The sequence below is a fragment of the Heloderma suspectum genome, chromosome 3 (genome assembly GCF_057233095.1).
Source record: "Heloderma suspectum isolate Gila_16-S chromosome 3, 16-S_ref, whole genome shotgun sequence".
Classification (NCBI taxonomy): domain Eukaryota; kingdom Metazoa; phylum Chordata; class Lepidosauria; order Squamata; family Helodermatidae; genus Heloderma; species Heloderma suspectum.
Genome location: NC_139460.1, coordinates 101,536,891 through 102,690,323, shown reverse-complemented (window position 1 = coordinate 102,690,323; position 1,153,433 = coordinate 101,536,891). Strand labels below are relative to the sequence as shown.

At 43.9% G+C, this 1,153,433-nt stretch overlaps 1 protein-coding gene across 1 annotated transcript; it reads left to right on the top strand.

Annotated features, from left to right (window-relative positions):
• Positions 1-504,751: 504,751 nt before the first annotated feature.
• On the top strand, positions 504,752-1,094,661 carry IL1RAPL1 (interleukin 1 receptor accessory protein like 1). The gene is made up of 10 exons (XM_084845510.1): positions 504,752-504,770; positions 504,849-505,128; positions 594,862-595,048; positions 598,109-598,262; positions 785,218-785,292; positions 1,017,186-1,017,318; positions 1,023,105-1,023,250; positions 1,054,152-1,054,295; positions 1,088,097-1,088,267; positions 1,091,069-1,094,661. Exons 1-10 carry the CDS (start codon positions 504,752-504,754, stop codon positions 1,091,785-1,091,787), a joined length of 2,028 nt encoding a protein of 675 aa, XP_084701636.1. The 3' UTR covers positions 1,091,788-1,094,661.
• Positions 1,094,662-1,153,433: the final 58,772 nt, after the last annotated feature.

The window sequence follows — 1,153,433 nt, the reverse complement described above, 5'->3', positions numbered from 1 at the left end:
GAGGTTAAAGTACACTAAAAGCCTGGTGGAATAAAGTAAAAGAATAAAGTACAATAAAAGCCTGGAGGAATAAAGTAAAAGAATAAAGTACAATAAAAGCCTGTCAGTCTTGACCCATCACCCAAAAACATTACAAAGCCCAGTCTAAACTCTCTTGGAAGTTTCATAATCAAGGTGCTGTGATTTCTCAGGGTTTTCTTCATATGTCTTGTGGTGAAGTGGCATGTGTTGTGGACTGATTTTCTGTTGTACTGTTGTACAGTGATTTTCATGATTTGGGGCAGTATCCAATAGTGTCATTCCACAAATTCAAATAGCACTAGCGGAACTCCATTGAAGCTTGCCATTGCACAACTGGTTGCCTATTAGGTTTGCACAACTGGTTTCACAATGTGTTGCGCAAGAGTTATGTGCATGATGTTGCAGAACAGGTTGCACAAGAGTTACACGCACTGTGTTGCACTATGGATTGCACAACACATTGCCCAAGATGTTGCACAAGTGTAATGCACCAGCACTTGAGCAACTGTGCTTGCACAAAAGCAACTTTAGTTGGATTGTTCTCATGTGCATAGTTCAGGACCTAGTTTCCACTAGTGCAACATCATTTGAATGATGCAGTTGGATACTGCCCTTTCTTTGCAGCTATTTATTGAGGTATTATTTGCTTTTAATTCAACATTCGTTAGAGATGGGCACTTCCTATTTAATTACTTTTCAGATCTTGAAGCATTAGACTGAATTGCCTTAGCATCAGCATCAGTGAGATAAGATCATCTATACAAGGCCTGGTTTGGCTTCCTCAGTGCTAAGACTGCAAAGGATTTGCTGAATAGGGATGTTGGAGAATTCCGCAATGGACTCCAGTGAGGCTGGATTCTTTAGAATCTGGACCCCCAGAGTCTATGGTGGAATGGCCTCCCCCCCACCACCACCCAAAATCCCACCCGGAGTGGACCTACCTGGTGGTGGATGCAGCGGCGGTGGCAAATGCGGCGGTGGCAGTGGCTCCGGCTCATCTTCCGGCCGCTGCTGGGCTGCTGCGGCCACAAATGGCAGCCGTCATAGCAGCCGCCATTTGCATGCCTGCATTAGGCCATGATAGGCTACATAAATACTTACATAGCCTATCACGGCTTAATGCAAGGATGCAAATGGCAGCCACTACGATGGCCGCCATTTGCGGCTGCAGCAGCCCAGCAGCGGCTGGAAGTCCGGCTGTGGCTGGCCCTGGCCGGTGGCTCCATGGCCTTGCCATGGAGCGGAGCTGGCTGGGGAGGATTCCGGGGGGGGGGACGGATCGCCCGCCTCCCCCACACCACCAAAGCCCCGGACCGGAACCAGGTAAGGGATTTGTACATCCCTAATAACAGAGAAAGGGTAGTGTGGGAATAGGTGAACATAAAAGCAATGTTTTGGAACAAGATACTAAAGATAGGAGAAAGAGATGGATGAATTTCTGTACCAAAGTGGCAAGCATCCACTCTACTGATAGCATTACAGTTTTCATTAAGATCCAGTGTAGACTGTCAGTATTGAAATATAAATTAACCATAGCATGTCTAAATTACTTCACCATGACACAGAAGGACTGGAAGTGGCTTGAAGACAAAGTTGACACTAATTAGTTCAGCTGTAATGAATGACAGCTAAGACTCGTTTACCCATTTACACTCTGTAAGAAGCACCGAATGCTGTTCAGGTAGAATTTGTATGGAGAAAACCTGACACATTTTGTATAATCATTCTCAAACCAGCTGCATTTGTCTTTATAGAGTTTGATCAATTTCTTACAGTAATGGCACTTAGAAAACTACACACCAAGCGAAACCAATTGCAAAATGACCCATGTGGAATGCCAGTTGAAGTAACTTGAACCAGGGATGTTTTTCTTGGGCTGTGCTAAGCTGCTTCTCACATATTTCTGGAATGGACCTGAAACCTTCCAGAAATCGGGTCCTTGATTGGCCAGCACCAAGAATGTTTCTGCTGCCTTTGAAACCTATGCTTCTGGCAGATTCTAGTGAAGGCAGAGCTCCAGATATATCCTTGTACGAAATTCTCCCAGAGCCATCTAGCTATTTAATATTAGCTCTATTATTTGGAATGTTTTGGAGATGTGTGTAATGTTACTGAGAAATACAACTAATTTCCCCCAACATTCTGACAGTTTTTTAGCCTGTGAAGGAGCTCCCAAATTCCCTTCAGATTGCAGTAGCATCTGAGAAATTTCATACTCTTCTATATTCACAAATTTGGGATATCTATTTAGGGATGGGGAAAGCATTCTTTGGGTTCTCATTTTTTTATGTGAGAGTACCCAACACAGAACGGAACACATCTTGCTAAAGAAATCCATAATTTCTGAGGGTTGCAATGAGGTTTGAGGGGGGCGCGGAAATGCATGTACACATCTCTGCTGACATTTCCTGATCTAGACACAAGCATTTCCACTGGTTTCTGTGGTTGGATTTTGAACATCTAGCTTCCCATTGCATGAGCGGTGGGTTGAGCTTGTGCATCAGATTGAGCAGGAGTGCAGCAGCAGCACTGGATACTGCCCTAGGTGTCAAAAAGTGCTGTCCTATCCAGCATTCAAACACTCTTAAGCAATTGAGAGTTCACTGAAGAGCAGCATGAGCAGCAGTAATCTAAACGTTTCTACAACACATCACTCTTTTAATGCACAAATAAGGTTGACATAATTGTCTAGGACATTGAATGTAAAGCTAAGAAAAGAGGTGCTGAGGAAGCATCATCATCTTCTAATTGAATGGGTTGTCTGAAATTATATGATCTATTTTAAATTATAAAATACTGAACGTTTCTTAAATGTGACACTTTTAAATGGAAGATGACTCAGTGCTATAGGCAAATCATTTCATCCTATATAATAGAAACTGGTCTTGGGTGTGTGCCAAAGAGATCATGCAATACGTAAAGTAGTGAACAGATCAATATAGTGAACCAATGCACACTTACTTGGAATCAATGCACACCCTATGCTCATTTACTTGGGAGGAAGTATCATTGAACCCATTTAGCCTTACAAAAACTGAGCCACATGGCTGATTAAGGCGTTTTGGATTGATGAAGACCAAGCAACTATGAATCAGCACTACAGGTTGGCTTCTCCTATCAGTTAAGTTTCTGAGCTGAATTCAAAGTGCCGGTTATGATCTTAAAGCCCTAAGTGTCCTGGGACCAGATTGAAGTATCACTCCCCCCACCATATGAACCACTTGAACATTGGAATCCATATCAGAGGCCCTGCTCCATGTCTCCCACTATCAGAGGCACTGTGGGTGGAGCGTGCCAAGTGGGACACTGTGCTCCCACTGATGGTGTTGCACCAGCAGAAGTTGCCACTTGTGCAACAGGGATTTAGCAGTTCTAGAGGTAACACTGGAAATGGGTTGAAACACTCATTTCCAGGTCAGGACAGGTCAGTGGAGCTCCCTTCTGCAAGCTCCATTACCAGCTGTGGTCTGGAAATGAGCATTTCCAGTGTTTCCACTCATTTCGGGGCACTTTTGGGACTGTTAAATCCCCTGCGCATAAGCAGTACCTCCCACTGGCACACAGGCACATCAGGATACTGCTGAAGAGGTAGGGACTTTTCTGTTACAGTGGTATTTGTGACACCCTTTTCAAACATAATCTGGTTCTACCTCTACCGGCCTGCAGGTAGGTTGTGAAGATTCCTCACACCCCACCCCACTGGGCATTGGCAACTTTTATTATTTCTGTATTTTAAGAGAATTCTGTACAACTCCTTTATTGCCAAAGACAATCTCAGGATGGTGTATATAAAATTATAAAAACAATATAATAGAACTATATTTATATTCTGCCCCTCCTCACAAGGAGCCTAGGATAAGGAAGGGCATCATAAACAAAAATCTAAAATAAATGTAGACTACAAATTTAATTCAATTTCTAAATTTCTAAATTCTCCTCAAACTGCCTGAGCAAACAGGAACATTTTAATTTGACACTGAAAACTATACAGACTCATTGCCATTCTTATCTCTCTCTGGTCAAAAATTGGTGTAATTTAATTTGCTGTGCTCTGCTGCCTGTTTTATTTGTTTTGTGCCTTTGTATTGTATTTATTAATGTTTTGCTTTTGTGACCCGCTTTATTTTCTGATAGCAGAGTGGGGTACAATTGTTTAGAAATAAAATTAAATAAACTCTTTGGATCTTATCAACAATGAAATTTTAATTACTATTAGGTGTGGTAGCTTTAAAAGTTTAAGGGCGCAATCCTATCCAGATAGGCGGCCGCCTCCAAAGTCAGAGACAACCACCTATCCAAAGCAGGGCAGGAGAAGCACGGAGGGGATCATTCCCTCTGCACTTCTCCTGCCCTGCATTTTTGGCTAGACAGCCGATTGAGGCTGTCTAGCTGAGAGAGGGCTGAGTGGGGAAGGAGGCTGCTGTACAATACATAGGATGTGTCATACAGGCATTTCTGCCCTCCCTGCCCCTCCCCATCCCCTGGAACACCCCTTTTCGGCCACTCCATGCTTCTCTTGTGAGTGAGGAGGATGGGGCTGTTCCGCGCTGCCTCTGAGGGAGTGTGGAAGTAGGGGGAGGTCGGTTCCTGGATAACACGATACCCTATGGCCATCTAGCCACTGTCTAGTGGCCATAGGATTGCTCCCTCAGGCAGTTGTATGTACTTCGTGCAGTTATTTGGCATTTTTATATTGCTGTAGTTCTTCATCCATTAAAGTATCAAAGTAGTTCATTGCATGATATATTTCAGAACTGTGATTCTGAGGTATTCTTCTAGAAAGCAACATGGCATGAAAAATGCACTACGTTGGGAGTTAAAAAATATGGGAGTGACCCCCCCTCCACCACCAAGACATATTTACTGCTTCACTAACTTAGTGCAAAGAGATTTTTGCAGTGCTTCCATAGGGAGTGCCGGATATAGATATGGGACTTCCCAAGAGTTGTCACATCCAAACTGTCTCTTGCTGAAGTAGCAATGTCAGAGGACACTTTTAGAACTACTGAATGTACTTTCTCCTTTATGATTGCATTATGCTGTAATAAATTATCCAGAGCAAATTTGGATATGAAATTGACAAGCTATCAGCAGTTAGGAGAAAAAAAAATATAGCTGCCAGTAGTCCGTACGTCCCCAAGGGCAGAAAATTGAACATCCAGGATTTTCCTCTTCTAAATCCAGATCTCTGCCATTTTAAATCATGTTGGCATTTTAATAAAGTCCAGTGGAACTTTCAGTGTGTCAAATGTATTTTCTACCTCCCTTGTAACCCTATTCCAATATTATTTTGCTATGTAAACATCAATGCATACAAATATTTGATTATCTAAATACATTGGATATCCCTGAAGCTATCCAAATGAAAGGAGTTGCCTGTTCATTTCCTTTTTCTTTGTCTCTCTGTTTGTTCTGTGCTTTACGGGAAATGAGTTCTATTGGGGCGCTGGCCTAAAGCCCAGTTATGTTATAAGTTGATTTGACACAATTTGGGTTTAGGCTTATTTTGGGACTTCAGGTCACTAATAATCTGTATTGCCATTTTGTAATATACTTGCCTGAGAGATTTTTTGGCCATGGTCTCTAGCTTATGTTGGCTGCATTGATTCACAACATAGCATCTGCTAAGGGATAGCCACCCACAATCTTCAGAATTGTGAGGGACTGGAAAGCTCAGTTAGGGATGTACGAAAGTCACTTACCTTTTTGCAGGGATGGGAGGGAGGCACTCCGCACCCCCCCCCCAAATCCTAACCTGGCTGGCTCCGCTCCACGGCAACTCCATGTGTGGAGCCTGTGCACACAAATGGTGGCATTCCTGTTTTTGGCCGTGATAGACTACATAAATATTTACGTAGCCTATCACGGCGAAAGTCAGGGATGCAAATGGCAGCCGCTATTCCATTTGCGCCCCTGTTTTTTTTACCGTGATAGGCTATGTAAATATTTACGTAGCCTATCACAGCAAAAAAACAGGAACGCAAATAGCGGCAGCTATAGTGGCTGCCATTTGCATTCCCTTTTTTTGCCGTGATAGGCTTAGGGATGTACGAAACTCACTTACCTTTTTGCGGATTTTTTTGCGGTGGGGGTGGAGGCGCTCCGTCCCCCCCCCAGAATCCTTGACAGGGAGGAGGAGATGTAGCATTCCGTCCCTCCCCCCAGAATCCTCGCCGGGGGGGAGGCACTCCGTTCCTCCCCCCCCCCCGGAATCCTGGCTGGCCAGCTGTGCTCCGCAGCAATTCTGCGGAGCCGCCGCCCGGCTCCGCCAGCAGCCGGACATCCGGCCACTGGCTAGCAGGGACGCAAATGGCAGCAGCCGTAGCCGCCACTGTTTGCATCCCTGCAGTCAGCCATGATAGGCTACGTAAATGTTTACGTAGCCTATCACAGCTGATTAAAAAAAAAAAAACCGCGTACGCAAATGGTGGCGCCCATGGCCACTGCCATTTGCGTTCCTTAGTTTGGCACGTCTTAGTCTACGTAAACATTTACGTAGACTAAGATGGCGAAAATAAGGGGAACGCAAATAGCGTAGCGTCTACTTCAAAAAAACCTACACCAAAAAAACCTACACCAGAGATTAGGGATAGTGACCTCCTCCTAATCACCTCTTAGGTTGCAATCCTATGCATGTTTAGACAGAGAAAAGGCCTACAACTCCCAGCATTTCCCACCCAAATTCATGTATATATCATAAAAACTGGGGAAAAAAGTTGCAGTTATTTCTGTTTTCCAGTGCAAGTCAATGGGGAAACGTAAAATCCAAATAATCGGGATATCCGAATCGTGCTTCAGATCCAAATCTGAAGCAAATAGGATTGGGTCTGAGTCAGCCAGAAGTGGCCGATTCAGAAGGTCTGAATCAGTATCTGAAGCGAATTGGGGGATATATGCACAGCCCTATGTATTTCTATATTGTGTTATAACCATGCATTAATTGTGCACTGTCTTCTTTAGCACAGCATAGCATTCAGATTCACTCTCCTCCCTTAGCCTAGGAGAAAACCTGTTGCAAGTGTCAGCACACAGATTAGGAAAAGCTCTTCATCTTCTAAAGTTCAGATTGCTAAGCAGGCCCACTCAAAAGGTGGCAACCCAAGGATGGAGAAAGAAGGTTGAAAGTACAAGATCATGAAGTGAGGGTTATGCAAAAAATGAAGAGTAGACTGAGGCTATAGGAATCCAAGAAAAGGAAGGAGTAGCTGGTACAAAGGGTTAACTGTTGAAAACACACATAGGAGGACCTGTCTGAGGAGAGTGCATGCTGCTGGCTGGAAGGAGAATGAAGAAACAGGAGTACTGAGCAAGCAAGGTGGTTACTGAAGAGTACAGCTGGCTAAAGATTATGAGACAGGAGGAAAAAGTATTGTTGAAAATCTGGGACTTGAAGGAACAGTGTTTGGTGGCAGCTTGGAGGTGAAAGAAAGGAGTGCCCAAAGAAAGGGTTGGGTCCTTGAGCCAATGGCAGGAAGTAAGCAGGCAGTCAAGACAAGACCATCATGAGCCAAAGAAATATAAACATGACTGATCCACCACCCAAGAGGCTCCTGCACCTTTAAGGGTTGTATGGAGGAGTGTAGCTCTTCTTGGTATGGTAGCACTACGATGGGAAAAACTTCACCTGGTAGAATCCTCCAGTCTGCACAGTTATTAGAGGTACTACAGAGGCCCTCTTAGGATCTTGACCTGAAAAACCTAAGAGAACAGGAAAAATGAGAGGGGGGCAGAACTTAATTTTACAGATTGATTTGAACCAACTAGCCACTGCAGATAGTTGAAAATGCAAGCTCTGGGCTGGGTGACTTCTTTCAGTGAACCATGCATAAAAGCTGAAATGGTAGGAATCAGCAGTAGTAGCAGCTTTGTTCCCCTCCCTTCCCCTGGCCTGGTTAGAGAAGCAGTGTTACTTTAGGAGAGGCATAGCTTCTACCACAGATGACCATTTTGGCCAAGAAAGAAATTTTGGGGCCAAGCCTCAGCTCTGCCTTCAGAGCTAGGTAGGGGCTGCAATTTTGGCTTCACTACATCTTGTTGCAGTCCAAGTGTCCAATGACAGTATAACTAACAATAACTGACAATTCAAAAGGCTCAAAGGTTAAACTTCAGGCTTAAGAAATATTCCAAGGCCAGAATTCTGTAGTCTAGTTTTTCATTTTCCATGTCAATCAAAATTGGCTAACCTATACTTAACCTGTGTAACACTTCAGGAGCAATCCTATGGGGATAGGAGGCCGTCTCTGAACTAGGAGGTGACTGCCTATCCAATGCAGACATCTTCTCCTCCGTACTCCAACCACCCTGCATTTGCGGCTAGATGCCGGTTTCAACTATCTAGCCACAGGACTGCAGAGCGGGGTGTGGGGAGAGCCCAGACGACACATAGAAAGCATTGTACCAGCACTTCCACACTTCCCACACCTCCCCACCCACAGGAACGCCCCTTTTGCCCTGCTTTGCACTGCTCTTATGAGCGTGGAGCCGGGGATGATCTGTGCCACCTATGAAGCAGCAGGGGAGGGGCAGGGAGGCAGTTTTCTGGGAATTGACCTTGGAGTGCAGGCTCTGAAGTCAGTTCCTGAAAACTGAACAATCCTCTATGCCTAAGTCTCTTAAGCTGGGGAATGTCTGCAGTGGAGCTTCTCATATCCAGTAAGGATGTCACAGGATTCCATCTGGGGGGGGTGAAGCTCGACAGATTTTTTTTTTCCAGTTCAGTACTCTGGATTCCATTCCATTTCCCTCTGCTGGCATTGACTCACTCATTGGCAAGCCAAGCCAATACACAGATTTCCATTTTTTTTTAATGGCTCCAATTTGTGCTCCCCCTGGGTTCTACTATTTGTGCAAATTGTAATTTGCACATATTTAGGGTGGGGGGAGATCTTCAAATGTGCACAAATGTCATTATTTTTGTTAATATATATTTTATTACTGCTCTTGCGCAAGTGCACATGTTCGCAGGTCCGTCTGTCCACTATGTAACCCTGCAGAGGCATATTCCCCTCTTGTCAATATCCTTGTCAGTTCTATTCTCTCCACGTATTACTTCCTTTAGCCCAGCAAAGCCATATTATATACTTGTCGAACAACTTGTCAATTCCCACCCCCCTTCCTTCACTTGGGAAGTTGTGCCGCAGTTACTACAAATGGGAGCGGGGGAAACAGTGCAGAGGCCACATCTGTGTTAAAACCATTTGCCTGAGACTTGGGTAAGTGTGCAATGAAGCAGGGTATCCTCAGGTGTCAGTTCAATACTTCAGACCCTGAGGATCGAGTCACTAAGTGCGTGATTTGGTCCCCTGTTCCTGACCTATCAGTGGTTAATTTGTGCATGCTTTGACACAAAATTATGACAATTATTCATAATTAAAAAATTATGATTTGCACACATTTCATGATCCCCCAAAATAAATAAATAAATGCAAAAAAATGTGCAAATTACAATATGCACAAATGGCGGATCCCAGGTCAAAAAAATGTGTAAAGTTTTCCCAGAACACACACACACAATCTGATGCAGTCATCCCCTGATTCCCAGGAAATACTGTGGAAATCCATAGGGCTGGAACAGATTTCCCAGTATTGCACATCCCCATTTTCCACGATGTCACTTCTTGTTTAAATAGGAGATAGGGAAGGCAAAAGGTATGATATTGTGCAAGATTTTTCATATTGACCTCACTCCTCCCCCTGTTATTATCACTGATCTGTGATCAGAGAGAAGTGAGGGCATTCCTCTCCCTGCCTCCTCCCCAAGCCCCCAGTAGCCTCCAGACCTGGGGCTAGGGCTTGGGGAGGGAAGTGGACAAGACTGTGGGGCAGATGAGGATCCTCCATGGACCAGAGTTTCCACATCCCTACTTTATAGCTTTGCATTTCCATCTGCAGTAGGCAATGTTCACTTCAGTAGGCCAGCCGTAATGAGCATGCTTGGCCCAGTTTATGTAGCCAGACTATACCTGTTGATCTGTAAGTGCCAGTAAAAGACTGTAGTTCTTTTGGACAGTATTTGTTAGGCTTGTGCAGAGCAAAAAACTGACTCTGTAGTATCCTGGAGACTGAATATATAAGCATCAGGATTTCCTGCAGCATCACTTAGTGCAGTGACTGAAAAATGGAATTTTGGTTATAGAAGCGTATAATTCAGGTATGCAGTAGAACATAGCAACACAGTGTGACCATAGCTTTAGTTGCACCTGTTCTGCTTCACCTCTGCATAACGAGCTTTTATTAGGGATGTCAGAGAATTCCACCACGGGTCTCAGTGAGGCCAAATGCCAGTGTATTCAGCCCCTGGAAATCCATGGCAGAACGAAGCCCCCTCACCCCCCACCCCGCGAAATGGGCCTGGAACGGAGCACCTACCTGCTGCCATCCGCGCTGACTTGCGAATGGCAGCCACGTCTGCGGCTGCCATTCGCTTCCTCCATATAGCCGTGATAGGCTACGTAAATACTTACGTAGCCTATCACGGCTTAACTAAGGGAACGCAAATGGCGGTGGCTACGGCGGCCGCCATTTGTGTTCCCTTTTTTTGCCATTTTAGTCTACGTAAATATTTATGTAGTCTTTTGCGGCAGGGGGGAAAGGGAACGCAAATGGCGTAGTGACCGCCATTTGCATTCCTTTTTTTCCCTGCTGTAATAGCCTACGTAAATATTTACATAAGCTAAAACGGCGAAAAAAAAGGGAACGCAAATGGCGGCTGCCATAGCCACCGCCATTTGTGTCCGCTGTTTTGTTTTTTTGTTTTGCTGTGATAGGCTACATAAATATTTATGTAGCCTATTACGGTAAAATACAGGGACGAAAATGGTGGCGGCTATGGCCGCCACCATTTGCATCCCTGCAGGCTGCCCAGCGGCCGGATGTCTGGCTGCAGGCGGCCCCGGCCGGCAGCTCTGCAGAATCTCTGCAGAGCGGAGCCAGCTGGAGAGAATTTCGGGGGGAGGGACGGAGTGCCTTCCCCCCACCGCAAATGTCACCCTTCAAAAAGGTAAGTGACTTTCCTACATCCCTAGCTTTTATTTATATCCTTAAAATGTATACAAATTCCGAATACTAGGGATGTATCACTTATCTTTTCGAAGGGTGACATTCGTGGTGGGGGGGAGGTGCTCCATCCCTCCCCCCAAAATTCTGGCCGGCGGGGCGCTCTGTCCCTCCCCCCCAAAATTCTGGCTGGGGGGGAGGCGCTCCATCCCTCCCCTGTTGAATCCTGGCCGGCCGGCTCCGCAAATGGCAGCGGCCATAGGCGCCGCCATTTGCGTCCCTGCAGTCAGCCATGATAAGCTACGTAAATGTTTATGTAGCCTATCACAGCTGATTTAAAAGAAAAAAAATGCGCGTACGCAAATCTACGCTACGCTAGATCTAGCGTATGCTAGATTTTTAAAAATACCGTGATAGGCTACGTAAATGTTTACATAGCCTATCACGGCTGATTTAAAAGAAAACAAAAACGTGCATACACAAATGGCGGCGGCCATGGTCGCTGCCATTTGCATTCCTTATTTTGACACATCTTAGTCTACATAAACATTTACGTAGACTAAGACGGCGAAAATAAGGGGAACGCAAATAGCGTAGCGTCTACGCTATTTGCGTTCCCTTTATTTTCGCCGTCTTAGTCTACGTTAATGTTTACGTAGACTAAGACGTGTCAAAATAAGGAACGCAAATGGCGGCGCCCATGGGCACCGCCATTTGCGTACGCGCGTTTTTGATTTCTTTTAAATCAGCCATTATAGGCTATGTAAACATTTACATAGCCTACCACGGTATTTTTAAAAATCTAGCCGTGATAGGCTACGTAAATCTTTACGTAGCCTATCACTTTTTTTTTGTTTTTTTTTACTGGAAATGGCGGCGGCGGCAGCCGGTCGGAAGACCGGCTGCCGCCGCCGCACCACCACCACCGCACCGCCGCTGCACTGCTGCCGGAGCTGCTGCCGCCAGGAAGATTCGCCAAAGGTAAGTCCCGTCCCGGACTGTTCCGTCACCGATTTCGGGGGGCCAAATGCGCTGGCATTCGGCCTACCCAAGATTCGTGGCGAAATTCTCTGACATCCCTACTGTATACCAATATCAAGGGCTGAGTATTGATGTTTAACAGAGGGTTTTTTCCCCCTCTTTCCTTTCAGTAATAGCTTTGTATTCTGGTAACATCTAGGTCTGCAACTCTTTCCTTCAAAAGTTGTTAGGAGTTGCTGGTAAATATTATTATCTTCAGAATGGGAAAATATTATTACCCCCCAACCCCAGGATTCTGTCTTCTTTTAGCCCTTCAAGGAGGTCCAATAGAATCAGTCCTAAACGTTCGTATAAAAAACTTAGAAAATAAGTAAGCATTATATTTCTAAAGTGGTAGAAAAAAGTGACTGTCAAACTGCATTTTCCAGATTTCTCATCTCTTATAAGGTTATAATACTGCATTTGGAGGTTTGCTATTCTTAGTTCTTTTAAATGTGATGCTGCAGTAAACAAAAAACCAAAAAACCTGACAGTTCCCCCTTTTTTTCTGGATTTACTGTTCCTTTCTTTCACAATATGCAGAGTAGCATGCATATGGCATTTTCATCTTTCCCTCTAACATGACTTTCCAATTATTTCTTCACTCTCCTGGGGTTTTGGGGGGGACAGGAGGATACTACAGTTTAACTGATGTAAATGTTGCTATATTATATGGACTAGTTGAAAGTCCTGTGCCAGCATACTTGAAGTGTAGAAATAAATGTATAGATGAGGAAATCGGGATCACAGTCACTGGCCCACACTGAGCCTCCATGTGTTCAATGTCTCATTTGCACAGGGGCTCACATGCAATCCATGCTCTCCATTTGTGCAGGGAAGGGTACAGATTGTAAATAGGGAGTTTATGCACCTAGGCAAATGGGAATCTTGTAGGAATAGTTAGGTAGGGGTGGACGAAAGTCCCTTACCTTTCGCCGAAGCTTGTTCGCGGTGGGGGGGAGGCGCTTCGCTGCTCCCCCCGCGAAGTTCAGGCCAGGTGGGGAGGCTTCCCTCCTCGCCCCGGCCGAAATTCAGGCCGGGGGGGAGGCTTCCCGCCTCGCCCCGGCCGCGAACGCGAAAGTTTAAAAACAAACAAACGCCCCCTGATAGGCTACGTGACGATTAACGTAGCCTATCACAGCTAGATTTGCAAAGTCAGCTGTGATAGGCTACATCAATCATCACGTAGCCTATCACGGGTGACTTAAAAAAAAAAAACGCGTACGCTAATGGCGGCCCCCATAGGGAGCCGCCATTCGCGTTCCTTATTTGGTCGCTGTAGTCTACGTAAATCTTTAAATAGCGTTGTCCTTATTTTCGCTGTAGTCTACGTAAATCTTTACGTAGACTACAGCGACCAAATAAGGAACGGGAATGGCGGCTCCCTATGGGGGCCGCCATTATCCGTACATGCTTTTTTTTTTTTAAGTCACCCGTGATAGGCTACGTGACGATTGATGTAGCCTATCACGGCTGACTTTGCAAATCTAGCTGTGATAGTCTACGTTAATCGTCACGTAGCCTATCACGGGGGTGTTTTTTTTCTTTTATTGCAATGGTGGCGGCGGCAGCCAGTCGAAAGACCGGCTGCCGCTCCCGCCCCGCTCGAACACCTGCCGAACCGCCGGCCGGACCCGCCGCCGGGAAGGACATTCGGCAAAGGTAAGTCCCGTCCTGGGGGGGGGGTGCGGGGGAAGGGGGGTCCAGAGGATTTCTCCCCGCAACTTGTTCAGGGGGCCGAACACATTGGCGCTCGGCCCCCTGAAGTTTCGGGGAGAAATTCTCCACCATCCCTATAGTTAGGGTGACCATGTGGCTTCGGTTTAGGGATGGCGTGGGCATCCTACTGGGTCAGGGAGTCCAACAGACTCTCCACCACCCCTGAGCTGTGCCCACCAAGCCCATGCCCCTGCTCACCTCCCCATGTTCACTGATCCGCCAGCACTCACCAAGGCCCCGTCTGCAAGTGCTGTGAGTGCCATTTTGCAAAAAAATGGTGATTGCGAATATGCGCACATCTAGATGTATGCAAAATGGCTGCCTGAATGGCCCATATATGCAAGATTACAGGCATAAATGGCCCATTTACACCTGTAATCTTGCATGTATGGGCCATTCATGGCACGAGTTTGCGTACAACTAGGGATGTCAGAGAATTTCTCCACGAATCTCTGGGAGGCCGAATGCCAACACATTCGACCCCCTGAAATTGGTGGAGAAACGGTCCGCCACCTCCCCGCCACCCCCCGGGATGGGACATACCTTGTGCAAAAGTCCCTGGCGGTGGCGGCTCCCGGCGGCGGTTCGGCGGCGGTGCCAGCGGCGGCCGGTCTTCCGACTGGCTGCCGCCGCCACTATTTCCAAGTAAAACAACAACAACAACAACAAACGTGATAGGCTACGTAAAGATTTACGTAGCCTATCACAGCTATATTTTCAAAAAACACCATGATAGGCTACGTAAATGTTTACATAGCCTATCACGGCTGACTTTGGGGGGGGGAAGGGCGTACGCAAATGACGGCGCCCATGGGCACCACCATTTGCATTCCTTATTTAGGCATGTGTAGTCTCCGTAAACATTTACGTAGACTACGGCGAAAATAAGGGCAACACTATTTGCGTTGCCCTTATTTTCGCCGTAGTCTATGTAAATATTTACGGAGACTACACATGCCTAAATAAGGAATGCAAATGGAGGTGCCCATGGGCGCCGCCAATTGCGTACGCGCTTTTTCCCCCCCCAAAGTCAGCCGTGATAGGCTACGTAAACATTTACGTAGCCTACCACGGCTGACTGCAGGGACACAAACGGCGGCGGCTATGGCCGCCGCCATTTGCGTCCCAGCAGGAGAAGAGGTTTCATGGCCAAAGGGACAGGGCGCCACCCCCCTGGCCAGAATTTCGGCTGGAAGGACGCGGCGCCTCCCCCCTGGCCAGAATTTTGGCGGGAAGTGATGGGGCTCCTCTCCCCCTGCCCAGAATTTCAGGGGGAGGGACGGAGTGCCTCCCCCCCACCACGAAGCAAGCTGCGGGATCAGGTAAGGGACTTTCGTCCATCCCTACGTACAACCAGATGTGTACGTATTCATGATGGCCATTTTTTATTTTTTTTTGCAAAATGGCACTCGTGGATGGGTCCCAGGTGAGTGCTGGCAGCCCGGTGAGTGGCGCGGAGCTCAAGCGCGGGTCCGGGGGTGCGCAAGCAGAGCAGAGGATGGGTGGGTGTCCAGAGAACCTAGATAGAGGGGCGCCTGTCCATCCCTACTGTTTTTACAGAGGGCAATCCTCTGTTTGAAGGCATCCTCTATTTGAAGGGCTGCCCTGTCCTATCCTTGTTTACAGATAAAGAACTGTAAGAACTGGTGCCTATCAAGAGTTAGCACCTGGGAAGCAGACTGAACAGGCAGGTACACTGGGGACCTATGATGAGATGTACTGTGTTTCTGTTGTTGTTGTTTCTAAATTTGCATCTATACATATACATTAGCATATCCAAACTGTATGCAAATAGGTGTACTATTTTGTCCTCTTTTTTGGTGATGCATTTCCTTTGCGGGGGTGGGGGATTGATAAGCGGCCACGCTAGTGGTTAGAGATGGGACCAGCACATGTGATCAAAATCTCCCCCTTCTTTTCAGGTGTTAATTCTGCACTTCATGAAAGTCTGTGTAAGAAAGTGCTCTATGGCCAGTCTCAGTGCTTGAGAGGAGTTTGATGCGGGGAGTATTAGCCTTTAGATTCTCACCAGCTCTGTAATTCTAATAATAGTTAATTGCATAGGAGTGTATTTTTTCTTCAAATATGAGGACCAATCTAAAAATAAGCCAATATTTTGCCTCTAGGAGGCCACAGATGGATGATGTATTGAAGGCTTAAAGAGTCAGATTTGCAGACTGACTTTGACTGGAATAGAGTTTAATTTCCGCATTACAGCAGATTGTTAAATAAAATATTCATGTTAAGTAAAAAAAAAAAAAATGCAGGCCATAATCTAACACAGAGCTAAGCTCATTCAAGCGCATTGATTTCAATGTGCTTAAGCACACTTAACTCTGTGTTGGATTGCAGCTGTAATTTTCTTCCTTTTTTTAATAGGAACTATTCTCAGTGATATAGAAATGTATAAACAGTGCAATCTCAGACATGTCTACTCATATATAACTCCACTGAGTTCAATAGGACTTACTCCCTGATGAGTGCGTATAGGATTGCAGCCTAAATAAATTATTGCTGATTTCTGGACAGTAGTAAGTGTCATCCTGATTCTTCTGGGATTTTCTTAAATGCAGAATATTACCACAACAGCGGTACAGTAATACAGTGTCATTTCAATCAGTCCAAGCCTCTTTTTTAATTTCTAAAATTATATTTCAGCAAAAAACAAAACAAAACCCCATTATGAGTGATATCTCTTCTTTATGCTTTAGGGAACAGCCTTGGAGAACTGGAAGATGAAAGCTCCTATTCCTCACTTATTCCTCTTGTATGCTACTCTTGTTCAGAGTTTGAAGGTTGTGACCAAAAGGGGCTCAGGTAAGAAACTTTCTCTCTATTACCCAATATAACAGTTTCAATGATTTACATAAAGTATGGTTTGGATTTGGAAATGACACATATACGTGTAATATTCTTTCTGAAGAGAGATAAGTCTCTTGTGAATGGACCATATGTAGTTCTGTAGCTTATGTAAGCACTGGCACCTATGATTCCATAGAAATGTATGGCATTTTGATTAATGTGTTTCACTCACCTTCTAAAGCAATATTACTGCCAGTGCTCTGTTATTTTGGCAAATGAAGAACAATGGTTTGGCTTTGGAGCTGGGGTGAAAGAAGTTGCAGTATATTTGATCCTGCACTGAATTCTTGCATCTGAATAATTTCAAGGTGAAATTTAGGCTTTGGGCGATGTGAAAAGGCCCTTGAAAACCCTCTACCTAGTCTTTCACATTGTATGTTCCCCCAACATCTGTTCCCAAACCTGATATGCAGCAGCTTTTTAGGTTTATTTCTTCAGTATATTATCCCAGCCAATCAGGGATCACATAAGCCCCCTTCACACGTTACACAATGACTGGGGATTGGTCTCTTCCCAATGGTATCATGCAGCTGAGCTAGCCCTGCCCTGGTACCTGCTCATCAAGTGTGGATATCTGAATATAAGCCCCTATGCATGACGAGCTGCTCATGTGTCTTCAGAGATCCAAGCTCACTATGTGGATATGATTTCTTGAGGTCAACCAGGCTGAGTCCCTACATTCCATTGGCAGTTTCATTGCCACCAGCACTGCACAGCAAGACTCATTCTGACCCATCCCTAGTTGTGGCAGAATGGGGTCAGAAGGCTCATACCAATAAATATTCTACTATACCTAGTAAAATACACATGACTAGATGGTGCAAGGTAAATATTGGTGAAGTAACCTTTGCCATGGGGATGCCACTTTCCCACACCCATACCCATCCCTTGTGAATACTTCTACAGGCTGTGAAAAATTGCTGGAAGGGTGATTTTCACAGGAAGAAAGGGGTTCCTGCAGAGTTCCTCAGATTCCAGTGCTAATTGCTGATTTGTCAGAAAGACACCTGATGTTGGAATGCTAAAGAGAGGCTGGTCAGGGCAACTCTTCATGGTCAAATGTGTATGTTGCCTGACTACATTTTGAAGGATGCTTGTTTGAATTTTCCGTGAACTTCAAGCAGACAGATTTTGTGATCTAGCTGAGTGTGGATCATTTTACTTAGAAAGTTATGCATGTTACAACTTAATTTATTGTAGACCAGATTAAATGGCATGCCTTAGCCACATCCTTGTGACAGAGTAGTGATGGCGTGGCATGGCTTTCAACTTGCTGACTTAATAGCCAATTATCAGCGTAATGTTTGATTAAACTTCCAGCTAAAAGGATGCATTGTCATGGTTTTATTTGCAAAATATTTTTTTTTTACTTGTGAATGTTATCTCATATCATGCCTCAATATCTTGGAATGAACAGAATTTGTCTAATAAATATCTCCAGCATTCCCTTACTTTAATCAAATGCAGACAATCTTTTTCTGTTGGTTTGAAGGAATATTTCCCCCCCCCCATACCAATTGTATTTTATAGTGCATTATTTTGACCTCTTCACTTTCTTTGCTGTTGGATTTTTTTTTATTTTCCCAGGTCTCTGCTTTTAGCTAAAGAAAATGTTAGTATTCTGATTTTAGTGAAAAAGAGCAGTTTAAACAAACCAGTGACATATTTGCAGTCCTTTTCGTGAACTTGATGGTACTAACTTCATGTGTATATTGTGTTTAAGTCCTGAAAAGAACAGGAATCTATATTTTAAAAATCCATGTACAATAATTTGCCAAGAAAATACCATTCAGTGACTAGTTTAAAAACAAAGGGTTGGATATAGATTTAGTCCTACTTAGAGTAGACCAATTGAAATCAAGTTAGTTATGAGTCAAGTCCCATTGCATTCAGTAAATCTACTCTAAATATAACTAAATCTGGATACAACCCAAATCATTAAGTAAGGGTAGGAACCAAAGATCTGTCTGGATCTGGGATTATAAAACCTTACTGATGACACTCTTTAAGTGGAACACTCTCAGTATGGAGGGTTTGGAATCTGGTCTGTCTTAAATTAAAAAAAAAAATGGAATTGACATGGCAGGGAGCATAAAAGGGTTTCATGTCACCATGTGGTTGGGGGGGGGGTTCATGTGGTGGTTGAAAATTTTCTGACAGCTTGATTGTTTGACCACATATTGAGACCTCTCATAGTTTTTAAGATGTGGAGGGCATAAACAATGCCACTCTGTATGAATGCATTACAGATCTGGACATAGAGACCTTTTCATGATTTGTGGGTCACCATTCACTTAACATGATTTTATGCCATACCACACTTTGACAAAATGTCATGAATTGGTGCGGATCTCCCTTCACCCAGTCTTATACCCATCAGTTAAATTATTATTTTTTAATTATTTAAAATATTCTAATGCATGTCTGTGGAAAACATTAATCCACAGATTGAATCACTTATTCAAGGTTGTGAAAGGAGGCTATTTAGTTTGAGATGGAGGCTTTCTTCACATGGAGCTTTTATCCTGCTATTGAGATGGCTCTCTCACAAAAGTTTGCAGGCTCTTTAGATGACTCTGTGAACCTCCAGGGCGTCTCCTGCACTAAATGCCCTTTGTTCCATTTTAAAATAGATTGCAGATAATGAGCTATGAAATTAGCTCATTGTGTTCTGCTCTCCATGAAAAGAGGAAAAGCGGCAAGAAGAACAGTGAGATCAATGGAAGATAATGGAAGTCTCAGATAAGAGGGAGAAGGAGGGGGACAGGGGAGGAGGAAAAGGAAGCATGTGAAAAAGGGAGTTGTTGTGATCCTGCATTTAAAATGGAAGCAGAAAGTCTTGTTTTAAATGTGGGAATTTAGGCTGGTGTAGAGATCCTCCGAGAATCCAATCCATTAATGACTGTGGATAGAGAACCAGGGTGTGTATAATTTGTGATCTAATAAGTTTAATACAAAAGTGTGATGTTGTACACAAGTATAAATGCATTCTCATTTCTAACTTGTAATCCCTATTACTTGAGCCTAACCAAACAAGCTCCTTCACTTTATGAAGCAGAATTTGTTAACTTTCTCAGGCTCTCATTCTGATTACTGTTAGCCATATTAGTGGCATCATTTAAAAAGAAGAGACCATGGAAACCACTGCTCAGCTTCATGCTACATCTTTCTCTTTTACAATTCACAATGTGGGCTTAGCTTTAGTGTCAGCCACACTTTCAGGTATCAATGTAAAGATGGAGATACATGTGTCACTTGTGTGAAGTTAGGTTTTTACACACATAATACCAAAGCTAGGGTTGGTGTTAGGGATTTCAGAGAATTCTGCCATGGATCCCAGGGAGGCCGAATTCCAGTGAATTCGCCCCCCCGAAATCCATGACGGAACAGAGCAACCCACCCCACCACCCCGTGGAAGCCCCCTGGAATGGAGCCTACCTGGCGGCGGCTCCGGCAGTGGCGGCGGCTCTGGCTGCTGCTGGGCTGTGGCAGCAAATGGCGGCTGCTACACCAGCCACCATTTTCATCCCTTCACTGAGCCATGATAGGCTACATAAATATTTACGTAGCCTATCACAGCAAAGAGCAGGGATGCAAATGGTGCAGCAGATGCCATTTGCGTCCTCGCTCTTTGCCGTGATAGGCTACGTAAATATTCACATAGCCTATCATGGCTCAGCAAAGTGATGCAAATGGCAGCTGCCATTTGCATCCACAGACCTGCCGCAGCCAGCTGTCCGGCTGCGGATGCACCTGCCTGGCAGCTCTGCGGATTTGCCATGGAGCGGAGCCGGCCAGGGAGGATTCCAGGGGGAGGGATGGAGCACCTCCCCCCCCACCGTGGATGCCACCTATGAAACAGGTAAGTGGTGTCATACATCCCTAGTTGGCATGGGCACCTGATTCAGTCCAGGAATCTGGCGGACCTACTCCTGCCCGCACCCCCCAAGCCCCGCTCACTGAGCCCCTGTCCCTGCTTGTCCCCAGCCTGCACTCAGCAAATGGCCTGCACTCCCCCCAGTTGCCTCATCAAGCTCCATGGTCGCCATTTTTGGAGAAATAAAATGGTGATCACAAAAATGCGCAAATTTGTGTGCACACAAAATGCGCATTTTCGCAAATGTGCATATTTGTGTATGTGCAAAAATGCACATTTTCTGAAAAATCTGCATTTTTGCACACACACTAATGTGTGTCTTCACAAAAATGTACATTTCATGCATGAGAATATGCGCGTTTGCAAAAATGCACATTTTCACACATATAAAAACATACGCATTTTTGCGGTCGCCATTTTATTTCATTTTAAAATGGCAACTGCGGAGCTCAACAAGGCTGCTGGGGTTGAGTGCAGGCTGCTCACCGAGCATGGGAGAGGCTCGAGTGCAGCCCAAAGACTGGCGTGTGGTGACACGGGCCGGGCAGGCATCCGGAGAACTTGAACGGGGGTGAGTTCATACATCCCTAACAAAAGCATGGCAAAAGACACTGTTGATAACTGCTTCCTTAAAATGGTCCATAGGCATATGTGTGTGTGTGTGTGTGTGTGTGTGTGTGTGTGTGTGTGTTTTGTATGATGTCTTCATGGGAAACAATTTGCTCCATTATGTGTTATCCTGTTTTGGATAATTTTATATTTATTATTGTGAAACATGAATTGGGGGAGAAAGAACAAACAGAAAATAAGAAAACCATGAAGTATCTAAATACATGAATCAAAAGATCAGGGTTATGTGGAAAATGATGTATAATTCGTGAATAATTTTCCAATTTACTTTGAATTATAGCTAGTGGTGTACCAAGGTTGCATTTCCATGGAAAGCCTAGTTTCAAAAGTTGTAACCTTGCCTTTTGGGAGTAATTAGGAAAAATAATGTGAATGCATTCTTGATGATTCATGATATGCACTGCAGTTACTGGAAGCATTGCAGTAATTTTCTATAACTAACTTGAATTCTGCTTAATCTCCATCTCGAACATCATCCCAATTGACCAAAGCATATGTAGTTTAATTCTTGTAATTGTTTCAGGTTGTTCCTGAATTTAACCCAATGTTGACAGTCAGAGTCAAATGTACCCTGTCAGTGCTGCAAAAATAAATAAATAAATAAATAAATAAATAATCAATCACTCAATCAATCAATTAGTTATTTGTCAGTCTTCCACAACTTCATGTTCCAGGTAGTCCTCAGTTATGATGAGGTGTGAATTGCCATTATATTTTACAGTCCCAGTCTTTAATTTAGTGAGAAAAAAATATATTTATAGCACTTTAGGCTTCTGCAGTAAATTCTAATCTCGGGATTTATGAGAATTTTGTTTCAGTTCACAACTTATTCGAAAATGCCCTGTTCGCAATCCTAAATGCAAATGTGAAGAGGAGCAAGATTTTCTCCAAAAATCTTCAAATTTCCAAGCTTGCAATCATGTCTGCAAAATGTGTACTATACAAAAATGCACAACTTTCTCAAAATGCACACATTTTAAATCACCCATACTATAGTCTATGGGGGAAACTTGTGCAATTTGGGAAGCATGCACAAATTTGGAATTGCTTGTGCAACTTTCACATTCAATAGCTGTTTGTTTTGCACAATTTTTCCTATTCATGCAAAACAAACAGCAATCACAAATGCCAGCACAAATCAAGGAGAAACAAGTAGTGAGCTGATGTTCAGAAAATCTTGGTGAGCTCGAACATCACTCATTCACCTATCCCTATTCTACCCTCTTGTAATGACTGGACAACTGGAAAGCTATACACATAAGGTGCTAGAATTCAAAGTGACTTCACCAAAGGCTGTTAATTAGTTAGTTTTCAAGGGTCACTGGTACCATATAGTAGGGATGGATGGACTCACCTGCGTCCACACTTGGCAGGTGCTCACTGAGTCACTGCTGCCACCCACACCAGGTCATGCAAGCCCTGGAGGGCTCAGCAGGTAGTCCAGGAGCACCCCACAGCTGCCTGCTCCTTGATGCAAGCTGCCATTTTTATCCAAGATGGCAGCTCTGTAATGTTCGCATTTTTTAATGTTGTGCAAAATGGCAGCCATACAGGGCCATCTCTGCAACATTCAAAGCATGAAAGGACCAGGTGGCAGGAGCAGGAGGTGCCATCAGCTGCAGGTTCTTCCCTCCTTACAAGGAGCAGAAAACATGCAGTTGACAGAGACTCCTGCCCCCGCCACCCATAAAAGATTTTTAAGCTACCAGATCCTATGGATGTTTCCTGGGCGACAGCTCATCATAGTTGTTCCTCATACATATTCACTGATGATGATGGTGTTCAGAATATAAACTTCAAAATCAGACTGAGATCTTTGCCTGGGCAACAGTCCATCTGAATGTATAATCAATGGCCTGCTCTATACCTTGCAGACTGTGTTCCCAATTTGTGTGGAAAGGGGATTAATTGTTATAACTAACTAACTAACTAACTAACTATATAAATAAATAAATTTGGCTGAGTGGTTGTGGAACTCATTGCGTATTTACACTCTCCACAAAGTCTTGAGGGAAAAGAAGTTTGAAGAAATCTGTTCTTATAAAAAAACTTAGCATAACATTTAGCATTCTGAAATATTTTATTTTGGTAATAAAATACCAGAACATTATTACAATACATTCCAGTTTGGTCTTAAATTCTGTATCCATGTTCTACTCATATGACAAACTAAAATGGAAGTTGTTTACTCAGGCTTGATTTCTATACCTGGTGATTTCTTCAGAAGATCAGACAAGAGCTAGTTATAAATGTAGGGCAATGTGATATTTCAGTGTGTGTTTTTCATGCCTCTTTAATAAAAAGCGAAGTTCTTTTAAGCAATTCAAAGCACACACTTTGTATAAACAAGATATAAAGGTTTGCTTTTTGCTACTCTCCTGAAACAGAAAACAAAACTATTATTGAAAATAGGTTGAAACAAACCAATTAGACACATCTCTGTAGATTCTGTGGTATTTTTACAAAAAGATTTGAGGGCCTGCTTTCTCCATTATTATGGTTTCCTAATACAGCCTTCCTCAACCTGGTGCCCTTCTCATGTTTTGGATTATAAAACTAAGGATGTCAGAGAATTCCACCATGGACTCCAGTGAGGCTGGATTCTAAATCCCCTGGAAGCCGTGGTGGAACGGCCTCACCTGGAATCCCCCTGGAACGGAGCTTACCTGGCAGCAGAGGCGGTGGCGGCAACGGCTTCAACGGTGGATACGGAGGCGGTGGCGGCGGCAGCGGCAGCAGCTCCGGCTGGTCTCCCGGCCACTGCCAGGTTGCTGCGGCCGCAAATGGCAGCCGTTGTAGCGGCCACCATTTGCGTGGCTTCCTTTTGCCATGATAGGCTACGTAAGTATTTACGCAGCCTATCATGGCAAAAGGAAGCCACACAAATGTCGTAGCAGCCGCCATTTGTGTGGCTGCCTTTTGCCATGATAGGCTATGTAAATACTTACGTAGCCTATCACGGCTTGGCAGCCACGCAAATGGCAGCCAGCATAGCAGCCGCCATTTGCGGTTGCAGCAGCCTGGCCACAGCTGGAATTCCGGTTGTGGCCAGCCCTGGAGGCTGCAGAGCAGAGCCTGCCAGGGAGGATTCCGGGAGGAGGGACGGAGCACTTCCCCCCCACCGTTGATGCCCTGGAATGGATGGGTGAGTGGCATTCGTGTATCCCTATAGAAAACTGCCTTTGAAAACAGTCCAGAGGCTGCAGCTTGTGCAAAATGGAGCCACACAAGTGTTGATGGGTTCGACTGCCTGAGGTAGGGATGTACGAAAGTCACTTACCTTTTAGCAAAATTGATTTGAGGTAGGAGGGAGGTGCTCTGTCCCTCCCCCTGAAATTCTGGCTGGGGGGGAGGTGCTCTGTCCCTCCCCCCCGAAATTCTGGCCGGCCAGCTCCGCTCTGCAGGGATTCTGCGGAGCCGATGGCCGGCTCCGCCAGCATCCGGACATCCGGCCGCTGGCTCGCAGGGATAGGTTAAGTAAATGTTTACGTAGCCTATCATGGCTGATTGAAAAGAAACAAAAATTTGCGTTCCTTATTTTTGCACGTCTTAGTCTATGTAAACATTTACGTAGACTAAGACAACGAAAATAAGGGGAACGCAAATAGCATAGCATCTACGCTATTTGCGTTCCCCTTATTTTCGTCGTCTTAGTCTACATAATGTTTACGTAGACTAAGACATGCCAAAATAAGGAACACAAATGGTGGTGCCCAAGGGCGTCCCCATTTGCGTATGCACTTTTTTTTCTTTTAAATCAGCCATGATAGGCTACATAAACATTTACATAGCCTATCATGCTGTTTTTTAAAAATCTAGCCGTGATAGGCTACGTAAATCTTTATGTAGCCTATCACGTTTTTTTGTTTGTTTGTTTGTTTTTTTAACTGGAAATGGCGGCGGCGGCAGCCAGTCGGAAGACCGGCCACCGCCACCGCCAAACCGCCGCCGAACCGCCGCCGGAGCCGCCGCCGCCAGGAACATCCGCCCAAGGTAAGTCCCGTCCCAGGGGGGGGCAGACCGTTCCGCCACCGATTTCGGTGGGCCAAATGTGCTGGCATTCGGCCTCCCCGAGATTCGTGGTGAACTTCTCTGACATCCCTAGCCTGAGGCCACATAACACAGGTCCTTAAACACTTGCACTGGCTGCCTATTTGTCACCAAGTCCAATTTAGGGTGCATCTTTCAACCTATAAAGCTCTAAATGGTTTAGGATCTAGCTAACTATACTAGGGATGGCGTGGACACCTCATTCTATCCAAGAATCCGGCAGAACCCGCCCCCCATCCACCCCCCAAGCCCTGCTTGCTGAGCCCTGCTTGCCGAGCCCATGCCCCTGCTCACCCCCTGCCTGTGCTCAGTTAGCAGCCTGCAGTCACCCCAGCAGCCTCATTGAGCTCTGTGGTTGCCATTTTTCAAAAAATAAAATGGCGATTACAAAAATGTGCATATTTCTGCATGTGAAAATGTGCATTTTTGCAAATGCGCATATTTGTGTATGTGCAAAAATGTGCATTTTGTGTAAATGTGTATTTCCACACATCTGCAAATATGCACATTTGCAAAAACACACATGCTTGCACATATGCAAATATGCACATTTTTGTGATCACCATTTTATTTTTCAAAAAATGGCAACCACAGAGCTTGACAAGGCCACTGGGGTGAGTGCAGGCTGCTTCCTGAGTGCAGGAGGGGCTTCAGCACAGTCCAGGGACTGGTGAGCGGGGGCAGGGGCTGGGCGGGCACCTGGAGAATCTGGACAGGGGTGGGTTCGCACATCCCTAAACTAGACAAGCGCCTCTCCCTGTGTCATTCTGCCTGTGAATTTAGATACTCCAGGGACTTATACCACCACCTAACCAAGTCTAGACTCTTATACCACCACCTAACCAAGTCTAGATTCATAATAGGGCCTTATCTGTGGTGGCACTCTGGCTGTGTAATGACCTCCCCCCATACCGGTGGTAACACTGGCCAGAGACAGGTAAAAGCAATCTTTTTTCAACAGGGTTTTTTTTTTTTTATTAGATGCATGGGCCTATGTATTATATTGAGATAGTTCATACATGATGGATGTGAAATTCGTGATACAGTCGCTGTGCTTTGTATTGGTTTTATCATGATTGTGGCCTGCTTTGGGATTCTTTTGTGATGAAGGGTGGAATATAATTGTTTCAAATAAATAAATAAATAAAACTCCCAGGATTCCTCGCTGCTGGTCATGCTGACTGGGGCTGGTGGTAGTTAAGTCCAAAACATCTGGAGGGTGTCAAGTTGGGAAAGACTGCCCTAAGATATTGAAATCTATGGGAAGAAATGGAAGAAATACATGCACAAATGAATAACTTTACAATAAATGTTGAGATGTTTGCAACATTGTATGGGGTACATTTGTCAGGTGATTCATAGCTCTATGGGGTTTAAAAATTAAGCCATGATACATTTCCTGAACAATCAATGTACATACACTCTGAAGTGCACACACTTCTCCTCTCATTGGCTGGCTCATTTATTTGAAAGGAAGCAACTACCCTTCACACTAAAAGAAATTCTGAGCTGCTACCTTCTTTCAAACAAATGTTGCAGCCTGCAGGCACTAATGTTTTATAATATGTGCCTCAGAATTCCCTTGCCTAAAATAATTCACCAGATTATGGTAACAAAGGATTTGTGTCTTTTAACATTAGGTTCTTCCCCACTGCTATTAATTAAAGAAAACTGAAAACAGAAAGCACAGTTCTAGTTTGTTGAATGAGAAATTCAGCGTTTTCTTTCGAAGTGGAAGTTTTACAGCCAGGCGATTTGTCTTTATGGAAAAAATGGTTCTTAGTACTGGATTTGAAAGCATAAAACGTGTATTGGTATATCTATTTTCTTTTCCTTTTTGGAAGGCAAACCTTTAAAGTCATATGAAGATGTATCTTTTGAAATACATTTTTTGATTCAGCAGTTTGAACAGATCTTTTCCTTCCCCTCTCCAGGACAAATCAGTTTTTTTCTCACAGGTTGTCGTTCTTGTTATTCAACTACAGTAGAAGATACAATGTAATAACTTCATAAATGTATCTACAAAAGAGCTGCATTTCTAGGTGTAACACCAATACTGACATTTTTTCATGATCATTTTAATTGCTAGCATTGTAGGGACTTTATTCTTAGCCTTTTGACTTGCAGCATATCAGAGTCATAGGTTTGGAAGAAATGCTGTTTAGGACTGAAGGAATTGCATTCATTTTGGAGGAAAAAATCCTGAATTTAAATCACTTGTTAATTATATGTACAGACTAATCCTATGCATATTTAGTAGGAACTTAGTCCCTCTGTGTCCAAAAGGATAAGTATGCATAGGGTAAGTATGCATAGGATTACACCCGTGAGGTGCAAATTGCAATCCTAAGCATATTTACTCAGAATTCCTCTGAAAGGAATGGGAATTATTATCTCTGTTTTGGATTTCAGGATAGCAATGCAATTCTATACAAGTCTATTCACCGGTAAGACCCACCATGTTTAATGAGGCTTACTCCCTAGTAATCAGATATAGGATTGCAGTCTTAGACTCCTCTTAGGAAAACACAAGACATTCCTTTTGTGAATTAGTTTCTTTCCTCTCCATTACCTGAAGGTAAGTTTTCCAAAACGTTTGGGTAAAAGTACCTATTGGAAATACATTTTATCATCCCCTTGTCTATATTTTGGGTGTCTGCCAAGCCATTCAAATATTTTGACATTGTTGGACAGAGCCCTGGGGTGGTACTCAGCTAATCCCTCCAATCTACAGAATGGCTTCTAGCAGTGCAACAGGGAGGGGGGATTCCCCAAGAAGTCCCAGTGTTCCTTCAAAATCTGCTCTAGAAGGCCGGGGGATCCAAGAGAAGATTTAGGGTGGGTGCATGGGGCTGGAGGTGTGAGGGGATAGTCCTCTTGTGCAAGTGGACTTCCACTCGTGACTTAGAACTTTACTCCTGCTATCTTAGAAATGGCCCTAGACAATATGTAAACATATTATCAGCTCTGGAGAGTCTTGAATTAGCAGGGCTGCTAAAACATCAGCATTTTTTGATCTGATAAGTTCAAGAATAGATCTGAGGCATAAATCTAGGTAGGCTCACTTACAGGAAAAGGAAACTGCATGAGATGGAACAAGGAATGGAGCAGGCACCAGGAATCTAGGGCTGATACAAGGAGCTATCCAAACCACAGCCACAGACAGAGCTACATCTTAAGATATAGTGTTTAGAAACAGACTCCTAAGGGCAGTATCCTATATTACTTCTGTGCCTCTGCTAGTTCTGTTGCACCTGCAGGACTCACTGGTAGCACAGCAGGAACTTGCAGTTCCAAAAACATCCCCAGAAATGAGCAGCAATGGCTCATTTCCAGATTGGGACAGGTCAGTGGAGTTCACTTCTGTGAGTTCCACTGGCCTGCTCCATTCTGGAAACAAATATGTCCACTCTTTCCCGATGTTTCAGGAACTGCTAGTTTCCTGTTGCACTAGCTGTGAACCCTGCTAGTATACGGGGAAATAGGATATAGCCTATGTTGCTGGACATCAAAGATATTTCACTGGCAATAGTCAGATGTTAACTGACCTGTTTCATGCATGGCTGCTGGAAAACAACTGAATTAAATCATTAGGCATATGTAGACCAGTGCTCCTGGGACTTTCCATTGGCAGGGCATGCACTGCATCTCCTAGGTTTGCCTCAGCATGAGCTTTCTATACTTCTATCTTTACTGTTCCTGGTACAGAGGGAATAATTCTTTGAGTCTGACTCTGAGCTGCTGTTGATTGGCCATGGGACTTTCAAGCTTCCTCATAATTGAGTGGAAGATGATTGTGTTCTGTGGATGGGTCACATGATAATGTTGTTGGGGGCCTGGTATCCTCACCTGAGCTTGTCCTGGTTATTAGTTATTAGCACAAAACTGGTTATCTTTCCATTTGAACCACCAGCTGGTCTTGCAGTCACCGGCAGTGGGTTTTTCCTTCCTTCCTGAATAGCTGGCTGGATTCTCCACCTTTGACTCTCCAGATTGGCCACTGGAGACCATGCTAGGAATATAAGCTTCTATGTCAAACCCAAATGTTTTCTTCAGGAATGTTCTACTCAGGCACTTTCTCCCATTCTATAGTTTGCACAACAGTTTAAAGGTACTTGAAAAATGCAGGTGAGAATGCATATTTTTCCCCATTATTTGATGTTTGTTATGACTTTTGACTGTGGTCCCTGCAGGATTGGGCCTTATATAAGTCAGCCAAAGAATAAGCACATCAGATGCACTTTAGTTACCGGTCATGAAACAGAGAGGATGGCAAATAACACAGGGTGTGGTGTGAGGAAATTGGTGGAATCCATGCCTTCAGCAACCAGTGCCAACCAGTGGCTGTAGAGTGAGTGAATCTACCCTAGTGATGAAGTGTTGTTCCCATGGGGCATTCCATTCCAGGAACACCACTGGGCTGATGAAGGTAGCTAAGCTGCCTCTTGAAACAGCAGCAAAACCTCTTAAGGAAGGAAGACTTCTTAGCCACCTCATCTTTAAAGGAAAGACACCCACCCAAATCATAGAATTTGTGCATCTCTTGAAGATTAATCCAATATGGGGGGGAGGGGCATTTTTTCACCACCCCACTCTATCCCCACAACTGACAAAAATAGCTGGGCTAAATATTTTGGTTCAGCACTAGATGTCAGGATTGATTCTGAGTGTATGGAGATAGTTAGCAGTTCAGATTCAGAAGGGGAACAGCCAGAACCAGGGGAGACATCTTCCCAAGTGAGCTCAGATATGGATAGGCATGCTTCTCAGGATGCTAACACCCAGATGGCTGGCCTGAAACCCCCCCTTCCCTCCTTTGTGAGAACCGAGAAGGAGGAGAGTGTGGGGTGTGACATGAGGGATGCTAGACTGCGGCGCAGAGCTAAGAGGGAAAAGTTAGAGGCAGAGCTCAGATGGTTGATCTGGTTGGTGATGCATGAGGGTCGATGTAGGGGAGCATCACTGGAAGGGAGGGGCATCCCTCCCTAAGTTATTCTAGCCAGCAAGTATTGTTTCAAACTGCTGGCAACGTCATAGCTCCCATTTGGATCCCCTGTTGCCATTCCTTTGTAGCCTGAGAGTCTTCAAGAATTTGCATCTGTAATGAACCTGTTGATAGTGAATTAAAGGCATGAGACTGAAACCTCTCTTCTTGTGTGTGTGCATGAGGAAGGAGGGGGCCAAGTGAACGTGACACTAATCATATTTACTAGGGTATGTGCGGTACTATGTATGGCTGAATCTGAACCTAGACCTGGAAGATGGATTCTCCAATCCATGCTCCCTGAAGTCAGGTGCTGGAGGAGCTTGGGTTCTTAAGAAGCAGCATTCAGAAGGTGCGGCCCTTCTTGACCAGGCAAGGGCTCTGAAGGCCAGATTCCTAGAATTTATACCAGGTAGTAGAATTATATACTATCAAATCCAGAAGTTTCACATTACCTGCCAACTGCTGGGGCTGATGCTGCCATCCCCCTCTTCTCTCAGTCTGAAGGGGGTTCTGAAACATGAGCACACACGGCTCCAGGTCATGTGTGGTCTTCAGGCTCTGGATTTCCAGTTCCAAACCTAGGCTCCCATTAGCTCATTTGTGTGCCCTCAGGCCTTTGAGACCTGACTTGTTTTTTCCAACTCTCCTCTCCTCTCAATATACCACCTAACATGCCTCTTCGTAGTCACTGCCAGTTTGGAAAAGTGGAGTCCCAGGAGCAGTGGTGTTGAGGTAATTTCTGCAGTGCAGGCACCCATCATGATAGCCCCCAAAGCCATGCCCCCAAGCAGAGTCCCAGTATTCAGGCAGTTGTGCTGACCCATATCAATAAACCAGTTCTAGCAGTTTTCATCTGCACCAGGAGCAGGTCTCTTGTCAAGCTAATGAGTCTTAATTACCCATTCAAGGCCAAGGTGCCCCCAAATACTTTACATTACAACAACAATGAATAATATATTATTCCTGGGAAATAATTTCCCCACCAGCTACTGTGAGGATTGCAGCCAAGCTTAGAGGGAACAGGGAATTCCTCAGCGGGGTGAGTAGCAGATGATGCCAGTGTCCCTGTTCATCGAAAAGTGTTGGTGCTGTGTCCCTGCAAACCCTGGTTCCACTACACCATTGGCTGGGAGGAGGCATTTCTTACTTCAAAGGCACTGTCTCGGAAAAAGCTTGAGGATGTTTGGGAATAACAGCAGGTTACTGACTATCCTGTTAAAATGCTTCTGTATAACAACGATGATCTTTCAGGTGACTGTAATAACTATGGAAAGCTAAGAGCTGAAAGTGAAGGGTGTGGGATGGGCAAACTGAAAATTCAGAATTCTGAATATTGTTGAAAAGCCTTATTGAAAAGTGGTGGTATTCCGTGTGGAAGTGACAATATTCCAATGCAACTTACCTCATAAGAACATAAGAAGAGCCATGCTGGATCAAACCATCAAATCCAACATTCTGTTCACACAGTGGCCAACCAGCTGTTGACTGGGAACCCACAGCAGGGCATGAGCGCAACAGCACCCTCCTGCCCATGTGCAGCTCAGGGCATATCTCCTGTGCTAGTGGCGCTGGTGTGCAGTTTGCACATAGTTGGGCAATCCGGAGGTAAGGAGAATTTAAATATTACCACTCCTGCATAGGGATGCTGGAGAAATTTGAGATGGATTGAAATGAGCTTGGATTTCTATGAATCTGACCTGCGGAATCTGCTGCGGAGCGACCCACTCAGGCTGTGTGGAGTCCGTGGACTTTCGGATTATTTTTTTTTTTTACTTTCCTGAAATTTACGCATTTAAATGGTAGAAAAATATGTAAGTTTCTGTTGAGGGAATGTTGGATGCAATGGGAGACAATACACGAAATGTTACCTACTGAGGTAAATTATGTAAATAGTTACATAAATACGTATGTAAATATTTACATAATTATTTCCGTATTTTTCCACATGATGGGAAAAAAAATATTCCCATCCATCTGTGGGTGGATGATGAAACGAAAGGCGCCTGACAATCCGCGAAACACAGACAGCAGATTTTACACAGTCCGTACATCCCTACGTCCTGCATGGAAGGGCTTCTCTACAGCCCTCCACATGGGGAAGGTAATGTTGAAACCAGCCTTATTTTATATGATTGAAATAGGCCTTGTGTCATTGTATGCACTTACCTATCATCAAGTAATAATGTACCCTAGATGGAGCAATCTTTTTTTTTTTTTTAAGTGGATGAATCATGGGAATAAGACATACGTACATATGCAGTAGGCCTGATCATCAAATAACGTCTTATGTGCTGTGTGGGGAAGGCATGCACTGCCCTTTACATACACAGTGACCTGGTTTGCACAATCAAAATCGGGCACCATGGCTGATTTAAGCCACCATGGCTTCTTTGAATCACACTGTGTGCACAGCTTGATGTGTCATCCAAAGCCAGGCAGCATGGCTTGTTGGAGCGGGAAACAACCCTCCAATAACCCTACAACACCTTGGCATGCACCACAATTAAAATAAGCTACTGTGGCTTAAATAAGCCCCCGTGTCTTAAATACACCACCATGGCTTATTTTATTTATTTATTTATTGCATTTATACCCCGCCTTTTTTTCCCTTGCAAGGAACCCAAGGCGGCTTACATTATCCTCCTCCTCTCCATTTTATCCTCACAACAACAACCCTGTGAGGTGGGTTGGGCTGAGAGTCTGTGACTGGCCCAAAGTCACCCAGTGAGCTTCCATGGCCGAGTGGGGACTAGAACCCGGATCTCCCAGCTCCCAGTCCAACACACTTGGGATGGGCAAGTATATGAATCAGATGCAAAATTTCCCATATAGTGCTAAAATTGGTTTTCTTTTTAAAATTGTTTCCTATCTCAAATACAGAGCCTGTATTGTTTTGGCTATACATTCAGTGTTTCTTCGTTTCCTTCATATACACTATATGTGGCACACAACGCATGAGAAAGGTTCAAGGGTGTTTTGGGGTGTCACATATGATCATGCTTTTATGCTTTTTATGCTTTGTGTTTGTATATTTTGGTGATGCTGGAATTGCATATTAGATAGATACTATGATATAGTTTTATACGGAATATCTTAAATGTGAAAATGCACCACACACTGATGCTTGTTCCTGTTTTGAAGCTGGATAAGGTACTTGTACCCAACTCCATTGACAACATTGCCAGCCTTTTTGTGTGTTGTTTTTAAAGAAAGCATTGGTATTGAAAGAACCGATTTCTGAAACGGAAAGGAAACCTGTGGTGGTTCCATTAGCAACTAGCTATGCCTCTTATTTATGTTTAGCCAACTTTATTGAAGTGTGTTCTAAATAGCTTGGCTCCCATGGTTTCTCTGAAGGTATCTCATTGTGCAATTCAAATTAAACTCTGAGCCAAAATAAAAACAAATGTGCTTCTTGGTAGGCACATGTTTTACATCTCTGGTAATTTGCAAAAATTTTGTTTAACTCCAGCATGGTTGCTACGATTTCCTTTGCATACATCCCAGAAAGAAGTGATGTTTATTAAATGTTATTATATTCTTTCTCCTGATTGAGCCACTAGGTACCTATTATGGAGAATTGGGATTTGTTGCTAATGAAGAGTTGAAATACTAATCAAATGTGAAGTAGACCAGAAAAGGAAGATTCTAATGGTTTCTATCAATTCTATCTATAAGAAATGCTTAATAAAATAATTGAGCACTGCATTGCCATCTGGTGGTTTGGGGAAGATACTAAATAAACAAAACTAAAACAAGGGATGCAGTATAGACAGGGGAATAAAACAATATGGGGAAATTACTAAAACAAATCCTTTGGACCTGATATGGACTAATTAGAACCTTTTCAAAGAAAAAATTGGAGTTCTGGGTTTTCAAACTAATTTCAAGTATACATGCTGCTAGTCCTCTGAATCATTCTTACTTTTCTGTATTTCTTAAATGACAACACCCTTCTGGACAATTCTTGAATTTGCATTAGCCTAGTAGTCTTTCCTCAAGTGAAATAAAAGCAGGTTCACACAAAAAGGGGGCTGCTTTTTTGTGGCAATCTCCATGTCGGAAAATGTTTGCACATGCACAGTCATTCTGTGGTGAGTCACGTGTTGCTAATAAATGGTTTTGGAAGCCTTTTCTAGTTCTTTGCTCCCCTAGTTTTATTGCCCATTCTATCTCTTATTCCATAAACCTAAAGTCAAATGCTTTCATGTTGATTGTGAATTATACTTTGTCTGATATAGGCTGCTTTCTTTTCTGTGTGGTGGAAGAAATATGTTATTTTCAAAGGTGTTCATATCTGTTAGTATCAAGTATGTGAGCTAAGAGAAATATGGAGAAGACTATTTAGTTCTAACTATTGTTAGGTTGTTATGTTATCCCCCCAAATCCTTCCTGTTATTTTCTATTCATGTTTCTACATTACAAATTCAGGTATTACAATTTATCTTTCTTCTACTATCTCTATAGCATTGCTGTGTTCTCACTTTCTTACCTTCTTCAGCCCTTTCTCTATCTTTATTTTGGCTGCTTTTTAAAACTTTCCTGGCTCACCTTGTTTATTATTCTGCACGGTCTAATTTTTTTCCTTCTTCCATGCCATCCATAGACAAAACAGGTAATTGGAGTCAAAATGGTATATGAATTAAGAGATACACACATATACATGCACGCAGAAATGTGTTTCTATTTCAAGTTATTCCATTTTCTTGCAGTCTCAGAGTAGTAAGATATAACTTCTTTCAAATATATTGTGATAAGCAAGGTTTTTTTAGTCAACAGGAAAGTAAACAAATAGGAAGCAACAGATACCCCCGGCGCAGTGTTTTCTGCCAAGACTGACTTTTAAAAACCTTTTCGAGATTAAATATGAAACATTTATTAGTGTGACTATTCTGAAAAATTGAAGGAAAATACTAGCATTATGTGCACAAAACCACATAAGAAGCAGCTTAGCATATAAGGAAAAGGTCACACTTTAGATTGCAGTACTTGAATTTGCTGACGCTCTTGCTCGGGGTAATTTTTGCTGCTATCGCCTTTATGTAAAATGCACATCCCCTATCACTGCTTTGCAAGATTTATCTTTTTATCTCCTTTCTGAAAAGTCCTCTTTCCCTATAGCTACTGAGACAATTATTGGAGGAATATGATAGTAAATTATGTCGCAGTAATAAATTTTGCAGACAAATGTCCCTGCAGTCAGTTCTGTAGTTTTATTGCAATGATATGAATGCTTAATTTTTTAAAGGCAATTGTCACAGCAATCCAGGCAATTGTTTGGATTACTCTAAACCAACTCCTCTCAACCTGATGCCCTTTGGATATTTTAAACTAGAACTCCCATCACCTCACCATTGGCCATGCATTTTGAGGCTGTTGGGAGTTGTAGTCCAAAACAACCGGAAGACACATATTTGTAAAAGCTGATCTAAACCTAAGGTGGGCTGGTCTTTTCCCTGAAGATGTCACAAGCAGCAGAATGAAGGGCAGTCTCCATAATTTTTGGCAAAGAGATACAGCAGAGATGAAGCTGAAGGCAAAAAGAGGCAGGACATGCTCTTGAGCATCATCACATTTTAATATGTGATGATGCTCAATAGTTCTCAACATGATTCATGCACTGAAACCAAGGAGGCTACAGGCTGTCAGAGAAATAATTGTTAGGGATATATGAAAGTCCCCTTACCTGGCTCCGCCGGGTTCCGCTGGGGGGGGGAGGCACTCTGTCCGTCCCCCTGGAATCCTCCCCCCAGAATCGTGGCCAGCCGGCTCCGCGTTCCCCTTATTTTCGCCGTCTTAGTCTACGTAAATATTTACGTAGACTAAGACGGCCAAAAATAAGGAATGCAAATGGTGGCAGCCGTAGCCGCTGCCATTTGCGTACGCTTTTTTTTTTAAAGCCAGACGTGATAGGCTACATAAGTCTTTACGTAGCCTATCACGTCTTGTAAAAAAAAAAACCAAAGCAACAAGACTGCAAATGGCGGTGCCGGCAGCTGGTCGGAAGACCAGCCACCGCAGCCGCCGCCGCCACCACCCAGAAGATCCGCCCCAGGTAAGTCTCGTCCCAGGGGGATCTGCGGGGGGGGGGGGCAGGGGGGCAGGCCATTCCGCCACAGATTTCGGCCTCACTGAGATCTGTGGCAGAATTCTCTGCCATCCCTAATAATTGTACAGTGAAATACAGGGTGCTCACACATCCCTCAGTTACCTTGTAAGTGAGGTAAGCACAATAACCCCAAACCTAGCTCATGAGAATTTCTCCAAAATTTTTCCTCTCCTTTGATTTTCTTTTCAAATCAATTTCTTTTCTATCAAATTGAATGAGAATGGTCAGGCAAAAAAATGTAGGAGAAATTTTCAGCACTGCACTAAAAAAAAAAATACTTCCCAGTTATAAAAACATAAGAGCCATACTAGATCAGAACAAGGCTCCATCTAGTCCAGCATTCTGTTCACATAGTGGCCAAACAGGGGGCTGTGGGAAACCCACAAGTAGGACATGAGTGCAGCAGCACCATCCTGCCTGTATTCCTCAGCAACTGGTATACAGAGGTATATTTCTTCTGATACTGGAGGTAGCATATGGCTAACCATATTTACTCACATCTAAGCCCTATTGATTCCAATGACATGTATTTCAAGGTATGTGTAGTATTACAGCCTTATTTTGGAATAAAATACTATTCTGCAGAAACCACATTATGACAGACCTGTTCTTGGAGTTTCCTCCAATGGTTATTTAAAAAACAACAGCACCCAACCAACACCAGCTCTTCTCTGGTACTGAACAGTCCAATGCTTGGAGGTTATATGATTTGTCCAGAAAGTTGAATGAAGTTTTGAAAGTACTTGTCAACAACAGTGTTAATATGAATGATTTTATAACAGTTTCTAACACGTGTCTCAGTGCTTGACAAGAAAGTCAGCGTCTTCCAGGTAACTGTGCTAATAAATGGCATAGATTCATTGCTTGAACAAGCTTGCAAGTCCAGAGTTTCCCCCATTGCATCGTTATTACTGTGATTGTACCAAGAATATATTAGCATTGTAGAATTCATAGGGATCAGAGTCTATAAGACCCTTCATTCCAGTTAACAATAATTTTAGAGCTGTGTGCAAATGGCCTCCTGAAATTCCCTAACATATTTGTGGGCAGAGAAATTGGGGGGGATGGGCAATTTCAAATAATTTCTCTAGGGGGAGAAGAATTCTCCAACAGTTTTTTTGGGAGGGTCTCACCATTAACACTGGCCACAGCACAGCTTTCTTTTTTGCTGCCACTTCCAAGTGGCATTTCCAAGAGTATAAGCAGACACAGAGACGAAGGGTAAAATCCTATGGCTGCTAGGCAGCGGCTAGACGGCCATAGGATTTTTCAGTCTCCAGGAACCGACCTGAGAGCTTGTGATCTGAGGTTGGTTCCCAGAAAACCACCTCCCTGCACCCTCCCCCACTGCCTCATAGGCAGTGTGGATTGTCCCCTGGCTCTGCACTCAGGTGAGCAGCATGGAGCAGGGGGAAAGGGGTGTTCCCAGGATGGGGAGGGGACAGCGGAAGCGTTGTTACAATGCTTCCTATGAATCATTTGGCTGCCCCCCACTCCGAACCACTCCAGCTAGACAGCCAAGACTGGCCATCTGGCCGGTAATGCAGGGTGGCAGGATCGCGGAGGAAAAGATCCCCTCCATGCCCTGCCTGCCCTGCTTCGGATAGGTGGTCGCTTCTGAGTTTGGAGGTAGCCACCTATCCTGATAAGATTGCTCCCTTTAGGGATTTATCTTAGCCTGAAGAAAAGTCCACAAGTATATGCTCCCTCTTAATCTAAAATAGTATATATGCTGCACAAGTTCTGATTGGCCAAATCAGAGAGCCCTAACCGAGAGGGTTACTGGAGACAGCTCTGATTTTATTCAGTCTTGAGGAAAATAAAAGAAGTGTTAATATCATATGTTGACTGAGAGGAATGAGATATCCAGAACCCCCAATTTCTTCATGCCAAGTTGAAATCCTACATAGGAGATGTGATCTTCCTTTAATATCTAATTCATCTTAATTAAGATTAGCTACTTCTGTTCTGCAGCTTCCCTCAGATGCAAGGACAGCTAGGGTTGTTTGTCTGTTCCTTATGATTTAAAACCTGATGTAATCTGCATATTGATTGCATTGTAACCTTGTAGCCTGCAGTGTGTTCCATCCCAATCTCTCCTAGCAGACCTTCACAAACAATGAATTATAAAGGTGAGATAACAGTTGCAGTACTAATCCATAGGTGAGATTCATATGTGAAAAGCCACTTACCTGTGAAGAAATATTGTCAAAAGTTCCAAAGCAAGGAATGAATCAGTGACCACTTTTCCTTTTCTGACAGTAGTTCAGTAAGGAAAGTTCAGCAGTGACAGGAGGAAAAATCATTTAGGGCTAGTCTGTGCTCTTCTACGGACATTAGAAATGTGTGATTAAAACTTTTAAAAATTTGAGTAGCTACTTTAATTTCCAAAGCCAGCCCTGTTTTGGCAACATCAGGTATTCCTTTTATTTGAAAGCAGCCTTGATGTTATTTGCAGCATCCAAAACAGTGTGGGGGGGGTGTGGGGGGTGTCCATGCACAGCCCTAATATATATGCTGATTTCTTGATATCCAAACTTAAGTGCATGTCCTGCCCAGTTCCTTTTCCTCAGGCAGTCAGGCCTCATTTAGGATGCAGTCTTATACATACATACTTTGGAATAAGCACCACTGAACTCAATGGGACTTACTTCTGGACACAGGATTTCAATGACAATTGGTGGCACATACCATATAATTAATTCAAGGATACTCACAAAGTTACTTTTAAGTGTGTTTTATCCATCAATACCTGAAACACAGTTGGACTTACAAAAAAAGTATGTGTTAAATCATTTAGAAGTTCACAATAAAACACAAATGTTCAGCCTGTGTTGATTCAACAAGTCAATTTGGGTTGAAAAAAGAATCTAAAGTAGACATAGGTGATGTGATGCCCTTCAATCTCTTTCTCGGTGCCCATGGAGGTGCCTACCCCCTTTTTAAAAAAATAAAATAACATTATTTCTTACTGACAGCTGGGATCACTTCAAAGAAAAGTGAGAGACCGCAGGAATCCACTCAGACAAGGCTGGTATCAAGGGTAAGCATGGTTGGGCAAGGGCCTACATTCCAGCAAGGCCCACTGACAAAAGCACCTTGGACTTGCTCCTCCTGTTCACCACTGCAACCAGCTTGTTCACCTTCCTCTCACTCTGGTCCAGACAATGGTGGTGGAGGTGGGAAGGAGCAAGGAGGCAGTAGATGCCAATGTCTACTTGCTCACTGGCTCTCTGCCTATCAAGCATCAAGTGGCAGCAATGATGGGAAAGAGAAGGACGAGGAGCAATAGCTGCTGGTACAATGGTAGTAAGACAGTGGACTTACAGAGGGAGGGGGCTCAAAAATCTGGAGCCGCCACTGCACTCAGATACACTGCCATCAATGTACTGGCTCTCTCTCTCTCTGGAACTCCCTGCCTCTTGATGTCAAGCAGGCACCAATGTTGTTTTGTTTTCATTGCCTGCTGAAGACATGTTTATTTAAACAAGCCTTCCCTGATTGACCAGCCATGGTTTTAGATAACATAAACTTGAGTTAAAATATTTTAATTCTGTACTTTCTTTTTTTTCCTGTTTTCATTCTTTTTATTGTTGACTGCTCAGGACTCTTGTCAGATGTAGAGTGGCATATATATATGCCATATTCCTTTGTAAGAGGGTTTGAACTTCAAATGAAGTTCATTCAGCAAAAGGAATTGTACAATTTGCCTGTCCCTCACCTACTTGTTCAAGGGATTGCAGATAAAAGGGATAACAATTTATCAAATTTCCTTCTCCTCCTCCCCCCACCTCCTTATATGACAGTAACTTAAGCCACTTTAAATACTTAAATACTTTAAGGATTTGTATGTAATTTTTTAATGTGGTAGCAGTTATAGTGGCTGAGAAGTCCACACAGATGTCTGTTTTCCTGCTGTCATAAGAATATCTATGCGTCCCCACATACCCTATTGCTCAGCCATATTTACCTGATGAATGTTGTGCATATCTTGACAATGGGTGACTGTCATGCCAAGTGGCATCAGAATTATGTGGAATGACTTAGACAGAGCTGTTGTGTGGGAAAGTAGTTTGGTTTTAAAGTCTTTGCTGCCATTTAAAGGAAATATATTAAATGGGTTACAGGAAGATAGCCAATTTTTCAATCAAAATTGGATTGGACGTGTACTGTTGAACTGAACAATCCCGTATGATTGGCATCTGGTTATTGTATTTTGCAGATAGAATATACTAATGCATGTATTGTCTTGGAAACCCTGCATTTTACTAAAGCTTATTCCTTGCTAACTGTTATTGACATTGGTGCTATCACTGACATCAGTGACAGTTCAGCGGCTTTGATATTTTTGCCTGTAGCAGAATTCAACTTCATTTTTTATTTTTTTGGAAACAGAGTTCCTCTTATTTGATTTTTGATTTTATGTTCTATTTGGAAGCAATAGGCTGAAAATTGGAGCAGTCCACACTCATGTGTGTATCTGTGTACAATCTGGGAACTCAGAGCAGGTAATCTTGTGGTACTGCAATGTGGCCTGCTCGATAACAAATTAATGTCTTTTAACTTTTTGCACTGAGCTAAACAGCACCACCAATTTGTATTAGATGTTCTTATAGATGCAATAGTTCAATAGGAAGATGTGATATAAAGCTGGGATCTCCATCATGGTGCTCAAAAGCACCAATGTGTCTGTGGACACCTCCTTTGGTGCCCACCAGGTTCCCTGCCCCTCCTGTTTTTAATTTTATTTCTTGAGATTTTTTATTTAACTGGGAGGCTGACATGCCACAAAGTGATATTTTGCCCTCCAATGCCATTTGTATTTGGGTTCCAAAGAGTAGTTTTGTGTTTTGGAGCTCAGACCTCACCTCTGCATTGTACTTGGGTTCTTGGGCAAGTTACTTTTCTTTTAGTGTCACCAGTTTGCCTTCTGGGAAATGAGGGGTTTGTAACTGGCTGTGTCCACTGTGGCAGCCATTTTATGAATGGGCAAGCCCCCAGTGTCAGCCATTTTGTGAAAGCATCGCCAGCACTCCCTCAAAATTCCAAATGTGCCCATTGACCCAAAAAGGTTCGGAACCCCTGGTATAAAGGATAAGAACAAAACCCACTCCTCACATTGGCCTGCGTTTGAGTTACAGGAATGGTTCTGGGGAATGCTGGGAGTTGTAGGACTTTTTCTGTCTAAATATGCATAGGAGTCATAGGACTGTGCCCTAAATATGTGTCTAACAGTTTGTCATCTTTTCATTTTTACTCTAGAGTAGGGGCAGGGTGCCTGATCCAGATCTTAAAAGCTGCCCTACCCCTCATGCTCGTAGCCAAATTTGGATCGTGGGCCCTGCATGTACTCTTAACATTAAAACAAAAAAACAAAATGCTGCTAAGACATGCATTTAAGGTAATGTCTTAGGGCCCACAGACATAAATTAGAATGTGTTTCAGAATATGCATACGAATTCCATTGTTTCATGGAATATGCATTTGGAATTTTGGATGCACATTCCAAAGTGGTTCTTAAACCCCAGATAGTGCAAACATTTCTCCATACAGTAACAATTTTCTTCACTTACTAGCTTGCACAAGAATGTGCACCAAGGCAATATGATTTTTTTTCCCCTAGAAAGGAAGTAAATCAGATAAAATCAGACCTAAAGAGGACTACATTAACCAGGTCAGAAATCAGACCTGTTGGCACTTTGGGTAGTATCCAATGTTAGAGCTATTTGTTGTAGACCCATTGAATTGAATAGGACTTCAGTTAGTCGTGACTAATTGAAGTCTTGTTCATATCAATGGGTTTTCTCTAAGAAGGACTAACATTGAATACTACCCTTTGAAACAAAACTTAGTCATCCAATATATTGATCCACCCCAATCATGTTGAGGCTTCTAAGTGCATTTCCCCAATAGGGTGACCACTTATACACACCCAAAAAGAGGATGCGGAATTGTATTACATTTGCATTTCTATGCATAAATGCAAATTTAGAGAAAATAACTACAATGTAAATAGAAATACAATGCATCTCACCATAGTGAGGGAGACTGACCAGGTGATCTGTGTACCTGCTTAGTCTGCTGCTCAGGTGCTAATAGTTGATAGACAAGTTCAAAGCCCCTGCTCTCCTTCCTAATGGTCCTCGGACTTTAAATTAGATGTGTTATGGGTGGCCTATCAAATAGAGGACACCTTCAAATAGAGGACTGTCCTCTGACAGGTGTTCAAATACAATATGGTTCTTTGATAGTAGACACCTGGCCCTCCTATTCCCCAAGCATGCTTCACACCTTCATGGTATGTGTGCTATAGTCGGGGTGGAGTGGATGGGGACAGGGACATTGGGGGCAGGTCTAGCATACATGCTCCCATGCCCCCCTTTTGGTTCCCAAGCATTCTGGTGAAGAACTTGAACATGGTTCCTGTGTATAAATTATCCTGATCTTAAGAAGAACTCATACTTCTTTGAGGGAAACTGGATAATTTTCTTTCAGTATCCATTTTTTATTTTTATTTTTCCCATTATTACATTTCCAGAATTCAATTTTTATTAACATGAATGGATGTTAAACAGTAACCCCATATTCATTCATTCTTTTATAATTTATCTAAGTGCTCATCTACAGTACTTGAAAACTAAATGATAATCAAAAAGTTTAATAAATCTTAAAATGGTTTTTCTCCTACATAAGTTATGTAGGTTATCTTCTACTACTGCTAAAGAACACATTTTGTATGACATTATACAGAAAAATAGTTATTAAGAAATATCACTGAAATATATATATATTTTCATGCAAGGGCAAGTTAAGCAATTTAGATCGCAATCCCATAGAACCTAGGAGTAACTCCCATTGAAGAATGTCAGACTTCTGTGCAGACATGCATAGTTTCCACATGTTTACAGTGCTGACTTCATTGTCTCCATCTTTCATTGTATAAATATGATATATTTAGTATATATGATGGGGGCAGGTTCTCCTATGGTTAGTTGCTTTATACTGGTTATATTTTTGTAATCTGTTTTGCAACTGCCTTTCCAATATGTATATCACATGACACCCTGCTTGATGATACATGCTTGCTTGTATCCAGAATTCCTGTTTTCTTCAAGACTTTGTTTTCCTTCTAATTTATTTATGACTGCTAAATTACAGTGCCAAAAGTTGTTAGTTTTATCTACCCAGCATCTTTTGTTAATTTTTCTGCCTGGTATGTGAAGCACAAAAAATGCCTTCAGAACTGAAAATTTTTGAAGTTTCCTGTAGTTTCACTAATTTCTTTACATTTGTTTATGTATTCTTTCTTTAAATAATGTGTGCTGGTTTTTGGTTTATTTTATTTATTTATTGCATTCTTATCCTGCCTATCTTACAAGGAACTCAGCTGGCATACAAGATTCCACTCCCCCTTCCCTTTCTTTATCCTCAAAACAACCCTTTTAGCCTTTTAGGTAGCTTAGGCTGACAGAGTGATCAGCCCAAAGTTACCAAGTAAGCTTCTTGGCTGAGCACAGACTTGAACCTGGGTCTCATGGTTCAACACTTTGATTACTAACAGATTTTTGGCATCTCAGTTTCCTCATTTGTTTTGACATGTGAGCCACAGGTAACAACAATCTACACAGTGTTGTTGTTGTTTCCGGAAACGTGGCTGTGTTAGTCTGCTGCAGCAAAAATAACAGAAACTTGTGGGATCTTAAACTAACAAAATGGTTGTGGTATAAGCTTTCAGGGACAACAGCCCACTTAATCAGATACATGAGGTATTATCCTGTAACATACAGGTATATATCCACATGGTTTGGCAGCGATGGTGGTAGTAGCGGGAATTGCAAAAAGATGACTGCACAGGGAACTGATATGTAGAAAATACAGACAGTGAAAATTATCTTATTTACAGTGGCCATTCACAGAACAGTTGTTGGGTGATATCACAGTTATCCTTACATAGATAAGCTGATTAACACATGTAGTATTATTTAAAAGCCTTCATCTCCTGTGGCTTGAATAGGGACAGAGTCTAATCCCTTGGTGAATTGTAGCTCAGTAGTTTTACACTGAAATCTGTCCTTGAAGTTTCTTTGTTCAAGAATGGTCACTTTGAAGTCAGTAACAAAGTGCCCTGGGAAGGTGATGTGTTTCCCAAATATTTCCATTTCTGATGTCAGATCTGTGTCCATTTATTCTTTTGTGTAGAGAATGACATAATTGTTCTATGTAGAATACAATAGGGCATTGCTGGCAAATGATGCCATATATCACATTGGAAGATGAGAAGGTGTATGAACCACAGATGTTGTGGATGACATTATTAGGTCCTGTGACAGTGTTGCCAGAATAGACATGGGGACAGAGTTGGCATCTGGGTCAGCCCCAGGGTCTGGTTCCTGTGTCTGAATCTGTATTGTGTAGTATGTTGCTGGTTCGTAGCTGTTTTCAGTTCAGTGGGTGGCTGTCTGTAAGCAAGTATAGGCCTATTGCTCAAGGCCTTCAGAGGTAAGTGTCATTGTCCAGTGTGGGCTGTAGATCATCAGTGATAAGTCTGAATGATTTAACTGGGAACTCTAAATGACAAGTGGTTTTCTGTGGGTTTTGTCTTCTGGGTCAATCTTGTACTAGATTGTTCCTGGGTACCACTCTGGCCTTGTTAATCTTTTCTTCCCTTCACATCATTGGGTGCCTATTGTAGTCTGGGGAATGGTGATTCAGGACACTGGTCCAACTTATCAGAAATCCCAGTTTCAAAGGGAAATCCACTTTAAGCAGTATTTGGGGGAACTCAAGGTTTTTAACAGAGCAACCATGAAGCACCGATCTATGAATAGTAAACAGCAGCACAACAGCTGCTCTCTATATCTGTTCATCATAACAAACCTTCTTTGATGTAATAAAACTGTAATCATATATTATATGCAAGGCAATAAGGAGAGGAAGAAGGTTCCAGTCTCACTGCTAAGATTAGGAGAGAAAACAGGCAATATTCATTATGGAACTTTTGAGATGTCAGATCTCTGTATTTTCATTTTCCATGTGTTATATTGTGATGACCTAGGGTTAAAAATAATATAACTGAACTGAACTTCCCATGTGTTTTTGAGTGACTCAGGGAGTTTGCAACTTCTGCCTTGTTAGTCTTAATCATCCATGCCTTGAGTGTCTATTTGTAGAACATCAGCCATATATGACCTTCAACATGAAAGAATATCTGGGGAAGAAAGCAAGTGATAGTGGCTGAAAAAAAGGGTGGGAGCAGACAATTTATTGGATTGGTCAGTCAACCCTAAGGAAGTAGCAAGGGTTATCTTTTAAAAATAATGTTTGAATTCCCTTGCTAATAATCAGATAAATGTCTTAATCAACAAACCTCTCCCTGGTAGGGGACAAGAAGTCATTCTCATCAATGACCTGCACAAAGGCAAAGAGGAATACAGGTAAGTTTATATATTAGATGACTGAAACATTACATATCTATTGTGAATCGTTCTCCTGTCGTGAATTGAAATATATATCTGTCTTTCCTTTTTTTGTACGATCAACTACTCGTTCTAGAGTTTGTTTCACTCTATACCAGAGGAGAGTATATCGGTATGAACTATGATATATATCTCCATATTGTTTCATGATGATGGAAGAAGATAATGATTGTTTAAAATCCTCAAAACTTAAGTGTCAGAAGCTATCGAGTCTACCAGTAACCACCTGTGCATGGCTGTTGATGTGGTAAGCCATAAGGATTGTAGCTTAGAGAGTCTTCCTGGGCGGGACTATATAAGAATGTTGTTTCTGTTCACAAATCATCCAAACATGTCCAGTTCACAATCCTGAATGTGAGCAGGAGTGCTTTCTTTTTCTAGAAAAGTTCATAAATTCCCACATTTGTGATCACCTTCAAAAAATGTGTGTTTGTTTTTTTAAATATGCATTTTGAAATGTGTATTTTTTGAAATAATACACATTTTCACACTTTAGTCAATGGGGGGAAAGTGTGCACTTTTGAAAAATATGCACAGAAATGTGCACTTTTCGTGTTCGAAATGCACACTTTTCCTTTTCGAATGAGCTGAAAAACAAGTCAAAAATGAAAATGGGAGTGAGGTGAACTGAGCTTTGAAGTGGAGTTTAGAGAATTTCAATGAACTTGAAAATCATTGGTTCTCCCATTCCTCATCCTGGGCAGGAAGAATTACAGAAGTGGCTGGGTCTTCCTTGCTTTGGCGTGCTCTCTGGTTCTGCCTCCTGGTTTGTGCTCCTGGGTCTCCCCCCCCCCCCGATAGCTCTATTCCAGTGGAAAAAAATTTGCCTCCTCCTTGTTTCTGACTCCATGTTGACAGTTGCATATGGCTCAGCCCTGAAAATAGGAGAATTACAGAACTCAGTGAATGCCTCTATTGTTGTGCAATAAGTTGAAAATAAAACTCGGTCCTTCACATTTTCCTAAGTTAAAAGAATATATAGAACATATAACATAGAAAATATTTTAAGTATGTCTATTTAAAAAAAAAATGAAGTGAGTAGGAGTAATTGGCAGGGCCCATTCTATGGAACATTGGTGTTAGTGTAAAGGTGCCAGGGCTGAAACTGGGGTATCTGGTAATAAGGGTCAGTTTGGGTCATAGGGCCAAACTAGATGTGTCACAAGAGATCTGTAAATACTATCTCCCACATCACTTAAAAAAAAACCCAAAACATATGGGCAATTTGGATTGGCCCATGATGCTGAAGGGGCTTAACCATTTCCCCATGTCATTTTTCTGTGAGACAAAACATTCCAGGAATCATACAGATAGCTCTCTTTAGGTTTCAAGAAAGACAGTAAAGAAGTTTAATTCTTCAGTTCATGTAGTGTGTGTTTACACTGTTTAGGTGTGTGGGTAGGCTTTATTTCACAGTTATTTTGACCTGTCCAGTCACAGTGCTGCATTGATTTCTTTATTGTTTTATTATCAAATTAGTTTTAACATTTTTACTTTAGATCTATTTTATGTTATCAACTGCCTTCAAAATTCTAATAGGGCTGAAATGTGGCAAACAATTGCTTTACCAGAGATGAAGATAAAGCAGTTTCAAAGTATGTAGCCTGTTTCAGAATAATATTGATGATATACTAACTATGTTAAAGCATGTAGCCTCTTTCAGGATAATGTTTTTGATTTACTGAATATGTTCCAGTGAACCTGGTAAAAGAACATTGCAATAGAAGACTTTCCGGTGCTTGAAAGTTTTTGGAAAAGCATTTATTTATTTATTGGGGGTGGGGTAAGTCACTTTTAAAGTAATCAGAACCTCTGTGGCTATATAATGGATCTGCAAACATACCTTTAGATGATGTTCAGTTTTGTCCAAGGCTAATTAAAATTTACAACATTGCAAGTAGGAATACATGATATGAGGCATAAGACTGCTCCGAGCGTTTTATCATTTAATTTTGTTTTGTTCATGTTTTTATTTGTTAGTACAGACATTCATGGCAGTCTGAAGAGACTATTCTCATGGATCTTGACTGCCAAGAAAAAATAAACGGTCTTGATATAGGGTTTAGGTGTTTACTTTCATCAGTTATGCAGAAGTTGTTTCTTAGCTTTTGATTTTTTTTTCTACTAGGCAAGGTAACAGCTATGTTTGATTACCATATTGTTGATATTCTCCTAGACAGAAACACAGCTTTATTGTCCATTCTACCTTGCTTTAAATCCATCCTTACAGATTAGGAGGGTTATAATGTTTAGCTATTTCAGTGTCTCCTGAGTGCATGTGATTTCTTCATTCTTCCTAGATGAATGAAAAAATTGAGATAGCAAATGATAAAATGTCTAGACAATATAATGATAATGATTAGATTACTGTAAATTTCTGTATATAATAAAATGATACTTCTTCCACCAAGAATGAATGGAGAAAAATAGTGATGTATGATTATTCAGGAATTTCTTTCATTAGAACAGTATTCCATGCATAATGGTAACAATTACAAGATTATTTAAAAGGCCCAGATTAAATGTGTGTTAATGTATCTTGGAAATAGCTATGTAGCAGTACAATCCTATACATACCTTCTCAGAAGCAAGTCCCACTGAGTTCAGTAGGGATTTGAAATTTGATGGCATTTGGAAATTGGATGGGACATGCTCTGAATCCACCCACGCAGAATTGATTTCCATGTTGGATCTTGTGGTCGGTGCACACCTCCAAATCCAATACTTCTCTACTCAGATCAGAAGTAGATCACATTGAGTTAAACGGGGCTTACTTCCATGTAGGCAGGTATAGGATTGCATTCTAAATCATGGGAAGTAGGAAGAAATGTGACATTTGTTAAAGACATTTGGGAATTAGCTGGGAGAAATGGTCGTATATCTAGGTTTCTATTGGACATTTTCTAACCTACCTTAATTTACTGATGCAATACCTCAAAACCCCCAAACCTTCTGACCTACCATAATTTGGGTAAATTGTCACTTACTTTTGGAAGCATCTGTATCACCAGTATCTTCAGCTGAATCTCTCACTTGATCCTGGAGTTTAAACCAGATATATCAGGAATTATTTATAATTTTAATTCTAAATTTTGTACAGAGTACTCTGCATTCAAATTTTGCTGTAGTTTTTTATTTCTTCAGATTGTATGTGTCTTTTTCAATGCATGTGCTCATTGATGAAGCCTCCAAATAAGCAGTCTCAATGTGATCATACACAGAATTTCATCAAGATTATTTCTGTGCAGAATTTTACTGGTGCAACAAAAAAACAAACTTTTTGTTTCAGTACATATGGTTGTTGTTGTTGTTCACTTATAGTTTTCTAAGTGCTGTATGAATATTAGAAGATAAGCCAGTCCCTGCCCACAGGCATATAATCTAATAGGCATGCTACAAAAGGAAAAAGGATTAAGGAATGGAAAGGAAGAGAGAGAAGCAGAACCTCCTTCACTGGCTGATGGATGGGGCCAGGTTGATCTTACCCTTGCCATAATGTTCATCCAGAGAAGCAGGGACCCTTGATCCTAGTGATCTTTGGTCCCCTGGCTGGTGGCAGAGGCCAGCTTTGCAGCCCAGGGCAACAAAATAAATATTCTTTTTGAGCAGTGTTTTACCAATGTGTAGGAGCATATAACTGCATCAGTACTGCACAATACTGCTACTATATAGCAGCCGGGTCAGGGAAATAAGTACCATGTGGTGTAGGGAGAAACAGGAAGGCAAAATGGCCTTATGATGTGTAATTGCTGACCCCCTTACCCAGCTTCCCAGATCACCAATGCCACCTGGCACCCCCATCCCCTGCCTGGTTATCACCCACAACACTTCCCAAGCACATATGTCAACAGCAACAGAGACAATACAACAGAGGCAATACATCTTTCCCTACCCCACCCCATATTTTATCTGTCTCTTTCACACTTACCAGTGCCAGATTCCAACAAGAATCCCCACCACCAGCAGTGAACCTGTCAATTATTAATCGCCTTGGAAATATTTATTTATGGAAACTCATATAGTTTCCAACATCCATTGTACCCATGTTACATGTCTGTGTGTTTCTACGCACACATCTGAACTGCTGGCTGCTATGAGCCTATTAGGATATGGTCCTAGTCAAACAGATGATGTTTCATATACATCTAAATTGCTTTCTGATACATTTGTGGTGGAATATATATTGTATTATGGAGAGACAGTTGGCATGCTTTGTGGATGTGCATAACATAGAACTGCTTTCTGGTATTTGTGGTTGTTATTTTCAGTTTGGTAGCAAACATATAATCAATATGCTGCCCTGATCATCCATTGTGGCCTAGTGGTGTTAAATTGTATCTGCTGTAGGCAATTCTGTTTAATTTGAGAAGCAGAACTCACTTAATTTTCATAATTGTAAACACAGTATAGCAAGAACCCCAGTCTGCTGTGTGACTCGCATTAATCTTAAGAGAACCCATTAGCCTGGGAGTGGAACAAGTATAGTCGCTGGCATCACCCAAGAGAAGCGGAGTAGCTACTTACATAATTTAAAAGCAGCTGATGGCAACATGTGCAATGGAGTACTGTTGACAAGTCCAGTGTGTGCTCATCCTTCTGAGTTTTTGTTTTAAAGGTCACCGCTGCTGTTTCGTTAAGACCTCCACATCTCCACTCTACTCTCCTTTCCCTCATTGTGCACGACTATCTTCTAATATGGTCGATTGTTCCTTTTCTCTTTCACTACATAAATTACAGTTTTGCCCCCTGCCTAAAACAGTGGGCATCACTGTTTTAAAGGCAAAAGGATATCCTGTTCTGTTCTGGGAAAATACGGAATAGACCCATTGATCCTATCTAGGCATACTTAATACACAAATAGACACATTTACCAAGGGAAAGAGACATTTTAGGGTCTTTAAAAGACTGGGTTTTGTCTTTAAATGTACAAGTGAATACACCTTTTAAGTTAGCATCAGGTTGTGATGAAGGAGAATTATATAAACCACTTCACATTTTTTTAAAAAGCAAACAATTTGGGTTAAACCCCTTTACCACTGATGTCAATTGAAAAATAGCCATCTATATGCCTCATTATCAAGATCAATGGAGAAAAATGTATCCAGTTTATTTTGTGGCTTTTAAATTGGCCAATACTTGTCCAATTTTACTTTAAGAATTGGAGCTTATCATTACCTTCTTCGTATTTTATTTTCATTTCAATTCTGAGTATGTCTAAAAACATACCTAAGATAGTGCCAATTTATCAAACACTGTAATTATTTCTATGCAAGTAAACTAGAGCTGTTTTTACATTTTTCAACAACATGCTATTAATGACTCTGTGGATCAGATCCAAATATTTAGAAAATCCTCATTGATTAGACTAATCTTTAGTAGGGGTGGGTGAATCTATAAATTTCAGTTCCACTCATTTTTTCCAATCTTAAGTTCATTTTGGCCTGATTCCACATCAGTGTATGACTTAAAAAAAAAAAAAGTTGGCACAAAAATTCATATGCATTATGCACACTTCTCCCAAGAGGCATATTTTTGTGTGCACTTTTTCCCAGTATATGTATTTTGTGTGCATGCTGATGTACACATTTTCACAAGCTATTTTCCCTTATTAGAATGCATTTCTGTGTGTAATTTCCACTGTTGTACACATTTTGTCTGCACTTTTCTGTAGAGTATGGATTTTTGTGCACATTATTCCCTAATGTGTGCATTTTAGGCACTTTTTTTAGTGGAGAATTGTATCACAAAATTTGGAGAAGTGTGATTTTCAGTTTGTAGCTATGTTCTAGTTTGCTTATTGGTAAGGGAACGTGAATTTGGTAAATTTGTACAAAAATTTGGCCTACACAAATTTCTCGTTTGTCTCTCAGGTTCATCTATCAAGTTAATCCATCAGACACAATAAGGAAAGAAATCAACAATAAAACTGCCAAGATCATACCCTCCTTATACAAATCTATGGTGCAACCACACTTAGAATATTGTGTGGAGTTCTGGCTGCTGCACCTAAAAAAGGGCATTGTAGAGTTGGAAAAAAGTGAAGCAAAGGGCAACTAAAATGATTATGGGCTGGAGCAGTTCTCCTATGAAGAAAAGTTACAGGAGCTGGGATTATTTAGCTTGGGAAAAGGCAAGTAAGGGTCTTTGACTGAGATGTACAAAAGTATGCATGGTCTGGAGAAAGTGTATAGGGAGACATTTTTCTTCCTGTCATAATACTAGAACCCAGGGACATCCCATCAAGCTGATTGGTGGGAGATTCACGACACATAAAAGGAAGTACTTCTTCACAAAGCACGTTGTAAAACTATGGAATTCACTTCCACAAGATGTAATGATGGACACCAATATGGATGGTTTTAAAAGGGTATTGGACAAATTCCTGGAGGATGAAGTTATCAATGGCTACTAATCCTGATGGCTATATGCTCCCTCCAGTATCAGAGGCAGTATGCCTGTGTACACCAGTTGCTGGGGAACTTGGGTGGGAGGGTGCTGTTGCACTCATATCTTGCTTGTGGGTTTCCTGTGGGCAGCTGGCTGGCCACTGTGAAAACAGAACACTGGACTGGGTGAACCCTTGGTCTGATCCAGCATGGCTCTTCTTATGTGTTGTTTTTAATTGTCAAGCAGTAGATTTTCAGTGGACTTTTCAGAACTATGTTCCTACCTGATATATATTTTAACACAGATAGGTTACCAGGGCAGCTTACAAATAATTACAATGACTGTAGAAATAAATTTAAAACAAACTTTTTAAAACAGTACAATTTAAAACAGTAACATAAAAGCAGTCAACAGAAATAAAACAAATACAACATAGAATAAAAATGATCAGCGTGGATAAAACACATGAAATTAAAAAGCAGGGAAAATAAACAAGGCCTTTGCCCAACACTGAAATTACATCAGGCAAACCTCCCTGGGGAGAACATTCCAGAGTTGCGGGGGGACTACCAAGAAGGCCCTTTCCCCTGGCCACTGTCGGGTTCTTCTGACTAGTAAGAATGAGGCTGGTGGGTGGTCTGGGAGAAAGTCACTAAGGATTTTCCCACCTCCCTCACCACCCACCACACCTCTGATTGCAAGGGCCTCTATTGAACATTTTAGTGAATTGGGCAGACATATGTTGAGATGAATGGTCCTTCAGGTACTTGCCCACTGTACCAAAATTGTGCTGTTTCAGCACCCAAATGGGGTAAAATATTTTTTAGGGAAGGAAATAGATTAAACAGTTCAGGGGATGTTCCCTGTGTTGAATTAAAAGTGCTTTCTCACTGCTGTCTGTCATTTCTCTCTGTCCCAGAAGATGAAAGCAGAGACGTCTTGGCAGAGCATTACTGCCATTGCTCTCTGAGGTGGAGAACTTTTCCACAGGCACTAAGAGCTTTCTTTCTTTCTTTCTTTCTTTCTTTCTTTCTTTCCACGCACGAATGACTAATTAAAAAACAAAACAGGAAGGTCAGCAGCACACCCCTCCCAGAAATATTTCACCGGTTACCCCACCCACACTTTTAAAACAGCCAAAATAGACCTCCCTATTTTAGCCCTATTATGTACCCTGGTCCTAAGCTATGAAAGGCTGTCAAGGTCAAAACCAGCACTTTGAACTGAGTGTGGAAATGAGCTGGGAATCCGTGTAGCTGACAGAGCACAGGCATCATATGATCAGAATACTCAGTCCTTGTTAACAGCCTTGCAGCTGTATTTTGTACCAATTCCAGTTTCTGAACCATCTTCAATGGCATTCCAGCAGTCTATTCTAGAGATTAGCCAGGCATGGATAACAGGCTAGGCTATCTCTGTCCAGGTAGAGTTGCAGGTGTTCTACAGGCCTACAACTAGTAAAAGGCACTCCATGCCACGGATGCAACCTGCACATCTAATGACAAATATGGATCATATTTATTGCCCCTAATCCAATCCTTTACCGCACCTAATACATGATGGAGTTACAGTATAACGTTTAATTTTGTGTATTTGAGAGAAAATAACTTTTCCAAGCCAGTATTAAGGAACATCTCAAAATCTGCCACCTCTTTCTTAGTCACATATACTGTATTGAAATAATTTTCTCAGGTTCATCAACCTTTATCATTTTACATATGCAGCACTGATTTCTTCCATCCTCTTCTTCCCCAAAGGCTTGTTTTAAAAACATTTATATGAAAATCAAAACACTGGGTGAAGAGCCATATCAGAAATGCCTGGGGAATTTTACTAGTTATCAAACTGGCTTAAACATTTTCATTTAGGAGAGATTTAGGAGCCCTGTCAAGGAATAATCCTTTTTCAAGTTTTAGTAAAATCTGTATATCATCACAGGAACCAAAGAAACAACTCTGACTTTCCATTGGCGGGAACTGTTTTTGTGACTGCCAAGTAAGTATAATAATGCTGAAGAGGGTCCCCACTCTTCTCAGTACTCTCTAACACCCAGGAATCCTTCTAATTTTGAACCACTCGGTTGTTCCATGTCCAGTTCTTACTGTTGCTTCTTGTCCCTTGTACAAGTTTCTCAGGAGACAGGTAAGGTGGTCTGGTACTCCCATCTCTTTCAGAATTTGCCAGAGTTTGTTGTGATCCACACAAAGGCTTTAGCATAGTCAATGAAGCAGAAAGATGTTTTTCTGGAATTCTCTTGCTTTCTCCATGATCCAGTGAATGTTGGCGATTTGATCTCTAGTTCCTCTGCCTCTTCGAAACCCAGCTTGTACTTCTGGTAGTTCTTGGTTCACACATACTGCTGAAGCCTAGCTTGTAGGATTTTGAGCATAACCTTGCTGGCATGTGAAATGAATGCAATTGTACGGTACTTTGAACACTCTTTGGCATTGCCCTTCTTTGGAATTGGAATGTAAACTGACCTTTTCCAGTCTTGTGGCCACTGTTGAGTGTTCCAAATTTGTTGGCATATTGAGCGCAGCACTTTAACAGCATAATCTTTTAGGATTTTAAATAGCTCAGCTGGAATGCTGTCATCTCCGCTAGCTTTGTTGTTAGTAATACTTCCTAAGGCCCACTTGACTTCACTCTCTAGGATGTCTGGCTCAAGTTCAGTGACCGCACTATCATGGCTATCAGGGACATTCAGATCTTTCCTGTGTAGTTCTTCTGTGTATTCTTTCCATCTCTTCTTAATCTCCCCTGCTTCTGTTAGGTCCCTGCCTTCTTTGTCCTTTATCATGCCTGTCTTTGCATGAAACATTCCCTTGATATCTTCGATTTTCTTAAAGAGTCTTTCCCATTCTGTTGTTTTCCTCAATTTCTTTGCATTGTTCATTTCAGAAGGCCTTCTTGTCTCTCCTTGCTATTCTCTGGAACTCTGCATTCAGTTGGATATATCTCCCCCTTCCTCCCTTGCTTTTTGCTTCCCTTCTTTCCTCAGCTACTTGTAAAGCCTCATCAGACAGCCACTTGGCTTTCTTGCATTTCTTTTTCTTTGGGATGGATTTCGTTGCTGCCTCCTGAACTGTTACAGACCTCCACCCATAGTTCCTCAGGCACTCTGTCTATCAGGTCTAATCCCTGAAATCCATTCCTCACCTCCACTGTATATTCATAAGGGATATGATTTAGGTCATACCTGAATGGTTTAGTGGTTTTCCCGACGTTCTTCAATTTAAGCCGAAATTTTGCAGTAAGAAACTCATGATCTGAGCCACAGTCAGCTCCAGGTCTACTGACTATATAGAGCTTCTCCATCTTTGGCTGCAAAGTATATAATCAGTCTGATTTCGATATTGACCATCTGGTGATGTCCATGTGTAGAGTCGCCTCTTGTGCTGTTGGAAAAGAGTGTTTGCTATGATCAGCGTGTTCTCTTGACAAAACTCTATTAGCTTTTGTCCTGCTTCATTTTGTACACCAAGGCCATGCCTGTCTGTTATCCCAGTGATTTCTTGACTTCCTACTTTAGCATTCCAATCCCCTATGATGAAGAGGACATATTTTTTTGGTGTTAGTTCTAGAAGGTGTTGTAGGTCTTCATAGAACTGATCAACCTCAGCTTCTTCGGCCTCAGTGGTTGGGGCATAGACTTGAATTACTGTGATGTTGAACGGTTTGCCTTGGATTCGTACTGAGATCATTCTATTGTTTTTGAGATTGTATCCCAGTACTGCTTTTCCCACCCTTTTGTTGACTATGAGTGCTACTCCATTTCTTCTAAGGGATTCTTGCCCACAGTAGTAGATATGATGGTCACCTGAATTAAATTCGCCCATGCTTGTCCATTTTAGTTTGCTGATTCCCAAGACGTCGATGTTCAATCTTGCCATCTCATGTTTGACCACCTCCAGCTTACCTTGATTCATTGACCTTACATTCCAGGTTCCTAAACAATATTGTTCTTTACAGCATCGGATTTTCTTTTCACCACCAGACACATCCACAGCTGAGTGTCCTTTTGGCTTTGGCCCAGCCGCTTCACTCTTCCTGGCGCTACTTGGAAATTCCCTCTGCTCTTCCCCAGTAGTATATTGGACACCTTCCGACCTGAGGGGCTCATCTTCCAGCGTCATATCTTTTAGCCTTGTGATACATTCCATGGTGTTTTCTTGGCAAGAATACTGGAGTGGGTCACCATTTCCTTCTCCAGTGGACCACATTTTGTCAGAACTCTCCGCCATGACCTGTCCATCTTGGGTGGCCCTGCACGGCATAGCTTATGGCTTCACTGAGTTACGCAAGCCCCTTCGCCACAACAAGGCGGTGATCCATGAAGGGGATCAAATACTAAACAGTATTTAATAGTATTTTATATTCATGCACAATAGTTTGGCATCTAATATTCAGTATTTAAGCCCAAATTGGTTTATATTCTACGTTGCATATTTCATATTCAGTACCTGAGAGCTCAGTCAGAGATTCAGTATCGGATGCTATAAACGCAGACATTTTCTCCTTACACGTTAATATATATGGTGCCTTTGTTTTTCTCTATATTCTTACCAGTTAACAATGAACATAAGAAACATGGACATCAGCCCTGGAATCTGGGCATTTATTTATTTATTTATTTATTTATTGCATTTATACCCCGCCTTTTTTCCTCTTGCAAGGAACCCAAGGCGGCTTACATTATCCACCTCCTCTCCATTTTATCCTCACAACAACAACCCTGTGAGGTGGGTTGGGCTGAGAGTCTGTGACTGGCCCAAAGTCACCCAGTAAGCTTCCATTTCCTAGATGGGATGACATATTTCCCTTGCTCAGATGCTAGGGCTGATCTTTCCTTTATGTGGCAACATAAGAAGTCAACACCCAGAAGAGGGAGTGTGCAGAAGCAGGGACAGAAGGATATGACACACATCTTACCTTTGGAGAATGTGCTAGACTGGGATCAAGAAAGGAGTGAGTTTAGGGCAAGGAAGAAAGGAAGCAACATAGGAGACTGTAGTTAGGATCAGGAATTCAAAGCTGTTGTGTTTGACTACATAAGCAACCCTGCTTGAAATGAATGTGAACAGGATGGAGACAGTTGCAGCCTGCTGTGAACAGGTCCTCGGCCTCACTTCTGCTTGCACCTCTGCTCAGGCTCCTGCTACCTTCACCTGCTCCTTTTCCTTCCCCAAGGCAAAAAACTGTAAACTGACAAAGTAAGAGGTGGTGGTAGGCCCTCCCATCAACACAGAGAGACTAGTGTCATTTAAGTCTGGGGATCTTAGAACTTGACTACAAGTTCCAAGTGCCCCTGGTATAGAAATGTCATTAGCCCATGGACTGATGGGAGCACCTGTTGCCTTCAACATTTTCAAGGTGGGGAGAAGCATTAGGGAAGGTGAAGGTGATGGAGGTAGCGGCAGATACTCCATAGGCTTTTTTGTGTGTTCAGTTAAAAGACTCAAAAAGGCCCAAGCACTGATAGTGCATCCCTAACACCAATCAGATGCTCGCAAAGCATTAACTGGGTGCTATGCAAGTCATTCATTCTGGCATGAAGCACTGGCAGTTTCAAACTTTCTGACAGGATGCTCCAGCGAGCCTCACCACAGATACTCTACTAGTCATCCTTCCTTCTGCCTCAAAATTGTAATGATGAACTGAGTTGGTTCCCTGAAATAGGTAAGAATAATCATCCTATCAAGTGTATGGTCTGCTGAACATATCTAGTAAATACATTAATTAAGGGAGCAATCCTATCGAGATAGGTGGGCGCCTCCAAACTCGGAGGTGACCACCTATCCAAAACAGTGCAGGAGAAGCACGGAGGGGGTCATTCCCTCCGTGCTCCTTCTGCCATGCTTTTTTGGCTAGACAGCTGCAGCTGTCTAGCCATGGAAGGACAGAGTGGGGAAGGACAGAAGCTGCTGTACAACACATAGGATGTGTCATACAGACACAGGACTGGGCACTCTGCACTGCTGGACTGGTGAGAGAGGAGAACTGAGGGGAGAGGATTGTTCCATCATTTACAGCTGGCTGGCTGCTGGCTGCCTGTAACCTCCCCCCCCCAATTTCTCCCAGCATCCTGCTTTGTGTTGGCCTGTGCGGACTGCAGAGTGTGTGGGAACACCTACCGAAGTTTTCTCCAGCCAATTGGAGCAGAGTGCTATCTCTGAGCCTTGAGACCTTCAAGCAACATATGGAGACTTTAAAACTGCCCTGCTACGAAGTGGCGGGCCACCACCGAAGTGGCGGGCCGCCATTTGCGTCCCTGCTCTTGGCCGTGATAGGCTATGTAAATATTTACATAGCCTATCACAGCCAAGGGCAGGGATGCAAATGGCATCCACTATGCCATTTGCATCCCTGGTCTTTGCAGATGGCTGCAGAACGGAGATGAAGACAACGGACCCGGACTGGCCGCCACCAGGTAGGGTCCATCCTGGCTGGCCTTCGTGGGGTGGCAGGGGGGAGCAGTCTGTTCTGCTGTGGACTCTGGGGGGCCAGATTCTAAAGAATCTGGCCTCACTGGAGTCTGTGACGGATTTCTCCGCCATCCCTACATATCCTATGGCCGTCTAGCCGCTGTCTAGCAGCCAAAGGCTTGCTCCCTAAACAACTTAAACACATTTTGCCTCATGTTGAAATCCAGGCTCATTTACAGTGTTCAAATTCTAGGGTTTGACATTTCAACTCTCCGTTGGAGTCTGCTTTTAGGACAAGCGTTATGGGGACAGTGGTCCTTTGTTTATGCTTAACTATGAAAATAGGCATTAAAAACAAAACCTTTTGCTGACTGCAAAGGTTTTAGTTCTATGAAAGATTTAATTCATATTCTAGTAAATATGAGTTTTATAACTCTCAATGTTGCTTGTACCAAAATAAGATCTTTAAAATAAACCAGATGCTGACCCTTTTCTTTTTATCAGACTCTTTTTTTCAATTTACTTTTATCCCATCCTTGCATGCTGTGATTTTCTACTAACCTATGATACATCTTTCTCTGAGGTTTTCAAGCATCCAGTGTTCACAGTAAGACTCTTCAGTGTTGTTAGCTTCTCTGTAGTCCACAGGCTATGTGGCATGCTGTGCTTCAAAAAGCAGAAGTGGCCTTCACTTTGAGGGAAGTCAACTAAGGTGTAGGTAGTTATGATCACTGTTTCCTTCCATTGGCTTCTATAATTGGTCTGACTAGTTCTACTGCTATAGATTTGTCTTAATCTGACTAGTTTAATATTGTACAGTGCAGCAGCATCTACAAGTACCTTAGGTTATTCTATCTTTTACTATGGTAATTCTTATCATAATTGAAGAAACGGGTATTTCGCATATTCATTTGAGGGACATATCACTGCAGCCATAATCAAGATGATTTGGGCATAATATCATATGAGAGAAACACCTATTAGGTTTGTGAAATAGTCCCTGAGCAATTAAAAGGGATTTATTTGAAACTCAACATGAAAAAAACGAAGATCATGGCATCTGGCCCCATCACTTCCTGGCATATAGAAGGGGAAGAAATGGAAGCAGTGACAGATTTTACTTTCTTGGGCTCCAAGATCACCACAGACGGTGACTGTAGCCATGAAATTAAAGACGCTTGCTCCTTGGGAGGAAAGCTATGGCACACCTAGACAGCATAGTAAGAAGCAGAGACATCACCTTGCCGACAAACGTTCGTATAATCAAAGCTATGGTTTTCCCAGTAGTCATGTATGGCTGTGAGAGCTGGACTATAAGGAAGGCTGAGCGCCGATTGATGCTTTCGAACTGTGGTGCTGGAGAAGACTCTTATGAGTCCCCTGGACTGCAAGGAGGTCAAATCAGTCCATCCTAAAGGAAATCAACCCTGACTGTTCCTTGGAAGGACAGATACTGAAGCTGAAGCTCAAATATTTTGGCCACCTCATGCGAAGAGAAAAGTCACTGGAAAAGACCCTGATGCTGGGAAAGATTGAAGGCAAAAGGATAAGGGGATGACAGAGGATGAGATGGCTGGATAGCATCACCGATGCAATGAATATGAACTTGAGCACACTCCCAGAGAGAGTGGAGGACAGGAAGGCCTGGCATGCTATGGTCCATGGGGTCACGAAAAGTCGGACATGACTTAACGACTGAACAACAACAACAGCTAGAAAACCAGGAGAAAGAAAGGACAGGCAAAAGAAACCCTGAGCTGGGAACAAAATGGCCTCAACTGTACTGATACAGTTCCTGTTGCGTACTTGGTATAAGGCAGTCACTGGGGAACTATTATATTCTAGCAGCCCAATTGCTGATAGAATGCTATCTAGCCCATCTGCTAGTAATCCAGGAAAACCACAGACACGTCACGCAGCAGCAGGCAACATGAATCACTGATGCTCCCCCACAACCACCCATATGGGGATACTGCTGATATCTATCATGTTGTGTACTCACCTGTGCAGGATGGGTGAATCCATCTATTTCTGTCAGTTTCACTTTCTCTTGCATTTGAATTGTTTAAATCTAGAGTTCTTTCTCTCCCAAATAGGAACTTTGCAAATTGTTGTAAACTCTTATCAAAAAGACAGTGAAATGTAATTCTCACCCATCTGGGCTCATCAAATTCAATATGTACAGCTATTCCCAGCAAGTAGAGGACCTTTTTGTACTTGCCTTCCATGGAGCTGTCAAAGATGAGGAGCCTGTCAGAAAAAGAGGTGGCAACACTACTTGAGCTCAAACATGTTTGAAATGTAAGAGCAAAGCACTCAAGGCCCTTGGCTTGGATGGATGAATATGTCAGATTCAATTTCTCCCACATTCAGGGTTTTTTGTTTTCATCTCAGGTTCTTTTTGTACTGAATATGAACTTTGTGAATTTTGGTAAATTCTTATTAAAACAAAGTGTAACAAAATTCAGACCCATCCCTAATTTCCGATCAGCGTCACTTTCTCATGTGTGCTCCCTTATAAATCAATTGCAATCTGATTCTGTATTGAACTATGATTTAAAAGAATCTGCATGAAAATTTGCATTTAAATACATTGTTTAACTGTAGAACACACATTACTAATCATATTTTATCTCAAAAATATTCCCTGGCTGGCACATCTATTTTGATATTTTCTTTGAGTTGAGAACTGTACTAGAACATTAGGGACATTCAAAATCTGGTGTATAATTTAACTTTCAATCTGCACATTAGTTCAGGTCAGTTTGATTCTGAATTTAGAAGCATCCCTTTCCCCAAGTTTCCTTCTTTGGAGGGCCATAAGGTTTCACAGGGAGCTCACCACCACTCATTGCACCATAGGCTCTGCTCAGTGCCCAAGAATAAGAACACCATCCTTCCAGAGTTAACCTGCTATGAGGAAGAAAGATGTTCTAGTCCCTTCTGTGTCAAGTGGTGCATGGTAACCCATTTCCCTGACTTTGTAAACTGAATGATAACCAATTAAAAGTCCATAGAAAGGAAATTCTTAAGGAGACCATGAACAATTCCATATACATGGGTAGTATAGATGGAAAGAAGTGCAAAGCAAGATATGCCATGGCCCCCTGCCTGCCTTGAAGCCTTTTTATTTCCCAGGTATGGACCAAAATAATGTGATTTCTCCAAGACTGTACTCAGCTGTCCTACTGCCCGCCCCCCAACCATCCTTGAGCTGGATACCCAAAGGCTGGGTCTGTTGGAGGGCAGGTTACTTATGGATTGCCAATATATATTTTCATGCATTTATATTAATAAATCTTAGATCTGGTGATCATACCATTGTTTTGACTTCATCATTCTTTTAGCCTTTATGCAACATAGCATATACTCATGCAATCAGGTAACTATCTCCCATAAGTCACTGATCTTTGTATTGCTAGGTAACTGACCTAGCAATACAATGGTGCTAAGTATCAAGAAGGTATTTGCTTTTACTCAGTGTTATGTGTATCTTATTTTTATTTGTTGATTCCTTTGCATGAATGCATCACTGACAGTATTAAGTACCATTGCTACTTCTGCTGTGAAGCATGTTATGGATGAAATGCCATAAACTAGGTATAAAATCACAAAATGTGACATAACAGCCTTCTTGTAGCCCTGATCCAATGCTGGAGCACATAGGATTAGGAGCAAAAGTAGTGTCCTTGGAGAAGCACATAACTTTTTTCCCTTCAGGATATCCCTGGCAGCTGGCACTAAAAAAGAGAGAGAAGATGCTGTATTTTTATTATTTGTTTAATTATTACACAGGTAGACTGCACAGTACACTTTTAGACTGCCTGACCGAAGGTCTCTGGGTGGTGTACGAATAAATAAAAAATATAAAATACAAACTCTCAGTAAAACAACAATAATAAAACTGCACAAAATAATACTACCAGCAAGGAGTAAAGACAATGCAGTGCATAATAAAACCAAAGTAAAACCAACAGCAAAAATAAAATGGTGCACAGATCTAAAAGCACTAGAAAAATAAAAAGTTCTTCACCTGGTGCCAAAAAGGCCACAAAGTAGGCACCAGCAAGACTCCTTAGACTTTCCAGAGATGGAGCTCTAAAACTGGAAACTTCAGAGTAGTCCCTTCCCTTATGTTGTCTGTCAGTCATGTGAATGAATTGCAAACTACTATTAGTTGAAATATCCATGTTGGGAAGAGTAATGCACATTGATTCTAAGTATCAGTGGATTTTTAAACATTTTGACTGAAGTTAACCTTCACTGGAATGTTATTTATCTTAGCTTGTCTGTTCAAAGTAGAACAGAAAATCTTGCCTGGCCATGGGGGGAGGGGGCATTGCGAGGTGGGAGGCACTGCAGGGTGTGTGGGAAGGGTAGATGTGTGGAATTGCAACTGGCAGTTTCCTTATGGTGCCACCAGCTCAGGGAAGGGGGCCTGAGGTTTTAGCTGTCCGGACCCCTCCCTCCAGCCTCCTTGAAGCGCGGTTTCCTCCCTCCCTGTATGCAGTGTGGGGTTCTACTGGTCACCCTTTGGGGGACTGAGTAGGAATTTGGGCTCATAGTCTGATTGGTTGGGGCTGTGAGGTTTTTTTTTGTCCACTTCACACTGTAAGTAGGGTGGGCATGTCCATTAGGTGAACCTGGATATACACTTGATGTTTTAGTTAATTTGGTCACATTTCATTTCAGGTAGACTTCTAGGGATGGGAACTTCTGCTGACAACAGGGATGGTGAGCATTCTGAGGCACTGTTTTGGAGACAGGCGATGCTTGAGCCCTCCTGCTCAGGGTTTTGTGACCCCAGCAGGCAGATAAGGGTTACCTGTGAAGCCAACTCACCTCACCCACCCAGTGTTTTGCAGCCCGAGAGGGGGTGACAGGGAAAGACCACCCATCCCCAAAAGGGATAGCTGTGTGTGTGTGTGTGTGATCTTAATGATGTTACTCATCAGGCAGAGAACGTTTTGCCCATTTTGTTGCCTAGCTATTTGCTGGCATAGATGAGTTGCCCATTCAGGTATCCTCCTTTGCAGATTTTCGATAAATGTGGCCTGAATTTGATACCAAGCACTTTTGTCTTGTCTCATTATTTCCCCCCCCTTTCACCCGCAAAGGATTTACAGAGCAATCCTATGGCTCCCAGAGAAGTATCTGGGGAGCAATAGGATGGGGCAGGTCTCCTCCTCTGTTGGTGTAGACAGAGCTATGACCACAGAGGAGAAGATCCGACCATTGATCTCCCCACCCCCAGCTGCTATGGAAAGCTTCTCTTACAAGGTTGCAAACACAACTTCTTAGAGAAATCAGAGAAGGAGAAGTCAGAGAAGGTGTGCTGATGGGCAGGCAAGGGAGAGAAAAGGGATGGCCAGGATCTGCAGGATCCTAAAGTTTTTCCATTGCCTGCCCTGCCCACCAACAGGCAAGTCACCGATGATCTAGAGAGTCTAGGGATGGACGAAAGTCCCTTACCTCATCCCACAGCTTGCTTCGCGGTGGGGGGGAGGCGCTCCATCCCTCCCCACTGAAATTCTGGCTGGGGGGGAGGTGCCCCGTCCCTCCCCGCTGAAATTCTGGCCGGGGGGGAGGTGCCCCGTCCCTCCGGCTGAAATTCTGGCTGGGGGGGAGGCACCCCGTCCCTCCGGCTGCGAATCCTCCTGGCTGGCCGGGACGCAAATGGCAGCGGCCGTAGCCGCCACCGTTTGCATCCCTGCAGTCAGCCGCGATAGGCTACGTAAATCCTTATGTAGCCTATCACGGCTGACTTTGGAAAAAAGAAACAAAAAGCACGTACGCAAATGGCGGCGCCCATGGGTGCCGCCATTTGCGTTCCTTATTTGGGCACGTGTAGTCTACGTAAACATTTACGTAGACTACGGCGAAAATAAGGGCAATGCAAATAGCGTTGCCCTTATTTTCGCCATAGTCTACGTAAATGTTTACATAGACTACACGTGACCAAATAAGGAACACAAATGGCGGCGCCCATGGGTGCCTCCATTTGCATACGCGCTTCCCCCCCCCCAAATTCAGCCATGATAGGCTAAGTAAGGATTTAAATCTTTACGTAGCCTATCACGTTTGCTTGTGTGTGTGTTTTTTTCTCTTGGAAATGGCGGCTGTGGCAACCAGTTGGAAGACCGGCCACGGCCACGGCCACCGCTGAACCGCCACCGGAAGCCGCCGGGAGCCGCCAGCACCAGGGACATTCGGCAAAGGTAAGTCCCATTCCGGGGGGTGGCGGGGGGGGGTGGCGGACCATTTCTCCACCAATTTCGGGGGGCCGAATGCGTTGGCATTCAGCCTCCCAGAGATTCATGGAGAAATTCTCCGACATCCCTACGAGACTCATCTAGCTGTAAATATAAAGAAAAGGAGGAACAGGAGGTGTTTTTGCCTCCGACCTTCTCCTACCCTGCCTGGTTCCTGCCAGCAGGGCATAGGATAGACAGAGAGCCCTAGGGATGTAGGAAAGTGACTTACCTTTCACGGATTATGTTGATGGTGTGGGGGGGGGGCACTCCATTCCTCCCCCAGGAATCCTCGAACGGCCGGCTGTGCTCTGCGGCAGCTCTGCGGAGCAGCCGACCAGGCCTGGGCCGGCCAGGCCAGAGCCGTCCGCAGCCGGATTTCCGGACGCGGAGGGCTCTGGGTAAAAAAAAGAAAAAAAGAAAACCGTGTATGCAAATGGCGGTGGTACGGCCGCCACCATTTGCATCCCTTCTTTTTGGCCATCTTAATCTATGTAAATATTTACGTAGACTATGACGGCAAAAAGAAAGGGGAACACAAATAGCATAGCAGGCACTATTTGCATCCCTTTTTTATTCATCGTTTTAGCCTACGCAAATCTTTACGTAGGCTAAAATGGCAAATCAAAATGGGACGCAAATAGCGCCCGCTACACTATTTGCATTCCCCTTTCTTTTTGCCATCATAGTCTACGTAAATATTTACATAGATTAAGATGATAAAAAGAAGGAATGCAACTGGCAGCGGCCAAAGCCGCCGCCATTTGGTTACGCGTTGTTTTTTTTTAAAACCCACCCAACCATGATAGGTTACGTAAAGATTTACGTAGCCTATCATGTCTTTTTTTCTTTTTTCTTTTTTTCTTTTTTTACACAAGCCTGGAAATGGCAGTGGCGGCAGCCAGTCGGAAGACTGGCAGCCGAAGCCGCCGCCGGAGCCGCCGCTGCCGCCCGGAAGATCCGCCCCAGGTGAGTCACCTCCCGGGGGGGATCTGCGGGGGGGGCGGGGGGGCAGGCCGTCCTGCCACAGAGTTCGGGGGGGCGAATGCACTGGCATTCAGCCTCATCAAGATCCATGGCGGAATTCTCTGACATCCCTAGAGAGTCCTAATCTTGGAGCCCTCTGTCTATCAAGCAGCAATCCTGTAGGATTGAGCCCTTAATTTAGGAAAACTAGTGGTTGCACTCATGGCCATGTTTTTATGATGCACAAAATAATATGTACATTACTTTAAGTTCTCTGTTTCTCTTCTGCTCCTCTACTTTGGCTTTTTCTGCTCTTCTACAGTATCGGGATTGATTCTGAGCGCAGGGAGATAGTTAGCAGCTCAGATTCAGAAGAGGAGCAGCCAGAACTGGGGGAGGTTTTTCCACAGGCCAGTTCAGATATGGGTAGGTGTGCTTCTCAGGTTACCAGCTCCCAGATGGCCAGGCATGAAACCCTCACCCCCCTCTGTGAGAAACAGCGAGCAGGAAGAGGAGGAGCTTGAGGTCAGTGACCTAAGGGATGCCAGGAGGAGATGCAGAGCTAAGTGGGAAATGTCAGGGGTGGAGCTTAGACATTCGAAATGGTGAGCAATGCGTGATAGGCTACGCAGGGGAGCAGCAGGCAAGGGGCGTCAGACAGCCACCTTTTCAAACTGCAGGCAACTCTCATTTATTCCCATTTGAATCCCCTGGAGGCATTCCTTTGTAGCCAGAGAGTCTTCGAGTATTTGCATCTGTAATGAACCTGAGAATAATGAATTAAAGGCATGAGACTGAACCCTCTCTTTTTGTGTGTTGTGAGTGCTGGAGGAAAGAGGGGGGCCAAGGGAATCCTGACATACAGTTGTCTGAAGATGCAGCAACACTTTTAGGAACATTAAACACCTAACTTGACTTTAGAGGCTTTATCTGTATTTTGTCCTGTCCTCTCCGTCTTTCTCTAAAGAGTGAGGCAGTGAAGTGTAAACCCCAGTGGAGTTGCCTAAAACTGGCAAGCTAACTGGCTGTTGATTTAGATTGTCGTTATCATGGGGGAATCTCCATCTGCCATTTGGATGGATTCTTTCTTGCATTTAACTCTCTAAATCACACCAGATTAAGAACCAGCTTTTCACATGCTCAACTTCGATGTCATGTGTAATCATTGGTCTGGTGCCATCATCAGGGTAGTTTAGGAAAATATATATTCTGCTGCTGTTAATAATCTGCAATGCCAAAAGCATAATGTGTTTTCTTCATTTCTGTAACATGGCCATGGGACTAATATTGTCACTTTCGCTATCCTGCTTTCTCCACTCTGTCTTTAAATTTTTCTGTCTGGTTGGGAAAAAGGAGCATGTTGATTATTACTTGAGCAGCCCATGTGAAATAACTTCTCATTTTCATCCTCTTAGGCTGTTAATTATATTTGCCATTTGTTATTTATATTGCCTTCTTGGAAAGCTTGTGAAAATAATTTATCTCTTTCACAATATTGTCCTTCCACATAGTGCAAACACTGAGCTTTTTCCTCTTGCCTTTCAGAGAGAGTGTTTGAGTCAACAATTGCTTTGGACTGTGTTTTCCCTTGTTTGTGCATTGCTGGTATTGTTATCATCTCCATACTTTAAGTAGAGATCCGCATATGGTGACCTTTGAAAAATCTAGATGCTAGAGCAAGGCTGATGTTTTTTGGGTTAGCAAACCAGATGCAAAGCAGGGTGTGGTAGCAACTGCAACTGTGATAAATAGAGATAGGCGAGCTTCCAAAAGGAATTAATCAAATTAATGCAGAATGTATTCCAGAAAGGGTCAGGGGAAGAACTCAAGTTATTTTTTCCAAGACAGTCTGAGGATCCATTTCAAAAGCCTTTTTCAGGCTCCCCAAGGAATATATGGATCTTATGAAGGTAGGAAAAACATTGTGGGGGTGAAATCAGAAGGTGGAGGTTGAGAGCAGTCTGCTGTGGATGATGCATAGGGGTAGGTGTTGGGCACCTCCCCCAGTTTTGCCTGCTAACATCTGCCTGCTCCCCCCATTAGCATGGAGCCATTGGTTCATATGGAGGCAGGTAAGAAAGACTGTGGGGGAGAAAATGGGGGAGAGCCGTCAATCCCCTCTAAGAGGGCCTGAAATACTGGGCATGTAATAGTGGGGCTCCACTTGAAATCCTCAGTACCCCACTTATAATCAGTACCCCAATATAATTAATAATGATAATGATAATAGTAATAGTAATAATGAAATTGATCAAAAGAGGGATAAATAGATATTCTTTAATTTCTATATATTCTTTAATTTCTGCCTTCATCAGTGACGGTATAAGATAAAAGTTTGTGTGTGTGTGTGTGTGTGTGAGAGAGAGAGAGAGAGAGAGAGAGAGAGATCATCATAATCATATATACACTAATAGTGATCTCAGTTCCTGGAGTGCTGGTTCTTATGTAGCCAAAATGGTACTGCCCATGTAGAAGAGGAAGGTACCAGCAGACTCACGGTTATTCTGAGGTACAAAAAGTCTTAAGGGAAAAAAATAGCTGAGCTCAGTGGGTGTGGAATAATGACAGTTCAGAAGAAAACTGCGCAGGGGGATGCAATGGAGTGGCTAGAATCTTGTCCAGGGATCACTCTGCACTTGTTCCTTCTTAATAAACGCAGAAGGTTGAGTGCTGAATGTACAAAATATTTTAAAAGAAACTCAAGAGGGATAAACACTCCTTCTGCCACACACACACACACACACACACAAACTAGCCCTATGAAAACAGAGCATGTTAGCGGCTTCCAGGAAGCATGGAACATTTGAGTATCAGTTGGAAAAGAAAAACAGAAAACTGGGAGTGGGTGATGTGGATTCACTGCAACGTCATCATCATCGTCATGATCGTCGCTGGATACGCCCGATCTCATCTGATCTCCGAAGCTAAGCAGGGTCAGCCCTGGTTAGTACTTGGATGGGGACTGCCTGGGAATCAGGCTTCCTGCATTGAGCAGGGGGTTGGACTCGATGGTCTTGTAGGCCCCTTCCAACCCTATGATTCTATGATTATTTAAAAAGTAAGATCCTAGTTTTGCTTAGATTTTAAGATGGGTTTAATTTGGACAATGCTGAGCACCGCGCTGGTGAAAAATTGATTCCATTTGGCATCAAAATACTGAATAAATAAATATATATATTGAAGTCCCTATTTAATTTTTATAAGCTGTTCATGACATTACATCTGCAACTGGGTGTTCTCAAAGATTCCATGCAAAAGTAACATGTTTAAATAACCCTATATAAGGGTGCAATCCTATCAAGATAGACATCAGCCTCCACACTTGAAGGCTGATGCCTATTCAATGCAGGTCAGGTGAAGCACAGAGGGGATCCTCTCCTCTGCGCTCTGCCCACCCTGCATTCTTGGTTTGATATGTGATTTCATGCATCTAGCCGGGGCTTCGGAGAGCGGGTGGGAATGGGCCTGGAGACCCCATAGGAAGCAACGTAAAGGGGACTCCACAGCCTCCTCTCCTTCCTGCCCCTAGAACACTCCCTTGTCGCCCTCTCCACATTCCACTTCATAGAGGCAGCTGCTGCAGTTCTCCCTGCACAGGCTACAAGGGGCAGGGGCAGGGAGCTGGTTTCTTGGCCCTGACCTTGGAGTGCTGTCTACAAGCTCGAAGGCAGTAAACCAAAAAATCCTATGGCCCTCTAGGCAGTGTCTAGTGGCCATAGGATTGCTCTCCATGTTACTTTAGAGATAGGGTGGATCTGAGAAAAATGGTGGAATGAGTAACTGAAGTGTTTGAGCAGTGTTTGAGCTGATAATTTCAAGAGCTTCTTCATGCACTCACCGACTGAAAAGTCTACACATATGATTTATATTATGCTGTAGCTTCTTGGTATATCTCATCAATAAATAAAGCTTTAGCAATGCTGGTAAGCGAAGCAAGGATGAAGTTTGGGAAGTAATTATCATTCATTCAATGTATATATTGATGTTGAGGAACCTGAACATTTTTAGAATAGTCTCTTTTTTTGGTGCTGTTAAAGGTAAGCAATACTATTCAGATCCAGTCATTAAACAATGCATTTTTGTAGCACTGCACATAATAAAAAGTTATTTGTTCATATGGGGGTTCTTGTCCTGTCAAGAAAAGAAGCACCACTGTGTATCTGAACTGGGTTCTGGAACTAAACCTCAGAATTTGCTCACAAAGGAGCTTTAGGACCTCTGTGTGAACTACTGTTCACGAACTGCATGCCACTTTCTGCAATAGCAGAAAGGGTCCCTGTTCCCTTCATGGATCTACCCTTCCCCAGTGTTTAACTCTGCTACAGTATTCTCTTCTTATATGTGTGTGTCCCATATTTGTTGCCCATAGCATACATTTTTGTATGTGTGCATACCCTATAAAATCAGAAGCAGAAGACCTATTCTTTTCAAACCTCACAGACACAAGCTGTATCTAATGTCTGTATATACACCTGTTACTCAGGGCTATTCACATGCCTCAAATCTGTAATCACACCACAGCAGTGGGAGAAAGCTAAAAAGAGAACTTCTGCTCAACCGGGGACATTCAATTTTGTGTTAAACCCAGACCAATTCAAGTCTGGGGTGATTGAAAGTGGGGCTCACTCACTGTTACCACTAACCATCCCTGCTAGTTTCCCTCCTATCACCAGCAACTCCTTTACCTTTGCAAGGGGGTGAGTGTAACCATTAGCAGGGACGAAACGTGGTAGGTTTGCCTGATTCGGTCCTGAATTTGAAATGATACTTCTGAGCATGGAGATATTTCTTGTTTTCTCTGATTAAAGAAAATTGCAATCCTATTATCGCTGCAAGAAATGACATTCCAGAGCATGCTTGAGCATTATTTCAAGCACAGGACAGAGACAGGGAGGCCTACAATGACCATCCCTGCTGCCAGTTATACTGTCCCCCATCACAAAGCTAAGGGGTTAATTGGCAGGGTGCATGGAAGGCATGTGGGTGTTTGCAAGCAATGAAGCTTGAAAAACCCTTTGCGGTTTTGGGGGCATTGAACAAGAATGCTTATAAAACCCATATGGCTTTTGAAGCAGGCAGGAGAAGTGAGTTTTCCACATCACTAATCTGCACTGAAATTTGTATTAGATGTAGAATCTAGCAGTGTGAGCAACTTAATCTCTCATTTATTTGTTCTTAACGGCAAGTTTCTAGTTCTTAATGTTATGAATATAGGCTTGAAAAGGATGACAGTGATGCCTGATGAAGTATCAGAGGTATGTGTGTGTATTTACGTTGGTGGGTAGGAGAAGTTTTCTACTGACCAGGTCACAGAATGGACTGAGTGGGTGTCTTCTGTCTTTGCCCCAGTTTATGACTAGTAGAAGCAGAATATATTGCAGAAAGACCTGAAAAGCTGCTGAATTAGCTACTGTCTAGGGGCTGCAGAACTCAGCTTTTCTTGCTGTTTAATTTTATATAGGTTTTGTGTTTTTAGCACACAGTATATAAAGCCCTGGCCTAGCATTAGCAGCTTTATCAGGATTTTTTTTTCCTGCTAGTTTCCTATTTAAGAGTTGTGTATTGATCAGTTTCTCACCTTTATTGTGTCAATATTCTTCTGCATAGAACTTACACTGACACATCCCTGTCTACTGCCCAAACCCTTTATTGTTAAATCAATTATAACTAGTGATCAAGTTGTCCACTTTTTAAACCGAGCTCTTTAGAACAATCAATCAATTTCTTGAGACATGGATTTTTTTAATCACTGGAAACATAAATGCTTCTTTAGCTGAATGTACCATTACTGCTAAATATACTTTAATTGTTTCTTTAAGGAAATGGGGGGAAGGAGAGTGTATGTTTATTGTATCAGAAAATGTGGCAAAAATCTAAGATTGATACAAATCAGAAAAGCCTTAGCTGTGTAAGAAGAGCAAAGAGGACTGCTATACAAGGGTAGGAGCTGGCTCTCTGTATCTGACAACTAAGACAGGGATATAGGTATGCATTGGGCAAATTTCAAAGCTGATTCTGCACTTTTATAATACTAGAACGTATACATGGCAAAGGCCACTTCTTCCTCAGGATTTGTTTTATTTCTTTTAAAAATATACTAGGAAATAGCAGTGTGTTAGCCCCTCTCCTCCTCCTCCTCCTCCTCCCTGCCTTCTTGGGTTTCTGTGCTGAAATGTGTGGATGTCATCATCTAATTCTTTTCTTAGGTCCAATAGCATTGTCCTAATTAATGCCTAGCTATAAAGTAAAATTTAAAAAAATCAGATTGCTAATGTCCTAGACCCATTTGCAGGCTGTGAAAGAGAAGGGGGCACTTCAGCTATTCCAAGGATCAGGGCAAATTTCAAGGATGGACAAATGCAAAAATGACATGTGCACCTCCATACTCCTCCTGGGCTGTTGGCTGCACTATCCTCCAAATGCCTGGAGAGTTCTTAGTTAAAAACTTTAGGACCAGCACTGTATGATGTCAGGATTGATTCTGAGCACAAGGAGATAGTTAGCAGCTCATATTCAGAAGAGGAGCAGCCAGAACTGGGGGAGGCATTTTCACAAGCCAGTTGTGAAAATATGGGTATGGGTATGGGTATGGGTATAGGTCTACCCATATGGGTATGGGTCTACCCATAGACCCATACGTCTATGGGTAGACGTGCTTCTCAGGTTACCAACTCCCAGATGCGGTGCAAGGTGGCGGTGCAGTGCTAAGAGGGAAACGCTATTTGTGTTGCCCTTATTTTTGCCGTAGTCTACGTAAATCTTTATGTAGACTACCCCTGCCCAAACAAGGAATGCAAATGGGCCCATGGGCACCGCCATTTGCGTACGCGCTTTTTTTTTTTCAAAGTCACCCATGAGAGGCTACATAAAGATTTACGTAGCCTATCACAGCTGACTTTGAAAATCTAGCCATGATAGGCTACGTAAATCGTTACGTAGCCTATCATGTCTTTTTTTTTTTTTTACTTTACTTTTTTTATTTCGCGGCTGGGGAGACGGGGCGCTCCCCCCCGGCCTGAATTTTGGCGGCAAGGGTGGGGCGCCTCCCCCCCAGCCTGAATTTCGGCCAGAAGGGGTGGGGCGCCTCCCCCCCACCAAGAACTTCAGGGGGAGAACCGAAGCGCCTCCCCCCCACCGCGAAGCAAGCTGCGGGACCAGGTAAGGGACTTTCGTCCATCCTTAGTCACGAGGCATAACCTACTGCCTCCCACAACACATGACTGTTGTTCTTCTGAATACTACTGATGACTATACTGTCAAAACTGCCCCAGAATCTAGCTGGAATTTTTGCAAGTACAGTTTGTTATGCAGGAATGGGGAAAAACTGCACCACTGAAATTCCCTCTTCTAAAGAGGGAAGCTCCAGCAAAGGAGATTGTTACCTTGTCATGGTGCTGGAGCTTGAGCACTTCAATGACATCATGAGCTAAACCGTGAAGGGAAGGGACACCCAAGATGGGAAGGTCATGGAAGAGAGGTCAGACTAAATACGATCCCTGGGGAAGGAAACGGCAACCCACCCCAGTATTCTTGCCATGAAAACTAAATGGATCAGTACAACCAGAGATATGTCGGTATATCATCAGAAGATGGGACTCCTAGGTCGGAAGATGGTCAAAATGCTACTGGGGAGGAACAGAGGATAAGTTCAACTAGCCCCAGATGTGATGACACAGCTAGCTCAAAGCCAAAAGGATGGCTAGCAGCCGATGGTGCTGGTGGTGAACGATGAATCCAATGTTCTAAAGATCAACACACCATAGGAACCTGGAATGTAAGATCTATGAGCCAGGGCAAACTGGATGTGGTTATTGGGGAGATGTCAAGATTAAATATAGACATTTTGGGTGTCAGTGAACTGAAATGGACTGGAATGGGCCACTTCACATCAAATGATCACCAGATCTACTACTGTGGACAAGAGGACAACAGAAGAAATGGAGTAGCCTTCATAATTAATAATAAAGTGGCTAAAGCAGTGCTTGGATACAATCCAAAAAATGACAGAATGATCTCAATTTGAATTCAGGGTAAGCCATTTAACATCACAGTGATCCAAATATATGCCCCAACCACAGATGCTGAAGAAGCAGAAGTAGATCAGTTCTATGAGGATCTGCAGCACCTACTGGATAGTACGCCAAACAAAGATGTTATTTTCATCACAGGAGACTGGAATGCTAAGGTGGGTAGTCAAACGACACCTGGAATTTCAGGCAAGCATGGTCTGGGAGAACAAAATGAAGCAGGACATAGGCTGATAGAATTTTGCCAAGACAACTCACTGTGCATAACAAACACTCTCTTCCAACCACCTAAGAGATGACTTTATACATGGACTTCACCAGATGGTTGACACTGAAATCAGATTGAATACATCCTTTGTAGCCAAAGGTGGCGGACATCTATGCAGTCAGTAAAAACAAGACCTGGAGCTGATTGTAGTTCAGATCACGAACTTCTTATTGCACAATTTAGAATCAGACTAAAGAGAATAGGGAAGACCCACAGATCAGTTAGATATGAGCTCACAAATATTCCTCATGAATATGCAGTGGAGGTGAAGAATAGATTTAAGGGACTGGATTTAGCAGATAGGGTCCCGGAAGAACTATGGACAGAAGTTCGCAACATTGTTCAGGAGGTGGCAACAAAAAAGTCCCAAAGAAAAAGAAAACCAAGAAGGCAAGATGGCTGTCTGCTGAGACACTGTAAGCAGCCCAAGAAAGAAGGAAAGCAAAAGGCAACAGTGATAGGGGGAGATATGCCCAATTAAATGCAAAATTCCAGAGGTTAGCCAGAAGAGATCAGGAATTATTTTTAAACAAGCAATGCATGGAAGTGGAAGAAGATAATAGAATAGGAAGAACAAGAGACCTCTTCCAGAAAATTAGAAACATGGGAGGTAAATTCCAGGCAAAAATGGGTATGATCAAAAACAAAGATGGCAAGGACCTAACAGAAGCAGAAGAGATCAAGAAAAGGTGGCAAGAATATACAGAAGATCTGTATAGGAAGGATAATAATATCAGGGATAGATTTGACGGTGTGGTCAGTGAGCTAGAGCCAGACATCCTGAAGAGTGAGGTTGAATGGGCCTTAAGAAGCATTGCTAATAACAAGGCAGCAGGAGATGACGGTATCCCAGCTGAACTGTTTAAAATCTTGCAAGATGATGCTGTCAAGGTGATGCATGCCATATGCCAGCAAATTTGGAAAACACAAGAATGGCCAACAGATTGGAAAAGATCAACTTATATCCCCATACCAAAAAAGGGAAGCACCAAAGAATGTTCAAACTATCGAACAGTGGCACTTATTTCACATGCCAGTAAGGTAATGCTCATGATCTTGCAAGTTAGACTCCAGCAATTCATGGAAAAAGAATTGCCAGATGTACAAGCTGGGTTTAGAAAAGGCAGAGGAACTAGAGACCAAATTGTCAATATCCGCTGGATAACGGAGAAAGCCAGGGAGTTTCAGAAAAATATCTATTTCTGTTTTATTGACTATTCTAAAGCCTTTGACTGTGTAGATCATAACACACTGTGGCAAGTTCTTGGTAGTATGGGGATACCAAGTCATCTTGTCTGCCTCCTGAGGAATCTGTATGACGAGTAGCAATGGTAAGAACAGACCACGGAACAACGGACTGGTTTAAGATTGGGAAAGGAGTACGGTAGGGTTGTATACTCTCACCCTACCTATTCAACCTGTACGCAGAACACATCATGCGACGTGCTGGGCTTGATGAAGCCAAGGTTGGAGTTAAAATCACTGGAAGAAACATTAACAATCTCAGATATGCAGATGATACCACTTTGAAGGCTGAAAGCGAGGAGGAGCTGAGGAACCTCATGACGAAGGTAAAAGAAGGAAGTGCAAAAGCTGGGTTGCAGTTAAACCTCAAAAAAAACCAAGATGATGGCTACCAGCTTGATTGAGAACTGGCAAATAGAGGGAGAAAATGTGGAGGTAGTGACAGACTTTGTCTTTCTAGGCGCAAAGATTACTGCAGATGCTGACTACAGCCAGGAAATCAGGAGTTGTTTACTTCTTGGGAGGACAGCAATGACAAATCTTGATAAAATAGTGAAGAGCAGAGACATCACACTGACAACAAAGGTCCGCATAGTGAAAGCAATGGTATTCCCCGTAGTAACCTTTGGCTGCGAGAGCTGGACCATAAGGAAGGCTGAGCGAAGGAAGATAGATGCTTTTGAACTGTGGTGCTGGAGGAAAATTCTGGAGTGCCTTGGACTGCAAGAAGATCAAACCAGTCCATACTCCAGGAAATAAAGCCAGACTGCTCACTTGAGGGAATGATATTAAAGGCAAAACTGAAGTACTTTGGCCACATAATGAGAAGACAAGATACCCTGGAGAAGATGCTGATGCTAAGGAAAGTGGAAGGCCAAAGGAAGAGGGGCCGACCAAGGGCAAGATGGATGGATGATATTCTGGAGGTGACGGACTCGACCTTGGAGGAGCTGGGGGTGGTGACAGCCAACAGGAAGCTCTTGCATGGGCTGGTCCATGAAGTCACGAAGAGTCGGAAGCGACTGACCGAATAAACAACAACAAAAGAGGGAAGGGCTGCAGTTGAGGGATAGCACAACTGCTTGGCATGCAGAAGTCCTTCATCCTTGGCATCTCTAGGTAGGGCTGGAATGACTTAGAACAGAGGAGAAATTCATTTGGTTCACATTTTAATCCAAACATACCTAATTTCACACTTTTGAACTAATACATGAAATGGAATTAAATTCAAAATTCATACTTTTCTGAATTTTGTAATGGAGTTTTCTAATCACAAAATGCATACAAAACTGTGCATATTAGGGAAATGTGCACACAAAAATGTATACATTACTGAAAATAATGTTAAGAAGTGATTTACATTAGGAAAATTGCATGCAAAAACATATATATTAGGCAAAATAGCATACAAAAATGTGTGCATTAGAATAAATGCACACAAAATGAATATGAATTTTCATGACAACTTTAGAAAAAAATCTCAAAGTTTGGGACAAACTGAAGTTTAGATTGAAAAGAAAAAAGAAAAAAAGGGGGGGAGTGAATTGAAATTGCCCGATTCGTCCATCCCTAGAATGATTCCCATCTGAAATCCAGAAGAACTGATGTCAGTCTTGTGTAGGCAATATATTGAGCTAGATGGATGGACCAATGGGTCTTGCTCACTATAAGACAGCTTCCTATGTTCCTAAAGAAGTATTAAAGGTGCTGTCAGGATTGATTCTGAGTATGGAGATAGTTAGCAGTTCAGATTCAGAAGTGGAACAGCCAGAACCGGGGGAGGCATCTTCCTGAGCGGGTTCAGATATGGATAGGCATGCTTCTCAGGATGCTACTACCCAGATGATGGGGCCTGAAGCCCCCCCCTTCCCTCCTCTGTGAGAACCCAGGTGGAGGAGGAGGAGGAGGAGGAGGAGGAGGAGGAGGAGGAGGAGAGTGTGGGGTGTGACCTGAGGGATGCTAGACTGCGGCACAGAGCTAAGAGGGAAAAGTTCGAGGCAGAGACCAGATGGTCAATCCGGTTGGTGATGCGTGAGGATCGACATAGGGGAGCATCCCTCCCTAAGTTATTCTAGCCAGCAAGTCTTGTTTCAAACTGCTGGCAACATCGTAGCTCCCATTTGGATCCTATGTTGTCATTATAGCCTGAGAGTCTTCGAGGATTTTCATCTCTAATGAACCTGCTGATAGTGAATTAAAGGCATGACACTGAAGCCTCTCTTCTTGTGTGTGTGCATGAGGAAGGGGGGGGGAAGGGAACATGACAGGTGCAAAAGTCCTGACTTTAACCAGGCTACCTTGCCTCTGTTAATTTACACTGCTGTCTATGCTTTTGAAGGGGAAATAAGATGTACAGTTAAGCCAGCTACACATGCAGTGGGCCACAGAGATTCAGACCTCTACTGCTGTTCTGTGTTTGAAATGGGAACATGATATGCAGTTGCAGATAATTATATGTATGTATGCATAGCAATGATTTAGATGCACTGTGTGAAAACTGCATATCAACTTTTGTCAACAAGTGCCTTGCACCCACCCCCACCTGGTATCCCGCTCAAACCTCCCTGGACCCACCCTTGAGCCCCCACGAGATCAGTGAGCCACTTCCACTCACCCTAGGACCCGTCCATGAGTGCCTGCCATTTTGCTGAGTTGTTTTTAAACTAAAAAGGAGCTAATTAAAAATGTGCATATTTAAATATGCGCACATTCAGGCTGGGAAAGCTTGATCTATGCAATATTAGAGGCATTATTAGAGCCTCTACTGTTGCATAGACCAAGTTTTCCCAGCCCCAATGTGCACATATTTAAATATGCACATTTTAATTCGCTCCTTTTTTTCGGTAAAAAAAAACCTTGACAAAATGGTGCGCACTCGCAAACAGGTCTGGGTGAGTGCAAGAAGCATCTAGGGTGGCGCGAGTGGGGGCGAGTGAGGCCATGGGCTCAGTGGCCATGGTCCGGAAGTGCAGGTGGGGAGGAGCCATCCCTACCTTGAATTTCCAGTGTGTAGGAAGGTGGTGAAAATAAAGGGGCCAGTTTCAACATCCCTAGATGTAACAACCTTTCTTACATGGAACATCCTTGATCCAAAGCTCCTACGAAAAGCAGAGCTTTCCAAACACATCAGTATCAAACACAGCTCCATATATGACCCAGCACTGGGGAGAATCAGTAAGTTCCTGTCATACGTTGCGAGTTCCTGAGTACCCACCCCAAAGCTGGTAATTTGAGCCTAAAGTGTATTTTCATAATACCTGCTCTTAAAACATTGCACAACATATGTTACAAAATTGAGTTCATTCAGAAGATTAATTAGTTGCATACAGTTCTGAGCTTCAACTAGAACTGATTATATGAGATGGTAACCTGTTCAACTGAAATAAGCTTGCATCAGAATCACTAGTGCCGAGTTGACAACAATGGTGCTGTATGTACATATGTTTCAGAGAGATTTCCCTTCCACAAGGCATTTAGCTGTCTTGCAACTATTAATCAGCCCAGGTCCTAAAGCAGCTGCTTTCAGATTAATTAGAGAGAATCCAGGAAATAATTCAACTAAATGTAATTCTTGTGTAAGTGTGTTGAAGGCAATTAAGAGTAAGTATAGTCATTACTGAGACTGCCAGGAAGTGTGCCAAAGGGCTAGAAAGTTATAAAACTCTCTGCTGATTCTCTAGTTATAACAATATATCCATAATTGTGATCAGGAACATATAGAGTTGAAATTCTCAAAACTGGGCACAAATGAGGGTTTAGAAAGAAGATAAGAAAGGGGTGGAGTTGGGGGCTGGGGAAGTTTATAAAGGAAAAAAACTGAGAGAAAAGAAATGGCTTGCTCTATGAATGGGAGAAAAGAAATGGCTTGCTCTATGAAAAGAAATGGCTTGCTTTATCCTTCCTTTCTTTGGCCTGCTTCCACACCTATGTTGGAGGAGCACTCTTTATCAGTTTCCTTCAATAGGGCATCATCATTAACTGGAGGGCCTAGCTGAGGCTCACTGCTGATACAACAACAGTACCAGTCTATAGTAGTGGACAGAATGAGTCAGCTCTTTAAATCCTCAAATGAATAGGGTTGCTTGTTCCTTTTGTAAAATGGTGACCTGCTTAAAGTCCTTGCAAGAATGGCATTGAAAAGACAACACAGGATGTAAAACTGATTTACTCTACAGTAAAACATTGCTCTGGTCTGCTGGATCAGACCAAAGCATATCTAATCCATCATCCTGTTTCCCACGGTGGCCAATCAGATCCCTTCAAAAAGCCCACAAGCAGGACATGAGTAGAGTACCACCACACACACACTGAACCTAGACATAGTATATGGCCACCATGACTTGCAGCCCTTGATAGACTTATCCTCCTTGAATTAGAAGGCTTCTAGTCTACCATTTTCCCAATTCCCAGGCATGATAGTTGTCTATAACCCTTACAGATGTTCAAGCTCTCCAGCTCTTGTTCAATGAACAAGGGGGATGGGGAGGGGCAGCATCAACGCAGCACACTCACTGCCGATCAAGGGTTCTTGCTTTTGCAGCAGCTGAAGTTTCCAAACACTTTTCAAAAGCAACCCCAGACTGCATTACATACATGTAATCAAGATGTGACCAAGGCATGGGTGATGGAGGTCAGATTTGCCTTTTCCAGGAAAGGGCATAGTTGGAGCACCAACCAAAGCTGTGAAAAGCAACTCCTGGCCACACTCAAGCTAACTTTCTGTACTCCTGCAAACAGTACAAGCTAACTTTCCAGACTTGGATTGGGATGGCCCATCCACACATGGATGCCATAACTTCACCTTAAGGTTATCAGGTGATTAGCATGAATTTGTGAGCATGCATGGGTTGTGTCCCATCACCTTCCTGGCAGGACCGAACTGGGTGAGACCTCAGAGGAAGAGAAACCACCAGCAACCAATGGTCCTTTGTGCAGCCTCCCAAAGGCCATCACATTGGCCTGAGATTTTCTGTATGAGTGTAACTGTTTGTAATCCACCCAGATAATATTAGTTATTAGTTACTGGGCAGATAAGGAATATAATAAATAAAATAAAATAATAAATAATACACTCAACTGTATGTCGGTAAGAAAGTTTTAACAGCTAAGAGGGAAGAGCTGCACTGCTAAAAATGTTGTTTTTAGCTGCAGTGGTGCAAACAGAAGCATCTCTGTGGGCCATTGCAGCTAAAGCAACCCCTTAAATTGCAAATGCTACACTAGCATAGAAAGAGACATGGTTTTTCTCCAGTCATGCCTCATTTTATTAAACTTGATGGGTACCCTGAGGGATTATGAGAAAATATGATCTTAATGAGAACAATCCAGAAAAGGTTGCTTTTTTCCTTTGGAACCTGATCATTCTTAACTTTCTCTGAGTTGAGGCCAACCTCTGTAAATGGAATGAACTTGGCAAACATTGTCTCCAACCTTCTCATTAAGGGCTATACAGTTGTGTACCTTGTTTACATGAAGTTCAGCAGGGGAAGCTCACACTTTATTTCCTAATCAAGCATTTCTAATTCTTCCATAATAATGCTGAGATTAACTTAAATATATTAAACACTAAAGTATAGTTGAGCAATAGAATTCAGCAGTAGTGAAGAATTGACTTTCATCTCTGGGATAAATCTATCTGACTTTAGTGACCTAGAGACATATCCATGACCATCTGTGAGCCACTTTTCCATAAGCAGATCTCACTCGAGTCCTGGTCAGGCATTCAAGAGAATATGTGAGGGCTTAAAGTGTGTACTGGGATGGGACCATACATACTGGCACTGGCTTCTACATCTTTGGGCAAGGTTTGAACTGATAAGGTCTGAACAGGAGTTCTACTTGCATGCACCTCAATGTGAGTTGAACTCTCCACGATCATGGACCCTGACTGAGAGTTCCTGATTGCATGGAGAGTTCTACTTATGTTGAAGTGAATATGGCTAGTAGTCCTGTTTAGACCTTGCTGGTTCAACATAGCAAGGTTTGAACTGAATAGGTCAGGGCCGGTGTGCCTGGAGATGTATGGGGTGGGGCCAGCATGTACGGTCCCATCCCAATACACACTATAAGCCCTCATGAGTTCTCTCAAATGCCAAAAGAGGTTATGGATAGGACTGTATCTGAATCATACAACTACTTATTTATTTCTTTATATGACCATTTATATCTCAAAGTTCTGATATGATTTTTTTTTTTAAGATGTAAAATGCAACCAAGATATTTTAAAAACCAGAACCTTACATCGATATAATAAAAACACAGACAGGTGCAGTAGATAAAACAGAGGCAATGATTTTATTTTTTTTAACCTATCTATATGATCAAACACCTGCCTAGACAGGACATTTTTTGCCACACGGTGGAACAGTTTAAGGGAGTGGGGATAGGACTAGTAGCAGGGGAGCTGGGGGCTCTGATTTCAGTGGGGCTGTGAATCCACTCTGGGTTTCACTCTGAACCAGCCAGAACTATAAAGGAGCTATTCAAGATGCTGAACACTTTGCTCTTTTAGAGTTCTGGCTGGTCTGACTGAAACCTAAAGTGGATTCACAGCCCCACTGAAATTGGAGCCACCAGACTCCACTGACTAGTAGTATGGGTCTTTCCAAAGGAATTCGACCCAGCCATTCAGTCATATATTATAATATGTAAATGGGCAGTATGGTGGAACAAATATGGTATCAAGGTATTTTAATTTTGCAATGTATTGTGCACAGCATCCTTCCCCAACTTGGTGCCTTCCAGATATTTTGGACTACAATCCCCATCATCCCAGCCAGCATGTTCACTGGTGATGCTGGCTGGGGATGATAGGAACTATTGCCCAGGCCATCACATCTGGAGGGCACCAGGTGGGGGAAGGCTGTTGCATAGCAAGTTCAACCCTTAATAGCCAGAGACCTATAGCATAACCTTTGCCTTCCAACAAATGCTTGCTTGTATTATACTGGATGTATTACCTAACTTGGCCACATCATGATTTTTGGCCACATCATGAGAAGACAGGACACCCTGGAGAAGATGCTGATGCTAGGGAAAGTGGAAGGCAAAAGGAAGAGGGGCTGACCAAGGGCAAGGTGGATGGATGATATTCTGGAGGTGACGGACTCAACCTTGGGGGAGCTGGGAGTGGCGACAGCCAACAGGAAGCTCTGGCATGGGCTGGTCCATGAAGTCACGCAGAGTCGGAAGCGACTGACCGAATAAACAACAACAATTACCTAATTTGAGTGAAGTTTTTGAGGTTTTGGCCTTCTTTGCAGCCAAGGCACCTCTGATGACTGAGTTGTATTTATGGGAGTACTTGTTATAAATTAATTGAAGCAATTAATCAAGTAACACTTCAAATGCATATTAAAACCTTTCTTCTGATGATTAATCATTGTGGCAGACAACAACAGGGAACTCCCCCCACCCCCTTATACAGGTTTGATATATCAGATAGTTTCTCTCCTTGCCAAATTTGACAAAATGGCATGTAAAGACAGGTACATTTTCTATTCAGAATTTATCCAAAGCTAACAGTAAGTATGATTATTGGGGAAAACTATTTGTGTGACTGCAGTAGTGAGGATTAAATGCAGCTGAAACTGAACTACATGTTAATCTTTCAACCTCATCTCCCACAATACTGATAGGCCTTGAGCTCGTTAATTTTTTAGCCTATTTTGGTTCTTGTGTCTTATTTATTTATATTATTTCTTTCAAAAAATTGTATACCAATTTTTGTTTAAAAAATAAATAAATCCCAAAGTGGTTTACAAAATAAAATTATGATAAAATCCTATAAAACCAATCATTAAAACAATAAAATGTGTGGGAAAACAGATGTCTACTGGTCTGAAATATTTTCATCCTGCCTGCCTCTAAACACTGTGAGGCAGATTAAAACAAAGGGAGCAGGGAAGCAATAAAACAAAAATAAGTAAATAAAAATAAAACAAAATATGAATACAAACAACCCTTGAGCAAAACAACACAAATATAAGATATAGTAACAACAGTGAGACCTTACTGAAGTTCAGTGGCCAAAAGCCCTTTGTGAAGGTCATTTCATAGCCTTTTTTTCAATTTCGGTAAAGGCCCTGGTCTTTGATGCAGATGTCTTTACTTCCCACAGTGGATGCACATGTAACAGTGTCAATCCACCATAGAATGCAAACAGGAAAAAGATTCTTATGAGGTGAGGAAAACTGCTCTATATTTGATATGGGTCTTATACTGTAAAGGACCCAGAAAATAAGTGCTAGCACTTTGAACTGGACCCAAAAGCTACATGGCAGACAGTATAATTGCCACAAAATAGGTTCAATATTCATTAAAGATGGTGGCTTTTCATTCTGACAATGTGTATTGTCTTTATTATGCCCAAATAATAGCAGCAACTAACTGCAGGTAAAAGTAAAGATACAGGGAGAGCAGGTGAGCCATAAGTTCCAAATCTGCTTTGGCTTAAGGTTCAGATTCTAGATACGATTTCTAAACTCATTGTTACATTTATACCATTACCAGTACAATCCATGATAACACTCATTGTTGCTTTTTAAAAGTCCTTAGGTAGCAAGGATGGGAAAGTACTCTATTTGACAGCCTTGAAAGGCTTTGCCAGTCAGTGAAAGCAGAAGTGGACTAGATGTCTGTTTCCTGCCTCCCAGCTGAGCAGAGCAGAGCAGAAGAAGCTGCTCCAGCTGGTCCAGGGTAGCGATGGCAGAGAATTTCTCCCCGAAACTTCGGGGGGCCGAGCGCCAACGTGTTCGGCCCCCCGAAAAAGTTTTGGGGAGAAATTCTCCGCACCCCCCCACCCCCCACAACCCCCCCGGGACGGGACTTACCTTTGGCGAATGTCCCTCCCGGCGGCAGGTCCGGCCGGCGGTTCGTCGGGTCTTCGTCCGGGGCGGGAGTGGCAGCCGGTCTTTCGACTGGCTGCCGCCGCCGCCATTCCAATAATAGAAAAAAACACACACCCCGTGATAGGCTACGTGATGATTAACGTAGCCTATCATGGCTAGATTTGCAAAGTCAGCCATGATAGGCTACGTAAATCATCACGTAGCCTATCACGGGTGACTTTAAAAAAAAAAAAAGCGCATACGGATAATGGCGGCCCCCATAGGGAACCGCCATTCACGTTCCTTATTTGGTCGCTGTAGTCTACGTAAAGATTACGTAGACTACGGCGAAAATAAGGGCAATGCTATTTGCTTTGCCCTTATTTTCGCTGTAGTCTACGTAAAGATTTACGTAGACTACAGCGACCAAATAAGGAACGCGAATGGCGGCTCCCTATGGGGGCCGCCATTTGCATACACGCTTTTTTTTTTTTAAGTCACCCGTGATAGGCTACGTGACGATTTACGTAGCCTATCACGGCTGACTTTGCAGATCTAGCCGTGATAGGCTACGTTAATCATCACGTAGCCTATCACGGGGGTGTTTTTTTTTTTAACTTTTAATTTCGCGGCCGGGCGAGGCGAGGCGCCTCCTCCCCGGCCTGAATTTCGGCCGGGGGATGGCGGGAAGCCTCCCCCCCGGCCTGAATTTCAGCCAGGCGAGGCGGGAAGCCTCCCCCCCCGGCCTGAACTTCGTGGGGGGAGCAGCGAAGCGCCTCCCCCCCACCGCGAAAAGCTGCGAGACCAGGTAAGTGACTTTCGTGGACCCCTAGTCCAGGGACTCCAAAAGCAAGCAAGCTCCCAGAGAGCGAGTGACCAGAGTGAGCGAACAGGGGGAGCAAACAGGAGTTGGCCAGGGGAGTTGCAGTGGTAGAAGAGACAAAGGAGACAAAGGACATAAAGGAGACAGAGGCAAAGAGGTAAGTGGGCTGCAGGAAGCCGAGGGGGCTGTCCTTTTTCCTTTTGAGTCGCTGTGAGCTCACCAGGTGCTCCTGAGAGCTCCAACTGAATTGGGGGGGGGGGCTGAGTACTCTCAGCAGCTGTGTGGGTAGGAAGCTTCAGTCTGTTTCCTGCCTCCCAGCTGAGCTGAGCTGAGCAGAGCAGAGCTGCTCCAGCTGGTCCAGGGACTACAGAAGCAAGCAAGCTCCCAGAGAGAGAGCGACCAGAGCGAGCGACCAGGGGGAGCAAACAGGAGTTGGTCAGGGGAGTTTGGCAGGGGAGGTCAAGGGGGAGGCCCCTAACATTTTTTTAAATTATTTTTCTTGAAACACACACTTCCACACCAGTGGGACTCTGCTTTTAACCTCTACTGAGCAGAGGAGCAGGCACAGGCTAGTCTAGGACAATCAGAAAGCTAGACACAAAAAGGGAAAGAGGCTATGGAAGGACAAGACTCTCCAGTGGTGGTGACCTGCAAGGTGTGTGCAATGTTTGTTTTCTTGCCTGAGAACAGCATGGCCTGCACCTGCAACAAGTACAAGTTGATCACACTGCTGGAAGAAAAAGTAAGAGGACTGGATCGGCGACTGTTGACCCTCCAGGGAATAAGAGAACATGAAGAGTTCTTGGACAGGACGGTGGAACTACAGCAGCAAAGTGAAGACCAGAAGCTTGAAGAGCAACAGCAAGCTGAGGCAGAAGTGGGAAATGCTGAGGTGAGGAAAAATGCAGTAGAGGATACTCCTTGGAAAAGGGTGGCAGTTAGCAGAAGAAGAACTAGACACCACTCTGCACCAATGGAAGCAGTGAAGCTATGGAACCAATTCCAGGTGCTTGAGGATGAGACTGGAGGACAGCCTGCAGAAGAAGAATTACAAGGGAACCTGCATGAGAGTGAGCAGGAGGCTGAAGATCAGTCAAGCAGAGGCGATGAAACCCGGGCCTACAACAACAAGAAGAGAAGAGTAGTAGTAGTGGGAGACTCCTTGCTGCGTGGGATCAAGACCCAAGTATGTCGTGAAGACCTGTGGACTCACCAGGTATGTTGTTTCCTGGGAGGATGGATTAGAGACATGACTGAAAGGTTGCCTGCACTCATAAAGCCCACTGACAGGTATCCCTTTCTTCTCATCCATGTGGGAACAAATGATACCTCCAAGTGGAGCTATGAATAAAATCACATCAGACTTTGAAGCTTTGGGAAGGAAACTCAAGAACTTTGGGGCCCAGATAGTTTTCTCATCCATCCTTCCAGTAGTTAGAAGAGGGATAGAAAGGGAAAGAAAAATACTCTGGGTGAATGACTGGCTATGAAGGTGGTGCCGGTGCAAGAGATTTGGATTCTGGGACCACGGGCTATACTTCCTGGAAGATGGGCCGTTGGCAAGGGATGGGTTGCACCTCACAAAGTCTGGGAAGAATGTGTTTGGCCACAGCATGAAGAACTTCATCAGGAGGGCTTTAAACTGAATTCTACAGGGAAGGGAGATGTGAAATTGAGGGTAACAACGAATGAAGGCTCATGCACCACAATGGAAAGAACAGCTCTAATAGCACCCAATAATAGTCTTCAGAAACATGTAGGAAGAAAGCCAGACTATGAAGCACATGGTCTTCGATGCCTATATACTAGGGATGGCAGAGAATTTCTCCCCGAAACTTTGGGGGGCCGAGCGCCAATGTGTTCGGCCCCCCGAAGAAGTTTCGGGGAGAAATTCTCCACACACCCCGGCTCCCCGCACCCCCCCCCCCGGGACGGGACTTACCTTTCCCGAATGTCCCTCCCGGTGGCGGGTCCTGGCGGCGGTTTGTCGGGTCTTCGTCAGGGGCGGGGGCGGCAGCCGGTCTTTCGACCGGCTGCCGCTGCCGCCATTCCAATAAAAGTAAAAAAAAAAACAAACGCCCCCGTTTCTATTTGCGTTGCCCTTATTTTCGCCGTAGTCTACGTAAAGATTTACGTAGACTACAGCAAAATAAGGAACGCGAATGGTGGCTCCCTATGGGGGCCGCCATTTGCGTACGCGCTTTTTTTTTTTTAAAGTCACCCGTGATAGGCTATGTGACGATTAACGTAGCCTATCATGGCTGACTTTGCAGATCTAGCCGTGATTGGCTACGTGAATCGTCACGTAGCCTATCACGGGGGTGGTGGTTTTTTTTTTTTTACTTTTTATTTCACGGCCAGGCGAGGCGAGGCGCCTCCTCCCCGGCCTGAATTTTGGCCGGGCGAGGCGGGAAGCCTCCCCCCGGCCTGAATTTCGGCCGGGCGAGGCGGGAAGCCTCCCCCCCCCCAGCCTGAACTTCAGGGGGAGAGCAGCGAAGCACCTCCCCCCACCGCGAAAAGCTGCGAGACCAGGTAAGTGGCTTTTGTGCACTCCTACTATATACTAGGGATGTACGAAAGTGACTTACCTTTCGCGGATTATGTTGATGGTGGGGGGGGAGGTGTTCCGTCCCTCCCCCCAGAATCCTTGACAGGGAGGGAGGCGATCCGGTCCTCCCCCCGGAATCCTCGATGGCTGGCTGTGCTCCGAGGCAGCTCCGCAGAGCAGCCAGCCAGGCCCAGCCCAGCCCATAGTCATCCACAGCCGGATTTCCGGCCATGGAGGGCTCTGCGGAAAAAAACAACAACTGCGTACGCAAATGGTGGTGGCTACGGCCACTGCCATTTGCATTCCTTATTTTTGGCCGTCTGAATCTACGTAAATATTTACGTAGACTATGACAGTGAAAATAAAGGGGAACGCAAATAGCGTAGCGGGCGCTATTTGCATCCCTTTTTGATTCACCGTTTTAGCCTACCTAAATCTTTACGTAGGCTAAAACGGCGAATCAAAAAGGGACGCAAATACCGCCTGCTACGCTATTTGCGTTCCCCTTTATTTTTGCCGTCACAATCTACGTAAATATTTACGTAGACTAAGACAGCCAAAAATAAGGAATGCAAATGGTGGCAGCCGTAGCCTCCGCCATTTGCGTACGTGGTTTTTTTTTTTTTAAACCCACCCAGCCATGATAGGCTACGTAAATCTTTACGTAGCCTATCACATCTTTTTTTTTTTTTTAACAAGACTGGAAATGGTGGCGGCGGCAGCCGGTTGGAAGACCAGCCACCAGAGCCGCCGCCCGGAAGATCCACCCCAGGTAAGTCTCGTCCTGGGGGGGATCCGCGGGGGGCATGAGGGTGGCAGGCCGTTCTGCCACAGAGTTCAGGGGGCCAAATGCACTGGCATTCGGCCTCACCGAGATCTGTGGCGGAATTCTCTGCCATCCCTACTATATACTAATGCCCAGAGTATGGGAAACAAACAGAACAAAATTGAACTCTTAATATAAGAGGGAAATTATTAGGGATGTATGAAAGTTTTGCCACAGATCTCGGGGAGGCCGAATGCCGGGACAAGACTTACCTTGGGTGGATCTTCCTGGTGGCGGCAGCAGCTCCGGCAGCGGCTCCTGCAGCGGTTTGGCAGCGGCGGCGGCTCTGGCAGTCAGTCTTCTGACCGGCCGCCGCTACCGCCATTTCCAGTTTAAAAAAAAAACGTGATAGGCTACGTAAAGATTTACGTAGCCTATCACGGCTAGATTTAAAAAAAAAACACCGTGATAGGCTACGTAAATGTTTACGTAGCCTATCATGGCTGACTTTAAAAAAAAAGAAAAAAGCACGTACGCCATTTGCGTTTCCTATTTTGGCACGCCTTAGTCTACGTAAACATTTACATAGACTAAGACGGCGAAAATAAGGGGAACGCAAATAGCATAGATGCTACGCTATATGCGTTCCCCTTATTTTCGCCGTCTTAGTCTACGTAAAAGTTTACGTAGACTAAGACGTGCCAAAATAAAGAACGCAAATGGTGGCGGCCATGGCCGCCACCATTTGCGTACGCGCGTTGTTGTTGTTTTTTAAATTCAGCCGTGATAGGCTATGTAAACATTTACGTAGCCTATCACGGCTGACTGCAGGGACGCAAACGGCAGCGGCTATGGCCGCAGCCATTTGCGTCCCTGCTAGCCAGCGGACGGATGTCTGGCTGCTTGCGGAGCTGGCCGGCGGCTCTGCAGAATTGCTGCGGAGCACAGCCGGCCGGCCAGGATTCCGGGAGGAACAGAGCACCTCCCCCCCAGCATCAGCATAATCCGCGGAAAGGTAAGTCACTTTCGTACATCCCTAGAAATTATGCCTTGATAGGTGTAACTGAGACTTGGTGGGATGACTCTCATGACTGGAATACAGCAATTGAAGGATATAACTTGTTCCAGTTATAAAAGACAGAGGAAAGAAATGGCGGTTCAGCTATTAAATAATGATGGCAAAACGATAACAGATGACAAAGAAAAGACAGAAGTGCTCAATTCCTACTTCGGCTCAGGCTTCTCCCAAAAGAGGGTCTATGAGCCCCCTGGCAAACTCGAAGTACAGGCTGAAGGGGCAGGATTGCAGCTTGAGATCGATAGGCATACGGTCAAGGAACACCTCATTACTTTGAATGAGTTCAAATCTCCAGGGCCAGATGAACTGCATCCTAGAGTAATAAAGGAACTGGCAGAAGAACTCTCAGAGAACCACTGTCTATTATCTTTGAGCAATCATGGAGGACGGGGGAAGTGCCAGATGACTGGAGGAGGGCTAATGTTGTCCCTATCTTCAAAAAGGGTAAAATTGAGGAAACTGGGAACTACAGACCAATCAGTCTGACATCAATTCCTGGGAAAATTCTGGAGCAGATGATAAAGCAATCCATCTCTAAGCACCTTGAAAACAATGCTGTGATTACTCAAAGCCAACATGGATTTGTCAAAAACAAGTCCTGCCAGACAAATCTGATCTCATTTTTTAATCAAGTCACCTCCCTTGTGGACTGTGGGAATGTTGTAGACATAATATACCTCGACTTCAGCAAAGCTTTTGACAAAGTGCCCCATGATATCCTGATGGGCAAACTAGCTCAAAGATGAAACAACAACTAGCTAGATGAAACAACAATCCGGTGGATCCACAGTTGGCTACAGAATTGGACTCAAAGAGTGCTTATCAATGGGATCTTCTCAAACTGGGGAGAGGTATTGAGTGGGGTACCGCAGGGCTCAGTCCTGGGCCCAGTGCTCTTCAACATTTTTATTAATGACTTGGAGGAGAAGGTGCAGGGAATGCTGATCAAATTTGCAGATGACACAAATTGGGATAGCTAATACTTTGGAAATAGAAATCAAATTCAAAGTTATCTTGATAGATTGAAGCGCTGGGCAGAAAACAACGGAATGAAATTTAATAGGGATAAATGCCAAGTTCTGCACCTAGGAAAAAGAAAGCAAATGCACAGTTACAAGATGGGCGAATGGGCGATACATGGCTCAACAGCACTACAAACAAGAAGGATCTTGGCATTGTTGTAGATCACAAGCTGAATATGAGCCAACAATGTGATGTGGCTGCAAAAAAGGCAAATGCTCTTTTGGGCTGCATGAATAGAAGCATAGCTTCCAGATCCCAGGAAGTACTAGTTCCCCTCTACTCAGCACTGGTTAGGCCTCATCTGGAGTACTGTGTCCAGTTCTGGGCACCACATTTCAAAAAGGATGCAGACAAACTGGAGAGGTTTCAGAGGAGGGGCAACAAAGCTGATCAGGGGACTGGAAACAAAGCCCTATGAGGAGAGACTGAAAGAACTGGGCATGTTTAGCCTTGAGAAGAAAACACTGAGGGGAAATAGGATAGCGCTCTTCAAGTACTTGAAAGGTTATCACAGAGAGGGAGGCCAGGATCTCTTCTCAATCATCCCAGAGTGCAGGACATGGAAGAATGGGCTCAAGTTACAGGAAGCCAAATTCCGGCTGAACATCAGGAAAAACGTCCTGACTGTTAGAGCAATACCACAATGGAACCAATGGGCTCTCCCACACTGGAGGCATTCAAGACAAGGCTGGACAGCCATCTGTTGGGGATGCTCTGATTTGGATTCCTGCATTGAGCAGGGGGTTGGACTCAATGGCCTTGTAGTCCCCTTCCAACCCTACTATTCTATGATTCTATGATTCTAGATAGAGCAGTGCTCTGGTTCAGTATAAGGTAGTGTTCTATATCTTTAATGGGCATGTTTGTTCATGAGCAGAACTATAAATATCCCCAGTTCATATAGCTACACATGTATGCATCTTGAAGCCTTGTTGGAACAACTGAACAGAGCAAGTGTTGTGACATGAGCAAGTGCAGAAATTTGTACTGATACCTCTACTATTTGTATTTACCATTTGGGGGTTGGGAGGGGATTATCTGCACCACATCTTCTGCAAAGCCTTGTTATACAGGCACTCGTGTAACCCATGGAGATAATTGCAGTGCTTTTCCTTCCACACATCAGGGGTAATGTGGGGAAAAGCCTGATAATTACGTTAGAAACTCATGCTGCAATTCATGACATTACCAGATGTTATGAAACTGAGTTTACTGCAGCACGGGGAGGAGCTACAGCATGGGCTTGTCCCCTGTGTTCTTGGGGCAGGATATCAAAGAGCTGTGCTGCTGTCACTTCCGCTTCACGAGATTACCATAAGAACTTAGCTTCAGACTCCATACGCCTGCACCAGCCCCCATCACCTTGAACAGCTCCAACAAGGAGGTACACTGGTAATTATTTCCATAATTATTTGACTTCTTTTGCTTGTTGGAACACACTAGCAGTTCAGTCCTAAGAAAACATAAGAAGACTTCTGCTCTATCCGAGCAAAGGCCAACGAATCTTGGATCCTGTTTCTCACAGCGCCCAACCAGAATCCTAAGTGTGTTTGCTTGGAAGGAAGTTGAATTGTGTACAGTGGGACTTATCCCAAATAACTGTACATGTAGTTACAGCCTCCATGTTCACTTTATATAAGTATGATCTGGCTAGTGTTCCACTTAGTATTTCAATTGTTCAAAGAATCCATTATGAAGGAAATGAATAAACTAAATGAAGAAGGCTGAAAGTTATTTCATAAAAAGAAAATGCAAAGTGGGAAGTGGCTGTCATTTCTATATGAATATATTGCTTTAAAAAAGTGAAATGAATACTAGGATGGCTAAGGAGCACTTCATAGAAGATGGTACATTCATAGCAAGCACTTATCTAGGAAGAATGCTGTTATTAAAAGGAATATTGATGAGCTAGATAAAACATTGAGTGCATATGCAAACAATATGATTTCCTTTCCCTTTTATTTTTGATTATACATTAGATTAATACAGGTTATATGAGATGCTGATGTATTTCAAATCTGTTGCCTTGACACATCCTCTGCCATGATCTCATTTTAATTTATTTTTCTCCCTTGTGATAAGTTGCACACTGCATATGGGATACTAGAAAATTACCAGAGGTATTTAGAAGAGAAACATATTCTAAATATGATGAAATAGTGGAGTAGAGGTTTTAGTCAGTCTGTCTATCTGAATATCTTTAATGCCTTAAGCTTCTGAGCAGATGCACTATAAATCTTTTTCAGAATGTCTTTCTCAATATCGGTTGTATCGGTTGGCTGTGATATTTAATATTCTACTAGTCTACACAGCAGACACATTTACAATTACTGTATTCACCCTAGAGCATTTTATGAAGTTGGAGGTCATGAAATATTACATAACTACTTTATTATACTGTAAGACTTAAAAACTAAGCATATTCTACCTTGAGAGCAAGTACACACTACATGTCTGGATGCGGTCACAAATCACATTGCCTTAACACACTGTTGTCTGTTAAACTGCCGGTTTAACAGAAAACATTGCCTCCTGTAATGTAGGAAAAAAATGCCTAAGCCACTGCCAAAGTACCAAGTTGTCATTTTGATCCCTGTGTACACATGACATATTGTGAAGGCTTCCTCCTAAAATCGTTATCAGATGCCAATGGTGAGCTTGCCATTTCTTTGCCCTGCCATTGTACTATTGTGTTCTTGTGCAGGTGATCTGTTGCTCATGCTAGCCTGTTGCCTGTCTCCTCATTAAACATTGAATTAAAAAATACAGTTCTGTTGGGCCAGCTTTGAATAACTTGTGGCTATGTCTTCTGTTGTGTGCATTTTGGAACAAGAAAAGTTCAAAATACGTATGTGACTAAAGATTCAAATATTCATTTGCGAGTGGAGATGGGTCAAAGAAGAGACAAACAACAAGGTTTGGGTTGAAATTGGGCCACATTTATTGAAATATCTGCAAAGGGGAACCTAGGATGGGCACCTGACTGTGCCAGAGACTAGCTGGCACTTCTTGGGTGAAAACGCACCCAGCCTGAGGGGTGGCATTGATCTCGCCACCCTTCCAGTCTGCCCCTTCGGGGGGAGGTAGACCTTCCCCTGTCACCCCCTGCCGGTGCCACCAAACACCTGGGTGAGTGAGGAGGGTTGGTCTCCCAAGCAACCCTTATCCCCCCACCGGGCCGCACAATCTGTTTGGGGGGCCTCAGGTGTCACCTGTCACCATAAGGTGCCTCTGCATGCACACCATCCCTAAGCTCTTTCCTCTTTTGCCCATCCTAGCCTCTAACTAAAATGTGACCTATGAGAGATTAGACCTACAGGATGCACCCCCCCCCCAATAACAGTGTGAAGTGGGCTACAAGACTTACAGTAGAAGGCCAATTGAACTGTGAGCCAAAACTTCCTACATGGCTCCCAAAAGGGCAACCAGTAATAAATCCACACTGCTTAAGGGAGGGCGGGAAGGAGCCGCGAGAGCTAGAGAGCATCAGTTGGGAGGAGGGCAGAGCTTAAGAGGGCTCTGCCGGCCCCTTCCCACTGGCAGGTGTCCAATGGCACTGAGCCACCTCTTCTCTCCCCACCTGCCTGCAACGCCCCCCCTTTCCCAGACAAGCTGGTGCCAGGGTCAGGGCATTTGTGTATTTATGTTGTACATATTTTACTACTACTCATGATGGCAGATAGTCCATAAAATTTGCCTCTTATAAAACAAATTTCTAGGCAGGCTAGTACACACCTATGTGTTAGTCACAGGGTGTCTTGAGAAATAGTTTTGCCTACAAGGGATTTGTACTAGATCTGAGTTAGTGGCTAATGATCATGGGTGTTCCAAGTTCTTTCCAGTGTCAATTGATTTTTTACGGTCACCAATGTTGAAAATCAAATGTTGTGTTGGCTCACAAGCCAATATACGTTAACCAGTTTTGAAAATGAGGTCTACTGACTCATGTGAGCCTCTACAAACTTGGTTTTAGTATGCCATGTGCACAATAGCAGCAAATTACTGTGCACTAGTTCCTAAGAGCAATTGGTGGGAATCAGGACAGTCAATGCTCCTTGCCAGACAAGTAGAAGGTTAAGTAAATGGGTCCAGTAGCATCCCTGATAAAGTTTGTTGCCTGCCATAGACTTTATAAAATGTATACATTCTCATGGTTGGTTGTATTTCTCATGGGAAGAAACCACTGGCTTTTGTGGCTTCTTCAGACACACATCGTGGAGCAGCATGCAGTTTGTATCATGGCAGGGTGGGTACTATGGTAGTTTATGTGAAGACAGCAAGGGTTGTTGGAGCAATGGTATCTCCACAGTGTCAAAATCGTCATAGGGTAAGAATCCCTACAGACAAACTCAGGATGATATATTGAGTAGCTAAGAAGGCATCAAAAGTTGCTGGAAGAATCTGATGTAACTATACCATAGCATGGTTAATTCCTGTCATCCAGAATGCATTTAGTGTTTCCGATATACCTAAAAGAAATACCAGAAAGGAAGTAATTTCCATACAAAATACCATTGCTTATACTATGTGTATGTCAAAGAAAAGAGAACATTTTGTGAATGTCTATATCTGTCTGTCTGTCTGTCTACAGCAGCCTACTAGTAATGCAACACCAGACTGAATATGCAAGGTGATTTATTCAGCCCCCCACCCCACACCTTTAATGTTGACTAGATTTTATTCTAGTAGATGCATTCTTCCATAAATGTGCTGACTAAAATATTTTTTAAATGACTGAAGTTCAAAGATCAAGTAAATTATCTTTGCTGCACATAGTGATAAGCTGCATTGGCAATGTAAACCAAAGTGATTAATGCAAAGTATAGATTTCTGTGGCCTTGAAATATCTTTGATTCTGGAACATTTCTAATAGTTTTTCCATAGAGATTTACAGCTTATGATCTGCTCACCAGTGTCAAATCAGCTTTTTCTTATGCATGAAACCCATAATTTTTTTAAAGGGTCAGCTGACTTGAAGTTTCCCCCTCTTATCTCTCCATCTTATTAGTAATTTGTTAATTGCTAGCTTATACTAAATAAGTAAGATATCATTCAATCTTAGCCCATGTAGTGGCTGCCAAAACACATTTCCATGAAGTGCTGGCACTGCTTGGATCAAGCCAATCATAGTCAATGTTTCCATGCAGTGCCATTCCACCTGGTCACATCTCCCTGCCCATAGCTAGTGAGAAGATGTTCTATGCCAGCAGGCAGTATTCAAACTGTGTTCTGGGTAACCCTGAATTTCCTTGGAAGCTTAACAGCCTTAATGAAAAGATCAATAATAGTGAATGGGCTCCTCTGAAAGGCAGCCCACCATGTCTACAATGTCTACAATGCAAAAAAGTATTAAGGCATATTCCATGGTGCTTCCTCAGCTCATGTGGAGCAGTAATGAGGCCCAATAGGCCTGGAACATGCCCCAGAATCTTCTCCAATGCACAGAAGTTCTATGCCAGGTGCTCAGGTTCCATTGACAGAACCTGAATCATAAGAAGAATATGATCAGGCTAGGCTATGTATATTTTTTAATGTTTGCTTAATCTTACCCTTCCTGGGGAAAAGGGCTGCCAAAATGATCAGGGGCTGGAACAACTCCCCTATAAAAGGCTTCAGTGTTTGGGCTATTGAATTTAGAAGAAAGGCAAATAAGGGTGGAGGAAGGTTTATAAAATTATATGGAGTAGAGAAAGTGCAGAAGTGTAATTAATAAATAAGCCCCACTGAGTTCAGTCAGTGGGACTTTCCCAGGTAATGTGTATGGCAATTTGCAGCCAAAGAGATGTTTAACTTTTCTTTCTTCTCTTAGTAAGAGCTTCAGGTTAGTGGCAGATTCAGGACAGACAAAAGAAAAGTACTTTTTCACTTTAAAAAAACCCAAAAACCTACACCAGATATTAGGGATAGTGACCATCTAATTGTCACCTTAAACACCTTCTGATGAGGATCTCTAATCCCCTGTGTGGCTGACAGGGTTTTACCTTTTGTTTTAGTTTCTGAGAAAAGGAAATTTAATGCATGGCTACCACAAACACTGCTGGACCAAACTGTCTGAAATTTGGCAGGTTCAGTCACCTCTATTGAGGCTGCCAGGTCTCCAAATTTCACATATTTATCATGAAAATGGAAAACATTATGGTCATTTCTGTTTTCCAATGCAATTCAATGAGAAAATGTAAACTCTGAATAATATGGTTATCTGAACTGAGATTCAGATCTGAATCTAAAAAAAACTGGATCAGATCTGAATCATTCCAAAGCAAATCAGGGCTGATACAGAAGATCCGAATCGGCCTCCAAAGTGAATTGGGAGGTCCATGCACCACCCTAGTTACTGGGAGGTTTTTAAGTATTCTCAGAGAATTGGTGGCAATGGAAAACGGCCAGCTTGGAGAAACCTGAGTGATAGTGGCAGAGAGTTCCTTAGGCCCTGAAGTATAAACATTTGCTTGAAATAAGAAACCCCATAGGTGGGAATGCCCAACAAAGAAGCAGTTTTCCCATAGGTAGTGACAGTGCTGGGGAGAAGGAACCCCGCATAGTGTATTTTCTCTAAAAATGTGTATGCATTTTAATAAGCTTTAAACTGCCAGCAACTATGTTTCAACGTTTGGACAAGTGCAAAATCCAGTGGATACTTAAGTTCTGATCCACACATTAGTCCAAGAGGTTAATTCATATAGGGAGGAAATTCACATAGATTATATTCCCCAAGCATCCCTGTTTGCCACAATGTGAAAGTGAGACCTGAAAGCAGATCTGTCATGACTGCTAAGAAGTCACTAACAGACCCTTTTGCAGAGATAGGTAGGCCCTTTTGCAAAAAAAACCAAACAAACCCAAAAAACAAAAAAACACTTCAGATTATATCCTATATTATGATTCAAGCAGACACTTTAAAACTATTAGAACTGTCAGTGGCAGGTACCATGGGATTCTACTAGTAACAGTATGTCCTAGATAGTTTTTGTTAAGCTCTCCTCCCTCTTACCAACATTTCATCTTTGAAGTTTCCATATGGATCTTTCTCTCTCTCTCTCTCTTTCATTCTTTAAAGGCTGGCAACCGAAGATGTTACTCAGGGTGCTTGCATTTTTCAGAATAAGCATTATTTATGGAATGCTGGTGATGGTGAAAATCTTAGAGATATATAATCACTTAAGGTGTAGAAAAGGCTAAAATCTGTTATCTAAAATAGATCTGTTATCGTTATCTAACATCTGTTTCTTTGGTTATTTTTGTACATGTTTACTGGCAGGTGGGATTCCCCCCACACCACCACCACCTTTTTTGAGAGAGAGAGAGAGAGAGAGAGAGAGAGAAGAGGTTACAAAAAAGAATTATCTTAAAGTGAAGCACCCTAAAGAAACTGCCACAACACTTTAGTGTAAAAAAAAGGCTGAGATTTTAGTTTAACTAGAGCTAGCTTTATTGTGTTCTTGATTTCTTGTGCTGCTTCTGCTATAACTGCCTTGGGGTGTTAAAAATATCCAAAGACATCTTCGCAAGTGAGAGGGGAGAGAGATTATAGATTCCAGTTTGTACAGATACTGTGAAGACATTATTGAGTTCACAGCTTGAATCATGGCCCTAAATGCAACATGAAGGAGAGTTGCTCAAAATCAGAATCTAGGTGAACATGCCCTTCAAGGCCACCTTTCTCTTGTAGGACACATTAGATGATTGAAACCTATGATGTGAATAAAATGGAATGACTCCCTAAATATATATTTTATCTAGGGCTTACTGTTGGCTGCTTTGTTCAAAAATAAGCCAGAATAAAATATTTCCCCCTATTAGAATGCAAATAACATACAAATCAGGTGATTGGAATTCAGTGAAATGAATTCAGTGAAACTATATTGAGGTGTGTCCTCAAAGTAAACATTTAGATTGGTTCTATGATAAGAATAAATTTGTAACTAGGATATGGCCAGAGTCAATCTAGAACTGGTGCGCTCCAGATGGTTTGGAATACAACTCCCATAAGCCCCAGCCAAGATGGCGAAGGTCAGGGCATATGGAAATTATAATTTATGGACAGCTGTCAGTGGTCCCTGCTGCCAGGGGCCCTGGCTGTGGCCAGGCTGGCCATGAGAGGTGGTGCCTGGGAATGACATAATTGCTGGGTGCTGTTTGTTCACCAGCTTGTCAGAACCTGTTGAATAAGCTTTTCAGGAGGGGTGCAGTCAAGTCAGAAGGCTGGTTCCATTTAAAAGTCTCCCAAAGATGAGCAGAGGCAGAGAAGAGAGGAGAGAGTGAGAGCAGGGAAAGGAGGAAGGCTAGAGCATGAGGAATGAAGATAGGAAGGGAGACATGATAAAAGCAGGAAGGAGGAGGAGGCAAGCACAGAAAGCTAAAGATGGGAGGAAGCAAGGAGATGCAACTTTATGGACAAAGAAGGAGAAAATCAAGGAAAAACTGACAATGGAGAAGGACAGATAAAGAGACCTGTATGGAGGAGGTGGGGGAAGGAGATGGAACAACAAAGAAGAAGGAGAAAGAAGGAAAGCTAAGTGGAAGGTCAGAGAAGGGGCTAAATTAGCAGAAGAGTGCCGGAGTGTCGAAGGGAGCCTTAGCTGGTCCATGGATGGGCTAACTTGGAAAGCAGACATAGAAGGGAGCTGGGTTAATCTCTAAGGGAGAAGCTGCTGGGGAACATGGGGGGGGGGTGCTGTTGCTCTCATATCCTGTGGGTTCCTGGTTGTCAGTTGATTGGCCACTGTTTGAGCAGAATGCAGGACTAGATGGGCCCCTGGTCTGATCTAGCATCGCTCTTCCCATGTTCTTACAGGAATTCAGCTTGAAACAGCCAGGGTGACTGAAGATACTGTCAGGGCCAGAAATATTGGAACAAGGATAACTGTTTTGGCAGTTGGCCTCTGTACACCACATTGAAGTTGAAAGGAAACACACCCAGATGGGAGCGAAGTCAGGACTTTCAGCTGTAATTCAAGGGGTTTGACAAAAGTGGGGCACTAACCACTCAGGAAGGACAACCAGTGGCATACACCCCCCCCCATTGTTGGTGGCTCATAAGTAATGGAACAAATCAACATCATTTCAAACTTAAGGGTCGCCTTTAATACTTGGACGAAAATCCTTTGCAGTCAATGACTACCTGAAGTCTGGAACCCATGGACATGACCAAATGCTGAGTTTCTTCCCTCAAGATGCTTTGCCAGGCCTTTACTGCAGCTGCCTTCAGTTGCTGCTTGTTTGTGGGTCTCTCTGCTTTCAGTCCTGTCTTCAGTAAGTGAAAAGCATGCTCTATTGGGTTGTAATCAGGTGACTGCCTTGACCGTTGAAGAACATCCCACTTCTTTGCCTGGAGAAACTCTTGGGTAGCTTTTGCTGTATGTTTTGGGTCATGTTATCCATCTGCAATATGAAGCAGTATCCTATCTGTTTGGCAGCATTTGACTGAATCTGAGCAGAACGTATAGCCCTATACACTTCAGAATTCATCTTGCTGCTTTTATCAGCAGTCAGGTCATCCATAAACACCAGTGACCCGGTTCCATTGGCAGCCATACATGCCCATGCCATAACACTGCCTCCACCATGTTTGACAGATGATGTGGTATGCTTTGGATCCTGAGCTGTTCCTTTCCTTCTCCACACTTTTCTCTTCCCATTATTCTGGTACAAGTTAATCTATGGTTTCATCAGTCCAAAGAATAGGGATGTTAGAGAATTTCACCACAGATCCCAGGGGGGCCGAATTCCAGTGAATTCAGCCCCCTGGAATCCATGGCAGAACGAAGCAACCCACCCACTGCGAAAGCCCCCAGAATGGAGCCTACCTTGCGGCAGCTCCAGCTGCAGCTCCGGCGGTGGCTCTAGAGGCAGCGGCGGCAGATCCAGCCACTGCAGGGCTGCTGCGGATGCAAATGGCATCCTGAGTAGGGGATGCCATTTGCGTCCCTATGGTAGCCCATGATAGGCTATGAAAATACTTACGTAGCCTATCACGGCTAAAGCGGGGACGCAAATGGCATCCCCTATGCCATTTGCATTCCCGTTTTCTCCATGATAGGCTACGTAAATATTTACATAGCCTATGACAGCTAAAGCTGAGTCCCCTACTCAGGACACCATTTGCGTCCGTAGCAGCCTGGCAGCGGCTGGAGGCTCCGCTGCAGGTTGGCCTGGCCAGCAGCTCCGTGGCCTGGCCACGGAGCAGAGCTGGCCGGGCAGGATTCCGGGGGGGAGGAATGGATCGCCTCCCCCCCATCAAGGATTTCGGGGGGAGGGGCAGAGCACCTCCCCCCCACCGCAGATGTCCCTGGACGAAACCAGGTAAGTGTTTCATACATCCCTACCAAAGAATCTTATTCCAGAACTGGGCAGGCTTTTTTAGGTGTTTGCTGGCAAAGGCTAATCTGGCCTTTCAGTTCTTGAGCATTACCACTGGTTTGCAACTTGTTGTGAAACCTCTGTATTTACATTCATAAAGCCATCTCTTGACTGTAGATGTTGACAATGACATGCCTACCTCCTCAAGAGTGTTCTTGACCTGGCTAGATGTTGTGAAAGGGTTCCTCTTCACCATGAGCAGAATTCTGCGGTCATCTGCTTTAGTTGTCTTCCGTGGTCTGCCAGGCCTTTTTCTGTTGCTGAGCTTGCCAGTTAATTCCTTCTTTTTCAGGATGTTCCAAACTGTTGTGTTGGCCACTCCCAATGCTTTTGCTATCTCTCTGATGGGTTTATTTTGTTTCCTCAGCCTAATGATGGCCTCCTTCACTCGCATGGACACCTCTTTGGACCTCATGTTGGGAGTTCCAGTGAACAGCTACCAAATGCAAATGTAACACTCTGAACCACCTCCAGGCCTTTTATCTGCTTGATTGGTCATGGGGTACCCAGGAAACAGGCCACACCTGGCCATGCAGCTGCTTGTCAGCCATTTGTTCCATTACTTATGAGCCACTAATGATGTGTGTGTGTGTATGCTACTGGCTGTACTTCCTGAATGGTTAGTGCCCCACTTTTGTCAAACCCCTTGAATTACAGCTGAAAGTCCTGACTTTGCTCCCATCTGGGTGTGTTTCCTTTCAACTTCAATGTGGTGGTGTACAGAGGCCAACTGCCAAAACAGCTATCCTTGTTACAATATTTCTGACCCTGACTGTATATTGGCCCTACTGCTGAGGCCCTCCAGGGACTGGGAACCAAACGTGTCCAGAGCAACCTAGGCTCTGGGTCTCTCCTATTGGGTGTGGTTGGACCCTAATCCAGCACCAACTACTGGAAAAGGGCCCTAGGCTTATACCACCTGAGAAACATGAGTGGGAGGTAGCAGAGAAAGCACTAAGCCCTATGCTGGCTAGACCTGGAAGGAGGTGTGTGTATGCACGACACTGGCGTGTGCATATCTAGCCTTCCCTTTGGAACAGAAGAACCACTGTAAAGAGGATTATAGTTATAGGTGGCTGCTAGAACCTGCAAATGTTTTAGGTGCCTCTAGCACCTGCAAAGGTGCCAGAGGAGGAAGACATGGAAAAAAATGTGAAATGACAGGAGCCCCGCTGGTTGGCCAGCTGCTGCCAACAACCAGCCTTGCTGCCTATACCCAGAGGGTTCTTCCCATGTGGGAGCCCTATAGCTACCAGCGCAGCACTACTTGTCTCTCTGACATGGTGCTTGGCCATAGCCAGAGATTGATAGTAGCACTGGAGAAAGACTGACACAGCTGGGCTAACCAGCAAAAGACAGGAGAAAAGCAGCAGCAGTAGTGTGTATGTGAGTGAGAGAGACAGTGGGTGAGGAGGCAGAGCCATTTTCTTGAATGATCTCTTCTGCATGTGTTTGGGGTTCTCTGCAGTGAATTCACTTATTGTCCTTAGGACTAGTCAGCCTCAGTGATGCCCATCTGTCTGTAGGCAAATGTTGTTTAGATGTTTAATTCCTTGAGCAAGTAATAAATGTGTGTGGCTTCACCTATGATCTGTTTGGTCTCCCAGCATGTTTGCATGATGTGGGACATCCATATTACTAATAGTGAGAAACTGTTAGGAAGCATCTTGCAGGCAGATTTGGATAGATTCAACCGTTGCAGCTTTCAAGCGGGAAAAGCCTTTACAATTGCAATGAGGTTCTTGAGAATAAGATAGGAACTGTCTTTAGGACCGCATTCAAGGAAACAAATGAAGAAGCTCAATCATTATATTTTTCAGCTTCTAAATTTTATAATCCGCGTGGCTATTTTTATTTTTATTTGAGAATAACAGTTCAAAATATTGCAGACTAAATACAACATGTTAATCATAACAGGTCATTCCTGCTTTTGAAAATGGTGTGGAGATCATGGTAATGATATTCATACTGAGTGAAAAAAGTACAAATTATATTTCAAGTATAGCTGGCAATACTTAGGGGCTTACTAAATCGAACCCAGAGCAGTAAAAGCGTCAGATTTCCATAGGCACATCCTTGCAGAATAGTACTGTTTAAGGAGATGTTATAAAATCTAAACATTCTCTTTCTGTGGTGGAATTGCTGAGATAAACATTCTCTATTAACTTCTCTGGGAACTTCCATTCCCACACATGTGAGTTCAATGAATTGGAGACTATAGCACAATTAGAGCATTCAAACATTTGTTGCCCCCTCCAGCCTTTTTGTGACAACCCCTGTAGTTCTGAAGTTGGGAAGCAAAGACAGTGAAAAGTTCTGAAGACTATCCTACATGCTGCCTCCTTCCATATAGGTCATGGCATGCTGTGCTATGGGACCTTCACTCAGAGTAAATTATCTAAATTGGTGACTAGTTGCAGTTATTCTCTGAGCTATACATATAACTAGGAAAATACAAGCGTAAAGTAAGCATAATACTTCTGAATATTTCCAGTATATCTTTTTGTCTGAAGTGTAATTAGATAGATAGATAGAGAGAGAGAGAGAGAGAGAGAGAGAGAGAGAGAGATAGGTAGACAGACAGACAGACAGACAGACATTTCATAGCTTAGATTCATGAACTATTTTTGTCTATTAATTCATTCAGTTTTGATAATTAAATGCCCAAAATACTTTAAAATAAGCATGAATAATCTTTTAATAAACCAGGCCCACTCTATCAACTCCTCCTAGGTATTTCTGAAAGTTCGTGGCTCATAATATTTCTTTATACACATCTCATATTGAACGTAGCCTATGACACATATTCAAAAACCAACTGAAGAAGTTTATGTTAAACTTCAACTTTTCCCATGAACATTAGCTAAAAATATTAGAAGAAAACCTAACTATATATTTTTTTTATTTCTCTCAAAACATGTATACCCCTCCTTTCCTCTTGGGAGATCAACATGACTAACAGCAGAAATAACAAATGTAACAGTTAAAAACATACTTATAAAACCACAAACAAAACAATAAGCAGCAGCAGGGGATACAACTAATTCTATTCTTATGGGTAAACGTTTCAGGATATCTTTAGACGTTACAACATGTAGCAGAAAGCACAAATGACATGGAATGCAGAAACAAAGAAAGTAACATGTTGAACGTCATGTTTTACAGAATTAACTGCTTCCATTGTTCTGCCTCATTCTAAGGACAGTCTATAATTTATGTTGAATTTCTTTTGATGGTGTTTTTGAGCTTACCTAATCACAACTAGCCTCCCAGGCTGCCTGCACATCCTGATCTGAAAAAGCCCTGTGGAAGGAATTACCTCATGGTGCCTTAAACTGGGCTTCAATTGAAGTGTAGGGAGCTGAGGAGGCTACAGGCTGCCAGAGAGATGATTGTACAATGAAAGACAGGACACTTGTGCTCATTCCTCAGCCACTTCCTAAATAATAAGGTAAGCCCAAGAAACTCAAACCCAACCCTTGAGAATTTCTCCAAATTTCTTCAGTATTGCATTTCTTTTCAAAAACAATTTCTCTTCTATCAAATTGAATGAGAATGGTCAAAAAAATGTGGGAAAAATTTTCAGCACAGCACTAGTAAAACCCTCATCTATCCTTACTTGGTAGATCTATTGTAGCTTACATGCTGATCGAAAACAACAACAGCCCCAGATTTTCAGCCTCATTTTTGCCTGTGAACCTTCGTGCCTTTTGCCAATGCTTCATGGGTCTTTGAACATAAAAGAATAAAGGGAGTGTTGCTGCCCAAGCAGTGTGGTAATTCTCCCTCTCGTTCAATGTGGTGCCACAACAGAAGTGAATTAGAGGGTTCATGTCTCAGGTAGGGATGGGTGAGAATTTCATGTGGTTCATTTTTTTTAATAAGAAGTTATCAAAATTAGCAAATTTCTTCATACATAGGATGGAAAGAATGTAAGAGTTGAAAAAATGCATGTGGGAGAAAGCAAAACTCTCTGGTTCGTCCATCCAGGAGGAGGGCTTTGAGTGCTTCACTCTTAAAAGTCTGGGGTTGAATCCCTGTACATTCACCATGGCTGTGGTGCTGAATGAGGGTTCCCTTCTCTTTTTTTCTGATAGGCTCCACATCTTTAGCAATTACATGGCAAGCGGGTACAACATAGTCTTCTCCTTGCTGGGAATAGCTGGGCCTATGGAATTTGGTTGGTACAGATAGGTGAGAATTTTGTGTTGTCCATTTTTGATAAGAACTCGCCAAAATGTGCACAGATTTCTTCATAAATAGTGCAGAAAGAACTTGAGATTTTTTAAAAAAAAAAAAATCACATGTGGGAGAAAGCAATACTGACAGATTCATCCATCCTTACTCCCACTCATCCCTGTTTCACTCCCAATTATTTGTTTCGGAGTGTTTCAGCTCAGCACTACTTTGCAAATACACTGCACACTTCTGAGCTCTGCTGAGCAGCAAGAATTAAGTTGGCACTTTATAGGTGTTAAATAGTAGTACTTATATCAAAATTAAGGGAAGGTTTTACTGGGGAAGTTTGAGACAAGTATGAAAGGTGATAATGGAACAGGTTTCCTAGAAAGTACCTCCTTCAATATATGTTAAGGCAAAATTCAGGACTCTTTTTTCCCCTCTACCTGCACTTTACCTCCTTTATGCCTAAATAAAGCAATCATGATGGTAGTTGAAGTAATTGAAAAATCATTGTCATGCACTAGTTAGAAAAACATGCAGAGAAAGGGAATGACTAACATGAATAGAAAATCTAATTTCCTGGTCAAGGTTTCTGAAAAGTAAAGAAATTAAGGATGACTCGTATTATACTAAAAAACAATGGAACATCCATTCATGCAGCCAACATTGTTACTCTTAACTGTAGAAGTAGGGATGCCTCACATAATATTGCATATAAAAAGCCTCCTGAATTTAAAACTCCTCCTGAATGTGATACAACATGCAGGAGACTGTACAAAGCCTATCCATCGCCTTACATTGAGTCAGACCAATTGGTCCACATAAGTCCACTATTGTTGACACTGGCTGGCAGTGGCTCTCCAGGCAGGAGTTTTTCCACCCTTACCTGAAGACACCGGGGGTTGAACCTGAGATATTCTACATGCAAAGCAGGTGCTCTACCAGTGTGGTGTACAGTACTGGCTAGAGTGTTGGACTGGGAGTCAGGAGATCCAGGTTCTAGTCCCCACTCAGCCATGGAAGCTCACTGGGTGACTTTGGCCAGTCACAGACTCTCAGCCCAACCCCCCTCACAGGGTTGTTGTTGTGAGGATAAAATGGGGGAGGGGGAAATGGTGGGATATTAAACAAACAAACAAACAGGCTCTCTGAATTAGGGACATTGCCCTAAGGGGCCACGTACAGAAGGATGAATTTAGATGACAATTATATCACCATTAATTTATTTTGGGCATTCATCTTGGGATGATGGGAGGGTCCATATCTCAATGGTAGAACTACCAGTTCAAGTAGACAATACTGAGCTGGATAGACAAATAGTCTGAGACAGCTTCCTATGTTCCTATATGTAATCTACTACAGGCAAGGTAGGGAGGCTGAGGGCACAATCCTATGGCCACTAGTCAGCAGCTAGATGGTCATAAGATAGGTCAGTTCCCAAGAACCAACCTCCACCCCCTCCTGCGCTGCCTTGTAGGCAGTGCAAAATGGCCCCACACTCCACGCTCGGAAGAGGAGCATGGAGCGGCAAAAACAGGGCATTCCTGGGGCGGGGATGTTGGAAATGCTGATAAAACACATCCTACATGACATCTGGCTACCACTTCCCATGTTCCGAGGTGCCATGGCTAGACAGCCAAAACTGGCTGTCTAGACATTAATGCAGGGCAGCTGAATTGCAGAGGGGATGATTCCCTCCACCTTTCTCCTGCCTGTATTGGATAGGTGGTTGCCTCCAAGTTCGGAGGCATCCGCCTATCCCAATAGGATTGTGCCCTGAACCAATTTGAAACCAGTCAAGATGTACCTACAGTGATAAAAGATTCAGTCATATAGAACCTTCAGTATTACAGATGTAAGAGTATGTCAGTCTGAGCTGAGGCAATAAATAAGAAGGAACAAGTGGGGACCTGTAAGACATTGTGATACATGCAAAGAGAGAGGTAGAGAGAGAAAGGAGGTTAATTCCTTTTCCCCCTCCTCCAGTATATGTCTTCTCACTCTCACTCACACACAAAGACTGACATACATGGGGGAATCTACCTCATCCTTATTCCCCTTCTCCTCATCCTACAGCAAGCAGAGAATGACACCGGAATTAGAGCACTGTAGCATGGTAGCCAACTGCATTTCCTAATCAAACTATACAGACTAAGAGAGTTCCCTAATTGTTTGCCTTGAAAGAGGAAAGGCAGCTCTGGGTTGTCTGGTACCCAATGGTGTTTATCTGCCAGCAGAATGTACACTGCAGAACTAATTCCCCTTCCCCCTGTTCCCCAGCACCTCCAAATCTGCTCTGCAGGGTTGGGGGACCCCGTAGAGCAGATGTGGGGAGCATGTAGGGAATGCAGTGGGAGGAGAGGGAGAGGAAGTCCCAACTTGTCAGCCAGATCAGCACTGGGTAAACTACTTGTAGGCCTCCTGATTCAGGGGAGATTGGGATGGAATGCTATCTTCTTATCAACACAGCCCCTTCCTTCCTTAGTGCCCCTGGCCCATTTCCATTCTTGATTGCCTGTGTGCATATAGGTATCTCATACCTAGGATATCTATATCTAGATAAAGCTATGCAGTGACAGCACGAAAGGTACAGTGATGCCCAAAATGTTCCATTCCAGGAAAGTTCATATTCTGCTTTGCTTTCTAAAATTAAAAAAAAATCCTTTGGAAAGTTGTGTTGGAAGTAACTGCAGCAGCACATTTATCTGTGAGATCTCCTGCATCCCTGAAGAGGCTGAACTTGTTAACTTTCATTTACCAATTTATTCCATCTCCCACCACCATACCTTTAGATATTATGTAACAGAGCCCTCTGCATGTCTTAAACCTTTCCTCTAAGCCGTCTTCATTTTTCACTAACATTTTTGGAGGCAGTCATGTTTCTGTCTGCGATATATCACTGGGTTAGCATCCCCCCACCCCGACATATCTTTGACTGCATGGTCAAAAGAGGAAAAATCATGGGCTGTGATGAAAAGCATGGCAGCCTGCTGCTATGATGATTGAATGGAGTACAGTTCTAGCAACAGAGCAATCCAGCAGTGTCATTATAACTTTAATACAGAGAATTGCTGCCTCAGTCCCAGACAATAAGACAGAAAATCCCCAAAGAAGTACATTTTATTAGGCTCCTCCTGTTGTTGAAATTGTGTAATATTTTGAGTTTGGACTCAGCTCTTTGTCAGGCATAGAAGCTCTACAATGCATTTTTGGAGACTACTGTACTTTCATTTGGTCTAATAGTTCAGCTACCCATTGTATTCTGATGTGGCACACTGTCATGTATTGTTCTGAAGGCATTAATGTCCTAAGTAGCATTTAGGAATGAGCATGGGAAAGTGTTATTGATCCTTTTTAATTCTTCTTCTGTGAATGCTGGGGTGGCTTTGAACATTCACAACTTGAAGAGAAAGGTGGCTGCATGAGACATTGGTTTTTGCTTCTGAATTTCAACTGTAAATTGAAAAGGGAACTTTCCAATATGAGCCTGCCTGCCTGCACGTTAAGATAACTAACTAACAGGGGTTCTCTTCTGTGTCCCACACCCATGTTTGGTTTGGATGAAGGACAGGGTCCTTTCTGTGGTTGCACCAAGTCTGACTCATCTGGAATTCCCTGCTTGCCCCTAACCTGATGGCCGGCCTTTGACTTCAGTCTGAAGTTCTTCCTGTTTAGGAAGGCTTTGGGCCTCTGGTGGGTTTATGGAAGCCTGCCTGTCTTTCTCTGTTGATGTTCCAGGACATTTTTAGCCCATTTTTGTTTTTGGTTGTACTGTCTCTCTGGATGAGGAAGCTGAATGAGTTTCTTTGGATTTGTTTTATAGCTGCTTTCATAATAGCTTTTATTTACTGCTCATTCCCCAGAGATGGTTTGCTTTTTTGTTTTGTTTTTCTTTCTTTGTTTTGCTTTTTGCCTTTTTGAACATATTTAATGTATATTTATTCTACTTCTTTATCTTTAAAAGCCTGTGGCTTGGAGGGGGACACAGTACACAGCTGTGGGTAATCAGAGTAGATCAGCTAAGCAACAAAGCTCTCTATTTTCTGGGAGTTGAGTGACTGGAGTGAGCAAGCAGGGGAGTTTTGTGTGGAGGTTTAGCAGGGATCATGTAAGACCAGGGAAACTGGATGGTCATCTGGAAAGCCTGGCACCATGGACACTGAGAGCCAAACTACACATGATGCCAGTGGAGACTTCCCCCCCTTTTGTTAATTACCCCTCCCCCCCCAGGGGTGGGGAATTAAGGAAGCAAATGGTGGTGTGCAGCGTAATCCTCCTTCCTCCTCTCCCTGCAGTGTTTAGAAAAATGAAACTGAAATACTATATTTGGAGATGTAACGGGGTTCATCACACAAGGCTGTTTATTATTTTGCAATTTTACCAGGGCTTCTGCTTCTGTATTTTAAGTGAGATAAAGATCAGCTCTTTACACAGGCAAGTTCTCTGCAGCCTCAGGGTGGAGAGCGAGTAGTGAATCAGTGGGTCTCACGAGGGATTCTAGTATCTCCCACTCACTCTCGCTCTCTCTGCAAAGCAGCACGCAGGCTGGTGGTGGCTTTGTGGCTGTCAGCTGTTTAAATGGGGAATCACCGTCTTCTTCTTCCTCCCCAGCCATCTCCATGCTCGCTTTGAGTCTCTCCTAGCCCAGCCAAGACACTTCTCCTCCCAGCCCAGCTCAACAGGCAGACACACTGGAGGAGGGGAGAGCAGTTGTGCTTTTCCTGTTCTTCTCAATGGCTTCCTGTCTTCCCAGGCTGTGGTTATAGCACAATTGCACATTTTCACACAGCCATTAAAGCAGATTTACATTTAAATAGTGGATTATCTCAGGGGTTGTTTTTATTTAGCAGGATAAAGATCAAATACAGCTGGATGTGTCCTGCAGGTTGATGGTGTCGTATAAATGACCAGCAAACTTCCATGAGTGACCAATCACGAGTGCACTATAAATGCCTCATGTAAAGACAGCCAACATCTCCAGGCGTGTATCATATACAATCTATGAGTCAGCAGAGCCTTGTTCTGGAGTGGCTTCAGTTCTGTTGGCCTTGGAGGGAAGCCTGTTTTGCTTTGGGACCCAAAAGAACCTGAAGACTTGGCCCAGTTCTGCTCTGGCTTTGGACTTGGTCCAAATCTGATGCACATCCTTAGCTGTTGATGTATTTGTTTTATGGTTTTAAATTTTGTTGCATGCTGCCTTGGAAGGGCTTATCCTAAAAGGAGGCTTTAAAATGTTTTAAATAAATAAGTAGATGGATCAAGAGATGAAGCAAAACAGTTGTCTATTGAATTATTGTGCTGGGGTTTGTAATTAAACACAGGTGCTCTGAAGATTTCTGGTTAAGTTTCTAGGGATGTATGAAACCCTTACCTGGTTCCGGTTAGGGCATCTGCTGCGGGGGGGAGGTGATCCATTCCTCCCCCGGAATCCTTGATGGTGGGGGAGGCAATCTGGTCCTCCCCACTGGAATCCTGCCTGGCTGGCTCCACTCTGTGGCTATGCCGCGGAGCCGCCAGCTGGGCCGATCCACAGCAGGGCCTCCAGCCGCTGCCAGGCTGGTGCAGACACAAATGGCATCCTGCGTAGGGGATGCCATTTGCATCCCTACGGTAGCCTTTGATAGGCTATGTAAATATTTACATAGCCTATCACGGCTAAAGCAGGGACGCAAATGGCGGCCGCTACGCCATTTGTGCCCCTGCTCTTTGCCATGATAGGCTATGTAAATACTTATGTAGCCTATCACAGCTGCCTGCAATCACGCAAATGGTGGCCTCTACGATGGCCGCCACTTGCAGCTGCAGCAGCCCAGCAGCGGCCAGCCGGGAGACCAGCTGGAACTTCTGCCGCCACCGCCGGAGCCGCTGCCGCTGGAGCCGCCACCACTGATGCTGCCCCAGGTAAGCTCCATCCCGGTGGGATTCCTTGAGGGGCTGGAGGCCGTTCCACCACAGATTCCAGGGGGCTGGATTCTAAAGAGTCTGGCCCCACTGGAGTCCATGGTGGAATTCTCTGACATCCCTATAAGTTTCACAAAATATTGTATGCTCTTGTGTTCAGGGAGATTTTTTTTGACCCTGAGGCTGGGACACTTGGACAAATAACTGTTGATAGGAGAGGGACTACATTAGTGTACTTATGTGATTTCCTTACTTCAAAGCTTTATGGCATGCTCTATTCCACTCCATTGGCTCATATGGTAAAAACAGATCTTTTTCTGCAGGCTTCTGTAAGCACTGATGCATAGGGGAACAACAGACTGGTATTAAAAAGCAGGCGAAAGCATATGGCATCAGTGTGTGTTTCAAGGAAAATGTTAAGTTTGTACACTTAAATCACACACACACACACACAATAACACAAGTTGACCTTATTTTTTGAGGACAGATTCTGAAGTTTAAACAATTTCCAGAGGGGCAGCTGTGTTAAACCAAAGGCAAGGAACATTTTTTTTCTGCCAAGGGTCCACATTCCCATGGGGATAATCTGCTGAAGATGCATGCTGGCAATGGGTGGGGCCTGAGCCAAAAGTGGGCAGGGCCACGCACCCCCTGTCTTCCTGCCACCTCTTTCCCCCTCTCTTTCCCTCTCTGCTCAACAGGCCTGCCAGAGGATGGACAGGCAGCTCTTGCCAGAGGTCTGCACTTGCCATGGCCCAGGGCCAGGAGCCCCCAGAGATGGAAGCCTTCAGTGACAGTGACTCTGGGGAAGCCTCAGAACCAGACCTTGGTCCTTCTGAAATGGAGCCCACTGCTTCAGACCCCTTGTCTTATCTAGGTGACCCCCCGGAGGTGCCCCTGCCCCTATGGACCTCAGACTCCTCTAGTGAACATGGAGACCCTGAAGAGCAATCCGCAACTGGCTCCTCCCTCCTCCAACCTGCATTCCCCATGAGAAGCCAACGCCTGCAGGAAAAGGCTGCTGGCCCTTTAACAGCCAGATGCAGCACTTGAGGGGGTGGAGCTTCCAGAAAGGCTCTCCTGGCCTGGAAAGACTCTCCTGGCCAGGTAAAAGCCTGCCAGTTGCTCTCAGGCACAGCCGGAGTAAGTGGTTAATTCTCTAGCTCCAAGATTGCTGACCAAGGTCCTGAAACTAACCTTAGTTCTAGATGTGATTCAGCCACCTTGACCACATCGTGCCTCCTCACCTGAACCATCACCCAGGGCCAGGACAGATGATGGATTCCCTGATGGAGCACAGCAGAAGGGATGGCTTGCACTGGGCTTTTGAAATTAGGCCAAGGGCTGTAGCTTGCCCACTCTTGGTTTAAACAAGGGAATGACTAGAATAAGTTGGAATGGAGAGAGGAATAAGAAAAAAGCATTAGATGGGAAATAGGAGAGAACTTCATTACTTCTAAAGTACAGGTATAACAACACTGCACTTGGGCTGACAAAATGAAATGGAATTGCAGTCTTAAATCTGAAATCCCAGGGACCATAGGATTAAACAAAAAACAAAAAAAAACACCTCTTACTTCAGAGGGGGAGATCCAACCTCAGATATCCCTTCCAGTCCCTACAGAAAATTCCCACAACTCTTATTTCCCCAGCATCAGAGCTCTGGAGCTTTCGCATTGCGAAAGCCAAAGGCAAAAGAGGGAAGATCAGGGGTGTGGTGTGTGAGTGGATCCAAAGCCCACTCAGTCCCTGAATCTTCAGGATCCAAAGCCCTCTCAGTCCCTGGATACAGCCCCATTTGGTGGGGGGGGGGAATTTACACCAGCCCTTCCATTGCTTGCAGGATAGGAATAGTTTTTTTGTTTTTCATTTTTTTTAAGGGAGGAATGGAAAACAAACACTCCTCTCTTCTATCTGCTGGGCTCACACTAACAGAACTTTGGATCTTTCTGAAGTTCTGATGCCCGAGCTCTCTGCAGCAGCAGTAGATAAGAATGCCCTGCATGCAAGCCAAACATCCTATAATGTTAAAATAATATCATATGGGCAGTAAATAGCCCTGAAGCTATGTCAGTAAACTCAATCACAGTTGTACTAATGTCATCATCTTCACTGGATCAGCTCTAGGATTATCAAATAATTTCTTATGGTTACAATGTTTTACTTTTGTCTTTGATGTTAGTTGTTAGTACTTGTTAGTACTTAAATAAAACATTACTAAAACTAGACCCGATAACAACAAGAAGAATGACAACAATTGTGCAGCATGGAACTGAAAGTGGAATCAGAGCAGGATCTGCAAATCAAGGATGAAATTTGACAGATGAAGCCCAAAAGAAGATGATGGATATTTATTTTATTATATTTCAAGGATGCCTGTGCTGCCTTTCAACACATAAAGGGTAGGATCCAGTGGTGCCCTGCTGCTGGCAGCCAGCACCACCAGTCCTGGTGTGCGTGCAGCCCCTACTGCTGGCTGTGGTGATGTAGCACTTCCAGGGGCAAGTCTCTGAGTGGCTGGAAATGCAAGCTTCTGGGAATGCCACTTTCAGCCAATGGTAGGGGCTGGCCATGCAAGCACCAGGACCAGCAGTGCTGGCCACCAGGGGTACGGCACCATTGGATCCTACCCATCCAAAGTGTTGCCAAGGTGCACAGAGTCACTGTAACATCAGTGTCTAAAACATTAAAATGAAGAGAGCATGGGTGAGCCTTTCCTGAGCTGCACCTCAGGGATGGCAAGCACCTGTTCCATCCCTTTCACCAGGTCCTTGATCATAACCTGATATATCCAATAAGAAAAAAACAATCCAAGTGTGAGGCTTTGTCATGGATGGGAGAGGGGTTGAAGGGATCCCTGCCCCCCTGGGCTCTCCCAATTTAACTCAGTCTATGGCATGCTTCCATCCCCAGATGGGGTAGATAAATACCTACCCACAATGACCATCCTGATACAGTAAGACTCAGTATCATGTAGGCAAATCACCTGGGAACTGGCTTCTGATGTAATTCTATGGATGGACTTTGCTTCTTGGGCACTTGGCTCTGGAGAACACATCCCTTGTTAATAAGGAGATAATTGCACCTCTACAGGTGGACTTTATTCCTTGGGCTTTTGGGAAATGCATCTCTGCTTGCCAGCTGATTAGGGGTGGACGAAAGTCCCTCACCTGTCCTCGAAGGACGTTTGCGGTGGGGGGGAGGCGCTTCGCTGCTCCCCCCGTAAAGTTCAGGATGGGGGGGAGGCTTCCCGCCTCGCCCCGGCCGAAATTCAGGCTGGGGGGGAGGCTTCCCGCCTCACCCCGGCCGAAATTCAGGCCGGGGAGGAGGCTTCCCGCCTCGCCCGGCCGCGAACGCGAAAGTGTTTCTTTAAAAAAAAAAAACGCCCCCTGATAGGCTACGTGACGATTGACGTAGCCTATCACGGCTAGATCTGCAAAGTCAGCCGTGATAGGCTACGTCAATCGTCACGTAGCCTATCACGGGTGACTTTAAAAAAAAAAAAAGCACGTACGCTAATGGCGGCCCCCATAGGGAGCCGCCATTCGCGTTCCTTATTTAGTCGCTGTAGTCTACAGAAATGTTTATGTAGACTACGACGAAAATAAGGGCAACGCAAATAGCGTTGCCCTTATTTTCACCGTAGTCTACGTAAATCTTTACGTAGACTACAGCGACCAAATAAGGAACGGGAATGGCAGCTCCCTATGGAGGCCGCCATTATCCGTACACACTTTTTTTTTTTTTAAAGTCACCCGTGATAGGCTACGTGACGATTGATGTAGCCTATCACGGCTGACTTTGCAAATCTAGCCGTGATAGGCTACGCTAATCGTTATGTAGCCTATCTAGGGATGGCGGAGAATTTCTCCCCGAAACTTTGGGGGGCCGAGCGCCAATGTGTTCGGCCCCCCGAACAAGTTTCGGGGAGAAATCCTCGGCCCCCCCGCCCCCCGCCCCCCCCCCCCGGGACGGGACTTACCTTCCCTGAATGTCCCTCCCGGCAGCGGGTCCGGCTGGCGGTTCGTCCGGTGTTCGAGCGGGGTGGGAGCGGCAGCCGGTCTTTTGACCGGCTGCCGCCCCCGCCATTGCAATGAAAGAAAAAAAAAACATGTCCCCTGATAGGCTACGTGACGATTCACGTAGCCTATCACGGCAAGATTTGCAAAGTCAGCCGTGATAGGCTACGTGAATCGTCACGTAGCCTATCACGGGTGACTTTAAAAAAAAAAAAAGCGCGTACGCGAGTGGCGGCCCCCATAGGGAGCCGCCATTCGCGTTCCTTATTTAGTTGCTGTAGTCTACGTCAATGTTTACATAGACTAGGGCGAAAATAAGTGCAACGCTATTTGCGTTGCCCTTATTTTCGCCGTAGTCTACATAAACATTGACGTAGACTACAGCAACTAAATAAGGAACGCGAATGGCGGCTCCCTATGGGGGCCGCCATTCGCGTACGCGCTTTTTTTTTTTTTTAAAGTCACCCGTGATAGGCTACGTGACGATTCACGTAGCCTATCACGGCTGACTTTCCAGATCTAGCCGTGATAGGCTACGTGAATCGTCACGTAGCCTATCAGGGGACGTTTTCTTTTTTTTTTTTTACTTTCGAGTTCGCGGCCGGGCGAGGCGGGAAGCCTCCTCCCCGGCCTGAATTTTGGCCGGGCGAGGCGGGAAGCCTCCCCCCCAGCCTGAATTTCGGCCGGGTGAGGCGGGAAGCCTCCCCCCCCCGGCCTGAACTTCACGGGGGGAGCAGCGAAGCGCTCCCCCCCACCGCGAAAAAGCTGCGAGAAAAGGTAAGTGACTTTCATTCACCCCTAAGCCTATCAGGGGGCATTATTTTTTTCTTTTATTGCAATGGCGGCGGCGGCAGCCAGTCGAAAGACCGGCTGCCGCTCCTGCCCTGCTTGAACACCCGCTGAACCGCCAGCCGGACCCGCCGCTGGGAGGGACATTCGGCGAAGGTAAGTCCCGTCCCAGGGGGGTGCGGGGGGCGGGGGGGTTCGGAGGATTTCTCCCCGAAACTTGTTCGGGGGGCCGAACACGTTGGCGCTCGGCCCCCCGAAGTTTCGGGGAGAAATTCTCCGCCAACCCTACAGCTGATTAACCCTGCTCTTCAGTGGAAGGCAGGGCCAGTCAGATCAGACTTGTATCCACTACAATGAGGCTTCTATTGAGAGGGGAGAAACCCCTCTCAGCCACCAGGAAAATGTTGTCAGGCTAGTTATAAAGTCTACTGGCTTTTCAGACTGGAGACAGTTTAAGTGACCATACTAATACAATAGTACGCAGTGCCAATCCTCTCTTTCTTTGCCACGTGTTCTGCCACTGTCTACTCCAATCTGTATTATCTATTCCTATTCTTTTTTCCACAGCTGATGTTTCTGTTTCTCCTTGTGAGGATCAGACAAATCATTCAGTCGCTTCTCCCACTCTGACAATCTTGCAACGCAGGCCGCTCTTGCCCTATCATGTATTTGTGTAGAATATTCCCCTAAGAATCTCTTTCAGCTCCTGCTTCTTACAACTGTATTTTTCTCACTTTGGAATCTCTGGGTTACAGGGAGCACTAAGAGGTTGCTGGTCTTCAGTCTCTTTCTCTAGTTTTTACTATGCACCTGCATCATATCTCATTATCAACAGTCAGCTGCTGGAGTAGGCACACGCTGCCTTTGCCTAGGCTTCTTTTTCCAAAGATAAGCATGTAACTCCCTTTTGGCAGCCTAGCAGCTACAACAGAGTATCCTAATAGAGGCTTCTATTGGGCTCTGACATTCAGTCATGATATCATTGATCCTGCTATATCTCCTTCTGACTCCAGCCCAACACAGCTTTCTATCAGTAGGCTCAAAAACTACCTATCAATAATAGACGTAGGGTTGTGCATGGACCTCCTGATCTGACTCAGAAGCTGCTTCATGGCTTCTAAGGTGGGCCCAATTTGGCTTGGGCTGATTTGGGGGGGGGGGCTGATGCCCCTGCACAAACCCCCAGCTCCTTACCTGGGCTGCTGCCAGTACCCCCTCCTCCTCTGCCGCCTCCTCCTCCGCCGCTGCCACCTTTAAAAATGGTTACTGCCTGCAACAATAGCCAGCACGTGCTCAGGAGCTGGCAGCTGTGGAGGCGGTGGCAACTGAGGTGGCACTGTGGCAATGGCAGCAGCAGTGGAGTCAGGGGCAACGGAATTGTTTTGGAGAGTCCTCTGCTTTGCCTTGGAAGGGGCCCTAAGTGGCCTGAAGTGGCCCGCTTCAACTCAGACCTCAGGCCGAAGTGGTACACAGCCCTAAATAGAAGTACACTTTGCATCTCTGACTGGCCCAAACATATATCAAGTTGCTTTGAATGTTCAGCTTAAACACTGAAAAAACTTGTGCACTTCTGTTTTTTTAATTGTTGTTGGAGTAGTGAGTGGAACACTCAAAGCAGCCTGAAGTAGCTCTCACTTCACCTGCATGTTACCCCTTGACCTTTTGCCAAGGTGTAGGGAAGAAGGGGTGACTAACAGGTGGCAGAGGACTTCCTTCTCACAGATAGGGATGTACATCTCCCCCCCCAATGTCCAGTCTGGGTGGGGGCGTTGTGGGGAAATCTGGCCCTTTTGGGGCTCAGTGAATTTTTTTTTTTGTAGCTGCATTTTAATGCATAGCTAAGCACTTTATGGTTGCATGTGGTATAAAATGTGCTAATTACAGCCATAATTTGTCCAAGATACACCAGTGTGGCTGCCATTGGCATAACTTGCCCTGTTTAAAGAAAGAAAAAAAAAAGCATGAAAAATCCAGAGGATGCTCAGGTAGGGAGACCCAGTCTACTGAGGATTCTGCAGATTGGATTCCCAAGAATTTGACCTCATTTGGTGTAGCTAGCCTGGAATGGGAAGGGGAGACTGGAGCAATCTATGTGTCAGGGGCACCCTAGCTGCCTCTTAAAGTCCCCTCCAGTAGCCAAAACAAGACACAGACAAAAGGGATTCTTTCCAAGGCTTTATTCCTTTACAACTTAATGACCCTTTCAGATGCTAATTGTCAGCGACTAAGCAAGGAACTGCAAAGGGTATCTTAGCAGGGTAACCTAAGCTCCATGTATGCAGTTGGTCCCCATTTGGAGGAGAAGGGCAGGAAAGCTCTGAAACTTATGGGCTAGGAGGGGAGGCTCCCCTCCTTACCCGTGGGGCATTGGGGCGCAGCCATTGCCATAGCACCAAGCAGGCTGAGCACCTCCTCTCGGCGCCCTCCACGTCGTGCCTCTGTCTGCGCCGGTGCCTTGCATCTAGCAACAGCTGATCTCCCGCTCTTTCACTGCCAGGGTCACTATCTCTCTCAGGAATGCAAGCAGGGGGGGGGCCTCTCCCTGCAGCTGCACTTCTGAGAGATGAGCAGGCTTCTCTCCATGGGTTGTAGCTCTTCCTCAGAATCAGGGCTGCTTTGGGGCTCTATGGGCTCAGTTCCAACCCTGACACTATGGACACATAGACTTATATGCAAGATTCATGGCTCTATTTTGCGTATAAGTCTATGGGCACATCCTGCCAATCACCATTTTTTAAAGAAAAATTGCGATCGGCGTGGAGGTGAACAGCTCTGGTTAAGCCTCAAACAGCCGAATGCCATTCTGGCCAGAATCCTCCTGGAGCGGAGGTAAGTGGGGCTGTTCCGCCACGGATTCCGGAGGCCGGATTCTGGCCTCATTTGAATCCGTGATGGATTTCTCTGACATCCCTACTTGCAACAAACTCTGATCCTTGGGGTAAAATCCAACATGTCCTACTTAGAGTAGACCATTGAAATGAACTTAAATTACTCATAATGTCCCATTCATTTTAATGGGTCTGCTGTAAGTAGAACTTACATTGGATTCTACCTTTTTCTTTTTTCAAATGACCGTTCTGTATGTCTGAGAAGAGTCCTCTTACTGACCATTGGACCAGTTATCCACATGGTGTTCACAGGGGTGAATTTGAGATGAAGTGTTGAAAATTTGCTTTCATAATGGAGTTTGATTTTTGAATGCAGTGTAGATGGATTCTGTTGGATGTTTCAGGTATTGATATTGACACTGATTGATAGTTTAAACAACCAGATGACATCACTGGAATGAAAGTAGCAAAGACAGAAGTGGAGCAAGCAAAGGTCTTGAAAAAGCAGCATCCTTACCTCATGGCAAAATCAGGATATCACATTCTAAAACTTGTTGAGATTAGTTATCTGAATTGGTGTTGTGGCGGAGAGAGAGGTTGGCTTGCTCAATGCTACCCATTTTCAGAGAAAGAAATAGAAAAATTAATTTGTATCTCCCAAGCTGAAGTCATAGAATCATAGAATAGTAGGGTTGGAAGGGGCCTACAAGGCCATCGAGTCCAACCCCCTGCTCAATGCAGGAATCCAAGTCAGAGCATCCCTGACAGATGGCTGTCCAGCCTCGTCTTGAATGCCTCCAGTGTGGGAGAGCCCATGACCTCCCTAGGTCATTGGTTCCATTGTTATTGTCATCCTACACCTTGTTCACTTCACTGGGCTATACTGGCTTTGATATGACAGGTTGCAGATATTATAGAATGTGTATCTAAATTTCAGAGCAAGACAGCTTGGTGCTTTTATTTTTATAAAAACTAATTTGAAGTTATACATAAATATTAGGCAACATGAGCCAGTACATCAGTCCTTAGCTGTAAATAGCTAAAAAAAAATTCTTTGCAGCCAGATATTCTTCCAAGTACATCAAAAAATATGTTGTGTTGTATTAAAGCGTTGTAATGGAAGTTACTCATCTGCCTTGATGATTAGTATTTGGAATTTAGGGCACAATCCTATGCATGTTCAGACAGAAAAAAAGTCCTACAACTTCCAGCTTGTCCCAGACAACATGGCTGGCTGGGGCATGCTGGGAGTTGTAGGACTTTTTCTGTCTAAACATGCATAGGATTGTGCCCTCAAGATACAGTCTCTAAGACACAATCCAATGTGAATGGGATCTAAGTGGCTTTAGTCTCCAGATCCCAGACCCAGCTTTTATTGCCATAGCATAAGGATATTCATGATAGCTTCAGTACTAAAGTTGTACTATTGCTAGTTTTAGCCAACTGAACAATCCACATTAGTATGTAAGGACCCTGGAGAGCAGAGGTGGATTTAAAAACAATTAAAAAGATGACACAGGGGGAGACTGGGGAGAGAAGTTAATCTCTTAATTGTGCTTCCTTTGGGCACCCCCTGCAGACTCACCATGCTTTCCGGGTACTGTAGTTACTAGAATTTGAATTACATTGTCAGTGAGACAGGACCACCACTCAGCAGCGGTGCGAGCAGCATGGAAGAAAATGAGTATCACTATTAGATAACTCATTAAAAAAAGTCCCGACAGTATTGTTTGTGAAATATCAAATGGAAGATCATCCACAGTGACAGAGTTTTAGCTAAATTGAGAGTTAAGAGACCCATTTATCATTGTGCAACACATGTTGCATATGCTCTTCAGTACTATTTGGCAAATAGGATCTTTTTTTTCAGTACTCAGAAAATACTTGAGGCAATTTAATTTGTTAGATTGGAGTCAGTATCAGTTTTCTACCATGATACTTTTGGCTAACCTAGTCTTGTGGCTTTTAAAATGTTGTAATTGTTCAGTGGAACAGTGGTCAACTTAATTATGTAATGCTGATAATTTTATCTTCCGGATCCCCCCCCCCCAATTATATTGACTAAAGGAAATCTTTATAAATTGTAAGGGATTTAAGGTATGTGTGGCTTATTTCTATGAGACTGTAGAAGTGGAAGCTACCAACATCTCCTGTCCCCTTCTAGGATAATTCATTTGCTGTAGATCTAATCAAGGTTCCTTCACACTGGGCTTTTATCCTGTGATTGAGATTGCTCCTTCACGGAAGTTTGCGGGCTCTTTACATGATACAGTGACCCTGCCGTGACGCTCCTGCATGAAATGCCCTTTGATCCGTTTTTAAATAGATTGAAGATAATAAGCTATCGAATCACCCCATTGTATTCCGCTTCAGTTTCCTCTGTCAAAATTGTTAAAGTGGGAAGAAGAAGAGTGACATCAATGAAAGTGAATGGAAGATAAGGGGAGAAGGAGGGGGAAGGGGAACATGTGTAAAGGGAGTCAGTGGTGATCCTGCATTTAAAATGGAAGCAGAAAGCCCTGTTTTAAATTAAGTATTTTAGGCTGGTGTCGAAATGCCCTCAGACTCTTCACTAGCAACTAGTTTGACCAGTGAGCCACTTTGAATAGAAGCTAAGGTTGAGGAAGCGAGCCTCCCCTTAATGGCTGACCAGAAACTTTAGTCATGTGTTTCCCTTCCTCCTGCACTATGTGCAGTGGTGCATCTGGGTAATTTTAGACCCTGACAGGATTTAATGGTCTTATGGGAGTGGGCAGGGGGAAGCTATAATACGTGAAGCACGTAGCTAACATTTCTCTTCTCCAGCCCCAACCATGCCATGCTTTACAACTGCTTCTAAATCCCTGATAATTAGACCCAAATTCTCAGGGAAGGAATGGATTGCCTCCCCCCACCTGCGGAACCCAGCAGAGCCAGGTAAGCGGGGTTTCGTACACCCCTATAGGCTATGTAAATACTTACGTAGCCTATCACAGCAAAGAGCAGGGGCGCAAATGGCGTAGCAGCCACCAGTTGCATCCCTGCTCTTTGTCATGATAGGCTACGTAAATACTTACGTAGCCTATCACGGCTGCCTGCAAGGATGCAAATGGTGGCCACTACTATGGCCCCCATTTGTGGCTGCAGCAGCCTGGCAACGGCCAGCCGGGAGACCAGCCACCACCACCACATCCGCCCCAGGTAAGCTCCGTCCCAGGGGGATTCTGTGGGGGGGTGGGGGGGTGGGAGGCCATTCCGCCACGGATTCCAGGGGGCTGGATTCTAATGAATCCGGCCTCACTGGATTCCATGGCAGAATTCTCTGACATCCCTACCCCTCTGTGCTTGCAAAAACAAGGCAGAAGTGAAACAAGGGGCATATATGAAGGAAAATCAGCTTTGTCTTACTTCCCTCTGTCTCATTTCCCTTCTTGTCTTTGCAAGATGGCTATAACCCTTCAATTTGTACCCCCCTCCCAATCTGACTGCCATAGCCCAGTGCTAAAATCTGATGTAAACAACTACAGTGTCTGCTCCCAGGAGTAGTGTTTCTATTTCCATCAGGGCCTCTGGACCAGTTTATATATGAAGCAGGAGAAGAGGCAATTGACACACACTTCTTTCACTGCCTTTGTTGTAATGTGGGGGAAAATTCCAGTCTCACTTCCCATATTACACTAGGCAAAGAGAAACCTGGATCCTTGTGCTTCTGATTTTTTTTTTTTTTTTTTTTTTGCATTTGGAGGTAATATATTCAGACCAACACCTACCATTTCATGGCTTCTACAAAACCATGAGAATTGTATGTGTTTCCCAGCTACATAAAACACTAGAAGGTCAGGACAGAGTTGCCATCCAATTTACGTGAAGCAAACCATGAAGCAGCTTTGAAGGGTTCCGATCAGGCAAAATATGTGTAGGATTTTTTTTAAAAAAAAAACCCTGAAAATCCTAGCGGGTGGAATACTCCATTTCTAAGCCAAAAGTGCATGCTGGGTGTAATTGCCAGTGTGCAACATTGTTCCATATTCCTGTGGATCCAGTATGGAATCACAGGAATAAACTTCATCTGGTTTTAACATAATTGTACACAATGTCATGCTGCACTAAGGTTAGCTAGCTGGTCAACACACCAGCTTCTTTTTCTGAGTTTTCATGTGCATCTCAAAGGCCCTGAGGTTCAGACAGATGCTATTACAGATCCTTAGGGACAGTAAAGCCTTCACAGAGTTTGTCTGCAGTTCACGGTGACTTGTATGAGAATGAATGGGATCTCGTTTAGAAAGCATACTGTACCTGTGGGAAACAGATGTCTTTATGTGTTTAGAATAGTTTGAGAATGACTCCTCGACTGAAAATTTATAGAGTGGTCTAATATCACTCAGAAGCCAATCAAAGAGGGAGAGAACAATCTCATTTTCTATTTAACTAATCTATAGCAGCAGCAACAACAACAACAGATTAAGTAATAGGGTCAGTGTGGTGAGAATTCTAGTCAAGTGAGAAATCTAAATCTTGAGATGGTAGGTATGGATCTCCAGGTTAACATAACTGCTACCTCATCTTGGATTGACATGTGGTGAATGCAAGACACCAGAAACTGAGGGTTTCTTAGGGAAGAATCCTTTTCTGAGGATGTTGACTGGGAAACATGGGGTTGGGGAGGCAGGGAATGCAACAAACATGGCCCCTCGAGGTTCCTTTCCCTCTCCATCTGTGGAGGCCTCTGAAAGAGAGAGTGTCTCCTTCTGGAAATGGTTCAAGGAAAAGATTGTTATGACTCTCAGTGTCCGAGGTACCCACTCTGATTCTAAGATTTCCAAGTCCTGTGCCTATACTCTTCTACAAGAAGATACCAAATTATCTGAAGTGTCTGTTCAAAATAATCTTTAAGTCATTTTTTTGTGGAAGTTATATGGTTTTTGGTAATGTTCACCCTGGATTTTGTATAAATCTAATAGCAATTAGAACAGACACAACAACTGTAGGATCCTAAATGCGGTTGTCAAATAATTACCTTGTAGAATTGCTCCTCTCTTTTCAGGTTAAATATCTAGATGTTAACCAGAAGAATCTTGAAAATTATAATGATTTCAGGAAGCATTTGTAGTACACAGAAGTTTTATGATACTTCAGTCATCGTTAAAAATGTTGTTTTCATTGGAAAAAGCTTGGCCATAGCATTGTCCCCTATACACTGATGATATTCACTAACAATCAACAAATCCAAGGAGACAAAGAGGGGAGGGAGTAAGAATGTATTTAGGTTTCTTCATCTCTTTATACTGTAATGATGCTTGTAAATTATTCATTCTAATCATGTACTGTCGTTTTCCTGGCTGCATCAAAGATTAACACATCATCCAGTCAGGCTTGATTTGCTTATGCTGCTGTTTATTCATGGGATACTCACTCAAATGAACTGAAGGCATCATTATTGATTAATGATTTTTTTTTTATTTAGAAGCTTTCAGACTCTAACAATGCATTTCTAACTGGGAGTGGAGTTCCTGTCATTTGTAATGAAATGTTTGAATTTGAGGCTATCGGGGGGGGGGGATGAGAAATGCCATGTGACATCATGTGCTCCTATTGGGAAAACAGTAAAATAACAGGGAAAATATAAATCTATGTAAAACAATGCTTTAATTGACCTTTCTAGTTATAAAAGCACTAGCTAATGTCTACAGTCATTAATCCTTCCAGTTTTGCTCTTCCATTTGTCTGTATTCACTTTTGTGCTCTGTTGACTTAAACACTGAGGAAAAAAAAAATAACTTTACTTGAGCTAAAGGTGGACTTATCTTAGGAGGGAGTCACCATGTAATTAAACTTAAAACTCTATATTTCATACTATGCCTTAATGAGAGGAATATATATTTTAGCTCCTTTTTTGTCTCCCTTAGAATCAAGAACTCTTGACTGTAAACTTTTGATTCCCATGCTTCATTCAGCACTAAGCACAGTAGTGCCTTAACTAAGACAGTTGTATAAGACTATCTTGCAACACATACAACACGATTAGTATTATAGATATATGCATTGGGAGGGTTTTCCCCCTGAACTGCCAGTCAGAATTATCTGTGACAATAATATAATGTGTTCATATGGTTTATGCAAGAATAGCCCTGCATAATCATATTTTCCTTCTAAAATGCAGGCATTTGTATGTTTTAGTTTGAAATATAAATTGTATGCAAAGCAGAAGCAGCTGCATCAAGACACTAATGTTGATCAATTTTATTACAACTGATGTAGTATATTGCATTTACTGTTCTAATAGCCTATGGCTTCACATGGTATACTTTAAAATATGTGATGCAGCAGTTTTATATTAGAATTTAATTGTTTCAGTGATTTGCCTGCAGCAACTTTAAAAGAGGTTTGCACTGGCATCAGAGTTATTACAATTTGCTAATATTCTTCTCTCCGTAAGATGCATCTATATGCAAATGAGCATCCCACTTAAGCATATTCACAGTCTATAAAAACGCAGTCATCATCTTGTAATAAAAGGGGAACTATAATATAAGTTGACACTGTGTTTGTTCTCCGATTTCTACCATTACATTTTTTTTTCAAAATCAACTGCATTTATCATACTGTTTGAGAGATAGTTTTCCATTTAATAGCCCCACTTCTTAAGATACCTTGCAAGCTCTATAAACAAACTGACATTTGCAATTTGCAATACATGGTTTCACTTCTGCTTGCTGTGTTGTTTCAGGACATTTACTGTTTAACACAATTGGGATTTATGTGGTATGGACACATTATGTTCACAAATAAACCTGTTCAAATTTTATATCTACTGTCCCAAATGTTAAATTGTTTCTAGGACGTTTTGATGTCTTGAACTTAGCTTACTAATGGGCAGGCATTTCTAAATGCTGTCAGTTTATAACAAATTGTGAGTAATATGGTAAACCTGAAACATATACTGTGTACCAGCTATTCGTCTGAAAACATATGGGTGAACTGGTCCCAGGCACCTGCCTGCTTCAAAGAAACAGATCCCTTGGGTCAGATGCACAGAATGTTTCTTTGTCATTCCACCTTTTGCTTTTGCCTATGGTGCTTTATGTCCTATCTGCTGCCAAAGTCTATTGAGGACATTAGTAGGTGTTCATAACCCAAGAAGCCTTCTTCAACTGCTATGCTGTCTCTTTTCCAAGTCAGTGGGCTGCATCTTGCTACTGTACAGCAAGTATCTGTGTTCAAGGTCAGTCATAGCAGGAGACACACCAAGCCCTACATGATTCTTCCTTTTTTCATTAGGGTTTCAAATTCTGTGCTTTTCCCATGTCAATAAAGCTGCTGCCAGCTGGTTTATGCAGGAAGAACTGTGTAGAAGAAATGTTAGATCATGTCCTTTCCTTAGAGAAAGGAAATGGACCTCTAAAAATGAGCTCTTATCAGATTCTCCTTTTAAATTTATTTTTCATGGTGTTTTCCATGGAGGAAACCAAGCGGTGGCAGTTGTTGTCTTTATATCACTGAGAGTCAATACAACATCCTTGCTTTCATGTATACAGCTGATCAGTAATTATTGGATAATTACTTTAACAGAATGTAGACAGGTAATTTGGCTAAATCAGACAAGTATTATTTTTGTACATGTTCAAACGGTATACCTGAGGGACTGCCTCCTCCCATACCAACGTGTCTGCTCACTAAGAGGCCCTTCTCTGTGTTCTGGCTGCTTAGGCTGGAGGCATGGCTGCTGGTGATAGGAGACAGCCTATTTGGTGACAGCACCAATTGTGGAACACCTTTCCCAGGAAGCACAGGTGCCCCCCTGCCATCGCTTTGTCTCTCACCATTCTTTTTTTTTTTTTCTGGCGGGGTTTTGCCTGCCACGTTCCTGATGTTATCTTTAAAGTAGTGTTTTATATGTGGTGTTTTATTGCATTTTAATTGAACATATTGTTTTACACGATTTTAAACTGTTGTAGGAGCAGGATATTAATATCTAAATAAATGAAGTCCAACGCATGTCAAAGATGTATAGAACTTTAAGAAGAACAGGAGATTCCATGATCCATGGTTGCTGTGCTCCAAAATGAGAGAAACCAGAGAAAGATCTGTTTTGTTGGTGTTTTCTTTATAAAATTTATTATGTGTCACAAAATCCAGTGCTATTTTAAAAATATATATATAAAATGCTCCAGTTTTTTTAATTCATTTGAACTTGAAGCAATACTTCAAGCAGTATATATGGAAAACTGCTTTTACTAGAAAAAAGAAAAAGGGTCATATAAACTCTGAAAAGAGAAGTATAGAGAACTTATGAGTGGCTCAGCATAGAAGGCCCCACTCCTGCTCTTTACCTTTATTTTAGAAAACCAGGTCAGATCATAGTTTATCAATGAAAGCAGGCAAATGCAGTAGGCTTACAGAGCTTGGAATCTTCTTATAGCCATAAATGTAGTATTGGTCTTTATGTATGTATGTATGTATTTATTTATTTATTTATTTACTTTCAAGATTTTCTAACTCTCCCTTCATCCTAACAGATTCCAGGACAGCATGTAATAATAAGTGCAACAGGACTTGCAACAATGGAACTAAAAGCAACAACTAAGACACAACAAGACCATAAAAAAGAACAGAGGAAATAAATCCAATTTCAAATCCCTGGGCAAACAGACATGTTTTGAACTCATACTGAAAAGACTGCAGTGTCAGCACCACTCAAACTTCCTTGGGGAAACTGTTCTAGGGTTGACCACCACCATCACAGAAAAGGCCCTCTCCTTTGTACATACATAACGTGCATTATTCAGATGTATTTTTCCTTTATATCTCACTGGTATAGGCATTTCTGGTAAGGCACAGGTGGTAGTTTCCTGGCTTTTGTGCAGTGCTCTACCCACCCCATTCTAAAAGGTTGAAAAGCCTCCTCTAAGGCTCAGATATTGCCAATAAGAGCTTTAGGGAGCAATCCTATGAGGATAGACAGCCTCCTCTTCCACGCTTTGGCTGCCCTACATTTGTGGCTAGATGGCCAATTTTGACTGTCTAGCCAGAGCTGGGGGTGAGGTGGGGAGGCCAGACAACACATAGGAAGCACTGTACTGGCACTTCCGCACTCCCTGCCACTCCCTGCCCACAGGAATGCCCCCTTTTGCCCAGATCTGTGCTGCTTTGCTGAGCACGGAGCCCATGAATGAGGGGCAGGGAGGCAGTTTTCTGAGAACTGACCTTGCAGCAAGGGCTCTGAGATTGGTTCCTGAAAACTGAACAACCCTATGGCCATCTAACCACTGTCTAGCAGCCACAGGATTGTGCCCTTAAACTACAATATACTATTTTTGTAGTTTACCCTACCCCTTTTGCCTTTGGCTGTGCCCACCACTGAAATGTGGCCCCAACAGCTTCTCCAAAATTGAATTCAGCTCTCAGGCTGAAAGAGGTTCCCCACCCTTGTGATAAGGTAATGGAAGCTAAAATCACACTCACAGGACATGTTTAAAGCCAGTCTTTGTGGCCAGTATTAACTCCAGCACTATGACAGCACTATGGCAAAAAGAAAGCAAAAACAAAGATTGCAACCTAATACAGACATGAGGTGGAAATAGTTTCAAGTAGGGATGTCACAGAATTCTGCCATGGATCTCAGTGAAGCCGAATGCCAGTGCATTCGGCCCCCCGAAATCCGTGGTAGAACGAAGCCCCCCCGCCCCACCACCCCGCGAAAGACGCGTGAAACGGAGCACTTACCTGGTGCTGTTCGTGCTGCTTTGCGAATGGCGGCCGCAGATGCGATCACCATTCGCTTCCCCAATTAGGCCATGATAGGCTACGTAAATACTTACGTAGCCTATCACAGCTAATGCAGGGACTCCATTTGCATCCCTTTGTAAAAAAAAAATGTAAAAAAACAGGGGTGCAAATGGCTTAGCCGCTGCCATTTGCGTCTGCAGGCTCCAGATGCCTGCGAATGCACCCGGCTGGCGGCTCCACGGAGTTGCCACGGAGCAGAGATGGCAGGGTTAGGATTTCGGGGGGAGGTGCGGATTGCCTCCCCCCCACTGCGAATCACCCCTGCGAAATGATAAGTAACTTTTCTACATCCCTAGTTTCAAGGTGGAATTTGAGGAACTTCAACAAACTCGAGTTTTGCTTGTATGCACATCCTACATTGAACACAATTACTACTACCTAATGTAGCTATTCATGATTTTTACTCCCAGTTGGGGTCTGACTGATCACAGTTTGAATTGGGAATCTTCTCCCAGTTAGTGAAACCTGGATTGGATTTTTTCTTTCTTTCTCAGTGTTGTTTAGCTTGGTGGTGGTGGTGGGAGTGCTTTGCAGTGTTTCACCAAAGTAAAACACAGCACAAAAATGTAATCATGAACATGATCATATCATGGACTGCTATTTTTGTTTTGTATATTTTATCAATGCACACTTGCACATTGGCAATGTAGAGGTGGGAAAAAACACAAATGAACTGAAAGAAATGCAGCTCCCAGCTTGCCTGGGGAGCGATGTTGCAGTGGCACACAGTACCAATGGGGAGGCAGGGAGGGGGCAGCTGAGCCGTGGCAGCGGCGCCACGTGTGCACCCACGTTGGAGGGGGGGAGCCAATCAGGGGTTAAACTGGCTCAGCAGGAATAGAGCTTTGTTGGCGACTGGAGGGAAAACTTCCCTCTCTCTACTCTGCCAGAGGCTGTTAAGAGCAGGGCCTCCCACATGGCTTCAGTATTGCCATTGCCGACTTCCCCACCCACCCACTCCAGGGTAACTAATTTCTTGCCATGGATTAGAGTTAGTCACTCAATGGGGCTGGGAAGGAATTTTACCTGCACACAGATTGGCACCAGTATGCAGGGGGGTTGCCTTCCCCATCACGAGAATATTAACTCAGTGATATTTGGTTTTGTTTGGCCGACAGGTATAACTGTAAGGGTGGTTATAATACTTTCAATTCTAAGTCACAACTTTGTAGGCATGGAAGGCATTGGGCTGGATCCATTGGGAAAGGGAATGGGATTGGGTGCCCCATTTTCCCCTTCTTAGCTGCTGCTCTCTTTTATCTCTTTTATCTTTTATTTTCTTTTATACTGTTGTATATTTTATATCTTAACATTTTAATATGTGCCTGGGAGGACTATTGAGCAATAGGGGGTCGGGGAAGTACCACCATAACTGTGGTCATGGGCAGGAGGAAGTATGGTGTTGGGGGATTAACAGGCCAGCTGAGGAGAAGAAGGCCTAGACATCTTACAGCTGTCCCCTCTTCTGGTTCTTCCCCTAACCTGATGGTTCCTGGCAGCCTTACCAGTCTGCTCTCGGGCCTGGTGGTGCTGCTGCTGAATGCCAGGTCGGCCCAAAATAAAATCTCCCTCATCCATGATATGATTGTGGATGAGGGGGCTGACCTGGTATGTATTACTGAGACCTGAGTGGGGGAACTGGGAGGGGTCACTCTCTCCCAGTTGTGCCCTCCTGGATACTCAGTGCAGCACCAACACCGACTCGAGGGTCAGGAAGGGGGGTTGCCATGGTCTTTAGGAATTCAATCTCCCTCTCTAGGCTTCCTGCTCATTCAAGTGCAGAACTTGAGTGTTTGTACCTTGTGTTGGGTACCCGGGACAGATTAGGGATTCTGTTGGTGTACCACCCACCCCGCTGCCCATCAGACTCCCTGCCTGAGCTGATGGAGGTGGTCTCAGACTTGGTGTTGAGGACCTCTAGGACGATGGTCTTGGGGGATCTCAACTTCCATGCCAAGGCCACTGTATCCGGGATGGCTCAGGACTTCATGGCCACCATGACAACCATGGGGCTGTCCCAACATATCATCAGCCCAATGCATATAAAAGGACACATCCTTGATCTGGTTTTCTCAAAAGGGCAGGAGGATGGTGATCTAAAAGTGGAGAAATTAACATCTGTCCCTTTGTCATGGTCAGATCACTTCCTGTTGAGGTTTAGACTCCTGGCAGCCTTCCCCCTCTGCAAGGGTGGGGGACCTATTAAAATTGTCCACCCTCAGAGGCTAATGGATTCTGATGGATTCCAGAGGGCTCTGGGGGATTTTCCTGCTGGTATGGCTGGTGCTCATGTCAAAGCCCAGGTCACTCTGTGGAATGCAGAGATGACTCGGGTAGTTGACACGATCGCGCCCAAGCGCCCTCTCCCTCTGAGTAGAGCCTGGCCAGCTCCTTGGTATACACCTGAGCTGAGGGCAATGAAGCAAGAGGGGAGACGGCTAGAACGCAGGTGGAGGAAAACTCATACTGAGTCTGACCGAACACAGGTAAGAGTTCACTATCAAGCCTACTCTGTGGTGGTGAGGGTGGCAAAGAGAAAGTTCTTTTCCACCAGCAATGCATCTTCTCAGTGTCATCCATAGGGATGTACAAAAGTCACTTACCTTTTCGCAGGGGTGCTTCGCGGTGGGGGGGAGGCACTTCGCTTCTCCCCCCGAAGTTCAGGAGAGGGGGGGAGCCGTCCCGCCTCGCCCAGCCGAAATTCAGGCCGGGGGGGGAGGCTTCCTGCCTCGCCCGGCCAAAATTCAGGCCGGGGAGAAGCGCCCCGTCTCCCCGGCCGCGAAACAAAGTGTTAAAAAACAAACAAACTCCGTGATAGGCTACGTAACGATTAACGTAGCCTATCATGGCTAGATTTCCAAAGTCAGCCGTGATAGGCTACGTAAATCTTTACGTAGCCTATCACGGGTGACTTTGAAAAAAAAAGCACGTACGCAAATGGCGGCGGCCTATGGGCGCCGCCATTTGCCTTCCTTATTTGGTCCCGGTAGTCTACGTAAATCTTTACGTAGACTACCGGTACCAAATAAGGAATGCAAATGGCGGCGCCCATAGGCTGCCGCCATTTGAGTATGTGCTTTTTTTTTCAAAGTCACCCGTGATAGGCTACGTAAAGATTTACGTAGCCTATCACGGCTGACTTTGGAAATCTAGCCGTGATAGGCTACGTTAATCGTTACGTAGCCTATCATGGGTTTTTTTTTTTTTAACACTTTACTTTGTAATGGCGGCAGTGGCAGCAGCCGGTCAGAAGACCAGCTGCCGCCCCCGCCCCTGACAAAAGGCCGACGAACCGCTGCCGGGACCCACCGCCGGGAGGGACATTCGACAAAGGTAAGTCCCATCCCGGGGGGGGGATGGGGGGGCCGGAGAATTTCACCGCCGATTTCGGGGGGCTGAATGCATTGGCGCTCGGCCCCCAAAGATTTGGGGAGAAATTCTCCGCCATCCCTAGTCATCCAACGGAGATTTTCCAAGTGGTTCACGGCCTGTTACATTCTGGGCCAGGGAGAGAGATGATGGAACCCTTGGTGGCACGCTGTGATGAGTTTGCAAGGCACTTTGAAGATAAAGTCGCTCAGATTAGTCATGAATTGAACACCACGATTAATGCAGTTCCATTGGTAGAGGTGTTCAGAGCACCATCTGGTCCAGTTTTATTGGATGAGTTTCAGTTACTGAGGCCTGAGGATGCAGACAAGGTGCTTGGCCAAGTCCGATCGACCACTTGTGTGTTTGACCCTTGCCCTTCATGGCTTATTAAATCAAAGAAGGAGGGGATGTCCGGCTGGGTCCAGGAGGTAAATTCCTCCTTGAGAGAGGGAGTGGTGCCTGCCGCTTTAAAAGAGGTGGTAATTAGACCACTCCTGAAAAAGCCCAACCTGGACCCAGAGGATGTTAACAATTATAGGCCAGTGGCCAACATCCCCTTCCTGGGCAAGGTGCTTGAGCGGGTGGTTGTAGGACAGCTCCAGGCACTGCTGAATGAAATGGATTAACTAGATCCATTTCAATCGGGCTTCAGGCCTGGTTTTGGAATGGAAACTGCCTTGGTCGCCCTGTGGGATGACCTCTGCGGCCGCTCTGCCAGGAGAGGGATAGGGGGAGTGCGACCCTGTTGATTCTCCTGGACCTCTCAGCAGCTTTCGATACCATCGACCATGGTATCCTTCTGGATAGGCTGTCTGGGTTGGAAGTTGGAGGCACTGGTTGGAGGTACAGTGGTTCCTCTCCTACTTGGATGACTGATTCCAGAAGGTGGTGCTGGAGGATTATTTGTCTGTGCCATGGCAATTGTGCCATGAGGTCCCACAGGGCTCCATTTTATCTCCTACGCTGTTTAACATCTACATGAAACTGCTGGGGGAGGTTATCCGGAGGTGTGGGCTGAAGTGCCATCAATATGTGGATGACACCCAGCTCTACCTCTGTTTCTCATCAAAACCAGGTGAGGCAGTGGCTGTTCTGAATCAGTGTCTGGGCATGGTAATGGAGTGGATGAGGGCCGATAAACTGAAACTCAATCCAGACAAGACGGAGGTACTGTTAGTGGGTGGTTCATCTGCCCGGCTAGGTGATAGTCAACCTGTTCTGGAGGGGGTTGCGCTCCCCCTAAAGGATCACGTTCATAGTTTGGGGGTGCTCTTGGATCCAGAACTGTCACTTGAGGCACAGGTGAACTCAGTGGCATGGAGCACTTTTGATCAGCTTAGGCTGGTATACCAACTACGCCCTTTTCTGGACAGAGATAGCCTAGCTACAGTTATCCATGTTCTGATAACTTCTCGTCTGGATTACTGCAATGCGTTATACATGGGGCTGCCTTTGAAAACAGTTCAGAAACTTCAGCTGGTCCAAAATAGGGAAGCAAGATTGTTAACAGGGACTGGCTAGCGAGCTCATATTATGCCAGTACTTTTTCAGCTGCACTGGCTGCCAGTCCATTTCCGGGCCCGATTCAAAGTGCTGGTATTAACATTTAAAGCCCTTAACGGCTTGGGGCCAGGTTACCTGAAGGATCGCCTCCTCCCATATGTGCCTGCGCAGACCTTAAGATCATCCCCAGCGGCCCTTCTCCATGAGCCCCTGCCAAAGGAAGTGAGGCAGGTGGCTACTAGGAGGAGGGCTTTCTCTGCTGTGGCACCCCAGCTGTGGAATGAGCTCCCTAGTGAAGTTCGCCTGGCACCTACATTGTATTCCTTTTGGTGCCAGGTGAAGACCTTTTTATTTTCCCAGCATTTTAGCTTTCTAGACTTTTCGCTTTGTTGTTTTAAATCTGTATTTTAAATTCCTGCACTGCTGCTAGGTTTTATTGTGGTTGTATTGTTATTGTGGTTTTAATGTTCTATATATTTTAAATTGTTTTATTGTGTGCCATTTGGTTTTAATTTTTGTGAACTGCCCAAAGAGTTTCAGCTATTTCTATTTGGCAGTATAAAAATGAAATAAATAAAACAATTCAAGAGGGGGTTCTCTGTAAGGGACTGTGGGAGAGTGTGGCATTAAGTCCCAGCTCAGCATGGGACTGTAATTCGGGCCACACCCCAGGGAGGCAGAAAGGGGCTAACTTCAATGATCTGTGCCGTGGGGTGTGTCTCTGCCTCCCACCTCCCACAATGAGGCACCTGGCAGGCGAGCCAAGTTGATGGGACCAGACTGCAGGCGGGGAGTCCAATTAATGGATCCATGCCCTATGCCCCCACCAACTCTATTCCAAACTGAACCAATAAAGTTGTGGCCGATTATTTAACCCATCCAAGTCTATGTCTGAATTTGTTTCCCCACCTCCTGTCCTTCCCTAAAAGGACTTCCTAGGTGCTGCCCCACACAACTGAGAGCTGTGGCAAACTTAACATGCCATAGTGCTAGGTACTAAAGTTGGACATTTGAAAAACAACAACGAACGCCTCAGAATGAAGCATTCCTAATGTGTCAGTTCCATATCAGAAACAAGATGAGATAATCTGGACCTTCAAAATATGGATAGAAATTCAGATGAGGAGAATTTCAGAAGCATCCCTAGTGGTGGATACCTTAGAACAGGGGTTTGGGGTTGGTTGATCTTGTGCAGTCCATCTGATAGTATGGCAGTCATTGCTGACTGCCAGTCTGCCACTATAATGCAGAAAGCTTCAAGACGTTCTGGGTCATCATTTAGATTAGCACTAAATTTTATTTCCAGTCCCCATATTGCTTTGTTTTCTCCCATTAGACTCCCATTTAACTTTTAAAAAATCCTTGAATGACTTGGGGTGGGGGGTGGGGATCTAGTCTGTTATATACTTCTTTAGAATTTACTTTTCTACTTAATTTCACCACTTGACCTTTCTGTATAGTAGAAGTTCAGTCACGTTCTATGATAACCTTATCCATCATCATCATAATGTATCTTTAATAAAACATGAAAGGTAGCATCTGTTAAAGAGGCTTCTATTTCTTACCTTGTCCTGCTAGTGTTTGTTATTTTCTGCTGGCACCAAAGTTCAGAATTGGTTTGTGTAGAAACTAAATTGCAATGCCTTCTCCATTTACATGCATTTCTATATCAGTTAATAATAGTCAGTTAATAGAAAGCCTTTTTTAAAAAAAAATGTGGATAGCTTTTGCTATATTGAAGGTCTGAGTGGTTGCTGTATTTGAGATTGGGAGCAAATCATTCCCTCCTTTCTTAAATTGGCCAGTGACCTATTTTGCCTTTCCCTGTAGAACATAATGTTGGTACACTAGATGGAATAATTTAAAGCTATTAGTTTTAAATGTACTTTTCTTTGATGTACCTAACATCTTCTTATGAACTACTTGGTCTGAGCTGTTGAGAAGCTGGTGGGAGGCTGATTGTGCCTTTGGGTTTTTCTCTTTGCCCCTGATTCTAGGTTGCAGGTGAAATACAATGTGGGCTTGTACCAGCAGTATCTTTTTCTTTTCAGTTAAATATTTGCCTAGTGTTGCTGTTGGAATATAGGAAAAGCCACCTAAAGCTGCTTGTGTTTATTGTTTGGGGTGAGTGGAAGCCAAGGAGAGTCCAGAATTTTGAAACTGAATAGTATAGAATCATAGAATAGTAGGGTTGGAAGGGGCCTACAAGGCCATCGAGTCCAACCCCCTGCTCAATGCAGGAAGTATAGTCAACAAAGTCTTCCTTAGTGAAGACAGCTTCCCTTTTATTGATGGTAGCCTATTTTTTTTAATTATTTAGTTTTGACAATATACATAAAACAACATGAACAATAATCAACAAAATCCATCATGTAAAATAAGACTAATAGGGAAAAAAAGAGGGAAAAGAAAAGAAAAAAGAGGGGGGAAAGAAAAGGAGAAAAAAATCCACAATAATTCAAACATATGGAATCTTATTACAATACATTCTCATCAAAAATAAATAGGAGTCTTGGGGGGTATTACAAATATTAAAATAAATATGAACATTATATTTACAGGAGGTGTATGCCTTACATAAACCAAATATTACTAAAGGCTTTTGGGACTGGATGTATAGTACTACCTTCATTCATATATGAAATAAAAGTCCACCATTCAGCAGCAAAAGTGTCTATTTTCTTTTGACATTTTGCTATTCATAAAGTTTGAGTCAATTTTTCTATTAACACTACTTCCCATACCTTGTTATACCACTTAGCTATTGAAATTCCTTGTAGATCTTTCCAATATCTGGCAATAAGCACTTGTGCTGCTGTTAAAAGATATCCCACCAGTTTCCTTTGTGATAGAAATCTATACTGTCCATGGAATAGGTTTTAAAGTGTTAATTCTGGAGAGTTGGTTATAGTTGTTCCTATTATGTTCAAGATTTCTGACAAAATTTGGTCTCAAAAACTGAGACCCTCTTACCATCCCACCACATATGGTGGAAAGACCCTACCACATCACATCCCTGCCAACAGCGTGTTTTTTAGGGGGGCTTGGCCAAGAACACACTGTCCAGTTTCTCGATCTCTTCAGTGCACATGCTCAGGCAGTCTAACACCCAAATCAGTGAGATTTCGTTATTGCAGGGAATCCCACAGCAAAAGCTTAATGGTTACACTCTTCAGAAATCATATAGCTGATGATCAGTAGGTACAGGCTCTATGTAATTCTAAAACAGTTCAAAGCTAAACACTTACCTTGACAGAGATCTTCAACATGGTTGCTCCACTTCATTCTGCCTTGGGACCATACGTTGGCGTACTTTCCACTCTAAGAGGGGTCTAGCCTGTGCCCTGGGGGCACTGATTCTTCACCTTTACTCCATTCTGCATCTTCATCTTCTGGGTCTTCATCTTCAGTTTCCACTTCATAGGGATTTCATCCCAATCAGGCGAAGTGATGATGTTGCACTTGCACACCTCAGAATGCTGTGGGCACTTCTTCCAAGCTCAGCATATCAGTTTAACAGCCACTCTTTCAGTCTCCCGCTCCAACGCCTCATTGGAGGCCAGACTGTCCTGCTGCAACATTTCTCTAATTAACAGCCTTAGATCTTGCTCTTTTCCCAGCTCGTCCTTGAGCTTTTCTGCTTTCTCTCTCCATTCCAACTCTTTCTTCCTGACAGTTTGCAATGCTGTCAGCACAAGCCATGCCAGAGTTCCTGCACCCTGAGCCTCTTTAGCTGACCACTTTTCCAGCTGCAGAGATTCCAACGCAGGTTCCAGAGCCACTGGCATGCAGTCCTGCTCGGCTTCTGGGCATGCTCCTGGTCTGCTCAGGACCATCAATGGCTTTGTGACTGGACCCCACAGCTCCAACTGTAGCCAGCCTGGGAGTCGGTTTAACAAGCCGAGACCCACATTTGTGGCTGGACCCCACAGCTCCAACTGTGGACAGTCCAGGAGTCAGTTTAACACGCCGACAACCACATCCTCCTTCCCTCTGAATCTGAACATAGCAGTATTCTTGGCACCCTGTTCGCTGTGCCAATTGTATTGCCCTGCAGTAGGCTTTGAACTCTTAATTTAGAGGTGCCAAAATAGTGATACATCAGATCCAGGTTTACTTACAAGGAGATACTTTATTGAGTAAAATCAGCACAAAGGTGTACCCAATGGTTGGATCAGACAGCTTCTCCGAACCCAGAGCCATGCTGTAAAATGGGTTTGATACCATACATGTCAGCAGTGAGGCAGCATGACAAAAGCATGTGTTAATTAGCATTCGTTTACAACTTTCTCAGCGTAACAGTGCTTGGTCAGAACGGAGAGCTTTCACAGCCCAGACACCTGCAGCTCAGCCTAAACATAGCTTCACTTCCCAGGCACATCTTGATAAAACACTCCACTGTTAGTATGGAATGTGCTGAGGCCACTATCGACCTTTAACTCATTTCACATGCTCAGAGACCCACGAGCAAGGGAATTACACTAATAATGAACCTAAGCAAAGCATTATGGATCTCTAGGCCCCTCTAACATTACAGGTAACTTGGTTACAGACCTGGGGCCAATACAGCTACCAACCTTTCAGAATGGGTAAGAGGCCTAGTGCCTTGTTCTTTAATATTGGGTTGCCTTATAAAGGCACCCAGTTGGTACCACATTTGCCACGTTATATTAGATTGTCACAGGTGGAGCCTCCAAGTCTCTCATGCTATTGGTTGTGAATTTTTATAATAATCCTTCAATCTATATAAATTCTGTTCTTGAAGTGATTTTACCTTGATTCTCCTATCTTTATTTTTAAATTTAGGTTAAATATGAATCGGAGTCAAAGGAGAAATTCCCGGCATTAATTGTTTGTTACATTTCCAAATCCTAAAGATTGGAAGCATGACTGTTTTGATCCATTAAAAAATAATAAGATCCTTTTTCTACAAATGGGATGCAATGAGCACCCCTTGAGTCCCAGTACTGGGAAAAAGGTGGGATATAAATGTGATGATGATGATGATGATGATGATGAGCATCTTCTGGGTTTAATAAAGCCATTTCAATACTTGAGCAATGCATACTTTGATTTTCAACCTTAAAATGTCCATAAATGTTGAAGCTGATAAGCTTCATAATAAAGTCATAATTGTAGGACACTTCAACCTCCCTCTGTCATCAACCTGTATCAAGATGTCTTCAACACCCATCATTTCTTACTTTTAAAAATATTTTTTTCAGTCCTAACCTGCCATCTCTTAAAACATCCAGTTGGCATTTCCAGGGAGAGCACATAAAAAAAAGATACGTAAATTTAGGGAGAATCATCATTTTGATTACAGAAATCCAGCTTGAAAGAGTCAAAGAGACCAATTTAAACATTCCCATCTTTTTATATCAGTGACAACTTTTTTCTATAACACTCCATAATTCGCGTTATAGAGTTTATGTATTTTTCTGGGATATATACTCCAAGATATCTAAAAGAGGAATGTACCAATGGTACTTTTAATTGTTTAATTTAAAACAATTTTTAATTGTTTAGATATACTTAATTGAATATTAGGAAGAATATTGAACCATAATAAATCAGATTTATCATAATGCACTGTTAATCCTGCTATTTCCTGAAATGACTGCAATTCTGCGAGTAAGTGTGGAACAGCCTGAGATGGCTTGCTGAGCATCAAAATCATATCATCAGCATACATGTTTAACAAATGGGACTGTTCTTTAATTTGTATTCCTGCAAAATTGGGATGTTGTCGCAGTTTATTAGCTAAAATTTCTATCACTACTGTAAATAATAAAGGGAAAAGGGAACAGCCTTGCTTTGTTCCCGAATACAAATTAATAGCCTGGGAAAGGGTGTTATTAATTTAAATTTTGGCTGTGGTTGGGGCATAAATTGTCTTTAATAGCATCAAGAATTTAGGGCCAAATTTATAATGAAAAGAGGAATTTAAGCCTGAGTGCTATTATCCCCCTTTAAAAGGACAAAATGCAATAGTTTAATGAAATTCTACAATTACTTTCTTCTTCTTTTTCATTTTTGCTTGCTTGCTTGCTTGCTTCTCTCCCCACAAGGGTAATCCATAAAGTCTTCTTTGTGATAATAGCTTCCCTTTTATGAGGGCAGGCTGAGTGCTATTACCTCTTTTAAAAAAAACAAAGTTCAGTACTCCAACTCCTGCACACAGCCTACGTGGGTGGCTGGATGACCCCTCCAGCCAGCCAGTGTGAGCCACCAGATGACATCCTGGTGTGGGGCCACATGCCCCACAATGTAGTTGGGTTCCTGGCTGATGCATTGGCTGGAAATCCTCCAGCTGGTACCTCGGCCAAGGCCTGGGTTCTCTGTGTATGGGCTTTCCCAGCTGGCACTTCTCCAGCCAGCACCTCAGTCAGGGCAGCTTTGCCTGCATATTATACTTTCCCCCCTTGGGTCAGGGATGCAGGGTGGGTGAAGCTAGAGGGGAGAAGAATCCCTACTGTTACCTCTGATTGGACAGCAGGGCTTGGCATGCTGCTCATTCTCCCAGTTGGGAGGGGGAGCCGTGCACAGGGGAATCCCTGCTGTTACCTCTAATCAATGGTTGGAGAGATAACAGTGAGGATTCTTTTCTCTGCAAGCCTTTGGGGGTGAGGGCGCAGAGAGGCTTTGGGGAAGGACCTCACCTGACTCCCCAAGGGGGAGATGTCCTGGCCTGGCACACAAAACAGGCCTGTTTTATAGTCTTCAGGTAGGTATAGAGACATTAACTGGGAACTACAGCTCCAGCAAATGTATTAGCCTATAACAGGCAAGATGTTTGGGTTCAGAAAAGTGTAATAGGGAGTACCGTGTTTCATTATCTTCTGGAACCCCTAAATTCTGCAGAATAAACTACCCTACTCCATCAGTTGGTGGACCCCTTTAAGCATACAGACAAATCCACCCACAGTCAATTAGGATGGTCACATACACAGTCACAGAATAGGACACACATCTCCAAAAAAGATGACAAAAGAGGACACACTTTTCCATAACATAACATACATATAATAATATATGTATGTATAGATGCAATACATTTCATCATACTAATGGGGGGAAATATGACCAGATGATGTTTGTGCCTGCTCAATCTTGCTGTTCAGGTACTGTCGCTATGCAACTTCCAGGCCCCTGCTCTCCCTTCTTACTGATTGATTGATTGAATTTGTACCCCACCTTTCTACCAAGAAAAATGGCATTTAAGGCAGTACTTTATCTTTAAACTTGATTTAGACTAGAAGGTCCTTCAAATAGAGGAGGATGACTTCAAACAAAGGGCTGTCCCCTGACAGCTCTTCCAATAGAGGACTGTTCTCTGTAAAGTAAGACTCATGGCCACTGTACTCTCAGTCAATTCAGTGGGATATTTTAATGTACAGAATTCTCTTTGCTGGGTTCTTTCTTCTGCAACAGTACTAAGATGAAGTTAAGTTTTACAGTATAGCAGAAGCCTCCTTGGAAGAAGAGCTGGAGGACCAGGAACCATCTGCCACCAGCACTCCTAGGAACTGCCAGTAGACCAGGAGGAGCTGGACCCTCAGGGGTGACTACCATGAGGGCATCAACTGTGTAGATCAAGGACTCTTCCTCAGAGGTGGAGGCAGAGAAACCCCCAAGCTCTCAGGACAGATGCTGCCTGAAAAGACAGGAATTCAGAAGGAGTGCTAGACTGAGCCAGAGGCCTCCTTGTGAGAAAAAGTCTTCTTGCACATAGGAGGCTTGCTAACAAGGAGGACCTTTTCAGCTGCAGACACAAACAACTCATAGCTGAGGTTTGGGTGGGGCTCTGGCAGCCTCTGCAGAAAAAAAGCAGCATAAGGCTGAAGCATTGCTAGAAGCAACCAGTTGTCTGAATCTAGCTTCCCTGACCTTAACTCAGGGCTGCTTCCTTGACTGATTTCTGGCATGAGTACTACTGAACTGTGACTGTCCTATCTGCTCCTTGTCTGTTGTGCTGCCTCGAAACTTTATTGGCTATGACCCAAACTGTTGAGATCTTGCCTTTTGCCTGGTCCCTGTTTCTGCTGACCAGCTGCTATCTCTTGGACCCTTGAACTTGCAACTGTTAGGCTCAGACTCTGAAAATGTGGTAGTAACCATGAGTTAAATCCACTCATTTACCTATTAATATGTCTAAGCATTGTGATATATTATATTGTAGCTGATAACCTATAAGGTATAAGTCCATAAATTATATGCCTACATTTATCTTCACCTTAGTTTTAGGACTTGAGGACTGAATTAAACTTCAGTTCATTTTGCAATTATTTGATTGAAATAGCACAACTAAAAGTTTCTTAGCCTACAGTGGCAGAAGCTAATTACCCTGGAAGTTAGATACCTATTTTTTCCCCAAGAGCACATGACAAAACCAGTGTGTTCCAAATGGTTTTTGCAGATGAATCAGAAGCTAAAATTGTAATATGCCTATCGTAACTGGCATTGTGGTTACCAGAGCAGGTGGTAATTTCTGTCCTTAGTTGCTAAATCTTAAACAGCAAACCTTGAAATAGTCCCCCCCCCCTTGTAGGTTTTTAGGTGATTTTAAAATCAGAGGGCAAGTTCCAGAGCTATTAACTTGTGTTTTCAAAAGCTTATTTTATCATCTAAAAATCTATTTGCCAGACTTGATTTCTTCAAACTTTTATGGTTTCTAGGTAATTACAGAGTTTGATCATTACCCCATTTTTACAGAGGAGTTCTATTTATTTCAGTTACACTACATTAGACAGAAATTTGAGTAGCTGTTTCCTCTTTGATAATGAAAAGATCTTTATATTTTACAGCCTGTCAGTGTAGCAATCATGTCATTAACTTTTTGGATTTCATGAAGCTGTAATCCTGAACACACTTACTAGGAAGCAAGTACCACTGAACACGGTGAGACTTCTGAATGAACATGCACCAGAATTTTCTGTTCTTGCTCTACTCTGTGAACATTCAGAAACTCGTAAACCTATCTTTGCTTGCCATTATTGTTTATACAGGTCACAAGAGACTAGGACTACCAGTTTTCATCCTGTTTGAACGATCATATTATTAAGTCCAATTATACTATTACCTTTGGGCATGCAGCCCATTCAATCCTCCCTTTGCTGCACAAGCAAACCAGGAAGGCTCTAATTAACCATAGGTTGCTGTTTTATCTGCACTGAGAAACTATGGTTACCAGCTTCAGAACAAGCGAGGATATTAAGCCATAGTTGAAGCTGGTTTCAGATCTGAGCTTGCTCGGGAACTGATAATCGTAGTTGCCAGGGTTTGGACAAGACAGGACCCTGTAAATTAAAGGCTTCCTGGTCTGGTTGTACCATGAGTGGAGGAGCAAAGTTGTTGTGTATGCTGGCAAAAGGTTTGTTCCTATCTCATATTAAGCCAAGATACAGTCACCTGAACATGGCCCTTGTCTCAGGCATGGTCTCTCTTGAGATTTCATGATGAATTCCTGTAAGTCTTTCTCAGCTCTTTTTAACATGCTAAGACAGCAAGTTTTTTCCTCATTATCTTTCAACATTGTAAAATAAGTAGTTGACATGTTTGGAGTCTGGACCTTGGATGTAGGTGGGCAGAAGTGATATAAATTCACTGATGAAAAGATAATCCTATTAATAAGCAAGGTCATAAAAATCTGGATATGTTCTTATATCAGCCAAGATGTATGGTGACAATTCTACAGAAAATTAATAAATTTCTTCAAGATATCAGATACCTTCCCTCCTCAACTTTCACAACTATGGACTTTCTAATCCACTTTTGTCTTGGTAACAGACAGTATCCTTTTTCTCAATTCCTTTGTACTCATTCATTTTTTTTTCTTTTTCTATAGTTAAAGAATGGCCATTATTAAAGTGATAGTTCTTTTCCACTCATGTCTTAAGAGTGATTTCTGTGCTTCATTTCTGTGCTTTATATTTAATTTTACTTTAATCCTGTCACTATACGTTTTTCCATACATTTGGCATCCAGTAGGATATGTTCAACAGAAAAGGAACTCTGCAGAAGATGATGCTGTAGGTAGCCTAGAACTCCCAAAATGGAGCTCCTGAATTTTATTGCAGTGAGTGATAAAGGTTGACTATGATACTGGAGTTGTACATAGAAGTCAAATAAAAGGCTATAGGCACATCACCAACAACTGAGCCATACCATTTTTTTTTTACTGTATTATTTTTCAAACATGTGGGCCACTTTCTTTTTAAAAACAAAAGCAGATCACAAATTAAAAACAAAATAGGTTAAAAGTAAAGGCTACATTAAAAAACCAAAACAAAATGAGTCAACAAAAACTGAGGCTGTCAGAAACCAATTTCAATAGCCTTATATCAATATGTTGCCAGAAATATTTGGTGAATTGGAAAATATCCTTAAAGCCACAAACGATGGGAATCAGTGGGCAACGCATAATATGGTCATGGTGCCAGAACAGGGAAGATTGTGCTTAACAGAATTTCCTGGTTGATCATATGGGAGCTGACATTTCCTAAGGGGTACTGGGACCCAATAGTTTTATGGTTATTGAAATTGCACCTTAAAGCAACTTAGGATACATACTGGAAGCCAGAGCAATTTGGTGAGAACTGATGTAACATGGACCTTAAGAGCTGAAAAGTTGGGAGAAGTGAGAAGAACCATCCAAGTCCTCATTGAAAACTGGAAGCACAACCATTCCTACTAGTTTTAATTTATTAAATTATACTTGGAATAATTGAATAAAAACCTGCCAGTCTCCAAGCATGCACATATATGAGATTTGTTATTCTCTTAGGTCACTGTCAGCTAATAACTGATATCCATTAAAGTGCGCAAAGCTAAAGTAATTACATTTTTCAGTGGGAGTAAACCTGCATTATCGTTCATAGCTTTGCTATTCATTCTGCATTGCTAATACCCACCATTCCAGAAATATTAGGGCTATATGAGAAACTTCAATGATAGCAATACTTAAGAAGTATGCTTGGTGAAATAATTGTGCAGAAGGAGCATCATAATAATTTTGTTCCCTTTGATTAAAATGTCATGTTATTTCAGATAGCTTAGGGCAATAAAGATGTCTGCTTGTATATTTTTGGAACTACAATTAACTTTCCATATCCATGCTAACTCTAACTCTCTCTCTCTCTTCATTGCAATAATAGTTCAAAATTACAATAAGCATCAGAACTGTTATGCATTGATGCTTCTATGCCCACATTTAATTCTTTCCCACATGGAGTTAGAAAATATACCAATCCAACAGAAGTTGGAAATAAGATTTAAAAGGGTCTCATAAGTAGGTATCTGATTTCTTGTGTCTTTCTGTCCAATGTTGTTCAGTGCCCTTCCAAAATGTGCACAAGTCCATTGCAAAAGCAAAATACTAAAAAAACACAAAACAAACAAAAAACGTATAATGATAAATTGCTATCACCCCATCTTACTCCAGTGGATTAGGATTTGTCACACAGATGTTGTACATCCAAATTAATAATCCCACCAGTTGGGGTAGTTCTGACACTGTGTTTACCCCTGCATTTACAGGCGGCGGGGGGGGATTCAATAAAAAAAACCCAAACAAACCAAAACACCACATCTGTCCATCTGTCTGTCATCTATCTATATTATTTCTTGGCCAATTTTAAGTGTGAAATGCTCTCAATGTGCAAGATAGAAACCTCACAAAGTGGATAAATCTGTCTGGCATCCAACTGCACAGCCCTGATTTGGCTTACAAATCTCATGAGGTTCTCGGCTCCGTTTTTGAAGGATGTGTTTTTTATTTACCAAGGAAAGATCGCAGAGCATCACACACACACACACACACACACACTGAAAGAATGTGTGTGTGTGTGTGTGTTTGGGGGGGGGATTTGCAGGGCTGTGCAGGCTAGCCATGTCCCCGCATTCTAATTCCATGCCCACAGTCCAACTCCTGTCTCCTGCTGTGGCTGAAATGCTTCCCCATGCCTTAGGGCGCAATCCTATGCATGTTTAGACAGAGAAAAGGCCTACAACTCCCAGCATGCCCCAGCCAGAAATGCTGGCTGGGGCATCCTGGGAGTTGTAGGCCTTTTCTCTGTCTAAACATGCATAGGATTGTGCCCTTAGGCACAGAATCAGGTGAAAACTGGGCTACAGATTTATTACAGGACAGTTCCTATGACTTTACAGCTGCCTGACTACTGACAGAAAGTGTACCACCTCAGTTTGCCTGCTGGAGAAAATTCAACAGTAAGGAATGACAGGAGGCAGCACATAGCATAGATTCATCCTCTGTTGCCAAACCACCATCTCATGGTGAGGCCATAATGTATTTCAGTTGTGACCAAATTTGGACCTCAAGATCCCTGAGACCTCTTAAAGATCCTCCCTCTTTCCAGGTGTAGCCATCCATGGAGGAAAATATTGTGTTGAAATTGCCAGTCAGTTGTAAGTTAATTTATTCATTTATTACATTTATATCCCACCATTTTTCCTCTTTAAGAAATCCAAGGTGGTGTACGTAATCCTCCTCCTCTCCATTTTATCCTCACAACAACAACCATGTGAGGTAGGTTGGGCTGAGAGTCTACAACTGGCCCAAGTCACCCAGTGAGGTGCTTCCATGGCTGAGTGGGGACTATAACCCAGATCTCCCAGCTCCCAGTCCAACACTCTAGCCACTACACCACACTGGCTCTCTTAAGTTAGGTGAAAAGAAAAGAAAACCTACTATACTTCTCTTGTATCTTCTAGAGGGCATTCCAAGGCCTTTGGGTTAGTTCCCCCACACACACACTGATTACCAAGCATGGGTCAATCAAGTCAATCCTCTCCAGGGGCAATGGCTATCCAGCCTTCCTCAGACTGGCCCTGCCTTATGTTGAAGCAACAGGATCTGGGCTGATGTCCTATGGATTCAGGACGTATTTTTCCATTGGTGAAGAAAGTTTTCTTTCCTTGTCCACCCACTCCCTGTTCTATACCTGACACATCTTAGGGGGTATCTGGTCACACAGTAATGTGGAAGGCACACCCAAATGAGAGGCACACCCATGGCCCACCAGTACTGGACTGATTCACAGCAGCCCAAAACTCTCAGTTGGAACAGTTTATGTCAAGGCATCCTTGCCAGAAGGCTCTGGGCACAGACTACAGCTGTGTGGCAATGACTTCTCAAAATTATCCACCCTATTTGTGGGCAGAGAAATTGGGGGACCAGTTCACCAAATTTCTCCAAGAGGAGGAGAAATTCTCCAACAGTTTCTCAGAAATGGAGTTCACCATTAGCAGTAGCTGTTGCAGAGCTTTTTTCCTACATTTGTTTGGTTGTTTGTTTTTGTTTTTGCGATGCCACCTCAAGTGGCAGAAGAAGCGACTATGTTGACAGTCTGGCCACCATTTTGCATTCTCGGCAATACCCCATACCTAGCATCACTCTGGAGTATTGTGAAAAAAGAAGGTGGCCACCACAAAAAATATAAATAAAAAATGGTGGAGCAAATTTAGGAAAAGTGGCCTTCTATTTCTAGAGAGGTAAGAAAAAGAAAAACCGCAGCATTTTTCTCAGAAAAAAAAATCTTTTGAGAAATTTTGGCACATCTCTAGTTGTCAAAGGTTGTAGCACCTTTCACGGAGTCCCCCAAACATTAAATTTCTGAGGGGTGATTGTGGATTCATCTTATATCTAATGCAGATGCTTCTAATACCACATCTTCCTTAAAAGCCCTGTAGTGGGTGTGTTCAGCTCTAGCTAATGTTGTATTCCAATTTTCCAAAAGCTTTATTCCCATACAAAAAAGCCTTCGTTTTTCTGCCTCACACAGGCTGCTTTAGAATGGTTTTACCATTTATTTCAATGTTTTTGAGCTTGCCTCAACATTCATTGCAAGGTGTCTGAGGATGCTGTGTGTGTTGGCGTCTTCTTTCTATTACATTTCTCTCCATCACTGTCCACTCTCCTTGGCTCCTCACACTTCCTGATCTGAAAAACCCCGTGGGAAGAATTAACTCATCTCATCTTCCCCGGGTTTTAACTGAAGTGCTGAGGAGGGATGTCGCCGGAGTCTGAGAAGGGAGTGGAGTCCAGAGGACTCCCCGCTACTTGGCCTCCCAGATCCCAGTCCGTAGACTGCTGCACTTGCCCAACTTGGCACACATCTCATCGGGCAAGTGCAGCAGTCCCCGCTGATCCACTGAGCCACCTTTTTGCGAAAAAATGGCAGCTTGGTTTTTCACAGAAGTAATTACAGAAACCCCACACTCTACCCATAAGAATTTCACCAAAATTTTCTCTTCTTTTAACATTTTTTGAAAGCGACTCCTTTTCTATCAAACTATATGAGAGTGGTCAGAAAAAATGAGGAAGAAATTTTCAGCACAACACTAGTGCAGATGCCCTCAGGCAGATGCCCTAACAAGCCTGTGGCCTCTGGGGTTAATGTACATTTCCAACATTTCCTTGGGATGCTCTTCAGAAGATAAAGAAAACAGGAGTTTGTGGTAAGAAACTTCCTATTCTTAGATCATGAAGCATGAATGACTTTGCCATATAGACTCCAGTGGTCAGTAGGCAAGCACAGTCCATGCAGTACTGTGCAAACATTTTTGTTTAAGAGCTGAACTGCCATTTTCAGATGCTTTGTTTGAATACTTAACTTGCAAAATATTTCAGGAGTATTTACTTTCTACTTCAGCTGTTACCTTTCCAAACATATTAGAAAATATCCCTGAAAAAGTGTTAGAAACCATTCATTTATTGAACTATTTGGTTTGTTCAAGAGAAAGTGGCACTGGACTTAAAGTAAGCAATGTGGGTAGTGTTGGGTCAGTTGCACTTATATAGGTTAGGAAAGCATTTATCCTCATAATAAAACTCTTGTTTGCTGTAGAATCAAAGCTAATTATATAATAAATCACCTTTTGACTACACAAAATTTAGGGTATGATTTATTTATTCATTTATTTATTTAAACTGCGGGTGAAACATAACCAAAGATTTTTTTACTGTGGAAGGAGAAATGACTATAACATAAATTTACTAGAAGTTTGCCCGTTAAAAATATATACTGGAAATAAGTTAGAATAAAAGTTAATTGTGAACCCAATAGATTTCTTTTGAAATAATGGATGAAGTGAACCTTATCATTGACTTGACTGGTTGTTTGCTTCTATATGTTTCTGCAAAGGGATAAATATGTCAGACACTATCTAACATCTTGCCTTGTACTCTGATTTATACACCCAGAACTTTTATGCCCCATTTTTTTCAGTATTGGAAAATTTTCCACAGTACTTCCGTTGGTTCTGAATTAACAATATATGTCAGAGAATGTAGCAATCCTCCCTATCACAGGCCTCTGAGCAGTGGGCACATATTAGAGGCCCCCAAGTATACAACAAAATTTCTAGACTATAGCAACATTTTACAGACTGAATGTATCTAAACGTAAAAGCATTAAAATGAGCAATCATTTAAATTCAAGCCTCTCCTTGAGAAGGCTGATATTGCCACAGTTATACACAGTCTGATTACTTCCAGATTAGATTGCTGTAACATGCTGTGCATGCTGTTCTTTCAAAAGTAAGCCAAAACTGTGATTGGTGCAAAATGCAGCAGCTAACCTGCTGACAGTGGTACTGCCAGGAATGGGGTGGGGCGGTGCTTTCTATGTGGCTGTCAGGGGTGTTTCTGAGTGCAGGGAGTGGGGTAGCAGTTCAGATTCTGATTCTGAAGGAGAACCACCAGACATGGGGGAGGTGTTTTCCCAGGCTAGACCAGACATGACTGGGCCGGCTTCTCAGGTTACAAATGTCCAGCTGGCTGAGGATGAGGGTCCCTTTTCACACACCCCTGTGAGAGGCAGCAAACAGAAGGAGGCGGGGTTTGGGGAGTCTGATCTAATAGATGCCAGGTGCAGGCACAGAGCAAAGAAAGAGAAGGCAGGGGTGGAACTTAGACAGTCTACCCTTTTATCTTTGCATGAGAAGCTGCACTCAGAAGCCTCACAAGAGGGGGTACCTCCCCCCCCCTTAAGTTAGGCTAGTGAGACCGCCTTCCTCTTCAAATGGCGAGCAACTTTCTAAACTTCCTTTTGAGTTCCCCTGAAGGCATTCCTTTGTAGACTGAGAGTCGCTGAGAATTTGCATCTGTATGACCCTGTGAAGTAATGGATTAAAAGCTGTAGACTGAAGCCTCTCGTCTGTGTTTGTTTTCGGTGTTGAAATAGAGTGGGGGTAAAGGAATCCCAACAGCGTCCCCCTACACAGGCCACACTCCTATACTGGCTACTCCATTTTTGCCTGGTTTTTTTTTACCTTTCATTGGCAGAGGGACTGCTTTTTTCACTCACTCCCTGTACAGATTCCTACCACTACTGCCCTGTTGTTGTTTTTCTTTCAACCTTTGGCCAGTAGCATTCTCCTCCCTTCCTGGCTAGCTAGAGTAGTAGCATGATCTGCAAAGCAAAGTTCCACACTGGACAACTCTGAGACTGCAGCCATGCACCATTTTGATGTAAATCATTTCCCCCAAAGTGAGAGTGACTTGGCCCGCCCCCACATAGTGCCCTCATTGGCTGCATAACCCCAAAGGTGGCATCTAATTGGCTTAGGTCACTTCCATTCTTCTTCTGGGGGAAAATGATTTAAATTTGAATGGCATGCAGTTGCAGCCTTGGCTGCTAGAGCAATGCTTCACTGTGTATTGCAAAATGGATTTCTACTCTAGGGAAAATACATTTTGACATGGTCAACATTGTAACAGAAGCGTTTGAAAATGTTTTCTAGTACTGAAGAAATGTTACATCCTCCTGTTGATTACTTGGATGTTCCACATTACACCCTTTGGCTAAATGTTTGCTATGCGCATACTGTTGTGGGATGATTTTCCCGCTGTGGAAACTTGTGCTATTGCTTTGATGCTGCATGAAGGCTGGTATCTGAAAGTTCAGATGTTTTGTCCAAAAATGTCTGATATGGTTTAAGCTCCTGAATGACTTGTGAAAATGATTAGATGTAACTGTGAAACAGGGTGTTCAGTGTTGTGCTATGAATGCAAACAAAATGGCTTACCTTGCTTAACCACTTTTGGTAACTGCCGAGTAAGTGGAGGAGGCAACGGTTTGACAATGGAATATGAAGTCAGTAATTGTGATGAATAGAGGATGGGGATACAGACAGGGCTTTCTTATTAGGGAAAAGTCCAGACTATGGAACGCCTTATCCCAGGAGGCCCAGATCAGTATTTCTGTGGGTGTATTCAGGCATCAGTTTAAGACTATTTTGTTTAGATGAAAATTCTTCCCAATTCTAAACTTCGGGTTGCTGTGTAGGTTTTTGCTGCTTTGCTGTTGTTTTATGTTATTTCACTAATTTACACTGTGTCCAATTGTTAGCCATGAAGGTCTTATATTATTGGATAGAATGAGTGGGGTATAAATCCTTTTAGAAATAATAAGTTTCAATTAAGCTTGATTCAAATGCTTATTTAACACTATGAATATATGGTTGTACAAAGGCTATCATCAAGGAACGGAAACCCAGTTATTATTACAGCATGGTTTAATGTTTTACAATCTTGTTCCATATGGACTTTGTAAAATGTAAAATAAAGTAATTGTGTGGGTGATTTGATATCAGACAGAAAGATATGGAATTTTGACAGGGGCAGCTTGCTATGCAGGGTCAAGAGCACCTGCATCTATTGAAATGCTCTTTTTAAAAGCAATTATTATACATGCAGGAACCTTGACTGTCTCTGTATCTGCCTGTATCCCCCTATCTAATACTTTGGAACATTTATGTACATCACATTGCACTTTTCTGTATTCTGCTATACTTTGACAGCACAAACCGCCCACCCCACTCCCAATGTTGCAGTATTTATGATCTTTGTTCTCAAGCAATTCTGAAGATTCCCAGCTGCATTCTTGAAGATTTTTACTCCCCTTAATTTCTTTTGCCATGTATGATTGATACCCTGAAGGACAGGTATCCTAAACTGTCTACTTCTCTGAGTATCAGTATATAGTGCTGGGTTCAGAAAAAAATATTTTCACACCAAACAAAAACGTCCCCATCTACTAGTGATCCTAGTTGCTTCTCCTTCTCCTGTAGCATGTGGTTTTGCTTAATGAATCTGTTGATCTTTGTTTAGAAAGCACTTTAACGCTGTTGTTCATGTTCTTGGCTTTCTTTATTATTAGCCTTAATGTACAGAGTATCTTGTACAAGAATTTGGGTAGTATCCTATTGTGCCAGTGCATTCTCAGGAGTGACCACTTGTGTAACAATTTTGCAATTCTAGAAAGAACCTGAAAAGAGTGGAAAAGCTTGTTTTTGGAATGGAGTAGGTCAGCAGAGTTCACAGAATAGAGCTCCACTGACCTGTCCTGATCTGGAAATGAGTGTGTCTGCTCTTTCCAGGGTTTGTTTTTAGAAGAGTGAAATCCCTATTGCACAAGCAGTCGTTCCCATGAGCGCAATGGAACTAGCAAAGGTAGAGCAGCCCCATTGGTTACTGCCCTTTGGAATTTATTCTTAGATTAATTTGTCATTCACTTGCTCACCTATGCAAATCAGCATGTTCTCTTGGAAGGCTGGACTATCTCTCTGTCCCACCGCTCTTCCTCCAGCTGCTGACATGGTGGTACTTTTATCCACAATACCTTTTCTTTTCTTTTCTTTTCTTTTCTTTTCTTTGAAAACATTTTTTATTTATTTTGTCTTTATAAATGAAATAAACAATACCAACAACCTGATCAATAACTACAGTTTCCCCACAATGCAATATTCTTATGAAGACAACAGTAACAAAAAGAAAAAGAAAAGAAAAGAAAAGAAAAGAAAAGAGGAAAAGAAAAAAGCAATCTTCCTCTTTCCTCTCCCCTCTTCCCTCTCCTCTTTTAAATGGTTAAATTTAAACTCCAATACCCACCGGCTTCAGATGCCATTCTATTTTAAAAACTATACCTATATCATTAGCAATATTACAATTCAATAATCAACCTTACATTTCAATATAATATCATCAATCTTATAGTTATATCAAGAAAATAGGCCTACAATTCATTCCCAGTAACCATATATTGCCCTTAAGTTAAAATATAATAGCAATAATAAAGCTTAACAATTCAACCAACCAAAAATATTACTGAGTAATCTTATAGTAATAATAATAATAATAATGATTAAAAGAAAAGAAAATATGAAATTATGTTATATAATAATAAAGTTTGAAAGCAACCTTACAACCATCAGTGATATACGTATTTTATATTGGATATATAAATGAGTGTGTTCAATACAATATATTTGTAATGCAGCATATCATATCTATTTTGGAAAAAGAGAATTTAAAGAAAAATAAAAAAGGGGAAAAAATGAAAGGAAGTAAACGGATATATGTATAATCAGATATCTTCTGGCCTAGTCTAAATCGTGTAGACTAAACATAAACAGTTAACAAAGCTTATTTAAAATTCCAGTTCATGGGGCTGGAACAGAAATCTCACACATTTTTACATTCAGCCATGCCTCCTTCGTTTCATGGTTTAGGAACTTTTTCATCTGACCTTCAGAAACAATGCAAAATGTAGCAGGATATTTTAAATAATATTGTATGTTCATTTGTTTTGCCATATTCTTCGTCTTGATGAATTGCTTTCTTTTATTTGCCACCTCTTTGATGTAATCTGGAAACAACATAACTTTATCTTGTTTCCAAAAAAGACTTCCACCCTCTCTTGCCAAATGCAGGATATAATTCTTTGTGGAGACTCTTGCAAATTGAACTATAATCATATGGTCAGTCCCTTTAGCATTTGGCACATGAAATGCCTGCTCAATATCAAGTAAATAATCAGATGGCACAGGGAGTATCTCATGCAAAAGCTTGTCCACAAAGGTGGGCAAATTTACATCAGTAGGCAGATTTTTAATCCCAATAATATGTACATTGGATCTGCATGTGAAGGCCTCCAATTGAGAAATTCTGGCAGAGATATTTTTGAAAACAGCTTGTGTCATAATTTCATTTGTTGTGAGCCTATCTTGTAGCTCGTTAACTTTCGTCTCCATTTTTTTCCAGGAAGCATTAATTAGATCCACAGCTCCTTGCAGGATGGTGATGGAATTTGGGATTAAATCCAGTTTCTTGGCTTGCTCCACAAATTGCAAAGATAAAGTTTTTATCAAAGTAAATAATTCCCCTATATCTTCTGTTCTTGGAGCTTTTGACAAAGGTGGTATGGGAGGAGTGGGCGGCAATGCAACCCCCTTTCTTCTCCTCAGTGTAGCCAAGTTTCTCTTCAAACAAATCTTGCAGGTCCTCAAATATTCTCAAATATTGTTGATATTCTTAAGCCATCCCTCAGGTGTTGTTGATATTTCTTAATCCATATATTACAAATGGAACACATCAGCCCTGTTTTCTCCTATTAAATAGGAGTTTCAGCACAGCTTTTTGCAGTGGTTAAGCTCTGGGAAGATAATCCTGGAATCCAGCCCTCCCACTGCCTCATGGGGAGTACTTTTCTCCAAGATGTTATTCAGAATGCTGCCTTGCCCCCCCTTTAATTCCAGGGGGGAGATTAAAAGATTTTTTAACCTTTTAAAAAGGTGTCTGAGATAGCGTCCTGCAGAGACTCCGCGGGATGCTGTGAGGGCGACATTGGTTCCCTGACTACCAATACCTTTTCTTTTCCATATACTCACTAAATGCTCAGATGAGAGAAGGGATATTTTAAGTTGCAACCAGAAATTTATCTATGATAGACGATATATTTAGATATGCAACTCCTTCATAATGAAGTTATTTCTCGAAGGAATGGAAGAGAAAATGTTTCTCAGATATCAGTGTATTAGATCACTAGACATGAATGTTCAAAAGGCTAACACTTCTGCCATCTATATAATTTCTTGTTTCTCAGTCCACAGACTTCAGGATCTGACTATATATTCAACATCCAGGAAGGGAAGGGAAGGGTCTCTGGCCAGAAACCAGTGAAAAGAGGCTGCGTTGCTCACATAGGAGCATTTAGGCTCCCATTTTCATGCAGCAGCTCCTGTGCCCCTACTCCCAAGAAATTGGCGCCCAAGGTTTAGGACATCCAGGATAGCACCCCATAAGGTACAAGCCAGTTCTGTCTATGGATGTCAAAGAAATCCTCAATTGATTCAAATGAGTTCACATTTTATGAATCTGCCCTGCAGACTCTGCAGTGAACCAACATTTTCTGATTTGAGCAGATTCTGCAGACTTGCCATCTAGTGTTGTGTGTGTGTTTTTAATTTGGGGGTGATTTGCACAGTGCAAATGCATATTTGCAAACAGGAACAAAATTATCCAATAAAATTCTGATTCCGTCAAGGAGCAGATGATGGAATGAAAGGTGCCCAACAATCCACAAAACACAGAAGAATCAGATTTAATGAAATCTTTACATCTCTAGTTCTGTGTGAAGCAATTTTTTAATCCCCCTTCCCTGAGCTTTCTGCTCCAAAGGAGAGGGTTTGGATCTCACCTCTTTTCTTTCGAGAAGTTTTGTTCAGTCCCACATGAAAGGTCATTCTTGTCATTCTGATAGTCAGCTAGATTTAAATCATAGCAATAAATTCTGCTTGGTACTAGATGCCAAAACTTACATACGTTGACACAGAGTCTACAACTAATGCCATTAATTACATGAGGCTTAATTTTGTTTACACAAATTTATATAATTTTGTTAAAGCCATTCTCATTTAATGCTTAATGTTCCCACCCTTCTTTTTTCTGCTTGAGGAATACTCCTTGATTGAGAAAACATTTACTTTGGAAATATTTTTTTATAAAGCATGTCCCAGATAACAAAATTATACAAATTTTGAAGTTAAAAAAATATCATTCACACATGTCAAATTTAAAGCACACACTTTACAAGTAGCCTTTTTTTAGTTTACTTTTCCTTTTAATTTTATTTACTGGAATTCATGGCTGGAATGTTTTGAAAATGCATGGTAATACTAACCCACATAAGCCCAAACTGAGTTTTAAGCCAGTATATATTAAAATACTTTTAATTAGCCTACTTGACCCTGGTGTTATGGACAGGGATACCACTATCATGTTAAACAGCAAGTTGAACAAAATTATTAAGTAGTCACACAGAATGAATCTGAATATGCAATACTTAAAAGTCAATGGGCTTCTCATACAGTTAGTCACTGTTCAGTGTGAAGAAAGGTGGCAAAATTGGGTATTAAATGAGAATGGTTGTAACTATATAAACTAAATTAAACCATGTTGAAAATTGCATATATTAAAAATGAGCTCTGTCCTACATAGCATAATGGAAAATGCATCATTTAACTCTAATTCTCTCATCCTTTTTTCCATGGAATTGTTTTTTGAACTTTGTTCATTTTTCATAAGATAATGCTCCAAATCAGTGTAATTGCTTGAGCAATACTCCTTGATTGAGAGAGAGATTACTTTGGAAATAGTTTTACAAAGCATGTCCCAGATAATGAAATTATAGAAATCTAAAAGATCAGAAAATACCATTACTACTACTACTACTACTACTAATAATAATAATAATGTAGCAATTATTACATTATTAATTACAACAACAACAACAACAACAACAACGTAACCATTATTGGAATACTGGAATATTTTTCAGTAAAATGTGCTGAACTTCTTACATTTCTTATTACAAGTGAAATTGGATATAATTGTATAGGGCTAAAGTCAGCCATTTTGGGAAGCACAACACAAAGCAAATGCATCCAAACTACAGTTTGCTTGAAGGGGTATGGGCATATTGGTTCATACTTCCATCTATGGTGAGAATGTCCAACACTGCAGGAGCTCTGAAACATAGTTGTTGATTACAGGCAGGAATTTTGCTGCAATGGAGAGCCCACCAGGTCCAAATAACTCAGTCTGAGGCTGAGGCATTGTGAGTGAGGTGGCCCTAGTGACCACTTGGACCACCACAGCATAGGCATTCTGTGAGGAAAGAGCCCTCAGCGTGAGGAGGAGGAGGTGGTGGCACAGCTCAAACTGTGACATCGCCAAATAGGGCTGGGAAAGATACTTGCCTGAAAGCCTAGAGAACCACTACAAGTCAGTGTATATGATACTAAGCTAGGGGGATCTGTCTTGATATATGGTAACTTCCCTTCCCACCAGAAAAACCCTTTGCATGTTTTGGCTAACTCACATACAAGCCGATACAGTAATGCAAGAATAGCTGTACTACTGTTCATGTTTGTATCAGATATTAGCATCAGTGCAATAAGCTGAATTGTTCTTTCATACCTGATTCAGAGCTTAATCTTGTGAGTTGCTGCCCTACCCCATCATCTCTAACTGTTAACAATTAGTCCTCAAGTTCAGATAAAGAATCATACATTATTGTAAATGAAATAATAATAGTCAAGAAGACTATTCTGACTGTAAGAATTATTTTAGCTTTCATTTTCTTGTTAAGTGAAGATCCAAAGACCAGTAATAGTATAAGAAAAGGATGACAGAACTCAATGGAAAAATCTGAGGACAAAGTATTGGTACTTTTTTTAAAAAAAAATGAACTGCTAAATGATTCAGGAACATACAGATATTTGAGTTATTGTGTCTAATTTAAGTTCAAGATGTTCCATTGTCAGAAAAACTTAGTAAATTGGTACTGGGAATTTCTGAGTAAATCATTCTGATAGAATTGTACAGATACAGCAAAGCCTACCTAAATAAGTGATGACTAAAAAGATGAATGTGTAAATCACACACATAAATCCTTCTGCATTCCATTTTTATAGATCCTATGTGCAGACTAACACTGTATATCAGCATTATTTTGCAACTGCCAAAATTTAAAACAACAACAAAGAACTTGGCTTTCCGGGAAGGAAATCTGTTAGTGTATGGACACAAAATAAGCAAAAGTACTTTGCACGTTTGTTTCAGTGGGCAGTATCCAAAGCTGTCATTCAGCAAATTCAACAGCCCTAGTGGAGCTAGGCTGAATCTTTCCATTGCACAAGTGCTTGTGCATTATGCTTGCACACCTGGTTGTGCAAGTGGTTGTGCTTTGTACAACTGTAACTATGGTTGGATTTTCCTCTTGTGCATAGTTTGGAACCTAGTTTCTGGTTTCTGCTAGCACAGCATCATCTGTGCTAGCAGAATGATACAGTTGGATACTGTCCAGTGAATCTGGCATTTTTGACAAATGATTTACGCCAGGGGTGGTCAGGATTTTGGATGATGGGATCTACTTTGCTTTTCATTAGAACCCAAGGTCCACCAACTGACACCAGATGCAAAATAGTGGTTTAACAAGGTGAACCTAGAACATGGACCTAGAACAAGATGCCTCAGTTAGAGTTTGATGAATTTGTCAAGCTCAATTTCACTCAGATTCTCATTTTTTTTCCCAATGTGAAGTTCATTCTGTCGCAGTTCCACCTCAGATTATGACTTTTTTTTTGTCTGCATGAGTATTTGGCCACAGTTTTGTAAAAAATGCACATTTAAAAAAAAAATCTGCAAATTTTTGTAAAGCTTTTCCCCAAATGTATACATTTTTGTGCAGATTTGTATCAATCTGGAAGCCTGATCCACTCAGGGCCCAGTCAAAACAGATTCTTCAGATAATGAGATGAAACAAGACCACTTGTGTAAAAGAATGACATACAGTTTATTGAATACAAAGTTCTAATATGGATGTAAAATATAAGCAATAAATGCAACAGAAAGTTTACACATGCCCCTCCATTGGTAGATCACAATCCCCTCAATGTGTGTTGCATTAGTTCCCTGGTGTCATGTTTCAATGCTGGCAAGAGCCTTGAGCAAGGCACAGATAGTCCCAGGAGTAGTGGCGAGAGAGCAACCAGTTCAGTCCAGGGTAGGGATGTATGGATTCCCCACCATCCGTTCCGGTGGGGAATCTGCCCGGGGGAGGAGGCGAACCGTTCCTCCCTCCTGGAATCCTCCGGAGCAGCTCCGCTCTGTGAGGATTCTGCAGAGTTGCCTGGCTTGAGGGCCACTTACCTGGTCCTGGACCCCTTTGCCTCCGTGCCGATTGCCATGTTGCTTAAAAAGTGGTGATTGGCAGGATGTGCCCATAGACTTATATGCAAAATAGAGCCATGAATCTTGTGTATAAGTCTATGGGCACATCCTGCCGATCGCCATTTTTTTAAAAAATGGTGATCAGCATGGAGGTGAACGGTTCTGGTTAAGGAAGCAGCCAAGAGCTGTTCCACACAGAATCTTCCTGGAGTGGAGGTAAGTGGGGCCGTCCCACCCCGGATTCCTCATTTGAATCCGTGGTGGATTTCTCTAACATCCCTAGTCCAGGTTTATACACAGGAATTCCAAGAAGGTTTTGTAGGCACCAGCAGAGGTGAGGTCAAAGCAGTCCAAAGGTCAGTTCACAAGCATCAGTTCTATCAAGTGTCAAGGCCAGTCAGGGGGTGTCCGAAAGCGTCGTGCTTGTGGGTAGCCGAGGGTCTAGGAGCCTGTCAGGTCTGGTGTCTTGAAATGCAATGCCGAGGTTAAGGCGCTGTTGTTCGCAGTAGACAGCTGGCGTAGGCTGGGCTGATTTATAGCTGGTTGTTAACCAGCACAACTGGCTAAATAGGTCAGTGTGTTGCTATTGAAGGAGGCCCCATGCTGTGACTTCCTTTGTTCTTTTGCTGCTCGTATCTGATTCTATGCCGTTCAGAGGGATGGATTCTCTCAGGCTCTGCTTCCAGCAGTTGAGGGAATTCAGGAACTGTTCAAGAGGGGCCAGATTGCTCCCGTAATGTTTCTAGGGAAGTACTGTCAGCCAAGGCCTCCTGTTCCTTGCTTAGCTCTGGCTGGGGCCCATTGTGCTAGCTGTCCCCCTCATCTTCTTCCTCAGATGAATCCTCCTCCAGGTAGGGCATGACACCGGGATGCAATAGAGTGTCACCCCAAGGTTCAACAGGAAGGCAGGTGCTCTCCCTCCTCTCAAAGTGAGAACAAAGATTTTATAGGTGTCTCTCCTCAATTCCAAAAACTGGCAGGAAAAAACACACTGGGAAACAAATCACTCCCCTCAAGAGAAGGGGGATGGGAAACTCTCAGTTTCTCACAGGAAAATAAAACAACATCCTTATCTCAAAAGGATGAGATAAGATGCCAAAGAGCCTTGATCTCGCTCTCTGCCTCCCTAGTACTATTTATGCTGTGTGCAAAGAAGAAATCTACTTCTAGCATGGCCACAGTACAATGCCCAATATACAGGGCTATACAGGTCTTTATGCACTACAAACAGCATATAGGATGCTGTGTTACTTCACACCTGAACTCATTGCCATTCTTCCAAAACCAAATCCAACACAACACTTTCACAAATGTACACAGTTTTCCCATTAAATAAAACATTTTTGTACACATTTTTGCAAATATACGCACTTTTGTGTGCAGTTTTCGAAATGTATGCATTTCTGGGAACTGCACTGTACATTTTGTGGACCGCTTAGGGATATTTTTTAAGCATGGTAAGTGATATACAAACCTATTTTAGAAATAGTAATAATAATATTACTTTGGAAATGTATGGATTTTGACAGTGAACTGTGTTCTGGTTCATGTTTAGGTTCGGGAAGTGAAAATTTGGTAAGTTTGCTTTTAAATGCAAACCGAATGAATTTCTCACCCATCCCTAGTGCCTCTGACCACATGCTCAGTTCAGGAAGAACCAAATAGAAGCTTCAAAATCCTATTTTAATATCTTTGGGTAACAGAAAGAGTTGCTGAGGATGAGGGATAGGCAGTGAAAGGTGTTCAACTGCAATTCCATCTTAAGCTAATTTTGCAGCAATAATGTACATTCAAATGCAAATCTGTTATAGAAGCACTGGGGAAGGAGTAAAAAGAAAAAAAGAAAAAGGACCAGTTTAAATTCCAGCATTCGCATTTATGTGGAGAGCCTCCGTGGATACAGGAGGCTCTCCTTCTCACAAAGCCTCCCTCCCAAAATAGAGAGGGATAGATATGATCAAGGAGAGGAGTAGGGCTAGAGTGCCGTCTCTCCTCACACGTTTATTTTAACCCCTTTTAGAATGCCTGGTAGGGATAGTCAAATGTGTTTGTGGTGATGTGTCCATGCATGACAGTAATGATCTGAGATTTAATAAGTGACTTTTTAAACTTCTGTATCATTAGTCATGGCACAATAATTTTGTATCATCTGATGTCATCTGATCTAGGTTAAAACGCAAGGACATTAATTACCCTAAGATAAAAATGTCCATGCTTCTTCCAGTACAGCTTGAAATTATTGTGTCGTTAGCAACAGCTGTATTTGTGGCCTAAGTAGTTATGGTTGACTGGATGTTCCATATGTTAGGAAAAGTTAGTGCCACAAAGTGGAAAGGGAGGTATTATTTACCCAGACCACCCAATTCCTGTGATTGAGGAAGAAATTAACAGAGGGAGCAATCCTATGGCCGCTAGACAGCTGCTAGACTAGGGATGTCATGGGTGCCGGTTTTGGTGGGCACATAGACTTATATGCAAAAAGCGCTGTGAATCTCCCATAGACTCTAATTTACAGAGCTATTTTGCATATAACTCTGAGGAAAAGTGCTGCTGATCGCCATTTTTAAAAAAACAAAACAAAAAAAACATGGCAATCGGCACAGAGATGAACAGGCCTGGCTAAGTTGTGGGCTGCTCATTGAGCATGGAGGGGGCACTTGACTGCAGGCCAGAGGGCCAGAGAACAGGGGGAAAGCTCAGGGGTGCCCGGAGAACCCTAACTGGGATTTGTTCTCACATCCCTAGGCTGGACGGCCATAGGATATGGTGTTTTCCGGGAACTGACCTCAGAGCCTATGCTCTGAGGTCGGTTCCTGGAGAACCAACCTCCCTTCATTTCTGCGCTGCCTCGGAGGTAGGGATGGGGGAGAATTTCTCCCCGAAACTTTGGGGGGCCGGGTGCCAACGCATTCGGTCCTCCGAAGGTTCGGGGAGAAATTCTCTGCCCCCCCGCCCCCCACCCCCCCCGGATGGGACTTACCTTTCACGAATGTTGCTCCTGGCAGCGGGTCCCGGCGGCAGTTTGGCAAGTCTTCGTCAGGGGCGGGAGCGGCAGCCGGTCTTTTGACCGGCTGCCGCCGCCGCCATTACAAGAAAAGTAAAAAAAAATAAAAAATGCCCCTGTGATAGGCTACGTGATGATTAACGTAGCCTATCATGGCTGACTTTGCAGATCTAGCCGTGATAGGCTACCTAAATCATTACGTAGCCTATCACGGGGCTTTTTTTTTTTTTCTTTTGAAGTTCGCGGCTGGGGAGACAGGGCGCTTCTCCCCGGCCTGAATTTCGGCCGGGCGAGGTGGGAAGCCTCCCCCCAGGCCTGAATTTCAGCCGGGCGTGGCAGGAAGCCTCCCCCCCCGGCCTGAACTTCGGGGGGAGAAGCAAAGCGCCTCCCCCCCACCGCGAAGCAAGCTGTGAGACCAGGTAAGTGACTTTCGTACATCCCTACTCAGAGGCAGCGCGGAATGGCCTCATCCTCTGTGCTTGCAAGAGGAGAGTGGAGCGGCTGGAAAGGGGCATGGCTGGGGGTGTTCTGGGGCAGGGAGAGTGTAGCTGCCTGTACGACACATCCTATATGTTGTACAGCAGCCTCCTTCCCCACTCCGCGCTCCCATGCCTAGACAGCCGCAATCAGCTGTCTAGCTGAAAAAGCAAGGCAGGAGAAGCGTGGAGGGAATGATCCCCTCCATGCATCTCCTGCCCTGCTTTGGACAGGCGGTCGCCTCTGAGTTTGGAGGCTGTCGCCTATCTAGATAGGATTGTGCCCTAAATCATAAAAATGCTGTCTATTCAGATGCAGGAAGATTATCTAGCTTAAGGCCAGGTACACAGTCAACAGCCATATGATCTTTCTCCCATATTCACAATAGTGTGGAGACATAATTATATGCACTTTTCTGTTATATATGCTCATTCTGTGTTGTGATCGGAAAACATAATTGTGATTGGAGCAGTTATCAGAAAATATCATCAGATAAGTTCATATGCCATCAAAACAGATTTCTCTAGGTACTCTTCTACAGATTTGTGTAGTGAGCTTGACCTTGTAATAATCATAGTTTACAAAATTATCTTTTCTGCAGTTTCACTGTCAGTTGGAACTGGTGCAGACATGCATCTACATCACCTGATGGCTCTATGATACTGAATGGAGGAGCATTCAGTCATATGAACCTACAGCTGGAGTGGTATGAAACCTGGAAACAACACTTAGAACCTCTGTGAAAAGTACCCCATAATGGTTGTGGTAGTGCACATTTCTGGGAAACATAGCATGGAAATCAATTACCAATAGGGCAGGGGAAAGCAAGCCCCTAGCTCCCCAGGAGAAGGGAAGATGAAAAACCGTTGGAAAAAGGGGGACTGTCTATCACAAAATGTGAACAGTTTCACAGAATGTGGAAAATCTATTAGCTCAGTGTAGAACAGTGCTTAGTTTCTGACAAGTCTTGCAGTGAACCTTGCTGCTGGGATCTGCAGCAGAGCCCTCAGCAAGGCCTATGAAGCCAAGTTAGCATCCACATAGAGAGGTCTGAGGAATTGCTACTAAAAACTGCTGTTTCTCCACCTGGGTTGTGTTGCCCCTTGCACCCTCTGCCACCCACTGCTGCTGCTGCACCATTCAAATTCTCAGTGGCAGCAAAACTATCAGTTGTTTCCCACCAATTGTTGGTAGTAAATCATTACGAGAAGCTAAAATGGCCAATTTTAGCTCGTTTTCAAGTTAAATTTGGCCTTTTTAGACTTCTGAAGGGGGTGGAGGTGGGGATGGTGGTGCTCGTTATTGTTCAGTCATTAAGTCGTGTCCAACTCTTTGTGACCCCATGGACCATAGCACGCCAGGCCTTCCTGTCCTCCGCTAGTATGACCTAGTATGAGACGTGAGTGTTGTTGAACCAATTGGAAACAGTGACCACAGTGCTATCAGATGTTGTTGTTCAGTCGTGTCTGACTCTTCGTGACCCCATGGACCATAGCACACCAGGCCTTCCTGTCCTGTGCTCTCTCCCGGAGCGTGTTCAAGTTCATATTCATTGCATCGGTGATGCTATCTAGCCATCTCATCCTCTGCCGTCCCCTTCTCCTTTTGCCTTCAGTCTTTCCCAGCATCAGGATCTTTTCCAGGGAGTTTTCTCTTCACATTAGGTGGCCAAAATATTGGAGCTTCAGCTTCAGTATCTGTCCTTCCAATGAGCACTCAGGGTTGATTTCCTTTAGGATGGACTGATTTGACCTCCTTGCAGTCCAGGGGACTCGTAAGTGTCTTCTCCAGCATCACAGTTCGAAAGCATCAATTCTTCAGCGCTCAGCCTTCCTTATATTCCAGCTCTCACAGCCATACATTACTACTGGGAAAACCATAGCTTTGATTAGACGGACCTTTGTCGGCAAGGTGATGTCTCTGCTTCTTACTATGCTGTCTAGGTTTGCCATAGCTTTCCTCCCAAGGAGCAAGCATCTTTTAATTTCATGGCTACAGTCACCATTCTGTGGTGATCTTGGAGCCCAAGAAAATAAAATCTGTCACTGCTTCCATTTCTTCCCCTTCTATATGCCAGGAAGTGATGGGGCCAGATGCCATGATCTTAGTTTTTTTTAAGGTTGAGTTTCAAACCAGCTTTTACACTCTCCACTTTCATCCTCAACAAGAGGCTGTTTAGATCCTCTTCGCTTTCTGCCATTAGGGTGGTATCATCTGCATATCTGAGGTTGTTGATAATTCTCCCGGCAATCTTAATTCTGACCTGTGATTCATCCAACACGGTGTTTCTCATGATGTACTCTGCATATAAGTTAAATAAGCAGGGCGACAATATGCAGCCTTGTCGTACTCCTTTCCCAATTTTGAACCAATCGGTTATTCCATGTCTGGTTCTTACTGTTGCTTCTTGACCCTTGTACAGGTTTCTCAGGAGACAGGTAAGGTGGTCTGGTACTCCCATCTCTTTAAGAATTTGCCACAGTTTGTTGTGATCCACACAATCAAAGGCTTTAGCATGGTCAATGAAGCAGAAATAGACGCTTTTCTGGAATTCTCTTGCTCAGCCACCATCAAATTTGGTGGCACAGTGGCAGTACCCCCTGACTCCCTGAAATTATCCACCCTTGCCCTAAAGTCTACAGTGGATGTAGTGGGATGAGGAGAACCATATCAGTTAGGAGGGTGTGTTTAGAATAGATTCTGCAGCTTCCTAAGCCAGGCTCAGTGTCTAAAACAGCAAGTGATAGCAAAGATGGGTAACAATTTTGTTTCAGTTTGTTCTAGATCAGAATTTACCGAAATTCACAAATTTCTTCATTTTCAATGCAGTTAAAAAAGAAAGAAAAAAGAATGATGTGGGCAGGAATGTAGCTGATAGATTTGTCCATCATACTTAGGGCTTTGAGCCTGGGTTTGAATTCTTTTGTATTCTTATGACGTTATTGCTGAGTAAAGGTTGCCACCTCTTTTTTTCTGACAGGCTTCTCATCCTTAATAGCTATAAGGCAGGCAGGTACAACATGGTCTCCCCATGCTGAGAATAGCTATACCTATTGAATTTGGCTGGTGCAGATGGGTGAGAATTTCATTTCAGTTCATTTTTGATAAGACTGTTCCAAAATTCACAAATTTCTTCATATTTGAGATGGAAATACCTTGACATTTTAAACATTATCCAAGAATGTGGGAGAAAGTGAAACTGACAGATAGGTCAATCCCTAGCTGGTAGTGGGCTCAGCAACTACATCCCCCATTGAATATCTGAGTGTTCTTTTATCATAACATGGCAATTAAAAACTACAATTCCTGCTTTGCTAGAGTTGGGTTTAGCACCATTACTTTGTCAGTTGCTACATCAAAGTCATGTGTTACAATATTAGATAATCTAGGATCTCTTTACTGTGGAAAGCAGTGGTGTGCCACATATCTGAAGGTCCTGTGAATACCATCATGATGCATCTGACAAAGAACGCTGGGGAATATAAGGCTGTATATAGAACTGCAATAGGGATCTGAACACAAGTGTTGATGTTCTTGTTTTTAATTAACAAGAACGGTTTGAAGCATATACATATATATATATATGTGTGTGTGTGTATGTATATATATATATATGTATATGTATATGTATGTATATATATATATATATATATATATATATATATATATGAAACCCCAAACTGAAACAAAAATACTACATAAGATAAAATGAAAAATGTAATTGAAACTCTTAACTTGGTATAATGCCTGAATGACCCAGCCTAGACAACCTTAGGCATACCTTGTCTGCTTCTTTGTACCCATTTTATATCCTTTACTAGGGATGGGATGTCACAGCTGAAATGATCATTTTGGGCAATTCATGTGTGTGGCTGGGATTGAGGTGGGGGAATGAGAATTCTGCTCTTGACCAGGGATGCGGCAGCACAACTGAGAGGACAGCTCATCTTAAAAACAGGGAGCTAGGGCTTCTCTTCCCTTCTTTCTATTTTTTTAGTTCTTCACCATCACTTCCTCACTGAAGTCTTTCTTTGATGCCCAAACTTCATTTCTACTTCCCCCACCCAGAGTGTTCTGGGTTTAGATACAGCATCCTTTTTGTGGGGGGCAGAGTGCCAGGAGAAGAAATGCTATGGCCCTTCTAGTCATCCCAAGGGCCACCATGCCTTTTCCCCTGGCACTTTCCCCCTGAGAACAAAAATCCATTTGTGCCCAGAGCAATCTGGAAGGGAAATAAAATGGCAAACAGGCCATCAAAAAAGGAGCTCTGTGAGCTGTACTCTTGCTGCTCTGATCAGAACAAGCAGCAGTGAACAAGGGAAAAACAAGCACCACAGAAGAGAACAGAAGCCCCTGCCTAGGGATTCTGGAGAAATCCGCCATGGACTCCAATGAGGCCGATTTCCGAAGAATCCGACCTCCAGAATCCACAGCACATTCTGGTGCTGCAGAATCCACAGCACCCCCAGCACAAAAGGCTACAATTTACATAGAAGGAAATGCTTTACAGCCACAAATGCAATACACTACCCAATTTACAGCCATAATTTTCCCACGATAGGCTAATGGTGGCTGCCATTAGCCTATAGTGCCTTTTAGACAACCAGAAAGCCACCCTACAAACTATGATGGATGTGCCAGGGCTCTGGGGAAATCTGTGGGGCCCTCAGAAGCCTGGATTTCCTCACAGTGACCCCCCCCCCCAAACCAGACTGGATGTTGTGGGGGGGGTTCACCCATCCTTACCCCAGCTGGCCAGCCTGTTTCTAAGGTGAGCCTGAGCCCTTCCCAAAGGCAGTGAATATTGGTATGTATGTATGGAGGATTTCCTCTCCCCAGTACTACCACCACCTATGGAGCAAGTGCTCTCTCACTGGGCAATCCCACCTATGGGTTTTCTATTCTTATTTCAAGCAAATGCTTATATTTCAGGGCCTAAGGAACTCTCTGCCACTATACCTCAGGGTTCCCCAAGCTGGCCCTTTTCTGCTGCCACCAATTCTCTGAGAATACTGGAAAACCTCCTAGTAGCTGGTATAAGAGGCTTAGGTGTCAGATGGGCCCCAATGCTAGAGACAAGACGAACTATTGAACAAGTAATTTATTAAGGGGATATTTTGTACATAAGGGATTACTAATAATTACTTTGTGGTTTTCACAAGACTGCTTAGTGACAATTCTTCAGGACTCAAGAGATATGGTTGCTGCTATAAGCCTCTTAATTACTTCTTTTACCTCAGGCCAAATTCCCTAATCCTCCACCCAAGCCAAATACACTCACAACCACGTCCAGCTCTTAGGTACAGTCTTTCTCTGAGACCAAAGCTCTGCCTGTGGTGTTTCTGACTGTATGGACAGTTTATCCAGGGGTTTTTACTACCTGCTTGTATAACCTTCTTCTGGCAAGCCCTTAGGCCTCCTGGCATAACACAACCACCTGCTTCCTACTCTTGATCTTCACTAGCCATGTATAGTTACCCCACAGAGAAGGAATGACCTAACATCCATGCCTTAGCTATTCACTTTCCCCTCAGCTTTCTACTAGGCCTTCTAAAACACCACACACCAACCAGCAGTGCTCCTCCCTCACTGACTACCACACTAACTCTCAGCTGTCATACCTTAACTTTCATTTCCCAACTGCTCTTTCCTACCTAGCTAGAATTCCCAGCCAATCAGTATTGAATTTTCATGACCCAGTCTCCATCTAACAATATTCAAAGTGATTGTCTCTCTCTCCCACGTCAGGCCATCACTAAGCAACTACTACACAGGCTTTTGACAGTAACAAAACTACTCTTATTACATTATTGCTTCACGGAGTCTACACGAAGTAAACATTACAGACCAACAATTATATACAGGACATTTCTTCACAGTGCACCTCACAAGATAAGGAAGCGCAAAACTAATTATCCTTCAAATCACACAGAGCAAAGCTAAGCTGTGGATGGTTAGCTTATTTACTTCAGTGTAAGTGTGTGTGACCCTGATTCAGATTGAGACCATGGAGCTCTGGGAAGGAGGATTTAAACTTTCCCCTCCCTTTTTCATCCTGAAATTCCACACACATACATCCCATGGGAAGTTTTTAAAAAACGAATAACTCCCTCCATTGGAATCTGTTGTTCTCCAAATTCTATTTCAAAGTTCATTCTGTCTCATGTCCATGACAGATTTAGGGTTGTCACCAGAGTATGAGAGGAGTACAGTGTGCTCACAGGCCCATTCACCGAGTGCCACGTCATCTGCAGATGCCTAGCAGCTGCCCATCCCCTTGCTGAGCCACCATTTTGCAAAACAAATGGTGGCCCGGGTTTTTCTGTAAAAGTAATGTTGCCTAAATGGTGGCTGTAAAGGGTCCATTTACACAACATTATTTTTACAGAAAAACCCAAACCACCATTTTTATGCACAATGGTGGCTCAGTGAGGGGACAGGCGGCCACCAGGTGCTCACTGGGCTGTCCAATGGATTGTGCAGTGCAGTGAGTGGGGGCAGCAGGCAGTGGTGGCAGTTGAGCGAGCGAACTGGCAGCTCTGAACTGTGGGGAGTCCGTCTATCCCTAGTCAGATTGTGATCTTTGCTTTTTCTTTTCTCATGAAAATTAGTGCATATTTTCATGCATATTTCCCCCAAATATACGCATCAGTTGAGCACATCTTTGAAATGCAAGCATTCTTCTCCTATTGAATAAAGTGTCGTTGTGCACATTTTTCAAAAGTATTCATTTTTCATGCACTTTTTTCACATGTACACATGCTGCCAGATGCATTTGGGGGGGTTGTCCATGAATCACATTGGACTGTGATTCATGGAAATGAATGGACTTTGGCCACAGATTGCATTCGAGCCTGTGATTGGTTCAGGAGGTGCGAACTTCGTAAATCCTGATAAAAACAGAACTGAAATCAATGTCTCATACATCCCTAGTGAGATGTCACCCCAATTTCACCTCCTAACAGGACTACAAAATCTGGCTAGCATTTTATCTTAGCCTTCTATATCCATTGTGGAGACTCCTAGCTGCCATCAGTGTGCAGCAGCTCCACATCTGTTTACAACCACCTCTCAGTTCACCCTAACTCCTGAGCAAGGGGAACTTAAGGGTTTGCAGGTTAATTTTTAGCCTATGAGAGGGCAACTACTAGCTTAACTCACTGTCACTACTGAGCGAGCTCAGCCTATTTGGCCTTACCTCCTCTTGGTCAAACTATGTAGTGTGAAAAATGCTGTCTTAAACACAGAGGAAAGATATATGAGTTGTGAAAAGTATACAGTCAACCCCTAGATTCCAAATAAAGAAGCTTTATTGAGATTAGCAGTGGAGCTATAAAGAATGAGGGAGAAATCAGGTAACATAAAAAGGAGGGAGCGTACTTTCTAGGTGTGCAATCTTATGCATGTTTCGACAGAAAAAAGTCCTACTACTCCCACCATTCCCCAGCGAGCATAGCTTTTCCATCTAAAAGAAATTGCACCCTAAATAATCTAAGTTAGGGAATCTTAAAAAGGAATCTCAAACTTCCTTACAATGAGCAGGGATCGCCCATGATCATAGAATCATAGAGTAGAGTTGGAAGGGGCCTACAAGGCCATCGAGTCCAACCCCCTGCTCAGTACAGGAATCAAAGTCAGAGTATCCCTGACAGATGGCTGTCCAGCCTCGTCTTGAATGCCTCCAGTGTGGGAGAGCCCACCACCTCCCTAGGTCATTGGTTCCATTGTCATGTTGCTCTAACAGTCAGGATGTTTTTCCTGATGTTCAGCCAGAATCTGGCTTCCTGTAACTTGAGCTCATTATTCCGTGTCCTTGCCACTGGGATGATTGAGAAGAGATCCTGGCCTCCCTCTCTGTGACAACCTTTCAAGTACTTGAAGAGCGCTATCATATCTCCCCTCAGTCTTCTCTTCTCAAGGCTAAACATGCCCAGTTCTTTCAGTCTCTCCTCATAGGGCTTTGTTTCCAGTCCCCTGATCATCTTTGTTGCCCTCCTCTGAACCCTCTCCAGTTTGTCTGCATCCTTCTTAAAGTGTGGTGCCCAGAACTGGACACAGTACTCCAGATGAGGCCTAACCAGTGCTGAGTAGAGGGGAACTAGTACTTCCTGGAATTTGGAAGCTATGCTTCTCTTAATGCAGCTCAAAATAGCATTTGCCTTTTTGCAGCCACATCACATTGTTGGCTCATATTCAGCTTGTGATCGACAACAATTCCAAGATCCTTCTCGCTTGTAGTGTTGATGAGCCATGAATCCCCCATCTTGTAACTGTGCATTTGGTTTCTTTTCCCTAGGTGCAGAACTCGGCATTTATCCCTATTAAATATCATTCTGTTGTTTTCTGCCTAGTGCTCCAGTCTATCGAGATCACTTTGAATTTTGTTTCTGTGTTCCAAAGTATTGGCTATCCCGCCCAATTTTGTGTCATCTGCAGATCTGATCAGCATTCCTTGTACCTTCTCCTTCAAGTCATTAATAAAAATGTTGAAGAGCACTGGGCCCAGGACTGAGCCCTGCAATACCCCACTCATTACGTCTCCCCAGTTTGAGAAGGTCCCATTGATTAGCACCCTTTGAGTCCGATTCTGTAGCCAACTGTGGATCCACCAGATCATTGTTTCATCTAGCCCCTTTTGAGCTGGTTTGCTCATCAGGATATCATGGGGCACTTTCGAAAGCTTTGCTGAAGTCGACGTATATGATGTCTACAGCATTCTCACGGTCCACAAGGGAGGTTACCTGATCAAAAAATGAGATCAGATTCGTTAGGGATGGCGGAGAATTCTGCCACAGATTTCAGTGCAACCCCCTGAAACCTGTGGCGGAATGGCCTCCCACTTTCCGCCACCTCACGGAATAGCCCCAGAACGAAACTTACCTGGGGATCCGGCGGTGGTGGCGGCTCTGGCAGCAGCTGGTCTTTCAACCGGTTGCTGCGGCCGTCATTTGCATCCTGCTCTTTGCCGTGATAGGCTACGAAAGTATTTACGTAGCCTAACATGACAAGCAAAAAAACCCCTAAACAGCATACACAAATGGCGACGGCTATGGCGGCTGCCATTTGCGTTCCCTTTTTTCCGCCATTTTAGCCTACGTAAATATTTACGTAGGCTATTAGGACGAAAAAAAGGGAACGTAAATAGCGTAATGGGCACCATTTGCATTCCTTTTTTTCTGCCGTTTTAGCCTACGTAAATATTTACATAAGCTATTACAGCAGAAAAAAGGAACGCAAATAGCGCCCACTATGCTATTTGCATTCCCCTTTAGTTTGCCGTAATAGCCTACATAAATATTTATGTAGGCTAAAATAGCGAAAAATAGGGAACGGAAATGGCGGCCGCTGTAGCCACCACCATTTGCGTATGCTGTTTTTGTTTGTTTGTTTGTTTGGCCTGCCATGATAGGCTACGTAAATACTTACATAGCCTATCACGGCAAAGAGCAGGACACAAATGCCAGCCCTACGGCGGCCGCCACTTGCGTCCGCAGCAGCCCGTCCACAGCCAGAACTCCGGCTGCGGACAGCCCTGGCCGGCAGCTCCATGGAGCTGCCACAGAGCAGAGCCAGCCCAGGGAGGATTCTGGGGGGAGGGACGGAGCGCCTCCCCCCCACCGCGAATCCAAGCTGTGAAAAGGTAAGTGACTTTCGTACATCCCTAAGATTCGTCTGGCAGGATTTGTTCTTGACAAATCCATGTTGGCTTCGAATAATCACTGCATTGTTTTCAAGGTGCTTAACAGATGGATTGCTTTATCATCTGCTCCAGAATTTTCCCAGGGATTAATGTCAGACTGACTGGTCTGTAGTTCCCAGGTTCTTCCTTTTTACCCTTTTTGAAGATAGGGACAACATTAGCCCTCCTCCAGTCATCCGGCACTTCACCCATCCTCCATGATTTCTCAAAGAGAATAGACAGCGGTTCTGAGAGTTCTTTTGCCAGTTTCTTTATTACTCTAGCATTAGGGATGTACGAAAGTTCTGCCACGGATCTCGGGGAGGCCGAATGCCAGCGCATTCGGCCCCCCAAAATCAGTGGTGGAATGGCCCGCCACCCCCCCCACCCCTGGGACTGGACTTACCTTGGGCGGATCTTCCTGGCGGTGATGGCTCCGGTGGCGGCTCCGGCAGCGGTTCAGCAGCAGCGGCTGTGGCGGCCAGTCTTCCGACCGGCTGCCACCGCCACCATTTCCAAGTTTTAAAAAAAAACACCGTGATAGGCTACGTAAATGTTTACGCAGCCTATCACAGCTGATTTTTTTTAAAAAAAACATGCGCGTACGCAAATGGCGGCGCCCATGGGCACCGCCATTTGCATTCCTTATTTTGGCACGTCTTAGTCTACGTAAACATTTACGTAAACTAAGATGGCGAAAGTAAGGGGAACACAAATAGCGTAGCATCTACTCTATTTGCGTTCCCCTTATTTTCACTGTCTTAGTCTACGTAAATGTTTATGTAGGCTAAGACATGCCAAAATAAGGAATGCAAATGGTGGCGCCCATGGGCGCCGCCATTTGCGTACGCGCGTTGTTGTTTTTTTAAAAAAAATCAGCCGTGATAGGCTACGTAAACATTTACGTAGCCTATCACGGCTGAGTGCAGGGATGCAAACGGCGGTGGCTATGGCCGCCGCCATTTCCGTCCCTGTTAGCCAGCGGCTGGATGTCCTGCTGGCAGAGCTGCTGGATGACTGCTGGCAGAGCTGGCCGGCAGCTCCACAGAATTGCTTCGGAGCGGAGCCGGCCGGCCAGGATTCCAGGGGGGAGGAACGGAGCGCCTCCCCCCTGGCCAGGATTCCGAGGGGAGGAACGCCTCCCCCCCCAACATCAACATAATCCGCGGAAAGGTAAGTCACTTTCGTTCATCCCTATCTAGAATGCATTTCATCTGGCCCTGGAGATTTGAACTCATTCAAAGTAATGAGGTGTTCCTTGACCATATGCCTATTGATCTCAAGCTGCAATCCTGCCCCTTCAGCCTGTACTTCACCTTTGCCAGGGGGGCCATAGACCCTCTTTTGGGAGAAGATTGAGCCAAAGTAGGAATTGAGCACCTCTGGCTTTTCATTGTCAATGATCACTAGATGATAATTTTCAGAGGGAATAATCCCCATTCTAAGTCTCCATGTGGGCTTGGCCACACCTCTAGGGGCAGAGGTTTGACACTTGGAACATGGCATGTCCAACACATACACACACCTAGATGGGACATTGGCATCTTTCAGTATGTCAGTATTGCCAGTCTATTTCTGGTAAATATTTCCTATCGATTCCTCCATGCATGGAGGATGGTTGAATTGTGAGCTTTCTAGTATGCTAGCCCATTGTGCCAGTTGAATTGAAGAGTCAGGCATTGTATCCATGTCCAGTACTTGTATCCCTGCTTTGTTTATTTTCAATTTATTTATTTTTAATACAGACTATAAATGTTCTAGACAGGAACAATGCTGAGTCTTATGCTGATTCAGGCCACTGGCTACCTATTCAAAAAATGGCTCCTCTGATGAGCAGCAGCTCTCAGTTTATTCAGGCACAAGTCTTTGCCAGCTCCCATTAGCTCTGTTTTTAACTGAAGATGTGGGGAATGGAATTTGGAAACTTTTGCACACAAAGGATGCCCACTGACACTGAGCTATAGCCTTCAACTAAGTAAAAATAACAAATGTATTCCTTATGTCTCGCTTAAGTACTATTTTGACTACCTTATTTATTGGAATTTCTGATTTGTCTTGCATTCTTCATACATTATAAAGAAAGCAAAGTGCACAGTTCAGCTTTTAAAATTGTGTATTATTGCATTGCATCTGGCAGATTATACAGTTATACTGTCGAGATATCGTAGTCTTCCAATCACCTGCTACACAAACTGTTACTTCAGAGTCAGACTAGGCTTACTGAAAATAAAAAGAATATTCTAAAATATATTTTAGCTTCCCCCACTCCACCCAATAATGGTGAAAAAGTGAGTCCAGTTCTTTTTCTAATAAATTGTTGACACACTCTTGTAGTGCAAAAATACAGAAGAGGTATATCAAAGAAGGAGGTGGTGGGCAGAACCCAATGCTGTATCATAGTATAAGGAGTTTGATTTTTTAAAAAACTAATTAGTGGGCACCCAGCTGTGGTTACTAAACAATAATTAATTACACACATGAGACTTGCTGTAGGAGAAAAAGTTGATGAATCTAGAATGTAAATGCTGTATAATTACAGTTCACATATTCTTTAGGATTATTTAAAGGTAGATACTTAGTAATATGGGACATGTACTAAATTGCCTGGTATTATAGTTCATAATATGCTGACATCGTATCCATTATGGATTGTTAAATGAGCTCTTATATTCCATTAAGAGCTCATTTAACAATAATCCTCCTCAGTTGAATTTTAATTTTTTTTTCTTGATTTATTTGTAGAATTCATAGAAGTTTGTACTGGAAGAATGAAAATGAAAACAAAAATGCAACAAATATAACAAATATGTAAAATATTACATCTACATTGCATATATATTTGCTGGCATAAATAAGGTTGAAAGAGAACAAACAGCCAAATATTTTGCTGCAGCTATTACAGTGCGATCACAATGAATTAGTAGCTACAGTAACTGTTACTGAGAGATAAATGGTATTGGTACAGTTTATAATGTAAACAGTTAGTTGCTACTGATTTTATGATAGATGGATGTATGTTTATTTTTTAATTACTCTCTTTATCCTTAGTTCTATTATATACCAGGTTCTGTTTATTTTACATATTTTAATTTATCTTCATTTTACAGTTTGTTTTAATAATTGTTTTATGTCCCAATAAATAGAAATGTCTATGGACTAAATAATAACTTTTGGTTGGCTGGTAAAACTAAAGATAAACATTTGTTTTAAATAATATAAATTCAAGTCATAAGTATGTGCGTAATTTTAATTTTGAGTGTTAAAATAATTCATCTTTAAAGGGCATATGCAGTTAAAATACACAAGCAGCACAGCATTATTACATGTAGCACATACATCCAAACCTCGATGCATATTGTCTGTTATTCTTCATGCAGCAAACATGTACAGCCAGTGCAAGCAATCTATGTGCAGAAAATGCTTCCATGGGTATTTTGGTTGTGCTGTGTTGAGACTCTTTCATAACTGAAATTTGTATCAAATGTCATTCAGCTTAAAGCTTAAAGCTTAAACAGAACAAATGTGAATCAGTGTTATAATGGACAATCAGTTCTCTAAGCTTGCATTTGCCAGAGAGATGCATGTTTTTATTTGTGTACATAGGTTAAAGTAGATTTTCATTCTAACCACACATGCTTGGAAGAAAGACCAGCTGGGATCAGTGCTTCTAAGTATTTGTCCTCCTCCTCCTCCTTCGTTATCGTTATCATCATCATCATCATCATCATGCCTTTTTCCCAATACTGGGACTCAAGATGGCCTTACAACATTAAAACTTATACAATTAAAACCTATAAACAGAAATATAAATGCAAGTGTACAGAAGTTAAAAATATAATTAAATCATCAGTATTAAAATTTAAAAAATATTAAAACATTAAAAGACAACAAGAAAAATAGTGAACATCCATCATATTTTCACAGGTCCAGACTCGTTATCCCCAAAGGTCTGTTGGAACAAAAAAGTTTTTACATGCCTACAAAAGCATATCAAGGAGCATATCACTATCGCCTCCCTGGGAAGGGAGTGGCAGAGCCACCGAGAAGGCCCTCTCCCATGTTCCCACCAGGTGTGCCTGCGATGGTGGTGGGATGGCAAGAAGGGTTTCCCCTGAAGATCTCAGGGCATAAACAGGCTCATAGGGGAGAATAGGTCTTTCAGATAACCTGGACCCGAGCCATATAGGGCTTTCAGATAACCTGGACCCGAGCCATATAGGGCTTTATAGGACATGACCAGCACTTTGAATTGTGCCCAGAAACAGACTGGGAGCCAGTGAAGCTGTTTTATGCTCCCTGTAACCAGCCCCAGTCAGCAGTCTGGCAGCAGCTCTTTGAACCAGCTGAAGTTTCCGAACATTCTTCTGAGGCAGCCCCATGTAGAGTGTGTTACAGTAATCCAAACAGGATGTAACTAAGGCATGTGTTTAGGGATGGGCGGATCACTTACCCCGTTACAGCTGGGGGGATCCACAGGGAGGGAGGCGATATGTCCCTCCCCCTGGAATCCATCCAGGCCAGCTCTGCTCCACAGTGATCCTGTGGAGCCTGCCACCAGCTCCACAATGCTGGCAATACAGCCGGCCGCCATTGCTGTACCGTATTGCTGTGCTAAGTCCGGATGCAAATGGCATCAACTACATCATTTGCATCCCTGTTTTCACGTGATAGGCTACAAAAATTGTATTTATGTAGATATTTGCGTAGCTAGCCTATCACGTGAAAACAGGGACACAAATGGCATAGTGGATGCCATTTGCGTCCGGACTTAGCACAGCGATATGTCATGGCAATGGCGGCCAGCCGTTATCACCAGCGCTGCAGAGCCATCAGCCAGCTCCACAGGATCACTGCATGGAGGAGCCAGCCTGGACAGATTCTGGAGGGGCACGGAGGTGAGTGCTCCGTTCCACCACGGACCCCAATGGGGCCAGATTTTTGGAATCCAGCCTCATTGGGGTCCGTGGCGGAATTCTCCAACATCCCTACATGTGTTACTGTGCCCAAGTCAGACATCTCAAGGAACAGGCACAGCTGGCACACTAGCTTTAACTGTGCAAATGCGCTCCTGGCCACTGCTGAAACCTGGGCATCCAGGCTCAGTAGGGATGGACGAAAGTCCCTTACCTTTTCTCAAAGCTTGCTTCGCGGTGGGGGGGAGGCGCTTCGGTTCTCCCCCCGAAGTTCAGGCAAGGGGGGGGAGGTGCCCTGCCTCGCCCAACCAAAATTCAGGCTGGGGGGGAGGCGCCCCATCCCTCGCTGGCGAAATTCAGGCCAGGTAGGAGCGCCCCGTCTACCCAGCCACGAAAAAAAAGTAAAAAAACAAACAAACCACACACACCCGTGATAGGCTATGTAACGATTTACGTAGCCTATCATGGCTAGATTTCCAAAGTCAGCCATGACAGGCTACGTAAATCGTCACATAGCCTATCACGGGTGACTTTGAAAAAAAAAAAAAGCGCGTATGCAAATGGCAGCTCCCATGGAGACCGCCATTTGCGTTCCTTATTTTGACACGTCTAGTCTACGTAAAGATTTACGTAGACTATGGTGAAAATAAGGGCAACACAAATAGCATACTGGTGACACCGAACCCCAAAACTCTGGACAACCTCTCCCAGTGGTTTCAGGTATATGTCAGATTACATGGGGGACAAAACAGAACCCTGAGGGACTCCACAAGACAATGGCCAGGGAGTCGAACAGAAGTCCCCCAGCACCACCTTCTGGGTCTGCCCCTCCAAGAAGGAATGGAGCCACTGAAAAACAGTGCCTCCTAGTCCCATCCCAGCAAGGCGGACCAGAAGGATACCATGGTCGATGGTATTGAAAGCCGCTGAGAGGTCCAGCAGAACCAACAGGGACACACTCCCCCTGTCTAGTTCCCAGCATAGTGGGCGCCATTTGCATTCCTTTTTTTCCCCACCATAATAGCTTACATAAATACTTACGTAGGCTAAAACAGTGGGAAAAAAAGGAACGCAAATGGCGCCTACTACACTATTTGCATTCCCCTTTTTTTTTGCCGAAATAGCTTATGTAAATATTTACGTAGGCTAAAACAGTGAAAAAAAGGGAATGCAAATGGCGGCCGCCGTAGCCGCCGCCATTTGCGTACACTGTTGTTGTTGTTTTGCCTGCAGGCTGCCCAGAGGCCGGATTTCCGGCTGCGGGCGGCCCCGGCCAGCGGCTCTGCAGAATCTCTGCGGAGTGGAGCTGGCCAGGTTAGGATTTCGTGGGGAGGTGCGGAGCGCCTCCCCCCCACTGCGAATCACCCCATCGAAAAGGTAAGTTACTTTCGTACATCCCTATAAACATGTGAATGAATTAAGATACTACCAATCACTCTACGAGATGAAATAAATAAATAAATAAGATTTTTTACTTCTCTCTGTACAGAAAATAAATAAAATTATACATGGAAATAATGTTAGGTATTGACATTTTACAAGTTACTAATATTCTTTTCATTTTTCTCCAATACCGGTATATTGTCTTCAAAGAGGCTATTTTGTATGAAATGTTTTCTGCTTGCCAGAAAGAAAAAGTGCAATAGTGTTGCTGTATGTCTTTTGTTATCTGTATTTGCTAGTCTATGGAGATGAGTAAAGGTAATACATTAAATCCATATCCATTTATTACCAGTTTAATTCACTTTATGTGTCTCCAGCGATCTTCCAGTAAGAAAATGTATGTGTGCGGTAAATGCTTCAGAGAGGTAAACATGTCAATGTTATAATTCTGTAGGATTATTTTTCAGACTAAATATTACATAATCCATATGATAAAATTAAAAAGCTAATATAGCCCTTGATTTATCCCTTTGCTAGGCAGTTTTAATGTGCTAGGTTATAATCATTTTTAATGCGGATGTACTCCTGTCATTCAGTAGTAAAGTGTGTCATTAACTGAACATTTCTTGTGATTATTTAAATTGTTTACATTACCATAATTAAAGCTATAGTGCTCTTCATCCCCTTCATCCCTGCACTAAAATTAAGTAGAATAGAATGATCACCTTTTAAATAACACAAAATTAACTGCCATTAATGAGAGCTGAATTACCATGTTTCACATTAGACAGAATTAGTTAGCTAATGATCTATAAATTTATATCAAACACAACTTAACTATATTACTTGCATAATAAAAACTCTAATCTGAAAGTCTAAAAAGTCATTAAGATGTCACTTTGTAAGCTGCATTTCATTGTCCGTTATAACAATAATTGATGATAAAGTAAAAGATAGAAGGAACTCTGTATCAGACAGCCTGCTTCATTGTCCTTTGTGCAAACTACAGCCCACCTTGAACTGGTTGAATGTCCCATTTCTACTAATACTTGAAAGTCCAAAAGCAAAAAAGGATTTCTCGCTTTCTCCCCAGTAACCTTGAATTCACCATTTTCTAGGGTAGAACCAGATTTATGGTGGATCAACTGTGCTGACAGAAGTGGACCTTTGTTTCCCTCCTTTCTACAGCAGCCCCTCCAGCCCCCTGAAAACGCTATATAGAGAGTCAGGAGACCCTGCTGAATGGGGTGAGCCATGGTGTGGGGAATCCCCCAAAACTTGACAGAAGGTCCTTTCCTCTCATGGAAGGAAGATCCTGGATCCAGTCCTCTGTCTCCAATATTCCATTCTTGGTCAAGCAAGGTGCTGGATTCTCAGCTCCAGGTATTTCTTGATGAGGCAGGTTATTTAGATCCATTTCAGTCTGGCTTCAGGCCCAGTTATGGAATAGAGGCTGCTTTGGTCACCTTGGTGGATGATATATGCTGAGTGAGAATTGGACAGGGGGAGTGCCTCCCTGTTGGTTCTGTTGGACTTCTCAGTGGATTTCAATACCATTGACTATGGTATCCTTCTGCGGTGTCTGTCTGAGATGGGACTGGAGGCACTGTTATATGGTGGTTCTGGTCCTTCTTGGAGGGGCAATTTCAGAAGATGGTGCTGGGAAATTCCTGTTCGATGCTGTGGCTAGGGATGGATGGGCTCACTGGAGTCCGTGCTCAGTGGGCACTTGAGCAGCTGCTGCTGCCACTTGCTCCCGTGATCCAGGCTGTGTGACCCCTGGAGGGCTCGGGGAGCTGTCTGGGAGCACACCACAGCTGCCCACTTTTATGCAAGATGGGGCTCTATGTTTTCGTATTTTTATTGTTGCGCACAATGGTGGCCATAAAAGGCCATTTCCACAATATTAGAGGCCTCTTGTGTAAAATATGATGGCTTGAAAGGAGAACAGGCAGCTGCGGACAGATCCGGCTGCTTGTGCGGCTTGGCAGGCAGGGGCAGCAGCTTGCCAAGCTGGAATTGGGGGGGGGGAACAGGGGAGTCTGACAGACTCCCAGACCTAGTTGGTCACCCACACCATCCCTAGCTATGGCCATTGGCCTGTGGTGTTTCTTAGAGTTCCAACTTATGCCTCATGCTATTTAACAAATACATGAAATCATTGGGAGAGGTTGTCTAGAGTTTGGGGGTTCAGTCCCACCAATATGCTGATGACACCCAGCTCTATATATCCTTTCCATCTTAGGGATGTACGAATCCCATACCTTGCTCCTCTCAGGGGCATCCACGATGGGGGGAGGCAATCCGTCCCTCCCCCCCGGAATCCTGCCTGGCCAGCTCTGCTCCACGGCAAGGCCACGGAGCTGACAGCTGGGGCCGGCTGCAGCCGGACTTCTGGCCGCTGCTGGGCTGCGGCTGCAAATGGCAGCCGCTACGCCAGCTGCCATTTGCGTCCCTGCCTTTTGCCGTGATAGGATACGTAGATACTTATGTAGCCTATCACAGCTTGGCAGGGATGCAAATGGCAGCTGGCATAGTGGCCGCCATTTGTGGCTGCAGCCCGGCAGTGGCCGGAAGATGACCCGGAGCCACCGCCGCAGCCGCTGCCACTGCCAGGTAGGGTCCATCCCGGGGGGATTCCGCAGGGTGGCGGGGGGGTTGCTCCGTTCCGCCACGGACTCCAGGGGGCTGGATTCTAAAGAATCCAGCCTCACTGGAGTCTGTGGCAGAATTCTCCAACATCCCTATTCCATCTAAAGCCAAGGAAGCTGTTTTAGTTCTGAATCAGTGTCTGGTATCTGTAACAGACTGGATGGGTGAACAAGTTGAAGTTTACTCCAGACAAGACAGAAGTGCTATTGTTTAGGAGAAAAGCATATCAGGGAGTAGGGAGTTGGGAGTCAGCCTGTTCTGGATGGGGTTACACTCCCTCTGAAGGCTCAGGCTTGCAGTTGGATGTACTCCTGGACTCTGCCCTGAACCTGGATGTCTCAGCCTTGGCTGTGTCCAGGAGTGCATTTGCACAGCTTAGGCTAGTGTGCTAGCTGTGCCCATTCCTAGAAATGTCTGATCTGGCCACGGTCACATATGCGTTTGTTACACCTGTTTGGATTATTATGCTGTATGTGAAGTTGCCTTTAAAACTGTTCAAAAACTTCACCTGGTCCAGGATGCCGTAGCCAGACTGTTGACCAGAGCCAGTTACATGGAACACATGACTCCTAGGGATGGATGGATGGATGCCCCTCTGTCCGGTCCTCCAGGTGCCCACCAAGTCTCTGCCCCCACTCAAGTGCCCCTGGACCCACTAGCGTGCCCCCCGCACTTGCCGAGTTGCTCTCACCTACCCTGAGCCATCCTCGAGCACCCGTCATTCCAGCAGTTGCCATTTTGCAGTGGGAAAATGGCACCTTGGAAACTTCAGTAAATCTAATATTGCATATATAGTGGCCATAAAGGCCCCACGTATGCAATATTACAGGCGTAAATGGATGGTGCTTGAGGCTAGCCTATTGCGTGAAAAACCAGAGATGCAAATGGCGTCCACTATGCCATTTGTGACTGTAAAGACATTTACGGCCACATTTAGCTTAATCTAATTGCTTTCCGGCCGCAAATGGCATCTGCTATGCATTTGCATCCGGAGTCAGTCAGCCCAGCCAGAGATACAGCAATGGCGGCCATATCGCTGGTGCTCCGGAGCTGGCCAGTGGCTCTGCGGAATCACCAAGAGTGGAGCCAGCCACGGAGGATTCCAGGGGGAGGGATGGATTGCCTCCCCCCATGGGCAGATTCCCAAGTGGAGGAACAGGTAGGGAATCTGGCCATCCCTACTTGCTAGGGTACAGTTGTGCATTCCTGTCTACAATGGTACTATGAAAGAGGTCAGTGTGGGTATGGAACCACTTTTTTAGTATTAAGTATTAACTTATACTTAATAAGTGGTTCTATACTTATACTTGTGGAATATGCATGAGGCTGCTTTATGTAAGTGGACCATTGGTCCCACTAGCTCAGTACACTGACTGGCAGCAGCTCTCTACAGGTTTCACCTGGGAATCTTTTCTAGCCAGGGAACCTTGAATCTTCTGAGTCAAAGCATCTGCTTTACTGAGCTATATTCGAATGATTCCTTTTATTGATGGTGGTGACTAGAGCCATAATCCAGCAATCCTAATGCATACAGACAACACTGGATATGGAGGCTCTTTCCTGTTGTCTAATACGAATTCATGAATGTTTTCTGTGTGCATTTGTGAGATTTTGAATCATGTCACAGTTGCTACAATTATATATATATATATATATATATATATATATACACACACACACACACACACATCTACACATACATACATATACACACACACACACACACACACACACATATATACATATACACATACATACACACACACACACACACACACATTCAGATTATAGTTTTCCTAGACAGCTTTTTTCAGACAATAATTTGGGGTGAGTGAATGCATGTTGGAAGGGAACAGGATCACAGTGACAGGCCTTGCCTTTAAGCTCTGCATGTTCTTTTTGGAATGAGGCCTGCAGATACAATTGTACCGGTATACATATGAATCACAGAGTTGGAGGGGGTCTTGTAGTTTATCTAATCCAACACCCATTGCTCAGTGCAGGAAATTAAGATAGCTACTCTGCTTGAAGACTTCCTGTGAGTGTGAGTTTCCTACCCATTGTCAAGTTGTTCCTACCATCAAGATGTTTCTCCTAGGGGTGTACAAAAGTCACTTACCTGGTCTCGCAGCTTGCTTCATGGTGGGGGGGGAGGCGCTTCGGTTCTCCCCCCGAAGTTCAGGCTATTTGCGTTTCCCTTATTTTCGCCGTAGTCTACATAAATCTTTATGTAGACTACCCGGGCCCAAATAAGGAACGCAAATGGCGGCGCCCATGGGCGCCGCCATTTGCGTACGTTCTTTTTTTTTTTTTTCAAAGTCACCTGTGATAGGCTATGTAACGATTTACGTAACCTATCATGGCTGACTTTGGAAATCTAGCCGTGATAGGCTACGTAAATCGTTACGTAGCCTATCACGTGTGTGTGTGTTTTTTTACATTCACTTTGTAATGGCAGCGGTGGCAGCCGGTTGGAAGACCAGCCGCCGCCCCCGCCCCCGCCGAACCGCCGCCGAACCGTTGCCGGGACCCACCGCCGAGAGGGACATTCGAGGGAGGTAAGTCCCATCGGGGGGGGCGGGGGGGGCGGAGAATTTCACCGCCAATTTCGGGGGGCCGAATGCGTTGGCATTCAGCCTCCCCGAGATTCGTGGAGAAATTCTCCGCCATCCCTAGTTTCTCCTAATGTTCAACTGAAATCTACCGCCCTGTAACTTTACCTCGTTAGATCTAGTCCTGCTCTATAGGGCAGCAGAGAACATGTTTTTGCCCTCTTCTGTGTGACAGTCTATCAGGTATTTGAACAATGCTATCAGGTCCTCCCTCAGTAACCTTTCCTCATAGGACTGCTTTTCATATTCCTGTCTATCTTCAATGTCCTCCTCTGAACCAAAGGTCTCCATATACTGTTGGACTGTCATTCCCATCATCCCTGGCTACTGGTCATGCTAGCTAGGGATGATGTGAATTGTAATTAAACAACATCTAGTTTGTCCTGGAACTAGTTCACATTGCAGCTTGATACGTTGAGTTTAAGGTGTGGGAGCAAGTCTTGGGCTTGTGCACAGCCCCACATCACATGTAACTGTCTTTCTGCCCTGCCCATTATTGACCATTATTGACTGATTACATTCAGCTTTATGAATGTAATCTTTAGACCTTTGTCCCATGGTGCCTCCCAATCTGGAACATGGCCTCCTCCACACACACCCATGCCACCTCTCACAGCAAATAGGGTTTTTAAAAGCCTCTATTGGTGCCAAATTGAGTCTTAAAAAAAACACCGAATTGCCTTGCAGGGTGCATTTTCAGGGGGGATGTCAGCTGCGGAGGACAGAGATAACCTCCCTGAGTGCTGCAATCCCCCTCCCTCAAACACCCCCCCCCCTTTGCACCACAATTAAGCTTTAGAAAAGCCTCCATTGGTCTCAATGGAAACTATTTAAAAAGCCTGATTGGCATGTGGGGGGCACTGGTGTGTGTATTGTTGTTTGTCAAAATGAATGAATGAATGAGTGTGTTATGTGTAAAAAGGCATGTGATGTGGTGTGTGTGTGTGTGCACGTGAGCACATGAAGGAGTGTGGGGTGGCTCCACCCATTTTAGGTATAACTCTGCCCACTTTTCTGTGGGGCATCTACCTCTCACCTCTGGAAAGCTCCCGAAAAGGGAATGTGGCCTTTGGGCAGAAAAAGGTTCCCCACCCCTGCTTTAGGCCATAAAAAATTCACCCTCCAGATCCTTGACTTGCTAGTTATAGCTTCTGAATTATAGCCCAATGTTTTCAGGACAATGTTTTCCTTGGCACTAAGCACCTACTTAGTGTTACAGGGACTGCTGCAGGTAATACTGCTGTGATAAACAACATTTTAGCAAGATGGAACTCTTGGAGCATAATTACCTGTCCTGCATGAGGATCTCTTGGTTTACATGGACACACATCCCTAGTTCAGATATGCATATCTCAGTGAGCCTTGTGCCCACACAAGGTCCATGTTCATGCCACCCCTTTCCTCCTCCATTCTTAGCATGCCATGATCCAACCCTCCCTGAGTCAAATAACCACAGTTTCTTATCTTGACTGAACTATGAAACAATGGTTACTATGATCAGGACAAGCCAGGATCTTAAACCAATTTCAAATTCTGATTGAAGATCCTGGCTTGTTCTGATTATGGTATCCATAGTTTCTCAGTTCCGATGTAGAGGAATGCTATGGTTAATTAACCCGGGGAGGGTTGAATCACGGCATGCCAAGGTGGAAGTCGTGCAGGCACAAGGCCCATGAAGAACTTGACTTAAGCCAAAATATGTACGTCCAAATCGGGCGACACATGCTCACGTACACAACTTCTCATTCTCTCTTTTGTCACACCAGGTGGCTTGGCCGGCTCCAGGTGGCTGTGAAACACTGTGAAAGCATTCTTACAGCCTGACTCCAGCCTTAGACTTTGTCCAGAGGTCATTGTCTATGTATTAACATGTTTGTTCACAATCAGTAGACATATTCCTTGTTCTTTATTTTCCATTGTTTTCCATATCTTGGGGGTTTTTTTAAGTGACATTTTTTGCTATGATCTTCCTTGTGTGAATTAATGTACTACAAGCAGCCACATAATATAGTTCAGATCTAACAACAAACAATTGCCTTGCGTATTTCTATGATGATAGCCTGTGTTGTTGTTTTTCTCTCAAACTCATCTCTCTAATACCCATAGAAAAATATATGTATTTGCCAGGCATAAAACTTTCTATGGTTAGTGGATTTTTCATAGCTTTAAAAATGTCTTTCTGATGAACTTAGAAAATCATGTGGGTTGCAAATGACAGTGAGTTGATTTTATGAGTGTCATATGCATGGCAGCTGGGTTGAATGCAACAATGAAAATGCTTTAGTGAATTCTCTAAAGGGAAAAACGCACTTGCTTTAATTGTGTCAGAGAGCAAAGCGTGTTATCTTAAGATGAAAATTGATGGTGATTGCAAAACAATAAAGCTTCAGTTAAACAATGAAGAACTAGAATTTGCTCTGAGTTACTTTACTGTGAGTGTAAATGGAGAAAGCATAGACTCACTCATCGAGAGTGGACCTTCATGCCATATATTTAGAAAGAATTATGCTGCGGCACACAAGCCGCATGAACATTTATTTTTTTTAAAGCAGAAAGGACTCTTTGTACCTCAGGCATATAGCTCTAAGTGTAGGTCTGCTTGGTTCAGACATAGCAGGAAACCTGTTTTCCGCTATTGTAAACAAGCCTGCCCTGAACAAGCCTCGAGTTCACACACTCACTCCTCTCCTCCTCTTTCACACATTAGAGGAGGAGATCAGAAGCACCGCTTTTAAATAAGGCACAATTCCCTGTGATGTTCAAACACGGGGGAAAGTGATTTGTTTAAACTATAGTTTCAGGACAGGACAGGATTTCGCTAACCATTGTTTGGGCATCATAGGGAACCATGGTTTAACATTGTAAGTGGATGCTGCCAATTTCCTTTTCTGGCATGGGAAAGAAGAAGAGAGAGGAGAGAGAAGTATATAATACTGAGGCTCTCTGCAGCTCATTCACGTAGCAGGAAACCGTGGGTTGCATCCAATGTTAGTCTAACTTAAGTCTCATCCATTTCAATGGATCTACTCTATGTAGGACTATCACTGAATACAAACCCTATGGTTTCTCATTAGATCTGAACCAGGCCATAATGTAGTTTGTCAGTGACAGACTACCAGTAAAATGTATGTCTTTGTCATGTGCATATTTTATGTGTACGTGTAAAATATTAACAAGTACACATTTAAAATCTAATATGAGAAATGGCTCTTAAAAGTAGGGCCTAAGATGGGAAAGGCAATCCACTTTTACTACCTATAGAAAAGGTTAATTAAAAGTTTCCCCAGTTTATCTAATTATGCACTATAGCAGATTTTAAATAGCATTTAAGTTAGAGTTACTATTGAAAGTCACTAAACATTTTTTCCTAAGGGATTAGAAGAAGAGTTTTAAGTTTAGATGAGATCAGTTTTTGCAGTTCCCAGAAACAGTGTGTTCCCCTGCCCCAGGATGCAAATCATTCCTTTGATTCTGACTATGTGTTTCTCCATGAAAGTGAAGAAAGAGATAAATATCTTCACCAAATGCAAAGAAAATTACATTCAGATAAACACCTCTTATTAAACCTTCTTTTTCTTGAAAAAACATGGAAGTGCTATGAACATCCATTTTATGTGGCTCTCAAGGAACAGTTTTCATAAAAGTAAAATGAGAAACAGTAAATTATAGAGAAGTTTAGCAATAAGAACAAAGAAAGCATATAGTTTGCCAGGAGATAAACAAGGAAGGGTAGGATTTTGTCCTTTAATCTCAAAGCTCATTTTACTAGATTTGCTATTTTCCCTAGTGTTTAGGAATAAGAGTACTTCACATAGGAGGGAAGCAGAATTTCAAGAAGCTCCACAGTACAAGTGTATTCATCATCTTTAAAAGGTGGTCTTGACTGTGCAAAGCATAAATATCCTATTCAGTCACATACGTCCCTCTGGATTAATTTCCAAACTCTAGTGTTTCAATACTTTGGTCCTTCACCTTCATGCTAGTGACCTAATGCTGGGTATAATGGTACTTTGTGAGCAAAGCACACACGAATTGTATTCTCCCAGGGATCCATGAAATATATGGGCCTCACTGCACCCATCATAATGATGGGCATTTTGTTAGGACCTGAAGTGGACTTTCCCACTGATATGTGTTCTGATTAACGTTCTGTGTTATGCCCCCATTAGGAGGCCGAAGGCTGTTTGGCACAGAGGAAATGTTTGCAGTAGAGGTCTATACATTCTACTGAATATTTCAGCTGACAAAAAGAAATCTGAGCTCGATGGTAAGGATTAAAAACTGAACACCTTTGACATGTTTGAGTAGAGGGAATAATGAGATATTTAAATAAAAACTTTAAAAAAAAATCTGCTAGGGCAGGGATGTAATGAGAATATTATTTCACTCTCTAGCAGCTGGTACCTGCTAGTAAACACCCTTTCTTCTTCATGGTCTCTGTGCATCACACATATGGGCTCTGCACCTGCGCAGAGACTCGTTTGGGAAATTTCCAAACTGCATAGTTTTTTGGCGGGAACCCCTCCTCCACCGTCTCTGGCATACATAACATGGGTTTCCGCCTTCCCCTTGGTTCCTTTTTGACCACCTTAGCGTTACTCCATGGGGAACTTCTTTCGACATTCTGTTACACTGTATTTTTATCTTATCTTATCTAAACCCCATTTCTTCCTTTATCTTATTCTTCTTCTTTATCTTCAAAAATAAACAGAAAGAGAAAGAGAGAGAGAGAGAGAGCACGGTGGAGAGAGGTGGAGATAGTTGGTGGTATTGTGGAGTTTCATTCGCCTCAGTGGTGATTTGTTTTTTTCCTCCTCAGCCTATGGCCCCAAAGCCTCCATTTAGAAGGTGCACAGCCTGTGGCAGCGAGGTGCCCTCTTCAGATGGCCTCTCTTTATTTCTTTGCTTGGGGGAATCCCACAAAGTTGAAACTTGCTACCACAGCCAATCCCTATCAAAGCAGGCTTGCAAAAACAGGTCTGATCGACTGAAAGCGATCCTGTGAAAACAGGCCCTTCAGGCAGTTGACATGCCTAAGGCACAAACACCCAGGGACCAGCCCTCCATGGCCCCTTCTACAAGTACAGAAGTGGTCACTGTAACCCAATCTTCCCCCCTGCTCACCACTGAGCTGGTCCAAGTAGACCCACCTACTCAGGGAAGGAGCTTGGCCATTTCAGCAGCAAAAAAGCTCTCAAAATGGGCAAAATGCCCTAAACTGACGGTGGATGAACCTGAAAAGAAGAGGAAAAAGAAATCCTCCAAACAACAAGAAAAGGAGCAGAACCTCCCACCTGCTCCTCCTTTACTGGATTCTCCTATTCGTGTCATGCCCACCACGCACAAGACTACTCTGGAACTGGCCTCCACTGTCTCGGAGGTGAGTTGAGGGATACACCAACCCCACCACCCCGTCCAACTCAGACAGCCACGGGATGGAGATCCAGATCCCCATCACCATGTAATGACATCCAGTCACCTCGGTATCAACCCGCGCTTTCCCCTCAACAGCCTTCTCGATACCAATCTCCAGATCGATACCATCGGGATCATTGGATGTTACAATATGACCGTGATCACTCACATTCTCCATCCCGAGATTGGGACTGTTTTTCAGCCTTGCCGTCTCCACCCTACTGACAGCATTTTGATGCAGATTGGAGACTCCGCAGGAACCGTGATCTCTTCCTCGATTGCTCCCACTTCTTGGGAGCTACTTCACCATCGCATGCTCCCTTTCAGTCTGGACAATGCTCCAGCTTCAATACCCAGGACATCTTCTGCCCTCCTCCTCCAGTACTGAGATGCTCTACGTCCTCAGCGATACACCAAACTAGTCGAGGCCATCAAGCCCCACCACCTCCTGTTCCACCTCATGCCTCTGCCATGGCTCAATGACCTACTCAATCATAGGAGTCTGGAGAGGACGACCAGTCTGACTCCTCCTCATATTCCTCGGTCCCTCCATCTATCTAATCACTGGACGATGTCACTGGGGCATGAGATAGAGCCTCGCCTTCTGAAGACATGGGCCACTTCTCTGAACAATGCTGAGAATGGCGCAATCATTGGGCGTTGAGGTGCAACAACCTCCCCAACAAATCCAGTATTCGATGCCATTGCAACGGACCTCTCCACATCAGTGGCCATCCCTTTTCTTCCAGCCCTGCTGAGTGCAGTCCAGCAGATGTGGAAAACAGCTTCATCCTTAACCCTGATGTCCAAGAGGCTGGAATTGATGTACAGGGTTCAAGAGAGGGATGCATCTTTTTTTGCATCCGAAACTGAACTCCATAATTGTTGAGTCTGCCCAAGGTCGCTCACAGAAGACACATGCCTCACCTGTGGATAAGGATGGTCACAAACTCAATATCGTTGGACGTCGTCTCTACTCTTCAGTGGCATTGGGGCTTAGAATTTCCAACTACCAGATGATGATGGCCAGGTATCTAATCTTCCTCTGGGAGAAAATGGACTCCCTCATCTCATACTTCCCTGAGGATCAACGCAACTTAGCTAGGATGTTTCATGCAGAGGCATCCAAGCTCTCTCATCAGCAGATCAACACTGCCCATCATCAAGTGGACTACAGCGCCAAGAGCATGATGGGATCCATTGCACTAAGGCTGCATGCCTGGCACTCTGTGGGCCTAACTCCTGAAGCCCACTCAGAGATAGGAAATCTAAACTTCGATGGCAAGGGTTTATTCAACGCCCACACAGACGAGCAGATGGATTCTGTGCTGAAAGCCAGAATGACTGCTTGTAAGATGGGCATCAGTCAAGCCCAGCAACAAAAGCAGCAGCATGCTCTGTACTATCAACGTCTCTGGTATCGACACCAGACATCAGCAATCTTGGGACTGGACACTCAGGTTCCCACAGCAGCAGCAGCAGAGAAAAAGCTACTCCTTCCCCAGATTCCAACAAAAGGTGAAGGGTGAGGGATTCTCTAAACATTGTCTTTGACTTCAACTCCTTTCCCCTTCATATCGACAATTACAGCCCATCCTTCGGGGACCTCCTAAGCCGATATTACTCGGCCTGGACAAGAGTGACTTCAGACAAGCGGGTGCTAGCTATTGTCCATCGTGGCTACAATAGGGATGTCAGAGAATTCTTTCACAGACTCCAATGAGTTCTAAAGAATCATAGCGGCTGCCATTTGCATGCCTGCATTAGGCCGTGATAGGCTATGTAAATACTTACGTAGCCTATCACGGCAAAGAGCAGGGGCGCAAATGGCAGCCGCTGCACCATTTGCGTCCTTGCAGTAAGCCATGATAGACTACATAAGTATTTACATAGCCTATCATGGCAAAAGGCAGCCATGCAAATGGCGTAGTGGCCGTCATTTGCGTGGCTGCCTTTTGCCGTGATAGGGTACATAAATACTTACATCGCCTATCACAACTTACTGCAAGGATGCAAATGCGGCCACTACAACGGCCGCTATTTGCAGCTGCAAGAGCCCAGCAGCGGCCAGAACTCTGGCTGCGGCCGGCCCTGGGGAGAATTCCGGGGGGAGGGACAGAACACCTCCCCCCCACCGCAGATTGACCGGCACGAAGCCAGGTAGGGATTTCATACATCCCTATTACAGAATAGAATTCACCACATTCCCACCTCTGGGCCCAGTCCAGGTTACTCTGTCTTCGGAGGTCCTCCACAAGGAAACTCAGTCTCTCTTGCAAATGGGCACCATTCAATGCATTCACGCAAACCCAGGTACAGAGGGGTTCTTCTCCAGGTACTTCACGGTACCGAAACAGGATGGAGGCCTTCATGCCATTCACAGCCTTTGTGACCTGAACAAGTTTGTCACGCCCAAGAAGTTCAGGATGACAACCCTAGCCACAATTCTCCCACTCCTACAGAAGGGCTCTTGGTTCACCAAAACTGATCTCGAAGATGCATACTTCCACATAGCCATAGAATGCTCACACAGAAAGTTCCTCCATTTTGCAATTGGGACAGAACTGTTCCAGTTCAGTGTCTTGCCATTCGGCCTCTCAACAGCCTCATGCATATTCACCAAGTGCATACCTGTGGTCTGCGCTTACTTCCATCTCCAGGGAGTGAAGATCTACCTGTATCTAGATAATTGGCTACTAGTGGCCTCCTCCCAAGAAGCTCTATTGCGTGATATTGTGATCGTCTTGGATCTTCTTCGGGCATTGGGACTATGAATCAACAAGGAGAAGTCTCACTTGACCCCCACACAAATAGTTCAATTCATAGGGGCTGCCCTCGATTCCAAATCATGTCGGGCATACCTCCCGATGACTTGTGTCACAACCCTTGTCGCACAAGCCACATTGTTATTCTCTGCCCACCATGCCAGAGCACACAACTTCCAGTGCCTCCTTGGTCACATGGCAGCCACAGTTTCGGTTGTGGAATGGGCTCGGCTATGGATGAGGCCACTTCAACACTGGTTCATCTAGAATTTCAACTTGACCCACAACCCTCTCTTTGTCACACTCTCAGTACCAGAGGCCGTTGCTCTCAGCCTGAACTGGTGGATGGATTCCAGACATCTGACCCTAGGAATGACATTCCTTCCCACCCCTCCATCCAGGGTTCTCACCACAGATGCTTCCCCCTAGGTTGGAGAGTACATTGCGGCCTCCTTCAAGCACATGGTCTCTGGTCCTCCAAGGAAACACGGTACTATATCAACTTTTTGGAGCTGTTGGCGGTTTGGAAAGCTCTCCGCACCTTCGAACCGTGTGTCCGACATCGACACATCCAGGTCCTCACATACAATACTACAGTTGTCCCTGCGGAGTGTCCCTGCGGAGGCCATGATAGGCTATGTAAATATATATGTAGCCTATCACGGCAATAGGAAGGAAAACAAATGGTGGCTGCCGTAGCCGCCACCATTTGCGTCCGTGTCTTTAGCCGTGATAGGCTACATATATATTTACGTAGCCTATCACAGCTAAAGACACGGACGCAAATGGCGGCAGCTACAGCGGCCGCCATTTGCATCCCTGTGCAGCCCAGTGGCCAGATGTCCAGCTGCGGGCTCTGCAGAGTCGCCGCAGAGTGGAGCTGGCCAGGGAGGATTCCAGGGGGAGGGATGGAGTGCCTCCCCCCCACCGTGGATTGCCCAGCGCGGAGCCAGGTAAGAGTTTTGTACATCCCTAAGTCCTAAACAAACAAGGTGGAACACACTCTTCCTGCCTCCTTTCTCTCACTCTACACCTTTACAACTGGATCGTTGCCAGGGACATTTGCCTGACCGCTCTACATATTGCAGGACAGGACAACCTGTTAGGAGACTCCCTCAGCCACTTTCTCCAGTACTCTCACAAACGGCAACTGGCCAGGACAGGCATACAGCTAATTTTCAACCACTGGGGCCAACCACAGATCGACCTCTTTGTAGGGATGTCAGAGAATTCCGCCATGGATCTCGGGGAAGCTGAATGCCAGTGCATTCAGCCCCCCGAAATCGGTGGCGGAATGGCCTGCCACCCCCCTGCCCCCCCTGGGATGAGACTTAACAGGGGCGGATCTTCCAGGCGGCAGCTCCAGCGGCGGGGCGGCTGTGGCAGCTGCGGTGGCCGGTCTTCCGACCAGCTGCTGCCGCCGCCATTTCCAATTAAAAAAAAAGACATGATAGGCTACGTAAAGATTTACGTAGTCTATCACGGCTAGGTTAAAAAAAAATGTGATAGGCTACGTAAATGTTTACGTAGACTATCACGTCTGACTTTTTTTTAAAAAAAAAACTCACGCGTACGCAAATGGCGGAGGCTATGGCCACCGCTATTTGTGTTCCTTATTTTGGCACGTCTTAGTCTACGTCAAGATTTACGTAGAGTAAGACGGCGAAAATAAGGGGAACGCAAATAGCGTAGCGTCCGCTACGCTATTTGCGTTCTCCTTATTTTCGCCATCTTAGTCTACGTAAATCTTGACGTAGACTAAGACGTGCCAAAATAAGGAACGCAAATGGCGGCGGCCGTGGCTGCCCCATTTGCGTACGCGTGTTGTTGTTTTTTAAGTCAGACGTGATAGGCTACGTCAACATTTACATAGCCTATCACGGCTGACTGCAGGGACGCAAACAGCGGAGGCTACGACCGCCGCCATTTGTGTCCCTGCTAGCCAGCGGCCAGATGTCCGGCCGCTGGCGGAGCCGGCCGGCGGCTCCGCAGAATACCTGCGGAGTGGAGCCGGCCGGCCAGGATTCCGGGAGGGAGGCGCAGAGCGCCTCCCCCCCCGGCAAAGCTTCTGGGGGGAGGGACAGAACGCCTCCCCCCCAAAATCAACATAATCCGCGAACAGGTAAGTGACTTTCGTACATCCCTACCTCTTTGTGACTCCAGCAAATATCTTTTGCAGACAATTCTGCTCCAGAGCTGGGATTGGAGAAGGATCGCTAGGTGATGCCTTTTTCCTAGAATGGAAGGAGCACCTGTTCTACCCTTTCCCTCCATTCCCACTCCTCATGAGGGTGATCTCCAAAATCAGACAGGATGCCTCGAACTGTATCCTGATTGCCCCTTGGTGGCCCAGACAATCCTGGTTCACGATGCTGTTGAACCTAGCGCATGGACGCTTTCGACCGCTCCCATGGATAGACAACTTGATTTCCCAAGACCGGGCAGGGTGCTTCACCCGAAGTTCATCTCCACACTTGGAACCTCACGGAGTGGAGGATCCAAGCACCCAGCACATTCCCCCACTGATTCCACTGACAGTGCAGGCTGTACTTGATATGGCGAGGCAACCATCCACACGCCGCTCGTACTCAGCGAAATGGGCTTCGTTTGTTCGGTTCGTGAACGACAACAACTGTAACCCTAATGACTGTTGTCTAGTGGACATATTGTTTTTCCTTCAACATCTTTTCAGCAAAGGCCTGAAGTACTCCTCCATCAGGGTGTATGCTTCACCGATTACAGCAATGCGGGGCAACGTTGACAGGTGCTCCATATTCAAGCACCCCTTACGCAAGCAATTTCTGTGAGGACTCAGAAACTTAGCCCTTCCTGTGAGAGACTTCGTTCCTCAGTGGGACCTAACCCTGGTGCTCAACACCCTCACATCAGTAACATTCAAACTGCTCTCTACCGTGGACTTGAGGCTGCTGTCTTGGAAGGTCACTTTTCTGATAGCCATTATGACATCAAGGAGAGCGAGTGAACTCTCCGTGTTGCGAATACACTCACCTTACACTGTATTTCACAAGGAAAAGGTGGTCCTGCAGCTGTACTTAGCATTCCTCCCAAAAGTGGTAACAGACTTCCATCTTAATCAACCAATCGTGCTCCCTGCCTTCTTTCTATCCCCAACTTCTGATTTGGAATGACGGCTACACACTCTAGATGTCCAGAGAGCACTGGCCACCTGTAGGTCACAGACCAAGCCTTTCTGCAACTCTCAGCGGTTCTTCCTATGCTATGGGGGACCCAATAAGGGCTCTCCAGTCTCCTCTCAGAGGCTGGCATCCTGGATCCTACACACTGTTCGACTGGTGTATGAGGTCTCTAGGAAAACCCCTACCAACTGGAGTCTGAGCACACTCGACAAGGAGAGTGTCAACTTCCATTGCCTTTGCAAGAGGGGTTCCCATCGTAGATTTATGTAAGGCAGCTACCTGGTCTAAGCCTTCTATCTTCATTAAGCACTACCAACTGGACATTCATGCTCAAGTGGACTGTGCCTTTGGCAGGGCTGTGCTTTCGTCGGTACTACGTTGAGACACCAACCCACCTCCAGTAAGTTAGCTTGTTACTCACCTATATGTGTGATGCACAGAGACCACGAAGAAGAAAGTCAGGTTGCTTACCTGTAACTGTAGTTCTTCAAGTGGTCATCTGTGCATTCACACAGCCCCCCCACCATCCCCACTTTGGTGTCAACAGCCTGTTGGTACCGAGGTGTTCTTCTCCTCGGTCCAGGACTCTTGTAGTCTCAAGGAACTGAGGGGAAAGCAGGAACCCAAGCTATATATGCCAGAGATGGGGGGGAGGGGTTCCCACCAAAAAACTATGCCACTTGGAAGTTTCCCGAATGAGTCTCTGTGCAGGCACAGAGCCCATATGTGTGATGCACAGATGACGACTTGAAGAACTACAGTTATAGGTAAGCAACCTGACTTTCTTCAAACAGTAGATGAAAAGTATACAGGATGTAGGATTATGCTGGGTAATGTCTATTTTCATGTATACTTTGCAATGTAAAACTATAAAAACTGCTTAGGCATTTTCATTATCATATTTATTTAGGGAATGGAAAACTTCTGTTGCAGACAATTACAAGCAGATTTTTCATGACTAAAAATAGTGACAGTGCAGAACAAATTTAACTGATCTCCAGTAATTTGGACACATCAATAGAATGGTTGCAAAGCTATAGGCAGTCTCTGATTTTCAGTGATCACTTTGATGGTAGTGTTAGAGTTGCATCTGCAGCAGTTGTGTAGGACAGCAGTCATTTAGAGAAGACCACCTATATAAGTCTTTCTGCTGTAGTTAGGGATGTTAGAGAATTCCGCCACAGATCCCAGGGAGGCTGAATTCCAGTGAATTCGGGCCCCCGGAATCCGTGGCAGAATGGAGCAACCCACCCCACCACCCTGCGAAAGCCCTGCAAAACAGAGCCTACCTGGTTGCGGCAGCTCCGGCGGTGGCGGCAGCAGTGGCAGCAGCGGCTCTGGCCGCTGCCAGGCTGCTGCAGCTAGGGATATACGAAAGTCACTTACCTTTTCGTGGATCTGCTTCACGGTGGGGGGGGAGGCACTCTGTCCCTCCCCCCGGAATCCTCGATGGGGGGGAGGCGCTCCGTCCCTCCCCTCAGAGTCCTGCCCGGCCGGCTCCGCTCCGCGGGGATTCCGCAAATCCACCAGCCAGCTCCGCCAGCAGCCGGACATCCGGCCGCTGGGTAGCAGGGATGCAAACGGCGGCTGCCATAGCCACTGCCGTTTGCATCCCTGTATTCAAATATGATAGGCTACGTAAAGTCTTACATAGCCTATCACGTCTGGGTAAAAAAAAAACACGCATGCAAATGGCGGCGGCTACTGCTGCCACCATTTGCATTCCTTATTTTTCACCGTCTTAGTCTACGTAAATATTTACCTAGACTATTACGGCGAAAATAAAGGGGAGCGCAAATAGTGTAGTGGGCGCTATTTGCATTCCTTTTTGAGTCGCTGTTTTAGCCTACGTAAATATTTACATAGGCTAAAACGGCAAATAGCACCTGCTACACTATTTGCGTTCCCCTTTATTTTTGCCGTAATAGTCTACGTAAATATTTATGTAGGCTAAGATGGCGAAAAATAAGGAACGCAAATGGTGGCGGCTGTAGCCGCCGCCATTTGCATAAGCTTTTTTTTTCTTAACCCAGACGTGATAGGCTACGTAAGTCTTTACGTAGCCTATCACGTCTATGTAAAAAAACCCACACACACACAAACGACCAGACTGCAAATGGCGGCGGCGGCAGCCGGCAGCCAGTCGTAAGACCAGCCACTGCTGCCACCAGAGCTGCCGCCGTCCAGAACATCCGCCCCAGGTAAGTCTCATCCCGGGGGGGATCTGTGGGGGGGCGGGGGCAGGCCGTTCTGCCACGGATTTCGGGGGGCCAAATGCACTGGCATTCAGGCTCACCGAGATCCGTGGTGGAATTCTCTGACATCCCTAGCTTTGGCTGTAAATGACGGCCATTGTAGTGGCCACAATTTGCATCCCTATGCTGGCCCGTGATAGGCTACGTATATATTTACGTAGCCTATCACTGCTAAAGCAGGAATGCAAATGGCATAGGGAATGCCATTTGCATCCCTGCTTTAGCCATGATAGGATACGTAAATATATACGTAGCCTATCATGGGCTGGCGTAGGGACGCAAATGGCATCCCCTATGCAGGATGCCATTTGCGCCTGCAGACTGGCCAAGGAGTGGAGCCGGCCGGGCAGTTTTCTGGGGGGGTGGAACGGTTTGCCTCCGCCCCATTGAGAATTCCGAGGGGAGGAATGGATCGCCTCCCCCCACCTGCGGACCCCAGTGGAGCCAGGTAAGCGGGGTTTTGTACACCCCTAGCTGTAGTTAACTTGTCATTCTATGGTTATTAAAGCCATCATTGGTTTGTGGCAATTGTTAAAAGGGGGGGGGATCATTTTTTTGAAAAATATACCACATATGCAGATCTGGGAGCATAATGAACTACTTTGTTTTGGATCTCAGTTATCTTGATGGTAGAGCATAATTACATTTAAATCTTGCACTGACTTGTTTTCAGTGAGCAATCAAGGCAAGGCAAATCTTCTGAAAGGTTGGCTAATTCTTGTGTGACCTTTGCTCTTATCTTTTTGTCCCATGGAGGAAGGAAGTAGCAGCTTGGGGGGGGGGGCGACAATTGCAATAGAGAATCTGTGTGAGGAGAAGGGGTTTAGAAGCCTCTTCCACCCCTGTGGGTTTTCCAAGGCAGATTGCCATAATCACCGGTGCATATATTGTAGGTAAAAAAGAAAAAGAAAGAAAGAAAGAAACCCTCAGGGAAAAAAAAGTACACATGACTCAGTGGGAAATGTATTGATAAGGTATTTGCCATGATTAATATGTATGGGCCTAATAATGACTCTCCAGTTAGGTTTCATGAATGTTTCAGTAAATTTATTGATAATGCTTATGATTATTTGATTGTGGGTGGGGACTTTAATGAGATGTTAGATCTATTGCTGGGTAAGAGTATGCCTGCTCGTAAGAGGCAAACTGTGGTGAGATCTACTCTTCAGGCCTATTAGGGATGAACTTGGTTTAACTGACACTTGGCAAATTTTGCATCCCAGCGAGAGAGACTACACCTTTATTTCACCTGTCCATCATAACTCCTTAAGGTTAATTATTTTGGGGTTTCTACATTTTTGTTACATCGAATAAATGCTTGTAAGACTGATTCACTGGTAGTTTTAGACTATGCACCAATTTGCTTACATTTGCAGTTTTCAGATTTGCCCAAGCCCAATCATCTCTGGTGCTTTACTGTTTCTCTTCTTAATGATGAGGTGTTTAAATCACAGGTTTCTGCTGAGTTACTCAAGTATTTTGAAATACTTGAGTATATTTTGAAATACTTGAGTAGTATTAAAAGTATTTAAAGAGGGTACAGTTGCTCTTGTGCCATTGAGTGGGAGGCATGTAAAGTTTTTATGCAGGGTCGAATTATTGCCTATGCATCTCACAAGGAAAAAATCAAAACAATGCAACATTAATCTCTGAATAATAAGTTGAAACATCTTCTAACCCAGTGTGCCACTTTCTCAACTCAGCAATTTAATCAGGATTTGCAAAACATTATACACGAGTTAGATAATATTCTTTCACAGCTGGTGGAATTTTCATTAACCTGTTTATGACAGGTACAGTGGGAAAATGGCAAGCATCTGGGTAATATTCTGGCATATTGTCTTAAACAGCAAAAGCACAGGAATTTTATTTCAGCTATTAAAGATGAGAGTAATACAATATACACCTACACCCCTGGATATAAATTTTCAATTTTTAAAGTTTTATTCCGACTTGTATACTACAGGTAGTGAAATATCAGAGCAGGACATGGAGAAGGATGGTGTGGCCACCCATCTGGGTCTGGAAGTCCATTAGATTCCCCCCTGCTCCCCCCCCAATCCAGCTCGGCAAGCTGCTGCCCCTGCCTGCTGAGCCAGATGAGCAGCCGGGACTTACTGGACCTGTCTGCTCATGCCCGGCGACAGCCCATCCTCCTTTCAAGCCACCATCGTTTACACAAGTTGAGGCTCTATATTTTCATATATTTACTGTTGCACACAACGGCAGCTGTAAAGGGCCATTTCCACAACATTAGAGGCCTCTAATATTGTGGAAATGGCCCTTTATGGCCACCATTGTGTGCAACAGTAAACATACAAAAATATAGAGCCCCATCTTGTGTAAAAGATGGCAGCTTGCATGAGGAGTGGGCAGCTGTGGCATGCCCCCAGGCAGATCTCCGAGTCCTCCAAGGGCTCGCAGAGCCTGGCTCACGTGAGCAAGTCGCTACGGCAGCTGCTGGAGAGCTTGTCGAGCATGAACTCCAGTGAGTCCGTGCATCCCTAGACATGGATGCTGTTGTTGTTTTCCTCATGTTGATCTTGCATGTCTAGACTCTTCACAATGGCAGTTTTTTTTCAACTCCTTTGTGCATAGAGGTAATTACAAAAGCAATTAGAAGTATTAGTATCAGGAAATCACTTGGTCTGGATGGTCTTCCAATTGAGTGGTATAAAACCTTTTCCAACTGTTACTTCCAAAACCTCATCATTTTTATAACCATCTTTGAATCAGGCTCCCCTCCTTCATTAAATGATGTTTGCATTACTGTGCAGAGATCATACTTATTCCACTAACTTTCAGCCTATCTCATTAATGAATGTAGATATTAAAATATTAACTGCTAATTTGGCTGATAGACTGTCAGACGTTATTACAACAATGGTTCAAGCAGATCAGATGAGATTTATTAAACATAAACAGGGGACTGGTCACCTTAGATTAGTCATTGCTCTGGCACTGGGGCTGCCATTGTTTCCTTGGATGCTGAAAAGGCCTTTGATAAAATTCATTGGAAATTTATTTTTGCTACACTGCATGGATTTGGTTTTTCCTGTAGAATTTTTGAAATGGGTCAGAACTTTATTCTCAACCCCAACAGTTATGACTAATTGTCTTTTTTCAGCTTTCTTTTCACTTAGGAAAGGTACCAGATAGCCATGTCCACTTTCTCCTTTGATATTTGATTCATGTTTAGAACCTCTGGCCTGTGCCATTAGACAGAAATAATAGAATTCATGGCTTTGTGCATGGTAATTTAGAATGTAAACTTATTCTTTACACCAATGGCCTTTTATTGTTTATCTTGGAACTCCAGTTGCATGTTCCGGCTTTGATGCAGTTGATTAACACTTTGGGTAATTTGTCTGGCTGTTCAGTCAGCTGATGCTGACTGGAGATACTATATGTCATAGTGTATTATCTGGATGTTATTACCAATTTTGGAATAATTATTCCCAGACACATATCTACAATGATCAAGCTTAATCTGAATAAACTTATTAATGAGATCTCTCAGGATTTAGATTGATGAGCATCTTTCAAACTGAGTTTGTGGGGCAAGGTAAATACACCCAAAATGAATACGATACCTAAGATTGTTTGTTATATGTGGGATTCCTCTATCTATACTGGGCAAATATTTTCAAGAAATACGTGCTTTGTTTCATAAATTTGGGCAGGGGGTTTCCTCTCCACCAGGCTTATCTTTGAAAAAGATGCAACTCCCAGTTAAAGAAGGGGAGTTCAGTTTTCCAGATCTTGCTTTATATCATCAGGTTTATTTGTTGACTTGTACTAAATTTTGGTCATTTCCATTTAGATCAGATTTTCCACCTTGGTCAGTTTAGTAATCTTCTTGTCTGGACCCTCTCTCTAAATGAATGGCATTAAGTTCTAGACATAATGGATAAGAGTTCCTCCCACAGTTACAGCTGTTAGAGATGTGTGGTGTATAATGTCACATCAATTACATTTTGATTTATTTTCTCATGCTAAATTGATGCTATGGGGAAATCCAGATTTGTGGCAGATGTGGACAGATAAGATTTTTACCTTGGATCAACTAGTGGGTGATGATGATGAGTTTTAGGCATTCTCTATTTTACAGGCTAAATATGATTTGCCAGCTATGGCTGCATGGCAATACTTGTAATTGCAACATTTCTTACTATCTAAGTTTGGCCCTGCTCCTTTTGCAGCTTCAGAGTTTCCCTCACAATTGGAAGAATTTATTGAGGCCTATCAGGCAAATCGACCTACAATTGATCTTTAGAAATATTATTAGTGAATAAATATGATATACTGGTTGTTAAACAGGAATGGAATAGGGAACTAGACTGTCCCATTTTGCCTAATCAATGGATTGCACCCTGGCATCTGTATCTGATGGATCTCAGGTTGCATTTTATTCAGCAAAATGTTTGCTTTGTGTCATTAGATGCTGCAACATCTCTTTAATAAGGTTTTGTCTAAGTTGACTAATGGTTGGAGGTGTAACACAGCTAATGCTTCTTTTAAGCATATCTTTTGGCAATGTCCAGTAGTTGCCCCTTTTTGAGGTCATTATATGGATACGTTTTGTATTGGAACGTTCCTTAATATCTATTGATGTACATTCTCTTTTAAATTATACACCTGCTTCCTGAAAGTTAATGCATGGTCAGTGCAAATGGTTTCTCTGTGTCCTTCTGCGAGCTAAAAGACTGAGATTATAACACTGGAAGATAAACACTCACCTCCTATAATGCAGTGGATTGAAGACCTTACAACACTTTCAACATTTGAACTGGTGTGTATACAGACCACTTGCAAATGGATATTTATTTGGATATTTGGTCTGATTTTGTTGAAGTTTATGTATTGTTCTTAGAAACCTGTATTTTCATTCACACACACACAGAGACACACACATACCACACATACACATTTCATATGTATGCTTTGAAATTGATATTTTCAAATATATTTAGGGCGCAATCTAGGGATGTTAGAGAATTCTGCCATGGATCCCAGGGAGGCCGAATTCCAGTGAATTTGGCCCCCAGGAATCCGTGGCGGAACAGAGCAACCCGCCCCACCACCCCGCGAAACCCCGCGAAACGGAGCCTACCTGGCTGCGGCTCCTGTGGTGGTGCCGGCGGCAGTGGCAGCTCTAGCCACTGCCAGGCTGCGGCCACCATTTGCATCCCTGGCAAGCTGTGATAGGCTACGTAAGTATCTACATAGCCTATCACGGCTCAGGGCAGGGACGCAAATGGTGTAGCTGCCACCATTTGCGTCCGTGTCTTTAGCCGTGATAGGCTACGTATATATTTACGTAGCCTATCACAGCAAAAGACAGGGGCGCAAATGGCGTAGCGGCCACCCTTTGCACCCCTGTCTTTTGCCGTGATAGGCTATGTAAATATATACATAGCCTATCACAGCAATAGGAAGGAACGCAAATGGCGGCCGCTGTAGCCGCCGTCATTTGCGTGTGTGTCTTTAGCCGTGATAGGCTACGTAAATATATACATAGCCTATCGTGGCTAAAGACATGGACGCAAATGGTGGTGGCTACAGCGGCCGCCATTTGCATCCCTGTGCAGCCCAGCGGCTGGATGTCCAGCTGTGGGCGGCCCCAGCCAGCAGCTCTACGGAGTCATCATGGAGCAGAGCCAGCCGGGGAGGATTCCGAGGGGAGGGACAGAGCACCTCCTCCCCACTGTGGATTGCCCGGTGCAGAGCCAGGTAGGTGTTTCGTACATCCCTAGTGCAATCCTATGGCCACTAGTCAGTAGCTAGATAGCCATAGGATTTGTTGGTTCCCAGGAACCAACCTCGGAGCCCGTGCTCCGAGGTCAGTTCCTGGAGAACCAACCTCCACCCCCTCCCGTGCTGCCTCATAGGCAACGCAGACTGGTCCCGCGTTCTGTGCTTGGAAGAGCAGTGCAGAGTGGGGAAAACAGGGCATTCCTAGGGGCAGGGCAGGGGGTTCAGAAGTGCCGGTACAACACTTCCTATTTGTCATCCGGCCACCCCTTCTTGTGCTCTGAGGCCCTGTGACTAGACAGCCAAAATTGGCTGTCTAGCCATGAAAGCAGGATGGCAGGAGCAGGGAGGAGATCCACTCCTCACCACTCCTCTAGCCCTGCACTGGATAGGTGGTCACCCCTGGGTTCGGAACGGACCGACCTGGTGGCGGATGTGGTGGCAGATGTGGCGGCGGCTCCGGCTCATCTTCCAGCCACTACCGAGCTGCTGTGGCCATAAATGGTGGTTGTAGTGGCCGCCATTTGCATGCCTGCATAGGCTGCATTAGGCCACGATAGGATACGTAAATACTTACGTAGCCTATCACGGCAAAGAGCAGGGGTGCAAATGGCGGCCGCTATGCCATTTGCGCCCCCGCTCTTTGCTGTAATAGGCTACGTAAATATTTATATAGCCTATCATGGCAAAAGGCAGGAACGCAAATGGTGTAGCAGCCGCCATTTGCGTCCCTGCCTATGCCATGATAGGCTACGTAAATACTTATGTAAATACTTACATAGCCTATCATGGCTTAATGCAAGGACGCAAATGGCGGCCACTACGATGGCTGCCATTTGCAGCCGCAGCAACCCAGCAGTGTCTGGAAGTCCAACTGTGGCCGGCCCTGACCAGCGGCTCTGCGGCCTTGCCATGGAGTAGAGCAGAGTCGGCTGGGGAAGATTCCGGGGGAAGGTATGGATTGCCTCCCCCCCAAACTGCCAAAGCCCCAGACCGGAACCAGGTAAGGAATTCATACATCCCTACCCTGAGCCACATTTTTCCTTTCTTTTTTGATGATAGCCCCACTACACCAGCAGCAGAATGCTGTATATGCTGCCACCATGACAAATATGCGAGCAGAACACTCCACCAATGTATCTGTTCCTGCCAGCAAAGATACAGCGGCAGAATGGTTAAATCTGGGTGGAGGTGTGGGTGGGATCAGGAGGGTTATGCCATAGTTATATGCCATAGCTTATACCCTTCCATAACATGGCCATGGCCCTGTCTGTGGCAGAACTTTACACCAGCCTTGGACCTGAATCCAAGGGAGGGTTGTTTGTTTTTAATAGCCATCTCTGAATGCTCCAGCCATGTTGCTCCACACATGTTGCCACAGGAGAGCATATGATATAGTGTAACTCAGCACCCAATCACAATATACCACCACCAGATTTAAACACCACATACGGATAACATATCTCTGTGATTTTTGTTTTGGTAAAGTTGACAAAAGTAGTTTTCTAATACCCTTTTTTAACAGCCTCTACATACATTAATTTCATATTTAAACATATTTTTAAAGAAAGTAGGATATATAGATAGAAGAAAATGAGGTACTTCCTGTAGTTTGGTTTCATTGGGTTTCTTGTTAATGTAACATGACCTGTAGTTCTCCCAGATCCAATTGGCCTTTCATGGCATAAATACATAAGGTTGGTTATTTAGCCAACATCTGTACACTTGCTAGTGGCTCTTGAGCAGAGGTCCACAACCTTTCTGGGCTTGTGGATCCATTTGGAATTTTTAGAAAGTGTCCTGTGTGCCCAACAGTCCCCCCTCCCCATCTTATTCCATAGAGAGATGACAAAGAGAAAGCACCAGTCTTTCTTTTCCATGGGGTCTGGGTAAAAGCTGGATCCAGTAGAATTTAAACAGATCCTTTTGAATTTCCATAAGTCCCTCCACCACACACAAAGTCACCATCAAATTTAAATGAACATTGGTGTCTAAAGACAGTAAAAATCATGAATCTGGAATTTGTCCATGCCACCATGGTATAAAAACATGGATCTAAAGCATGGCTTGTCATGGATCTTTATTTTTATTTTTTTACACAGGATGCTAATAAAACCATCATCAAATCACAGAATGTATGTGTGGACAGAGATGGCCTAAGATTTGATGATGGTTCTGGAGAGGATGCCTTGTTTAATGTTATAAAGATCCTTAAGGATCCATGCCTTTGATCCATGTTTTGTGTCATGGTTGTGGCTGTGCTGGCAAGAGCCAAATCTGTGAATTTTTTACCTCCCTTTACACCGTTACTTGAGCATCCAGTTCACATCCTCATGAAGAGGTGACTATCTTAGAATCCCTCAAATGAGTTGCCTGGTGTCTTCATTGAACAATGTATTTTAGGGATTCTAAAATGGCCACCACATCATAAAGATGGTGTCAAGAAGTCCATTTCCCCTTCTGTGTTTTAGCAGCCTGTTCAGTTCCATTCTGTATGGCTGAGCCTGCATGTCTCCTTAGGTCACCTGGGGGTATTATCTCATGCTGTACCAGGCTTCAAAAGCCACTGTAAAATTTCCACTAATTAGATTGAATGAGTTCAGCTGAGGGTTGGTGGGAACTTTCTGCCCTCCCCCCTGCCCCCACAAAGGTCTTGGGCAGATTGTTCTCAGCTAGCTCATGATCGCTTAACAGATGTGCTAAAGGCTTTTGGCTATAAAACCAAGGGAGAGAAAAGATGCCTTGGTCTTAGTCTGGTTTTGTCCTGTCCAAGGTTTGCTTTGGGAGGGTTTGTGTCCTGAGGTCCTGTTCTATTGAAGGCCTATGCTGCTAGTACATACAGACTGGGTTTACCTAGTTTCATTGTTTGGCCTTGTAAGTATTATTTCCAAATGTTGCTCTGTCTCTTTTGTATGTTATACCTAGGGATGTTACGGGAGTCTGGGAAGAGGGTGGGGTCAGCGGAGATCCCCCCGCTCAGCCTCCTGGACTCCAGTCTGCAGACCCCTCTGGTTGCCTGACTTGGACCATTTACCTCGGTAATTTTGCATGAATGGCTGGTTTACAGCCACCATTTGTGCACATGGGCATTTTCAAAAAAGGCCGAGCCACCATTTTTATGTAAAATGGCAGCTCAGCAAGGGATCAGGCGGCCGTTTGCTGGGTGCCCCCACAAAGGTCTTGGGCAGATTGTTCTCAGCTAGCTCATGATCGCTTAACAGATGTGCTAAAGGCTTTTGGCTATAAAACCAAGGGAGGGAAAAGATGCCTTGGTCTTAGTCTGGTTTGGTTTTGTCCTGTCCAAGGTTTGCTTTGGGAGGGTTTGTGTCCTGAGGTCCTGTTCTATTGAAGGCCTATGCTGCTAGTACATACAGACTGGGTTTACCTAGTTTCATTGTTTGGCCTTGTAAGTATTATTTCCAAATGTTGCTCTGTCTCTTTTGTATGTTATACCTAGGGATGTTACGGGAGTCTGGGAAGAGGGTGGGGTCAGCGGAGATCCCCCCGCTCAGCCTCCTGGACTCCAGTCCGCAGACCCCTCTGCTTGCCTGACTTGGACCATTTACCTCGGTAATTTTGCATGAATGGCTGGTTTACAGCCACCATTTGTGCACATGGGCATTTTCGAAAAAGGCCGAGCCACCATTTTTATGCAAAATGGCAGCTCAGCAAGGGATCAGGCGGCCGTTTGCTGGGTGCCCGCAGACTGCCCTGCAGCTTGCTGCATGTAGTGAGCAGGGGCAGCCACCCAGTGGGTGTCTGACAAGAAGCACGTGACTCAGACTAGGGTGAGTTTGCCCATCCCTAGTTATCCCCTTTCCCTTTTCCCTCTTGTAAATAAACTTATCACCTATCTCGATTGGAGGTGTGTGCTTCGTTCCAATTAAGCTTAATTCCAAGACTTTTGTTTTCCTCTTAGTTATTGCTGCTGATTAAGGTTTCCGGCCTAGAGCTTTGAACTCAAGCGCACCAGCTTAGGCCCTTGTTTCATAAGCCTTAGGGGTGTCCTGTAAGTTCTGGCGTATCGCCAGTGCTGTGGAGCCGGCCGCTGGCTCCACAGGATCACCGCAGAGTGGAGCTGGCCTGGACAGTTTCCAGGGGGAGGGGTGGATCTCCTCCCCGCCACGGACCCCCCCAACCCAAACAGGGTAAGTGATCTGCCCATCCCTACCATTAGTATGGGTCTTTCCCTTCAAATTGCAGCTGCCTTGGCTGTATTTTGAACAAATAACCTTGTTGGAGAAAGTGCATGTAATTCTCTGTCACGTGAATTTTGGCTGTTAAGACTCTGACCCTGTGAACTGTGCATGTGCTGGTGAACCATGGCAGATGCTGCTTTTGTACTAGAGAACAACATCGAGGAGGGGGGGAAGGGCATAGTATTGGACAAAATCTTCAGTTTATAAGGCAGTATTACATTTAAAAACTCATTTTTAGAAATTATGTTGCATTTTCTTTCCTTTTTTTCATATATAGCATGGTAATTGTGGCACCAAATATTTCTGCTTTACTTTCCATAATAAACTATTTATGTAAATATTCATATTTATGCATATTGTGACCTTTTCCTTCTTTTGTCCCTAATGCCCAGCTGTGATTTAAGCCCTTCAGTGATGATATTAGCATTTCATGATGTACACTGAAGACAATAGGGCACTGTTGATGGCTTATGATTTTTGGGGGGAAGAGAATTATTTTATTCTCCCTTGAATGAATGTGTTAAGGGCTACCTAGTTAGGGCAGATCAAGTGGAAGTACTTTCTCCTACATCCTATTTTATGCCAGTTTGTCTTAACTTCAGCTGGGTGTTTAAACTTTTTTGCCTCAACAAAAGTAATTTCAGCTGCAATCCTATATATGCTTACTTGATAGGAAGTCAAACTCTGTGGGGCTTACTTCTGAGGGGCTTACTTCTATAAGAGTGCACTGCACATCTCTCTTTTTTTAACATTGGTAGACTTTTCGTTAGACTCTTCGAATCACAGAAAAACACTCATGTTAACTATCATGTTAATAAAGTGTCATGTTTATGCTTTGCATTAGGCTTAGCAAATCATACAGGAACCACAGCTAGCAGACAAGTAAATAAATAGGCTAGATTGTCTTTGTGAGCTAGAATACCTTATTTTTGAGCAACATAAACATTTCATTTGATGTTCCCCCTCTACATCCTATTTTTAAATTCTATCCTGTGTGATGTACGAAGATGGAAATTGGAGAATGCAGGGCAGGGCAGGGCAGGCTTGGTAGTGAGTCCATGCCATAGCCAAAAATTACTGGGGGTTAAAATTACCCCCCTTTTCCCCCTGATCATCAAAACTGCAGCAGCTAAAGAACACTTTCTTCATGCCACATGTGTTCCCAGCAACTCAGGGAAGTATGACTCCAGGATGTAAGTGAAAATTGTGAAAGTGTTTTGTTTTTTGTTTTTAATCTGCACACACATTCAAATTTATATTCACCTTCATTTTAATACCAGTTCAAGTCTTCCTGCAATCATGCTAATATAGCCCAAACCACATGACCCACACACAAGAGGAAAGTATCAGCACACTTGGTGTAACCCCACGGTTTTCAGTTGGACAGAAATTAGGAATAAGCCAAACAGTCTTTAACTAACATTTTCTGCACATTCAAGGGGCTGTTGGGAGGGGCAAAAAGGAAGCTGTCAAGAATGACGGCCTGCTTTCTGCCATAAAATTGGGTCAGGCTGTCACATCGGATGTAACCACCTGGGATTGTGTGTTGTCCAGAGGCTCCTCGGCCCCTTCGCTCAAGGCCGGGTGCAGTCCTGCTAACTGGGAAGTGAGAACAGCTGGAGTTGGTGGGGAGTTCCAGCCTCTCAGAGGCAAGGGCGGCCAGTGATGGGTGAAGCAAAATCTGCCCCGGGTTGCCATGGCTGGTCTTTAAAAGAAGGCTGAGGGCAAGGCATGGTGTCTCCCTTCATCCTGGTGGTCCTGGAACTGCAGACGGCTGGTTGCTATTCAGGGAGATCCATACTTAGGTATGCAAGGATAGGCCAGGTAGATTTATTATTTTGCTTGGGTATGCATTCATGAAGCTCTCTGTATACAGTTAAGTTATTTGCTTTGTACCCTCTTGTGTAACTTTCTACTTCCATTCTTCCCTTTCCCTCTACCCCTTTATGTGATTTTCATAAACCTTTATCCAACCTTTAGCTGGTGTGATCTCTCTCCATAACCTCAGTGCTAATTTCAGTGCCTCTTGGCTTAAGAGGGTGGCTACTGGGTATTTTGCAGGACTGAAAGGCTGGGTTTGGCCAGTCCTGTTTTAGGGAAGGGGATCCTGGGATCGGGTCCTGAGTGGTCCTCCCTCTCAGGGAGGTTGGGGCCGGCTTGGCGGGATCTTTCCTTCACAGAAGCGATAAAGCTGAAGAAAGGAACTGAAGAAATTCTTAAGATTTTAGGGAAGAATGGCCACATATTACACTTGGCATTATACCTCTAAGGACACACAAGGAAACTGAAGGAGTAGGGCCATGAGGAAATACATAGAATACTTTTTAAAAAGCTGTCAACAGCAAGCCAGTTGTTGACATGGCAACTAACAGACTTTCATTCTCTTTCTGCCCATCCCCACAGTTATATGTGTTTGAAGAAAAAAAGAAAGCAAGTTTAAAAGTAAAGAGAAGCTGACCTCCCCCACCCCACATGAAAGTGCACCAAGAACAAAAGGGTTTGACTGGCACATCCTCTTTCTCTCCTTTTAAACAGTAATTAATGTATGTCTCTGGTACCCATTTTTTTGTGGAGCAGGCAGCCATGTTTTCCTTTTATAATGCACCTCTAAATGTGCCAAAATGCATTTGAAGAATGAAAGCGTATTCTTCAAGCAGCCCTACAAAAAATCTTAAGAAAAAAACACTAAGGGTGAAGTCCCCCATCCACCAATACAAAACAGTCCAGTGATAACTCATTGGTACAGAATGCTGATAAACTGAAATATATATATATATATATATATATATATATATATATATATATATATTAAACTAACAACTGAATGGAAGGGAGAATAGAACAGAGATGTTGGGTGGGTTGGGGGGAATTAAAACTTGGTAGGAAGAGGAATGGAATGGAGTGGCTGGACAAGCAGGCGGGAGGAAGACTCACATAGAGATGAACAGAGCAGACAGAATAATCTAATTGTCAGGATAGGTGATTTCCTGGTTCACACTGAGGAGATATTTTAAAATGTCACCAGGGTTGGAATTGAGAGCTGCTGCCTATAAACATCAATAGAGGAATCCAAGATTTTAATGTAGCTGGGACTGTGCACATCCAGGAACCACCACCACCACCCCAATGGAGGATGGAACCAAAACAGAAAAATAACAGCACTGGATATTGACTGCAACTTTGAACAGAAGCCCTCTGCAAAGACACATTTTGTTGCAGGGCCCCACTGTTTAAAATGACATCATATTTAGTAACATAGTTTTAAACATATTGTCTCTCAAATTATGCATTTCAAACATTATGTTGATCCCTTTTTCTTTTTTTTTTGTTGAGCCGACAACTGTGTCAGAATATTTGGGAAATGGAAAACCAGTAGTTAACTATGTTCCAGTCCACACATTAGTCCAGGAGCTGCAGATCAAGTCAGTTCATATCAGAATTCACATAGCTTGAATTCCTCAAGCATCACTACTTATGCAATGTTTCTTCTACTTATGTTTCCATAGATGTAGGAAGTGTTGTTTGCATTATATTGCATGTACTTTTCTCCTGTGTCTCTCACTTGCCAGGGACTAAGGGCCAAACTAAACGTTCTCCAGCAGTGCGTGATTGATTCCCCTATTTTTCTGCACGTGTGCCTGGCGCCAATTCGGATTGGGGGCATGGTGCTTCAGGAGAGGATGGTTTATGCTTCCTCTCTACCCTCTCTGTGGAACTCCCTCCCTAGGGAACTCCGTCATGCCCCCTCTTTAAAGAGCTTCCGTCGTGCATTAAAAACGTGGTTGTTCAGGCAGGCATTTGGGGTGGGTTAGAGTATTTTAGAAAATGTTTTTATTGTAGAATTTTATTGTTTTAAACTGTTTTATTGTATGTTGTACATCGCCCAGAGTGGCTGGGTGACCAGCCAGATGGGCGATTAATAAATGTAATTATTATTATTATTATTATTATTATTATTTTCATCTCAAATTCCACACTCCCCCATTTGGGGGGGGGCTTAAAAAATGAGAAAAAGACTCCATTGACTCCAATTGAAAAGGTTTTTTTAACATCCTCCCGCCCCACCTGCATGATTAGGATAATGTTTAGTTTGGCCCTTAGTCTCTGGCATAGGAGAAAAGTACATGCAACATACTGCCAGCAAAGTGTCCTGAATAGGGCTGTGCAGGGACCCCCCAATCCAACTCAGAAGCTGCTTTGCAGCTTTGGAGGCAGGCCCAATTCAGCTCTGGCAGATTCGGGGGAGGGGTGACCTGGCTTGGCCCCAAACCCGCTTCGGGTCCCCCACCAATGCCCCCATGCAAAACCCTTGCCTTGTCGCCACCTTCTCCGTTGCCGCCCTTGCCGCCGCCAACTGCTGAGGCCTGGACGTGTGTGGCAACTTTTACTGCATTTTTTTAAAATGGCAACCTCCTGGAATGTCCCCTCCTCCTTGTTCCTTTGTATTTTTCTTGAAGGGAAGAAAATTCACCTCTCTAGGGACAGTGTCTCCTCCTATTATTTATTTGTTTGTTTGTTAGTTAGTTACTTTATTTATCCATCTCTTTAATCCATTTTTTAATACAAATGCTACAGGCAATGTTCAACAACAACAACAACAACAACAACAACAAATATGGGGCTTTACAAGAATGACACCTTTGTTTGCAATAGCTACCTTCCATAGTTGTTACAGCTTGAGTAGCAGCTTAAGGTAGGTGAGGGGAACTTGTGAAACCCTGGAGGTTTATGAATGCCAACTCCCATCAGCCCCAGTTAGCATAACTAATGGTCAGCCATGATGAGAGTTGTACTCCAGCAACATCTGGAGGGCCATAGCTTCCCACCCCTGGCTTAAGTATACATGAATATGTGCTGTTTTCATGCTGCGGTCTTTAAGCTGACAGGTTGTTCTCTCTTCCTGTGCCCTCACTTCTGATCAAGATGATCCTTAAGTGGGCATGTGGTGGCAACTGGGGAAGGGAAGGGCAAGCTCAGCTGATATATACTGGGCATGGTGGGTAGATCACCATACTGTTGTCTTTCCTCCTCTTGAGGCAAGACAATACTTCGGTAGACTGGCATTCAGAGTTTTTAACTGTTTCAAACACAGCCTTTCCACATGAGGCTTTTATTGTGTGCTCTCATGCTCCCTCACTCATGGTGGTTTGCAGGTCCTTTACACAGCATCGTCATCCTCCAGACCCTCTCCCATGCTTTGCAACCATTATCGTGTTTTTTTTCCTAACAGGAAAACAGTCTAGTATTTTTTCCCAGTGGTGTTATAGAATCTTCCTGTAATTGCACAGTTCTTCTATACCACAGCGCCAGCTAGTGGTTGTCTAATAGAATATATAGAAAGGCAGAGAGAGAGAGAGAGAGAAACCATGTAAAGGAGCTGATTTTAATACTGTAAAGAATCCGGAAGCAAAGCCTCAGTAAAGATGTGGGTTAAAAGCCTCATATAGAAAAGCACACAGTTTCTATGGGAGACCTTTGTACATAAGCAACATCTGGAACTCTCTCTCTCTCTCTCTCTCTCATCTACTTTATTTCTGGTGTTTTTGATTACTTTTTTAAAGTAACATTTTTCTGTATAGCTGGGGCATGTTCTAGGGTACACACTAAGTTCACGTAAGGCATTGGTGGGTCTCGCCATTGCCCACTGTAAATTGTGTGACTATGCCCTAGGAAGCATCCAGCATTTCCCTGTGACTGGGTATCACCGAGCAAGATCAGTAATTATGAGCAAACTGTCTCTGGGAAAGCTGATCTGCGGCTACTGGTCTTCTCAATGAGGTACCTCCTGATAAGCTACCAAATAACACAGACTTGCCACAAAGACAATATGGCATGTCAAGTTTGATGGTTGGAATGCAGTAGTATTTAATAGTTCATAATATGTCCAATGTTATTTAGTATTTGGCAGCTAACCATTTATGTAGTTTTGTATTTGAAGCCTGCTAAAATCAAGGTGATCAAGAAATACCAGCAGGAAGTCAAATTTTAAGGCTAAAAACTTCCCTAAGTGCAAATTCAAATTCTGAATTCAAAATTTTTCATTCACAGTCTGAATGGTGAACTTGGGGGGGGGGGGATGGGGCATTTCAAATATTAGGGTCTTAGGTCATGTTGTGATGACAACTCTATGTCAGTATCACTCTTGCAGCTGGATATGCTATACTGATACTACACAACTGCACCCATTTGCATGTAGACACCACACTGCAGGTCATGGAAATTGCACGCTGGTTAGGTGCGTATTAGGTAAACAGTTTTCTGATATCTGATAGGTTTATAGAAACTGCCTTTAGTTTGTGGATGTTACTAAATGTAACGGTCACAATTCAGCCAGTACTAAGCATAGTTAAAACTCATTGATTTAAATGTTTAATTCTGCCTTTGAAATCAATGGGACTTAATAGTGTTTAATAGTAACTGGATCATGCCCCATGGATTCTGTTAATATATTTAAATGTGATGCTTGTGTTTTCATGTACATATTTTGCACTTTTCTTCCTTTTCATAGATCACATCATTTGAGGTACCTAAGTAGTAACACAGGCTTATTGCACAGTTGTCACATTTTTATCATGTTACGTCTTTCTGAGTGGTGGATCTAGTAGCTGCTGGTAAACCACTTTTTTTCTGATCGAAATTCCTCTTAAAAAAAACACCAAGTAAAGAGATGTCTAAGGATTTGTTCGTGAATGTCTCCCTAAAACTTATAGCCTACATTTTTGCTGTTTTATCTCAGCTAATAATAGTTGTAGAGGGACTCTGGAACTTGGATCAGCCCACTTGATGAACAAGCTTGTTTAAAACCACATTCTCCAATTATTCAGGCTTTTGATCTTATATGAGATAGAGAGAATATAATGGATTTTGAAGAGCCTTTATGAGCACTACAACATGGGGGGGGGGATCCTAAAACTTAAATAACCCTCAGCATGGAATATTAAATTCTAACACAGTGCTCATCACAAACCGATTCACAACTTGAACTCCACAGGCAGATGCTGTCATTTCCCCCCCTGCTACATTTTCAGATGCTTATATTTACTGAAGGGGAAGGGGGGAAAGGGAGGGAGACAGAGATACTGATTGGGGTCACATGACATGATAAGCCATGGTGGGTTCTGAGCCTTCTTTGTATCAGTGTGGAATGTATGATGTCTGAACCCAGTGCAGACCATTCAGCATGATTTGTTAAACATGCGCAAACCACCCTGAGAACCCATGGCTTGTTGCTGGGCTGTTGAGGGTGGCGTGTTGTGACATGTGAACCCAGCACAATGGCTTGTCCCAAGAAGCTACAGAGCTGCCTGGCAAGAGTAGCAAAAAAAAGCCTGGCCACTCCTCTCATTCTTGCCGGCACTGCCTCTAGCTTCCCTTCACCCTCGTCAGTGATGTTCACCCCTCCACTGATACAGAAATGACACTTGGGAATGTCCCAAACACGTTCACCACCTTTTTTTAAAAATTCATTGCTACAAAAGTATGCAAATGTGTTCTTAATTTAAAAAAAAATCCCTGTCCTTCGCAAGTGCGCAGATTTGCCTGACCACCATGTGCAGTCTGCAGTAGTACAAGCGCCTTGTCAATTTCTTTGTAAATTACCTACTACTCTTCCGTACTTCCATTGACAGTTTTGAGTTTTGGAGTTCATTGTCAATGGATTAGTGGAAAGGCAGAACCAGAGGGAAGGCAGATACAGTAAGTTAGGGCTATCAATCTTCACCAGTTTATCCAGCATAGTGCATACATCTGGGCAGCTTCTGCTTCTTAGGATGACAGATATAGGACACCACTGTTCTCACACAGTCAGGTGAGAGGGAGAAAGAGGACATACCTGTTTGCTTGGGGCTCATATGTCCAGACATCCAAGAATGCAGCAGGTGCTTTTTTAAAAAGGGGGGTGGGCAACAGAACAATCAGCATCCAACTACCCCCAGTGTTATCAAGAGCCAGCCTACTCCACCACCTATTCCATTCACATTCCTTTCACACAATAGTGCAGATATCACCACTCAGATATGTTTGTAAGTATCTTTTTATTTTATTTATAGTAATATTTTACCCTACCTTCCTGTGACATACACATTCAAGGCAGTTTAAAAGCAAAATATACATCATATGTTAAAATACAATCTTAACCACAAAAAGGTAACACAAACACAATAGCAGCAGAATTAAAGCATCCAAGTCTGCAGTTATAGATCATGGGATCTAAATAAAATGGTTGAGAGCCTATTTAAAAATAGGTAAAATATAGTTGGGGCAAAGAGTGAGTAAATTCTGTGAACCTGTTTTGAGCATCTTTACCATAGTAGTTCAGGCAGAAATTAGGCCGGTGAACTATGAACAAGAAAAAATTATTTCAGAAATAGGGGACCGAAACAGTAATTAATCAGAGATGGCACCTTTAACAACTGTGTGACAGGTGAAAACATTTGTTTGTTTAATTTCTTTCTGTCACACAGCTATTAAAGGCAAGGGATACCTGTGATGACAATTGCTCCTACCCTGTACCTAGGGATGCTAGTGAAGTTCTTATGGGCTAGGCTTGGAAATAAATGTCAGGGGAGAATAAAAGGCAAAATTTAAGGCCCTCAAATTGTTCCCATGTACAGAGTAAAATTTCCCCTCCCAGCACCCCCAAAGCCCTCCCAGCCAGTTCCCTCTCCAAAACAAATGCACTCCCGCTTTCCTTACCATTCAAGGAGTGGCACATAAGAGGAATACAGGGCATTTTCATAAAGGGTCAGTGCACAAAGTCATAAGGGTCATAAAGGGTCAGTGCACAAAGCCCAAGCAATCATGGGAGATGTAGCTCTCCCTAGGACTGCTGCAGTTGCAGTTCCCATGAGCCCTTAGGCTTTGCATCCTGACACTCTTACCCAGAGTGTCAAGGCAACAGAGGGCTAGGCAAGTGTAGGGATGTTGGAGAAATACATTTGTGGGGTGGAGCGCGGTGGGTTTTCACTGGCTTGGCCCCCCAGACTCTGGCTCAATAATCTGCGAGTTGGCCGAACTCAGCGTGCATCAAGTTGCATCAACTCATGGATTTTTCAATGGGGAAGGTTGTGCAAATTGCGATTTGCACAAAATTGCAGCCATAAATAGTGCAAAAGTGCAGCTGTAAAAGGTCTAACTTGCACAAATTAGACCATTTATGACAGCAATTTTATGTAAAACACAATTTGCACAACCCTCCCCTCCCCCCTGAAAAGTCCATGAGTTGATGTAAATCCATGAGCCCCAAAAGGGCTGGATTTCCCCACGGCGAACAACCCTAGGCAAGGGTAAAGAAAAGATCCTCCTTACAATCCTCACTTTGCATGCTGCCACTCCAGCCACTTCTGCCAAAATGGGTTCAGTGTCTTGGATGGCTCCTTCCATCCTGAGTTCTGACTGGCTCTGACTGAAACCTAGGATGAATCCACAGCCCCATCAAAATTGGAGCCACCAGCCTCCACTGCATTTAAGGAAAGGAAAGGAAAGGAAAGGAAAGGAAAGGGCAAAAGGAATGCGTTTTGGTGGATGGGGAACTGGCTGCAACAAGGTCTTAGGGGGACCAGAGGACTGGCAGAAATGGGGATCACTTTCTAAGTTCCCAACATTTTTTAAAGATCTTGGATCATTTCTGAGTTAATCCAAGGTGAGCTCAGGACAGCTCACCTGTATCTATCTGTATCCTTGAATTTATGATATTTATCTTTCCATATTTCATCTCCCTGTAGATTTTTCATCTAAAATCTGTAGTCATCTTTTCACAACTTGATCTGTTCATGAACAAACTTGTCTGACAACAGAGGTAGCACCAAGAAGCAGACCATGAAACATTGATTGACTGATGAGTTAATATTTGGGCCTCCAATCCCTGAAATTATTTTCTGACTTGTTTGCAGGAGTCAAACATCAAGTGAATAATTTACTCTAAGGTAACCAGCTCATGAACATTCCCTCAGTGGTCATGGTAGGTGTTCAGACCCTTTTTAAAAAGCTATTAAAAAGGAATTAACATGAGTCTTCTCAAGGGGGTGATATGCATTAAACTTATGCAAGGCTTCCTGGAGCAATTGTTATGTGCTGATTGCTTAGCCTGAAATGTGTTCACATTCAGTGTGTTATTACTTTGCAAAGCAATTGCTCTTGTAAATTTTTACATCTAGATCCTACTAAATGTATGACATGAATAGAATAAGAAGATTGCACACACGTGCGTGTGTGCGTGCATGCGCACACACACACACACACACAAATATTTTTTGGAGGGCAACACTGATTTAGCAAGGAACACCAGAGCAAATGAAGTATTGACTCAAATAACTTTCTTGGTAGGATTGAGGAATGGGCCTTTTTTGACACACATCACAGCTTTAGATTTAAAGAATAAATGGGTGCCAAACCTTCACTTGATAAGGGGGTTAAATGTCCATGTATGTTCAGAAACAAGCAATGTTATTTTGTTCTAATGATTAAATGAGATGGGTGGCATGCTCCTTTTTTTGTAGAACAGGTCAACTGCTCTAATCAGTTTCAATATTTTGATGAATTGTTTAAGCATGATTAAAATTCATAATTGCATTTGGGCAAGCCACAGTGGTTTGGCAGACCTTCAGGGAGGTACAATACAGCACGGAATTAAGCATGATAAAAGCACATTAGGAAGGCTCACAAGAAAAAAAAATAACTTAAGGGTTTGGCATAAAGAAGCTTCTGGCCTTGGGCTTAAGGGAGCTGTGCAGTACTTGAGCTACCAAATGCATTTTGAGGGTCTATGCAAGTTTTAAAATGTATGGACTTCAACTACAGATTGTGTTCAAAGCCATGTTTGGGTTTAGGATGAGTGAATTGGATACGTTTTGGTGAAAAATGAATTTTTCATACATCCCTAGCCTTTGCTTGGGAGATGCATGCCTTTTTCTGGTTACTTGCACACTAATTTTTGTCTCTTTCCTAGCCAAAGGCTTACCTGTTCATCCACCTACCGTTTTATTGGTGCTGTGCCAAAACCCCACCTGCCCTTTTGCAGCCTCTTTGTTTGAAAGAGGCAGTCATTTTTCTGCCTCTTTCGTTGAGTTGCTGAGAATTTCAGAGACATTTCTCAGAATACAGAGCTTCAGTGCTTACCTTCCTGTAAGAAGGTGGCTGAGGGGTGTGTGTGTGTTTTTTTCTTTTACCATTTTCCTCCATTCTGTCCTTGCAACCTCTCTGGCTGCTTGAGCTTCTTGGAAAGCCTCCTGGAGGACTTTCTAGTGCAGCTGCCTGCTGAGTGCCTGAAAGCTGAGCAAGGAATTATTGTTGTTGTTGTTGTTGTTAAAAGGATTTTTAATACCAACAAAGCAAAACCAAAAATGCCTCTCTCAGCTTATTCAGGCAGCAGGACAGGGAAGCCCCAAGGGAGGAAGAAACCCTAAGTCATCCAGGAGGTTTTCCAAGAAGCTGAAGCAGCTGGAGAGGCTGTAAGGATGGGGGAAATGGTAAAAGAAAGAGCACCCCCACTCCTCTCAACCACCTTCTTACAGGAAGGTAAGCACTGAAGCCCTGCACCCTGAGAAAATTTTTCCAAAATTCTCACCCCTTCCCACAAATTTTCATGTGCAATGTCTTTTTGTCCCTTCCCCCCAATGAATGGTCAGAAATAAGCAGATAGAAAAGAGTTCTGTTTGTTGCATTTCTCTCTATCCAAGCCTGCTTTATTAGTTGAGAGGGACAGGAAGATAATGTAAAAAGCTCCCTATCCTTTTGCAGATTTAGGGTTTTAATTGTTATTGTTTTGCTTTCCTGGAGTTTTGTAGCTTCAGTTGTTGATATCTGTGCAATCATAGATATCAACAATACAAACCTTTCTGAAACAGGATAGGCAACAGTCATGATGGTCTGGTTCTGGGATTCAGCCTCTGCAGTTGGAGCAAATTTAAATCACACCCTCATTATTACATGAGAGTAATAACAGGTTGAAAATTCCCTTCAATAGGATGATAAGATTAACTGGCTACTATCATATTATGATCAACTAGCTAAATGTAATCTCTGGGATGTGATTAAGAAAAAACAACAACAGCATTTCTCATTTAGCTCTCTGATAAGGAAGGACTCTTTTCTGTTTCTTACCTACTCAGGAACTGAGTGGTTAGACACTGCTCCCATTGTTTAATATCTATAGTGCCTGGGCTAAGGTAGAAGGTAAACAAAACCTTCTTATCTAAAATGTCTCTCCTAAGGTCTACACTGACATGTTCTTATGTGTGTGACTACACAGGGGACCATTTGAAAAAGAACAACTGCATAAGCAGTTTAAAGCAAGTCATGAACCGTACCACTCCTTTTTCTTATGATTTGCATATCCATGCATCTGGAGAAGGGTGTCAAATTGTTGTACTTGATGGAAAATATCCACAATATCCAACATAGTCTTTTTAAATCTGAAGATGAATTTGTTTGTATCATTTTAAAAGCTGGCATAGTAACAAGACAAATTGTGTGTGTGTGTGTGTGTGTGTGTGTGTGTGTAAGGCAGGGGGATTACCACTCAAGTTACTGCATTGTTCATTGTATACTCATTACCTTGTAGTGTAATTTGTACCACTTGTCTCCTGGTATTTGGTTTGCTTTCTTAGCAAACTCTATACTGACAATCAATCTTACCTAAAGATTTTTTTTCTTTTAAACTTGGAGCACTTGGAAGAGCTATGCCATTCCTTATTTTAGAAGACTAAGCAATAGCAATTTGACAAACATAGCAACAGTTCTTTACTTCTGAAAGGCCAAACTTTAGCAAACACATTTTTCAAAAGAGACAAAAGAGGGCAGAACAATCCAAAGATTGAAAGAAAACAAAAAACTCACTGACACTTATGATCAGTACTCATGCTCAGATCTTATGTATAAGTGTTTTTCAAATATTCTTTTTTTAAAAATCTGCATAGATGTGGACATATTCCTGACTTGTATATTGTAATCCCCTCTCCAGACTTCAATAATAGTGATAGACTTCACACCCTGGCTGACTGATAAAGTGGTGCTGAGGCTCAATCCTATCTAAAAGCCCTACACTCTAATTCCAGAAGTTCAGGAGTTGAGTCGTAGCATTTTCAGGGATTGGAACCATGTCTCAAATTAAGACCTGCCTTTAGTATGTGAGCTGTTATAGATCAAACAAAGATTGATTCAGAAACTTTTAATTTCTGCAATATGTAATAATATGATCAAATTAAAATGAATATTGCTATAAGATGGTCACCTACATATACAATACAATAGTTCTATGTCTGACAAGTAATGGTCTTTTACCCAAGTTTTTGTTTAGTTGATATGTAAAGATGCTTTCCCAATGGATAGCTATCTGGACGAAACTTGCTTAAATTAGCATTGATGGCCAATTATGGTATTTGCCTACTAGGTACTGGACAACTTGCCTGTTCCTGAAGGGAAGAAGATAAGTAAGGATGTTATCTATTCCCAAGTTTTCTGTTTAGTTGAGAGGTAAAGATGCTTCCTTGGTGGGTGTAGCTATTTAGAAAATACCTGCTTAAATTAGCACTGATAACCAGTGATGACATTTCAGTACTAGCTACTGACACCTTGCCTTTTTGGGACCTCTAACATATTCAGTGGACATATGTTCAGGTATTTGGAATGTACCCACTAGCTACAACTTTCTAAAGCTGACAGGCCCACTGGTGACAGCTTAGCAGCTGTGCCTTTAGTTGAGAAAGGGGCCCTACAAGCATAGGGCTCCTCTATTTGATCAGGAATCCTGACTCCTCTATTTGGTCAGGAATTCAAGGTTGTATATATGTAGTGTCACTTTCTCACTAATGCTGAACATGCAGCTATCGGGTCATGCATGACCAACTGTACATTCCTGCTCTCTCCTCACATATTCATTGAACACATGAGGGTGCTTACTTGAACACCCCTGATCGGTTTTGCAGCTGGAATGCAGCCAGCAAATGAAACACAAGTCTAAATCTTCTGCAGCTTCTGCCTGGCAAGGAGCAGTGGGCGGGGGGAGGGAGAGAGAGAGAGAGAGAGAGAGAGCTCCAAGGACATGCTGTTTGCTTTGGAGAGACCTGATGCTTTTAAAAATTAGTGCTGCCTGCCAGTGTGTTTGCCTGCTCTCCCATCCTCAACTAGCAATAACAAGGGAGTGCAAAGGCTGCCCCTGTTCATTGCACAAAGCAGTGCCAGAACCCCACTCCACTCTTCTCTTCCTATAAGCATGTCGAATAACAGAATGGAGTTGAAGTCTAAGGCCTAAATTGTACATTCCAACAGAAGCACAACAGAAACACATTTACAGAGTGACCCATAGCCACAACTATGCTTACACAGACGTTACTTCCCTTCAGCGCCCACCCAGGCAGCCGAGCCTTGGCAGATTCTAGGCATACAGATTCCCTGTGACTGTCATGTCATACCATGCAAAATGTATTAAGGCTTCTGAGACTAGTCAGAACATTCAGAGCAGCTGCTAACTATGCTCATATTTGCTCATGAGAGTACATTATGGTCTTGCAGCTTCCAGCTTGGATCTTTTTGAACCAGCCAAAGGTGCACTGGGAATTGTTGCACAGGATTTTAGATATAGGAACTGATAGGACAGGCAAAGGCATGTTTATTCAAGCAGGCCTCTGGCTGTAAGCAGGACTGTTGGGTTCAGTGCTGTTTTTATTATGTTATTGTTGTGTTTTAATTGTTCTTTTAGGGCGCAATCCTATCCAGATAGGCGTCCACCTTCGAACTCAGAGGTGACCACCTATCCAAAGCAGGACAGGAGAAGCATGGAGGGGATTGTTCTCTCTGCGCTCCTCCTGCCCTGCATTTTCGGCTAGACAGCTAATTGCAGCTGCCTAGCTGCAGGAGGGTTGAGCGGGGGAGGAGGCTGTCATGTCATACCATGCAAATTGGATGTGTCGTACATAGGGATGGGGGAGAATTCCGCCATGGACCCCAATGATGCCAGATTCCAAGAATCCGGCCCCCTTGGGGCCTGTGGCGGAACAGAGCACTCCCCTCCCCCTCCCCCCAGAATCCATCCAGGTCAGATCCATCTGCGTCGATCCTGCGGAGCTGGCTGCCTGCTCCGCATCTCTGGCAAATGTCGATATGGCCGGCAGCCATTGGCATGGCATATCGCTGTGCTAAGTAAGTCTCCGGACACAAATGGCATAGTGGGTGCCATTTGCAGCCATAAAGCTGGTAGATTAGCACAAATGCAGCCATTTACGGCTGCATTTAGGTTAATCTACCAGCTTTACGGCTGCAAATGGCATCCACTATGCCATTTGCATCCCAGTTTTTTGACGTGATAGGCTAAGGAGCCTGGGGAAGGAGGACCAGCCAGCAGCTGCACCGGGTGGATCCTGAGCCTGCTTCTGCCCCCGCCCACAGGTACTTAAGGCGGGGCTGCCAGAGGCTGCTCGGGAAGGAGCCTGGGGAAGGAGGACCAGCCAGCAGCTGCACCGGGTGGATCCTGAGCCTGAGCCTGCCTCTGCCCCCGCCCACAGGTACTTAAGGCGGGGCTGCCAGAGGCAGTGCCTCGGCGTCGCGCCAAGTGCGACGCTAAGTACACACTTAGCGTTGCACTTGGAGTTGCATAGGATCTGAAGACATACCCACCGGCCTCTACAGAGACACCAGCAGCCACAATACCAGCAGCAAATAGCAGCAGCAAAAAAGAGGGCAACAGCTTTAAAGACAAGGGGAAAGGGGCATATGTGGACTTTATCTGCTCCTTCTTAGCTGCTGTTCTCTTTTATCTCTTATCTTTTATATTTTTTTAAACTGTTGTGCATTTTATACCCTAATATTTTAATATGTGCCTGGGAGGACTATTGGGCAACTCAGGGGGTCGGGGAGGTGCCACCATAACTGTGGTCACGGGCAGGGGGAGGTATGGCATTGGGGGATTAACAGGCCAGCTGAAGAGAAGAGGGGCTAGATACCTTACAGCTGTCCCCTCTTCTGGTTCTTCCCCCAACCTGATGGTTCCTGGCAGCCTTACCAGTCTGCCCTCGGGTCTGGTGGTGCTGCTGCTGAATGCCAGGACAGCCCAAAATAAAATCTCCCTCATCCATGATCTGATTGTGGATGAGGGGGCTGACCTGGCATGTATTACTGAGACCTGGGTGGGGGAACTGGGAGGGGTCACTCTCTCCCAGCTGTGCCCTCCTGGGTACTCGGTGCAGCACCAACACCGACTTGAGGGTCGGGGAGGGGGGGTTGCCGTGGTCTATAAGAATTCAATCTCCCTCTCCAGGCTTCCTGCTCATTCAAGTGCAGATCTTAAGAGTTTGTACCTTGTGTTGGGTACCCGGGACAGATTAGGGATTCTGTTGGTGTACCGCCCACCCCGCTGCCCATCAGACTCCCTGCCTGAGCTGACGGAGGTGGTCTCGGACTTGGTGTTGAGGACCGCCAGGATGATGGTCCTGGGGGATCTCAACTTCCATGCCGAGGCCGCTGTATCCGGGGCGGCTCAGGACTTCATGGCCGCCATGACAACCATGGGGCTGTCCCAACATGTCATCGGCCCAACGCATATAAAAGGACACACGCTTGATCTGGTTTTCTCGACTGGGCAGGAGGATGATGATCTGAAAGTGGAGGAATTAACATCTGTCCCTTTGTCATGGTCAGATCACTTCCTGCTGAGGTTTAGACTTCTGGCGGCCTTTCCCCTCTGCAAGGGTGGGGGACCTATTAAAATGGTCCGCCCCTGGAGATTAATGGATTCCAGAGGGCTCTGGGGAATTCTCCTGCTGGTATGGCTGGTGCTCCTGTCGAAGCCCAGGTCGCTCTGTGGAATGCAGAGATGACTCGGGCGGTTGACACGATCGCGCCCAAGCGCCCTCTCCCTCTGAGCAGAGCCCGGCCAGCTCCTTGGTATACACCTGAGCTGAGGGCAATGAAGCAAGAGGGGAGACGGATAGAACGCAGGTGGAGGAAAACTAGGGTTGGCGGAGAATTTCTCCCCAAAACTTCGGGGGGCCGAGTGCCAACGTGGTCGGCCCCCTGAACAAGTTTCAGGGAGAAATTCTCCGCACCCCCCTGCACCCTGCACCCCCCCCGGGACGGGACTTACCTTTGGCGAATGTCCCTCCCGGCGGCGGGTCCGGCCGGTGGTTCGGCGGGTCTTCGTCCGGGGCGGGAGTGGCAGCCGGTCTTTTGACCGGCTGCTGCCGCTGCCATACAAATAAAAGGAAAAAAAACGCCCCCGTGATAGGCTACGTGACGATTAACGTAGCCTATCACGGCTAGATTTGCAAAGACAGTCGTGATAGGCTACGTAAATCGTCACATAGCCTATCACGGGTGACTTAAAAAAAAAAAAAAGCGTGTATGGATAATGGCGGCCCCCATAGGGATCCGCCATTCCCGTTCCTTATTTGGTCGCTGTAGTCTACGTAAATCTTTACGCAGACTACGGCAAAAATAAGGGCAATGCTATTTGCGTTGCCCTTATTTTCGCCGTAGTCTACGTAAAGATTTACATAGACTACAGTGACCAAATAAGGAACGCGAATGGTGGCTCCCTATGGGGGCCGCCATTTGCGTACGTGCTTTTTTTTTTTTTTAAGTCACCCGTGATAGGCTACGTGACGATTTACGTAGCCTTTCACGGCTGACTTTGCAGATCTAGCTGTGATAGGCTATGTTAATCATCACGTAGCCTATCATGGGGGCGTTTTTTGTTTTTTTTTTACTTTTTAGTTCGTGGCCGGGCGAGGCGAGGCGCCTCCTCCCTGGCCTGAATTTCGGCCGGGCAAGGCGGGAAGCCTCCCCCCCGGCCTGAATTTTGGCTGGGCGAGGCGGGAAGCCTCCCCCCCTGCCTGAACTTCGCGGGGAGAGCAGCAAAGCACCTCCCCCCCACTGCGAAAAGCTTCGAGGACAGGCAAGTGACTTTCATCCATCCCTAAGGAAAGGGATGAGTCTGACCGAATGCAGGTAAGAGCCCACTATCGAGCCTACTCTCTGGCGGTGAGGGTGGCAAACAGACAGTTCTTTTCCACCAGCATTGCATCTTCTCAGTGTCGTCCAGCGGAGCTTTTCCAAGTGGTTCGCAGCCTGTTACATTCTGGGCCAGGGAGAGAGACGGTGGAACCCTCGGTAGCACGCTGTGACAAGTTTGCATGGCACTTTGAGGATAAAGTCGCTCAGATTCGTCATGAATTGGACACCACCATTAATGCAGTTCCATTGGTAGAGGCGTTCAGAGCACCGTCTGGTCCAGTTTTATTGGATGAGTTTCAGTTACTGAGGCCTGAGGATGCGGACAAGGTGCTTGGCCAAGTCCGATAGACCACTTGTGTGCTTGACCCTTGCCCTTCATGGCTTATTAAATCAAACAAGGAGGGGTTGTCCGGCTGGGTCCAGGAGGTTGTAAATTCCTCCTTGAGAGAGGGAGTGGTGCCTGCTGCTTTGGAAGAGGCAGTAATTAGACCACTCCTGAAAAAGCCTAACCTGAACCCAGAGGATGTTAACAGTTATAGGCCAGTGGCCAACATCCCCTTCCTGGGCAAGGTGCTTGAGCGGGTGGTTGTAGGACAGCTCCAGGCACTCTTGAATGAAACGGATTATCTAGATCCATTTCAATCGGGCTTCAGGCCTGGTTTTGGAACGGAAACTGCCTTGGTCGCCCTGTGGGATGACCTCTGCCGGGAGAGGGACAGGGGGAGTGCGACCCTGTTGATTCTCCTGGACCTCTAAGCGGCTTTCAATACCATCGACCATGGTATCTTTCTGGATAGGTTGTCTGGGTTAGGAGTTGGAGGCACTGCACTACAGTGGTTCTGCTCCTACTTGGATGGCCGATTCCAGAAGGTGGTGCTGGGGGATTATTGCTCTGTGCCATGGCAATTGTGCCATGGGGTTCCACAGGGCTCTATTTTATCCCCCATGCTGTTTAACATCTACATGAAACCGCTGGGGGAGGTTATCCGGAGGTGTGGGCTGAGGTGCCATCAATATGCGGATGACACCCAGCTCTACCTCTCTTTCTCATCAAACCCAGGTGAGGCAGTGGCTGTTCTGAATCAGTGCCTGGGCACGGTAATGGACTGGATGAGGGCCAACGTAGCCTATCACGGCTAGATCTGCAAAGTCAGCTGTGATAGGCTATGTTAATCATCACGTAGCCTATCACGGGTGACTTAAAAAAAAAAAAAAGCGTGTACGCTAATGGCGACCCCCATAGGGAGCCGCCATTCGCGTTCCTTATTTGGTCGCTGTAGTCTACGTAAAGATTTACGTAGACTACAGTGACCAAATAAGGAACGGGAATGGCGGCTCTCTATGGGGGCCACCATTATCCGTACGCGCTTTTTTTTTTTTTTTAAAGTCACCCGTGATAGGCTACGTGACGATTTACGTAGCCTATCACGGCTGACTTTGCAAATCTAGCCGTGATAGTCTACGTTAATCGTCACGTAGCCTATCACGGGGGCGTTTGTTTGTTTTTTTCTTTTCTTGGAATGGCGGCGGCAGCAGCCGGTCGAAAGACCGGCTGCCGCTCCCGCCCCGCACGAACAGCCGCCGAACCGCCGGCTGGACCCGCCGCCGGGAGGGACATTCGGCGAAGGTAAGTCCCGTCCCGGGGGGGTGTGCGGGGGGCGGGGGGGTGCGGAGGATTTCTCCCCGAAACTTGTTCGGGGGGCCGAACACGTTGGTGCTCAGCCCCCCGAAGTTTCGGGGAGAAATTCTCCGCCATCCCTAGCTTTTTCTGCTGTGGCACCCCGGCTCTGGAATGAGCTCCCTAGTGAGGTTCGCCTGGCGCCTACATTGTATTCCTTTCGGAGCCAGGTGAATATCTTTTTATTTTCCCAGGCATTTAACTTTCTAAATTTTTATCTTTGCTGTTTTAAATCTGTATTTTAAACTCCTGCACTGCTGCTAGATTTTATTGTGGTTGTATTGTTATATTGTGGTTTTAATGTTCTATATATTTTAAATTGTTTTATTGTGTGTTTGGTTTTAATTTTTGTGAACTGCCCAGAGAGCTTTGGCTATTGGGCGGTATAGAAATTAAATAAATAAAAAATAATAATAAAAAAATAATAGGCTACACAAATATTTACATAGCCTATCACGTGAACAGGGACACAAATGGCATAGTGGACTCCAGGATCAACGTGGAGCAGAGCCGGCCTGGATGGATTCCTGGGGGAGGGATGGATTGCCTCCCCCTGTGGGCGGATTCCCCCCCAGAACAACAGGTAGGGAATGCACCCATCCCTAGTTGTACAGGCATTTCTGCCCTCCCTTCCCTGGAATGTCCCCAGACATGCCCCTTTTTGGCCTTTCTGTGCTCCTCTTGTGAGCGCAGAGGACAGGGCTGTTCCACAGTGCCTCCAAGGCAGCGTAGAAGTGCAGGGAGGTCGGTTTTCTGGGAACCGACCTCGGAATGCGGGCTCCGAGGTCAGTTCCCAGAAAACAGGATATCCTATGGCTGTCTAGCCACTGTCTAGAAGCCATAGGATTGTTCTCTTAATGTATTTGTTATATTATTATTTTAACAGTTTTTATTTATCCATAATTGTAAGCTGGCTTGAGCACCATATTCTTGGTAGAAAGATGGAGTATGACTGAAATAAATAAACATGGGAAACTGACCGGCAACCAAATACATCTTCCTCCTCATTTAGGTTGCCAATTATGGGTGCTAGATTAGTTTCTGAATACTGCTACTAAGTTGAGACTTTCTTCAGCTGGTCAGTTAGTATGAAGTTCTGAGAAACTGATTGAATATAAAACACTAGTAAAGTTGAAGATATCAGAGGGGAGAACTTAAAATTAGGTCTACATATCTTTAATTTTTTTTAGCATCTATATATGGTGAAGAGCCAATTTGTGTTTTGAGGCCATAGTTTGATGAGAGTGTTGTGATGTCATGTGAATGTCTTACAATACACCCACCCCACAATTTATCCTGCATGTTGTTCATTGAGTGTGGCTTGTTACTCTGACCCAGAGTGAAGTGGTGATCATATTGTAAAGCAAGCAACTAACTATGTAGATACACCCAACCCTTTTCAGGGAGCTACAGCCTATCCCAGCTCCTTGGAAAAAGTACTTGTATAGCACAGGCATTTAAACAGATGGTGTTGGCATTCATATATTATTACATCCTTACATCTTTCTTCACACGGTTCATAGTTAAACTATGGAATTCGACACCACAAGATGTAGTGATGGTCACCAATTTGGATGGCTTTAAAGGGGGGTTAGACAAATTCCTGTAGGAGAAGGCTATCAATGGCTACTAGTCTTGATGGCTATGTGCCACCTCCAGTATCAGATGCAGTATGCCTATGTACACCAGTTGCTGGAACATGGGTGGGAGGGTGCTCTTGCACTCGTGTCCTGCTTGTGGTTTCCTGGTCGACAGCTGGTTGGCCACAGTGTGAACAAAATGCTGGACTAGATGGACCCTTGGTCTGATCCAGCATGGCTTTTTTAATGTTCTTATATTCTTCTTTCATGAACACATACAAATATTTTCAGCATGCACTTTAAAATGCTCTTAGATAGGTAGTGTTGTATTTTCCCACATGGAATGAATGCAAGATCAAATGAGCTCTTCTGGCAGTTTACAATTAACTAAGATCATATCCTGGAAGATTGGAAGGAAGACAAATTGTGTACTTTATTTCACTCGCTGAGGAAGATACTGTCAAAGAAGTCAAAATGCACTGTGTAAATTAATATAGAAAGTTACTCAAATGGCCTTCAGCACTATTGATCAGCACAGTAAATGGTAAACTTCATTTTTCAACTTTATAATGATGAATTTTATTGGCAAAAGTTGAATCAGGTACTACTTGCACTTATAGAATTAATAAATTTTCACCAACCAGTTCACAAAGACAGTACAAACTGTTCCTATGAGAATGCATAGTAGTTAATAATACTTCTATTGTCCAGACAAATGCACAATTAATTTTTCAAATGGAATAAAATCAAGTTGGCACTTACTGAAGCACAATAGTAACAAGATTTGTAGATGATAATGTTACAGTACATCAGAGTTCATCCTTGAGAGGTCTTTATCCAAAGCCCACTGAAGGCCATGTGGGGTTTCCATTGATAAATTCCAATTGACTTTTTATCTTGCCCTCAGATTTTGCTTAAATTCACCATAGAAGTTGTCTTCATTCAGTGTCATATTGATCCAAGTCTATGCTGTATTAACATTGGCATCAACTTATCAAAATATATGTCACTCCACAAATGTACATAAGCAATTTAAAAATCAATTGTACAAGCTTCTCAAGTCAGACTTATTTGCTATGTGAAAATATAGGACTGTGTACAACACCTTCCTTTCCACTGTCCCTTGAAGTGTGTAAATATATGTTATTGCTTAATGTATTAAAACATTAGAACTAAGTACTTGTAAGACGTGTGCCTTAAGCACCTGGGGCTAAATGCCTTTGAATTCCCTCACATGGCCCGAATCAATCTCTGGACCTAGGCTTTAATTTTTCATCCTTAGTTTAAGCACTGTCATTGTTTTAAATCCTGTTACATAGAGAGGATTCATTTTGCTGCCTTTCCCACCACAACATGGGTTTGATGTTGCATATCCCTCCTGTCTGTTATTTTCTGTATGATCTATGGAATGGGAAGACAATGCCAGCTCCTGCCAACAGAGGGCAAGGAATCATGGTGTGCATTGCCTCCTTTAAAGTAGCAACCTCAGATGGTACATAGAGCAGAGCCTCATAAGACAATCTAAACAAACAGACAGGTTCATATAGGCCACCCTTATGGTAAGTTGGTCCATAGTACAGAGCTTTAAAGGCCTAGAGTATCTTTTTGAATTGTATCCAAGTGGAAACCACTTGGGAGACAATAGTGTTTCTTAAGCACAACACATTCAGAATATAGGAAGCTGCCTTAGATGACGTCAGGTCAAGCATTTATCTACCGTAGTATTGTCTATACTGACTGGCTTTGACTCCCTAGGGTTTCAGACAAGGGTATTTCCGAGCCCTACCAGGAAAGATGCCAGGGAGATTGTACCTTTCACATGCAAAGGATATGCTCTGTCACTAAGCTATAACTTTTCCCTGTTCTGTATACTCATTATCCCTTCATGAGCTTACCTCTGCACTCTGGACCAATGGCAGTTTCCAAACACTTTGCCAAGGCAGCCATAAGTAGAGTATATTACAGTAATGTAAACTGGAAGTTCCCATGATGGATAAATGGTGACAAGGTCATCACTTGTCAATACAGGGAGCATATGGCATACTAGCTGAAACTGTCTGATAATTTATCAAGCAGTTTCAGACTACCTGAGTCCAAGGACTATTTCACCACCACCATCACCACCACAACCTCTTTCAAGGCAGCAGGGACCATTCATTCCCACATGGAAGTATCTCATGCCTCTCAGACTCAGTGATGCAGGCCTCCTCATCCAGATGTACTCAAGCACAGAGATCCCAGGAAGCGACTGTGACCGGGAATATGGAAGACATCTCCCCGGTTACTACGCTGGCTCCCAGTCCATTTCAGGGTAAAATTCAAAATGCAGCTTTCAACCTTTAAAGCCATATGCAGCTTGGCACCTATATATCTTAAGGACAATGTTTGCCCACATAGATCTGCATGCACATTATTATCACCTTAGAGTCTCTTCTCTGAAGGAGAGGAGATCAGAAGGTGAGGTAGGTGGTGAGATGGGCTATTCAGCAGCCGAGCACAACTTTGGAATGCCGCTTGCAGGGATGCCTAGTTGGCACTGAACCTGATGTCTTTCCAGCATCAGATGAATACTCTGTTATGTGCCTGGGCCTTTTAGGTTTTCTATCTTAAGACTGTGTTTTTAATCTCCATGACACAAATTTGTTTAAAATGGTATTGTATGTTGCTCTGCTGTTTTGATTTCACATGTTCTGATACGTAGTTCTAATGCTTTAAAACTTATTGTGAGTTATTCTGAGAATCCTTATCTGAAGGGCAGGTTAAAAATGTGATAGATGATAGATGGATGGATGGATGGATGGATGTAATAGACACAGGACTAAACATAGCAGGCAGAAAGTAATATAGGGCAGCATCCAACAGTGTCATTTCTCAAACTCAAATACCACTAGAGGAAGTCTGGCAAATCTTTCCATTGTGCAAACGGTTGCACAAGTGTAATAAGCCACCAGTTGCACAACCAGTTGTGCAAGCATAATGCACAACTGGTTGTGTAACCGCATTTGCAGAAACATAACATTCTCCTTTTGCACATAGTTCGGAACCTAGTTTCCACTAGCGCAATGTCATTTGCACTAGTGGAGTGACACAGTTGGATACTGCCCATAACCATCATTTCTAATGTGAAAATACTATTAAAATCCTGTGTGTCTTATGAAAATGTGGGATTCAATCGAATCCTAATAATCTAGGTCCATAGGGGAAACAAATATGCTTACAAAAGACATCTGGGTTTTCAGAAGATATTTATATGTTAAACACAAAATACTTTATATATATTATATATATCTGATTTGAAAAGATATTTGTGGAAGTATTGCCTGTTCAAAAGCACCCCACACATTTATATCTCTGTACATGTACACATAGGGAAAAACAAACACATTAGGCAACATTAAGATCTGTAGAAGTGGGTTTGATGTGCTTTCAGAGAAGTGAGCCTCACCTGTATTCCAAACACAGAGAGATTTTGTTGTTCAAATTATTGTTCGGTATTCTGATCTTTCCCTATTTTAATTGCTCACTTTATAGCTTGTAATGAAGCCACACAGTTGTAAAATGCCCAGATTTATTGCAACAAGAGAAATATTTATCTGAACAGGTACATTACTATTACTGTAAAGAATGGTTCTGTTATACTTTATCAGCAATGGAAGGGGAAGGTTAATGGCTATGATGTATCTTTTATGTAGCTGTGAAATGTGGAGTGTTCTGCACTGTTAAGATTTACAATAGGAGCAACAAAGCATATGTTATCCCAGGCATTTCTTTAACAATGGATGGCAAACTTAAGGAGGAACTTCACTTACAAAAAAATATGCTACAGTAATAGGAGTGCGGAATCTGTCCTCTTTTTCATTTATCATGTTCATCTTCAAAAGCAATAATGGCCCTTAAAACTTTGCCAGCTGTTACACACACATCCTGGGTTGTATCCAATGGTGATTTTGACTTAGACTTAGACTTTTGGCCTACAACTCCCAGAATTGCTGACCATTGGTCATCCTAGCAAGGCATATGGGTGTATGGAATTGAAATCCAAAACATCTGGAGGGCACCAGGTTGGGGAAGGTTGCCTTAGCAGAGTGTTCAGCTGTTCACTTGTTGGCGCACAGTTTTCACCAATCCCTCCCTCCCTATTGTATCCCCCTTATGTTTCAAATCCCAGTCTGTCCTAGAGGTTTGCCTCTAGAGGGTTGTTCTACAGAAGCAGGGGGCATAAGTGGGTAGGGGGATCATGGAAAGTTGGGTGCCCTGACTTTAGTGAGCAGAAGCACTTTCTGCTAAGACAAAGACAGCAGTAGACAACTTTTCAAAGACAAGCCTTGAAAAACTAGATACCTATTCCTCACTCAAGGAACTTCCCAGATGGTTATAGTTGACAAACTGTAATTAAAAAGACACTGTGGTCATTATGAAGCAAAACTGTGAAAGTGCTATGTTGTGATCATTGAGGAACAATAAAGTATTTTGTTCTAGATATGTGACCATCTGCAACAGTCTTTTAGGAAGGACTAGCCTACTCCAGTCCATTTCCCCTTGCCCAACATTCGCTCAGCTTTCCATGTCATGAGGATGCTCAGTACCCATTGGGTTGTTTGGATGGTGGTTCCCACCTTAGCTTTTTTTCTAAAGATGCTTTGTCTATCTGTTAACTAGTGCTGTGCTGAAAATTTTTATTCTCCAGTTTTCACCATTTCAGGGGGCAGGGACAAAAACTCTGGCGAAAGAGGCTGGGAGAGGTGAGAATTTTCTCCTTGGGGAGGGGGTCAGGGTTTCCACATAACTTCTTAAGTGTAGGCAATTCTTGAGGGGTCTTTTTTCTATTTTTTTAAACACCCCTGCACTTCCAGGGGCCCAGGACTCTTCTCCAGCCTGGCAGTTTTCTTTCTGAACTCCAAGGAGATCATGTGATCTCTCCCTCTCCAATAGGCATTCAGGAAGAACTCCCAGCTGGAGAAGAGTCCTGGGCTCATGCAAGTGCAGGGGGTGTTTTGTTAATAACGACAACAACACAAAAAGAAGACCCCTCAAGAATCACCTACACTTGAAAAGGGTATGTGGAAGCCTTATCCCCCTCCCCAAGGATAAAATTCTCCAAAATTCTCCCCCTCCCTGCAAAAGAGGCAGAAAAAAACAATGCCTCTCTTATAGGAAGAGAAAAAGTTCCCCAAAATAGGGTCCAGGATTCTGCACAGCACTACTGTAAACCAGGTGCCCTTCAAGCCTGCTGATACATCCCTCTTGGGCAGGGGTAGTGCCAGTTGGCTATATGAATAATGGCATTTACAGCCTGAACATATAGAGGGAATGAAGTCAGAGCTTCAGTAAAAATTACTTGGTACAAAAATCGTTTTCTTATTCCAATGGATCCCCCTGCCCTTGCTGCAATTATATTTGGAAGTACTTATCATATGGATTGAGACCATATTAGCTGTACAGTCATTCCACACTCTAAGGTTCCCACATCTTGATATCAGCATGCTCATAAATGCCGCTCAGTCGATCTATGATTTGTTTAGTGTGACAGATGAACCTGGATCCTTAGCTTGTCTCTCTGCCAGCGACAACAAACCATAGGTTATTGCAAACCATGAGAAACCCAACAATAAGCCATGGGTTATTTCTCTGGCTTGTGTGGGAAGTTACGACCCAGAGGTCTGGGCTTGCATGCCATGCTAAACAAACCATGCCCTGAAGTGGGAGAGACTGGGCACAGGATAAAGCCAGGGTGCTTATCATGACAAACTGGGTCAGACTAAAAGCAGGAGTGGGTCTGCAGACTTACAGGTCCAGATGTTGTGGCACAGAGATATCAGTTATCATTGTGAGTCCATTTTCAGTGGCAGAACAATGTCAAAAGTGATGTGTGTTCCAGAGCCCTTGTATGTGAGCAATCAGAGAATTCTACAGTTTACAGTCACATACTGCATGAATGTCTGCAACCCCTCCTCCTCTAAGACCCTGACAATGCCAACATCCTGCCTACAATATCTAGTCAGCCTTCCCCTCCTCCCTTTTCATCCCACCAACCTGCTTGTTGTAACATCTTGCCTGATGAAGAGATCTGGAGATCACTTGGTTGAAAGCACATCACTCTCACATCTAAAGCTCTGTTTTTTAGCCTGCCATGCTAGGTGTTTCCAATTTGTTGGTTTGGCACATGCAGGAAGGCAATGGATAGTATCCTATTGTACCCATGCCCTTGCAAGACCCCCCACTTATACAACAGAGCTCTGGCATTTCTAAAAAATACCCTCAAATGAGTGGAAATACAAGTTTCCAGAACAGGGCAGGTCAGTGGAGCTCCCAGAAGGATGCTGCACTTACTTATTCCAACCTGGAAAGAAATGTTTCTGCTTATTTCTGCAGTAATTTTTAAAATGGCCAAAGACCCATTGCACAACCAGTGGATCCTGCAGGTGCAACAGAACAATGGAGGCAGAGCAGCCACATTGGATCCTGGCCACAAATATGTGGGATGCTTTCAAAGCAGCAATTATCCATGTGCATTCTAAACGTGGTCCATAAAGTCTCATGAAAACTGTACTATGGCCGGGGGGAAAGCTCAGTGGTAGAACACTTTGCTTTGCATGAAAAGGTCCCTGGTTCAGTCTCTGCCATCTCCAGATAAGTCTGGAAAAGACCTCTGCCTGAAATCCCAGGGAGACACCACCTGTCAGTGCAGACAATACCGAGATCAATGAACCAGTGGTCTGATCTCCATATAAGGCACCTTCCTCTGGATCTGCTCTATGGTTTGAACTGGCTATTAAAGCCAAGCCAGTGCAGAATGTTACTGTATGCTGAGAAAGAACTGGGAAGGGAGATGGCACTAACTGTACTGAAATAATCATTAAAAGTGGTGTTCATTGTTTTTTTTTTTTTTAAATGTAATTTATCTACTATGGATGAGCAAAACTGATTTTTGTGACCTTTGGGTTGGCCCAATAAAGATATTGCTCTAATCAGGATTTTAGTCTTTTAATGTTTTAATTTTGACCTTAATTTTGAATAAGACCAATGGAATATATTTGGCTTTTGATCACATTTTTTGGTAGTGCTATATAATAACCAAGTATCATGCTAGTGACTTTGCAGTACCAAAGAAGTGTAACTTCAGACTAATGCCAGCTAATTTCCTATTGCATTACCATGTTTATTGTACTGGTAACTTTGTAGGAAGAGCACATACGGACAGATATTTAAGCATCCTTCCAGTGAATTCTAAGTAGAATGCTCTAAGGTGAAAAAAGTCCCTGTTGTTCTCTTTCTTTTTAAAGTTCTGTAGCCTTGCAAGCTAAGGGAAAGCTTAATTAAAATCAATAGAAAAATCTCCAAGAAAACAAATTAAGGGCTATAAAATGCTGTTCTTTTTGTGAGGTAATAACAAAGTCCCTTGTTTTATTTCCCTCTCAGGTTAACACTAAGCAATACAAACAGAAATATCTGTCCTCTACGATAAAAAGAAACATTGGCGGCATTTTGGGTTCTCTGATTTTCTAAAGCTGATGACAAATAGAGCTAAGTAATGTGAGGTTTTGAAAGTGCATCTAACTGAAGGAGCATTGTTCACCAGAATGTGAATTCTTAAAAAACATAGTTCTATAGTTACCTACAACTACAAGTCATTGACTCATTGGATGCTAATTCTGGTGCCCTTTGTGATCTGTATTATGTTCACAAGCAGTACTGCATCTATAAACTTGTTCTTCTAGGAATAATGACATCTAAAGTAAGATTTGTTCAAGGCAAACTTTAGATTTCAAAGCTGGGTTCTCAAAGAACACTAGCCTATTTATTCCTAGTTAAAAGAAAGACAGAGTTCATATGGCATCCATTTCAGGCCAGAGAGGGTTCTTTGGCCTCTCTATCTTAGATTATGCAAGGCAAATGCACCAACATCTTTGAAGAACCAGTTAAGATTTATTATGAAGACCAAACCTAAGGCTATATTAAAGAGAAAGAGGCATTCACTCTATTTTCTGTGTTTTTTGTTAGATTTAAAACATATCTATACCACCTTTAAATTCAAAACTTCTTAGAACGTTATAATAACTAATACAAACACAATACATTCATGCATGCACACACACACACACACAATCACAGCAGGAAAAAAATACATCAGAGCTTGAAAGCTGAGAAAAAAAGTCTTTGCCTGGCACCAAAAACATACTAGTGTAGTTATCAGGTGAGCCTTCTGGGGGGGAAGAGTTCCACAAGCAAGTTGCCATAGCTAAAAAGGTCTTCTCCTCCACACTCACCACCTCAGTTCAGATGGCAGGGCCTCCAGAGGAGGGCCTCTGAGGAAGATATCAGCATACAGGCAGTTTGATATTGGACAAGGCAATCCCTCAAGTAATGTCCCAAGCCATTTAGGGCTTTAAAAATTAAGCACCAGCACTTTGAATTGTGCTCAGAAATAGACTGGAAGCTCTTTAAGCACTGGCAAGATATGTTCCCAATGCCTGGTCCCAGTTAGTAGTCTAATAGCTGTGTTTTTGAACTAACTGCACTTCTGGACAGTCTGCAAAGGCAGCCCCATCTACAACCTGGAGATTACCAGAGTCTCGATAACTGAAGTCAGGCTATCTCTATCTAGAAAGGGACTCAGTTGGCACACCAGCCTTAATTCTGGTGATAGGTCTTATAACTTGTGATAGGTCTTAGTGCCACTGATGTCAAAGTTGGATCAGTTAGAACGCCTAGACTGTGAACCTGATCATTCAGCAGGAGTCAAACCTCTACCAGAACCTCTTTCAGTTACCCACCTTCTCTCTTCCTCTGAAATGCCTCTAGGCTCCACTGGAGCACAGAAGTATTCTTAGAAAATGAAGTGGCGGGCAGCTGGAGACTCATCTGAATCACACCCAGGAAAAAAAGAATAAGAGAATTAGGGACCCCAATACCACAGCCTGATAAGCTTCTGGGGTTGGGGGAGGGCAGCGAGGAGCAATGGGAGAGCCTGAGGGGTGACTGGAGCTGGGGGGAGGAGCAGAAAAATGTAGGTTCAATGGCGTGTTCTTGGGTTTGGAGGCTCAGGCCCCACCTCTGACTTGTATTCAGGTTCTTGGTTGAGCAACTTCCCTTTCCAGTTTGCCATCTGTAAAATGGGGTTCTCATGTTCTGTGACTCGTCATGCCCATCACAGCAGCCATTTTGTAAATAGGCAATCCCTCCCATGGCAACCATTTTGTGACAGCCTCTATGACACTTTCTCAAAATTCCAAATGTGCCTACCAACCCAAAAAGATTGGGAGCCCCTGAATAGTGTACATGGGGGGAAAACCCCATATAGTCCAGCTACCTGAAGCATGAGACACTCTGAATTGTCCTGCCTATCTGAGATTTAGAATAAAACAGTAACATAGCTTCTAAAAGTAAAAAATAGAAGTTATAAATGGGAAAAACCTGTTTTAAAGAAATGGAGAGAGATAGGAACAGGTTTCATAAGCTAGCATTGTACACAGTGGGAAGAGTGGTTAGAATGGATAATCATGGTTTTTTATGTTTCAGTAAGAAGACTGGAGGTCTAACCCTTCCATTATTACAGAGTATGAAAAGTGTAGGGGGGGGAAAGTCCTGTGAATTTAAACTAATAATGCTATACTTGGGGATGGGGTGTCTGCAGTGCAGGATATTTTTCCCCTGAAAAGAGATTTGGGGATAGGTGTTTTTTTTTTTTTTTTGTCCCATTCACTGATAAGACCTATCAAGTTTTACACAAAAGAAAAGAGATACAAGCAGAAACTTTATCTTCAAATAGATATTCATTCATCCTTCAAAAGTACAGCCAAGATTATTCAATGGCTACTGTTACCTCTGAGAGCGATTCTTTCGTGTTTAGAAAGTCACAGTGCCTATTATAGACTTTCATTGTTGGAAAAAGAAATAAAAGCTACTTTCTTATAAGGGAAAAATACCTTAAAATATAAATGGATTATTTTTGCCTTTCCAGATCTGTCAGATAATAGGAAAGAAAGCAGTGGTTGTTTCTTTCCATCTTTCTTCTTTTCTTTTTTAAATAAAGACAGCCCTTTTTTTAAAAAAAATGTCAGTGAATCTTTTTTCTCCCATCACGTCACATCATTTGCTCTAATATTCTTATAAAAGTGAGCAACTTGAAAAAATGATTTTCAATTAAATATTGATAGTGAAGATAATTTGTATACTAAGGGCCACAAATTCATCAAACAGTTTTAGGCACCTAGAAGGGCTTATGCAGTACTCCCCTTTCCAGTATCATTGCCATTCACACTGCATGGCAAATTTCCATGGCCTTGAGATTGAAAAGGGGCTTTCAGTACTGCTGCATGCTGAAGAGAAGATGAAAGCAACACTGAGAAAACACAGCTAATTTCTTGCGTTAATCATGTTGAGGAGGAAGATGCCATTTGTATAAAGTACTCATACTTCTTGCATAGGTGTCGCAGTGTAATACAACACTGGTAAAAAAAAACAGATTTAAGTATTGAGGGTTTTCAGAGCCCTGTATTCAGCTCACTGATGGGTGATTTTAGGAGTCCTTGATCGTCTTTCCTCTCCATTGTCCCACTTCTAGATAACTTACAGAAACATCTTCGTGTTAACAACATAATGGTCTGCTTTAGATGTAACACAAAACTATGGTTTAGCATTGCATACACATGCCTGGGGCTCTTGTGTCCCCACCACCACCACCACCACCACCACTACCACCACTACCACTCCCTGCTCTTCTAATGGTGTGGCTGTGAGAATGGGATCAGAAGCTTTCATTTCCATGTTCAATTAACCAAGGTTTATCATTATGTCCAAACCCTGAACTGTGGTTCAGTTTAAGTATAGTTTCTAGAAACAAGTCAACTGCATAAACCACAGGTTGAAGTTGGCTTGTTCAGTAATCCATTGTTAAGATTAACCACAGTTTGTACACATTCAACCATAATACTGAACTGTGGTTCATTAAAAATAGTAGCAAAAGCTGCCAATCTCTTCTTCACAGGCCATGTTTCCACGACAATGGAAGGAGAACCTAATGAAGGAGTACCAGATTTTTTTAAAGGAATCAGCTTTGCTGTGAGCAGGGTTGCATGAGCAGATTCTCCACAGCAGTAAAATTGCTTCATAGAACATACTTCCTGGTGGGGTTGGGGGTTTGAGTGAATGTCATCTGACTGGCATTGGCTGCTCAACCAATAAGAGAGGCTTCTCCCTTCTCCCCCCTCCCACCTTTCTCCTTTCCCCTGAAAGTCCAGATGCACCTGCATTTCAAGAGCAGGCCTCATTGAACACCATGGGAGTTACTTCCGAGAGAACACACATATGCTTGTGCTGGGAAAGGGGGTGGGGGGACACAAAGATGGAAACCAGCCCCCATTTTAACCCGCAGGACCTCATTGACCACAGTGGGAGTTACTCCTGAGGAGACACTAATGTGTTTGTTGTGGGAAAGAAAGCAGTAAATACAAAGACAGAAACCAGCCCCTATTGTAACCCACAGGATATCTATAACCAAGCTGTGAAGAACACACTTCCTAAGCAATGAATGGGAGCCTCGAGATTGTGCTTAATCACACTTAAGGAATTGGGCTTTAACGTGTGCCATTTCATTTGAGGAGGAATTTCTGTAAGTTCTGATGTGGACATTCAAAGCCAAGCCTCATTAAGCACAATAGGAGTTACTTCTGAGGAGACTCCAACGGGTTTGTTATGGGAAGGAGATGGAAACCAACCCCCCTTTTAATGCTCAGGATATCTATTAAGGAGGTGTGATGTAGTTACTTCCTAAGGCAATGAATTGGAGCCTTGAGATTGCGCTTCATCGCACGTATGGAATTGGGATTTGACATGTGCTGTGTCAATTGAGGGGCTTCTCTGTTATGTATGTGGTCATTGAGAGGGCAAGCCTCATTCAGCACAGTAGGAAGAAACGCCCCTTGACCAGGGTCACGGTGAAAGGCACACCCCTGGACAGGGCTAGCATACCCGAGCTAAATGTGAGGGTTGGGGCACACAGCAACTGTACTGGTGGGACCCCACTTAAGGAAAAGAATTGGACTTTAAGCAGTCTCAGGAAATCTGGTTTTTCTGCGATAAGTTCTGGGGCAGCTGCTGGATGGCCACAACATCATGTATCCCTAATGACTTCAACACATAGCCGGCTCAGAGTAAATCGCTGATGGAAACACCTCCACAGACACACCGGAGAAGAAGTGTGGAGTGCATGAGCTTGAGGTTCATTCATGTAATGCCAAACCAAAGTTTAGTGTTATATCAAAGCATTCCAAAAGGCATTTTTAGACCAACACATTTATTTAGGCATGAGCTTTCATAAGCAAAAGCCTTTTAATCAGATATATTAACTAGATCTGAGGAAGAGATAGGGTGGGGTATAATATAACACATGTCATGTACATACATGTTTTACAAATAAAGTTACTACACTGTGCTTTAATTGAAATAAAGAGCACATTTTAATTGGAGCAATGAACATTGGGGGACTGAATCAGATTTATTTTTTTTTAATGAATAACAAACAGCTTGGCATGTTTAATTAGCCTAATTAATTAATCAAGATAATTTCATAAAGTTCTGGGACAATTCTGTGAAAAGGCACTTCCAAAGGTTATGTAAGCTTTTAGCATGCTTTATGCTAGGAAAAAAAATTGACAGCACTGCCTACCTCTTTAATCATTATGTCAACATGTATTATATGACCCTGCCAATATTAAGAGGTAAAACATTATCACAAAACTGCAAATGATCAAAGAAGGATGCATTCAAATACCCAGTGCTTAACTGAAATGATGTTTCCTTGCTCTATTTATCTGTTTATGGTTTGGTGTGTGAAATATGCAGTTATAATAATATAATGACCCCAAGAATGAAATATGTTCCAACATGGGCTTTGTGCTCTTTCCCTTTGTCAGCGAATGCAGAATTTGCTGGATATACTGAGGAGTAGGTGCAGTTTACCAGTGAAGTTATGCTGAGGCAGCACAGATTAGACTAAATGAGAACACAAGAGCTATAAATTTAACAAAGTGTTCATTTTCTAAAGTGACTGCTTTATGCAGCTGCAAATGGAAGGAAACAGCATCTAGCTCTGATTTTTTTTCCTACACAAATAAAAACTGTAGTGGTGAAAGGCTTCATTTAGTGCCTTTGAGCTCTTAGTCTGGTTTGAGCTCTTAGCTCAAATCCATTATGCAAAAGTTGGGTGAGTATATTTTTAAGGATGTAGCACTTTGAGTACAAATGATCTATTAACTTTTTAAGCCCATATATCCTTTTGTACGGACCCAGTCTTGAAACTGGTTGGATTAGCCTATCGTGTATGTCTGCATTAATGATTGAGCGTGCTCAAAAATAATATAAAGCTTTAGTACTGTCTGAGTTTTTGATTGTTTTTAAACCTTATTTGTTAGTGCTGGCTTGAATGCTGTTTTCAGGTCATGATATCTATATAGAATCTGGTGATAAAAAAAAGAGTCTAAAGCACATTGCTTATTCATTATTTTGTTGCTGATTCATTTGTGTACCATAATGGACAGATATTACTACGAATGTTAAATTCTTGCCTTTTTTAGAAATAACTCAAATTAACAAAACATAGATGTTACTAAAATGAATTTCATTGCTTAAATAAGGATAATTTGATTAATATTGCCATTTAGTTTTTCTATTTTGTTTTTGCTTTAAGGAAATTTAGCATTTGTACTGAAAGCATAATGTGAGTGCTATGAACTAGAGCATCACAGTAACCATTCTGCAAGCATCTCTAACATGGTTCTCTTCCTTAGATGTAAAAGTATAGTATAAGATGGTCACATCTATCATCTATGGCCAATTTCTCTCCACAAACATTTTCTTAATGCAAGTAGGAAAAATAACATGTTCACACACATGGGATATATGTTTGCCACAGATTTGGATTGGTTTAAGAGTCATTCCATGATCTTCCCACAGAATCCTTGGCATTGTAGGTGTCCTAGGGATCTCTAGCTGAGTTCTACGCTCCTTCACTAAACAAAAATTACCAAGATACTGTAGGGGAAGCCATGAAATTTAAACTAGTGAAGTGTATAAAACTGATATAAATGTATCAGTGGCAAAACCTATGATGGTTCATGAGTTATGGTTGAACCGAACATACAAAACTGGGAAATCTTTTTTCCAACCATAATGCCAGCCCCCTTTCAAGCCACAACATGCCTTGGGCAAAGGGACCAGCACATGTGTGGTAAGTGATGAAGGGCAGGAGCCCATTGGGATGCACATGTGACAGGGCTCAGGGACCTATCAGTCAACAGCCTGACTGTTGGAGCAGGGGCAGTTGGAGGGGCAGTTTGGTGGGGTTCGTACCTAGGACTCTGCAGGGGAGACTCGTGGCCAATCTAACTGGTGGGACAGAAAGGGGTGGTCACTGGAGGTGGAGCCAAAAGGGTCACTGGAGGTGGGCCCAACAGCATTTATTTTGTTCACAGAATAGTTCACAGAATCAACAGAGAGCAGGCTTTAAAAAAAGTGGCTTTAAAAAAAAACACCACAATGTATTCAGAGTATGTCACAACACAGAGAAAGGCATTTTGTAGACAAGCCCACTTCTCCAAGATTTAAATTAAAGGGAGATCCAGAAACCCATTTCACACACAGGGAAACTGAGGTAGCAGGCAATTAAGAGTCAATAACTGTGAGTGAGAGAGTTTGGGTTACATAGTTCTGGGGAGGGTGGTTAAATGTGGCCCAGCAAACATTAAACAGGAGGAATTTAGCCAGGAATGTATATTAATTTGCACCACCAAAAGGAAAGGATTTTTAAAACCACATGTTCACAATGCGACTCAGGTGCATTATATAGCAAAACAAAATGGATTCCAGGCCCAAATTTACAAACAGTTCAACCCACCAACCTGTCCCCTCCCCCTCAAATGTATCCAGAGTAACAGCACAGATAAAGCAATTTCTAGCAGAACTGGCTTTTCCAACACTTAGGGATCTACAAACTCCATGGCTTCTGGTCCAGGGGGGGTCTGCAGCAGGGAAATCTGGGTTGCTTGGGGCCCCACAGATTTCCCCGGAGCCTTACCAAATCCACTGGATTTCACTGGGTGGCTCTCATCCATTTTAAATAGCACAATCAGCTAAAGGAAGCCACCATTAGCCAATCACAGGAAAAATATGGCTGCCCATAAAGCAATTCCTTCTATGTAAATTGTGGCAGTTTACACCACAACTTACATAAAAGAAAGTGCTTTATGGCTGCAAATGCTGTAAACTATGCAATCTGTGGCTGTATTTTTCCTACAATTGGTTAATGATGGCCCCCATTAGCCGATTGTGCCATTTAGAATGGAGGCGAGCCACCCCATGGGAAATCTGATAGACCCAGAGGTGAGTGGAGTTGGTCCACTGAGGACTTTGCAGGTCGGATTCTTGAGAATCCAGCCTTATTTGAATCCACAGCAGATTTCTCCTCCATCCCTACCAGCACTTGAAAGCAAAAGGCGGGGGAACCCATTTCTCACACACATCCACATGCTTACATGAGAGTAAGTCCCACAGAATTCAGTGAGATGTACTTCTGACCTACATAGGATTGCTGTATATATATTCCATCATTTAAAAGCACTGGGCAGACACAAGCAAATAATGCCAATTTGTGTTCTATCACAACAACAATAACAACAACAACATGTCATCTTAAGTTGCAGCACCATAATTCAACCATAAATTGAAAAGGATTTATATTAAGGACAGAATCCACCCACACCAAGCACTATATACAAACACACACACACATAAGAACTTATCAGTTTGTCTATCCCTCCCACACACACACACACACACACACACACCAAGCCCAAATGCATTTTTACACAATGTGGCAGCACAGACTTAATTGCATTCCCCTAGCTATTTATTCAGTCACAACGCCATGGAAACAAAAATGCAAATCAACCACCCTTCTTCAGGGACAGGGCACAGCCCCTGTGATTCCCTCCCTTTGCCTTGATTGATTGACCTGGACCAAGCTGCTCTGCCATGGGATCCAGAGGGCCCCTTTAAATCCACACACACACCCCGGCCGCATGCCACAGCTCAGTGCAAACATTCTGAAGGCTCCAACCAACTTCCCTCAATGCAAACAAATGGGTTTGGGGGGGGGAGGTCATATCTCCCCCAATCCTTGACCGATCTTGTGGGATTTTGAACTCACTACTACTTAGCCCATTCTCTCCCAGACTGGCAAATTCGACAGCTTTCCATCCATATTTTGTGTGACAGGTGGTTGGTCATGCCTTTTCACTTTTTTTGTCTTGAATTTTCACACTAAAAAAAATGTCTACTATAGCCTATGCACTAGAAGAACTCCGTATGGACCTATATCTCAAAGGGCAATGCTAACTTCTGTCCGTGAGGCCCTACATGAGGGGTGAATCCTTTTCCCCTAATAAACTGTGTTATGCTTATCCCATAATAAGATTTGTTATGCCCCAAACCTAACTAATCTTCTAGAAAATTACATAGCTATCTACATGCAAAATTTGGGGCAGATTGGACAAGGGGGAGCTTAGCTTTGCCCCCAGAACTGACTTTTTGCCCTGTGGGAAAAACACACAGAATGGTGTTCCCAACCATAACCGACCAGATCACCCACAATAGCATAGATAAGTAACTCTACTTAAATCAATGGAATGTAGTGTTCCTTCTAATGTTGCTTTTCCATACTGAAAATGCATGTAGGGAAGCAGACTTCCAGTGGAATGCATATGTCACGGCAGCATGACAGTGGCCTATAGCAGGTCTGAATTATTTGCCCTGCTCTTTGGGAGGACTGTGTGTGTGAGGGGGGAGAATAAAGGGCAAGTGAAGGCTTGCCTTGCTTTCAGCATGGGGGTGAAATCCTAGTAATATTTATGGGAGTGAAGGGCTTACTGTTACAGCCAGGCAGCAAAGAGTCCGTCCTTCCTTCCTTCCTAAAAAACTTTGCCACTGCTTCAAGAGATGCAGTGAGCATCTCATTGGTGTTATTCATATAGCTAATGGGCTAGAAGCAGAGAAAAACCACCATGTGAGTGGGTCAGCATATAAACTGTGTTCCTTCCACCAGAGGGAGATGTCCAGGAGAAAAGTATGTTTTTTTTTTTTCTTTTCTTTTATTCATTCATGGTGTTTAGAGATGTGTAAACACTTTTTGACATACTGTTTGCAATTCAGGCCCTAAGTGCACACAGATGGATTACTGGAAAGGGAGGGTGAGGAATAGCTGAAAAGCAATAGTCAGCTACTCTTTTCAGGTCAATAACATTTTTCCATCCTTACCTATTAATGGTAGGGATTTATCTGAATATGAGAGAAGTTAAAAGCTTTGGGAGAGTACTAAGAAACTGGGCTGGGTGGATACTCTAGGGATCTTCTCGATGTTACCTTGTCACAAAGTAGTTGAATAAGAAGTGGGATGTTAGCATACTGAAGAAGGGAGCCTTATCCAAAGAGTATATGGTTCTTTGTGGCAGGGTGGAATCTAGTGGTAGGCATAATTCACAAAAGCCTGATATGAAATAGTAACAAATTATAACTGAGATTTAGGTAGAAGAAGCACTGTGGAAGGCCTTGAAATGACAAGAATGACTTGAAACACAATACAGAATGAGACAGGGAGCTTTTGGGTTGAGTTGAGACAAGGACTGACATGATCAGAGTGGCACAGGTAAGGAAGAGTGCTTCCAATGAAGCTCATTAAATAGGCAGGGATCAGAGGGTTATAGTAATCCATGGAAATGCTAATGGACCTATTTTTGCAGACAGGAACAGAAAAAAAGGACACCTTTGGGAAAAAAGAGAGATGGAGAAGAGAAAGTGGCAGACAGGGTTTTGGTGAGAACATAGATAAGTTTAAAATGATCCCATAGTTAGAATTTTGAGGACCTGTGAGATGGTACAGAAGTCATTCAAAAACTGAAAATATGAAAAATATGCTAAGCTTCGGCAGCATCCATCTAGCTAAAGGGCACGGCATGATGGCCAGAGGGTTTATAGCACAATATTCCTGGGTGAATATTGATTTTTCAGGTCAACTGTACCTGACTGTAAACTGCCTCAAGGCCTTCTCTCCCCTAATTAGGTTATTTGGCTCACTGAGTAAATTGGGGATTGTTGGATGTGGCTAGGATATACATGACCTACACACTAGCATAATGAGGGAGAAAAAGAAGCCTAAAACAATACAAAATGCTGTTACAATAGAAGACAGTTCTAGCAGATGTGAAATAATGAATTATTATTATTATTATTATTATTATTATTATTATTATTATTATTATTTCCTTCTAAACAAGTCATGAATATAGAGGCCAAAGTGGATGGGCATCTTTATCCAGCACCTAGTACTGATTTCCCAAAGCCTGCCAAGTCTGGTGGTCATAACTAAATATGGAATCTATGCATATCATCGGCTTATGCTAGGGATGTCAGAGAATTCCACCATGGACTGAAATGGGATCGAATTCCCTTCAGTCCATGCCACGGAATCCTCTGCGGAACAGCACCATGAGGTCCTGCGGAGCCAGCAGTCATGCAGCTTTTTTTTCATCATCCGCAAAGAGTCACAACATTTTCATAAATAAAAACGCAGTGTAGTATATTCCGATAATAAATACGTACGTTTTTAAAAAAAATGAATTGTGCTCACCGCCTTGTTTGTGGTTGATCTTTTTAAATTGATATCCTCTGTCTCTGTTTACTTTCAGCCAAAACATTTCCTCTTCCTAGTGGCTTCCCAAAAGACGGCTATCTTAGGTGTGCCGGAGCGATGAACTCTTTGTTTAAAGCAACGCTTTTTTAAAGAAAGAAAAAACCTTTTAAAATGTATTTCTTTAAAACAGCATTGCTTTAAACAAATAGTTTATCTCTCAGGCACACCTAAAACAGCCTTCTTTTGGGAAGCCCCTAGGAAGAGGAAGTGTTTTGTCTGAAAGTAAACAGAGACAGAGGATTTCAATTAAAAAAAACAAATATAAATATTTACGAAAAATAGTGATTCTTACAGAAGTTATGCAGACTCACAGAGATGGCTGGGCACCAGAATTACAGTTGTTGGTATGGATTTATCTTTGTAATTTTCGGAATGGAAAAAAAAAGAGGAGAATTCCAGGGGCTTGTGAATGGCGGAACAGAGCACTGGCCACAAACTGTGGAAGTCAAGTGGTATGGAAGGTACACAATTCATACATCCCTAGTTTATGCCCAATTGGACCATAGGTGTCCCTAAGAATATATTGAAATGCTCCTCTTTTCTTGTTCCTCACAACTATTATCTGTATTAACCCCATTTAAAATAAATATACCATATTTTTGCCTTCCATTTGCTCCTCTTACAAATAACCATCTTACTCCAGATACTGCCATGAGGAAAAGCAAAGAATCACGAATGCTGTCATGGCTTGACATATCGGCAATGTAATTTCTTTATTTCTTTCATTATTAAACTGCCAGTGTCATAACGCCTTTCAACAAAGTTGAATGGTAGGAGATTCAGGATAGATACAAGGAAGTACTTCTTCACGCATCGCATAGTTAAACTATGGAATTCACTACCACCAGATGTGCTGTTGGGTGCCAATTGGGATGGCTTTAAAAGGGAATTGGAAAAATTACTGGAGGATAAGGCTATCAATGGCTACTAGTCATGAGGGCTATATGTTACCAACAGTATCAGAGACAGTATGTCTCTCAATATCCGTTGCTGGGGAATATAAAAAGGAGGGTTCTATTGCACTCATGTCTTTCTAGTGGACTTCCCATAGACATTGGTTAATCAGTGTAGGAACAGAACGCTCGAACGGGTAGCCCACTGGTCTGATCCAGCCCAGCTCTTCTTATGTTCTTATGAGCTTGTGCTTCTCAAACAGGTATACATAGATAGAGCTTATCCTGGCTCAACTGGGGCAAGCTCATCCCTGGCTGTAATGAGAACACTTTCATCCGAGGATATAAAAACAGAATAAAATAAAAACAGAATATAATTCAATAAAATATAACACATAAACAATGTCACAATAAAACAAATCAAAGCTATGAACACGTCAGAGCAAACTACACAAGTCAGCACAGCACTTTCAAAGTGCCTGGGCACATAAGTACTCTACAGCTAGCCGATCTGCCCATGCTATGGCTGAGTGGCAAATACTGTTCAGTTTAAACACTTCAAACAGGCAACAAGAGGGCCAGACTAAACATTCTCCAAATCACACATTTCTGTGACTGGATTATTTACTTCCACATAAATGCTTGTGGCTTCTATTTGAACTGGGACCATGGTGCTCCAAGAGGGGTGGAATTAAGCTTTCCCCCCTCCTATTTTCTTCCCCAGATTTTGAGCACACACACACATCTGTGGGATAAAGTTTTTCTTTTCCCTTCCCTTCCCTTCCCTTCCCTTCCCTTCCCTCATTCTTTCTTCTTTTTTTAACCTCCTTGTCGAGGACCTGGGGGTGGGGTGGAATTTTGCACTGCTATGCATTATTTAAAGTAAGTGTAGTTTGGCCCAGGGTCTCTAGATGTAGCGTGTTAAGAGTGTTACAACAGTTTTGTTTTCAAACAGAACCAATATAGGCAGTCCAAGGGTCAAGGGGGTCCCAAAATACTCAAGCAGTTTCCATTTTTGTCACTGTGATGGACAGAGTTGGTGCCCGTCCTTTCCTGGGTCAACCAATTGCAGCTCCTGGAATGTTGTGAAGGAGGAGAGAGAGAGAGAGAGACTGTTTTGGAAGTTGCGAGAGAGAGGGAGAGAGAGCTGTAGAAGTTCAGGGAAAAGGTAAAAAACTGATACAAATGTAATGAAGTTAGCTGGGAATGTGTGGCCATCTGTTCTTGTTGTGTTAAAGGGAAGCCTGTAAATGAAATGATTTTTCCTTGTTCATGTTTACCTTTTGCCTGAGCCTAATCTGTCAGGGAGCTTGTTGGGTCCCAGCCACACACCATCATAGACTTAAAGACACACCCGCTTGTCCATTTTTAGTAAGCCCCTTATTCCCTTTTTTAAGGCCCCAGGCCTGAACCAAGCTATTAGTAGATTTAGAGGGGCTTAGATGCTCTCTGACTTTGGTCAGTTGGCTGCTGTTTTCCCTAACAGGCCTCTTGACTTACCAGGATGAGTCAAAGAGTGATAGGGCAGCCTCAAGCACATTCCATACTAACAAGTGGAGTGTCTTATCAAGATGTGCCTGGGAAGTGAGGCTTGTTTGGCTCAAAGCTGCAGGTGTCTGTAGTGGGAAAGCTCTGACTGTTTCCCTTCTGACTAAGCACTGTTATGCCTATGCTGGGAATGAATGCTAATGAATGCTTGCTGTTGTCATGCTGCCTCACTGCTAACATGTATGGTATAAAACCCATTTTACCCCATGGCTCTGGGTACAGAGAAGCTGTCTGATCCAACCATTGGGTATGCCTGTGTGCTGATTGTACTCAATGAAGTATCTCCCTGTAAGTAAACCTGGATCTGATTTATCAGTACCTTGGCACCGCTAGTTGAGAGTTTGAAGCCTACTGCAGGGGCAATACACCTTTATAGAAAGCCCTGGGAGTGGGTTAAGTAGAAGGGTTAAGGTGGGTGACAGGTGTATTAGGGTACTGAGATGTAATCCAGGAGAAGGCTCTGTCACAGTCACAACTGATTTTTTTTTTTTAATCACTTTGTGTGAACAGAGATATTACAGATCTGAATGTGGTGTACTTAAAGTTCACCTATGGATTCTTATCTCACTTTAACATGTGTCTTTTAAAAAAATGTTACATTTTTAATACAATTACTTTGGCTCATAGACATTCTAAATTCCTGTCTTTCAGCACTGGTATTACTAGGCTGTGGCACAGTGGTAGAGCACCTACTTTGCATGCAGAAGATCCCAAGTTCAATTCCCAGCATCTCCAGGTAGGGCTGGACAAATTCTTGCCTGAAACCCTGGAGAGCTGCTGCCAATAATCCTGGGCTAGATGGACCAAGGGCCATGCCTCAGTATAAGGCAGCTTCCTATGTTCCTATCATAAACCATTATTTCATTAATAAAAAAATATTTCAAGTGCATCTGCATTCAGTTGATAAAGCCATTGTATGTGTGGGTTTCTCTCTCTCTGAGAGAGGTTACATATAAAGAATGACTAGGAAAAAGGCTGGGCTAGGCTTTCCATCCTTTCACACCCCTAACAAGAGGCCAGCAGGATAGAATGGGGTGAGACAGTGCTATGGAATCTCCAAGGGAGCAACTCGCTCCAGTGAAGACTAGGGCTGAACTGAAGCCTGCTATGACTCCAGAGTCTGATCATCCTTTCCGGGTCCTTGAGGAATGGAACAACTTAAAGGGACAGGTAGGGATGTACGAAAATTCCGCCACGGATCTTGAGGAGGCTGAATGCCAGCGCATTCGGCCTAGGGATGTACAAAAGTCACTTACCTTTTCAAAGGGGTGCTTTGCGGTGGGGGGGAGGCGCTTCGCTTCTCCCCCCAAAGTTCAGGCGAGGGGGGGGAGGCATCCCGCCTCACCCGGCCGAAATTCAGGCCGGGGGGGAGGCGTCCCGCCTCGCCTGGCCGAAATTCAGGCCGGGGGGGGAGGCGCCCCGCCTCGCACAGCCGAAATTCAGGCCGGGGAGAAGCGCCCCATCTCCCCGGCCGTGAAACAAAAAATGTAAAAAACAACAACAACCCTGTGATAGGCTACATAATGATTAACGTAGCCTATCACGGCTAGATTTCCAAAGTCAGCCGTGATAGGCTACATAAATCGTACATAGCCTATCACGGGTGACTTTGAAAAAAAAAAAAGCACGTACGCAAATGGCGGTGCCCTATGGGCGCCGCCATTTGCGTTCCTTATTTGGTACCAGTAGTCTATGTAATGATTTACCAAATAAGGACCAAATAAGGAACGCAAATGGCGGCGCCCATAGGGCGCCACCATTTGCATACGCGCTTTTTTTTTTTTTGAAGTCACCCGTGATAGGCTGCATAACAATTTACGTAACCTATCACGGCTGACTTTGGAAATCTAGCCGTGATAGGCTACGTTAATCGTTACATAGCCTATCATGGGGTTTTGTGTTTTTTTACACTTTACTTTGTAATGGCGGCAGCAGCAGCCGGTCAGAAGACCAGCTGCTGCCCCCGACGAAAGGCCGACGAACCGCTGCCGGGACCCGCTGCCGGGACGGACATTCGCCAAAGGTAAGTCCCATCTGGGGGGGGGCGGGGGGCGGAGAATTTCACTGCCGATTTCAGGTGGCCAAATGCATTGGCGCTCAGCCCCCCGAAGAATCAGGGAGAAATTCTCCGCCATCCCTAATTCGGCCCCCCAAAATCGGTGGCGGAACGGCCGGCCACCCCCCTGCCACCCCTGGGACGAGACTTACCTTGGGCGGATCTTCCTGGCGGCGGCGGAGGCAGCCGCCATTTCCAGTTTAAAAAAAAAAAACGTGATAGGCTGCGTAAAGATTTACGTAGCCTATCACGGCTACGTTTTTAAAAAAAACCCGTGATAGGCTACGTAAATCTTTACATAGCCTATCATGGCTGACTTAAAAACAACAACAACAACAATGTGCGTACGCAGATGGCGGCAGCCATGGCCGCCGCCATTTGCGTTCCTTATTTTGGCACGTCTTAGTCTACGTAAACATTTACGTAGACTAAGACGGCGAAAATAAGGGGAATGTAAATAGCGTAGTGGACGCTACGCTATTTGCGTTCCCCTTATTTTCGCCGTCTTAGTCTATGTAAATCTTGACGTAGACTAGGACGTGCCAAAATAATAGGAGTGCATGAAAGCCACTTACCTGGTCTCGCAGCTTGCTTCGCGGTGGGGGGGAGGCGCTTTGCTGCTCCCCCCGAAGTTCAGGCCGGGGGGAGGCTTCCTGCCTCACCCGGCCGAAATTCAGGCCGGGGAGGAGGCGCCTCGCCTCGCCCGGCTGCGAAATAAAAAGTTAAAAAAAAAACGCCCCCGTGATAGGCTACGTGACGATTTACATAGCCTATCAAGGCTACGTGACGATTTACATAGCCTATCACAGCTGACTTTGCAAATCTAGCCATGATAGGCTACGTTAATCATCACGTAGCCTATCACGGGGGCATTGTTTTTTTTTTTACTTTTATTGGAATGGCGGCGGCGGCAGCCGGTCGAAAGACCAGCTGCCGCCTCTGCCCCTGTTGAAGACCTGCCAAACCGCCGCCGGGACCCACCGCTGGGAGGGACATTTGGAAAAGGTAAGTCCCATCCTGGGGGAGGCGGGGAGCGGGGGGGGCGGAGAATTTCTCCCCGGAACTACTTCAGGGGGACGAACACGTTGGCACTCGGCCCCCCGAAGTTTCAGGGAGAAATTCTCCCCCATCCCTACAAAATAAGGAATGCCGCCATTTGCGTACGTGCGTTGTTGTTGTTGTTTTTAAGTCAGCCGTGATAGGGTACGTAAACATTTACGTAGCCTATCACGTTTTTTTTTTTTAACTTAGCCGTGATAGGCTACGTAAATCTTTATGTAGCCTATCACTTCTTTTTTTTTTAACTGGAAATGGCGGTGGTGGCAGCCGGTCGGAAGACCGGCTGCCGCCGCCACCAAACCGCCGCCGCCGCCGCCAGGAAGATCCGCCCCAGGTAAGTCTCGTCCCGGGGGGGCGGGGGGGCAGACCGTTCCGCCACCGATTTCGGGGGCTGAATGCACTGGCATTCAGCCTCCCCGAGATCCGTGGTGGAATTCTCTGACATTTCTAGCAACTTCGCAGGGTGGCGGAGGTGGGCGGTCCATTCCTCCATGGACTACGAGGGGCTGGATTCTTTAGAATCCGGCCTCATTGGTGTCTGTGGCGGAATTCTCCGCTATCCCTAGATGTTTATGCTGGTGGGACCTGGGCCTGTTTTCAGTACAATCTGTCTCTCGTGCCATTGGATCAGGCCAGCCCCTTCTCTGAGTCAGAGTCAGAAACCAGGCTGCTGTTCAGAAGGGGAGATCCTTCTGAAACACTTAGTTACATAATTTAAAACTAAAAACTGAGGGATTACAGTAAGATATCATCTTAAATGTTCATATAATGGCCAGTGTTACTAATTAATGTGTTTTGATATATGCTCCAGCATGACTTGCATTTGTGGCAAAAACTAATGTTACTGATCTATGTAGTGTTACACTACAAAGATCTCACATTGTCAAGGAATGTTACAAATTAAAAATGTGTTCGCTGGAGTGGAGAGAAAAAAAATAGACATGTATATGGGAGAGGGATGTATGGAAATTCATTTCGGTTTGTGTTTTCTGAGTTCGCACCTCCTGGAACTGAGCACATAGCCAAATGCCGTCTGTGGTCACAGTCTGTACATTTCTGAGCCTACAATGAAATTCACAGAACAAATGCACATGAAAAAGTGTACTTTTGAAAAATGTGTACAAACACACTTTAATCAATGGAAGAAAAATGTGCATGTTTCAGAAAATGTGCACAATTGATGCATGCATTTGGAAAAATACACACAATGAACAAACTTTTGTGCAAAAAGAAAAGAAAAGAAAGCTTGCAATCTGATATGAATATGTGTTGGAAAGAGCTTCAAGGTGGAATTTGGAGAACTCTGATAAACTTGCCTTTTGCTGAGTCACAGAACCTTAATATGGGACCATTTTGAGCTTTTTTACATGAGGCTGTTAATTGGCTGTTAAACTGCTGTATCTACTTTTGGTTTCATTGCAGATTTGAGATGTGAACACTACATGAGGAGCATTTCCTTTCCTGCTTTTCTGCTACATAAGCTCTAGGTGGCACTGTGGGATAGCAGAATAGTGCAAATACACAAGAGGAAATGGCATGTTCTTTCTCTTTCACAATTAAATGCCACAGTTTTCTTGCTCTACAGAAACTCGGCGAAAGTACTGGTTAGACACAGAAGCAAAACTGGAGGGTCATGACATTGTCTAAAGGACTGGTTCTAGAGTACTTAATTATTCATTAATTGCATCTGTTTCAATGGTGGATTAAGTGGATCTCTTTAACCATAGTTCTCAAACTGTGTCCAGGAAATCCCTGAGATTCTTAGAAGCTTATCAGGGGTTCCTCAAATTAGGGATGGTGGACAAGCAACCCTGAAAGATAATTTGCTTACCACTATCAGTGTTCTTCTCCAATGTGCAAATGTAGAAGCTTATTAGTTGTTCTAAGCCAGCATTCCCTGACCCCAACCTGCTGGATTCCAGATGTGTTAGACTACATCTTCCACTCCATTATATTGTTGTTATTGTTTGAAATGCATCATAATTTATATTAGATTTGGAAATATAAGAGGAAAGATAAGCCCTGCTGCATTGGAACGTGCGCCCCCCTTAGTCCAGCATTCTGCTTCCATTGTGACAAAACAGATCTATGTAGGAAGCCCACAAGGAGGATTTAAAACAATGGTGTGGAACATGTGGCCCTCCAGATGTTGTTGGACTACATCAACTCTAGCCAGCATAGCCAATGGTGAGGGATGATGGGACTTACAGTCCAGTAACATCTGGGGAGCTACATGTTGTCTATTTTAAAGAGAACTAGAGGCAATAACCCCTGACACTGCTGTCACAGTTCTCCTTCAGTTATATTTATGAGTGAGATACAATTGTTGGTGGAAATAGATTATTCAAGAAAATGACAAGAAAATACCTTCTTTGATTACACTACTTTGTTTCAGAGACAAAAATATTAAGTACTGTGATTACATTCAATAAACTCACTAATTTCAAATGTGTCTTGAACTAGAAAGCCTCTAATTCATGACATACCAATTACCAGAATTAGGGATGTGTGAGAAATTCGCTCCATCGAGGTGGGTTTGTTTGTTTGTTTTACAGATTTACCCAATTTGCACCTCCCAGGCCTGAATGCTGATCTAAACAGAACTTGCAGTTGGAAATCCATACGTTTCTGAAGTTGTGATGCATTCTACAAAACAAATCTGTTCGACATGTGCACATTTGAAAATTTTCTCCAAGAACATTAAAGATATGTACAAAGATGTGCACAAAAATATGTGCATTAATGCATTCATTACAAAAATGATTTTCAAAATGGATTTCAATAAATAAATAACAAAGAAAGAACAAAAGAATGAAAGAACGAAAGAATGAAACAAAGAAAGAATCACAAGCTCATGAGGAAATGGGACTTGACCACAAAATCCCTGAAAATCTCAGCAAGACTGAGATTGACAGATCCACCCATCCCTGAACATAATACAGTTCAACAATTAAGTGCAGTGTGGGACAACCTATTCGGAGTACCTTCAGGAACTACTCTGGACAATAGAGGAACCACACAGCCTTTTAATGTGTGGTAGCTCCTTAAAACCTAACAGTGTGGGAAGGATAACTGTGTGGAGTGAACTTCACCAGGTTCCTACCACCATTCTAAAATCTGGTGAAATGAAGTACTTTGTTAAGGGTGGATTGCCACATGGTCAGAGGCTACAGACAACAGATTCTCCATGCTGCTAGTTGTGTTTGTCGTAGTCACTAGATGGTTAAAAATATGTTGTTCCTGATGATATTATGATGCATATTACTGTATATAGTAATATGCTGTATAGTTTTGTGCTTATCTCCTGTCAAAGACTAAAAAATACCCTAAGCCTTTACAGCTGTGGCTTGCGTGGTGGTGGTTCCACATGGGTGAAATCTATGCTATTTGTAGAAAAAATCCTCCAATATGTCATTTCTCTACTCTTCCAGCCAGCTGATCAAAGAGGCCTAGAGTTGCTATGTAATCTCCAAAAGAAAAAGCATCCTGACTTAGATCACTTCATGAATGTAAATAATAGCAAAGGTCTATTCAACACTGTGGAGCTGTTGTATTGTAGATATTAGTGATAATTAATGCAGTATATAGGGCATCAACATTTTAATTTGCAAGAAAAAAAATATTGGCACCCTACACAGAAAATCATTGCTACTACTTCCCTGGGAACTAGGTGGTTGGAATAAGCTTATTGACATCTAAGAAATATATTAATAAGCAGGTTCTTATATCAACTAGAAGCATTAAATCTCATTCATTTAGATTTATTTCTATAGCTTCGGTAAATGAGAAATAAATTTTCCATAAAGTTGTACTGGGTAATCTGCTCTAGTCATCAGTTTACTGAGTTACCAGACAACATTAATCATGTGTGTCAGCATCTTTATATTATGTCTAAAGTTGTCAATTTATAGTGCCTCTTAGATCTACTGAGAAATTTACTCCTTTAACAGAGGATTAGCTTGCATGATGTAACTACTAAAAGTGGTAACAACAGCAGGTTATGATGTGGACCAAGTTTGCATCAGTAGCTTACATCTTTCACGGCACAATCCTATGGCCACTAGACAGTGGCTATACAGCCATAGGATTTTTCATTTTCTGGGAACCAAGCTCAGAGCCAGCACTCTGAGCTCGGTTCTCAGAAACCCAACTCCCCCTGCCCTGCTGCCTCATAGGTGGCGCAGTTCATCCCTGGCTCTGTGCTCATAAAAGCAGCATGCAGCAGGTGAAAAGGGGGTCGGTCCTGGGGGCAGAGAGGGGAGGGGATGGTGGAAGCACCATTACTAAGCTTCCTATGTGGCCTCCCCCCTCCTGCTCCAAGGCACCCAACTAGACAGCTGAAATTGGCTGTCTAGCTGCAAATGCAGGGCAACTGGAGCACGGAGGGGAAGATGATCCCCATCTGTGCCCACACTGCATTGAATAGTCAGTCACTTCTGAGTTTGGAGGAGGCCAACTATTCCTATAGGATTGCACTCTCAGTCCTTAAGGGCCTAAAGTATTCCCAAAGTTAAGCATCTGAATGTTTTGAGAATGAGTCCGTTACTCATAAGAATGTGCTTAATTAAGGCCATGATCCAGCCAAATTTCAGCCATTTTAAGTCTCACTTTGAGAGAGGGACATTTTTCTCCCTCTCTCAAAATACTAGAACCTGGGGTCATCCTATGAAGCTGATTGGTGGGAGATTCGGGACAGATAAAAGGAAGTACTTCTTCACACAGCGCATAGTTAAACTATGGAATTTGCTACCACAGGATGTAGTGATGGCTACCAATTTGGATGGCTTTAAAAGGGGGTTGGCCAAATTCCTGGAGGAAAAGGCTATCAACGGCTACTAGTCCTGATGGCTATGTGCTACCTCCAGTACCAGAGGCAATGAGCCTATGTACACTAGTTGCTGGGGAACATGGGTGGGAGGGTGCTGTTGCACTCATGCCCTGCTTGTGTGTCCCTGGTTGACAGCTGGTTGGCCACTGTGTGAACAGAATGCTGAACTAGGTAGACCCTTGGTCTGAATCTGATCCAGCATGGCTCTTATGTTCTTATATTCACTGATTTCAGTCAGTTAGTTAAGCATGTGCTTAGTGGTCTACTGAGATCAGTGGGACTTAAACTGGTCAAATCTTGTTGGATTTTCCTTAATCAAACATACTGCAATGCATAACAGACTTATTCTCTGATCTACTTCATGCTGAAATAATCATTAGCTATTTTTTACGCTAGTATTCCATTCAATTGTACATCAAGGATTTACATAGGGATGTGAGAATCAGCAAAACTTGAGCTGACTGAAATTCTCCAAATTCCATCTTGAAGCTCTCTCCAAACTGAGTTTGTATTAAATTGGGAGCTCCTTTTTTTTTTTTACATGAAAATCTGTTCATATTTTTGTGCATATTTTTCCAAATGTATGTATCAGTTGTGTGCATCTCTGAAATATACATATTCTTCTCCCATTGATTAAAGCATATTTGTACACATTTTCCAAAAGGATAGATTTTTTCATGCACATTTTTCAAATGCATGCATGCTGCTGATTGCATTTGGGGGGGGGGGATCTGTGAATAACAAGTTTAAAAATGTACAGACTTCCACTGCAGATGGCATCTGAGTCCATGTTTGGTTTGAAAGGTGTGATGAAATAACATTTATCAGGATGATAAATCCTGATGAGAAATGAACTGAGACGAATTTCTCCAACATCCTTAGATTCACATGAATATGGCTAAAATATAACTTTTATATGCTCCCATCTAATTTTGTATACAAAATACATTAACACTCTCTTTCTAGCAAAATGGCCTAGTTCCATGAGCAGCTTCATGGAGGCATCAGCTTACAGGGTCTGGCATAAGGTTCCTAGCAAAAGGAAACAACTAATTTTATCTTTCTCATGCTAAGACCAGACTAGTGGCCTGTGTATATTTTCCTGTAGCTCCTGTGCATCGTGGCTGTGGCACATTTTGATTTGAATAAGCACTGACCTTATTCTATAGTGCTATGTGAACACTCCAACAGAACACATCACAAGAATTCTGTGACATGCCCCACCAGATGCAGAAATATAAATTTACACATTGTGCAAATTGCTACTAGTGTAATCAGGCACAGAGGTTATTCATAAAACCCATCCCCAGATATGTTTTATTAACTTAAAGATCTCTGATACAGGAGACTGTAGAACTTCCATAGTCCATATTCTATGTGGCTAATAGTTTTTCATAAATTCATCAACTTTAAAAACAAAACAAAAAAAACTGACAGTGGACAAACAAAAGATTCTAGTTTTCCTAAATGGAATGTCCACAGATTTTTCCAGACTATATTTGTCACAAAGAATTAATTACAGGGCAACCTTATGTATGTCTACTGAGAAGTAAGTCAATGGGACTTACTCCTGGGTAATTGTGTATAACAGAGGTGGTCAACTGGTGGTCTTCCAGATGTTTTGGCCTTCAACTCACATCATCTTTCACCATTTACTATGCTGGATAGGGCTGATGGGAGTTGTAGACCAAAACATCTGGATAGCCACAACTTGCCCACCCCTGGTATATAGGATTGCAGCCTTAAAGAGGAAACTTATGGTCCTTAATGCTTTTATATTACGTTGTCTCTTGTGAACCATAACAGTGATCTGCAGACAATGAACACTGTATCCTGAGTCTTTCACAGCCTGCTGTTCTTCTTGTATGAGGGGAAATTGTGTCACATCACAGGAATGCATTTTTTTCTTCAAAAGCCAATGAAAAGATTAATTTAGAAAAGTTGATTTCTGTCCAGCCATTATGGCCATTATTATTATGCCATTTAATCATCAATGCATGTATTGATGTAAATGGAGCTATTTGTGCACAAATGGTTGTAAGTCTGCAGCATGTGTAGGTTGTACATTACTTAAAGTAGTAAGAAGGAGTTTACTTGCTGAGATAGCATGTACTTAATATGCACAGTGGAGAAACCTGAGTAGAATAATTCAAAGGACTTCTAAACATCAGTAGATTTTCATCTTTATTGTCATAGCAACACTAAAAGAGAATGTGACATGCTTAGATTTTACATCTTTAAATCGTTGACATAGCAGACTTAGCATATATTTGTTCACCTGAAGAAATGTATCAAAACTTCTAATTTGCCAAGGTTTTGAAATTTGCAAGATTTTTTGAATGGCTATTTGCATAACGTTGCTGTTTTGAAGATGATGTTTAAGACTTGGTCCATATTGGAAAAAGAATGCCAGTTCTCCCTTAAATGTTTTAGTGACAATGTCTTATATCCTAACTTCCTTTCCCCACCTCCCCACTTCCTCTGCAAACCCCTGCACCCTCAGGAAATCTACCTCTGAGTTCTGGGGTACACTCTTTAACAGGACAACATGTGGTGCAGGTGGATGCCACAGGAACGAGGATCAGTAAAAATGGGGTACGGGATTGCATGAGTGGTAGTTCTTCATCCTGTGCAAGACCATCTTCAGATCCAAGCTGCTGAATATTAGCAAGTTGCTTTGATGCAAGCGGAAACTTCCCACAGGTGAATGTGCATACATGCTTGCATAAAGTCATGCACATACAGTCTGCCGTATGTGATATTCTGTGAGTTGGTGTACTGATTGCAACAATGGAATTGGGAGAGAAATACATAAGGATATCTTAATTCCTTCCTAAAACCCTGCACAAAGCAAAATGTCATAAGAAGAAAATGGCAGCTCTTTCTGAGCCTTGTCCCATCTTCCCAAATCATGTTGGATTAATCGGGCAGTAGGTACTGTTAAGAAGTAGGGGTGTACGGATTCCCCACCATCTGGGAATGGGTCTGGTGGGGAATCCATGGGGGGGGGAGGTGATCTGTTCCTCCCCGCCCCCCAGAATCCTCCAGAGCAGCTCCGTTCCATGAGGATTCCATGGAGCCGCACCAGCTATAGGGCCCCTTACCTTGCCAGCCAGAGACGTTTGCGTCTTCCACATCGATCGCCATTTCTTAAAAAAAAGAAAAAGACAATCGGCAGGATGTGCCCATAGACCTATACGTAAATAGAGCCATGAATCTTGCATATAAGTCTCTGTGTCCATAGACTTATATGCAAGAGACACGGCTCTATTTTGCTCATAAGTCTATGGGCACATCCTGCCGATCGCCATTTTTTAAAATTGGCAGGATGTGCCCATAGACTTATATGCAAAACAGAGCTGTGAATCTTGTGTATAAGCCTATGGACACATAGACTTATATACAAGATTTACGGCTCTATTTTGTGTATAAGTCTATGGGCACATCCTGCTGATTGCTTTTTTTTTTTTTAAGAAATGGCGATCAGCAGGGAGGAGGCGAACGGCTCCAGTGGAAGAAGCAGCTGAGTGCCGTTCTTCCTCAAATCCTCCTGGAGTGTGCCGATCCACCATGGATTCCTGAGGCCGGATGCCAAAGAATCCGGCCTCATTTGAATCCGTGGCAGATTTCTCTAATGTCCCTATTAAGAAGCCTGCTCAAAACACATGCTTTGAATGCACATCTGAACCTACTTTCATGTAGGGATGTACGAATTGTGTAACTTCCATGCCGCTTGACTTCCACAGTTTGCGTCCAGTGCTCCGTTCCACTGTTCACAAGCCCCCGGAATTCTCCTCTTTTTTTCCCGCTCCAAAAATTATGAAGATAAATCCGCAAAGACAAATGTAATTCCTGTGCCCAGCCGTCTCTGTGAGTCTGCATAACCTCGATAAGAATTGCTATTTTTCGTAAATATGTACATATTTTTTTCCCCTGCCCTGATGTGCAGTAATTACTTTCAGCCAAAACACTTCCTCTTTCTTGTAGGGGCTTCCCAAACGAAGGCTGTCTTAGGTGTGCCTGAAAGATAAACTATTTGTTTAAAGCAACACTGTTTTAAAGAAAGACTAAACAGTTCAAATGACCATGCTGGCCCTGGAGCTTAGCAGGGAGAATAATACATTGTGTTTCAGGCACACCTAAGACAGCCTTCTTTTGGGAAGCCCCTAGGAAGAGGAAGTGTTTTGGCTGAAAGTAAACTCCCCAATGGAGAAGGAGGATTTCAATTTAAAAAGAACACCCACAAACAAGGCGGTAAGCACAATTCATTTTAAAATAAACCTTACATATTTATTATTGTAATATTACTATACTGCATTTTTATTTATGAAAATTCCATGACTCCTTATGAATGATAACAGAAAAGCCACATGATTGCTGGCTCCGCAAGACCTGATGGTGCCATTCCACAGAAGATTCTGTGGCAAGGACTGAAGGGAATTCGATTCCATTTCAGTCTGTGGCAGAATTCTCTGACATCCCTACTTTCATGTTTGGGGACAAAGCACCTCAAGAACAACATAAGATTGGGAATTACTGTTGTGCTAGGGGAAGCTCTTCCTTCAGCAGGCCCTGCCTCTCTTCCTGCTGGAGGTCAATGAATGGAGAATCTCTACTCAGTGGTAGATTAGTTCCAAATGTAGGGATGGGTGAATCTGTTAGTTTCAATTTCTCCCACATTTGAATTTTTTAAAATCTCAAGTTCTTCCTCTCCTGAATACGAGGAGCTTTGCAAATTTTAGTAAATCATTATCAGCAATTCTCAGCATCTGCACTAGCCAAATTAAACAGGTACAGCTATTTCCAGCAAGGCCGAGGACCATATTGTACCTGCCTGCTATATAGCTGTTAAAGATTAGAAGCCTGTCAGAACAAAAGGTGGCAACCCTAATTCAGCACACAAAGATCCAAACCAGAATTTTAACGGCTAACTACTCAAGGCACTGGGCCTGGATGGATGAATCTGACAGTTTTGGTTTCTCCCACATTCAGTGTTTCCTAATTAGGGCTGGAAAGGTGCCCCTACCCCCATCCAGGTCCTCTGGGTGCCCACCCTGCCCATGCCCCCGCTCGTGCACCCCCAGACCTGTGCTAGAGCTCCCCGCCATATGCTGAGCCATCTGCACTCACCTGGGACCTGTCTTCAAGCGTCGCAATCAGCATTTTGTGAAAAGGGGCAATTGCAATATGTGCACATGTAATTGTATGCAAAATGGTGATGTGAATGGCCCATTTATGCCTGTATCCTTGTGTATATCAGCCATTCACAGGGCCATTTTGCAGAAGAGCAAAGGTGTGCATATCTGCACCCACCATTTTTTCACAAAATGATGGGTGCAGAGATTGCCTAGTTGAGTGCAGGCAGCTCAGTGACCAGGGGTGTGTTTGTCAGGCACAGGTCTGGGCTCTGGGGGCATGTGAGTGGGGCAGGGGATGGGCAGGTGCCCAGAGAACCCATACAGGGGGCACCCATCCATCCCTATCGCCAGGTGCCTCCTCTGAGGGAGGCTGGGAAGGCAGCAACAAGGGAGAGGGCCTTCTCGGTGGTGGCAGACCAATTATGGAACAATCTCCCTAACAAGGCCCACCTGGTGCTGTTGCACTCAAGTCCTGCTTGTGGCTTTCCCATCAGCAGCTGGTTGGCTCCTGTGTGAACAGAATGCTGGACTAGAGGGACCCAGCATGGCTTTCATGTTCTTACTTGCCAACATGGTTATCTTTTTGGCATCTGGTTAAGACTTTCCTCTTCTCTCAGGCATTGAGCAACATATGATGAGGTCCTGGATTTTTCTTATTGTTGATTGCTTAAAAATGTGTAGATATGTATGTGTGTGGGTGTGGGTGTGCAGTCTGTTTATACGTTTGTATGTAAATGTTTTTATGCTATGTATAATGCATTTGTAAGGGTTTTAATCTTTGTAAACCACACAGAGAGGTTTGGCTGTTTGGTGGTATAGAAATGGAGTGGATGGGTGGATGAATTAATGAAAAATAGCAGGGGAAATTGGTTTAGCATATCATTAACTGGTGATGGCCATTCAGATGTTAGAATACTCTGCTTGCCATTTCAATAGTAAAGCCCTGCCACACTTGGCAGCTATACAGAGACAAAATGGAGATAAAGATGGCAAACTGGTATAGCCATCACCACAAATCTAGTGCAAATCCACATGGGTCTTTTGCCAGGGGGCATTCAGTCCAGCCAGGTCTTGGATCACTGGAATAGTTATTGGCACCTTTTTAAGATTCCTCCCTGCTCAACAGATGGCAAACTCCTGGCTAACTCTGAGACTAAGCTCACTTTTTTTCTTTCCACTTCTTTTCCTTGCTTCCATTTCTGTTGATTCTTTCTTAACGTGAATCTGTGATCAAACTACACCAGATGAGCTGCTGAGGGTGACGTCAGGTCACTGTGGGTTTATTTTTGTGTGCTGATGTGTGCTAAGAGGAGACCTTAGAATACAGTAATAAATAAATAAACGTGTAATTAGTAGCTTAGCCAGAACACATACAGTATCTGTAGTTATGTTCAGTGTGCATTTATGTATTTCAGTCATTCTAGATCTGAACAACCTGTGCCCCACCAAGTTGAATGTAGCTCATTAGCCACATATGCCAGTCCACTGGGGCTTGAGGGACCTCCTGTTCTTGATGTCTGCCTACAACGTCAAAAACATTTAGATTCTGGAATCCAATGGTACATGGCTGTTATTATGTTCACCTTGTTGGGTCACATTATGCAAGCCTACTTTAAATTTTATTTATTATTAAGACCTATAGCAACTTATTTACTTTGTATAATCCATTAATGCTGTGTGTTTTTATTAAAAAATAAATCACTAACAGTTTTCTAATTAGCATTATGAATTTGTATTTATATGCTTGTTACATTTTACAGCTCACTTCATTTGCATGAAGTAATGAATATCATTAAAATATTTTTGAGATAGAATTACATTATACTTCAAGTAGAGGAGGGCAGGAATGTGAAGAAAGATAACGGAGCACTGAGTGGATTTGAATGTATATTATGTTGCGGTGACTAGTTTTGTTACTTTTTATGATCAGACTTCAAGATATTTTCTCGATCAAGTTGAAAAATCCCACATGCTACTTTATGTTAAATTGTGTATTTTGACTTGAAGGATGTCAGTCATCTTTCTGCCTGGCTTATGCTATTCAGTTCTAATGTCTGCGTAATTTTCTCTTTGTATTAACACTTACAGACCATAATTAATACAATTGAAAGTACAGATGCAAATCAAGTATCCTCAAAATTCCATGGAATTTCATCTACTAATTTTTATGTGAACCAAATTACCTATGCAGTAAAGTACTTGATTTAACTGATGCACATAGCGAGATATTTACTGATTCAAATTAACTAATTTCCTTAAAAAAAAAAAATCAGCTTCAAGCTGCAATTATGTTTGACTGTAAGTAAAATATCATGCGATTTATGTGTGTCTGTGAAGGCCAATCCATATGTTACCTTAACAGTGTGCTTGCCATTTCCATATGGCTGCTTCCCATATTGCTCCAGTAAGAGACCATGACAATGGGCATATAATATGGTTGCTCCCCATTCCAATACTGCAGCCTTGCTGGGAAATACTCATCTCATAGGCCCCTTCCTTGTGTTCTCTCAACTTCAGTCATTATGAAGAGGTGTGGAATAAGACCACATACAATTAGCTATCATACTGCTCAGGTTATGTAAGAATATGAGTAAATGTGAGTAATGAAAACATATGGAGAGTAATCCAGCATTTTATAGTGAAGCTTATAAGGTAAAGCAATTTGTCCATTTTCTTTTTTCACACACACACACACACACAGAGAGAGAGAGAGACTAAATTCATGAGTATAGGTTGTAGTAGTTTGGAAAGCAGTTTCTGCTTCTTCCCAGTTGGTTGGGAGAGGGTCCTGCTCCTACCTATATCTATTATTCACTAGGGCTGTGCACAGACCCCCTTATCTGCTTTGGATGCCACTTCTGACTCTCCTATCAGCCCTGCTTCAACTCGGATCGATTCAGACCCCCTCCACTTCGACTCGGTTCCGGATCTGATGAGATTCGGAAATCCAGACCCCTTGGTTTGGGCGTTTTCCCATTGACTTGCATGGGAAAACACAATGCCCATAACTTTCTCCATTTTCAGGATAAATACATGAAACCTGGGGCCCTCTCTGCTGATATGAAGGGAATCCTACCTGCCGAACTTTGGACAGTTTGGCCCAGTAATCTTTGTGCTAGGTACAGCTGAACTTTGAGTTTTTCCACAAAAACTCTCAGAGCAAAGAGCTATACGTCTCAGTGCTGCACTGCCACTGCCTCCTGCCTGCTCAGCTGTCTATGGCCGTGTTTCCATGACAACTGAAGGAGAAGCTAGTGGAGGAGTACTGGATTTTAATTTAAAAGGAATCAACCTTGCTGCAATGTGGTCCATGCAGGGCTCCACAAGCAGGTTCTCTGCACCAGTAAAAATTGCTTCACATAACAGAACAGACATCCTGGTGAGGGTGGGGGTTGGAGTGAACATTATCTGACTGGCAGGAGCTGCTCAACCACTAAGAGAGGCTTCCCCATTGCTCCCCCTCCCTTTTCTCCTTTCCCCTGAAAGTCCAGATGCACCAGCCTTTCAGGAGCATGCCTCATTGAGCACAATGGGAGTTACTTCTGAGCAGACAGACATATGCTTGTGCTGAGAAAGAGAGCAGTAAACACAAAGGGAGCTGGATAAAATGAGGATCCAGAAATAAAAAAGGGATCGTCCTGATTTCAGATGATTTTTAAAGGGGAGACCCACAAAACCACCATCCAACCACACAAAGCACATCTGCCTCCATGGACTGAAGCAGAAAAATCATGGATCCAGCACCCGTGGGTGCAGCCACAATGGGAAAAAAATTGGATTTGAGGAAGGGATCCTTAGGGATCCTCATGATTTTTACAAGAAAGATACCCCCCAAGAGCATCATGTCACAGAGCACATCTATGACAAAATGACTGGAGTGACAAAAAACATAGATTTGGGGGCTTCACTATTTTGGGCTGCATTAGTAGAAGCGTAGCTTCCAAATCCTGGGAAGTACTAGTGCCCCTCTACTCAGCACTGGTTAGGCCTCATTTGGAGTACTGTGTCCAGTTCTGGACACTACATTTTAAGAAGGATGCAGACAAACTGGAGAGGGTTCAGAGGAAGGCAACAAAGATAATCAGGGGACTGGAAACAAAGCCCTATGAAGAGAGACTGAAAGAACTGGGCTTGTTTAGCCTTGAGAAGAGATGTCTGAGGGGAGATATGATAGCCCTCTTCAAGTACTTGAAAGGTTGTCACAGAGAGGAAGGCCAGGATCTCTTCTTGATCATCCCAGAGTGCAAGACACGGAATAATGGGCTCAAGTTACAGGAAGCCAGATTCCAGCTGAACATCAGGAAAAACTTCCTGACTGTTAGAGCAATACCACAATGGAACCAATGTCCTAGGGAGGTAGTGGGCTCTCCCACACAGGAGGCATTCAAGACGAGGCTGGACAGCCATCTGTCAGGGATGCTCTGACTTAGATTCCTGCATTGAGCAGGGGGTTGGACTCAATGGCCTTGTAGGCCCCTTCCAACCCTACTATTCTATGATTCTATGATTCTGTGTTATAAAGCCATGGATAAGATGCCCGATTCAGTATGGATCCTCTGAATTTTTACACTGGGTTCCCCCTGCCCACCCAACCCCCAATCAAAGTACAGAACTCATCTTTGTCCAAGTATGCACACTAAGAATCCCAGATCTGCTCCTTCCAGCAGACCCCAGATCAAGAGGACCCTGCCTCAGATCCCTGTTTTTGCACCATGGCTGTGCCCACAACTGGTGGATCCATGATTTTTCTGCTTCAGTCGGCGGAGGCAGATATGCTCTGTATTTGTTGCATGCGCTCATCCGATCTCCTGGTGAACACAATAAGCTATGATTATGAGATGTGTCCATAAACATAGTAGCATTTTGTGGACATGTTTCTCATGTTCTTCATGTCCACTGCATGTTTCCAACTAGTCTTCCCTTCACTAGGGATATGTGGATTTTGCTTAATCTGTTCCATCTGTTTGTCTGGTGTCTTTGATTGCATTGTTTGGTCATTGGAATAAGATTTTTCCCCCTTTTGGAAAAGTCCACAAAACAGTCCACCACAGTTTTGCTAGCATGTAATATTTTGGGTATTTTTCTTAGTTCAGCTTATAATCAATGAGCAAATCTCACCCCAAAAAGAGAGATACACAGCAAAGGCTAAAGAGAGATCAGAGATGTATAGAATGCTGTGCTTTAAAAAAAAAAAAAGAGAGAGAGAGAGAAGAAGAAGAAGAAGAAGAAGAAGAAGAAGAAGAAGAAGAAGCAGCAGCAGCATATATGTTAGCATATTTTCTGGTAACATTTGTACTCTTGTATGAATAAATCTGCATACAATTCGAGAAGTTAAAAAAATGGTTTTCAAGACCATGGAATCAGTCCAACATGGAAGGCAGAGGTCCTCTGTGGAATCCATGGGTTGAGCTCTTCCCTTACCCCTGAGGGCTGTATCCAGTGTCAGATTGGAGGCTGGGGGCCACAGATGTGCACACAGGCATAGCACATACATACACACTCTTCCCTACACCACACACACACACCACTCCCTTCTCCTTCTTCACAGACACACACACATGCATATCCCCCACATCCCAGACACACATTCTTTCCTCTTCCACACTCGGACACAACTTTCTCTTGCCAGGTCTAGCACTACCAAGGAAATTCTTCCTTTACTTCCTTATCTCTGATTAGAGATCTTAGAGATGAGGGAAGGGCTTCCCTTGCTAGTCCTAACACTGGCCCTTATTTCCTTATCTCTATTTCAAGATAAGGGGAACTGCTGGCTCTCTCTGAGTAGCACTAACAAGATAAACCCTGCCTTGCTCTCCAATCTCTGGACAGGATCCCCATGGCTTTGCAGGCCATGCTGGAAGTGTCTGAGGGCCAAATGTGACCCATGGGCCATGGGTTGTGCACTCCTGGTCTAAGGCTAATTCAAATGAATCTGATCTTTCAACAAAAGCAAATTCAGCAAGAGAACTGATTGGATCATACCTCAAAATAATTGTCTGAACTCGTCTTTCAAGCAAGTACCAAAGAAATACATCCGTTCTACCAGAGAGCAATAAAATCTTGACTGAATATCCAGTGAACAGCTGGATCTATTTTAACTTTTGCTTAATGATTATATATTAGCTATACCAGCTATACTAGTAGAGCATCTCTGGGTGAATATAGGCCCAATGGCCTCTTTACCATTGTACTTTTGGTGTTTAAATATTTAGTTGTGGAAGAAAATGATTTATAGCAAACATAACTCAGAAGAATATTAACATTTATCTTTGGGGTACTGCAGGTGTTTCAGGCTGCCCCATTTATTTGAGCATTTTGTATTTATCTCCTGAGTGTCTTCATTCAAAAGGGATTTCTGCTGAATATGTGCATCATATCCAGCATCAATCACTTTGATTAGGGTCTCACTCAACAAACCCAGCCGCTTTTCTTCCATGGCAGCTCCATATGTTTAGTACAGCTGTTCTTGCTTTTAGGTAGAATGTGATTGCTCTCTGCTCATAGTTTGTGTCCCTGTCAGAATCCAGCACATTAGTCCTTCATGCCTAGATTTGCCTAGAAAGCGAATGACTAAATGCTGCTTCCATCTAGCTGAGAACTAGCCTCAGTGGCATGAATGAAATTGCATCTGGGTAGCTTTTGATAACTAAGAGATTAGGAAAGAGCACTGTCACTGCAAAATAAAAATAAAAAGGTTGAAGAGCCTTTTTATTTAAATAAAAAGGTCAATAAGAGAGCAGATGGAAAAAGATTACTCCAGGGAAATGTTGATGTCGTGAACCCAATGAGAACTATGATGTTGGTCAACTATTTGTTAATGGCAAAAAAATGAAGTTATACATAAAGGCTTCATAGTTTTACTTTGCGCAAATCCATTGTTTTCTAGTAAATATATTGTACTAACACATTTGGATGGGTGAAACTCAAGTCAGTTAGGGTTCTCTGATTTCCACCTCGGAGCTCATTCTGCCATGCTTCCATATATATTTGAGCTTTTTTTTCCACACAAAAAGCGTGCATATCTTCATGCACATTTTATTTATTTATTTATTTATTCATTCATTCATTCATTCATTTCTATACCACCCAATAGCCAAAGCTTTCTGGGTGGTTCACAGAAATTAAAACCATGTAGTTTAACATAAAACAATATAATACATGAAAGCTTAAAACTACAATATAAAAGTACAAACAGAATAAAACCTAGCAGCAATGCAGAGTTTTAAAGTACAGATTTAAAACAGCAGAGCTAAAAGACTAGAGTGCTAAAATGCTGGGAAAACAAAAAGATCTTCACTTGAAGCCAAAAGGTACACAACATAGGTGCCAGGCAAACCTCTCTAGAGAGCTCATTCCACAGCCAGGGTGCCACAGCAGAAAAGGCACTCTTCCTAGTAGCCACCCACCTCCTTTGGCAGGGGCTCCCGGAGAAGGCTCTCCTGAAGATGATCTTAAGGTCTGGGCAGGTACATTTGGGAGGAGATGATCCTTCAGTAATCTGACCCCAAGCCATTTAGGGCCATTTAGGGCTTTGCATGTTAATTGGACCTGGACATGGACTGGCAGCCAGTGCAGCTGGAAAAGTAATGTGATCTTGCTGACCAGTCCCCGTTAACAATCTTGCTGCCCTATTTTGGACCAGCTGAAGTTTCCAGATCATTTCTCAAATGTGAACATCAATTGTGTGCATTTTTGAAATGAACTGATTTTTCTGCCATTGACTAAAGCATATTTATGCACATATTTCAAATGTACACATTTTTCATGCGCATTTTTTCAGATGTACACATTTATCAAACACACCACACGTCTTTTTTTCTTGTGTACATTCAATTGCAACCTTTGGGCATGTATGGACCTCAGACCATAGACTGTGTCTGGGTCTGTGTTCAGTTCCAGCAGGTGAGAACTGGGTAAATTGTGGTTAAAAAAAAAATGAACTGAAACAAATTTCTACCCCATCCTTACTGACACATCATGTAAAGAAGGGATGCCGAACCCCTTTCAGCCTGAAGGATGAATTCCAGAGATGGGTGAGGCTGAAGGCAAGAGGTGAGTCTGAAGCCAAAATGCTTCGTGCCAGCCTATTTGAGCTTGAAGCTTTTCCTGCCAGTAACTAAGCCTTAGGAGGGGCATTTCAGCCTTTTAGAATAGGGAAAAAAATGCACAAAAATCACCAAACGATTGACAGTTGTGGGAGATGGGGTGGGGCCAGGGGAAGGGGCATGGCTTCTGTGAACTCCAGAGGGGCAGATTGGGACCCCTGGGAAGCTTTATTTTGCCAGAGGTTCTCCAAACCTGTTGTAAAAAAAATGCATGATAAAATTTTGGTTTCAGGAAAAGTCTTCTGCATTGTCTATTTCCATCAATCATTAAAAAAAAAAAAATTAAAGGGCATTTCAGCTTAGTGTTTGACCATGCATAAGCTTCTTGTTTTTAATCATGAACATTAATTTAGTATTTTTAGGCATAATGATGGAGGGAGCATGCCTATGGCCCCCCAGACAGCATCTGGGGGCGGCATAGGATAGTTCGGATTTCTGGATCCGAGGTCAGCGCCAGCACTCAAATGTCATAGCCAGGAATCTGAGCTCCTCACCCCTCCCCCTCCTCCTTGCAGCTGACGTGGAGAGAACCACACAGGCTGTTTCTCAGAGGTCACAAAAACGGCCTTGGAGAGGATTGAACGGGGCATGACAGTGGGTGGGGAGGGGACTGGGGAGGCCAGCATACACTGTATCTCCAGGCCTCCCCAGGCTTCTTCCTCCTGCTCCGCAGAGCCCCAGCTAGAAGAGTGAAAAAGCCTGTCTAGCCAAAATACAGAGTTGGAGGAGCACAGAGGTGAAGATCATGTCTGCCACTCCTCCTGCTCTGCATTAGATGCCCCTAAGCCTCTGATTTCAGAGGCTTACAGCCATCCCAGTAGGATTGCACCCTAAGTATGTTTAAAAATGCAATTCTTAGAAATTACTAGGGATGTACGAAAGTCACTTACCTTTTACGAAATTTGATTTGCGGTTGGGGGGAGGTGCTCCGTCCCTCACCCCAAAATTCTGGCCGGGGGGGAGGCGCCCTGTCCCTCTTCCCCGAAATTCTGGCCGGGGGGGAGGCACCCCATCCCTCCCCCCCAAAATTCTGGCCGGGGGGGGGAGGCGCCCCATCCCTCCCGCTGCGAATCCTGGCTGGCCAGGTCTGCAAATGGCGGCAGCCATAGCCGCTGCCATTTGCGTCCCTGCAGTCAGCCATGATAGGCTATGTAAATGCTTACGTAGCCTATCACAGCTGAGTTTAAAAAACAAACAAACCGTGCGTATGCAAATGGCGGCGCCCATGGGCGCCGCCATTTGCATTCCTTATTTTGGCACGTCTAGTCTATGTAAACATTTACGTAGACTACGGCAAAAATAAGGGGAACGCAAATAGCGTAGACATTATAATAGCGTAAAAAAGGGGAACGCAAATAGCGTAGCGTAGCTGCCGCCGCTGAACCACCACCAAACTGCCGCTGGAGCCACCGCCGCCAGGGATATTTGCCCAAGGTAAGTCCTGTCCTGGGGGGGCAGGGGGGACAGACCGTTTTGCCACTGATTTCAGGAGGCCAAATGCGCTGGCATTCGGCCTCCCCAAGATTCATGGCGAAATTCTCTGACATTCCTAGGAATTACCATTTTCTATGGCATAGTTGGAACACTCTGATAGCTGATGAATTATTGGTCATTCTTGTTTACTGTTTAGAGCTATTCCTCACACAGTGGGTTTAGATGTCAATAGGGCGCATGAGAAATCAAAGCATCCTACTGGAACATTTATTGTATTTTTATTTATTAGATTTATTAGATTTATTAGCTGCCCATCTGGTCGGCTACCCGGCCACTCTAGGCAGCGTACAATATGAATATCAACACAAAATACAACATAATCAACTGAACAAAACAACGTTGCTCTGTAAAATAAACCCTAACTCACCCCAAATGCCTGCCTGAACAGCCAGGTTTTCAAAGCCCAGTGGAAGTTCATCAAAGAGGGGGCATAGTGGAGGTCACTGGGGAGATAATTCCACAGAAAAGGGGCAACCGCAGAAAAGGCCCTCTCCCTAGTCCTCACCAGCCTAGCTGTCCTGTCTGATTGGACAGACAGAAGCCCATCTGAGGCTGATCTCGTTGAGCGGCATCCCTGATGTCACTGGAGGCACTCCTTAAGATAGACTGGGCTGGAACCATACAGGGTTTTAAAGGTCAATACCAACACCTTGAATTGGGCCCAGAAAACAACTGGTAACCAGTGCAACTCCTTCAACACTGGAGTGATGTGATCACGCCGGTCTTTAATCATAAAGGCTGCCACATTCTGCACCAGCTGCAACTAGGGATGTTGAAGAATTACGCCACAGATTTCAGTGAGGCCAAATGCCAGTGCATTCAGACCCCTGAAATCCATGGCGGAACAAAGACCCTGCCCACCACCCCGTGAAAGGCACACGAAACAGAGCACTTACCTGGTGCCATTTGCGCTGCTTTGCAAATGGCGGCCTCGTCTGCAGCCGCCATTCGCTTCTTCACTATTGCCATGATAGACTACGTAAATACTTACGTTACATAGCCTATCACGGCTAAAGCAGGGACGCCATTTGCGCCCCTGTCTTTTGCCATGGTAGGCTACATAAATATTTACGTAGCCTATCATGGCAAAAAAACCAGGAACGCAAATGGCAGCCTCAGTAGCCACCGCCATCATTTGCGTTCCCTTTTTTTTTTTGCCATGATAGGCTACGTAAATATTTACGTAGCCTACCACAGAAAGACAGGGGTGCAAATGGCAGCCACTACATCATTTGAGCCCTTGTATTCCGCCGTGATAGGCTACGTACATATTTACATAGCCTATCATGGCAAAAAAACAGGAACGCAAATGACAGCCGCCGTAGCCACCGCGATTTGCATTCCCTTTTTTTTTTTTTTTTGCTGTGATAGGCTACGTAAATATATATGTAGCCTATCACGGCAGAATACAGGGATGCAAATGCTGGCGGCTATGGCGGCTGCCATTTCCGTCCCTGCACAGCCCAGTGGCCGGATGTCTGGCTGCAGGCGGCCCCGGCTAGTCGCAGCTAGGGGTGGACGAAAGTCACTTACCTGTCCTCGAAGGACGTTCGCGGTGGGGGGGAGGCGCTTCGCTGCTCCCCCCGCAAAGTTCAGGCCGGGGGGGGAGGCTTCCCGCCTCACCCTGGCCAAAATTCAGGCCGGGGGGGAGGCTTCCCGCCTCACCCCGGATGAAATTCAGGCTGGGGAGGAGGCTTCCCGCCTCGCCCGGCCGCGAACGCGAAAGTTAAAAAAAAAAAAAGAAAAACGCCCCCTGATAGGCTACGTGACGATTCACGTAGCCTATCACGGCTAGATCTGCAAAGTCAGCCGTGATAGGCTACGTCAATCGCCACGTAGCCTATCACGGGTGACTTAAAAAAAAAAAAAGCGCATACGCTAATGGCGGCCCCCATAGGGAGCCGCCATTCGCGTTCCTTATTTAGTCGCTGTAGTCTACGTAAATGTTTACGTAGACTACAGTGAAAATAAGGGCAACGCAAATAGCGTTGCCCTTATTTTCGCCGTAGTCTACGTAAATCTTTACGTAGACTACAGCGACCAAATAAGGAACGGGAATGGTGGCTCCCTATGGGGGCCGCCATTATCCGTACACACTTTTTTTTTTTTTAAAGTCACCCGTGATAGGCTACGTGACGATTCACGTAGCCTATCACGGCTGACTTTGCAAATCTAGCCGTGATAGGATACGTGAATCGTCACGTAGCCTATCAGGGGGCGGCGGCAGCCGGTCGAAAGACCGGCTGCCGCTCCCGCCCCGCTCGAACACCCGCCGAACCGCCGGCCGGACCCGCCGCCGGGAGGGACATTCGGTGAAGGTAAGTCCCGTCCTGGGGGGGGGGTGTGGGGGGCGGGGGGGTTCGGAGGATTTCTCCCCGAAACTTGTTCGGGGGGCCGAACACGTTGGCGCTCGGCCCCCTGAAGTTTCGGGGAGAAATTCTCCGCCAACCCTAGTCGCAGCGGAGCGGAGCCAGCTGGGGAGAATTTCGGGGGGAGGGGAAACCACTACCAGGTAAGTGTTTCATACATCCCTAGCTGCAACTTCTGAACTGTCTTCCAGGGTAACCCCACATAGAGCGCATTACAGTAGTCTAGGTAAGAGGAGACAACGGTATGAACTACTGAGGGGAGCAGATGGTTAGGGAGGTAGAGGCACAGCCGCCATATCAGATGAAGTTGATCCAGTGCTGCCTGGCTCACGGCTGACACCTGAGCCTCCATGGACACCTGGGAGTCTAAAATGACCACCAGGCTGTGGACCTTGTCCTTCAGGGGCAGCCGCACCCCATTCAACACCCCATTATTGACAGAAGATGGCTGAGAAGATTCTATAGTATGTGGAAACAGCTGGATGAGAATACAGAGTGATTGCAGAAACAGAAATACTAATGGAATGTGCTCCCAGCAACCCACACCCTTCATAACATGAGCTACAACACTGTGCACCTGTGGAAGCTTTTGTACAGTCATCAAGAGCAGGCAAAACAGTCCACTCTCAAGTTTGTGAAAACAATTATAATGGTTGCAAACTGTGGGCAGATATGACAAAAAGGACTGTAGGCTTCTCACCAAGTCAAGTGAAACAGCACTCCCAAGCAATGACCCTAAATATGTTGCATGGTAGGGCAGCAAAATGAATCCACCATGTACAGATGGAATGTATTCCTGAATACCAGGTACTGGGGATAAAAACAGGATGACTTTTACTTTCATATACTGCTTGTAAGTTGTACGCTTCCAGAGGCATTTGGCTGGTCACTATTGGAAACTGAATGCGGGACTAGATGGACTTTGTTGAAGCAATTCTTATGTTCCTTTCCTGAATGTTGAACATTTTAGTTTTCTACACACTGTACTATTTTGCAAGCACTTAAAGAATTTGTCAGTGATTTTTCTGATCTTTATTTATTATTTATTTATTAAATTTATTAATTGCCCATCTGGCTGGTCACCCAGCCACTCTGGGCGATGTACAACATATAATAAAACAGTTTAAAACAATAAAATTCTACAATAAAAACATTTTCTAAAATACCCTAACCCACCCCAAATGCCTGCCTGAACAACCACATTTTTAATGCATGGTGGAAGCTCATTAAAGATCTTGAATAGTGATGGGTGAACTTACCCCGGGTGAATATGTTATTTCCTTGGATAATAACGAACTCACCCATGCAAGCCTGGAAAGAGTTTTCCCTTAAAACAAATTCTCATTCTGTGTAAATGAGCTTTTATATATACACAATATCAAAGTGCATCTTGGGAACTGTAGTCTGGAAATGCATAGTGTGTCATGATGACATCATGTGTCACCACAATGCTCCACCACCCTTCATGATTCATTGTTCTCTCATGGCCCCTCTCAGAAATACTCCACGCACCAGCAGAAGTAAGTAAAGCACATATTTACTTACTGAACAAAATAAAACAAAGTACTGTATGAACAACAATGACCCAAATCCAATCCAATGAGAGTAAATAGAGGGTAAAGTGACATTATCACAGTTCACCATAATTTGTTTTTGTTATTTATTTCATTTATAGCCTACTTTTTTCCTCTTGCAAGGAACCCAAAGCATCTTACATAATCCTCTTCTTCCTCCATTTTATCCTCACAACAGCTCTGTGAGGTAGGTTAGGCTGAGAGTCTGTGACTGGCACAAGGTCATCCAGTGAGCTTCATGGCCGAATGGGGACTAGAAGCCAGATTTCCTGAATCCCAGTCCAACACTCTAACCACTACACCGCAAGAATAGGGTTCATCCAACCAATTCAGCACATGCTCAGAAACAGAGTTGTTTAGATGTGGACTGCACATGCTCAGAAACTCATAATCAAGTCTGAACTTAATAATGGATTTGTAAAATACCAGTCCAGGCTTGTTAAAAAGGTGAGCATTATGAACAGACAAAGTTCAGCCAGCAAACTGACTAATTACAAAATTCAGTGGCATCACTAATCTTGACCTGCTTAAATGTATTGTTGGATCAGAGCATAATAAATTCCTCCAATCGAAAATCTTTGTTTAAATTAGAATAAGCTGAAACTAGTTTTACAGTGCAATCCTTTACATGACTATTCTGCAGCATGTGTTCCATTGAATTCAATGAGACTTGTAGATTTGCAGCCTTACAGAGCAATCCTATGCATGTTTACTCAGTAGTCCAGCTTATTCTCAGCTGCATAGGATTGCAGCCTTAATCAGTATCTGCAGCAGCTTCATAAAAATAAAAATCACGAACTGTTTGCCCAGCACCAGTATCTATCCCATCACCATATTTTAAGATACAATATGTGTTTGTTTATTTATTGAGGGAGTTTGGATCTGTAGAGGTAGATCACAGCATAGTGAAGCTAAAAGTAAATCAGGCCACTCAGAAAGTAAAGAAAGGCAGAGAAGTGTGTACTGATTAAATATGATATGGTCTTCAAGCTCCAAATGGCTTGAATCCTAGGCAGAAACTTTCTTCCATTCACTGCAGCTTAGCCATCTGTTGGACATAATGTGAAGAGCTAATATAATTTTCGGATCCCAGGGGAAGATAAATGCTTGGAGGGATATTAATTGATAGGCCTGTTCAGTGTTCCAGTGCAGGCATCCAAATTCCAGTGCAGCTGAATTTCATGATGCATCAGGGAGCCAAGTAACACTAAAATATCATATTTCAGTGGTTAACTTAGGTTATGCTAACTGAATATTACATTACAGAGCCAACCATTTGCCCAAAGCAAGTTGAATGGAACTGTGGAAGCAAAGAAAGAAGGCTGTGCCTCTGAATGTTTCATAAGAATGGCTTCTTATTGCAAGTATTCTGTCTAATGCCTTTTCTGTTTTTAGGTACATTTTTTATTCTGTTTCATAGGAATATTTTTTATTATTTTCACAGAAATTTTTGTATACTACTTCGAAGCAGCACAATGGTGGAATTTCCAATAGATGAATTTAGCTGGATGTGCTCATTAGATATGTCATAGTAGCAGCCATGTATTTAATGTGTGCTTATAAACTACAAAACAGAACTGTTCCTGGTTTGCCATAGCACTGTGGTATTAGTTGGAAGAGGAGAAGAAATTGTCCAAATTTTAGAGAATTTGGATGAAATTTGGGCAAGCTATAGCAGTTTAAAAACTGAATGGTCTTACACACCCACAGTTTCCCTTGGTCTTTCAGCTCTAACCCAATTTCTCTGCAGACTGGTCACAACCCTGAAAACAAGGGCAGTGAGGGTGCAATCCTATCCAGATGCCCATCACATATTAAAATGCAGTGGGCCCCATTTTAAAAATGCAATTCAGAGGAATGCCTATTTATGTCAGCAGTGTGGAGTGGGTGGCAGGCTTGGGAGCAATAATTATGCACAGGCTGGAGTGGACTTGGGGTGGAGGCAGTCAGAAAATAGTGACAGATGGAGCCACAGCATTATCACCTGCAATTACTGATATATTTTTATGTGTATATCTAATCCCTCTTCAGAAATTGCTAAATTTTTTGCCACAGTGATTCCCTTGTAGCAGGGAGTTCAGCTTTCCTCCAGTGAAGTACAGACATTGGCGCTTGAGGTATCATGACTCACCCTCCTCATTTCAGGCAGAAGGTTCTCATTCAGCAGCTCTAAGTGGAGGAATTTATATTTTATATCATTTTCTTCCCCCCCACCCACACATGTATTTCAAAGTTTTCTTACTCGGCTCTAGTCATTTTTCCTCCACTTCTCTTCGCTTGTGCCCTATCCTCAACTGCCAGTTTCTTTCATTTCTCCCTCATGCTGCTTTTATATTCACTTCCTTCCTCCTATAACAGCTTTCCTCTCTTATCCCTTTCATCTTTATTCCCAGTTTTGTTTTGTTTTTTAAATTGTTATTATTAAAATACTAGCCTTCTGTCAGGGGTGCCTCTGAGCATAGACAATGGCAGAGTACCTCAGATTCCGAAGAGGAACCACAAAATGTGGGGGAGGAATTGCACTCTGTGCACCACCTCTTACAGGACTACATCGAACAGGCTAAAGCAGCGTATAAAGAAGCTGCGGACCGATGTCACCAGCCTGGTCCACCCCTGCAAGTTGTTGGGGACTGGGTCTGGTTGTCCACCCGATACCTCCCCTCTCACCTCCCCACTAAGAAGCTCACAGCCCACAGATGGATCCCTTCCAAATTGTGGCCCAGATTAACCCTGTCACTTTTCGACTGACACTCCCCACCTCCATGAAGGTGCATCCTGTTTTTCATCACTCCTTGCTTTCCCCACTAGTCTCTGGCAATCCCCATCACACCGACTGCTCCCCCCCCCGCCTTCAGTGTTGCAGGGGGAGGAGTTTGAAGTCACTGACATCCTGGACTCATGCCTTTCCCGAGGGCGCCTGCAATACTTGGTGGACTGGAAGGGGTATGGCCCGGACGAACATTCCTGGGAACTGGCCGAACATTTGCATGCCGCTTTGCTGCTACTCTGTTTCCACCGTCAGTAACCCCACAAGCCTGGGGCCCTGGGGGTGGGAGCAAGAGGGGGTCTCATGGGAGCAGGGATGATGTCAGGGGTGCCTCTGAGCATAGGCAGTGGCAGAGTAGCTCAGATTCCAAAGAGGAACTGCAAAACGTGGGCGAGGTACTTTCCCAGACCCTTCCAGACAGGGAGAGACAGATTCCTTAGGTTTCAATAGTCCAGCTGGATGGAGAGGGCTTCTCTTCACACACCTCTGTGAGAGATAGTGAACAGGGAGAGGTGGGGTGTGGAGAGCCTGAATTCTTAGATGCCAGGTGCAGACGCAGAGCCAAGAGAGAGATGGCAGGGGCGGAGCTGAGGCAATCTGCCCGATTGGCCCAGTGGGAACAGCTACATGTGGAGACCTCACGAGATAGAGGGAGATCCCCACCCCACCCCTTAAGTTTGGATAGCCTGCCCACCTTTTCTCAAATGGTGGGCGACTTTCAACCTGGGTAGTTTCCTCTTGAATTCCCTGAAAGCTTTTCCTTTGTAGACTGTGAGTTACTGACAATTTGCATCTGTATGACCCATGGAAGTAAAGGATTAAAGAGTTGTGGATAGAAGCCTCTTGTCTGTGTTTTCGATTTAGCTTTTGAAGTTCAGCAGGGACAAAAGGGAATCCTGACACCTTCCTCTCTAACCAACTCCTTCTGCCACACCTGTGTATGTAGCACCTGATGGTCTTCAGCAGTGAGACCCACCTGAAGGTTGGCTGAGACTCATTGGTAGATCCTGGCCTACAGTTTGAGAAACCCTGGTCTAAGGAGTTGACTTCATAGAACCTCTGCATGCAGGACCGCACACATGTAGTCAGTGTCAACACTGACATTTGCCTTGATCTGACTTGAAGTGAAGTGGAAATGGCACATTCCCTACCCAGTCCCTGCTGCTAGGGCCAGCATTTAAAAAAGTCTTGCTGCACCATCCAACAAGAATTCTTGTCTTCATCTCTTCTTCCTTCTGGTGCCACCTGAACTTGGTTGCTGCATTCTGCTACATGGGAGGGCTGTCAGGAGCGCCCTAGCTGCCTCTTGCAGTCCCCACCAATAGCCAAATCAGGACACAGACGACGAGGAATTCTTTCCAAGACTTTATTCCTTTATGACTCTTTCAGATACTAATCACTAGCGACAAAGCAAGGAACAGCACTGGAGAAAGATAGCAGAGTAGCCTAAGCTCCAGGTAAGGCAGTTGGTCCCCATTTGAAGGGGAACCATGGGAAGATCCTCCCTTTTTCCCTTGGGTCCTCGGGATGCGACCGTTGCTTGCGCACCAAGCGAGCGCTACGCCTCCTTTCTGTGTCCTCCATCTGTCGTCGCTCCCTCCGTCTGCACCGAGCATCCAGAAAGCCCCCCTCCAGCGCTCTCTCACTTCCAGGGTCACTATCTCTCCCAGGAATGCTGGCAGGAGGAATCTCTGCCAGCTGCTGTGCTTGTGAGAGATGAGCGGGCTCCTCTTCCACGGATTGCTGTTCCTCCTCAGAATCAGAACTGCTCTGGGGCTGTAGGGGCTCAGTTTCCACCCTGACAAGGGCTAACCCTGCTCTTAGGCCTACTCAAGTGCCTTTCTGAATTCAGATATGCTAGTGCTGACTGCTGTAATGCTATAATAAATTACTTCACTGCAAGGCAGGAAGAAATATGATAGTTTGATTTTGAATACAAAAAATCAATCCCCTAAGTTTTAGAGTAACTTGCAAAAAGAGAGAAAATATTGTTAAAGGGAGGGGGAATCACCCTCTGCCAAGAGGACAAATACTAGAGAAACTGTATTTTGAAAGTGGTTCTCCCCCGCCCCCAGTCCCAGTCTCCCCCTCCCTTTATACCTTTGATAACACCACCAACTTAATTTGATATTTTTCTCCATCAGCTGTGTACCTTGCCCTGATGAGTAAATTATTATTTGTTTTAGGTTTTTATTCACTATCATTCCTAGGTTCAATATTTAATTAGGACTCCTTTTTTAAACCTGAGGACAATGCTGATGATAAAATATACAGAAAATAATTCATAGTTCCTAAAAGAAGCAGGAGGTTTTGCCTTTTTTCCCAGCATCTAGTTATAGTAGCAATATTTCATTGACATGCTGAATTGCACTGGAAGTGAGGGTGTCCATTCTCTGTCTGCTGCAGTTCTTCTTGCTATGTATTCTTATGATGGATCAAAGTGCAGCTTTTTACTGTCAGTTGCAGCAGCATCCAAACTGGGACTCTCCCTCAACATATCCCTCTTCTTGAGGTAAATCCCCATTCACAACCTTGTTTACGTAATCTATACTGTAAAACTATATCACATTTGTGATTTATCTATCTCAAAAGCCAGTCTTCTTAGACTACCTGTCCAGCTGTCCATTCTATATCAATCAATTTTTATTGTATATAGCAAAATAGATCGTTTATATCTAAACAGAAAAAATCCATACTGTTTCAGTATTTGATGGAACAGTCCAATGCTCTGTGTCTGCAGGGGTTTTCTGTCCTTGCAGGGGTTTCTAGATAGGAATCATACTAGTCTCATCTAATGTTCTCATTCATTGCCACTGGTATATCCCTTAATGTACACCCGTAACTCATCACCCAGAACTTCCCCTCATCCTTTCTGTTCTTGGCCTTGTTTACGTAATACAATCTTTCTGGTGAGGAATTATATCATGCACATGCCCTCAGCAGCATGTCATATGCTGACACCATAGCCATACTTTATGATGATTGGATAATCTGTTGCTGACTTTACTATTATGTTCTGTGAAGTTAAACATAACATGCATTTTTGTAAAAGAGCAACATGGGGCAGGGAGTGGGGTGGAAGCATTCATATCAGTTTCATTTTGCAAGCATGCTATCTCTGATTCTACATGTTAATATAACAAAGGGTAGTGTTGCTCCAACCAGAACAATCATAGCTTTATGTAATTGCTTATTCTATCCTTTATAAGGTGTGGCAAGAATAACTAAGACAACAAACATCATAGCAACTTCAAAAATTTTCAAAATATCAAAACTTCCTATTTTATTAATACTGACCATGAAAGTAGCTTAGGCAAATTATATTCTAGCCAACCCAGAAAGTGTTCCACACAACATCCTCAAGACATAGCAAGGAAATATTTAAAGGGGTAAATGCCCTTTTGCACTAAGAGTACAGTTGTTTGACATAACATAATCTTGATATGACCAATGCTGGAAAATAACTACAAAACAAAATACTGGATAACTCATTGAATCAGATTTTGCAGCCAGTTGTTCACCAATATTGATTTTTTTTTAAAATCATCATAGAAATCTTCATTAAATTGCTTGTATTCACAGGATATGTCCAGCTGCCTTGCTCAGAGGAGAGCCTCTTTAATTGCCATTGTGACAGGTTACAACACACCATCCATTGATTTTTTAAAAAACAAATAAAAAACAAAATAACAATGAGATCACTGGTATTGATACAACTGATAATGGATAGTACCTGTGCTGAAGAGTTTTGTTAGGAAGCAATAGTCTGGAAAGCATCCTTTCAACAAATTAATGGACTTCTGCAATGTGTTAATTTTTGCCAGTCCTCTAACTATTTATGAAATACAGGGCAGTATTCTATTGTTATACGTACAAGTATTGTTAACAAGTATAATATAACAAGTATTGTTGTTATACGTAAAAGGCCTTCTAGGCAAACGGTAGCCATAAAGTGGCCATTTACACAAGATTAGAGGCATAAATGGACCATTAAATATTAAATAGACCATTAAATGGTCACTTGCCACTTGCTGGGAACCCACGTGCTGCTCACTGGGTACCCATGGACCACCCAGCAGCCTTTCCAGCCAGCTGAACAGGGCGAGTAAGAGGTGGCAGTCCAGTGAGTGCTGCGCGAGGCTGGCATGGGGTGGTTTGTCCATCCCTACTCTGAAACACTTGGCCAGCAGGTGGTACTTTATTAAATATTTATTACTTTTCTATACCACCCAACAGCCAAAGTTCTCTGGGTGGTTCACAACATATGAAACCATAAACAACAGGATAAAATACAATATAAAAGTTTAAAAGTTTCAAACCACTATAAAAAAATAAAAATAATAGGGATGGCAGAGAATTTCTCCACGAATCTCTGGGAGGCCGAATGCCAACGCATTCGGCCCCCAAAATTGGTGGTGAAATTCTCCGCCCCCCCCCCCGGGATGGGACTTACCTCCTTCGAATGTCCCTCTTGGCGGTGGGTCCCGGCGGCGTTTTGGCGGGGGCGGGGGCAGCGGCCGGTCTTCCGACCGGCTGCCGCCGCCGCCATTACAAAGTAAAGTAAAAAAAACAAACAAACACGTGATAGGCTATGTAACGATTTACGTAGCCTATCACGGCTAGTTTTTCAAAGTCAGCCATGATAGGCTATGTAAATTTTTATGTAGCCTATCACGGCTGACTTTGGGGAAAAAAAAAAGCGCGTACGCAAATGGCGGTGCCCATGGGCGCCGCCATTTGCGTTCCTTATTTGGGCAGGGGTAGTCTACGTAAAGATTTACGTAGACTACAGCGAAAATAAGGGCAACATTGCCCTTATTTTTGCTGTAGTCTGTGTAAATCTTTACGTAGACTACCCCTGCCCAAACAAGGAACGCAAATGGCGGTGCCCATGGGCGCTGCCATTTGTGTATGCGCTTTTTTTTTTCCAAAGTCAGCCGTGATAGGCTACATAAAAATTTACGTAGCCTATCATGGCTGACTTTGAAAAACTAGCCGTGATAGGCTACATAAATCGTTATGTAGCCTATCACGTTTTTTTTTTCAATTTACTTTTTTTATTTCGCGGCCGGGGAGACGGGGCGCTCCCCCCCCGGCCTGAATTTCGGCGGCGAGGGATGGGGCGCCTCCCCCCCAGCCTGAATTTCGGCCGGGAGGGGCGGGGCACCTCCCCCCCGCCAAGAACTTTGGGGGGAGAAACGGAGCGTCTCCCCCCCAACGCGAAGCAAGCTGCGGGACCAGGTAAGGGACTTTCGTCCATCCTTAAAAAATAATAACCAAATAAAACCTAGCACCAGTGCAAACGGTAACAGATTGAAAACAACAGAATCTGAAATACTAAATTACGTGGGAAAATAAGGTCTTCACCTGACACTGAAAGATATCACAATGTAGGTGCCAGGCAAGCCTGTCTGGGGAGCTCATTCCAGAACTAGGGGAGGTTTGGGAAGATTTGCACATATCTCCTGTTTGATCGCTGCTTGATATGTGCAAATCTCCCATTCATGCAGAGCGAGCTGCGGTTGTAAATGCAAACGGGAATCAGGCATGAGATGAGTGGCGAGTTGATGTTCAGAGAATCTTAGGAATCTGGAACATTGCTCATTCACCCATCCCCATGTCCCACCAAGTCTACCTGTGCCTCTAGTGACAATACTGGATCCACAAGCACCCCCAAACTATGAACCTGATCCTTTAGGGGTTGTGCAACCTCCTCCAGATCAGGTTGAACATGACTCAGCCAGACATCACTTTGCAAAACTAAGTAGGAAAAGTATGGCAGGTTGAAAATAGTGAATGTGGGCCTACCTTTGAAGAGGGTCCTGAAGCTTCATTTGGTACAATATGCAGCAACTAGGCTGCTTACCAGTACATGGTATCAGGATCACATCAATACTGAAAGGTTTGCACTGATTGCCAGCTGTGTTCTGGATTCAGTTCAAGGTATTGGTTTTAATCTTCAAGGACACAATCCTATGCATGTTTAGACATAAAAATGCCCTACAACTACCAGCATGCCCCAGCTAGCATGGATGGCTGGAGGCATGCTGGGAGTTGTAGGACTTTTTTCTGTCCAAATATGCATAGGCTTGTGCCTTAAAATGCTTAGTGCTTGCTATCTGTGGGACCACCTATCTCAGTATGTATATGTTCAGCTACTAAGGAGAGGGCCTCTTGAAGACACCTCATTTACAGAGGCCTGCTTGTCAGGCATGTGGGAATCGCCTGTCTCTTGTGTTGCTCTCAAACTCTAGAACTTAACCCTTTTAGACTTGCAACTGTTTTTCACTCTTTCTGCATTCAAGAAGGGGATCAAGAGACAGCTTTGAAATTTGGCTTTTTAAATTGTCGGAATGGCTTTTAAGGTTGTTTTTTAACATTTTACTATGTCCTTATTTTATAATTTTTGTAAACTGCCTTAGTTCATTCCATAACGGAGGTATAAAAAATGTAATACAATAAATAAATAAATTAGGGCGCAACTCTATGGCTGCTAGTCAGCAGCTAGACAGCCATAGGATAAGTTGGTTCCCGAGAACTGACCTTCACTCCCTTTTGTGCTGCCTCATTGGCAGTGTGGAATGGCCCCGTGCTCCGCACTCAGAAGAGGAATGCAGAGCAGCGAAAACAGAGTGTTCCTGGGAGCGTGCTGGGGTGGGGAAGTCGGAAATCCAACGACACATCCAACGTGTCATCCAGCCACTGCTTCCCATGCTCAGACTTCCCACGGCTGGACAGCCGAAATTGGCTGTCTAGCTGCAAATGCAGGGCAGCTGAAGAAGAGAGGGGATTATCCTGCCCTGCATTGGATAGGCGGTTGCCTCCGAGTGTGGAGGCGGCCGCCTATCCCAGTAGGATTGCTCCCTTAATTAACAAATGTGAACCAAAGATGAGCAGTCTTCCCTTCCTCTTTGTTAAGAAAGAAAGAAAATTCCATATAGGTATAAAGCACTAGCTCAAAACGCTTACAGGATTCACACAGTTATTATGTAATGTTGCATATACAGTAGCTGCTTAATGCAATGTTATGTACTGTGGAACTACGTGACCTTTTATCTTTCTTTTAAGCTTATGAATGTTAATGTGACAATTTATGGTCAATGAACACTACTATTAACCAAAGAACATTTCTCATATTATTTTCAACAAAATAGTCAAAACTGTTAGGAGAAATGAATTGTTGCTTTACTGGTATCATTTAGTTGCTAATGAAAGTAGAGCAGTAGCATAAAATGACCATTTTATGGTACTTTGTCATTATCGTTCTCAAAACACATATGTTCTTATTTGAAATAAGGGTGGGAGGTGAAAAAAGCAGCTTTGGCTTTCCGATTAAGATGATGTTGTCAGACAGCCACTTCAGACAGTGTTCTGAAGAAGGACTGCACACATCTGTGAAAGTGTTGTCCTGTTCCACCATTCTGTAAGAATGGAAGCATGCTACTACTAGGGTGAACTCCCTGCTTGCATTCTTAGAAACAACCAACATTACATTGGGCCTGTCAGGACAGTATTGGATGGTGCCTTCCAAAATTGGATTTAGGGGCATGTTTGACCTGGGAGTCAAATTCTTGATTCTTCTGCAACCTGGAATGTACAGGAAGTGGCATACATAGTGGCAGTTAGTGCAGGTGAGCATGGCATTTTATCAGTTTATTATGGTGTTAGTTGATCAGGTAGAAAAGCATAGATTCTGTCAAAACCCACTTTATTCACTTAACTCTAGTTATGTACTGCAGCAAGTGTATATTACTTTGTCCCCATGATCTTCTAGAGTTTATTGCAGCAGAAGTCTCTGGCTTCTTTCATTTCTTGAAAGTGACCTCATGATATATAACGGTTAGGTTGATTATTATTTCAAAAGAGTTCATGACCTGATAAGTATCAAGTCTTAAGTAGATCAAGGGTTGCCTTAAGGAGCATGGAAGTCATTTTTCTCCATGTCTGCCATAAGCAAAGTAAAACAAAATCAAATACTCAAAAATGCAGCCAAGCTTTAGGATGGAGTTTTAGAAAAAGATTTCAAGATGCTGGGGGAGAAGTCTTTTTTCCCCCCACTCTTTCTTTTTTGAGCAGCTTGAACAAAACTGTAGTTGGAATTCTTTAAAGGTAGATTTTGATTAACAGATTTGATTCAACCAGGCTTTCTGTATTCAGATTTTCTATTAAACCACCCTTACAATAAAGGATGTTGTTGCCGCGTTATTGTAACTGTTGTCCAGTTACAATAAACAGCTGGATGTCAGCCTGTTATGGTAACTCCCAGCCTAATATTCAAGAATCACTGGAGATGTGTGCGGACAATGAGTTTTCCAACAAAGATTCTTCTGGCAAAAGGCTGAATGATGAGGATCCCAAAATACTTCTATTTCAAAAAAATTATATATGCTAAGGAGATCTTGGTCTCTGCTTTTGGGACAAACTCAAAACTAGAAAACAACAAATGTTGTTCACAATACAATCAAAACTACAAGATCAAATAAAATTTGTGGGCTGGGTGTGACTCTTAACTTGTTAATAAAAGCAAATGAATGTTAATTTTCTAAAAACTTGCATACTGCTGTGTGAACATAACATCCTTTCAGCTGACTCCTTTTGCTTTGGAGATATATGTACACTAAACCTTGATTATTCTATATACTTAGGTCGTTGTCATAATAAGAACAAACTCATTTTCTGAGCATGGCATGCTAGCTGATGTGGTTTAGTTGTAGAAGGTGGTGTGTGTATGAGTGTATGAGCACACATGCAGGCTTATGAAAGTTAAGGTGGAGGTCCAGTTTTGTAAGTTACTGCAACTGTAGATATTAATGATATGATCATGCATCTTCCATGGCCACCCATGGGAGATGCATTATCTCCCTGCTTGGGAACAACTCATATTCTGGACATCAGTGACATGTTACTGGAATCATGATTCAACCAGGCTTTCTGTATTCAAACTTTCTATTAAGCCACCCTTACAATAAACAGTTTAAGGTCTATTCTGCCCCTCTGATCTGTGTGGAACTATACCTGTAGTGAACGTCAGAGAAATCCATAATGGAACCAAATGAGTCCAGATTTTTTATGAATCCGACCTGTGGATTCTACAGTGGACCAGCTTTTCCCTGTCAGGCAGATTCTGCAGATTTGCAGACCTTTTTTTTAATTCTCCAGAATTTTACACACATTTTGTCATAGAAAAATATGCAAAAATTAAAAAATCAGCCAAAAATGCACATTTGCCCCATAAGCTAAAGCATGAAACTGTGCATTTAAGGAGAATTTGTGCATTTGGGGGAGATTTGCACATTTTTGCACATGTAAATTTGCACAGATTCAGAAACTAAAAAAAAAAAATCTGATTCCATCAGTGGACAGATGATGGAACAAAAGGCACTTGGCAATCTATAAAACACTGACGGAATGGATTTCTAACAAGCCGTACATCCATATATACCTGTTACAGGAGTGTACACAGATTAACATTTGCATCCAGTACATCTGAGAGAATGTTTCAAATTCCTTTGTATTCCTTTGAATTTGAGCCAGTGTGGCGTAGTGGCAAGAGTGTTGGACTAGGAGCTGGGAGATCCGGGTTCTAGTCCCCACTCGGCCATGGAAGCTCACTGGGTGACTTTGGCCAGTCACAGACTCTCAGCCCAACCCACCTCACAGGGTTGTTGTTGTGAGGATAAAATGGAGAGGAAGAGGATTATGTACGCCGCCTTGGGTTCCTTGCAAGGGAAAAAAGGCGGGGTATAAATGCAATAAATAATAAATAATAATAATTCCTTATTGGATTTGTGGGTGGGAGAAAGGTTGCCTGCCCTGGTGGTGATAATATGAACTGCTGGTATAAGGATCCTTATGAAGCAACAAAGAGGTACTGTTTTCTCCACCTTCTGAAATCTCTCCAGCTTAGTGAATTTAGTGAATAACTGTTCAGGATGTGTAGGCACTGTAACAGTGTTGGGCATTACCCATGAAAAGATTTGTGACCAAAGCTAACCTACAAAGACTTATCAGGAATGCAGGGCTCCTACTTACAGCACTCTTTTCATCAGTGCATCAGGCAGGGATCTGTTTCCTAGCAACAGAACTACTGTGCTGTGACACATTCATGTCTTTATAAAAAAAAAAGAAAAAAAGATGAATTCTAAGCCTGTTGTGAGACAGAGACATCTGATAACATTCATGTGCAGTTGTTTTGCAAATGAGAAGTTTACGTCTGATATTCTTTTCAGTATCAATACAATTGGAGCTGCTGTGGATAGGGTTGATCTAATTATACTTGTAGATAAAGGTTGAAAAGTAGATATTGGGTTTGTTTGTTTTCATTACACACACACACACCATTACAAGCAGCTAGAAATTTTGTTACCATTTACTTTGATTCATGTCACTGAATTGAGCTATGAACTATTTGTTTACTGGAGGTAAGACTTCAAAAAAAAAATAGTGGTTATAAAGTTTATGACTTTCAGGTCCGGTTACAAAAGTTTCATATTATAAACTGAAGGTTTGCCAAGAAATGTTATTTTTTGTTTATCTGTTTTTAAAGAATTAAGGCAACAAAAAGAACTTACATAATACGAAACAAATTAATTAATTAATTAATTATAATTCTTATTCTATCACTGAAGCTAAAGCTTTTTTCTCATAAAATGTACCAAGCAACAGTTGGAGAAAAGTATGTGAAATAATCTGCCATAAATTTCAGTTAATTTTCATTTCAACATCTACAAACCTATTGATTTCACATAACTAGACCACATTATAATTATCAAGTAAAAATTATATACATTTGTCAAGTATTGATGAGAAAATTATATTGTTCATCTCTGGGGAGGGGACAATTTGCCATTCTATTTGCAGGTGGCAAATGGGGGTGGTGGTGAGCATTTCAATTCTGTTTTGGAGATCACATTTATTTATTTATTTCATTTATATCCCACCTTTTTTCCTCCTTAAGGAACCCAAGGTAGCATACATAATCCTCCCCTTCTCCATTTTTATCCTGACAACAACAACCCTGTGAGGTGGCTTACTGGCCCAGAGTCACCCAGTGAGCTTCCATGGCCAAGTGGGGACTAGAACCTGGGTCTCCTGACTCCCAATCAGCATTCTAGCCACTACGCCACACTGGCACCTGAAACAATTTGACACCTGAAACAATTTGAATGGAGAGGAGGCTTACAGTTGCAGTGGAGATTACCTTTAATTACTTTCCATTTCTTTTCTCTCCTTTTTAACACCTTGATGGCATAGCAGACTAGCAGTAGCTGAATGGGCTCAAGTTACAGGAAGCCAGATTCCAGCTGAACATCAGGAGAAACTTCCTGACTGTTAGAGCAATACGACAATGGAACCAATGACCTAGGGAGGTAGTGGGCTCTCCCACACTGGAGGCATTTAAGACAAGGCTGGACCGCCATCTGTCAGGGATGCTTTGACTTGGATTCCTGCATTGAGTAGGGGGTTGGACTTGATGGCCTTGTAGGCCCCTTCCAACCCTACTACTCTATGATTCTATGATTCTATGAATGTTGGCTACCACCACCTTTCCTCTATCACAGAGTGCAGAATAGCTCTGGCAGCCTGTACTCTGCTGCTGCTGCTGCTGCCACACCAAAGCTGGACCACTGGGAAGAGGAAGTGGGGCTGGCAAAGCTGGTGGAACTGAGCCAGGGGCTGGAGGTGCACTCCTCCAGCTGCCAACACAGTCCTGGCTGCTTCACTTGTGCAGCAGCTTAGGGATGCCACCACGTGGGCAAAGCATCCGGGACCGAGCCTATGGCTTCAGCCATGCAGTGTCTTCCCTGAGTTGCCTACCCACCCACTGTTCTCTCTAATCTGTGATAATCAGAGATAACAGCGGGGATTCCCCAGTGGAGATTCCAGGGGCAAAGCTTTAAGGCCAAGGCTTGTCCTCTTGAGTAATCCAAGAATGCTGCACAGGCCAGATGGACAACTTCCATGGACCACATTAGGCTTGGATACCAGAGGTTGCCCTCCCCTGATCTATATGGTGTCTGCCCTCCCAGTGAGGGTCATCTTTTATACATGAGAGTTGGCAGATGAAATAAAAGGACTTGTAAATAGTTCATGATGTAGCTTTACCATTGTGGGTGGGGATTTCACATATCTTAGGAATATATCTGCTTTGTTATTTGCAAGAACTTTTTATTTCACTTAGGAAATAAAATAATAAGGATTAATCAGTGATGGAGGGCACAATCCTATTGGAATAGGTGGCCACCTCTGTACTCGGAGGCAACTGCCTATCCAGTGCAGGGCAGGAGCAACGCAGTGGGGATCATCCCCTCCATGCTTCAGCAGCAGCTGCCCTGCATTTGCAGCTAGACAGCCGATTTCAGCTGTCTAGCCACAGGAAGTTGGAGCAGGGGGGCGGTCACCAGACAACGCATAGGAATCATCGGGATGGCACTTTCTCCCTCCCCACCCAGCACCCACCCCAGGAATGCCCCATTTTTGCCACTCCACAGTCCTCTTCCAAGTGTGGAGGGCAGGGCTGTTCCATACTGCCTACGAGGCAGCATGGGAGGGGGTGGAGGTCAGTTCTCAGGGAACCAACCTCAGATCGTGGGCTCAGAGTTTGGTTCCTGCAAACTGACCTATCCTATGGCCATCTAGCCACTGACTAGCAGCCATAGGATTGCACCCTAAATCCACTATCTGCAGCTTGCAGTAGTAGAGCCGAGGAAGAAGCTTGTCTAGAAAGTCTCTAGCCCTAATCTGGCATTTGCCTGAATGTGTGAGAGTTGAGTTGGTAGAGGGATAGAGCCATGCATGCTGCCTCCTGTCAGGGTTGGATCAGAGCCCAGAGAGCCCCAAAGCAGTTCTAATTCTGAGGAAGAGATAGAGACTGTGGGAGAGGAACCCACGCGTTGTCCAGAGGCACAGCTGGAGGGAGAGCTCCTCCCTCCTCACATTCTTGAGAGTGCCAGTGACTCTGGCAGGGAGAGGGAGGGACAACAGCAGTTTCTGGATGTGAGGCGCTGGTGCTGGGCCAAGCGGGAGATGGCAGGCGCCGACAGGAGGTGCTCAGCCCGCTTGGCGTGATGGCAACAGCTGCGCCCCGATGCCCCACGGGAAAGGGGTGGACACTCTCCTCCTAGCCCATAAGTTCAGAGGTTTCCCACCCATTCCCTCCAAATGGAGACCAACTGATTCACTAAGACTGGAACCCACGTGGTAGGCAGCTCTCTTAAGTCTTCCCCTTAGGCTCAGGCAATTAGCATCTGTAAGCGTCATTAGGTTGAATGGAAATAAAGCCTTGGAAAAGAGCCCTATTGTCTGCGTGTTGATTCTGGCTACCTGAGGATTTCAGAAGGCAGCAAAGGCGCTCCTGACACCTCCCCCCCCCATGTCTCAGACCTTGCTGGCTCCACTGCCCGCAGTTTAGGCCTTGCCATGTTGAATTGGCAAGTTCTGAAAGGAATCTCTACTTGTGTTCGCTTGAACATGAATAGCCCTCTCCACATGATCACAGATCCTGCCTTATCGGGTTTCCTAACCACAGGAAGAGCTCTGTTCATATTCAAGTAGGGATATCAGAGAAATCTACGTTGGGGGGTGGAGCTCAATGAACTTCCATTAGGGAAGTTCACTTACCTTTTCGACGAGGCAATTCGCGGTGGGGGGAATTCGCTCCGCACCTCCCCCCGAAATCCTTCTCTGGCTGGCTCCACTCCATGAAGATTCCGTGGACCTGCCGGCCGGGGCTGCCCACACCTGGAAATCTGGCCGCTGGGCAACTTCCTTCCAGAAGGAAAAAAAATGGCGTACGCAAATGGCGGCTACGGCGGCCGCCATTTTCGTTCCCTATTTTTCGCCGATTTATCTTACGTAAATATTTACGTAAGATAAATCGGTGAAAAATAGGGAACGCAAATGGCGGCCGCCGTAGCCGCCATTTGCGTATGCCTTTTTTTTATTATTATTGGCTCACTGTGGTAGGCTACGTAAATACTTACATAGCCTATCACGGCAAAGACTAGGACGACAATGGCAGCCGCAGCAGCTGGTCGAAAAACCAGCCACCGCCGCCGCCGGACCCACCGCTGTCCGGAACATCTGCCCCAGGTAAGCCTCATCCCGGGGGGAATCCGCAGGGGGGAATCCGCAGGGGGGTGGGGGGGTGGGCCGTTCCTAACTTCCATTGTTAGGAAGTTAGGAACTTCCGCCATCCCTAACTTCCATTGGTTCAGCCCTTTGGACTTCAGTCCAGTTTTTGCTACATACCCCAGACTCGGCCCGCAATGGATCAAGCCATTTAGTGGATTTTCCATGTTTTTAAATTTGCGCAAATTATGGCTGAATTTTGTGCAAAGTGTAGCCACAATAGGCTCAAATATGCAAATTTGCACAAATTACAGTCACAATTTGTGCAAATTGCAATGAAAAAAGAATTCCAAAAAGTCCCGAAGTTCAGGGAAAACTTGCAGCTCAGCTCGCAAAATCAGTAGGGATGTACGAATTGTGTACCTCCCGTGCTGCTTGACTTCCACTGTTTGCGGCCAATATTCCGTTCTACCATGCACAAGCCCCCAGAATTCTCCTCATTTTTCTGCTCTGAAAATTATGAAGATAAATCCGTACTGACAACCGTAATTCCAGTGCCCAGCTGTCTCCTTGAGTTTGCATAACTTCAGTAAGAATCGCTATTTTTCATAAATATTTCCGTGGGGTTTTTTTAATTGAAATCCTCCATCTCCATTTACTTTCAGCCAAAACACTTCCTCTTCCTAGGGGTTTCTAAAAAGAAGGCTGTCTTAGGTGTGCCTGAGCGATAAACTCTTTGTTTAAAGCAATGCTGTTTCAAAGAAAGAAAAAACCTTTTGAAATTACCATGCTGGTCCTGGAGTGATGGACATCCTATGTTTAAGTGAACATGAGTAGAACTTCCTCTCAGATCTTGTTGAGTCCACATGACAAAGCCTGGAGTGAGAGGTGTGGGGCCAGTGCATCCAGAGACATAGGGGATAGGGCCAGCATGCACGGCCCCATCCCTCTGCCCACTTCAAGCCCTTATGTGTTCAGGCAAAGCCTGAGGAGTGCTTTTGAATCAATAGAAATGTGTTATTTAAATACATATTTCTCAGCTCCATCTCCACTGCGCCAGAATAATGCTCACAGGCCCATGAATTTTATATCTACCCTACATCTGACATCTTCAGCAAATCATTGGCTACCCTTCCCAGCAAAAGCTTAAAAAAAAAAAAAAACAACCTCACAAATGTGAATAACAGTTAAATAATGTCAGAGGGCTTATAGTCAGAAGTGTGAAAAGAAAACTAGGAAAGGTCAAAGTTTTAATTATTGAGTAGGGATGTCAGAGAATTCCGCCACGGATCTCAGTGAGGCCGAATGCCAGTGCATTTGGCCCTCCGAACTCCGTGGCAGAATGGCCTGCCACCCTCCCCCCCCGCCATTTGCGTCCTTCCAGGCTGCCGTGATAGGCTATGTAAGTATTTACATAGCCTATCACAGCAAAGAGCAGGGACGCAAACAGTGGCCGCTGCGCCATTTGCGCCCCTGCTCTTTGCCGTGATAGGCTATGTAAGTATTTATGTAGCCTATAACGATAAAAGTAGCCACACAAATGGCACAGCGGTCGCCATTTGCTTGGCTGCCTTTACTGTGATAGACTACGTAAATACTTACATAGCCTATCACGGCAAAGAGCAGGGACGCAAATGGTGTAGTGGCTGCTGTTTGCGTCCCTGCTCTTTGCCATAATAGGCTATGTAAATACTTATGTAGCCTATCACAGCAGCCTGGAAGGAGGCAAATGGCGGCCACTACGATGACCGCCATTTGTGGCCACAGCAGCCGAGCCACAGCTGGAACTCCAGCTGCGGTGGGCCCCGGCCGGCGGCTCCGTGGACCTGTCGCGGAGCGGAGCTGGCCAGGGAGGATTCTTGGAGGAGGGACAGAGCTCCTCCCCCCCACCGCAGATGCCCCAGCGCAGAACCAGGTAAGTGTTTCGCACATCCCTATCTCCCTCCTATAAATAACCAAGTATTATAAAAGTGACATTATTAACTGCTACCATTTTGCTAATGTGTCTGGATCCAATTCTCCATTTGTTTTAAGGCACAGTTACTCTATTGATCTCAATCATACTGATTAAGATTATGTGTTTTTTGGAGCCATTTCAAAAATGTCAATGAGAAAAATAGACCTAAAACTAATAGCAGCATATATTTAAAAGGCAGTTTTTTGTTAGGGATAAGCAAATCCGTCAATTTCACTTTCTTCTGCATTTGAATATTTAAAGTCTCAAGTTATCAAAAACAAACGGAAACAAAATTCCTACCCATCTGCACCAGCCAAATACAAAAGGTGCAGCTGTTCCCAGGATTGAGAGGACCATGTTATACCTGCCTACCATATAGCTGTTAAAGATGAGGAGCCTGTCAAAAAAGGGGGGGTGGTGTCACAACCCTAATTAAGCACTAACTTGGTTGAACACATGTGGATTCAAACCCACTTTTAAGATCTAAGCACTCAAAGCCCTGGGCCTGGATGGATGAATCTCTCAGTTTCCATTTCTCCCACATTCAACTTTTTTAAATCTCAAATTTCTTTTTGTCCTGAATGTGGAGAATTTTGTGAATTTTGGGATATCCTTATCAAAACCAAACTGAGACAAAGTTCTCACCCATCCCTTTTAAAATAAATAAATAAACAAACAAACAAACAAACAAACATGACAATGCAGACCACTTTACACATGTTTATGCTTTTTATATTTTAGGATTAACATGCATAGGATTGTGCATCAAACACTGAGTCTCTTCTCCTTTCCCCCTTTCCCCCCACACCACTTCAGACAGGCTGTCTGCTTTTGGCCTCTTCCTTTTCCAAAGAATGCTAGCAAGCCTAAGTATCTAAACAAAATAAGGTGCTGAACAAATGTTTGAAGAACAATAAGTCTTTTTTTAATACTGTGCTGGGAGTGTAAGTATAAAATGTGATGTCACGAGCCCCCAGCCAATCAGAGTTGTGCAAAACCACTTCTACCTCTCTTTGTGTAGACTTATTCCTGTCTGCTTTCTCTCCATTGTTATAGTCTTAGTATATATTGTCTTGGAAAGTAAGGACCTGTCTACATGGCACCACTTTCACCCTTCACTCTGTCTCAACTTTGCAGCATTTCAGCTTCGAATTAGTTTCTGCTGGGAGTAGGGATGTACGGACTATGTAAAATCCACTCCATCTGTGTTTTGCGGATTGTCAGGCTCCTTTCATTCCATCATCTGCCTGCAGACAGATGTGAATATTTTGTTTTCATCATGCAGAAAAATACAGAAATATTATGTAAATATTTACTTAAGTATTTACATAATTATTTACATAATTTACCTCAGTACGTAACTTTTAGTGTATTGTCCCCCATTCCATTCAACGTTTCCTCAGCAGAAACATACGTATTTTTCTATGGATTTATATGCTTAAATTTTGGGAAAGTAAAAAAATCATCGAAAGTCCATGGATTCCACATGGCCTGAGCAGGGTGCTCTGCAGTAGATTCTGCAGGTTGGATTCTTAGAAATATGAGCTCATTTTAATCCATCTCAAATTTCTCCAGCATCCCTAGCTGGGATGCACTTTTGATTTATTGTGAGCTTCCCTAACAGACTCCGCCTTGCCTTTTTTCCCCATTATACTTTAATGTGCAGCTGTGCAGTCCCGTGAGCGTGGGGGTGTGACACTTCAGTGGTTGTTTTGTATTTTAGGGGTTCTGTTGTGTCTTTCTGTCCCTCGTTATGTAAAAAGTGGGTGTTCTGTGCTCCTTCATTTCCACACCATGTGTTTGTCAGTTCCCCAGCCTGAGAGTCTCACAATGGTTTGCACTCACAAGCGTGAGCAGTACATGCCTACTCAAATGGTGGCCAGAGCAAAGTTGGTCATCCCCCAAGACTCCCCCAGCCCTTGGGCACTGAGTCCAAAAATAACCATTGTGAAGATACAAAGCTGCAAAAATGTGTGAAAGTGTGATTAAATAAATGAAAACACCTCTCTGTACTTCTGTAACTGCACAGCTGTGAAGGGATGGGGAGAGTAAAGGGGCATCACTATGCACACCTACAATACACCCACTGCAAAATGCAAAGTCGGTTTTGGGAAGGGACAGACGGCTCGCAACCACGGGGAAACCCACAGCAAACAAAAAATACCCCAGAAAAATGCCTCCTTTTAAATCCGCATTTTCTGGGAGAAAACCACAGACGGCTGTGAAGTGGCAACTGTGTTGCATGTCCCGAGGGATCTCGACTTGCAGCTGCCCTGGAGTAAAAGGCTCGTGTAGATAGGGCCTAAGTAATCCTTTCAAGAATAGTTTATGTTACCTTATATACAGACCAGTTCCATCCAGTGTAAGCCAGCAGAACTAGTACTAGGTCCAGATGGGTTAAGGCATTCTGTTATACCCTACTGTGTATACAACTAGTTTACTCTATACGGTATTTCTAGAAATCAGTCTGGCATCATAACATAACATGATATGAAAAGTATGGTGCCAAAGAAAGTTTGATTCAAATTTCAGAAAGAGAATGCTGTGAACAGAGGAAGCTGCAGAGAATACATTTAGAGCATCAGAACACCAAAAGCTCAAAGTTATGCAAAATTTTGGAAAAGATTCTAGCAAAGTTGTGACATAAAATGGAGCCAATAAGTTAGGATGAGAAAGAAGATAAACAGAAAGTACCTATCTTCCCAAGTCACAGGGCTAGCTATAACTGTTTTGTATATCAAAGAAAAGTGTAACTTCTGAGATGTAAGTTTCAGGACTATCACAGGGAGGTCATCTGAAGATTTTTTAACACATCTGGAGCTGATGAGCCAAGCCTAAATCTATGACTTATTATTTTATCATAAGAGATCAGTTTGTGATTGGCAATAGAGATTAAAAATTGCAAAACATTTTTAGGAGGTTTGGATCGCAGTTTATACAAAGAAGTCAGAAGCTGGAGATAGACCGCAATTCAAAGTGTAATGGAAGTGGTTTCGGGAACACACATTCACTCCCCTAAAACATATTCCTGAGAATGTACTAGTGACTATGTGTTTAAAGTAGTGATGTCATCAGTCTGTGTATTTACCTATCTTGCAATACAGGTTGCAATGTTCAGCTGTATTTAGGAATGCTGGAGAAATTCAAGATGGACTAAAATGAGCTCGAATTTCTAAGAATCCAACCTGTGGAATCCACTGGGGAGCAACCCCCTCAGGCTGCGCAAAGTACATGGACTTTTGGATGTCTTTAAACTTTCCCAAAATTTACGCATATTTATTCATTGGAAAATGCACACATTTCTGCTGAGGAAAGAATTGTATAGAATAGGGGGCAATATGATAAATGTTAGGTACTAAGGTAAATTATGTAAATTCTTATGAAACCTCTTATGAAATTATTTGTGTATTTTTGCGATCACCATTTTATTTTTTGAAAAATGGTGACTGCGGAGCTCAAGAATTCTGCCAGAGCGAGTGTGGGCCACTCGCCAAGCATGGGCAGGGGGCAAGCATGGGCAGGGGCTCGACGAGCAGGGCTCAGGGGTGCGGGCGGGGGGGGTTCCACCGGATTCCCAGATGAAATCGGGTGCCTGCGCCAATCCCACCTGTTGTGCTTCGAGTTATACCATCAGGAGTCCACCCCTTCTCTAATTCAAACCATTTCCACCGCACTTTAGAATTTCTGTCTGACTTCAACGTGAATTCCTCAGGCCAGAAACAATACAGAGAGATCCCGATACTGTTACTTTGTTAACAAGTACCTTTGTTAGGGTGACAAGAAAGCAAAAAGACAGCAGGGAAGCAAAAAGGAGCAAGGCAAGATAATTTGAAATGAATGAGGAAACAATTAAGGAGATGCAAATGGTGTGACCATTGCCCAGAATTGTACAATGTTTAGCACTGGGTGAATGCTTCAATTTGTGTAAGGACTACAAATATTTTGCTGGAGTAACAAGAGCAAGATAGAAGAATGTGCAAGCTAAAGAGGTTTGTGAAGATACCTATTGAGACAATAGCAGTGGAAAGAAATTATGAGGGTAGAATGTCTGAAGAAACTGAGAAGAATCCAAACACAGGGCTATGCATATATGCATATATTTCTGAATGAATCAGGAATCTGATACATGTGAGCCCTTTTCAGGCATTCCCCCCCCCCAATCTTCAATAAATCCAACAGATTCTACCCTGATGCATATGTGTTCATTGTATGGTATGAACCCCCCACCCCCTCAGGCATATATGTAGCTGTATGCACTAAGAGCTCATGATGTGGGCACCCTGGAAAAGAAAGAATTCCTGAACATGCATACAGCTGTACTTCTGGAGGTATTTTCAAACAGTGCAATGAAAGCATGTACATCATTGGGGCAGAGCCTTGTGCTCCCTCTATGGCTTTCCATTGTACACATGGTAAAAACACCTGAACAGGGCTGGAATGTCTTTCCATTCTGCAGTGAAAAACGACAATATTCAAGGCCCGTTTAAATGTTACAGTATACACACTTTGCCAGGCATGGTGCTTAGTATGTGAGAGTTAAAACTGGTATGCAAGTACTCACATTATTTTATGCTGAATATTCTCTTTTCCTTAGTGGAAATTAATCTTATCCGGGCTGATGCTTCATTTAATGACAAAGCATTTTATTCCTCCACTTATCCAGAAAGATGAGCTAATCACTGCGATCAAAGCCAAAATATATTTAGGAGGGTGAACAGGAAATGATGTCTTTAGTTAACACACATCTACTATAAGTTCATATTAATACAAATGTGTTAATATTTTTGCTCCTTGCTTCAATTTCTCCCTTTTGCAGCACATTCTATATACTTTTTCAATTAATAGTAAAAACCACATTGAACTGTGAGTGGTTCTGAATTGTTCCCCTGATTAGAATACAGTGAAGATGGTGGTTTTTGTTTTGTTTTTCCTTTGATGGATTTGCTTTTTAAGAAATGCAAATTTGCTATCACTGTCTTGTGGTTATATACATTTTAAAAGAATAATGTGTTGCTGTACTTTGGGCATCTGCGGTAAAAAGCGAATACAGCTTGGGTATCCCCATTTCATCTCTCCAGAGAAAAAAACTATTCCTATGCTTAGCATCGGGTCTCCCTCTCAGCATCTTCCCAACACACATACACACAGAGACAGTGGAGGCTGGTGGCTCTGATTTTGGTGGGGCTGAAAATGCATTCCTGGTTTCAGTCAGAACCAGCCAGAACTCTAAGTGCACAATCCTAAGTAGACAGGCAGCCACCTCTGACCTTGGAGGCAACCGCCTATCCAAAGCAAGGCACGAGAGGCATGGGAGGATGTGTCATACGTGCAGCTCCTCTCTCCCCACCCTGGAACACACACCCCAACCCCACCCCTTTTCAGTCGCTCTGCGCTCATCTTCTGAGCATGGAGGACAGGGCTTCTCCATGCTGTCTCAGAGGCAGTGTGGATGAGGAGGGAGGTCGGATTTCCAGGAACTGACCTCGGAGCATGGCTTCTGAGGTCACTTCCTAGAATAGAGCATATCCTATGGCCCTCCAGACAGTGTCTATTGGCCATAGGATTGCTCCCTAAAGGAGCTATCGAAGATCCTGAACCTATTTTGTGGGCAGGGTTCAGAACTTTGGATAGCCCCTTTATAATTCTGACTGGTTCTGACTGAAACCCTGAATGGATTCACAGCCCCACTGAAATTGGAGCCACCAGTCTCCACTTCCATGCTTTTCCCTAGAGGCTGCCAGACATCTAGCACAGCTGTGAAGCCATTTGCTGGGGACACCATTCTCATCTAGGTCTACCTAGTGCTGGCCATATTTGTCAGGTCCACTTTCCAGCTCCAAGTCCATTCCATGCCAGGTCCATGGAGATTTTTAATTTTATTTTTAATGGAGAATATCAGTACAGTTTTTTTGCATGTACTTTTTTAAAATGTGTGCATTTTTGTGCACATTTTTCAAATTGTACACATTTTTGTATGCATCCACCCATTGACAAAAGCATGTTTGTATGTATTTTTTAAAATGTCTGCATTTTTCATTGCCCACTTTTCAAATGAACACATTTTATTGGACACACTTTTCCTGTTCTGTGGAACATGTCACAAGCCTGGAAATGTATGGATTTCTAACTGCAAAATGTGTCAAGTCCGCATCTGTTTTTGGGTGATGCAGATTTAAGAAAACTGAAAAAAAAAAATCAGAATTACAAAATCCAATAGAGCATATTTTTCACATCTCTAGGTATGCTTCTTTTTCTACCAGGAGCTGCTATGTGTTCTCCTCAGTCCTGAAAATGTGCAAAGAAACAAACATCCTGATTTTGGCTCAAGTTCTAGACAAAAGCTATTTTTTCAAGCTCAGCTTCCCAATATTTTGAAGACTTTATTGCAGCTTGTCTTTTTCTATCACACATCTGATCAAGCCTTCCAGGTGTGCTATCTGTAGCAATTGTAGGACATTTTCTGCTCAGCACGACTCCCATTGTCTCCATTTAATTATACTAACAGCTGAACGAGAACTATATCCAATATTTCCATCTCCCATTTCATGATATATCTCAGATTACTAAACAAGTGACTGAGTCTGATCCCAGATTAGTGCTGCTAATGTTATATTTGTGGATTAGTTCAAACTCTTCTTCATAAAAAGAAAAACAACCTGCTAATCTTCTAGACAAACGCAGCTCACTTAGAGGTTATTGAACATTTAAAGGACTCTGATGTTGGGGTGGGCAGAAGTTAGATCTGGATCTGCTGGTAGATCTCTGGGATATTTGCAGTCGATTGGCAAAGATCCCTGACTCCCAATTGTTTAACAATAGCAACAACATAATGACCCCTCCCCGCACCTTAAATTATAATGCTGGAATGATGAAAGCTTGGTGTAAATTCGGTTTTGGTGTAATGGTGATATCTGTGGAGCAGCATGGCTCTGTTTCCCTGTCTTTGGAAGTGGCTTGGTTTCCAAGCCAATGCACCAATGTAAATTCAGTCTTGTTTAACTTCAGAATGTACACACCAAACGGGTTCAAAACACTCCAGTGGCTAACTAAGCCAAGTCTAAACAGGCAAACATCACTACAGACCAAACTGTAGATTGAAATGTATATAGTGCTTTATCTTAGAAAATTACTTTTCTAAATTACTCTTCTAAATTATTTTAGAAAATTATTTTAGAAAATGAAAACACTTTCTCTGTGAGTATAGGGAAAGAGAATGTAACAAACATATGAGATTAATTAAAAGAATTGCTATTGACAATGCTGGCACTACAAATATACAAATGCGGAGAGGCAGAGAAAGAGTGACATGAGCTGCAGCCCTGTGCTTTTATACACTTGTTCTGGTCAAAGGTGGGAGCCCCAATGAGTGGTGAGACAACTATCTTTTAATCAAAATGAGGTGTGCGGAGCACCCATTCACCAATTAGAAGCAAGGTGTCTAACTACCCTCTCCCATAACATGACATTTTATGTTCACGTGGTTTGGCAATATTTTAGGCACTGTATCAATGGGTTAATAAGAGATCTGGGCATGTTGTCTTGATCGTATCTCTCCCATACATCTTTCTTGAGCTCACATTCATCTTTGATCATTCTTGGTCGTATCTTCCCCAACACCTCCATTCATGCTTTTGTTATGTTTTAACCAATAGGCCTTGAGCGTCAGCATTTCTTATCAGCATGTGTACAACTTGAGTTGTTGAACAGTACTTTTCCTCCTCCTAGTGAGTGTCTGAACATGCTCAGTTCTTCTTCTCTTCTTACACTCATACACTGACATCAACATTATCTGCTTTTCTGACTTTAAGCTTGCTCTCTGAAGCTGCTTGTAAAGACAGCTGCATTTGTTCCTCTTCTTCAAAGCCAGTCCTGCTAAGTCTTAGAAGTATTACAATGCCATAACATCCATTAGCATAGAATAGGGATGACGCAGGTGCCTGTTTCAGTCTGGGAGTCCAGCAGACCGCCCGCATCTGTAGTCCCCAAGCTGTTCCCACTGAGCCCCTGCTCCCACTTGCCCCCCCCCCATGTTTGCTGAGCCAGCTGCACGCACCTGGGCCCTGTCCGCCTGCACCGTGATCACTACATTGCAAAAAACATAGTAATAGCAAAAATGTGCATATGTATTTATATGCAAAATGGCACCGTGAATTGTCCATATACACAAGATTACAGGTGTAAATAGCCCATTTACACCTGTAATCTTGTGTATATGGGCAATTCATGGTGCCATTTTGCGTATAGGTCTATGTTTGCATTTTTGCGATCACCATTTTTTTTGCAACATGACGATCACGCCGCAGGAGGACAGGGCCCAGCTGAGTGTGGGTGGCTCAGCAAGTGGACATGGGGCTCGACCATGGGACCAGGAACACACGAGCGGGGGCAGGGGCTGGGCAGGTGCCTGGTGAACCCAGATGGAGGGGACACCCATCTATCCCTAGCATAGAATCAGAACTTCAAGTCTTCTTGCCCATGGGTCAGGGATCTGACTGAATATAAGTATGGGGTCATCTTAAATATGAGTCTGGAGTCTTTTAGAGGGTCTCTTGTAGGTCTCCCCAAAAACCTCATTCAAATAATTCAACCATTCCAGATCAAATAAGCAATCTTCAGTTTGAAGTATCCTCTTCTGTCTTTTGTTGGAAAATTATGTAAGCCTTTTAGTACCAGATTAACACTTGGGGTAACCAGGAGCAGATTTTGTGTGGAAGAACCATGAGTGGTGAGAAATTCAGTTCAGATCATCTTTGGCCAGAAATTATCCAATCTGTACCTGTCAGGACTGAATTCAGACCTGAACACAATCTGCAGTCTGAAGTCCATACATTTCAAAGCTTGCAATGTGTACTCGCACAAGAAAAAATGTGTTCAAAAATGCATACATTTTATAAATGTACGCAAACTAGGGATGTTGCAACTGTCCAACTGGCTCTAGGAGTCCATTGTACTCCCCTTGCTCACCTCTCCCAAACCCAGCTCGGTGAGCCACAGCCCCTGCCCACCAAGCTGAGCGAGCACGGTCAGGTCTTACCAGAACCAACTGCTCTTGCCCAGGAGCTGCCCATCCTCCATGCAAGCCACCATTTTAATGCAAGATAGAGGCTCTAGTTTTTCATATATCTAATGTTGCTCACAATGGTGGCTGTAAAGGGATATTTCCACAACATTAGAGGTCTCCTGAAGCACCTGCCAACCATGGACTCAGGTGAGTCCGTCCATCCCTAATAGAAATGCACATTAGTTAATGGGAGAAAAATATGTACATTTCAAAAGTGTGCACAACTGATGTGTACATTTGGAAAATGTGACCAGATCTGATTGCTTCTATACAGCATGCTTTATCTCTCATGTGAAATTATCCCTGGGTTCCTAAACTGGCATCATCTCAGATGTTCTGGAAAGACACTTTAGGATAAAATAAAACAAAACCAACAATGGACATTGTGATGGTGAAAATGCTACATTTGATGTATTATTTGCACTCAGTAATCTTTCCTTTTGTTTGTTATTATTTTTGTAACTCTTATAAAACTATAGTATATATACATTAAGGAAAAAAGTATATCCAATATTAATTACTAACAGAAATGAGCTTCAGCTCAGAACCAGAGGCACAGGAATTAGTTGCACATTGAATACATGACATCATAGCTTAGAGTTTATACTGCAGCAGGGAAGCTAGAGAGCAACCTCAGTCCACTAAGGTGACATAATGCTGCTGTTATATGCACAGGGGAAAGGACATTGTCAGCCAAGTCTTCCTCTATCAGACTGTTCATTTCTCATGAGTTTTACATTACCTTCCAGGCCCTTTGCCCTATTTCTGCCACATTGTAGTGACAGTTCTGTGTCGGAGCACCTGCTTGGCATGCAGAAGGTCCCAGGTTCGATCCCTGGCATGTCCAATTAAAAGGATCAGGGAGCAGGTGATGAGAAAGACATTGGCCTGAACCCCTGGAGAACTGCCGCCAAAGATGATAATACTAGATGAACCAATAGTCTGGCCTGATATAAGGCAGCTTCTTACATTCCTATTATTCCAGGATACACAAAACTTGTTAAAAACAACAACGAGTCTTGTGTTACCTTAAAGACTAACACATACAAATGGATAATGGTGTATGTTTTCATGGACTAGTGGCCTCTTTATCAGATACATAGAGTGTTGGGCGAAGATGGTAGGGAGGTAGGGAGGTAGGGAGGTAGACCCACTGACACACACACATGGGGGTGAGGAGGTTGGTAAATGATGTCAGGGTTGGATTGGAGCCCAGAGAGCCCCAAAGCAGTTCTGATTCTGAGGAAGAGATAGAAACCGTGGGAGAGGAACCCGCACGCTGTTCAGAGGCGCAGCCGGAGGGAGACCCCCTCCCTGCTCACATTCCTGAGAGTGACAGTGACCCTGGCAGGGAAAGGGAGGGACAACTGGAGCTTCTGGATGTGAGGCGCTGGTGCAGGGACAAGCGGGAGATGGCAGGCTCCGAGAGGAGGCACTCAGCCCGCTTGGCGCAATGACAACAGCTGCGCCCCGATGCCCCATGGGAAAGGGGTGGACTCTCTCCTCCTAGCACTTAAGTTCAGAGGCTACCCACTCTTTCCCTCCAAATGGAGACCAACTGATTCCCTAAGGCTAGAAGCCCCTGGTAGGCAGCTCTCTTAAGTTTCCCTCTTAGGCTCAGGCAATTAAGCATCATTAGGTTGATGGAAATAAAACCTTGGGAAAAAAAGCCCTATTGTCTGCATGTTGATTCTTGCTACTTGAGGATTTCAGAAGGCAGCAAGGGACTTCTGACAGATGAAGTCAGAGGGAAATAAAATTCAGAGAGTAGAGACAGTGATAATTAAATGTGGCCATTCACAAACACTTGTTGAATGTCAGATATCCTTGAGCTGATTAACACATGTAGTATGACGGAAGGAAAAACCTTTGTCACTGTTCAAGCCACAGCAGATATAACTGAACCTCTTGATAAATTGTAGTTCAGCTATTTTGCACTGGAATAGATCAAGGATCCTCAAACCATGTTATAGCGAATGTTTTTAGGGCTAGGATAAATGGTTATGTGGATAAGGTTACTTTTATCTACTTTGGACCAGTTAAAACAGTATGCTAATGACTAGGACCCAGAGTCTCTAGACATATTCATGATTCTCAAGGGAATTAATTTTTCATGGGTTGGATCCAGGATCTGCCTTCTGCAAGTGGAAGGGACTTTCTTCAAGAAAAAGGGCTCTGGTCATAGATGGCTCCTCTGCCAGATTTTTAGGGATTCTTCCTCCCCCACACACTACAGCCTCCCCATTCAGAAGGATCTCCTGACTTTCAGTGTGCCTTTTCAGGGGCTGAAGGTGCTACTGTGGGGAAGGGGTGGGGAAGTCCATTTTCATTATCTCAATTGATCTGGATCCAACCCCATATGTATAATTCCTGCATTATAGGTAAATTAGGCAATACAATGACAACTTTTAAGGCACAGTCCTATGCATATTTAGAGACAGAAGAGTCCTACAAGTCCCAGCATTCCCCAGCCAGCATGGCAGCTGGGGAATGCTGGGAGTTGTAACACTTTTTTCTGTCTAAGCATGCATAGGATTACATCCTTAATGACTTTATAAGAATAGAAAAACTTACCAGATGAAGAGCCACTTTCTCACCAGTTACTTATCAAGCACATATCATCTGCTTGGAAAATACTTTAGTAACTGTACAAAGCAGGACAACCAGCTTATTTCTGCTGTGTGATCTCTAACTTTATCTATGCATTTAATGGTACTAGTTCATTGTGTGATTATTTCTATATATTTTATCAATATCATTTCTTAGCATTTATCATTTAAACATTTATTTTTATATTTTTTTATCAATATCATTTCTTAGCATTCATCATTTAAACTGCAAAGTGCTTTAAACTCTTGTTAATTGAAATAATGTTGAAAATATGTGGATATTAGTTGTAATTCTTGTGCCTGCTCACAGTGACCATCACAATTTGTTTCTTACTAGGGTTTTTGTGTATGAGATAAAATTGTCTCAGTAACTAGTAAGAAAATTCATGAGCAGTCAAGGTTTAAGATGCAGAGATTTCTTCCCTCTTCTGTGTAGGTAGACAAGTTGTTGTGTGTCAGTGGTGGGACTTAAAAGAAGGGGGGGAAAGGCTGTTGCGGGGGGTTATTGCAATACTAATATTTAATGTAGAACATTGGTAGTCCTCAAGGTGAAGGAAGAAGAGTGTAAGAGTGTGGGTGGAAGAACCTTCTTCTGTTGATGCTCACCTGAATAGTTGTGTATGTCTCTAATTTACACCACATGATTCCCATGGAAGTGGGAGAGGTGATTCCTATGAATGATCCCTATCAGCAGATACACTGCCAAATGGGCTGACTGAGTAGTTTTCACAGACGCTTTGCTTACTGGTAACTGTACCTCTCCAGATTTCATTTTTAGTTTACAGGATTCTTAAGGAATCTATTCACATGCAATATTTTTTAGGTGTTTTCAGTGATGAAAATAGCAGTAGAAGTTAATTGACTGGATCCAGTGAAGTTAGCCATGACTAACTTAAGTCCCACTGATTTCAATTAGTCTACTTGAAGTATGACTCCATCTGGATCCAGCCCATTGCATATGTGAGAATCGTCCTACGCTACAGCAATTAATTGGTGTTCAGTGGTAAACAATGACCCAGTTCGTGCATCACAACAACCCAGGGATCTTTAAAACCCCGGGTTGTTGAGAATGGATTGTGTGTCAGTTCTCGCAGCCCAATCACATGTGCTTCAGCCAGGTGGAGCTAAACAAACCGGAGATGGAGTTATTGATCATGACATGTGAACTGGGTATTCTGGGTTGTTGGGGGAGAGACAACCTAGAGTTGTAACATACGTTGTTGTGACATGCGAAACAGGCCAGTAATATTGATTACAACTAGTATCTTTTTGACCAGGATTCTCTTTTTTGCCAATTTATTTCAGTAAATTTCCCTAATGTGGGGGAGAGTAATCCTATGGCCCCATAGCATCTGGGACACCATAGGAAGCTGAAGATCACCTTGTCCATGCTTGTAGACAGAGCTACGAGCACAGAGAAGGTTGTTGATCTTCCCTCCCCCATGGAAAGCTTCTCTAATGACGTTGCAACTGTGACCACATAAGAGGAGTCAGAGGGGGAGAAAAAGAGGCATGCTCGTGGGCAGGGAGAGGAGAGGAGAGGAAAGGCCACAATACACAATATCCTATGGGCTTTCCAGTTCTCTCCACTGAAATGTAAGTCAGCTAGATGGGCTCAGAGGTCCATCTAGCTGCTTTTTGTATTTTAAATGGATGAACGGACATGAAATCACCTCCACTTGCCCTGCCTGGCTCTTGCCAGCAGGGCATAGGATAGGCAGAGGGCTCTGAACTCGGAGCACTCTGTGTCTGGAGACCACAGCCCATAAGACTGTGCCCTAGAACACTTTTTATAAAATGTGGATTTGTGCTGTGTGTAGTGCATTTGGTGTAATTGAACCAATGACTAAATGTTCCTCATTCTTATTTGATTAAGTCCTGAAGAACAGAACAATTTATTTTTAAAAAATAATGCCATTTCTTCCCTTTGTTTTCAGCAGCATTATTGCTTTGGGCACATGTCATTGAATAATTTAATCACATACTATAAAAAGTGCACACTTAATTAACAAGAAGTTCAACATTATAAGAGTGAGAGAGAAAGGGCACACCACAAAAGTCCAAAGTAATGATTAAACATGAGCATAACCAAAGATTGCATTATGCAGTTGTTGTTGGTCTTAGACTGTAAATACCATGTGCTGTTGAAATGGCAGCAGCAAAGCAGAACTCCAGTGGCCACAGGAGCACAAGGGCCAGTCTACCATCATTAATTTCGAAGTATTGCTCTTTCCCTGCCAGCAAACTGATCAGCAGAGATTTGTACTTTGACAGGAAGAGCTTCTGAAAGCATTTAGGCTTTGTCTTCTCATTCAACTCTCATCATTATATGCCTGTGAAATGTTAGGAACAAAATTGTTGTAATACATTTCAATATCTCATGGATTCCATTCAGACACCACAAGGCATGCAGATCTAGATTTTTTTGAAGTTTTATATCTGAAGCTTGCCTGCCTGCCTGCCTGCCTGCCTGCCTGCCTGCCTGCCTGCCTGCCTTCCTTTATTTCTGTATATGGAGTGTTTATATTGAACAATAAATATAGTTGTACCATCATCTTCTGTTTTCTTACACTGTGTTGTTGTTTTTTCTGCGTTCATTGGCAGTGCAATTTTGTCGTCTTGTCTAATCAGTTTAAAATAGCACTGATCAAGCTGTTCAAAGAGGTGATCAATATCAAAAACACTTCCTGAATGGTACCAATTCTGTCCAACTTCAGTGCTTCAAAAGGAAATAAACGTTCTTATTTTATGTTGACTTACAGCTAGGGATGTTGTGAGAATCGGGGGGAGGGAGTCCAATGGATTCTCCCTTACCCACCATCTTGGACCCTGCTCACCGAACCACAGACCTGCTCACAGACCAGACCGGCCAGCACCCCATGGCTCAGCAAGCGCCCGGCAGCAGCTGCCTGTCCTTCCTAGCGAGCCGCCGTTGTGCGATCAGGCACTTCCGGGTAGGTAATGTTGTGTACTTGGTGGCTATTAAGGGCTCATTTACACAACATTACGGGCATGAATGGAGCATTCACACCTGTAAGGTTGCGTATGGGGGCCTTTACCACCATTGTTGCACACAATGGCAGCTCACTAGGGAGGGCAGGCCCCCCAGCTTTGCTGGGCACTCACCATGAGCAGGGGCAGGCAGCAGCAGCAGCTCAGCAAGCATCAGATGAAGCAGGGCACAGTTGAGGTCATCTATCCCTTACAGCACTCCTTTTTATTTATCTATTTGACTTGTAGCCTTCTCTTCTACCAAAAATGGCACACATGTTGGCTTACAATCCCTAATAAAACTTGATAAAAACAATAATAAATACTTGACACACAATTAAACATAATTGAAAATACAGCAGTGATGGAGTAAAAACAGCCTCCAACCTGAGAGGCCTTACACACAAAAGGCCCACTTGAATAAAGTGGTCTTTATAATAAATTAAGGACAACAGAGAGGGAGCAAAGCTAGCCTCCCTCAGCAGGGAGTTCTACAGCCATGGAGCAGCCATTGAAAAGGACCCTTTTTGCATTGCCACCAAATGCTCCTCTGAAGGTAGTGGTCTTTTCAATTGCTTGTCACAGGGCATTTAAAAATAAATGTAAGTCCTATTTACTTGGTGTCCTCAAGACATTTACATATGGAGGGAGGAGCATACTGGCTTCACCCCAAATGTGCCCTGCCCCTGAAAACTTCATGTTTAAGAGAATATATGAAATGGGAAACCAAAGCACATAGGCTCTCTGTATGCACATAGGCTTTACATGACTAGAAGCCCTGTATGATTGGGGTCACATGAAAGCCTATATGCTTAGAGGTCTGTGCACTTTGGGCCCCCTTTACACATGTTCTGCTGAACACATGGACATCACAGCATAGCACAGCATTTCTAAGAATCCGGCCCCCTGGAGTGTGCGGCGGAACGAAAGACTCACTTCTGCCACCCGGGGGAATCCGCACTGGGCCGGATCCTACCTGCTACCTAGGAATGGAAGAATCCCTTACCTGGCTCCGTGCAGGGGCATCCGCGGTGCGAGGGAGGCACTCCATCCCTCCCCCGGGAATCCTCCTTTGCCGGCTCCACTCCATGGTGGCTCCATGGAGCCACTGGCCAGGGCCGGCCACAGCTGGAGTTCTGGACGTGGCCGGGCTGCTGCGGCCGCAAATGGTGGCCATCGTAGCGGACGCCATTTGAGTCCTTGCAAGCAGCCGTGGTAGGCCACATTAGCCATTTGCGTGGCTGCCTTTACTGTGATAGGCTATGTAAATACTTATATAGCCTGTCATGGCAAAGAGCTAGAGTGCAAATGGCGTAGCAGCCACCATTTGCGTCCCTGCTCTTTGCCGTGATAGGTTAGGTAAATACTTACATAGCCTATCATGGCTGCAAGGCCGCAAATGGCGGCTGCAGCAGCCCGGCCGCAGCAGGCCAGGAGACCAGCCGCCGCCGCTGCCAGAGCTGCCTCTGCCACCACATCCATCCCACGTAAGTTCCGTCATGGGGGGATTTCGCTGGGGGGCGGGAGGCCGTTCCACCACAGATTCCGGGGGGCTGGATTCTAAAGAATCCGGCCTCACTGGAATCCATGGTGGAATTCTCTGACATCCCTACTGCTTCTGGCTGGCCGCTGCCACCTGTCCCGCGTGATCCTGCCTGTCTTCAGACGCAAATGGCGTCCGGTGTAGCGGATGCCATTTGCATCCCTGGATAGATGCATTTTGTTTGTGCCTAGTGTCTAACTGATCACTGTATATGTGTCATTGTAAAAGTGTTTTTCTGTGAGTTTGCCTGAAGTGACTCTTGGAGGTGAGGGAGAGATGTTCATTTGCAGAACTTGGCTTGGCTCATTTTATGAATCATCTGAACCTCTTTTCCATGTCAGTACTGTACTGTACTGTACTTGCTCACTGCTTGTTTAGTAGTTTAGGCCATAATCCTATACATGTTGAGAGAGAGAAAAGTACTTGCCAGCATTCCTGAGCTAGCATGGCTGGCTGAGGAATGCTGGGACTTGTAGGACTTTTTTCTCCCTAAACATGCAGACGGTTGTGCCCTTAATTGTTTAAAGTAGACAGGAGGCTGGGATGATGCAGGATCCTATCTTGTAGCATGGTTTTGAATTAGATGACCTTCAAATAAAACTTGTAAAGGTGAAACATTTGCAAAACTAAAATTAATTTCTAGTTCCTATACATCAAAATCATAATATCACAGGGAAATCCAAATCTTGGGATTAAATGCCATTGAATATGCATTCAGATTCAGGGCGCAATCCTATGGGGATAGTTGGCCGCCTCCGAACTTGGAGGTGACTGACTTTCCAATGCAGGGCGGGTGGAGCACGGAGGGGATCTTCTCCTCCACGCTCTGGCCACCTTGCATTTGTAGCTTGACAGCCGATGTTGGCTGTCTAGCCAGAGTGGCTCAGAGCAGGCAGGGGGAGGCCAGCCACTGCATAGGAAGAGTCATAATGGTACTTCCACCATCCCCCCACCCAGGAATGCCACCCTTTCCCCTTCTGAGGAAATGCTGCTCTTCTGAATGCTGAAGAGCATTCTGGATGCGAGCTCTTGTGAGCTCGGAACCAGGGACAAATCGCATCTCCTACGAAGCAGCAGGGGAGGGGGCAGCGAGAGAGTTTCCGAAAACTGAAAAATCCTATAGCCATCTAGCTGCTGTTTGCACCCTCAGTGATTTAAATTACCATTTCAAATATGGATGGTCTTAACTTTAAACAAAAACACATCTTTCTCTCCTTTTTCAGTATTCTTGTTCTGAAGAATTATTGCACTGGAACAGTGAGCCTTTTAAAAGTCCAGTTGTTGGTTGGTTAATTATAAATGCATTTTTCAATATTAGTGAGTGAATGATTGACAGTTCTAACTTAAAATTATAATCTGAGAAATTAAATGTTTGGTCTCTAAGGTTTTCAAGATATCTATATCAATTACACATAGCAAGAAGATTACATGTGACAAGAAGTAGCTGCTTGTACTCATTCCCCTACTGTCACAGCATGCTGTCACATCCAAAACAGAAAATGCGTGCTTGATCTCAGTGCCCTATGGCAGGGATGTGGAAGTTCCCTTTTCAAATATGACATGTGGTTAACCCCTCACCCCAAAACAGAAGCTTCTAGACATCTAGTTCCCAGCACAGGTTGTATCATGGGATTACCCAAACAGAACACTTACAAATTTATTTGGGCCCAGGGTAAAGTAACAAAGAGAATATGTGCTGGACAGGTGACATAAATGTCTTGATCAAAAACAGTTCATTACACATTACAGAATCCAACAATATGGGAAACCTCACAAAGCATGGAAAGAAGCAGTGGGGTAAGCAAAAGATGTGTTTATTCACACACACACACACACACACACACGCACAAACAGTTCCAACACATTTTGGACCACATGTAGGTCCTTCTTCAGGGAAATCTATAGAACAATGTACAAAATTTATATTATAGGCTTTAAATAATCCCCTGTATTTAAAAAAAATAAGTATACTCAACGTCATTGCAACAATAGTAATGGGATTATTTATCAAAACTAAAAAAATGTGATGAAGGTGAGACTCAAAGTTCCAAACTCTGCATAACCGTAACATAAATTAAATGAGAATGTATCTCAGGAATAAACACATTTAGGGAGCAATCCTATGGCCACTAGTCAGTGACTAGACAGTCATAGGATATGTGGTTTTCTGGGAACTGACCTTGGAGCCCATGCTCCAAGGTTGGTTCCTAGAGAAATGACCTTCCCCCCTGCCTTCTGCACTGCCTGCGCCTCCCCCCCATTCTGCGCTACGCTGCCTACTGAGTTTGACCAAATTAGATCATGCTTGCTCTTCCAGTTCCAGTATAGTGGACAAGGGAGAAGCCAAGCTGATGTAAGCAAATTCTGATTGTAAACATCTAAATTTTAGAGCAGCATTGCAAGGTTGAAAGACTCATTGAGGCCAAAGGGAATAATTGTATTTAAGCTGAAATTCTACCTGGCTTCCATTTTCCAAAAGAATCTTGTCTGTCTGTTTATAACTCATCCCTTTTGTCCAGAAAGAAATATCTCTTATTGTATGGAATTGATCTTCCCAATGTTGTACTAATATTGCTCCGAGCTTTTCGTGTTTAATATTATTAATAGGTTCTCCAGTTCTGATGTTGAGATTTCTTGTAGTTTTACCTATATACAATTTGTTGCAAGGACAAAGTATAGCTTATACTACAAATTATTCTATAAATTTTCTTGAAGAAGGGCCTACATGTAGTCCAAAATGCATTGACATTAGGGGATATGGGAATAAAACACCTCTTTTGCATACCCCATTGCTTTTCAATTTTGGCATCCATTACACATAACAGAGACAATTAATTCCTTTTTATGGGTATTTTTCCTATTTCTGTTTCTGCCATGAGAGCTGGATTTGCAATTATACATTATTTGCATTGCTATGAAATAGATTGACTCTATATTTGTGCAAATTATTGCTCTTCACACACACACACACACACACAGAAGTCCCTGGAGTTTGGGAAAAACCTGTGGCTTGGCCCACAAAGGCAAACCAAGTTGGGCATACCATGGAACTCCATCAAGCAAAAAGAGAAATGGATTTCCCAATGATGGACATCCCTAGTTCTGGCCACAGAACACTCCAGAGGTAGAGGGCTTGTGTAAAGTCCCCAAACAGGCTATTTTGAGGGGCAGGGGCAGGCGGCTTTGGATTCATTGCTCCTCTGATCCCATGAGAGGCCTTAGGGTCGGATATGCCAGCCTGGAGCTGCTGCAGAAAAATTCCCAACAACTAAAAAGCAGGGATGGGAAAATGAGTGATATAACTGAGGCTTGTCAAAGTTCTCCACTTTCTAGCTCAATGCTCGTTTTGCCTCATTCTCACTCCTGAATGTGAGCATCTTTTTCTTTTCTTTTCTTTTTCAAACAGGAGAAGGGTACATTTTTCCAAGTGTGCACCCAAATGGGCACTTCACTCCCCCCATTGATGAAAGCATGAAAATTTATCATTTTTGAAAAATGCACATTTTAAACACAAGCTCAAGAATGTGAGAGCTTTTCTTGAAAAATGCATTCATGTTCGGGCTTGCAAGAGAGGCATTTCCATCTGTTTTTCCAACAGCAATGACATTCTGAAACACACCCACTAAAATGTGCTGAAGGGCTGTCTCCTGTGTTGCCCCCCAAATAGGGAATGCTCTCCCTCAAGAACTACGCTTGGCCTCCACTATCTTGGCCTTTAGAAGGCATGTGAGGTCTCATCTTTTCAGTTGGGCCTTTCAAAATGTGTAGCTTTAATGTTTAATGTTTTCACTGTATTGATGCTTTGCTTTTTCATTATTTAAGGTTTTATTGTTGTATGCAACCTCAATGGCTTTTTAGCAGGTGGCAATGTCAATAATAAAATAAATACATACATAGTGCAGAACTGATATAGTTAAACCAGTACACTCTAATGTTTATGCACAAGTCATATACACAAGCATGCATGTGTGTGTGTGTATCAGTCATAGATGTGTGTATATATATATTTTACAATCATATGTAACTAACATGGAATGAAATCCGAATATACAATGTCTGAAGGCTAATGTCTTGCCTGTCCAGGCGAGACAGAGCTGATCATTGAGAAGGGTCCTAATTCAGGTACTGGGGTATGTCAACCAGTTCTGGATGGGGTTGCACTCCCCCTGAAGAAGCAAGTTTGTAGCTTGGGGGTGCTTCTTGACCCAACCCTGCTCCTGGCACTCCAGGTGGAGGCAACAGTGAGACGTGCCTGTTATCAACTTCGGCTGACACGCCCATTCCTGGAACATGTGGACTTGGTAACGGCGGTGCACGTGCTCGTAACCTCTAGGCTTGATTTGTGTAATGCGCTGTACTTGGGGCTGCCTTTATATTTAGTTCGGAAACTTCAACTGGTACAAAATATGGCAGCCAGGTTGCTCTCTGGGACATCCCGTAGAGACCATATTACACCGGTTTTAAAATCTTTACACTGGCTGCCAATTAATTTCCGAGCAAAATATAAAGTGCTGGTTCTTACCTTTAAGGCCTTACATGGTCTAGGTCCAAGGTACCTTAGGGAGCGCCTTCTCCCCTATGTCCCAGTCCGCCACCTAAGGTCCTCTGAGGGCTCTCTGCTGTCAATCAATCTAATGTCAGATTGGCAGCCACTCTCAAGAGGACCTTTTCCTTGGCCGCCCCTCAGTTGTGGAATGACCTGCCAGTTGAAATGTGCCTGCTGACCTCGTTGAAGGGTTTTAAGCAGGCATTAAAGACACTATTATTCTGGCAGGCCTTCCCTTTTTAGAATTCTTGATCCTTTTGCTGACTTTTTATACTGTTTTAAGCAGTGTTGTTTTAAGCTGTGTTTTATTGTTGGGGTATTTTTTAAAAAAATGATTTTAGTTCAAAGTTGTTTTTAGCTTTATGTTGTATATATATATTGTCCATATGCTTTTATGTAAATGGTTTTGAACTTTGTATACTGTATTTTAATGTTGTAACTTTTGTAAACCGCCCAGAGAGCTTCGGCTATGGGGTGGTATAAAAATGTAATAAATTAATTACATTAACAGTAAGAATAACAATAACAGACAGGCAACCCCAACAAGAGATTCAAGAACTGAAGAATGCATGTATGATGTTGGAATAGATGCATACAGTATTTTTAAGGACATACCCCATTGACACAGAAAACAGAACCAAGTTCTGGAGGGAAGGTGTAAATTTTCCTTCTCAGCCACAACTCTGTGAAAATCAGAGTCCCTGTGCAGCAGTTAACAATTTTTTTAAAAAAAAATTACATACAGTACCAAGGCATTGCTTTGAAGAGTCACATAGAACAAGCAACTGCATTCTTCATTCATTGCCGGAGAAGTGAAGGCTGTCAGGAATCCACAGTTCCATTCACTGTAATTTCTGTGTGGGAGATAATGAATCTTGATTTATGATGCACTAGTGGAGCACTTATTGATGGGGGCTGCTGATTAGCAAGAGATACTGAAAAAGGATACTGGAGAAAGAATAGTTTGAGAAATTGACACAATTAACTATAACAGCTCCTTGGAGCTATTGTGGTATGTGTCAGTCTATAATTAGAGGATTTAAAAAATACATTATTCATTCCAGTCTCTAATGATTCTGTCATGAGCAAGGCCCCTGCAAAATGTCTCTTAAGTTAAAATTGTAGAAGAGCTTCTTTCTGATAAAATATACCAACAAAATATTATTAGTACATAATTTAAGCCCGCCTTTACTTGGCAATCTTGTGGGGTAGTGTAAAATGAATTCATTGAAATAGGTATCATGTGCTAAAGAACAGTTTTCCAAACTCTTCCACAGGGGCATCTGGGGCTCTCCAGAAGGTGTTGTACTGCAATTTCCATCACCGCTTACCACTGGCTAGGGCTGAAGGGAGTTGCAGTCCAACAGTTTCTTGAGGTCCACAAGTTGCCCACCCCTGCTCTACCACTTCTTCTTTCCTACTCCTACATTGGGAATAAAGAGACTTCCTAATGTAGAGGTTGATCCCTTCCCATCAGAATCAAAGTACCACCTCCAGCTAGATGAAGATGATCGTGTGCAGGGATGGCGGAGAATTTCTCCACGAATCTTCGGGAGGCTGAGTGCTGACGCATTTGGCCCCCCAAAAGTGTTGGGGAAATTCTCCGCTGGCCCCCCGCCCCCCCCCCCGGGATGGGACTTACCTTCGGCGAATGTCCCTCTCGGCGGCGGGTCCCGGCGGCGTTTCGGCAGGGGCAGGGACGGCGGCCGGTCTCCCGACCGGCTGCCGCTGCCGCCATTACAAAATAAAAAAGTACAGTAAACACACACACACACACACACACACACATGATAGGCTATGTGACGATTTACGTAGCCTATCATGGCTAGATTTCCAAAGTCAGCCGTGATAGACTACGTAAATCGTCACGTAGCCTATCACGGGTGACTTTGGAAACAAAACAAAAAAAAGCGTGTACACAAATGGCGGCGCCCCATGGGCGCCGCCATTTGTGTTCCTTATTTGGACAGGGGTAGTCTACGTAAAGATTTACGTAGACTACGGCGAAAATAAGGGAACGCTATTTGTGTTGCCCTTATTTTCGCCGTAGTCTACATAAATCTTTACGTAGACTAGACGTGCCAAAATAAGGAACTCAAATGGCAGCGCCCATGGGGCGCCGCCATTTGCGTACGCGCTTTCCCCCCCCCAAAGTCACCCATGATAGGCTACGTGACAATTTACATAGCCTATCACGGCTGACTTTGGAAATCTAGCCGTGATAGGCTACGCAAATCGTTACGTAGCCTATCACGGGTGTGTGTGTTGTTGTTTTTACTTTTTTTTTCGCGGCCAGGGAGACGGGGCGCTCCTCCCCAGCCTGAATTTCGCAGGCAAGGGATGGGGCGCCTCCCCCCCGGCCTGAATTTCGGCCGGGCGAGGCAGGGCGCCTCCCCCCTCGCCTGAACTTCGGGGGGAGAACCGAAGCGCCTCCCCGCCACCGCGAAGCAAGCTGCAGGACAAGGTAAGTCCCTTTCGTCCATGTCATCTTCACAAATGCAAATGAGGAATCAGCTTTAAAAGCTGCATTTCATTTCTTTCCTGTCAGCCACTAGAATCTTTTTCAGAGCCCATGGTCAGTACTAACAGAGCCTTGCATTTCATGCCTTAACTGGGATATTTATTTATTTCCTTGGCATTTGAAAGGTAAAAGAGGAGAATTATTCTGCTATATGCGAAGAATTACTCTTCAATATTATTCATCACATATTTGCTTTCTGCAGACAAACACTCTTGGTTAAAGTGTGTGGCTTCCAAACACCTTTGAAGCTGTAGAAGGGAGAAGAAATTCCCAGATGAATAGTCAGCACAACCAGATATTGATACTGTCCACTGGATCTATCTAGCACATTTCAATAATGAGATCTTAAAATAGAAATCAATGATTCTGTGGTTTCTTCTGCATGTGTGTGGAGTAGGGATGTTGCAGGCACCCGACTGGGTCTGGGAGTCCATCAGGCCCCCTCCACCCACAACCCCCAGACAGTGCCCACTAAGGCACTGCCCTCGCTTACCCCCCGCTCATGCCCACTCGTGCCCGCTCATGCCCCGAGACTCACCATGATCCCATGTGGTGATCACCTGCCATTTTCCCACCTTTGTTTTCTGTGTAAAAAAGGAAGTTAAAAATGCACATATTTAAATATGTGCAGTTTGGGGACAGGAAAGCTTGATATGTGCAATATTAGAGGTATAATGCCTCTAATATTGTGCATATTAAGCTTTCCCAGCCCCAAACTGTGCATATTTAAATATGCACATTTTTAAATGTCCTTTTTTAACACAGAAAACAAAGGTGGGAAAATTGCGGGCACTCACCAACCTTGTGGGCAGCCCAAGGGCAGGTCTGGGGGGGAGGGTCAAATGGAGACGGCACTTCAGCGGGCACCCAGAGAACCTGAGCTGGGGTGGGTTCTCACATCCTTAGTGTGGAGTCATTCTCTGGTTTTTGTTTTTGTTTTCCTTAATAATTCTATATTAGTTTTTAATTTCATATCACAAAATAACAATGAATCAACAGTGATTGTTAGTCCGTGTCTTTGTACTAATTAAACATGAATAAACATTCCCAAATCCAGCACGTATGCTAACCCCGTAATTTCCCTTTCTCACCTCCTCCCCATACGCTGTATGGACTGAGAGATCTAGGCAGTTGTTTCTTGTTGTGTCTAGCACACCTCAATGGTTTTGGGCCAATTGGATTGTAATTATTTTTCTATCTATCTATCTATCTATCTATCTATCTATCTATCTATCTATTATCATCATCATCATCATCTGTCTACTAGGGATGTATGAATCCCTTACCTGGCTCCGCGTCGGGGCATCTGTGGTGGTGGGGAGGCACTCCATCCCTCCCCCCGGAATTCTCCCTGGCCAGCTCCACTCCATGGCAGCTCTGCAGAGCCGCTGGCCAGGGCCAGCCGCAGCCGGAGTTCCGGCCACGGCCAGGCTGCTGCAGCCACAAATGGCGGCCACAAATTTGCGCCCCTGCTCTTTGCCGTGATAGGCTATGTAAGTATTTAAGTATTTACGTAGCCTATCAGGGTAAAGGCAGCCATGCAAATGGCAGCTGCTACTCCATTTGTGTGGCTGCCTTTACCATGATAGGCTAGGTAAATACTTAAGTAGCCTATCACGGCAAAGAGCAGGGGCACAAATGGCTTAGCGGCCGCCATTTGCGCCCCTGCTCTTTGCCGTGATAGGCTATGTAAATACTTACATAGCCTCTCATGACTGCAAGGATGCAAATGGCAGCTGCAGCAGCCCAGCCGGGAGACCAGCCGGAGCCGCCACCACCACCACCGTCGAAGCTGCCGCCGCTGCTGCCACATCTTCCCCAGGTAAGTTCTGTCCAGGGGGGATTCTGCAGAGTGGCAGGGGGCAGGAGGCCATTCCACCACGGATTCCAGGGGGCCAGATTCTAAAGAATCCGGCCTCACTGGAATCCATGGCAGAATTCTCTGACATCCCTACTGTCTACACCATTGAAGTGCAGGGCATTTTACACAGTAAGATAGCCCCAATAAGACAGGAACTGCCCCAAGGAAGCCTAGATTCAAATTTTCACAGTGTGTGTTGTGGGGGGGGAGCACCAATAGTGGGAAAAGACAGGAAATTATTATTATTATTATTATTATTATTATTATTATATTTATACCCTGCCTTTTTCCCAATACTGGCACACAAGGCGGCTTACAAAAATTAAAACATATACAATTAAAACATATGAAAATATACAAAAGTTAAAATATAAATTAAACAACAATATAATTAAAATTATATTAAAACAGCATTTTAAAACAGCATTTTAGTAGCTTTCCCTCAGGTTCCAACTATGTCCCAAAGGCCTGCTGGAGCAAGAATAGTTTAGTGTGCCCCTGGAAACACATCAAGGAGGAAGCCATCCTAGCCTCCCTCGGAAGGGTGTTCCGCAGCTGTGGGGCAGCCACCGAGAAGGCCTTCTCCCAGGTTCTCACCAAATGTACCAGTGACAGTGGTGGGACTGAGAGAATGGCCTCCCCAGAAGATCTCAGAACACGGGCAGATTCATAAGGGAGGATACAGTCTTTCAGATAACCTGGACCAGAGCCATATAGGGCTTTATACGTCATAGCCAGCACTTTGAATTGTGCCCGGAAACAGACTGGAAGCCAGTGATGCTGTTTTAACAAGGGACCAGCCCCAGTCAACAGTCTGGCAGAAGCTCTTTGAACCAGCTGTAGTTTCTGAACACTCTTCATAGGCAGCCCCATGTAGAGCACATTGCAGTAATCCAAATGGGATGTAACTAAGGCATGTGTCACCATGGCCAGATCAGACATCTCCAGGAACGGGCACAGTTGGCGCACTAGTTCTAACTGTGCAAAAGCATTCCTGGCCACTGCTGAAACCTGAGCATCCAGGCTTAGGGCTGAATCCAGGAGTGCCCCCAAACTGCAAACCTGAGTCTTCAGGGGCAGTGTAACCCCATCCAACAGAGGCTGAATCCCTATTCCCTGATCTGCCTTTTGACTGACCTCTGTTTCGTCTGGATAAGTTTCAATTTGTTCTCCCTCATCCAGTCCATTACTGATGCCAAACACCGGTTAAGGACAGAAACAGCTTTCTTGGAATCTGGTGGAAAGGAGTAGTAGAGCTGGATGTCATCAGCATATTGGTGGCACTGAACTCCAAAACTCCAGACAACCTCTCCCAGTGGTTTCATGTAGATATTAAATAGCATGGGGGACAGAACAGAAACCTGAGGGACCCCGCAAGCTAACAGCCACAGAGTTGAACAGGCGTCCCCCAACACCACCTTCTGAGTTCACCCCGCTAGGAAGGAATGGAGCCACTGTAAAACAGTACCCCCAAGTCCCATCCCAGCGAGGCATCCCAGAAGAATACCATGGTGTCGAATGCCACTGAGAGGTCCAGCAGAACTATTTTTTTATTATTATTATTTCATTTCTCTACCGGCCAATAGCCGAAGCTCTCTAACAGGGGCACACTCCCCCTGTCCAGTTCTCAGCGTAGGTAATCCACCAAGGCAACCAAAACTGTCTCCATCCCTTACCCAGGCCTGAAACCAGATGGAAAATTGGAAATGGATCAAGATAATCCATTTCATCCAGGAACCCCTGGAGCTGGGAGGTCACCACACACTCTAATACCTTGCCCCAAAATGGTACGTTAGAGACTGGGCGATAGTTATCTAGTATGGTGGAATTCAGGGAAGGCTTCTTCAACAGAGGTCTCACAACTGCCTCTTTTAAGCATAATGGAACAGTACCTTGTTCCAAAGAGGCATTAACCACTCCCGTTATCCACTCAGGCAGTCCTCCTCTGGCCTCTTTAATAAGCCAGGAGGGGAAAGGATCCAGCATAAATGTGATGGCTCTCACCGCTCCAAGAGTCCTGTCCATATTAGGGATGTTGGAGAAATCTGCCGCAGATTCAAATGGGGCCAGATTCTTTTGAATTTATTTATTTATTTATTTATTTATTTCATTTCTATACTGCCCAATAGCCGAAGCTCTCTGGGCGGTTCACAAAAATTAAAACCAAACAACACACAATAAAACAATTTAAAATATATAGAACATTAAAACCACAATATAACAATACAACCACAATAAAACCGGCCTCAGGAATCCACAGCAGATCGGCACCACTTATCTCCGCTCCAGGAGGATTGGAGGCAGAACGGCACTCGGCTGCTTCTTGCTGGCCAGAGCCGTTCACCTCCTCCTTGTTGATTGCCATTTTTTTCTTTTTCTTTTTTAAGGGCAATTGGCAGGATGTGCCCATAGACTTATATGCAAATAGAGCCATGAATCTTGTGTCCATAGACTTATATGCAAGATTCATGGCTCTGTTTGCATATACGTCTATGGGCACATCCCAATCGCCTTAAAAAAAAAAAAAAGGCAATCAGCAGGGAGGAGGTGAAAAGCTCTGGCTGGCAGGCAGCAAGGTAAGTGGCCCCCAAGCTGGGCTCTCCCCCCAGAATCCTCGTGTAGTGGAGCCTCTCCAGAGGATTCCAGGGGGGAGGAACGGATCACTGCCCCCCCACGGATTCCCCAGCAGGACGGACAGTGGGGAATAGGGGTGCACGAAATTCCCTTACCTGTCCTCAAAGCTTTTCGCGGTGGGGGGGAGGCACTTCGCTGTTCCCCCCGCGAAGTTCAGGCCGGGGGGGGAGGCTTCCCGCCTCGCCCGGCCGAAATTCAGGCCGGGGAGGAGGTGCCTCGCCTCGCCCGGCCGCGAACTAAAAAGTTTTTTAAAAAAAACGCCGCCGTGATAGGCTACGTGACGATTAACGTAGTCTATCACGGCTAGATCTGCAAAGTCAGCTGTGATAGGCTACGTAAATCGTCACGTAGCCTATCACGGGTGACTTAAAAAAAAAAAGCGCGTACACAAATGGCGGCCCCCATAGGGAGCCGCCATTCGCGTTCCTTATTTGGTCGCTGTAGTCTACGTAAATGTTTATGTAGACTACAGCGACTAAATAAGGAACAGGAATGGCGGCTCCCTATGGGGGCTGCCATTATCCGTACGCGCTTTTTTTTTTTTTAAGTCACCCATGATAGGCTACGTGACGATTTACGTAGCCTATCACGGCTCACTTTGCAAATCTAGCCATGATAGGCTACGTTAATCGTCACATAGCCTATCACGGGGGCGTGTTTTTTTTTTCTTTTATTGGAATGGCGGCGGCAGCAGCTGGTCGAAAGACTGGCTGCCGCTCCCGCCCCGGACGAACAGCCGCCGAACTGCCGGCCGGACCCGCCGCCGGGAGGGACATTCGCCAAAGGTAAGTCCCGTCCCGGGGGGGGGGTGCGGGGGGTGGGGGGGTGCGGAGAATTTCTCCCCAAAACTTGTTCGGGGGGCCGAACACATTGGTGCTCGGCCCCCCGAAGTTTCGGGGAGAAATTCTCCGCCAACCCTAGTGGGGAATCCGTATATCTCTAGTCCACATCCTCAGGCTGCACAAATTGAAAAGAATCAATCAACACTGAACAAGCAGGAGCCAAAGTGACATCCACAAGATCTGCATCAACTACCGCATCCAAGTCAAAATGGATCCGAACTATTTTATCTGCAAAGTGCTGAGCATAGTGAGGATGAACATACACACGCGCGCATGCACGCACACACACGGGTGAATCTATTTGTCTTGGCTTTTACAACTTTTGAGCTTATTGAAGTTCATTCTATTCCCTTTCTGCATGAGTTCATGATTATTTGGGGAAAAGGTTACACTAAAAAGTGCTTCTTTTCAAGAAGCTCAAAAATACACACTTCTGTATGCATTTCCCGGTTGTATGCATTGTTGCATGCATTCTCCCCCACTGTATGCATTTTTTGTATGCATGTGTTTTCCCATTGTATCATTAGGAGAAATACATACAAAAATGCATACATTAGGCAGGCACTACATAGGTGTTCAGCAGAATGCAAAATCCAGGTCAATTTGTTTTTTAATCTGTCATTTTTCACATCCTATTTTTCCATAGTCATTTATCTATAGAACAAATATGTCAGAAAAAATACTAAAGAAAAAATTGTATTCACCCATTTTCAAAGGGGACAAATGCAAAGATTAATTACATTGAGAAGCATGACTGCAAAATCACAAGTAACTTTGAGTGGTTTTGGCTGTTTCTTTAAAAAGTCTATTTTGTATTATAGGTTTTTGCAGTTTTCTGGACGAGCAAAAGAACAAATCATCTTGTTCTTACATAGAACTGTTCTCTTATAATATATGAGGTGTCTTAACAGCATGTCTGTAAAGCATCCATATCAAAGTGTAAAGCACTGCAAAATTATAATTCCTAGTGTGCCAAATCAAGAGAGAGATAAATATCACTTTTTATTAAGGATCATTACATGAAACACATTTGTCATGTTAGGAATAATTTAGATTTTAAGAAAGAAAGAAAGAAAGAAAGAGCAGAGTCCTTAGTTATACAACATTTGACAGTTCCTGGTGTCTTTTGCAAGATCAACAGACATGACAATATGCAGCAAAGAAACTACTTGGCAAGCCACCAAACAGAATCTTGTTGAAAGGAACAGAAACATCACAAAGATAATCTCTGATTTAGATTTTGACAGGTTGGCATATCAGCATTCTCCACTGTAGGAGCTTTTATTTTGCTGACTTCAGCATAGGAGCACTGGAAATTGGGGCATGTATAGACATTGCAACATGGTGTCCTTTCCAGGATCTTAGAACAATAACTCAGTAAGTATGATGCTCTGTCCGTCTTTTCTAAGGCTTTATGCTAGAAGAGGCTAGCTAATATAGCAAGGACATGTCTTGTACAATCAGATTGGCTTTGTAGCATTAAATAGGTTGTGGAATTGGTGAAAATACTATAAGCAGCTGAAGGGAAGGAAGATTTAGCAGTACAACAAGTTTGCTAGTGACTCAATTAGGGATGTATAAGAATTTCATTTTTGCTCACAAATCTTGTCAGTTCAAAGCCTTGAGCTTCGAGTGCGAGCACAAGCCTGGAGAAAATGTTCGCAAATAGCTGGGCATGTCCTCACATTTGATTTGTGCAACTTTCCCAGTTTGATTTTGCACAAATTTCCTAATTTGCACAAATTTCCTGTATAGACCGAATCAGCCCCACTTTAGTCTATGGAGGAAAGTTGCGCAGATTAGGACATTTGCAAAATTTGGGGGAATTTGTGCAAATTTCATGGTTGGTTCCTGCTCCATTGTGGAATTCCCCCATTCATTCACAGCAAGCAGTGATCATAAATGCAAACAGAAATTGGGCATGAGATGATGAGCAGCAAGACAATGTTCAAGGAATCCTCAAACATCGCTTGTTGTCTATCCCTAGATTCAATCACATTCAGAATGCAAGGCTTACTCATCTAACCCCATAAACTTCTCGGAACAACACTGGGACCCTCTATTGAGGAATTCCATAAATGTGTTCCATGAACGCATGAGGGGTGAGGACTAGCATGCCCGATCCACCACCACCTTCTCCGTCCTGGTGGCCCTCTTTGGAGGATCTCCTGAAAAACAGGGTTCTACATTGTGCTGGGAGCCAACACAGATGCAGAAGGCTCTCCACTGCAGAAGTTCACCCTCAGCATGTGGAGGGTGATGAGGACAGCAGTGAAGAGGATGAAGCAATCATGCTCATCCCCACTCTATCCTGCACAGAATGCTGGAATAGGATTAGGATTATTCCTTATCTGAAAAGGGTACTGATCCTTTCATATCTGTGTGAGAAGGGGTGTTTTCTGGTTGGTGAAACATTTCTGCTTACATGGCTGTAATGATGGGAGAGGCCATACTTTGTAGGAAATCACCATAGAGCAGGAGTTGTCAAATGCCACACACTGTTGGATGTCAGAATGCATAAATAGAGCCACTACAACTAGGGATGTCACAAGCACCCAGGCAGGTCTAGAAGCCTGGCAGACTCCCCTCTATTCTCCCATCTGGGCTCTGCTCTCCGAGCCCTGGGGCACTGATGAACCCAGTCGCCAAGTGTCCTTGGGCTCGACGAGAGTCTAGGAGCAGCCTGCCCTCACTGAGAGCTGCTGCCTGTCTCAAGCTTTTATGGGCTCCTTGCAAGGAAGAAACCCATGAAGGCTTGACACAGGGAAGGCAGGACTCACCCTCCAACCATGCACCCTCCCCTCCTTGCAAGGAAGGGAGAAAGTGCAGTTGGTGGGTGACTCCTGCCCTTGTGCCCGTCAGGCCTACATGGTCTCCTTCCATGCAAGGAAGGAGGCTGTGTGGGCTTGAGAGATGGCTGGTGCCTCTCGGCAATCACTCGTTCTTCCCTCCTTACAAGGAGGGCAGAATGGCCAGTTGGCGGGCAACAACAGGGACTCCAGCTGGCTCGCTATGAAGGTGGGCAGCCACGCAGCTTTGTGGGGTGCTCTTCGAGCCATCTAGAAGCTCATGTGGTGCCGCGAGCTGGGGAGGGCAGTGACAGCAGCTCAATGAGCACCTCGGGACATTGGGCATGGGTGAGTTTGTCCATCCCTAACTACATCTAAAGAAATATGTTGGCCGATATGGTGTCAATCTTATCCAGGCTTTTGCTGATTTAAAATATTTGGAGTAATGACCATGAGACAAATTCTTATGCTTGAAAAAGAAATAAGAAGTTTGCTCCTTCATGTACATTCTACCTATTTTATTTTAACTCCAGCCAGGACAGTACCAATTGAATTTTTTTAAGTGGACTTAACAGTCTTAAGGCGTGAATTTATGTCCACTTTTCTTCTAGAGTGATCAAATATAAGATGCTTGAAATGAAATGAAGAACTTGGGGATTTTGTACATTCTTGTACATTGTTACATAACAGTTCACAATGAACCTGAACAAGATATCGTACTTTATCCCTTGCTGAGTATATATTCAAGAGAAAGAAGAAAATGTTAGGATGTACCTTGATTGCTGTGAGAGACAAACTGCTCATTTTAGACTGAAACCAGAAGACTTAATAAGTTTCAATTTTATTTTCTAAATGCTTCATTAATGTTATTCACTCAAGCACCATGATGATTTTGTAAATGATGCATAAATAATAGCCCAGGAAGTCATTCTTGAAGCCAAGAAAAGATTGTGACATATTTTTGTACAGGAATTGCCTCCAAATGTTATTTGGTCATATTCTATGGCCCTTAAAATATTATTGATGACTGCTGGGAAATGTTCTTTTAGGGTCAGCGTTATGTCATGCTTCACTATACAAGCCTCTGCTAATAAATACAAACTTTTCTGCATTAAGTTCTAACATATTGGCTGTGTCTCATGTTATTTCATATTGCAGGCGTTTGCATCTTTTACCCAATCACAAGGTATGCAAAAATTGAGTGAATGTATTGGTCCCATGTTATCAAATATTGTATCCAATATTTTCTTCTTTACTAGAAGAAAAGGGTCATAATTTGTATCTGTTTGTTAAAAACTAAACAAGATAGATTTCACAATTACAGCCTCATCCTGTGGCCAAACTATGATCGATGATGTGGTGCTTCTGCTTGTAACTGCACAAGGTAGTCAGCATCCTATGCTTAAGAAGCAGCTAATGTTGTACACCTACAACATTAAATAAAGCATTAGTCGTAGGGTCTGAGACATATCCACTATTGAGTTTTTGCTGTGCAAGGTGTCATGGAAGAGCTCTAAGCTGGATGTCAAAGCTTTGAGGACAGATGTCCCCAGGAAACAGGTTACCTCTGAGGACCCCAGAACTACCCAAGATGGACCTGGGCCCTCAGGGGTGAGACCTTCATATATTGCACCTTAAGAGGCAGAGAGGGATGCCAAGCCACCACCTAGCCCCCAAGAACATGAGTGCTTTAAGATTCAGGCTAGGATGGTAGCCAGGTGAGGAAGTGCCCACTTGCTGAACAGGATTTATGAGGAGGGCTGCTTACACAAGCCTTTCATGTAGTACAGCTGTGTCCTGGGTGGGGCTCTGGAAGCTCCAGCATATAAACTTTCAGTGAAGGGTTACTGACTGCTGGAACCACATCTTGCTTCAACTTCTAGTGCCTTGGATCTTTATTTTTATGGCCTGGCTTCATGGCTGGTTCTCTGTGCTACTGACTATTGGGCTCTTGCTTGACTCTGCTTGGATCTCTTCCTCTTGCCTGGTAATACTGTGTTTGACCATTGCCTGTTTACTGACTAGTCCTGCCTTGAACTGCTCTCTTGCTGGATTGTTACCACTTCTCTGGACCTTTTTAGCTGTTTACTGACTTGCTGTTGGATTTTCCCCTTAATTTGCCTTATTGCTGAGTCTGATCCAGCTGGATGCTGGGTGCCTTAAGTTCTTACGAAGAAAAGTGAGCTAAAATGGTTTAAACAAACTGCAGTTAGGCAACCCTTCTGACAGTCTCAGTGCTGTGCACAGAATAGCAATATCAAAGTTGTGTTTGAATCTCAGTATTGAAGTTATGTTGCTTGCAAGCCTAATCTTGCTCCCTCCTTCCTATCAAAGTGGTGATGACTAGATGGGCCACACCGCTATGTTTTCAATTCTGACTATACCACATACTGGCAGAGTACTGCAACATACTGTTGAATTTTCAATGGTTTCAGAAGGTGGTTCCATTTCATCTTCTCATTTCAAATCTCTATCCATATTTAAAACATTAATTACAGTTCAGAACTGACGTAGATTTAATAGGCCTAATGCTGTCAAAATAACAGTTCTTAATTCAAAAATTCAAGTCTAAAGACAAAGGTTAGATAACAATCTTTAAGAGACAGGTCAAAGCCAGCCTCTTGATATAAGGCTATAGAGCGGCAGCATAGAATGCTGCATCTGGAATTGGGATTTCCCACACCTGCTCCTCCCATGGACAGCTCCATGGTGGCTCCCTCTCCCAAGGTTGGTGTTATGACTTTGGAAGGGGAGGAAATTAGCATTTTGGGATGGTAGTTCAGGCAGGAGGTTGATCCACAAGCCTCTTAGTTCCCATCCCTGCTTATAGCCAGGTAAGTGAACTAGATGGGCTCTAGAGGCCTGCCTAGCATGATAGAAAAGTAGGGGACAGAAGTGTAAAATGCAAAACCCCCTGCTGCTGCTCCCAACCTACCTGGAACTTGTGAGCAGAGATTAGGATAGATGGAGGACCCTGAGATTGGAGCCCTCCATCTAGCAAATGTCAGTCCTGTAGAATTGTGCCCTGATGACTTCAGAAGGGGACAGTCAAGTAACCAAGCTGTGTAGCGAAGTAGGCTATGGGGAGGCTATAGCAAAATATAGACCGAAATATCTGGAGGGACCCAACTCCTGTTTTCCCTGACCATTGGAAACGCTGGCTGGGCTGATGAAAATTGTAGCCCAAAACATCTGAAGGGCCCTCGTTGGGGAAGGCTGCTATATCACATGGGAAATCGTGCAAAATTATGTGCAATTTATTTTAGGTAGTGAAAATTGTGAAGCAATGCTTGCCAATTCTGTTTCCTTCCTCCATGTGACCATGCCATTTCCTGTGCTGTTCCAGAAGTGTCCCCCAGCCCCTCTCCAGAACAGATGTTCAGGGGAAGCAAAATGCTCTTTCCAATAATGGAACATTCATGGGAGCTTTGGATCCCATCCTTTTCCTTCTGTTTTTATTTCCCTTTCCCTTGTTTTCCTCTCTGCTAATATAGCCAGTGCAGCAACTCTGCTAAATGAAATTCTCTAGACTTGTTATTAGTAGTTGGTCCCCATGCATGGGTCAGTTCAGCTGTCTGGCTATGCCATGTAAATGATGGATATCTCCCCAACTCACAATATATTGAACAGTCACTCCAGGTTCAGGAGGCTGAAGCTCATCAGACTCTCATAAATTGGTTTCTTCAATGGCCTGCAAATTCCTGCCATGCCTTAATGTGTGAAGTAGCCCTAAGTGTGGCTTTACACCTTTATAATAAAGACCTAGGCAATTTGAAGCAATTGCATTCTGATATTGCAGCCGTGTTAAAAAGGCGAAAATTTACACTGTTACCTCAGCAAAATTACTAATGGCACTGAATACAATATTTCTTTGTGTCAGCCAAAGTCAATGTCATAATAACAAAATGAACCTGAGGCATTATGAATGTGTGAAGACAGGGAGTGCTCCAGTCATACCCCCCTGCCTGCCCCAGTCAACACATTTGTGGAGGGTGACTGTCTGAAGAGGAGAGCCTCCTGTATCTGTGGAAGCTCTTCATGTGAGCCAAGATGCTGGAAAATCTACATTCTGGCTCATGTGGAGCATGTAGCTGAGGCTTGTATGCATCATGCATGCTCATGTATGAGCGTAGCTCAATTTTGATTGGGACCATGGCTCTTTGGGAGAATAGACTTAACCCTTTCTCCCCCACTACCCATTCCCCCTCTCAAAAAAAAATATTTCCACACATGCTGGGAAGATTTTAAAAGAACTAGAGTTTCCATTGGAGTCAATGGAGGCTCTCTTTTTTCTTTTCTTTTTTTTAGAAAAGAGCCCCACCCCACCTGCATGTGGGGGTAGGGGATTTCAGAAAAAAATAGGTGAGGAAAGGTTTAACCCTCCCCTTCTGGAGCACCATTGTCCCAATCTATTTGGGGCATCATGCACTTACACAACAGTAAAAAGCAGGACAAGCTTCAGCTGTCTGCTATGTGGTTGGTGTAATGTGTAGTTCAGCCCTCCCTTAAAGTGCAATTGGATGTGTGTTTAGAAAGGAAAAAGTCCTACAATTCCTAGTAGTCCCCTGGCTGGGGAATGCTGGGAGTTGTAAGACTTCTTTCTGTTTAAGGGTGCAATCCTATGCATGTTTAATATTGCTTACAAATACAATTATGTGTTAATATTTATATGAATCAGAACATTTAAGTACAAGGGTATAATAAATCAGTCAGCTTTGTAATCCTGGGATAGGTTTCTGGTTTTGATTATGTATTCTATATATTAAAAGGTCCTGAATTACATTTGGATATAAATTAGGGGTATAAATCTTTGATGTTATTTGCTTGTTCTGGTTTCCCTCAAGACATCTTCCAGAAGTGCATAGTTAACATGATTAACTCTTATTTTTTGAATTTTGTTGCATTTTTGAATAAGTAAGCATTCCAGCTTTCAAGAATGTGCCATCACCTGCAGTTTCTGCCTTGTTAGCCCTAAACAGTTTCACCCTCTGCATAGATCCCTGCTGCTAACATGATTAATAATAAAAAGTTTAGTAAGGTGAGGCTTGAAAGGCCATGTTATAGCATGGCAGGCTAGCAATTTCTTCCAAACAAACAAATACAAATGTATTTACCACAGTTCTCATTCAGAAGTGTAGGTTTAACTTTAAAGGCAACAATTGTAATCTAAATGTTGATGTCATGTTGGGAGAGAGGAATCAGAGAAGAGGTGTTTAATCTTCTCCTGAATGATGCACTTATCAGTGGCTTTTCTGAGGCAGTTCAAACTGGTAGCAGCAACTATTTTTGTGTGGTATAAATATTAACCCAAAGATTTCTGCCTTATACTGTGCTATGATAGCAAATGTAAGGAGGTTTCAAATGTTAAAGGCTCAAGTTGACATTTTATCTGTACATTTCTTTTATATACAAGCTTCTCTTCCCTTCCCTTCTCAGTGTGATGTTGCCTTGTGATTATGAGATATATGTCTTGTTTTACTGAAAAACCCTGAGGAACAGCCGTAAAATAAACCTTTTAGAGTGACACTTCAGAGCAATAAGAACAATCAATATGCATTATGAGGAAGGAGAATGAAACTATACGGTTAAGACTCATAGGGGCACATGCACTTCTCAGGAGCATGCTTGGGAATGTTGCATCAAATAAAGATTGCATGTTCACTTGAGTTCTTGAAAATCTTGTTTGTTTTTCATTCAATGTCTTCATTCCAATGCATTCTAGTATATTAACTGCAGTTATTACAATAGGCAGTTCTGTTGTAGCTATATGTTTTTATCCAAGGACCTTCTGTTGGAGTGAAATCAATCATTATCTAGAAGGCTAGCATTTTATTTACCTGTAAATAATAAAAAGTCCAGGTTGTGTGAAAGAAGCAGGTATGAAATAACAGTAGAATCATTCCCAGATTGGCTCTCGGCAAGTGTCTGACCTGTGATCAATAACTGACTGAAAAAGAGTTTCAGGAAAATGGTGTTTAAATGTAATAGAAAAGAAAAGAACTATAGCTATAGTCCTAAATCTGCTCTGTGATGAGACTTGCAATGGCTGTTGGTTCTGTGTCAATCTGTCCTTGTATCTTATACCTTTGGGATTTCTCTAGGGCACTACCTGATTAGGCAGTGCCCTTAACTTGTTGGAAAGGCAATTGACTTTGTTCATAGGAGCAATGGGGAGGAATTGCTCACTCTAGATCCAATTGGTATTGGACCTGTTCTTGTTTTGGATTTTTTTTTTTTAACTTCTGGTGTGTGTTCTAACTTCCTTGCAAAGGTTCTTCTCAAGAAATGTGGCTATAATATTAACAGAACCACTCTGTTTCTGGTGTGCCCACTCACAGTCCTGACACTGAAAAGAAGTAATGAAATACACATGATCTTAGATTTGACTACCATTCCTTTGAGTTGTTGTTTTCTGTATAAACCAATGCCAGGATTTGGCATGTCCTTTAGTTCCACCCCCCCACCCACCCCATCTGACCCTGAGATAAAACCCTTGCTTGTTAAAACTGTATATGTATTCAGTGGGCTGCATGTGACTACACATATCCTACATTTAATGAGGTGAAGTTCCAGTAAAGCTGCAAAATATTATATTATATGGTAACGGTTTAGAAAATATTCACAATGTATCTCAAGTGTTTCCATCTAAAGATGCACAGAAGCTAATTGAGTGTAAGAGAACAAACAAAACATTTGATATGATTTGAAAGAAAACAAAACTAAGTGTAAGAGCACCATCTATTGGCCTGTAAAGCATGGCATCTGAAGTGGCCAATCACAGCCAAAGCTGAACATCTGGGAAAGGAAAGGTGACCAAGTTGGAAAGGGGATATAAAACATGGTTTAGTTTGTTTGTTTTTTAAGTGCAGGCTGTCTGGTTATATTTCTTACACACATTCATGCTGGGAGAACAAATGTATTATCTTGCACAACCCAGTAGACAGAGTTCAAGATCAATGTATTCAAAATACAAAGAAGTAAAAGTTATTTTCCAAGTCACTGAATATTCTGGTGGTGATGGTTGTTTTTAATCATAAATAAACTGATTGGAAAATGAAGAGAAATAATAACACACACACAATTATTTGTTACAAGTTATTCACATGATTTGGGGTGGTGTAATGCTTGGTTTCATGTCACTGATATTGCCTAACTAAAACTCAAATCACAAGTCAAATATTTTGGACTAGGTTCAGGCATATGAATAGGGACTACCAAGAGATCTTCATCACAGGTTTTTGCAAGCCCAACCTAAATTATAAATAATTGAACACATCAATATTTATGTGTGCGTGTCTGTGGGCACATGACAGAGAGGGAATGAATTCCACATCTTTTCCTCTCCTGTAGTTAGATCTGATATTAACATGTCAATGAGCCTGTTTTTATAGGTCCCTCCTGCACCCAGATAATATAAAAGCACTTGTCACCACATGGGTGATACATGAAGACGTATATATCACACAGTAATGAAAAGTAATGTGTGAAGTAGGCCTGGGATCCATCTCTTTCCACTGCATGTTGAGTATCTTATCAAAAGGTTTCCAGTACCTTTTATGAGTAATACATTCTCTACCAAAAATTCCTGAGTGGTACCTGCTGCAGGAAAAAACAACAACAAAGAATCTAGTGACCCCATAAAGACTATTTATTGGGCAACCCACCACTGCTAAACATGTATGACTGCTAGTGCAACAGGAAACTAGCAGTTGCTGGTGCAACCCAGGAAACTACCCCAAACGACTACTCCCTTTTGTGAACTCAGCTCATTTGTCCCATTCCAGAAGCGGTAGTTTCAGCTAATTTCTGTTGCAGTAGCCAGCACTAACTTCCTGTTATGCTAGCAACTGTTCCTGCTAGTATAGTGACAGTGTTGGATCCTGCCCAATGGGGTGTGAGTTTTCCTTCAGGTACATGATGTTTTTTTTTCTTATCCTTACACACAGATATATAGGGGAAATGCACATGTTTATTGAGGGGGAAATGTTTGCATGGCCAACTGCATGCAATGCAATAGGTTTACATAACACCCATAGATAAGGGAGGGGAGTTAAATGTTGCATTATGAAGCAGTGCATTGCTCATTATTCTTTTCCTTGGGAAGAATAAACAAGATCAGGAACTCTTCCTGGAAAAGATAAATGGCTTACATAAAGCATTTTCTTCTCTCCCTTTTTTTAAAAATGAAGAATAATACAGTACTAAGTTCTCTGCAGCTTTTAAGAACATTTGGAAGGAGGAGGCGGTGGCGGCCATGGGCTTCACCCTTTACATTTTTTGGTTTCACAGAAGTGACATTGCTATAGGACAAAGAGGGAAAGGAACAAACTGCCCCATCAAATCATATAATTGTGGCTCCATTAAGCCATGCTATTAGTGGCCTGGGAATTGTTTCCCTATGGGAAAGTCCCCGCATTGCTTGGTAAGCACCTAAATACAGAAACCGAGGGCAAAACTAGCCATGTAACCAAATATACAGTAAAAATGACCCCATGGGTCATGAGCTGCATTGAAAATATTTAATTAACTTAGGGGCAATCTACATTACAACTTTGAACTGGTTACAGATCGGTTTATCTAAAGGGATCCTGCAGTTTCATGAGGGTACTGAGAATTTTTTGCTAGGGACCCCTGTCCCCTGCCCAAGTGGCCCCTCTTCCTAGAGCTACAATTCTCAGAATTCCTGTATCTGATAGCCATAATCACTAAAAACAGGTTGGAAACCAGTTTAAAGTTGTAATGTAGATTGCCCCTTATTCAAGCATCATTGAAAGAAAACTGCTAAATGCAATTGTCTTTAAGAAGGAAGCAGAAGCAAACCCTCAAATGAAACACTGATTTAACCCCCCCCCCAAAAAAAGCCCATAGGAAAAACATCTTGGACAATTTGAATCCTTAAAAATCTTGAAATTCTCAGTAAGAAAAGCATTTCATATTCTAACTAGGGATGGGGGAGAATTTCTCCCTGAAACTTTGGGGGGGCAAGTGCCAACGCATTCGGTCCTCCAAAGGTTGTTCGGGGAGAAATTCTCCACCCCCCTGCCCCCCCCGGGATGGGACTTACCTTTGCCGAATGTCCTCCCGGCGGCGGGTCCCGGCAGCGGTTCGGCAGGTCTTGGTTAGGGGCGGGGGTGGCAGCCGCCGCCACCATTACAAGAAAAGTAAAAACAAAACAAAAACGCCCCTGTGATAGGCTACGTTAATCGTTACGTAGCCTATCACAGCTGACTTTGCAGATCTAGCCGTGATAGGCTACGTTAATCGTTACGTAGCCTATCACAGGGGCGTTTTTTTTTTCTTTTGAAGTTCGCAGCCGGGGAGATGGGGCGCTTCTCCCCGGCCTGAATTTCGGCCGGGCGAGGTGGGAACCCTCCCCCCTGGCCTGAATTTCGGCCGAGCGAGGAGGGAAGCCTCGCCCCCGGCCTGAACTTCGGGGGGAGCAGCGAAGCGCCTCCCCCCACCGCGAAGCAAGCTGCGAGACCAGGTAAGTGACTTTCGTGCTTCCCTAATCCTAACCTAATACTTGAGTTCTCTGTTGAACAAGCATGGAATTACAATGGAACATTGTATAGGTCCAAGAGGTTGCCAGCATGGTTAACAAGGAGTGTTAAAAGAGCTATTAGAGAAGAGAGCTTCTTTGAGAAAATGGAGGTCTTGCCCAAGTGAGGAAAACAAAAGGGAGCACAAGCTTGCACAAAGGCGATGCAAGCAGACAATAAGAGATGCAAAGAAGCATTTTGAAGAGCATAACACTAACAATATCAAAGGCAACAATAAAAAATTCTTTAAATATATCAGAAGCAGAGAACCAGCTAGGGAGGCAGTTGGACCATTGGATGACAATGGGGTTAAAGGAGTCCTGAAGAAGGACACGGAGATTGCAGAGAAGCTGAATGAATTCTTTGCATCTGTCTTCACTGCAGAAGATATAGGACAGATACCTGTGCCCAGACTGATGTTTCCACGAAGGGAGTCTGAGGAACTGAGGCAAATAGTGGTGACACTGACAAAAGATGATGTTCTCAATCTTATTAATAAATTGAAAGCAAATAAATTACCGGGCCCAGATGGTATCTATCCTAGAGTTCTCAAAGAACTCAAATGTGAAATTGCTGATCTTCTAACCAAAACATGCAACATGTCCCTAAGAGCAGCCTCTACACCAGAGGACTGGAAGATGGCCAATGTAACACCAATTTTCAAAAAGGAATCCAGGGGGGATCTGGGAAATTACAGGACGGTTAGCTTAACATCTGTTCTGGGTAAATTGGTTGAAGGCATTATTAAATATAAAATTAGTAAGCACATAGAAGGAGAAGCCCTGCTGAAAAAGAATCGACACAGCTTCCACAAAGGTAAGTCCTGTCTCACTAACCTTTTAGAGTTCTTTGAGAGTGTCAATAAACATGTGGATAGGGATGATCTGGTAGACATTGTTTGCTTGGACTTCCAAAAGGCTTTTGACAAAGTGCCTCACCAAAGACTCCTGAGAACTTGGTAATCATGGAATCAGAAGACAGGCCCTCTTATGGATCAGTAACTGGTTAAAGAACAAAAAGCAGAGAGTATGTAAATTCTCCCAATACAGGGAAGTAAATAGTGGGGTCCCACAGGGATCAGTATTAGGACCAATGCTTTTCAACGTGTTCATAAATGATCTGGAATTAGGAGTGAGCAGTGAAGTGGCCAGGTTTGCAGGTTTGCAGTGGCCAAAGTATTTTGGGTGATTAAAACAAAAAGGGATTGTGAAGAGCTTCAAAAGGATCTCTCCAAACTGGGAGAATGGGCATCTCAATGGCAATTGTGGTTCAATGTAAGCAAGTGTAAAGTGATGCATGTTGGGGCAAAAACCCCAACTCCAAGTATATCCTGATGGGATCTGAGCTAGAAGTGACTGACCAGGAAAGAGATCTTGCCTTGGGGTTGTGGTGGACAGCTCAATGAAGATGTCAACCCAGTGTGCAGCTGCTGTAAAAAAGGCAAACTTCATGTTAGGCATAATTAGAAAAGGGATTGAGAATAAAACTGCCAACGTCATACTGCTGTATATATACCCTATACAAATCTATGGCATGACCACACTTGGAATACTGTGTACAGTTCTGGTCACCGCACCTAAAAAAAAGATATTGTAGAGCTGGAAAAGTTGCAGAAAAGGGCAACTAATGATCAAGGGGCTGGAGCATCTCCCCTCTGAGAGAAGGTTACAACAGCTGGGATTGTTTAGCTCAGAAAAAAAGGAGGATAACGTGAGACATGGTAAAGGTGTACAAAATTATGCATGGTGTGGAGAGGGAGACATTTTTCTCCCTCTCTCAAAATACTAGAACCCGGGGTCATCCCATGAAGCTGATTGATGGGAGATTCAGGACAGATAAAAGGAAGTACTTCATCACACAGGACATAATTAAACTATGGACTTCACTACCATAGGAAGTAGTGATGGCCACCAGTTTAGATGGCTTTAAAAGGGGGTTAGACAAATTCCTGCACAAAAAGGCTATCAATGGCTACTAGTCATGATGGCTATATGCTAGGGCTGTGCACCGGCTCAGCCCGAACCCTGAGTTGAAGTGGGCTGCTTTGGGTCACTTTGAGCTAGGGATGTACGAAAGGTACTTACCTTTTGGGGATTATGCTGATGGTGCGGGGGGAGGCGTTCCATCCCTCCCCCCGGAATCCTCGGTTGGGGGGAGGCGCTCCGTTCCTCCCCCCCCCCGGAATCCTGGCCGGACGGCTGTGCTCCACAGCGATTCTGCGGAGCCGCCGGCCGGCTCCACCAGCAGCTGGACATCCGGCTGCTGGCTAGCAGGGATGCAAATGGTGGCAGCCGTAGCCGCCGCCGTTTGCATCCCTGCAGTCAGCTGTGATAGGCTATGTCGTAAATCTTTACGTAGCCTATCACGGCTGATTAAAAAACAAACAAACACACGCATATGCAAATGGTGGCACCCCTGGCCACCGCCATTTGCGTTCCTTATTTTGGCACGTCTTAGTCTACGTAAACATTTACGTAGATTAAGACGGCGAAAATAAGGGGAACGCAATTAGCGTCGCGTCTACGCTATTTGCGTTCCCCTTATTTTTGCCGTTTGTTTGTTTTTAACACGTTTGTTTGTTTTACGTAGCCTATCACGGTGCTTTTTAAAAATCTAGCCGTGATAGGCTACATAGGCTACGTAAAGATTTATCACGTTTTTTTTTTTTAAACCTGGAAATGGCGGTGGTGGCAGCCAGTCGGAAGACCAGCTGCCACAGCCGCCGCCGCCGGAGCCGCCGGAGCCGCCGCTGCCAGGAAGATCCGCCCCAGGTAAGTCCCGTCCCGGGGGGGTGGCGGGCCATTCTGCCACCAATTTTGGGGGGCTGAATGCGCTGGCATTTGGCCTCCCGAGATCTGTGGCGGAACTTTCGTACATCCCTACTTTGAGCCCCTTCCAAGGTGAAGTGGGCACAAAGTGACCCGGAGACGGCTGGGGGCTCTCTGAAGCACTCAGTCTGCTTTGGACCTTGGGCACCCCTGGTCCAGCCACGCCAGGTCCTTACCTGAGCCTCCTCCTCCCCCACCACCGCCCTTGCTGCCACCTCCTGAGGCCTGGATGCACGCGCCAATTCTTACTGCAAGGAGTCACCATTTTAAAAAGAGTTAGAGTCGACGTGTGCATCCAGGCCTCAGGAGCTGGCGGCGGCAAGGATGGCGGTGGGGTCGAGGATGGCAGCGGAGGTGGTGGCAAGGTAAAGGGGTTTGTGTGGGGGCATCGGGGGGGACCTAAAGCGGGATTCAACATCCAAATCCTACTTCGGGGTCAGGGTCAGGTCGGGGTCCCCTGAATCTGCCCGAGCCAGATTGGGCCCACCTCCGAAGCCATGAAGCAGCTTCCGAGTCAGATTGGGGGGTTCCCTGCACAGCCTTAGTTCTTATGTTAACATGTCAGTATCCATCTCTGGAAGCTGCTACTTGCATTTCACAGGAAGTCTCTATTGGTGCCATTGATGGCTTCCCTTGAAATGAAAATAGCAACTTTGGAGAGGTGTTTTGGGGAGGGGGGACTATAGAAGGGAGAATATTAAACCCCCTTCACCATCACCCATGATCCTGAGGGTGCTCAGGCTTCCCCACAGCTGCTATTTATGTAACACACAAAAAAAATTCAATTGCATGTATTCAATGACATACCTAGTTTGGCCATGAATGGGTCTGTCTTTTATAATTGTCCAGAATCAAGCTCTACTCATATGGGCCTATGTTCAGAATGTTTGTAGACAGCATGGGGCAGGCCGTACTAGGAAGGAGCTGGAAAAGTTCTAATATTAGAACTCAAAATTAGAACAAGAATTAGAAATGCTTTGCTTAAAGAGAATTTCAAGTGTTCTAAGCCTTCAATTTTTCTAAGCTCTCTCCTTTCCGTTTGTTTGTTTGTTTTGCCCAAGCAAGGAAATAATTATTTTTAATCAGTCTTTTGTTAAAGAGTTTTCTTCTACTTTTCTAAAGAAAAGAATTATATTTTGGTCGTTTTCTTCCACTGGTGTTCGTAAATTAATGATGTATTTTCAATTTACCTCTTGAACCATATTGTTATTTTTACTCTATATTCAATTACATATACAGAGTTTTTGTTTTCAATAGACTAGTTCTTCTTTAAAAAAAACCTTTCCATTAAATAAAGCTAAGTTCTAATTTATATGCTTGAGAACAAAACTGATCACGCTCAAAATGAATGAACAGTGTGAAGTGAAAGCTTATTTTATTCAGGTGGATGGCAACGTTCATAACCAAGGTACTTGAGACAAGCGTAGTCCTCATTTACTAATTCAAAGTATTTGAAGTGTGTGCCACTACCAGTGAACAAATCCATCTGGGATTTATAAGAAAAGAACCATATGGCAAAGGCTGGCAATAATTTGGCTTTCGTAACTATTTTACTTTTTTGGTAAATGTTGATCTTTGTGTTTTCTAAGATAGCAGTATTCTATTCCCCTCCCCCACCCCTTAGACTTAAATAGTAATTAACAGATATGCCATCTTATTTCATCCTTTTGTAACATTAGAGAAATATTCAAAATACTACAAGATAAATTGCTTTCCATGAGACACTATACATACTAGATTGCAGATGATGACATTATACTTATAATCATGATGCTCTTTTAATTAAATTTGTCCTAGTTTTTGTTCGCCTTCACCCTATTTACATCTGGATGCTTCTCCCGTATTGTATAATGTAGATGGAACGTGCTTCTCTTACTTTTAAAATGTGTGGCCCTTAGTTGTTCCTTATTCATTTTATATATGTTGAATGCTTTCCAGTATCTGTTCTACAGATTTTCCTCTGTAAAATGAGGCTCGTTACATTTCTTCTGATGTTCTGCCAGCAGGTGGTCTGTGTCAATTTTTTTTTTTGCTTCAGTGTAATGGATGCTGTTACATATTCAGTTGACTTCTATTACTGAACGTTGTATTATTTTCTGATATTCTTTTCTCTGAATAAGCCAAAAGTGACAGGAATTATATTAGCTGGTGTCATGCTATCCGGGCATTTCTATATCACTCCTCTGGAACTTTTCTGCATGGCCAGAAAACACAGATTTCTAGACACTTATGCTGACTTCTTGCACTGGTCTTAAGTGTTTCTTTGTTGGATTTTGATGATCAGATTTCCTACATTTTAGAATGTGTCACAGTCGCCAACAGCAATGTAGTCCTGGCAGGTTTCACCGGGTCATAGGGTCCCAGGGACGAAGGAATCCTGCATCCTAGGATGGGACCGTTGAAGTCATTCAGTGGGGGTGGAGGTGGCAGAAGTTGTTGGGGAATGCCTGCGTGTTGAGGGTCATGCTGCTCTTATTCATTCATTCATTCATTCATTCATTCATTTCATTTCTATACTGCCCAATAGCTGAAGCTCTCTGGGTGGTTCACAAAAATTAAAACCAAATGGCACACAATAAAACAATTTAAAATATATAGAACATTAAAACCACAATATAACAATACAACCACAATAAAACCTAGCAGCAGTGCAGGAATTTAAAATACAGATTTAAAACAGCAAAGCTAAAAGTCTAGGAAGCTGCTCTTCTCTCCTGCCCCCTCCCCGGCTGACCCGGAAGCTGGTGCCACCAACGGCTTGCCTTGGGTGGGCTCACTCGCTGCCTATTTTGCTCAACCCCTCAACAGTGGTTGCAGCTAGCATAGTATGAGAGCAAGGGTGCTTGGCACGCAAACTTGGAGTGGAGAAGGAGCAAAAAGGGTGGAGGGCATGAAGGGATTTCCCATGACAAAGGGAAAGGCAAGGCAGTTCCCTCCATGTGGTGCCGTCCCCGTCACCTCACAATGGTGGGTAAACAGGTGCATGTTCTGCCAACCCCATCTTCTTGTGGAGACTCAGAGCTATGATCATTGGTTTTTTTTATCATAGCTCTGGGGCTCCAGGGTTCTGTCTGGGGCTCCAGGGTACCTGGAAGCTCTACCCACTGAATATGGCAGCCCCCTTGACCCCTACACTCTGCTGCATGAGGTTCTTATGTTGGGAGTCTTTTGCTCCCTTTTCTTCAGGTGCTTGATGCTGGAAATAAGAGGTGCCGGGGCTGAGCTCTGGGGGTCTTGAAGCCCCTCTGCTCCCCTCCCCCACCCCACTGTCCTCTTCCTCCACTCCCATGTGGAGTCTCACCATTATCGTTACACACCAATTTGCCCATTCCCCACCTCAGAGTAAGAAGCAGGAGGATCAGGAGGTGCTGATAAGCCATGCTGATAGGCTCCTTCTGTCTGCCATGGGGAGATTAAAAGGGACTGGTAATCATTGTGCAACGGAGAAGAGAGATAAAATGAAATGTAAGAAGAGCAGGAGAATTCAGTCCAGGTGTTTTTATTTGCGGGAGGAGGGTAGGGGTGGACGAAAGTCACTTACCTGTCCTTGAAGCTTTTCGCGGTTGGGGGGAGGCGCTTCGCTACTCCCCCGCGAAGTTCAGGCCAGGGGGGAGGCTTCCCGCCTCACCCGGCCGAAATTCAGGCCGGGGAGGAGGCGCCTCACCTCACCTGGCTGCGAACTCAAAAGTTTTTTTTTTAAAAAAAAAACGCCCCCGTGATAGGCTACGTGACGATTAACGTAGCCTATCACGGCTAGATCTGCAAAGTCAGCCGTGATAGGCTACGTGACGATTAACTGCTGCTGCCACCATTGCAATAAAAGAAAAAAAAAACAACCCCCCCCCCCCCGGTGTTAGGCTACGTAAGCTAGATTTGCAAAGTCAGCCGTGATAAGCTACGTAAATTGTCACGTAGCCTATCACGGGTGACTTAAAAAAAAAAAAAAAAAAAGCACGTACGCAAATAAGCACTTACCAAATAAAAAAAAGCACGTACCAAATAAGGGCAACGCAAATAGCGTTGCCCTTATTTTCGCTGTAGTCTACGTAAATCTTTACGTAGACTACAGCGACCAAATAAGGAACGGGAATGGTGGCTCCCTATGGGGGCTGCCACTCCCGCCCTGGACAAACACCCGCCGAACCACCGCCCAGACCCGCCGCCGGGAGGGACATTCGCCAAAGGTAAGTCCCGTCCCGGGGGGGGTGCGGGGTGTGGGGGGGTGTAGAGAATTTCTCCCCGAAACTTGTTCGGGGGGCCGAACACTTTGGCGCTCGGTCCCCCGAATTTTTGGGGAGAAATTCTCCGCCATCCCTAGAGGAGGGGGGGTGTTAAATGTAGTGGTAAATGTAGCGTAGAACAAATGTTACTTCAATTTGTTCATTTATTTAAGGTTATAACTGGCTAGTTGTGGGCAAATAATTCAGATATTCAGATATGTAGGTGCCACAATCAGCATTTGAGTGAAAATGCACATTTTTGGAAATGCACATATTTGCATTTGTGCAAAAATGCACATTTTCACGCATATGCAAATATGCACATTTCTGTGTTCACCCTTTTATTTTTCAAAAACGTGCGACAGCAGAGCTTGATGATGCTGCCAGGGTGAGTGCAGGCCTCTCACCGAGTGGGGGCAGAGGGCTAGAGGGGGCAGGGGCTTGGTAGAGGGGGCAGGGGCTTGGCTAGTGCGGCTCAGGTGTGCAAGCAGAGGGGGTTCTGCCAGATTCCCAGATGGAATCAGGCACCCATGCTATCCCTAGTTCTCAGAATAACACTCTGACTCCAACCCCATGTGTACAACTGGTTCAATTCGGTTTCAGTAGGGTGCTCTGGATTCTTTACAAATGAGAGGATCTCACAGTCACAATATACATAAAGGGAATAGACTTTCAGCCAAGGTTTCTCATTATAATTTCTTATTAAAATAAAGATGTTGTGACGCGTGTTGGGTGGACTATGAGATGCAATTGGCTCATTTCCTTAAATGTCATAATCCTGTCCTAGGATAATTGTCCAACAGTTAGACGCTCTGATATTCATGCTTATGTTGCCTTATAATAGTCCATCACTTGTGTGTGTCAATTCTGTCATTTCCTTTTATGAATTTGGTTTACCGTGAGGGCCACTTCACATATTACATATTTCAGTGAATACCTAAAAACAAACTGTGACAACTACTATACATTTTTGCAAGTACATGTCATACAGGGTATTCTTGACAGGAAGCCATGATGGGTTGGATTTGCGAGCAGAGATGGGTTAAAGAAGACGCAGACAACAAGCTTGGGTTGAAAATTGAGCCACATTTATTAAATACTTGCAAAGGGGTAACTAGGACGGGCATCTAACTGTGTCAGCAGCTAGCTGGCACTTCTTGGGCGAAAACATACCCAACCTGAGGGGTGGCGGTGATCTCGCCATCCCTCGGGACTGCCCCTTCTGGGGGAGGTAGACCTTCTGGTGTCACCCCCAACCCAGTGCCGCACAACACCTGGGTGAGTGAGTAGGGTTGGTCTCCCAAGCAACCCTTATCCCCCCACCGAGCCGCACAACCCGTTCGGAGGGCCTCAGGCGTCACCTGTCACCATAAGGTGCCTCTGCATGCACACCATCCCTACTTTCCTGTTTTTGCCCGTCCTAGCCGCCACAGGAGTCACAAGCCTAGAGCTTGTGAAACTCCCCCCACCTGCGCAGAAGAACTTCCCGCAGGCCCCTTTGCCAATCAGACAGACATATGTTATTCACTAAATGAGACAGGCGGACACCATCCCACCTGTAACGCTCCCTCCATGTCCACAGAATTCCCTGGTGGGTGGTGAATCCAACACCTCATTCACTTGGCCATAAGCCAATTCTCTGTGCACTTTCAGATGTGCCCTGCTACTGGCAACGTCATTCCATTCCTTCCCATTGATCCATGGGAGCAGTGAGGGCTGCGATAGGCTACTTCCGGCCAGGTATGCCGGACCACCTGCATCTCAACCAAGGCCTGTTCCATCAGGTCCTTGCCTGGCTTACAGCCAAAGTCATTCCCTCCAATGTGCAGCACCTGGACCTGCGGAGGAAGACTGACAAACTTTGGTGGGACAGAGTGAGGAGGGGACTCCCACCGTATGCCACATCTATGGAGCCACTGGATCTTAATGTGACGGGGTGACAGAAGCTGAAGTCTGAAGACGACATACACACCCTTCATGCAGCTCCAGACATCATAACGTGCCCATGTAAGAGCACCCATAGTGGTGTACAACGAGTCTGCTGGTCTAAAGAATAAGCACATTAGGGCCAGCAAAGCAAAAATTGCGTCAGGAAGAAGCGGACAACTCGCGAATGCAGGCCGAAATGCTGAGAAGCCCCATTTAAAATGTCGTAACATGCCTGAGAGAGAAACCTCCAGAGGCTGCCATGGAGACTGCTTCCATGTAACAACAGTGGGTTCTGAACTGCAAATTACCTAGGCCTAGCGGGGTAAAGCTAATGCAGGAACTGCCCAATTGCCCTTCAGTCAACAGTAAACCGTTGAATTGATAAAAAACGGGGGGCCCTCCTCAGACCCGTGGCGTTCCATAAAACCCGTAAGGTGCCACCAGAGCATAATCCGTTGACTTGCGTTTGGCCGTGGGCCACTGCCGTGCCCTTGCCATACCGATCAGTTTGCTCGCAAATATGTAAATGGGTTTCATTGGGCCAGACCTGTACCTTGAAGCAAATCGAGGCCCTCCGGGATGAGTCGGCCTTGTGAGCCCAGACCAACCCTGCATTCTGTTAAGGCTGCTACGTGGAACAGGGAAAGGCTTATTGGAAAGCTCAAATGGAGGGCCATTACCCCCGGAGTCCGAAAGGGGTATCCGGAGAGAGAGGGTGATTAATTTACTAATGCAGGCAAACATCTGTGCCCAACACTATCTTGCACGCCGAAACCTAAAATCTGACATGGAATCAGTGAAACCCACCTTTGTGGGCCGAAGGCTAATTGGCCAGCTTGCGACTTATGGTCCCAAATATTCTGTTGTTCCTTAAGGAGACGTGAAATTGTGGCCAATGATCTATAGATAATGACCATGAATCCTATCACTGAGGTTTTGCCTAATGTGTGGCACACCCCATCTGCTCTGTCACAGGCGGCTTCTGTACAGAGAGCCATGGAATGCTGGCTGGCATGCCTGGCTTCAGTATCCCGGTCTCCCATAGTATTGCAAGGATGGGATCTGGGAATGGAGCACCCACGGGGCTAAGGCCTGGGAGATGTTGACCTAATTGCATGACAAGGCATAGACAATTGGGTTTGCCTAACCCGGCACATGGTGGAGCCAGAACCAGATGTTGTAACACTGACTCTGGAGCGTGAACACACTGACACATGACATGACCCTTCAATTTCGGGAGGATGGAGAATGAATAATGTGGTCATGTTGTCATACCGAACGGGGGGGGGGTGTTACTGACTTGGCTATAAGGTCATCCCACAATGTGCTTGGCAGGGGCAGCAGTCTCCACTCTACAGGCCGCTATCCACAGCATGATCGGACCTGCCCTAAGAATCTGAAACCCCATGGGGTAGCAGCGGAACCATGTGAGTCCGCAGTCCGGCTTTGAGGAGAGGCTCATGCTTCCAGAAGGAAGTGCTATTAAAGCCCTACTAAGTTGAAGCCATGCCTGATGTATAACTGCTTGGAGCTGTGCCTAAAAGACCTGAAAGTTGTCCTGAGGGAAGTGAGAATAACACCTAAGTGTATCGGATAGGCTTCACCGAATGTTGCCGTGGAAGACAGACCATCAGCCTTTGTGAGCGAAGGGGCACCGAAGAAACAGTAAAGGGGAGCAATACTTGCAAAAGGTCAGAACATTGACCACCGTCTTTGGACTCCATGTAGCACATGCCCCTCAGGGACCCATGGACAGGATCCCAGACCAAGACAACTGCCTCATGAAGAGGTGTGTCACATTGAGCAGAGATGATCAGGGATCTTGTGATTAACTGACTGGCCCTCAGGGAAGAGAGGTTACGAATCAGGATAACTCCCTAGAGGATTTCCTGGGTACCATTTCGAGAAGGGAGATCCCTAGAGTAGCTAACGGGGTGTGGAGAAAAAAAGGGGGGGCTAAAACCCTTCTGCAAGTATTGCCTTGTTAACCACTTAAAACCTAGCATAAAGCGAGTTCCAAGTTAAGATGCGTTCCCCCAGTTGGGGTAGTGTCTTAAAGCCGGAGTAACGGCGCCAACCTAACTAGGCATGGGCCATCCAGAGCTTCCTACTGTCTCGGCTTTTCCAAGGGGGACCTCCCTATCCCCGGGCATTGGAGAAGAGGTGCATGAGTACTCGGGATGGAGGAGAATTTCTCCCCGAAACTTCGGGGGGCCGAGCGCCAACGTGTTCGGCCCCCCAAAGAAGTTTCGGGGAGAAATTCTCCGCACCCCCCCACCCCCCGCGCCCCCCCGGGACGGGACTTACCTTTCCTGAATGTCCCTCCCGGCGGCGGGTCCGGCTGGCGGTTCGTTGGGTCTTCGTCAGGGGCGGGAGCGGCAGCCGGTCTTTTGACCGGCTGCCGCTGCCGCCATTCTAATAAAAGAAAAAAAAACGCCCCCGTGATAGGCTACGTGACGATTAACGTAGCCTATCACAGCTGACTTTGCAGATCTAGCCATGATAGGCTACGTTAATCGTCACGTAGCCTATCACGGGGGCGTGTTTTTTTTTACTTTTTATTTCGCGGCCGGGCGAGGCGAGGCGCCTCCTCCCCGGCCTGAATTTCGGCCAGGAGAGGTGGGAAGCCCCCCCCCGGCCTGAACTTCGCGGGGAGAGCAGCGAAGCACCTCCCCCCCACCGCGAAAAGCTGCGAGACCAGGTAAGTGACTTTCGTGCACCCCTAATGAGTACTGACTGCTACAAGGTAGCATTCATGACGGAAACTGCACATGTCCTGGGAGTATGTGCCCTTGTGGCTTTATTCCCTGCACAGATAGCAGTGCTGAAGCAGCGGACCCGCCATAGGCCGAGGACCAGTGCACGAGACCACCTGGTGAATGTGGCCACTGCCAGATCTGTTGCCAATCCCGACCGGGAAGGAGTCAACACTTGGAGCGAAAGGTCCTGGTCCAACAGATCCTTACGCAGAGCAGGGCAATGGCGGCCCTCCTACGAGAGGCCTCAACAAGCCATTCAGACACCTCCTCAGGTGAAAGACATTACGAGAAGGAGTAGCCCTGGTGACAAAACAACTCACCAGATTAGCATAGGGATCTGATATGTCCCTTAAGTGGATGCCTGAACAGGCGGGGGCAGGCGAGGGATCCTAAATTAATCCAGCCAAAACCCAGTAAGATGCTGCATTAAGCAGCTGGGGTTACTGGGGTGTGACTGGCGGAGCTACAAGTGGCCCAGGCGTCCTATAGGTAGATGACATTGGGAGGGACAGCAGCCCCAGGGAGGTAACCTAAGGCGGCAACACCATGGCCCTGAAGGTCACCCGACTGGACAACTGGGGTGAGGTGCCGTCATCTCACCCATATCCAGGGCAGCCGTGTCTGGGTCCCCGAGAGCAAGGGAGGCGATGCCACTTGTAGTGCTCCTGATGGAGATGCCCCATGAGGGCGGACCACCTCCAGCTGTGGTGTGTCGCCTGGCCTGGGCAAAACCCCAAGGAGGAGGATGTTGCTTGGATCGCTGCTGACGGAGATGCCACAGGAAGCTGGACTGCCTACAGCGGTGAAATGCTGCCATGGTGAACCTGCGAAGGCGAGATGGAGGCCTCAATGGCGTATGGGTGCACTGAACCCAGAGACGAGCTGAAATAGAAATAAGTAGCGAGCGTTGGGTCTGCTGTCGCGTTCACTTAGGCTGGACCAACAGGATCCCTGAAGAATGCTGAGCAAGAATTGCCACCCAAACCGGGTCCGTTTCATCATCAAACTCAGAATCGGGCCTTGGTAGCTGACTGTTGGGGATGGGAGGCAGGGCCCTACTCTTCCGGGGCCCAACCTTTCTCGATCTTTCAACCTTGGCCCTTCTAGGGGGGGCATGATGTAGAACGTGAGGTAAGCTTGGTATGACATTGGCAAGAAGAAACAAGGGCCCGTGTGCCCGGACCAGTCCAACACATCAACCACCACCCCAAGAAGTAAATGCGGCAAGGGTCAAAGCACATAGCAGGAGGTTCCAGTGGGCTAGTCACAGGGCACCCCGGGCAACAGGCGACTGTGCCGCCATTACCGCCAGATGGGGGGGACACCCTCAGTGTCTGGCAGTGGCTAGAGAGGTGAGCTCAAAAACATAGACCCTCTCTCTGTATGTGTCTATGTGTTCACGGTTAAGACACTGTGTGTCTAGCCATTAACTTTATTTGCTTATAGGGCAGGGGTGGAGAATTTGTGGCTCACTCAATGGCTCTGCCCCCTTCATGGATCACTGCCTTGTTGTGGCGAAGGGGCTTGCGTAACTCAGTGAAGCCATAAGCTATGCCGTGCAGGGCCACCCAAGACGGACAGGTCATGGCGGAGAGTTCTGACAAAATGTGGTCCACTGGAGAAGGAAATGGCAACCCACTCCAGTATTCTTGCCAAGAAAACCCCATGGAACATATCACAAGGCTAAAAGAGATGACGCCGGAAGATGAGCCCCTCTGGTCGGAAGGGGTCCAATATGCTACTGGGGAAGAGCAGAGGGTATTTCCAAGTAGCGCCAGAAAGAGTGAAGCGGCTGGGCCAAACCTGAAAGGACACTCAGCTGTGGATGTGTCTGGTGGTGAAAAGAAAATCCGATGCTGTAAAGAACAATATTGTTTAGGAACCTGGAATGTCAGATCAATGAATCAAGGTAAGCTGGAGGTGGTCAAACATGAGATGGCAAGATTGAACATCGACATCTTGGGAATCAGCGAACTAAAATGGACAGGCATGGGCGAATTTAATTCAGGTGACCATCATATCTACTATTGTGGGCAAGTATCCCTTAGAAGAAATGGAGTAGCACTCATAGTCAACAAAAGGGTGGGAAAAGCAGTATTGGGGTACAATCTTAAAAATGATAGAATGATCTCAGTACGAATCCAAGGCAAACCATTCAACATCACAGTAATTCAAGTCTATGCCCCAACCACTGAGGCCGAAGAAGCTGAGGTTGATCGGTTCTATGAAGACCTACAACACCTTCTAGAACTAACACCAAAAAAAGATGTCCTCTTCATCATAGGGGATTGGAATGCTAAAGTAGGAAGTCAAGAAATCACCGGGATAACAGGCAGGCATGGCCTTGGTGTACAAAATGAAGCAGGACAAAAGCTAATAGAGTTTTGCCAAGAGAACATGCTGATCATAGCAAACACTCTTTTCCAACAGCACAAGAGGCGACTCTACACATGGACGTCACCAGATGGTCAATATCGAAATCAGATTGATTATGTCCTTTGCAGCCAAAGATGGAGAAGCTCCATACAGTCAGTCAAAACAAGACCTGGAGCTGACTGTGGCTCAGATCATGAGCTGCTTCTTGCAAAATTTTGGCTTAAATTGAAGAACGTCGGGAAAACCACTAAACCGTTCAGGTATGACCTAAATCATATCCCTGATGAATATACAGTGGAGGTGAGGAATAGATTTCAGGGATTAGACCTGATAGACAGAGTGCCTGAGGAACTATGGACGGAGGTCCGTAACATTGTTCAGGAGGCAGCAACTCAATCCATCCCAAAGAAAAAGAAATGCAAGAAAGCCAAGTGGCTGTCTGATGAGGCTTTACAAGTAGCTCACGAAAGAAGGGAAGCGAAAAGCAAGGGAGAAAGGGGAAGATATACCCAACTGAATGCAGAGTTCCAGAGAATAGCAAGGAGAGACAAGAAGGCCTTCTTAAATGAACAATGCAAAGAAATCGAGGAAAACAACAGAATGGGAAAGACTAGAGATCTCTTCAAGAAAATTGGAGATCTCAAGGGAACGTTTTGTGCAAAGACGGGCATGATAAAGGACAAAGAAGGCAGGGACCTAACAGAAGCAGATGAGATTAAGAAGAGGTGGAAAGAATACACAGAAGAACTATACAGGAAAGATCTGAATGTCCCTGATAGCCATGATAGTGCGGTCACTGAACTTGAGCCGGACATCCTAGAGAGTGAAGTCAAGTGGGCCTTAGGAAGCATTAGTAACAACAAAGCTAGCGGAGATGACAGTATTCCAGCCGAGCTATTTAAAATCCTAAAAGATGATGCTGTTAAAGTGCTGCATTCAATATGCCAACAAATCTGGAACACTCAACAGTGGCCACAAGACTGGAAAAGGTCAGTTTACATTCCAATTCCAAAGAAGGGCAATGCCAAAGAGTGTTCAAACTACCGCACAATTGCGCTCATTTCACATGCCAGCAAGGTGATGCTCAAAATCCTACAAGCTAGGCTTCAGCAGTATGCGAACCGAGAACTACCGGAAGTACAAGCTGGGTTTCGAAGAGGCAGAGGAACTAGAGATCAAATCGCCAACATTCGCTGCATCATGGAGAAAGCAAGAGAATTCCAGAAAAACGTCTATTTCTGCTTCATTGACTACGCTAAAGCCTTTGATTGTGTGGATCACAACAAACTGTGGCAAATTCTTAAAGTGATGGGAGTACCAGACCACCTTACCTGTCTCCTGAGAAACCTGTACGAGGGTCAAGAAGCAACAGTCAGAACCAGACATGGAACAACCGATTGGTTCAAAATTGGGAAAGGAGTACGACAAGGCTGCATATTGTCACCCTGCTTATTTAACTTATATGCAGAGTACATCATGAGAAATGCTGGGTTGGATGAATCAGAGGTCGGAATTAAGATTGCTGGGAGAATGATCAACAACCTCCGATATGCAGACGATACCACCCTAATGGCAGAAAGCGAAGAGGATCTCAAGAGCCTCTTGTTGAGGGTGAAAGAGGAGAGTGCAAAAGCTGGTTTGAAACTCAACATTAAAAAAACGAAGATCATGGCATCTGGCCCCATCACTTCCTGGCATATAGAAGGGGAAGAAATGGAAGCAGTGACAGATTTTACTTTCTTGGGCTCCAAGATCACCGCAGACAGTGACTGTAGCCATGAAATTAAAAGACGCTTGCTCCTTGGGAGGAAAGCTATGGCAAACCTAGACAGCATAGTAAGAAGCAGAGACATCACCTTGCCGACAAAGGTCCATCTAATCAAAGCTATGGTTTTCCCAGTAGTAATGTATGGCTGTGAGAGCTGGACTATAAGGAAGGCTGAGCGCCGAAGAATTGATGCTTTCGAACTGTGGTGCTGGAGAAGACTCTTACGATTCCCCTGGACTGCAAGGAGGTCAAATCAGTCCATCCTAAAGGAAATCAACCCTGAGTGCTCATTGGAAGGACAGATAATGAAGCTGAAGCTCCAATATTTTGGCCACCTAATGCGAAGAGAAAACTCCCTGGAAAAGACCCTGATGCTGGGAAAGACTTGAAGGCAAAAGGAGAAGGGGACAGCAGAGGATGAGATGGCTAGATAGCATCACGGATGCAATGAATATGAACTTGAGCACGCTCCGGGAGAGAGCGCAGGACAGGAAGGCCTGGCGTGCTATGGTCCATGGGGTCACGAAGAGTCGGACACGACTGAACGACTGAACAACAACAACAACAACAACAATGGCTCTGCAGGGGTTCAGATAGAGTTTTTCTAGCTCTATCAGGAAATGTCGGGACTGGACCTGGGACCTCCTGCATGCCCAGCAGGGGCTCAGCCTTAAACGATTCCCCTGGAAAGGAGTCTAGAACCTGGGACTCTCAAGTCTAGGGATGTACGAAAGTCACTTACCTGGTCTCGCAGCTTGCTTCGCGGTGGGGGGGAGGCGCTTCGCTGCTCCCCCCAAAGTTCAGGCTGGGGGGGGGAGGCTTCCCGCCTCACCCGGCCGAAATTCAGGTTGGGGGGGAGGCTTCCCGCCTCGCCCAGCCGAAATTCAGGCCGGGGAGAAGTGCCCCGTCTCCCCGGCCGCGAACTTCAAAAGAAAAGTAAAAAAAAAAAAAAAAGCCCCTGTGATAGGCTACGTAACGATTTATGTAGCCTATCACGGCTAGATCTGCAAAGTCAGCCATGATAGGCTACGTTAATCATCACATAGCCTATCACTGGTGACTTTGAAAAAAAAAAAACGCGTACTCAAATGGCGGCCCCCATAGGGAGCCGCCATTCGCGTTCCTTATTTGGTCCCTGTAGTCTACGTAAAGATTTACGTAGACTACAGCGAAAATAAGGGCAACGCATTGTCCTGCCTGGAGGTGCCGGGGATCAAACCCGGGACCCCTGGTTTGTCAAGCAGGCGGTGTGGGGGGTGGGCGCCTGGCCGCAGTTTCTTTCTTTCTTTATTTATTTGGGGGGGGCGGACGAGTGCTCGCGAGAAAGGAAGCTGGGCGAGCACGCCGTCGCTCTAAGCGCTGGCACCCCCCGCAAGGCTGGAAAGTGCCAGCAGCCACCAGCGCTGCGCGCACGCTCATGCTGCGCGGCACTCACACTGGCCCCACAACTGCAGCCAGGCGGGGCGGCGCACATTGACGCACGCCCTGCCGAGAGGGCCGGGGACTCGGGGCCACGGTAAGGAGGGGGGGCACCGAGCAGGCGCAATCACCGGCGCCACGCCGGGGAACGGGCCAACCAGCGTCGCACCCGAGCACACCCCGGCACCACCGCCCGCACTCCTGCCGGGGCGGCAAGCGCCGGCTGAGGGGGGGAGGCGCCCACACACGAGCGACCCGCCGCGAGGGCCAGCAAACCTGGGGCCGCGGCGGCACAGGCACGCTGCAGCTTTTGAGGGAGGGGCGGGCGCTCGGCCTCCGCGACTGCTAGCGCCCCAACAGGGGAGAAAGATGGCGCAGCAACCGGGCACGTGCCTGCACAATCGCCTGCACGCCCGCCCAGGCGGCAAGTGCCGATTGAGGGGGGGCGGCACCTACACACAACCGCCTTGCCGGGAAGGGCCTGCAACCTTGGGGCCGTGGCGGCACAGGCACGCCGCAGCCGGGGAGAGGGAGGGGCGGGCTAATGACGGTGGGGCACCTGGGCGCACGTGGGAGGGGAAGCGCCGGCCATGATGGAGCCGTGCCAGAGGACGCGTGTCCCGCCGCGAAGTACTAGTTCTCCTCTACTCAGCACTGGTTAGGCCTCAACATCAGCGAGGCTTTGGGTGTGCAGATTGCATGCCGAGTTCACGTGGCTGGGAAGACGACGAAGCCGGTCTCCAGCAGGCAGGTGTCCTTCATTGTTTCTCGGCGAACTTGTAGTTCTCTCTAGCTGCGTCGAGCCAGAGAGCTGAGATTGGGAGGAGGGCTGAGTTTAAGGCAACTCAGCCTGCCCCTCCTAGCATGGTGGTGCCACTGGGGTGCACCAATCAGAGGCCCCTATGTCTTGTCACCCCACCCGCCCGCAATGCCCCCCCCCTTTTGGCCAGACAAGCTGGCGCCGGGGTGAGGGCATTTCTCTTTGGACCTTACACTCTGTTGGGAATCTGGGCTGGCTTTTGCATGATGTGTGAAATGGGCCTAAGGCCTAGTTTAACAGGCTGAATAATTATTTGTTAACAGGCTGAATAATTATTTGTTAATCTATAGAAGTATATTTTATACATTCTAACACAGAAACCTACAATTCAAATCACTCCGAGGGCTGCTTCTATAATTTTTTTTATTAGATCAACAGGTTCAAATGTTTATATTAACTTCAGTAATGCATTTTTCTACAATTTTAATTGGAGTGTGTGTGTGTGTGTGTGTGTGTGTGAGAGAGAGAGAGACAGAGAGAGAGAGAGAGAGAGAGAGAGAGAGTGAAATCCATTATTTGTTTACCTCCTGGGCCCACACTATCTGTGGGCTTCTCTTCACAGAGGTTTTTATCTCACAACTTTACCCAGGGCTTCTGCTTCCAGATTCTTTATGGGATTGAGATTGGCCCTTTCCATGCACCTCCACTTCCCCCCTGCTCCAGGTAGTTCTTTTATTTTCAAGTTATTTTCCCATCAATTCAGCAAACCTGAGGGAATCACCAGATACAGGTGGGCAGAGCAGCATGGCTGGCTGGCTACAACAGGATGAAAAACCTGCTGTCATGAGCTCCATTTTGTACCTCTGATTCTAGGAAGAGAAGAAGCAAAGCAGACACTGTAACAGGTGTTCTCTCATCTGTAGCCCCACTTTTGGTGGGCCTAACTGGTAAAGTGCTACTAAAATGGGGGTTGGAATTCCCACAAGCGGTCCCAGGAAGACCTGCCTTCAGACTATAGGCCTGATGTAATAAAATCCATGTTATTGAACCTATATATTGGTGCCAGATTTGTTGGTGCTCCAGAGAATTGAACCACAATAGATGTTCATTAAGATCCAAGACTGCATATAGTCTGGAAGCTTCTGTAAGGCTTTCTTGTTCAGGTTGGCTTTAAATTAAAATTTAAAGCCAAATTAAATTAAATTAAAAAGGGTTAAAGGGGTAATTTGAGAGAGAGAGACCTTGGTGAACATACAACCCCCCCCCCCCGTACATGTGTATGTTTACATGTATTTTGTTTTGGTTTTATGGTACTATATATTTTAACACTGTTGCCCTGTCTGTGCATAAGAGTTCATCTCTGGTAAGACATACAAAATATTATGGTCTTGACAGGCACCCCACAATTGCTTTTGAGTATTCATATGCATGTTGCTGGGAATGAATCATTCAGACATGGATGGGTGTTATGGGGCACCAAATGTTGGGAAAACCCTGAATCCTGTTTGTTAAAATATGTTCAAATTCACCCTAGGGCTCTGATTATATTTGCCCATTATATATCTGTTAAGTGTTTCTGTTAATGTCAGAAAATATCCCCGAAGGCCCAGGGCACAGTCTTGGCCCCTGGGTAGGGTCTCGGGTGTGTCTGTCTACAGAGGTCTAATCCCTGATGCCTGGCATGGTCAATGTTGTAACTGGTTTTTTGTGGATACATAGGAGACTTGTAAGTGCTGTCAATCTCAAATATTTCACAAGAAATAAAATAATTTGGAATGAGGGCATTGATTTTTAACTAACCTGGTGCTTTATGTGGTGCTATCAGGACCAGCTGAATTAATCTTGCATTCAACACTTTTACAAACAATATAACACTGTGAAATGGAAGTGGATATAAAAGGGTTCAAAATGAAAGTGTCTGAAGCCCTTTTTAAGCTCTTGCCTGGGAGTCACTGGTCTTCCTTTAATAAGTTATCAATACGCTGTAGCATGAATAACACCAGAATAATAGCCATTCCTGAACCATTCACAGCAGTTTGCTTATAGACAAGTAGGCACGAAGCTGCTATCTGCTCCTCTAGTGCCTATGTATGTACTACTCAGAGTGGCTTCCCAAAATTTAAAATCACAATATCATGTAAAACAATGCATTCAATAAAAATACAATAAATGTACAACAGAAATAGACCTCCAGATAAAACATAACTTTTAAATAATGCCAAAGGTAAACGTAAGAATACATTTTAAGAAAATTTCAAGGATTGTATGCTGCTATAGATGGAGTGAAAGAAACAGGTAGTGGTCCTGTATACAGCCAATGATAGTATGTTTCATAATATAACTGAGGGCAGTCTTGTCACAAAAGCTACTGTGGCATGCTTATCAACAGCATACTATTTTTTTCTTGGGTGTGGGGGATATTAACATTTATAAAGACTTCAGGTAATCACAGTACAAAGTTTCTTTTATCTATATTAAGAAAAGCTGTTATTAGCCCTCTTCAGGGGTTCTAAAAATGGGTCATCTCCACACACACACAAGGAGGCTGTCGTTACACCAAAAACAAATCACAAAATACTTTTTAAGAATCCATTTTTTAATCTTCCACTTTGTCCTGGCATTAATTTCCTCTAGTCTAAAAGTGCACTTTATCATATTCTGTCCCCTGATTATTAGTCTTCTTGTTAAACCCTGTGACTTTCATGGCAATCATTGTCCTACTTTCATTGTCTGATTTTCAGAGATTTTCCCTTCTTAAAACATCAGGCTGATTTTTGTGTAAGCTAACGTATTCACTGGAAACACTTCACTCATTTTTGTTGTTGCACTGTATTTGTTAATTTCATTTTCAACAGCGGGGGCAGAGGTGGCCGAGCTTTTCCTGGACTTACTAGCAGCTTCGCAGTCCACAGTGTCTCCCTCCTTCTCTCACCCCCTTTGGATAAGGAATCAACAACTTTGGTGTGCATGGATGTAGGGCAAATGCACATATTTAAATGTGCCAGTACAATTCCAACCCTCAAAAGATGTAAGGCACACAGCCTAATTACTGTCTAAGGTGGTGGTGGTTGATGATGATTCGATTTTCATTGAACACCTCAGGAAACTTGGAGAAAGTGGTGGTTTGTTTGTTTTGTATTTTATTCAAACAGCTTAGCATTAGCTAAATAAGTCAAGGAGACTTAGTTATAGCTAGCAGGCTCTCCAACAGACTTTGTTTGCGAGTGAAGATAGGTTAAAGAAGACGCAGACAAGAAGCTTGGGTTGAAAATTGGGCCACATTTATTGAAATAGCTGCAAAGGGGTAACTAGGACGGGCATCTAACTGTGTCAGCGGCTAGCTGGCACTTCTTGGGCGAAAACACACCCAGCCTGAGGGGTGCCGGTGATCTCGCCATCCCTCTGGACTGCCCCTTCTGGGGGAGGTAGACCTTCTGGTGTCACCCCCAACCCGGTGCCGCACAACACCTGGGTGAGTGAGTAGGGTTGGTCTCCCAGGCAACCCTTATCCCCCCGCCGAGCCGCACAACCCATTCAGGGGGCCTCAGGCATCACCTGTCACCATAAGGTGCCTCTGCATGCACGCCATCCCTACTTTCCTGTTTTTGCCCATCCTAGCCGCCACAGGAGTCACAAGCCTAGAGCTTGTGAAACTCCCCCCACCTGCGCAGAAGAACTTCCCACAGGCCCCTTTGCAGATCAGACAGAAATATGTTATACACTACATGAGACAGGCGGACACTGTCCATCCTGTAACGCTCCCTCCATGTCCACAGAATTCCCTGGCGGGTGGTGCATCCATCACCTCATTCGCATAGGCCATAAGCCATTTCTCTGTGCATTTTCCGACGTGCCCTGCCACTGGCAACGTCATTCCATTCCTTCCCAATGATCTATGGGAGCAGTGAGGGCTGCCATAGGCTACTTCCGGCCAGGTATGTCAGACCACCTGCCTCTCAACCAAGGCCTGTTCAATCAGGTCCTCGCCTGGCTTACAGCCGAAGTCCTTCCTCTCAATGTGCAGCACCTGGACCTGCAGAGGAAGACTGACGAACTCTGGTGGAACAGAGTGAGGAGGGGACTCCCACCACATGCCTTGTGTGGGAAGCCACTGGATCTTAATGTGATGGTGTGACAGAAGCTGAAGTCCGAAATCGATGTACAAGCCCTTCATGCAGCTCCAGACGTCATAACATGCCCATGTAAGGGCTCCCGTTCCGGCGTACGACAACTCTGCTGGTCTAGGGAATCAACACATTGGGGCAAGCAAAGCGAGAGTTGTGTCAGGAAGAAGCAGACAACTCGCGAACGCAGGCCGGAGCGCTGTGAAGCCCCCTTTAAACTGCCCTAATGTGCCTGAGAGAGAAACCTCCAGCTATCATGGAGACTGCTTCAATGTAATGACTGTGGGTTCTAAACTGCAGAATTACCTAGGCCTAGCGGGGTAGAGCTAATGTAGAAACTGCCCAAATTGCCCTTATGTCAACAGTAAGCCGTTGAATCGATACAACGGAGGCCCTTCCTCTGACCCACGGCATTCCATAGAACCCTAAGGTCCCGACGGGGCACTGACCATTGACTTGCGTTTGGCCATGGGCCACTACCGTGCCCTTGCCATACCAATCAATTAGATCACCAAATGCATAAGTGGGTTACATTGGGCCAGACATGCACCTTGAACTGTATCAAGGCCCTGCCAGGACAAGTCATATTTGGAAGCCCAGACCAACCCTGAATTCCTAAGGGGGGGTTGATGAAGGCCATTAAGGCTGCTGCATGGAACAGGGAAAGTGGAGGAATTAACATCTGTCCCTTTGTCATGCTCAGATCACTTCCTGCTGAGGTTTAGACTTCTGGCGGCCTTTCCCCTCCGCAAGGGTGGGGGACCTATTAAAATGGTGTGCCCCCAGAGATTAATGGATTCCGATGGATTCCAGAGGGCTCTGGGGGATTTTCCTGCTGGTATGGCTGGTGCTCCTGTCGAAGCCCAGGTCGCTCTGTGGAATGCAGAGATGACTCGGGCGGTTGACACGATCGCGCCCAAGCGCCCTCTCCCTCTGAGCAAAGCCTGGCCAGCTCCTTGGTATACACCTGAGCTGAGGGCAATGAAGCAAGAGGGGAGACGGCTAGAACGCAGGTGGAGGAAAACTCGTGCTGAGTCTGACCGAACACAGGTAAGAACCCACTATCGAGCCTACTCTGTGGCGGTGAGGGTGGCAAAGAGGCAGTTCTTTTCCACCAGCATTGCATCTTCTCAGTGTCGTCCAGCAGAGCTTTTCCGAGTGGTTCGCGGCCTGTTACATTCTGGGCCAGGGAGAGAGACGGTGGAACCCTCGGTAGCACGCTGTGACAAGTTTGCGCGGCACTTTGAGGATAAAGTCGCTCAGATTCGTCATGAATTGGACACTACCATTAATGCAGTTCCATTGGTAGAGGCGTTCAGAGCACCGTCTGGTCCAGTTTTATTGGATGAGTTTCAGTTACTGAGGCCTGAGGATGCGGACAAGGTGCTTGGCCAAGTCCGATCGACCACTTGTGTGCTTGACCCTTGCCCTTCATGGCTTATTAAATCAAACAAGGAGGGGTTGTCTGGCTGGGTCCAGGAGGTTGTAAATTCCTCCTTGAGAGAGGGAGAGGTGCCTGCTGCTTTAAAAGAGGCAGTAATTAGACCACTCCTGAAAAAGCCTAACCTGGACCCAGAGGATGTTAACAATTATAGGCCAGTGGCCAACATCCCCTTCCTGGGCAAGGTGCTTGAGCGGGTGGTTGTAGGACAGCTCCAGGCACTCTTGAATGAAACGGATTATCTAGATCCATTTCAATCGGGCTTCAGGCCTGGTTTTGGAATGGAAACTGCCTTGGTCGCCCTGTGGGGTGACCTCTGCCGGGAGAGGGACAGGGGGAGTGCGACCCTGTTGATTCTCCTGGACCTCTCAGCGGCTTTCGATACCATCGACCATGGTATCCTTCTGGATAGGTTGTCTGGGTTGGGAGTTGGAGGCACTGCACTACAGTGGTTCCGCTCCTACTTGGATGGCCGATTCCAGAAGGTGGTGCTGGGGGATTATTGCTCTGTGCCATGGCAATTGTGCCATGGGGTTCCACAGGGCTCTATTTTATCCCCCATGCTGTTTAACATCTACATGAAACTGCTGGGGGAGGTTATCCGGAGGTGTGGGCTGAGGTGCCATCAATATGCGGATGACACCCAGCTCTACCTCTCTTTCTCATCAAACCCAGGTGAGGCAGTGGCTGTTCTGAACCAGTGCCTGGGCACGGTAATGGACTGGATGAGGGCTAATAAACTGAAACCCAATCCAGACAAGACGGAGGTACTATTAGTGGGTGGTTCGTCTGCCCGGCTAGGTGATATTCAAACTGTTCTGGAGGGGGTTGCACTCCCCCTAAAGGATCAGGTTCGTAGTTTGGGGGTGCTCTTGGATCCAGAACTGTCACTTGAGGCACAGGTGAACTCAGTGTCACAGAGCACTTTTGATCAGCTTAGGCTGGTATACCAACTACGCCCTTATCTGGACAGAGATAGCCTAGCTACAGTTATCCATGCTCTGATAACTTCTCGTCTGGATTACTGCAATGCGTTATACGTGGGGTAGGGGTGGACGAAAGTCCCTTACCTGTCCTCGAAGGATGTTCGCGGTGGGGGGGAGGTGCTTCGCTGCTCCCCCCGCGAAGTTCAGGCCGGGGGGGGAGGCTTCCCGCCTCGCCCCAGCCAAAATTCAGGCCGGGGAGGAGGCTTCCTGCCTCGCCCGGCCGCGAACACGAAAGTTAAAAAAAAAAAACCCTGATAGGCTACGTGACGATCATCGTAGCCTATCACGGCTAGATCTGCAAAGTCAGCCGTGATAGGCTACGTCAATCGTCACATAGCCTATCACGGGTGACTTTAAAAAAAAAAAGCGCGTACGCTAATGGCTGCCCCCGTAGGGAGCCGCCATTCGCGTTCCTTATTTGGTCGCTGTAGTCTACGTAAATCTTTACGTAGACTACAGCGACCAAATAAGGAACGGGAATGGCGGCTCCCTATGGGGGCCGCCATTATCCATACGCGCTTTTTTTTTTTTTTAAGTCACCCGTGATAGGCTACGTGACGATTGACGTAGCCTATCATGGCTGACTTTGCAAATCTAGCCGTGATAGGCTACGTTAATCATCACGTAGCCTATCAGGGGGCTTTTTTTTTTCTTTTATTGCAATGGCGGCGGCGGCAGCCGGTCAAAAGACCGGCTGCCGCTCCCGCCCCGCTCGAACACCCGCCAAACCGCTGGCTGGACCCGCCGCCGGGAGGGACATTCGGCGAAGGTAAGTCCTGTCCCGGGGGGGTGCGGGGGGCAGGGGGGTTCGGAGGATTTCTCCCCGAAACTTGTTCGGGGGGCCGAACACGTTGGCACTCAGCCCCCCGAAGTTTCGGGGAGAAATTCTCCGCCATCCCTAAAGTGGGGCTGCCTTTGAAAATGGTCTGGAAACTTCAGCTGGTCCAAAATAGGGCAGCAAGATTGTTAACAGGGACTGGCCTGCGAGCTCATATTACGCCAGTACTTTTCCAGCTGCACTGGCTGCCAGTCCATTTCCGGGCCTGATTCAAAGTGCTGGTGTTAACATTTAAAGCCCTTAACGGCTTGGGGCCAGGTTACCTGAAGGATCGCCTCCTCCCATATGTGCCTGCCTGGACCTTAAGATCATCATCAGCGGCCCTTCTCTGTGAGCCCCTGCCAAAGGAAGTGAGGTGGGTGGCTACTAGGAGGAGGGCTTTTTCTGCTGTGGCACCCCGACTCTGGAATGAGCTCCCTAGTGAGGTTCGCCTGGCGCCTACATTGTACTCCTTTCGGCTCCAGGTGAAGACCTTTTTATTTTCCCAGGCATTTTAGCATTTTAGCATTCTAAATTTTTATCTTTGCTGTTTTAAATCTGTATTTTAAACTCCTGTACTGCTGCTAGGTTTTATTGTGGTTGTATTGTTATATTGTGGTTTTGATGTTCTATATATTTTAAATTGTTTTACTGTGTGTTGTTTGGTTTTAATTTTTGTGAACCGACCAGAGAGCTTCGGCTATTGGGCGGTATAGAAATGAAATAAATAAATAAATAAATAAATAATAGGGAAACGTCTTTCTGGAAAGCGCAAATGGAGTGCCATTACCCCCGGAATCCAAAAGGGGTAACTGGGGAGACAGGGTGGCTGAATTTACTAAAAGCAGGCCACATCGCGTTGCCCTTATTTTCGCCGTAGTCTACGTAAATCTTTACGTAGACTACAGGGACCAAATAAGGAACGCGAATGGCGGCTCCCTATGGGGGCCGCCATTTGTGTATGCGCTTTTTTTTTTTAAAGTCACCCGTGATAGGCTACGTGACGATTAACATAGCCTATCACGGCTGACTTTGCAAATCTAGCCATGATAGGCTACGTTAATCGTTACGTAGCCTATCACAGGGGCGTTTTTTTTTTTCTTTTGAAGTTCGCGGCCAGGGAGGCTCCCTCCCAGCCTGAATTTCGGCCGGGCGAGGAGGAAAGCCTCCCCCCCCCTGGCCTGAACTTCGGGGGGAGCAGCGAAGCGCCTCCCCCCCACCGCGAAGCAAGCTGTGAGACCAGGTAAGTGACTTTCGTGCTTCCCTACACAGACCCTACATTGCCCAAACTGGGCCAGCGCGAGAAGGCACAGTCAGGAGCCGCTACCCTAACTGTGAAAAGAAGATGCCCTACAATATCTCTTATGGCCCCCCCAAAGGAAAACCCTAGGAAGATGTATAACTGCTTGAAGCTGTGCTCAAAGGACTGGAAAGTTGTCCTGAGGGAGGCTAGTATAACGCCTAGGGGTATCAGATTGGCTTTACTGAATGTTGATGTGAGCAACCGGCCCTGAGCCTTTGTGAGCTAAGGGACACCGAGGTAACAGGAAAGGGAAGCAATACTCACGTTAGGTCAGAACATTGACCACCGTCTTTGGATTCATTTAGCATATGCCCACCAGGGACCCGTGGACGGTATCCTGAACCAAGACAACTGCCACGTCGACTAGGTGTGTCGCACAGAACACAGATGATCAGGAATCTCGTAATTAACAGGCTGGCCCTCAGGGAAGAGCGGTTACAAATCAGGATAAACTCCCTAGATGATTTCCTGGGTACCATTTCCAGAAGGGAGATCCATAGAGTAGATAATGGGGTGTGGAAAAAGGGGGGGGCTATAATCCTTCTGCCAGTACTGCCTTGTTAACCTGTCAGGAACCTGTCGACGCCTGGTGAGGAGCAATGTTGCTCTCGAGGTAAGGATGGCGTGTGTTGACCTAGAAAAGGGGTGATGTCCTATAACCTAGCATAAAACCATGTTCCAAGTTAAAACGTGTTCCCCCTGTTGGGGTAGCATCTTAAAGTCGAAGTAGTGGCACCAACTTAACCGGGCATGGGCCCAAGAGAGCTTCCTACTGCCTCGGCCTTTCGAAGGGGGGGACTCTACCATCCCCAGGCAATGGACAAGGGGAGGACAAGTACTGACTGCTACAAGGGAGCACTCATGACGGAAAAGGCACGGGTTCTGGGAGTATGCACCCTTGGGGCTGTATTCCCAGCACAGACAGCGGTGCTGAAGCAGCGGACCCACCATAGGCGAAGGGCCATTGCGGGAGACAGCCTGGTGAATGTGGCCACTGCCAGATCTGTCACGGGACAGGCCGGGAAGGAGTCAAAAGTGGCGCGAAAGGTCCTTGTCCAACAGGTTCCTGCGCAGAGAAGGGTCAATGGCGGCCCTCCTGTGAAAGGCCTCGACGTAAGCCAGGCACACACCTCAGGTGAAAGCCATTAGGAGAAGGAGTAGCCCTGGTGGCATCCCAACTTGCCAGATTAGCGTAGGGATCTGATATGCCACCTACGTGGATGCCCAAGCGGGCGGGGGCAGGGCGAGGGATCGTAAGTTAATCCAGCAGAACCCTGTAAGATGCTGAGTTGAACGGCTGGGGCTACCGTGGGGTGGGACTGACAAAGTTGCTGGTGACCTTGGGAGGGCCAGCCACCCCAGGGAGGTAAGCTAAGGCGGCAACCCCACAGCCTTGCAGGTCGCCCATCTGGACAAGTGGGGCAAGGTGCAGTCATCTCACCCATATCCAAGGCAGCCGCATCTGGGACCCCGGGAGCAAGGAAGACAATGCCGCCTGCAATGCTCCTGATGGAGATGCCCCAGGAGGGCGGACCGCCGCAGCTGTGGTGTGTCGCATGGGCGAAACCACAAGGAAGGAGATGGAGGCTTCAACAGCATCCAGACAAGCTGCACCCATTGTGGCCGTGCTCTGATCCTTGACTGGAAGCTTAGATGTTGATGCTTGGGCACTCGGGGAAGAGGAGGTTGCAGAAGGGAGGAGGTCAACCATGGGCGGTGAGCCATCCGGAAGAGCTAATGAAGAAGTGGAGGCTTCAAGAGCATCCAGACGAGCTGAAAGAAAAAGTAGTAGCGAGCGTTGGGTCTGCTGTCGTGTTCGCTTGGGCTGGACAGCCGGGAACTTCTAAGGCCTGACCAGGGGAGGGGGAGAGATCCCCGAGGAACACTCATCGGCTTCCAAATGAGCAAGAGTTGATGCCAGTACCGGGTCTGCCTCCTCATTAGACTCAGAATCGGGCCTTGGCAGCGGTCTCTTGGGGAGGGGAGGCGGGGCCCTACCCTTCCCTTTCTTTCTACCTTGGCCTTTCTTGGGGGGCAAGATGTATAAGGTGGGTTAAGCTTGGCACGATGTTGGTGAGAAAGAAGCAATAGCCTGGGTGCCAGACCCAGTCCAACACTCCAACCAGCACCCCTAGTAGTAAATGCAGCAGGAGGCTACACACTGGGCTTCGAGGGCAACAGACAACACCCCACAGGTCTCGAGATCTGCAGACCCGAGATCAAGCTAAGGCGGAGAGTCCTGGGATGGGAAGTGGGGCGCGCCTCTAGATAGGAGGGCCACACTCCGCGGCCGATAACGACTAAAGAGGTGAGTGGCACGGAGGGAGGGGGCAATTGTCTCCCGTTGCAAAAACTGGAGACAATTTTTGGGCACGGGAAAGGCCCATGGCCACGGGAGCCGGGCCTGAACGTGGGGCACTGCTTTGCCCCCCCTTCTTTTTTTTCTTTTTTTCCCCTCTTTTTTTTCCTTTTCTTCCCCCAATTGTTTTTTAATTTTTTATTATTATTATTATTATTACTACTGTTGTTATTATTATTATTATTGGTTTTGTTTTGTTTGGTGTGTGTGTGTGTTTGCTTTGTCTTGGGGGGGTGCACACGCTGCCGCCGCGAGCGCGCTGGGCTCCCTGAGTGGCACCGAGAGCTGGCTAATCGGGGGGGGGGGTGGGCACGCTGCGGGCGCAAGTGCTGGCGTTCTCGCAAGCCGGCAAGTGCCGGCAGCAACCAGCGCCGCACCCAAACGCGCACCGCCACTGAAAAGGTAGGCACTCCCGCTGGCGCGGCAAACCGCAGCCGGGAGGGGCGGCGCAGAAGCACGCGCGCCCTGAGGGAGGCAATCCCGGGGCCCGTGGCAGTGCAGGAGGAAGAAGGTGTGACGGCTGGGGGGTGCGCGGCCACCGACAGCACCGGCGCCCCTGCAGGGAAGCGAGGCACAGGCGCCGCCCCCTGATGCCAGCCACCGGTGCCAACACAGGCGCCACCACCGGCGCGGCAAGGCACACGAGGAGGGAGCGGCGCCCAAGCTCGTGCGCCCCGCCGCAAGCGGCGGCGCCCCAGGGGCGCGGCGGCATTCGCACAACACAACCCCTGGGAGGAGGCAGAACAAGGGAGCAGGTGTGTCGCCGCCGTCAATGCCGCTGGCCCCACAGGGGAGTGGGACACAGGCGCGACCGCCTAAGGAGGAGAAGCCAAGGGAGGGGGCGGGTGCGCCGCAGCCGCAAGAGCCGGCGCCCCTGTATGGGAGCAGGATAATGGGTGACGCACCCGGGCGCATGCCGCTGACGCAGCCACCGGGCCACCCGCCGACCCCACAAGAGCAGGCCGAGGAGGGGGCGGCGCCCAGGCCCGAGCGCCCCAGCTGCACGCGCCACCAAACCCGGGGCTGGGTAAGCACGCCGAGCAAAGGCGAGAAGAAGGAAGAGGCGGGGGGGCCACCGCCGCAAGTGCCGGGGCCTGCGGGGCCGCAACCGCCCGCCGCGACAGGCGCCACTCCCCAGCGCCTACCACCACCAACGCCAGCCCAACTGCCAACAGGGCAGGCGCCGGGCCCAAGGCAGTCACGCCGGAGCGTGAGCACCCCGCCGCGAGCATCGGCAACGCTGGAGTTGAGGCAAGCATCGACGTGGAGTGGTTTAGGCGCGCTGATTGCATGCGGAGTCCGGGAGGTTGGAATGACGATGAAGCTGATCTCCAGCAGGCAGGTGTCCTTCATTCATTTTCAGGCGGAGCTGTAACTCTCTCTAGCTGCATCGAGCCAGAGAGCTGAGATTGGGAGCTCAGCCTGCCCCTCCCTGCATGGTGGTGCCACTGGGGTGCACCAATCAAAGGCCCCTACGTCTTGTCACCCCACCCGCCCGCAGTGCCCCCCCCTTTTCAGCCAGACAAGCTGGCGCCGGGGTGAGGGCATTTCTGTCTTACGCTAGGTTAAAATGTTTCCCTAGACCTTGGTTACATATATTCTGGGGCTGCGCATTTTCTTTCTCCCAAGGATTGGGAGCATCACTGGGCTTGCCCACCATTCCATAAAGTCTTAAAAATACCAAAGGTGTTCACATTGTTTTGTGTGAGTAGCTATTGGTGTCCAGGACTGGGACTAAAATACATGACATTTTAGACAGTAGTAAGGCGAAGAGTCTTTTTTAATTGCTATTGAAATGGGAATCCTTTTCATTATCTGTCTGAAACGTCTACAACTACAATGTCTGAAATTTTATGCCAGTTGGATGGAAAACACAGAGGTTACAGGGAGCCGAAGAAAAGTAGCTCGCTTTCCTATTGAGAGCAATGCAAAACAAAAATGATGAATGTGATTTGTTAAACCAATGTATAATGAAATGAGGTAATAGCAAAAGGTATGGAATAACAAAACAAGAAGAATATTGCACACTCCCATACTATGTTAGAACGAACCATGGGTGATGGTAAGGAGTTTTCGTAATTTCTTCTACCAATATATGAAGCTTCCTTACATCAAGTCAAGGCGCTGTTACATCTGGCACATTCAGTATCAGTGACAGGCAGTGGCTCTTCATGGCAGAAACATTCACATCACCTGCTACCAGCCCTGTAGCCAGGGTGGGGCAAATGGGTGCACTGCCCCCCCAAGCTGTGCTTTGTCCCCCCCTCCCCTGGATTGGGGGGGCATTGTAATTTTAATTTGTGACATGACAGACAATGACAGCCTTAATTTAAAGAATGACAGCTTGTTTTAAGAACAGAAGCAATTTAGGAATAGGACCCTCTGAAAAATTCAGTGAATAAGACAGGGTGAGTGCACAACAAAAGCCTCATCTGGAAGAGCCCTCAAAAGTCTGCTCTCTCAAGACTTTCCCTGACTAAATAAGGGTTGATTTTTCATGATCACGAACAGCATACAATTACTGAAGTGAAGCTGAAAAAATAGCCTGTATAGCAACATGACCTTGAAGAGTTCAATATGGAGACTTGTATTATGGGCTAGAGTTAGACTCCACCTGTTGGACTTGCCTTCACTTTGCTTTTCAGTTACCATTGTGTTCTCTACCTAGCCAGCTATAAAGAAGCATGTTTGCCTGCCTGAAGTAAGAACTAAGAGGGTTTTTTTTAAAAAAATTAAAATCTGCAATTATGAGTAGAGCAGGATTGGGTGCTTATTGCTAAAGGGTGAAATAAATATAGAGAACTTAAAGTGATCTGAAAAAAATATCTACCCTGTTCTAAAGTATGATTTTTAGGTGCTATGCATTTTTTATTTATTTTTTTGCGCTGAAAAGACGTATTGTGAAACTACCATTCAGGAAGCTTTCTTGCATGTTTATTAAGTATTTTTATAAGTTTACAAAAGGAAGTAATTATGCAGTAAATATTTTACAAAGTGAAGGACTCCATCTCATTGACTTCAGCAAGAATGTTATGCATATTGTTCTCAGCACCACTCTCCCTAAATGCTTGACTATTATGCTCTTACTCTGTTTCTTCTAAACCTTTTTCTTTCTTTTTTTTGGTCTTGGTGTTGTCATAAGATTAAAACTGAATCTTTGAGAAAACAAGCTCCATACTGGTTTTTAATTTCTTAGTCTATGCTATAATTACCTTGTTTTACACCTTTTGGTATCCCTTTGTTCACTGTATCCTTAACCATTTATCTTATGAAACAAAAATATGCCAGTCAATTAATTGTGAGTAGAGATGGGTAATAAAGAGACGGACATGTGTGCTTGGATACAAATTGGGCCACATTTATTGGAATATCTGCAAAGGGGAAACCCTGGACAGGCACTAAACTGTGTCAGCTGCCAGCTGACTCTGCAATGGGCGAAAACATTCACAGACTGTGGAGTGGAGTGGAGTGTCAACATCACCACCCCACAGGGCTACCCCTTAGGGGGAGGTAGATCTTCCCCTATCACTGCCCCCCGGGCCACAAAACACTGGGTAGGTGAGGTGAGTTGGCCTCACAAGTAACCCTTATTCCCCAATGGGCTGCGAAACCCAGAGCAGAGGGCTCAGGCATCACCTGTCACCAGAACAGTGCTTCTGAATGCTCACCATCCCTATTCTCATCCCCATTGCCCATCCTAACCGCCACCGGGAGTGACAAGCCTATTGCTTGTCCAAGTCCCCTCACTAGGGATGTCAGAGAATTCTGCCATGGAATGCCAGTGCATTCGGCCACCTGAAATCCGTGGCAGAATGAAGCCCCCCACCCCCCTGCCCCACGAAAGACACGTGAAATGGGACGCCTACCTGCTGCCGTTCGCGCTGCTTTGCAAATGGTGGCCACGTCCGCGGCCGCCATTCCCGTCTTTATTATAGCGGTGATAGGCTGTCTGCGTAAGTATTTACGTAGCCTATCGTGGCAAAAAAAAAAAAAAGGGAAAGCAAATGGCGGCAGCTATGGTGGCTGCCATTTGCATTCCCCTTATTTTTTTTTTGGCCATGATAGCCTATTTTTGGCCATGATAGCCTAAATATTTACGTAGCCTATTACTGCAAAAGAGAGGGGCGCAAATGGCGTAGTGGCCGCCATTTGCGCCCATTTGCGTTCGCTGTTTTTGTTTCGTTTTGTCATGATAGGCTATGTAAATATTTACATAGCCTATCACGGCAAAATACAGGGACGCAAATGGCGGCGGCTACAGCAGCCACCATTTGCTTCCCTGTGCAGGCTGCCCAGCAGCCAGATGTCCGGCTATGGGCGGTCCCGGCCGGTGGCTCTGCAGAATCGCCGCAGAGTAAAGCTGGACGGAGAGAATTTCAGTGGGAGGGATGGAGCGCATCCACCCACCACGAATGTCACCCTTCAAAAAGGTAAGTGACTTTCGTACATCCCTACTTCTCGCAGGCTCCTTTGCAGATCCAACAAAAATATGTCATTGCCAAATCGGACAGGTGCACGCCAAGGGATGTACGAAAGTCACTTAACTTTTCATGGAATTGATTTGTGGGGGGGGGGAGGTGCTCCGTCCCTCCCCCTGGAATCCTCAACAGGGGGGGAGGTGATCCGGTCCTCCCGCTGGAATGCTGCCCGGCTGGCTTTGCTCCACAGCGGCTCCGCAGAGCAGTCGGCCAGGCTTGTCCGCAGCCGGAGTTCCGGCCATGGATGGGCTGCTGCAGACGCAAATGGCGGCTGCCGTAGGGGCCGCCATTTGCATCCAGCCAGGCTGCCATGATAGGCTATGTAAGTATTTACGTAGCCTATCACAGCTGGGGGGAAAAAAAACAGTGTACACAAATGGCAGTGGCTACTGCAGCCGCCATTTGCGTTCCCTATTTTTCACCACTTTAGCTTACGTAAATATTTACGTAGGCTATTACAGCTGGAAAAAAAAGGGGAAATGCAAATAGCATAGTGGGCGCTATTTGTGTTCCTTATTTTTTTTTTGGCCGTAATAGCTTACATAAATATTTATGTAGGCTAAAACGGTGGGAAAAAAGGAACACAAATAGCGCCCACTATGCTATTTGCGTTCCCCTTTTTTCGCCATAAAAGCCTACGTTAAGGATGTACGAAAGTCACTTACCATTTCGTGGATTCATTCGTGGCGGGGAGGGAGGTACTCCCCGAAATCTATCACAGAACAAGCCCCTGCCTCCCCCAACCCACGAAAGTCATGCGAAACAGAGCACTTACCTGCTTCTGTTGATGCCGACTTGCGACCACCGAACTCCGTGGCGGAACGGCCTGCCCCCCTGCCCCCCCGTGGATCCCCCCCCAGGACGAGACTCATCTGGGGCGGATCTTCCAGGCGGCAGTGGCTCCGGTGGCGGCTCCGGCAGCGGCCGGTCTTCTGACCGGCTGCCACCACCGCCATTTCCAGGCTTGTGTAAAAAAAAAAAAAAAGATTTACGTAGCCTATCATGGCTAGGTTAAAAAAAAAAAGACAAAAAAGACGTGATAGGCTACGTAAATCTCTACATAGCCTATCATGGTTGAGTGGATTTTAAAAAAAAAACCGTGTATGCAAATGGCGGTGGCTACGGCCGCCGCCATTTGCGTTCCTTCTTTTTACCATCTTAATCTACATAAATATTTACGTAGACTATGATGGTGAAAATAAAGGGGAACACAAATAGCGTAGCGGGCGCTATTTGCATTCCCCTTTATTTTCGCCATCATAGTCTACGTAAATCTTTACATAGTTTAAGACGGCCAAAAAGAAGGAACGCAAATGGCGGCAGCCGTAGCCGCCGCCATTTGCGTACACGTTTTTTTTTTACCCAGAGCCCTCCACGGCCAGAAATCCGGCTGCAGACGTCTCTGGCCTGGCCGGGCCGGACCTTGCCGGCTGCTCCGCGGAGCTGCCGCGGAGCACAGCCGGCCGTTCGAGGATTCCGGGGGGAGGAACGGAGCGCCTCCCCCCTGGCCAGGATTCCGGAGGGAGGGACGGAACGCCTCCCCCCCCACCATCAACATAATCTGCGAAAGGTAAGTCACTTTCGTACATCCCTACGTTTTAGCCTAGGTAAATATTTACATAGGCTATTACGGCGAAATAAAGGTGAACACAAATGACGTAGTGGGCGCCATTTACATTCCCCTATTTTTGGCCATAATAGCCAACGTAAATATTTACGTAGGCTAAAACGGCGAAAAATACAGAATGCAAATGGCGGCCGCCATAGCCACCGCCATTTGCGTACGTGTTTTTTTTAAGCCTGCCGTGATAGGCTACATAAATACTTATGTAGCCTATCACAGCCTCCGCAGGGACGCAAAAGGCATCCACAAATGCACGTAAGTGCCCTGTTTCGCACGACTTTCATGGGTTGCGGGGGCGGGGGCTTCATCCCACCCGACTTTCGTGGGTTGGGGAAGGCATGGACTTGTTGTGCGATGGATTTTGGGGGGCCAAATGCACTTGCATTCAGCCTCACCGAGATCAGTTGCAGAATTCTCTGACATCCCTAGCCTACGTAAATATTTATGTAGACTAAAACAGCGAAAAATAGGGAACGCAAATGGCGGCCGCGGTAGCCGCCGCCATTTGCGTATGCCTTTTTTTTTTTTTGCTTGGCTTGCCGTGATAGGCGACATAAATACTTATGTCGCCTATCACGGCAAAGACCAGGATACAAATGGCGGCCGCGGCAGCCGGTCGAAAGACCAGCCGCCGGAGCCACCGCCGTCGTCTGGAACATCTGCCCCAGGTAAGCCTCGTCCCGGGGGGAATCCATGGGTGGGGGGGCAGGCCATTCCACCACGGATTTCGGGGGGCCGAATGCCACTGCATTCGGCCTCACTGAAATCTGTGGAGGAATTCTCCGCCGTCCCTATGCACGCCGTCCTGCCTTTAAAGCTCCCCCCATGTCCTATAATTTCTGGATGAGATGATCCCATTGCCCTTCAGATATAGCCCTAAGGCTATGTCCCAGTTCACTTCTGATGGGCCCTTTCCATGGCCCTCTGGTTACAAACATTCTTCCACTTAATTTGAGGAAGCAAAGAAGACCAAAAGATCATTATCCCTGGCCAACTGTACTGGATAACCTGGAAATTGGCCAAGGCCCGCGGGGTGAGGTCCTTGTCTTTCATAACTGACATCGTTCCCTCCTAGATCAGGATGAGGGATACACACATCCCCATGCAGAGATAGCCCCACAGCTATTTCCCAGTTGGCCTTCCTGCAGGGCCCACTCCAAGGCTTGCTGGCCGCAGCCATCCCTCCATTTTGCCCTGGGAAGCAAACTGAGCCAAAGGCTCTTCCACCACAAGCTGTGTGAGCCCAGCACATGACTGTTGGCAAACCAGGAAAGTCCAAGCTGGCACCACCGCTTGACCTGGGAACCTTCTGTCTGGCCCCACTGCACATCCCCCCAACAACTGAATGTTGGCACCCTCTGCGTCCATGATGGCTCTTCAGCTCAACCTTGAAGCCCTCTGTCTGGCCCATTTCACTCCTGTCGTGTCGAACAATGGAATGTTGGCACACTGGCTGAGTCAAAGCTGGCTCCACAGCTTGAAGTGGAAATGCCCTGTCTGGCCCAAATGTAGTGCAGTGCCCACATGTGAGCACATGCACTGGTTCCCAACAATCTAATGATATTATCATCATCATCATTATTATTATTATATTTATTTATATCCCACCTTTTCCCCAATACTGGGAAAGGGAAGAAAACCAACAGGTGAGCTTGAGCCCTCAACGTAGCATCTTTATTGCCCCGGGAGTGACTGTATGTATAAATTGAAAGGCCTTGGACCTGTCCCCACCTGAACTTTGTCCTGTAAACTAGGAGAGATGGCCAAGGAGATGGTCCAGGTACAAAAGCAATGCAAAGGCTCCAAGGTCTCCCACCTCGCAGGTCACCCCCATGATACCAAATGAATACTTTAGTTAAGGGGGGAACCAACTTGAAGAAAAAAAGGGGGGGTTCTCCACCCCATAACACAAATGGAAGCCACCACAGCCTCCACTGAGCCCAGTTCCGTAACCTGTATGGAAAATAAGGACACTCTTACACCTGTACCCCACAGGTTGGTCCTGGGCCGACAGAGCTGGGTATGTATGACCTGTTGAGAGAATTGAATATCCCAACTAGAAGGCCAATTTGTACACATTTGCATCTGTGCCATTTGCGTCTCTGGTTTTTCCCGTGATCTGCTAGCTGCTGAGATAGGCTTTCCTGCGATAGGTAGAGCATGCTGTTTGCAGCCATAAAGCCCTTAGTTTAAGCTAAATGCAGCCATTTACAGCTGCATTTAACTTAATCTAAGAGCTTGGGGTGGAGAGTTCTGAAAAATCCAGGGCCCTCCTAGTGACCATAAGATTGCAGCCTAAATCTCCTTTCCCATGTAACTGATACCAGATGAGAATACTAAAAAAATGAAAACACTTGGAATATAATTTTAAATATGAGGCTGAAGGCTACTTAACAGTATTGCATTATTATTATTTTCTTCTAAGGAAGAAGGATTTAGTGTTCCAGGTTGCTTGAATCTGCTATTGAAATTAGAGGGTTTTTTTTTAAAAAAAAAAACTACAGGGTTCTATATGAATAGAAAGGGAAAATAATACAAATCCAGATTAAAATGTATGGGGGAGGGGGGTTGGATGTTTTGGTACAGAAATCAGGCATATTTTGCTGTTGATGACTAAAAATCCAAATGATTCTATAGTGGGTATTTCTGTTGGCCTATAATCCTACATTCAGCATTGTACTGAGGTCTGTTAAACATTGATAAGCTGTTTGTTATGCAGCAGACCCCCTGAGACCATTGTGCTTAAATGCCATAAAGACCTGGTTTAGGTTCATGCATTGTCAAGACACATCTTAGTATTGTCAGTATTTCTTGCAAAGGTACCAGACCGGCTTGGATGTGTATTAGTATCACTATGATTGTAATGCTTAGCTTGTTGGAATCTTGATACTTAACATGCAGTTTAAATAGCAGTATTGAAATCTTGACCTTTCAAACAGATTTGCCAGCAACAGAAATAGAGCAGTGATGAAGCATACTGAGGTATTCTTATGTTTTACTTACCTCTGAAATGCTGAATCTTTATATGGAACTGGAGTTACTTATGCTTTTGCAGACTTTTGAATGAGCTTTATTCTATAGTAGATTTCCCGTGAATTTGAAATCTGGCTGCACACATCTATACTACAGGCTGTGTCCAAAGCAATGCTAGCCTAAAATGTACAAGAGATAGTGTGGTTCTGCTAGTTCAGTCTTCCCCAACATGAGTCCCTCCAGTTGTTGTGGACTACAACTACCATCAGCCCTAGTCAGCATGGCTAATGATCAACGATTATGGGAATGAAAACCTGGTTTCTGCCAGCAGTAGAAGCTTTGTGCTAGGGAAATGACAGTCATTAGATACACTCCTAAATCAAAGCCAGAATGCATGTTTGCTGTGTACATCTGGGCCCATGACTAGAGCAACAGTGGAATCCAATCAGACACAGGTTACAGCCTTTATTGGTACCTATTCCATAGTAGTGAGAGCAGCAAAGAAGTCTTTATTCTAGGGATGGCAGAGAAATCCGCCACAGACTCCAATGAGTCTGTGGATTCTTTAGAATCCAGCCCCAGGAGTCCATGGCAGAATGGACTACCCCTCCACCACCCCCCAAAATCCCGCAGGGATGGACCCTACCTGGCTGTGGTTGGTCCAGCTCTGTTGTCTTCGTTCTGCAGCCATTCGCTACATAAATATTTATGTATTTATCATGGCAAAGGGCAGGGACGCAAATAGTGTCCCCTACACTGGACGCCATTTGTGGCTGCGGCCCGTCAGCGGACGGCAGTCTGGCTGTGGGCGGCCCTGGCTGGTGGCTCCGTGGACTTGCCACAGAGCGGAAACAGCCAGGGAGGATTCCGGGTGGAGAAACGGATTGCCTCCCCCCACAGTGGACCCCAGAGTGGAACAGTAAGTTGGGTTCGTACACCCCTACTTTCTTCTCTGCATCCTTTGCATCAGCACAGTGTTGTCCAGTGGAGTTACTGTGATTGGTTAAGGGGCTATCACATTCTTCCCCCCAGGGTGGTGATAAGAAACCATTTGAAGCCTGCTATGACATGTTCAGAAATACTTTTTGCTGATAAAATTGCCCACATATGCTTCGACTCAGACTCCACAGTGAATATAGATTCTGATAAGATGGTTGAGGCAGCAATTCTGTCCATTTTTAAAGGTTGTTTCACTTTGTTCCGCCTGAGAAGATGGACAAGTTCCTTGGATGGGTGAGGCCCTTTAGAGCTGTGTCTGTCCTGACTTATAAGAGCTGCCAGAAGAGGGCTGGCTGATAGGGTGGTGACGGTTGTTGTTGCTGTTTTAGAGTGCCATGTTCTGGCTTCTCTAAGGAGGCTGTGTTAAGGCCTTTACTGAAGAAACCTTCATTAGCTCTTACTACCCTTGATAATTATCAGCCTGTTTCTAATTGCCCTTTTTTTGAACAAAGCCTTAAGCAGAAGGTGGCCCCACAACTTCAGGTTTTCTTCAATAAAACTGATTATCTGGATCATTTTCAATCTGGGTTCAGGAGCTGGCTTGGGGACAAAAAACAATCTTGCTCACCTTGGTAGGTGATCTACACAGAGCAAATGTGTCCCTGTTGATTCTGCTGGACTATCAACCATGGTACCATTTTGGGATGCTTGGCAGATATGGGACTCGGAGGCACTGTGTTGTGGGGGTTCCAGTCCTATTTGGCTGAACATTTCCAAAGATGGTGCTGTGGGACTATTGCTTGGCCAATTGGGCTCTATTTTGTCCCTTGTTCTGTTTATCATTTACATTAAGCTAGTGGGAGATGTCATCCAGAGTTTGAGGGTTGGGGATGATCACCATGCTGATGATACCCAGCTCTAGCCCTCCTTCTCAACATTCTCCTTTTCAAGACTTCCACAGCCAAAGAGGCTGTGGAAGTCCTGAACCATTGTCTGGGCACAGTGAGGGACTAGGTATGGGTGTACAAACTGAGGCTCAATCCAGATAAGGCGAAGGCCCTGTTGGTCAGTAGGCAGGCCAACCTAGAATGTTCTGGATGTAGTAGTACTTCCTTTAAAAGACCAGGTATACAGCTTGGAGGTGCTCCTGGATCCAGCACTGCTGATGGTTGGTCAGGTGGCAGCTGTGGCCAGGAGTGCCTTGCCCAGTGTCAGCTGGTGAACCAGTTCCGTCCTTCCTGGGGATAACAGAACTGGCTACAGTGATCTGTACCTTAATCCTCCCACATTTAGATTACTGTTATGTGCTCTATATGTAAGGCTGTCTTTGAAGAGTGTCTGGAAACTTCAGGTAATGCAAAAGTGGTGGTTGGATTTGAGGCAGATCAAGCAAATCTTTCATATTTGCATAATCTTAAACCTGCTGTTCAATTAGGAAATTCTATAATTAAATGCCTCCAAGAGAATTCTGGGATTAAAAATGGGATCCCAATGTTTAATATCACCCAGTATCAGCTTCTGACCCAAGAGTAATTAAAACGTCTTAGCTCTGCGTTTTGCAAGTTGTACCAGGCAATTAGAAATGGATCCTTTTATTGTTTAGAAAAGAATCCAGAAACGGAGGTGTCAATGTTAAATTGAGGTTTATGACTTTCAGTTAGTTGAGTCTCGTAAAGTCATCAGGTCAGAATAGGCCATCAGATAAGTGACCAAGAGGCCTCACTGGAGACTGCAAATATGTAAGAAAAACAAGCTCACAAGACAGGATGATATCAAGAGAAGAGATTTGTGTCAAAAACATACCAGTAACATGTCAAAGAAAGTTAAGATGTTTGGATAAGTATGTTGGTATGCACATTAATCTCAATAAGCAACTTCAAAATTCGATACTCTTATTTAGACATATGAAGATTTAGGGTAAAAAGGTTATCTTTGGAATTCTTGGATAAGAAATATAAGCCATAGTAAAAATAGTTTAGAGATATTTTATGGCATCCAAAAAGTATATAAGGGAGACCCAGAACATGCAACAGTGGAAGCTATCCTTTAGGATCAGCTTTCCCCAATGTGTTGTCTGCAGAATCAACCTGTAAGCTTGATAATGATTATCATTGAGAACTGGCAAATGTACTTGACTCTGCTTAGAAGCCCTGTTTAAGAATGCTGTTAGATATTTTCATGTGTTTAAATTTATGCGTGCATAAACTCTTGTATTTAGCACTGATATGCTCATACGCTGGAGTAAAAGACAAAGGACAAAATCTTGTCTGAGTGTTTCTTAAGAACTAGAATTCTGTATTACCTATATCAGAGTGAAGTATTGAACTGGTTCTAGATGGTATCTGGTTATAAGAGAGATCTGATTGTATACACAGTAGACAGGTGATCAGTGGTTACCAACATACTGACAACATAATTTGAGAGAATGTCTGAACCAGGGTATATGCCACAGATGGTTATCTAGTGTATGTTTTACAGACCATATAATGTGGATCTTGAAACAGCTGCACTGGCCTCTAGTTTGTTTCTGAGCCTAATTTCAAGGTTCTTACCTATAAAGCCCTAAACAACTTGAAGTCATGGTATTTGAAAAAGCGCTTGCTCCCATATGAGCCTGCTTGAAAGTTGTGTTTATCAGCTGATGCCATGTTATGTATCCCACCTCCTAGAGATACGATGTTGGTGGGTGGTCAAGGAGAGGCCTTTTGTATAGCAGCACCCTGGTGTGGAACTCCCTCCCCAATGAGGTTAAGCTAGCCCAGGGTTTTTGCTCCCTGATATTACCCCCTCTTTTTTGGGCCACCCCACATCCCTGCTATTACCTCAGATCAGATATAGCAATGAGGGGGGAGGCAGCAGGATTCACCTGTGCTGGGAAGAGTAGCCACTCTTTCCAGTGCAGGTGAGTCCTCCTGCACTGCAAGACCAGTGGAATTCAATGGAAACTTTTTCCTCTCTCTTTTTTTACCTCCCCCCTGCGATGGGGTGGAATTTGTGGGTGGAAATGGGGGGAGGAGTTTTAACCCTCTCCTCCCACAGCACCGTGGCCCTCATCTGCATTGGGACCACACATGCTTACACTAAAGTAAAGAACAATAGCATCTGATACACTGTCACAGATTAGTATTAGTATGACACCCAGCTCTACCTCTCTTTCTCATCAAAACCAGGTGAGGCAGTGGCTGTTCTGAACCAGTGCCTGGGCATGGTAATGGACTGGATGAGGGCCAATAAACTGAAACTCAGTCCAGACAAGACGGAGGTACTGTTAGTGGGTGGTTCGTCTGCCCGGCTAGGTGACATTCAACCTGTTCTGGAGGGGGTTGCACTCCCCCTAAAGGATCAGGTTTGTAGTTTGGGGGTGCTCTTGGATCCAGAACTGTCACTTGAGGCACAGGTGAACTCAGTGGCATGGAGCACTTTTTATCAGCTTAGGCTGGTATACCAACTGTACAGAGATAGCCTAGCTACAGTTATCCATGCTCTGATAACTTCTCGTCTGGATTACTGCAATGCATTATACGTGGGGCTGCCTTTGAAAACGGTCTGGAAACTTCAGCTGGTCCAAAATAGGGCAGCAAGATTGTTAACAGGGACTGGCCTGCGAGCTCATATAACGCCAGTACTTTTCCAGCCGCACTGGCTGCCAGTCCATTTCCGGGCCCGATTCAAAGTGCTGGTGTTAACATTCAAAGCCCTTAATGGCTTGGGGCCAGGTTACCTGAAGGATCGCCTCCTCATATGTGCCTGCCCAGACCTTAAGATCATCGTCAGCAGCCCTTCTCCGTGAGCCCCTGCCAAAGAAAGTGAGGCAGGTGGCTACTAGGAGGAGGGCTTTTTCTGCTGTGACACCCCGGCTCTGGAATGAGCTCCCTAGTGAGGTTCGCCTGGCACCTACATTGTATTCCTTTTGGTGCCAGGTGAAGACCTTTTTATTTTCCCAGGCATTTTAGCATTTTAGCTTTCTAAATTTTTAGCTTTGCTGTTTTAAATCTGTATTTTAAACTCCTGCACTGCTGCTAGGTTTTATTGTGATTGTATTGTTATATTGTGGTTTTAATGTTCTATATATTTTAAATTGTTTTATTGTGTGTTGTTTGGTTTTAATTTTTGTGAACCGCCCAGAGAGCTTTGGCTATTGGGCAGTATAGAAATGAAATGAAATAAATAGATAGATGATAGATAGATAGATAGATAGATAGATAGATAGATAGATAGATAGAAGAACCTGTAATCTGGCCCTATGGTAATCTGTCCTAAGCTGTTTAGGGTTTTAAAGGCTAGAACCAGCACATTGAATTGACCTGGGAGTAAATAAGAAACCAAGGGAGCTGATAAAGAACTGGAATTACATTCTTCGGCCCCTGAGCATCAGGCAAATGACTGTCACCCGTCGAACCAAGTGAAGCTCCTATGACTTGAGATCCCTTAAGGGTGCAATCCTATGCATGTTTAGATAGAAAAAAAGTCCTGCAACTCCCAGCATTCCCCAGCTGGTCATCTGACACTGGTTGAAATTGAAAGTGGTACATGTGCAAAATAAGACATGTGCTGTACCAATGGCATTACTTGGGGTATTTCAGTCTGCATTACTTGATTTGCACAGCTGAACTTATATTTCATTAATAATTCTGAAAGATATGCTCATTAACGAATTAATGAAGAAACTGCAGTTTTTAGTGTTATACAAATATTGATATATATTGGTAATATCTGGGATGTTTTGTTCACATAGGATCAGTTATTAATATGTTAGAATGGTTTGATATCAGAACTGGAAATTAATATAAAAAGTAATTGTTAAATACCTATAACTGGGAATTGCCAAGAAAAAGTTAGATTTTGAAGATTTGTTGTATGCTGAAAGATCATTAGAATATGTGACTGAAGCCACATACTTTATACTCTTATCTGGTTACATATTATAGAAGAAGGTAACATACCCCCCACCATTATTACCTGTAGCACTACAGAGTGTTACAAAGGTTAATTTTAGCTTGTTTGCAAGCTAAATTTAAAGCTTGTGGTGCTACGGAGTGCTGTGGAGCAGTTTGCTGGCAATTACTTTTTAATTAGGTGTTCCCATAGGGAGGTATCCAGAGTGCAGTATGCAGGGTTGTCCAGGGAGCAAAAATGGTCCCCAGACCTCCCACAATTGCCCACCCCTGTTCTAGAGTCTATCACCTGGCTTTGAGGGCTAATCTTATCTTAATTGGCTTTTTACCAATTGCAACATGGACCAAACATGCAACTGAACTTGTAGATTGGGTCCCAGCCAGTCAGGTATACACTCTTGAGATCTGCCATCCTGCTTGATATGATCTGGGATATTATGCCAATGGAGAAATATGTAACCTTGTGTTTGCTTTGTTGCTTTATTTAGAACCAGTAGAAAAACACACTGGCACATTTTAACATATTTTCTATATTTACTTAATTTAAACCATGAATGCTGGAACAATACCTCACTCTTGCTTATTATTTATTGGTGTCCAGTTCAGAAATTTAAACAGTTAAGCTGGTGCTGGGCTCATCAGCCATAGGATTCTATGGCTGGCCTGCCCAGTTCTGCTTGACCTGAAAGTGGGCCATCCAGAGGCCTCCTCCCTGGTCCATGACTAACCTCTAAATAGGGGCCTGATCCAGGCTAACGCCCAGCATCCTTTGCTTCACCCACTCTTCAACCTTTGTCTGTGTTGGGGCTATAAGTCTTCTTTTTGGTAGAAGTTGATTGGGTGCCACTTGATGGGGCTGGGGAGAAACTTTATCTGGCTTCTTGATTGTCTGGAGGGAGCTTGGGCTGTTGCCTCTAACAAGTACACAATGGTAACTGCGGGAGTTTGCCTTTTGGTTGTGATAGTCAATAAGTCAAACCAGGTACATGGGTATCAGGCAACAACCACAGTTGGAGAGCAAGTATTTATTTTATTTTATTTGTATTTGTAGTACGTATATACTGCTGAATATAATAAAATCTCTCAGCGGTTCACAATAGGGGTGGGCTCTCGCCAAAAACTAAAATAAAAAACTAAAATAAAAAACTAAAATAAAAAAGTAAGTACATTGGACATACTTAAGGAACCTTGAGAGTTTGGGCTTACTGACCAAGTGCATCATGGGAACTAGCAATGGCCTACACCCTCATGTTAATGCTACTAACACTGGGCCAGTTTGCATGCCACAGCAACAGCCTGTCAAGTGTTAGTTTACCCTCAAGGAGCTGCGATGTGCCCCAGCCATCATTATAAATATGCAATCCCCAACTGAAGGTTGCTGTGTTGTGTGAACCAGGATGGCAGGAGTTATTTGAGAGTTAAACAACCCTCATATAACCCTACAACAGATGGTGGGTTATGCGGGGGTTGTTTAATTCTCAAATAACCCCTGCCAGGCAGGCTTGCATGACACAACAACACTCCAGTTTGGGTCTGCTGGCACGTGCCACAGCCTTTGAGGGTAAATTAGCCATGTCATGCAAGCCAGGTCACTGTTCGTTGTCTTAAGCCACTTTCACCTTCAGGCACCCAGCTGGTGGGCTGAGCATTTTCAGTGGCAGAAGTTGGGCCTCTACTCATGTTATGCTAAACATTAATGAAAGCTACAAGAAATAAAGTTGTGGCCACAATCAATTCAGTTGTCTATATATTCCTCAACCTCTTGCTTTCCACACCACTGTGGCCCCCACAATGGTCTTACTGGTTTCTTATGTAGGGATGTCAGAGAATTCTGCCATGGATCTCAGTGAGGCAGAATGCCAGTGCATTTGGCCTCCCGAAATCCATGGCAGAACGAAGCCCCCGCCCCCCTGCCCCACAAAAGGTGCGCGAAATGGAGCACTTACCTGTTGCCATCCACGCTGACTTGTAAATGGCGGCCGCGCTGCGGCCACCATTCGCTTCCTCATCATAGCTGTGATAGGCTACGTAAATAATTACGTAGCCTATCACGGCTAATGCAGGGATGCCATTTGCGTCCCTGCGGAGGCCGTGATAGGCTACGTAAGTATTTATGTAGCCTATCATGGCAAGCTAAAAAAAAAAGCCGCCATTTTCGTTCCCTTTTTTTCGCTGTTTTAGCCTACGTAAATATTTACATAGGCTAAAATGGCAAAAATAAAAAGGAATGCAAATAGCGCCCACTACGCTATTTGCGTTCCCCTTTTTTTCGCCGTAATAGCTTACATAAATATTTACGTAAGCTAAAACAGTGAAAAAAAGGGAATGCAAATGGCAGCCGCAGTAGCCGCCACCATTTGCGTACGGTGTTTTTTTTTTCCCTGCAGGCTGCCCAGCGGCTGGATGTCTGGCTGCGGGCGGCCCCAGCTGGTGGCTCCACGGAATCTCCGTGGAGTGGAGCCGACCGGATTAGGATTTTGGGGGGAAGTGCAGAGCGCCTCCCCCCCACTGTGAATCATGCTGTCGAAAAGGTAAGTGACTTCCGTACATCCCTATTCTTATGTAGTCATATCAATACATTTTAAATAGATTAGCCTAGGGGTGTATAAAACCCCGCTTACCTGGCTCCGCCGGATTCCGCAGGTGGGGGGAGGCGATCCATTCCTCCCCTCAGAATCCTCGAGGGGGGGGAGGCGATCCATTCCCCCCCCCCAGAATCCTGCCCGGCTGGCTCCGCTCCACAGCCAGGCCATGGAGCCGCCAGCCAGGCCAACCCGCAGCAGGGCCTCCAGCTGCTGCTGGGCTGCTGCAGACGCAAATGGCATCCTGCATAGGGGACACCATTTGCATCCCTACGCAAGCCCATGATAGGCTACGCAAATCTTTACGTAGCCTATCACAGCTAAAGTAGGGATGTACGAAAGTCACTTACTTGGTCTTGCAGCTTGTTTCGCGGTGGGGGGGAGGTGCTTCGCTGCTCCCACCGAAGTTCAGGCGGGGGGGGAGGCTTCCCGCCTCGCCCAGCCGAAATTCAGGCCAGGGGGGCGGTTTCCCACCTCGCCCGGCCAAAATTCAGGCTGGGGAGAAGCGCCCCGTCTCCCCGGCCGCGAACTTCAAAAGAAAAGTAAAAAAAAAAAAACCCTGTGATAGGCTACGTAACGATTTACGTAGCCTATCACGGCTAGATCTGCAAAGTCAGCCGCAATAGGCTATGTTAATCGTCACGTAGCCTATCACGGGTGACTTTAAAAAAAAAAAGCGCGTACGCAAATGGCGGCCCCCATAGGGAGCCGCCATTCGCATTCCTTATTTGGTCCCTGTAGTCTACGTAAAGATTTATGTAGACTACGGAGAAAATGAGGGCAACACTATTTGCGTTGCCCTTATTTTCGCCATAGTCTATGTAAATCTTTACGTAGACTACAGGGACCAAATAAGGAACGCGAATGGCGGCTCCCTATGGGGGCCGCCATTAGCCGTATGCGCTTTTTTTTTTTTTTTTTAAGTCACCCGTGATAGGCTACGTGACGATTAATGTAGCCTATCACGGCTGACTTTGCAAATCTAGCCGTGATAGGCTACGTTAATCGTTACGTAGCCTATCACAGGGTTTTTTGTTTTTTTTTACTTTTCTTGTAGTGGCGGCGGCGGCAGCTGGTCGAAAGACAGACTGCCGCCCCCGCCCCTGACAAAGACCTGCCGAACCGCCGCCGGGACCCGCCGCCAGGAGGGACATTCGTGAAAGGTAAGTCCCATCCCGGGGGGGGGGGCGGAGGATTTCTCCCCGAACAACCTTCGGAGGACCGAATGCATTGGCACTCGGCCCCCCGAAGTTTCAGGGAGAAATTCTCCCCCATCCCTAGGCTAAAGCAGGGATGCAAATGGCATCCCCTACGCCATTTGTGTCCCTGCTTTAGCCGTGATAGGCTACATAAATATATACGTAGGCTATCATGGGCCAGCGTAGGGACGCAAATGGCGTAGGGGACTATGACGGCCACCATTTGTGGCTGTAGTAGCCTGGCAGCGGCCGCCGCCACAGCCAGGTAGGCTCCGTTTCGCGCGTGTTTCACAGGGTGGGCTTCGTTCTGACACGGATTCCGGGGGGCCAAATGCGCTGGCATTCGGCCTCACTGGGATCCGTGCTGGAATTCTCCACCATCCCTAGATTAGCCACATGTTAAAAACCTAATCAACCTTGATATCATTCTTGCTTTTCAAACTAAATATGAAATTGGCTTTGATGAGAAAGCATGCCTCCTAAGGAAAAGGAACCATACCTCTGAGAAGTTGCATCTAATTCCTCAGACTGGTCTTTCAGCTAACCTTCACCCCAAAGTGGTTTAAATTCAGTACACACCTATATTTGGACTATGCATTGTCATTCTGTGTATCCAGAAATAATTTTTATTTTGTACTTCTGCAGCCATAGCAGGATGCAATCGGATATGTTTCTACACACCATTACAAACCAATACATTTTTTCTTCTTACAGAAGCATAGGGCAGAAGCTAAGAAACTGTTTCTTTGTTTGTCACTCTACAAGTTTATGATCAGAATAAACATGTGGCTATTTTCATTCATTTGAACAACTTCTATCAGTCTCCAGCGGGTTTATCCTTTCTTGTTAGAACTGCTAAATAGGCCAGTCTCTTGGAACAAAGTAAAAGGAAAAACATTCAGTTTATCAGCTGGCAGCACTGAAAAACATATGGACCAAACACACTGGATGCTGGGAGATAAACTCAGACCTGTTACCACTTGAAACTGTCTATCTGTTCTCTTTTTGTCTGATGTTCTGCTTTTCATAGTGTGCATGTTATATATAGGTGTGTTCCTACAAGTCTTTCTTAAATCACCAAAGTCACCAACTTTTAATTAAGGTAAAATTCTGGGTCAAATTTGAATATCGCTGTTTATGGTTTTTATAAGACATGTGAAATTTTGAGGGCAGGGAAAAAAGGCCTGAATTTCACCTAACCCATAATTTTAAAGTAAATGTTGGGAGTCCTGCTTTGGGGAAACATCTCAGAAAGTTCAAGAGAAGCCAAAAACCTTTGATAGGACAACATTTTGAAGGGTAGAGAGCCAAGGATGTTCTTCATCCTAGACACTGCTACCACCTTGCAAATCATACTCAGTGCGGTCAGATATCATATAATAAATGTTGCAACATTCTCCATTTGAAACTTATACCAATTATCATGCAATAAATAGAGATGAGTAGATGTGCCCCTGGTCTAGGGTTTGGGGGGTTGCTCTGCATGACATTCCATTCTGCCTTTGCCTTCCAGTTTGACCTGGACATTTTCTAAATTTTCTAAAATTTATTATGGAATTAGCCCATGAGCAGTTCATTGCTATTGTCAGTTCATGTACTTTTCCTTTACTGGTTTTGGAGTTTCAGGAAGACATTTATGTACTGATTAAACACTCTGCAGAAAGGAATCTTCTTCATGCAGTTACTTCAGGAATCCTTTGTGCACTTTGATTTAATTAATGTGTAGGTGTGCATTGATTAAATCACAGCCCAAATAGGAACTGAGATGTGATTGCTTCAAGATTTCTTTTTACACTTTCTTGAATCAATACACATATGCATTCCTGCACATTGGTAAGAGGGAGGATAGAAATGAACTGCAGAAAAGGTTGCATGCTCAACAATTAGGGATGTTGCAGGAGTCTGAGAGGGGGGTATAGTCCAGCAGACTCTCCCCTCCCCACATGGCCTTCCAGACCCTGCTTGCCAAGCCACCCTTTGCTTACTGGCCTGTTCGCCATGCAGTCTGCAAGCACCTGGCAGCCTCCTGTTCCCTCACCAGGCCACCATTGTACGAAAAAAAAAGATGGCACAGGTTTTTCTGTAAAAGTAATGTTGGATAAATGGCAGCCATAAAGGGCCCATTTACGCAACATTCAAGGTGTAAATGGTCCATTTACACTTGTAATGTTGCATAAATGGCCCCTTTACAGCTGCCATTAATACAATATTACTTTTACAGAAAAACCCGAGCTGCCATTTTTATGCAAAATGGTCACTTGCTGAGGGGACAGATGGCTGCTTGGGTGCTCATCAGGGTGGCAGTGGTTTGGCGAGCACCCAGTGAGGATGGACTGAGATGAGTCCATCCATCCCTATCAGCAACCCAAACAAAGTCCAGAAATAAAATGTGGAGAATATCACTAATGCACCAGGACTACTTCCCAAATGAGATCATGTAATTTGTAGGGATGTACGAAACACCTACCTGGCTCCGTGCTGAGCAATCCATGGTGGGGGGGAGGCGCTCTGTCCCTCCCCCCAGAATCCTCAATGGGGGGGAGGCGATCCGGTCCTCCCCCCTGGAATCCTGCCCAGCCGGCTCCGCTCCGGGGCTGAGCCAGACATCTGGCCACTGGGCAGCCCTGCAGGGACGCAAATGGCAGCTGTTCAGGCCGGGGGGTTCAGTTCAGGCCGGGGGGGAGTTCCCACGAAGTTCAGGCCGGGGGGGAGGCTTCCTGCCTCGCCCGGCCGAAATTCAGGCCGGGGGGGAGGCTTCCCGCCTCGCCCGGCCAAAATTCAGGCCGGGGAGGAGGCGCCTCGCCTCGCCCGGCCGCGAACTAAAATGTTTTTTTTTTAAAAAAAAAACGCCCCTGTGATAGGCTACGTGACGATTAACATAGCCTATCATGGCTAGATCTGCAAAGTCAGCTGTGATAGGCTACGTTAATCGTCACGTAGCCTATCAAAGTGAGCCGTGATAGGCTACGTTAATCGTCACGTAGCCTATCACGGGTGACTTAAAAAAAAAAAAAAGCGCGTACGCAAATGGCGGCCCCCATAGGGAGCCGCCATTCACGTTCCTTATTAGGTCCCTGTAGTCTAGGTAAAGTTTTACGTAGACTACGGCAAAAATAAGGGCAACGCAAATAGTGTTGCCCTTATTTTCGCCGTAGTCTACGTAAATCTTTATGTAGACTACAGTGACCAAATAAGGAACGGGAATGGCGGCTCCCTATGGGGGCTGCCATTATCCGTACGCGCTTTTTTTTTTTTTTAAGTCACCCGTGATAGGCTACGTGACGATTTATATAGCCTATCACGGCTCACTTTGCAAATCTAGCCGTGATAGGCTACGTTAATCGTCACGTAGCCTATCACGGGGGCGTTGTTTTTTTTTTCTTTGATTGGAATGGCGGCGGCGGCGGCCGGTCAAAAGACCGGCTGCCGCTCCCGCCCCGGACGAAGACCCGACGAACCGCTGGCCGGACCCGCCGCCAGGAGGGACATTCGCCAAAGGTAAGTCCCGTCCCGGGGGGGGTGCAGGGAGTGGGGGGGTGCGGAGAATTTCTCCCCGAAACTTGTTCGGGGGGCCGAACACATTGGCGCTCGGCCCCCCAAAGTTTCGGGGAGAAATTCTCCGCCAACCCTAGTAATTTGTTAACTCACAATCAAGTAGGGATGTTGGAGAATTCTGCCAGAGATTCCAGGGAGGCTGAATGCGCTGGCATTTGTCCCCCCGTAATCCATGGTGGAACGAAGCCACCCTCCCATCTGCGGCCGCCATTCGCCTCTTTTGAAAGGCCTATCATGGCACGTAGCCTATCATGGCAACAGGAAGGAATGCAACCGGTGGCCGCCGTAGCTGCCGCCATTTGCATCTGCATCTTTAGCCGTGATAGGCTATGTTAATATATACGTAGCCTATCAGGGCAATAGGAAGGAACGCAAATGGCGGCCACCGTAGCCGCCATTTGCATCCCTGTGCAGCCCAGCGGCCAGATGTCCGGCTGCGGGCGGCCCCGGCTGGCAGCTCCATGGAGTTGCCGCAGAGCGGAGCTGGCCAGGGAGGATTCCGGGGGGAGGGACGGAGCGCCTCCCCTTCACCACGGGTTGCCTAGCACGGAGCCAGGTAAGAGTTTCATACATGCCTACAATCAAGGGAGAAGTTTGTATTGAGAAAATGTCATAAGTATCTCTAGTAAGGAACTGAATACTCTGCTTAGAGAGAACGTTTTTGTGCTAATTTACACATATGCACAATAACAACTGCCATCCCAATGGAAATTTTCCCACCCGGTGAAAGTCAGAGCCACTGTGTTGTAAGTTTCCCCTCATGACAATTATGTTCCAACTCTGGTGGTGCATTCTAACAAAAGATACAACTAGGCTGGTAGGAAATTTGCCAGGGGAATGCCTGTTCTGGGGAAAATGTAAGTAGTGATTAGCATGTATTTCTAACTGGCAATCTTTCATGCAGGATTAGAGGCTCCTGACCAACTCTCCTAGGGTTCAAGCTTCATGGAAACAAATATACACTGGAATGCATAAGTAGAGCTTCTAGGCAAGGAGACTGCAAACAGAGGTGAAATGTCTATGAGAACAAGAGCTTATTGAGTAATGTTATCATAGAGGAATGAGAAATGCAAGTGATAGTCCCAAACTAATCATATCTGGCTGGGCTACCATGCATTGACTTGATTAGAGTTAGTGTTTCTTTTTTCAGCATGTGACCAACAGGGGCCTCATAGGCATTTTGTACTATTTATACAAATAAGCTAAGTCTTCTGTCTCCGTGACCCAAAAACATGTTGTTCTAGGGAATCACACGGGCAAGTCCCATTTTTCTATGGCTGGACCAAACATTCTGAAGTGAAAACTTCCACTTTGAAACTCAGAGAAGGGGGAAATCAAGGAGTATGAAACTAGATTGAAATTTTGAAGGGAGGGCAGCAATTTTTCCCATAAGGTCTGGGAGGCTTACCATGGCCGCCACTGAGAGAGGCAATAAAATATTTTTTGTAAAAAGACCTACATTCATGCCACAGCCAACTGAATGCTATAAGGGTCTTGTTAGAAAGGTCACTGCTCCTAAGAAATAGTTGAAATGCTCTCCTTTTGCATGCTGTAAATGGGGCTGTGAAACTGGAGAGGTTTCAGGCCAGTCCACATAAGCCCTCTTTGGGCATTCTGACCATGTAATTAAGAATTATGTGGAGGAGGAGAGGAGATACATGCCAGCAGGCCATCCCCCACTGCCACAGTCCCCCTGCCCCCCTGCCCCCCTTCACAGAGGAGGAACATCTGTAGAGGGGAGGATGTGCTATGCATATAAGTTTCTGCTGTGATATGGAATCCTGATTGCAGAGGGTTACACATCGTAGGTGGAGACTATGTGTGTAGAGCAGTGTCCCCTCTACAAGTTTTCTGACCAATGCATAGACAATCTGTTTGCATGCTGTGGCCCTGTTTTTCCCCCTCACATGATTGTGAATCACATGAGAGAAACACAAGAAATTGGGCTATAGTTGTGTACGCAACTCATAATTAAGTGATTTTTTTTTAGTATTCATTATGAAATAGTGTTTTTATTGCAAGCAGATAAAGATGGGTAATAAAGAGATGGATGCAAGTGCTTGGATTGAAAGTGGGCTGCATTTATTGGAATATCTGCAGAGGGGGGAAAGCCTAGGATGGGCACTTAACTGTGCCAGCTGCTAACTGGCACAATAATGGGCAAAAACATAGCCTGAGAGGTGGTGTGACAGCATTGCCATCCCTCCGGACTGACCCTTATGGGGGAGGTAGACCTTCCCCTGTCACCCCTTCCCAGGCCACAAAGGTCCTGAGTGAGTGAGGTGAGTCAGTCTCACAGGCAACCCTTATCCCCCTGCCGAGCTGCAAAACCCATTCGGGAGGCCTCAGGCGTCACCTGACACCATAACAGTGACTCTGAATGCTCACCATCCCTAAACTCATTCCACCTTGCCTGTCCTAGCCACCACCGGGAGTGACAAGTGACTCCACCCACCTGCGTTGAAGAACTTCCCACAGGCCCCTTTGCAGATCTGACAAAAATGTGTCATTTCCAGCATCAGACAAGTGAACACTATCCTGTCTGTAAAGCTCCCTCCTTGTCCAGGTGATTTCCTGGTGAATGATGATCCCATTACCGTGCTTGTATAGCCCCAAGGCTATTTTCCTACTGACTTTCTGCCGTGCCATATCTATAGCTCCCTTATTCTCAGCATTTCAATTAAGGCTTGGAAGCAAGCAAGACCAGATAATGGTTATCCTGGGCCAACTGTGCCGGATAACTTGAAAATCGGCCAAGGCCTGCACAATGAGGTCCTTGCCTTTCTGAACACCCAAGTCATCCCCCCCCCCAGGTGCAATACCAAAACCTGCAAGGGGGGGACGACAGACCAAACCTCAATGGAATAATGGGGGAAGGAGGTGCTCCCACCGTATGCCGTGTCTACCAAGCCACTGAACACAGCCCCGCTGGGATCCGCAGCTCAATGTGGAAGCCCTCTGACCAGCCCAAAATATCATGCTGTGCCCACATATGAGCACATGCACTGGTTTGCGTCCACTCCATCCATCTAAGGAAACAAGAAGAATGGTAAGAACAAGAGAGGTGCCGTATCACAAATTGGCAGACAAACCCCACATGTAAGTCTGGAAGGCCCTGGAGCGCCATCTACCCACTGGCTTCACTTGATCATGGGAAAAACCCAGAGATGCAGCTGTCAAAGCAGCTCCAATCCAGAAGGAATGTGTCCCAAATCTAGGGATGGCGGAGAATTCCTCCACGGACCCGAGTGAGGCCGGATTCAAAAGAATCCAGCCTCCAGAGTCCGTGGAGGAATGGATTGTTTACCTCCGCCTCCCTGAGGAATCCTCCCTGGTTGGATCCTCCCCACCAGCTGGATCCAGAGCACCAGTGATATGGCTGCCATTGCAGTATCACTGGCTGGGGTGACTGACTCCGGACACAAATGGCATAGCAGACTCCATGTGCGGTCGGGAAGCAATTAGATTAAGCTAAATGCAGCCTTAAATGGCTGTGTTTAGCTTAAACTAAGGGCTTTACGGCTGCAAATGGTGTAGTGGATGCCATTTGCGTCTCTGGTTTTTCATGTGATAGGCTAGCCTATCATGTGAAAAACGAGAGACGCAAATGGTGTCCACTACGCCATTTGCAGCCGTACAGCCCTTAGTTTAAGCTAAATGCAGCCATTTACGGCTGCTTTTAACTTAATCTAATAGCTTTCCAGCCACAAATGGTGTCTGCTACGCCATTTGCGTCTGGAGTCAGTCAGCCCATCCAGCGATATGGCAATGGCGGCCATATCGCTGGTGCTCTGGAGCCGGCCGGTGGCTCTGTGGAATCGCCACGGAGTGGAGCCGGCCAGGGAAGATTCCGGGGGTAGGGACAGATTGCCTCCCCTCGTGGGCAGATTCCCAAGTGGAGGAACAGGTAGGGAATCCACCCATCCCTACCCAAATCAGAACTTACCTAGTTCAAGAGCACTCTGTGCTAATTTGGTAACAGCCCAAAATTGATATTTCGTCAATGGAGAACCATCAGAATGACAAAATAATGGGCCGTCTACTGACGCCCTGAATGAATTCCAAGAAAAATGCTAATGCTCTGACAGGGCATAGCTCTTCCATTTGAGCAGGACAGAGGGACACTATCACACCCTTGCCCAGCTGGTCGGTCCTTGGATCTCCTCCTCTTCAGGCTGGAGAGCGCGTGCTAGCCACGCTTCCTCCAGCCACACAAACAAGAGGCTGTTGGGAGGGGGGTGCGGAGATTAAAAGCACCTCTCTGTCCCCTCCCCACCCCAGTGGCACCATGGAGGTTGCTCCAATGGCAACCCGCCACGTCTTCTCACTCCACCCACCCACAACGCCCCCCCCAACAGCCAGGCAACCTGGACGTGGGGGTAGGGCACATCTCTTAAAAAAAACATTCAGAGCTGTAAACTGCATCATACTCAAATTTCAGATTCTGCCATCTTTTCCCAGATATAATGTCTGGACTGGTCCTTGTTCTCTAGGTCTGAGATATAGAAAAGTCTCTTGTATTTTTCTATGATTATAGATATAAAATTTTCACTCCAATTGACATTCATGTTGATCCTTTCTTTGAAACAAGACTGCAAATAAGGTAGTTGAGCTTTGATGTCTAGGTGAACAGCAACAGTGATGAGTTACAAGACCAGACATGTAAGGTCCCCTTGAATGTGTGACATTTTTTGTGTCTTGCATGCTTTTAAGTTACTGACATAGGTTTTTGTTAAAAATTTAGGCATATAAGGCTTAGCATCCCATCTGAAGTTCCTGCAGCCATTATTTATCTATAGCTAGTGTATCTTACAGAGCCATACTGAAGAAATTTAAGGAGATTGTCCTACGTGCCTGTACTCTCTGTTCACTTAGAAAGTGCCAGTGTTCAGATGATGCTTAGATCTCCAGAAGCAGCTTTGTCCACAGTGACTGTTTTCTGTATCTCAGCACTGCAGTTGTTCAGGTAATCTCACTTGCATGATAAATATATTTGTTGTTGACATCTCTAAGGGGCTTACATGAAACTAGGGTGCGGGCTTGGGAGATTCTTTGTTTTTATTTTTTGTCTCTCAGCTCTTTGGCTATGTTACATGAGAATGTACTTCCAGAAATGCCCTCACCCCGGTGCCAGCTTGTCTGGCTGAAAGGGGGGGGGGCATTGCGGGCGGGTGGGGTGACAAGACGTAGGGGCCTCTGATTGGTGCACCACAGTGGCACCACCATGCAAGGAGGGGCAAACTGAGCTGCTTTAAAACTCAGCTCACCCTCCCAATCTCAGCTTTCTGGCTTGACGCAGCTAGAGAGAGTTACAGCTCCGCCTGAAAATGAATGAAGGACACCTGCCTGCTGGAGATCGGCTTCGTCGTCATTCCAACCTCCTGGACTCCGCGTGCAATCAATGTGCCTAAACCACTCCACGTCGACGCTTGCCTCAACTCCAGCGTTGCCGGTGCTCGCGGCAGGGCGCTCGCGCTCCGGCGTGGCTTCCTCGGGCCAGCCGCCTGCCCTGTTGGTGGGAAGTGCTGGCATTGGTGGCGGTTGGCGCTGGGGCACAGCGCCTGTCGCCACAGGCGGTTGCAGTCCCCGCGGGCCCTGGCGCTTGCGGCAGTGGCCCGCCCCCCTTCCTTCTTCCCGCCTTTTGCTCGGCGCGCCTACCCGGCCCTGGGTTTGTTGGCGCGCGCGGCTGGTGTGCTCGGGCCCGGGTGCCGCCCGCTCCTTGGCTGGCTCTTACGGGGTCGGCGGGTGGTCCGACAGCTGCCCCTGCGGCGTGTACGCAGGACCAGCACCCATTGTCCTCCCATATGGGGGCGCCGGCTCTTGTGGCTGCAGCTGCGGTGCTCCCGCCCTCCCTTGTCTTCTTTGAGGCTGCGCCCCTGGGGTTGTTGTCGCTCCCGGGTGCAGCGCCTGTGTCCTGGTTCCCTGCGGGGGGTCGGTATTGATGGCGGCGGCACAACTGCCTCCTCCCCGGGGTCGCGGCATGCAAATGCCACCGCGCCCCTGGGGTGCCGCCGCTCGCGGCGGGGCACGCAAGCTTGGGCGCTGCTCCCTCCCCACATGTCTGGCCTCACCGGTGGGTGCGCCTCTGTCGTCACCGGCGGCAGGCATCAGGGAGCGACGCCTGTGTCTCGTTCCCCTGAGGGGGGGACGCCAGTCCTTTCGGCAGTGGCGCATTCCCACCCCCGTTGCACCTCCTGTCTCCAGCGGTCATGTTGTGCCTGCGCTGCCGCAGGCCCCGGAATTGTCTCGCTCAGGGCGAGCGTGTCTCGGCGCCGCCTCTCCGGGCCGTGGATTGCCGCACTGGCGGCAGCGTCGGCCTTCTAGTGGCGGCACGCGTTCAGGTCCAGCGCTGGTGGCTGCTGACATTTACCTCCACGCGGGACCGCCGGCGCTTGCATCTGCAGCTCCCGCCTGCCCCCCCGCCCCCGATTCGCCGGCTCTTGTGCCGCCTGGGGAGCGCAGAGCGCTTGCAGCGGCGGCGCGTTCACCCCCCCCAAGTCAAGCAAACACACACACACCCCAAACCAAACCAAACCAAATAATAATAACAGTAATAATAATAATAATGATAACAATAACAATAATAATAATAACTACAAAGTAAAAACAATGAGGGAAGAAGGGGGGGAAGGGAAAAAAAAGGGAAGGGAAAGGAAAGAAAAAGAAAAGAAAGGAAAGGAAAGGAAAGAGAAAGAAGGGGGTGCAAGGCAATGCCCGCGTTCTGGCCCGGCTCCCATGGCCATGGGCCCTTCCCGCGCCTTTGGGCACCAGTTTCTTCCAACGGGCGACAATCGCCCCCTCCCTCCGCTCCACTTACATTTTTAGTCATTATTGGCCATGGAGTATGGCCCTCCTATCTGGAGGCGCTCCCCACTTCCATCCCAGGACTCTCCGCCTTAGCTTGATCTCGGGTCTGCAGATCTCGAGGCCTGTTGGGTGTTGTCTGTTGCCCTCAAAGCCCAGTGTGTAGCCTCCTGCTGCATTTACTTCTAGGGGTGCTTGTTGGAGTGTTGGATTGGTCTGGCATCTGGGCTATTGCTTCTTTCTGCCAACCAGCAGAAGGCTTGAGGTGCCAGCCATTGTCTGATCTGGGAAGTTAAGCGGGGTCAGCCTTGGTCAGAATTTTCGCCAACATCGTGCCAAGCTTAACCCACCTTATATATTTTGCCCCCCAAGAAAGGCCAGAGTGGAAATAAAAGGTAGGGTACGGCCCCGCCTCCCCCCCCCCAAGAAACTGCTGCCAAGGCCCGATTTTGAGTCTAATGAGGAGGCAGACCCGGTGCTGGCATTAACTCTTGCTCGTTTAGAAACCGATGAGAGTTCCTTGTGGATCTCTCCCCCCTGGTCAGGCCTTAGAAGCCCTCGGCTGTCCTGCCCAAGAGAACACGACAGCAGACCCAACGCTCGCTACTAATTTTTCTTTCAGCTCGTCTGGATGCTCTTGAAGCCTCCACTTCTTCTTCATTAGCTCTTCCGGTTGGCTCACCGCCCATGGTTGAGCTCCTCCCTTCAGCAGCCTCCTCTTTCCCGAGTGCCCAAGCATCAACTTCTAAGTTTCCAGTCAAGGTTCAGAGCACGGTCACAAGGGGTGCAGCTCGTCTGGATGCTGTTGAAGCCTCCATCTCCTTCCTTGCGGTTTCGTCCAGGCGACACACCATAGCTGGGGCGGTCTGCCCTCCTGGGGCATCTCCGTCACGAGCACTCCAGGCGGCATCGTCTTCCTAGCTCCCAGGGACCCGGATGCGGCTGCCTTGGATATGGGTGAGATGACGGCACCTTGCCCCACTTGTCCAGGCGGGCGACCTGCAAGGCCGTGGGGTTGCCGCCTTAGCTTACCTCCCTGGGGTAGCTGGCCCTCCCAATGTCACCGGCAACTCGGTCAGTCACACCCCACGGTTGCCCCAGCCGCTCAACTCAGCATCTTACAGGGTTTTGCTGGATTAACTTACGATCCCTCGCCCTGCCCCCGCCCACTTGGCATCCACGTAGGTGGCATATCAGATCCCTACGCTAATCTGGCAAGTTGGGATGCCACCAGGGCTGCTACTCCTCCTAATGGCTTTCACCTGAGGAGGTATGTGCCCGGCTTACGTTGAGGCCTTTCACAGGAGGGCCGCCATTGACCCTTCTCTGCACAGGAACCATTGGACCAGGACCTTTCGCGCCTCTCTTGACTCCTTCCCGGCCTGTCCCGTGACAGATCTGGCAATGGCCACATTCACCAGGCTGTCTCCCGCAATGGCCTTTCACCTATGGTGGATCCACTGCTTCAGCACCGCTGTTTGTGCTGGGAATACAGCCCCAAGGGTGCATACTCCCAGAACCTGTGCCTTTTCTGTCATGAGTGCTCCCAAGTAGCAGTCAGTACTCGTCCTCCCCTTGTCCAATGCCTGGGGATGGTAGAGTCCCCCCCTTGGAAAGGCCGAGGCAGTAGGAAGCTCTCATGGGCCCATGCCCGGTTAGGATGGTGCCGCTACTCCGACACCCCAACGGGGGGAACACGTTTTAACTGGGAACACAGTTTTATGTTAGGTTCTTGGACCTCGCCCCTTTTTCTAGGTCAACATACGCTATCCTTACCTCGTAAGCAACATTGCTTCTCGCCAGGCATCGACTGGTTCCTGACAGGTTAACAAGGCAGTACTGGCAGAAGGATTATAGCCCCCCTCCTTTTTTCACACCCCGTTATCTACTCTATGGATCTCCCTTCTGGAAATAGTGCCCAGGAAATCATCTAGGGAGTTTATCCTGATTCATAACCTCTCCTCCCTGAGGGCCAGCCTGTTAATCAAGAGATTCCTGTTCATTTGTGTTCAGTGCGACACACCTAGTCGACGGGGCAGTTGTCTTGGTTCAGGATCCCGTCCACGGGTCCCTGGTGGGCATATACTACATGGAGTCCGATGACGGTGGTCTGACCTAACGCGAGCATTGCTTCCCTTTCCTGTTACTTCGGTGCCCCTTAGCTCACAAAGGCTCAGGGCCTGTTGCCCACATCAACATTTGGTAAAGCCAATCTGATACCCTTAGGCATTATTCTAGCCTCCCTCAGGACAACTTTTAGGTCCCTTGGGCACAGCTTCAAGCAGTTATACATCTTCTGAGGGTTTTCCTTTGGGGGGCCATGCGAGATATGGTAGGGCATCTTCTTTTCACAGTTAGGGTAGCTGCCCCTGACTGTGCCTTTTCGCACCAGCCCAGTCAGGGCAATGTAGGGTCTGCGGCTTCCGCACCATCAAGCCAGGGTTACTTCTGCTGTGCACAAGTATCCATAGGCATGGGTTCTACTAGGTAGGGCTTTAATGGCACCTCCTTGCGGAGGCGTGAGCCACGCCTCAAAGCTGGACTGCGGATTCACTTGGTTCCGCTGCCGCCCAAGGTGGTTTCGGGCTCTTAGGGCAGGTCCGATCGTGCTGAGGGTAGTGGCCTGTAGAGTGGTGGCCGCAGTCTCTGAGCACATCTTTAATGACCTTATAGACAAGTCAGTAACCCCACCCCCTTCGGTATGACAACGTGACCACGTGATTCGTTCTCCGTCCTCCTGAAATTGGAGGGTCATGTCATGTGTCAATGTGCCCGCACTCCAGTGTCGGTGTTACAACATTTGGTTCTGGGTCTACCATGTGCCGGGTTAGACAAACCCAATGGTCGACACTTTGTCATGAAATTAAGTAAGTGATTTCCGGGCTTTAGCCCTGCGGGTGCTCCATTCCCAGATCACATCCTTGCAGAGACTGGGAGATTGAAGCCAGGCATGCCATCCTGCATTCCAGGGCTCTCCGTACAGGAGCCACCTGCGACAGAGCAGGTAGGGTGTGCCGCGCATTAGGCAAAGCTTCAGTGCTACGATTCATGACCTTACCTATAGATCATCAGCTGCAATTTTGCGCCTCCTTAGGAACAACAGACTATATGGGACTATAAGTCTCATGCTGGCCACTTAGCCTTCCAGCCCACAATGGTGGGATTCTCTGACTTCAAGTCAGATTTAAGGTTAGGCAGGCAATATAGGATTGGGCATAGATGTTGCCTGCTTTTAGTAAATTTAGTCACCCTCTCTCCCCAGATACCCCCTTTTGGGTTCCGGGGATAATGGCTCTCCATTTGCACTGTCCAGAAAGACATTTCCCTGTCCACGCAGCAGCCTTAACAGCCTTCATCAACCCCCCCCCCCACACACACACCATTAGGAATTCAGGTTGGGTCTGGGCTCCCAAGTACGACTTGTCCCGGAGGGCCTTGATACAGTTCAAGGTGCATGTCTGGCCCACTTATGCATTTGGTGATCAAATTGATCGGTATGGCAAGGGCACAGCAGTGGCCCATGGCCAAACGCAAGTCAATGGGTGGTGCCCCGTCGGGACCTTAGGGTTCTATGGAATGCCGTGGGTCTGAGGAAGGGCCTCCGTTGTATCAATCCAACGGCTTACTGTTGAAATAAGGGCAATTTGGGCAGTATTTACATTAAGCTCTACCCCGCTAGGCCTAGGTAATTCTGCAGTTTAGAACCCACAGTCGCTACATTGAAGCAGTCACCATGATAGTTGATGGAGGTTTCTCTCTCAGGCACATTATGGCAGTTTAAAAAGGGGCTTTACAGTGCTCCGGCCTGTGCTAGCGAGTCGTCTGCTTCTTCCTGACACAACTCTCGCTTTGCTTGCCCCAATGTCTTTATGCCCTAGACCAGCAGAGTTGTCATATGCCGGAACGGGAGCCCTTGCATGGGCATGTTATGACGTCTGGAGCAGCACAAAGGGCTTGTACATCAATTTCAGACTTCAGCTTCTGTCACACTGTCACAGTAAGATCCAGTGGCTTCCCAGACAAGGCATGCTGTTGGAGTCCCCTCCTCACTCTGTTCCACCAAAGTTCGTCAGTCTTCCTCTGCAGGTCCAGGTGCTACACATCGAGAGGAAGGACTTCGGCTGTAAGCCAGGCAAGGACCTGATTGAACAGGCCTTGGTTGAGATGCAGGTGGTCCGGCATACCTGGCCGGAAGTAGCCTATGGCAGCCCTCACTGCTCCCATGGATCAATGGGAAGGAATGGAATGACGTTGCCAGTGGCAGGGCACGTCCGAAAGTGCACAGAGAAATGGCTTATGGCCTATGTGAATGAGAGGATGGATGCACCACCCACCAGGGAATGCTGTGGACATGGAGGGAGCGTTGCAGGATGGACAGTGTCCGCCTGTCTCATCTAGTGTATAACATATTTCTGTCGGTTATGCAAAGGGGCCTGCGGGAAGTTCTTCTGCGCAGGTGGGGGGAGTTTCACAAGCTTTAGGCTTGTGACTCCTGTGGCGGCTAGGACGGGCAAAAACAGGAAAGTAGGGATGGTGTGCATGCAGAGGCACCTTATGGTGACAGGTGACGCCTGAGGCCCCCCGAATGGGTTGTGCGGCTCGGCGGGGGGATAAGGGTTGCCTGGGAGACCAACCCTACTCACTCACCCAGGTGTTGTGCGGCACCGGGTTGGGGGTGACACCGGAAGGTCTACCTCCCCCAGAAGGGGCAGTCCCGAGGGATGGCGAGATCACCGCCACCCATCGGGCTGGGTGTGTTTTCACCCAAGAAGTGCCAGCTAGCCGCTGACACAGTTAGATGCCCATCCTAGTTACCCCTTTGCAGCTATTTCAATAAATGTGGCCCAATTTTCAACCCAAGCTTCTTGTCTGCATCTTCTTTAACCCATCTCCGCTTGCAAATGCCCTCACCCCGGTGCCAGCTTGTCTGGCTGAAAGGGGGGGGGCCATTGCAGGCGGGTGGGGTGACAAGACATAGGGTCCTCTGATTGGTGCACCACAGTGGCACCACCATGCAAGGAGGGGCAAACTGAGCTGCTTTAAAACTCAGCTCACTCTCCCAATCTCAGCTTTCTGGCTCGACGCAGCTCCCTCCCACCCTCCCCTAAGCAGTGTGGGTTTCTTACCAGTTGCCCCTTTTGGGAGCCATGTAGGAATTTTTTGGCTCACAGTTCGATTGGCCTATTACTGTGCGTCTTTTTTGCCTATGTCACACTGTTTTGTGGGTCAAGAGTGTCCTGTAAGGAAATATGGTCTTTATATTTTATATATAGTCACATTCCAGTTGGCGGCTAGGATGGGCAAAAACAGGAAAGTAGGGATGGTGTGCATGCAGAGGCACCTTATGGTGACAGGTGTCGCCTGAGGCCCCCCGAATGGGTTGTGTGGCTCAGCGGGGGGATAAGGGTTGCCTGGGAGACCAACCGTACTCACTCACCCAGGTGTTGTGCGGCACTGGGTTGGGGGTGACACCGGAAGGTCTACCTCCCCCAGAAGGGGCAGTCCGGAGGGATGGCGAGATCACCTCCACCCATCGGGCTGGGTGTGTTTTCGCCCAAGAAGTGCCAGCTAGCCGCTGACACAGTTAGATGCCCATCCTAGTTACCCCTTTGCAGCTATTTCAATAAATGTGTCCCAATTTTCAACCCAAGCTTCTTTTCTGTGTCTTCTTTAATCCATCACCACTCGCAACTGTGCATACCAATTATTCCTTCTTTTTTAATAAGCATTGCAGCGAGGTGTTGCTGTATATATGAAGTGAATTCTTTAATGCAGTAGTGGAAAATTCATTTGTCAACTTACTTGAATGGAAGACATCTTCAGAAATATGTGTTTACTGGATCCTATCAAAGATTTATTTAGCTACATGTAGCTGGAGATGTGGAGTCTTGGGGAGTGGGGGGGGAAAAAATTAGTGGGAGAACATCTTCCATCTGTATTTTTTTCTCCATAGACTTTTTTTTTCTTAAAAATGGAAAAATCAAACCATTTTGGATTATGATTTTTTTTAGAATATTGAATAAAACATTTAGGACAAAGTGTTCATATATTGCTACCCAGGCTCTACTATCCTGAAATAATTATGTAATTTGAAGACTTTTCTAGGAAGCTCAGAGATGTAAAATATCTGGTAATTTTGAAGACATGGGAGAATTTTTTTTTTTAATCCTATCTGTAAGATTCCCAGACTAGTTATTTCTTTCATTCCTTATTAAAATTATTGCTCAAACTATCTTTGATTGATAGATATTTAGGGATGCTCCAAGTCATTGTCTATTTCCTAACATGTAACTAGAGCAGTGGGCAACTTCTGGGGTTTAAAAGGGGGGAATGTAGTGGGGTGGACTGAAGTTGATTGCTGTGGCAGCACTTGGGAAGAAGGGGTGGTTAATGACTTTCCCACCTTGGGGGTGGGGGAGAATCAGGGCTCTTGTGGGGTGGGTGGATTTTGATTGCAAAGGGAAAGTGTTGATGGCTCCTCCTTCTCCAGTGCAGCTTCTGCAATCAACATCACAGCCTACTGCTTGGACTTCCCTAAATTAAGAACACCTTAAAACAGCTGAATGTAGCTTGAGCCTCAGTTAAACAGTGCTTTAAAATGCTGCAGTAGTTGTCTGCACTGCACCCCTTTCCCATGGATAGATAGATGGACAGACAGGCTGGTTCACCTAGCCCTTGCTCCTGGCAGGCAGAGTAGAGGGAAGGGGGCTTGGCCTGGCCTGACTTGGAGACTACCGTAAGCCTATCATGGACCTACCAGGAGCAGGAAGTGAGCGTCAGTGAGCAAAATTCTCCGCATGCTTATTTTCTTCTGAATTAGTGCTGTCAAATTCCCAACCCTGTGAATTTCCTCCCACTCGGTGTCCACTTCCAAATGTCATGAAATGTGACCCTAAGAAACAAATTATGTGCACGCACAAGGAAAATGCACAGATATGTTATAGTAGCATATACTACTTGCATGAATGAAGATTACATTTGACTGCAAAGTTCTACATTTTTCTTAGGAAAACCCTTGGACTCTGTGTGTGTATATGCAGGTATTGTGTGTGAATTTAATATTTGGCATGTACTGTGGCCCCTTACTGCAGCCTGCTAGCTCACAGCCCATCATGGTCTTGACCTGGTCCTGAGTCCATGTGGACAAACCTGCATCTTGGAGACTGAAAGCCAGCCCTTACGTGTCTTTGTAACAAACTACCGTAGCTACGAAGCCAAATTACTTCCCCAGTCTGAGTAGCAAGGGCACCAGAGGACATTGCTAGCAGGATGCTCATATCATTTCAGAAAAAAGAATGATGCAGCATCAGTATATTTGTGTTATGAATTGCATGCAAATGTTAGTGCTGTGAGGTTACAGAGAGCTCTGAATTACCATTGACAAAAATGCATTTATAGATTCATCGAAAGTTAGCACAGAGGATAGATAAAGAAGTATGTAATGTGTTTGTAATGTGACATTAGTCACAAGTGAACAGAGAAAAATCAAATTGATAAATTTGCAAATACCCCGCCATTCTTGGATGAAAGAAGTGACACTCAGCCTGTAAGTGCTAGAAAGCCATTTTGCTTCTGAGTGGAGCCACAGAATGCCAGCAAATAATCACACAGAGAGACTATTAAGTTGTCATGTTTATGCTGTGACACTGTAGCTTCATAACTCATTGTCATCCCATATTGATGCTGTGGCCTGTCTACAAACATTGAAACTCAGTGTCATGAGTGGCAGAACTCTGCAGTTATTCTCTGGTATTCTCTGACTTAAGGCAATGTACTTCTTTCTCACTCTTTCTCTAGCTACTGAAAGGGAGGAGGGGAGTAGGAGGTTTCCTCTCATCTGTCTTTGTCTCTTTCCTCCTCCCTGGATACTTCTTGTCTGTCTGCAGGGCTATGAAGGGGTGTAGAGGAAAGAGCTTGAACAAAGTGAGGCAACCTTAAGTGTCAATCTGTACTTTAAAAGCAGTGCACAGTAGCAGCACATCTTTAATGTGACATGGGGCTTTTTCAGAAGTCTGGGTAAAGGTCAACTACTTTGTAAACCTGGCTTTGCTGAAAGTCTAGGCATATGGATGGACACCTGTAAACTCTTTACTTTAGAATGGTGTTTACATATTACAGTTCACAGCAAATTGCCTAAAAAGCCATCAGAAATATCCAGAGAAATAAAAACTAACCTGGTTTGAAATTTAGCTGCAGTTGACAACTCATGGAAGTAAACTTAGCTAACCTGTGTGTCTGTTATATGTATTTTGACACTATGATCATTATAAACAACCATCTGTGGCCCACTAAGGTTGCTGTTCATTCTTGGAATTATATAAACTTAATATATCCCCTGGCTGTATAACCCTGTGCTGCCACCTTGAGATGTGGGCTATGAGAAATAAGGGCAATCTTTTTCAAGGGAAAAACTCCAATTGTCCAGATATGGCACATGGGCTTTTGGTTTACCCTTGGCTTGTGAAGTACTGCAGTTGTTTCCTTATTGCTATTGTTTGGAAAGATGCATGGTCTAATCTCTCTGTGACAACACCTGTACTGATGTCCCAAAGACTTGTGGACAGGGATGTATGGACTGTGTAAAATCTGCTCCGTCTGTGTTTTGCGGATTATCTGGTGCCTTTCGTTCTGTCGTCCACTCACAAACAGATGTGAATTTTTTTTGTCATGTGGAAAAATACACAAATAATTGCGTAAGTATTTGCATAACTATTTACATAATTTGCCTTAGTATGTAACATTTAGCATATTGTCCCCCCATTCCATTTAATGTTTCCTCAGCAGAAATTTCTGTATTTTTCTATGAATGTATATGCATAAATTTGGGGAAAGTGAAAAAAATCATCTGAAAGCCCATGGACTCCGTGCGGCCTGACGGGGTCGCTCTGCAGCAGATTCCGCAGGTCAGGCTCTTAGAAATCCGAGTTCATTTTAGTCTGTCTCAGATGTCTCCAGTATCCCTACCCATGGATTCATCTGAATGAATGGTCGTGCCTGGTCTTAGCACTTCGTAACTTCATTTTGTGGTACCTGTCCACTGCACATATTAAGCTTAACTCTGTGTCAGATTGCAGCCATTTACCATGGTCTGGTCATACTTAAAGAAAATTTTTGTGTTAATCCTTACTTTTTTAATGGAAACTGAAGTGTAATGTTGCTGTGATATTTGTTAATTGTTACTCATCTTTACACTAAGTGCCTTTATCAAATTTTCTTTTGAAAATTGCCTTATTTTCTTGCCAAAAATAAAAAGCCCAGCAGATACATTTACTTAGACTATCATTTTAATTGATTTTTATTAAGTTTATATCATTCCAAGAATGAACAGCAAGTCCCATGTTCTCGTGCCTTGCAATCTCCTAACAAATAAAGCAACTCATGAGGGAGGTAAAGAGAAAAAAGCAGAGATGGAAGGAGGGGTGAAAGGGGACATAGATGCATGCCCATATTGTTTTATTTTACAAAACATTGTAATCTTTGTGTTAATCCCTGAATAACTGTCAAGTTTGTTTTCTTTCAAAGGCAATTAAACCATGGCTTAAAGCTCCCAAACAATCACAGGTTAAATGAGGGATTTTCTTATTGGGATAGTTGAACAGCTTTGAGATAAGTGCTCCTTGCTGGTCACCTTGTTCTGTGTCCAAAGTAACAAGAAGGGAGAAGAGGAAAAATGCCCGAATATAAATTAACTATTGGAGGAGGGAAGTATCTGTAACCTGTATTGCTAAATGTCAGTGCAAAGCCTGTTCATTCTGTTGTATTTGAGTACAGCAGTTAAGTGCAGACTTCATTTGTATGTGTTTTAGCATAATTATTTTGTTTTTAATCAAAGTAAAATGTGTGAGTGAAATAAAATAGTTCTAGCTGACTTCAATGGATTACCGAATCAGCAAAAAATGCAGAAGAGTGTTTGGAAGTTTATCACTATTTTTCTTTCTTTCTGATGAATGATATTTGGATCTTATCATAATGGGGACAGAGACAAAACTGTAGTGGTTGCAATATGTCAGTTTTGTGATGCTCCCAATAGAGTCATAGGAAAAAAAAATGGATGTAGCACACTCAGTTTGGATAGTTTCAGGATGTAGGCGTTACACAGCAGCACACAGACAGAAAGCAGGGGAGTAATAGCAGCATCTATGTTACTATAGCAACAGAAATGTTGTTGCTGTCCCCCCTGTATTTGATGGATCATGCACCTATACTGATTGCTCTCATAATGGAAATACAAAACTCCACTGTGCCAGTAATCTCAAACCTGCCTTAATAGGATGTCGCATACTTTATTTGATCAGCTTCTGATGGAGTAAATAACATTCCTCTTCAACCCCCTCAGTACTTGCGCAGTGTAGCTTGTCTGCTGAATCACTAGCTGAATTATATTTTCAATTGTTATCTCATTTGAGCCTCCGTTCCATTGTCCTGTTGTCCATTGTATTTCAAGGAACAGATGTTGTAGATTATTCTCTCCCAGGTAACTGCTGATAGAAAAGGAAATACTGGTCCAGTAATAATTCACAGCTTTATAGCACATGTCTGCACCCACTAAGAAAACTTGATTTAGTGAGCTGTGTTTATTCCTCAGGGATATATTGTAAGGTTTTTTTTGTCAAGGTTAGGGTGATATCGCCAAGTTGACCAGAGATATGACGCAATTCTGTTGACAAGAAAAATGATTGTACTTTGTCTGCCAGATAAAATATTTTGACTGATATGTCACTCTCAACAATATTTGGCATTGTTTATTCCTCTATATTCTGTGGAAATTATTCAGTATTGTTTATCCTATAAATCATTAGAAACTTTGGTTTCAGAACCTTGGAGAAGCCAAACACTGACACATTCAGAAATCAATGCTATGCAATCCTCTTAGAAAACATATACATTTTGCATATCTTACTAAGGGTCTCTTCATTAAACATAGAAATAATGTGCCCAAAATGCATTAAGGACACTGACATGTGATATTTCAAAAGAATATTTAAAAAAAAATGAAGTATCAGTCCTGAACTTTGATTTGTTTTCAGTGGAAGGCAGCTGTGATAATCTAATCTAGGCAGTATTGCAACTGGTTTTACACACACATACACACACTTTTAAACATGTATTGAATTTCAGAAAGATATGAAATTATAGATCAGCCCCAAAACGAGAAGAGAGTAATTTTACCACCTTGATAGTGGTAAAAGATAAGGGAAATGAGGCCAATAGGAAGGAGAACAACAAAAGAATATGCATAGCTGCAAGGTGTTAGAGATGATACAGTGCATCCTGATGGATCATTGATTTTGCAACACAAGGAATGGAATTATGGTGGACTGGCTGCGGTTTGTTCTCTCTCTCTCTCTCTCTCTCTCTGTGTGTGTGTGTGTGTGTGTGTGTGTGTGTCACAATCTCACTCCTTTCAAAGGAATGACTTGAAAGAGCCAGGAAAGGGCATGATTTATCAAAGCTAGAACAACAGAATATGCAACAGATTATTTTACTGTATTTCTTTTTATTGCATCGTCAGAGGGCTTTCTCAAATGCTCCCACCAAATGAGGTGAGGTGGGTGGCTGCTAAGGAGAGGGCCTTTCCTTAGTGGCAGTCCAGCTGTGGAATGACCTCCCCAAACAGGCTCACCTGGCACCTACACTATGAACTTAGTGTCAGGTGAAGAGCTTTTTATTTTTCAAGGCTTTTATCCCTTCAGTTTTAAAAATTGTGTTAGTGTACTTTTAGATCTTTGCACTGCTGCTGGCTATTTATCTTGAGTGCTACTTTGGTTTTGTTGTGGTTCATTCTAGTTTTATATTATGCTTTATTGTGTTATTGTATTTTATAGCTTTAGGTTTTGTTTTCTAAACTGCCTGGAGAGCTTTGGCTAATGGGTAGTACAGAAGTGTAATAAATAAATAATTCACTTCTCAACTAAAACATCCTGGAGTAGCATAGAGTCCAGCTGATACATTTCCCCAGCAGCATGGTTTCCACTTCTCTGTGGCAGCATTCTATTCACGTAAAAATGCAAAAGTCATGTTGGAGAGAAGGATCACTCCTGGGGCCCAGCACCACTGGCCTAAAGATTCCGAAGTGTTCCATCAGGATTTCACTATTTCATGAGTTCCTGGGGTGGTGTGGGATACACACATGGGGTAGTACCATGCTGCTTTGTGATAACATATTTATTTGAATTTAATCCCATAGCATAAATCTGAAGTCATATCCTACTCCACGGATGGGGCAGATTATACTGGACTACAGATTCCAATTGCAATGGAATAATTTCTGCAATGGTGCTGTGATACCATACAAACGAATGTCTCCACATTGCACCTCGCCTCACCTCTTTAACAGATGACAAAATAGTTTATTTTTTTCAGCCACCTCAGCTTTCTTAATTTTCTGTGCAGTTCCCTGTACTGTGGCAACAAATAAAACAGTGAATGTGCTGAACGTCATATAATGTGCCCTGCTAAAAAATACCAAGCATAGAGTAATGAAAAGAATGTCTCTTTCTGCTTTATTTAACCACAAATTTCTGAATTCATTGTAGGATCTAAGAATAGCCACAGCAATGCACTGTTTTATCGATTATTTATTCATATTATTTTGTTTATATCTCACCCTTCCTCTGAGGAACTCAGAAAAGCATTTCAGCCTTATTTATTGTATTAATTTATTGCATTTCTATACTGCCCAACAGCCAAGGCCCCCTGGGCAGTTCACAACAATTAAAACCATAGACTGCAACATGATAAAACATAACATAAGACTTTAAAAGTAGCCCAAAGAAGAACCCAAAGGAAGTTACAGCCCAGGGAAAGCCTGGGTGGAAAGGTGAATTTTTAGGAGGCGTTTGAAACATGCCACATTTTCTGCCACCAAACTGCATGTGGAAGCCTTGCATCAAATCTGTGAGATTCTTTCATAAACCTGAGAAATAGCAACTTGCATACAGCTATTCAGTGAGCACAGTTAAACCTCTGTGTGTGTGTGTGTGTGTGTGTGTGTGTGTGTCCCGATCCTGCAAATCCTGCTTTTGGCTCTGTTTTCAATAGTTCAGAGGTACTTTTACTTCTTGCCTACGTTGTTATCAACAAGGCCACTCTGGGTTGTGCTTGGTTTCCCGTGGCTTCACAGAGACTCAACTGAGTTCCTAGTCTGTGTCATCCCTGCCATCTCCTGCCTTGCATCCCACCATTTGCCTTTCCATTCTGCTTCCCAGTCTTTACTCTTAACTATAAAAGCAGGGAATAATATTAACATAATTAATGTTATTCCATGGCTAGCACCTGCTAGAAAATCCCATCATTTCCCTTGGAGGCTTACAAGAAAAAGAATGGATGGACATTGATTGGAATGGGAGCACTGGAAGCTTAGATTATTCAATATCTTACCAGTTCTGTCTGTGATCAAACAGCAAGAAACAAACATGTTACTGGTCTGTCCATTCCAGAACTCAATGGCTGAGACTGGCAATAATATAGTCTCAATACAAGGATCCAGTCTAGAACCCAATAACCACCATCAATGGGGTAGGGAGGTACCCAGTGTTTCTTTGCAGCAGATGTAGATGGCAATGCAGCAGCCAAAGATTGGAGAGAGCAATTTGAGCATCAGCAATTTGCTGGTTGTGGCACAGAGAATATCCAGCATGCAGAACTAAAGGATCACCAGGTGATGGATACAAAGTTTGATATTGTTCCTGATTCAGAAGCTCAGCAGCATGACTGAATCAGATGATTGATGATCATACTAATGGTACCACACCTGATTTGGATAAATCTTTGACATTATTCCCCGACCTGCAAACAGATAATTCCCAATCTGCCTTCCCAGATGCTAAAATTGATGATGAGAATAACACCTACACAGCATTTGGTAAGTTACTGATATTACAGTTGCCTGCTGCATAATTACACTTGCAGCTTAAGCTATTTGTGAACAATGAAATGGCTAGTTAAACGTTGCTTGAAACTAGATAAGCAGCGTGTGAGTATGAATGTGGATTAGGATTACTCATTATCCAAACGAATGAGGAATATAGGAAGCTACCTTACCAAGTCAGGATACTTGTCTATCAAGCCCAGTAAAGTCTGCTCTGAGTGGCAATGCCTTAAACAACCATCTTTACACAGTCTGCTACCTGATTCAGTTTTAAGCTGAACCTGGGTCCTTCTATATGCCGAAGATGTGCTCTACCACTGAACATGCTGAAACAGCAGGCATAGTTAATAATATTGTGCACTTAAAACAGAAGGTGTACTTATTAGGAATTGCTTTTGAGCATGTGTTCAGTACCTTTTACTTGTGACATAAAGGATTTCTCTGCGATAGGATGAAGGGTCATCAAAATTTGAGTTAAAAACTTAGTTAAATGCTGCATGAAATATATTAAAAGGAAAATCAAGTTAAAATGTAATACATAAATGATATGTCATAAGTTACATACACCAAAAACATGTTTGTAGCACTATAAACACCATAAGCAGTATCCATCGCATTAACCCTTTCTTCTTCCCTTCTGAAGCAATATATGCAGTGCATCTTGTAGACCAACCACTGTCTCCAATTCCACAGCCACTGTCAGATGCACAAAAAAGTCTGGATTTTGGCCAGACCACCTACCAGTTTCACCTTCTGGAACCACTGCTGGAGGTGAAAAGAAGGGGCAACCAAATCTGTGCAGAGGGCAGGAGTGATTGGTGCAGCAGACTGTCAAAACTATTGATATAATGAGAGAATTATCTTAGGCATAAGAAGAAAGTAAGCATTGTGTTAGATTTAGGGATGTCACAAGAGTCTGTGAGGGGGATGGGGTTCAATGGACTCCCCCTCTCCTGCCTGCCCAGCCCCCATTTGCTGAATTGCAGGCCGCTTGCAGAGCCTCTCAGTGAGCACCCCATGGCTTGGGTGAGCGCCTGGAAGCTGCCCATCCACCCTAGTGAGTGTTGTGTGCATCTGGGCAAAGCCGGGCACAGGTGACTCCATCCCTTGTTAGATTAGACCTCAACTATTAGATCCTCTTACCAGAGTCCTTTGGATATGATACTCTATCTCCTAGTAGATATGGATAAATATGTGATGTGTAGCTCTGTGGCGTGTAGCTAGTGATGTATGAATGTTATGAAATCCATTCCATTTATTTTTCGTAGCTTGTTAGGGATCTTTTGTTCCATCATCTGCAGTCAGTGATTTGAGAAGGTGTATTGAATCTGTCCGTGTTTTCTAGTTCGCCGTTTGCAAACTCTGGAGGTTTGCCTGTGTCTGCCTCTTTTCAAGAAGGGAGGGAAATCCCATTGAAAGCAAATTGCCTTCTGATTTGGAGGTTACAGGCACTGCTTTCCCACCTAAAGCAACTGCTTTAAGAAAATATCTTAAGTTGCCAAGCTCTGTGTGTCTGTCAGATGAATTGCATGGCACAATCCTATGCATGTTTTAAAAGTCCTACAACTCCCAGCACTCCACTCCCCAGCCAGCATGGCTGGGGAATGCTAGGAGTTGTAGGACTTTTTTCTGTCTAAACATACATAGGGTTGTGCCCTAAACAGCCAGTGAAATCCAAACATTGAAGGCTTTCTCCTGCTTGGCTGAAAAAGAAGACTCCTCCATTCACCAAGGGAGCCAATGTGTTGGGAGATACTGAGTAAAACAAGGGTACATAAAATCAAAAAAGGGATCCTAATAATTTCATATGAGTTTTAAAGGGGAGACCCACAAAGCCAGTATCCAATTGCAGAGCACATCTCCCTCCCTCCACTGACTGAAGTAAAAAAAATATGCATCTGCCATCAGCCTACAATCCTGCATTTAAAATGGGGTTTTCTGCTTCCATTTTAAATGCAGGATCACAACTAACTGCCTTTACACAAGCTCCCTCCCCAACCTCCCCTCCCCACTTCTCTGGCCTTGTAGCTCAACTTCTGATGTAGCCATTTTCTCGCAGCCCCAATCCTGGGACTTACTTACTTGGGAGTAAGCCACATTGAACTCAATGGGACTTACTTCTGAGTAGACATAAGATCACCCTGTAAGTCTGCAACCCTCAAGTAAGCCCCTTGGACTTAATAGGGTGCTCTGAAACAACAGAAGATGTTTCTTCTGAGGTGGGGTGGGGGATCAGATGTGTCTCCTTTCATTGCAGGGAGGCATTTTACCCTCTTCTCCCTCTGATTGAGAAATGCAGGGGCAGGAGATGCAATCAGCAGGCATTTGTCTGTATTCATCCCAGCGATAAGCTAATGGCAGCTGCCATTAGCATATCGCCTTCCAGAGAGCCACTCCGCACAAAATCCTCCAGAGCTGGAGGTAAGCAATGCCGTTCCACTGCGGAATCCGGAGGTCGGATTCTCTGGAATCTGGCCTCATTTGAGTCCGCAACAGAATTCTCTGACATCCCTACATATATCTCTCTTTGCCATTGCTGCCAAGAAGATCAGAAAGAAATATATAGCAGAGATAGCCATCAACTGCAAAGGAGATCATTTATGGAGCAATAACAGAATTATATTTATAACTTTAAATGTTATTATGTGTTAAATGTATTATGTAACCCTGGTATTTTTTGGTTTTCTCTCTTGGTGTGCGTATTTATACCATATTAGTTATGGACCAGTGGCAGCCTATTTTTATAGTCTTAAATATTGTACATTATATTCTCTATATATTTAACCTTGGTATTTTTTGCTTTGTTCTCAGCATGTGTGTATATCTTATCCAAAGGCCATTGGCCAAAAGCAATAAAATTTGATTGGATTGATTGGATAGACGTCAATAGGGATGTACGAAAACCACTTACCTGTTCGCGGATTATGCTGATGGTGGGGGAGAGGTGCTCCATCCCTCCCCCTGGAATCCTGGATGGGGGGGGAGGCGCTCCATTCCTCCCCCCCTCAAATCCTCCTTGGCCGGCTCAGCAGCCAGCCAGGGCCAGCCAGGCCAGAGCCGTCTGCAGCCGGATTTCCGGCTGCGGAGGGCTCTGGGGGGGGGGGGAACCGCGTATGCAAATGGCGGCTATGGCCACCACCATTTGTGTTCCTTATTTTTGATGTCTTAATCTACGTAAATATTTACGTAGACTAAGACGGCAAAAATAAGGGGAACGCAAATAGCGTAGTGGACGCTATTTGCGTTCCCCTTATTTTCGCCGTCTTAGTGTACGTAATTATTTATGTAGACTAAGACGGCCCAAAATAAGGAACGCAAATGGCGGCGGCCATAGCCGCCGCCATATGCGTACGCCTTTTCTTTTCTTTTTTTAACCCAGTCATTTTAGGCTCCATAAAAACTTACGTAGCCTATCACGTGGGTGTAAAAAAAATCAACCTGCAAATGGCGGTGGCAGCAGCCGGTCGGAAGACCAGCCGCCGCAGCCACCGCATCTGCCGCCACCTGGAAGATCCGCCGCAGGTAAATCTCATCCTGGGGGGATCCGCAGGGGGGCGGGGGGGTGGCAGGCTGTTCCGCCACAGATTTCGGGGGGCTGAATGCACTGGCATTTGGACTCCCCGAGATCCGTGGCGGAATTCTCTGCCATCCCTAGACCTCAAGCCTACCTAATCTAGTGTTCTGTTTCCCATGTGGCCAACCAAATGCCCCTGGGAACCCACAAGTAGAACATGGGAGTGAAAGCCTACTCCCAGTGTGGTTCACCAAAAACTGGTGTTCAGAGCATGCTACCACTGTTTAGGGATATCGGAGGAATCCGGTTGAGGGGTGGAGCTCAATGAGCTTTTGGTGGCTCATCCCCCTGGACTCTATTCTGACTTCTGCCAGCTGGCCTGACTTGGTGTGCAATAAGTTGGGCCAGCTGGTGGAATTTCCATAATTCATTTGTGCAAATTATGCAAATTTGTGCAATTTACAGCTGAGACAAAAAATGTATTAACACCCTTCCCCCCCCAACCCGGGGAAATTGGGTGTCTCTCAGCTTGCAAAAGCAAGCCAAGTTAGGCTCACCACAGAAGTCCAGTGAGCCCCCAAAGGGCCAGATTTCCCAGGGACAGACATCCCTACCTCTGATACTGGAGGCAGCATATAGCCGCCATGCCATCATTAGTAGCCATTGATAGCTTTATCTTCCATGAATTTGTCTAACACTCTTTTAAAGCCATCTAAGTTGTTGTCCAAGTAGCACATCTTGTGGCAACAAATTCAATCAGATACCCACATGGCACTCCATGATTCAGATACAGGCCACACAAGTGTCATTCATGCCTCTAGCACCTGCTGAAACAGTTGTACTGAAGTTATTGGACAGTGCAGTGAAATACCCAGTCATGAACATTGCTGTGGGGAAGGCAAAAATCTCATGTAGCTAAGCCAGTTGTGAAATTCCTTCTGGGTGAAATTCCTTCTCAGCCCCATCGAGCTAACATTTGTCCATATGAATGTCATGAGCACTGCAAAATGGGGGAAGGCAAGAGGGAAGTCAGCAATGACAGTGGCTCAAGCCTGGACCACATACAGCATTCTTAGCCCAGGCATGGACCAGAAGGGAAAGCGTCTCCCTCTGGTCCACACCAAGGGCTGGCCCCCAGGAAACCAACCGGCATAAGCAATTGGCTCCAGGGTGCCTGCCCAGCCATTAGGCACAAGCTCTCCAGGACTTTGTCCAACCTGCAAAACAGGCACAATGGGGAGGCCCTGCTAAGCATGGCCCATTGGTGTTGGGTAGTCAAAAACACACCCCATGTACAGTGTACACTGTACAAAGTACAGTGGTTATATCAGAATAGTGAGCACTTGTGTTGTACATATTTATAATGTCATTTTCCCAGTGTACTACTACCTTCTGTCATTTATTTGACAATTGCACCATCTCAAAATAAAACAAGTTAAACATGAAAGCTGGCAGGTGCCACTATAGTTCTCCATGCAAGATAAAAGAAAAGGTTGAAGCAGTAACATTAGTATAGATATTCCTTACAGTCCAGGTATTAAAGTAAACAAAAGGGCTTAGCTTCATCTGTGCACAGGTTACTTATCTGTACTAATGAATTTGTCAGCAATGCAAAGAAAGAATAATTCATGCAGTACAAATAAAGACTGGGGGGGAAAGTTTCACAAATGATCCTGTGGTTTTTCACATGGAAAGAAGTCTGGTGGTGTTCAGTAGTGATTAGTTACTGGCAAGAATGCATAGCAATGTTTTCATTCATCTCTCGTCTAGCAAGGAGAAGAAGTTCTTTTTTGGGAATGGGAATTTTGAATAGAAAAACATTTGGGAGGGAGAGACACGTATGCATCATCGTTGCTCCTCCATTTTAATACTTCTGAAGCTGCATTTGAGCCAGCAGTGCAAATTGGGAACAGGGAAGGATAGAGGGTAGCACAGCTAGACACAGTCAGATAGGGATGTGCAAATCAGCAAAACTTGAGCTCACAAAAGTTCTCCAAAATCTGTCTCGAAGCTCGTTCCAACTTGAGTCCATATCAGATTGTGAGTTTTATTTTTTTCTTTTCACATGAAAATCTGTGCATATTTTTCCAAATATACACATTAATTGTGTGCATCTTTGCAAAGTATGCATTCTTCTTCCATTGATTAAAGTGTATTTGTGTGCATCTTTCAAAACTACACATTTTTCATGCACATTTTTCAAATGTATGCATGCTGTCGAACGCAATTATTTTGCTCTGCAAATCCCATTGCAAGCTCAGAAATATATAGACTTTGCCCACAGTTTGTGTCTGAGACCATGTTCAGTCAGGAAGTTGCAAAGTAGGTAAATCCTGATTAAAAATAAACTTAAACAAATTTTGCATACATCCCTAAAGACAGACAGGAGTTGGTTACCAATTGCCTCAGTGGCTACTGGTTACAGCTTACAGCATTTGGCATGGCATAGGGGCAACAATCCAATTAGGCAGCCCATTGATACCCCTCAGACCATGTAATGTTGGGAGTGGCAGGAGTCTCAGGCCCACCATGGTGTGGACCAATAACATAGGCCTGTTCAGGAATCTGGGTGTGTGGCAGCTCCCTTGTGTGGATGCCCCTTTCTGTGGAGCACAGTCTCCAAACCCCACTTACCTCCCTGAAGAGGATCTGGCCCAGCACCTCCTGCACTGCAACAAAGAAGTTGTGACATGGAAAACAGAGCATGTAAAAATGGAGAACAACAGTATGCGGAAGGACCCCCCCCCCCAAATGCACAGCCCAAGCACACAGGCAGGTAAAATTCCTTCCCAGCCCACCAATCGGTGGCTAAACTCTGCCCATAACAGTGAAATAACACTGACATCAGAGAGGGAACAGAAGTTGGTGAAAGCACTGGCTGAAGCCATGCAGGGTGTTCCTATATGTGTCCCAGGAGTGGAACAGAGATGGGATTCTGCCTTCCAGCTCTATCCTTCCCAGGCTCTGCCCTTCAATAACCTGACTGGCCCCTGGTGGCATCCCTGGCCTACAGTAACAAGAAGAGCACTCTGGCCATGCTGTTGTAAACAGTGTCCCTAGTAAGGGGGTGTCAGGGTTCTCCTTATGACCTGGACACCCTGAGCAACTCCTTAAAGATCTTTTGCCTCCTTAAGAGTCCCACCTTCCCTTTTCCAATAACGTGGGGTTTAGGCTGTAGTCACGGGGTGTGATTGACACTCTAGACACAGGGTTTAACCACAACAGTTTACTGGTAAATTTAAAGCTATCAAATCGCAACTAAGGGTATTTATACAATAGAGCTGAGTGATACAAAAGGCATTAAGAGAAAATAAAAGTTGCAAAATGCAAGTTCCTTTACCCTAGTTGTACTGCTCCAATCTGCTTCTACCTACTCCCTCTTCAGGCTCTGGTCTCCCTAACTCTGCTCTTACTTGCTCTCTCGCTCTCTTTATATACCCTTCTCCCTCAAAACTGAAAGTACTATTTCAAACCTGGGGAAATGAAACTGAAACTTAACCGAGGAAATGAAACAACTACTCTCAGGGATTACCCCTTCCCAACAAAAAATTCCAGGCCTTTAAACTTGACCTTTTTTCTTTTTGCTTCTGTAGTCCTCAAACCTTCACAGAGGGAGGCCAAGGTTTATTAAATAAAATAACTTGGGGCTTTAGTAGTTTGCCAGTAAAACCATGATGATATACATGTATTTACTTTCATTTAGGTACTACTGCTCAGATATTACATGATAATGTCAGGAGAGAAACATTGGTAAATAAACAGATCCAAGTTGAGCAGGCTAGTATTCCTTATATGCCCCTTATTTTCATCTAGCCAGTAGGAGATGGTTAGGACATATTATGAAACATTGCACTTTGAATGAGAAAACTAGGCATAGTAAGAGTGTGTGAGATATTATCTGGGAACTTGGTGAAAACAGCATAGATAAACAGGCAGACACCATTATGATGAATATCCTGTGTCCTTTAATACTCCCCGCACCATCACTTCTTGTTACAAATTCCATGAACAAGAGAAAGGAAAATTGCAGACTGAAAGTATGCAAGAAAAGAAAGTTTAAAGTCAGTGCAATGATTTGAACATAGGTATAGCTTTTGCAACACTGGATCCCATACAATTTTGGAGTACGCTCGAGTGGTTACTTCTTAATTGGCTTTTTTTTTCCTTGTGCATTTTGGGTTTCACTATAGACACAGATGAATCTGTCAGTTTCTAACAGTTCTGACTTTTTCCAGTCTTAGGTTATTCCATCTTCTTTCAGTTATTTTTATTTGTAAAAACACCACATAAAAATTCGCATGCGTTTTTGTGTGCATTTCTCCTAATATATGCATTATTGTATGCAATGTAACATATTTTATATATTATATTTCTGTAGTGTACTCATTTTTGTGTGCATTTTTTGTTTGGAGAACTGCATCACAAATTTTGGAGAAGGGCAAATAGTAGGGATGTACGAAAGGGACTTACCTTGTCCCGCAGCTTTTTTTGCGGTGGGGGGGAGGCGCTTCGCTTCTCCCCCCGAAGTTCATGTGAGCGGGGGGTGTCTTCCCGCCTCGCCTGGCTGAAATTCAGGCTGGGGAGAAGTTCCCCTTCTCCCTGGCCGCGAACTTCAACAGAAAAGTAAAAAAAGAAAACGCCCCGTGATAGGCTACGTAACGATTTACGTAAGCTATCACGGCTAGATCTGCAAAGTCAGCCATGATAGGCTACGTTAATCATCACGTAACCTATCACGGGTGACTTTTAAAAAAAAAGCGCGTATGCAAATGGCAGCCCCCATAGGGAGCCGCCATTCGCGTTCCTTATTTGGTCGCTGTAGTCTACGTAAAGATTTACGTAGACTACGGCGACCAAATAAGGAACGCGAATAGCGGGTCCCTATGGGGGCCGCCATTAGCCGTATGCGCTTTTTTTTTTTAAAGTCACCCGTGATAGGCTACATGACGATTTACGTAGCCTATCACGGCTGACTTTGCAAATCTAGCCGTGATAGGCTACGTTAATCGTCTTGTAGCCTATCATGGGGGCGTTGTTGTTTTTTTACTTTTCTTGGAATGGCGGCGGCGGCAGCTGGTCGAAAGACCGGCTGCCGCCCCCGCCCCTGTCAAAGCCCTACCGAACCGCCGCTGCGACCCGCCACTGGGAGCGACATTCGGGAAAGGTAAGTCCCATCCCGGGGGGGGGGCGGGGGGGAGAATTTCTCCCCGAAACTACTTCGGGGGGCCGAATACGTTGGCACTCGGCCCCCCAAAGTTTCGGCGAGAAATTCTCTGACACCCCTAGCAAATAGTGAAGGATAACTGCACTGCAATTCACATATTGGTTTGCGAAGCAGGAATAAGGTAGATTTGCATTCAGATGTGAACTAAACATTTTTCCCATCCCTCATAAAACAACATTGTGGATGTAAAAAATCTAAACATTGCACCCTTATGGAAATTATTTCTTAAAGTATTTTGAATAGATACATCTCTTAAAAGGGAATGCTGGAATTTATTATGTACTTCTCTATCAAGAGAAAGGGATAACTCCAAAACAAAGTTAAGAATAGGTATTGTTGTTTTATTTCGAGACAGAACCATCTGTTTGGAAAAAGGGATATTTTATGTTCAAGTTATATTACAAGTCTGTTCCCAGTGTTCAACAGTGAAGGCCTGCCCAGCAGACTCGCTGATACGTACACCCGGATCCCTTGCCTAGCCTCTTCCACCTGGAACCTGAGTCTCTCCAAGTTGGTTCCAGTCACAATGGCAGAATTAATTTCTGATTCACCACAACCCAAAAAGGGCTTTACTAGGGATGGATGAAAGTCCCTTACCTGATCCCGAAGCTTGCCTCGCGGTGGAGGGGAGGCGCTCCGTCCCTCCTCCCGAAATTCTAGCTGGGGGGGAGGCGCCCCATCCCTCTGGCCGCGAAACCTCATCACCTGCCGGGACGGAAATGGCGGTGGCCTTAGCCGCCGCCGTTTGCGTCCCTGCAATCAGCCTTGATAGGCTACGTAAATGTTTATGTAGCCTATCATGGCTGACTTAAAAAAAAAAGCGCATACAAAAATGGCGGCGCCCATGGGCGCCGCCATTTGCGTTCCTTATTTTGGCACGTGTAGTCTACGTAAACATTTACGTAGACTACAGCGAAAATAAGGGCAACGCTATTTGCGTTGCCCTTATTTTCGCCATAGTCTATGTAAATGTTTACGTAGACTACACGTGCCAAAATAAGGAATGCAAATGGCGGCGCCCATGGGTGCTGCCATTTACGTACGTGCTTTTTTTTTTTTTCAAAGTCAGCCATGATAGGCTACGTAAACATTTACGTAGCCTATCACGTTTGTTTGTTTGTTTGTTTGTTTTACTTGGAAATGGTGGCGGCGGCGGCAGCCAGTCAGAAGACCGGCCACCGCCGAACCGCTGCTGGAGCCGCCGCCGCCAGGGACATTCGAGCAAGGTAAGTCCCATCCTGGGGGGGGGCAGACCATTTCTCCACCAATTTTGGGGGGCTGAATGCACTGGCATTCGGCCTCCCCGAGATTCGTGGAGAAATTCTCTGACATCCCTAGGCTTTACACATGCAGAAGGAGGCCTCAGTGGGTGCAGGCAATACACATCTGGATATGGATCTGCACCTGCATTACAAAGCTCACTGGGCTCCATCAAATCAGCTGGAGATGGGGATCTTCATCTGAAACTGCTAGTTTCTTGTGACTTGATCAGAAAGAGTCAGTTATTTGCTGTTATAACTTGTATCACCTTAAACTATGTAGTAGAGCACTCTCGGTTAAATATTGGAAGGTTAATTAGCTGTGTTTATATCATAATATGAGAAGAATAACTGAAGGAAAACTGAAATAGAAATTCTGTTCAATTATAAAAGGTAATCAACAGTATCATAATTGCTTCCCCCATGAACAAATGAGGATACAAATGCTACAAATATCTACAGCTGTTGATTATGTCAGATCTATCTGCCACATATACCATACACAAGTGGTGTTTCAGTTTGAAGGAGCTCCATAATAAATTCTTATTGGACTTAAAATGTGATAAATAACATGTGTGTTGCCCTCGGCTAGAGAAAGCACAGACGGAGGACAGCCATAGTCACTGGTTTAATATAGACCAAGGTTTGATTAGAATATTAATCATCTTTCATTAGGCATATTTGACAAATCTGTCCCACTGACAACCCAGCTGAGTCTCAAGGGAGCAATGGACATCTCACATCAATCAACATTATCCATTACATTACTCAAGTCAAAATAGACTTCAAAGGTTACCTTGAAAGGGTTCAGAAAACAGGATGGACCTGGGGGTTTACTTGTAGATGTAAATGGACGTGTGAAAAAGCTCCAGGTTTCCAATGCCTCGAAGAGAATCAGTTCTAGCAGCTGTTAGCCAATAAAAGGTTGTTTGAATGACATTCAGCCACACAAGTCATTTTTACTGATACTGCAGTTCTGCTCATAAATTGGTGATAATCACTTATTTAGCAATAGTTACACATATTAATCACATGGATTTGTTTTTAATTGATCCTGTGTGGCAAAAGTGGAAACTTTTTCATAATCAAAAAGAGCCACTTTCATTGAAACCAATTGAAGAGATCTGATACCCCGACAAATCTTCTCATGTAAGTTAACCAGCCCTATATCCTTTTCCAGGGATTATTCTTACTTTGGGATCTGATAAAATCTAGGGATAGGTAGATCTGCCAAGTCTGATTCCATGGAGTTCTCACCTCCAATCTGTTCCACGCTGGCTCTGTGCAGATGTGTGGGGTGTTCTCCCCCCACCTCCATAAATTGGAAATGTACCGATTTACTAAGTTGGAAATGTATGCAAAGTGGGTCTGGTTATGCTTCTGTTTTTGGCTGGTGTGGATTGGGAAATTCCATTTGAAGAACTCAACAGGATGGATTCTTCACACAACCCCAATAAAATCATGACAAAGTAATTTTATTCGATGAATCTAGCAAAGTGAAAAGTTGTTCTGAAGCATTTTTGTGTGGTGAGGATGGATATATGCCATGCTGGAATGTCAGTGGAATGACTTCATGGGATTTCACCCATGCACTTCAAGTGTTCCTTTGTTTTCAAGGAAAGAATCATAAAAAGCAAAGTACAATACTGCAGTTGCATTTTTTTAGACCCTCGGTAGTCATCAGTAGTTAGCACAAGCTATTGTTTACTCATAGTTTCAAAGCATTGTAATGGGGTTTGCAATAATCTAATAAGATTTTAAACACAGATGCATGAGTGCACAAAATCTTGCCCGATCACATGTGTGATGAGTGGCTTCTGATGAAGTGTACACAACATGCCACCTTTTAATATCCACATGGTGTTGCTCCATTTCCTAACTCTGTAAGTTATTGTTATAATGGGCTGATGTACACAGACAGTGATTCAGAGGCATTTATCTCAGAATGATTAGTCTGTCATTCAAACATCACTGTGTTTCCCTTAAAAAAAACAAACCATTTGCAATTCACCCAATTTTATATAGATAATACAGCTGATAGACCAGCTAATTAATCCCAAAATAAGTGATAATAGAAAGAGGCAAATAAAAAATAGGGCTGTGCAAAACCATTTCTCTCATTTCTGGGATCTTTCCATCTTACCAAAAAGTAGATTAACATTTCTGGGGGAGCCTACCTTCAAAACTAGGTATGTAACTTTCACAAGGCTAGGATTTTCTGAATAGCTACTTCACATCATAGTTTCCATCCTAGCTAGCATTATTGTGCATGTCTCTCCTCATTTAATGTGACTTTAGTTATAGAAGTGACTCATAAGTGGTACCTACTTCCATGAATGAAAACTGTATTGCAGGAAGCAGTCTTATGAATGAAGATAATTCAGGAAAGTACATAGAATCAGATGGAGTCAGATGAGTGAGGCTTATCTGCATCCCACAGAAAGAGAGAACTTCATGCAAAACTGGCACCTTCTGAAAGCTACAAATGCTACCAAAAGCAACACATCTTAGTGAACTATAATTTCCCTCTGTTTTACAAATGACATTCGTATTCATTTTACCCATAAATTACTCATTACATGAGCATCCAGCATTCAATGTAGTATCATTCATTGGTTTCTTTGCAATATTAGTTCATCACAAAAGAGCTGCAACTAGATGTCTCCATTTCAGAGAACTCTAAAGCAGCTACTATGAGACTCCTGGAGAGCAATCGTATGGTCCCTTGGAAAGCATCCTAGAGACCACAGGGTTTTTCGTATTCCTTCATGCAACTCTGGGCAGGTGAAAAGGGGGGTGTTCCAGTGGGAGAGGAGGGGAGATGCCAGTCTCCAGTGGCCTCTTCAGCCCTGGTCTTGCCCATAGCAGTGTAACCTCTAGACAGGCTCAGACTCCTGTCTATAAGAAAACAACAATGGCAATGGAGAGGCAAAAATCACCTCCGTCACTCCTGCTCTGCTGGGCACCTGTCAGTAGATCTAGGAATCTGTCCAGGGGGTGAAGTTTGCCAAGCTTTTGTGAGCTCAGCCCCCCAGACTTCAGCTCGCTTTCCTGTGAGCTGTCCCAACTCTATCTGCAGTGAGTAAGGTCAGCTTGTGGATTTCCGTCTTTTAAAAATTATTATTTGTGTAAAGTAATTTGCACACATCACGGTCTCAATTTGCAAAAATTATGCAAATTGTGGGTGCAATTTGTGCAAACGGCTTTTTACACCACAAAAAGCACACACACAAAAAAAAGGTTTCTGGATTTCTGGAACAAACCCGAGTCTTGCAAATACAAGCCGAGTTGGGGACAATGCAGGAATCAATTAGGCCCCAAAGAGGCCAGATTTCCAGGCGACAGACATCCCTAGGTAGAACATTGGATATTCAGAGTGATCCAACATCAGGGTGCTCCTTCACAGGGCATAGGATTGCACCCTTATTGACTGAGGATTAGTATGCTGCTTTATGAAGATGCCTCATGTTTATTGCATTGAGTTTTAAATGTCTATGAATAATGATATGCAGGGCCTACCCAAGACATTTTGCTGCCAAAGGCAAAGGACAAGATGCTTCTCCACTCTACATACAGAAGGTATATGAACTGGCCCTTGAATCTTACTCTGAGGTTGGTAACAGGTCAGCATCCTCCACTGTACCAAAGGAAGCAGTCTAACTTTGGGGGTGCAAGGCAGGCTGCATGGCACACCCAGTTCTGTCCTCCCATACTTTGACACTGCTTTGTGTCTCCCAGAAGCAGCTGCCTGAGGCAGCTGCCTCACTCTGCCTAATGGTAGGGCTGGCCCCAAGGATATGTGAAACAGGTCTATTGACTAGCATCCTATTGTGCATGTTGTTTTGAAGGTCTTCTGGACATTACGTTGAGGCACTGTTATGCATGTTAAAGAACCTTGTCTCCACAGCTGCCTTTCACCATAGGAAGAGCACTGAGGAGTATTTGAGTTATTTCTGCAGGTTTAGTGTTCTTCTCTGAATGTACTTTGGACTTGTTATTTGTTCCCTTGCCTGCTTTGGAGCTACAATATCATGTTGATTACTTTTGCTCTTACTTAGGATATGCATTATTGTGTTATAGGATACAGCACTATTATAGATATTGTTTTTGTGCTGTCACGATAGATGTTTCTTGTTTAACTTTATTGATGGTTTCTATGATTAACAGTATTTTGCATCAGAATTGTGAAGGTCTTTATAATCACTAGAGTTTGTTTGTGAGAGCTCCATGTTTCTTCTCTTGTTTGGCCACAAAGAAAAAACAAGTCGCAGCTCTAGTGTATACAAAAACAGCTTTTAGGTACAAGTCATTTCTTCTTTATTTTTATCATCACAGGAAGACTCTGGCATAAATAAGCCTGTGGTGAATTGTCAACTTTAAGAGAACTAGCACCTAGCTGTTATCAGGCAAAACACATTCAGCTAAGTTGGATCTTACCTACGTGTTCTTAAAAATGTTAGTCTATGCTTCTCACAAATGAAAATTATCCTAAATAGGATTCACATTACTTCACTCTTAAAAGATTCCTTTTTAGTGAGTAGTGGGCAAATGGCATAGGAGCTTTTAAATTAAAATGTTTAATACAATCCATTTTTCTTATAGCAGATTTTCATAACTTCCTTCTTTCTGGAATGGGGCAATATTTTTCAGTGTTCAAAAATGTGTAAGGACATCAAAGACTCAAATTTCAATGACAAATGAATCAACATGCCTGAGAAGAAAAGACTTTAAAGATTTCTTTTGTTATATATTGACACATTTTACTTTCTTTCACTTTACTCTGTTTGCCCCATAATGCCAAAAGGAGGATGTACTGTTATCTGTCTCATTAATCATCTTTGACATTGTTAAAGGCTTTATCCATGGCAATCTTTCTTTAGTGTTCTATAGTTGGTTCTATCTCACTTTGGAAAAGGGACGCACTGTGGCTGAAGTGAACACTGTGATCTGAAGATATAGGTTGGTTGAACTCCTTTTGATCCTTCAGTGTGCTTTATGTGAGGCCCCCTATTATATTTTACCTTGCCAAACCTTGCTCTTCAAGCATGACAAGTTTACAACACAACAACCTTCAATCTGATAGACAAAAAAGGCCTTCATCTTGCAGTGGCATATGAATGATTGATGTTATGATCACCTCCGTCATTCTGTCATCATTTTAATTGCAAGGACTTCAGTCACTCTTCAAAGTGATTGTATTGGAATTGAGCTTGATGATTTAAAGGTCAAAAACTCACTGTTTCAGTCTGACCCTGTTTTAATCCTTCTGACCAAAGTTAGGTCTGACATATAGTAGATAGGTAATTAGAGCTAGAAATCAAGACCAGGCCCACTTCTGCTTTGGATTTTTGTTTCTTGAATAGCAAGTAATATACCCCCAACCCAAATACCCAAATACTTTTTAAAATGGAATCACTTGAATTCATGGCCTAGCCAAAAGTAGTCCTTTGAATGCTAGCTGGATATTAGCTGGGCCTGGAGCTTGGAAGGGACTTTTACACATGGGCTAGTAGGGGATATTACCTACAGTTTTACTTAAGCTTCAGCTCTTTTAGTGAGAATCAATTTCCTATGCTCAAACGAGCTTGGTAATTACAGTTCTTTGAGCTGTGTTCTCCACAGACACCATTAGCAGAATGGATCCTCCTTCCCTTGTAGCCCCCTGTGCACCCTCAAAATCTCTCTGGAGGTTTGGGGTACCCTCTGGAGAAGATCTTGGGTAGGCACTTGGACAATGTTGGATGCTGAATGAAATGCAACATAATCTACAATTTAGCACTCTTCAACGTATAAGGCAGTTGAATGTTAAAGGCTCAAGAGTGTGTTTGTGGGCAGGAGATTGCAGCCAAAATGGGCCATAGGGCCTTTTAATACCCACATCTCATCTAAAGCTGTGAATAACAGAGAACATAATTTAAATCCACCATCACAGTATCTTACTTGAAAGTTTTTTACACTGATTTTGGCTTCTCATCAATCCTTTCCTCAGATTTGGCTTTCCTAGAAGTCAATAGTACATCTGTAAAACACTTCCCGTCTTTGACATGGAGTTGAGAAGGCAAGATGGTCCAAATGTTTCAAATTGACAGAATATACGCAAATATTTGATTTTCTGTAGAACAGAGTTTTGATAGCATATCAAAACAGTGCCACTGTTATCTATGTCCCCTCAAACCAAAGCAAATGAAGTTTTTGGTTAACACAAATATCAGAAGTGAACATGACATAGGATAAGACAAAATTTATCAGATGTTGCTATATACTTTGAAATATGCACCCTTTTAAACTACTGTTCATGCCAAATTGTCATAGGCATAGCAGACACAAGGAATGCTATAGTAGATACAGAGCTTTTCTAGATGAAGCTGTTTAACCCACAGTATCTACTTCTGGATTCATTGCAGAATTGGATCTCTGCATTAAGGGAGCAAACCTATGACCACTAGACACTGTCTAGAGAGCCATAGGATTTTTTTGGTTTCTGGGAACTGAGGTCAGACACACACACCCCTCCCATGACCCTCATAGCCAGCACGGTTCTCTACATGTCAGCTATGTCTCCCTGCTCAAAAATGGAGCATGGAGACAGGAAAAAAGGTAGCAGTCCCAGGGGTGGGAATGGGAGGAGGCCATGGAAGCCACATGGCCTCTTTCCCTCCCCCTCCCCCAAGCCATGGCTAGACAGTGAAAATCACCTGTCAAGCCAAAAATGCAGGGCTGTCAGAGGACAGAGGTGAGGATTGCCTCTGTGCTACAGCTGCCCTTCACTGGATACTAGGCAGGCTCCAACTTTAGAGGCTGCCAACTATCTCGATAGCATTGCACCTTGATTGCACCTTATTTTCTTTTCCTGTACTTCTTGTACTTTCCACTACATATTCTCTAGTAGGTATGTTAGGGAATTCTGCCATGGATCCCAAGGGGGCCAAATTCCAGTGAATCCGGCCCCCCAGAATCCATGGCGGAACGGAGCCCCCTGCCCCTCCACCCGGCAAAAGCCCCGCGAAACGGAGCCTACCCGGCTGCGGCTCCGGCAGTGGCGACGGCAGCTCCGGCTGCTGCCGGGCAGGTGCGGACGCAAATGGCATCCTGAGTAGGGGACGCCATTTGCGTCCCTATGGTAGCCCATGATAGGCTATGAAAATATTTACGTAGCCTATCATGGCTAAAGCAGAGACGCAAATGTCATCCCCTATGCCATTTGCATTCCCGTTTTAGCCATGATAGGCTACATAAATATTTACATAGCCTATCACGGGCTACCATAGGGTCGCAAATGGCATCCCCTACTCAGGATGCCATTTGCGTCCGCACCAGCCTGGCAGCGTCTGGAGGCCCCGCTGCGGGTTGGCCCGGCCAGTGGTTCCATGGCCTGGCCGCGGAGCGGAACCGGCCAGGCAGGATTTCGGGGGGGAGGAACGGATCATCTCCCCCCCATCATTGATTCCAGGGGGAGGAACAGATTGCCTCTCCCCACCTGTGGAACCCGGCAGAGCCAGGTTAGCAGGGTTTCGTACACCCCACATCTCTAGGTGGCACTGTGGTATAGTGGAATAATGCAATTTACATGGGTTAAAATGTTTCACCATGCCAAAAAATACCAGATTTTCCCACTCCCCCAACCCCTGTGAAAGTGCTTTTAAAACACAGGAGTGAAACTGGAGGGTGATAAAGTCATCTAAAGCACCAATAAACAACCATGAGTGAAGCATGGTGAGCACACAATAAAAGCCTCATCTAGGAAAGCTCAAAGAATTATTAAAGTTCTATATCTTGAAAAATGAGAAATCAATCATCATCTGGAAAAGATAGATTTTTTTTCTTGAATCAACACACTGACTTCATTTTTATTGAAATCAAGGTTAAAGCTTAAAAAATCTCACAATTCATACTGAAACTGACCAAGTCAAAAAGTATTGAGTAAATCATTGCACAATAAAGTAGGTCATAGCCTTTAAAGCCACAGATAGACCAGTCAAGTTATAAACAATAGGGTTATTTTTTCTTTTTAAATTACCATAACCACAAAGCAACTTGTACAACCTTTATGGTTAGCCATGGCTCTAATACATGCACTGCGTGTGCAACTTAAGCCAATGTTGTTGCAAAATTTTCAGAAAAGTAATTCTACAGCAGCATTGGTAATACAGTCAGGGCCAGAAATATTGGAACAAGGATAACTGGTTTGGCAGTTGGCCCCTACACCACCACATCGAAGTTGAAAGGAAACACACCCAGATGGGAGCGAAGTCAGGACTTCCAGTTGTAATTCAAGGGGTTTGACAAAAGTGGGGCACTAACCATTCAGAAAGTACAGCCAGTGGCATACACACACACCCATTGTTGGTGGCTCATAAGTAGTGGAACAAACCAACATCATTTCAAACTTAAGGATCGCCTTTAATACCTCGATGAAAAGCCTTTGCACTCAATGACTGCCTGAAGTCTGGAACCCATGGACATGACCAAATGCTGAGTTTCTTCCCTCAAGATGCTTTGCCAGGCCTTTACTGCAGCTGCCTTCAGCTGCTGCTTGTTTGTGGGTCTTTCTGCCTTCAGTCTTGTCTTCAGTAAGTGAAAAGCATGCTCTATTGGCTGGAGATCAGGTGACTGACTTAGCCATTGAAGGACATCCCACTTCTTTGCCTTGAGAAACTCTTGGGTAGCTTTTGCTGTATGTTTTGGTCATTATCCATCCGCAATATGAAGCGGCGTCCTATCAGTTTGGCGGCATTCAGCTGAATCTGAGCAGAAAGTAAGCCCTATACACTTCAGAATTCATCCTGCTGCTTTTATCAGCAGTCAGGTCATCAATAAACACCAGTGACCCGGTTCCATTGGCAGCTATACATGCCCATGCCATAACACTGCCTCCACCATGTTTGACAGATGATATGGTATGCTTTGGATCATAAGCTGTCCCTTTCCTTCTCCATACTTTTCTCTTCCCATCATTCTGGTACAAGTTAATCTTGGTTTCATCAGTCCAAAGAATCTTATTCCAGAAGTGAGCAGGCTTTTTTAGGTGTTTGCTGGCAAAGGCTAATCTGGCCTTTCGGTTCTTGAGCGTTACCAGTGGTTTGCACCTTGTTGTGAAGCCTCTGTAATTACATTCATAAAGCCATCTCTTGACTGTAGATGTTGACAATGACATGCCTACCTCCTTAAGAGCGTTCTTGACCTGGCTATATGTTGTGAAAGGGTTCCTCTTCACCATGAGCAGAATTCTGCGGTCATCCATTTTAGTTGTCTTCCATGGTCTTCCAAGCCTTTTGCTGTTGCTGAGCTTGCCAGTTAATTCCTTCTTTTTCAGGATGTTCCAAACTGTTGTATTGGCCACTCCCACTGTTTTTGCTATCTCTCTGATGGGTTTATTTTGTTTCCTCAGCCTAATGATGGCCTCCTTCATTCGCATGGACACCTCTTTGGACCTCATGTTGGGAGTTCCAGTGAACAGCTACCAAATGCAAATGTAACACTCAGAACCACCTCCAGGCCTTTTATCTGCTTGATTGGTCATGGGGTACCCAGGAAAGAGGTCACACCTGGCCATGCAGCTGCTTGTCAGCCATTCGTTCCGTTACTTATGAGCCACCAACGATGAGTGTGTGTGTGTATGCCACTGGCTGTACTTCCTGAATGGTTAGTGCCCCACTTTTGTCAAACCCCTTGAATTACAGCTGGAAGTCCTGACTTTGCTCCCATCTGGATGTGTTTCCTTTCAACTTCAATGTGGTGGTGTACAGAGGCCAATAGCCAAACCAGTTATCCTTGTTCCAATATTTCTGGCCCTGACTGTATATCCTCACTAAGGAAAAAGAAACACCACTTCTCATAAAATTCTGCCTAGTTATGGGACATATCAGAAAGTCATTAAATTGCTGCAAGGAGAGGCAATGTAAGTAGAAGATACTGCAGCCCAGAAGCATTAGACTTGGCGTCCTTATGGAAATGAATGATTAAATAAGTGAAGAATCTGAATACTGATATTTTATCAAAAACCCATCTCACACTAAAGCCTTACGTAAGGCATTGAACAGAAGATACATTCTTCATAACTCAGCAGCTAAATCATTTTCTAAGTTGTTTTCACTTCCCAGTTTAACATAAGTCTAGCTGAACTGAGGACACAGATTTCAGAGCTATGCATCATTTCAGAAATATGCAGCCATTTCAAAAAGTGATGACCCCCAGCATATTAAATCATGAACATTTTGATCTTTGGCCCCTTAAATAAAGCCACTTTTATGCAGTGCTTTTGGACATAAATAGTACACTTTGACATCAGGGGACAGACTCCTGATTTCGAGAAAAAAGGAGACCTTTTAAAATGTGAATTGTCAAGTAAAGTACACAGCAGAAGAGAAGGTCAGAGTGTAAACTGCAAAACATAAAGACAATGATAAAAGTTTCTGTAGCCCAAAACAACATCCTGAATTTAAAAAATATTAGCATGATGTTTACCACACCTAAAAAGATCTTGCTAATGATGGTATTCAGTTCATATCCAATGTGTGCTACTGAACTGATTATAGTTTAAGATTCATTAGTCTATTACATTTCGAGAGGGACCCTAGTTCAGTGGTAGAATACATATTTTCCAAGCAGGAGGTCCCAGGTTCAGTCCCCAGCATCGCTAAGTAGGGATAGAAAAGAATCCTGCCTAAAACCCCAGACAGCCGCTGTCAGTCAATGTCTGCAATACTGGGCTGGATGGACCAACGGTCTGACTTGGTATAAGGCCGCTTCCTAGATTAGTTCATTATGTGCAAAATGAATCTAACTATATCTAGTATTTATTTATTTATATTTAACAGCCCCAGTAACAAAAGTCTGGATAGGTGAACAAGCAATGTTCACGTTCAACCAGATTCTCTGAACATCAACTTGATGTTCGTCCCTCCTCAGCTATTGCGTTCATTTGTGATCTCTGTTTGTTTTGTGCGAATGTGATGATTTTGCAAAACAAACAGGGAAAAATATTCAAAAATGTGTGTATTTTCCAAAAGCGTGCACTTGTCCCCATAGACTACAGCATGACAATGCACATTTTAAAAAATGTGCACTTTTGAAAATGCATATTTTTTTTTAAACGTGCGCCTTTCGAGTGTGAATGCATGTTTAACTATTTGCAAACATTTTCCGAGAACATGTTCTCCTGTTTGCATCCATGTCTGCATTATTTGCGAACATAAACACCTTCTCATACATCCCTAAACAAATGTTCTCTGGGCGGATTACAAAAGCTAAGAATAAAATACAATACAAAAGCTAAAAGAATAAAACAGGATATTATGCAAAACAACACAGCACATAACTAAAAATTTATAAAGGCGATCATAAAATCTAAAAAAACCCACAACCCTCTAAAATGCTTGGAATAAAGGAAAAGTATATGTCTGGTGCCACAAAGATAACAATACCAGGTGACTCTAACTGTACCAGGTAACTCTTCAAGTGGAGGGCATTCCATGAATAGGGTGCCACAGAAAGCCCTGAAAACTACATTGTGACCCTAAAGTGACATAGTGGAAACTCTTTCTCTCCCCCACCCATTCACTTGCAAATAATTAGTATTGCTTTAAGAAGAAGTCACTTAAAGCACATAATGTACACATGAATAGGGACATAGCCATCTCAGAGCAAAGAAGGCCAGAAATACACTTCTACATTGTCTGGACACTCCAGTGTAGTTCCAAGGGGCATAATAGTAAACATTCCATATTACAGGCTTTGTTGAAATGTTAGAGACCTTACACTTGGCAACAACCAGAGGGGCCTGACAGTGGAAGTCAGGGCAAAAGCCCACATTACTCTAAAGACATAGGTAGCAGCTATGTCATTTTTCTTTTTTACTTTCGAGTTAGTACAAGCCCCTCAATCTGAATTGGGATCCTTACATGCAGGGGTGGCACTTTATCCTTCTCAGCCACCATTGCAGTCCTAATTTGGATTGGGACCCCTATGCCTGCAATATATATTGCCAAATTGTGACCCATTTATAATAATAATGATAATGATAATAAGCTTTGTCTTTAAGGTAATGTGCTTTTGGTCTATGAGAAAGGTAAGAGGAGGAATCTCTAACATCAAATGGCACCATTTTTATATGTAGCACTGGTAGAGTGAGAGATCCCAAGGCTACAGTCCTAAACCCACTTACTAGGGAGTACGCCCCACAGAATGTGTTGAGAGACTTGCCTTTGAGTAAATATACTGCATGCCCATAATACTGAAATATTTCTCAAATATGCTTACATTCTAGAAGTAGTGGGTGCAGGAGCAGTACCTTTAAGCATACTACTATCACTATAGGCCACATCACCACTGTATTAAATTATCTATGCATCAGTCTTTTGCATTTATTTTACAAGTTGTTTAAAATGTATAGATGATCATGATACTTCAATGTGACTTTTAGAGACTAAATGAAGTGTTATGTTGGGGGTGGGGAGGTATATGTCACTGGTGCAATAGATGCTGTCTTCCAAAGCACATTGATGTTTTCATGCAATCTTAGCATTTGCAATCTGGAAGATATTGTTATCATTTCAGTTTGAATATCTGAGAAGTGAACATGATTGCACTCATTTTCCTTAGTTGCAGGAGCTCGTTGTCTAAATCGGTGTAGCTTTCCTTACAGTTAAATAACATTACATAATATTGTTTGTCTCCACCCTGATATCTCAGCCCATGTTGTATCCAGTCTGAATCCATTTGAACAAAAAGTTTAAGAATGCTATTTAATCCTCTCTGAGTATCAGCATGAAAATACACGATGATGAGCAACTATCAATGAACCTCAACACTCCACATAATTATTACGACAGTTTTGCCTTGTTCTTAGAAGAAATAATTCTTAAAGTCAGTGGAGCTCCTATGCGGTAGGCCTTGGGCTCACTGATGTTAGTGGGGATTTATGGCAATTCACACCACTGGACAAAGAATCTCATCCAATGCATTTTTTCTCTTCATGTCGACACAAGCCAAGTGAAACCAAAATTTAAGTTAATGGATGTTTTCGAAGTGATGCATTATAGATCAAAAAGCAGGAGGTGTTCTAGTTCCTAGTAATAAGCACATCAATTTTGGTTATTTGGGGAATGCAGAAGACTGAAAGGCAAGGACAATGTTAAATTTTCCAGTTCCAGTAGGCCCATGTGGACCAATCAAGTCAACAATATTGCTCCTTGGCAGCTGTACAACCTAATGAGCTGCTTCAAGCTTGTGATAAAAACTGGGTCTGTTCTGACAAATAGCTGTTGGATCACATAATACCATTCTGGAAGTCCTCTGATTTTTGCCTTCATCAGAGGTGCAAACACTTTCTGCAGCTGTAATTTTTTATGTGAGCAGATTGGTGTAATTGATAAGCAGAGTGGCTCCGGGCAGTGATTCAAAATGAGTTTGATAAAAGGCCAGGAGCCTTTCCATTTCAGGTTTCTGAGAATGACTCAGCATTTTATTCTTAGGAACTGGGTTTAATGATCTTGACAGTTACTGACATATTAGTCTGCTCAGCATCCTTTCTTCCTTTTATAATTAAATTGAAGTTTGGCACAAAGGAAAGTGGTGCTCTATCAGGTGGTATAGATTTGCTTTGCTTAGAAAAGGAGGACTTCCCAGTCACGCATTGTTCTGCTTCAATTTATACCGGGGGAGACTGAGAATAGGCATATATTCTGACCAGCAGATCTAGTTAATTACAAATTAACTTGAATACAATTAATGAAGATGGAGCTTTTTTTTAATGTCTGAGGACTCTGTTTTCTATGAGCTGTTATATTTAACTGTATTTGTTTTTAATCACATCATGGCTTTGTGACATTCTTTCACTTCAGAAAGGGACATATTGACAGTGTGCCATTGGCTATAAATTGAAATTTCCTTTCCTTATTTTGTAGTTGTTGACAGGCTTAATTTATCTGCAATTTATCCAAGTGCCTTTTCTTTTTAATTTCTAGGGGCTGTGTATATCCATGTGCTACCTAGCATAGAAAGAGATATGCACCCATTTTTTGCACCTTTGCCATTGGTTATGGGCTCCTGGTGTTTGTGTCCCCCACCTCCACCCCCACCCCTCCTTCTCTCTCTCTCTCTCAGCTTTGTATTTTATTGAATGCAGATTAATTAGAGATAAGTTCATGCAATAAGCAAGAGACTGTGTAAGCAGAACAAGAATATGTGCAAAGGCTGTTGAAATGTATTTAAAAATGAAAACATTAAAAGGAAAAATAGTGGGAAATGTTCTATTGAGAGCAGACCTTCAGTTTTTAGATTTCTCTATGTATGCAAGCCCTAGGGGGACCAGAAATATATTTTGGAGATGAAGATAAAAGTCTGTAGCAACCCTAGTAGGAGAGATAATTTTGGAAACAGTCAGATGTTTGTTCTGAAGGATCACTGAATCCATGTTTTTGAATTTCAGGAGTGCAAAGGCAATGCTGTTCTTTCTTCTGTGCAATGCCAAATTAATTTTTGCCTTGTCACAAGGCTCAAACAACACTGTAGAGTAGAATGTGTTCTGGAGGAACATACAGATAACTTTTACAGGTCATGGGTTTATACTAACATAAGTTCAGGTTTCTAAACTTTCCTTCTCAAACATTAATTCTGGACATACTTAGCTTGTAAGGAAAAGCTAACCATGTCAAGTGTAATAAGTTAGAATTACTCATATAGTAGAGTATAAATATAAACATTCTAACATATATTCTACACTAACTGCACTCTGTTCATATAGTTTTCTTTAAGGGGTCACATCTTTCTTTCATATTGCTTGAATCAATGCTGATTTAGAGCATTTATCTTGTATTTCTTTGTCTGGCTAAGAAAGGGTAGCTAGTACCACTTCTCTCTGTTGCTAACAAACTGGGGGGAGAGGGTGCAGGAGGTACTCTTCACCCAGTCTGAGTACTTTTCTCAACCACCTGCCAGGTAGGTGGACAAATGAAACAGATTCAAATGGGATAGCTTGGTCAATAACTATTAGTTATGATAGCTAGGAATGAAAGGGCTCTGATCGGAGGCAGTCTAAATGCTTGAGAAAAAGAACAGAAGATGGCTAACTCCAGTTCGCTATACTTGTGAACACTGTGGTCCATGCATTGGTAACTTCAAAATCGGTTTACTGCAATGTGCTGCCCTTACGTTTTGATGCTGCCCTTAAGTTTTGTCAGAAGCTGCAGCTGGTACAGACTGCCCCAGCCAGATTGGTAACGTTATTACACCCATGCTAGGCAAACTGCACTGGCTGCCAAAATGCTGCAAAGGCCAGGTTTAAGGTCTTGGTACTTGTTTACAAAGCTCTGAAATACTCAGGGTGAGCAGACTTAACAGATTTTCTGCCCCCCTACTGGCTTGCTTGGCTGCTGCACTCATCAGGAGATACCCTCCTGGTGGTACCTAAGATTTCAGAGGTCTGGGCCCTCATGCTTTGGGATAGGACCTTTAGTGCTATAGTGTCCACACTTTGGAACTCCCTTCTACAGATCAGGCAGGCACCAATCACTCTGGGGGAATCTGCAGTATCCTATGGCCCCTGGAACCCTCCCAGGGACCATAGCATTGTTCTGTTTGTGTGCCCCAGTATCTAAAGCTAAAAGGTAAAGAAAAATAATAAGAGAATAGCAATGCCTGTGTGTGTGTGTGTGTGTGTGTGTGTGTGTTCAAAAACACAATCCTCTCATGATTTATAACTAAAACAACATTAAAGGTCAAGGAGTCAGTTCAAAAAGCTTGGACTATAAGGATTAAAACTCATACTTAATTTTTTTCTGTGAAGAAGGTGTAAGGTGAGATGGTTAACTGCCTGTTACACATTGATTGCAGACAATTTTATATCCCCCACCCCCCAGTATTACCCAATTTCACCTAACATACAATTTAGTGTATATTTGTAGATCGTGTAAAATATGTAGAAATTGTGAAGAAAGCAAAAAAAAAAAAGAGAGAGAGAGTAGGATTTCTCAGAGGCATTTCTCATATTCCTATTTTTTTTAAACTATTATTCTTTCGTAATGGCACTCAGCATCATAGGACTTCCATGTTACATTGCAATTTGTGCCTTATCTTTTTCTTTCTTTTTTGTTTTAAATAAAGGAAGATGCATTTTACAAAAAAAAAAAAAAAAAAAAGATTCCCACCTTAGAACTATGTCCCCAGCAAACGTAAATTGGATGAAGGATTCTACAGAAAAATTTTGTTCTGATTTAGATATTTAACAAGGTGGAGGGAGAGGGAGAGAAGAATACATAGACACCCCTATACACAAACATATCACTGAGTGTGTGTGTTGGGGCAAGTCAATCTTTCTCCCTGTAAAGTCTGTTTCAAGGCATACACATTGCCCTAAGGGCACAAGCCTATCTTGTTAGTCGGTAGCCTCTGAAGTCAGAGGCTGCTGACTATCCTATGCAGGGCATCCAGAGCCCACAGGCGATCCTAGCCTCCATACTCAGGCTGCCCTGCATTTCCCTAGATGGGCAATTTCATCTGTCTAGGCATGGCTTCAAGGAGGGGGAGAGAAGGTTGAGATGTGCATAGGAAGCTGTGTAAAGCAGTTTCTCTGGTCTCCCCCCTCCCCTTCCCCAGGACCACCCCCTTTTCACCATCCCTGCACTCCGTTTCTGAGCACCAAGTCCTAGCTGGCATGAAGGGAACCATGCTGGCTATGAGGGGGAGGGATGGGGAGCGTGGTTTCTGGGCAAGCTCCGAACTCGGATACCAGAAACCAAAATATCCTATGTCCCCCAGATGCTCTCTAGGTGACATAGAATTGTGCTCTAAGTTGGTTTCCCCTGACAGTGATAACACATTGCAGTTTTTCTTATCATCCTTTGTATTTCTAGTTTTGCTGCTTATATTTCAGTAAAAAAAAGCACTCAGAAATCTCTCATGGCAAACAAATAATTGTTTTTGTTCTCCAGGAGTTGACTTAGTCTCAACTATGGGTGTACGAAACCCCGCTTACCTGGCTCCGCCGGGTTCCGCAGGTGGGGGGAGGCGATCCATTCCTCTCCCCCCCCCCCGGAATCCTGCCCAGCTGGCTTTGCTCCATGGCCAGGCTGCGGAGCTGCCGGCCAGGCCAACCCACAGCGGGGCCTCCAGCTGCTGCTGGGCTGCTGCATATGCAAATGGCGTCCTGTGTAGGGGATGCCATTTGCGTCCCTACGCCGGCCCGTGATAGGCTAAGTAAATATTTACGTAGCCTATCACGGCAAAAAAAAAGGGGAACGCAAATGGTGGAGGCTACAGTGGCCGCCATTTGCATTCCCTTTCTTAGCTGTGATAAATGATCACGGTGAAATGATAAATGATCACGGTGAAAAAGGGAATGCAAATGGCGGCCGCCGTAGCAGCCGCCATTTGCGTTCCCTTTTTTTTGCCGTGATAGGCTACGTAAATATTTATGTAGCCTATCACAGCCTCTGCAGGGACGCAAATGGCGTCCCTGCGTTAGCCATGATAGGCTAAGTATTTACGTAGCCTATCACGGCAATTCCAATGGCAGCTGCAGACGTGGCCGCCATTCGAGGAGCACCGGAACAGCCAACAAAGGTAGGCTCCGTTCCGGGCCCTTTTGGGGGGGGGGGCTTCGTTCCGCCATGGATTTGGGGGGGCCGAATGTGCTGGCATTTGGCCTCACCGAGATCCATGGCGGAATTCTCTGCCATGCCTAGTCTGAACCAGTCTATCTAGGTTGCACTTCAACAAGCAGTTTTCTTGCCAGCCTCGTGCTGAGAACTGGCTCTGGTACATTTCTTTTAAAGCTATTATCTACTCTGAACATTCAGATTTTCTTTTATTTACAACCATGCTAAATCTAACTTTGGCTTCTATTAAATAAGCACCTATTAAATAGGACAAAAGAGAACAGTGTCTCTTTCTCAATATTTACTAAATAATCTCCTCATGTGGACCAAGCTTCCAGGCAGTCATGGGGCCTATTTCAAGTCTTCTTTTCTATTTAAGCATTCTTTAAAAACAATAGTAGTCACTGCTGCCTCTAACAACTGAAAAAAATAGTTCTTTAGATATAAAAGGTCAAGGTCTACATTTAAAGAAACATTTATAAAAGGTTTTATTTCATCCACCATTTGAGAAAGAAAAACAGCAGGATCAGGCCCAGCCATGGGAAGCCAGGAGCCTGAGGACTCAGTACCAGGCCTCTCATTGGCTTGTCAGCCAGGAGCAGATTCAGGACGTGATACGGCCTATCTGTCTCCACAGCCAGGAGACCTGACTTCGATAGACGCCCCTGCATCTCAACTAGGTGAGCCTTCCATGGGAGCAGGGCAGCAGCAGGAGAAGGTCTCTCCAGTAGAGGGTGGTTCAGTGGTGTCTCCTTTACTGCGTTGTCAGTTAAAGGGGGTGCCATGAGATGCAGCAATTGCCTAAGAGGCAGGTTTCTCTGCCAGAATCGAATGTCCAATACTGATCTTTAGTGGCCATTCCCCTTTAGCAGTACTAGACTTTAGCAGCAGACTTTGCTAGAAACAATGCTTGGATAACCTGCAAAGCTTCCCCACTTTGTCTTAACCCCCCTGAACTCATTGGGATTCATTCTGCCAGCTTGATCCAGGGCTGCCTGGAGTTATGTTTGGTGCTCATGAACTGAACCTGGTCTAACTTCTAAGTCTTATGTTGTGAACTGTTATCTGTGGATTTTTATTGGGACTGTAAAGGCATAAATGTAGCCTAGACAAACTTCTAAGATGTCTTAAGTAGTAATTGTATTAAGAAAATCTCCAGAAATTTTATCGATCTCTTCAATTAATTGTTCTCAAGCTTCGAAAAGAAAATATGGCTGCAAATGCCTGAATTGGAATTATATTACTCATGCAGGTTCTCTTCATTACCATTAAGTTTGTGAGTTCTGGCAAGTGTCCAAAGGACTTTTGAAAATTTAAATAGTGAAAAAAGCTGAATTACTGATTATAAGTTGAGAGGGATAAAGTATTTGACCCAGGTGGCTTTGGAAATATTGTATTTAAATCAAGTTCACAGATTTAGTTAAGTGTAGGAATAATGGAGAAATCGATCTTACAAGTTTGCCTAAAAGGTCTAGACGTGAACATTTTTTTCTCAAATGCCTCAAGTGTATTTCCCTTTTGTTAAGGCTCCCTATCTCAACTTACAAGGCAACTTACAAATAAAAAAATATGAATTGCAACAAAGACTGGAACAATTCTAAAATAACATAAAATAACCAGCTGTTAAAATATGTCTGAAGCTACATGTAACAGTTATACCATTAGGGGTGTACAAAACCCCCCTTACCTGGCTCCGCTGGGTTCCACTGGGGGGGGAGGTGCTCTGTCCCTCCCCCCGGAATCCTCACCAGGGGGGGAGGCGCTCTGCACCTCCCCCCGGAATCCTGGCCAGCCAGCTCCGCTCCACGGGGATTCCGTGGAGCCGCTGGCCAGCTCCGCCAGCAGCCAGACATCCGGCTGCAGGCTAGCAGGGACGCAAATGGCGGCAGCCATAGCCACCGCCATTTGCGTTCTTGAATTCAGCCCTGATAGGCTACATAAAGACTTACATAGCCTATCACGTCTGGGTTAAAAAAAAAAAACGCTTACGCAAATGGCAGCGGCTATGGCTGCCTCCATTTGCGTTCCTTATTTTTGGCCGTCTTAGTCTACGTAAATATTTACGTAGACTAAGACGAAGACAAGAAAGGGGAACGCAAATAGCGTAGCGGACGCTATTTGCATTCCCCTTTATTTTCACCATCTTACTCTGGGTAAATATTTACGTAGACTAAGACGGCGAAAATAAGGGGGAACGCAAATAGTGTCCGCTACACTATTTGCGTTCCCCCTTATTTTTGCCGTCTTAGTCTACGTAAATATTTACGTAGACTAAGACGGCCAAAAATAAGGAACGCAAATGGTGGTGGCCATAGCTGCTGCCATTTGCGTACGTGTTTTTTTTTTTTTTAACTCAGACATGATAGGCTACGTAAGTCTTTACGTAGCCTATCATGAATGCGGAGGGGAAAAAGACTGCAAATGGTGGCGGCAGCCAGTTGGAATACCAGCCGCCGCCACCATCCGGAACATCTGCCCCAGGTAAATCTCATCCCGGAGGGGATCCATGGAGTTCAGGGGGCCGAATGCACTGGCATTCGGCCTCACCAAGATCCATGGCAGAATTCTCTGACATCCCTATATACCATTATCATAACTATTGGTACACATGGCACCAGTGGGCACCAATAGTTATGATAACGGTATGATAATGGTATAACTGCTATGTGTACCAGATATGGATGTGGATCCAGATGTAGATCTGATTGGACACCCCATTGAAAATAATGCAATGGGAATGGATGAAATCTGTATCTGGATTACCATCCAGACATTCTACATCTGCACTGGATGGATTGCTTTCAGTGGTATATGGAATCAAAAGTATATGTGAATACATATCTCCATCCATCCATATACATTCTGGCCAGATTGAAGCAGTGGATCATTGGCTTCATTGTCCATCAACAGGGACACCTTTCCTCTTTCCTTCAAGCCTGTTCCTTATGAATAGTGTTTCATTCTTTTGCAGAAGTGCGCGGAAAATCGCCAAAAAGGAGTTTAAAATCTATATTCTTTTTAGGAATGACATTTTTGTTTGTTATAAATGAATTCAGTTGTTTTGTGATCTAATTACATGTTTTAATGTGATTAAAGTGGATTTTGAAATGTGTTGCTTTTTTGGTTCCTTCTTATGCACCACATACAGTCAAGGCCAGAAATATTGGAACAAGGATAACTGTTTTGCAGTTGGCCTCTCTATACCACCACATTGAAGATGAAAGGAAACACACCCAGATGGGAGCAAAGTCAGGACTTCCAGCTGTAATTCAAGGGGTTTGACAAAAGTGGGGCACTAACCATTCAGGAAGTACAACCAGTGGCATACACCCACACATCGTTGGTGGCTCATAAGTAATGGAATGAATGACAAGCAGCTGCATGGCCAGGGGTGGCCTGTTTCCTGGGCACCCCATGACCAATCAAGCAGATAAAAGGCCTGGAGGTGGCTCTGAGTGTTACATTTGCATTTGGTAGCTGTTCACTGGAACTCCCAACATGAGGTCCAAATAGGGGTGTCAGAGAATTTCTCGCCGAAACTTCGGGGGGGCGAGTGCCAACGTATTCGGCCCCCCAAAGTAGTCTCGGGGAGAAATTGTCCGCAACCCCCCACCCCCCACACACACCCCCGGGATGGGACTTACCTTTCCCGAATGTCGCTCCCGGTGGCGGGTCGCAGTGGCGGTTCGGCAGGGCTTCGACAGGGGCGATTTGCGTTGCCCTTATTTTCGCCATAGTCTACGTAAATCTTTACGTAGACTACAGCGACCAAATAAGGAACGCGAATGGCGGCTCCCTATGGGGGCCGCCATTAGCCGTACGCAGTTTTTTTTTTTTTTAAGTCACCCGTGATAGGCTGCGTGAAGATTTACGTAGCCTATCACGGATGACTTTGCAGATCTAGCCGTGATAGGCTACGTTAATCGTCACGTAGACAGGAAGCCTCCCCCCCTGGTCTGAACTTCGGGGGGAGAAGCGAAGCGCCTCCCCCCCACCGCGAAGCAAGCTGCGAGACCAGGTAAGTGACTTTCGTACATCCCTAGGTCCAAAGAGGTGTCCATGTAAATGAAGGAGGCCATCATTAGGCTGAGGAAACAAAATAAACCCATCAGAGAGATAGCAAAAACATTGGGAGTGTCCAATACAACAGTTTGGAACATCCTGAAAAAGAAGGAATTACCTGGCAAGCTCAGCAACAGCAAAAGGCCTGGCAGACCACGGAAGGCAACTAAAGTGGATGACCGCAGAATTCTGCTCATGGTGAAGAGGAACCCTTTCACAACATCTAGCCAGGTCAAGAACACTCTTGTGGAGGTAGGCATGTCATTGTCAACATCTACAGTCAAGAGACAGCTTTATGAATGTAAATGCAGAGGCTTCACAACAAGGTGCAAACCACTAGTAACGCTCAAGAACCGAAAGGCCAGATTAGCCTTTGCCAGCAAACACCTAAAAAAGCCTGCCCAGTTCTGGAATAAGATTCTTTGGACTGATGAAACCAAGATTAACTTGAACCAGAATGATGGGAAGAGAAAAGTAGGAAGAAGGAAAGGAACAGCTCATGATCCAAAGCATACCACATCATCTGTCGAACATGGTGGAGGCAGTGTTATGGCATGGGCATGTATGGCTGCCAATGGAATCAGGTCACTGGGGTTTATTGATGACCTGACTGCTGATAAAAGCAGCAGGATGAATTCTGATGTGTATAGGGCTATACTTCTCAGATTCAGCCAAATGCTGCCAAACTGATAGGACACCACTTCATATTGCAGATGGATACTGACCCAAAACATACAACAAAATCTTCCCAAGAGTTTCTCAAGGCAAAGAAGTGGGATGTTCTTCACTGGCCATGTCAGTCACCTGATCTCCACCCAATAGAGCATGCTTTTCACTTACTGAAGACAAGACTGAAGGCAGAAAGACCCACAAACAAGCAGCAGCTGAAAGCAGCTGCAGTAAAGGCCTGGCAAAGCTTCTTGATGGAAGAAATGCAAATTTGGTCATGTCCATGGGTTCCAGACTTCAGGCAGTCATTGACTGCAAAGGATTTTTATCCAGGTATTGAAGGCAATCCTTAAGTTTGAAATGATGTTGATTTGTTCCATTACTTATGAGCCACCAACGATGGGTGTGTGTGGATGCCACTGGCTGTCCTTCCTGAATGGTTAGTGCCCCACTTTTGTCAAACCCCTTGAATTATAGTTGAAGGTCCTGACTTCGCTCCCATCTGGATGTGTTTCCTTTCAACTTCAATGTGGTGGTGTACAGAGGCCAACTGCCAAAACATTTATCCTTGTTCCAATACTTCTGGCCTTGACTGTATAGGCAATGTTCATTATCATGATACATTCAGGCACCCTAAAGGACACAGAGATTTTCTGTGGTCATTAACAAGTAACATGCTTAAGTAATGAGTACTGTATATGCAAATTACATGCAATTGCCAAGATTGCAATTTTAATTTTCATCCTTTATCAGTAAGATTTATTGTTAGTTCAATTTGCATTAAGGCATTTTAATCTGCTGACTTTGCCTGTAGTTAGATTCTATTATAGATTATGCTTTCCTGATGTTTTTAGAGGTATGTACAATAATTTACATTCTCCCTACCATTAAGAGTTGGGCACAGTTAATTCTTATGAGACTACAAAATATATATGACAAATCAGATAACATTTCAGTGAATATAAAAATGTAATTGAAGGACATTGTAAGAGCCTGAAAGGCATTTGCTCATATGACGTATTGTAAATACACTATTTGCCTACTGAAGTACTTATTTCCATGAGAATGCAGCTACTTTCATAGAGCAATTTTTACAATGTGAAGGAACAGGAAGTGCAAGCAACTCACACTTCCTGCTTTCTATATCTCTTTGCAATATCTGAAGCATATGTATTTCCCCTCAGTGGTGGTATCCATAATAGCTCACGTATCTCATCACTGTATAAAATGCACATGTTGTGCTTCAGATGCTAAAAAGAATCATGGAGAATAAGAAATTTCCTCATTCTCAAAGATGGTTAAATGGTGTTGAATGGGGTACGGCTACCCTTGAAAGATCAGGTCCACAGCCTGGGATCATTTTAGACTCCAGCTGTCCATGGAGGCTCAGGTGTCAGCTGTGAGCCGGACAGTGCTGTATCAACTCCATCTGATATGGCGGCTGCACCCCTACCTTCCCGACCATCTGCTCCCATTTGTAGTACATGCCTTGGTCTCCTCTTGTCTAGACTACTGTAATGCGTTCTACGTGGGGTTACTCTTGAAGACAGTTTGGAAGCTGCAGCTGGTACAGAACGTGGTGGCTCGCCTGATTAAAGGCAGCTGCTGGTGTTGTCACATCACTCCAGTGCTGAAGGAGTTGCATGGGTTACCAGCTGTTTTCTGGGCCAAATTCAAGGTGTTAGTTTTGACCTTTAAAACCCTATATGGTTCCAGCTCGGCCTATCTCAAGGAGCACCTCCAGCAACAGCAGACAACAAGATCAGCCTAGGGATGTCAGAGAATTCCGCCACGGATCTCGGGGAGGCCGAATGCCAGTGCATTTGGCCCCCCGAACAACGTGGTGGAATGGCCTGCCACCCCCCGCCCCCCCGCGGATCCCCCTCAGGACAAGACTCACCTGGGGTGGATCTTCCAGGCAGCGGCGGCTAGGGTTGGCGGAGAATTTCTCCATGAATCTTTGGGAGGCCGAGCGCCGTCGCATTCGGCCCCCCAAAAGTGTTGGGGAAATTCTCCGCCGGCCCCCCGCCCCCCCCCCCGGGATGAGACTTACTGTCGGCGAATGTCCCTCTTGGCGGCGGGTCCCGGCGGAGGTTCGGCGGCGGTTCGGCGGGGGCAGGGGCGGTGGCCAGTCTCCTGACTGGCTGCCGCCGCCGCCATTGCAAAAAAAAAAAGTAAAGTAAAAAAAACACACACACACCCGTGATAGGCTTAGGGGTGGACGCTATTTGCGTCCCTAATCAAAAAGGGACGCAAATAGCACCCGCTATGCTATTTGCATTCCCCTTTATTTTCGCCATCATAGTCTACGTAAATATTTACGTAGACTAAGACAGCCAAAAATAAGGAACGCAAATGGTGGTGGCCGTAGCCGCCGCCATTTGCGTATGCAGTTTGTTTTTGTTTTTTTAAAACCCAGCCATGATAGGCTATGTAAATCTTTACGTAGCCTATCACGTCGGGTTTGTTTGTTCGTTTTTTACAAGACAAGACTGCAAATGGCAGCGGCTGCAGCTGGTCAGAAGACCAGGCGCTGGCGCCGCCGCCTGGAAGATCTGCCCCAGGTAAGTCTCATCCCGGGGGGGATCCACGGGGGGGCGGGGGGCAGGCCGTTCCGCCATGGAGTTCGGGGGGCCGAATGCACTGGCATTCGGCCTCACCAAGATCCGTGGCGGAATTCTCTGCCATCCCTAGCTGTGCCCTCTTAGGTACTTTGTGCAGCACAAGCATAGGTCAAAGGGTTGTGTGTGTGTGTGTGTGTGGGGGGTCATCCCTAGAAATTCTGTCTGTCTCACCAAGAAACCAATCCATCTTGGGTCCAGTTGTGAGAGTAGGTACCTGGTGTTCATCTATAGAAACAGAACAGGGACCATGTTGGTGTACAGATTTAATAATTAGTCCTCTATAAGAAAAAAGTGGTTCCCCCCCTTTAAAAACAAATAGGAGTTAAGTGACTGCTTGCTGCAGAGAAAGAAATATAACTGCTGGTTAGTTATCAAATTTATTATGCTGTATTCTCCCTTTCACACCTTACTTTGTAATAGTCTAGCTAATGTTCAAACATAAAAATCTATACCCAGTCACAGGGCAGAATCCAATGGTGTGTCATTCTGCAAACTAAAAGTGCTATTTATTTATTTTATTTATTTCATTTCATTTCTATACCGCCCAATAGCCGAAGCTCTCTGAGCGGTTCACAAAAAACCACCCAGAGTGCTAGCAGAGCTCTGCCAAATCTTTCTGTTGTGCAAAAGCTTGTGCATTACACTAGCATGACCCACTGTGCAACGGTTTGCACAGCAAGCTGCTCAAGTGTAAGGCACAATGGGTTGCCCAACTGCAATGCACAACTGGTTGTATAATGGATTGTCCAAGTGCAATGCGGAACTGGTTGCACAAAGGCTGTGCAAGTGAAATGCACAACCACTTGCGGAACCATGCTTGTGCTAGGGGTGGCAGAGAATTTCTCCCTGAAACTTCGGGGGGCCAAGCGCCAACGTGTTCGGCCCCCCGAACAAGTTTCGGGGAGAAATCCTCCACCCCCCCGCCCCCCGCCCCTCCCCGGGACGGGACTTACCTTCCCTGAATGTCCCTCCCGGCGGCGGGTCCAGCTGGCGGTTCGTCGGGTGTTCGAGTGGGGCGGGAGCGGCAGCTGGTCTTTCGACTGGCTGCCGCCGCCGCCATTGCAAGAAAAGAAAAAAAAAAAAAAACGTCCCCTGATAGGCTACGTGACGATTCATGTAGCCTATCACAGCTAGATTTGCAAAGTCAGCCGTGATAGGCTACGTGAATCGTCACGTAGCCTATCACGGGTGACTTTAAAAAAAAAAAAAGTGTGTACGGATAATGGCGGCCCCCATAGGGAGCCGCCATTCCCCTTCCTTATTTGGTCGCTGTAGTCTACGTAAATGTTTACGTAGACTACGGCGAAAATAAGGGCAACGCTATTTGCGTTGCCCTTATTTTCGCCCTAGTCTACGTAAACATTTACGTAGACTACAGCAACTAAATAAGGAACGCGAATGGCGGCTCCCTATGGGGGCCGCCATTCGCGTACGCGCTTTTTTTTTTTAAAGTCAGCCGTGATAGGCTACGTGACGATTCACGTAGCCTATCACGGCTGACTTTGCAGATCTAGCCATGATAGGCTACGGGAATCGTCACGTAGCCTATCAGGGGACTTTTTTTTTTTTTTTTTTACTTTCGTGTTCGCGGCCAGGCGAGGCGGGAAGCCTCCTCCCCGGCCTGAATTTCAGCCGAGCGAGGCGGGAAGCCTCCCCCCCGGCCTGAATTTCGGCCGGGCGAGGCAGGAAGCCTCCCCCCCCCCGGCCTGAACTTCGCGGGGGGAGCAACGAAGCACTCCCCCCCACCGCGAACAAGCTGCGAGAAAAGGTAAGTGACTTTCGTCCATCCCTAGCTTGTGCAAACAGCTTTAGTTGGATTCTCCTCTTGTGCATAGTTTGGAACCTTGTTTCCACTAGTACAATGCCATTTGTATCAGCAGAATGGCAGAGTTGGATACTGCCCACAAACAGTGGCAGCTGTAGTAGAATACTGATTCCTTTCTAGAATTAGAACTGAAAAACTAGGAATGGAGACATTTGCAAGTAGAGACAATGTTCTGTAGCCAGGGCGTTCCTTTTCCTTTCCCCCTAATGTACAGGGAGCTCAGGATTTGATATGTGTAGACAGCTAGGAGCATTAGTGATGTTTTTGTTGTGTGTGTTGTTTAGCCATGTTTTACAGACCCTGAGGTCTCCAAGTAACAGTTTACATCTGTCTCCAAGAAAATAAGAAGCTCAGGAGACATTGTGGCAGTATTAGGCCATTATCAGATTAGGCAAAGCCACATTGACAACACTATTAATGGAACATTATTAATAGAGCTATTTTTGCTCTAAAAGTCTCAGTGCCATGGCATAAGCCTGGTTGCCATCAACAACAAAACACCTTTCATTGGAAACAATGGTTGCATCTGAAAACCCATTTTAGGACCAAAGATGTGAGATTTAAGGCACAATTCTATGCATGTTTAGACAGAAAAAATTCCTACAACTCCCAGTATGCCCCAGCCAGCTATGATAGCAGAGGCGTGCTGGGTTGTTGGACTTTTTATGTCTAAATTTGAATAGGATTTCAATTTCTGTTTAAATTTGAAAGTCCTTACAGTGTGCTTCTGTGTATGTATTTAAACGGATGATGTCTATCTATATTGTGCTTTGCAAAGAACAACTATTATATAAAATAAACATTCTAAATATCCTCTAAATTATATTTTGGTAAAAATCTGTGTGAAAGTTGTTAGGGAGGGGCACATCAAATCCACCTTGATCGATGAGTATCATAAAACAGAGAAGCCAAGAACATTTTCTACCAAATTCTTTTTATTTCAATTCCAGCTCTAGTTATAGCACTGGCTTGGCTATTTTAAGGGTCTGTCTTGTTCCCTTTGTAACTTATTTTAAGGCACAGAACCCCATTCAGACTTTGAAATAAGCATGGACCGTTTCCTCCCCCTCAAGCTTCAAGACATGATCTAATATCCTGGCTTGTTCTGAAGCTGGTAACAATAGTTTTCCAGTTCAGATTAAATGGGAAACAATGGTTAATTGGAGACTTCTGCATTAAATTCAGGTGCATTGCGAAGGGAGGAGAGAAGGGGCTGCACACATGTGCAAAAAAACTCATATTTTGACTTATTAAGATATATGATCATCTGAACTCAGCCAACAGCAAACTATGGTTTGAGCAAAACAGGAAGTAATTAATGAAGCCACACATGCAAGGGACAAGAGAAGGGGAGGGAAGAGGAGGGAAAAGGAAGAGGAGGGAAGAGGAAGTGTGCAAGCATAGAGTTGCTTCCTAATCCTCTGAACCAGAACCAGATGATTGCAGCCTATGAAACAGCCCTAAGACAGCCATCTCTTCTAAGAATGAACTAGTGTCTGATAAGCAATACTTCATCAGATAAAAAAGGTTTCCCATAGCATGTGAAGAAATCCAACTGTGGTTATGGTTTAGCAATGTTTTATTGATTTTCTCTGCTTCTAAACACAAGTCTTGCCAGGATATACCTTTCCTAAGACAGTAAGACTGTGCATATTCCACCTAAACTGACTAAAAAAGCCAACTCTGGATGGAACATTTTTGAATTGGACAGGGCAATCCTATGATACTTAACTGAAATCAAGTCCCATTTAATTCAGCGGTGCTTTGAATCAAGACTGTGTTGTAAGTCTTATGTTTTCCATGCAGAGCTAGCACCAGTAAACATTTTATCCAGGAAACCTTTATCTGAGTTTCCACAAGTTCCTAGTGTGAAACAGTACAAAGCCAAATGCCAGAGTGAAGCTTTCAAAATCAGCATACTAATTCTGATTACAAATTTACTGTAGTTACCATTCTAGAGAAATAACCCAAAAGGGAATTTTAAGGCTCCAAGAAATATTTATTTATAAAACATACTGTGACATTTCAGAAGTCCTCTACAAGAGGGGAAGTAGAAGGTAGATCAGTGCCCACTGTACTGGTAGATCTCTGGGCAATTTGCAATAGATTACCAAGGGTTTGTAATGCAATTATTTCACCACATCATCAACAAAGACTCTTCCCTTCACCTTCTAAATTAGACTGCTGAGATGGAAGAAAGCTGGATCTGGAGGACCAGGACTGGATTTTTATATGTCAAAGGACTGTCAATTCAGTTCTCATACTGAAAACAAATTCCTGGGGTGAGCATGTGCTCAGAGGTACTTTCCTTAATTGTAAGGGTATATTTCTTTCCACCCCAACTCCCACCCAGGCACCGCTATTTTGTACCTAGTTCTAGTTGGTGGACCAAAGGTTTTTAGTAAAGAAAAACAAAGTAGATCCTGCAAGCCTGAAGTTTGCCAGTACCTTCCAAGCAGGGCCCTGGCCCTAGAGGTCATTGGGTAAGTCACTCAGCTGGCCTACTGAGTCCAGACTCCCCTAAACCCTAACCAAAATAAGGTGCTGCTACCACCTGTGGAGTTACAGAGAGAATTAGGACCCCCCCCCAATACATTTCACTGTATATATCAAAGATAAATGACATATGTTATTCCTGCAATCTACTCAGACCAGAACACAGTAGCGTTCCATACTAGTAAGGCAGCCACAACTGTTTTATGCCCAATACAAATGAACAGAGCCAGGTTTCTGACCCACTTGGTTGCATTATAACCACATTATAACCTCAGTCACAGGTTACTCACAGTATATAAACAGTAGAAAAAACATAAGGAAAGGAAAAGTTCCTCCTGTGCAAGCACCAAGTCATTGCTGACTCCTAGAGGGACGCCGCTTGCGCTGGCATTTTCATGGCAGACTATAGCAGGGTGGTTTGCCATTGCCTTTCCCAGTCGTGGCTACCTTTCCCCCAGCAAGCTGGGTACTCATTTTACCGACCTCGAAGGATGGAAGGCTGAGTCAACCTGAGCCGGCTACCTGGGACCCAGCTTTCGCTGGGATCGAACTCAGGTCGCGGGGAGAGTTTCGGTTGCAATACTGCCACCTACCATTCTGCACCACACGAGGCTGTGAGAAAAAACATAAACAAGCAGATAATTTCTTCACACATAGTTGGATCTTATTCACTTAATAGGAATAACAATAACTTGAGATATGCAAGAACTAGAATCACTTACGGAATGTGATTATGTTCTTAAGAACACAAGAAGACCCCTGCTGGATCATACCAAAGACCTATCTAGCCCAGCATCCTGTTTCCCACAGTGGCCCTTGGCCAAACAGATACCTCTGTGAAGTCCACAAGCAGGGCATGGGGACAATAGCCCCTTTCCGCTGTTGTTCCCCAGAGATTAGTATTTAGAGGCACGTTGCCTTAGATCTTGCAGGTATTATATAGCCATCATGACTACTATCCACTAATAGCTTTATCTTCTATGAATTCACTTAATCCCCTTTTAAAGCCATCTAGGTTGGCAGCCTTCACTACATCTTTAAGATATAAATTCTATAGTAAATATGAGCTGTAAGAAGTACTTCTTTTTGTTAGTCTTGAACCTTCCAACATTCAGCTTCATTGGATGACCTCAAGCTCTAGTATGGTTGAGAGAGGGAGAAAAATATACATGTCCAGTTTCTCCTCACCATGCATAATTTTATACACCTCTATTATGTACCCCTCACTCACCTATTCAGAGTTTAGCTACATTTCATAATGCCCCAGAGTGATGCTACATCACAGCACTGGTTAATATGGCAAGTAGACTCAGTGCTTCTCTGAGGGCTGGGATGGATTTTTTATTTTAGTGGAGTGGTGGGGAGGTTTCAGAATTGGGCTCTGCTGGGCAAGGCCAGCCCTACCATTAGGCAGGGTGAGGCAGTCACCTCAGGTGGCAGATGCTGGGAGGCAGCAGAAAAGTGTTCACGGAGAGATTTGTGTGCCGTGCAGCCTATTCTGAGCCCCCTGACTTAGCCTGCTGCCTTCAGCTTCAATGGGGAATGTTGTCCCAACATTAGTGTTGAAGAGAGATTCATCTGCCCATCCAGACAGCTTTTATATACGGAATGGGAGGGGGCACCATCTTGTCCATCTCAGGCAGCAAATGGCTTGAGCCGGCCCTGCTGCTGAGGCCCCAGCTGCCCCGGTGCTGATGATGGACTTGGCCAAGTCAATGAACAAAGCTGAATTAATTTAAAGATATGTGAATAAAGTTAGTAAAGAAACTCTCAAAACTGGTGCCTGAAGTAATATAATGCACATTGTCTATATTTAAAAATGGAAGCAGTGACAGATTTTACTTTCTTGGGCTCCAAGATCACCGCAGACGGTGACTGTAGCCATGAAATTAAAAGACGCTTGCTCCTTGGGAGGAAAGCTATGGCAAACCTAGACAGCATAGTAAGAAGCAGAGACATCACCTTGCCGACAAAGGTCCGTCTAATCAAAGCTATGGTTTTCCCAGTAGTAATGTATGGCTGTGAGAGCTGGACTATAAGGAAGGCTGAGCATCGAAGAATTGATGCTTTCGAACTGTGGTGCTGGAGAAGACTCTTACGAGTGCCCTGGACTGCAAGGAGGTCAAATCAGTCCATCCTAAAGGAAATCAACCCTGAGTGCTCATTGGAAGGACAGATACTGAAAGTGAAGCTCAAATATTTTGGCCACCTAATGCGAAGAGAAAACTCTCTGGAAAAGACCCTGATGCTGGGAAAGACTGAAGGCAAAAGGAGAAGGGGACGGCAGAGGATGAGATGGCTAGATAGCATCACGGATGCAATGAATATGAACTTGAGCACGCTCCGGGAGAGAGCGCAGGACAGGAAGGCCTGGCGTGCTATGGTCCATGGGGTCACGAAGAGTCGTACACGACTGAACGACTGAACAACAACATATTTAAAGGAGAGCCAAAGTAGAGATGGGGGAACCAGAGATGTTCAAGCTCACTGAGATTCTCTGAATTCCATTTTGAAGCTTGGTTTTCGTTTGTGACCTGATTTGCTTTTCATTTGAACAGGAAAAGTGTGCGTTTTGAATGGGAAAAGTGAGGATTTCCATGCACATTTTTCAAAAATGCACTTTTTTCTGACTAAAAGATGAAAATGTGTATTTTTGGAAAATATGCATTTTAACCTGTGCATTTTTAAAACAAACTTATTTTTCAAATGCCATCACAAGTTCAGGAATTTGTGACTTTTTTTTTTTAAGCACTGCTGTTCACATTCAGGATTGCAAATGAGGCAAATTCTTATAATTTGTAAACAGAAATGAAATTCTCACACATCCCTAAGCACCTTATAAATCTGGCTGTCTCAGAAAAATTCAGTTATTCTTTTGATGAGTGGCCAGCAGTAGAGATAGGATATGGAAATGAATTTATTTTCATATAGCTAAGGAGGGCCTATGAACGTAGCATCTTTAATATAATACAACAGCTGAGCATTTATATCTTTTAAAAAACAATCAAAGTAGAAAGGCATTTTAAACTTTTCAGGTTAAGTGTTTTCAAATTTGTTTTTTTCATTTTATTTATGGTACCTTCACTGAGCTAGGTGAAATGCTCTATTGGGAAGATTAGTTTTATTTAGCATCAGTAGATCTTTCAGGATGAATGTGAATTATCAAGAGGCTGAGTAATCGTTGATCCCATACTCCCTCAATTTTCCATGCTTCAGTGTGCTCTTTATGGTCACAGGCTATCTCCATTTTATCTCCATAAGCACACAGTATAAGTCTCTGTCTGATTCACAAATCGGAATTCCTTTGGAATTATTTGCAGTTCTACAAATGTGTAGTTACAACATCTTCCATGATCTGTGGCCTCCTCATACATGACTCTTTTTTTTCTTCTACATGGATACAATGTTTGTTTTTCAGTACACTATTGTGTATGAATATTGTGTGTGTCTAGTTTGCCCTGTGTGTATGTGCATGTAAGCTGTAGCAGTTTTCAAATGTACATGTGGAAAACTAAACATACAGTTTTTACATGTTTGCTTACGCTCCCCACCCCCAAAAGCCCATGTACAGAAAATGTCATAAGTGAAGCCTGTGATGTTTGAGGGTAGTACAATGCAATTAATACAATGAGGATTTCTGTCTCTCATATATATATTTTTATATATATATATATATATATATATATATATATATATATTCTTTAAAAGTAGGCTTAAGATAAAAAAAAATCAGATCATTTTGCAAATATTCATGGGTTGGATCCTTTTCTTCTCATCCTGAATATAAATCAAGGCATGTTGCCTGCATGAACATTAGCCAGGTTAGGATTTCCAGTCTCAAAATATTTGTACAGCTGTGTAATGCTCTGAACAACCTACTGCATATTTCATCTACAATTAAACCAAGATCTGACATTTAGAATGTTCGTGTTTCCTCAGTCAATTCCCAGCTCTCTCTGCAATAGACACCATGCATCCATAGTTGCTAATAAGATGCACATTGCTTTCCCTTATAGGTGAGGAAGGAAATAAGGGACCGCAGTCTTTGGCCTGAGGTGGTATTGTGTATGTAATTCCCTGTAGTGTTGCTTTAAGCCAAGGACAACATTATGACCCAGACCCAGTGCACATGATCACCACAGCCCATTGTGGCTTGTTTAAGTCACAGTGGGCTCCAGCAAGTGCTGGGCGTTTTTGTAATATTCAAGCCACAGCTTGCCATGTCATCTGAACTGGGATGGCATGGGCTATTTGAGGGTTTCCCAACCCTTGCCTAAACCTAGAAAAGGCCATGGGGTTAGGCAAGGGTTGCTTAAACTTTACACAACCCCTGCTATAAAGTTCAGATGACATGACAAGCCGCGGCAATGGCTTGAATGTTTATAATGGCTGCCCATATGCACTGGCAAACGCCGCAGCCCAATGTGGCTTAAATAAGCCATGGTGGCTTATTTGCTCATGTGAACCAACCCATCATCTTACTGTCTGCACTGATTTCCAGAAGGGAGGGGTATTACAAAGTGGGGCTTCCAATGAAAACATGAAAATCTATACGTTCAGTGAATATATTTATATTTGCATGTGGTGTAACATTAAGTGTGTGTGTGTGTGTGAGAGAGAGAGAGAGAGAGAGAGGGAGGGAGGGAGGGAGGGAGGGGGAGAGAGACTGTAATTTTTATAGTGTTTAGGTTTTATCATACTATACTGTTGTACCACAAGTGGTATGCTGACTATAATTCAGTGGCTCCAGTTTAATTTTATGCATTTTGGAAATCAGGTGTTTAAATACTCTTTCTCACATGGTAACTCTACAGTGAGTTATTATCACTCCGTTCTTGCATGCCCCCTTACGTATTTGACAAGAAGCACAAATTACCTAGATATTTCAGACTTAGCCCTGATGTGAAAGGGGAATATTCTTAATAACTGCATCCTCAGTGAAACATATCTCAAGTTCTCCCACTATTGTTCTGTAGTTCTGCATGTCAGGACATTCAATTAATAAGGACAATGTGATGGGGCATGTGTCTATTTTTAATTTTGCTAAACGGAGGCTACATTACAGTCACAAAAAAAATTTTTTTCAAAAAAGTTAAATGGAAAAGGAATAACATTTAAAAGTGAAAGTTCCCTGTCAATCTACTACTTTAACATTTATGCACTTGGTGAAAGAAAGAAAGAAAGAAAGAAAGAAAGAAAGAAAGAAAGAAAGAAAAGAGTCTTTTATGAATTACCCTATTTGGCAGTGTCTATTTATTTTTAAACTTCTGTTCCATGTTTCAAAGAAGTTTAAAATGAATTACATTGAATCTTACTTATGTGGATTCTTGTCACCACCTTCCTTGTCTGAGACATTGTAATAATTGCCTGAAAGGGAGCTGTGAAGGAAAATGCAGAAGAATGGGTACATTTCAAAGATACGTGCAATTCATGAATACATCTCGAAAAATCCACACAAAAATCTGCACCATTTTTCTGATGATTATTATTACATATATCCCACCTTTTTTCCTCTTGCAGGAAATCCAAGGCAGTGTAGACAGTCCTCTTCCTCTCCATTTTTCTCCTCACAAGAACCTTGTGACATAGGTTAGACTAAGAGTGACTGGCCCAAGTTACCCAGGAGCTTCAGGGCCAAATGAGGACTAGAACCCCCATCTCCTGAGTCCTAGTCCAACACTCGAATCACTATAACACAACAAGCTATAGGGATGCTGCGAGTGCCCGAGAGAGAGATGGAGTTCGATGGACTTTCCCCCTACTCGGCCCCCTGGACTCACCAAGCCACTGCCCCCACCCTCTGAGTGAGCCCCCACAACTTACTGGACTCGTCTGGGAGCACCTGGCAGCCGTCCATGTCTTCAGCGAGTTGCCATTTTATGTGAAAATGACAACTCGTGGTTTTTTTTCATAAATGTAAACTGGTGGAAATGGTGGCCGTAAATAGGCCTTTTCCTCAATATTACAGGCAGTGGCGGGGCAGGATGATGATGAAAGGGAAGCCCCCCTTGCCTTCCTTCTGCCCTGCTGCTGCCGCCACGGTAAACAGGACAGGATGGAGGTGGAGAAGGGAGAGCTTCCCTCTTCCCCCATCCTGGCTGGTTCGGTGGCAGCAGTGCTGGTGGGGCAGGAGGAGGGCGAGAGGTGTTTGCCTTCTCCTCCTCCCATCCCAGCTACCACTTCCTTCTCCTTGGAATGGTGAGGGTGGATTTTGCCCCACCCCCGATTTTCACAGGGGGCACTTTGAAAATCTCATGCAACACAATGGAGCTTGTTGCTTCATTCACTTATATTAGATTTTCAAAGTGCTCCTCAAGACAATTGGGGGGTAGGGGAGGTGAAATCCACCCCCACACACACACCAAGTACTGTGGAGGCAAGCTAGTCCTTGGTGGGGAGATGGATTCCCCTCACCACCAAGCATTTTCACTGTGCCTGGCTGAAAGGTCCCTCTTGCTGCTTGTGTTTTAAAAGGCAAGCAGCTAGGAGGATCTTCTGCCCAGCTGGGTGGAAATGCTTTTTGGGCGGAGAAGTCAGTGTGGGGGGGCAGAGGATGCCCCAGTGTTGGGGAAGCCATTTGGATCCCCCAGCCCAGCCTGGCATGATGTGTGATCCTGCTCAGAACTGGGTCTTTCAAAGTGAGGTGGAGTTAAGATCCTGTGTGCTTTCCACCGCCCCACTTTGAAAGACCAGGTTCCCAGCAAAGTGCCACATTGTGCTGTGAACTGTGGTTGGGGGTAGGGATGGCGCAGGTACCCGATTCCATCTGGGAATTGGGCAGAACACCCACCACCACCACCACCTGCCTGTGCTCACTAAGCCACCTGCACTTACCTGGGCAGCTTCATCAAGCTCTGTGATTGTCATTTTTTGAAAAATAAAATGGCAATTGTGAAAATGCACGTATTGCATATGCATGAATATGCACCATTTTGAAAATGCGCATATTCCCACATACGCAACTATATGCATTCTGCAAAAATGCACATATTCGTGCATATGCAAATATGCACATTTTCACGATCACCATTTTTTTCAAGAAATGGTGATCGCGGAGCTCAATGAGGCCACCCAGGTGAGTGTTGGCGGATTGGCGAGCAGCAGGAAATTCAAGCACGGGTCTGGGTGCACACAAGTGGGGTCAGGGGCTGGGCGGGTGCCCAGAGAACCCAACTGGGGGGTACCCACCCATCCTTAGTTGGGGGACACCCAGATGGGTTCCCGAACACTGGGACATGCTTCCCCCTGCCATAACCACCTTGTCCCTGCAAAAAGGCATTTTTACCCTGCCCGGCTGAAATACACCTTTTCATGGATTGAGTGTTAAAAAGTAAGCTGTGCAAGGGATCTTTCATCCAGGCAGTGGGAAAATTTCATTTTTGGGAAGAAGATGGTGTGTGTCAGTGGGAGGAGAGGATTCCCCAGTGGTAGGGACCCCTTTTGTGTGTCCACCAAGCCCACTCCACCACAGCAGCCCCCTGCTTTCCATATTTTTAATGCGTTCATTCCATTTTTGCGCAAGAATGGAACAAAGACATTAAAAAATTTCTGTGACCCATTTCTTCTGAGGAAGTGAGGGTGTCAGGCATGGGGAGGGGGTGCCAAGCACCCCTTCCCTCCCCACCCCCATGCCTGGCACCCTCACTTCCTCAGAAGAAACAGGGCACTTCCCCAGCTCCCTGTATGGATCCCTCTCTCTGCCTTGCTTTTGAGAGCTGCTGTCAGCTTTGACAGTTCTCAAGAGCAATGCGGAGACAGCATGGGCCAGGTCAGGACCAACATGCAGGAGTGCAAGGGGGCAAGCCTGTATCTCTCACTTTCCCAGTGCAGAGCTCCATCACTGCTTTCGGAATCCAAAGGGGGGGGGGGAGGATCTAATACAAATGAATGGAGCAACGAGCTCCATTAGCTTGCATTTTTCAAAGTGCCTGTTGTGAAAATTGTGGGTGGGTGAGAAATCCACCCCCCTCCTGCCATGGGTCCTATTGCCCCAAGGTCCCATGGGGGTGAGATTCTGCCCCCCCCCCCGATATTTGCTAGAGGGACTTTATAAATCTAATGCAAGTCAGTGGACCTCGTTGTTCCATTCATTTCCATTCGGTTTCCAAATTCCCTTCTCCTCCTCCCATCCTGGCTATCACAGTGGCAGGGGCACCACTGTCAAGGCAGGAGGAGGATGGGAGGGAAGCCCCTCTTGTCCTCCTCTGCCTTGCCAGTGCGTGTAATGTTGCCAAAATGGCCCCTTTGTGTCTGCCATTTCCACAAGTTAACATTTATGAAAAATGGTGACTCGCTGAGGCAGCAGATGGCTGCCGGACCCACTCGTTGTGTGTGGGGCTGCTCAGCGAGCAGGTCAGGGTCCAGGGAGAGTGGGGAGGTTCATCAAGCGCATCCAGGGATGCGCAAACAGGGGCAGCAGCTCCAAGAGTGCCCAAGGAAGCTGGGCACGGGTGAATCCACTCTTCCCTAGCTCTGCAGAATTTTCATTCAAAAGAAAAAAAATCAAAGCTCTGATTTGGACATGAGATGGAATGATCATTAGGGGAGAATTTGAAGAACTTTTACAGACTTAGATTTTGCTTTTAGGCACATCTCCAGGTACCATGCATTTATGTTAGGGAAACCAGCATGTTAGGAGATACATTAAGTCTTCCCTCTCATGCAGAAGGGAAAAAAAATCTTTTAAAATGGAGCCTGCTGTGGCATGTGAATGTATCTCCTCTGAAAGCAGTGATAGAAATAGAATCATTCTTTTCTTCAGAGCCAGCAAGACCTCTCCTGAAATCACCTAGAATTCAGGAGAGTTGAGGTGTAATAATGGGCACCCCTTTTGGGAGCTCATGAGCCAGCCTGAGTTTCTGTCAACAAGGTCTCTTTCCTGGAAGAATGTGGTTTGCCCAATTCAGGGAGTTGGAGTTACAGTGAGGCAGCTAGGAATGAACCTTGGGGCTGAAATCTAGAAACTTGTACCACAAAGGACTCCCAAAAGACCACCTGGAGAGTGGCAGGTGATGGAAGCAATGACAAATAGGCCCAGGCTCAGCACCGTGGTCATTCCAGGGCCCAGTGAGGCTGATGCTGCTCACCACAGTACCCAATCTCCTTCTTTAAACAACATTTTACAGTCAAGGGGTGGCCAGCTTGGCATGTACAGGGTTACACTGTATTATTTTCACTTTAGAATATATTACCCCTTTCTAAAACAAAATGGTGCTTATTCCAAAGTAAATGCATTTAGCATGAGGGCAGCAAAAGCAAACTCCATTTAATTCCTGTAGTCCCGATAGCGCTATGATTTAAGTGAGTTTAAAATGCAAAAACCCTCCATGCTCAGAATATTATTGTATCATGAATACAGAAGCCATTGTAAAGCACGACATGTTCATGACAGAGAAGAGATGTGATCGTTGTGTCCTTCACAACACATGGTCAGCTAAAGGAGGGCAGATGTAAGACCACAGAGTCTAGGGTCTAAAATTACCTAGCTACACCTAGCAGTTATAGCCTTTGATTACAAAGACTCACAAAAGAGTAGAGTGGTCACACAGAAGGGCAATTCCCAGGTGCACAAAAGAAGCCAGTTGCCTTGTTTTTGCAAAACAGAAGAGGGGAATTTAGGCTTTAGCTAGAGTTTAAGTTATGTCTTGTGAAGGACACTTGAAATTAGGGACGATCATCACTGGCAAATCCGTCTCTCTTTCCACATGACAGAGTTCCACAGTGTGTCCAGCTCATCTTGTAGCAGGCTGAGCTGTGGGTTTTCCCCTAACTCCGGGAACTTTTCGCATGAGAAGGGGTGTGTAATTGGCAAAATTTGCAGAAATTGCAGCCAAAATTTTCCCAAATCTCTATTTGTGAAAATTATGGCTTGCCACAAAAAAATACACCCAAATCCGCAAACTGGCCCAACTCGATGCAGATCAGGTTGGCTTCTGCAGTGGAAAACAGACTGAAGCCTGGGGGCCCAACCAAGGGAAGCTTCTTGAGCTTCACCCCTCAAACAGATTCCTCTGACATCCTTTCTTGAAATCTCAGGGCTCTGTATAGCCAATCAATAGGCGATTCTGCATTGGTTTGATTAGAACAGGAAGGGAGGAAGATTGAGTATTAACGATTTCAGGAGGTCTCATGTCAGTGTACAGAGTGTGGAGACATCCCCTTGTCCATTTCGATGAAAGTTTACATCTGCAACCTTCTAAGTGCATTTTGTCATAGCTTGCTAGAAGCATCCAGTCTTCCTTTCAAAGATATGCATAACTGATGAGGACCTTTGGAAAAATCTGCACAAACCTGCTGGAGGGTGGGGGTGCACAAAATGGTATAGAATAGTTCTCTCAGGCAATGTTAAGGCTAAACTGGAAGTAATTTAGAACATCTTGAAGATAGTGGATTTGTATAGACACCAGCACTCATTCTATTGTTATGACCATTTGCCACACAAGTTTAGAAAACAGTGTATGATGGCTTGAGAGATTTTGTGTGCTGAATTTAGTCTCATCGTACTCTCACCCTATGAGAGTTTTCCATAGTTCAAGGTACTTGGAGGTAGAGCAGAAATGCAGATAGGGATTCCTTTCACTGATTATGTGTGTTGCTTAGTTTTATTTTGGTTTTCTTCATTGTGTTCCTTCTTTTTGTCAGACTGCAGTCATTGAGAAATATATGTGGTAGTATTCTTGCAATAATAAAAGCCTGGGTAGTGTGCGACAAACCGATATCAAATAGTTCGCTGTCCCTAGTACTTTGGGGTAATCATAGCATGGAATTTACATGATCAGTAATGTTTATGTAAACAGTGGATATCACACAAGAAAACCCTTGTATCAGTTCATTTAATATTTTCATTTAAATGTAAGCAAAAGGATGGTATTAGTTGTGAGAAATGAGGTGCTTGATAAAGCTGAAGTGATCTGAAGCAAAGTAAAATAAATGATCAAGTCACTGACTTGCATGTTCCTATTTATTTTGAAACTAACCTTTAAAAGTAAATAATAGTTTATAACTAGGCAACATGCCAAATACTTCCCTGTCAAAGGACTTCACGAGTACTATATTATTCTTACATAGGGAGAAAAATGATCATGGAACCTGGCAAGCCTATTACAGGGTGCACAGAAAATTTATTACAGCATTAGGCTTTATCCTTGGGTTGCAAGAAAAAGTGGAAATGCAGGGAATTGTATTCTATCTCAGGCTATTGCAACTCAGCTATTTACTGAGGTGTGTTGGTCAAAAGTTTACAGCCTTGGTGATTTAGTATTTCTCCTGGAAATGGAGTGAGTATGAAAGGAGTTTCAACTATCAGCAAAGTGGAGATTTTAGGATAGTATATTTTGTGCCAGGCTGAGATCTCGGTAATGCATACAAGGCAAAGGTGACAGAACAGGATGAGATTTTGTAATGAAAACATTGTGAGTAGAGCAGCGTTGAAGTATCTGGATATGGATAGTATGCTGTGGGTGGAAGAACAAGAAAATACAAAGGGTGCTTCCAGATGAAGCTTTGATTGTGCCACCACCCTGCCTACTGGGGTTCCAGACTACATCAGCTTCCTCTAGTAACCCTCCCATGTTTTTCCACTGCTTCTTCTATCTTATTTCTTACCATGGAGAATCCATTAAGTTGCACATTGATTTCTGATAGCACTAAAAACTCTCCATCTGGTAGGTCCCCAAGAGGAAAATCTAGAAGGGTATTTGACAGATTGGCAGCTTACATATTTAGCTGAAGAGAAGTCTCTTGGAATTCAAGTGGACTCATGGCTGAAGTACACATTGCATGTATGCGCAGGCGCGTGCACAACACACACACACACACACATGTTGGCAGTAATAACCTTCCCCCAGCAGTCTTACTACTTTACCTTTGGGAAGGTAGCTAAGTGGTGGAGCACAAGTTTACATGCACAAGGTCTCAGGTTTAATCCCTGGTAACTCCAGGTAGTGCCTGCCTCAGGCAGGCATTTGGGGTGGGGTGGGGTATTTATAGATGATGTTTTAATGTGTAATTTTACTATTTTAAATTGTATTGTTGTATGTCGCCCAAAGTGGCCGGGTGACTGGCCAGATGGGCGATTAAGAAATTTAATGAACAAACAAACACTGGACAGCCACTGCCAGTCACTGAAGACAACACTGACCTAGTTGACCCAGCAGTCTAACTTGGTGTAAGGCAACTGCTCCTTACTTAGTTTAAAGCAGTGCTCCTTGTAGGGATGTCACGAGTGTCCATTTGGGGACTCGAGCTCAGTGGGTTCCTGCCAGTTCAGCCCCCCCACCCGCCCCGGATGCCAGTCTGCAACCCCCTGCTCTTGCCCGACTCGGCACATGCCGAGTCGGGCAAGCAGTATCCCCCACTCCTTGCCTGAGTGTTGCTCTCGGCAGTGGGGGTGGCAGGATGGGAACCAAGATTCCTCTTGGTTCTGAACCTGGTGCCTCTGCTTCTGCTGACTATGCACATCTCTCTCAGTTCCCATCCTGCTGCCTCCAGTGCTGCCACCAAGAGCAACTGTGGCCCTCTCTGCTGGTCCTTGGCAGAGAGGGATGCAGTTGCTCTTGGCAGCAGCAGTGACAGCACTAACTGGGCTCCTGAGAACCACCAGCTGGCTCGTGTCCCATCACTTAGCAGAGGCAAGCAGTGGGCGGGGATCTGGCAAGTGGGGCACGGGGTGGACTCAAGGCAGCGCGGAAGTGAGGGAAGGTTCTTTCTCTAGGAACCGACCTCAGAGCATGGGCTCCGAGGTTGGTTCCCAGAAAACCAGATATCCTATGGCTGTCTAGCCGCTGTCTAGCAGCCATAGGATTGCTCCCTAACACTACTTTATGAATGGTCACTGTAATTGTTTTACATGTGTTTAAGCTTTAACATAATTTTCTTGTATTTCGTTCCCCTCTGACCTTACTGCTAAGATTGTTTTTCTTTTCCCTATACTCGTGTGTGTGTGTGTGTGTGTGTGTGTGTATCTCCTAAGGTGGCAGATAAAGCTTGACATTTTAAATGTAATATAATCTAGTTTTAAATGTAATATAATCTAAAGATGACATGAGAAAAGAAACATTTCTTTTGTATTCAGATATGCACTTTGCAGCTGGCCTATTAGTTAACAACATTATTAACAACAGCAACAACAACTGTCATTTATCAATACATTAGAAACTGCTGGACTGATTAATACTCTGTTAGTTACTGGTGATGGGCAGAGGAATGGGGAATTACTGTTTTGTAAATGGAGTCATTTACAGTGTGCCAGTAATTCATGTCATAGGACAAACACCTTGCTGTACATTGTATGTTGTATTGATATAAAGCAGGTTTGTAAGAACCTTATGCGTTATTTAAGCCAGAGGTTTCTACAGGAACGTAACCAAAGCCAATACATTCAGGAGGAAGAAAAATCCATGCACAGTAAAGAAACATCTAGGGGAGCCACTTACCTGATATCGTTTCCCAGTGGCCCAATTAACACCATAGTGTGGCACATGGGTTCTTTCCCCCATGAATACAGACATTGATGTATTCTGAATAATGCAATGACCTTGTTTATCAAAATCTCCAAAACAGGATAATAATTCCCTGTCATCCAGTTACCATAAATAGTTTAAATAGAAAGCCATCATCGAACAAATATGACAATAACTTCTAAGTAACCCATTTGATATGCATGCTATAAAAAAGTAGCTTAATACTTTTTTTTCATTTTGATCAACTTTTGTGCTTTTAGGAATTGTCATAGTCACATAGATGGTAAACATGAGTGCAAATGTGAGATCCTCTTGTTCTGTGTATTTGTATTTCAAGAAATCAAGAATTCCTGACATATTTTAAAATCTCTCTCTCTCTCTCTCTCTCTCTCTCTCTCTCTCTCTCTCTCTCAACCCCTATGTGCATGTGTGTGTGTGTGTGGGTGGGTGCTTGGTTATTTTCCACCAGGCCTCATTCCCAAGGGACTCAATTGATCTAGATTTTCACTCACTGAAGTCTGTCTGGCACAGTTCAGTAATTGAGACATGCACCCTTTGTGTTGTTTTGTCTTTTAAAGAACAAAGCCTCCTAAACTAATTGGCCGGAGTCAGAATTGGGGGAAATGAGCCATGGTTATAAAAGTAAGGCAGGCTTGTGAAGGAAGCAGGTCTAGGAGTGTGAGGGGGAGCCCCAACTGACAAAGTGTCTCAGCCTCAGTAACAAACCATAAAGGTAATAACAAGTTAAGCTAACAGGCATGTTAAGCACTCGTGCACATTTTAACAACAGAGCAAGGTGGCCAGGGAAGTCACACTCCCCCTCCCCTCAGACAGTAAATAACCTAGCTTCCCAGTTAAACAAATCCAATAAAGAAAAGCAGCTATGAAGGCAGAAAGTCAGCAGGGCTGGGGGGCTCTCTTGTGTATTGCACAGAGTGTCATATGTAGAACTATGTGCCTTCTGGACAAAAGTCATAGGTGTTTGCTCAGTGCAACGAGCTCCTGGATCTCAAAGAACGTGTTATTAGGGATGTTGGAGGAATCATTTTTGGGGGTGGAGCTCAGCAAACTTTCACCGGCTCACCCCGCCCCCCTGCCCCAGACTCTGACTGAAGATTATCAGTGCTTTTGGAATGGATTTTATTTGCCTGGCATTGACAGTGAGATCTCACATGATACTTTGGTGCCTTACAAATGCATTATATGGTTAAAATATAACTTTCTATACTTAAAATATTTCAAAGCTATATACAGATAAATATATTTCTGTGGACAACCACTTCACTGGTCATGTATATTGTGCTGTAAGCCTGAATTAGAGTTATTGGAGGGGCCTAGTTCAGTAGCAAGGCACGTATTCTGATGCAAAAGGTCCTGGGTTCAGTCCCTGACATTTCCAGTTAAAAGAGCAAGACATAGCAGGACAAGCAAAGCACTCCGCCAGGAAAAGAACAGCTGCCAGTCAGCACAGACAATGGGCATCTCTACACCAACCTAAAATCCTGCATTTAAACTGGGGCTTTCTGCTTCCGTTTTAAATGCAGGATCACAATAGACTCCCTTTACGCATGTTTCCTTTCCCCCCTCGCCTTCCCCTCTCCTTCTCCCCATATCTGAGGCTTCCATTATCTGTCATTGCTCTTGCTCCTCTTCTTTAGGGATGTACGAAAGTTCCGCCACGGATCTCAGGGAGGCTGAATGCCAGCGCATTCGGCCCCCCGAAATTGGTGGTGGAACGGCCCGCCACCCCCCTGCCACCCCCCTGGGACAGGACTTACCTGGGGCGGATCTTCCTGGCGGTGGCTCCGGAGGCAGTTCGGTGGCAGCGGCGGCCAGTCTTCTGACCAGCTGCCGCCGCCGCCATTTCCAGGTTTTAAAAAACAAAAAAAAACCAAAAAACGTGATAGGCTACGTAAATCTTTATGGCTAAATTTTAAAAAAACACAGTGATAGGCTACGTAAATGTTTACGTAGCCTATCACGGCTAAATTTTAAAAAAACACAGTGATAGGCTACGTAAATGTTTACGTAGACTATCACGGCTGATTAAAAAACAACAACAACGCGCGTATGCAAATGGCAGCGCCCATGGGCGCCGCCATTTGCGTTCCTTATTTTGGCACGTCTTAGTCTACGTAAACATTTACATAGACTAAGATGGCGAAAATACAGGGAACACAAATAGCGTAGACGCTACGCGCGTTTTTGTATGTGTGTGTGTTTTTGCGTACGTGCGTTTTTTGTGTGTTTTTTTTAATCAGCCTTGATAGGCTACATAAACATTTACGTAGCCTATCATGGCTGACTGCAGGGATGCAAACGGCGGCAGCTACGGCTGCCGCCATTTGCGTCCCTGCTAGCCAGCGGCCGGATGTCCGGCTGCTGGCGGAACCGGCCGGCGGCTCTGCAGAATTGCAGAATCTGGCCGGCCAGGATTCCGGGGGGGGGGGGAGGAATGAAGCGCCTGCCCCCCCGGCGAGGATTCCGGGGGGAGGGACGGAACGCCTCCCCCCGCACCATCAGCATAATCCCCGAAAGGTAAGTGATTTTCGTACATCCCTACTCTTCTTGATGCTTTAGCTCTTTTCATGGAGGAAACTGAAGCGGAACACAACGGGGTGATTTGATAGCTCATTATCTGCAATCTATTTAAAAATGAACCAAAGGGCATTTAGTGCAGGAGGGTCACGGCACGGTCACTATGTCATGTAAAGAGCCCGCAAACTTCTGTGAAGGAGCAATCTCAATCGCAGGATAAAAGCTCAGTGTGAAGAAGACCAATACACTGTACCTGATGGATCTGACTCAGTAGAAGAAAACTTGATATGTTTAGTAAGAATCACCTAATATAACAAATACAGAGGACTCTGGGTACAATTCAGCCCCCCACCCCCGTTGTACTGTATGACAAAGTTCCTATTGAAATGAACTGAGTAGAATGCTTCTTAAAACTATCAATTGCTAATTATTCTGTTCATTTGTTTAGCTTAATGGTTAATATTTATTTATTTATAATAAAATGCTATCATATATAGCATTGTTATCCTACCTTTTAGCCAAAAAGGCTCCCAAGATGGTTTACAAAGATATTTCTTAAGGCAGCTCCCAAGATGGTTTACAAAGATATTTCTTAAGGCAGTCCACAGGCTTACAGTCTAAAAAACAGTAAAACACACACAAGGAATAGGAATTAGGAGAGCAGAGTGAAAAAAAAAAAAGTTCAGGCACTAGATTCTTCACTGCAAAAGTTAGCAGGGTCTTGCTTGGACAATGTAACCAAATGCCTATCTTTATTTTATTTTATTTTATTTAACATATTTTAATAGTGCCTTTCAAGGCAAAGCATTCCCAAGGCAATATACAAAGTAGAACCCCAAGTGGTTTATAAAGGAATAGGAATATTCCCAGGGTGTAGTGTGAAGGCCCATGAGGCAGCCACCTTGCTAGTTGCTACAGCTAAGCAGGTTTGAGTCTGGTCAGTGCTTTGAGGGGAGACCGGGAACTACAAAGCCACCTTGAGTTCCATGATGGAAGAAAGGTGGGATATAAATTAAATAAATAAGTAAGTAATATAAATAAAATGAATGAAAATAGCATAAATATTCCATTTCAATACAAAATTAAAAATATCAGCAACAATTAAAAACTACAACCTATAAATGTAGACCAGTGTCAATATTCAAATTCAGCTAAAAGCAGACTGAAACATTTAGGGTCCATTTAACAATAGTCAGAGAGGGGGCCAGATGTACCTTCCATGGAAAGATATTGCAGAAGGATGGGGTCACCACAGAAAAGAAGCTGTCTCTTTTGCCTACCAACCTGAAACATCTTACTGGCAGGCCCTTGAGCAGAGTCTCCACAGATAATCGTGAAGCCTGGACAGGTTCATATAGCTGTAGACAGTCCTTCCAATAAATAGAATTCAATTATTTATCAATGCTACAATGTCAGCAAAGCACAAGACTGTAGCACTTTCCAGATGACAAATCTGTGTTCACTGAATGCATGTGGGAGGGAGGGGACAAGATTATGGTGGCAGGTCTTGCACCCAAAATTCATCTTAAGGTCTACATAGAGCCTGTGCACATACAACTCTGCATATCCACATATGTATATGCATAAGGCTCTATACATAAAATTGGGAATCCTCCAAAAAAAAAAAAGCAGGGTTTCTGATTGTGTGTGAGGAGCACAGATGTCTGCTTCTGGGATCCATGCAGAACTTCAAATAAACACACTCAGGGCAGTAAAAATCCATTCCTTCCCTCATACCGTGGGTTTTTGGAAGACTCCAACATCAGAGTGCTCCTTTGGAGAGCATAGGGTTGCTCTGCCCTTGTCATTTTTTGCTGGTGGTGAAAATATCTGATGTGGAATGCAAGCTCTGAAATAATGAGACTTAATGCTTTCATTACACCCACATAGTTAACACATACGTAGTAAAACAAGATAGATTCTAATCTATAGGGTCAAATAATCTTAAAACAGAAGGTAACTTAATTGATACTTGACTAATTTTGTTTGGGAAAAGGATCAGAAGCACTGACAAATGTTTCCCTACTTGTATTGAAATTTCAATGCAACACATCTTCCACCATTGCCTTGCCATTAATATATCCCAAAAATAGTAGAGAAAGAATTACTACCCAGCAATATAATAGTGTATTACTTTATCTCATTTTTATCTCATTACCACTGACAGCTCTACATATTATTGTACCCCCCCCCCCTTCCTTACAGCAAAACACCAGTTATGGTGCAATTTTCTAATTATTAGGAATTTTATGAAGCTTCTTCACCTTCAGTTAGGATTAAACCATTTATTACCTCATGGCAATTATAAGGTGCAGCAGAGGAGGCATAAAAGCAAGATGTAATTTTCTCTTGCTATTACTTTTACACAGCTTGGAATGAAAAGAATTTATGGCAATGTTGATGGAATTATACAGAAAAATTACAGCCAAATCACTCACCTGGATCTGTTGTTTTCAGATTCCTAACCAAATGTCTAAAAAATTAGATCATGATTCTTAATTGTTTATATTAAGAATATAATTAATTTTAACAAATCAGAAAGGTTTTAATAATTTTTTTAAAGGATTCAGTATAGAACTAAAGAGACATGAAAAGCTTTTGCTACTTAGAGCGCAATCCAATCGTACCCTTGCCATGCCTCCATTGGTTGGAGCTTGTACATCAGAGCCTCTGATCTATCCAAAGCCCTTCTAGACTCTTGCCAGCAGGGTGGAAGGAATGGTGGGGCGGGGCGTCTGTTTTCACTTTTCTGCAGTGTTGTTTTTGAGTTCAAGACAATAGTTCCTCAGAGATGGTCTAAATCCCCTCCTTGTCAAGGATGTGGCTGGGGGCTGAGAGATCTCTGGATCCTTCAGATCTATGGCTGCTCCCTTCCCACCCACCACCAGACCCCCAACATGCCCCTTTCTCCCACCCCAAGGTCAGAGTTCCGACCTTGGGAAAGAAGCCACCACAGAGGTGTTCCTCTTGAAGGATCAGCTCTGGGCTGTGGCAAAATCTCGAGTAATTTGAAATGAACTAGGACAAGAATATAAAATTGAGTAGAGGCCTGTTGTTGTTCAGTCATTCAGTCGTGTCCGACTCTTCGTGACCCCATGGACCATAGCACGGCAGGCCTTCCTGTCCTGCGCTGTCTCCCGGAGCGTGCTCAAGTCCATATTCATTGCAGCAGTGATGCTATCTAGCCATCTCATCCTCTGCCGTCCCCTTCTCCTTTTGCCTTCAGTCTTTCCCAGCATCAGGGTCTTTTCCAGAGAGTTTTCTCTTCACATTAGGTGGCCAAAATATTTGAGCTTCAGCTTCAGTATCTGTCCTTCCAATGAGCAATGAGTAGAAGCCTACATTGGCATATAACAATTTCCACCACCTTCCTTTCCATTTCTAAGTTTTGTAATGTGTTGTTCTTAGACTGTGGGTCTTTCTAGATGATCATTTGTAACACAGTACATGGACGGTAGTTAGTAAGTGCAAGGAATCCAGATGTTTTTCCCAAGGAAGGTGAAGTAGATGTGTGTATGACTGTCACCTTAGATAACCTACATATGAATGCCAACCTGCAGTAGGGAATACATAACTTTGAAAAGGCTCTGCTAGAGCCGGGATGAATATCTTAGAAAAGAATATTCTGAGGTTTTTTCCTGACAATTTTCTGTTTTGGTCTGTCCTCGAACTGTTGGAGTCTTTTTTGTATTTCCCCACAAAATAGTTGGTGGAATGCCCCTCCCTCAATTTCACCACCAGTAAACAGGGAGGAGAATTTCATACGCAGATGAAGCCAATATGTTCTAATGCTGTTGGAAGGAAGCAATGGGCTTGGCCACTACTTCCAGTCCTATTCTTTTGCTTCCTTCACCCACAAATATGAACAACAACAAAATTCATTATTAAGGGATGGGTGAATGAGCAATGTTCAAGTTCGTCAAGGTCCTCCTTTTTCCACCTCAGTGGTCTTTTCACCTCATTTTCATTCCCAAGTTCTTTTTTTTCTTTTCTTTTTGAATAGGAAAAGCATGCATTTTTGAACGGAAAAATGTTCAAAATCCAAATGCACACTTCTTCCATTGATTAAAGTATGAAAATGCATCCTTTTGGGGGGGAAAAAACCTGACATTTCAAAGTGTGCATTTTTCAAAAAGAACACACTTTGTGAACATGAGCAGAAGCTTTTTTTGGGGGGGGGGGGTTGTGAGTGCGGTATTTTCATGAAAGTCTCATACATCCCTATTAACTGAGATGAAATTTCTCTGAAGACACTTCCCTTTTTTGTGCCTCTCCCCAACAAACGATTAGAGAATTCTATGTCTGGAGAATATTTGAAGAATATAGGCCAAACTGGGAGGTTATTTTTGTACACCCCTAACTTACAATCAAGGCTTCTTTGGCATCAGGACTTCCACACACACCACTCCATATTGCATCTTTAATTCATGCTGTAGTTAGTCCAGCCTAACTACTGCAATTTTCCCTTTTCCAAGCTTCTGTTATCACATTCTGGCCCTTTATCCTGTATCCAGAACTTTACAACCAAATGTTTCAAGTTGCTCACATGATTTGATGCCTTATTGGCTTCCTGACCCTTTCCAGATCTAGCACAAACTCCTCATCTTTACCTTCAAGGTCTCTCTTTACTCTCCTACCCTAAGTCATTCCTGCACCATGACTTTGTCTGTCTAGCTGCAGCAGTTTAAGTTCCCCCTGCCTCTTTAAACAAGTCTTCTCTTTCTCTCTTGCTGTACCTTATACCTGGAATTGTCTTCCTTCATCTACAGTTTTGCTTCTGTGTCTAACCAGCTCTTTCAGTGAGTTTTTTTTTTAGAGCAGGGAAAAGGCAGCATTTAAATGTGAAAGCAAAAGAAAGCACAATTTCCTCTTATGTATTTGCATTATTCTGCTAACTTACAGCACCACCTAGAGGTTATGTAGAGGAAAAGCAGGGAAGGAAATGCTCCTTCTGTAGTGTTTGGACCTCATTTCTGTGAGGAAACCTAAAGTAGATGCACTGGATTAACAGCCTCATGTAAAAAAACCCTTGAGCAGGCTGAAAGCCTGTACAGGGGGTAGCATTCTCTCTCTCTCTCTCTCTCTCTTTTCCTTGAAATCCCTCCTTAAAAGTGACCTTTTTTTATGAAAACCTTTTTCCGTTTTCCCTACTAAAACTATGGTTAATAAGAACCAAGGCAGATATTACTTTAAAGACATAGCTAGCAGCTACATCTTTTCTTTCTTTTTCATATTTACACTAAGTAGGCACAGGGTCCCCAGTCCAGATGGGAACCTTAGTATGGGGTGGGTATGGGGGATTAAACCCCCATGGGCCTCATCTGGATCAGCCCCCACCCCCCATACCTAGGGATGCTGGAGAAATTTGAGATAAACTAAAATGAGTTCAGATTTCTAAGACTCCAACCTCTGGAAACTGCTGTGGACCAGCCTTCTCAGGCCACGCGGAGTCCGTGGACTTTCGGATAATTTTTTTTTTACTTCCCCCAAATTTACACAGATTTATTTCTAAGAAAATGCATACATTTCTGCTGAGTCATATGCCACCCTGGAAAATATACATTGGGAAAAGTTGAATGGAATGGGGGACAGTACATGAAATGTTACATGCTAATGTAAATTATGTAAATTGTTGTTAACTCTCTTATGGAATTATTTGCGTATTTTTCTGCATAATGGGGACAAAAATTGAATCTATCTGTGAACAGATGCTGGAACAAATGACACTGCGCAATCCATGGAACACACATGGGATGGATTTTACAAGATCTGGACATCCCTATCCGCACCTGCAGTTTCTATTGCAAAATAGTAGTCTGTTTACTTTATGGATCACTATTTTGCAATAGAAATGTGCAGGTGCAGTACTCCCAATCCAGATTGGGCCCCTAGTATGGTGGAAAGGATTAAAGCCCTCTACACACACACCCCTTGTTAAGGTTCCAATCTGGACCGGGAAGCTGGCAGCTACTCTAGAGTAAAGGTGAAGTAATATCTGTTTTGGTTCTAAGTATGTGTGACTGAGCTGAATGTGCATTTTACACCTGTTTACTCTCAGAAGGAAGAATTTACTCCTTCCTCCCCTCTTTCCTCTGCATCCCTAGCTTGAATGTCAGATTTTAAGTTCCCCAGAGCAGGGACCTGTTTTTTTGTTGCTATTCTGAACAGTCCCGTGCACACTAATGGTTTGATGATGGTGATGATGATGATAATTATGGTGATGATGATAATCTTGCACAGAGAAGATAGAGTTACAGCTTTTGGTGAAATAACAATTATGCTGTGATTATAGACATAAATAATGGAATGCTTTGAAACATGGTTAAAGAATTAACATTCTGAACAGCTGCTTGATTCAACCATATTTGTGTCCTAGGAAAAACACCATTGGCAAATGTTTGAACAAATAGATTTTTCATATCCACAGTGCTGGAGGAATAACATTTGTTCATATAAATGTCCCTAATCATGTTTAAACACAGGTACTTTTGCCTGATTTGAAAGTACCATTTTGTGATGCTACTAATATAGTAATTTCATTTGAAATATATTTTTTTATCCAGAGTATTACTTACACTACCAGAAACATACCATATGTTTTCATTAGTCAACGTGAATAGAGTATATATAACAATATCGCTGGAATGTATTAGTTTGAACTGGGGAGATTGATGAAATTCATTCACTTTCCAATGATTCTCAAACAGCAAAAGAGCTAAACCAACAATAATTTTAAATTCATCCCAAATTATTCATCCAGTTAAAGTATTTGGTTAAAACTGGGAGTATATCCATAAACTGTGGTAATTTGATTCAAACTGATTAAGAACGTAATTAGAATACTAGAAGATTTTTCTATAACATGTCAAAGATATAACAATACCTTATTCCCTTGTAGAAAAGCTGGGCCCAGGCCAGGTGTTTTTTGTTGTTCTTGCCTTTAACAGACTTCAAGCATTGCATTGCACAATCACTTAAAATGTTAAAATAAAAGCAGACACTACAGTGGTAATAATCAGCTGCAACAACTCCAAATGACCCTTTATTATTTTAAAATTATTTTCTTTCTCCCCCCTAAGCATCTGGAGATGGTTCAATTTTTGCTCATAAAGCCAAAATATTATTTTACCAATAAAGTATAGTTCAGCAGAGTGTTTAAGTGCATAGGTAGGTGCTCAAGCTTCAAACCCAGAGCTGAGTAATAAATGCAACAGATAAAAATGGTTATATTATTTGGAAATCAGTTCAATATTAGTTTAATATTATTAAATATTATTAAATATTATTAAATATCAGTTTAATATTATTTTACCAATAAAGTATAGTTCAGCAGAGTGTTTAAGTGCATAGGTAGGTGCTCAAGCTTCAAACCCAGAGCTGAGTAATAAATGCAACAGATAAAAATGGTTATATTATTTGGAAATCAGTTCACATCGAATACAAAAGATAAAAGAAAAGCATTCTGTTGAAGAAGCTGATGCTATGAGGCTGCTGATTGGGCTGGTAGCTGCTTGACCTTTTTTCCCCCATGAAGTAAGGAAAGAACCCCTCAGCACCTTGTATTTAAAACACACACACACAGAGAAGGAGAGGGGGGGGGCTATTGTAAGATTCTCCCATTCTGCAAAGGGGGGACTGGGGGAGCATTCAGCTCAACACTAGGCTCCAAAAATACGTTAGTGCTAGGAATGTGCTATTGTCCTCCAGACCAGAATGCTCAGAGTGACTTTGAGATGGCAAACAAAATCAGGGAGGCCTCCAAAAAAGGAAGTCTTGTAATAATGGGCGACTTCAATTATCCCCACATTGACTGGACAAATGCATGTTCCAGCCATGAGAAAGAGGTTAAATTACTAGGTGCCCTAAACGATTGTGCCCTAGAACAGTTGGTCATGGAACCGACCAGAGGGGAGGCAACCTTGGACTTAATCCTAAGTGGTGTCACCCAAGACCTAGTACAAGATGTAAATGTTGTTGAACCAATTGGAAACAGTGATCATGGTGCTATCAGATTAAATATATATTGAAGTGGAAATTTATTTATTATTTATTATTAAATTTATTAATCGCCCATCTGGCTGGTCACCCAGCCACTCTGGGTGATGTACAACATACAATAAAACAGTTTAAAACAATAAAATTCTACCATAAAAACATTTTCTAAAATACCCTAACCCACCCCAAATGCCTGCCTGAACAACCATGTTTTTAATGCACGACGGAAGCTCATTAAAGAGGGGGCATGATGGAGTTCCCTAGGGAGGGAGTTCCACAGAGTGGGGGCCACCACAGAGAAGGCCCTCTCCCTCGTCCCCACCAGTCTAGCTGCCCTGGCTGATGGGACAGAGAGAAGGCCATCCAAGGCTGATCTTGTTAAGCGGCCTGTCTGGTGCTGCTGGAGGCGCTCCTTAAGATAGGCTGGGCCGGAACCATATAGGGTTTTAAAGGTCAAAACCAACACCTTGAATTTGGCCCGGAAAACAACTGGTAACCAGTGCAACTCCTTCAGCACTGGAGTGATGTGATCTCGCCGGCGGCTGCCTTTAATCAGGCGAGCCGCCGCGTTCTGTACCAGCTGCAGTTTCCGAACCGTCTTCAAGGGTAACCCCACGTAGAGCGCATTACAGTAGTCTAAACGAGAGGAGACCAGGGCATGTACTACCGAAAAGTACCCAAGAAGTCCAACACAGTCACATTTGACTTCAAAATAGGAAACTTCTCTAAAATGAGGGAACTGCTGAAAAGGAAGTTAAAAGGGAGAGTCAAGAGGATTAAATCCCTTCAAAATGCTTGGAGGTTGCTCAAAACCACAATAGCAGAAGCCCTGTTAAAACGTGTACTGCAGGTTAGGAAAGGTAGCATCAAGTTCAAGAGGTCGCTGGCATGGTTAATGAGCAGTGTTAAGGGAGCTCAGAATCAGGAAACCAGCTAGGGAGGCAGTTGGACCATTGGATGACAATGGAGTTAAAGGAGTCCTGAAGGAGGACAAGGAGATTGCAGAGAAGCTGGATGAATTATTTGCATCTGTCTTCACTGCAGAAGATATAGGACAGATACCTGTGCCTGATGTTTTCAAGAAGGGAGTCTGAGGAACTGAGGCAAATAGTGGTGACAAAAGATGACGTTCTCAACCTTATTAATAAATTGAAAGCATCACCGGACCCAGATGGTATCCATCCTAGAGTTCTCAAAGAACTCAAATATGATATTGCTGATCTTCTAACCAAAATATGCAACATGCTCCTAAGATCAGCCTCTATAGCAGAAGACTGGAAGATGGCCAATGTAACACCAATTTTCAAAAAGGGATCGGGGGGATCTGGGAAATTACAGGCCGGTTAGCTTAACGTCTGTTCTGGGTAAATTGGTTGAAGGCATTATTAAAGATAAAATTAGTAGTAAGCACGTAGAAGGAGAAGCCCTGCTGAAAAATAATCAACTTGACTTCCGAAAAGATAAGTCTCACTAACCTTTTAGAGTTCTTTGAGGGTGTCAATAAACATGTTGACAGGGGTGATCCCGTAGACAATGTAGGGATGTACGAAAGGGACTTACCTTGTCCCGCAGCTTTTTTCGCGGTGGGGGGGAGGCGCTTCGCTTCTCCCCCCGAAGTTCATGCGAGGGGGGGGAGGCTTCCCACCTCGCCCGGCCGAAATTCAGGCCGGGTGGGAGGCGCCCCATCCCTCGCCGGCGAAAGTCAGGCTGGGTAGAAGCGCCCCGTCTACCCGGCCGTGGGAAAAAAAAAAAAAACACCCCCGTGATAGGCTACGTAACGATTAATGTGGCCTATCACGGCTAGATTTGCAAAGTCAGCCGTGATAGGCTACGTTAATCGTTACGTAGCCTATCACGGGGGTGTTTTTTTTTTTTAACTTTCCTTGTAATGGCGGCGGCGGCAGCCGGTCGAAAGACCGGCTGCCGCCCCCGCCCCTGACGAAGACACGACGAACCGCCGCCGGGACCCGCTGCCAGGAGGGACATTCGTGAAAGGTAAGTCCCATCCCGGGGGGGGGCGGGGGGGCGGAGAATTTCACCGCCGATTTCGGGGGGCCAAATGCGTTGGCACTCAGCCCCCCGAAGTTTCGGGGAGAAATTCTCCCCCATCCCTGAGACAATGTTTACTTAGTCTTGGACTTCCAAAAGGCTTTTGACAAAGTGCCTCACCAAAGACTCCTGAGCAAACTTAGCAATCATGGAATCAGAGGACAGGCCCTCTTATGGATCAGTAACTGGTTAAAGAACAGAAAGCAAAGAGTATGTAAATTCTCCCAATACAGGGAAGTAAAGAGTGGGGTCCCACGGGGATCTGTATTATTAAGACTGATTCTTTTCAACCTGTTCATAAATGATCTGGAATTAGGAGTGAGCAGTGAAGTGGCCAAGTTTGCGGATGACACCAAATTATTTAGGGTGGTTAAAATAAAAAAAGGGATTGTGAGGAGCTCCAAAAGGATCTCTCCAAACTGGGAGAATGGGCATCTCAATGGCAATTGTGGTTCAATGTAAGCAAGTGTAAAGTGGTGCACGTTGGGGCAAAAAACCCAACTCCAAGTATATCCTGATGGGATGTTAACTAGCGGTGACTGACCAGGAAAGAGATCTTGGGGTTGTGTGGACAGCTGTCAACCCAGTGTGCCGCTGCTGTAAGAAAGGGAAATTGCATGTTAGGCATAATTAGAAAATGAATTGAGAATAAAACTGCCAATATCATACTGCCCCTATACAATCTATGGTGCAACCACACTTAGAATACTGTGTCGAGTTCTGGTCACCGCACCTAAAAAAGATACCGTAGAGCTGGAGAAAGTGCACAAAAGGGCAACTAAAATGATCAAAGGGCTGGAGCATCTCCCCTATGAGAGAAGGTTACAAAAGCTGGGATTGAGGTGTACAAAATTATGCATGGTGTGGAGAGGGAGACATTTTTCTCCCTCTCTCAAAATACTAGAACCCAGGGTCATCCTATGAAGCCAGGTGGTGGGAGATTCAGGACAGATAAATGGAAGTACTTCATACAGCACATAGTTAAACTATAGAATTCACTACCACAGCATGTGGTGGTGGCCACCAATTTGGATGGCTTTAAAAGGAGGATGGACAAATTCCTGGAGGAAAAGGCTATCAATGGCTACTGGTCCAGTACCAGAGGCAAATGAGCCTATGTACATCAGTTGCTGGGGAATATGGGTGGGAGGGTGCTGTTGCGCTCATGTCCTGCTTGTGCGTTCCTGGTCGGCAGCTGCTTGGCCATTGTGTGAACAGAATGCTGAACTAGATGGACCCTTGGTCTGATCCAAGGAGCACGGCTCTTCTTATGTTCTTATCTTCTCTAGTTCTTACTGAGGGTATCTTTGTGGATGTCTGCCAGTTTTTTAAAAAATTATAGTATGAGCATTATGGTACCATGCTGAGATGATACAGCAGCACTCATTCTTGGGCTAGGTTCTAGGGCACAACAAATTTGGCTCTGAGGCCCGCATGCGATGCTGGCTCAGGAGTTGGAGGCTGCATGCATGTACACACATTCTCTCTCTCTCTCTCTCTCTCACTCACTCACACACACACACACACACATCATCATCATCATCAATCTGTATGAAGACCACTGGGGGAGAGAGTAAAGAGGCTTCTTGCCACCTCCTCCAGTGATTGTGATACAGATCACTCTTTTGTCACTGCTAGTAGCGGTGGGAGAACAGTGACCTCTGTAAGGATTGTGGAGAAGACAGATGGGAATTCAGCAGTGGTGATGGAGTCAGGGTTCCCTTGAGGGGCACAATGAAGCCTATATCATACTACATTAGTGCTCTGTGATCTGCACTGGCTTCCAGTCCATTTGGGGGCCCAATTCAGAGTGCTGGTATTAGCTTTTAAAGCCCATGGCTTGGGGCCACATTACCTGAAGGACCGTCTCCTCCCTTATATACTTGCTCAGAGCCTAAGATCATATTGGCCTTCCTGCAGGTGCCCTCATCAAATGAGGTTAGGCAGGCGTCTACTAAAGAGAGAGCCTTTTCAGTCTAATCCCCTCCCCAGAGACACTCATCTGGCACCCACAATAGGGTCTTTTCAGCACCAGGTGCAACAGTTTTGTTTTCTCAGGCATTTTAGTCCTTCAGATTTTTTTTTAAATTATGTCACTGTTTTTAGATCTTTACACTGCTGCAGGCTTTTACTTTGATTTTCACTTTGATTTTATTTTGTTTTAAACATTTAAAGGTTTTATGCTACGTTTTACCATGTTGTATTTTAGGGTTTTAATTTCTGTAAACTTCCCAGAGAGCTTTGGTTATTGGGTGGTGTAGAAATGTAATAAATAAAATAAACATAACAAATAAATGCAACTTTTGTTTAAAAAATCGTAAGAGTTTCTAGCAAACCTATAGTCCCTCTGGCTTTTTCTTGTGGTAAATTAGCATATGGTAGATAAGGTGAATAACTCAGAATTGTAGCAGATACCTTGTATGAGGTACAATATGCAAATTCCCCTGCTGTTTAGAGTTTTGTGGTCATTTCATTGGAAGAAAAAAAAAGTGAGACTCTGATGAAGAAAAAAACAACATGCCACAAAGGTGTTAGACATAAATTTATTTTCTCTGTAGAAGGCAATAAATATTTTACCCCCCAAAATAACATGGGAAATTCCGTTGTGCTCTGAAAAGTTATTGTGTTAAATCAGGAAAATAGATTCAATCAATGAAGTGTGAAATAGAATGATTTTAATCCTGTTTGAAGTGCAAATCTCAATGCGACCCTAGCTGTAGAGTCTCCAACTAAGACTCTGTAATATAAAATGTCATGTCATCCAGGAAACACAGAAAATCATGTGAATGCTGCAAAAAGAATGATTAAGCTTACAATTAATATTGAGCCTTTAATTCTCACAATCACAAAAAGCCATATCTTAGCTCCTACATTGTCACCAATAAACCCAAGTCTTTTAAAACCAAAAACAAGGACATTCTTGGAGGAGGTGACTGTGAGAATCATGTGATTAAACTAATGGGCCTCATCCAATTTATTTGATCTATTATATGCATGAAATAATGTGCTGTCACCATACTGTGAAGTTTAATCCCATCAGAGTTTATCTTCGCTTGGTGTGTTTTGCAAGTAAATCAGTTGCTGTCTTGTTTCTATTCTTTTTTGTTACCAAATGTCCACTTTCATAGATGTGTGAACTTGCATGTGTACATATGTGCCTGCTGACCTCTGTCAATCTTTTGCAGAGGTGTGTAGCATGCACACAGCAGATCATACGCTATACTTCAACTTCACTGACTGAAAAGATTATAATGACACAGTGACATAGCTTTATGGTACCATAAACGTTTACAGAAAAATGGTTTGATAGTATACCAACCCCTTAGTGTTAGACTGGCAGACTATTTCTGTTAGCAATAATGGTGAGAGAGAAAAATGGAGACACTGACAGGGGGTTGGATCCAGGATCTGTCTGCTGCAAGAGGAAGTGGCCTTTCACGAGAGGAAAGGTTCTTCCGCCCTGTTTTGGGGGACACCCTCCTCTCACCCACACCACACCTTACCCTATTCAGCAGGGTCTCCTGACTCTCTGTGTAGCATTTTCAGGGGGCAGGAGGGGTGCCATTGGAAGGAGGGGAAGCGAAATCCAGTGCAGTTCATCCACCTTAGATCTGGATCCAACGTAGGGAGTTTGCTGGATAAAGAAAAGAGACATTGCTAGGGAAATGGTGAGCTGGAGGAAAATCTGTATGCAACAGATCCTATGAAATTTGTTGTTATGCTATGTGCAGCTGATCTTTGGGGGGGTATCTCTATTTATAGACAGACAGACAGACAGACAGACAGACAGACAGGATCAACACAGCTGCCCCCCTTTTTTGGATTCTCCTTGGGACCATGGTGAGGAGGGTTGTCATGATGAGCTCCTGCATGTCAAAATTCAGTACTATGCCACTGGGAATTTTTGCTGCTGGTGTTACGCAGCAACCAGGGTGGCCTACTTCTAATCACAATTGCATCTCCTTGCGCAAAATAATAGTGTGTATGTGTCTCTGTGTGTATGTGTGTATACACACACACACACACACACTGATCTCATTAAATAAGAAAAGCACCATGATATTTTTATAGCCACCAATTCTTCTTTTTGTATCATACTCAAAACATTTCTAAATAATGTTTTTGAGAAAGAGGATCAAAACAAGAATCCCGAAGTCATGCTAGGAGGTGAGTTCTCTGGGTTGCATGGTAGATATAGAAATGATTTTAGCTTCCATACATACATTTCTTCCATGTTTTAAGATGACTTCTGAGGTTGCAGAACTTGCCAGAGTTTTATTGTTTCTCTATGAAAAGTACAAAGGAAAACAATAGGACGTATGCTACCCGGGTATCATAACAGTGCGGGTAGTAGAGGTTGAGAGAGAATGTATTAGTTGTCTCACCCCTGAAGGAAATTCTAAATAATCACAGATCAAACACTGTTTCAATCCTGTGGCTGGATGTTAAAATATATACTGCACTTTATTTACCTCAGTGCCTTTGAGGCATCGTAAGGATTGTAAAGGTGCACAGAGATTAAGTGGAGGGAAGCATCACTCTGTAAATGTTCCCTTTCACAGGAACACCCAGGTTATAAGGCTGCTTCACCAACAGTTCAGACTTCATTGACATTCTTTATAAAATCAATGGCTATACAGTAAACAACCATCACAGCTTTATTGCAAGACTTTTTTAATACTGTGTCAGCTTTGATTGTAGTTGACTTCTCTCTGTCTGTGTGATTTCGATGGAGAATATAGGAAGCTGCCTTATATTGAGTCAGACCCTGGGTCCATCTAGCCCAGTGTTATTGATACAGACTGGCAGCAGCTCTCCAGGGTTTCAGGCACGAATATTTCCAGCCCTATCTAGAGATGCTGGGGATCAAATCTGGGACCTTCAGCATGCAAAGCAGGTGCTCTGCCACTGAACTACATCCCCATCAGTGCTGTGCCAAAACTGATTCAAGAGTTCTTTAAAAACCCACATGTGTAACTGCTGCTCTTCTAAAGATTATGTGTCCCTAAGATTGGCCTGAGGGACTGCGGTGGCTTAGTGGTTAAGACGCTGAACTGCAGACCGGAAGGTCGGCAGGACAGCAGTTCGAGACCTGATTGCTGCATGACGGAGTGAGCTCCCGTCTTCAGTCCCAGCTTCTGCCAACCTAGCAGTTCGAAAGCAAGAAATTGCAAGTAGATAAATAGGTACCGCTTCAGCGGGAAAGGTAACAGCGTTCCGTGCACCTCGGTGTTCAGTCATGCCGGCCACATGACCACGGAAGCGTCTTCAGACAGTGCTGGCTCTTCGGCTTAGAAATCATAGAATCATAGAATCATACAATAGTAGGGTTGGAAGGGGCCTACAAGGCCATCGAGTCCAACCCCCTGCTCAGTGCAGGAATCCAAGTCAGAGCATCCCTGACAAATGGCTGTCCAGCCTTGTCATGAAGGCCTCCAGTGTGGGAGAGCCCACCACCTCCCCAGGTAATTGGTTCCATTGTCGTATTGCTCTTACAGTCAGGAAGTTTTTCCTGATGTTCAGCCGGAATCTGGCTTCCTGTAACTTGAGCTCATTATTCCGTGTCCTGCACTTTGGGATGATCAAGAAGAGGTCCTGGCCTTCTTCTCTGTGACAACCTTTCAAGTACTTGAAGAGTGCTATCATATCTCCCCTCAGTCTTCTCTTCTCAAGGCTAAACATGCCCAGTTCTTTCAGTCTCTCTTCATAGGGCTTTGTTTCCAGTCCTCTGATCATCTTTGTTGCCCTCCTCTGAACCCTCTCCAGTTTGTCTGCATCCTTCTTCAAGTGTGGTGCCCAGAACTGGACACAGTACTCCAGATGAGGCCTAACCAGTGCTGAGTAGAGGGGAACTAGTACTTCCCGGGATTTGGAAGCTATGCTTCTATTAATGCAGCCCAAAATAGCATTTGCCTGTTTTGCAGCCACATCACATTGTTGGCTCCTATTCAGCTTGTGATCTACAACAATTCCAAGATCCTTCTCTCTTGTAGTGCGGTTAAGCCACGTATCCCCCATCTTGTAACTGTGCATTTGGTTTCTTTTTCCTAGGTGCAGAACTTGGCATTTATCCCTATGAAATGTCATTCTGTTGTTTTCTGCCCAGTGCTCCAGTCTATCCAGATCACTTTGAATTTTGTTTCTGTCTTCCAAAGTATTAGCTATCCCACCCAATTTTGTGTCATCTGCAGATTTGATCAGCATTCCCTGCACCTCCTCCTCCAAGTCATTAATAAAAATGTTGAAGAGCACTGGGCCCAGGACTGAGCCCTGCGGTACCCCACTCGTTACCTCTCCCCAGCTTGAGAAGGTCCCATTGATAAGCACTCTTTGAGTCCAATTCTGTAGCCAACTGTGGATCCACCAGATCGTTGTTTCATCTAGCCCACTTTGAGCTAGTTTGCTCATCAGGATATCATGGGGCACTTTGTCGAAAGCTTTGCTGAAGTCAAGGTATATGATGTCTACAGCATTCCCACGGTCTACAAGGGAGGTGACTTGATAAAAAAAATGGAGATGAGCACCACACCCTAGAGTCGGACACGACTAGTTGGGGACACCTTTACCTTTTTTAAGATTGGCCTAAATATGAGAAGCCTGGAAAGGGACCAATGTAACACTGTTTGTTTGTTTTTTAAGTAATCCAGAAAATTATAGATCAATTAGCTTAACATCTGTTTTGAGAAAATTGGTGGAAAGCATTGTTAAAGATAAAATTACCAAGCATATAGAAAGAGAAGTCCTGCTGAAAAAGAATCAGCATGGCTTCTGCAAGGGTAATCCTTTCCTACTAACCTTTTAGAGTTCTTTGACACTTGTGGCTGGGAGTGATCCCATAGATATTGTTTACTTGGACTTCCAAAAGGCTTTTGAGAAAGTCCCTCAAAGGTTCCTAAGCAAACTCAGCAGTCATAAGATGAGAGAAGATGCTCTATTGAGAACTGGTTAAAGAATGGAAAACAATGAGTAGGAATAGATGGTCAGTTCTCACAATGGAGGGATGTAAACAGTGGGATCACACAAAGATCTATACTGGGACTGGTGGTTTTTAACTTGTTCATAAATGATTGGGAGTTAGGAGTGAGCAGTGAGGTGGTGGCCATGTTTACTGACAGGACCAAATTATTTAGTGGGGGGTTTTAAAAGGTGGGATAGGGAAGAGCTCCAAAAGGAACCCTCAAAACTGGGGTAATGGGCATTAAAATGGCAAGTGTGGATCAATGTTACTTTTAAACTTTAAACAGTATTTGCTGCCTCAGCAAAGTGGCCGGTGGTGATCTTATGGGGCTCTCTCAGGCCATTTCACCCAGTCACCACAGTTCCTTGCTCTAAGGAAGGATGCTATCATCCTTCCTCAGAGCAAGGCAATATGGCCCAAGATGACTTCATCAGGGCTTGGGGGCTGGGGTCAGCAGGAGGAGGAGATAATGCAGGAAAGAAGTGAGTGCAGCCGGGCAGCATTTGCTGGTCCAGCTCAGGTGACAAAATGTCTTGGACAAGTCTCCAACTGACATTTAAGTAGAAGCAGGGAAAGAAAGAATGTAAATCAGTTATTTCCTCCTCCTTGACAACTATGAACCCACTTTTACATATTATTTGCATCAAGATAGTATGACTGTATGACAGGAAGAAGAAATTTGCTAGATCTGGAGAAAGAAATTATACAAAAATGGGAACAGCAGCAACTCACGCCTTCTTTGTACATGTTATTTATTGTTATTTATTTATTTGTTTGTTTTTCAAATTTACATACCATTTCCCACAAATATATCAAAGTGGTGAACATAAAATACAATGACATAAAAACAACAATAAATATAAGAATAAAAACAACAAGATACAAATTAATCAGGAATAAAACCACACACTCTGCTGTGTGCAACAAACCATAGCTGGCTTCAGGAAAATCCTCTGTAAAGAGATGAGCTTTAAGAAGATGTCTGAATGTCAGAACTGTGGGGGCCTGTCTAATATCAATTGGCAAAGCTGAAACACTAAATGCTCTACTGCAAGAACTCCTGAGGCAAACCTCAGGGGCATGTGGCACCTCAGAAGTGCTCCCTCTGCTCTGTCTGTCTGTCTGAACTGTTGTATCCATTTCATTTTTGTTAAATGTACTAAGGACTGTGTGAGTTCTTACTGTTTCTGTCTCTAATTCCACCACTTTTTTTCATTTGGGGTGGGTGAGGTGTGTGGGTGTAGTGTTGTGGGGGGGAAGGAGTGAATGAATTGCCCGGATTTGCCAGCCCAGCTATCAAATAAAACAGGGCTGGGAATTTTATAGGAGCCAAAGGGAACTGAGCATCCAATTTCCACAAATCTTGATGAGATTTGAGTACTGAACTCCATTAACCTCTTTTGAAAATCCAAACTTGGATTTCACATGCTCTTGTTATAACCAGTGCAGTTTTACTATGCCTTAAAGTATGTTTGTGATTGAAACAGCAACTCTTATAATGTGTTTCCAGTAAAGATACAGCATGTATCATTATCGTTGCCTATTAAGGTTACTTTGCCAATTCACTGTATTTACCCCATGGGGTGTAGCTTGCAAGTAAACTGTGTTAAATTACTTATAAGCATATCACTCTTTGGTAAGGACATATGGTCCAATGTGAACTGAAAATGAAGAAGAGACGCTTCATACAGATTTAACCATGAGATCCTCAAACTGCTTATTTTGGAACTACATTTCCTACCAAAGTCTGTAGAAATCTTCCAAGAATAAGTGGCTGAAACCCTTGCCGCCCAAATCACAAATTAAACTGAAATATACGGAGTTAATTCATTGATCTACTTTTGCAGAGTAAGCCTTGAATATTTTGGAGCCCTCCGTTGAAGATTTCAATGATGCAACGCTCACATGTACTCATGATCCTACACCACTTGGAGTTCTGAGGCAGCCTAACAGTCTAATCTTCATCTTTATCATCACCTAGCCCTGCAAATAAATATCCTTTCACCCATCCCACTTTTCGCCAGCTGCTCCTATATAAAGATATCATGTTACTCCTTTTCAATTTACTTCTTTGTGAATTTGCTTTTCATGTTCCCAAAAGAGGCTGCTTCTACTTACTCATCTGTGTGCAAATCTGAAAATCTATCTGGGCCTTTTATTTGCTACCTCAATTTCTTGGACTCTTTATAGCATCAGGGTTAATCTTTCCTTACAATACTCCCTTCCCCCTGCCCCTTGCTTTTTCTGAGTAGTACAGTCTAAATGTGTTACTGCTGCTGGTCTGGGAGGGAGGCATAGTTTTGTGACTGATAATTCTAGCTTCTAACCAGGGAATTAGTTCATTGAGGCTCCCTTTTTCTTTTCTTTTTTACTTCCAATCACAGTAATTTGGGGAGGCATGGAGAAGAAACAACATATGAGTTGGTGTCAATTGAGCAAAACAAAAACAAAGCCTCAAACTGTGTTTTATTCATCATAACTCCCAAACCCCTGCACCTATACAGACATACACAGTCTTAGATTTTTCCAAAGTGAGGCTCTGCCTCAGACTCAAGGGAAAGCAAGTCATGCTGGAAGCAGTCCGAGACAAATTGGCCCACTTTGCAAAGAGCAGAAACAGGTTCTGACCTAATCTTGTCCTCAGTGCACATACAGAGAGAGACACAGACACACTATCTCATATTTCCATTGTATGTCATTTAATTAAAAAAAAGTGGCTTTGGCTGTTCCACAGAAGCAGGGAAAGCATAAATGGTTTAACTTGTGCTTTTTTTCTGCCCACTTCAGTATAACATCCAAAGCTGCCCTGAGTTGCAGTCTTCAGTGCTGACATTGCACAGAAGAACAAGAATTATCCTATCAGTTCGTTGGTAATGTTACTGGTTCATAGTTCTCTTTGCTTGACACTTGTATTTTATACTACTTGATTCCCAAATCAAGCACAAATGTGTCCTATTAATAGTCTAATATGGATTTTTTGTTGATGTCTTAGTGCAAAATATCACTACTGTGTGTGTGTGTGTGTAATGTATTCTGCTATTTATGTAGGGCTTCATCCAACATCACACAAGCAAATTTCCACTTACATAATGGGGCTTCCCCTATCCCTTTGCTTTCCTCTTGCCTGCCCACCACGCCCCCCAAATCAGCATTGGGTACAAGCCCTATTCTTTGCTTATTGCTTCCAAATCCCAATATGTGTGTTCATGAGGATGCTTAACTTCAGAAAGGAAGAAAGATGCCAGATCTTATAGACATTAGTGATGCAGTGAATATATGTGCTTTTCATTAACAACAACAACATATTCATAGCTGTAAATATAGTAACAGTTGCTGTGGATCTGTGAAAAAGATAAGAAATGAGTAGTTTTTGACACATCCATACGGGATAACAAACATATATTTTATGGATACTTGGGCTATATTTAGACAGGTATAAGAGGAAGTATCCAAAGCTGGCAGTGTGCTAGCACTCATTAGGTTGCACTAAATGACTACTGGTGACTACTGGTGCAATGTGAAGCTAGTGCTTCCTAGAACAACCCGAGAAACCAGCTGACATGATGAAGAGATTTAATATGCAGGGTATGGAGGAAGAAGGTAGGGTCTCATAATACTAGAACCTGGGGTCATCTAATGAAACTGAATGGTGGAAGATTCAGGACAGACAAAAGGACAACCCTCAGGTCTGTCTGCCTCTGCTTTCAGACAGCTATACTCACTGTCCCATGAGCTTCAACCTAAATTCCCCAGATAAAAGAGAAACTCAATATGCCTAACTGGTTCCCTTTACCCAACCAGGAAAAGTACCTGGGAAATATGAACACCATTGGTAGTGCAGAAAGATGAACAAGATGTGGGGTTTTATAATTTTAAAACCAACAGATTATTTTATTTATTTATTTATTCATTCATTTCATTTCTATACTGTCCAATAGCCGAAGCTCTCTGGGCAGTTCACAAAAATTAAAACCAAAAAGCATGCAGTAAAACACTATAAAATATAAAAGTATTAAAACCACAATATAACAATACAACCAGAATTAAACCAGAATTAAACCTAGCAGCAATGCAGAGATTTAAAATACAGATTTAAGACAGGAAAGCTAAAAGACTAAAAAGCTAAAATGCTAAAATGCCTGGGAAAATAAAAAGGTCTTCACCGGGTGCCAGAAGGAATACAATGTAGGTGCCTGGCAAACCTCACTAGGGAGCTCATTCCACAGCTGGGGTGCCACAGCTGAAAACACCCTCCTCCTAGGGATGTTAGAGAATTCTGCCACAGATCCCAGGGGGCCAAATTCCAGGGAATTCGGCCCCCCAGAATCCGTGGCGGAAAGGAGCAACCTGCCCCACCACCCCGTGAAAGCCCCCCGGAACGGAGCCTACCTGGTGGTGGCTCCAGCTACGGCTTCAGCAGTGGCTCCAGTGGTGGCGGCAGCAGCTCCAGCCACTGCCGGGCTGCTGCGGACGCAAATGGCATCCTGAGTAGGGGACGCCATTTGCGTCCCTATGGTAGCCCATGATAGGCTACGTAAATATTTACTTAGCTTATCACGGCTAAAGCGGGGATGCAAATGGTGTCCCCTATGCCATTTGCGTTCCTGCTTTAGCTGTCCTAGGCTACGTAAATATTTACATAGCCTATCACAGGCTACCATAGGGACACAAATGGCGTCCCCTACTCAGGATGCCATTTGCGTCCGCAGAAGCCCGGCAGCAGCTGGAGGCCCCGCTGCGGGTTGGCCTGGCCAGCAGCTCCATGGCCTGGCTGCTGAGCGGAGCTGGCCGGGCAGAATTCCGGGGGGAGGAATGGATCACCTCCCCCCACATCGAGGATTTCGGGGGGAGGGACGGAGTGCCTACTTCCCACCGCGGATGTCCCTGGACGAAACCAGGTAAGTGTTTCGTACATCCCTACTTCCTCCTAGTAGCCACCCGCCTCACTTCCTTTGGCAGGGGCTTACGGAGATGGACCACTGAGGATGATCTTAAGGTCCAGGCAGGAACTTATGGGAGGAGGTGATCCTTTGAATAACCTGGCCCCAAGCTGTTTAGGGCTTTGAATGTTAATACCAGCACTTTGAATTGGGCCTGGAAATGGACTGGCAGCCAGTGCAGCTAGAAAAGTACTGGCATAATATGAGCTCATTGGCCAGTCCCTGTTAACAATCTTGCTACCCTATTTTGGACTAGCTGAAGTTTCCGGACCGTTTTCAAAGGCAGCCCTTATTGAATTATAAATTTGAGTTTATTTAATACAAGAGATGTTATGTCTTCAACTCTTGGTCATACCCATCCTACTCTACCCCTTCTAATTCCTATTCCCACACCCCCACTATCTAGATGTAGCTTAATCAAACCCTAAGGCCCTATCTCTATCTCTAACCAACTAACTGTCTGCTTCTGCCTTTTATAAACTCAGTCTTGTATTAGCCTCAGGAACGTAACCAAGTCACCTGTAGTGGTAGAGGGGCAGAGATCCATAATGCCTTGCTTAAGTTCATCTGGCTAGTGAGCCTCTGAGCATGTGAGATGAGTCAAAAGGCTGATAGCAGCCTCGGCACATTCCATACTAATGAGTGATCAAGATGTGCCTGGGAAGCGAAGTCTGTTTACCTTAAAGCTACAAGTGGCTGTGCTGGGAACCAAGCACTGTGAGTCTATGCTGGGAATGAACGCTAGATAGCACTTGCCGTTGTCATGCTGCCTGATTGCTAACATGTATGGTATAAAACCCATTGTATCCCATGGCTCTGGGTTTAAAGAAGCTGTCTGATCCAGCCATTGGGTACGCCTGTGTGCTGATTGTTCTCAATAACGTATCTCTTTGTAAGGAAACCTAAGGATCGGATTTATCACTATCTTGGCACCTCTAACCTAAGAGTTCAAAGCCCATTGCAGGGGCAACACAAGTCTACACACACACACACACACACACGCCCCTCCCACCTTTCACTCACTCACTACCAAACAGTTAACCCTAACTTATCTGGGTTCTATTTAACATAGCAAACACATATAAACATTAATATAAACTCCACATAGCAAGCATTGTGATTTTTGTCACAGATGTACTTGACATATCAAGTGCATAGTTAAACTATGGAATTTTCTATCACTAAGTGGCCACCAACTTGAATGACTTTAAAACAGGATTAGACAAATCCACTGAAGATAAGATCATCAATGGCTACTAGTTTTACCCTCAGTAGAGGCAGTATGCCTCTGCATGCCAATTGCTGGGAAACAACAGCAAGTGTCCTGGCTCACAACTATGGGAAACAAGATGTTGGACTACGCAAGCTGTTGGTCTGGTCCAATAAGGCTCCTCTTACATTCTTATGAACACATGTTACAGTGTGTCACATATAAAGGATCTCTTTGTCTACACATAGTCAGACTGGCTTTCAGTCTTTTGGCACTAAATTACAGATTAGCTATCTATGTGTATATGACACACAAAAAGGTATCCACTTCATGTGACAAATGTTAGAATGTTATTATATTATTATTGGCATTAATTCATATATTGTATGCTACAGTTGCATCCCTATAAATCCCTTTTCACATGGTCCAGAAAGACATACAATGAATGCATAGAAGGGAGGTGATAAGATATTGAGATGTTGTGAACAGAGGCTATGAACATGTAAGTTACATTCATGTAGTCTGTGTGTGTGTGTGTGAGAGAGAGAGAGAGAGAGAGACAGAGAGACAGAGAGAGAGAGACACACAGAGAGAGAGAGAGAGAGAGAGAGAGATTGATTATGGACCCTACCTTTTGGAGGGTACACACACAGATCCTACATGTGTTCAATGAATATATGGAAGCTAGGGCCAATGACAACAGAAACAGTCCCACTTCTCTTCCACTTGTTGGGTCTGTGTGCTTCCAGACTATGGGTCTTTTCACAACTGGCATTTTATCCCACTACAAACCAGTTCTTTCGATTCCGGTAGGGATGTCAGAGAATTCTGCCATGGACTCCTCTGGAATCCATGGCGGAACAGCCTCCCCCCACCCACCCAGCAGAATCCCCCTGGGACGGAACGTACCTGGTGGCGGAACCTGCGGCTCCGGCAGCAGATGTGGTGGCAGATGCAGCGGCAGCAGCTCCGGCTGGTCTCCTGTCCGCTGCCGGGCTGCTGTAGCCGCAAATGGCGGCCATCTTAGCGGCCGCCATTTGCATCCTTGCAGTAAGCCGTGATAGGCTACGTAAGTATTTATCGATAGGCTACGTAAGTGTCATGGCAAAAGGCAGCCATGCAAATGGCGGCTGCTACGATGGAACTCCGGCTGAGGCTGGCCCCAGCCGGCGGCTCTGCAGAGCCGCCACAGAGTGGAGCCAGCCGGGGAGGATTCCCCACACACACACACACTGTGGATTGACTGGCACGGAGCCAGGTAGGGATTTCATGCATCCCTAGATTCCGGATCCTTTCCGACTGGCCCTGTATACAGGCATCTCTCATAGCATTCCCTCTGCTGTATACCTTTTCATGGCTGGGTGGAGCTGCAAGTCAGGACAGAAGTGGGCTGCTGGCCCCTTGCCCCCTCCCCTCCACTGATCATTGGTTCTTGTAACATGATTAATGGCTCCGCCCGTCCATCCACTCCTCCGCAGCAGGAGGGAAGTCAGAACTCAGAAGCCCTTCTAGTAACCAGAATAATGGCCTATGGGAACTGGTCCCCTGCCCCCCTCCTTCCTCCAACTTTGTGGTGAGGGAGTCTTTTCAGTGGCTTACCCCAACTGCTGCAATTAAATGTAATACATTGCTTGCACTACTGAGTTTGAAGGGTATACCTATTAGAAGTAAGAAATCCACAAACAGACTTTTATAAAGTTAATGCACCAAGCCATCCCTGGTAGCCCCCCTGCCCCCCCCCCGCAGGTGACCGCTTCATGGGGACACCTTCTTCATTAGACCTGGCTTGCTTCCTACCACCCTGTGCTGTTGTTGGTCTTCCCCTTATTCTGGCTTCCCAACAACGCTGTAAAGTAGGCTTGAAGAAGACAGTGGCTGGCTTTCTCTGCCTCCCCATGCTTTCGTTGCTGTTCCCCCTTATTCAGGCTTCCCAACGACCCTGTAAGAAGAAGAGACAGTGGCTGGCTGGCTGGCTTCCCAATCATACAGATGTTTTCACAGGCATGAGTGCAAGTCCATTCAGTGACTGTATGCATGTACATGCCAACCCTGTACAGATGTCTGCTCCACCTTCTTCCATGCCATCCTAAATGGTTGCCACTCAGAAGATCTTGTGGCAGTGATTGCAGTGGTTTGCTGTAGGAGGGAGGGATTACTATGGAAAACCACCTCAGCATTACTGCCTTATCTAAAACAACTCAACACACACAAAAGAAACAATTAAAAATGACCATTCCAAGCTCTGCGTGATGAATTTATTCAGGGGAGGAGAAAAGGCACTTTTAATACCCATTGAAATCCTAACTGTCAAGCCTTTCTCCTGCATGGCTGAGAAGGGGGACTCCCCCATCCACCCTGGGAGAAAAAAAGCCCATCAAACTGGTGAGCAAAAGGGAGAAGAAGCAGTCGGTGAAGTCAATGGGAGGGGGAGGTTCCAAGTAAATGCATTGAAGGGGGTGGGAGACCTTAAGGCTGCTACTCTAAGTAGACTTACAGTGCACTCCTATGCATGCCTACTCAGAGGAAAACCACACAGATTTCAATGGCACTTATTCCAAGGAAAGGAAAGGGTCAGGAGTATTTATGAAGCCACAGCCTGAGTTCCACTTCACAATATGATCCACAAGTCAGTTCAGCAAAACTCCATCTTTTAATGTAGATTCTCTTCCTGTTGCAGTTAGAACTGACACTGGCCTCTAAACAGTTTGAGGATTTTAGCAGTAAAGCACGAGGTTTGTGGAGAAAGAGAAGACATTCCTGTGCCCTTTAAAAAAAACAAGTACAGCCTTACAGCCAATGAGTTTACTCAGAAGTGAGCATTGCTGTGTTCAGGGGGATCTCGGAGCAGCATTTGGGATGGTTAACCACTTCACAGTTCAAGCGCCCATAGTGGAATGGAGAGAGGCAGAAACGGTCCCTGGAAGTGCGGTCAGTGACCTGCCCCCCCCCGATTTGTTGTCATGACAATGTTATTCAACGCTGCCCAGCAACAACCCCAGCACACACCCACACAAAGCGTGACAAAGCGCTAAAGTGGAAATACACAAGGAGGAAATGGTGATCTCAATCGCAAGCACAGAAAATGCCAGGTTTTCCCCATTCTCAGATAAAACGGGAAGAGGGAGGGGAAGTTGTGAGATAGCAGCAGGAGCAGTGGCATTGTTTAAAGCTCCTGGGAAAACCAGTGATTAAAGAGGAATGATCGTGCTAAAAAAAACCCAAGGTGTGAAGGTGGCCTATGTGAAAAGGGAATAGTCTTCTGTAAAAACAACATGCACTAACTTCTGATGCTGCTGACTTTGGTCTGAAGCAAAATACTCAAAGATGCCATCATGGAAGGGGGGGGGGAGTTTGCTTATATGCTTTGGGAATTTTTCTCAAATACACACAGAGTAGTTAATCTATCCTGATGTATGCAGGGTACTATTTGTAGTTTCCTGGCAACTGCCATGGAGCAAAGCTGAGAAAGAGAGGAACCATGTTGGCATTAAGTAAGAATGAGCACACTCCTGTATTAATCAAATGCTGAATCCATCCTACAAAGTTTTTAGATCTGTGCATTTTTTTTTTCTGAAATCTCACAGCAATGCTGTCTTTGCAAGATCTGGTGTTGTTGTTTTTTTAATTGCTCCTAATAATACAGTTTGAAATAAAGGAGGTAGTACAGAAGTTAGTGAACATTATGATGAAGTCTTAAGCCACATTTTATTTTAGCTAGTCACATTTTACTGATGTGCCATGCAACATTATTTGAAAAGAAGATTGCTAAATTGAAAGTCATCAAGAAGCTTCTGTGCAATAGGTGTTATCATATAGAAGTTAGTGTGTTTTCTTATTATTAAAACTGTACATTTTAATCTGAATGCTAAAAACTGGGACAATGAGGCCCTTAACATAAAATGTCATTTCGCCAACTAAATCATCACAATTCAGAAATGAAATTTAAGGTTGCAATCCTATACTCACCCTATTGGCTGTCAGCCCCACTGAATTCATGCTATGCAGCATGGAGCACAGCTATTTGAATATATAAATATAAAATCTCAAAAGACCGAGTGTAAAAGCAGTGTTAGGTACACAGTTCTCTGGAACTAGCAGTGGTTGTCCAGGTCAGCTTTACCATTGACAAACATATTACAGTATCGAGGAACCAATTGTCAAGGTTCCCCTGTTGCCTACTGAATCCTCCAATAGCCAGAATCAACACTCAGACAAAAGAGCTGCTTTCCAAGGCTTTAATTCCATTCAACCTAATGAAGCATACAGATGCTAATTGCCTGAGACTCAGAAGAACTACAAAGGAACAGCCATCTAGAGATTTCTAAGGATTAGGACATCAGTTGATCTCTGTTTGGGAAAAATGTGGCAACTCTCTGAACTTAAGGGGTGAGAGGGGAAAAGCTCCCCCTCTCCCGTGGGGCCTCAGGGCGCAGCTGTTGATGTCGAGCCAATCGGGCTGAGCGCCTAAGCTCAGCTCCTGCAATCTCTTGCTTGTGCCTGCACCTGCGCCTCACGTCTAGAAGCTCAAGTTGTCCCTCCCTTTCCATGCCTGGATCACTGTTGCCCCCAGGAATGTGAGCAGGGGGGGCTCCCCCTCCAGCTGTGCCTCTGAAGTCTGAGAGAGTTCCTCTCCCACGAATGGTATCTCCTCCTCAGAATCAGAGCTGCCTTGGGACTCTATGGGCTCAGATACAACCCTGACACCAATAGCCCTGCAGATGTTGTTGGATTCAATTCCCATCAGCTCTGGATGGTATGATCAATGGTCAGATGATGGATGTTGTAGTCCAACAGCATCTGGAGGGCCACAGGTTCCCTGCCTCTGGCATATGGCATAATGGCATATGCAGATATGCATAATGAGAATAAACTCATTTTTATCTTGGCTACCACTCAAAAAAGGTGGTTTCTGAAATTTCTTTTAGCAGTAGTAGCAGTAGCAGCAGAAAATAACAGAAGAGTGTTTACCCAATCATTTTATTTCATTTAAAAAAGAAAGATGGGCATACAGATGTTCTCGGCTGTACTCAACTCTGTATTCAACTTACAGATTTATATTTGAATCCTTTTCAATATGTCTTGATTTTGTAAGCCATGTTTAAATATATTCCATGAAATGGGCACTTCAAGGAATGCTACAGATACTATTAGCCATAGTTCAATGACCAGTGTGGTTTCTTAATTTCCAAGTTTATCTCCAACTAACACTACCTATAATTTATATATGAATTTAGGTTCCATTTATCTTGGTGGGAAAGAGTTATGCATATGTGTTTAACTCTCCAGTTAAAATTAATGGAACACACGTTGGCTAGATGATGGCCTGAATTTTGCACAGTGCTTTACAATTTCTATTGTGCTTGGCATTCTGAGGTACCCTCTATTACTTCCATTTTATAGATGGAGAACTGGAGCTAGCAAGTGGCTCCCATATGTGTCTTTGATCATCTTTCTTTTTATTTATAATTATTACAATAAGACACACAAGAAAAATCAGAGTTCCTTTTCAGAAAAGAACAGGCACAACTATAGCAATGTGTTAACTAGCAAAGAAACTGAGGTTCAGGACAATATATACACGATTTTTTATGTATAATTACATATTGGCCTTGCCAGTCTTTCTTTCAGGAATTGACTTTGTCTAAGTTTGTTTAGTAGCATATAGTAACTAATATAATTGGAATTTTTGATAGTATACTAGGTCTGTGGATCAGTGGTTTTGTTGTAGTCACTGAAGCCCTGAGGAGCAAAGAACAGCAATACAGAACAAACCAAACTCTCTTGAGTAATAATGCTAGAGAACATTATCTTCAGCCTGCCTAGCATTACAAGGACTATACAAGGGTGCAATCCTATCAAGATGGCAGCCGCCTCCGAACTCAGCAAAGCAAGGGATCATTCCCTCTGTGCCTCTCCTGCCCTATTTTCCACTAGACAGCTGTTTTTGGCTGTCTAGCCATGGGGGGGCTGACTGGGAGAGGAGGCTGCTCTATGACACATTGGATGTGTCGTACACGCAGCTCCGCTCTCCCTGCCCAGGAACGCCCCCCGGAATGCCCCTTTTCAGTCGCTCTGCACTCCTCATACCTCAGATGGTGAGGAGAACCCCCAAAAGGGCAGTGCATAGTCAATGATGACAGGAAAGAGATTTTTAAAAGATGGACGTGTGTGCATTGAAGGATTTTTTTTCAAGAAATATTTCCCCACCCTTTCGAATAGTACTTACAATATGACAATTGAAATGGCCTAGTAGGTGGCACAGTCCTATTGTTAACATAAGGGGAAACCGAAATTGCTCTTATAAGGATAAGGGTATGGGTTTGGTTTGGTTTTAATTAAATTGCCTAGTTAATAGGGATATATTTCAGACTTGGCTGAATCCAGAACCAGATTGTGCTGATTTGGGCAGATTCACAAGATGTCTGATTTTAAACAAGGGTTCTCCAAAGTGAACCATATCTGAATCTGAACACTCCTGAAGATTCAAGATTCACAGAGGTGCAAACACTGCATCTTCAGAAATCGATGCATTCCTCCCCAGGCTCTCAATTTAATTGTAAATTAAATAGAAGTATATCAAGAATCCCAACCTTTTTATAAGGAGGGTTTATTACACTACATTTACAAATTGTTTATATATCTTCTCTTTCTGGTGTTCCATACTCAAATTGGTAGGATATGACAGGGATTTAGATGTTTTTGGCTTTATTGGAAAGACTTGTTTTACTTCACAGAGCTGAGAAACTGAACTGAAGCTCTTTTAGTAAGCCAGACTGTAGCAACTGACCCAGGAGCTAGTGGCTCAATTTTCTACTCTTCTGAATCAAAATTTCCCTTGAAAACAGTCTATGCAATTATGAAGATGGTAGAGAGAGGCCCCTCAGACTCAGAATGGTTAAATATTTGGTTGGCTGGATCTGATCAGCAGGTACAGCCTGCAGGGAGCTTGTTTATCCAGCAGAACAGTCCCATTATGAGGACAGTGATGTACTGTGGTTTACGTCATTCCCAGAAGCTCCTCAAGGAAACAACTGGGCAAACGATATTCATCATATTCACTATATTGGGCTATTATCAGTTGCCGTAACTGGTTGCATATTATTCCACTTCCTTGAACGTCACTCTGAAGCTTCAGTCTTTTGAATAATGCAAGTGTTTTCCAATTAAAGAAGAAGATAGTATGATTGACAGTAGGAAGGTATGGTAATGGAAACTTAGACAGAGAGAGGTTCAAGCCTTGCAAATTTATTAGTTTGTCACCATAGTGATTATCCCACCGATAAGAGAGCTGACAAAAAGTGCAGCAGGCAATCCTTGAACTGCAGAATGGGTACTTGATACAGAAAGAGCATTCAGCGGGGCAACTATTCTTTTTATATATTCTGGCATATTGCTTACTAGTCTCTTTATTTCTCATGTGTACTCTTCCGTTCTTCATCTAAGTAATTAATGAAGATGTTGAACAGGACCAGATCCAACAATGACCTCTTTAGAATACTGCTAGATTTTTCTTTAAGTTTTCTGTGAACCCATTCATTATTATCATGTGAACACTGCTTTTCAATCACTCATGTATATATCTTCTATCTGAAATAGGTTTTGGAAAACCATTTTGCAAATAATCTTAGGATGCATATGGAAGACTGCATACATCTAACTACCCTTTTGTATGTATAGTTCTCATGGGTAAAAATGTGGGGGGGGGGAGGTAGTCTCCTTTAAATGTTAACTTAAGTACAACAAATTAAGTGAGCATGATTAAAATGAGGACGGATAATTCTTTATGGGTTTCTTGTTCTTCCACCAGTCATGAGTAGGTAGTATATACAAATAAAAATAATACTGAGTTGGATCCAGATTTAGGGTGCAATCCTATTGAGATAGTCAGCAGCCTCTGAACTCAGAAGCTACTGACTAACCTACGCAGGGCAGATGGAGCACAGAGGTGATCCTCTCCCTGCTGCTCTAGCCGCCCTGCATTTGCGGCTAGACACATGTTGTCAGAAAGAGGGAGGGAAGGGGCCCAGAGACCCAACAGGAAGCTGTCTGTAGCAGCTTCTGTGGTCTCCTCCACTCCCTGCCATCAGGACCACCCCTTTTTCACCCTCTCTGCACTCCATTTATGAGCATGGAGATGACAGAAGTGCAGAAAGAACCACACCAGCTACAAGCGAGCCAGGGAGGGGGCAGAGAGTGTGGTTTCTGGAAAGCGAGATCACTTGTCCAGAAACTTAAAAATCCTATGGCCGTCTAGACAGAGTCTAGTGGCCATAGGATTGCTGTCCCCATCATACTTAGAGTCTCATGAAATCAATGAGACTTAAGTTAGTCATGATTACCTGCCCCATTGTCTTCAGTGGGCCTACTCTAAGTATGACTAAACCTGAATCTAACCCATTGTCAGTTATAATGAATGAAACTGATAATAGCTAATAGGCAGTAAAATTAATATCACCAGCAACAACAGAGCACTAGCCTACATAAAGTTAAAAAGATAGCGAAACTAAGTAAGATAACCTAAGTAAAGGTAGCAAGATAACAAAGCTCTACTGAAAAACATGCAGGCTTTGGTGAGTTTCCAGGGGAACATAGATCAGGAAGAGGTGAGGGAATTTTTGAGTTTGCCTAAATTCTCCAAAAATCACTTTGAAGCTCATTGTGGCTTGTTCCCATTTTTGTTTTCCACCTGTTTTTTGGCTCATTCAAATGGGAAAAGTGCAGATCTCTTTGCATAATTTTCAGAGTTGTGCACTCCCCACCACCACCATTGATTAAAGTGTGAACATGTATATAGATTATCTATCTATCTATCTATCTATCTATCTATCTATCTACAGAATACGATCACAAATTCAGGAATTTGCAAACATTTCTCAAAAAAGGTGCTCCTGCTTGTGTTTGCATTTGGGATTACAACCAGGAAGGGTTCCTATTATTTGTGATAGGGATGTATGAAAGTCACTTACCTTTTAACGAAATTGATTCAAGGTGGGGGGGGAGGCGCTCCGTCCCTCCCCCCAAAATTCTGGCTGGGGGGGAGGCGCTCCGTCCCTCCCCCCTGAAATTCTGGCCGGGGGGGAGGCGCTCCGTCCCTCCCCCCTGAAATTCTGGCCAGGGGGGGAGGCGCTCCGTCCCTCCCCCCCCCGAATCCTGACCGGCCGGGTCCGCAAATGGCGGTGGCCATAGCCGCCACCGTTTGCATCCCTGCAGTCAGCCGTGATAGGCTACATAAATGTTTACGTAGCCTATCACGGCTGATTTAAAAGGAAATAAAAAACATGTGCATACACAAATGGCGGCGCCCATGGGTGCCGCCATTTGTGTTCTATATTTTGACACGTCTTAGTCTACGTAAACATTTACATAGACTAAGAGGGCGAAAATAAGGGGAACGCAAATAGCATAGATGCTATGCTATTTGCGTTCGGCTTATTTTCGCCGTCTTAGTCTACGTAAATGTTTACGTAGACTAAGACGTGTCAAAATAAAGAACGCAAATGGTGGCGCCCATGGGCGCCGCCATTTGCGTACGTGCGTGTTTTTTTTTAAATCAGCTGTGATAGATTGTGTAAAGATTTACGTAGCCTATCACAGTATTTTTTAAAAATCTAGCCGTGATAGGCTACGTAAATCTTTACGTAGCCTATCACGTTTTGTTGTTGTTGTTTTTTTGTTACTGGAAATGGCAGCGGTGGCAGGCAGTCGGAAGACCGGCCGCCGCTGCTGTCGCCGCTGTCGCCGCCAAACCGCCGCCGGAGCCGCCGCCGCCAGGAAGATTCGCCCAAGGTAAGTCCCATCCCGGGGGGGGGCGGGGGGGCAGACCGTTTCACCACTGATTTCCGGGAGCCAAATGCGCTGGCATTCAGCCTCCCCGAGATTCGTAGCGAAATTCTCTGACATCCCTATTTGTGAACAGTAACAAAATGCTCGTACATTCCTAGAGTCGGTAGGTAGGGATGGACGAAAGGGACTTACCTGGTCCTGCAGCTTGCTTCGCGGTGGGGGGGAGGTGCTTCGGTTCTCCCCCTGAAGTTCAGGTGAGGGGGGGGAGGCGCCCTATCCCTCGCCGCCGAAATTCAGGCCAGGGAGGAGCGCCCCGTCTACCCGGCCGCGAAAAAAAAAGTAAAGTAAAACACACACACACACACACCCGTGATAGGCTACGTAACGATTTACGTAGCCTATCACAGCTAGATTTCCAAAGTCAGCCGTGATAGGCTACGTAAATCATCACGTAGCCTATCATGGGTGACTTTGGGGGAAAAAAAAGCACGTACGCAAATGGCGGCGGCCCATGGGCGCTGCCATTTGCATTCCTTATTTTGGCACATCTAGTCTACGTAAAGATTTACGTAGACTACGGCGAAAATAAGGGCAACGCAAATAGCATAATAATAATCCCAAGCAAAGGCATCAATCTTGTTTTAGTTTAACAGCATAACTGGATATAGCATAACGTAAAATCCAACCGAAGTCCTACTTAGAGTAGACACATTGAAATGAATAGGATTCAAGTTAGTCATGACTAACGTAAGTCACATTCGTTTGAATGAATCTACTCTAAGTAGGACTTATGTTGGATTTTACCCCCAATCATGCACTTTTCGATAAAAGCACAGAGGTAGACTAATAGATTATGAACAAATCTAGGCAATGGGCCATCACAGATTTGCCCCCTGGTAGCCATGACAGCCATCACATCTTACAAAATTGTCTACAGTGGTTACTATTTTCCACAAAACTGCTCAACTTTGTTGAATTAGATGACACTGAGGATACTTGAGAGGATAAAACAGCCTTCCTTGGTTTCATGGGATCTTAACTCTTGATTAGGCAGTCTTAACCCTGCAGTAAATCATGGATCTGTTTTTAAAATATATAAAATAGGTGAAAGTGAAATTTGTTTTGAGAACATGGTATATTTTATTTTGCTACTACAAACATCAGTCTCATTACCAAATATCTCGTAAACATACATCGCAGTAGCGTCAGAGGTCTGGTTTTCAGTTACAGGAACACTCTCCATCATGCAGACAAAGACATGTGCATGGATTGGAAGTGCAGGATCCTTGCACCAGCAGCTTCTTACGACTTCTCTTCCACTTGCACGATACCAACTCATTTTAATATTTATTTATTACATTCCTATACCGCCCAATAGCCGAAGTTCTCTGGGCAGTTCACAACAATTAAAACCATAAAATGCAACGTAAGATACAATATAGAAGTTTAAAACTACAGTATAAAAGTAAAAACCACAATAAAACCTAGAAGTGATGCAAAGATTTAAAATACAGTAACAGATTTAAAATGACAGAAACCGAAAGTCTAATGCCTGGGAAAATAAAACGGTCTTCACAAGGTAGGTACCGTACCAGACAAGTCTCTCTGGGGAGCTCATTCCACAACCGGGAATGTAGCATGATGTTGTAGATGACTCTTGTAGTGTTGTCTAGTCTGGCTCATACAGAGCCAGTGTGGCGTAGTGGCAAGAGTGTTGGACTAGGAGCTGGGAGATCTGGGTTCTAGTCCCCACTTGGCCATGGAAGCTCACTGGGTGACTTTGGGCCAGTCACACACTCTCAGCCCAACCCACCTCACAGGGTTGTTGTTGTGAGGATAAAATGGAGAGGAAGAGGATAATGTAAGCTGCCTTGGGTTCCTTGCAAGAGGAAAAAAGGTGGGGTATAAATGCAATCAATCAATCAATCAATCAATAATACAGGCCACTGTCTGTCTTGATCCAGACCCAGCTGGTTGGTGAAGGCAACACAGGATCTGAGATCAGTGCCTGACCCCAAACATGGCCACTATGGTACACTGCTCTCCTTTCATGCTGTTCCAGAACTGCTTGGGTTGGTGGGATCTGCTGCACACTGCCATTCCTTGCTTCTTCTTGCCTTGTCAGTTTCTGAACATATGCCGGTTCTGTCATATGACAGAATGAGGATTGCGAGCGGAGATGGGTTAAAGAAGACGCAGACAACAAGCTTGGGTTGAAAATTGGGCCACATTTATTGAAATAGCTGCAAAGGGGTAACTAGGACGGGCATCTAACTGTGTCAGTGGCTAGCTGGCACTTCTTGGGCGAAAACATACCCAGCCTGAGGGGTGGCAGTGATCTCACCATCCCTCTGGACTGCCCCTTCTGGGGGAGGTAGACCTTCCGGTGTCACCCCCAACCCGGTGCCGCGAAACACCTGGGTGAGTGAGTAGGATTGGTCTCCCAGGCAACCCTTATCCCCCCGCCGAGCTGCACAACCCGTTCGGGGGGCCCTCAGGCATCAACTGTCACCATAAGGTGCCTCTGAATGCACACCATCCCTACTTTCCTGTGTTGCCCGTCCTAGCCGCCACAGGAGTCACAAACCTAGAGCTTGTGAAACTCCCCCCACCTGCGCAGAAGAACTTCCCACAGGCCCCTTTGCAGATCAGACAGACAAATGTTATTCACTAAATGAGACAGGCGGACACCGTCCTACCTGTAATGCTCCCTCCATGTCCACAGAATTCCCTGGCGGGTGGTGCATCCATCACCTCATTCACCTGGCAATAAGCCTTTTCTCTGTGCACTTTCCAACGTGCCCTGCCACTGGCAACGTCATTCCATTCCTTCCCATTGATCCATGGGAGCAGTGAGGGCTGCCATAGGCTACTTCCGGCCAGGTATGCCGGACCACCTGTATCTCAACCAAGGCCTGTTCCATCAGGTCCTCGCCTGGCTTACAGCCAAAGTCATTCCCTCCAATGTGCAGCATCTGGACCTGCGGAGGAAGACTGACAAACTTGGTGGGACAGAGTGAGAAGGGGACTCCCACCGTATGCCACGTCTATGGAGCCACTGGATCTTAATGTGACAGGGTGACAGAAGCTGAATTCTGAAGAAGACATACAAGCTCTTCATGAAGCTCCAGACATCAAAACATGCCCATGTAAGAGCACCAGTACTGGCGTACAATGAGTCTGCTGGTCTCAGGAATAAGCACATTAAGGGAAACTACACAATTGCCCTTAAGTCAACAGCAAACCGTTGAAGTGATAAAAACGGAGGCATGCCATAAAACCCATAAGGTGCCACCAGAGCATAATCCGTTGACTTGCGTTTGGCCGTGGGCCACTGCCGTGCCCTTGCCATGCCGATCAATTTGATCACCAAATATGTAAATGGATTACTTTGGGCCTGACCTGTACCTTGCAGCAAATCAAGGCCCTCCGGGACAAGTCGGCCTTGTGAGCCCAGACCAACCCTGCATTCCGTTAGGGCTGCTATGTGAAACAGGGAAACGTCTTATTGGAAAGCTCAAATGGAGGGCCATTACCCCCGGAGCCCGAAAGGGGTATCCGGAGAGAGAGGGTGGTTAATTTACTAATGCAGGCAAACATCTGTGCCCAACACTATTTTGCACGCCGAAACCTAAATTCTGACATGGAGTTAGGGTTGGCGGAGAATTTCTCCCCGAAACTTCAGGGGGCCGAGCGCCAACGTGTTCGGCCCCCCGAAAAAGTTTCAGGGAGAAATTCTCCGCACCCCCCTGCCCCCCGCACCCCCCCCCCAGGACGGGACTTACCTTTCCTGAATGTCCCTCCCGGCGGCGGGTCCCGGCGGCGGTTCGTCGGGTCTTTGTCAGGGGCGGGGGCGGCAGCCGATCTTTCGACCGGCTGCCGCCGCCGCCATTCCAATCAAAGTAAATTAAAAAAAACGCCCCCGTGATAGGCTACGTGACGATTAGGCGATCTGAAATAGAAAGGAGCAACGAGCGTTGGGTCTGCTGTCGTGTTCGCTTGTGCTGGACCACTGAGGATTTTTGTGCCTGGCCAGGGGAGGAGGAGGGATCCCCGAGGAACACTCAGCAGCTTCCAAATGAGAAAAAATTGATGCCAGTAACGGGTCTGCGTCCACATCAGAGTCAGAATCGGGCCTTGGCAGCAGACTTTGGGGAGGGGGGGCGGGGCCCTCCCATTCCCTTTCTTACCACCCTGGCCCTTCTTAGGAGGCATGATGCAGGAGGTGAATTAAGCAAGCTATCTGTCAGGGTGGACACTGAGCCCATAGAATCCCAGAGTAGTTCTAATGCTGAGGAAGAGCAGTCGCTCCTGGGAGAGGAGCGCGCTCCTCTTTCCCAGGACCAACAGCTGATGGAGTTTCCTCCCCCCCACATTCCTAGTTTTAGTTAGCAGTCCAGGGAGTCACCGAGCACAGATAGCAGACGTAGTGAAGGCGCGCACTCAACGGCTGCGCCCCGAGGATCCAAGGGAAAAGGGGAGGGATTCTCCCTAGTCCTTATATTCAGGGGGCTGCCAGTAATTGCTTTTCAAACGAGGACCAACTGTTCCAACTTAAGGCATAGGGATGCTGCTGCTCAGATCTAGTTGATACCTGTAGAGTTGTTAAGTTGCAAAGGAAGAATAAATCTTTGAAAAGAATCCCTTTGTCTATGTCTGGACTTGGCTACTGGATTAGACTGAGAGAGCCCTCTAAGGAGCTCTTGACACCATCAAAGAGTTAATAAAGCCGCTGGGCACCCCAGACAATAAGCAGCCACCCCACAGTCTTAAGATCTGTGGGTATGAGTTCCAGACCGAGACAGAGAGGCCTGGGGATGAAGATGGGAGCACTGCACTACCGTTTAGATAGAAAATCAGATTTTCAAGAGGCGCAGCCAGGGGCCAAAGGTGATGGAGCTGCGTTTGAGCATGGGCGCCCACAGCCGAGGGCACCCTGTCACGGGAGGTGCCAAACAGGCAGTTGCCGCTGTTACGCAATTTTATTAATTAAATATTTAATAATCGTAATTTAATGAATTTTTATTATTTTTATTATTATTAATATTAATATTATTTATTTAATTAAAGCTTTCTTTTCATACAAACATAGGAAGCTGCCTTATACTGAGTCAGACCCTGGGTCCATCTAGCACAGAATTGTTGACACTGACTGGCAGCAGCAGATCTCAAAAGTTTCAGGCAGGATTCTTTCGTAGCCCTACCTGGAGACGCTGGGGATTAAACCTGGGGCCTTCCGCATGCCAAGCATGTGATCTACCACTGAGCCGCAGCTCTTCCTATTTTTTTTTATTATTTTTATTATTATTATTATTATTATTATTATTTATTTATTTATTGGGTGGGAGGGGGAGACGTCCCAAGCCCATGGGAGGCCACCAATCGGGCTGTGATATATACGCCCCGACTCGGCTCAGCAGCCAGGCGCCCCTCCAACAGGCAGGCTCAGCTGACCGGTGGGGGGGGCAGTCAGACCGTCGCTTGGAGCGCTGCCGCTGGCAAACACCGGCGCCGCACTCACCCGCCCGCCGACGCCTCCCGCCGGGAGCAACACCTCAGGGAGGCCAGCAAGGAGAGGTGGAAGAGGCCGGCAAGGCCGGCGGCTGGGTAGACAGGCCGGCAGGCGGGCCGTGAGCCGGCCCAGCAGCCGGCAGGCCCGTCAGGCAAGCAGGCGGGCAGGTGGACGTGCGGGCAGGGTGAGCGAGCGAGTGAGCGGGTGGGCGGGCTGGCGGGTTGAGCGAGCGCGCGGGCGGGCGGGGCGAGCGAGAAGGCGGGCAGGCGATCGAGCGGGCGGGCTGGCGGGTTGAGCGAGCACGCGGGCGGGCGAGCAGGCAGGAGAGCGAGTACACGAGGAGACTGAGCGGACGGGCGGGCGAGAGGAAAGGAGCCGGCGAAGGAGGGAGGGAGGCAAACAATATTACCAAGCGAAGATTTTGGCGCGCAGAAGCACGCTGGGTCCAGGCAGATGGAACGAGGACGAAGCCGTTCTTCAGCAGGCCAAAGTCCCTCGTCGTGACCGAGGAGAAAGGAGGGGGCAGGCGCACTGCAGCCTCAAGAGCCGGGGCCCTCAGTGTGCGCGACGACACCAGTCTCCAGCAGGCCGGTGTCCTTCGTCGTTTCAGGCGAAGCTGTAGTTCTCTCTAGCTGCGTTGAGCCAGAGAGCTGAGTTTGAGAAGGGGGCTGAGTTTAAGGCAACTCAGCCTGCCCCTCCTTGCATGGTGGTGCCACTGGGGTGCACCAATCAAAGGCACCTGCGTCATGTCAACCCACCCGCCCGCAATGCCCCCCCCTTTTAGCCAGACAAGCTGGTGCCGGGTGAGGGCATATCTCTCAGTTATATTCATGATATGGTCTGGGACGTCACCATGCACAGGACAATTCCAGCAGTGTGTCAGTCGGTTCAGGCAATGCCTTCCAAGTTGCCCAGGCATTCTGTCTGCCATGCCCAGCAAAGCTGGATGGAAGAGCCCATACCTATTCTCGATCAATGTTATGAGCTAGCTCATGGGCTAGCAGGTACCAGATGTTTTTGCCAGTTCAAAATTATATCTACAGTTCAGCAGACCCTGTGCCGCAAACACAGCTAACGCTGCAACATCAGTGTCAATAGCCCATATTGGTATCTAGTGGTGACCATGTTCTGATGAAGGTGTGGCATACATCAACATGCATGTGTCATGTCAGCCTCTTCATGGTTGTATGGGATAAGTGAGGCAACTTCTTGTAGAGGTGGTTTGCAGTAAGCCTATGAAGCACACACAACCCTGATCCACCTTAGAGGCTGCTTCAGGGCTTTCGAGGTGGGCCCGATTCACTTTGGACTGATTGGGGGGAAGGTGATCTGCTTTGACCTCTGGAGCCAAAGTGGGATTTGGATGGCTGAATCCCACCCCACCCCCGCCGTGCAATCCCCCAGCTCCTTACCTGGGCCTTCAGGACATGCACCTGCAACTGACTTCCTGTTCCAGGGAGTCATTGTTGTCATTGCTGTTGCTGCTGCCACTACGGCTGCCCTTGCCACCACCACTACCAGCTCCTGGGCCCTCAGGACATGCACTGGCAGCCATCTTCCTGTTCCAGGGAGTCCCATTTTTAAAATGGTGACTCCTTGTATTTCTGGAAATAGATCCTGCACCATTTGAGCAACATCTATTTCTGGAAATACAGGGAGTTGCCATTTTTAAAATGGTGACTCCCTGGAACAGGAAGATGGCTGCTGGTGCGCATCCTGAAGGGCCAGGTAAGGAGGCTGGGTGGTGGCAGCATGGCTGGGTTTCCAGATCGCTACAAAGTGCCGCTGAAGCACTTCAGAGCAACCTGACCTGCTTTGTGCTGCTTCGTGCCCTTCCACCACACCTCGGAAATGTCCTGAAGTGCCTCGCTTCAGCTCAGAACTCGGGCTTCGGGCTGAAGCAGTGCACAGCCCTAGTTTGCAGGGAGCCTTCTCCCGAATGGCTATGATGAGCTGCTTTCCTTCCTGGTAACATGCATTCTCTTGAACAGCATTCTGAAATTGGCATGACAGTCAAAATCATTTTACTGATTAACTGTTCATATGATCACATGCGTGTTTTGAGATACTTTAATCTGCACTTTTGAATCTATTTTGTAACTTAGTAAATATTGGTTTCTCAGCTAAGACACAAGGAACAGTTCATATCACCCCTGTGTTCATGGAGCACATGTCTGGAGATGCAGGCTCAAAGCATGCATGTGGTCCAACACACGGCCCCTGCTGCTCCCCTGTTTTTCAGCATGCCATGTTAATGATTTCAGTCATAAATACAACAGTTGTCACTATCTCTACCCCCTCCCTCCAATTCCAGTGGCCACTTCTCAAAAAGAGGAAATATTTCTGCTGCCCTGCCACTTCAGAAACAAATGGATGATACACTGTCCCGCTCAATATATTGTCAGTTCTTATGCAGGGATGGGGGGGGGGGGATTCATTCAGCTCACATTTTAATGCAAACTTCCCTAATGCACAGTTCCCTAACCAATATGTAAACTGGAACACGGTTGTCCTTCAGCAGTCACTCTTCTCCAAATTTTGCAATCCAATAAAAATGCGTATATATATATATATATATATGGGGAAAGTAGTCACAAAAAATGCATCTATGAGTGAAACGAACAAAAATGCATTATGTTAGTGGAAACTGCTTGCAGAAATATGGATGTACTGAAATGTGTATATTAGGAGAAATATGCAGAAAATTGTGTACAAATTTTAATGTGGATTTTTTTTAAAAAGCAAACTGATGCAAAATGAAACCAATACTGGAAAAATGATAAACTGAGAGAAACCAAAATTGCTAGATGTGTCCATCCCTGTTCTTAAGAAGGTGGAAATTAAAAGGTCAAGGTCATATCCCCTTTGCCATGACATGGTGTTGACCTACAATGCACATGAACAAAATCCAGTCCCCTTGCTTCCTCTTTTCTAAAGCTAGAGTATGAGTAATGATGAAGAGGAGAACTGGGTGGTCATACATAAGGCTCTTCAGCCTTGTCTACATTTCCTAGTTTTAACCGTTACAGTCAACATATCTAACAACAGAAACTGAAAATAGTGCTTGAATTCTTTTTCCACCCATAGTAGTTTGAAATACATAAAAAAAACATATTTCCAGTAAAGCCTTAAGTAATTTGCTGCTGAATATCATATGATGATGACCTGAATGATTTATCTTGACATATTTTGTTCTGCTTTGCAATTAAGGCTGAATTTACACATAGCAGTTATACCATTATCATACCGTTATCATAACTATTGGTACAGATGACACCAGTGGGCACCAATAGTTATGATAACGGTATGATAATGGTATAACTGCTATGTGTGTAGATTTAGCCTAGGCTTAAGATGAAGAACTCCTCTCACCCTACCTTACTATCTAACCTAAACTTTCCCATTTTCAGCCATTACTTCTTGCCTTAAGATCTTTTGAGAAGGGATAATTTACTTCATTCATGTATACTGGAATCTTAAGGCTGTCCAGTGATTATGGCACCCCCTGGCCTGGACAGTCTCTGTGCTGCACATATTTCCATCACATTTTGGGGATAATTAATCTTTAAATAATATAGGATTGGATCCAGAGTTAGTCATATTTAGAGCAGACCCATTGAAATCAATGAGACTTGAGTTAGTCATGATCAACAAGTCCCATTTGTTTTAATGGCTCTACTCTAACCATGACTAAATCTGTGTCAAGAACCCACTGTGAAGAGAATGATTAATTCTTTACTTATCACGAAATTATCAAGCAGTTCCACTCTGAGTGCAGTACAGTGCCAACAGAGAATACAATTTATTGTGGCCAGTCCTGGCTGCATATTCAATTAAATCCATCTAAAATGCATTATTTTTCAGTCAATAACTGTAGCATGGTGACTTCAGCGATGTGCAGTTCCAGATTAGGTAGGGAACTGTGCTGTGTATTCAGTAGTATGCAAGCTCCTAAATTGTTCTTCTTCCCTCTCTTCTTTTCTCTTTTAGCGGATGGATGTACCGACTGGTCAGTGGATTACAAGAAATATCAAGTCTTAGTGGGAGAACCTGTTCGTATAAAATGTGCATTATTTTATGGATATATAAGAGCAAATTACACCCTCGCACAAAGTGCTGGACTCAGTTTGATGTGGTACAAAAGCTCTGGACCCGGCGATTTTGAGGAACCTATATCTTTTGATGGAACTAGAATGAGCAAAGAGGAAGATGCCATTTGGTTTCGTCCAACAGTGACACAAGATAGTGGACTTTATGCATGTGTCATAAGGTATGTAGTTTACATTCTTCAGGCAAATCACCTGTATATATAAATGGAAGCTATATAAATGGAATTTCTTTGCTCTTCATCATACCTGATGAATATTATAATCTTATCATTGACCATATCTACATTTTGATTCTGAAATGTTGGTGAGTAACCAATGTCTTTTACCTCTTCAGTGTATTTATGATTATTTGATTTGCATTTATTAGCAAATTATTATATTTGACATGCAGTCCTATCAGTTTCATTTGGTCCTCAGTGTTTGTGTTCTATGAACGGTCCCCACAGTGTGCACATTTTGAATGAGTTTGCGTTAAATATACTAACTTTGAAATGCCATCTCTTTGAGCAGAGATATAAGCCATTTTTATGACTCTTCCTCCCTGAGGAAGGAAAAATATTTCATTGCCTACTGGGAGTATTAAGATTAGCACATTCAGATTTTTTTTCTACCAGTATTTTGCTATTATTTCAATTCTGCAAAGTTTTCTGCCATGATGGTCATGTAAGTCATTAGAATATGTGCAGAAATGATATGTGAAGGAAGGGAAGGTTGGGTGAAGGAAAACACAAAACAATTTCCTTCAGCTTTTATTGTAGATATGATCTTATAACCATCTTGCAGCTGCATACTGCAATAGGTCTTGAGCTTAACTCAGCACCTTTTAAAATGAGACACACACACAAGTACACGCATGCACACACACACGCACGCACGCATGCAGACTAGCTCCAGAACAGCATATTACTTCCCATAGTCCTTGCTTTTGAAATGTATATTCCCCTATTCCACTTCCTTCTGCATCACTAAAATGATTCATACTGAGATATACTTTCCTGCCTATGGAGAAAACAGAGACCATCTGGGCTCCCACTTAGATTCTGAAAATTACCAGAGAATATAGAATTAAATTTAGAGATAGGTTAAATGATGCACATAAAAAATGCAGGAAAAGCCTCGCAGAGAAACTGCACAGTTTATTGCTAAATGGGTTGTAACATTTCGCTTATTGCCCTTTGCGGAAAGACTGTAAAAGCTTTGATAGCTCTTCATCGACACATATCTGTAGATATGATTCAGTTACCTGCATATTGCAGAATCCATAATAAATTACCCTGGAAAGTGTGACTGGGAAGAAAGTACACCTGCTATTAAGGTAGTCTGGTTTCATGACCAGGAGAAAACAAAACAAACAAAATCCATGAAGCGCCTTTGTCATTTTTAGCACTTGGTGCTTATTACTGAAATGATTGTCACAGTTTTATGTTCTCTGCAGCTTCCCATCTCCAGTGCTAGTCTTTCCCTCATTATGCACTCCATTATCCACAATAATAAGTATTTTCCTTATTATATTCACTTTCATATGGAAAATGCAACATATGAACAGCATCTAAAGGTGATTAATTGCTTAGGCTGAAGTACAGGTCCTAATGATGTAGTTTGGTCCTATAGTGAAAGAACAGCATGTAGAGCAAATGTATGCACAGTGTTATATCTGTGATCTCGCAATTTGTTCTCTCTGCTGAAAGTGCTGTATAATTCTGACCATTCATCCAGCAATCTATAGTCATTTTAGATCAACACTGAGCTTTTGTCATTCACCATTGTGCACCATAAAAAGCTTCAGTTTTCTTGCTTATGTAATTGTCAGCCTATGAAACATCTGTGAACTGCCAGATTATCAACTGTCAGATTGTGAGACATAATTAAGAAAATTAGCATGTTGAGCGAGCTATGTTTATTAGAGACTGACATGAATATACTGACCTGCTCACCCCTCTTCAAGCTCAAACCATCTTTATTTTCTAGCCATTATCTGGCAACCAAGCTTTTCTCACAATCAGTGCATCATGGAAGTTGCAAACGGATATGGCCTTAACATTCTTGTTCAGACTTCATTTGAAGTGGCTTAGATGGCCTTGTCATACCCACCAATCTTATCAGTTTGAAAGAAAAATGAGCATTTGGTTTAATGACATCTCTCAACCACTGATGTCTGCTTTCTATGCAACTCACCCATGGACCATACTATTGTTCTTACTATGACTGTTGCCACGCATGTACATGGCACTTTACAGAATAACTTAACCACAAACAAAAGACAACTCCTGTCCGTGAGGAGCTTAGATTTTGCAATAGGGAGAGACAACAGAAGGAAAGAAGGAAGGAAGGGGCAGGATGGAATAAGAGGATGGACATAAGCAAATGTAGGTACAAGTATTTAGGCTTTGTTGTGTTTCAGGCTGAGAACTAAGAGGTTCAGCCAAAGGCCTTAGTGCGTTTTGTAGTTTTTAAATATATGGTGATCATTGCTATGATTGGTGCGGTATCTATGGTATTGGAACCAGATGTTAGAGACCAACTCAGGGTTCCTTCAAATAGGGTGGTGAAACTGACACTATACCTTTAAATTTCACAGTGATGTGGGACACTCTACAGTTGTCACTCCTTCCCCTATCCTTCAGCCATCCTCTTCTACCTGCTGTGCAGGACACCCAGAATCCTGTTCACTATGTAGAGGTGTCAGGGTGGACACTGAGCCCATAGAATCCCCAAGTAGTTCTGATTCTGAGGAAGAGCAGTCGCTCCTGGGAGAGGAGCGCACTCCTCTTTCCCAGGGCCCACAGCTGACGGAGATTCCTCCCACCAGCATTCCTAGATTAGATAGCAGTCCAGGCAGTGACCGAGTGCAGATAGCAGACTTGGTGGACGCGCGATGCCAACGCAGAGAGCGGTGCCAAATGGAGGGCACAGAAAGGAGGCGTAGTGCCCGGTTGGCGTGCAAACAACAGCTGTGCCCAGAGGATCCAAGGGAAAAGGGGAGGGACTCTCCCTAGTCCTTAAGTTCAGGGGTCTGCCAGTAATTCCCTTTCAAACGGGGACCAGCTATTCCAACTTAGGGCATAGATACTCTGCTGCTCAGATCTAGTTGCTACCTGTAGAGTTGTTAAGTTGTAAAAGAAGAATAAAGCTTGGAAAGGAATTCCTTTGTCTGTGTCTGGGCTTTGCTACTGGATTAGACTGAGAGAGGCCTCCAAGGAGCCCCTGACAAGAGGAAAGCAAATGAAAGGACCAGAAGAAAAGAGGAAGGTGAAGATGCTGCTGTTGAACCTCTCACTTAATAGAGAAATGATATACTGTCAACATCCAGGTTGCAACTGGGCCACCATAGATTGAAATGTGTCAAAATGCTTACAGATAAATCAATATTTGTGGTAGTATTAACCAGCAGTCATTCACAGTGGAATGGAGACGTCAGACAGTATCTAACGGGGCTGTACACCCCTGGCGATTTTGTTGCACCCCACCGATTCTGTCCCACAAGCAGAGATTTAGCAGTTCCAGGAGCCACCAGAAACAAGTGGAAACACTCATGTCTGGAGTGGGGCAGGTCATCAGAGCTCGCATAAGGGAAGTTTTCCAACCTATTGTTGTTCAGTTGTTAAGTCATGTCCGACTCTTCGTGACCCCATGGACCATAGCACGCCAGGCCTTCCTGTCCTCCGCTCTCTCCCCGAGTGTGCTCAAGTTCATATTCATTGCATCAGTGATGCTATCTAGCCATCTCATCCTTTGCCGTCCCCTTCTCCTTTTGCCTTCAACCTTACCCAGCATCAGGGTCTTTTCCAGGGAGTTTTCTCTTCGCATTAGGTGGCCAAAATATTTGAGCTTCAGCTTCAGTATCTGCCCTTCCAATGAGCACTCCGGGTTGATTTCCTTTAGGATTGACTGATTTGACCTCCTTGCAGTCCAGGGGACTCGTAAGAGTCTTCTCCAGCACCACAGTTCGAACGCATCAATCCTTCAGTGCTCAGCCTTCCTTATAGTCCAGCTCTCACAGCCATACGTTACTCCTGGGAAAACCATAGCTTTGATTATACAAACCTTTGTCGGCAAGGTGATGTCTCTGCTTCCCCATCCATAAACGTGGTTTTTTTTGCTCATTTCAGGGCTTCCTCTAGGAAGCATTAAATCTCCATTGCAAAAGTGATGGGTCTTGCTTGCGCAATGGAATCAGTGGGAGGGTCTGCTTGCAGAACCGAATCAGTGGGCGCCTAACAGAATTGGTGGGGGTGCAGCACCCTGTTGGATACTGCCCAGTGGTCCGCTGTAACAGGGGTGTAATAAAGACAGAATTCGTCATTACGCTCCAGTATGAGTACAATCTCAACTTTCTTTGTTGTAAATGCTGTAAAACGCTTTCAAGTGAATAACAGAGCTGGGATTTACAATGGGGAATGAATACTAGCATCTAAAACAAGGAAGCAGCATTGCCAGGACAGTAACTTTATCTTTATACTTACCTGGCAGGGGAGACGCTTCATGAATGAGGTCTTCCCAGGGTGAAGCTCATCCATTACTTTATCTTATAAACCTAGAAACATTGTCATTGAGGAGACTGTGAGGAATTCACATTAAATATGAAGTCCATTTACTTTTATGAGCCTTTTCACTGTGTGAAATAAACTGTTTTTCATATACAGAAATATGTTTGCATTACCAGATTGCACATTGCAACACTGAAGGAACTAAAAATTATTGAAAGTAAAGGCTTGCATTAGGCACACTGATGCATTTAATTATTGTTAAACTAAATAAACTGATACATTTGTATCAGAATTCTCAGAGTTGTTTAAACACATTTTTATGATTTCAGAGTGGCTGTCGCATCATATTTGGGTTTCAAATTCACAAACTTTTTTTTTTTCTGTATGGGTTTATACTCATCAGCTCAACTTCTAAGGATTTTTTTTTTTGTAGCCAGGCAATCATATTCTCCATAAAATTATTATGTCGCATGGATATTCATCCTTGAAGTAGAGCCCTTTTCAGTATGTAGAACTTGTATTATATCATTCTAGTCTTAGCAATGGGTTTGGTTGCATTCTCTTTCCCTTCAGCTTGCAGCAATGCTGTGTGTTGGTCACAATGTAGCCCAGTGTGGTTTGTTCTCATGTTAATCACAGCAGCATGGTATGGCAGGTAAGTAGGGTATGCCCTTTGCTGACAGTATGTTGCAGTGCTCTTATACCAGATTATTCCAACAACTAGGCATTTTGGATATCTGAGGTGAATGAGGTGGCTAAAATGCCTTTAAATAATGGGCAGGGCCAACTCTTATCTATTTTGATGTTGTTTTTAGACCACAAAATTATTTTGGATCCTGATTCAGAGCTTGGCATGATTCAGCTTGGATCAATTAGGATGCTCTTCACTTCGGTACCAAGCTCAAGTTGAGATTTGGAAATCTGAAGCTTTATGCTTCTCATTGACTATAATGGGAAATCAAAACATGGTTATAACTTTTCCCTTGGTCAGAATTATATGAAAGTTGCAGGCATTTAGTACCCCCTTAGGAGGAGATTATGTCTGCAAAATGTGAGAAAAATAGGCATAGGAGTCTTTGTGCTACATGTCTTTGTATTTTAATTTTTTGTTAAGGGAATGCCGATAGTGTTTTTATTTCTTGGTAGAACTGGATCAAAATTGCAGTGATAGTTGCTCGTTCTGAGGGAATCAAGTCTGCCAAATTTCAGAACAGTAGCTGCAGGGAGTTTTCTGCAAGAGCATATTTGATATTTTGAGGGTATTTCATATCCCAAAGGAATATGTGCTTATCCCCTTATGTTATTGTGGACCACTGTTTGGAAAATAATGAACAGCATATAGGTGTTCCTAAATAAGAAATCTGCAAATTTTCAGAAGGATAGGTGCTGTGGTTTATACAGAAGGAGACTCCTTCTTTGGGGTGGGGGTGATTCATTTCCCCTTCTTTCCCTCCATGGGTTGTTTTTTTTTGGGGGGGGGGCAATTTGTACAAAAATGGCACACATCATAGAGGTATCCCCAGGCAAGAAACCTGCACATTTCCAGAAGGATGGGTGGCAGGGCTAGGGAGTTATGATTCTTGAAAACCAGTTCAAGTCTTTGGGGGATGGTGTGTTGGAATGGGGCATCTCACAGTCTCATACTTGCCCTTCACCAAAGCACAGAGATTGGAGCTGGAGCTGTCAGTCACTCAACTGCACTCCCTTCCCCTCCCTCTTCTGCTGATTATAATCAGCATTTAGAGAAATGAATCCATAAAGGCATTATTTAGGAGATATTTTCTGTGTCTCTGAGCACAAATAGATAATGATGCCTTGACTTCAGTTCTGGTTGCTCTGGAGGGAAGCCTACTTTGCAGTGGGTAGCACCAGAAATGGTTAAAGGGGACTTATTCATCTGAATGCAATGCACATCTCAGTGAGGCCGAATGCCAGTGCATTCGGCTCCCCAAAATCCATGGCAGAACGAAGCCCCCCACCCAGCGAAAGGCACACGAAACGGAGCACTTAGCTGGTGCCGTTTGCGCTGCTTTGCAAATGGCAGCCGCGTCTGCAGCCACCATTCGTGTCTTTATTATTGCCGTGATAGGCTACGTAAATACTTACATAGCCTCTCATGGGTAATGCAGGGATGCCATTTGCATCCCTGCGGAGGCTGTGATAGGCTACGTAAATATTTGTATTTACGTAAATATTTACGTAGCCTATCATGGCAAAAAAAGGAACGCAAATGGCGGCGGCTACGGCGGCCGCCATTTGCGTTCCTGTTTTTTTGCCCTAATAGGCTATGTAAATATTTACGTAGCCTATCACGGCAAAAGACAGGGGCGCAAATGGTGGTCGCTATGGCAGCTGCCATTTGCGTTCCTGCGCAGCCCAGAGTCCGGATGTCCAGCTGCGGGCAGCCCTGGCCGGCAGCTCTGCAGAGTCGCTGCAGTGCGGAGCCGGCCAAGGAGAATTTCAGGGGGAGGGATGGAGCGCCTCCTCCCCCCCATGGATGTCCCTGGATGAAACCAGGTAAGTGTTTTGTACATCCCTATCTAAATCAGGGGCAGCCAACCTATTTTATTCTGGATTCCCCCCCCCCCTCAAGCCACTAGGAAAGATGCAAACCATTTAAAGAAGCATATTAGAAGCAACTGAATTGTGACTATTATAATCAGTACAGTTTTTTTCTTTTGTGTTGATAAAAAACAACAACATGGTGTCAAGGAGATTCTAGAAGTCATACATTTCCCAGAAAATTTTAACAGGCTCATGAGACTTAGGGTTTTGCTATAAGCATCTGGAATTTTTTATGCTTAAGCAAGCATGATTGTGAAATTTGAAAGGATCACTAAACTGAATACATGTTCCTGGGCAGAATGCCTCTGGAGGAGGGAAGAATTTTAAAGGGTGAAGAAAACTGTAGCTGTCTAGTTAAACAGCACTTGACTTGATGAGCACCCCCGACTTGTGGAACATCATTTGTGTAACCTATAGAGAGGTCATTCTGTATTTATGACTGGGAGTCTGAGAGCCACTCCCTTTATTTTTATTTACCATGAAGATGAGATGTAACTACTACCAGCAAGGTAAGTCCCAAAATAGCAGGAGAATACTATTACCAAGACAAACTGGGAGACATAGCTAGAAGACTAGCAGCAAGGAACAGGATGGTAGGGCCATGATTTGAAAGGTTTGCAAGTCGTGATGTGTCCTTCTGGCTCGCCTCATTATGCCATCAGTTCTCCTGAGTATGTTTGTTTGTTTGGAGAATCCTCAGAAAAAACGAGTGGCCTTTCTAATTTTTTCCTAAGAAAGGTTAGAAAAACAAGCTTGGGGGCACTAACAACCTGTGCTCCCTTTGGCCACCTAACCTTGCCATTGTGGGTGGAGTGGTGGTGGGGAGAGAAGCAGGGAGAGCTAGCTGCCTTGTAGACATTATCCTTGAGATCTGGGTGCTCATTCTTTCCTGCTGGAGTACGTTAGAGCTGTAGTTTTCTATGTGTCCTCCTTGCCTAATGAAATGATTTGAACCAGAACACTAATACACCTGGATCCTCCTGAGTATAGTTAAGGATGTCTTTTACTGCTGCAGAGCATGGGTTATAGTTCTAGGCTTCTCAATTAATAATCAGAGGCTTCTCAGTTAATGACTGTTTACCCCAGTGGCAAATGATGCTCCTGAGCATGCGTAGAACCATCCAGGCCTTAAGCATCAGACCTAAGAGATGTGTCCTGTTGCCAAATAGTTCTTTCTGCTCACATCCCCCACTGGCAAGGACAGGAACTGGTGGGCTGGGCTGGTGGCGGCGGTGGACTTATTATGTCCTAGACTTCAGAAGACATTTGGATGTTGATCACAGTGGAGCTGAGGTTGTGTGTCAGACTGGTTGTTCCTTTTAAGTCACTCAGACATAGAACCTACTTGACTAATGGAAGTCCCTTTGTGACACATATGCCCTTGCCTAACGATTGTCCAAGATGTGATTTCTGTATGTAGCTGATCATAGACCAACAAGAAATGAACCACATTCAATTTCTCCAGAGCAAGGCATTGTCTGGGATATGTGGACTCTTTCTTTGAAAAAGAGTAAAATGTCTTACCCATTTGACACTTCTGAGCTGACCCAAAAGGAGAAGAGAAATCATGGAGATGAGTAAAGGGCTGGATGCACCCAATCTTGTCTGATCTCAGAAGCTAAGCAGGGTCAGCCCTAGTTAGTACTTGGATGGGATACCGCCTGGGAATCAGGCTTCCTGCATCGAGCAGGGGGTTGTACTTGATGGTCTTGTAGGGCCCTTCCAACCCTATGATTCTATGATGATAGATGTTATCCTGAAATCTCCCAGCTCAGCCTCTAATATTTACTTGATTCCCAAGGAGCTGGTTAAGTGATGCTCAACAAGGAAAGGAACTTAGCTCAGCATTCTTTAAAAATTAACTATTTTTTACCAACATTCCCAGTTATGATTTGGAAGTAAGACATTGATTCCATTTCCTTGTCAACACCTCTGCACAACAGATGTCCCTTAAGTTCCCACAATGGGATACCCAATCTTAAGTCACATTTGAGTTCTCTTCCTTGATGTCTGTTGTCTTTGGACTAGCAACCCTACTATTTTCAGCTATATTTACTTCCCAAAATATATCATGTCATCACTCATTTACATCTTAACCAGAAAATATTAACGATACTATCTTTACTACCTAACCAGCCATATTTCCTTCAAACACCTTGTCTGAAGCATATGCTATATTTTTTCCTGAGTTTACGTGGAAAAAGTTCAACCTTGTTTATGAATTTTTATTTAGGTTAACAATAGTAGGCTACGAGGTCAGTTACAGCATGTCAGAGTGAATGATTTTCATGGAATCAAAATGATTCAATCTTAATATGAGATTGTATCTAATATTTCATATTCCCTCTTGTGAGAGAATATCTCTGTCTATGAATGATGTGGAGAACAACATCTATATTTAGACAGGATTAGGGATGTATGAGAAATCCATTTCAATTTGCAAATCACTGGAACATGAACATGAACGAGACAGCACATGTTCTCCCAAAATTTTGCAAATTCCCAAACTTGCTTTTACGGTAAAAAAATGTGCACTTCAAAAAATGTACACTTTTTAAACATGCACACTTTTCCCATTCAAACAAAATGGGGAAAAAACAAGTCACAAATGAGAACGAGAGTGAGCCAAACTGAGCTTTGTAGTGAGGTTCAGAAGACTGTGGCACACTTGAGCATCTCTGGTTCTCCCATCCCTAGTCAGCCAATTATTACACAGCCTAGTGCAAGAGTCTTGCAAGATGCTTAAACAAGAGTGCAGAGACTTCTGGGGCAATACTTGTGACCAGGGGCATTGCTAGGTTCTTAAAAGATCTGGGGCACAGGCCCATAAGACAAATTTGCATACACACACACACACATATATATACATACTGTGTGTGTGTGTGTGTGTGTGTGTGTGTATATATATATATACACACACACACACACACACACACACGAGTCTAAGCGCATGTGTGTGTGTGTGTGTGGTGTGTATAGATTGCATACATACATACATACATACACACACAAGAAGTGTGCACTGACCCCCCCACCCCCACACCACTTCAACTCTGACCCCAATTCAGCATTTTGGAAAACATTCCACTTTGCTCTGGCCAATTTGTAGTTGGATCACTTCAGCTCAGCACCAGACCCGAGTCAAAGAAAAAGGAGTCTTTATGCTTCCTGTTGACTACCATGGGAAATTAGAAAAAAAACTGTTAACTTTTTTTCTCTTGGTCAGAACTGGATGATAATTTCAGGCATAGTAGCCCCCTAGAAGGGGATTACATCTGCCCAATGTCAGAAATAGGTGCAGGGTTTATATTTTGATTTTCTTTTAAAGGGAACTGCCAATAACATTTTAATTCCTTGGAAGAATTGGATAAAAATTTCAGGATTCATTGCCCTATCAGAGGAGATCATGTCTGCCAAATTTCAGAATGCTAGCCACATGGGGTTTTGTGCAAGGGTGGCCTTGACATTTTGAGGTCTCCAAAAGAGGACATACTTATCTCCCTATGTTCCTTGTGGACCATTGTTCTGAAAACTACAGACAACCTAGAGTTGTCCCTAAGTAAGAAACCAGCAAAGTTTCAGAAGGATATGTGCAGCAGTTCATGTGGAAGGGGAGTTCTCCAATTTGAGGGAGGGAGTGATTTGCTTTCCCTTCCATTCACCCCTTCCCCAATACTTTTTGGGTAAATTTGTATGAAAATGCACAGGCCATTAGAGGTGTCCCCCAGGCAAGAAACCTGCAAAGTTTCTGAAGGATATACATGCATGCAAATTTAGAATTACTAGAATTTATTTACATTTCACCAATGTTAGCAGGAGGTGGGAAGGTGCTATTGCACTCATGTGTGTGAACAGAATGCTGGACTAGATGGACTTTGGTCTGATGCAGCATGGCTCTTCCTATGTTCTTAAATATAGAGTGCCTCTGAGCATGTGCAGAATATTTTTCTTTCACCACTGAGCACTTATATTCTCCCCCTACCAATTCTGTTCCCCTCCATGCAACCATCCCTCCTCATCCTACCATCCTCCAGCAACTCTTCATAAAAACAGATGTCTTGTTTTGTGCAACTCCTCCTTGTTATTCACAAGCTTTCACTGTACCTTCCTCCCATAACTTCATTTGTGCCAAGACTTCACCAGGATTCAGCCAGTGAGGCTGTTTTCAAAACAAGGGCTAAGTTATGGAGAAACTCTGAGCATGCACTGAGTGCCTTTCCCTCACCACTGAAACTAGAGTTCATGCAAAAAAAAACAACAACCCCACAAACCCACAAATGACAAAACATGCATAGGACTGAGCTGAAAGGGTAGTCAATTCATGAGACAGAATTGGGTAGGTACTGTATTAAGCCTGCAGTACCATGCTCACAACTCAGGACTTATTTCTGAGTAAACATGCAGAACATCAAGGTGCAAACCTCCCTGCAATCCGTGGTGGGGGGGAGGCGCTCCATCCCTCCCCCCAGAATCCTGCCCGGCCGGCTCCGCTCCGCAGCCAAGACGCGGAGCCACCGGCTGGCTCCAGCCGCCCGCAGCCAGACATCCAGCCTCTGGGCAGCCCTGCAGGGATGCAAATAGTGGCTGTCATAGCCGCCGCCATTTGCATCCCTGTAGTAAGCCGTGATAGGCTACGTAAATATTTACGTAGCCTATCACGGCAGGGGGGAAAACCCCAGCGTACACAAATGGCAGTAGCCATCACCATTTGCGTGCGCTGGGTTTTTTTTCCCCGTGCTGTGATAGGCTATGTAAGTATTTACATAGCCTATCAGGGCACGGGGAAAAAAAACTCCAGCGTACGCAAATGGTGATGGCTACTGCCATTTGCGTACGCTGGGGTTTCCCCCACCACCACCGTGATAGGCTACGTAAATACTTATGTAGCCTATCATGGCTTCCGCAAGGACACAAATGGCGTCCCTGCGTTAGCCGTGATAGGCTATGTAAGTATTTACGTAGCCATTCACGGCTATTGAGACAAGGAAGCGAATGGCGGCCGCAGAACAGCCGCCATTCACAAAGCAGCACGGACAGGAGGAGGTAAGTGCTTCATTTCACGTGCCTTTCGTGGGGTGGGGGTGGCAGGGACTTCATCCCACGTGCCTTTCATGGGGTGGGGGGGCGGGAGCTTCATTCCGCCACGGATTTCAGAGGGCTGAATGCACTGCATTCGGCTTCACCAAGATCCGTCATGGAATTCTCTGACATCCCTAAGAAAAATATTGGAACAAGGATAACTGTTTTGGCAGTCAGCCTCTGTACACCACCACATTGAAGTTGAAAGGAAACACACCCAGATGGGAGCAAAGTCAGGACTTTCAGCTGTAATTCAAGGGCTGTGACAAAAGTGGGGCACTAATCATTCAGGAAGGACAGCCAGTGGCATACACACACACCCATCGTTGGTGGCTCATAAGTAATGGAACAAACTAGGGATGGCAGAGAATTCCGCCACGGATTTCAGTGAGGCCGAATGCACTGGCATTCAGCCCCCCGAAATCTGTGGCGGAACAGCCTGCCCCCCCGCCCCCCCGCGGATTCCCCCCAGAATGAGGCTTACCTGGGGCGGATGTTCCGGACAGCGGTGGGTCCGGCGGTGGGTCCGGCGGGGCAGCGGCGGCAGCTGGGCTTTCGACTTGCTGGCGCGGCCGCCATTTCAATCCTTGTAGCTTCAGCAAAGGAGATCATTACCTTGTCGTGGTGCTGGAGCTTGAGCACCTCAGTGACGTATGAGCTAAACCGTGAAGGGACACCCAAGACGGGAAGCTCATGGCAGAGAGGTCAGACTAAATACGATCCCTGGGGAAGGAAACAGCAACCCACCCCAGTATTCTTGCCATGAAAACTAAATGGATCAGTATAACCAGAGATTTGTCGGTATACCATCGGAAGATGGGACTCCCAGGTCGGAAGATGGTCAAAATGCTACTGGGGAAGAACAGAGGATAAGTTCAACTAGCCCCAGATGTGATGACGCAGCTAGCTCAAAGCCGAAAGGACGGCTAGCAGCCGATGGTGCTGGTGGTGAACGACGAATCCGATGTTCTAAAGATCAACACACCATAGGAACCTGGAATGTAAGATCAATGAGCCAGGGCAAATTGGATGTGGTTATTGGGGAGATGTCAAGATTAAATATAGACATTTTGGGTGTCAGTGAACTGAAATGGACTGGAATGGGCCACTTCACATCAAATGACCACCACATTTACTACTGTGGGCAAGAACACCACAGAAGAAATGGAGTAGCCTTCATAATTAATAATAATTATTAATAAATTAATAATTTATTATCATAAATTAATAATTAATAATAATAATTTATTATCATAATTAATAATAAAGTGGCTAAAGCAGTGCTTGAATACAATCCAAAAAATGGCAGAATGATCTCAATTCGAATTCAGGGTAAGCCATTTAACATCACAGTGATCCAAATATATGCCCCAACCACAGATGCTGAAAAAGCAGAAGTAGATCGGTTCTATGAGGATCTGCAGCACCTACTGGATCGTATGCCAAAAAAAGATGTTATTTTCATTATAGGAGAATGGAATGCTAAGGTGGGTAGTCAAACGACACCTGGAATTACAGGCAAGCATGGTCTGGGAAAACAAAAGGAAGCAGGACATAGGCTTATAGAATTTTGCCAAGACAACTTACTGTGCATAACAAACACTCTCTTCCAACAACCTAAGAGACGACTTTATACATGGACTTCACCAGAAGGTCAACACCGAAATCAGATTGACTACATCCTTTGTAGCCAAAGGTGGCGGACATCTATGCAGTTGGTAAAAACAAGACCTGGAGCTGATTGTAGTTCAGATCACGAACTTCTTATTGCACAATTTAGAATCAGACTAAAGAGAATAGGGAAGACCCACAGATCAGTTAGATATGAGCTCACGAATATTCCTCATGAATATGCAGTGGAGGTGAAGAATAGATTTAAGGGACTAGATTTAGTAGATAGGGTCCTGGAAGAACTATGGACAGAAGTTCGCAACATTGTTATATATACAGATATATACAGAATATACGGAAGATCTGTATAGGAAGGATAATAATATTGGGGATAGATTTGACGGTGTGGTCAGTGAGCAAGAGCCAGACATTTTATTTATTTATTTATTTATTTATTAAATTTATTAATCGCCCATCTGACTGGTCACCCAGCCACTCTGGGCGATGTACAACCCACCATAAAACAATTTAAAACAATAAAATTTTACCATAATTTTTTTTTTAAATACCGTAACCCACCCCAAATGCCTGCCTGAACAACCACGTTTTTAATGCACGACGGAAGCTCATTAAAGAGGGGGCATGACGGAGTTCCCTAGGGAGGGAGTTCCACAGAGTGGGGGCCACCACAGAGAAGGCCCTCTCCCTCGTCCCCACCAGTCTAGCTGTCCTGGCTGATGGGACAGAGAGAAGGCCATCTGAGTAGGGGTGGACAAAAGTCACTTACCTGTCGTCGAAGGCCATTCGCGGTGGGGGGGAGCGCTTCGCTGCTCCCCCTGCGAAGTTCAGGCCGGGGGGGGAGGCTTCCCGCCTTGCCCGGCCGAAATTCAGGCCGGGGGGGAGGCTTCCCGCCTCGCCCGGCCAAAATTCAGGCCGGGGAGGAGGCGCCTCGCCTCGCCCGGCCGCGAACGCGAAAGTAAAAAAAAGACAACAACAAAAAACTTCCCCTGATAGGCTACGTGAATATTCACGTAGCCTATCACGGCTAGATCTGCAAAGTCAGCCGTGATAGGCTACGTGAATCATCACGTAGCCTATCATGGGTGACTTTAAAAAAAAAAAAAAAGCGCGTACGCGAATGGCGGCCCCCATAGGGAGCTGCCATTCCCGTTCCTTATTTGGTGGCTGTAGTCTACGTAAATGTTTACGTAGACTACGGCGAAAATAAGGGCAACGCAAATTGTCCACCCCTACTCAGATGGCCTTCTCTCTGTCCCATCAGCCAGGACAGCTAGACTGGTGGGGACGAGGGAGAGGGCCTTCTCTGTGGTGGCCCCCACTCTGTGGAACTCCCTCCCTAGGGAACTCCGTCATGCCCCCTCTTTAATAGCGTTGCCCTTATTTTCGCCGTAGTCTACGTAAACATTTACGTAGACTACAGCCACCAAATAAGGAACGGGAATGGCGGCTCCCTATGGGGGCCGCCATTCGCGTACGCGCTTTTTTTTTTTTTTTTTAAGTCACCCGTGATAGGCTACGTGACGATTCACGTAGCCTATCACGGCTGACTTTGCAGATCTAGCCGTGATAGGCTACGTGAATTGTCACGTAGCCTATCAGGGGGGCGTTTTTTGTTTCTTTCATTACAATGGCGGCGGCGGCAGCCGGTCGAAAGACCGGCTGCCGCTCCCGCCTCGCTCGAAAACCCGCCGAACCGCCGGCCGGACCAGCCACCGGGAGGGACATTCGGCAAAGGTAAGTCCCGTCCCGGGGGGGGGTGCGGGGGGCGGGGGGGTGCGGAGGATTTCTCCCCGAAACTTGTTCGGGGGGCCGAACACGTTGGCGCTCGGCCCCCCGAAGTTTCGGGGAGAAATTCTCCGCCATCCCTACATCTGAGGCTGATCTTGTTAAGCGGCCTGTCTGGTGTTGCTGGAGGCGCTCCTTAAGATAGGCTGGGCCGGAACAGTATAGGGTTTTAAAGGTCAAAACCAACACCTTGAATTTGGCCCGGAAAACAACTGGTAACCAGTGCAACTCCTTCAGCACTGGAGTGATGTGATCTCGCCGGCAGCTGCCTTTAATCAGGCGAGCCGCCGCGTTCTGTACCAGCTGCAGCTTCTGAACCGTCTTCAAGGGTAACCCCACATAGAGCGCATTACAGTAGTCTAAACGAGAGGAGACCAGGGCATGTACTACCGATGGGAGCAGATGGTCGGGAAGGAAGGGGCGCAGCCGCTGTATCAGATGGAGTTGATACAGTGCTGTCCAGCTCACAGCTGACACCTGAGCCTCCATGGACAGCTGGGAGTCCAAAATGACCCCCAGGCTGCAGACCTGGTCTTTCAAGGGTAGCCGTACCCCATTCAACACCAGGTCAACATCCCCCAGCCTCCTCTTGTCTCCCACCAAAAGTACCTCGGTCTTGTCAGGGTTGAGCTTCAGCTTATTCCTCCCCATCCAGCCACTCACCGTCTCCAGACATTTGGACAGGGATTCTACGGCCAACCTTGGTGAAGATTTGAATGAGAGGTAGAGCTGTGTGTCATCCGCATATTGATGACACTGCACCCCAAACCTCCTGATGATAGCCCCCAGTGGCTTCACATAGATGTTAAATAGCATCGGGGAGAGTATGGAACCCTGTGGCACCCCACAAGTAAGTGGCCACGGGTCCGAAACCTCCTCTCCCAGTGCTACCCTCTGGTACCTGCCAGAGAGGAAGGACCGGAACCACCGCAATACAGTGTCTCCAATGCCCAACCCCTCCAGGCGGTCCAGGAGGATACCATGGTCAACGGTATCAAAAGCCGCTGAGAGGTCGAGGAGAACAAGGAAGGAGCATTCACCCCTATCCAGAGCCCTCCTCATATCATCCACCAAGGCGACCAAGGCCGTTTCTGTCCCATGCCCAGGCCTGAAGCCCGACTGAAATGGGTCTAGATAATCAGTTTCTTCCAAGTGTGCCTTCAACTGCACCGCCACCACCCACTCAATCACCTCGCCCAAAAATGGCAGATTTGAGACTGGGCGAAAGTTGTTCAGAACTTGAGGATCCAAGGAGGGCTTCTTAAGAGTGGTCTTATCACTGCCTCCTTGAGGGCTGATGGCATCACTCCCTCCTCAAGGGAGGCGTTCACCACCGCCTTGATCCCCTCACCCAGTCTCTCTCTGCAGCTCATAATGAGCCAAGATGGGCAAGGATCAAGTAAGCAGGTGGTCGGCCTTACAGATGAAAGCACCTTGTCCACTTCATCAGGAGGAAGAAGCTGGAACCGATCCCACAAAACCAGTTTGCCACAGGCCGCCTCTTGCTCACTAACTGTATCCACAGTGTGCAGAGTAACACACCTAATCTGATCAATTTTATCTGCAAAGTGCCTTGCCAAAGCCTCACAGGAGGCCTTAGAATGCTCCAGTGGTTCCAGAGCCACAGGACCGACCAGGCTCCGGACCACTTGGAACAGCCTCCTGGGGCAGCACTCTGCAGACGCGATGGAGGCAGCATAATATTCCTTTTTTGCTGCCTTCACTGCCACGTGATAGGCTGAAGATACTGCTCTAGCCCGTGTCTGATTGTCTTTGGAGCGAGACTTCCGCCACCGGCGCTCTAGCCGTCTCACCTCCTGTTTCAGAGCTCGTAACCACGGATTGAACCATGGTGCAGTCCGAGCCCTGTTCAGGGGGAGAGGGAGTTTCGGAGCCACCCGATCTAATGCCCCAGTGATTGCGGCATTCCAGCCACCCACCAGGGTCTCGACCGAGTGGCCGTTGGCATGCCCCAGAGAATCCCCAAGCGTGTTCAGGAATCCATTTGGATCCATAAGACGCCTGGGGCAGACCATTTTAATGGGTCCTCCACCCCTGCGGAGGGGTTGTGGAACCAAGAAGTCCAACATCACCAGATAGTTATCTGACCATGACAAGGGGGTGGTGGATATAACCCCGACTTCCAGATCACTCCCCGCTTCTCCAGAAACAAACACAAAGTCTAGTGCATGACCGGCTACATGGGTGGGCCCAGTTAGAATATGGTGCAGCTCCCAGGAGGCCATGGTCTCCATGAAGTCCCGAGGTGCTCCTGTGAGGATGGCCTCTGAAAGTACGTTGAAGTCCCCCAACTTCAGACATCCTGAAGAGTGAGGTTGAATGGGCCTTAAGAAGCATTGCTAATAACAAGGCAGCAGGAGATGACGGTATCCCAGAGGAACTTGCAAGATGATGCTGTCAAGGTGATGCATGCCATATGCCAGCAAATTTCGAAAACACAAGAATGGCCAACAGATTGGAAAAGATCAACTTATATCCCCATACCAAAAAAGGGAAGCACCAAAGAATGTTCAAACTATCGAACAGTGGCACTTATTTCACATGCCAGTAAGGTAATGCTCAAGATCTTGCAAGGTAGAGTCCAGCAATTCATGGAACGAGAATTGCCAGATGTACAAGCTGGGTTTCGAAAAGGCAGAGGAACTAGAGACCAAATTGCCAATATCCGCTGGATAACGGAGAAAGTCAGGGAGTTTCAGAAAAACATCTATTTCTGTTTTATTGACTATTCTAAAGCCTTTGACTGTATGGATCATAACAAATTGTGGCAAGTTCTTGGTGGGCTGGGGATACCAAGTCATCTTGTCTGCCTCCTGAGGAATCTGTATAACGACCAAGTAGCAATGGTAAGAACAGACCACGGATCAACAGACTGGTTTAAGATTGGGAAAGGAGTACAGCAGGGTTGTATACTCTCACCCTACCTATTCAACCTATTCAACCTGTATGCAGAACACATCATTCGACGTGCTGGGCTTGATGAAGCCAAAGCTGGAGTTAAAATCACTGGAAGAAACATTAACAATCTCAGATATGTAGATGATAACGCTTTGATGGCTGAAAGCAAGGAGAAGCTGAGGAATCTCATGATGAAGGTGAAAGAAGAAAGTGCAAAAGCTGGGTTGCAGTTAAACCTCAAAAAAACCAAGATTATGGCAACCAGGTTGATTGATAACTGGCAAATAGAGGGAGAAAACGTGGAGGCGGTGACAGACTTTGTCTTTCTAGGCACAAAGATTACTGCAGACGCTGACTGCAGCCAGGAAATCAGAAGACGTTTACTTCTTGGGAGGAGAGCAAAGACAAATCTTGATAAAATAGTGAAGAGCAGAGACATCACACTGACAACAAAGGTCCACATAGTTAAAGCAATGGTATTCCCCGTAGTAACCTATGGCTGCGAGAGCTGGACCATAAGGAAGGCTGAGTGAAGGAAGATAGATGCTTTTGAACTGTGGTGCTGGAGGAAAATTCTGAGAGTGCCTTGGACTGCAAGAAGATCAAACCAGTCCATACTCCAGGAAAGAAAGCCAGATTGCTCACTTGAGGGAATGATATTAAAGGCAAAACTGAAGTACTTTGGCCACACAATGAGAAGACAGGATACCCTGGAGAAGATGCTGATGCTAGGGAAAGTGGAAGGCAAAAGGAAGAGGGGCCGACCAAGGGCAAGATGGATGGATGATATTCTGGAGGTGACGGACTCGACCTTGGGGGAGCTGGGGGTGGCAGCAACGGCCAACAGGAAGCTCTGGCATGGGCTGGTACATGAAGTCACAAATAGTCAGAAGCGACTGAACAAATAAACAACAACAACAACAAGGGATGTCAGAGAATTCTGCCACAGATCTCGGTGAGGCTGAATGCCAGTGCATTCAGCCCCCCGAAATCCATGGCGGAATGGCCTGCCACTCCCCCGCCCCCCACGGATCCCCCCCGGGACGAGACTTACCTGGGGTGGATGTTCCGGAGGGCGGTGGCTCCGGCAGCAGTGGTGGCGGCGGCAGCTGGTCTTCCAACTGGCTTCCACTGCTGCCATTTGCAGTCTGGTCGCTTCTGTTTTTGGGGTTTTTTTTTTTTACATAGATGTGATAGGCTACGTAAAGACTTACGTAGCCTATCACGTCTGTTTTTTTTAAAACAACAACAACAACAACAACACTGCCTGCTACGCTATTTGCGTTCCCCCTTATTTTCGATGTCTTAGTCTACGTAAATATTTATGTAGACTAAGACGGCCAAAAATAAGGAACGCAAATGGCGGCGGCCGTAGCCGCTGCCATTTGCATATGTGTATTTAAAAAAAAAAAAAAACCAGACAAGATAGGCTACATAAGTCTTTACGTAGCCTATCACAGCTGAATACAGGGACGCAAACAGCAGCGGCTACAGCAGCCGCCATTTGTGTCCCTGCTAGCCAGTGGCTGGATGTCCGGCTGCTGGCGGAGCCGGCCGGCAGCTCCACGGAATCCCCGTGGAGTGAAGCCGTCCATCGAGGATTCCTGGGGGGAGGGACAGAGCGCCTCCCCCCGATCGAGGATTCTGGGGGGAGGGACGGAGCGCCTCCCCCTCTTTGCGAAAGATTCTGCGAAACGGTAAGTGATTTTCGTACATCCCTAAATCCTTGTCTTTGCCATGATAGGCTACATAAGTATTTACATAGCCTATCACAGCATGCCCCCCCCCAAAAAGGTGAACACAAATGGCAGCAGCTACGGCGGCTGCCATTTGCGTTCCCTATTTTTTGCTGTTCTAGCCTGTGTAAATATTTATGTAGGCAATTACGGCGAAAAAAAGGGAACAGCAAATAGCGTAGTGGGCGCTATTTGCGTTTCTTTTTTTTCGCCGTAAAAGCCTACGTAAATATTTATGTAGGATAAAACGGCGGGGGGGAAAGGAATGCAAATAGCACCCACTATGCTATTTGCAGTTCCCTTTTTTTCACCATAATTTAAATATTTACGTAGGCTAGAACGGCAAAAAATAGGGAACACAAATGGCAGCTGCCGTAGCCGTCACCATTTGCGTACGCCGGTCTTTTTGTTTTGGGGGGGGCATGCCGTGATAGGCTACGTAAATACTTACATAGCCTATCACAGCAGCCTGGAAGGACACAAATGGCGGCTGCTACGGCAGCCGCAGCAGCCCGTCTGCGGCTGGGGTCCTTGGCCGGCTGTTCCGCGGAGCCACTGCGGAGCAGAGCCAGCTGGGTAGGATTCCGGGGGAGAGGACCAGATTGCCTCCCCCCCATCGAGGATTCCAGGGGGAGGGATGGAGTGCCTCCCCCCCACCATGAATCAATTCCGCGAAAAGGTAAGTGACTTTCGTACATCCCTAGAACAAACCAACATCATTTCAAACTTCAGGATCGCCTTTAATACCTGGATGAAAATCCTTTGCAGTCAATGATTGCCTGAAGTCAGGAACCAATGGACATGACCCAATGCTGAGTTTCCTCCCTCGAGATGCTTTGCCGGGCCTTTACTGCAGCTGCCTTCAGCTGCTGCTTGTTTGTGGGTCTTCCTGCCTTCAGTCTTGTCTTCAGTAAGTGAGAAGCATGCTCTATGGGGTGGAGGGTAAATCTTTAGCACAGTACTTTCCTGTGCCATTTGCATCCCTGTTCTTTCCAGTAATAGGCTATGTAAATCTTTACGCAGCCTATTACTGCAAAGAACAGGAATTTAGGAGGCTGTGCAGGGTTTGCAAGGATTGCATGTACTACTTAAATGAACTTTATAAGGTGAGGTGGCTAAGGCTTTTTCTAGCTTTTTTAAAACTGTAGAACCTGTTTAAAAGCCCCAGCAGTTTCTCCGTCATGATGCCATATAGTCCTAACCCTCCCTTCGGGATTATTTGACTCCTACAGCTATTTAGGAGAAATTGAAGTGGAGGGGGAAAAAGAAGTTTGTGGAGGCTGATTGGATCCTTTGCTGTACTGAAGCTAATAAACTTCTACAGAAGCCAAAGGTTCCAGTTTGGAGCAGTAAAATCAGTAGGGATGGACGTAGGGATGGCGGAGAATTTCTCCCCGAAACTTCGGGGGGCCGAGCGCCAACGTGTTCGGCCCCCCGAACAAGTTTCGGGGAGAAATCCTCCGCACCTCCCCGCACCCCGCACCCCCCCGGGACGGGACTTACCTTCCCTGAATGTCCCTCCCAGCGGCGGGTCCGGCTGGCGGTTCGTCCGGTGTTCAAGCGGAGCGGGGGCGGCAGCCGGTCTTTCGACCGGCTGCCGCCCCCGCCATTGCAATGAAAGAAAAAAAAAAAACACGTCCCCTGATAGGCTACGTGACGATTCACGTAGCCTATCACGGCAAGATTTGCAAAGTCAGCCGTGATAGGCTACGTGAATCGTCACGTAGCCTATCACGGGTGACTTTAAAAAAAAAAAAAAAAAGTGTGTACGCGAATGGCGGCCCCCATAGGGAGCCGCCATTCCCCTTCCTTATTTGGTCGCTGTAGTCTATGTCAATGTTTACGTAGACTACGGCGAAAATAAGGGCAACGCAAATAGTGTTGCCCTTATTTTCGCCGTAGTCTATGTAAACATTTACGTAGACTACAGCAACTAAATAAGGAACGCGAATGGCGGCTCCCTATGGGGGCCGCCATTCGCGTACGCGCTTTTTTTTTTTTTAAGTCACCCGTGATAGGCTACGTGACGATTCACGTAGCCTATCACGGCTGACTTTCCAGATCTAGCCATGATAGGCTACGTGAATCGTCACGTAGCCTATCAGGGGACTTTTTTTTGTTTTGTTTTTACTTTCGTGTTCGCGGCCGGGCGAGGCAGGAAGCCTCCTCCCCGGCCTGAATTTCGGCCGGGCGAGGCGGGAAGCCTCCCCCCCCGGCCTGAATTTCGGCCGGGCGAGGCGGGAAGCCTCCCCCCCCGGCCTGAACTTTGCGGGGGGAGCAGCGAAGCGCTCCCCCCCACCGCGAACAAGCTGCGAGAAAAGGTAAGTGACTTTCGTCCACCCCTAGATGGACGAAAGTCCCTTACCTGTCCTCGAAGCTTGCTTCGCGGTAGGGGGGAGGCGCTTCGCTTCTCCCCCCAAAGTTCATGCGAGGGGGGGGAGGCGCCCTGCCTCGCCCGGCCAAAATTCAGGCCGGGGGGGAGGCGCCCCATCCCTCGCCTGCGAAATTCAGGCTGGGTAGAAGCGCCCCGTCTACCTGGCCGCGAAAAAAAAAAAACCCCACCCCCGTGATAGGCTACGTAAATCGTTACGTAGCCTACCACGGGGTTTTGTTTTGTTTTTTACTTTCCTTGTAATGGCGGCGGTGGCAGCCGGACGAAAGACCGGCTGCCGCCCCCGCCCCTGACGAAGACCCAACGAACCGCCACCGGGACCCGCTGCTGGGAGGGACATTCATGAAAGGTAAGTCCCATCCTGGGGGGGGCGGGGGGGCGGAGAATTTCATCACCGATTTCGGGGGGCCGAATGCGTTGGCACTTGGCCCCCCAAAGTTTCGGGGAGAAATTCTCCCCCATCCCTAAAAATCAGATGCTGTGTGAAATACCAGTATTTCACATGGAGCTCTTTCTTCCCTTCCTTCTCCTTCTTCAAAATTTCATTGCAGGCAAGCTCCCAATAGTGGGCATGTAAGAGCAGAAAAGAAAAGTAGGGGGAGATAGGTTTTTTGCATCTCAGAAAAATCCTACACCAGAGATTAGGGATAGTGACATCCTAATGGTGACCTTAAACTAGGGTTGTATGAAACCCCCTTACCTTTGGTCCACAGGAGTCTGCGGGGGGGGCAATCTGTTCCTCCCCCCTGGAATCCTCGCTGGCCCTGGCTGGCTCTGCTCCATGGTGACTCCGCAGAGCTGCTGGCCAGTTCCAGCCGCTGGGATGCAAATGGCGTCCGCTACGCAGACGCCATTTGCGTCCTTGTTCTTTATTATTTCCAGTAATAGGCTATGTAAAGATTTACGTAGCCTATTACTGGAAAGAACAGGGACGCAAATGGTGCCCGCTACGCCATTTGCATTCCTGTTCTTTGCAGTAATAGGCTATGTAAAGATTTACATAGCCTATTACTGGAAAGAACAGGGACATTTCCATCATGTATACTATACATGATAGAAGGGGTATGGGTGCCTGCTCCCCCATGACACAAAATGAACATATGAACTGGTATATAGTTAGAAACAGCCTTAATAAGCATTGGCATGCCCTGAGCATTAGATGCTTGGGAATTTCTGGATCAAAAGTGCAGAGCCAGAATACATACATGTATGAGACAAGAAGGCTGATATGATATCCATTTAGATTTTAAGATTATCAAACTCTTGAATGCCATCTGTTTTCAGCGAAATACAACTATTTAAAGTGGTTGAAGATGTTTCTGCATCTTAACTTCTAAACTTCTACATTTCTTTGCTCTCTAACTTCATTTTTAATAGCTCTGTATTAAAGAAGCAAGATTATAACCTGTGTTGTTAAAAGAACAGAAATGTAAAACAATTCTATAATTGAGTGGTACGAAGGGTTATTGTAGCTTCTTTGCTTCTTTGCTAATTGCAGGAATTTATTCCAGTGAGTCAGATCAAGCTATTTTCAATATGCAATTAGCAACTTCCTTTTAAATGTGTCCCTTCTGTTCCAAAAGGTAAAAAATCTCTCAAAAGTAAGGGAGGGGGGACACCCAATATGTGAAAACAGTACTGTTTCTTGCCATTGCAGAAACTGCTGTAATTTTCTAAAACCATTTTTTTTCATAACACCAGATTTATTTTACTCCTTGCTTGTTTAAACACAAAAGTTAGTTGGCCTTTTGTAGAAAAGTAACTATTTAAACCATAACTGCTTTTCACCATTACTAATGCAGGAAAATAGCTATCTGTCTGATGTATCTTTCTAGATATGAGATAGATATGTGTGTAGATACTATGGGCAGTATCCAATGATGTCACAGTGCTAGAACTAAGGACGTTGCACTAGCACAAACCAGCACTAGTGCAATGTCTCTAATGGTGGCTAGGAAAAGGGAAAAAGCAGTAATTTGCCACTAAAGTCTGGTAGCACAGTATGGTGACAAATTTCAGCAGCAAATCACCACTTTTCCCCCTTGCCTAGCAAGCACTAATGACATTGTGCTACCATCTGCTTGCACAAAGTAAATATGGTATTATAATGTTAGAGCACAACAGCCATTGCATATAAAGAAGCTCAGCTTTCTTCCAAACGATCACCTACACAGAGCCACACTTACAAATTACGTTATCATGTCTTGGTACTGAAATAGAAGAAATATGTAGAAATGCCCTATATTAGTGCCTGGGGAACAGTGGATTGATATGAAAATGGGAGATCTACACCTAGTTTGATCATATTGGTTGCATGAGTACATGTTTTAAAAGTGGTGATAGCAGAACACGAGAATGGTTATGAAAAGCATCTACACATAATGATAAAAAAAATACTTTGTGGCTGAGGAGCAGGAGAAAAATTCTCTCTCTCTCTCTCTCTCTCTCTATATATATATATATACGCATACACACACACACACACAGAGTAGACACAGTTTGTCATGACTAACTTAAGTCCCATTAATTTCAATGGGTCTACTCCTGTTGCTGTTGTTGTTGTTGTTCAGTCGTGTCCGACTCTTCGTGACCCCATGGACCATAGCACGCCAGGCCTTCCTGTCCTGCGCTCTCTCCCGGAGTGTGCTCAAGTTCATATTCATTGCATCGGTGTATCTAGCCATCTCATCCTCTGCCGTCCCCTTCTCCTTTTCAATCTTTCCCAGCATCAGGGTCTTTTCCAGGGAGTTTTCTCTTCGCATTAGGTGGCCAAAATATTGGAGCTTCAGCTTCAGTATCTGTCCTTCCAATGAGCACTCAGGGTTGATTTCCTTTAGGATGGACTGATTTGACCTCCTTGCAGTCCAGGGGACTCGTAAGAGTCTTCTCTAGCACCACAGTTTGAAAGCATCGATTCTTCGGCGCTCAGCCTTCCTTATAGTCCAGCTCTCACTGCCATACATTACTTCTGGGAAAACCATACCTTTGATTATACGAACCTTTGTCAGCAAGGTGATGTCTCTGCTTCTTACTATGCTGTCTAGGTTTGCCATAGCTTTCCTCCCAAGGAGCAAGCAACTAGCAAGCATCTTTTAATTTCATGGCTACAGTCACCGTCTGTGGTGATCTTGGAGCCCAAGAAAATAAAATCTGTCACTGCTTCCATTTCTTCCCCTTCTATATGCCAGGAAGTGATGGGGCCAGATCCCATGATCTTCATTTTTTAAATGTTGAGTTTCAAACCAGCTTTTGCACTCTCCACTTTCACCCTCAACAAGAGGCTCTTTAGATCTTCACTTTCTGCCATTAGGGTGGTATCGTCTGCGTATTTGAGGTTGTTGATAATTCTCCCGGCAATCTTAATTACCGACCTGTGATTCATCCAACCCGGCATTTCTTATGATGTACTCTGCATATAAATTAAATAAACAGGGCGACAATATACAGCTTTGTCGTACTCCTTTCCCAATTTTGAACCAATCGGTGGTTCCATGTCCGGTTCTTACTGTTGCTTCTTGACCCTCGTACAGGTTTCTCAGGAGACAGGTAAGGTAGTCTGGTACTCCCATCTCTTTAAGAATTTGCCACAGTTTGTTGTGATCCACACAATCAAAGGCTTTAGCATAGTCAATGAAGCAGAAATAGACGTTTTTCTGGAATTCTCTTGCTTTCTCCATGATGCAGCGAATGTTGGCGATTTGATCTCTAGTTCCTCTGCCTCTTCGAAACCCAGCTTGTACTTCCGGTAGTTCTCGGTTCGCATACTGCTGAAGCCTAGCTTGTAGGATTTTGAGCATCACCTTGCTGGCATGTGAAATGAGCGCAATTGTACAGTAGTTTGAACACTCTTTGGCATTGCCCTTCTTTGGAACTGGAATATAAACTGACCTTTACCAGTCTTGCGGCCACTGTTGAGTGTTCCAGATTTGTTGGCATATTGAGTGCAGCACTTTAACAGCATCATCTTTCAGGATTTTAAATAGCTCAGCTGGAATACTGTCATCTCGGCTAGCTTTGTTGTTAGTAATGCTTCCTAAGGCCCACTTGACTTCATTCTCTAGGATGTCTGGCTCAAGTTCAGTGACCGCACTACCGTGGCTATTAGGGACATTCAGATCTTTCCTGTATAGTTCTTCCATGTATTCTTTCCACCTCTTCTTAATCTCATCTGCTTCTGTTAGGTCCCTGCCTTCTTTGTCCTTTATCATGCCCGTCTTTGCACAAAACATTCCCTTGATATCTCCGATTTTCTTGAGGAGATCTCTAGTCTTTCCCATTCTATTATTTTCTTCGATTTCTTTGCATTGTTCATTTAAGAAGGCCTTCTTATCTCTCCTTGCTATTCTCTGGAACTCTGCATTCAGTTGGGTATATCTTCCCCTTTCTCCCTTGCTTTTCACTTCCCTTCTTTCCTCAGCTACTTGTAAAGCCTCATCAGACAGCCACTTTGCTTTCTTGCATTTCTTTTTCTTTGGAATGGATTGCCTCCTGAACAATGTTACGGACCTCCGTCCATAGTTCCTCAGGCACTCTGTCTATCAGGTCTAATCCCTTAAATCTATTCCTCACCACCATTGTATATTCATAAGGGATATGATTTAGGTCATACCTGAATGGTTTAGTGGTTTTCCCTACGTTCGTCAATTTAAGCTGAAATTTTGCAATATGAAGCTCATGATCTGAGCCACAGTCAGCTCCAGGTCTTGTTTTTACTAACTGTATAGAGCTTCTCCATCTTTGGGTCTACTCTACATACCCAATATTACCTAGCAGGTATGCACCATTAAACCTTTGCATTTTCAAAATAGAACTTTCAATGCATTGATAGAAACAAACCAATATACCTGGAAATACTAATATTAAAGCTGAACCACACTTCACAGGAGTACTCCAAAATTATGAGATGACTATCAGCTAGAAAAATCAAATTTGCCAGTACACACTGGTTCCAATCCAAAGAAAGAAAGTTAGTTGAGTCATTGGGACAAGGTAGTTAGAACAAAGTTAAGTTCCACTTATTTCAATAGGACAAGCCTGACTAACTTTCTCTTATTGGGACCATTGTTTGCAGATGAAATGTCAAGATGATATACCTTCCAAGGGCAGACAGATAGACAAAGAAATTTCATTTACTGCCTTCTTTCATACAGAATTTAACTACAAAAGATTAACACTAAAACTTGTTATGGGTAGGTTTGGGTTTGCATAAACTCAAATATCTAATGAAATAATAAGCCTTAAAAATAATAAATTCAGTTGATAAAAGGTTTAACATTCTTCATGGTGTATATTTAATGATTTTTAAGAGGTTATGAAAGTCTAGTCCCATTGTTGCATGCATGGCTGGAGAAAATAAAGGAGAGTTATTGAGTGAAAACCAGCTGAAACTCAGCTGACTTTATGCACATATTTTCTACAACCTCATGGAAGCCTGGTTTGTTTTTTTTCCATTTGCCTTACAAGATGGTGCCATATTTTCTGCTTTCTGAAAGTGAAACATGGCTGGTTTTGGTGTGGAAATTTTTTGTAAGATCAGGCAGCAACCATTCCACTCACCTGCTTGCCAGAAGTAAGAGTCCCTTTCCTCCTGGTGAGAAGGACTCACAGCAGCCTATAAAAGTCTTTCACGTGCGGCAGTTTAGATAAGAAAAGGAACAGCAGACATTTCTCCCACTGTTTCTCCTTACCCAAGCCCTCTTATTAGAGTCAGAGGTCTTCCTCACTTGCAGAAAGGTTTGGAGAAAGGCCATCTGAAATGGTGGGAGAAATGCTTGCTATTTCTTTCTTTCACCAAGGCTTTCTGGAACAGAAGGCCCTTCCTTTCTCTCCAGCCCCCTGTGCTTGCTAGAGGGCTCAAAGGAGACACATTCTTTTCTTACCTAACAGGGCTTTGGAGAAGGAAAGCCACTATTTCTATCTTTTCCAGAGCTTCCTGCAGGTCAGAAAACACTTTGTTTTTCCCTCAAACTCTCTATCAATTATAGACAGCTTCAGGGAAAGCAGGGGTCTTGTGGAAAAGGAAAAGAAATAGTAGCTGTTCAAGCAACTCAAAGAACTCCAGAGCTTACTGCAATGCAGAAAAGAATTTATCGGGGGGGGGGGGGTAATTACTGCTGTGCTGAAAGTTTCTCCCACATTTTTTTCAACCATTCTCATTCAATTTGATAGAAGAGAAATTGCTTTTGAAAAGAAATTCAACGCTGAAGAACTTTCAGAGAAATTCGCAAGGGTTGGGGTTGGGTTTCTTGGGCTTACTTTACTTAAGAGGTGGCTGGCATGAGCACAATTGTCCTGTTTTTCATTGTACAATCATCTCTCTGGCAGCCTGTATCCTCTTCAGCTTCCTACACTTCAGTTAAAGCCTAGTTTAAGGCACTATGAGGTAATTCCTCCCATAGGGCTTTTTCAGATCAGGACTTGCAGGCAGCCTGGGAGGCTAGCTGTGATTAGGTAAGCTCAAAAACTCCATAAAAATAAATTAGAAAACATCCTAAATGAGGCAGAACAAGAGAAGCCTCTTTCATGAGGGGAGAAAACTTTCAGGAAATTGGAGGGCAGATTTTGGCAGAGCACTAACTCCACCTCATCCCTGGAGCTGGACATAACACTGCCACCACCTGCAATATGGTGGATGCAAACTGAGGGCCAGCCTGCCAAGACAGTTGATGCTGCAGCGGTATGAAACCCCCCAAACCCTTACCAAAAAAAGAAAGAAGCTGTGCTACAAGGCCTGCCAATGGGGAGTCTTACCTGGGAGAAACAGTTGAGAATTTATCCTCCCCCGGGTGAAATGTGGTGCCATGTCTCCCAAATTTCTCTGCCCACAAGTAAGGTGGAGAATTTCAAGAGGCCATTTGCACAGAGCTCTAAAATAACTAGAAATCTGGAGGGAGCAATCCTATGGCCGCTAGACAGCAGCTAGACAGCCAGAGGATATCTAGTTTTCTGGTAACCGACCTCAGAGCCTGTGCTCTGAGGTCGGTTCCCAGAGAACCGACTTCCCCCCACTTCCGCGCTGCCTCTGAGGCAGTGCAGAACATTCCCATCTTCCACGCTCGCAAGAGGAGTGTGGAGAAGCCGAAAAGAGGCGTTCTAGGTGGTGTTCTGGGGCGGGGAGGACGGAAATGCCTGTACAACACATCCAATGTTGTGGCAGCATCCTCCCACGCTCAGCCTTCCTGCTACTAGACAGCCACAATTGGCTGTCTAGCTGAACATGCAGGGCAGGAGAAGCACGGAGGGAACAATCCCCTCTGTGCCTCTCCCGCCCTGCTTTGGACAGGCGGTCGCTTCCGAGCTCAGAGGTGGCCACCTATCTGAATAGGATTGTGCCCCAAATGTCATCTGTTTAGGGATGGCAGAGAATTTCTCCACGAATCTCTGGGAGGCCGAATGCCAATGCCTTCGGCCCCCCGAAATTGGTGGTGAAATTCTCCGCCGCCACCCCCGCCACCCCCAGGATGGGACATACCTCCTTTAGGGATGGCGGAGAATTTCTCCCCGAAACTTCGGGGGGCCGAGTGCCAACGTGTTCGGCCCCCCGAACAAGTTTCGGGGAGAAATCCTCAGCACCCCCCTGCACCCCGCACCCCCCCGGGACGGGACTTACCTTCGCCGAATGTCCCTCCCGGCGGCGGGTCCAGCCGGCGATTCGGCGGGTGTTCGAGCGGGGCGGGAGCGGTAGCCGGTCTTTCGACCGGCTGCCACCACCGCTATTGCAATAAAAGAAAAAGAAAAAAAACGCCCCCTGATAGGCTACATGACGATTAACGTACCCTATCACGGCTAGATTTGCAAAGTCAGCCGTGATAGGCTACGTCAATCGTCACGTAGCCTATCACGGGTGACTTAAAAAAAAAAAAAAAGCGCATACGGATAATAGGGGTGGACGAAAGTCACTTACCTTTTCTCGCAGCTTGTTCGCGGTGGGGGGGAGCGCTTCGCTGCTCCCCCCGCGAAGTTCAGGCCGGGGGGGGAGGCTTCCCGCCTCGCCTGGCCGAAATTCAGGCTGGGGGGAGGCTTCCCGCCTCGCCCGGCCGAAATTCAGGCCGGGGAGGAGGCTTCCCGCCTCGCCCGGCCAAAATTCAGGCCGGGGAGGAGGCCTCCCGCCTCGCCCGGCCGCGAACACGAAAGTAAAAAAAAAAAAAAAATCCCCTGATAGGCTACGTGACGATTCACGTAGCCTATCATGGATAGATCTGCAAAGTCAGCCATGATGGGCTACGTGAATTGTCACGTAGCCTATCACGGGTGACTTTAAAAAAAAAAGCGCGTACGCAAATGGCGGCCCCCATAGGGAGCCGCCATTCGCGTTCCTTATTTAGTTCCTGTAGTCTACGTAAATGTTTACGTAGACTACGGCGAAAATAAGGGCAACGCAAATAGCGTTGCCCTTATTTTCGCCGTAGTCTACGTAAAGATTTACGTAGACTACAGCGACCAAATAAGGAATGGGAATGGCGGCTCCCTATGGGGGCCGCCATTATCCGTACACACTTTTTTTTTTTTTTTTAAAGTCACCCGTGATAGGCTACGTGACGATTCACGTAGCCTATCACGGCTGACTTTGCAAATCTAGCCGTGATAGGCTACGTGAATCATCACGTAGCCTATCAGGGGACGTTTTTTTTTTTTTCTTTGATTGCAATGGCGGGGGCGGCAGCCGGTCAAAAGACCGGCTGCCGCTCCCGCCCCGCTCGAACACCGGACGAACCGCCAGCCGGACCCGCCGCCGGGAGGGACATTCAGGGAAGGTAAGTCCCATCCCGGGGGGGGCGGGGGGCGGAGGATTTCTCCCCGAAACTTGTTCGGGGGGCCGAACACGTTGGCGCTCGGCCCCCCCAAGTTTCAGGGAGAAATTCTCCGCCATCCCTAACGGATAATGGCGGCCCCCATAGGGAGCCGCCATTCCCGTTCCTTATTTGGTCGCTGTAGTCTACGTGACGATTGAAGTAGCCTATCACGGCTGACTTTGCAGATCTAGCCATGATAGGCTACATTAATCGTCATGTAGCCTATCAGGGGGCGTTTTTTTTTTTTTTTAACTTTCGCGTTCGCGGCCGGGCGAGGCGGGAAGCCTCCTCCCCGGCCTGAATTTCAGCCGGGCAAGGCGGGAAGCCTCCCCCCGGCCTGAATTTCGGCCGGGGCGGGGCGGGAAGCCTCCCCCCCCCAGCCTGAACTTCGTGGGGGGAGCAGCGAAGCGCCTACCCCCAACCGTGAACATCCTTCGAGGACAGGTAAGGGACTTTCGTCCACCCCTAACCTCCTTCGAATGTCCCTCTTGGCGGCGGGTCCCGGCGGCGTTTTGGCGGTGGCATGGGCAGCGGCCGGTCTTCCGACCGGCTGCCACCGCTGCCATTACAAAGTAAAGTAAAAAAAAAAAAAACACGTGATAGGCTACGTAACGATTTACGTAGCCTATCACGGCTAGATTTTCAAAGTCATCCGTGATAGGCTACGTAAATCTTTACGTAACCTATCACAGCTGACTTTAGGGGGGGGAAGCGCGTACGCAAATGGCGGTGCCCATGGGCGCCGCCATTCGCGTTCCTTATTTGGGCAGGGGTAGTCTACGTAAAGATTGACGTAGACTACGGCAAAAATAAGGGCAACGCTGTTTGCGTTGCCCTTATTTTTGCCGTAGTCTACGTAAATCTTTATGTAGACTACCCCTGCCCAAATAAGGAACGCGAATGGCGGCGCCCATGGGCACCGCCATTTGCGTACGCGCTTTTTTTTTTTCAAAGTCTGCCGTGATAGGCTACGTAAAGATTTACGTAGCCTATCATGGCTGACTTTGCAGATCTAGCCGTGATTGGCTACGTAAATCGTTACGTAGCCTATCACGTGTTTGTTTGTTTTTAATTTACTTTTTTATTTCGCGGCCGGGGAGACGGGGCGCTCCTCCCCGGCCTGAATTTCGGCGGCGAGGGATGGGGCTCCTCCCCCCCCGGCCTGAATTTCGGGGTGAGAAATGGAGCGCTTCCCCCCCTGAACACAGCTGCGGGACAAGGTAAGGGACTTTCATCCGTCCTTACATCTGTTCCCCTCCCTATTGCAATGGTTCTTCCTTCTATGCTTCTCTCAAAGGCAGGGGTGGGCAACTGCAAGAAGTCTGGGTGCTTTTTCACCCTTCATGGGCTGCTTGTGCAGGCACTGAAATATAGTCAGGGCCAGAAATATTGGAACAAGGATAACTGTTTTGGCAGTTGGCCTCTGTACACCACCACATTGAAGTTGAAAGGAAACACACCCAGATGTGAGCGAAGTCAGGACTTTCAGCTGTAATTCAAGGGCTGTGACAAAAGTGGGGCATTAATCATTCAGGAAGGACAGCCAGTGGCATACACACACACCCACCATTGGGGGTTCATAAGTAATGGAACGAATGGCTGACAAGCAGCTGCATGGCCAGGTGTGGCCTGTTTCCTGGGTGCCCCATGACCAATCAAGCAGATAAAAGGCCTGGAGGTGGTTCTGAGTGTTACATTTGCATTTGGTAGCTGTTCACTGGAACTCCCAACGTGAGGTCCAAAGAGGTGTCCATGTGAGTGAAGGAGGCCATCATTAGGCTGAGGAAACAAAATAAACCCATCAGAGAGATAGCAAAAACAGTGGGAGTGGCCAACACAACAGTTTGGAACATCCTGAAAAAGAAGGAATTAACTGGCAAGCTCAGCAACCGCAAAAGGCCTGGCAGACCACAGAAGAAAACTAAAGTGGATGACCGCAGAATGCTGCTCATGGTGAAGAGCAACCCTTTCACAACAGCTAGCCAGGTCAAGAACGCTCTTGAGGAGGTAGGCATGTCATTGTCAACATCTACAGTCAAGAGATGGCTTTATGAATGTAAACACAGAGGCTTCAGAACAAGATGCAAACCACTGGTAATGCTCAAGAACCAAAAGGCCAGATTAGCCTTTGCCAGCAAACACCTAAAAAGGCCTGCCCAGTTCTGGAATAAGATTCTTTGGACTGATGAAACCAAGATGAACTTGTACCAGAATGATGGGAAGAGAAAAGTATGGAGAAGGAAAAGAACAGCTCATGATCCAAAGCATACCACATCATCTGTCAAACATGGTGGAGGCAGTGTTATGGCATGGGCATGTATGGCTGCCAATGGAACCAGGTCACTGGTGTGTATTGATGACCTGACTGCTGATAAAAGCAGCAGAAGGAATTCTGAAGTGTATAGGGCTATACTTTCTGCTCAGATTCAGCTCAATGCTGCCAAACTGATAGGATGCTGCTTCATACTGCAGATGGATAATGGCCCCAAACATACAGCAAAAGCTACCCTAGAGTTTCTCAAGGCAAAGAAGTGGGATGTTCTTCAATGGCCAAGTCAGTCACCTGATCTCCACCCAATAGAGCATGCTTTTCACTTACTGAAGGCAAGACTGAAGGCAGAAAGACCCACAAACAAGCAGCAGCTGAAGGCAGCTGCAGTAAAGGCCTGGCAAAGCATCTCGAGGGAGGAAACTCAGCATTTGGTCATGTCCATGGGTTCCAGACTTCAGGCAGTCATTGACTGCAAAGGCTTGTCATCGAGGTATTAAAGGCGATCCTTAAGTTTGAAATGATGTTGGTTTGTTCCATTACTTATGAGCCACCAACTATGGGTGTGTGCATGCCACTGGTTGTCCTTCCTGAATGGTTAGTGCCCCACTTTTGCCAAACCTCTTGAATTACAGCTGGAAGTCCTGACTTTGCTCCCATCTGGGTGTGTTTCCTTTCAACTTCAATGTGGTGGTATACAGAGGCCAACTGCCAAAACAGTTATTTATTTATTTATTTATTGCATTTATACCCCGCCTTTCTCCCTCTCGCAAGGAACTCAAGGCGGCTTACATTATCCTCCTCCTCACCGTTGTATCCTCACAACAACAACCCTGTTATCCTTGTTCCAATATTTCTGGCCCTGACTGTATATATATTTCTGTCTCTCTGTCTCTCTCTGTCTCTCTCTGTCTCTCTCTCTCTCTCTCTCTCTCTCTCTATATATATATATATATATATGTATGTATGTATATTGGCATGCATAGCAGCTACAGAGTGCCAATTAACTTGTTTTCAAGCTAAATTTGATCCTGTTTATGTGCTAAAAGACTCAACATTAGTTTATAAAGAAGCTAATTTTGACCCTTTTGGTGCTCTGTGGCCACTTGGACACTTTTTAAAATTATGTGTTCTTTTTCTTAACCAAATTCAGGGTCAGCTATGGGGGCACATGTGGTCCATGGGCCACGTGTTGCCCACCCCTGCTCAAAGCCATCATTAGACTCCTTCATGACAGTTGCCCATGGTTTGCTATTGGTAGGATGGGTGAAAAACTGGTTTCTGTTAATTTTTGATGAGTATTTTTATTCATTCATTCATTCATTTTTATACTACCCAACAGCTGAGGCTCTCTGGACAGTGCACAATGAAACTATAAAATACAACATTTGTCAGTTAAAGAATAATAAAAATGGGAAGGGTCACTTAGATTTACGACAGCAACAAAATGTATCAGAATTGACAGGGCTGTCCCAATACACCTGGTTGTCCTTGAATGGCTGTAGCCCACTGTACAAGAACTGAGCCCCAGGATCCTCTCCAATATCACAGAAGTATATGGCTACACCTGATTGGGAATTGTGTCCCAGCAGTCACTGTGACATAAACTAACTAGCCAAATACATAAAATTGCAACGGGATCCTAAGGCACATCTCTCAAATCACAACATGTTTTTTTGGCACCTGAAAATATACTGCTGTCCCCAATGATTGCTTGTGTTGCTTTTTCTATCTGACTGGCCCTGAACACTGAGCACGCTAGTTGATATGGGATCATTGAAACTATATATCAACAATGATCTTCTACCTGGATGCCCAACATAGTGTAGGTTGTCTCTGAAGATTAGTAAAAGCCAGATAAAACTTAGAAGGGCAGTCCAGAAAAAGTCCATGAATAGTTCATTATGCAATAAACCCTTACATCAGATTTACTATATGATCTTAAAGATGTTTGGAGAATTGTTACTATTGCTGAAGTCATATTTAAATTGTGGGAACATGTATCATGATACAGTATTTCACATGTTAACATAGATCTGAAACTAGAAAGCCATTAGATTCATGTTTTCGGAGATTGAACTGTAGGTAAAGTTTAAAATGGGTGGTCTGTCTGTGCTTCCCATATTTCCATACAGCTCTCCAGCTGTGTCCTCGCCACTGAAATTTACTCATGTTCAGGAGTGAACGTAACTTGCATAGTGTAGCCCTGGATATCTGGATGAGGCATACATCATCCTTCCATTCCCTTGCACTTTCTCTGTGTAGAGAGCTGGGTGAAAAAGGAAATGGTCTTCAATATTCAGGAATCCTCCAAGTGTGGGAGCTACGACACTGATCAAAGTGGATCATGCTCAATGTTAATTTAGAGTCGGAGTGCAATCCTATGGGAATAGTTGGATGCCTCCAAACTTGGGGGTGGCTGACTATCCAATGCAGGGCAGGCAGAGCATGGAGGGGATCTTCTCCTCTGCACTCCAGCCACCCTGCATTTGCACCTAGATAGCTGATTTCGGCAGCCTAACCAGGGTGCCTTGGAGTGGTGGGGGGCACATAGGAAGCGTAGTAATGGCACTTCTGCAGTTCCCTCCCTACCCCTGGGAATGCCCCCTTTTGGACATCCTGTGCTGCTCTTAGGAGCGCAGAGCCAGGGACGACCTGCACCTCCTACGAGGGGGTGGGGGAGAGGGAGGGGAATCAGATTTCTGGGAACTAACCTTGGAGCACCAGCCCTGACCTCAGTTCCCATACACTGAAAAATCTTATGGTGATCCAAACACTGTCTAACAGCCATAGGATTGTGCCCTGAAAGAGTTGTTAGGTTACTTGAATATTCATCATGCAAACCTTTTCAAGGGAGAAAAGGAAATTATTTTTCTCTTCTTGGTTTGTAAAATTATATATAGGAAATGGTACCTATTCAGCAATAAGTGTCATTGCTAGAGAACAATCTGATCTACTTTGCAAGATTCAAAAGCAGGTTTTTGTGTGTGTGTGTTTTTGTTTCTGAGAAAATGAATTACACTGACAGAATCAGGTCAAAGAATTTCCTTTTTGTGTGAATCTTGTGCCCACAATAACTGTGCCACAATCACTGTTTTGCATTGCTTCTAAAGAAATTGTCCTTGCTCACTTCCCTCCTGAGTACCCCTGTGATGTTATTTAAGGCCTTTGCATTTTCGCTTACATGTGAGAGGCCTTCGCAATTCCTGACCTGGGTTTATTATTCTTAATAATTCAGGACTATTATTCTTTTCATTATTTTCAGCTCTAAGGTTATTTTCTCTTTTGAACCCTGAATTTGATCATTTTAGGACTGACTAGGTTGAAACTGGATTAGTGTCATAAATAAGGATATACTTATTTATGGACAACTGTATTGGAAACTGTCACAAACAAGGTATTCATCTATTTGCTAGGAGCTGTAGGGGATGAGAAATCTTATACTGGTGCCTGCTGAAGCTCTCAGGCACAGGAAACTAACAATCTAATCCTGACCAGGTGATCTGGGGCCAATAAGAGCCTGACTGTCCATATATAACTGCTGCCTCAGCTTGATTCCTGTTTGCTGCTCTATAGACCTTGCTTCACCTCATCTCCCTCTGAACTGCTACTTTTCAGAAACTAACACTTGCATGTCTGTATTGGATTATATTACCTCCCTCTGAATCATTGGACCAACAGTTGTTACTTTGGGATTTCACTTCTGGACTTTCTTTGTCTACACTACCTGCCTCTGGCTCCCTTAACTGAAAGCTCTGAAAACTGGGTCATGCCTGTCCTTGATTCTCCTACTTGGTTCTGGCCTCTCCAACTGATAGCCAGTACCCCATGGACCTGAAACCCTGACCATTTGCTAGTCTAACCTCATGGGCCCCCCACAATTATATATTGGGGGGGTATCTCTTGAAGTTTGTTGCTTTTTGAAAAATGGCCTTGCTGTGTGAAAACTTTTATTCTGAGGCAGACTTACGAGGTCTGTTATGAAGACCTCATGAATTTCTTAATGGGGAAATACTGCCAATACCCCCAGGTGTGCTAGAGTTTCCATTGCATTGCTAGTTCTAGTCCAAAACCAATAAGAAATTGTCCTGCCCCAGTGAAAACCTAGAAATCCAGCTCAAAATCAATTTGAGGCCCCATAATCTATAATACCATGTCCTCCTTAAGTTTTCTGTCAGTGTTAGGAAAGCTACCCCTGTATTTAGATTATGATAGTTTCTTTTACATTTTCATTGAGGGGAAGCCTCACTTTTTTTTCTCTTATAGTGAAAGCACTCGATTATCTCCTCTTGCCACAAATGATGTGCTTTTAGTGGCTTGAAGAGGTATAGTTTTTCCAGAAAGTGTTGGGCCCTAAAACTTTTACTGGAGAAGGGTTTCCTTGTGATTGACTTGAGGACCCAATGCCTGGGCTCTTTCTTTTCACCTGTTAAGCCAGACAAGAAGAACCATATCATGCCCTTACAGTGAGTTTATTTCTACTGAAGTTGAAATCCATGGATAAAGTACAACATTTTTCTGTGGCACAAAACTACTGTAGAAGAGTATTGAACTATACAGCAGTACTACTGTGCCCAAGTTGATACAACCAGGATAAAGCCTTGGCACAATTGTGAAGGCTAAGGATAAAATAGTGATATAACCATTCTGTAAAACCAGTTTGCCTACTAATCTGTGGTTGGCAGAAGCATTTTTGGCATCCTCTCCTGTCAGCTGCAATGTTATTTATCCATAGTGCCCTAGGTATTGTTTCTTTTCAGGCATTGTGGTGAAAATTTCAGCTGCCACAAGAAAATGTTGGTCCCCACTGGTGGTTGCTTTTTTGTTGTGATGGCCACCATTTTTTTTTCTTCTTCACAAGGCAGCACAACTTCCGGGACACCAGGGGGTGGGGGTGGAAATGGTGGCCACAAAGAACTGTCACCAAAGTCAGCTCTCCCGCTGCCACTGCCACAGAGGCAGGTAAATCCCACCCCACCCTGAGTGATATGAATGGGAGTACCATATACGTCTCTGCATTCATTCTGAAATGAATGTACACCTCAGCTCATAGCAGCGAGGAGAGCGTCTTGAGCCTTATCTGTTTTGCACAAGCTGAAACACAGATGTCAGCTAGCACAATCTGGAAGTGCTGACAACAACAGGCAGTGTATTGGTGACAAGGGGGCTCCTAGCTGCTTGTATTAATTAAAAGTATATTACAAAAATAAATTATGAGGTGCTAGTGGAGGTGGACTCAGGACTACAGAATGTGGTGAGACCCAGGGGTAGCTAGATAGGTGGCACAGACCCACTGAGTCTTCTCATGGTGACCGCCACTGCGTATGTGTGAAACATATTTGTCATTTCCACTGAATAACAGGAGAACTGGAATAAAACATCAAAATACTGAAAGTACACAACAGATGTTCAAATAATAAATGAAAGGTTCACTTCAATGGCATACTTGAATTTTCTGAAACGCCTATGCCTCCAGTCAGATAATGTTATACTATGTTTTCTCCAGTAACAGAAAAACCGTTGGAAACACCCAGGGGGAAATACAAACATGCCTCTACTTCCAATTTTAAAATTCAGCCACTTTCCATCTAATTTCTCTGATGTTGGGCTGGTTTGTATTCCTCAGCCAAGATAGTTTCCATACAAAATTTCATTGTGATAGAACATTCTCTTCTTTAAGGAATAAAACTTCCATGATTTTTACAAAGAATTCCACATGTCTCAACAATAGAGTGGCTCTTTATTAAAGAGGCAGAATTATCTGCATACTTGGTAAGCTCATTTACCAAGCACAATGCATTTTAATAAGGGCAAATGTGAGATCATGTATCTGAAAACAAAGTTTAATTGCAAGATAGGAGCCTTTATCTATCCTAGAAAGCCATTACTCTAAAAGAGATTCGTAAGTCATGGAAGATAACTGATTAAACATGACCTTCTAGTTCTAGTGCAGTGTTACAGCTATGGCTAAAGTAATCCTTACGCATGAAACAGAAACATCAAATAGAAGTAGGGTGGCACCACCTTGATATGGCAATAGCAAGCAGTTGCAAATGGAATAAAGTTTTGAATTATCTTTTTCTTTTCTTTTTTTAAAGGGAAAAATATTTGCGAAGTCTTACTTTAAAAATAATAGTAAAAAAAGCTTCTGAAAATATTTACAGAGAAGATTTACTGAAATAGTTTGTGTACAATATATATCAGTCTATTCAGTTTAGCTATGACAAGCACAAAGGTTTTTTAAACAAACAAGGAGATTTCTAATAGCAGAGAGCTGTTTATTCTAGACCATTTAGACAAGTCTAAATTCAGTTTCTGTTGTACTGTAGTTTAAATCTTTGCACTGTTGCTAGGTTTTATTTTGGTTTTTATTTTATACTGTAGTTTTAAACTTTTAAACTTTTATATTGTATTTTATCATGTAGTATTTTGGTTTTAATTGTGAACCACACAGAGGGGTTTGGCTATTGGGCAGCATAGAACTGTAATTAATAAATAAGGTAATTCAAGAAATGGGGTCTAAATTGTTTAAACATAAATGCAGCATGGATGAGCTTGCTGTTTACTGTGTTGAATTCTTTCCTTTTTTAAAAAAATTCAGTGCATATAAGAAAAAGCATATATAAAAATGAAGTAATATGAATCGTATTATGAACGGTCTCAAAATTCTGGAACTCAGAAGTCACCCAGTTGAATTGATTGTTAGTAGATTCAGGAGGGCCAAAATAGAAGTCATTCTTCACACAAAGTATAATTAAAGGACAAACTATACATGGTGCTAAAAACATGACAGTTGGAAACATGTAAGGTTTTTAAAAATTAACTGTAGGCTTGGGGAGGTGCTTTTCCTTGGGATTACAGTGTGCAAGGAAGGGAAGTTTAACCCTCCCCGTCCTAGCCACTAATGCCACACACACACACACACACACACACTGCTATTGTTCTTGGAAATCAGTTCCAGATGGAAGAAAGCTTTACACCACTTTGTGGAAATGCTCATACATGGACTTGGAAAAGGTTCCAGAGGGTCAGGAAATCAGACAGTAGAAGAAAATGTGTGCCTATTACTGGCTGTTGCAGTCTCATAGTTCACTCACAGTAAGCTTACAAGGATGCTGTCAGGGCCAAACTAAATGTTCATCAAATCTTTAGTGTAAGTGCATGTGACCATGCTACTCTGGGAGGGGGATTTTTGGAGGCCTTGCTCTGGGTGTCCCCACCAAAGGAACTTAGATGGGTGGCTACAAGAGAGATGGCCTTCTCAGTCATGGCACCCCATTATGGAGTAAACTCCCCAAAGAGATTCACCTGTCACCTATGTTATGTTTCCTGTGCCAGGCAAAGGCCTTTCTTTTCTCCCAGGCATTTTAGAGACCTAGTTCTAGATTTTTATGGATATTTTATTGATTCCTGTGCTGGTTATCATTTTGCATTATATTGTATTTTATTCCTTTTAATATTTGTATTATATTTTATATTTGTAACTGTTCTATGGCATTTTAGTCTAGTAACTGTTTGTAATCTGCCCAAAGAACATTATTGGACAGATTAGAAATGAAATAAATAAATAATAACATTTAAGATGTTCCCCCTCCCATTTTCATTCCGAAATTCCACCCCCCACACCAATGGGGTGGGGGGTTGAAAAAAGAAAAAAAATGTGATAACAACTAAGCAGAAAGAAGGTACATAACACTGAGACACATGACACCATGTGGCACTACGCGATTCCAAATTATACCTCCCATGATGCACCTTGATATTGTGTATGTACAAAAACTTATAAACACAGAATGAAAGTTTGCATTAAAGGAAAACTCTCATCTGAGCTTACATGGACAAATTCGTTATTTTCTGAGTAAATAACAAAGTCACTCAGGACAAGTTTGCCCATCACTAGTCATAATCAGCATGTTGAATTGGACCTAAGAGATTATATTGAGCTTGTGAAGGTGGTGGAATATTGGTATACAGTATTCCAGAAAATCCTCATTAGAAGGCAGCACAGCTGCCTATGTATATTCTGCAATTAATAAAGTTTTTGAACTGCTATCAAGGGTAGCCCACATGGAAAATGTCACAGTAGTTGAGCCATAAGGTTGTGAAAGTGTTAATGGCAGTTGTCAGTAGAAGTCTGATAGAATGGGTGTCAGCCTTCATACCAGATGATGTTGACGACAGTGTTGCAACCTGATCATACAGGTGCAGAATTGGATCTAGGTTTTCCTGAAGCCTACAAACCTTTATGGAAAAGAATCATGGATTTTCATTGATGAAGGGAATTCCTATTCATTCTAGGTCATAAGACAAAGTAGCATAATTTTAAAATTTCAAGGTATATTATGCACCTTAAATAATTTTCATTTGGCATTGTTCTAATTATGCTTTTGAGTTCCAATTGGTCTGTTTGAGCTTTTGGTTACAAGAATACTCTGTACTGAGGTTTTCATTGTTTCTGGTTCTAATGAGATAACTTGAGTCCCTTGACTACAACTCAGCTGGGTAAACAGCAAGTGTTCATTGAAAACCAACTACTACATCAGAACTGAACTGTTATAAATTGCTTTTTTTAGCTGCATTGCCTTTTCACTCTCCTAGGACAAGAATTTTAATTGTTTTGCTGTCATAATCTCACATGGAAACAATTTTATTAAATGCTTAAAGTATAACGATGTCTCCATAGATTTCCACTGAAATTGACTACCATAGATAATGAGGATACTTAGGGCAGCCCCATAAGTAATTACTACACATTCTTTCTACATTTATGTTTCTAGCTTTGTCGGTTCAGTCTGGTATTAAACTTATATATTTGGACAAATGTATTGTGGGTATTTTGGCACCAGTCATGATGTGAATCCCACAAAGAAGTAATTCTGATTATAAGGGCATAAGAAGAGCTATGCTGGATTGGACCAAATGCCTGTCTACAGCATCCTGTTCCCACAGTGTCAAACCAGATCCCTATGGGAAGTCCACAAAACAGGACATGAGTGCAATAGCACCCTCCAACTCGTGTTCTCCAGGAACTTAAGGGGCATAGTACCTCTGATACTGGAGGAAATATATAGCCGCTATATAGTGCACATGTGTGTATCCCATATGTGAGTCTTGAACCAGGCCTTCAACAGAAGTGCCTTACCTCCTGAGCCACCAGCAATCTGATTTCTGAACAAATCAGATAGCATTTATAGGTCAAGAGCATCCTCTAGGCTTCAGTTCTGGTCTGAATACTGTCAGCTGACCCCACAAGAGTCACCAGACTCTATAAAAATCCAACATCCAAGTCAGCTCTGCAGATGGAAGAACTCATCCCTGGGAGAATCTGCTGCCTTGCCTCGCCTCGCCTCGCCTCCTACGCTTGGCCCCACTCCTACCTTGCTTCACCCTCCAGAACCTGACCTCAGGCCCATCTTAGACCATGTTCTTTATCTCTGGCCCTTTGGATCCTTGTCTGCTTGTGCTAAAACTGGACCACTGTCTCAGTCTGAGCTTGGTCAAGGTCTGACAGATTCTTTCTGATCTCAATCTGTGGCTCACTGTGATCTCGACTGCCTGGAAAAAATGTGTGGGCTGGTGGATTGATTTTGCTTTCTTACAGAATGGGGTGACAATTGATAATCTTGTGGTCTCTTGCATCTCTGTAATTCTGTCTTCAGGATAGACATTCTAATGGTTATAGCTAAAAAAAAGAAAACAGTTTCAGTTGGTCTGCCTCCATTTCACAACCAGTTTGATGACTTGTTAATAAGCAAAATAAAATAGTGTAGCATAATAGCTACAGGAGTGGGTTTGGATATGAAGACCCCAGGTTCAAATCCCTGCTCAGCTATATGAAGTTCACTGGAGGGCCTTGGGCAAATATTTATCTCTCAGCCTAACCTATACCACAGAGTTAGTGTGAGGCTAAAATGGTTCTACAAGCTCCTTAGATGAAGGGTGGGATAAAAATGTAATAGAAGAATAAGTACAATAAATATGAACATCATGGTTATTATCTGCTTTATTCTGCTTTATTCACACTGAAAATCTTTGTGCTCTCCTTTCATCCCCACACATCTCAGAAGGCAAAGAACTGTCACTTTTAATCCCACCCTCTGCCCCAAAGAGAAATGAACTCTCATCCCTCATCTAAAAGCAAGGAACATACTTTGTCTGGATTAGGCAAGGCAAGACTTGTAGGTTGCACCTGCTCACAAGGGTTATACCCTGTACAAAATTGCCAATTGCTTTTTATGTACTTCACACAACTACTTTTGATGGTGTCAGCTAGGAGGTGAGGCATCATTTGATGTAGAAAATTCTGGCTACAGACCATCTAGCAAGACAATATCAGTGTTGTTATGGTCAAGACTGGATACTAATGCATTAGTTGACTAAAAACCACAGTCATCATTGTTTCAGTTACCAATCTCTGCATTACCTGCTTGTAATTCACACACACTGGAGAGTACTTCAGTCCTGTTCTGTGGCTGCCACAGGCAAAATTACACATATAGGCGCAACCACAGGTAATCAGCTTGAGAAACTCTTCAGGAGCAGGCAGTTCTAATTATGGTATTATTGTTAAATGCCTATTGGTGAGCTTGTGACCCCACTGCACTGGTTGGAAATGGTCCCTGCACTGTAGCTTAACTTGAACAAAAACCTTGAATATTTGTTGTTAGGTTTCAGAAGCTTGTTGGTAGGAGTCTCATATCAAACATAGCTGTTGTTGGTTGGCAGGCCATTGTTTCTGGATATGTACAGTACCTGGCTTCATCCAAAGTCTTCTCACTGCCAGGACTTTATATACTTTAGATAAAGGACTTCCCAGCAACTGTTGTGACACCTTGTCTGGGGAACTTAATACAGCACCTTTATCCCATGGCTGTGAGTCTTTTTGCAAGAATGTGAGTGCCTTCCTCTTGTCTTGGTTGAGCACCACTGATGTTGTGTCACACCCACTAAACAAAAGACATGTGGGAATGCCTGGCTTCCATTCCATTTTGTAATGCCAGAAATTATCAGTGGATACTTGCATGTAACTTTTTACAGGCTTCAACAGAAAGGTTTCTAGTTTGGAATCTCTGCTTATTACTGACAGTGCAACTAACTCTGTATCCTCACTGACAATTACAACATGAATAAGGACGTACAAGAATTTTCTTTCTGTTCGTAAATCATGGAACGTATCCCATTTGCAATCCTGAATGCAAACATGAGCAGGATCACTTCTTTTTTTTCTTTTTTTAAGAAATGTTCACAGATCCCTGAATTTGCAATTGCATTAGAAAAATCCACATTTTTAAAAAAATGTGCACTTTAAATGCACTTTAAAAATGCACAATTTTACACTTTGGTTAATGGGGGGAGAGTGCACATTTTTGAAAAATATGGACAGAAATGTGTACACAGCTGTGAACAAGTAGGCAGTGGCATCTATTGCTCCTCCTCCTCCTCCTTACCACCATTATTGTCTGGGCCAGACTGAAAGGCAGGTGAACAAGCAGGTTGCAGTGATGAAGAGGGGAGCAAATCCAGAGAGCTTTTGTCAGTGGGCCCCTGCTGGGGTATGACCCTCAGCAGGTACCCAACCATGCCCGCCTTTGACATTGGCTCTGACTACCACCATACACATATAGGGTAAAAAATTAAGAAGCGAGTCCTGAAATGCACATGTGGGTTAAAAGTGGATCCTGGATCTGAAAAGGTTGAATGCTATGCTACTGGTGTTAGGGATGGGCGAACCCCCAATGTCCGGCCTGAGGGGGGGGCGCTGCAGGGAAATCTGGGCCGCTTGGAAATTACCAGATTTCCCCAGCGCCTGGTGCATCCTCCAGATTTTGCTGGGCATATTTCTGGCTTTAAACAAGGCAAGACAAGCTAATGGCAGCTGCCATTAGCCTTTCTTGAGAAAACCATGGCCATAATTATGCCAATTGCGGCCATAAAGTACCTACTTCTATGTAAATTGCAGCTGTAAAGCGCTTACTTTTACATAAATTGCATCCATAAGTGCTTAACAGCCACAATTTACATAGAAGTAAGTGCTTTTCCCCCTTCATGGATCACTGCCTTGTTGTGGCGAAGGGGCTTGCGTAACTCAGTGAAGCCATAAGCTATGCCGTGCAGGGCCCCCCAAGACGGACAGGTCATGGCAGAGAGTTCTGACAAAATGTGGTCCACTGGAGAAGGAAATGGCAACCCACTCCAGTATTCTTGCCAAGAAAACCCCATGGAACGTATCACAAGGCTAAAAGAGATGACGCCGGAAGATGAGCCCCTCAGGTCGGAAGGTGTCCAATATGCTACTGGGGAAGAGTAGAGGGTATTTCCAAGTAGCGCCAGAAAGAGTGAAGCGGCTGGGCCAAACCCGAAAGGACAGTCAGCTGTGGATGTGTCTGGTGATGAGAAGAAAATCCGATGCTGTAAAGAACAATATTGTTTAGGAACCTGGAATGTCAGATCAATGAATCAAGGTAAACTGGAGGTGGTCAAACATGAGATGGCAAGATTGAACATCGACATCTTGGGAATCAGCGAACTCAAATGGACAGGCATGGGCGAATTTAATCCAGGTGACCATCATATCTACTATTGTGGGCAAGAATCCCTTAGAAGAAATGGAGTAGCACTCATAGTCAACAAAAGGGTGGGAAAAGCAGTACTGGGGTACAATCTTAAAAATGATAGAATGATCTCAGTACGAATCCAAGGCAAACCATTCAACATCACAGTAATTCAAGTCTATGCCCCAACCACTGAGGCCGAAGAAGCTGAGGTTGATCGGTTCTATGAAGACCTACAACACCTTCTAGAACTAACACCAAAAAAAGATGTCCTCTTCATCATAGGGGATTGGAATGCTAAAGTAGGAAGTCAAGAAATCACCGGGATAACAGGCAGGCATGGCCTTGGTGTACAAAATGAAGCAGGACAAAAGCTAATAGAGTTTTGCCAAGAGAACATGCTGATCATAGCAAACACTCTTTTCCAACAGCACAAGAGGCGATTCTACACATGGATGTCACCAGATGGTCAATATCGAAATCAGATTGATTATGTCCTTTGCAGCCAAAGATGGAGAAGATCCATAAAGTCAGTAAAAACAAGACCTATTGTTTTTAAGCTTTATTCTGTCTTTTTTAAAAAACCTTCAAAAATGCAGTAATAAATATAAACCACCATCAAAGAGGTCGTATATTTCTGGAATCATGTGATATCACAGCACCTTCTACGGGCTGTATAAATGAAACACATGGAACTTGCCCACAAAGGAAATGGCCAAAAGAAAAGTGGGGGGAAGCACACGCATTGTGCTGTTCATAATCCTGCAAAGACTCCGGAAGACAAAGACCCAGTAAGGGTGTGGGATTTTTGCTTCAATGTAGAGAAGCCCAGGGTTGGCTAGAGGAGAAAAGGCTGCATTACTATGTCTCCCAGGTACAACACTACAGCAAGGGAAATACCTTTTCTTGGTGTCTTCACTCCTCCCATTTATTTTAGTGTACATTTTTTAAAATATTTGTGTAAGATGCTTAGTGCCTTTGGGATAGGGAAGGGTATAAGTAAAATGTATTTGATAAATGTCATTCAGAAGTCATTACCTATATCCACAGAATTGCATGTATGAAACAGAAAGTTGTACCATAAACAGTTCAGTAACAGCACAATCCTGTACATGTAAAGGTAAGTTCCACTGAGTTCAATGGGGCTTGCTTCTAGGAAACTGAGAACAGGATTGCATTCTGACACTGCAGCATTATACATGTCTATTCAAAAGTAAAATCCACTACATTCAATGGGACATAATCCAAGATAAGTGGGTATAGGATTGAAACCTAAGTCCATAGTAACACAATCCTATAAATAAATGTCTCCCCAGAAGGAAGTCTCACTGCATTCAAAGGGATGTATTCCCAGGTAAGAGAGACATACATACATATATGGACTGATAGATATTTTCAACAGCCTCTAGTTATGTCAATTGGTACATACATAATAGGGATGTACAAATCGCTTACCTGGTTCTGTTCGGGGCATCCGCTGGGGGGGAGGCGCTCCGTCCCTCCCTCCGGAATCCTCGATAGGGGGAGGCGATCCGGTCTCCCCCCCCCCCCGGAATCCTGCCTGGTTGGCTCTGCTCTGTGGCAGCTCCGCAGAGCAGCCGGCCAGGGCTGTCCGCAGCCAGACTTCCGGCCACGGATGGGCTGCTGCAGACGCAAATGGCGGCCGCCGTAGCGTATTTATGCTTATTTATGTAGCCTGTCACGGCATGCCTCCCCCAAAAAAACAGCATACATAAATGGTGGCCGCTACAGCAGCCGCCATTTGCATTCCCTATTTTCTGCCATTTTATCCTATGTAAATATTTACATAGGCAATTACGGTGAAAAAAAAGGGAACCGCAAATAGCGTAGTGGGCGCTATTTGCGTTTCTTTCTCTTTTTTTCAATGTAAAAGCCTATGTAAATATTTACGAAGGATAAAACAGCAAAAAATAGGGAAGGCAAATGGCGGCCGCCATAGCCGCCGCCATTTGCGTACGCAGTTTTTTGTGTGTTTTTTCTTGGCTTGCCATAATAGGCTATGTAAATACTTATGTAGCCCATCACGGCAAAGACCAGAATGGAAATGGCGGCCATGGCAGCTGGTCGAAAGACCAGCTGCCACCGCCGCTGGAGCCACCACCGTCCAGAACACCTGCCCCAGGTAAGCTTCGTCCGGGGGGGAATCTGCGGGGGATGGGGAGGCAGGCTGTTCCACCATGGATTTCGGGGGGCCGAATGCCAGTGCATTTGGCCTCACTGAAATCCTTGGTGGAATTCTCTGCCATCCCTAATACAAAATACAACTAAAAGATAAAATTACCACATTAAAAATTATAGCACATTATTGGTCAGAGAACACCAGACTTTACTGTCACCTGCTTGTCCCAATCTATGAGAAGAAAATACACATAATTATCAGAACACCCTGGAAATAATAGCAGAGTGATTAACTCTTTCCAAAAATCTCTAGAAAACAAACAAAACAGTAATACATGAGCTAGTGCTTCAGTATTTCCATCTCCACATGGGCATACACAGTTTTGCAACTCGGTTCTCTTAAAAAGAATGTTTGAGTAATACTGAAGGTAACACTTTCAGGCAGCAGTGGCCCGATACCATGTGTGGGGAGGCTCTCCGCAACCTCTCTGAGTCTGGAGACCTACCCCGCCCCCGTGATGCCCAGTCCTCTCCCCAGCAAGTTATTTTCTTAACCACACAGTTAACAACTGCCGCTTTTGTTTCCAAGACAATCCTCTTCTCCAGTCCTCCATCTCTGCATACGACATGCAGTGCTCGGAACATTCCCCAACACCGCATAACAATGCAGTCAGCAGAGAAGTCAGGAAGGGCACCTGTGAGCTCTACCTGCCTCTCAAATATCGGCATGCATCCACCCACATAGCCAATGGTAATACTTGGGGTTTGGTTGGTTGTATTTTAATGCATGGTTCCTCCACAGTGCCTGTCTAGATGCTAATTCTAATCTCAGTGTAGCATGGTTTTTTTGGAGCTCTTTGACACCAGAGTTGGCTGTTGCCATTCTTTGTGAAGCTGGGTGAGTTTTTATTATTGGAGGAAGTGCTCAGGCTACATTCTTGTTCATGGGGTCGGGGGGCATTATTATCTGTACCAAGTCATACTGGATCCAATCTGCCAGAGATTCCCCCTCCCACTTTCCAATGGGGCTTTTGGGTTGCGAAGTGCCGGATGGATAAGGAATGTTTGCACACACTCTTGATTGGGATTTAGTGACTGTCCTTCAATCCCTCTTTCCATGCCTTTCCTCAGTTTATCTTTTCTGTGCAACAATCTGTTGCCCCAGGGCCACCACCTTGCCTCAGTTTGCCTGTTCTTTGCAACAGGGGTTGCCACTAAAGCAGAAAAATATGGGTTCAAAGGAGTGGATTTCGGTTGCTCTGTGGGTCTCCCACCACCACTCATTTCATTTGCACTCATGATCTTGAAGTTACATGTGTCAGTCTTTCTTTTCTGTGCAATGAGTGTTGCCATTGGAGCAGATAAATGTGAGTTCAAAGGACTCTCCCTTGTAAGCATGATCTCAGTCAAGTAACTTGCCTGTTTTCTTCAGTTTGCGTTTGTATGAAATGGATTTCCCCTTAGGCCTCCCCATTTTTTATTGTAATACTAGCTTAATTAGGGCACAATCCTATGGGGATAGACAGAGACCTCCAAACTTGGGGGCAACCACCTATCCAATGCAGGGTAGGAGAAGCACAAAGGGGATCATTCCCTCTGTGCTTCTCCTGCCCTGCATTTGTGGCTAGACAGCCGATTTCAGCTGTCTAGCTGCAGGAAGGTAGAGCGGGGGAGGAGGCTGCCAGACACGTTGAATATGGCATACCGGCATTTCCGCCTCCCCCCCCGGAATGCCCCATTTTGGCTTCTCCGCACTCCTCTTCCGAACATGGAGCACAAGGCCATTCCACGTCAGGCAGTACGGAAGGCGGTGAAGGTCGGTTCTCTGGGAACCAACCTTGGAGCATGGGCTGTGAGGTCATTTCTGGGAAGCCCACATATCCTATGGCCATCTAGCCGCTGACTAGCAGCCATAGGATTGATCCCTCTGTGTCCATAGGGTCTTTGCAAGTGGAGAGGATGAGAAGTAGATCTAGTTCCATCCACCTACTGTGACCCTTTACTATGCCTATCAATAGCTGCCCGGCCCTCCACCCCACCAGCCCCAATGGGCACCAGCCACCACTGCATTCAGATAGGATAGGATTGCAGCCTAAATCAGTTTTATACCAGGTTATTATTACTTGATGTTCTGGACAACCTTTTCAGCCCTGATGGTTTCATGCAGTGCCAGGTGATGGGTTGGGGGCACATGCATACTCTATATGTGCATGTGCGCGCACACACACACACTGCCTGCATGCACACATATACATAGGGGGATGGGATTGCTGGGGGAAGGGGAGGCCAAAGCCTCTTACTTCCCCCCACCCCATAACCCCGATCAGGGTCTCTGTCCCAGCACTGTGGGGAAAAGTGGACAGGGCTGTCCTAGGCTCCCTGGCCATATGGAGAGTGGCCAAAGGCCACAGGTGGCCCATGGGCTGTGGGTACAGCTGCTCTAAAAAAAAGGACTCTTCAACATTCTAAAACTCTGTAGTGTCTGACTCCTGCAGTCCTCAGGGAAAGAGCTCAATAATCCTGGTGCTACTACAAAAAGGGATTTGCAGTAATCTCCATAGAGGAAAGCAAGGGATCAAGACCTAGGTATAGGTGAGTATATTACCGTCACTGTCTTATTATTTCTCTCTATCCATTTTTTAAAAAAATTCTACCACACCACTTGGCTCAGAGAGGCCTCAGGGTGGCTAACAACATATAAATACTGTCAAGCCAGTGACAACATATCAATCAATAAAAGACAACTGGCTCTATTATTAAAACTTAAATGTCCAGATTACTTAAAACAATATCTTTCTCAGCGATTTTAAACTATTTTTTCCCAGTGTTGTAACTTGTTATCTAAATGAACCTTTAGGAATGAGACAGGTTAGAAGTATGTATGATAGAATCAGATGCTGGGTTTTTTGTAATATGCAAGGTTTCTACTGGCTCACCATTCATAGTGATGTGCATTTTGCTAGTATATTATTCTAGGTATTTTTTCCTGAAGTGTTTGTGTAATGATGAGTAGTTGAAATAAGGCTACAATCCTATGCTTACCTGAATTGGACGTACTTTTGAGTAAACACGTGTAGGATTGCACTGCATAGAACTTCATTTCCTCAGAACTGATTCTAGAAGGGGATCTCAAAAAGTTATTTTCAGGCCCAGTTTGCTTCATACTTATGGAAAACAAAGATCAATTTGTTGCTAATTTAGTACTTTTTGTAATGTTTATTTCAGAACACTCACACTGTGTCTTTGTTTTTTACAATTGTCTTGCTGCATCTTTTCTGACTTGTTCAGATCCAGAGGCAAATTTTACCTCTTCTGCACAATTTAGCCTCTATACGCAGCTGCTGGGGAGGATCATCTGATGTTTTGGAGTCAAGTGCTGTCAATATGTTGATGATGATGATCAGATCCAGGTGCAGCAGTTGGTTTCTTGAATAAATGCCTACTCATTATTATGGGCTGGGTAGAAGAACAGGCACACAGCCTGGGAATGCTCCTTGGTACTCAGGTGACGGTGACGGACAGTACCTGTCTTCAGTTCCAGCTGGTAAGCTGGCTCAGTCTCTCCTTCCAGAAGGAGGGATGTATTCAAGCCATCTTCATACATGCACCAGTAACCTTGCATTTAGTCTATAGTGCTATTTTCTATGTGGGACCAGATTGGCATGATCCCAAAACTACTGCTAGTGCAGAATGCTGCTGCCTGTTGCCTTCTGGTAGAAGCAGCATGTATAAGACTGTGGCTATTATACCAATTTTAATTCAGTGTTATTGGCTGCTGCTAGTCGGACATGACTGAACGACTGAACAACAACAACAACAACAAAGCTTACCAGCTCAATTCAAAGGGTTGGCATTTACCTTTAAAGCCTCAAAAGGAACTACTGTACTAATGGAACACCTTCTCCCATATGTTCCTCCATAACCCTTGAGATGTGGCCATTTTGTTCTGTACCATCCTTTAGTCAGATAAAATCTGTATTGTGATGAGGAACAGGGTTTCTCTGTTGTAGCCCCCACCCTGGTCTACCAGTCACCTCCCTGTTTAGTTTTCACCACCAAGTGAAGACCTTCCTTTCTTGGAACTCCTTCCCACTTCATGTTGACAGGCTGCTCTAAGGATTATATAACTAGAATTTTGCTCCTGGTTTTTGTGATTTCATTTCAGAGAGTGTTTTTGTTAATTCAATGAGCTTTTGTTCTGTTTTTTATTCCAGTTTGAGTATCTTAGTACAAAAGTGACTCATAAATATGTTTCTAACAAATTTCCATATGTGTTACTATAATGAACATTTCCATATTTGCATTTACTACCTGCACTCTTAGACTCTGAGAAATTCTTCTCTAGGTACTCTTTGATATTCTGGTGGGCAGGACATATAGATCTGCTCACAAGGATCTGTTTCAAACATAAAGCGTTATACAAGCCGCAGAGAGCAAATAACTGATGTAATGCCTGGTCATGATTTTCCTGGAAAGACTGCAGTGTATTAATAAAAGATTCTTATACATATGGAATACCACATTTCTTATGGAAATGGAATATTTAAAATTCCTATATCCTGTATGTCAAGTTTGAGACAGCCTATAAAGGATGGCCCAAAGAATGACATGTAAACTAAGGAGTGCAAACGTACAACTTTCAGAAGTGGCCATGGTTGTAGAATCCAGGTACTCATTCTGAGGCAAGTACCATGTATCTACCTTCTGAGACTTATGCTTGCGCTCTCGCTCTCTCAAAAACAAAAAATAAAGCCTTAAATGGCCCTTTACCATTTCATTATGAAAATCTTGGCTTTCGCTTCTGTGCTGATGGGATAAAGCTGGCATCTCTGTAATCAGAGATGTTGATAGTTTTCTTGGGAGCCCACAGCAAGGAGAAAGTGGGTAATAAATATAGACAATCAGTTGCATAAAGGATGCAGGACTATGGATTACTCTCAGGCAACATACACTTTTAAAACAACTTCCAGAATGTAACTGTGTCTTATATTGCAGTGAAGATCCTTTACTCTCCCCCATCCAACCTCCTCTGTCAGCAATGAATCTGTTAAAGGGTCAGGCTTTACTATTTCAGTATTCTTAGGGTTTATCCTATGCATGTTTAGACAGAAAAAAAGTCCTACAACTCCCAACATGCTGGGCTTGTAGTAGGTAGGGATGTCAGGAGAGTCTGTGGGTGCATGTGGTGTCCAACAGGCTCCCCCTCACCCATCGTCCTGGACCCTGCTTGCCAAACCTCGGGGCACTTGTAGACCTGCTAGGTGAGTGCCCAGCAGCTTGGCGAGCGTCCAGCAGCCGCCCTGTCCTCCTAGCAAGCCAACACTGTGTGCAACAGTGGTGGCTTGAGCACTTCTGGGTAGGTTATGTTGTATAATTGGTGGCCATGAAAGGTCCATGGAACGTTCACGCCTGTAATGTTGCATAAATGGGACCTTTGCGGCCGCCAATTATGCAGCATTACCTACCCGGAAGGGTGCGAGCCACCTTTGTTGTGCACAATGGCAGCTCGCTAGGAGGACGGAAGGCCCCACAGCTTCGTTGGGTGCTCACTGGGCCATGATAAGGCTTGCATGGCACCATGAGCAGGGGCAGGCAGCCGTGGCAGATTGGCAAGCGCCTGACGAAGCCAGGCACGGGTGAATCTGGCCATCCCTAGTTGTAGGACTTCTTTCTGTCTAAACATGCATAGAATTGAGCCCTTAGGGTCTTAGGCTACCATCATATACCCATTTACCTGGAAGTAAGACCCACTGAATTCGGTAATACTTACTTCTGAGTAGACATACATACAACTGTACTGCTAGGCTCTTAAAATTAGCAAGTCAGCTCCAAAGAACATTCAGTAAACAAAAATCTACAGTTTACCCCCTCCCGCCGCCCCAAAGGTAAAGCTATACAGTTTTCAGCCAAGCAGCAAAAAGCAGAGAAATTGTGAAATAAGGCTTACGAGCCTTAACACCACATTCTCACTTAGGAAGGAGGAAGTGCAAGTGAAATTCTCATTCTCCCAAAGCAGATAACCCATGTCAGCAGCATGGAAGACTACGATATGCAGAGGTGACTGTCAGGTGGTGGAAAACTGATGACGACCAACTTAGGGCCACCTACTACTCCGCTCTTCTTTTTTTAGAGTACCCTTCCCCAACCTGGTGCTGTCCAGATCAGCTTTGCCAACCTGCCCCATTCCAGTAATGAGCATTTCTGCTTGTTTTGGGACTTGCTCTCCCAAGTGCTAAATAAATCTCTGTTCCACAAGCAGTGTGCACCACTCACGGAAGGGAATTGGCAGGGCTGGCTGCTGCAGAATGGAAGCAGCAGGACGGCCTGCTCAGAGACTGCAGTATTGGATGCTAACCAGTGTCACCTCTTAGTTTAATGTACAAAGAACAGAAACAGGTTCTCAGGAAACAAAAACAAAGAAATTGTATGAGGCCACATTTGTGTGTGTGGGTGGGCTTCCGATAATTAATCATTTTTTTTGCATCATAAGAACCTGTTTCTCTTCTTTGTGATTTATTTTGGATGCTCACCTCCTTCTGTTTTCTTACCTGTCTTAATTTAAACTATCATACAAATGATGGTTACTTGTAAACATTACTATAAATAACTTATTTTAAAGTTTTATTGCTTTAATTTGTTGTGGACTACATTGATGGCTTCTTAGCAAATGAAGTGGTATATAAATGTTAATAACAAATAATAGTAAAAATAAATAACTGCAATCAGCTGTATAATCCTAGTTAGTGGAATGTTTGCAAATAATATAATATATGAAAGGGGTATTTTCTCCCCAATCATTTAAAACAGTCATTCAAAATTCAAACAGTGTTCACAGTTCTTCTCATAGTAAACCAGTTATGCCTTTCAAATGTTATTGCTTCTTCAGCACTTGTGATGGAATTATAATGGATAATCATTCCTTGCACATTTAGTATGCAAACACATGCATATATTCAATGTGTATACACTGATGTTGCATAGAATTTATTCAAAGTATAATGGAACTATATAATCATTTAACAAATATATCACTTGCTGACTTTAAAGCAGTTTTATACAAGTCAGTACTATAAAATTGGGGATAACATTTGCATTTTTGTTTAATTGCTGTGGAGTGAACATAAAAAGATAAGGGAGCCAAGAGAGCTTATTAAAACTGGAATGAGGGCAAGTGATAAAGGAATTATATTGTAGCTCAGATACAATCACAAGTCTGTCACCCTTTCCACCAAAACGCCTTATTTTATAGTGGTTACATAACTGCTGTAAAAGTTTGCTCCAGGCTATAACTTGGTATATTCAATGATTTTAAAAAATCCTCCTCGTTTAAAAGACCAGAGTTAAGGCTATCTCATGTTGGTACAAACTCCCCAGACCTAGGAAATTGGAAGCTAAAGCTGATTGATGCCTTATCTGATGTGCCCCATGATCAGTGATGTTGTGCAATGACACAGACTATGTATACTTATAGCTTACCTCCATGCACCCATTTCCCTTGGTATTTCAGGCCCACATCTAAATGGGGAAGATGGAGGCTTGGGACCAGAAAAGATGCCCCACATTGTTCTGGTCTTGTATAGCTTTATGAAGCATCTGAGCCTTACTGTACTGCTAGAGTTGACTAACAACATTTTGTGGGCATACACACACACACACACACACACAGAGGCATTCTCTCTCTCTCTCTCTCTCTCTCTCTCTCTCTCTCACACACACACACACACACACACACAGGGGGGGGCAGGCAGGCAGGCAGGCATTCTCATTTCATAAGGCGATACAGGACTAGGCACTCCATCCTGGTCCCAGGATGTAAACCACTCCATCCTGGTCCCATGCTGGTCCCAGGCACTCCATCCCCCCCATCTAGATTTGGGTAGGGATGGCGGAGAATTCCGCCATGGATTCCAGTGAGGCCGGATTCTGTAGAATCCAGCCCCCCGGAATCCGTGGTGGAATGGCCTCCTGCCCCCCCACCGTGGAATCCCCCGGGACGGCACTTGCCTGGGGCAGATGCAGCGGATTTGGCGGTGGTGGATTCAGCAGCAGGGGTGGCAGAGGCTGGTCTCCTGGCTGGCCGTGGCTGGGCGGCTGGGGTTGCCATTGCCGTCCTTCGAGCTGTGATAGGCTATGTAAGGATTTACATAGCCTATCACGGCTAACCCCCCCCACCCCAAAAAAAACCCAGCGTACGCAAATGGTGGTGGCTATGGCGGCCGCCATTTGCGTTCTCTATTTTTCGCCGTTCTAGCCTACGTAAATATTTATGTAGGCAATTGCGGCAAAAAAAACAAAAAAAGGGAACCGCAAATAGCGCCCACTACACCATTTGCATAGTGGGAAAAAAAGGGAACCACAAATAGCCACCGCCATTTGCATCCACACCAGCCCGTCTGCGGCTGGAAATCCAGCTGCGGATGGCCCTGGCTGGCTGCTCTGCAGCCTGGCCGAGGAGCGAAGCTGGCCATCGAGGATTCCAGGGGGAAGGACCGGAATCCTACTGTACCTCACTGCTGTACCATTTTGGCACCTGGTATCTTCCTCAAGATATTAGTCGCTTTTGGATACTTATCTTTGCTATCTGTTAAGAATTAATTAGAACTATGTGCCTAAATTTGTCAAAGCATCAACGAAAAAATGTTAATATGCCAATCTGTCCATTGTTGCATGGACAAGCAATATGTGCTATATTTTAAGATCTATGGGGGAAGTTTACAACTTTCAATCTTCAGTTCCTAATAAAGAATCAATAGTAGGCTTACAGCTGGGGCTGAAATGTCACAGGTGGCATAAGCATGTCCAAACAACAGTAAAGTAGAATGCGTTGACAACTGCGGTTAGGCTGCAGACCTGTACACCTGTACCTAGGAACAAGGTCTCCAAAAGATAGATGAACCTGTCAGTTTCAGTTTCTCTTAGTTTTTCTATCTAAATTTCATTTTCTCCCATTTCCACATCAGTTTACAATTTTTACAATATTTAAAAACTAGTTCAAGGTCTGCATACAAATTCCTTATATTCATTTGTTTGTATGCACGTTTTCCTAATATGTGCAGTTTTTCTTAATATAATGTCTTTTTTGTGGGTTTTCCAATAAATTTATGCTCCTAACAAAAAATGTGTACACTTTCCCCTAATATACACATTTTTGTAAGCATTTATTTTGTTCCATGAGCTGCACTGGAAAATTATGAGAAGTGCAAATACTGTGAAGCTCAGAAATCAATTGTTTTGGATTCCCTTGAATACCTCCCATTATTTCTTTGGTTAAAAATGTAACAAAGGTTGCAAAACATGTCAGGTATGTGGATCTGGTTTAATACCATATTGCAATATTAAATATATACCAAGGACATAATATAACCATCCTTCAAATGATTCTTGAAAATAAGCTGTTGGCATAATCATATTTCAGAGTTGTTCTTCAGAGGTAGTCCTTTCTAGAAAATGCTCTCTTGTAGTGACTGCATTAAAACTTCAGTTAATTATGAGTGGTACACAAGTCTTTGTAACATGGAGACTGCAATAAATATGATACTAAAGACGTTAGTGCCATGTTTGTTTTGTTTTTGAAAATACTTATTTTATTTTTTATCTTTATAAATGAAATAAACAATACCAGCAACCTAACCGGTAGCTACAGTTTCCCAACACTACAATATTCTTAAGACGACGCAACAATATTAAAATGGAGCAAAAAGAAAAAAGAAAGAAACAAAAAGAGGGGGGGGGAATTACTTAAAAGGAATAAATTTAAACCCCAGTACACATGGGCTTCAAATTACACCTATAACATTGATAAAATAATTGCAATTCAATACAGCACAATTAATCTTATCAAGTTATCAATCTTATAACAAGGAAGCAGGCCTACAATTCATTTCCAATAACCATATAGCCAGTCAATAATAATAATAATAATAATAATAATAATGATGATGATGATGGAGAGAAATTAAAAAGGATAAATAATAACAAATCACTAATACGTTTTATAATGTTATATGATAATAAAGGTTAAAGACAACCTTACAACAATCAGTAATATATTTTATACTAGATATATAAATGAGTGTGCATGTTTCTATGTACCCTCAATAGTATATTTAGGTATAGTATGTCATATCCATTTTAAAAAAAGGATTTTTTTTTAAAGGAGAAAGAAAAATAAGAAAAAGCAGATGGATATATATATATATATATATATATATATATAAGCAATGAATTAACTCTGGCCTAATCTGAGTCACTCAGGGCCGATCTACATTGCGCCCGCAATCGCAATGAATTCGGTGTCCCATCAGGTTAAACGCTCTTGCATTAAAACTAGGGTTGGCAGAGAATTTCTCCCCGAAACTTTTGGGGGCCGAGCGCCAACGTGTTCGGCCCCCCGAACAAGTTTCGGGGAGAAATCCTCCGCACCCCCCCACCCCCCGCAACCCCCCGGGACGGGACTTACCTTCGCTGAATGTCCCTCCCGGCGGCGGGTCCGGCCGGCGGTTCGGCGGGTGTTCGAGCGGGGCGGGAGCGGCAGCCGGTCTTTTGACCGGCTGCCGCCGCCGCCATTGCAATGAAAGAAAAAAAAAAAACGCCCCCTGATAGGCTACGTGACGATTCACGTAGCCTATCACGGCTAGATTTGCAAAGTCAGCCGTGATAGGCTACGTCAATCGTCACGTAGACTATCACAGGTGACTTTAAAAAAAAAAAAGTGCGTACGGATAATGGCGGCCCCCATAGGGAGCCACCATTCCCGTTCCTTATTTGGTCGCTGTAGTCTACGTAAAGATTTACATAGACTACGGCGAAAATAAGGGCAACACTATTTGCTTTGCCCTTATTTTCGCCGTAGTCTACGTAAACATTTACGTAGACTACAGCGACTAAATAAGGAACGCGAATGGTGGCTCCCTATGGGGGCCACCATTAGCATACGCGCTTTTTTTTTTTTTTTAAGTCACCCGCGATAGGCTACGTGACGATTGACGTAGCCTATCACGGCTGACTTTGCAGATCTAGCCGTGATAGGCTACGTGAATCGTCACGTAGCCTATCAGGGGCGTTTTTTTTAAAAAAAAAAACTTTCGTGTTCGCGGCCGGGCGAGGTGGGAAGCCTCCTCCCCGGCCTGAATTTCAGCCGGGCCGAGGCGGGAAGCCTCCCCCCCGGCCTGAATTTCGGCCGGGCCGAGGCGGGAAGCCTCCCCCCCTGGCCTCAACTTCGCGGGGGGACCAGCGAAGCGCCTCCCCCCCACCACGAACGTCCTTCGAGGACAGGTAAGTGACTTTCGTCCACCCCTAATTAAAACGTGATTATTCACACTCACCCATTTTCCCCATTGCAGTGCTTCATCGAATGCGCAAGCTCGGTTCATACTCAAGCGCTATGCTGTTTTCCTGTGCGCGCTTGTCTGATCTTGGATGCTAAGCGGGGTCGGCCCCGGTCAGCAGTTGGATGGGCGACCGCCTGGGAATCAGGCTTCCTACATTGCGCAGGGGGTTGTTGTATCCCCTCAAATGACACTAAGTTTTACCCCCTCCTATCCCCCACTCCGGATGTTTTTTTTTTTAATTCAGGTGTTATCCTCACAGAATCAGGGCTTCTCCATGATGGTTTTTTTTTTTCTAATTGAGGCATGATCTTCCAAGCTTCACAGATTCCAAGCTTCACAGATCATGCCTCAATTAGAAAAAAAAAAAATCACAGAGAAGCCCCGATTCTGCGAGGTTAACGCCTGAATTTAAAAAAAAAAAAATCCAGAGCAGGGGATAGGAGGGGGTTAAACTTAATCTCATTTGAAGGGATACAACAACCCCCTGCTCAGTGCAGGAAGCCTGATTCCCAGGCAGTCTCCCATCCAAGCACTGACCAGGACCAACCCTGCTTAGCTTCCAAGATCAGACAAGCGCGCGCACATCCAGCCCTTTGCTTGTTGCTGAGGAAATGGGGGCAGCTGAGGAAGCTATGCAATCGGTAGCTGGAAGAAGACATGGGGCCGTCAAGAGCTGTAAATGGACAAGAGGGAAATACAAACACCACTGCATATGGACAGGTGGGGGAGGGGACTACGACTGGATATGGTAGCGAAGGCGGAAAATCAGAGCACATTAAGGGGAAATATCAGGGTATTAGGGTATTGAAAGCGGGAGCACAGAAGTGGGAAATTCCAGTTCCAATTCGAGGTAGCTACTGTGTAGTGTGAAAGGCGGGAGGTGAAACCTCATTGGAAGCGAAAAAAGGTGGTAAGTAGGCATGGCGGAAAATTCCGCCATGGATCTCGGTGAGGCCGAATGCCAGCGAATTTGGCCCCCTGAAATCCGTGGCGGAACGAAGTCCCCCGCCCCCCCACCCTGCGAAATGGGCCCGGAACAGAGCCTACCTTTGTCGGCCATTCCGGTGCTCCTCAAATGGTGGCCGCTGTCAGGAGCACCCTAGCGGCCTCTTTCAGTCTACTCCAATAGCTAACTCAAGACACAGACAAAAGGATTCTTTTCAAGGCTTTAATCCTTTTACAACTTAATGACTCTTTCAGATGCTAATCACCAGCAACTAAGCAAGGACCAGCACTGGGGAAAAGATAGCAGAGTAGCCTATGCTCCAGGTTAGGCAGTTGGTCCCCGTTTGAAGGAGAATCACGGGAAGACCCTGAACTTATGGGCTAGGAAGAGATCCTCCCTCTTTCCCTTGGGTCCTCAGGACGCGACCGTTGCTTGCATGCCAAACGAGTGCTGCACCTCCTTTCCATGCCCTCCAATTGTCGTTGCTCCCGGCATCGGTGTCGAGCATCCAGCAAGCCTCCCTCCAGCACTCTCTCACTGTCAGGGTCACTATCTATCTCAGGAATGTTGGCCAGGGGAATCTCTGCCAGTTGCGGTGCCTGTGAGAGATAAGCGTACTCCTCTCCCACGGATTGCTGTTCCTCCTCAGAATCAGAACTGCTCTGGGGTTCTGTCAGCTCAGTTTCCACCCTGACAGCTGCGTCTGCAGCCGCCATTCGCGTCTTTCAACTGGCCGTGATAGGCTACGTAAATATTTACGTAGCCTATCACGGCAAAAAAAGGGAACGCAAATGGTGGCTGCCGTAGCCACTGCCATTTGCATTCCCTTTTTTTTTTTGCCATGATAGGCTACGTAAATATTTACGTAGCCTATCACGGGCAGGCGTAGGAATGCAAATGGCGTCCCCTACACAGGACGCCATTTGCATCCACAGCCGCCTGGCAGTGGCTGGAGACCAGCCGGGCAGGATTCCGGCGGGGAGGAATGGATCGCCTCACCCCACCTGCGGAACCCAGCAAAGCCAGGTAAGCGGGGTTTCGTACACCCCTAGCGATAAGTGTAGATCCAGCCTCAGACTAGACATAACCAGTTAACAAAAGCTGTTTATGGATTCCAGTTCATGGGGCTGTAACAGAGATCTCACTCATTTTTGTGTTTAGCCACACCGCCGCCATTTCATGATTCGGGAACTTCTTCATCTGACCTTCAGAAACAATGCACAACGTAGCAGGATATTTTAAGTAATATTGTAAGTTCATTTGTTTTGCCAGATTTCCATGTTTTGTTTTAAAGAAACAAAAGTCCGTGTGTGTGTGTGCGCGCGTGTGTATAAGGGTGGGGGGGTGTTTTCAAGACTGCAGAGAGAAGACACTTAACCCCCTGTCAAAAAGTCTGTCAAAAATCACCCCGCTCCCATGGCAGCTATTAGGCCTGAAGGGCAAGCTCCCATAGGAACTGATGGAAGCTTGCCTTTTGAGATTAATCATGGGGATGAGGGAGGATTAGGGTTTTCCTCATGGCCATCCTGCCATGGTCCTGACAAAAATCTCCCCTCCCAAGCAGTGATTAGCCCAGAAGGCAAGTTCCCATCAGTGCCATGCCAATGGATGCATCCCTTCTGGGACTAGTCGCTGCTGCTGCTGTGTGTGTGTCTGTGTGTGTCTGTGAGGGAGAGGGAGATTTGACTGGACTGCAGCAGGGGAAGTTGACCATCTCTTCCCCAGATGGCAGGGAGGCCAGAGTTAACCTCCCCCTCCCAGTTGTCCTGATGAAAATCTGCCCTGTAGTGGCTATTAACAATTTATTTAAAAAACAAGACACATGTCACATTTAGCACTACATCTCATTTGGCCTTGTTACAGAAGAGAAAGAATTTAATATCTTGCCAAGCAAAAAGAAACAGTGATGAAGCCATGCTTCTTTCTAATACATGTTGCAGTGCTAATTGAGTAATATATCTTTCCCATGATAGAAATATTATCAGTTCATTACCGTATTTCACAGCTCACAATTTGTTAAAATTATCATAAAATAATAAATAATAAAATTGGCTTTCTCCTGAACCATGCACCTATATCTCCTGCCTGGGATCACTCCTGGTCTGCCTCTGTGGATATCTGTTTCCATGAATCTTAGACCTTAAGAGGCTTGGGTGAGGAGTCCGTACTTCAAAGGAAGGTCAGCCATCTCAGAGGCAACAGCTCTGTTGTGACAAGGTTCACTGTGTGTTTGTCACTTGTAATTTAAAACATGTCTAGTTCTCAACATGAGATAGTAATGTTCATTAAAGCACCTTTCCCCAAACTGGTGCCATCCATTTGTTTTGGACTTCAACTCCTACCAGCCCCAGCCAGCATGGCCAATGGCCAGGATTGCTGGGGGCTGTGATCCAAAACATCTGGTGGGCATCAGGTGGCAAAATCTAAGTTAAAGGATTTCCAACTAAGGCTGCAGCCATACACATACTACTCAAAGTGCAGAAGCAGCAATGAGATTGCCTGGGAGGGTGGGTGGCGGGAGCAGGGGGGAGGACTTGTTCCAAGTCTCTGACCTTCCCCCAGCCAACAGCCTCCCAGGCAGTCCAGTGATCTGCTCTGTGTGACGGAGCAGGTCACTGGACTGCCTTTTACTGAACTAGTTTCCCGGGCCCTGGATCACTGCTTTGACAGTAGGGATGTCAGAGAATTCCGCCACAGATCTCGGTGAGGCTGAATGCCAGTGCATTCCTGAAGTCCGTGGCGGAATGAAGCCCCCACACACACGAAAGGCACGCAAAACGGAGCACGAAACGGAGCACTTACCTGGTGCCGTCCGTGCTGACTTGCGAATGGTGGCCGCCCTGCGGCCGCCATTCACTTCTTCATCATAGCCGTGATAGGCTACGTAAGTATTTACGTAGCCTATCACGGCAAGCCAAACAAACAAACAGCATACGGCAGCCACCATTTGCGTTCCTTTTTTTTCCGCCGTTTTAGCCTACGTAAATATTTACGTAGGCTAAAACGGCTAAAAATAGGGAACGCAAATGGCGCCACTACATTGTTTGTTTGTTTGTTTGTTTTGCTTGCCGTGATAGGCTACGTAAATACTTACGTAGCCTATGACGGCAGCTTCGCTGGATGCAGCTTCACTGTTGCGTCTGCAGTAGCCTGTCCACGGCCGGAACTCCGGCTGCGAACGGCCCTGGCTGGCGGCTCTGCAGAGCCACTGCGGAGCGGAGCCGGCCCAGGGAGGATTCCAGGGGGAGGGACGGAGCACCTCCCCCCCACCGCGAATCCAAGCTGCGAAAAGGTAAGTGACTTTTGTACATCCCTATTTGGCAGGCACCACCTTGAGCAGTGCAGAAGCACCAGTATGACTGCCTTAGAGGGGAATTGAATAGCGGAGGGAGGGGCAAGACCTGTTCCCTTCCCTGGTCCCTCTTCCTAAGCAGTCTGACAATCTCCTTGGAGATTCAGTGGCCCGAGAAATTAAGGGGCTGCTGCTACCAATGAAAAGGAGGTAGCAGGAGCAGAAGCCCTCCAGCCTACCTGACCTGGAACCCAAGCAGTAAGGCAGGCTGTGGCACTCTCTCTGTCTTCAAGGCAGCAGTTTCTTCCCCTTCCCTTTCTAATCAGCTGTGAAGTTGTGTGCAGCACACCACCATTGGCAGCTAAGTTCCATATACTCTCATTCCATGTTAACCCCCCATTTAATGAAATTGAACTTTAAAAAAAGAAATAGCATCCCACCAGCTACAAAAGAAAAGGCACAGGAAACCATCAATGTTTTAAGTAAACAGGCAATATTGTCTTCACAAAGACTGCACAAATTACATCACCAATTGGTTTTTCATGGACATTTTGACTGAGACAAAGTTGAGTTTTTTATTTTAGTGTTCATACTTCTCATTCTCCCTCAGACTTTCACCAGTCTTTGATATAGGCTTTTTTTCAGCAATGGCTTTCTTTTCGCCACTCTTCCATAAAGTCCAGCTTTGTGGAGCATGTGGGTGATAGTTGGGATGAGAGAACCAGTGGATGGGTTCTCTCCTCTCAGCTGTGGATCTCTCCAGCTCCTTTAGAGTTACCATTGACCTCTTCGTTGCTTCTCTGATTAATGCCCTCCTTACCCACTCACTGAGTTTTGGTAGACAGCCTTCTCTAGGCAGAGTTGTGGCTGTGCCATATTTCTTTCTATTTTGTAATAATGGATTTACTGGTGCTTCAGGGAATGTTCATAAATTGGGATATTTTTTATAACTCAGCCTTGATTGGAGCTTCTCCAGAACTTTATCCTGTACTTGTTTTGACAGCTCCTTGGTCTTCATGATGCCCTTTGCTTAGATCTGCTCTCCAACAAACTCTGGGGCCTTCCAGAAACAGGTGTATTTAATCTGAAATCATGTGACACTTGAATTGCACACAGGTGGACTCCATTCAACTGATTATGTGACTTCTGAAGGCAGCTGGTTGCACCAGAGCTTATTTAAGGGTGTCACAGCAGAGGGGGTGAATACTTATGCAATCCAGACTTTTCAATTTTTTAATTTGTAAATCTTTTTGTAAAATATGCAGATTTTATCCCCACTTCAACATTATGGACTATTTTGTGAAGATCAGTGACAAGAAATCCTAATTAAATCCATTTTAATTCCAGGTTGTAACAAAACAAAATGTGGAAAAGTCAAAGGGGGGTGAATACCTATGCAAGGCACTGCATGTGTTTCTTCTGTTAAAAATGAATGGACAAACCACAGCAGGTGCGAGAATACTCTGTGCAAAGACTCTCATCTGGCAACCATTTGCTGGACTGGGATGCAGTTTTGTAGTGACGTATTTCCTGCTTGTCTCTCAGAAAACTAATTCAGAAAAAGAAAATGTTTTCAAGGTTTGCATTTTTCATGAATAATTCCAGCTTTCTGGTAAGGTACTCACATATACATAAGAACCATTTTCTAAAAATATATTTCTGGTATATGTCATTGCAGGCTAGCTTGCTTGACATAGCTGCTGACAGACGAATTTTGCAGGAAGTAATTTCAGACAACTGGAAGTATCAAATGTGTTTCTTCTGCAGATATTTGTGCTACTGGAATTGTAAAAATGGATGAAATATCATGTGCTCCCATTTTTGGAACTCCCCCCCCCCCGCACTTCGTAGCAGATCATATTATTTATTAAATGAGAGCTATTTGTTTTTAAAATCGTTTTCTTTAAATACAAATGGAGCAGTGTGTCTTTATGGTTGATTCCTGTCATGCTGAATCATTATCAGGGTAATATCGTTCTTCCCGCAATTTGTATCTGTATGAAATGCTTCAAGTAGATGTTTTGGTTTTTAAAACAGCCTTACAATATATATGCAAATCTTTCTGACCTCTATTCCTTATTCTTAAAGCTATCAGTGACACACTAGTTAAGTACACATCTCTTTTGTGATTATGGCATACAGAGTTCTTTTAATAAGACCAACCATTGCTTTTCTATATATTCCAGAATACTGAAATAAATAATTTAAAAACCAAACAGAACCATTGATGTCTCAATAAAATAGAGGCACATTATATCTTCAGTTACCCATGTTGGTTTGTTTAAGGATATTTGAAAGAGAATAGACATTTTGACTTTACTAGTTTCACAGAATAGGCCTATGAATTGCTTTTGGCTCCTGCAGAAATATTGAGTAGATAGATACAGAAGTTCATTTATAATATGGTATATCTGTAAACTCATCGCGGGTCATGTGCAACTATATTGGGAGCCTGTCATGTGTGGAATCCAGCTATGTGGAAGAGTGACTATGTATGAGCCCACTGATCCACATTATTCTGGTCAATCACAGGGAGTTCATGAAATGTGCCTCCCCACGTGGCTGGATGTTCCAGATTGCCAGCTCTCCACATGGCTGCATGTAGCTCTGGCAGGGGTACAAAGCAGTTCTTTGGAGGTGGGCTGAATTACTCACCACCACCGCAGGCCAGATGTTGCCAGTGGATGTGGCTACACCCACTGATGTAATCCTCCTGCCCATTTTGCCTTTCTCCATGTAGGGAGAAGCACAAAGTTTTGTGCTTCTGTCAGGACAAAGAAAGGGACTTAAACAGGGTGGGGGAAATAGCTGCTGCACAGAGCCACTCAGCCAGAACCAAGAAGACCGGCTGCTCCTCCAGGCACAACCTGAGCCCCTGACTTGGGGTGGCACACACTATGCAAAGTCCAGGGAGATCTGCTGCTCCTCCTGGCTCCTGCCAAGTGCCTGGCTTCAGGCAGGGCACATTGTACCCATAGGGGTGACACACAGAGCCTGAAGCCACTTGTTAGCGCCAGTCAGAAAGAGTGGCCACTTCTGCCAGCTCTGGCAGAGACCCACCCCCTGGAGGGACACAAGGAGTCATTGTGCCAGTGACAGACTCCACTGGGCTCTCAGTATAGTGCCGCCAATGGGCCCCCTGCCCATCCTCCCACCCTCTGCCCAAGCCATTGGCCCACTGCCAAGGCACCCCCATCCACCCACCTCCACTGCCAAAGCAGTGCCGCCTGCCCACCCAAGCCCCCTGCCACCCGGTGCCAAGGTTGCCCGCCCAATCCCCTCATTTGTCCAAGCCCCCCACCCACTACCAACACCCCACCACCCTGAAGCCTCCTGCCTACCAGCATGCTTCCGCAAACAATTTCTTAGCACGTCAAATCCTCATAATCAGTGGTGGGGATAGAAGCCAGCTAGTGACATAAACCCTTTATGTTACAGTAAAGCATTATTCAGGCATTGCAAAATCACAACTGTGGAGGAAACACAAGGGTGTCCTAGTCTTTCTAGCTCTGACCTCCAAATGTTGATGGGGAAGGAGAGAAACTAACTGCGTTCAGATGATTGTTCAGGGTTCCCAGTCACTTGGGGCCCAGTAACCACATTCTCTCAAATGCAGTTACAGTTTCTCTTCAGACCCTCCTCATCAACATGGGGAGGTTGGGGGTGGAGGGCTGCAGCCAGCACACACATGCCCGAGTCTCCTCCATGGCTGTAATTTTTAATGACTGAATAGGGCTTAAGTGAATCTGTGTAGGGAGGAGCAGGTGGCAGGCTCCATTTCTGACTTAGGTTGTTCAATATACTGTGAGAACAGGCTCTGCACATACAGGCTGTATTCATCTAGGTCTGTCAGCATGATCAGGAACCCTGCTATTTGTGGGATTCCTGATCATGTGTACAGAGCCTACACATGTAGAGTCCATTGTACACAGTCTGCTGAAAGCATGTAGGCTACAGGGAAGGCCGCCATGATCCTGCTCCTTTCCTATGTGTGTTTGATAAAGTTTTTATATTTATTGTCTGAGAAATGTTATCGAGAAAGGGAAAAGACAGGAAAGGATGTCAGTGTGTTATTAAAATACAGTGCCTTTTTCTTTTATATTGCCCTCCGTGCTTAAATTTTAACAGATTTCCTTACAAACCAATAATTTGTTGATGGAGATCTGTCATTTACATTGTGGTTTCATTTCACAGGTCTGGCAGTGCTTAGTGCAAATGAGAAATGGATCCTGTAAACTAATCACATAGTTCAGAGGCAAAATACCATGCTGTTTGACATTAAAGTTGAATATAAGCTAGCTGAATGTTGAGCTAGCTACAAATTAGAATTTGTTTTTTATGGAAGGTGCGAATATAATGAGAACTTCAGGATTTGCTTAAGTGTCAATTTTGAAAGATGCAGTATTAAAAACTGTGATAAACGCTTGAGCAGAAGTTAGATAATCCCAACAAAACAATGTTTTGAAAAGACAGAACAACCCTTTTTCCTTTACACAAGCATTAGAAATTTGGATTTCAGAAAGCCATGTGACTCAATCCCACATGGGAAATTACTACTTAAATTGGAAGAGCTAGGTATTCATTCTGGTATTGTATTACGGGAAAGAAAAGATCTATGGAAAAAAAGATACAAGAGAGGTTGGCCTGCAAGTCATGTGAAAGAGGAGTGATTATTGGAAATATCTCTTGTGACAAAAGCCATGCATAGATGATTTTCTTTTGAATGAACATATGGAGATGCAGGCATATTGCTGAGACGTTTGTGAAAATGTAATGCCAAACTTCATACAAACTATGTTGGCTTGCCGCTTCTCAGATTTAAGGTGTATGCAAATAGTATTCACATGTGGACAGGGGAAGCAAGGACAGTGTGTGTGATCCTGCTTTCCCCACATGTTCATCATAATGTGCTAATAGAGCTGATGTGTGGACAAGAAGGGATGGAGGAATAACTTACAACTAGGGGTGTGTGAAACACTTACCCCGTTCCGGCCAGCATTTTGTGTGGGGGGAGGGAGGCGATCCGTCCCTTCCCCCCGGAATCCTCCCCGGCTAGCTCCACTCAGCAGCAAGGCTGAGGAGCCGCTGGCCGGGGCTGGCCATAGCCAGACTTCCAGCCACTGCTGGGCTGCGGCCGCAAATGGCAGCTGCTACGCCGACCGCCATTTGTGTTCCTGCCAAGCTGTGATAGGCTACATAAATATCTACGTAGCCTATCACAGCAAAAGGCAGGAATACAATTGGCATAGCAGCCGCCATTTGCATCCCTGCCTTTTGCCGTGATAAGCTACGTAGATACTTACGTAGTCTATCATGGCTTGGCAGGGACGCAAATGGCGGCTGGCATAGCAGCCGCCATTTGCGGCTGCAGCCCGGCAGTGGCCGGGAGATGACCCAGAGCCACTGCCAGAGCCACTGCCAGGGGGTGGCAGGGGGGGTAGTTAGTTCTGCCATGGACTCCGGGGGGCCGGATTCTAAAGAATTCGGCCTCACTGGAGTCTGTGGCGGAATTCTCCAACAACCCTACTTACAACTGATTAACTTAAATGCTGAATAGTATTCATCAGTATAAAGGAATGCTGCAACTTCTGGATGCTAAGTCCCACTATCACAGAATCAATTTTTCCAGGTGACACCATCATGGCAATAGTCCCAGGAAAATATATTGTAGAAAATAAAATATAATCCTATTTGTGTAGTACCAGGTAGGGCTGTGCCGTGCTGTGCAGTGCTGTGGAGCCAAATCTGAATCCTGAAGCAAATTCGGGTGCTTTAGGAGTGCTTTGTTGAGCTCCAAAGTGGGTCAGAATAGGTCTGAGGCAGTCCAAAGAAAAGCAGGTTGCCCCTGAAGCACCTCGTTGCATCTTAGAGATTCAGAGCTGTTCTGAAGTCATTCTGAAGCCCAGGCAGCCTGTCTCTAAAATCTATCAGGGAGGGGGTGAGAAGGCAGAGGGAGGGGGGAAATGGGGAGCCTTCGCAAATGGCAACTCTATTTGCCAGAATAGAGCTGAACTTAACCCAGCAGTCTCCAATCAGTGACAGTGGTGGGGTGGGGTGATGCTGTATAGAATAGGATATCTGTCTGCTTTCGTTTCACTGTGAGAGTTGATTAGAGAGAAAGTTGGTTAGAGAGAGAGTTGGCTAGCTAGATCTGTGTGGTGTCTGGTGTGTGTGTTCTAGTGCAGCTTCACTTGTTGTTCTTCCTTCCACCCAGTCCTCCTCAATTCAACTATTGCTATTAGTCTTCTTTCTTTTTTAGATTCTTAATTAAAAACAAACAAACCCAAAACATTAAAAAGTACTTTCCTTGCCTTGTTATTTGGCTCCTCCCCACCCTTCTCAATTCCTGTATTGCTTCCCTTCCCATTGCAACTCTTATATTTGTGTGTGTGTGTGTGTGTGTAATACACACACACACACATTTTCTCTTCTGTTGTGGCTTTATAGTGTACTCCCTCTATCCCCCCACCCTTAGCTTGTGGGTAGTTTCTCTTCTGTATCTCCTTTTGCTCTTGTGTGTGTGTACACGCAAAGCACTACACGCACATACATACAATATAGTGGGCAAAGCACTACACAATTTGTTTGTTTACTGTGGTGCAAAGCAAGCCCAATATGAGGCATCTAAGGGGTCTTGGAAGGGGCAGAGGTGGGCGAGGTGCTGGTGGGACCAGCAGCACCAGTAGCCAGGCTGGCTCACCCCCAGTCCAGACAGTGTGTCCTGGTTAGGGATGTACGAATCCCCTACCTTCCAGTCCGGGGGGGGGTCCATTCCTCCCCCCAGAATTCTCTTCAGGCGGCTCTGCTCCACAGTGATTCCGAGGAGCCACCAGCCAGCTCCAAAGTGCCAGTAATATGGCCACCATGCCGTATCGCTGGCTGAAGGGGACTACTGACTGCGACCACAAATGGCATCCGGGACACCATTTGCAGCCATAAAAGCCTTAGTTTAAGGTAAATGCAGCCATTTACGGCTGCGTTTACCTTAAACGAAGGCCTTTATGGCCACAAATGGCACCCCGGACACCATTTGCGCCCACAGTCAGTCCCCTTCAGCCAGCGATACAGCATGGTGGCCATATAGCTAGCAATCCTGAGCCAGAGGCTCCAGCCAAAGAGGATTCCACGCGGAGGCGGGGGTAAGTCTTCTGTTCCGCCACGGGGCCATTCTTTAGAATCCAGCCTCACTGCAGTCCGTGGTGGAATTCTCCACCATCCCTAGTCCTGGTCTAGGGCAGAGCTGTTTTCCCAGGTAATGTGTATTTTATTTTATTTATTTTTATTTATTTATTTATTTCTATACCGCCCAATAGCTGAAGCTCTCTGGGTGGTTCACAAAAATTAAAACCAAACAACACACAATAAAACAATTTAAAATATATAGAACATTAAAACCACAATATAACAATACAACCACAATAAAACCTAGCAGCAGTACAGGAGTTTAAAATACAGATTTAAAACAGCAAAGATAAAAATTTAGAAAGCTAAAATGCTAAAGTGCTAAAATGCCTGGGAAAACAAAAAGGTCTTCACCTGGCGAGGAAAGGAGTACAATGTAGGCGCCAGGCGAACCTCACTAGGGAGCTCATTCCAGAGCCGGGGTGCCACAGCAGAAAAAGCCCTCTTCCTAGTAGCCACCCGCCTCACTTCCTTTGTCAGGGGCTCACGGAGAAGGGCCGCTGATGATGATCTTAAGGTCCAGGCAGGCACATATGGGAGGAGGCGATCCTTCAGGTAACCTGGTCCCAAGCCGTTAAGCGCTTTGAATGTTAACACCAGCACTTTGAATCGGGCCCGGAAATGGACTGGCAGCCAGTGCAGCTGGAAAAGTACTGGCGTAATATGAGCTCGCAGGCCAGTCCCTGTTAACAATCTTGCTGCCCTATTTTGGACCAGCTGAAGTTTCCGGACTGTTTTCAAAGGCAGCCCCATGTATAATGCATTGCGGTAATCCAGACGAGAAGTTATCGGAGCATGGATAACTGTAGCTAGGCTATCTCTGTCCAGATAAGGGCGTAGTTGGTATACCAGCCTAAGCTGATCAAAAGTGCTCCGTGCCACTGAGTTCATCTGTGCCTCAAGTGACAGTTCTGGATCCAAGAGCACCCCCAAACTACGAACCTGATCCTTTAGGGGGAGTGCAACCCCCTCCAGAACAGGTTGAATATCACCTAGCCGGGCAGATGAACCACCCACTAACAGTACCTCTGTCTTGTCTGGATTGAGTTTCAGTTTATTGGCCCTCATCCAGTCCATTACCGTGCCCAGGCACTGATTCAGAACAGCCACTACCTCACCTGGGTTTGATGAGAAAGAGAGGTAGAGCTGGGTGTCATCTGCATATTGATGGCACCTCAGCCCACACCTCCGGATAACCTCCCCCAGCAGTTTCATGTAGATGTTAAACAGCATGGGGGATAAAATAGAGCCCTGTGGAACCCCATGGCACAATTGCCATGGCACAGAGCAATAATCCCCCAGCACCACCTTCTGGAATCGGCCATCCAAGTAGGAGCGGAACCGCTGTAGTGCAGTGCCTCCAATTCCTAACCCAGACAACCTATCCAGAAGGATACCATGGTCGATGGTATCAAAAGCTGCTGAGAGGTCCAGGAGAATCAACAGGGTCGCACTCCCCCTGTCCCTCTCCCGGCAGAGGTCATCCCACAGGGCGACCAAGGCAGTTTCCGTTCCAAAACCAGGCCTGAAGCCCGATTGAAATGGATCTAGATAATCTGTTTCATTCAACAGTGCCTGGAGCTGTCCTACAACCACCCGCTCAAGCACCTTGCCCAGGAAGGGGATGTTGGCCACTGGCCTATAACTGTTAACATCCTCTGGGTCCAGGTTAGGCTTTTTCAGGAGTTGTCTAGTTACTGCCTCTTTTAAAGTGGCAGGCACCACTCCCTCTCTCAAGGAGGAATTTACAACCTCCTGGACCCAGCCAGACAACCCCTCCTTGTTTGATTTAATAAGCCATGAAGGGCAAGGGTCAAGCACACAAGTGGTCGATCGGACTTGGCCCAGCACCTTGTCCGCATCCTCAGGCCTCAGTAACTGAAACTCATCCAATAAAACTGGACCAGACGGTGCTCTGAACGCCTCTACCAATGGAACTGCATTAATGGTGGTGTCCAATTCATGACGAATCTGAGCGACTTTATTCTCAAAGTGCCGTGCAAACTTGTCACAGCGTGCTACCGAGGGTTCCACCATCTTTCTCCCTGGCCCAGAATGTAACAGGCCGCGAACCACTCGGAAAAGCTCCACTGGACGACACTGAGAAGATGCAATGCTGGTGGAAAATAACTGTCTCTTTGCTACCCTCACCGCCACAGAGTAGGCTCGATAGTGGGCTCTTACCTGTGTTCGGTCAGACTCAGCACGAGTTTTCCTCCACCTGCGTTCTAGCCGTCTCCCCTCTTGCTTCATTGCCCTCAGCTCAGGTGTATACCAAGGAGCTGGCCGGGCTCTGCTCAGAGGGAGAGGACGCTTGGGCGCGATCGTGTCAACCGCCCGAGTCATCTCTGCATTCCACAGAGCGACCTGGGCTTCGACAGGAGCACCAGCCATACCAGCAGGAAAATCCCCCAGAGCCCTCTGGAATCCATCGGAATCCATTAATCTCCGGGGGTGGACCATTTTAATAGGTCCCCCACCCTTGCAGAGGGGAAAGGCTGCAAGGAGTCTAAACCTCAGCAGGAAGTGATCTGACCATGACAAAGGGACAGATGTTAATTCCTCCACTTTCAGATCACCATCCACCTGCCCAGTTGAGAAAACCAGATCAAGTGTGTGTCCTTTTATATGCGTTGGGCCGATGACATGTTGGGACAGCCCCATGGTTGTCATGGCGGCCATGAAGTCCTGAGCCGCCCCGGATACAGCAGCCTCTGCATGGAAGTTGAGATCCCCCAGGACCATCATCCTGGGGGTCCTCAACACCAAGTCCGAGACCACCTCCATCAGCTCAGGCAGGGAGTCTGATGGGCAGCGGGGTGGGCGGTACACCAACAGAATCCCTAATCTGTCCCGGGTACCCAACACAAGGTACAAACACTTAAGATCTGCACTCGAATGAGCAGGAAGCCTGGAGAGGGAGATTGAATTCCTATAGACCACGGCAACGCCCCCTCCCCTACCCTCAAGTCAGTGTTGGTGCTGCACCGAGTACCCAGGAGGGCACAGCTGGGAGAGAGTGACCCCTCCCAGTTCCCCCACCCAGGTCTCACTAATACATGCCAGGTCAGCCCCCTCATCCACAATCAGATCATGGATGAGGGAGATTTTATTTTGGGCCGTCCTGGCATTCAGCAGCAGCAGCACCAGACCCGAGGGCAGACTGGTAAGGCTGCCAGGAACCATCAGGCTGGGGGAAGAACCAGAAGAGGGGACAGCTGTAAGGTGTCTAGCCCCTCTTCTCCTCAGCTGGCCTGTTAATCCCCCAACGCCATACCTCCCCCTGCCCGTGACCACAGTTATGGTGGCACCTCCCCCACCCCCTGAGTTGCCCAATAGTCCTCCCAGGCACATATTAAAATGTTAGGATATAAAATGCACAACAGTTTAAAAAATATAAAAGATAAAAGAGATAAAATAGAACAGCAGCTAAGAAGGAGCAGATAAAGTCCACGTTTGCCCCTTTCCCCTTGTCTTTAAAGCTGCTGCCCTCTGCTGCTGCTGCTATTTGATGCTGGTATTGTGGCTGCTGGTGTCTCTGGACAGGCAGGTGGGTATGTCTTCAGATCCTACGCGACTCCAAGTGCGACGCTAAGTGCGCACTTAGCATCGCACTTGGCGCGACGCCGAGGCGCAGCCTCTGGCAGCCCCGCCTTAAGTACCTGTGGGCGGGGGCAGAAGCAGGCTCAGGATCCACCTGGTGCAGCTGCTGGCTGGTCCTCCTTCCCCAGGCTCCTTCCCTTGTATTCCATTCAGCCAAAGACAGCCTGAGGTCATTTGGGGTGAAACTGAATAGGAAAGTACTAGGGGAGAGGGGTTATTTGCACTTCAAAAAAACCTATACCAGAGATTAGGGATAGTGACCTCCTCCTAATCACCTCTTAAACACCTAGCTGATTATCTCTTTGGGCCGATCTACATTGCACCCGCAATCGCAACCAATTTGGTGTCCTGTCAGTTTAAATGCTCTCTCATTAAAATGTGATTATCCACTCTCAGCCATTTTCTCCATTGTGGTGCTTCATCGAATGTGTGAGCTCGGTTCATACTCAAGCACTGTGCTGTTTTACTACTCTTAAAGATGGCAACTCTCATTGGAGGATCAGAAACTCTTCCTGTTTCTGCTCATTCGATGCCCACCACGTGACAGTGGCGCGGGAGAGGCTTGTCATTTTCCGCATGTTTTCCTGGCCTTGGGGACAATGATCAGCTTGTCCCTTGCTGCCGCCGCTGCAGCAGGTAGGGGTGAAGGGAAGAAGGAGGCCCCTATCCTCTTCTCCACCCCCACCTGCTGGAGGCCAGGGCAAGTGGCTGGGGGGTGTCTGCCAATGCTCTTTTCCCCATGCCAGCCCTCAACAGCCGGCACGAGGAAGAGGGTCAGTGGTGGTGGCACCCAGCGCTCATGTTTGAGGGGGGGTTTGCTGGCATCTTCAAAGATTCAAAGCTTCATATCGGCCCCATTGAAGATTCAAAAATTTGAAGATGTGAAGCTTCACATCTTCGAATCTTTGAATCTTCAAAGATCATGCCTGAATCAGGAAAACAAAAACAAAAAAATCACGGAGAAGCCACGATTCTTCGAAGATAATGCTTTAATTGAAACAAAAACAAAAACAGCCAACGCAGGGGATAGAAGGGGGTAAAACATAGTCTCATTTGAAGGGATAGAACAACCCCCTGCTCATTGCAGGAAGCCTGATTCCCAGGTGGTTGCCCATCCAACTACTGACCAGGACTGACCCTGCTTAGCTTCCAAGATCAGTCAAGCACACATCCAGCCCTTTGCTTGTTGCTGAGGAAACATTGAGTTCTGAGGAAGCTATGCGATCAGTAGCCAGAAGACGACATGGGGCTGTTGAGAGCTGTGATTGGACAGGAGGGAAATACAAACACTGCCATATATGGACAGGCAGGGGAGGGGACTACGACCAGATACAGTAGCGAAGGCAGAAAACCAGAGCACATTAAGGGGAAATACTGGGATATCAGGGTATTGAAAGCGGTAGCACAGAAGCAGGAAATTCTGGTTCCAATTTGAGGTGAATACTGCATAGTGTGAAAGACGGGCAGTGAAACCTCATTGGAAGCGGGGGAAAACCCATAAGTGGAGATCGGCCCTTTATTACCTTTGGTTCGTTTGAGTTTCTGAGAACAACATAATACCTATGCCTAGTACAAAAACTAATGGGCCAAGCTATCTGAAGTTTGGACGGTTCAGTCTCCTGTATTGGGGCTGCCAGCTGCCCAGATTTCATGCGCTTCTGTGGAAACAGTGAAAAGTTATAGCTTTTTACTTTGAGAGGTTTGTTGAAAAAAGCAAAATTTACCTGTGCCTAGCACAAAACCTACTGGCCCAAGCTGTCTGAAAAATGGCAGGTAGAATCACCTCCATGTGGGGTGCCAGGTCCCCAAATTTGATGTATTTATCATAAAAGCAAAAAAGTTATGGTTGTTTCTGTTTTCCAATGAAAGTCAATGGGAAAACATAAAATCTGAATCATTTGGATATTTGAATCTTGCATCAGATCTGAATCTGAAGTGAATCAGATCAGGTCCGAATTGGCATCCAAAGCAAAGTGGGGGGTCCATGCACAGACCTAGTCCTGAGCAGTCCTTAATATTAAAATTCCTTAGAGATGTTTGCTTGATATCACTGTTTTATTTGTCACCTTTATCTAGGGATGTCAGAGAATTCTGCCATGGACTCTGGTGAGGCCGGATTCTTTAGAATCCGCCCCCCCGGAATCCTTGGCGGAACGGCCTCCCGCCCCCTGCCACCCCGTGGAATCCCCCCAGGACAGAGCTTACCTGGGGCAGATGCGGCGGCAGCTCTGGCTGGTCTCCCAGCCAGCTGCTGCCGGCCTGCTGCGGCCGCAAATGGTGGCCATCATAGCGGCAACCATTTGCGTCCTTGCAGGCAGCTGTGATAGGCTACATAAGTATTTGCATAGCCTATCAAGGTAAAGGCAGCCACACAAATGGCTGGATTTGGCAAATGGAGGATTGGCAAATGGAGGATTCCGGGGTGAGGGATGGAGTGCCTCCCCCCCCCCACTGCGGATTGACCGGCACGGAGCCAGGTAAGTGTTTCGTACATCCCTACCTTTATCCTTATTGTGCTGAGCTAATTGTACTCAAATGGTCATGGTTTGTGAAGCTGAACTGATGCAAGGATTCAGATTTTGTTCTTGCTACATCTGATTTCTTCCCTTTGTCCACTGAACTCAGGGTGGACACTTGTGGTTATCCTAGGATGTTTGAACCTGTTCCTTTATTTGTGTGCCTATTTCTACCTCCCCACATGCTGGCACGATCTGTTTAGAGCATGTATTTATGAAAAGGGATTACACGTTATTGGTTGTTGTGTGAGTTTTAGCACTATTCACATGACAATTGTAGATGCTTACATAGGGAGAGGGTAGGATTGTGACAGACAGCACCATTCCCTGACTTACATGCATTCCCTAGACTCTGTGTACAAAGTATATGCATAGTATGAGGCTCTGCATTCTACTGAGTCCCTGACCACACTGCCTATTAATACATATACTTTGCAGCCAGCCTTTCCTCTTGGCTCACCACTGGGCTGGTTCCAAAAATGCCACCGCGTCCCACTGGGAACCTGGACTCAGGGGGAGGTAGCATTTACTTTAATGGTTCAGGTAGCTATTAGTTAGAGATTGTCAAAGCAGTTGTATGTGGATGCAGCAAATTTTAAAATCAAAGTTATGATGTAGTAGTTTCCTGTATTAAAGGCTAGTGGGTTTCCCACGGGGCAACTGGTTGGCCACTGTGTGAACAGCAGGCTGGACTATATGGACCCTTGGTCTGATCCAGCATGGCTCTTCTTATGTTAAAGAAACTCCATGCACTTCAAGGGACAAGGATATTTGCTTCTGAATTTTTATAAGAAACCTTGCTTTCTATTGTAATGTGCTGTGAGGATATTGTAGAACTCCACTTAATTTTATTCATCTGAGCCCTCTGGCAAGTGCTGCTTCTTGACACAGTATGTTGTTGTAAATTGCTCTAGCATTTCTTTTATTGAGAAGTTTGAATTGGATTAAGATGTGGGAACATGCCAATGTAGTATTGATTTTCATACCTTTGAAATAATGGATTTGACTCCAACTTTTAATGAGAGATAAAATGAGACCAAATTGTGTAATCTCTTCTGTGGCTTTTTCACTAGGGGAGTTGGCAGGCTTATAACCAGACATTTTATGAGGAGGGCTAAAGCTGCACCAGGTGGCAGGGCATTATAAGTAAACATGAAGCAACAACTATCTAAATATAACTCTGATATGTTTAAATTTTTGAAATATATTGATTTAAATTGAATTAGGTTTTAAGTATGGGAGCCCAGGTGCTGATCTAGGCCCTTAATACACTATTGACTGATTCCATTCAAAACAGAGACATGATGTATATCCAATGTAGCCTAATCTGACAAAGTTGGCTGTCAAGAACCTACATTTCCTTTTGTGCTCTGACTATCTGTAAGACTCCATTTGGCCAGGCTGAAGTGGCATGTAGTGCTACAACCATATACATCTGTGTTATCTCAAGATATCTCTGGCTTCAAGGTCCGTGCAAGACTAATTGGACTGGATGTTCTCAGCTGCACTCCTGTACGAACTGCTACTCCCTCCAACCCTAGGGGTTTGGAAATGCTGTTCCAGCCAGCTTGTGACTGACTAACAGAGATCTCCTTGGAGATGTCAGGGGCCTGAGCATAAAAAGAGTGGGGGTGAAGCCACCTTCTGTCTTTGTCTTGCATCTTGCTTTTGGCATGTGACTTTAAGCATCACCTTTTGGGGCCCTGTCCAATTGAAGACCTGGGCCTAGGTACATGGAGACAGGTGTAGGTAACTTTTGTTATTTTCTGCTTGAAGTATTGTTTCCAAATTTTACTCTGGTTCTTGTATGTTTTTTATTCCCTTTTGCCCTCTGTAAATAAACCTACCACTTACCTCAAGAGTTGTGTGCACTTCCTCCAAAGTCAGCCTTGGTACAAAATCCAAAACCTTCTGCTTGGTTATTGCTACTGTTTAAAGTTTCAGGCCTACGGCTTCGAAATAGAGGGTGCCAGCTTGGACCCTTATTTCTTAAGCCCTAGGAGTGTCCAGTAGGGTCTGAGATTCCCTTGGCTCAGCCTGAAGTGGATGTATGGGGTGGTAGCAGCCTAATTTGGTGTCTGCCCCTTCACATTTGCAATTTACAACAAAAGCACACCTATTGTTAATAGAATAATGTCTGGCTCTGTAACAGTTGATAAAGACACTTGTAAATACTTACAGGAGGAATAACAATAGTTGTGCCATTTGCTGTCACCAGTCTAATGAGTCCTTTATGCATTTAACTTGTATACCTACATGTTCCCCTCAAGAGATGTTGGAGTAAGATCTACTAACCCAGCCACTAAGGGGCAAAGCAGATATTATTTTTGTCAGTTTTACTCTAGAGTAGGTTCAGTGGCCCTGATCTAGATTGGAACCCTAGCAGTCGGGCCTTAACCCTTTGCCCACACACATACTATGGGCCCTCCATCTACTTTTTTCTATTGCAAAATCCATAAAGCGAATGTAACTGCTAGTTGGATCAAGATTTACACTGGCTCAAGTCGGCTGATGGAAGTGGACTCCCCCCCCTGCTTCCTTCCCATGGCAGTCCATAGGCCCCCCTGAAAATGCTACACAGAGAATCCGGAGTCCCTGCTGAATGGGGTGAGCTCTGGTGTGGGGGTAAGGGGGATCCCCCAAACTCAGACAGAGGGAACTTCTGTGAGTAGAACCCTTCCTCTTGTGAAAAGCAGATCCTGGATCCAAACCTTTTAAGTAATGGCAGGGTTAGGCCATCATTCTCTAATAGTAGGTAGGTGTGTGTGGTTACTGTCTAGTAAAATAAAGTCACTCCGCACATGCCCTGGGGTAAACTGTTTTAATGCCTAATCTTGAAACTTAAGGACTTAACTGTGGTTCAGATTTATTTAGATGACCCCTAATAACTTATTTTTCTGTAGTGAGAGGAGGAATATCCCAAAATGATGCCCTCTCAGCCCTGTACAATCCAGTACTACTTTTTCCTGTGGTGAGAGGTTTTAAGCCTGCCTGTGCATTTTGCCTTGATCAGTCTAGGGATGTCAGAGAATTCCGCCATGGATCTCGGTGAGGCTGAATGCCAGTGCATTCAGCCCCCCGAACTCTGTGGCGGAATGGCCTGCCACCCCCCCCACCCCCCGTGGATCCCCCCCCGGGACGAGACTTATCTGGGGTGGATGTTCCGGATGGTGGCGGCTCCAGCGGCGGCTTCGGCGGCAGCAGCTGGTCTTCCGAACAGCTGCTGCCGCCGCCGCCATTTGCAGTCTGTTCCCCCCCCCATCCGTGATAGGCTACGTCGTAAAGACTTACATAGCCTATCACGTCTGGTTTTTAAAAAAAAAATGCATACGCAAATGGCGGTGGTTTGCATTCCTTATTTTTGGCCGTCTTAGTCTACGTAAATATTTATGTAGACTAAGACGGTGAAAATAAAGGGGAACGCAAATAGCGCCCACTACACTATTTGCATTCCCCCTTATTTTCACTGTCTTAGTCTACATAAATATTTACATAGATTACATAGATTATTTTCACTGTCTTAGTCTACATAAATATTTAAAAATAAAGAACACAAATGGCAGCGGCTTTAGCCACCGCCATTTGCATACGCGTTGTTTTTTTTAAAAAAAACAAACAGATGTGATAGGCTACATAAGTCTTTACATAGCCTTTCACGGCTGAATACGGGGACACAAACGGTGGCAGCTACGGCAGCCGCCATTTGCGTCCCTGCTAGCCAGCGGCCGGATGTCTGGCTGCTGGCAGAGCCAGCCGGTGGCTCCACGGAATCCCCGCGGAGTGGAGCCGGCCAGCCGGCGAGGATTCTGGGGGGAGGTACGGAGCGCCTCCCCCCCTCCAGTGGAACCCGGCGGAGCCAGGTAAGCGGTGTTTCGTACACCCCTAGATCAGTCCTTTGGTCCCTAATCCCAGATGCTGGTGGAAGTGAGAACAGTGGTTTGATAGTGGCCTGGATGTACATTTGTGATTGAAAGGCATTCTGCTCATGCTCAGAGTCACACATTTCTTCATACAGCAAGATGGCTTTCATGAATGATTCAAACTAGATACCTGATTTACTGAGACTAGACATTTACTTTTGTCCTCTGGGCCTCCCTTTTTCATGGTCCAAACTACTGCTGAGGCTAATTCTCCCCTGCAAATAGAGTGGGCAATCCAAATATGGCATAGATCTCACTCAATTTTTCCCCTACTGCTCAGACATTGCTGCCCTTCTTAAAAGGACAAAATGGGGGAAGGGAGAAAATATTGACTGGGATACAAGAATGAGCTTGGACAGTAAGGGGTTAACTGTTTCAAGACAGCACCGTCTTGGAAAGAAAAGGGCAACTGAAATGATCAAGGGGCTGGAGCAACTCCCCTATGAGGAAAGGTTACAACAGCTGGGATTATTTAGCTTGGAAAAATGCTGAGTAAGGGGAGACATGGTAGAGGTTTACATTATTATGCATAGTGTGGAGAATGTGGATAGGGAACCCAGGGTCATCCCATGAAGTGAATTGGTGGGTTCTCAGCTGATAGCTGGTTGGCCACTATGTGAACAGAATGCTGGCCTAGATTGACCCTTGGTCTGATGTAGCATGGCTCTCCTTATGTTCTTATGAACATCACCTTCCATATCGCTTATGGGGCAAGTAGTTGGAGTCAGGCTTACATGCACATTTCCCCCTTTTGTTTCTGTAAATAAGAGGGCTAGGCTGCCTTTCTTTTTGATGGGCCTGAAAATTGGTAATGTTCTCCTTCTCCCACTAGGTATATACGGAATTTTGCTCTTCTTTCAATAGTGACTCAGTAATAGACAAGCACCTTTGTGAAGGGAAAAAGAAGGGTGCCCTACTCCCAGCAGTGTAGGCAGGGACAAAAGGTTGCTCAGATTGAACACCAGTCCAGCAAGGTAGACCGCTACCACCCCTTATGTGCAAGAAACCTGAACCAGGGGACTTGCAGACCTTACAGGACACCCCTAAGGCTTATGAAATTGGGATGGGGAAACTAGCACACACTATTTCTAAATCTTAGGCCTGAAATAGTAGCACCAAGCAAGAGGAAGGCTCTGGATTTAGTACTGCGGCAATTTATTATGAGGCACACAGACAACCAGTTGTAAGAGATGGTACATTTATTGGGGGAAAGGAAAGGGGAATAAAGACACACAAGAACCAGGGTAATATTTAGAAACAATACGTCAAGGCAAAAATAACAATGCTGCCTATACATACCTAAGCACAGGTCTTCCAATAAAACAGGGCCCCAAATAGAAATACTTGGGGTCCACAGTAAAGGCAAAATGAAGACAAAGACGAAGACCATGGGCAGCTGTAACCCCCCTGGTTATATGCTCAAGCCTGGGCAACTCTAAAGTGATCCCTGTTAGCCAATCACAGGCTGGCTAGAATAGTTTTCTCAGGTCCCTAAATAGGGTGAGAATTCCCACGGGAATGCTGTTGAGATCACTCTGTCCAATTAACCAGGCCTTGTTATAACCTTGGGGCTACAGACATCCTGAGATAACACATATACAGGTTGTTTACCCACTGCGTGCAGCCCCAGCCTTTGCAGAATGGGAGCTTACAAACTGCTAGAACACAAAAAAGAAAATGGAGTTCTTAACAACCTTACACAGAGAAATGTAAATCAATCCCTTAGGCATAGTTCGAATATCAGCAAATAGTACAATGGCAGATATTTAAGGATGACATTCTCTTCAGAAGATGCAGAAGAGCCACAATAATTCAGGATCATAATCATTTTATTAGAATGGGATATAATTTTAAAAGTACTGCTTCTGAGAATTTGAAGCATGCAATAAACCAGATCACTACTTCCTGGTGTGATTAATTTGGCTAAGCTAATTAAAACAAATACCTTATGGTATCTTAATGGAAGGCTGCTTGTGCTGGGCAGTTAGTGGGGGGGGGGTTTACGTGTTTTAATTTGATTTACCTTTAAAGGAAGGAAGTCAAATAAATCTCTTGTATATTACAATTGAAGTTAATTTGCTCCATAACAGAAGCCCAAGAGCTTTTTTATACATTGGTTAGCTTACGTTAACATCTCCTTTACACACATGAACTCCTGAGTTATTTATATGTTCAAGAGAATGAAATGAATTAGGGAGGGGGGGAAAACCTGGAAGAGAAGAATCCTAGTCGTCTTAGAGCATCTCTACACCAGCCTACAATCCCACATTTAAAATGGGGCTTTCTGCTACCATTTTAAATGCAGGATCACCACCACAGACTGCCTTTACATGGGATTCCTTTCCCCCCTCCCTTTTTCCCCTTATCTGAGTCTTCCATATGCTTCATTTGTCTAGCTCCTTTTCTTGCGGTTTTTTCTTTTTCACGGAAGGAACTTAAGCTAGGGATGTCAGAGAATTCCGCCACGGATCTCGGTGAGGCCGAATGCCAGTGCATTCGGCCCCCCGAAATCTGTGGCGGAACAGCCTGCCACCCCACCCCCCACCCCCCGCGGATCCCCCCCAGGACGAGACTTTACTGGGGTGGATGTTCTGGGCAGCGGCGGCTTCGGCGGCAGCGGCTGCAGCAGCTAGTCTTCCGACAGGCTGCCGCTGCCGCCATTTGCAGTCTGGAGGGTTTTTTTTGTTGTTGTTGTTTTACAGAGACGTGATAGGCTATGTAAAGATTTACGTAGCCTATCACGGCTGGGTTAAAAAAAAAAACATACACAAATGGCGGCGGCTACGGCCGCCGCCATTTGCGTTCCTTATTTTTGGCCATCTTAGTCTACGTAAATATTTACATAGACTATTACGGCAAAAATAAAGGGGAACGCAAATAGAGTAGCAGGCGCTATTTGCGTTCCCCTTTATTTTCGCTGTAGTAGTCTACGTAAATATTTATGTAGACTAAGATGGCCAAAAACAAGGAACGCAAATGGCGGCGGCCGTAGCCGCTGCCATTTGCGTACATGGGTTTGTCTGTTTGTTTTTACCCAGAGCCCTCCGCGGCCGGAAATCTGACTGCGGACGGCTCTGGCCTGGGCCTGGCCAGCTGCTCTGCGGAACCGCCGCAAAGCACAGCTGGCCGTTCGAGGATTCCGGGGGGAGGGACGGAACGCCTCCCCCCCACCATGAACATAATCCACGGAAAGGTAAGTGACTTTTGTACATCCCTAACTCAAGCAGAACACAGGCAAGTAATTTCATACCTTATTAACTCCTAATTAAAAACAAAATAAAGGTCATTTAGTGCAAGAGATGCCCTGGAGGTTGATGACATCATCTAAAGGGCCTGCAAACTTCCGTGAGTGAGCAATCTCAATAGCAGGATAAAAGCTCCATGTGAAAAAGCCCTTAGGGGGACTCATCTCTCTTTAGTCCTCATATAAGTAATCAGATTATAATGTCAGACTGGATTGCTGTATGTGGTACAGAAATAGAATACTATGTAACAATAATATAGGTAAAACAGGAAATGGACTGGCAGAAATTAAAAAGCTGGGGAAATGAGAAGGTCTTCACCTGAGAATGTTGGTGCCAGGTTGTATGCCCCGGCCATGGGCTGCTAAGGTTTGGAGGTGCCGAGAAAGTGATAAGCCAGATCCAGGTTACTTACAAGGAGACTTCATTGAGTACATATAGCACACAGGCGTACCCAATGGTTGGATCAGACAGCTTCTCTGAACCAAGAGCTGTGGTGCAAGATGGGTTTTATACTATACATGTTAGCAGTGAGGCAGCATGACAGCAGCAACGGTTAATTAGGGTTCATCTGCAACTTTCCCAGCAAAGCCTAACAGCGCTTGGTAACATATTTGGCAGAAGCAAGACTATCAGAATATTCCCAGCACAGACACCTGTAGCTTCAAGACAAACAGAGCTCCACTTCCCAGGCTCATCCCAGGCCCTGATAAGATAAACAGTATGAGAGCTCGATAGCACGGAATGTGCTGAGGCAGCCATATCGACCTTTGACTAATCTTACAAGCCAAGAGGCCCACCTGCAAGCACATTGCCACTAATAATGAACCAAAGCAGAGAGCATTATGGATCTCTAAGCCTCTCCCAACTACTGTTAGCTTGCTTACAGGCCTGAGGCCTTACACAAGTGAGGCCCCCGGGAGTAAAATTCCATCATCAGGGTGCCACAACTGAGAAGGTCTTATCCTGAGTTGCCAGTTATGTCACCTCTGTTGGCTGGGGCCCCCAAAGCACTGCTTGTGATTATGGCAGTGCACCATCATCTTGTTATCATCTTCATGATTAATAATCATTTAACCACTAAATCATGGGAACTGCTGCCAGTGGATTTCCAGTACTATCGAGTTACACTAATTCACACGTTGCCTTATCCACAGACACAGAGACACTCTGGAAGGTGGGAGACGCACGTGCATGCGCACATGCACACACTTTGGGCGAGACAGCCCACAGTAAGGAGTCCGTCACCACTCCCTACCTGCCACCTCCATGCTATTTCAGTCAGTGTATTATATATATATATATATTGCAAATTATATTAAAGCTTGGGTGCTTCTGGTTGGAGGGTTTCCAGCACTACCAATCAGAAGGCATCATGCAGCTTTACCATCTTTTTCTTCTTGACGGATGTTCTGCAGTAAGAGAAAAGACAGAAGTGGTCAGAAAACATGGGGGCTACGAGTTGAAGATGTCGTCGTCTGGATCTCCTGTAATATTACATAATGTCATGAAAGCCTTGTCTGGAAGCACTACAAATGTAGCACAAGTAGGCTCAATACTAAGAACAGATAATATGTGCTTAATTTATGTCCCCTTTTTCCCATATTAAGATCACTAGCATTTCTGCTTTTGATCAATACCTTTTCCACATAATTTGTTGTCCTGTAAGTAAGCCTGGTTAACAGTAGACATTGGAACATTGTAGCATTATAGATAGCATTTTGAAACACTTGTCTTCATTATCCATCTGTACTGTTAATGAACTAAAGTTCATCCAGACTAATTGCTCTCTCTTCAATTTATAAACATGGGAAGCTAATAGGCTGGTTGAGCCTCTGCTACATTAGTAATGGCAAAATATTGAAAAGGGCACTGACTGTGAGATTTGTACCAATTTTGTGGTACACACTGAAAGCCCCACAGGGAAATTCCATTTGGATTTAAACCACTTGAATTAGACCCTCCAATTAGCAGGAGGAAAATTGCTCATAATGATTCTTAATTTATTAAACCCTACGTGTCGTACCCATGCTATTCACAAAACTGAGCCAGATAGTAGGAAGAATAATACATGTATCTTTTACTCTTCCCTCCAGAAATCTTTTGTTGCATTTGGCATGATGTGGCCATTACCCATTAAGAGGGGTTTAAATTGGTGCCAAATTTATATGCCTGAATCCAAAGATTCTGCTGCTCAATTGGAAGGTACTTCCACTGACCCAGGGATCTGTGGTCACCACTATCTCAGTCTACAACTGTGAACTCTAGCAGTTCTAGATCAGAGCATTGGGGACTCTCTAAACTAGATTTTTGTTCGTTTGTTTGGGGGCTGCAGATCACTAATCGACTCATCCCTGGTGCAACCAGAACTGTTGTGCAGCAAAAACAACAAAAAGTCTTGTGTCACCTTAAAGACGAACAAATGTATTATGGCATAAACTTTTGCGGACCCTCTCCGGTTCACTAGACACATCAAGTGTTAACCTCAAGTTGGCACACACATATACAGACACATGCATACGTACATATGCATGCTTGTGGGGGCAGGGGCTGGGCATTGTCAACAGTGAGGTCAGAAGGATCTTTAAATTCAAGAAGGTAGCTCTGGCACAAATTAAATCCATCCTAATGTGTAATACCGGCATTATGAACATTTGGATCCAAGCTATTATTTTTGTTTTCTTAGTATGAAAAGTACAGTTGGAATGATATTATGTAAATATTCGCATCTGCCTGAAAATGTACAAGCAAATGCAGTGTACCCCATGGATACATTCATTGCTTTCACTTTGTACTGTATGGGGGGTGTAAGTAAGAACCTTAAGTCTTTGCCATTTGAAAATGAGTCCAAAGGGAGAGCTTTGGAATAGAAAGATGAAGTGATCCAAAGTGCTTTGGACTTTCCAAAATCTACTGGTGTGTCAGATGTTGCATGCAGTCCTTATGTTGTCTACCCCATTCTACCATGTTTTATGTATTGAAGTCTGGTGGTTTATTTTCTTGAAATCCAGCATATTGTACACACAGCAGGGTAGTGGGCTCATGCATACACCACTTCATTGTGTATCAGTCAGATTGTGTGCATTGGCCCTAAATATTATTTTCCTATCTGGGTAATATTAAGCATTTAATGCTTCTGCTTGCGGAAGCTACTTCGTATAATAAAAGTGCATTATCCTTGTACCGTTTGGTTGAATTAGTTGTTGGGAATAACTTTTACTTCCCCCCCTTACCCCAGCGTTATGCCTGCTGAAGTGATATTGCCTCAGATAGTCTCTGTCATTGTGTAGCATTCATGTTCCACTTTAGACTGTGACTTCAGAACTGCTTTCCTTTTAAGAGGAAGATGTACTGATTGTTTATGAAAGAAAATTAAACTTCCACAAAGCAGTTACCACAATGTGGACAAACAGCACAGTCCTGAAAAAGTCATAGCCTGTCCCTTACATCTACACAGTAGTTTCGTGCTGAACAAAATCCTGAAAGTCAAAATATGTACCTCAGCCTCTATTTCAGATACAAAAACTTTGTGACCTGAATAATATTTTTTTATGTAGCACTGTGGTGGGCTTAACATGTTAGCATATAAAGCATGTGTGATAGCATTTTAAGACATTTGGGTGGAGATTATTCTCTTCAGCAGTGTTAGTTTATGGAGCTCTTCAGTCATTTGCAAAACTAAGAAAGAGAGAGAGAGAGAGAATACATAGTCAAAGCAAAATAATGTCCTTATTTATATGACAAGTAAATGTAAATCCAATTCTGTTAAATGTTTCCTATGGGATTTAGAGGTTATTATTACTGTGGGTTTTTTAAAAGATATTTTGGGGGAGGGGAACAAAACCCAGTATTGAACTCAATGAATCACTCTTACATTTTTGTTTATGATGAAGCTTGAAAAAGCTTGGAAGACAAGAATCATAGGATGTCCAAAACATTCATTTGCACAAACACTGCATGTTTTTAATGTTTCTAATGAGCTAGACTAGATCTACACTACTGTTTTATAGTGGTATTGAAGTGCACTGATAACTGTTGGGGCACTTTACACATACCGCTGTCGTAGTGTTATTTCCTGCTTTTTATTCTACGTTCTCCAAAATACTGCAAGAAATATCATTGTGTGCCCTGCAGGCTGCATGGTATAAATGCACAAGAGGGATACAGTGTTATCATGATGAGATCATAATGATAAGACAAAGGGTATAGATCTGGCCCTAGTCTTGGAATTTGGATACAGCAAGCTTCCTGATAATTAGCCAGACCTGTAATCAATCTACCTAAGTTCTGTCAACTTGACTGGCTGCTGCTCTTCAAGGTCACAGCAAGACATCCTTCCCAGCCTGCACTCAGAGATTCATTAATAGGAGAAGATAGGGATGAATCCTGAGCCCCTGTCAATGTATTGTCTCACTGAGTTACACCCCTCCCCAACCCGTTGCTACAGTAGCATATAATGAACTTTCAGTTGACAACTCCAAACAGAATGGACTGTCCATTGCAGAGAAATAAATGTGTCCTCATATTTCCAGCTGTTAACTAATTCCCCCCCCCAAATAAATAAATAAATAAATGCCTCTGACCATGTACAGTGACAGCCATACAGCTGGGATTTTAGCTGTGCTTTCAGGAGTATGGGCTCCCGGCAAGTTTAACCTCCAACAACAACTCCTCCTATCACAAACACATAAAGATCAGATGCACAGTTTTTATGTACAAAATACACAATATGCCAAGCTGGCAAATAAAGGCATATGTAAAGGTTCTTGGAGGGAGAAGGACCTGAAAACTCTCTTGCATGCATAGTATTTCCTGTCACGCCTGATCTCATGGAAGAAAAAGAGGCGGCAGGAAAGTCCCCATGGAACTTCAGAGTAAATATACATGGGTCCTGCTGTATAATAAACAAGCAGGTGGTTTTTGGTCTCTACATACAACTTCAGCTAATTTGTATTCAAAGTACTCAAAGTCAAAAGCTCTAGACTGATTTGAGTTAAATGCTACAGAAGGATATATTTTCAATTATTCCTTCACCTTTAAAAAAGCTGTTCAAATGTGATGAATAGCTGGGTTAACATTCCAGTTCATGGTGTGATTCTTCAGGTGCCTGTTCGGAGCTGGAATACTTTTCTCTCAATGGATTCGTTCAGCCTTGGTGCTGTAATAGCATTTGTCCGCAGGACAGTTATGGGTTTTGTTGGTTAATGCATGCAGCTCTTTAACACTGGCTCTGTCTTTGCAGGAAGCTATTCTCCCATTCAAAATATAGAAATAAAGGAATATTACTAGTTTATAACGAGGGATTAAAAATAACAGTTCTTAGTGACTAATAAGAACTGCAAATAAACTCTAATGCAAGTATAGTTCTACTTCCTTGTTTTATTGTATCTAAGAAGATTATTGTAACAATTCCACTAATTCTTGTAACGATTCCAGCAATGCAGCATTATTACACTAGGGTGAGAGATGTTTGTTTTATATTTCACTGGACTATTATTTATATTTGTTGTATTGCAGAAACTCTACTTACTGTATGAAAGTATCAATTTCGCTGACAGTGGGTGAAAATGACACTGGCTTCTGCTACAATTCAAAGATGAAATACTTTGAAAAAGCTGAACTTAGCAAAACCAAGGAAATCTCATGCCCTGACATACAGGATTTTTTAATACCATATAAAGAGCCTGAAATCCTGTGGTATAAGGTAAGAAATATGAAAAGCTTTAGTTGCTTCCAACAGAGTATTACGTGTCGTGTTCTGCTGCATTTTCGGTAATCTGTAACCTTTACGTGAACATTATATACAGCTTGGTGAGATTTAGGAAACCGTATTAAGGAGAAGGCTAACAGAGAGAGAGGACACATGACGCTTGCTGGGAAAGTGTCCCAGTGCACCAGCTTATTTGTTAAGTAAGCACTGAAAATGAAATTCTCTCTTTCTCTCATATTTCCATCGTTATTCAGATCTGCTTCTTGCTTTATATTTTACTGAAATTGAATGCCTCCTCCCAGTCATACATATAGTAAGTTGTCAATTGATAATATTGCATATAGCTAGCTGTCTAACAAATAATTATATTGATATACCTGTTAATATTAAAAATCTCCAAATGGTTCCATTACAAACAATCAAATTGTGAGATGGTTGAATGTAGCTTGTAGTTTGCTGGTCTGTCTGTCTTCACAATTGCAACAGCTCAAAAAAGGGCCACTGTAAATGCTGAAATTGCAGTGTCAAAGTGTAGACACCTGTGTTTAGGCATCAGTTTATACAACTGTGAGCCTCTCCAGGGCAATTTTGACACCAGTCACTTCCTGTGCTCATGGAAGGGGGTTCTCTCACTTTTCCACCATGGCTCCCACTTTCCTGAGTCCTCAGAGAGGTAAGTAGGTTAAGCTAGCCAAATCTTCCCATTCCCCAACTCATACCCCTCTATCAGCAGAAAGGGAGCAGTGAGCTGTCTCCTCAGTTTCCACTCCTTGGCTGGTAAGCCCACCAGTCCCACAAAAAGTCTCTAGCCTCTTGTGACATCTCTTCGTGTCTTGAAATCCTGAGATGCGTCCCTGTTGTTATGGTACCAATGCACCACTTGCTTCAGTGCCCAAGGGTTTGCTTGCTTGTTGAATAGATTCAGTTGGAAGCACTGTAAGATCCTGCTTAAATTGGAAAAGAAGGCTGTTGATTTATCTTTTTGTCCTGCAAGTCTATGGATATAATTATATTACCTCCTGCAAATGTCCTCCTATTTGCAGGTCTAATGACATCTAATAAAGCTAAGCTTGAGCAGGAAGAAATACTTGCGGAAATTAATTTGGAGCCTCCTGAAGCACTAAAAAAATGCATTTAAATTCATGCAGCTAGTTCATTTTAAATTTTACGTCCAATATTCCTAGAGTAGAGCAATATGAAAGAAGATCAGAAGTTAAAATTGTACTATTTGTTAAAGGTTTATCCAACTTTAGAGTATATTTAACTATTTTAATTATTAAATTATTTAATATTCACATTTGCATTCCAAAACAAACACTGACCCTAACTTCAGCATGAATGGCTTGTGTAATTTCATAAATTGTATTACATTTGTGACACCTTGTATTTTGCATTTCCTGGTGTAATTGAGTCATTAATCATTACACTTGTGAATTAAATGAGATGGGTTTTTTCATAGCAGAGACTTTTCTACTGATTATTCCTGCTATTGCCTAACATGATTTATCTCTTTTTCCTTTACCATTTTTCCTTCTTGCTATACTCCTGTCTCTGTAACTAGGGATGGAGTTAGACACCTGACTAGGTCCGTGAGTCTGTTGGGCTTCCCCCGCCTGCACCCCTGGACTGTGCCCACCAAGCCCCTGGCCTTGCTCACCCCTGCTCATGCCCTCCTGGATGCTCCATGCACTCACCTTGACCCATGCATGACCGCCCGCCATTTTGTCAAGGTTTTTTTTTACTAGAAGGGAGCTAATTAAAAATGTGCATATTTAAATATGTGCACATTTGGGCTGGGAAAGCTTGATCTACACAATATTAGAGGTATTATGCACCTAATATTGCATAGATCAAGCTTTCCCAGCTCAAATGTGTGCATATTTAAATATGTGCATTTTTAATTAGCTTCCTTTTTCATGAAAAAAACCCCTCAGCAAAATGGTGGGCACTTACAGACGGGACCCGAGGTGACTGTGGGTGGCTTGCCAAGCTTGTGGGGGCTTGAGTGTGGGGCTCGGGGGGGGGCTCGAGCAGAGGTGGCACTTCAGTGGGCGTCCGCTGATCCTGAATGGGGGTGGGTTTGCACATCCCTATCTGTAGCAGCTCCTTGGCTAGTAGAAATTCATCAGGTGAAACTTTCCCTGGAATGGAGAAGCAGTGATGGGAAAATCTTCACCAGTTGGATTTCTGCATGTCACACTGCTCAGGAGCCCTGCCAGAAAATGTTGTCAATCCTAATTGCTGTCTGATGCACTGTTAAGCGCAATCCTTTCCCCTTTAATATAGAAGTCTCAAAGGTGATGTTAATGTTGAAGGAACTTTCCAGACTTATAGTGAAATGATATCTCTGATTGATATTCAAGCTGTTGTGGTGTTGAGGAATTCTTTGAGATTTTTCTATCTAATGCAAAAACATATCATTATGGTGGCTCAGCATGTGTGAGAAATACCTCAAGATGTGTCCTAAGGCATTTTCACATATTACATAATCAGCCAAAGTCAGCTGTGCTTCACTGAAGAGGAAACTGCCATAAACCAGTTGCACCTTGATTCACATTGTTGATGTTGTTGTTTGGAATAACTATTCATAGACTACAAAGTAGCCATTCAATCCTTGACAAATGTCATGGGCCCTGCATCAACTCAAGATTATTCTGGGACTAGTCTTCTTCCAACCATGTATTTATTTGGAAGATGGTGATAAGATACTTGTGTGGGAGAACTTGTACTCCATAACAGTCCCCAATATCTACCACCCATTTGCCACCTCAGCATGGCTATTGAGTCTTGGGCAAAAACAAACAGTGAGGCAATTAGTCCTTATTAAGACAATTAAAGGCATTTTTACAATGTGAAAATACCTGAGAAGTAAGTGGTTTCAAAAGCTTTGAATATGATTCAAAGTAGCTTCTCCTTTAGAGAGGTAATGACCCTAGTCCTGGTTTTGTGCCACCTTTAAAAGCTCTTAAGATTACTGGTTTGGAACTGAATTGATGTGTCAGATATAAGTGCAAGGACTGTAGTAACTGAGGTACTGTAATTATCTTTCCACAGGAATGCCAAGTCACAACCTGGAGACCAAGTATTCTGTTCAAAAAGGACATTCTTGTTATCCGGGAGGTCAGAGAAGATGACATTGGAAATTACACTTGCGAATTAAAATATGGACTGTTTTCTGTCAGAAGAACTACAGAATTAACGGTTACAGGTAACTGGAGCTTCTTAGTATGCTTCCCCCCCCCTTTTTTTTAAAGAAAAAAGTCTTGTTATGGATGTGTCCCCCCGCCCTGCCTTCAGCCTGTTTTTGCTGATGTTTGGCTATGCACAAAGGTGCTTGTTGTTTAAAGGGTTGAAGGGACTATTCTGGCAAAGTAATTATTAGGTTTCGTACGGTGTTTCTACAATGTTTTGAATCACATCTGGGCTTGACTCTGTTTCCAAGACTTGCTGGGAAATTAGCCTCTTTAATGTAAAGTAAAGCAAGTTTAAAATATTTTAAGGTCTCTGTGTGCAAGCAAGAAAATTCAGTGGTCTGAATAAAGCCCTTCATAGAAACAGATGAATTATTATTGTGGGAAGGATCTCTTTAAAGCCTAAAAACAATATTCTGATTAAATGTATGAACAATATATGCATAATATCTCATACTCGGGACTATAGTTGGGAATGTAAGAAATAATTCAGTTGCTATTTTAAGTTGGACCTATTTCTATAAAGTATAGAAAAGTATTTTTTTATTTTTATTATTATTATTATTAAATTTATTAATCATCCATCTGGCTGGTCACCCAGCCACCCTTTAGGGATGGACGAAAGGGACTTACCTAATCCCGCAGCTTGCTTTGTGGTGGGGGCGAGGCACTTCAGTTCTCCCCCCGAAGTTCAGGCAGGGGGGGAGGCGCCCCGCCTCGCCCGGCCAAAATTCAGCCCGGCGGGGAGGCACCCCATCCCTCGCCAGCGAAATTCAGGCTGGGTAGGAGCGCCCCGTCTACCCGGCCACGAAAAAAAAAAGTAAAACACACACACACACACACACACCCGTGATAGGCTACGTAACGATTTACGTAGCCTATCACGGCTAGATTTCCAAAGTCAGCCATGATAGGCTATGTAAATCATCATGTAGCCTATCACGGGTGACTTTGAAAAAAAAAAAGCGTGTACACAAATGGTGGCTCCCATGGGGACCGCCATTTGCATTCCTTATTTTGGCACGTCTAGTCTATGTAAAGATTTACATAGACTACGGCGAAAATAAGGGCAACGCAAATAGCGTTAACTTATTTTCGCCGTAGTCTACGTAAATCTTTATGTAGACTACCCCTGTCCAAATAAGGAACGCAAATGGCGGTGCCCATGGGCCGCCGCCATTTGCGTACGTGCTTTTTTTTTTTTTCCAAAGTCACCTGTGATAGGCTATGTGATGATTTACGTAGCCTATCACGGCTGACTTTGGAAATCTAGCCATGATAGGCTACCTAAATCATTACGTAGCCTATCACGGGTGTGGTGTGTTTTTTTTACTTTACTTTTTTTTTTTGCAATGGCGGCGGCGGCAGCCGGTCGGGAGACTGGCCGCCACCTCTGCCGCCGAAGAAACGCCGCTGAACAGCCGCCGGGACCCGCCGCCGAGAGGGACATTCGCCGAAAGTAAGTCCCATCCCGGGGGGGCGGGGGCCGGCGCAGAATTTCCCCAACACTTTCGGGGGGCCGAATGCATCAGCACTCGGCCTCCCAAAGATTCGTGGAGAAATTCTCCGCCAACCCTACTCTGGGTGATGTACAACAACAAAACAGTTAAAACAATAAAATTCTACATTAAAAACATCATAAAAAAATACCCTAACCCACCCCAAATGCCTGCCTGAACAACCACGTCTTTAATGCACGGCAGAAGCTCATTAAAGAGGGGACATGGTGGAGTTCCCTAGGGAAGGAGTTCCACAGGTGGGGGCCACCACAGAGAAGGCCCTCTCCCTCCTCCTCACCAGCCTATAAGTATAAGTATTCATGCTTTCCTGTTACATACTGCTTGATGGAAGAATTCTGTGTATATTAAACATTTGTTCTCCATCAAGCTAGTCTATTGTAGGAATAAGGGGGAAGGAAGTTACAGCTTTCATTTAAGACTTTCATCCTATTAAAAAGTTACTGTCTGGTCTTACATGTGCAGCAACAGAAATTTAATTGCTCAAGAAAAACTTGCTGTTCTAATAAGGAGTGGTGTCAAGGTTTGGCATGATTGGTTAACTGCCAAGGGCCCCACAAGGGCCCCACTGACAAGAGTCCCCTGGACCTGCTCCTCCTCTTTACTATTGTGACCTCCTTGTTCATCATCTCTCACTCTGACCCAGACAAAGGTGATGGTGTGAAGGAGAAACAGTAGATGCTACTGCTTGTTTGCTCATTGGCTCTCTGCCTGGCAAGCAAGCATGCGGTAGCAATGACAAGAGAGAGAAGCAGCAACTGGCAACAGTGGTGGTAAGAACATAGACTCACTGACAGAGAGGATCCTATTGAAGGTGTCTTGCCCAGTGACTCTCCAAACCTGAAACTGGCACAGGTTCTAATACTTTTTCAACTTTTTCCCTCATTCGGTCTGTTTCTAGTCTTTGATTCAAGTAATGATAACGACAAACTTATTTCCAGAACTCCTTTGTTACATGACATTTCTAATTGTTGTTTTCAATTTGTTATTACACAGTTGACAGATTAAGGCCATGATCCTATATGCACTTTCCTGGGAGTTATTTCCCATTTCTGAGCAGGCAGGCATTGTATAGGATTGTCCTCTAAAAGTAGGGATGTCAGAGAATTCTGCCACGGATCTCGGTGAGGCCGAATGCCAGTGCATTTGGCCCCCTGAAATCCGTGGCAGAATGAAGCCCCCTGCCCCCCCCGGTGAAAGGCACGTGAAACAGAGCACTTACCTGCTGCCGTTCACGCTGCTTTGCGAATGGCGGCCGCAGATGCGGCCGCCATTGTCATTCGCTACTTCATTATAGCCGTAATAGGCTTCATAAATACGTAACCTATCATGGCTAACGCAGGGGCACCATTTGCATCCCTGCGGAGGCCGTGATAGGCTATGTAAATATTTACGTAGCCTATCACGGCAAAAAACAGGAACGCAAATGGCGGCGGCCGTAGCCGCCGCCATTTGCGTTCCCTTTTTTTTTTGCCATGATAGGCTATGTAAATGTATACGTAGCCTATCACAGAAAAATACAGGGACACAAATGGCGGCGGCTACGGCGGCCGCCATTTGCGTCCCTGTGCAGCCCAGTGGCCGGATGTCTAGCTGCGGGCGGCCCCAGCCAGTGGCTCCACAGAGTCGCTGCGGAGCGGAGCCAGCCAGGGAGAATTTGGGGGGGGGAGGGACATAGCGCCACCCCCCCACCATGAATGTCACCCTTCGAAAAGCTAAGTGACTTTCGTACATCCCTGTCTAAAGGGCAGGAAACAGCACTATACAAATGTAGATAGTACTCCAGGTTTGCTAGCTCAAAAAGTACAAAATGACAGAGAAGAAAAGGCAGAGAAAAGAGCAAACAAAAGAGACATTCATGAACTCCTGCCTCTGAACCCTCCTCATCCCGGTCCTTTTGAATGTTTTAATAATTGTAATCTACACAGAAGGGAAGGAAGGACTGTGACAAATTGTGTTGGCACTGCTTCAAACCCACTGGAGGTTATGCTGGAACAGTTGCATTTTAGTCTGCCTTTGTGATCCCTAGGCTTGGTTGCTCAGGAGTGTGCCACTGATGTACTGACCTGAACCATACCATGGTGATAATTATTCATGACTGTTCTTCTTTGTACTAATAAACAGTGAGGCAAACTACTTATATAGTGATATGGTGATCTGTTTTGTTATGCAGCTTGAAGAATGAAGTTCTATCTGTGGAATCAGATAGGTCTATCTGTGGAATCAGTAGGGGTGGACGAAAGTCCCTTACCTTTCACCGAAGCTTGTTCGCGGTGGGGGGGAGGCGCTTCGCTGCTCCCCCTGCGAAGTTCAGGCCGGGGGGGGAGGCTTCCCGCCTTGCCCCGGCCGAAATTCAGGCCGGGGGGGAGGCTTCCCGCCTCGCCCTGGCCGAAATTCAGGCCGGGGAGGAGGCTTCCCGCCTCACCCGGCCGCAAACGCGAAAGTTAAAAAAAACACAAACAAACGCCCCCTGATAGGCTACGTGACGATTAACGTAGCCTATCACAGCTAGATTTGCAAAGTCAGCCGTGATAGGCTACGTCAATCGTCACGTAGCCTATCACGGGTGACTTTAAAAAAAAAAAAAAAAGCATGTATGCTAATGGCGGCCCCCATAGGGAGCTGCTATTCGCGTTCCTTATTTGGTCGCTGTAGTCTACGTAAAGATTTACGTAGACTACGGCGAAAATAAGGGCAACGCTTATTTGGTTCCTTAGACCAAATAAGGAACGGGAATGGCAGCTCCCTATGGGGGCCGCCATTATCCGTACGCGCTTTTTTTTTTTTTTAAGTCACCCGTGATAGGCTACGTGACGATTGACGTAGCCTATCACGGCTGACTTTGCAAATCTAGCTGTGATAGGCTACGTTAATTGTCACGTAGCCTATCAGGGGGCGTTTGTTTGTTTTTTTCTTTTATTGCAATGGCGGTGGCAGCAGCCGGTCAAAAAACCGGCTGCCGCTCCCGCCCCGCTCGAACACCCGCCGAACCGCCGGCTGGACCCGCCGCCGGGAGGGACATTCGGCGAAGGTAAGTCCCGTCCCGGGGGGGGGGTGCGGGGGGGCGGGGGGTTTCGGAGGATTTCTCCCCGAAACATGTTCGGGAGGCCAAACACGTTGGCGCTCAGCCCCCTGAAGTTTCAGGGAGAAATTCTCCACCATCCCTAGGAATCAGTCATTCTACCTTCTTTTTAAAGGAGTGATTGTTGTGGATGTCTTCCTGGTAGAGATGTGTATAAACTGTTGCTTGTGATTTTATGCCACGTCAAATTATAGTAATTATGTTTCAATAATTTATGTACTGCCAAGAGTACAAAGCCTTGTCATGTTTATCCCCGCAACTTAAGTCACAGAGAATGTGCTTTGTCCAGGGCCACGCAGATGGTTGAATTTGAAGCTAAGTCTCTCTTTCTCTCTTCTGAATCCCACATCATGTTCCCTGAAACACATTCATATGCTATACATTCCAATAGATATCCATCATATATCTAGATTTGCGGAATGAATTTTACCATGTTTCTCCCATCCTCCCAATGCTTTACCATGCAGTCCTGTGCCTGTCTACTCAGAGGTAAGGTCCATTGAATTCAGTGTGACTTACTCCCAGGAAAGTGTGTATAGGATAGCAGCCTTAACCATGGGTATTCTAGACTTAGTCAGGAATCTTTTACAAGCACCAAATGCAACTGTGACTCCTTTGAACTCTCTTCTGCTGAGCCTGGGAGAGGAACATTCCTCCTTATTGGCTCTAGCAGTTTGTGCTAATTAACTCTTGTAAATAGTACTGTAACACTGTTTGTGCAAGAAACTACATCACTTTGGTTCTTAAGCCCTTAAACTTTCCAGCTCCATACAATTCTCAGATTTATAAATGTATGTATAATTTAGGTGTCCTTACAATGTTCTCCTAACTGGGCGGATTCTGTTTATCGATGATTAGTTCTGGCATAGCTTTTTAAATGGCCCAAACATCTGGGCAGGGCCCAATGCATGGGTCTTCCTTGTAGAATTGGAAGTGTTGTTTCCATGGGAAAGACCCATAGAATTTGATCCTACCTGTGTGGTTGGTTTATTTCAAAAACATTCCAGCCATGCAAGAGCATCTCATGAATAAGCATTTCCCAAAAGGCAGGAAGAACATCTGGGGCATGTGGTGGGCTTTACATCGCTTTTATACAGTCATTGGTCTATTAGTAGCTGTTCACCATGGTATGTATTTATTGATGTATTACACTCCACCATTTATCCAAGGTGATCTGGGCAGCATACATTGTTCTCCCCCACCACTGCCACCACCATTTTAACCTCGTAAGTCGTAACAATCCTGTTAGGTTAGGCTGACAGACAGTGACTGACCCAAGTCACCCAAGACAGTGACTGACCAGCTAGGTGGAGACTTGAATCTGGATCTCCCTGGTTCTCTAACCAGTGTTCTGTGCTGACATTATGACAGTAACTACTATACCATATTCGAGTCTTCATATTTAGAGTTAGCATACGTATGCATACCAACTGCTGGGTACACACAGTAAGGGGAAGCCCTTCTTCCCCTAAGGAGATACATGAAGGAAGCCCTTCATGCCCTACTTTGGAACTTTCCAGAGGCCTGTGGCTGCCTAATGTTAGATGCTGAATGCTTGGTTCAAAGGGCCTGTTGTCTGATCCCCTGTAACTTGTGAAAGAGTGTTAGAGCAAATCAAGTTCACATCTGGCAAGAGGTGAATTTTTCTTCCATAGAACTACAGAAGGTACAATCAGAGTGAAATGGTCAGGAAAGGTCCAAATATACCTAATTCATTTACATGTAGCCCTGCAACAGCTGGACAAAAGAAGAGGGGGTCATTATAAGCACATTTTATATGAACAGATCAGCAGTCAGTATGTTGGAGAAATCCGCAATAGAATCAAATGAGTTCAGATTTCCATGAATCCGACCTGCTGAATCCACAGCAGACTGGCTTCTCCAGAGTCATCCAAATTCCACAGACTTGTGGATGTTTTTTTTTTTTTTTAACTTTCTAGAATTTTGCACAAATTTAGTCATAGAAAAATATGTAAAATAAAAAAACCAAACAAAAATGCACATTTTCCCCATAGGCTAAAACATAAAAATGCACATTTGGGAGGATTTGAGTATTTTGGGGGGGATTTGCACATTTTTGCAAGTGCAAATTTGTGCAAATTTGGAAAATTCGGGGGGGGGGGATCCAATTCCACCAGTGAGCAGACAACAGAATGAAAGGCACCTGACAATTCATGAAACACAGAGGGAACAGATTTTACAAAATCTGTACATCCTAGGGATGTCAGAGAATTCAGCCACGGATCTTGGTGAGGCCGAATGCCAGTGCATTCAGCCCCCCAAAATCTGTGGTGGAACAAAGTCCCCCCGCCCCCCACCCCACGAAATGGGCCTGGAACGGAGCACCTACCTGCTGCCACCTGCTGCTGACTTGCAAATGGCAGCCGCGTCTGCAGCCGCCATTTGCTTCTTCCATGTAGCCGTGATAGGCTACATAAGTATTTACGTAGCCTATCACGGCTTAACTAAGGGAATGCAAATGGCGGCTATGGCAGCCGCCATTTGCATTCCCTTTTTTTGCCATTTTAACTAAACTACCTTTTTTTTGCTGTTTTAGCTATTTTTTGCTGTTTTTAGAGATGTCAGAGAATTCCGCCATGGATCTCGGTGAGGCCGAATGCCAGTGCATTCGGCCCCCCGAACTCTGTAGCAGAATGGCCTGCCACACACCCCACTCCCTGCGGATCCCCCCCGGGATGAGACTTACCTGGGGCGGATGTTCCAGAGAGCGGCGGCTCCAGCAGCGGCTTCGGTGGAGGTGGCGGCTGGTCTTCCGACCAGCTGCCGCCACTGCCATTTGAAGTCATTTTTTTTCTCCCATTCGTGATAGGCTAGGTAAAGACTTTTTCTATGTAAAGACTTTTTTTCTGCGGAGCCGCCAGCGGGCTCCGCCAGCAGCCAGATATCCGGCTGCTGGCTAGCAGGGATGCAAATGGCGGCGGCCATAGCCGCCACAGTTTGCGTCCCTGTATTCAGCCATGATAGGCTACGTAAAGACTTACATAGCCTATCACATCTGGGTTAAAAAAAAAAAACACGTACGCAAATGGCTGCGGCTACGGCCGCCGCCATTTGCGTTCCCTATTTTTGGTTGTCTTAGTCTACGTAAATATTTACGTAGACTAAGACGGTGAAACTAAGGGGGAATGCAAATAGCGTAGTGGACGCTATTTGTGTTCCCCCTTATTTTCACCATCTTAGTCTACGTAAATATTTAGGTAGACTAAGACAACCAAAAATAGGGAACGCAAATGGTGGCGGCCGTAGCCGCCGCCATTTGCATATGCATTTTGTTTTGTTTTTTTAACCCAGACATGATAGGCTACGTAAGTCTTTATGTAGCCTATCACACGGCTGAATACAGGGATGCAAATGGCAGCGGCAATGGCCGCTGCCATTTGTGTCCCTGCTAGCCAGCGGCCGGATGTCCGGCTGCTGGCGGAGCCGGCTGGTGGCTCCGCGGAATCCCCGCAGAGCAGAGCCAGCCGGCCAAGATTCCTGGGGGAGGGATGGAGTGCCTCTCCCCCCCAGCAGAACCTGGCGGAGCCAGGTAAGGGGGGGTTTCATACATCCCTAGCTGTTTTAAGCCGCGGAGCTAAAACAGCAAAAAAAAAAAAAAAGGGAACGCAAATGGCGGCCGCCGTAGCCGCCGCCATTTGCATCTGCTGGTGTTTTGTTTTTTTTTTTGCCATGATAGGCTACGTAAATATTTACATAGCCCATCACGGCAAAATACAAGGACGCAAATGGCGGCAGCTACGGCAGCCACCATTTGCGCCCCTGCAGGCTGCCCAGCAGCTGGATGTCCAGCTGTGGGCAGCCCTGGCTGGCAGCTCGAGCCGGCCGGAGAGAATTTCAGGGGGAAGGACGGAGTGCCTCCCCCCCACCGTGAATGTCACCCTTCGAAAAGGTAAGTGACTTTCGTACATCCCTAGTACATACTTAGTCAGCAGTGATCTTTCAGCTTTTGCATTTGCTTTCAATTTATCTAGTGGAAATGTCAAATTTTGTGCGTCTTTGAAGACATTCTTAGATAGAATGGCTGTGATATAATGTATAGAGTACTAACATATCTTTGGTGAAGGGACAATGGTATCCCTTCCTCCGAATCATAATATGTTGCTACTTTGTTGTCTGCAGCAGTATGCTATCAAGGCATCTTTAATGTAAATATATTGAAAGCATAATAAAATTTAGATTGCCTTGAAATCTTCCTAGCTGATAATAAATAACTCTATTAGGGCAGAGGAATATTGCTTTCTGACTAAAGAAACAGTAGCCATAACTGTAAATGAGAAAGATAAAGTGTGATGACTTGTAACAATATGATTCCAGCTAGATACAGTTGTATTTCACCTGTAAGAGCTTTAAAAGATCACTTTCCGTTTATTACACAGTATGTTGCCTAAATGTGCTGCTTTAAATGTCACAGAAGTTTACACACTTTCATGAAGGATCCAGAAAAGCTGTAGATCACATCACTGTGAAAAGAAATTAAGGGTGCAATCCTATGGCTGCTAGATAGCATCTAGACAGCCATAAGATTTTTTGTTTTCTGGGAACCAAGCTTGGAGCCAGTGCTCTGAGGTCGGTTCCCAGAAACCCGGCTCCTGCCCCTTCCCCTCATAGGTGAGTACACAAAATAAAACCGTGAATTTTGTGTATAAGTCTACATAGGTTGTATGTCAGAAGGCTCTATTTTGCATATAAGTCTATGGGGACATCCTGCCGATCTCCTTTTTTTTTTTTTTTAATGGCTATCAGCACCGAGGCGAAGGGCTCCAGCTGCAGGTAAGCAGCGGCCCTTGGCTCTGCGGAATCCTCATGGAGCAGAGCCACTCTGTGATGATTCCAGGAGGGGAGGAACAGATCGCCTCCCCCCCCCCCGGATTCCTCACTGGAACGGATGGTGGAGAATCTGTAGAGCCCTATAGGTGGTGCAGTTTATCCCTGGTTCCGTGCTCGTAAGAGCAGTATGAAGCAGCCAAAAAGGGGGTGTTTCTGGGGATAGGGAGGGGAGGGGACAGTGGAAGCGCCATTACAATGCTTCCTATGCTCTGTCCATCCTCTCCCCACCCTCCTGCTCTGAGGCACCTTGGCTAGGCAGCTGAAATTGGCCTTCTAGCCACAAATGCAGGGCAGCCAGAGCACAGAGGAAAAGATCCCCTCTGCACTCTGTCCGCCCTGCACTGGATAGTCTGTCACTTCTGAGTCTGGAGGCAATCGACTATCCCCATAAGATTGCACCGTAAATCCCCTTTTTTCTATGGCAGAAGCATTCTCTACATGGCTATTATGTAATGTGACTACTTGAGAGATACTTCTATGGCCATTTTCATTATAGATTGTGGGCACCCAATACATATAAACATGTTAAGTATCACAACTACTGAAAACTATACAGAGGTTATTAAATGTAATATTCATCCAACTCTGACCTGGCATGCATAATATGCAGTTCTGACTTGGCATGTTGACTGATAGGTCTCAGAAACCTGTGGTACAGCAGTCACGTGTGCATCCCAATGGGCTCCTGACCTTTGTCATTCGCCACACATGTGCTGGTCCCTTTGCCCAAGGCACACTGTGGTTTGAAAGACAGCTGGAGTTAGGGTTGGAAAAATGATTTCCCAGCTTTTGTGTGTCCAGTTCAACCATAACTCACAAACCACTGTAGGTTTTGCCACTGACATCACAGGTTTTGCTAGGAAGGTGTAGAGTATATCAACACTGGAGTTGTAAAAGAAGATTTCCCCACATTAAGAGCATGGGGATACACCAGCCCACCTCCACACACAGTGGGTTTGCTCAGAAGAATACCATAATCACAATAAATTCCTCCTCCAGGGCATAGTTCATTCTGCAGTTGGATCCCTGGGGGTGAGGGCTCATGCCTGACTGTATGCATTCTTCTCCCAGTGATTTAAGCAAATTATGTGCATTTTTCAAAAGTACACATTTTTTCATGCACATGTTTCAAATGCTGACAAATGCATTTTTTGGTGCCTGCGAATGACATTGCAAGCTCAGAAATGTATGGGCTTCGACTGCAGATTGCGTCCAAGTCCACGTTCGATCTGAAAGATGTGAACTGGGTAAATCCTGATCAAGAACGAACTGAAATGAATTTCTCATACATCCCTATGTTAAAATGATATCCAGTGTCCTAAAATGACATTCACATGTGAGAGTTGGAAATAAGATTTAGGATGCGTGTCCTTAAAATGTTTTAAGGATAAATGTCCTTAAAACATTTAGCCATTCTTGATAAAAGTATCACAACTTCCCTCAACATACCTTAGGTATTGCCTGAGTAGGAACCTGCAAACGCACTTCAGATTTTGCTTTAAGTGAAATATTGTGGCACCTCTAATTTGGTTTTCAAATCGCTTGTGAAACAAGACATGAAATTACTGAGATAAATTTTAGGCAATGAACAAGCAATTTGTCTCAGAACATCAGTACCTATGGGAAATCTAAATACCCTAATTGTATTGAAAAGAGCAATTTGATTGCACCATTTGAAATGAAAATATTTTCAAACCTGGTCTTGTTTAAAGCTAACCGATTTTGGCCATGACAAATTTCCCAGTATGAAATAGTCATCTTCTGTGTGCCTGTGCTTGAATCATCTTTTTCTTCTTGAAAGTAAGCAAAAGCATCAAATTTAAGATATGCATTTCACATCCAAGTTACCAGACCTCATTACTTTTGATCTCGCAAGTATTCAGTGTTCAGCACCTTTGCTGAACAATTCAGAATTGTACAAAGTACAAAATCAACACAACCGAGCAGATAAGGGAGCCACTTTTTTTTATAGGCGCTTAATATACTCATAGTTCTCTACTTTTGATGTCATCCTTGCACAAGGGAGAAGGAACTAAATGGCAAGCTAGATTTTAAAGCCAGGGACAAAAAATGGACCACTTACCTTAACATTCTAGCCTGTGACTGTGCTAAAATTAGGGATTTTTATTTAAAATAAGTAGAAATACTTTCACTAAGCCAATATTTGACCTTGGTGGAGCTTGCATTTATCTTTAAGAATCATCCTAGAAATTCTCACAGGGATGCAGCTCCCATTAAAGATAATGGTGGGCATGGCTCCAGCTCCATGGAGAATGAAAACTAAGCTGAAACTCCCTTTCCAAATGTGTGCTAAATTATTTGGTATCAGGTTCCAATATGCAACTTACCCACATTTTGGTTCCCTGTTATCCTTCATCAATGGGAGGAAAAAATCTTTGAAATTGCCCATACTTTCTCCCTCAACCAGTGGCATTACTATACCTATTTATCAGTCTCTGTTAGTCAATTAAGTTCCAGTCTTTTTTCTCTCCAAATTAGTGCAACTCCTGCCTGTTTCACAGTCCCAAAGTCCCTCCAGTAATATCTGTAGATGGCTGTTGCTGCCTGTATGCTGTTGTTTTTAAAAACATCCTAGGGTTCAGATCCAAAAGACCATCCACTAATCGTGAAAGGAGGAATCAAACTGCTGCATAGGGCAAAGAGGTAGGAAGCAAAATATTAGGAATCGCTAAGGGAAAGGGATGCTAGGACAAGTGTAGAGACTACAGCATTGCTCAAAACCTTGCTAGTGACTCACCACAAGAGGCAACCGCATTTGAACATAGCCACACAGTATCAGCAGTATTGCCTTTGCAATAACAATTTCCCACAGACCCCCTGTCACCACGCTTTCACATTGCAGCCCAGCGTGATACCACCAAAACGGCATTAGTATCCCTCCTGTCTAGGGACAGAATCATCACTGCTAAAGCAATTTAAATTACTCTGCCTCAACCTCTTATCAAACACTTTGCTTTATAAGCAAACACATGCCAGTGAGTGTGAGATGAATGTATTTATGGAGTCAGGTCTTGCATAACTCTGTATTCTCATAATAGATTGGAACTGGTTCTAAATGGCCATAAAGGAAACCTAGGTCACAATCCTATGAATTTTTAGAGAGAGAAAAGGCCTACAGCTCCCACAGTTCCCCAGCCAGCCATGTCATGCTGCCTAGGGAATGCTGAGAGTTGTAGGCCTTTTTTTCTGTCTAAACAGACATACTATTGCACCCTTAGCGTAGCATTCATACTTTCATTTGTCCATTCAGTTACGTTTCCTTTTAAAAACAAACAAACCCAGCTTCACTTTTTGCCCCATGCAGCTTCTGTGATCTAGCCATTTAGCATGGTCTTTTATATCCCATATTCTAGCCTTGAAAACTCCCTGTTTGTATCTGGATTTCTAGAGGTAAAGACAGGGAACTGTTAGGTTTTCCCCTTCCTGCCTCCATGAGCAGTACTACAAAGGATGTTTCAAAAGCTTCATTTTGATCAAGGCATTCTATGCTATAGATATTCCAATGGGTTTTTAACAGCTACGAAAATAGATTTGTGCCATCTTCATCTCCAATGCTTAATCCCTTCTCAGGGACCTGGAAGCATGATGCAATAGACGTGGTAATAAAGGTCTCCCTGACAATGTATCAAACAAATATGTGATATGATAGTTACACCAAACAGAAAACTCCAATGGACCTACCTAATTGATTTTTCACTGAATGAATTATTTTTCATAATGTGAGTGTCGTATTCACTCCTAGTAGTATTGATGATATGAAGTCAATAAAAGTAAAGGGACATTTTAATAAGTAAGTTCAACCTATTAACACATTTCCAACTGATGCTGGGGGGTTTAATGGATAACCAAGGAAACTGGCTGTGTGCTATCTTGCATATACCCCCTTACATTATCAATGTGCATGTGCAAATTGATGAAGCATGCAGAAGCAATCTTGGTGTAACTGTACATATCTGCAGTGCTTTCCAGATGTTTATGCACATTTGTGTTCACTGATAGATCACCACCAAAAAGCGAACTTCATGTTATTGTACATTTCATTGTATCAAGACCTTTTTTTGTAGTGTTTAACCAACATGTGGGACTGCATTGGCTTATCAATAAATGGGTATGAAATGCCAAGCAGGTGTGAGAGAAGTGCCTTTCTGGATGTCATGGAAGTGCAGCTAAGTGTATGTATTTTTTGTTTCTAACTGTAACTAAAAGCTGAGGCAAACTGCACAGGCATGACATGCATATACAAAATGGGTGGGGGCTTGAACAATGGAAGATTCTTAATGAATTGGTTCTATTTTGGAAACAAGACTCAGTAATTCAGATCTCCAAACTCTGGGGAGAAATTTGGTTGAGGATATTTTGGAAGCATTCCTACGCAGAATATAAAATACATCTTTGGCTAATAATACTCTAGTTGAATTAAGGTTCCACCAAAATTAAATAAATCCAGTCTTAAGGCACCCATGATGCTTATTAACTAACCTTCATAAATGTAGTTAAATGACATTTGATGTTAATGTTTCCTATTATAGGTGCAGAATTAGAAGATGTAATTTTACTTTTACGTTTCCCTAGAGTATGGTAAACTCAGCAGCAATGTCCTTTCAGTATCATTTATTATTTCCCCTCCCATTCCTAGGAACTTCAGATAATTGGTCTATGTAGAGTACAGAACACGCCTAAGGGAGTAATATGAGACGGTGTTCTAATAAACAAGGTATCTAAAATGTTCATATCCAAAGCTGGATCTCTACTTAGTACTGTTGCTCAGCGTATATTTTGCTTCCTATCTTGAATATCTCAATAAATATGCAAATGTAGGGATTACTCAAACACTTCTAAATCTTAGAAACAGATGAAGTTGTCAATGCGAAAACATGATTAAGGCTGCAATCCTATCCATGCTGAACTGGGAATGAGTCTCATTAAATTCAGTGGGAATTATCTCTGAGTGGATATGCATAGGATTGCACTGTAAATGAATTAATTAAATTTGTGCACTTACTCTCTACCCCAAAATGAAAACTGTACAATATGTGAGGGTGGGGAAAACCTGCCTTAAAAAGAGACAGCAATAAGACAACAGTGGACTCTGAACAAATGCATGATACTAATAGGATTGTTTTTTGTTTTTTTGTTTTTTTAAAGAATCTTATAATGCAAGGACAGAGTAGCAAAATATCACTGAGGACTGTAATTGTTACCAGAATAACTCTGCTGTTACAAAAGTAACACAGTTATCCCTCTTTAGTCCTTATTATGCTTAATTATTGATAAACTAATCTGAAAAGCATAATTAACATGTGGAATTCACAAGTCCACTGTGGAAATTACCAGAAGAGATGGCCTTTTTAAAAAAGAAGACAAATTTGTGGAGGATATGTCTGATAATGACTTGTCACACATGGCCTAGTCTTAGGCATTTCTACACCAGCCTAAAATCCTGCATTTAAAATGGGACTTTCTGCTTCCATTTTAAATGAACGATCATAACGGACTCCCTTTACATGCACTTCCTCCCCCCCCCTTTCCCCCTCCTTCTCCCTGTATCTGAGTCTTCCATTATCTTTCATTGATCTCGCTCCTCTTCTTGCCACTTTTACTCTTTTGATGGAGGGAACTGAAGCGGAACACAACGGGGTAATTTTATAGCTCATTATCTGTGATCTATTTAAAAATGGAACAAAGGGCATTTATTGCAGGAGATGGCTGGGATGACCACTGCATCATGTAAAGAGCCCACAAACCTCCATGAAGGAGCAATCTCAATCGCAGCTCTGTGTGAGGGAGCCCTTAGAAAGCCAAGAATGAGACTTTCATTTTCAGAGGCAGTTTACTTCTAATTACCAGATTCTGAGGTCAAATTGTAAGAGATATCTGTCTCTGTTCCATTGTTTTTGTGAACTCATCCTGGTTTGCCTAAGGGGTGCTTAAGGAATTCAGTCTTGGGTTGTGGGCTGGGTTAGAAGCCACCCCTGCCATGCTGGGTTTGGCAATGTGGCACAGGTAATTAGGTAAATGCTGGTTGCATGAGCAGCACGTGCAGGCATGGGGGAAACAACCCATACTACGTTGTTTCCTCAGCTAATCATGTGAACCTGGCCACTGTGAATTCTGATACAACCTGTACTACTCCTGGATAGACTAATCCGCAGATAGGACTTAGAGTACAATCCTAATTGGTGCTGTGGACAGGGGGTGAAGTGGTGAATTGTCAACCAATTCAGCCTGGCCAGTTCATGTAGAGGCAGGTGGGGGTGGCTCTACCAGGCTTTTTAGCCTGGTGGATTTTTAAGAATTTATTCTCCACACACACACACACACTGAAACCAATGGGGGGAAATTAGCTATGACAGCTCCAGGTTGTTCCCAGAATGCCGCCAGCAGAGCAGTACCTCTGCCACATCCAAACCCCTACCAGACAACTGAGCGGGGGGTCTGGATTGCTCTACTAGTTATCCATTCCCAAATGTTGTAACACGGTTCTTCACACACACACACACACACACACAAAGTATCAAAATACATTTTAAAAATGCATAATTAAAACAATGTTTAGAAACATGATATTCTGTGAGAAAATACACTTAGAGATTCTATTTTGTGAGAAGATACATTAAAAGATACATATTTGCAGGCATATTTGCATGCAGATTTTAAAAACCAAATGTACATCAGTAAGGAAACAGGATGGAACACCTGGCCTTTTGTTAGATAATTCTTACTTTCTGAAACAGTAGAGCCTTACCAGTATTGAATTACATTTACAGTACTAATAATGGAGGCATGTAAAGTGGAAAAATATTCAGTAACATTTTTAAAAAATGAAAATGGTTTAATTTTGAAATAGATTTTTTCTTAGCAGCCTTTGGGCAGAATCCAACTATGTCATTTCACTTGCACAAATGATTTTATGCTAGCAGAAACCAGATTCCAAACTATCCGCAAAAGAGGAATCCTACTAAAGCTAGGTTTGCACAAGCACATTTGCGCAACTCATACAAGTGTTTGCACATTAAGCTTGTACAAGCAGTTGTGCTTGTGCAACTATTTGCACAAGCATAATGTGTAACCACTTGTGCAACTGAAAGATTTGGCAGAGCTCCACTAGCACCATTTGAGTTTGTGGAATGACACTGTTGGATACTAAATCCTTTATGGATTTAGTTCCCTTTCTTCGATTATAATTCTTCTAAACATAAATGTAGAGCAGTTTTTCCCTCAGGTTTTCTTATTAAAAAGAGAAGCTATCTAAAAAGTGTTTTAATATTTAAAATAATATACTATACATGTTTCTTCTGATATTCATTTTTTCTTCTCCTGGGTCTAGGATAACAAAACAATATCACCATATTAGTTTGGTCTTCTGTTGGGAGGTTGATAACCCATGGTAATTGTTTAAATATAGAGGAGAAATTGGAACCAGCAGTGGCATTTTTCATTCCCTTTGAATAGTTTTTCTCTGTTTGGTGTATTTAATTCATATCAAGAACTGTATTAATTTTAGAATATGAGATATGAAATCGTGAAGACAAGAGGGACGAGTGATAGAAATCAGTGGATTTCCTTCATATTTTCCTTTTTTTATGGAGAAAGGAAAGCTGAAGTATAAAAATGTCTGTCAGTTTCCTTTTTGTCAAAACCTTTCCCCCTTCTTCCTCCCCTAACCTCTTTTAAATAAGTTCATGGAATTTCTAAATTGGTTTAGCAGGCAATTGCATGCATAAAGGACTCTTTTAAGAGATGGAAACCTCATTTTTAAAATAAGCTACTACATAGCAAGAAATGCATTGTGGTGCACATTTTGATATACTGCATGGTAGTCCCTAATATTTTGTCACTGTTATAATCCGCAGGTTCATGACTATACCAGTCAATAAGTACATGAGTAATTCAGTACAGTGTTATGAACAAAGCATTTGCCTGGCTGTACACAGAATGGCAAGGCACACATTTCTTCCCACTCCTCCACGTTTCCTGTTAGTAATGACATAGCCAAAACCATGAGGCAACCGAGGGGAATTAAACAAGACTTCCCACCCTTTTGGTCATGATGCAGTACTGACATGTTGCTGCTGGCAGCAACCCTGCTAGAGGGAAAGCAAGGCAATTCCCTCTCTTCCCCTGCAGGCTCTCCGTCAGAAGTGAGAAACATCTACTCCTCTGTCAACATATATTTCAATATACTAGTCTGTATATGTAACACTAAACCTCGGTGTCTGAGTGTGGTCGCTGAAGGCACAAAACAGGAGTGGAGGTTCACGTAGGATAGCACTAGTAGACCCCTCCAAGCTTTGCAAAACAATAACCTTTTCTCCTCTAAACTCCTCAAAACTGAGGCATGAGAGAGGTGCTTGCTTATATTTCTCAAGCCACCAGGAACTTCCTCAACAGAGACTTGTGTGCAGGTACACAGTGTGTTATGCTGAAGATAAATGAGGTGGCTTTTTCCTTCCCTCCAGCCAAACCCCAGAGACTCTCCACAGGTCACTTTGAGGCCAGAGTACAGCTGAGCAAGTTGAGCAACAGGGTTGTGTGAAGTTGGATGGAAGCATGGAGTGCGCTTGGCCCCACCAACCCCAACCCTGCCCACTACCCCAGCTTGTTTTGGCCTGAGCTCTCTGATCTCTTTCTCACCACTGCCTCCTCTGTTGCCAGGGACTGGAAAGAAGAGCCTTCCAAGGCTTCTTCCTCCAATACAAGCTGCTATAGAAAAGGGAAAAGGAGCCCCATGGAAGACATTTATTCCAGTCTCCAGTGTGGCAGAGAAAAGAAGCCAAGGCAGAAGAAAAGGAGGGGGACACATAAGAAAGAGTGCAAGAGGAGAGATAAAGGAAGGAGTACAGCATGTGCATGGAAGGAAGGAAAGAGAGAGAGAGATGAGCAGAAAAAGGGAAAGAGAACAATGAGGAAGAAAAGATGGATTATGATGCCCAAGAATGAGGAAAAGAGATATAATGGGGAGCAGTGCCCATCCTCTCTCTTCCTTGCCTTCTTCACTCTACTGCAAATTTTAGTAGCTTACCAATGTGTGCAGTAAGTAGCTGTGTCTGTGTGTGTACACAATGCAGTCCCCAACACTGTCACACTCTAGCGTGACCAAACCCAGAGCTATGCTGGCTTGGGTATTAAAAGTTAATAGTATCACAGAAAACAGTTTAGCTCTTATCCCACTGATGCCTCCTTTTTCTCCAATAGAAGTGAAAAGTTGCTAGGGGAGGAAGTAAAGCACTACAGTTGGGGCTATGCTGCTGTGAGAGCAATTGATGGTAGATGGCTTGGCTCTCAATAACAGAATCCTACAGGAAGCAGACACTCCAGGGCCTCCTTCTCCAAGTACTCACCTGTCATAATGATGGACATTTTCCAGCAAGGAATATTCATATATTTTGTGTCACAAAATCAGCACTGAAGTTAAGCTCTGTGCTCATTTTAGAATGCATGAAGTTAGACAGACCCTTCATAAGCCATAGAATCAAGCGTGAGGCCACCATCACTTCAGGTTGTCCACCCTTGAACATGGAGAATCCCCATATGTATCGAGCTAATGAAATTGTAACAAATTGGTGACACATGAAAGAACCCCAAATAGTGGGGATAACAGCACTTTTTCGTATCATGGGAGTGTTGTCAAAAGGTTTGCTTTCATGTTCTTTCTTACAGGCAAACATATATGCATTATTCACTGGAGATAACTGCTGAGTAATAAGGACTAAACAAAGCATTTGTGTTGAATTCTGAACATTCTGTGTATCATGTTGCTTTTTAGAGTAAGCTACAGCTCTAGAGATATTAGAGATATTTTAGAGCTGGAACTGTAATACCTGGTCTTACTAAACTGCGCAGAAGGTTTTGAAGTTGAAATTATTTATTTCTTTTTTAAAAAAACATTGCCTCTTGAAAGAGTGTTTTACTTCAGGAGACAACATTCTATTTAAACAAGATAGCTGGGGAGAGAGATTGTTTGTCCCAACTCTCTTATCATTGTGAACTTTTCCCAAAATCTGTGTGAACATTACTAATGCCATTGGGAGAAGCTGGGAACATCCCACTGTGAAATTGTAGTTTGTCCTTTATGGGAAAAGACCATTGTTTGGAAAGCAAAAACGAACAAAATATGTAATTGTATTTCCATATTAAGAGAAATCATATCTTAGATGTATTGCCCTTCAAAAAACTACCAGATATTATGTGGGGGTGGGGGTGGGGTGGGGATGTTCTGTCACAATTTCATTGATTTTTTTAAAAATGACAAATGGTTTTAATTTAAAAAGTGTATCATAGTATAGTGAATTTGATAGTAAAGCCTAGTAAGATGAAGCATAAAACAAGAAAGAAAGTAAAACCCTACAAGGAATAAATTGAATTACACCTTTTGTGTTCATAAGCTAAGTGGAGTTCTGTTTTAATAAATTAGTGCATTTACAAAGCAACCCCTCCTGAAGCCATAAACACTCCTTGACCTCAGGAGGGGGAATTCAACATCAAGCTGTTCCCCCTTTCCCGGCCCCGGCCCCCGGCTCCTCACAGCCACTGAGGAAAGCACTGCAGTGGCTGCTTCTCCGAGGTTGCAATAGCAACCTCGGAGAAGACTGAGAAGGGGAAAAAGGGAGTGCGCAGTGGGGGAGAGGTCATGATCCACAGAGTATATTTACAAAGCAGGGTCCTATGGCCTCTTTGTTGTTGTCCCTGCCCACCACCAGTAAGTCAGTTAAGACATCTCAAAGGCCCATCTAGCTGACATAGCTTTGTTAACAAGGAATGGGAGGCAAAATTTCCTCTGTCCTTCTCCTGCCCTCTTGCCAGCAGGGCACAGGATAGCCAGAGGACTTCGATCGCAGAGCCCTCTCTCTATTGGCAGAGCAATCCATAGGATTACCCCCTTAATAGGTAACCATATATTTCTACTCATATAAATATGAAACTAGTTTCCAAGGATTCTATTAAATTGGATGTTAAATTATTGTTAATCTTCCAACTGCTCCCCCCGCAACTAGAGGGTTTTTTTTGGGGGGGGGATTAAAAAAAAAAAACATGAGAGATGCAACATCTCAATGATCAATGATATATAAGAACAGCTATGCATGAACAGAAATGACAGCTGAAGAGTTAGTTGTAGCAGAACAAAGCAATTTGCAGTTGGGTCACATATAACTTATCCTCCCCCCCCCGCTCAAAGGAGACCCATGAAATGTCAGAAATAGTACAAATTTTGGATGCCATATTATCAATATTCTTTATTCCCTTTAGGCTGCAATCTTATGGTCCTAGGGGGGTTGCCTCAGGCTACACAGGATGTTTTGTATCTCCCCGTCAGAGGGTGGAGAGAGAGAAGTCTGACCTCAGAAGGGAGAGCTGACCTTACAACCCCCCTGCCAGCCACCATGTAAGCCTCCACAGTCCTTGCCTCTCTTGGCTCCAATGTCAGTGGAGGTAAAAGAGAGTGTTGCATGGCCAGTGAAAAACAACTATATCTTCATGATTATTATCAATTATACATTTTCATTTTTCCTTGTATAGAAATATTGCTATAACTAATTTTCTTGGGTGAGTAGAATGGAAGGCAAAGTGTGGACTGTGGTAGAGCCATGAGTATGGGGAAACAGGAAGAGCAGGATAGTTAGAAAGTATGGGAAATTTTCAGTATTTCAAGTATTACAATGCAATGTGTCAGGAATTGCTAAGTCACTCATAAATTGTCTTTGCCCTAGTTTCCATTTTGAGTTTAACCCATAGTTTCATAGATTGTACATCCTGCAGGGCTTGCAGGCTCAGAAATATAACAGGAGAAACATCTTTGATTAATAGGAGAAACTGCTTTTCACCAGTAGATCATTTGTTCAAAACTCATCCTGGTTGATAGTAACCGAAAGATACTAATCTAGGATGGCAATTTGCTCCTTAAAAACTCACTTGGCTGTGCTTTTTTAATTCTTCTATGATAAATGTCCAGATTGCAAAAAGCACTGTTACAGTTAGTACTAATTGACACCGTCGTTGGTAATCTCTGCAGGGAAAAAGAAAATGTGATAGTTACAGAGGCTGAACTACTAGTCTGGCACTCAAATATGATACGTTAGTAGGAGCATACAGAAAAGTTTGCTTTGTTGCTGTCTCTGCATAGATAAATAAATTCAGCACTTCTCTGTAAACATTTACTGAATGCCGTTATTTATGGGAAGTTCTCTTGCTTCATATGTCTATTGTTGCGATTGCTGTTTTGTGGTAGAAAGGGTTTTTGCAGGTATTAAAAGCATAGTTGTTTAAACAGTGACTCTGTTAAGTCACTCTTTATCACATACATCTGAGGAAGATGGCAAAACCCCTGTCAGTTTCAAGGGGCTTTCCTAGAATTAGTTTATTGTAGTCTATTTGAGATGCGGAAGATGCTCATGCATTTGTTTTCCATCCGCTCACACTGGATTATGAAAGATTGCATATCCTTTCTTGTTTGTATTTCATCATGTCCATGGATGGCCTGATGTGGGTGCTTATGCTGCTTGATTATCAGTTTCAGCAAGACCTTATTTGATACAAATAGGTTCATAACTGGCTTGGGGGCTTCAGAGCAGAGAGGGCACAGTCCATAGGCTGAATTGCGCCCTAATTCAGATAACCCATAAGACATGTATAAAGTATTTTAGGTTGTCACTGCTCTTATTGATCTTATAAAGCCTCTACATCACCCTAAAACTGACAATTCTTATGCACCTAGATATTATCAGGGTTATTGCCAAACCTTGAGGAAACTCTGCTCCTTCATTCAATTGATTTTGGACATATTTTCAAATTGAACTGATGTAAAATGTCTGCTTGACTTGAATTTGCATGTGACAACCTGCTTATCTGAACCAATAAATGCATGGTAAACCATATGCAAAAGTTTTATACCAGCTGTTTCAGACCAGGATACGTATTTTTAAAAGGACAAAAATGCTTAGGAATTTAAAAAATATGTCCAACATGAGAGAAGCAAGAAATGTGGCAACAGTTCCTCGATTTCCAAATTCACCTTGAGGAAATACTGCACTTATAGCATACAAAGAATGCTGTGTGCTCTTTGCAACGGGTTGTATTTTCTGAAGTGGGCCCATATCAACATAAAACCTGTCATTCTGTCTCTTGGCCAATACAAGCTTAAAAGAGGTTGCCCCATAAGGTTGACCGTAGCTGTAGCACCAGCCTGACTATGCTTAATCTAAGTTTGCCATTAACCATGATTAGAAAGCAGGAGTTGAAAATGGTATCCATACCCTGGTTTCCAATTGGATTTAAGCCTTAACTATGATTAATGCCAGCAAGGTGAATGTCTCTGGAGATAGGACTGGAAAGAGGAGAACTCATTCCCACAGCCCATCCTGAATCGCTGAACAGGGGAATTATTACTTCCCTTAACAGCTCCTCAATGCCAAACATACTGGCACATCCTTTCCTCATGGAGGTCTGCTTCACACACATACCCAACAGCATATTGAGTGTTGCATATTAATACTGGAACCATAAGAGTGGGCCAGTTACATTGGTTTTTCTTACTCAGTTAGTCCTGCCTACATGGTTGGAATATTCACATACATTCCCTAGAGCTCTGACATTGCAGCGTGGGCAAGCTGCTCCTGTACCACTGGTTTTGCATGTATGCATGGGGATACAGAAGCTGGTTTTTCAGCATCTGCTTGTGGGGTTTAAAATAATTTCATGACAAAAATTCTTAATCTTTAGGAGGAAGATTTAAGCTGGGCACAGTGGCCATTATTCTAGGAGAGAGTTGTTTTGTTTTTCATTTGGGTTGGAAAGATGCTATGAGAAAGAAGCATTAGCAAACCTGATAAACATGGGGATTGAGATAAGATACCATGGCAATTAGCACTGAGATCGCATTTGAAAAAGGAGCTCCAGTCCCATCTAACACACCATGCCCTATCTCTTTTCTGCTTCTATTGTGAGATCCTATACCTGAAATTATATAGCTATGCTTTTAATGTTGGTGGGAAGTGTGAAGATTAGGTTTGTCACCTCTTTGAAAATACTCTGGCTGGCTTCAGAAAATGAATTGGTCCATGAAAATGTCACCATCTTATTATTGGGGCAAATGAAGTAGGTATAAAAGTATTGAATTGTGGAGGTGTATGTGAAAAAAATAAAGCTATTCTATATGCCCTATAGACCAACTTTAGCAAAACACCAAAGACCAAGTTCTACTCCAGAGAAAACTGAATAGTTACAAATATTATGGGACCTTTTTGTTTTCAACATATCAAAGATTACTATTACAATACCAGAATATGAGAGGGTTATAGAGTTTGAACTTGATTTGATAAGTGTTATGTTTTTATATGTGCTACTGATATTTTCATATATACTTCCTTAAAATATTTAATAAACCTCTTGGGGGAATGCTACTTCACCCCTCGGATCCAACATCAGGTGATACTGGCAGCAGGTTTTGGGCTTCTATATTGCTTCTTCCATCCCTCTTCCATTCTTATTTATTTATTTGTTCCATTTATATCCCAGCTTTTGCTCCATGGAGCCCAAAGTAACATACATGAGCCTCCCCTCTCATTTCGCAAAGGGAACAAGTGATTCACAGAGATCTCTTACTCAAGTTGGAAGAAGATTTTGAAGTTTAACTCATTACCCTCTACTTGTGCTGAAGACACCAGAGGAAGGAGCATGTGAGCCTGAGGCTTGGTCTCAATTTCATCCTCAGCATGACAACCACAAATAAGGTTGTGTTTGTATTTTTCAGTCACAGCCTTGGCTATCCTCAGAATACTTCCCAGAAGAGCTTCCTCGCTTAAAAAAAGAGAGGCAATTTTACCAAATAGTTTCCAAATTTTCTATGCTATTTTTGTTACAGCAGGCATTCCCACCCCAAAACACACACACACACTACCTTGGAACGACGCAGTACACTGAGGGCATTGGGCTGCCAACACAGGAACTCTGTTCTTTTAAGAAGGTGAGTAAAAGAGAACATCCTTTAAATATATTTACTGATAGAAGGATAAAAATAGGCTGCTTGAGTTTCTTGAAACATTGTTGCTCTATATCGCTTGTTCTCGCCATTTGTTTCCTGAGGGCCTCAGACTGCTATTATCAGACCCTGAAATATGGAGTGTTAGTGTAATGAATGTGGTCAAAAATTTGCACCTGCTATTTAATAATCTTGTATGCTTTTGTTGTACTTCAGCGAATATATAAGCAATTCCTTCTCACAGCATTTATTTGGGGTGGAAATGGATAGGAGAATGTTCAAAGGGGGACTCAGTTATACTCACAGGGGAAAAAGTATACTATTGTACTTTTCTGTTATTAAGGCAGAGCAACTGTTATATATTGTTATAAAATATAAACCAAAATTTTGAAGTATTAACTCTTACCACAAATTTGCTCGCTGCTTTTAAGTCTGATATCCTAAGCACACCGCTACATAGGGCACGCTTCCAGCACTATCCTTTGCATGTTTAGACAGAAAAAAAGTTCTACAAATCCTGGCATGCCCCAGCCAACATTTATGGAGGAGGTTTTCTGGAAGAGATTTGGAAGGTACACATGGGGGCTGCAGGGAGAGGAGATTGGACGGGGAATTCCCATCCACTTGCGGGATCAAGATCCTAGATACAACCCAATATATTTAGTAATTTGATATTTATTATAAAATAAAATGGACTGCATTTTATGGCATTTAAAAACAGGCATTTCAAGCTTCCATACTGCTGCTTTGTATGTGGCACCATACAGATGTCCATTTGGAATCTACACAGGGATTTATTATTGCTTTACCCACCATCAACCTTGTTTTGTTAAACTCAGTGATGGAAGAGGTACACTATTTCCCACTATGGATGGAAAATGGAACAGGAAACAAATGTGTTTGGTTCGCATTTTAATATGAGCTGGCCTACTTCACCCTTTCCAAACTAACATACAAACTGGAATACAATTATCCTTCAGTTTTTGCACTTCTCCAAATGTTGTGCTGAAGTCCTCTGATAAAAACGAAACAAAATGCATGTACAAAAATGCATACATGAGGGGAAAGTATGTAGAAAAATATGCACATTAGGAAAAATGTGTACAACAATGAATGCATTTTTGTATGCATTTTCCTTCATGTACACATTAGGAGAAATGCAGATAAAATGTAGACACTTGGGGACATGCATACAAAAATGCATACAAGACAGGGAATGGATGAAAACATTGATATACTGGGGAAAATGAGTACAACAATGTGTATGGATTTCATGTGTACCTACCACTTAACTAAATAATTGACAAACTGATGCGGACATGGAACGGAACAAACTTGTGCTTCAACCCCCCCCCCCCCCATAAACATTGTAGAAAATGAAACAGATAGATTCGCTCATCCCTAGAGAGGAATAAAATGTTTACTGCAATATGAGGACAGGAGTGAATATATATATATGCTGGAGCACTCTCAAGACCTGATCAACATTCTCAAATCTGATGAATTCATAAAGAGTTCACCATATCTCTCTCTCTATAAAATGTGTCTGATTTCATTTACATTTAAAGACATGCAACTGGACTTAGGACTAAAACCTCAATTAATTCTACTCTATGAAAGTGATCTGAAAATAATTTAGAAAAGCAATAGCTGCTACACTCATTTTGAAACAAATTCATAGTTCGGTTGAATGCTCCAGTAGGCATAAGACAAAACAAAAGCTGCCAGCCATCTCTTTATCTCACACTGTCTGAAACCAAGAGCTGCTCTGAATGCAGATGACTGTGAATTTATATAGGAAACAGGCATAGATTTTTCAGCAACTCATCTAGAGGGTAAACATGACAACAGATATAACCACTTCTGTAACTTGAAAACCCCCTCAAAACAAATGTATTTCTGGTATGTATTTTCATTTGCCTGAATTCCCAAGTACAACGTTCTTCTATTTTGCCTTTCCTCACCACAACTATCTTCAGTTACCCAACTGGGCTAAACTTCCAAAGCTATTTCTCTCAGTAACTGTAGAAAAAGGAAAGATTGTTATTACTATGTCTCCATTTAGCAAGAGTGATAGGGTGAGAAATATATAGTTGGATAGGGGTAAGTGTGAGCAAAGATCAGCTGGAATGGATAAGCTATTTCCCCTGTACCTAATTCCATCTGTAGATTGCATGAAATGTCAAAAATTGGTAGCTTTGATGGATCTGCTACAGCAAAATATATCAGGGTTCTTGTTTCATTGTGTTTATGTTTAATGGGCCTTCCAGTTGCTCAGCTGAACTGTAAGCTATACAATACTGTAACGCTACATTCCTATGATTTAAGAAACAAGGAGAACAATTTATCAGTAATCTGCAAAAACATATAGAACACACAAAATCATTTTCTTTCATGACCCTGTGACCCAATGTGCTGGTTAAGAGAAAATAATTATTTGCCTACAAGTAGACCCTGGAACAGTTTTGAATTTAGTACTGGAGAGTTGAAAACTATTTGTATTTCAAGTTCTAACTACAAGGAAAGTTCCTAAGAACAAAGATGCAACATGTAGTAACTTAACCAGGCACTTAGAACACTGGAATTGTAAGTCCTAGTTTTCATAAACAGCAGCTGAGGTAGTTTTCATGCATCTGGACTATACCAGTTTGAACTATCAGTGAGGGGTAACATAATGGACCCCCCACCCCAATGGCATGGTGTAACATTCTTACATAGAAAATGAATATGTCTAGGAGAAGGTAACTCTGAACATTTACTTTTCTATATGAGGATATATGGAGCAGCATTGAGCCTCCACCTGGCACCTGAAGTGGTAGAATTCTTAGAGGTGGGCAAGCTCGCTGACGCTTGCCTTGGATTAACTTGGAAACAACCTCAGTTCTTTTCCTCCAAATCAGGAAGAACATGGATCATTGAAGCCAATCAGAGGCTTCAAAATTGCCTTCTGTCAGAAATAGTTCTCCCCCCCACTCTGCTTAGGCAAGTCCAAGGACCCCCTGCAGGAGGGTGGTAGGGTTTTGTCCAATTTTCCCAGGGGCAGCTCTTCAAAACAGCTCCCAACGCAAAGCAACAGACACCTTTCGCCCATTGCTATTTTGAAAGCCTGTCCCAGAGAAAACTGGGAATGGAGGCAGTGGTGCAGCTGCAGGTAGGCAATTTTAGACCTGAGACCTAATGGTAGTTGTTGAGGTCCCCTCTTTAGATGGTAACATGGCGCACCGACTCTAGTGAGTGAGAGCCACTTCACTGCAAGTGTGCAGGGGATCACAACCTTTGTTGTATACAGCAACAATAGGAACATAAGAACATAGGAAGTATAAGTGCCTTATACTGAGTCAGACCATGGGTCCATCTAGCCCAGTATTGTCGACACTGACTGGCAGCAGCTCTCGAGGGTTTCAGGCAGGATTTTTTCCTTGCCCTACCTGGAGAAGCCGGGGATCGAAACAGGGACCTTCTGCATGCCAAGCAGGGGCTCTATCGCACTGAGCTATGGCCCCTCCCAATATATAAAAAATATAAATATAAAAATATAAAACAATATTTTATAATACCCACACCTTGTAGAGAGGAGGAATAAATAAACATATCTTTTTAAAGGCCCATTCATACCAGGCTGTTCCAAGAAATCTTTAAAATTTAACATTAAGGCTGGAATCAACTGCACACTGACCTGGGAGTAAGCCTCACTGAACATAGTAAGATTTACATCGAATTAAGCATGCACAGGATTGTGCTGTGGAACTAGTGCAGCAAAGTGGCTAAGGGAAAAATCCAATGCATATACTTAGAAAAAAGAAAGCCCTACACTCCCAGCATGCACTAGCCAGCCATGCTGGCTAGGGGATGCTGGAAGTAGTTGGACTTGTTTTTCTACCTAAAAATGAATAGGATTGCATCCTAAGAGACTGAGCTAAAAATCAGGAAGCCCCCAGTTTGAATGTTACCTCTGCCATGAACTCACCAGCTGGTCTTAGGCAAGCCAGAAAAGTGTACATAGGTTTTCACTGCAGTAGGGGTGTACAGACCCCACCTACCTGGGTCGGCGGGGGGGATGCAATCCGGTCCTCCGCCCCGGAATCCTCCTCAGCCGGCTCCGCTCCATGGCCGGCTGCTGCCGGGCTTCCAGCCGCAGCTGGTCTACGGACACAAATGGCGTCCAGCATAGCAGACGCCATTTGCGTGCCTCCCTTTGGCCGTGATAGGCTACATAAAGATTTACGTAGCCTATCACGGCAAAAAGGGAAGGACGCAAATGGCATCCTCTATGCGGGAGACCATTTTGCATCCACATGGGGCAGCGGACGGACCTGGCCGGAGCTGGCAGTGCCAGCCAGGTAGGATCCGGCTGGGTTGGACTTCACGGGGTGGCGGGGTGGGGTGGTCTGTTCCGCCACAGACTCCAGGGGGGTGGATTCTAAGATTCTGACCTCACTGGAGTCTGTGGTGGAATTCTCCGCCATCCCTACACTGCAGATGACCCAAAAAGAATTAGAATCATAGAATCATAGGGCTGGAAGGGGCCTAAAGACCATTGAGTCCAACCCCCTGCTCAGTGCAGGAAGCCTGATTCCCAAGTGGTCTCTCATCCAAGTACTAACTGGGGCTGACCCTGCTTAGCTTCCAAGATCAGATGAGATTAAATGTCTCAGCGTATAGGGCAATTTATGAAATACTTTCTGTAGTGCTTGAGTACTAAGTATACTGCTGTTATTTAAAGAAAGACAATAAGACACATTGGCCTCAGTGTATTTTCCAAGCACAAGGGCCAAAATTTTCTGCAAATACTACTGGAGAACATTATTAGGTTATTCATTTGAGATGCCATTAATTTCCATAATAGGGTTCAATAAACTAAATATTAGCCCATCCAGTGTACACGGTCCATTAATGTAAACCGCCAGGACTAACACTGAAGCTGGATGTTGGCACAATGCAATTATCATCAGTAATCAATTTCCATTTTCATTTGTTTTGAGATAAGCTATGGAATTGCTAATGATACCACAGGCAGAATGGATTTTTACAGCAGAAAATAAAATTCAATGAAATATTATCCACACACAAAAAGTACAGGTCACATCCATAGCACAGTAATGTAGGAAAAAAATAGGACACAATGAATTCCCTGTTCATCATGTATTTACTATCTTTTTTGTTTATTTCATTTGAGGGCATGATCCAGCCAAGGTCAAACATTGTAAAATCTCTTTTAATCTCATGGTAAAATGTTGCACAAGCTTAGGGCTGCCATCCTGAACAATTACTAGGGAGTAAGCACCATTGTATGCAGTGGGACCAGTTTCTAAGTAAACAGGCATAAGATTGCTCTGTAAATCTCTCCTATTGAAATCAATGGGTGTTGTGATCCTGATCCTTCAAGTACACACACTCTGGCATTCTGACACAGGACACCCAAATCAGTGAGACCTCTTTAATGTAGGAAATCCCACAGCAAAAGCTTAATGGTTACACTCTTCCGAAATCATACAGCTGATGGTCATTAGCTATAGATTTTATGTAATTCCAGAACAGTCCAAAACTAAAAACTACAACTGTGACAAAGATTTGCACAACAGATTTCTCTGTTGAAATCTCTGTGGCTCAAAACACAGGGAAAAGGGCCCAGGATTCCTGGGACCATCCTTCCAAGGCAATCAAAGACAAAGGCCAGCAACCTGAATGATTCTTGGGGTCAATCTTCCCAGGCAATCAAAGGCACGAATTCTAGGAAAGGCCTACAAAGAAAGAGACTTTGTCAAACCTAGAACCTTCATTGAGATCTCCTAAACTTTAGGTAAAGCCTAAACTTTACCAAGTGATCTGTCCTTGACAAAAGGACCAGAGCAAACTCACTGTAGGTCACTTTCATCCTGTCTAATTCAAAACAAGAAATTGGAATTATGACTGGCTTTGTGTGTATAGCTAGAGACAAATGGTCTCTTTAATAATGTCAAAGTCTCCCAGAATAACCAGAGTTGGAGCCTGCAACTAGGGATGTATGAAAATCACTTACCTGTTCGCGGATTATGCTGATGGGGGGGGGGAGGCGCTCCAGCGAGGATTCTAGGGGGAGGGATGGAATGTCTCCCCCCCCATAAACATAATCCGTGAATAGTTAAGTCACTTTCGTACATCCCTAGCGGCCGTAGCCGCCGCCATTTGTGTATGCGGCTTGTTTTTGTTTGTTTTTACCCAGAGCCCTCCGCGGCCGGAAATCCGGCTGCGGACGGCTCTGGCCTGGCCGGCTGCTCCACGGAGCTGCTGCGGAGCACAGCCGGCAGCGGAGGATTCCGGGGGGGGAGGAACGGAGCGCCTCCCCCCCGTCGAGGATTCCGGGGGGAGGGACGGAACGCCTCCCCCCCCATCAACATAATCTGCGAAAGGTAAGTGACTTTCATACATCCCTAGTTGCAACAACTCTGTAAGGTAGACAAAATTAAAGGTTGCCAAGTAAAGCCTGTTCCAAATATCCTGTGCTGTAAAATTCAATCACCCCCTGTCTATTCCAAAAGGTGGGGGTATATGCTGGTAGAGTTAAAGGTGGAAAACTATTTTTTCTTTCTTTCCTTAAGAATCATTTTGAAAGAATCAACTTGTATCACTATTCCCAAAATGGAACTCGATCCCAAAGGGTGGTAGAGTTGAAGAGGAAAAGTAAGCCCTTTTTTTTTTTTTAGGAACATTTTGAAAGAATCAATAAACATAGAAATCACAGGGGTTGCAAGTAAAACCTTCAAAGGTCTTTACAAAGTAAATAATTCTTTAAGCGGATCTTAGATTTTGTAAAAACCCTACATGGGGAGCCAAAAAACAGGGGCTGCCCTTTAGAAAAGAGTAGGGGTCGATGGTCTAGACTACTAAATGGAAATACATTCTCACATTTGCTGTTAGCAGCTTGGTAAAATGTATTGATGTAAGCATCTGATCTTGGAGAATGTGGGGTGCCCTAATTGTAGAGAGACAGAAGATTTTGCAGTAGCAGCCTTTTAAGCTGCTATGTACATAGGAAACAAAAGTGAAATTTTAATTCAAAAAAATTAGACTGTTTGCATCACATCTATTTATATGTAGGGGGAATTGTACTGCTAGTTGTAGCTGTTAACAGCAGCCTTGTAAAGAAGGACTGCAGTCCCCATCGGTACTTAAAGTGGGGCACCTTCTGTTTTTAACTCTAGAAGTAACCCTACAGATCACCAGGGTTATATTATACCAAGTGTAGCAGCCTTTTATTTTTCCCACTGAGAAAAGAAGTAAGCATTTTGTAAAAAGCAGAAAAACAAAGGTTACAACATTTCAGTCTTGAAGCAAAAGGAGCCTTTTACAACAACTCTGTAAGGAAGGCAAAATTATACATTTTGTACAAATCAGAAAATATATGTTACGAAATAAACCAGCCCCTCAAGGTAGACATGCTTTTAAGCACCATGAAGATTTTGTTAAAATCCTTTGTCTGTTTTTCTTTGTAAGCCAGCTGTTAGCAGATTGCTAAAAGTATTGATCCAAACTCCTATTATTGGAGAGTGTGGGATTCCCTAATTTCTGCGAGACAGAAAATTTTGCAGTAACAGCCTTTAAGTTGCTATGTATGGAAGTAACCATTAAAGATATATGTAGAAAGTGCTTGCAAAAAAATTTAGGGATGGTGGAGAATTCCGCCACGGACCCCAATAAGGCCGGATTCTAAGGAATCTGGCCCCTTGGAGTCCGTGGTGGAATGGAGCACTTACTTCCGCCTCTCTGTGGAATCCTCTTCGGCCGGATCCTCCAGCTCCAGAGCACCAGTGATACGGCTGCCATGCCATATCGCTGACTGAGGGGGATTGGCAGTGGATGCAAATGGAGCCCAGGATGCCATTTGCGGCTGTAAAGGTCTTAGTTTAAGGTAAATGCAGCCATAGGCAACACAAATATTTTCATGTAATAGGCTATGCAAATATTTGTGTAGCCCATCATGTGAAAAAAAAGCAGGGATGCAAATGGTGTCCACGATGCCATTTGCAGCCATAAAGGTCTTAGTTTAAGGTAAATGCAGCCGTAAATGGCTGCATTTAGCTTAAACTAAGACCTTTATGGCTGCAAATGGTGTCTGTAGTCAATCCCCCTCAGCCAGCGATACAGCTATAGTGGCCGTAGTGCTGGCGCTTCACAGCCGGCTGGTGGATCCATGGTATTGCCATGGAGCGGAGCCGGCCAAAGAGGATTCCGGGGGAGGAATGGATCACCTCCCCCCACGGGCGGATTCCCACGTAGACCAGCAGGTAGGGAAACTGCCCATCCCTACTTGCAGCCCCCCAGCCCCCCTCCCCCTGGTATATTTATACGTAAGGGAAATATACTGTTGTAGCCCTTAACAAGAATTTTGCGAAAGTACACTTGTAGTTTCCGGTGGTACTTAAAATAGGGTTCTTAACTGTGGAAGCCAACCCATAGATCATCAGGGCTATATTATTCAAAGTGTAGCAGCCTTTATTTTTCCCCACTGAGACAAGAAGTAAGCATTTTGTAAAAAAAAAAAAAAGTATAGAACAAAGATTACAAGGTCTGAAACAAAAGACATCCTTTACAGAAAATCTGTAAGGTAGACATACGCTTCATTTATTTTGTAAAACAAAATAAGAGTTTAATTTCCACCACACCTTCCTCTTCCTTGGCCATTTCCGAGCACATGGCTTTCAGGGGCCCAAATCTAGCTTTATGCATACTCTCAGTTCTATGTTCTTTGTGTTTTACAAACTTGTTTTACTCTTCTGACTAGCTGATGGGGTAGGATGTTTCTGCAAAAACCTCTTCCTATTGGTTTGTTGTGATGGGGCGAGTTTGTAGAGGGGTCACATGACACCTCTGGGCCAATCAGGGGAGGGATTGGAAATGGCCTTTTGGGCCATTTCCACACCCGTACCTGTTAGGGCTCTAAAACCTCTTCCTATTGGTCCATGGTTGCATGATGAGTTCGTAGAGGGGTCACATGACCCCCATCAGGTGATCCTGAAGGTCATATGACCTGGCCAGCTGATCACTCCTTCCGGGGCAGGACTTCTGAAGTTGGGACTTCCAGCTAGGGCAGGACTTCCAGGCTCCCAAGGGGGTGGAGCACCTGTCACTTTTGAAAAAGGGGCATGGTTTAGAGTTTGATGCAGGTACCCCTCCTTCACCACCACTACCATGTAGTTATACTCCAAGTTAGCAGTTTACTAACTAAGATACCTAGAGAAGGAGATAGAATCCCTATAGACCACAGCAACCTGTCTTGAACTACAATACAAAACAAACATTAACAGGAAAGATGTACTTCTAAAACAAATGAGAAGACTGCTTTATGCACTATTCTGTTGTTACTCTGTGATTAATGAAACAGTTCATAATCCAATATTTATATCTATAGTTAAAACTCCAGAAATATCTAGCTTTTGTTAAAAGAAAAAAGAGTTGCAGTATGCATTAATCATTTTATATGGGGAATAATAAGCCTTATTTAAATAGAATAAAATGTATATAAAGCTGTTGAAAAGACTTTTCTCTAAAATCTTTATAATTAGCAGCTGTAAAAATGGCAGCTGGATACTTGCTGTAGTTCTGAAAAACCATATGGATAAGTCAGCTCTCCAGATGTGAAGAAAAACTATGATGCTAAAACATAATTTGCAAATATAATATTAATGATAATGAGCATGATTGAACCAAAGTGAAGCACTTTTAATTCCTATTAATTTGAACTGGAGTTGTTAAGTCCATCTATAAATCTTTTCTGTTGGAATCAGTGAGGCTTAAACTCCCTAAAAGTCCATCATAATAGAAATGCATTTGTTAATATTAATCCCCACTTGTCCCTACTTCTGTCCTCACTGTCAAACTTTCCTTAGCAAAGATGAAGTACCTGCCTTTTTATCTAAAGTAGTAAAGTGCACTGCAATGTATGTTAAATAGTAGTAGTAGTAAATCCATGGACTTCATTTCAACTTCACTGATTATTTTGTTTTACTTATTGATTACTGGCTATTTTATTAATGCAATGTATTTGAACTACAAGCTTTAAGGCACAATCCTATGCCTGTTTAGACAGAAAAAAAAGTCCTTCAGCTCCGAGCATTCTCGAGACAGCAGTGTGTAAAGTATATCAGACCAGAAAGCAATTCCATATGAAATAGCCAGGGTGTAAAAAGCGATAGACCTATTTTTCCTTACATAGAATCATAGAATAGTAGGGTTGGAAGGGGCGTTCAAGGCCATCGAGTTCAACCCCCTACTCAATGCAGGAATCCAAGTCAGAGCATCCCTAACAGATGACTGTCCAGCCTCGTCTTGAATGCCTCCAGTGTGGGAGAGCCCACCACCTCCCTAGGTCATTGGTTCCATTGTCGTATTGCTCTAACAGGACATTTTTCCTGATGTTCAGCCGGAATCTGGCTTCCTGTAACTTGAGCCTATTATTCCGTGTCCTTGCCTCTGGGATGATTGAGAAGAGATCCTGGCCTTCCTCTCTCTGACAATCTTTTTCAAGTACTTCAACAGCACTATCATATCTCCCCTCAGTCTTTTCTTCTCAAGGCTAAACATGCCCAGTTCTTTCAGTCTCTCTTCATAGGGCTTTGTTTCCAGTCCCCTGATCATCTTTGTTGCCCTCCTCTGAACCCTCTCCAGTTTGTCTGCATCCTTCTTAAAGTGTGGTGCCCAGAACTTGACACAGTACTCCAGATGAGGCCTAACCAGTGCTGAGTAGAGGGGAACTAGTACTTCCCGGGATTTGGAAGCTATGCTTCTATTAATGTAGCCCAAAATAGCATTTGCCTTTTTTGCAGCCACACATCACATTGTTGGCTCATATTCAGCTTGTGATAGACAACAATTCCAAGAACCTTCTCGCTTGTAGCATTGTTGAGCCACGTATCCCCCATCTTGTAACTGTGCATTTGGTTTCTTTTTCCTAGGTGCAGAACTCGGCATTTATCCCTATTAAATGTCATTCTGTTGTTTTCTGCTCAGTGCTCCAGTCTATCCAGATCACTTTGAATTTTGTTTCTGTGTTCCAAAGTATTAGCTATCCCACCCAATTTTGTGTCATCTCCAAATCTGATCAGCATTCCCTGCACCTCCTCCTCCAAGTCATTAATAAAAATGTTGAAGAGCACTGGGCCCAGGACTGAGCCCTGTGGTCCCCCACTCGTTACCTCTCCCCAGTTTGGGAAGGTCCCACTGATAAGCACTCTTTGAGTCCGATTCTGTAGCCAACTGTGGATCCACCAGATCGTTGTTTCATCTAGCCCACTTTGAGCTAGTTTTTTGCTCATCAGGATATCATGGGGCACGTTGTCAAAAGCTTTGCTGAAGTCGAGGTATATTATATCTACAGCATTCCCACAGTCCACAAGGGAGGTTACTTGATCAAAAAATGAGATCAGATTTGTCTGGCAGGATTTGTTCTTGACAAATCCATGTTGGCTTCGAGTAATCACTGCATTGTTTTCAAGGTGCTTACAGATGGATTGCTTTATCATCTGCTCCAGAATTTTCCCAGGGATTGATGTCAGACTGACTGCTCTGTAGTTCCCAGGTTCCTCCTTTTTACCCTTTTTGAAGATAGGGACATTAGCCCTCCTCCAGTCATCTGGCACTTCACCCGTCCTCCATGATTTCTCAAAGAGAATAGACAGCAGTTCTGAGAGTTCTTCTGCCAGTTCCTTTATTACTCTAGGATGCAGTTCATCTGGCCCTGGAGATTTGAACTCATTCAAAGTAATTAGGTGTTCCTTGACCATATGCCTATCGATCTCAAGCTGCTATCCTGCCCCTTCAGCCTGTACTTTGCCTTTGCCAGCGGGGTCATAGACCCTCTTTTGGGAGAAGACTGAGCCAAAGTAGGAATTGAGCACCTCTGCTTTTTCTTTATCATCTGTTATCATTTCCCATCCTTATGTAATAGCTGACCCACCATTTCTTTCCTCTGTCTTTTAGTATGCACATAGCCGAAGAAAGACTTTTTGTTGCTTTTAGCATCCCTCGCTAACCTCAGCTCATTCTCAGCTTTAGCCTTCCTGACCCCATCCCTGCAATTCTGTGCTACGTGCCTGTACTCTTCCTTTGTTGCTTGGCCTTCTTTCCACTTCCTATATGTGTCCTTTTTTGTTTTCAGGACATCTCTAAGGTTTTTGTGAAGCCACATTGGCTTCTTCTGTTGTCTTCCACCTTTTCTTCTTGTTGGAATTGTTTGTAATTGTGCCTTGAGAATCGCTTGCCATAGGACCTTACTGATCATTGTTCTGAGTTGATTAAAATCAGCTTTCCTAAAATCCAGGGTACATATTTGACTACACTCGGCTTTTGCTTCCCTTAGAACCAAGAACTCAAGTACAACATGGCCGCTTTCCCCCAGAGTTCCTGTAACTGCTACTTTATCCACTAAGTCATCTCTGTTGGTTAGGATCAAGTCAAGGATAGCCGATCCTCTAGTTCCTTCCTCTACTTTCTGTAGGAGGAAGTTATCCACCACACAAGTCAAGAATTTCCTGGAGGGACCATGTTTTCCAGAATTTATCTCCCAACAAATATCGGGGAAATTGAAGTCCCCCATTACTACTATTTTTATTTATTTATTTATTTATTTCATTTCTATACCGCCCAATAGCCGAAGCTCTCTGGGCGGTTCACAAAAACTAAAACCAAACAACACACAATAAAACAATTTAAAATATATAGAACATTAAAACCACAATATAACAATACAACCACAATAAAACCTAGCAGCAGTACAGGAGTTTAAAATACAGATTTAAAACAGCAAAGATAAAAATTTAGAAAGCTAAAATGCCTGGGAAAATAAAAAGGTCTTCACCTGGCGCCGAAAGGAGTACAATGTAGGCGCCAGGCGAACCTCACTAGGGAGCTCATTCCAGAGCCGGGGTGCCACAACAGAAAAAGCCCTCCTCCTAATAGCCACCCGCCTCACTTCCTTTGGCAGGGGCTCACGGAGAAGGGCCGCTGATGATGATCTTAAGGTCCGGGCAGGCACATATGGGAGGAGGCGATCCTTCAGGTAACCTGGCCCCAAGCCGTTAAGGGCTTTGAATGTTAACACCAGCACTTTGAATCGGGCCCGGAAATGGACTGGCAGCCAGTGCAGCTGGAAAAGTACTGGCGTAATATGAGCTCGCAGGCCAGTCCCTGTTAACAATCTTGCTGCCCTATTTTGGACCAGCTGAAGTTTCCGGACCGTTTTCAAAGGCAGCCCCACGTATAACGCATTGCTTCCTTGATACTTTGGCTATTTGCTTTTCAAAAGTTTCAACCTTGTCTTCTCCTTGATTGGGTGGCCGGTAGTAGACTCCGACCACCAGGTTCCTTTTATTCTTTGCTCCATATATTTTGATCCAGATGCTCTCGATGGGGCTACCAAGCTCATCCTCCTGTATTTCTGTGCAAAGATATGTATTTTTCACATACAGTGCAACCCCACCTACCTTTCTGTTCCTCCTGTTCTTTTTGAACAAGTTATATCCTTCAATTGCTGTATTCCAGTCATGAGAGTCATCCCACCAAGTCTCAGTTACACCTATCAAGTCATAATTTCCCTCTTGTATTAAGAGTTCAAGTTCGTTCTGTTTGTTTCCCATACTCTGGGCATTAGTATATAGACATCGAAGACCATGTGCTTCATAGTCTGGCTTTCTTCCTACATGTTTCTGAAGACTATTATTGGGCACTATTAGAGCTGTTCTCTTCGTTGCAGTGCATGTGCCTTCATCCATTGTTACCCCCAACTTTACATCTCCCTTCCCCATAGGATTAGTTTAAAGCCCTCTTGATGAAGTTCTTCATGCTGTGGCCAAACACATTCTTCCCATCCTTTGTGAGGCTCAACCCATCCCTTGCCAACACCCCATCTTCCAAGAAGTATAGCCCGTGGCCCCAGAATCCAAATCTCTCGCATTGGCACCACCTTCATAGCCAGTCATTCACCCAGAGTATTTTTCTTTCCCTTTCCATCCCTCTTCTAACTACTGGAAGGATGGATGAGAAAACTATCTGGGCCCCAAAGGTCTTGAGTTTCCTTCCCAAAGCTTCAAAGTCTGACGTGATTTATTCATAGCTCCGCTTGTTCCCACATGGATGGGAAAAAAGGGATACCTGTCAGTGGGCTTTATGAGTGCAGGCAACTTTCAGTCACGTCTCTAATCCGTCCTCCTGGGAGACAACAAAGCTGGCGAGTCCATGGGTCTTTGCGACATACTTGCGTCTCAATCCCAAGTATGTGGAGTCTCGATCCCATGCACCAATGCTGTGAAAAGGTTCCTAAATCTTGTCTCTCCATGGTTCCCAAATCTTGGCTTTCCATCTAAATCTTTTAAGTTAGTCCAACAGAAGCTGTATATTTTGGAAGTGATCACATATCTGTTTCCCTTTGCATTTAGAAGCCATAGCTTAGCAGCAGAGCACATGCTTTGCATACAGAAATGGCCAGGTTCAATCCCTAGCATCTCCGAGGTAGGCTAAGAAAGGCTCCTGCCTAAACCCTAGCGAGCTACTGCCAGCCCAGTGTAGAAAATACTGACCTAGATTTTTTCAGCATTTTCAGAGGGAGGTAAGTGAAAGGGACAGCAGTGACACTGGATGACTATGCAGACAATGTCATTGGGAAAGGTTTGGGTTTTGGACCATGGCCTGGTCTACCAAAATGAAGGACTTCTGACTGGAACATGCGCCCTAGCTGCCTCTTACAGTCTACTCCAATAGCCAACTCAAGACACAGACAAAAGGATTCTTTTCAAGGCTTTAATCCTTTTACAACTTAATGACTCTTTCAGATGCTAATCAGCAGCGACTAAGCAAGGAACAGCACTGGGGAAAGATAGCAGAGTAGCCTATGCTCCAGGTTAGGCAGTTGGTCCCCGTTTGAAGGAGAATCACAGGAAGACCCTGAACTTATGGGCTAGGGAGAGATCCTCCCTCTTTCCCTTGGGTCCTCGGGACGCGACCGTTGCTTGCGTGCCAAACGAGCGCTGCACCTCCTTTCCGCGCCCTCCATCTGTCATCGCTCTCTGCGTCGGCATCAAGCGTCCAGCAAGCCCCCCTCCAGCGCTCTCTCACTGCCAGGGTCACTATCTATCCCAGGAATGCTGGCAGGAGGAATCTCTGCCAGATGCGGTGCCTGTGAGAGATGAGCGAGCTCCTCTCCCACGGATTGCTGTTCCTCCTCAGAATCAGAACTGCTCTAGGGTTCTATCAGCTCAGTTTCCACCCTGACATCGGGGCACACAATCACTGGGAAGAACACATTTGGCAGGAGCCTCACAAGCCCGATCAAGAGGGCTTTGAATGAAATCCTGCAAGGGAGCGAGGCAGAAGCTTGGTGCTAAGTACTGAGCCAAGTCTTAGGGACAAGAATATATGTGACAAAGGTGGAAGCAAGGCAGCGGAGATGGTGCCTGGCAATTTGCAGATAAATACTAGAGTTGAAATTTGTCATAAAACATTTTCCCATGAAAATTTCTGAGATATTTATTTTTCTCACCCTGGTAGAAAAAGAAGGCCATGTTGCAGAATTTTCTCAGAACATTTTCCACCACAAAAAAGGGGGGAAAAGAAGCTATGCTACTGCCATTGCCTGAAGAAATACGTTTGTCTGTTAACAAATAGGGTGGATAATTTTGAGAGAGCATTTTGCACACAGCTCTGGTAAATACACCAGGAAAATGCAACACCCATTACCTCTGATGTCTATATGCTAATGCACTGAGTTTGGGTAAAAATAAAATTTAAAAAACAGGGTGAATTTGATTTCCTAATACAGAAATGTAAATATGATCCAACTGGTATCACTGAGACTTGTTGGGATATAGCAATAGAAGGACATACTTTGTACAAAAGGAATAGACCGGAGGGAAAGGGAAGGAGAATAGTGTTATATGTAAACAGTGCATACATCTGCATGGAAATCCATTCACCTAAGAGAGGAAACTCTGTTGAAAGCATCTGGGTAAGGATAAAATGAGAGAGAAACAAAAATGATAATATTGCAGCAGTATACTACTGAGGAAGAGCAGAGGGAATTTCCAAGTAGCATCAGAAAGAGTGAAGTGGCTGGGCCAAAGCCAAAAGGACACTCAGCTGTGGATGTGTCTGGTGGTGAAAAGAAAGTCTGATGCTGTAAAGAACAATATTGTTCAGGAACCTGGAATGTAAGATCAATGAATCAAGGTAAGCTGGAGGTGGTCAAACATGAGATGGCAAGACTGAACATCGACATCTTGGGAATCAGCAAACTAAAATGGACAAGTATGGGCGAATTTAATTCAGGTGACCATTATATCTACTACTGTGGGCAAGAATCCCTTAGAAGAAATGGAGTCGCACTCATAGTCAATAAAAGAGTGGGAAAAGCACTACTAGGGTACAATCTCAAAAACAATAGAATGATCTCAGTACGAATTCAAGGCAAACCATTCAACATCACAGTAATTCAAGTCTATGCCCCAACCACTGATGCCGAAGAAGCTGAGGTTGATCGGTTCTATGAAGATCTACAACACCTTCTAGAACTCACACCAAAAAAAAGATGTCCTTTTCATCATAGGGGATTGGAATGCTAAAGTAGGAAGTCAAGAAATCACCGGGATAACAGGCAAGCATGGCCTTGGTGTATAAAATGAAGCAGGACAAAGGCTAATAGAGTTTTGCCAAGAGAACACGCTGATCATAGCAAACACTCTTTTCCAACAGCACAAGAGACGACCCTACACATGGACATCACCAGATGGTCAATATGGAAATCAGATTGATTGTGTCCTTTGCAGCCAAAGATGGAGAAACTCTATACAGTAGGGATGGGGGAGAATTTCTCCCCGAAACTTCGGGGGGCCGAGTGCCAACGTGTTCGGCCCCCCAAAGAAGTTTCGGGGAGAAATTCTCCGCCCCCCTGCCCCCTCCGGGACGGGACTTACCTTTCCTGAATGTCCCTCCCAGCGGCGGGTCCCGGCGGCGGTTCGTCAGGTCTTCGACAGGGGCAGAGGCGGCAGCCGGTCTTTTGACCGGCTGCCGCCGCCACCATTCCAATAAAAGTTAAAAAAAAAAACCGCCCCCGTGATAGGCTACGTGACGATTAACGTAGCCTATCACGGCTAGATTTGCAAAGTCAGCCGTGATAGGCTACGTAAATCGTCATGTAGCCTATCACGGGTGACTTTAAAAAAAAAAAGCGCGTACGGCTAATGGCGGCCCCCATAGGGAGCCGCCATTCACGTTCCTTATTTGGTCGCTGTAGTCTACGTAAAGATTACGTAGACTACGGCAAAAATAAGGGCAACGCTATTTGCCTTGCCCTTATTTTCGCCATAGTCTACGTAAAGATTTACGTAGACTACAGCGACCAAATAAGGAATGCGAATGGTGGCTCCCTATGGGGGCCGCCATTTGCGTACGCGCTTTTTTTTTTTTTTTAAGTCACCCGTGATAGGCTACGTGACGATTTACGTAGCCTATCACGGCTGACTTTGCAGATCTAGCCGTGATAGGCTACGTTAATCGTCACGTAGCCTATCACGGGGGCGTTTTTTTTAAAAAAAACTTTTTATTTTGCAGCCGGGCGAGGCGCCTCCTCCCTGGCCTGAATTTCGGCCGGGCGAGGCAGGAAGCCTCCCCCCCGGCCTGAATTTTGGCCGGGCAAGGCGGGAAGCCTCCCCCCCTGGCCTGAACTTCGGGGGGAGCAGCGAAGCGCCTCCCCCCCACTGCGAACAAGCTGCAAGACCAGGTAAGTGGCTTTCGTGCACCCCTACTATACAGTCAGTAAAAACAAGACCTGGAGCTGACTGTGGCTCAGATCATGAGCTTCTTACTGCAAAATTTCAGCTTAAATTGACGAACGTAGGGAAAACCACTAAACCATTCAGGTATGACCTCAAACACATCCCTTATGAACATACAGTGGAGGTGATGAATAGATTTAAGGGATTAGACTTGATAGACAGAGTGCCTGAGGAACTATGGATGGAGGTCCGTAACATTGTTCAGGAGGCAGCAACTAAATCCATCCCAAAGAAAAAGAAATGCAAGAAAGCAAAGTGGCTGTCTGATGAAGCTTTACAAGTAGCTGAGGAAAGAAGGGAAGTGAAAAGCAAGGGAGAAAGGGGAAGATATACCCAACTGGATGCAGATTTCCAGAAAATAGAAAGGAGAGACAAGAAGGCCTTCTTAAATGAACAATGCAAATAAATTGAGGAAAACAATAGAATGGGAAAAACTAGAGATCTCTTCAAGAAAATCGGAGATCTCAAGGGAACATTTTGTGCAAAGACAGGCATGATAAAGGACAAAGAAGGCAGGGACCTAACAGAAGCAGATGAGATTAAGAAGAGGTGGAAAGAATACATGGAAGAACTATACAGGAAAGATCTGAATGTCCCTGATAGCCATGATAGTGCGGTCACTGAACTTGAGCCGGACATCCTAGAGAGTGAAGTCAAATGGGCCTTAGGAAGCATTACTAACAACAAAGCTAGCCGAGATGACAGTATTCCAGCTGAGCTATTTAAAATCCTGAAAGATGATGCTGTTAAAGTGCTGCACTCAATATGCCAACAAATCTGGAATACTCAACAGTGGCCACAAGACTGGAAAAGGTCAGTTTATATTCCAGTTCCAAAGAAGGGCAATGCCAAAGAGTGTTCAACCTACCGTACAATTGCGCTCATTTCACATGCCAGCAAGGTTATGCTCAAAATCCTACAAGCTAGGCTTCAGCAGTATGCGAACCGAGAACTACCGGAAGTACAAGCTGGGTTTCGAAGAGGCAGAGGAACTAGAGATCAAATCGCCAACATTCGCTGCATCATGGAGAAAGCAAGAGAATTCCATAAAAAATTCCAGTCTATTTCTGCTTCATTGACTACACTAAAGGCTTTGATTGTGTGGATCACAACAAACTGTGTCAAATTCTTAAAGAGATGAGAATACCAGACCACCTTACCTGTCTGCTGAGAAACCTGTACGAGGGTCAAGAAGCAACAGTAAGAAGCGGACATGGAACCACCAATTGGTTCAAAATTGGGAAAGGATTACGACAAGGCTGTATATTGTGGCCCCGCTTATTTAACTTATATGCAGAGTACATCATGAGAAATGCCAGGTTGGATGAATCACAGGTCGGAATTAAGATTGCCGGGAGAATTAACAACAACCTCAGATACGCAGATGATACCACCCTAATGGCAGAAAGCGAAGAGGATCTAAAGATCCTCTTGTTGAGGGTGAAAGTGGAGAGTGCAAAAGCTGGTTTGAAACTCAACATTAAAAAAACGAAGATCATGGCATCTGGCCCATCACTTCCTGGCATACAGAAGGGGAAGAAATGGAAGCAGTGACAGATTTTACTTTCTTGGGCTCCAAGATCACCGCAGTCGGTGACTGTAGCCATGAAATTAAAAGACGCTTGCTCCTTGGGAGGAAAGCTATGGCACACCTAGACAGCATAGTAAGAAGCAGAGACATCACCTTGCCAACAAAGGTCTGTATAATCAAAGCTATGATTTTCCCAGTAGTAACATATGGCTGTGAGAGCTGGACTATAAGGAAGGCTGAGCGCCGAGAATCGATGCTTTCGAACTGTGGTGCTGGAGAAGACTCTTATGAGTCCCCTGGACTGCAAGGAGGTCAAATCAATCAATCCTAAAGGAAATCAACCCTGACTGCTCATTGGAAGGACAGATACTGAAGCTGAAGCTCAATATTTTGGCCCCCAAATGCGAAGAGAAAACTCCCTGGAAAAGACCCTAATGCTGGGAAAGATTGAAGGCAAAAGGAGAAGGGACAGCAGAGGATGAGATAGCTAGATAGCATCACCGATGCAATGAATATGAATTTGAGCACATTCCAGGAGACAGTGGAGGACAGGAAGGCTTGGCGTGCTATGGTCCATGGGGTCATGAAGAGCCGGAAATGACTTAACGACTGAACAACATACTACAGAATGCCCAGACAGCCAAAAGACATGGATGATGCCTTCTTCAAAATGATAACAAAACTTTCAGAGATGCAAGCCATAGCAGTAATGGGGGATTTAAACTATCCTGACACCTGCTGGAAGTCTGTCTCTGCTAAGAATGGAATGTCCAATAAATTCATGACTTGCCTTGTTGGCAATTTCATCTCTCAGAAGAAGAAACAAAGAGCCTGCTATCCTGGACGTAATCCTGACCAACAGGGAAGAGCTAGCAGGAAACTTGGGGTGAAAGAAGAACGTCCTGCCATCACAAAGTAGATGGATGCCCCAGCCATGTGCCTGGATACAATATACCTGGGATAGATGCCACGTGATGATATAACATCAATCCCAGGCGCATTCTGTCCGGGAATGTGGCCAGAATAGCAATTTTGCTGAGGGTTAAAAAAAAATGAAAAAAGGGAGCTAAAATGCACATATTTAAATACGTACACATTTGGGATGGGAAAGGTTGATCTATGCAATATTAGAGGCATTATGCCTGGGGTGACTGCGGGTGGCTTGCCAAGCTCGTAGGGGCTTGAACATGGGTTCAGAGGGGCTTGAGTGCAGGCAGAGCTTCAGCGGGTGCCCACTGATCCTGGACTGGGATGGGTTCGCACATCCCTAATTTTCCCTGCTGGGGAGAGGGGCAGAAGTTGGGGAGGAAGCTGTTGATTCAGTCCTGCTTACTGCTGAGTAGACATGCAGTACTTACTTGTGAGTAGACATGCTGCTTATGCTTATTTCTAAGATGCAGAAGCGTGGTATTTAGGATGCTATTTGAAAGTGCTACTGAGTGATTTGGCTGGTGGGTGAAAGTTGCAGGGCTTTCAAGTGCGAGTATGCTTACTTTGGACAAGATGGACAAAGAGTAACAACTTTCATTTCCCCCCTTTGTTTAACAATCAGCTTTGCTGCCTCTTCAAGGAATTCTGAAATTTTCCTCATCTAAATTTCTCCCTCAGTTTTGGAATTTTCAAATCTGGTCTTGTTTCTAAAGTAGAATCACTGCATTAGGAATTATCCATTATTCAGTTGGTTGGTTTTTTCCCTAGCTTAGCTTTAGGTTTTGTACACAGCACTGTGCATACAGTTTGCTAGAGTTTTCAGTTCCTTCGATTCATTCCTGATACATACATACCATAGGAAAACACAGCAAAGAAGCATCGCTACAAAGTAGCAGTCTTGGCATGATCATATGTATGAGTGCATCAAGATTCCTTTGGTGTGTGGTGCTTTACCAGTGCAAAGAAGCACATGCATATATCAGTAAAAACTATTAGGGATGTACGAAACCCACTTACCTTTTCGCGGAATCTTTCGCGGTGGGGGGGATGGGGGGAGGCGATCCAGTCCTCCCCCCCGGAATCCTCGACGGCCAGCTCCGCTCCGTGGCCAGGCCGCAGAGCAGCCAGCCAGGGCCGTCCGCAGCCAGATTTCCAGCTGCGGACAGGCTACTGCGGACACAAATGGCAGCCGCCATTTGTGTCCAGCCAGGCAGCCATGATAGGCTTTGTAAGAATTTACGTAGCCTATCACAGCTAAACTCCCCCCACAAAAAACCCGAGCGTACGCAAATGGCGGTGGCTACAGCAGCTGCCATTTGCGTTCCCTATTTTTCGCCGATTTATCTTACGTAAATATTTACGTAGGCTAAAACGGCAAATAAAAAAGGAACACAAATAGCGCCAACTACGCTATTTCCATTCCCCCCTTTTTTTGCCGTAATAGCCTATGTAAATATTTACGTAGACTAAAGCAGTGAAAAATAAGGAACGCAAATGGCGGCCACCATAGCCACCACCATTTGCATATGCCTTTGTTGTTGTTTTTTTACCCAGACGTGATAGGCTACGTAAGTCTTTACATAGCCTATCATGTCTGGGTAAAAGAAAAAAAGACCAGACTCCAAATGGCGGCTGTGGCAGCCGGTCAGAAGACCAGCCGCAGCTGGAGCTGCTGCTGTCCGGAACATCTGCCCCAGGTAAGTCTCGTCCCAGGGGGGATCAATGGAGGGCAGGGGGTGGCAGGCCATTCCGTCATGGATTTTGGGGGGTCGAATGCCAGTGCATTCGGCCTCACTGAAATCCGTGGCAGAATTCTCCGCCATCCCTAAAAACTATACAAAAGATTCTTAATGCAATCAGATGTACAATCGTGTCTTGGCTTTCTTCCCCAGGGTTTGCTCAATGCGCAAATGCACCTTGGGAAGAAAAGATGCAAAGGAAGTGAAGGAACTGTGGGAAACTGCACATGCCCCAATCCCACAATTAATTTTAGAAATTCTCCCCGTTAAATTACAGTTTAGGAGGAGTATAATTCAAGGCAAAGCAATCTCACAAAACAATAAAGGAAAAGCATTTGGAAGCAGATGCTTATCTCTACTATTTTGGTCCTGGGATGCAAATGTAAGGGGGGCAGGAATCATGTAGGGAACACTAGAACAACATTGCCTTATGAGTGACCCTTTAAAAGCACAAACATGAACAAGAACATCAAAGCCTGCATTCATAATCTGTATAGTATATTAACCACATGATGTTGTCTGTCTACAGTTTTGTTGTTTGCCAGTAGGTTTCAAAGGGAATGACAAAATATGGCAGCTGAAACTGTACAAAAATAGGAAACCATAGGAAATACATGCAGTCTCATCCACTGTGTAATGCCTTGTTCAGACAGAAACTGAAATGAGCATCCACACATACAATATCTTTTCCATGTGAAAGTGCTTTAATTACTGAATTAAAGAAGTCAGATTTTGTACAAATGTTACACACCACTTATTAGGTCTCTGGATATGTTTCTAAATTGTATCAAGTTTAGAAAGAAACTGGGTCAGCTGCATCCATCAAATGTTTTGCAGAACACCTTTCCCAACAACCCAGCACCAGTTGAATCTGGATTCAGCCAATAATCTGGGCAGGAGGGGTGAAAGTGTTATAAAGCTAAACTATTCTGTCATTTAGCTATTTGCAATAATGCTTCCACATTTCTAATACACTTATTCCATCACTATACCTTGTCAACATGGCTTCTCTAAAATAAAAGAAACACTGAATCACCATTTTTTGTATAAGACCCATTTTTGCACAAATGAATTTTTACAAGAAAGGAGGTACAGAGTTACAAACACTGGTTTTTATAAATGCTGTCTTGAAAGCATTTGGCATTGTTAACACCTACCTGGGAAAATGTTAGGGGAAAATAGATAACAGCATACATTATTACTAGCTTTAAAAGCAGGCAGTTTTAACCTGTTTTTAAAACTGGTGGCAGCCACACCACCAAAAGGAAAATCATGTATTTTATTGGAAAGAGAACTGCCACCTTATATTGGATTTGGATAGTAATGACAGCCTCACCTCTCACACTACTACCTTAGCAAGACTGGCTTCCATTCTGAGTCAATAATAGCTGCTACTTATTTCTTAGCAAGCCAAGTAAATTTGTATTTTCAAATGATCTCCCTGTGTTTTATCCTGTTCCTATTCTGCTTCTCTCTGGTGCCTGCCCATAAACACGCCAAATGTGTGTGGCTAGATATAAGCATTTCAAAACGATATCAGAAAAGGTGAGCAACTGTTTGTGTTTGTACGATAGTTCTTTCTTTTTTGCAGTATTGGCAAGCTAAACATTATCCTCATATTAATTAAAATATGTATTAGATATTAACTATACAAAATATTGTATTAACACTAAAATGATAATTCTATTAGCACAGTTTAAGAAATATTGGTATCTATCTATCTAGAAGATTTATAAGCCCACTTTTGGGGAAAACCCTCCCAAGGCAATATTTACAAAATTGTAAACCACAAAATGCAATAAAACAATGGTAAAAATAATAAAAACATCACTAGGGATGGACAAACTCACCGGAGCCTGCCTTGCCTGCCAGACCCCCACCAGCTTGCCCTATTCTGCAAGCTGTGCAAGCCCCTGTACAGTCCATGGGCAAGTGGTGCATGGCATCCCTCCATCCTGCAAGCTGCGTAAAAATGGCAGCTCAGCTATCTCCAGAAATTTCCATTTGCATAAAATGGCGGCCGTAAATAGGTCCATTTACGCCTGTAATTTTGCACAAGTGGAGCTATTTATGGCCACCATTTTACGCAAATGGCAATTTCCCTAAATAGCTGAGCCACCATTTTACACAAAATGGCAGCTTGCAGACAAGCAGGGATCCCTGTGCTTTCCCAACTTGGTGTGTGCCAAGTCAGACAATTGCAGGGATCTGCAGACTGGTGGCCAAGGGACCAAGCTGGTGAGAAATCGCTGAGCTTGAACCCCAACCAGACTCCCACAACACCCCTAAATATCACAGTTAGCAATTTAAATCAGAAAACACCAAATATACAAGTCCTGACTCAGTTATAGGAAGGTCAACATGTACCTCTTTAGAGCCCACTTGAAGGCCTGTGATTATGCCTGGTGGACATCAATTGAACAGAGATCCGCAAGCAGGGGCCACTACTGGGAAAACCCTCATGCCCATCACCCTAATTGCTTTGACAGCTGGGCACATAAGCAGGGCCTTCAGTGTTGATCTTAGATGGCAGGCAGGTTGGTATGGGTCAGGATAGAAATTTTCAATTTGTGCTATCGACGGAATCTGGAAAGTAAGTGAAGGTTTTTTCTTGTATGAAACAAGTGGGAAGGAATATCAGATACCTGAACATACCTAATTTTTGAACATCTATACCTAACATTTGAACATCAAATGAGTGAATAGTCAATCTATAGTCCAATATTCTTTGAAATGTCGTCAAAGACATCATTTTTAAATAAGACATTAATTTTCATTTGGAGAAGTGAGCATGCCACAGTATTGCACTGTCAATACTTTGTAAAGGAATACAAACTAAAAACTAGATTTGCCAGACAACTATGATGCCAGGAAGATGACTCCTCACAGAGTCCAGTTACAAGCTGATGAAGAGTCATTTGTTTGTGTATTTTCAGATGTTGGTGTAAGGTTCAGTTTTCACATTGATGTATGACGAGCAAATCCAGGTGCCAATAACCCAGCATGTGAATGGTTGCTTTGTGTATTGGGAAGGTTGGAGATAGGGACAGACATAAAGAAAACATGTAAGACTGCCCAGAGATTCTTCAGAGTGTATTTATGTCAAGGCAGTAACACCAAAGCAAATTGTTTTCACCCAAGTGCCCAAAATGATGTTTAAATGTTCCTGAAAATTAAAAACATTAGAGAGATGGGCTGGGTACCTGGTCTCTCTTCTGGCAGGGCACATCTATTCACATTAATACAGCCACTGGAATATACTGGGACATTCTGCACTGACTAGGGGAAGTTGGAAGGAGGCTTATTTCTTTTTGAAGAGGGAATAAAACAATAGAAACCCACAGCTGGCTACATAGAATACTGGAGTTCCCATTCTGTGTTGCTAGGGTTGCTGTGTACAGACAGAAGGTTAAGGAGTTCCACAGCTAAGAATACAGTAAGATAGATTTTATTTGATTATCAGTTTTAACAGAAGGTCAAATAATAGGTCATTAAAGATCATGTTATGTAAAGGGCTGATAACATGGACACAAACATTATTCATTCTAGAGGCTTCTATTAGATATTTGCCTTTTGAAAATACATTAATGTATTGAGAAACAGCATCAGTATTGAACTAAGACAGACATTATATGATAGTTTATTATTTAAAAGGTTCCAGTTCACAGAGAACATTAATGGTATTAAATTCATTTGTGCTTTCCCTATCATCTTTAAGCAGAAGGATTCTAGTAGTGAAAGAAATATTTTTATGCCTTATCTACAAGCTAACAGGGAGATGACTATGGCAGACCTAATTACATTCTCAATGAACTCATAGAAAAGTGGTGCAGAGGTGAAATTTTCATTAAAACAATTACTCATATCTTCATATACTTATTCATATATACAGATTCTAAACTGTAGAGTGGGGAGTTTTAAAACTATGTATCAACTGCATTTAAGCAGCAATGAGCGTTCTGAACACTTGGCACGAGAAGGTGTGTATTCAGAGCTTTTTCAGGGAAAAGAGTGACAAATGGAAAGAGAACAGCATACATTCAGTCTCCAAATTGAATGGAGACCATAGCATTCATCTTAGTAGTGCTTTCCAAATATCCATTAGCTAGAGATAAGGGTAAACTACATAACCAGACTGGGTTGAATATATGTTGTTATATTAGTCATTCCCATATTAGTGCTCAGCATTAGTAATCCAAGGATACCAGACATGCCAGAAAAATTACTGTATAAAAAATATAATCATACATATCAATTCAATATCCAAAGCTCTGTGTATCCTCATTGAAACCTCTAAAGCAGGGCTCCCCAGCATATGTGAGCATGGGAGCACATTTGGAATTTTGAAAAAGTGCCCATTACAAACCCTGCACTATGGTTTAACTATGCGTTGTTAACCACAAACAATCCAAAGTTCACAACCCAACAACAACCCCTGGTTCAGTGACAACCCATATTCAACCCATACTCTGGATTGTCATTACCTGTGAACCAGGATGTAGTTTCAAAGTGACATAGGAGAAAGCCATTTCATGCAAGCCCAAAAAACAGACCTCAAGGGGGCATTTCCTGTAGATCTTAATAACTGGGTGGGTAGGGCTGGCCCTCCCATGAATCCCCCACACTCAGACAGAGTGGCAGGAGTGGCAAATTGCACCACTACCCCGTCCCCTCTAGGAGGTCCTACCAGTACCTCCAGCAGGTGCTCTGGAGAGCCCTACCAGATGTTGTTCTGCCATGACACTTGCCACAGTGGGACAGCAAGGCCAGCAGAGCTCTCTGGACTAGCCACCCACTCAGCAATGCTGGTGGATGCTCCAGAGAACCCTGCCAGTCCCACTCTCCTGCTGTGGCAAATGCCACAGTGAGATTGCAGCTGGATGGGTGGCTGCTCTCAGCTACCCATCCTCTGGCTCACACTAAGAATCCTCTCAGTCCAAACCAGAGTGTGGAACAGGCTGGAATGCCTGGCTCCAAGGGGGTCCTTCTCAGTCTAAGCATTGTGGGAGGTGTATCCCAGGAGATCACCAACACAGCTTCTGTATGGCTTCCTCAGTCCAACGCACCTCTCAAGGGAACCCACTGCCCTCTGGCTCATGCTGAGAGTATTATCAGTGCAAGCCAGAGGACAGGGGTTGGCAAGCAATGGGTGGTAAGGGGTGAGTGGCACGATGCAGTGGGACGTGTGCTCTCCTACCTCAGGTGACAGGAGAGTAGGGATGTCAGAGAATTCTGCCACGGATCTCGGTGAGGCGGAATGCCAGTGCATTCGCCCCCCCAAACTCCATGGCGGAACGACCTGCTAACCCCCTGCCCCCCCCACGGATCCCCCCCAGGATGAGACTTACCTGGGGCGGATGTTCTGGATGGCGGTGGCTCCAGCGGCGGCTTTGGTGGCGGCTCGTCTTCCGACAGGCTGCCACTGCCGCCACCACCATTTGCAGTCTGTCCCCCCCCCCATTCGTGATAGGCTATGTAAAGACTTATATAGCCTATCACGTCTGGGTTAAAAAAAAAATGCGTACGCAAATGGTGGTGGTTACGGCGGCCGCCATTTGCATTCCTTATTTTTGGCTGTCTTAGTCTAAGTAAATATTTACGTAGACTAAGATGGCAAAAATAAGGGGGAATACAAATAGTGTAGCGGACGCTATTTGCGGTCCCCCTTATTTTCACCGTCATATTTATCTATGTAAATATTTACGTAGAATAAGACGGTGAAAATAAAGGGGAACGCAAACAGCGTCGGCTACGCTATTTGCGTTCCCCTTCCTTGTCTTCATCTTAGTCTACGTAAATATTTACGTAGACTAAGACGGCCAAAAATAAGGAATGCAAATGGTGGTGGCCGTATCTGCCGCCATTTGCGTACGCGTTTGTTTGGGTTTTTTAACCCAGACGTGATAGGCTACGTAAGTCTTTACATAGCCTATCATTCACGGCTCAATTCAGGGACGCAAACGGCAGCAGCTACAGCCGCCATTTGCGTCCCTGCTAGCCAGCGGCCGGATGTCCGGCGGCTGGTGGAGCCGGCCGGCGGCTCCGCGGAATCCCCGCAGAGCGGAACCGGTCGGCGAGGATTCCGGGGGGAGGGACGGAGCGCCTCCCCCCCCCAGCGAAACCCGGCGGAGCCAGGTAAGCGGGGTTTTGTGCATCCCTACACAGCTTGCACTCCTTTTGGACAGCTTCATAATGAGACAGGCAGTCCCTTAGATAGCCAGGTCCTAAGCCATTCAGGGCTTTAAAGATTAAAAGCAACACGTTGAATTGAGCCCGGAAGGCAACTGAAAGCCAGTGCAGGTTGTGATACCATGTGCATTTGTACAATGTTCAGGGGTAGGCCCTCTGTAGAGTGCACTGCAATAGTCTACATGTGATGCGGGTCAGGCATGGATAACTGTTGCCAAGTCATACTGACTCAGGACAGGTTAGAGCTGGTGTACCAAGCATAATTGTGTGAACACAATCCTTACCACCGCCACCAACTGAAAACCCAGGGACAATGTCGGGTGAAGGATCACTCCCAAGGTATGGACCTGATCCTTCAGAGTGAGTGTAACCACTTCCAAAACAGGTTGAATCCCAATCCTCATGTCAGATTTTCTACCGTCTTATCTAGATTTAACTATTCACCATCATCAAACCCATTATTGAACCCAGGCAACAGTTTTGACTGCTTCCTTGGTGTTAGGTGCTAAGAGCAATAAAGATGGGTGTCACCAGTATATTGGTGGAACCCTGTTCCAGAGCTCCAAATTACCTGTCCCAGCAGTTTCACATAAATATTAACTAACATGGAGAACAAGATAGAACTCCATGTGACACCATACACCAATCTTCACGGAGTCAAATAGTAATCACCCAACACTAGGGCAGCCTGATTCAGTCTGCAACTCCATTGTGACAAGGGGGAAATGAGGCTTTGGTAGATTATGCTTGACAATGTTTATGGAAACCTATCTCCCTGTATCTGTGTACATATGTCCAGATCTTTGGAGATTTGCTAGAAACAATAGAAGCAGCGTTAAGAGTAGAACAAGCAACATGTGGAACAGTGAGTTGCTGGCTCAGACCCAGACCAGAGAGAGAGAGAGAAAGAGAGCGCTCAGTTGCAATTAAACGAGGAATGGTAGTCTGAGAGAGACAGAAAGTTTTGTGCTTTCCAATCTGACAAGCTTTCTCATGAATGATTAGTCCAAGAGCTCCTTGTGCACAGGCAGGGAAAATGAACAGCTAGTGGAAGGGACAAAGCACCACAATAATTAAGGACATTGATTACAGGGACACTGGGAGCCCGTGTTGCTAGTAAGATTTGCAGGACCAAAATATATATGACTAAGTGTGCACTCCTATGCATGTTTAGAAAGAAAAAAGTCTTACAACTCCCAGCATTCCCCTGCCAGAATGGCTGGCTAGCAAATGCTGGGAGTTTTAGGACATTTTTCTGTCTAAATATGTGTAGAATTCCACCATAAATGTGTAATTCACACACACATACACACATGCATGCACACCATTAAGGATGCCAGAGAAATCTGCAACAGAATCAAATGAGTTGGGATTTCTATGAATCCAACCTGCAGCTTCCACAGCAGACCAGTTTTTCCCAAGTTGCACAGATTCCACAGACCTATGGACTGTTAAAAAAAAAAAAACTTTCTGGTATGCAAATTTAGTCATAGAAAAATACATAAAATAAAAAACAATGGCCATAAATGCACATTTCTCCCTTGGCTAAAGCATGAAAATGTGCATTTGTGGGGAATTTGCACATTTTCACAAGTGCAAATTTGTGCAAATGTAAATTTGTGCAAATTAGGGAAATTGGGGAAAAATCCAATTCCACCAATGAATGAAGAATGAAACAAAAGGCACCTGACAACCCATGGAATGCAGTTGGAACAGATTTTACAAAATCTGTGCATCCCTACACACCATACTGCTATGTCTGGCTGTAAATATAATTCAGGCAGACAGAAATGTACAGAGGTTTTTAAAAAATGGAAATAAAAGACACTAAATCCTCCAGTCAGTCCTCCAGTTTTTCAGAACAGACCAGCCTTTCAGCAGTCTGGCTCAGGTTGGTCCATTAAAGCATCGCTATGATAATGCATTTATTAGGACCAACTCAAAGGTTACAAAATAGTCAGCAAGCTTTGTAGCACCCTCTTTAGGCTGGATGTTATGTTAAAAAATAGCAAAAAGAGGAGGGGATGTGGTAGAAAAGGACCAGTGTGGGCCATGTTGTAATTGCAGAACTGTAGAACATGTCATTTCAGAATTAAAAGAGAGACTTCCACCAACCCCATAACTCATGAAATTGTATGTATGGGGGATTATGGTTAGGGATGCAGGCGGATGATACAAGTTTGTATTGCACAACTAAAATTATACTGGGACCCTGTTGATATTTATTTTGGCTGTGCGTTCTCATAAAGGACCTCAAATGAGTACTGTTGTGTCTTAATGCACTTTCTTTTTATCAGGAAAGTACTTTATAGCCAAATACTTCATGCCAGCACCACTGCATTCAAGAAGCAGCATTGCAGTTTTGCAGCACTGTCATCCAGTAATAAAGAGACCACATTCAGGCAGTAGCTTGTTGCTGCTTTAATCCCAAGGATATAGCAAGAATGAGTGTTTTATTGCTGTATTACACCTACGTTTTGCCCTGTTTTTCCCAGACAGTTTGGTAAAACACATAGTTCTTAAGCACTGCAGTGACTCAGATAGTTCCGCTGTTCTCATAACACAATAAAATACTGCTTGCTCCATCTGTGGGACTGGTTTAACATTTGATCCCAAGTGAACAGTCTCCATCATGCAGCACTGACTCCATTATATTTCCTTCTGTCAGGTTATCATGAAACAACTGTCCCCCTTACCTGGGTTGGGACTACAACCTTCCAGCCCTAGTAACTCACTGCTGAAAAATGGTTTGCTCCCTACATGCAAACTCATGGATAGCAAATGAGCAACGACAGCCACATTATTTTGGTGAAGGATAATGTTCTATAGCAGTCTATCATTTTTTATAGGGATGGCAGAGAATTCCGCCACGGATCTCGGTGAGATCCGATGCACTGGCATTCAGCCCCCCCGAAATCTGTGGTGGAACAGCCTACCACTCCCCCGCCCCCCCCCCCCGTGGATATCCCCCGGGACGAGGCTCACCTGGGGCAGATCTTCCGGGCGGCAACGGCTCCAGCGGCAGTGGCGGTGGCGGCAGCTGTGGCGCCTGGTCTTCCGACCGGCTGCCGTCACCGCCATTTCCACTCTTGTTCTTGTAAAAAAAAAAAAAAAGACATGATAGGCTACGTAAAGATTTACGTAGCCTATCATGGCTAGGTTTTTTAAAAAAACACGAGGTGAAAGGCTACGTACATCTTTACATAGCCTATCACGGCTGGGTGAGTTAAAAAAAAATTTTTTAAATATTTATGTAGGCTAAAACGGGGAATCAAAAAGGGACACAAATAGTGCCCGTTATGCTATTTGCGTTCCCCTTTATTTTTGCCATCATAGTCTACGTAAATATTTACGTAGATTAAGAGGGCAAAAATAAGGCCGTAGCCACTGCCATTTGCGTACGTAGTTTGTTTGTTTGTTTGTTTGTTTCCCGAGAGCCCTCCACGGCCGGAAATCCAGCTGCGGACAGCTCTGGCCTGGCCGGGGCTGGCCAGCTGCTCCGCAGAGCTGCCGCGGAGCACAACCGGCAGCGGAGGATTCTGGGGGGGAGGAACTGAACACCTCCCCCCTGTCCAGGATTCCGGGGGGGAGGGACGGAACTAGGGATGTACAAAAATGACTTACCTGTTCACGGATTATGTTTATGGTGGGGGGGGGAGGCGATCCGTCCCTCCCCCCGGAATCCTTGAACTGTGCTCCACGGCAGCTCTGCGGAGCAGCTGGCCAGGCCCAGCCAGGTCAGAGCCGTCCGCAGCCGGATTTCCGGCCACAGAGGACTCTGGGTAAAAAAACCACAACAAAAAAACAAACACCACGTATGCAAATGGCAGCGGCTATGGCCACCGCCATTTGCGTTCTTTCTTTTTGGCCGTCTTAATCTACGTAAATATTTACGTAGACTATGACGGCGAAAAGAAAGGGGAACGCAAATAGCGTAGCGGGAGCTATTTGCGTCCCTTTTTCATTCACAGTTTTAGCCTACATAAATATTTACATAGGCTAAAACGGCGAATCAAAAGGGGACACAAATAGCGCCCGCTACACTATTTGCGTTCCCCTTTCTTTTTGCCATCATAGTCTATGTAAATATTTACATAGATTAAGATGGTAAAAAGAAGGAACGCAAATGGCAGCGGCTGTAGCCGCCATTTGCGTACGCGGTTTTGCTTTTTTTTAAAACCCACCCAACCATGATAGGCTACATAAAGATTTACATAGCCTATCACGTCTTTTTTGTTTTTGTTTTTAACCTAGCCATGATAGGCTACATAAATCTTTACGTAGCCTATCACGTCTTTTTTTTTTTTTTTTTTTACACAAGCCAGGAAGTGGCGGCGGCGGCGGCAGCCGGTTGGAAGAGCAGCTGGAGCCACCGCTGCCCGGAAGATCCACCACAGGTAAGTCTCGTCCTGGGGGGGATCGTGTGGGGCGGGGGGAGGCTGTTCCACCACAGAGTTCAGGGGGCCGAATGCACTGGCATTCGGCCTCACCAAGATCCGTGGCAGAATTCTCTGACATCCCTAGACGGAACGCCTCCCCCCCACCATAAACATAATCCGCGAACAGGTAAGTGACTTTCGTACATCCCTAATTTTTTATCACATTTGAGGTTCAGCTCTAGTATTTAACTCTTCATTGACAGGACCCACACATAACAAAGTGATCTGCTTCAGGTTTTAAATATGTTTGTTTTGTTTTTTTTAAAAAAAATTCAAAAATGTTATTGCATATTTTTCTTACAAATGCCACTTGCTAAGAGAAATAAATAAATTTAGTGTGTAAACTTTTCCAAATCTTTAGATGTTAATATTATTTATTTGTTTCACTATAAGGACAGTGAGAGCAAATATACATGTTTATGCTTTGGCTCTCACCAAGAAGAAGCCTGCTTTTGAAATATCCAAGCCATAGTTGGCGGCATGACTCTGGTACTTCAAACAAGCATGTAGCTGATTATTTCTGTTCATTGTGCATGTAGTGAACATGCATGGGGGACAGGCATTGCAGCAGCAGCCTCTGCCTCCCTCGACTTATGCACGTTCATTTAATGTCTAGAGAGTCTGTATACCTATACTCTGTTATGATGTTTAAAGGAACACACATAGGTAAGGAGTAGAGCCACTCTATGCAATGCACACTCATTGTACCCGCTTCAAACTTCTGGAAGAGCCTCTGCTTTTATTTTGCCAAGAATTGCATTTTACAAGGCAATCCAATACAGTACAATAGGCACAACACAAAACTAAGGTTATATGAAATCAAATAGGGATGCACAAGAAGTTTGCAATTTTTATTTAAGCTTGGCAAAAATGATCCCTTCCAACTATGTAATCCTTGACTCTTAAGATTTCTGCAGGTAGAGCTATCTTTGAAGCAATACCAGAGATAGGAGAGAAGTTTGGTCCACCAAAGTTTTTTTTATGGGTTTACCCAATTCACACCTCCCAAGCCTTTCAATGAACCGAGACAGAGCTGTCTTGCAAAATCTGCATTTCTGAGAGTTTTCTGATGCATCTCATCACAGGGAAAATGCACACACAAAAATGTGCATATATCAGGGAATTGCGTGCACAAGATGTGTATTTTTGGGGAAAGCCAACACAAAACTGCATTTCGCTACTGTAAAATACTTGCAGAAAACCCATACACAAAGATGTGAATTTTCATATGGCTTTTTAAAAATTGTAACTTCAACTTCATCTGGAAAGGGGAGAGAAGGAGCTGACCTCAACTGTGATTGACAGACATGTCCAGACCCAGGCAATACCTCCTAAAGGACAGCTGCTAGCTGGTAACATTCTGGTGATGCGTTTCAATGGGAGTTAGGATGGCCCAAGAAGTCATAGGTGATGGTGATAACTTTCTTCCCAGACTAGACAACGGGAGGGGTGAATGAGGTCTTTGTGTGTAGAAGGAAGTCTGTGCTGAAACTGGATCTGAAAAGGAGGCACAGAGCTGACTGTAGGAAATCTTCTGGCACTACACATTGGTTGGAGATGGAGTGCTAATGCTGTGACCCCTCATCTTGTGCTCAGTGTGTGCATGTAAATAAATCTTATATCACAGAAACACTATAAATCTCCAGTAACCTGCCTCCTTCTAAGTGGGAGCCAGAACCCCTAAAATATCTCATGTAAGTGGGGTGCATGCATGTAACATTATTTTGTCTTTTCATGTTTTAAAATAGTGAAATAGTGCTGCTTTACCATAGACAAGACAAATGAAAAGAAGAACTTCCCTTCTTCAGGAACAGCTGCTATATTTTCCCAGAATTTTTTTCCTATGTGTGTGTCTGGTGTGTGGGTGAATGGTGGCCACCAAGAAGAGTCCTGCTCTTGCCACCACTGTTGCAAAACAGGCTGCGATGAAAAGACAAATAGGGTTTCATGCCCAACATGTTCCCAAAATTTAAACTTTCAGCCCTCATCTAATAGTAGGGTCTTGTGTATAAACTTTTATGCCACAATTAGTCTTCAAGATGCCACAAGACACTTTATTTTGTTTCTTTAACTGGTATTTCTGTAATAGGTTTTTTTTTTTTACCAAGCATAGATTTTAAAAAAGAAAACCCTCCTATCCTTGAATTATGATATTCACCAGTTATTGATTCCATAACAAAAAACTCATCAAACAGAATTAAAAAATGCTAGTACAGTCACCTAAAGTCACAGTCTTACATATTTCTACTTTATTTGCTCTAAATCTTATTCTCATATATACAGCAATTAAAGGGCATTCATTCACCTTCTGATACCATTAATGGTTGATGGTGTTGTTTGAAAGAGGTTTGTCAGTGACGGAGCAAAAAATAAATGAAGTAACTTGCTACTTCTCATCGACTGATAAATTTAAGAGCAGAAATGTACTGAGGGGAAAATCGATGCATTCCATTTCATACTGTATACTTTAATTTAGAAACACGAATTTCACTTTTACACTGTAGTCTCTGGGCATATTCAAAACAGCCTATTATGGGTTGATCACAGGTCTAGTTTAAATGTTGATTTGCTGCAGAATTCTGTTAAAAGCTAAATCTAGGTTCAAAATCTGCAGATCCATTAAATCAGAATAGTGTTCTGAAATAGCTGGCAGTCTTCCAAAATATCTACAATTTTTAGCTGAATCTCTAGCACAATAAATTATGTAGGTGCCTACCACTGAGCATTCAGTATCCTTGTGATTAGGGGTTGACAGATAAGCCTAAATCCATTTAGCGTCACTTTCACGTGTCTTTTTACGGAGGTCTGTTCCATCCTGTTTATGCATTAATTGTGCAGAATTCTCCCCCTCCAAAAAAAACAACAATAAAATTATTAATTTTAAAAAAGTATGTATGAGCTATCTGAAGACTGCCTTTTAATGAAGGGTGGGGGTTAACAGCTACTACCCACTCCAAGCAGTTAGAAAGCAGTTAGAAACCAGGTGAACCAGCTGCTTCTGCACACATTTAGAATGAGACTGAAAATGCACCTGGGAGTGATGAAACATTATGTTGTGCTATTCTGTCTCAGGACACTACACAGGGAAAAAGATAGATGCCCGGATGTGGGTAGCCATCTCTCCCCCCCCTCCTCGCCTCACCACCCCATACAATGTCCCTGGGAGGGATGACACACCATCATATCTCATATCTCCCAAGGACATCTGTGGACACATTTATCAATGTGTGCAACAGAAGCCATACTTTCTAGATGCTTGGAGCAACCACTCGCTGATTTTTTCAAAAAGAAATCTGTTTACAGGAAGGCCATGGACCACCTCATAAAATCTGTTGCAGTGTAGATACAAACAAACAAACAAACAAACAAATAAATAAATAAAATTCCAATCCTCACATTGGAGGTGTGGATCAAATCAGCTCACTTCAGAACAAGCTACTTACCTGAAAATGGTTGGTGGAGAACAAAGACAAGGATGGATGAGAATTTAATTTTCGGTTTGTTTTTGACTGGAAAACAATATACAATTTTATATCTACATATAGCCTATTCATTCATTCATTCTCTCTGTCTCTGTCTCTGTCTCTGTCTCTCTCTCTCTCTCTCTCTCACACACACACACACACACACACACACACACACACACACAATCTTGAGGGTCTTTGCAAGAATTCACAAATAATGCTTGCAAATCACCCTTCATCATCTGCCTGTTGAAACCAATAGAGACACAATGTCTCCATTCATCTCAACAGGGTAAGTTAATTAGACTGCATTCCTGAAAATGGTTAGAACTGAACACAGACCCAAACTCAATCAGCAGTCAAAGTCCATATATTTCTGAGTTTCCAATGCATTCCACGCAACAACAAAAGTGCCTTATAAAAATGTGTACTTTTTAAAAACTGCACATGAAAAACTGTGTATATAAGAAAAATGCACAAAAAGACTTTAATCAATGGGGGAAATGCATACTTTTGGAAAAAATGTGCACAATTGATGCATACATATTAAAAAATGTGCACAAAAATACGCACAAATTTTCATGCAAAAAGAAAAAAACTAAGTTCACTATCTGATGCGAGCACAAATTGGAACAAGCTTTGAGGTGGAAATTGGAGAACCTCAACAAGCTCAGGGTTCGCTGATCCACACATCCCTCAGCAAACATCAAGCCCACGAAAACCGCTGGGGCAAGGTGAGGCTATTTTTGCTTCCCAACATCCATCTTCAGGCATGCAGCCTGTTTAATTCTCCTTATTGAGATCCATGGACATATGATGCACTTGAAACAGGAGAGTTATATGCTCTGACCAGTGCATTCCAAACAAAGTCTGGGTGCTGTGTTTTGGACCAACAGAAGTTTCAAAACTGTGTTTTTAAAGAAAAATCCAGATGGGGAAGATTGCATTAGTCCAGTTTGGAGGTAACTAATCCACAGATAACTAATGCTAGGTCTGTCTTTTCTAAGAGCAGCTGTTACTGACAAATAAGCTGAAGCACTTATGGAAACTGCTGCAACCTAAGCATTGAGGGTAACTGTTGGATCTATAACCCCCATCTGCATGCTTGATCCTTTAGGTGGAGTGGAACCCCACCCAAAGGAGATTGTACAAGCTCTTCCAGATTGCCAGGGTCTAACCAACAATACCTCTGTTTTTTCTGGAACTGAGGCCAGTACTTCTACTGCCTCTCTGGGATTAGATGACAGAAACAAGAAACAAAGCTGTGTGCTGTCCATATATTGATGACACCTCAGTCCAAACTGCCAGATGACCTGTCCCAGCAGTGTCATGTAGATGTTGAATAGCGTGAGAGAAGATATGCTACCACAATGTAGTGATGGCTACCAACTTGGATGGCTTTAAAAGAGAGTTAGACAAATTCCTGGAGGAGAAGGCTATCAGTGGCTACTAGACTTGATGGCTATGTGCTACCTCCAGTACCAGAGGCAGTATGTCTATGTACACCAGTTGCTGGGGAACATGCTGTTGCACTCATATCCTACTTGTGGTTTCCTGGTCGACAGCTGGTTGGCCACTGCATGAACAGAATGCTGGACTAGATGGACCCTTGGTCTGACTCAGCATGGCTCTTCTTATGTACTTCTGTTCTTAAGATGGAACCTTGTTGCACCCCACAGGCAACAGACAATGGGATGGACCAGCAGTCTCTGGCTCCACCTTCTGGGACTGACCATCCAGGAACAGAACTGGTGAAGAACAGTGTATCATAAACTGCAGAAGGATTAGAGATGGGTGAGGTCTCCCAAACCCATCCTGGATTAATTTAGAAATGATTGAGACCCTCCAAAAAATATTTTTTTTCCAAGCTAATCTTGCTGCATTACATTGAGTAGAGGCAGATAAATCAGGAGGGGAAGCAGGCTGCAAGCAGGAGCCTGCTCGACTCAAAACTACTAACAAAGACTCAAACAGGGGAACTGGCATTTTTGAGCACCTGTACTCAATTTCTCAAAACATCTCTAGTTTTTATGGAATTCACTGCCAAAGGATATGGTGATGGCCACTTGCTAAATTGCCTTTTAAAATTCACAGGGAATAGGCCTATCAACATCTATTAGCCACAACAGCTAAATGAAACCTCCAGCTACAATGTCAGCCTACCTCTGAATTCCAGAAATTAGGACATATAATGGGAGAGGCCTATTGCTCTGAAGCCCTACATATTGGCTTTTGGGGGGCATCTGGATAGAGAACTGTGGGAAACAGGTTGCTGGGCTAGATAGACCTTCTTTTCTGATCCAGCAGGCCTTTCCTTCTGATTCAACAGGTGCAGTGCCAAATATGATTCCACCTTGGTTAGGGGCCAATAAGGCACTGATGAAATGCAATGCTGAGTACCTTTCCCCCTAGACCTGGGAAAGGACTCAGTGTACAGCTACTTTTGCTTGTGAATGTTGGAGGTTTCTGTTCCACCTTATGCACTGGGTCAGCAAACAAGTGCAGAAAACATGGAGTTTTATGAGGGAATGTTAGAAGAGGCAAAGAGAAGGTGATTGTGGCTTTTAATTTAATGTATCTATAATATTTCTATACTGCCCAAGCGCCAAAACTGTCTAGGTGGTTCACAACAGTTAAAACCATAAAATACAGCAAAATAAAACATAATATAAAACGACTAAAAGTTTAAAACTACAGTATAAAATCAGAGTAAAAATCAGCAGCACTGTAAATATCTAAAAATACAATAACAGATTTAAAACAATAAAAACGGAAGAACTTAAAATGCCCAGGAGAATAAAAAGGTCTTCACCTGGCTGGCGCTGAAAAGGTTACAAAATCAGGCACGCCTCTCTGGGGAAGGCAATCCACAAACAGGGTGCCACAATGGAAAAAGTCCCTCACCTTAGTAGCCACCCACCTCACTTTGTTTGGTGGGGGCACCTGGAGGAAGGCCTCCAAAGTTGATCATAGGGTCTAGGCAGATATATATGGGAGGAGATGATCCTTCAGGTAACTTGGTCCCGTGCTGTTTAGGGCTTTGAAAGGTCATACCAGCATTTTGAACTGGGCCCAGAAAGAGACTGGCAGACCAGAAAGAGAACAGATCACAAAGCACACAGGTGTAATATGTTCATATTGGCCACTGCCTGTTAACAGTCTCGCTGCCTTATTCTTGAGCAGCTGAAGTTTCTGGACCATTTTCAAAGTCAACCCCATGTATAATGCATTGCAATAATCCAGATGAGAGGTTACCAGAAAAAAATGGATAACTGTAGCTAGGCTATCTCTGTCCAGATAAAGATGCAGTTAGTATACCAGCTAAAGCTGATAAAAGGTGCTCCATGCCACTGAGTCCACCTGTGCCTCTAGTGACAACGCTGGATCAAATAGCACCCTGAACTATGAATCTGATCCTTCAGGAGGAGTGCAACCCGCTCCAGAACAGGTAGAACTTCACTTTTTTTGGCAGCTTGAGGCTCCTTGGCTTTTGAATTTTGCCTTTTTTATTTGCTGTCATGCCCTTTTAACTATATCCAGATTGACTGGCTACAGAAATTCAGGCCTCAAGCTGAAGGGGGAGACTGCCACCTCTCCACTTTGCTCAGTGTGTGGTGATATAAGAAGGTTTCCCTTGCTCTCTTTTGAAACAGGCACTGGCTTCTCCTGTCCAGCAAGCACTTTATCAATCATGACACCAGTGGCTGTGTACTTTGTGTACAAATTATTAACAGCTATGGCTCTCTGTGTAAGTAATGTGAAGAAGTACAGACTTTGATTGGTTGTGATAAAGAATACTTTGCAGCAAACATCTGGTGCTCTTTCAGTAAATCATGTCAACCTGTCCTACACCCATGAAAACAGGAGAAGATGCATTGATGCAGAAAAGGAACAGTGTGTGCATTTGTTCTTCCTTCTGCTTTTCCTGTTTTCATCGAGGGCTACGATAAGAGCAGACAGGCAGACTAGGCCATAAAAAGATTTAAAATTCAGCCTCTGGAACAGTTGTTTCAGCAGATAAAGTAAGAAGGAAAAATCCCAGAAGAAATCTCTTGAGGTTTGAAAATCCCACATGAAATCTCATGAGGCTGACAAGTAGAAAAGTGGATACACAGCTCAAAAACATAATCCCTTTCCTTCCTACATCCTAACACACACATGCACACACTGCTATGAATGAGGAACTGTCACCAGTGGCATTTATTGACACCTGCCCATGTCAACAGGACAGTCTAACCCTGGCAGTAATACAATCGGTGATATTTGTCATGATAGGCATTTCCTGCTCAGTGCTTCTAGTGGATACTTCCTAATTTTTTATTTATTTATTAAATTTATTAATCGCCCGTCTGGCTGGTCACCCAGCCACTCTGGGCAATGTACAAAATATATAATAAAACAGTTCAAAACAATAAAATTCTATAGTAAAAACATGTTCTAAAATACCCTAACCCATCCCAAATGCCTGCCTGAACAACCACATTTTTAATGCACGGCGGAAGCTCATTAAAGAGGGGGAATGACGGAGTTCCCTAGGGAGAGAGTTCCACAGAGTGGGGGCCACCACAGAGAAGGCCCTCTCCCTTGTCCCCACCAGTCTAGCTGTCCTGGCTGATGGGACAGAGAGAAGGCCATCCAAGGCTGATCTTGCTAAGCGGCCTGTCTGGTTTTGCTGGACGCGCTCCTTAAGTTAGGCTGTCAGGAGCACCCTAGCTGCCTCTTACACTCCCCTCCAATAGCCTACACAGGACACAGATGATGAGGATTCTTTCTTAGGCTTTATTCCTTTATTACTTTATGACTCTTACAGATACTAATCACTAGCGACTAAGCAAGGAACTGCACTGGGGTAGATAGCAGAGTAGCCTAAGCTCCAGGTAGGGATGTCAGAGAATTCTGCCATGGATCTCGGTGAGGCTGAATGCCAGTGCATTCGGCCCCCCAAAATCCATGGCGGAACAAGCCACCCTGCCCCCCACCCCATGAAATGGGCCCAGAACGGAGCACCTACCTGCTGCCGTCCGCACTGACTTGCGAATGGCGGCCACGTCTGCGGCCGCCATTCGCTTCATCCATGTAGCCATGATAGGCTATGTAAGTATTTATGTAAATATTTACGTAGCCTATTGCAGCAAAAAAAAGAAAAGAAAAGGAATGCAAATGGCGGCTACTGTAGCTGCCGCCATTCGTGTCCGCTGTTTTTTTGGGGGGGGTTGCCATGATAGGCTACGTAAATATTTACATAGCCTATCACAGCAAAATACAGGGACGCAAATGGCGGCGGCTATGGGTGCTGCCATTTGCATCCTTGCAGGTTGCCCAGAGGCCGGATGTCTGGCTGCGGGCGGCCCTGGCTGGTGGCTCCACGGAATCTCCACGGAGCAGAGCCGGACGGAGAGAATTTCGGGGGGAGGGATGGAGCGCCTCCACCCCGTACCGCAAATGTCACCCTTTGAAAAGGTAAGTGACTTTCATACATCCCTAGCTCCAGGTAAGGCAGTTGGTCCCTGTTTGAATGAGAACCGCGGGAAGCCTCTGAACTTATGGGCTATGGAGTGATCCTCCCTCTTACCCTTGGGTACTCAGGACGCAACCGTTGTTTTAGTGCCAAATGAGCAGAGTGCCTCCTTTCAGCGCCCTCCATCTGTCGCCGCTCCCTCCGTCTGCACCGAGCGTCCAGCAAGCCCCCCACCAGTGCTGTCTCGCTGCCAGGGTCACTATCTCTCTCAGGAATGCTGGCAAGAGGAATCTCTGCCAGCTGCTGTGCTTTTGAGAGATAAGCGAGCTCCTCTCCCATGGATTGCTGTTCCTCCTCAGAATCAGAACTGCTCTGGGGCTCCACGGGCTCAGTTTCCACCCTGACATAGGCTAGGCCAGAACCATATAGGGTTTTAAAGGTCAAAACCAACACCTTGAATTTGACCTGGAAAACAACTGGTAACCATGGCAATGCCTTCAACACTGGAGTGATGTGATCTCGCCGGTGGCTGCCTTTAATCAGGCGAGCCGCCGCGTTATGTACCAGCTGCAGCTTCTGAGTAGGCATAGTGGAGAATTCCGCCACGGATCTTGGTGAGGCCAAATGCCAGCGCATTCGGCCCCCCAAAATCCATGGCAGAATGAAGCCCCCCACCCCCCCACCCCGCGAAATGGGCCCGGAAAAGAGCCTACCTTTGTCAGCCGTTCCAGTGCTCCTCGAATGGTGGCCGCGACTGCAGCCGCCATTCGCGTCTTTCGAATGGCTGTGATAGGCTACGTAAATAATTACGTAACCTATCACGGCTAATGCAGGGACGCCATTTGAGTCCCTGCAGAGGCTGTGATTAGGCTACATAAATATTTACGTAGCCTATCATGGCAAAAAAAAAGGGGAATGCAAATGGCAGCGGCTACGGCAGCCGCCATTTGCATTCCCTTTTTCACCGTGATAGGCTACGTAAATATTTACGTAGCCTATCACGGCTAAAGCAGGAATGCAAATGGCATAGGGGATGCCATTTGCATCCCTGCTTTAGCCGTGATAGGCTATGTAAATATTTATGTAGCCTATCACGGGCCGGTGTAGGGAAGCAAATGGCGTCCCCTACACAGGACGCCATTTGCGTCTGCAGCAGCCCGGCACCAGCTGGAGGCCCCACTGTGGGTTGGCCTGGCTGGCGGCTCCGCAGCCTGGCCACAGAGCGGAGCCAGCCGGGCAGGATTCCGGGGGGGGGGAGGAACAGATTGCCTCCCCCTCCATCGAGGATTCCACCTGCGGAACCCGGCAGAGCCAGGTAAGTGGGGTTTTGTACACCCCTACTTCTGAACCATCTTCAAGGCTAACCCCATGTAGACCGCATTACAGTAGTCTAGATGAGAGGAGACCAGGGCATTTACTACCGATGGGAGCAGATGGTTGGGAAGGAAGGGGCACAGCCGCCGTATCAGATGGAGTTGATACAGCGCTATCCGGCTCACAGCTCACACCTGAGCCTCCATGGACAGCTTGGAGTCCAAAATGACCCCCAGGCTGTGGACCTGGTCTTTCAAGGGTAGCTGTACCCCATTCAACACCAGGTCAACATCCCCCAACCTCCTCTTGTCTCCCACCAAAAGTACCTCGGTCTTGTCAGGGTTCATCTTCAACTTATTCTTCCCCATCCAGCCACTCACCATCTCCAGACATGGGGACAGGGATTCTATGGCCAACCTTGGTGAAGATTTGAACAAGAGGTAGAGCTGCATGTCATCTGCATATCGATGACACTGCACCCCAAACCTCCTGATGATAGCCCTCAGCAGCTTCACATAGATGTTAAATAGCATCGGGGAGAGGATTGAACCCTGTGGCACCCCACAATTGAGCGGCCACAGGTCCAAAACCTCCTCTCCCAGTGCTACCCCCTGGTACCTGCCGGAGAGGAAGGACCGGAACCACCACAATACGGTGTCTCCAATGCCCAACCCCTCCAGGCAGTCCAGGAGGATACCGTGGTCAACGGTATCAAAAGCCGCTGAGAGGTCGAGGAGAACAAGGAAGGAGCATTCACCCCTATCCATAATAAGAGATTTCTTGGATATCAGGCACACTGACACAATTACACTTGATACTTACAAGTACACCAGGACAGTGCCAATACCTATGCTCATTCTTGCTTGTCCAACAGGCAGCACTGGGGCTTCGCACATTAGCATACTGCAAACACTGAATGAAATGGGACTGTTAACTGATACATGACATTTCCCTTTTCTTACTGATAATGTTTTCTGCAATACATTATGCAGTCAGCAGTGTGGTAAGCCTCCACTCAATGTATCCTAGGGATATCGGAGGAATCTGTCTCGGGGGTGAAGCTTGCTGAGCTTCAGCTAGCTTGGCCCCCTAGACTTCGACTCGCATTCCACAAGCTAGGGATGTCTCACCGGCTTGCCTGCCCCTCCGCCCACACACAGATGCCAGTCTGCAGATCCCTGCACTTGCCTGACTCAGTGTGTGCCAAGATCCCCACTCCCTCGCCGAGCCGCAAAATGGTGGCTCAGCCTTTTCTGTAAAGGGCCATTTTATGCAAATGGTGGCCATAAAGTGGCCCAATAACACACGATTACAAGCATAAATGGTCTATTTAGAATTTGGAATTTGATTGACTGGAATTTGATTGACATGGAATTTGATTGACTGAACTATTGTAAAATATGTATCACTGACACATGAACTCTGTGTCTGAATTAAATTCTGGATCACACCATCTGCCTGTTGCTAAACCGTAAATCTACAGAAATATTGATAGGAAAGATGAACTAAATACTGGTATCTAATTATGAGAGGAGAATATACTTTCACAGCAAGACAGCCATAAAGAGAACTGAAAATTGTTGAGATGGTGGAATTTGGCAACTTATAAGGCAAAAATATGCTAAGTCTATTTTATATCCTGTTTACAATAAGGGTAACCAATTGTCCTTCACCGTAATTTAAAAAGGGAGTATTAGTGTCCCTCCTCCAAAAAACAGGGAGTAAATTTCAGCACACTTGTTATCAGCCCCCTTCAAGCATTGAAGGCAATCCACACTGAAACTGACCTGACCCCTGACATCCAGGCATTGAGCGTGTAGATGCCTGAGCCAGGAAAGCTCTGTGTGTCTAGACTGCCATGGTAACTGGAATCTTGCACCACCATCAGGGTTTCCCATGCTTCCCAGTGCACCTGCATGCTGGTGCACTTTGTCATAGTAGTACTGTCGGGGAGCTAGTTTTTCTATCCTTCCTGGCCAATGTTTGAGCATGCTCGTGGCAACATCCAGGCCTCTCCTGCGGTCCAATGGCCCTGAAAGTCCACTCCAAGACTCCCTTTCAGTTGATAAGTTTGGGGATGGGGGTCATACAAAGGGCTTGCAAGGGGTCAAGGGTCAAGATGAATCAATTTAGGATTCTCCCTGACTCCTGGGTCAAATGAAAAAATCATACACTCTAAATCTTGGTGCAGACTTAAGTAATCCACTGTACAAATCTCACGATTTATGGTCTAGACACCTTCAGTAGTAATCACTATCAAGAAAATTGTCAACTAATCTAAACACAATCATGTAACCTGACTCAGTCACAAAGCAAATTTTGTTATAGGTTTATTTTGTATAAGTTTGCTTTAGCAGTTCAATTTATGTATGCTCACATGATTATATGTAATAACTTTGGGTAGATAATGTATTATGAATAACAGTAAAGGAAGAAATAACAGAACTGAAATGAACTTAACATCACTGCTCATTTTGAAAAACTGGAAGACCTGTTAGCACATCTGACTCACCCTGCAAATTTAACATCCTTTGGTGACATGTTAAGGCCATTGTAGCTTTATTGATTGGAAAATCTAGATATATGATATGAATAATCACTGCTTAAATGATGTGGTTTAAAAGTATCATGGAATTATAGCCCTCTGCTGGTCAGCACATGTTGAAACGCTACATGTTTCTGATTCACTCATAACCTGAAGTTGCTAACATGTGTGCATTAGTCATCTCCCCATCTCCCTCATGCAACACATGTAAGTTTGCTTCCTTCCTTCCTTCCTTCCTTCCTTCCTTCCTATTAGAGATTTAGGAGTGGGGAAAAGTATAGCCACTTTGGAAGAAAAATGAAATCTTCATTGAATTTGAAGCACCCACCACGTACAGTGTGAAGTTTGGGGGAAAATGTTCGAAAAATAAAATTCTAAATCTTATTTTTCCTAGCACTAAAAGTAGCTATCCAAATAGACTGGGAACTTGAAGATCTTTTAATAATCAGTTCAGGTCAGCCTGATCTGGGCAAGTGCCTTCTTTAGGAACTTTCTCAAGATGTCATCTGTTTGTTCTTTTTGTGGGTCGAGGAGCTATTTGGAACACTCTTTGGTGTGCACACATCTTCTAGTAAAATCTGTCGTTGACATATTCCTGAGTATCATTCAGCTTCTGTGTGGCCTCTATATACTGTTCTTAATAGCACAACAAAGTGTAGAATTGCCATATCAACCATGTCAAAATCGAGGAAAAAAGCTACACAGTCCATCATATTTAATGTTGCCATGGGTGGGGACACAACTTGAAATATACCCCAAACCAACCTTTTTCAGCTATAGTTGCTTTAAAAATGAGTGCAAAGATTGTGATAAAACAAACATTAGCAGTATTGCTGAAGCATAAGGCAACAACATGGCCAGGATGGGTGGGTAGATGACCTCCTTCTCTCCAGAAAATTCAGGAACAGATACAGCCATCCGCCTACCGTCCAACTGTGCTGTTAGCATATTTGCTACTTTAGCATTCCACATAAAATCAACCTCTCTTCTACTCAGCCAGTCTGTGCTGAAACCATATTGCATCATTGTGGTACATTTGGATATCTTACAGTCTCAGTCAAAACCAGTGTTAAACTCCCCAATGTTCGTTCGTTCGTTCTTCTTTATTTCTATACCACCCAATAGCCGAAGCTCTCTTCAGTTCACGAAAATTAAAACCAAATGGCACACAATAAAACAATATAAAATACATAGAACATTAAAAACACAATATAACAATACAACCACACTAAAACCTAGCAGCAGTGCAGGAATTTAAAATATAGATTTAAAATAGCAAAGCTAAAAGTCTAGAAAGTTAAAATGCTAAAATGCCTGGGAAAATAAAAAGGTCTTCACCTGGCACCGAAAGGAATACAATGTAGGTGCCAGGCGAACCTCACTAGGGAGCTCATTCCACAGCTGGGGAGCCACAACAGAAAAATGTTATATCCTTATAACATTTACCAGTTGTGGCTTAATTTTAAAGGTGGCTACACTGAAGTGAAACAGCTTTAGCACTGGTAAGTATTACAGGTGATTAGGCCTCTTTCCTACCTCTATTTGTTTTATAGCAATAAGACTTCTTTCTTTTGAGTACTGCTGGCTGCAGTAATTAACCTTGACATTTTGTATGCAGCTTTCACCAAAATACAAGTGCATGCGTATACACACACATACACAGTTTAAATTAAAATTGGTGTCCATTACTGATAGGAGAGGATCAAATAGTAGCCTTACTAGAAAGTGGTTGTTCAGTGTCAAACTTTGTTTGGTTATTATAAACTCAGCTGGATAATTCAGGAATTAGATATAGTGGAGATGGTTTTTGTATACTTCAACAAGTTTATATTCAGATTAAAAGTAACTATACATTAATCATTTCAATAATTGTTTCATTAATCATTTTCCAGAAGGACTTTGCCCTATTGCATAATCACCACATATAAATAAAATTGCCTTTGTACTATATAAATAAAATTGCCAACTTTCCATTGTTACTTTTATTATACGGCTACAGTTGTAGACCTATTTTATGGGTGAGTTGGATGAATTGCATTCCATCATTATAACCAGAAATTAGGGAGACAGTAGCTTCTATGGCTTATACTCAGAGAAAACAGCTCAGAGGATTGATATTTACCTTCGGAGTGAAAGAAAATTCAGTTTGAGGATGGTCCATGCTGATTGATTTTGAGGTAGAAAGTGTAGGAAATAGCTAATTTATAAGAGTTTGAAGTCTGATGAGTGACCTCCAGCAGTTTGACAGGTCATGTCTGTTTTTTCATAAACCTTGCTGGGGTTAAACTTCATGCGCTGATTTCTCCATTTGTTCAGCATCTTTCAGGAAACTGCTTGTTGTGTCAGATGGGGGATGTGTTCTGCCCTATAGCTTCTGTTAAAAATGCAATATTGTTTGCCCCATTTTATTATATGGGACTTTATCTGTCCTTGGGCATTCTCAGAAGGAGGATGGGAGTATAGAACATGAGTAAGTGTGGCTTGTTATCAGGAAGACAGAATAGAAGGGAGGAGGGAGCAGATTGAAAGCCAACATACACTGAAGCTGGGTGCCAGCTGAGGCGATGGCTGGAGGACTGCTGGAAGGGGCAGCTCTTTTCCCCATTAGGGAGGATGCAAGGAGGGCTAAGCAGCCCTGACTGCGGTGGGGGCTGGAATTGTCCAACAGCCGATGTCTTGTTTGGAGCAGTTTCACTGTAGGTAGGCTTTCCCCAGCTGGCCGGGATATGGCCAATGTCCTTGATGTCATCTGGCTCACAGAGAGCTGGCTAAGGGGGAAGGGGTGTCAGTTTCCTCCCCCCCAAATGCCCTACCCCAAGTCTGGCTTGCTTGGCGCACGGGAGGGCATTGCAGGTAGCAGGGGAGAGGAGAGATGTGGGCGACCACCATTGGTGGTTTCTTGTGGTGCCACTGGGTTTGGGAGGGGCCCAAGAGGCACTTTTAGCTCTCCAGACCCCTCCTAAATGCCTCTTTGAAGTGCAGCTCCCTCTCTGAATGCAGTGTGGGTTCTGCTGATTGCCCTTTGGGGGCTGAGTAGGAATTTTTCGCTCACAGTCTGATTGGCCAGTGCTGTGTGTCTTTTTGCCTACTTCACACTGTAGGTGGGGTGGGTGTGTCTTTTAAGTGAATTTGGCTTTATCTGACAGTTAGGTCTCCTCATTCACATTTCTCCAGGTGAGGTGCTAGGGACAGGCAATGCTGCTGAGAACAGGGATGGTGAGCATTCAGAGGCACTGTTTTGGTGACGGGTGATGCCTGAGGCCTCCTGCTCTAGGTTTTGCTGCCCAACAGGGGGATAAGGGTTACCTGTGAGGCCAACTCACCTCACCCACCTAGTGTTTTGCAGCCTGGAAGGGGGGGACAGGAGAAGGCCTACCTCCCCCAAAAGGGGCAGCCCTGGAGGGTGGCGAGCTGCAATGCCACTCTACAGGCTTTGAATGTTTTCACCCATTACAGTGCCTAGCTAGTGGCTGGCCCAAATTAGTTGCCTGTCCAAGTCTTTCCCCTTTGCAGATTGATCAATAAATGTGGCCCAATTTGATACCAGTCACTTGTGTCCATCTCTTTATTTTCCCCTTTCCACCTGCACCAAGTTCTTCACCTGGTGTTAAAAACCTATGGTATTAAAGGCTACTTTAATGTTTTACTGTGTTTATTTTTTATTATTGTTTTTATCTTCTGGATTTTTTGTAAGCCACATGAGTTGGCTTCAGAAAAGTGGTATAGAAGTAAATGAATGAAAATAAAATAAATCATGATATAAGGACTGCATATGTCATCTCTATAGAAGAGAGAATGGAGGCGGCAGGAGAGAAAGAAGTCCCCACCCCATCATGTTTAATACTAGAAAAGGATGAACTCTTTTTTCTTTGTTTGTTTGTAAATTCAGTAAACTACCGAATAATTTATTTAAAGCAGTGAGGGTTGGAGTTAAATATTAAGAAAAGTGATGTGACAGTGGGAATACGTTAAAAATAAATTACTGAAGGCGACTGAAGCTGTAGTATCAAGATCGCTGAAGATAATAAAGGCAAAGCTATGCCATCACCTATCAGAAAGAATGAAATAATTATTGACACATGGCAGGAAGAATGAGCACGATGACCAAGGGTGCAGTCCTTTGCATGTTCAGATAGAAAAAAATGTCCCCCAGCCAGCCATGCTGCCTGGGAAACACTGGGAGTTGTAGGACATTTTTTCTGTCTAAACATGCACAGGATTGCACCCCAAGTCAAACTTCTTGCAATCATATGTGACTCTGCCACGCTTATGTCATATCTTAGAATGTCTACAGCCATAAAAAGAAAAAATAGTGCTAAGCAAAGCAGAGAATTTTGAAAACAATCCCACAGATAAAATGAGCTATTCAATCAGTCAACTATGTCTAAGTAACAAAGAATTAAAAAGCCAGGGAAAGAAAAATATACAAAACTCAGCACCAAAAATTTGTATTAAGAACTGATCCTACTGTGAGAGGAGCAATTTTCTATGTTAACTACTATACTACCATAAAAAACCCTGTGTTAACCCTGTGAGTCACTGTCTCACAGTGAGAATTTGGTCCACAGTTCCACAGTTCTGCACACCTGGTAAAAAACATCTCTGAATTCCCTGCTCACCTCAGGGTTTAGGATCATTCAAAGATAGTCAGAGACCACATTTTGTGCCTGTTGAGTTATGGAAAAATGTACCCTTGGAAATGTTTCTTGTTTGATTGCTCACTGACAACTGAAGTCCCTTTGATCCTCCGCTGTCTCTCCAAAATGTGCTTGCTATTTTATGAACTTTCTGAGTCTGTCTGGTGACATGACGGCTTATGAGCGTTAGCATTTCTTGACATATCACATTGGTGAGGGAAATATTTCCTTTTTAGCTTGTGATTAAAAGTCTGAATTGTACAAGAATAATAAGACCCCCCTGGTTTACTACTATGAGGTAGATGGTAACTGTGTTCTTTTGGTACCAGGCTTATTAGTGATAGGCAACACTCAAATGTTTTGACTGTTGTGTCCAATGACCACCCACATTCTCGTGTCATGGAAAATAAAAAATAACAATTAACTGTGCCTACAACAATTTAGAACGGCTCACGTAAAGCTCTTATATCGCCATAGAATAGATTATATATAATACCTCCTCTTAGGGTTAATGCATGCAGTACAGCTGCTACGCAAAGGTCATTGTAGATGGCGCCATGTCATGGCGTGCAGCAGGTTCAGAACTGACAAAATAAAGTACTTTTTCATGAAAACTCAGGGAAGGTAACTCTGTTGGATACTATTAACCATGAAGGCTAACTGAGGCCTCCAAGTTCAGAAGAGTATACTTCTAAGTAGCCATCTTTAATGCTGGGGACAAACAGCAGCGGGCTCTGTTGACTTCATGTCTTTCTCCTGAGTTTTCAAAACACATCTGGATAGTTCTGTTAGAGATAGACTGTTGAAGTAGATGGTTCACCCTCTACCCTCATACATGCCTTTTAATGGATAGCAGACCTGAGTCCCAGCACTTTCTTTTTAAACATTTTAAAAATCAAGTGCCGATCTCTCCCATTGATCACAATATGCATGATATACCATTGGAAATAAATTAGCAAGGGCCTCATATTTTAACCTTTGTAGTGACAACAGAGCAGCGTCTCTCTCTGTTCTGAGTTGCAGGCAATTCCACAGGTGTAGATTCCAGTGAGCAGGATAGACATGCTTTTCCATAGGAAAACTCCCAGATAATCAAATCCACAGCAGACCCACCCACTAGGGCTTGGACCAATTCCATGCCTTTCATTCTAGTGCTGTGTTTGTGCTCATTGATGTCTGAATTATTAACTGCATAATTTAACATTCAACAGTTTTAGTTATTTATTACTTTATCAAAAGGAAACATAAAAATAGGTCAACCCATTTTCTGAAAAGTATTGTGAACATAGTGAAGAACATCCTGCATTTATAGACATATATTTGTAAACAGCTATTGTGTTGTGATTGTATTAATCTGCCAGAAAATGACACATTCAAAGCAGATCCACCTCTGTAACAGTATTAACTCTTAGTCACAAGAATAAATGTTGTCCTTCCACAGCTTATAGGCCCATGGAGCATTGTTAAAACAAGCAAATGTTATATGTTAATCTTTATTGGCCTGTGAATTTAATCATGCATAACCACAAAGAGTTGTTTTTTTAAAATTAAATCGTTCCCCATCCATTACTTATAATTTACTCAAAGGAACAGCAGTAAAGAGGTCAAAGTCTGCTGTATGTCTTGCTGTTCATTTAAATTAGCACATTCACTGATCTTAGCTGGACTTGTGCTAAATCTGCACATTTTTGCATGCTTAAGAGGGACTGCAACCCAAATGACAAAGATGAAGGAATGTATGAGTATATTGCACTTATAAATACTCTGGATGTGATTTATCATGTGAAGCCCTGCCCGAATGGTGCTGATACAGTAGCAATCTGAATAGCATTCTATTTTGTAAGCATGATTGTCAAGGGGTTGTGTGAGTTGTTGAGGAGCAGCCATACATGGCATACAGCTCTAGCACCGCGGGACAATCTTGCATCAGCCAATTTTGCATCATGTAGCAAATGTGGTTCCTTGTATATTTAGAGACAAGTAGAGGCAAGCACATTCATTATTTCATTGAAGACTTAGAGCCATTATGTTATTGAAGGGGTAGCCACAGTGCTAGCAAGGCAGTTGGTTGGCCAATACGTGAACAGAATGCTGGACTAGATGGACCTTGCTCTGATCCAGCATGGCTCTTATGTTCTTATGTTGTACTACTCCTCATTGCCTCACATACAAGTGTAAGACGGTGTCAACTTGATCATCACATCATTAGTCAGCAGCGTCATTGAATGTATCCATACGATCAGATTTACCCCATGTGATAATGTGACAATATGTATTTAGATTATTAGCTCTGGATAGGGGTAAATGCTCCTTCCTTGTTCTCCCCGACCTCTCAGCGGCTTTTGATACCGTTGACCACGGTATCCTCCTGGACCGCCTGGAGGGGTTGGGCATTGGAGACAACGTATTGCGGTGGTTCCGGTCCTTCCTCTCCGGCAGGTACCAGAGGGTAGCACTGGGAGAGGAGGTTTCGGACCCGTGGCCACTCACTTGTGGGGTGCCACAGGGTTCCATCCTCTCCCCGATGCTATTTAACATCTATGTGAAGCTGCTGGGGGCTATCATCAGGAGGTTTGGGGTGCAGTGTCATCAATATGCGGATGACACACAGCTCTACCTCTCATTCAAATCTTCACCAAGGTTGGCCGTAGAATCCCTGTCCAAATGTTTGGAGACAGTGAGTGGCTGGATGGGGAGGAATAAGCTGATGCTGAACCCTGACAAGACCAAGGTACTTTTGGTGGGAGACAAGAGGAGGCTAGGAGATGTTGACCTGGTGTTGAATGGGGTACGGCTACCCTTGAAAGACCAGGTCCGCAGCCTGGGGGTCATTTTGGACTCCCAGCTGTCCATGGAGGCTCAGATGTGAGCTGTGAGCCGGACAGCGCTGTATCAACTCCATCTGATACGGTGGCTGCGCCCCTTCCTTCCTGACCATCTGCTCCCATCGGTAGTACATGCCCTGGTCTCCTCTCGTTTAGACTACTATAATGCGCTCTATGTGGGGTTACCCTTGAAGATGGTTCGGAAACTGCAGCTGGTACAGAACGCGGCGGCTCACCTGATTAAAGGCAGCCGCCGGCGAGATCACATCACTCCAGTGCTGAAGGAGTTGCACTGGTTACCAGTTGTTTTCCGGGCCAAATTCAAGGTGTTGGTTTTGATCTTTAAAACCCTATATGGTTCCGGCCCAGCCTATCTTAAGGAGCGCCTCCAGCAGCACCAGACAGGCCACTTAACAAGATCAGCCTCAGATGGCCTTCTCTCTGTCCCATCAGCCAGGACAGCTAGACTGGTGGGGATGAGGGAGAGGGCCTTTTATGTGGTGGCCCCCACTCTGTGGAACTCCCTCCCTAGGGAACTCCGTCATGCCCCCTCTTTAATGAGCTTCCGTCGTGCATTAAAAAACGTGGTTGTTCAGGCAGGCATTTGGGGTGGGTTAGGGTATTTTAGAAAATGTTTTTATTGTAGAATTTTATTGTTTTAAACTGTTTTATTGTATGCTGTACATCGCCCAGAGTGGCTGGGTGACCAGCCAGATGGGCGATTAATAAATTTAATAATAATAAAAATAAAGATTAGAGGGAAATGGTTTTTCACCATTTAACATATCACTTGTGTAATGAATGAACAGAGCTTTAGGCTCATGTAGCTCTTTTTTTTCTAAATCGCTCTGTGTCAGTATTGAGATAATTCTAATAACGATAGAAGCATAATTTAGAATTTGAAACACATGTAATTATAATCTCTTTTAGTGCTTGCAATATTATTATATTTTGTATTTTAACATTATCTGGTGATTTGAATGTGCATATATTTAAATAATGGGGGTTGTGTTAATTTGCTTCCATTTTACTACTAAGTTGGCTAAAGTTTCATGGGGAAATCAGGATGCAAGTGTTCCTTATCTCATTTTTTCTAATGGGCCTTAGGTAGATTTTTTTTTTTTACCTGAGGAAGTTCTAACTTCCTTTTTCTGTCTTTAACAAAAATATGCACTGGGAAAGAAATGCTGGATTTTGAGTATGCATTTAAAGCACATTAATATATCTATATAAATACTCTGCTGCTTTGAGGACTCCTGAAGGATGGGTTTACAGTTTGATTACTTTCAGCCATTAAAGAGAAGCAGCTGTAGTGCTGAATAGCAATGTGCTAATGAAGCTTTCAAAGTGGTGATCAAAAGTAGACTCTGCTGTTTAAATTGTATCCTTCTCTGAAGATAACTAACTGTGCTGGTTCAGCAAAATGTGCATATTAAAGCAGATGAATTACACGTTTCAGTGGACTCTTTAGGACCTTTTCAAAACATTACACTAGCTAATCTTTATCACATATGGCTTGTCAATGGAAAATGTCAGTAAGTAATTAAACTGTATTTTTGGCCCTGATTTATGTAGTTGAGTTAGAATCTGCATAACAGAGATACTATCTGTAGAGCTATAAGCAACTTCATATGTGTATATGTACCTAGAAGCCCAAAGATAATGGAAGGTATAATGAGATGTGGTGGATTTAGCTAAAGTTAGATAGATTAGCTAAAGATCATCAGAAGGAAAAACTTTAGATTTTTTAGAATCTAAAAAGTGTTGGTATGTAGATAAAAGGCAGTCACCCAACTTCCCATGGTATTGCCATCCCAGAAGTAATTAACTAATTAAGCAAATGCTGTGATGTCTGTGTTTAGCATTCCATTTTATTCTTCCATTCCATTTTATTTTGCTAACTTCTTCCATTCCATTTTATTCTGATAATTATGTATTTATTGTAGATTCCCTGGCTATCAGATTAAAGGAACAATTCTATGTCTGCAAGCTAATTGTGAAACATAATATGACAGATTTTGACAGCGTATTGCCATAATCAGTAATAGTCAGAAATGTACTGATCAGTATCTTGTCTAATTCAGGACCTCCTATATTTGACAGCAGTGCTGGTAGCTATACAGTGGGAGCCAGACAAGTAGGCATTAGCACTTGTGCTGGAACAAGTAACATAAGAACAAGTGGAGTTTAATTAAAGAGTTTAGTGGTCCCATCTGCCTCTCATTTCCTTTCTCTCACCTGTCAGTCTGTTTTTTTCTGGCTCCCTTTTCTCCTCTTTGTTCTGTTGTTCAACCTGCCATTCTCCCTCCACCTCTGCTCCTTCCCCTCCATTCTCATTTGCTCCTTCACCTCTCCCCCACCCCATCTCTTGTTCTTGGCCCTGTTCTTCCTTCTCCTACCCTCTTCTTCCTTTTGCCATCTGCTTCTTCTTCTCTCACTCATCTTTTTCCTGTTGTTCACCTTCCCCCTCCCCCGCAACTGTTAATCTGGCTTTCATCATCCATCCTCAGCTTTCTCCAGCATCTTATTTCTCCCTAGCTGCATCTGCTCTTGACCCCCCCCCCCATCACTTGTTCATTCATCAATTTCGCTTCTCCTCCTTCCTGGTTCCATCCCTTCTCCACCTTCTGCTTCTTCCTCCTAGCTCACAGCCATGAGCATTGCAATGGCTTTTGAAAAGCTTCTGTGAAAGCCCTGTTCCAAACAGGTTTTAACTGAGCAGTTATGTTCTAAATCTTTTAGAGGAAAGTTAGCCACTTTGGCGGGGGGGGGGGGGATTCCAGATTTATTTATTTATTTACCTCTCTATACCTCAGGAGTCAGTTGAGCATGCTGATACTTTCCTCTTGTTTCTTAGTGGTCCCATTTTGACCTCAATCCTGTTGGCACAGTGTGACTGAATTCACCATTAGAGGGAGTGATGGCAGATAGGAGAGTATACATTAGAGTGAACATTCAGAACTTTCTTAGATGGAAGGCAAGACAAGGATAGAGAGGAGCTGGGCAAAACAATGCACTAAAAGCAAGAGCAGAAATTTTCTTTAGGATAAAACAGAGTTTGAGCACGAAAATCCATTAAAAGCTTGGTGGAATGATACATCTGAAACATGGTAAAACAAAGGCTAATCTAGCCTTCCTAGAGAGAGTTTGGTGACTCAGGTGCTGCTACAGAAAGGGCCCTGTCTAGTGTACCCATCAACCTAACTTCTGTAAGTGGTGGGATATATAACATATAATATATAGCCTCTGACAATCATCATAAATTATCTTCTTTCCAGCTAGTACCACTCCTTTGACTGTTTTTCTGCTGTATAAAAGTAGTGTACTCTGCTTCTCAGGCCTTGTTTCTGACAGCATTAGTTATTTGTTTATCCAGCCAGTAAAGGCTTTATTTGTGTTGATCCCCTTTTCTTTAAACCCAAAGCACTGGACATCTGAGGAATGTAAATAACTCTGCCTCCCCATAAGGGGAGAAAATGTCTCCCCTTATGGGGGAGCCCTCATCCTAGGGCAGAAAATGTCATCTTCATTCAGTCCTCAGGGGGATGCAAGGCCTTTCCTTGGTCCCTCTTTCTCCCCAAACCTTTCAATGCAATTCCTTTTTAAAAGCATTTTATGTGTGTCATTCTTATGGATGTATGAGAAATTCATTTCAGTTCATTTTTTATGAGGATTTTACCCTGTTCACATCTTCTGGACTAAATACATACTTGAATGCAATCTGTGGTCAAAGTCTTTACATTTCTGAGCTTGCAATGTGATTTTTGGCCCAAAAAATTCATTTGACGGCACGCATACATTTGAAAAATGTGAATGAAAGAAGTGTATTTTGAAAAATATGCATAAACACTCTTTAATCAGTGGGAGAAGAATGCACACCATTGATGCATACACTTAGAAAAAATACACACAAAACCATGCACGAATTTTCATGAGAAAAGAAAAAAAGGCTCCCAACCTGATAAGGACTTGAGTCAGAATGAGCTTCGAGATGGAATTTGGAGGACTTCAGTAAGCTTGAGTATTTCTGATTTGTAAATTCCTTGTCATTCTACTCAGACATGGTAGGTTTTAACAGGGATATCTTCAAAGAATATTCACACATATTTAGGAATGTGTGAATCAGCAAAACTCAAATTTACTGAAGTTTTCTGGATTCCATTCTGAAGTTCATTCTGATTCAAATCTGTACCAGATTGTGAGCTTTGTTTTTCTTTTTGTATAAAAATCTGTCTGTATTTTCGGGCATATTTTTCCAAATGTACTCATCAATTGTGTACATCTTTGAAATTTATGCATTCTTCTCCAATTGATTCAAACATATTTGTGTGCATTTGTCAAAAGTACGCATGCTGTCAAGTGCAATTTTTTTGGTCCTCAAATCACATTGCACGCTCGGAAATGTATAGACTTCAACTGCAGATTGTGTCCAGGCCCATGTTCTGTCTGGATGCTGCAAACTGGGTAAATCCTGATAAAAAATGAACCGAAATGAATTTCTCATACATTCCTACACATGCTATGTTCTATAAAATCTTATCATTTTGAATGGTTATACTACTGGGAGTATTGAATGTCAAATTACATTTTTAGTTTTTGTAACAATATCTTATAGCTCTGATGTTTGAAAGTATTTTGACTTTTCTAATGCTTTAGAGAGGAGTATTAGGAATTATTATTATTATTATTATTATTATTATTATTATTATTATTATAGAAAAACATTACTCTTCGTAATTGCCTCGCAGCAGTTAGAAGAAATCATAGACACAGGAGAGTGGAAGGGATGTGCGCGCACACACACACTGTTTTTATTCTTCTGTTGCTCTCTTTCTCATGCCATATATCTCTTTAATCAAATTAGTTCCAATTCACTGCAATCCTGATGACTAAAAGCCTTGTTGTACAGCAATATCTTCTTCCCCAAGTTGATCTTGTTTTGCCCACAAACAATAATACTGTGAAGCCAAGATGAACAGAGATTGGGGTAGAATGTTAAACTAAGATAACTCTTCCAATCCATATGCTATGGTTTTAATTTTGTCTCATTATTTCTCTAGTCTTTGTTCCTGGCAGAGTAGAAGCTAACTGAAAAGTCTGTTTATCAGTCAGTTCAGCTATTTAGCCAATTTCCCTTACAGCCTGATCTCACACCGGCTATGGCTGTTGAAGTGCAAACTTTGATTTGTGTCACAACAGCATCTTAAACAAACTGTATAGCAATTTCCCACCTGCCACTCAAAACTCCTCTGTTCTCCCTTCCTACACCTTTTGGTCACTCAGATTTACACTGGAAAGGCTTTTTTCGCTGCAGCAATTGCACTTTATGTGATTGCTGTGTTATGGCTTGAGCAGGCAGATCCAACTGCACACCTCTCAAGTAGATGCATGGAGGAAGGGGAGAGATGACTCCCCCCCCCCCACCGCCCACCTATATCTCCTTTCTTCCCTGTATCCGGGCCCAGTTATAAGTGACATTGAATGTGAAACCTGCAGAGTCATTTGAGGCAGCATTACAAACTGAATAGTAAGCACAGGGATAGGGGTAGGGGGAGCATTCTGTTTTGAATCAGAATGGATCGCATTTGAATTGGTACCATTTAGAACTCCCTTGCTCAGCAGCTGCTCAGGTTCCAGCTCGGCCTCCTACACTAGATGCTCATCATGGACACCAAAGTCAAAAAAGAAACAGCTATGCCAATTGAATTCCCAACGCATTTCAACACTTGGTCTTTATCAAGGGAAAAGTTCTTCAGAGATTCTTTTGGAGGATTCCCTCTTCCTTGCAAGATTCCAAAAGAATCTCTGAAGAACTTTTCCCTTGATAAAGTCCAAGTGTCAAAACATGCTGGGAATTCAATTGGTGAATTTTTACTTTTTTTACTTTGGTTTCCGGCCTTACAGCTGTTTTTTTCTGGTCTCTATTTGCACTGTTGCTGATTGTGGACACGAGCCCCTGCCAGCCCCATGGTTGGCCTGAGGCAGGAAGCCTGCTCTACGTACATGGGCTCCCCACACAATCAGGGTTCTAAATCACATGGGGAGCCTACATTCATCGAGTATGGCTCTATGACCCCCCACAGTATGGATATGTGTGTGGGGGGAGGGGAGCTGGCAGGGCTACTCAGCATGGCCTTACTTACTCTAAATGTGATTGTGTGGAGATAAATGACTGAAGGGGGCTTTTATGTTTCAGCTGTAGACATGGCATTACAATTAAGTGTCATATTTGGTAGAAAGGTGGTGTACAAGTCGAATAAATAAAACAGCCAACTTCTAGAAGAGTGTGGACAGCATCTACATGTTAAAAACCCTTGTGCATGACCAGTGGGGTATGCATACACGGGTGCTTTCAGACAGATCATGGCTCCTAACTAGGGATGTTGGAGAAATCTGCAATGGATTCAAATGAGTTTGGATTTCTATGAATCTGACCTGCAGATTCTGCAGCGGACCAGCTTTTTCTGACTCACCTGGATTCCGCAGACTTATAGACGAGTTTTTCACTTGGTGGGTGGGTGATTTGCGCTAATGCACATTAGTGGAAGTGCACATTAGCGCTAATGCGAATTAGCACAAGTTGAAGTTCTGATTTTTAAAAGTCCGTTTCTGTCAATGAGCGGACAACAGAACGAAAGATGCCTGATAGTCCACGAAACACAGATGGAACAGATTTAGCAAAATCCATGTATCCCTACTCCTAGTGCTTCTAATCAAAATGCATTGGGCATAGGGATGGCTGCAAAATCATCCACAGACTTGAATGAAGCCGAATTCCAGTGAATTCAGCCCCCTGGAGTCCATGGCAAAATGAATGTACTTACCCCTGCCACGCCGGACGCAACAGGCCAAATCTCCCCTCCCGGACAATTTTGTTCCACTGTCCTGAGCGGAACCAGGAAGTGGCCAGATGCAAATGGTGTCCCCGTTTCTTCTCATGATAGGCTACACTAGGGGTGTATGAAACCCCACTTACCTGGCTCTGCTGGGTTCCGCAGGTGGGAGGAGGCAATCCATTCCTCCCCCCGGAATCCTCAATGCGGGGGGAGGTGATCCGTTCCTTTCCCCCTGGAATCCTGCCTGGCCAGCTCTGCTCCGCGGCCAGTCCGCGGAACTGCCGGCTGGGCCAACCCGCAGCAGGGCCTCCAGCTGCTGCCAGGCTGGTGTGGACGCAAATGGCATCCTGAGTAGGGGATGCCATTTGCATCCCTATGGTAGCCCGTGATAGGCTACGTAAATATTTACATAGCCTATCACAGCTAAAGCAGGGATGCAAATGGTGTCCCCTACGTCATTTGCATTCCCATTTTAGCTGTGATAGGCTACGTAAATATTTACATAGCCTATCACGGCTAAAGTGGGAACGCAAATGGCGTCCCCTACTCAGGACGCCATTTGCGTCTGCACCAGCCCAGCAGCTGGCAGCCCGGCAGCCCGGTAGGGGACACCATTTGTGTCCTTGCTTTAGCCGTGATAGGCTACATAAATATATATGTAGCCTATTATGGGGCCGGCGTAGGGACACAAATGGCGGCCGCTACGATGGCCGTCATTTGTGGCTGCAGCAGCTCGGTAGCAGCCGGAGCTGCCGCAGCTGCAGCCAGGTAGGCTCCATTTCACGGGGCTTTTGTGGGGTGGAGGGGCGGGGGGGCTCACCGAGATCCGTGGTGGAATTCTCCACCATGCCTAGGCTACACATCTTTATTTACGTAGATACTTATGTAGCCTATCACATGAAAAAACAGGGACGCAATTGGCGTAGTGGACGCCATTTGCATCCGTTTTTTTTTTCATGCAATAGGCTACGTAAACATCTATGCAAATAAAGACGCGTAGCCTATTGCGAGAAGAAACGGGGACACAAATGGAGTAGCAGATGCCATTTGCGTCCGGATCACTTCCTCTTTCCACTCAGACAGCGATACGGACTGCAATGGCAGCCGTATTGCTTGTGGAACGGAGCCAGCCGGCGGCTCCGCAGACTTGCCGCAGAGCAGAGCCAGCCGGCGAGGATTCCGGGGGGAGGAACAGATCACCTTCCCCCCCCCACGGACCCCGGCGGACTGGAGGTAAGGGATTTCATACATCCGTAATTGTGCAGCAATTCTGTCTTTTCTTCCTGAATGGATTTCTTGCAGAAAGAAAAAAAAGGCAGAAGAACAGGTGGGAAAAGAGAGGAAGGTTACAAGTGGAAGATGATGCCATCTGGACACACACACATATCCCACAAAATTCTGTAAATGACATAGGGTGATTGTACAATAAAAGCTTTGTCTGCAAGCACCCTTGTTCACAGCTCTGGGAGGGTTTACAGCAGGGGGAAAGGAGGTAAGCAATCAAAGAAAGTGCATGACAGTGGCTGGAGAACAAGGTAGTCAAGTTCTCAAGTGGTGGAATCATATTATGAATGCCCCTCACCTATGTAAAAAGCTCCCTAAGTGTAGAAAATTAGCACTGCAGGAAAAGAGCTAGGCTAGAACCACTCTGTGTCATGTGCAAGGAAGCTTTATATAAAGTAGAATTCAAAAATGATATATCCCAGGTTATATCCTTTGAATAAAGTAGAATTCAAAAATGTTATATCCCAGGCCTACATGGTACATTCCATTCCATTCCACAGTCTAGAGTGGCATGCTCCATTCTACTTCAGGAATCTGGTTGGTAATATCACCCTGCTGTGTAAATTAGGGCTGGGTTGGTCAGGTGAGCTTAGGGAATGCTATTTTGAATTGCTGAGGACAGTGAAGGGTGAAAAAAAGAAAATGAATTATAGAATGGTTTCTGGAGAGACATTTCCTCATGTGTCCATTGTGATATGGACATCACTAATATAGTTACCCTGAAGAGCCATATTGCTCTTTTATGTTGTTTTCGTTACGATGAAAAAGATTATTAATATGTAGATATAACTACTGGAAATTGTGAGAATTAAATTTTACATATTCTGAATACAATAATCAGTTTGCCTTAGCTCTTGAAGTATTTTCTCTCTTTAAAAAGTAATTTCAGGGTTTTTATCTCCATTAATTCACTTCATAGAGGAAAATGGTTTTCAATGAATAGTATGTTACTGCCTTGGAAGATATCTCTTGGAAGTCTGAGTTGGTAAATGAAGAGGCTAGGTTGTTTATCAGAGGATTGTTCTATTCAAAATTCTGATGTGAAAATAGAACTATTGTCAAGAATGAGTTAACAAAATGGGAGAAAATGAATTGTTCTCTATTTGTTCAGAGCTTATGATTTCTAATAAGTTTCCCTTGCTAGATCAATAGAAAGTAGTGGTTTGCACTTTTAAAGTTTATATATGCAATAAAGTTATCATGCTTTCTTAACAATAAATATAAATTAAGATATGTATGTATGTTAAACTTGGTGAGCTGCTTAGGAAGAGGCTGCTGTGTATTTACATTTCATTGTATTTTTTTGTTCTCGCTACATCTGTTTGAGTGTTTTCAAAGCCTCTGCATTACATTTTCACATTTTCAAAGCAAATGTCCTGCAGGCTGTTTTGAATAAAATAACCAGTATAACCCAAGGTAGTGTAGGAATCAAGCATCTGAAACAGGATCTACACTCAGGGTTACAGAAACATCTCTGAATTATCCTTTTTTGTTATGGTTTACAAAGAGTGCTTTCAGATGTACTTTCGAGGAAATAAATTTACAGGCTAATCCTATCCGTGTTCACTCAGATGTAAGTCCTGTTGAACTGAAAGAGGCTTGCTTCCAAGTAAGTGCATGGGATTGCAGCATTACAGCCCAATCGATAAACAACTACTCAAAAGGTCGATTGAATTCAATGGGGCTTACTCCCAGGAAAGTGGGCATATAAAGAATAAAGAGGCAGATTTGTCATCCCTGTTCAAAGACACTTCCCTCTGGCTATTTGTTGGTATATACCAGGCATGACGGTAAATTAAGGATGTATGAATCCCTTACCTCGTTCTGCATGGGGTCATTTGCGGTGGGGGGGAGGCACTCCATTCCTCCCCCCGAAATTCTCCCCGGCCGGCTCTGCTCCACGGTGACTCCACGGAGGCACTGGCCAGGGCCACCCGCAGCCAGACATCCAGCCGCTGGGCTATGCAGGGATGCAAATGGCGGCCGCTGTAGCCGCCGCCGTTTGCGTCCCTGTCTTTTGCCATGATAGGCTACATAAATATTTACGTAGGCTAAAACGGCAAAAAAAAAGGAACGCAAATGGTCCCCACTACGCTATTTGCGTTCCCCTTTTTTTCACCATAATAGCTTACGTAAATATTTATGTAGGCTAAAACAGCAAAAAAAAAAGGGAACACAAATGGCAGCCACCATAGCCGCCATTTGCGTATGCTGTTGTTGTTTTTGCCTGCAGGCTGCCCAGCAGCCGGATGTCTGACTGCAGGCGGCCCCGGCCGGCAGCTCCGCGGAATCTCCGCAGAGCGGAGCCGGCCAGGTTAGGATTTTGGAGGGAGGTGCAGAGCACCTCCCCCCCACCGCAAATCACCCCGTCAAAAAGGTAAGTGACTTTCATACATCCCTAGCGAGCAATATCACCACTGGAACTAACCCTGTTGTCATCCCATTCACCAATCTTATTTTCACATTGCTGGAATGGGGTGTGTGACTAGATGATGTGGAAGTGACATCCAAGCCAAAACGGTGATGTTCTACTTGCTCCCCACTTTGAGTTTGTTGCTTTGTGGCATGTCAATAGCCAGCGGCTGCTGCCAGGTAAGGCTGGCTCTAGGGTCTTTGGTGTGTCCCACTCCCCCTTATCTTTCGACATCATATGGTCAAGTGAAAGGAACTTCTACCTTGTCATGCTTCAGGTCCACTAATCCGCAGTTTCACTGCTACTGGAAGAAGTGGGAGAAACATTCTGCAACTGTCTAGCAAAAATAAGACATATTTCCTAATAATTTCCATATGTCACAGAAGGAGCCAAGTAGCATGGCTTATGTTTGCTGGGAAATCACAAAGCATATATACTTTTTCTTCTTTCCCTTGAGCCTCTTAAGAAATTATTTGCCTGAGGCTTCTTTTCAGTGCTATCCTATTTTGAAGCGGTATTACTAGAAAGGAGTAGAAAACACCTGCTTTGGAAATACATTAATATGCATGGTAGGAGACCTGCTGAAGGCCCTCACACCAGCAGGGGCCAACTGACAAGAGTTGCCTGGACTTGCTCCTCCCCTTCACCATTGTACCCTGTTCAAAGACAGTCCCCTCTGGATATGTGTTGGTAAGTATAACCATCATCCTGGCATGATAAACATGGCGTGAGAGTTCACTTGGCTCTCACTCTGGCCCAGTGGTTGTGAGAAGAACAGTAGTTGCCACTTCCCACTTGCTCACTGACTCTCTGCCTCTCAAGCAAGCAAGTGGTAGCAGTGATGACGAGAAAGAGCAGGAGGAGCAATAGCAGCTGGTGACGATGGTTGTGAGAAGATTGATTCACTGAAGGAAGGGGCCCATTTATGGTGTCTTGCCCAAAGGCCCTTAAAAACCCGGAGCCACCACTGCATGGTGGTTTGTGCAAAGAACCCAGGAACAGGTGTTCATACAGTGACAGACCACAGGACGTAGTGCAAACTGCACCTTGCTTGGCTTTATGTAGTAGTACATACTCACCATTTTCATGCACCCTAATACATTTGGTTTTGCATATTTCACTGCTACTTTCTGCCAGTTTCCTGTTTTTATTTATTTTTATTTAATTTATTTTTACATTTATATCCCACCTTTTTTCCTCTTGCAAGGAACCCAAGTCAGCTTACATGATCCTCCTTTTCTCCCCCCGCCCCCAAGAACAATCCTGTGAGGTAGGTTAGGCTGAGAGTCAGTGACTGGCCCAAAGTCACCCAGTAAGCTTCATGGCCAAATGGGGACTATAACCTGGATCTCTCAGGTCCCAATTCAACACTCTAACCACTACACCACATTGGCTGTCAGTCTTACCATTTTCTGAACATAAAGCGGGGGGGACACAAATATCCCCCTCTTTATGTTCCTATTAAAAGTGTGTCATGAGCGCTATTACATTTTATATGCAGTTACCAACCATACTTAGCAGTTTAATCCATTGAATGTGGCATTAAGATATCTACCCTATCATTACATTTTGGTCCTCAGTCCTTTTAATGTCTTTAGCTCACCTTTCCTTTAAAATGTAATTAGCAGGTCTGACCTTGTAGCACACGAAAGGTGAACCAGCTTTCATTGTAGCTTGGTGAGCGTCTCTCTTTGTGCATGTAGGGTTTTTATGTGGGGGCTGAGGGCTGGGCTGGGCTGGGCTGCAGGGATAGGAAATTAATGTAAAGAACAGCACTTTACTTTGAAAATGTGAAACTTGCCTTTCACAACTTTTCTCCCTCTTCCGTAAATCTCTGGATTTCCAGCAACCTTGCACTCCTATTTAGATACTTATCTTTTTTTTCCTGTTCTTGCTTTAGTGCTGAGTGAATGAGTCTTCTGGATTCTTAAATTGCATTTTGGCATTTGAGTTTTAAAAGAGATTTCCCAACAAGTATTCCATTTAAAACATGTTGCTGGTACATACTTAGCTACAGAAATTTCTATTGACACATGATCAATAAGGTCAGAGGAGTACAAAGTAATCGCACTGTGGTAGGTCTGTAAGATCTCTCTCTCCCCCCCTCCCCTCCCCCCCCTTAATGATCAATAGCAAACTCAGAGTGCAGAGAGACTTCATTCATAGATGGCTGTGAGTGGTTTCTTGCTTCATTTGGGGAAAGAGAGAACACAAATGTCCATATGGCCTCTGCAAAATTTATACAAAAGCAGAGTTTAACAAGACTAAACATTCAACTGTTTTAACATCTTTGCGCTTACTTTCATCTTCTATCAGACCTGCTGTGCTGCCTTCAGTCTCGGTGTTAAGATTCCAATAATCAGCAGCACACATAGAACATTCAGCTGCAAACTGCCTTGTAGTCTTCAGTCAAAGGCTACATAATGCATTTAGGTTGTTGTAGAAATCTGTCCCTGTCAGCAGCAAAGTTGTTAAAACTAGAGCTGTGTGCAAAGGGTCTCTTGAAATTCTCCACCCTATTTGTGGACAGAGAAGGGGGGGGGGGCAATTTCATCAAATGTCTCCAGGGAGTTGAGAAATTCTAAACAGTTTCTCATAGGTAGGGCTCACTATTGGCAGGGTTCATAGTACAGCTTCTTTCTTTTTTCCTAAGGATTTTTGAGTCTTTTGTGCTGCAACAGCATCAGCTGTGTTGGCAGGCTGGTCCCCATTTTGCATCCACCGCAATGCAGGGGTGAGGGGGGCAGTGTTGTTGTGTCTAGCTCCAGGAAAGAGGTGGAGCTAATGCTGAACCAAAATCTGTCCTCTAATTTCCTTAAAGTTTTCTTCCTGCATGAAAAAGGCTTTGTTTGTTCTGCCTCATTCTTAGGCTGTTTTATAATTCATTTTTGTGATGTTTTTGAGCTTACTTCATCATTGCAAGGTGGCTGAGGATGCTGTGTCTGTGTGTTTCTTTCTATTACACATCACTCCATTGTTCTGCAGCCTCTTGGGTTGCCTGTGCTTCCTCATCTGAAATAGTCCTAAAGGAGGAATTACCTCATGATGACTTCCCTTGGGCTTTCATTGAAGTGTAGGGAGTGGAGGAGCCTACAGGCTACCAGAGAGATGATTGTACAATGAAAACAAGACACTTGTGCACACTGCACACTCCTTGGCAACCTCCTAAGTAAGGTAAGCACAAGAAAACTCAAACCCAACCCATGATATTTCTCCAAAATTTATTCACCATTGAATTCCTTTTCAAAAGTAGTTTCTATCAAATTGAACGAGAGTGGTAGAAAAAAATGTGAGAGAAAATTTCAGCACAACACTATTTAAAACCCAGAATATAATTTTGGCTAAAACCTGAAGCCAAAATTTTGACTGGTTATTCAAATGAAAGAGTTATTTCCTTCCCCACCCATGTTTCCTTAGCTTCTCTGTCTCCTACTTCCCATCCTTCCAAATTGCTTTGTCCTGTCTGCCACATTCCTTCACATTACTAGGCCCTCAGATATTTTTTCCTACCCTCTCTTGATCTTTGGGTTTCCTCCTTTCCTCATTTACACCCTTTCTTCATTCAGATACCCAGTGCTTTTTTTTTATTATTGTTAGCCATGTTGAGTAGTGTGCAAAGCACCAGAAGGATGAGATACTCCCATATGTACCTGCTTGGAACCTTCTGCCATTTTCAGAGGCCCACCACCAGATGCACCTGCCAAAGGAAGCTAGGGAAGTGGTTGCAAGAGAGAGGACCTTCTCAGTTGTGGTGCCCTGGTTATGCAGTGCCCTCCCCAAGAAAGATCACTTGGCACCAACACTTTTCTCCCAGGCATTCTAGATTTTAGATGTTATTGTTGTTTCAACAATTAACCATATTTTAACATTTTTTTCCTGTGTTCCATCTTAACTACTCTTTTGAACTGCAGTCTTTGACCAGCATGGTTTGACATTTTCCTCTACTCTCATAGGCTGAAAAGCTCATGTGAACCCAAATGCTGCTGACAAGTGCATCCTGGGCTAAGCCAGGACTGGCCATGTGCTCTCAATTGGCACCAATCCCAAAAGCTATTGCTGCAACTGAGAGTTCAAATAGCCAGTGCATGTTGTGATGTGAGGAATAATCTGGAAGTTGGTATCTTAATCCCCTTGCACAAAATTAAAAAAATATATGTATTTGCAAGTTCTGCAAATTACACCCTTTCATTCTGCTTTTTAGACTTCCATTGTGCTTTTTAGACTTATTCAGAGATATAAAAGTAATAGAATCTTCACATGTAGATTTGATTACCTTCATTTTAACCGGTGGGGGCGAGTCATGCTGCTCCATTTAAAGATTGTGCTTTGGGGAAACATTAATATTAATCAAGCCAGAGAGAAAACTACTTTTCCAATGATCTTTTATTTTTCAATTTATTCAATTTATGAGTCGCCCTATAGCTGAAGCTCTCAGGTCAGCATACATAATAAAATCAAATACAATAAAACCAGTGATAAAACAAATGATAAAACACATTAAAAGAATTGTTCTAAAAGCAGCAGCAATAATTCAGAAAAATTTAAGAGAGATGAATAACTGAGTAGCTAAAACATGGGGAAAGTTGTGTTTTAAAGACAGCATTAAACATATAATTAAAAATAAAGCAAAAAGCTGTTAATATTCTTTTAAAAGGCTTGAGAAAATAAAAAGGACTTTTCGAGGTGCTGAAAAGTCAACAAAGTAGGCACCAGGCAGAACTGTCTAAGGAGCATTTCACAATTTGGGGGCCACCAAAAAAAGGCCCACTTTTGTTACATTTGTTTACACAGAGGTAGTTTCATATGAATGAAGTCCAATTTAAAAATTGAAGTGATTCCATCCTACCATGAGGACAGTCCCTGTACCTCAATGTTGTATGTTTGTGTTGGCCTTTTTAAAAGTGAGAGATGTGTGCCTTTGGCATGCATACTTGGAACACAGTTAGCTGTTTGTCAGTGTATTATTAAGAGCTTGCTGGAAATAGAAATGCTCATGAGGAGTGACACACATTATTCCTGCCCTCCCTCAGTTCAGTGTCTTAAAACAGAACTTTCTAAGGTTACATTCTTCTTTTTATATTATATATATGTTACACAGCCTTAACAGAAGATAATTGCCTCTTATTATCTTCTGAAATGCCTGTCTATGGTATATACATAAGCTGTTCTCTGATTTGAATATTCACCTTTTGCAAATTATCTTATTCCTATAAAAATATTAAGTGAACAATTTTGGGTCTCCTGAAGATAATTCTAATTTTGAACCTGCTTGCATGATAAACATTTCCATTGTTACCATGGTTATGTGTGGGCATTTGATTAATGTCTCAGCAAGATCTATCAAATCTAAATACTTGAAGGTATTACGAATTTGCAATGAGGACAGAGCAATGTCACTATCTTGTAGAACACTTTAATGGCTGTTATTTACTCTACTAGAGGGATGTATAATTAGCACAAGATAAATTAGACAGGAACTTGAAAAATTGCAGCTGATGTCAATATATGAGATTTATGCCTTATTCTTCTTACTCATAATAAGAAAAGCCTTGGGTGACATTTATGTTCCCTTAAATTATCCACAAAAAGGTATTTGAACTGTTTCATTCGAGGTATCATTTTATTACATCCTGGTATTTTTGTTATACCAGGCTACTTTTGGATCATTCTTTTATGAGAACGACAACAATTGTTCACTGTAGGGAAAATCAAAGGCAGAGGAAAATAAAGACAAAACTGCCTTATTTCACAGGGCAGTCCTATAGTCTCCATATGCCTGGTAGCTGCTATACCAAGCGTATTTGCAATCCTCGGCTCAACCAGCAGCCGAATCAACAGCACAACAATTGCTGTAGAAAACAAAACTAATATAGCAACACTAACAGATATGTTCGCCGTGTTTCTGGCAACTGTTTCCACCTACCGATCACAACATTGTGCATTGGCAATGCTCCCAAGCTAAGCATGCCTGGATGGCACCAAGCAGCACATGGTAATACCTGAAGGACCCCATGACATCACCAAACCCAATACACATGCACAGAGTGACAAGCACAGCTTTTCCCATGGCTGCATCACCATACTGAATAGAGTTGCATCTGTTAAATGAAACTCTATTAAACACCTTGGAAAGGCAAAGGAGTATTTGAAGGACAAAGATAAAAAAACCACAGGGTACCATGAAATCTCCACCAGTCTCTGCTACAGGCCTTGGTTGTGGTCTTCATGGCGATGTGCTGGGAAACAGTGTGGTGTAGTGGCTAGAGTGTTGGACTGGGAGTCGGGAGATCCGAGTTCTAGTCTCCACTCAGCCATGGAAGCTCACTGGGTGACTTTGGGCCAGTCACAGACTCTCAGCCCAACCCATCTCACAGGGTTGTTGTTGTGAGGATAAAATGGAGGAAAAGGAGGAGGATTGTGTACACTGCCTTGGGTTCCTTAAGGAGGAAAAAGGTGGAATATAAATGTAATAAATGAAATGAATGAATGAATGAATGAATCATCTTTCCTTCCCTGTAAGTTGAATAGCTGCCTGGTTGCCATAGGATAGACAAAAGAAACATGGGGATAGGGATAAATAATGGGTGCTGTACAGAGGTATTGCTAGATACTGAAACAGTTCATCGCACCAGGCCATAGCAGCTCAGGGCAGACCCAATCACAAAATGGAGGGATAATGCATATTGGCCTAGCTTACTAGCTTGTTTAAGCATTAGCAAGCTAATGTGCACAGAGCACTTTAAACTAGTGAAATTTTTCTGCTGAAAAATTTTCCCACACATTTTTCAGCCATTCTCATTCAATTTGATAGAAAATAAATTGGAGATTAAATTTTGGAGAAATTCTCATGGGTAGGTTCAAGATCCTTGTGCTTCCCTTACTAATGAGATGGCTAAGAAGTGTGCACAAGTGTCCTGTTTTTCATTGTACAATCATCTCTTTGGCAGCCTGTAGCTTCCTCGGCTTCCTGCACTTCAGGAGAGGAAGACATCATGAGGCTTGTTCAGATGACGAAGCGCAGGCAGCCCGAGAGGCTGCAAAGCAGTGGAGAGGTGTGGAATAGATACAAGTACACACAGCACGGCACCCTCATCCACCTCACAGTGGTTAGGTAAGGTCAAAAACATCACCAAAATAAATTCAAAATAAATTATAAAATACCCTGAGAATGAGGCAGAAAAATGAAAGCCTCTTTAACAGAGGAAGAACACTTTCAGGAAATTGGTAGGGGTGGACGAAAGTCACTTACCTGTCCTCGAAGCTTGTTCGCGGGGGGGGGGAGGCGCTTCGCTGCTCCCCCCGCAAAGTTCAGGCCGGGGGAGGAGGCTTCCCGCCTCGCCCAGCCGAAATTCAGGCCGGGGAGGAGGCGCCTCGCCCGGCCACGAACTCAAAAGTTAAAAAAAAAACAAAAACGCCCCCGTGATAGGCTACGTGACGATTAACGTAGCCTATCATGGCTAGATCTGCAAAGTCAGCCATGATAGGCTACGTTAATCGTCACGTAGCCTATCACGGGTGACTTTAAAAAAAAAAAAAAGCGTGTACACAAATGGCGGCCCCCATAGGGAGCCGCCATTCGCGTTCCTTATTTGGTCGCTGTAGTCTACGTAAATCTTTATGTAGACTACGGCGAAAATAAGGGCAACGCAAATAGCGTTGCCCTTATTTTCGCCGTAGTCTATGTAAATCTTTAAGTAGACTACAGCGACCAAATAAGGAATGGGAATGGCGGCTCCCTATGGGGGCCGCCATTATCCGTACGCGTTTTTTTTTTTTAAGTCACCCGTGATAGGCTACGTGACGATTTACGTAGCCTATCACGGCTGACTTTGCAAATCTAGCCGTGATAGGCTACGTTAATCGTCACGTAGCCTATCACGGGGGCTTTTTTTTTTTCTTTTATTGGAATGGCGGCGGCGGCAGCCGGTCGAAAGACCGGCTGCCGCTCCCGCCCCGGACAAACACCTGCTGAACCGCCGGCCGGACCCGCCGCTGGGAGGGACATTTGCCAAAGGTAAGTCCCGTCCCGGGGGGGGGCCGGGGGGCGGAGAATTTCTCCCCAAAACTTGTTCAGGGGGCCAAACACGTTGGCGCTCGGGCCCCCGAAGTTTCGGGGAGAAATTCTCCGCCAACCCTAGAAATTGGAGGTCAGATTCTGACCAGCAGTAGTGCCACCTCTTCTATAGAGCTGGATGCAACACTGCCCCCCACACACACACACTACATGGCTTGCAGGGAAAGAGTGGTATTATCAGCAGCTGCATTAGAGACAAGATGTATCCAGAGTCACCCCTCAGTAATGTAACATTTGGAAGACCCTGAGAAAGGTGCTGAACCCCGAAGCTGAGCCAAAATTTCTCAGAAGACATTTTTCATAGACAAGTCCTGAGATTTTTTCTTTTCTTACCTCCCTAGAAATAAAAGGCCACGTCGCAGAATTTTCTCCAAATTTTCTTCACCATTATTTTTTCTGGTGGCTGTATTCCCCCCCACACACACACCCAAAGCCCTAGAATTATGCTAGGTTTGGGGTACTGAGGAGGATGCAAAATGAGGGCCAGGCTGCCAACACAGTTGATGCTGTTGCGACTTGCAGTGGCAGTGCAAAAAAAAAACCCAAAACCCTTAGGAAAAAAAGAGAGAAAGTAGTTGTGTTACAACCCTTGCTAATAATAGAGAGCCAGTGTGGTGCAGTGGCGAGAGTGTTGGACTGGGAGCCGGGAGATCCGGGTTCTAGTCCCCACTCGGCCATGGAAGCTCACTGGGTGACTTTGGGCCAGTCACACACTCTCAGCCCAACCCACCTCACAGGGTTGTTGTTGTGAGGATAAAATGGAGGAGGAGGAGGATAATGTAAGCCACCTTGGGTCCCTTGCAAGAGGAAAAAAAGGCGGGATATAAATGCAATCAATCAATCAATCAATCAATCAATAACGAGCCCTCCCTGTGAGAAATTGGAGAATTTCTCCTCCCTCTGTAGAAATTCAGTAAAATTGTCCCTGCAGTTTCTCTGACTACAAATAGGGTGGAGAATTTCAAAAAGCCATTTGTACACAGTTCTACTTTAAATGTTCAAAAAGCACTAAAATAAATATTTGTATTGTTCTCCCTCCCTTTAGGCAGTTAGGGATAATTTCCCTGGTTGGGAGAATTCCCTCCACCATCACCACCTTCTCTCAGCATGAGGTTGTCCACTAACAGGGGAGGGAGATCACTGCACACAGCCAGCACAAACCTTCTTCTCTCCTTTGTCATGATGGAGCTCTCGGTTTAAATCTTGAATCCCCTTATAAACAACTTAATGCATTTGTAACCACAAATCAAAATGCACTATAGAAAAATGTCAAAATCATGAAACCCAGCCAGTCTAAATCCAAGATTTTGAGAAAAAGACATACATCTGTTTGGCAGTTCAACAGAATTGTGAAGAGCATTGAAACGATCTCTCCGAACCTGGGGAATGGATATTAAAATGGCACATATGGTTCAATGTAGGGAAGTGTAAAGTGATGCACATTGGGGCAAAAGATCCTAACTTTACATATATGATGATGGGATCTGAACTGGCAGTGACTAAGGGCACAATCCTATCTGTATGCCCATATATCTCCAAATTTGGACGCTGATGGGCATCCTATGCAGAGCAGGAGAAACGCAGAGGCGATCTTCACCTCCGCGCTCCCCACTCTGCATTTTTGCTAGACTGGTGTTTTTGGCTGTCTAGCTAGGTCTCTGTGGAGATGGGGGGGGAGGTGGGGGTAGCTCATATCTCTGCTTCCCTACTTTCCTCCTCTACCTGCTCACAGGACTGCCCCCTTTCCCTTCTCTATGAGCTTGCTGTGGAACATGAGCAGCATGGTGTCATTGCACTCATTGCCTGCCTGTGGGCTTTCCATTGGCATCTGGTTGGCCACTGTGCAAACAGAATGCTAGACAACTGGGACTTTGGTCTGATCCATTATGGCGCATCTTATGTTCTTAGAATGAGTAATGTGGAACAGAAATTGAGATCAAAAAGGGAGTAAGATGTGACTCAGTTCCATTAAACAGGAAATCAGCTACAAAATCCAACCACAGCAGAGGTGAATAATTACCAAACAACAGTGGCTCTCTGTTCATGGCTTCAGTTGACACCTTCATGATAGCAGGATGGCTGGTCGCTATTCAGGTGGGACCAGCTGAAGTAAGAAGTATGACCTAGACCTTTTCTGGTCCATCTGGATAAAGGCTTCACCAATGGCATGAGCAGTCTCTCTTGGAGCAGTCTCAACCAGAGAGTCTCTAGCAAATGTCTTGGTGTCATCCTGTGTTCCATCAAAGCATTGGCACATTCTTGTGATGAATAGTTATAGTTGTTACACAGAGATCTCCTTCTACTCATTTTTAGTCTTCTGCTATTTTCAACAAAGCCAGTATACTGGGGCACGAGCCACCCCCTTTGCTCTCCCGCAATCACAAAGTTGTGTAATAACGTCAGTAAAGCAATACAGTAAGTTCGACAAAATATATCAGTCCCAGTGCTGCAGTGATAAACGTTGAAGTGCAGGCGCTCATCATGACAGTCTCTGTAGCCATGGCCCCAAGGAGAATCCAAAATTGCAGGCAGCTGTGTTGATCCATATTAATAAACCACTTCTAGGATTTTTCATCTGCTAGGAGCAGGTCTTTACAAATCTAATGGATCTTCATTGCAGATTCAAGACCAAGCCATCAAAAAGTACTTTACATTACAACAAGGAACAATATATTGTTGCTGGGAAAATTCATCCCCCCACCCTGCTCCAGGTACTGAGGTTTGGAGCTAAACTCAGAGGACCTTACAATGCTTTCATTATTTGATCGGGTAAATGGATTGTTATTTGGATATTTGGTCTGTTTTTGTTGAAGCCTATGAATAATTACTAGAAAGTTGTATGCATTTCATGTTTAATACACACACACAGAGAGAGAGAGAGAGAGAGAGATATGAAGCATAAATAAATAACAAAATAATTTTTCAGCTGCCTGCAGGCACCACATTGGGGACCCCTTTGTAGGCACCATTGGAGGTGCCCATGGGCCATCTCTGCCATAAGTCCTTTTCCACTTCCTCTTTTCTAGACTATGTTTTTCAGGACGGCTCTTCATGCTCCTGTCCATAGCTAGTGGGTTCTCCTTTGCTGGAGGTATTTAAACAGAAGCTGGATGGCCAAGTGTTAGGGATGCTGCAGCTGCACCCTGCAGTGCTGAGCCTGCATTGAGCAGGGGACTGGACTAGATGACCTCCAAGGTCCCTTCCAACTCTATGATTCTATATCATCTATTTCAGCAGCTGTTCATTCCCATTCATGCCCTGACTTGCTTACAAAGGGTTTTTGCCATGCTGTGTATGCATAGAATATTAGCTAGACGGTGCACCTCCTTGCAGCCAACCCCTTATCAACCAAACACCTTACATTGGTGGAGACTTAGTCCTTCACAGACCACAGTGCAAAGGGGTCTAGAATTGATCTTATTCCATCCAGCAGGCTTGACATAAAGATGGGATTGCTCTGTAAGCTAATGTGCTTAGGGCATGTCATTTCTACCAGCTATTTTATCCTTCCAGTATTCTGAGCATATACAATTCATTTTCATGAATAGAAATGGAATATAATTATGGAGCTGCACCTGCTTCATTGCTATTAAGACATCTGTGCAACATTATTTTTCAGTTGCAGAAGGCTAGGTATTCAGTACCCAACACTACTGTGCTGCTTTATATTTTACTTAAGTTTGGTTAAGGGTCTGCCTCTTTAAGCTTTCCTACTGTGATCAGAGTCTCAGACAAGAGACACACATATGTTGCACTCATTGTAGAGAGGCAATTGTATTTGCATGCCTCTTCGTCCTTACATCTCTCTGGAGAAGAGAGGCTGAGAAATATATTGTACCAAAGAACATGCATAAATGTGGTGATTTAGGCTGTTGCCTACAAAAAGCAAACAACAACAACACAACCTATTAGACTCCAGGGTATACTTTAATTCAATGGCTTTAGTCAAAACAAAACAACAAAAGGCATAGCAAAAAAAACAGGACGAGAGAATTAATATCTGCAGAGATTGTGAATCACAACCTAGGGATTGGCTACTAGAGCAAGAACCAATTTGGAGAGAAAAAATCTAGGCAAATCCTCCTAACTCAGCTTGATTATGTGTGTGTTTTTTTAAAAAGACAACCCAGCTAGGGATGCTGTTGGATTGGAAAGGGCAATGGAGAGGATGGGCTGGGATATAAAAGTACTGAATCTGTTGAGATTTAATATTATTGTTTAAAATCCATCAGCAAGATTTTTAAAGGACCTCTCAAAAGTCCAATTTCAAGTGATCTTTAAAGGAATTTAATTTATTTAGAACAAAACATACAAAAAAACCAAGGAATCTTTTTAACACATATCCACGTATATTTATAGATAATTTTTATAAACTATGCATAAAACAGCACACACTAAGTATATTTAAACAATTCCTCATAGCTTTCTAACCACACACAAACTTCTGATTCTGCTTATAAATGACTTCGGGAGTAGGGATGGCCGGAACGCTTGCCTGCCATTCGGGGGGGGGGGTCTGCAGTGGGGGAGACGATCCATTCCTCCCCCCTGGAATCCTCTTCGGCCGGCTCCGCTCCGCGGCAATTCCACAGAGCCACTGGCCAGCTCTGAAGCCCCAGCAATATGGCCGCCATGGCCGTATCACTGGGGTAGGCAGGGTGAGTCTCCAGACACAGGTGGTATCTGGGATGCCATTTGCAGCCATAAAGGCCTTAGTTTAAGGTAAATGCAGCCGTAAATGGCTGCATTTACATTAAACTAAGGCCTTTAGGGCCGCAAATGGCGTCCTGGACACCATTTGTGTCCGTGGTTTTCATTAACCATGGTTAATGAAAACCACGGACGTCCCCGCTTTTACGTGTAATGCTACGCAAATATTTGCATAGCCTATCACGTTAATGAAAACCACGGATGCAAATGGCGTCCTGCACGCCATTTGCGTCCTCAGTCAATCCGCGCAGCCAGCGATATGGCCATGGCGGCCGTATCACTGGGGCTTCGGAGCTGGCGGCAGGAAGGATCCGCCAGCAAGGACTTCACCCTGCAGGACGAGGTAGGAGATCCAATCCTCCACGGACTTCGGGGGCCCGGATTCAATAGCATCTGGCCTCACTGGGGTCCATGGAGGATTTCTCCAACATCCCTATTAGGGAGCAATCCTATGTGGGGAGGTGGCCGCCTCCGAACCCGGAGGGAACCGTCTATCCAATGCACAGTGGGAGGAGCACCGAGGGGATCGTCTCCTCCGGGCTCCAGCTGCCCTGCATTTGTGGCTATATGGCCGCTTTCAGCTGCCTAGCCACAGGATGTCGGAGTGGGGGGTGGGGAGGCCGGACAACGTATAGGAAGCGTCATACCAGCACTTATCCATTTATTTATTTCATTTCTATACTGCCCAATAGCTGAAGCTTTCTGGGCGGCTCACAAAAATTAAAACCAAAAGCACAGGATAAAACAATATAAAAGCATTAAAACCACAACATAACAATACAACCAAAATAAGGCCAGAATAAAACCTAGCAGCAATGCAGAGATTTCAAATACAGATTTAAACACCAAAGCTAAAAGACTAGCACCCCCCTGGGACCTCCCCGTTTTGCCCCCCACCATGCTGCTCTTGTGAGCACGGAGCCCAGGGATAATCTGCACTGCCTACAAGGCGGCAGGGCAGGGGGTAGGGAGGTGGTTTTCCGGGAACCGACCTTGGAGCATGGGTTCCGAGGTTGGTTCCCAAAAATTGACTGATCCTATGGCCGTCTAGCCACTGACTAGCAGGCATAGAATTGTCTCTTAATCACTTTAGGATGCAACCGTAGTGGCTTGCCACTGCTAGACAGAAACCTCTGATCTCATGCTCTGTCGGGCTGCCTGCTACTGACAGGGCAGGAGGCATGACAGAGGTGACTTTTACCTCTCTGTCCTCCTTTTTTTTTTTACTTTTAAAAGTAAAAAGATGCTTCTGAGCCCATCAAAAGGAGTTGTGCTTGGGGATGTATGGATCCCCTTACCTACCAGTCTGGGGAGGATCCGCAGGGGGGGAGGTGATCCATTCCTCCTCCCAGAATCTGTCAGGGCCGGCTCCGCTCTGTGGCGATCCTGCGGAGCTGGCTGCCAGCTCCTCTTCCCTGGATACGGCTGGCTGCCATTGCCGTGCCATATCGCTGCCTGGGGAGTCTCCAGATGCAAATGGCATCCAGGATGCCATTTGCAGCCATAAATGCCTTAATTTAAGGTAAATGCAGCCATTTGAGGCTGCATTTACCTTAAACTAAGGCATTTACAGCCTACGTCCGGGATGCCATTTGTGATTTGTGGCCACAGTCATTCCACTCAGCCAGCGAGATGGCAATGGCGGCCATATCGCTGGTGCTCCAGAGCCAGCAGCTAGGAGGATCCGGCCAAGGAGGAGTCCTCAGGGAGGCAGAGGCAAGTATTCCATTCCTCCACGGGCGCCGGGGGGCTGGATTCAAAAGAATCTGGCCCCATCCCTAGTTGTGCTGCCAGGAGCTGGACAGGGCTGGAGAGGCCATAGGATTTTGCAGATACTGGCCTCTCCCCTCCCTGCACACTGGAACACCCCCTTTTTAACTTCAAAGAGGTTATCCAAGATCGCTTTTGTAGGGGTGTACGAAACTCAACTTACCTGGCTCCACTGGGGTCCGCAGGTGGGGGGAGGCGATGCATTCCTCCCCCCGGAATCCTCGATGGGGGGGAGGCGATCTGTTCCTCCCCCTCCCCCCTGGAATCCTGCCCAGCTGGCTCCGCTCCACAGCCAGTCCACAGAGCCGCCGGCTGGGACAACCTGCAGCGGGGCCTCCAGCCGCTGCCAGGCTGCTGCAGACACAAATGGCGTCCTGTGTAGGGGACGCCATTTGTGTCCCTGCTTTGGCCATGATAGGCTATGTAAATATATATGTATATACTCAAATGGCAGCCACTAAGACGGCCTCCATTTGTGGCCACAGCAGCCTGGCAGCGGCTGGAGACGCCAACGCCGCTACCGCTTCATCCGCCGCCGCCACCGGAGCCGCCGACGCTGCATCCGCCACCAGGTAAGTCCATCCTGGGGGGATTCCATGGGGTGGCGGGGGGTGGAGGCCGTTCTTCCACGGGCTCCGGGGGGCCGGATTCTAAAGACTCCTCACTGGAGTCTGTGGCGGAATTCTCCGCCAGCCCTACTTATGACCTTGGGAAGCAGGTGATGCAGTTCTTTCTGCAGTGGCTGTGAGGGGGAAAGGGAGATATCAGATCTTGAAGTCCCCCTTCCTGAAGTCATAGCAGTATCTACAGCTTGAGGAGGGGGAATCTGAACAATGCTATGTCCCTCAGACACAATCTGAGGGTCCATAGGATTGCACTCTTGATTACTTTATATTAAAAGGAGAGACAAAAACCAATGTATAATAACTTTAACATATTTCATGAGTATCATCACAGGGGAATCAGCTTTCCAATATCTTATAATCAAAGCTCACTTTGTATGCAAATAAATCATAGCTGAAAATGTATGCATCACCATAAGAAACTAAGCTTCCTGACACCATTCTCCAACAGATGGAACTTTACTTGCCTTCCAACATTTAGCTTTTAACATTCTAGCTGGTCTAAGCATATTAATACAGAATTTAACATTCCTTGTTTTACAGGTCTTTGTACATCACTTAATAGAGCTATTCAAAACATGGGGTAGGGGAGACACATTACAGATAATGAGCCGAATCCAGACTTAGTCATACACAATCCACTGAAATCAGAGGGACTGAAGTTAGTTATGATTAACTCAAGTGTCATTTATTTCAAAGGATCGACTCTATGACCAAGCCTGGATCCAACCCAATTTGTCCAAAGTCAACCAAAATAATGAAGCTTTTTTTTTTTTTACAACACACAACCAATCATGTATGAAAACTACTTCCTTAGATTTAGACTTACGTCAATAAACAGAGATTGATATATCATCAAATATCGTCTTAATTTTTACACTGTAAAATATTATTAATACATTACCTTGTAATAATTGCCCTTTATTGCCACATTTAGTGAAATTGACAATATTTGCTTATTTAAACAATCCTCGATCTTCCCCAACCTGGTGCCCTGAGATGCATTGGTCCACAACTCCTATCATGCCCAGCCAGCATCGTCACTGGAGTATTTCAACTTAATTTTACAGTATTTCTACATTTCTAATATATTATACAATATACAGATTTTAGTATGTACTGTATCACAAAATTGGAACTAAATTATCACAAACTCCTCTGTTCCAACTTGACTTCCAATATCTAACAATAGTTATTTTGGCTGCTACCTGAAAATTTGTAATGAATTGTCTACCATTTGGACCTACAGCATAGAACAACCTAACCTCTCTCCCTCCTCAAAACAAAAAACAAAACAAAACAAAAAGCCAGAAGTTTACAGTTTGATGGGAAGAGGAGAGAATAGAGGAAAGGGAGGTGATTTCAGCAGGTTCAGATTTTCAGACCCCTGCAGCTTTCATTTGAATATTCTCAATAGTATGAGAACGCCTGAGGAAAGTAATTGTAGATTTGTGCTCTCTTAAACCAATAGCCTGCATTGGGAAGGGATTCTAAAGAACCATGCCACAATAAAATGATACATCCTGTATTGTTAAAGTTAATTAATAGTGGACACAAGTGTTCCTTTGCTCTTTGAGTAAGCTGTTTTTTAATCTGACAGACAGAAAAAAGGAAATACATTGCAAATTTGTTGACATGCAATGAAGCATGTATACTAGAGTGAAATGCTGCATTTATACTAGACTAAAATGTTCAGTGTCTTACCAAGTACATTTTGGGCACAATCAAACCAAAATTAAACATGTTTAAGTCCTATTGATTTCAATAAGAAAGTGAAGCACATGATTTGACCTTTCATATTGAAATCATGGTGACTTCAAAGTGCTGAATTTGGGTAGATACTATCTGTAATGTTTATTTAAAGGCAGCAGGTGATCTTGTCCTTTCATACTGTGGCTTTTCATTTAGATAAATTGTTGTATTTAATTGCTTCCAATGGATAGAAGTGAAAACAAATGCAGTGTGAATATTTAATTGGCCAGCCACATTTTTTGGCCGGTAATGCTATAGTAGAGAGTAAAATCTCATTTCATTAAATCCACAAATCAAGGTTCTTTCTATATGAAATTGCTTTAGATATAGCTCTTAACCTGTATCTGCTGCTGTTGTTGTTTTAAATCCTCCTCTAATCCTTTGTTTTAAAGCACACTATCTAAATAAAAGATTCCAAATTAGGTGAAACAACCTTGACTTAGCATAATAGTTTCGAACAGAATTGTTCTTCAAAATTAAATTATTTCCTACCGTATCCAACAGTGTCATATGGCAAACTCTAACAGCGCTAACAGACTTCCACCAAACCTTTCCACTGTGCATCACACATGCACAACTGATTGTGCAAGTGGTTACACAAGTGGCTGTGCAAGTATAATGCGCAAGTGTTTGCACAACCAGTTGCACAGCCGTGCTTGTGCAAATGTGACTTTAGTTGGATTCTGCTCTTGCATATGGTTCAGAACCTAGTTTCCTCTAGCACATCTTTTGCACTAGTGGAATGACATAGTTGGATACTGCCAATTGTTTCCAAGTTAGTTTATACAAGAATCTCTGTATGAACGAACAGCAAAATAAAGTAGATTTAGCCCCTACAGATCTATATAGTAAAACCTTGCCATAGTCCAGAGACATTTCATGTTACTCTAAGGTAGTGTCATTGATGTCAGTGGAACTAATGCTGAGTAAATTACTTGTAGATCATAATGAGATGTATTCATAATATCTTGCTTGACAGATCTGTGAAAATGTCTCATTATAAAGTGTATTCCTGTTCAGAGACTGCCAATATTAAAACCACTGTCGAGCTTCTATGTTGGAAAAGAATTTCCATGAATATCTTTATAAGAAGCAAGACCAAACTAGGAGGGAGTGGAATTTAATGAAAAAAGGTAGGGGAAGCTTAAATCGTCCCCTCCCAGAGTGCCTTGGTCCCAATCAGAATTGGGGTCATGTGTGCCTACAGAAGAGTAGAGAAAGCTAGCATGCATAGCTCATAGTTTAAACATTTAGTTTAGCCCCCCTAACAAAGTGATCTTCCAGTATTCTCCATAAGCACTTCTAATTCATTATGTTTCACCCAAAACTAAAGACATAAAACGGCTCACATGCAAGCACACTTGAACGTTACATCTGGATGGTGTAACACTACAGTGCAATCTTTCCCAGTCTTCTTGTGAAGCCCAACATCAAGAGCATGCACCTTTTATGATACCACTTACAAACACTGTAATGTCTAGCAGCAGGCAACTCTGCTCTGAAAAATAGTTGAACTGGCTCATCATTAATTTTCTAAGAAAATGGAATACAATTCTCATTCAAGTCTGCCCACACCAAAATGGCTTTATTGTTTATCACCACATCTGACGCACCAAAGGTTTCTTGGCTCTCTCTGTTGCGTCTTTGGATATAAGGTCCCAACTATGATGTCTGGGTCAGATATTATGTTAGTTCATCCTGAACAAATGGAAATCAATATCCTTACTCGACTTACCAGTGTGCATCCTATATAAACCACCAAAGATGAAAGAGAAACGTCCTTTTTTTAATTATTCTGAGGCCACCACTCTCAGTTAAGTTCTTTTGGAGTCTGAATTTCATTTAGGCTCCTTATCTTGGTTTGCCTTCTTCAGCTGGTTTTTAGAATATCTCTGTAAGCTCTTTTATTTCAATGTTTTACACTTCAGTTCATTTTGAGAGGCATGTCTCAGCATGTTGACCACAATATGACTATTTTGCAGTGAGATGGAAATAGGGAAGTGTTGAATTCAGAAATTCAAAACCAAAGCAGTTGCAACGAGCATTATTAAAACAGGATATTACCCCTTTGTTTGGTGGCTTTTCCCTCACTCAGATGTGTATATATCCCATATATGTTTGTACACACCCAATGTATAGACATCAATATGACAACCAACAATTGTCATAAGACAATAATGCAGCATCCTTGTGCGTGACTTGGATTTATTTCAGTTCCATTTCTTCTGAAAGCTGAAGAAAACAAACCTAGATTGGCAACATGTTTCATAGGTGTCACATCTCATCTGTAAATATCACAGATAGATCATGGTTGTTGGGTTTTTTGCAGGCATAAGCAAAGATATAACCAGATCGCTTGGGAATGATAGTCATCATGTCTGCCTATTCCTGGCAGAGTCATCCTGAAAGAGGAAGGGAGATAAAAATTGCTTGAGTGGGAAACATACCATTTTCCTCAGCGCTGGCACAAGCTCTTTCACACCAGAAGCAAGGAGCAGATGTGTACTGTCACCTCATATCCCCACCCACCCTGTCTCTGTCCTTACCCTCACCTCGTTGTAATTGCCTGAGCCTGACTCTTCAAAGAGGCAGCTACAGCCAGACCCAATTGCCAGGCTCTGAGGAAGGACCCCCTCAGTGCCAGACATTTGGGCCTGGCTGGCTCTCTGAAGAGCTGGCTGACATGGCCCTGCAGAGCGCTCGCCTGCCCTCTGGCTCATTCTGAGATCCTCAGAGTGAGGGCAAGATGGCTGCTCTGCTCTCTCACTGTGGCATTTTCTGCAGCAGGAAAGCAGGACTGGCACAGCTCTCTGGAGCTGCTGCTCACACAGTGGCACTACAATGGGTGCTCAAAGCAAGCAGGAGCTCCAGAGATCCCTGCCAGCCCTATCATCCTGCTGAGACAAATGACACAGCGGGAAAGTGGTCAGTGGGGGTCCCTGGAGCATCCAGTAGTAAGGGTCACTCCTAGTGGCTGGGGGGGAGAGCACGCAATAGGCATTCTTCCCATGCCATGGCCTGAGGCAGGGGATTCACTCTGCCTTATGAGAGAGCTGACCATGCTTTTCCCAAGTCCCAGAAGATGCTTAGTGGGAAGATTGCAAGACACAGTGTATGGTAGAGTTCCCACAAAGATATTGTCTAAAGCAAATTTGGGACTGGGTTCCCCTGATTAGTTTTAATAAGAAGCAAAACTTCTTTGGGAAGGGGGAAGAGGATCTACAAACCTAGATCGATGCCAAACTTTAATGTGCAGCAGAATTCAAAGTGAATTTAGAGATTTAAGAAGACTTTATTTTAAGAAGGCTTTAGCTTGTAAGTGGATCTGATAGGTTGGGTGCTGTTTTTAATATTTTTCTGTGTTACTTTTTTAATGTATTGTTTTAACCAATTTAATTGGTTCTGTAAGCCACCTTGAGTGCTATCTTTGTTAGAAAGGCAAGGTGCAAATACAATTAATTAAATAAATACAATTTTCATAAAGGAAACACATGCAGAATTTTAAGACAAGCATAAAGAGTTAAGATAAGACTCTCAACACTTCTCAGGGTGTTTTACAAATTCCTTTGGACTTTCCTGCCTTTTTGCCTGTCACGCATGCTCCAAAATGTAGCATTACCAAAGGGACCAGATACTATCCAGGACAATGCGTCAAGTACTCGCACGTCCTCTTACGGCACTTCCACAGGTGGCGCTGAGGCAGCTTGTTGGCAGGATGTGCCACATTTGTTTCCTTCTGTTGTCTTGTGGCTCTTCACTACAGAAGCAGATAATTGGGGGAGTGAAGAAGTACGCAGTATTAGGCAGATGAAGACTGTGCATAAAGGAGCTCTAGTGTTACATTTCTGAGGAGGTAAACAGAAGATGCAGTAAGAGAACCACGTGAAATACAAGGCTCCTCACAGGAGTGGAACCAGCAGAATAATAGGAAGGGGAAAGTAATAAAATGAAGTGTAGAATGTGAGCATTAGAATATGGGGTAGACATGGGGGATCTGGGAAAAATGAGGCCCTTCTCTAGGAATTTTGGAGCCTGATATGGCAGCAGTGTGCCAAAGGAAACAGTACTGTATTTTTCTGTTGTTTGGATTTGATGGGTCCTGGTGATGGGTTGCTTTATTAGCCTAAATGTCTACTAATGTTCCATGTTATATGAACAGCTATCCCAATGTTGATTCATATTCTTAGTTGGTGTAAACTGAGTTCAATCTGTTGGCAGAGTTATAACTATTACCTGTTCAGAATTACACTTAATTCCCAAGGTGCAGTTTATATGTTTTATAATAAAGTGTGAGCTCTCAGAAGCAGCCTTGTCTGTCATCCCAGGTAGTAATTATTATGTCTGTTAGTAGGTTTATTCATATATGCCTCAAGGATATATTCTACTTGATTACTGCAACCAACCATACCATTTTGTTTACTTTGACATAATTCACATTGGGTTAGATCCAGATGTAGTCATACTTGGGCGTTATGGTTGACTGATTTAAGTTTCATTGATTTCAGTGAGTCTGCTCTAAGTATGACTAATTCTGGATTCAACCTATTATACAGTTATTTTTAAATGGTGAGGGAGTTACCTTTCTAAGAAATGTTCAACTGAATTAGGGATGGGCAAACTCACCCTAGTCTGGGTCGTGCGCCACTCCATGGGCCACCTGCTCGCTGTGTGTAGCAAGCCAATCCCTTGCCAGGCTTCAATTTGCTTAAAAATGGTGGCTCAACTTTTCTCAAAAATGCCCATGCGCACAAATGGCTGCCATAAAATGGCCATTTATGCAAAATTACAGGCATAAATGGACCATTTACGCCTGTAATTTTGTGTAAATGGCCATTTTATGGCCGCCTTTTGAGTGCATGCGCATTTACAAAAAAGGCTGAGCTACCATTTTCATGCAAAATGGTGGCTTGCTCAGCAAGGGATCGGGAATCCCCGTGTTTACCCGGCTCGGTGAATCAGGCAAGTGTGGGGTTCCATGGACTGGAGTCCAGGCAGCCAAGCAGGGGGATGTCTGCTGGACTACACCCCTTTCCCGGACGGCCACGACATCCCTAAACTGAACCCCAATATGCTAACTTTTTCACCTAAGCATATTCTGGGCAGTCTCAAATACTGCTGCTGTTCTCTCACTTGCTCTGTTTGCAAACGGGACTCACTGCTCATGCAACAGACAGCTAGCAATTCAAAAAGCAACTCTAGAAACAAGCAGAAACACTTCTTTCTGGATTGGGAGAGGTTAGCAGAGTTTCATTCTGCAAGCTCCGCTGACCTGCTCCATTCTGGAAACAAGCATTTCTACTCATTTCTGGTTGCTTTTTGAATTGCTAGCTCCCTGTTGTGCTAACAGTGGGTCCCACTGGTACACAGGCAGGCTTGGATGCTGTCTTCTTCATTTAGGTCAAGATAAAGAGCAGAGTCATTTCTTCCTTTCAAAAGATAATAAAAATGATTTCAAATACACACACACAGCCAAACTACTGAAACCAAGTTAATAAGTAGCATGATTTCTCAGTATATCCTGGTTGGTTTTAATTTAATAGGGAGCTCTTTTGGAAAGCTAAATTGGGAAATTGCCATCCCACAGTTGGGTAACATACTCAGAGTTTATCTTTCTGCAATGACCTGTAAACTTTGATAGGAATAAAACAAGGAGGCCCCTTGAGACAGATTCCATCATAAGCCTCAGTTATGCTGCATCTCTGTGTTTGAGTTATGGTGCTGTCAGTGCACTGGCAAACATAAAAACAGAACTTACCCTCCTTTCTGTTATGTTAACAAAATGACTCTTAATTACATGGCAGAAACAAAATTACACAGATACGCAACCCCCATTGACATGAAATGCTTTCTTCCATGGCTGCAGCGTGTAATGATGGAGTTGTTGGCTGCCACTATAGCAACAGTCCTAGACAGGCTCATTCATTTTTGTTGTTGGCATGGATACAAGCACACTGGAAAGGAGAGGTGGGTGGGAAAGAGGATCTGAAAGCTGCAAAAGAGCAAGGAGAGGGCACAGTGTAATTATTTGTGATTGGAGGGGGAATAATATACAGAGTTACGACCTAACAGGGGTGGGGAAGGTTAAAAGATTTAAAGATTTTGAGGCTGAAATGGGGACAACTAAATATCTTGTGACCTGCCCTCAAATGTAAATAAATGACCTGATTTTTCAGGGCAGTTTCAGAATTTCTTCATTCAGTAATTCACATTCTGTTTGCGAGTATGGCTGGGTACTTTTTGTCAGCGTTTTCCAAAGGGAAGCCACGCTTATTTTGGATTCAAGTGCACTGGTGATTTCTTATGCTGCTTGTGACCTAGCATTTAGGCAGTATCTACCCCATGACACATTTCCCTTGCTCCCACAAATGACAGACAGCTACTTGTGACACCTAAAGCTAATAAATCATCATCAATCATCATCATCATCATGCTTACTGCTGGCCAACACAGAGTCTGGTTCTAATTCCAGACTATCTTAGCCTATGGGCAGAATTTCAAGGAACCTAAAGTATGATTCAAGCTGGGGGGTGGGGACATTTATCCCCCAAGGCCAACCCCGTTCCTGACTACCCAAATAGATGGTTTTGTTTAGAATGACTAGGGCAAGGAGGGCTAGGGAAAAGCAGCAGTGGAGTGGAGTACAAAGGCTACAGCTCAGTCTTTTTATGCAGAACACATTAGTCCAAATTTGTTTTAGTGGGTGATTGGTGATGGAGGATAAAGGCTGGGCAGTGTGGGTCAAGCTGTCTGAACAGAAGTGGAATATCACCCTAGCTATTTGTAAAACAACTGAATTTTTTAAAAATGCCATAAGCCATCTGTCAGGGGTGCCTCTGAGCATAGGCAGTGGCAGAGTAGCTCAGAGTCCGAAGAGAAACTGCAAAACGTGGGGGAGAAACTTTCCCAGACTCTTCCAGACAGGGAGGGACATACTCCTCAGGTTTCAATAGTCCAGCTGGATGGAGAGAGCCTCTCTTCACACACCCCTGTGAGAGATAGTGAACAGGGAGAGGTGGGGCTTGGACAGCCTGAATTCTTAGACGCCAGGCGCAGATGCAGGGCCAAGAGAGAGATGGCAGGGGCAGAGCTTAGGCGATGTGTGCCTGATTGGCCCGGTGGGAACAGCTATACGTAGATACCTCATGAGACAGAAGGAGGTCCCTCCCCACCCCTTAAGCAATGGAAGCATGCCCACTTTTTTTCAAACAGTAGGCAGCTTCCAATCTTCCTGGTTACCCTTTGAACTCCCTGAAGGCTTTTCCTTTGTAGACTGTGAGTTACTGACAATTAGCATCTGTATGACCCATTGAAGCAAAAGGATTAAAGAGTCATGGATAGAAGCCTCTTGCCTGTGTTTTGATTTTGCTATTAGAGTTCAGTGGGGGCAAAAGGGAAACCTGACACCATGAGTGACCGCTATCCAAGGGAAACCAAACATCGGTAAGTATTGAACCTTTAGAACTTCTCACTACTCAGAGGTAGACAGAGCATAAAGCTATGTTATGGCACATGTATCTTGACATGGCTTTTCAATGAGGAACTTGCCAGTTTTTTTTCTTAGTATACTATGCAAGTATTTTTTTGTCATTCAAGGTTTAGAGATAGAGAACATTTACTCTCTGCAATTGTGTCTAATGTTGCTCACAGGCTTTTTGATTTCTTTGAGATTTAAAGTCCACATTCTGGCATTCAGAAATACAACTTCAGTCCAGTCAGATCAGCAGGGATACATGGACGTCCTTTTGTTCACCCCAAGGCTTTGCAGATGTTCCAAGCAAATATGCACAAAACCTCCAGGGCAAATCCCTCAAAGGCATTTGAAAAGTGCCTTTGGACACCAAGGCTGGATCTACACTTATCGCCTTTTTTTGCTTCCAATGAGGATTCACCGCCCGCCTTTCACACTACGCAGTACCCGCCTCAAATTAGAACTGGAATTTCCCACTTCTGTGCTCCCACTTTCAATACCCAAATATCCCAGTATTTCCCCTTAATGTGCTCTGACTTTCCGCCTTCGCTACCGTATCCGGTCGTAGTCCCCTCCCCCGCCTGTCCATATACGGCAGTGTTTGTATTTCCCTCCTGTCCAATCACAGCTCTCGACGGCCCCATGTCTTCTTCTGGCTACTGATGGCATAGCTTCCTCAGCAGCCCCCGTTTCCTCAGCAACAAGCAAAGGGCTGGATGTGCGCGTGCATGTCAAATCTTGGACGCTAAGTGGGGTCGGCCCCGGTCAGTAGTTGGATGGGCGACTGCCTGGGAATCAGGCTTCCTGCACTGAGCAGGGGATTCTTCTATCCCTTCAAATGAGATTAAGTTTTACCCCCTCCTATCCCCCGCTCTGGATGGGTTTTTTTAAAATTAAGGCTTTATCCTCGCAGAATCAGGGCTTCTCTGCGATGTTTTTTTTTTCTGATTCAGGCATGATCTTCGAAGCTTCAGGGCTTCGAATCTTCAAAGATCATGCCTGAATTAGAAAAAAAAAACATCGCAGAGAAGCCCCAATTCTGTAAGGATAACGCCTTAATTAAAAAAAGAGCAGGGGATAGGAGGGGGTAAAACTTAATCTCATTTGGAGGGATAGAATAACCCCCTGCTCAGTGCAGGTAGCCTGATTCCCAAGCAGTCGCCCATCCAATTACTGACCAGGGCCGACCCCGCTTAGCTTCCGAGATCAGACAAGCGCGTGCAGGAAAACAGCAGGTAAACAGCACAGTGCTCGAGTGTGAACTGAGCTCATGCATTCGATGAAGGACTGCAACGGGGAAAATGGGTGAGTGATTAAATCACGTTTTAATGCGAGAGCGTTTAACCCGATGGGACACTGAACTCATTGCAATGGCGGGCACAATGTAGATCGGCCCCAAATCTGCCTCCTCCTTCTCTTGCCAGGAGGTGAAGAAACATACCTTGAGGTAGGCAAAGAAGGATGCAGAGTACATCCTGTACATGCAGAAAGCCCAGGTTCAATCCTTGGCATCCCTAGTTTTTAAAAATTGATCAGATAGTGGGTGAAGGGAAAGCTGGAGACTGTGAACAGCTGCTGCCAGTCAGAATAGACCAGGGATAGGCAACAGGCTTCCTTGGTGCCCACTGAGACACCTTACTCCTCTCAGTTTTTAGTTTAAAATATGTTTTCTTATTGGCTGCTGGAATTGCTTCAAAGTTAAATAGGAGTCTCTAGCTGTTGCCATCTTAATTTCCCATCATGAATACCTCTGAGCAGGTGACTTGTCCTTTGTGACTATCTGTGCCCACCCATGGCAGCCATTTTATGCTTGTGCCCAGGACAGTTCATCAAATTCCTAATGTGCCCACAGGCCAAAAATGTTTTCTACCCCTGGAATTGGCCATACTGGGCTAGAGGGATAAAAGAGTCTGACCTGGTATAGGCAGGTTCCTGTGTTCCAGAGGTGGTTCAGGAGCTCCTCGTGTCACTTTGTTATTGGCTCTTCCATGTCCTAGCATCCCCAGTGGAAAAGTTTTACTGTACACTCAGTTCCCACTGAGCGAATGCCCTCAGTTTGCCTCCAAGGCAGCACTGCACATTCATAGCACCCATGTGGAGATCCTTAATGTGATAGGTACAATGCATGTTGTGAGAAACTTTCAAAGGTTCTGACACAAACCTGCTGCTGTGTGAAAGTATTTCATGGTGATCTACATGTGGCAGCCATGGCCTTTGAAATGTCCCTTTGTTGTAAAAGAGTTGCTGCCTCCACAGTGGTTTTTGTTATTTTGCAATTGGCTCCCTTGTCCCTCTTTGCATCACAAATTCTGATTAATTTTTGCACACCTGCTACCATAGTGACACATCTTGCCTACTAGTCTGTCACTGGTGATGGCTCCCTGCCTTTGCCAGCTAATTGCTTACAAAATGGCATGTTGGGAACACGTTGGCTAAATGAGCAAGATGTATCTTATTTAATAATAGCTTGACTGATAGAATTGTCTCACGCCAACAATGAAGCCATTCTTACGGGGGGTTTCTGATAGCAAAGTCTGTTTTCAAATCATTGGAGTACCAAAGAGGTTTACCAACAAGTTTGTAAAACTTTTAGGAAATTAAAAGTAAATCCATATTGTCACTGGAGACTTAAGTTAAAGCTTTTCATTTTCCAGACCAGCAGTTTTAAGAACCTAAGTCCACTGTCCCTCCCATACCTTTTTATCCTTGAGACATCATTCCCAACTCCTATACATCAACAATATTCGAGTGTATTTAATGTGTGCACCAAATATTACCAAGGAGTATTACCATCTGAATTATTAACCTTTCAACTTGTGAATGTTTCCTGTGGGGGTGATTAAACCCAAGGAGCTGCAGAAAGATCAGGACAAAGTCCTGATACTGGCTGTGATGTACGAGTCCCATGCCAGACAGAGCTCTTGGCTGTTGTTAAACTCAATGTTTCTCACATTTTTTTTTAAACTATGATTCAACTTACACTGCAAGTAAGTTTTCCCTAACAGGACAAAAACTCACCTGGAGAAAGGAGTGGAGCAGCAAACAATGGAGGCTCCAGCAAAGATTTGAGAGGCCCAACAGGCCTATCCTAGAGCAGGAAATGATGCTGTCAGTGTATTTTTCCACAGGACTCCTTCCCTGTGTGTTATAACATGTAAAAAAAAAAAAAAAACCCAGCTGCAAAACAGTTGCCTCTCCTACAGCAGAGCTATCCTTCCCATCCTTTACATTGGCACTGGAAAGAGCTAACAGAGTTGTGGTAAAAATAAAATCTGGGTGTTTTTTCCCACCCCTGACATTTGGAAAGGCCCTCATATACCCTTATCTTAATTTTTGGACTGGGAGCAATTGCAAGCCCATAGATCAATGATGCGTAGCCCATGGGCTGCATGCAGTTCTCAGCTGCTCCCAGTATGACCCACAGAGCCAGGGAGATCAACCCCATTTTTCCCCACCTGGTCAGCTAGACTGTGTGTGTGTGTGTGTGTAATAATGTTCCAGGACTGCTATTAGTAGTGTCAGGGCAGTAATCTCACTGGGATTCACTGGTGGTTGGGAGATGGGGAGGTTTAAATCTCTCCATCCCTGCATGCTGAAATGTGGGGGGCAGTGTGTATGTGTGTGTGTGCACGAGTTTGTCTATGCATATGTATGTGTGAGGGAAAGAATGAGAATCTCTTCATTACTCTTTATAAATAAACTACACAGGATACATGCAGGGTATTCATTGTTGTCTAAGGACCCATATTACATGCTTTTGCAGGACTCTAGGTGCTGAGAATTTCAGGAAAAATATTGCTTCCCTACGGTGTTCCTTTTGGTCTAACACTCATCTGCCCCATCATTTCTACCTGGGAATGGCAAAACCCTTTATTGGTCAGTTTGTCTCCCAGAATAGGATTCTTCTTCCATTCTTCTCATATAGGGATTTTCTAGACAAGGCTTTTAACCCACCACTTTATTGCTGCTTCTGCTTCCAGATTTTTTTGTGGGATTAATATCAGATGTCTACACATGGGTTTTCTGAGTGTGTATGGGGCGGGTGGGAATCCTTCTCAACCTTTCTGTATGTTCTGCTACATAACCTCTAGGTGGCAGTGTTGTACAGTGGAATTGTGCAACACTTGCGTTTTATCCCCAGATGCTGAATTCCCTGATCAAAAAACCCCTGTGAAAAATGCTTGGAAAGCATGGGAGAGGTCCTGGAGGATGGCAATGTTGTCTAAAGCACCTGTAAACTACCATGAGTGAGGAATGGCCCTAAATTTACCTATCATTGGACTGGTTTGCATGACAAAACAGCCCAGCATGGGTTAATGTTCCCGCAGAGGTTGTTGCATCATGCTGGATGCTCATGGGCACCATTTCTTGCGTGGTACCCCCGGGCACCCAGTTTGCTGTGGGTCGTCGTGTCATGCGAACCCACATGAGGGTTTGTTTGTGGGTTAGGCAACCTTCAAAACAACCCTTAAAGAACCCCAAGGAACCCACCCATAATTTGTGGGTTGTCTAATCCTAAACAACCCCTGCCTCCTGGGTTCACACAACACAATCACCCATGGCAAGCCAGGCACGCGTGGGCACCATGCACACAGTTCATTAGGGAGGAGGCTTTTCCTAAGGAACACTGTGGCTAGGCCATTAAAATGTTTAGAAATAATAACTAGCACATTCATTTGGGCTTGTAAACTAGTTGTATAGCTTTGTTAGAATTGAAGTAATACAGTCCCCTGTTAACAGAGAGGTGGCATAATTCTGCACCAGCTGGAACTTCCAAGCTTTCTTTAAAACACAGACCTATTCTGAGTATGGTGGAATAAGCCAGTCTCACAGTCACCAGAGTGTGGATGATCATTGCCACATCCTTATCATCAAGAGGGCTTGCATCCTGCCTATCCGATACAGCTGACAGAACACACTCTTAGCCACCGCTGCCACTGGGCCTTCTTGAACAAAATACGGGCCAGCAGCACTCTCAGACTGAGAATCTCTTTTTTTAAAACATGTATGATTTTATCAAGAGCAGGCAGGCCCACCTCCTCTAAATCACAAGGACAACTACAAATCATCACCTTCTGTCTTGTTTGGATTCGATGTCTGTTTGATTGGCCTCATCCAGCCTCCTTTTCATCCTTCCTTGTGTTTCTCTGAATTAGCAATCATTGCCAGCTTGAACCAGATTCACTGGATGGTCCTGAGTTCTCATGTTTGAGAGGGGGGTGGAAGAGAGAGACTTTTCAGTCTCTCTGTAGCATAGATCCAAACAATAATTGCCCTCAGTGACTAAAAATAATACACTGTTATGTTGGAATCAGGAGAGCAAGACATATGCTCTTACAACAATAAATGTCCTTTTCAGAGTAGGGGGTGGGAAGAAAGAAAATCATATGGGACTTGCAAGCCCATTTGCTTAAGGATAGTCACTGTTAATGCATTGTCAGAGGGACTCCTGTATTGTTAATGTGTCTGCACCGATATTGAACTCTGCAAGCCCCAACTATATGTCTCCCTCAGCTCTTTTACTTCACAGCTAGTATGAATAAGTGCCAATTTAAGTTAATAAGAAAACCTGGAGGAGATCTGCTTAGATCTTAGCACTGATCAAGTAGGAATACAACTGAGAAATTGCCACTCCCTCACCCCCACCCTGGAAGCCGCCCTAGGGATCTATATATTTGATACTGTTGTATTATTATGATGCTTTTAATCAGATTGGGAGTATTTGGTATCATAGAGAATTCTACGTAAGAATCAAGGCATATCACAGCCATTCTGCAAGCAGAGAATGTGATTAAAAGCATAAACTGCTGTTGCTGTAAGCAACTGGAAATCACAAATGGCAAGAGGTTGTTGTGGGAGGCTTGCAGCCCAAGGAACCTATTACCAGCAATTCCTTGTTCTCAGAAAGAAAAACAAACAAGAGCTAAAATGGCACACTTCATGTTGCAGACTCTTGATTTTTGACAACAGCCTGCTCACACACAAAAACAAAACACGGCACAGAGTTCTTGTTTGAATGATGATCTCTCGAAGAAACCAATGACTAATGATAAACATTTAGACAAATTTAATCCAATTGTTGCCAGCACACAACCTCTGAGTAAGATTAATACATGACAGTTGTGACATTTCCTCTGGGATATTTCTCATCAAATAAATGCCTATCACAAGGCTGGACTCTGGAGTAACTCGCATATTGAACCAATAAATATGAGAAGACTAAGACTGGCGTTGCAGGCATGGCTGGGACTGGAACCACAGGCTGTGAAAGGAGATGAGCATCCATGCCTTTGTGTTGCGTTGGTGCTCGTTGGGACTGAAGCTGCCAAGCAGATTGGCAGGAAGTGATAGCTGATGCTGTACCCGAGAAGCAGATTAGGGGCATCTCTACACCAGTCTAAAATCCTGCACTTAAAACGGGTCTTTCTGCTTCCGTTTTAAATGCATTATCACAACTGACTGCCTTTACACATGCTTCCTTTGACCCCCCCCTTCCCCCCTCCTTCTCCCAGTAGCTGAGTCTTCCATTATCTTTCATTGATCTCCATTATCTTTCATTGAACTCGCTCCTCTTCTTACTGCTTTAACTCTTTTCACGGAGGAAACTGAAGTAGACCAGGGTAATTTGATAGCTTATATCTGTGGTCTATTTAAAAATGGAACAAAGGGCATTTAGTGCAAGAGACGCCCTGGAGTGTCACGTCAGGGTCATGGCGTCATGTAAAGAAGAGCCTGTAAACTTCCCTGAAGGAGCAATCTCAATCGCAGGATAAAAGCTCTGTGTGAAGGAGCCCTTTGTTAAATCAGAGGTCCTAGGGCTCCTTCACATGGAGCTGTTATCCTGCGATTGAGATTGCTCCTTCAGGAAAGTTTACGGGCTCTTTACTAGGGATGTACGAAAGTCACTTACCTTTCCGCGGATTATGTTGATGGGGGGGGAGCGTTCCATCCCTCCCCCCAGAATCCTCGACGGGGAGGAGGCGGTCCGTTCCTCCCCCCCGGAATCCTCCACAGCCGGCTGTCCTCCATGGCAGCTCTGCGGAGCAGCTGGCCAGGCCCAGGCCAGAGCCATCCGCAGCCTGATTTCCGGCTGCGGAGGGCTCTGGGTAAAAACAAACAACCAAACAAACAAATGGTGTACGCAAATGGCGGCAGCATTTGCGTTCCTTATTTTTGGCCATCTTAGTCTACGTAAATATTTACGTAGACTATGACGGCGAAAATAAAGGGGAATGCAAATAGCGTAGCGGGCGCTATTTGCGTCCCTATTTGATTTACCGTTTTAGCCTACGTAAATCTTTACGTAGACTAAGACGGCCAAAAATAAGGAACGCAAATGGTGGCAGCCGTAGCCACCGCCATTTGCATACGCCGTTTGTTTGTTTTTTTACCCAGCCATGATAGGCTACGTAAATCTTTACGTAGCCTATCACGCCTTGTGGGAAAAAAAACAAAAAAACCCAACAAGACTGCAAATGGCAGTGGCGGCAGCCGGTCGGAAGACCAGCCGCCGCCGCCGCCACCGGAGCCGCCGCCACCCAGAACATCTGCCCCAGGTAAGTCTCATCCCGGGGGGGATCTGCGGGGGGCAGGGGGTGGCAGGCCATTCCGCCATGGAGTTCAGGGGGCCGTACGTGCTGGCATTCGGCCTCACTGAGATCCGTGGCGGAATTCTCTGACATCCCTATTCTTTACATGACGCTATGACCCTGACGTGACCCTCCTGCAGTCCAGCTGTAAAGGGAGTAGGGATGTACGAAACTCTTACCTGGCTCCACACTGGGCAATCCACGGTGGCGGGAAGGCGCTCCGTCCCTACCCCCGGGATCCTCCCTAGCCAGCTCCGCTCCATGGCAACTCTGTGGAGCCGCCAGCTGGGGCCGCCCGCAGCCGGACATCCGGCTTCTCGGCTGCACAGGGACACAAATGGCAGCCACCATAGCCGCTGCCATTTGCGTCCATGTCTTTAGCTGTAGCTGCCACCATTTGCATCCATGTCTTTAGCCGTGATAGGCTCTGTATATATTTACATAGCCTATCACGGCTAAAGACACAGACGCAAATGGTGGCAGCTACGGGGGCCACCATTTGCATTCCTTCCTATTGCCGTGATAGGCTACGTATATATTTACATAGCCTATCACAGCCTCTGCAGGGACACAAATGGCAGCAGCTACGCCATTTGCACCCCTGTCTTTTGCCATGATAGGCTACGTAAATATATACGTAGCCTACCATGGCTAAAGACATGGATGCAAATGGTGGAGGCTACAGCAGCCGCCATTTGCGTTCCTTCCTATTGTCGTGATAGGCTACGTATATATTTACGGAGCCTATCACAGCCTCCGCAGGGACGCAAATGGCGGCAGCTACACCATTTGCGCCCCTGTCTTTTACCATGATAGGCTACATAAATATATACATAGCCTACCACGGCTAAAGACACGGATGCAAATGGTGGTGGCTACAGCAGCCGCCATTTGCGTTCCTTCCTATTGCCGTGATAGGCTATGTATATATTTACGTAGCCTATCACGGCCTCCACAGGGACGCAAATGGCATCCCTGCATTAGCCATGATAGGCTACGTAAGTATTTACGTAGCCTATCACGGCCTTTTGAAAGAGGCGAATGGCGGCCGCAGATGCAGCCAGCATTCGAGGAGCACCAGAACGGCTGACAAAGGTAGGCTCCATTCCGGGCCCATTTTGTGGGGTGGTGGGGTGGGTGGCTTCGTTCCGCCATGGATTCCAGGGGGCCAAATGCGCTGGCATTCAGCCTCCCTGGAATCTGTGGTGGAATTCTCCAACATCCCTAAAAGGGAGCATTCCCCTGCATACCAACTACTGGAAGCAGCAGTAGGAAAAGACTATTGTCTTTATGTCCTGCTTGTAAACTTCCCAGAGGCATGTGGTTGGTCACTGCAGTGAAAAGGATTAGTGATCCAGTAGCACTCTTCTTGAGTTTTCAGCCTCTCTCTTCTCTGGTTTGCCCACTGCTGGCTCTTTTTCTGGAAAATGGATACAAATTTCCATCTTTTCCCACTCACACAGGGATTTCCTTCTACTGAGAGAGTAGGGAAGCTGGGGCTCTGCAGACAGATCTGCGGTATGGAGAAGGGGCCTTGGCCAGCACTTGAAGGAGCTGCTCATCCAAGCACCATCTGAGTCGCATGCCGCTCATCATCCTGATTGGGACAACATGCAGCATGCAGCATGCAAACAGACTTGGCTTCCACTTGGAGAAGCAGCTCCATCCCTGCTCTATGGCATGCTGAGCAAAGTGGAGTCAAGCTTAGAAGTCCTATCTGGATTTATCTACCACCTGAGATGGGATGCCCATCCATGATAATGAAGCTAAGTCTTTGTAAGCCCAGTAGAACTGACTCATGGGATTATCCCCACCTTCCTTGTACTGAAAAAGGAAGTGGTGATGCTCTTCTGCCTACTAGCTCAAAAATGCCCCTTCCATGTGCAGAGAGAGGCACTGAGCTCCATGCCACTCTCTGCATGGAGATAAGAAAAATTGGCAGGGGCAGCAGATGACATCAGGGGTGGGGGCGTTGCCTGGGAGAGGGGTATGGCCCACAGCGGTTCCTCTGTAAACCATATTGGAACTTCACGGCTGGAGGTTCCCCATCCTTGGCTGCAATAGAATTCAGAAGTAGCTTCTGCCTGACTTCATCTCTGCTTAAGCTTGTTACTTTCAACTGTGGAGATCAGAACTAGGGATGGACGAAAGGGACTTACCTGGTCCCGCAGCTTGCTTCGCGGTGGGGGGGAGGCGCTTCGGTTCTCCCCCCGAAGTTCAGGCAAGGAGGGGGAGGCGCCCTGCCGAAATTCAGGCCGGGGGGGAGGCGCCCCATCCCTTGCCGCCGAAATTCAGGCTGGGGAGGAGTGCCCCGTCTACCCGGCCGCGAAAAAAAAAGGAAAGTAAAAACACACACACACACACACCTGTGATAGGCTACATAACGATTTACGTAGCCTATCACGGCTAGATTTCCAAAGTCAGCCGTGATAGGCTATGTAAATCGTCACGTAGCCTATCACGGGTGACTTTGAAAAAAAAAAAAAGCGTGTACACAAATGGCGGCGCCCATGGGGCGCCGCCATTTGCGTTCCTTAGTTTGGCACGTCTAGTCTACGTAAAGATTTACGTAGACTACGGCAAAAATAAGGGAACGCTATTTGCGTTGCCCTTATTTTTGCCATAGTCTACGTAAATCTTTACGTAGACTAGACGTGCCAAACTAAGGAACGCAAATGGCGACGCCCCATAGGCGCCGCCATTTGCGTACGCGCTTTTTTTTTTTCAAAGTCACCCGTGATAGGCTACGTGACGATTTACGTAGCCTATCATGGATGACTTTGGAAATCTAGCCGTGATAGGCTACGTAAATCATTACGTAGCCTATCACGGGTGTGTGTTGTTGTTGTTTTACTTTCCTTTTTTATTTTGCAATGGCGGCGGCGGCAGCCGGTCAAAAGACCGGCCGCCACCGCCACCCCCGCCGAAATGCCACCGGGACCCGCCGCCGAGAGGGACATTCACACGAGGTAAGTCCCATCCCGGGGTGGGGGGGCGGCGGAGAATTTCACCACCAATTTCGGGGGGCCGAATGCGTTGGCATTCGGCCTCCTGGAGATTTGTGGAGAAATTCTCCACCATCCCTAATCAGAACAAGCAGAAAATGAAAAGGAGGTGCCTTTTCTAGCACTACCTCCAGCTGCCATGTCTCCTCTATTTGAGAGGAGTGATGCACAAATCTGCCAATTTAGGTTTCTCATTTTTCCAATCTTAAATTCATGTCAGCACAAACTTAGATATATTTTTTAAGTCTGCATAAAAATTTGTATGCATTCTGCTAATACATGTATTTTTCTATGCCATTTTGTCATGTCTCATATATATATATATATATATATATATATATATATATATATATATTTGCACAAGCTATTTTCCTAATATAATGATTTTTAAAAGTTATTTTCACTGTTTGTGTGCACTTCCCCCAGTTTTGTGTGCACTTTGTACACAAACTCTATGGCAAAATTCACAAAATTGGTGAACTCTATTGGAAAACATGGAGGAGCGCAAATTTTAAAGGATACCCGAGTTTCAGTTTGCATATTGATCCAAAGGTGCAAAATTAGTTATGTTCCTATTAAAAAGCAAACCAAAAGAATTTCTCTCCGATCCCTCTTTGAGAGTCCCTCATCCAGAAGGGTTTGCAATGCGAATAACGGACTGGTCTACTTAGATATTTTCACAGGGTTATACCCAATGCAGTGCTCATGCAACAATGCTCATGCAAATGGAATCCCTCCTTCTCCCTACTGCACCCCCTGGTGTACCCCTAAAGGCCTTTCCTGAGGGCTGGGGGATGCTCAGGAAAAGCCTGGGATATGGGAGGGGAAATTGGGAAAGATGGCATAGAGGCAGAGTATGCGAGAGGAGCCCCATTATCCCCAGCTCCTCCCTCTCAATGTAACACCTTCCTCCACATCCCAGACTTTTCCTGAGGGCCCCCTGACCCTAATGATAGGCTTTGGAGTATGTGCAGGGGGCTTTAGTGTGGAACTGGGGTAGGGGTCCTCCTTTTTTAGGTGTCTTTGTGAGAGATACAACCCATAATGTGATATATTGATCTACCGTAAATGCGGTCACCTACCTAGGAGTTGGATATTGCCAAAAAAATTACATTCCTTGTGGCACTTATAGCATCGACATCAGAAAACTACAAGGTAAACTCTGACATAAAACACAGCAAAGGTTGACAGTATGCAAACATTTTCTTGCCTGCTCATTTGTGGAGTGTAAAAAAATACAGATTACCATGATTATCACTGTTGTCAAGTATCCAAGCTGTGCTCCTTTCAAAGTACAAAAAAAAGCCCTCTCCTACAACTGGGAATGTGGGCTATTAACTTGTTTGCATACCTAAATATAGAGTGGCTTGGCTCAATGTTTCTTTTTTAGGTGACTCTGACAATGAAGGCTGGCATTCAGTAATTCAAGTTGTTTCAAAGCACTCCTTGTTAAAGTATTTTATAATTCATTTCATCATAAAAAACACAAAAACACACACACAAAAGCTGTTATTGTGCAGAATGCCATTGTTTAGTTCCATATTTACCGTATATTGCTGCATTACTTGACACAATTCAGCAATGGAGCACAACCATCTCCAGAGGTAAAACTAGCCCACTGGCACAGGAGCTATTATTAAAGAAAAATGCTAAAGTTCCAAAAGGCCAGGTTTTAATTACAGCCTAGTTTTTATGAACAGTTTTCTGTTTAACAAATTGCTAACTGGGTTTAACTGTGAAGCCCTGTTCAGGTGTTCACTTACCAGTTAAATCAAACACATGAAGAGGGAGTTCTGTCCAGTGTTCTGTCTTGCGTGAAGAGCCTCCATGGATGGAGCCAAGACTCTCTGCTTTAGACAGTCACCTTCCATGAACAGAGGAGGAGGGAGAGGGGCAGGGCTGGAGTGCTCTCCCTCCTCATGTGTTTGATCTACCTTGTAAGTGAATGCCTGAGTAGTGAGTAGGGTTTCAGTCGTGTTGGGAAAAGAGTGAAATGAGTGAGGTCTTATAGAGATATGTCTTGGCTCCCTCCTGCTTGTTTATTACTAGACTATGGTCTCTTCAGTCCTTCCCAGGCCAGCATGCTTCTGAAAGTTTTACATTTCCTCTGTAAAAAGTAAAGTGGTGAACTTGCAGTTTACAAGGAATTTGGGGAATATGGATCAGAAATTTTTAAAACCTGGGATGTCTTATTTTCACTTAAATGGATTCTCCTGTGACGGGAACGTAAGGTATTTTCACCTGTAAAAGTGAACTGCTCAGAGAGCGTTGACTGTTGGGTGGTATAGAAATGAAATAAATAATATTAATAATAATTATTATTAATAATAAATGAATAAAATACTTGCCAACCAGTGGTGTAATGGAGCCAGGGCTTATAGGGACCCAGAGCTGACACTTTTGTATCAGCAGGGATGTTGACTTCATCTGCCACCCCCCTCAGATCAGAATAATAATAATAATAATAATAATAATAATAATAATAATAATAATAATATTTCTATACCACCTTTTGAAGACCAACCAAGGTGGTTTAAAAAGGTCCAGAACGTAAAGATCATAGTCAGATAAAAATATAATAAAACAGCAGAAATAACATTAAAAACCATAACACTAAAAAAAATGTTAAAGATTTGTTCTGAACACAGAGTGGGGACCAGTCGTAACTCCAAAGGGAGGGTGTTTCATCATGTTTTGGGAGCAACATAGGAAAAAGCTCTGTCCTGCACGCCCAACAAACAGGCCTCTGCAAACAAGGGTGTCTTCAAAAGAGCCACTCCTACTGATCTTAGTAACCAAGCAGATTCATACTGAGATAGCCAGGCCCTAAGCTTTAAATGTTAACATTAACGTCTTGAATTGAGCCTATAAAGCTATATTGGTAACCAGCGCAGTCCTTTCAGTACTAGAGTAGTATATGATCACAGTACTGTGCACCAGTTAGCAGCCCAGCTAGCCTGTTCCCTCTTAGCTTCCCTGCAATTCTCATAGTAGCTGGGGACAAATGAATTTTCCTGACAGTAATATATTGTCCGCTGTTGCAATGCAAAGTATTTTGCCATGGCTTGGTCTTGAATGGGCAATTAAGATACATTAGCTTAACCAAAAAAATCTGCTCCTGATGGAGTGAAAACTGCTAGAACAGGTTTGCTGAGGTAGATCAACACAGCTGCTGGCATTTTTGGACTCTCCTGGGGGGGGGGCTATGGGGGCTGTCATGATGAGCATCTGCACTTCAAAATTTACCACTACACCAATGTTGACAACCATAGAAATTAAAGCTCATATTTTAAAAGAATTCCTACAAAACCATTTAGGGCCGTGCACTTGCCTTTCCTGGAAATATATTCTGCTGAACATCCTGGGGTGTACTTTTAAATAATCTGGTCAGGTGTAGGAGGCTTGTTGGTATTTTGGAATGCTGTATCTGTATTATTTCTCTTTTAGACACTAATTGGAGATGCTGACATGGAAGTATTAACTTTTGTTACATGGCAACAAATAACAATTGCTTATTCTGTAAGACACCAGAATCATACCTATAAAGACAGATCCTTGTGGGGTGGGGTGGGAAAGGAAAAGATTTTGAGCTTTTATTTCACTTGGGTGCAAAATCAGGATTTCAATATATTACTGTAATGCATTGCCTGTCACAAATACCATATAGGGTGCTGACATTTAATTATCCTACACAATGAATGTGATCTGAATGTCGTCTGTTACAGAAAATCTGAAGCCAATCAAGCAAATTGTATTTAAAATATGTGCTGTTGTATTCCTTTCCAACCTGCTGATGAATGAATGACAGTATAATGCTCCCTTGCTTTCTGATGAGGACATAATGATCTGAAGTATGTCTCATCTAGTTAAAACTACTCAGCTCATCTGCTTAACCTTTTAAAAGTTTAATATACTGTGACTGGTGATAAGAAATCAATCTTCCCACCCAAGACAGAATGTGACAGTTCAAAGCATTCAACAAGATGCCCTAGGCCTTTGTATTCAGATAGCTATTTGAGCATCTACAGGCAATGTTCTTCAAAGGTATGAATGGAATTTTAATCTAAATTTCTGTATACAAAGGCATAGAACGTCTTCCCCAACTGTCATAGGAATATGATAGCTATACTCATATTATTGGGTCTACATCACGGATCCCCAATTTTTTCGGTCAGTGAGCACCTTTGGGATTTTGAGATAGTGTTGTTGGTGCTGTCACAAAATGGCCATCATGGGGGTGTGGCCAGTCACAAAACACCCGTTTCTCAGAAGGCAAAATAGAGGCAACTAGGAGAAAAGTAACTTGCCCATGAACCTAAGTTGAAAGGAAGAGGTGGGGTTGAAACTCCAAAGCACAAAACCAGTCTTTTGAACCTGCAGTGTTTTGCTCCAACACCCATTTCACAGAAGTCAAACTGATGAGCTTAGTGACAAATAACTTGGCCAAAAACTGAATGCAGGGCAGTGTTGGGGTCTGAACCCCGAATGCCAAATCACACTTTTGTCCTCACAAATCACAACAAAATACCCATTACACAAAAGACAAACTGATGGTGCTCAGAAAACGTGCGCGTGCACACACACACACACACGGAAATACCCACACCATCCACCCAGACCAAAAAACAAACAAGCAGTCTCTCTCAATCTCTCTCTCACACACACACACAGACAAAACATAAACACAGCAGAGACAAAAAAAACAACCCTCACTCCCCCCTCTTCTACTAACTGTAACAACTCCCCCCCAATAAAACACTACCCTATTTTGCTCCAAGTAACAGCTCCAATTGCTCCAAAGGATTCCTAGCAAACCTACAGAACAGTGAAAACACAGGAAATACTATCAATGAAAATATGCCTGCAGTCCTGACATGTGTACTACAAATGTTATAGCAAAATGTTACTAGTTGATGTATATGACAGTTGCCATAGGTAAGCACGTATGCACTGTATTTGACAGTAATTAACAGGGATCCATAAATACTACAAGTGATCTATTATATGCTAGAGGGCAGCTCAGAAAAAAGGTAGTTGTGGCTCTATATCTGGTAAATGAAGTATATTAATTTAAGAAATATATGTCCTGGCATACGTAAGATTGCCTTCAGTTTCAGGCCTTATCAAAAATAATCTATGCTAACTGAAATAATTATCTGCATAAGCATTGGCCTGCATTGCAGTGTTCTTGGAATTGTGTGTGCCATCCTTTGTCAGCACCAAATGCTGTTTGACAACTTCAACTTGCTGGCAGTAAATTGGAAAATGACTAATAATACTGTTACATCTGGTGCAGTAGAAATGTGTTACAATGCAAACTGAAGGACTAGTTTCTGGCAATGAATCTTGGCTTCCGGAATCAGATCACTAGAAGTCAGTGAATGGATGGAGAAGGAAGGGCAATAGTATGTGATTGATTTAGCTTAATTTTTACTATATTCTAAGCCTTTAATTTGGAGGAAAGATGCCAGGACAGTTGGCTACAGCAAATTTCCCTTGGTTAAGCAAGATGCTGCAGGAAAGAGCATAAGGATATATAGAACATACTCATAATACACATGCACACACACACAAGCTTTATTGTTGAGTCATATGTTCAAGTAATAAAGCAAAGCACAGTTGTTACGTAAAAAATATGTATGAATTCAGGAGTAGTGTATCCATAATTGTAAGCACTGAACTTACACTGGTCAGTGTAAGGATTAATCAGACTTTATATTCAGAAACAGGAATCCAGGCCACAAAAGGGGCAATCTCAGAAGGTGGTGCTGGGGGAGTCCTGTTCAACACCATGGTCAGTGGCTTGTGGTGTCCTTCAGAGTTTCATCTTATCCCTCATGTTGTTTAACATATGCATGAAACCGCTGGGAGAGATTGTCTGGAGCTTGAGGATTTGGTACCACTAGTATGCCAATGACACCCAACTCTGTCTCTCCTTTCCATCTAAATCCAAGGAAGCTCTTCTGGTTCTAAATCAGTGCCTGATGTTGGCAATAGACTGGATGAGGGCAAAGAAATTGAAGTTTAATCTGGACAAGACAGAAGTACTTTTGGTCAGTTGAAAGGCAGATCAGGGAATAGGGATTCAACCTATGCTGGATGGGGTTACACTCCCCCAAAGACACAGCCTTGCAGTTTGGATGTACTCTTAGACTCGGCCCTGAACCTGGATGCTCATGTCTTGGTGGTGTCCAGGAGTGCATTCGCACTAGTGCACCAGCTATACCCATTCCTAGAGACATCTCATCTGGCCACAATCATGCATGCCTTAGTTACATCCTGTGTGGACTACTGTAATGTGCTCTATGTGAGGCTGCCTTTGAAAACTGTTCAGAAACTTCATCTGGTCCAAAATCTGCAGCCAGACTGTTGACAGGGAGCATATGACTCCCATGTTACTGCAGCTTCACTGGCTACCAGTCTGTTTCTGGACAGCATTCAAAGTGCTGGTTATGACCTATAAAGCTATATGGCTTCAGACCAGGCTACCTGAAAGACCACCATCTCCCATATGAGTCTGCCCAGTTCTTAAGATCTTTTGGAGAGGCCTTTCTTTTGAGACCACCATCTTCAGAGGTACATTTGGTGGTGACCCAAGAGAGACCCTTTTCGGTGGCCACTTCCAGGCTATGAAACTCCCTCCCAAGGAAGGTTAGGTTTGCTCCCTCTCTGCTGTCCTTCCACCAGCAGGCAAAGACTCCTTTATTCAAGAAGAGTTTAGGCCTGTAAGTGGCTCTGTTGGTTTGAGTGATGGTTTTTGTTTTTGTTTATTCTGTAATTGTTAAGTTTTGATTGTATTTTAATATATTGTTTAATTGTTTTAATCAATTTTAATTGAGCCTGTAAGCCACCTTGAGTGCCATTTTTAGCTGGGTACAGATCAAATCAATAAGGCAGAGTACAAATCAAATCAATAAATAATAAATAAGCAAAGCCCATATGCATAGCTGCAACTCAGTCGCTACACTATCCTGCAATTACTGAGTGATATCAACAATCTAACACAGTGGTGTCAGAAAACCATTAAGTTCAACAGAACAAGGTATGAATAATCAATGAGTCCACATCAGTAACATGTCCTATGACTATGATCATATTTAGAACTTAAGCAATATCTTAAGCCATTTCTACCCCCTTAATAATGTCTTGTTCTACTTCTTCATAGACTGTTCTTCAGTCCCACTCTTCATACTCATGTCCATGATGTCCCTCTGCTAAGATATATTCTCATCACATCACCAGATATTTATCTCCATGCAATGTCTGACCGACTGATGAAGGCTTTTTGACATACTTTGTGCACAAAGAGCATTTGCTATACCATGCACCCCTTACAGCTGGACTCTTGTCCATCCAACCCTTGTCTTCTGTGGAGCCTTAGCCCTTCATAGTTACTAGACAATAATAGAAATCATTCTGTCCATATGTTCTGAATACATATTCCTATATAAGGCATTCTTAAAGATTTTAATCATTTGGCAACCTCTATATTTTGCAATTGGATTAGCAAGCATTTCAGTTTTTCTAACACTTTTCTTCAGATAGCTAAGGTGTATTACTGAGTACTCAACTGAGTAACTTCTGTTGTTTTATTATTACTGTTTCATACAATTTACGTCATCTAACAAATATACTAAAAGACAATGGTATAATAAAAAATGAAAGATTGAGAATGGGTATTTAAAAGTATCTATTTTCATTTATCTTATTCTTAGTGAACCATTAGAAAGCCTCTGTTCTAAAATGTGCATACACAAAAAAAGTACATGGAAATTATCCATCTGTTTTTAGCGTAGTTCTTAAGTTAACTGTGGAATCATGGTTGTTAAAAATGTGCCTTAATTGTCTGAACTTGTACAGTGACAAGAGTATTACAGGGAAAAGCAAGGCATCAGATTGTGACCTTTAACTAAACAAGCATTTCTTGTAATTGTAATTGCCTTGGGCTAGTGGATTCTACTATTACATTCATTTCCACAATAATTGTACACCTACTTGAAAGGACATGTCATGTATCATGGGTATCCACTTTAAATAGATCTGTACGATTATAGCTAATTAAATCACATGGAAAAGTGCATTTAAATAATGTTAAGCATTTAAAGACAAGCCACAAAATCCCAAAAATATATTGTGGTAGTCCATTTAGACTTCCTGTTGCTCCAAATATAGCTCAAGTTTAAACATTTTGCAAATTTGTCACCGGAAGTTTATTTATTATTCTTCATGAAAAATTTACTCTCCGCTTCTGCTTTTCTTCACTAATCATTTCTGAGAGCACCTCTGTGTCAAAACACATGTCTCCAGAGCACTGGGGATGTGACAGCACAAGCTACGGAGAATGCATCATGCTTTTTAGGCAGTGTGTTTGTGGAAGTTCATATCTTGGTTCCTCTTGCAATATGAGATACATTTATTTGCATGGTTATGAAGAGACAGAGGTGATTATTTTTTTTACTTGATGGCGCTTCAGTTAGCACTTCCATAAAGGCTATAAGCTTGCAGTCAAAGAAGTGGTTCATTATTTCAAATAAATATGTGAAATCCAGTCATTGCTTGTCACACACTGCTTTGTGGCCCTTGTTACCTCCTTAAGATTGCCAGGTCACAGTGCTGCAGTGACAGTAAAGATAAAAACTGGTGAGATTCACCTGTCAAGGAATGGGCAGGGGTAGGGAACCTGATTGGCCCTGAGGGCTGGATTGCCTTCTGGGAACTGCTCCTGGGAGCCAGATGATGTCAAGGGGTGGGCTTCTCCCCCCCCAAAAAAGCTCCATTCCCTTCCCTGAAGCCTTGACCCTGATGTCATCTGTTCCACTGTCCATTTCTCCATGCATAGAGAGGCAGGCCGGGTGTGATCACTCCATGGCTCTCTCTGCCTGGAGAGAGGGACTCAAGACAGCAGGATCCAGTTGAGTGTACAGCCAACTTCATTCCTCCCTTGCCTTCCCCAGTTGGGGAAGGTGAATGAGGAGCACAGTGGACTCAGACAGCTCCTCAAGGTGTTGGCTGAGTTCCATTGCCACAGCCTTTAGAACTGCTACTCAAAGTTGCTCTCCAACCCTCTCTCTCGCTTCTTGGAGGGACAGGCCAGGTTAGGCATAGGTTCTCCATCCCTCCTCTAGACCTAGCAACTATTCTTCCTCAATTACCTGCCCTCTTCCTCAATTACCTACATCATTTCAGGTGTTATGTTTTCAGTCTATTCACTTTTTTGGACCCTTCCTTCAGCCTCCTTGGCTTGCATCTGAGTTCCCTTTCCATTTGCTTCCTTACCTGCTGAAACCTATTTGAAATCCTCAGCCTGTCCCAGTTTTAAATTTTAATCCTAGCCATATTGACAACCTTCCTTCCCTCACAGAAGCTGGACTGTAAACTATTTAGTTCCCTGAGTAGTTGAAAATTCTGTGCCAAGCTAGCTAGTATCAGGGGGTTCACCACCACAATACTACAGTAATAACATGTTTTATGAAGGTTATCATTTGATTGTAGCATTTAGTTGCATTTGGTTTGCAGGGTCATCCTATACAGAGTTAGGTGCACTTACATTTATTAAGTTAAATTGATTTAGGCATGATATAACTCTCCTTTTACAGGTTCAACAATACAGAACTCAGCTTCTTCAACCATATTTTGTGACTAAAAGTGCATCCAGATTTATTTATTTATTGCATTTATATCCTGCCTTTTTTCCTCTTGCAAGGAACCCAAGGCGGCTTACATTATCCTCCTCTCCATTTTATCCTCACAACAACAACCCTGTGAGGTAGGTTGGGCTGAGAGTCTGTGACTGGCCCAAAGTCACCCAGTGAGCTTCCAAGGCCGAATGGGACTAGAACCTGGATCTCCCGGCTCCCAGTCCAGCACTCTCACCACTACGCCATGCTGGCTCCCTTTTAAAAGATGAGGTTTTTATCATGCATTTGCCCTGTTTGTGCCATGGACTTTTACAGGAGGTCCTGACAATATCATCTTCCACTTAACACTGCCATATTTTCCTATCTTTTCTTCCATCTTTTTTCTTTCCACAAAAAATCCATTAAGGAGGAAAAGGTGAAATAGCTTCCCAGTGCTTAGCAATGGTGTAGTGGAGCCAGGGCTCACAGGGACGCAGCATTGGCACTTGTGTTGTAGCAGGGATACTGATGTGATCTGCCATGCTGAAACTTCCCTGTTCCCTCCGAGCTTAGCTGCAAATTCTGACAGTAGCTGGGGGAAAATGAATTCTCCCAGTAACAATATATTGTTCCTTGTTGTAAATTGTAATACAAAGTATTTTGGGTGGCTTGGTCTTGAAAGGACGTTTAAGACCCATTAGCTTTACAAAATGTTAGAACTAATTTGTTGATATGGATCAACACGGCTCCCTGAATTTTTGGACTCTCTTTGGGGGCGTTGTTATGGGGAACGTAAAAACTAAGAAGAGCCATGCTGGATCAGACCAAGGGTCCATCTCATCCAGCATTCTGTGCCCACAGTAGCTAACCAGCTACCTGTGGTAGGGATGTACGAAAGTCACTTACCTTTTCGCGGATTCTGTTCATGGAGGGGAGGCGTTCTGTCCCTCCCCCTGGAATCCTTGATGGGGGGGAGGCGATCTGGTCCTCCCCCCCAGAATCCTCAACGGCCGGCTGTGCTCCACAGCAGCTCCGCAGAGCAGCTGGCCAGGCCCAGGCCAGGGCCGTCCGCAGCTGGATTTCCGGCCGCAGAGGGCTCTGGGTAAAAAAAAAAAACGCGTACGCAAATGGCGGCAGCTACGGCCACCGCCATTTGCTTTCCTTATTTTTCGCCGTCTTAGTCTACGTAATATTTACGTAGACTAAGACGAAGAAAAGAAAGGGGAATGTAAATAGCAGCGGCCGTAGCCGCCATTTGCGTACACGTTGTTTTTGGAGGGTTTTTTAACCCAGCCATGATAGGCTACATAAGTCTTTATGTAGCCTATCACTGATGTAAAAAAAAAAGACGACGCTGCAAATGGCGGCGGCAGCAGCCAGTCGGAAGACCAGCCACCGCCACCACCGCTGAAGCTGCTGCTGGAGCCGCCGCTGTCCGGAACATCCACCCCAGGTAAGTCTCATCCCAGGAGGGATCCGCGGGGGGCGGGGGAGTGGCAGGCCGTTCCGCCATGGATTTTGGGGGCGAATGCACTGGCATTCGGCCTCACCAAGATCTGTGGTGGAATTCTCTGACATCCCTAGCCTGTGGGAAAGCCACAAGTAGGATATGAGTGCACTAGCACCCTCCTGGTCATGTTCCTCAGCCACTGGTGTACATAGACATACTGCCTCTGGTACTGGAGATGACAAATAGCCATCAGGACTAGTAGCTATTCTTAGCCTGCTCCTCCGTGAATTTGTCTAATCCGCTTTTAAAGCCATCCAAATTGGTGGCCATCACTACATCCTGTGGAAGTGAATTCCATAGTTTAACTGTGTGCCGCTGTGTGAAGAAGTACTTCCTTTTATCTGACCTGAATCTCCCACCGATCAGCTTCATGGGATGACCTTGGATTCATTATGCATTATGTGTTTTTATGAGAGAGGGTGTCTCCCCACCCACTTTCTCCAGACTATGCATAATTTTATATCATGTCTCCCCTCACTGGCTATTTCTCTATGCTAAACAGTCCCAGATGTTGTAACCTTTCTTCTTAGGGGAGTTGCGGCAGCCCTTTGATCATTTTAATTGCCCTTTTTTTGCACTTTTTCCAATTCTGTAATATCCATTTTTAGTTGCAGTGACCAGAAGTGAACACAGTATCCCAAGTGTGGTTGGACAATACATTTGCATAAGGGCAGTCTGATATTGGCAGTTTTATTTTTGATTCTTTCCCACCAGGTTTCCATTATGGCCACTATAACTACTAAACTATCCATTAAAATTAGGTACTCCAACACTCCATCTTGGCTCAGAGGCTTCCAGCATTATCATAGAAACACCTATACATGTATGCATCTTCTGCTATGGCTCTTGGGCCTCTTTGGCTGGCTATCACGTTTCACCAAATGCTCATGCAGGTAAGCCTCCGGAGTTACTGAGGCTAGGGGGCAAAGAGGAAAGGGGAGCAGCACAAAGATGTCTAAACTGCACTCCCTCTCGGCCTCCTAAACAGATGCCAACCCCTCACCTGCCCATCTCACTGATGTCCCACCTCTCAGTGTCCAGGTCCTTGTCCTTGGCCCTGGCCCTTCCACTTCACCAGGCAGCAACCCCACCAGTGCAGACTCACTACCCCCAGACAGCGTTCTTCTTTATACCCCTGCCCCAGAAGATGATGTACTCTGCCATCTGCTGAGTCAGGTTTTGTGTACATGTATGCAGGAGGAAGAGTTCTCTCTAGCAGAGCATCTTGGTGGCTTACCCATGAGCAGAAGGCCACAGGTAGCAGGCAAGCAGATGGGAAAAAAGCTCACTCGTGGTTTTCCTGGCCAGGGATGGTATCTCCTTCTCCCTCTCACACCGCTGGTGCTGGTTAGGTGTTGCTAGTCTAATAGATGGTGTGACACAAATTAGGGAAGGAAAGTGCACGCGTGCGCGCGCACACGCACACACCATTCTGTTTCAGACCACACGATTATTCCTCAAAATCATTATTCCTCATAGTGGTTATTTTGAGGTATAAAAAGGTAACCATAACACATATGCTTAAAAATGCAGTTTTATTTTGGTTTTGCCATTTAAGCTTGAATAAACCCCCTCTCTCTTCCCTAATTTCTTTTCACATGCCTCCTTTGTCTCTTCATTCTCCAAATATTCTTCTTTTAGATAACCAAAGAATCTCTTCTGTTTCTTTCCACTGCCTGTCTTCTTTTGCTGCACCATACCTCTGGAATACTTTACTGCCAGATATCCATTCATAACTGCCCTACTTTATAGATGTGTTCACTCATGCATTTTGAATTATTGTTACTCCCTGTTTCTGACCTACTTTGGATGTCTCTTTTTTCCCTGTTCTTCTTGTCTCTCGTTAATTTTTAATTTTTCTCCTCATTACCCATTTTTCATATTGTCTCCCCTTCTTAATTTTTATCTGCATTGACTGCACAGTGCCTAGTTGTTCAGGTGCTTAATACATTATAGCAGTGGTTGAATCTTAATAATTTGGCTTTGATCTCGATCCATACAGCAATGGCCCCAATTTCAATCCATCGTCTGTGTCTAAACTAGGGATGTGCGAATCCACCCCCATCTGGGTTCTCCAGGTGCCCACCCAGCCCCTGTCCTCGCTCACTGGTCCCCAGACTGCGCCCGAGCCCCTCCCACACTCTGTGAGGCACTTGCACTCACCGTGGCAGACTCATCAAGCTCCACAGTTCTCCCCCTCTCCCCCTGCCTGTGCTCGGCGAGTGGCCTGCACTCACCCTGGTGGCCTCGTCAAGCTCTCCAGTCACCATTTTTTGAAAAATAAAATGACAATCTCAAAAATGTGCATATTTGCGTATGCATGAAAATGCACATTTTTGCAAATGCTGACCCCTGCGATTTCCCCAAATGCGGGAAACTCAATTGCATCATTTGTGGTAAAAATTATTGTGCAAAAATGTGCATTTTTACACATAAACAAATATGCACATTTTTGTGATTGCCATTTTATTTTTTAAAAAATGGCGACCGGAGAGCTTGACGACTTGAGGCCACCAGGGTGAGTGCAGGCCACTCGCCGAGTGCAGGCAGGGGGAGAGCGGGGCAGGAGCTTGGCACGCAGGGCTTGGAGGCATGGACAGGGGGGGTTCCACCAGATTCTTGGATGGGATCGGGTAACCGCACCTTTCCTATTCTAAACCCATATTTAAATCTCATAGGCAACTGTGGATCTCAGGCTGTATCTTTGACCTTCAGACTTGGGAGACAGAAACACTTAAATGATAAAGATATTGTCAGAAATCTACAGTCCATGTAATGAAGTTTAGCAGATCGTATCTGCCCTGCCTCATATTTAAACCTATACACAGTGGCATTTGGTACCAATGAGGCTGATGATGAGGACACCGTAGCTAACTACAGGTGGAGCCAGGGGTCACTACAGATGGAGTAACTTCAAGAGGCAAGTAACTTCAAGATAATGAATGCAAATTGCAGGGGGGGGGGTTCACACAACACAGAAAAACACTCCTTTGAACCCACAGTTTTCTGCTCCAGCACCAACCAATTGAACAAAAAGCAAACTGAGGTTAGGTTTTTAAAAATTGGGAAAGATATTGCATAAAGAAATAATTCCCCACACACACACACATACACACACAATTGCTCCTACACTCACAAGATACCAGTTTTAAAAAAATAAAGAGAGAAAAGAAATGGAAAGAAGGGAAACTTGAGAAAGAGGAAAACATTAGACAAAATTACTAAGATGTGTAGGGACTCCTAGGAGTCCCCAACACACATCAGTGATCACTCATGCAGCCCCAGGGCACTAGGTAAAGAAAAAGAAAGAGGACAAAGGGGAAAATTATTTTTTCTAAGGACAGTGAGGAGTAGAGGGATCCTAGCCCCTGCCTGATTGCTCTTGAGGCTCCCAGGCTTTCCCAGCCCCACTCCCAGGTAGGGATGCTGGAGAAATTCAAGATGGACTAAAATGAGCTCAGATTTCTAAGAATCAGACCTGAGGAATCTGCTGCGCACCACCTCAGGCCGCACAGAGTCCGTGGACTTCCTGACGTTCTTCCTTTTACTTTCCTGAAATTTACACATATAAATTCGTAGGAAAATATGTGCATTTCTGCTGAGGAACACTAAATGTTATGCGTTTAGGTAAATTATGTAAATACTTATGTAAATGCTTATTTTTCCGCATGACAAAAAAAGAAGTGCTTGCATGGGTGGACAACAAAAGGCACCTGACAATCTGCGAAACACAGACGGAGCGGATTGTACACAGTCCGTACATCCCTACTCCCAGGGCTAAAAAAAATTAAGACATTAAAAAAAATGTTTTTAAAGCAAAATGTCTGTTTCCCTCCAGAGTCTAGATTCAATGCGCTAGTGCTTGGTTAGCTGCAGTGCTGCCATGTTTCTTCTCTAAAACAGATTCTGGCCATTGTACACAAGGAAAAAGAAACACACACACACATTCAGCAGTGAGTCAGGGTAGATAAAGCTGCATGCTCTGCTCAGCTGTGTCCCATGCTTGCTTGCTGTGCTCTCCGCTCTCTAGGGATGGTGGAGAATTCCGCCATGGAACCCAATAAGGCTGGATTCCAAGAATCTGGCCACTTTGGGGCCCTTGGGGGAATGGAGCACTCACCTCCGCCTGCCCCGGTATCCATCCGGGCTGGCTCCGCTCTGCGTGTTGATGCTGCGGAGATGGCATGCCGTATCATTTCACTGGGCTAACTAACTCTGGATGCAAATGGCGTCTACTACGCCATTTGCGTCTGTAAAGCTGGTAGATTTACTTAAATGATGCCGTAAATGGCAGCATTTAGGATAATCTACCAGCTTTATGGCCGCAAATGGAGTAGTGGATGCCATTTGCATCCAGAGTTAGTTAGCCCAGTGAAGAGATACGGCACAGCAATGGCGGCCAGCCGTATTGCCAGCAATGCAGACCTAGCGGCTGGCTCTGCAGGATCCCACAGAGCGGAGCCAGCCCAGACAGATTCCAAGGGGGAGGGCCGGATCGCTTCCCCCTCCCATGGACATCCCCCTGGACCGGAAATGTAGGGGATCTGTACACCCCTACTGCTCTCCTAGCATACATCCCTGTGCCCTGATTGACCCCAAGGAGTGGGTAACTGAGAGGTTTAGCACATACTACACAGGCCTTTGAGGAAGCAACAAGGAAGGGTATCAGCTTTTAAAGATGCTCTATCAAATAAACAAATTAGATGAAAAGTAGTGTGTTGATTGATTGCCTCAAGGCAATCACAGCAAAATGAGGGAATTAGGCAAAGCATTCCTAGCAGATGGCCTGCCTGGAACTCTTTGTCTTTGGGGCCTTTTTGGGGTGGTCTGAAGTAGAGGAGCTGAGTGTGAGCAGCGCACAGACTGACAATGAGTGCATCCACGGGCTGCAGGAGGCAGGAGAGGGGGGAGAGCTGCGTGCACAGGCAAAACAGCAACAGAGAGACTTGAAGTTGGCTTCATGTCAGGCAAGTGACTTGTGCACAACAGAAATGAAGTGTGACCAGCTTTTAGAAGGTTGGTGGGGGTTGGCTGCAGGGCTCTTTAATAAGAAATGACCCCTTCCTATAGACATATATGAATTCATCAAAATACATTAGTAATTAGAGCATTATGGTACTGGATTTCCCTGATGACAATGTGGTAGAAGCTCTAGAGAGTAGTGTGTGCAAATAGTAGAAATCAGTATCAAGTAATGCATAATAATTAGCTTCCTGAGATTTTTCTCTGCCAATTTGACACTTAAAGATTGCATTGTAGCACTTTCAAGTTTTGTCCATTCTTTCATTTTCCTGTTAGTGGCTTCAGAGTGTGCATATTTTAGTCACTGTTTCACCTAAAGTGAGTCATAGAATTGTACTGTCTTTTATCATTTTTATTGTCTCTTTGCTTTGTTTATTGGTTGCTCTGACAAGTAAACCATATTCTTTTCAAATCACCAAATTAGTGAAAGAAGGCAGCCTGAATAATTAGGTGACATCATGTTAATACATTCAGTCAGAGAGAGAGAGAGAGAGAGATGCATGGAGTATTGGCTCCCACATGAATCTAATAAATTCGATGTGCATTCCTATCATAAATATCAAAAGGAAATGATGATGGGGAGAAGTTCAAATATGCTATTAGCATTTGAAACATGCACTTTATCCAATGAATTTGGATATTAATCCAGTGAAAACATGTAATTGAAATGTTCTTTCTTCTTTTGGTTAGCTGAAGTAAACTAAAACATGGCTTTTATTCCCATCTCAGACATATGAGGCCTTTGAAAATAGTGCAATTATTAGCATCCAGAGTAATCTCAAACTTAATTTTTCTGAAGTGCTCTTTTCATCTCCTTTCTTGCTTTTGTTTGCTTCCTGCTACCATTTCCACCATGGGAAGTATGTCAGACAATGGTTGGTCTACTCAGTTATTATTTAAAGTTACTTTAATGTACTGTGCTGTATTAAGCGTCCTTGCTGTGCTAGATGAGGCACTATTGTTTGTTACATTGCAGATTATTCTGTGTCATTTGCCAGTAATTCTGCATGTTTACAATAGCATTAGCTTCTAAGTGAAATATATGGAAATATGCTGGAAGCATGGCTGAATTAATCCTCATGTAGCCGCCCATCCTGCTCTGTAAGGCAATGCAGAGGAATGCAGCAGGCCACACAGGTGTAGTTTATACATCCTCCCCAAAGGCAGCAGTATGCTTCTTGATATTTCCAGATTTGTTCCTCAGTCTTTTGCTGTTACCATTCCTGTTTCCCTTTCAGCCATACCTCTCCTAAGAGGAGAGGCACTAATAAAATGAGGAAAGGTTCTTTGCGATAATCAGGAAATCTACCATTGCATGCATGTGTCCCTTATTGCAGTGGTAGGCAAATGCCAGAGGCCCATGGACCAGCATGGGCTGCAGTCTGCTGGGCGCCATGGGGTGCCCCCCCCCCTGAAACTGCTTCATAGCACTACAGAGCACTACAGTAGTTAAATTTAGCTTGTTTTCAAGCTAAATGTAATGCTTTTGGTGCTCCATAGTGGCTGCAGATGCTTATTTTTCACATATATATATATGGGGACAGCAGGGGGCACATGCATCCCACGGGCCATGCTTTACCCATCCCTGCCTTATTTTTTAAGCTAGTCCAGGAAAACAAAACAAATCTTACAGTGGAATGAAACAAAGGGCATGATGTCTGAAGGTATTCATGTCAGATCAATGTTAAGAGTGGAATTGCCAACCATCTCTTATTGAGCGACACACCTCATAAAATGGTAAGCTGGTTTCACCCTCCCTTTCACCCCAATCCACACCCAAAATCTGAGCAAAAGTCCTTCCCTTAGAACTTAGATCATCTTCAGGGGATCCTTTTTGAGAGAGCCCTGCCAAAGGTAGCAGGTGGCTACCAGGAAGAGGGCCTTTTCTGCTGTGGCACCCCAGCTGTAGAATGAGCTCCCTAGAGAGATTCGTGTGGCACCTACGTTGTACTCCTTTTGGTTCCAGGGGAAGACCTTTTTATTTTCCCAGCATTTTAGCACTCTAGTCTTTTTGCTCTGCTGTTTTAAATCTGCATTTTAAATCTCTGCATTGCTACTAGGTTTTATTCTGGTTGTACTTTTATACTGCAGTTTTAAGTTTTCATATTTTATATTGTTTTACGTTGTACTTTGTGGTTTTAATTTTTGTGAACCTCCCAGAGACCTTCAGCTATTGGGCAGTATAGAAGTTAAATAAATAAACTTTCAATTCTGCAATAGTCTACAGAAGCCGATTTTGTCTTTTTTGAAAAGGCAACAATATATAATTCCATGTAACATGTGGTTTCATCAAGTCCCAAGAATATAAATAGATTTGTGACTTCCCTCTAAGTAAACACATTTATTATTTATGTATTATTTAATTTATTAGCAATATTTCTGTGCCACTTCTCATTTGCATGAAACTTGGAGTGGTTAACAAAAGAATACAATAAATAGAATGCAATAAATAGTACTATATTAAAGGCTGATTCAAAGACAGCTAATGGCTGGGGGAAAACCAAAGTAAAAAAAAAGATATATTTCAATAAATGCCCCAAATACACCAGCATTGAAGTCTGACGTACCTCAGAGGGGAGATAATTCCACAGGGCAGATGCCAGTGCAGAGAAGGCCCATCTCCATGTCATCACCAAACAGAAATCTATAGGCATGGACAACTGGGCTTCCCCTGAAGATCATGGTGGCCTGGGAGGTTCGTATAGGGAGACACTCCTTGGGGTAACCTGGTCTTAAGTTGTATAGGGTTTTGTATACCAATACCAACACCCTTAAACCCTGCTTGGTAGCATACTGGTAGCCAGTGTGGATCCTTTAGCACAGGCATTATTTGTGTGCAGTAAGACACCCCAGTCAGTAACCTAGCTGTTGCATTCTGCACTAGCTGCAGCTTCCAAACCATATGCAAGGTCAGCCCACACAGAGCACACTACGATAATGCAGTTTCAAGGTTACTGATACGTAGATCTCAGGGGCTAGGCTGTCCCTAGGGTGCAGTTGGTGTACCAACCTAAGCTGGATGCAGGCACTCCTAGCCACAGAGGTCACTTGGGCCTCCAGTAACAGTGATGGACCCACAAGTGCCCCCGAATGGCAAACCTGTTCCGAATTGATGATTAGGCTGAAACTCACTTCTTGTCTACTTTCTGCTAGAACCCATTGAGCTTTGTTATTCTCTGAAAAGTACATTCCTCTATTTTTAATATAATCACAATTTATTCCATATGTGCTATTAAACAAACACGTTTTTCTAGGGCTGAATAGCAGTTTTACCGTAATCATACTGTCGTGATAACTATTGGTGCCCATTGGTGTCATATGCACCAGTAATTATCATTGCAGTATGATAATGGTAAAACTGCTACATGTAGATGTCTAGGGCTAAGACCTTTTTGCCAGATGTCCATAGAAAAAGATTAGAATAATCAGTTTGGAAGTGCCCCCATATGCGTAATAGTGTTTGTATTTTTTTTTATCCTAATCTAGTAGGCTGTTCTGAAAGTCGCCTTCTGACCGACAATTTACTGTTTCTATGAATGCTGGTCATTGAAACTACCAAACAAATATCTCCAGGCAGCAGCCTTTATAGCAGCCATGGTATGACCGGTTTCTCTGATAGCAGAACCATTCAGATTCTCTCAGCAACACTAGTCCTGGTACATAAATACAGCAGCATGTGTAATAAATTTCCTTTTTCACAAATAAAACCTTTTTTTAGAATTCTTATGTAGTTTTTTAGACAAATCTAACCCTATTTTTTTTTATCATGATAGCCTTAATATTATAGACGTTACTTCCTCTAACACTGAACTGAGACAGTGAGCGCCAACAACTATGTAGCCAAAATGAGCCCTCCGATAGATAAAAGGGAGATAGCACTGTACTTGGGAGAACATTGAGGTTTTCAGAAGTACAAACAATCTTTAAACAAATAAAACTGGGTGCGGGGGCAAAACCAGTCCATTGCAGATTGAGCTCAGTAGCCATGGAATGTTGAGTGTCATTTGTGAGAAAGGGGGTAGGGGGGAAGGAAAAAGGAGAATGGAATGGGATAACCTGGAGGAGGGCATGGCTGGCTAGCTAGAAGGAACCCTGAACTAGGGATGGGGGAGAATTCCACCATGGACCCCAATGAGGCTGGATTCCAAGAATCCGACCCCATTGGGGCCCGTGGCAGAACGGAGCACTCACCTCCGCCTCCCCCCCCCCCCCGGAATCCATCCAGGTCGGATCCGTCTCTGCATCGATCCTGCGGATCCTGCCTGCTCTGCATCGCTGGTGATATGGCCGGCAGCCATTGCCATGCTGTATCGCTGCACTAAGTCTCCAGACGCAAATGGCGTAGTGGGCTACATTTAGGTTAATCCATTTACGGCTGCATTTAGGTTAATCTACCAGCTTTACGGCCGCAGATGGCATCCACTATGCCATTTGCATCCCTGTTTTTTGACTTGGTAGGCTATGCAAATTGCGTAGTTGTGTGTGCGATTTGTTCTAAGTGATTATGTGAATGGTTTTATACATTATATAATGTATTTTATTGTTTTTAATTTTTGTGAACTGCCCAGACAGCTTTGGCTGTGGGGGGGTGGGGGAGTGTCGCCCCTGCAGTGGGCGTTGAAATCTTAGGTTAGAAGTGCCAACACAGTGATACATCAGACTCAAAGGTTTACTTACAAGGAGTACTTTATTGGGTAACTTACAGCACGCAGGAGTACCCAATGATTGGATCAGACAGCTTCTGTGAACTACGAGCCATTGGGCACAATGGGTTTTATACAAGACAGGTTAGCAATAAGCAGCATAACAGCAGCATAGCCCCTAGCTAGCGTTCATTCTTAGCATAGGCTAGCAGTGTTTGGTTCTCAAGCACAGCCACCTGTAAACAGACTTTGCTTCCCAGGCACATCAGAGATAAGACGTTCTCCTTATTAGTAAGGAATGCACTGAGAAGGCTGTTATTGGCCTTTTAACTCATCTGCACATGCTCAGAGGCTTACTAGCACGGGAATTGCACCAATAATGAACTTAAGCAAGCATTATGGATCTCTAGGCCCCTCTAACACTATAAATGACTTGGCTATGTTCCTGGGGCAAATACATTCCACCCCTAGATGATCAAAGACCAATAATAGTCTGCCTTGCCACTTGATCACTAGGGGGGTTGACATCTACTTAAATGTATACTTTAAAATGTGACAGCCAAATGAGCAAGCACACAAAGCTATAAAGCAGCCAATAACAGTCAGAGTTATTGCAACCATTTGCTTCCACCACCACCCTGCTCCCTTGAAACCAGTCTGAAATCAGGTCAAAGAGGGACTCCCCTTTCTAGGTGATGTAATTCTTCACTTTGTTGATATGTAACAGCCCAGAGGTGAGCTATTACTTCTCCCCCGTTTGGGAAGAGAAATCTCTCTCTTTCTCTCTGACCTGCCTGTCTTGCAGATCGTGTTTCAAACTTTCTACATAAAACTTTCTGTGCCATGCACCAGCTTTGACCCTTCACTTGTCTTTTCTGCAAGTTAGGTTGTTTGCTTTTGTCTCAACAGAAACTCACTTACTTAAACCTTTCTGCCTTACACTAGTCCCAATGACGCACATTTGGGATAGGCTCTTTTTTGCCTTCTAATCACATTTTCTCATCTTAAAGAACTCTTACATTATTGTGGCTACTCCACCACCAGGTAACAAGCTCCAGGCATAATCAGCTGCTTCCAATTCACCCTGGGGGCAACCACAGCCATGCTTTTTTTGCTACAAATGTCCTTTCTCTTTGCCTCCTTCCTCCTCCCTCTTCCTCATTTTGCCTTTTCTTTTCTGCCAGTTTCTCCTTCTCTCTGTCTTTTTCTACTTGTCTTTGTCTTTGTAAACCATTGGGAACCACACTCGGTATCATTTGGAGTTGCAACTGACAGTAAAGACATTTGCAAAAATCACATAGTATTTAACAAATCATAAAATGCACACAACAAATTTTCAATGAAATTTAACACCATGACTGGAAAACATTTCTTGCATGGTCAGGCATGATGGAGCAGATTCAGCAATCGTATTGCTCCTCTGGCTGGGCCCATCAAAATCACGGGAAGGGCATACTCACACACGCAAAGAGTTCTAGGCCACCACTTTTGCATTGGCAACTCTATGCTGCATGAGTTCTGGCAGAGGGAAGTCCAAAAGTCACAGATCAAACTCCGCCTGCCGTACACTGAGCTGACTACAAGCACACAGACACACAATCCACAGCAATGAGAGTTCAAGGCTCACGATACTGTCCATGGCAAGTCTCTGACAATTCAAAGTTCCAGTCCATGTGCAAAGTGTCTCTAAAAAGTCCAAACGATGATGGATCTAAACAGAGGAGGCTTTGGGCAATGAAGACGGGATGTTTCTAGCAAAGGTTCCTTGCCTTTGCATCAGCTTAAGGGGGAAGGTGTGACCCTACACCCCTTCCAGATCCCTCGACAGACAAGCACCTTTAGCCTTTCAGCAAGGCTTCTGTCTAAACAGAACGGCACGGCTCAGCTCAGCTCTCTAGCCGTGATGCTTCATCCTGGGCAACCCCTCTGTAAATTTCACTCTGCCTCTGCCAGGTTCTAACCAGACATCTTCCAGCCTCCCTCTCTGCCAAGTCTAGACCAGCGGCATCTAGGGAGTTGGGTGACTCCCCCTGGCTCCGCTCTGAGAACACACAGAGATAAGTTCACACAGACTCTGACATTCTAAAAACTGAATAGGCCTAAACCCTTTCAGGCTACTTGTAACTAAATCTTGGCTGAAACTTACAAGGCCTCACTGCATTACTGAAGTTGGGCTTTGACATTCTTTTCTGTCTCATAACACTTCTTAACTCTAAAAATGTACTTCCCTCCCCTCACACTGTCCCGGCTTGGTTGCTCGGAGATTGGTGAGGGGAAATGACTGTCTAAGCTAGGGAGTGTGTACAAACACATTGCCAGTGCTTCTGAGCTTTCAGTGGGTCTACTTGGCAATCTCAATCTAAGCTATTTCAAACACATTAAAAGCAACACAACCATCTCTTTGGCAAGGAGGAAAGGAGACATTGGCCATGCTCCCCCACCCTTCTGCAAAAGTACACTTGAAGTTACAGGGGAGTTTTGAACTGCATAGCTCTTAACAGCAACAGAACAACAATTCTGCTTTTAAACACTTAAACAAGGATTACGCTTTGGGGGCTTTCTGTCACTAGGCTGGCTAGCCAGGGATTCACAACATGACACACATACACTCTTTTTCTTCTCCTTTAACCTGGCACACAGCAACACAGTGCTGAACAGGGAGGCGGGGGTCACTTCATACTTTCATTCTTTATGCAGCCATTAATTTACTTTGGGAGGCGATGGCGGGATGATCTGCAGGACTTGAAGGTAAAACTTCACAGTTCGTATTTGTAAATCCCAAGTTCTAAACAGGACACGATGAGATACAGGGCAGTCGAATCTTTGCCTTGTCAGGGGTGACAAATGACTCAGGTCAGCTTTTTCCGCTGGGGTCTCAAACAGGAAAACAGTCTTAGTTCTCAACTGTAACATCACTTACAGCATTAGCTAGCCAGCTATACAGGTACAGCAACTACGATATCTTCTTTTCTTCTCAGTCAGATTGGGTCTCCCAGCTTACACAGTTTATTGGCAGCTTGCAGGAGCATGGTAGTAGCGTTTGGCCTGGCCAGGAACATACTGCCAGGTTTCTTGATCTCTTCAGCGCACATGCCCAAGCAGTCCAACACTGGGCACTCAAATCAGTGGGATTTCTACATTACAGGGAATCCCACGGCAAAAGCTTAATGGTTACACTCTTCAGAAATCATATAGCTGATGGTCAGTAGCTACAGGCTCTATGCAATTCTAGAACAGTTCAAAGCTAAACACGGTTACCTTGACAGAGATCTTCAACATGGTCTTTCCGCTTCATTCTGCCTTGGGACTGTCCTCTGGCATGCTTCCCACTCTAAGAGGGGTCTAGCCCGTGCTCTGGGGGCTGATTCTTCACCTTTACTCTGTTCCTTGGCCTCCTCTCTCGGGTCTTCATTTTCAGTTTCCACTTCTTAGGGGTTTCATCCCAATCAGGCGAGGTGATGAGGTGGCTCACCTCGGAACACTGCGGGCAATTCTTCTGACCTTGGCGTACCAGGCTAACGGCTACTTCTTCGCCTTCACGCTCCAATGCCTCGTGAGCGGCCAGGCTGCCCTGCAACATTTCTCTAATTAACAGCCTCAGATCTTCTTTCAGCTCGTCCTTGGGCTGTTCTGCTGTTTCCTCCCTCCATTCTGACTCTTTCTGCCTGACAGCTCCTAAAGCTGTCAGTAGTAACCATGCTAGAGGTCCTGCATGCTGCTTCTCTCTAGCTGACCACTTTCCCAGCTGCAAGATTCTAACGCAGTTTCCAGACCCACTGGGGTGCAGTCCTCTTCGACCTCTGGCCATGCAGTCAGGCCACTCAGGACTGCCAATTGCTTTGCGGCTGGACCCCACAGCTTCAACTGTGGACAGTCTGGGAGTCGGTTTAACACGTCGACCCCCCGATCCTCCTTCCCTCTGAATCCGAACATAGCAGTATCTTTGGCACCCTGCTCACTGCGCCAAATGTGTTGCAGTGGGCGTTGAACTCTTAGGTTAGAAGTGCCAAGATAGTGATACATCAGACTCAAAGGTTTGCTTACAAGGAGACTTGATTGGGTAACTTACAGCACACAGGCATACCCAATGGTTGGATCAGACAGCTTCTCTGAACCATGAGCCATTGGGCACAATGGGTTTTATACGATACAGGTTAGCAATAAGCAGCATAACAGCCGCATAGCCCCTAGTGTTCATTCTCAGCATAGGCTAGCAGTGTTTGGTTCTCAAGCACAGCCACCTGTAAACAGACTTTGCTTTCCAGGCACATCAGAGATAAGACGTTCTCCTCATTAGTAAGGAATGCACTGAGAAGGCTGTTATCGGCCTTTTGACTCATCTGCACATGCTCAGAGGCTTACTAGCAAGGGAATTGTACCAATAATGAACTTAAACAAGCATTATGGATCTCTAGGCCACTCTAACACTATAAATGACTTGGCTATGCTCCTGGGGCCAATACAGGTGTGTAAAGAAACATAATAAATGAAATGAAATAGTTGATAAATACATACTGGGTTCACAGTTACCAAAGTATTTAGTTTCACTTTCCCCATATAATTTAATTTCCCCCTAAATGCTTTAAGCCTTTTAGGCTGCCATACTATACATTCTTACGTAGGCGTAAGTCCCATTGAATTCAGTAGGACTTACTTCTGAGTAGACAGGCCTAGGATTCTGCTGTTAAAGTACTTTTTAGTTCAGAGCACCAGTATTCAACTTGCCATTGGAACCCATGGCTGTGTCATGCCCGGACCTAAGGTGGATTGCTCCAGTAGCACCACAACTTATGGATGTTGTGGGAGTCTGAGAGGGGATTGGCATCCAATGGACTCCCTCCCCTCCGCCCCACTTGGGCTCCTGGACCCGCTCACTGAGCTGCTGTCAGTCACCGGACCAGTTCGCCAGGCACTCGTTCCCTTAGAGAGACTTTTATGCCCCATGATGGGTGCTGGAATTGACTGCTGCCTGTCACTGTGTGTAAAAGGTTCCCTTCTTCTCCCTGCTGGGGTGCCAACAGGGAAGAAGGGAGAGACACAATGACCGGGCACTGAAATTGCCTGCTGCTGGTCATTGTGCACATGTCTCCCTTCTTCCCTGTCGGTGCCCCAGCAGGGAGAAGAAGAGAGACTGTTACGCACAATGACAGGCAGTGGGAAATTCCAGGTCCCTGTTGTTGTGTGTACAAGTCTCTCTTCTTCTCCCTGCTGGGGTGCTGACAGAGAAGAAGGGAGACTTTTCCGCACAGTCACCGGAGGTGGCAGGAAGGGCAGCACCAGAGCTCTTTCCTTCCCCGCCATCACCACTTCCAATAGCAGCTCACTAAAGGGATGGGCAGCCCTGCGAGCAAGGGGCTCAGCGAGCAGGGGTGAGTGGCAGCGGCTGAGCAAGCGCCCGACAAAACTGGATGGAGGTGAGTCCGTCCATCCCTACTACCACTATCCTTTGTTTAGGACTTTTATAAGGAAAGGAGAAAGAGAGGAGAAAAATGGAGAGAGGAGCGTAGGAAAAAGAGAGAGAAGGAAAAATAAGGAGAGGGAAGCTCAGTTTGCATGAAATGCTTAAAAAAATCATTTAGTGCTAGGTCCTGGGGCAAGCCAGAGCCATGCATTATCCCCCGCCCCCTCCTCCCACATGGCTGGAGAAGGATTTTGCTAACATTTGGTTTCACTTTCCCCTAATCCTGAGTTTTTGTTGTGTACTATGGTGTATAACAAACTCTGGTCAATTTCTAACAAGCCAACTTGAAACCATGGGTTATCCTTTCAACCAGAACTTGTTCTAAGCCATGAACACTGATTCATTCATACTCAGTGACAAGCCAAGATTAAGGTAAAGTGAAATGAAGCACTGGTAAAGTCCTTCTCCCCAGCCTCATGGGAGGAGGAGAAAGGAGGGAGGAGCATTTAGGCCCAAGGCTTCACTGTGGCCCATTCCAGCTCGTGTAGGCATGTCATGGAGTCCAAGAGGCAGGTGGAATCTGCCAGACCCCCCCATACACACACGCTTAGCCTCCTAGACCGCACTTACCAAGCTGCTGCATGCTTACTAGCCCATTCGCTAAGCACCGTGCAGTCCGCAAGCGCCCAGCAGCTCCCCGTCCCCCGCTGAGCTACCATTTTGTGAAAAGATGGCAGTTTGGGTTTTACCATAAAAGTAATGTTATGTAAATGGCGGCTGTAAAGGGGCCACTTATGCAACATTACAGACGTAAATGGTCCATTTACACCTGTAATGTTGAATAAATGGGCCCTTTACAGCCGCCATTTATGCAACATTACTTTTATGGAAAAAACCAAGCCACCATTTTTTACACAAAATGGTAGCTCACTAAGGGGCTGGGCAGTTCAGCGAGCACTCGTCAGGCCATCCAGCAGCTTGTGCAGTGCAGTGGGCCGGGGCAGGCAGCTGTGGTAGTTCAGTGAGCACCCGGAAAGTCCATCCATCCCTAAGCTCATGCACATAGCACTAAACTGTGGTTTAGTGTTACATGTTAATTGGGCAGTGACAGCGGGAAACAATAACAACAATAGAAAAATGGATGTACATGGTAAAAAACAAAACAAAACAGAATCCCATGTTCCAAACTGGAACATAACATGGGTCCTGTATGTGAAAAGGCAGGAGTGGTTGAGAACACTTTAGACACAGCTCAAACCAGTCTGAGCATGAAATTAGACTTCCCCTAAGTTGGAAGGGGCCGCGGTGGCTTAGTGGTTAAGACGCTGAACTGCAGACTGGAAGGTCGGCAGTTCGAGACCCGAGTGCTGCGTGACGGAGTGAGCTCCCGTCTTCAGTCCCAGCTTCTGCCAACCTAGCAGTTCGAAAGCAAGAAATTGCAAGTAGATAAATAGGTCCCATCTCGGCGGGAAAGGTAACAGCGTTCCGTGCGCCTCAGTGTTCAGTCATGCCGGCCACATGACCACGGAAGCGTCTTCGGACAGCGCTGGCTCTTCGGCTTAGAAACGGGGATGAGCACCGCACCCTAGAGTCGGACACGACTGGTTGGGGACACCTTTACCTTTACCTTTTTTTTAAGTTGGAAGGAGCTACGCCCTGACCAAAGGTGAACAGTGGACTGCTTTAGTGGCATCACCACTATTCTTTGTTTAGGCCCTAAACTGTAGGGCATCTTTTTAACACTAATTAACATTGATAATACCTTTCATTAAATAGAAAAGAAGATTTAAAGAAGCCCCATAATGGCTTATATTTCTATTAAAAGGGTTCTATTAAAATACATGTAGTTCATAGATTTGTAAAATACATGTTGTTCACAGTTTCATGTAGGAGCCATACAATGTTAGCTGCCAAGTTGAATATACGGTTACATTTCTGTCTGAGTTTCCAGAACTTATCTGAAGAATATTACAATCATTACTCTTCCTTCTGAACTAAAAATAGTAAAGAAATATGACTGGCCAAGCTTTCTTCTGATGAAAGCTGGAAGTTGTACACTTGGATTTGATTAGGGCTTCCCCAACCTGCTGTCCTTGAGATGTTTTCGATGACAACTCTCAGGATTCCTGACTTTTGGTTATGCTAGCTGTGGCTGATGGGAGTTGAAGTCCAAAACATCTGCAGGGCACCAAGTTGAGGGAGGGCGGACTAGGAAATAGTGGAGAAGAGAATTTAGCAGTAGCAACTTTACTGGGAATTTCCCAGGATCTGTAAATGCCTGGCTGCCAGATAAGTGGGTTTTCTATTTGAAGTTTGGATGAGTATCCCAATTAATCAAGATTTCTGAACACTTTGGCTTATCAACAGGACTGTTAAAGTTTCCAAGCAATTAACTTCATTACACCCACACAGTGCATTTAGGGACAAAACATACATTGTATGCGAGTCATTGACACCAACACTTGCTGTCTGGAGAATAAAGGCAATAGAGGCACAACTGAACTGATTTAGATTTGTTTAAAATACTCAGATATATTTAACTCGGTTTTGTAGCTTAAGGCTGTGTAAAGAAACAACTTTTCTGAATTTGAAGAGCGCTTCTTGCCTATGGGACACATGTTGAAGGGTTTTTTTAAAGAGCCAACATGATCTTTGTTTTGATTTTGTAGGAGGTTTTGTTTGTTTGTTTTAAGAGAGCTTCAAGCAATACCAACTTCCTTGGACCTGTTTTAAAAGGTTTATAAAATATATATTTTATGTACTTCAAATAAGTACATCACAATTATAAAATACATAGTTTTAGAGAAACTCCCCACACAAACGTTATATTCAGTCATCAAAAATAACCTGCCGGTTTAAAAGACCAGATGATAAGGCTATCTCACGCTGGCCAAACTCCACAAAGCCAGGAAATGGGAAGCTAAGGCTGATGCCTTATCTGACGTGTCCCGTGATCAGTCATGATGTTGTGCAATGTCACACATTGTGCTTGCTTACGACATACCCCCCCCCCCATGCACACACACTTTTCCTGGGCCTTTCAGTCCCAAATCCAGATTGGGAGGATGGAGTGCCTGGGACCAGCAAAGATGCTCCACGTTGTCCTGGTCCTGTATTGCCTTATGGAGCATCTGAGCCTTACTGTATTGCTAGAGGCGTCTGACTATGAGGTGACCCATGTGTGTTTGTTGCTTACATCAGTAGTTTGCAGGATGGGTTGAATAGTGAGAGGGAGACCTCTTCTTGCACCCCTCAACATCCTTATATTATTTTTGTTTTTCACTACAAGGTAAGCCTGTATTGCATTGTAATTCAGGTTTTTTATTCTGGTTTTTCTATTGCACCGACAGCAATGAGACAAAAAAAAAAGAAAAAAGTTCAAGACCACACCAAGATTTCCAGCAGCAGGCATGCTGCAAAATTTTTGGGGTTGCTTTCTAATACTATATGTTTGGCTGTGAAAGAATAGGTTTGGAGTCTGAAAGGAAAATATTCATTCTCTGTCACTGTCCTGTTTAAAGTTTAAACGCAGGCCAGGGCCTTGAAAAAGGCATAGATGGTCCTAGGAGCAGCAGTGAGAGAGCAACCAGTTCAGTCTAAAGTCAATGTAGGGATGTACAAAAGTCACTTACCTTTTCGCAGATGTGATATGCGGTGGGGGGGGGAGGTGCTCTGTCCCTCCCCCCAGAATCCTCAACAGGGGGGAGGCGATCCAGTCCTCCCCCCCGGAATCCTGCCCGGCCGGCTCCGCTCCGCAGCGGCTCCGCGGAGCAGCCGGGTAGGGCCATCCGCAGCCAGAGTTCTGGCTGCGGACAGGCTGCTGCATCCAGCCAGGCTGCCGTGATAGGCTATGTAAGTATTTACGTAGCCTATCACGGCAGCCCACCCCCCCCAAAAGAAACAGCGTACGCATATGGCGGTGGCTACGGCGACCACCATTTGCGTTCCCTATTTTTCGCCGTTTTATCCTATGTAAATATTTATGTAGGCTATTACATAAGCTTCATCCCGGGGGGGGAATCCGTAAGCTTCGTCCCAGGGAGGAATCCGTGGGGGGGCGGGGGGTGGGAGGCCGTTCCGCCATGGGTTTCGAGGGGGGGCAAATGCCAGTGCATTTGGCCTCACTGAAATCCGTGGCGGAATTCTCCGCCATCCCTAAAAGTCATACTCTGATGTTCCAAGGAGGGTTTGCAGGCACAGGCAGAGGCAAGGTCAAGGCAGTCCATGGGTAAGCTCACCAGCATCCATCTCAGCAATCATCAAAGTCAGTCAAGGGAGTGTCCGAAAATGTTATCCAGATGCGTTGCCAATGTCTAGGAGCTTATCCGATCGGGTATCTTGAAAGCAAAGCCAAGGTTAAGGCACTGTTGTTTGCAGCAAAAAGCTGGCGTCACTGAGGCTGAATTTATAGCCGGTCGTTAATCAGCACGGCTGACTAATTAGGTCAGCGTGTTGCTTTTAAGGGAGGCCCCAATGCTGTGACTTCCGTTTGTTCTTTTGCTGGACGCGTCTGATTCTACGCTGTTCAGAGGGATGGGTCCCTTCAGAGTCTGCTTCCAGAATTTGGGGGAGTTCAGGGACTGCTCGAGAGGGGCCTGGTTCCTCCTGCAGTGTTTCCAGAGAAGAACTGTCAGCCAAGGCCTCCTGTTCCTCGCTGAGCTCCAGCTGGGGCCCATTGTGCTGGCTCTCCCCCTCCTCTTCTTCCTCAGATGAATCCTCCTCCAGGTAGGGCATGACAGCCATATTGAGATTTCCACTAGCATGCATACTGCAGGACATACCCATGGTTGTTTTGGATGTTGAGATGCTTGGTGGTGAAGATAAAAGAATGTGGTGGTATGGTGTTGGCGGTTGGACTCCATGGTCTTATAGGCCCCTTTCAACCCTACATAGAATCATAGAATATCTATGATTCTATGATTAAAACAAGTGATTAGTGGAAGGCTTAAACACGCTCTTACAGCACACTACTTATTTGTTTCAGACAGCATCTTCCCAATATCACTTCACCCCAGAAAAGATGTATGGCTTTAGGTTTGTGAGTTCAATTGTCTAACTCCATATTCTGTGTAAATCTCTGTGAGTACCTTTTAGTAGGGAGAAGGCACTGCTCTACAAACATACTAAATGTAGCAACCAATTTCTGCTCAAAATCATTATGTTCCCCAACCCCACAATACTAAGTTCCACTTTTTCTTGGCGCCTCCTAATAATCTTTGACACAATTTCCCCTACCCCCCACCCCAATCTTCTTTGACCTTTCTCACCATTACTGGCAACACTGTCAGTCATTCTCTTGCTAGGAAATACAGCTACATGTACCACACACCATTATCAGCAATAGTACTGTTCTCAGCCCAGCCATGTTAAAGAAGACTCCTATATCTCAGTATAAAACTTACCCAGTAAAGACATTTGTCAGTTCACAGAATAAAGGTGTGAATCACCTCACACTAGGATTCCTCTAGCAATACAGTAAGGCTCAGATACTTCATAAGGCAATACAGGACCAGGACAATGTGGAGCATCTTTGCTGGTCCCAAGCACTCCATCCTTCCAATCTGGATTTGGACTTGAAAGACCTAGGAAAAGTGTGGGTGCATGGAGGGTAAGTTGTAAGCAAGCACAATGTGTGACATTGCACAACATCATGACTGATCACGGAGCACGTCAGAAAAGGCATCAGCCTTAGCTTCCAATTTCCTGGCTTTTTGGAGTTTGGCCAATGTGAGATAGCCTTATCATCTGGTCTTTTACAGGCAGGTTTTTTTGATGATTGAATTTCCTTGGTTTTTGAAAAGCAACTGTCTCCCCAAAAGGTGTGTGCATGTGTGTATGAGTGTGTGTGTGTGCGCGCGAACACACACACACCACTCTGTCTGTCTCTGTCTTTCTCTCTCTCTGTCTTTGCAATCAGAGGTACAGTGCTTCTGAACACTGAGGCCCTATCTCTAATATGAATATAAGAAGAGCCATGCTGGATAAGACCAAAGGTCTAGCATTCTGTTCACACGATGGCCAACCAGCTGTCCACGAGGAACTCACAAGCAGGACATGACTGCAACAGCACCCTCCTGCCCATGCTCCCCATCAACCAGTGAAAATAGGCATACTGACTCAGATACTGGAGATAGTTATAGCCATCATGACTAGTAGCCCTTGATAGCCTTATCCTTCATGAATTTGTTCAAGGACCCATTAAAGCCATCCAAATTAGTGGCCATCACTACATCTTGTGGCAGCGAATTCCATAGTTTAACTACATGCTGTGTGAAGAAGTACTTCGTTTTACCTGTCCTGAATCTCCCACCAATCAGCTTCATGGGATGACCCTGGGTTCTAGCATTATGAGAAAGGGAGAAAAATGTCTCCCTATCCACCTTCTCTAACCATGCATAATTTTAAACACCACTGTCATACAGTGGATGCCGATGGCCAGTCTGAATGGTGGTTGGAGGGCAAGTCAGTTAAGGGGTCATAGCCAAGGACTCATGAAAAGCAGAGCCAAGAACTCATGAGAGGTGGAGCCAAGGGGGATCAGTGGATGAGGAGCAGTCTTTGAATCCCCGACCCATACCACAGAAGGAGAAAACTGAGACACAAAACAAGCAAAGGGAGGGGGAATCACATAACAACACAAAAGTACTCCTTAGCATCTACATTCTCCTGTTCTAGGAGAAACTCCCATTTCACAGAAAGTTGTGTGACCTTAAGATGATGAATGGGGACAGAGAGTCCATACAGCCATAATAACAATAATAATTAAAATAAGATGTGATACTCGCAGCCTCAGAGCCACATAGAAAAGCAGTCTTTGGAACGTAGGAACAAGTTCTGAAAGCCTCCCAACATCCATGCTTTTGTTCTGAAAGCATCCACCAATTTATCACAAAGCATCCACCACAGTAGGCCTACTCAGAAGCAGCACAGTAAAAAAAAAGATTTATTTACTTCATTTCTGTGCCACCCAGTAGCCGAAGCTCTCCAGATTATGCATATCTTTCTTGGAAGAAGTAAGGACTGGACTGCTCAGGGGAAAGTATAGGCATCTGTTTCTATGTAATGATGATAATGATGATTATATACCTTGGAAGCCAGCAGGAACCCTTTGCAACCCCATCCCCTCACACGCATACACAAAAACACCCCAAACCATAACATCAATTATAATGATCATAATTAAAATAACACATGATATTCTCAGAATCACATGGAAAAGCAGCCTTTGGAATACAGGAATAACTTCACACCCCTGCTTCCATGGTGTACAATGGTTTGCCAACCCTGATTAAAAAATAATAGTACTCTGAGCATGTGTAGTTTTATACTTTAAACTCACTTAAATTATATCACAACTATGACTGCAGAAATAAAATGGAGCTTGCTTCTCCTGTCCAGATGCTGAACCCTTTTAAGCTGTTAAACAAATGAAATCATGCCACACCAGAAGTCTTAAGATATGAATGGTTTATAAAGAAAAGTAAATGCCGAAGAACATCATATACAGAAGTAAAATGTAAAACATGCAATGATTACAAAAAATTACATGTGTACACTATGCAAAATAATCTACAGTTTAACTCTTGCTAAGGCCTAGTAAAAAAAAGAAGCAATGCTATTAGACCCAAAACAATGGTAGTAGGCCCAAGTCAGCCCAGCAGCAGTGTCAATCGTGCTCAGCTGTACTGAAACTTCCACCAATCCAAACTAGTTAAATGCAGTGTTTGAAGCTTTCAGCTACATAGCAGTATGGTCCTAATGGTTAGAGAAAAGTAAGAGAGTGAGGTGCAGGGGAGGGGGGATTAAAAGGAATGTATAGCTACCTCTGCAGATCCCAAGCAGAGATCTGAAGACAGGCTTTCGTGGACCCAGAGGGAGGTTGAAAGAGACCTCTCCTAGGATCCAGAGTGTAGAACTCAGCAAAGTCCAGGAAGCGAAAATTAATCCAGGTAGAGAGTGAAAACAATATTTTATATTGAAAAGGGTTGTGAAGCCCATCCTTCACCAATGAGCAAAATAAAATAGTGGCCAAAAAAACAATCGTGGGCAAAAACTACACCAAGCTGCTCAGGCACCAGAGAAAACACGTTCAAAAAAAGAAAAGAGGACTCTTCTTCTCCCAAAAGGGAGGCAAGAACCAAAAAAGCTCTCAAAACTTTATCTGCTAATAAAGTTCAGAATTAAACAAAAGGTAAAAATCAAGCAAACCAGGTTGGAACAAATATGGTTCTTGTCTTTTTCACAGGGCACTGTTGCTTTCTTTAAACCCCTGGCACCCCTCAGTTTTTTTGCTTTTTGATTGGCTCTTTTCTGTAGTTGCTAACTGGAAAATTTGGTTCTGAATGACATATGGGGGTGGGGTGGGGTGGGGGCAGAAATCTGCAGGGACAGTTGCTCATTGTTTTAGGCAGCTGATGTTACTGTAGGCCTTATCAGGGTACATGGGAACACTCTGGATTCATGGAGCTGCTAGCTTCAGGGAGTAACAAATGTAACCTTTTCTCATACTGTTCCATTGTTCCATGGCTTGACCACAGCTCTGTCAGCATGATTGCCTGCTTCTCAGACTCCATGCAGCCAAACTTTCTGCCCTCAAGGAAAGACAGGCCTGCTTATGAAACAAAGTTTCACTCCCATTCCATGCCATAGCTTCCTTCTAAGGCCTCTGTTCCCAGCACTTGAACCCAGAAAGGGACCTTAGTAACACAAATGATTAATGAGAAAGGGGCGGGGGGGGAGCAGAAGGAAAGGAAAGGTTCCTCCTGTGCAAGCACCGAGTCATTGCTGACTCCTAGAGGGACACCGTTTTCGCTGGTGTTTTCATGGCAGACTATAGCGGGGTGGTTTGCCATTGCCTTCCCCAGTCGTGACTACCTTTCCCCCAGCAAGCTGGGTACTCATTTTACCGACCTTGGAAGGATGGAAGGCTAAGTCGACCTGAGCCGGCTACCCAAGACCCAGCTTCCACTGGGATCGAACTCAGGTCATGGGAAGAGTTTCAGCTGCAATACTGCTGCCTACCACTCTGCACCACACAAGGGGAAGTGGAGGAAGAAGGATAATAGCTGGGACTGCAGACCAGTAAACAGAGGCAGTGGGGTCTGGTCATGCTGATGGGGTTGCTGTTCTGCATATACACACACTGAAGACCCAGAAAGTCAGTTAGCTGCTGCTTTTATTCCCCTTCCCTGCTCAACATTCCGAGTGCCAGCTTATGAAATTTGATAGGGATTCTTTATACCAATAAAAATTATTTTAAAAATAAATTGAATTTTTAAAAAAGAAATTCCATTCCACCAACTACAGTAGAAAGGAAATAGGAAAACATATGGTTTTTACATATAGCTTCCAGCTTTTTGGCAAATGATGGACACAAATGGTTGCCAATACATGTTTTCAGTGCCAGAACTGTGTGACCGAGTATTTATTTCATTTTTTCTGTTAACTTCCCTTTCTCCCTCATTCTTTAACCAATATTTCTGAATTTTCAGGTTATGTAAAATAGACATTTCTATCTGGCATGTGTGATTTTTAGGAAGATTGGTGAAACCCTTTCAATTTTATTAAGGAAGAATAACCCACCCTCCTGATTTTCCTTTAACATGGCGGAATCCTTTTTTAGAGATGTACGAAAATCACTTACCTTTTGGGGATTATGCTGATGGTGGGGGGGAAGGCATTCCGTCCCTCCCCCAGGAATCCTCGCCGGGGGGGGGAGGTGCTCTGTTCCTCCCCCCCCCCGGAATCCTGGCCGGCCTGCTGTGCTCCGCAGCGATTCTGCGGAGCCACTGGCCGGCTCCGCCAGCAGCCGGACATCTGGCCGCTGGCTAGCAGGGACGCAAATGGTGGCGGCCGTAGCCGCTGACATTTGCGTCCCTGCAGTCAGCCGTGATAGGCTACGTAAATGTTTATGTAGCCTATCATGGCTGCTTAAAACAAAAACAAAAATGCGCGTACGCAAATGGCGGTGCCCATGGGCGCCGCCATTTGCATTCCTGATTTTGGCACATCTTAGTCTACGTAAATATTTACGTAGACTAAGACGGCGAAAAAAAGGGGAACACAAATAGCATAGCGTCTACATTATTTGCGTTCCCCTTATTTTCGCTGTCTTAGTCTACGTAAATGTTTACATAGACTAAGACGTGCCAAAATCAGGAATGCAAATGGCGGCGCCCATGGGCGCCACCATTTGCGTACGCACGGGTTTGTTTTTTTTTTAATCAGCCATGATAGGCTACGTAAACATTTACGTAGCCTATCACGGTGTTTTTTTAAAATTTAGCCGTGATAGGCTACGTAAATCTTTACGTAGCCTATCACTTTTTTTGTTTTGTTTTTTTAAAAAACTTGGAAATGGCGGCGGCGGCAGCCAGTCGGAAGACTGGCCGCCGCCGCTGCTGCCAGGAAGATCTGCCCCAGGTAAGTCCCGTCCTGGGGGGGTGGCGGGCCATTCCGCCACCAATTTCGGGGGGCCAAATGTGCTGGCATTCGGCCTCCCCGAGATCCGTGGCGGAGCTTTCGTACATCCCTATCCTTTTTTGACTGATTGCCTTATCTGTTGGAGGCACAACTGTGCCCCCCAATCATAAGCTTTCAGACAGTAGCCATTAGATGGTTCACTGGTCCAATAATTATATTTGATAAAATAATCACATCACTGTAGGCCATCTTCTTAACCCAACCGTATGATTCTAACCTGTGATTCCTTTCCAATACTCCATGTTTCCAATATATTTCATTCTACCTTTCCTACACTGCAATATGCATGTATGTGTGTATATTTTAAATAACTTAATAAAGACCAATATTTCATCTCCCACTGCCTAACTGATGGACTATTTTTAAAGTCATATTAAAATAAACGAAATAGGTATTTATCCACATGAGTACTTTTAGCATTTTGAAAGGGAAAGCAATAGCTCTTGAAATGCTTTGCTGTTTGAATAATACTTTTTTCTTCAAACAGTATGTTTTATCCTCCTTCAGCATCACTTCAGGTTTCAAGTTACCTTTTTTCTTTTTTTCCCTTTTCCTTTTTTAGCACTTCTGACAGGTTATGTTCCCCCATAGCCTTGGAAGTGAAATTGATTACTCAGAAGCTCCTTGTGATCAAATCTAGTCAATTTCACTACTTTGTTGATTTATATGGGACCAGGGGTAGCTTTTAGAATTAGGCTTTGCCCTTTCAGAAAGGCTCCTGATCTCCTTATGCTTATACAATTATCGAACTATTGATGGCTAGTGTTACTCCTGTTGCTCCAAAGACAGAATTGTCTCTTGTTTCAAGGAAATAATTGTCTCTACACACAACCTAACTTCTGCTAGTGATGGGTGAATGCGCCTCGACTCAGTTTAATCCGCTCAGTGAGCATTCTGTCTGTTTCCCAGGAATTCTCTTCTAGTTTCCTTTGTTGGCACAGCCTTTTTGCTTTCACCTTTGTTATTGTCAAAATGCACCTTAGCTTTCCAGGGAGTTTTCAGCTGCCCCTCACAACTGCATCTATTTTTTGTTTCTTTGTTTAAATCCTGGTTAATAATTACTGCCTTGACAGAACTGTGCAAAAGTCTTCCTTCATTAGCTGCTTTCTTAAGTCCCCAGCAGTACCTGAATTACTGGTTCAGAGCATAGCTCAGCCTCAGGAAAGCTGTGCAGTTCCTGAATATTTGAACAAACTCGGTGAAGTTCACCAACCTGAATTAACTTAAGCTTTGACAAAGTCTCTTCATATTTTCTGCAAGCCTTCCCTTAGCTCAAGTGGCTGGTGGTAAGAGCTCAACCTTAGCTAGGTATGGACAGAGTTGTCAATCTCAGTCTCACTAAGATCATTGGGGCGGGTGGGGGGTATTGAGGTCAAGCTTATTCCACCCCATTTCCACATGATTTATTATGATTTATTTATTTTTAAAAATCTGTATGAAAATTTGTATTTGTGTGTGTGCGTGCACATTTTTCCTAATGTAAGCATTAATGTACACATTTTGTGCACATCTTTAAACCTACACATTTCCCCAAGTACTTCACATTGCCGAAATGCTGTTTTGTGTGCACTTTACTCAAATATACACATTTTGTGTGTACTTGTCCACAATAGACATTTTTGGTGTGCATTTTTCCCAAGATGAGCTGCATCAGAAAGTTTGCAAAAATGCAGATTTCAGAAAACACCTCTGTCTCAGCACACTGAAAGGCTCAGGAGGTGTGAACAGGGTTAATCCATTAAAAAACAACAACACCTTGATGGGATGAATGTCTCAGGGCTTCTCCACATGGGGCTTTTATCCTGCTATTGAGATTGGTTATTCACAGAAGTTTGTGGGTCCTTTACATGACGTTGTCAACCTCCAGGACATCTCCTGCACTAAATGACCTTTATCCTATTTTTTAAAAGATTGGAGATAATGAGCTGTCAAATTACAGCACATTGAGTCCCCTCATGAAAAGAGGAAATCCCACAATAAGAGGAGCTAGACCACAGTGCCATCTAGCGGCTGTTAAACAGAAGATGAAAGCCCTGGTAAAGTTGCGGGATTTTAGCCTGATATAGAAATGCTCTCACTTACCCCTGACCTAGCCCTGCACCAAGGTCTAACTTTATGGGCTGGTGGAGAACTTAAGAAGAGTATATAGAGGGAATCTGCCAAATGTTTAACTCATCTGGGTTTCATGAGTTCGGTCAAATAAATTCAGAGACTGCACAGCTCTCTTGTTCCTGAGGCTTGAAAGCTTCCCCACCTGCATTTTAGTCCATTTCTTAGCCACTTTCAAGGCTATAGTCTTCCCAAGGCACATACAGCATTAAAACAATACAAATGTATTAATAATATAATATTACATATGAACAAATTTAAATAAAACCAGTTTCATTACAATTTCCAAACATCCATCAGCAGGTAACAGCAAAAGCGTTCAGTTAAGAACAGGTGAGTTTTTAAAACCCTTGTAAAAGCCTGTGCCAGTAGATGCAGCCTGGAGCTGTAAAAATGAGATTTTGGTAGGGGTGTACGAAAGTCACTTACCTTTCCGTGGATTATGTTGATGGTGGGGGGGAGGCGTTCTGTCCCTCCCCCCAGAATCCTCAACGGGAGGGGAGGCGATCTGTTCCTCCCCCCCGGAATCCTCCATGGCCAGCTGTGCTCCGCGGCAGCTCCGTGGAGCAGCCGGCCAGGCCCAGGCCAGAGCCGTCCGCAGCCGGATTTCCGGCCGCGGAGGGCTCTGGGTAAAAACAAAAAACAAAAAACCGCATACGCAAATGGCAGCGGCTATGGCCACCGCCATTTGCGTTTCTTATTTTTGGACGTCTTAGTCTACATAAATATTTACATAGACTATGATGGCGAAAATAAAGGGGAACGCAAATAGTGTAGCGGGCGCTATTTGCATACCTTTTTGATTCACCGTTTTAGCCTATGTAAATATTTACGTAGGCTAAAATGGCGAATCAAAAAGGGACCCAAATAGCGCCCGCTACGCTATTTGCGTTCCCCTTTATTTTCGCCGTCATAGTCTACGTAAATCTTTACGTAGACTAAGACGGCCAAAAATAAGGAACGCAAATGGCAGCTGCTGTAGCCTCCGCCATTTGCGTACGCGGTGGGTTTTTTTTTTTACCCAGCCATGATAGGCTATGTAAATCTTTACGTAGCCTATCACGTCTTGTAAAAAAAAAAACACGACAAGACTATAAATGGCGGTGGCGGCAGCCGGTTGGAAGACCAGCCGCCACTGCCACCGCTGCTGCCGCCCAGAACATCCGCCCCAGGTCTCATCCCGGGGGGGATCCACGGGGGGGCAGGGGGGCAGGCCGTTCCGCCACGGAGTTCAGGGGGCTGAATGCACTGGCATTCGGCCTCACTGAGATCCGTGGCAGAATTCTCTGACATCCCTAGATTTTGGAGACTTTGGGGCAGTTCTGTTGAGCTTGGAATAGTGTCCAGGACTTGGATGAAAAGATAACATTCTGAAGTGCAGCTGAATACTCACTGATCTAGCATGTGCAGAATCTTGTGCTACATTTGAAGTTTGGGAAGAATGTCTTGAAGAAATGAATGATGCCCCGTTTCTAATATATCTAAGCATTCCAAGCTGGACAAATTTGTATTTTGGACAAGGTAATAATTACAAATGTTTTACCTGTGAGGTGTAGGAATATAGATATGGTTTTAAGCATACCAATAAGTAGAAGAATGGAGCTCAGGAAAATGAAACGAATTTGATATCAAATTCTGAAGGAGCAAAGGATTACAGGATGTGGTGCAAATCAGTACTGATAATAGGATCAAGACTCTAAAGTTAATGTGATGTAGCAGGCAAAAAAGAAATCTGTAGGAAGAATTTTTTAAAAAAACCTGACTGGCTCTTCAAAAGACAGCTCACAGTGTATGATTATAGTTGACTGCTTTCAGTTGTCATACAATCTTTACAAAATGTTTTGGGCATGGGAGAATCTGTTTCAAGTCCCCACACAGACAAAAAGCTCATATTGATGGCCTTAGGGAAGTCACGATCTCTCCGCATAGTCACTTAACTCTCAAGTTTATTCTAAGAGTAAACAAGATATGAATTCTAAAGCAATTCTAAACAATTTCTACATGAAAAATGTCATTGAAATGATAAATAGTGGTAATGCATTATGCGGTAAAGTGGCGGTGACACCTTCTGCTGTTTTGTAGGGGATAGTCAAGAGCTGAGCTTTGGAGAAGAAGCATGATTTACAGTTTCTGATATATTGATTAAATTAGATTATGATTATTTCACTATATGCCAAAGATGCCAAAGATAATAGTGAGCAGCACAAAAATTATGAACAGTAATAATTTGTGATCAGTGATGAAACAGTGCAAACTTAAAGCATAAACTTGTATTCAAGTGTTACTGCATATGCAGTTCTGGACATTTTACCTTCAACTGCTTACTTTGGCAAACTCCAAAATACTTCCAAAACTAAAGGAAATTTGACATGTACCTGTGATAGATTTAGGGTGTAATCCTAAGTAGATAGGCGGCCGCCTCCAACCTCGGAGGCAGCTGCCTATCCAAAGCAAGGCAGGAGAGGCATGGGGTGGGGGGTGTCAAGGGCTCCTTGGAGGGCTCTCAGTCTAATCCAGTACCCAAGTCCAGACACAGACAAAGGGACTCTTTTCAAAGCTTTATTCTTCTTTTACAACTTAACAGCTCTACAGGTAGCAACTAGATCTGAGTAGCAGCATCCCTATGCCCTAAGTTAGAACAGTTGGTCCCTGTTTGAAAAGCAATTACTGGCAGACCCCTGAATATAAGGACTAGGGAGAATCCCTCCCCTTTTCCCTTGGATCCTATGGGCGCAACCGTTCTTTGAGCGCCAACCGGGCGCTACGCCTCCTTTCTGCGCTCTCCATTTGGCGCCGCTCTCTGCATCTGCGCCGTGCATCCAACCAGTCTGCTATCGGTGCTGGGTCACTCCCTGGACTGCTTTCTAATCTAGGAATGTGGGTGGGAGGAATCTCTGTCAGCTGCAGGCCCTGGGAAAAAGGGGCGCGCTCCTCTCCCAGGAGCGACTGCTCTTCCTCCGAATCAGAACTACTCTGGGATTCTATGGGCTCAGTGTCCACCCTGCATTCCCTCTGCTCCTCTCCTGCCTTGCTTTTTTTTGCTAGACAGCCATTTTCGGCTGTCTAGTAGCGGAGGGGGCAGCTGCGAGAGGAAGCTGCACATAGGATATGCCGTACGCACAGCTCCGCCCTCCCTGCCCTGGAATGCCCCCCAGCTCCGCTCCTTTTCAGTCACTCTGCTCTCGTCTGCCTAGTGTGGAGGATGGGGCTTCTCCATGCTGGCTCTGAGGCACCGCGGATGAGCGGGGAGGTTGGATTTCTGGGGAACCGACCTCGAAGCACGGGCTCTGAGGTCGGTACCCGGAATAGAGCATATCCTATGGCCTTCTAGACAGTATCTAAAGGGCGATAGGATTGCTCTCTTAGGCTACTATCCCTTAAAATGCGGCATTCATTTATAAGGAAATTGGAAAGGTATTGTAAGAACTTCATTCAGACTGGCACATATCTCAGAATTTGTTCCTGTGATGCAGGTAGTAGCTTTGGTAACCCAGCACTTCAGAGAAGTTTGCTCTGGATCCTGGGAGAATGCAGATAATCACTGAAAACATTGTATTATTATAGTGACTAACATAACTGAAATATTTAAGCAAAACATTTAGCTTCTGCTTCCTTCTGCTGCTCTGATATAAATCAAAGGATACCTACCCAAGGTGAATGTTACAGAACACTAAGGATGATATTGGAAAGCATGGCATTTGCTGTGGCTGAGTGATGTCAGGTATTATCCTCCAGGTTGAGGCCATGTAGTGTGTTAAGTCATCAAATCTATATATCCAGAAGTTTTTCTTCTTCTTTCCAATGTTCTTGGATCACATGGCACCTCTATTGTAATAAATAACAAATCAGGGAGGCTGTGATTATCTAGATTGAAGTGTTTTGCAGCAGGTTGTTCCAATCTTTTCATCAAAACTATGAATTTATGTTTCTTAAAACATGTGCATAGATTGGTAGTTGTTTTACCTGCATACTGAACATGGCATCCTGGGCATTGGCATTCAGTTATGCAAATTACATTGGAAGACCTGCAGGTGATGTTTTGTTTGATATAGTAAGTTCTGACAGTCATAATGCTCTTGAAGTCAACTGTTTTCTCAAGATAAACAGAGATGATGTAACACTTGGATTCACAAGGATATGATCCAGGATTGCTGATCAGTTGCCGAATAATCTGCTTTGGTTTGGAGACTGGTGGAATGTTGTAACAGGAGGCTTGCTGACAGCTTTAGCAAGACATTTCGAGTTGGCTAACAATAGGTAGCTTTATCTGATTGCCAGGTGTTAAGAACTGCTGGATGGAAACCCATGACAAATGGGTTACATTGTCCTTTGTTGACTGACTGCTTACTTTCATGGAGAAGAGTTTCTCGAGATAAGAGGAATGCTCAGTGGATGTTGCTGTCAATAACATGTGTAGGATATCCTCTAACCAGAAGGTGTCCTTTAAGTTGGGGGGGAGGGGTTCCTTTGTTATTATATATGTGTTTGATTCTGAGAGCCTGGCTGTAGATCAGCCTTTCCCAACCAGGCGCCCTCCTGATGTTTTGGACTATAACAGCCAGAAGCTACAGCAAGCCTGGTCAGTGGTCAAGGATGATTGAATTTGTAGTCCAAAACATCTGAGGGCACCAGGTTGGAGAAGGCCGCAGATTTTTCTCTTTATGAGTTTAGCATGGCAGGATTTCCAGTTTAGGTAGGTATGGACATCCGTGGGTTTGTTCTAAAGTTCAGTGACTATTTTGTTGTTCTCATTAGTGAGGAAGATATTGAGGACAGGGATGCGTGGATTCTCAGTGGTGCTACTGAATGTAAACTTGATTGTGGGATGAAAAGAATTGATATGATATTTCAAATGTTCTAAACTTGGCCTTTGTCCAGACCACAAAAATATTATCAATATACTGTCATCATATAAGTGCTTTGTTAGTGGGCTCTTTCAGAATGTCCTGTTCAAATTTTCCCATGAATAGGTTTGCATAAGATGGAGCCATGGAAGTTCCTGTAGCTTTACCCTGTAGTTGGAGGTAATGTTCTCCACTGAATGCAAAGTTATTACAAGTAATCACTAGTGTAGTTAAAGTCATGATAACCTCTGTGGAAAGATAATTAGAAATTCTGGTATTAAGGAAGACTGAGTCTCATCATGAGGAATATTGGTATAAATTCTCTCTCTCTCTCTCTCTCCCCCTCCCCCTCCCTACCTATCATACACCCCTTTCTGCACATTGGGAATGTAACACTCATGTTCACTCAGTTCCTTTGTGTGCAGTGGGGTCACTGCAAAATAAATATGCATAGGATAGCAGTTCAATGCCATGCTAAGTATGTTTATTCAGAACTAGGTCAAACTGAGTTACATGGGAAGTGTGCTTAGGATTACGGCCTTACAGTACAATCCTGTGTATATTTACTTGGAAGTAAATACCATTATGTTCAATGGAGCTTACTCCTACATAAGTGTGCTGTCTTAGAAAGCAATCCTATGCTCTCAATGGAGCACTCCAAAATCAGATTGCTCCTTCCCTTCCCATGCCCTGTCACTCTTTGCTGACAGGACAGATGAGTCAAGAGAGAGGCGCAGCTTATAGTATTTTTCTCCCGTCCATGGATGGGGCAAAAAATAATTCATTCCCATTGCTGGCAGTGGGAGGGAAGCATTTTTCCTAGGAATTGGGGCAGGACCAGGAGTTTGAAGGGCTTTGGATCCCTCAGATCCTTGGCCCCTTCCTTGCTGCCCAACAACATGCCCCTGAAATGCCCATTTCCCCCCTTCTATGAGGTGAGAGTTCTGACCTCAAACAGGGCGCCACTGTGAAAGTGTCCATGGTGGCTGGGCAGAGCCAAATGAGGTGTCCAACATTGCGAAAACTCATCTGAGGAATTTCCAAGGTCAGAGCTCTGTCTGCGGCCTCAGAGGAGTTTTCCTGCACAATCTTATGGCCCCTGTTGAGGATTTCCTCAAGCAATTACATAGGCTTGAGCAAATCTGCTGCTGTTTCTGGAATGCAGAAACAAAAATTATTAATATTATGTATCTTCTTTAGTAGTGTAGTGGTGTTTCTTACTAGTGCAGTTCATCTACTGTTAAGTTTTTGTTTTGTTTTCTTCAAAAAAATCAATTCAAGGCTTTTAGCAGTAATATCAATGTTTAGGGCTTGACCTTCTGTGAGTTTCTTTTATCATATAAATCTTGTAAAGGTCTTTTTGGCGGCAACCGGGAATAAACTGGTGATTGAGTAACCACTGGTTCCAGTACCATTTTTTGCAGAGCAAGTGCTTGTGGTTCCTACTCTCAGTCTGTTTCCAAGTAACTGCTGAAGAGATGCACACACAAAACAAGTATTATAAGAGCAGTCTCCATATTGATTTGATTTGTATATCGTAAGTAGTTTCCAAAATGATCCAGAGTCTGTTGCTATATGCCACATCTCCCCGCTCCCTTGGGGAATTACCATCTTGCAGTAACAGTTTTTTGAAAACACACTATAACAGATGTTTTCTTCACACAACCCTGTAACAATAGAAAGTGCCGAGAGACCCAGAAAGCAGGTATTCCTGAGGGACCTCAACTTCAAAAAGTGTTTAGATAAGGATTATGCAGGGTTAAAGTCTTCTTTGACTGGATGACTGCTTGATAAGCCATGTGTATATGTGTATGAAATAGCACATATGGAAGGGGCACCTTCTGAGAAATTGAGGAGACATGTGATGCAATTTATCATGTACCTTGGTCCACCTCATCTGCACTTGAGAAGCTGATCTGTTTCTCCTGGGAGTTATGCTAACCTTCCAGGACTGAGCACAGAAAACAGCTGCCTTCTCTTTGCTTGTTTGCTTAAAAACACACAACATAACTAAAATTTACCATCAGCCAAAACTGTGGATTGTTTGTAGGGATGTACGAAAGTCACTTACCTTTTCGACAGGGTGATTCACGATGGCGGGGAGGCGCTCCGCACCTCCCCCCTAAATCCTAACCTGGCCGGCTCCACTCTGCGGAGATTCCGCGGAGCCGCCAGCCAAGGCTGCCCGCAGCTGGACATCCGGCTGCTGGGCAGCCTGCAGGCAAAAAACCCCCAGCGTACACAAATGGCGGCGGCTACGGCAGCCGCCATTTGCGTTCCCTTGGTTTTGCTGTTTTAGCCTACGTAAATATTTACATAAGCTATTACAGTGGGGGGGGGAAGGGATGCAAATAGCGCCCACTACGCTATTTGTGTTCCCCCCCCTTTTTTTTTTTTTTTGCAGTAATAGCTTACGTAAATATTTACATAGGCTAAAACAGCAAAAAAAAGGGAACGCAAATTGCGGCCGCCGTAGCCGCCGCCATTTGCGTACGCGGTGGGGTTTTTTTTAGCTTGCCATGATAGGCTATGTAAATACTTATGTAGCCTGTCATGGCCTCCGCAGGGACGCAAATGGCATCCCTGCATTAGCCGTGATAGGCTACGTAATTATTTACGTAGCCTATCACAGCTATGATGAGGAAGCGAATGGCGGCCGCAGCGCGGCCGCCATTCGCAAGTCAGCACAGATGGCAGCAGGTAAGTGCTCCGTTTTGCGTGCCTTTCATGGGGTAGGGGGGTGGGGGCTTTGTTCCATCATGGATTTTGGGGGAATGAGGCCAGTGCATTCGGCCTCACCGAGATCCGTGGCAGAATTCTCTGACATTCCTAATTGTTTGTGTTGTTTTTTCTTATCTACTTTATAAGAAGAAATCATCATCTGTCTGTTTTTCTATACTTCTCTATCTGGCTAATGACTGTACACTGCAAGGGCTCTACAACAGCTCAACAACGTATTCTCAGAATTATATGCCAGAAATGGAAGGGGCATCAATTCTGCACATAGTTACCCAATGAGATTTAAGTAGGGATAGTTGAGGATTTCCATCTTTGTGAATTTCTGTATGAAATGTCTCTATCTGCACTGCACTGACTAATGTGTAGATCAGAACATAGCTATACTACAGATTGCACACTTCTCCAAGTGGTGCAGCTCAGGTCTTGGTGGTTTGAAGTATCCACCAAGGTGGGCTGAGAGTCAGTGACTGGCCCAAAGTCACCCAGTGAGCTTCCATGGCTGAGTGGGAACTAGAACCCAGATCTCCCAACTCCCAGTCCAGCATTCTAACCACTACACCACACTGGCTCTCAGTATTATAGTATTATGAGAAAAGGATGAATGCATGTATTTAAATATGCATTTAAATACATATTTAAATATATATTTTGAAGAGTTTTTTTAACATCACAGATTAATGTGGAAAAAGAACAGGAGGACATTATGTGTAAACATGCCAACGTTTACCTGCTGACGGGTGTGGGTAACCCGTTGAACCCCATTTGTGATGAGATTAGGGGCTGAAATTATTTCCCATAAACATGCAAAGATGATATGGAACAGAAATAGGCAATTTCATCCATCCTTAGCTTCAAGCAACCCACTTGTTCAGAATTGCAGCTAGTCTTCTGGATCAAAGGAACACTGAACTCTTCATCGATAGGGTGCTTTTGCTCCTCAAAAGGTAAGTCCCTCCCACTTAGCAAGCACCTTTTGAAACTGAGGTATGTGTCTTTCAAAAGCACTTTCTTCTTTAATTTTTTATTGGAAATGAGCCAATCATCCTACCTCACATCTCCACTCATCCTGTGAACCCTGCTTTTAGCACACACTCCCAAGTTAGATATGGATAGGCTCTGTTCACAGATTCAGCTAAATGTGTAAGCCACCTTGAGATCATTTTACAGAGAAAAGTGGACATAAATTATATAAATCATACATCAAAGTTGGGGGATAAATAATATGTGGAAGCATGGGTGATAGCTGGTTCCCCACTTCCACATGTTCATTGGACATGAACTTGGTGTGTGAAAAGAACCATTAAGGGACCATTTTAAGCATGGTCCTATATTAAGGGGGAGAAATCGTTGTGTCACAAACCGTGATACGTAAGTAAATTTTAACTGCATCTATATATTGTGTGGGTGAAAATGGCTGAAGCACTTGTGGGATCCACACATTTCTACAGCCCTCCCTTAAGTGGGCTGTCGGAATTATACAGCACAAGAGAAATGTCCGTCTGTTTCCCTCTGCACAGCAGTCATGCTTTAGTGAAACAATTCGACACGCGGTTCTGCTACTTCCATTTAATCCTGTTGTTCCCGCTCACTGATAGAAAGCAAGATACACAATAAATCCAGAGAAAACAGACATAGCCCAGTGTTTCACTCCCAAATATTTCACGGATAAGAACTTACAACAGGCAGATAAGCAAAGAGGCAATGCAAAGCTCCTGCTGAGACTAGGGTATGTGGAAAGGCCTTTACTTTCAGCAATGACTGATGTGAGCATTTTCTGCCCACTTTAAATTTGTTTTTCGACATCAGATTCAAGACAGAGGAGAGGTTGGATCTTACCTTTTAACACAGTTTTCCATTAGAATTTAGTAAATATCTCTTTTTTGGGCCTGTAGTATGGATTTCTTATTTGTTTCTCAAAATCTTGTCTCCTTCCTCCAGGTAGGGATGTACGGAAGTGACTTACCTTTTCTCGGATTCTGTTCATGTTGGGGGGAGGCGTTCCGTCCCTCCCCACAGAATCCTCGACGGGGGGGAGGCGATCCGGTCCTCCCCCCCGGAATCCTCGACGGCCGTCTGTGCTCCGCAGTGGCTCCGCGGAGCAGCCGGGCAGGCCCAGGCCAGGGCCATCCGCAGCCGGATTTCCGGCCGCGGAGGGCTCTGGGTAATAAAAAACACCCCCAAAAATGTGTACGCAAATGGCAGCTACGGCCGCCACCATTTGCATTCCTTATTTTTTGCCGTCTTAGTCTACGTCAATATTTACGTAGACTAAGACGAAGAAAAGGGGAACGCAAATAGCGTAGTGGGCGCTGTTTGCGTTCCCCTTTCTTTTCCTCGTCTTAGTCTACATAAATATTGACGTAGACTAAGATGGCAAAAACTAAAGAATGCAAATGGCGGTGGCCATAGCCGCCATTTGCGTACATTTTTTTTTTTTTTAACCCAGACGTGATAGGCTATGTAAGTCTTTACGTAGCCTATCACGTCTATGGGGGGGAAAAAAAAAAGACACAGACTGCAAATGGCAGTGGCGGCAGCCGTTGGGAAGACCAGCCGCCGAAGCCGCCGGTGGAGCCGCCGCCGTCCGGAACATCCGCCGCAGGTAAGTCTTGTCCCGGGGGGGATCCACGGGGGGTGGGGGAGTGGCAGGCCGTTCCATGATGGATTTTGGGGGGCCGAATGCCCTGGCATTTGGCCTCACCGAGATCCATCGCGGAATTCTCTGACATCCCTACCTCCAAGGCCCTGACAGATTTTTTCACAACTTAGCATCTAATGTTTTTTGGAATAAATTTTGTTACATCCAAAACTGATCAGCTGCATTTCATTTTTGTTTTTGGCCCTTCGTGTGTGTTGTGGAGAGGGGCAGACTGAAAGCAAATTTCAGTGAACTTTTCAGTGACAGGACAGGGTTTAATTTATTAAACATAGACTTGCCTTTTCACTAGAAAATAGCACTCAAGGTGGCTAACAACACAAAAATATAAAATCAAGTACAACATCATATCTAAATCATGGAAGAAAATCAGGTAAAACATATCTATCAAAATTAAACAAGCAGCACCCACCATTTAAAATCTAATTCAGCAAACAGCTCATCTTGGCTTACATTACTTAACGTGCTGAGAGTTTATTCTCCCTGATTTTTAACTTTGGAAAAATCCTTGCCCTTGTGCCTAGAACAGAGGCAGTATCCAATAGTATCATTCCACAATCTCAAATAGTGCTAGCTGAGCTCCGCTGAATCTTTCTGTTGTGCAAGCAGTTGCCTATTACATTTGCGCAAACAGTTGTGCAAACAGTTGTGCGACCGGTTGCGCATTGCGTCACACAACACATTGCGCAATAGGTGCGCAATGGTTACACAAGTTATGCACAATGCGTTGCACAATAGGTTTCACAGGGGGTTGCACAAGTGTTATGCACAATGCTCTGCCCAACAAGTTGCACAAATATAATGCACAACCACTTACGCAAATGTAACTTTAGCTGGATTCTTCTTTTGTGAATAGTTCAGAACGTAGTTTCGGCTTAGCACATCATCATTGCCCCAGGTGTGAGGCATGTCAGAACTTCTGAACCCCGCCATTTTTCCTGTTGGGGATAGGGATGTACAAAAGTCACTTACCTTTTCGCAGGTGTGATTTGCGGTGCGGGCGGGAGGCGCTCTGTCCTTCGCCACAGAATCCTCCCTGGCCAGCTCCGCTCTGCAGAGGCTCCGCAGAGCCGCCGGCCAGGGCCGTCCACAGCCGGAGTTCCGGCTGCAGCCGGGCTGCTGTGGACGCAAATGGCAGCCGCCGTAGCAGCTGCCATTTGCGTCCTGCCAGGCTGCCGTGATAGGCTACGTAAGTATTTACGTAGCCTATCACAGCAAAGACCAGGGACGCAAACGGCAGCCGCTATGCCATTTGTGCCCCTGCTCTTTCCGTGATAGGCTACATAAATACTTACGTAGCCTATCACGGTAGCTTGGCAGGACGCAAATGGTGGCCGCAGCAGCCGGCCGAAAGACCAGCCTCTGCCGCTGCCGCTGGAGCCACCGCCGTCGGAGCCCCAGGTAAGTTTCATTCCAGGGGGATTCCGTGGGGTGGCTGGGGAGGGAAGCCTTTCCGCCATGGGTTTCGGGGGGGCTGAATGCCATTGCATTCGGCCTCACTGAAATCCGTGGCAGAATTCTCCGCCATCCCTAGCTGGGGATGAGTCAGAATGCCCATATCTCCTCCCCCTTTTTCAGGAGATGAATGATTCCGCAAAACTGGGGGGGGGGATTTTAGTTCAGTATTAGATATTGTGAAGGATTTAGGGATGCTTCTGAAATTCTCTTCATCTCAACGTCTTCCTGGATTTTTGAGTTCCAAATTACCTAGTCTTGTTTCTGAAATGGAACTGATAAATTAGGAAGTCTTCATTGTAGTTTGTTCATTTGGGGTTGTTGTTGTTGTTGTTTACATTTCTGAATTCTGTAAGAACAATACACAACTTGCCACAGCTTTCTGATTCTTCAGGTCATTTGAGTCTTCTGTACATAACTTTCTTTACATTACCAATCCATATGGGTGCATTGTTAAAACATTGCCCCCGAAAAGAGCACTCTTGATTCAATTACATTGAGATAGGTTTTTTGTAGTATTTCATCAGTGCATATGTGCTCATCTGTAATATAGGGGAAAGGATGCAAAGTAACTGAAGGAACTAAAAGCTGAAACAAACTGCACATGCTTGAATTCTGGAATTACTCTAGTGAAAGCAGAATTCAGGAGAAGTACAATGTAGGGAATGTAAACATGATGGCCTGGGGATCGGGGGGGGGGGGTTGTTCTGCTCCCAATATTTTTTGTGCAAGGGAAGGGGATCTTTATTTGACAAAAACCATCTCACTCTGTGCTCCACCCAGTAAGACTCTCAGGGTTTCTCTATGGGGCATCCATATTGCCAATATAGGGAGTGGTGGTTGAACAATATTAGTCATGAATTTTTCTGTCATGAGAAACCTACAATCTGGCTCCTTATGATTCGGTTCGCCTAAATGAAAAGCTAAAATTCCATTTTTTGTGGAATGATATAAAATTATTTGGCGAGATTATGACCATATGACAATGTGGATTCACACAAAAGAGCAGTGTTAGGAATGATTCTTTTAGAGCCATAGTTTCATGCTGTATTAGAGTATTCAGCATTTTAATATTTATTCTTAAAATGTACTAACATTTATATACTACTTTATTTGCTAAAAAGCCATCAAGATGATATACCATCAAGAAGATATTTTGGGATGACCCTTCCAGTAGGCAGAATGAAGTGGCCACCTCAGGCAGCTGATTTGGGGTGTCAGGAAAGGTCAGCAAATTGTTAGCTATTTATGGCATATTCCCATGGGTTGTGCCCTTGCTAAATGAAAGCCTCTGAATTTGGAAGTTTCTGTGTATCCAATTCCCTGCCAGGCTGAAGCTGGCAGGGCGGCAGGAGCACCGGAAGTGATCTTCACCTCCCCGTCCTCCAGTCGCTGAGTTTTTCGCTAGATGGGCTTTTTTTCTGTCTGGGAATGGCACTTCAGAGGGGGAGGAAAGGAGGCTGGAAGAGGCTCAAGATAACTCGTATTTTGTCCTCTCTGGTCTCCTCCCCTCCCTGCCCACCAGAATGCGCCCTTCTCCCCCTCTCCAAAGTCAATGTTTCTAACCTTGGAAGACTGCTGGCATGGTTTGTTCCATGCCAGCTGTGAGGGGGTGGGAAAGTGGGGTCAGATCACCAAATCCAACTTCCAAGGTTGGAGTGCTGTCTCTGCCCTCGGAAGTGGGAATTCCCACTATCCTATGACTCCTCAGTCAATATCTAGGAGCCATAGGATTGCTCCCTTAATGTAGGGGAAAGAAGTGCTGTTGGGGTTTTCTGCCTCCAAAAAATAACTTGACAAAATAACTTGACTGGCCTTGAGTACTATGTACCTTATTTGGAGGTTGGAATGCAATTTGTTGTTGTATCTCAGGCAGCAAAATGTCTTTGGCCAATCTTGTTAGGGGTGGGGATGTAGGTCTGGTTTAGTATAAGAGACTATTGGAAACACATGTAAAATAATTAGACAATGTAACATTAGCTGTATTGGCCGGAAGGGCCAGTTTAGGGATAAAGGATGGACAAATAGTCAATTACCATGGTCGTAAGAAGTATTTCACTGCATAAAATTAAAATGCAACCTAATTTTAGGTCATTTCTTCTTCCTTTTATTAGATTTACACCACAGACCTCATCTACTTTCTGCTGTACTACAGAATAAGCATTTGCTACAGTAATAAGCATTTCAGGAAATCGGAATACCGTTTGAGCAGGGATGGGCTTGTAGATGGTGTTGGATTACAGCTCCCATCATGCTGGACCACTGCCCATGTTGGCAGGGGCTGATAGGAGTTGGAGTCCAACATCTGCAGGGCCACAGTTGCCCTATCCCTGCTTTTAAGTTTCAGGGAAGAATTTTGCAATACCTTGGATATTGCTCTACCATTCAAATATTGTGTTCTGAAAATTCTAATTTTTGTTTTAGGAAAAGTCTGTCTGTCTCCTAGCTGTATGATTCGGATGTTGAAGACTTGGGTTCAAATTACAGCTTATCTGTAGCCTTACTGGTGAGCCTGATGCCAGCCACTAATTGACAATCTTTGCTTCTGTAAAATATTATAATATAGCACTCTATCTTAAAAATAATATAATAATAATGTATAGTCTCCCAGATAGGAATTAATACGATCAAAATCAGTTTGCTTATATAGATGCACTGTGCAAATACACACACTATTGTGCCTACTTTTCATTGTAATGTTTGTTAACACAGAAGCTTAAGAGTTATTTTTTCATTCATTCTTTGTTGGTTGTGGGTTGTTGTTGTTTTTAAGTCTACTCAGTCATCTGTGAGGGCTCCATTTTGATTACTGTAGCTTTTTAGAGCTCTTTTCTTTTCCATGACAGGGCACTGGGAATTGCTATGAATGTTCAAGAAGACCAATATAGAAAAGAAGCAATATGTGCAGTTTCCCCTAGCTACTAGGCTGGCTCAAATGTCATGTCAGCCCCAATTAGAGATGAGCAGATAATGAGGAGTCTCAACATCTGTTGGCACATGTGTTCTCCACCCCAAATATTCCCAACCTGTCCATGGTCATTAGGGGCCACAATGCTTTAAAACTTTGTGAGCAGTCATTTGGAAACAGTTTTGCCTGCATACTTCCTACATCTTGTTGTGTCTTCCCCTTCCCCCAGTTTTACCGCTAAATACATTTTCAGAACAACAGGACCTTTGTTTCTCAATGGTTCATCTGTTTCCATGGCTGATTCCCTACCTGAAATCTTCCATTTGCAGCATTTCAGTCCCTATTGCCTAAATGATTTGTGATATCACAAAGAGAGGATGATGACTTCAGGTGTGGTGGTGGGGAGAAACAGCAGGAACAGAGGAAGAGTTGGAAAGGAAACCCCACACAGATAGAGATCTTGTTTTTATTTAAATGTTCACTGTTATGAAAAGAAACTGTTTCTCTGACACACAAAGAAACCAAAAGTGGATTGGAATTGTTTCTAAATAGAATTGTCATCAGCATTTTACAAGAAAAGTTAGCCATTTGGGGGGGCAGTTATAGTTAGGGGTGTGTGAAACCACTTCTGTCAGGGTTCTCTGGGCACCCACCCTGGTCAGCAGTCCTTGAACCCCTCCTGCACTCGGTAAGCAGCCTACACTCATCCCACTGGCCTCATTGAGCTCTGCAGTCACCATTTTTTGAAAAATAAAACAGCAGTCACAAAAATTTGCATATTTTCATTTGAGCAAAAATGCACATTTAACGAAATGTGCATATTTGTGCATGCGCGAAAATGTGAATTTTTGCAAAAAAATGCATTTTTGTGCATACGAAAATATGTGCATTTTCACAGATATGAAAATATGTGCATTTTCACACATATGAAAATATGTGCATTCTTGTGATTGCTGTTTAATTTTTCAAAAAATGGTGACTGCAGAGCTTGATGAGGCCGCCGGGGTGAGTGCAGGCCACTCGCCAAGCGCGGGCAGAGGGCGAGTGGGGGCAGGGGCTCAGGGGTGCAGGCGGGGGGGGGGGTTCCACCAGATTCCCAGACAGAATCAGGCACCCACACCATCCCTAGTTATAGGAGATCACTATATTTCTTTAGGCACTTAGGTAGCATCCCTGTCCTATAGTGTGAAATAGCATCTTAAAGAAATTCTAAAATCCAGCTGGTTGCATAATTTTAAATTAATCTGTAAGGTATCATTTATTTATACCCAGAATAGGGAACCTCTTTTAGCTGAAGAGACAGATTCCATTTTGGAGAAGTTCTTGAGGGCCGTACTTAGGGATGTCGTGAGAGTCCAGTTGGGACTTGAGGTCTGGCAATTTCTTGCCAGCTCTGCCCCATGGATGCCAGTCTGCAGATCCCCACACTTGCCCAACCTGGCATGTGCTGAGTCAGGAAAGTGCAGGGTCCCCGCTTCTCTGCAAGCTTCCTATTTGCATAAAAATGGCAGCTCTATTATTTATGTAAGTCACCATTTACAGGCGTAATGGGACTATTTATGGCCACCATTTTATACCAATTGTGACTTACATAAATAGCAGAGCCTCCATTTTACAGAAAATGGCAGCTCACAGGCTGTTCACCGAGCACCTGTGGACTGTCCAGCAGCTCATGCAGTGCACTGAACAGGGGTACACGGTCAGCAGGGGTCCAGCGAGCAGCATGTGAGGTGGGCTGTGTGGTAAGTTCACCCGTCCCTGCTCCCTAGCCATATTTCATTGGTGGGTGGGGACAAAAGCACAAGGGTCAGGGTTAAAAGGACACAAATACCAGCATATTGCAGCTAAAAACTTTTACTGTCAGTAATTAAGGTATACAAAACACATGGCAACCTTTTAGAATGGGGAAAAAGTGGCAGAACCTAGGAAATTACCAAACAAGTGGTAGTCAGGGGAAAGGGCATGGGAGTAGAAGGAAAGAGTGTGGCCACCTGGAGACCCCTAGAGAGCCTGTTTAGGACCCTAGAAGTAGGGGTGTGCGAAACACCTACCCTGTTCCAGTCCGCGGTGTGGGGAGGGAGGTGATCTGTCTCTCCCCCCCCAGAGTCCTCCCTAGCCAGCTCCACTCCGCAGCAAGGCCGTGGAGCCGCCGGCTGGGGACGGCCGCAGCTGGACTTCTGGCCGCTGCTGGGCTGTGGCTGCAAATGGCGGCTGCTACGCCAGCTGCCATTTGCATCCCTGCCAAGCCGTGATAGGCTACGTAAGTATCTATATAGCCTATCATGGCAAAAGACAGGGACGCAAATGGTATAGCCGAAACGGCGGCCAGAAGATGACCCGGAGCCGCTGCCGGAGCCGCCACCAGAGCTGCTGCTGCCGCCGCCAGGTAAGTCCATTCCAGGTAGGGATGGAGGAGAATTCCGCCACGGATTTCAGTGAGGCTGAATGCACTGGCATTCAGCTAGGGATGTACGAAAGGGACTTACCTTGTCCCGCAGCTTTTTTCGCGGTGGGGGGGAGGCGCTTTGCTTCTCCCCCCGAAGTTCATGCGAGGGGGGGGTGTCTTCCCGCCTCGCCTGACCGAAATTCAGGCCGGGGAGAAGCGCCCCGTCTCCCCAGCCGCGAACTTCAAAAGAAAAGTAAAAAAAAAAAAAAGCCCCGTGATAGGCTACGTAACGATTTACGTAGCCTATCACGGCTAGATCTGCAAAGTCAGCCGTGATAGGCTGCGTTAATCGTCACGTAGCCTATCACGGGTCACTTAAAAAAAAAAAAAAAAGCGCGTACGCTAATGGCGGTCCCCATAGGGAGCCGCCGTTCGCGTTCCTTATTTGGTCCCTGTAGTCTACGTAAAGATTTACGTAGACTACGGCGAAAATAAGGGCAACGCTATTAGGGGGGGGAGGCGTCCTGCCTCGCCCGGCCGAAATTCAGGCCGGGGGGAGAGGCGCCCCGCCTCGCCCGGCCGAAATTCAGGCCGGGGAGAAGCGCCCCTTCTCCCCGGCTGCGAAACAAAAAGTGAAAAAAAAAAGTGATAGGCTACGTAACGATTAACGTAGCCTATCACGGCTAGATTTCCAAAGTCAGCCGTGATAGGCTACATTAATCGTCACGTAGCCTATCACGGGTGACTTTGGGGGGGAAAAAAAAAAGCGCGTACGCAAATGGCGGCGGCCCATGGGCGCCACCATTTGCGTTCCTTATTTTGGCACGTCTAGTCTACGTAAAGATTTACGTAGACTACGGCGAAAGCACGGGCAACGCAAATAGCGGGGGCGGGGGCCGGTCTTCCGACCGGCTGCCGCCGCCACCATTACAAAGTAAATTAAAAACACACACACACACACACACACACACGTGATAGGCTACGTAATGATTTACGTAGCCTATCACGGCTAGATTTCCAAAGTCAGCCGTGATAGGCTACGTAAATTGTTACGTAGCCTATCACGGGTGACTTTGAAAAAAAAAAAGTGCGTACGCAAATTTGCATTCCTTATTTGGGCCCGGGTAGTCTATTTGCGTTGCCCTTATTTTCACCGTAGTCTACGTAAATCTTTACGTAGACTACCCGGGCCCAAACAAGGAACGCAAATGGTGGCGCCTATGGGCGCCGCCATTTGCGTATGCGCTTTTTTTTTTTTTTCAAAGTCAGCCGTGTTAGGCTACGTAACGATTTATGTAGCCTATCATGGCTGACTTTGGAAATCTAGCCATGATAGGCTACGTAAATCGTTACGTAGCCTATCATGTGTGTGTGTGTTTTATTTACTTTTTTATTTCGTGGCCGGGGAGACAGGGTGCTCCTCCCTGGCCTGAATTTCAGCGGCGAGGGATGGGGCGCCTCCCCCCCGGCCTGAATTTCGGGGGGAGAAGTGAAGCGCCTCCCCCCCACCGCGAAGCAAGCTGCGGGACCAGGTAAGGGACTTTCGTCCATCCTTAGTATAATCAGGAAAGAGCATAATCTTGTCATTTGCTGGTCCCCACGGCACCTCACCTCGTTCTCTTGCCAGACGCATAAGATAATTTTTTTTAGACGTTCGTGAAAAATGCACAACAGTCCCAGAAGTCCCTTTAGTGCCACGTATTGAGCCAGGAACACGATATGCATGCTCAATATCCAGTAGAAAATCAGATGGCAAAACCAATAACCCATGCAAAAGTTTATCCATAAATTCAACCAAGCATACATCAGCAGTCAAGTCTTTAATACCAAGAATACGAAGGTTCACTCTGCATGTAAAAGCCTCCAATTGGGAAATTCGGGCAAAGTATTGTGAGATGCTTGCATAGCAGTTTCATGAGCAATAACTCGATCTTTGAGAGCATTAACTTTCGTTTCCATCTTTTGAAGAGAGATATTAATTAAATCCACAGCCTCTTGGAGGGCAGTGATTGAGTCCTGGATTGTTTCAAGCTTCTTTGATTGCACCGATAGCTGAGAAGACATAGTTTTTATCAAAGCAAGCAACTCCTCTTCACCTCCGGCATTTCTAGAAACCTTTGCTGGGGGAGCAATTGCGGGGGTAGGTGGTGTTCCCAGACCTTTTGTTTTTTTTCTTTGATACTCTCATCCTCCACTTCCAGAAGCACAACAACCCAGTATAATTGCAGAAACAGAAAAGACAAATGTTTAATTAGATTTAAATGCCAGTCCCCAGATATTGCTGGTAGTTTAAGTTCACAAATATTTTTTGGAGCTCGTCAGTCTTGTAGTCTCCCAATTGCTAGGAGTTTCAAATAGCATTCAGTAGATGATAGTCTGGCCACTGACCTTAGATTGCAGCCCTTCTGCTGCACCCCAAAAGCCGCTATTCTTCCAAGATTTCAACCAGATGGTACTATAAGATTCCCCTTTTAATTCCAGGGGAATTTTAAAAGGTTTCTCAACCTTTTCATAGCTGTTTGAGATAAGCAACCTGCGGACCTCCGCAGGTCACTACCAAGATGACATGGCTCTGACCGGAAGTTCCTGGTCTTTCTGACTCTTAATGCTCTGATCTTTCTGACTTTCTCTTTTTATACCCTCCTCTCCGCAAACTGAAGAAATGAAACTTAATTGGGAAATGAAAGTGAAACTTAACTGGGGAAATGAAACTACTCCTCTCAGGGATACCCCCTCCCAACAGAAAACTCCAGGCCTTCAAACCTTCACACCTTTATTATGCAAACTACAAACAAATTGACATTGCTGCAGGCTACAGACAGTATCATCATGCAGCAATCAGCAACAAGCTTTCCTAGCAGGCTTTGCATAATACAATAGGCTTCAAGTAGCTGCCCAAGATAAAGCACCATGAATTAGAGTTGCTACTAAACTGCTGCTGGCTACTACGGACCCCCCTTCTCAAACTGAGTAGTCTACCAAGTCCCGCCCTCTAGGTAGGTCTTTCCATGGGGTCATCTCTCTTGCTACAAGTCTCTTGGAATGCCTCATGACCCTGCATTGCTCCTCCCTTTTCACCAGATGTCTAACTCTTGGGTCTCTTATTCCCACACCCTCCTCTTTGTTAGGATCTTGCATTCCCACAGTTTCAGAGGGCCCAGCCTGGCTGTCATCCAAATGATTTGACAGCAGCTGGGCTACATCCTCTCTGTCACTGCTATTCTCATCAGCACCCCTGCTCCAACAACCTTGACGCCTCACAAATGCCTTCCCCCCTCCCTCTCCCTGTCTGACTCAGAATCAGTTCCCATTCTTTTGGGGGCACATCTGCAGAGGTGACCCAATCCCTACAGGAGGAGAGGAAAAGAGTTTACTGTTTGAATTGTATTTGAAAATGAAAAAAAATCTAATAAACTGTTAATAACAATAAAATAAAATAAAATAAATGGCGATAGAAAATAAAGGAGCATTTTCATTAAGCATATCTAAACCTATAGATACAAGTCAGTTTCACAAGGCCTTTAATGGAATGGAATGGATTTCAAGTATTCTTTTATATCTGCTGGAGATTAGTTTATAAAGACTTCCATGTAAAGTAATGGACATTATGTTGAGCCCAAGTTACTCTCAGTCCAATTCTGTATATCAGAGATGAGAAACCTTTCTTGAGACCAACAGCCACTTTTCCCCATGAGCAAGCTCTCAGTGGCCACATTCCTGTGGTAGATGGGGCTGGAGGCAAAAGTGAACTTAAGGACATTCACAGAGCAGTCCTCCCTCGCCTTTCCTGAGGGATGGGGCTTCAGGGAGGAGGCTTGGCCTGGGCCTCAGTCGGCTAGACAGGGAGACCGGGGAGGGCGAGGCAGAGGTCCCCAACTGCTGCTATACATGTTCACCCAGAAGTAAGTCCTGCAGTATTCAATGGAGCTTTACTCATAGATACATCTGACTAGAACTAAAGCTTTTGCATGAAATAAAAGAGAAGGGTTCATACTAGATGGTGTCAAATGCTCTTGTGCATTGATCAATTCAATAAGCACATGGAAATCATCCTGTGAGATGCTCAGGGGGGGGGGAGAGAAAAACATCCCTAATGGACTTTTGACTATGGGAGCAGCACTTTAGGTGTTTCTGTCAGTATGGTCTGGAGCCATACAAATGGTGTCTCACAAACAGGAATCTATTTCATACCATAGTGTGCCTCACAATGACAGGGCTGCTGTAAGGCAGGCTGATGCTACAGATAAGTTTTACCACACACACCAAAAGAGTTTTGTGAGACTTAACATCCCTAATCCCTGTGCAGTTAAAAAAGGCTATTATTTTTCACACAGAAATCCGCCACCTGAGGTCCAAGGCCTCAGGTAAGTTTGTTAAATAAATGGAATTTGTTGTTCCCTGTCCTGCATGTCCTTTGTACTAGGATTATTATAGCAGTTGTTATACCTTTAAGAGACCATGACAGAACTTTGTCTGCTTTGAAGGGAGTTAAGAGATTTAGAAGAACAGTGGCTGAAGAAATGCTAACTGTCTGATAAGGAATAATTGAGCTGAGCTTGACAATAAAAGGCAAATCTACATTTAAATGGCATAGTGGATACTTTGTGAAAGATGACTGTGTGCTGATAACTTAGAGTCCTTAATAATAAATTACAAAGAACTAATAGGTAGTAGTTAAATTTATGTGGAATATTTAAGAAAAAAATATCACATCAGTGGAATCTTTTCTCCAAACATCCAACCCATCCAATAAAACAACTCCATAGGGCATTACTGAGAAGCCCAGTTGTCCTGTTGCTTTTTGGGTATGCTTCACAAACCTTTACTATAAACTCTCCATTTTATCCTGGAAGGCTGGCTAAGAAAGGGTTACAGTGAGCCAGGGCAGAAGAATTATTACACTTACTGACCTCTAACCCAGAGTTGATCTCAGCCAGCCTTCAGCTGGGTCTCAGTGCTGCAGACGGCCTAGTGCCTCTTATCTTGACTGCCCTGTGCCATGGCTGAACTACGCTGCACAGGCAGGTATGGCAGCAGGAGCTGGTTAGACAGCAAGACCAATATTTTTAATACTACTATTACTATTAATAATATATTTTTTTAAAAAAAGCTGGGGATAAAGGGGAAGGGGATAAGAGAGGGAAGCTTTTATAGAAGGAAGTGAATGTAAAAGCAACAGGAGGGAGGGATGAAAGAAACTGGCAAGTAAAGTTAAGTGTGAAAGAAGAAAGGGAGAAGAAATGACAGGAGAAGGGTAAGGAGTTTTTGAAAGGCATGTAGCAGGAAGATTAAAAAAAACAATATAAAATAAACAGTTTTCTCTACTTAGAACAAGGGTCCCTAACCTTTTTGGGTTGGTGAGCACATTTAGAGCTGTGTCATGGGCACTTTCACAAAATGGCTGCCATGGAGGAGCTTATTCATAAAATGGCTGCCATGGTGGGTGTGGCCAGTCACAAAACACTCATTTCCCAGAAGGCAAACTGATGAGACTAATAGAAATGTAACTAGCCTAAGAACCTAAGTACAAGGCAGAGGTGGGATGTCTGAGCTCCAAAATTCAAAACCATTATTTTGAACCCAAATAAAGATTTGGGACCCAAATAAAAAGCAGCACTTTGTTTTGCAGCATGGCAATCTCACACTTAAAAGAAAGAAATTCAAATAATCTTAAGAAATACAATTAAAATCAGGTGAGGAAGGGAGCCTGGTGGCCACCAAGAGAGGTGCCTGTAGGTATACTGGTGCCCAATGTAGGCACCATGTAGGAAAACAAGACTTAAAACCTCTGGATCAGCAAATTCTTCCCAAAATGCAAAGGCTGAGTAATGATACCAAGCCAATGTGTGCACTTAACTTGAGGAAAGCTTAATTATGGAACTTCTTGCTACTAGGAAATAGCTGTAGCAAACAATTTAGCAATTTTCAAAGACAGATTAGATATCAATATAAAATTATATCAGGAATTGCCGGCTGATTATTCCAATCTCTGCCTCCATTTGTTGCTACTGTGTCACCAGCTCCAACTCTGTAACACCATTTTCTTGGGTCTGTTGGGTCTCAGTCATTTTCAGCTCAGTGGCAAAGCTTTGAAACAGAAAAGAATAGCCAAATGAATGCTGACTATCTGCTGTGAGTGAGGAAAGGAAAACAGAGGGGTGACAGTGGAATGGTGTCTGCTGAAAGATGGTATGGTTGGCTGGATAGAACACTAAACAGGAGCACTCCACACAAAAGCGAAGCCAAATATTCCCTTCTACTTTTGGAGGACTATTTGCTGTCTGTGAAAGTAGAGAGGATATTCGGTGACTTTGAGTAGTGGGGGTGAATTCTTACAGTTTGGGCATGGGAAGAGGGGTGGCCTACCAGTCCAAACAAGGTGGACAAGACCACAGTGTATCTTTGTTTTTCTTAAAAACTCCCCAAATGTCTTTATATCGGGGCCTTTTGAAGGTAGAAAGGGATGCTGATGGACAGCTCCCCTGTCACTTCAAGCAGTGGCAAAGCTTTGGGAGTTTCATGGAAAAATAAAAGAAACCCTTGGCCATCTAATTTGGAATGGTAAACCCACTATCCAACCAAATTGTAAGAATTGACTCTATTCCTGAAGATAATTACCCCCTCCCCCCCAAAGAAGCCCTCAAAAGTCTGGTTTAATATTTCAGCCCAGCACTACTCCACACTGAAATATTTTGTTGCAGGTCCCACTTCTTGTTTTATCATTACATACAAATGAAGATTTGCACAACTTATCCATTATAAGTCCCAATTTGCACAGAGTGTGTGAATTTTAGAAAGAGTCAAGCTCCAGCTTCTCCCATCTTAGAAACGAAGCCATGGAAAAATAAGGAAAATGCATGAGTCATTCATACTTCCCACTGCAACCGCAGAAGAGACATCAGAGAGGGAGAAAAGAGGGTGGGACAGTGGGTGGGGAGGGGATGGAGGAAGAGAGGCCTGGATCCACTTGATCCAAGAGCCTCTCCACTTCCATCCCTGCCCAATCCCTGATAAGCAAGCTAGACAAGCTGACAGGCCCGTATAGCTAAATTTAAAAAATAAATAAACGTAAAGAGCTCAGCTCTCCTCCCTTCCTGCCTGGCTCTTGTCAGCTGGGCTTTACATAGAAAGCGGGCTCCAACAGGCTACAGCCCTCTTTCTATTGAGCTCTCTGTCTCTCAAGCAGCAATCCCTTAAAATTGTGCTCTAAGTCTTCTTCTTTTGTACAGAAGAAGGTTTTGTAAGGTTTGTACAGAAGCTGGTAGCTTCACAAACCGAAGGGTTTGTGTGTGGTTGGTTTCATTTTACAAATTTTTAAAAATCTCATTTTTGTCTATTGAATTGCTTCCATTTTTGTCAAACTGTCTTGTACAGAAATGTGTTGATTTTGCGTATTAAATGTTCTGTTTCTTGAACAAAGGGATAAGATAGACAGTAGGACAAAGCATTTCTGCAAATATCTTTGCTATGGCTTATTCATCTTTCTCCCTCTCCCTAACTGTTATAACCTCCTCCCTTCTGCAGATGGTTTCATGTTTAGACAGTCAATCTGGAATCTCTTTCGCTTTGCAGCACATGCATGAAGCTTGGCTGTAATTCTACATGGTAGCCTCCTTCCGTTTCCTGCAGCAGCTCTGTGCCCTTGCCACCTTCCCCCTACCCCTTACATTCTTATTAATTCTGTTGTATGCAAGCCCCCACCTACTTTTGCCTCTACCTTCTTTTACACATCTTGTGTTCATGCCTTTTTCTATTCTTCTCCCTATGCCTTTCATAGAATCATAGAACAGTAGGGTTGGAAGGGGCCTATAAGACCATCAAGTCCAACCCTTTAACAGTCATATGATTGGACCCAGATTAATGGCGCAAACCTATGCACGTTTAGTCAGAAAAAAGTCCTAAAACTCCCAGCATGGGACTTGCTGGGAGTTATAGGACTTTTTCTATCTAAGCATGCATAGGATTGCACCCTAAGTTAGTTGAACTTAGGTAACACTGAACTTAATGGGACAAGTTACTCATGACTTAATTTACTTTCCATTGATTTGAACTAACTATGTCTGGATGTAACCCATTGTGTTTGAAGCACTGCAAAAAGAAAATGCTGCAAAACTTATTTGACTATAGTGGACAAGAGAAGTGAACATGCAGACATGTACACAAATGGTGATTGTGTTAAAATTAAAGCCATTGTTAATACTGCTCCAGAAAACACTGGGGAACTGATTCAGGATAGGCTTTGGATATCATTTTAAGTATAATCCTCATCCTACTTATTTTAAGCATATTCTGTTTGACACCTACCAAACAAAATATTCTTATTCAAGAATATTCAGAATGCATATATTTCTTTTTCTCCCTACAGCACCACTAACAGAAAAACCACCAAAACTTTTGCACCCTTCAGAGAGTAAACTCACAATGCAGGAGACGCAGCTGGGTAAGTGGCATTCGGGAAGTGCTGATGTTATCTGTGTGTTGATGTTTGATGAGGGCATTAACATTTAAAATCAAAGGAGGGGAGAGATGGCATTACACTGTGTTTCTGTGCAGAGATGCTTGAGGATAGTTTATAATGATGGCATATTTGGATTGATGTTATCATGCAAATGAATATAGTTCACCTTTTTAAAAAAGTAGTTGCTGTGTAAGGCGTCATTTTCCTTCCTTAGTTTGTACTTACTGTTTGTGACTAATAGTTTAAAGAAGTTCACTGGAAGTAGATGAATGGATGTACTGAAGGACACAACTGAGAATAGAAATAAACTACATGTTTCTGCTGCTGCATTTATTCTCCGTAATATCTTACTTACTAAGGAAACTGTAGGAGTGAGCGTTGCAAGTTCAGCAACCAAATTTCCTGATGATTCCATTTTAGTTTGACCAACCAGGTGCTGAGAAATTTCAGTTGACTTGGCAATAAACGTACTGAAATTAATGTTATACGCATGCCTAGATTTTAAGGCATACTTTCACACCTCCAGAACAGCACTTACTTCTGTAGTGTTGTCAGATCACAACTGACGTTCAATGGTCTATAATTCACTGTGAAACTTTGCAAAACTCTTCGGTACCTGCTGAATAGAGGGTTGTCACCATTACCATCCAATTTGGACTGCTGCCTTCTGCTACCTATCATAGAGATCTAGGCTAGTGTGATGGCATTAAATGAAGGGGGGGGGTGTTTTCCTGTGTTGTCTTGGAAATTACAAGTCTTGTCTGAAGGCTAATTCTCACATTTCTTTTTGGCATAGTAAAGTCCTTATGTGGTGGACTTTACCACCACAGAAAAGCACCCATTTTATGGAGACATTAATACCTCCACTTAAAAACCTGAGAAGTTACTACATCAGAGACAACACTAGCCTGATTAATGTACAACCTCCTTACTGTTTGGGCAGGTTTAAATTGTGTATTAGATGTTCTCATCTATCTCCGTGTAAGACAATAATTCTTATATAGTAATTCAGTTGTATTTTATGTAATATTACAAAAATATAACTTATGCAAGTATTTATACTAGCCTTGTATTGGATCATATCAATTGAATTTATAGTAATAGTGAAAACTTCCCTGAGTTTGCAGAGTTCAACATTTATCTTCTCATCATGTTTAGTTATATTATCTTCTGTATTGCTATTCTGACTTTAATGTTCTACTGTAGCCAATCTGCCCTATTATTTATGATCAAAGTATGTGAAAGAAGTATTTGCTCTGTTCTGCGGCACTTTCAAAGAGTGTTACTAGAATTTTGTGTACATGTGACTTCTTATAATTATAGTTAGGTTGTTACTAATTTCTGACTCTGCATAGCCGTGCTGATAATTTAGTGTGTCACTGCTCATTATGGGACACCTTCTGCAAGATCAAGGTCATGCTATGTTCCATATTAGTTAGCCTTTATATTTAAAGGAACATTTCTGAAATACAGCTACAGGATGATTAATAAAAGAAAGTACAGTGTCTGGTACCTAATGTTTGTAGGGTCCAATCCTAAAAGTTCTAAAACACTGGCAAATATATGCTTTCAATGGTCAGAACTAACTGTTACATAGTTACAAATACTAATTATTTAACAATATCTTATTAGGAACACCAAATGGTTGGTAGTAGTATTGTCATCATATTGAGGCTACACACATTATACTATAGAAAATATGATCTGTGATTATGATCTGCTTACTAGAATCACCTGCATGGCCCCTGGGATCCACAGTTCCCAGTCCCTATTGGCCTACAATGGGTGTGTATGTGTAAAATGTATCTCTTTCATTTGACCTTTGGTTCAGTTGGCTATGGGGAGTATCCAACACTGCCAGCCTGGTTATGCTATTAACGCTATTGTCCTACTGCTAGCGTAAGTAACCTCTAGCGGTACAGCAATAGCGTAAGCTGGCACAACATACTTTCTCTGGATGTCAGTAGTCTAAGCAGACTGGCAGTGTTGGATCTGCCATGTGTGATTGTTTTTACTCATGCTGCTTTCCCCATTTTCCTTGCTTTGTTGAATTTGTTTTATTCTGTTTCATTCACTGTTGTACACCACTTGGGGCACAGGAAAGGTGGCTAATACATAATCTGAAATTACTTTCAGAAATGTTTCTCAAACTAATTTGATAGGCCTGGTAAATCCAATACTTAATAATGTATACATTTGGGTACATCCTCGGTTTAGGGTATAAAGTGTACCTAAATGTCTGCATTTGAGCAAGATAAGATGTAGATGTAGCAGCCTATGGTGGCTACTTATCTAAAAAGTAAGCTGCCATTTATTTTTATGAACATGTATAACTTTATATATAACTTTAGTGGCATTACCCATTTTCACATCCCATTCAATTTCAACAGAATAAACTTAAGGAAGTGTATCATTTTAGCTGGATTTGGGCCAAAGCTATTTATCATGTAGCTCTAAAATTGTATCATTGCAGATGATATATTAAGAGTTCTTAAATGGAAACCATTAAGGCTAAGTACGGGTGCAGTTCATATCCCATTGATGTCAATGGCAAAATTCCTATTGATTTTAATAGATGTGGACTGCTCTTTAAATTCTGGTCCTGAATTGAGAAGCAGTATTCTGTTTGGGGTGGGAAGATACATTTTAAAAGCTCACTGCAAATCATAAGAATGAATAGGATTTGCAGTGGCTTGTACTGTGAGAAGACACAGATCTATTTAATATTTTGTTCATAAAGATTTTTCATTGAACTATTAGTAGATGTATGAATAAACGCATATTAATTATTTTGCAAATTTGGAGAAATTTTAACATGTTCAAAGGAAGGGGAAAATCTGTAAATAGCTTTTCACCAATGAACCACATACATCACACAGAAATTCAACATGTGTTTCATGCTTACGACATCAAATACAACACAAATAATTTAATTAAGGCCAGTTAAAAAGAAAATGTATAAGTAAAAATTACATGATGAATTGACTGTGTTGAATGGAGTTCAAGTTCGGATAGGAGAGAATATGGAGACCAAGAATCAGGCAGTGCAAGAGCTAGCAAACTTTTACTACATTGTAGTAATGTAGTAAAATTCTACATTTGAATAAAAGTAGCAAATTCTACATTTGAATTAATGAAAATTTGTATGTTTCAATAATGCATTTAGGGCTTGACTTTTTTATTGGAGACTTTTCATAATACACATGGTTCATTTCTGCTCATTGTAACTTAGAAGGGGACCAACCTCTCAATACTTGATGTGCTTTTTAATGCTACAGGAATAGGTAGATGCTAAAGATACTAACGGTGCAAAAATCCTATCCAAATAGTTGGCAGTCTCGGAACTCAGAGGCTGCCAAGTATCCAATGCAGGGTGGGAGGAGAGCAACAGCTCCATGCTCCAGCCACCCTGCATTTTCGCTAGATGGGTGATTTCACCTGTCTAGTAGCAGTACCTCGGAGGGGGAGGGAAGGACACTGGGGTAGCCATAAGAAATGGCATAATGCAGCCACCCCAATCTCCTTCCCTCCCTGACTCCCAGGAGTGCCCCCTTTTCCCCATCTCTGCACTCCATTTTCCAAGCGTGGAGAGGTAGCCGGCGTGGTTCTCGTGAGGCTGGCTGTGAGGGGGAGGGAGTGGGGAGTGTGGCTTCCTGGCTTTGAGGTCAGAGCCCTGTCTCCAAGCTCTGAGCCAGGAAACCAAACTATCCTGCTCTCTAAGGTGTACATTAGAATCTAAGGGGTTTAAGAGAAAATTGTTGCTTGAAGGAGGGGGGATTAGTAGAGAATTGTTTTATAGCTTTCCTCAACAGGTTTTTCCTCCTCATTGAAGGCAGAATTGTGGAAGGCCAAACAAAACTCCCCAGTGGCCATGCAGTGTATAGAAACAAGAAAGTAAGTTTCCCCTTACAGGAGCTTCACTTCTCTCTTCACTTCACTAGACGAAGACAGCATAAAGATGTTATCATCTTTTAGAAAATACTCTGTTTTTCTTCAGAAGGAGGTGCCTAAAAGCCTCTCCTGAAACCACAGCAGACAGAAAATTAGATTGGCTTTCCTACAAATTTCAAGAGACAACCTGAAGCACAACCTGCCTTCTTTCACAACTCAGCCTAAATGAGAAAGGAGTTGGGGTTGTGCACTATGTCATTTTTCAAGCTGCTTACAGCCTCCTCAGAAACATAAGACAGAGACTAGTGGAATATATTCACTAATCACCCCCTTCGCCTAATGGCTGCTCAATCACTGACAAACTAGACTCGATGGTCTTATAGGCCCCTTCCAACCCTACTGTTCTATGACAGACAAATTTTGGAGCCATATTGTTTTTGTCTCTGTGTTCCCCTGAATCTTCAGGAGTATTCAGGTTCACTTTTGGTCTGCTTTGGAGGAGCCCCACTTTGATTCTGACATCTCCTGCATCTGTCTGATTTGATTCGGGATTTGACCAAACCCAAAGCACACTCTAAGTTTATATCTTTGGTTGTATATATCTATTTCTCTGACTCCTGTGGTTAATTAGTATTAGATTCTTTAATTACCCTTAACTACTTTTTTAATTTGTTGATTGGTTTGTTTAATAATAGTTTTTATTGTGTAATTTTTCATGGATTTTTGTGAGCCACCTTAAAGACAATGCTTGGTAAAGAGTGCAAAACTAAGGATGTCACAGCAGTCCGGGAAGGGGGTGGAGTCCAGTGGACATCTTCCCCCTTGGTCCCACAGTTTACACTCTGCAGACCCCCACGCTTGCCCGATTAGGCATGTGCCAAGTCACGGAAGCTCGGGTATCCCTGCTTACCCATGAGCCGCCATTTCGTGGAAAACCATGGGTAAGCTTTTTACATAAATGGCCATTTTGCACAAAATGGTGGCCATAAATAGCACCATTTGTGCCTGCAATTTTGCATAAATGAGGAGGCCCAGAAGGTTGTAAATTCTTCCTTGAGAGAGGGAATAGTGCCGCCCTCTTTAAAAGAGGTGGTAATCAGGCCACTCCTGAAAAAGCCTAACCTGGACCCAAAGGACAATAACAACTATAGGCTGGTGGCCAACATCCCCTTCCTGGGCAAGGTGCTTGAGCGGAGGGTTGAGGGACAACTCCAGGCACTCTTGAATGAAACAGATTATCTAGATCCATTTCAATTGGGCTTCAGGCCTGGTTTTGGAATGGACACTGCCTTGGTAACCCTGTGGGATGACCTCTGCCGGGAGAGGGACAGGGGGAGTGCGACCCTGTTGATTCTCCTGGACCTCTCAGTGACTTTCGATACCATCGACCATGGTATCCTTCTGGATAGGTTGTCTGGGTTGGGAGTTGGAGGCACTGCACTGCAGTGGTTCCGCTCCTACTTGGATGGCCGATTCTAGAAGGTGGGGCTGGGTGACTATTGCTCTGTGCCTTGGCAATTCTGCCATGGGGTTCCACAGGGCTCTGTTTTATCCCCTATGCTGTTCAACACCTACATGAAACTACTTGGGGAAGTTATCTGGAGGTGCAGGCTGTGGTACCATCAATATGTGGATGACACCCAGCTCTACTTCTCTTTCTCATCGAACCCAGGTGAGGCAGTGGCTGTTCTGAATCAGTGCCTGGACATGGTAATGGACTGGATGAGGGCCAATAAACTGAAACTCAATCCAGACAAGACAGAGGTATTGTTAGTGGGTGGTTCATCTGCCCAGCTAGATGATGTTCAACCTGTTCCGGAGGGGGTTGCGCTCCCCCTAAAGGATCAGGTTCATAGTTTGGGGGTGCTCTTGGACCCAGAACTGTCACTTGAGGCATGGGTGAACTCAGTGGCATGGAGCACTTTTTATCAGCTTAGACTGGTATACCAACTACACCCTTATCCAGACAGACATAGCCTAGCTACAGTTATCCATGCTCTGATAACCTCTTGTCTGGATTACTGCAATGTGTTATACATGGGGCTGCCTTTAAGAACTGTCCAGAAACTTCAACTAGTCCAAAATAGGGCAGCAAGATTTTTAACAGGGACTGGCCAACAAGATCACATTATGCTAGTACTTTTCCAGCTGCACTGGCTGCCAATCCATCTCCAACCCCGATTCAAAGTGCTGGTATTAACATTCAAAGCCTTTAACAGCTTGGGGCCAGGTTATCTGAAGGATCACCTCCTCCCATATGTGCCTGCCCAGACCCTAAGATCATCCTCAATGGCCCTTTTCCATGAGCCCCTGCCAAAGGAAGTGAGGTGGGTGGCTACCAGGAAGAGGGCCTTTTCTGCTGTGGCAGCCCAGCTGTAGAATGAGTTCCATAGAGAGGTTCGCCTGGCACCTATGTTGTATCCTTCCGGTACCAGGTGAAGAACGTTTTATTTTCCCAGTATTTTAGCATTTTAGCTTCCTCGTCTTTTAGGTTTGGTGTTTTAAATCTGTATTTTAAATCTCTGTATTGCTGCTAGGTTTTATTCTGGTTGTACTGTTATATTGTGGTTTTAAGCTTTCATATTTTATATTGTTTTATGCTGCACTTTGTGGTTTTAGTAGGGATGGCAGAGAATTCCACCATGGACTCCAATGAGGCTGGATTCTAAGAATCTGGCCCCCCGGAGTCCACGGTGGAACGAAAGACTCACCTCTGACACCTGGGGGAATCTGTGCCAGCTGGATCCTACCTGCTGCTGGCCGTCCACTGCCACCTGTCCTGTCCGCTGCTGCCTGTCTGTGGACGCAAATGGAGTCCAGCATAGCGGATGCCCTGCCCTTTGCTGTGATAGGCTACATAAAGATTACGCTACGCCAGACGCCATTTGCGTGGCAGCGGCCGGAAGTCCGGCTGTGGATGGGCCTGGCTGGCGGCTCTGCAGACTCGCCGTGGAGTGGAGCCTGCTGGGGAGGATTCCGGGAGGAGGACCGGATCGCCCCCCCCCCCCGTGGACCCACAGCAGATGAGGGTGAGTACAATCCGTACACCCCTAGGTTTTAATTTTTGTGAACCATCGAGAGAGTTTCTGCTATGAGGGGGGGAGAGAGAGAGAGAGATGGTGCTATTTATAGCCTCCATTTTGTGCAAAATGGCCATTTATGTAAAAACCTTACCCACAGTTTTCTGCAAAATGGCGGCTTGTGGGTAAGCAGGATGCTGTGTGCTGGGCACCCAAAGCCCGTCCAGCGGCTCGCACCACATGCCGAGCAGGGTCAGGCAGCCAGCGGGAGTCCAGCAAGTGGCATATGAGGTGATGGCGGGTGAGTTCAGCCATCCCTATGCAAGATACCATGAATAGAGGTGTATTATATTAATAACAACAACATACCTACCCCATCCTGAAGAAGCAGTGAATGCTATAGTATATTTGAAATTAACATTTTAAAAATAACTACTAATAGAGCAAAATAAAGCAATGACACAAAGGATCCCACCAAACATTAAGATTCAACTAATTCATAAAAAATGTTTATGTAGAAGACAGTCCCATTGATTATATCTGAATCATAAAAATGTTTACTCAGGAGGCTAGTCCCAATTATTTGAATTAGACTTACTCCAAACTAAAAATTGCAGCTTAAAATTATTTTGAACCAGATCTCAAAGAGTATTCCATTTTTTGAATATAGAAATGGTTAATTCAGCAATCTTTACACAGATAATTGAGATTTTATATGATTTATAATGATATATTTATAGGATTATATATCTGAACTTTTCTAAGAGCTTATAATCATGTTGCTATCATCTGTAGGAACTAAATATCATTACTTCATTAATTGTAAATTTACAGTTGAATACTAAATTATCAAGTGCAGACATTTGAGAGATGAATAAATTCTAAGAAGGTTAATAAAAAGGAATACTTTAATGAGATCGTTAGTGAATTTTATTCAGTTGTATTCAGTTAACCTTTTTTACTTCTGATATCCACATATGAAGGTGTAGATCGTTGTAATGTTAACATTTTAATGTCAGATTTTATTTTGCTATTTAGGGTAGATAGGATATACAAATATTTCTATTCATATTCTTATCTGAATAGCATTAGGGAAAATGGATAGGTCCTCTATGTTGAGTTATTGTTGTGTTATATGCTGACTTTGATTTAGTCAGATAGAAGAAGTCTCATAGTCCCATTTTATTTGGATAGAATATTGAGAGGGCATTATCTATCTAATCTCAAAACTAGAGGATTGACTCCTATATTCAAGTTAAGTACGTATATGTTGTAGAGGAGACAAGATATACTTTCAAATCTGGCATCTTCCTAGCCTGGTCAATTTTAAAATGGTCTTTTTTCCCCGTCCCTTTTCAACTGAAATGCCAGTCTGCTTGCAAAGGCTAGTCTGCCTGTGGTAGCATAGGCTTCTTATCAAGTATGCCTGTTTGCATGCTAGAAAATGTATCCATATTCACAGGAAGATTTCTATCCAAACTTTTTCACAAACATCTAGATTCCCCTGTTTTTATGTAGCTAGAGATGAAATATATGTCAAGCGCTGATTAAACAAGAGTATCACATAAATCACTGCTTTCGAAGAAAGGAAGAATCTCATGATTTATGGCTTGTATCCTTTAATATTAGCAAAGAATGTTAGTAGCCAGCCCTTGTGATGTATATAAATCACAGGGCTAGTTCACATAGTCAGTTTTGTCTCCTGGTGATGCCCTCCAAAAGTCCCCAGGAATGCATTGCACAGAGAAGGTATTGCTGGGTCAGTATCTGTAGAGATATGGCTGCTGCCTCCCTCCTTCATTTTCTGCTATCATGGAAGCCTATTTTTCCTGTCATAGCAATCACAAGAAGCAGTGGCTCTAACTGCAGGGAGCCTAATGAATATGCGCCAAATTAAATGCATTCCTGGATCAACTGAACAGTATGTTGAAGTGACAGCATTACCAGTTAAACTAGTGTGTGTTCCTTTTGGACGAAGCAAGTGCTGTACCCTAGCTACCTATCTCTGCAGTTTTTATGAAGCTTCCAATACAGACAGCTAAATCAGATACTTCATGAGCTCTTCAGAAACTACAGAGTGTAAGAAGTTCCTCTAGCACAACATTGTTCCCACCACTTCCTGCTGGAGCTGATTAAGAGTATTGTATTGGCATTGTCCTCTTCTGTACCTTTCTTTGCTTTGCAATAAAATCTTTATTTCTGGTTAAGGACTGAGGCAAGGATCCTTCTTTTAAAGCAGTAACATTTAGGGTGATATTTAAGTTTGTAAGATATTTGAAATTGTGTGTCCAAAATATTCCTCATTAGGTGAACTACAGCAACCAAAATCTTTGACAGAGGTCTTAGTGAAGCAGAAGCTGTCCAGAATTTTCTTTTCTAATTTTTTTTTGAAGTGCTAATTGGCTGCTGTAAGTCACTGAAAATATTGTCTCTAGGGAATTATCTCTCTGAAGAAAGGTTTTCTGCTGTATATGCAGCAAAATGATTAGGAGATATTTTGCTTTGTGTAGTCCTGTGTCAATTCAAAAGGCACATCAAGAAACAGATGCTAGCCATGTATGTAAACCATGACTCATCCTAACTGGCCCTTACAACATGGAGGAAATGGACTGAAAAGGAAAAAAAAAATGGTTTGGGACATCGATTTACAAGTCCCATCCCTCACATCAATATTTGAATATGCAAAAAACATAAGATACAGTAAAAATCTGGAGGACTAATTTCCAAAATTGCACTGCTGCTGTTCAACTTGGACCACTACGCAGGAATTCTAGTGAGACCTGACCCTTGGCCAACTGTGATACAATAAGGGAGCAATCCTATGGCTGCTAGTCAGAGGCTAGACAGCCATAGGATATGTGGTGTTTCGGGAACAAACCTCAGAGCTTCCACTGCTTCCACACTGGATGGCCTCACACTTGTCAGGGTGGAAACTAAGCCCATGGAGCCCCAGATCAGTTCTGATTCTGAGGAGGAACAGCAATCTGTGGGATAGGAGCACACTCATCTCTCACAAGCACAGCAGCTGGCAGAGATTCCTCCTGCCAGCATTCCTGGGATAGTGACCCTGGCAGTGAGAGAGTGCTGGAGGGGGGCTTGCTGGATGCTCGGCGCAGACGCAGGGAGCGGCGACAGATGGAGGGTGCCGAAAGGGGGTGCGCTGCTCGTTTGGCACTAAAACAATGGTTGCGTCCCGAGGACCCAAGGGAAAGAGGGAGGATCTCTCCCTAGCCCATAAGTTCAGAGTCTTCCTGCAGTTCTCCTTCAAATGGGGACCAACTGTGCAGAGCGGCCAAAATGGGGCATTCCGGGGTGGGGTAAGCGGAAATGTCATATCCTATGTGTCGTCCAGCAGCCTCCTCCCCTGCTCTGCCTTCCCACTGCTAGACAGCCAAAATCGGCTGTCGAGTCGCAAATGCAGGGCAGAAGAAGCACAGAGGGAACGATCCCCTCTGTGCTTCTCCTACTGCATTGGATAGGTGGTCGCCTCTGAGTTCAGAGGTGGCTGCCTATCCCCATAGGATTGCGCCCTTAGTAACATTTGATCATTAGCTGAGCAAATGTATTTGCCAAGGAACTGCTCCATTCATCCTCAGTTAACTACACGTGGCTAGCCTCAAAAACAAAACTTCGTGACAATAAAATGTCCCTGTAAATAGTGCAGGGGTGGGGAACTTCTTTCAGCCTGAAGGCCAAATTCAATTTCAGAGAAGCTGTCACAGGCCACAGGCCAGTGGGGGCAGGGGCAAAGGCAGAAGGGACAGGACAAAAATATCAAAAATGCCAGCACACTTTATCTTCAAGCTCTCACTGCCAGTAACTAAGCCTTAGAAGAGGCATCTCAGCCTTTCAGAAGGGAATGGGGATGTGCAAAAGCTGGAAAACCAACAAATGACTACCCCCAATCTGTCCCCAATCAACCCCCAACCCCTATTTTATGGCCTACCCCTGGCAGTAGATCTATACCTGTGGAACTCTCTGGGGTTGGTCACTGGTGGAGAGCCACTTCTGCTCCATCCTAACCCCTCTAGCCAATGTATCACTTGTTTTTAATAGAAGGCTGCCCTCACAAAACAAAAGTCTTCTTATATATCGATCTAGAGTGACAAATCATTGTGCTGAAGGTCAACACTTTCCCCCTCAACGTGCATTTGTGGCTTTGGCTGTGCCCTGTGAGCCATGAACACTACAGTCCAGCCTTCCCCAACCTGTTGCCCTCCAGATGTTTTGGACTTCAATTCCCATCAGCCCCAACAAGCATGGCCAATTATCCAGAATGCCAGGAGTTATAGTCCAAAACATCTGAAAGGTAACAGGTTGGGGAAGGTTGCTATAGCCTATGGCATAATCCCAATAGTTAGCCAGTAGTGAAATACCACACTGCTATCCTTGGCCTTTGGCAAGGACATGGGTAACATTATATCTCAGTATTCTATAAATTTGAAAAAAACACCAATTTTGAATATTGTTGTAAAAATATGGTTAATTTAGATGCTTGTGCAGCAAAGCTAATTTCAGCAGATATAAACAATGGCTTTAATAAATATAAGGGTTTTTTTTTTAAAGCAAGGTCTAAATCCAAAGAAAAGCAACAGGCAACAAGTGTTCTGTACTTTGATAGAGGGTTTTTCATTTGACCTTATATCAGTGTTGGCATTTCTATATCCTTTCAGCTTAACTATCCATTGTCAGATTTAAGCTTATTACTGTCATGTAAGTTTTGTGAGTATGGCATCTCATGACTAAAGCATACTGCTGAGTTTGACTGATATCCATGAAACTCAGCATTGTGTATTGCAAGACTGAAGTTTGACTAAGTAGGGATGTTGGAGGAATTGTGGCCACAATTGGCACAAATTACGCAAATTGCACCCAAAATATGCTCAATTTGCACAAATTGCGGCTGTACTTTGCCAAAGCTCTATCTGCACAAATTGTGGCACAATTTAAAAAATGTGGTAAAAGTCCCCAGAGTTTGGGGTAAACCTTTATTGGATTTCCCACTTCACAAGAAGACATGCATATAGGCATACAGTCAAGGACTTCAGCTGGTATAGAATAAAATGGGTGAGTTTATTCATATGATCCATGTTGATGATTTTACCATTTCTCACATATCCTTCAGATGACACAAATATGCTTGTCAAGTTACCCAACCCCCTTGGAGCCCTGCTGGATCAGACCAAGGGTCCATGTAGTCCAGCACCCCATTTCCAGGTGTCCCCAGTATCTGGTTACCTGCTTTTGGGAATTTTACACAAACTGAAAAGCATGCTACCAATACCGTAAATAAACAAGCAAATGTTTACTCTTTATTTTGCTTTCTGTGTGAGAGGATTTAAAATGGATGAGTAAATGGCTCTTAGGCTTTCCTTCCAGGATTCAAACTCTTCTGTTATTTTATCAGCACACTCTGTTATTATGGTTCTTTGCTTGGTTCAGAAGAAGTAATAGCAATCTGTTCACCTGAGACAAACTTGCTGCAACAGTTCCATGCAGAAGCAATGTCTTCCAGTTCCTAAATTCATGTTTCCTCAGTTCAGATCAAGCTGGTTTTCAGTCACTGACCTAAGGTCATGACAGCAACATGTCCATGTTCATTGTAAATATAGGCAGAGGCCTATATCTGACACAAGTTGTCACTGGATTTTGACTAAAGTAAAATGTGAGGTGAATTTCAAGGTTTGTGCTCAGGCAAATATCCAGTGGAAGTCGAAAGAGTTTCAGTAAGACTAAAGATATTTCTCAGAGGGCTTTCATACATCCCCTCTTCCTATGGATTGTAGTCACTCGGTTTAGCTGCTGCACTGACTTTTCTGTGGTCATATTAGTTTCCCAATAAGATATAAGTAACATTGACTCAGTATAGGTTAAGACTTTGTATTATGAAGAACGGTGCTTTTAAATTAACTTTGGATGCAGGATCACTTTCCCATTTGATATTTGGTTTTTTTACCTATAAGAAATATTTTTAAATCATAAAGTGAAATCTTCATGCTAATCCTCATTTCTGCACAGCTACATTAGCATAAAAGCCATGGCATTCTCAGGGGCTGTCTTTTTATTAATAGGTTGATTGAGCAGACTAGATTGTTGAGAAGGCTGTGAGTGCAATATGGAGCCCTTGGGTCATTGTGATTTCAACCCAGACTGACAATGGCCAATAGTGTTTTCCACTGAACAATCTCCCAAATATATTTAAAAAAAAAACTCCACCCAAAGTTCATATTTATATTTTTGAATACAGCAGAGGGCAACGGCTACATGAGCATGGAAAATAAGCAATTATTTTGTAGCCATGATTCCTCCGAATTGATAAATATAACTAAGTGGATTGTTGCTGCTGTAGATAAATTAAGGATTTTACACTTTCTTTACATGGAAAAAAATAACTTTGGAGGAAGGAAACATCAGAGAATTAATTTCTCACATTTTAAGAATGTTGCAAAATAACTTGAAAGAGTTACACAGTTGGGCTTTAACACCCTCTCATACTAACATGATCATTCTGAATGATCAATAACATGTTTCCTACACTTGCCATACAGACCAACTGCTCTCTTACACATTTTAAGTATTAGAAATTTTGGAAAAACATAGTATATAAAGGCACTATTTCAAAGAGATTTTGTAGTCAGTGTGGTTGTTGCAGGTCTCTGTCAGGGTTGTAGTGACATGAAAGCTAAATATTTAACTACCCACTACTTTTCTATTAATCACTGTGTTACCAAGGGAAAAAAAGGTCTTATGGAGATAAATGACTTAACATCAGAGAAGTATGGCACAGATATACAATGTGAAACATCAGCTCTTTCAAAGCAGTGTGCATCCAGTTATCAGAGGACATCCTCAAGTGGAGTCCTTTAAAAAAATACTTTCAAAAGCTAATGAAATATTCAGTACAATATTCATAGCCATGTCTGCAGTGAATTCTAGTCCACGAAAGTGTATGCCATGAGAAGTGTGCTAGTCTTTAAGGTGCCATAGGACTTTTTGTTGTTTTTACCTTTTAAAAACATTGCTCCATACAGCTGTTTCTGTATATTAAAGGAACAATTATTATTCACATTTGTGCTGTTAAGTAGTAGAGCTGCACAGTCCATAGCTTGGAACTGTGCCTGAAACAGGACTGGTTCTTTGGACATACATCCAGCCATTCCACTCTCCCCAGAAGCTAGCCAGAAGCCAATAGAGAGGCCTACAGTTGTAACAGCTAAATAATGCAATTACACTATTCAATTCTCTTAGACGTTCAGGGCACTTTGGGGGGAGGGGGGTAGTAGGGGGGGTAGGAAATGTTACATGAATTGATTAATGTAAATTGTAATACAGGAGCTGAATACATCTTTAAAAGTTAGGTAATTAAACAAAGGCATGTGGCAGTTTTACCTCATCTAAGTATTGCCATGTTTCCCTATGCACACACGTGCACGCACACACACAAACACTGAGCCATCCAGACACTCAACCATCCAGTGTAGCTCCCTTTCCCACCCAGGTGACATCAATTTAAATAATCCTAGAAGTGGTATACAAATAAACCCTAAGTTCAATGATGTCTCCAAAGGGGAAAAAATGAGTAGTTTACCAGGGGAAAGGAGGAAAAGCAATAGGGATATTGTTGTATTGCAAGAATCCCAAGACGACAGGGGCAGCTACTTAAATGCTTCTTTATTCTAGGCCTTCACTAGGCCTTGCTTAAAATTGCAACTCAAGCAAACAGTCTCCCCCTCCAATCCTCCTGACTCCTCCCTTTCACTTCCTCTTCCTCCCCACTTCTTTCCATGCCTATACTACAACTCCCAACATGCAGTTCACTTACCACAATACCACATAGCTCCCTTATTTAAAAAACAATACCTTTTCCCCAACCAACCGATACATAAAAGACTAGCACATCTCTGCAAACAACGTAAGACAAGTTGTCCTCAAATCAACAACCATGTTAATTGCAGCTGATGCAAGAAAATTACAGGACATAGTCTTTAGCCCATGCAGGCTGTCATCTGGTGCGTTGAGAACGTTGATCAGGCAAAGGTCCTAGTTGGCTATTCTGTGCAAGGGGTAATACACTGGAGTCATCAGTGCCAACTAGGTGACCAGTAGTGTTGGCAACAGGATCATACTGAGTAGGAGCCAGGTTGCTAGCATTCCATAACTGCCCATTTCTGGCAGAGTCAGAATGAACAAGAGCCAGGTACTGGACATTCCATATCCAGCCATCGGACAGTTTATAGGTGTATTGTCCTTCGGGATGTCGGAGAATTTCTCCACGAACTACGGCGAAAATAAGGGCACGCTACTTGTGTTGCCCTTATTTTCGCCGTAGTCTACGTAAATCTTTACGTAGACTAAACGTGCCAAAATAAGGAACGCAAATGGCGGTCCCCATGGGAGCCGCCATTTGCATACGCTTTTTTTTTTTCAAAGTCACCCGTGATAGGCTACGTGACGATTTACATAGCCTATCATGGCTGACTTTGGAAATCTAGCCGTGATAGGCTACGTAAATCGTTACGTAGCCTATCACGTGTGTGTGTGTGTGTTTTTACTTTTTTTTCGCGGCCGGGTAGACGGGGCGCTCCTACCCGGCCTGAATTTCGGCGGCGAGAAATGGGGCACCTCCCCCCTGGCCTGAATTTCGGCCGGGCGAGGTGGGGCGCCTCCCCCCCCTCGCCTGAACTTCGGGGGGAGAAGCGAAGCGCCTCCCCCCCCACCGCGAAGCAAGCTGCGGGACGAGGTAAGTCCCTTTTGTCCACCCCTACTTCTGGCACAGCAGCTTCACATAGATTGTTGAGACTGGGCACTCTGGCATATCCTACCAAAATGTCCTTTCTTTTTGCACTGTCTGCACTGAGCCTCCCTTGCAGGGTAGTTAGCATAATTTGCTGTATGGTGTGTTGATCCACAATGATAGCATACTGTCTGTGCACATTTTGAGGGCTCTGGGCACTTATTTGTACCATCTTTGAACTTGTCCATAGACCTCAGGATTTTTTTTGAAAGGCTGCACAACCTGTTCTATCTTGCCTTGATCCATTAGCTTTGCCTCTGCCACTGCAGTTTCTATCTGGTTTGCAATTGTCATGGCTTTCTGCAAGGTAAGATCAGTTTCTAGCAAGAGGTGTTCCCTGATGTGGGGCATCACTGTTTTCTTTACCAACTGATCCTGAATAATTTCCTTTGCCATATCTCCAAAATTACAAGAAACAACCATTTACCTCAAAGCAGCAATATATTGATCTGTAGTTTCTCCTTGTTTCTGTCCCCACTGTCGAAATTTATAGTGTTCCACCACAATATTAACTTTAGCACAAAAAAGTTTCTTAAAACAGCCAAAGCTGTCTCATATTTATCATCCACAACAGGTAAATTATAGAAGAGTCGCTGAGCTTCTGCTCCGAAGCAATGGATGAGTAATGCACGCTTCCTTGCATCTGGAAGTTCCTTATCATGAATAGCCAGCACATAGGTCTCAAACATTCTAGTCCAAGAAGTAAATGGAATCACTGGCTCACCCGAGGTTTGGAGGATGGAGCCAAAGGTAGAAAAGCCCTCCCGCCTTCGTCGCCAAGTTGTTGTATTGCAAGAATCCCAAGACACCAGGGACACCTACTTAAATGCTTCTTTATTCTAGGCCTTCACTAGGCCTTTCTTAAAACTGAAACTCAAGCAAACAGTCTCCCCCTCCAATCCTCCTGACTCCTCCTTTCCACTTCCTCTTCCTCCCCACTTCTTTCCATGCCTATACTACAACTCCCAGCATGTAGTTCACTTACCACAACACCACAGATATGTGTCAGGGGTGTAGCAGGGAGAGAGGTGGGCACCGAAATCACTGATATTAAAGAAACCATTTGCTGCTTTTACTTACTGTCATCTTTGGACCAGCAGCTTTTCATCTTGCCCTGTTCATTAGCATGTGTTCACATACACAGACTTTTACAAATCCCTTAATACATCAACATACATGAAATGTAGAGGCTAGGCCTTAGCAGAACTCTGTCTTCTTTCCTAGTTGTGCACATCTAACTCTATTCAGCAATGCCCCAGTTGCAACTTGTCGAATTGCTCAAATGATGCCTTACAATTCACAACCAAACCGGCTAAGTCCCAGGGAACTGGCTGAATACATTACTTTTGATTAGCGCTGCAGAATCATGCTTTTTTTAGCTCAGGAAAGTTCTTTTAAGGCATCTCTCCTGGGAGGCTCCTTTTAGAAATCTCTGCATTTTTCACAGCCAGAGGGAGGGAAACCAAGGCTTCTTTGTTCATAATCAGCCATGATTTCTAGCCAAATGCAAGGGAATGAAGAGGTGACATAGAAGTGAATTTTTAAATCATAGTTTGTGTTTGTCAAAGGAAGTTTTAAAGGTGATAAATGTATTTTAATGTATCTGTTGAGAATTTGCAATGATTTTATTATAAACAGTGGCTTAGGGAGCAAATAATTACAGATATCACCAAATTTCATGATTACCTGGTTAAGAATATCCATTTGTCCAGTTCCTAATGCTTGGTTGTACTACAAAATGGAGCATAATTTACTCCAGAAGTTCATTTCTATCTAGAAATTTAAAACATTCAGGCTGAGTAGGCTGCTTTGTAGCCCATATGCAGAAGTTATTTCATGTTAACCCTTTTACCTTCAGTGAACTCCTTGTTGATTGCTATGAACTAAGTGACCAGACTATCTGATCAATCTGCCTTTTGTTGGGTGGGTATCTTCTGTTTGGATAATAGTCTTATGGTTGCTATCCACCATCTAGATCTGTAACCCATCTAGATCTGTAACACCATCTAGATCTGTAGAGGATGTTAACAATTATAGGCCAGTGGCCAATATCCCCTTCCTGGGCAAGGTGCTTGAGCGGGTGGTTGTAGGACAGCTCCAGGCACTCTTGAATGAAACGGATTATCTAGATCCATTTCAATCGGGCTTCAGGCCTGGTTTTGGAATGGAAACTGCCTTGGTCGCCCTGTGGGATGACCTCTGCCGGGAGAGGGACAGGGGGAGTGCGACCCTGTTGATTCTCCTGGACCTCTCAGCGGCTTTCAATACCATCGACCATGGTATCCTTCTGGATAGGTTGTCTGGGTTGGGAGTTGGAGGCACTGCACTACAGTGGTTCCGCTCCTACTTGGATGGCCGATTCCAGAAGGTGGTGCTGGGGGATTATTGCTCTGTGCCATGGCAATTGTGCCATGGGGTTCCACAGGGCTCTATTTTATCCCCCATGCTGTTTAACATCTACATGAAACCGCTGGGGGAGGTTATCCGGAGGTGTGGGCTGAGGTGCCATCAATATGCGGATGACACCCAGCTCTACCTCTCTTTCTCATCAAAACCAGGTGAGGTAGTGGCTGTTCTGAACCAGTGCCTGGGCACGGTAATGGACTGGATGAGGGCTAATAAACTGAAACTCAATCCAGACAAGACGGAGGTACTGTTAGTGGGTGGTTCGTCTGCCCGGCTAGGTGATATTCAACCTGTTCTGGAGGGGGTTGCACTCCCCCTAAAGGATCAGGTTCGTAGTTTGGGGGTGCTCTTGGATCCAGAACTGTCACTTGAGGCACAGGTGAACTCAGTGGCACGGAGCACTTTTTATCAGCTTAGGCTGGTATACCAACTACGCCCTTATCTGGACAGAGATAGCCTAGCTACAGTTATCCATGCTCTGATAACTTCTCGTCTGGATTACTGCAATGCGTTATACGTGGGGCTGCCTTTGAAAACGGTCCGGAAACTTCAGCTGGTCCAAAATAGGGCAGCAAGATTGTTAACAGGGACTGGCCTGCGAGCTCATATTACACCAGTACTTTTCCAGCTGCACTGGCTGCCAGTCCATTTCCGGGCCCGATTCAAAGTGCTGGTGTTAACATTCAAAGCCCTTAACGGCTTGGGGCCAGGTTACTTGAAGGATCGCCTCCTCCCATATGTGCCTGCCCAGACCTTAAGATCATCATCAGCGGCCCTTCTCCGTGAGCCCCTGCCAAAGGAAGTGAGGCGGGTGGCTACTAGGAGGAGGGCTTTTTCTGTTGTGGCACCCCGGCTCTGGAATGAGCTCCCTAGTGAGGTTCACCTGGCGCCTACATTGTACTCCTTTCGGCGCCAGGTGAAGACCTTTTTATTTTCCCAGGCATTTTAGCTTTCTAAATTTTTATCTTTGCTGTTTTAAATCTGTATTTTAAACTCCTGTACTGCTGCTAGGTTTTATTGTGGTTGTATTGTTATATTGTGGTTTTAATGTTCTATATATTTTAAATTGTTTTATTGTGTGCTGTTTGGTTTTAGTTTTTGTGAACCGCCCAGAGAGCTTCGGCTATTGGGCAGTATAGAAATGAAATAAATAAATAATAAATAAATAAATAAACCCCCTATTGTTCCAGGTGTGGTGTGTTTTTGGTGCAGGGGAGGCAATTGCATTTCCAGGCAGCTCTCAGTCATGGTTGGTCCTGGGCAATGCAGTTCCCAGGGGGGCAAAATGATAAGGCAAATGTGAGGCAGCATGTGTAGGCATGTAGCTATATTACACACACTATATTGTTTCTCGGAAACAAGTAAATGTGTGTGTGCGGTGTGCGGGGGGTTTCACCCGAATAATCTCTATTGGAGGTCATAAATACCATGCTTATTCCAAAATGAGCCAATGCAAATTCTCCCATCACTCAAATAGCTCTCTATATGTGGCTATAGTAAGTTTTTATGTTTTCATACAAATGCTGCAGTGGGAAATCACACACTTCTGCTCAGCTGTGACTACAGCTAGAGCCAACCATCAGCCTGGGCATCTGTGGCCAACCAATATGTCTGCACCTCGAATCCTCTATGGTAGGCCAGGCAGCAAGACACCCTTTGTCTATTTTCCTCAGAGGTTGCTGCCACCACCCACATATTTAATAACTCTTACTTAATATTTAATAACTCATAATCTGAACATGTGGAAATCCAGGCTTATGGCTTTTATATATACATGGAGAAGGATGGACTTCTTTCCCAGAACTGCCTTTAAAGCTCCTTAAAACCAGGTCAGCACATTTGCCAAGCAGTCCATCACATGAGTGAAGCCAACTTTCAGGCTAGGCAAAGAACTAAATGAACTCCAACTAACTAAAATGTACTTATCAGGATCTTAAGAGTAACTCACCAAAGCAGCTTGCAGATAGTGGAGACACCTGGGACTCCACAGAAGGCAGAGTCTGGTCTTGACCCTTTACAAGCCCCAGAAAGACAAAGGAAGTTTCTTTCATAAACACAGGTATTCCTATGGGGGCCTAGAAGCTCTGAGAGAGAGAAATTCAAACCGACCAATCAATAGACTGGGAGGACCTGATGATGCATCCACCAGGTAATTCTAGCAGTACCAATTAACATAAGGTAGAGTCATGAGGGAAGGCAAACTGGGAGGACCAGCCTGGAAGGTGTAGATATGCAGATTGGTGTCTATCCCTACCTTTGTGTCTTTTTGTTCAGAGACATTTCCAAAAGAAAGGGAGGGGGGGATTCATCACAGCTCCTATTTATTTTTATTTTGGCTCTGGACTACTAAGCATAAGTTTAAATGAAATGCCATTCAAAAGCTGCTTTGTACAATAACATAATAATGTGTCCAGTAATAGACCAGGTGTAAATATGAATATATTAACAACTCATTGTTTTTACATTTCTGGATTATTTCCCTTGTTACTTGCAGGGGAGTTCTGTTTTGAATAAAATCCAATAATATGCAAACCTAACAAACTAAACTAACTGGTTGTAATGGGATTTTAACACAGAGATTCTAGACACACCCCACTTGCTGTTATAACTGGAGTGGCATAAATACAGAGATCTGTAGAACTGGAGTACTAACACAGTAAGGCTTAAACAAATAATCCCTTCAGATTTTCACATTTCCTTGATAGGACTACCAGGAAACTGCAGTGCCAAATAATCTTTGTCTGATGCTATTAACAACTGTTAAATCTTCATTTTTTTTTTTTAAGGCTAGCAATTATCACATTATGGCATGATGACAGCTTTCCCAGCACATAGGACATTTTAAATGTCACTTTAGTAGATATAAACAGCATCACAACTATAAATCAAAACAAATTCAGTGTAGCTGTATACAGTATTCCTCGATTATGTAATGTTATTGTCCTGAAGCATCTTCTTTTTTGTAGGTCCTTTTCGTGTGCTCAGTACATGAAAATAAATGAAAAATTAATTTTAAATCCATGAAGCTGAATGCAATATGAATGACCCTACCCTTGTTATGAAAAAGAAAAGTGGATTGTAAATCTTGATTACTGTTTCTTCTTCGCAAAGAATTTTAGAGAAATTGAATACATTCATGGAAGGGTAGTTTATGCTTTTTTAATCATGAGGTGCTACACTAAATGTTTGACACTGAAGCCCTGGAAGTTCAAATGGTGTGTGTTTCTGTTTCCCTTCTTCGGCCAGCAGAAAAATCAAGCTTCAGTGCAATGAGTGCACATTTTTAAATGGCTGGCTAGAGAGGCAGGCTATTGCCATTCCTTGAGTAGCCACGGGGAAGCAGGTGTAACATTTTTCTTCAGGGTCTCTAAAAGGACTCACAGCAAAGGCCTTGTACAGGGACAATTAACATATAACATTTTAATGTCTTAATTAAAAACAATAATAATACACACGTAATAATTTTATATGCATAACAATACACCTATCACCAAAAAGAGCCAGTGTGGTGTAGTGGCTGGAGTGTTGCAGTAGGAGCTGGGAGATCCAGGTTCTAGTCCCCACTCGGCCACAGAAGCTCATTGGGTGACTTTGGGCCAGTCACAGACTCTCAGCCCAACCTAACTCACAGGGTTGTTGTTGTGAGGATAAAATGGAGAGGAGGATAATGTAAGCCGCCTTGGGTTGCTTGCAAGAGGAAAAAAGGCGGGATATAAATGCAATAAAATAAATAAATAAAATAAAATAAAATAGAGCACAGCCCTCCCAAAGTTCTGTCTTTCAGCTTGGGTCCACAACAAACATGCAAATAAAACTTATCTCTAAAGCTTGATTTTTCTGCTGGCCAAAGAAGGGAAACAGTCTCTACTCAGGTCATTCCAGCTCCTCAGCAATCTTCTCAAAATGGCCCAGGACCCAGCAACACAGGAATGACAGCCCTTTATACAATATAAAAGAGCAGAAACAAACCTGTGTTTGTAAAAAAAAAAAATCATGACTCTTAAAAAAAAAATTCAAAAGGAAACCTCCCTGCTACCCTGTCTAAAGGGTTCAGGGTCTTACAGGTGGGAGAAAACACTGCACACTGCAGTTTTGGTAACTACCTAAAATAGTGACCACTCCCTATCTTACTCCTTTACTGAGCATGTGCAGGAATATTCCCACTCAGAATTCTTAAAGAAAAATATACTAGTGGGTTACACAAGCACTTATTTTTGCCACACATAGTGAAGGACTGGACATTTCTCCACGGGGAAAAACATTGCATTTTGATTACTATGGAAATGGAAAATATCCGTTACTTAAGTGCTACTTGAACAAAGGCATCAGGATTCCCACTCCCTGAACAAATAAGTAACAAATACACATATCTTGTGCTCATAATCCACTAATTTGAAAGGTCCTATGTACGAGCAGGGATGTACAAATCTATCAATTTTGGTGTCTTGGTTTCTTTTTTTTAACCTTCAGTTTGTTCTGTCCCATTTCTACATTACTTTGTGACTCTTTCAAATTAAAAAGTCAGTTTGGAAATTCGTACATATTTTCAGATGCATTTCTCATAATATCTGCATTTGGTAATACTTTTGCCCCATATACACAATTTTTGCAAGCAGTTTTTCCTCATATAATGCTCCCCCCATTAATATACACATTTTTGTGCATCCCCCACCCCCAGATATGCATTTTTGTCACATTTTCCCCTACCATACAATATTTGTGCACATTTTTTTTGTTTGGAGAACTGCATCACAAAATCCAAAGAAGTGCAAATACCAAAGGATAACTGCATTCCAGTTCAGATAATGATTTGGGAAAGTCACATTTTATAAGTTTGTATCAAAATGCAAACTGAATTAAACTCTTCCCCATCCCTCTGTATGAAGGCATCCTCTGAGCGTATACATATGTTCAAACTTCAGTTGAAGGACAACACCTAGTCAAAGAGAACTAGCATGAAATTCACGTGTTTATGTGAGCCTTTCATATGTAGAAAATTACACATGCTAGGTGATTGTATTTGTTGAGATGTAGATGAGCACCTACCTGGTTATGCAATGTTACAAAATAGGCCAGTACTCCAGGGGCCTTTAGTAAGTGACTGATCTATCAGCACTGCAGCTGAGATTGTAATGGGAATGGACTGTCAAGCAAGGACAGTGCTGCAGCCTTGAAAATTGTCTTGTTGCCTTTTAATTTGTTCCAAGAATCTGAATCTGTATCCGATGGCCTATCTAGCATGTACACAGGATACTTAGATGGAATCATTGTTCTCTTATGCAGGTTCATTGAATTCCTTTTCCGTTTCTTAAAGTGTTTTCTACAGAGCTCATGGCTATTTGCACTGAATATGAAAGGACAGCAATGCATTCAAAAAAGTGCCTTACAATTCAGCATTATCTCTTGAAGTACTCACATCTGTAATCCACAGTAAGGCAATAACAGAGTCTTCATGTTTAAATAATCAAGTGTATCTTTCTTTTTAGAAGCACCCAGGATTGCTAGAATTGGAGGTTTTGCTCCTCCGCCCTTCCACATCTATAAAATTTCCCAGACAGTTCTGGATGAAAGACAAACAATAATACTCTCCCAAACATATGAACACAATAGTCATTTGAGATCTTTTTATTCAATGCCCAGTTTTCTGTAATTACAGTGCTTTTTAAATCTGCTTAAGGAAAGTCTAGACAAATAGGAAAATGTTTCTGAACATTTCTGTTGTAGTTGAAGCTCAATACACTGGGCTTCCTAAGATGTCCTGGAAGCAAGGAAAAAAAACATGCATATTGGTGCGCTTTGTCTTCATCAAGGAAGTGTGGTGAAGAATCACCACAATAAGCAATAGAACAAACAAAATAGTAATAAATATCACATTTATATCCCACCTTTCTCCCAACATGGAGTAGTATATGTAGGCAGCCTCCCAAGGCCCTGGAAGAGACAACAGAGGGGGCTAGAGCTCTCCTAGTATTGGCCAGAATCCAGCAGCTGACTCCACCATCTTACTTGCTGTACCTTGAGAGCAGAACTTTGCTGCTATGGAAGGAGGAAGTGAGCTGAGCTGAGAACTAGTGTGTGGAAAGAGAAAGTGGAAAGGGCCATAGCTCAGTGGTAGAGCACAGTGGTCCCAAGTTCAGTCCCTGGCATCTCCAGGTAGGGCTGGAAAGACTCCTGTCTGAAATTCTCTCTATCCTGGCACGGACCAGACCCAGACCTCTTTAACTTCAGGAAGGTGGCTGCATCATATGCCTTCAGATCATGTCCTGGGACAAGTATAGTATAGTGGCTAAGAAAATAATGACAGCAAGTCTCCAATTTAAACATCATTTCTGGCATGAACTTACTAGATTTCTTTTCTCAAGCCACTATCTTTTAGGGCTCCTTCACACTGACCTTTTATCCTGCAATTGAGATTGCTCCTTCAGGGAAGTTTGCGGGCTCTTTACATGACGCCCTGATCATTCAAGGCATCCCCTGCACTAAATGCCCTTTGTTTCATTTTTAAATAGATCACAGATAATGAGCTATCAAATTAACCCATTGTGTTCCCCTTCAGTTTCCTCCATGAGAAGAGTAAAAGCGGCAAGAAGAGCGAGATCAATGAAAGATAATGGAAGACTCAGATATGGGAAGAAAGAGGGGGAAAGGTATAGGGATGGCGGAGGAATCTGCCATGGACTCCAATGAGGCCAGATTCTAAAGAATCCAGGCCCCTGGAGTCCATGGCGGAATGGACTACCCTTCCGCTACCCCCCGAAATCCCCCCAGGACAGACCCTACCTGGCGGCGGCTGGTCTGAGTCATCTTCGTTCCATAGCGGACGCCATTTGTGTCCCTGCCCTTGGCCGTGATTGGATACATAAATATTTACGTAGCCAATCATGGCAAAGGGCAGGGATACAAATGGTGTCCCCTACACCAGACACCATTTGCGGCCGCAGCCCGGCAGCGGATAGAAGTCCAGCTGTGGGTGGCCCTGGCTGGCAGCTCTGCAGACTCGCCGCGGAGCGGAGCCAGCCGGGGAGGATTCCAGGGGGAGGGACAGATCGCCTCCCCCCCCTGGAGGACTCCCCCAGTAGACTGGTGAGTATGTTCCGTACACCCCTAGAAAGGGGTGGGAGGAAAGGAAGCACATGAAAAAGGGAGTTGTCGTCATCCTGCATTTAAAATGAAAGCAAAAAGCCCCGTTTTAAATGCAGGATTTTAGGCTGGTGTAGAGATGCCCAAAGTCTTTTTATTTTGGAATAATAATACTAATCTACCTTGTGGTGTTGTTACAAAGATTCCCACACTGTATGTAAAGCTTTCGGAACACTCCAAAGCACTATATAAATGCTAAGTTGTTATTGATGATGATGATGATGACGACGACGACGACGACGACAAACTGTCAAAACTCTAGGTAGAGATGGGCCAGAATTCTTCCTCAATGAGAATCTTGACTAGAACCACATCTTCTGACTGGAATGGAAGCATTTTCAGAATTGGAACTTCATCAGGCTACATTATGTTCCCCTCCCATGCCTAGATTTCAGTTAAGATAGAAACTGGTATATAATCGCTTTTCAGACAGGCTATTTAGACTAATATAAATGTATATGCTGATAGGGCCTTAAGGTAATATTTTAGACCATGCATAAGTACCCATTTATTTGGAATGATGCTACCTCATTGTGTATGGCAGTGACAGAACAGGGAACACACACTTCAGACACCACCTTAGACCTACACGTAGGTTCACAGGAATTCCTTAATATCTGAACAAAATAATATTGTGGGCAGGAAGCAAATATCTGTATTCCTTTGTGGGCCAAATAGCAGCTGTCAGGGACTGCTATTTAGCACCTTAAAGATGAGGTGGCCAATAGGACAGACCTCTAACCCCCCCCCCCTGCACAAATGCCTCTTGTTGGTAGGGATGGCGGAGAATTTCTCCCCGAAACTTCGGGGGGCCGAGAGCCAACATGTTTGGCCCCCCGAACAAGTTTCGGGGAGAAATTCTCCACACACCCCTGCCCCCAGCACCCCCCCCCCCGGGACGGGACTTACCTTTCCCGAATGTCCCTCCCGGCGGCGGGTTCGGCGGGTGTTCATGCGGGGCGGGAGCGGCAGCCGGTCTTTCGACCGGCTGCTGCCGCCGCCATTGCAATAAAAGAAAAAAAAAAACGCCCCCGTGATAGGCTACGTGACGATTAACGTAGCCTATCACGGCTAGATCTGCAAAGTCAGCCGTGATAGGCTACGCAAATCGTCACGTAGCCTATCACAGGTGACTTAAAAAAAAAAAAAAGCGCATACGGATAATGGCGGCTCCCATAGGGAGCCGCCATTCCCATTCCTTATTTGGTCGCTATAGTCTACGTAAAGATTTACGTAGACTACGGCGAAAATAAGGGCAACGCTATTTGCGTTGCCCTTATTTTCGCCGTAGTCTACGTAAAGATTTACGTAGACTACAGTGACCAAATAAGGAACACGAATGGCAGCTCCCTATGGGGGCCACCATTTGCGTATGCTTTTTTTTTTTTAAGTCACCCGTGATAGGCTACGTGACGATTAACATAGCCTATCACGGCTGACTTTGTAGATCTAGCTGTGATAGGCTACGTTAATCATCATGTAGCCTATCACGGGGGTGTTTTTTTTTTTTTTTAAACTTTTGAGTTCGTGGCCGGGCGAGGCGAGGCGCCTCCTCCCCGGCCTGAATTTCGGCCGGGCGAGGCGGGAAGCCTCCCCCCCGGCCTGAATTTCGGCCGGGCGAGGCGGGAAGCCTCCCCTCCCGGCCTGAACTTCGCGGGGGGAGCAGCGAAACGCCTCCCCCCCACCGCGAACAAGCTTCGAGGACAGGTAAGTGACTTTCGTCCACCCCTACTTGTTGGTCTCCATGGGGCAGTCTGCCCAAAAATACAAAAGGAACATTACTGAGTTGCTGAGGGCAGCCAGGCCACCTACTGAAGTAGGGGCAAAGCTTTTTGTTTGTTTGATTTTAAAAACAACAACACTAAACCCTTGGTCACCTCATCTTTAAGGGTCTTAGTTAGATTTTACCCAGCCCCCTAGATTAATCCAATCTTTGTGGACCATTTTTGTCCCATCCCCCCAAAGGTAATGAAAAAATCTGGGCTGACTAGCAAAACCTGTCAGCACTACTTCCTGGTCTCCCAAACCATCGGTTCTGGTCGCCAGGGGAGTATTTCCTAGGGATGTCAGAGAATTCCGCCACGTATCTTGGTGAGGCCGAATGCCAGTGCATTCGGCCCCCCAAACTCCGTGGCGGAACAGCCTGCCACCCCCCGCCCCTCCGCAGATCTCCCCCGGGACGAGACCTGGGGCAGATCTTCTGGGCGGCGGCGGCGGCGGCTTCAGCGGCGGCAGCTGCTGGCCTTCGGACCGGCTGCCACCGCCATTTGCAGTCTTGTCTTTTTTTCTTTTTTTTTACAGAGACGTGATAGGCTACGTAAGTTTTTACATAGCCTATCACGTCTCTGTAAAAAAAAAAAGACGAAGAAAAATAAGGAACGCAAATGGCGGTGGCCGTAGCCGCCGCCATTTGCGTACACGTTTTTGTTTTTTTTAGCCAGAGCCCTCCACGGCTGGAAATCTGGCTGCGGACGGCCCTGGCCTAGGCCTGGTTGGCTGCTCTGCAGAGCTGCGGCGGAGCATAGCTGGCTTTCAAGGATTCCGGGGGGGAGGACCGGATCGCCTCCCCCCCCCGGTGAGGTTCCGGGGGGAGGGACGGAGCGCCTCCCCCCCCAGCAGAACCCGGCGGATCCAGGTAAGCGGGGTTTCATACACCCCTAGTATTTCCATGACAATGGAAGGAGAAGCTAATGGAGGAGTACCGGAATTTTTAAAAGGAATCAGCCTAGCTGTGAGCAGGGCTCTGTGCTGCGAGAAAGTTCTCTGCAGCAGTAAAAATCGCTTCACAGGACATAATTCCTGGTCGGGGAGGGGGTTGGAGTGAATGTAATCAGACTGGCAGAGGCTGCTCAACCAATAGCAGAGGCTTACCCCCTCTCCCTTTCCCCTGATAGTCCAGATGCACCTGCATTTCAGGAGCAAGACTCATTGAGCACAATGGGAGTTACTTCTGAGTAGACACACATATGCTTGTGCTGGGAAAGGGGGGGAGAACACAAAGATGGAAATCAGCCCCCATTTTATCCCGCAGGATCTCTATAACGAAGGATGGAGTTACTTCTGAGGAGACACTAATGTGTTTGTTGTGGGAAAGAGAGCAGTAAACACAAAGACAGAAACCAGCCCCCATTTTAACCCTCAGGATCTCTATAAGGTTTATTGCCTTCTTCCTAAGGCAATAAACCAAATATAGGAGAATCAGAGCCTCAAGATCGTGCTGTGCTATGTCAGCTGAGGGGAATCTCTGTAAGTTCTGTGGGCATTCAGAGGGCAAGTCTCATTCAGCACACTGGAAGGAAACACCACTTGACCGGGGTCATGGTGAAAGGCACACCCCTGGGCAGGGCTAGCATACCCAGGCTAAATGTGGGGTATGGGGAGAACCCGACTTAAGGAAAAGAATCGGACTTTAAGCAGCCTCAGGAAATCTGGTTTTTCCCTGATAAGCTCTGGGATGGCTGCTGGATGGCTACAACGTCATCTATCCCTAACGACCTCAACACACAGCCATCTCAGAGTAAATTGCTGGTGAAAACACCCCCGCTGTAAAAACAATAAATATGCAGTGAGTATTTCATTTTTTCAGGGCCAACACTGACAATAAAAGTTGTATCTCTTGGCAAACTTGCTTTCATAATTCTAAAGCGCAAGTATGATGCACATATGTATTCTCATATGCTTCTTTGTGTTGGCAGCTAGTTGTAAGTTCAAAAGCCATGCCTCTTTAGAGACACGTTTTATTGGTAAAATATAACTGATTAAACATTTCAAGTAAGCTAATTATCTCTGGGTTATATTTATGTGCTAATGTGATTGCTTCCTTTGTAATTTTGCATGTGAAATCTGGCACTTGCTTTCCTCCTAAGCTCAGTGTTTATTTTATCTAACCTGCCTTGTTGTGTCTGTATAGTAGTATCTCTACTAGGTCATAGGAAGCCTTGATCGCAGGTGCATGAAAAATTCAAAATCAGCTTTCCCTCATCATACATTTCTCTACAGCTATTTCTGTACAATGCATTAACATTCCATATTTCCACTTCTTTCCTATACAATGGTGGCTAGGGATGTCAGAGAATTCCGCGACAGATCTCGGTGAGGCCAAATGCCAGTGCATTCGGCCCCCCGAAATCCATCGTGGAACGAAGCCCCCACCCCCCCACCCCACGAAAGGCACGCAGGATGAAGTCCCCGCCGCCCCCACCCCACGAAAGGCGCGCGAAACAGAACATTTACCTGCTCCCGTCTGCGCTGCTTTGTGAATGGTGGCCATCCTGCGGCCGCCATTCGCTTCCTCCTCTTCCTAGCCATGATAGGCTACGTAAATACTTACGTAGCCTATCACGGGTAATGCAGGGATGCCAATTGCGTCCCTGCGGAGGCCGTGATAGGCTACGTAAGTATTTACGTAGCCTATCACGGCAGGGGGGGGGGGAACCAGGGTACACAAATGGCGGCAGCTACCGCCATTTGCATACGCTGGGATTATTTCCCCCTGCCTTGATAGGCTACATAAATATTTACATAGCCTATCATGGCTCAATACAGGGACGCAAATGGCAGCGGCTACGACAGCCGCCATTTGCGTCCCTGCAGGGCTGCCCAGCGGCTGGATGTCCGACTGCAGGCAGCCGGAGCCGGCCGGCGGCTTCGCCGCTTGGCCGCAGAGTGCAGCCAGCTGGGCAGGATTCCGGGGGGAGGCACGGAGCGCCTCCCCCCACATTGAGGATTCCAGGGGGAGGGACAGAGCACCTCCCCCCCACCGCGGATGCCCCTGCGCGGAGCCAGGTAAGGGATTCATACATCCCTAATGGTGGCTATAGCTGGCACTTAATATGTGTACAGATAAACACATGGGTATTTGTGCTGGATTTGCAACTGTTGCTCTCACCCCTGACCTTCATATGTTTGAGATCCCATCTGCACAAGGGCCTACACATGCATACTGTATGCATGTAGATTCTGTATGTGCTGAATTGCCACGTTGTGGCAATGAAGTGTGGCAATTTCTTATACTTTTTCAGGAAAACTCAGTTTCTGGAAAAGCTCTGATTTTGTCTCCGTTACTCCCCTGTGTGCCTTATGGAGGCACTCCACTATCAGAGTTCAACCCAAAGCTAAGCATGTGATGCTCCTGTGCATTCCTGTAAACATGCTAGTTCAGGGGTGGGCAACTTGTGTCCCCCCAGATGTTTTGGCCTATAACTCCCATCATTGGCTATGCTGGCGAAGGGTTTTCGGAGTTGTAGGTCAAAACATGTGGAGGGCCACAAGTTGCCCACTCCTGTGCTAGTTCCTGGGCCAGCAGTTTCAGACAGACAGGAGACTATCCTTCAGCAGAATAGAGCCAGGGTTGCATGGGAAATGAAATATCATTCATATTATGGAACAGTTTATTCCTTGAACATGGAGAAGTAGTTTGCACTTGTGTCCGAGCAAGCATAGTTACATACAAGGTTGACTTATAGTTTTATAAACAGTGTGTTTGCTCCTTCTCCTAAGCCTTGGCTCACTCCTAATTTAATTTGATTGTCAGGAGTTTGCCAGTCACACCCCTCAAAGCAAAATGGGTTTAAGAGAACATATGAAATGCAAACTTATGATGCATTTCATACCATTATATCCATGGTATGACCTACCATTAAATACATTTTAATAAAATAACAAATCTGAAATACAAAGTGTAAAAAGTAGTCATAAAAATTTAATTATCTGACAAACCATATCAAATTCTACCAAAATGGAAAATGGACAGTCCCAAAGCTTATTTAAATTCCTGATTTGAAATAATCATGTAGTAGGTTATACTCATAGAATCATAGAATAGTAGGGTTGGAAGGGGCCTATAAGTCCATTGAGTCCAACCCCCTGCTCAATGCAGGAATCCAAGTCAGAGCATCCCTGACACATGGCTGTCCAGCTTCATCTTGAATGCCTCCAGTGTGGGAGAGCCCACTAGCTCCCTAGGTCATTGGTTCCATTATTGTATTGCTCTAACAACTGTCAGGAAGTTTTTCCTGATGGTCAGTTGGAATATGGCTTCCTGTAACTTGAGCCCATTATTCTGTGTCCTGCACTCTAGGATGATCGAGAAGAGATCCTGTCCTTCCTCCCTGTGACAACTTTTCAAGTACTTGAAGAGCGCTATCATATCTCCCCTCACTCTTCGCTTCTCAAGGCTAAACATGCCCATTTCATTCAGTCTCTCCTCATAGGGCTTTGTTTCCAGTCCCCTGATCATCTTTGTCGCCCTCCTCTGAACCCTCTCCAGTTTGTCTGCATCCTTTTTAAAGTGTGGCCCCCAGAGCTGGACACAGTACTCCAGATGAGGCCTAACCAGTGCTGAGTAGAGGGGAACTAGTACTTCACGGGATTTGGAAGCTGTGCTTCTATGAATGTAGCCCAAAAGAGCATTGGCCTTTTTTGCAGCCACATCACATTGTTGGCTCGTATTCAGCTTGTGATCTACAACAATTCCAATATCCTCCTCGCTTGTAGTATTGTTGAGCCCATCTTGTAACTGTGCATTTGGCTTCTTTTTCCTAGCTGCAGAACATGGCATTTATCCCTATTAAATTTCATTCTGTTGTTTTCTAGGGATGGCGGAGAATTTCTCCCCGAAACTTCGGGGGGCCGAGCGCCAACGTGTTCGGCCCCCCGAACACGTTTCGGGGATAAATCCTCCGAACCCCCACCCACCCCCCGCACCCACCCCCACCCCTCCCCGGGACGGGACTTACCTTTGCCGAATGTCCCTCCCGGCGATGGGTCCGGCCGGCGGTTCGGCAGCTGTTTGTGCGGGGCGGGAGCGGCAGCCGGTCTTTCGACCGGCTGCCGCCGCCACCATTCCAACAAAAGAAAAAAACAAACAAACGCCCCCGTGATAGGCTACGTGACGATTAACGTAGCCTATCATGGCTAGATTTGCAAAGTCAGCTGTGATAGGCTACGTCAATCGTCACGTAGCCTATCATGGGTGACTTTAAAAAAAAAAAAAGCGCGTACGGATAATGGCGGCCCCCATAGGGAGCCGCCATTCCCGTTCCTTATTTGGTCGCTGTAGTCTACGTAAAGATTTACATAGACTACAGTGACCAAATAAGGAACGCGAATGGCGGCTCCCTATGGGGGCCACCATTAGCGTACGCGCTTTTTTTTTTTAAAGTCACCCGTGATAGGCTACGTGACGATTAACATAGCCTATCACAGCTGACTTTGCAGATCTAGCCATGATAGGCTACGTTAATCGTCACGTAGCCTATCACGGGGGCGTTTGTTTGTTTGTTTTTAAACTTTCAAGTTCGCGGCCGGGCGAGGCGGGAAGCCTCCCCCCCAGCCTGAATTTCGTCCGGGGCGAGGCGGGAAGCCTCCCCCCCCGGCCTGAACTTCGCGGGGGGAGCAGCGAAGCGCCTCCCCCCCACCGCGAACAAGCTTCGGCGAAAGGTAAGGGACTTTCGTCCACCCCTATTGTTTTCTGCCCAGCACTCCAGCCTATCAGGATCACTTTGAATTCTGTTTCTGTCTTCCAGGGTATTAGCTATCCCGCCCAATTTTGTGTCATCCACAAATTTGATAAGCATTCCCTGCACCTCCTCCTCCAAGTCTTTAATAAAAATGTTAAAGAGCGCTGGGCCCAGGACTGAGCCTTGTGGTCCCGCACTCGTTACCTCTCCCCAGTTTGAGAAGATCCCACTGATAAGCACTCTTTGAGTCTGACACTGTAGCCACCTGTGGATCCACCTGATAGTTGTTTAATTGAGCCCACTTTGAGCCAGTTTGCTCATCAGGATATCATGGGGCACTTTGTCGAAAGCTTTGCTGAAGTCGAGGTATATTACAGTATGTCCACAGCAGTCCCACAGTCCACAAGGGAGGTTACCTGATCAAAAAATGAGATCAAATTCGTCTGACAGGATTTGTTCTTGACAAATCCATGTTGGCTTCGAGTAATCACGGCATTGTTTTCAAGGTGCTTACATCCGCTACGCTATTTGCATTCTCCTTATTTTGGCCGTCTTAGTCTACGTAAATATTTACGTAGACTAAGACAGGCCAAAATAAGGAACGCAAATGGCGGCAGCCGTAGCCGCCGCCATTTGCGTACGCGTGTTTTGTTTTGTTTTTAAAGTCAGACGTGATAGGCTACGTAAAGATTTACGTAGCCTATCATGGCTGACTACAGGGATGCAAATGGCGGCAGCTACAGCTGCCACCATTTGTGTCCCTGCTAGCCAGCAGCCGGATGTCCGGCTGCTGGCGGAGCCGGCCGGTGGCTCCGCGGAATCCCCGCGGAGCGGAGCTGGCTGGCCAGGATTCCAGGGGGAGGGACGGAGCGCCTCCCCCCCCCAGCGGAACCTGGCGGAGACAGTAAGGGCAATTTCGTACATCCCTAGAGGAAATTCAGCAACACAAGTCCAGAATCTCTTGGAGGGGCCATGTTTTGCAGAATTTGTCTCCCAACAAATATCGGGGAAATTGAAGTCCCCCATTATTACTACATTACTACTACTAATACACATCAACCTGTCCCAGAAGCGTTTCAACCCCAAAGATCTTCATTAGTGGGATACAAAGTGTTACCATAACTGTAACCCCAAAACATTCAGTTTTGTTAAATTAATTTTCAAAATCAGACCAGAAAATCACTCTTGTATAGCTTGTCTATTTCGTCTACTTCAGTCGGTTACTGGATACAGGAAGAGAAGGGAGGAACACTATTCCCTTCCATCTCATAAGCAATGGCTTGCATATACCAACCAGGAATTTGTCAGTGTTTGCTACACAAGCACTGATGTCCAGATTGGGTGCTCTGTCTTCCCTTTCAGTCAACAGAAATCTCTTCCCCCTCCCCTTTGTTGCTGATCCAGTGAAATTTTCATGGAACGGCAGTACTTCACCCAGAGCTGTAAGAATTCGCAGCATTTTTCACCAAGGTCTAGATCAGCTGTGCAGAAATGTCCCAATCTGGCCCTCTGAGGTTCCCCAAATGGCTGTACCCCCTTCCCCTGGGCCTGACCCTTTTCCTTGACCACCAATCGTTTGGTGGTTTCCCAGCTTTTGTGCAGTTTTTCCCCTGTTTTGAAAGGTTGAAGTGCCTCCGCTAAGGCTTAGTTATTGGCAGTAAGAGTTGTGAGACAAAATGGGCTGGTATATTTTGCATTTTGGCCATGCCCCTTTTGCTTTCAGCCCTGCCCATCCCTGGAATGCAGCCCCTGAGAGCTTCACTGAACTGGAATGTGGTCCTCAGGCTGAATGACGTTCTGCACCCCTGGTCTAGGTCTTTAGATCTAGACTGTAGGGAAAGGACAACTTTTGAGGACTCAGTTGAAAGAGTACTATATGTAGCTGACTTGGGATGCTACTCCCAGCTTGGTGTAAATTAATATAATGGCCCTGTGACCGATTGTAGTCTCCAATGATACCGGGAGAGGTATGTTTGTGTTCCAGCCAGGAAATTTTCCATGGTCCCAAATTGTTTAGATTTCTCAAACTCTGGATGGGAAAACACATGTAAAGTGTGCTCACCATTCTGTACGCTGCCTAAAGCAGATTCTGAATGAGCAATTTACTCCTCCTTAGTACTGTGAAAATAGTCAAAGCCCTGGCAATGCTTCTATAACAACCTCTTATAATTGCCTGGAAAAAATCCTCAGACAATGATGCATCCTTAGACAATTTTACAATTATAGACAACTGAACTGTATTTTGTCATAATATGTTAAACGCTGTTAGTGGCTAATTATTATGGATCACATTTGTATAGTAGCATCTGATTTTTTTTTTCCAGCATGTGCATTAAATCCAAATGTATTTTCCAAGTCGTTCAGATAATGTGCTAGAATGAAGGACCAACAGCCTATAATGGTATTGTTAACCGTAGGAGTTGCTATATCAGATCAGGTTGCTGGCCCATCAGATATTGCATTCTTAACCAGGATATGCAGGCCATGGCCAGATGTTTCAAAGAAATAAACTAGATCCCTAATAGACAGTGCAGTAAGCAGGCCACCCTGTAAAAGCATATTGTTTCCCTTTTGTGTTAAGAGAACACCAGGTTAGAAATGCTCCCAGTGGCTTTCTATAGGCTTTGGATCAGGCATTCATGAGCCAGGGTATGTAGAGACAGACTCATGTCAATAATTAAATGATTAAATATTGTTTACTTGATGAGAGTATGAGCAAAAAAATCACCATATTTGTCAGATTGTTTTCTGTTGTTGCTGTTGTTGTTGAGATTACGGTTAAATGCCAGTGATCAAATAGATTTCTTTATGGAGGAAAAAAAAAAAATCTCAAAACTGTCTTGGTGAATTAAACTTCTGGAAATGAATAACCTTTGTAGTTGTAACTCATTTATCTCTGTTTCACTCGTGCTTTAGTATGCACATTCTGTCTTCTGAGTCATGAGAGCTAGTTATTAAAGCAAAAGGCAGCAATACATTTTGAGCATGTTCCCATTTTCTTTTAAGGAATAGTTTTAATGAATGAATAATAAAAACTTTCTGGACTTCACATTCAGTATGATATTTTCCTCTTTATATTGAATCATATGACCTTTTATCCTTTTATTACATATGGGCTTTTAATTAAAAGATAGTCATGGAAGCTTTTCATCCTAGTGTAGTTGATTCCGTTTTCAAGTGTACTTCATGAACATGTATAGTTTCTCTCTTCTTCATGGACACACAAATTTTGTGCTAATGCTATTGTTTCTTTGAATACCATTTTAAAAACTTCACAAATACTATCTTGACTGCTAAAACTGTAAATATGTAGTAGGCATGGGTTTTGTAGGATTTCTCCTATTTTTGGTGGTCACATTTTGCTGCGGTATTTTCTATCAAAGCATGTATACTACAATTCACTGTTGCGAACATGCCAGAGTTTTTGTGACAAAATTCAATGGGGAAACAAGTGTTCTTTGAAAGACAGTTTGCATCCATTAGTAGATGCTTATTATGAAGACATGTGGTATGTGATGAAGAAAAAAGGAAATAGACCAAATGCAAAGGGTCAGAGTATTTCCTTGTCAAGAGTCTAGACTCAAGTTCACATACCATGTCAAATCATAAATGCAAATAAACTTGGTATTCTCATGGTAGTGAATATTTTTAAGACTTGTATGATATTTGACATGATTGAAAAACTTTTCCACTAAGAGGTTCTGAATAAGAAATGACATTGTCCACTTACAAGTTGTCATTTTTTTACTCTCACTATCCACTTCTATTTCTTCCCATAGCCAAATTTCTTCCTCCCCATGAATTCTCAGACTGTCTCTCCAATGCAGACTTGCTTGCCTGTGCCCTCATTGGTTTCCAAACTTGATCTGACTGTATGTAAGGCACCAGAAGGCTCAAACAAGGTAATCCACCAGCAGAGCCATGGTACCTTAGTCTCTGCCACTGCTGAATACCTTTCTGATGGAGGAAACAGCTGGTCTGAGTCTTGATGCTGCAGAGCACCACCCCAACAGGAACAGGAAGAGATGCTGCAGCTGGTCAGTCTAGAGGAATCAGGTGACCTGGGGAGCCAATAGAAGGTCTACCAGCCTTGTATAAGAACTACCCTAGGCATAGCTCTGATAAAATCATCAGTAGAGTAGCCATACAGACTCTTGAGCCTGGTTTTGTCTCTGCTACCTTCTGGAACTTGACTTCTGTTCTGCCTATCACTTGCCCCTGGCCCTTTGGACTTTCAGTTGCCACTAAGGATAGGGAAATTAGCAATGTTCCAGATCACCAGGATTCTCCAAATATCGTCTTGCTGTGTGCTTGATTCCCATATGCATTTGTAATCTGCACCAACAGGAGACTTGCATAAATCAAGCAATGATTGAGCAATGGTGACCAGCCAGATGGGCGATTAATAAATTTAATAATAATAATAATAATAATAATAACAACAACAACAACAACAACAACAACAACAGATCTGCGCGAATCTGCCCCAATTTGTGCAAATCTTCTCAAATTTGCCCAAATTTCCTCCATAGGTGAAAGTGGGGCTGATTGTCTACTGAGAAAATTTGCAGAAATTAGGAAATTTGTGTGAATTGAACTTGGAATCAGGAATGAGATGAATGCAAGCACATGTTTAACAGTTTGTGAATATTTTAGGTGGAGACATGCTTGTGCTCATGTTCGAAGCTTTGAATGGGGCATGCTCACATGTCCCGCGAACAAAAATGAAATTCTCATACATCCCTAGTTGCCACCCAATTCTAGGGATGGCGGAGAATTTCTCCCCGAAACTTCGGGGGGCCGAGCGCCAACGTGTTCAGCCCCCCGAACAAGTTTCGGGGAGAAATCCCCCGCACCCCCCCCGGGACGGGACTTACCTTCGCCGAATGTCCCTCCCGGCGGCGGGTCCAGCCGGCGGTTCGGCGGGTGTTCGTGCGGGGCGGGAGCGGCAGCCGGTCTTTTGACCGGCTGCCGCCACCGCCATTCCAATAAAATAAAAAAAAAACGCTGCCGTGATAGGCTACGTGACGATTCACGATTCACGTAGCCTATCACGGCTAGATTTGCAAAGTCAGCCGTGATAGGCTACGTAAATCGTCACGTAGCCTATCATGGGGGCGTTTTTTTTAAAAAAAAAAACTTTCGAGTTCGCGGCCGGGCGAGGCGGGAAGCCTCCTCCCCAGCCTGAATTTCGGCCGGGCGAGGCAGGAAGCCTCCCCCCCGGCCTGAACTTCGCGGGGGGAGCAGCGAAGCACCTCCCCCCCACCGCGAACAAGCTTCGACGACAGGTAAGTGACTTTCGTCCACCCCTACCCAATTCTGCCTGAAACACACAACTTGCCTCTGACCTTGCTGTGCCGTGACATTATGCTTTATTATCATGGTTGCTATCAGCATATGAAAATATACTTGATGTGGAAATGATGGCTAGAGGTGGAGAACATGACTAAACAGAGTGCTCTGGACTGGAAGACTGCAGCTGTGGCTGAACATAGAAGAAATGCAGTGCATGTGATAAATGCAAAAGGTTTTTATTTTATTTATTTAAAACATTTTAAACCCTCCTTTCATCCTTTCAGGGACCAGGGCAGTGTACAAATATAAATTAAAATACACAATACAATAAAGACACGAAAATTACCAGAACATGATAAAAACAGCAAATAAAGTAGAACAAACAGAATCAAATAATTAAAATTCCTGGGTGAACAAAAAGGTTTTGAATGGATGGCGAAATAATTGCAATGTTGGCACCCGTCACACTAAGGTAGGGATGTCGTGGGCACCTGACTGGGTTTGAGAGTCCATTCCCCCACACACACCTGCTTGCTCCCGGGCTAGAACCTTAACGTAGGCTAAAACGGCGAATCAAAAGGGGATGCAAATAGCGCCTGCTACGCTATTTGCGTTCCCCTTGATTTTCGCCATCATAGTCTATGTAAATATTTACGTAGATTAAGACGGTAAAAAGAAGGAATGCAAATGGCGGCGGCCGTAGCCACCATTTGCGTACACGTTTTTTTTAAAAAAAAAAACCACCCCCAACCATGATAGGTTACATAAAGATTTACGTAGCCTATCATGTATTTTTTTCTTTTTTTTTAAACCTAGCCATGATAGGCTACATAAATCTTTACGTAGCCTATCACGTCTTTTTTTTTTTTTTCACACAAGCCTGGAAATGGCAGCGGCGGCAGCCGGTCAGAAGACCACCCGCCGGAGCCACCACCAGAGCCACCGCCACCACCACCCGGAAGATCCGCCCCAGGTAAGTCTCGTCCCGGGGGGGGATCTGCGGGGGGCGGGGGGGTGGCAGGCTGTTCCGCCACAGATTTCGGGGGGCCGAATGCACTGGCATTCGGCCTCACCGAGATCCATGGCGGAATTCTCTGACATCCCTAAGCGGTTTAGATGTTTAAAGGTGAACACCATTAAATTGAATTGGCTTGGATGCAAACAGACAGCTAGTACAGTTTCTTCAGAATTGGAGTAATATGATTCTGTCTGATTGCACCAGTTACAATTTTGACTGCCACATTCTGCACTCACTGAAGCTTCCAGGTCATCTTTAAGCACAGTGTCAAATACAACAGTTACTATACTGTAGTTTTAACACTTTTAACCATTTAGATTGTATTTTTCCATGTTGTATTTTATGGCTTTTAATTGTTGTGAACTCACCAGAGAACTTCGGCTATTGGGCGATAGTGACATCTGATAGATAGATAAATAAATAAGGTAATCCGATCAGGAAGTTAGCAGAGTAAGAACCAGTGTAGCCAGACTACGCCCAACCAGGGAAGGTCATAGCTGGCCAACCAGCCAAAGCTAGTAAAAGGCACTCCTAGCCACTGAGGCTACCTGAGCCTCAATGCTTGACAATGCTGAGTCAAGGAGTAACCCCAAAGTATGTACTTGCCCTTTCAGGGGGAATATAACCCCATATAGAACAGGCTGAATATGCACTTCTCGGACATGAGAACCACCTACCCACAGGCCCTCAGTTTACTGGCCCTCACCCAGCCCATTATTGACCCCAGACACTTGTTCAGCACCTGCACAGCCTCACCTGAATCAGACAACCATCAGAAATAAAGCTGGGTGTAAATTAGTGTATTGATGACACTTCATTCCAAATTACCCAAAGACCTCATTCAGCAGCTTCATATAGATGCCAAAAGGCATGGGGGGTAAGATGGACCCTTGTGGGATCCCATAGCTCAAATGCCATGGGACTGAGAAATTCTCCCCAGAATGACACTTTTTGAAACTGACCCTGCAGGTAGGAGCAGAAACACCATATCACCCACAGAACCGCTCCAGTGGTCAAGGTATCAAAAGCCTCAGAGACGTCAAGGAGTATCATCAGGATCACATTCTCCCATGCCTCTCCTGACAAAGGTCATCTGTCAGGATGACCCATCGCAGGCCTGAAGCCAGACCAAACAGGGTCTAGATAATCTGCTTCCTCCAAAATAGTATGGAGTTCGGCTACCAGCATGGCCCAAGAAGGGGGCATCAGTGACTGGCAATGGTTGTTAAAATCTCCCAGCAACTGCTTAGTCTGCTTGTGTGCGTTTGGACTCTCTGGGGTAGATTGGGGGCAGGGGGCAGGGGCGCAGAAAGCTGCAAGGACTAGGAGAAGGGGAAATCAAACCCTTCCTGCTACACTGATATATGCCTTCCATTGGGAGAACACTCATTGGATACCACCCTAAATAATATATCATTAAAAAAAAATTAAATCATTATCAAAACTCATTTTTTTCTTGGTGATTTAAATAAATCCACCTGGTGCATCCTCCTGTCTTCTCTCTCTGTACTCATGGCTGGCTGACCAAGCTATCAGGGTGCCACATATCCCCTTGTTTTTCTACCAGGTTTTTGGTGTCTGACGTATACAAGGGAAAAGCTCTGCTTTAGTGAAGCTTAGAATTCTGGGCCTGGGCAAAAGAAAGTATCCCTTCCCTGGTAAGTCCTTCTGGTTGGCAAGAACGTTGATCACAGGGATTTTTTTTAACAGAAGTTTGTCTCTTTGGTTTCACATATTTTAAAAACTGAAATATATTGTTTACTGTCAGCCTTACTTTCCCCTGTGTCTAGAAGTTGAAATGAATGCTTCATTCATTGCCACACTGGAAGAAGGCTAATGAGGTAGTTGTCTGTAATGAAATGACGTCTTAGTTGAAATCAGGAGAACAGTCTTGAATATGAAGTGTATACATTCCATTCTCATTGATTAGAAATGGAGTGTGCCAAGTTCTTTTTACTTTTTGGTTGTTGTTATATGCTGATATGCAAAAATGCATATTTGTCTCCTGTCAGGTTATTCTGCTCTTCTCTCAAACCACTTATTTTGAAGTACTCCCGTGAGGTCTGAGATTCATATTCTTAATTTACTAGAAATGAATTTGGCGGATTCATTTTGCAGTCTTATTTTACATAGGATGGCAGAATTATGGGGCAATGAATACCATAGGATTATCCTGATCACCCCATATACCTAAGCAGGATACCCATTACCCACACACACAAAAATAGCTTCATACAACTGGAGAATACCCCGAAGTCCACCAGAATTCATACACACCCACGCCCCTCCCACCCACATACACACTTAGCAGACTGCTCTGTGATTCCTACCTGGCTCTAAGTTTCAAACACTAGGGAGCTCTGAATGAAGTCAAATTTCATTGTGCATGGCTAATACACCTCCTAGGCTGATGATTGTCGCTGACTTCTGCTGGGAGTCCCTACTGGTGATTGGATGCTTGCTGGCCTCCTCCCCTTTGTGTGTGTGTGTGTGTGGTTATTTTAGCTCGTGAGCCTGAAGGTAGGGTATATTTTAGTGATTTTTAACATTTGTACAGTGCCAACGAACTTTAGCTGTACTAATAATATGATGATAAAATATAAATACATCTAGCCATTTTGCCTGAGTAATGATTACTTTGGCCTGCTCCTCAAGCACAGCTGACTCGTTGCTTGAAGCCCATGTCTCCTTCCCAGTCTTGTTGTCCTGTGACTTTCTGCAACATCCTCGGTGCATTCCATGCCTTTGTCTGCATCTCACTTGCTCCTCCTTGCCCTCATCTTAAGGCACATTCTTCTGTTAAAGAGCGCAGCTTGTCCCTGATTACATTCTCTTCCAGACATCAGATGCATCCCAGATATAATCAGGGTTCCCGATCCCATTGGGGATTGTAACTGTGTTCATCCAAATGTGGTTAGAGCCTCACTGCAGACCTTGCCCTTCAACCTGGGGAGCTTGGGAGTGGAGAGGCCCAGGAGGGAGCACATGTCCCCCTCTCCACTCCGAATTCAGGTGTATTTCTGAACACCTGAAGTGGGTGACTCCCTCTTGTTTGTTTGTTTACATTTCTATACCACTCAAAAGCTGAAGCTGTCTGGGTGATTCACAAAAATGAAAACCACAAAGCACAGCATAAAAACAATTTAGGGAGCAATCCTATGGCTGCTAGTCAGCAGCTAGACAGCCATATGATATCTGGTTTTCCGGAAACTGACCTCGGAGCCCATGCTCTGAGGTCAGTTCCCAGAGAATCGACCTCCCACCAATTCCATGGTGCCTTGGAGGCAGCGCAGAACAGCCCCATCTACCGCACTCACAAGAGGAGTGTGGAGCAGCCAAAAAGGGGTGTGTCTGGGGGTGTTCCCAGGCAGGGAGGGCAGAAATGCCTGTACGACACATCCAATGTGTCGTACAGCAGCCTTCTCTCCCACTCAGCTTCCTGCAGCTAGACAGCCTCAATCGGCTGTCTAGCCGCAAATGCAGTGCAGGAGAAGTGTGGAGGGAATGATCCTTTCTGTGCTTCTCCTGCCCTGCATTGGATAGGTGGTTGCCTCCAAGTTTGGAGGCGGCCACCTATCTGTATAGGATTGCGCCCTTAAATATAAAAGTTTAAAACTAGGGATGGTGTGAGCATCCAGTTGGGGCCCGAAGCTTGGCGATTTCTCACTTCTTCAGCCCCCCTGGATGCCAGTCCACAGATCCCCTTGCTTACCCGACGTGGTGTTTGACTGTAACATTGTGTAAATGGCCGCTTTATGGCCACTATTTGCGTAAATGGTTATTTACGAAAAAAAGCCAAGTTGCCATTTTTATGCAAAATGGTGGCTCAGTAAGGGAGCGGGCGGATGTGTACTGCTCACAGGGCACCTGTGGACCACCCATGGGCTCTCTGCATGCAATGAGCAAGGTCAAGTGGCCATTGGGGGGATGGTTAGCAGTGTGCAGGGAGAGAAATGGTGAGTTCGCCCATCCCTACATAAAACTACAATACAAAAATACAATCAGAATAAAACCTAGCTGTGCAGAGATTTAAATACTGTAACAGATTTAAAACAGCAAAGGTAAAAAAGGTCTGTCAAGCCTCCATGGTCTCCTTCCATACAAGAAAGGAGGCCATGCAGGCTTGAGAGGAGGCTGGTGCCTCCCGGCAATCGCCCATTCTTACCTCCTTGCAAGAAAGGCAGAACAGGTGGTTGGTGGGCAATGACAGGGCCTCTGGCTGGCTTGCTATGAAGGTGGGAGGCCATGCATCTTTGTGGAGCACTCGCCAAGCTATCTAGAAGCTTGTGTGGCGCTGTGAGTAGGGGCGGGTGGTGGCAACAGCTCAGCAAGCACCTGAGGAAGCTGGTCAATGGCGAGTTCATCCATCCCTAGCCCAGCACCTCTGCAGATGCACCCCAAGAAGACATGGGAACCGATTCTGAGTCAGACAGGGAGTGGGGGAAGAAGGTGCTTTTGAGACACCAAGGTTGCAGGAGCAGGAGATTGGTGAAAAGAACTGACAGAGAGGAGGATGTCCAGCTGCAGCCTAATCATCTGGAGGAAGGCCAGCCAGGGCCCTTTGAACTCGTGGGAATGAAGGATTCTTAGAAGAAGGGGGGACTGGGAGTAAGGGGCCCAAGGGTCAGATTTCAGCTGAGAAGAGAAGAGCAACATAGGATCCCAAGGCATTCTAAGAAGCTTGAAGCCAGGGAGGCAACTCCCTGGACCCTGGAAAGGCCCACATTGTAGCCCACTCAGTTTGCGAAAGCATGCTCAGAGCATGCACAGCAGTTTCATCACAACTGTATTCCATAATGCTGTATCCTGGGATAGCTACCTGTAGCTTATGTAGTTCTGTATTATTCAAAGCTGGCTAGTGAAGTCTGCTCCTAATTGCTGAATGTGGATTACGTCTGTAGCCTGAGGCAATGCTCATCTGTCTGTAGTTTGCATAATAAAGGTGTTTCACTGAAAATATGACTGGGATGTTTGACTACATATGAAGCCAAGGACTGGGCACTGGACACTCTTTCACTAATACCAGCTTCAGAGGTATTGATGCTCCAAATGGATACATGTGCAACTCCTAAAGAAATCTCAGAAGCAGTTATCCTCTCGTATATCTACTCACAGCGAATAATACCAATAGGGAATTCTGACTGGTTAAAAGTTGATGTCTTGTTTGTTTTTAGTTTGTAAGTCACTTAGTCATCAATTTTATGCCAAGTCAGCTGCTCCTTGATTGATCTCATTCAGAATTCCGAGTAGCAAACCCATATGACATGGTGGTGAGCCTTATCGAAAAGTGTGGCAACTGACCCTCAGAATCAATAGCTCATCCTACCAATTGCTTCAGTACTGTATATTCTTTTTTAAAAAATGTTCATTATGCAGCTATTATTGCTCACTTTTCTGCTTTATTTTTATTCAATACTTCTTTTACAGTATAACATTTATACAGTCTGTCTTTGTGACCACAGATCCTATGGCAAACTGTAATGCATTTTGTTCCCAAGTCCAAGCCCATACAATCCAAGTAGTGCTTCTAAAGCAGGGGTGGGCAGAAGGGAGAACTCCAGATGTTGTGGAATTCATCTCCCAGCATTTCTTGCCACTGGCCATGTGGGAAGGGTCTTATGGGAGTTGAAGTCTAAAATACCTGGAGATCTGCCTTCTGCCCACCCCTGTCCTGAAGTAATTCCTTAGACTTGTCGACAATCCTGGGCTAGATGGCCCAATAGTCTGACTCAGTATAAGGCAACTTTCTATGTTTCTAGGCCTCTTCTTATATTCATTTACCAACAGGACTGGTGTAGGGTTAATTATTATCTCCTAGTTTTCAAAATTTAAATCCCATTATTCTTCCCATAATGACCGCATGCCTTAGATCAGTCTAAATGATACACAGGACCCATACTTGGCTTTCTGAAACTAACATTGACCATCGTGGAATTACATATGAACAGGTCTCAGCAAATAATACACCGAAGATGGGCATTTTGGCATTGGGGAGTGGGGGAGTCCTGTTCTAAAGCACCATATTTTCATGCAACCATAGGCCTGGCAAATGTGATGTGTGAAATTCCAGCATCTGAAGGCTGAGACATCTTCATAAATTCCTCTGCAATTCAACGTCAATAAATACTGCACAGAGGACTGTCATATCCAATGAATCCATTTAGAAGACTTGTTTGTTATCATGAGCTAATTACTGTGCTACTTTGGCAGAATTCCAGTATACTAATTATTAGTGCTAAATGTATTAGAGTGTTTGTAGTTGTGGGATCTGGTTAAAACCAACAAAACTGTAGTTTACTTATGGGTTTTAAACATTAGAATGCAATGCACAGGGAAGAAAAGCAGTTTGGGGATTCTGCATATTGCTTTATATGCTTCAGTGTGGCTTGTATGTTTTGGAACTTTGATAGCAAGAAATTTCAGGCAAAGTTTCACTTGTTTAGATTCGAAATAACTATAAATTTTAGAGTAAACAATACCCCTAAATAGGTTTAATAGAATTAAAAGCACAGGGAAAACTCATTGTGCCAGCAAATGCTATTTTCATTGCACTAGAGGTCACTTACAATCGTGCAACAGAATTTATGTTAGTTCTAGCGCCAAAAAGGATACTGCCTATTGGTATGACCTTATCCTACTTTGGATATTGTTGCTATTTTTATTTGTTGTTTTACGTCCCATGAAGTGGTTAGGATTGCTTCTCATGCTACAGGTTGAAGCTTAGGAATGGCTCCTGAAAGCCCCCACCCCAAATATGCAAAGTCATGTAAATGAATTCTTGGAATTTGCCCAGGAAGACTGGTGAACTGCCAAATGTAGCATGTTGATCTTCTTTTACCAGAAACCATTCTCTGTCTTCTGACTCAAATTGTCTCCAGTTAACCCAACTGTCATGCCTTCTGTCTATTTGACCAGAGGATACAGGAGTTATTGTCTACAGAAGTTAGTAGGTTGGTATTTTCATAAAAAAATTAAAAAATATGAGATATGGTCATTATGAAGGAAATCAACCCTGAGTGCTCATTGGAAGGACAGATACTGAAGCTGAAGCTCAAATATTTTGGCCACCTAATGCAAAGAGAAAACTCACTGGAAAAGACCCTGATGCTGGGAAAGATTGAAGGCAAAAGGAGAAGGGGATGGCAGAGGATGAGATGGCTAGATAGCATTACCGATGCAATGAATATGGACTTGAGCACGAGCGCAGGACAGGAAGGCCTGGCGTGCTATGGTCCATGGGGTCACGGAGGGTCGGACACGACTTAACAACTGAACAACAAGAACAATGGTCATTATGGCAGTTCTCTCATCAGAGTCTCTGAGGATGTTTCCTTTGCAGCTCTCCAATATAATTAATGGAATTCTCTTTAGTAGAAAACTTTGGCCTGGTGGAAACATTGCCACTGAATCTTAAGCTTTTTTTTTTTTTGTCCATATGTACATAGGGAATTTTTCATGTTCAGCTACATAAATGTATTCCTTAGGTGTACAGAAAAAATACATGGTTTTCTGGTACTTTCCCAAGCATTGCAACCTGATCCTAATCTAGTATAATATATGGTGACATTAGTCCTTCTGCTTTTAATGGGACTTTCCTCCAAATAAGACTTACAGACCAACCCAATGTATGAAACCTTCCTTTGGGACTTCTAAGTCAGTACAGAACAGATTGCAGCCTTAGGGATGCAGCTTTAATTTTAGGAAAATTACAGGATCATGGCTTTCATCTATCAGCAGGTTTTTATTAATGTAGCTATGACTACTGCATGCCTCTAGCTGCTGAAACTGGTGGCACCAAGAATGTTATACTGTGTACTTTCTAAGTCATTCTGCTTCAAGAAAAAATACTAGATCTTGCCAGGAACAAAGCACTTGTGTGAAGTAAATGCCACAAAGGTTCACAGTTCTTTCTGCTAAATATTGTTTGAGTTGCCATCACCATTTGCTAGAATTATTACAGCCAAGTCCACTTTGATTTTTGTCGGTTTGCTTTTCGTATCTAGGGAAACAGGAGTAGCGTTCAGCATTCTAACTAAGAAATTGGATTCTCCAGATGGTGTACAGGGACATCCAAATACATTTTTCTGCTTTTGGTAGCAAGCCAAAATGTGTTCCCCAGAATTCTTCATAGTATTGTAAGGAATTCTGGCGTTCACTGCATCATTTCAGTACAAAAAAATACTTTTTCCCAAGCAACCACTTGGATCAGTGGAGGACATGGATCAGCCCTGCTTGCAGTAATTTTACAGCTGATGCTATAAAATTTTCCGCCTTACAGCAGACTTTTTACCAGTTTGAATATTGCTCCAAATGTAAGAAGCTGGCTTTTGTTGTAGCATTATATTAAAAATGAATGTATCTTTTTGTGGTTTCTGCAGTCATGGTATCCGCAATGCAATCTCAAGGCTAGCAAGATATGTTCTGAAGCCTAGAAATATCCAAGCTGTGTTCTCTGTATTTCCCTGTTTTTTTGAGGCCTGATAGTAAATGTTTGACTTAGTACCAACATAAACTGTCTAGTTCTATCATTACTTCCCATGTGATATAAGGGCCTGGTAACCAAACAATTCTCTGATTATGACACATGCACACATTTACTTTTTTAAAAGATGCTTGCTGCTAGAACACGTTACACAGCATGTCACCTCTGAGTGGACCCAGTGGCACTAACAATTTGGCAGTCATAGATTTATTTTTCTCTATAAAAAGAACTGTGTTAACTCCACAGGGTGAACAGGGCATCAGCATTGGCATTCAAAGCAAAGGGCTGCCTTGATAAGATTTTACGGCCTTCAAAAGACTTTCCTAAAAGAAGGGTATTGTTGGACATTTGCCATATTTTAAATCACATGATAGCACAAGGCTATGCATTCTCCCTCTTAATGCCTGTTTTCACTCATCATCACATCAATTTCTCCTAGCTGACATGTGCAGACATTTTGAATACTAATATTGACTCTATGCCACAAAGCCGTTTTCCTAAGTGTACTTTGACTGACCTTTCCTTTATAATTGTAACAGAAAAACAAACAAGTGATGGAGAATAGATGGTGTTGAACTGAAGAGCTTCCTAGTAAAGTCATTGTTTTGCTTGCTTCTACATTCTGAAATTAATGAAAATTCTTGAGGGGGGATAACGCAGCCAGATTCTTTTATTAAAGAACCAGCTGTTCTGTTTCAGTTTCAGCTAAACGCATGGGTGGATCTTTTTCTTTAAACATATTTTATTGCAATTAATGACTCCAGGCAACATCAGATTGCAGATTATATGATTATTACAGTAACTCCACAGAGCAGAACCTGGGGTTTGTAACCAATGGTAAATACATGCATCATCTTCATTAAATATTCAGCTGTCTTGTCTCTTTCAAAACAGCAAGTTTATTTTAATTACATGTCATGGATTAAAGTAATGGATTCCCCCAAATTTGGGTAGATGTGGCAAGTGAGAAGTTTACATCTTGGGATGTCTAAGAATGCTTTTGACATCTGCATCCTTGGGACAAGCTGTTGGTCGCAAGCATACCAGCAAATAGAAGGCCTCCCTCTTCTGCCTTCTTGCCCTCCCATGCTCATCAGCCCACATCAGCTTCACTTCAGCATACCTGCATAACCAAATTACAGAAGGCAAATCTATCTCAGCATTTTCCAAGGCAATGCCAGCTGATAAAATAGTTGTATACAGATGTGCCACGGTACATTGTAGGAAAAGCTAATACAAAACTGTTGTCATGCACCCACGAAACCAATATTATTGCTAGTATTATTGCTAGTTTAAAAGATCATCTCCTATGTGGCTGCTTTGAACTAAACTTCATGATAAGGTTTCCTGAATAAGCAGTATATAGAATTTGATTACAGTCTCTTAGAGAGCAATCCTATGGCCCCTAGACAGCAGAGGCGGGGTGTGTGTGCATAGGATAGTTCAGATTCCTGGATCCAAGTTTGGAGACAGTGCTCCAACTTCGGACCCAGGAGTCTAAGCTCCCTGCCCCCTTGCAGCTGGTGTGGAGAGAACCACACCAGCTGCCTCTCCAAGCTCACAAATGTGACCTCAGAGAGGATGGAAAGGGGGCAGTTCTGTGGGTCATGAGGGGAGGAGACTGGTGAAATGGGGATACGAGCTATCCTCAGCCTTCCCTCGCCTCCATCCTTCCCCCTCTGAGTTTGGAGGCTGATGGGCATCCCAGTAGGATTACGGCCTTACATCTAAATGGGGTGGTGGTGGTGGGGAGGCCATGAATACTGCTGACCAATAGAGAGTTAGGTACTAAGACATGAGTGCTCTATTGAGAGTCATAACATACAAGATACTCCATCCTGCATAGCTTTAGGGTCTCACTATGAAGAAGTTATTGCAAATGTAGGTTCCAACTTCTAAACATGTTAAGGGAGATTTTGGTAACAAATAATAAAAATAACAAGTAAAAATGGAGACATGTGCTACAAAAGTATGTGATTGCCTTAGTTTGTCTGTAGTTATGTAACATGTTCCATAAATTTTGTATCAATATGTGTTGCCTTCCAGCCATGAGCTAGGGCAGTCATATGAACATCAGTGTCACACACACACCAACACAGGGAGTTTTGCCAGTCCATTGCGAATACTAGAAAAAGATGCAAAAAGTTGATCACCGTTGAGTTCTACGTGTTGCCTTAGTATATGGCAAGTACATCTAGAAATCAATAAGCCCAAAGCAAAACTATGACTGCCAAGCATTGAGAGAACTCATGAGAGTTGAGCCTCAACCTAAACTAGATTGACATGTGTCCCAGCAAAGCCATCTCCTCCCATTAAAGGCTGCCTACTCCCAGCTCCACAACAAAGTGCATCCTGTGTCTTAATATGCTGCCAGAAGGAATCACACTTTTAGTTTCTTGATTTCATCAGCGGAAAGTGTAGGCCAGTACTTATCAAAGTGGTCTTTAGCTATGGCTAAGGTGCTTGACAAGTGTAGCCTTATGCTGCTTTTACATTAAAGAAAAAACCTTCAGTCCTCCCATTGTGGAGCCTTTCTGTGTTTACAGTGGGCTCCCAGGCAGCAACCACGTGACTGCTGCTGAGAGGGGAAGTTTTTAATTTTCAAGGTTCCATAGAGATCAATGAAACCATGCCATCTAGTGGTTTTAATCGTGTAGCGATCCAACTTAAATAGATAGTTCATTATTTCTGGATCTTTGGGGGATGGAATAACCAGGAAATACCTCTGGATGTGCCCTGGAGGTTGACGACATCATGAAAAGGACCCGCAAACTTCTGTGAAGGAGCAATCTCAATAGCAGGAGAAAAGCTCCATGTGAAGAAGCCCTTACTTTATCAGTGGTTCTGCTGATTGAACACCCTTTCCTTTTCTCCTTATAAATTAACAGAGCAAGTGGGCATTCTGATATTCTGATGTCCTCAGAATCCAGGATGGGGGTGGGGGGTGGGATCACTCCACTCCCAATAATCAGTGCTTCTTCTCACTCCTTCCCCTTTTTGCTTCTGCTATGACCATATTTCATAGAGTTGTTCCAACCCCTCCCCAATTTTGATGGTGGGCATTTGGACCCTGCGAAAGTCAGAGCCATTTTCAGTAAATTTCTCAAGGATGAGGAGAAAAGTAATACACTTTTGCAGGAGACCAAGTAATACACTTTTGCAGGAGACCAAGTGATTAAAAAAAACCTCTCTCTCCTTATGTTAAGCCCCTTACCCCTGTAAATCAATAGACTTCACTCCATGAAAAATTGTACCCTCTTCTGGAAGCCCTTTTTGCCCCATCCCCCACAATCATCAGGAAAGTTTCTGACAAATATTTTGGCACAGCACTAATCTTTGATCACTTCTGCTGTTTCCTGCTTTTGCTGCACTTTATTTGCTGCCTTTCTATCTATATTTCCACTTCTGATTCCCAGTAGCTACTTCAGAAGATCTTGGAAGCTGCATTCCCTTGCTCGAATAGCATCTTTGATAATGCAACTGTGAACTATAGTGTACCTGCATTTGATTCTAAAAAGTCCTATACACACCTTAAAAAATGACAACACCACTATCATTAATCAGCTAATTATGGCCTTTAAAGCTGAAGTATAAAGAGCAACCAGAAACTCCTCCCATGTCTCAAAATCTTTTGCATGGCACAACCAGCATAGCAGATGGAGATGGAGTCAGCTTTCAGCAATAAAGTAAGATGGCAAAGTTTCCTCTTGGACTTGCACTGGAAGCGTAGTATATTACAATGTCCTGGTTCACACGACATGACAACCCACAGTGGCTTGTCAGCCTTGTTTGTTTCATCATGGGTTGCCGTTTTGTGCAAACCTGGCACCCTGGCTTAAGGATCGGTTGTTAACCATGGACAAACCATGCTGAGAACCCATGGCTTGTTGGGTTGTTCACAGCGGCTTGTTTTTAGAGTGGCTTGTCATGACATGCAAACCCAGCAGTGTGGATTGTGCACAGTTTATTTGAAAGGGCTACAAGTAGGAATGTACGAATCCCACTTACCGGTCCGCTGCCGGGGTCTGCTGGGAGGGGAGACGATCCGTCCCTCCCCTCCGGAATTCTCCCCCACCGGCTCCGCTCTGCAGCAAGGCTGAGGAGCTGCCAGCCAGGGCCGGCCGCAGCCGTAGGGTTGGCGGAGAATTTCTCCCCGAAACTTTGGGGGGCTGAGCGCCAACGTGTTCGGCCCCCCGAACAAGTTTCGGGGAGAAATCCTCCACACACACCCCCGCCCCCCGCACACCCCCCCCGGGACGGGACTTACCTTCGCCGAATGTCCCTCCCGGCGGCGGGTCTGGCCGGCGGTTCGGCGGGTGTTCGAGCGGGGCGGGAGCGGCAGCCGGTCTTTCGACCGGCTGCCGCCGCCGCCATTGCAATCAAAGAAAAAAAAAACGCCCCCTGATAGGCTACGTGACGATTCACGTACCCTATCATGGCTAGATTTGCAAAGTCAGCCGTGATAGGCTACGTCAATCGTCACGTAGCCTATCACGGGTGACTTTAAAAAAAAAAAAAGTGTGTACGGATAATGGCGGCCCGCATAGGGAGCCGCCATTCCCGTTCCTTATTTGGTCGCTGTAGTCTACGTAAACATTTACGTAGACTACAGCGACTAAATAAGGAACGCGAATGGCAGCTCCCTATGGGGGCCGCCATTAGCGTACGCGCTTTTTTTTTTTTTTAAAGTCACCCGTGATAGGCTACGTGACGATTGACGTAGCCTATCACGGCTGACTTTGCAGATCTAGCCGTGATAGGCTACGTGAATCGTCATGTAGCCTATCAGGGGGCGTTTAAAACAAAAACAAAAAACATTCACGTTCGCGGCCAGGCGAGGCGGGAAGCCTCCCCCCTGGCTTGAATTTCGGCCGGGGCAAGGGGGGAAGCCTCCCCCCCGGCCTGAATTTCGGCCGGGGCGAGGCGGGAAGCCTCCCCCCCCGGCTGGAACTTCGCGGGGGGAGCAGCGAAGTGCCTCCCCCCCACCGCGAACGTCCTTCGAGAACAGGTAAGGGACTTTCGTCCACCCCTACACAGCCGGACTTTCAGCCACTGCCAGGCCGCTGCAGCCTCAAATGGCGGCCGTTGTAGCAACCGCCATTTGCGTGCCTGCATTAGGCCGTGATAGGCTACATAAGTATTTACGTAGCCTATCACGGCAAAAGGCAGGCACACACATGGCGTAGCAGCTGCCATTTGTGTGTCTGCCTGCCTTTTGCCGTGATAGGCTACATAAATACTTACATAGCCTATCATGGCCTAATGAAGGCACACAAATGGTGGCCGCTATGACGGCCGCCATTTGTGGCTGCAGAGGCCTGAAGACGACCTGGAGCCGCCACTACCGCTGCAGCCACTGGAGCCGCTGCCGCAGCCGTCAGGTAGGTCCGTCCCCGGGGGAATTTCATGGGGTGGCAGGGGGGGAGGCCATTCCGCCACACACTCCGGGGGGGGGGCAGATTCTAAAGAATCCGGCCTCACTGGAGTCCGTGGCGGATTTCTCCAACATCCCTAGCTACAAGAGCAGTGAAAAACCTGACCTCTCCTTGCAATCTTATGTGCTGAACTCTGCCTGGCAACAGCATGTACTACTGCTCCCTCCATCCTCCCACCTCTCTCATCACCCTGTCTTCCTTCAGTTTGGTGCTTCCCTTGACCGCAACTGGCTTTTTTTCCTTTTAAGCACAGTTTCTCTTACCTTCACAGAACGACCTTGAAGAAGGTGGCTATTCTTCCTTGTTCTGTTGTGCCTGCATAGCACTCTGTCTCAAAACAACCCCCAATTCTCTGTCATAGCAGAGCATAGAACTGGGTTATATGTAACTTTAAATTCTCATGCAATTGAGCATAAGTAGGGTTGTGGAGAGTATGATAACTATCTTCATGAAGTTGTGTCAATTTGCCCAACAATTTTACCATCACACAGTGACTTTTTCAGGTGCTTCTTGGCAGTGACTCAAAGTGGCTTTGTAATCATGGCCCAGGCAATTTGAGATAAGTCTGAAACCAAGTGTACCTGGCATGTGAGTGACTGCTTCCTGAAGACCTTCATTAGAAATAGCTCCATGTGGCTCTCCACCATATGGCAAAAAGTGGTCATCATAGAATGGGGGCAATGGTTATGGGAATCTACCCAGAGGTAAAGGGAAATGCCTATTTTAAATAGCAGATTTTGAGTAGTATAAACAACATGTAATTTGCATTCTATTTGTCCCTGGCCTATCATTATTTCACTTAATGAAAAACAATACTGCAAGCACTCTAATTCTAGAAGCGTTAAACATTTTAAGACCAAGTACATACATGTATTTATTGTCTTTTAAATGTTCAAGATGTTACAGCTATCTTGTTAGGATCTAACTCTTTGAAATGATTTCAAATCTGGCAAAATGTATGTGCTTGTGTATGCAAACAGCAACCAGGAAGTCCATAGTGTAAAGATACAATCAAGACAGGATTTTCAGGCTATATAGGACAATAAGGAAGGTAGAAGATTTTAAGAAAAAAATAGAGATAATCCAGTGCATATAACATTACTTACACCCTAATTACGTCCATGTTACTGTTTTTCAATTGCCCTTAGCCTAAGAGCCATCATAAACTTTCTTCTTTTCTTTTTTTACTAATAAATATGAGATTCAAATGTAATAATTAATTTCTTTTATCATATTTACAGCTACTTAGCAAAGAAATGATGACTACCTTGAAAGAAATGACAAATCTTGAGACAAGGAAAAGGAATCTACAAATTCAGTTTCTTAATCAAGATTAGTTATGCAAATTGGTGGAGAGCGTATTGACTACCCTGGTTATTTAAATTCCACAAAGATTAATCATATGAATAATTCTTATGTATAAAATTAAGTATATTAATTTTTCTATTCATTGACTGCATGGCCTGTTTCAGCTAGAAAAAAGACAGTGACTTGTACAATAACAAGTACTTTACTGTATGTATGTATATATATGTATATATATATGTATGTATGTATGTATATGTATGTATGTATATGTATATGTAAATGTGTGTGTGTATGTGTGTGTGTGTGTATATATATATATAATGTAACTATGTAGTAAGTAAATAATGATAATATTCACAAAAACAAAAGAAACTATATATATATATATATTTGTGAGCCATAACCCAGCACTGTCAACATTGCAACAACAATGCCAACAATTGCAACAACAATACAATAAGATGGATGGCCATATTCTTAGAGGACAAATCATTCTAGAAATGGGCCTTAATGGGCTTTAAGCAGCCACTGAGTGAGAACCAGGAGTCAGTGGTCACAAGTAGGGTGGCCATGTATCTTCTTTTACAGAGAACAGTCCCCCATTTGAAGGGCTGGCAGAGAACTGCTCTCTGTTTGAGGCTGTCCTCTATTTGAAGGGCTCTCCTGCCCAATTCCAGTTTAAAGATAAAGAACCATAAGAACTGTTGCCCATCAACAGTTACCACATGAACAGTAGACTGATCAGTGGTCACCCAGGCACACAGGACACTTAGTCAGAGTGTTCCACACGATGTTGTGATTTCTGCATTTCCATTTTTCTAAATTTGCATTTAGACATATAAATTAACATATACAAATTTTGTGCAAATTTCTGTCATGTCCTCTTTTTTGATGATACATTTCCTCTTTTTTGGCAATTCGTAACTGGGCACCCTAGTCACAAGTCAGTCCCTGTGGATACTGTTATTGACCAGGCAAAGTCCTAGCCTAATTGTTCAAGGTCTAGGAAAACCTACTGGTGGCCTGAATGGGCTGAGTCACTCTGGAGCCTAGAAATGTTTCACATCCCAGGGAAATCTCCAACCTGCAGTGGTCAAAATAAAATCCATTTACTTTTAAAAAGTCTTGGCCACCTTTCAGGGCAGGAGCCTTCCCAAGGAAGCTCACAGCAAACAATACATTAAAAAAAAAGGCAACAGCAGCACTGAAATCCAAGGCTTCTGGTTCTACCCCTAGCGATTCCTGTTATAATTGTACCTGAAGGAATTGTGCATTAGTCTGCTAACACTCACTTTCCCATAAATGTAATGTGGCATATGGATTGAGAGAGAGGTAAATTTTGGGTTCAGATTTTTAAAACCTATTTTAAAAGTCCATATACTGAAGGGTATTTACAGCCGGAAGGCTGCCTTCTGTCCCATCTACACAGGAAAGGAACCACAGTTATTCCACAGATGTGACAGGACAGTTTGGGCAGGCAACCTTTGGGGATACAAGATGTGAAAGTAAAAGGTAAAGGGGGATGGGTACATTTTCCATTTCTGCCATTGTAGTGTCTCTGTATAGATGTCCCCTCACCCCACGTCTGGCTTGCCTGGCCGTGGGGGGGGGGATGTTGCGGGTGGGGGGGGAAGGGTGGGACAAGATCGAGGGCCATTCGCCCTCGCTCCTGACATCCAAGTGGGGTGGGGGCTGAGCTGGCTGATATTTAGGCCTCCCCGCCCCCTTTCCTCATTCATTCTAGCTCTTCTGGCTAAGGAGAGCGGAGCGAAGAGAGCATGCGCCTCAGGATGGGGGCGAGGAGAGCAATGGCTGACTTCACGCACGCGGGCCCTTGGCTCGCCTTCCGTGCTGCTCTGTCTAGACTCTTCTCTGTCCGTGTGCTGCCGCCGCTTATTAGCACACGAGAGAGCGCGAGCACGAGGGCCGGCTGGCCAGGATTCATTTTCGCAGCAGCAGCAGCAGCGTAGAGGAGGAGGCGGTGAGCGTTGCGGAGGAAGCGACGGCGCTCGGCAGCGAGGGCTCCAGCGAGCCACAGGAGGGTGCCAGCCACTCTTAGGGCGGGCTGTTTTTGTTTGTTTGTTTGTTTGTGTTTGTTTGTTTTTCCCTGGACCTCGTGGGGCCATCACTCTCAAGTGGGGGGAGGGAGTAGTTCCCTGCATTCCCCCCGCTTGCCCCTAGGGCCGCTGACTGCAGGCCCTCGCCATGCCTATCGAGGGGGGGGGAGTTTCCCATGCCCCGTATGCCCGGATTCTGCTGCGCTTTGCAGCGGGCAGCTGCAGCACTGCCTTGCCGGCCCAGCAGTGGGATTTTCACAAGCTTTCTCCCTCCGGGCTTCCTGCGCCTTCTGTGGAGCCCCATTTTGCCCAACAAGGGAGTTTTCCCTCGCCCCCAGCAGCCTGGAATTGCCACCTTTCTCGGTGGCAGCGACGGCCTCCCGCTCCAACTGGAGGAGGGGGGAGTTTTCTCCCGCCTCGCCCAAATTGCCGCCTTTTGGCGGGCTTTTTCCTGCGCCTCAGAGCAGCCCATTTGCCGCTGACTGAGGCCCCTGTATTGCTGCCTTTCTTGGGGGAATTTCCCTCCCCCCCGCACCCTGGAGTGGCTGCAGCCAACGGGGGTTCATTCCCTGAGGGTTCTTCCCATTTTGCGAGTAGTGTGGCCTGTTTGGCCAATATAGCAGGTCGGCCTACCAGCTAGCAATCACCCCTGAGTAGCATGGCCTTGCTGCGCTACGGGCGCTTCCTGCACCTCCAGTGAGGCCCTTAGGGCTGGGGATTTCAGTGGGCAGCGGCTAAGTGGCCTTGCCACCCCTGCAGAGGGAAGGCGAGTTTTCAGTGCTACGAAGCAGCCTGAATTGCCTTTGCTGTGGGTGGCAGCAGAGCAGCCTTGCCAGCCCAGAGAGGGGTGGGGGGGTTCGCCCATGCCTCCTGAACGGCCTGCAGTGCAATAATAATAATAATAAGAAGATGAAGAAGGAGAAGAAGAAGAAGCATGCAGCGGAGTTCTTTCCCCACACCTCCAAGCAATCAGTCAAAGGGCTGGATGTGCCCGATCTTTCCTGATCTCAGAAGCTAAGCGGGGTCAGCCCAGGTTTGTACTTGGCTGGGTGACCGCATGGGAATCTGGCTTCCCACATTTAGCAGGGGGCTGGTCCCAATGGTCTTGTAGGCCCCTTCCAACCCTATGATTCTATGATTTTTGGTGGCCTTATTTTCTGCATGGGAAGTCCACGTATTTTGTTTGTTATTAGTCTCTCCCTCTCTTCCAGAGAGATCTTTTAGATGATCTCTGGAAGAAGAGATAAGGGCTTTCTTTTATTTGGCCAAATGAATACATAGCATCAGGGCTATGCACTGTGAGCAGATTTCTTCCTTCTCACCCTCATAGGAAGGAATAGGGACATGTGCATGTGGCCCCATTGCTGCAGGGGAAGTTGTGTTTGGGTGGGGAGGTGAAGACATAGATCCCCCTCTACAATTCAAAGGGTTGTTTCCATCCATTCCCACCCCACATAGAAGGTCTCCTTTCCGCAGAGAGGCAGCTTCGAATTGTGGTCTTAATTTTTCAGGTCGGAGTGCAAGGTCCATAGACAGGGAGGAAAAGGGACAAAAGGAAATGAGAAGAAAAGTGAGCAGGGGGGAAGGGGGAAGGCCCTCCGCCTTGCCTAAGTTTCAGACTCCGGCCTTTGAGCATATCACAGAGCCCCCTTATTTTTAACAAAGTCTGGGGCTTGATACCCAGCTTCCCTGGGTAGGGCGTGGTGAGAATCTTGACTCACACCCCTGGTAGAGCCATTGCCAACCCCCGCGAGGGGAGACTGGTAGCTATGTGGCTTTGGGGTTCTCCTGTTTTCACTCCTCCCTGGCAGCTTAGAGTACCAGCTTGGTGCAGTGGTTAAAGTGTCATAATGGGACTTGGAGATATGGGTTCTAGTCCCCAATTGGCCGTAAAGCTCACTGTGTGACTTAGGCCAATCCCTGGCTGTCTGTGTAACCCGCCTCACTGGGTTGATGATTGTAAGGGTTGTTCTTTGTTCATCTTGCAAGGCAGCAGCTTTAGCATTCACTCCAAGGGCATGCTCGGGAGGAACAGGTAGCTTCTGCTTTGCTGAAGCTAAACAAGGTTGCCCCCCCACCTTTTTTGTTTACTCCACAGTCAGTGGCAGGAGTCTGTGCCAATTCAGCTAACTGGTTAAATTTATTAAGGTTACAACTGTGCAATAACACGGGAGGTATGAAACACTACCCTGTTAGGGTCAATGTATAGGATCATCTGGTGCGTAGTGACATGCCCAAGGGCTGCCCTATGATCTCTTGAAATCCCGTTTTTCAAAATTCTCTTATACACAGCATTGCCCATGCAGGCTGATTCAAGGCTTTACATCCATTCTTAAATTCCTTGTGTGTGAGGGGCAGGCCTCCATTCAGGTTATTAAACCACAGTTCTCCCGCAATCCGATCCTTATGGATCGGGTAGTAGTATTGAATTTGCAACACACCTCCTGCGTAACACCTGTTTTTCTCATGAGGCATACAGACGGCAGGCTGAGCACCAGTGCCAATGTTTCATCTAATACTCGGACGCTGGAAATTCCAGAAACCACGCTAGGAGGCTCTCGTTGAGTGTTGTGTATTTAAGTAGTGTAAGCCATGCTGCGCTTCATGTCTCACAGGACAAGGGCCTTCTGTACCTGGGTTGACAGGGAGCCCTGGGGTGTTGTTCTCTCATTGAGCTGCAACAGTTGTAGCCCTCCCGGTAGTTTACAGTTATGGTCTTGTGTCCATTCCTAAAGTGTGGACTTTACTAGGGTTGGCGGAGAATTTCTCCCCGAAACTTCGGGGGGCTGAGCGCCAACGTGTTCGGCCCCCCGAAAAAGTTTTGGGGAGAAATTCTTCGCACACCCCCCCTTGGACGGGAGTTACCTCTCCCGAATGTCCCTCCCGGCGGCGGGTCCCGGCAGCAGTTCGTCGGGTCTTCGTCAGGGGCGGCAGCCGATCTTCCGACCAGCTGCCGCCGCCGCCATTCCAATAAAAGTAAATAAAAAAAAAATGCCCCCGTGATAGGCTATGTGACGATTAACGTAGCCTATCACGGCTAGATTTGCAAAGTCAACCGTGATAGGCTACATAAATCGTCACGTAGCCTATCATGGGTGACTTAAAAAAAAAAAAAAAGCGCGTACGGCTAATGGCGGCCCCCATAGGGAGCCGCTATTCACGTTCCTTATTTGGTCGCTGTAGTCTACGTAAAGATTACGTAGACTACAGTGAAAATAAGGGCAACGCTATTTGCGTTGCCCTTATTTTCGCCGTAGTCTGCGTAAAGATTTACGTAGACTACAGCGACCAAATAAGGAATGCGAATGGCGGCTCCCTATGGGGGCCGCCATTTGCATACGCACTTTTTTTTTTTTTTAAGTCACCCGTGATAGGCGGGAAGCTCCCCCCCTGGCCTGAACTTCAGGGGGAGAGCAGCGAAGCGCCTCCCCCCCACCACGAAAAGCTGCGAGACCAGGTAAGTGACTTTCGTGCACCCCTAGACTTTACTGCTCGGCATCTCTTTTCTTGTCCTTACAGTTATTTATTTATTTATTTTCTTTGATCAATGTATTGGACATCAACCCGTGCGCACACGTTCTCATGTCCGGACACAGCTGGTCGTAGCGCATATACGTCAAGCTGCAGCTCCCAGAGCAGCCTGTTCCACGGTGCATGTGTTCGTGGATTGACCGGCGCAACTTGTAGCGAGAGTACTTTCTTCCCACTCCGTTTCATTATAGGTTGGTGCATGTTCCCCTGCAGGTTCCAGTGCTGCATCTAGGAGGGAACAACCTGTGTGGGTGGGAAAGGCAAGGACCTTTCCCAGATCATGCGGCACAATTTGCCAGCTATAATGATCATTGCTCCAGCTTGCTTCCTCAACTTTACTGGAGGAATGCGCTTGGTTAGATGGTCGGAGTGTTTGTGAACCGGTGCAGGTGTTCGACTGTGAGCGCAGCATGGTTTTCTGTGCCCGTCGGAGGGCCTCCTCAAGCAGTGGATCCCAGCTTGGGCTTAGCCGGTATGCCACCATTCAGTGATTGGCAGATGCGGCATGCGTTTGGAGCACCTCCTAGAAGGTAATGGGCTGCTAACCCAACTTATATCATTGCCAGCTTCGGAGGGTGTGGTTAGCAGAATTTGCCTCACTGGTTGCTGACCAGGGGCAATGGGTTGGAACAATCACAGGCCCCTCAGTCCACCTTCAAGGTGGACAGGCCAGGGAAAGCTCAGAACACCAACTTGGTGTGCCAGTGTTGAAGCCAGGGTGGCATCACCTCAAGGGTGGCAAAAGCTGATGTCTTCCAGTTTTAGCTGTACCCAGCAGCTAATTCCTGTTGTTAATTTTTCCCCTGATCTTTGAATTGGATATTTATAAGCCCGTGTGTTAATCAGAAAATAAAAGTCAACCAGCTTCTTTTAAAAACTTAGAGGTTTGCTGTGCTATGCTTCAGCATTAAGTAGCAGAATGGTTAACAAACACCTAGAGTGCTACACGCAGGTCCTAATATTCATTTTGTGTTTCATTGTGCGGCTTCTAACTTACCTCGCATTGCTCCCCCTGGTGACTTTTGAATGGAGACAGTCTTGGAGAGTAGATGACAAATTGTTAAGATTTTCTCTGTGGCAGTTGATGGGAGCTGTTTGGTTTATATACATATAAATGTATAGCAGGAGTTTTTCTTATTATTCAGCTTCCTGTACTACGCCCAGTGCTATGGCAGTACAGGAGATGTGTCCAATCCTGGCCTTTTAGTAAGATCTAGTCTAGGCTCTTTTGCTCTTCTCTTACCCTACCCATAGGGTATCCTGCTAGAGTAACTATAGTTTTGGCTTCAGCTTCTTCCCAAGCAAAGGCCTCAGCATCCTGTTCAGCTGGAACTGATTCAGGACTACGATCAATTTTTAAACATGAAAGGGACTGCCCAGACAATTGGGGCAGGCTTACTGCACTGGCCTTCTGGGCTAAAGATGAAGGGTGTGGCCGACAACACTGCTGACTTCCTGGTCTGGCAGGTGCTCCAGGGTTGGTCTTGGGGATCCCTGGCACCTCCAGACTCCAGACCCCTTCTGCTGCCAGACATATTGCTGGGTTTACGGGCTCTGTGGCCTTTCCTCACCACACGAGGCTTGGCAGTTTAGTGATGTGCAATTTCCCCAGCAGGTGGTCTTTATTCCGCTGAGGAAGTCCAAAACCGACCAGGTCAGGAGTGGGGTTAGCGCGTTGCTGTTCCCAGCCAGGGTGCTAGACCTTTGTCCGGTCACCACCCTGGGGGCCTTTTCTCTAGGTCTGGAGGAGCCTCCCCGGCCCTTTCTTCTGCCTTAGTGACTCCTCTCCCCTGACCAAACATCAATTCTGGGTAGTCACTCTGTGGCCTTGAAAGTGTTGGGCTTGCGCCGTGTCTCTGGGGCTCACATCAGACAATGTGCAGGCTGGCGGCAGGTGGAGCTCCAAGGCGTATTGGGCCTCCGCAAGGCCCCTGCTGGGCCTTTTCGGACATGAGGACGCTGGGTTCACATGTTTGTCTCTTGTTCTTTCAGATGTCCGGGTGCGATGGAACCAGTATGCGTGCTCATCTGGGGGCACAGCATGGTTCTCTGGGCTAGTCAGAGTCCCTCCTCAAGTGGCGGAGCCTAGCTGGGGCTCAGCCGGTGGGCCACCATCCAGTGGCTGTGCAGACGTGGCATGTGTTGGTGCGCCTCCTGTCCACGTTCTTCCAGCAAGGGCTGGTGAAGGTTCCCCCACAGATTCTGGTTCTGCACATGGGGGGAACGATTTATGCCTGCTGAAGGGCAAAGCCCTGATTCTTCAAGCCTGAGATTTACAGCTGATTTGGTGCCGCTGGCCCAGAATTGCCATCATTGGGTCCATCCTGCTGCCGAGAGGGGCATGGAATGACGGTTGGGATCCCTGAAGATGGTGGTCATCTCTGACCTAGGCAATGTTTTCTTGTAGGAGTATCTGCGAAGAGGCATCTTGGAGTGTTTTGCTGCGTAGGTTGGGGGGAGGGTGACTAAGCAGAGGCTTGTCGCCCTCCTGTGGTGGTTCCGGGTGGGCACTCCACTGGGGGAGAGGACAGGTGAGCATTCGTGGGCACCGTTTCAGGTGACTGGTAAGGCCCGAGGCTCTCGGCTCCGGGTTTTGTGGCCCCGAGTTGGGAGATAAGGCTTACCTTTGAGGCTGACCCTCCTCACCCACTCAGGTTCCGTGGCTCGAGGGGTGGTGACAGGGTAAGGTCTCCCAGCCCAGAATTGGGTGGATCGATCTGCAGGCTGGCTACAGCAGACGCCATGCCTCAGATGACGAATGCCTCACTCTATACCTGTCATGATTACTTGTTTTCTATGTGCCCGCCGGTGCTTCCTTCGCAGATTGTAATACGTCAATAAATGTGGCCCCGTTTTATCCCAACTCTATTTGTGTTGTCTCGTCATTTCTCCCCCCTATGCACCCGCAATATAAGGCACCTATCTATATTTTGGAAGAGAAAAATAGAATACAACACTTGACACCACTCCTGAAAACATTTAAACTAAAGGAATGCAATGATACCAGCAACTGCATTTGCCTGCAGTATGGATCTTCTTGCTGAACTTCCTGCAAAGATAAGCAAACAATCCTTTCAAAAGGGCAGAGAAGACTTCACCTTTCAGCTGCACTGTTAACAGCCCAGGCAGCTGTGAATTGGCAGACGGATCTGCCTGTCATTAAAGTACCTTACAACTGGATAGTGTTTTGGTCTGGTAAGTGGTATAGATCAATAGATCAATCTATGGCCTATTTAAGTCCATCATCTGTATCCTCATTTTTCTTCCCTGCAGTAGTTGTTTAACAGTTGCTTTAAACATATGGCATTTTGTACATAGAGCACTACATCAACTTACTGCAGAAATTACAAGTCTAAAGCTGCCCAACTCTTTTCAGTTACACATACAATTGCTGGTGAGCAAAGCTGAATAATAAGTGCTATTCCTGCAGCAGCATCCTAAGCAGGTTTATACAGAATTCCCAGTGAGTTCAGTTGTGTTTAAGCTTCTAGGCCTATTGTTGTCATGATCGTTGCTGTCACAGCACCCTAAACCAGTTTGTGTGGGTGCATGCACCTTCATCTTTGAGGCCCACTTATTATTATTTATTAGCATTGGCACTGGCGTTATTTATTAGCATGAGCATTTATTTGGAATAGGCAGTTGTTTAAAGCCCCACACCCTATAAGTACAACTGCCATTTTCCAACTGAGGCAGGATTTCTCTTTCTTTAAGAGTTGTGAAGGTGTTCCAAAAGTACACCAAAGTATTCACTGTACATTACCCTTTTGTTGTTGTTGTTGTTCAGTCGTTCAGTCGTGTCCGACTCTTCGTGACCCCATGGACCATAGCACGCCAGGCCTTCCTGTCCTGCGCTCTCTCCCGGAGCGTGCTCAAGTTCATATTCATTGCATCCGTGATGCTATCTAGCCATCTCATCCTCTGCCGTCCCCTTCTCCTTTTGCCTTCCGTCTTTCCCAGCATCAGGGTCTTTTCCAGGGAGTTTTCTCTTCGCATTAGGTGGCCAAAATATTGGAGCTTCAGCTTCATTATCTGTCCTTCCAATGAGCACTCAGGGTTGATTTCCTTTAGGATGGACTGATTTGACCTCCTTGCAGTCCAGGGGACTCGTAAGAGTCTTCTCCAGCAGCACAGTTCGAAAGCATCGATTCTTCGGCGCTCAGCCTTCCTTATAGTCCAGCTCTCACAGCCATACATTACTACTGGGAAAACCATAGCTTTGATTAGACGGACCTTTGTCGGCAAGGTGATGTCTCTGCTTCTTACTATGCTGTCTAGGTTTGCCATAGCTTTCCTCCCAAGGAGCAAGCGTCTTTTAATTTCATGGCTACAGTCACCGTCTGCAGTGATCTTGGAGCCCAAGAAAGTAAAATCTGTCACTGCTTCCATTTCTTCCCCTTCTATATGCCAGGAAGTGATGGGGCCAGATGCCATGATCTTCGTTTTTTTAATGTTGAGTTTCAAACCAGCTTTTGCACTCTCCTCTTTCACCCTCAACAAGAGGCTCTTTAGATCCTCTTCGCTTTCTGCCATTAGGGTGGTATCGTCTGCATATCGGAGGTTGTTGATAATTCTCCCGGCAATCTTAATTCCGACCTCTGATTCATCCAACCCGGCATTTCTCATGATGTACTCTGCATATAAGTTAAATAAGCAGGGGGACAATATGCAGCCTTGTCGTACTCCTTTCCCAATTTTGAACCACTCGGTTGTTCCATGTCTGGTTCTTACTGTTGCTTCTTGACCCTCGTACAGGTTTCTCAGGAGACAGGTAAGGTGGTCTGGTACTCCCATCACTTTAAGAATTTGCCACAGTTTGTTGTGATCCACACAATCAAAGGCTTTAGCGTAGTCAATGAAGCAGAAATAGACGTTTTTCTGGAATTCTCTTGCTTTCTCCATGATGCAGCGAATGTTGGCGATTTGATCTCTAGTTCCTCTGCCTCTTCGAAACCCAGCTTGTACTTCCGGTAGTTCTCGGTTCGCATACTGCTGAAGCCTAGCTTGTAGGATTTTGAGCATCACCTTGCTGGCATGTGAAATGAGCGCAATTGTGCGGTAGTTTGAACACTCTTTGGCGTTGCCCTTCTTTGGAATTGGAATGTAAACTGACCTTTTCCAGTCTTGTGGCCACTGTTGAGTGTTCCAGATTTGTTGGCATATTGAATGCAGCACTTTAACAGCATCATCTTTTAGGATTTTAAATAGCTCGGCTGGAATACTGTCATCTCCGCTAGCTTTGTTGTTACTAATGCTTCCTAAGGCCCACTTGATTTCACTCTCTAGGATGTCCGGCTCAAGTTCAGTGACCGCACTATCATGGCTATCAGGGACATTCAGATCTTTCCTGTATAGTTCTTCTGTGTATTCTTGCCACCTCTTCTTAATCTCATCTGCTTCTGTTAGGTCCCTGCCTTCTTTGTCCTTTATCATGCCCGTCTTTGCACAAAACGTTCCCTTGAGATCTCCAATTATCTTGAAGAGATCTCTAGTCTTTCCCATTCTGTTGTTTTCCTCGATTTCTTTGCATTGTTCATTTAAGAAGGCCTTCTTGTCTCTCCTTGCTATTCTCTGGAACTCTGCATTCAGTTGGGTATATCTTCCCCTTTCTCCCTTGCTTTTCGCTTCCCTTCTTTCGTGAGCTACTTGTAAAGCCTCATCAGACAGCCACTTGGCTTTCTTGCATTTCTTTTTCTTTGGGACGGATTTCGTTGCTGCCTCCTGAACAATGTTACGGACCTCCGTCCATAGTTCCTCAGGCACTCTGTCTATCAGGTCTAATCCCTGAAATCTATTCCTCACCTCCACTGTATATTCATCAGGGATATGATTTAGGTCATACCTGAACGGTTTAGTGGTTTTCCCGACGTTCTTCAATTTCAGCCGAAATTTTGCAATAAGCAGCTCATGATCTGAGCCACAGTCAGCTCCAGGTCTTGTTTTTACTGACTGTATGGAGCTTCTCCATCTTTGGCTGCAAAGGACATAATCAATCTGATTTCGATATTGACCATCTGATGACGTCCATGTGTAGAGTCGCCTCTTGTGCTGTTGGAAAAGAGTGTTTGCTATGATCAGCATGTTCTCTTGGCAAAACTCTATTAGCTTTTGTCCTGCTTCATTTTGTACACCAAGGCCATGCTTGCCTGTTATCCCAGTGATTTCTTGACTTCCTACTTTAGCATTCCAATCCCCTATGATGAAGAGGACATCTTTTTTTGGTGTTAGTTCTAGAAGGTGTTGTAGGTCTTCATAGAACCGATCAACCTCAGCTTCTTCAGCCTCAGTGGTTGGGGCATAGACTTGAATTACTGTGATGTTGAATGGTTTGCCTTGGATTCGTACTGAGATCATTCTATCATTTTTAAGATTGTACCCCAGTACTGCTTTTCCCACCCTTTTGTTGACTATGAGTGCTACTCCATTTCTTCTAAGGGATTCTTGCCCACAATAGTAGATATGATGGTCACCTGAATTAAATTCGCCCATGCCTGTCCATTTGAGTTCGCTGATTCCCAAGATGTACATTACCCTACTTCAGAGTTTTTAAAGGGACCTGATAGGCTGTCTCGGTTGGAACACAAAAATCCATCTTAAATGAGACCACTGGGGACTTCTGCTTTATGGCCCTCTGTCACTATACCTCACCAAAGGAGAGTGTTAACTGTCTATTTTATAGTTGACTCCAGTGCCTTCCCATAGGTGTTTATGATGCATAAATGATTTGGGGGGCATTATTTTTGTTTATAGATGAAGTCTTGATGCTACAGTTCACAGTAGGTTATTTTATGCAAATTTTGATAATTGCTTTTCATTTACCCCTTGTTGTTTTTTTTGTGAATATCATTTTCATAGCTCTTCTCTCTTTTCAGTTTCATGTTTCTTTTAAAGGAAGGAAACATTGTTCACTTAAATACATAAAGGCTGACTGTAGGAGCCGTTGATATTTCACATTCAAATTATAGCAAGACATTACTTAAGCGAAGTAATAATTGCGGGCCTTGACCATTTTGACACCGCATGCCTGCTGGGAGCAGAGTCCAATCTGCTGCTAAATAGCTGGGTGCCATTTCATTCGCTGACATTTGCACTGCACATGCCTTGCTGTTAGGAGGTCCTATTTCTTCTGCTTGAATGATAAAGTATCTAACTAATGCTAAATAAAGGAATATTTTGTTCTGCAAGGGGGAGAAAAACACAGAACCCTAGGAGGTATGGGTAATTACACAAAAACCAAATTAACTGGCCATTCATGCCCTACATTTTCTGTAGATCTGAATTAGTTATTTTTCACTGATCAAAATAATTACAGCACAACTTTGCATATATTTAAATTCAATTCCTTTGCTGTCTCACTTTAAAAGAGAGAGAACCCAAGATCCGATGATATTTTGAATGCTAATCCTCTCCTTTAAAGTAAATGAAACACTCTCTGTACTGTCAGTTGCAGTCCTTTTAGGACAAATAATCTATGTACTTTATGGAGGAAAAAGTAATCAAAATGCCTGCATGAGGAAATGTGTTTCTTTGAAAGATTTTTTCTAGGATCCTGGTGCAGAAACTCTTCTGAGACAAAATGGGTAAAGCGTTCCTTTTGAACCAAAGTGTCTCTGGCCTCGGAGAGCTGCTTGCATCCTGATTATGATCAGAAGGTGTATTTGACTCCATCAAGTCTGGATTGAAAACGTATTAAATAAACTAGCACAAATATCAGGGCTTCTGCTCAAACTACAGCAAAGGGTTCATTCAAACTTTAGTGAAAATCAATGAAGCAGGTCATAATCCAAATGGCATTAACTAGTTTATGCTATCTACATTGGCTCTACCCTGGCAAAGACATACATAGGATCAGGCATTATAAGCATCCAACTCTATTTATGATAATTTTCTAAAGTGCTTCACAAGACGCTTCTACAGCTCTAGTGGTGCAAAGACAGTGCCACCAATGGACCTGTAAATCACTGTGAATGCCTAGCTTTTAACAGTCCTTGATCTTGCTAACTAGCTTTATTCTCTTACCAAGAATAGGACGCTTCTTCAAGGTGCACAAGCCACTGTGTTACAGTGATAAGACTGATATATAGGTTGCCATTCAGATATGTATAAAATCCAGGGAGCCAAACCTCTACACTTTTTGTTCCATTTATAGTTCAGGTTCAATTCTAACTGAAGCTTGGCACAATTGGACAATAACTTCTACACAACAGAGGCCCAGTTCTCTTTGAGACAGTAAAGCTGTGTGTGGGTCATGCTGTTCCATGTAGGAGCGCTTATGATTCAATATTTCTCTATACAAAAAAAACCTATGTATAGAAAACTAGATTTCAGAGTGTAGGCCTGACATTCTACCTGTCATGCTAGTTTTCTATGTGCAGGAACACTTTATCTTCCAGTCTGCAGCAGCACAGTCCAGACACAGGCTTGCCAGCTCAGTGAAAACCAGACTAGAGATCTAGTCCAGACTCTCGACAGTGCACACAAATTTACATCTTCTGCGCTGTTCAGCTTTACAGCCTTATAATCTTATACTATATGTCACTTAAAGCAGGGGTGGGCAACTTTGGAAAGGTCCAGAGGCCACTTTCACACACACCCCTGCACGCCGCAGTCCTGGTGGCATGGTGGCAAAAAAAGTCAGCACTTTGCCACCAAGATTTGGCAGAAAACCACCCTTTTATTTGCCAGTGGTGCACTGCCAAATGGCAGTGGCAGGGGCCACACAGGAAGACAGGGGCATCTGTGCCTACCCCTGCCTCAAACCAACAGGCCTCCATACTGCCTGCTGCTTGTTAGACATTTTAGGTGGGCCAAGTATATAAATCTAGACCAACACAAAATATATTAGAGGGCCAACAGGTGAGTAGTAGAGCACATGCTTTGCATGCACTTGATGTAAATTTGTGTGCACTGTCAAGAGTCTGGACTAGATCTCTAGTCTGGTTTTCACTGAGCTGGCAAGCCTGTGTCTGGACTGTGCTGCTGCAGACTGGAAGATAAAGTGTTCCTGCACAAAGAATTGAGAACCTGGAAAGCTACTGCCACACAGAGTAGGCAACATTGTGATAGATGAACAAATAGTCTGACTTGGTATAAGGGTTCCAGTGTACTCTGGTTGGAGCCATTGAGAACGTCTGTTGAACATGATCTAGGGCATCTCTACACCAGCTTAAAATCCTGCATTTAAAATGGGGCTTTCTGCTTCCATTTTAAATGCAGGGTCACAATGACTCCCTTTTTCACCCGCTTCCTTTGCCCCCTCCCCTTTCCCCCTCCTTCTCCCTGTATCTGATCCTTCCATTATCTTTCATTGATCTCACTCCTCTTCTTCCCGCCCTTCCTCTTTTCACAGAGGGAACTCAAGCAGAACACAACAGGATAATTTGATAGCTCATTATCTGTGATCTATTTAAAAATGGAACAAAGGGCATTAGAGCAGGAGGAGATGCCTTGGAGGGTCATAGTGTCATGTGAAGAGCCCACAAACTTACTTGAAGGAACAATCTCAATTGCAGGATAAAAGCTCCCTGTGAAGAAAGCCCCAGAAGAGAACTTCAAAAAACAAAATTGTAGTTCCTAGATTACGATTTGTTGTTGTTCAGTCGTTAAGTCATGTCCAACTCTTCGTGACCCCATGGACCATAGCACGCCAGGCGTTCCTGTCCTCTGCTCTCTCCCTGAGTGTGCTCAAGTTCATATTCATCGCATCGGTGATGCTACCTAGCCATCTCATCCTCTGCCGTCCCCTTCTCCTTTTGTCTTCAATCTTTCCCAGCATCAGGGTCTTTTCCAGGGAGTTTTCTCTTCGCATTTGGTGGCCAAAATATTGAGCTTCAGTTTCAGTATCTGTCCTTCGAATGAGCGGTCAGGGTTGATTTCCTTTAGGATGGACTGATTTGGCCTCCTTGCAGTCCAGGGGACTCGTAAGAGTCTTCTCCAGCACCACAGTTCGAAAGCATCAATTCTTCGGCGCTCAGCCTTCCTTATAGTCCAGCTCTCACAGCCATACATTACTACTGGAAAAACCATAGCTTTGATGATAGGAACCTTTGTCGGCAAGGTGATGTCTCTGCTTCTTATTATGCTGTCTTTGTGTGCCATAGCTTTCCTCCCAAGAAGCAAGTGTCTTTTAATTTCATGGCTACAGTCACCGTCTGTGGTGATCTTGGAGCCCAAGAAAATAAAATCTGTCACTGCTTCCATTTCTTCCCCTTCTATATGCCAGGAAGTGATGGGGTCAGATGCCATGATCTCAGTTTTTTTAATGTTGAGTTTCAAACCAGCTTTTGCACTCTCCACTTTCACCCTCAACAAGAGGCTCTTTAGATCCTCTTCATTTTCTGCCATTAGGGTGGTATCGTCTGCTTATCTGAGGTTGTTGATCATTCTCCCAGCAATCTTAATTCCGACCTGTGATTCATCCAACCTGACGTTTCTCATGATGTACTCTGCATATAAGTTAAATAAGCAGGGCGACAGTATGCAGCCTTGTCGTACTCCTTTCCCAATTTTGAACCAATCGGTGGTTCCATGTCCGGTTCTTACTGTTGCTTCTTGACCCTCGTACAGGTTTCTCAGGAGACAGGTAAGGTGGTCTGGTACTCCCATCTCTTTCAGAATTTGCCACAGTTTGTTGTGATCCACACAGTCAACGGCTTTAGCATAGTCAATGAAGCAGAAATAGACGTTTTTCTGGAATTCTCTTGCTTTCTCCATGATCCAGCGAATGTTGGCAATTTGATCTCTAGTTCCTCTGCCTCTTCGAAACCCAGCTTGTACTTCTGGTAGTTCTCGGTTCACATACTGCTGAAACCTAGCTTGTAGGATTTTGAGCATCACCTTGCTGGCATGTGAAATGAGCACAATTGTTCAGTAGTTTGAAACTCTTTGGCATTGCCCTTCTTTGGAAATGGAATGTAAACTGACCTTTTCCAGTCTTGTGGCCACTGTTGAGTGTTCCAAATTTGTTGGCATATTGAGTGCAGCACTTTAACAGCATCAACTTTTAAGATTTTAAATAGCTCAGCTGGAATACTGAGATTACAATTAGTATTCTACTATAAATAAAAATCCTAATGTGCATGCAAACTCACAGAGCCCAACCAGACTTAGCTTGGGATTACTTACAATTTTGCATTTGGAACACTTTAGGAGTCTGGAAAGTGGCAGATAGGATAGAAGGCTGTTGCTTTAAGGTTAAAATGAAGGCACAAGAATACAAGTAAAGATTTGATCCAGTTTTTGGTTGAAGCTCAGGTTTGGTTTTAAAAAACCCGCTTGAATGCATGGGAGAAAACCAATCCAGTGATGTTTGAAGCAAACACCATGTTGTTTAATTTTTTATTTTATTTTTTGCCTTAACACCTGTGCAGCATGCTGGGAAGGACATTAGCAACTGGAAAATGAACAGTGGTTCTCAGTTTTTTGACATGAATCTTCAGACATTCTTGACCAGGACTGCTTAATTGGGATCAGGTAATTACTCAAAAGACTGTCCTCAGTGTAGTACCATCCCTGGCTGTCAGTCCTGCATACCTTGTTATCATTACATACTTTGTGCATCTTTGTCAGGAAGTTGTCACAAGAAACAGCATCTTTCAGAAGAAAAACAATGCTTGTGCTGTTAGTTTCTGTCTAAAGTCCCTTTCTTAAAATAATGAGGAGCGTCTATTGATGTGAGTGGCCTTTCTTCTCCTACTCTAGAATTGGGCTAGTATAGATCTATAATACCTGTTGGGGGTTTAAAAAAAAAAATAGCACCCACTGACTCTTAATGGGCTTTGCTTACCTTCATGTGTTCTGCTTGAAATGATCCTGCTCCGTGCATTATTGTGTACAAGGAATGCAGAAGAAAATATATAAATAGTACTTATAAGACTACATTGAGTAAATTTTCATTAGTCCATCACATGGAATCTAGGCTTGCAGTTTAGACTTATTCCATTCCATTTGGGTAAATCTGGTAAAACTTTATATATAACAGCATCCTGTATCTTCTAATAGCTGCTGAAGTCAATAGTATAAGTTATTGTTAAGGTGTGCATCTGTATTAGATAAAGAGGCAGAGAAGTTAATGTTGAAAAGCTCATTGGTTTTTCATGATTTCAAACCTTTCCTTTTTCATCATAAGAGTCAATGGAGAAGTATGTATTGATATGTATATAGAGCAGGGGGGTGTATGTGGCCTCCCATGGCCATTTTTGCGACTTCTATCGTCACACCACCACCGCCACCAAATTTGCTGCTGAAATGTGGTGACGTGACAGCAAGGATGATTTCCCCTTCTTTTCAAGAAAACAAGCTGCATGTATGTAAGAAAGGGCTGGTTTGACCTTTTAAAAAGAAATATCACCCCTCTTTTTTTTTGTGAACTGCCCAGACAGCTTCAGCTATTGGGTGGTATAGAAATGAAATAAAATGAAATAAATAAATATTTTTGGTGCCATATCACTTTGGTGGCAAATTCGGTTCTGTGGCAAGGGGTGGGGTACATCCCCTGCTGTGTTCTGGAGGAGAGGGGAAATTGGCCTCCAGTCCCCCGGAAGTTGCCTATCCATGATACACAGAGAAAAGAGATCTGCAATCAAGAGTACCATTTGAGTACCTATGGCTACCATGCATGCTGGGCATTTATGTCTACCGTTAAAGAGCTGTTTGAAAAGTGCTGATCAGGAGATGGGTGGGGAAAGGACTGAGTCCTCTTCTAACCATAACTGTACAGTATAACTCATAATTTTCAACCTGGTTGGCCTGCAGAAATCCTGCTTGGAATGGCAGCTCTTAATACAAATAATAAAAGCAGATCATCTGAGGTTTCCTGTTCAACATGAAAGTTTATGTAAAATTTCTGAATTACTATTACTGTAATTCTCAGGTACTTTGAATTCCTTATGCAGTGACTGGTCTGCATTCCTGCCTCTTTCAAGTTCCCAGCTCTGATATCTTGTTTTACAACTTACTTCTTATCTTTGCTTCTCTTACATGCCCTGAGTTCATAACAACTTATATTACTGCCTCCCCCCTGGCTAGGACTGGCAACTCCAAATATAAATTTGGGCCATATTTAAATGATAGGGGGCATTTTCACTAATTGTTCATGGGGGGAAAAATGGTATGGCAAAACTGACCACCCACTATCAGAGCTCATAAATTTGTAGGACAGCATTTCTTTCCTTCCAAAAGTCCCTGTTGTCAAGTAGTAGTACTAGTGGATTTGGGAAGAAAAAATGGTGGCTTCTGAGAGGAGAGCCAGTGGCAGGTGGTGAGTACTTCCCAAAATGTTCCCTGTCCTCTAAATTTGCCAGGGGATGCTCCCATCTCCTAAAAAAGAGCCAAATGTTCACACTGGAGAACATTCAGCTCAGCACTAGGATAAATACTGTAGATTGATCATGAGCTTATTAGGGATGTAAAATAATTTCATTTCTGTTTGCAAATCATTTGAATATGCCTTGTTTGCAAGCCTGGATGCAAATGAAAGCAGGAGTGCTTTTTTCGCAAAATGTTTGCAAATTCCCAATCACGTTCGAAAAATGGGTTTGTTTGTTTGTTTGCTGTTTTTTAATGCATACTTTGAAATGCTTTAGTCGGGGGGGCACACTTTTGAAAAATATGAACAGAAATGCACACTTTCCCCATTTGAACAGGCCAAAAAACAGGTCAAAAATTAAAGTGGGAGCAAGTTGAAATGAGCTTCCAAGTTATTTTTGGAGAATTAAGCAAGCTTGAAAATTGCTGGTTCTCTCATCCCTAGAGCTCATTTTAAGCTCCTGCCCTTCAGATGTCAAGGCTTCCAGGTCCTTTCCCTGCATCTCCCCATCTGCCTTCCCAGATTATGGTCCCTTGTCTGTATCTTTGTTCTACTGCAAAGATAGATTTGACATTCTGATTGAGCTTTGGCCTCTGGCTTGACAATTCAACTTCTTCACTGAATTAATCCAGTTTAGAGTTCTCAGCCCTGTCCAATAAATGCTGTTAATTTGCCAGCTAGCCCTGACAATGATGAAATCCATTTTACAGCTAAAACTTAGTTCTAACGCTTATGGTACTGTATAAGTTCTGAGAAGCTACAGTGGTGGAGGAATTTGTGTATGCAGTTTTTCCCTATATGTTCACTTAAATATTCACATCTTGTCACTGTTGGACCTTGGGTAGATATACTACTTGTATGAAATTAATAATACTGTTCTTATCAATAATGTTCTCTAGGCCATGGTAACTGCAGGTTGCAATCCTATTCACAGCTACATTTGGTTTATGTTCTGCCTCCTTATGTCCAATGAGCTCTAGGCAACTTACAAGGTACTTCTACTTCTTCATGCTGTCCTTGCAACAACTCTGTGTTAGGTTTGAGAATGGCTCAGACAAGCTGCTGTACACACACACACACACACACACAAACAAACACAATGCCTTCTATCCAGTGCCTCCATCCAGTGCCTCCCTCCCAGGCAGGCAATCCAGCTCCCCACCACCACCACCACCACCACCACCACCACCACCACCACCAGCATACTGGTGGATGGAACAAGTGGGAAACAGATGCAGGGAGGCTGCTGCACAGCAGCCCAGTCTGGCACATCTTTCAGCTCAGGTTCTTGAAAGAAAGAAAGAAAAAAAAAGTCACACGCCAGCCCAGGAGCTCTTAGGCACCACTTGGGGAGGGCTGTAGGTCAGTGGAAGATGCTTTGCATGCAAAATGTTCCAGGTTCAATCCGGGTACAAGATAGGTCCCACCAACTTGCACAACTTATTTTTCTGTCTTTCAAGGACCTGCACTGAAAGATGTCCTGGACTGGTAGCTCTGCAGCAGCCACCATCTTCTTCCCCACAAAGGCCTACGGGCTCTGATGTAGCATTTTTACCATGGCAGTAGGTCCAAAGGCATTTTTTGGCAGGGGAGATGGTGGCCACCATCCAGTACTGGATCCTTGGAACCTTTAAAACACACACACACACACCATCCTAGCACCAACCCTGGTGAGCCTCTGGACCCTAGAATTTACCTGAAGATTCTGGGTGCTGATGTGCTGGCCCTGCCAGGGTTACCCAGCGTACTCCATGGTTGAGCACGGATTTGAACCTGAGTCTCCTCAGTCCAACCACTACACTGCAGTGGCTATATGGGAGTATTCCTTTTGACTTGGTGGGACTTACTATGAAGTAAACATACCTAGAATAAGGCGTGAATGCATTTCCTAGTAGTCTAGTCTTCATTTTATATAATTTCTCAAACAACAACGTTCTGCTGTTGCCTGTTAGTTCCTCCTATTGTTTCTGATGGTACATTTAAATGAGTGGCTGCCAAGTAAAGGAAATAAAACAAGTGTATGAGATGAAGCTTTTGTTCTTAAGCCTCAAAGCAGTATTCCTTTTATGCAGGTATAACACATTCCTCAATTGTTTTTAAGGTGTAGTGTTAATAGCAGTAATTACATGGTCCTTTATCAACATTTTCTTAATTGTCACCCACCATTATTTACATGTGAATACAGAAACAGCACTTTACTAGCTGCCAGGCAGCTGGGGCAATGTCACCCTCATAATTTATAAGATGACTAATTAAAACGAATGAGCTTGCTATAATGTCCTCAGCACTGTGTGTGGATGAAGGTTATTAAAATATTCAATGCAGCAACAATAAACTCCTTATGCAAAGTATTGGTAACTGTGCATATTTAATTTAGTGTTAATCTGCTTCCTGACAAAGTTGAAGTAGTTTTAAAAACTGCTTAATGTCAGCACAGTATCTGGGTTCTTTGTATCACATGTTATAAAATGTTAATAAGGGACCCATGACATTTTACAAGCACCTCAGGCTGTTGGTGGTGGAAATTGTCATTGAGTTAGCACTTGCATGGCCTGGATTTCGTCCCCTCCTGCTGATTTGGTCCCATGGAACCAGAGGGGTTTTTCCTGTTCTATTAGAGATAATGACCGAAAGAGTGGTGGCTTGGTTTATTCTCTGTCCTCCATGTTTTTGCTTCTGGAGATAATATCAAGTTGTAATGCTGTTCTCTCTCACTAAGTGCTGTTATGGTGCCATTTTCTCTCTGTTTTCATATACTGAAATAAATATCAGTATCTGAAAAGAGAATATCACAACAAAAAGGGAAATGAAAAACAGGCATGTATTTTTCACACCTTAAAAGGAAACAAAGCAAAAGCAGAACTCCAAAATGCCGGCCCATAATTTTAGGTGGCCAACTACAGAAAGCTAACCACACACTTAGCTGTGTAAGCTCTCCTGAGATCTCTCTCTCTCTCGCCTATATCCCAACTCATATTTTGAACAAATTTCTTTGGAAGTTTCAGACAGAGGCTTTTGAAATAGGAATAGAATCCATTGCCTTAGACACATTTAATGACTACTAATCATAAATAGGGATATACGGACTGTGTAAAATCCATTCTGTTTGTGTATCATAGATTGTCAGGCACCTTTTGTTCTAACGTCCACTCACAGATGGATGTGAACTTGGTTGTTGTTTTTTTGTCATGCGGAAAAATACGCAAATAATTATGTTAGAGGTTTTGTAAGAAATTACAGAATTTACCTTAGTGTATAACATTTAGCATATTGTCCCCCATTCTGTTCCACTTTTCCTCAGCAGAAACTTGCATATTTTCCTACGGATAAATACGTGTAAATTTTGGGATAAAAATAAAAATAAAATCCGGAAGTCCACAGACTCCGCGCGGCCTGAGGTGTTCACTCCGCAATGGATTCCGCAGATCAGATTCTGAGAAATCTGAGCTCATTTTAGTTCATCTCAAATTTCTCCAGCACCCTTTATCATGAGATGGGTATATACTCTTCCAGGATTAAACACAACATGCCTCTGGATACCACTCGCTGGGGAACACCAGCGGGAAAGGACTATTGCCTTCTTATCTTACTTGTTGGTTTTCTAGACATCTGATTGGCCACTCTGGGAAACAGAAGGCTGGATGAGAGAGGCCTTTGTTCTGATCCAGCATGGCTTTACTTATCTGCCTTTACCTTATGGTAATTTATTCTTTCTGGAACTTCTCCTGTTCTAGAGAAAAGCAGCTGTCAGATCGGGGATCAATCCAGCCACAGGAGCATCCCATTTTGGGATAGTCCCCAATCCAGGGATGGGGAACCTCAGGCCGAAGGGCCAAATCCAGCCCTCTGGGGTTCTCCAGATGGTGACACCCCTTCCCCATGCCCCACATCCTTTCCCCCAACTACCAAGCATTTAGCCATTTCCCAGTTTTTGTGCAGTCCCCCCCACCCCATTCTACAAAGCTGGAATGCCTCTCCAAAGGCTTAGTTACTGGGACTATGAGTTTTAAGCTGGTAATTCTTGTATTTTGGCCCCCTGCCCCATTTGTCTTTACCCCACCCACCAGTGCCACCCCTGAGAGTTTCTCTGAAACAGTTCTTTTATACTGATGTCACTAGGAAATATTAATAAATGTTGATGCATGAAGTGTGTTACCACTAAAGCCGGTGTGGTGTAGTGGCTAGAGTGTTGGACTGGGAGCCAGGAGATCTGGGTTCTAGTCCCCACTCAGCTGTGGGAGCTCATTGGGTGACTTAGGGCCAGTCACAGACTCTCAGCCCAGCCAACCCCACACGGTTGTTGTTGTGAGGATAAAATGGAGAGGATGAAGATTATGTATGCCATCTTGGATTCCTTAAGGAGGAAAAAAGGTGGGATATAAATGTAATAAATAAATAATACATGAATGAATGAAATTGAATTCATCCCTTGACTGAAAGACTGGGACCTAATCCCAAGGCCCGTTGCCTTAGTATGGATCTGAGCCACCCATGAAATCACAGTAGGGCACAAACAGAATGCACACAACTCAAGAAGACGCGGGCATTTGGAATCAGCACCTGAGGAGCAAAAGGGGTCAACTGCAGGTCCTGCCCTACCATTAGGCAGAGTGAAGCAGTAGCCTCAGGTGACAAATTCTTGGAGGGGGAAGCAAAGTGTAGGAGGAGAGAGCTGTGTGCCATGCAGCCTGCTTTGCACCCCCTAACATAGCCTGCCGTGTTGAAGACAAATTCATCTGTGAGTCTAGTCAGCTTTTGCACATGGAATGGGAGGGAGTGTCATCTTGTCCTTTGCCTCAAGCAGCAAAATGTCTTGGGTGGCCCTGGTCAACTGTGACAGAGCCTCTTAGCTTTTCACACTCAGAACAAAGCATTTAAGGAGCTTTTTTCCTTCTGTCTCAGCTTAGATAAAGGGATAGTTCTGCAACATAGGCTGCTCGTATTGGGGAAGAGGAAGTTAAAAGCCCCCCTGCCTATGCGTCAGCTCTCCTAGGAGTGACTCAGTGGGCAAGGCTGGTGCTGCTGGCCCTGCCAGCCTTTGCTTAATTCAAAATTGGCCTCTGCGAAAATTAGTTGCCCACCAGGGCTCTATGCATAATGTTAAATCCATATTCGTGCATTTGAATGCATTGTACTGGTATCTCTTGTTGTTGCCTTGGTTACTAGTTGGTAACAAGGAAGTTATTAATTTCAGCTGCAGAGCTCAGACAACCTTGTAGCTGTCAGCATTTACCATGTGTTCCAACATTATTTTTAAATGCGTTGTTAGCAAAGAGCTGTGGGTTATTTTGGGTAAGCTACTATAATGATTTCTGTCAGTATGGTATATGAATCACCACAGAAAATGCATTGCCCTCCTTTGTCACAGTCAATGAAGGGGGCAGAAAGTTCAAAGTGGCTGACAGAAGTCACCATCAGTACCAGGCCTGGAAGGTTACATTTTAATAAATGCCTCTTGTTTCAAATCCGAAATATACACTGCTGCTGTGTGATCATTTTTGGTAGTACAAAGCACCAAACTAATTAGCAACATCACAGATGCAAATGATGCTGTTCATTTTAAAGAACTTTGCATAATGCCCCTATGATTAGTAAGGCAATTACAATATCAGTTGCATGTCATTATTAATCATTTTAATAACTTCTGTATACTAAATTTAGCTCATTTTAAAGTCCTAAATCAAAATATTCCTTTCCATTATAGTCATCAAGCTCTTCAGATTTCTCCCCTCTTTTTCTCAGTCTTACATTTCTTCATTGTTATTAGATTTTTTTTCTTCAGTTGAATGGCTTTAGCCATATAATTGTTTTAAAACTTAGGCTGTTTATTAATTGCACTTGGTAGCTTAGCAGTACTAATGCATTGTACATTTTTAAAAGAATATGCACCTCTTCATGATTTATTAATTGTGATGGAAGATTGTTTGAGTCATGAATTTCCCTTAGTGCATTTTAAATAGAGAAGGATTAAGGTACTAAGATTAAAGCTAAGACAGAGAGAAAGAGGCTGTAGCTCCTATTCCCCACTGCCCTCCCATACATAGAATTCCAAGCCAAAATAGCACACAAGAAAACAATGGAGACCCAAGATTTCTGAGGCAAATGCACCTCACTGTTGTTTCTGGAGGGCTACATTAAGGAAGACAAACTGCATTTTCCCAGAGAGCTTTGTGGAAAAGCATCCAGCAGGGAAACGAACTAGTAGCAACAGGCTTTTCAGCAAACTGTGTGTGCAGTCTCTTCTGTGCTCTGCATATTAATAAGTTTAAGTTACTGATTTTCTTTTGACACTTCAGAAACATAAAATAGATGCCATCTTTCAGGAGACGGATGCACCAAGGCATTCTTCCCTCTCTTTTTCCTTGTATCCTCCATCTGCATGACCCATGGACTCAGTTTAGAGATGAGAAGAAAAAGGCAAAGATATTGCATCTGAAGGCACTCTGTGGATATAAGGCATGAATCAGCAAACCTGCCAAGCCCAATGAACCTGAAGTATTTGGTTTTAAGTAGATTTAAAACTCTTTTTTAAGTCATGGCACTAAACATGCTTAAACATATTGTAGATTGGGCTTTATATCTGGTTGAGCAGATATATCTTCTGTAATTATTTAGCTCCCTATTGCTTTTGAATTGCATAAATGTCTCAGAGCTTTGCTTTTGTCATGGCTAGGCTCAGCTGTAGTGTGTGGTGCGAGTGTTTTAAGAAAATACAATGTTCTTAAAAATATGTTACCAGTTGAGATAGTGACTGCAAACGCTGAGCTGTGAAGTCATACCAGAGCTCTTGACTATAGCTACTTTCCAATATAAAATACAGAGCAATTGCTCATCTCCACCATAGCAGTATCTACATCAAAAGCAAGATAAGTTCTTCAAATCAGAATGTTCAAAGAGGCTAGAAACAAAGTTCACATTTGTTGCTTAAGCCTTCAAATGTGAAATATCTTAGCAACTTGACTTGATTAGATCTTAACTGATTATTGGCTCCTAGTTCATTCATTCATTCATTCATTCATTCATGTTTCTAGACTGCCCAATAGCCAAAGGTCTCTGGGTGGCTTATAAAGATTAAAAACTCCAAAATACATTTTATTTCTTTATTAGTGATGCTTCTGCACTGCTTAATATAATAAAATCCCAAAGCAGTTCACATATAAATATTAAAAGCATATTTAAAATACATTATTGAAAACAATTCCAATTCCAATGATGCAGAGCAATACAAAGAGCAAGTGGGGTGGAGCAGCATGATTAATTACAATTAATTTCAAGCCAGGGAAAGCCTGGGTAAACAAATGCATTTTCAGGAGGCGTTTGAAACATGCCACATTTTCTGCCTCCCAAACTGCATGGTGGAGGGTTTTCCAGAGACAGGGTGCTGCTACCAGGAAGTCCCACCATCAAGGAATTACATGGCAACTTCTGCTGGTTTCAGAATGAGCATCAAGGCCTCTTCTGATGATCTTAGAGGTTGGCTGGGTATATATAAAGGAAGGTGGTCTGCTAGATAACAACTGGTCCCAAGTTGTTTAGGGCCTTGTAAGACAATAACAGAACCTTGAACGGAGCTCAGGAGCTAATAGGCAGTCAGTGCAGTTCTTTTAACACAGGTGTGATGTGAGCATAGCTGGGTGTCCCAGTGAGTATCCTAGCTGCTGCATTCTGTACTAGCTGCGGCTGCTGAACGAGGCACAAGGGCAGCCCCACATACAGTGCATTACAGTAGTCTAATTGTGAGGTTACCAGTGCATGGACCACCATGGCTAGGCTGTTCCATATAATAAAGTAATGTAAAACCATTTGCATACAACAATATAAAACAATTTTGCACAACCAACAATGAAAATCCCAGAAACCTGTTTATATGCTGTCAAATGCCTGGGAGGAGAGGAAAGTCTTAACCTGGCACTGGAAAGAGCATTCCATAATCTGGGTGCCACCACCTAGAAAGCCCTCTCCCTTGTTGCCGTGCTCCAAGCCTCCCTCAAAGGAGGCATTTGGAGAAAGGCCTCAGATGAAGACCACAGTGTACAGGTAAGTTCATACCGGGAGAGGTATTCCATCAGGTTTTGCCAGACTCCAGTCAATTCAAAATGCTGGTGATTACCTTTAAAGCCCTACATGGCTTGGAACCCATCTACTGGACTATGTTCTTTGCAACCAGTCCACATGGTCACAGAGGAAGTCATCTGGATTTTTTTCTCTGACAAGCCCCACCTTTGGAGGTATAGTAGGTACAACCAGAGAAAGCCATCTTGATTGTGGCACCTCACTTTTTGAATGCCTTTCCCAGGAAGGCTCATCTGGTGTCCAGGCTTGGTATGATGCCCAAGTGAAGGAGCCTATAGCACATGCATTCACAGATAGTTCAATGTCAGGTAGAGAGGAATCAAGTCCAGTAAAGCACAGTCACATCTAGTAAAGCACAGTCAGGTCCAGGAGAGCAACTGCACACGCAGCAATTTTCAGTACCCTGGACAGCATACTGCAGGAGGGTTTGAGGGTCACATTCCATTAATTCCGTAGCATGTGTACTTGAGGCTTATCTTTTCTCTTTTTTTTTTTTTACTCTAGAGTAAGTTCATGTAGCCCCGATTCAGATTGGGGCTGCCACACTGTAGAAGAGGATTAAACCTCCCGCCCCACTACCATTTGAGTCCCATGGTAGGATCCAGTGGTGCACTGCTGCTGGCAGCCAGCACCACTGATCCCTGCTGCATGCGCGGTCGGCCCATACCACTGGTGGTGGTGATGTAGCGCTTCTCAGGGCAAGCCCCCAAATGACCAGAAATGCTTGTTTGTGAAAGGCATGACCTGCCCTTCCAGAAACCTGCATTTTCTGTCGTTTGGGGGCTTGCCCCCAGAAGTGTTACATCACTACCGCCAGTAGTAGGGGGAAGCCCGTGTGCCTCATTTACCAGGGCCAGCTGCACACACACCAGGGACCAGTGGTGCTGGCTGCCAGCGATAGGACACCGTTGCATATTATCCCCAGAATCCCCCCCACCCCCCCACCCCCCAGGTTAAAAAAGAAAGAAAAGTGTCTCCATTTGCATCACTGGAGGCTTCTCTCTCTCTCTCTCTCTCTCTCTCTCTCTCTCTCTCTCTCTCTCTCTCACCCACATCCAGGATGGAGTAATTTCAGAAAGTCAATAATGGGGGGAGGTTTAATCATCCTCTCCCCATATACAGTGGTCTCAATCCAAATCAGGCCTGCACGCATCTATTCTAGAGTTTAAAAAAAACCTGACAGCTACACACTACACAATTAACACAACACATAGTTTGATGGTGACTGCAGCGTTTCCTTAGAAGGAAGGCTATCCCCCCAGTAAGCGCATTACAGGCAACAGAGGCCTTAAGAAGGCTGGCAGACCCAGACTCTGCCCCCACTGGATGCTAGCCATAGCTCTTAAAAGGGGCCCACTGTTCTTTCTGTAGCCTTGTGCTCCTGCATGGCAGAATAACAGGAAAAGCTGTGGGAAAGTCATCCTCAGAGTCTGAGGTTGAGTGAGGACTATGGCCTGGAAAATATGTGAGGGGTGGTGGTGAGGGTTCTCTCTGTGGCTCACTGAACAGTGAGGCCTTCTCAGGGTACTGCTGAGGCTGGAGGCATGACATATGATGCCAGTACTGATGTTATTTTGGTGCCAGGTGGAAGACCTCCCCCCCCCCAGTGAGGCAGTTAAACCTTTTAAGTAATTAGGGATCATTGTTTTCTTTCTGCTGTGCTCCTGTGATCTTATTGCTGTGTTTGCTGTTGTGATGTAGTGGTGGTTTAAAAACAAAAATATGTTGCTTTTATTAGGCTGTATCATATTCTGTTTTTATTCAATTTATAAGGCTCCCTTGGAAGCTGTTATATTGAAGGTGCAGTATATAAATGTAGCAAATAAATAAACAAATATACATTAGAAAATAACTGCCCTAGTTATGACAGGAGGCAGAATGAAATGATTAAAATAAGTCTAACTGAAATTTTGTTTTTACATAAAATATTTTTAATTCTCTCTGTGTTGGGAGGAAGTGTTTCTCTCTCCCTTTTTTCTGGAACTTTGCCTTTTCTTCCTTCCTGTGTACAAACCAGGAAGTCAAACCACAGAAATGGATTCTTCTCCGGTTCTGATTCACTAATAGTGATAACTCCTCTGTTAAGTTTTGATTCAGATCCTACTTTTTGAAAATGGTTTGGTAACTAATTAACAGTGCAATCCTATATGTCTACTTGGAAGTAAGCCCATTGAATTCAACAGGACATATTCCCAGGTAAGTGGGTATAGGATTGCAGTCTTAAGCTGCAATTATAAACACACTTACTAGGGACTTACTTCTGAGTAATCATACATACAATTGTGCTGTCAGCCACTCCAAACTGAGTTTGAAATGGTTCAGAAGGCTTTAGTATAGATAAGTATAATAAACGCTTACAATTGCAAAGTTGTTCCTATAAAATAAATACAGTGATAAATATTTAACATGAGAAAAATTATTAGTGTATGCAAATAGCATATTAAAATATATATCTCATACTCCAGAACTTTGCAAATCCTATTTGCACATAGAGAGGATAAATATATGTTTTCTCAAGTTAAATGAATTTCAGTCCTCAAATATTATTTCTATATTGACTTGCATAGCAGAATCAGAAAACATAATTTTACCTAATTTCAGGGTTTCTTCCTTCAAAGAAGGGATAAGCCGAGAAGTCATAACTCAGTGATAGATCACATGCTTTTGCATGCAAAAGGTCCCAGACACAATCCCTGGTAACTTTAGGCAAGGCAGGGAAAGTCTGAAACCCTGGAGAGCCACTGTCAGTCAGTAATAATGACTAGATAAGCCACTGGTCTGACATGTAGGATTCTGATGCTCACGTCTCATTTGAGGTGGGCATTACTGACTGCTCAGTAATCAGGTGGATCCACAGTTGGCTACAGAATCAGACTCAAAGAGTGCTTATCAATGGGATCTACTCAAACTGGGGAGAGGTAACGAGCAGGGCACCTCAGGGCTCAGTCCTGGGCCCAGTGCTCTTCAACATTTTTATTAATGACTTGGAGGAGGAGGTGCAGGGAAGACTGATCAGATTTGCAGATGACACAGAATTGGGTGGGATAGCTAATACCCTGGAAGATAGAAACAAAATTCAAAGTGATCTTGATAGACTGGAGTGCTGGGCAGAAAACAACAGAATGAAATTTAATAAGGATAAATGCCAAGTTCTGCACCCAGGAAAAAGAAACCAAATGCACAGTTACAAGATGGGGGATACGTGGCTCAACAAAACTACAAGTGAGAAAGATCTGTTGGAGCTGTTGTCGATCACAAGCTGAATATGAGCCAACAATGTGATGTGGCTGCAAAAAAGGCCAGTGCTATTTTGGGCTGCATTAATAGAAGCATAGCTTCCAAATCCCGGGAAGTACTAGTTCCCCTCCACTCAGCACTGGTTAGGCCTCATCTGGAGTACTGTGTCCAGTTCTGGGCACCACACCTTAAGAAGGGTGCAGACAAGCTGGAGAGGGTTCAGAGAAGGGCAACAAAGATGATCAGGGGACTGGAAACAAAGCCCCATGAAGAGAGACTGAAAGAACTGGGCATGTTTAGCCTTGAGAAGAGTGAGGGGAGATAGGATAGCACTCTTGAAGTACTTGAAAGTCACAGAGAGGGAGGCCAGGATCTCTTCTCAATCATCCTAGAGTGCAGGACACCTAATAATGGGCTCAAGTTACAGGAAGCCAGATTCCTGCTGAACATCAGGAAAAACGTCCTGACTGTTAGAGCAATATGACAATGGAACCAATGACCTTGGGAGGTGGTGGGCTCTCCCACACTGGAGGCATTCAAGATGGGGCTGGACAGCCATCTGTCAGGGATGCTCTGACTTGGATTCCTGCACTGAGCAGGGGGTTGGACTTGATGGTCTTATAAGCCCCTTCCAACCCTACTATTCTATGGGCCCTGGAAACTCACTTCTGGCCTTGAGCTTGGTAAACGTCTTTAGCACCTGTAATTATTAATGCAAATAATGGGCCAAAGGTGCTGTTAGCTGGTCAGTTTCCTTCTAATTCTTAGCCATTAACTGGGAGAGAGAATAGAGCAAACTTTATTTCTCCTACAGTATTTGCAAAGAGAGGAAAACATCACATGTAGTTAGGAGTATCGTAAGCATTCAGCTAGGAGTACTTGACTATGTAAACGCCCTGTTCAAATCTTATAATTTGTACAAATTATGCAAATTGCAGCCATAATTTGCATAATTTGCAGAAATTGCAGCCATTTGTGTAATTTGTGCGCATTCTGGATGCAATTAGCGCAAACTGCTTTTTACACCCTCCCCAACCCCTCCCCCAGTTCCTGGATTTCAGGAACAACCCCCTGGCTCGGCCTGCAAATGCAAGTTGAGTCAGGGGTGCCCCAGGAATCTGTCGGGCCCCAAAAGACCAGATTTCCCAGAGACAAACATCCCTATTTATTTATTTATTTATTTATTTATTTATTGCATTTATATCCTGCCTTTTTTCCTCCAAGGAACTCAAGGCAGTGTACATGATCCTCCTCCTTCCTCCATTTTATCCTCACAACAACAACCCTGTGAGGTAGGTTGGGCTGAGAGTCTGTGACTGGCCCAAAGTCACCCAGTGAGCTTCCATGGCTGAGTGGGGACTAGAGCCCGGATCTCCTGACTCCCAGTCCAGCACTCTAGCCACTACACCACACTGGCTCTTGAACTCACATTGAACTCACACTTATCCACACACCTCTGTACTCCTGCTCAGCATGCAGTGGAGGGTGCCCAGGGAGGAATGCCAGTAATAGGACATCCTCTGTGCTTTCCAAGGCTCCTGAAATCATGCTGTCTTAGGTGGGGAGCCTGCCCCTCTTGAAACACCCTTCCCACCCAAAAAGACTTGGCTCCAAGAGCCCTGGAAATGAATTGCACTAGCCAAGGAGAACTGGAGCACCCTGTCTCTTCTCAGCCAGCGCACCCCATTTCCATACTTGCCAAAGAAGAGGGGAACCCTTCTCCTGTACAGCCAGCATATAAAGAGGGTACACTGGATGAGGGGAGATGGAACACTCCATCCCTCCTTGGACAGCACACCTAATTGCTATGCTGGCCACGGAAGAGAGAAAGCCCCTCCTCAGGAGCAAGAGATGGAAGTATGCTGTCAAAGGGGGAATGGAGCACTCAGTCCCTGTTCAGCCAGCATGCCCTATTGTTCTGGTTTATGCCAGCTAGCATAAACAGAATCAGGCCCATTTGAAAGACTTTACACACACAGTTGCTTGTTCAGATCAAGCAGCAACATCATTCCCATGTGCCCCTACATGTGTTGTGTCATTTGTTTAATTAATTATAAGGTTTTGCTGATTGCAAAAATGACTTTATGCCTGCTGAAAACTGGCATTGACAGTTACTTGAACGCTTTTGTACTGTAGAGTTTTGTTTTGTTTTGTAAGCCATGATCACACGTAGATACTCATGTATACTGGCATAAATTGTGCAATCCAAGGCTTTCATACATCACCCCAAGAGTATACTGGAAAAGAAATTGTGACTTTATTCTGGTGTGGGAGGAAATTTATTCCAACTGAAGACATAAAATTTTACATTCTCTTTTCCTCACACCTCCTCTATGATGTGATCTCTGTCCTTCAGTAAAACAAGAAAGACCAGTCATCTCAGATTTATAAAAAACATGTGAAATGGAGTATTTACAGAGGGTATTCCATAAGAGAGTAATGTGATTGAGAAGTTGCTTGAGTCAGGAGACTTGAAAGCGCTTTCCACTTCTCACATAACATTGTGGTGGGAAAGATCAGGCAGTAGAATTTGTCTGGGGATTCCAGGTGAAGTGGCTTCAGTCACATTACTTTCTGATGGAACACCCTCTGTACATACTGTATTTCACATGTTTTATACATCTAACATTGGCTGGTCTTTCCTGTTTTACTGAAGAATATAGATCACATCAAAGAGGAGAAGTGAGAGAGATAATGTCAAATTTTATAACTTCAGTTGGAAGAAATTTAGTCCCACACAACAGAAAAAAATAACAGTTTCTTTTCCAGTATACTCCTGGGGTGGCTTATGAAAGCCTTGGGTTGCATAATTTCTGCCAATGTACATAGATATCTATATGGGATCACAGTTAAAACAAAAACAAAAAAACTACAGTATAATTGTCTTCGCCGGTTTTGAATGGCAGAACCTCATTCTTGCCATCAGCAAAATATTATAATCAGTGAAATGAGTGACACTGAATACCTGTAGGATAGCATGAACATGTTGCTTGTTTGTCTTGAACAAGTTGGAGCCACTGGTCAATGGTGCCACTCAAAGGGGCCTGATTCTGTTTATGCCGACCAACAGCATAATCCCTCCTTTGCCAACGTGCTGTTCCTTGTCTTGCTGCCAAGGAGGGACTTTTGGTGGGTTGGGGAAGGCTGGTTTAAAGATTGTTGTAGATGCTACTAATGTATTGGGGCATGAAAGGGCCATTCCCTAGGTAGCCTCCAAAGAAGATCTTATTTGTGGCATTCGGGAATTCCCCCAAGCAAAAGATAGGATAAACCAGATCCAAACAGTTAATAGTTCCACATTAACAACACGAGGGGATACTTTTAGGGTTATTTTTTTAACACTGAAAATATTTTCAGGACTTAAGGCACTAACTGATGAAGCAGTGAGTATTGCTGTATAACAGGGATCAACTTAAATGGAACACACAAGAACATAAGGTTAAAGATCCATCTAGTCCAGTATTGTTTTCCACAAAGGCCAGCCAAATGGCTCTAAAAAGTCCCAGTATTGAGTCCCAGTATTGGGGAAAAGGCGGGATATAAATAAATATAATAATAACAACAACAACAACAATGCACAAGCAGGGCGTGGTGGTGATGTCCAACTCCTGTTGGATTTCCTCAGCAATTTGGTACTCAAAGGCACACTTTAGAGAAACTTATTAAAGATGGCATGTGTTTGGGGTGAACTCATACTAAGACAGGGGTATTAACGTGATATTGGCTTGCCTGGTTTGTGGGATTTTTAGGGCTGTCCACATGTCTTGGGCTCCTGCAGTCCTCCTCCTGTGTAATTCTGTCCCCTGCGCTTCTCCTGTATTTTCTCACAACAGGGAAGATTAATTCTTTTCTGGCCCATCATGATTCATAAAAAAAACAGTAGGGTGGATGCCTGATTTCAGGAGCTTGTGTTGTTTTGAGGGAGGTGGCTGTGACATCTACTGTGATGTCACTGGGGGCATGTTTTCATGGCTTCAGGCCATCCAGCAGCTGCATTTTTCCCTCTTCCAAAGCTGATCACACCTCTCTCTGCTGCTGCTTTATTCCCTACCCCTCCAACACACACAAACATATTGGGCTATGAGGTGCTTGTATGGAAGGTGTTTTTTTGTTCAATCCCCAGGAGGTGCGCAACTCTGGAAGATCAGAGGTTCACTGCTGCAGCTTCCTTCACACTTCCTGGTTTAAAATTCATGTAACTTGAAGCTTGTCTTTTACTCCCACACTTATTTCATGCCTGCCCCTCACCTGCCTGATGCTTACTTGCCACCATTTTCCCCACCTTACTGCTTTTGCTATGAGAATATTAAACATTCTGGGTAAAGCAATTCACAGCAATGAACCTTTAATCGTCTAGAATTTCACAATTGCACAATTCGGGGGGGGGGAATTAACAACAACAACAAAAACCCCTCAGCACAAGCAACATGGTGGGAGGGAGCAGTAAAGGGAGGGAAGAACTTTGGCTACATTCTCCGTCCAACAGGTGTGGACAGAAGGTAGTGGGATCTAGCAGCTGTTTCCCCCAATGTGCATAAAGTTCCACAGCAATTCTGGTTGTACCTTACAGAAGAAATGCCTGATTGGTGGCACTAAGAACCCTCCATCTGGAAGAGCCCGTATACATATGAGCTCATCCAATTGCCTCTTGTTACGTTCTGCACAACTTATGTGGAGTTCATATGTAAATGCCAGTTACAGCATCTCACTGTTGGCAGTCAATTCACGTTGCTTCAGTACAGGGTGCTGCTGGTGTCAATGTGATTTGTGTGTGAGAGAGAAAGCACCCTAATTCCTAAATTGCTCTCTCTAATAATAGTGTTTTCCCCACCTTTTTAATGGAGTCATATTTAGTGGTCTATTAGATGCCTAAGCAAAGGATTAATCTGTATCTTAAAGCCCAAGGGCAATTTTTCATGGATCATAAAGTTCCACTTTTCTGCTAGCAATGTTCATTGTGCTTCTTGCTTGGTCCCACTAGCTGATTCGAAATGTCCCTGCTTTGCCTAACACTCAAACTGGAAATATAATAAGTATAGCTGAGTATAGCTTCTGTCACCTGCACATATTTTCTTTGCATCTTACATTCCAAGTTAAGCCTTTCAATAGTCCTCCTTCAACCATTACCTCCCTTAGAATGCATTGCATTATTATTATTATTATTATTATTATTATTAAGCAATACTATGGCATTTGAGAGGGCTTCTGTCAAACCAGAATGGCATAAATATGTAGAAAACTACTCATGCTGCAAATTTCAATCATGTATCATAGCTCATTCCTAGAACACATTTCCAATCCATTAACAGAATATGGAGGTTTATACGCTTATATGTTTTATTTTGCCTCTGCGTGATTTTCCTTAAATATGGAGATTTAAACTGATCCTGGCATATGTGTAACACTCTTCCTAAGTTGTTGCACAGCTCTACTGTGACACATGTGAATGATTTGATGAGGAATAAATCATTTTTAAAAATAAAGATACAAACAAAGCTGAATATGACTAGATTGCTTTGCAGTGCTCTTAATAAAACAAAAACAAAAACCTCAGCATGTTTCTTTCCATTCATGTACTTTCCATGTAGTTGTCTCGGCTTTTCTTACACAGAGATTAACACTTAGGATTCAGATTTATGCTGGATCAACTGTCCTGGTGGAGGTGGACTTCCCTTCCCCTCTCCTTCCCACTACAGCTCCCTGAAAATGTTACACAGAGAGTCAGGAAATGTTGCTGAATGGGATGAGCTGTGGTGAGGGGAGGAGGGAGGCAAGAGGCAACAGTTATTTTTAGGATTCAGAAACAAAGAACACAGCAATGGGTGAAGGTAGGGATGTACGAATCCCTTACCTTGTTCCGTTGTGGGGCTTCTGTGGTGGGGGGGAGGCGCTCCCCCCCCCAGAATCCCCCCTGGCTGGCTCCGCTCTGCGGCAGCTCTGCAGAGCCACTGACCAGAGCCGTCCACAGCCAGAGTTCTGGCCGTGGCCAGGCTGCTGTAGACGCAAATGGCGGCCGCCATAGCAGCCGCCATTTGCGTCCAGCCAGGCTGCTGTGATAGACTACGTAAATATTTACGTAGCCTATCACAGCAAAGAGCAGGGACTCAAATGGCACCGCTGCTCTTTCCGTGATAGGCTATGTAAGTATTTACGTAGCCTATCACGGCAGCTTGGCAGGACGCAAATGGCGGCCGCAGCAGCTGGCCAAAAGACCAGCTGCCGCCAGAGCCACCACCGCCGTCGGAGCCCCAGGTAAGTTTCGTTCCGGGGGGATTCCACAGAGGGGTGGGAGGCCGCTCTGCCACGGATTTTGGGGGGGACGAATGCCAGTACATTCGGCCTCACTGAAATCTGTGGCGGAATTCTCTGCCATCCCTAGGTGAAGACTAAAGAGTAGGGATGTACGAAAGTCACTTACCTTTTCACAGCTTGGCTTCGCGGTGGGGGGGGAGGCACTTCGCTTTTCCCCCTGAAGTTCAGGCGAAGGGGGGGAGGCTTCCCACCTCACTCGGCCGAAATTCAGGCCAAGGGGGAGGCTTCCCGCCTCGCCCGGCCGAAATTCAGGCCGGGGAGAAGCGCCCCGTCTCCCCGGCCGCGAAACAAAAAGTAAAAAAAAAAAAGACCCCGTGATAGGCTACGTGACGATTTACGTAGCCTATCACGGCTAGATTTCCAAAGTCAGCCGTGATAGGCTACATAAATTGTCACGTAGCCTATCACGGGTGACTTTGGGGGAAAAAAAAAGCACGTACGCAAATGGCGGCGGCCCATGGGCGCCGCCATTTGCGTTCCTTATTTTGGCACATCTAGTCTACGTAAAGATTTACGTAGACTACGGCGAAAATAAGGGCAACGCAAATAGCGTGCCCTTATCTTCGCCGTAGTCTACGTAAATCTTTACATAGACTAGATGTGCCAAAATAAGGAACGCAAATGGCGGCGCCCATGGGCCGCCGCCATTTGCGTACGCGCTTTTTTTTTTTCAAAGTCACCCGTGATAGGCTACGTGACGATTTACGTAGCCTATCACGGCTGACTTTGGAAATCTAGCCGTGATAGGCTACGTAAATCGTTATGTAGCCTATCACGGGTGTTGTTGTTGTTGTTGTTGTTTGCAATAGCGGCGGCGGCAGCCAGTCGGGAGACCGGCCGCCGCCCCCGCCTGTGACGAAACGCCGCCAAACCACCGCCGAACCGCTGCCAGGACCCGCCTCCCAGAGGGACATTCGCTGAACGTAAGTCCCATCCCGGGGGGGGCGGGGGGCTGGCGGAGAATTTCCCAACCAACTTCAGGGGGCCGAATGCGTCGGTGCTCGGCCTCCTGAAGATTCGGGGAGAAATTCTCTGCCATCCCTACAAAGAGTTCATTAAGCAAGAAGAAATTAACACAGCAAGAAAGCAAGAAACTACAGAACAAGATTATAAGCCTTACATCCCTACAGTCAGTGGGACGCCCCTTAAAATCAGTGATGAAAAACTCCAACAGCCTGGTATGCAGCACCTTCTGCCTGTGCCAAGGTTCTCAACTGGGAGGGTCTCAGCGGCACATATATTTACTATGCTCATATTGTTGTTGTTGTTCAGTCGTTGAGTCGTGTCCGACTCTTCGTGACCCCATGCACCATAGCACGCCAGGCCTTCTAGTCCTCCACTCTCTCCCGGAGTGTTCTCAAGTTCATATTCATTGCATCGATGATGCTATGTAGCCATCTCATCCTCTGCCGTCCCCTTCTCCTTTTGCCTTTAATCTTTCCCAGCATCAGGGTCTTTTCCAGGAAGTTTTCTCTTCGCATTTGGTAGCCAAAATATTTGAGCTTCAGCTTCAGTATCTGTCCTTCCAATGAGCACTCAGGGTTGATTTCCTTTAGGATTGACTGATTTGACCTCCTTGCAGTCCAGGTCTTCTCCAGCACCACAGTCTTCTCCAGCACCACAGTTCGAACGCTTCAGCGCTTACCTTCCTTATAGTCCAGCTCTCACAGCCATACATTACTACTGGGAAAACCATAGCTTTGATGATACGAACCTTTGTTGGCAAGGTGATGTCTCTGCTTCTTACTATGCTGTCTAGGTGTGCCATAGCTTTCCTCCCAAGGAGCAAGCGTCTTTTGATTTCATGGCTACAGTCACTGTCTGTGGTGATCTTGGAGCCCAACAAAGTAAAATCTGTCACTGCTTCCATTTCTTCCCTTTCTATATGCCAGGAAGTGATGGGGCCAGATCCCATGATCTTAGTTTTTTTCATGTTGAGTTTCAAACCAGCTTTTGCACTTTCCACTTTCACCTCAACAAGAGGCTCTTTAGATCCTCTTCGCTTTCTGCCATTAGGGTGGTATCGTCTGCTTATCTGAGGTTGTTGATCATTCTCCTGGCAATCTTAATTCCGACCTCTGATTCATCCAACCCGGCGTTTCTCATGATGTACTCTGTATATAAATTAAATAAGCAGGGCAACAATATACAGCCCTGTCATACTCCTTTTCCAATTTTGAACCAATCAGTTGTTCCATGCCCGGTTCTTACTGTTGCTTCTTGACCCTTGTACAGGTTTCTCAGGAGACAGGTAAGGTGGTCTGGTACTCCCATCTCTTTAAGAATTTGACACAGTTTGTTGTGATCCACACAATCAAAGGCTTTAGCGTTGTCAATGAAGCAGAAATAGAGATTTTTCTGGAATTCTCTTGCTTTCTCCATGATCCAGCGAATGTTGGCGCCTTGATCTCTAGTTCCTCTGCCTCTTTGAAACCCAGCTTGTACTTCCGGTAGTTCTCGGTTCACATACTGCTGAAGCCTAGCTTATAGGATTTGGAGCATCACCTTGCCGGCATGTGAAATGACCGCAATTGTGTGGTAATTTGAACACTCTTTGGCATTGCCCTTCTTTGGAATTGGAATGTAAACTGACCTTTTCCAGTCTTGTGGCCATTGTTGAGTGTTCCAAATTTGTTGGCATATTGAGTGCAGCACTTTAACAGCATCATCTTTTAGGATTTTAAACAGCTCAGCTGGAATACTGTCATCTCCACTAGCTTTGTTGTTAGTAACGCCTCCTAAGGCCCACTTGACTTCACTCTCTAGGATGTCTGGCTCAAGTTCAGTGACTGCACTATCCTGGCTATCAGGGACATTCAGATCTTTCCTGTATAGTTCTTCTGTGTCTTCTTTCCACCTCTTCTTAATCTCATCTGCTTCTCTTAGGTCCCTGACTTCCTTGTCCTTTATCATGCCTATCTTTACACAAAACATTCCCTTGAGATCTCCAATTTTCTTGAAAAGATCTCTAGTCTTTCCCATTCTATTGTTTTCCTCAATTTCTTTGCATTGTTCATTTCAGAAGGCCTTCTTGTCTCTCCTTGCTATTCTCTGGAACTCTGCATTCAGTTGGATATATCTTCCCCTTTCTCCTTTGCTTTTCACTTCCCTTCTTTCCTCAGCTACTTGTAACGCCTCATCAGACAGCCACTTGGCTTTCTTGCATTTCTTCTTCTTTGAGATGGATTGAGTTGCTGCCTCCTGAACAATGTTACAGACTCCGTCCATAGTTCCACAGGCACTCTGTCTATCAGGTCTAATCCCTGAAATCTATTCCTCACCTCCACTGTATATTCATCAGGGATATGATTTAGGTCATACCTGAATGGTTTAGTGGTTTTCCCTGCGTTCTTCAATTTAAGCCGAAATTTTGCAAGAAGCAGCTCATGATCTGAGCCACAGTCAGCTCAGCTCCAGGTCTTGTTTTTACTGACTGTATAGAGCTTCTCCATCTTTGGCTGCAAAGTACATAATCAATCTGATTTCGATATTGACCATCTGGTGATGTCCATGTGTAGAGTTGCCTCTTGTGCTGTTGGAAAAGAGTGTTTGCTATGATCAGCGTGTTCTCTTGGCAAAACTCTATTAGCCTTTGTCCTGCTTCATTTTGTACACCAAGGCCAAGCTTGCCTGTTAACCCGGTGATTTCTTGACTTCCTACTTTAGCATTGAAATCCCCTATGATGAAGAGGACATCTTTTTTTGGTGTTAGTTCTAGAAGGTGTTGTAGGTCTTCATAGAACCAATCAACCTCTGCTTCTTCAGCCTCAGTGGTTGGGGCATAGACTTGAATTACTGTGATGTTGAATGGTTTGCCTTGGATTCGTAAGGAGATCATTCTATCGTTTTTAAGATTGTACCCCAGTACTGCTTTTCCCACCCTTTTGTTGACTATGAGTGCTATTCCATTTCTTCTAAGGGATTCTTGCCCACAGTAGTAGATATAATGGTCACCTGAATTAAATTCACCCATGCCTGTCCATTTTAGTTTGCTGATTCCCAAGATGTCGATGTTCAATCTTGCCATCTCATGTTTGACCACCTCCAGCTTACCTTGATTCACTGATCTTACATTCCAGGTTCCTAAACAATATTGTTCTTTACAGCATCAGACTTTCTTTTCACCACCAGACACATCCACAGCTGAGTGTCCTTTCGGCTTTGGCCCAGCCGCTTCACTCTTTCTGGAGCTACTTGGAAATTCCCTCAGTATTGGACACCTTCCCACCTGAGAGGCTCATCTTCCGGCGTCATATCTTTTAGCCTTGTGGTCATATCTTTTAGCCTTGTGATACGTTCCATGGGGTTTTCTTGGCAAGAATACTGGAGTGGGTTGCCATTTCCTTCTCCAGTGGACCACATTTTGTCAGAACTCTCCACCATGACCTGTCCGTCTTGGGTGGCCCTGCACGGCATAGCATATGGCTTCACTGAGTTACGTAAGCCCCTTCGCCACAACAAGGCAGTGATCCATGAAGGGGATGCTCACATTAATCCCTCCTATATTCTGGCTATACTCCAATGCCTTGGAGAAAATGCTTACACACTCTTGCCTCTAGCAAATGGCAAGCAGCCAGCATAGATATGACTATCCCAGCTATTCTGTGAGTGTACCACACACTTCTCAAAATCTGCATTTAATTACAAGGGGATCCCAAAAATCAGGCAGAGGGAGCTTCCACAAGTGAAGCCCTTTTTCTTGTGGAAGGTCCTGTTCTCTCACAGATGGCAGATCATATGTATATTATGGCTTTGATACCTGCACTATATCAGGACCAAAGTATCCCATTTGTGCATTGTTTAGCTGTTTGCTTATGAATCTCTCACTGATTTCACACATACTCCTTAAAGCACTTTTGAGCCTCCTTCCTGCTGTTGGTGTGCATGTGTGAAAGACAGGAATGACCATTTAAACACATCAGGTTTTTGTTTTCTGATTGATGGGTGGCCCTACAGGAAGGTGATTTACAGTTTTAACTCAATATTCATGAAATGTTTCCATCACTTGTGAACAGAAGAGGGGGAGAAAAGGGGAATCAGACAGTGTCTTTCACTTTACTGCCAATGTGGGTGAGCCTATGAGCCTCACAGAGGTCTTTACTTGGTCTGAAAAGTTCACAATTTGAAGAGGAAAAAACCTAGATTAAAAAGCAACAACTCTTGTACTTAGTTTAGACCCTGACTCACCTCTTCACAGAAATGAAGAAGAGTATTTAGAAGTTTGGATGCAGACAATAAAAATGTGATTCCTGGTTTAGTTTGACTCCTCTTTCTGATGCCCGGACACTACCAAGCAAGCCTACAATTAAAAGGCTGCAGTCATGGCTCATTCTTATGTAGTATCTTCTTTTGCATTGGATTTCCTGGATGCTTCATGATTCTTTTTCTTTCTTTTTTCTCTAATGTCTTTTTCTTTCTGTCATATTTAAGTTTAACATGTCCCAGAGGTAATGGAACAACAACAGGACAGGACACAGAACCTTAACTAAGCACTAAGTACATAGAACTTCATTACGTATTGGCTGGAGGTGTTATTTATATAATAACAAATCCTTAGGGAGAAATCCTATGGCTGCTAGTCAGCAGCTAGATGGCCATAGGATATCTGGTTTTCTGGGAACTGACCTCGGAGCCCGCGCTTCAAGGTTGATTCCCAGAGGACAGACCTTCCCCCGTTCCGCGCTGCCTCAGAGGCAGTGCAGAACAGCCCCATGCTCCGCGCTCACAAAAGGAGCATGGAGTGGCCAAAACGGGGCATTCCAGGGGGTGTTCTGGGGCAGGGAGGGCGGAAATGCTGGTACAACACATCCAATGTGTTGTACCGGCACAAGGCTCTGCCCTCCCACAGCTAGACAGCCGAAATTGGCTGTCTAGCCGCAAATGCAGGGCAGGAGAAGCGCGGCGGGAATGATCCCCTCCATGCTTGTCCTGCCCTGAATTGGATAGGCAGTTGCCTCCAAATTTGGAGGCAGCCACCTATCTGTATAGGATTGCGCCCTTAATGATTATGACTATGTCTTAAATAAATGAACCAAACACTTTACAATGGAAATAAAAGAGCCAATTTCTTTAATAATCAAACTTTTCTTTACTGTGTTTAAAAATGATCTAAAAAAGACATGAAGAGAGAAACTATGTTGTGTATGTATAAGACTGATGAAAAATGGATGTCAGCGCAAAGTATTGCTGGCTCAGTTTGATATTGATATTGTAGCAGAATCGCTGTCTCCATGGAAGTTACCTTGCCCATACTGCACGGGAATTACTTTATCCTCTTAACATTTGAAAAATAAATAAATATAATTCTTAAAACCTGTGAATTTCTCAAAATGGTGCAGACATGTGGAGAGGAGAAATGTGTCATTAATTGGCACTGATATCTGGGGAAGTAATGAATAGGTGCCTATGACACTCATGAAGTAACACTATACACAGTGACAGCACACCAAATGGCCATGGATGGATGTGCTAACTGGAGCAGGGGTGGAGGGGGAAACACCTTTTTCCAGCTAAGAAATATTGAGGTCTGTGCTGGAAATAATAGGAGTTTTCTACAACAGACTTACTAAAAAGGAGGGAGGGACATGTATGGATTGTGCATGGTTAGTTCAATAAAACATCATTTTATGTTTTCTTTTTGGAAACATTGAAAGATTGAGACTCTAGATGCAAGCTAGCCTTTCTAGTTAAAAGTATCCAGGTAGCAAAGCAGGGTGACTTCTACCATTTAGCCTGGAGAGTCAGCCATGGTTGACAGTGCTTGGTTAGATAGACCACTGATCTGAGTCTGTAATACAGCTTTTCTGATGTATATCAGATATATTTGGTGATATTACCATTAGCACAGGGCAAAAGAAAGTTTGAATGTTGCTGGGGAGCCAACTGTAGGCAGCCCTATAACAGGGCTTCACAATTTCTTTGTGCTGTTACAGTTTGTTTTCCTGTAGATTAATATTTGGGAGCTAGCTAAAAGGAATTGTTAAAAAGCTAAACATTTTCCTTCTGTTCATACTACGTAAAATAAGGTTTGTAATAATACAGAGAAGCTAAGCTTGTTACTGGTTGTAATCAAACTAATATGAATGTGCCAAGAGAAGGCCATAAATGTGTGGTGGCTTATCTCCAAGTCATAAGTTTGTTTTATATTTTTAATATTTTTCACTGTGGCAAAAATAATATGTGGGGGAATACAAATATGGAACCTGAGGCCCTGAAACACAAGACAAGTGCACTTTACACACACACACACACACACATATATATATATATATATATATTCATAGCCCAAAGGATGATATGAAGGTGTGAAAGGCTTATTACTTTGCTTGGTACTATGGTGCTTGTGCTGCTCCATATATAGAACTGATTAACTTCCTTAGACAATGAGCTCTGTGTTTACTAGGGATGGCGGAGAATTTCTCCCCGAAACTTCGGGGGGCCGAGCGCCAACGTGTTCGGCCCCCCGAACAAGTTTCGGGGAGAAATCCTCCGAACCCCCCCGCCCCCTGCACCGCCCCCGGGACGGGACTTACCTTCACCGAATGTCCCTCCCAGTGGCGGGTCCGGCCGGCGGTTCGGCGGGTGTTTGAGCGGGGTGGGAGCGGCAGCCGGTCTTTCGACCGGCTGCCACCACCGCCATTGCAATCAAAGAAAAAAAAAAACTCCCCCTGATAGGCTACATGACGATTCACGTAGCCTATCACGGCTAGATTTGCAAAGTCAGCCGTGATAGGCTACGTCAATTGTCATGTAGCCTATCACGGGTGACTTTAAAAAAAGAAAAAAAAAGCGCGTACGGATAATGGCGGCCCGCATAGGGAGCCGCCATTCCCGTTCCTTATTTGGTCGCTGTAGTCTACGTAAATGTTTACGTAGACTACGGCGAAAATAAGGGCAACGCTATTTGCTTTTTAAAGCAAACCCTAAAATTTGCTTTTTCCAAGAAAATCTGTCAAAATAAAGAGCTATGTTTTTTTGTGCTTCCACATAAATTCATGGAATTTGGGGACCTAGCAGGTCCTATGGAGCTGACTGAACCTACCAAATTTCAGACAGTTTGGTCTAGTGGCCTTTGCGCTAGCCATGCGTAAAGTTTCCTTTTCTCAAAGTCTAAAACAAAAAGTAAAAACTGTCAAGTCACCCAGGGGATTAGAGATCCTAATCTGAAGGTGTTTAAGGTGACCATTAGGAGGTCACTATCTCTAATCTCTGGTGCAGGTTTTCTTTTGAGGTGCAAAAATCCTCTCTCCCCCAACTTTTCTTTTCTGCGCTTACATGTCCACTGTTGGGAGCTTGCCTGCAATGAAATTTTGAAGAGGGAGAAGGAAGGGAAGAAAGAGCTCCATGTGAAATACTGGTATTTCAAATAGCATCTGGTTTTACTGGCCCGAACTGGGACCTTTGGGTTCTGCAGAAGTTTAGTAGCTTCAGTACAGCAAAGGATCCAATCAGCCTCCACAAACTTATTTCTCCCCCTCCAGTTTAATTTCTTCTAAATAGCTGTAGGACTCAAATAAATCCAAAGGGAGGGTTAGGACTATGTGGCATCATGATCGAGAAACTGCTGGGGCTTTTAAATAGGTACTACAGATTTTAAAAAGCTAGAAAAAGCCCTCAGCCACCTCACCTCAGAAAGTTCATTTAAGTACGTGCAAACCTTACAAACCCTGCACAGCTCATTTGAATCCGCAGCAGATTTCTCTGACATCCCTAGCACAACTTCCTAAATTCCTCTGAAGTACTACCTCTCTGAAAGGAGCCACTTGGCTCAGGGAATTCTCTAGGGATGTCAGAGAATTTCGCCACGAATCTCGGGGAGGCCGAATGCCAGCGCATTCGGCCCCCCGAAATCGGTGACGAAACTGTCTGCCACCCCCCGCCACCCCCAGGACGGGACTTACCTTGGGCTAAGGATGGATGAAAGTCCCTTACCTGCTCCTGCAGCTGTTTTCGGTGAGGGGGGAGGCGCTCCGGTTCTCCCCCCGAAATTTTTGGCAGGGGGGAGGCGCCCCATCCCTCCTGGCTGAAATTCGGGCCAGAGGGGAGGTGCCCCATGCCTCACCGCCAAAATTCTGGCTGGGGGGGAGCGCCCCGTCTCCCCGGCCACGAAATAAAAAAGTAAATGGTAAAAAAAAAAAAATGTGATAGGCTACATAACGATTTATGTAGCCTATCACGGCTAGATTTTCAAAGTCAGCTGTGATAGGCTACGTAAATCGTTACGTAGCCTACCATGGGTGACTTTGGGGGGGGGAAGTGCATACACAAATGGCGGCGCCCATGGGTGCCGCCATTTGCATTCCTTATTTGGGCATGGGTAGTCTACATAAAGATTTACGTAGACTACGGCGAAAATAAGGGCAACGCAAATAGCTGTTCTTTCTTTCTTTCTTTCTTTCTTTCTCTTCTTTATTCCACCCAGAGCATATCTTGGGGAATTCTTAAAGAGAATTCTCTTCGGCAGGCAAGAGAAGTTCTGAACTGTATTTGACTTTATATAAACAGACAAGAGGGTTGGTTTTTCTCCTTCTCACTCAAGCCTTTGAGAAAAGTGGGTACACATGGTTGCAGAGAAACAAAACTGGGGCTGTTTTGTTTGTCAGTTGCCATTATCCAGCAATAGGAAGGGCTGCAGCTCAGTGGTAGAGCACATGCTTGGCATGCAGAAGGTCACAGGTTCAATCCCCAGCATCTCCAGGTAGGGCTAGGAAAGAATCCTGCTGAAACTCTGGAGAGCTGCTGTGCCTGTCAGTGTCAACAATTCTGTGCTAGATGGAACCAGGGTCTGACTCAGTACAAGGCAGCTTCCTATGTTCCTCTGAACAGAAAGCTTTAATAAAAATAGGAGTTTTGGGTTTGTTTTTAAGTGGAGTTTTTGGTTTGTTTTAATATTATAATATTATAATAAATAATATTATATTTATTAATATAAATAATATTAATTAGCATAAATATTGCTAATTTATGCAATCCTGTGTATGCATTCTCAGCCTACTGAGAAATCCCATTATGTTTAATTAGGCTCACCCTCAGGAAAGTGTGCATAGGGTTCCAGCACAAGTTACTTTTGCAGGGAGGTTTGCACCTTGATGTTCTGCATGTTTACTCAGAAATAAGGCCTGAGTTGTGAGCATGGTACTGCAGGCTTAATACAGTGCCTACCCAATTCTGTCTCATTGACTACCCTTTCAGCTCAGTCCTATGCATGTTTTGTCATTTGTGGGTTTGGGTGGGGTTTTTTTTTTTTGCAGGAACTCTAGCTTCAGTGGTGAGAGAAAGGCACTTAGTGCATGCTCAGAGATTTTCCATAATTTAGCCCTAGTTTTGAAAACTGCCCCATTGGCTGAATCCTGGTGAAGTCTTGGCACAAATGAAGTTATGGGGAGGAAGATACAGTGAGAGCTTGTGCATAACAAGGAGGAGGTAGAGAGGAGGTACACAAAAGAAGACATCTGTTTTTATGAAGAGTTGCTGGACAATGGTAGGATGAGGAGGGATGGTTGCATGGAGGGGAACAGAATTGGTAGGGGGAGAATGTAAGTGCTCAGTGGTGAAATAAAAACATTCTGCACATGCTCAGAGGCACTCTCTCAAAAGAGCTGTGCTGAATCAGACCAAGATCCATCTAGTCCATCATTCTGTTCATACAGTGGCCAACCAGATGTCCATAGGAAACCCACAAGCATGACATGAGTGCATAGCACCTTCCCACCCATGTTCCCCTGCTGCTAACATTGGTGAAATGGAAATAAATTCTAGTCATTCTAAATTAGAATGCATGTATATCCATCAGAAACTTTGTAGGTTTCTTGCCTGGGGGACACCTCTAATGACCTGTGCATTTTCTTACAAATTTACCCAAAAACTATCGGGGAAGGGGTGAATGGAAGGGAAAGCAAATCACTCCCTCCCCCAAACTGGAGAACTCCCCTTCCACATGAACTGCTGCACCTATCCTTCTGAAACTTGGCTGGTTTCTTACTTAGGGACAACTGTAGGCTGTCTGTAATTTTCAGAACAAGGTCCACAAGGAACATAGGGAGATAAGTATGTCCTCTTTTGGAGACCTCAAAATGTCAAGGCCACCTTTGCACAAAAACCCTTGTGGCTATCATTCTGAAATTTGTAGGGATGGTGGAGAATTCTGCCACGGATTTCAGTGAGGCCGAATGCACTGGCCCCCCAAAATCCATGGCAGAATGGCCAGCCACCCCCCACGGATTCCCCCCAGGACGAAGCTTACCTGGGGCAGCTGTTCCGGACGGCAGCAGCTCCGGCAGCGGCGGTGGTGGCTGCAGCTGGTCTTTCGACTGGCTGCCACAGCTGCCATTTGCATCTGCTGTTTGCCGTGATAGGCTACGTAAGTATTTACGTAGCCTATCACGGCAGGAAAAGAAAAGAAAAGAACAGCGTATGCAAATGGCAGTGGCTATGGCAGCCACCATTTGTGTTCTCTATTTTTTGCTGTTTTAGCCTACGTAAATATTTACGTAGGCTAAAACGGCAAAAAAAAATTGTTTTTGTTTTCCCTGCTGTGATAGGCTATGTAAATACTTACGTACCCTATCACAGCAGCCTGACTGGATGCAAATGGCGGCCGCTACAGTGGCCGCCATTTGCTTCTGCATCAGCCAGTCTGCGGCCGGAACTCCGGCTGCGGACGGCCCTGGCCGGCTGCTCCGCGGAGCCACCGTGGAGCGGAGCCGGCCAGGCAGGATTCCAGGGGGGAGGACCGGATCGCCTCCCCCCCATTGAGGATTCCGGGGGGAGGGATGGAGCACCTCCCCCCCCCGCGAATCAATCCACGAAAAGGTAAGTGCAGCTGCAGCTCCGGTGGTGGCTCCAGCAGCGGCAGCAACTCCAGCCGCTGCCGGGCTGCTGCGGACGCAAATAGTGTCCTGAGTAGAGGACGCCATTTGCGTCCCCATGGTTGCCCGTGATAGGCTGCGTAAATATTTATGTAGCCTATCACGGCTAAAGCGGGGACACAAATGGCGTACCCTATGCCATTTGCGTTTCCGTTTTCTCTGTGATAGGCTACGTAAATATTTACGTAGCCTATGATAGCTAAAAAGGGAACACAAATGGCTACCATAGAAGTGGGATGTTTTCCAAAATGCTGAATCAGGGTCTGAGTTGAAGTGGGGTGGGGGTTCAGTGCACATTTCTTATGTATGTATGTATGCATGTATGTATGTAATCTATACACAGATGCAAGCACACTGCATGCACGCACCACACACACACACACACACACACACATATATATATATATTAGACGTGCACTTAGACTCATATATATGTGTGTGTGTGTGTGTGTGTGCGCGCGCGCGCGCGCGCAAATTTGTGTTATGGGCATGGGCCCCAGATCTTTTAAGACCCTAGTAACGCCCCTGCTTTCCATCACATCTGCAAGTACTGTATCGGCTGCAAAGACCTAGAATAGTAAATGAGCAAAAGAAAAAGAGAGAGCAAGGGCTACAATGCACCTCAGCAGAAAACAAGTAGAAGATTTAGGGCAAATCCTGGCCAATTTGTTGCCTTTGCCTTTATGGCTTGTATAGCTTCTTTTTTAGACAAGAAAAGCCAACCCTGTGATTTCTAGATAACCAAAGCATGCTCTTCTCCTTTTCCAAGAGTAACATGACTGCCGGTCAATGGATGGTGAGGTATACCACTGAGTTACAGTGGTTAGTTATGGAAGAGGTGTTAGCAGTATAGTACTTGTCAGCTGGCTGCTCAGCACCACCACAGGCCTGCTCTCTGGAACAGATGCCCCAGGAGATGAGATCCTCTGTGAATACAGGGCATAATCTCTCTAGCCATACAGACAGGTACAGGCAGCCTCTTTGGAGCTTGCTATTAATAGGGATGTACGAATTGTGGACCTTCCATGCTGCTTGACTTCTGCAGTTTGCAGCCACGTAGGGATGGCGGAGAATTTCTCCCCGAAACTTCGGGGGGCCGAGCGCCAACGTGTTCAGCCCCCCGAAGAAGTTTCGGGGAGAAATTCTCTGCACCCCCCGCCCCCCGCACCCCCCCCCCCGGGACGGGACTTACCTTTCCCGAATGTCCCTCCCGGCGGTGGTTCGTCGGGTCTTCGTCAGGGGCGGGGGCGGCAGCCGATCTTTCGACCGGCTGCTGCTGCCGCCATTCCAATAAAAGAAAAAAAAATGCCCCTGTGATAGGCTACGTGACGATTAACGTAGCCTATCATGGCTAGATTTGCAAAGTCAGCTGTGATAGGCTACGTAAATCGTCACGTAGCCTATCACAGGTGACTTTAAAAAAAAAAAAGCGCATACAGCTAATGGCGGCCCCCATAGGGAGCCGCCATTCACGTTCCTTATTTGGTCGCTGTAGTCTACGTAAAGATTACATAGACTACGGCGAAAATAAGGGCAACGCTATTTGCTATGTAAATATGTAAAGATATTTACATTTGCGTACGCAAATTTGCCATTTGCGTACACGCTTTTTTTTTAAAGTCACCCATGATAGGCTACATGATGATTTACGTAGCCTATCACGGCTGACTTTGCAGATCTAGCTGTGATAGGCTACATTAATCGTCACGTAGCCTATCACGGGGGCGTTTTTTTTTTTTAACTTTTTATTTCGCGGCCGGGTAGGGAGGAGGTTGGGAATTCCTCTTGGGTCTGGCTGAGCCAGGTCAGAGTAGGAGTGTACGAAGCCCCTTTACCTGGAGTCTGCTGGGGGTTCTGTGGGGAGGGGAGGTGATCCAGTCCTCCCCCCCCCCGGCATCCTCCCCGGCCAGCTCCTCTCCGCAGCAACTCCGCGGAACTGCCAGCCAGGGCCAGCCGCAGCCAGACTTCCAGCCATGGCTGGTCTTCAGATGCAAATGGCGTCCGGCCTAGCAGATGTCATTTGCGTCCCTTCGCCTTCCCGTGATAGGCTACGTAAATCTTACGTAGCCTACCTATCACGGGAAGGGGAAGGGACGCAAATGGTGTAGCGCACGCCATTTGCGTCCCTGGTCTTTACCGTGATAGGCTATGTAAAGATTTACGTAGCCTATCATGGGAAGGGGAAGGGATGCAAATGGTGTCCACTAGGCAGGACACATGCCATTCGCATCCGAAGACCGCCCACAGATGGACCTGGCCGGACCTGGTCCCGGCGGTGCCAGGTAGGATCCAGCCGGGTCAGACTTCGTGGGGTGGTGGGGTGGTCCATTCCGCCATGGACTCCGGGGGACCAGATTCTAAGAATCCCCCCCACCAGAGTCCATGGCAGAATTCTCTGCCATCCCTAGGTCAGAGAGGTGGTGGGAGTGGATCAAGGAGTCTAGTAGAGCCCGGAGGTCCCACCTTCCTTTATAACATTTTCTCTCCAAGCTCTCCATAAAAGGAAAATGGCAGACAGAGGAGAGGGAGATATAATTTTGTGTCAGACAGCTCTAGCTTCCAACTGGGGAATAACTTTACCAGGTCTCACCTTTCTATGTCCAGTCTCATTGATCTGGGGTGATATAGAAGGAATAATTTATCAATTGGTGTCAATAAGTGGAAAATAAAAATAAAGCCTCTAGCTACATTTTGTTCATCAAAACTCCCTAACCCCTGCACCTATCCTTCTGAAATTTTATAGATTACTTGCCTAGGGGCACTTCTATGAACTATACAATGTTCATACATATTGCCCCCGCAAAAAAAATATTTGGGACGGGGGAAGCAAATCCATTTCCAACAAAACTTTAAAAACTCCCCTTGCATAAAATGTCCTGCACTTTTCTATTTGAAATCAGAAGGGGCAACTATGCCTGCACGATTAGTCCAATTCTGTCAAGAAATTAAAATGGTATATGCATCCCCTTTAAAAATAAAATCTGTAAAATGTAAAAGGCACACAGAACAGAAACCCATGCAAGTATTCTGAAGTGTGTTAGGCATCATCCACTCAGAAAGGGATACTATGCCTTCAAATTTCATCCAAGTCTGTCAAATAGTACATAAAAAAATATTAAAATGTTATAGCCATTTTTCATTTCCCCCTTTAAGTCAACAGGGGAGACATACAAAGCCTCAGATTTTCCAGTGCAAAGCTCCACTTCAAACTGGAGGCAAAGGTCAAGCAATTGAAGTGGTCTGAGTTGAATTAGTCCCCTTTCTAAAGACAGAACTGAATCTTGCCTATGGTGCACACTCCTATATAAGGGGCTATTTGCTTGCATATAGTGCAATGTTACTGTGCCAAAACCAATGGAATACCTTCCATTACTTTCAGGAACTACGTTTTGACTTAGTGATTCCATTTATTCTGATCTGTCTGAAATGTAAACTCTTTAATTACACTGCCTATTCTCCATCTCTGAACCAGAGGCAGTGTAACATTATATGTATAGCCGGGGGTGGGGGGAGGGAGAGTTTTAAAATACTCACCCTTCACATTCAAGTCATTATTCCTTCTTCCCAGACTGGTCCTTTGTGAAAATGAACAAAGAAGAAGAAATATTACAGATTATCCTTTTCAGACAGCAGTGAAATATTATTTGAAAAAATGGAGGCATAAAGGATGGCAGCCATCTGTTGTTTAAACTACTGAACTGTATTTAATTATAACTTCTTTTTGAATCATTGGTCCTTTGGAAACAAGCACATGTACCATTTGTCAATGGAAAATACCTTAATTTCTTGTGTGGAAAAACAAATTAAATGTTTTTGTTCCACTGGCATTGTTAATAAGCAATAGATGTGAACAATGTGTAGTGCCCATCTGACAGTCCTTGCATTTCTTTACTGATGGGATGCTGTTCTGGGTGCCATGTTATTATGAGGTTTGCTCTAGACACAAGGTTATCCGGTAGCTAACACTATTTTAAAAAAAAAATGCTGCTTAGACTGGTGTGACCTGAAAGATTAAGAGAACATGCGGAACAATACATTTATTTACATCTCCTGCTTCGGGTGGCAGAGAGGCAAATTGCACACTCCATCCCCACCAGGAGGTCTCCCTGCTGCCACGTCACTGGAGCAAGGTGGCATCACTGCCAGGTGCTCTGGAGGGCCCCTCCAGCCCTGCTCACCTGCGGTGGCAAACGCTGCAGCAGGAGAGCACCTGGCGTGACTCTCTGGAACAGTGTCCTACCCTATGTTTTGCTCTGAGAGAATTCTCAGAGGGACACCCAGGATGGGCAGCTTCTGTGGAGGCGCTGCCTGGCTCACCCTAAGAACCCTTGCAGAGTGAGCTAGAAGGTGGGGGTTCTTTGGAGAGCTGCCCAGATTCAAATGCCTGGCTCTAAGGGGATCCTTCCTCAGATCCAGGCCTGGCCTGGCTGGAGAGGTGTCCAAGAAGATCACCTGTGCTGCAAGCAATCTCCTGGGACTCTCCGCCTCCAGAGGGCAGGACACTGTTCCAGAGAGCAGCCCCTCAGTCCTCTAATTAGCCAGAGCTAACAGAAGATGTCATTGACTATGCTAAATCATTGACTACGCTAATGCCTTTGATTGTGTGGATCATAACAAACTGTGGCAAATTCTTAAAGAGATGGGAGTACCAGACCACCTTACCTGTCCCTTGAGAAACCTGTACGAGGGTCAAGAAGCAACAGTAAGAACCAGACATGGAACAACTGATTGGTTCAAAATTGGGAAAGGAGTACGACAAGGCTGCATATTGTTGCCCTACTTATTTAACTTATATGCAGACTACATCATGAGAAATGCCGGGTTGGATGAATCACAGGTTGGAATTAAGATTGCCAGTAGGGATGTACAAATCACTTACCTGTTCCGGTCGGGGCATCCGCTGGGGGGGGGGAGGCGCTCTGTCCCTCCCCTTGGAATCCTCGATGAGGGGGAGGCACTCTGATGGCCGGCTCCGCTCTGTGGGGATTCTGCGGAGCCACCAGCTGGCTCTGCCAGCAGCCGGACATCCAGCCGCTGGCTAGCAGGGACGCAAATGGCGGCTGCCATAGCCACCGCTGTTTGTGTCCCTGTATTCAGCCGTGATAAAGACTTACGTAGCCTATCACATCTGGGTTAAAAAAAAATGCGTACGCAAATGGCGGTGGCTACGGTGGCCACTATTTGCGTTCCTTATTTTTGGCCGTCTTAGTCTACGTAAATATTTACATAGACTAAGACAGCAAAAATAAGGGGAACACAAATAGCGTAGCGGACGCTATTTGCATTCCCCTTTATTTTTGCCGTCTTAGTCTACGTAAATATTTACATAGACTAAGACGGTCAAAAATAAGGAACGCAAATGGCAGTGGCCGTACCCGCCACCATTTGCGTATGCATTTTTTTTTAACCCAGATGTGATAGGCTATGTAAGTCTTTACATAGCCTATCACATATATGTAAAAAAAAAAAAAAACCAGAAGTGACCAGACTGCAAATGGCGGAGGTGGCAGCCGGTTGGAAGACCAGCCACCGCCGCCGCAGTCACTGCTGGAGCTGCCACTGTCCGGAACATCTGTCCCAGGTAAATCTCGTCCCAGGTGGGATCCACGGGAGGTGGGGGGTGGCAGGCTGTTCCGCCATGGATTTCAGGGGGCTGAATGCACTGGCATTCGGCCTCACCGTAGATCCATGGCGGAATTCTCTGACATCCCTAATTGCCGGGAGAATTATCAACAACCTCAGATATGCAGACGATACCACCCTAATGGCAGAAAGCGAAGATGATCTAAAAAGCCTCTTGCAGGGATGTACAAAAGTCAGTTACCTTTTCGCAGCTTGAATTCGTGGTGGTGGTGAGGCGCTTCGTTCCTCCCCCTGGAATCCTCCCTGGGCCGGCTCCACTCCACGGCGGCTCTGTGGAGCCGCCAGCCAGGGCCTTCCACAGCTGGAGTTCCGGCCGTGGACGGACTGCTGCAGATGCAAATGGCGGCCGCCATAGCGGCCACCATTTCTGTCCAGCGAAGCTGCCGTGATAGGCTACGTAAGTATCTACATAGCCTATCACAGCAAGCCAAAAAAAAAAGCAGCTACGGCGGCCGCCATTTGCGTTCCCTATTTTTAGCCATTTTAGCCTACGTAAATATTTACATAGGCTATTACAGTGGGGGAAAAAAGGGGAACGCAAATAGCATAGTGGGCGCCATTTGCGTTCCTTTGTTTTTTCCCCTCTTTAGCCTACATAAATATTTACGTAGGCTATTATGGCAAAAAGAAAAGGAACGCAAATAGTGACCACTACGCTATTTTTTTAGCTAAAACGGCTAAAAATAGGGAACGCAAATGGCGGCTGCCATAGCCGCCATTTGCGTACACTGTTTGTGTTTTTTTGGCTTGCTGTGATAGGTTACATAAATACGTCGCCTATCATGGCCTCCACTGGGACGTGAAAGGGGTCCCTGTGTTAGCCGTGATAGGCTACGTAAGTATTTATGTAGCCTATGACGGCTATGATGAAGAAGTGAATGGCAGCCGCAGGGCAGCTGCCATTCGCAATTCAGCGTGGACGGCAGCAGTAAGTGCTCCGTTTCGCACACTTTTCATGGGTTGGGTGTGCGGGGGCTTCGTTCCACCACAGATTTCAGGGGGGCGCCATTTGTGTCCCTGCGGAAGCCGTGCTAGGCTGTGTAAGTATTTACGTAGCCTATCACGAAAAAAAACAGCGAATGCAAATGGTGGCGGCTACGGCGGCCACCATTTGCATTTCCTTTTTTTCCGCCATGATAGGCTCCATAAATATTTACATAGAATATCATGGCAAAACAGACGGGCACAAATGGCATAGTGGCCGCCATTTGCGCCCCTCTGTTTTGCCGTAATAGGCTATGTAAATATTTATGTAGCCTATCTCGGCGGAATAAAAAGGGAACGCAAATGGTGGCCGCCGTAGCCACCATCATTTGCGTTTGCTGTTGGGGGGGGTTCGTGATAGGCTATGTAAATATTTACGTAGCCTATCACGGGCCGGTGTGGATGCCATTTGCGTCCGCACCAGCCCGGCAGCGGCTGAAGGCCCTGATGCGGTTTGGCTTGGCTGGCGGCTCTGCAGCCTGGCCGCGGAGTGGAGCCAGCCAGGCAGGATTCTGGAGGGGAGGAATGGATCGCCTCCCCCCCCATCAAGGATTCCAGGAGGAGGAACGGATCGCCTCCCCCCACCTGCAGAACCCAGCGGAGCCAGGTAAGCAGGGTTTCGTACACCCCTAGTCTGACAGTGGCTTTTCTCCCATTTCAGGAAGCATGAGAGCTTGTGCTGCCACTGCCTCTAACCAATCGTGTTCTTTATGGGTCTCCTAACTACCAAGCAAATGTGTTTCTTCATTGACCAATCCAAATGTAATGTTATTATCCACCTGATACCTAATAAACAAAGGCAGCTTCTCCTCCTAGTCCCTTTTTAGACTGTCAGCTGGAAGCCTTCCTTCCACAGTAACTGTCTGTAACCAAGGCAGCCACAACTGTCTTATGCCCAATGCCCAACGCACACAGTAGCTACTGTTCTACTCAGTAACATTATAAACTCACTCAAAGGACACTCACAGCTTACAACACTATAAAACATAAACATTGAGAAACAGATTAAAATACAGTGCTTCATCCCAGGTGGGGACACATCTCACCAGTGCTGAAAGAGCTCTATTGGCTTCCAATCCATTTCTGAGCACAGTTCAAAGTTCTGGTGCTTATCTTTAAAGCCTTAATAGCTTGGGACATGGAATTAGGGATGTTGGGTAAATCTAAGCAGAATAAAATGAGGACAGATGTCTAAGAATCCAACCTGCAGAATCTGCTGTGGACTGGCCTCCTTGGCCCACAGTGTTCATGGACAATACACTAAATGCTATGTACTAACATAAATTATGCAATTTGCAGCAAAACCCCTAACAATTTTTTTGACATATTTTCCATGCATGAAAAAAGAAATTCAAATTCATCTGTGAGCGGATGCTGGAACAAATGATGACGGACAATCTGCAAAACACACACAAGACCAATTCCACAAAATCAGGACATCCCTACCTGGAATGTCGTTCTCGCATCAGCCTGCCCATCTTTCTCAGACACCCTCTTCAAGGTTCCCTCACTTCAGATAGTGGGTAGATCTGAGAAAGACAGCCTTTTTGGTTGTGGCACCTTGCTTGTGAAACTCTCTCTCCCCACACCTCCCCTCCCCATGCTAATGTTTTTTAGGTGCCAGACAAATACATTTTTACTTTCCCTGTCTTCTAACCCCTGACATATTTTTTCCCGCTATGATTGCTTTTAGCACTGCCTTGTATTGTGTTTTTATTGGTTTTTGTAAACTGACCTAGAAATGTTGAATTGAAGGATGTATAGAAATGTTTTATAAACAAATATATTCCAGCATTGTCAAAATAATCCTCCTCTACCTTTTGCCTCCACTCCCCTTTCCTTGTGTGTCTTGTCTTTTTAGATTGTAAGCCTAAGGGCAGAGGCTATGTCTCATTTTTTGATAGATGTAAGCCTGCTTTGGGAAACTCTAGTTGTCTGAAAAGCAGGATAAAAACGTAACAAATAAAATGACTAGGAAATAAATATTTACTCATGTTTAACATGCTGGAAGCAAGTTTTTCAGTTTCCTGCAGGGTTTTTTCCAATTAGATGTAATGGGGAAACAATAGTGTTGCTATGCCAGGCATAGGTAATTACCCACTCATGTGGGGGGAGGGGGGATACTCCCCCTAGCCATATCCATCTGATGACCAAACTATACAATATATGAAATGCATCATCTCATTTCATGTGTCTGTTGCATTTTTTTTAAGCCACAGGGCTGAATTGAGACTGCATCATGTGGGGAGGAAATGTAGCCCTTCCCTCCACAAGTGCTACTGTCTCAATGAAATCCCCCACCCTACTCAGCAGCTGACAAGTTAGCCTGTTGAGTTGAGATACTAATGACATAGATGTTCCGAACAGGTTATGTTGATAAGGTTTCACATTACCTAGAGGTTCTCCAGGCAAGCTTAAGTCACACAGAACTCTTCCTCAGACTCTGGGGTGGAAAAAGGAATGATATAGCTATTGTTGTGTCAGCTATGTTAGTCCATACATGGTTTTGTGAGTGTAATTATCTAGAAAAGTCTGGAATGGCTTGCTGGCAGTGAGGGATTTGATTAGCTTTCAATTGGTTTTCATAGCAATGTACTTTTGTAGCTCACGTTTGTGATGGCACACTTGGAGCCAGCAAAATAAAAGCTAGTGGCTTCCATTACATTATATTTTTATAGAATCAAGGCCTAATCATCCAAAACTCCATTTAAAGCATACATTAAAAATATATTGAATTGCCAATGATTGCTTTAGAATTTTATTTTATTTTATTTTTTGTATGTCAACTGTTCAGGTACTTTTTATGCTCATTACAGAGTTTTGATTGCCCACATTTCAGAATTTTGCCAATATCTGGTCAGAAGTAATTTTAGCATTGGGGAAGGGGAGAGAGGGAGGGGAAAAGCCTGGAAGGGAAAAATAGCAACTTGAAATTTCTACATTTGTACTCATGGGTTGAAAAGCATTTTTCTATCAGGCTGATTGAAAGAAGTATGCAGTATGATAAAGCCAAACAGTGTGTGGAGTGAATTGGAGGTAGACAAAAGTATATGATGAATAGATTTAATATAGTAGCTTGCGGGAGAGTTGGTGACTCTTCCTTTAAATGTCTATTACATTCTGCTCAGTTTTTTTAGTGCTCTGCTGCACATTGCAAGGTGCAAAAAAAAAATTAACATAACAAACCTTTTAGATAATTGTACTAGCCAAGTTTCTATGCATGGGCAAACATTGCTTGTTAATGAAGATTCTCAAAAGATAATTAGATCATAGCTTTCTAAGTTGTACCATTGGTGGTAATCGTCTTTTACTTTCAAAATTGTTCCCAAGTATGCAGACGTTTCCTTTGTGTATTAATCTACTAGTTTTGAGTTTGCCTTTTATATTGTTAGAGGAACTTGATATATCAACCTGCTATGTAAATACACATTCACTTGAGGATCCCATAACATTAGAAGCTGAAATGGGAAAGGAAAATATTACCATATTTATCTTGGATAGTGTGCAGACAATGAGTGGATAAACTCTTAGATACAGTAATATTAAAATACAATGGGAAACCCACATATCCATTAGGATATATTGCATTCAATAAGACGCTTAGATAAGATCCTTTTTGGCTAGACTTTGGTTCCTGTACTTGGAAGCTCTAGGAGTTAATATTTGTTATATATCAGAATCATAATTTCCTAACTTTACCCATACAGTACTTTGTTATATTTTAATACTAGCTTTATCTAGTCTACTTCTTTGAATGAAGAAGGATGCTTTTCAGCTTCATAGTATGCTGCAGGGTTCACCATAGCATTAAATGTAAGTGCTGGTTTATTTTTTCTTGGAATGATAAATGGAAAAATAAAGTTTTACAATATTGTAGTGATGTGCCATACCAACAAAATTAGAAATGTAAATTCTCTCTGGGGGAGGGACTAGCATCAATGTAGCATGCCAAAACCACATCTCCTTCGCCACTGTTTATAAAAGATTTTCTCTGCAACGGTGAGAGCTAGAAACCTGCTATTAAATTCTGTGTAACAGATAACAGTTGGTTCAGACTGAGCCCCCTCACGAGGTTGTATGCATGGCAAGCCAAAGGAGTATGTAATGGACTTATGCACACTTCCCACACCATACATAGAACTTTTACTGAGAGCTCATGCTTCCATGAATCTGTCCTGCTCATGCAATCTGTCCTCCCTTCTTGGGTAGGTGAATCAGATGAGCAGGACCTACTGTAACAACGTGTATGTGTAAGCTGTTGATATTTAATGTTCTAGAAATGGTAGGGAAGAGTATGTTGAAGGCTTGGTCTCTCCTATTACATATATAACTGAGGGCCAAAGCATCTTAATTTTAAGTGATGTCGCTTTTCTTTTTTATTCTAGAATAAATAAATAAAATTGGCTGGGGTAGGATCAACCTGCTCCCAGGTACTTAGGATTTATATTGCCAAATAGTGATACATTTGCTTTAAACTAGAGGTGGCTATCCTGCAAACTGTGAGCCACATATGGCCCTTGATCCAGATTGGGACCACAGTGTGTGTGGAGGGGGGGATTAACCCCCCTTACCCCCATGCTAGGGTCTTATCCATATCGGGGGCCCTGCACTGACTATAGAGCAAAAAAAGGGAAAAAGTGATGTGTGCATTGGGTCTGACATTCTGGGGGTCTTATGAGGATCAGCCCTTAGTAATAAGTTGCTAGTGTATTTATTACGTTAGTAAAATATAAGGTCCGAGTCTGCTATTGTGTGATCTCCTACTAGAAAATATATGTATGTAATGTGGCCAGGCCATAACATTTAAAAGTCAACTACCTACTGCATGAAAAATCCTCATAACAGCAGCCCATAATGTATTAAATTACAGATGAACATAATTCTGGAGAGAAATCCAGCAAAATAAAGTCACATTTGAAAGATAATCTTTTTAAAATTAGCCATATGCACAATGAAAATAACAGCTATGCAATCACACACAGCTGTGGTACATGTGTGAGTCCATTTTGTTTCCATAGTAACGATATAAGTAGTTAATTATGGCACTTTCACAAGATGCTATTTCCTTTTCAGGTCTGACAACAGATGCTGATAGTTTTTGCTGTGAACACGTTAAATAATCTGTGGTATGTGCATGCAATTAAAATAATTAGGTGAATATTTAATGTCAATCATGCACAAATATTTATATAGCCATATATTTCTACACAATCATGGAAAGACATATTTAAAAGTGTGTGTGCGTGCGTGCGTGCATGTATGTAGACACAGAAAATTATTTTTATTTCATATTAACTATGTCCAGTACTAGTAAATGCATGCTCCTCAAGTGATGTATGTGAAATTGTGAAGTGTTGTGTTGAAAGTGATAATAGTAATATTTAGCATTAAACATTTGCCTTATGATGACTGTTACACAGTACCGGAGCAAAGTGTTCCTGTGTTACAAAAGGGATTGGTTTTTTCTTACCAATCTTTACTAATGTCCAAAAACAGAGAACAGGGGTACCATGGAAAATTTCAATAAGAGAGAAAGATTAAGGGTTTAAAAATCCCGAGGGGGGAAGCAATGCATTTTTATGGCTATTGTTTCCTCTAATAGCAATCAGGTGATCAAGTGAAATAAGGCTATCCAAAACTAAGGTTGTAGTTTCTTCATACTTGGGGGATGTATGGAGAATTATATAAGTTTGTAAATTAAAAGAGGGAGTACAAAACCCCATCTAACCTGAACCTGTGAGGTTCTGGGACATACAGAGTGTTGAAATGTGAGAGAGGAAAGTTGCAGAGGGTGGAGGAAATTGAAGGGGGAGAGAAGAGAGATTTGGGTCCTAACAGCTTATTTAAGTATTCTGCAGGTGGGGCCATTGCAGGGGGAGGGGGGTGCATGCCACAAGGTTGAAAAAAGCTGCCTTTCCTGCACTATACAGAGATGTTTCAGGAGGAAGTAAAGGAAAAGGACCCTTTCCCCCTTTCTCACTTCAAATCTGGCAGCTAGCCCAAACCTGAACCTTCTAGTGCTATATTACACAGCAGGGAAAGGCATGGGGGGGGGGCGGGGTTGCCAGGGGGAGAAGAAAAAAAATGTCCTTTTTCTTTTCCCTGTTCTGAAACAACACCTCCACCCACCCACCTACCTATCCACCCCATACTCACACAACAGGCCTGCCTGAAAGGCAGCTATTCCAGGATGTTTTGAGCTCTGAAGGGGAACTCTCCTTTTAGGTAGTGGGGAATACACTACATTTTCTTTATTTTATTTTATTTATTTCATTTCTATACCACCCAATAGCCAAAGCTCTCTGGGTGGTTCACAAAAATTAAAACCAGAAAGTGCAGCATAAAACAATATAAAATATAAAAGCTTAAAACCAGAATATTACAATACAACCAGAATAAAACCTAGCAGCAATGCAGATATTTATAATACAGATTTAAAACAACAGAGCTAAAAGATTAAGAAGCTAAGGGTGCAATCCTATTCAGATAGGCGGCCACCTCCAAACTCGGAAGTGATGGCCTATCCAACGCAGGGCAGGAGAAGCATGGAGGGGATCTGTCAGGGTGGACACTGAGCCCATAGAATCCCAGAGTAGTTCTGATTCTGAGGAAGAGCAGCCGCTTCTGGGAGAGGAGCGCACTCATCCTTCCCAGGGCCAACAGCTGACAGAGATTCCTCCCACCGGCATTCCTAGCATAGATAGCAGTCCCGGAAGTGAGAGAGTGTGGGAAGCAGACTTGCTGGACGTGTGACGCTGACGCAGGGAGCGGCGCCAAATGGAGGACGCGGAAAGGAGGCATAGTGCCCGGTTGGCGCGCAAACAACGGTTGTGCCCAGAGGATCCAAGGGAAACGGGAAGGGACTCTCCCTAGCCCATAAGTTCAGGGTCTGCCAGTGATTGTCCTTCAAACGGAGACCAACTGTTCCAACATAGGGCATAGGTACTCTGCTGCTCATATCTAGTTGCTAACAGTAGAGTTGTTAAGTTGTAAAAGAGGAATAAAGCTTTGAAAAGAATCCCTTTGTCTGTGTCTGGACATGGCTACTGGATTAGACTAGGGATGTACGAAAGTCACTTACCTTTCGTGGATTATGTTGATGGGGGGGGAGGCGCTCCGTGGAGGCACAGCCCACTTTGGCAAAAGATATATAAATAAAATAAACTGAACTCAATTGAAAACTTTCAGTTTGAAACTTGGGATGAGGTGGAATGGGCATGAAATTAGGGCCACAAAACTAGACAAAAGTTTTGAGGAGTGGCTGCCCATAGCAGTACAATGGCAGTGGTCTTTCTTAACACTTTTCTTTTCTTTGGGCACAATCCCACTCTGATCTCCATGAATTCACTAAGGGTGCAATCCTATGAGGATAGGCAGCTGCCTCTGAACTCGGAGGTGACCACCTATCCAATGCAGGGCAGGAGAAGCACGGAGGGGATCGTTCCCTCCACGCTTCTCCTGCCCTGCATTTGTGGCAAGACAGCCGATTTCTGCTGCCTAGCCACAGGACAGCGGAGCAGGAAGGAGGCTGCCAGACAACACATAGGATGTGTCGTACTGGCATTTCCGTCTTCCCTGCCCCTGAACGCCCCCCAAAACACCCCGTTTTGGCCACTCTGCACTCCTGAGTGGGGAGTGCAGGGCCATTCCACACTGCCTGCAAGGCAGCACGGAAAGGGGGGAAGGTAGGTTCTTGGGAAACCAACCTTGGAGCGCAGGCTCCAAGGTCAGTTCCCAGAAAATCACATATCCTATGGCCGTCTAGCCACTGACTAGTGGCCATAGAATTGCTCCCTTACTGTGGTTTATAACAGAGGTGGACAGACAACAGGTCTGTAGGGTCTCCTTTTACTAGAACCTTGTGATCCATAGGGATGGCGGAGAATTTCTCCACGAATCTTCGGGAGGCCGAATGCCAACGCATTCAGCCCCCCGAAATTGGTGGGGAAATTCTCCGCCGGCCCCCCGCCCCCCCCCCGGGATGGGACTTACCGTGGCCGAATGTCCCTCTCGGCGGCAGATCCCGGTGGCATTTCGGCGGCGTTTCGGCGGGGGCGGGGGCAGCGGCCAGTCTCCCAACTGGCTGCCGCTGCCATTGCAAAAAAAAAAAAAAAGTAAAAAAAACCCACACCCGTGATAGGCTACGTAACGATTTACGTAGCATATCACGGCTAGATTTCCAAAGTCAGCCGTGATAGGCTACGTAAATCGTCACGTAGCCTATCACGGGTGACTTTGAAAAAAAAAAGCGCATATGCAAATGGCGGTGGCCCATGGGCGCCGCCATTTGCGTTCCTTATTTTGGCACATCTAGTCTACGTAAACATTTACGTAGACTACGGCGAAAATAAGGGAACTCTATTTGCGTTGCCCTTATTTTCGCCGTAGTCTACGTAAATCTTTACGTAGACTAGATGTGTCAAAATAAGGAACGCAAATGGCGGTCCCCATGGGAGCCGCCATTTGCGTATGCACTTTTTTTTTTTCCAAAGTCACCCGTGTGTCAAGGGCTCCTTGGCAGGCTCTCTCAGTCTAATCCAGTAGCCAAGTCCAGACGCAGACAAAGGGATTCTTTTAAAAGCTTTATTCTTCTTTTACAACTTACAACTCTACAGGTAGCAACTAGATCTGAGCAGCAGCATCCCTATGCCCTAAGTTGGAACAGTTGGTCCCTGTTTGAAAGGCAATTACTGGCAGACTTCTGAATATAAGGACTAGGGAGAATCCCTCCCCTTTTCCCTTGGATCCTCTGGGCACAACCGTTCTTTGAGTGCCAACCAGGCGCTATGCCTCCTTTCCGCGCTCTCCGTTTGGCACCGCTCTCTGCGGCTGCGCCGCGCATCCAACCAGTCTGCTATTGGTGCTGGGCCACTCCCTGGACTGCTTTCTAATCTAGGAATGTTGGTGGGAGGAATCTCTGTCAGCTGCAGGCCCTGGGAAAAAGGGGCGCGCTCCTCTCCCAGGAGCGACTGCTCTTCCTCCGAATCAGAACTACTCTGGGATTCTATGGGCTCAGTGTCCACCCTGACATCATCCCTGCTCCCATGAGGCCCCCCCCTCCTGCTCCTCCCCTGGGGCCCCAGGCTTGTGGGGGTACAGCTGGTGAAAGCGCCGCAGCAGCAACAGAGCATGTACATTTTCTGCGGGTTCCCAGGATCGCTCATCAGGCCCGTACCCCTTCCAGTCAACCAGATATTGCAAACGGCCACGAGAAAGGCGGGAGTCCAGAATCTCCACGATCTCAAACTCCTCCTCCCCCTCCACCAGCACTGGCGGTGGGGGGGAGCCGACTGAGCGATGAGGATTGCCAGAAACCAGGGGGGACAGCAAGGACCGGTGAAAAACAGGATGGATCTTCATGGAGCGGGGGAGAGCCAGGCGAAAAGCAACAGGGTTAATCTGGGCCGTAACCTGGAAAGGCCCCGTGCGGCGAGGCACGAGCTTCCGTGCGGGCGAGTGAGAGGGGAGGTATTGGGTGGACAACCAAACCCAGTCCCCCGGTTGCAGAGACAGACCCGGCTGGCGCCGCTGGTCTGCCGAGGCTTTGTAGGCTGTCTTGGCTTGCTCGAGGGAGTCCCGTAAGAGGTGGTGTACTGCTCTCAACTCCACTAAAAAGTCCTGGGCCGCTGGCACCGAAGAGGGAGCTAGGGTGGACGGGAAGGCCTTGGGGTGGTAACCAAAACTGGCAAAAAATGGAGTTTGGCGGGTGGAAGCATGGCAGGCATTGTTATAAGCAAATTCTGAGAGAAGCAGCAAGGAAACCCAGTCATCTTGCTGGTAATTGACATAACAGCGCAGATGTTGTTCCAGAGTAGCATTGGTGCACTCGGTCTGACCGTCGGTCTGTGGATGGTGGGCGGAGGAAAGACGGAGCGTCACATGGAGCAACGCCAGTAGCTCCCTCCAGAAATGGGCAGTGAATTGGGCCCCCCTATCGGAAATGAGGCCCTCGGGCCATCCGTGGAGGTGGAAAACATGCGTCACGAACAGCTCCGCCGTCTCCTTGGCTGTGGGCAACCCCGAGCAGGGGATGAAATGGGCCATCTTAGAAAACAAATCCACCACCACCAGAATAGTGGTCTTACCGTGTGAGCAAGGCACGTCAGTGATGAAGTCAAGGGAGAGCAGCTTCCAAGGTCCTGAGGGGGTAGGCAGGGGGTGAAGCAAGCCTGTAGGCTTGCCTGAGGAGGCCTTCGCTCGCTGGCAGGTTGGGCAGGAGGCAACATAGGACTTGACATCCTGACACACACGAGGCCACCAAAAATCCCTCGTCACTCCATGCAGGGTCTTGGTGACGCCAAAATGCCTCGCTGTGGGAGAGTCGTGGCACTGATGGAGGACCCTCTCGCGGAGGGGTCTAGAAGGCACATAGACCCGGCCAGAATGGTAAAGCAGGCCACCTCGCAAAGAAAAGGGGGTAGAGTGGGGGGGCAGGGGCTAGCCCCAATTCCTGCACCTTTGTGCGAACAAAATCATCCTGAGCCTGTGCAGAGTGAAGGAGCTCTTCCCAAGAGTGAGGCACCGCAGCTGTCGCCAGGCCTTGGGGGGGAAGCCAGTCAGTCTCCTTCTTGTCAAACACATGCCGAAAAGCTGCATACTTCTCTGGGAGGATGACGGTAGCTGAAGGACTGCCAGAAGCAGAGAAAGAGGGGGGGAAAGGGTGAAAGCCTGGGCAGGGACTGGCGCCTCCTCCTTGAGGCAATGCTCCCGGCAGTAGGGAGATGCAAACTCCATTTGCTGAAACCCCCAAGAAATCTGAGGGTTGTGCTTAGAGAGCCAGGAAAAACCCAGCACAATTGGGTATAAGGGAACCTTGGCTAAGTGAAATTGAATCTGCTCAACGTGGGACTGGGTGCGTAGAGTGATTGGAACTGTAATACGGGTCACCTCGCCCGAAGAGAGAGGATGCCCATCAATGGTCTGCACTGCGAAGGGGGCAGGAAGAGGCAGGTTAGGAATCCCGTGTAAGAGGGCGAAGGTCTCATCCATGAAACTGGTCGTAGCCCCCGAGTCCACTAAAGCTAGTGCCTCCACCCCACCCCGCTGTGGGGAGAGGAGGTGAACATGCAACCGCAGATGGGAGGGTGGGGGGGTTGGGGAAGGCACCCAGCCAATGGGGAGCTGACCCCCACAATGGAGGCCCCCAACAAGCTTGGGGGGCAGTCTAGTCAAGCCTGGGGGTGAGGAGGAGGAGGAGGGGGGGGAAGGAGAGGAGGAGGAGGCAGCAGAGCCGTGGATTTAACTGGGCAGGTCTTGGCGAAATGCCCCAGACTTCCACATCGAAAACATTGGCGCTCAACTCGCCAGTGCTGAAGCTCCTCTGGCGGCAGTGAGGCTCGGGTAGGCCCCAGCTGCATCGGGGTCTCCCCCACCCCCAGCACCAGAGTGGGGGGTGGGGAAGGAGGCAGGAAACGTGGGGGAATGGGAGGAGGGAAATCCCGGTTCCCGGCGCCCCGCCAGGTCTGGTGGCGCCCCTCCAGCCGACTATCTATCTGAAGGCAGGTCTGGATGAGCTCCTCCAAAGTAGGCGGGCAGGGCATTCGCGCCAACTCATCTAAGATCTCGTCGTTCAAACCATCCAAAAACTGAGCCACTAGCGCGGCATCATTCCATTTAGGGGTGCACGAAAGTCACTTACCTGGTCTCGCAGCTTTTTGCAGTGGGGGGGAGGCGCTTCGCTGCTCCCCCCACGAAGTTCAGGCCGGGGGGGTAGGCTTCCCGCCTCGCCCGGCCGAAATTCAGGCCGGGGCGGAGGCTTCCCGCCTCGCCCGGCCGAAATTCAGGCCAGGGAGGAGGCACCTCGCCTCGTCCGGCTGCGAAATTAAAAGTTAAAAAAAAAACAACGCCCCCGTGATAGGCTACGTGATGATTAACGTAGCCTATCACGGCTAGATCTGCAAAGTCAGCCATGATAGGCTATGTAAATCGTCACGTAGCCTATCACGGGTGACTTAAAAAAAAAAAGCGCGTACGCAAATGGCAGCCCCCATAGGAAGCCGCCATTCGTGTTCCTTATTTGGTCGCTGTAGTCTATGTAAATCTTTACGTAGACTACGGCGAAAATAAGGGCAACGCAAATAGCGTTGACCTTATTTTCGCCGTAGTCTACGTAATCTTTACGTAGACTACAGCGACCAAATAAGGAACGGGAATGGCGGCTCCCTATGCGGGCCGCCATTAACTGTACGCGCTTTTTTTTTTTTTAAGTCACCCGTGATAGGCTATGTGACGATTTACGTAGCCTATCACAGCTGACTTTGCAAATCTAGCCATGATAGGCTACGTTAATCGTCACGTAGCCTATCACGGGGGCGTTTTTTTTTTCTTTTATTGGAATGGCGGCGGCCGCACCTGACGAAAACCCGACGAACCGCCGGCCAGACCTGCCGGCGGGAGGGACATTCGCCAAAGGTAAGTCCCGTCCCGGGGGGGGTGCGGGGTGTGGGGGGTGCGGAGAATTTCTCCCCGAAACTTGTTCAGGGGGCCGAACACGTTGGCGCTCAGCCCCCCGAAGTTTCGGGGAGAAATTCTCCGCCATCCCTAATTCCATTGTAAATCCTGCATCAGCAAGCGAAAGGTTGTCGCGTAGCTGGAAACTGAGTCCTTGCCCTGCCGGAGGCGGCAAATCTCCCGAGAAGCCATCTGCATGCGCAGGGGGTCACCGAAAAAACGTGCAATGGCTGTCATGAAACCTTGATAGTCCCCGAGCAGGGGGTCATTAGTGAGAAGAAGTCCCGAAGCCCATTTAGCGGCCATGCCCGACAGCAGGTTAATAACAAAACCCACACGAACCTGTTCCGTCTGGAAATCCTCAGGTCTAAGACTCATGTACAGCTCCGACTGGGCCCTGAAAATCTGAAAAATCCTCTCTCACCAGAAAACTTCTCTGGCAACGCCACCAGGCACTTGCGGTGTGGGGGAATCGGAGGTGGGGGGTTTGAAACGTTGCCTGTAGATTCTGCATGGCAGCCGTCAGTTGAGCCATCTGATCACGGAGCATCTGGTTCTCTTGCGCCAGAGCTTGCACCGTTGGGTTCCCGGCACCCTCCATAAGGCAGTAGGAGAAAAGAGGGAGAGAGGAGAGGAAAAAAAAAGAGGAACGGGGACCAAGCTGTCGAGGGCTCCTTGGAGGGCTCTCTCAGTCTAATCCAGTAGCCAAGTCCAGACGCAGACAAAGGGATTCTTTTCAAAGCTTTATTCTTCTTTTACAACTTACAACTCTACAGGTAGCAACTAGATCTGAGCAGCAGCATCCCTATGCCCTAAGTTGGAACAGTTGGTCCCCATTTGAAAGGCAATTACTGGCAGACCCCTGAATATAAGGACTAGGGAGAATCCCTCCCCTTTTCCCTTGGATCCTCTGGGTGCAACCGTTCTTTGAGCGCCAACCGGGCGCTACGCCTCCTTTCCGCGCTCTCCATTTGGCGCCGCTCTCTGCGGCTGCGCCGCACATCCAACCAGTCTGCTATCGGTGCTGGGTCACTCCCTGGACTGCTTTCTAATCTAGGAATGTTGGTGGGAGGAATCTCTGTCAGCTGCAGGCCCTGGGAAAAAGGGGCACGCTCCTCTCCCAGGAGCGACTGCTCTTCCTCCGAATCAGAACTACTCTGGGATTCTATGGGCTCAGTGTCCACCCTGACACCGTGATAGGCTACGTGACGATTTACATAGCCTATCACAGCTGACTTTGGAAATCCAGCTGTGATAGGCCACGTAAATCGTTACGTAGCCTATCACAAGTGTGTGTGTGTGTGTTTTACTTTTTTTTTCGCGGCCGGGTAGACGGGGCGCTCCTACTCGGCCTGAATTTCGCTGGCAAGGGGTGGGGCGCCTCCCCCCCGGCCTGAATTTCGGCTGGGTGAGGCGGGGCGGGGCGCTTCCCCCCCCTCGCCTGAACTTCAGGGGGAGAACCGAAGCACCTCCCCCCCACCGCGAAGCAAGCTTCGAGAACAGGTAAGGGACTTTCGTCCATCCCTAGTGATCCACCAGCTGGAGCCAGTTACAGAAGTCATACCCATAGACTTAAAGAGGTTTCAGCCCAGGAACTTGTTTTGTGTATCAGAACTGAGTGGAGGGCACGGCACACCATTTTAATTGACTGTTCTCAAGGGCTGTAATTTGCCACTACTGCTGCACAATTCTGCACTGCTTTCTGGTTGCTCCCAATGCCAACTGATTCCTTTTTTCACATCAAGAACCAATGAAAAGTCTTTTGTAAAATGAAACCTCTAAATGGGTTCTTGATCTGCTGCTTCATATTATTTATTTTGTCTTGAAAATGAAGGTTTTAAAGGTATTTGTAACAAATAAATACTTGTAACAAATAAATGAACTGTTCTGTATTTGTGATTAACACAACTTACCCAAATGTGAATTTCCTGCTCAAAAAATAAAATTGTGTTATAATTTAGAGGGCAGTTTTCTAACATTTATGGGGCAATTTCCAGAAGCAATAGCTATCTTTAGTATTACAAAAGACCTCAAGGACTGAAATTGCACACATGAATTTTAAAAAGAATCTATTGTATATATTTTATTAACCACCCTAAACATATTTTTAAATCTTCATTATATCTTTCATGAATATGAGACATATAACTTTAAAAACAGCACTTAAATATTGTTAATAAGAAGAAGTAAAAATGAAATGCTGGTTTGTTTTTAATTAAAATTGTGATGTTGTTTCTACTTAATTCTTTTTCCTGTAAAATAGTTTTGAAAGTGCTGTATATATAATAAGTTTTCAGCCAAAACAGGGTGCATGTTTTGAGAATGTGACCCCCTTTTGGTGATTATTGTGAAAGTGTATGAATTGTTTACGTGTATGAGAAGTGTATGAAAAGTGTATGTAAGTGTATGAAAAGTAGATAAACAGGGATTGCATCTCCATTACCAAAGCAACTGGGTGAAATCTCATGCCACCAATCCAGGTGCATATAACTGATTATTTATTATTTTATTTTTCAGATGTATATCCCACATTTCAATTACAAATATTTCCAGGGCAGAATGTAAATGAGGCTACATTATTATCACCAACATGGACAGCTTTAAAAGGGCATTCAGCAAATTCATGGAAGATAATGCTATCAGTGGCTTGTAGTCATGATGGCAGGCTGTATAATACCTCCAGCAGTATGCCTCTAAACACCACTTCCTGAGGAACATGAATTGGAGAGTGCTACCATTATGCTCACATCCTGCTTGTGGGCTTTCCATAGGCAACTGGTTGGCCACTGTAATAACAGAATGCTGGACTAGATAAGCCCTTGGCCTCATCCTACATGGCTCTTCTTAGGTTATTTAATGAATAATAATACTGCATGGATAGCTGACATCCAGATGCACATCCAAAGGTAGATGTTGTCCATTCACACATTTTCAATGGTATATACATCGAGATATGCATCTGAATGCATATCACCATCCACATTCTGCTCCAACTAATTGTGCATAACTATTTGTAAGTAGACCTGAATGTGCCTTTGGCCAGAACTAGCAGGTAAAGAAACAGCTTCATAATTAAGCAAAATAAGGAGAGCTCGCCTGGTTTCCTGGCCAATGGGGCTGCATTCCTCTCCGAGTGAGGCAATGGAGGCTTTGATTAGCTTCATTCCATAACCAAATCTGATTTCCTTTGGGGCTGTATCGTGATATCACATTCACTATATGATCTATGATTAGCCAGAAAGAGGCTGTTTTGAGAACAAAGAATGGTACTGAGGCAGACAAGGGCTATGGAGATGTGTGAAAGAGTGGAAGGTGGGGTTAGGTTTGCAGGCTATCCTCCCTAAAAATGAAATTTTGTGCAAAAGAAAATTGAAGCTCACAAAAATTTGTCACAACACTAATATATAACATGTTTGTTTTTTTTCTCATGGTTGACAGTTTCACATATTGTGCTGTAAGTTATTCAAAAACGCTGGGAGGGATTCTGGCCAGTTGGCAAGCCTATTCATATCATACTTATAAATGATGCAGACTATTATGACAAAATGTATATTAAGCCAGAAGTACTATATCTTAAAAGATGTAATTGGGTGGGGGAGTAAGGTGGAAATTGTATTTAATCAATGTAGCTGCTAGGGCTCCCTGATACCTTTGCAGCAGCATCTGTACCTCCCAAGTTGTGGCCTCAACAACTCCTATTATTGTAACTATCTTCTTGTCAGTTGTCCTGAACCTCAGATCTCATATGTATTCTATTGTTAGACACCAGCATGTGCCCCATGTCTTACCTCCTGCTCTTTTGCATTGTGCTGTTGGCGACATTTATATTCACTTTCATCTTCAAAGCGATGCAGCATTTTTGGGGGGGTTGTAATTCAGATTCCTCTGTGAGCGACAGAGAGTTGGAAAATGATCTCTAACAAAAATAATAATAGATTGGAATTGCAAAAGAATATATTTGAGTATGGAGTTGGGATAAGGAAGACTGTTCAAATTTATAATGTTTCACATTAAAGTAGGATTGAAATGATTAAAGATAGACAGTGCCTTTTTGCAGCTTACAGGCCTTTCTCATTATCTTTGTTTTTTAAGTCTGATATTGGGATTTCCAACAGAGAGAAGCAGTTGAGAAAAACATTTTGCTACAGTTAGTTAATTCTTCCCTACATGTGCTATATTCAATGTATCAATTTTAAAAGCAAGTGAGGCATTTCTCTCTCTTCTTATATTCCCAGCAAACACTAGCTGTGCCAATTTTAGATTGCGCTCCTCTCTGTGGGAATATGATTTTCTAATTCTGATTATTAAAATTAAATAAAAAGTTGGAAAATAGGCCATTTTTAGGAAGTGAACAGGCTTGAGAAGATTGTTCTGGTACCACTTCAGGACAAACAGCTAATCCAGGTGATATTTATTTATTTTATTTAAAATATTTTTAAATGTAAATATTTACATAGGCTAAAACGGCGAATCAAAAAGGAACGCAAATAGCGCCCACTACGCTATTTGTGTTCCCCTTTATTTTCACCATAATAGTCTACGTAAATATTTATGTAGACTAAGATGGCGAAAAAAAAGGAATACAAATGGCGGCTGCCGTAGCCGCCGCCATTTGCATACGCGTTAGTTTGTTTTTTACCTAAACATGATAGGCTACGTAAGTCTTTACGTAGCCTATCACGGTTGAATACAGGGACGCAAACAGCAGCGGCTATGGCAGCTGCCATTTGCATCCCTGCTACCCAGCAGCCGGATGTCCAGCTGCTGGCGGAGCTGGCCGGCGGCTCCACAGAATCCACGCGGAGCGGAGCCGGCCAGACAGGACTCTGGGGGGAGGGACGGAGCACTTCCCCCCCCATCGGGAATTACAGGGGGAGGGACGGAGCGCCTCCCCTCCCACCGCGAAGCAGATCCATGAAACGGTAAGTAACTTTCGTACATCCCTAATGAGATCTAAATTTGGTTTCTTCATCAAGGGCCTCACCACAGCTTCTTTCAAAGCTGTGGGGTCCTAGGGATATCAGAGAATTCTGCCACGGACTCCAGTGAGCCGGAATCCGTGGGGGAGCAGCCCCCTGCCATCCCGCAGAATCCCCCCAGGATGGAGCTTACCTGGGGCAGATGCGGCAGCGGCAGTTCCACCTGGTCTGCTGCGGCCGCCATTTGCGTCCTGCTAGGCTGACGTGATAGGCTAAGTATTTACTTAGCCTATCACGGCAAAGAGCAGGGACACAAATGGCGGCTGCTACACCATTTGCACCCCTGCTCTTTGCCGTGATTGGCTATGTAAGTATTTACGTAGCCTATCACGGTAAAGGTAGCCACGCAAATGGTGTGGCAGCCGCCATTTGTGTCCCTGCTTTAGCCGTGATAGGCTACGTAAATATATACATAGCCTATCACGGGCAAGCGTAGGGATGCAAATGGCGGCCGCTACGACAGCCGCTATTTGCAGCCGCAGCAGCCCAGCAGCAGCCAGAGCTGCCACCGCTGCTTCATCCGCCACTGCCTCTGGAGCTGCCTCCACTTCATCCGCCACCACCGCTGGAGCCTCTGCCACATCCACCACCAGGTAGGTCCATCCCGGGGGGATTCCGCGGGGTGGCAGGGGGGGGAAGGCCATTCTGCCATGGACTCCAGGGGTCGGATTCTAAAGAATCTGGCCTCACTGGAGTCCGTGGCGGAATTCTCTGACATCCCTATCAGCAGCACCTTCAGGCTAGAGGGGACTGCAGGCAAGACATCAAAATCACTGAGGTTGGAAGGCGGACTGGAAGGGGACAGAGCACGCAGGTGTCTCAAGCGCCTTCCCCTCTCCTGATCTCGACGCCTCCCACCACCATAACACCCTCTGCTCGGCACTACATCTATAGTGGGCCCAACTTCCTCCACCAGTAAATACATTTCAGGCCCACTAAAACCACATTCCCGGTCATGGTTAACTGATGGCGCTCTGCAGCATTACAGAGTGACACAATGGGGGAGGGTAGGCGGTAATACCTGCCCCCAGGAGTAGATGTTCCTGCTGCCGTTTTTCCTGTTGTACCTGCATCTTCCAAGGTGGAGGGAGAATTCTGCTGTGCACCCCTGTATATGTCTCCAAGTGCATCACTAAGTGCACACTTAGTGTTACACTTTGCGTGGTGCAGAGGCGCTGCCTCTGCATGCCACGGCTTATATACCTGTAGGAGACAGCAGAGGGTGGACTCAGTTTAACTGATAGGCTGGGAAGCCAGCAAGATGTCACAAACAAACAACTCCCCGCCTCTTTCTCTCCCTCCTCCCAGGTGGCTGCCCAGGTGATATGGGTATCTTTTTTTGTTTTGTTTTGTTTTGTGTTTTAATGTAAAAGCTAATGTCTGAAAACATTTAGTACTTACAGAATGTTCCTGGAAGTGACTTCATTGACGCTTGCTATCATTCAAGTAATCAATCTCTGGGAAGCTTGCTATCATTTGGAGTCAGGAGATGGTAAATTTTAGTTCGTGTGGCTAATGCTGTCTCCAAATGTTACTTTGGTCCCAATGTGTACAGTTGAGATTTAGCACAAGCTATAAAGTGAGAACACAACTGTCTGTGCCTGCTATGAAGCCATCCCAATAATCACAGCATAAATAGAATGTGTTTTTCCCCTTCCCACCTGCAGTGTGAATTTTAAAAAGAGTATATCGTACTGGTTGCCATTTCTGTATTTCACTTTCTCTTACAAAATGAGTTGAGATCATCTTGATGCTTGAAATTAACAGAGCAGTATATTTTGGAAGCTATATGCTAACAATTTCTTAGCATTTCCATATTTTGCTGAAAATGCAAGGCCATTTGTACTGTGCAAGAAATTATCCATTCTGGACTAGTAGCGCTAGGAAACTTCCCTGCAATCTCTATTTTGGCCAGAGCTGAGAATCACTGTGCACCACAAGGCCCTGCCTGATGAACATCAGGTTCAGGATTTGCTGTGGGCTCAAAGCCTGCCACATTATTATTTCAGTCACCACCCATAAGGAAGTTTGTCATTCCTTCATAATCCTACCATATGTGCTTGCATGTGCATGACTTTTGACTCATAATTTATGAGCATTTTAAAAAATGTATAGAAGGCTGCAATAGGGTCTAGAAGAAAGAATGGGTAAAGAGTAGGGATAGCGCAGAATTCCGCCACGGATCTCGGTGAGGCTGAATGCCAGTACATTCGGGCCCCCAAAACCCATGGCAGAATGAAGCCCCCCACCCCCCCACCCCCCCACCCCACAAAAGGCTTGCAAAATGGAGCACTCACCTGCTGCCGTTCGCGCTGCTCTGCGAATGGCGGCCGTATCTGCACCCGCCATTCACTTCACCATTTTAGCCGTGATAGGCTACATAAATATTTATGTATCCCTGCAGAGGCGGTGATAGGCTACATAAATATTTACGTAGCCTATCACGGCAAAAAGAAAAGGGAATGCAAATGGTGGCAGCTACGGCAGCCGCCATTTGCGTCCCTGCACAGCCCAGCAGCTGCCGGATGTCGCTGCAGGCTGCCCTGGCTGGCGGCTCCGCAGAGTCACCACGGAGCGGAGCTGACTGTCGAGGATTTCGGGGGGAGGGACGGAGTGCCTCCCCTACCACCACAGATGTACAAAACAAAACAGGTAAGTCATTTCGTACATCCCTAGTAAAGAGTGGCTAAAAAGGTCTCAGCCAATGGAAATTCTAATGTGCTAGTAGTAATGAAGTCCTTGTTTTACCTCTGAGATTTACAGGACTATGGGTTGTATCCAACTAGCCCCTCCCACTAGCCCCTCCCCATGCCTCTATGAAGAATGAATACCAGTTATTGAGGCATGCATGACACACAGCAGTTATATGCCATTCTGTCGTGGAAATATTTAAGAAATAAAGAAAATCTTATTCACTTTCTCAGTGGGTTTTATTGCTCCATAGAATCATCTGTTTATTATTTTCATTTAGCTAATTGGTTCAGAATCTCACATGTGAGCATTACTATGCTGCCAAATTCCATTGCAGGATTCTAAGTGTAGGCTCTGCCTAGAACTGATGTTTGGTGGATTGTGGGATAAGTCCCATATGCACTGAGACCTTGATGTTTCCTTTTCCTTTTTGGAATACTAGATCCAAACACAAAGATTTAAAATACATGCACTTGGGAAATCCCGTAACTTCATATTTAGTACAATGTTGTAACAATTTCTAGACTAAGTTGCTTCTGGTACCATCTGCACCTTTTATATAAATACCAGTCTACCAACTTCAAACAAGGGTGGCAAACACATAAGTGAGTTCAGAGGATAAAAACTATTATTTCCCAAGGGCTCTTGGTTTAAATGCATATCTTGTTAATCTTGTATTTTGCGGAATGGGCGGGGGAGACCCAAGTATAACTTGGAAATTAGAAATCTTTGAGAAGCAAATTCTTATGATACGAGATATATTTTAGTCTTCATGGTTTTACGTGACTTCATCCTTTAACTGTCTTCACTAGATTTAATTCTGGAAGACCCTCTGCCACTATTGGTTTGACAAGCCTTTCCTTGCTTTTGATTTTCCAATTGTATCTGCTTTGGAGGCTGGGCACGGCTGATATACCTGCTGCTAATAACTATAATGAAGGGGATTTGTTGTAAGGTTCCAGTTGATTCCTCAGCATGGTATAATTTCTTCCAGGATTCATTTTTCCATTTACATTTTCCATTCCTGTTGTGCTATATGCTGCTTATGATTGTCTGGCTGGGGCTAAAGAAGAAATATGAATAAGGGAACAAAAGTTAAGACTAAAAAAAAAATACTTATTTTATTCTTCACATCTTGGTCCTGTCAAAGTTTTTCTCTTTTCCAGTTCAAAACCCAGGACTAAGATCTCAATCTCCTATCTGTCATCTTCCCTCAAAACCTGTTTCCAGTCAGAGATGATCAAAACATGAAGCCATCTTACCTTAGGTAGACTTCTTGAAATTCTTGTCAAGCAAGCCCTTTAGGAGTCTAGGTGATGACTATAGTTAAGCATAGAAGGGGGAAAAGGAAGAATGATGTTGGATGTGTTGTATCATTAGTTCAGAAAGTTATAGGAATACTACTATATTTTCTCCCAAAACTTAGTAAATATTAAAGCCAGAAGTCTGAAATTGCCTTCTGATTTCTCACTGCTCAACACAAATACACCTCTGTTTTGACATAGGTTCAGTTTTTAGAAAATGCTGAATGTACATTCTTCTGATTTTCTGATGACAATAAGATATTCAGATTCCATTGGGGAGTAAGGCTGAACTTTCTGAGTTATAGTTCAAGTTTTCTAATTGGTTGTTCAGCAGTTTTAATGTGTGTTACAGGCAGCGGGTAATGAAATTTGTGATATTAACACAGGCTTGTGGTCTGATTACTCTCTGTTCAGTTAAATAACCCAACACTCCTCTTTGTATCTATATATGCTGGGAACTTTTGCCAAGTATTTTAGCTAAAGCTGCACTGGATATTTTTAATATGGGGTGAGGGAGTGTTAGTTCCAGAAAATTAGGTATGATGTTCTAGCACCCAAGGACCCAGGCATCCAAGTTAAAAGATGTGAAGATTTTTTAAAAAATTGTGTGTATGTGTGTCAGAGCCTGCCCTAGGATACATAGCACCCTGGGTGAGGAGTGCCTTTGGTGCCCCCCCATCCCCTGTAGTCAGTTTTGCAGGGCCAGCCACCCAGAGGTTTTTGGGGCCTGGTGCAGGTGTGATGTCCACCGAGAATGACAATGCAAAACCTTGATCTCTCAGCCACTGTGCTACAGTTTGCACAACCCGAAGTTCAACCCAAAGAACTACCACAGGTTTTACTTATAATATTTTTTTGTTTTGTAGCAGTTTCAATCTTTTGGTAAGCAGTCTTTTAGAATATCAATTATTTTTATCTTTAAAAATAATAAGGAAAAGTTATAAATAAAAAGGGTATCCAACTGACAGCTGGATTACAGCTTACAGCTTTATTTTATTATTGTTTATATAGTACTTGTAGTGTTTACAGTATTTGAAGATTTAAGTGCTTGGCAATATTTCATCAAAGTAAAGCTGTGTTCTACTGATTTTTACCTGGTCCAAATGATATCAAAGCAGAAACTGAAAAATAAACATACTTTAAAGCTAACTGGAGGAAGATCATTTTCATAGTTAGTACCCAAACAACCTGTACAACCTTGAAAAAATGTTAGACACTTGCTTTTTGCCACCCTAGCTCACTGCAGACAGTTCATGAAAAAAACACAGCTACTGACCTCATCTTGGCACTCCCCTCAGCTCAGCATGGTGGTTCCTTCAGCTCACCTTGGCGCCCCACCCCCCAGCTCAGTACCCTGGGTGACCACCCAGCTCGCCCACCCTTAAGGCCAGCCCTGATGTGTGTTATGCATGTTACCTAGCCATTAAAAGAAAAGAAAAAGGTCTGAACATGTGGCGTAAACAAGACTACCATGAGAAGTGTACTTTCCTGTAACAACAACAAATAGAAAAAGTGTATTATCTGAAAATGACCAATAATGATCTGAGAAAGACTGAAGAATCAATAGCAAGTAAAAGACAACAGTCAAAGAAGTTTCAGCGTAGGCTTAATTTTATTATACTTTCTCTCCTTTTGTTACTTTGTATCATGGGTGGGTATATGCAGAATCAGGCCTGTTCATTAATTAACTGCATGGTTTTGCTAAGATTTGGAGCCATTTCAGTATATGAGACCATAAGAACTGCCTTGAGGTAGACAGCAAGTCGGTTAGGGTGAATTATCTGGCTAGTACCTGTTGCTTCAGAGGAATTGCACAGTACAAAAACTAAAGAGCTCCATTTCTTGTTCACATCTGTTTGCTAGCACTGAATATTTTACATTAAGACCTACTATTGTTTCTGCCTGTATTTCTCAAAGGTTGAATAACTAACTCCATACAATAGTTGGGATCCAAAGAGTCCCAATGCATGAATGGACAGTACTTCTGCTCATAGGAGAGGAGCTGCTAATTTTTCCCTTCCAAGTCAGCCCTTCATGCAACCTTGAATCCTCTTTTGGATTGTCCTCTGACCACACCTTTGTCCACCACTAGTGTGTGTGTGGTGGGGAGAGGAGAGGAGAAGACTGCAATGGGAGAAGGGAAGCAGAAATATCTGTCCTTTTGGATCCATTTTCCAGTACTGAATTTAGTAAATAATATCCCAGGCCAGGGAAAGCTTGTTACCTGGGGATAGCGGGGAGGATACACATGTAATGAAGGCATAATAACATAAGAGCCATGCTGGAGCAGACCAAGGGTCCATCTAGTCTAGCATTCTGTTCACACAGTGGCCAACCAGCTGTCAACCAGGACACCACAAGCAGGAGATGAGTGCAACAGCACCCTCTTGCCAATGTTCCCCAGCAACTGGTGTACATAGGCATACTGCCTCTGATACTGGAGGGAGCATATAGAAATCAGGACTAGTAGCCATTGATAGCCTTCTCCTCCAGGAATTTGTCTAACACCCTTTTAAAGTTATCCAAATTGGTGGCTTCAGAAGGTCTTGAGGTCTTCTGAAGACATCTTCTGGTGCAGAGTTCATATTTAAAACTTGAAGTGAAACAAATCTTATTTTGGCAATGTGATCCACCTCTTGATAGCAAGCTCAAGTTCAAATTACATGTGACACTGAGTAGCATAGTTCTTTCTCCTGGCAGCTTGCTTCTTTTCTTTACTGCACCGCAACTTCTGAGGCCTTCCTTTCCTGCAAGCATTGATCCAGCTCCACTCCCTGGGGAAAACATGGTTCCTGGGCAATGCTGAACATACAAATAATACAAAGGGAAAGGGTTAAGCAGCCTGTCCTCTCTGCTGTTTCTGCTCAGGATCACACCTCTGAGGCTTTTGCATTTTTTTTTTTTTTAAATAATGGCATTGGGCTGGAATTATCCAGTGTTCCAGATCGCATGGACAGCCCCCACAGATAGAAGGAGTTCTCCTCTACCCAAAGTCACCCTCCATGTGTAGAGAGTGATGATAGCAACAATGGAGGAGGCAAGCCTAGTGCACTCTCCCTCCTCATGTTCTCTATGAACACACAATGGGAATGCCTGAATAGGGCTAATGTGATATGTAGTGTGAACCTTAGTGTTAGCAGTAAGCAAAGTAATTCATGTTCAAAAGACTTTTTCCCCCTTTCACCTCTCAGATCACAAAGTTTGCTCTGAATGTCTATACTTGATGTGGGCATGAAGCATGATTGTAGTTCTGAGGAGCTAAGAATATATTTAGGAAATGTCAGGCATCACAGAAAAGAGGACTTCCTTGCCATGGATTTAGAGAAGAAAATTTGCACGCATTGTAATTTATTGTTATATAATTCCACCATTCTACCAGCTTACCCACTAGAACAGTGCAATCACTTTGTAATAAAATCAGTTCAACAAGATCACGGTAATTTGAAACAGAAACTTTTAAACATGATAATAACAAAGGGGTCATAAGATCAGAAACCTAGGTACAAAACTAAAACGTTTGTTTAATTTTAATGCTTCTAACTGCCATATGAAACACTGTACCTTGGAGAAGTCCACTATTTGTTTGTAAAACCTAAGGAAAGGAAACAGCCCACATGTTTAATGCCCATATTGTGAACCAAATGAGGATGGGTATTAGGTGAAAAAATAATGAGGAATATTGAGAGGCATGTGGGACTGTAGAATAGGGAAATAGTCTTTTATCAAAAAGCCACAGAAACTATATCACTTGGGGGTTTAAACCTCAGACGAAATAAAATTTTAAAAACATCCAAGAAAATGCTGTAAGGAAACAAGCCAATGTTGTCTGGAGGATGGATTAGAAAATCTAATATATCTTTCTCCTTTTTTAATTTATGAGACTAGGAAGCTATGGAAACAGCTTATGAACTGCATAACATATTCCAGCAGTAGCTAACAGTATTATATATTTGATAATGTAAGTAACACTTACTGGAATTACAAGTCCTTTATTTCGGAGAATCTTATGTCTCTTTAAAGACTTACACATTTATTATGACACAAGCTTTCATGGACAACAGTCCACACTTTGTCAGATGCATGAAGTGTTATCCTATAACTTACAGTTATATAGACATAGGGTTTGTGAAGTGTGTGTGTGTGTGTGTGTGTAAAAACAGTGAAGTCAGAAGGAACTGAAATGCAGAAAGTACAGACAGTTATAATTATCTTATTATCAAGCCAGGGATGCTCTGACCTGGGTTCCCGCATTGAGCAGGGGGTTGGACTCAATGGTCTTGTAGGCCCCTTCCAATCCTACTACAGTGATTCTATGATTCTAAGCCACAGGGGATATTGTTGAATAGAGGTGTACACCAGGGCCAGCCCACCCATGAAGCATGGTGAGGCACCCACATCAGGCAGTGGAGTGGGAGGAATGGGTCCATCATCAGGAGGGCCTGCCACTGTGGCCTTCAGTGGGTGCTCTGGAGAGCCCCACTAGCTGCTCTCCTGCCATGGCATTGGCCGCAGTGAGAAAGCAGCCATCAGGGCTCTCCAGAGCAGCTATATGACACAAACTCCTGCAAGTGCCCCACAAGGTCTTGCAAGAACTATGCAAACTTTTGTGAGAGCCCTGCAGCCACTTCTTCCAGCTACGAGGCTCTCCATAGGGTTGACGCAGCAGCAGTGACAAAATAAAGGTGAGGGGGTGCAGGGGGTGAGGACATGAAGTGGCAGCGCATCTTCTCTCTCACGTCAGGTGGTGAAAGACTTTAAGCCGGGCCTGCTGTACACCACCCACAAGTTCCAAACAGTGGAATAAAATAAAAACTCTGCAGTTATGGAATATGTCTTCACACTATTCTATTCCATGGTCCATTTCCTTAGGATGTTATCCTAATCACCCTTATTTGCTCATTTATTTACACATTTACTTATTTAATCACATATCATATGTTTCTAAGTAGACATGCATAGAATATCTATCTAACTATCCATCCAGTCAAAAGAGTTCCATAGAACTAGGGGTACATCTATAATAGCTTTGTTGTTGTTCAGTCGTTCAGTCGTGTCCAACTCTTCATGACCCCATGGACCATAGCCCTCCAGGCCTTCCTGTCCTGCACTCTCTCCCAGAGTGTGCTCAAGTTCATATTCATTGCATCGGTGATGCTATCTAGCCATCTCATCCTCTGCCGTCCCCTTCTCCTTTTGCCTTCAGTCTTTCCCAGCATCAGTGTCTTTTCCAGAGAGTTGTCTCTTCGCATTAGGTGGCCAAAATATTTGAGCTTCAGCTTCAGTATCTGTCCTTCCAATGAGCACTCAGGGTTGATTTCCTTTAGGATGGACTGATTTGACCTCCTTGCAGTCCAGGGGACTCGTAAGAGTCTTCTCCAGCACCACAGTTCGAAAGCATCAGTTCTTCGGCGCTCAGCCTTCCTTATAGTCCACATCTCACAGCCATACATTACTACTGGGAAAACCATAGCTTTTGATTAGACGGACCTTTGTCGGCAAGGTGATGTCTCTGCTTCTTACTATGCTGTCTAGGTTTGCCATAGCTTTCCTCCCAAGGAGCAAGCGTCTTTTAATTTCATGGCTACAGTCACCGTCTGCGGTGATCTTGGAGCCCAAGAAACTAAAATCTGTCACTGCTTCCATTTCTTCGCCTTCTATATGCCAGGAAGTGATGGGGCCAGATCCCATGATCTTCGTTTTTTTAATGTTGAGTTTCAAACCAGCTTTTGCACTCTCCTCTTTCACCCTCAACAAGAGGCTCTTGAGATCCTCTTCGCTTTCTGCCATTAGGGTGGTATCGTCTGCATATTGGAGGTTGTTGATAATTCTCCTGGCAATCTTAATTCCGACCTGTGATTCATCCAACCCGGCGTTTCTCATGATGTACTCTGCATATAAGTTAAAGAAGCAGGGTGACAATATGCAGCCTTGTCGTACTCCTTTCCCAATTTTGAACCACTCGGTTGTTCCATGTCTGGTTCTTACTGTTGCTTCTTGACCCTTGTACAGGTTTCTCAGGAGACAGGTAAGGTGGTCTGGTACTCCCATCACTTTAAGAATTTGCCATAGTTTGTTGTGATCCACACAATCAAAGGCTTTAGAGTAGTCAATGAAGCAGAAATAGATGTTTTTCTGGAATTCTCTTGCTTTCTCCATGATCCAGCGAACATTGGCAATTTGATCTCTAGTTCCTCTGCCTCTTCGAAACCCAGCTTGTACTTCCGGTAGTGCTCGGTTCGCATACTGCTGAAGCCTAGCTTGTAGGATTTTGAGCATCACCTTGCTGGCATGTGAAATGAGCGCAATTGTGCGGTAGTTTGAACACTCTTTGGCATTGCCCTTCTTTGGAATTGGAATGTAAACTGACCGTTTCCAGTCTTGCGGCCATTGTTGAGTGTTCCATATTTGTTGGCATATTGAATGCAGCACTTTAACAGCATCATCTTTTAGGATTTTAAATAGCTCAGCTGGAAGACTGTCATCTCCACTAGCTGTGTTGTTACTAATGCTTCCTAAGGCCCACTTGACTTCACTCTCTAGGATGTCCGGCTCAAGTTCAGTGACCGCACTATCATGGTTATCAGGGACATTACGATCTTTCCTGTATAGTTCTTCTGCGTATTCTTGCCACCTCTTCTTAATCTCATCTGCTTCTGTTAGGTCCCTGCCTTCTTTGTCCTTTATCATGCCCGTCTTTGCACAAAACGTTCCCTTGAGATCTCCAATTTTCTTGAAGAGATCTCTAGTCTTTCCCAGTCTGTTGTTTTCCTCGATTTCTTTGCATTGTTCATTTAAGAAGGCCTTCTTGTCTCTCCTTGCTATTCTCTGGAAGTCTGCATTCAGTTGGATATATCTTCCCCTTTCTCCCTTGCTTTTCGCTTCCCTTCTTTCCTCAGCTACTTGTAAAGCCTCATCAGACAGCCACTTGGCTTTCTTGCATTTCTTTTTCTTTGGGATGGATTGAGTTGCTGCCTCCTGAACAATGTTACAGACCTCCGTCCATAGTTCCTCAGGCACTCTGTCTATCAGGTCTAATCCCTGAAATCTATTCCTCACCTCCACTGTATATTCATCAGGGATATGATTTAGGTCATACCTGAATGGTTTAGTGGTTTTCCCTACGTTCTTTAATTTAAGCTGAAATTTTGCAAGAAGCAGCTCATGATCTGAGCCACAGTCAGCTCCAGGTCTTGTTTTTACTGACTGTATAGAGCTTCTCCATCTTTGGCTGCAAAGGACATAATCAATCTGATTTCGATATTGACCAACTGGTGATGTCCATGTGTAGAGTCACCTCTTGTGCTGTTGGAAAAGAGTGTTTGCTATGATCAGCGTGTTCTCTTGACAAAACTCTATTAGCTTTTGTCCTGCTTCATTTTGTACACCAAGGCCATGCCTGTCTGTTATCCCAGTGATTTCTTGACTTCCTACTTTAGCATTCCAATCCCCTATGATGAAGAGGACATCTTTTTTTGGTGTTAGTTCTAGAAGGTGTTGTAGGTCTTCATAGAACCGATCAACTCAGCTTCTTCGGCATCAGTGGTTGGGGCATAGACTTGAATTACTGTGATGTTGAATGGTTTGCCTTGGATTCGTACAGAGATCATTCTATCATTTTTAAGATTGTATCCCAGTACTGCTTTTCCCACCCTTTTGTTGACTATGAGTGCTACTCCATTTCTTCTACGGGATTGTTGCCCACAGTAGTAGATATGATGGTCACCTGAATTAAATTCGCCCATGCCTGTCCATTTTAGTTCGCTGATTCCCAAGATGTCGATGTTCAATCTTGCCATCTCATGTTTGACCACCTCTACCTTACCTTGATTCATTGATCTGACATTCCAGGTTCCTAAACTATATTGTTCTTTACAGCATCAGATTTTCTTTTCACCACCAGACACATCCACAGCTGAGTGTCCTTTCGGCTTTGGCCCAGCCGCTTCACTCTTTCTGGCGCTACTTGGAAATACCCTCTGCTCTTCCCCAGTAGTATATTGGACACCTTCCGACCTGAGGGTCTCATCTTCTGGCATCATATCTTTTAGCCTTGTGATACGTTCCATGGGGTTTTCTTGGCAAGAATATTGGAGTGGGTTGCCATTTCCTTCTCCAGCGGACCACATTTTGTCAGAACTCTCCGCCATGACCTGTCCGTCTTGGGTGGCCCTGCACGGCATAGCTTATGGCTTCACTGAATTACGCAAGCCCCTTTGCCACAACAAGGCAGCGATCCATGAAGGGATTTATTTTAAGAAGTAAAATAATAGCTTACTTCTTAAAATAAGCTGCTTTTATTAGGCTTTATCATGGCATCAGTTATAATTCCCCTTAATGAAATGCAGAAAGCAGATCTCTAAGAAGGATACAGTAAGCTATTAAAAAAAAACCCAATTTCTTTGCTGACAAAGACTATCAAATATTACATATAAAAGAAAGCTTGCCTCCTCATTGATGAAATGAACTCCATAACTCACCCGTCGACTGCGCTGATTATCTCTCTAGAGCAAACTAACATGACAGAAGAGAAAGCATTCTTTTTAATAAGGTATTTACTTCTTAATTAAAAAAACAAAATAATTAAGAATAGATTTAACTTCCCACAGCATTGGAACAGCTTGTTCAATGAAATTACTGCAACCCCCTAGATTCCCATTTCTCTGGTATTGTGTACATTTCTGTCAACATTTACCAGGCAATTTGGCACTTTCACTCATCTCTGACAATTCTAAGTTACAAAATATACTATACATATAACCATGTGTCACCTAATATACATTTAGATATTCAAAAGGGCTATGCCTTTGGATTAAGTAGACAATATTGTTGTTGTTGTTATTATTGTTGTTATTATTTTAACCTGCCCTTCTTCACAGGATATCAGGGCAGTATACAAGAGGCAAAGAAAAGAAAAATATGTCACAATACAATACAACCATATAACATCATAATAAAACAAATGGGAAACATAAAATTATGAGAGCAAACTTAACACTGGCTTATTTGTCTGGGCAAATAAGTAAGTTTTAGCCTGGCACTGAAATGTTAGAAGCTTGAGCACCAGTCAAGCTTCAACAGAGGGACATCTGGGGTGTCACCACAGAGAAGGCCCTACACCTAGTCCCTATACAAGCTCCCCTTGCAAAGGCACTTGGAGAGGAGCCTCCTCTGAAGATCTTTAGACATAGGCAGATTGATGCAGCAAGACGTTTCTTTAGGTATTTGGGTCCCAAGCCTTTAGGGCTTAAACTGTAAGCACCATCTAGAACTGGGCTTAGAAGTGAATACATAGTAAATGTAACTCTTTAAGAATTGGTGTAATGTGATGCTACCTGGCTCTGCCAGTTAAAATTCTGGCAACTGCATTCTGCACTATTTGAACTTGCTGAGTTATCTTCAAGGAAAGCCCCACATTCAATGTAATCCAATCAGGAGGTTACAAGAGCAAGGATCACCATAGCCAGACCATCCCCTCATCCAGTAGAAAACACTAACTCCAGGGTGCGACCTGCAGAATGTGTTGGGCCAATGATGTTGTGAAACAGCCTCACGGTTGTCATGACAGCCATGATGTCCCAAGCTGGCAATCCCCCCCGCCCAGAAGGTGACCCCAACATGAATATTGAAACCCCCCGGACAACTTTCCTGATAGGCAGTGGGGTGGCCAGTACATCAGCAGAACCCCTGATCTGTCTCATGAAATTCAGCAGTGTATGATTCACACATGAAGTGGTGACTATTATCGATGGATGTTGTCTCTACATATGTAAAACTGGCATGTGCAAACCATTTTTTTAGGATGGCAGAAAGAGGGAGAATACACTGATTCTTTAAGCGCACTGGATGTCCAGCATGTGAAGAAGAACAAAGTTCATTCTAGGTTATTGAACTGATTTTTAAGAGGACTTTAAAAAGCAAAGGGCTGGATGTGCCTGATCTCATCTGATCTCAGAAGCTAAGCAGGGTCAGCCCTGGTTAGTACTTGGATGGGAGACTACCTGGGAATCAGGCTTCCTGCACTAAGCATGGGGTTGGACTTGATGGTCTTGTAGGCCCCTTCCAATCCTATGATTCTATGATTCTATATGCCGTACAACTACTGTCTCTGAGGATGAGATCTGTTTTCATGAAGTGAGCATAAAATCCTTGACATTTAGAAAAATGACACAGTATGTCAGTTTGAGGATACTCACAATAAATCCTTCTAAGTATTATCAGCTTTTTATAATGTTACAAAGTACTGATATTCAGATTAGAAACAGTTTTAAACATTAAGTATTAATATACAAAGACAAACCACCTCAACTTCTATCACATCTATACCTTCATCTCAAACACTTCAAATATGTATCAATGCTTCTTATAGCAAAATAGACATCAATAAAATCTTTTTAACAACCATTTGATATTTTATCTTAAAGGGCCATGCTGGTGTTAAAAACAATACTGAACTGTGAATGTTGAGACAGCATTGTCAGCCATTTATATTGTGTGCCCTGCATTTAGTTCACCTTATACCATTGACACAGGAAGCCTGCAGTATTGTTTGAATGATGATTCTCTCCTGGAAAATCAGATGTGTATCTCTGATGCTGATAAATAGGATGCTATTTATTTTATTTTATTTTTATTCATTACACTTCTGTACTGCCCAATAGCTGAAGCTCTCTGGGCGGTTCACAAAATAAAATTTAAAATAATAAAATACAAAAATATAACAGAATAAAACCAAAGTAAAAACCAAAGTAACAGGCTATCCCAGAGCAGACCACATTTAAGACAGAAATATGTATTAACATGCTTTCAAACTGTGTTGAGATAATTAATGTCAGGAGTGGGGGAGAGGTCAGCAACCCTTCTATGTACATGGTCAAGCCAGTTCACAGAGAAGTTTGAAGCATGACAATTACCACAGCTGGGTCTTCATCTATTGCACTATGAAATTGGTAAGTCAGCTTTCCCCAATCTGATACCTTCCTGATGTGCTGGGGGATGTTGGGAGTTGTAGTCTTAACACATCTAGAGGACACCAGATTGGGGAAGGCTGTGGTAAGTGATACTGTTAGTGGCCTGAATAGAAAGTTACAGTAACTATTATTGTAGGCACAATCATTCCTTAGTTGGTAGTTTCCAATTTCTACTTTATAATATTCATAGTAAAGTCATTCCTGTTCATGGCATGCAATGGAACCCAAACAAGGAGGAATGCCCTTTTAAAGACAATAGAGCAGAATGTATGAAATTCTTGTTTAAGAAATAGAAGCCAGTTGGGTGTTTTAGAATGTAATATTTTAATGAAAGGTTTATCATGGCATTGTTTCAAAAGGAACACAGAAGTAATAATACCCATTAACCCTTTCCTCTAGCACACTTCCTGCTTATTCCCCTTATTCCTACTTTCTAACCCTAAAATTATAAGACAAAACCACGAACAAATAAGAAAAAGGGAAAATTAGGGGGAAACGAGATGGGGCGCTGAAGGTTATTCATTCAGCCTTAGCTCTCTAATGATCCACCTTTATAGTTCAAGATTCTCTCTCTATTATTTTCTAACACACCATTTTTCTAACATCCAGGGACACACATTTAGGGTACATTACCCTCTTGTAGATGTAATCTGAGTATACCCTGTTCCTGTTCAGTTGTATCCAGAGGAATTATTGACTAAAGGCCATCTATTCTAATAATTTGGCTATTAGCAGCACTGTTAAGCAAACACATTTATGATGCTTATTTATTGCTCAGATTTCTTGAAAATAATCTAAAATCTGAATAGCTTAATTGATTAAGGGTGCAATCCTATGCATGTTTAGACAGAAAATAGCCCTACAACTCCCAGCATTCTCTAGTTAGCTATACACACTAATTTACCAACCAAGGGGCTAACAGACTAAGCTAAAATCAGGAAGTCCCTGTTTCAATGTTCTCCTCTGTCATCAACTCACAATGTAACCTTATGCAATTTAGGCAGACCACTTCTTTCAGCCTCAGCCCGCCTGTTGCAGACTCTATTCACAGGATTGCTGTAAGGATTACAACAAGAGAATGGTTTCACTCACTCCATAATTGGAACTTGGAAGCACTACGCAAATGTGTTATTACAATTATTACTCATGCCAAAAGATGTTACTAGAGGGCAAATCCATAACATATGTGTCATTGATGCCTTTGGTGCATTGCATCTCCAGCAATATTTTTGCTTATGTATTGCTATTTTAGCAAATCTTTCAGGAGTTCAATAGACTTGCAGCTTGTTGGCTTAAATTCAGATTCAGATCTAAGGGGGAGAAAGAAACTGACCAAAAGCTGCTTCCCACAGTTTAGATGGAATATATATGCCAGACTCCACACTCCACTTGGCACCTAAACTATCCAAATCTGGCTTAATTTTTATTTCTTTAGATCAGCATATAAGAACACTTCCGTTCTTCTGAATTTTAGAGACTCTGCCAGAACATTAATAAGTGGTGGTGGCTCTGAGGCAGGAAGAATGTTTGGTCCTGATTTTGGTCTCTAGCAAATACATATGCTTCTGGTGTTGGATGACTGAGGCAGGAAGGGTATTTGGCCCAGATTCTGTCTCTCTCAAATGCATACGCTTCTGGTGTTGGCTTTTTTAATGGATTTGAGGTCCATATTTAACTGTTACATTCATAACTGGCATTCATTCTTGAGGTATCTAATAGACTCCATATTGCTGTGGATCTATGAAATAATATTTGAAAATAAAAAAATAAAATTCTCAGCTATATAAGGCCACTATTATTAACAACAAATTATTGAAAATAAACATGTGCATTCAAGGTTTCTCATACTGGGTTCTACAAGATTGTTCAGGTTTGCTGAGTAAAATATATTACATGATTTAAAAAGAAATACATTGTAACCAGTGTTCATTGATATTTCACTTAGCACATGGTAACAAGAATAACATAATGTCTCATCAGACGATTTTGAAATTTAAAGGAATGGATAAACAGGCAAAAAGTAACATTTGAAAATCTCATGTCGCTGGAATGAAATAAGATAACTTCATATAGTAGGTTATATTAGTGTAAAACAGAATTGAAATGGGCTATTGCACTCATGTCCTGTTCGTAGGTTTCCTACAGGTAGGGATGTTGCAGGCACCCGGCTGGGTCCAGGAGTCCATCACACACACCCGTGACTCCCGGACAGTGCCCATCGAGATGCTGTCCTTGCTTGCCCCCCGCTCGCGTCCTTCAGGACTCACCACGATCCCGTCCGGTGAGCGCCTGGCATTTTCCCACCTTTGTTGTGTGTGCAAAAAGGAAGTTTAAAAAAATGCCTCTAATACTGCACATATTAAGCTTCCCTGGCCCCCAAATTGTGCATATTTAAATATGCACATTTTTAAACTTCCTTTTTGTGTACACAACAAAGGCAGGAAAATGGCAGGCACTCACCAGACGGGATTGCGGTGAGTCTGGGCAACTTGCCAAGCTCGTGGGTGGCCTGAGAGCAGGTCCGAGGGGGGTGAGCAGGGGCCGCACTTCTGCGGACACCTGGAGAACCCGAGCTGGGATGGGTTCTCACATCCCTACCTACAGGCAACTGGCTGGACTCTGTGTGAACAGAACGCTGGATTAGATGGACCCTTGGTCTGATCCAGCATGGCTCTTCCTATGTTCTTATTGTATTCTGCTTTAAAACATAGAATTCTAATGAATAACAAATTTCAATAGTTACCTAAGAATGTAACACTGTAATGAGGTTTGGAAGGAACTAATCTACAGCTTTTTGTATCATAGGTCACAGATTATTCTAAGATTACTATTCTTTTATAAGGCCATGTGAGGACTGGTACAACTGGATGAGCAGGAACAGATGGGCAGAAAATACTTTTGAGTCTGATCCAGACAAAATTATAGACCCCCTTTTGTTTCATTGAAATCAGTGGGACTCAAGTTAGTCATGACTAACTTCTTTTATTTATTTATTTTAAAAGCTTATATCCCACCTTTTTCCTAAGAATGGATTCAAGGCAGATTACAAAGCAAAAACATCATATATATATATATATATATATATATATATATACACACACACACACCCCAAAAAATGGCATTTTCCTAAACACCGCAGCAATGAGAGACCAATCTTAACATACCAGGATGGAGAACAGATAAAAATCGTTCCTGAAAAACAACATCATAACGACAAGCATTAAGCAAGATAAGCCAAATGGGTGGAATGTGTGTGGCAGCCTCAAGCCTTCTTCAATAGCCATAAAACCAGATGTGAGAGATCTCATTTGGTGGAGTGTCCCATAAGGTAGGTGCCACTACAGAAAAGGACTTATTCCCAGCTACTAGCTTCTCACCAGGTTTCATAAGGTCAAGGAATTTGGAGTAAAGCCTTCAAAGCTGAACAGAGGATATGGGAAAGAACATATGGAGGACGGTGGTCCTTAAGGTACCCCAGTCCCAAACCATTTAGGGCTTTGCCTGTTAAAACCAGTACCTTGTATTGAGCCTGGAAACAAACCAACAAGAGTGCAGATTAAATGTGATGGGTGTTATCCATTTTTTATTATTTAAAATGATTTTTAGGCTGCCTTTAAGGGTACAGCCCTGATCGCAGTCACCACGCTAGCCCCACCTTTGTGCATGAGCAGCAGTTTCCAAATGCTTTTCAAGATAGCTCCACATAGAGCATGTTGCAGTAGTCTAATCTGGAGGCAGCTAGGGCATGAATGACTGTGACAAGGTCCAACTTTATCAGGAAGAGTTGTAGCTGCTGGCAAACTAGTCAAAGCTGGAGAAGTGTGTCCCTTCAAGGAGCACTCCCTAACTATGGACCAGGTCTTTTAGGGGGAATGCAACGCCATTAAAAACAAGCTGCACACCCAAACCTGAGTCAGATGGTCTACCCAGCAAGTGTACTTCTGTTTTGTCTGGATTAAGCTTCAGCTTGTTGTGCCCCATCCAGTCCTTCACAGCTCACAAACAGCTAACTTTTCTCATTGATTTCAATGGGACCTAAGAGTTACTAATTTTCAGGATAATCTATACATGTCTACACAAGAAGTAAATCCTATTGAGCTCAATGAGACTTACTCCCAGATAAGCGTGCATAGGCTTTCATTTTTAGACCGGTTCCAACTCTTTCTTCTGATAGTGGCCTGCTGAGGGCAGAATCAGGCAGCTCACTGACTAGAAGCATTTAAAAAAAGTGGAATTGTCATTATCGCTGCCTTTGACAATGACACCTCCAAGACCTCCAGGGCTGGCTGGCAAGCAGTTTGCTGCCTGGGCTAGCTCTTTCCGAGAATGTCAGCCTAAATCTGGATAGGGGGAAGTTATAATGGGAAGGCAGGGCAGAGGAGATGCTGCAGCAGGAGTGTTTTCTGGGGCTAAGACACTGGGACAAGACAGCCACAAATTCAGGACAAAGACAAGCAGTCCAGATAGCTTATATACTGGAGAGGATGGTGGGAGAGAAAGCATGTGAAGGGCTGAATAATCAAGCGTTCAAGTCTTCCAGTGCAGCTGTGAATTGAATTATGAAAAGTAATAATGATTAGCAATCAAGAAGGCTTTTCACCTATAGCAAGCCTTAGTTGCTGTTTGTATCTTAAATTTTCAAAAAAAAAAACAAACAAGATGTAGTATGCATATTCATTAGCATTTTGCAAGAAGGCATTGGATAGCTTTTGGAATATAGGGAGTGTTATATGGAAATGTACAACCTGCATCAAAAAAATGTAACACAACATGGTAAATCCTTCAGGTGTCCCAACTTATTATTTTTGTTATGATCATCTCATTGACTTTACTACTAAAATATTAATATGGCTGACCATAAATCATCTTCAAACGTTTTTGACTTCAAATTCTGACTTTGGCTAAACTGCAGAGCTGAAACAATAATAGACCTTGACACAGCCATCTTCAAACTTCTGTTATATACTTTATAATCATCTTGTGATGATATATAGTTACTTTTCAAGTAACTATTTGATTGATTTCTCATTCACTGAGGAATTGAACTTTCATAGCCTCGTATGCTATATTGCTGCATAATACAGCGGTATACAGCGCTATACAGCAGTAGAAGAGACAAAGGAGACAGAGGCAAAGAGGTAAGTGGGCTGCAGGGAGCCCAGGGGGCTGTCCTTTATCCTTCTGAGTGGCTGTGAGCTCACCAGGTGCTCCTGACAGCTCCAAATGAATTGGGGGGGTGGCCTGAGTACTCCCAGCAGCTGTATGGGCAGGAAGCTTCAGTCTGTTTCCTGCCTCCCAGCTGAGCAAAGCAGAGGAAGCTGCTCCAGCTGGTCCAGGGACTACAGAAGCAAGCAAGCTCCTAGAGAGCAAGTGACCAGAGCGAGCGACCAGAGCGGGTGGGCGGGGGAGCAAACAGGAGTTGGCCAGGGGAGTTCAGCAGGGGAGGTCAAGGGGGAGGCCCCTAATATTTTTTAAATTTTATTTTTCTTGTAACACACACTTCCACACCAGTGGGACTCTGCTTTTAACCTCCAGAGAGTAGAGGAGGGCCAAGCACAGGCTAGTCTAGGACAATCAGAAAGCTAGACACAAAAAGGGAAAACAGGCTATGGAAGGACAAGACTCTCCAGTGGTGGTGACCTGCAAGGTGTGTGCAATATTTGTTTTCTTGCCTGAGAACAACATGGCCTACACCTGCAACAAGTGCAAGTTGATCATGCTGCTGGAAGAAAAAGTAAGAGGACTGGAGTGGTGACTGTCGACTCTCCGGGGAATAAGAGAACATGAAGAGTTCTTGGACAGAATGGGGGAACTACAGCAGCAAAGGGGAAACCAGAAGCTTGAAGAGCAACAGCAAGCTGAAGCAGAAGTGGGAAATGCTGAGGTGAGGAAAATGCAGTAGAGGATACTCCTTGGAAAAGGGTGACAGTTAAGAGAAGAAGAACTAGACGCCACTCTGCACCAGTGGAAGCAGTGGAGCTGTGGAACCAATTCCAGGTACTTGAGGATGAGACTGGAGGACAGCCTGCAGAGGAAGAATCACAGGGGAACCTGCATGAGAATGAGCAAGAGGCTGAAGGTCAGTCAAGCAGAGGCGATGAAACCCAGGCCTACAACAAGAAGAAGAGAAGAGTAGTAGTAGTGGGAGACTCCTTGCTGCATGGGATCGAGACCCAAGTATGTCGTGAAGACCCGTGGACTTGCCAGGTATGTTGTCTTCTGGGAGGATGGATTAGAGATGTGACTGAAAGGTTGTCTGCACTCATAAAGCCCACTGACAGGTATCCGTTTCTTCTCATCCATGTGGGAACAAATAATACCGCCAAGCAGAGCTACAAAGAAATCACATCAGACTTTGAAGCTTTGAGAAGGAAACTCAAGACCTTTGGGGCCCAGATAGTTTTCTCATCCATCCTTCCAGTAGCTAGAAGAGGGCTAGAAAGGGAAAGAAAAATAATCCAGGTGAATGACTGGCTACAAAGGTGATGCCGGTGCGAGAGATTTGGATTCTGGGACCATGGGCTATACTTCCTGGAAGATGGGCTGTTGGCAAGGGATGGGTTGCACCTCACAAAGGCTGGAAAGAATGTGTTTGGCCACAGCATGAAGAACTTCATCAGGAGGGCTTTAAACTGAATCCTACAGGGAAGGGAGATGTAAAGTTGGGGGTAACAATGGATGAAGGTACATGCACCGCAACGGAGAGAACAGCTCTAATAGCACCCAATAATAGTCTTCAGAAACATGTAGGAAGAAAGCCAGACTATGAAATACATGGTCTTCGATGTCTATATACTAACGCCCAGAATATGGGAAACAAACAGAATGAACTTGAGCTCTTAATACAAGAGGGAAATTATGACTTGATAGGTGTAACTGAGACTTGGTGGGATGACTCTTATGACTGGAATACAGCAATTGAAGGATATAACTTGTTAAAAAAGAACAGGAGGAACAGAAAGGGAGGTGGGGTTGCACTATATGTGAAAAATACATATCTCTGCACAGAAATACAGGAGGATGAGCTTGGTAGCCCCATCAAGATCATCTGGATCAAAATAAATGGAGCAAAGAATAAAAGGAACATGGTGGTCTGAATCTACTATCAGCCACCCAATCGAGGAAAAGACAAGGATGAAACTTTTGAAAAGCAAATAGCCAATGTTTTAAGGAAGCATGATGTAGTAGTAATGGGGGACTTCAATTTCCCCGATATTTGTTGGGAGACAAATTCTGCAAAACATGGCCCCTCCAGGAAATTCCTGACTTGTGTGGCGGATAACTTCCTCCTACAGAAAGTAGAGGAAGGAACTAGAGGATTGGCTATCCTTGACTTGATCCTAACCAACAGAGATGACTTAGTGGGTAAAGTAGTAGTTACAGGAACTCTGGGGGAAAGCAGCCATATTATACTTAACATTTTTATTAATGACTTGGAGGAGGAGGTGCAGGGAATGCTGATCGAATTCGCAGATGACACAAAATTGGGTGGGATAGCTAATGTCAGGATTGCCTTGGAGGCCTCTCCCAGTAGATCCCAATAGCCAACTCAAGACATAGATGAAAGGGAATTCTTTTCAAAGCTTTAATCCCATCACAGCTTAATGGCTCTTTCAGATGCTAATCACCAGCTGTTAGAGCAAGGGACAGGAGCATGGCCTAAGCTTCAGGCAAGCAGTTGATCCCCGTTTGAAAGGGAAGACCTAGAACTTATGGGCTAGGGAGAGATCCTCCCTCTTTCCCTTGGGTCCACGGGAGGCGGCTGTTGCTTGCATGCCAAATGGGCGCTACACCTCCTTTCCATACCCTCCATCTCTCGTCTCTCTTTGCGTCTGCGTCGAGCATCTAAGAAGCCCCCCTCCCGCACTCCCTCACTACCCGGGTCACTAAATATCTCTGGAATGCCGGCAGGAGGAATTTCTGCCAGGTGCTGAGCCTGTGAGGGATGAGCTGGCTCCACTCCCACGGACTGCTGTTCCTCCTCAGAATCAGAACTGCTCTGTGGCTCTCTGGGCTCAGTTTTCACCCTGACAGCTAATACTTTGGAAGACAGAAACAAAATTCAAAGTGATCTTGATAGACTGGAGCGCTGGGCAGAAAACAATAGAATGACATTTCATAGGGATAAATGCCAAGTTCTGCACCTAAGAAAAAGAAACCAAATGTACAGTTACAAGATGGGGGATACGTGGCTCAACAACACTACAAGTGAGAAGGACTTGGAATTGTTGTAGATCACAAGCAGAATATGAGCCAACAATGTGATGTGGCTGCAAAAAAGGCCAATGGACTCGATGGCCTTGTAGGCCCCTTCCAACCCTACTATTCTATGATTCTATGATAGTGATATAAAGTGAAAGCATCCCTAATAATTTTATTGGATATAACTTTCCCCAAACCATTTTATCTTATCTTTCAAATGTTTATAATATTTATATGAAGAAAACCCTCATTGATTGTTAAGGGCACTTTAAAAAAAAAATCTAGAACTACTCAGTCTTATGCGGAGTGTGACAAGGTTATATTCTAATGTTTGACATGTTCATGATTAAGATTTTGTCCTTCCCTTCCCTTCCCTTCCCTGAACCAAGGGATATGAATTCATTAGAGATGGGTAAATAAAAAAGTGATTTTCTTTCTAAATTAATATAATGACACACTTTCGTGATGAATTTGCTAAAACGTTTCCAGGTTATACTTTCCTCTCTATGTGTTCAATTATCTTTCTCATAAAAAAGAGCTTTTTCATAGACAACCTTTACCCATTTTTCAAAGCCTAATTTAACTATAAAGCCGTTAATATCACATTTTAAAGGAAATGATGGATTGCCTTTTAACCTATTTGAAATTTTTCAGATTAGATACTATAATATTCATAGATATAACCTTACCAATTATGAGAAGGGAAAACTGAAAACACAAATATGGCTTTAACCTTGAAAGCTGACATGAGTTTCGATGAGACAGAAACTGTCTTTTAAGGGATTCTAGTCTTTTTCTGTGCTCAGGAGAAAGGCTGTTTTTCTTTAAACTGATTACAAGAGCTTTTTTAAGGACATTCCTTCAGGACTAGGACCCATAAACAGACATGCACATACAGGAATAAAAGTGTGCACGGCCATTTGGAGACTTGCTTCCTGCATTTTTATTACAGTTGCTTTACTATTAAGGGGACAAGAAGTTATCTTCTTGAAGTAAGAGACTCTTCACAAGAAGAGTCATGCATGTAAAACAAGAAGTAAAACCCTTGATACACTTGCTGTTTTCTTCTATGCATGTGTGTGCTGTCTTGATCCTGGCCAAGGTGTCAGTGTTTTGCTACCTGAAGCCAAATTCATTATTATATTTTCTGCCTTATAACTCCCCTTCATTTCCACTTTTAATGAAATCATAACGCACTTTACACAGTAAAGTTTCTATAGATTCAGACCTGGTTTGCACATAATGACAAGCTAGAATATGAATTGAGTGTGGGTTGTCATTAAATTGTGGGTTCTTCTTGAACAACCCAGAGTCCACAACCCAAAATCAAACCATGGGTTCATGGTTAATAACCCATAGTTAAACCATAGTGCTGGGTTTGTATGTAAAGACAACCCACAATTCAATAACAACCCATGATTCAATGACAACACATACTCAACCCGTACTCTGGGTTGCCATTACAATCAAACCAGGCCATAGTCATAGGGCTGGCATCAAGGGTAGGTGTGGTTGTGCACCTGCCAAGGCCCCACACCACAGCAGGATCCCACTGACAAGAGGCCCCTGGAGTTAGTCATCCTCTTTACCATTACAACCTGCTTGTTCACCTGCCTCTCACTCTGGCTCAGGCAAGGATGGTGGTGAGAAGCAAGAGGAGTAGATGCCACTGCCTACTTGCTCACTGGTTCTCTGCCTGTCAGGCAGACAAGTAGCAGCAGTGATGAGAAAGACAATGAAGAGCAATAGCAACTAGTGACAATGGTGGTGAGAAGGCAGCTGAAGTAGGGGACCCATTGAAGGTGTCTTGCCCAAGTGTTCTCAAGAACCTGCAGCCAGCACTGGATATAATTAATCCTGGGAAATTCAGCTTATAGTCTGCAAAATGGATATATGTTCTGGGTACCAATTCAAGTTTCAAGAGACATAATTAGGGATGAATGGGACACACACCCCTCCCTGTCCAGGTTCTCCAGTCATCCGCCCAGCCACTACCCAAACTCATGCGCCCTCAGACCTGCTCCTGCATCCCCCCCCCCTGAGCTCACTGAGCCACTGACACCTGCCTAGAGCCATTCCTGAGTGCCCATCGTTCCCACAGTTGCCATTTTTTTCCGCAGAATGGTGACTCCGGAACTTCCATAACCATAATATTGTGCACATAGTGTGCACAATATTATGTATTGTGTAGCACATCTACATAGCACATCTACACAATATTGCAGGTGTAATGGCCTAAAATGGGTTGTGAAGAGAGACTCATTGATATGCCACCAGCTGAATTCCAGGTATCAGGCAGGAGAAGTACTATCCAAATATGTGTTCAGGGGACACATGGCTGCATCTCAAGTCCTAAGTAATGTAATCATTGTTTTTACAAAATCCAAAACAATCACATGTAATATATAAAATAATTTATCTGTAATTTTCAAAATGATGATGTCTGAAAGCATCAGGGTTAGAAAGCTGGCACGGTCAAGAGTCTAACCAGATCCCACAAGCCACATGTTACTCACCTATGGCTTGACTAGCTTTATACTCTGGATATTAAAATTTCATGCAACCAGACTCAAAGATCTAGTTTTCCAATATAATTCAGTTCATACTTCCTTTCCAGTCATGCTTGTGATTCTGGCTTAATGATTCCATGGTTGCCTTGGTGGAACAAAATTGAGTAATTTTGCATTCCGAAACTGAAGGAAGGTGTTAGAGAAAGTTACAAAAGGTAGGCATTCAGCAGATGTCACTCTAATTGCATGTTCACCCCAACAAGAGTCACCAAAATCAATCGTCTCGGTTACAAATGTTGCCACCTTGGACAGAGACAATATCACAGGTAAAACAGAAGGCAGCATTTCACCACAGAGTTATTTAACATACCAGTCAATCATATGTGACAATGATCGCTAAACACAGTGTATCTTTAGAGAAAATGAACTTCGTCTTATGCTGTTTATTAATATTTGCAGTCATGTATAGCCCTAGTGAAGCCATTATGACTCTATCCCACAGCCATTCCTTTGTCTTATTTGACTGTTCTTAGCCTAAAGATAAGCTGTTGGCCTGGCAGATCCTGCAATCTGTTATCTTCTCTTTGTTCAAGCCCATTCAGTCAACAGTTGTATTCATTTAGCACTTTACAAACTGCCATCTATGTACATGGCACTTTACAAAGAATGAGAGAATAGGTCTCTACCCAAAGGACTTACAGTCTAAAAATAGACACCAAGGAGACAGCAGAAGAAGTAGGGGAGGGAGGGGAATGGAGTCTGGGGTAAACAGGAGGAGAATATGCACTTATGCATACATATGTACTTAGGCTTATTTATAGGAACTTATTGGAACTAGTGAGTTATTCCACAAGTTTTTATGGAAAAGACAACATTGAGCTCCAGCAACCTGCAAATTTTGGAGCTTCTCTGTGGTTGTGAGTTGCCACAGCTGAACCCTGATCAAGGCCTTTCGAGGGCCATAAGAAGCTGTATTGAATCTAGCAGTGTGTGCTCCCCAACACAGTTTCCTGATATCAGTTGCTGAAGTTGGAACTGAGGGCTGGAACCCACGCTCGGTTTTGGGCTGGAGCCAAGCTAGAGATGACTGCTATCTATTCCCCATAATTTCTGTATCAAGAAGCATCCGAGGCCTGAGCATACACAGTCCCAGGAAGTTTACTAAAATAAGTCTGAGCCTCAGGACATTTGCTTCCTGGTTCATGCTGTGGAGCCCTGACAGATGCTGCCCACACAAATACCCTGCTCACATGACAAGCAAAAATAGATAAAATAGATGGATATAATGCATAAATCAGTGCCCAGTTTTTCCCAACCCCCTCTCCAAAGTTATCCATTCCTTTCTCTTTTCAGTAACTAGTTCTATCAGTAATGCTGTGCCAGATTACAGTTTTATTTAATAGAAAGGGCCATGACAGACCTAAGATGCTTTAATCATTGTCTGCCAACTCAGCTCCTTCAGTCAGCAAATAGCGCCACTAAGAAGCAGTAATAATTTCCTCAGATAAGCATTAACTCTCTTGTCCAGGCTCCCTAATCAGGTCTTAAAGAATTACTGAGTAGAATAATGATGTATCAATCTGAACTGAATGTTACTTCCTTGTTGCTCTTGCTGAAAAGCTGGGTTTGTGTATATATGGGTATATATGGGAAGGTGGGAGATATGGAGTAGGTAAAAAATACACTACCACCTCATACACAAACAAACACCAGTAATTGGGAGAAGCTGAATGCCAGTCAGAAGAGGTTGTTGCTTTAAGGCAAAAATTCATGTGGTCAATGCACCATTAAATACATTTCCCAGTTTCTTCTGGCTCTACGTATTATTACAAAACTGTCTATCCATAAATATTCAAGGACTATAACCAACAGGACTAACATTTCATGTTAAGTGGAATATGGTTTATGCATACCTTTTGTAGGCAGTCTATAATATATTGCTCTTAAGAGCCATGGGTTTATAATCTGAAAGGAGCCAGGAGACAATCAAGCCCTGCTTTGTGTCCCAAGGTAGGATCCTTCTCACATAAGACCTCCACAGATTAACCCACAAGCTCCAGACCATAGTTTTGCTGATGTTCTCCACAAAGCTGAAATTCTCATTTTTCTTTGTTATGTTTCTCTGGCCTTTGTTGCTATAATTCATTTGGCCTCACTGCCTGTCACTTTTCCCTCTTAAAATGCCACTGCTGAAGTTCTTTTCCTTTCTCTCTGCTACCCTCATGTCACTATCTTTCTGAATCCCTTTACTGATGTCCTGTCTTATTCATCTCATGTTTAAGCTGTTTACTTCACACTACAAAGATAGCTAATAATGCACCATCTATAGCTCTCCCCACTTTCCTTCTGTGATTTCTTTAGTTCATTGTATTACCACCTCTCTTTACATCCCCTACCTGCTCTTGAATTAGCACAGATTTATTATTGTGTTAATAATGCTTAATTTGCCTAGTTCAGCTTTGCACATTCCTGAGTTTATCTTGTTTTACCTTTCAGAAAGCCCATTGGGGTAGCATACTATATTTCTTAAATGTTATGAGCATGAAGCAAGCAAAAAAAAAAAAAAAGGAAGGGATTCAAGGGGCATCCAAAGACTACTGAACATACAAAACAGCAGGGGATGCCACAAGGAGAATCTGATCATCACAAGAAGCTTCCAATTCTGATGCTATGCTAAACATTTTATGAAATGGGGATGAGGGAGGCATTCATTCGGTTTGCACTTTTGAATGAAGATGCCAGGGGTGCAGAACCTCTTTCAGCATGAGGGGCCAAACCCCATTTTGGAGAAGCTCTCATGAGCCACATTTCTGTGGTGGGCAGGGCTGAAGCCAAAAGGGGTGGGACAAAAGACCAAAAATAAGAGTATATTTTTAGTCATTTTTTTATTTTGAGTTTTAACAAAACAAAACAAACATAACAAAACAAAACCAAAAAATTAAAAATATAATACATGTTCTAAAATCCTCAGTTTCAAATATTACAATATTCTAGGGAGAAAAAAAGAGAAAAAGAATAGGTTACATGTAAACTTCAGTAAAAGCAGACCAGATATCCAAATACAGTCAGGGCCAGAAATATTGGAACGAGGATAACTGTTTTGGCAGTTGGCCTCTGTACACCACCACATTGAAGTTGAAAGGAGACATCCAGATGGGAGCAAAGTCAGGACTTTCAGCTGTAATTCAAAGGGTTTGACAAAAGTGGGGCACTAACCATTCAGGAAGTACAGCCAGTGGCATACACACACACCCGTCATTGGTGGATCATAAGTAATGGAACAAACCAACATCATTTCAAACTTAAGGATTGCCTTTAATACCTAGATGAAAATCCTTTGCAGTCAATGACTGCCTGAAGTCTGGAACCCATTTGCTGTTGTTCTTGTTCAGTCGTTCAGTCGTGTCCGACTCTTCGTGACCCCATGGACCATAGCACGCCAGGCGTTCCTGTCCTCCGCTCTCTCCCGGAGCGTGCTCAAGTTCATATTCATTGCATCAGTGATGCTATCTAGCCATCTCATCCTCTGCCGTCCCCTTCTCCTTTTGCCTTCAGTCTTTCCCAGCATCAGGGTCTTTTCCAGGGAGTTTTCTCTTCGCATTAGGTGACCAAAATATTGGAGTTTCAGTATCTGTCCTTCCAATGAGCACTCAGGGTTGATTTCCTTTAGGATGGACTGATTTGACCTCCTTGCAGTCCAGGGGACTCGTAAGAGTCTTCTCCAGCACCACAGTTCGAAAGCATCAATTCTTCGGCGCTCAGCCTTCCTTATAGTCCACCTCTCACAGCCATACATTACTACTGGGAAAACCATAGCTTTGATTAGATGGACCTTTGTCGGCAAGGTGATGTCTCTGCTTCTTACTATGCTGTCTAGGTTTGCCATAGCTTTCCTCCCAAGGAGCAAGCGTCTTTGAATTTCATGGCTACAGTCACCGTCTGTGGTGATCTTGGAGCCCAAGAAAGTAAAATCTGTCACTGCTTCCATTTCTTCCCCTTCTATATGCCAGGAAGTGATAGGGCCAGATGCCATGATCTTCATTTTTTTAATGTTGAGTTTCAAACCAGCTTTTGCACTCTCCTCTTTCACCCTCAACAAGAGGCTCTTTAGATCCTCTTCGCTTTCTGCCATTAGGGTGGTATTGTCTGCATATCGGAGGTTGTTGATAATTCTCCCAGCAATCTTAATTCCGACCTCTGATTCATCCAACCTGGCGTTTCTCATGATGTACTCTGCATATAAGTTAAAGAAGCAGGGTGACAATATGCAGCCTTGTCGTACTCCTTTCCCAATTTTGAACCACTCGGTTGTTCCATGTCTGGTTCTTACTGTTGCTTCTTGACCCTCGTACAGGTTTCTCAGGAGACAGGTAAGGTGGTCTGGTACTCCCATCACTTTAAGAATTTGCCAGAGTTTGTTGTGATCCACACAATCAAAGGCTTTAGCGTAGTCAATGAAGCAGAAATAGACTGGAACCCATGGACATGACCAAATGCTGAGTTTCCTCCCTTGAGATGCTTTTCCAGGCCTTTACTGCAGCTGCCTTCAGCTGCTGCTTGTTTGTGGGTCTTTCTGCCTTCAGTCTTGTCTTCAGTAAGTGAAAAGCATGCTCTATTGGGTTGAGATCAGGTGACTGACTTGGCCAGTGAAGAACATCCCACTTCTTTGCCTTGAGAAACTCTTCGGTAGCTTTTGCTGTATGTATTAGGTCATTATCCATCTGCAATATGAAGCGGTGTCCTATCAGTTTGGCAGCATTCAGCTGAATCTGAGCAGAAAGTATAGCCCTATACACTTCAGAATTCGTCCTGCTGCTTTTATCAGCAGTCAGGTCATCAATAAACACCAGTGACCTGGCTCCATTAGCAGCCATACATCATGCCCATGCCATAACACTGCCTCCACCATGTTTGACAGATGATGTGGTACGCTTTGGATCATGAGCTGTTCCTTTCCTTCTCCATACTTTTCTCTTCCCATCATTCTGGTACAAGTTCATCTTGGTTTCATCAGTTCAAAGAATCTTATTCCAGAACTGGGCAGGCCTTTTTAGGTGTTTGCTGGCAAAGGCTAATCTGGCCTTTCAGTTCTTGAGCATTACCAGTGGTTTGCACCTTGTTGTGAAGTCTCTGTATTTACATTCATAAAGCCGTCCCTTGACTGTAGATGTTGACAATGACATGCCTACCTCCACAAGAATGTTCTTGACATGGCTAGATGTTGTCAAAGGGTTCCTCTTCACCATGAGCAGCATTCTGCGGTCGTCCACTTTAGTTGTCTTCTGTGGTCTTCCAGGCCTTTTGCTGTTGCTGAGCTTGCCAGTTAATTCCTCTTTTTCAGAATGTTCCAAACTGTTGTATTGGACACTCCCACTCTTTTTGCTATCTCTCTGATGGGTTTATTTTGTTTCCTCAGCCTAATGATGGTAGGGATGGACGGAACACTTACCTTCCATTCCGTTCTGTTTCCACAGTGGGGGGGAGGTGCTCCGTCCCTCCCCCCAGAATCCTCCCCCCCCCGGAAACCTGCCCGGCTGGCTCCGCTCCGCGGCCAAGCCGCGGAGCCGCTGGCCGAGTCCGGCCGCCTGCAGCCGGACAACCTGGGCAGCCGCCACCATTTGCATCCCTTCATTTAGCTGTGATAGGCTACGTAAATATTTACGTATCCTATCATGGCAGGGGGGAAAAAAACCAGCATACACAAATGGCGCCATTTAGGTACGCTGGGTTTTTTTTCCCCCTGCCGTGATAGGCTACATAAATACTTACGTAGCCTATCACGGCCTCTGTAGGGACGCAAATGGCATCCCTGCATTAGCCGTGATAGGCTACGTAAGTATTTCGTAGCCTATCATGGCTATGAAGAGGAGGAAGCGAATGGCGGCCGCAGGATGGCCGCCATTCACAAAGCAGTGCGGACAGGAGCAGGTAAGTGCTCCGTTTCGCATGCCTTTTGTGGGTTGGGGGTGGCAGGGACTTTGTCCCGCATGCCTTTTGTGGGTTGGTGGGTTGGGGGGTTGGGGGCTTCATTGCATGACAGATTTCAGGGGGCCGAATGCACTGGCATTCGGCCTCATCGAGATCCGTCGCGGAATTCTCTGACATCCCTAAATGATGGCCTCCTTCACTCGCATGGATGCCTCTTTGGACCGCATGTTGGGAGTTCCAATGAACAGCTACCAAATGCAAATGTAACACTCAGAACCACTTCCAGGCCCTTTATCTGCTTGATTGATCATGGGGTACCCAGTCCACACCTGGCCATGCAGCTGCTTGTCAGCCATTTGTTCCATTACTTATGAGCCACCTATGATGGGTGTGTGTGTATGCCACTGGCTGTACTTCCTGAATGGTTAGTGCCCCACTTTTGACCAGCCCCTTGAATTACAGCTGACAGTCCTGACTTCGCTCCCATCTGGGTGTGTTTCCTTTCAACTTCAATGTGGTGGTGTACAGAGGCCAACTGCCAAAACAGTTATCCTTGTTCCAATATTTCTGGCCCTGACTGTTTAAGTCCATTTGCAAGTTATGCCTACATATCATTCTTTCAAAGGTTGATGGCGTTGTTAAGTCTTCAATCCATTGCATTATAGGTGGTGAGCTTTATTCCTTCTGGTATTGTAGTATCAATCTTTTAGCAACCAAAAAGGTGCGAAAGATCCATTTATGGTGACCATGTGTTACATTCCAAAAAACGGGTAAGTAATTTAAAAGAACATGTTCATCAGTAAATATTAAAGAGCTTTCCAATACAAAAGGTATCCATAGAATAACCTCCTCCCCAAATGAGACAATTATTGGGCATTTCCAAAACATGTGAATAAGAGAAGCATTAACTGCATTACACCTCCAACAATTAGCCGAGTTTGACAAACCTCTATTAAAGAGACATTGTTGTGGCACCCAGTAGATCTGAAACAAATGTTTTTGCTGAAGAAATCATGACCGAAGATCCATATTTTAGCTTAAAGCTCTTATTCCCAGTTATTAAGACAGAGAGTTTAAAACTTTTTAGAATGTAGAAAATATGCACAAAAAGCCAGGAAAACACCAAAAGATGGATGGCTGGGGTTAAGAGTTGTGCCAGGGAAAGAGGCATGGCCATCTGGGGACCCTCGGGCTTGAGGTTCTACAGCCTTGGCTACAAGATACAAACTGAGACTCAGTTATCCTTCAAAATGTGCACTTTTCCAAATTTTGCAATAGAGTTCTCCAGTATAAAACAATGTGCACAAACATGCATATATTGGTGAAAATAACTTTTTAAATACGTTATACCTGGAACACTACAAAAATGCATATGTAAGGCAAAATTGCATAGAAAATGCATGAATTAGTAGAAACACAAAAATGCGTACAAATTTTCGTGTGAACTTTTAAACAAGTATAAAAATTTTCAAAGTTTGGGATGAATCAAATTTAAGATTTAAAAAAATGAGAAACGTTGACAAATTGAAATTGACAGATTCGCCCATCCCTACAATACACCCTCTGGTGGTTTGTATTCCTCTCCAGCATACTGCCTCTAATACTAGAGGTAATATACAGCCATCATGACTAGTAGCCATTGATAGCCCTATCTTCCATGAATGTGGAAGCTTTTAAAGCTGTCAGTAGTAGGGATGTACGAATCGCCTTACCTGGGGTCCGCAGGGGGTCCACAGGGCGGGTAGAGGCGATCCATTCCTCCCCCCCCAGAATCCTCGCTGGCCGGCTCCGCTCTGCAGTGAGTCTGCGGAGCCACTGGCCGGCTCCATTCTGCAAGTGATACGGCCACCATTGCCGTGCCGTATCGCTGCTGCTGAGAAACAGGAAGTGATCCGGATGTAAATGGCGTCCACTATGCCATTTGTGTCCCTGTTTCTTTTTGCGATATGCTACACATCTGTATTTACATAGATATTTACGTAGCCTATCACGTGAAAAAACAGGGACGCAAATGGCATCCACTACGAATTCCAGGGAATTCGGCCACATTGGAGTCTGTGGCGGAATTCTCCGTAATCCCTAGTCAGGACTAGGGATGGCAGAGAATTCTGCCACGGATCTCAGTGAGGCCGAATGCACTGGCATTCGGCCCCCCGAAACCCGTGGTGGAGTGGCCTCCCACCCCCCGCCACCCCGCGGAATCCCCCGGGATGAAGCTTACCTGTGGCGGATGCAGAGGCGGCTCCGGTGGCGGCGGTGGCTGGTTTCTCGGCTGGCTGCTGCAGTTGCAAATGGCGGCCATCGTAGCGGCCATCATTTGCATCCTTCCAGGCTGCCGTGATAGGCTACGTAAGTATTTATGTAGCCTATCATGGTAAAGGTAGCGACGCAAATGGCGTAGCAGCCGCCGTTTGTGTGGCTGCCTTTACCGTGATAGGCTACATAAATACTTACATAGCCTATCACGGCAGCCTGGAAGGATGCAAATGGTGGCCGCTATGACAGCTGCCATTTGTGGCCACAGCAGCCCAGCCACAGCCAGAACTCCGGCTGCGGCTGGCCCTGGCCAGCAGCTTCGCGGACCTGCCGTGGAGTGGAGCCAGCCACGGAGGATTCCAGGGGGAGGGACAGAGTGCCTCCCCCCCACCATGGAGGCCCAAACGCGGAGCCAGGTAAGTGTTTCTTACATCCCTTGTCAGGACAGGGGCCTATCACTACATCTTGTGGTAGTAAATCCATAATTTAACTTTGGTCTGTCTGAACAAGTACTTAGTTTTGTTTGTCCTGAACCTTCCACCATTCAACTAGGGATGGCGGAGAATTTCTCCCTGAAACTTCGGGGGGCCGAGCGCCAACGTGTTTGGCCCCCCGAACAAGTTTCGGGGAGAAATCCTCCGCACCCCCCCCCGCACCCCGCATCCCCCCCGGGACGGGACTTACCTTCGCCGAATGTCCCTCCCGGCGGCAGGTCCGGCCGGCGGTTCGGCGGGTGTTCGAGCGGGGCGGGAGCGGCAGCCGGTCATTCGACTGGCTGCCGCCGCCGCCATTCCAATAAAAGGAAAAAAAAAAAGTCCCCTGATAGGCTACGTGACGATTCACGTAGCCTATCACGGCTAGATTTGCAAAGTCAGCCGTGATAGGCTACGTGAATCGTCACGTAGCCTATCACGGGTGACTTTAAAAAAAAAAAAAAAAGAGTGTACGGATAATGGCGGCCCCCATAGGGAGCCGCCATTCCCGTTCCTTATTTGGTCACTGTAGTCTACGTAAATGTTTACGTAGACTACGGCGAAAATAAGGGCAACGCTATTCGCGTTGCCCTTATTTTCGCTGTAGTCTACGTAAACATTTACGTAGACTACAGCAACTAAATAAGGAACGCGAATGGCGGCTCCCTATGGGGGCCGCCATTCGCGTACATGCTTTTTTTTTTTTTTTAAAGTCACCCGTGATAGGCTACGTGACGATTCACTTAGCCTATCACGGCTGACTTTGCAGATCTAGCCGTGATAGGCTACGTGAATCGTCACGTAGCCTATCAGGGGGCGTTTTTGTTTTTTTTTTTAACTTTCGCGTTCGCGGCCGGGCGAGGCGGGAAGCCTCCTCCCCGGCCTGAATTTCAGCCGGGCGAGGTGGGAAGCCTCCTCCCCGGCCTGAATTTCGGCCGGGCGAGGCGGGAAGCCTCCCCCCCCAGCCTGAACTTCGCGGGGGGAGCAGTGAAGCACCTCCCCCCCACCGCGAACAAGCTGCGAGAAAAGGTAAGTGACTTTCGTCCACCCCTACATTCAACTTCATTGAATGATCCCAGGTTCTAGTTTTGTAAGACAGAGAGAAGTTCTATGCATTTTCTCCATACCATGCATAAGAGGAATGTCAGGATGGGACCCTTGAACTTTGTACATTCATCTTATCCTCTGTACAGAGTCTATGTGAATGGATAATGCTCATTTGTTTGGAAATTGTTGTATACACATGGGTTGTATAGAGAAGATCAGATGAACCATTGGAGGTTGGAGACAAGGACAATGGTTGTGATTCCAACTCCCTAGTTTTCAGTGAAAGGAATTGTTTTTGGTGTGGAGGAGCACTCAGTGGTGTGAACCCTCACCTGCAGCCTGCAGTGGTACAACTCAGACACAGTTTTATCACTTAAGAACTAGGTCTCAGCCTCTTCCCATTGGGGAGATACAAAGTTTTTCAGATGCATGCAATATACCTCAATGCAATGCAATCTTCAGATCAAAAATCCAAGCATCTAAAAATCAAAATAATGAAATCAAGATACTTACAGGAAGCAGCAGGCTGGGAATTCTTCTTATTTCACTGGCTTCCTTGACAGATCAAATTGCCATATTGAATCTGTAAATATAATGTTGTAAAGGATACTGACAGTCCCAGGGATGTTTATCCCAGCTAAGCTCACTCTTGATATTGGAACCCAGTTGGGTGAAAAAAGAGTTGAGCATCAGCTGCAGGGTAGTGAGCCACAGACTGGGGAAAGGCTTCAGCAACTCTCACCTGCCTGCCCTTTTTGCTTTCAGGAATGTACCCTACTGCCTGTTTTATATGGGATTGGGACAGGTCGAGATTTAAACAAATGAGTCTGATGCCATACTATTTTCAGACTTAGAGTTAGACAAAGTAAAAGTCCATCGACTTCCATTATAAAAAGAGAAAATATCCAAAGGTCAAGGAGATATCCAGATAGCATGATGTCTTTTAATGCTGTTGCCAATGGAGCACATAAAAAATTAGCAGTGTTCAACAGCTACATATAAGCAGGCTTACATTTAAAATATTCAAGGTGATTGTCTCAAGGTCTGCATTTCAGCTATTCTTCCCAGCCAGCCTTAAATGTTTTCAATAAAAGGAAGTTCAGGGTTAAAGCTTGCCAGATGTATGGCCAGTCTCTGTATATCTAGTAGTAGTAACAGTTTAATAGGTACAGAAAGTGGGTTCTTATCCATAGTTATCCCAGGATGAGTTGTCTATTGCTGCGTAACTTCTACTTTTCAAATAAGTATTTGTACCAAGTTTAATTAGGATGCACCTATGAATCCTAATATTTGATATGACCTTTCAAACTTTCCTCAATATCCTTTGCTTACAGCTTAATTCTACAATCATTTGTGATAGCCAACCATTCAAAATGATTGAAATCTCTTTTCTGTAAGTAGCTACTATGGCAGAAATGTAATTACAATATTTTATCAACAATAGCTTCAAAAACAAGGTCATAGTATACCTTGCATTTGTATGCTTAGTACACACCACTTCTAATAGTATTCAAGAGATATTCACCCACATCACCCTATCCCAATATATCTGGTACCCATATGTTGCTGCTAAGTGAACCTGATAGGGCACTCAATATAAAGAATTCCCATGGTCTGACTCTGAACGAACATGCCCTTGTTAGTTGCTTGGCATTTAGCAATATAAAGAGGATTTTGATGTGGGGCTATTTTGGGGAGCTTAATGTAACATCCAAACCTAGGAGGGATCTTCACAACAATGGAATGAGAAGCATGTTGGAGTATTACCTGGATTTTCATGGAATCAGCTTTGGTCCATCAGGGACACCTGAAGCAAGATAAGCTGAGTGTGCCATACCTTTAAAAACTGGTTTTCAGGGGTCACACAGCACTTGAAAGGGCCATACTTCCAGGGGGGCAGAGGGAATGGAACTGAACATCATCAAACTGGCTGAATGGAGAGCAACTAATTTCCCCATGTGTACAGATTTCCCTGAAGAAGCCAAAATCCCTGGTTCTCAAGTGCACCATCTGAAGGTTCCCCCAAGAACTTCTCCCCACCCCAATCTCACCCCATTCCAGGACTCTGCAGTATATTGCTTCCAACCAACCCCCCTTTCTCCTTCTCCTTGCTCACAATGAGAAGCTTCTGTAAACCCCCAAAATTGTTACTGTGATAATACAGAGAAGGGACTTTACATAACAACAGCGAAATGACTTCACATCAGAGAAACTACAAAACATCAAAGAAGCACAGCATCGCAATACCAATTTAAGAGAGCATTAGAGAAGCAAAACAGCACTTTAGAGCAAGTTACTAAAGTTAGCCTTTAACCCTTTCACTGTACGGGGGTGAGATTTATTTCTTACTTCTGACTAGACATACACTGAAGGTAGGAATATGTTAAAGATTAAAAACAGGCTACCTAAGGTGAATGAGTGTCCCCACTACTGCAGTAATGTGAAGGGTTGCTGCTGTGCTCCTGGGGATTTTCTCAATAGGAAAATAAAACTACTTCCATTGGGGAAACAAGAGGGAATGGGGCATCCCACCCCCTTGACCATGTCACTGCCAGGTCACAGAGACACACCCAGGACCATTTACAGCTGCGTTTACCTTAAACTAAGGCCTTTACGGCCGCAAATGGCATCCCAGATTCCATTTGCGGCCACAGTCACTTTAAGCCACAGCAGCATCAGAGAAAGCCTCCCCTGTAGATGGGTCCTAGAACTTCGAAAATGCCTGAGATTGTTGGCTGCTAGTGTTAGCAACTAAAAACTGGGGCCCTGCTGAGCATTGCTTAACGGATTTAGGCTTTGAAAGCCATCCTAATACTTTCATCTCAGAATTATACATAACTTTACCTTTTTGTGCACAGTGATGCTGGAAAAGCCTTGTTAGGGAGGGAAGAAGCAGAAAACAAAGTTGATGACAACAGCTAAAGATAGACTGCCTGCATTCTAATCCATGCTAAGATGAGCTGTCTTCTGCTAAATAATCATCTATATTTGCATTAATCACTTCATTGTCTTTCTTGTCCTTGTGCAAGTACTGTAAACCATATTTTCAGTTTGTCAGATGCAGATACAGACTGGACAAGCACATTTAGTGATAACAATACATCCCAAACAAGTTTAATGGATACTTGTTCCAAGCAAAACACATTTCCCTTTTCATATTTGACTCCAATCATGGGTTTCATTTCTTTTAGAGAATTTAAAACCAATTGCAAAACATGCTTATTGTACAAAAAAGAAGCCAGATATCTAAGGGCAAGGTTTTCAACTAGGGATCTAACATTAGATTACTATATTCAGTGGTCATTAAAACAAGCCCCTCACATACTGTACTACCCTTTATATCACAGAATGTGTTCACTGAATAATATTTCATTTATTTTACAACCTGAAATTGAGTATCCAGTCTTAGAAATGCCCATAAAAGCTGTAATGCTGATACAAGAGCTTAATGTTATTGCAAGAGAAGAGTTAATTTACTTGTTCATTTCCTGTCTTTATGGTTCTCCAGTCCTGAGACTCTGGAAAACGTATCTGAAAGACTCAAATCTGCTGCATACAGAAGGCTTGTGGCTACCCTTAATTCATTCTATAATCATCATCTTATATTCATTTTTATCAGGAAAGTGGTAGTAAGCCATTGTTAACATTGTGAAATGTAGTAGATACAACTGCATATTATATCATAAGAAGAGACAATTATAGAAAGAGTAGAAGATGAAGTACCTGTTCACAAAGCTGCAATTTTAACTGGTAATTAAACTCAAGTGTTTCATTTTTCCAGGCAGCTCATCAGTGACACTAGAAAATAAATGATCTGAAAGTGAAATCCTTTGGGGGAAAACAATAGTAATTAATTACATTTCTCAAGGGAGAAAGTACTCCCAAATCTTGTTTCTGGGCAACAAACATTGTAGTGTACAGATGTGGGTGGACAGGAATAAAGAGGAGCTGGAACAAATATAATTTAGTCTGAATATTCATGAAGGCTTCAGAAGGGTTTAGGTTTTAAATTTGCCACAGTTTCTTGTTTTCTGACAAACTGCAAATTAAATATATAGATAGTGCAAAATCACACACACACACACACACACACACTAAATTAACATGTCTGGCAGCTCTCATAAAAAATAGGAACAGGTTCCATTGAGATTTGTGGTAATATTTTCTTAATATTCATGTAGAGGTTAATTTAGAGGTTAATAGATGAGAAAGGCCTTGTAGAAATAATGGGGTGCCACTACACCACATGATTTGTCCCCAGAGAGTATTCAATTCTTCTTTTCCCAGAATAGTTTTAAACTAGTGCAATGATACAATTTCCTCTAGTGAATGAATAGATCACAATTTTATATTTTTGGCCATATGCTCAATATCATTTTCCTTGGTGTAATATCATTCCATTTGTTTCATTGAATTTATTAAAAACTGACTCAGAATTGCTGCTTTAGGCTGATTTTGTAGGGTAAATGGAGAAAAAGTTAATAATGTGACACTGATAATGGTGGTAGTGGTGGGGTCAAACTATGATCATCCAAAGCAATGGTGATGGAGGAAGTGTGTGTAAGTCATGCTTCTGTCACCACTTCTGGGTCCCCTGTGAAGTCACCCTCAACATGTGGGTTATGTGGCAACATTTGATTCTAATTGAATCACCTGTTTACTAAGTAACCTTTTTGGATATGTTGTATCACACAGCTGGGCTTAATAACAGGCTAAGGCATGGCTTATATGAACAAGCAGTGTTGTCAAGAAGCAACGGTTCTTTTTAGGATTCAGAAACACTGAACACACAAATAGGTGAAGTGAAGGCTAGATATTTTATTAAGCAGAAACAAAGCAAGAGATCAAAACACTACAGGGCAATGATTGCACCAAACATCTACAAAGCAAGATCATTATGCTTACATCCTTCCAGCCGCTGGGAACTCCCTCAGAATCAGTGACATACAGACGCCAATAATGACCTGGAGTGCAGCACCTTCCAGATCTCAACCTGCATTGAGGTTCTGAATTGGGAGTGTCACAGGGGCATATATATTATTATGCTCATATTAATCCTATCTATGTTCTGGCCATATGCCAATAATTTTGAGAACATTTATACATTCTTGTAAAGAGATAAGATTAGCCCTTGCAAGTGGCAAGCAGCCAGCCAGCATAGATAGCTAGATGACCATCCTGGACACTCCTGCCCATACCAGGTGTCAGACTTTTAATCTAATCAAGGACTATCTAAAGGTGAATAATAGCCTGTCAAGGCACACCATCTCAGACAGACAGCTGACTCTGAGAAATAATGAGGAAAAGATGCATAGCTAGCTACTTCAAGCAACAGTTTTAACCATAAATCTAAGCACGGGAAGGAGCAATTGTTGTTCACTACTAACTCCTGGGAATGACGGTGGTCTTCCACATTTCTGCTACACAAGCAGACTACTTGAAACCCAAGCTTGCTCTATGTGGCAAGCTGTTCATATATACCTACTCACCATGCTGATCTCATTAAGCTATTGTGATTTGTGGTGGTGTGGTAAGAATCATCTAATATATGTGTGTTAAGCTATATACAAACAGTTCCTCTATATGGGCAAGCAAAGAGGAAGGCAGAGGCAGTATCTGCAGGCATTGTCTAGTCCCTGGAAAATCATCCTTTCCCCCAGCAGAACAAGATGTTCTACCATGGCTGCCTGTCTCTCTCTTCATCCATCCCAAGGTAGGTTTCTTTGTCTTGAGTCAGGAGAGGGGAGGTGGTGGTTTACATGGTTAGAGTGATCACTGTTCTGCTCACAACAGCCTGTGAGCAGGGCTGTGAATATTGCTGTGTTAACCCTCCTCCTGCTCAAGGGGTGTTCACTGATGGAAGCCTCTCCTCAAATGCTCATATCATCCCTATTAGAGATACACTCTATTCTCATATGGATTACTGCCCAAGTACTGCCTCCTATTGCACATGCTGAAGGTAGTACTCTGTCCAATATCTACATTTATTCTGGAATAGCTTGTCCTCTGATTGTCTTTGCTGTTGTTTTGTTATTAGCAGTTTATTAGATATTTTTCCATTTTGCAATACAATACAAAGAGTAAACTCTTGCCTCCTCCTGCCCTCACCCCCTCTCCTTTCAGTTTACCTCTGCCTTCTTCATATCCTCCTGTATTTAAAGACTAATGTTTACATGTATGTAAGTAAATTCTTTAAGCAAAACTTGGATAAATAGTTACATAGAAAATAAAATAAAATAAAATAAAATAAAATAAAGAGATATTATCATGTACAGCTCTTTACGGGCCTGCACTGGTTCTGCAAGAAGAAAAACACGTGTCCTTCAGTCTGTTATCAAGGGACCAAAATGGAGCCTCACCAGCATGTGAAATATTAGACTGAGCGCTATGTAGTGCCTTACTGTTCATATACATGCATGCATTTATATGAATATGCAATAGGGATAATATGTATCTGTTAATCCACCCCATTCAGACATCTAGAGACCCTGGGAAGAGAGTTGAACCCTGAAGACAATTCTAGAAACTCATGCTGACAACATTTGTAAAGGCATCCGTGGCATCTCCCCAAAATGCAAAAAAGGACCAATGATTTACCAGGGACACATTTCAGAAAATAGAGACTGGCCCTGGTACAGTTGGAGAAAATGAATCGGCACTCAGTTAAGTTTGTTAACATACCCAATGCCTACTTTGCACACTTCTTTAAATGTAGAAACACAGCAGAACTACAGTGGTGACCTGCTACTAAAGTGCTGGATGCTGAATTTCTTAAGTGTTATCCATAAAGTACTCTCCATCCATTTTTAAACAAGTAGTTCATGGCATGTTCCATCATGTGCAATTAAAACTGTACAATTCAGACTTCCAGAGGAGTACTTTGCTTCTCATCTTCCATCATAGTTTCATTAATAGCAGCAGGCAAACAGCCCTGCTTTTCTTTCCATCACAGAAGAAAATGAAAGATAAAAAGTAACATGACAAGTGACTACCTCAGATTTTAAATTTTTGATTTCCATTCATTTGCAAGAAGGTAGTAATTGCCTAGCAATGTCAAACTGACTGTTAAGTGCTCCTATCCTTTGTTCTGATGTCACAAAAGGCATAATGCACACAGTTTATGTAACAATGATGAACTGTGACTTTTAAAATCCTTTGCTAGTTTTAATAGAACTGAGAATTTTTAAATTATCATATTTATCAAAGGAAGATAGGTCTATAAATTGTATTTTATTTTTAAGAGGTCAAGTAGTGTTTAATGCATTTGAAGAAGTTTGGTTCTCTCCCTAATTTTGAAGATGTGTTTATTATTATTACTATCAAGAAATGTGTCATGATGCAAACACTCCCCCCAGTGTGTGTGTAGGGAGGTGTTGGATACTACAAAGGGTCACACTGCATCCTTAGTGGGGTCCCTGTCATTGGAGGCCAATCTATCCACAGTCAGGGATGGGAGCAGGTTTTGCTCATGAAGCACTCTACCTTTCTCCTGAGGGATTAATTATACCAATTCACTTATACATAAATGGGTAAAGAAATACTATTGGAGCAGGAGCTAATTGTCCTCCCTGTCCCTTGTGACTTCAGTGATGACTACCATGGAGATTCAAACCTGCTCCCATCTACACAGATACCCAATCACCCATCTGTATAGTGCCATCCTGCGTTTTGTTTCATGGTAATACTAGAATGTGACAGAAGCTATATAAGAAAGAGAATTGAGCCCTATTCAGGCATTCTATAACAGAGGACAATCAAAACATTGGGAGGGGGAGTGTCCTAGCCCCACCCCCCTCCATCATCATGTTCATTACCCTATACATGATTTTCCAGCATTCTGGATGACATGGAGATCTCCCATAGATGCAGGAGGCTCTCCTCTTCACAAAGTCACCCTCCATGTATAGAGGGTGACAAACACAATGATGGAGTGGGTAAGGGCTAGTATGCTGTCCTTATTCATGTCTTGATTATCCTTGGTTATAGAACATCTGAATAGGGTGCAACACTGAATCAGGCTGTTGTTACTTCCTTATTGTCATACAAGAGTCACTAAAGGACACTGCTCTTTGGACTCATAAAGTTGTGATTAGTGTGCAATGTTGTTGTTGTTCAGTCATTAAGTCATGTCCGACTCTTCGTCGGACCATGGACCATAGCACGCCAGGCCTTCCTGTCCTCCGCTCTCTCCCGGAGTGTGCTCAAGTTCATAGTCATTGCATCGGTGATGCTATCTAGCCATCTCATCCTCTGCCATCCCCTTCTCCTTTTGCCTTCAATCTTTCCCAGCATCAGGGTCTTTTCCAGGGAGTTTTCTCTTCGCGTTAGGTGGCCAAAATATTTGAGCTTCAGCTTCAGTATCTGTCCTTCCAATGAGCAGTCAGGGTTGATTTCCTTTAGGATGGACTGATTTGACCTCCTTGCAGTCCAGGGGACTCATAAGAGTCTTTCCAGCACCACAGTTGGTGCTGTGGTACTGTGCACAGTTACACAGTTATTGGCATATTGAGTGCAGCACTTTAACAGCATCATATTTTAGGATCTTAAATAGCTCAGCTGGAATACTGTCATCTCCGCTAGCTTTGTTGTTAGTAAAGCTTCCTAAGGCCCACTTGACTTCACTCTCTAGGATGTCCAGCTCAAGTTCACTGACCAAACTATCATGGCTATCAGGGACATTAAGATCTTTCCTGTATAGTTCTTCTGTGTATTCTTTCCACCTCTTCTTAATCTCATGTGCTTCCGTTAGGTCCCTGCCTTCTTTGTCCTTTATCATGCCCGTCTTTGCACAAAACATTCCCTAGATATCTCTGATTTTCTTGAAGAGATCTCTACTCTTTCTTCCCATTCGATTGTTTTCCTCCATTTCTTTGCATTGTTCATTTAGGAAGGCCTTCTTGTCTCTCCTTGCTATTCTCTGGAACTCTGCATTCTGTTGGGTATATCTTCCCCTTTTTCCCTTGCTTTTCGCTTCCCTTCTTTCCTCAGCTACTTACTTGTAAAGCCTCATCAGACAGCCACTTGGCTTTCTTGCATTTCTTTTTCTTTGGGAGGAATTTAGTTGCCTCCTGAACAATGTTACAGACCTCCGTCCATAGTTCCTCAGGCACTCTGTCTATCTGGTCTAATCTGTTCCTCACCTCCACTGTATATTCATAAGGGATATGATTTAGGTCATACCTGAATGGTTTAGTGGTTTTCCCTATGTTCTTCAATTTCAGCTGAAATTTTGCAACAAGAAGCTCATGATCTGAGCCACAGTCAGCTCCAGGTCTTGTTTTTACTGACTGTATAGAGCTTCTCCATCTTTGGCTGCAAAGTACATAATCTATCTGATTTCGATATTGACCATCTCGTGATGTCCATGTGTAGAGTTGCCTTTTGTGCTGTTGGAAAAGAGTGTTTGCTACGATCAGCGTGTTCTCTTGGCAAAACTCATACTGAATACTGAAACAAGTTAAAATGTTGCTAGTGGCTGATGTAACTTCTTTAGCAATAGACACAAAAATGTATTCTATATTATACTTTTAAAGATGTACACCTGACATCTTTGGCCTTGTGGCTTTTTATGATTCACAGTATACCCAACTATGGCATCCAAACAATCAACATTCTACAAGTGTAGTACATAGCCAGCACTTCAGCTGTTTGTCACATTAGCATCCCACCCTTCCAACAAGGACCTGAGTGTGGCATATAGAGGTTTCTCTTTTTGTCCTCCTAACTATCCTGTGAGGTAGTTTAGGTTGAACTGTTGTGACTGGCTCAATGTCACCCAGTAAACATCGTGGATCCCTGATTTAGCATTCCATCCAGTACACATTGGAGAGAGGGGACAATGAGAGAAGTGACAATGTGAGAATGTGTGCACATACCTCATCTTCCAAAACCTAAGTAAAGATGTCTTGGTCCATGCCCACCTTCTTTTGTGGTGAAATGGCACAACAAGAGGCAAAATCACTCAACCTAGTAAGTTGTTAGGCAGAGTGAACTCACAGTAACATGACTTTTTCAGACAAATTTGCCTAAAGTGGCTCACAACAGAATAAGTACAACAAAGTATATCAACACACTATTGTAATACAAGATCAAAAGCAGTTCATATTACCACAGTTCATGAGGAACAAATACACATACATACCAACACTATAAGAACCATCTACTATCACTGAATTTCATAAGATAAATACTACAACATTACAAATTCAACTGAACCTATTGGAGGGGAGCATTCCACAAATGGGTGCTGCAGGCAAGAAGCCCTGCCTCCTAGTCCCATTTCAGACTAATCTACCTCTATTTTCAGCTTTTTATGAACATGACAACAGTGCAGGCTTAAAGTGGTTCAATAATAATTCTCTACTCCCTGTCCTGAGCTCCCACCATAGGAAAGTTGAGAATTTCTGACAAGAAGTGAATTCTCAGCAACCTTGCTACAATAATCAAGATTAAGGGATGGCGGAGGAAGCCATGATAGTATAAAATTGACATAAATTTGTAGTGCAGATATGCCATGTGTCTGTTCTTCAAGTGCCAATTGCTAAGAAATGTTTCCACCCACACCATAGTAAAGTGGTAATGCACGAGCTGTGTTTGGTCTTGGCAGATGATCCTTTCACCACCATTTTTCAAAGCTCTACCAACTGCTTTCAGACTCCATAAGTCCAAGTGAAAATAGCTGCTTTTCCTTTGGAGTACTGTTTGGCATAAATTAGCAAGCAACAGTTGCCAGAGTTGTCCTACATTTGTTTCAGATTTAATATGAAAAATGGAATAGAATAAAACATGTAATTCACAGGAGCCAGTGGCAGCTTTATTCTCTGTGAAATAAAGTGTTCTGTTTTTATAAGCAATGGCTGAGACGTTGCTAAGCAGTCTTCAGAGCCAAGATAACCAGGAATAGAAAATAAGTATTTGGTAGTAAGTTTTTCCTGAAAATTAAAAAAAACATGCATAATGCAGAATTCTGTCATTTTAGATTTAATAATATAATTTCTGTCAAGGTAACATTGCTTTAAAAATATAGTAAATAAAAAATTAAAGAAATATTTAATTTGTCATATGATTTTTTTGTCAATAAACCTTCAATGACTTTTAGTTTGGAACCATAATTATTCTTAAAGCTCTCTGTGTGAGAGGTTTCTATTTTGTTGCATGCTGTGGCATGATGTTTAAACTCTGGGTTCCCCCCACCTACTACCCACAACCTTCATTTATTCTGTTTGCTGGCTATAATACCTGTTTTGTAGTTGCTCACCTTGCAACCTATTCATTTATTTTTATACATATATTTAAACCATCATGGATTTCTAAAGTAAGGTTTTTATAAGAATCTGAGGCAAACAATCCAAACTACTTACTTTGGAGTTGTCTCACTACCAAACTCATTTGAACTAGGCTAAACAGTCAGATTGCAGCTTGAATATAGTGAACAAAAACAAATTATATTTATTTGCTGACCGGCAGCAGTATGCTCATAACAGTGGAGACAGTGTATTTCTACAGGGCTTTGCTAAATAGACAGATAGTAACTGCAGATACACACATACAAGAAGACTTAAAGCACAATCCTATGCATGTTTAGGCGGAAAAATGTCCCACAACTCCGAGCCAGCATGGCTGGCTGGGGAATGCTGGGAGTTGTGGGACATTTTTCCATCTAAACATGCATAGGATTGTGCCCTCAATGCATAAAGTAATCTTCCAGCCTGACTGTATGCATTGGCTTCAGCTGCAGTGTAATGGCAGTGGCAATATTTATAGATTTACATAAAAATTTCTATCCTGCCTTTCTGGTACTTACATACCACTCAGGGCAGCTAGCAAACAATTAAAAACCACCTGTAACACACAAAATACAATACCTCCACTTGAATACAATATAATAAAAACAGAGACAGGTGCAGCAGAAAAAACAGAAACAGTGGATAAAAATATACTGTCATGCCTCCTCTGGAAGGCCTCTTCAGAGTTCCACAGTTTAGGTGTGGCCACAGAGAAGGGCCTTTCTCTTGCCCAATCAACCAAGTCTCCACAATGTTTTGCTTTTTAGCCTATGGCTGCCTACTGAGCCATGTTCTAGTTTTTGTTGTTGAAATACGAACCACTAAATAACTCAGGACCAGGATACCTGGTGGAGCACTTTCTCCTATATACATCCAACTGGCCTCTAAGATCTTCAGAGAAGGCCTTGTTGGCAGTTCCATGACTGATGTAATGTTGCCATGTAATATCACAAAAGTTAGCTTTCTCAGTAGTGGTCTCCACTCTCTGGAACACCTTCCCCTGTACAGCTGAGGAGCCTTCAACTTTACTAGAGTTTGCTTACAGTCTCTAGTAAAAATGTCACAGCTGCTGGCAACTGAGTCCTCTTCCTCAACTTTTACCAGTCACCATGTTACAGAGGTTTTGTAATGACTATCCAGGATGGAAGTGGGCTGCTTCAGCCTGTATAACTGGCACTGGTTAAAGTCCACTTGCTCCTGGAGATCTGTGCATCTTTGCTGGTGTTCTAAGATAAACATCCTTCTGCCCAAGAAATGCCCCCCCCCATACCCACAAATTCCTGCCTAGTTTGAAAAGTATATCAGTGAGAGCTTGTGAAGGTTGTTAAGCTTCGACTCACTGGCCAAAAAAAAAAAAAAAGTGGGGGTGGGGGACAATAGTTATACCCCCAGTATCCATATTTTTATGAGATGTTGGATCCTAGCTAGAAACATTTTTTAAAAGTGCTCCAGTCCCACTGTAGTTCTTTGCAATGATGCCCAGTATTTTAGCTTGGAGGTTTACTACATCCATGCTGGTGCTGTAAAACCAGTCCTGCTACCATGAAGTGTATGTTGTTACGTTTGTTTAATGTAAGCTTGATGGTTATCTAGCCTTGCTAGAGAGCACAATGTGCTCACTCTTCCTTTAATACAGCTACATAATCCATTTGTGATAGTGAGCAGGGTAGAAAGTATGGTGGCTATGTTCTGTCTTGCTAGTTGCCAGCTAAGAAATATAACGTAAACTATGCAATGCATAGTCTTTTATATCCTTAGCCTTGCCAGACAACATATTTTTGTTGGGAATCTTCAGTTTTCTCCTGTTTTCCCCAACATTAAGGTGTTTGGTGTAAGGGAGCACTATTAAGGTTAAAAGTGAGATGTAGCAAATCTAGTTCTCTTCAAACTTATGAGACAATGGATACTGTAATCCTAGCACAGTTTCTTGGACATCCTGTTCAGCTTGGACAATGCCTGTTCAGGTAGGCATTTGGGGTGGGTTAGGGTATTTTTAAATAATGTTTTAAAGTATAATTTTACTGTTTTTAATTGTACCATTGACCAGCCAGATGGGCGATTAAGAGATTTAATTAATAAATAAACAAAAACTAAGGGTGCAATCCTATGCATGTTTATGCAGAAAAGAAGTCCTACAATTCCCAGTAGTCCCCAGCTACTATGGCTGGATGGGGAACACTGGGAGGTGTAGGACATTTTTTTTCTGTCTAAACATGCATCGGATTTTGCCTTTAGGGTGCAATCCTATCAGGATAGGTGTATTGTGCCTTTACACAGTGGAGAGTTGGGAGTTGCAGCAGAGTGCTGCGGCTTAGGATGGGGAGCTGGCACTTGGAAACAGGCAGCAGTGGTACTCGAGAAGGGATTTTGTGAGGCACATTGCAGAAGGGTGGCATAATGCTCTTAGGAAGCAAGTAGAAATAAGCCACTGATCCTACCACTACCTTCTATCAACACCCTAAAAGTAATCTTTAAACTACCCCATGTTTTAAAAGTTGGGAAAGTGGAAGTTTCCAGTTCTCCCAAGGTAATTTCTGGAAACCTCTTGTGTCTATGCCTAAATAGCCGATTTTTTGTTTTGTTTTTTTTAAGGGGGGGGGATATAACTCTAACTCTGATGTTCTGTTCAACATGCCTCCTTTAAACATGTATTATAAGGACAAACTTGGAACTGAAAAACTGATCCAGATAAATTAATATCATCTGGAGAAACTGTTCTTGATTTAAAAAAAAAATAAGAAGAAAGTTTTACATGAAAGTGTAACTGAAAATTATGAAAGGAACAAAAATTTCACAAACATTGACCAAGATTTACAACACCCTCTCCACTACTCAAAGAAAAGACAGATGTGTTGAAGTAATGTGCAATCCCCACAAACTCCTTGCTGCAATTAGCACCCTCAACTTAGTTCTTTATTATGGGCTATAAATAGTGTTTTATGAACTGTACCATTCAGCACATCATGGTGATCTGAAGGTTTCAGCTACAGTAATGTAGTATTAGTGCAGTAATGAAGATACAATTTTCCCATGCAGGTAATCCTAATAATTTACATATTGGTATTTTTTTTCTTGCAAAACTGTTACTCATCATGTTTTTTTCTGAAAATGTTAAATTGCTAATTAAGTAGTATGCATGCTACTAAAAAGCATTTCTAAATACTTATATTTAGCTGTCTAAGGTTGCTTTTAGATATCATGCTGCCTTCAATTATATTTGTAGTTGATTTTAATCTAAAACTTTGATTCCATATTGCCTCCTTTCTTCTGCAGCTGGAAAGAGCAGCTTGAACCAAATACTAAGTCCAACCTCAATTTACTTTGCCCCGCAAAGCAATCAGCCCTAATATTTGTAAAATTTAAGTGTGTTTTTGTTTTAATATAGTCAAGATTTCCTTTCAACAGTTTAAAAGAAATCGTCTCTACTACAGGCACTTATGAAGGAATGTATGGACATTGGTGTTTTCCAAACAAACTGAGGCTCAAACGACACAATACATGGGGGTGAATCCAGGATCTGCCTTCTGTTGATGGAAAGGCTCCGCTCATAGAAGGTGCCTCTTCCTGATTTTTGGGGACCCCCTTTTCTGCACCACACCACAGCTCACCCCATTCAGCAGGCTCCCCTGACCCTCTGTATAGCATATTCAGGGAACTATCAAGGCAGCTGTGGGGAGGGTGAGTGGGGAAGTCCACTTCTTCCAGCCCAGTTGCCCATGCATGCTTTGGGTTTAAAAAGTCCAGAGCAAAGGACCACATAACTTTGTGCCACAATATGCATTAATTTCTCCTGATAGAACAGACAACAAATATGTATTTGTCTGTTTTTTTTTTCTTTGAGGCAAATATGGATAATCAGATGATTTGTATTTTTCTCCATTAATATTTTGCAACTAAAAATGTTATTTTGCTCAAGAAACATAGGATCCCAATGTTACTGACAAGGCTAAAGTATATAGAGACTGCTCAGATGTCCGTTCAGTTTCAGCAGTGACTCAGATTCCATGTCCTGCCTCACCTTCATGCATAAGAACAATTGATACAGAATATACATACCTTATTGGTACTTCAAAACTACTAATTACTTTCTTTAAGTTTCACTTAAGTGAGCTCAAGGACCCTCCTTTTTCCCACTCTCCACTCTGTTACAACTTGGATGCAAGTAGAGAAGTAACTTAGACATGAAGCCAATCAGATTGATTCGATCTGACAAGTTGGAATCAAGTAGAGTTAGGCATTTGGCAAAAGCTGTAAATAAGCAATGATTTTTTAATTTTTAAGGGGAACAAACGTAAGTTTAGTGACACTCCAAACACATATTAGGGTGATCCAGTTTTAATAATTGGCTTGCTTTGTTGTTGTTGTTCAGTCGTTCAGTCGTGTCCGACTCTTCGTGACCCCATGGACCATATCAGACCCCATGGCCTTCCTGTCCTCCGCTCTCTCCCGGAGCGTGCTCAAGTTCATATTCATTGCATTGGTGATGCTATCTAGCCATCTCATCCTCTGCCGTCCCCTTCTCCTTTTGCCCTCAGTCTTTCCCAGCATCAGGGTCTTTTCCAGAGAGTTTTCTCTTCGCATTAGGTGGCCAAAATATTTCAGCTTCAGCTTCAGTATCTGTCCTTGCAGTGAGCACTCAGGGTTGATTTCCTTTAGGATGGACTGATTTGACATCCTTTCAGTCCAGGGGACTCATAAGAGTCTTCTCCAGCACCACAGTTCGAAAGCATCAATTCTTCGGCGCTCAGCCTTCCTTATAGTCCAGCTCTCACAGCCATACATTACTACTGGGAAAACCATAGCTTTGATTAGACGGACCTTTGTCGGCAAGGTGATGTCTCTGCTTCTTACTATGCTGTCTAGGTTTGCCATAGCTTTCCTCCCAAGGAGCAAGCGTCTTTTAATTTCATGGCTACAGTCACCGTCTGTGGTGATCTTGGAGCCCAAGAAAGTAAAATCTGTCACTGCTTCCATTTCTTCCCCTTCTATATGCCAGGAAGTGATAGGGCCAGATGCCATAATCTTAGTTTTTTTAATGTTGAGTTTCAAACCAGCTTTTGCACTCTCCTCTTTCACTCTCAACAAGAGGCTCTTTAGATCCTCTTCGCTTTCTGCCATTAGGGTGGTATTGTCTGCATATCGGAGGTTGTTGATAATTCTCCCAGCAATCTTAATTCCGACCTCTGATTCATCCAACCCGGCATTTCTCATGATGTACTCTGCATATAAGTTAAATAAGCAGGGTGACAATATGCAGCCTTGTCGTACTCCTTTCCCAATTTTGAACCACTCGGTTGTTCCATGTCTGGTTCTTACTGTTGCTTCTTGACCCTTGTACAGGTTTCTCAGGAGACAGGTAAGGTGGTCTGGTACTCCCATCACTTGGCTTTCTTGCATTTCTTTTTCTTTGGGAGGGATTTAGTTACTGCCTCCTGAACAATGTTACAGACCTCCGTCCATAGTTCCTCAGGCACTCTGTCTATCAGGTTTAATCTGTTCCTCATCTCCACTGTATATTCATAAGGGATATGATTTAGGTCATACCTGAATGGTTTAGTGGTTTTCCCTATGTTCTTCAATTTAAGCCGAAATTTTGCAACAAGAAGCTCATGATCTGAGCCACAGTCAGCTCCAGGTCTTGTGTCCTTTCGGCTTTGGCCCAGCCGCTTCACTCTTTCTGGCGCTACTTGGAAATACCCTCTGCTCTTCCCCAGTAGTATATTGGACACCTTCCGACCTGAGGGGCTCATCTTCCGGCATCATATCTTTTAGCCTTGTGATACGTTCCATGGGGTTTTCTTGGCAAGAATACTGGAGTGGGTTGCCATTTCCTTCTCCAGTGGACCACATTTTGTCAGAGCTCTCTGCCATGACCTGTCCGTCTTGGGTGACCCTGCACGGCATAGCTTATGGCTTCACTGAGTTACGCAAGCCCCTTTGCCACAACAAGGCAGTGATCCATGAAGGGGAATTGGCTTGCTACTTCATCTTATAATTTGATGAAGTACTCAGTCCAAGCTCTGAAGGTCTCAGTTTTATTCTGTATGTTCATTTCTTGTTCTATGATATTAAATGGCCATCATTACATAGCTTCATCACATTCTGAAATCTAAGTAGCAGAAAGATTTGGGAACTGAAAAACTAATAAATCAGCATTTGGCAGTTCTGTAGTCTCACTAATTAAGGAAGAATATTTATACAATATTTTGGGGGTTTCTATGCATCATTGCCCTTGATATCCTCATCCTCATTCTGTCACAAGCTATAAGGAAAGTGATATTCCCACAGTACAAATAGAATGATAGACCAACATGGAGATTTGTGCATAAATTAAATCCCACTGTCTGTCATAAATAAATAAATAAATATTAAAATAACACTTGAAATACAAAGTAAGCAAAAAATAAAGTGTCATTGAGCAAAAGCTTAAGAATGTGAAAGATGAACACAGATGTAAATATACATAGATGACTAGATATGGTTGAGTAGGAAGGGGATCATGCCCCAAGCAATAAGGATAAGCAAACTGTTAGGAAATAGCCAAGATGTTGGTTGGTCAGAAGCTTCTTAAACTGTACTGGTGATGCAATCATATAAAAGAGCATACAAACCTTTGGAAATGCAGAATGCTTCTCAAATATGCTTGTGTATACAGGGCAATTTTAAGTAGACATGTCTGTAACAACCTAAGAAATATTTTAAAGAAATTAAAGCAGATAGAACAATAAACAAACAGACACAACATCTCTGTGATCCTGCTTCTTAGAGATTGATAATTGGAAATACATAATTTTCCCTAGTGCACTGTAAAACAAAATCATGCAACATATTATGCATATGGGGAGAGAGAGAGAATTATTCAGTGGATGAATAAAATGTTCACCCCTGCACTATCTGAAAATGTGCCAGTTCCTTGGTGTATGAAATGGAAAGCTACAGTAGGTTATAAAAATGTGATGGATGATTTAGGTGGCTATATTCAGCTGTAAGCAATAAATGCTGAGCTCAGCAAAATGACTAAAGGCAAAATGCAAGTGATTTACTAGCAATTTAAAGCACATGAGATTTGTAATGCATGAGGCCCTCAGGCCCATCACTTCTCTTCAGTAATGGGAAACAATATTTTGGTGAATAATAGCACATTTATTTTCAACTTTATGCTGTAAACTATAACAGCACCCAAGGTTGAGGGCTTTCCCCTCCTAAAAAAAGTTACTGTGTGCAATTTATTCAAATATCCAATCAATATTATTAGAAATACTTTTTGGCTTATCTCTGACACCTTTTCCAAATTACTATGGGTGACAACATGCAATCTGTGCATTTTAAGCACAGATTGCCAAAAATTCATTGCCATCATGGGATGCCACTGGTTAAGAAATTCTTGTTAGAAATCTAATTGTTAAAAGATCTTAACATGGAAGAAAAGACAGTGTTTATTTTTGCCTCCATACTGATGGAGAGTTTAAGAAGCATCACTTTGTAAATAGAGCTGTTGCCTTTATAGCACTTATAAATGGACATTGTGTTAGCGTTGCTGGGATAATCCCCCCTGCTGCCTTTTCAATTTTACTTTATAACAATGTCAAACCAAAATAAACACACACATGCACATTTAAAATAGACTTGGTGTAAGGAAGAATTAGGCTGCAATTATGATTGAGGTAAATGTTTGGTCATTTGCGATGTTTACCTAAAGTTTACATGAAATGTCACACTTTTAAGTTTCCTGAAGATCCTTAGAGCAGACTTCCCCAACCTGGTGTCCTACAGATGATTTGGACTTCTACTCCCATCAGCCCCAAACAGCAAGGCCAATGATCAGGAATGCTGGGAGTAGTCCAAGACATCTGTAGGGTACCAAGCTGGGGAAAGCTGCCTTAGAGAATAGTCCTACTTTGAAAGATATTCTCTGGTGTTGTATTAAATGTATTTGTGTCAGGTTATATTCTTCTGTACTGTAAAGAAATGTTTATTTTCAGGAAGTGACTCCATGACCAGAGGCATAACGGAAGCTAGAATGAGTTTATAGGTCTGGCAACTTGAAGAGAGAATTCATTTATCTGTAAGTTGTCAAAATTTGAAGAGGCACAAGTAAACATACAGATTCATAAAGCCACCTTGAGGACCACTTTGCACTATATGCATTTCCTCCATAGAAAGCAATAACCATGATAATACCTGCATGTAGATTGATGTCTCATAGTTACACATCAGTCATTTCATTCCATGTGTATGAGGTGTATGTACACCAAGAAGCCACAATCTACAGGGTGTTTCAAAATGATGGACCCAATTTCAAAGCAGTATATTTCACGATGGCAACATGTTACAATTACACCAAAAGTTACAAACGGTTTAATGAGATATCAAGTTTTACTAACCATTTTATAAATGATCTATGTGCCCTCCACCTGCTGTACGGTAGGGATGTACGAAATTCACTTACCTTTTCACGGAATCTTTCACGGGGGGGAGGAGCTCCATCCCTCCCCCCAGAATCCTTGATGGGGGGGAGGCGATCTGCTCCTCCTCCCCCCCCCCGGAATCCTCGATGGCCGGCTCCGCTCCATGGCCAGGCAACAGAGCAGCCAGCCAGGGCCATCCGCAGCCAGATTTCCAGCCGCGGACGGGCTGGTGCGGACGCAAATGGCGGCCGCCATAGCGGCCACCATTTGTGTCCAGCCAGACAGGCTATATAGCTATATAGGCTATGTAAATTCTTATCATGGCTAACCTAAGGGGAAAAAAAAAGCAGCGTACGGAAATGGCAGCAGCCACAGCAGCCGCCATTTGCGTTCCCTATTTTTCGCCGATTTATCTTACGTAAATATTTACGTAAGATAAATCGGCGAAAAATAGGGAACGCAAATGGCGGCTGCCGTAGCCACCTCCATTTGCGTACGCTGTGTTTTTGTTTGTTGTTTTTTGAGGTTAGCCGTGATAGGCTACATAAATTCTTACGTAGCCTATCACGGCTGCAAGGATGGCAATGGCAGCGGCAGCAGCCCTGCTGCGGCCGGCCAGGAGACCAGCCGCCGGAGCCGCTGCTGCCGCCACCACCGGAACCGCCGCCGCCGCCAAATCTGCCGCATCCGCCCTAGGTAAGTGCCGTCCCAGGGGGATTCCGCAGGGGGGCGGTGGGGCAGGAGGCCGTTCTTTAGAATCTGGCCTCACTGGAATCCGTGGCGGAATTCTCCGCCATCCCTACTGTACAGACAATATCGAGATGATAGTTGAATTCACCCCAAACGCCTCTCAAAGTGTCTTCTTCCACTGAAGTCACTGCTGCCATGATTCTGTTTTTGACGTCATCCAGATTAGTCGCTAATGGTGGCTAGGGATGTTAGAGAATTCTGCCACGGATCCCATGGAGGCCGAATTCCAGTGAATTCAGCCCCCTGGAATCCGAGGCGGAATGGAGCAACCCGCCCCACCACACCGCGAAAGCCCCGTGAAACAGAGCCTACCTGGCTGCAGCTCCGGCGGTGGCGGCAGCGGTGGCTCCGGCAGCAGTGGCAGCTCCTGCAGCTCCAGCCGCTGCCGGGCTGTGGCCGCTACGCCAGCCACCATTTGCGTCCCTGGCAAGCCGTGATAGACTATGTAAGTATCTACGTAGCCTATCACGGCTCAGGGCAGGGACACAAATGGCGTAGCCTATCATGGCAATAGGAAGGAACGCAAATGGCAGCCGCCGTAGCCACACCATTTTCATCCATGTCTTTAGCTGTGATAGGCTACGTATATATTTACATAGCCTATCACGGCTAAAGACACAGATGCAAATGGCGGCGGCTACGGCGGCCGCTATTTGCGTCCCTGTGCAGCCCAGTGGCCGGATATCTGGCTGCAGGCGGCCCCAGCCAGTGGCTCTACGGAGTCGCCACAGAGTGGAGCCAGCCAGGGAGAATTCCGGGGGGAGGGACGGAGCGCCTCCCCCTCACCGCGGATTGCTCAGCGCAGAGCCAGGTAAGAGTTTCATACATCCCTGGCACAAAAACACATTCTTCAACGTATTCCCACAAGAAAAAGTCGCAGGGTGTAATGTCTGGAGATCTTGGGGGCCAAGAGTGTAGCGCCAAATCTTGGGGTCCTGTGCGGCCTATCCAACATTGAGGTAGTGTGTCGTTTAGAAAATGTCAAACCTGCAGGTGCCAATGTGGCGATGCTGTTTGTGTGAGAGAGGCATCTAGCAGTAATCATTTGAAACTCTATACCCTTTCAAGTGGTAAGAGTTTCATTCATGGGTGGTTCATGGTTGCAGAGATATAGTGATTTCAAATCGGGGCCATCTTTTTGAAATACCCTGTATTGTACTCTCCACATACATGTAAGTACACAGGGAATCAGGCACACAGCCATTTGTCACATGTTTCACACTTCCTGAAATGTATAGCACATGGCTGTGATTTGAATTATTCTTTTCTTACTGTTGACCTTCCATGTACAAGTTCGTTTGTTCCACATGGTTTCACTGCTTAATTCATCACTGTCCATATCAATAAGAAAAACAAAAAAATTATTATATATTATTTTATTTATAATACACTTAGATCACTTTATTAAAATCCCTAAGTGGTTTACATTCAAAATACAATATAACAAGATAAAAAACAAGGGCAACAGCATAATGCTTTAAAGGTCAGGGAAAGCTTGTGTGAAGAGATATGTTTTCAAGGGGCATTTAAAAGTTGCCACCATTTCTGCCTTCAAAACCACATGTGAGTGTTCCAAAAAGGCAGGTGCCACCACTGAGAAGGCCTGCTTTCATGCCTCTACCTGGCAACATTCCATTGTTCACAGAACAGCCAGTAAGGTCTCCTCAGTCAGCTAGGAATGCTGGTCCCAAGTTGTTTAGGGCTTTGTATGTCAACAACAAAACCTTGAATATCACTCAGTAGCTAATAGGCAGCCAGTGCAGTTCTTTTAACACAAGTGTAATATGTGTATATCTAGGTGCTCCACTGAGCATCCTAGCTGCAGCTTCTGAACCAAATTCAAGGGCAGTTCCACATAGAGTGCATTAAAGAAGTCTAATTGTGAGGTTACCATTGCATGGATCATGGTGACTGGGCTATCTCTATCCAGAATAGGGATGCACGAAACACCTACCTGGCTCCGCACCGGGCAATCTGCGGTGGGAGGGTGGCGCTCCGTCCCTCCCCCTGGAATCCTCGATGGGGGGGGAGGCAATCCGTCCCTCCCCCCTGGAATCCTGCCCGGCCGGCTCCACTCCGCGGCCAAGCTGCAGAGTCGTCGGCCAGCTCCGGCCGCCCGCAGCCAGACATCCAGCCACAGGGCAACCCTGCAGGGACGCAAATGGCAGCTGTCGTAGCCACCGCCATTTGCATCCCTGTATTGAGCCGTGATAGGCTATGTAAATATTTACATAGCCTATCACGGCAGGGGGGAAAACCCAGCGTACGCAAATGGTGGTAGCCACCGCCATTTGCGTATGCTGGGTTTTTTTTCCCCCTGCTGTGATGATGATGACAAATGGTGTCCCTGGGTTAGCCGTGATAGGCTTTGTAAGTATTTACGTAGCCTATCACGTCTATGAAGAGGAAGCGAATGGCAGCCGCAGGACGGCCACCATTCGCAAAGCAGCGCGTACGGGAGCAGGTAAGTGCTCAGTTTCGCATGCTCTTTGTGGGTTGAGGGCGGCAGGGACTTCGTCCCGTGCACCTTTCGTGGGTTGGGGGGCGGGGGCTTCATTCCGCAATGGATTTCGGGGGGCCGAATGCACTGGCATTCGGCCTCACCGAGATCCGTCGTGGAATTCTCTGACATCCCTAATCCAGAAGCCATTTTTTCCCTGCCAAACAAATCTTGAACTGAGTCAGCAAAAGCTTTCTGGAAGTGAAGGTTTTGCAGTAGGAGATAATGACTACCCATAACTGACTGCACTGCAGTTAAACAGTTCAAATTCCAGTGGCACTTTAAAACTACCCTTAACATTTCACTCCATGGACTGCTCTGCAGTTCTTAAATTTCTTCCTTATGTCTGCTTCTCAGTTTCTTCAGCATCAGCTCATGATTTAAGAAGGGAGTTAGTCATTTAGACTGCATTTCTCCTTTCCTTAATAGAAAAGATTCTTGCACAATGGCAGCTGAAATAATTCTATATAAAATAATAATGCCATTGACAAAATACAACAAACTGATAAACAGAACATCCATCTCCAGATAAAAATAAAATTCTAGCTTTCTAGACAACAAAACAAACAATTTTGTCTGTGGGCTTTTTCCCATGTTTTGGTAGAATATTATATATTTATATATGTATGTATGTATGTATGTATATATATATATGAATGAGAATGAGATAGCTTTTCTTCCACACACTGAGATTATAAAGCGGGCAGAGTTCTCCATCTTTCTTTCTTTAGCATGACTGAAATATCTCTGGTAAAGCTTCTCGATGGAAACTGGAGGGAGTTTATAACTCAGCAAAAGAACAGAAAAGGACAAGAAGTTAAAATTAATTCATTAATTTCCCTTTCCTAACCTATTCTTGTTGAAATGCAGAATCATTCTGTTGCATTGCCATTATAGCAAATATTAACATTGCATAGGACTTCTGGCCCATTTAGGAGGGTCTGTAGCGCAGTGACAGAGCACATGCTATACATGCGAAAGGTCCCATGTTCAATACTTGGCACCTGCAGGTAGGGATGGAAAAACATTGACCTGGAGTCCAATAGAGGTGCTGCCAGTCAGTGCCATCAATACTGAGCTAGATAGACAGTGGTCTGACTCAGTATAAAGCAGCTTCCTCTGTTTACTGCATAGGGCAAAGTATGGAAGACTCCATGTCAGCAAGCCCCTGACACTTCCTGGGGGCTAAAGCTGGGATGTCAAACCTCTTTCAGCCCAAGGGCTAAATTCAGTTTTGGTCGGAGAAGCACTTGGGGGCTGCATTCCAGCATTGTTCAAGGGCAAAGCAAAAGGGGCAGAACCCCAATATGGATCAGGACTCTAGCATGGGGGTTAGGGAGGCTTTTAAGGTACAGGTGCCTCTGTTGTTGTTGTTCAGTCGTTCAGTCGTGTCCGACTCTTCGTGACCCCATGGACCGTAGCACGCCGGGCCTTCCTGTCCTGCGCTCTCTCCCGGAGCATGCTCAAGTCCATATTCATTGCATCGGTGATGCTATCTAGCCATCTCATCCTCTGCCGTCCCCTTCTCCTTTTGCCTTCAGTCTTTCCCAGCATCAGGGTCTTTTCCAGACAGGTGCCTACTCTAGAGTAAAAATGAACACAAGATGTAACTGCTAGATACATATTTAAATTCTTGTCTGTTCTGACTCTGACTGACAGAAGATATTGGATCTCATGTAACAAATTAATAATGGTTCTACTTCTCATGTATTAAAGACAATGGCTTGGATCTGAAGTTCCTGTGAGTGGAATTCCACTCATGGGATGCTCCTGCTGGTGGAAGGAAGGGAGGCAATTTTCACAGATTCCTGTGCCTCCTAAAAATCTTGTTCAAAGGGTAGAGAGACCCTCCAGAACAGCGTGGGAGCACTGGGAGGTTTTGCTGGGGGGCTGTAGGGAGAAAGAGGAATCCAGGAAAATTACTTTTCCCTTTCTACCAGCAGGAGCCTCTGCTGGATCAGAATCCCTTCTGTGAATGGAAGGATCCCTTCCAATTGCAGAAAGGCAACTCAGGATCCAAGGCAATCATCTTGAAAAGGTGGCAGTCACTGGTTTGTTGGAACCTTATCAAGGATTCCTTGGGTGAGAAGATCAGTACTTGCAGACAAGTTTCCCTGAAAAGACAAACTGATCAATAGCCATCAGGAGAGAGTGTTGAGTGAATCAAATTATCTGGGAACAATGGCTAAAGGTGCAATCCTATGCATGTTTGGGCAGAAAAAAAGGCCTACAACTCCCAGCATGCCCCAGCCAGCACAGCTGGCTGGGGCATGCTGGGAGTTGTAGGCCTTTTTTTCCATCTAAAGATGCATAGGATTGCGCTCTTGGCCTAACAAATCTGGCTAGTGTCCTATGTTAAACAAGGAGTGGCTCCTGTGCTTGACAATCGAGAACACGATCAAGAGGATGCTATTGCACTCATGCCCTACTTGTGGGTTTCTCACAGGCAGCTGGTTGACCTCTGTGTGAACAGAATACTAGACTAGAGAGACTCTTGGGCTCTCTTTATACCTGGCATTTTATCCCACTACAAACCGGTTCTTTTGATTCCAGATCCTTTCCTGGATTTAGACTGGCCCTGTATACAGGCATCTCTCATAGCACTTCCCTCTGCTCTACATTTCATGACTGAGTGGAGTTGCATGGAAAAATCAGGACAGAAGTGGGCTGCTGGCCCCATGCCCCTGCCCCTCCCTTGATCATTGGTTCTTGTAACATGATTGATGGCTCTACCCTATCCTTCCACTCCTCCACAGCAGAAGGGAAGTCGGAAGCCCTTTTAGTGACAGGATAGTGGGCTATGGGAGCTGGTCTTTGTGGTGAAGGAGAGAGAGCCTTCTCGGTGGCTTACTCCTAGGCATGTATGAATCCCCTTAACTGGAGGCCACGGGGGGGGGGAGGCGACCTGTTCCTCCCCCCCAGAATCCTCACTGGCCAGCTCCACTCCGCGGTGAGTCCACAGAGCCACCGGCCGGCTCCGTTCCACAAGCGATACAGCTGCCATTGCCGTGCCATATCGCTGCTGAGCAGAAACAGGAAGTGATCCAGATACAAATGGCATCTGCTACACCATTTGCATCCCTGTTTCTTTTTGCGATAGGCTACACATCTGTATTTATGTAGATATTTATGTAGCCTATCGTGTGAAAAAACAGGGATGCAAATGGCATCCACTACGCTGTTTGTGTCCCTGTTCTTTCATGTGATAGGCTACATAAACATCTACATAAATACAGACGCATAGCCTATTGCAAGAAAAAACAGGGACGCAAATGGCGTTGCGGACGCCATTTGTGTCCGGATAGGGATGTACAAAAGCCACTTACCATTTCGCAGATCTACTTAGTGGTGGGGGGGAGGCGCTCCGTCCCTCCCCCCGGAATCCTCGACAGGGGGGAGGCACTCCGTCCCTCCCCCCGAAGTCCTGCCCAGTCGGCTCCGCTCCGCAGGGATTCCGCAGAGCCGCCGGCCAGCTCCGCCCGCAGCCGGACATCAGGCCGCTAGGCAGCAGGGACGCAAATGGCAGCGACCGTAGCTGCCGCCGTTTGCGTCCCTGTACTTAACCATGATAGGCTACGTAAATATTTACATAGCTTATCATGGCAAAGTTAAAAAAAAACACGTCCGCAAATGGCAGCGGCTACGGCGGCCGCCATTTGTGTTCAATATTTTTAGCCGTTCTAGCCTACGTAAATATTTACGTAGGCTAAAACGGCTAAAAATAGCGAACACAAATGGCAGCCGCCAAGGCCACCCCCATTTGCGTATGCTGCACCCAGCCAAGTGACCAGCTGCCGCCGCCCCTGCCCCACCCCCGCCACCCCTGCACCCACCGCCACTGCAGCTGCTGCTGCCGCCACCCCTTCCACCGCACCCGCCTCACCCGCTGCCGCCGCCCCTGCCACCCCTTCCGCCGCCCCTTCTGCTGCCGCCGCACCTTCCACCACCGCCGCCGCTGCCGCCCCACCACCGCTGCCGCACCCGCCACTGAAGCCGCCGCCGCATCCACCGCAGGTAAGTCCTGGGGGGTTCCGTAGGGGGGCAGGAGGCCGTTCCGCCATGGATTCCAGGGGGCTGAATGCCAGTGCATTCAGCCTCACTGTCATCTGTGGCAGAATTCTTCGCCATCCCTACGTCTGGATCACTTCCCGAATGGAGCTGCCGGGAGGGAGGATTCGGTCCGCGTGGGTCTGGGAAGCGGAGGTGAGTACATCCGTTCGGCCACAGACTCCAGGGGGCCAAATTCAATGGAATTCGGCCTCATTGGAGTCCGTGGCAGATTCCGCGGACATCCCTACCTACTCAGAGGTTTCTGGCATTGCTGGTCCTTCTCTGCTAAATATGTCAGTGTGTGATAGAGATGTACAAAATGACTTACCTGTTTCGTTTCGTGACATCCACAGTGTGGGGGAGGTGCTCTGTCCCTCCCCCCGAAATCCTCGCTGGCCATCTCCGCTCTACGGGAACTCTGTGGAGCCGCTAGCCGGGGCCGCCCACAGCGACATCCGGCCGCTGCTGGGCTGCACAGGGACTCAAATGGCGGACACTGTAGCTGCCGCCATTTGTGTTCCCTCTTTTTTTGCCATGATACGCTATGTAAATATTTACATAGCCTATCACGGCAAAAAAGGGAACGCAAATGGCGGCCACCGTAGTTGCCGCCATTTGTGTTAACTTTTTTTCCCGTGATAGGCTACGTAAATTTTTACGTAGCCTATCATGGCCTCCGCAGGGACGCAAATGGCATCCCTGCATTAGCCGTGATAGGCTACATAAGTATTTACATAGCCTATCACGGGAAAAATCATGAAGCGAATGGCAGCCGCACATGCAGCCACCATTCGCAAAGCACCAGGTAACGGTGCTAACTGCTAACGGCACCAGGTAGGTGCTCCGTTTTGCGCACCTTTCATGGGGTGGTGGGGCAGGGGGGCTTCGTTCTGCCACAGATTTCAGGGGGCCGAATGCACTGGCATTCGGCCTCACTGAGATCCGTGGCGAAATTCTCCGCCATCCCTAGTGTGTGATGGAATTAAATGCAGTACATTGCTTGCACTACTGAGTTTGGGCATACCAATTTCCAGGTTCCCAACTACAGTAGTAAGAAATCCACAAACAGACTTGTATGCAATCAATGCACCAAGCCATCCCTAGCAGCCTCACCCCCAGGTGACTGCTTCACGGGGACAACTTTTAATTAGACCTGGCTTGCTTCTCCCCCACACCCTCCTGTGCTGTTTTTGTTCTTCCCCCTTATTCTGGCTTCCCAATGACCCTGTAAGATAGGCTAGGAGAAGAGATAGTGGCTGGCTTCTCCCCTCTGCTCCCCACGCTGTTGTTGTTGCTCTTTCCCCTTATTCTGGCTTCCCAATGGCCCTGTAAGGTGGGCTAGGAGAAGAGATAGAGGCTGGCTGGCTTCCCAATCATACAGATGTTTTCACAGGCATGAGTGCAAGTCCATTCAATGGCTGTATATGTAAAAAGCCCATCAAACTGGTGAGCAAAAGGGAGAAGAAGCAGTCAGTAAAGTTAATCGGAGGGGGAATCATAGAATAGTAGGGTTGGAAGGGGCCTACAAGGCCATCGAATCCAGCCCCTTGCTCAATGCAGGAATCCAAGTCAGAGCATCCCTGACAGATGGCTGTCCGACCTTGTCTTGATTGCCTCCAGTGTGGGAGAGCCCACTACCTCCCTAGGTAATTGGTTCCATTGTCCTATTGCTCTAACAGTCAGGAAGTTTTTCCTGATGATCAGCTGGGATCTAGCTTCCTGTAACTTGAGACCATTATTCCGTGTCCTGCACTCTGGAATGATCGAGAAGAGATCCTGGCCTTCCAGTCTGTGACAACCTTTCAAGTACTTGAAGAGCACTATCATATCCCCCCTCCGTCTTCTCTTCTCAAGGCTAAACATGCCCAGTTCTTTCAGTCTCTCTTCATAGGGCTTTGTTTCCAGTCCCCTGATCATCTTTGTTGCCCTTCTGTGAACCCTCTCCAGTTTATCTGCATCCTTCTTAAAATGTGGTGCCCAGAACTGGACACAGTACTCCAGATGAGGCCTAACCAGTACTGAGTAGAGGGGAACTAGTACTTGACAGGATTTGGAAGCTATTGGGATGTACGAAATACTCACCTGGCTCCATGCCAGGGCATCCATGGTGGGGGGGAGGCGCTCCGTCCCTCCCACTGGAATCCTCCCTGGCCACCTCCAATCCGTGGCAGCTCCATGCAGTCACGCAAATGGCTCTGTGGAGCCACGGTAAAGGCAGCCATGCAAATGGCGGCCACTATGCCATTTGCGCCCCTGATCTTTGCCGTCATAGGCTACGTCAGTATTTATGTAGCCTATCACGGTAAAGGCAGCTACACAAATGGCGGCTGCTATGCCACTTGCACCCCTGCTCTTTGCCACGATAGGCTATGTAAATACTTATGTAGCCTATCATGGTAAAGGCAGCCACATAAATGGCAGCCACTATGCCATTTGCGTGGCTGCCTTTACTGTGATAGGCTTCATAAATATTTAGGTAGCCTATCAAGGCAAAGAGCAGGGGCACAAATGGCATAGTGGCGGCCACCATTTGTGCCCCTGCTCTATGCCATGATAGGGTACATAAATACTTACGTAGTCTATCATGGCTGCAAGAATACAAATGGCGGCCACAGCAGCCCAGCCACAGCTGGCAGGGAGACCAGCCAGAGCCACCGCCGGAGCCACTGCTGCCGCCACATCCACCCCAGGTAAGTTCCGTCCCGGGGGGATTCCGTGGGGTGGCAGGGGGCGGGAGTCCGTTCCACTGGAATCCATGGCGGAATTCTCTGACATCTCTAGGAAGCTATGCTTCTATTAATGCAGCCCAAAATAGCATTGGCCTTCTTTGCAGCCACATCACATTGTTGGCTCATATTCAGCTTGTGATTGACAACAATTCCAAGATCCTTCTCGCTTGTAGTGTTGTTGAGCCAGGTATCCCCCATCTTGTAACTGTGCATTTGGTTTCTTTTTCCTGTGTGCAGAACTTGGCATTTATCCCTATGAAATGTCATTCTGTTGTTTTCTGCCCAGCGCTCCAGTCTATCAAGATCACTTTGAATTTAGTTTCTGTTTTCCAAAGTATTAGCTATCCCACCCAATTTTGTGTCATCTGCAAATTTGATCAGCATTCCCTGCACCTCCTCTTCCAAGTAGGGATGATGGAGAATTCCGCCATGGATTTCAGTGAGACCAAATGCATGGGCATTCAGCCTCCCGAAACCCGTGGCAGAACGGCCTCCCACCCGCCGCCACTCCACGGAATCCCCCCAAGATGAAGCTTACCTAGGGCAGAGGTGGAGGCGGCGGCGGCAGCTCCGGCGGCAGCAGTGGTGGCTAGTCTCTCGGCTGGCGGCTGCAGCCACAAATGGTGGCCGTCGTAGCGGCCGCCATTTGCGTCCTTCCAGGCTGCTGTGATAGGCTACATAAGTATTTACATAGGCTATCACCGCCAAAAAAAAAAGGGAACGCAAATGGCGGCTGCCGTAGCCACTGCCATTTGCGTTCACTGTTTTGTTTTGTTTTTGCCATGATAGGCTATGTAAATATTTACATAGCCTATCATGGCAAAATACAGGGACACAAATGGCAGTGGCTACGGCAGCCGCCATTTGCGTTCCCTTTTTTTTTTGGCGGTGATAGGCGACAGCAGCCGCCATTTGCGTCTCTGCAGGCTGCCCAGCGGCCAGATGTCCGGCTGCGGGTGGCCCCGGCCAGTGGCTCCATGGAATCGCCATGGAATGGAGCCAGCCGGAGAGAATTTCAGGGGGAAGGACGGAGCGCCTCCCCCCCACCGCGAATGTCACCCTTTGAAAAGGTAAGTGACTTTCGTACATCCCTACCTCCAAGTCATTAATACAAATGTTGAAGAGCACTGGGCCCAGGACTGAGCCCTGCGGTACCCCGCTCATTACCTCTCCCCAGTTGGAGAAGATCCCATTGATAAGCACTCTTTGAGTCCGATTCTGTAGCCAACTGTGGATCCACCGGATCGTTGTTTCATCTAGCCCACTTTCAGCTAGTTTGCTTATCAGGATATCATGGGGCACTTTGTCGAGAGCTTTGCTGAAGTTGAGGTATATTGTTTCTACAGCATTCCCATGGTCCACAAGGGAGGTTACTTGATGAAAAATGAGATCAGATTCGTCTGGCAGGATTTGTTCTTGACAAATCCTTGTTGGCTTCGAGTAATCACTGCATTGTTTTCAAGGTGCTTCCAGATGGATTGCTTTATCATCTGCTCCAGAATTTTCCCAGGGATTGATGTCAGACTGTCTGGTCTGTAGTTCCCAGGATCCTCCTTGTTACCCTTTTTGAAGATAGGGACAACATTAGCCCTCCTCGTCATCTGGCACTTCCCCCATCCTCCATGATTTCTCAAAGAGAATAGACAGCAGTTCTGAGAGTTCTTCTGCCAGTTCCTTTATTACTCTAGGATGCAGTTCATCTGGCCCTGGAGATTTGAACTCATTCAAAGTAATTCGGTGTTCCTTGACCATATACCTACCGATCTCAAGCTGCAATCCTGCCCCTTCAGCCTGTACTTTGCTTTTGCCAGGGGTGTCATAGACCCTCTTTTGGGAGAAGACTGAGCCAAAGTAGGAATTGAGTACCTCTGCCTTTTCTTTGTCATCTGTTATCATTTTTCCATCCTTATTTAATAGCTGACCCACCATTTCTTTCCTCTGTCTTTTACTATGCACGTAGCTGAAGAAAACCTTTTTGTTGTTTTTAGCATCCCTTGCAAACCTCAGCTCCTTCTCAGCTTTAGCCTTCCTGATGCCATCCCTGCAATTCCATGCTACCTGACTGTACTCTTCCTTTGTTACTTGGCCTTCTTTCCACTTCCTATATGTGTCCTTTTTTATTTTCAGGTCATCTCTAAGGTTTTTGTGAAGCCACATTGGCTTCTTCTGTTGTATTCCACCTTTTCTTCTTGTTGGAATTGTTTGTTATTGTGCCTTGAGAATTTCCTTTTTTTAAAACTCCCACCCATCTTGGACTCCTTTTCTCTCGTTAGAGTCGCTTGCCATGGGACCTTACTGATCATTGTTCTGAGTTTATTAAAATCAGCTTTCCTAAAATCCAGGGTACACGTTTGACTACACTCAGCTTTTGCTTCCCTTAGAACCAAGAACTGAAGTACAACATGGTCGCTTTCCCCCAGAGTTTCTGTAACTGCTACTTTATCCACTAAGTCATCTTTGTTGCTTAGGATCAAGTCAAGGATAGCCGATCCTTTAGCTCCTTCCTCTACTTTCTGTAGGAGGAATTTATCCTCCACACAAGTCAGGAATTTCCTGGAGGGGCCATGTTTTGCAGAATTTGTCTCCCAACAAATATTGGGGAAATTGAAGTCCCCCATTACTATTACATCATACTTCCTTAAAACATTGGCTATTTGCTTTTCAAAAGTTTCATCCTCGTCTTCTCCTTGATTGGGTGGCTGGTAGTAGACTCCGACCATCAGGTTCCTTTTATTCTTTGCTGCATTTATTTTGATCCAGATGCTCTCGATGGGGCTACCAAGCTCATCCTCCTGTATTTCTGTGCAGACATGTCACATATGTATTTTTCACATACAGTGCAACCCCACCTCCCTTTCTGTTCCTCCTGTTCTTTTTTAACAAGTTATATCCTTCAATTGCTGTATTCCAGTCATGAGAGTCATCCCACCAAGTCTCAGTTATACCTATCAAGTCATAATTTCCCTCTTGTATTAAGAGTTCAAGTTCGTTCTATTTGTTTCCCATACTCTGGGCATTAGTATATAGACATCGAAGACCATGTGCTTCATAGTCTGGCTTTCTTCCTACATGTGTCTGAAGACTATTATTGGATGCTATTAGAGCTGTTCTCTCCGTTGCGGTGCATGAGCCTATGTCCATTGTTACCCCCAACTTTACATCTCCCTTCCCTGTAGGATTCAGTTTAAAGCCCTCCTGATGAAGTTCTTCATGCTGTGGCCAAACACATTCTTCCCAGCCTTTGTGAGGTACAACCCATCCCTTGCCAACAGCCCATCTTCCAGGAAGTATAGCCCGTGGTCCCAGCATCCAAATCTCTTGCGTCGGCATCACCTTCATAGCCAGTCATTCACCTGGAGTATTTTTCTTTCCCTTTCTAGCCCTCTTCTAACTACTCGACGGATGGACAAGAAAACTGTCTGGGCCCCAAAGTTCTCGAGTTTCCTCCCCAAAGCTTCAAAGTCTGATGTGATTTCTTTGTAGCTCCGCTTGGTGGTATCATTTGTTCCCACATGGATGAGAAGAAACGGATACCTGTCAGTGGGCTTTATGAGTGCAGGCAACCTTTCAGTCATGTCCCTAATCTGTCCTCCCAGGAGACAACATACCTGGCGAGTCCACAGGTCTTCATGACATACTTGGGTCTCGATCCCACGCAGCAAGGAGTCTCCCACTACTACCACTCTTCTCTTTTTCTTGTTGTAGGCCTGGGTTTCATCATCTCTGCTTGACTGACCTTCAGCCTCTTGCTCATTCTCATGCAGGTTCCCCTGTGATTCTTCCTCTGCAGGCTGTCCTCCAGTCTCATCCTCAAGTACCTGGAATTGGTTCCACAGCTCCACTGCTTCCACTGGTGCAGAGTAGCGTCTAGTTCTTCTTCTCCTAACTGTCACCCTTTCCCAAGGAGTATCCCCTACTCCATTTTTGGAGTACTTGGAAGTTCCAAGTAAATGCACTGAAGGGGATGGGAGACCTTAAGACTGCTACTCTAAGCAGACTTACAATGCACTCCTATGCATGCCTACTCAGAAGCAAGCCACACAGATTTCAATGGCACTTACTCCCCAGAAAGGAAAGCCTGACAGCCAATAAGTTTACTCAGAAGTAAACACTGCTGTGCTCAGGGGGGATCTCGGAGAAGCATTTGGGATGGTTAACTACTTTACAGTTCAAGCGCAGGTAGTGGAATGGGAGAAAGGCAGAAACAGTCAGTGGAAGTGTGGTCAGTGACCTGCCCCCACCCTCCCACTGATTTGTTGTCATGACAATGTCATTCAACACTACCCAGCAACACCCCCTAGCACACGTCCACACAAAGTTAAAGGGGAAATTCAGGGGGGAAATGGTGATTTCACTCGCAAGCACAGAAAATGCCAGGTTTTCCCTGTTATCAGCTAAAATGGGAAAAGGGAGAAGTTGTGAGATAGCAGCAGGAGAGCAGCAGCATTGTTTAAAGCTCCAGCAGAAACCAATGATTGAAGAAGAACAATCCTGCTTTAAAAAAAACAGCGTGTGAAGATGGCCTTGATCTGATCCACCATGGCTCTTCTTATGTTCTTAACCCATTGCATCATATAAGGGTTCCTCAAGAGATAAGTCAGTTTACAAAGAGTTCACTGAGGATAGGAAATTTTAAAGCTCCTGCCCTAACACAGGAATTCCTGCAGCTGTTTTCATAGACTATAGATATATTCAAGGAATAATTACCCAATTGTGGCTGTATGAAGGCCCTAAAATATTGTAAGCATATTAATAGTAGCTATGTTAGGAATAGCTGCTTGTCTTTCCCTGGTATGTTTCGTCCTTAAATACAGAGTTGAAGATATAACGTTTTTTCCATTCTAGTTTAGAAACATACTCTTTCTCCCAGCCACCCATGGTCTCATATTGCGTAGTGGCCCTGGTAACCCATCTTGGGAATGGCCAGCATTGTGTGTGTTAAGATCTCTCTTTAGGGCTGTGTATTAGTAAAACTGGAAATGCTGAGGATAAGAATGCTGCACTGCCTCCATCTGCAGAGATTCAAGATAACTCAACAATTCAGCCCACTTACGCTGCAATTGTGCAAGAATTGCTTAACCTAAGATGAGTGACCCTAAGAAAAGTGTGACCCCTATTGCAAATGAGGAGAAAAGTTGAATTAACCTCTTCTATTTCATCAGACCAACAAGAACTTGAGTGGCTAAGACACAGAGAAAGTCTCTATTATAAGTTTGTACAGAACTGTTCAGCTTCAAGAAGTTCTGGAGTAATCAATAGCTACAGCAGAAAAAGTATCTAAAGCAGGGTGCACAACCTTTTCAGCCCTGAGGGTATGTTAAGGGTATGTGCACACAAACACACACATGCTCACACACCTAGCACAAATACTTACATACTGGGTTATGTGTTACACATAACATAACACATTTACAAACATGCGCATACACACAAGTAACATGCAGGCTGACTCAGAAACACAGACTAGGGATGTATGGATATTGTTAAATCCATCTGTGTTTTGCAGATTGTCAAGTGTCCTTCGTTCCGTCATCCACATATTGACAGAACTGGATTTCTTGAGGGATGTATGAGAATTGTGTTCCACTTCACAAGTGTGCATTAACATTTTTAAAAATGGTCCACAAGTCTGCAGAATCAACATGACTGGGAAAAAGTCGGTCTGCTGCAGAATCCAAGGGATGGATTCCTAGAAATATGAACTCATTTGAACCCACTGCGCACGCCCACGCACACACACACACAACACCTCCAATGGAGACTTTTTTCCCTTTTGTTAACTACCCCACAGGGGTAGAAAGCAAACGGAGGGGGATTTTTAATTCTCCCCTTCCAGGGTGTGGTGGTCCTGATCCGAATTGGGGCCACATGTGCTTCTACTAACCCTCAGCTAAACACTATGTGATTAGTGTAACATGCAATTTGGCTCTAAGGTTTCTAAACACATGTACAGAGAACAAAACACATATATGAAAGCCCAGGGTGGGGGGAGAAAGGCAGCTGGAGACCATTTGCAACAGAGAAGCAGTGGGCTGAGAAAGGGTTATGTTCATGTTACACTTTTTCTTCAGGGTCTCTAAAGGGACTCACATGACTTTGTACAGGAACAATTAACACATATTTTAATATCTTAATTAAAACAATAATAATGCACGTGTAATAATTTTACATGCATAACCCACCAAAACAATACAACTTTGAGCCCTCCCAAAGTTCTGTCTTTTTTTTTCAGCTTGAGTCCACAACAAAAATATAAATAAAACTTCTATCTGAAGCTTGAAGAAGGAAAACAGTCTCTACTCAGTTCACTGCAGCTCCTCAGCAATCTTCTCAAAATAGCCCAGGACCCAGCAACACAGGAACAATTTGCTGAACAGCCCTTTATACAATATAAACAAGCATAAATAAACAAAGAACTTGTTTGTAAAAAAAATGTTTATAAAAAAAATCATGACTCTTAAAAAAAAAAAATCAAAAGGAAACCTCCCTACTACCCTGTCTCAAGGGTTCAGGGTCTTACAGGTGGGAGAAAACACGCTTCTTCCACACTGCAGTTTTGGTAACTGCCTAAAATAGTGGCCACTCCCTATCTCACTCCTTTACTGAACATGTACAGGAAAATTCCCACTCAGAATTCTTAAAGAAAAATATACCAGTGGGTTACACAAACTCTTGCAGTAGCCCATGTTTCTCCATTCTACTTGCATTTCCAAATGCTGTTTTTCCTTAGGAAGAGCAGCCCTTTTTTGCATGTAACTTGTAGTTAGGCCCTTACTGAGTATATTCAATTATGCTTGATCTGACTAGCTCTGGAGGTATTAGTAAAAATGGAATTATTTACCATCAAGATACCTAAGGGACAATGTTGCAATAATATTGTCCTAATAATGCTTGATTGTTAGATATTGTAGAAAGTGCTACAATATTAAGTTTATTAAATCTTCTGGATACATCATTAGCATTAATAATTATAACTCTAGATAAATAACAATTCCACTGAAAGTCAAATTACACACTATGTGAGAATATAATTGCTTTTAGACATTAAAATTCTCATTATTCATTGAATATTTCCCTTCAGCTGACATAACTAGAAAAAAGGTTACTCCTACTATGCCTTTGCATAGTATTTGTTATTTTATACCCAATTATATTCCTGTTCTTGCTCTCCGTACTTAGTATATAAATCTTAAATGTTCTTAAAAATCTTAATATGATTATATTTCGTGCCACTATTCTTCCATTCCTTCCCTTTATTTTTTTATATATGGTCATAGGGTGATTTGCAAACTTGCACATTATTTTGTACAACAAAATGGAGCACAACATAACAGAGCTGCTGGATTAGATCCTTCATGTGGTCAGTCTAAGACTCTAGATCAGTATTTCTTTATTCCAAATGAGTACAATAAACATTTGCCCTCTTTTAGCTTGCATTTCTATACCACTTTATAAGCTCCACTGAACTCAATGGGACTTACTTCTGAGTAGATGTGATAGGATTGCTCTGTAAGCAACCTATAGGGTTTTTTAAGCTATATGGGATCCCAAAGAACCCATGAATAAAACTCTGTGCCATTTTACATAAATGGAATCAGGTTTCCTCAAGAGTTCTTTCTAAGCCTTTAATTTATATCATGAGGCTTATGTGGAAACCAATTATAATTTGTGTGGAAATGTGTCCTAAAGACCGGCACATATAAAATGTAAAGTCTGACATTGTTAGGGTTTTCCCTATTCCATGTAGATATTCTTTTCACATAAAAGACCTTCATGTTTAACTGGAAGTGTTGTTTGACATCTAAAATATAAGGGGTTGGATCCAATGGTCCCTTTCTCTGAATGCAAAGCCCTTCAATCCAGGGGAGGCTCCCACAAATGGAAAAGGAGGACCTCCACACTTCAGCCTCTCATGCCATCTTCTATGCTGTTCCAGAGGGTCCTTCAACCTTCTGGAGCAGATTTTGGAGGGGGCTGCAGTGGCTAAAATGCCTCTCTCCTCCCATTGGCAGATGCCAGGAATACCATAAGAACATAAAAAGAGCCTTTCTGGATCAAACCAAAGGTCCATCTAGTCCAGCATTCTGTTCACACAGTGGCCAGCCAGCTGTTGACCAGGAACCCACAACCAGGACACGAGTGCAACAGCACCTTCTTGCCCATATTCCTTAGCAACTGGTATACACAGGCTTACTGCCTCTGACACTGGAGGTAGCACATAGCCATCAGGACTAGTAGCCATTGATAGCCTTCTCTTCCAGGAATCTGCCTATCCCTTTTAAAGCCACCCAAATTGGTGGCCATCACTACATCTTGTGGTAGCAAATTCCATAGTTTAACTATGCACTGTGTGAAGATGTACTTCCTTTTATCTGTCCTGAAACTCCCACCAATGAGCTTCATGGGATGACCCCACATTCTAGTATTATGAGAGAAGGAGAAAAATGTGTCCCAATCCACATTCTCCACACTATGCATAATTCTGAACACCTCTGTCATGTCTCCCCTTACCCTCCTTTTTTCCAAGCTAAGGAATCCCAGCTGTTGTAACCTTCCCTCATAGGGGAGATGCTCCAGCAACCTTGATCATTTTAGTTGCCCTCCTCTGCACTTTTCTGCACTTTTTCCAGCTTTTTACCCTTTCCATGAGCAGAACTGCATTCATGGGATCCAACCTAAAGACATGAATTTAGTTGGTCTTAATGCCATCCAACCTAGTTTACAGTGAGGTTTATGACGGAGACCAATGTCATTTCATGCAGCAGAGCCATGATACTTAAAATATATGGTGCACCTCCAATCACGAACACATATAAAAAGTCTTTGCTTAAGTACTGCTGAAAGTCAGCAATACTGTTTGGGGAAACACCTTACCATGGAAGCCTTTACCTGTCCTCTCAAATTACCTTTTTTTCCTCCCTTAAAAACATGTGGATACAATTATATCAACAAAACACATTTAGCACATATATTGCTCATTGCATCAGCAGTGTAACATGATGCATGAAGCTCAGCAAACATAATACATTATACTGATTAGCCATACCAATCAATATTCAGTTGTGAGTCACACGTTTTCCTGAAAATAAGTCAAATAAGCTGGCAAACAGAAGTCTTCAGTACTGAAAACAGAAAAGAATTATATCTGTGATAGTGTCTTAGAAAGTGCACAACTGATTCACTTGAATATATTACACAGAATTTCATTTTCATCATTTTTCATAACCATTACTTCCAAGATTACCCATCTCCACATCACCATGCTCACTGGCATTAGTTGTATTTTTTACCCCTTTTAGTGTCTGCTCCCCCCAAAATGTCCTCATATAACAACAGGATTTTCTCTTCTTCAAACTACAGGGAAATGTTTGCCTAATTAGACACAAACAGGATGGCTACCATTCTTGTGGGAAATCCTTAGATGCTCAAAGGTGTAGTGGAAGTAGATGTGCAATCAAGGCCGGGATCAAGGATAGGCATGGTTGAGCACCTGCTGATGGCCCCTGCCCCTGCAGGGGCCCAATGACAAGAGCTCCCTGGAGTGGATCTTCCTCTTTACCATGTAACCTGCTTGTTCACCAGCCTCTCATTCAGGCACAGACAACAACGGAGGTGGTGAGAAGGAGGAGCAGTAGATGCCACTGCCTACTTGGTCACTGGTTCTCTGCCTCTCCATCAAGCAAGTGGTAGCAATGATGAGAAAGAAGATGAGGAGTAATAGCAGCTGGTGACATTGGTGGTGAGAAGATAGACTCATTGAAAGAGGGGGCCATTGAGGGTGTCATGCCCAAGAACCCTCAAAAACCTGGAGCCAGTACTGCCTGCAATCTAAAAACACAATTCTATATACTGATGTGACAGCTCTCACAGGGTGGAATGCAAGGAGGAGTGGCAGTCTCCTCTTTCTTCCCATTCCACTTTGTTTGCTTGTTACACTTTCCCTCCCATATTAGGGATGTCGGAGAATTTCTCCGCAAAACTCCGGGAGGCCGAACGCCAATGCATTCGGCCCCCCGAAATTGGTGGAGAAACGGTCCGCCAGCCCCCCCGGGATGGGACTTACCTTGTGCGAATGTCCCTGGCGGCGGCGGCTCCTGGTGGTGGTTTGGCGGCAGTTCAGCGGCAGCGGCTGCGGCGGCCGGTCTTCTGACCGGCTGCCGCCGCCATTTCCTGGTAAAACAACAACAACAACAACACCTAACATGATAGGCTACGTAAAGACTTACGTAGCCTATCACAGCTAGATTTTCAGAAAACACCATGATAGGCTACGTAAATGTTTACGTAGCCTATCACGGCTGACTTTGGAAGAAAAAAAAAAGCGCGTATGCAAATGGCGGCGCCCATGGGTGCCGCCATTTGCGTTCCTTATTTGGGCACGTGCAGTCTACATAAACACTTACGTAGACTACGGCGAAAATAAGGACAACGCTATTTGCGTTGCCCTTATTTTCGCCGTAGTCTACGTAAATGTTTACATAGACTACACGTACCCAAATAAGGAATGCAAATGGCAGTGCCCATGGGCGCCGCCATTTGCGTACGTGCTTTTTTTTTTTTTTTCCAAAGTCAGCCGTGATAGGCTATGTAAACATTTACGTAGCCTATCACAGCTGACTGCAGGGATGCAAACAGCGGTGGCTACGGCCACCGCCATTTGCGTCCCGGCAGGAGAAGAGGTTTCGCAGCCAGAGGGACGGGGCACCTCCCCCCCGGCCAGAATTTCAGCCAGAGGGACGGGGCGCTTCCCCCCCAGCCAGAATTTTGGCGGGGAGGGATGGGGCACCTCCCCCCTGCCCAGAATTTTGGGGGAGGGACGGAGCGCCTCCCCCCACTGCGAAGCAAGCTGCGGGATCAGGTAAGGGACTTTCGTCCATCCCTACTCCCATTGAAACCAATGGGAGGAAAATTATGTACACCATCTCCAAAGCTGGCATACATTTCCCCTGTGTCAGGGAACTGGGAGGACTCTGTATCTTATAGATCCAGTGTCTACCCTGACCTGTCCACGAAACACCCGATTTACTCCTGTTTGTTTCTACAGAGGGTATCAGAGCTCTGACATCAGAGAGGTAAGGGCTACAAAAGTTTCCAAGGTGCTGCAGGGGGCATCCAAAGATTGCCCCCCCAGTGAGATTGACTTGTCTCCCCAACCTCAGAGGGGGAGATCTGAACTACCCTATGGCCTCCTGGGACACCCTCCCACAGGCCATAGGACTGAAGCCTAAATATCGCTTTACAAGTTTTAACAATGAAATCATGAGCTGAGCATTTGACATCTGTAAATTTCTTGGAACAACCATAGTGTACTTTATCATAATCTGTAGAAGTAAATGACTTGCAACCCTATCACTTATAAATGTAGCATGTAACTTTAGCCCTATTCAGGCAGTATTAAAACTAGTTTTACTCACCATGTGAGCAGGAATAGGGCCATACTGATAGCCCCACCTCCTGATGTCACATCACCATGTAGCTCTGGCATCCATGTGTATAGGGTGAACACCTGCAGTGGGGAAGCCCTCACATGTACAGCTATATGTGTGTAGGCTTTCAGGCAACTTGTGTGGAAGCCTAAGTACATTCAGCTGTACCCCCCAGCACAGGCATTCACACTGTATGTGTGGATGCCTTTGGGTGGAGCTACATGGTGATATGATATCAGGAGGTAGGGCTATTGGTGCAGCCCCATTTCTGCTCATATGGTGAATAATACTAGTTTTACACCTGACCTGAATAGGGCTTATGAGTGTTGAATTTACCGTTTCTTCAGTATCTCTCTCAAGATGGTACACTGCACAGAGATAATATAAGAAAAGGGGATAAAATGTATAATAAAAGTCTGGAATGAACCCTTAACCATCATATACATTCTCTCCTTCTGTGTTAACACTGTGCTTAGCTCTTCTTGTTGGTGCTGGGGAATTCTTATGCATTCACTTGTTTCTTAGACCTACAAACAAATTAGAGTCAATAGTCTCCAGGCCACAGGTCTTCCTTCTGCAGAATTCCTTCTACTGATAGTTCTGCAGACTCAGAAATTTGTCCTCTTAGTTATACAACAAAAGGAAACACTCACTGCTTTAAATGATACCTTATGGAAAAAGTTAAATACTTGTAGGCAACCACACAGTGGTCCATAACTCTCACAAGAGGAGGCTTAAAACCTCTTTTCATTTATAATATGACCAGTTACAGTCCCTGTCAAGGAGATCCTATTTAGTTTTCTTCCAGTGGGGCCAATACATAACTGCAAACAAATTAAAAAACAGTCCCAGTCAATAAGCTCTAGGCCACAAGTCTCTTTTTTGTGGAATTCTTCCTTTTTGCTCCTGGCTGGCTGTCCAACTGAGGTATTTGTCTACAGATGCCAAAAAAGAGGATATGTACCACTGAAAATGTGGACAGAAGAGGACAGACATTTAAATAAAATTTGTATGTGCTAATACAGAGTGGCCCAAAAGTAGGTATACAGTATAGTTTATTTGCATTTTATTACATTGTTTATTACATTTACATTTGTTTAACACTGTTTAATCTTGTAAGTGCTCGAAATGTATTCCATCAACTGTCACTCCCTGTCACCCACTCTTCCCAACTGTCACTCTGACTCCACCCACACATCTTCTACTCACACATTCTCTCTCCCTCCCATCAACATTCTAAATAACTGTATACCTACTTTTGGGCCACATGGTATATGAAAGATAGATAGACGAACAACAGATATATATATATATGCAAATTTAGAAACAATTGCTAGAATTTAAATTCCCACCCAAATCACCTCCAAATAAATTATTCAATTAATTTGCTCTCCACTCCCAAATCAACCCAAATAAGTTCCTCTTTGATGATTTATCCCCAATTAATATCTGACCCAGATCCTGCTCCAATCCAAACCAGTTTCCATTCAATTACCTCCATTCATAATTAGCCTCCCAAGAAAATAAATCCAAAACAAATAGGACTCATAATTCCTTCCAGAAAGCCTTCATTCTCCTCATTAGATGCAACAGAAAAAGTAGAAGAGGAGGTGTGTCTGGAGACCAACAAGACTGTCCGCACATTTTTTTATTATTATTTAAACATTTCTATACTGTCTTTCACAAAACATGCCAAGCTGTACAAAGAAGAACATATAAACAAGTAAACAATCTAAAACATAGAATGTTCAAATAATAAAACAAAACATCTGACTAATAAAATACAGCCATGATCCAGGGCAGTTAAAATCAAATAACAATGATCAGAAAGAAACACAAGCCAAAGCCTGGGTACATAAATTAGTTTTAAAGAGATGCTAAAAGATCAACAATGAGTTCAAGGGGAATGCCATTCCACAGGGAGGGTGCCACCATGGAGAAGGCCCATTTCTGGGTTGATGCCAAATGCACTTTTCCAAAGTGTGTCATGTTTGGTAACAATTTATGGTCACAAAACCAAATGTTCCCCCCATCATCACATGAGGACATTCTTCTGATATCCAGAACAGCCACAAGTTGCTTAATAATATCTATATTTCTTGAAAAAAAAGTCAAAAGTTAATCTGTGGTGATGGCTGGAAAATATGTACCATATGAAGTAAACAAAATGTAATGGTAATGTGCTCTTGTTCTATTTCTGAATGTAAGTTGATACTTTGGAGAAGGCTTGCACAAGGTTGAAACACTAGACCGGATGACAAATACCTTCATTACAACATTGTTCATGTGTTCCCCTACATGTTTTTAAACTGCAGCTGCATATTAGATCCCTCCAGAGATGTCACTTTGAGTTTGGTATCCTATAGACTATGCGTTCCTACGTCTTCCTCCTACACTATATAAGTTCTTATGTCTTCCTCCTACACATCTGTCAGTAATCATATCACATACTGTTGCTCACTCACTTCACTCAGTTAGGTCTCTTTGAGCATAATCCTTTCTTGATTTAGCTAACTTAGAGCAAATTGTTTGTCATATCTGTCAACAGCTTTTTCCAGATCATCAAAGTGTTTCAGTACCAAACACCTGATTTATTTCAGTGGGACCTAAAATAGCAGAATCATACTTTGAGAACAGAAAACTCATTTTAAAAAACAAAACAAAAAGAATAGCCAGTGTCTAGTAATAAACCTTGAGAGTTATCCCACCATTAACCTTTTGCCATGGTGAAAATTGGCCAATTTATTCTCATTCTTGGTTTCCTGACCCTTGAGCCAGTTTTTCTAACATAACAAATATTTCAACGCTAAAAGCATACAAATTATTTGTAATGGCTTCTTGTGATCAACATTATGAAAAACGCTCTGAAAGCCTAGATAATCAACAACTAGTAATCCTTTATTTGTCACTTTATTGAAAAAACCAAGCATTTTGCTTCATTTAAATAGACTGCATTTTCCCCCATAAGGAGTTGAAATTGCTTCGCTCTTGTCATATGCTATGACACAACCTCATCTGCATTCTCTGCTGTAATTTCTTCCTCATGTCAGCATGCTAGATCTTCATCTATAATATAAAAATATAGATTTTTATTTCTCAACATCCTGAGTATGTATAAAATGCCATGTCAATCTTTGTATTCTGCCTTTTTTGACCATTTCATTTTCAAATGTAAACTACAGCCTCTGTCTGAAACATGTGTTGGCTCTATTAGGTATTATACATTCCATTTAAGGGATGTTACATTCCTTTTGAGAAAATGAAACAATCAAGTAAAACATTTTCCAAAGGTCAACAGCTTAACCCTCCTCCAGCAAATAATTTCTGCCCTAGCAACACTGAGACAGTTTAACCATGCATTGAATCTGGACAATTACACTTTGTTACCAGTTCCCATGCCACTCAGTAGAGCTTACTTAACAACTATAACTCTTACAGCAGCATAAAATAGTAATAGATAAAGAGCTAACCCAAATGCCCATTAAATGAAGACAGGAGGACTGCTGGATGACATGTTAATAGTTTTGGAGGAGGTGTAAATGGATACTTTAGATTATTTAATGGCTGATGCTCAGGTATTTTAAGGTGGTTGAAAGTCCGAAGGTGCATATTAAGGTTCCTTTAAGGAAAGCAAGGGTTGTCATGTATGCAAATGAATTGCTGGGTTATTTCCATATATTAGCCTACCCTTTCCCTTTCATTGCTGTGAAACTTGGGTGAAAATGGGACACAGACGCTAATAGGGAAATCTGTATGCCAGAGAACAAAATTGTGTTGCACTAGAGTAGTTTATGCTTGTACAATGTCATTTACATTAACTGCTACACCCCATTGGATATTTCCCAGGGACACCAAAATTAAACTAAAGGCCTATGTTTTCAGCTCACTATCACCAATGTTGCTTTCCACTGATTTGGAGGGGGCCTTGTTCCAAATATAAATTTAATTTACAGACAACTGATTTAAGTGAAAATGACCTTGTCTAATTGCTTTGAGGATATTCAATTCAGCCGATGATTTCCCAGTTTGCCTGCTTGATTTTCACTTGCATTTGAGAAGTTACTTTCTGAAACACACAAACAATTCTAGAAAAATACAGAAAATCTTAGTCTATGTTCCTGTTCATAGCTTGCTTCATAACCGAGTAAAGCTATGAAACCACTTCTCCCAGATCAACATCAAAATCTCATAATACTTGAAAGGAAGGTGTATGATAGATTCATATAACCACAAGGTAGCGTTCATATTATATGCTTATTACACACAAATTTACAACTTCATTGAATGGTATTTCTTGTACTGTGATTGCTGACACATGATAGAAGCTTCAAACAACAGACTCTAATGTGATAGTCATGATCATTATATGAAAAAAACATGGGTACGTAAATCCAGCTTTAATGTGATCTAATGAGAAAAGTAGATAAAACATGTCTTTAGAGCATCAACATCTGCTTTGTAGCTATCATTAAAAGGCAGCTTTGGAAATGTCTCTTTCCTGTCATGTGATGTTATAATTCTGAGGTGGGAAGGCCCTGCTAAAATGCTTGGAAGCATGTATTTTTCCCTGTGCTGTAAGAGAACAGCTCTCTTAATGCAACAATAAGGAACCAATTCTTATCTGCCAAATATTGGAGAGCATGAACTTGACTGTTTGACACATTCTTTTCAGTAATATGTATGTACAAATTGGGTTGGGGTTTAAGCACAGGAGTTTACGCATTCCGATAACCTCTGTGTGAATTGATGTGTCAAGCTGCTTCTTACAGAATCTTGGTATCCTCGTTTAATTTGGCTCTGTCCAAGTAAGTTGTCAGTTGCTGCTTTCCCCAGAAAATTACTTTGGGGCTCAAAATCTGTTATTTATCATCCTTTAGAATCCAAGATAAAGTTTGAATTTGCCTGCGCTCCAGTGATGTACTTTGGTGCATCACAAAGTGAATCTGTTGTTGCCATGCTACAGCAATTGTGACGATTTATGTACATAGACGTTCTAAGGTGACCTGGCATCTACCAGAGATGGAGAGAGGGCTGGTTCACAATGCTGAAAAAGATGAGGAATTAGTGATTACAGTAGAGCTGTCAAAGTTTAAAGATAGATCATTATTTGATTTGTGAAACTGCTGCTCTTTTTGTGAAAAATGTGAAACCAATTAATTTTGCTACTACAACCACAACCACCACAAGAAAAAAGGGAAATCAATATGTTAAAAGGCACATCGATATTAGCTGAATGTATTATAAAACTGACATGGTTGTAGTTACAGGTGGATTAAGGTTTTTATTTAGTAAAGCAGGTCCTTAGCGCAGCACAGTGATCATACCTGAGATGTTCCACTGCCAGGCTCTTGTCAGTTTTCACTAAATATTTTTGCTCCACACCTAGGGGTGATGGGGTATTATTACTTCAGGCTGTTGCAGTGAAGCAAAGCATATGCTCCCAAGGCGGCACACTGGAAGCACGTTTCTCTGCCTGTCTGCAAAATAATCCCATACTTGTAGCTCTGTTGCTGCTAGCAAGATTGAGTGGATGACCAAGACCAAAAGATTACCAGGATGGGTATAACTGGATCAGTAAAGGGAGGACTATCAATGTGTGAAGTACATATGAGCAGACTTGTAAAGTTTCCTGTGATGAGATGAGACCAAAAAAAGACTATGCGAGGCAAGAGGAAGAAGAGGATAGGGGTAAAGCAAGACAGAGGACAGCAGCCAATTATCTACCACGTTACACAGAGTTCTCACTTTTTATCGAGTCTGTTCATAGCTGCAGTTAAGGAAATCTAATCAGAAGGGAGGGGTACTGGTGCACAGATGGTGTGCATAACTCCTCAAAGCAAAGGACTGAAGAGGCTATTTCCAGGAAATATTATTTTTGACCATTCCTGTCATGTGCATTTTCAGCATTAAGGCATTTTATCTGGGACACTCTCATTGAACTGAGTCTGGCTGATTTCCAATGGGACTGTAACTCTATTTCCAAAACTGGTTGACAGAAGTCTAACAACCAAAGATCCCTAAATCTCAGTGGTGGAATCCAGCTGTGGGTGACTGGCAAGGAGTCGCTCCATAAGCGCTGCAGATGTTTTGTTTAGAGAAGGCAAATCCCGAGGCTGTCTGTGTATGTACAGTTGCTGGACCATGAAAGGTAATTATGTGTGTTTGAGGGGGGTGGGGCTGAGGCTGATATAAATAAAGCAATTCCAAATATGCAAAGGTGCCACAGATTAAATCAAATGTCATTTCACTACACCTGTGCCTCTGTTAAATGGAATAAAATTACCACTGGAAATGTCCTTAGTACTGTATCATTTGCACTTCTCTAGTGGTACTCATTTTAATACAATGTGTACTGTATACAAAACAAAATGTGAAACTTCTGAATTACTACAGTTACCCACCATCTGCAGAGCATCTGATTTTACTCAGTGTAGAGTGCTAACTGTATACCTTGTTATCTGATACTGTTTGCAAAAAACTTTAAAATTACATAGAAAGAAAGAACTGAAAAATTACATAGAAAGAAAGAACTGAAACCAGAACACAACACTACTCATTCCTGCTCCTCATTTACCTGATAGCACGGGCACTAACAAGTAGCTCCATTTGCCTAGGCCAATAACTGAATCATAATGCCCTTTTTTCTTCTTCTCTTCCTTCCAGCATTCATGCAAACCCAGTGAATAACTAAAGTAGGATGAGGCAATGATGCAGCTAGAATCCAGAGCTCCCCAATGACACACACACACGCATGCACACACCCTGAGCAACGGGTGGTGGAGACAAAGGCGTAAAAGCCCATTTTAGCACCTGAGCTGGAATGGGCATGTCGAGGCCCACTGATACTGATACTGCTTGCAATAGCATCTCCTGCTTCCTCCTCTTAAAAAAAAAAGTATTTATTACAAAAAAAGAGGACATCAGGCTGGACGTGTACATGGATACTTATTATTTTTAACTTTAAATATATATTATTCTTTTCTACAACAAAATGGTGCTTATTCCCAGATAAAAACTTTTCACATCAGGGCAGCAGAAACAAACTCCATGTTATTCCTGGTGGTGCTATGATTTTAAGTAAGTATAAAATACAAAACTTCACAGGCTCGGAGTACTTAAAAAAAAAAAATCAGAGTTGGCAAACAATTCTCTTTGTTTTGGGGGGCGGGGGGGTGCTTGAACAAATGCATGTGTAGACTTCCTTTTAAGCTTTACATATATGTGCTTGTAATCAATTGCTAATTGATTACAGAAAGGGAGCAGAAAGGGAGAAATAAAAAGACAGACACAAGTGACTCAATCAAATTGGGCCACATTTATTGATTGATCTGGAAAGGGGGAAAACAGCCAATGGCAGTCGCCCACGTCCCTCCTCTCCCTCGCCGCCTGCAACGCGCGCACGCGCACACACACACACACACACACACCACGGCCAGGCAACCCATATACGGGGTAGGGCTTTATCTAAAGTTAGTTCAAGGTTAGAAAGGAAAGCAATATGAACATTTAGGGATGAATTAGACTGGATTTTCTTGACCAGTTTGTTTTTCACCAATTTGTTGCGGTTATCACACATTAGGCAAAGATAGGTTCTGAAGCTGATGATTTTCTCTCTGTTTCATAATGCTAGAACTTGGGGGTCACCCAATGCAATTGGTTGACAGTTGGTTCAGGACATATAAATGAAAATCCATACCCATGCTGACTTTACATCATTAATTTACAGACATTAATGCCACAAGATGTGGTGAAGAATGCCTCTAGCTTAACTGGCTTTGAAAAATAATTAGGAAGGTGTATGGAAAAAAGTTATATTGACAGCTGTTAGTCATGATAGCTGAATGGAAGTTTGTTCAGAAGTAGTTGAATACTTGATACACTAGTGACAATAACAGAAGACAGCAGCTCATCTCCTGCTTCTAAGCTTGCCAGAAACATCTGGTAGAAGGATTGGATGGAGCATTGGAACCCTGCAGCAGGACTCTTCTTAAGATATTTCAGCAAAAATGTAAGGAATACAGGGGTATGTGTTTTTGTATGAACTGCCATCAGAAGAATCTGGTTAATCAGCAAATGGAAGGCCTTGGGAATATTGCAGGATGAAGGTGTGGAAGCTTTTTAAAACAGAGGGACTCATTCTCTCTTGGGGGGAAGTGGTTCAGGGTGAATATTGATGGTGGGTGGGCCCAAAACATAATGTGGGCAGAGCCAATGTCAAAGCAAGTGGGGACACCTCTCTCTCTCTCTCTCTCTCTCTCTCTCTCTCAATCTTTCTGCCATCCCTTTCTCTCCCCACCTTCTCTCCCTCCATTCACCCATCTACTCCCATTCACCCTCACCCTTCCCTATCCAGCTGCCCCTAGATATTTTAAGGGGAAACAGGCCTAAAAATACAGGATTGGAGCTAAAATATGCCTGTGTGATTTACATTTGATACTCGCTGTGCATTTTTTTGGACTTGGGTGTTCATATCCAACCAAACCCAAATAAAGCAATATTTAAAATGGCCATCTATACCAGTAATCAACTGATGTTGCTGGGAACACAGAGCTATCATAGCAGCAACTTGCAGTGAACTATTGGAGGAGAATGAGTCTGTACCTGACAGTCTTGGTAATGAAACTTTGGCATGAAGAAACTAACTTCCAAAGACAATTTCCCAGCAAAGGAACCACAGTCATTTTCTCCTCAACCATGGTACCTAGCTCTCTCTAGATCAGATGGAGAACCTCAGGCCTGGGGCCAACTGCGGTCTGCCTGAGGTCCCAGTCTGGCCCTCCAGGGTTCCCCAGCTGGCCACACCACCTTCCCCTAGCCACACGCCTTTTCCACCAAACACACACCCTTTCCACCAAAGCTTTCCCAGCTTTTCTGCAGCTTTCCCCCTCATTCTAAATGGTTGAAATGCTCAAGTATGGTGCCTAGGCCTAAGGCTTGGTTACTGGCAATAAGAGCTTTCAGCTAAAATATGCTGGTATTTTTTTGTTATTTGTGCCAGATCCTTTTGCCTTCAGGCCCACCCACTACTGGAATATGGCCCCCAAGAGCTTCTCCAAAATGGAATTTGGCCCTTGAGCTGAAAGAAGTTCAACATCCCTGCTGTAGATGGATTTGGATATAGCAGGCTGGATCCAAAGCTGTTATAACTCCAGCAGAAGGAGCATCAGTGGAAGGAGTCCTGCTGCTGGAGTAATACTTGTTTCATCAGAGAAGAGAAAACTCTGGCGTGTGCATGTGTGTATCAATGGAAAGCGAGATAACACTTAACTGATAGTGAGTGCACTGATTTATCTATTTAGGTCACCACAGAGCAGGAGTGGGGAATGTGTGTGGCCTTCCACATGTTGTTGGACTGCAACGCTCATCATCCTTCACCATTGACTATTCTGCCTAGGGCTGATGGGAATTGCAGTCCAAGAATATCTGGAGTGCTATACGTTCCTCATGCCTACTGTAGAGGATCATTTAGAAAACCAGTATCAGTATCTTAATAATTCGTTGATTGCTTGGACCAACTTTTCACTTTAATGTGTGCATTTAAAATGATATAAGAGAGACTAGCAAAACAATCTGCCCACCAGGATAAGAATGGTGGGTTAATACAAGCTCTGAAATGATCACCAAGAGAAATAAAATATTTCTGATTAGCACAGTGTCAGGTAAACCTGGCTTTTCATTTTGGGAATCAAACAAGAATCCCTAGCTAAGACGACAGCATTTTTCAATGTTTTTATCTCACAATAGTTTTTGACATGCCTCTTTTCATTGGGAAGAAAAGTGCAGTAACTTCAGTGTCTGGGGTGGAAGCTGTTAGTAAATGTTGACATTTTAATGAGATCCACTGAATATGATGTGGAATGTGTCTCTACAGTGAATAAATTACTGCGTTGTCAGAGACAACTACCAGGAAAAGAAGAAAGCTTGTAGGGTGTGTTTTTTTTCAGTGTTCCCTGTAATTTGGTATTTAAAACAAAATCGCTGAGTAGATGTGCTGGAGAATATTAAATATTATGTGACTGTGGCCCTTATTTCACCCTCAACTCACAACCTCATTGTTATTTTTTTAAGCCTTAATTTCTCCAATCTAGAGTCTCTACTTTTCAGAAGAAAAGATTTATTGTATAGCTTAGATTTTGTTGGCTTCTCAACAATTATCACCATAGCTATCACAGGTAATACCACCAGTGTTGTGAAATCTATTGTCTTTGTCCAATTTCTGCGTGATTAAGGGGTACCTAAGAAATAGGTGACTGACAGTGCAATTTTATACATGTCTATTCAAAACTAAGTTACACTGAGTTCAATGGGACTTCCTCCCACATAAGTACATATATGATTGTGGCCTAAGTCTGCAGTCCTATGCACACTTACTTGGGAGTAAGCCCTTGGAGTTAAATCCCATGGAAGTACTTCCAAGTAAACATGCATAGGATTGAGCTGTGAGGCTGAAAACATATTCATACTTACCTGAGAGTAAACCTTATTGAACACAGTTGCATCTACTTCTGAGTACACATGCAGAGGATAGTGCTGTAAGAGGATAACCCTAAACAGGCTTGTTAGTGAGTACAGTAAGCCTCATTGAACATAGTGGAACATTTCTGTGTAAACACTGCATTGTAAATTTCCACACTTTATTTTAGAAGAGCTTTTCATCAAATTAAATGCCACTGTGGATACGGTTTCTAGTAGAGGTGTGCATGGATCCCCCACTTTGACTCAACCCCACTTTGGCACTTCAGAAAATGTCTGACTTCTGCTCAGACCAAATTGGTCTGCTTTGACATAGGGGCCATCTACACGGCACCGCTTTCAACTTTCACTCCATCATAACTGTGCAACATTGCAGCTGCAAGTTTGCTTTTGCTGTGGTACGCGCACGATTTCTGCTGTGCCCTGACACATAGTCGTTGAAGCAAAGTAAACTGCAGCAGTTGCGCTGCTCTCTTTTTTTACCATTATATTTAAATGTGCAGCTGTGCAGGCATGTGAGGGTGGGGGTGCGACACTTCAGATTTTAGTGACTGTTTTGTATTTTAGGGTTTCTTTTGTGTCTGTCCATTCCTTGTTAGGTAAAATGTGGGTGGTCAGCTCCTTCGTTGCCATGCCAATTGTTTGGCAGTCCTCCAGCCCAAGACTCTCGTGATCAATCACACACGCCTTGGCCCATAAGAGGTATGTGCCTACTCATCATTCCAAAATGGTGGCTGGAGTGAAATTGGTCCTGGCCCTACTACTCCCCTGATACCTGCCACGCCCCCGGCCCTTGGCCACTGACTCCAAAGCAGCCATTGCAAAGATACAAAGCTGGGAAGTTATGCGAAGGTGTGGTTGAAGAAATGAGCACACCTCTGTGCCTCTGTAACTGCACAGCCCGAAGGAATGGGGAGGAGTGAAGCGGCATCACAGAGTGACACAAGCATTAGGCACACCTACCACATGCCCACCACAAAATGTGAAGTTGGTTCAGGGAAGGGACAGACAGCTGACAACTGCAGGAAACCTGCAACAAACCAAAAACATCACAGCAAAATGCCTCTTCAGAAATCTTCATTTTCTGGGTGAAAACCATGGTTTGGCTGGGAAGCAGTGAGTGACTGCGACGTATATCCTGAAGGACCTCTAATCACAGCAGCCCTGGACTAAATGGCTCATGTAGATGGGGCCTTGGTAATGAACCAAGTCAAGATTCAGAAAACCAAGGTTTTGTGTTTTCCATTGACTATTATGGAAAATAAAAAAAATGACTGTAACCTTTTGGTCATTCTAGGCATAATAGCCCCCAGGGATTACACCTGTCCAAAATCAGAAAAATAGGTGCAGGGAGTTTTCTACTTTGCATCTTTATATTTTGATTTTTGTTTTTAAAGGAATGGCCAATAGCTTTTTTATGTCTTGGCAGAAGTGGATTAAAGGATGGGGGGGGGGGGTTAATTCTGTAATTGTTATGTTTTTATTGCATTTTAATGTATGCTGTTGTTTTAATCAATTTTAATTAGTGCCATTTTTTGGTAGAAAGGCAAGATACCAGATAGATAGATAGATAGATAGATAGATAGATAGATAGATGCCCCTTCAGGGATGATCAAGACTGCCAATTTCAGAACAATAGCTATGGGAGGTTTTGTGGAAGAGTAGCCTTGACATTTTGACAGATCTCCAAAGCAGGATGCACTTATTCTCCTATGTTCCTTGTGCAACATTGTTCTGAAAATTACAGGCATCTTAGAGGCATCTCTAAGTTAGATACCTGTAAAGTTTCCAAAGGACAGTTGCAGTGGTTCATGTGGAAGGGGAGTTCTCTAATTTTATGGGAAATAAGTGAGTGATTTGCTTCCCTCTTCCCACTCTGTGTTTTTGGGGTCAATTTGTATGAAAGTAGTACATGTCATAGAGGTATCCCCAGGCAAGAAACCTCCTAAGTTTTAGAAGGGTATGTTTAGGGCCTAAGGAGTTATAATGCTTCAAAACCAGTTTAAGGGTTTTTAAGTGTTAAGCATGGTGCTATTGGGAGAATGGCCAAATCACAATCCTGTCTTTGCCCTCCACCAAGGCACGGTGATTGGACCGCCTCGTAAAACATGCACTAGGATTAGAAGGTGGACCTGTCAGTCACTCCACCACACTCCCTCCCTCCCACTGGAACATTTAGAGAAATGAAAGCAAAACATGCTACTCGTAGACATACATTCTAGGGGCATGTAGCATACCCAAAACACAAATCAATAATGAAGCTTCATTCAGGAGCTGTTTCAGTTCTTTTGGCTTCAGAGAGAAGCTCACTTTGCCTTGGACACAAAAGAAGCAGACCAAAGTGGTTTGATTCTGCTCAGGCTTTGTACTTGGTCCAAATCTGATGCATATCCCTAGCTTCTAGCCTATGCTTGAAACGGGCATTTTTAATTCATTCAAATTTCATAATGAATGACATCAACACAAATGAATTGTCCTACACATAATTGGACAGGCACGATATACCTGCCTTCTCCAACATAGTGCCTTCCAGATGTTTTGGGCTACAAGTCCCATCGCCCTCAGCCATTACGGCCACAATTAAAATTTTACTTCCAGGTTTGTTTGTTTTTTTTAAAAAAATCCTCCTATTGCCTAGAAAGGGGAGAACCATTGTCAAAACATGCATCAAGTACACTCCTTCAGTCTTCTTTCTTCTCATCATTCTCAATTAGGGTTGTTAACTTTAAAGTTTCTACAGTGCTGTTTTGTTTTTTAAACTGCAGCATTAGAATTGCTGCTGGAAAATACTGAAATTGGGAAATACAATTTTTTTTTTAATTCCACTGCCAAATCCTGATGCAAATGTCCTGGCAGCCACCAATAATCTGCAGTACTTTTGATAAGCCTCCATGGCTTTTCATGTGCTTCCATGAATGAGCATTACAGATAATAGCCTCTGCATTATCTTGACATGTTTTGCTCCATATCATTTGATACTTTAACAATTCTGTGCCAACCGTCTTCAGTCCCATATGTGGAACATGTATGCCTGTTTGTGAAGCCTGGAACTACAAAACCAATGATTCAGCATGAGCACAAGCGAAATAGGCATATACCAAAAACATTGGATGCTTTTAATTGATATAGCAATGTTAAATGAATGGCATTACTAATAGAATCCTGCCCAAATTTGAAAGCCTTACAGATTTTCCATGAAAAAATGCTGCTTAGAAAATACTCAACTCAGACCAAGAAAATGAAATTGAAAATGGAATTACATCTGTGGATTTTCTATAAACCTGGTCAGCATTAATTATGTGCTATTCATTTTGGACAGCACCAGTTTTATTCTATTTATTTTTGGCAGCTTAGAAAAGTAGTGTGTTACTGGAGGTCATCATAATAAATGTATTTGGATCAAGAATATAAGCATAACAAAGGGGAAGCAGAGGATTACAGGGGTGTCCTGTCCTTTAAGCTACATGGCAGTTTAAAGCCGTGAAAACTAAGAGCTCCTTTCTGAAACTGTCAATTTAGATTCATAGGATTTTGTCAGCAGGTGATTTAAAGAAATGTGTAATGCACTGAATTTACTGTTTTTTAAAAACAAAACAAAACAATAAAACACTGATTAATATTGAACGCAATAAAAAAGGTAAACAACATTAAAAGTAAAGTTCAGATTATTAAAGGGTATTGCCTCCCTGTATTTCTGAACCAAGCTGTCACTGATATCAAAAGAGAATGTGTAAATACCTGCCTGTTTTGAAAAATTTTATATGGTTAAATTTAACCCGGGTAAGATAGGATTACTAGTATGCCAGAGAGTGAGTGAAAGGTGGGAGAGGTCTGAGTGTGCCTGAGGATTCTGAGGTTATATAAAGGGTGAGCTGACAGTTAGAAGTCAGGGACTGAAGACGCAGCATCTAGGTAGTGGGTTTTGTATGTGGGATTTCAGGAGGGTAGAATAGGTAGGGAAGTTAGGGACAAGCATTGATGAATAATAATAAAGTATAACTTTTCATGGTTTAAATAATTCTTTGTTTTTTAAAAAAAACCAAATTCTCACATGTTGTTGGATTTTATGCTACCTATTTCCTAGTTACTTCTCCTGTAGTAGGTTGAGAAAACCAATTGAGCATATTGAGTTTCTCTGGAACTCAGAGAGAGTTAAAGGGCTGAAGCTTGTGAGACAGTGGGTACAGCTGTCCCAAAGTGAAAGCAGGCCTTTCCTGCAGGGTTTGTTTCTCAGTTTCAGAGGTGGAGGCTGGGGAAAAGGTGAAACCCTGGGCAGGAACGCCACAAGATGCACTTAAATCAATTATGCATTTTTATTTTGCAGTCAGCGTACTTTAGGAGAAGGAAGGCAGGCAAGCTGCCCCATAACTTGGAATTCACTATTACTCCTCACATTGTCCTTTCAAGGTATGTGGGTGGGGTGGGGGAGAGATGTGTACCAATGCCCTCCATCACCACCTCTCTTTGTTCAATCACCCTGAGACGATTGCTTTAGTTTAAGGAAGGAAGGGAAGTTCCTCACCTTTAGTTTCATGTCTCCAATTTAGTAGCGCTAGTAGTTCAGAAATGTCAAGCCTGATTGGCAGTGAAGAAACAATGTGCTGGACAGAGAACAACAGATATGGTTTTCCCCTCTTGTCAGCTCCAGAAAGAAGAAGTGTTGGAAACAAAAGAAAGATTTTGCTTTGCTTTTGTCAGCCTTACCACATAATTTGATACTGTACACAGATGTAAGCAAGTAGCTCTAGAAGGCATGCTTGGCAGCTGGGGAGATCTTTCCATGATAGTCTAATAGTTCAGTTCAATTAACAGTAATGCAATGGGTTGATTACTGTAATATGGCACTGCCCTAGAAGAACGTTTAGAATTCAGTTGATTCAGTACAATGTGGGCAGAATTCCAATCTTAAAAGAACTGCACAATCTTAAAAGATCTGTACTAGCTTCCAGTTAGTTTCTAGGTTACATTCAAAGTGCTGGTTCTAAATGTTTAAACCCTAAGAGCTTCTCTACATGAGCGATTTATTGCAAGCTCATGATTGGTCACTCATGGAACTGTGCAGGTCTTTTATACAACATTGTCAACCTCTAGAACATTTCCCGCACTTCCCCCCTTTTGTCCACTTTCAAAAAGATCAGAGATAAGCTGTAACAAAAGGTAACAGCGTGATATTGGCAGTGTGTAATGCCAGCATAGTGCTATAATTCAGCCACTAGATGGCTCTGTTTCATTGAACACATACAGCATTACTGAGAAGGGAAGTTTTCAATTCCAAATCACATGTTCACCATCTAAAGAAGCCTATCATAAACCTGGAAAGACTCCAGAGGAAGAAAGCCCCAGTAAGGATGTGGAATGTTTGCTTAATGTAGATAAGTCCTAAATGGCTGAGGACCCGGGTACCTGAAAGACCATCTCCCTCCAAAGTAACCTGTGCAAAGGGACTTCAGGTGCCTCCCCCAGAAACCAGGCTAGTAGCAACTTTCCAGTGGTGGTAACATATTTGTAGAATGCCTTTCCCCAACAAATAAGGGATGCCCCAACTGCTTTCTAATTCAGAAAGACATATTAAAACATATTCAAGTTTAATATTTCATAATTTTTATAACATTGTATTTCTGCCATTAATTGTATTGTTTATATTGTCTTTTCTTTTTAAAAGATGTTAAGTTTTAGAATGTCTTAAGTCTTCTTTGCGGACTCTAGGCATCACACATATGGATTCTGCATCGGCACTGAGACTTGCTTGGAACATTCCAGAGCTGAGCTTCTGGGGGGGGGGGGGGAAGCCTACTGTGCACACTCGGGTGGCATGGCTCCCTGCTTTCTCTCTCAGTTGTGCTTTGACTGCTGCTGGAGCAGCATTGTTTTGGAGCATTCTTTCTCTTTACATTATGAGGAGACGGAGGTGATTTCTATTCTTCAAACGTTTCCTTCACTTTTTGTTCGATTGCTTATTTTTCTTTTATTCTCTTGGAATTTCTTCTCCATTTCTCATTTTGCATTTTTGTTGGATTGTGCTGACTGCACCCGCAGGCATCTTCATCAGACCTCAGAGCTTATGGGTTCGAAGGCCCTCTTTCTTAAGTACATCAGTTGTGGGAGCACGTTTCCTCTCACAGACATTCCCTTTGATTGTTGTGTCTTTTGTTTTGAGATCAATAATCAAGACTTGCCAAAATTTGCTGTGGTTAAGAGTGCTCATTCGGGAGAAAACATTCTAGGCAGCCAAAAACACAGCAAAAGACTGATTTGAACAAGAAGTGCCTGGCACTTCCTCTAGGCTGCCAGTGCACCAATGATATCCCTAGTAGTCCCAGATGCCAGCAATGGTAGTGCCCTTGGAACTGATCACTGCTACGTTGCATGTATTGCCTGCCTCTGCCTCCACTTTTGCTCACACAACTAGATCCCAGCAGGTGCAAGCTGCCACTCCATCTATGTCCCCAGCCTTGGTACTACAGACATGTTTCCCATCAGTGCAGACCTCTATCCCCTTGACGATCATGACTTCTTTACTCATGGTTTTCATACCGGCATCGATACTGTCAGGGGGGAGGGGGCACCTGTTATTCCTTCCACTTCAGTGGCGCACCCATCTTCAGTACAAAAAGAATCAGAGGTGTGACTGCCATTGGTCAAGCCTGTGGTGACTGTAGCAGATCCTTTATCAGACTTGGAGGAGTAAGAGAAAAAATACTGCAGTGATGCAACAATTAAAACAGAGAGCAGGAAGTAAACCATATGAAAGAGCTAAAATAATGGTAAACTGCATACTGTTAACACAACATTCCAAATCCCTGATGACTTTACTCACCTATTTCATGTAGATCTTAAACAGCAAGGAGGATAAGATAGAACCCTGCAGGACCCTGAAGTATGACTTCAAAACACCAGTGGCCACTGGTAAAAAAATATAGTTAAATCTCAGACATGTTAACTATGTTCTTATGACAGGGATCAGATATACTCTTCTTGATCGTGGTGCCAAGATTAAAATGCCCCTCCAAGGGAGTTTCTCCAGGCTCCATTGTTGCTCTCTTTTCAAGAGGTGGCAGAAACCCTTTATTCCAGCAGGCTTTGGGCATGCTTTTAGTTGATAAGTTGATGATTTGAACAACAATGCTGTCTATTTTATCTTTGTAATGAATATTCTTTCTTTGGTTGTTTTGAAATTATTTTTATGATTTTCTAGTGAACAGACCCAGTTTCACATGTAATAGCCCATAGTCTGATACAGTGAAGCCTTGAAGCAAAGTTATGCAGCTGTTCAAGTTGGTCAAGTTGTGCCAGTTCTGAGTGAAACCATGTCTGCTGGCGCTCCTAGGCACGGTCCCTGCCACAGTGCACCCTTACAGCCCCCAAGGGATGGATTTGTCCACTCCACACATTTAAATTAATAAAAAATAATTACTGCATTTTAAAAACCAAATATCCCCAAGATGCCTACCCCTAGGATCCCCTTAGTATGCATGGCATGACAGACACTCATCTGCTTTTGTTATGATAGATACCACTAGCAGGTTTGTGTATTTTATTTTTAGTAGAAACGTAGTACAAAAAGATTTTGCAATAAATCAAATAAATGACAAACAAATAAATAATGAACTGCTTTCGAAACCTTTGACATATGTCTCTGTCTCTAGTACTATTTAGGAAAATATTATCACCTTACACATATCTGCAATAGGTGATGGCTGTCACTTAGACTGGAGCAATGTGTTCTGAGGAAAACCAAGGTTCCCAGGCTCTTGTTTGCCTCATAACACTAATGTGGACATGGGGGGATCTGCAGGAGAGTATTGTTGGGTGAGGTGGGGTGCTCATCCTTTCCCCCACCTATTAATTTTCCCTACAACCTCTTCCCCAGGCTTTTTTCCCTATTCTCTCCCACTCACCCCCAAACTGGCTCTGAGGCAAGAAATAAGACCATCTGGCAGGGGGAAGGAGTCACAGAAGATAGTTGGCAGGTGGGATACAGTTAAGTATCCCCCACATTACTGTTAACTGACAGTCAGAAGTTTAGAAAGCATGTATTTGCCAATGTAACATGTATTTCTGCCCTTCACTTAGCTCTTAATAGATTAAATAGCCCTGCAGCACCTATTTTTGCAGGCTAATTTTTAAACATTATTTTCTTTTTCTTTTGGTATCAGAAAGGAGAAATGCAGAGAATGTGACTGCATGTGTGGGAGGGAAAGATTTAGTCCTGTCAGCCTTGACTGTATCCCTTAGTTTATACTATCTATAAACTAAGATATAGATAGATGTCATTGGAAATGAATATCTAGCTTGTCTTAGTATGACATCTATGTGGCGTCTGTGTATTATGAAGCATCGATCTGCATTACCAAATGATTTTTTAAAATTATATTTTCTAGTATCTTTAAGATGTTTCTCTGCTTTTTATCCTCATCCAAAATAACCTTCTGTGGGTTATTAGATATGGCTAAGACTGTCCAACAAGCTAAATCTCAAAAAGTGTCTATGAAGGTTTATTTAAACTCCAGTTTGACTAGATGTTCTGCTAATTATTTTTGCTTCTAGGAGAAAACAGACACCCTTCAGTGATGAATCTTCACTAATAAGAAACTAACATGGATGTCATTGCCGGATATTCTAACATGTATGACTAATGGTGCAAATGTAATTTAAGCTGTCCATACAAGATGACATTTTACTCAGGCACGAAACATTCACCATTTGCTAATTGCAACTAGCAGGTTATTCGAATGCTGATGTTTTTAATTAGAGCTTATACGCAGGGCAGTTTCTTTGGTTAAAAAGGAAAAATGGTTTGGTTCTTACAAAGATAGGCACTGTCCTCTAGTGGAGGAATGGGGCCACAGCACCCACTTGAAGATGCCCATCACTTCACTAATGAGAGAAATACACCACTGAGACCAAACGTTGTCACTGCTGATGCCACTGGCTGTCTTCTGAATACACTCTGATGCTATAAGGTCCTCCTCGCATTCTGTTCACTTTGAAATGAGGCTACTTAACAAGGGTCCCATTTGAGATAGGAGAGAGGGGTGTGTGTTTTTTTGTTATTTTCAAAGAACCTCTGCCTGAATCCAATTAGCTGGAACTGAAAGCACATCTTTATCATAGGAGCCTGCAGAATCATTTTGCCCAGATAATCCTGAATTCTGCTGCCCCCCCCCCAGCCTATAAATAAACTCAAGATCAGAAGAGCTTGTTTATCTTTAGAATTCATTTGTCAAGTGCAGCATTCAAAAACATTTATTATGAATTCATTCAGGTAAACTGATAGGATCTTAAAATATATGGGAAATGTAATATGTGATGTCTTTTCTATGTTTTCAAAAATCTGTGTTTGCTTTGGGAGATCAGTCTTGTTTAAATGTTGTCTGATCTTGTTTTAAGAGACCTTGGGTAAGGAATGGTTAGGAAACATCTGCTGTGGACCTAGAGAAAAAGTAGATATTTCATGCAATGATGCAGCAAATTACACAAGAGAGAGGGAAGGAATGCCCTTGTTGCAAATGTAAAGTTAAACCCTTTACAAGAATGTAAGGATCACTGTAATAACATTGCATCTACAAGAAATGAAAGATGTGGTTGTTCACAAGAGACATAATGTGCCCGGTCCCGGTCATTGTCTAAATTGCACCATTTTTAGGCCAGGTGTTCAAACCTTAACTGAAAAGCGCATTTGCAAAAGCAATAATTGCGAAGGCTCTCTGTGAATTACCTGCCATTTAAAATCAGAGGTTACTTGATGAAATGGCTAAAGCAGAAGGACTGAATATGCTCGAGTTCTTAAATCCATAGGGAAGGAAGGAGACAAAAGGTTATCAAGTCCAATGCCTGGATCAGGACTTCCGCCCACCATACCAAGATATTCCTTGATGGTTACTGCCTCTAACCCACAGCGGATGAGCAGACAGCACAAAATACCAGACTGAAACCAGGTCAGAGGCAGGCTGAAATCCTATGTACATTAAACACTTACCTGGAAGTAAGCCCCATTGAACACAGTGGGACATACTTCTATGCAGGCATGCATAGAATTCTACTGTGAGTTGCAAACAAATATAAAACAAAGAAACATAGGACCTCTTGACACATGGATTTTTCATACCTGGGCATGGGGGTGGAGAATTACACACATGTACATGTATAAGAAGAATGTCTGTTTTGCTGCATGTGCAGGTTTGAGCGCTGTAGCCAGTTGGCAGCTGCATCATGTCTGCAGTTTCCAAGCTTGCTTCCGGATGCTGGAATGAACACATGAGACTTGTTAGATGGACTAAACTGAGGGCCACAATTTTATTAACCTACATTAACTGTTGCAACACAATTAAGTAATAAAGGACCAGATGTCCCGCAGTGAGTGTGAGTTCACCTGCTGCCAAGATGAGAGCTGAGGAAAAGCATATCTTGCTGCCAGCCCTATTTGGGCAACTACTTCTCCCACTCCAAGCATTACAGAAGCGTATATCCTGCTCCTTGCACTCCTCCCTTTCACACCTACATGGAAGCTGCCAGTTGTGGAATTAGTAAGGGGGTTATTTATTTATTATACAAACGTATAGCTTGCCCTTTAAATAAATGTCCAGGGTGGCTATCCTAAATCCACACCAGCTAAATGCCTTCTCCACCTGCTGTTCCTGCCATGCAAAGTACATGAAAAGATATTTGCCAATGCAATTCAGGAACAGGAGCCGAAGCACTCCTAGTTGGTCCCTTAAAGTAACCAGCTAATTCTGAATTGTACAAATGCAGGCAGGAAGTTGTATTTCTTTTCTTAAACCTGTATGAGAAAAGTGTCAGGACTGGCCCAAAACATATTGCTGCCTGAGACACAGGACAAGATGGCACCATCCATTCTGTGTACAGAAGCAGGCACTGGAGTCTTATTTTGACACTGGCGATGGTACAATGTCCTACTGGCTTTTTTAGGGGGTGCAGACCAGGCTGCAGGCCACAGAGCCCATATAGCTCTACTCTCCAACACCTCGCCCGCATCTCCCTTTTGCACCTGCTGCCTGAGGCAGCTTTCTCACTCTAATTTATTACGCACCTAAACTTGGGGAGAATTCCGTTCCAAACTCCCACAAGCTCTAGCACATATCTGGGGATGTTTTATATAATTAGCACAAATTGATATGTGACTGACCCTTGAGGTCTTCACCCAGCAGATGGATGTTCTTATTATACTGGAGTCTGCACTGAGTTAGGAGTCTGGGTTCTATCCAGACTTAGTTATAACTGGAGTCGATCCACAGACATCAATGGGTCCAGCCTAAGTATGACTAAGTCTGGTTCCAATACAGACTCAGCTTGTCCTGCATTATACCATTCGCCTATCATTTATTATACCCTGTCCTGCTATGGCTGGAGCAGGCTCAGCACTAGCTTAACCTCAGGATCAGTCCAAAAACAAGTCAATAAACAAGCAATGGTCAAAGGCACAGATTTACCAGGCAAAAGGGAGAGTTCCAAAAAGAGGTCTGAAGAGCAGTCAAGGTCAAAACACAGATAAGTAGTCAGATACAATGAGCAGTCCAAGAAGCAGAGTCAAACAGGAGTCCAGGATCAGTAGCACTAGATTTCAATCACAAAAGAAGGTTAGGAAAACAGAATACACAGCACCAGAGCTGGTGGAAGATGCTGGGCCTGTTCAGATGGTCACAGGGCCAATGGCAGTGCGGAGCCATGATGTGGGAAGGGCTCCCAGGGCCCTCCTTTCTCCACATAACTGCCAAACCATGCTGGGCAGCGTGGTTTACTTACCCCCTGTAGCCACACCCCCTGTGATGTCCTCCCACTGCAGCAGCTGCTCATCCCAGTGGCTACTGTGGAAGAAATGGCCTGGCTTCTGCTGCATGGCAGATCTCGGCCACAGAGATCTGCCAAGCAGGGCAGAGCATTGGCGGCATTTCCAGCCACTCTAGGTGACTGACTCTCTGGCTGCTCACATTAGCCCACGGGAGCTCACCACACAACACAACACAACACAACACAACACCTTGGGGCCCTTTACCACCACTGCACAGCATGGGATCTAAGGGTGGGTAACTAACCTCTAATGCGTGGGGAGAACACTCCCCTACACAACATGTTAGCTCCTCATGGGTCGCTCCCAGAGCTTATCGACCATGGCCTAATGTGGCATGTGAGCCCAGCCATTGTTTCCAGCAATGGCTACTCTGATGCCACAGGCTTATATTGCCAGAGCTTTCTGAGCCCCACCCAGGGCTCAGCTACAGTTCATTTCAGTTATTTCCTCTTGAGGAGTCCTTTCCTCTATCTTGTCCTTAAAGGAGTCCTATTGGCCTGCCTCCTGAGGTAATGACACTCTTAGGGGCTAGATCATCACCCAGCCTCCACCTCAGAGGCAGAATTCCTTTCTTCCTGTGAGGCTGGAAACATGGTAATCTCCTCTGAAGGCCCAGGCTCCCCCAGGTCTCCTGCCATGGGTGGCTCCTTGGTGTTGGCCATCTCTGGGATCTCTAGCTCTTCCTCAGAGGATGATTCCTCTAGCTGGGCCATGACAACCCCCAAAAGAATAACGTATACTATGAGAGTTCCTCCATATTGCACTAGGAGTCAAGAGTGCAGATGCTGCCTAATGTGTCATTCAGTAAAAATCTGAATATAGAAGCAAGACCCATCTATTGAGCCACTGTGCTTCAGGATAAGTCTGAGACACACTAACTCTGTTTCCTCAGGAAGCAGGGTAGTGAAAGATGAAGCACAAAATCTCCAGGTTTTCTGAACCCAGTTGGAACAACTGAGATCCTTCTTAGCTGAAATACATTTGGAAATTAAGTAACCCAGCTGACATTCTTTGAACCCATTATTGTTTTAGGAATTATATTCTAGGATTTCACTGCTCTGATTATATATGGGGAGAGAGGGGGAGGGAGGGTATATATAGATGTGAAGACTTGGAAGATTTCCCAGGGATTTGGTTTCAATTTTTTCAGTGTAAAAATCGGGAATTCTGGGAAACATCAAAAATACCTATGAAATATTTTCTCTTGTGGAACTAGCGAAATGCTGTTTAATACAAGGTTTTAAGAAAAAGTTTTACTCAGTCAAAATGTAATATATGAATAGTTTTACATAAGCCAATCTACAGTATAGAACAGATGTAGAAAAGACCAACCACAATGATCAAGGAGCTGGAGCAGCTCCCCTATGAGGACAGGTTACAATGTTTGGCACTTGTTAGCTTAAAAAAAAGGGTGAGTGAAGGGGAGACATTGTAAAGGTACATAAAATTATACATGGTGAAAGTAGATATGGAGAAAAATGCCCACTCTCATAATACTGGAACCAGGGATCATCCAATGAAGCTAAATGGTGGGAGATTCAGGACACATAGAAGGAAGTACTTCTACACACAGCACATAGGCCTTTACTAGATTAGGCTTTTATTGTGCACACACCATTCTTCATGGTAGTTTACAGGTGCTTTAGACAAAGTCAGCATCCTTCAGTGTTGTTCCTGTGCTTCCCAACCACTTTTGAGGTGGGGAAAAGACAGTCTATTTTTGAAATCATGAAACAAAGTGCAAGTCTCCACCAGTGTAGTTGCCTTATTCTATTTTGTTCCACTATACTGCTATGCCACCTAGAGGTTATGTAGCAGAATGTATGGAAAGGCAGGAAGGAAAACCCATGTGTGTAGAGATCCTATCTTGATCTTCCAAATAATCTGGAAGCAGAAGTATCGAGTTAAAAAGTCTCATCTAGAAAAGCTCGTAGTTATACTGTGGAATTTGTTACTGCATGATGTAGTGATGGACACCAACCTAGATGGATTTAGAGAGGGCTTACATACATGGAGGATAAGGCTACCAATGGCTACTGCTCATAGTTGTTATATATTACCTCCAGGAAGAGAGGCAGCCTGCCTCTCAGTAACAGTTTCCAGTGGTGCCACCAGGGCTGGATCACAGAGTGCAAGTTCAGGAGGATCCCCAAAGAACCACCTGACACGTGGCAGTGGCAGCTCCTCCTCCTCCTCCTTGCCCATTTGCTTGTAAAGGGAAGTGCCACGGCAGCACTACACCTGCTGTCCTACACCTGCTGTCCTTTTGACCTGGCCTCTCCCTTATGGTCAAGCTTTTCACGTTTCCCCTCAAGCAACCGTGACACAGGCACCCTGCTACATACTATGCACTATTTAAGAATTCAGTATTTTTAATTTTGTTCTAAAGTTTAACTCAATATCCAAGTATGCTGCTAGTTCTTAACATTGTATATGTGGCTGTTGATGTCCAAATAACAAAATATGTGGTTTCTAGTTGAGGACAGCAGCAAACTGGCCTGACTGACATCTGCATCTGGCTATCATGGGAATGCCGGGGGGGGCTGGAACTGTTGCTGGTCGCTGCAGCATCCTTTCGTTCTTCTCATTTTAGAAAATAGTTTATAGTCAAGGGGCAGCTGGCCAGGCCTGCACATGGCTACAGATGCCCATTTTATTATTTATACTTTAAAAAAAAATTATCCCTTTATACCAGGAAAACAGTGCTTATTCCCATTTTACATGATAAAATATATTTACCATAAGGGCAGCAGAAAAAGCTCTGTTTTATTTCTGTATTCATTATGGTATGTTTTAGGTGAGTTTAAAATTCAAAACTGCACATGTTCTGCTGATGATGATGATGATGATGATGATTACATCATGATGATGATTACATCAGGTGTGACAAATTGTCTTTTGTTTATTTTTTGCTCTAACGTGCTCTAACGTGTCAGGAATATAGAAGCAGTTGTAAACTTTGGAATGATGATGGTGGGAAGGTAAATGATAGTTGTGTGCTTCACAACTGAAGAAATACACATGGCCATTTAAAAAAGGGGCCATAAGTCCAATAAGTCTAGAGTCTAAAATTATCTAGCTGCATCACTGCTCTCTCGCTCTCTCGCTCTCTCTCTTTGTGTGTGTGTGTGTGTGTGTGTGTGTGTCTTCCTCCCTCTCTCTGTTATGGGGTATATCCATATTTTTACCTGTACAAAACTAAGGCATTTATTCTTTTGAGGCTGTAATCCTATGCATGCTTACCGTGGAGTAAACTCCACTGAACACTAAACAGAGTGACTTTTTACTTCTGCGTATATAAGACTGCTCTGCATATTTCATACATTTTCAAATTATTGTACAGTTTTATGCGCTAAGTTATAAATGAAGCATTTTATGTTGTTTTATAAGCAGTAAAATAAGTTTAGGTTCGATAAGAAAGTAAGTAGTGTATATATTACTTTTCACACACACACACACACACACACACACACACACACTTATGGGTTTTTCTTCCAGGAAAAAAACCCCAGGGTTTCCCCCTTGGTTTCAAAAAATTCCAGAAATGTTACATCTCTGTTATTATACATATAAAATTGGACTTGCAGGCATGACCATGTCATGCAGTGCAACTCACAAAACTAATCCATGCTAAAGTCAGACATTTCTTTTTAAAAAGTCCACTTGAGGGAATGTTCACCAGCATTACTCTAACTGTCTGTGGATGTGACCTTTGATGAGGACACACGTTGATCTCTTTGGCACAGGGGATATCCAAAAGGGACAGTCAACCAAGGTTCAAGTTTAGGGAGCAAGACAGAAGGAAATAAGAAAAACAATTGCCACAAGGAAATCCTAATCATTGTGGACTTCTTAGAGAATACTTCCTTGGCCAGCTTCAGACACTTGAAACACAATGTTTTATATATTATAAGGATGGGAAGGAATTCCAGCACTGATGCTTACACATTTCTTTAGTATTATTTCATATTCAAGAGTATGCTTTACAAGTGCAGTGAATGATCTTTCTTGATCTAAAAACAGGTCCAAATGCTGATCTGACCAATAATGAAGTGGTATTACTTGAATCATTTGCCAGACATGTTTATGTATTATTACAATCATAGTTATGATTATACTGAAAATTGCGAAGCACTGTACAAAAATAAAAAATGACAGGCCCCACTCACAGTCCTACAGTCAAATGGTAGTTTTATTTAGCTTTGTTTCTACATGTGTCCTTCGCTGTAGTGAAAGATTGGTGCAGATGTAAACATTACATTCCAGGGTACAAAATGGGCAAACAGTTCTGCCTGTTCAAATGACTGCAGTCCTTGTACCTTATGAAGAACTAATGGTGTGGTACATGCGTGTATGTACATTCCTGTGGCAGCAATAGACTCACTTCTGAGTGAACATGGCTAGGTTCAGAAAGTAAGAAACAAGTATTCTTCCCAAACGAAGCAAGAGCTCACATGCCCTATTCCTTTTGCTTAGCTCAAAGTAACTAACAAGGTCATCAGTAACAGCAGTAGTAGCTGGTCACAAAGATCCTGCCTGCATGACCCACCACTGACCTTCCCAGTAGTTTATTGTTAAACTCAGCCAGGCTGGAAAGTATAGATTATACAGCAGCCGCAGCCTCAGTATTAATTTATAGCAGAACACCTGGCATATTAATGGCCCTTGCTCAACAGTAATCTGTGCAGTATTGCTGGGGGATGGTGCTTCTTCCCTAATTTATTTCCAGTGTGTAAATATTTCATGTTGAACAGAAACTTTGACTTCTGTGTTTAAAAAATATGCTTAAATATTTTATTCAGGAGGGGAAAATCCCTAAGATTTTAATGAGAAGAGTCCTACTTTTGTTAGAGAGAGACTTGGGTTTGGTTTGGTTTTTGTCATTTCCTCCCACTTTCCCTGTTCATTCAGGAGTTTTAAAAAGATCAACATAGGCACATTCCTATGCACCTGTAAATGGCTGATGGGAACCTCAAAGCATAAATATCATCTCAGTAGGTGGCTTCATTCTGGCTGAAGAAGTGCAGGCTTTTATGGCTCAGTACACCAAGAGCATGAAGTTGAGTCAGGGGTAACTTGGCCTACAGCCAAGGTAGCTCAGTCTGTACATTCATTAGCTCTCATAAGCTGCCTGAAAGATGCTGGGTGGGGGAAAAAAAACTTTAGGGGAAAAAACATACCCTGGGAGGCGATCCACATATTGCAACAAAAGGAGGCCTTCTTTTTAGTGTATTTCATTTATTAAAAATATTTTCATATCACCTCTCATGTAAACATATCCAGGCAGTGTACAAGATTAAAATCATAATATAAAAATAATATATAAAAAATAAAAACTATATAGCTGAAACATACTAAAACATAACTAGTGGCCATCAGAAATCAAAAAGAAAATCAAAACAGGCATCAAAAGCCAATGTACAAGATGGAAAATGAGCACTGAGTGAATGCCAATAATGTAGTTGCTAAATAACAGTATAAAGCATTACCTTGTAAGAGGCGACCACAGGATCTTTGGGTACTGTGTATTGCAGAAACCTGTGAATACTTTGGCATATGTACGGAAATGATGCTTTTGTGGGCAACTGCGGGAGATTCAGGGACCATTTTGCCCCCAGAAGCTCCCCCCACCCTTTCAGGCCACACACACTGTGGATGCCCCAAAGCTAAAAATAAATTTAAAATATTAAAAATTGTGTCAGTAGTGGCTACAGAATGTCAAAAAGGCTCAGAATTAGTTTGTTTCTTTGTAGTCTCTACAGATGCCATTTTTAAAAAGAATACAAAAGGGGGGGCAGAGGTCCCAGGGCATGAGTTCCATGATGGAAGAAAGGTGGGTTATGAATGTAAAAATAAATACATAAAATGTTGCCCACCCCTTCTTTAAAACAAGACTATGAGTTTGATCCCAGTTCTGCCTTCTGAAGATGGAAGGGCTGTACTCACAGAAGGTAACTCTGCCCGATTTTCAGGGATCCCCCCTTCCTAACACATCACAGCTCACCTCATTCAGCAGTGTTCCCTTATCGTCTGTGTAAAATTTTCAGGGGGGGGGGCTGCCATGGAGAGGATGGGGCGGGGAAGTTAATTCATGTGCCTCAGTCTGTATCTAAACTTATATAATTAATCTGTTTGTGAATATCTGTTTTAAATGAATTGACCAGTTGGTCTATTTTCCCCCCAGAAAATGTATTTGACAATAGTTTGAAAATAATTGGGTCAAAAATTGCTTCTAAAAGGCAATGTCTGTTAAGGTCAACTTCCAAGTAATGTTCTCTTAGGTGTGTGTGAGAAAGCATTACTTAGCTGTTGATCTTAAAATGAAACATTTTTGCCAGTTTTGAAATAACATCTTTTCTTTATTAATTCTCTTCAACAGGCCATACTGCTAATCTAACCTGTCGAGCATTCTTTGGATACAGCGGAGAAGTCAGCCCTTTAATGTACTGGATGAAAGGCGAAAAGTTTATTGAAGATTTGGATGAAAGTCGGGTTTGGGAAAGTGATATTAGGTAAAAAGAGGACATTGTATATTTGTCAAGACTAATCTATCATTATCCATAATGAACAAAGCACTATGTAAAGGAAGTAATAGACATTACTAAAGTGCATTAAAACACTATAGGATTCCTTTTCCACAGGGCGAGCACTGAAAATAACATCAGAAGTTCATTCTTTCTCATATACACAATTATCTCTGAAACCACTTGTTCAGGATTTCTTTTAGACTGAGAATGGGGATTCTGAGGCTGTACAGAAGTATCTAGAATTAGATACTTTTAAATTAGTAAAATAAAAGACACTAGCAAAATCACTAAATATTTTCTGGTAATTACTGTGAGAAGCAGTCATTCCCCAATCCTATATACCAGGGGCAAGTAATCTGGTACCCTCCAGATGTTTTGGACAACTCTCATGACCCATGACAATTAGCTAGGTTGGGTGGGACTTATGAGAGTTAAAGGCCAAAATATCTGGACGGCACCAGGACTCCTGCTATAGAGTCAGAAACGTGCAACAGCACAATGCATTGAAACAGTGAGATAAACTTCATGTAGGTGCAAAGTCCATCCTTCCTTCCCAGCCCTCCCTGCTTCCTCTACCTCCTGTAATGGCCCAGGACTGATATTCAAATACATCAAAAGAGGAGCCCCAGACTGTCAAGAACTCAACAACAAACTGGAGAGGGTTCAGAGGAGGGCAACATGGATGATCAGGGCACTGGAAAAAAGCCCTATGAAGAGAGACTGAAAGAACTGGGCATGTTTAGCCTTGAGAAGAGAAGGCTGAGGGGAGATATGATAGCACTCTTCAAGTACTTGAAAGGTTGTCACAGACAGGAAGGCCAGGATCTCTTCTTGATCATCCCAGAGTACAGGGCACGGAATAATGGGCTCAAGTTACAGGAAGCCAGATTCAGGCTGAACATCAGGGAAAACTTCCTGACTGTTAGAGCAATACGACAATGGAACCAATGACCTAGGGAGGTGGTGGGCTCTCCCACACTGGAGACAATCAAGACGAGGCTGGACAGCCATCTGTCAGGGATGCTCTGACTTGGATTCCTGCATTGAGCAGGGGGTTGGACTCGATGGCCTTGTAGGCCGCTTCCAACCCTACTGTTCTATGATTCTATAACTCTGGTAATAGTGGAGCCTCTCTCTGTTTGCAGAGATTTCTGTGGAAGAACAGGAAGAGAATCCTAAATCTGTGCTACCTTTACCCCCTGCTTCCAAAAATGTTTCCTTTTCAGCCTCCTCAGATTAGATAACTCCTCCACAGAAGCTCCTTCAGTTTCCACCTTCACCACTATGCCAGCCCCAGACCATCACCAGAGAACACACCCCAGGAACACAGTGCTATGAATTTAACTGAGAGTTGATCTCCAGGGAAGCTCCCGTGGCCTAGAACACAAACTTCCCTGCAGGAGTTCAGTTCTCAGGAACAAACTCAATATTCTTCTTGTAATGCAAAGCTCTGCTTTGTGTAATTGGTGTATTTACTTCAGAATAAGTGTGTGTGCGGCCCCAATTCAGATTGGGACTGTCGTGCTCTGGGAGGGGGGACTTTAAGCTTCCCCCCAACCTGTTTTCATCCAAAAATTCCACAGAGACACTCCATGGGGGGGGGGAGGAATCCAACTCCATTGATTTCAATAGAATCCTCCTTGAAGAGGAAGAGGGAAATTCAAACAGCCTATTGTGCATCATTAGCTTCTTTTCCATTCTGTTTTCTTCCTTTAGACTTCAGCACCAACATACTAGTGCTCTTGTGCAGAATTGTATTCATACTAGGACATTTAGATATAGGTGGAGAAAGAGGATGCCGATTCATGACTGAAGCCCACTGAACAGCCACTAAACAGTGGTGGGGTTTAAGGCTGTGGAATATCTGTCCATGGAGGCTGGTGGCTCCTATTTCAGTTGAGCAGTGAATCTGCTCTTGGTTTCAATCAGAACCAGTCAGAACTCTAAAGGAGACATTTAAGGTGCTGAACCCATTTGGGGGATAGGGTTCGGCACTTTAGATAGCTCCTTTAGAGCCCTGACTGGTTCTGACTGAAACCCAGAGCAGATTCACTGCCCCACCGAGATCAGAGCCACCAGCCTCCATGGTCTTGGCCATAGGTGGGTTGCAGAGCCTGGCAGGCAAGCAGGCAGTGATAATGAGGAATACACAATAGTAGTTCATCATCTAAACCTGGGACAGTGCACTATGGAAGCCAGAAGCAAGACTAAGACCAACTAATGGGGTGTAGGCCAAAACACAGGTAACCTAGAATGTTGCTCCAGCCCTTGCAATCCCGGCCCCAAGGCCAATGCTTTAAAACAGGGGTGGTGAACCATTCTGAGTCCAGGGACTGAATTGTCCCCCTAGGCCCCCTAGCAGGGCAGATGACATCATGGACAGTGCCCACTCCCTGAGTCATTGGGATCCTGGCCTAAGCTCCTCTAGCCATTGCCTCAGTTGGGGAGCTGCTTCACTCCACATGGGCTTTTTCTTTAAACACACACATACCAGTTCACTGTGATTAGAAGCTAGAGCTGCTGGTCCTCCTTTCCCTCTCCTCTCTCCCCACCCTGGTGTTTTCCTTTTATAGAAAGCTTGGGGAGAAATGTATCAATTTTTGGCGATACACTTCTGTGTCCCTGTGCTCCTCCAAAGCCCAGATCTTCAGGAGTGCTCAAATTCTGCTTCAGCCTGCTTCGGGGGAGATCTGTTTTGATACAGACATCTCCCAAATCTGTCTGAATCAGCCTGATTCCATTCAGGATTTGGCTGAATCCAAAGCACACCCCCATTTTGAAATAGCTTGGCAGGTCTAGTGTCTTTAGATTTTAAGTCATACAAATCAAGCTAAACATTAATAAGATAATGGGCTGTGATATTTCACCCCAAGTATATTTTCATTTTATCCTACAAACCTCAACCCTAACTTAAAATATTGCATAAACAGTTGGCATGTTGTATTTCTTTTGTAAAGTTCTCCCAAAGACATTCACATACATGCTTTTAGGCCTTTAAAAGTTTAACAGAGATGGTAGGAAGTGACTTTATTGCTTTTTGGAGTTGGTCATTTCATGTGTGCTCAGGGAGGACCCTGAAGTGTTTTTCCTTTTTCTGTGTTGAGAAGGGATTATGAGAGTGTAAAGAAATGTCTTATTTACTCTGTTGCATGAAATTGCAGAGGAAAACCAGGGATGATGGGTTATCATCGCTTCTGTTTTAACTCTGAGCACTTGCATTTTTTCCTCTCTGGATATAGCTGAACATTAGCAAAGAAATGAAAGTCTTCCTTTTGGATTATATGTGTGCAGTAAGAGCAATGGAGAAACATCTGGAATTAATTCTCTTTTAACAAAGCCATACCCTATTTTACTAGGGATGTACGAAAGTCACTTACCTTTTCGATGGGGTGATTCGCGGTGGGGGGGAGGCGCTCCGCAACTCCCCCCGAAATCCTAATCCGGCCGGCTCTGCTCCGCAGAAATTCCGCAGAGCCGCCGGCCGGGGCCACCTGCAGCCGGACATCCGGCCGCTGGGCAGCCTGCGGGGGGGGGGGGGAAACAGCATACGCAAATGGTGGCGGCTACGGCGGCCGCCATTTGTGTTCCCTTTTTCACTATTTTAACTTACATAAATATTTACGTAAGCTATTACTGTGGAAAAAAAGGGGAACGCAAACAGCATAGTGGGCACTATGTGCGTTCCTTTTTTTTTTTGCCGTTTTAGCCTATGTAAATATTTACGTAAGCTATTGTGGCGGGGGGGGGAAAGGAACGCAAATAGTGCCCACTATGCTATTTGCGTTCCCCTTTTTTTCGCCATAATAGCTTACGTAAATATTTACGTAGGCTTAGGGATGGCAGAGAATTCCGCCACGGATTTCAGTGAAGCCAAATGCCAGTGCATTCGGCCCCCTGAACTCTGTGGCTGAATGGCCTCCTGCCCCCCTGCCCCCCCGCAGAATCCCCCTGGGATGGCCCTTAACTGCGGCGGGGGCGGCGGATTCGGCGGCGGCAGTTCCAGTGGCGGTGGTGGTTCTGGCGGCGGTGGTTCCGGTGGCAGCGGCGGAGGCAGCAGTGGCGCCGGCAGCAGCGGTGGCTGGTGTCCTGGCTGGCTGCGGCCAGGCTGCCGCCGCCGCCATTGCTGTCCTTGCAGCCATGATAGGCTACGTAAGAATTTACATAGCCTATCACGGCTAACCCCCCCCCCCAAAAAAAACCGAGTGTACGCAAATGGCAGCGGCTACGGCGAAAAGGTAAGTGACTTTCGTACATCCCTACGTAGGCTAAAACAGTGAAAAAGGGGAACGCAAAAAGGGAATGCAAATGGCAGCCACCGTAGCCGCTGCCATTTGCGTATGCTGTTGTTGTTTTTAGCTTGCCATGATAGGCTACATAAATACTTACGTAGCCTATCACGGCCTCCGCAGGGATGCAAATGGCATCCCTGCATTTACCAAGATTGCAAATGAAACCAGAGATACATTTCTTCAGTGTCAGAACCATCAGATAAACATTTTCTTAACCTCTGGTCTATGTACCATGGTTTCAAGAAATCATTTAAAACATTTTAAAGAGCATGAAAACCTTTTACCAATATTTTGTGCGCAACCTAGTGATGTACGAAAGTCACTTATCTGGTCCCACAGCTTGCTTCGCGGTGGGGGGGAGGCGCTTGGGTTCTCCCCCTGAAGTTCAGGCCAGGGGGGGAGGCGCCCCACCTCGCCCAGCCGAAATTCAGGCTGGGGAGAAGTGCCCCATCTCCCCGGCCATGAAATTAAAAAGTGAATGAAAAAACACACACACACACACATGATAGGCATAGGCTACGTAACGTTTAATGTAGCCTATCACGGCTAGATTTCCAAAGTCAGCCGTGATAGGCTATGTTAATCATTATGTAGCCTATCACGGATGACTTTGGGAAGAAAAAAAAAAGCGCGTACGCAAATGGCGGCGCCCATGGGCGCCACCATTTGTGTTCCTTATTTGGGCCCGGGTAGTCTACGTAAAGATTTACATAGACTACGGCGAAAATAAGGGCAACACTATTTGCGTTGCCCTTGTTTTCGCCATAGTCTATGTAAATCTTTACGTAGACTACCCGGGCCCAAATAAGGAACACAAATGGCGGGTGCCCATGGGCGCCGCCATTTGCGTACACGCTTTTTTTTTTTCAAAGTCACCCGTGATAGGCTATGTAACGATTAACGTAGCCTATCACGGCTGACTTTGGAAATCTAGCAGTGATAGGCTACGTTAATCGTTACGTAGCCTATCACGTGTGTGTGGGGGGGGTTTCATTCACTTTGTAATGGCGGTGGCAGCGACAGCCGGTCGGAAGACCGGCTGCCGCCCCCACCCCCACCGAAACGCCGCCGGGACCCGCCGCCGAGAGGGACATTCGAGGGAGGTAAGTCCCATCCCGGGGGGGGGGGGGGCGGAGAATTTCACCAACAATTTCGGGGGGCCGAATGCGTTGGCATTCGGCCTCCCCGAGATTCGTGGAGAAATTCACGGCCATCCCTAGCGCAACCCCTAATACCTTATCAGGATTGCTTATGGATGGATGTCCAATTGCAGCTCTTGTTAGCATCTATAAAACCAAGTCTTCATTGCACTTGAAGAAGAAGAAAATGACATTATATAATTTATCTAAGATTGCATCAAACCATAACCAAATTTGAAACCAGAGTGTTTTGATTTGTGAAAGGCATCACTTTGTGTTTATCTTTCTATATGATATTGTGTAAAACAACATTTATATGAGGGAAAATATTTTCTTTCACCAGAGTTCTTAAGGAGCATCTTGGAGAACAGGAAGTTTCCATCTCATTAATTCTTGATTCAGTAGAAGAAGGAGACCTCGGAAATTATTCTTGTTATGTTGAAAATGGATATGGCCGCAGACATGCTACCGTTATTCTACTTAAAAGGGGTGAATATTGTATTTATTTATAATTTCAAAAGGCGTTTTCCACTGTAAGGTATTCATATTTTATATAGCTGCATTCTTATTTATTCCTTAGCTCTCTGGTCCTTTGTATACTGACAGAAAAATATTAACTATCCTTTGCTTCTGTCTAGAAACATAGAAAGACAGACAGACTTAAATATGTTGAAGAAATGCAGTTCAATATAGTTTAAAAAATAACATTAATATAGAAAATGCGTTGAAGTACTGGTGAGTATGTGAACTAATAAAAATTTGCTAGGACTAGTAAGACAAGAAGCGATTGGTAATAGAAGTTTAACTATTTTCTGTAAGAAGTAAGTCCAAATAATATTTTAAAAACAACAACAATAAGTTCCAAATATATTTGGGGAGGGGGAAAACAAACAGTCTTAGTGAATTCTAGCTTCAAGGGGGATTTGGGGGGAGGTTGTTCTAAATGCAGTGTTTAGAACTTGCTGGATTTACAGAGGGGATGGTGGAGAATTAAGGATCTTCCATTCATTCCTTACTAAAATGTGTGGGCTAGAAAACAACATTCTGGCAGTAACCTCAGTCTTATCACACAGCTCTTGGAGTACCAGTTAGGGCTCTTGAGAGGGTGGGTGCTGCACTACTAGGCACCCCCTGCTGAGTGATGGCACAAGGTAGCTCATCTACCATATGGCCAGATGGTATTTAAAAGATAGAGCAGCCCAGTCTAACAGTTTAATGCAGGCAGACTGCTTCTACTCAGATCCTTTTAGTGGTGCCAGCCAGTTGTTGGAAGCATCAATGTAGAATGGCCTGCACTGTTGTCCAATGCTGCAATGTTGTCCAATGGATGATGAGTTCACAGAACTTCCCTGTCCCTCCTCACCCATCCCACTACAGTGTTGGTTGAATAGCCCAGTATACATTCTTGCACATGCTGTTATTACAGCGTACTGGAGTAGCCACAGGGCCAGTCATGTGCATTGAGCCCCAGCACCCAGTCATGTGCATTCTTCCTGTAGTACAGCCAGTTATTGCTTGGATAAGCCATTTGTTGGTGCTACTACTACTTTAAGATTAGAAATTAAGCAACTAACCTATGTTACAATCTGTATGTATACTTAAATGTATGCATTTGCTATTAGAATATCTCTGCACCAGCTGATTTTTTCATGATTTGTATGGCAGAAGATGGTGCATTCATTATGCACTTAATACCTAATCTTGTATCATGTCTGTTCAGTGTTCCCTTTGAAGATTTTTTAGCAGTATAAGTAGTACTTCACAAAACATACAGATAGCTTTATTACAGTGTCCCTTAACTAACGTGTGTCATTTGGACAAATGTTTCATGATACCCATCATGACCATTACCCTGCCCTCTTTAAAAGAAAACAAACAACTTGTATCATTTTTTTTAATGTTCTTTTACTTTTTAATCTTTGTGTACTTATTCACTTTTCTCCTCCATTGGTCTTTTTACCTGTTTATGCCCAAGGATATGGCGAGGAAAATTTCTCAATACTGAGAAATAATGCAAATATTAAAAAGTTAGAAATAGGAGAATGGTTTTGTCAGGGGAAAAATAGCAGAGGATTTGAATTGTTTGAGAAGTTACTTGATAGTGTCTGTGAGATGTGAAATGTACCTCATGGATGTATTCAACATACTTTGCATTTTGACAACTTTTTCAGTAAGATAAGAAATTAGCCGTGACAGATAAAAAAAATCAAGCAAATATCTCAGACTTCCTAGCTAGAAAAGTTGTGCATAGCTGTTGCGATCTTCTTTCTCACCATGGCAACATTTTTAATAAGCTTTCCTTGCTTAGACCTACATCTTGGATATGCAAGAAATGTGTATTGTTACATATATTACTGGATATTTTGGTTATGGAGCATACCAAAGAAGTTACAGTTGTTGTTGTTGTTGTTGTTGTTGTTGTTGTTGTTGTTGTTATTTCTATACCATCCCATAGCCGAAGCTCTCTGGGAGGTTTACAAAAATTAAAACATTAAAATACAATATACAAAGTTTAAAAACCATTTACATAAAAACATATGGAGAATACATACTGAAAACATATAGCTAAAAACAACTTTGAATGAAAAACAATTTTTAAAAAATCCAACAATAAAACACAGCTTAAAACAACACTGCTTAAAACAGTATAAAAAGTCAGCAAAAGGATCAAGAATTCTAAAAAGGGAAGGCCTGCCAGAATAATAGTGTCTTTAATGCCTGCTTAAAACCCTGCAACGAGGTCAGCAGGCACATTTCAACTGGCAGGTCATTCCACAACTGAGGGGCGGCCAAGGAAAAGGTCCTGCGTGTGGCTGCCAATCTCACATTAGGCAGCCGCAGCAGAGAGCCCTCAGAGGACCTTAGGTGGCAGACTGGGACGCAGGGAAGAAGGTGTTCCCTAAGGTACCTTGGACCTAGACCATGTAAGGCTTCAAAGGTAAGAAACTACACTTTATATTTTGCTCAGAAACAAATTGGCAGCCAGTGTAAAGATTTTAAAACCGGTGTAAGATGGTCTCCACGGGATGTCCCAGAGACTAACCTGGCTGCCATATTTTGTACCAGTTGAAGTTTCTGAACTAAATATAAAGGCAGCCCCAAGTACAGAGCATTGCAGAAATCAAGCCTAGATGTTACCAGTGCGTGCACCACCATTACCAGGTCCACATTTTCCAGGAATGGGCGTAGCTGGTGTATCAGCCAAAGTTGATAACAGGCACTTCTCACCATTGCCTCCACCTGGGCTGCCAGGGGTAGGGTTGGGTCAAGAAGGACCCCCAAGCTACAAACTTGCTCCTTCAGGGGGAGTGCAACCCATCCAGAACTGGTTGACATACCTCAATACCTGAATTAGGACCCTTCATGATGAGGACCTTTGTCTTGCCTGGATTCAATTTCAGCTTGTTTTCCTTCATCCAGACCATTACAGACTTCAGGCAGTCACTCAGAGGAGTCATAGCTTCCTTGGATAAAGATGTTAAGGAGAAATGGATTTGGGTGTCATCAGCATACTGATAACACTCAGTCCCAAACCTCCTGTTGATCTCTCCCAGCGGTTTCATGTAGATATTAAACAGCATTGGGGATAGAATGGGGCCCTGAGGGAGTCCACATAATAGTTCCTTTTTCAAAGAACAACTATCCCTGAGCGACACCATCTGGAACTATCTTGAGAGAAAGGAGAGGAACCACTGCAGAGCAGTGCCCCCAACCCCCAACTTCCTCAGGTGATCCAGAAGGATACCATGGTCAATGGTATCGAATGCGGCTGAGAGATCCAAAAGAATCAATAGGGATGCACTCCCCCTATCAATTCCCAGGTGAAGATCATCCACCAAGGTGTACGGATGTACGAAACTCACTTGCCTTTTCGCAGATTGATTCGTGGTGGGGGGGAGGTGCTCCATCCCTCCCCCCGGAATCCTCGACGGGGGGGAGGCGATCCGGTCCTCCGCCCCGGAATCCTGCCTGGCCGGCTCCACTCTGTGGCGGCTCTGCACAACAGCTGGCCAGGGCTGTCCGCAGCAGCTGGATTTCCGGACGCGGACGGGCTGGTGCGGACCCAAATGGCGGCTGCCGTAGTGGTTGCCATTTGCGTCCAGCCAAGCTGCCATGATAGGCTACGTAAGTATTTATGTAGCCTATCACAGCTAACCCTCCCCCCAAAAAAACCAGCGTATGCAAATGGCGGCGGCTACGGCGGCCACCATTTGCATTCCCTATTTTTCACCGTTCTAGCCTACGTAAATATTTACGTAGGCTATTATGGCAAAAAAAAGGGGAACACAAATAGTGTAGTGGGCACTATTTGCGTTCCTTTTTTCCCCGCCGTTCTAGCCTACATAAATATTTACATAAGCTAGAACGGCGAAAAATATGGAACGCAAATGGCGGCCGCTGTAGCTGCCACCATTTGCGTACGCTGGTTTGTTTTGGGGGGGGGTAGCCATGATAGGCTACGTAAATAGTTACGTAGCCTATCACAGCTGCAAGGATGGCAATGGCGGCCGGCCAGGAGACCAGCTGCCGCCACCGAATCTGCCGCTGAATCCGTCGCATCCGCCCCAGGTAAGTTCCATTCCTGGAGGATTCTGTGGGGGGGGGGCAGGAGTCCGTTCCGCCACGGATTCCGGGGGGCCGGATTCTAAAGAATCCAGCCTCACTGGAATCCATGGCGGAATTCTCTGCCATCCCTACCAAGGTCAAGGTGACCATGGCAGTATCAACTCCATATCCCGCTCCGAAGTCAGGTTGATATGGGTCCAGATAATCAGTTTCACCCAAGACTGGCTGGAGTTGAATGGACACTGCCTTCCCGATTACCTTGCCCAAAATGGTAAATTACCTAGTGGCCTATAATTATTGAAGTCTAGAGGGTCAAGGGAAGGCTTCTTCAAAAGTGGTCTAACAATTGCTTCTTTTAGACAAGATGGAAAATTACCTTCCTTTAGGGAGGCATCAATAATATTCAGCAAAAATTGCTTTACCATCTCTGCTCCCTGGACTACAAGCCAGGATGGGCAAGGATCGAGAGGCCAAGTTGTATTTTTGACCAAACCAAGCAGCTTGTCCACATCATCAGGAGTCACAAGCTGAAAATGATCCAGTTTAATCATGCAAGCAGAATTGCTGGACACCCCACTGTTGATTTCTGTCCCCCTGACAGCGTCCAAGTCAGGTCATATCTGAACAATTTTATCCACAAAAAAACTCATTAAAGGCATCACAATGAGCTACCAAAGGCTCTGAGATAAGATTCAGTGTGGGGGGAGGGCTGACTTAGCTCCCTAACCACACCGAACAGCTCAGCTGGGTGAGAGTTTGCGGACGCGATACATGCAGAGTAGAAAGCTCTCTTCGCTGCACGTATCACCACCTCATAGGTCTTCAAATGATCCCTATGACATGTCTTGTCGGATTCAAGTCAAGTTTTGTTTCCACTATCGGCACTCTAGTCATTGTCCTTGCCACTTCAGCTCCATCAGTTCTTCTGTAAACCATGGAGCTTGTTTGGAAGTGGGTAGGAGAGGACATCTAGGAGCAACCGTGTCAATAACCCTGGTTAGATCTTCATTCCACACAGAGACCAGGGACTTGACAGGGGCGGTGGCGGCACCAGCCAAGAAACCCCCCAAGGCATTTTGGGATTGCAATGGATCCATTAGCCTTCAGGCACGGACCATCTTAATTGGTTCTCCACCCCTGCAGAGGCAGGTAGTAGCCATGATACCAGCCCTGACCAGACAGTGATCCATCCATGAGAATGTGGAGACAGATAGAACCTCCACCTACAGATCATTCTCCTGATTGGAGGATAAGAGCAAATCGAGCATGTGACCAGCTTCATGTGTTGGCCCCTTGACCACCTGGGACAGGCCGATAGTTGTCATGGTTGCCATGAACTCCTGAGCTACACTTGGCAAGCTGGACCCAAGAGGGATATTGAAGTCCCTCAGAACTAAAAGCCTGGGAGACTCCAACACCAGCCCAGAGACCAGCTCTGTGGGCTCAGTTAGGGACTCTGTTAGCCAGCAGGGTGGCCAGTACACTAACAGAATCCCCAATCTGTCCCTGGTCCCGAGGCCGAGGTATACACCCTTGATGTGAGCCAGTTCCTTCACAGTGAGTCTGGCCAGGGGGATGTTATCTTTGTGGACCACTGCTACGCCACCTCCCCATCTGCTTCTCCTTACCTGCTCTACCACGGAGTACCCAATCAGGAGAAGCTGTGTCCTTACAGGCCCACTTATGTCCCCCAGCCAAGTCTCCATAATGCATACCAGGTCCGCCTTTTAATCCAAAATGAAATCATAGATGGTTGCGATCTTATTCCAGAATGACCTGGCATTCCAAAGGAGCAGGCAAAGATTCTGTGGGTGGCTTGGCCCACTCCTCAAGGTACCTGGGCTGACAGGGCAACCAGGAGGCTGGATAGGTGTGAAATACCTGCCCTCCCTTCTCCTATGAATTTTTGCCCTGCCAGCACCATTATCTCCCCATGCTCCCCACCACTGTTATTGCCTCCCCTATACACATAATGCTGACTTTGTCTCAGAAAAGACATCGAACTCAGCAACATTCAGTGAAATAAAACACTCAAGCTCAACTAGGGATGTCAGAGAATTCCACCACGGATCTTGGTGAAATCCCCAAAATCCATGGTGGAACGAAGCCCCCCACCCCCCCACCCCACGAAATGGGCCCAGAATGGAGCTGCTGCCGTCCGCGCTGCATTGCGAATGGCAGCCATGTCTGCGGCCACCATCCGCTTCTTCCATATAGCCGTGATAGGCTATGTAAATATTTAAGTAGCCTATCATGGCTAACGCAGGGACGCCATGTGCATCCCTGCAGAAGCCGTGACAGGCTGCGTAAGTATTTACGTAGCCTATATCACAGCAAAAAAAAGGGAATGCAAATGGCAGCGGCTACGGTGGCCGCCATTTGCGTTCCCTTTTTTTTTTGCCGTGATAGCCTACGTAAATATTTACGTAGGCTATTACGGCAACAAAAAAAAGAAGAAGAATGCAAATGGCGTAGTGGCCACCATTTGCGTTCCCCTTTTTTTTTTGCCATAATAGGCTATGTAAATATTTACATAACCTATCACGGCAAAAAAAAAGGGAACACAAATGGCGGCCGCCATAGCCACCACCATTTGCGTTCGCTGTTTTGTGTTTTTTTTGCCATGATAGGCTACGTAAATATTTACGTAGCCTATCATGGCAAAATACAGGGACGCAAATGGCGGTGGCTACGGCGGCGCCATTTGCGTCCCTGCAGGCTGCCCAGCGGCCGGATGTCTGGCTGTGGGCGGCCCCGGACGGTGGCTCCGCAGAATCTCCGTGGAGCGGAGCCGGCCAGAGAGAATTTTGCGGGGAGGGACGGAGTGCCTCCCCCCCACCGTGAATGTCACCCTTCAAAAAGGTAAGTGACTTTCGTACATCCCTCCCCAAGCTCAACATCCCATCTCTCACCTGGAATGCACACCTAACACTCCCCTCACATCTCTCACCTGGGGGTTGGGGGCACAATTCAATACCAGCAGGCTGTCACCCTGTGGTATAAATCATTTCCCTCTCACCCATAAAATAATAAAAAGCCTAACTGGAAAACAAACAAAACATATTCAAAGGTCACATAGCCCCAGACTCCAGACAACCCTATAAATCCCCCTCCCTCATCCCCACAAGGGGAAGAGAAAGAAGGGAAACACACAGAGAGGAGAGAAAACCAAGGGATATGGTCCCCGCCCTCACTGCCCCCCAAACTGGCTCCCTTAAAGGGGCAACCCTCCTTTGGTGTTGCCCCCTTTGGGGGCGCTGCTGCCCATGTCAGCTTCTCTTAAGTCCAGCTCCCTGGAAGGACAGCCAATGGCTGGATGCCAAACACTCCCCAGGGAACCAGGTCCTCAGCTGCTTCAAGAGCCAGAAATAATGAGCCCTTCCTAAGTCCAGATAGGCTGCTGTAGCAGCGGTGAAGGAGCAGGGAGTTGATGCTGCCCAAGGATAACAATGATCTTATCAATATGGTAATTGTTGTTATTTGATACATTGCAGTATTGGAACACATTAAGGCTGAAATCCTATACAAACTTGTCTAGGAGTAAGTCCCATTAAACTCAATGGACCTGGTTTGCATGTCACAGTAACCCATGGGGTTGTTGAATTCTAGTTTGTCTTGTCATGTGAATGCAGCCACACTAACGAATCATTGTTTTTTGACCATGAACAACCCAGATAGAGAACCCATGATTTGTTGTTGTGAACTGTGGATTGTTTAAGCCATGGGTTGTCGTTATGTGAACCATAGGCTGTTCATAAGTTGTTTTGCCAGGCTACAGAGGTGGCAGGCAGGAGCAGTTCAAAACAAAACAAAACTGCTGCTCTTCATGCAGCCACACTCTTGCTTGCCCTTTTCTGAACTAGCAGTAAGGACAAAGTCTGCCTGGCAGCACCAGCCAGGCAGATCAACTTCCCTCCCTACTCCTGAAGCTCAGAGCTGCTCCTGTCAGTGCTGGAGGAGTTTTCAAGAGCTAGTTACTGAGCCAGGCACCTCAGTGCCAAACTGCACGTACTAGTGGTGCCTCAGTTATTTCTTGCCAGAATCCTTTGCATATCTGCTCTGAAGTAAGCCCCACTGAGTTCAATCTGACTTACTCTCAGATTATATTTACTCAATATTTAAGGCAGGAATTGTGTCTTCAAATGTAATTTATATATGTATGCTCTTTTACATTTTAGCCCATCTTTCAACCCAAGTCATGCAGTCAAGGTAGCTTACAAATATAATAATAGAACATTAAAATCCCATAAAAGCAAATGATAAAAACAACAGAGAGAAATACCTTAAAATTCAATGTAGAGACAAAACTGTGAAGAATTAAAAAAAATTAAACAATCCAGCATAAAAGCCTATAAATAAGTTTTTTTAAACTGGATTTTTAAATGCTAAAAGCAAGCTGGCCTGGCAGGCCTCCCTGGAGAGGAAAATCCAAGGAGAGGGAATCAATCCTCAGAAAGCCCTGCCTCTGGTGGCTAGAGGATTCAGAACAGGGCTATCTTTATTGGAGGACTGAATTGTTTCCATATAGCATGATATGTGGCTGCCTGCCAGCTTTAGAAACCTAAGCCCAGCAGATGGATATGATGCAACAACTCCAAATGGAAAATACCTGCTCAGAAGCTGGAACTTCTTTGAGAGAAGTGTTGTGCGAAAGTAATTGCGTACAACCTGTTCTTGATGTGTGTGTGTGTATTTGCATCCCAGACTTCTGAGCATAAATCATAAGCCTTAAAAAAAGAAAAAAGGAAACACCTCTTGCGAAGCTGTAAGTACTGCTATGTTTAAAATCCATAATACCATTGAAATTGTACCTGCAGAAGAGAGGGGCAAATGTGAAGGTGAATGTGCTTTATTGGGTAACAAGTCTTAGTTCTATGAGAAGCTAAGAATGAGCAGAGTAACTTTGCAGAGAGAATCAGCTAAAAAGAAGAGGGAGTAACTGGACAGAGTATGTTGTGTTGTTTCATGTTTGACTGCCTCTGATTACATACGATTTAACATAAAATTGGATTGCTAGATCAGACACCTCTCTATCTACTCTGTCCAGAAATGCTCACATGTAGGGTGCGAGGGAAATTGCTATCTTCCACTATTGGTATGTGTATTGTCCTCAGCACATACACATACTGCCTTTGGACAGTTTTCTTTTTAACATCAATGCTTAACAGCAATTGATACACCTATTGCATGTATTTGTCTAATTTTGTTTAAATCCATCTAAGCAAGTGGACGTCACCACATCTTGTAGCAATTAATTCCAGAAATTAAATATGTATTGAATGAAGAAATATTTCATTTGTTTATCCTGAATTTCATGCCAGTCAGTTTCATTGGTGGCTTGCTCAATGTTTCCACATGCCATGCCTACACAACTTCTGAACCAGGCCAACAGTGATGGAAGATAGCTTGCCAGGTACCTGACAAACAACCTGTGTCTGCAGTCCCAGGCATGCAGTAAATATAGGACTTTTATGAAGTCCCTGTTTGCCTGCCATATATGGTTGATGGGCTGTGCTCAGCTTGTTGCCACATTGTGCAATCCCACTTCATGCCATGCATAATTTTATAACCTTTAACCCCTTATTTGTAATTTTTAACTAAAAAGTCCCACAAGTTTTACCTTTTTCTCATAGGGAAGGTGCTCCAGGCACCATTTGATCGTCTGTGTGTGTCCTGCCTTTAAGTACCAGACACCCAAGATGGCTAACAACAATAACAGAGCAGTCCTAAACCCTGGATCTGCTGGCTGGCAGGGATTAGATTGGAACATACAAGTAGTTTCTCTGCGGGAAGAGCATGGCTGCCATAGAGGCCCAGTGATGCTGATGCCCACAGAAAGATTTGCAGGCACAAATCAACCAGTGGCTGGTGTTGGGCCCAGAAATGGGGCATTCCAAGGGCAGGAAAGAGGTAGCTTTAGATCCACTAGATCCAAAGCCTTGCCAATCTCCTGATTAGGATTGGGGCCCTAAATTATGCCAGCCTGGGGCTGACAAAGTTAATTTCCCTCAATTGGTTTCAATGCAGCGGGGGTGGGGGTAAAAAAAAAGGCAGCCAATCCTGGGAAAACCCCAATGTAAGTTATCCCCCTAACCTTTTCCTCTGGCTAGTGTGAGCTCCCCCTTCCCTTTAGGATTGCACTGAAATTTAGGTAACAACAGTAATCATTTGAGTTCACTTTCCTAAACCTTTCCCAGCATTTCTGATATCCTTTTTGAGATAGGATGACCAGACATGTAAAGCATATATTAAATGTGGACACACCATAGATTTATATTATGGCTATGATATTTGCTGTTTTATTGTCAGCCCCTTGCCTAGTAATTCATCACCATGAATTTGATTTTTCAATTAACTTTCCACTATGCCTCCTAAGGTCTCTTTCATGCTGGCTATAGCCAGTCTGGATTCCATCAGGATGGATGGATGAATGTGAAGGCAGATTTTCTTGTCCTAATATTAATCACTTCTGTATTTACTTGTTGCATTTAATCTACTAAACTATTGCTTGATCACCCAGTGTAGAAACAAATGATTCCTTTTAGAATTCTCCTTAGTCTGTTTGAGATTGAACCTTCCTGAATATCTGCGTACTTGATTACCTCACTATCTATCCTGATTCCTGATTATTTACAATGAATGAGATAAATAGCTCAGGTCCCAATACAGATCCTTGAAAGACTCCACTGTTTACACCCATACATTGTGAAAGCTGTCCCTTTCTTCCTACCATCCTTTTCCTAACATGTTCCTAGCTGCTGATCCATAACAAAGCCCACTGGCTTATCCAATTATTGTTATGTTCTGTTACAGAGCAATCCTATTCCCCTTCAATGGCTCTCCAAGAGGGCTAGGATGGGGCAGAGTCACCCCTCTGCTAGCAGGGGAGCATGTCTATCCTGGAGGCCCCAGTTAAGCTTGTGGGAATTCCGCAGTTATGGTGGTAGACAGCCATAGTAGGCCCCAAAATGTGTTGTTTCAAGGGTGGTATAGGATGGCTTTGGATCTAGCAGCCTCAGGAACAGGCTTTATGGGAGGGGAAATTAAAAGAAAGGAGGACTGATGGGAGAAAAAACTGGCAAGGAATTGCTCCCCACCCCCCCGTCCAGCCTTCACCACTTCTGTGCTGGCAGGGCTCTGGATGATGTGCAGACTCTGCAGTGGATCTCCTTTCCTGCCCTACTTAGGATTGCACTCTTAGAGGTCATTGCAGGGGTGTGCCAATCAACAAACTTGAGCTTGCTGAAGTTCTCCAAATTCCATCCTGAAATTTGTTCCAACCTGAGTCTGTATCAGATTGTGAGCTTTTTTTTCCTTTTTTTTTTTTGCATGAAAATCCATGTGTATTTTTGTGAGTCTTTTTCAAAATGTATGCATCAATTGCATACATCTTTGAAATATATACATTCTTCTCGCATTGATTAAAGTGTATTTGGGTGCATTTTTTCAAAAGTGTACATTTTTTCATGTACATTTTTTCAAATGTGTGCATGCTGTTGAATGCTTTGTTGTTGTTTTGGTCCACAAATCACATTGCAAGCTCAAAAATGTACAGACTTCAGCTGCAGATTGCATCCAAATCCATGTTGAGTCCAGAAGGCATGGACTGGGTAAATAAATCCTGATCACAAATGAACTGAGCTGAATTTCTCATACATCCCCAGGTCTTTCATAAGGGGATTTGTTAAAAACCCCATGAAAATCCAAATTATAATATCTACCAGATCACCCATGTGTAGATACTTGTTGATCTCTCAAAGAAACCTAAATGATAAGTGAGATAAGATTTCCATTGGAAGAAGCCACATTGATCTTTCTTTAGCATCACTTGTTCTTCTATGTGCTGCCAGGCAAATTCGGGGAGGGGGGTTCAGTCTCTTACCCAGCATTAGAATCGTTAAGCTAAATAAATATTGCATGTTACAGATTGCAAAGATTTTGGGGGGTATTATTGGCAGGGAGAAAATTGATTCCATACCATGTTCTTCAGTGATGTGAACAATTGCTTTGCCATTGCAACTTGCAGGAAATGTACTGGAATATGACACATAGTCACCAGACTCAAGCAGAAGCTGAAATTATAACCACCTCTGCATGTATTACATATATAAGGTAGGGATTTGTGCTGTCCTACAGCATTATAGTTTCATGATGAGGTTTAAATGCAAGCAGGCAGGAAGGCTCACAGTTTATAAATATAATAGCTCTTAATAATGTAATATAATGTAATAATAAATGGAGAGGAGACCTAGTCATTCAGTGCTGCACTGCTGAAATATGAGGCATTTGCTCATCATGGAGCTAACCTCCTGCAGTCTTATTTAATTACAAGGCAACTTGAAATTACAAAGTAGCCTCAAATTGCCTAATTACTTTTGGAATTTTCTTTGAACTTGTTTTTTAGTATATAAAACTTTTCAAAGATGTGGAGGGCTTTTCACAAAGTTGTCCAGCATCTTACTATTTACTTATTTTACACCCAAGTCTTTCTCACGACTGGTGGTTACTTTCAATGTGCAAAAATGTTCTTGTTGACTTGGACTACCCATCCCCACTACAGCTGAGGAAGCATTCCCCATATCTACCTATCCCTATCCCTATGTCTTTAGTAGAACACTTAATGCAAATTCCCAACCATTTTCTTTTCTTCTTTCACTGAAATCAATAATGCTGACGTTGTCCCCCAAATCACATCTCTATCCCCCTTTCCATCCCAACCCTTGACAAAACTTCTTTCAGTACTCTAGCAATATTCTTCCATGATCATACTGCCAGAGTAGCAAATATGGCACCATTTTCTGTTTTGTTTGTAGCAAATTGCAGCTTTGGGGCATTTATCATCATTCATTGCTACTTATATTATTACAGAAGCCACTCAGTGGTGATTTTGGAGGGGGCATATTTTTGATAATAAGGTTTCACAGCTGTTAAATAGCTGCTCTGTAGGGGTTTCTTCTAATTATGTCTATAAACATAATCGGATATATAGATACAGAGAAGCATCGTTACTCCAGGAAACAAGAGCAGTCAGAGGCTGGTCTTTCAGGACCATGGACAAAACCCAGTGTGTAAATGACTTGTCCGGACAAGCGCTCAGGGCCTAACTAAGTACACATACCACTATTTTTAGTGCTGTGAAGAATCTTGCCCCCTACTTTCAGGAACTTTCTCCCTGCGAAAGAGACATTGTTTTTTCTGCCTCTTTCACAGGGAGGGGGAGAATTTCAGAGAAGTTTCACATTGCGGAGTGGGACAGGGTTTCCACATACCTTTTTAAGTGTATGTGATAGGGATGTCAGAGAATTCCGCCACGGATCTCGGTGAGGCCGAATGCCAGTGCATTTGGCCCCCCGAACTCTGTGGCAGAACAGCCTGCCACCCCCCCCGCCACCCCGCAGATCCCCCCCCCCGGGATGAGACTTACCTGGGGTGGATGTTCCGGACGGCAGCGGCTCCAGCGGCGGCTTCGGCGGCAGCTGGTCTTCTGACCAGCTGCCGCCGCTGCCACCATTTGCAGTCTGTTCCCCCCCCCCCATTCATGATAGGCTGCGTAAAGACTTACACAGCCTATCACATCTGGGTTAAAAAAAAAACGCATACGCAAATGGCGGCGGCTACGGCTGCCGCCATTTGTGTTCCTTATTTTTGGCCATATTAGTCTATGTAAATATTTACGTAGACTAAGATGGCGAAAATAAGGGGGAACGCAAATAGCGTAGCGGACGCTATTTGCATTCCCCCTTATTTTCGCCGTCTTAGTCTACGTAAATATTTACGTAGAGTAAGACGGTGAAAATAAAGGGGAACGCAAATAGCATCCGCTACGCTATTTGTGTTCCCCTTTCTTGTCTTCGTCTTAGTCTATGTAAATATTGACGTAGACTAAGACAGCCAAAAATAAGGAACGCAAATGGTGGCAGCCGTAGCAGCCGCCATTTGCGTACGCGGTTTTTTGTGTTTTTTTAACCCAGACATGATAGACTACGTAAGTCTTTACGTAGCCTATCATGGCTGAATTCAGGGACGCAAACAGCGGCGGCTACAGCCGCCGCCATTTGTGTCCCTGCTAGCCAGCGGCCAGATGTCCGGCTGCTGGCGGAGCCAGCCAGCAGCTCCGCGGAATCCCCATGGAGTGGAGCCGGCTGGCCAGGATTCTGGGGGGAGGCGCGGAGCGAGGAACCCGGCGAGGAACCTGTCGGAGCCAGGTAAGCAGGGTTTTGTACACCCCTAAGTATGTGATTCCTGAGGGGTCTTCTATTTGTATTTTGTTTTTTGCTTGTTTGTTTGTTTAAAAAAAACACCCCTTGCACCTGCAGGAGCCCAGGACTCTTCTCCAGGTGGGAGTTCTTCCTGAATGCCTATTGGAGAGGGAGAGGTCACATGGTCTCCTGGGAGAAAGAACTTCTGGGCTGGGGAAGGGTCCTGGGCTCCTGCAAGTGCAGGGGGAGGTGTTTTTAAAAAAATAAAAAATAGAAAGAAGACCCCTCAAGAATTGCCTACACTTAAAAAGGTAACATGGAAACCCTGTCCTGCTCCTCAATAAGAAAATTCTCAGAAATTCTCGCCTCTCCCAGCCTCTTTCACCAGAGTTTTCATTTTGCCCCCACCACCCCATTATATGCCAAAAATGGAAGTATCTAAATTTTTCAGCACAGCACTACTATTTTTTAAATTAAATACCATGTTTGGGAGGGGGCTTCTCTCCCCAGCCATGATCTCAGAAAAAATCATAGCACCCGTGCAGCTGTTAGCATAAGGGGGGGGGGGAACCTCCCATTGACATCAGTTGGTGTTTTTTGGTACTGGTAATCACTGCAGTAGTAGTGGTGGCTTTTTACTGAGATCACCACTGGGCAGAACATGGATTAAACCTCCCCTTGCTGTGCACACTGTGGTGCTGATAGCTGTTGTCCTACCCCCTGCACCTGGATTTACTTCTTTTCAGCATGCTTGCTAATCATGTTGTTAGTGTCAAGTTAGTCCCTTGGTTGAGGCCTTTTTTATATACTTCTTGACCCTGATGATACCTCTCAAGCCCCTCTTCCTTGCTGAGGAGTTTAGAGCTTTAAAAGAGGCAGCCCTCAGGCCTGGCCTTAGTGTCTGTTGCCTTTCCGTGATTTCCCACCAGTCACATTGCCTGTGTCGGTGAGCAGGCTTATTGGAGCATGAGGCCCTTGATTGAATCTGGCTGAAGAGGGACATCTCCACTTCGTAGGGCTCCTAATTGTTTGGCTTGGGCTCAGTGTTAGGGTTCTTATCTAGTGCCCATGGGGTCTTCACCACTGACTCCTCGCTCCAATTTATTTTTTATGTGCAGATGTAGTCTGCTGGAAGAATGTACGGTGATCCACCGCAGGCCCAATGTCTCATTGGGAACCCTTCCAAAACACATGTGGCTAGGGGGAAAGTGGGAGTGTTTTTTCACAGGTTTTTCAAAAAAGCAGTTATCTTTCCCCCGCAACCCATTCCTATTGAAATCAATGTGAGGGAAAATACCTGAAGCCTCACAGGGGAATGGATCCAGCAGACCCAAAGGGGAGTGGATCCAGCACAGGTGGAGGCAGGAGCTCGTGCCTCCATCTCTGAAACATCTACCAGTGGTTGCTGCTGGTGGTTGATTTGTCCCTGCTGACCTTTCCATGGGTACAAATGGGGCCTCCAGGGTGGTCATCACTCCCACTGACAGATCTCCTCTGTACTGGTGGAAGGGCACTTCACCCCCATCTTAACCCCCTCCAGCCCGCAGATCTGAGGGTTAGGATTGTGTTCTCCCTTATTATCCATGTGATGTCATGTTACTCCAAGTATAGGTAAGCAGAGTTAGTAATGCAAGCTGATGTGGCCCACATGAGGGCAGCAATCCTATACCCATTTATCTGGGAATAAGCCCCATTGAAATCAATGGGACTTACTTTTGAATAGACATGTATAGCATAGTGTTCTTATTATATTTACTGTGGCGTAAGTCCTACTGAACTCAGTGGAACTTACTTCTGAAGAAATGTGCATCAGATTGACCTGTAGAAGGCTTCCCATGTATAAAAACTGGTTCACACATCATAATAACCCAGATCACTCCCACTGTGAGTGGGAACGGCTGAACAATCTATGGATACTCCAACCCTGGGTTATTTGTCATGACATGCAAACCAGAAACTCTGGCTTGTCTCTCCCCCATAAGCCAGAGTTGGAACCCAGTGTTTGACACTGGGTTTAAACCTGGGCTCCAATGCTGGTTTGTTTATTTATTTATTACATTTATATCCCACCCTTTTTTCTCTTGCAAGGAACCCAAGGCAGCTTACATGGTCCTCCTGGACTCCATTTTATTCTCACAATAACCCTGTGAGGTAGCTTAGGCCAAGAGTCAGTGACTGACACAAGGTCACCCAGTGAGCTTCCTGGCTGAATGGGGACTAGAATCCAGATCTCCGAAGTCCCAAGTCCAACATTCTAACCACTACACCACATCAACTCTGGCTGCTATGTCATGGCAAACAATTCAGGGATGAAGCACTTGACTGCTCCTGCTCACAGTGAGAGCAATAAAGCAGCAAGCACTAGCATGCTCACTCATACAACAACCCAGGGTTTTAAATGAATAAATGAATAAATAAATGGTTGTACTCGGCCATTGTCTGTTTTGGCCAGTTACTGGCTTATTTTTATATAAAACAGCCTTACTACTATGAGAACTTCTAAGCTAATTAATTAATCAATAATCTCATATCAATAACAAAGCTATAACATTTCGTCCGGACCATCCAATCTCCAAAAGCTGTTTCTTTGTCTAAAACTTTACAAAAGAATTCACTGTTTTGGAAAATTCTAGATATGACATTGAAGGAGACTAATAGCAAAGATATAATGGATGTTTTAAAACTCAGTCTGGCATTTGTGAAGCACCAAAACAAGTTAGCATCAATTAGTCTTAATGGTGCCATATGTCCAGACTTTAATGGATCACCAGAAATTGTATCCCTGTGAATCTGTTTTAATTTATTATATTTTCCTTGTAAAGTTTCTAACAAAATGTTTTCCCACCCACTGGCTCGGCATTTTTTCAAATAGCACTCACCCAAGTTTTTCAGATCTAGCTAGAGCTAAGAAGTTCCAGACATTTTCCACTGGAAGACTCAGCTTTTACTCCAGAATTTACTCCAAAATGTAACACCTCTGATAGTTTCCTGTTGTTATTATTCAGTCATTCAGTCGTGTCCGACTCTTTGTGACCCCATGGACCGTAGCACACCAGGCCTTCCTGTCCTGTGCTCTCTCCTGGAGCGTGCTCAAGTCCATATTCATTGCATCGGTGATGCTATCTAGCCATCTCATCCTCTGCCATCCCCTTCTCCTTTTGCTTTCCCAGCATCAGGGTCTTTTCCAGAGAGTTTTCTCTTCGCATTAGGTGGCCAAAATATTTCAGCTTCAGCTTCAGTACCTGTCCTTCCAATGAGCAGTCAGGGTTGATTTCCTTTAGGATGGACTGATTTAACCTCCTTGCAGTCCAGGGGACTCATAAGAGTCTTCTCCAGCACCACAGTTCGAAAGCATCAATTCTTCAGCGCTTAGCCTTCCTTACAGTTAGTCCAGCTCTCACAGCCATACGTTACTACTGGGAAAACCATAGCTTTGATTAGACGGACCTTTGTCGGCAAGGTGATGTCTCTGCTTCTTACTACGCTGTCTAGGTTTGCCATAGCTTTCCTCCCAAGGAGCAAGCGTCTTTAAACAAAACTTAGTAAACATGACCATGTTTCTTTTATTAATTGATAAAAAAACCTTACACAAATTCTAGCATAGATTGCATTTTTATTCTTCCAAGTTTTGTTTCTTAGTAACCATTTAAACCTTAGGTAAATTACTGTCCCCCTACCCAGCTACCCACACATTATTTCCTACAATAGCAAATTGTTTCAAAAATGTATGGTACATTTTTACAAAGCTTTTAAAGTTTTAAGGACATTGTTATTCCTAGATTTCATCTCACGTTTGTGAGCAAGGAGAAAATTCCCTGTTTTCTCTGATAACAAAGGAACCCCTTAAAGTTGCATTTGCTTCTCTCTCCCCCCCGCCCCCCGTGTATGTGTGTGTGTATCTGCCTCATAATAGAAGTTCTTTGTTAGAACCTCAGAAGTGTCATCTTATATACAGTTCAAAAACAGGAGTGTGTCTCTCATACACATATCACCAAAGGTCACATGTGTTATGAGTAGAGAAGATGGAGAAATCTATAATGGAATCAAATGAGTTCAGACTTCTATGAATCCAACTGGCAGATTCTGCTGCAGACTAGCTTTTCCCAATCAAGGATTCCATGGACTTATGGCCAGGGGTTTTTGTGTGTTTTTTGCTTTCTGGAATTTTACACAAATTTAGTTGTAGAAAAATACTTAAAATTAAAAAACATCAGCCGAAAATGCACATTTCCCCCATAGGCGTACACATGAACATGGGGGGTGCACATTTTGGGGGGGGGGAGTGTGCATTTTTGCAAGTGCAAATTTGCACAAATTTGGGATATTGGAAAAAATCCAATTCCGTCAATGAGTGGATGATAGAATGAAAAACATCTGACAATCCACAAAATGCAGCAGAATGGATTTTACAAAATCTGTACATCCCTAGTTAAGAGTCCATTCCTGGGATTTTCTATTGTGGTACAGATTCTAAACACATACTATATATTTAGCTCCTATTTTCCCTAAGTTATCACTTGTAAATTTTGTTTTGTTTTCGCTAAGGAAGTCTTCAATTCTATGGTTGTCTAAGTTGCGTTCATAATAATGACTTCAAGCACAATCATACGCATGTTTACTCCAAATTTAGTCTCAGTGTATATACTCCCAGGTGAGTGGACATATTATTATGGCTAAGTAACATGAACTGCTTATTCTAATGGAGAAAATGAACAAGGAATGGTTTTGAAAAACTGCCAGAATCTCAGGAAATAAACTATTACCACAGAAAAAAAAGAACTATTCTCTCATTTATACCATATACGTGGACTGTAATAATAGGTCAAGATATTTTCTTTAGATGTTCTTCATAATAGGCTTTACCAGGCTTGTTGACCTTAGTGGTATCTTGGACACCATTTATAATAGGTCTGGCAATGGCTAAGGGCAGTAAGTATCTGTTGAGACTGTGAAGTCAATTCTACCCAGAAATTCCAAGCCTTGGTTCATACATGCAGGCCATGCAATGCTACAATATCATGGTGTTAGAGAAGCATAAGAACCTCTTCCCCTCTGAAATAGATTGAGTTTGTACTGGATCCTGTGCCTAAACACTCACTGGCCTGCTTCCTGGGACCTTTCCCCACTTCTTTGAGGGGAGGGGAGAAATCACATGAGCTAAGTGAATGGAAGAACCAGGATGAAGCTTCTTGAGTTTACACTTTAGACTTGGGGTTCCCAACATGGCCCAACAGGAGCATAATAGCACCTGTGAAGACCTCCCCTGGCACCTGCAGAGCCTCTGCACTTCCTTTGTTCACTGCCAGAAGTGGGAAGGGAGTGAACTCAGCCTTGAAAAGATAGAGATGAGAAGAGTATCACCATTTTCCACTTCCTCTTTCAATTCTATGTACTTTTTTCAGGATAAGATGAGCAGCCAAGCAGAAAGTAGAGTGACCAGGAGGGAACCACTCTGTAAAAATGTTTAAAAAGACAGAAAGGGAGAAACTGGGCAGGGGGAGGGGGAAGAGTAGAGTGACCTTGAGGGGGAAGGATAGTAAAGGAAAGTGTAGTGTGTGTTTTCTTCTTCTTCCTCTGTGTCTGTAGTTTTTCTTTCTTTTTTTGGACCTCAGTCTCCCCCAAGAATGTGCGTATGTGTGTGTGTGTTTTCTTCCCGGTCTTTGGGTCTGTGTCTGTGTGTGCACGTGCATGCACATTTTTCCCCCTCTGTATGGGGGTGATTTTCTTTATCCTCTCTCTGGGTGGCATGCCATGAAACTCTCTCAAAATTCCAAGTTTGTCGATGGGTCCCAAAAGATAGGGGACTCGTGCTCTAGACAAATAAGTGGGGTTCTCATTATTCAGTTTTTCAGCTTTTCAGTTTTATAAGGATAGTAAATTTTGCTTCCCAGAAAACCCCGTAGTATGAACTCATGTGATTACAGCCACATGAAGTGGGATACCAGGGCTGTGCCTGCTGGTGACATCCTCTCACTCCATTGTACTGCAGTTACATGAATTCAAACCTGAAGATGGCTTGAGTGTTTGGTACTTGTGAACCATTGACAAAATTGTTAGCTAATCTTTAAATGTACTATCACTAGAATGAAAATATTGGACTGTATTTATTTATTTTATTTATTGCATTTATAGAGTGCCTTATTTGCTAAAAAGCCATGAATGCAGTGTACAAGAAAGTAAAACAATTTAAAACAATAAAACCTTAGCACAATTAAAAAAAACCTAGAACATCAGAAATAGTAAAACATTAAAATAGTTTTGTGAGTTCAGAAGCTGCAGCCAGCTTAAATTGCTGATCTCATGAGGTTTGTCAGTCTTTAAAAATCAATTATGGCCTATATTTCACAAGGTCAAGGTGATTGTGAGGAACAAGACTTGAGTGGGCAAAAGCCAGCAATTCTGTTCATATTCTCTGCAAACAAATTGCAGATCTAGAGATTGCAGTTCTTTGTGCTACAATGGGCAGTATCCTATTTGACACTAGCACTAATGTTACGTTAGATTGCACTAGCATAAACAACCTCTAGCATAATGTCAATAGCATTTGCTGCTGTGATGGGTTTGGCATTGCACCAGCAAATGCTATTGGCCTTGTGCTAGAGGTCACTTGTAGTAGCACAACATAACTTACATTAACATTAGCGTTGAATAGGATACTGCCCAACGTTGCACAATTCTGTAATAGATATGAGTTTTATTACAGTGCAGACATATGATTTATTTGTATGTATTTATTATTACATTTGTATCCCACCTTGTATTCCTCTTGCAAGGAACCCAAGGCAGCTTATATGGTTCTCCTCCTCTCCATTTTATTCACACAACATCCCTGTGAAGTAGGTTAGACTGTGCGTTAGTGACTGACCCAAGGTCACCCAGTGAGCTTCATGGCCGAGTAGGGACTAGAACCCGGATCTCCTGAGTCCCAGTCCAGTACTCTCACCACTACACCACAGTGGCTTTAGTGGTAACACGCTTCATGCATCAACATATATTAATATTTCCTAATGACATCAGTATAGAAGAATGTATTTATTCTATTTAATCCATTTCTTAGCTGCCTTTCAAACCCATAGTTTTTCCAAGGTGGCATACAGCATAAAAACAATACAAACATATTAGTAAAATTATATCAAATATAAGCAATTTTTGAATAAAACCAGTTTCAATAAAATTGTTTTCAAAATATTTGTCTGATGAGACAGATAATATAAAAGTTTTCAATTAAAATCCATAGAGAACAGATGAGTTTTCAAAACCCTCTTAAACATGGCCATAAATGGGGCCAGCTGTATCTCTCTTGGGAGAGAATTCTATGGGGTAGGGGACACTATTAAGATGTTCATAACCAAAGCTAGATCCACTTTCCCTAGATAGGGTTGCAGCTGATGTACCAACCAAAGTTTATAACAATTTCTCCTGGTTACTGCTGCCACCTGTGCTTTCACAATCAGTGCTGATTCCAGAAGAACCCCAAGCTATGAACTTGGTTCTTATAGGGGAGTGCAACCCCATCCTATACCCATTGAATCCCTCTATCCAGATCAGTAGATTTCCCTACTCAAAGTACTTTTCTCTGTCTGGAATAAGCTTCAGTTTGTTTGACCTCAGCCAGCCCTCCCAAAACTGCCTCCAAGCACCTACAGCACTCTATTGTCTTCAGATTTTGGACTACGATGTTTGCTAATGCATAAAACCATTTCTATTTTTAATAATCATTTTGCAAGTTCCTCTAATTCTTCCTATTCCATTTTCTAAATGAGAACTGATAATAGAAAATACATTATTATACTGTGATGACTGGTTGCAACAGCAAGCTACTTTGAGGATGGGAAGGTATATTAACAAATCCTTTCACTATAGCAACTAGAGCTGTAGAGAAATAGTGATTCACCAACAAAAAACCTGTCCCGATAATATGAGGGAAAGTGGTTTCATGATATGTCCACCCCAACTTTTTTGCCAAATTGCTTAACTGATTCATCAACATGTTACTTGGGAGCAAGCTCCATTGAACTCAATGGAACTTCCTTCTGGTTAGACACGTACAGTATGTGATTGCAATTTTAATCTCTGATTAGAATACCTGGAATATTGTGTACCATTCTGGTCACTGCATCTTAAAAAAATATTGTAGAGCTAGAAAAGGTGCAGAAAAGGATAACCAAAATGATCAGGTTGCTACAGCAACTCCCCTGCAAGGAAATGTTACAACATTAGGAGTTATTTAATTCAGAAAACAAGTGAATAAAGGAGTGTAAGATAGAGGTGTATAAAATTATGTACAGTGCAGAGAAAGGGGATAAAGAGAAGTTTTTCTCTTCTCTCATCAAACTAAGGTGGGGGATCATTTAATTAAGCTGAGTGATGGGAGAACAAAAGGAAGTACTTTTTCATCCAGAACATAGTTAATTTTGTTTCCTCAGGATGTAGTGATGGCCACCATCTTAGACCAGCTTTTAAGGGGGCTTAGACAAATTAATGAAGGGTGAGGTTATCAACAGCTATGAATCATGATGGCTATATACTGCTCCAACATCAGAAGCAGCATACCAGTTGCTGGAGAACAAGAGTGAGAGAGGGCTCTTGCCCTCATAGTCTTCTGGTGGGCTTCCCATGGCCAACTGTTTGGCCACTATGAGAAACAGAATGTTGGACTAGATAAGCCTTTGGTCTGACCCAGCAGGGCTCTTCTTATGTTCTTATGATTCCGTCCCACTCCCAAGAAGTATGGCATGAGAAGCCTTTTAAACCTTGGGTGTTTTGAATAAAGCACCTTGGGGTTTTGCAAGATAATCTTGTCTTTTTTTAATCCAACTAAAAAAATGTTTCTAATATTTCAGATTTTAAAATAGGATTGTATAGAATGGCACATTGTGACTTCAACCATTGCCTTTTTTTTCTTTTCTTTTTTTTGGAAGGCTATTTAACACTGTACTGCTAAAATAACATGAGTGACTAAAGGAACAATCTGTCCCCTCTGTTAAAATGTTTTTTTTCCCTCCTGCAGATATTCAATATGCTGTCTGATATCTGTTACCATGCTTGCCCAGGACAACTTTCTGTAAATACATCTGCAGACTACTTCTCCAATGTTCAAGGGATTATCCCTGTAGGAACATGAATGACTTGGGTAATTTAACTCAGATGTAGGACTGAGGAACTGTTTCCCACTGCAGCTCTGTGTCTGTTCTGAAGGACAGGCTGCTATCTTTCCAATAAAGCTGATTCAGAAATAGTACATTCTTGACTAAAAGACAAGAGAGCAGAATGTGACTAACAGGAATCATGTAGTCAGGATAGCAGAGTGCTCACATAAGATACCAAAAAAAACAATGGAGATGAGATCGGAACTGTTCTAGAACTAGAATTTTATTCAGTTTAACATAAAAGCAATTGAATTGTTAACTGCTGAAGGCTTCCCAAAAACGGAGGAAGAAAGAGAAGCAGCTTGTAAGAAAGGAGACAAGAGGGGAAGTTTGCAATAAAAATAAGAAAGGCAGTGAAAGAGGTTGAGGGACAGAAAGTATTGAAAAAGAAGTAGAAAATTGCTACCGATCCTTTGTTTCTGTTCCATCTGAATCCTGGATAGAGATGCTGGTCCAGGGAGGCAGCAGCAAATGCTCAGCCAGGAGCTCAGAGCCATTTTGCTGAAAAATCCATGAATCAAAACAACCAATTTCAAGGCAAGTGAAATGGCTTTGAAATTATCCACTAGCACATCCGGCCACCATTCCACACTTGCAGCACCTGAAGCAGTGACTCAGTAACAGAGAGGCCATAGTGCTGTACAAAATGGAGGTGGTTGTCAACTAAAGACCCTCATGTTTGACAGGCAGGAATCGAGGAGGGAGGAAGAGTTCCCATCACTTCTTGAAACCCATTCCCATACTTGTTCTCCCCACCTCTGCCATTGTATTCATAGAAGTCATTGGTGAGTAAAGCTAATGTGTGTTTCTAGATTACTAATTCTAAGTTTCCATTTTCAAGTCAAAATTTGCCTGTTTGCTGAAGATGCTGAGCAAATTGCAAGAAAATCAAAGAAGTGCTTATCGTCTTTTAGTCCATATCCTGGACACTAATCATTATTTAGATAGACCTGTACAGAAGCTCCCAAAGGCTGATTTTGAAGGCTTCAGGGAACTGTGATCGAGACCAAGGTGGCTGCACAAAATAACATTTTGTTGGGGGTAATCAAAAGAAGAGCTGACAATAATGAAACCAAAACAGAGAAAGGGGCAACTAAAATGATCAAGGTTGCTGGAGCATTTTCCCTATGAGGGAAGGTTACAACAGCTGGGATTATTAGCTTGGAAAAAAGGAGGGTAAGGGGAGACAAGACAGAGGTGTACAAAATTATGCATGGTGTGGAGAATGGGGGTAGGGGGACATTTTTTCTCTCCCTCTCTCATAATACTAGAACCCAAGGTCATCCCATGAAGCTGATTGGTGGGAGATTCAGGACAGATAAAAGGAAGTATTTCTTCACACAGCGCACAGTTAAACTATGGAATTCACTTCCACAGGATGTAGTGATTGGCCACCAATTTGGATGGCTTTAAAAGGTGGTTAGGCAAATTCATGGAGGAGTAGGCTATCAATGGCTACTAGTCCCGATGGCTGTGTGCTTCGTCTAGTACCAGAGGCAGTGAGCCTATCCACACCAGTTGCTGGGAAACATGGGCGGGAGGGTGCTATTGCACTCGTGTCCTGCTTGTGGTTTCCTGGTCAACAGCTGGCTGGCTACTGTGTGAACAGAATGCTGCACTAGATGGACCCTTGGTCTGATCCAGCGTGGCTCTTCTTTTGGTCTTATGAGAACTCCCTTCTGCATCATCCTGCCATGAATTCTGTTTCTTGGCATGGCAGAATGAGATGGAATGCTGAGAAGTGGCTTTTATATATATGGTTTGCTACTCCAAAGAGGCACAGACAGAACCATCTCAAGTTCTGATTCAGGATCACTTTAAATAAGTTACAGGTGCAATCCTATGCATGTTTAGAGAGAGAGAAAGTCCTGCAACTCCCAGCATTCCCCAGCCAGCTATGCTTGGAGTTGTAGGACTGTTTTCTGTCTAAGCATGCATAGGATTGCACCCTAGGAACCAAGGTATATTTTTAATTATAAATCATTAATTATAAATCATAGTTTGGTGTAATTTACTAATTAACTGCCACTATAATTGGAGTGCAGCATAGAGGTGTTTCTTTATTTGTAAATTACTTGACTATCAAAAGCAAAATGACTAGAGAAGATACAGTAATAAGTATTTGAAAGATTCAGAATCAGATCACATGCAAAAAGGGTGCAACTGAGAATCCTACATTTGGGTATGTTTACCCTGTTTTTAAAAAAAGCAAAATAGTGTTTAAAAGAAAAGCACCTGTGCATATGATAAAGTAGGGTATATCACCCCAGGCCATTAAGTTAAAACTTCTCAAAAACTAAATAAGTGGTGGTGTAAGTTTCTGGGAGCACTCTTCCATTTATTTACTTATCATTAACTGCACTTTCACAGAGAAGTAAATTACTTCTGTGACATTGCTGAGGACGTTTATCAAAAATTAAAACCAGGTGCACATCAAAGATACATCCCAGAAGTGCATCTGATAATTGTGGTAGGATTACTGGAAAATGAATGCATTTATTACCCATGATATCATTCAATATGTCTAGAGAATGCCAGTACTTTATTTTAATTAGCTGTTTCTTTCACTGGGTTTCTTGGTCAGAATATCCTAATTAGAAAACTAGTGTAGCCATTGGTCAAAATGCTTGTAACAAGTCTTGTTTCAAATTGAAGCAGTTCATTTTATTTTATTTAAAAATCTGCAGCTGCAGTAGTAATCAATAGGCTTTGCCTTTAGAGCTGATCCACGCTTGTACTACTGAAGTACTATTGTTAATTACCTGTAACTCAGAGCTTTTCTACACACTGTTAATCCACTCCATCTGCTTTTGGTTTTGTTGCAGAATTGCAACACACGCAACACACTGAGCACTACACGCAGGACATTTCCTTTCCTGCTTTTCCACTACATAACCTCTAGGTGACACGGTGCTATAGTGAAACAGTGCAATTACACAAGTGGAAAAAGCATTTTCTTTCAGTTTGACAAATAATACTGCATTCTCCTTGCTCTAAAAACACCTCACCGAAAGTGCTGTTTAAAAACAGAAGCAAAACTGGAGGGTCATGACATCATCTGAAGAACTCTTAAATAACCATGAGTAGGGAATGACAAGTGCTCAATTAATGCCTTCTGTAGAAAAGCTCTAAGGAATGACAAGTGCATAATAAATCTGATGGTTTTGCCCTCAAAAGTAACTCTTTGGCATTCATTCATGAACAGAATTCCATTTCTTCTTGGAAATACCTGGTAATTTTCCTCTGCAGTTTTTTCAGAGCTCAGTCTCAGCCCTTAAACAGGGCTAAGTCTGTAATTTTAAGCATTACACAAAGGCTAAACAGATCTGAAATGACTTGTACTTTTGTTTCTTCCCCTCCCCCCATCTAAAGTGAGATTGTGCTGAAATGAACTCCCTTAAACAAAAAACAAAACACCTCCCACCCCAGCAAACATGAGTAGTAAAAGCACTGTGTTTGAAAGTATAACCCTTGCAGTAGAAACAGCACTCTAACATTTATCCAAAATGTGACATAAAGTAAAAGTTCACTGTCAATATTAGCTATGTGTCTTGCTGCTTTGGCTTATGTTGATTTATTTATTCATTTATTTTTGAGCTACTTCTCTACCACTTGACATCCCAGGATTTCCAAGCGGTTTGCATAAAAACTCATGCGATACAATAGAAAAATCAATATAAAAACAGTATAAAATAATAAATACCTTAAGAACATTACAACAAAAGCAGTAAAAACAGAGCTGTGTCATAATCAATTACAAGTCAGGGAAAGCCTGAATGAAGAAATGTGTTTTTATGAGGTGTTTGAAGCTTGCCACAGTTTCTGCCTCTCAAACACATGGGAGAGTGTTCCAGAGGGTGGGTGCAGCTACTGAGAAGGTGCTGTTATCTGGCGACACTCTGTTGTTATGTTCTGTATAGTCATGGGACCACCATGTGGGGATGGGGGTGTTCCTGTATTGGATTAATGGGAATCTGTCCCAAGAACTGGATGTTGTGCTGGTTACTTGCCATGCTAATATTGTGAAGGAGTATGGGATCTTACATGGCTTCTAGAATGGTTGGCGTGCCAGCAGAGTCACAGAATGGTTCCCCACCACGCCTTGTAAGGCAGCCTTCCCCAATCTGGTGTCCTCCAGATATTTCAGACTTCAGTCATAGCCAGCATTGCTAATGGTCAGGAATTACAGGAGTTGTAGTCCAAAGTATCTGGAGGCCACCAGGTTGAGGAAGGCTGCTGTAATGTCACAGAGGATACTGGGACACACTCTCAGTTTCTGCAGATTGCTGGCCAAGTCAGAATCAGTCTGTGAGAAGGGGTGGGGTGCAATCTAGAGAAAGGCAAGTGTACATCCCATTGATTTCAGTGGGACTTAACTGTACTTTTCTCAGAATTGAAGCAAGAAAGTATATGTGCTGCAGGGATTTTTATAGTTCTGACAGTGAAAATTGCACAAAAACATCCTTCAAATGAGACATCCTATGGTCCCAAATGAAATGTCTTTAGCAGAACATCCATTCAGCAACATGCACAATAATTGTTGAAGAAAAACTCCATGAAATCTTTTCTGTTTAATCTTATAATAATTCTTGGCTAGTTTTTCTATGCTACTATTTTTCCCTTGCCTCAATGCATCATCATTACAGCAGGCACATAAATGGTGTATTTCGCACCCAGCAACCTAGCACATTAAATTCCCATCTTCTGGTTACCACTGAACAGCTGCATCACATGTGCAGAAAATGATAAACAGGACTATGGTAAGCCAGTGCTGCATAATTTCCATTTCCATTTATTTCCTAAGCCATTTTATTACTATTCTAATGAAACTGTTGTGGGTTTATTTATTTGATGGAAGCAAACATATTTTCCCCATAGATAAGAAATATACCAAGTATGTGGAACCAACACTCCTGATCTTAAAACTGTAGAATATAAAGAGGGTTACATTACAGTTCTGAAAAGAACAGTGTGAAAAATAAATCCCTTGAAAAACAAAAATAATATTTAATTACATTTTATTGTCTTTTTGAAAATACTGAAGCATTTATAGCAGTTGCATGCGTCGCAATAATAAAAGTATAAACATACCTAGGTAGTGAAAGTAACTGTTATTGCTTATGTGTTTTTTCCCTCTAGGTTCATATTTCTTTAATTGAAATATATGATATTGTACAGTTATAGAAGCACATTTTAAACAAAATTGCTAAATCGCAACAGGGATAAAGGTTTCAAAGGGGTACCTATGCTAGACTGTTGCAGCAAAAAACCCCAAAATGGGTTAGATCCAGACTTAGTCAAACTTTGAGTAGACCCACTGAAATCTATGGGATGTAAGTTAGTCACAACTAACTTAAATCCATTTATTTCAATGGGTATGCTCAAAGTTTGACTAAGTCTGGATCCAACCACATGTCTTGTTCATAGATACAGTTCATAGAATCATAGGGTTGGAAGGGGCCTGCACGACCATAGAATCCAACCCCCTACTCAGTGCAGGAAGCCTGATTCCCAGGCAGTCTCCCATCCGAGAACTAACCAGGGCTGACCCTGCTTAGCTTCTGAGATCAGATGAGATCAGGTTTGCAACAACCACCTCACAATCAGACCTTAAAAACTAAGAAATTAGTATGGCATACGTTTTCATGGACTAGCACCCTCTTGATAATCCAGAGGCAACCTACTCAAGAAAGTAAACAAAAAACTAATAACTTGTGAGTAGTGTTATTGCCATCAGTGGCTGTAAGCACGTGTACGCATAAGCTTTGATAAGCCACGCCTAACTCAACGGGATTTACATTCAGTTCACTCTTATTGGTGTCCGCCAAATGCTTCCATAGGAGTGCTTCAAAGGCACAAGCCTAGTTGCACCCCCCTTCTCACAGGATGCCTCCCCGTCCCTGAGAGGTCCCAGCTTCAGTGTGCCAGGCCTTCAATCAGGGCAGGCAATGTGCAGGCCATGAGCAGCATGTGGAACCAGCGGCACCCTTCTACAGCCCCTGCCCTCGTAACCCCGCCCCCAGTTGTAAACAAGCAAACTTTTTTTAGGCAAAAATGCATCTGGAGCAGCCATTTTGAAACGTTTGGTACTTTTAGCATGAAAACAAGCTCATTTTAACCCTTTTCACACTCCGAAGCTGCTCTGTATGCCATTTTTCATTTTATTTTTATTATTTTTTCGGCACTGTGGAAGGGGAAGGTGTGGACTGCGGAAAGAAGGTGTCTGGGGCCCAAAATGGCCCCTGGACCAACCTAAATTGCCCACTCCTGCTTCAGATCTACATAACTAAAGTACAGGTTTACAGTCAATGACATTGGACGCAAGTAGATGGAGTCAGAATTGCCATCCAGTATCTTAAAGACAGACTTCAAAAAAATTCACTAGTCAGTTAATAGGGCATAGTAGTTTTATTTTGCATTCTCTTTCCATCTGTCAACTGTCTCTCTCTCTCTCTCTCTCTTGATTTTTTATTAGTTTTTAACTCCAGCCACAACCATTTTTAAAAAGCTGCATGATAGAAATATTACTGCTGGTAATGTGTTTTGTATGTTTTTTTAGGATGACAGATGATTCTTCATCTCTAATTTTAATGCACTTTATGAAACAATACAACACCCTTGTGACATTTAGTAGTATATCTTTTCATTTTACCATCTTTCATTTCCTGTCTTAACAACAGCAAGAATAATAGTACAATTGACTCAAAATGGTCACTCCTCTGTCATTACGTGTGCAAGTGCTTTGCAACCGTGAGAGTAATGGTCAACTTTAACACTTACAGTTATTATCTGATAAGTGATATTACCAAGGAGATAAATGTTGACAGACAGACAGATACCTCTGCATTTGCCAAGCCTTTTTCATGCCTAGCAACTAAGCTACATGACAGTGATATCAATCCATCATGTAATCTCCCACCGTACAGCATAGCACAAGAAAGTGGTCACGTTCCAACTTTGAATGTCAGAAATGACAAATTGGGATAATTTGCAACATCTCGAAGGAAAAGCACAAACCTGTTTATGGAGAGCCGAGGAGCAAAGATGAATTGTGTATCAACGGGGAATGGTGTGAGGCATTAAAACACAACTGAACCATGAGAAACTGGGAGTCATGGAATAATTTGTCTTCACATATTTAAGTTTTGCAAAAGAAAAATGCATATATTTAGCTTCATCTACATGTCTGACAAAAAAACCAACCCACTCCTAGAGGAATGCAGCTCCTCTGTAGACTGTAGTGTATGTCATATGCCTGTTGTGCTCAACAAAAAGATAACAACGGTTATTGTTTCCAGGAGAAATGATGTTATACCTGTGCCAGCAAACTAGTAAAGCACATGTTCTTTCTACAAACAGAAAATCTATCATGTATTTGAGAACTGTTTACAGGGCTTTCTTCCTCCAAGACATGATAAGAAATGGCTGCTTTTAGTTCAGAATGTGGTGGTTATTACGTTTTATAATTCTTTGCAGAGCTGATGTATACAGTTGAGCTTGCTGGCGGGCTTGGTGCTATTCTGCTGCTACTTGTTTGTTTAGTGACTATCTACAAGTGCTACAAGATTGAGATTATGCTATTCTACAGGAATCATTTTGGTGCTGAAGAACTAGACGGAGGTAAGCAAGCAAGCATCTCCATATACTTTTTTTAACATGGAATTTTATTTTGAAATGAAGTTTAAAAATACAGGCAGCAAAAAGGCAGAACACACATAACAACATAGAAAGATCACTAACTAAGAGGAAAAGGAAGCATTTATGGCTTATGACCTATGGCCATTGCAATTTTCCAAGCAACAGAACATACCTTTAAAGAAACACAAAGGCCTAAAAATTCAATAGATAAAAACTGAAAATTAAAACTTAAAAATTATGAACAGCATAATAGCTAAATATTCTATTCAACTTCAGCATATACAGAAGTGTGTGGAAGGTCTTCCAACTCAGAAGCTCCACAAATACAAATTTGCAGTGCCAACAGGATCTGGTGCTGTCTGGCATTGATCATGGCAGTTGGCTTGGTTTGGAAATGAATAGCTGTTGAAGGCCTGTCTGAGCTTGAGGAAAGTAATAGTAGCCAGGTAAGAGGCTCTATTTTGATCATTTTTATATTCCCTGTACTTTCTGGAAAAAATGAATTTTAAATTATTTGCCTATCAAATTGGATGCCTTGATCAAAAATCCAGTTTTGACATTTAATACTACCAGTTTAATACCTTTCAGGGGAGGACCTGAAAGGTATGCTAGAACAAAATAGAGCCAGAGTAATTTATGATATCTGGTAACCCAATTCTTTGCCATTTTGTAACATACTGTAGCACAGTTCTAATAGGTGGCTGTCTGAGATACCTTTCTGTTTCCTCAAATACTTCGGTATGACATTATGTACACAGGCTCTAACTGAAGGGAGCCAAATCTCTGCCCAAATCAAAGCTGCTGGATATATAAGCTTGCAGGACAATTAGAGTAAAGCAGCCTAAGGGGAAGCTCACCAACTGCTGAGAGAGTTTGGATGTGTAAATCATGTAGCTAAATCACAGCCAGAAAATATATACATACCTTTGTTGTTGTTGTTCAGTCGTTCAGTCGTGTCTGACTCTTTGTGACCCCATGGACCATAGCACGCCAGGCCTTCCTGTCCTGCGCTCTCTCCCAGAGTGTGCTCAAGTTCATATTCATTGCATCGGTGATACTATCTAGCCATCTCATCCTCTGCCGTCCCCTTCTCCTTTTTTGCCTTCAGTCTTTCCCAGCATCAGGGTCTTTTCCAGAGAGTTTTCTCTTTGCATTAGGTGGCCAAAATATTTGAGCTTCAGCTTCAGTATCTGTCCTTCCAATGAGCACTCAGGGTTGATTTCCTTTAGGATTGACTGATTTGACCTCCTTGCAGTCCAGGGGACTCGATGTTTCAATACTTTTGTCTTAGTCCCAGCATCTCTACTATAATAAATGGCTGTTTAGATGGTTGCTTGGGAGACTTCCAATTAAGTGCTATATATGACTTGGCTGCTTCTCCATACACCTTCTGCTTTCTAAGGGACATGCTTCTTCTTTTTTCTTTCTGAAGGTCCTAATTTTTATTCTGATTTTTAAATCCCTCTATTGCTTCTCTTGGTTTACTTTAAGTAATGCATCAAAATTGTTGTTCTAGGCAGCCTGTGAGTCTTTGGCTGATACATTTGCTATTTGACAAACTGAAAGATCTATACCTGGGATACAAAGAAGAGTGTGAGCATATGGAAGAGAACTCTGTGCACTTCCTCTTTTCTTTGCAGTATTCCCACTGTTGAAGAGAAAAGCCAATTAAAATGAGCAATGGCCTATAAAGGAAATAGCAAGCAAAGCTACATCTGAGCATATGTGGTATACCATAAGAGTCTGCATGTAGGCAGCTAGGTGGGATTGAAATCTTAGAAAAATATTTAGGGCACAATTCTATGCATGTTTAGACAGAAAAAAAGCCTTACAGCTCCCAACATTCCACAGCCAGCATGGTTGGCTGGGGAATGCTGGGAGTTGTATGACTTCTTTCTGTCTAAACATGCATAGGATTACATGCTTAAATGTATAAGGCTGAATCTACACATAGCAGTTATATCGTTATCATACCGTTATCATAACAATTGGTACACATGACATCAATGGTCAGCAATAGTTATGATAATGGTATGATAGCAGTATAACTGCTATGTGTAGATTCAGCCTTAAGATTCAAAATGTACCATGTTCTTGAACATCTTTTGGTGGATCTTCAGAACATGGTAAATTTTAGGTCTTACCACATAGAGGAACATTCAGAATAAATGTTCTCTATCCAAAAATGAAAGATAGAAATGCATCATTGTGACTTTAGGATTAGAAATGGCCACACAAAACATCCTCGGTATTTATTTCTTATTAACACTGAAAACTCAGCCTCACTTCCTCATAAGCAAGGGAGTGTCCTCTCTAAAGGCACTTCCCACATGGAGAAAAAAAAAAACCTGAAGTGAATTTTAGTTTATACGTTGTTTAACGTGATTAGGTTCCATAAAAAAAATTTATTTCTCCGGAATTTTGAGAATTATTTCCTTGATTATTTCTTCTTAGTGTTAATAAACTGCCCTTTGTTCAAAACTTCTCAGTTTAAAAAGGGATGTGTGCTGACTGAACTTGTAGTTCTTCAATTGTAATGCTTCAAAATGCAGCCTGTTTAAATTAACAGCAATCTGCACTGGAGGTTAAAAGAAAGGTAACCATGAATGAATCAGCATTCATTAAACAGAGGTGATTCAATAGTCACCATTAAACTAGATTCATCTATGCAGGGCCGCCCTGGACAGGTACAGGAAAAGCGAGGGTGGAGCAAAGTCCTGAATTGGTTTCACCTGTTCCTCGCCTTCCTGGACTGAGGAAGGCAGGGGGCAGGCAAAACCCTGCACCACTCCCTTAAGGAGCTGCTTTTTGAGACACAGGCTTAGTCCAGAGCTGGCTTCCCTCCCCTTCATCTTCTCCAGTTGGGGAAGACAAGGGGGGAGTGAAGCCTTCTGAGCTGCGGCCTTGAGGAATGGTCCTGAGACAAGGGCTCAGTTGGAGCCATTCTCTATCACTCTCTCCCTCTCCCTTTCCTGAGTTGGTGGAGCTTCAGGAAGGTTCTTGCCCGAGGCCTTGCGGGCCAGATGAGGAGGACTGGCAGGCTAAATTTAGCCCATGGGCTGGAGGTTCCCCATCACTGGTAAACATGGTACAGCATGCAGGAGCTTGCCTGTCAGTGACTGAATACTTGCTTTCCCTCTCCCCGCCCTGTTACTTTTTCTTTTTGTATCATGTCTGTTTGATTGTGAGCCTGTGTCCAAGGATAGTCTGCATCTTTTACTATCTATGCAGCATTTAGAAAATGGTAGGTGCTTTGTAAGTGAATAATAATAACAAGAATAACAATAGCAACTATAAATCTGTGGTCCAAAATCTACTCTGGGTTTATATTGCCTCAGAGCAGAATTTCAGAATTCCAGGTGCTATGTTTAGCCTATAAAACCTTTCATGGGTTGAGACGCTGTGGCTAAAGTGCCACCTTACTAACAACATCTGTCACAACTTCTAATTTATTATTGATTTAATTAATTTATACCCCACCCTTCCACCAAAAATGTTACTCAAGGTGACTAACAATAATAAAATACATGTTAAAAAATCTTAATTAAAACATAACATACAAAAGATCCATAAAAACACAACAATAAAAGAAATAGACCATGTCCAAATAATTAAAAACCTCTTCATCTTACCAGCTTACATGCCAAAGGCCTGCCTGAATTGCAACACATTGCCTGCCAGTGGAAGGAAAATAGAGAGGGGCGAAGCTAGCCTCTCTCACTGGGTGTTCCAGAGACTGGGAGCAGCCCTTAAGAAGGCCCTCTATCTTGTACCCACTAGATACACCACCAATGGTGCTGGGACTGAGAGAAGGGCCTCCCCACAAAATCTCAAAACCTGGGAAGACCTGTATGGGAGAATGCAGTCTTTCAGGTAGTCTGTTCTCTAGCCATGTAGGGCTTTAGCGGTCATAACCAGCACTTTGAATTGTTCCTGGAAACAGACCGGTAGTCAGTGAAGCTGATGTAACAAGGGAGTCACATGTTCTCTGTAACCAGCTGCGTTTCACAGCCTGGTCACAGCATTCTGGATCAGCTGAAGAAGGCAGCACCACATAGCATGTGTTACAGTAGTCAAAACAGAATCCAACTAAGTCATGCATGCCCATGGCCAAACCAGATATCTCTAGGAATGGGCGCAGTTGATGCACTAGCCTCAGCTGTGGAAGTGCACTTCTGGCCACTGCCAAAACTGGGGCATCCAGGTTCAGGCCTGAATATATATATCATCCATATATATCATCCGTCTGGCACAATTTTTATATCTATCTATCTATCTATCTATCTCATAAATCCAACTAGCTGGGCAGTCCTGAGACCCTTTGGGAAGTATTGTAAGATTTTGCTCTTTGGGCTGCCTTGTGCAAATGGGGTTAAGCTGAAAAGGAATGTTATTATTTCTCATGTGTATGTGGATTTTGTTTTTTATCTTAATGGATTTTCAACCTGAACTTTTGGGAATTTCCGTCTAAAAATCTAAACAAATTCACCTTACAACCTGGATTTCCTCCCATGCTCCAAATGTATCTATTTAATATTTGCAGTGGTTATTTTTATACCCTCTGTTCTAGCTACACATAAATATTGAATTTGTAGCACCAGCTGCTGCATAATCACTAACTGAGATCATAACATCACTCCCTCTACTAGAGAACTCAGTGCCTCAGTGCTAACAGAAATGGAGCCAAAAACAGAGCCACAGTAAGAAAAAAAGGACTGGGGTATCAGGATGCTCAGGAAAACCCCAAAGTTTGCAGCAGTAGAAACAATCCAAAAAAGATCACCAAAACCACCCTGGAACTTCAGAAAACCATCACCACCACCACAACCACCCCCAAACCTAAGCCCAATAAAGGCTGAGCTTGCTCACTGCTCACCAGAGCCTTGGAATGTTGAATGTCAACTGGGGAAAAAAAATGGAAAATTGAAGGGGGAGAGGGAGGAGTGGAATGACCCCTTGAGCCCTAGAGAACGTGATTCACTGCCTAGAACCTGAAGAGGAACATGCCTGATATGAAAAGCTAGAGATGAGGATATACTGCAACATTTTGCTGCAGGCTCTGCTTGTTATTGAGTAACTCTGAATTACTGAAAGTTTGTGTACTGATTTTGGTAGATCAGACCAAAGGCCTATCTAGTCCAGCATTCTGTTCACACAGTGGCCAACCAGATGCTTCAAGAGGTAGCCCGCAACTCCAAAATCAGTGCAACTGTACCCTCCATCTCATGTTCCCCAGCAACTAGTCTTCAGAGGTGTAGTGCCACTGATACTGGAGGGAGCATATAGACATCATGACTAGTAACCATTGATAGCCTTATCTTCCATGATTAATCCCCTTTTAAAGCCATCCAACTTTGTAGCCATCACTACATGGTAGCAAAGTCCATAGTTTATTCTTTAGTTAATCACTTAATTTATAAACTGCTTTTGTACCAAAAATATGCAGCATTGTATGTGACTCAAAGAAAAACATGTGTTTTCATATATTGTTATTAATACCTTGTTTCTTAGTTAGAAAGAATTGTTTGTTTTGAAGTGAATATTTCAAAACATCTTTGAAAACAAAATTCTTTTTCAGATGTAAGGAAAATGGCTTACTGCTATATAAATTTGGCACCAATCAGATTTTTTTCCCCTGATATTCCTAACCGGGGGCAGGGGAGTTGGGGGGGGGCACAGCGAACAAAAGAAGGGATAAACCTCTCTGCATGCTGGAAGATTACCTGCACCTCTAGTTAGTTTTGTTGATGATTTTTGAACAGAAGAAATGTAGCTTCAGGCTACCTATTAAAAATCATGTGTAGTTTGCCCCTAAAACCATATATGTGTGTGTGTGTGTGTATGTATGTGTGTGTGTGTGTGTGTGTGTATATATATATATATATATACACACACACACACACACACACATACACACACACACACACATATTCAAGGGACACTAGTTTTGCAATGTTTCTACGGTAGTTTTTCAGCCACTAGAAAGCCACAATTTAGCCATCACAGTTCTGCATCTTCTAGATGCAAACTATAGGAAATAGTCCAAAGATGAGTTGCTTAAAATGAACTAACAGCACAATTCTGAGCATGTCCCACTGTGTTCAATGGGGCTAATACCCTAGCAAGTGTGTTTAGGATTGCAACCTAAGTATCATATTAAGATGTAGTGGTCCCATAGCCTATGAGTTAGTGAAGCATTGCAAACAGTGCAAAACCCACATTTACTATCCTGTACTAGAGCTTCGTAGAGGTCCTATATACTCTATGTAGATCTGGAACAGTTGAATTCTAATTTCTAGAGATGACTTTGCAATAGATCTTCAAACTTTTCCCGCTGTTGATTCATTTTGATTGTTGAACTGGCATCTATTTCCCAGGTTTCTTTCAGTGTGCTAGAGATAGTTATCAATAACTTTTCAGCACTTTCTGCTTAACATTGTAATAGAATCTAAAATGTGTACCATCCTAATGACTGGATATAACAAATGATGTAAACACGTGGTGCAATTGACGTCTTGGTTTAAATGATATTTCTGAGCCAATTGTACATAAGATAAGATTTTTCTCATCAAGAATCCAAAGTGCATATGCCCCGATTGCCACATTCTTTCAGCATTACTTCTTTGTTTGTTTCTATACATAAGAACAGATTGGAAAAAACACATGAGTAATTGTGGAAAACTTTGTGCTGTTATTCACCAGCCATGTTTAGCAGCAATGGAGACATTACTTTTCCCCATAAGATGTTGATACATTAATGCTATTAGGCCAGTAATGGAACTGTACTGTTTGATATTTGACCCATCTAGGAGCTGTCTCTGACTCCAGGCTAACCCAACACATATATTCTAAGAATAAAAAAAAGCAAGATGCTGTAACTAAGGGCTTGGAGAACCAAACCCTTCAGACTGGGTGGCTATCTGCAGTTTGCTACATACAACTGCATGTTTTATTTTTAATTTTTCCCCTAAATATCTGATGCATTTCAAAACTGCTGTCTTGGATTATTAGAGCCTGGTATGTTTATAGGGTCTGGGGTAGCCCTGGCACAGCCCCTGTAAGCTGGAGAAGCACATGCATGAATTCTAGAATGAGGGTTCTCCTTGTCCTGGGAATAAGCAGGCTCTTCTCCCTTGATCCTGGCAGCAAGGACATCTAGTCAGAGAGAGCTTACTTTAAACAAAATACAAATAATTATGTTGTGCAATGTGGCAAGGCCTGGGTAGCCCCCAGTGGTACTCACAGGAGCTGACATAGCGGGGCCTTGCTTCATGAGGGCCAAGAGCAAATTGACCCAGTTACCACCCCTTCCCCCAAGCAGCTCTGTATTACAGGTAGACCACACAGACTACAGCGTATGCAAGATTTATTACTATTATGTTTATCAGGCCCCAAAATGAAAACTGCATTTTATTATTATTTGTTGCCATTTACTTAAATCTGATTTAATATCCTTTAGCAAAGAATTCATTTTAGAAGTAATTATTTTTGACAGATTGACTGTCATAATTAACCTTAAGTATTTAATAAAATTTAAAATTCACCTGGAACAGTCAGCCTTGTAGAACAGGTTCTATCTCCTTACAGTTGATAGACATGATTACTGACTTGTTCCAATTTATTAAGAATCTTGATAGAGGCAAGAATTTCTTTATTAGATCTAACAGTTTAGAAATTGAAGAAAATGGATTAGGGAAAAAATCAATCAAATATAATCAGCATATAATTACACTTCATATTTCTTTCCTATAATTTTCACTCCAATTATGTCTAAATCAGGCCTGATTTTTCCAGATGAAGGTTCTAGCACTATATGAATCAATACAAAGATATGGACATCCATGGTATTTTCTAAGATGAAAATATTTAGAAAACCTACAATTCATGATCTACTTTGAACATAGGTGCTTCGTTTAATCTTGATTGTCTAAGCAGAGAATTGTTGTTGCTGTATTGTGGACAATACATCCCCCAATTTTTTTATTGAATATTTTGTCTGTATCCAGTGATATTATGTGTTTAGGTTGCTGAGATGTTGAGAATAATCTAAAACCTAATTTGATCAGAACCATTTCATTTATTTATAAATTGAATCTGTTCTGGATGGATCCATCTAGGTATGTTTCTTAATATAGTTGCCAAAATTTGTTCACAACATTTGAATCTATAATTTTAACAGAAATGTGTCTATCATTATACAGGAATTCAGATATTTTACCCTGCTTTCCCATAATCTGAGTCCCTCAGTTACATGGATGAAAATTCCACTTTGTTATAGCCCATTCAATATATCACTGTCTTCAGGCAATGGTTCAGTCCCTCCACAGCTTCCCTGAGATCTGATGCAAAGGAGAGAAAGAGCTGGGTACTGTCAACCACATATTGGTGACATCACTCAAACCTCACTACAGCTTTTCCCTGTGGTTTTGTGTAAGTGTAAAATTGCATTCTTTTAGTTCCTTCCCAAATTCAGTAAATCAGAAATCATAGAATCATAGAATAGTAGGGTTGGAAGGGGCCTACAAGGCCATCGAGTCCAACCCCCTGCTCAATGCAGGAATCCAAGTCAGAGCATCCCTGACAGATGGCTGTCCAGCCTCGTCTTGAACGCCTCCAGTGTGGGAGAGCCCACCACCTCCCTAGATCATTGGTTCCATTGTCGTATTGCTCTAACAGTCAGGAAGTTTTTCCTGATGTTTAGCCGGAATCTGGCTTCCTGTAACTTGAGCCCATTATTCCGTGTCCTGCACTCTGGGATGATGGAGAAGAGATCCTGGCCTTCCTGTCTGTGACAAACTTTCAAGTACTTGAAGAGCGCTATCATATCTCCCCTCAGTCTTCTCTTCTCAAGGCTAAACATGCCCAGTTCTTTCAGTCTCTCTTCATAGGGCTTTGTTTCCAGTCCCCTGATCATCTTTGTTGCCCTCCTCTGAACCCTCTCCAGTTTGTCTGCATCCTTCTTCAAGTGTGGTGCCCAGAACTGGACACAATACTCCAGATAAGGCCTAACCAGTGCTGAGTAGAGGGGAACTAGTACTTCCCGGGATTTGGAAGCTATGCTTCTATTAATGCAGCCCAAAATAGCACTGGCCTTTTTTGCAGTCACATCGCATTGTTGGCTCATATTCAGCTTGTGATCGACAACAATTCCAAGATCCTCCTCGCTTGTCGTGTTGTTGAGCCACGTATCCCCCATCTTGTAACTGTGCATTTGGTTTCTTTTTCCTAGGTGCAGAACTTGGCATTTATCCCTATTAAATGTTATTCTGTTGTTTTCTGCCCAGCGCTCCAGTCTATCCAGATCACTTTGAATTTTGTTTCTGTCTTCCAAAGTGTTAGCTATCCCACCCAGTTTGGTGTCATCTGCAAATTTGATACGCATTCACTGCACCTCCTCCTCCAAGTCATTAATAAAAATGTTGAAGAGCACTGGGGCCAGGACTGAGCCCTGCAGTACCCCACTCGTTACCTCTCCCCAGTTTGAGAAGGTCCCATTGATAAGCACTCTTTGAGTCCAATTCTGTAGCCAACTACAGAATCTGTAGTTCCAACTCCACCGGATCGTTGTTTCATCTAGCCCACTTTGAGCTAATTTGCTCATCAGGATCTCATGGGGCACTTTGTCGAAAGCTTTGCTGAAGTCGAGGTATATGATGTCTACAGCATTCCCATGGTCCACAAGGGAGGTGACTTGATCAAAAAATGAGATCAGATTCATCTGGCAGGACTTGTTTTTGACAAATCCATGTTGGCTTCGAGTAATCACTGCATTGTTTCCAAGGTGCTTCCAGATGGTTTGCTGTACTAGCTTCATACATTGTTAATGGAAGCTCTTGAGACGTAAATGTTTTTTTTCTGTGGAATGTAAAATGGGGATTAATTTGCTCCTAAAAGTCCAACACCATTCTATCAGGAAACCTTCTGGTTTGGTTCTTTCCCAGTTGGCATAGATTGAATGGCACATATCATCATGTTATATCCCACAGTAACCACTTAATCTGATCTTCACTTATCACAGGTAAATTACCATTCTGAAAGAACTCTTGAAGTTTATTAAGATTGAGTAAATTATCTTCCATACATAAATCTCCACAAAACCACCTTTGCAATAGGTCTTTCCTTTAGAGGAATGTATAGCCTACAAAGTTTCTGTCTCTTCATTGCTTGGAATAGAAGGCCACTAGTTAGCTAGCTTTAGACTAGGGCTGTGCATGGACCCCACGATCTGACTCAAAGGCCACTTTGGGGCTTCTGAGGCAGGACTGATTTGGCTCGGACTGATTTGGGTGGGGGCTCACCTCGCTTCTGCCTACAAAGCCATAGCAGGATTCGGACATCTAAATCTCCCAACACGCTGCCCAGCCCCCAGCTCCTTACCTTGTTCCATGAGGGGGAGGCTGCCGCCAGCACTTTCAGGGGAGCTGCTGCTGCCACCGCTGCTGCCAGGAGATAGGGAGTCCGTGGTGGAACGGAGCACTCCCCACCACCACCCTGGAAACTTTCCCAGGATGGACCCTACCTGGTGTCAGCCGGTCCAGTCTGTCAACTGCCCCAGTCTGCAGCCATGAATGGCTGCCCTGGTCTGCAGCCGCCATTTGCCTCCCTACTTTAGCTGTGATAGGCTACGTAAGTATTTACGTAGCCTATCACGGCAAAGAGCAGGGATGCAAAACAGCGTAGCGGGCGCCATTTGCGTCTCTGCTCTTTATCGTGATAGGCTATGCAAATATATAAGTAGCCTATCACGGCTAACGCAGCGACACAAATGGCACCCGCTACGCCGGATGCCATTTGCGGCCACAGCCCGGCAGTGGATGGAAGTCCGGCTGTGGGCGGCCCTGGCCGGCGGCTCTGCAGAATTGCCACAGAGTGGAGCCAGCCGGGGAGGATTCTGGGGGGAGGGACAGATCACCTCCCCCCCAGTGCGGATGCCCTGGACCGGAACGGAGTAAGTAATCCACCCATCCCTACCAGGAGAGCCGTTGCTGCCATTGCTGGGGGAGCAGCACCAGGGGAACTGCTGCCACCGCCAGGGAAGCTGCTGCCACTGCCAGCTCCTACGCTCTCTGTCCATGCACTGGCAGCCGTCTTACTGTTCTGGAGGTGGGGAGCCATTTTAAAAATGGCGACTCCCTGCATTTCTGGAAATACAGGGAGTCACCATTTTTAAAATAGCTCCTCCCATTCCCTGCAACCACAAGACAGCTGCAGTGTGTGTCCAGAACACCCAGGTAAGGAGCTGGGGCTGGGAGGTGTGGCAGTGGCAGCAGCGTGGTGGCTGGGCATCCAGATTGCTCTGAAGCACATCAAAGTGTTTTGGAATGACACACTTTGCTTTGGGCCACTTCGTGCCCTTTCCACATCTCCTCAGAGGCAGTCCAGAGCAGCCTAAAGTGCCCTGCTTCGATTCAGAGCTCGGGTTTCGGGCCGAAGCAGTGCACAGCCCTACTCTTGACTCCCACTAAAATTGTGCAGTTTGTTTTTTTTAAAATGCCACCTTACTATTCCCACCCCGAACCTCTGCTTCCACCACATTGCCAAATGTGCTTTCAAAATTCAGCAGTGCATCAGCAGCAGAAAGCGGGGAAGCTTATTTTTAGAAGCAGAAGCTGATAGATTGACACCAAAATTTGACGGGCACTGCGGAGGCAGCAGGAAAAAAGGGGCAATTTTGCTTTAAAATAGTCTCTTTTTACTGCTGGCATACTGCTGAATTTTGGTGGCAAACCACACATGTCTGCACTTAAAAGGAGGTTTTACACACACACACACACGCACACACACAATGCCAAATGTTGGTGGCTCAGCAGGGCAGTGGGAGGGTACAGAAAAGGCCAGAGGGGCAATAGGTGTCCCATAGGATGCATGTTGCCTACCTCTCCTATAATACAAGACTGTATTATCTCCAGTAATTACAGAATCATAATCAAAAACAACCCCTTCATGGATCACTGCCTTGTTGTGGCGAAGGGGATTGCGTAACTCAGTAAAGCCATAAGCTATGCCATGCAGGCCACCCAAGACGGACAGGTCATGGCGGAGAGTTCTGACAAAATGTGGTCCACTGGAGAAGGAAATGGCAACCCACTCCAGTACTCTTGCCAAGAAAACCCCATGGAACGTATCACAAGGCTAAAAGAGATGATGCCGGAAGATGAGCCCCTCAGGTCGGAAGGTGTCCAATATACTACTGGGGAAGAGCAGAGGGAATTTCCAAGTAGCGCCAGAAAGAGTGAAGCGGCTGGGCCAAAGCCGAAAGGACACTCAGCTGTGGATGTGTCTGGTGGTGAAAAGAAAGTCTGATGCTGTAAAGAACAATATTGTTTAGGAACCTGGAATGTCAGATCAATGAATCAAGGTAAGGTGGAGGTGGTCAAACATGAGATGGCAAGATTGAACATCGACATCTTGGGAATCAGCGAACTAAAATGGACAAGCATGGGCGAATTTAATTCAGGTGACCATTATATCTACTACTGTGGGCAAGAATCCCCTAGAAGAAATGGAGTAGCACTCATAGTCAATAAAAGGGTGGGAAAAGCAGTCCTGCGGTACAATCTCAAAAATGATAGAATGATCTCAGTACAAATCGAAGGCAAACCATTCACCATCACAGTAATTCAAGTCTATGCCCCAACCACTGAGACCGAAGAAGCTGAGCTTGATCGGTTCTATGAAGACCTACAACACCTTCTAGAACTAACACCAAAAAAAGATGTCCTCTTCATCATAGGGGATTGGAATGCTAAAGTAGGAAGTCAAGAAATCACCGGGATAACAGGCAAACATGGCCTTGGTGTACAAAATGAAGCAGGACAAAGGCTAATAGAGTTTTGTCAAGAGAACACGCTGATCATAGCAAACACTCTTTTCCAACAGCAAAAGAGGCGACTCTACACATGGACATCACCAGATGGTCAATATCGAAATCAGATTGATTATGTACTTTGCAGACAAAGATGGAGAAGCTCTATACAGTCAGTAACAAAAAGACCTGGAGCTGACTGGCTCAGATCATGAGCTTCTTGTTGCAAAATTTCGGCTTCAATTGAAGAACGTAGGGAAAACCACTAAACTATTCAGGTATGACCTCAATCATTTCCCTTATGAATATGCATTGGAGGTGAGGAATAGATTTAAGGGATTAGACCTGACAGACAGAGTGCCTGAGGAACTATGGACGAAGGTCCGTAACATTGTTCAGGAGGCAGCAACGAAATCCATCCCAAAGAAAAAGAAATGCAAGAAAGCCAAGTGGCTGTCTGAGGAGGCTTTGCAAGTAGCTGAAGAAAGAAGGGAAGTGAAAAGCAAAGGAGAAAGGGGAAGATATATCCAACTGAATGCAGAGTTCCAGAGAATAGCAAGGAGGCAAGAAGGCCTTCTTAAATGAACAATGCAAAGAAATCGAGGAAAACAATAGAATGGGAAAGACTAGAGATCTTTTCAAGAAAATTGGAGATATCAAGGGAACATTTTGTGCAAAGACGGGCATGATAAAGGACAAAGAAGGCAGGGACCTAACAGAAGCAGATGAGATTAAGAAGAGGTGGAAAGAATATACAGAAGAACTATACAGGAAAGATCTGAATGTCCCTGATAGCCATGATAGCGCGGTCACTGAACTTGAGCTGGACATCCTCGAAAGTGAAGTCAAGTGGGCCTTAGGAAGCATTACTAACAACAAAGCTAGCAGAGATGACAGTATTCCAGCTGAGCTATTTAAGATCCTAAAAGATGAAGCTGTTGAAGTGCTGCACTCAATATGCCAACACATTTGGAACACTCAGCAGTGGCCACAAGACTGGAAAAGGTCAGTTTACATTCCAATTCCAAAGAAGGGCAATGCCAAAGAGTGTTCAAACTACCGAACAATTGCGCTCATTTCACATGCCAGCAAGGTTATGCTCAAAATCCTACAAGATAGGCTTCAGCAGTATGTGAACCGAGAACTACCAGAAGTACCAGCTGGGTTCCGAAGAGGCAGAGGAACTAGAGATCAAATCGCCAACATTCGCTGGATCATGGAGAAAGCAAGAGAATTCCAGAAAAACGTCTATTTCTGCTTCATTGACTACTCTAAAGCCTTTGATTGCGTGGATCACAACAAACTGTGGCAAATTCTTAAAGAGATGGGAGTACCAGACCACCTTACCTGTCTGCTGAGAAACCTGTACAAAGGTCAAGAAGCAACAGTAAGAACCGGACATGGAACAGCTGATTGGTTCAAAATTGGGAAAGGATTATGACAAGGCTGCATATTGTCACCTTGCTTATTTAACTTATATGCAGAGTACATCATGAGAAATGCCGGGTTGGATGAATCACAGGTCGGAATTAAGATTGCTGGGAGAATTATCAACAACCTCAAATATGCCGACAATACCACCCTAATGGCAGAAAGCGAAGAGGATCTAAAGAGCCTCTTGTTGAGAGTGAAAGAGGAGAGTGCAAAAGCTGGTTTGAAACTCAACATTAAAAAAACGAAGATCATGGCATCTCGCCCCATCACTTCCTTGCATATAGAAGGGGAAAACTGGAACAAGTGACAGATTTTACTTTCTTGGGCTCCAAGATCACCGCAGACGGTGACTGTAGCCATGAAATTAAAAAACGCTTCCTCCTTGGGAGGAAAGCTATGGCAAACCTAGACGGCATAGTAAGAAGCAGAGACATCACCTTGCTGACAAAGGTCCGTATAATCAAAGCTATGGTTTTCCCAGTAGCAACGTATGGCTGTGAGAGCTGGACTATAAGGAAGGCTCAGCGCTGAAGAATTGATGCTTTCAAACTGTTGTGCTGGAGAAGACTCTTATGAGTCCCCTGGACTGCAGGGAGGTCAAATCAGTCCATCCTAAAGGAAATCAACCCTGAGAGCTCATTGGAAGGACAGATACTGAAGCTGAAGCTCAAATATTTTGGCCACCTAATGTGAAGAGAAAACTCTCTGGAAAGACCCTGATGCTGGGAAAGATTGAAGGCAAAAGGAGAAGGGGATGGCAGAGGATGAGATGGCTAGATAGCATCACCGATGCAATGACTATGAACTTGAGCACACTCTGGGAGACAGCGGAGGACAGGAAGGCCTGTCGTGCTATGGTCCATGGGGTCACGAAGAGTCGGACACGACTTAACAACTGAACAACAAAAACAACAACAAATCAAAAACAAAAAGAAGGGTGGTGTTTAAATATTTGTTGTATAAATATTAGCAATAATTAAGATTCTCTGATCTGTCCACAAAGTCACTGCTATAGCTTCTGTCTGCATCAGCTATTTTCAGCACTTCAAAATTAATTTCATATGGACTAAAATGCTACTCTTCTGGCTCAAGATGAGGCCCCATTAGCAAATGCCTTGCCAGCCAAATCTTTCTCCAATTTATAACCATCAGCATTACAAATATGATAGTATTCTGCTATCAGATAGTATTCATGTAACAAATATTGAAGTTCAAGAAGGCAGTTTTTTAAAAAGGGTTTTCATATAGTATCTAATAGAAATCCTATTTTGTGATCAGTAATTATTGCCTTCATTCATCACTTCAATTTTGTTGGTATAAATGACTTTGTACATTTAATATCTCAATTTCGTCCTTCTATGTCCTTGCCTGTATTTCCCCATTTTATCAGCCTTAAAAAAAAGTGCTTCTGACTTACTCCTAATGACAAATATTCTGTATGTATGATTTAGGGTGCAATCCTATGCATGTTGAGACATGAAAAAAAGTCCTACAACTCCCAGCATGCTCCATGCTGTAAATTAAGAGGGAGCTGTAAATGAACATTTGTAACCAACATCTTGCTGGGAAAAATTGTCTATTAGTTCAACTTTTCCTTTTGACCTATACTGTTTTCCAACATAATTTTTGTTAGAAATGTTGGTTTACAACCCTTTTCTTGTGCATAACAGGTCAGGACAAGTTTCTAGACACTGAATTTCTACCTCATTAATTGATTTCTTCTGCATCCTAAACTATTGATTCCATATTTTCTTTAACTGGCTCTCCTAAAACTTTGCCGGAGTGTCCCATGCTGTCATGAGCTGTCGTTAATCCTAGGAATATTATCAATTTGGATTGTTTCACCAGCATCTGTCAACAAAAAGCTACACGTTCAATTTTCCTGAAATTCTACCATGTTCTCATCCGCAGTTTTTTCTGATACACCTCTTAGCTTCATATGGTTCTTACATATTTCATTATCAAAATATTCAAATTGCTCCTGTAATTTCAATATTTCTTGTGCTGGATTATTAGTTATGTCTCTAACCATTTCAGAAGATTTTCTACATTTTTTCACCACCCTTCTACAACTTATTTTGTACATAATTTTGATTAAAACATTGGACATATAAACATAATAACATTATTCACTCATTTAATTCTCATAAAAGAAAGGGAAAAGCTCATTATAGACGAGAGTGATAATAATAATATGAACACCATTTACAATTCTAAAGCTTCCAGCGAAGATGCAGAACTAATTCACCACTTTGTTCTTCAACTCTTACATCATATCAGCTTCATTATTTAATATTAACCCAATATACGCCAACACAAAAAAGAATATATCCATCCTTTCTGTACCTCCCATACATCTCAATATACTCCCTCTGTACCTCTACCATTAGCTGGGCCCAGTCCCAAGCAAAGTACAGACACAACAGTAACTATCAGAGACTACTACCCATGTGTACAGGAGAAAGGATGGCTAATGATGGCACACACTGCATAAGATCCAATGGGTCTTTTGGCATCAATTCAATGGATTGCGGCCAAATTCACTTCACAAATGCTTTTAAGATGCTGATCATGTTGTAGATATGAAACTGAATCAAGCTACTGTTTGAAGTGCTGCTCATCAACAAATTAATTTCATTCCTTAGAGGAAAGGTGGAAATTTCCACTTTTACTCCAAGGAACTAAAGATAGATATGGCTCTCTCCCTATTTTATCTTCACAACAATCCTGTGAAGTGAGACACAGGAGAGAAATAAGCCAAGAGACAGTGAGTGGCCCAGGGTCATCCAGTGAGCTTCATGGCTGAGTTATGCTAAATCAGGCTATTAATCTATCTATTCCTATAAATACTATACTGACTGGCTACACGTCCCAAGGTCTAAGGAAGATGTCTTTCCCTGCTCTGCTATTGGAGATCCTTTAATTGGACAGTCTGGGGTCTCAATCTTGGACCTTCTACAAATGAGCTACTTTCCTACTGCATCTATGGAGGTGACTAGGGTTTGGCTTTCCATTAATTTGCAGGTGATATCTGTTGCTATTTGCTACTCTTTCCCATGGAGCTTGCTTATCTTATATATTACTTATAGAGCATTGTGAACTGTCACTATTACTTGTTTGCTCTCAAGCCTCTGATGCAGAAGACTTTCTTCCTTGTCTCACATGACAACAAGGTTATCTATACAAACCCCTCAGTGTATGACAATGCATTGTTGCTATATAGTTATGTAAACTTTAGCAGGATGATCAAAGTTATGGGGTATTCTATATTTCTAGCAGTTTAACACTATTAGTTCAGAGACAGGGATGAATCTAGACTTAGACTCAATGGAGTTCTGCTGGCTGGAGGAAGGGGCTGGAGGATGATTTTCTGTTATTCCCCCTTCTCCCTATAATACCCAGCACCATTGCCCATGCTGTTCCAGGGTGTGTGGGGGGGGGGCTCTCTTAAACAGAAGGGAGGTGGTGCTGGGGGCTTCAGGGGGAAGTTGGAATCAGACAAAATCACTCCCCCACCCTCTTCCTCCATCAGGAAGCATCTGATGGATTCCAGATCCCTCCATGAATGGAAGAACCAAGACTGGATCCAACCCATGATCTGACAGTTGCAAAGTTGGATCTCCTTGATTGAGCATTTCACCATTGTTTATTCTTTATGCATTTAGTTATTGTTTATTTCTTGTGCCTTAGCAAGATTCTCTGAGTAATTTTTGAACTGGACATATAAATGTTTTCCAGGAATAGAGGGAATATTTAATATCATTTACATTATTCCATCATTTAAATTGTTCTAAAACTCTAAACCTTACAGGAGTTTTTAACTTTTTTCCTATCAGTCAGGTTGCCTTCTAAGGCTCTATGGCAATATGGAGAGAGAGAGAGAGAGAGAGAGATTGTTATAAGTGTTGCAGCTGTAGAATTTAATTTAAATACTCCATGTAATGAGAGCAATTGGAAAGCATTTTCTAAAGTTATTAGAATGAAACTAAGCAAATATCTTTCATCATCATTATATTTATATTATATTATATTATATTATATTATATTATATTAATATCCTGCCTTTCCCCCAGTACTGGGACTTGAGGCAGCTTTACAACATTAAAAATTTGTACAGTTAAAACATATAAATAGAAATATACAAAAGTTAAAAATATAATCAAATCATCAATAATATTAAAATTGTATAAAATTTTAGAATTTAAAAGCCAGCAACAATATAAACAATCCATCGTATTCTCACAGGTCCAGATTATCTTTCCCCAAAGGCCTGCTGGAACAAAAAAGTTTTTACCTGCCTGTGAAAATGTACCAAGGAGGGTGCTCTGAAATGTATCAAGGAGGGTACTCTTGCCTCCCTAGGAAGGGAGTTCCAGAGCCTTGGGGCAGCCACCGAGAAGACCCTCTCCCACATTCCTACCAGGCGAGCCTGTGATGGTGGTGGGACCATGAGAAGAGCCTCCCTTGAAGATCTCAAGGCACGAGCAGACTCATAGGGGAGAATATGGTCTTTCAGATAACATGGACCCAAGCTGTATAGGGCTTTATAGGTCTTAATACATTAATAATACATCATTTGGCTTTGGGGCTAATTAAACAACATCTCATCTAGTATCTCTCTCAATGCCAGATCTCAGATTTGACAACTAAAGTTCAGCAAATGAATACATGATAAAAGTATTTTGTCATTGTGCTTGAAACTAATGGTGTGTTGTACCATTTGTGAATTGTTTCCTACTATATGAGGCAAAGCCTCATATAACATAAGAATTGGAAGATTCATTTTAATAAGTTGGTATTAAAACATCACAGAAATGCTAAAATTTAATAATTTATCATGTGGTTGAGACTTCTAAACATGAAGGCATAATGAATTCATATGAAGACAGCAACAGATACAATTTTCTGTATTCCCTAGTGCACTTAATATGTATTATCAACAACTCCACACTGAAGTCAATGGAAGTCCTCCATTACAAGAGTATTTAAGCTTAAATCCTAGCACACTTACTGGGGAGTAAGACCCACCAAGTTTTACTTACCTCGAAGTAGACATGCATATGTTGTGCTGTTAAGATTATACTGGGAAGACTTTATAACCAACAGTTTACATTCAGCTTTCTTAGGATGCATAGATCTCCCTAGTTCAATGGGGAGACTAGAGGCTTGCAAGCATATTAATGGGTGCCTACTTTATTAATGTTATGAAGAGCTTCAGCTATTGGGTGGTATAGAAAGAAAGAAAGAAAGAAAGAAAGAAAGAAAGAAAGAAAGAAAGAAAGAAAATGAATTACAAATTGCAAATGTAAGGACAGAGGGCTGCAGATATTTGTGGAAAGCAAACAGAAATGCTCTGTGTTCAAGTCCTAATGTCCTGTTTTAGGAGCTAGACCCAAGTCATACCTTCACTGAACATTTAAATAGAAGGATGGATAGTGATCTATCATGTCTGTCTAAAGTTAAACATGGCTTATCTGTAAGGACTGAGCCCCACACCATTGCTATTTCTTTGATATTAAGGGGAAATGTGGGTTGAGCTTTGGAGCATAACATGTGATGTAGTGCCTACAGATCCATCACCACCAAATTGCACAGCTAGGGTTTATGCACATAGAAATGCATGTGTGCGCTTTACATCTGATTCTTCCCTTGTACAAAGAAAGGACATTAGCTCAGAGAAAATCCCATCTCTAAAGCTAGTAAGCATTTCTGGAGGTGATGTAATTTGTCTCTAGATCATCTTCCTGCCTTGATCAGGGAAGGCAATCGGTATGAAAAGAGAACGCCTTTGAGACTCGTTTTAGCCAGAAGCCAAAGCCCTTCTCTCTGTCCAGAGTTCTCTCCCTTAGTTTAGTCCAGGGGTGGGCAACTTCAGGCAGTCAGGGGGCCAGTCCCCCCACCCCACCCCCAGGCTGTGCTCTTGCTGCCATCAAGGCAAAAAAAAAAAAAATGGCTTGAAAGCAAGCTAAATTCATCCTTGGTATGTCTCTGTGGTGGGTTGCTGCCAAAATTTGGCATCCAAAAAAGACACCGTTTTTTTCTTTTTTTACCCATTTTTTTGGGAGGTAAGTGGGGCCACACTGAGGAGCAGGGCCACATGTTGCCCTCCCTCCCCCCCTCCCCAAGTTTAGTCTATCATGGAAGTGGTGGGGAAGGCACAACAGGGCAATTATCACTCAAGTGTTTCCCTGATGCTGTGCAGCACAATGGACTCATATGCCTCCTTGGAGATCTAAGGAGAGATTATTCCACCTCAAGAACTGCTTGTTAGCTAGCTCAGCCTACCCAGTTCCAGAGACAGGACCTTCTCCTGCCTATGAGAACACCGAATCATCATGTAAGGGTCTCTGCCTCACCACATCTAGAATACGGATGCAGAGGCCCATATGTGAAACCAACCCTATGTGGCTTGATTATGAGCAATTGTTGTAACCTGTTTCTCACATAATGCAATTTTGGAAGGTTTCCCATAGTTGTATGAATGTATTCCCATTCCATCCCCATCTTGAATATAAACACTCATTGGGACTTACTTCTGAGTGGACATGCATATCTGCAGTCCTATTCACGCTTACCTGGGCAATCCTATACATGTCTACTCAGTTCAATTAGGCTTACTCCCAGGTAAGCGGGAATAGGATTGTAGCTTTCATGTTTTTTCTTAGCAGCTCTATATTAATACAACTTTAGAAATGTTATTTTAAAACAGCTTTGCTGGGATGGGTGGTAGCAGCTGAATTTGCTTGATATTGTACATGTTGTTGCACATCCCATTCTTATAAAGTTCAGTTGGAGCTACTCCAGATAATGCTGATGGCATTTGGAATAAGTAGCTATTAAAGCAAGTCAGAGATTTCAGAAATCATGTTTTTGCCTTTCATCTCCCTGCTAGTTCAGAAAGCTCTGGTAAATGTTTTTGGCATTCCGGGTTTTATGTGCTCAATAGCAGGTGTTGTTTTTCTTCCCAAGCATTGAAATAGAGAAGATAGTATGTTTATCACTAAAGCACGTTACCTTGACAAAAAGCAAATCTTTCAAATGGCATAATCTATACTTAGAGCCAAAGTGCAAGCAACAAATCAATCACCCTTTCATTTGGAAGATGCATTGATATAGAAGGCTTTAGTTGCAATTTTCTCATGTATTTCAGAATGAATTTGAAATTTCTACTAAAGAAGGAGACAGAAGCCCACAATTTATCTCAATTTTACTTGATTTTTAACTGTATTTCTGTATTTCTGAACTTGAGCCTACAAGAATTCAGGAATCAGCAATGTGCTATCTTCAGTGTTCTCATGAAAGACCTACAGTCAAATTCAGGCACAGCATGCCACTTCATTTTACAAAAATATATGTTTGGTCTATCAAATGTTCCAGTGGAATGAATGATGAATATATAGATAGATATAGATATAGATATATACATTCTACTGGAGTAAATGGAATCTAGAAATATATATTAATTGAAAGACGTCTTTCACTCCAGTGCCATCTGAAGACAGTTAAGTATTTCCATTTACTAGCCATAAAAACAAGTGCTACTGTAGTAACACTGACAGACACACTCACAGCATCCTTGAAAGCTCCACCACCACTTACCAGTCATGAAGTTACTTGCCAACTTCATGAATTCTGAATTCACCCCATGATGTCTGAATTCACCCCATGATGTCTGAATTCACCCCATGATGTCACCTGATCTCATACACACACCCAGCGCACAGGCAGAGAGAAAAGGACCATGATGCTTCTCCCTGCACAGCCATCGTGTTGTTTGCCCCCCAAAATACTTTCAAGGACCTTCAGCATCCAATTTTAAATCTTGAAGAGTACAATGCCAGTTGTTCTTGACCTGCTGTCTCTCTCCTTCCCCTGTATTAAAAAAAGGCTAACCTTGGGGAAAGGCGAGTGGGCAAGAGGAGGGGAAGGAAGGCTCCAGACCCATTTCATGTATCTTTATATATGAAATCTGTGTTCCTTTGCCAGGTGTTTATACACCATTGCTGGTGGGCTGTGATTGGCTGTAAAATTAGTCAGAAACCAAACTTCAGTTGTGGCTTTGAGGACAGAGATGGGAGAAATGGGGACAGTCATCTAGGGCTTGACATTGAGTTCAATGGGAATGTTTTAACTTGTGTTACCTTTCATGGGCATAAAGTTACTTCAACGAATTCCTGAGCGAGTTCTTCTCACTGAGCGAGTTTCCTAACTGGCAGAGTCCTGCCAATGTAACCCTCTTGTGGGTTTCAGTGCATTTCCAGGCCCAATTCCAAGTGCTGGTCATTAATTACCTTTAAAGCTCTAAACAGTCTGGGGTCAGATTATTTGAAGGTCCACGTGAACCTGACCAGCCAAATTATTTGAATCCACCCCTATGAGCCTACACAGCCATTAAAATTGGCTTCTGATACCTTATTCTTTGGCTTGCTAGAGAGGTGATCCAGGCTCGCATACATAAGAGACAAGGCCTTTTCCGTGCTTGTCCCATCACTGTGCAACCCCCCGCCGTGGGAAATTTGTGTGGCCCTGTGGTGTGTGTTTTAAACAGGTTTACAGCCACTTTTACTGATTAATTTGAAACCGGCTCAAGTTTTAAAATAGTAATTGTTGCAGTTTGTTTTAGTACTTGTTTTAGATGGTACGTTGTTGTTGTTTTGGATTATTATATTAATTTTGTATTTAATAATATGCTTATATGATTTTATGTTATGTTCTATGAACCACTTTGAGAGAGCTATATGGCTATAACAGAAGAGTGAGTGGAGGAAATGATTGACAGGTGAGACCATAATGGAACATTGGGTGGAGCTAGTGGCAATTTGAAGACATCACTTAGAAGGAGGACAGGGTCAGTTGGGGAGGAGAGGCTGAGTTAGGATGTAGAGAAAAAGTTAGAGGAATTAGGGGCCAGAGATAGTTAAAGGCACAATTCTATGCATGTTTCAACAGAAAAAAAGTCCTACAACTTCCAACAGCCCCCAGCCAGCAATGCTGGCTGGAGAATGCTGAGAGTTGTAGGACTTTTTTTATGGCAAAACATGAAAAGATTGTGCCCTAAGTTAGTAAGTGGGTAGAACCAGAGACAGGGTGTGAAGGGAGGAAGCCACTGAAAGCAGATATGTGGTGTTAGGTTGATTATTTATCAGTTATTGTTAGTTCTGAATGTTGACTTGTTAAATAAATAAACATACGTCTATTTTTTAAAATACCTATGTTTTGGCCTGGGTCAAATTGAAGACTGGTACCTCAGGTGCTAAGGATATAATTATATATACCATTTCTGGGCAGGATTCCTGGATGAGACAAATTATCTAGATCCATTTCAATCTTGCTTCAGACCCAGTTATGGGACAGAAACAGTTTTGGTCACCTTGGTGGATGACCTACACCGGGAACTAGACAGGGGGAGTGTGTCCCTGTTGGTTCTGCTAGACCTCTCAGCGGCTTTCAATACCATCGACCATGGTTTCATTCTGGGCCGCCTCACTGGGATGGGATTTGGAGGTACTGTTTTACAGTGGCTCCATTCCTTCTTGGAGGGGCGGATCCAGAAGGTGGTGCTGGGGGACTTCTGTTCAACTCCCTGGCCATTAGGGATGTACGAAACCACTTACCTGTTTCGTAAGTGTCATCCGCAGTGGGGGGAGGCACTCCGTCCCTCTCCCTGGAATCCTCCTCAGCTGGCTCTGCTCCACGGCAACTCTGTGAAGCCACTGGCTGGGTGCATCCGCAGCCGGACATCCGGCTGTGGCAGGTCTGCGGATGCAAATGGTGGCCAGCATAGCGGCCGCCATTTGCGTCCCTTTGCTGAGCTGTGATAGGCTATGTAAATATTTACGTAGCCTACCACGGCAAAGAGCGGGGATGCAAATGGCGGCCGGTGTAGCGGCCGCCATTTGCAGCCACAGCCCGGCAGTGGCCGGAGCTGCCGCCGGAGCCGCCACCAGAGCCACAGCCAGGTAGGCACCATTCTGGGGGCTTCCGCAGGGTGGTGGGGTGGGTTGCTCCGTTCCGCCACGGATTCCGGGGGGTCGAATTCACTTGAATTTGGCCTCCTTGGGATCCGTGGCAGAATTCTCTGAATCCCTACTAGCCATTGGTCTGCAGAGTTCCTCAGGGTTCTGTTTTGTCCACCATGCTATTTAACATATACATGAAACCACTGGGAGAGGTTGTCCAGAGTTTTGGGGTTTGGTGTCACCACTACGTTGATGACACCCAACTCTGTTTTTCCTTTCCATCTAATTTCAAGGAAGCTGTTGAGGTGCTAAACTGGTGTTTGTTGGCAGTAATGGACTGGATGAGGGCAAACAAATTGAAGCTTAATCCAGACAAGACTAGGGTTGGCGGAGAATTTCTCCCCGAAACTAAGGGGGGCCGAGCGCCAACGTGTTCGGCCCCCCGAACAAGTTTCAGGGAGAAATCCTCCGCACCCCCCCCGCACCCCGCACCCCCCCCCCGGGACTGGACTTACCTTCACCGAATGTCCCTCCCGGTGGCTGGTCCGGCTGGCGGTTTGGCGGGTGTTCGAGCGAGGCGGGAGCGGCAGCCGGTCTTTCGACCGGCTGCCGCCGCCGCCATTGCAATGAAAGAAAGAAAAAAAACGCCCCCTGATAGGCTATGTGACTATTCACGTAGCCTATCACGGCTAGATTTGCAAAGTCAGCCGTGATAGGCTACGTGAATCGTCACGTAGCCTATCACAGGTGACTTTAAAAAAAAAAAAAAAGTGTGTACGGATAATGGCGGCCCCCATAGGGAGCCGCCATTCCCCTTCCTTATTTGGTCGCTGTAGTCTACGTAAAGATTTACGTAGACTACAGCGACTAAATAAGGAACGCGAATGGCGGCTCCCTATGGGGGCCGCCATTAGCATACGCGCTTTTTTTTTTTTTTTTAAGTCACCCGTGATAGGCTACGTGACGATTGACGTAGCCTATCACAGCTGACTTTGCAGATCTAGCCGTGATAGGCTACATGAATCGTCACGTAGCCTATCAGGGGGCGTTTGTTTTGTTTTTTTACTTTCGCGTTCGTGGCCGGGCGAGGCGGGAAGCCTCCCCCCCGGCCTGAATTTCGGCCGGGGCGAGGCGGGAAGCCTCCCCCCTGGCCTGAACTTTGCGGGGGGACCAGCGAAGCGCCTCCCCCCCACCGCGAACGTCCTTCGAGGACAGGTAAGTGACTTTCGTCCACCCCTAGACAAGACAGAGGTGCTCCTGGTCAGTTGAAAGGTAGATCTGGGAATAGGGATTCAGCTTGTGCTGGATGGGGTTACACTCCCCTGAAGACACAGGTTCACAGCTTGGGTGTACTTCTGGATTCAGTCCTGAGCCTGGATGCCCAGGTTTCAGCGGTGGCCAGGAGTGCATTTGCACAGTTAAAGCTAGTGAGCCAGCTGTGCCCATTCATTGAGATGTCTGACTTGGCCACAGTAACACATGCCTTAGTTACATCCCGTTTGGGTTACTGTAATGCACTCTACTTGGGGCTGCCTCTAGAGAGTACTCAGAAACTTCACCTGGTTCAAAGAGTTGCTGCCAGACTGTTGACTGGGGCTGGCTACAGGGAGCATACCACTCCCCTGCTAAAACAGCTTCCCTGGCTCCCAGTCTGTTTCCAGTAGGGGTGTATGGACCCCACCTTCCTGAGTCTTCTGGGGATCCATGGGGGGGAGACGATCTGGTCCTCCCCCCCAGAATCCTCCCCAGCTGGCTGCGCTCCGCAGCAAGTCTGCGGAGCTGCCAGCCAGGGCTGGCCACTGCCAGACTTCTGGCCACAGCTGGTCTACGGACACAAACGGCATCCGGCATAGCGGACACCATTTGCGTACCTCCCTTTGGCCGTGATAGGCTATGTAAATCTTTACGTAGCCTATCACGGCCAAAGGAAGGCACACAAATGGTGTAGCGGACGCCATTTGCGTCCTTCCCTTTTTGCTGTGATAGGCTACGTAAATCTTTACGTAGCCTATCATGGCCAAAGGGAGGCACGCAAATGGCGCCTGCTATGCCGGACACCATTTTGCTTCCACATGGGGCAGCGGACGGACCCAGCTGGATCCGGAGCCAGCAGTGCCAGCCTGCCAGGTAGGATCCGGCTGGGTTGGACTTTGCAGGGTGGCGGAATGGGGTGGTCCGTTCTGCCACAGACTCCACGGGGGAGCGGATTCTAAGAATTCAGCCTCATTGGAGTCCGTGACGGAATTCTCCGCCATCCCTAGTTTCCGGGCACAATTCAAAGTGCTGGTCATGTCCTATAGAGCCCTATATGGGTCGGGTCCAGGTTATCTGTAATACCGTATTCTCTCCTATGAGCCTGCTCATGCCCTGAGATCTTCAGGGCAGGCCTTTCTTGCGGTCCCACCACCATCATAGGCATGTCTGGTGGGAACTAGGGATGGTGCAGGCAAATCTTTCAGACTACTAATGAGCTGCGCCTGCCTAGCTCTCCCCCGCTCGCTGGCCCTCCAGGCTGCAGTTAAGCCCCCCCCTCCACACTCGGTGAGCAGCCCGCAACTTACCTGAGCCTGTTCATTATTATCCCAATCGCCATGTTTTTAAAAAACATGGTGATCAGCAGCGCTTGCCCATAGACGTATACACAAAATAGTGCTGTGAAACTAGAGTCTATGGGCAATTCACAGTGCTTTTTGTGTATAAGTCTATGTGGGCACATGTAAAAACTTTCTTGTTCTGGCAGGCCTTTGGGGATAGCTAGTCTGGACCTGTGAGAATATGACGGGTGGATACTATGGTTATATTTCTTGTTGTCTTTTAACATTTTGATATTTTATACAATTTTAATATTATAGATGATTTAATTATATTTTTAACTTTTGTATACTTCTATTTATAGGTTTTAACTGTACATGTTTTAATGTTGTAAAGCCACCTTGAGTCCCAGTATTGGGGAAAAGGTGGGATACTATAATAATAATAATAATAATAACAACAACAACAACAACAATAATATAAAGAGGAGAGTCCTCTAAATCATTAGGCAGTGGAGAGAGTCCTGGCAAATATCTGGACTCAATGAACTCTAGGGGCCAGGGTCTTATAGGGGAATCCCAGTTAAGTCACTGTTTAGAGGCAGAAGTGGGATTCCAATCCAGTTCCAAATCTTTTCCCCTCAGCTGAAGTTCATTTCTTCAGCAAATGAGATCGTTACCTTGTCGTGGTGCTGGAGCTTGAGCACCTCAATGATGTATGAGCTAAAATGTGAAGGGACACCCAAGACGGGAAGGTCATGGCAGAGAGGTCAGACTAAATACGATCCCTGGGGAAGGAAATGGCAACCCACCCTAGTATTCTTGCCATGAAAACTAAATGGATCAGTACAACCAGAGATATGGTATACCATCGGAAGATTGGACTCCCAGGTCGGAAGATGGTCAAAATGCTACTGGGGAGGAACAGAGGATAAGTTCAACTAGATCCAGATGTGATGACGCAGCTAGCTCTAAGCCAAAAAGATGGCTAGCAGCCAATGGTGCTGGTGGTGAACGACGAATCTGATGTTCTAAAGATCAACACACCATAGGAACCTGAAATGTAAGATCTATGAGCCAGGGCAAATTGGATGTGGTTATTGGGGAGATGTCAAGATTAAATATAGACATTTTGGGTGTCAGTGAACTGAAATGGACTGGAATGAGCCACTTCACATCAAATGACCACCAGATCATCTATTACTGTGGACAAGAGGACCACAGAAGAAATGGAGTAGCCTTCATAATTAATAATAAAGTGGCTAAAAAAAGTGCTTGGATACAATCCAAAAAATGACAGAATGATCTCAATTCGAATTCAGGGTAAGCCATTTAACATCACAGTGATCCAAATATACACCTCAACCACAGATGCTGAAGAAGCAGAAGTAGATCAGTTCTATGAGGATCTGCAGCACTTACTGGATAGTACACCAAAAAAAGATGTTATTTTCATTACAGGAGACTGGAATGCTAAGGTGGGTAGTCAAACAACACCTGGAATTACAGGCAAGCATGGTCTGGGAGAACAAAATGAAGCAGGACATAGGCCTATAGAATTTTGTCAAGACAACTCACTGTGCATAACAAACACTCTCTTCCAGCAACCTAAGAGATGACTTTATACATGGACTTCACCAGACGGTCAACACCGAAATCAGATTGACTACATCCTTTGTAGCCAAAGGTGGCGGACATCTATGCAGTCGGTAAAAACAAGACCTGGAGCTGATTGTAGTTCAGATCACGAACTTCTTATTGCACAATTTAGAATCAGACTAAAGAGAATAGGGAAGACCCACAGATCAGTTAGATATGAGCTCACTAATATTCCTAATGAATATGCAGCGGAGGTGAAGAATAGATTTAAGGGACTAGATTTAGTAGATAGGGTCCCGGAAGAACTATGGACAGAAGTTTGCAACATTGTTCAGGAGGCGGCAACAAAAAACATCCCAAAGAAAAAGAAAAACAAGAAGGCAAGATGACTGTCTGCTGAGACACTGGAAGCAGCCCAAGAAAAAAGGAAAGCAAAAGGCAACAGTGATAGGGGGAGATATGCCCAATTAAATGCAAAATTCCAGAGGTTAGCCAGAAGAGATAAGGAATTATTTTTAAACAAGCAATGCGCGGAAGTGGAAGAAGATAATAGAATAGGAAGGACAAGAGACCTCTTCCAGAAAATTAGAAACATCAGAGGTAAATTCCAGGTAAAAATGGGTATGATCAAAAACAAAGATGGCAAGGACCTAACAGAAGCAGTAGAGATCAAGAAAAGGTGGCAAGAATATACGGAAGATCTGTATAGGAAGGATAATAATATCGGGGATAGATTTGACGATGTGGTCAGTGAGCTAGAGCCAGACATCCTGAAGAGTGAGGTTGAATGGGCCTTAAGAAGCATTGCTAATAACAAGGCAGCAGGAGATGACGGTATCCCAGCTGAACTGTTTAAAATCTCGCAAGATGATGCTGTCAAGGTGATACATGCCATATGCCAGCAAATTTGGAAAACACAAGAATGGCCAACAGATTGGAAAAAATCAACCTATATCCCCATACCAAAAAAGGGAAGCACCAAAGAATGTTCAAACTGTCGAACAGTGGCACTTATTTCACATGCCAGTAAGGGTAATGCTCAAGATCTTGCAAGGTAAACTCCAGCAATTCAGGGAACGAGAATAGCCAGGTGTACAAGCTGGGTTTAGAAAAGGCAGAGGAACTAGAGACCAAATTGCCAATATCCGCTGGATAATGGAGAAAGACAGGGAGTTTCAGAAAAACATCTATTTCTGTTTTATTGGCTGTTCTAAAGCCTTTGACTGTGTGGATCATAACAAATTGTGGCGAGTTCTTGGTGGTATGGGGATACCAAGTCATCTTGTCTGCCTCCTGAGGAATCTGTATAACGACCAAGTAGCAATGGTAAGAACAGACCACGGAACAATGGACTGGTTTAAGATTGGGAAAGGAGTATGGCAGGCTTGTATACTCTCACCCTACCTATTCAACCTGTACGCAGAACACATCATGCGACGTGCTGGGCTTGATGAAGCCAAGGCTGGAGTTAAAATTGCTGGAAGAAACATTACCAATCTCAGATATGCAGATGATAACGCTTTGATGGCTGAAAGCAAGGAGGAGCTGAGGAACCTCATGACGAAGGTGAAAGAAGAAAGTGCAAAAGCTGGGTTGCAGTTAAACCTCAAAAAACCCAAGATTATGGCAACCAGCTTGATTGATAACTGGCAAATAGAGGGAGAAAACGTGGAGGCAGTGACAGACTTTGTCTTTCTAGGTGCAAAGTCAGCATCTGCATACTGCAGATGCTGACTGCAGCCAGGAAATCAGAAGACGTTTACTTCTTGGGAGGACAGCAATGATAAATCTTGATAAAATAGTGAAGAGCAGAGACATCACACTGACAACAAAGGTCCGCATAGTTCAAGCAATGGTATTCCCCGTAGTAACTGATGGCTGCGAGAGCTGGACCATAAGGAAGGCTGAGCGAAGGAAGATAGATGCTTTTGAACTGTGGTGCTGGAGGAAAATTCTGAGAGTGCCTTGGACTGCAAGAAGATCAAACCAGTCCACACTCCAGGAAATAAAGCCAGACTGCTCACTTGAGGGAATGATATTAAAGGCAAAACTGAAGTACTTTGGCCACATAATGAGAAGACAGGATACCCTGGAGAAGACGCTGATGCTAGGGAAAGTGGAAGGCAAAAGGAAGAGGGGCCGACCAAGGGCAAGGTGGATGGATGATATTCTGGAGGTGATGGACTCGACCTTGGGGGAGCTGGGGGTGGCTACGGCCGACAGGAAGCTCTGGCGTGGGCTGGTCCATGAAGTCACGAAGAGTCGGAAGCGACTGACCGAATAAACAACAACAACACGAAGTTCATTTTGCCTCTGGGTATCTTTCTCAGTCCTCTCCTCTTCCATATGGACCATTTCAAGCTTGAACTTAATTCTCCACAGCTCTATGGAGTCAAGATTCATTTCTGGATCTTTGTCAGATCCCCTTGACTTGGATGCTTTCTTAGGAGGCATTCTCTAATCTAATACACCTCTTTAACCAAACAAAACAATATTAAAACATTACTGGACTGTATCAACACACTGGGTAATTTAAAGCTTTTATCCTACTTCGTGTGTGTGTGTGTGTGTGTGTGTGTGAGAGAGAGAGAGAGAGAGAGAGACAGAGAGAGAGAGAGAGAGAGAGAGACATATTCTGATATTACCAATTCAAATCCCACCACTATTTATCTCCATCCTTACTCAATACTCTCCTTCCCTGACCTCTCCATAACTGTCCTCCTTCTAACTGACCCTCACCAACTGCTGCTAGTTCTACCCAGCTTTCCATTCTGGTCTCACCTGTCAATATTTCCCTCCACTTATTCTTCTGTTTCAATGGCCCCTAAAGGCAATACATAAATATTTTGATGATGATGATGATGGGTTTATTACACTAGTGTATTTTTTCCACCAGTATAACCATATGCTCTGCTGGTGCAAAAGGTTTAGAAACGTTCCTGTCCTACCCACCTAGCACAACTGAGGGATAACATCTGCAAAGCGCTCATGTATTGCTTTTCATATAGCCAACTAAGATCACAGCTAGAGTTGGCATGTATTATTTTTTTACAGCCATCTGAAGTATAAAAAGGAGTAAGGTGAGAAAAGGGTGTGCTGTTAGTAAATAGCTGAATTCAGCACTGAATCCCTATAACGTTACTTATAGCACACAGTAGGATATTCAATCAGCCTTTTTTTTTTTACAAGCAATTGATATTCTCTATAGCCTGTGCATAATGCTGTCTAGAGAGTTGGATGGATGTTAACATTTCATTACTTGCCATTGATTTCTACCTACTTTCTTCACAACAAAAATCAAAATGTGACCTCTTATTCCACTGAATTAGTTCCAGAGCAGTTGGCATTATTGATCCTTTAATGAAAATTAATGAAAGCTTCTTTCATTCAATCTTACAAGTAAGCACACCAGATGCATATATTGAAAAGGTACATTTACTTCTCATTGGGAAAGAAATAACATTATATTCAAAGCAAAAAAAAGACACCTTAATGCAACAAAGTGATTCATTTAAACACAATAAGTAAAAAGCACAATTTTCACTCCAGTATCCAGTACCGTTGTGCTCATTTTTTAAAATTCATTTAAATATTTATAAGCCACTTCTGGACCAGGTCCACCCACATATACTTGCATCCACCAAAATTGTTTTTAGATGAAGGCTAAGACTGTAAACAATTGATGCAATGATCCTCAAACAAATTCTTCTCACTCACATTTGCTTGTAAAACCTTGAATGTCAATCAATCAAAGTTTATTATACAGTCACAGACCTGTTCAAACCTTGAATGTCTAATCTCCTAGTTCAGTTTTTTCAACATTGCCAATTATGGATGCTGTTGTTGTTTTTAAAGAACAGAAATTCACAAGGTGATGCTTAGCATTTCAGCTACATTTTTCAGCAAAGAAATGATCCAGCCTCCCCACCCCAATGGACTGGTTCACATGACACAGTCAGCTCAACATAGGTATTTAACCTGCTATTTGCTATGGCATGTGCCGGGTGACATTTTGAATATGGACCAGCAGCAGGGGTTGCCATGCCATGCAGACTCAGCCACTGAGGGTTATTGGAGGGTTAAAGAACCCTTGCATAAGCCTACAACAAAGGGATATGCAGGAGTTTTTAGCCCTCGGGGGCCAGGTTTGCATGACAAGGTAACCCCCACTCAGGGTTGCATATTCAAAATGTCTCCCGACATGTGCTGCAGCTCATCATGGGTTAAGCAACCCCTGATGAACCTTCCATGTCATTTTCTCCCTCTTTCCATACATGCTACATCATGTGTGGGGTTCTCTTACCATCATCTCCTTTCTTTTTTTAAAGCAAATCTGAAACTTCAGTTTGAATTCTGAAATGTCGCCAAATTGTTTATGAAAGTTTTCAGGTCTAATGAAAGTAGAACTTTCAAATCTCATTAAGACTTGAATATTAGAGCATACAGTCTTGAAACAAAAGATTTTCCAGTTTTGACTTAGTTCACATGTCACAGTGGCAATTCTTGGGTTGCTTAACCCAGGAATTGTGGGGATGGGCAGCACAGTATGCTTGCCACATGTTCTGCTTTTAATTAACAACCCAGGAAACTTCCTGTTCCTGGGTTGTTTTGTGATGTGTGAAACAAGAAACTCTGGGTTGTTTATGGGTTAAACAACTCAGAGTTAACCCAACAACCCTCATGGTTTGTTGCTGGGTTAACTCTGGGTTGTTTAACCCATAAACAACCCAGAGTTTCCTGGTTTGCACATCACAAAATAACCCAGGAACTGAGCATTTCTGGGTTGTTAATTAAATGTGGAAACAACAAGTATGCGGCTAACGTGCTCCGCCCATCTTAGCAATTCCTGAGTTAAACATCCCTGCAGTTCCTGGGTGATGTGCGAACCAGCTCTGTGTATACAGCTAGATTGTGTTTGGAAGTTTTCAGGTGCAAGGTTTCAGCTTGAAATGATGGAAAGTAGGGAGGGGTGACATTTTTTACTTATAGAGTTCTTTAAAATGTGGAAAAATTCTGCTAAAATTCAGATTCTTGTGAAGCTAAATGATTTAAACTCTTCCTACTATAGGATCTGCTGGCTTGCCTATAGGGGCAAATGGGAATGTGTGGTTGCTCATGCAGTCTCATCCAAGAACATGATTGCCTGACTCACCAACTACAGCTTTGCTAAGGCCAAGAAAAGGAAGAGGAATATGGTTCTAACCTATTGGCAGTTGCAAGCATCCCTCTCTTCTTCTTGATTATAAAATGACTATACAGAAGATGAAGCCAGAATAGTCAGGTGGTAAAGTAGAGCAGAAGGGGGAAGGAAACAGAATAGGTAAAGGGGCAGAGGATTGCTGAACTGCTACTCTGCCTCTAGGTAAAAGAGAAAAATAGTGACATTGCTATGGGAAAATAAAATCTGTCTACTTTCTTTCTTCTGTCTCTCATCCCCTTCCCTTTTTGTTTACAGATAACAAAGATTATGATGCATACCTGTCATACACCAAAGTGGATCCTGACCAGTGGAATCAGGAAACTGGGGAAGAAGAACGATTTGCTCTTGAGATCTTACCAGATATGCTTGAAAAGCATTATGGGTATAAATTGTTCATTCCTGACAGAGATTTAATTCCAACTGGAAGTAAGTTTTAATTTTGTGCGTGTATGCACATTGACGTGTTTATTCTACTTAGCAATACTAACCTGCAAAATATTTAGATCTATTTAGTGCAGCATTGTTTCAATTCTATTTCATGACACATTGTTCTAAACGTTAGTAGTAATGTTACTGCTTGTGAATATACATTTCAAAGTACATTATATTAATAATAAATATGTTAAGCTAAAACTAAAAAGAAATTTCATGCTGATGGCTATTAGTACAATATCTCCCACAAAAAAAGTTAGGATACAAAGTTTTACAAGGTAAATTTATTCATGGTCACATTGTTGCTAACAAAAAATAAAAAATATCCATTTAAAGTAAGACTGAGGGCAGGAGGGAATAAAATGTGCCCTAAAACCACCAGCTTTCAACTCACTGTTTTTACCACCATCTGTTTCTTCATGGTGATAAACCTGGTAGCTGCCTCTTTCTCTTTTTTCTTTTATCTAAAGTCCCCTACAGTAGCAAACCAGGGTCATTTCTAAAATGATTGGTGGCAGTTGTCATCCTGATGACTAGTGGCCCTCATTTTGCTTACCAGAAGTCTCTTAGACTGAGGGCAAGGAAACTGCCCTCACTCTGTTTGAATTCAGAGGGCAACATCTAATAGTGTCATTCCAGAAACTCAACACACAGTACTGGCAGAGCTCTGCCAAATTTTTCTGTTGCCAAAGCGCTTGTGCATTATGCTTGCAGAACTGGTTGCACAACCACTTCTGCAACCACTTCTGCAACTGTGCTTGTGCAAACATAACTTTCATGGGAATTGCCTCTGGCGCACAGTTCAGAGCCTAGTTTCCACTAGTGCAACCAGTGGTAGCAGAATGACACAGTTGGCTGCTGCCCAAAATAATACTGAATCATCTGAAGCCAATCATAGTATTATTCCGGGCAGTAATATTAATATCAAGTGAAATAGTTTCCTCATAGTTCTATTGTTTCAAATTATAAACACTGTTAAATATTACTTTTAGGATCAGCTCCTCATATTGGTTGTTTAGATCAACCTCAGCTTTATCACAATCGATTAAAGCTGCCCTCTCAGCCCCCCCCCCCCCCCGCCACCCCGAGTGCACCAGAAGTAGGCCTCTAAGCCAAATCTAGTCTAGATAAACATTTCTGGCTTGTCCTCTAGTAGTATGCACAGAAATAGCACATAACCTTTGTGAAATGCCTAAATGACATTATATTAAGGGTGCTTCCAGACAGAGGGCTCTTAGGGATACCAGTTCTGAGGCACTGTGCAGCAAACTTTTTCTTTTTAATGGATTTGTGTGGCAGGGTGATAGCACAATAAAAACCTCTTCTGGATGCACCCTAAGGGCCAAATTAAACATTCTCCTAATCATGCATAGCAGAGCTGTGTAGTTAAAAAAGAAAAAGAAAAAAGAGTTCCATTGATTCCAAAGGAGCATTTTTTAGACACCCTCCCCTGGGGTGGGGGCAGAATTTCAGGATGAAAATGGGGGGCAAAAGCTTAAAGTCTCCTCTCCTAGAGTGCCATGGTCCCAGTCCAGATCAGGGCTGTACACACTTGCAGGAGAGTAAATAAAGGTAGCATGCATTGCTCCACCATGCGTATTAAAAGGAAGTTTCGAAAGATAGTGCATTGGATTATACAGATCTGTGGAAACATAGGTCCAATTTGCATGCCAGTGTATGAATTCAGGTTTACAAAAATAATGTTTTTGAAATATTCTACTGAAACAAGCTCATGATTTCAATCAGGCTTGATCTTAAAGTTTTGGGAAGAATGACACCTCAGTGCCACCCCCCTCTTCTCCCTCCTACACCACCATCTACTGGCACTGCCACCCTCACTTCATGGGCTGCATTCCTTTTCCAGAGAATTCTCTTAATAGAGTTAATAGAATTTATCTTTACCTTGCACAAAGTCTCCATGGCACTGCGCCCTGCGTTAAACAAGACTGCATTGTGCAGGCTGTAGGCAGGGCTTTCTCCTTCTTGCTTAGGATGAGAAAGAAAACTTTCTCACTTAGAAGCCCCAACAGAGCAACTTTCTATAAACAAAACATCAGGCAAGGCTTTGTCATTTCCAGCCTTACTAGACACAAGACAAAAAACAACAAAGAGCCTTGCAGCACTTTAAAGGCTAACAAGAACCTCACAAAGCAATTTACAACTCTGCTCCATTGGAGCCCCCAAGTGAGAGCTCTTTTTTCCTGATATGAAGCAAGGAGAAAACCCAAAGGGACAGCCTCTTGGAGATTACCTATGTTAGCATTGTGCTGTGAAAGTTTGTTACTCCTTGCATGGGTCTGTTCCCTTCTGAGGAACAGGAGAGGAACTTTACTGCAGAATTGACTTTCTCCCCCTTCCAGGAAGCAAAAAGGGGAGATCGCCCATGTGCTGCCTTCAAAGCCGAACTGCCCCCACTACCTCTTTTCCCATTTTAAAGATGGGACTTTGTTTCTAAAGGAAGCCCACAAGGGCTCTTCCCTGCTTGCTTCCTGAAAGGAGGGCATAGATAGTTCTGTGGGCAACTTCCGCAACACAGCTCTTAGATGGGCTATTCTTCTTCCTGTTCTTAGCATCAAGAATGGGAACTCTCCTGGAGACAATTCTTATTTACCACAAATGACCAGGTGAGTGGTTACTAGAAAATTTAAATTGAATGTTTGTGATGCATAAATGTAATGCATAAATTATTTGTCTAAAGCAAACATTGAGAGGATGTTTTGAAAGCTTTACACACCATTTGCAGATCAGGCATAAGTTTTGGCTGATTTTGAATGAGCCACCCTTTTGCTTTGCAGCCTACATAGAAGACGTGGCAAGATGTGTAGACCAAAGCAAGCGACTGATCATTGTTATGACTCCAAATTATGTGGTGAGAAGAGGCTGGAGTATCTTTGAACTGGAAACAAGACTTCGAAACATGCTAGTTACAGGCGAAATTAAAGTGATACTAATTGAATGCAGCGAACTCCGGGGCATTATGAACTACCAGGAGGTTGAGGCCCTAAAACATACCATCAAGCTTCTAACTGTTATTAAATGGCATGGACCAAAATGCAACAAGTTGAATTCCAAATTCTGGAAACGTTTACAGTATGAAATGCCTTTTAAGAGGATAGAACCCATCACTCATGAGCAGGTTTTAGATGTCAGTGAGCAGGGGCCCTTTGGGGAACTGCAGACGGTCTCAGCAATATCCATGGCTGCTGCTACCTCCACTGCTCTTGCCACTGCCCATCCTGACCTGCGCTCCACGTTTCATAACACATATCATTCCCAGATGCGCCAGAAACACTACTATCGAAGCTATGAATACGACGTACCTCCTACTGGCACCCTGCCTCTTACCTCAATAGGTAACCAGCATACCTACTGCAACATCCCTATGACACTTATTAATGGGCAGAGGCCACAGACAAAAACTAACAGGGAGCAGAATCCCGACGAGGCTCATACAAACAGTGCAATACTGCCACTCTTACCACGGGAAACCAGTATATCAAGTGTCATTTGGTGACATACAAGCAAGGGGGAATTCTGCCCCCTTGTGTAGAAGCTGTCTGCAGTCTGGTGCCTGGAACTACATCCTCGACTGCTGCTGTTAAACATGCATTACAATCTACGAAATATGAGGAAAAACAGGGTCTTGTACATATGTTTTTGCAGATTTCTTTGTAGCATCAGTCTTCCTGTTTTACCCATGTCTCTTGCCATTCATATTTTGACTTTGTTTTATATGTCATTGGGATTTGTATATTTACATTTTTTTTTAAAGAGAAATGAAGAGACTGCTGTATAGATAGGAAAACCTTTTCGCTTCATTAGTATAGTTTGAGTGTTATTTTTTTTTAACGTTTCTTGGGAATGCTTGGACAAAGCTCTGTTGAATCCAGAAGCACTATTCATTTTGTTGGCCTACCTAGCTTGATACCCAGAGGCCATGCTTGCAGCAATGCACCAGTGTGTGTGAGTGTGTGTGTGTGTGTGTGTGTGCGCACGCGCGCACGTGAACACTTGTTCTTAGGAGGACTTCACCAATGATTCATAGCCCTTTCTTCATTTATTACTTCACTACTACACTCTACCCCCTTACCCTCACCTTTTTACAGCACCACACTGAGTGAATTAAGATGGTCTAATTGTATAACATTTCACATAGTAAATAGTTGTGGAATAAACAAACAAAAAACCCAGTCTGTATCACTTGCTTCACAATAACCACTATGACCACTATGGAGTATGTAGAAAGAAATGTAGGGTTTTCTGTTTTATTTCATGAGTTGATTGTATTCCTTTTATATAGAGATAACATGCTGACTCTAATTCATTCACTTCCTGAGAAAGTGTTGGATGTGTTTGTGACTTCCCCTGTCCCCTGCCCCTTTTTGGGTTGAGATCAGTGATTTCTTTTCTTGCTTTAAATTCTTCAAATGAGATTATTTACATTTGTCAGGCAAGTAAGGCAATAGGCACTGAAGTGCACTAAATCCCACAGAGATTTACGGTGATGGCTTCCATACCAAAGGAGAGCAGAAGGACAATATCTAATATGGTTTGTCACATTGTATTACAAAAAATGCTGTCTTTTGAGAAGTATGAGAATATTCGTTCGCAGCCTATTTTGGCGTCCCCATGTATATTAAAGTTCGGTCATTGCCGTTTCTTTACACTGATAGATTCAGAACTTAGCATTCTTTATTATTCATTCTTATCTCTTTTTTTTAAAGCTTGTAATAATAATTTAGAAGATTTTTTTTAAATCTCAAGGTTGTTTAAAGGAGATCTCAGGAGGTTGCAAAAGTAAATACCAACAAACATCAATATTTTATACAAGATTAATATTTAAATCAGACCCAGAAATGTTGGAAACAATTAATGTTATTGAATAAAATAAACTAGTTTTATTTTAAATGTATGATTTCATCTTTAAAAAGTAAAAGAAAGAGCATGCATCTTGGCTCCGGGAAATATTCTCTGCATAAACTCAGGACTGAATTTTGCCTATATGGAATTCAATGAGAGTTTGTCATAGACATTAACAGAGCCAGAATTTAACTCCTCATTCACCCAATGATAACACAATCAGCGTTAATATATATATTTACACATAGTGATGCAACATTCACCTTTCATATAAGAACAACTGGGGAACAACAATATGATATTCTAATTAATATAGCACTAGACTATTGGGAGCACATTTCTAATAGTGTAAACTGATGCAGTGGAATACTGATGTTGATTAATTTACACCAGAAGAGAATGTAACCTATTTTTGTTCTGCACTTAAAATGCAACAATTTAACTGCTGGAAACAACTGTATGAAACTACTGAATTTCTCATCAGTTGGAGATAGTTTCCTAAACAACTGACCAATCATGGCCACTATAATGCATGTTGTGTGTTTTGTTTGTTCTGTCATCATTTTAAAAAGCAAAGTTGTATTTTAGCTTGGATAAGATGCAATGGGTGAAACAATGTGTAATCTGGGGGTGTTTGTGGGTTTAAACTGTACGTGAGAAATTACCAGTTTCACGCTGTAACTGGTAAAGAAGCATCTGCAAGCCACATTCAAGGAACTCTAGGATGTACATTGACATGTTATTTGCCTAAAAATATTCATTTCTGTGAAAGTTCACTCAGGTCCTTTTCTAATAATCTGTTATTTTTGTTAGTATGTGCTCCCCTCCACCCTACAAAAAAATTGGGCATGTGCCAAATAAACCACACCAAGCAAATAAAGCTGCCAAGACAGATAGAAGTTGAAAGCAACTTTGCACAGTTTGTTCTTTGAAAATTTAAGATAGCTTTTATTTATTTCAGACACCTGCCTGGTACTCATGGAATTTAATGGCCTTTGAAAGGATTCCAAGTCTCAGACCTTCCCCACCCCCCACCCCCCACTCCCAATTCCCAACAAAAGGTAAATCAATGCAATGGCCTTTTCCTTTATATTTTTAAACTTAAATATGGGTTGTGAAGTAAGTGTAAAGCATTGCACTCTGACTGCAGTCACACTGTAGGTGTTAGCAAGATTAGTTTCCTTCCATTTGGTTTTGTTTTTTAAGGTCCCACCAGATATAGTTTTTTCTTCTATTTTTAATGTAGATTTAAGCACTTTGAATAGCATGATTCAGGGATTGATGGATACTATTTGATATTCACTCTACTTAACGAAAAGATTTTCTTATAATGCTTTGTCATATTATTAAATAAAAAGAAATGGAGAGAGAGAGAGAGATACAAAACAAAAGGAGACGGCCATTTCTGGCTTTAGAAACATTCCACCCAAGTATTCCTCTTCTATTAACAGCTCTGTGTGAGAAACAGTAAAGGAACTGTCATATGTTCACGTACTTAATGTTTGACTAAAGTTCTGTTAGAACACACAATAAAAAGAAAAAAATGCCCTAGTTCTTGGGCTCTATCCTTTTTTATTGGGGAGAGCGGGGGGGAGATGTTCTGATTTTGTGAAGTTTGCATGCAAAGCCAAGTTTGAGGGTTATCCATATAAACACAACACTTCTTGTAAAGGAAGTCCACAATCCAATGCAAAGCTAAGAAGACTTAACTCTTATTTCAACAAGTCTGTGTTGGATTGTGGTTAAACTGGACAGCACAAACAGTGGACAACGGTTCTTTCTTTGGCTAAAAACCATGACCAATTTGGGGTCATATGGGTTATCTCAATAACTGTGTTATAAATATTTTTTGTATTGGATCATTCCTTAATATGGATCTAAGATTCACTGAAACATTCACTATCTGCTTTGAGTTTCTAATTGGCAGGGTCCAAAGTTATTTAAGTATTAATTTTAAGTACTACTAAAGGGCCTTTTCACACAACCAGGTTGGAGCAAGACTTGCACTGAGAGGAGTTCCACTGGTGCTGGATGAAGATGGAAATTTGCAATTTTCACAAATTCCTCCTTCCACTGCAGCATCCTGAAAAGTGACTCCTGCTGGTTGGGGACCATCTGTAACAGCATGGAAGTGGCACTGGAGGCTATAATATAGGCGGAGGGAGGAATTGGCAAAAATCATTGCCCCACTCCTTCATTCAGCAAAAAACGTGTACTAAATTCCAGTTCCCTCCACTTCCAGTTCTCTCTGCATTTTAGACGCCTTTCATTCATGGAGAGGCATGTCTGTATCCAACCTATTTTCCTGAATATATTAGACATTTCCTAGAGTTTTGTCAGGATATTATACCTTTTTAATGTCTAACCATACCAATGAGCTTTCACAACATTTTACCAGATAAAACCTAAGGAAATCAATCAGCTCATGGAGATTATAGTTATGTGAATAAACTATTTGCTTGGGGATGTTATTATATTAAGTGGTATATAAGTATTACCAATAAATAACTACTAGCACTAATGGTGAAGACTAGAATTCTTACTTGGTAATGTCTTTTCTGGCTGAAGTATGCTGACACACATTTATTCTTAGTATCCAGCTAATGAAAACAAGCAAAGACCATATACTGACAGATAACTGGACCGTCCATGTCACCTTTTCAACCTCCTGTGTTATTTGAGTGCTATGCATTACATCAAAATATGTTTGGACCTGGTAAATATTGGGAGAATGGGACTGATGAAGTCTTTATTCTTTATTCTTTTCTTTCTTTTAAAAGAAGCTGTATTCTATAAACAGAATGACTGAAAAGTTATGAGAATATAGGCATTTGGGGATGCTACTAGGAAACAAAAGGCAATGGAAGAAGAAACTACTTGACTCCAATAAATATATACAGCTGAGTTAAGCCATGAAGTTTTTCTGGAATGGAATAGCACATCATCTTCAGAAGGCAATTGGTAGGATATTGGCTTGCAGATGGACCAATAAACTCACAAATATGAGTGCATTTCTTGCATAGACTTACCTGTTGGTATATTTGCTGCTGCTGACCCCATAGGCTGATAAGACATACTGGGAAATGAACCACATTTATTAATTCACTTGAATTCTTTTACATGCCACTCTTCCTTTGCAGCCCAGTACATGATTTAGAGCTTACTCACCCAAACCTCACTTACTGCTTATGATAACACATTTTTTTCTACTCACTTCAGAACTTACAGCTGGGATTAAATGAACATAGCTTTGTAAGATACAATCTCTGACCTCTTAATGTGATTCAAGTTCTTTAACAATTAGCTAGTACAAAAGCACTTGTTTAGTGGAAAAGCAAAGGGAATTACTCTTCACATATCATTTTGGTAGTGTAAAAGGGATTTGTCTGTCAAAATTTAGAATGTTATTATCCTGCCATCTTTTGGAGTGAAGTTCCAGACAATACCAACCGACAGGGTGGCCATGAGTCCTTTTACAGAGGACTCTGTCTGAAGAGCTGCCAGAAGGCTATCCTCTATTTGAAGGCATCCGCTTCTGGTTTAAAGATAAAGAACCATAAGAGCAGTTAGCAGCTGCACAGCAGACTGAACACACAGGCAAATCTGGTCACAGTCTTCCACACTATAGTGAGATGTACTGTATTTCAATTTACATTATAACAATGATTTATAATTTGAATCTATCTGTCTATCTATATACACGCATACGTACACTTTATGCAAATCACTGTCCGCTTTTTTGGTGATGCATTTTCTGTTTGGGGGTGGCCACCCTACAACTGGAGCTAAATTTCACTAAAGACAGCAGCACTGCACTCCTATGCCAACTTACCTGGAAGTAAGCTGGACTTTTCACCTAAAGACAGTAGGGTAGAATTTTGCACACACACACACACACACACACAAAATGGGTGGGGGAAATGTTTAACCAGGGGCATGTGCACTCAGGCGGAGATAAAGAAAAGCAGCACACACAGGCTGAACCTACACATAGCAGTTTTGCTGTTACCATACTGCAATGATAACTAATGGTGCCCCTGCCACCAATGGGCACCAATAATTATCACTGCAGTATGATAATGGTAAAACTGCTATGTGTAGATTCAGCCATAGTTCTGCTGGATCCAACTCAATGATTCCTTGAATCTGGGATTTCTGGGCCTCTGGAGAGCAAAATCCTGCCCTAGGTCTCCTTGCAGGAAAAGGGGCAACTTTACTGCTATGACCATAAAGCACTTCTGATTCAACCTCAGTGTTTGTATGTGCAGCCAGCACTCTGGATCACGGCCATTGTGAAGAGTAAAAACTTGGCATTTTGCACAGTCTCTGTACAGGTGGATTTGTAATGAGCTAACTTAGCTTAGGGGAATTGTTTGTACAGAATAAGACACCTGTGTTATTGTTAGTACATGCATGATTGGTCCCATTTGATGTTTTCTGGATGTCAGGAAGATAAATGTCCAACATTCTAATCTGGTAAGTTACATGTAAAATACTAATTGTCGTTTTAAGTGTCCCTAAGAACATAATTACAGCTACGAGCTGTTCACCAGAGAATAAAAGCACTGGCAAACAGTATACCAGATTTGTGAGTGTATTGTTGGTCACCTGTTATGCTTCTTACAAAGGATGGCCCTAAAATATTCCCCTGCCACTCACCTGTCAGACAAACAAGGAATAGCAGCAACGTCCCCTCACCCCAATTAGCATAAAGGATTGCTGAGAACATACATCTACTCATTGAGTAGAAGCCAAATCAACTGTAAAAGTGACAATAATAAATTGGATCCAGACTTCACTCCAACCAGCAGGAGCATCCCCTGAGTGGAGTTCTGCTAAGGTGACACTCCTGCAAGCTGATGGGGACAGTGGGGAGGCAACTTTGGCCAATTCCCCATCTCCCTGCAGCTACTTGCACCCTCTGAAAATCTACTCCAAAGGGCTGGAGATCAGCAAAAGTCACTTCCCCCCCCCCCTTTCCACTGGCAGGATTCCTCCACTGGATGAAACACTTTCCAAGGATGGAAGGCATCCTTCTGTTTGCAGAATACAGTCTGGATCCAACCCAATATCCTGAGCAATTATATTTATATGGCATCAGTGAGTAAGAAAAATCTCACCATGAGCTTGCTCGCACAGGATCCACTTTGCAAAAATCAATCTATTATTTTTTGCAAATGGTTAAGAGTACCTATTAAGTTGACTACCACATCTGAGATATGGATGCCAATACATAGCCTTCCAGAAATTAAAGTTCAAATTTTCAGAAGTGGCACATTGCATGTTAAATAGACTAATTTCCTGTATTTTACACTTTTTCTAACTCTTTGTTAATTGATAATGGACCTAATTTACCATATAGTAGAAACAAAGTAGTGATTTGAAAAGTGGCTAGACTTTTTGCCCCGCTGGAGAGTACTTCAAAGAATGCACATTCTAAAATGCAGGCATCAGTAAACTGGGCCACTCAAAAATTCAGTCATGGTCATGAAGAATTGTTCAGCTCCTTTAAAAAGTTCCATATGATTTCTCTTCTTGACCTTCCAAATAGAAGGTGCCAAACAAATCTTGCTTCATAATAAAAGCTTATTTTCTACTTTTCATGATTTCTTATTATTTTACGAAGACGGACATTACTCAGCAAGCACCAATAGCTACTTAGGCTACAATTTTATGCACATGTACTTGAGTGAAAGCCCCAGTGAACACAGTGGGACTTATGCCTGCATAAACATGAACAGGATCGTGTTGTTAGACTCTTGGGTGCTGTAGTAGCTGTAATTGATCTTATAGGTGAGAAATTCCAGAAAGGTAGTCATGTTAGTCTGTTTCAGTAAAACCAAGTATTGTGATCTCACCACACTGAGAGCCAGCGTGGTGCAGTGGTTAGAGTGTTGGACTGGGACTTGGGAGATATCGGTTCTAGTGCCCATTCGGCCTTAAAGCTCACTGGGTGACTTTGGACCAGTCACCGATTTTCAGCCTAACCTACCTCACAGGGTTGTTGTGGGGATAATATGGAGAGGATGGGGACCATGTAAGCCTCCTTGGGTTCCTTGCAAGAGGAAAAAAGTTGGGATATAAATGTAATAATAAATAATAATACAAACATTTTGTAACCAAGAGCCCACTTTTTCAGATACAAGAGCCTGATACTAGATTGTCAGAGTATGCAGAGTACAAATAACCATGCAGTCCAACCAGTGAATAAAATCCAATCAGGGATGTGACCCACTTCAAACTAGTGACCATGAATACCAGGATCCATATGGTAGATAAGCACCTGAAGAACAACTACACTGTAATCCTATTCATGTCTACTCAGAAGTAAGTCCCCCTGAATTCAATGCAGCTTATTCCCAGGTAAGTGGATATAGAATTTCAGCATTGCTGTCCTTAGTGAGCTAGGATTGCTCCTCATTTGTTGAGATCAAATTCCACAATATCAAACATGTCACTAGTGAATGTTGACTCCACAATATCAAATATAGATGTACCCCCAAAAAAGTTTATATGCATTAATAAACAGTAGAATAGTAGCATGACTCTCCCCCTTAATTCCTGTGTGGGGAAAAATCACTCTGATTATTTTGACTGTGTAGCTTAACTAAGATTTTCAGCTACTGATTATATTAACCAATACACCATTGCCTGGGTTAGCTTTACTTTCCCATGATGCAGAGGATTTTATCAGCTATTTTTGTCAAAGGTTAATGGGATGGTAGAGTTCTGAGCTGTACTACTAAGGTCCCCCACATGAACCTTCTTACAATGTTTCATATTTGGCCAAGAGAATCAAGGCCAAAGTCTCCTACATGATGGAAATCTCAACCCCTGTTCTTCTGTCCTGCCTTTTGCTTTGGACAAAATGTAAAGCTTGTTGACATAACCTCTGCAAGTGGTGGTTATAAGGTTTAAAGCAGCTTGCCCAATGAACAATTTTGTGGGACATGCTCACACCACAGATGCCAGCTTCCATCTGGGTTATTTAAATGTTAGGATTTACATAATGTACAGGGGCTACATTATGGCAGCCATTCCAAGTGGCCTCAACACAATAATGTAGATCAACTCTCAATGCTGATTTCAGTCATGGAGTTTAATTTTTTTCAAATGGGACGTAGACTTTGATAACTTTGTCCAGATAGTGTAACCACAATAAATACAATGGCACAGACATGAGTCCAATTGGTTTTTGTTTGTTTTTGTGCTTTTGGTGTTCAATCCTATCGATTACACCCTCAATAATCATAAGTCCCCAAACTCAGAGGCTGATGACCATCCTATGCAGGGCAGGAGGAGAAGTGGAGGTGATTTCCCCTTCCCTGTTCTCCCACCTTGCATTTTATGGGCTTTTTTGCCAGTCTAGCGAAGGCATTTCAGAGAAGGAGGGAAGGAGGTTAGCAGTGGCTCAGGACAGCTCATATCCTGGCCTCTCCAGTCTCCTCCCCTCCTATCGGAACAACCCCTTTCCTCCTTCTTCAAGGTGTAGTTCCCGACCTTGGAGGCCAGCCAGTGCTGTTCTTTCCATGCTGGCAGCGAGGGGGGGCGGGGTTGGATCTCTGACTACCCCTTCTGAGGTCAGAGTGCTGTTTCCTGCCTCAGAGAAAGGACTCCAAAAACTCCTATGACCCTGAAGACATTGTCTAGGGGCCATAGGATTACTCCCTCCATCTATAAATGAAAACATGTTTAGATATGCATACATAAGTAGACACATGCGACATTGCAAACTGACCCTTCTTTCCTACAGCCTATGCAAAATCCTTGAAATTAAAATAATAGCCCATGGTAAGAACTTGGTAGAAATAACAGCTTAATGTGCACTGTATGTGACGTATTATTTATCCAGATTTAGGCGGCACTCCTATACCCACTTGGGAGTTAGCCTCACTGAACTCCCCAGGGCTTACTGAGTAGATATGTTACTTATTCTTCTTCTTTTTTTTTAATGAAAGCTATCACATAAGTAAGAAATTCTGAATTTTTCCTGGTGATTCATATCAACAATGATGGATGTGTTACCTGTTTATTTTTAGTTCATGTTACCTTAAGTCACAGGGTACATTTCAATGAAAGTTAGGCATGCTTAAATTCAACCAGTAAGACTTCAGCAAACAGTTAAGCTCTTACATGTCCTATGCTCCTATGCATATCTACTGAGAAGTAAGGAGAATTTTCAATGGAGCTTAGTCCAAGGAAAATGGGTATAGGACTGCAGCCCTAATCATATATATTTCAGCAGGAATTTAAGCATGATTGTGGTGGCCACATAATGTATATTATCTTAATACCACCTTTGACTATGCTGGATGCTTTAAGCTACATGATTTTCTGGAACAATTGTGACATACTTAACATGTTTGTATTTCCATCAACTTTCATTCCTATCAGTGAAAACAAAAGATATAATTCACTGAATATAACTGCTGCACATATTAGCAATAGAGATGTGGACTTAAAAAAAAATGACTGTATTTGCCTTAACTTTTCCACTCCCAAGAAGTAAATAAAATGGTTAAGTGGAAACAACCATAATGTAGGTAAAGTATAGATTTTTTTTCATAAAATAAACAAAATGTGGACATACTCATTAGGCTCATTGTAAAGGGCATAGAATACCATAGTTAAAGCACAACATGTATTTTTCTGTCTAGATATTTAAAAAATCATTGTGATTGTACTTTAGGTTTAAAAAGAGCTGTTTAAAATACATTTATTACTTGCATACGATTATTTTTGTATAATTATATCTGACAAAGATTTCTCTTTTTAAAAAAGGAAAACATACTTGCTTTATGGAATGCATAAATTTAGCACAAACAGGGTGTCTTCAGTTTGTAAATATGTTTTCTTTACAAAGTTACTCTTCACTGGCAAAATGCAAGGTTATGATGACATGAAATGCGGTTTTCCCCCCCTGTGAACTGAGACAAAAATAAAACAGTGTGAGTAAACTGTGTTTGAAAACTTTTTTTAAAAAAAATTAAAAGATTGCCAGTATTAATTTTGCAGCATTCTTTTGAAAGCTGTTTGAATTGGTTCCATTAAAACTAGTTGCAAATCGTTCCCTAGGTGAACCGTATGGTCTGGTATATTTACCGTGGTGCAAGATAAATTAAAAACCTACACCAGGTTACGCCAACAGAGCCAGATGTTCTGCCTTGTTTTACTGGAAATGCACACATCTATCACGAGAGAGAGAGAGAGAGCTACTAAATATATGACAATATAATATATTGTACAAAACACCCATAACATTTCATACATAAGAAAGAAGACCATATCCATTCACAAACATTTTCTCTTTGATTTCCTAGTTTACAACATGCATGGAGTTCTTTTTTTTTATGGGAGAAGTATTCACAAATATGCCCACATACAAACACACACACACACACACACACACACACACGACACAGAATGAATGTTTCTGAGGGGCTTTGCTGCTGTTACCTGAATGGCATGGGAGCTGCTGGTCCTCCCCAAACCAATGGGGCACCTTCCCATGCCAGCCTTGCCCTAGTTTAAATAAATAAATAAATAGTTCTAAGAAGGCTGATGGTGGCATAGGAAGGAGCCACATTATTTGTTTTTGTCTGTTTATTAAAACAGTTCACCCTGCTGTTGCATTTAAAATGCCTGAGATGACATGCAACAAATAAATAATAACAATAAAATACAATTAATAGCAAATACAAAGGACAAAGCAGCAGAAAAACATGTTCTCACTAAAGTGCCTGGGAAATGAAAAACCTAACAGATGAGCAGGGCAAATACCTGCTGAAAAAGAAAGGTCTTCAAAGTGATGGAGGCCATCAGAGAGATGGGCTTCTCTGGGAAGAGAGTTATGTAGTCCAGGCATGGCTACAGAGAAGGCCTCTCTTATGTCCTAAACAAATGCATCTGAAGGTGGCGGTGGAACCGAAGGAGAATTAACCCAGACATTTGTGCAGTGCAGTCCTATACATGCAGTGCAATCCTATACAATCTTATGTGCGGGGGGAGATATAAAGTTGGGCGTAACAACGGATGAAGGCTCATGCATTGCAATGGAGAGAACAGCTCTAACAGTGCCCAATAATGGCCTTCAAAAACATGTAGGAAGAAAGCCAGACTATAAAGCACATGGTCTTCGATGTCTATATACTAATGCCCAGAGTAAAGGAAACAAACAGAATGAACATGAACTCTTAATACGGGAGGGAAATTATGACTTGATAGGTATAACTGAAACTTGGTGGGATGACTCCCATGACTGGAATACAACAATTGAAGGATATAACTTGTTCAAAAAGAACAGAAGGAACAGAAAGGGAGGTGGAGTTGTGCTATATGTTAAAAATACATATCCCAGCACAGAAATACAGGAGGATGAGCTTGGTAGCCCCATTGAGAGCACTTGGGTTAAAATAAATGGAGCAAAGAATAAAAGGAACATGGTGGTCGGCATCTACAACCAGCCACCCAATCAAGGAGAAGATGAGGATGAAACTTTTGAAAAGCAAATTGCCAGTGTTTCAAGGAAGTATGATGTAGTAGTAATGGGGGACTTCAATTTCCCCAATATCTGTTGGGACACAAATTCTGCAAAACATGGCCCCTCCAAGAAATTCATGACTTGTGTTTCTGATATCTTCCTCCTACAGAAACTGGAGGAAGGAACTAGAGGATCGGCTATCTTTGACTTGATCCTAAACAACAGAGATGACTTAGTGGATAAAGTAGCAGTTATGGGAACTCTGGGGGAAAGTGGCCACATTATACTTGAGTTCTTGGTTCTAAAGGAAGCAAAAGCCGAGTGTAGCCAAAATCATACCCTGGATTTTAGGGAAGCCAATTTTGGTAAACTCAGAACAATTAAAAGTAAAGTCCCATGGCAAGTGACTCTAATGAGAAAAGGAGTCCAAGATGGGTGGGAGTTTTTAAAAAAGGAAATTCTAAAGGCGAAACTATAAACAATTCCAATAAGAAGAAAAGATGGAAGACAACAGAAGAAGCCAATGTGGCTTCACAAAAAGTTTAGAGATTACCTGAAAAAAAAGGACAGATATAGACAGTGGAAGGAAGGCCAAGCTACACAGGAAGAGTACAGGCAGGTAGCACAGAACTGCAGGGATGGCGTCAGGAAGTCTAAAGCTGAGCTGAGGTTTAGTGAGGGATGCTAAAAGCAACAAAAAGCTTTCTTCAGATACATGCATAGTAAAAGACAGAGGAAAGAAATGGCAGTTCAACTATTAAATAAGGATGGTAAAATGATAACAGTTGGCAAAGAAAAGGCAGAAGTGCTCAATTCCTACTTCAGCTCAGTCTTCTCCCAAAAGAGGGTCTATGCCACCCCTGGCAAAGGCGAAGTACAGGATTGCAGCTTGAGATTGATAGGCATATCGTCAAGGAACACCTAATTAATTTGAATGAGTTCAAATCAAATCTCCAGGGCCAGATGAACTGCATCCTAGAGTAATAATGGAACTGGCAGAAGAGCTCTCAGAATCACTGTCTATTATCTTTGAGAAATCATGGAGGATGGGTGAAGTGCCAGATGACTAGAGGAGTGCTAATGTTGTCCCTATCTTCAAAAAGGGCAAAAAGGAGGAACCTGGGAACTACAGACCAGTCAGTCTGACATCAGTCAGTCCCTGGGAAAATTCTGGAGCAGATTATAAAGCAATCCATCTGTAAGCACCTTGAAAACAATGCAATGATTACTCGAAGCCAACATGGATTTGTCAAGAACAAATCCTGCCAGACTAATCTGATCTCATTTTTTGATCAGGTAACCTCCCTTGTGGACTGTGGGAATGCTGTAGACATAATATACCTCAACTTCAGCAAAGCTTTTGAGAAAGTGCCCCATGATATCCTGATTAGCAAACTAGCTAAAAGTCGGCTCAATGAAACAACTATCTGGTTGACCAGTTGGCTACAGAATCGGATGCAAATAGTGCTTATCAATGGGATCTTCTCCAACTGGGGAGAGGTAACAATTGGGGTACCGCAGGACTCAGTCCTGGGCCCAGTGCTCTTCAACATTTTTTTAATTACTTGGATGAGGAGGTGCAGCGAATGCGTATCAAATTTTCAGATGACACAAAACTGGGCGGGATAGCTAATACCCTGGAAGTCAAAAACAAAATTCAAAGTGATCTTGATAGGCTGGAGCACTGGGCAGAAAACAACAGAATGACATTTAATAGGGATAAATGCCAAGTTCTGCACCTAGGAAAAAGAAACCAAATGCACAGTTACAAGATGGGGGATACCTGGCTCAACAATACTACAAGTGAGAAGGATCTTGGAATTGTTGTAGATCACAAGCTGAATATGAGCCAACAATGTGATGTGGCTGCAAAAAAGGCAAATGCTCTTTTGGGCTGCATTCATAGAAGTATAGCTTCCAAATCATGTGAAGTACTAGTTCCCCTTTACTCAGCACTGGTTAGGCCTCATCTGAAGTACTGTGTCCAGTTCTGGGCACCACACTTTAAGAAGGATGCAAACAAACTGGAAAGGGTTTAGAGGAGGGCAACAAAGATGATCAGGGGACTGGAACCAACGCCCTATGAAGAGGGACTGAAAGAACTGGGCATGTTTAGCCTTGAGAAGAAAAGAGTGAGGGGAGATATGATAGTGCTCTTGAAGTACTTGAAAGGGTGTCACAGAGAGGAAAGCCAGGATCTCTTCTCAATCATTCCAGAGTGCAGGACACAGAATAATGGGCTCAAATTACAGGAAGCCAGATTCCGACTGAACATCAGGAAAAACTTCCTGACTGTTAGAGCAATATGGCGATGGAACCAATTACCTAGGGAGGTAGTGGGATCTCCCACACTGGAGGCATTCAAGACAAGGCTGGACAGCCATCTGTCAGGGATGCTTTGACTTGGATTCCTGCATTAAGCAGGGAGTTGGACTCGATGGTCTTATAGACCCCTTCCAGTCCTACTATTCTATGATTCTATGTCTACTAAGAAGTCAGGCCCACTGACTTCAATGGAACTTATTCTCAGGTAAATATGTAAAGGATTACAGCCTTGAAGAGCTAAGAGGCTCAAAAGGGAGAAGGATATCCTTTAGATATCCTAAAGCCATTTGGAGCTTTATTTTCCCAGGCATTTTAGCATTTTAGCTTTCTAAACTTTTAGCTTTGCTGTTTTAAATCTGTATTTTAAACTCCTGCACTGCTGCTAGGTTTTATTGTGGTTGTATTGTTATATTATGTAATATAATATAATATTGTTATATTATGTTGTATTGTTATATTATGATCCCCTTCATGGATCACTGCCTTGTTGTGGCGAAGGGGCTTGCGTAACTCAGTGAAGCCATAAGCTATGCCGTGCAGGGCCACCCAAGACGGACAGGTCATGGCAGAGAGTTCTGACAAAATGTGGTCCACTGGAGAAGGAAATGGCAACCCACTCCAGTATTCTTGCCAAGAAAACCCCATGGAACGTATCACAAGGCTAAAAGAGATGACGCCGGAAGATGAGCCCCTCAGGTCCGAAGGTGTCCAATATGCTACTGGGGAAGAGCAGAGGGTATTTCCAAGTAGCGCCAGAAAGAGTGAAGCGGCTGGGCCAAACCCGAAAGGACACTCAGCTGTGGATGTGTCTGATGGTGAAAAGAAAATCCGATGCTGTAAAGAACAATATTGTTTAGGAACCTGGAATGTCAGATCAATGAATCAAGGTAAGCTGGAGGTGGTCAAACATGAGATGGCAAGATTGAACATCGACATCTTGGGAATCAGCGAACTCAAATGGACAGGCATGGGCGAATTTAATTCAGGTGACCATCATATCTACTATTGTGGGCAAGAATCCCTTAGAAGAAATGGAGTAGAACTCATAGTCAACAAAAGGGTGGGAAAAGCAGTACTGGGGTACAATCTTAAAAATGATAGAATGATCTCAGTACGAATCCAAGGCAAACCATTCAACATCACAGTAATTCAAGTCTATGCCCCAACCACTGAGGCCGAAGAAGCTGAGGTTGATCGGTTCTATGAAGACCTACAACACCTTCTAGAACTAACACCAAAAAAAGATGCCCTCTTCATCATAGGGGATTGGAATGCTAAAGTAGGAAGTCAAGAAATCACCGGGATAACAGGCAGGCATGGCCTTGGTGTACAAAATGAAGCAGGACAAAAGCTAATAGAGTTTTGCCAAGAGAACATGCTGATCATAGCAAACACTCTTTTCCAACAGCACAAGAGGCGACTCTACACATGGACGTCACCAGATGGTCAATATCGAAATCAGATTGATTATGTCCTTTGCAGCCAAAGATGGAGAAGCTCCATACAGTCAGTAAAAACAAGACCTGGAGCTGACTGTGGCTCAGATCATGAGCTGCTTCTTGCAAAATTTCGGCTTAAATTGAAGAACGTAGGGAAAACCACTAAACCGTTCAGGTATGACCTAAATCATATCCCTGATGAATATACAGTGGAGGTGAGGAATAGATTTCAGGGATTAGACCTGATAGACAGAGTGCCTGAGGAACTATGGACGGAGGTCCGTAACATTGTTCAGGAGGCAGCAACGAAATCCATCCCAAAGAAAAAGAAATGCAAGAAAGCCAAGTGGCTGTCTGATGAGGCTTTACAAGTAGCTGAGGAAAGAAGAGAAGCAAAAAGCAAGGGAGAAAGGGGAAGATATACCCAACTGAATGCAGAGTTCCAGAGAATAGCAAGGAGAGACAAGAAGGCCTTCTTAAATGAACAATGCAAAGAAATCGAGGAAAACAACAGAATGGGAAAGACTAGAGATCTCTTCAAGAAAATTGGAGATCTCAAGGGAACGTTTTGTGCAAAGACGGGCATGATAAAGGACAAAGAAGGCAGGGACCTAACAGAAGCCGATGAGATTAAGAAGAGGTGGCAAGAATACACAGAAGAACTATACAGGAAAGATCTGAATGTCCCTGATAGCCATGATAGTGCGGTCACTGAACTTGAGCCGGACATCCTGGAGAGTGAAGTCAAGTGGGCCTTAGGAAGCATTAGTAACAACAAAGCTAGCGGAGATGACAGTATTCCAGCTGAGCTATTTAAAATCCTAAAAGATGATGCTGTTAAAGTGCTGCATTCAATATGCCAACAAATCTGGAACACTCAACAGTGGCCGCAAGACTGGAAAAGGTCAGTTTACATTCCAATTCCAAAGAAGGGCAACGCCAAAGAGTGTTCAAACTACCGCACAATTGCGCTCATTTCACATGCCAGCAAGGTGATGCTCAAAATCCTACAAGCTAGGCTTCAGCAGTATGTGAACCGAGAACTACCGGAAGTACAAGCTGGGTTTAGAAGAGGCAGAGGAACTAGAGATCAAATCGCCAACATTCGCTGCATCATGGAGAAAGCAAGAGAATTCCAGAAAAACGTTTATTTCTGCTTCATTGACTACGCTAAAGCCTTTGATTGTGTGGATCACAACAAACTGTGGCAAATTCTGAAAGTGATGGGAGTACCAGACCACCTTACCTGTCTCCTGAGAAACTTGTACGAGGGTCAAGAAGCAACAGTAAGAACCAGACATGGAACAACCGATTGGTTCAAAATTGGGAAAGGAGTACGACAAGGCTGCATATTGTCACCCTGCTTATTTAACTTATATGGAGAGTACATCATGAGAAATGCCGGGTTGGATGAATCAGAGGTCGGAATTAAGATTGCTGGGAGAATTATCAACAACCTCCGATATGCAGACGATACCACCCTAATGGCAGAAAGCGAAGAGGATCTCAAGAGCCTCTTGTTGAGGGTGAAAGAGGAGAGTGCAAAAGCTGGTTTGAAACTCAACATTAAAAAAACGAAGATCATGGCATCTGGCCCCATCACTTCCTGGCATATAGAAGGGGAAGAAATGGAAGCAGTGACAGATTTTACTTTCTTGGGCTCCAAGATCACCGCAGACGGTGACTGTAGCCATGAAATTAAAAGACGCTTGCTCCTTGGGAGGAAAGCTATGGCCAACCTAGACAGCATAGTAAGAAGCAGAGACATCACCTTGCCAACAAAGGTCCATCTAATCAAAGCTATGGTTTTCCCAGTAGTAATGTATGGCTGTGAGAGCTGGACTATAAGGAAGGCTGAGCGCCGAAGAATTGATGCTTTCGAACTGTGGTGCTGGAGAAGACTCTTACGAGTGCCCTGGACTGCAAGGAGGTCAAATCAGTCCATCCTAAAGGAAATCAACCCTGAGTGCTCATTGGAAGGACAGATAATGAAGCTGAAGCTCCAATATTTTGGCCACCTAATGCGAAGAGAAAACTCCCTGGAAAAGACCCTGATGCTGGGAAAGACTGAAGGCAAAAGGAGAAGGGGACGACAGAGGATGAGATGGCTAGATAGCATCACGGATGCAATGAATATGAACTTGAGCACGCTCCGGGAGAGAGCACAGGACAGGAAGGCCTGGCGTGCTATGGTCCATGGGGTCACGAAGAGTCGGACACGACTGAATGACTGAACAACAACAACAACAATTGTTATATTGTGGTTTTAGTGTTCTATATATTTTAAATTGTTTTATTGTGTGCTGTTTGGTTTTAATTTTTGTGAACCGCCCAGAGAGCTTCGGCTATTGGGCAGTATAGGAAAAAAAGAAAGAAAGAAAGAAAGAAAGAAAGAAAGAAAGAAAGAAAGAAAGGTCATAACCAGGACTTTGAATTTGGCCTAGAAACTAACCAGAAGCTGTTGCAAAAATGAGTCAGACTGTGCACTTCACTCACATAGTCTGGAGCTTCTAACACTATCCCAATGGTCCAGCAGTACTCAGTAGTGTAGCAGAACTACTAACACTGTCCCAGTGATGTCCCAAGTCTCATGCTGCTTGAAAGATTTGTCCTATGGGACATTTTCTTAGAAGTTAAATTTCTTGGTGGGCAATTGGAATGGAGTGTGGGTGGCAAAGCAGGAAAGATGGGAAGACATTGGCATCATACAAGGGAAGGCAGTGAAGGGAGTAAACAATCACTCTAGCCCACAGATAAAAATGTGAAGCACTGAGCTGAATGTATACTGCTGCTCTATACAGCTGTTTTCATACACCATTCAGATGGCTGGTCATGCCAACCCTGCCAGAAACCAGTATCAGTATTTCAAGAGAAATAAATAGAGACTAGATTTCAGAAATGTGACAATATAAGAAATATATATACTTAAAATCAAATTTGCAATCAATATTTTGTGGGGGGGGGAGGTAAAACAGAAAATGTATACTTGATACCATAATTCTATTTATTTGCTTACTTATTTAAATATTACAATCTGAAAGCTCCCTCATTAATGAATTTGGGAGCTCTCCAATTTAACAAAAGCCACCCTTCCTTGACCATGGAAACATGCATGAATAGGAGAAGAGGAGGAGGAGGAGGAGGAGAGGAAGATTTTTTCCTTCAGGGTTGCTAGTCATATGCATGTTTAATGCATTTTTGAAACATGCATTAAACACATAATTCCCCACCCATAGTCCAAAATGGTACAGTCCAGGAAGTGCTGTATCACATACTGTTTCTGCATGTTTGAATTAGTCCAGAGTTTCAGTAGTATGGGTGGGCAGTGGATCTTATTAATCCAATAATTCTAACACAGAAAACAGGCCACTCTGACTGAGAGTATGGCAGGATGACTGAAGTAATAATCAAAGGGTTATTAGTTCAATTTGAGCCATTTTTATTTTATACCCCTAAGCTCCCACTGCACCAAAAACACAAGCCATTTCCACGTTTCTGGCATTAAGCACAACTCCACTGGAAATATTGCACCAAAACATGGCCAAATATCTCCCTTGGAGTCAACAAGATCTAATTTGTCCCTAGCCATACCACATTAAGGGTATATTTACTCCAAAGTCCATATTAGTTTTATAACAATGCATTGTCATAACTGCTCCTAAATAATCCTGGGAATTTGGTGAAGGTACTGAACATTCTATTCCACATTCCTAGCACTCTTCACAGAAATACAGTTTCCAGACATCCTGGGGGAAAGAGAATTAACTATTCAAGTATTTTGTTGGGTAGATGTATCCTATAGTAAAATTATAGTGCTAGGATTACTGGATTTGTTTGTATGTGTGTGATGTCTAAATAAGCCATTTGTAACTTTTGTAAAAAAAAAAAAAAATTCTTTTAAAACAGCATGAGAATCCAGTGGGTTCGATCCAGATCTCTGAGACCCGTTGTGGCTTGTTTCCAACTTACTCCCCCTGCCTGAGGGTTTTATTTATTTTCTTTACACTTAAAAAAAAAAAACCTCCTTGGCTGCTTCTAGCAGCCTGTTCCTTTTCCTAGCAAAGCTATGCATGTATAAGGGATTGACTTATCTCTGCGTAAGCATGCATGCCCCCAATTTGGGACCCTGACAATTTGGGAGGGGGGATTTAAGTTTTCCCCCCTCCTGTTTTCATGATGAACTCTCCCCCCCCCCCATGCACCCACGGGGAATGGTTACAAAAAGAAAACAATTGAGACTTGTTTCTTTTTTTAACAATTCCTGGAGGGGGGGAGAATAGGAGGGGGGAACCTTAAATCCCCCCTCCCAAATCACCATGGTCCTGAACTGGGCACTCACATACTTACGGAGAGCTACGTCAATCACTCGTACACGCACAGCTGTGCTAACTTGGATCTCAAGGTGATAAAGCCAGTGGCTGTCAAATGACATGCCAAGCTGGAGGAGGGAGTTGCAGGGAGGAAGAGGGGCAAGGGCACTGCAAGGAGCGGTCAGGTTTTTTGTTGCTCTTGCCAAGTGCCTTTGTAGCCCTTTGAAACAAGCCACACAGAACAGAACCCACTCTGCCGAGTTCAGACGTCACAACAAGCCACTCTGAAAACAAGCCACCCTGAACTACCCAACAACAAGCCATGGGTTCTCGGGGTGGCTTGTTCATGAAAAATAAGCCACCCTGCAGAAACCATGCAGGGTTTGGACATCACAACAAGCCATCATGGCTGATAACCCATGGTGGGTTGTCGTGTTGTATGAGCCAGGTCTTTCTGTCATTAGAAAGCAGATCCTGGATCCAACCCTTTGGAATTTTCACCAGCTAATGAAAATGACATGACCAAATATCCAGCATCACCATTCTACATTGTGTCTTGAGTTAACAACTTGAACACACAGAAATCTTCTTTATATTGGATTGTTCACCAACAAAGGAATCTCAATCAACAAAAATAAACGTTAAAATAACAATATATGCTATACTTCTTTACTTAATTGTATGCAGGTTCTAGTGGAAATTCCTTTAATCTCACCCAACATATAAGAGAACTGCTGTATATTAAAATGTGTTAAAGTCTTCCAAAGAAAAAGTCAAGATTATCTATATGAGTTTGGCAAACGACATGGTGCTGCATATCTGAAAATAGACAAAACTGAACAAACAACGAGAGTCTGGAGAGAGTAAAATCCGTTACTCCTTCCAAAAAATCAGCGTCAGGAGCAGGAGAATGTAAAGTATGAATTCTTGTACCTATTTCACTTTAAAACAATCCACTCACAGAATCCTGATGTAATTTTCAGTTCATATTTGTAGAGAGAGGCCCTTTGCACTCCAGTTCCAGAAGCCTGTAATGACTGCTAACGTTATCTCTGAATGAATTAAAGTTTCTTTCCTGATATACAATGACCTCAGTTTTCCCAAAATAAATTATTTTATAAAATAGCAAGGAAGATGCTATAGCTGATATAAGAGAAACAAACAGTATAGTGCTGCACAAATTAAATGAGACAGGCTGTGGATGAATGTTTTAAACCTAAAAAGTAAACAAAGGAGACGGACAAAAAATAAAGTATGGAAAAGAGAAAGGGGGGAAAGGATATTTAACTTAAAAGTAGCGACATGTCGCTATAGTGTCATACGTCAAATGTACATGTTCTCAACATCATTAGAGGGGGCGGGGGAGAGCAGTCCTATACCCCCTAGACAGCATCTGTGGGACATAGGATTTTTCAGTTTCCTGGCTAAGAGGTGGGAAACAGGGCTCTGACACTGGAGCCAGGAAACCACTCTCCCCACTCTTCCCCCTTATAGCTGGCACGGGGGGAATCATACCAGCTATCTCTCTGCTCTTCAAAATGGAGCATGGAGATGGGGAAAAGGGGGCTTCCTAGGGCAGGGAGGGGAGGAGACTGGGGACATGGGGCTCTGAGGTATCCCCAACCATCCCCAGCCTCCTTCCCTCCCCCTTCCAAAGCCTCCACTAGTTGGGTGAAAAATCACCCATCTAGCTAAAATGCAGAGTGGAAGGCACAAGGCGCCCCCCTGCTCTGCAGTGGGTACTCATCAGCTTCCAGTTTCGAAGGCTTACGAAAACCCAGGGTGGATCCCACAAGACTGTGCCCCACCCCCCAATACTGCCATTTGGGTTACTGGTAAACAGTATATGGTTCTCTTATACCATGGATCTGAAAAGAAGGTGTTTCCACTGTAGAAGCTGAAAATTAAGTGTGATCTTATGTGCATTTATTTAAGAGTAAGCCCATGGAAACTCAGTGGGACTTATTTCTAGATAAACTTGTATAGGGCTGAGTTGTATGGTTAGGAAAAGAAAGAACATTTTCAGGCGAGTAAATGTATAAAGCAAAGTTAACATCATGATTGCAAGGAACATAAAGGCAACCACAAGTAATAATCAAGATGCTGAGGTCCTATAGTACTGGGAAACTGTCGACCAGGCAATTAGAAATTTCAGAATCACCTGTAGAGGAACAATGAAGAAAATAAATGACATGGAGAAGAATTCACAAATGAATGTCATTTATCAAAACTGGAAGTAAAAATACGGCAATCAGTTTGGTTTTTAAAATCTCTAACAACAAAAGTTACCTGCTGTAATTGGTGAATTTTAGAATGGTGTGGAAATATAAGATACAGTCAATATGCACAGCAAAATAATGGAACTGGGGATTTATTGATTATGCTAATAGGCAATATCCTTTCAACTAATCAATACGCTAAATAAACACTGAAGTTGTGCTCAATCAAGAGGTCTATTGGGTCAGAAAAAAAGTTTCTGAAAAACATGTTTTTAAAAAGCAAAACTAGCCAAGATAACGCACGTACCCGAGAGAACTGAGCACTTCCAAATCTATAAAAAAAAATACTTGTAAAATTGTCTAATTATACATTTACTCAGAAAACAACTCTGTAGGAACTGTTCTGGTCACTGTGATAAATAACTGGAATTTCTTATCACTTATCACATATTTATGTAGTCTGCTAGATGGGATTTCAAGGATCTAGAATGGGTTCCTTTGGTTTTCAATATGCTGCCATGACTGATCTAATCTCCTGGGCAAATACGATGTTTTATCATTTTAATTAAAACTGGAGGAATTAGAAATTATTTAAAGGAAGTGCTCAAATAACATTAATGATCTAGTTTAATGCAGTGAATTTTTTTAAAACTCTCAAACGTTATTTCAGCAGCAAAAATAGAAAATACAGTAAACAGACCATTACTAATAGAAATGTTCTGATCCCCAGCCCCACCATGCCGCTCCATCTCAAAACTTCCTTGATTTTCCAACTTCCTCCTACCACTAACACGCAACCCCTCTCGCCCCTATGGCCTGTGTGAGGGGTCTTCCCAGTTCCACTTCTTTCTTCTTGATCCTCATCCTTCCACTATCCATCATTCCCTAAAGTTCTTCATTTTTGGCACATGGAAACTTTGACTATTAAGGAAGTCTCCAGTCATTCTTCTGGCTCCAGTAACTGTCTTCTGTCCAAATTCCCATTCTTACAGGATGCTTATAAGGTATGCAAACAGTCATTTGTATGTCACCAGCGTCACCAACAATTATCTTGCTACTAGCGATCAGTTCTCTGTGAGCAAATGCTTTACTCTTTAAGACACCTATATTTGAAGCTACTGTGTTCCTAAGAACATTTTAGTATAATCCCATAGGGGATCAGTTGAATTCAGAGGGACTGTTCCAGAATAAGTGATTTCTACAAATGGAAGAATTACATTCACATAAAAGGGAACCTGTGCTCCACTCTGTCCACTTTTAAAAGCATAAAACAGAGTGAAAAGAAATAAATATAAGAGATGGATGAAGTTCCAACCAATATTGTAGATTTTCCTGTTTTATGTCAGATTAAAAGAAGACTTAAAATGAGATTATTTCCCAAAGGCAATGGGGGGGGGGGAGTTTTCTCCTTATTTAACACACTTGTGTCTTGTGTTTATATATATGTTAAAGTGAGTTCTATGGAGTTTATATCTGAATTCTAGCCATTCTGCACATTCACCAGGCATCAACGAAAATGTGCACATATTAGGAAGCTAAACAAGAAATTGTATTTATTGTCCAGTCAATATGCATGATCTCCAAATCATGTTGGACAATGTTAGTACTGACTAGTAAGTGCACTTAGTCTTCAAGTGGAGAACATACACTGGAAACTGACATATACAAGACTATTTGTCTGTCTAGTCCAGGGGTGGGGAACCTCACCAGCATGAAGGTCAAATTCAATTTTGGAGAATTTTATTTATTTATTTATTCATTCATTTCATTTCATTTCTATACCGCCCAATAGCCGAAGCTCTCTGGGCGGTTCACAAAAATTAAATCCAAGCAACACACAATAAAACAATTTAAAATATACAGAACATTAAAACCACAATATAACAATACAACCACAATAAAACCTAGCAGCAGTGCAGGAGTTTAAAATACAGATTTAAAACAGCAAAGATAAAAATTTAGAAAGCTAAAATGCTAAAATGCTAATTTTAAAGAGAAGCCTTTGGGGACCATATTCCAGTGGTGGGCAGGGCCTGAGGCAAAAGGGGTGGCCCCAAAAGCATTCTAGGGCATTTTAGCTTGAAGCTCTTCCTGCCAGTAACTAAGCCACAGGAGAGGCATTTCAACCTTTTAGAAGAGAACCTTTATTTCTTCCTCAAAATGTCGCCCAGCAGAATTGTTCCGAGTGGTGAAGGGCCTGTTGAGATCTTGCTCAGGCTCAGAGAAACTGGGACTGGAACCCTTGGTCATCTACTGTGATAAGTTTGCTAGGCACTTGGAGGAGAAAGTCCCTCATATTCCCTTCAGAACTTCATGCCACAGTTATCGCAGAGTCTGGGGAGGTGTCCAGTATTCCATCTGGTTGTGTTTCCTGGGATCATTTTCAGTTGTTGCAGCCTGATGATGTGCAGCTGTCTATCTGTGACTGTCTAGCTGAGGGAGGACAGAGTCGGGGAGGAGGCTGCTGTACGATACATTGGATGTGTCATACAGGCATTTCAACCCTTGCCGCCCCAGAATGCCCCCAGGCACGCCCCTTTTCGGCTGCTCCATGCTCCTCTAGTGAGTGTAGGGATTTACAAAAGTCACTTACCTTTTCGAAGGGTGACATTCGTGGGGGGGGAGGCACTCCGTCCCTCCCCCCGAAATTCTGGCCGGGGGGGGGAAGTGCTCCGTTCCTCCCCCCTGAAATTCTGGCCTGCCAGCTCCGCTCCGCAGGGATTCTGCGGCGCCGCCGGCCGGCTCCGCCAGCGGCCGGACATCCAGCCGCTGGCTAGTAGGGACGCAAATGGCGGCGGCTGTAGCCGCCGCCGTTTGTGTCCCTGCAGTCAGCCGTGATAGGCTACGTAAATGTTTACATAGCCTATCACGGCTGATTTAAAAGGAAAAAAAACCTCACGTACGCAAATGGCGGCGCCCATGGGCGCCACCATTTGCGTTCCTTATTTTGGCACGTCTTAGTCTACGTAAATATCTACGTAGACTAAGACGGCGAAAATAAGGGGAACGCAAATAGCATAGCATCTACGCTATTTGTGTTCGCCTTATTTTCGCCATCTTAGTCTACGTAAATGTTTACGTAGACTAAAACGTGCCAAAATAAGGAACGCAAATGGCGGCGCCAATGGGCGCTGCCATTTGCGTGCACACGTTGTTGTTGTTTTTCTTTAAATCAGCCGTGATAGGCTACGTAAACATTTACGTAGCCTATCACGGTGTTTTTTAAAAATCTAGCCGTGATAGGCTACATAAATCTTTACGTAGCCTATCACGGTTTTTTGTTCTGTTTTGTTTTTTACTGGAAATGGTGGTGGCGGCAGCCAGTCGGAAGACCAGCCACCGCAGCTGCCGCAGCCGCCGCAGCCGAACCACCGCCGAACCGCCGCCGGAGCCGCCGCTACTGCCAGGAAGATCCGCCAAGGTAAGTCCCGTCCCAGGGGGCGGGGGCAGACTGTTCCGCCACCGATTTCGGGGGGCCGAATGCGTTGGCATTCGGCCTCCCCGAGATCCGTGGTGGAATTTTCTGACATCCCTGAGTGCAGAGGACGGGGCTGTTCCACACTGCCTCCGAGGCAGTGTGGAAGTGGGGGGAGGTCAGTTCCTGGAAAACCACATATCCTATGGCCGTCTAGCAGCTGTCTAGCAGCCATAGGATTGCTCCTTCCCACAGTTAAAACAGTAGGCAGTTTACATAGACAACTGTTAGGGCATACAGGAAAAGGTTCTGAAGAATGCTTGGGATATGTGGAGCCATGGGAAAGAAATATTATACAAATATTACACCATGTGTCAAGTTTTCAAAGATTGAGTGCATTTGCTGGATTAATTATATAGTATCTAAAATATATTTATAGGGGAAACATGACAACTTTAATTACAGTGGTTTTTACCATGTCTTTCAAATGCCAAACACACCTGTTGGTGTTATAGAAATCATAATAAATAATCAAAAGTTATAGTTGCTTTTAAACATAATAATATCCCAGCTTCCTGCAGCTTCTTTTCCTGCATTCTCAGTCATGACTCAAATTTGGAAGCAAGTAGTAAACTTCTAGCATATACGGCCATCCCCAGGAAAATTATGTCTGAGTTACAGTTTTTCTATTTTAGATTATTTAGATTTTTTTTCCTCAGACCATCTATCTAAAAGATTCTGAACAGGCAAATAAATAAGATATATTTCTGTCCTGAATACTCCCAGTAAGTTGTTTGTTTGTTTGTTTTTTAAAGAACTCAATATTTTAGTGGTATTTTCTCTGGTGAAATATAAGCATATTCTTATATTTTGCTCTTCTGGATAACAAAGCATGGGGATTTAGATGACTCATGACTGACCTATTTATGTAGTGATGATGTTATCCCATGAAAAGTTTCTCTTATGTTACCTACAGAAATGCCAAGGTCACCAATGAAGCAGATTTAAAAAGCAGAAACCTGTCCCATGATATGAGCCCTGAAATGTAATTGAAACAGAACATGGAAACTTAGGCTACAATCCTATTCGCATTTACCTGGGAGTAAGCCCCACTGAACTATTGGACCTTACTTCTGAGTAGACATGTATAGGATTGCACTATTAATAATGTAAAATACCAGAATATGCAAAATATATGAATTAAATTGAACTTCTGGAGAAGACTCTATAGTACTGTGGGGTGCATTTAAAACTGTGTTTAGGGACACCTGATCAGTATGGAGACAATTTTTTTTAAAATGAAATGGGAAAACAAAGACAGATGGTTGAAACCAATGCTATCATTCCACTGGAGAGGAGGACAATCATGTATACTTTGAGATAGAATTTGGGCTTTGAGAACTAGCTTTGAGATGGAATTTGGAGAACTTTGGTGAGCTCAAGTGCTGCTGATTCACATATCGTGACTTCTGAGACATTCTGGCTCAGCTCTAGTAATCACATTTAGAATGATTAAGGAAATGAACAAAAAAATGTACTAATAGCAATTAAGGAAATAATTTGAAGAAAAGAAGTAAAAAAAAATATTTATTTATTTCATTTCATTTCTATACTGCCCAGTAGCCGAAGCTCTCTGGGCAGTTCACAAAAATTAAAACCAAACGGCACACAGTAAAACAATATAAAATATATAGAACAGTAAAACCACAATATAACAATACAACCACACTAAACCCTAGCAGCAGTGCAGGAATTTAAAATACAGATTTAAAACAGCGAAGCTAAAAAGTAAAGCAAAAAGTAAAGACAAACATGTGAGATTCAAGGAGAAACTAAAGCAAGGAGAAAGTCTCTTTCCAAAGAGGCTCACCTGGCGCCCATGTTGTGATCTTTTTGGCACCAGGTGAAGACATTTTTATTTTCTCAGCATTTTCCATCTTAAACTCTTTTAGTTCTTTTACACCTCTTGTACTAACACTATTTGCTGTTGGTGGTTTTACTTTGGTTTAAACAGTTTCAAGTTTTATTCTGGTTTTAGATTTTATGTTTGTATTTTCCTCCTCTTCTTTTTTTACAGCAAACCACCCAGAAAGCTTTTGTCATTGAGTGATATATAAGTCTTATCAATAAACAAATAACTAATTAGAAAGAGAATAAAAGCAGGCTTTTTCAGACTAGGAGAGAGAAAAGCAAATCTATAGAAAAGGGAAAGGCAGGAAAAACAGAGAAGGAGCAACATTTTTTGAAAACACAGCATTAAAGCAATACATTAGAAGCATAGATTGTTGCCTTAGAGGATAAAAGAACAGGAGAAATATCAGACTGAGAAACAGGGCTGAAGGTACTCAAAGGTAGTAAGTGGATCTCAAGAGGAAGAAAAGAAAGGTAGAGACTGAGCAGAATAGAGATGATCAAGAAGAAGAGAGGCATGGATAAAGGAAATTTTATCACTAAGCATTTGAGCCAAGTGAGGAAGGTTGCAAAGAAAAAGCATGAAGAAGAAAATGCAGAGTCAAAAATACAGTCATGGAGAAGACAAAAGGGAACGAATGAAGGTAGATCGTTTTTAAAAGGCAAGGGAAAAAGAGGCATATTTAACTCTAAAATGAGCATGGTCATGAGGAGAATGAGACTTATGCCATATGTGCTCAAAAGTATGCACACAAGAGCAGTGAAAACCAAGAAATTGAGTTATACATAGTTAGAAAGGTACAAGAATTGACAAGTACGAGGGACAAAATGGTCAAGAGAAGAGAAAGAAGCCAAGTCAACTGCTGAGTCAGCAGAGTACTAAGACTGAATAAGGGAAAGAAGCAAAGGAAGATGAAAGAGAGAGAATAAGATTAATTGGAAATCACAAAAGAATTACTAGGGAAAAGGTGAATAAGAATAGTGAAAAGAATAACATGGCAATCAGATGGAGGGAAAGGGGAGGGGAGAAAACTTAAGAACAGAACTGGAAGCAGTAATAATTACATCTAAAAAGTGTCCATCAAGATGGGTAGGGGGAGTCAACCAGAGAGATGTAAAGCAGAATCCTATACATGTCTACTCAGAAGTAAGTCCCACTGAGTTTACTCCCAGGTAAGTGTGCATAGGATTGCAGCCTCAAAGAATCAAGCAGATCTGATTTGGGCCCCCACAGCCAAACTTCAAGATCATGGAGAAAGTTGGTTTTATTAATAGAAGTCAGACAGCTAAAAAGCCTACAGAAAAAGAATGCAGCTGAACAAGGAATAGAAAAAAGCATTTGGATAAGAAGAAATATGAGAGGCAGGTGCAGGACTGGGATTGGGGAGCAATATCCGTCCCCAGCTGTCAAATGCTCTGCATCTAGATCAATTTCAGCACAGAAGCATAACATTATAGCAGACTAAAGATCTTCCAAGCCCAGAGGAAGGAAAACATCAATATTCAGAACAAATCCGAAGCACGCCTTAAAGTTAATCAGCTTTTTAGATGTTTGCTTAATTTGGGACCTTATTTAAAAGGTTCATTCACTTCCTCTATAGATTGTGTCTTTCCCTATGTCCAAGCATGTGGTCATTGCAGGTTGTGATTGAATGTGCAAACAATACAAGCATTTAATGGGAAGAAAACGTTAGACATTCAACAGTGCAACACAGTTTGAATACCGATAGTGTTGCTGGTTGTTTCTTGGTTTGTCGTGTTCTTGGATCCTGGCTGTGGCTTCTCCCATGGCCCCCTATACTCCCTGAAATATCTATTCCAAGTGGTTGAGGACTCTCCAGGACAGTATGTGAGAGTATGATGGGGAGGAGGGCTGCATGGGGAAGGGGAAATTGACAAAAATTGTTTGCCCTCCATTCCATTCACAAAAATCTCGGCTGGATCCAAGCACCTGGATCCAAGCATTGTTGAATCCAACCCATAATGCTTATTTCTTTTTTCTATAAGTTATACTAATTATTATCAAAGTTATTCCTTTTGCTCAGGGATCAACAAATTTTGCCCAGAGATCAAGTTTAGTGCTGGACAGATTAAGAGATCCCTCCCACCCACCCCGCTACCTTAAGCTACATTTCAAAGTCATAACAGGGGCAAGACCCTGGCCCTTGAAAGATGGGAGACTTTGCAATAGTCCCATAGCAGGTCAGATCTGGAAGAGGGCAGAGAGCTGATTCTGCCTCTGTGCACAACGGGGATTCCCACCTTGGAGCATCCTTAAAGCACAGAGCAAGCCCACGCACCACCACCTCCCACCACCAGCAGCCACATAGAACTAGAAGAGACAAGAGGTCCATGGCACGCAGAGGAAATCCCATGAGCCTTTATCTCCCCTCCAATGCCAAGGTAAGGGAGATGTGAAGGTGCTTCATCTTGCTCTCCCTCCACATCCAAAGGTTGCTAGAATATCCACCAGCCATGCAGATGAGCAGATGCGCCTGTGTGTCCCTTCTCCAGCTTCAGATCGGTAGGAAGAGACAGAAGTGCATCATCTTGCTCTGGTTCTGAACCCAAGTGCTCCATCTCCACCTTGGAGTTGAAGACAGGAGGTGGGAGGGGCTTGTTATAGCTCTGTACTTGCACTCACAGAGCCAAAACAAATCCGGGCTTCAGCAACAGACATTTGGGACTGGGGCAGGGATGCGGTTCACTCCTCCTCCTCTTTAGCTCCGGGTCCTGAGGAAGCCTGGAACTCATCTTGCCTGTCAGACCCTGTTTCCCTTCCCACCATGGCAAAGGTGGCAAGTGAGCTTTTCCTGCTCCAATGTGTCCATCGACTTCTGAAAATGTTCAACAGACATTTTCTAGAAACACAATACAAAGCCAGAAAAATATTAGATAGGCTGTTACCATTCCCGGTTGACATAAGCACTAAAATTAAGTCATAGTAATTTCCAAAGAAGCTAGAAGAAAAAGAAACTCATCCCTTTTCCTTGAATTTTTGCCCACTTCACTTCCAGAATGCCCACTTTATATCCAGTAACTTTTTACATTCGGGGATGTAAAAACAGGGATAGTGTGGTGGCTCTCAAGATGCTGCTTGTCAGTGGGAAGGAGAGGCCACTGGAAAGATCCTGTTCTACTTCTGAATCCACTGTTTTCTTCTATACTTCGAGGACGTCCAGCTACTGTAAAGCATTCTTTGGATTTTTTGCCACATGCTATTCATTTCACATGAGGGGGGGAAGAGGGCTGCACCTGATGTCACCAAACCACCACTGCAGCCCTGGTAGCCTTGTCACAACCCCTATGTATAGGGAGTAAAGTCATAAAGAGAGGTGGATCTGCCACTTTCTCTCACATTCAGATTTTTAAAATCTGAAGTTCTTTTTCTCCCAAATATGAAGAATGTTGCAAAGTTTGATAATTTCTTAACAAAAGTGAACTGAAACAAAATTCTCGCCCATCTGCACCAGCCAGATTCAATTGGTACAGCTATTCTTTGTATGGAGAGGGCCATGATGATATATATCTGCCTGCCATACTGCTGTTAAAGATGAAGAGCCTGTCAGAAAAAAGAGGTGGCAACCCTAATTAAGCACGAGCATGATTGAATATACAGAGATTCATACCCAGAGTTTTAAGAGCTAAGCCTTCAAAGCCCTGGCCTTGGATTGATGAATCTGTCACTTTTGGTTTCTCCCACATTGACTGTTTAAAATCTCAAGTTCTTTTTGTCCCACATATAGAGAACTTTGTGAATTTTGGTCAATTCTTATCAAAAACGAACTGAAACTTAATTCTCACCCATCTACACCAGCCAATTTCAATGAGTACAATTATTCCCAGCCCGGAAAGGACTGATATTGGTCCAATATCCTAAAAAAGGGTATTGTAGAGTTGGAAAAGTTGCAGAAAAGGGGGCAATAAAAATTATCAAGGGGCTGAAGCAACCCCCCTATGAGGAAAGATTATAATGTCTTGGACTATTTAGCTTAGAAAAAAGGCAAGTAAGGGGAGACATGACAGAAGTGTACAGAATTATGCATGGCAGGGAGAAGGTGGACAGGAAGTCATTTTTTCCCCTCTTTCATAATGGTAGAACTCAAAGTGGTCTTCCCATGAAGCTGATTGGTGGGAGATTCAGGACAGATAAAAGGAAGTATTTTTTTCACACAGGGCATAGGTAAACTATGGGATTCACTACCACAAGATATGGGCCGCGGTGGCTTAGTGGTTAAGACACTGAACTGCAGACTGGAAGGTTGGCAGGTCAGCAGTTCGAGACCCGAGTGCTGCATGACGGAGTGAGCTCCCATCTTCAGTCCCAGCTTCTGCCAACCTAGCAGTTCGAAAGCAAGAAATTGCAAGTAGATAAATAGGTACCGCCTTGGCGGGAAAGGTAACAGCGTTCCGTGCACCTTGGTGTTCAGTCATGCCGGCCACATGACCACGGAAGCGTCTTCGGACAGCTCTGGCTCTTTGGCTTAGAAACGGGGATGAGCACCGCACCCTAGAGTCGGACACGACTGGTTGGGGACACCTTTACCTTTAACCTTTACCACAAGATATAGCAATGGCCACTAATTTGGATGGCTTTAAAAGGGAATTAGACAAATTCATGGAGGATAAGGCTACCAATAGCTAGTACTTCTGATGACTATATGTCACCTCCAGTATCAGAGGCAGTATGTCTATGTACATCGCTGAGGAACACAAGGACAGGCGGTGCTATTGCACACATGTCTTCCTTGGAGGGTTCCAACATACTGGACTAGATGGACCCTTAGTCTGATCCAGCATGGCTCTTCTTATGTTCTTCAGTTCTTATGATGTACCAGCCTGCCATATGACTGTTAAAGCTGAGGTGCCTATGTGAAAAAGCCTTAATTAAGCACTAACATGGTTGAATACATAGGGATTCAAATCCAGACTTTTAAGAGTTAAACACTCTAAGCCTTGGGCCTGGATAGACGAATCTGCCAGTTTCAGTTTCTCCTGTACCTGATTTTTTTAAATCTCAAGTTCTTTTTGTCCTGAACATGGATAACGTTGCAAATGTTGTTAAACTCTTATCAAAACTGAATTAAAACAAAATTCTCACCCATCCCTGCTCTGCAATGAGGAACCTTGCCGCATCTTGCAGTGATCTGGAACCAGCATGTGCTGGGGGTGCAATGGTAGAGGTAGAACCAGCAGACTCTGCCCCATTATCCCTTTCACGTGATGTTAACTGCATGAAGGAAGAATGCCCAAATAAGGCTTGAATCCAGCTAAACTAGAAGGCTAGTTTAGAATGTATAAGGAGCTTAATTTTTTAAAAAAAATGATAGCCTACACATCATGCACAGTGGTTAAGCAGATGTTGTGCATGTCTGATGCCATATAATGTTACTTTACAGCATTTCTTATTTCTTCTTTTTCTTATAATGAAAGTGTGTTACGTTACTTTTAAAATGTCTTTTTTGCTGTTTTCCCCACATCAGTTAAGCCTGTGTCTGAGGTAAGAAAGTAGGAGTTCACTTTAAGGCGCCATCCAAGAATTAAACCTGGTATTGAGGTTCGTTAGCAAAGTAATTTATTCTTCATTTTACACAAGTCAATAATTCTTCAGATTAATCACGAACATATATGACAATATCTACCAATTAAAAATGCATCCTGTGAAGCCATGATTAATTGAAGTATTTAAATGCAACACTATAGAAAATTTTAGTGAGCCTGAAAGGTGAAGGCAATCTTTAAAATCTTTATAATAGGTCAGACTTAATTATTTATTGTAGATGTCTTCTTGATTAAATAGTAATGATACTATTTCTACTAAGACCTTTGCTGCTCACTCCTGCAGTTTTCATGCTGTGAAAATGCTTTCTTTTTCATTTCTTTATATGTCTCTTGGTGACAAAATGATAACGTGCTTGTCATCAATCCTATCTAGGACATCTAAGAAGTCATAAATAAGCTTGAAGTCTTCCTTGGCATCCAAATGGTATGCAGTATTTGGAAATGCATAGCACTGCAATCAAAAGTACAGTTCTGCAAAGTGACAGATTTTGATTTACGTACTTTATTCTGTTTCTGTGGTATCTATTTCTTAGCATTATTATTATTTTTAGAAAGGCAGGCAGTGCCAGACTTGACCTAGTGTTGTATGTGCAATATAAACTTTGCCCTGATTGCCTGTTTACACCATCCCCCATAATTAAGATTCAGCAATAGTGCCAATGACATACGAGAACAAACAGAATTCTCTTTGCTTCTGTCAGGGCTACATTGGTTCCTTCATTACAGTGAAGGAACCAATAATGAAGTGAACAATAAAGTGTTCACTTCATTACAGACTAACTGGAAAAGTTGTCTGAAAGCAATATTTATTATTATTATTATTATTATTATTATTATTATTATTTACATTTCTATACTGCCCCATAGCTGAAGCTCTCTGGACAGTTTACAATGTGCACATGCATTCAATATGCAAACATAAAGATTCATGAATCTCTTTTATAGTACATGTTGCTTAGCTTGTCTTAGCAAAACAATGTTAATAAAATGGAATAAAATATTCTTTTTTCATTTCCATTTTTGTCTTCCAGTAGCATTTGTACAGGGGCTTGATTTGGTGACCTTGTATGCTTTAAGGCTTCAGAAACAGGAATATATTTATGCTACTACAATATCAATTAATTAAAACTTGCTTGTGCTTTGTTACATGAGAATAGTGGCCCCAGGTGTGAATGTGCAGCCCTTATCTTCAACAAGGATAAGGCCACTAAGTTCAGTGGGGTCTGTATGAACATCCTAATAATATGCATAAGCAGAAACATGTGAAATATGAAGATGCATACATCAGTTAAGGCTACAATCCTACATGCATTTACCTGGGAATAAGTCCCACTGAATTCAATGGGAGTAGAATGTATAGGATTGTACTTTGGGTATTTATTAGGACTACTCAGTGGATAGAGTGAACAGGAAAGAGTGCTTTATTCCACCTTCCACCTCTGAAGACCCCAGGCCAGGCAACATTTCTCCTTCAGGCTATTTGCAAGTCTAGGAAGGACCAGATACTTGCCCTAAATCCCAGTAATCTTATTCCTCTGAACTGACATCTATCTTCACATTCCCTTCTGACTGCAGACCAACACATACCTTTCTTTGTTCTCCTTCTCCCATGTCACAACAACATCCTTCAACCAGTGTGGGGTCTACATTCTTGGTTTCTACATATAGTAATGCTATCTGTGAACTTGATCACACTCTGGGAGAGAGCGAAAGACAGGAAGGCCTGGCGTGCTATGGTCCATGGGGTCACGAAGAGTCGGACACGACTTAACGACTGAACAACAACAAATGCTATCTACTGTAGGAATTTGGTACGGTAGCAATCCATCACAGAATTAAGTTCTAATTCTGTATGCTGGATTGTGGCCTCTGCGTGTGGTGCCTTTCTTTGATAGAAAAAGCTCTTTAAACAGGTAGCTAATTGTTTGGCTTCTTCCTATTTTTCAACTGCCAAAGAAATTAAAATCACACCATGATACATTTATCCTTTAGTCTAAATGGAAGCCTTGGCTGTAATACTCATTCTATTCTCATTAATATTTTCCTGTACATTGCTGTTTCACTAGCACCATCCTTTTCTCTTAGCAAATCAGACAAGAGGCTGTGAAACAGACATGATAATATTCTCCAACTTGAACCACTGGCAAATATCAACATCAATCATCATCTGTCTATGCTAACATGATTGCACTGGGCTATAAAAATGCCATACTCATGAAATTAGAGTGATTGGGCATTGTTCTCAGATGCACAGAACTGACACTTATTAAAAGATTGGGATTATAGTTGATAGCCACATGAATTATTTCCCTGAAAATGTGGTAGATTGCATGAATTATATTTGTGCTGAGAGCAGCAGACATTAACCACTTCTATAAGCTACATTTCCCAGGAACATTTGACAATTGGCTGTACTTGTGAAAATAATTTCCTTTTTGAAAAGAAGCATGTACAGATCATAGAGTGTGTGAGTGGGGGGAGAGAACACTGACATTGCAAAATTTGAGCATGCCACATGTTACCACACTCATCCAATTTATATAAAAATGTCAAATGAAATGGCTGAAAAAGAGTGCAAGGCCCTTTCATTCTCACTAAAGCCCTTGAGATTATCTGAGTGTACTCAGAGAGAATGTGCAAGGACACTGCCAATAATGGCAAAAGAAAAAGAACAGAATATTTTATTTTTAACCTTGGAGACAAGTTACCGTTGTTATTGTTTTTAAAAAGGTTACAAATGCTCATTTATTCATTATTGGCTTTATCTGAAGGCCTTCCAAAGTTTCAGAGAAGCAGTCAAAAGAGAGATGCTCTATATCAGGGGTCCCCAACCCCCGGGCCGTGAACCGGTACTGGTCCATGGCCTGCCAGCAACCGGGCCGCAGGAGTGTGCGAAACCCCCTCACCTTGGGTCCACGGGGGTCTGCCGGGGGGGGGGAGGTGATCTGTCCATCCCCCACCCCTGGAATCCTCGCTGGCCCTGGCCAGCTCCACTCCACGGTGAGTCCACGGAGCTGCTGGCCGGCGGCAGACTTCCGGCCGCTAGGATGCAAATGGTGTCCACTATGCGGACGCCATTTGAGTCCCTGCTCTACAAGTAATAGGCTACGTAAATCTTTATATAGCTGATTACTGCAAAGAATAGGGATGCAAATGGCGTCCGCATAGCGGACACCATTTGCATCCCAGCAGCCTGAAGTCTGCCAGCGGAACTCCCCCCAGTCCATGGAAAAATTGGACTGGTCCCTGGCGCCAAAAAGGTTGGGGACCGCTGCTCTATATGTTAAGTTAACGTTGTCTCCTCCTAATAGTATGAACTTCACTTTTAGCTATAATACTTAATTTTTCATGTCTGCCCATATTACTTTTATTAACTCTAAAGGTACAACCCTATGCATGTTTAGACATAAAAAAGTCGTACAACTCCCAGCATTCCCCAGCCTGCAACAAGGCTGTCTGATGAATGCTGGGAGTTGTAGGGCTTTTTTTCTGTGTAAACATGCATAGGATTGCACCTTAAGGCTGCAATCCTATACACAATTACCTGTGGTAAGTCCCATTGAACTTAATCAGACTTTCTTCTAAGTAGACAAGCTTATGATTGCACTGTAAATTACTGACACATACAAAGTTGTGAAGTCTTGGTCCAAATTATTTCAGATGAACTAAGTTTTCAAACAAAGAAGAAGAAATGGTTTTGTCATGAATCAGTGTTTTCCTTTCAGTAAAAGACAGTTAAATATCTTTATCAAGAAGTAGAGAGTACTTTTAATGAACTTGAGCACACTCCGGGAGAGAGCGGAGGACAGGAAGGCCTGGCGTGCTATGGTCCATGGGGTCACGAAGAGTTGGACACGATTGTGATTGGAGAGAACTTGATTGGAGAGAATGATTGGAGAGAACGTTGGTGAAATAATGATTGTGCCAGGCAACCTAATTAGGATGGCAAGCAGTGAGACATGTGGAGCAGCTGCCTTAGGGTTTGGATTTAAAGTGGCTGTCACTTGAATTGGAGCCTGGTGCACCTCCATCGTCTCCCAGACAGCAAAAAACTTGCTACCAGGATACATGCCTCGGTGATGTGAAAGTTTCTTCAGAGGTTCCAGTTCTCCCCAGTCTTCTTCACCATGAATGCATGGAGTCAATGGAATCTATGTACAAATGGGAAGATGAACATCACTTTGATATAAATGACATTTTTAGTCCTTGACTTTTCCCACATAATCCTTTAAAGACCTCTAAAACTATAAATGGCCAAAACGTACTGTAGAAGCAGGATCTGTCCAATTGTATCAGTGCTTCCCTCACCTAATTTTCCAGTGTTGTGTACCTATTTGATGTGAGAACTTGAATTGTACATGGCAAGAAAGGAAACCAAATAGAAAGAGGCAAAGGGGACTTCCAGAAATAAAACTGAAAATTGTGGAGCACAAATCAATCTATTGAGGAATTCATGTACCTATGCACCTGAAAGAGAAATCAAGATAAATAGACTTCTCTAAAGTTCATCTGATATAACAGTGTCAGCCCCAAAATGAGTAATCATATAAAAAAAGTTTGAAAGGAAATGGTACAAGTCCAGAATGCAACCACCCAATCCATCAAGAATGATGCATACATGGAAGCAGAATTTATTTCTCCGCATGCATCCCTTACTAAGAGGACAAATGCTCCATCTGTTTGCCATCCTTTAACTACACTAATTGTTAAAAAAAAAAAATCCCCTGTGATTAAAGTTTGCTAAACAAAGGTACAATAACTTGCAGTAAGCCAATTTCTTACTTTTATTCCTTGGATGATTATTAACGTATAAAACTTTAATTTAATTGTAAGTTTGATTAGTATAAAAGATAATCTGGGGAGAATTTAAAGCTTCGTGTTACTAAGGCTTTAGCCTACAGTACACTACACTTTAAGAAAACATTTGAGAGCTAAATATCACATTCTCTTCTTTCCTACTTTATATGGGAAGTGGGATATAATAAAGGACTAAAGAGAATAGAGTCAGTATCTGCTTCTGTCTGCTGTTAAGTAAATATAGTTTTTAAGAACAAATTCAGCAAATGCTTCTTGAAAACTGTAATGTACACCACTTCAATGTACAGATTAGCATCTATAGATTAGTAACTCATCAGAGAAATGAATGCTGTTTGGCTTGTGTAAAAAAAGACAAGTGTTAAGGACAAATCTATAGCTCTGGGATGTTAACCATAATATAATAACAAGGAATGGTAGAACGTAACTATTATGTGTTATTTTGTATAACCAAAATGATGATGTGATTTGTGTTTAATATCTTAAGGGACAATATTGTTAAAGACTTTAACATGTTATTTTTTGAAGGCTGTGTGATGTTTTTATCACCTACCATTGCTAAAGTATTAAACTGAAATAGAAGCATACCTCTTTGCTTCCTGTCAGCAAAGATCAAGACTGTACAAATATTTCAGATAAATATGATCCTTTGGAAAGCTGTTTTATCAAGAGTTGGTGCTATTTCTCTCTCTCTGTCTTACACAGAACACATTGTTTCATTCTGTATCTCTTTATCTCTCTCAAAAATTGGCAAAATCTAGCCAAATGTATTTAAATACTTTTAAAGTGCTACCAATTCAGTTGAAGAATTAAGCATGTGCTAAATCTTTTTCACAGATATCAGTGGGACTTAAATGTGGTTTACTGTGGATGGATCATGTCCATATAGGTTAAATTCTCTACAGATACATTGTTCTGTGATCTGTATTGGTTTCTCTTTTCTACTTGGATGTCGACAAGAAGAGTGACTTAGGGCATTTTTTAAAATGGCTGTATATGCATGAGGCCACTATTATTTTTAAAGGAAAAGTTCCCATTCTCTGCTCTAATTGCTTATGTGATCATATAATTTTAGGCATAATTTTAAAGAGAAAAGACTATTTGCTTCATGATTACCATGGAACATAAACACTTAAACTGAATTGTTCTAAAGTAAATTATTCCATGGTAGGTGCTGAGATAGGCACTGAGAGGAGGAGACAACTGAGGGAAAGGATGTGTGTAAAGTTTAGCTATCTAGAACTGACTCTGTCTGTACGTGTTGATGGGCACATGTCCCACTGTGACAAGTATTTTTCTTCTATTACCACAAAGGGTGAATGGATTAGAATGCCAATCCTCATGCACTTTTGGATGGAAGGCAGGAGTAGACTTTCTGACACAAACAACCCCTTACTTCACTGTTATTTTGAAGTGATGAGGTATATCAAATCTGAAGGAAGGTAAACATTTCCATCTCATGTCATAGTTGCTTTGAAACAAATTTTGCAGTAAAAGGAAAAAAATGTGTACACCATCTATTTTCAAAATGTAATTAATTTGTCATGCATATCAATTGTTAATTTATGTTTAAAAACACAGAGACCTAAATGGCTAGAAGACACATTTGAGATTGGAACTGGCAAAAAATGATGATGATGATGATGATGAAATAGTAAATATCTTCCTCCAGTTCTCAGTAGGGAGTTCAGTTGCTCTGTAATGCTGCAGTCATCCCGTGCCTGCCCCCAAATGCTCTCTGTGTTTTGAAGATTTCACTAGAAGAGCATTAGTGTTAGAATTCAATTAAGGTGAATGGGGAAAAATTGGAACACTGCATGATCAAGATAAAATGGCCTAAATGATCACAAAATAGTAAAAAAGAAAGAAAGAAAGAAAGAAAGAAAGAAACCCACACCAACTTAACAACACGACAGGTACTATGTTGATGACACAGTTAAAATAGGGAGGTTAACCATTCAGAATTTGTTTTATTCATGCTTCCAGGAGGTTTAGACTTAAATGAAATATACATGTGTAAGGTATTAAGTCTGTAGTTCACAGAAGAAAGCTTCCATGGCAATTGCATGGAAAGGGTTTTTTTAATGCTGCAAAGGGATGGGATACTTGGGAAAACACACTTTGGAAAACACACTTTGAGATAAATGCCATCTGAATTCCTTAAAACAAATGAGTTACTGAATATTGTCAAAGGCCATGTGGATCCAACCACAGTCTTACCATGTGGACCAGTGGTGAGGCATATGCATGACAATGACAATTATGTACCAGAGGTGTACCCATGGACATCTGCAGGAAGGTGAAGAGGGGTACAATTGCCACCCCCCACAATGAGCCATAATCTCCAGCTTTAATTTTTTAAAAAAGCAAGTTTTAGCCCTGTAGAACCTGAGATATGAGGTAAAATACAAATCCACTCTTCTGCCCATTTGTTTTGTGAGAAACTAGCTTGCTCACACCTTTCAATGTTTATATTAAGGCTGTTCATGGACCCTCCAATCCAACTTGGAAGTCACTTCAGGGCTTCCAAGGTGGGCCCAATTCAGCTCGGGCTAATTCAGGGGGAGCCCTGACCCGCCTTGACCTATGAAGCCGAAGTGGGATTCAGACATTTGAATCCTGCTTTGCCCCTCCAACATGCCGCCCAGCCCCCCAGCTTCTTACCTGGACCTTGTTATGTGGGGGGGGCACCATCAGGGGAGCTGCTGGTGGTGGTGCAACCAGGGGAGCCACTGCTGATGCTGCTGGGGAAACCGCTGCCTGTTGCAGCCCGTCAACTGCCAACAGGCACGAGGGCAGGACTCATCCTCCAACTGCACTCTCTCCCTTCCTTGGAAGGATGGCAGGGCTCCCGGTTGGAGGCCGACTCCTGCCTCTTCTCAAGCCTTCATGGGTTCCTTCCTTCTGAGGAGCCCATGAAGGCTTGAGTGAGGCCAGCAACAGCAGCTTTCAAGGAGGGCAAGCTTCCGTTGCTGCTACCACCAGATCCTAGGCCCTCTGCATGCACAATGGCAGCCATCTTGTTCCGGGAAATAGGGAGGGAGCCATTTTCCCCTGTTTTTGCACCGTGGCTGCTATGATGGTGCGTTGCGAGATTTACTCTGCAAAAATCATATGAAATCAAGAGGATCCCTGCCAAGGATCCATGTTTTTGCACCGTGGCTGCACCCATGAGTGGCGGATCTGTGGTTTTTCTGGTTCAGTCTATGGAGACAGATGTGTTCTGTGATTGGATGGTGGTTTTGTGGATCTGTCCTTTAAAAATCATCTGAAATCATGAGGATCCCTTTTTAATTTTATGGATCCACCTTTTACCCAGTCCCCATAGCACACACTTTCTTCTCAGCTTCATTCTGCCAAAGAACAGTGTGAAGGGTTAAGGGTCCCTCTGCCATGCTTACCAAAGACTGGCACAGTTGCTCCCAGTGGCCGCAGCGGAGGCAGGATAGGACCGGAGTGAAGAGAGGAATGCCATGGAACTTCCCGCTCAGCTCCTGTCCCATGCTGCTGCTGCTGCTGCCGCCATCATCATTGCACACAGTGGCAGTCAGCAGCTCATCTGAGCAGCGGGAGGCTGCTCAATTATCAGGTGGTTCATGCACCCCAATGGATAGTCTTGTGTCCCTCCTGGAGTGCATGCACCTCACTTTGGAGACCACTGCTCTAACCAAATAACATTCAGACAGCCCTCTCCTCTCCAGTAACACCACCTCCCTCACAATGAGCAAATGGAGGCTGACTCACAGCAAAGCTCACTCCCTCCTCCACCTCCTCCTCCTCCTTCCCCTCTCCCCTTCCCCCACCTCTCCCAGTGGTCAGATCTCTCTCACATTGATATATTTGGCACCTCTGCATCCTCTCATCTTCCCCCCTCCCTCCTCCTCCTCGTGCCCCTCTGTCTGACCTTTCAGAAGTTGATACACATTGGAGACAGCCTGTCAGGGCTGCTCAGAAGACATAAGAAGAGTTCTGAGTATATGAGGTACACGAGGTGCTTCGTGGAGGAGCTGCTTCGCTTCCGGCGCCTCGTGCTGGTCTGATCCACTTTGTATCATGACGAAGCACCTCTGAATCAGCATGCTTCACCTCGTTATTTGGGCTTCGTACTGAAGCAGTAGACAGCCCTAGTTTATATCCAATGAATGAAGTCATAGCAGTAATTAATACATCCACTATCTGGCTGTGTCAACCCTTCTGGGTGTGTTAAGCCCTTCTGGGGTCTTCCCTGTTAGGAAGTAATTGCAGCCTCATAAAAACCATATAAAAATCCAGGAGTTCAATGTAGCTGAGTTTGGGCTGCAGCTATTACCAAAAAAACAAAGAGATAGCAGCAAAGACAAGAGTTCATGATCATGATCATCCGGCGCGGTGGCAGATGCGGCAGCGGGGGTGGCGGCAGCAGGTGTGGCGGGGGCAGTGGCGGGGGCGGCGGCGGCAGCGAGTGCGGCGGTGGCGGGTGCAGTGGGTGCGGTGGGGCGGCAGCGAGTGCGGCGGCTGGTCTCCTGGCCGGCCGCAGCCGGGCGCAGTGTACGCAAGTGGCAGCAGCTATGCCAGCCGCCATTTGCGTTCGCTATTTTTTGCCGTTCTAGCCTACATAAATATTTACGTAGGCTAGAACGGTGAAAAATAGCGAATGCAAATGGTGGTCGCCATCGCCGCCGCCATTTGCGTACGAGTTTTTTTTAATTTGCCATTACGTAGGCTATCATGGTTAAGTACAGGGACGCAAACAGTGGCGGCTATGGCCGCCGCCATTTGCATCCCTGCTGCCCAGTGGCCAGATGTCCAGCTGTGGGCAGAGCTGGCCGGCGGCTCTGCGGAATCCCCGCGGAGCGGAACCAGCTGGGCAGGACTCCGGAGGGAGGGACGGACGGAGTGCCTCCCCCCCGTCAAGGATTCCAGGGGAGGGACGGAGTGCCTCCCCCCCCACTGCGAAGCAGATCCGCGAAACGGTGCTTTTGTACATCCCTACCTGTTGCTTTTTTTTACCCAATTCAGTTCTCATCTAAGGATGTATGAGAAATTCATTTCAGTTCATTTTTTACCAGAATTTGCCAGGGATGTACGAAACAACTTACCTGTTTCGTTTCGTGACATCTGTGGGGGGGGCAGGCACTCTGTCCCTCCCCCCGAAATCCTCACCAGCCGGCTCCGCTCCGCGGCAACTCCACAGAGCTGCCAGCTGGGGCCTCCAGTGGCGACATTTGGCCGCTTCTGGGCTGCGCAGGGCCGCAAATGGCGACTGCCATAGCCACCACCATTTGCATCCCTTTTTTTGCTGTGATAGGCTACGTAAATATTTACGTAGCCTATCACGGCCTCCACAGGGATGTAAATGGCGTCCCTGCGTTAGCCATGATAGGCTATGTAAGTATTTACGTAGCCTATCACAGCAAAAATCATAGGTAGGTGCTCCGTTTTGCGAGTCTTTCGCGGGGTGGTGGGGCGGGGGAGCTTCGTTCCACCATGGATTTTGGGGGGCCGAATGCACTGGCATTCGGCCTCACTGAGAGCCATGGCGGAATTCTCTGCCATCCCTAGAATTTGCTCAATTCCCACCTCCTGGAACCAAATGCAAACTCAAACACAAACTGTGATTGAAGTCCATACATTTCCAAGCTTGAAATGCGATTCATGCAACACAAAAAAAATGTGTTTGAAAAATGGAGACATATAAAAATAGTGCATGGAAAATAGTGCATTAAATAAACACCATTTAATCAATGGGAGAAAAATGTGTACAATTAAAAAATGTGCACAACTGATGTGTACATTTGGAAAAAAATGCATGAAAATATGCATGCATTTTCATGCAAATAGAAAAACCAAAGCTCGCAACCTGATGTAGGCACAAGTCAGAATGTGCTTTGAGGTGGAAATTGGAGAACCTGGACTTGGTTGCATTCTGCTGATTCACGCATGCCTTTGCTAGTCATGCCTGGACAAGCTATTTACATGGAACACATTTTGCCTTTATTTTAGCCCAAATACAGGCCTAGTTGTGCCTGAAAATTTATTAAAGTGCACCAAAATTACATAAAAATATGGGTGAGGATGTGCATGCAAACAAAAGCATATCAGTATGCGTATCTCTTTCAAAGCAATACAGATAAAATGTGTAAACTGTATCCTTGCTCTGAAGCAGAGTTGGATCATTTGGTTACACATCTAATTTACACCAGTGGTTCCCAATCCATCAGATGAGCGGCATGCATAAATCTGCTTCTGTGCAGCACGGATCTCCTTCACTAAATTATATCCAGAACAAACTCATTTATTTTAATGGTCTGGGGAACATTAAGAATCCTCATAAGAGGCACAATCCACACTGAATGTCAGCTTGGAGATAAATGCCACATTCATAACACTTTTGTACTTCCATTTAATTAGGGTAGAATATCCACCATTCTCTGGTTATGCACTTAGGTAAGCTTCTTATGAATAACAGCAGTGTGTTGGCAGCTTACAGTGAGGAAATTATTTTTATATTGTTGCAACAACTTGGAAAAATCTGGGGAAGTCAAGGTTAATGGTCTATATGTCCTACACAGACTGTTCGCATGGTTGTTGTGGGGAGGGAGGGTTAACACAAAAATGGTAATACCAGTGGTGTAGTACTCAGTTCTGATGTGTAAGGGCTCATCATGATAGTCCCCATAGTCACACACCCCAAGGAGAGTCCAAAAGTTCAGGTAGCAGCGGTGATCCATATCAACACACCTAATTTAGCAGTTTTAATCTCTAGCAGGAGCAACAAGTCTTTTGTAAAGCTATTGGGTCTTAATAGGGCTGTGCACCACTTCAGTCCGAAGCCTGAATAAGTCTAGGGATGTACAAAAGTCACTTACCTTTTCGACGAGGCGATTCGTGGGGGGGGAGGTGCAGAGCATTTCCCCCCCCCCCCGAAATCCTTTTCCGGCCAGCTCCGCTCTGCAGAGATTCTGCGGAGCCGCCAGCTGAGGCTGCCCGCAGCCGGAAATCCAGCCGCTGGGCAGCCTTCCTTCCAGAAAAAAAAACAAAACACCTTCATACGCAAATAGCGGCGGCTATGGCGGCCGCCATTTGCGTTCCCTTTTTTTCACAGTTTTAGTCTACCTAAGGATTTCCCACTTGCAGTAGTGCCTCTCTTACCCAAAGGCCGTCCATTCACGACGACCTCCCGGGGCATCCATGTTCAGTGCGAAATGCCTCTTTCAACGAGACGGGTTTCTCGGTCTGGGATCTCGGCCTCTGGTCCCTGTTGGGCATTTCCTGCATAGAGTGCTAGGACAGACTCTATGTTCTGACTTAATGCAAGTATTTGTTTCCTTTCCCTTGACCTCAGTGTCCTTTTGGCTCACAAAGACCAAGGACCCGTTTACCATGTTAACATTCCGGGGAATCGAGTTGGATGCCCTTAACTGATGTTCTCGCCTCCTTCCAGACAAATTTCTGGTCCTTTGGGCACAGCTCCCTAAGGTCTCCCTTAGGGTCCCTGCAAGACATGTATGGCACTTTTCAATTTCCCATGCAGGATAGTGGCCCCAGGCTATGCCTTCCTGTGCCGGCTCTGCTGGGCAATGCAAGGAGTGCGGTGGCCGCACCTATTGAACCAGGGTCATTTATGCTGTCCTTGGATCTGCTGGTTTGGCTTTGATTTTGCAGAACTTCAGTGGCATCTTCTCCTGGAGGCATGAGTTGCTCCTCAAAGCCGACCTGCAGATTCTCTCGACTGCCGCTGGCCTGAGTGTTGTGCCGCCACCGGAATTTGTCAGGACCTTGCCTTTCCAGAGTTCTTCCCTATTCACCTAGCCTTGCATATTTGGGCTGACCTCTAGCCAAGTTGGTAGCCCTCTTGGTACGACTAGGGATGTACGAATCACTTACCTTGTTCTATTGTGGGGCTTCCGCGGTAGGGGGGAGGTGCTCCGTCCCTTCCCCCAGAATCCTCCCTGGCCGGCTCCGCTCCATGGCAGCTCTGCAGAGCCACCGGCCAGGGCTGTCCGCAGCCAGAGTTCTGGCCACGGCCGGGCTGCTGCAGATGCAAATGGCGGCCGCCATAGCGGCCGCCATTTGCGTCCAGCCAGGCTGCCATGATAGGCTACGTAAGTATTTATGTAGCCTATCACGGCAAAGAGCAGGGACGCAAACGGCGGCCGCTAAGCTATTTGCACTGCTGCTCTTTCCATGATAGCATGATAGCATGATATTTATCATTCCATGATAAATACTTACGTAGCCTAACTCAGTAAAGGCAGCCACGCAAATGGCAGCCACTATGCCATTTGCGTGGCTGCCTTTACCGTGATAGGCTACGTAAATACTTACGTAGCCTATCACGGCAGCTTGACAGAATGCAAATGGCGGCCGCAGTAGCCGGCTGAAAGACCAGCCGCTGCCACCAGAGCCCCAGGTGAGTTTTGTTCCGGGTGGATTCCACAGGGTGGCGGGGGGTGGGAGGCCATTCGGCCATGGATTTCGGGGGGCTGAATGCCAGTGCATTCAGCCTCACTGAAATCTGTGTCGGAATTCTCCGCCATCCCTAGGTATGACAACATGGCCACTGTGTATATTATTAATTCCCCATCCTCCAGAAATCAGCGGGTCATGTCATTGGTCTGAGCATTCCCACTCCAGCATGTATGTCATAACATCTGGTTCAGGGCCTGCCATGTGCTGGTTTGGCAAAACCCAATTGCCATTTCTCTGTCACAGGATCAGCTTGACAGGTTCTGGGCCTGTGCCCCATGGGCACATCCGTTACCAGATCCCATACTTGCAGTACTGTGGGGGACCGGCGTACTGACGCCGTGCATGCCATCCTGAATACCATACCTCCCAGTACTGGAGCCGCAAGTAGGGAGTTCCATGCTTTAGGAGCGAATGTCAGTCACAGAATTCATGGCCCTTACCTATAGATCAATTGCTGCAATTTTGCATCTCTTTAAGGGACGAGGGGGTGTCCACCAGAGCCATATGTGACTAGCTGGGCATTCTCATCTTGGCCACAATGAGGGGATTTACTGACGCTGAGTCAGGTTTCGGTGGGGGATAAGGGTTGCCTGGGAGACCAACCCTCCTCACTCACCCAGGTGTTGTGCGGCACTGGGAGGGGGTGACAGAGGAAGGTCTACCTCCCCCAGAAGGGGCAGTCCAGAGGGATAGCGAGATCGCCGCCACCCCTCAGGCTGGGTGTGTTCTTGCCCAAGAAGTGCAAGCTAGTCGCTGACACCGTCAGGTGCCCATCCTAGGTACCCCTTTGTAGATATTATCAATAAATGTAGCCCAATTTTCAACCCAAACTTTGTTGTCTGTGTCTTCTTTAACCCATCTCCGCTCGCAAATAGCAGACACACCATGGAAGAGTATTTTGCAGTCTATTGATCTTGGTGTGTTTTGTGTGTAGGTATATGGCTGCAGACCTCTAATAAAAGTCTGTTTTGATGATCTTGAAGGAAGCTGGGGCATGCTGAATGAGCCCTAGCTTACTCTGGGAAAGGTATAGTAAACATGGGCTTTCTGTGAATGCACTGAAGTTGACCCCCCCACACACACACACCTTCTCCTCTCTCAACACAGCATCCAGAAATATTTATGCCAAAGATTTTTTAAAGCCCACACAAACTGCATTTAGTCCTAAATTGACCTGACAATGTCTCCTTAATTCGACCAGCTGTAAAATTGCAAAACGTTTGATTTTAATTGAATAGATCTTTGACTATGTAAAATAATGGTTCATTAAAGAAAAGCCTTCCAGGAGACAAGTTCTCTGAAGTATAATGATTCAGATTAGCTTTTCAAAGGAATGCAGAATAGATCACTGTAAACTTTGATCTTGTTGAGTAGACCAAAATGGGGAGTCTGTTCTATCAAATCTAAAGATGATGATTCTGGAGCAAAAAAAATTAATAATGTTCAATCACTTCCTGGGTGGACGTGCTTTATTAAGCTACAAGTGTAGTCACCTGGGAAATGCTGATGCTGTATGAAATCCTACCAGACATTTCAGCAGGCTTATCTCAGAAGAGGAAGAGGAAAGAGATTAGATAAATCGGGAAGATTAATGGCCATTTCACACACATGGAGGCAAACCTGGGTTTGCTAACCAGTGTACACTCTACAAGAATTTGCAGTCAGACTCGGCTCTCTCATGAATGTGCCTCATTCACATTTTAATTTGTAATTTCTAGGAGTATGACAGAAAGGAGATATAGACCTGGATCATGACACCAGAACACTGAATGGAAATAATACTTTCCACAGAATGGGCATAATTGCAGCTATTATGCCAGAGGTCAGGCCTTGTAACTCAGTGCCAGTGGTGCCACAGGTAGAGCAGGGTTGGCCCAAGGGCCAAATTGCCACCTGGCAAACTTCTCAGAGTCTGCATGCTAGCCATGGCCAGAGTATGGCAATGGCCACTCCCTCACACACCACCCACAAGATTCACACACACATACACTGCCTTCTCACCATCCCTCTTCAGCTGATCCATGCAGATCACCCATGATTTCTCAGTGCCCCCCCCCTCCGCTCACCTTGTCAGCTGAGGAGATCAGCTGAGGAGGGGAGCATTTTCATCCCCATTGTGGCATGCTGGGCAGGGAGGTTTAAACTAGGACTGTGCACTGCTTCGGTCCAAATTCCAAAGTGAATCAGGATGATTTGGACTGCTTCAGTCCACATCCAAAGCAGGTCCAGAGCAGTCTGAAGTGGTCCAAAGCGTGTCAGGGAATTCTGAAGCACTTCAGATTGCTTTGGACAATTCTGAAGCCCAGACAGCCTGTCTGAGAGAATGTAACAACTTGCTAGAGAAGGGAGGGGGAGAGGACGAGTTGGAGGGGGGGAACTGAGCCATGGAAAGTGACATCTCTAGGTGCTAATAGGGCTTAACTTCTAACCCAGCAGTTTGTTTTCTTGCTTTGTTCTGATTGTTCTTTTGCTCCCCCACCCCTCTCAAATACTATTCCTTCCCTTCCCATTTTTCAACTCTCTATAGTCTTATAAAAAACTAAAGAATACAAAACAAAAACCCTTTTCTCTTCTGTTAGGCTTTAGTGTTATTTCCCTTCCCCATACCTGTTAGCTTGTAGGTAGGTTTTGTTTTGTTTTGTTTTTTCTGTATCTGCTTTTCTTTTGGTCTCGTGTGTGTGTGTGTGTTCACCATACAAATTATTGTGCACAAACAGTGTGTGTCCGAAGCAGTACACTAACACAGTCCAATATATACTGTGGGACAAAGCACTATACCATACACATAATATGAAGCATCGTCACTTTTGCTGATTTTCCAAGATACTTTGCCCGTTTCTTGTTTTCCCTTGTGTACAACCAATGACCATAAGAATAATATGATCAGGTTAGGCTATATGTATTTTTTAATGTTTGCTTAATCTTACCCTTCCTGGGGAAGAGGGCTGCCAAAATGTTCAAGGGGCTGGAACAACTCCTCTAGAAAAGGCTTTAGTGTTTGGGCTATTTAATTTAGAAGAAAGGCAAATAAGGGGGAGGTTTATAAAATTATATGGAGTAGAGAAAATGCAGCAGTGCAATTAATAAATAAGCCCCACTGAGTTCAGTCAGTGGGACTTTCCCAGGTAATGTGTATTGCAATTTGCAGCCAAAGACATGTTTAACTTTTGTTTCTTCCCTTAATGAGAGCCTAGGGTCAGTGGCAGATTCAGTACAGACAAAAGAAAAGTACTTTTGCACTTCAAAAAAACCCTACATCAGAGATCAGGGATTGTTGTTGTTTATTCGTTCAGTCGCTTCTGACTCTTCGTGACTTCATGGACCAGCCCACGCCAGAGCTTCCTGTCGGCAGTCGCCACCCCCAGCTCCCCCAAGGTCGAGTCCGTCACCTCCAGAATATCATTCATCCATCTTGCTCTTGGTCGGCCCCTCTTCCTTTTGCCTTCCACTTTCCGTAGCATCAGCATCTTCTCCAGGGTCTCCTGTCTTCTCATTATGTGGCCAAAGTACTTCAGTTTTGCCTTTAACATCATTCCCTCAAGTGAGCAGTCTGGCTTTATTTCCTGGAGTATGGACTGGTTTGATCTTCTTGCAATCCAAGGCACTCTCAGAATTTTCCTCCAGCACCACATTTCAAAAGCATCTATCTTCCTTCACTCAGCCTTCCTTATGGTCCAGCTCTTGCAGCCATGGGGAATACCATTGCTTTAACCATGCAGACCTTTGTTGTCAGTGTGATATCAAGACTTGTCATTGCTCTCCTCCCAAGAAGTAAACGTCTTCTGATTTCCTGGCTGCACCTAGAAAGTCAAAGTCTGTCACTGCCTCCACGTTTTCTCCCTCTATTTGCCAGTTATCAATCAAGCTGGTTGCCATAATCTTGGTTTTTTTGAGGTTTAACTGCAACCCAGCTTTTGCACTTTCTTCTTTCACCTTCATCATAAGGTTCCTCAGCTCCTCTTTGCTTTCAGCCATCAAAGTGATATCATCTGCATATCTGAGACTGTTAATGTTTCCTCCAGCGGTTTTAATTCCAGCCTTGGCTTCATCAAGCCCAGCACGTCACATGATGTGTTCTGCATACAGGTTGAATAGGTAGGGTGAGAGTATACAACCCTGCCGTACTCCTTTCCCAGTCTTAAACCAGTCCGTTGTTCCGTGGTCTGTTCTTGACATTGCTACTTGGTCATTATACAGATTCCACAGGAGGCAGACCAGATGATTTGGTATCCCCATACCACCAAGAACTTGCCACAGTTTGTTATGATCCACACAGTCAAAGGCTTTAGAATACTCAATCAAACAGAAATAGATGTTTTTCTGAAACTCCCTGACTTTCTCCATTATCCAGCAGATATTGGCAATTTGGTCTCTAGTTCCTCTGCCTCTTCTAAACCCAGCTTGTACACCTGGCAATTCTCGTTCCATGAATTGCTGGAGTCTACCTTGCAAGATCTTGAGCATTACCTTACTGGCATGTGAAATAAGTGCCACTGTTCGATAGTTTGAACATTCTTTAGTGTTTCCCTTTTTTGGTATGGGGATATAAGTTGATTTTTTCCAATCTGTTGGCCATTCTTGTGTTTTCCAAATTTGCTAGCATATGGCATGCATCACCTTAACAGCATCATCTTGCGAGATTTTAAACAGTTCAGCTGGGATACCGTCATCTCCTGCTGCCTTGTTATTACCAATGCTTCTTAAGGCCCATTTGACCTCACTCTTCAGGATGTCTGGCTCTAACTCATTGGCCACACCATCAAATCTAGCCCTGATATTATTATCCTTCCTATACAGATCTTCCGTATATTCTTGCCACCCTTTCTTGATCTCTTCTGCTTCTGTTAGGTCCTTGCCATCTTTGTTTTTGATCATACCCATTTTTGCCTGGAATTTACCTCCGATGTTTCTAATTTTCTGGAAGAGGTCTCTTGTCCTTCCTATTCTATTATCTTCTTGCACTTCCATGCATTGCTTGTTTAAAAATAATTCCTTATCTCTTCTGCCTAACCTCTGGAATTTTGCATTTAATTGGGAATATCTCCCCTTCACTGTTGCCTTTTGCTTTCCTTTTTTCTTGGGCTACTTCAAGTGTCTCAGCAGACAGCCATCTTGCCTTCTTGGTTTTCTTTTTCTTTGGGACGTTTTTTGTTGCCGCCTCCTGAACAATGTTGTGAACTTCTGTCCATATCTCTTCTGGGACCCTATCTACTAAATCTAGTCCCTGAAATCTATTCTTCACCTCCACTGCATATTCATTAGGAATATTAGTGAGCTCATATCTAACTGATCTGTGGGTCTTCCATATTCTCTTTAGTCTGATTCTAAATTGTGCAATAAGAAGTTCGTGATCTGAACTACAGTCAGCTCCAGGTCTTGTTTTTACCAACTGTATAGATGTCCGCCACCTTTGGCTACAAAGATGTAGTCAATCTGATTTCAGTGTCGACCATCTGGTGAAGTCCATGTATAAAGTCATCTTTTTAGGTTGTTGGAAGGAGATCAGGGATAGTGACCTCCTAATTGTCACCTTAAACGCTTTCTTAGGATCTCTAATCCCCTGTGTGTCTGACAGTTTTTTACCTTTTGTTTTAATTTCTGAGAAAAGGAAATTTTATGCATGGCTAGCACAAACACTGCTGTACCAAACTATCTGAAATTTTGCAGGTTCACTTACCTCCATAGGGGCTGCCATGTGCCCAAATTTCATGCATTTCTGTGGAAGCATTGAATAACTATAACCTTTTTTCTTTGAGAGATTTCCTTGAAAATAGCAAATGTTACCTGTGCCTAGCACAAAAACTACTAGACAAAATTCTCTGATATTTGGCAGGTTCAGTCACCTTCATAGGGGCTGCCAGGTCTCCAAATTTTATGTACTGTATTTATCATAAAAAATGAAAAAGTAATGGTTATTTCTGTTGTCCAATGCAAGTCAATGGGAAAATGTAAAATCCAAATAATTTGAATATCCAAATCTCAATTCAGATCCAAATCTGAAGCAAATCGGATCAGGTCTGAGTGGTCTGAAGTGAATCAGGACTGATTCAGAAGATCTGAATCAGCCTCCAAAGCAAATCAGGGGGTCCATGAAGAGCCCTAGTGTCAACCACCTCACCCAGTGTGAAAAGCTGTTATCTTTCATCAGCTGATAATCAGAGAGAAGAATGTTTGTCTGCCTGGGGAGAGGAGGAGGGGCCTGGGAGAAGGGGAGGGGCCTGGGAAGAAGCAGGCAGGCTGGAAGGGGAACCCCTGTGGGCTGCAGGTTTCCCTTCCAGAGAATGGGACTGCAGTTGGTTCTATTGTGTCAACTTTTTTTCAGCAACTACCACACCACACCATGGGCAATAATGCCATCTGGAAACTAGACCTTCTATGGAAATTCTCATGGCCGTTATGTTCTCCAAGACTTTTATGATCTGGCATGTTGCAGAGCATACATAAAGGACCACCCCTCTGGCACCCTTTCATATTTCTACCAATGAGTGATATGGATGTTACATAGATGACAGGTGTAAACTCAGCAATGATGTTTCTGTGCAAAGAAGTGAGGCATGATAACATAGCCCCAATCTTAACCTTTGATAAAATGCTACAGAACAAATCGGAACTGATTGTGCACAGGAAAGCTGAAAACAATGAACTACATTCAGTGGTACTGTGCCTAGGCAGTTTCACACTGAGATATGTTTTATTAGACTCATGTGGCATTTGATGTTTGTATCCAGAGTACAGGAAGTCCTTGAGCTGGTTTATGCTACCAGTAGCATTGTGCATATGTTATTGGCCCTAACAGTGACACAGAAAATGAAAAGCATGCCATCTCTCAGGAAATCAACAGAATAGTCTGACCCAACTCTGTGAACAATCACGTGCATTTTAAACAGATAGTACACAAATACACAACGTGCATAATTAACTATACAAATATAATATTAACACATTGGTGGTCATGGCCCCAGTGTTGAGAGCTTCCCATTCAATCAGTGACCCTGATCATGCTGCCAAAATTTCCTTAGGCTTTCAAGGAAAGAATAGCAAAATGGAGGACATTTTGTCCTAGTACAAAATGTCTAAGTGTACACTCTAGTTCTTGGTGATGCTATATGAAATTTCTTGAGAGGCACTTCAATCTTTTGTGCAGATATAATTTGTTGACCAAAAGAGGTCCAGCAACAGCAACTGGCATGGTGATGGAAATGCAGGGGCTCATGGGAGTCCACAGAGCTGATGCTGGTTCATGCCATCCCCACCACACACACACACACCCCCACACACACACACACTTTCCTTTAAAAAAAACATTTTTACTAAGGTGACATGGCAACAGCACTCAGCCTGGTGCTATGAAAAGAAGCCACTATCCATTTTTCCAGAATGCCCCTGGGCTCGAATGAGGATGGCAGCAGCAGCAGCATCACACAGTGCTTCTCTCCACAGCACCAGGCTGAGCGCTGCCACCCCACTGCCCTCATAAAAAGTAAAATAAAAGGGATGTCAGTTCCCAGTACTGTCTGCTACTGCTAAGTAAGCTTACCTGAGCAGGCAACAGGGTGGTACTGGGGGTGCCTAGAAGATGCGTTGCCAAGGCCCCCTCAAACTTTGTGCCAGCCCTAAACTAACATACAGTATCAACCACTGGCAAACTACACAACAAGGGTGGGCAACATGCAGCCCATGGGCTGCATGAGGCCCCCACTGCCCCCTGTTGTGGCCCCTGCCACCTTGCCACTCTGCCACTCCCCATTCCCCCCCTTCAATTTCTTTAATTTTTTCAAGAAAATTATGTTTTTTCCCCAGAAATTATTCCAGAAAAAATGGTGCCTGTAGCAGCTATGGAGCACCCAAATGGCCAACTATAGCTTATTTGTAAGCTAAAATTGGCCCTTTGCATGCTCCATAGCCACTACAGAGCACCAAAGGGATTAAATTTAGCTAGGAAACAAGTTCAAGTTAACCATTATAGCATTCTGTAGTGCTACAGAGCCAAATTTTGGTGGCAAATTGGTGATGCCCCACAGGAGCCCCCAGAGCTCCGTTCTGGGGCTCCAAGGGAAAATATAGCCCTTGGATCTCTGCAGGTTTCCCACCACTGCTACAGAAGTTTGCCAATATCTTTGGAAATATTGACCCAAAGTAACAATTGCCAGAGTGTAGATGCATTAGTCTACTGAACAAAAATAACATAGAGTCTTGTGGAAAGATTAACACATTTATTCTGGCATAAACTATAGTCCACAAAATATATGCCAGAATAAATGTTAGTGTTTAAGGTGTTACAAGGCTCCTTGACCTTGACTAGTGTTTAAGGTGTTACAAGGCTCCTTGACCTTGACTAGTGTTTAAGGTGTTACAAGGCTTCTTGACTTTTTTTTAAGCTAAAAAAAAATATCTAAGTGCTCCTTGTACATAAAGTTTTCTGATTTGAATGTCTACTGTAGATTATTTTTGAGATATGAATGGAAGAGCTAGATCTTTGCAGCAGCAAAATATAAGCCTCCTAGGTCACCTGTGGAAGGGGGAAATGCGCAAGTTAAGTCACTGGCAGGAGTCCCAGTGGCTGAAGGAAAGGTAAAGCAGTAAACTGAGAACTAGAGAAGGGAAGGAAGAAGGAACCTAGGGAAGGGAAGGAAGAGGGATTTTCCTGCCTCATGCGTCGCTGGTACTGTCAAAACCCTGGCTGATCTGTAGAGTATGGAAATTGTCCAGGCTATTGACACTATCAATCCTAAGCACCCTCTCCCTCCTGATAGAGTCAGGTCAGCTCCCTGGTTTAACAGGTAATTGAGGGCAATGAAACAGGAGGGATATTGGCTAGAGCACCATTGGAGAAGAACAGTACAAATCCAACCAAACACGGGTAAAAGAACACTTAAAGAACATGGTGAGGGAAGCAAAGAAAGCTCACAATCCTGCCACCATCGCATCTGCACAGAATAGACCAGGGATGCTTTTCCATACTGTGCGAGGCTTCCTTCGCCAGGACGCTGAAGAGGGGGAGCTGGAACAGTTGGTGGCTTGCTCTGAACAATTTGGCTCATTCTTTGCAGATCAGGTTACTCAGATTTGCTTTAATGTGGATGACAACACTGGCTCAATTAGTCATTTTGGATTCTTTTCGGCTTGTGGATATCGAGGATGTGGACAAGGTGTCTGAAGTGATGAGGGCCACCACCTGATATTCAACCCTTGCCCTTCTTGGCAGATTAAATCAACCAAGGTTGGACTGATGCCATGGCTAAGGGAAGTGATTAATGCCTCTTTGTGGGAGGGGGTTGTTCTCTCTTGCTTAAAAGAAGCAGTAATAAGACCTTTATTAAATAAGGCTTCCATTGACCCAGGAGATCTGCCTAACTATCGGCCAGTTCAGATGTACCATTCTTGGCTAAGGTGATCGAGAAGGCATTACAACTCCAAATGCATCTGAATGGAACAAATTATCTGGATCTATTTTATAGCAGATAAGTCAGTATATAAATGTCAATAATAAATAATAAATAAATTATGTCTGTAATGTTACTGTATTCTAAAGTTTTATTATTTTTATCATGTTAAATTACTCTGTGTGTGTGTGTGTGTGTGTGTGTGTGTGAATGAATGAATGAATATGTTTTAAACCTTGTTCCAATGTATGCTGCTCTGAAAGTTCTTTGAAATGAAGGGCAGGATTACTTTTTAAAATAATTAAATCAAATAGTGACCCAAAGAGCATTGGGGACAGAGTGAGGTGGGTGTGGAGACAGAGTGACTAAAGTATCAGGACCTGAGGGAGACCAAGATGGCAAACTGGAGAGAGGAGACTAAATTTTACATACTTGTTTGAAAACTGTTCATCCTGTTTCGTACAGAACAGTAAATCACTTTATAATGAAAGGCTTCAGTGTGCCAGAACTTGTGCTCTTTTTTCAGCCTTTTCCACTAACTGCTTATTTTATTTCTCCACCATACTCTTCAGTGCATACAGCATATTTGTTATGCTACCTTCCTAAAATGATTTCACATTATGTGCTCACTCAACATGAATTGGGAGACCTGTTGTTCCAGTTTATCTTGACCATGGGCCAACATTTCAAGAGTTCTTGTATTTTAAATTATGGTCAATTGAGATGTTTTTGCATCCACTGTAATTGGATTTCTTTTTCAAGACCATTTTCAAACTTTCATCACAACTGATGTCCAGTAATGGTGACTTTCCACATTGCAGCAGAGTAGTTGGGCAGGCCTAGATGGGAATAAATTTCTTGTGGGCAGCTTCTGTATTTCTGTTCTGAATTATATGGTACACACATTTTGTCAGTTTGTTCTGTTATGTGAACCCAAAAACCCTCTCATCCTCATCCAGCTAGGGACCATTTGTGTACTAAAGCAGATTGCCACATTTGTATGGGGAACTGAATCTGTAACAGCTGCACATTCCACCCAAGCTACAGGTTCTGAATTTTGATTGGAGGGCAGAGTTCTCCCCCCACCCAACACACACACACACAGAGAGAGAGAGAGAGAGAGAGAGAGACTCCCTGCCAAACAGTTGACCTATGCTGTTATTCAAAATCTCTTCCTGGGGCTAGGTACAAAGCAACCTCAGATCGGGACCTATATTTAGGTTCTCTATTTAAACAGTTAAATTTTTTATTCTTGGGAAGAGGCAAACTCAAAGTTGAAATAATGGTTCTAACAATAAACATTGCAGCAGCATCCAAGAATTGCATATTCTTTAACTTTGAACTTTCACTCCAATTTAAATTAAATTTCTGGCACTTCCAGTTCTAGAGATAGCATTCTTTAATACATATTTTTGGCTATATTGGAAGCTGTGACTTTATCAAGCGTGTTTTCTCAGGAAGCAGGGGGAAGATGTTGACTTGTGCTAGTCACCTATTTTCAAAGGGAAAAAAACACTATAGTAGTCCTTACCAATCATTCCAAGGTACCCAGCATATGTATATATTTTAACAAAATATAACTATCACCTAGGAAACGACTGCACTGATATCTCGTGTTTCCAGAATACTGTGCGCATGAAGCTGGGCAATCTTGATTTTTCTGTCCTTCAATAATGCCAAAGATGAGCATTTATAGAGTTTCATAATCTCATGATTTATGAACACAGTGGCTAAGATACTGACCTACAAATCAAGAAGTTACTCATTTAAAACTTGCCCCTGCCATGGACTCAGGTGGAAACCACTCTCTTCATTCTCAGTTCCCCACTACCACCACTCTGCAATTATATGGCAGATAATAATACTGATCAATCTTGCAGCATTTCTGTAAGGAGTGTGCAACAAAATAATGTTTGTGGAACATTTGGAATCCTAGAATCGGAAGGGATTTCAAGATAATCTAGTCCAACACTCTGCTGATGCAGGAAAACCACCACTACAGCAACCCTGATAGGTGGCCAACCAGTGTCTGCTTAAAAACCACTAAAGAAAATCCACCACCTTCCAAGGCAGTCTGTCCCACTGTCAAACAGGTCATACCATCAGGAAATCCTTCCTAACATTTAGTCAAAACCAATAATAATAATAATAATAATAATAATAATAATAATAATAATAATTTGAATCTTCTGAATAAGATCTTATCCTCTGGAGCCAGTGAAAAAAATTTGCTCCATTATCTAGGTGACAGCCTTTCAAATATTTGAAGAAGGCTGTCATATCATCTCTTAATCATCTTTTCTCCAGGCAAAACATATCCAGCTCTTTCATTGCCCTCCTAACAACATGTTCAGTTTGTCATTAGCCTTCTTATTTATGTATTTATTTCTTTATTTTTGTCAATATCCTTCTTAAACTGTGGTGCCCAGAACTGGACACAGTACTCCAGGTGAGGTCCGACCAAAGTAGAATACAATGGTACTATTACTTCTTGTGATCTGGACGCTATACTTCTGTTGATGCATCCTAAAACTGCATTAGCTTTTTTAGCAGCTGCATCCTACTGCTGACTCATGTTCAATGTGTGGTCTGCTAAAACCCCTAGATCCTTTTCATATGTAATGATGTCAAACTAGATGTCATCCATCCTGTATTTGTGTGTCTGATTAATTGTGTCACATCATCTTTGTAAGAATCACATAAAATCCCAGGCCAGGTGCTCAGAATTCAACCTGCCCTACCTAAACAACCCAGACACAGCCCACATTAAATCTTCAGGGCTTAACCTTCTGATCATCACCACCACCACCACCAATGAAACGCTGTCATTTGTTCATTCATTCATTCATTAATTCCAGTTAGCCATTGAAGGGGAAGGTATACATTTTAGAAACAAATAAATAAGGGGCAAGGACTAATTATTTCAAACTGAATTTTGTTTTAATTCTCAGGCCTCCATCCCTTTCCTCAACTATTCTCTAAATCCTCCATTCAGTGTAAAATATCAATGTATTCTGCTCAAACACTTGCAGTTTGCATGTCCAAAAACCTACAGAAACAGTCTAGCTTTTTCAAATGTAATGAATTTTCCAACCGATGCATCATGGATACCTCCTCGATGTGATTTTTGGTCTGTAAGCACATTGCAATGTTATTTTAACTTTTCGAAGCAGGTGACAGAAGGACCTTACAATGGGGGTGACCCTCACCTACTTTGCAAGGATTGGCAGGTTTGTCCCACTCCAGTGTGCAATGTAGGATGTCCATGTCTCCTCTTTTACAGAAGACAGTCCTCTATGGGAAGGGCTGCCATAGAACTGTCCTCTCTTTAAAGATGTCCTCTAGTTGAAGGACTGCCCTGTCCAATTCTAGTTTAAAGCAAAAGAACCATAAGAACTGTTGCCCGTCCATAGCATCTGGACAGCAGATGGAACAGGCAGGTGTATACACAGATTACCTGGTCACAGTCTTCCCCACTATGGTGAGATGTATTGCATTTCTATTTAAACTATAACTATTTCTAAATTTCTAAATTTGCATCTATACATATATGTACATTAGCATATGCAAATTGGTATCCTCTTTTGTCCTCTTTTTTAGTGATCCATTTAGTGATACTTTTTTAGTGACTGATGAGTGGAAATTCTCTGCATAAGCTCTATACTTTCCAGTAATGCTGGGCTACTAGAAAATATATTGAATGGATGGTGATCTCCAAAGTTTATTCCAAACCACACGTTGGCTTGAGTAGCACCAATTCTCAAATTCAGTCACAGAGGTTAGATGAACACGTGGAATTGGCAAGCGCTGACACATGAAAGATAAACTCCTTGCTTTTCCTAAAGAAGCTGAAAGCCAAACATTTGTGTGACTGGTGGTGGCAGACCCTTATTTTTCAAATTCCACTGGTTCCTCCAATAAAGCTCAATTTCATTAAGGAGGAAGGGGGGCTGCTACTTCACAACAGTCATAAGCAAGGAGTAATTAGCATCCTCACACACACACAATTTCCTCCACTGAGCTACAGAAAGCTTACATAATAGATATAATAAGAATTACAGGGCAGTGCTTCTATCTGGAAACTGGCAGCATAAACTAGCATGAATGGCACCAGATAGAGTTCTTTGTGAATAGCAGTCAAGCCACAGGTTGGAAATGGAGTGTTGATAATTAATGTCTCTGATCCAAGCTGTTCATATGATCTCATTTACAGTCACCCTGACTTTGCTGTGCTACTGATTTCAGAGGAGTTACACTTGGCCTGAAGCACTGTGCTGGAAAAGTGGCACTGGCATTTACATTGGCCTTAAAACTTTTTGTTGCTGCTGATGCTAACATTGCTTTGAAGAAATAATATTTCAAAGGTTTTTTTTTCCTGTCAGAACAAGTATAACTGGAAATTTGGGTCTTTGGAAAAGCAAAAATTATAAGGCTCAGGAGATGTGAGACTACAGATATTTTCAGATGATACTGTTGCTTAACAGTAACATTGCTCTGTGCTGATTGTGTTGTGTCTGAAAAGAGTCACTCCTTGATAAACACAAATACCTGCTCAAGTGACCCAGGACACTTGTTACACTTGGCTGGGATGGGAACTTCCAATCGCCAAACACATACACCTGTCCCATATGGGAAAACAGCAGAAGAAAAACAGTGGATTTAAGGGGTCCTTTGGATGAGCAGAAGTCTCTTCCACTTGCCCAAAATGATGGTTTCCAATATTTCCCTGGGAGCTGTACTCCTCTCCTATAGTACACACCACTCTAGAGGTGTTTGGCAATGCAAGTTGCAGCAGGAAGGAGGAGGCAAAAAAAGCTTCACTGCATGAATGGAACTCTTGCCCACAAAAGTTTTCTACCTCCACATCATTAACTTTAATACATATTTCATGCATTTGACAGATAAGGTGGAAAAATCATAATAGATTTGTTATATGTTGTATAACTCTGAGTCTGACTTCAGAAAGTAGGGCCATGAAGTGGCAATTTGGGGGTTCAAATCCAGATACAAATCATGATATTGGCCTGCATGTGGCAACAGGTCTGGGCTCATTTTGCATGAAAATGGTTATATTATAAGACACCATTGTTTATATTAAATTCCCTTTTCTGGTTTGTCACAAGTGATCTGGTTTAGAGGCTAGAACCAGTATTTTATGATCAGTATCAACGCATATTACTAGAGACAGAATATTCTGAAGCAAACCAGAATAAAAGCTGCTCACACAAGCAGACAAACTCTCTCAGAGAAGAGAGCAATGGAAGAGGGAAATTCAGATTTCTGGATCTGAGATCAATTTTTCTCCCTTCCTTTCTCCTGTTACAGGACATGACAGAACCAGGTGGCAGGGCAGGGGAAATACAAGGAAAAGACAAGGGCAGCATCAAGCATAAACAAGCAAAATTTTTAAAAAGACAAGGTCTCAAATGGTGGTAAGATGCACACAAAATCTTTAATGAAATCTACAGAATACACAAAGATTTGATATGTTTGATTAAAGTTTCTCTGCATCTCAGTATTGTTTTGAGGCTTTGCCTTTCATTGGTGGGGGCATAGAAGGGACATCTTTCTGGGACACAACTACACGCAAACTCAGCTTGTAGATATAGCTGGCACTTAAAGTACATGAACGAAAGTCAAAAATGTCTAAATGAGAGTCATGTTATTATTGTTCATTCACATTTATACTGGCTGCCTTCAGACATAACACTAAACTGTGGTGCAGCCACAAGGAGAATATTGGAATCTTCCATCTTCATTTTAGATTAACTGCACTTTAGCATGTTGTCCAAACTGTAATCTGATTAATTCTACCTATTGTTAGTGAAAACAAGCCAGCATCATAAACTGTGGTTTGAAGTTGGCTTGTTTCCACAAACCATAGTTAAGATTAATCACAGTTTGTCCAGGTTCAGATGATATGGCAAGCTGTAGTTAATAAAAATGGAAGTGAAAACCTCCCAACTTCTCACCGCCACACCTGAGAAAGA

Coding starts and splice junctions, on each gene's coding strand:
- IL1RAPL1 (XM_084845510.1), top strand. Junction 598,263..785,217: donor TACAGAATTAACGGTTACAG/GTAACTGGAGCT, acceptor TTCTCCCTACAG/CACCACTAACAGAAAAACCA. Junction 1,088,268..1,091,068: donor AGATTTAATTCCAACTGGAA/GTAAGTTTTAAT, acceptor TTTGCTTTGCAG/CCTACATAGAAGACGTGGCA.